Source organism: Vicugna pacos, chromosome X (assembly GCF_048564905.1).
Source record: "Vicugna pacos chromosome X, VicPac4, whole genome shotgun sequence".
NCBI lineage: Eukaryota > Metazoa > Chordata > Mammalia > Artiodactyla > Camelidae > Vicugna > Vicugna pacos.
Window position 1 is genome coordinate 3,676,442 of NC_133023.1, and position 879,493 is coordinate 4,555,934.

An 879,493-nucleotide genomic window follows, 5' to 3' on the forward strand; every position below is an offset into this window, starting at 1 on the left:
TTTATACAATGGAATACTATTCAGCCATAAAAATGACAACATAATGTCATTTGCAGCAACATGGATGTCCCTGGAGAATGTCATTCTAAGTGAAGTAAGCCAGAAAGGGAAAGAAAAATACCATATGAGATTGCTCATATGCGGAATCTAAAAGAAAAAAAAAAAAAAAAGAAGACGACAAACTTATTTACAAAACAGAAACAGACTCACAGACATAGAAAACAAACTTATGGTTACCAAGCGGGAAGACAGCGGGAAGGGATAAATTGGGAGTTTGAGATTTGCAGATACTAACTATTATATCAAATAGATAAACAACAAGTTCATACTTTTACAGCACAGGGGACTACATTCAATATCTTGTAGTAACTTATGGTGAAAAAGAATATGAAAACGAATATATGCATGTTCCTATATGAATGAAGTATTGTGCTGTACACCAGAAATTGACACATTGTAAACTCATCATACCTCAATAAAAAAGAAAAATATATATATATATATATATTTAAAAAAAGAATTTGGGTTGTTACGCCACCAAGGGTGAGGAGACGTGTTTCGGTAGCGTGAAGAACTAAAAGACAGAGCAAACTTGCCTGCTTCCTGGAGACTGGGCAGCTTGGCACCCGGTGCCTTCAGGACAATGATCTATGTCTGCAATCCTGTTCATCTTATGCCACACTGCCCTCCCCAGCACGCACGCACGCGCGCACACACACACACACACACACACACTTCAGAGGGAGATGTTTGCCCAAACCAACCTGAAGCTTACCTCATCTAGCCTTCATCACAGTAGCTTTCTCTCCTGATGTGCATCTTAAATTCTTACTTCTGTTTCTGGGGGGAGGGTAGGTAATTAGGTTCATTTATTATTTATTTATTTTTAACGGAGGGACTGGGGGCTGAACCCAGGACCTCGTGCCCGCTAAGCACATGCTCTGCCACTGAGCTGTACCTTGCCTCCTCTCCTGATGTGTATCTTTTGTGAAAAGGGCTTGTGTCTGAAGACTACACACTACACACTTTCTTGAGCTCCTCAACAGGTGTCTGTTGGGCCCATAAATATTCACAGCGTTGGCAGAGCAGACTTTCTTGGAGACTCAGCCACCTGGAAGCCAAGGTGTTGGGCGGATGTTAGGTCGAGAAGCCTCTGATGTTTATCAAAAGCCGCCGAGTGTTGCTAAGGACTCAACTGGCCTAGGTTGGGTGGGTGGGGGGGGGGAACGCTGCATGTTTGACTATAATTAAATTAATAGAAACGAGCCAGGACTGTTCATGACTGTGAGCACTCCGGACGCATGCTACAAGCCCTTAATGTGGAAATGAGCATTCTGGAAATTGGCAGTTTTCACTAATTTAGACTGACCTTCTCCACCAGTGAGCTGCTAGTCATTAATATTATATTGTCACTAATTGGCTCCAATACTAATCAGCCTAGAGTCACTTACACACATCACAGAAGTCACATGGACATTCTATTCATAATTGGGAATCAAATCCTCATCTTTATTGACTGATAAATAGTGACAGTACGCGTCCTAATTGGGAGGAAGCTACGCTGAGATAAAGGCGCGGGGTGGGGGGGCTGCATAATTCCATCATTTATTTATAAAGCCATCTTCTATTTTATCTTCTTCTAGAATTAAACTCCTTGATTGTGAGCTCTGCAGTTTGCTTGCCTTGGTGTCTTTTCAAAATGCCATGCCATGCCTTGGTTGGCGGAGGAAATATTTAAACGGAATTAATCGAGAGCACATGTGGTCCTTTCAGGGCAGGAACAGGATGAGGGAACAGAGGGAAAAATAATTTAGGCAAAGTGATTTCTGATGGGAGGGGGCAGAGGCAGGGAGGGGAGGTTTGGAAAATACGCAGAGACTAAGAACGAATAATGAAGGAGTATTCAACATCTGATGTGACTCCACCCAGTGTGATGACAGAGGAAGACGCAAGTTTTGCCTTGCATTAAGGGGTTTACCGTCTACAGGCACAGGTGTGTCTGACATGTGTTTCTCCAGCGGGAAGGCTTGGGGAAGAGAAGAAGTCATTTTAGCCTCAGGGCTCAGGCGAACAATCCTGTTGCCTCCGAATCTGATGCATATGCAGTGTTAGGTCCCCGTCTGGATCAGGGTGGCTAAAGCTACTAATTTAACTTGAACAGATAGGCGTACCTTGGAGATACTGTGGGTTCAGCTCCAGAACACACGCAGTAAAGCAGATACTACAGTGAAGCAAGTCACAAATTTTGGGGCGCTCAGGGCATGTGAAAGTTACGTAGAAACTGTACTGTCATCTATTAAAAGCGCTTTAGCATTGTGTTTTAAAACAGCAGTGCACAGACCTAAATTTAAAAATTCTTTATTGCTAAAAAAAAAAAAATGCCCAGTTACACTTAATTGTAAGATCAAGGATCACTGATCACAGGTCACCATAACAAATACAACGGCGACGAAAAATTCTGAAATATGGCGAGAATTACCAGAACGTGACACACACGCACAAAGTGAATAAATGGCACCAACAGACTTGCTCGAGGAATGGTTGCCACAAAGCTTCAGTTTGTAAGAACGTCCGTATTTGTGAAGCGTGATAAAATGAGGTCTGCCTGTGTTTAAACGTAGTGGCTTTGATTTTGAGAAGAAACACGTCAGCAACGAAGATTTTTAAGATAAAGAGTTGAAACCAGCGTCACTAGAGTATATTCTGCTTAATGTGAATTTTTGGATACTGTGTATTTAATTATGAGAAAATGGACACAGAAAAAAGGACACTTGAGAGGAAATGAGACAAAATATATGTGACCTTTGTTACAAGATATTCAGAACTCTTGAGTGATTGTGTTTTGGACTTTTTTTTTCTTTTCAGTGGCCTTCTATAGGCAAGTTGTATTGTTCGCCAAAGAAAGTAATAATTTCAAAACTTCACAGGAAATTTATTTTAAAATTATGAGTATGCAGTTTAAATTACCCATGTCATTCTATGAAGGACTATTTTTTCAGTGATGTTATCTGCTCAGCTCTAACAAATTGTCCACAAATTTCCAGGACACCTAAAAATATTTACTATTGACCTAAATGTCCATGTTTAACATGACAAATATAATTTTTCTGTACAAATATCTACAGTTTACAAGTTAGCCACTAGCAACTAATCTGGCTTTCTAGGAGCCTGTATAGGACTTATTTTATGTTAACAAAAATTGGTTCTAAGAGAAGAAGTGAAATTCATATGATCGCACATATGGAAAATAAACAATCTGTAAGCACTTGGGTGAACTGAGCTCGGCCTAAAAAGAAAATGGACACTTTGACTAAAAACGTATCACTGTACGTATTTAAATCATTAGGTGCTCATCTGAGTTCAAGGAAGGTGTCATAAGGTCAAATTCAGTACGATCACCAAGAAGCATTGTTAACAACTTACCATCTCCAAGTAACTTCCCGCTTCTTGCCCCTTTGTCTCAGACAACGTAGTGGCAGGGAGCTGAGAAATCTTGTGTGTGTGAGCGCACATCACGCGTGTGCACATGCACACACACACACACTTCCCAGAAGAACATAAATGGAAGCAAGACGTTTTCACCCCTCACCTGATCTCCTGAAAAGCTGCATCAGATCAACAGACTGAGCAATTATTCCAGGAATAACTATCTTTCTTCAAATATTTAAGATCTAGATATGTTTCTCTAGAGAAGGGCTTCCTTGGAAAACCATCACTGCTAATTCCAAGATTGTCCAGAGATGATGCAGAATGGAGAAACCAGACACTAACTTTGTTTCTTCCACGTACTATGCGATATTTAGTCTCCTGAGCTCTTTTTTCTTCCCTTTCTGTTTCACTATAAACAAAATGGCGGACGATTGGTAAAGACCATTTTATTTACTAATCAAACACATATATTACATACGTAGCAGACACTGTATCCTGCGTAGGGGTCGGGAAAGACGAGGAGGGCTCCTCTGTCTGTTCACGTGGGGCTCACTGGTGGGGAAGAAGCCTAAATATGTGAATAACCTGTGTGTTCCACGTGGGTGGAAGGCAGAGGCACTATGCAACAAGGCTTGATCACCTCCTGGCGTTGGATGCATCTCCCTAGACTATAAGCTCGTCCAGGGCAACGCATTTCTGTGGCTCATTTTCTGCTCAGTCCACAAGAACCAGAGCTGTGCTTGGAGCACGGTTCAAGGAAAATGTTCTGAATGGAAAATGATGGCTACTGTCCAATTGTACCTTCTGCGATGATGGAAGGGTTCCACATCGTGTTGTGCCATGTGGTAGCCGCTATGCTTTCCACAGAACTAGAACACATAATTGTAAAATAATTTTATGGAAATGTGAAAGACCCTGAAATAGCCAAAACAATCTTGAGAAAGCAGAAGAGAGCTGGGGGAATCATGGTCTCTGGCTTCAGACTATACTACAAAGCTGCAGTAATCAAGACAGTGTGGTACTGGCACCAACACAGACACACAGATCAATGGAACAGGATAGAAAGTCCAGAAGTAAAAGCACACATCTACGGCAAATTAATCTACGATGAAGAGGCAAGAACAAACAGGGGAGAAAAGACGGTCTCTTCGGCAAGTGCTGCAGGGAAACCAGGACAGCTACGTGCAAAAGAATGAAGTCAGAGCACTCCCTCCTACCGTATACAAAAGTCAACTCAAACTGCATTCAAGACCTAAATGTAAGACTGGATACTCCAAAACTCCTAGACGAAAACAGGCAGAACACGCTCTGACACAACCTGCGGCAATACAATGAATCCATTTCCTAAAGCAAAGGACATAAAAGTAAAAATAGGCAAATGGGACCTAATTAAACCTGAAAGCTTTTGCACAGCAAAGGAAACCATTGGCCAATGAAGAGACACCCTGCTGAATGGGAGAAAATATTTGCAAATGACATGACGGATAAGCGGTTAATATCCAACATCCATAAACAGGTCACAGCTCAACATCAAATAAACAAACCGACTAAAAAAAGGCAGAAGACCTAAATACGTATTTCTCCAAGGAGGAGATGCAGGTGGCCAACAGGCATAGAAAAAGATGCTCCACATCACCAATCATCCGGGAAATGCAAATTAGAACCACACTGACATAGCACCTCACACCTGTCAGAAGCGCTATCACGAGAGAGAACACAGGTAACAAAAATGCTGGCGGGGATGTGGAGGAAAGCGAACCCTTGAAAAGGGAGCTGCTGGTGGGAATGGAAAATGGTACAGCCCCTGTGGAAAATCCTCTGGGAACTTCTCAGAAAACTAAAAATAGAACTACCATAGGACCCAGCAGTTTCGCTCCTAGGTATACACCTCAAACAAAGACAAAAACACTAATTCAAAAGACACCTGCACCTACTGTTCACAGCAGCACTATTTACAATAGCCAAGACGTGGAGGCAAGTTAAGGGTCCATCAACAAATAAAGGGATAAAGAAGACGTGATGTGTGTGTGTGTGTGTGTGTATCACAGAATACTACTCAGCCATAAAAATAATGAAATTTTGCCATTTGCAACAACATGGATGAACGTTGAGAGTATTATGCCAAGTGAAATAAGTTAGACAGAGAGAGACAAATACTGTATGATATCACTCATGTGGAATCTAAAAAATACGACAAGCTATTGAATATAGCAAAAAAGAAGCAGTCTCACAGATACAGAGAAGGAACTAGTGGTGACCAGTAGGGAGGGGGGGAGGGGAGGGGCAAGTTAGGGGTACGGGATTAAGAGGTGCAAACTGTTACGTGTAAAATAAGCTACTATCATACAATGCAGGGAATATAGCAAATATTTTGCGGTAAATAAAAACGGAGTCTCACATTTAAAAACTGTGAATCACTATATTGGATGCTTGTAACTTACATAATATTTTAAAGCAACTACACTTCTAATAATTTTTTAAAAATCCAGTATGGTAGCCCCTAGGCACATGCGATTGTTGATCCTTTAAATGTGGCAGATATCAGTGAGGCACAGTGACTTTTTATTGAGGAAAATTTAAATGGCCACGTGCAGTGGTTACCATAATGGCCAGTACAGGGCTAGGCGTTTACACTTGGTATTTTTACTATAAGAATGAAATTTTCATTTTCTTCTCCAGTGGCGAGCCTATGTGCATTCAGTTCTCTCAGTGAAACTCTTACCAGAAAAAGTGTCAACCAAAAATTTTACTTTTATATATTATCCATTAATGGTGTTCGTTACCATACAGCAATGTTGATGGAGCCGTATTTTCTCTGACGGCATATTTATACTGCTGTAGTTAGAAAGATCTTCCCACTCCACCATTAGAAACCCTCCCATTTTTCCTTCTAGTTCATTTTATGGTTATGTTGTTTACATTTAAATCAGTGACCCATTTGGAATTTATCCCTGTCACTGTGCGACATAGATCACTTTTAATGTTTCCACGTGGCTAACCAAACATCCCAATATATTACTGAAATTCCCTGTTTTCATTGATGGATGTGCCAGCTACTGGCATCCAAAATTCCTAAATGCATTTTGGCCCATATATGAACACCCAGGTCTGCTCTGTTGGTCTGTCTCTGTGTCTCTTTGACAACATCAAGTTGTAATCATTGAGACTTGATAATACCCCACACTACTGCTTTGAAGGCTCTGAATCCTTCTCACGGTGGTTATTTTTCAAGTGAATTTTCAAAAGTTTTCTAGGTCTTCTTTTTTTTCCATACGTTCTTCCAATGTGTTCTTGCTTATCTATGTGAAAGTCGTTTATTCTTACGTATCATTTTGTATCCCACACTGAATTCCCCAAAGGCAAGGAAGGACGACAACAATGCCATCCTGATCACAAGCAAAGGGCTGAGCTACTTCCTCCCTGAGCAGCTCGTAGAAAGTGATATTTACAAGACCAACAACCAGTAGACAGCAAATTCGCAAACAATATGAACTGACAATTCACAGAAGAAAAAAGAGGAATGCAGATGGATTTTGGACGAAAAGGAAGGATGCTTGTTAAAATATTAAAATTATTAAATAAGCAATTACAAGTACACTGAGATACTGTCTTTAATCTGTTAGGTGAGGAGGAGGAGAGAGAGGTGGGCAAGGAGCAGAGTGAGCAAATACTGCTTTTTTCCTAGGATCCACTGGTTCCTTCTGGGGGTTCATCCAAGGGGACAGCTGCACCCAAGTTCCCAGCACAATGCATGTGATCAAGAGCTAAACACGGACCTCAAGAAGCATATTCTGTGTGCAGTTACAAGCTCTTGGAGGCTGGCTCCTCAGCTGTGGACACCTCAGCCCCTTTAGGAGGCAATTTCTGGGGAAGGGACACTGCCTTGAGACCACGTCTGCCAGATGCATCTCATAATTTTATCACATGATGATGTTTCTCTTTCTTTGATGGAGAGAGAGGACCAAGCCCACTGCATGTGGAACATCTGGACGTCTCTTAGCAACTTATCACTTTCAAGGCAACAGTGAGCGTTTTCTTATCTCATTGCTGCCAGTGCATGGAGCTCCCAGGAGCCGCTGAAGTGTGGAGATGCAGACACAGGAAGAGACCGGAAGAAAGGAGACCATTTGGAACTGTGTCTCCCATCAGGTAGAAGAGCTTGGAGCTTGGGAGACAGAGGCAGGCTGATGGGCAAAAGCCCTTCAAGAGTTTTGACAAAAATAAATGGTAATAACAAAGAATAATAAAGGGGTAAGACACAGTGGCAGGGGAGCACCATCATGGTCCCCTCAAGATCTCACAAGGCTTGACTGTGGCTTTGACTTGCCAGAGAAACCAGATTAAAAGTCACAGACCCGAGCAATGAATGAGTCCACTAGACCTGCACCATCCAATATGGCGGCCGCTGATCACGGGACGCAGTGAAGCACTTGAAATGCGGCGGGACTGAACTGAGATAGGTGGTAAGTACCAAATACGTAAAATTCCAAGTTCTGTGAGCTATCTACTCAATACATTTTTTAATACTGATGACCTATGTGGAAATGATCGTACTTTGGATACACTGGGTTAAGTGAAACACGTTATTAAAATCAATGTCATCTATCTTCCCTACATTTTTTGGATATGGCTATTAGAAAATTAAAAATTACACATGTGACTTGTATTCTATTTCCACTGGACAGCGCCATTCAACATGACCCGCGTTGATGAACCCAGTTCTCTCTTCAGCTCAGTCACTTGTGCCTTTGCCCCAGCAGGGAACTGGGTGTCTCATTTGGGGCAAAGAATACGGTGCGGGTCTCCTTGGGTGTTCACAGAGCCGTCCCCGACTTTATCCCCTGAGTGTCCCCTGTCCAACTGGTTTCCTGGTCACCCCTTGGCTCTTTAACGCCCATCTTCATTGCTCAGAAGATAAGCATTTTCCTGCGTTCACTAGATTTATACTTGTTTACTGAGTCATGTGCTGTTTCCTCCTTTGTGTATAAAATATTTCCCTTCTGCTCAATACTCAGTCTCCAACAACATGCCTTCACCTGCTACAGAACCGTCCCATCTTGGAGTGAAAAAAAAGAGGTGTTCCAACATCCCTTCTCCTCTTTTCTCCGTTTAGAAGACTTGGTCTCTCCCAAGACAGCTGATCCCCACCCCTGAAAAACATTCCTTCTGAAGCCCTTTTCCTGGGAGACAAGGATTTGTTCATTACTGTGTGACATGTTGCCGGTTTTTCACTTTTATCCAAGTTGGCCTCCATCCAAGCAGATCGTCTTTCCATAAATACATTTTTATCCAGAAACACAGACATTAATTATTTAACACTTTGGCAGAATTGTCACGGACCATTTTTAAGGAGACTGTAGAAAGGATTTTTTTTTAACATCTGGTAAACCAATAAATGGTGTAAAATGATCGTTTTGGACACCTCAACATTGGAGTCCACCAATTTGCACCTCTACTTGGCCAGAGCTGTCCAATGGGAGCGTTTTAATCTCTTGTTGAAGCGTAGATCTTAATTCAAATTTTCCCTCCAGAAGGTACCTGCCTGAAGTAGAAAATTATTCTGGGAATTTGGCTTCTAAACACGCATCTTTAAAACATAATTAGCTGGCACCTACGGTAGAACTCTGAGAAAGCAGTTACCTGCAAAGGGGATCAGAGCAGACATTCTCCAACTCTGTAAATCACAGTTAAGACCATCATTCACAGTGTGTGCTCCTTGCCAGATGTCTTAATTAGCTCAGGCTATCATAACAAAGCACCGTGGACTGGCGGCTTCAGTCACTGACAGTTGTTTCTCACAGTTCTGGAGGCTGGAAGTCTAAGATCTTGGCGGGGAAAGATTTAGGGACCGGTGAGGCTCTCTTCGTGGCGTGCAGATGGCCACCTTCTCACTGTGTCCTCACATGGTGGAGAGACAGCTCTGGTCTCTCTTCCTCTTCTTATAAGGACACTGATCCCATCATGGGGACCTCACTCTCACGACCTCATGGAAACCTAATTAAATCCTAAAGGTCTTACCTCCAAATACCATTATACTGTGGGTTAGGGCTTCAGCATATGAATCTTGGGGTGGGAGACACAAACATTCATTCCATAAAACCAGGGAAAGTGAGTCAAGACAGAGCATGTCTTTCTCTTAATTCTCTCTGTGGCAGTCTGAATAATGCACCCAGCTCCCCCTGATGTCCATGTCCTTTCCCCCGGAATCTGAAAATATATCACCTTACACAGTAAAAGCGGTGTGATTAAGTTACCAGTCTTGGGATGGGGAGATCTTCCTGGAATATGTGACTGTATCTTTCTAAGAGGGACGCAAGTGAGTCTGAGAAGAAGATCTGATGGTCAGAGTGATTCAGGGCCATGAGCTAAGGAATGCAACCGCACAAGATACCCCAGTACTACTCGGTGTTTGTAAAGTGTTTTCAAGGGAGTATTAAACGGAATGCTTGTCTTGAGTAGAACAAGTAGGCAGAACAGAATATAAAGCACACCTTAAGAAATACAGGAGAAATTGGTTTCAGAAAAATTGACAGTCTCAGTGGACAGAATGGAAGAAAGCGAATACAAGGAAGATACTGCTTGAAGAAATTCAGAAAGAGGAATGAGTCCTGGGTGACGACAGGCCTTTGAGGGGCGGGATAATCAGTTCCACATGCAATAAACAGAGGTGTAGCACACAGAGACCACATAAGGCACTACTGATGTAACTCAGAATCACCGAGCACGCACGCGCAGAGGGACAGCCCTGCACAGCGAGGGCGTGCCGTGACGCTACGACTTGAGCCTGCAGGGAAAGCAGGCGCCCTGGGGAAGGGTTTCGCATCCGATCTGGTGAGAGGCACGTTTTCGCCATGAGGCGCTTCCTTTGGGGGCGCCTCTTGAGTGTCTGTTTTCGCCTTCTGCAGTGATGTGCCCCTTTGGGGGCACTCCGGGCAGTCCTTATTCTTTTCTGTCTTGCCACTCATTCCTCTGCGGGGAGGATTTCAGCTGTTTGTGTCTTAGAATCCCTGTCTTTTGTCCTCCCATGCAAGGCGAGTTTTTGCTTCTGGTCTTATTCTTTAATTTAATTTTTATTGACGTATATGGTTGATGCACAGTGTCGTGTTTCTTCTGGTGTACAGCGTAGTGACTCAGTCACACTTATATGTATATATACATCCATATCCTTTGTTAGACTCTTTCCAATCCCAAATTCCTAATTTACCCCTCTCCCGTCATTTCCTGTTTGGTAACCACACATTTGTTTTCTACATCTCGGAGTCTGTTTCTGGTTTGTAAGCAAGTTCATTTGTAACATTCTTTCGATTCCACGTATAAGTGATTTCATGCGGTGTTTGTCTTTCTCTGTCTGACTTAGCTCACTGGGCATGATCAACTCTAGGTCCATGCATGAATCACTGTCACTGTGTCAGAGATTTAAACAGGAGAAGGCCAGCAGTTGTCTCATGGGGAGAGGGGAAGAGATGTACGCAGCTGAGTGTTGGGGGGGTCCCCACAATCAATGCCAGGCATCATGGGATGAAGCCCACCAGCACAGGACCTGTGGGTGAGGCGAACTCTAAAGCACGTGGAAATCTTCAAACACTCCATAATCTATCACGTAACTCCAATCGAGTTGTCACTGTGAGGTTCTGCACTGGGTGTCTCAGTATACAATTTGGACAGCCACCCCCCCCCCCAAAATGCCGTTCACACAGCAGAGAATCACACTTTTAGGCCTCTAATCTGGTAGGGCACACCCACCTGCGTTGATGTGCATGAGATTTACAGCGTTTTTCACGCCAAGAAGTAGCGGGCACCTGCCACCGTACAGATGAAGAGCATGAGGGGTGCGTGGAAACGCTGACAGCCTTACAGCAGTCTACTAAAATGAGAGGTACGCTACGGGCAGAAGACAGATCATTCACGCGGCAGAGTAAACCCAACGAAGGTTTCGCGGAACACGTCGGGGTGTGCATGAAAAACAAACGGGCTTGAAGCACTTACAGATCTTATCCTTTAGGGAAAAATTTTCGGCCACAGGATAAGCATTTATGTTCATCTTGAAAAAGGAAAACGTCATGTTTCTATTATTTCAGATGAGTTTTCAGGTGACTTCAAAAAAAAAAACTGTAAGAAAGATGTCAGTGAGTTTTGTTACTCCTTCATTTTGTTGATTTTAGTGAAAAGAGCTGCTTGGATAAATATATTTCTATCGGGGACATTAAAAAATGCACACACCAGTAACAAAAATAAGAGCCTAGCTGACTTGAGGTAAGAGCAGGGAAAACGGTGGTTGTCAGAAGTTACCACTTGGAGTCGGGGACAATGGTCTCACGGCCGCTCGCATTGGGACTTGAACGCAGTAGGTAGACACGTGAATTTTTTTTTTTAACGGTAGAAATATTTTTGTTCCCTCCCACGCATGTAACATTCTTTGTCTTCCGTACTGAAGACCAAGAACTAAGCACTTTGCTCTTACATCCCTCCCATGGGGTTGTCTTAAATTCAGCTGGTCTCCGGTGATTACGTTTATTTTAGTCCACTGAGCTCCTTCATCCCAACCACGAAGCCTGCAGCTCACTCGTGGCCTGTCAGATGCTGCTGGATGCTGGGAAGACAAAGCCATTGTCTCACTCAGCAAATGGATTTTCTCACGCCTAAGATAAGTGAATAGGTCTGTAAGCTTTTATAGCATTTGAGACACATTTCTTAGGAAACTGTAGGGATTTTTTTTTCTTGTTCATTTTCAAATACTATGAAATAATGGGAATTAAAAATCAGAATTTTGGACCTAGGATCTCTTGAAATCAGGTTTTCAAGGCCAAGAACCAAATGGGTGTTTTGAAGGGTACCTAATGAGTGTCTTAGGTCAGTTTTCTGAAAGAAGGGTTCTTGTGCATGTGAACTTTTGAAGGAGGACTCTCAGCGGAAGGGCAGGGCAGCGGGATAGGGCTGGGAGGAGGCAAGCCAAGGTAGACATGGTCCTATATGGAGGTGCAACTCAACAGGATCCGTCAGGGAGGTCTGGACCACGACCTGCACCTCAGCGTTAGGACCCCTGCCTTAGTCCGTTCTGCTGCTGTAACAAAACACAGTAACCTGGGTGGCTTATAAACAAGACCCTTGCTTGTCACCATTCTAGAGGCTGGAAGTCCCATGGTGGAAGGGGCAAGGAGGCTCTCTGGAGTCTCCTTCATAAGGATCCTAACCCTATTCATGAGTGAGTCACCATCATGACCTCATCACCTCCTGAAGACCCCACCTCCCACTACCATGCCATGGGTGGCTGCTTCAGCATATGAATTTGGGGCGGGGAGGGGGGACACCAACATTCCGTCAACGTTCATAGCACCCACCTCGAGGCAAAAGTACAACCTTCTCTGCCCTGTGTTCAGCCTGTCATTGGCGGAAGGCAGCAGGTTGTTGGTGGACACTGCAAAACCTCCACACTGAGACGACGTTTGTGAAGGGTTTTAATGGCAAAGAAAAATGGTTAGGATGCACGTTAAGCAAACCAGAGAGCATACAGGAATCTACCAACCGTGCACAAAAATGTGCTGAGCCAAGATGAGAGGGAAACACCCCCAAGCGTTTTGAGGGATCATCTCTGGAGCATGCATGATTCTCATCTTCTGTAATTTTCTGTTTCCCATGTTTTCACAGTGGATCTTAATAAATCAGTGAAAACACTTGCTCAGCATGACCCTAAGGTCTGACTGACTTACCATCCTTTAGAAAAGGGGTCAGCAAACAATGACCCACGGACTAAATCTTGTCCACTGCCAGTTGGTGTAAATAAAGTTTTATTGGCACACAGACACGCCCAGTCATTTAGTGTCATCTGTGGCTGCTTTCACAGCACCAGAGTTGAGTGGTCTCAATGAAGACCATGCTGCCTCGGCCAACTCTTGCTTTGGAGCGCTAGCCCTCATCTGTCAAAGGGGGTAATAACAATTCTTTAGAAGAGAAAACGCAAGTCACGCTCTACCTTGGGTTTCCCTGCGTGGTGCTCCTACCTGCGTCCGCCATGATTTTCTGTCAGAAGCACAGCTCTCCCCAGCAATTTCTTATTACAAAGAAGAAAATGAGACCCAGAGACCAAAAGTGAATCTCTTACGTCCCCATTACTCCCTGGAAGCTTCTGGAGTCAGACACACATCTCATTCTCCCTACAGCGCCTTTTCAATCGACTCATGACTCCCACGCGCTACGTGGATTATCTATTTGCAGCCATATCCCAGGTTTGTGGAGTGGAATCTGGAAACACGAAACATTGCTTACGCAGGTTCATTAAATTTTGTTATCCCATCTATCCTATAGGATTTACTCAAGCATTTTTTAAAATCATTCATGGACAATGTGGTTTTGAAGGTAAATCCTATCAAGTGATGGTGCTAACGATATTTGAATGCATTTCTTCTGCATATTGTAAAGAGACATAATTTTATGTGAGCATGTTTATATGTGAATTTTGTTTGTTTGTTTTTGCTAGAAGTCAGAATGTAAAGTTTACCAGGATTCATTACTTGCGTTCCTTAAGACGCACCGTATCGCACTTTGGGATTTTACTGCGTCTTTGAGGAGCAATGGCAATCTGCAACAGACATTGTATTTCAGCTGTTCCCGCTATAATCACTGTAGCCCCATAGATGTAGGTATGGAAAAAAAAAATCATTTGTGGCTGAATGATGTATATTTACTACGCCTTTATTTTTCACATAAACATTTCATCTGGGGAATCCTTATGAACTGCAGGTAATTCTAAAACCATGTGAAAAGCTGCCTCTCAATGTTGTTTCCATTTCTGTGCCTCCAAAAAGCTGTTATCTTCTCAAATAACTGCGCATCCCAGAAATGGTAAATTACAATGGCTTCGGCCGCACCAGGAGAAGGACAGACGGGGATTATGATTCATTCTGACATGGATGGCAGGTGATATTTAGAAATAGGTTGCCCTTTTGTAAACAGTGAGTCCTAGATCTAAGCCACCCTCTAAGAAATCTGTAAACAAAACCGTCCCTGCTGTAGCTGAGCATACAATTTTTGTAGAATATATAAATGTTTTAGGCTAATACCTACAATACAGGGAATGGGTGATACATTAAAAATCTGTTCAATGACCACGATTGGGTATTTCTTATTTTCCAGGTCCTTTGCTAGAAAGAGCAGGAGGACACCCTCATTGACTCCCCTCTGTTTGACAAATTGTCTGCCTTAAAAGAGTTCAAAGTTGGAAATGTTAACCGGAAAATAATGGAAAAATTTCTCTCCATGGGGATGGGGAAGTGGGGAGAAGCTGGATGAACCGAGCAGGTGCTAGTGTCATATTGGATGTTGCTTTATCCTGCTGCCTCTGAAGTTAGAGCTGGGGAGAAAACCGCAGACCACAAGCTGTACCACTGAGCTGGGCAGGTGCTCCAGAACAGGCTACCGTCCACACATTAAGAGTATCTTGGACTCTATTCTGTGTCTCAGCTTTCCGGTGGGTGAGCACTGCACCCAGGATGCCAGGTTAATGGTGAAAGACGGTACAGACCTGCCAGAGCACAGGCGTTTCAACTGACTTCAATTCAACGAATATCTATTGTACAGTTACTACGTGCCGAGCTGTGCGGTAGACACTGTGGAATATACAAAGATGGCCAGACAGTGATTATGTCTTTAAGATGCTTACGGGGTCTGGGGCGGGGCAGGGGGGACCAGGATTATAAGGAAACTCAGGGAAAGCATCCAGATGACAATTCTAGAAGTATATTGGTGAATCAGTCAGCAACCTACCAGGAAGAGTGTGCATCACGGAAGGAATTGAATGGAGGGGATTTGTAACACAGGTGCCCTTGAGGGATGGTGAGAAAACTCAGAGACTAGTAACAACAGAAACCTGCTCCACCCTGAGGCTGGAGGGTCAAAGGCAAGGAATGAAGCTGGTGATCCCAGTGGAGGCTGCAATCATGGAGTGGTCGGGACTTTGAGCCCTGGAAGAGCCAATCTCCTGTTGACGTGATCTGGTAGGAAGCCCACTGACACGGATCCTGGAAACACTGCCTGCAGGGTTCAGGTTCCCTGTGACGTACGCCAGAGCAGGGGGTTGGAGAGGAAGGGATCTGGGGCAAAGGACCCCAAGGCAGACAAAGATGCTCAGTGATAAGCAAATACAGCATTATGGAAACTCAAAGTCAGGGAAGTTGGACAAAATGAGAAAACGGCTCCCAGGATTCTAGATGGTGGACAGCTTTGTGTACTGTATGGCTTCCACTTAGAAACATTTCATGTACTGTGAAGAAATTAAAAGTATCTATAACCATTTTCCAAAAAGGAAATGCAGACGGCCAACGGGTACATGAAAAGATGCTCAACATCACTTATCATCAGGGAAATGGAAATCAGACCCACAATGAGATGTCACTTCTCACAGCTGTCAGAGTGGCTATCACCAAAAAGAGCACAAAAAACAAAGGCTGGTGAGGGTGCAGAGAAAAGGGAACCCTTGCGCACTGTCGGTGGGAATGTCAAATTGGCGAAGCCACTGTGGAGAACAGTACGGAGGTTTCTCAAAAAACTAAAAACAGAACTTCCACATGACCCAGCAGTTCCACTCCTGGGTATGTATCCAAAGAAAACAAAAACACGAATTCAAAAAGACACAGGTACCCCAATGTTCACAGCAGCATTATTTACAATTTCCAAGACATGGAAGCAACTTAAGTGTCCATCCACAGATGATGGGATAAAGAAGATGTGGAGTACACACACCACACACACACACACACACACACACACACACAATGGGATATGACTCAGCCATAAAAAAAGAAACAAATTTGCCATTTGCAGCAACATGGAAGGACTTGGACGGTGCTATGCTAAGTGAATTAAGTCACAGAGAAACAAATACTGTATGATATCACTTATATATGTAGAATCTTAAAAATACAATAAAACAGTAAATATAACAGAAAGCAGACCTACAGATCTAGAGACCAAACTAGTGGTTACCAGTGGGGAGAGGGAGAAGGGAGGGGTGAGACGGGGTGGCGGTGGGGAGTAAAAGGCACAAAGTATTAGGTGTAAAATAAGCTACAAAGATGTATTGTACAACACAGGGAACATAGCCAATATTTTATAATAAATATAAATGGAATATAATCTTTAAAAATTGTGAATCAGTATATTGTACACATGTAACATATAATATGCATTTCAACTATACTTCAATTAAAAAACAAACAAAAAACACCACAAAAATGACCAAAAAACAAAACAAAAGAAAGAGTACATATAAACATATCTTATCTGAATCTGGGACCTCGGAAAGAAAACATCTTGCATACACATTAAGGACAATTTTCAACCAGAGATACGTTTACCATCCAAAATGTCTACTTCCGACTTTCCCTGCTCTTGTCTTTCACCTTGGGTGCCGCCAAATGCCATTCATCCTGACACCAGGCGAAAAATGACAAAACGTTGAACCAGATAAACGAACACCCTGGTTGGTTTTATCTGCCCTCGGGTGGAGCCTCCGCTTTCAGTCTGCCCCGTTACTTAGGTTCTAGGCTGAACCTACGTTGCAGCATTTTGGCCTCTATAATTTCTCCAGCCAGAGGAAGTCTATTTTAAGTAACAACCCTAATCATTTGGCTTGATTTTATGCTGTCTGTTTTCCTTATATGAACAACTCAAAATGTTCCATATTATTTCCATCAGGTGAAAAACACATTGACAAGAAAGACTTGTCCGTTCTAGATCAGGGGTTGTTCTAGATCGGGGTTGGCAAACTCTCTCTGGAAAGGACTAGATAGCAAGTATTTTCAGTTTTGCAGGACAGAGAGTCTCCGTTGGAATTACTCAACTGGGCGATTATGGTGGGAAAGCAGACACAGGTGATACATAAAGAAAGGAGCATAGCTGTGTTCCAATAAAGTTTTATTTACAAAAACAGCCTAAGGGCCACAGGACGATGACCACCGCTCTAAATGCTATTAATTAAGTGCCCATACACATGCAGGTGTATCTCTTTGCAAACATCCATGATCAAGTCTTCCTCTCATAAAAAACGAAAAGGAAAGTAAGGTTGTCCGTGTTGACTTTTCATAAAATCACTGGTGTCCAAATAAGACCAGCTCCGTAGACTTCCATGGCTGCCCTTTGAGGTCAACACGCTAACGGGCCATTCTTTAACTGGCTTTGTTGCTGTATGACGTCTATTCTTTATTTTAAACACGCACATCTCGCAATGACACCAGTTAGCAATAGTAAGAATGAGTTAATTCACATTTCACACATTGGAAACAAGACTCAAAGAGAGGGACTAATTTTAAAAACCCGTTGTTACTAAGGGTGGAAATTGGAATTTGGACTACGATCCACAGGCGGCAAGTTTCTGTGACTGTTGTAAAAATACTAGTAAGGCTAATTTGTCCGTAAAGTCTATTAAGCATTTTCTGAGAAAAATAATTCAAGAATCCCTCTCTTATTTCATAACAACAATAAAAGAAGAGATGGAAATGGATGTAATTCTGTTTATACGAGTGACGGTTACAAGTGTCCTTAATATGGACGGCGGGGCACCAAACGCCAGGATGGATGTGGAGGAAATTCATCACTCATTTGGCGTCCACCTTGGGGAAAATTAAGCAGAGACCTGCACTCTGGCAGCCAGATTTGATACCCTCATCGACGCCAGCTCAGTGACCTGCCGTTTCTGCCTGAGAGTGATGCGTTCAGAAAAGCTGGTAAGCTGAGCCGTGTCTCACCACTTAGCAAGATCCAATATTCAATTCAATGAGCTGAAATTAACTGCCTCTCCCCGGCTGGTTGACAAAGCAAGCTCCCAGGACCATGTCTCCCATAGTAAAGTGAATTCATTTATTTGCACACACTCTGGGGAATCTGACATTCTCTCTACCCACCCAGGGTTTCCCTGAACTAGAACCAGAGCCTCTCTCTTCAGACGACTAGTTCTTGCTTAAAGGGAAAAATGCAGCTTGAGAGCAGATGGGGGACGGGGTGGTTTATCTGAGGAAGAGGCTGGCGCCGGTATGGTCTCTCAAACATCATCAGAACTACTGGGCAATTTGAGGTTGGGTTTGGAAGAAGAGAAAGGATGTGTGTCTTGGCTTTCGACAGTTTAAGAACCTTTCAAAGGAAATTGTCAAATGATACCGTGAATGCTCTAACCTGCTCTACTTTAGGAACCTGGGTCTTATTGATAAAGGGGATGACAGATTGACATTTCATTTCATGCAATTTGAAAATTGATGAGGCATAATTTACTGCGTTGATGTTTAATTAATTTTAAAAAAGTCAGTGGAGGCAACAACATATAATCATGGAGAGCTCTTTCCATCATGATGGCATTGTGCAAAACAGAAAGGTGGGTGCACTTTATTCTCCTAAAGAGGAAGAATGGGGAATAATGTTTTGTACACCAGAGTTTTGGGTTTTTGTTAACATCTGTTGTTTGATTTGTGTCCACAGCAATCTCAGAAGGCTGGTGTAGCGATGCACTTTTGCGAGCTGAGAAGAGGAAAAACAGATCACTTTGCCATGCGGTTGAAGGCTGATTTAGAATCCGGCTTGCTTGACTTAAGAGCCTGTGTGCTTTGCATGATATCACATGGCTTCAAGGTGGAGAGGAAGATGCATGCTTGTGCTCATGGGAATGTACACACACTATATCCACAGACGGTGCACACACACACATGCACACGTGTGTGAATACCAAGCTTAAGAGATGGTGAGTTGAGTGGGCTGTGGCAATATTCCTACGTTAGCTGACTTTCAGTGAGTGGGCAGAGAGGAATCAGTATAGAAACCCGTCTACCTAAGTCATGAGAAGCAGAATATTGGGGTCTGGTGGCACTAATGCATGGGTCAGGGAAACTCAAAGAACACTGATGTTTAGATTTGACCATTTGGTTGGAGCCAAGATCTGACTTGGGACACATTCAGAGGTTTATATCTGGAAGGGAAGAGGGATTTGAACTTTGAATATAAAGGAGATTGGGCTGTAGATAAATAGAGCATTGAAAGGAATTATCAAAATCACAACCCTGGAAGTGGAGACTCTATGTTAAAAGAGTCTAGCCCACAGAAAATTTTCCTTTTGTGCAAAATTCTTCCTTAATGACGGCACGGGCAGAGAAAGATCCATTCTATAGCATCTAAATTTTAGAATCTGCAAATGAAAAAGTTGCATTTTAGAGAGTGGAGGGGACTTTGTACTATTGGATGAAAAAAAAATTCTTACCCAGAATCATATGAAGAAAAATTCCAGTCTAAATATATTGAAAAAATTCCAACATGGAAACGAATCATGGGAGCCACAAGGCTTATATAAAGTAGGATCATTTATTCCCCCAAGAGCAAAGAAAAAGAGCTTTTGCCTTAGGAAGAGATTCCATCCTGCAGCGGTAACTCCACCCCACCCCCATGTACCTGCTATATAATTGATACAGGGTGAAGACCTGTAGCTCCGAGAACAAAACCCAGTCACGATCCTGGGACTTGAAAAGAGAGTCTTCTTGAAAATACAAAGATACTGAAACCAGCTTTGGCTATTTAATACTCAAATGAAGGTGACCTTCGCTGAAGAATGCAGAACCCCACAACTCTAGTGCCATCAGAAAAATCAAATTATACAGGAAACTGAATCAGAGCCACTATTGCCTGAAGAAGAGAGATGATTTAACAAGGACTGTCGAGCCATTGTGTCCAGCCATTCCACGTTTTCACTGGGAGGAAATCATAGATGAAAAGGAGACCTAAAATTATGACATGCCAAAGGCTGTGACACCAGAAATGACCTTTAGAAAGAATATATTTTCTCTCTCCCAGTCTCTTTAAAAATTCAACCAACGGCTATCTCCGGTCTAGAGGAAGTTTCAACGTGTGACTTAAATGAATGCTCGATAATCTCTCTGGGTCAAAAATTGGTCGTGAAAATAAAGGCAGGGGGATAAGTGCGGAGGAAGAATGTATCACATCACACACATTTTTGTAACTTTAAACTTGCAGGGGTTTCTGCATTTTTAGTATGCGTTCATCAGCAAATCTAGACGCAATGGAATGTGATGTTAAACACTTCAATTTTTTTTCCCCCAAGGATGGAAACAGAGCTACAGAAATTGTATTTGCAACTTTTAAAAAATTTAATCTACGATCCTTAGTAATAAAGCTACAATACCGATTGCTGGCAAAAAGTCTAACTGCTTCATAGTTATGTTTTCAGATGTTCTGTCTGTTATGTGAATATGGGAATGGGTCCCCAGATTTTGGCTGTCCAGAATTTAAGGATTTGATGGATGTAGGAGCACATTATTAAATGTATGAATATATCCTTGTTCACATGAGGATAAAAGGCTCTGAATGCTAGTGCTTGGTGATGAAAAACAAGAATGTGCCTTTTCCCTTCCTCACCTTGACTCCTTTCAACATAACATGCGTGCTCTCCGTGAACGCTACAGATGCTAAAATGTACCAGAATGGATGCTTGAGCATGGGCAGATGGATAGAAACATATGGAATCCAAGACTCCAGCCACGGACTGGGCTGGACCCTTGATGTTCATTATTATTAAATCCTGACACCTACCCTGTAAGGTAAATCAAGTCAGCAAGCTTTCAAACCACTTGTCTGATTACAGGTTGGTCTATAAGAAAAGTCCCATTTTACCTTGTACTGTGTGTTCTGAAAACTTCTGAAAGGTGTGATCTAGTGTGGGTAGGGTCTACAGAAAACCATAGCCATCTGGGGCAACAGAAGTCACCTGGAGACCTTGAGATTTCGGACACTGAGCTACACACTGAGTCAATCTCCCTCCATGTCACGGCAACGTAGATTCTCTACATCTTTTTGGATTTTGACAGAAGACGTTGGAACTTGTTCCAGAGTCATTTGTTAACCCAGATGATGTCAATGTGTGATTTAAAGTATCTTGTGTGTCTTTTCTTTTCTTTCTTGGCTTTTTTTTTTTCTTTTCATTTTTCGGAGATAGAATGAAAGAGCAAGTCATTGCATGGGAGCCTAATTTCCATCTCTTTCCCTATTTGAATGTAGCCACACCTTAGATCAAAGAGGGTCCTTCAGAACAAATGCAGAGATAGACATATGGACTCCTAACATGATTTGCTCAACATTACCTAAGTAGTCCTCTTGAGAAAAAAGCTTCACCTGAGTCTAATCACGAGAAGGAAGCAATCAGACAAATCCGGATTGAGGAGGTGTCTGTGGAACAACCGTGAATATGGACTCTTCAAGCATGTCCAATTTTTGGAAACAAACCAAAAGTTGCAGAGGGACGATTCTAGATGTATAGAGCATAAAAATACATGACAACCAAGTGCCAAGCATAATTATTAACTGAAGTTTGGTTTCTATGTGTGCTTATCCACATTATTTATATATATAAATCCTATATAATAGATCTTGTGATAATTGAAAAATTTTAATTTTAGATATTATTGTATCAATTTTAAATATCTTGAATGTGATCATGGTATTACGGTTATGTAGGAGAATGTCTTTGTTCTTAGGAGACACACACCAAAGTATTTCTCAATAAAATGTCATTATCTGCAAATGATTCAGATGGATCTGAATATTTTGGTTACACCGTATGGTCCATATATTTTAATATAACTGCAATTGGTTTCATTAGTTTTCTGTCTTCAGTGGTGATGTGGCTTTTAGTGCCTGTCCATGGCTTTCCGTCTGGGAAATAGTCACATTTATTCAGAGGCAACTCCTGTGAATATGGTGGGTAATCAAAATGGCAGCATGGGAGAGGGTGTGGAGAAAAGGGAGCCCTCCTGCACTGATGGTGGGAATGTAGTTAGGTGTAGCCACTATGGAAAATAGTGTGGAGACTCCTCAAAAAACTAAAAATAGACTGAATATATGATCCAGCAATCCCACTCCTGGGCATATATCCAGAGGGAACACAAATTTGAAAAGATGTACGCGGCCCAATGTTCACAGCAGCACTATTTACAATAACCAAGACATGGAAACAACCTAAATGTCTATCGACAGATGAATGGATAAAGAAGTTGTGGTATGTTTATACAATGGAATACTACTCTGCCATAAAAAGAATAAAATAATGTCATTTGCAGCAACATGGATGGACCTGGAGATCATCATTCTAAGTGACGTAAGCCAGAAAGAGAAAGAAAAATACCATATGATATCACTTCTATGTGGGATCTTAAAAAACGAAAAAAGAGGACAGTAATGAACTCATCTACCAAACAGAAAACAGACTCACAGACATAGTAAACAATCTTATGGTTACCAGTGGAAAGGGGGTGGGAAGGGATAGATTTGGGAGTTTGAGATTTGCAAATGTTAAGCACTATATATATAAAAATGGATTAAAAAGCAAATTTCTTCTGTATTGCACAGGGAACTATATTTGGTATCTTTTAATAATGTTTTATGAAAAACAATATGAAAATGAATATATGTGAATATATATATCCATACACATATATATTATATATGCATGACTGGGACATTGTGCTGTACACCAGAGATCGACACATTGTAACTGACTGTGCTTCAGTTGAACAAAGAAAGGAAGAAAATGGCAGCATGACACGTTAGGGAGAGAAGGGAACGAGGTGACGAATTAAACCAAGCTCACGAGTTCTGGCGTAATTCACAGACTCATGATCACGTAACCCTGAGCCAGTGAATGAATCCCCGTGCCTCAGTTTCCCTATATGTGTGCTAGTGCGTGAACACAATGCATATATAAAAGCGTGTTAAATTGCATCAAGTTCATGACAAATAATGTGGCTCGTAAGTGTCATAGAGATAACAGGTAGAAGAAATGTTGACAAAGCAGAAAGGACTGTGTTTGCTAGAGTCTAGATTCTTCTCCGGTTTCACTGAGATGTAATTGCCCTACAGCCCGGTGCAAATTTAAGGTGTAGAGAGTAACGACTTGACTCACATACATCACAAAATGATTATCACAGTAAGTTTAGTGAGCATGCCTCATTGCATGTAGATACAACATGAAATAGAAATTTTTTTCTTCTGATGAGAACTCTTAGGATTTGCTCTCAAGAACTTCAATATGTAACACACAGCGACGCTAATTATATTCATCATGTTGTACATTATTTCCCTGGTACTTATTTATCTCATCACTGGAAGTTTGTACCTTGAAATCAGTGAAACTCATTGTTTTGGGTATGCCATATGTTGCCTTTTAAAAAACAATTAATACCAAGGGAATTGCAAAAATAGCGGGGTAATGGCAGTAACACGAACAAATAATGCTTCGCTGCATACGTTAGGGCCATAATTTTAAAAGAGTTGCATTACGTGGCCCAGCATGCACTTACGTAGAATCACACTTTTATGAACAGATGCACTTGTGTTCACAGTGATAAAAGCTTTGAGCAATTTCCTAGAAGTTGCTAAGAAGTGGGATATGCATGAAGTGAAGTGGGGTGAAATTGAGTAAGAGCAAATAGTGATTCATTATGTGTAGAATAAATGCACAATTTTCTGTGGCTAGATTTAGGCGGGTGATAAGATTTTAAGGAGGAAAAATTAGTACACGGGAACTATTTGGAGAATTGGCAGGCTGTCCAAAAAAGAACTCTGCGGAAACATCGCCTTTAGGGTGATCACCCCATTTTCATATTCGTTAATTAGTTGCTTTTCTAAGGGTAATTTTTCCATCATCATCGATAATTTCCTCTCTCTTTGAGTCACAGGAACCTAAAGAAATAACTTTTAGTTTTGTTGAAATCGGAATAGAAGTCTGGATTACAGCCACAACCTTTCCAACATGTAGTTCACCCCGTTATTTTTCAAAATCATTCTTCCACCTCCTCCACCTCCACGCCCATAAATATCGATGAAGCAGAAGCAGTGTATTTTATCAGCTTCCCCATCTGTCATATTTTATTTCGCGTGGTCTCTGACTCCTGTGTGCAAGTTCCACAGTCGGTGTCTGGCTCTGTTTCAACTGCTCACGTTGAAAGAACTCCTTTCCCCCCATGGCTGTGACATTGCCTTTGTCGAGTGAGAGCACGTGATGTGAATAGAGAACTCATAAGCAGGAAGGTGACTGGGAACTCTACAGCGTTCAAGTCATCCATCTACTTTTGGGCTTTTCCTGAGATGGATGGGGAGCTCTGGCAGGAGAACCAGGCACAGTAGATTCATGTCAGCGGGCAGAAATTTCTACCTAATGAAGACATCGTCAAAGGCAGATGTCCACCCATTGACAAATGGAGAAACATTGGTGTGTATCCATGCAATGGAATATTACTTGGCCATAAAAAAGCAATGACGTGCTAACACATGCTATGACACGGATGGACTGTGAAAACAGTATTCTAAGTAAAAGAAGTCATTCATAAAAGGACCACATTTATGACTCCATTTACATCACACGTCTAGAATAGAACACGCCTAGAAATCCACATGGACACAGAAATGAGATGAGTAGTTTCTGAGCTGGGGTGCGTGGGGGAGCGTAGAGGGGAGATTAAGGGAGGCACAGTTCCTTTTTTGGAGGTAATAACAACATTCTAAAATTGATTGCAGTGGTGGTGACCCAACTCTGGATAGATTCTAAAAGCCATTAGATTGGACACTTGGAATGGGAGAATTGCATGACTTGTGAATTTTATTTCAATGACGCTGTCACCAAAAAAAAAAAATTATTGAAAGCAGGCTTTGAGGCAATAGAAGTGGAACACTGGAAGAAGGAATGGGTGGTATTCCTGAATCCTGGTTTGTTCGTTTTTTGTTTTTTGTTTTTGCAGCCAGTGAGTTGCTATGCTAATACATGCAAGGCTTATGAAAGATACTTGCGGCACCGCATAAACATCCACTGCTCTGCAGGGACTCGGGGTAATCCACGCTCTAACTACGATCCCAAGCAGAGCTGAACGCTCCCATTTATTGTCCTGGATAGCCGCACACAGGACCAGGAGCACCGATGCCCTGGAAGGCTGTGGAACAGTGGTGTCTGCCTCCCTTCACGTATCACAGGCCACAGAGGGCATCCATTTGCACTTGCTCCACGTATAGAAACAGGAAATGGGATTTTTTTTCTTGTCAGTGTAATTTTTTGTTCAAATTTATAACGGTTGCTGAATGAAATTAGTCAACGAAAAGTTCATCTTTGGGATCCACGGGGAAATGAAAAGCGTGAACAGTGAGCGGCAGGTGCAGTCTCATTCCAATGTGAGTTTTCACTTCTGAGTACCTCCATGTCAGCTTCCTCTTCCTTAAAATGAGGCTGCTTCTGGTGTGCTGACCTGATTTTTAAACTCCAGTTATATATATATATATATACATATGTACTATACGATCAAAGGGTACATTCCTGAGAGATGAAATAAAATATAGATACACAGTGTGTATATATATATATATGTGTGTGTGTTGTGTATGTGTTTATATATTATACATATGTGTATCTGTATTTTTTATTTCCTCTCTCAGGAATGTTCCCTTTGACCACGAAGTAGATAACAGACAATTTTATACAGCACAATTTTTTGCTATCAGTAATTGCACTTCCTTTTGGCTGTAGAATTTTGCTATATAGCAAATTGGTTTACACACACAGAATCCAAATGAACCCACCAATCATGCTGAATTTGAGTACCATGAATCACCCATCCCATCAGTTTCTCTCTTTACACACACACCCCCACGCCCCCACATTCATGAATGATTTTTCTTATGGGTCAGAATTTTTCAGAATCTCTGAATCATGTCTTCTACATACAGATGACTTGAAAGAAAGCATCTCTCACATCTGAGTCTTGTTCTCTATTCTACCGTCACCCCCGTCCCTCTGGCTGGCACCTCTGATGTCTAAGGCTAACAGAATAAATTCGTAAATGGTCTTGTTTTCAGTCCTGCCTGATTCGGTCCACTCGACATTCCACAACAACATAGATCCACTCTTCTGAAACGTGCATTTCACTGACTCACTTGTTCGCCAGAAGACCTTCCTCACTTTGCCATTCTTTTATCTCCAGGGACCTCTCCAATCCTGCCCCAGTTCTGTTTCCAGCCCTCGGAGCCCCACTGCCCTGTGCACAATATTCTTAATTTTCGTTTCTTCCCAGCTCCATGATATTTGCCCTGGAAGCCCTAGTGTTTTCCATTTCTGATTGGGAGTTTCAAAAAAAAAAATCACACCTAAATGCAAAGCTTGATGTTCGGCTGTTTCAGGAAGGTTTTCCCATCGCCCCGGAGTCTCCCCCTGTCTACAGAGCCCCCGCCCTGTAGGGACACCACATCCGTGAATTTGCTATGTGCTGTTTTAATGTTAGCTGTCCTTCAAGTTGACCTTCTGTCAAGGCGAGTCTACATCCTATTACATGTGAGAGATCGATGATCAGTGATGGTTTTCTTTGCTTTCCCCTCTCCTTTTATTCAAGCAGAGTGTGCATGGCAACGAGACGGTGGTGAACACAGCTATCCCAGAGTCAGGTCAGTGGCAATGTTCACGTCACTTTGGTGTCATTGCAACGGAAGAATAAGGCACGTTCACGCACCAGAGCAATATCACGTATCACGATGAGGGAGGTCGAAGTCCGCTGGAATGCCTCATGCTGCCAAAGGAGGTCAAGTGTCCACATACCGGCCCCCTGTGGCCAACTCTCCTCGAGCCACATCGAACTTCAAGCCACGTTGTACGTCCGCACACCTCCCAGTGTTTCCCTTGACCGTTCTCTGCATCCGGGCTCTTCTTTCTCCTGGGATGTTCAAAAAAGGAGGTCTTCCCTTTTCCAGGACTGCTTTGCCAGTCCTGTCTGGGCAGAGTTTGCCACATTCTCTGCAATGTCATGCCACGGAGCAGGGGGGGCTCCCCACTTCTTCTCCAGGTAACGTGCATTCGCCCTTTGTGCGAGCCTCTTTTCCCAGCTGCACTGTAGCTCCTCCCCCTTTACTTCCACATAGACGTTCAATGGTTCCTGAGACAGAGGAGCCACTCAGTCCATATTTATAGAAAGAAGTGTTATTATTATCCATTACATAAATATAAGTTGCACTCTTGAATGTTGGGCGTGAAGAGAGCATGTCATTACTATGTTGTGGCTTTAGCGGTTTCAGAATGAACCAAACATACGACACGTTTCTTTAGGGAAAAATGATTTTGTTGATTAAAAAAAAACCCCAGAAAAATACAATTAAACTTAAATGCGTATGATATATTAACGCCCTCAGTGTAAGCAGGCAGAACAGGGCTGCTGGAGAACGTCACCAGTCGACCCCAGGGGGAAATAAAAACCAACCCTCGCTCTGCAGAGCTGCATCTAATTTGCTGTAACGAACACGACGTCTAACGTTGACAACTCCGAGAACCAGGATATCCGCCGCTGGGGTCTTAGACCGTTGAGAGCTGAAGACGTTTACAACACACCCGACCAGGAAGGCTGTGTGTGGGGAAAGTCAGGTTTTGCAAACTCTCCCTGTGGTCTCCGTTGGCTGTTTTCAGTCAGGCCCTTGACGAAAGGAATGTTTTACCCAGAAGAGAGGCTTCCAGGTGCACGAACCCATTTTAAGCACGTTTGCATCTGCTCTGTATGTTGGCCATCGGTCACCTGTGTGTCTGCTTCAGGTAGAGGAGGAAAGAGCACTGGTTTCAGCAGGAAAGCAAGACGGTCTGGTTTCCCTCAAGAGCTGGCCTAGCAGTTAGTAAGTTTCCGGGCTCCGTGAACCACGGGTACCAGGTATGACTGCTACGGAAGGATAAAGGTTATACAGGTGCATGCATTCACTGTGGACACTGTAGCAAGTTACCAGAAACCTACTGGCTTAAAGCAAACCCCATTTCTCATCTCGGAGTCCTGCTCATGAGAAGGCCAGGTGGTTGAACGGGGTTCTCCGCCCCAGGTCTCGTGAGGCTGACATCAAGGTGGTAGCCGGATTGGTCCCTTACCTGGAGGTTCTGGGGTGGGGAGAAGTCACTTCCGAGCTCAGGCAGGTTGCTGGTAAAACACACATCCTTGGGAAGAACTGAGGTGCCCCCCTCCTCTGGCTGTCAGCGGAGAGTGGTTCTCAGATCCTGGAGCAATACCGCCCCCCACCCCGCCTCCGCCAACACTCCCTGACTCCGAACCCATTTCCTCCATCTCCAACGCCAGTCACAGCCGACCCAGTCCGTTTCAGGCTTCAGATCTCCCCTGCGTCTTCTTCTGGGGGAGAAGTATGGTTCTCATTAGAGTCAGGCCACTCAGACCATCCAGGACAACTTCTCCATCTCAAGGTGCATCATCTCAATGTCATCTACAGTGTCCCTTTTGTCATGGAATGAGTTTGCCAAAGCTGCCAGGACAAAGTATGAGCAACGGGGTGGCTTCAACAATAGGAATATATTGTCTCACCGTCCTGGAGGCTGGAAGTTCAGGATCAAGAGGTCGCTCTCTGTGGCGTGTTGACGGTGTCTCCTCCCTGTGCCCTCACACGGTCGTCCCTCTGTGTATGTCTGTGTCCTCACCTCCTCTTCTTAAAAAGGACCCCAATCCCAGGGGAATGAGGACCCACCCTAACGACCTCCTTTTACCTTAATTATCTTTTGATTGATCCCACCTCCAAATACAGTCATATTCTGAGGTCCTGGGAGCTACCAATGCAAGAAGTGAATGGGGGGGGGACCACAATTCAGCCCATATCAGCCATGTAACATAACACACCCAAAGGACCCCCCAGCTTAACACATGGACGCTGTTGCGGGGCAGGGGGATGACTCAGCCTCCCACAGAGCTGAACTTTTCTCCTGAAAACCAGCACAGAATTAGGGATACAGTGAGACGCAGAACCTAACGTTTCCTGACACGGCTACGAAGCCACGATCAAAGCCGCCCTGGGCAGCTTCACGATACGTAAGATGACCCTGTGCCCTGAACCCCCTAACATGAGGGGACACCCCCCACACCGATGCGGGTCAATGTGCAAACTCAGCGACGGCTTCGGATGGACCCATCGCTGACCTCAGATCTCCTGATACACACAGAGAAGCATTCCCGTGTAATCACTCTCGGTTTTAAGGAATCGAAGCGTCACGTTCCTGTTCGGGATACCACTAGCTGGTAAAAAGACCCCTGTGTCCAATGCAGCAGCAGCGCTAGCTCCATGGGACAATGTAAGCTGAAACTGGGGTTCACTGACATTGAGCAAAACTTACAATCCAGGTCCTCAGATGGACTGGTCACCTGTCAAGAGCTCCAAAGCCACGTGTGCCTCGTGGCCGAGTGCCTAGTGTTTACAGGACACCTGCCTCGTCCCAGAAACCCCTGGTGCACAGCACTGGTCTAGACAGTAACATTATGAATTTTTTTTCACGATTCCCTCATGATTCCGTAACTTGATTAAGGGGATTAGAATCTGGATGCTGACTGCTTATGAGGGCAATATTTATGATCATTAATATACATAAAGGAGGAATTATCTATTAAATACGGGACTAACAGAGACAAAGACCACCATTTATATTGAGGATGTCAAACAACAAGGAAATGTAATTGCCGGGAGATGGATCTGTCTGCCTCGCGTGTTTTGCTCCAAGTCCTGCCAGACTTCCAGGAATGTCACCCCGGCTTTCGTCATTAATGATGGATGACGCCCGGTAGACGTCCAAACTCTTGGTTTCCATTTGACTGTTTTTTTTTTTTTAAAAAGATCAGGTCTGAAAACAAAGTTCAAGGAAGAGTTGGGGAAGTGTGACAATTACCTCCGGATGCAGACCCAGTCAGTGCTTTTGATAAAGAGGAAAGAGCTTCCTTTCCGAGTCCGTCAGCACAGCCTCGGGCGTTGAGGCATTTACTAGGCGGCCGAGAGCTGGGAAACACTTTAACAGGCCTTCAGTTCCATCGATGCTCGGACACCCCCAAATGCTTAAATACACGTTTGCTTCCATTTACACACCCAAGAGCGTTTTCAGGACAACGGACAGCTCCTTCAAACAAACGAGGTCTTTGTATAAACCCTGGTGGCATCGTGCGGATTCACCAAGGCTGTCGAGAAATTAGAGTTCCTTGAATACAAACAGAGCAGCGGAGCTCTGGGAGGAGAGCTAGCCTGTACTGATCCATGCAGTGTCGGCAGCTCGTGGTCCGGTCAGTACCTGTGCGCCTGCAGGTTGAGTTAATTTAACACACGCTGTATTTAATAGATGATTCGCCCTTTATACATATTCATGATCATAAATACTGCCCTCATAGGCAATCAGCATCTAGATTGTAATGCCCTTAACCAAGTTACGGAATCTTGAGGGAATCATGAGAAAAAATATAATATTACTGTGTAGACCAGTGCTGTGCAACAGGGGTTTCTGTGATGAGGCAGGTGTCCTGTAAACACTAGGCACTTGGTTTTTATAAGGTCTGGGCACCATCTAAAGGCACTTTTCAAGCGCACAGCAGGTATGCAGACAGGCATCTGTCTGTCCCCGCAGATGGGCTTCCCCAACAGGAGCAAAACTGTGTGTTCCTTCTGCTCCATCTGACCGGGAGGTCCTGGCTCATCACGACCGAGCCGGTCTCCACTTACTAGACAATGATTGCACTGAAGCACTTGACCAGTTCCAAATTCTCTCAGCACCAGGACAGCCCTGACTCTTCAAACTCAAGGCCAAGCAAGCTCGTGCCGTGTTCTCAGAGGCTCAGAAGGAAGGTCCAAAATTAGAATCTCATGACCTCAGACCGTGACACAACTCCCTCTCTGTCTGCTGGTGTTCAGCAAATCCTCTAACCAGCCTGAGCATCTGGTATAAACGACAAACACCCATCCGGCAGGGTCCTTACAAGTACGAGAGGCGACGTGAACACAGCCCCAAGGATGCGGATTCCGAACATACCACAACCTACGGTAGGGGCCGGTGGACATTCTCCGTCAAGCACCAGAACGTCACCATTTCGGGGTTTGCAGGGCATCCGATTTCTGCTGTGACGACCCAACTCCGCTATCTTGCTGTAAAAGCAGGCGTGGGCAATCTGTAAACACAGAGGCATGACTGTGTCTGCCTTCCACGGGGTCCAGATCAAAGTTGTGTGATCGTCACCTGGAGTCAAGAGTAAACGCTGGAAAGTGTTTGCCTGCACAGATCACGCACATTCGTTGTACAGACCATGCTAAAAGAATCATTCTGGGATAAATAAAATGATGATGATTGTTACTCATATTCTCCAAACGACGGTCCTTGTAACAACCGCGACAACGCTGACTCACCTCTTGATACCTGCCGGATGTCTAATCTTCCCAACGTGATGGCGCAGAGACAAGGAGCACCTGGCATGTTACAAGGGCATGAAATGCGAGGTATAGAGAGGTGGTGCATGGACGTGATGAGCTGCTGACTCAAGAGCCCCAAGGCTGGAGCCCTGACACATCGCTGCTGGTCAGTTAACATTGACTCAGACTAAACTGCATGGTTTTGGGGGGCAAAAATACCAGGAGTATGGGTGTTGTCAACCTCCCATCAGATGTATTTCCGGATCCTTCACTCACCACCGTGTGATCTTGGGCAAGAACCTAACCATTCCGTGTCTCCGTTTCTTTACTGGAAAAGTGAAAATGAAGTAATGGTATGTGCCTCTTGGGGCTGATGTGAACTAGTTAATTTTTAAAACGCTCATAAAAATTCGTGGCATGTGGTTGGTGCTTATAAATATTGGCTGCTGGAAGATGGCTGGATGCACATGTCTGCAGTGGGGGGAGTGGTACGGACCAGAGGTATACCTTTGGATGTCAGCCCAGAGAGCTATTAGCCTGGGTGAGAACTTCTCTGGCAAAGGTGTAAACAGTTTTTCCATTTGTAAAAAAAAAAAAAATTGGAGGACTAAATGTATGATTGAGAAAAAGGGGGAAAGATGAGGCTGAACATCGTATCGCGGGGTATCTCAGACTCAAGCCTTTTCCAACTGAACGTACTATGTAGAAATGAAATAATTGATCTTCCTCCACTGCTACCGCATTCAGTGTCTGTGGACCCCGGTCCTTGCCCTTGGTACATTGGCTTCCGTAGGGCTGCCGTCACCAGTCGCCACAAAATCCAGGCGTGGGCAGGCAGGGTCCGCCCCCTCTGAGGGCTGTGCGGGAGGGTCTGCTCCACGCCCCTCTCCCAGCTCCTGGTGGTTTTTCTGTCAACCTTTGCTGTTCCTTGCTTTGTAGACATAACACTCCAGTCTCTGTGTCCATCTTCACATGGCCTTCTCCTCTCTGTGTCTCTGCACCCAAATCTCCCTCTAGTTTCTCTCCCAAAGGTACCATTCACTGGACTAAGGACATACCCTAATCCAGTATGATTTCACCTTAATTACAACTGCAAAGGCTCTACTTCTGAAGAAAGGGGAATATTCACAGGTGCCAGAGGTTAGGTCTTGAACATTTGAGGGGGACATAATTCAACCCCATACATATACCTGGTAATCACCAGCTGAGACAATGTTTTGAGGAAACATGACCATTAGTACCAACATGTGCCCTAAATTTATAACCTCAAGCCCTGCTTTGTCACCAGGGGAACAGCGTCACATCTCGGGACTGGAAGGTCGTGGCAGCTGACCATGGAACACAGGCGAGAGCTAAAATGTGGAGTCAGACACCTGTCGCCCTGGAGGGCCAGGCAGGTGCAGACCTGGCTGCCTGCCCGGCTGCGGGCAGACGGAAGCCCTGGTATAAAGGGGCATGCATCAGTGATGAGCGGGCTGCCAAGGGCACAGCTCCCGGGAGAGGGGAGGAAGGCAGGCTTGGGGACCCTGCAAAGGTGCATTCGCAAGCCCCGGGAACAGCCAGTGCACGAACGTGTGTTGGGAGTTAGCAGGGCCATTGGCGTTGATCCACGTCCAAGACTCAAACTCGGTTGCTATGAATGAATTGGAAACATGGAGGCGGGACCCCAGTCTTGGTGCTGCCAGGGTGCTAAGCCGAGCAGACGGGACTCGGGCAAAGGCACTGGTCTCCAGGCACGGGGCACAGGCTGCGTCTTGGGCCAAAAGCCAGTTACCAAAACAGGAATGAGCGTCAGGAAGGATGAGAAGACGGAGTTAGAATGTCAACAAGTCTTTCAAGTCCTTCTCGCTCAAGTGGGAGTTGAGGGAGAAGGAAGGTAACGTTTGGGTGTGCAAAGTCCATGGCAGCGGTAAGTATTGGAGAGACAGGAGACAGACGTGGCTCTCCGAGACTCCTCTTCATCACCAAAACTCGTAGATAAGGATTCTTTGGGGCTTTCCAGATATCTTGAGAAAGAGTCAGAAGAGACCACAGGCCCCTCAACTTGTCTCGGGCCCTTGAATACCCACATCCTGGTCTCAACTTGTCCATCAGCCCGGAAGATAAGGGCACAGAATAAATTCTTGAACGCGATGCTCTAAAAATAAAATGAAATGAGGACTCATGTTTTAAGCATCGACAGCTCCACGACCGCGGCAGCCCTGTGATACAGAGATGTTTTGCTGGAGGCTGAATTAATAAATTAATTTGCATCAGGCCTGCGAACTCAACGTGCTTCTTTCCAAACTCATATGCATTTCCACCAGCAAGCCTGTGAGACAGAAAGGCAAAGTACGACAGCGAGCCCCCCCTTGCTTTGAATCCCTCGGACGGCTTCGGCTCGGCAGTCCTCACCGAATCTTTTGATGAGATGGCGTCTTTGACGCCTCAATGATGCCCTTGTTTGTCACTGGGAGGGATCCCAAATTCAACACTGAACATCCCTTTAAGCTCTCCGCTGTACATTGTGGATACTTTCGACGTACAGTGGTGCAGAAATCTCTTTTCAACTTTGTTGGAGGAGGAATTTGTGGATATTCAAGGTCATTTTTTGAGTAGTTATTATCACGGATGAGAATGTGGATTTTTACTCTTTCTGCCAAGCTAGACACTTATGACATGCTTGCTCTCAAGAGGCCTGAAGACAGGGAGGGGAACACACACTAAGCAGAATTGGCACGGCATGGGTTAGGCCAGGGAATCTGCAAACCGTGCCCTGCAGGCTGTCTGCAGCTTGCGGCCGGTCTTGTATGGCCTGTCAAGTAAGAATCCTCGAAACTAAAAGCTGGTTCTTTGCAAAGGTAAACAAAATGGAGAAACCTTTTGTCCGACTCACCAAGGAAAAACGGGAGAGAGTCCAAATCAATAAAATCAGAAGTGAAGAAGGAAAAGTTAAAACCAACAGCGCAGAAATGCAAAGGACCATAGAGGACTACTGTGAACAGCTTTATGCCAAAGAAAAAAAGGATAACTTAGAAGACATGGACAAATTCTTAGAAAGGTTCAATCTCCCGAGACGGAGCCATGAATACACAGACAGTATGAATGGATCCATTAGCAGTAACGGAACTGAGTCAGTAACGGAAAAACTCCCAACAAACAGAGGTCCAACTCCAGGTGGCTTCTCGGGTGAATTCCACCAAGCACTTAGAGAAGAGCTAAGGACTATCCTTCTCAAACTATTCTAAAGAATTTCCAAGAAGGGAACACTTCTGAATGCATTCTATGAGGCTAGCATCACCGTGATACCAAAACCAGAGGAAGAAAGCACACACACACAAAAAGAAAATTACAGGCCAGTGTCACTGATGAACATGAATGCAGTCATCCTCAACAAAACACTAGCACACTGAATCCAACGATGCAGTAAAAACATCACATACCAGGATCAAGCGGGATTTATCCCAGGGGTGCACGGACTTTTCAATCCTTGCAAATCAATCAGTGTGATGGAGCACATTAACAAACTGAAGAATAAAAACCATATGATACTCTCAATAGACACAGAAAAAGCTTTTGATAAAATTCAACTCCCGTTTATGATCAAAACTCTCCAGAAAGTTGGCATAGATGGAACATACCTCAACACAATAAAGGCCATAAATGACAACCCACAGCTAACATCATACTTAACGGGGAAAAGCTGAAAGCATTTCCTCTAAGATCAGGAACAAGACAAGGATGCCCACTCTCGCCACTTTTATTCAACATAGCCTGGAAGTTGTAACCACAGCCATCAGAGAAGAAAAAGAAATAAAAGGAATCCAAATTGGAAATGAAGAAGTAAAGATGTCACTGTTTGCAGACGACACGATACTCTACATAGAAAATCCTACAAATGCCACCAGAAAAATATGAGAGCTCATGAACAAATTCAGTAAAGGTGCAGGACACAAAATTGATATATAGAAATCCGTTGCATTTCTACACACTAGCAACAAAGTATGAGAAAGAGAGACATCACATGAAAAAAACACCTAGGAATAACTCTGCCTCAGGAGGTAAATCATCTGTACTCAAGATATTTATGATAGTTTGAAAAAAAAATCAAAGGAAGAGTCGTTTTTTGTAACTTGTGGAAATTGTATGAAACTCTGCTTTCACTATACATTCTGCAATCATAATCTTTGGTATTTACTCAACGGAGTCCAGAACTTAAGTCTACCCAAAAACCCGCACGTGGATATTTATAGCAGCTTTATCCATAATTGCCAAAACATCAGAATGACCTTCAGTAGGTGAACTGATAAATAAATTGGAACATCCAGACAACGAATTATTATTCAGTAGCAAAAATAAACAATGTATCAAGCCATGAAAAGACACGGAGGAGATTTAAACGCATAGTACCGGGTAACAGAAGAGCCTCTAAAAAGGCTACATACTGGATGATTTCAACAAGATGACATTCTGGGAAAGGAAAACTAGAGAGACAGTAAGAAGATCTGTGGTTGCCAGGAATTTGGGGGTTGGGAGGCGGAGAACAGGGGATTTTTAGGGCAGCAGAAATACTCTGCGTGGTATTATAATGATGTAGACATATCATTACACATTTGCGCAAAACCGCAGAATGTACAACACCAAGGATGAACCCCAGTGTGGGTTTTGGGTGATGGAAGGTCACCCCAAACTGTAGGTTCATTAATTGTAACAAATGTACCACTTTGGTGGAGGACGTTGACCATGGGAGAGGCTAAGTATGCGTGTAGGGGGTGGGGGGGTGTATTAAAAAAAATCTGCATACCTTCCGTTCAATTTTGCTCTGACCCTAAAAATTCCCTTACATTTGGCTATTAAAAACTGTATGAAACTCAAGGATCTGTGTCTGGGGATTAAGTTTAATCAGAAGGCAATCATGGTGATTTGTTTACACCGTGTCTGCGATTGGTTCTGAACCACAGTGGTAGAGTTGAGTGTCTGAGACCAGAGAGACAACACGACCTGCAGAGCTGCAAATTTGTAGCAACTGGTCCTTTGTAGAAAAAAATGTGGCAAGCCCCGCTCTGGACAATACTATGGTTATGAACAAGGTACCACGACGGTCCAAGGCAGGAGTAACCAGTTCTGCACCCCTGAGATATTCAGGAAGATGTCTGAGCTGGATCGTGAAGAACGAGGTCGGAGGACGGTTTCCAGGACGCTCCTCTTGGGTCCCCATACTTTGTCTTGCCTTCCAAAGCATTTTGGGGAAATGACATGCATCCTCTACAGGCATCGGAAGCTGCTCTGACAGAAAATCAGGGTAGGAAAACCATTTCTCACGGTGATGTTGGAAGTGGAACCTCACCCGCATGGCTGAGGTTTGTACATTAAAATAATTGCTTTGTTTCCGTTAACAAGCCTCGTCTACAATTTTCATCACTGCGCGGCAGAAAGGTTTATCTGAAGTCAGTCTTCCAAAGACGGGGACGGATTTTGAAGACACTGCCTACCATCAAATGACTCACATTTCAGCCTCCTGATTTTATTACATATTCGCTTGGCTAGACCAAGTTATTCTTTTTTTCCAGAATTCCCCGATCCGTGTGTTTCCGATTGTCCTCTGCGGTGACCCTTGTGGTCGTGATGTTGAGGGCGGAAGTGAAGCACAGCCACGTTGCTTTTCTGTGTCAAGACGGGGGCACCTGGAGTTGTGGAAACTCACACGCGTTTTCTCTTACTTGTGGCCTCACTTGCTCGGCAGTGGGGGCGGCCGTGGGGCCTGGAGCCGCTCTGGCTTTCCCTGGATCCTCCCTCAAGTGCGTGAACAGCACCTTGAAAAAAGGACCCGGCTTGTGCAGCATCGCAGTCCACGTTCCACGACTGCCATCGACCCTTTGGTCACCATCGCCGGCGTTCTCCCGCAAACGCGGCGGGACGGACCTGCCGCTCAATGTGTGTATGTAACCCGCACGGGTAAGTACAAGTCATTGTCTCACTGTCTCTGCAGCAGAGCCGTCTGCTAGGGAAAGCTCACTCCGGAAACTTAACAGCAACAACAAAAAAACTGAGCAAGCTCCTTATGCCAAGTGGTAATGGAAGAGTTTCCAGGAAGCTGAAAGGCACACCTACGATCTGCTCTGTGTAGAATCAGTAGTCGGGAGGCACGCAAGCAGGTGCCAAGCCTGCCGCGTCTGCTCATCCACAAAGCATGGCCCAGACCTGCAGGCTGCAGAGAAACACAGGGGGCGCCCCCAGGGTCGGAGGCAGAAAGGGTGGAAGAGCCACGAACAACGGATGAACGGATTCTGCACCGTGCGTGAGGACAGCGGTTTGACGCTGTGATGGGAGTTACTTACGGGTGCCGCTAATCAGGGCCTCCGGACCGGGTCCTTCTGCCCGTCCCTGGCTCAGGTGGCCAGAGTTCTTTCTGGATGACTCGTGGGCGAGCCAAGCAGCAGTAAACGTTGAGGTTTGAAAGGCGCCTTGCTGCACTGACTCTCTTGGAAGGAAGCGCCAAGGAGCGCTGCTGAGCTATGCCGCCACGTCTCCGGGCGCAAACGCTTCCGTGGCTCTACGGTGAGGGGCTGGCAGGTGCCATCAAGGGGGGAGCATTTCTTTCTGGGACTTTGCCCCCCCAAAAAACGACCATTATTTGGTATTTGTAAATCAGAGGAACTGGCTACTAAGAAAAATGATTTGGTCATGAAAGTCAACTTGGTAGAGTTCCAGCAAATGGAACATACCAAGACGGACATGTTTTGATGATTTTTTTAAAGCCCGGGGAAGGTGGTGATTTATTGATTTACTGATTTTAGGTACTGGAGATTGAACCCAGGACCTCGTGCGTGCTAAGCACGTGCTCTACCACTGAGCTAGACTCTCCGCCTCAGATGGACACGTTTGTCACCGCTCCCTGCGTGCAAAGGCAGAGGGAAAGGTAAACTTGGATTATGGTTAATGTATTTTTTTTTTTAATGACAAAGGCAAAATGGGGGTAACGGTGCTCCAGTGGTGGCTACATGTCATTGTGCATTTGTCAAAGCCCACAGAATGTACAACATCAAGAGTGAGCCCTCATGCAAACTGTGGACTTTGGTTGACAATGAGGTGCCCGTGTTGGTTCATTGATTGCACTGAATACGCCACACTGATGAGGGAGGCTGAGGGGAGGGGAGTGTTTACGTGTGGGTGGGGAGAGCCATGTGCAAACTCTCTGTATTTTCTGCTCCGTTCTGCTGAGAGCCTGAAATTGCACTAAAAAAATAAAGTCAATTAATAATAATAATAAAAAAAAAGAAAAGACAGCAGCCTCCTGTGGGCTTTCTGCCACAGGGAGACGGACACAACTAGGGACCTGCGACAATGAGCAGGTGCCCCTCCTCCCTTCCCCCTCCCAGTGCTCCCTGATAACCCGTCCATCTCCCTGCTCCGCTGTGTGATTCCGTCCCCGCTGCATTCCCGCAGCCCCTCCCAGGCGTCCCCAGTCACAGATTCACTCAGCAAGACGCCAACGGTTTACCCGGAGTTTGTGGGTAAGGCGATTATATTCCTAATCAAATAAAACGAATGAACTCAGGAAACAGACTAGATAATTTCTCGTTAGGAGCAAGCATCCCTTTGAAAAAGACCATAACATGTCTCAGATTTTGTTTGCCAAATGGGAGTCTTTGAACGGCTCTAACCCATTTAGCTACTTTCTGAAAGTGGCAGGTAATGCTTCTCTGAATAATTCGATTTATTGCGGCGGGGTGGGGGGGAGCGGGGGTGGAGGAAGAAGCTTAAATCATCTGAACAAGCGTGTCAAGCATATTCCTTGTAAAATCTGTGGGAATGTTCAATTGCAAAGCATATTCCTGTTTTCTTGGAAAGCATCCTGGAGATTGAAGTTATTCAGTCAGTCACTTTTAGCACGGTTTCCCTTGCAATGCGGAAATCAATTTTTCACCCTCTGTGTACGTTGGACTAACTTTCTCCTCTAAATATCAAATATTTTTCGACAAGCCTTTCACAACGTAATAATAGCTATAAATCTTATTCTCTAAGAAGGTTTTTGGGGATTTTTAGCCTCATCTTCCATTTAAGATTTGCGGGCTCTGTCCATTAGAGGTGAGTTATGCTAAAGAGGAGCCAGGCAGTGAATCAGTGGCTATTAAGCTGGCGTAAATTGCCCTGTAATAGCGCAGATTTTTAGACTGGAAAACAAACACTGCCAGATCTACCCCGTGGAACGTTCACGCTGTTATCTGTTCATCAGGGCACAGAACCCTTTGTTATAATTTCAATGCGCTATTCGCAGGTCAGAGGTTTTCATCAATAAAGCCTTGGAATATTTCACTCCGAACATCACCGAGAGGGAACGGAAACAGTACGGAAAGGTCCATCTCCAGAGGCACACGTGGGTGGGACCTCCTTCCCACGGTGAGCCTCGCATTGGCTTTCTTTGGAATTTGTCTTTTATTTGCTGGCAAGGGAATGCCTCGCTAACTGTATTTAAATGGAGCTGGCATGAATATTTAAAACGACGGTTCCAGCCAAAGGAACATCATTTTCAGCAGAATGAGCAACGGAGAAATATTCCACTCGACTTTCTCTGCAGGGCTTCAGAGCTGTCAGCGCCTTCTCTTGAAACACTGGGATCCGACATGTGAGCTACTAAAATAAATAGATTGGGAATAAATAGGCTAATTCTCGCCCTTTATACTACTGTACTAAACAGAATATTGGGTAGGCCACCCCCCCCCCGAATATGGAAAGTGATTACCCGAAGGCTGAAGCGAATTTAGTACAATGACCATTATGGAGACCAGCCTGTTCTGAGAACATTTTATGCTCTGCACCCGCACAACCCACATGCAAATGGACTGTGGCAGTTATCTCGGCTTTACAACTCAGGAAAATGAGGTGTCAAATAATTGCTTGGATTGCAAACATAAAGTAGGGCAAGGAAATGGGTTCAGTGCTCGGGTGTGAAGTCCTCACCATACCCCTAAAGTTTAGAGCATGATTCAGTAAAAATAACTAATAAACATTTAATAAGCACCTGCTGTATACAAAAACACAGTGCTATGAGAAAAAAAAACTGACAGGGAAGACTGTATATCCCCTTTGAAAGCTTATGATGCATGGGAGAGAGGAATGAAGTCGAATAATTGTAGAAGAAAATTTTGGTGAGTAAGAAAAAACATGTAATTTAACCAGGATAGTGCACTTTGTAAGGACTACCTTTAATTCTTTTTTGTGTGTTTGTCTTCAGTGAGAACGTAATAATCCAGCATCTATAATAATCAACTGAATTTTTGTACTTCTATTTCACTGAATATAAAGTTTAATTGTAAAGGGTTCATTAAATTTGTAGTTGACAAATCTTCCTTATCCCAACTTATAATTCCCATCCCTTGTATTAAGATTTGGGAATAAAGCCACTACAATGAACTCTCTCAAACTGGCCAGCATCTCTCTCGGACAGTTGTTCTGAAATTTACGTAGCTGCCAATAAACTCTCCTAATGGGCATTTTAGCAATAAAAAGGACCAGGAACTAAGAAATCAGAAGACAGGGAAAAATACTCAAGATACTAAAATTATCGCTTGAGCCCAGTTTGCTCAGTCTCCAGGTGGAAATGGTAGTATCTTCTCGCCTAGTCCCCAGGAGGCACGCAATCAGAGGCAGACTTCGCAAAACGACTTTGCTAAGTATCGACAGGGAAACTGACACACAAAATCAAGCATTGCCCTGAGGCTGCAGGTTTTAATGCACACACCTGTGTGCCCCTTCATCTCTAAGGTGGGATTCCTGCCACCCCAGAACAACGTAGAATAAAACGAGTAACCAGGAAACGTTTGCTCAATCAGTAAGGGCACCGCAGTATCCTGCCTCTCTTAAGAAATTTGCTTCTGACGTCTCGAGACTTCTCTCCAACGCTAGGGCGCCGTCTCCACCTCGCCCTGATTCTTAATGTTTCTGTAGTTACTCCGTGACGTGACTCCTATTCCTTGCTGGTCAGTCTCAGCCTGTCTGTCAGTTTTACGGACACCGTCTTGAAGGCAGACGTCGGAGCCGTGACACTCACATCAGGTCAGGGGACCTATGAAGATGCTGGGTACCCAGGGAAGGCTGACTCCCGTACCAGACACAGGGCCACATACGAGGGTCTGTTTCTAAGCACGGCGGACGAAAATCACCGTGCTCAATTTCAAGTTTCTGAATTTCCGGAACAACAACAGGTCTACACTGTGAGCACCATTAGACGTTGCCCTGGCTGGAGCTTATGTGTCAAACAGACAAGGCAACCTGAGTATTTCTCTGTGACAACTCAAATGAGGGCAGAGAAGGAAGGTTCCAGCACCGTAGTTTTAAAGATGTCTCCTTAACGTGGGTGGGCTCCAGAGTGTAAAATGTTTATAAATGATGCTTTTATTCGCCCTGCTTTTTCATCGTGCGTCAGGGACTGAGTTCGGGAGCTTTAGGCGGCATGCGGTCATGGTGCTAAAACACAGATGTGATCATTTAAACTGACTGCTTGCTCTGGATATGCCATTGCATCTCGTAGCTAAGCATTTAAACCACCAATTAGTACACGGAGGTTCGATGACTATGTAATGACAAGCTACTACCCCCAATGCTCCCCATTTTTCTTTTCCAACATGAATTAAAACGCAGAATATTTAGGGTGGATACCCGCTGAAGGATGTAATAGTAGGTCAAACACAGATTAATTTAAATGTCATTAGAAGCAAATGTTATTAGAGTAAAAAAAAAAAGTCCTTAACAATGATGGCATAATTTTAGGAAAAAAAAAAGAATTCAGCATTATATACTCATTTGAGATCAAAGACATAAACTAGTGTGTGCAGGGGTATATGAGCAATAGAGTTAGCACCATTACAGATTTACAGGAGGTAAGAATTTATTTCAAAAAATTGCAAGGTTAAGTGTGAATCCGGGGAACAATATAATTATTAGCTCCTCTGCAAAATGTACTATCTCTTCAAATAAAATGCCGTGTTACTCATGTTCCATTTTTAGACCTCCCGTGTCTGCTCTTGCTCTGCGGTAATAATTATCTCGCTATGACTGAAGGCTGGCTTGATTCACTCTTTGCCCCCTCATTTCCTTCCGACCTAGCTCTTCGTCTTCTTCCACTATCTTTCCTGCTTTGTTATATTTGTCGGGGGAAGTTCCCTCCCCATAAGGAAGCCTGCAGCTTTTTATTTATAATTATTATTATTATTATTAATTATTTTAACACAGCAGAATGCCTCATTGTCCGAGCCAGCATTTCTTCAGTTGGAAAAGGAAACTTTTATTCTGTTTTCTAAAGGAACTGAAGAGTCTTCTGGAAAACCCCTTGGATAAGGCCACGCCCGAAGGCTTTTGGTGGAAACCTAAAACGGGACATTTTGGGAACTACCCGATCTGTGTATTTGCAATGCGCTGTGGGATTCGCTTGGAAATGCCACCGCTGTTCCACATTTAATAGCAGACCCGTTCTGTGCACGCCAGGCTCTGCAATCTGAAAGCCAACTGTGGGTATCCAGTCGCGTAATTCTAAAGAGCAAAATTTATAAACTTCTGAGGTGTGAAATTTGAGCTGATTTTGGCAAAATATATTTTTAAAAATTTTTTTGGCAAACTATTGATTGTTACCTAGGCTACGATGATCTGGTAATGATTACGCTGCTGAGCATACATTGATGGCTAAAACATAACCGTAATGTGGCTGGAAATAAATGTGTGTTGTCTAACGGCAAAGACACAGTCGACCTGATGGTACAGTTCTTGGGTCTTTCACGAAAAACTCTAGTCCTGTGAATTGCTCTTTGGGTGAGCCTTTCAAGAAAAATCGAGTGTCTTTTTGTTTCCATTAAATGTCTGGCTCTACATGCTTTCCTCCATTTCTCTGTGGGAGACAATTACAGTACAGAAGTTAATTTTGGAATGTGTCAGCTGACAGACCCTCTATTAATCCCTATTAAAAGGATTAATAAATATGACCCAGAAAAGATGGCTTGTTTGCAATGCCTGAACTCACGAAGCAAATACCACGGTCTTCAAAACGAGATTGACTGTCTCACCCTAAGCACAATTTTCTATAATCCGACCGACACCGTGTGCAGATGCAATTCGGGATTGAGATTTCTCTTATTATGATTTTTTAAAAAACATGATGACCTTGTCAGCCAGCCTGAGATAACCAGAAGCAAGGATCATTCCTTAAAGTACGCTGTGCGTGTACATTTAGCACAGAAATGAATGCTATTCAAAATGCGCTACATTTCTCTGGCTAATGATGCTCACCACTGATCTCCAGCCAAAGAGGAGAGTCATTCTCTGCATGGATACAATGTATTTTGTCTCATCAAAGAGTAAAGACACTGTTTTACTACCCTGTCCTGGAATAAGAATCTGGGTGCAAAGTTCTGGATCCAGGCAGCAGACATAACAGAGCTGAAGGTAAGTGGTTTAATACAGTCAACAGCGTCCTTCGAGCGACTCACAGATTGTCTGGGATGCATTACGACCCATCCTTCATTAAGACAAAAATCAAACCTGTCCCCACGTAACCCGTTATTAAATTCTACGGCGAGCACTCAGCGTACTGTTCTCACACAGACTCCCAAGGAGGCCATATGGACACACAAATCTGGAAAATACTGAACAGAATCACAACAGCAGTTTCATCCTTCAATTTTAACTTCTTTGCTACATTTCAGGCATTCCTAACGCTATCACCCGCTCGGAGCGGATGGCTTATTTTATGAAGCCGCTCCACACGCGAGGAGAGAGGAGGGGTGAACCTGATGTGATGTACACGGCATCATTTTTCACTCCCTAAACACATTCAAAAAAAATAAAATAAAGACTTTCAGCGGTTTCGATATAACATACACTAACACGGCCTGGGCTGAGAATCAGTGCAGTACCTGAGAATTTCACGATGCTGGACAGAAAGAAAAACAGCTTGAAAACGACGTGACGGGGAAGGTCACGCTGATTTCTCTGGGGGTGCAGGTTGCTTTGGAATTAATCGGTTGTTACTAAAATTTACTCTCATACAAGCCTGACAGACTGGGTTATTTTAATTTATCCATTCAACAACATTTTTTTTGTACTAACTGAATTATTTTCTTTACTGTCTTTTTTTTTTGAGGGGGGTAATTAGATTTAAAAAAATAAATGAATGAGTAAATGTATTTATATATAGAGTGGCTGACATTTGTAAATGTCAAACTCCCAAATTTATCCCCTATCACCCCCTTGCTATTTGCAGCAACGTGGATGGACCTAGAGAGCGTCATTCTAAGCAAAGTAAGCCACACAGAGAAAGAAAAATACCATACAATACCACTCATGTGTGGAATCTTAAAAAAAAAAAAGGACTCTATGAACTCATCTACAAAACAGAAACAGACTCATTCAACAACTGTTGAGGGTAAGAATTGTGTCATAGAGAAGGCTAGGCTCGTGGGATAAGAAAAGCTTCCTGGATTCAAGGACCTTGCAGCTTTGTAAGACGGATAAATGAATAAAGGATGCTGGCGTGGATCAGGGTCACCAGGCTGAAGGGTTTGCTACGTGACGGCAGATACGTAAACCTCAGGATGCTCGAGATGGATGTGTGTGTTACCCAACGTCCTCTGAGAAATGCCAAGACAACAGTAAACATGCCAGTGTTTCATTAAATGAAATGTCTATGCTTGAAAAAAAAAGGCGGGGGGGGGGAGGGATGGAGCTATGCGCCAACGCTGCCCATTTCATGGAATTGGACTCATACAATAGCTCGCACTTTGCAACTGTCTTTTTCACTTAGCGTCATGTCTTAAGCTCCATCCACAGTGCAGCATCCATCAGTACGTCTTTCCTTTTCATTGTTGAAGAATATTTCCATGTAGGGTAGAGCACAGTTAGCCTTCCATTCATCAGCTGATGATTCTTAATTCTATGTTATTAATGCATCTCAGTACACAGTCTCATGTTTGTTTTTTAAAAAAATTTGCTCCATCATGTTTTTCTGACTCAATCTCCGTGCCCCACTTGCTCTGGTGCAATTGTGCGGTTTGTCCTCAAAGATGATGGCAGGTGATTGTAGTAGAGATTCAGCCTCACCTGAAGCTCTCATCTTCAGCCATAGGATGGGATCCAACCTAGCCACTCACACCTGGCTTCTTAACAGCACGATCTGCTTCCAGCCTTAACATCTAGCTTCCCGCTTGCATTAAACCAACGTAGACGCCATGTTTCTTTCACCGCACATGGAAGGATCCCATTCTCATCGGCCCCAGGATCTCTGATAGACGTATGCCCCTGGAGTCCAGTGCATCACCTTCTGCTTCTCTTGTACCTGAGTCTTAAACTCCTCAGAAGTCCAGCCCAAGCATTTCACTTCTGTGCGTCCAGTTAAGACCCTACTGAGCCAACAAGTGTCCAGATAACAAGAACAAACTCAAAAGAATATGTGCCAACTAACTACCTGAAGGTAGAAAAAAGGAAACACAACCAGGCCGATTCCAGAGAGGAGCTGGCACTTGGAGTAAGTGACCGAAAAGGACGAGATTTCCATTCTTGCAAATTTTAGCCTGAGCGCATGCCACAGTCAACACTTCAACTAAAATTCTAGTAGGAAACGTTCTTAGAAACATTCTTAGAACATTCTCTAACACCATATACAAAAATCAACCCAAAATGGATTAAAGACCAGATAATGGATTAAAGACCAGATATTATAAAACTCCTAGAAGAAAACACAGGAAGAACAGTTTTTGACATAAATTGCAGCAAAATTTTTGGGGAGTATCTGTCTCCTAAAGCAAAGAAAATGCAAGAAAAATAAGCAAATGGGATCCAATTAAACTTAAAAATTTTCATACAGCAATGGAAACTATCGACAAAATGACAAGACAGCCTACTGAATGGGAGAAAACATTTGCACATAATATGACCAATAAGGGGCTAATAGCCAACATATATAAACAGCTCATACAATGCAACATCAAAAAGCCAAACAACCCAATTTAAAAAATGGGCAGAAGAACTGAACAGACATTTTGCCAAAGAGGAAATGCAGACGGCCAACAGGCACATGAAAAGATGCTCAAAGTCACTAATCTCAGAAGAATGGAAATCAGAACCGCAATGAGGTGTCACCTCACACCTGTCAGAACGGCCATCATCAAAAAGAACACAAATAACAAATGCTGGAGAAGATGTGGAGGGAAGAAAACCCTCCTACACTGTAGGTGGGAAATGCAATTGGTGAAGCCACTGTGGAAAACAGTATGGAGGTTTCTCAAAAAGCTAAAAATAGAACTAACATATAACCCAGAAATTTCACTCTTGGGTAGATTTCTGAAAAAAAAAAACTAATTCAAAAAGATGACATGTATCTAAATGTTCATAGCAGCATTTACAATTGTCAAGATAGGGAAGCAACTTAAGTGTTCATCAACAGGTGACTGGATAAAGAAGGTGTGGTGTATTTATACAATGGAATACCACTCAGCCATAAAAAAGAATGAAAATTTTCCATTTGCAGCAACATGGATGGACTTGGAGAGCATTTTGCTAAGTGAAATAAGTCAGACAGAGAAAGATAAACATCATATGATATCAGTTATATATGGAATATAAAAAAAATGCAGCACACTACTAAATATAACAAAAAAGAAGCTGCCTCACAGATCCAGAGGACAAACTAGTGGTGACCAGTGAGGAGAAGGAAGAGGGGAGGGGCAGGATAGGGGGAGGGGATTAAGAGACACAAACTACTAGGTATAAAATAAATAAGGTACAAGGATGTACTACACCACACGGGGAATATAGCCAATGTTTCACAATAACTATAAATGGAGTGTAACATTTAAAAATTATGAATCATTATGTTGTACACCTGTAACTTATATAATATTGTACAGCAACTACAAAAAAAAACTGGGAAAAAAGGAAATAGGAGAATGAAACTTTGAGGTAGGTGAGCACGCTCAAATTCTACCTTCTGTTGGAAGTTTTCCTCCAAAATTATGCTTGCTTCCCCAAAACTCTGTCCTTTGCCTCCTCTCCACACCCCAGGACTTCCTCTCGCTTTAGCACATAGCCCTTGCAAATCTGTTGCTATGCAGTGTGTCTTCTGCTTTCTTAAAGCGGTTTGTAGGTCAACCGACCTAAAGAGGAAAAGATAATCCTTGTTTCCTCCTCTTTCTAGTACATGGCATCCTGTATCCCCTACACCCTCTATGACTGTGTATTGATATACGGGGCTTTACCCTCCCCTAGAACTAGACAATTAATACCATAACCAATTCATAATTTAAGCAGGGCACACACAGCTCACTTTTAAAAGCGCTGCAACAATTTCTATAAAACTTTTAGGATTTGGAGGCAAGTTTAAAAACATGTGTTAAATGCAAGTCAAAACTACAATGAGGTGTCACCTCACACCAGTCAGAACGGCCATCATTCAAAAGGCCACAAATGACCAATGCTGGAGAGGCTGTGGAGAAAGGGGAACCCTCCTACACTGCTGGTGGGAATGCAGTTTGGTGCAGTCGCTGTGGAAAACAGTATGGAGAGTCCTCAAAAGACTAGGAATAGACTTACCCTATGACCCAGGAATCCTGGTCCTGGGCATATATTCAGAAGGAACCCTACTTCAGGATGACACCTGCACCCCAGTGTTCATAGCAGCACCATTTACAGTAGCCAAGACATGAAAACAGCCTAAATGTCCATCAGCAGATGACTGGATAAAGAAGATGAGGTATATTTATACAATGGAACACTATTCAGCCCTAAAAAGTGACAACATAACGCCATTTGCAGCAACATGGATGTTCCTGGAGAATGTCATTCTAAGTGAAGTAAGCCAGAAGGAGAAAGAAAAATACTGTATGAGATCGCTCATATGTGGAATCTAAAAAAACAAAAACAAAAACAAAAAAACCCACAAACAAAGCATAAATACAAAACAGAAATAGACTCACAGACATAGAATACAAACTTGTGGTTGCCAGAGGGGTGGGGGGTGGGAAGAGATAGACTGGGATTTCAAAATTGTACAAGAGATAAACAAGATTCTACTGTATAGCACAGGGAAGTATATACAAGATCTTACGGTAGCTCACAGAGAAAAAAATGTGACAATGACTATATATATGTTCATGTATAACTGAAAAATTGTGCTCTACACCGGAATTTGACACAACATTGTAAAATGACTGTAATGCAATAAAAAAAAAGTGTTAAAACCATACACATTTTTTTTAAAAAAAGAATAATCCTCATATTTGGGACCAAAAATAAAACTCGTTGGATAGGAAACCATGAAGCCTTGTAAATATATACACAATTCATTTTGCTCTGAACTCTACGTGGTCCCTGAAACTTTGGGAAGAGTAGAGATTAGCAGAAATGGAGAGGTCTCTGAATTACAGTTAAATCTAGTCACCGGACTAAAATTCAGACTTTTTTCAACTTTTCTATAATCTGAGAACAAAGTTGTATTTTTCCAGGAGAAGCTCATCCTGACTCACCGAGAGCCTGGCCGATCGAACGTTCCTCTGTGGTCGTGTAAAACCAAAGACCCCTCAGAAGAAGAGGGCCACACGTCTGTCATTCTAGGCAAAACTAGGAACTGTGATTTATAATTTTGTTGGCAAAGACAAAGGCCAGGAGGGTATTTACAAAGGCCGGTACTCTGTAGGGAGTTCTGAATTTACAGCCACGCTTTTGATGTACTTATTTTTCCTGTAAATAGCGCACGCTGGTATGCACTTTTGAACTCATTCACTATAGCTTTGTACTAGAACATTTTCCCTAAGGCTTTATGTTTTTCCTTTCTTGCTTCTCAATGACCTCATGCAACTTCTGCAACACCATCTATGGCTTTGAGTTTAAAATTAAAAACCCTACGAAGGCGCTTTGCTTCCTCCCATCGAGCTGTTTTCCACGGTGGGTTGTATTAACAAGCCCTGATCTTTGAACGCTCTCAAAGACATGGGCTCTTGTTCTGCAATTTTCTGTTTTAAGATATTTTGTTCCACAAATGCCTGATATAGTGGAACCATCCACCTGCTCATTGACGGCGATATTCCTTTATCAAACATCGCAGGATTCCCTTTGAACCTTACTCATCACGTTTTTAATGGTGGGCTGTTGTTACTGTAGGTCAGATCCTAGGGAAATTTTAGCAAGTCCATAATTTATAAAGGAAGAAAGAGAAAAGAAATCTGCCTCCCACAATTGAAAACGACCAAAAAAAAGTGCTTTTCAATAAAAATCTGAAGTGTAATGTTTTTAGAACTGTCCTTGTGTCCTTCCATGGCCATCACATTATTGTGACGAGTCTTGGATGGGAGTAAGTACGTCTACTATGCTGTCCTTCTGTTTTTTGGATGGACACGATCTTCAAGCTAACTGCCTTCCTTGGATTTTGATTATCTGCCACCATCAGCAAGGAGCATTGCCTTGCTTTAGAGCAAAGGGTCACCATCAGACCATGATCTTCCCCCGGAAGGTCCAGTAACTCCAACGTGAATGGCAGCTGTACTGCATTTGTGCATGGACGCCTGTCTTCTCTCTGTGTGCAGTGAAACACGTGCCCCTGTCTCTATGTCTCCTCTAGATTCAATGTTCGTGTCTTCCCAAAATTCGTATGGAGGTCTGACCCCCAGTGAGATGGCATGAGGAGGTGGTGTCTTTGTGGGGTGGTACGTCCATGAGGGTGGAGCCCATATGAATGGGGTCAGTAACCTCATGGAAGGGACCCCAGAGAGCCCCCTCGCCCCTTCCACCATGGGAAGACTCAATGAGAAGACAGCCATCTGTTAACCAGGGAATGGGACCTCAGCAGACATCGAATCTGCCCCAACCTTGACCCTGGACTTCCAACCACAAGATCTGAGAAATGAGTTTACGCCTTTTGTAAGTCCCCCCATCTATGGTATTTTGACACAGTAGCTCAAAGGGACTAACACGAAACCCGACGCCATTTCCACTGTTCCATCCATGGGGTTACAACCAGATACCAAGCTCTCCTTGTAACCTCTGAAGGACCTTCCTCCTCCCCAGCAAGAGTGGATTTTGGGGAAATGAGGCAAATGGTGTTGACATCCAATCACCCCAATTGCATGTGATTGCAGAAAACGCTTTGACCACACTGTCCCTTGATGTCTCATACATGCACACGCCCACGGTCTAGAAGGAACAGCAAAGGTATCTCCTGTCTACATACCAGACCCCTCACGAACATTTCCAGACGTAGCCCCTCCACCCACATCAAGGTGTCCCAGCTCCTTTCCCTGGCTTTCTGCTTCTGACTCTGGCAGGAGGAAACCCTTTCTAAGCAGCATGTAATTCAGAGAACCTTGTTGTTTGTTGGCCAACTCTGGCCGCAAGTCCATGATGATAAAACACCTCTCATGATTGAAGACATAGACCATTGTGTGTGCTACCTTGTTTGTTTATAACATCCACACTCTGGGCATTTCTTGTTTTTTGTTTTAATTCTCATTTTACAGTGGAGTACCTTGAGTGTTAGAAAGGATACACGGCTTTCTCAAAATGACATAGCTAAAGAAAAGAGTTGGTATCTGACATTTGTGTTCTAAACCTGTCCTTTCTCCTCCTCCTCACACAGTGCTGCTGACGACATAAAACCTGTGATATTTTGACTAAGAAATTAAGCTATTCACTGACAAGGATATTTAGATTATTTTTGGAAAAAAAATATACAGTCATGGCAGCTTTGTGCTGCTCAGTGCACATATCTAAAGAATTCACGAAAGATTCCAACTGAATTGTGACAATTTTGAGTTTCCTCTCTTCATTTTTATTTTAGTCATTATTTGAGGGAATGGCTCTGAGTATGTACTTCAATGAAATATTATAGATCAACCCACTCAACCTTCCGATATTGAGTAATTTCCAGAAAATATTTTCCCTGTCTTCATTCACCCAAATGGAGCCTCCGTTTGAACCTCACAAATTCTTCCTTAATTTACCTTCTTGAGTTAATAACTTCACTGTCTTAGAAGAGTGCATAGCTCAATACTATGTGAAACATTCTCAAAACATCATCATGAACTAACAGTGCTGGTTTTTTATCTTTATTACAAGAATAGCTATGTGCCCATGGCAAGTGTACACCTCCTCTTAGACTAGATTTTGAATGCTGATTCATGTGGAAGAGACAACCGTCTTATCTTTACTTCTTCATTTCACTTTGAATTCATCTTTTACTTAATCACCACTTAATACGTGCTCTACATGAGATAAGCACATTTCTCTCCTCTCATAGGCATATCATAGTAATATGACTGTGACTACTAAAAATCCATAATTATGTACAATAAACATTATATTTTTCTATTTAAAGTACTCTGCTAAAATTTTTATTACACTAGGACAATGTAAACTATCAACTGGATACTTCCCTGCACTATTTTGTAGAAGTGTATAGTTTTCCTATTTTTAACTTTTTCTTAGAATTTATCTATGGTAAGAAATTAGACAGAGCTAACATATATATTTTTTACCTGAAGCATAGTCAGGTACAACGTGTCAGTTTCTGGTGTCCAGCATCATGTTCCAGTCACACATAAATATATACATACATTCATTTTCACATTCTTTTTTCAGAGCTAGTACTTTTTGTTGACCCCATTTAAATTTACCCACAGAAGAATGCATTTATCTATAAACTTAATCTCTTTGAAGATTGAAAAATACAAAGGCAGTATTTTGAATGGGATTTGGGGACCAAATTGCTCTGAAAGTAAGTACCAGATAAGCTTGCATTTTAATTTTTTTGAATTGAAGTGTAGTTGATTTACAATGTGGTGGTAGTTTCTGTACAGCATAGTGATTCACACACACACACACACACACACACATATATATGCATATTTCTCATTATAGGTTATTACAAGATATTAAGTATAGTTCCCTGTGCTGTACAATAGGAACTTGTTGTTTACCTACTTTATATATAGTAGTTTGTACCTGCTAATCCCAAACTCCTAATTTATCCCTCCCCACCCCCTCTCCCCTTTGGTAACCATAAGTTTGTTTTCTATGTCTGTGAGTCAGTTTATTTTGTAAATAAGTTCATTTGTCTCATTTTTTTTAGGTTCCACATATAAGTGATGTCATGATATTTGTTTTTCTCTTTCTGGCTTACTTCACTTGGAATGACAATCTCCAGGTCCATCCATGTTGCTGCAAATGGCATTAGTTTATTCCTTTTTTATGGCCGAGTAGTATTCCATTGTATATATACATACCACATCTTCTTTATTGACTCATCTGTCAATGGACATTTAGGCTGTTTCCATGTCTTGCTTATTGTAAATAGTGCTGCTGTGAACATTGGGGTGAATGTGTCTTTTCGAATTAGAGCGTTTCCTCTGGATATATGCCTCAGAGTGGGATTGCTGGATCATATGGTAAGTCTATTGTTAGTTTTTTAAGTAATCTCCATACTGTTTTCCATAGTGGCTGCACCAATTTACATTCATACCAGCAGTGTACGAGGGTTCTCTTTTCTCCACAGCCTCTCCAGCATTTATAGTTTGTGGACTTTTGAATGATGGCCATTCTGACTGGTGTGAGGTGGTACTTCCTTGAATGTAGTTCTGATTTGCATTTCTCTGATAATTAGTGATACTGAGCATCTTTTCACGTGCCTGTTGACCATCTGTAGATCTTCTTTGGAGATATGTCTATTTAGGCCTTCTGCCCATCTTTTGATTGAGTTTTTTTTGTTGTTGTTGTTATTAAGTTGTATGAGTTGTTTTATATTCTAGAAATTAAGTTCTTGTCTGTCATGTCACTTGCAAATATTTTCTGCCAGTCTGCAGAATGTCATCTCACTCTGTTTACGGTTTCCTTTGCGGAGCAAAAACTTGTAAGCTTGATTAGGTCCCATTTGTTTACTTTTGCTTTTATCTCTATTGCCTTGGGAGACCGATCTAGGAGAGCATTGATGCAATTTATATCTGACAGTGTTTTGCCTACGTTATATTCCAGGAGTTTTATGGTGTCAAGTCTTCCATTTCAGTCTTTAAGCCATTTTGCATTCATTTCTGTGCATGGTGTGAGGGAGTGTTCTGGCTTCATTGATTGACATGTGACTGTCCAGCTTTCCCAGCACCAACTGTTGAAGACACTGTCTTTTCTCCATTGTATCTTCTTGCCTCCTTTGTTGAAGATTAATTGACCACAGTCGTGTGGGTTTCCTTCTGGGCTCTCTCTTCCGTTCCATTGATCCATATGTCTATTTTTGCGCCAACATCATGCTGTTTCAACTACTGTGTACGCTTGCACTTTTGCAGTGAAGATGTTCTGAAAGGTTTAGAGTTTCAAAAAATACCCCCAAATTTTAGCGTGGAGTTTTGGAGGGAGGGAAGAACTGTGAGAAAACACTGAAAATACTTTACACAGAAATATTTTATAGATTATCCAATGTTTTTACCCAAGAATAAAGGAGTAAATAGTTTTAATCTTAATGTCAAGACTTTGGGGATAAAGTTTAATGCAAATATGCATCTCTTGGCACACCCATGAAGCAATGTGTTTGTTTATGAATTCAACAATTTGTTTATTAATTAGTCAATAAATTCAACCAGATGTGCAATGAAACAATCAAAAAAAAAACTCAGGGAAGGGGGCTTGAATAGATTTTTGTGGCTCACATTCTGAGACAGGCATTGCCAAGGTAAATTCTACTAAGGCACTGAAGCATTCTGGTCCCCTGAATCACACCACTTCTGCACCTTGTGCTGAGTGTCAGCACCTTATTATATAACATCCAATCCAGATGGCAGAAATGGTGTGAAAGCATGCAGTTTAAGGTCACAACATTTTGCCCAAATCCCGCTGCTTCTCCTGAACCTCCCTGTATGTGACGCTGACCAGTTCCCTGAAAAGACTGAAATATTGTTTCTTCTTTTAAAGTGGAGGTAACACATGACAATCTGCCCCCCCCTTTTTTTTTTGTTGAGTTGTACATTTTACATACCCCAAAACTTGGGACAATGGTGGAGTGAACAGGAAGAAACATCCTTAACTCTTTGCGCATAAAATCTGTAGAGGGCAGGTAAGCTTATGTCTGATCAGCAATGTCTTAGACACCAAGCAAAGCTGCTGTCCAACATTAGCTTTGAGGAACTAAGCAAGCGTCACCCAATTTCCCCAGAAAACATCCCATATGTCTCCACTGCAGTGTCGTCAGGAATATGGCATGAACGCACCTCACCGCCCAGCTCGTGCAGTGAGCAGCTGTGGTTAACGGGCAGTTCACCTCGCAGCATTATGGGAGATGTGCAGATGTAACCATGTTATTACCCAAAGGGAGCTGCCACAGTACAAAGGATCTGCTCAGAGACCAAAAGTCATCCTGTCTTGTACTATGTATGTAAGTGAGTGTCCACAGGCTTCAAACGACCTCCAAGTTTCCTGAGAACTAAGAAAGACGTGTTTATCGTTCCCGTAAACAGCTGTCTTGTAGAAATTAAGAATTGTAGGCTGCTCTCCTTCATAACATTGTTGGGGAGGTGGGACGGAATCCTAGAGCTAGATTTTGGTCAAAGATCCCTTGAGACGTTTTGTGAGAAAGTAAGTTTGTTTTTAAAAGGGTAAGATCGAGTCTTAAACTCTGTTCCTATCAACCACGTGTTTACGAATGCTCTATCAACCACAAATTTGTCAAAAATTTAAAAATTTTTTGAAATCGTCTATTTCTTGTCTGGCTGGAACACCGCCTATCTTGAGGAATTGCATGGTTTTTCCTCTTTATGTGAAAATAAATAGCTTTCCGGGTTGCTGCTGCTGTACCAACATGATATGTCTTCCTTTTGGTAAAGGCAATAATATGAGTATATTACTTCTCTGTTATTGTGTGACAAATGATCCCAAAATTTAGTGGCTTAAGGCAACGCATGTGTAGTATTTCACAGCTTCTGTAGTCAGGAATCTTGGCACAGCGTGGCTAGGTCAAATGACCACGATCATCTGAAGGCTAGACAGGGGAAGGACCCACCTTCCAGCTCACACAGTTTTTAGTAGAATTCAATTCCTCTCGGTTTTTTATGACCATGGGCCAGCGGTTTCTCTGCTTCACGGGCTTCCCACACATGTCAATGCCTATCGTCAAAGTTTCCAAGCCAAGAAGACAGTAGAAGTAGTCCATTACCAAGCTGGGCGTCATGTACTTTTATGACCTTGTCCTAGAAGTCATGGCTCATCACTTCTGCAGTATTCTGTTCACGAGACTTAATGTCATCAGGTTCCAAGCACACACAAAGGGAAGGAATTCCACAAGGGCAGGAATGCCAAGGAGGCGGGGATCCGTGGGAGCCATTCTAGAAGCATCCTAGTGCAGAGACCTGCCTCGCGGGACTGACAAGAGTATTTGAAGAGGTAATAAATGGACAACACTTAGCACGGTGTTGGGTAGATAAGAAGCGATGAATTAAGACTGCATGCTGGACCCACATCCTCTGCATTTTTTAAGAGTTCTTTCTTACTGTTTTGGATGGGGTTCTAAGCAGAGTGATAAGAAAAAGTATATTGGGAGGTTGCTTCTAATATTCAGTTTATCCTCTCAAATGATAGTAATACTCACCTTGGCAGTCAGATTTTCTTACATCTATTTATAAAGTGTTGGTTTTAGAAGGATAACAGAAATGGAATGAAATAAAAAAAAAAAAACACTTTCTACCTGTCGAGCTCACAGGAATGATAAATCCGTGCCAAACGGAGTATGCTCAGAGATAAATTCCAGTAATGGGAGATGAACGAGCGTATCTAGTACGCAGCTGCCTACAGTATGTATTTTTAAATTGGAGTGATTATGAGAATTTTACTAATTAGATTATTAAAAAGTACACGGTCACACAACAGAATACTGAAATGTTTAATGAGGCACACAGAAGTCTGCAACATAAAGAAAAAAAAACACTGCTTAGTTTTTCAGCAGCTTTATTGAGCTGTAATTCCCACGCCATACAATTCAGCCACATAAAGCAGTAGACCTTCAGGGGCGTTTAGTGTAGCCAGAGTTGTGCCACCATGATCACAATCAATGTACATTTTAACACACAACCCCCTAGTCATTTTGTCTGTGCATTAGTGGACATTTCTATAGCCTGCTTTTGCATTTAATGTGTGGTGAACTTTCTCCATATCCATAAACATTCTTCAGGTGCATCCTTTATGACGAGTGCACAGTCACTTAAGAAAACAAAATCTCACTTCTCTTGGTGGTTTTCTTTCTCCCAAGTGCGTTGTTGAGTAATGGACTATGTCTCTTTGTGTTCAAGACAAACTTATGAAATTCTGACTGCTCCTTACTGAGGACTGAGGGATCACAGACCAGGTTAAGATTCTTGGCTACAGTTGTCAAGGTGGTGAGTGGATGTGTGATGTTCCCACTGAAGTGGTCTGACTCCACTCACTCAGCGTGGACATGGTCGCATGTGGATGGCCAAGCCACTGGTGTTGATAATTAGATTGGTTTCCAATTTTGAGACATTCTAACTGTATTTGTTGTCTAATGGTGCATAAACACTTATCCAAAAAATTAGCAATTTAAAATAAGCAATAATTAACCTCACGGATTCTGCAGGTCAGAAATCTAGGTGCACCTTAACTGGGCCTTCTGACTTAGGAATTCCCACATGGTTGCAATGAAATGTCATTTGGGGATGCGGTCTTATCTGAAGATTTGACCGGGGAAGGATCCACATCCAATCTCACTGACATAATACAATATAAGCAGGCTTCAGGTCCTCCCTGGCTGTTGGACAGAGATGGCATTTTACACATCATCTCCATGGTTCAGCTCCAAATATTGCAGCTGGCTTCTCTCAGAGCAAGCACATGCAGAGATGACACCAAAGATGGAATCCTAGTTTCAGAAGTGATATCTCACTATTTTTCTGTATTCTTCTTCTTAGAAGCAGTTACTTGATGCAGCCGACACAGAAGGGAGGAGATCAGACGAGGGTAAGAATATCATGAGGTGGGAGTCATTTGGGGCCATCTTGGATGCTGCCTACCACAATGGCTAATGTGTATTTGTAAATGCAGATTTATGTGAACATGTGATTGTTTAGAAATAGAAGCAGCCAAATAGGGTGTGTCTGTGTGCATGTGTATGATTAATAAGTAGTGACAAAATGACTATGGAGGGCAGATAGGTTGCCGATGCACATCCGTTAAATCTCCCTTCTTAATGCCAACTGTATTTTTATTTCAGAATCCATCTCTTGTCCACATACTCTAATCGAGGCTGAAGCTTCTCACACCATGGCTGTGGTGTGCTAGGCTTCAACCAATCAGCACATGGTGGGCACATGACCCGAATGGTCCAATGAGCACTAATCTTGGGACTCTAGCTCATCATGCCCAGACAGCACTTCTTCTCTTCTACAGACACAGTGGTGTTTGGTGTGATGGCTGGAATACGCAGCCATTTTGGCACTATAAAAGAGAGCAGCCTGAGAATGAAGCCAGAGAAAGACAAAGTCAAAGGGATCTCAACAAAAATGGGACAGGAACTCCTGGTTAAGCCAGCCCTGAAGACTGTACTACATCTGAATTCAACATGCACACCAATATACATCAGTGTTTTGAAAGCCAGTTTGAAATGACTGTTCAATGTATCTTGCCATCCAAAATCACCTAGCGAAAGCCTACTGTCTAAAGAAGCTGTGTGCCACAATTCACATGCCTAAAATGTTGGGTGAGCTGAGACACTGACAAAGATCCAGAGAGATGAGAGCTCTTCTATTCCAGGATGGGAAGTTAACTAGTACTAGTATGTAGTATCAAACACTAGTTAGCTTGCTACCAGTTATTTCCTGGGACTCAGATTCTCTGCCCACCAAGGTTTAGGGGAGCTAGAGGAAAAACCCAGGGGTGCTGGAGTGAATTAGCTCCTTCCTGGAGATCTCAGCGATGCCTACAGCAAGAGGTAAGTTTGTACCAAAATACAGCCATGTGAGATCAGGGTAGGGGAAATGTAGCTTTTGTAAGAGAGATTTTCTGCCTAAGAAACAGAATTCAATACATCCTGAAAAACCCAAATTCTCTATCTTCCCCAAGCTAGAGTTTGTGCAAGAGATTTCCTCCTCATTCATCCCCTCCACCCACCTCAGTCTCCCCCATATCAAAAAAGGGCATCCGCTCTCAACATTCTGAGACCAAAAAATAGATGGGGGCCTCTTTATCTCCTCTCTTTCTCACAAGCTCTTCAGCCAAGGCCAAAACTTACCCAGAAACTGACCACTTCTCACCACCTTCTCCATCCCAACCGAGTCCTAACCTCCCTAACAAGGGTCCCTGCGTTGTCCTGTAACTTGACAGTCTGTTCCCAACTCAGCAGCACGTTCATTCTTTTGCAGTGTAGATCTATCGGGAACTGGATAGACTTTATATTATTTTATGGTTTTATTGGGAGATTTTATACTGTTTATTAGAAATATGAAGAAACATCTCAGACATGCAAAATATACATCAACTAGTTTTGTATCAAACGTTCACTATCATTATAAATTAAGTTGGGAAGTTTTCACCTTGGTTATATTTTGGAAAGAGTTTAACTAAAACTAAGGGAATTCTTACTGACATTTTACCAAGATTCACCAGTAAAACTGTCTCGGCATGGTGCTTTTTTTGAGGGGGTAGAGTATGTTTTTGACTGCCAATTAAACACACCGCAATTCCTGGTTACAGTGGCCGAGGTAACTAGGGACTTGCCGCTAATTCTAGACCGTCACAGGAAGTGAAAGGAGAAAGAGGCGCGTTAGAGCTGGAAGCAGACATATTCTGCAGCTCACTGAGATCACATTTGCAATTCCAAATGTGGAATTACTGTGTGGTATATTGCAGGGATCCATTAGATAGGTAGACCGGAGATTCAAAGTCTGCCATAGCTTGTGGCGTCGCCTTTCAGCAGTCCCTGTGTCTCCCAGGGAGGTCAGTTGTCTAGACTGGCGTTTCGGCGGGGTGAAATGGGTATTTGGACAAAACCCCACTTCCCAACTTCTGCCTGCTGGCCTAACACGACTTTGAATAGCATCCATCTGCATTCTCGAAAGCGTCTTCCTTTGTTTGGCCAGCTACGTGTTACCTGGCACCCTAGAACTGGATGACTGCTAGGGTTCTTTTCATATGCAAATATGAGAAAGAATCCTTAATATCCGTCCCAATTTAGCGTCGTGTCTGCAATAAGAAATTTCACATTGTATAAATCATTAATGATGAGCAAACACCATTAGTCCCCTCTTGAGGAAGTTCCGGGCAGTGGATTACAAAGTGATTGAAATTTCACATGTATGAAATGGGTTTGAAGTGATTTTATCAGTGTGTAATTTATCAATTTATCCTTGTACAAAAAATTTTGTGAAGTAGGTAGGACACATTTATTCAGGATCATTTATAGAAGATGACAGGTACAAATATTAAAACAGAACTTCTGGCAGCAGACACCAAGAATGGTCATCTATCCTGTTTCCAAAAAACACTACACCGCTTCCTGAACTGAAGCGGCCATGGGAAAAAATGACTTCCTTTGAAAACCTGTGCTGTGTTGTCTTTAATGAGACTAACATCGTGGCAAACACACGACGGCTTTTGAGTATCTTCCGGAAACAGGCTGCAGGAGTGTCTCCTGATCTTAGTCACTTGGACGGAAATAATCATGCAAGTAAAGAAGGTTTTTCTACGTGAACTTCCTATTTCCCTGCATTCTCTTTAACACCTTGGCCTTCCCTAATGGAACTCATGAAAATATGTGTCCATTATTCTTGAATATTAGCCTCATTGTCATTCCTGGGGTCAGGAAGTGACAGGTAACAAGGAAACAAGAGATTCGTTTGCATTTGAAATTCAGCTGGGTCTAAAGCTTAGCCATAGCTACCTTCATTATAATAATAAGTCTCAAGAGGAGGCACTGCAATGGATTAGGGTCCCAGGGTCCCGTCCCCAGGCCCCACGAGGGGCACCCAGGCTATAAAGGAGATGAGAGGCGTCAACGCTAATGAAAATGTGTATTTTATCCACCGTCCTCTGCCTCAAAGGGTATCGTGAAGACATCGTGAGGACAAGCCTCGTGCTCCCACTGCGTTCACGCTCCCATGGGACACGCCGCACTGGCTGCCCTGGGGACCGGATGTATAAACAGACCACACGCGTTCCACGAGATTCGCTCCGTGGGTGGCTCTGTCCCCCACCCCCGCCCCCGCCCTATTCTGGGCCGTCAAAGCAACAGTCGCTTGGTCTCTTCAAGGGAGGTTCCTCATTCTCTGCACCCTGACAAGCCGTTCAGAGGGGGTGCTCGAGCCTCCCCTTTCAAAACAGGGTCCCCCGTGCTCAAAAGCAAAAATGCCTGCTTCCCACAAGGCCCTGCCACTCTGTAAACAGCAGGCGGCAATTAATTGTCAGGTCCACCTTGTCTGTAGTCACATCCAGATTAACCAGGCTTGGATAGCGGTGATACTCGTCTGTTCCTGGCCAAACGGTTTTTTTAAAGCCTGCCTTCAAAGCGAATGATCCGAGTGTACATTTGAAAAATTGCATTTTCACCCTAGATTTTACAGGAACAAATGGCATTGTCACCAGCCCTACACTCTTCCTGGAACGCTGCTGCTTAGCATTTTTCGGGTCTCCAGGCCTATTTCTTAAATCACTCCAAGTACAAGATTCCTAGTTCGATGCTAAGACACAGGTTCTGGGAAGTATTTCAAGAAGTCAGTCAGATCACAGTTGCCTGAAATTGCTAAGGAATTTTATTGTAAGGAAAACCGCACAGCTCTGAAGGGAAGTATGAATTCAACCTCAGGAGAGAGACATTCTAAAGAAAAACAGTTTTTTTCCCCAGGGATCCAGCCCCGGGTGTTAAAATTGATATCACCCGGTCAAAGGGAGGGTGTAGATTTTAAAGCAATTTGTCAATGAGGAAAATTACTTGTCTCTTGTTTTTATGGGCTGCTTTAGAAATACCCTTCAGTGGGAATCAACCAGACTGATTCTGGCTTCCCTCGAAACTCAAATGTTTCTTGCCCTATCGGTCATCATCAAAAAGAACAAGAAATGTTGGCAAAGATGTAGAGAAAAGGGAACCGTCATACACGGACAGTGGGAATGTCAACTGGTGCAGCCACTATGGAGGATGGTATGGAGGGTCCTTCAAAAACTAAAAGTAGACTTCCCACAGGACCCAGCAATCCCCCTCCTGGGTATATAGGCAGAGAAGACAAAAACTCTTAATTCAGAAAGATACACGTACCCCAATGTTCATAGCAGCACTATTTACAATAGCCAAGACATGGAAGCAGCCTCAATGTCCATTGACAGATGACTGGATAAAGAAGCTGTGGTATATTTATACAATGGAATACTACTCAGCCATGAAAATGACAACATGATGCCATTTGCAGCAACATGGATGCTCCTGGAGAATGTCATTCTAAGTGAAGTAAGCCAGAAAGAAAGAAAAAGACCATAAGATATCACTTATATGTGGAATCTAAAAAAAATGGGAAAAATGTTACAATAGCCAAGACATGGAAGCAGCCTAAATGTCCATCGACAGATGACTGGATATAGAAGATGTGGTGTGTTACACACACACACACACACACACACATATGTATATGCACAATGGAATACTACTCAGTCATAAAAAAGAACAAACATGTTGCCATTACCAGCAACGTGGATGAACTGGGAGGGCGTTATGTTAAGTGAAATAGGTCAGAGGAAGACATATACCATATGGCATCACTTATATGTGGAATCTAAAAAATACAACAAAGTAGTGAATATGACAAAAAAGAAGCAGACTTAACAGATACAGAGGACAAACTTAGTGGTGACCAGCGGGGAGAGGGGAGAGAAGTAAGACGTACAAACTGCTGTGTGTAAAACAAATAAGCTACAAGGATGTACTGTACAACCCAGGGAAGACGGCCAACGTTTCACAGTAACTGGAAATGCAGTAGAACCTTTACACCCTGTACATCACTATATTGGCCGCCTGTAACTTACATAATATTGTGCAGCAGCTAGACTTCAATTTAAAAAAAAAGTGAAAAACCCTCAAACGTTTCTGTATTCAAATGGCTCTCTATCTTCCAGGCATTAAGTCCAACGTTATTTCATTTATGATTTTCCCCAATTAGAAGTATACTATTTTCTCTAAACTCCAATATTCTGCTACTTCCCTTAAATCGCATGCCCCGTACTCTCCCTCAAATTACATTTATTTGTGGGTTGGCTTTTTAACTAACTACGCCATCCTATTCCATGTTTCACTCCAAAGTCCTTAGGACAGACTCCTGCATGCTGTCCTTGACAAGACAAACAGCTGTTTAGTGAATTAATAATTTGCTTGAATGGATCCTGAAATATAAATGTGGATCAACCAGTAATTATCACGAAGTTTCTCAGATATTACCAGACCATATAAATAATTGAAAATGTCTGCAACACAAAGAGTTTCTGCGAGCACCATGCAAGGTCTCTCCCCTCAGTGATGAAAACGGGCACTTCAGGGCCACCCCGCCCCACCCAGAAATTCAAACACTCGCAAGTTCACGTGATTCTGTTTCGAGACTTGCACTCAAATTTAGCTCCATCAGTAAGGGCTCTGTTTCACGCAAGACGACGTTACATTAATCCATTTACAAGGCTCGCCGCTGTGATATATTTTGCAAAATTACTCGTGACGTGTAGGCTGCTTCCACGCAGAAGGCATTAATCCAGGCAAAGAGTCTTCGCCTGAGACAAGTAATTATCCTTCAGACTAAAGGATAAAGCAAACAGTTAATGAATTTGCTAATTGCTTTTCCATTCTTTGGACCTTTATATGGCGTTTAGTTGTTAAAGATGCTGTAATTAAGGGGAAACAAAGGACAGCTAAGTTCCAATAGTTCTTTTGCTTTTTTCCGTTTTGGGTTTTTTTTCACCCCCACAAGTCAACAGAGTGTGAGAAAAAGAAAAAAAAAAAAAGCTAGAACATGATTTCGTTCCGTGAATAAAGGTATTTGCACTTTTCCGAGGTGATGGCTAATATTTGTGCATCAAACGCTTATGGGAAAGCAAGCACTAAGGTGATGGCGATGGCCCGGTCCTCGAAGGGGTCTTCAGGGATCTGCAGCTGAGAAGGACGCACAGAGAAGTAATCTAGGTGCTCTGCTGAAACGGGGTGGGGCTGGAATGTGCGCGCACACACACACACACACACACAGCTCCCACACTAACCTCGGCAAGAAAGGGACGGCCGAGGTGTAACTGCAGGGCAAGCTCGGCGTCCGCGCGGGAGGGAGGGGAGCTGGAGAGCTGGTGTTGGGAGGTGGAAATCCACGCAAGGCAGCGGCTTAGGAGAGCCCCGAGAAGCAGGGCAAGACGGCACGCGAATCGCCGCTGATCACCAGGGTTCACCACGCCTGGCACCACGGTGCTCAGGGGAGGGGGAGTGAGGAGGCAGAATGGGGACGTGATGGTCACGGAAGGGCAGGGGTGCGATGGACGCAAAGGTACGGAAGGTGTTCAAGACATAACCCCCATCTCCCAAAATGTGCTGCTTTGGTGTATCGATTATTTTGAGCTGTGGGCGCCTGAAAAACAGCCAAATTCAGGCTTTCCCTGAATCCCCTTGTCTGTCTAATGACAGATCCGCCAAAAGGAACTCGGTTGTCAACAACCCCTGGGAGTTTCATCAACCAGGAAGACTGGCGCTTGTCACGGGGGACGAGAAGGTGACAGCACGCCCTGACAAACTTTGTCACAAATTCTCACACCTCCCCTGTCTTCTTTTAAGGGTCCATTCATCTCGCCTAAAACTCATTTTGTCTCCTCTAGCCTCCCACACCATCTTCCCCCATGAAGACGATATATAAGGTGTCAAACCTCACCGGTCTTTTGAGTACGCACTTTTTGCTGCGATGCTCCCGTGCAAGGGATATTGAACATTACTAAATCCGTGTGCGTTTCCTGTTTATCTACCTGCTGTCAGTCTATTTCAAAGTCCCAGCTTTTGAACTAGGAGGGTAGAGGGTCACCTTACAGCACCAACAGAAGTGTCCGAGGGCATCCACTTACACTGGTGACAAAGCGTATGCAGGCATCTCTGTTCCAAGGTAGCCATGCAGAGATACAGCCATCACTACGTGGGATCTTTGCAACAGAGACGCGGCTGCCTTGGTGCTCACACGGTTCCTGCTGAGACTATACACTCACTCGTGCTGAGTGTGGACTCTGCATTCGGGCTTCCTACGTATCAGGCTGGACGTTAGGTGGAAGAAAGTGGTGCGAAGGATAGGCACCATTTCTGATCTGTCCTCCAAGACAGGGCACACCCGAGGCAGCATCTCCAAGCAGACCTAGGCTTTTGGCTTTCCTGAGGTTGACTTCTGCAACAGGAGAGCCGAGATCGGCGGGCTATAATTGCAAACAACTAGATAGGGCTTACCATGTGCCAGGAACTTTTTGTTTGCATCAGGCTAGGACAGGTAATAATGCAGTGACAGGAACCCCCTTCAATCTCAGGGGCTTTATAGATTGATTGATTGATTGGTGACAGGAGATAGATAAATAGGCGAGAGAGAGAGAGAGAGATAGATTGATTAGATGGGTGGCTGGGTGGGTGGGTGGATGGATGGATGGATGGATGGTTGGTTGGATAGATAGATATATAGATAGATAGATTAGATGGATGGATAGATAGATATGTAGATATGTAGATACATAGATAGATTGGATGGATGGATGGATGGATGGATGGATAGATAGACAGACAGATAGACAGATAGATAGGTGATAGGTGGATAGAAATGGTACTAACTTTTGAGAATGTACCAAATAAAGTTATCCAACATCCAATAACTACTTTTCTCTTTATATTGAGAATATATACATTCTCAATGTAAATATATATGATTATAATATATATATATCTCTATATGTCATGTATGTATGTAAATAAAACCTCCTTTTCTGCTACCGGAGTCAACAGAGCCAAAGGAGAAGACTGAAGTGCGAGGTCTGCTCATAAGCTGTGTCCCCTTCTCTCACAGGTCGTTAGAGACAACGAGTTTCACGGTCACTGCCAACTACAGGGGAGGCTGAAAATGTGAGGAGCCCACAGCTGGTGGGCACCACTGCCCCTCTGCCACCCTGACCTATGCCTGGTGCATGTTTTAACCCCCAGGGCTCTGGAAAAATAGGGATCTCTATGGACTTGAAGTGTCGGACACACGCAGATAAGAGCTTTGTTAGAAAAGCCACTCTGATTCCAGATGGGCAAGTTCCAGGCCTCTGTGCATTAAGAAACCTTAGAGCCAGCCACAGCACACACTCCAACATCTTGAGTTTCCTAATGCCTCGGTCCTGAGGGTGCATGGTGAGTATGCCAACCAATTACAGGTATCACTTAAAAAATTTTTTTTCTTTTTAGTTGGGGAGGTAATTAGGTTTATTTATTTATTTTCAGAGGACGGGCTGCGGATTGAAACCAGGACTCTGTGCATGCTAAGCACGTGCTCTACCAGTTGAGCTGTACCCTCCCCCCACTTTAAAAGCAGCCTTGACCTTGTCTCGTAGAGGACTGTGAATTTCCCACAACCAACTAGAAGGGTCTTCCTCCCGACCCATCTGAGGTCCACGCCGTAGCCAGGTGGACGTTTCAGGGTTGGTCACAACGCTCTAGCCCTGGAAGGTGCGGCTCATTTCTCAGAGCTGGATTCATTTTTTTTTTTTTAAAGCAGTCCATCCAATGAGACAACCGTCAACACCTCCAGTGCTCAAGTCCTGCTCTTGGAAGTTCCCCCCAGGCCTCCCTGTGGCCATATTAATGGCTCCTTTCCTGTCCACGTCATAGCTAACCTACCGTCATCTCAGCCTCACCTCCTTGTCTTTGCCGTCCCGTGTCATGGTTTCGAGCATAGCAATTCCCCCCCATTATCTTCCAGCATCTCGTGCTGGATGAACAGCTGTCCTGTCAAGACGGCTCCGGCAGAACTCTTGGGCTCCGCCAACACAAACTGGGAATCCTGGCAGTCTTTCCTCTGAAGCGAACAGGACATTCATCATCTCGGGGGCACAGGCAAAATAACCCGAATGTCACCTGCTATGTCAGCATTCAGTCCCAAATATGCTCCCATGCCCACCTCCTACCGTTTTTGTCCAGGCTGCCATGATGTCTAAAGGGGGTCCCTGGGGGGCTGATTTCCAGGCACCTGCAGGGGGGGGGCTGTGCAAGGGGATACCGATCACCTGATTAACAGGGCTCCCCACCGCACGGGGGGGGGGGGGAAACCCAAGCTCCTTACGTGTGTGACCTGTTCCCTTCCGCCCTTTCACACCGACGAAGCGCGTCTCCCCGCATCCGCTGGGCTCCAGCAGCGTCTACCTGCTTTTTCTCTCTCCTCAGACAACACCCACGCCTGCCTCGGGGCATCTGAGTGCTCTGCCCACTGGCTGAAGGTCACAGCCGTCAGATCCTCCTACGAGGACGGCTCGCGTTTAGCCCAGGTGTCGGGTTCAGCCTCCTAGGAGCTCTTGATCTAAATTACCCCCCTCCCACACCCACCTCCTCCTTCCTCGCCCACTTTTGTGTCCTTTAACCACACTTAGCACATCTAAAGCAGCCTGCTCATTTACCTGTTTGCTCGTGTACTCCTAGAGCTCTCCCCCCACACCCCGTCACTAGAATATGAGACCCGTGGAGGCAGCGACCACCCCTCCCCGACCGTCTCCGCTCTTTGCTCATCTCCACGGCCAATTACCTAGACGGATGCCCGCAGTTAGGAGGCACGATATGAACGTTTGCTGAATGCGTTATTTGCTTTGCCATAAACCATCTCTAACCGTCGGGGCACCTACGCATATGCGTGATGGCTTGGTCTCCGTAAACACTCAACACGGGACGATCTGAATGAGGGATCAGCTGAAGGTGGACGGAGGCACTGCCGATGCAGGCAAAGTGCTGTCTGAGTGTCGGGTGCCCTCTCCTGAGGGAGCCTCTTCCTCCAACCCCGTCTCATTTGGCAGCCTCAGTCACAGTGGCGCTGCCTTTACTCGCAAGTCGTTGGATCTAAGTTGCAACAGGTTAACCCCCCACGTTAAATTTTCAAGACCGGCTTCCTGCAAACAGAGCACAGTGCTCCGTGAACACACAGCGTCTTACCCACGGGGTGTTCTCTGGACCTGTATCACTGACGTGGATCCTAGTGACTTCCTGACACTGAGACCCAAGCGTGCGACAAAGCTCAGCGTGAGCTTTGCTCCCGGGGTGTGCGGTCATCGGGGTCTTCCACGATTTGGGCTGTGAGAGCCACTTCCTTTGTGGTGGCAATTAACTTACTTGCAATTTTACAGAAATGAACCTTTCATGCAATGCACTCTCTCTCGCTGATCTCTTTCTCTCAACGCTGCAAGTTAAACAGCCCTGGTGTGATAAATGATTTATGCAGAGCAGGGCGGGGGCACCCCATCCAGCCTCACATGCGACAGACCACCTCAGCCTGGTTCGATAACTAATTTAACCTCAAGCCTAATTCCTTTAATGATGTATCCATCACGCCCCCTTTAAAATGCGTGTGTCAAATGGAAACACACAGCTTCGGCTTGGGTTTAATTAATTTACACAGCATTCATTTTTACCTTAATGAACTGCCATCTAGGTGCACGGAATACTTATGAAATTACCTACATTCCAGGTCCAGTTTTCTCTGTCAGTGAAAAGTAAAGCCAAGTAAATTAAAGAAAAAAGTTATCTGCCCATTAAGATCTGTGATATATTCTTCCTATAATGGATGGGGTTGGGGAAAGAAAGATGGGAGAAAAGAATGAGAAAAGAAAATTAATATTTGTAAGAATCTGTGTTGGTACTTGGGAAGCGATGATTTTAATGACTTCTTCTCCCCATCCACCTTTTTTTACCCCATTATGTCATAAAACCAGTCTCCAGAAGTGGACAATGTCAAATCGGTATAGAAAATAACTGAATTCTCACAGGGTCAGCCGGTTGAAAACTCTGGATTCTGGCCCCAGCTGTGGTGACTAAGTGATTGTGGGGAAGAACCCAAATTTTGTGGACTCGGGGTTTTGCTCTTATTAACTTAGACGTTTGATCAGGATGGTCTCGGATGGCAAACTTCAATTCCCATCAGGCTATCGGTCCCTACGGAGTAAAGGCAGCTAAGCCGGTCTGCTTTGGTTTTAATGTAATAAAGACAGATATTGTCAAAGGGATGGTTCTGATGCCACAGAGAGACTTGCAGGAGCACTGAGACCACAGTGATGGAGAAAAAAGGTGTTTCTTCACTAAAGCAAACATACCCCACGTTAGGGATTAAAAAAAAAAAAGTTTCTCTCTTGGATGAACATATAGTATTTGGCATTTAGGAACCAGCAGAAGTTTAGAGAATCTTGACTCATCCATGTAGTTTAATGCATGTCTGTTCATTTTTTTTAAGAGGAAGAAAGTGGAGAAGACAATTTCATGCCCTGGACTCAGTATTCAACTTTACGGTCCCTGCTTGTGTGTGAACAAGAGAAAGGGTGAAACATTCCGTCTTTTGCCAACGCAAAGCAACATGGGGGTCTGGAAACGCCTGAACAGATGAGCAAGGAGGCTGAGGAAGCCTACATTCCACCCTCAAAATTCTGGTTAAAATATTAGGAGTAGGTAAGCCAAACTTTGAATCTGTGCACGGATTTGGTTTTCATCAATTGGTTACTGTTTTTCCCTCCAGTGTCTTTTCCTTTCTTTCTTTTTCCTCCCCCAATGATCAGAATAGTTTAGTTAAGTAATAAATTCAGATAATACAGAAGAGTACAAGGAAGACACCAAAAGTCACCTAAAACAAGCATAGCCAACATTTAGACGATACTGTTTCTTTACACATATGCACACCAAGTGTCAAGTAGATTAAATGCACAGAGTCCATCTTTAAATGAGGGATGTCATTCCTGCTTACAATAAAAGACGTATGATTGACTGTTCAAAAGAAAATGAAAACAGAAGAGATGAGCTGAAAATACTGACATGCAAAGACGCTTCTTCTACAAAACGTCTTCTCATGAAAACAACATCTTTAAAAATTTTGGAGTTTTTTTTTTTTTTTTTTTTTTTTTTAGTTAATGGAATATTTTAACTTTATGGGCATCAGTTGACTCCCTGCTATGAAAGATGAAGGACTTTCTACAAATACATTCCTGGCATTTTTTCTCTCCTCAGCTTTCTAATTTCATCAGTTACACTGTTATGTTGAAAAGGGCTAGTTTTGTAGTAATTGCAGTCAGTTTCCTAAATTCTCTCCATAATTTTACCTTGAAAGTCTATTACGATGATTCAATACAGACCCGCACGCCTTTTGATCGGGTCTTTTCAATTTCAGAATTATTTTCCCTTCATTTGTGTAAACGGTCTCATTGGGCAGAATTTTTTTAACTGTTTTTTTAATTGATTTATAATCATTTTACAACGTTGTGTCAAATTCCAGTGTAGAGCACAATTTTTCAGTTATACATGAACATATATATATATTCATTGTCATATTTTTTTCTCTGTGAGCTACCATAAGATCTTGTGTATATTTCCCTGTGCTATACAGTATAATCTTGTTTATCTATTCTACAATTTTGAAATCCTGTCTATCCCTTCCCACCATCTGCCCCCTTGGCAACCACAAGTTTGTATTCTATGTCTAGGAGTCTGCAGTAGAATTTTTTTAAGATGATGTCCTGGTTACCGTCAGATGTCCCTTAGAGTCCAAGGACCATTCTGAAGAGCATATTGTTTCAAACAATAGCCACTGCTCCCTTGCATTGTGACACTGAGCGTCTCCATGAAAACACTCAAGGCCAACCTGTTTTTTCCTCTGTGTTACACCGGCCTTGTTTTTCTCTCACAGTGCGTCTATGATTCTCTCTTTATGTTTCCCAGTTGGTGACATCACTAGACTAGGATTTGTTGAGAGGCTCACTGTGTAGCAGCTTTTCCTAAATCAACTTTTGACCACTGGTTTCCAGTCTTGCTTCCTCTCAAGAAACTTCTCTTCTGTCACATCTTTGAATTTTCCTTCTGTTCCCATCTTAAGGGACACCAATTATATACACATTTTATCTTCTTTGTCTTCCACTGGTATTGTCTTTATCCCTTTCCATTTTGAGCGACTGCCTCAAACCTCTCTCCTGCACTGCAATATTTTACTCTTTTTAAGGCTATTTTATGATACTCCAAATGGCTTTTTCAACCTTGCTAGTTCTTAGTTTTCCCTTTCACTAGCTTTTCCAACATGATTTCCCTACTCCTCTGTTGTGTCATCTTTCTGTTTGTAAATACTTCCTCTCTCTCAGTGCATTTTCAGAGAAATCACAGGGTTGAAAATTTATTGCGGACAATGAAGAATTAATTGTCTGAGATCATCGGCTCCTTCTGTGAAACGTATCCTTCATTTTCTTTTTGGTTGTGTTCCTCCTTCCCTGGTTTGACCCCACCCTGCCTGCTTTTTCTGCAGTTTCGACAATTTTCTATGGGCTCCTCTCTGACTCTGACTTTTCTTTTGAACAGACAATGGTCTGCTCTGTAGCCTGGATTCACTTTGTTACTTTTAAATGATCCTTCTGTCAAGTCAGTTAATTCTTCACCCTGAGGAGTCTCTTTTCAGATTCAAGAGTTCAGGGAGTTAGTATAGATCATAGTGCGCCGCCCCCCCACCTCCATCCCATCGTCTGCCTGTATTTATACATAGAGTTGTAAATCAGAGATAATTGCATCCTTAACTTGGTTTAACTCGCTTCACCTCAGGCAGCACCACAGTTAGGAGTCTAAGATACATGAGAACAATGGAGGTGACAGCTTTAAAAAAAAAATTGAAATGCTTTTCACGTTTTTATTTCCGTCAACATAATTGAATCCTGAGCCAGCCCTAAACATCGCTCTGCTAGGATGAGGTGGAAGGGCGTTCACAGCCGGATTTCAATGTTGAAAGCAGGATTTGGGAGTGAGTGATAAAGTCTTGGTAGACACGCTCTGTCAGGAGAAAAGAACTTACACACGCCCATTTGCATTCTTATCTAATTACTGGATATGCCTTTCAGATCTCTGACACTTTCTTTTTTTCTAGGAACTATTTATTCTGATGGAGGACAGGCTGTCAGTATCTCCCTCTTGTTGGGTGAACTTCACACTTAGCCAGAAAGCAGACTGTTTACTGGTCTGCGGTTGTCATCACGTCTCGGTTTCAGGGAAGATGAAGTTTTCTTCCATTTACTTTGTGGGAAAGGGACTGAAGTTAAAAAAAAAAAAAGCCTTCATCATATTTAACACGAGTTTTAAATCAACCTTTGTTGAATATGTGATGCACTTGAATTTTTTTTTTTTACTTACTGGATTTTTTTTTTTTTTTTACTTAACATGATTCATCTTACAAGAAATTCTGTAAAAGCTTGACTTTTCCCACCGAACGATCATCGTGAAGTGGCTGACACATTTCTACCAGAAATACTCACAAGTACCCACTAAAGGCCTTTGATTGTCCGGAACACGTGTCAGTGAATGAAAGGCCGCGAGTAACACCTTCTGAGAGTCTACCATCTTAATTTGAATTTCATCTTCTCCACCAGTCCCAGGACCCCTTATTTTGAGCAGAATTAGCTTTGCAAGCATCATCTGCCATTTTGCACACAAAATCTCTTTCTTCATTTGAAACGCAATGGATTCCTCCTTGAAGTGAATTCAGCAAACCCGTGTTTAAGGAGGACCAGCTGTGTTCAGTGGCCCTCTCTCTTCTTCAAGCTCCTGTCCCTCCTTGGGGACGGTTGACATTTCAAGTGAATGGAGGTCTCCATGTATGTTTTTCATGAATATTGAAAACATATGTTAGCGTTACATCTGCCTGGCATTTAGCCCTGAGCTTCAAGTGCACCACATATTCAACAAAGGTTGATGGACACTTCATAGTTTGGGGGAAGAACTCGTGGCCAATTTAGGAGAAGGAGAGAATCACCTTCCAGACACATTATTTTTTCTAATTTGAGGTCTTCACAACCGACATGATTAGTCTAGAATATAGTCATTAAGATTTGTCTCAGTTACTTAATAGTCATGCAAGCACCAATGTTTTCTGTTAGAAAATTAAGTAATTAAGATGACTGTTGATCATTATGGATGGCAATATAAATGCAAACTTCCAAGGGGAAGAGTCTAAATATTTCATCAAAGTGCCTAATCATTTAAACTGGAGCCTTGCCTACTGATAAATGATGCTTAAATAATGCAGGTATAAACATGATGCTTTGTTAGGAAAATTGCATAAATGTTGCATCTTTGAGTTTTTAAATGGAAAGAAAATATTCCAACTGGAGAAAATGACTAGTTACTCGTTAAATTCCTCGGGCACGTCTACAAATATCGAGAAAATGAAACTGCACGTTGCTCTTAGGGCTGAGTTAAGTCTGGCATAGACGCAGGAAAAGAGCACAATTTAAAAACAGTCACAACTCCATTACTGGTAATTTATCCTAAAGAAATCATCAGATTTACAAAAAGATTCATGCACGAGGATGTTTACTACAATGCTGTCAACAGAAGTAAAAATCAGAAATAAGCACAAATGCTCAGCAAAAGGAAATGAGTTGACTAGATTGTGTGGTGCTTAACAGCTATTAAAATTCGGATCAAAACAGGTACCACACTGGAAGATCTTTCAACATACAGCATTGTATTTTTAAAGCCAGATGCAAAATTATATCTATAGTATGATCCTAAATCTGTAACCAATTTCCTAAGGTGTATCTATTAGATACCATATATAAAATAGGCATTACGTAAATAATTTAAATTTAAATAAATATGAACAGTGTTCACCTTTGGGAAGCAGAAATATCCAACAGTTCAAACAACTCCTTTTTACTTTTCTACATTTTCCAAACCTTTTTGCAGTAAAACTGTCTTACTTTTTATTTCTTCTAAAGACTTTTTTTGAGGGGAGGGAAGTCATTTTATTGATTGATTGATTCATTCATTCATTCATTCATTGTGAAGTCTGACAGCTGACAGGGATGGGAAGCCTTCCACCATTTTGGGCAGATGAGTAAAAATTATCTGATACGTATCTTCCCAGGATCACTCCCAACGTCCCCTGATGACTCTGTAATGCCTCCAAGATAATGTTCCCACTTCTTAATGTGCCTACCGGTCCCATTGGCCTTCCACAGTTGCCCAATGCACAGTACACGCTCCAGTCTTTTCCAAAAGTACTCCTGTTTCCCCAAACCCACCTTGCTGTTGACTACACTGTACCTCTGGGCATCCTCATTCCTCTGGTTCCAAAGTTCTGTTTTCCACTCTTTGATAAGCCAGTCCTGCCTTGTGCATTGAAAACCACCGGTTTGTCCTCTTTGTTGTGACACTACCTGGGTTTTATGTTAGCCCCTTTTCACGTGTCTGCCTCTCGTCCCAGATGGCGAGTGTCCTGAGGACAAGAACTCTTCTTCTCAGGAACTCATGGTCATTGATGAAGTAAAAGGGAGAAGATTTGGAGGAGACAGCATAAGTCCCAAAACCAGATTTGGAAAGTGGCAAAGAGAGCGCCCAATGGGGAAAAAAAGAATAAATCACTGGAAAAAGAAGCCCCAAAGCGGAAGATTACACAGCGATGCCCCTTCGTACTTTCACAAGTGGATCAGACATTTCTGTCTCCGTATTAATGCGTTTCCTATTATTCCACAGTTACTTGGTCCAGATGGCAGATTTCAGTAGTCCTACGGATGGGAAATTTGGGAGGAAACAGAATTGTGTATAAAACCTAGGAAGACCGGGTTTCTCACACGTTTTTACTGGACACGTTTTTGAGGACTTTGAGAGGCTTTTGATTTTTTTAAACATTTTTTATTGATTTATAGTCAGTTTACAATGTTGTGTCAAATTCCAGTGTTCAGCACAATTTTTCAGTTATACATGAACATATGTATATTCATTGTCCCATTCCTTTCTCTGTGAGCTACCATAAGATCTTGTATATATTTCCCTGTGCTATACAGTATAATCTTGTTTATCTAGTCAACAATTTTGAAATCCCAGTCTGTCCCTTTCCACTCCCTGCCCCCTTGGCAACCACAAGTTTGTATTCTATGTCTGTGAATGTGTTTCTGTTTTGTATTTATGCTTTGTTTCTTTTTTTTTTTTTTTTAGATTCCACATATGAGTGATCTCATATGGTATTTTTCTTTCTCTTTCTGGCTTACTTCACTTAGAATGACATTCTCCAGGAGCATCCATGTTGCTGCAAATGACGTTATGTTGTTGGTTTTTATGGCTGAGTAGTATTCCATTGTATAAATATACCTCCTCTTCTTTATCCAGTCATCTGTTGATGGACATTGAGGCTGTTTCCATGTCTTGGCTATTGTAAATAGTGCTGCTGTGAACATTGGGGTGTGTGTATGTTTTTAATTAAGGTTCCTTCTGGATATATGCCCAGGAGCGGGATTCCTGGGTCCTATGGTAAGTCTGTTCCTAGTCTTCTGAGGAATCTCAATACTGTTTTCCACAGTGGCTGCACCAAACTGCATTCCCAGCAGCAGTGTAGGAGGGTTCCTTTGTCTCCACAGGAGAGGCTTTTGATCTTTATAATCAAAAATAAAAAAAAACTTTGATTATAAAAACAGAAGGATTTGTCAAGTGGAAGATAGTCTCTACTTTCATTTCTACTTGAAATGCTTCATGCTTTCTCCTGGGAAAACACTCTTAACTCGTGGCAGCTACAGATGTGAGGATGTAACTCAGAGGAGAGAGATAGGGTCCAGCTTCTCTGTTCAGGGTTGGAATCCTCAACAGGAAAATGTCTTCCGTGCATTTTAGTCTTGTTCAGCGGAAACAGAGGCTGTGGTTGGGGCACGTGGGACAAATGAGGACAGCGTATCGAGCTGGGCTATTTAACGTGACCTGGGAGACAGTTTAGGACACCGAAGAATCACAAGGGAAGGACATAACAAGTATGTTCCCCGTGCATTTCCTCCAGAGAGACGTCTGTTTCTGGACTAGGGGGAGCCAACTCACCCCTGAATCAAGAGATGAGACGACAAGATGGTGCACAATTCTGGAAGCATATCGGTGCCCACGCTGATTTTTTAAAACGAAAACACTGCACAACATAGGTGAACTAAAAAAGTAATTTTTTTAAGGTGTTCATTATGAACAGCAATTTGATTTTTTTTTTCAGGTGTCAACTCATACGGAATGGAGTGAGATCTGTTTCCAGACCTGTACGTTCTCATGAGTTTAATTTGCTGCAGACTCAATGGCTGTTAAGGAGTTTTGAGATGTAGGTCGTGAAAAAAAAAAAGGGAGGGTTTATTCTATCTCTACCTCAAAATGCCCATGATGTAATTCATAGTTCTCTCAGTGGTTTCATTTTACTGACACGTAGGCTTAGATTTAAAAAAAAAATCAATTTTGGATTTAAATAAATTTGCTAAATTCATAGTCTATGATGTACACCAGAGTCTACTGAAATTCATGAAAAATAAAAAGTTCTGTTGAAGACATTCCAAAAGAATGGGTATGGAAAATGAAAGGAGAGTGACAGTTTGCTCAGCGGTCTCCAAGTCTCTCATGTCATCCAGTGTGTGATACTGGTAATCTCCCTGCTCATCCGTAAGCCTGTTAGTCTTGCTGTTCTGGGCCCCACTTTTAATCAGTTCTGGCACTCAGTAGGCACGCTGAGGGAAATCATTTTCCTATTTCTGTTTTCCCCTACTGCAGCGAGGGAGGAACTGTCTCCATTTCTGAAAGTTATCCGGAGTGCTTTGCAGCGAAGTGGGTTGCGTGGCTGCACGGAAAGTGGCATGAACGTATCGGCCGGGGCCAGATCGTCCTCCATCAACACCGCATTTTCCCCTTGTTCTACAATTCTCCAAACCGTTTCGCTACATTATCTCATGATGGGATTGCATCCACCGAGAAAATTAACTGGAGATACCGCGATTTCTGTGATTTGAGCGACTCTGTCATTTCTGTGGATTTCTCTGTACCAGTAAGCACAAAGGGCAGAAATGCAAGTAAACAATTTACAAGCATTTTAAAATGCCTACAATTTACCAAAAAAAACAAAAAGGAAAATACACACACCAACACAAAAAACTTACTTTGAGTCATTCTCCATATTCTCATAGTTGAAAGGGTTTTCATATAATTTTTGGCTTTCAAGACACACATTAACTATATATATCAGTATATAGAGAGATTACGTGTAATTACTATAGAGAGAAATTATATAAAAGTGCCTATTATTATTTAATTTTAACATGAGCGACATATTTGAAGCAAATCTGAGGAATAAGTAAACGATGGACGTACTGTGACTGGATATGCATGTATTCACGTATGAATGATGTTTTCTTGGAGAAAATGAGTAAAACTCCGATTAAACAATTTTCTAAAAAAAAAAATTCAGCCCTTCTTCCACACTAGAGGTAAGAACTGTCAACCTTACAGCTTAAGTTTTCCAGCCACTAAACAGTATGTGTGATCATATCCATGTTCATAATCAGATAGAGCACTGGTGCTACACGGCTGTGTCACGATTGATTAACCAGAATGTCTCCCGAGGAAGTCAGTTCACGCTGCTGTTCCGATACTGCCAACTTCCTCGGGATTATGCATTTCCCCAATCTGTGTGCTGTTTTCCTCAGCGTTAAATTCCTAAAAGGACGCTTGCAAAGACAAATTTAAGACATCTAAAAGGCTTTTACGATCTGTTCCTAAACGGCCTACCAGAAAGGTTATACGAAATTATTGAAAGTGTCCAAGCATACTAGCCTTTGACACATACCCAGGACCATGCTTTCTAGTTTTTCATTATAATACGTTCATTTTCTGTTTTTCATTCTAATATGTTCATCGCATCGTGGAACATTTACATGGTGTTCAAATATAAGCATTTGTTTATTTGTGAATTTAAACTTTTTTCCCATATGTTCATGGGCTCTATAAATGCTTCCGTAAGTAGTTTTTTTTAAGCCTTAACTATCATTTGATTAATATTTTCATATCAGTTAAGAACCCTTTACATTATACGTGACATGTCACGTGTTAAAAGCTATTGTCTGCATATTTGTCATGTACATTTTATTAATATTATATAGAATCTTTTTATTTGTATAGTAAAATCTGTAAGTTTTTTTTTTCATTTAAAAAAATATTTTGAACGGGGAGGGCATAGCTCTAGTGGTAGAGCGCATGGTTAGCATGTAGGAGGTCCTGGGTTCAATCCCCGGTACCTCCTCTAAAAACAAATAAATCTAATTACCTCCCGCTACTGAAAAATTAACTTAAAAAAAGAAACAAACAAAAATATTTTGAGCCCCAACGACGAGGAGACACGAAAGCTGGAGTATCAATGGTGAGTACAGTGCACCTTCTCTCTCTCTCCTGGGGGCCTTAGTGTATTGGAGGAAAGAAAGATGTTTATTTTGAAAACCAGGGAAATACATATGTAGCTGTCAGTTTTGATAAGTGCTGTGAAGGGGTATCACAGGTTAGGATTCATGGGTTCCCCAAGGAGATTTGGTCTACCACGTGGGTGTCGGTGGGCGAGAAACGATATCTCAACAATGATCTGAAGGATGGCTTGGCATCCCGTGGGTGTGCAGGGAGGAGCCCTGGGGCTTGGGTGTGGGAGCAAGAAGTGGGCATGAAGAGTAGGGGGCTGCCCTTCTATCTTCCACATTTAGACTCAAGCTTGTGACGTCTTCCCGCATCCCAAAGTTCTATCAAGCATTGTCTACATTTCACGTTTATTTCTTTTCTTTTTAAACTCCATCTTTCATCGCTGGGCAATGTGTTTGGTGTAGCATGTGGGGCAGGGGTCTAGTTATCTATCGGTGGTCTGTGCTGATGTTCTTTTCCTGCAACATGGTTAACTTGTTCTGTTGATGTTAAAACATAGCATTATCACTACTCAGCCATAAAAACCGACAACATAACGCCATTTGCAGCAACATGGATGCTCCTAGAGAATGTCATTCCAAGTGAAGTAAGCCAGAAAGAGAAAGAAAAATACCGTATGAGATCGCTCATATGTGGAATCTAAAAAACAAAAATAAACAAACAAACAAAAACAAAGCATAAATACAGGACAGAAATAGACTCACAGACAGAGAATACAGACTTGTGGTTACCAGGGGGGTGGAGGGTGGGAAGGGATAGGCTGGGATTTCAAAACTGTAGAATAGATAAACAAGATTACACCGTATAGCACAGGGAAATATACACAAAATGTTATGATAACTCAGAGAGAAAAAAAGGTGACAATGAGTGTGTATATGTCCATGAATGACTGAAAAATTGTGCTGAACACTGGAATTTGACACAACATTGTAAAATGATTATAAATCAATAAAAAATGTTAAAAACAAAAACAAAAAACAAAAAGAACATAGCATTATCTATCATGTATCAGATCCTGATACATATTTTGGCCCCAAGTGCCTAAGAAATAATGTCAAAGGAACTAGAATTGACTTACAAGGAATTTTAATCATAAAACGCAGGAGTGTATCATAGAATAAATGCCTGGGTTTTAATAGATGCCAGGGGTATTCATGTTGAACATATAACTAGAATTGAAATGAAATATTCATACTATGATATTCTTTTAGAATCTTAATGGAAGGATTCTGCCTCCATCAAGGTGACATTATTGAAGGTCCTTTTGGGTTTTGTTTGTTTGTTTGTTTAACACCTTATTGTGGTGTGGTTCCTATACAGTAAGCTACACAGATTTCAGATGTACATTTTGATACATTTTGATACATATTGACACCTGTGAAACCCCCGTCACAATCAAGATAGCTTAACATTTCCATCACTCCCCAACAGGTGCAATTTTCAAATTCCCAGTTTGTCCCTTTCCACCCCCTTTACCCCCGGTAACCATAAGTTTATTCTCTGTGTCTGTGAGTCTGTTTCTGTTTTGTAGATAAGTTCATTTGCGTCCTTTTTTTTTTTTTTAAAGATTCCACATAGAAGTGATCTCATACGGCATTTTTCTCTCTCTTTCTGGCTTGCTTCACTTAGGATGATGATCTATCGGAGGTCCCTTTGGCTAAACTCCACCTATATCTACTTTTGTTACCTCATACTGAAAAGCTAATAGCATTTCTTTTTCTTCTACAACCCCCATGAATGTATCCACCTCAAGAGGCAAACACTTTGCATCCCTGAGGTTGGCAAGGCTTTTTATGAACAGCATACAAAGAGCATGAATCTCAGAGATGATAAAGTTTGTTGCCTCATAACAAACAACTTCTGTTCCACAGGGGTCACTCTGCAGTCAGTGAAAAGCAAAGTGCTCCATGGGAGGGGATGCTTGCAGCACACAGGCAGCTAGGGAAGAGCCTGATACAGCAGAATATACAAGGGCTTGCTTCCAATCCATCAGGAAAAAAAAATACAAGAAGACAGACAACCATATAAAAATGCAAGGAAGAGACTCTAACAGGTACTACTCAAAAGAGAATCTCTAAACGGTCAGGAAGCATAAGAAGTTATCTGAACGTATTACAACCAGAAAAATGCAAGCTAAAAGCACAAAGTGACACCATCACACACTCCCCTGAATTTCTAAATTTGCAGAGACTCACATTGCTGGGTGTTGCATGGTTATGAAGTGGTGCTACCCAGTGGAAATTTTTTGGGATGATGAAAGGTTCTTTTCTGGGCTGTCAAATATGGTAGCCACATGCGTCCACTGAGTACTTGAAATTTGGCTGCTGGGACTGAGGAAGTGGAATTTAACTTGTATTTCATAGTCATTAAATTAAACGACCACGTGTGACTGGTGGCCACCATATTGGAGAGCAGAGATGTAGAACATTAGGGCCACTTGGTGCGAGCGCAAATATGCAAATGCCAGCTTTTTGAAACATGTACTTACAGTTGAAGATACATATCCCTTAAGACTCATCAATTTCACTTTGAGGCATATATGCAAAATTGTTCTCAGCAGCATTATTTATAATCGCCCCAAATGGGAAACACATCCAGTGTCCTTCAGTGGTAGATTCAGTCGATAAATGATTGTACTTTTGTGCAACGGGACACCGCAGAACATTGAAAAGGAACCAGCCAGCACGAGGCAGAGCAGCACTGGTGAGCCTCACCCACGTAACACTGAACATCACAAGTCAGACGCCGAAGAGGAAGTATTGTATGATTCTAATTTTATAAACATTAAAAGGAGCCTAAAATACTCTGTGGCGTGAGAAGTTATGACTGGGAGAAGTAGACAGGGATCGACTTTTTGACCAACGAGATGCATACCCAAGTAGATTCACTTGTGATAACTCAAGCTTCCTAGGAATTTCAGTACATATGCTTCTCAGTATGTATGCTCTGTTTTCATAGAAATGGTGAACACAGGCGCAACACACTAATGACATGGAAGACTGTACCGTAGCGTCAGAAGATGTGAAATCAACAGGTAACGTCGTGAAAAAAAATTGAGGGACCGCTGACCTGATGTGTCTTATGTATACACAAAAGCAGTATTAAAAAATATTTTAGGGTGATGTTTGAATAAGGATAAAGTAAAAATGATCAGTGATAAGAGAACATGAGATCAGAGGCTTGACGGGCAATGTGTTCTGTCTGAGAACCGCAGAAGAGTGAGTGGCGTGTCACGCTACCACGCCTACTTGGGTTCAAGGAAATGTAGTAACTATTTCATTTTTGTGGTTTCCTAAAGCAACAAGAAACGCCTACCCCAGAGAGGGCACCGTGTTACAGGGTGGGTCATAAATTCATTGTAAAGCAAAAGCTACTCCCACTGAGGGAAGATCTGAATTGAAGGAACAGGGACACAGAAGAGCTGAGCAAGAAGGCACTGAGCACACGGTGAGTTCCTGCAGGGAATTTGACAACAGGAATAAAAATGAAACCTCCCTTGTCATCCCACCAAAATTCCAGCAGAGTTCCTCTCCCACGTTTTGTCAACCCTAATGAATCGTGGTAGTTAAACGAACTATGTTGCCAAGAGGGCTGTCTCTGTCCAAAGACAGGTAAGGTCAAAGAAAGAGATTTGGGTGGAAAACAAAGGCTGCTGGAAACTAGACTTGCATGTACCCTGGTAATTCACTCAGAATGGCCCTTTCAAGTTGTCGGGTACCTGAAAATATGACAAAGATTTTGGGGGAACATTCACCCCGCGGTGTTGCAACCTAACGAATCATGTTTTGCAGGTGTGTGTGAGCCTGGTCCCCGAATCTTCCCAGCCCTCCGACACAAACGGAACGAGAACTGCAAGTTTAACGTTTGAAACGTCGGCAGCCTTGGATTGGAGAAAGCAGGAATGCCCCGAGACCCTCTGACTTGAGTTCACAACGCTTTGTTTTATTTACCCTCGGATCAAATGGCCTGTGTGTGGCCAGCTTGGCATCAGGGAAGACTCCGTGCCAATACTTTTCAGACCTTGCGGGTTGCTGTCTTTTCCGAGATAATTACAACGTCCGGTGCGTTTCTGGAACGCCAAGTCACGGGATGGCATTTCAAGCTTTGTTCTTTCCATTCTTCTTCTGACAGGAACTCTGCCGCGGGAAGAGCACCGTTGTTCGTGAATTCCGTCATGTTCCGCAATGAAGATAAAGTCCAGGGAATGCTGAAACTTTATGCTGCCTCCCCCCACCACCCGACCCTTTCTAGCGTCCTGCCTGATCTGATGCAGACAAAGGCAGGCGTTCATGATCACATGCCATCAGAAATCTGATTGTATGAACCACTTAAGTAAACACAGTCTTTTTGACATTCCCATGGCAATGCTGGCAGTGGGTTCTTAGGGTCCATTTCCCCGTTCACACCTCCAGTTTGATGTCTGATTTTGTTCATGTCTTTCTCTCCACCTTTACCCGCATGCAGCGCAATGTGCGCCCAGGGGAAATCTGAGGCCATCTTCAGTTCCTTGCGGGGTATGTGATTGAACCAGAGGCAACTGCTGTACTCTTGCTAGTGTCCAGCTCAGGAACTGGGGTAGGGAGGGGAAGGGATCTGGTTCCTGCTAATAAGATAAGGGTTGTCTTCTGCAAGGCTCCTGGGAGACTCACCTCCTAACTGGCAGAGACACAGAGAAGAGATGGTCCCTTTGCGGCCCCATCACCTGTCTCTGTCCTGAAGCCACACCTGTAACTACCAAGCGGAGGACGGTCAACTCCAAAGCCTGCCGAGCAGGAAGACAGAAGACACCTGGGTTCTCAGTGGCGCCACCTGATTCTGCCACCAGCATGTCCATCTGAACCCCCACCGCCCCCAGGCTTCCCGTGAACTAAAATCTGGACCTAGCAAAGAAGCTTATCAGACCCCAGGGCTGGCAGGCTGATGGAAACACAGCTAAAGCATTCCATCACAGCTAGCCAAATATAGTACCTACCGCTCACCACGCTGAAGACCGGAATGAAACACTTCTTTTGTAATAAAATTTGACCTATTTATCTCCTAAACTATTTTTAAGCAGTAGGAAAGCAATTCAAGCCGGTGAAAAATACAGTATGTCCCGTTCACATCCGCCTGCAGAACCGACACGTGCCCGCTGGGTTACAGCTACGGCTTCAAAGGATGAGATGCTGAGAGAGGTTCCCCACCCCGGGAAGAAATAAAGCAGGCTGGCTAAAACAAAAGGAGGCTGGCCGCGCTGGCAAACGGCACAAAAGTAAATTTAAAAAATAGAGCAAATTATTTCTCTGAGACGTACCAGTGCGTATTCCCCAAAGCACCAAACTTCAGTTTTGTTCAGTCTTGGTTGAACCCTCTGAACAAAGTCGTTGGACCCAATGTGAAGAATTTCTTTTCTTCCTAATTGAAGAGTGCTTCCCCAAAGGTGAGCGAGACAGGACAATGAGCAGCTAAAACAGTCTGTAAAGGAGACGTCATTCAACTCGTTTCACGTGATCGTGGGGTACAGACCACGTCCGCGGCACTGTGTGTGGGGGGATCCCGGGAAGTGACAGGGGAGGACGCTGCGGCCGGTGAGGTCGGCAGCCCGTGCCCACGTGAGCGTCTCTTTGGGCACACGGACTTTGATTGTGTGGCACTGGTGAGGTGGCCTTCATCACGAAAACCAGACGGCAGGCGAGAGTCGGGCGAGGAGAGGCTGAGGAGTGCCGAGCGAGCCTGTTTGCGCTTCCTCGCTGTGGGTGTGTTCAGAGCCTCCATGCTGGCTACGGACTCGACCGACGCCTGAGACCCCACCCGATTCACATGCTGAAGCACTAACCTCCCACAGTGAAGGTGGCTCAAGTCAAGGACAGTAAGCAAACAACCAAACAGGCCAACATACTGTTCAAGGCTTACAGGAGATGGGTTATTATGTAGCTGGGGAGGCTGGGGAGGTTAAAGACAGAGCGACACGGGCTGGGCTCCCTCCCAACTGGAGGAAACCGTGAAGCAAACGGGGCAGGAGTCGGACCTGGTCCATCGGGCTGGTCCTTCCACAAGGGCGCGCCCCTCCACGTACACCTTAGACCCCTTCCACGTACAGACGGTCTCACACAGCGCCCGATGCGACGCGCCGCTCTTTGAGCAATCAAATGCGCACCAGCTCATTCAAGGCTCTGAGAAGTCCTGCAGAAAGTCATCCAGAACTTCCCAAATGCATAGCAAGTCTTGGGAAACAGTCTTGCCAATGATCTCGGAACTACGGTGAACCAGGCAATGCCTGGGGGCGGCAGTGGGACATTCCGGGAAAGCTGAAATTGTGAGGACCGAGTCAGGAATTAGATGCCAGATGGATGATTGAAGGCTGGCCACCCCCCAGCACACACACACACACACCAAACAAAGTGCTTAGATAAGTTTGATGCTCATTTTTCTCACTGTAACTCGGTAAATAACAATCCGGAAGTTTCGACAGACTTTGAGCAAGTGTGAAGTGGACAGAAGAAGGAACGAGGTAAAGACAAAATTAACTGATTTCTGTTTCACTTCGATGGAGCCGGTCCAATGATACTGTGTACATGACGCACTTCAAAATGAATACTTACTTCTGAAAATTGGTGTAACAGTATTTAAGGACGAGCACAAGCAACAGCAGTTTCTGGAGCTGCCTGAGAGCCTGACTGTTACAGAACATGACCCCACACCCCACAAATGTCTGCGCCAACGGTATTTGCCCCCCTGTCTTAAATTTTACTGAAACGGCGTCCTTCGTTGGGTTCGTTCTCCGCTTTGGTCTCGTAAACACGGTGAAGATGACAGATCTCACCCTCAAAAGCCATTAACAGTGAACGAAACCGAGGTGGGCTTATTAAACTAGGACGGGACAAGGATTCTCCATGATACATACAATTATTGGAAATTCTGCACAATCAATCAAGCCCAGGGCAGAAGTCAGAGGCACACGTACTGGAAATGACGAGGCGAAACTGGATTTGTTTACAGATGCTATGAAAGGTCTGCGTGGCAGAAGCAAACGGGTCTGTTCTTAGCCGGCCGGGCACATTGATTAGTCCCCAAATATTTTAATATTTTTCCTCTGTCAAAGCCAAGTAGTAAGAAACAATTTCCAAGGTCTGGAAGCACCAGGACGCAGAGTCTAAACCCCGAGATGCACGCCGCGGGGCGTCATTTCCACCAGGCCCAGAACGGGCTCCTTCCATCAGTGACCGCCCTTCACACCGGCTGCGCCCCCTCGGCCGGCAGGACAGGTGGAGGCGTTTGTTTTTTCCCTCTAACAGCCATGGAAAAGCACGCAGGGCCTTAAGCAGGTACAGACATGCTCTAATTGGCGTTTCAGAGAATTCTCTCCAACTACAGGGAGGAGACAGGCTTACAAGAAAAAGAGCAAGAGCAGAGAGTCAGCCAGGACGAGGGGTTTGCTCTGAAGGAGCAAGAGAAACGCCCTTGCTAAAGGAAACCCGTCTCCCTGCCCTCAGTCACTCCGACCCCGAGTGGTGCGTCTTCCACACCCAGTTCTCATCGGACACCAGCTGGCTGTCCTGCGACTCAGTTCGACTCTGATAGGACCGACCCCGAGTTCGTGCAGACACCAGGGGCTAAGGGCCCAGGCCCCCAGGACGGCCCCCACTCAACACCAAGCACCAGGGGGGTCCCCAGGTCCCCCACACTTCTGTCCGGCTCGGTTGCAAACTGAGGGTTCCCACGACCCCCTCCCCACAGAACTTTGGAAACACCTGGCTCTCTTACCGGTTTATCCTGAAGACGGGGGTGAATCTCCAGACGACGAGGTCCAGGAGGGTCCCGAGTGCAGGGGCTTCAGTCTCCGTGGACTTTGGGGGGCAGCCCCCTCCCAACCTGCGGGCGTGCTCCCCACCCCGGAAGCGCTCAGAGTCCTCGTATTTTGGCTTTTTTATGGAGGTTCCATCAGGCAGGACTGGCTAAACCCTTGGCCGCTCAGCCTGCGGCCCCTCTCCCCTCCCCGGAGGCTGGGGGCGTGGCTAAGAAGGTCAGCCCTCTGGGCAGGTGCTGGTTCCTCTGGCCGCCAGCCCCACCCCCAAGAGCCACCGCATTAGCATAAACTCAGGTGTGGACGAGCTTATTAGGAATAACAAGACATACTAGCCTCAAGCCCATCATTCACGAAACCCCTGAGTTTCAGGAGCTCGGGGCCAGGAACCAGGGAGGTCCTCCTGGAGGAGGTGGCCCTGCATCCAAGGACAGTGTCCTCAGAAGAGACAGAAGAGGAGACACAGACACAGAGGAGACGCCACGTGGAGACGGAGGCGGAGACGGGAGGGAGGCGGCCACCAGACCAAGGATGGACGCCTGGAGCCCCCGGAAGCTCGAAGAGGCAGGAAGCGAGGAAGGACCCTCCTTGTGAAGGATACGTGTCTGTCTTAAGCCGCTTGGCTTTTGGTAATTTTTGACTGCCACCGCAGGAAATGAATACAGTCCTGTAAAATATATGTAATGTCTTTTTTCTCAATACCTTACCTCCTTCAGGAGTAGTTACAGTTTAACTTTTAGTTCCAGTTATTTAGTAAAAGACTTGGTGATCGAAGGAAGGGTGGAAACTCAGACACCACCGTGCAGGTGGGGGAGAGCCCTGTTTGGAAGAGCGAGTGTTTCTCCGCACACCTGAAATTCCACTTCTCAGCAGAGGCGGGAGGTCCCCCTGACAGCTCTGCCCGACCCCTGGGCGGACAAGCCCAGGTTAAAGGGGAGCTCCAGGTACACGTTAGCTACCGAGGGCCACCTGTGAGTGACGAAACTTGGCAGGCGTCCCTCACGTCCAGGTAGACATTCCAAGTTCAGCTTTTCAAGCAAGGTAAGAGGGATTTTTAAATTAATTTTAATAAAGGGAGAAAGCACCTGTAACCTTCAATTCTAAGACGAAGAAGAAAAAACAACGGGTGTGAAGCTGACACACCAGGAGCAAAGCGTGCGTTGGCTTTATTCTCTTCTCAAAGCCAGAAGGAACATATTGCGCAATGCCAAGCCCTGGCTAATTAAGCAGCAACATTTGGAGAAGGAGACTGTCTTAATGGAATGAATCATTGTGAATCAGCAGGCTGAGATAAAGAATTATTTGAACTGTTGAACGTGGTGATTTAGTTTAAAAGGGAGACAGAGACAGCCTAGAAAGAGGTTCTCAGGGCCGGCAGCCTGTGAGCCCCCTCTGGGAACGCGTTGGAAATGCAGGTGCTGGGACAGCCCCCCAGGCCTGCTGACGCGGCCCGTGGCAGGCGACTGGGGAAAAGGAATTTGCTTTTGCTTCTTAAGAGACTCAAACATAAAACCTTGCAATGCTTTACTTAAAGAGGCCGGCAATTTGGAAATCTGCCTTTCGTGATGAAACCTCGGTCCCAGGGATGAAGCAAGGACTTGAACATGGGGAAGGCTGGCAGCGCAGTCTGGTAGCTGATAAACAGGTGACTGTCCGCTCTCTCCGCAGGAACGACCGATACCGGTGGGTTCCACGTCCCAGTTTCACAGCCGTATTTAGGTTTCAGAAACGGTCTGCAGGCCGCTGTGTGGGTTACATAAAACCTGTTGTGTTTATTGCTGCTGACAGGCATGCGGCGCTGGTCGAAAAGCATGCTCGGGAGATTAGATTCCCCCTTTGATAATGACCGGAGTGCAATCAGAGAATGAAATTTGTTTTCTCGTCTGGTGACGCCAGAAAGGCTCCCTTCAGCTGAGCTGTCACGAGGAAATCATACGGAAAATTTGCACGTGTGTGTTCAAGGAGGGCCTGGCGACAGGAGGGTCATGTAGCAGCAGGTCAGTGCAAGGTACATGACTTAGTCCTGAGCGTGAGGGTAATACGGAGCTGTTGGGTAAATTCCCGGTAGTTGAAATTCAGAAGTGCCTTCTTATCTTTGACTTAATTGTGATACAAGGAAAAGTGAGGAGAAACTTGGAAATCTCGAGTATTGGCATTAAGAAATAATAAAGTTCTATGTTTCAAAAATCTATAGATAACGTCTATAAATACAGTCACTCATCTCTTTATCTCACCAACACCCGCTATCCCTTTAATTTATATACATTCAGGTAACAGGTTACCACTGCTCTGAGCACGGTGTTTATAATGTAACACATGTGATTTTGACCATTCTTGACCCTCTTTTTCCAGGAAAGGGTATAAACTGGAAATAAATTACACTTATGCATCCACAGACACCCTTCAAATATGCAGTCAGAATGAGGGTATTTCCAGTGACACAAAAAATAACGAAACCCCATGTAATTTGAGAGGTGCAGGGGAATTTTAAAATGTATATTAAAATGTAATAAAAACAGAGACAGACTTTATCCTAGAAGGACGGCATTCCTGTCCCGGGATGTGTGACTTCAAGGAATGTAGACATAACACGCCTCGGAGAGACAGAATGAAGATTGTTAGAAGTAGCGCGGTTCTGAGGATGAGGGGCTGTAACTGTTCCTCAAGCTGAGTGAGGACGGGAGAGCCTGGCCTGGGCCCCCGGGGCTCACTCGGCGGGATGTGATTCTCAGAAACAGCTGTCTCTTGCCCCCTGCCCCCCGACTCTGCATAGACAGTGCCCTTGGCGGAGGTTTGGGGGACCCCCCCGGGTCAGGACAGGAGTGAGGAGGGAACCAAGGCTGTGGGTCGAAGTTAGGGATCCTGTCTTACATCCTTCAGGGCACAGGTCGGCCCCACAACCAAGCGTTAGCCAACCTCAAATGTCAATCCAAGCTAGGGAAACTCTGTCGGACCCCAGTCTCCCCAGTTCTGACCCACAGTGGTCAGAACTGAGTGAACAGAATTGAATGAGCCTCAGAACAGAATGAACGTAACCATCAACCTGCACCATCCCGTGTGATAAATCTGACATGTATATGGGGTTCTTGCAATGCCTAGAATGTCTAAAACGTTTCTGCACACCTTAATCCAGTTCTCATTGGGTTATAAGAGCCTTTAGGAAAAAAAAAAAAAAAACACCTCAGTCATGTGCCCGGAACTGAGGGCACAAAGGGAAATACAGTAAACAAAATAAAATCTCAGGCGATGCTGGAAGGCTGCTGGAGGGAGTAACGTCACACACTACACCACGGTCTGAATTCACAGCAGGGCGATCCCAGGCTCCGTGTGGCCAAGAAGGGGCTCACCCTCCCAGGGCAGCTCAGGGATCTTCAGAAACTCGGCGCCTCGGCTGCGGGTCCTGAGGTGGGAGGCACCAGGTGGGAGAGGTGAAAAGACGGAATCGGAGTCAAAAGAAGGCGCAGCCTCTTCTGAGACGTGACAAGCTACCGCGGCTGCCGGGAACGGGGGCTCGAAGCCAGCGAGACGCTGCCGTGAAACACGGGGTGCATCGCCACGGTCTGAGGTGTGCCGGGCAGCCGGTGGCGGTCACAAATGTGTGTCCGTCACCAAAGTAAGCGCCGAAGCACATGTTGTTTTTTTCTCGTGTTATTTTGCAATCAAAGAGTTGGTTTCTTTCAGTCTCGGGATGTCCGTTAAATAACTCTTTTATACATAACTAATTTTGTTTATTTTTTTTTAACGTCAAGGAGAGGAAACAGCTTTCAGGAGGAGCTACACAAGCATGGGGCTGCTTTTCTCAAGCTGCGTGTGTGTTGCCTTTGAGACAGCCTGTTGGGGATGGGGGCGTGCAGGGTGGACAGGGTTTAAATCAAGAGACAGAGCTGTGCACAGCAGGCCGGGCCCAATGGTCCGCACTCACAATCGGGTGATGTCGGCTTTGGGTCCAGGTTAAAGATCTCCGGACGTCGTGGGAGAGTGTTTCGGCGCTTCTGCGAGTTTTCACTGGTTCCTGCTTCTGGCTGAACAGCCCTCCCGCCTCTCTCACAAAGAGTTTTGAGGCTGAAACCTCTCCATCACTCTCTCTCCCTACTGCTCTGTCCTACGACCACAGCAGGTTCCCAAAAGCCAGTGCTAGGTTACTCTGGAAAGTCCCAGAAAAACAGACCAAGAGTAAAGACAAAACGAGCAAGCCAGCAGAAAAGCAGCCAAGCAAGGAAAACGCAGACTCCTCAGGCCGGCACCCGCTCTGCCACCTGGTGCCCCCAGTCCTCCTCCGTCCACTTGTGACGCCCTCCCCCGCCATGGTCTCCCTCCCCATCTCCAGCAGGTGGGCCTTCTACTCAGCCCTCATCAAAGGATTGTCCACATCTGTTTCCACGGCCTCCGAGTCCAGCCACGCCTGGGCCAGTGAACGGGCCCCTGTCTGCCATCTTAACGCAGGGAGATATGTGACCTGATTGCTGCTTGTGACAAGTGACCTAAACCTGGTGGAGCTGTCCCCACCGCATCCACTGCTACTGCCTCCTCACCTGCGCTCTGAGTCTCCCCAGGGGTCATTAACCTAGCAGAATCAAGAGGCCACCGAGCTCTAAGGGCGACTCTCACGGCTAGGACTGTCACCAAAGAGGCCACACGCACATCTACAGCAAGGACGCTCATGCCCGTGAAGTGCCGGGCAGCCGGACGCTTCGGCTTCTCATTGGCCAGCCTTGTGAGGGGACTACACAGACACCTGACGCCACACCGTCAAGCTGCGGACGCAGCGGAGAGAGCAGGCAGGAAGCGACGTCAGCAAGTGCCGGGCTCGGCGAGGGGGGTGAGGAGAGGTACCTGGTGGGCGAGCTGGGGCTGCTGTCACCGGCGTGGCACGTGTGCTTCTCCGTCTTCACTCCTCACACAGCCACTCGGCCGAGGAGCCACAGGGGACCGGTCTCCTTACGGCTCGGGAAGTTCCTGCAGACGAGCACAGGGTTTTATTCTGAGGTTCAGCTAGTCATTACTACCCAGGGTGCGGTTTTAAAATCATTAGGGAGATGTCGGTTATATATTACATGCCCCAAATAGTGCATGGTGTAGATTGGGTGTAGTCAGATATAGATAGACAGGTGGTGGCTAGATAGACAGATAGATGGATGGACGGATGGTTGGATGGATGCATAGAAAGATAGATAGATAGATAAGATAGGTCGATAGACAGATAGATAGATTAGATGGATAGATGGATGGAAAAATAGACAGATTGGATGGATGGATGAATGGATAGATCAGTCGATCAATAGATAGACAGACAGACAGACTGGATGGATGGAGGGAGGGATGGATAGATAGATAAATAAGATAGGTAGATAGATAGATAAGATGGATGGATGATTGGATGGATGGATAGATGGATGGATGGATAGATAGATTGATAGAAAAGATGGGTAGATAGATAGGTTGATAAATGGATGGATGGATGGATAGACGGATGGATAGAAAGATGGATGGATGGATGGATGGTTGGATGGATGGATAGAAAGATAGATAGATAGATAGATAGATAGATAGATAGATAGATAGATAGATAGATAGAAAGATAGATAGATTAGATGGATGGATGGATGGATGGATAGGTGGGTGGGTGGATGGATGGACAGATGGATAGATAAATGGATGGGTGGATAAATGGATAGGTGGGTGGATGGATGGATAGATGGATGGATGAGTGGATGGTAGATAGACAGGTAAGTAGATAGGTAAGTAGATGGGTATATGCAGAGTTAGAGATAGATAGGTAGGTAATAGAACAGATAATAGAAGACAGTGGATATGCAGATACAGGGATCAGAAGATACATTATAGGCAGACAGATGACAAAATTGATGGCAGATGGACTCTTATCCTCAGTGGAATGGTAATGTGATGCTGGAGGTAAAGCAAAAATGTACGATCAATGGAAACATGAAAAGCTATAGAACAATGTTAGGCAGTGGTGCGCTCATTAGCAGTTTTGCAAAAGACACTCTTTGTACATTTTCAACCTAGACTCGGAGTACCTAACGCACCACAATGGTGGACAGTCCTGACAGCACGTGTATAATAAGGTGCTGCAAATTCTCATGCGTGTCCTGCGTTCTCAAAGAAGTGTTAAATTATGAATGCACTCAGGACGGAAGTGAGCCTCCCTGTAGTTTACAGCTTGGAAATCAATTGGTATTTGGGAAATGATCCCAGGGGCTGTCAGCTTTTGTTTGGGCTCCAAAAAGAGAGTGATACTGGGTAACACGGTGAGAAAAATAACAATGAGAAACACAGAAATTTTTAGAAATGCAGAAATATAAAGAATAGTGCGACAAAGAACAGTAAAGGAAGTGAGGGGATGGGAGTGGCAATTTCGTTTTTCTGCTTTCATTTATTGTTCACTTTACCTTGGTTTTTTAATGCAAAATAAAAGCCACGCACAACCACGGAAGAAAAAAAATCTCGGTAGAAAAAAAAAAGGCTATGCAGTGAATAAAACAGTCACAACCCAGAACGGCCGTCTGCGTAGAGGGGTCTATGCTTTTACGCATACAGATATGTGTCTAGACACAGTTATTTTTCCACGTTGGAGGATGAGACACACAGTCTTTCCGTACCTCATTTTCTCTTTAAACAGTTTGGGAAAAGGATCCGTTTCGTCATATATACATCGTTGTGTCAAAGTAATCTATTTTTTTTTTTTATTAGTGGAGGTGTCACACTATCGTTTACTAACCCCCAGTTAGGTCCACTTGGGTGGGTTCAAGTCCTTTGTTTCATAAATCATGCCAAAATGAGCCTTTTTGTCTGTTGAGCTGTGTGCACATGTTCAACTATATGGGTAGCCTGAATGTCTAGATTTGGAATTGCGAAATCTCATTTCTTTCAAAGAGATGACACCCGTCTGTGTTCCCACCAATAACGTATGTTTCCCCACATCTTGGCCAATACTACGTATATATTCAGATATTTTGAGCTTTCTCAGAACAGCAGGATAAAAAAAATACCCATCCATCTGTACCTGGTTGTTCTCATTTTCCCGTTAATACTGGGACCGCGATCGGGCAATGTTTCATCCGTTTATAAGCAAATAGTATTTATTCTTCTGTGAAATGTCTGTCCACGCCCCTGGTCCATGCTGTCTGCCGGGATTTTCGTGTCTCATTCAATTGTAAAACTCGTTCAGTACTAGGCAAATTTTGTCTCTGTATGCAATATCTTGCATATTTTGGTTCTTTTGATGTTTCTTGCCATTTGTGCAGCAATGGTTGGTTTTTTTTTTTTTTTAAGTTTGTATTATCACACTTACCGACCTCTTCTTTACAGTGTCTGGGGTTTTCCTTTGCTTATAAATGCCCCTGAAACGCTAAGACTAGTTTTAAAAATATTGTCCCACCTCTGCTAGTCTGAGCGTTTCCCCCCACTCTTCTGTTTAAGCCTTTGGTCTATGCACAGTTTTCTCTGTTGAAAGGACGGAGCGTGTGTTTACCCCAGCCCCACATGTTGTTGCACACCCAGCAGGTGTGTTGTTCCAGGTGCTCTGGCTTGGTGTGAACTGCTATCTGTATTAAATAAAATTTCAATATATTGTGGTGGCAATTTCAGGATTCTCTACTGGTCTGTCTAATCACACATCTCGGCTCAACTTTGATGAATTAATATTGCTGAGTACCATGCTTTGATGTGTGTTATTATGGTCTAGAAGTTCCCAGGTGTGGAGTTCACGTGGAAAAGAAAGTGTGAGCATTGTCAAGCATGTTCTTAACAAGCAAGCGCATATATGGTATGTTATAGATCAGATATAAATAATGCTGAATGTAATTACTCTGTTTTCTTCTTGTCTCCAACAGCGTTTTAGATTACATCAGTATTTCCCACACACACACTCACTCACATCTGCAAAGTATTGCATTTCCTCCTTCCTAACTGAATTGTCCAATAATTTCACTAAATCACCACCAGGCGGGCATCCTTCTCTCACGCCAACATTAACAGGAATTCCTTGAACGTTTCCATGTGAATTAAAGCGCTGGTTCACGGCTGGTAATACTCATTGTTCCGTAATACAGTGACCAGTGCTTTTTCATTGCCCGCTTTGGCCATAGGAGACACTGGATTTCATCAGATTCGTCCTGGCACATACCAGTCCCGGGGCTTCCCGTCCTCTGTGATTTATTACCGTGGTGCATGGCCCTCACAGATGTGGACCCCTTCTTGGATCTGATGGAAGGAACCAGGTTTGAGACTCATCATGATTTTGCAATTCAATGATATTACAAGGCATTGATTCTTTGGGAAAGAGAATATGGGTGTCGGTGCCAGGTGGAGACCCTGCGTTGACCAGAATGGCCGGCACTGGCACTGGGAAAAGAGCCAGACAAACCGGCTTCTCACCTCACAGGGCCCGGAGGTGACCCCTAACCTCACTCTGCTCATCCATAAAAGGATCTGTGCCAATCCTTGTTCTGAGTCCCCTAAGAGTATTTTTATTTATTTATTTTTTTATGGAAGGCTTTAAAACACGTAGAATTAACTACACTTCATCTGAATGAAAAGGGTGGGTACCCCCCAAGCATGCTTTTGACGAAATTTATTCAGGCACTTTGGAAGTTCCCTGTGTGCTTGTTTGGGGACAAAAGCCTAGCTTTTAATTAATCGGAAGTCAACCAAATTGCATCATTGGTGCGATGAGGATTTTATTTGCACATCCCTGCCATGCCTCCTCGTCTCACTGTTCCATTATATTTCCTTTTAATGCTCCAGGTGACGCGGACTCTGGAGTATTAAATTTACACCACTGAGCTCACGTTTCACAAAACGACAAAGGATACTAACAGGTCCCGGTGATCACCCCATTTCAACACAGCACGAGAAAAACGTACAAAAAATACTAAGAATGAATCAAATATAACTAATTGGAAAAGCATAATATTTGAAGTGACCACCAGTAGAAGCATTACCACCATGCCACACTTTCACTTTTTAACCAAGAACATATTAAATTCAGAATTTTTGCTTTAGCATTTTTTTTAAATTTGAATTCAAAAAAAAAAAAGCCTTACGGACTCCTCTAATACAAAGTGTAAATGAATCATCAGCGCTCGCACGTTCCAAATACTGTATTACGTCCTCCAAATAGATTAGGAACGTGCCCGAAATGCCCACTGAACTTGTAACGCTGTGCAGAGACATCAGTCATTAAAGACATAGACGCACAAGTCAGTGAAAAATAATAATGCAGGCAAGTGTCGTTCAGAACAACATTCAGAGGGGTCACTGCCACTCAGAGCCACAGACCCGTCTTCCTTAGCAGCCTGATGAAATACCTGGACAAAGACAGAGTAAAACTTCAATGACAGTTTTGGTGTAGCCTTAGTGTCGTGGTCCAGACCACAAGCAACTGAAAGCGCAAAAAAGCAGAAATACGTATGCTTCTCCCCCAAACTCCTGCACCATGTTCTTATGAAACATACAGGGTTTATTCATCCTTTCTGCTCATCCGCTCATGCAATGATCTGCCCGCGGTTCCTCACCTAGTCACCCGGCAGACGCTTACTGAAGGCAAGGAACTTTCTCCAACGTCAGGAGTGCAGGAATAAGAAAAGCATTTTCTTTCTAAGTACCTAGTCCGAGAACTGGGGTGATGGATGAAAATATTCCAACTGCACGTAACGGATGCAGAACTGGGTGGTTAGAAAAGGCTCTGAGAGCAAGAGGTTCCACTACACTGTGGAGCCAGTGAGGTTTGCAGACCCAGCACATTCACACGCTGTGGCTTTATTTAAATGTCGGCATCTCCCTAAAGACTTGTCACCCGTGGCCATCCTGGAATCCATGTCTGGGGAAGTCGGAGGATCGGGCCAAATCTGCACGTCCTGCAGGTGGCCCAGCCTCTCCTGTCTAGCGCTGCCTACCTGGCCTTGCATGACATCACACTGCTGATGTTTACTTAATAAGCGTTGCTCGGGCAAGCCACGGATGCCAAGTGCATAACGTGTCCTGTAAGTGCATTTTCTCCTTTATCTATTACATTACGCAGGTCCCTGAGGGGCCTTCTTTGCTCCAATATATAAGGGGTGAGGTTAAAAAGGATCTGATAACACGGGGCAATGGGATGGAGTCAAACGCTGGTTGGCATACAGAATCATTTCGTGCAACAACAAAAAACCCCCGAGAGATCTAGACGGCTGCCTTCATCACTCTCCAGTCATTCCTGACTGTCTTTGAGGACCTCACTCTGTAAAGAAAAGAAAAGAAAAGAAAAGGAAAGGAAAGGAAAGGAAAGGAAAGGAAAGGAAAGGAAAGGAAAGGAAAGGAAAGGAAAGAAAGCAGAAGGATGGTGGTCCTGAAGCGGCAGGTGCCCGTTTCCCTTCACTCGTGGAAACAGACTCCTAGATAATCACAGCGTTAACCAGTCTGGGCGCGGATCACCCGGGACGCTGAAAGGACACGGAAGACTTGGACGAGTAACACACATTCCCTGTTCCGCGCTGACGGGGGCTGATTGCGATGGTCTAGATCGGCACTTGACACCCTAAAATCTTAAATTAAAAATTAAAACTCGCCCCACGTGCCAGTGAAAACGCAGCAATAAAAGTGAGGACTCCTCCCCGAAAGGGTACTAGTATGCATTATTCAAGTTAACCAGGCGAGTGTTTGCTTTATATAACCCTGGCTGCAACTTCTAAAGGTAATTTGGGGAAAGGAATGGTGGTCTATTTTTACCTACAGAAAGTTTACTTTCCTGAGAGCAAAGCGGTTTCTGGCACAAAAATTTCGTTGGAAAACAGCTGAAAGAAGACCAAGGAGAAAAATGGAGAAACTACAATCCCACGCTCTGTACCAACATTGCTACGTGATTTTTGGACTCCTATTGTTTGGAAAATATTTTTGAGACAAATTATCTTTTGGGGGGATGGATTCCTGCAAGGTTCTCTCTTTCGTTACCATTTTGACCACCAAGTTGGGTGATAATATTCCAGGTACACGTGCAAGACGGACGGGTCTTTGGAAACGCACGCTTCGTTGAACCCCTGAACTGTTGCTGCTCTTCTGGGGCTTCTAGCCTTGGGCCCACGAGGAATGCCCCGACCTGGAAATCAAGACCGTCTTCTCAGAGGTGACTGAGGTCCTCCTAAAACATGGCACGTCCTTCAATCTGCTTGTCTTTGAAACCTGGGTGGGTACGATTGAGATCATTTTGCCTGAGATACATCCAACCTCATTCTAATTGGATTAAGTAACCGATCACAGGAAGAGAAGGACTGTTCTGCTAATTAGCAATATTATGGCTGGTATTATCCGTAAGGTTCTGGGGGAATCAGGCCGGACGGAAGCACCTACTGATCACTTTTAACATGTACAGAACCGTTGCAGGCTCCATTCGGAGGCGCCCTGCTCTCAGCGATTCAGAGGACAGCGCCAGCGTATTTACTGTTTATTTTTCCAGTTTCGTGACCCGTGGAGTAGGTCCCAACACAGTCGTCCAGGCATCGTGATTCGTATTATTTATCTAAATAGGGAACGTTTATCCGCAAAATAGGACAAATCTGTGAAATACAAGTGTTCAAAACAGCATTGATGTCTCAAAGTGCCAAATTTATCCCTTCCCACCCCCCTTCCCAGGTAACCATACTATATCTGTGAGTCTGTTTTCTAGGTGAGTTCATTAGTGTCTTTTTTTTTCCTTTAGATTTGCAAATGTTAACAACTATATATAAAAATAGATTAAAAAAAACAAATTTTGTCTGTACAGCACAGGGAACTATATTCAACATCTTGTAATAATCCTTAATTAAAAAGAATACAAAAACATATATATATATACACACACACACACATATATATATACAGACACACACACACACGACTGGGACATCGTGATGTGCGCCAGAAATTGACACACTGTAACTGACTATATTCAATTCAAAAAAAAAAAAAAAGAAAAAAGAAAAAACCCCAAAACACAAAAAAAACCATCGACAGAGGTTTTTGGCTTTTTTCTTACTTTACTCTGTTCACTGGGAGCTTCATTCCAGAAAGCTATGTATGACTCCAGGCCATAGTTTGCTTAAAGAAACTCACATACGAGTCCAGGTAGCTGGGGATAAGATGCAACAGAACATCGACTTCTGTGAGACTGTCATCTAAGTAAGTGAATGTACAAAGTATCAGAAATACAGGTTCTGTTTCGTTCAGCCCTCCAGCAGCCGGCCGGGTCAACGTGTGAGAAGGAAGACAAGGTGTGGGGAGTCTGAAGCACATGCCCAGAGCAGCAGTGTTTAATAAGCAAAGCCGAGACAGGACTTCCATTGCTGAAACTGGGCGGTGTCCCACGCCACGCCGGTCACACAGAACTCCCTGCTCGTTCACAGTCACAGCGTTTACACACAGCAGGGCTGTGTGGTTTATCGGCAGGGGGAACGCTCCAAGAGGAAATACTTTTCTTTGCTGAACTTGTTTTTCAATGTTACTTTTAAAATTATTATATTTCTAAGCACTTTGGGGAAAAAGGAAAAAAGAGTGAAAGCAGAAGAAAAATCAGGCATATATTTGGTAGCTTGGGATTTCCATAAATTAAAATCCAAGGGAAAAAAACCAGAAAGGACATCTAATGGCCAAACACCCACATATATAATGTTTTAAATATAAATGTTTATATATTACAGATATAATTTTATAATTTGATTAACGTTTTTGTATAAGTATATTATATTTTATGCCTGATAGTATATAATAAATTCATGCTGTATATATCTTTTTTGCCCACTGTGACTTTCTTTTATGTTGTATGTTTCTCAAATATGTATGTGTGTATATATATATTTTTAAGGGTGTTCAATTTGGTTAGTCTCAGGGAAATTAAAAGCAGTACATTCCACAGTGACTAAATTATTAAAAATCAAGAAAGACTGGCAAATACCAAATGCGGAGAAAATGTGCATTAACTGGACATCCACCCATATGCGCTGACCCCAAAGCGTATTTTAAAACGGACATTCTTGTGTTCAATTCGGCAGTACATATACGAAAACTGTTAACAATGCAGAGAAGATCAGGACGGCCCCTGTGCAAAGATGACATGCCAATCCGTGAAGCATTGCACATGAAAAACAAAAACAGAAACTCTCAAAACGGAGCACATGCTCTCTGCCACCAAGGCCGAGAGCCCACCCCCTCTTTGTGGAACTCACTAAGAAAGAAGTAACTAAGCAAATATTACGTTAGCTGTTTCACAGCAGAAAGGAGTGAGCTCAGACCCAGAGCTGCGTTCAGATTTAATCAGCCCTATGTAACCCCAATCACTGGCTGCAATTTAAACTCATTTGCTGTGCATTAAAACTTCACGGGGAAGAGCGTTTCCTCCTGAGAACGTGCATCAACAGATAGTAAGTTAAGCTCACAGAGGGGGAAAAAAAAACATACAGAGTTCATACAGTGCAGTTTATATCACAAATGCACAGGCTGCATTTTACGATAGCTCTCAGCCGAAGAGCGGATCATCTTTCAGGGTATCTCGGAAAGGACGGTGCACACGTTTTAAATAAAATGAAAAAAAAATGCAAGCGTGTTCCATCCGGTTTCACTTCCCTTCAGACTTCCACGACCTTCACTGGCATTTTGCAACGTGCTGCTTAGGAAGACGTTGTCATGCTCCCCATCGCCCAGGGTTACCCATCACCTAAAGAGCGAGGATGGAGGTCTGCCCTTGGCTTAGGACTTAACGATCGCTACATTTTTACCGATTTAACAATCGCTACATTTTTACCGATTTAACAATCGCTACATTTTTACCGTGTGTTTCTTCTCCTTTCTATATACTTCAGGTAAGACTGACTTTATTATAAAGGACCCAAGGTACATTGAACTTGAGAATTGCATGTCCTAAAGCCAATGTTTACCTGACTCAGGCATGTGCTTTGATAGTCTCGCGTCCTTCATTTTTGGTTGGTAATCATCTGAAGTCGGTGGGGGACAGACAGACACCTCTGCCCTTGTCTCTCTGAAGCTGTACTGTTCGTCCTTGAAACAGAAACCCCTCTTCTTAAAAAGTTAACACAGGGTGTTATCTGCAACTCCCTCTCAAAACTGGGGCATACTCTCCTCTCATTTGTCTTCTTTCTATTAAGAGGGTCTTGGTCCTGAATTTCAGTGGTTGTGATTTATTTCAGGTGGTATGTTGGTGCTGACACCCCCGTGGCAGGAACCAGGGCAGACGCCCATTTGAAGTCCATTTCTGCCCAGTAAGTTCTGTCCCTCACCACCACCACCCCCACCAGCTTGTCACGGTTTCACGGCACCGACATCCCAGCCTGATCAATTTCTGATTATAAATGAGGTTCCTGTAAGATTGACTTTTTGTTTTTCACGCTCGACTTCATGTTCTGAAGTACCAGGGACAGAAATACGGATCTCTGGTCTCTCTTCCCTGTGGATCCGTTTCTAGAGTCGTGCAGCAAACACTAAGATGATGGCGTAAAACCTTCGCGCAAACCATCCTTGGTGCAGTCTTCTGTATTTAACTGAGTTCTGTCAGCGAAACTTCGGCGTGTCAGAACGTGCGTTCGACTGAGTTCTGTATGGGAGCCGATGGTCGGGCGGTTTCTTCAAACAAGAAACCCTGAGAATTCTTGCATTCACATTTTACGTCTCGCTTCGAAGAGACTGGGCTGAACCCTGCACTTTGACTTGTCTGCTTCGTTTTGTTTTACTTGTAAGATAAATGCACATGACAGGGATGGGGGGGGCTATTTTGCAAGCAGAACATCTTGGACTCAACTCAGATTCCTACTTTCTCCCTGGACACAGCACGTTTGTTTATTCCCGCGGCGCCTCTGTGCTTCCATACCTGACTGGTGGCTTTCAAACTTGAGTGACAGCAGAGCCACCTGGAAGGCTACTGCAGATGGATCGATGGCCCCCTTCTCTGAGGTTTCTGAGGAAGTACGTCAGGGACGGAGCCGCAGAAGATGGATCTCTGACAAGAACCAGCTCACGCGAGGCAGCAACTGGAGGTTCCCCCTTTGAGAACCACCTTTCCCCCACCCAGATTCCACTTACTCTCAAAGTCAGGTCAGCTTGCCCTACACTCCTCTCCCCCAACTTACAAAGAGGACCTTGCATGTTCTGCACTCCTGCGCCCTGCTCTTGAGACTTCATTCGGCCGCACACGCCATTAATTTCCATGTCGGAATTCCGCCCGTGTTTATATCTTAATTTGCTCACTTTGACTTTCCTTGAAGTTGTATGTGTCTCCTGGTGGTGATGCCACCTCCACAGATGAGGGATGTGTCAAGAGTGGCTGGACTGCATCGTCAGGACACGGTGTGGTCCGGGGGAAGTCTGAGTCCCACTACAAGAACCAGCGTTTCCTCCCCGCAGAAAAGTGGGAGCAGCAGGTTAGGAGAATTGTTGGCACCTTGCTGCACATCCACGGAGCGGCGACCAGAAGGTGCATTCAGGTCCCGCAACGAAGGCTCCCCTGCAACAGTTTCAGATACAATTCCTCCTCCTCCTCCCCAGCGCCACCTCCCGTCCTCTCCCTCTTGTCTTCTCTTCTTTCGCTTAAAAATCTTCTTTCTCCTTCTTCTCTTTCATCTCCGTCTCCTCTTCCTTCTTCTTCACAGGACCGATTTCTGCTTTTAGCTTGGAGGGAGGTGGGAGGGTGGAAATGCAGGCACCTATAGCCACCTGGAGGAGGAGACCAAGGTCTCCAGCAGGTGAAGGTCTCTCCATGGAAGGTTCACTGGGAAACAGGCTGCCGGGCTGGGCCGGGCCAGGTTGGGCTGGGCTCACCAACTGGCTCGCTGCTCCTCCGTGGGTTTGTGCGTGGGTTTTCTCAAGGCTGGCTGGAACTTCCTCGATGACCAGTGCTAGGAACAACTGGTCCTGGAGACGGAGGGTCTGAAGCCCCCCACCCGTCCCCGGTCCACTTCGATGCAGAGAACGCCCTCTCTTCGTTGAAGGGAAGCCTGGGGATGGAGACTGCAGCTCCCAGGATGCTAAGGTGGTAGGGCTCGGCCGCTGGTTCCGCAGACCGTCTTCCTGTGTGTTTCTGTTTTGGCTCCGTCCCTCATCTGCGCGAGGGCTGACACCGTCCCAGGAAGCTGCCCCTGTGCGCTCCCTCCCGCCCTGAGCCACGCCGGGTTCCGCTCTGCTCTCCTGCCCTCCAGTGCCCGCGTGCTGGCACCTGCCTCAGCCCTCCTGTGTCCCCATGCACGCCTTCCTCTTCGCCACAGTGCCCTGGCTTGATTAGCCTCTTTCATTTAGAGGCATTTTCCCCGCAGAGTGAGGGGGGATAAAGATGCCCATTCAGTGAAAAATAAGCCGTTCTGGAGATAAATTGATGGGATGGGAACGGCTGATTCAACGAGGATGTGTGTTTTATGAACGCGGACGCATAATTCAGCAACACCATCGGGATGGGTGAGTGTTTATACTCTGTTGAGCAGGGACTGAGAATCTATCAATGCTCAGCCACCCTTTGATTAATATTGACTGAGCCCTACTGGGTGTCAGGAATACACAGGGGAAAAAAGTTGGTATAAATCCCACCTTCCTGAGGCTGATCTTCTAGTGAGAGAAATGTACCTTTTAATCACAAACCAGATACATAAATATGGTGTTAAAATTGTGATAAAGGTCACGAGGTACACGTCTTGGCTGCTTTCAAAGAAAACCAGGCCCCATTGACAAGTACTGGCCATTATGCGTTTTAACTTTTAACGATTTTTGTAGGCAAAAATTATTGAGAATTCAGTTTTAGTTTCTCTACCTTTGACTTCTAATGAGGTTAAATATTTTCTGTCCCTCTTTTTTTTTTTAACTTATGTCATTTCCTTGCTGAACAGGATTCCAATATTTAATCATTTTCTCTTTGAGCGTTTTTCGATGTTGTCATTTCTTGATTTACGGGAGCAACTGATACATTAGGAATTTTAAGCTTGTCTCCTCTGAAAAATGTCGTGATGATCACGTCTGTTTTCTTTTTATTTACTTTATTTACATGTTGCTTCCTAATTTGTAGGTTTAATAAACAATATGACAGTGACTATTGGTGCATACAAATCTCTTCCTGCTTTTCTGACAGTTCCTGGAGGAAATATTCCTAAAATTGAAATTACTCAGTCAGAAGTTACAAATACTGTAAAGACTCATTGCCAGGGCTCAGATGGCTTGCGAGGAACATTCTAAAATGATTTCAAGACACCCGCACCCCAGTGTTCATAGCAGCACTATTTACAATAGCCAAGACATGGAAGCAACCTAAATGTCCATTGACAAATGACTGGATAAGGAAGCTGTGGTATATTTATACAATGGAATACTACTCAGCCATGAAAAAGAATGAAGTAATGCCATTTGCAGCAACATGGATGCACATGGAGATTATCATACTAAGTGAAGTAACTCAGACAGATAAAGACAAATATCATGATATCACCCATATGTAGAATCTAAAAAAAAATGATACAGATGAACTTATTTACAAACAGAAGCACTTGCAGACTTAGAAAACAATCTTACGGTTACTGAAGAAAGAGGGTGGTAAGGGATAAATTTGGGAGTTTGAGATTTACAAACGTTAGCCACTATATATAAAAACAAATTTTAAAAATTCTGTATGGCACAGGGAACTATAGTCAACACTGTGTAATAACCTTTAATGATAAAAGAATACGAAAATGAACATATGTATATATATATGCATGATTGGGACATGGGACTGTACACCAGAAACTGACACATTGTAACTGACTGTATTTCAATAAAAAATTAAATTAAATTTAAAAAAATAAAATAATTTCAATCCCATGAAGACTATAGGAGATGCCAATGTCTCAGGAAAAGTCTTTTCCCCTTTTTTCTTGCTATTATGCACAAAGTTGTTTTTCATGTTAGCAGCCATCTGCTCCCGCCAGCCCCCTCCTCCTTTCATAATATGTGTTCCTTGATTGCTGCTTTGTTCTGGTGTTGGACACTTTCTACTTGTTTTCCAAGTGCCCCTGTAAGACGATCAGCGGCTACAGCGACCTATTTTTATATCCATTACAATTGATTTTCATTCTGTGGAATGACCGTCCCGATGAAGTTGGTTTAAAGATGTCATCATCCAGGGTTAATCAAAGCAGTTATGCTGGAACGCACATGACCTGCAGTGGTCATGCTGGGGTCTGTCTTTTTCAGTCTCCGTTGTTTTGGAAATGACTGTGTGTGAGGATACAAAATACTATTCTTTTTATAACTGCCATAGCCATGTTTTTTCACGATGAAGAATTTCCTGTATTTCTACTTCCATCATTTACTGAAGCTACTTCTTAGCGTTGAAAAGAATAAAAAAAAAAGAAAAGAAAAGAAAAGAAAAGCATTCAAGGGTGGTTTGCTCAATATATAACTTTTTTTTTTTTGGAGCCACTGACTCTGTAATGATTTGAGTCTTTGTAGGTCAACCATGACCTTTTCATTTTATTTTTTTAAATTTTTTGACTGTTTATAATGAAAAAGCAATGTCTGCTTCTGGATTATTCTCTCACAGCCTTCAACTTATTTGGCTTATATTGAGTTTAATTAAGTACTTTTTTCCCCCTGGGCTCTATATTTTGTGTTCTATTTAGGACTGGTTAGAAGAACTTAAATATCACACATATGAAATTGGAACCATCCACAATAGCATAAAACAGCCTGGTCCAGTGTACGTTTCTGGGGCTGATTTTCCGCAGATGAAATAAGTGTGGGAAACAGCTCATCTTGGAAGTCTTCCCGTGTTCACCCCAACCACGAGTACATCCAAGACCCTGGCACCCGCTGGTGAAGAAAGCTATTTTAAATTTGTTTTTTGAGGGGGGAGGTAATTAGGTTGATTCATTTTTGGAGGAGGCACTGGGGATTGAACCCAGGACCTCGTGCATGCTAGGAACATGCTCTACCGCTTGAGCCAGACCCTCCCGTCCATTTTAACTTTGTAACCCAGCACCGCCCAGATGCATTCGCCCTCATTTGCTTGTGTGTGATGATAAATGAAAAAATTAATGTTGCAATCGATTTTCATTGCCGTGCCCAAAGCACGTCTCACCCAGCTCACACCCTGTTGCTCAGGGAGTTTTTAAACGCGTGTTGTTTCCCTAACGCAGCCCGGATGAGTTGACAAGACCGTCCCAGATCTTTCTCCACTTGCAAAAGCCCAGAAAAGAGGGAGATTTTTTCGAGAACCTCGTGTGTGGGCCTCACTGGAAACCGACACTACGTGAAGACACAGGAACGAGCCTATTGTGGGCTTTTAGGCACGGGTCCGCCTGATCCAGGTCCTACTGCTGTGGGAGAATCTGGAGCATTTCTGGGAACGGCCCTGAGGACAGGGAAGGAGAAACCGGCATTTTGCTCTCCAGGTAGCAGCTCATAAACCTCAAACGCCTCTGGCAGCAAAGTTCTGCATCATGACATGATGTTTGCTGCAAGTTTCTGGTACAAAGCGCTCCTTTCCCTAGTTGATGCCGTTTTGTGTTCATTAATTTTCCTCCTGGACACATTACTGTGACTGCATTAGTGTCCTCTTCCAATGTTAATATGATATCTTAATCGATTGCCTAATTCTGAACATCCTCGCGTTGCTGGGATGAACTCCATTTGGAAGTTGTATTTTCCGACCAGGACACTGCAATTGCTCGTGTTTTATTTTTATTGCTGCCTCTGTCTGCTTGATGGAAGTTAGGGTTTAATTAGTCATCATTTCATTTTTCTCTGTGTTTAAAAAAAAAATCAAGGTTAGAGCAGCTTGACAGAATGGTGGACTACACTCACAGAGGTTACACTACGTTAATACGTTTCATGTAATTTTCACCGAACTTGCCCTTCAGATAAATCCGACTTCATGCCAACAGGGGTATGTATTTCTTCTGCACCTCATAACTGGGGTTGTAAACCTGATTAATTCATTTTTTCTCTTTCTTCCTGAGTTAATATTAGTAACATATTCTTTTCTAGAAAATTAGCAGCTTATCCCAGAGAAATCATTTGTGGTAACAAAGTTTATCAGTACTTCCTTCTGTGCTTTAGTATCTGTTCTCATGCTTAGGTATCTGAACAAGGAATGATTTCAGCAATAATCTTTCTGTTCCTGATGGAAGAGAATGACTTTAAGGAGGAGGCTGGCTTTGCTGTGACGATGCTGTGATGATTTCTTTGCACCTGAAAATTAACTAAAAATCAGACACTATCATGATTCTTGTTAACACTTAAAAAAATTTACTTTCCCCCACAGGAAAAATAAGGTGGGAGGGTTTGACTCTTCCGTGGTTATTCATTACTTACTTTTTAACCTCAAGTCCGTTTTCTTAGCAATTTCATTTCCAGGGAGCCATGAGGGAAACGATCTCATCGCAGGCCCCCTTCCATTCTGCGTATGATCCTCGTGACGGGTGTCAGCAGGTGCGTCCGGAGAGCGGCGCTCATGCGCCAGAAGTGCCAAATGAGAACCTTCAGGGGGAGCCAGGTATTCACAACAAACAAAATCCTAATGCCGTGTCGGACTCTTCAGAGATGCGGCCAAGACCTTTCAGATCATGTCCCAGTGGCTCATACCCTCGGGCAGGACGGAGCTGGGCAAAGCTCAGCTACAGCAGCGTGCTCCGACTTGAGCAAACGTTGCAATCACCGGGACGGCCCCACCCACAGGGCTGCCGACCCTGGAGGTTCCAAAGGTTCCGATTCTGCAGGAGTGCAGGGCCCTAAGGATTGGCAATCCTAATGAGTTCCCAGGGGACGCTGAGCCCAGGACCGCAATTCGAGGGCCACTGAACTAGGCTAGTTCTCGAGGGCCCTCAGAGAGGTAGGACCGTCCCCAGATAGGTTCAACGTCTGTCCTCGCTGAAGCCACCATCGAGTCGTGGGTGGAGGGGGCAGACATCTCGCACAGACGTGCAGAGTGGAGCATCGAACAACCCCCTGGTTTCTAGCCCGTGAGCTCCCGACCATCCCCCCCGTGAAGTACCCAGCAGGCTTCTCAGTCACGGCCGCTACAGGGCCGACGTCTCGCCGTGCAGAAGGAACGTTCCGATGTGCTTGTCGGTACGTCTCTGAGTTCGAATAACCTTCCGGCCTTCAGACGGGCAAGGTCAGCTCCACTGCGGAACGACACAGAATGCTCTCGGGGCGACGAAGAAGCCTCTCCTCCACGGACGCCTTCCCTCCCAGCACGGCCAGCGTGTTTACCACCGAGCGCCACGCTGCCTCCACGCGGGTGGAAGCCCTGACCCCTGGCTCGCTCTGTCATCGCCACCGATTCCATCATCGGGGGCTTCTCGTCCCTCGTGAGAACCTTTGTCTGTTCCCAGAACAGGTGCATCTGCAGGTTTCCCTGCGGAAATGCTTAGATGGACAGTTTACCTCTCGGAGGCTGCTTTTTCTTTCTTCTCTACAACGGACTTACACCTTCAACGCCAGAAAACGTCGCCCACAGCGTTGAATCCGAGGCAGTTAGAAACCCTAATAAACTCAGCTACTTGTTCCCCCTCCAAGAGGCACGAGAACACAGGTTTCCTCCTGACAAGTCTCTACGAACATTAATAGATTCGTGCACATCCTGCCATCCACGCAGGCGCTCACAGTTTTAAAGTGCTCTTGAGTGATCTTATCTTGCAACAAGGCAAGACACCCAGACTTCACTCATCATTGACCTTTCTTTTAAATACGGATCTGATTAAAGAGAACGCTTCACTTCATCACTGCTCTGTTGGGGTTCTTTCCAAGTGGGGTGAGGTCAGATAATTTTGACTCACACGCCGTGACTATTCCACTGGATGCCCCGACCAAGAGATCGCTTTGCACATTTTCATGGGAAACCCCGTGTCCAACATCGTTCCATTATCTTTCCTGTGATGTGTTTTTGGTTTATATCCTCACTTTTTTTCCTGTTTCCTTTTCTTTCTTTCTTTCTTTTTTAAACCACTCTTGGTTTTTGCTTTGTTTCCCTCCAGACTGCAGATTCCACAGAGTCACGCCATGCGGCGTAGCAGAGAGCCCTGCGTCCTGGAGATTGAATATGTGCAGTTCAGGTGGTAATGACGTCGCATGCTTTTCAGTAAACGTCCCTGCTCCGTGAAATGGAGAGGCAGCTAGAACGGAGGAGGCTGTGCTCCGTGAATGAATCCAGGACGTGGGTTCTGATCCTGACCTTGGCACTGACTGGGGACAGAAACTGGGGACAAATGACCCATCTGCCTGACTGCCTCTTTGGTCTGCTGCAAAATGGTAACAGTAAGACTGTTTTCTATGGCTGCCTTTTTTTTTTTCCTTTAAAAAAGAAATAAGACCAAAACTCCTCAAGAACTCAGCAGACACTAAAATGTCACATTCTCCCAGGCTGGGTTTTGTACTTGGCCTGAGGCACAGTCTTACGGATCACAGCTAACGCCAAGACTCTAGCCAGGTCTGAAGAATGATGGAACAATGAGCCCGTCTACTCATGGAAGGCTTTGATGCGTACAATTTTCATTTCCGTCTCTGTCGGTCTTGGGAAATGTTTCTGCTTTTCCTTTCTGTGTCTCCAAAAAAAAAAAAAATTTTTTTTTTCAAAGCTCTGCTTTGCTTTGCACTGTATTAGGAACTCCAACACTTGGGAAAAGCAGTCATGCAAACACCCAAATGGAGTCACTGATGCATTGTGTCCATGACGCTCCAATCTGTCCTTACATCCAAACGCCAAGTGTTTGGGGAAAGATAAACATTTCAGGACCACCCTTATTTTCCTAAGGTCAGTGCGTAGACACTGAATATGCCACACAAGACGGTAAATGACATAAAGGAAGTTTGGGTCACAGGAAACTTCAGATGGGATCAGCTGTTCAGCTTGTGTTAGCGAGAGGCAGTGGGAACGCAAAAATCCACACGTGCTCATCAGTGGCAGCGCTTCTGAAGCCGTCAGGTGTGGCCACTCAGTTATTCGGGAATGTTGCAATTAATCAGAGGTTGATAAGATTAAAAAAAATATAAAGAAAGACCTTAAATCTCTCTATGCTGCTTTCATGCTGTATGAATGTATTCACCTGCTTGGCTCTATTAAGAAATTTTGTGAAAAATCTTACATTTTTTCCCTCCAGCAACAGAGCAATTTCACAATCTTGAATTCTCAGAGAGTCAAAACCCTCGCTCCTCTTCACTGGTTCATTAAGGCCCTCGAACGTTCCCCGAGAACATACGGGATGGCCGTCGCGTTCTCTCTCGTCATCAGCGCCAGGAGCTGCAAATACTCAAAAGCAGCCGTGCACCCAGGAACGGTATTTTGAAGAAAACCCGAAGGTATGTAGGAAATAAAAAGACAATATAAGATTCTGGAATGCAAATCACCCCCTTCGTGGCGTATTCAAGGTCTGTTTTTAATTAGGCCAAAATCTGGGATTCAAAGCCATGATTCTGCAAACAATGGCCGCGCTAGAAATAGGCAATGGATCACTTTTTTTTCCCCCTCTGGCACATTCTAATGAGAAGTTCCTATATTTAGATTTGTTTTGTGAGTTGATTTGCTATTGATTCCTGTTTCTTTTTTTTTTTTTTAACCTGAGCGTAGAGTAATGATTAACTTCGGAATGCTGGGAATAAAAAAGTAATTGTCAGTTGATGTGTGTGACTAGTGTAAAGAAGGCTCCTGTTGGGGATAATTTTTACTCTAATGCTAAAAAATCACTCAAGTAACTCGTGCTTTTCAATTAAATTCCGTAGCATAATAAAAGGAGCAAAATATGGCTGCTGGCATTGCATTAATGTTATGAATATACCCTTAAATGAAAATTGCCCATGTGAGCACAGATGGATACACTTGGAAATCTGAGTGTAGGATGCAATTTTGAAGATTATAACAGACACTCCATTAGCAACATAGAGGCGGCTTTCAAATTACTCCATGCCAGGGAGCATTAGGGTTAGAGAAAGATGTTCGCGCTGGAAACCGACAATTGATAGGAATAATCTATGTATTACGGCAAGTGTAACCTGGTGAGACTACCTTCAAATGGGACACACGACCAGACACAGAGGAACCAGTGAGCAACGGCCCACTCGCAAGCACAACACAGAACAGCATTCGTTTCTCCAAGATGGTCTGTAGACGGAATGCATTCGCACAACGTAGTAGTGACAGTTGATACATTCTAACTACAGACCTCCCTGTGAATACATTGATCAACCGTGACACTGAATTGAAAAAAAAAAAAAGGCAAGTCAAAGAAATTGTCCAGTGGGATCCTGTTTATATAAATATTAAAAGCATGAAAAGCTGAGTAATATATGTGTATTAGTAATATATTATGTGTATATATATATGTCTCTACAAATGGATATGTCCATTCAAATATATAAAGACATTTGAAATGATTTTGGATACAAGTAATATATTATGTGTATATATATGTCTGTACAAATGAATATGTCCATGAAAATATGTAAAGACGTCTGAAATGACACTGGATACAGAGAGCACGTACACCAGGTGATGGGAGAACACAGACAAGGAAGTTGGGGTGTCCGGTGAAATCTCCCTGCAGGGGAGAAGCTGGGGTTCTGAGTCTTCCGAGACATGGAGAGAAGTACCAGAATGGAAAGGCATCTGGTACAAAGGTACAGGAGTGGGAGGGAGACTGCAGGGAACTGGGCAGGCAGGGAAGCTGGTATTAGGGGTGGGCTGGGGAGATGATGAGACGGAACGGAAAGGAATGAACCAGGGAGTGTGTGTTCGGGCCGAGATGTCCATGTGACGTCTTACGAGTATCGGACGTGCGGTGCTGGACACCCACGTGCAAAGTGTCTGCCCGTGTGGAGCTTGCATTCCGAAGGCAGAAGTTACATCCTCGAGTCCTTTTACTCTATTTTATTTTGCTTCGTTTCCGACGCTCCCCATCCCCAGCCGGGCAGGCTGGCAGTGACTTAGGGACGATTCTGAGGAAGGAGGAGGCCCGGGGGAGGAGATGCACCCACGGGAGGAGGCTGGGTGCTGGGCAGACAGGACGCGCACGTGAGAAGAGCGGGCACCCGGCTACAGACTGGGTGTCAGGGACTCCAGTCGGCAGGGAAGGCACACCCGGGGCACGCGATCCGGGGCACAGGAGTCCCCGCAGGTGGGCGTGCGCTCCATGTCACGGTGAGATGAACGGAACGTGGCCCTCACGGGCACAGCATGGAGGCGAAACTTCTGATTTAATTTCTGCGCTTGTACTCAGCGGGTCTCAGCCAAATTTGCTGTCTTTTTTATAGTAAAGAAGCATAAGAAAGAGAAATCACCACGCCTCAGCTAAAAGGAGATAGTGACCGCGTAAGAGCCCGGCGCACGTGTCCACGGGCAAGGAGAGCAGCTGTGCGAGACGGCATGGTGGCAGGAGGGAGAGAAAGCAGCCCAAGGTGAGAGTTTCCATGTCAGGGGGAAAGTGTAGCCGGTAAGAACGACAATGGAGATCATTCCACACAACTCATCCAAGGGAAGTGACTCAGGGCCACATTGTCTTGTATAAAAATGTTAAAGGCTGTTGCAAAAATATATACATGTTCGTAAATGTGAAGAATGAATGAAAACATCCCGTATGTGACGGGGCTAGAATCATCCATGACATGTAAGCATGGCCGTTGTGAGACAAGGAGAAAGGACCAGCCGTGTCCGATCACTGTTCTAAGACACTGAAGTTATAAAAGGAGTTCACCAAGAGCAGAGCCGTGAAGGCTGCATCTTAGAATTCGCATGTTGGTTCAACATCCTTAAAGACTGTAGTCAGAGGGAAAGCAGGTAAGCCCACAGTGGGATCTCTGCCAAAGAACGGAATTCGGGCACACGAAGACTGAGGCTCGGAAAGGTAAACGTAGGATTACCTGCGACACAGCAATTCCAGTCCTAGGTGGATATCCCAGAGAAACAAAAATATACATCTATGCAAAAATCCGTGCATGCATGTTCGTCACAGCAGGATTCGCCGTAGCCCAAAGGGGAAAGCCTTCCAGATCTCTCTCAACAGATGAGGGGATAAACAAATCACGGTCTGTGCACATGACGAAATAGTATTCAGCCTTAAAAAAGGAACGAAGCACTGATAACATGTTACAACGTGGATGAACCTGGAAAACACGATTCTCGGTGGAAGACGCAGACAGAAAGGGCCACGTACGGTACAATCCCATTTACATAAGAAATGTTCAGATTTACATGTTAAATCCACAGGGTGGGAAAGCAGGTGAGTGGTTGCCCAGGGCTGGTGGGAAAGCACACAGAAATGGGGAGTGACTGCTCAGCGGGTCCTTTTGGGGCAATGAAAACGTTTTGGAACCAGGTAGTTGTGATGGTTGCACAATACTGTGAACATATTAAATGTCACTGAATCATACAGTTTAAAATAGTTCATTTTATATTATGTGACTTTTATCTCATTTTTTTTAACAAAAGAAGCTCCACAAAAAAGAAACCCAATCCAAAAATGGGCAGAAGACCTAAACAAGCAATTCTCCAAGGAAGACACATTAATGGCCAATAGGCACAGGAAAAAATGCTCAGTGTCACTAATTATCAGAGAAATGCAAGTCAAAACTACAATGAGGTATCACCTCACACCAGTCAGAATGGCCAGCATTCAAAAGTCCACAAATGACAAATGCTGGAGAGGCTGTGGAGAAAAGGGAACCCTCCTGTGCTGCTGGTGGGAATGCAGTTTGGTGCAGCCACTGTGGAAAAGAGTATGGAGATTCCTCAAAAGACTAGGAATAGACTTACCATATGACCCAGGAATCCTGCTCCTGGGCATATATCCAGAAGGAACCCTACTTCAAAAAGACACCGGCACCCCAATGTTCATAGCAGCACTATTTACAATAGCCAAGACATGGAAACAGCCTAAGTGTCCATCAACAGATGACTGGATAAAGAAGAGGTGGTATATTTCTACAATGGAATACTACTCAGCCATAAAAAAGAATGAGATCATGGATGGACCTGGAGATGATATGATATCACTTATATGAGGAGTCTAAAAAACCCAAAAGAACACAAATGAACTTATTTATAAAACAGAGACAGACTCAGACATAGAAAATAAACTTATGGTTACCAGCAGGGAAAGGGGGTGGGAAGGGTTAAATTGCGAGTTCGGGATTTGCACATAGGAACTACTATATACAAAACAGATAAACAACAAGGTCCTACTGTGCAGCACAGGGAACTATATTCAATACCTTGTAATGACCTATAATGAAAAAGAATATGGAAAGAAATACATATATTTATAAATGAATCACTATGCTGTTCACCAGAAATTGTCACCACACTGTAAATAGATTATACTTCAAAAAAATTTAAAAAAAATTAAAAAGCTCTTTTGTGTCTTAGAAATAACATGAAACAAAACCCAATAATCCAAGTTAGCATCTAAAGAGTAACAGATAAATGCTTATGGAGCATTTTAAAAAAAAACTTTCAGCCAAACAAAGGAAAAAGAATAAATGTCCTACTTTTAAAATGCCAGAGAGTGAGTTGCAGGATTTTTTTCCTGTTAATTTCAGCTTTATTTACCTTGTAACGTTTTGATTTTAAGGTAAGTATAAACTTCCCAAAAGTTGCCAAAGTAGTCACAGGAGAGAGGGGAGGGGAAGTGGGGGAGGGGGAGAGTGGGGGGGAGGGGGGAAAGTGGGAGAGGGGGATGGGAGATGAGGAGGAGAGAGGAGGGGGAGGGGAGGGGGGAGAGAGGAGAGATGAGGAGGGGGAGGAGAGAGGAGGGAGGAGGAGGGACGGGAGAGGAAATTATCCTTGGTGCGACGCCCTGAACTAAAATTAGAGATCTTATCACGGTCTCTCCAGTTCTGCCCCTCGTGTTCAGTTCATGTCCCGGGAGGCAGTGTGGGCTTCCACACCCTACTTAGCTGTCTTCTTTGTCTCCTCCAATCTTGGACAGTTCCTCCGTCTTCCTTTGTATTTCCTGCCCATGGGTGACCCTTCTGCAGAGCCATAGTCACTTATATTGTGTCCTGCCTAAGGGGTGTGTTTATACACCCTGAAGATCTCAAAAGAAGATATCAAGTGTCTTCATCTCCTTTGACCTCAGGGTATTCATCTGAGAAATGGTTGGTTAAGAAAGCAGGTGAAAAGAAACAGCAAAAATCAGATTTGGAAAAACGGAGGAGGGTGGGATACCTCAAGGTGTATCACGTGGAGCTGCAGATATAGACGTGGTCTCTACGAAACGGTGGAAGGTATGAATTGAGAAGGTGAATGAAGGCTGACACGGAGGTGGGGAACAGGAAGCTGCAACAGATGTGACTCCTTGTTGACTGTGTGCAGTGAGCTCTGGTAGGAGGCTCTCACGAGGAGTTCGGGTCCAGTTCTCAGCATCTCAGCACCTCAGCATCACGCTGGCGTGACAACACCACGCGTGGTACGACCCCTCTCTGCTTCTTCATAGGTCAAGTGGTCCCTAAACTCTGGGGGCTTCCCGGAGCCCTGAACGGCCACTCTCCCATCACCTCGCCCTCTGAGTCGATCCACCTGGGCAGGTTGTGCCTGTGGATTCCATGCTTCCATCGCTTCCTCCATCACCGTCTCCCCAACTCAGCTGTAAGCTGGCTACTATCTCCAAGCTCAGCTTTTCTGGTCTCATGTTCTCTACCAATGTTATTTAGTTTAATCAGGGATGCATGTTTCAACTTCTGCAATGCGTATTCTTCAAATCTGCTATACTGCTCTTATAATACAACACAAATCCTATTTGTTTTGAAGTAGAGGACTATTTATTGCTAAAAATAAAGACAGCTTCCTCTTAGCTCATTACTGGATGCGCCCTGTCTACACAGTCTAATACCACATTTATTCTAACTCCGACGGACTCTGATTCACACTCAACTACCATTGCCCCTAACTCCTACCTCTGCTTCCAATGTGCTGACGCACGACCAGTCATTTTCCAAATAACTTATCTGCGGGGTGATTTTTCTCTTTGACCCCCCTGCCCCAATGCACACTCGTCGGTGGCAAATCCCAGTGCCGTCTCTAGCTGCGCAAGGGTGTCTCTACGTTACAGTCCATCCTGCAAAGTATGAGCTGTTGGCTCATTTTTCTGATTTATGCAATTTTTCCTCTTAGCCTGGGATATAAAGCATTCAACACGTTTCAGGAAAGCTTAGAGAGCTTCAAGGAGAAGGTATTTTCTCAGAAGTCCCCCGTGGTATTTGTCCTTGCTACAATCCACTCTTTGGGAAGCTGTCGGTCAAAGAAGTGCGGGCAGAACGTTGAGCCAGGTTTGAACATCTCCCAGGGCTCAGATGCACACACTCGGGGCCGTGGGGCCCACTGACGCCCTGACGCAGACCCCAGCCGTACTGCAACCCGCCCAACGCCTAAGGATAAAGTACCGTCCACCATCCAGCAGGTGCCTGACCTAGGGGAGCTGACCGGTCTGGGTCAGGTCTAAGCTTATAATACCCCGACGCCAAAATAGCTGGCTGGTCTGAGCGCACGCCTGGACCTTGCCTAAGAAGCACTTGACTCTGAGTTTCCCCGCCACCCACCGCTCTCTTACCTCACTGACGCCCAACCAGAAGCTTGCACACGAGCTGATCACACAGCCCGTCGCCTCATTACACACATTGGCCCATCCCCGTAAAAGACCGCTGTCTATGACAGCGTCCCTGATAGACTGCTTTCCTGCTCTGTCTTTGCTAAGTTCTCTTACCGGCCACGCAGCGGCCCGCCGGATCCCACGACAGACGCCCCATCAGCTAACAAGTCCACTCAACGGTGACACATCTACGGTGGATCAGGACAAACCACGCCAAGACAAGCCACGTCCAGCTAGTTCGCAGGGCTGGAGCTCTGCTACGAGGCACCCTTCCGTTCCTTCCCAGCGTCTCCTTTCGTGCTTGGTGCCCACAGTCAAGGGGGGCTGACGAGGATCCTTGGGGGCCTGGGACTGTGCTCAGCATCGCCAAAGACAGAAGAAAGTGCTCTCGAAAAAGCCTTGCGTGTGTGTTTCTTGTAACACGCACAGCTCCAAAAATGTGGAGAAAAATCCCCTGTGTGTTCATCACAAGGTGGGATGTGCAGAATTTACCGTCCACTCAATCATGTATCACTACCTTCAAGTGTAAACACTTGGAGGATAAAGAACTGACCAGACAGGTGTCCAACTCTTTCCTCCTCCTTTCGTACACACGTCTGAGGTTAGGCGGACAATAAAGACAGAGAAAGTTCAACATAGAAAAATGAAACCTTCCCTCTTTTCCTCCGACTTGGAAAAGAAATTCTTTATGTTTTAAGGAAAGCCGTTATGTTCAAATGATTCCTAATCGTTTAGTTGCCCGATGCTAATATTTTTTTTTCCATCTAAGATAGCCTTCTAACCCAGAATATTTTTCTTTAATTTTATTTTATTGAGTTATAGTCAGTTTACAATGTTGTGTCAAATTCCACTGTAGAGCACAATTTTTCAGTTATACAGGAACATACATGCATTCATTGTCACACTGTCCTTCACCATGAGCTACCGCAAGATCTTGTATATGTTTCCCTGTGCTATACAGTATCATCTTGTTTATCCATTCTACATTTTGAACTCCCAGTCTGTCCCTTCCCACCCCCCGCCCCCTTGGCAACCAGAGGTTTGTACGCTATGTCTATGAGTCTGTTTCTGTTTTGTATTTAAGTTCATTTGCCTTCTTCTTAAACCAGAACCTTTTAAAAATTCACACCTGAAACACCAGTAGCTCATCGACTTAAAGGGAAAGGCAGCTTTTAGGGGAACATTATGACCCTCCAAGTGTCTGCATGGAGTTGACAACCCCTTGTCTATCAAACTGCCCGTCGCTCACAGGGATATGATTGAAAATATTGGTCTAGAAATGGAATTATAGAGCATGCAGCTTGGAGAGGTCGGATGATAAATGTAAGAATATTGAGGTGGAAAATAGTTTTGCCACTTCTCCTGTCAGCACGGAAATAACACCTCCACCCTAGTGTTAGAATGAGATGTGTTACAAAAACCACGTTGTTATCGCAATTGAGGTGGAGGATATTTGAAAAAGGAGGAGGGCCAAACACTCCCAGCCCCCTGGGGAATATATACGTTCGGGGCATAGCCGTCGAGTAGCTCTCAACTGAGACCATTCAAGATATGATATTTCACCCTGCCACCCTGAACCTCTCCAATTGGATAACATCCTGTGAACATTTTCATTTCCCCGAGATGTGTGGCGCTCTGGAAGAACTGATTAATTATCCATCTCTCCCATCACAACTTTGGGGGACAATACTGTTCCTTTAGGGCTGATAACCTTATTTACCTCTCATTGAGAAAGAAATGTTTTACGTGTATTATGATGCTTTGAAATGATTAATTAGGGCCGTTGTGGAAAAAATGGAGCACCTGGGTTCCGGCCACGGAGCTGACAGATTACCATTATGCTGTGTGAGTAATGCTTTATAAACCCATTTGTCACACGGAAGGGCTGTCACGTGCAATCTGATTCATTGCATGTAAGGGATTAGGTGAAATTTACTTAGATGCTCAGCAACGTGTGTGAAAAAACTAACTTAACCCATCAGCAAACCGTATTTTGTCTTTTAAATCTTACTAGCACCCCCCTCCCAAGGCCAAATGGATAGGTCGTTGCATTCCAGCGGACATCCAGAGGGGACAAGGTCTGAATCTGCTACCACAAATCTTAGTCAAACCAGCCCCGTTTAGGCTGTTTGCTTGACTTAAGAAGGCTGTGCGGCCAAATACATACGGTATCACTATCTACTTGTGGACTTGTGGTCTTGTGTCAAAGAAGCGGATCCTTACTGGAGGCAGATCTCGTACCGAGGAAGTACCGATCCCAGATGGTCTAAGTGTTTGATTGTCTGATGGTTCTTAATGCTTTTACAAGGACAAAGCCACATGCAGTGGATACGTATTTTGGCTTCTGAAGATCTGCGAATTCGGGAGGCTGGGGAGTCCGAGATCAGGGTGCCAGCGTGGTTAGGTTCTAGGGTCCTCTTCCTGCTTTGTCGATCACTGTCTTCTTCTAGTGTCACATGTGGCAGAGAGAGTGACAGTGGACCTTCGACCTCACACGATTTTCAAGAACCTTCCTGATCATCTTTCTACGAAATTCCAAAATGAACTTCACTTGCTTTCAGCCAAACCCCAACCTGATACAGACATGCCCAGTCGGAAGTGATGAAAAGCTGTAATACTTGACCATAATTCTTCCCGTGGTTATAAATTCCATTCATAAAACCTGACTCTAATGGCAAACTTTACAAGGAACTAAATATCTCTTTGTTGTTTTGTCGTTTAAAAAAAATGGCCGCATTCAGCAAAACACTGGACTGAGTGCTAAATTGTGTAATTTTTTAAAAAGGTAGCAACCTAAATGTATATCAACGGATAAATGGATAAAGAGCATGTGAGAGATACACACACACACACACACACACACACACACACACACACACACACACACAATGGAATACTACTCAGCCATAAAAAAGAACGAAAATTTTGCCATTTGCAACAACACGGATGGACCTGGAGGGTATTATGCCAAGTGAAATAAGCCAGCCAGACAAAGACAAACACTGCATGTTATCACTCACATGTGGGGTCTAAAAAATATAACCAACTACTGAATATAACAAAAAAGAAGCAGGCTCACAGATACAGACAACAAAGTAGTGGTGACCAGAGGGGAGAGGGTAAGGGAGGGGGCAATATCAGGGGTAGATCAGTAACAGCTAGAAACTATTATGTATAGAATAAGCTACAAGAATATATTGTACAACACGAGGAATATAGACGATACTTTATCTTTACAAATGGAGCCTAAGCTTTAAAAATTGTGAACCACTGTGTTGTAAACCTGTAACAAGATTGTACAGCAACTATACTTCCATAAAAAAATGTTTTTTAAAAAAATTGGAAAAATGGTAAGCTTTAACGTTGATTCAAATTTCAAGATGAACATTGTTGTTGGACGACTTGGATGAAAATTTGAAATTGTGGTGCCAACTCTGGTAGATGAACACGAAGGCTGTTTTTGCCATCCAAAGGATGTCAGGTTTTGGTTTTGATGGGAACAGAGGGTGAAAACCATGACAGAAAGTGGTACTTGAGGAATAAGATCAGAATCTCAAGGTTCTCTTTGCCAGGGGAGAACAGTGCGTGCCCAGTAACAAAAGTTCCCCAGGGGACCTTCACCGGATGCTGTCACTTCCACCTCGTTTCACGTATCTCCTGCCTCCCGTACCACCCCCCAGATCAGGTCTCCATCATCTCCCAGAGTATTATGACACTGCCCCTTTTCTCCTTGCTTCCAGCCTTATTCCCTCCCTTCTGTTTTAGAAAAAAATAGCCGGAGTCATCTTTACAAATAGAAATCCAACCATGATGCTCTTTGAAACTGACCATAACTGTGACATCTTCCCATATCCTGTAGGACAAGGTCCACAGCCCCTATCATGACTTTCAGAACCGGGTCCCTGCTCCTGCCCAGCCTCCCGTCCACAGCCTGTTTACACGTCACCCCAGCCAGCCACGCCGCATTTCCTCTGGGTCCTAACAGCGCCGTGGCCTCTGACATCACTGGGCTCCCTGAGGCGTGGCATATGCAGCCTGGAATTGCAGCCTGGAATACTCTGAGCCTCACCCTCACGCCTCCCAGCCCCACGCCCGCATCCAACACCCACACTTTGAAAATTTCTGCTCATTCTTCCTGCAGCAATCATATCCTGTCTCCTCCCATCTTCCTTCCATGCCCTGCCCTGTCACTTAACATCCCACCATGGATTTCACTCCCCCAAGGTCTCTTCGTAACCGCAGAGGCCACCTGACCATCGTCTTACAGCGAGAAGTCACCGTGATGTTATTAGAACTGAGTGTCACGCCCAGCTCCTAGCAGGCGCCAAGAAATGGATTTGTGGTTAGCGCATTGTGGACGGAACCCCAACGTCCCGTCTACCAGGGAGCTGACACACGGTGGAACCAACGGCATCTCCTCCTTCCAAACCTTCCACCGCCGACCAGCTTTTGAGAACACAACCTCAATGGCACATTGGGAAGGAAGCCTGCCTATTTATTAGATACAGGGGGGGACAGTCATTCAGAGAAGACGGGCTATTTGTCACCTCTGTGAAAATGTTATCGTCGTCATGCACTAAAATGGCATTGGTTGAGGACCCCTCACCAGCACACCATGCACAAAGCCCGCCGCACAACTGTGCAAAGGAAAATGCTACCTGTAGGTATGTCAGCCTCATGCAGGGCCATGAGAACACGCAGATGAGTATGCGTAACGGCAGGGAGCCAGAAGGCAGCCGGCAGACGCGAGCAGCTCTATCAGTAACTGCGAGATGGATGCGTGTTCCAGACGGACGCTGTTCCCTCCGAACGTTCCATGATTATATCCTGGGAAACACGATCCTCTCTGCACAATTTTGCTACAAAAAAAAAAATCTCTGCTTAAACACGGGGCCAGACTGACATGTTTTACGTGAAATAATTAGGAGGCATTTGAGAAGTAGTAATTTTGGTAATTACCAAATAGTGCAGTTCTCTCCCAATAAAGCATATGTCAAATTACATTCAAAAAACATCATTAGGTTGTTCTCCCTTTGAAAGACTTCTACATGTGTAGCTTACAAGTTTAAACATGCGAATGCTTTTGCCCCATATTCTATTGAAGTCATTTTAAAAAATAAAATAAAACAAATGAGGTTTAGGGCTGCTCAGTTCCATTGCTTCCTGTGAAATTTCCAGCTCCGGAACTTTCTTTTGATCTCTACCCGGTGATTTTTTTTTTTTTAGACCGAAATGGCTTTTTTTTTTCTTTTTTGGCAAGGAAGTAGCACAGAGGAGGGAAGGGGAAAGGTGGCACTGAGGTTTGCTCTCCTAAGGAAGAAGGAGGTCCCTGCGCATGTCACTCCTGCACAGGACGCTCTCCATCGCGCGTCTTCTAGAAAGAGGGCCGTCTGTGGTGGCGACTCGCCGTCACTGAAGCGCTCTGGAACTCTGCGAACTCTTTAAGTTTTCATTATTCGTCCCTTGCTTATTGGTAGATTGTTGACAATAAGCCATTCTTTCAATGCAAAACCACCAGTAGTGGATGGATGTCACAATGCACGTGACTTTCCGTGCTGCTCTGTTTATCCTTCTGAGTGACGGGGATGGTTCCAGATTTGGACCAGCATGGCACTCCCTGATATAAATACCGTCCACGGCCACGAGCAACAAGGAAGAAACCGGCCAAGGCACGGGGAGGACTATAGCTTTCTTCCCCAATACTCTCAAGGGTTTATACTTTTTTGAGCTAACTGGGACTGACCTTCCCTAGGTCATCCGAATAATTCAAAAGAAAATAGAAGCTACTCTCCTGCTATTTCGGAAAGGAGATGTCCACAGACTCAGGTTCACAGAAACAAGGAAATGGGAACGTGGTCTCTACGTGTGTGAAACACAGACCACTGTCTGCACACAACTGCTTCTCAGGGAACAGCGGGCGGGTGAATAATTTCCACTGAATAAACGCTCCGTGTCAAGGACGGCGCTCGCCTAGTCGAAGGCTCGGCGTGTGCGACTAAACGTGTGGCTCAAAATTATGATGCTGAGTTTAAGACAAAGGAACGTTTTGACCTATAAATGGAAAAAAGCATATAAAGAATATATGTGTATATGTACGACTGAATCACCTTGCTGTACACCTGAAGCAAAACGTTGAAAGTCAACTTACCACTTAAATACATACATACATAAATATTTGTATTTATAAGTCACCGGAGTGATAAAGCTGCACTTTTCAGAAGCAGCATCCATTCTGCTAAGGACTGAGCTGTGTCTCCCCCAAGTCCGTGTGTTGAAGCCATAACCCTCAAGGTGACGGAGTTTGGAGGTGGGGTCCCAGGAGGTGAGTAGGCGATCCTGATCTCAGGTCCCTCGCCTCCAGGATTGTAAGAAACACACGTCCGCTGTTAGGTCTCCGGTATTTTGTTACAGCAGGTGAAGCAAAGATAAAACAAGCACAGAGTGAATTGAACACGCCCACCCTGAGGCGTGCTCGGCTTTTACGCGTCTGCAGAAGTCACTGTCCCAGGGAGTCAGACCGTACCCCGAGCTGCTGGGGGTCCAGGTTAATGGTCTGAACAGAGGCACGAATATATTGATGACAAGGGGGTGGCAGTGACCATGTTTACTGGTGGCCTGACTGTGCATGAGGAGAAACGGGAGCCCAGAAGGGTCAAGTGACTCGGGGAACATCACCACCAGTTGGTGGCAGAGGCTCAAATACAATGCACCCTCCTGGCTTCCAGCCAGTCAGGTTCCAGCTAGACTCAGTGAGGCACGCGAGTCCTGGAATTTCCCTCTGGAGGTGATGACACAGATACGGCTTCAGTGATTCCACTCACCCTAGAACCCAGCAGGACCCTAGGGGACAGACCCTCGCTCTGTGTCCTCCACCTGCCTCTTGGCTTTAGAAGAACTTTAGCTCTTAGGCCTTCCGGAGTTCCAAGGAATACGTTTAACCAGAAAATTGAGAAAATGCAGAAACTATGGAAAACAGTCAAGGAAAAATAAAGTAATCATAGTTCAGCCACTCCACAAAGTCAAGGACATTTGGCTCCTCCTCAAGGGCCATAGATAATACCCCGAGGGGCCATGTCCTTTGAGCTGTTTTGCAGGCACTGAAATGCTCACCAGGTGGGAGACGTTCACTGTGTGCTGCCCACAAGCATGGAGTCCCCAGACCATTGGGACCAGAAAATTGATGGTGTTGACTCCCAGTGACCCCACCACCCACCAGTCAGAAGAATGTCCACGAGCTGATCACATACCTCACAACCTGCCTCCCTCACTCTGTCTTTAGAACCCTTTTCCCGAAAGCCGTCAGGGACTTTGGTCCCTTGGAGCACTACCGGCCCGGACCCCTTGCTTGGCACCTGCAGTAAACACCGCACTTTCCTTCACCACAGCCTGGTGTCAGGACATTGGCTTTACTGCACCCGGGCAACCAAGTTTGGTTCAGTGACAATCCTGTGAGTAATGAAATATGTAGTGTGTGTATGCACGCATGACCGTGTATATGTAAGTGAGCACACCCACATGTGTATCCGTAATTCAGAGGCGTCCGTGTGCCCATTTGATAACAAATTTCCAGGCGGTAATATTAAAACTGCCAACCATAAAATAAGAGGAAGCTGACGCCTTGGCTTCTTGGACTGTGGTCCCTTCCAGCGTTTTCTACTGGTAAATCGATCTTCAAAAACAGACCAAAGTCACCTTTTAAAATTATCATGGTAGTTAAAGCTCGCCACCGCCGTACAAAGGAAAGCAGGACCCGCCATCCACACCAGGGACCAAACTAATAGTTCCGTCGTGGGGGTGGGGGGAGCCTACGGCCCAGGAGTTTGAATCCAGCTCGTTTTAATCTTCACAAGACTGAGAGCCTCTGGAACCAGAAGAGCATAGGATTTATATGTTTAATTGAAGTACAGTTGGTTTACAATGTTGTTATAGTTTCTGGTGTCCAGCATAGCAGTTCACTTATACATATACATATATATACACACATATATATTCTTTTTCAGATTCTTTTCCATTGTAGGTTATTAAAAGACACTGAGTATAGTTCCCTGTGCTGTATAGTAGGTCCTTGTTGACCTATTGTACGTACAGCAGGGGCAGTGTGATTGAGAACGTCCCAGAGGAGAGGCCGTATTTCCCTCCCGTCCTTCCCGCCATGCTGACGAACGCATCGGAGGGGAGGCGGGCGGTGCAAAAGCTGGGGGAGACTGCTGCACTCTGCACCCAGCTTCAGCAAATCCCCGGTGTGCAGAAGCATGGAGCACGGGAAGGTGGAAGAACACAGAAGAATGAAGCTGCGTCTGGTCCCCCCCACAACCTCTCCTCGGATCCAGCTGCACGGCCACGTTTATAACAACAACGTCGATGGCCTCAGAGCCTAAGGACGTCCGTGGCACTTTGTAAAAACCGCCCTGCCATTCCAGGGCGGGGCTACGGCAGGACATGGACACTCTGGGTTGTTTTTTTTTTTTTTTTTTTTTTTTGCAAAGTAATCAGATACCTTGAGGTGCAAGGTGTAAACCAATTAAACTTGTTTTTGTCGCCATGTGGTTCCGTGCCAAAATATAAAAATAAGAAGGCTGTGTGAAAGGCAAGCTTATTTTCAGCTCTGTGCTGTGAATGCTTGGCTCTCACCCTGGCGTCCTGCGTGGGATCAGCCGACTTCCTCCCCGCGGAAAGAACACAAACAAGGAGCACTTCAACCTTCCGGGTTTGCCAGACCCTGATCCTAGTCCCCCCACTCCCCTTTCTGCCGATGGTTGAAGGATTCCGGGCCCTCCGGACGCATCCCGGGGTGGGGTCCGGACGCATGTGTGTGATTTTCAAGGACAGTGTGTGTGATGTGTGATTTTCAAGGACAGTCGAGCTCAACAGAAATGCAGGAGCCTCTGGGGTTCCTGGAATTCTCCAGCTTGGAAGGCAGCCTTTCGCCAAGACCTGTACAAGGCGTGTTGGCGCTGTCTGAGGTGCTGGCGTGGAGGTGCACGTCACTTTGCCGTGGTAGCCACAACTCATGGTCACAATCGGGATGTCTCGAAACAGGAGAAGTGCATGGTCTCACAGTTCTGCCCTGGGAACCAGAGTCCCAGACCCAGGTGTCGGCAGGGCCGCACCCACTCTGATGGCTCCAGGGAAGGCCTTTCCTTGAGTCTCCCTACTTTTTGCAGCCTGCGAAAAGTTGGTGCCCTGGTGGCTCCAACTTCTGCCTCTGTCTCTACTCAGTCTTCTTTTCTGTGTAAATCCCCCTCTCCTTTCTCTTATAAAGACACCAGTCATTGGATTGAGGGCCCACCTTAAACTGAGGACGATTTCCAATCGAGATCCTTAACTTATCACATCTGCAAAGACCCTATTTCCAACAACAACCCCACTTTGAGATTCCTGGTGACCTAAGTCTGGGAGGGGACCCTCTTCCACCCACTGCACAATGTCCCTTCCCCTCTCTCTGCCACCTTTCTGTGGCTCACCTTGTCCTGACCCCCAAGGAGCTGAAGTCGTCTTGGGCAGCAGGAATGAGGAAGTCTGCTACTCTGGGCACAGCCTGTTATTTATAGAGGGACGTGCCCAGCGATCACACGGCCGGAGAGCTCTGCAATCAACATTCAGTGAGATCGCACGTCAGTTGCAGATATCAGAACGAAAATGAAAACCCGCAGCAACGGGACGGGGAGCCCACGCCACTGTGCTCAGGCCGGTCCTCCTCTGATTAATTAGGCTGCGTGCGAAATAGCAGGTCTTTTGTCCCTGTAATTGGATATTGTTCTCTCCCTGCAAACTTAAATCAGCTCTGCCAGGAGCGCCTGCCCCAGTTCCTTATTTTCTCATTTGTGTTTACCTCCAAGTTGGAAAGAATACTTAGCAGATCCCCCGTCCCTGCAGAGCTGCTTTCTGGGAGCTGGGTCCTGGGGATCTGCAGGGCCTGCCCATCACACAGACACACACACAAAAGGTTTGCTCGGGGGACTGCCAGCCAAACCCGGTGGGGCCGTTCCGGTGCTGAGCTCGCATTCAGGCTAGATTATCTCCGCTCTGGGGGACAGGGTAAGAGGCCAAAGAAATGTGTCTGGAGGACGTCACAGGATCTCGCCGCTGGTGGTGAGAAGGCACCGGTCGTGGCAGCTACATGCCAGCTGCTACACAAAAGCAAAGAGAGATCCAGTGTGCGTTGGCCGAGGTGGGGAATGGAAGTTACACAATGGCTGGTTCCATCTCCAATGGGTACTGATTCCAGTCGACTGAAATGACACTCACGTAAGCACGAAGGTGTGACCGAGAATGGATGACAGTGTGAGAAACACGTGGCATTTGCCGGCCTTTCCGGAAAGAGATACCAGAGAAAACATGACAGTCAGAGTGATTGTGGGGGTGCTGTGTGCATAAGTAGCAATTTTCTTTATAGGATCAAAAATAGTGGGTGTTGTCCATCCTCTCCTCCCCTAGGCTTAGACGAAATGCATCCTCTTATTTCTCCTCACTTGGACCTTCTTCTTCAGAATCCCATCCCTCAAAAGCTCTATCTGTCATCAGGTTGGATGGCTGCTGTGACCTTGAACGTGTTACCTGGACTTGAAGATGAAGCATCCAACCTCCCCATTCAGGTCTGAGCAGATGTGTGGTGAGATCACAGACTCACCACGTTTTATTCCCTCATTCATTTCTGCATCCATCCGTCAACATTTTCTGAGCACATGCTACCAAAAACCTGAACATTTATTGAGAGTCGGCAAAGTGTAGGCAATGAGCTAGGAGCAGAGAGACAGCGCCCAGCAAGCTGGGTGGTTACAAGAGCGATGACATCCTCCGAGGTGCATGCTGTAGGGAAGCAAAGCAGGGTGGCCTGACAAAGCCTAGGAGGATGGGGGGAAAATGTAGAGAGCAGTGTGGCTGTAGGCACAGATCCAAACGATAACCAGCAGTAGAGAGGAGATTCTTGGTGGAGGCGTCAGCAAGCTGAAGGCCTCGGGACATGTATTAGTCAGGATAGGCTAAGATATGCTGCTAAAAAAAAAATCCATCAAATTTCAGGAGCAAATTGCTACTGATCTTCATTTCTTACATCAGAGTCTGATGGGAGTCACGGCCTCTCCCTGTGCCCCGGTAACTGTGCTGTCTGGAACATGTGAGCTCAATTTCCAGACCATACAAACAGCTCTTAAACTCAATAACAAAATAACAAACAACCCAATCAAAAACTGGGCAGAAGACCTAAATAGACATCTCTCCAAAGAAGACATACAGATGGCCAACAGGCACGTGAAAAAATGCTCAATATCACTAATTATCAGAGAGATGCAAATCAAAACCACCATGAGGTATCACCTCCCACCAGTCAGAATGGCCATCATTCAAAAGGCCACAAATGACAAATGCTGGAGAGGCTGTGGAGAAAGGGGAACCCTCCTACACTGCTGGTGGGAATGTAATTTGGTGCAGCCACTATGGAAAATGGTGAAGAGTTTCCTTAAAAAACTAAAATTAGAGCTACTATATGATCCAGCAATCCCACTCCTGGGCATATATCCAGAGAACGTTCTAATTCAAAAAAACACATGAACCCCAGTGTTCACAGCAGCACTACTTAAAATAGCCAAGACACAGGAGCAGCCTAAATGTCCAAAGACGGGTGAATAAATAAAGAAGATGTGGTGTGTCTGTGTATGTGTGTGTGTGTGTACACACAATGAAATATTCCTCAGCCATAAAAAAGAATGAAATAATGCCATTTTCAGCAACATGGATGGACCTGGAGATGGTCATACTGAGTGAAGTAAGTCAGACAGAGAAAGACAAATATCATATGATTGTTACTTACATGTGGGATCTAAAAAATGATACAAATCAGTTTATTTATGAAACAGGAACAGAGTCACAGACATAGAAAACAAGCTCGCTTTTACCAAAGGGGAAAGGGAGAAATTAGGAGTTTGGGATTAATAGATGCGAACTACTATATACAAAATAGATAAACAACAAGTTCATACTATATAGCACAGGGAACTGTATTCAATATCTTGTAGTAACCTATAAGGGAAAAGAATAGGAAAAATACATATCTATAACTGAATCATGTTGCTGCACACTGGAAACTAACATAATATTGTAAATCAACTCTGCTTTCATTTTTTAAAAAATGTATGTGCCAAGCACTGTATTTTATACTTTAGATCCAATTCCACTGTCTTCTGCTTGCTTCAAATATTTTAATCTATCAGTCCTTGTTTTTACATGTAGACAAAATTCTTCTAGCCTGCTATAAACACTTTGTCAAGTCCTTTGTATCTTGCAAACCAAAAGAACGCCCTGTAGTTTTGATAGCCTGGTTACCGTCAGCAATGTTAGTGAGAGGTGTCCCAGAGAAGTCAGGCAGAAGTGAAACCCCGCACAGCGCTGGGCATGGGAGTGAACATGGCAGAGCTACCGTAAAGACGTGGCAGATGAGAAAAAGCTGACCTAGGCATTCGTCTATGAAAATTAACCAGTGGGAGTCTTCTCCAGTTTAAATTTTGCACTAAATTGCTGACTTCAGGTTTGCTGGTTAATGAACACATGCATGCATCCTGGTTCATCGACCCCTGTATTCATTTCCGGGCAAATCTTAGTGCAGGGAGGGAAGGTAGGCACGCTCACATTTGGCCCCCCACCCCAGAGCCATCTATGCATGCAACACTACTTTGTATATTCTCAGTGTCCTCTCAGCCTGAGCCGCCATTCATTCTACAGTTAGCCACAGTCGCCAGCAAGCCCTAATGTGTAACCTCCAACTCAATCTGATCATTAAGGTTCCTTGCCTCAGCCTTCTACATCTACGAATTTGGAGGCCCTGAAATAAGGTTGTAAGGTGGTCTATATTTCCTCATCCTAATAACAGCAACAAAAAAAGTGGACGAGGGAGGAGGGTGACTTCCCTTCTCTCTAGTGTGGCACTTGCCAAATCCAGCCTGCTGCTGTCACTGTAAATAAAGCTTTACTGATAGAAGGACAAGCCCAGGTGTTTACGTGTTGCCTGTGGCTGCCTTTGTCCTGCAAAAGTAGATCTGAGAAACCATGAAGAGGCTTTAAGGTCCTCAAAGCCTAACATAGTCACTAAACGACTCTTTACAGAAACCGTCTGCTGATCCTTCTATGGGAAATCAACTCTCGCAGAGCAAAGAGAACAGCAAAACAGACTCCTCACCTGGGACGTGCTTCAGATATTGCTGTTTCATATTCCCACGATGGTTATGACATTGACTAAATAACCAAGAAAGCCATAAGCAGAACAAAACGACAACCTACGGGATGGGAGAAAATATTTGCAAATGATGCAACTGACAGGGGCTTGATCTCCAGAATATATAAACAGCTCATACAACTTGATAACAAAAAAAACAAACAACCCAATCCAAAAATGGGCAGAAAACCTAAAGAATCATTTCTCCAGTGAAGACATACAAATGGCCAAATAGGCACATGAAAAAATGCTCAGTACCACTAATTATCAGAGAAATGCAAATCAAAACTACAATGAGGTATCACCTCACACCAGTCAGAATGGCCAGCATTCAAAAGGCCACAAATGACAAATGCTGGAGAGGCTGTGGAGAAAGGGGAACCCTCCTACACTGCTGGTGGGAATGCAGTTTGGTGCAGCCACTGTGGAGAACGGTATGGAGATTCCTCAAAAGACTAAAATTAGACTTACCCTATGATCCAGCAATACCACTTCTGGGCATGTATTCAGAAGGAATCCTACTTCAAAAAGACACCTGCACCCCAATGTTCATAGTAGCAGTATTTACAATAGCCAAGACATGGAGACAACCTAAATGCTCATCGACAGAGGACTGGATAAAGAAGATGTGGTATGTTTATACAGTGGAATACTACTCAGCCATAAAAATAATGAAATTATGCCATTTACATCAACATGGATGGACCTGAAGAATGTCATTTTAAGTGAAGTAAGCCAGAAAGAGAAAGAAAAATACCATATGATATGTGGAATCTAAAAAAAAAAAAGAGAGAGAAATTTACTATAAAACAGAAACAGACTCACAGACATAGAAAACAAAATTATGGTTACCGGAGGGGAAGGGGATGGGAAGGGATAAATTGGGAGTTTGAGATTTCCAAATATTAACCGCTATATATGAAAAGAGGTTACAAAAGCCAAATTTCTTCTGTATAGCACAGAGAAGTATACTCAGTATCTTGTAATGACCTTTAAGGAAAAAGAAAATGACAATGAATATATGTATATAAATGCATGACTGGGACATTATGCTCTACATCAGAAATTAACGCATTCTAACTGACTATATTTCAATTAAAAAAATAATCAAGTAATCGAGAACTAATTTCAAGCCATTCATGGGGGTTAAGGAGTAGATAGGAAGACTTTTCACATGCCACGAGGGGTGAAAACAGGCAGAAAGAATGAATTCCACCCTAAAGAAGAAAAACATACCCTACTGCCATGACATCACATCCAGATGTCCTCAGAATTTATGTCCTTATTCTGACCCCAATCCCAGTCTCCAACATTCTTCTTTGTGATATGAAACTAATTGAGTCTAACGTCTTTGCAGTTCTTGGGAAAGATGATTATTTTAACCATACCTAATAACACGTTACGGGGTTTTTGCGTGGAAGAAACATACCCGCTGGCCTGAAAACACGGATGTGTGCTCCACGACAATGCGGCTGTTCCTTCTCTGCCTATCGGGTGGCAATTTAAGAATGGTTTCACTGCCTTTAAAATTTGGTTCTGTATTGTAACACAGCCCACTCCAGCCTTTCGACAAAAACGGTCTGCTACCCTGAACACATATCTTTCCGGGACACATATTTATGCTAAGTCAGACCTGCAAAGTTTGGTGACCTAATATGCTTAATTAGTCACGATCTAGTCAATACATTTCCACGGTGGTTTCTAACTGATACCTGCACTTAAGTGAATGTTGTGTCAGCCCTGAGAGGTGGGTGTCAGCTCTGAGGACCTCAGTAGGTATCTGTTTTTCTTTCCTTTTTAGGATTCTTTCAGGTCCTGCTTTCTGCACGATAATACCCTTCAATAATGCAAAACAGTACGATAGCTAGTCTTCATTCATGAACCCAGCAGACCTTAATAACAACCACAATCTTCAGCACCGAATTCAGGGAGAATTACAATTTCAACATTTCACAAGGTCGCAGAGTTAACACCTCCATCCATTTTTCTTCATTTGTCGTGAGTGTTCGAACTGTTGTGTATTAAGAGACGATCAAACGTTTCCTATTAAAATGCATATGAGAATATTTAATATTCAAAGTATAATGGAGTCAAAAAAATTTTTTTTCTATTTCTGGAAAATGTATGGTTAGGATTCCTTATCCAATGCTAATATAAGGAGAAAAAAATCCCATTTGCTCCATGCCAAGAAGGAAGTGGTCACAGACCAACATGCACAAGGGCCTGGGATTGGAGTGAGAAGATGAAATCAAAACAGAAGTGTCAACTGTAACTTTAGGTTAAACAGGTGCGAGTGAACAGTTAACACAGGCCAGAGACTGAACGGCTTGTTCACCAAGGCGGCCGGAGGCAGGTAGATTTGTCCAACTGACTCCTCACGTAAAAAACTTCTCTGTTCTCCACGGGTTTTTTTTAACCCTTGACTTCTTCATGAAGAAAAATGAAAAATGTAGAATGCAGAGAAAAAGACAAAAATAAGTGAGGACATGCAGCATGTATTTGGGTAAGATTACTTAATAGTGTTAACTTTTTTTTTTCCATAAGGAATCTGTGTTTGACACAAAGGTAATGAAATTCACAATGGAATTTTTTCGTTGGTGCTTTTCGGGTCATAAGATTATTTTTCTGATCATCTGGAAGAAATAATGTACAAGGCTAGTCATGGGATATAGTTCTCTGTGCTACACAGTATAAACTTGTTGTTTACCTTGTAGCAACTTACGGTGATAAAGAATATGAAAAAGAATATATGCATGTTCACGTATGACTGAGGCATTGTGCTGTACGCTACAAATTGACTCAATGTTGGAAATGAAAGAAACACAATAAACTAAATTTCCCCCAAAAGTAGCGAGCTCTTTACAGAATGAAAAGTCTCCTGTCTACTCTGGTCTTTGCGGAAGTGGTCGGGGCAGGAGGACTCTGTTGGAGGTGGAGTAAACCTTTAAAACATGTGCATTGGCACATGTTCGAATGGAAATGTGAGGGAGCCCTCATCTAGGCACACACTTCACCCTCCTGCCAACCGTTTCCCAGGAATCTTCAGGGAGGAAGGGCTCAACCACCCAACATTGAGGAGATGGGGAGAGGGGCACGGTCATGGCCCCTGAGGCATGTGGGTTCTCTCCCAAGTTCAAGGCAGCCTCCTTCAGAAGGTAGGGATCAGGGCGGTGGATCTGATTGAAACTGTACCGGGCGTCGCTGAGCTCCTGAGAGTGGAGGACAACAGCCCTCCAGCATCCCAGGGTGGAGAGAGTTCTGCCGTGGTGCAGGCAGTTGCACGTGAGAGACGGAGCAGGCAGACACCCCAGCGACACTCCCCCAAGTGCCATCTTGCATAGTAAGGGGAGAGAGTGCTCACCTGGTTTGCAAAACTGGGGACTTCGTGGAAAAACCACAAGAGATCTCTGGCACCTCACGAACGACTGGAACCCAAGCCCGCAATGGAAGATGAAGTTCTATCCTGTCCTCAAAAGATGCGAAGTCAACCGTGACATGAGCCAAATATTTGGAAGCGATGGCCCCTCTGACGGTCTTCTCTGTCACTCCCTGGTCTCTTTTCTCCTGGTGTTTAAGTCCACGTCGTTTCTACCAGAGTCAGAAGTGAAGGAACCAAAGAATGGGGCAGAGGAAGGATTCAAAGAGGGGACCACGGGGACCGTTTCAGAACAGATGAATGGTATCAGTGCACAGGTGGATGGCGTTCAGCAAACCACAAATAGGAGAAACACAAAGAAAACACCACCTGACAACCTCACAGACAACCCTGAAGGCCAGAGATGGAAAGGACACCTTGAAAGCTGCTACAAAAGAACGAAAAGACACATTACGCGTGAGAAAGTGATGCTGTGAACCACAGCGGACTTTTCCCCAGAAGAAACAAGGCGGCCAGAAGGCGAGGGAGAGGCACGTTTAAGGTGATGGAAGAATCGTGTCAGCTTACAAGTATGGATCCAGTGAAAACAGCCTTCAAAACTAGAAGTGGAATGAAGACACGCTCCACAAGACACACTAAAAAATACATAGAAGGACCTCAGGATGAAGGAAAAAATACCAGATACAAACCGAGTTACGCAAAAAGAAAACAACAGCAAAGCAAAAAGTGTAGACAGCTGGATAAATACAGATATCTTTTTTTCAGTATCTGTATGTTCAAGTATTCACTGTTTAAAACAAAAATTACAAGAATATTTTGCTAGAGGCATTGTCTACGTACAAGTAAATTGCAAAATAATGAGAATGTAGTGGGCAGGGAGGGAATTAATGCAGTTATTCTACTGTAAGGTTCTTAGCGCATATTTCTGAAGGTAGTATGATTTTTTTTAAGGTAGACTACGATACATGAAAGATAAATATTAGGCTGTCTAGAGCAGTGCTTTTCAATACAACTTGCTGAGGTAATGGACGTGCTCTGAGTTATCCGAGATGGTAGCCGTTGGGCACAATACTGGGTGCTTGAAATGTGACCAGTGTGACAGAGGAACTCTGTTTTAAATTTTATTTACTGTTAATTTATTTCAGTAGCTGCAGATGACAAATGACTATATTGGACAGTATAGTTGTAGGGCATCGAGAGGTGGCAACAATTTTCTGTCAAAGATCAGGTAGGATGTGGTTTCAGTTGTGTAGACCAAGAGGCAGAATGGAGGGTGCTATGCAGGTGCATATGTAACATCTAACACGTGACCATTTACTAATGTAATAACCATTCTTAACTAGTACATCCTACAGAAACAAACGGTGGGCTAGATCTCTACCACAGAGCAAACGCAGAACCAAACATATATGCGTCTGTCTATATATCTATCCATCTATCTTATCTGTCTATCTATCCATCCATCTAATCTATCTATCTAATCTGTCTACCTAGCTATCCATCCATACATCTTATCTATCTATTCATCCATCCATCTAATCTATCTATCCATCATCCATCCTGTCTATCTACCTATCTACCTATCCATCCATCTTATCTATCTCTCTATCTATCCATCCATCCATCTTATTTATCCATCTATCCATCCATCTAATCTATCTATCCATCCATCTATCTAATCTATCAATCTACCTATCCATCCATCCATCTTATCTATCCATCCATCCATCCATCCAATCTATCCATCCATATCCATCCATCCATCCATCTTATCTATCTATCCATTCATCTAATGTATCTCTCTCTATCTATCCATCCATTCTATCTATCCATCCATCATCTATCTATCCATCCATCTAACTATCTATCCATCCATCCTATCTATCTATCCATCCATCCATCAATCCATCTATCTAATCTAAACTGTCTGTCCGTCTACCTGTCTGTCCATCTATCTTCTATCTATCTATCCATCCATTATCTATCTATCTATCTATCAATCCATCCATCAATCCATCTATCTAATCTAAACTGTCTCTCTGTCAGTCCACCTATCTATCTATCTATCTATCTAATTAAGAGAGGACATAAAACAGAATACTAGAGAAGATCCAATTAACTCCAAAGAAGGCACAAAAAGAGTACTGTGGTAACACAAAAAGAAGGACAGGTAGACCACAACCATGATAGAATTATGTCAACTGGAATTCACTCACCCACTCCTCGGGGGAGGGTAAAGGGCTCACAGCTACTTTGGGAAACTCTGGAGTGTTCTTTGTAAGGTCAAACAGACGATGATGCTATGCGCGAGCAATTCCTCTCCTAGAAATGTACGTAAGAGAAATGAAAGGGGAATGAACGTGCACATCCTGAAAAAGACGTGTTCAAGATTGTCCCCATCAGGTTTATACGTAATAAAGGAAAACAGGGAAGTACCCAAATGTCTGTGAAGGGGAGAGTGAATAAACCTTGGAAAATAGTCACACGACGGCGGGTGATGCTCAGCAATCAAAAGCAGGGAACAAAAGTGTAGTTCTCGGTAAATCTGCATAAATCTCACACCCCTGTACAGTCACGATGCAAAAGAAGAGCTAGGGCCTCACCAGCCACCCAGAAGCTCCCTTTGTGTCTTTCCAAGTCAGGTAACTCTGCTTCCTTTTTCACATTTCTGTATCTTCCAAAATTTCTATAACCACTGCAAACATGTTAAAAGAAGTATTTTCAAGACATTCATTGTCTCATTGAAGGGTTTTTTTCTTGTTTTTTTCCCCCCCCAAAATTGAGATCCTTCAGTAGCTTGCACATAAAACAGAACACATTTCATAGAAAATGTGGCCTTTTAACTGACTGCGAGAACTGGCTTCAAAAGCAATCGAGAATGAAATTAAAGATTCCATTCGATTTCCATAAACCTTAATTCTAGTTGGACATATGCCGGAGCGGATAGATTGTGAAAATTGTTAACGTACGTGGATACCGTTCCTCCCTTTGCCCTGTCGGCTCAGTTATCAGGTTGATCATCACTGTGTCCCAGTGCCTGTGTTCAAATAACTCTTACTTTACTTAACAAGGACCCCAGAGATCAAGAGGAGTGATGCTGGCAATTCAGACATTCTCCTACAGCGCCTCATTTATAACTTAATCATAGGCTTGTCCATAGAGGAAAAAACATAATATGTATACAGTTAGGGATTGTTTGGGGTATCGGACATCCACTGGGGGGTCTTGGAATGTATCCCCCATGGATAAGGGGGGGCTACTGTATTTATACACACACACACACACACACACACATATATATATACACACACACTGTATTCCCAAGATACATACTCTGTATATGTTGTATTCCCCATTATTTGACAGATTGACCCAATCCTTTCGCCTTGGGCATCTCTGCAGAGGCACACTTATAGGAACAGACTTTCCTGATATTTCACTCAAGGCTCCCATGTTCCCGGGACACACCAGGAAATCTATTACACTCCAAGTGACCCAGGACAGTAACTCCGACAGAAAGACATCTCCCAATCCACCCCTCCTTCACTCTGTCAGAAACCAGAACTGTGCCATGATTGCTCTTAGCCGACCTACTTTAGTGCAGAAGCGATAATGACCTAAATTCCCAGAGTCCTGGGCTTTGAAGGAACCACGGAGGGGTTTCCAGTCTGCATCTTCACGGCTTTAGGCAGAATCACACTTCCACTCGGCTGGATTCATCAAGTCTACGCTAATTCTTTTCTTTTTAAAACATTTTTCTGTTTGATTCCTTTATTAGCATTTAAGTGACACACCTGTGCGTTTTTCAGTGGTTGCTTTGGGGACTACACTACACATCCTTAACAAATTAGTGTGTGCAGTTCAGAGTGTGCTGGTTTAATAAACAGAAAATATACAGCCTTGCTGCAGGGTGTCTCCACGTACCTCCCTCTAACCTTGGGACTGCTGTTCTCATACATTTTGCACCTACCCACGGTATAAATCCCACAAAGCAGGGTTATGATTGTGCCTTTTAAATAGTGATAGGTTCTTTCGAAGAAATTACGGAGGAAAAGTTATTAGCAAGTATTTAGAGGGGGACGCTTTGAGCTCTGCAAATATACTGTTTCCCCTTTCAGTTTCAGCCACAGTTCCTGCGTTCAGCAGTGAGCTTGCCCACAGCGATGGTCACTGGGCTGCTGTGGTAGTGAGTCTGCATTTTACGCTGTTCATCCACACTTCTTACTTGGAATTCTTCTGTAAGAAATAATTCTTTCTCCCCTCCTTTTCTCACTTCTTTCCTTCCGTCTTTTTCTTTTCTTCCCCCTTTCTTTCAGTATGTCTGTGTGTATCTTTTTTATATATTAGTATGGACATGCATATATTTATTTTTTTCATGGGGTAATAATCCAATGCCACCATTTTTTTTTGCTCCCATTTTTATAGCTTGTGCCAAAGGAACCCTTTTACATCAGTTCCTTTTGAGATGACCCATCATTAAAAAAAATTTTTTTTTGAATTATTTTCTTCGGCTGGGGGAGGTAATTAGGTTCATTTATTTTTAGAGGAGGTACAGGGGATTGAACCCAGGGCCTCGTGTATGCTAAGCATGTGCTCTACCACTTGACCTCTACCCTCCCCCTGTTTTTTTTTTTAAGCACTTTTGTGCTCTCTGGCACTGCTCACCTTGTATTTCCCGTTCCCAGCTCTTGAAACGGTCATTTCTCCAGGAATTCTTTTTATTGGAGAATGATACTTAGAAACCAAGAGCTGGGAGCTAGGTGTGAAGTGTCTATGTTAATTCTTAACACCCACAAGGGTTTTCCACCCTTAACTTGAGATTATCTGTCCCATTTAAGGAAGGGGTACGGCTTCCTATTTCTATTCTGAAAAGTAATAAAATGGTTTTACCCAATACCATTATTCAGTTACGGGGTTTTACAGGAAAAGAGAGAGAAAGCACAGGCCGAGTGGAATTACAATTTTAACCGTCACGCAGTCTAACTCTGCTGGGACTTCACGGTACCCATTTCTAAGCATCCTGATTGCATTGCAATCTATGAAGGAGGAGAAACATCCTGCAAAAGATATCGGCTGATCTGGTCCCGTGGTCACAGGCCTGAGTCCAATCCCTCCTTCTCAGCCACATCCTGGGCTCAGCCGTCACTCTCTCCCCAGGTCAGACCCGTGAGTGTCACCGACAGGCTGGCAGGTTCTGGACAATCGCCTTCAACTCCAACTTCAGAGAACCAGCCGCGACAGCTGAACCTGTGGCGTGTGTGTCTCGTAGGCACCACAAACTCCATCGTATTCACGGTGGAACCGCCCACCCTCCTCTCCAGCAGAACCTTCCTTTTGTGTTGAGTTCTCAGGCACAACCAGTAAGCTCCACTGATTCTGATGTCCAAATATGTGTGCACAGCTTTGTGTGTGTGTTTCTTTTTTTCTCCAACTTTGCTCATTTATTCTTAATTTCTACTGCAGACACCCAACTTCAGTCCCTGACGTGGGCATCTCCAGTGCCCCTGTGCACGCCACTAACCCATTCTCTTCAAGAAAGTTTCGAAAAAGTACGAGTGAGTCTTTTTAAAAACAAAACTTGGATCGTGTCACGAGTTTGCTCCGAATCCTTTCACGATGCCTGCTTCTTGTTTTGTTCGTTTTTGTTTTCACATTTGGATGGAGTCTAAACATGTTCAGAATGACCCATGGTACCATTTGACCAATTTTGTCCCCACCCCCGTCCTCCAAAACATCACACTGCAATCATATAGTGCTCCTGAAGACACAGCAGAGCTTATACCCGGAGTCGGCTTTAGATGTTTTTCAGGATGGAAGCAGAGTTGCTAGGGTCCTTTTCCTGACATTTTAACTTCCTGGTGGTCTTTGCTGAAGCAAGCGTACGACGGCCCGCTGCCGATTTCCCAACACAAGATGACGAGTTCAGATCATTAGCCTTTGGCAGAAAACGACTGCAACCCCTTAGCAGGAATTCTAGAGACGCCGATGATTCATCATGGACACAGAGAGACTCGCTCTAGGCTGCCCTGCCCTCTCCTCACACCATTCCACAAACCCTGTTGTCATCACATGGGACAGCACCACTCTTCACTCTGTGAAATGTCCATATAAGGGATGGACAAAAGCAAACAAGAGAGTATGACGGAGATCTTTCCAAAAACTAACACTGGCCCCTGTGTGAGTTTGCTCGGGCTGCGTAACAAAGGATCACGGACGGGGGTGGGGGTGGGGCTTACACAGCACACATTTCTGTCTCCCCGTCCTGCAGGCTGGAATCTGAGACCAGGTGTGAGCAGGGCTGGTGTCTCCTGAGCCCTCTCCCCTTGGTGTGCAGACGGCCAACTCCACCCTGTGTCCTCACGTGGGCGTCCCTCTGTGTGTGTCTGTGTCCTCATCTCCTCTTCTTATAAGGACCCCAGTCCCGTGGGATCAGGACCCACCCTACTGACCTCATTTGACTAGACCTCTCTCCAAAAACAGTCTTATTCTGAGGTCCTGGGAGTTGGGACTTCAACAAATGAATGGGGGGCATATATAATTCAGCCCCGAAGAACCACTTTAAATACAGTTGTGATTCCCCATGCATTTCCCAGCTAGCCTGCCAGCTAGCATTCTGAGAGCGTTCTGACGAATGACTGTGGTCCTATATTCATCTCTGGATTCACGTGGCAAGCTTGTAGAAATAACTGGCTGACGTGAAGTCCTATGAAAGTGTGGCAACTCGTAAACTTGGCTCTGAGTATTCTGAAAGCGTTGAGTCATGATGGATGCACGTGCTTGCGTGTGTTGTAGAGAAGGTCGGTGACCATCGGTGAGACCGGCTCAGCATTTATCACCTGGGTTCACGTTCGTGGGGCACAGAATGAGAAAACATCCAAAAGCTTCGGACAAGGGAAAATTCAATTTCCCAAACCCAAGGCTCTGATAAACCCATTAAATAAAACCAAAAAAAAAAAATTCTAACCACATTTCAGAAGAAAACTTTTATCTGAAGGAAGGGCCAAACATATATATATATTCACCTTTTGATATGTGTACTTTTTGTTGCCAGTTTAATTGCAGCCATGCGGTCCTGGGAAGATAATTAGTGTAGAGCCACGAAATCAAAATGAAATTCAGCACAAGTTATTTCCAAGCAGATGACTTTGGGGACGGCCCTTATCTGTTCACTGTGATTACAAAGTGAGCTAAATACAGACTTAAATAATGTCTACCCCTTAGAGACGTCTCGAGACCACCCACTTTCTAAGTTTGCAACGGCGTGACAGAGAAACACCGATTTGGGGGAACACGAGGAGTCAGCGGCACCACTTCTGAATTTTTATAAGCAGCATCTCGGCGGATCAAAGGGGCAGGTCTGTTAGCTGCCTCGGTGTGTTGTTACTGCAATTCAGGTTAGCTCCTCCCCGTGAGCCTCGCTAGGACTCAGCTTAGGGCTGACGAGAGCCAGGGTTAAGTGGGTATTTCCAGCAGGGTATCTTTACACCTTAAAGCAAGGACTGAAATTCAAAAAAAAAAAAAGTCTTTATTTTTGGAAAGTTTATCTCCTCCATCTGCACCACCTGTTTGTTCTCACTTGATCCCTATCGTGATCTTCAATTTGTTGAATCACAATTGGTTGCCGTGGCGATGATTGCAACGCCACGGACAGGATTGTGACTTCCACTCGGGGGATACACAGCAGGTACGCGGACCTCTTAACAAACAAAATCCTGTTATTATGCAAATAACCTTCAAGTAATCAAGTGTCACCCCAAAGGCATGATTTTCTTTTGTGGGATTTCTTTTCTCCCCATCGGTGCAGAGAAGTGCATCATCACCGGCTCCCTCCAGTTCTGAAATGAAAATGTCACAGCCCTTCACAAACGAACTTGAGAGTGGGACGCCCCAGCACGTAGCAAGAGGAACAAAAATCACCGGCAACACGTTGCTACGACCATCTTCGGAGTTACCACGATGTGTCCCAATTTAACCAGAGAAGCCCCTCCAGGTCAGAAGAGAGATGGTAGCCGTGCGGAGTAACTGCCAAGTTACGGGCATAAACGTGAAGAACCTGTAACAGACGCAGAATTCACGGAACGCGGCCCCTCAGATGGCAGGAGTCTCTCTCTCTCACACACGCGGTCAGCGCTGACCCTGAACACAGACGGAGAGACAGATTGGTTTCTGGGACACCACGAAAGGCTCCTCTGACCAGAAATATCATCCTAATAAATCTAGAAGAGCATCGAATTCTACCGTGTGGGTCAACACTCATAATCAACAGAAGGATGGAAGTAACATTCTGTGAGCGGCCACCGACGTACGTGGCGCCAGTCACCACAGGTAAAAGGTCACTGAGTTCTCACGACCACCTTGCCAGCCCCCTTGCCCCCGCACCAACTTATTATCTGCCTTTTCATGTGATTTTAAGGTTTAAGGGGATCAAGGAGAGCGTTGTGTCTATGGTTCACACGTTTTTAGGGCCAGGGTTGGAACCCACACTCAGCAACGCCACGGTCTGGCCCAGGCTGCACCCTCAGGCTCAAAACCTCTGTGGCAGCACATTATACAAAGCCACAATTACCGGTCACTACCACCTCGGCTCCACGCAGTTAGGACGGTTTGGTTTGGCTGAGGAGACCATCAGACTCCTGAAAGTAAGAGAAGCGATGAGCAGGAAGTACTGGGCTGCAGATGCCCACCGCCGTTAATACTGAGAGATAAGGGCTTTCTAAGTTAAGGAGAGTCAGGGAGTCTAACAGTGTTTCAGGAATAAAACCTAAAAAAAAGTTTTTTTGTTGTGTGTGTTTTGAAAACGCCATCTAGGGTAGTGGAGCAATTGTCGCCGTGCCCAAGGGTTCCCGCTTCTACTGGAAACGTGCCATCCTCAAGCTCCATTATTGCCCTGGCAGGAATGGGAGCTTCGTTTTCAGCGCAGGGGCAGCTAAACTCACCACGGTGGGCATGCACATTTTAGAGGTTTTACTGTTTGTTCTGGGACTGGATTGGCCCTGGACGACGGACGTCACTGGGGGTAAGAATCGGCAGGGAGAGTCTGCACAAGCCGACGGGGACCCTCCCCGCGTGTCCTCAGACGTCTGGTGTCGCAGCGAGCACGGCGGGACTGCTGCTCGGCCGGCCAACGTGCACACGGCCAGCGCCGGCTTCTCGTCGCCGCTCCGCTGTGTCTGCGCAGAGGGGAACCCCTTCTGTGAAAGCGTTTCCCCCACATCGCAGGGACCCCGGCCCCTCGCTGCCATCGTGGTCACGGCCAGGACCTACGCCGTCCGGTCACTCCGCGGTTCCCAGAGAACGTGGGAAACCAGGGGACGAGTCATTAGGTGGTCGGCGTGCTCCGAGGGGGTGACACTGGAGCCCGGCTTGCAGGGCACCAGGACGGTGTATAACTAGGCAATCAGCGGAGTTTGCTGCAGGAAATGGAAACAAGGCGTTTGCCTTTTCTCGTACCCCTTCTTGTTGGTTTTAGGTGCCTCCTTCCCCCAGCCCTAAGTAAAACCATGTGGACTTTCAGGACCTTAGACATTCCGCAGTCTGGCCCACGCCCATTTGGTTTTCCACCACTGGTCCAGTCCCATACCCTGAACACTTCTCTTCTTCCATTCATCTTATTTGTGGTGCTGAAGGCTCTCCTTGATAAAAAAAAAATAGTAGCTAGTTAGGAACTAATAAGGGAAGGCAATAATCACGGGTAATTCCGGCTTAAAATACAGACATGTCTCTGTGGTTCTTTAACATCTTTATTGGGGTTTATAACCTCCGTACCCCTCTTTCCACCAAGTTTAAGTGTACATTTCTATGACTTATTTTAGCCGATTTACAGAGTTATGCAACCATGCCAACAATCTAATTTTAGAACATTTCCATCATTGCAAAAATAACCCATGCTTACTAGCATTCACTCCCCATCTTTGCACCTCTTCCTGCCCCCAGTGCCTGCCAACGACCTAGCTACCTTCTGTCCTGAGAGACTTGTCTTTCTTGGTTATTCTGTGTCAATGGAATCATACTTTTATAGTTTAATTGTGATAAAATCCACATAATATGAAATTTACCATTTTAACCATTTTTTCAACCTTTTTTTATTGCAATATAGTCAGTTTACCATGTTGTGCCGATTTTTGGTGTACAGCACAATGTTTCGGCCATATAGGAACATATATAGATTCGTTTTCATATTCTTTTTCATCATAAGTTACTACAAGATAGTGAATATGGTTTCCTGTGCTGTACAGTATGAACTCGGTGTTTATCCATTTTGTATATAGTCGTTAGTATCTGCAAATCTCAAACTCCCAATTTATACTTTCCCACCCCCTTTGCCCCCTGGGAACCATAAATTTTTTTCTATGTCTGTGAGTCTGTTCTGTTTTATAAATAAGTTTGTTTGTCCTTTTTTTTTTTTTTTAGTTTCCACATATAAGTGATATCATATGGTATTTCTCTTTCTCTTTCTGGCTTACTTCACTCAGAATGATAATCTCCAGGTCCATCCATGTTACTGCAAATGGCATTATTTTATTCTTTTTCACGGCTGAGTAGTATTCCATTGTATAAACATACCACATCTTCTTTTTCCAGTCATCTGTTGATGGACATTTAGGTTGCTTCCACGTCTTGGCTGTTGCAAATAGTGCTGCTGTGAACATTGGGGTGCAGGTGTCTTTTCGAATTAAGGTTCCCTCTGCATCTTTGCTCAGGAGTGGGATTGCTGGGTCATAGGATGAGTCTGTTTTTTGTCTTTTGAGGAATCTCTATACTGTTTTCCACAATGAACACTCCCTCACACCATACACAAAAATAAACTCAAAATGGCTTAAAGACTTAAATATTGTAAGACAAGACACTACAAACCTCTTAGAACCAAACACAGGCAAAACATTACCTGACATACACCTCAGCAATCTTCTCCTAGGGCAGCCTACCCAAGCAGTAGAAATAAGAGCAAAGATAAACAAATGGGACCCAATTAAACATTTTAACCATTTTTAAGTGTACAGCTAAGTGGCACGAGGTATATTCTCAGTTGAGAAAACCTCACAACCATCCATCTCCAGAACTTCTTTATCGTGCAAAGCTGAAACTCTGCATCTAGTAAGCAGTAAGTCTGCCCTCCCCTTGTAATCAGTGTTTTCAGTGGCTGGGATTTTTCTCAAACTCTCCCCCTCGCCCCGTGCTATATATAGCAAGTACTTCATTTCCTTTGAGAGCTGAATAATATTCCATTGTACTGAGATAACCTATTTGTCTGTGCATTCATGCGTTGATGGACATTTGGACGGTTCCCACTTTTTGTGGCTATTGTGAATAATGGCTGCTTGGAACATGTGTCTCTCAGGCACATGTTTTACGTGGACCAATGTTTTCACTTCTCCTCGCTTGAGTCCTAAGAGTGGAATTGTTGAAGCAGGCAGTAACTCTGCGGTGACGACTGAGAAAGACTGCCAGCCTGCTTTTATCTAAACAGCTGCCCCATTTTACATTCCCAACTCGTGTATGAGGGCTTCCGTCTTCGCATCTTCATCGACGTTTGCTGTCGTGTGTCGTTCTGATTTTAGCCGCCCCGGTGGGTGTGATTAGTCTTCTTTCCGTTGCAACTTTGTTCTCTTGTTACTCAGTTATTTATAGGTTCTAGGAAAGCCCCTTCTTGGATACATGACTTTGCAATCTTTTCTCTCAGTTTTTTATTTCTCTTTCCGCTTTTTTGATGGTGCCTCTGGCAGAGCAAACATTTTACATTTTGATGAATTCCAATTCTCCTCTTTGTCCTTTTGCCATTTGTGCTTTTAGTGTCATATCTAAGACATCATTGGCTAACCCAAGGTCATGAAGAGATAGTCATGCTGTCTTCTAAGAGTTTCATAACTTGGCTCTTACATTCAGGTTTATGATCCACTTTGAGTCATGGCTGAGTGTGGGGTAGACAAGAGTCCAGCTTCATGTTTTATATGTAGACCTAACAGGATCGGAGCCACATGTATCATACATGGGGAATTTATCCACACTTATTAGCCCACTGCTAATTAAACAGCAAACGCAACATGCTTAGTTTTCGGATAAACAGAAATTTTATATTTGCAGATTCCACAGCTGCGACTCCCAAACCCGGATTTCATGCTTTAACTGTAACTGCAAGTGAAGAGGAAAGTGGAAGAAGACAGAGATAAGAACTAAAAATATGCCTGCTTATCTCGTCTGCTCAGCATGCTCTGGGAGCTGCAGCTCACGTTCCTTTATTAAACCTTTTCCATCCGTTGAGAAGGCGCATATTCAAATCACAAACTCTCCAGCGTACAAAAAGACCTGCTTGAAACCCTCGGTTTGAATGGAATCAATACAAGAGCTAGCCTGTTCCAATAACACTGACCGTGTGTGTGGAATTACTAATCACATCTTATATCGCCGGTCGCCAAGCATGGGACTGCAACACGGCGGAGATGACACCAAGGAGGAGCCACATTTACGCTGCACGAGGCAGGCACGGGGCTCTCACGGTACCGCCCGCCTCTTTTATGACGCTGGCCACCTGACTGTTGCACTTTCCAAACCCAAATGCATGTTCCATGCCAGCCCTCCCACCTGGTAAAAATTGCTACCATACACCAGGTTCCAGAAAGCCTGCAAAGTCTCCACCAGAAACTCTCCAAGGCATAATCATGTCCACGAAGGGGCTTGTCCCACCAGACATGTCTGAATCTCAATTTCGCTCAACCACTTCAGTCCCCCTGCAAATGTAGACCTGGTGTGCTGGGCTGCTCACTGGAACCACTCCAGTCATTCTTGTAGGAGGTAAGCTGTTTTGAGGTGCCTCTGTTCTCCTGTTTCTCCTCCATCTCCCATCTTGACAAGATTTTCCTGAACCGGCCTTTTCCCCAGGTCTTTCTATGTGTCTTGGTTTTTAAAGCTGTGACTTCATCCTCAGGGAGGGTGGGCGCCGCGGCCCTCAGCCCTGCCACGTCACGGGCAGTAACAGCCGTCCTGGTGAGGACGAAGGCGGCGTACAAACATGCCGCTGCACCTGCCCTCGTGAAGCCCGCGTAGGGGAGAGAAGAAACGCCAGCCCTGCCGGCCCCCCGGGGGACACTTCCCTGCACTTTCAAGACAACGCGCCGTCAGCGTCAGGAGCGCTCATTTTAGAGAGCGTTCTCTTTGTCCCGTTGTGACCAGCGGCGGAAGAGCTTTCGTCAGCCGCTCCCATAACTCGCTGTTCCTTGCTTCCAATGAACACCTCCGCTCCAACCCTGAGCAAGAAGCGTCTCTTATTCTCTTACTGAGAGTTCTTCAGAAAGAACTCCATCAAGTTTGATAAACAGAGGCGGGAGAATAGCCATTTTTTTCCCAATTTTTTCCCCAAAGACGCTTTGCAGACCGTCTACACTGGGCTTCGGGAACCAGGTGTCTGAAATTCTACGACTCTGCTTAGCATCTTGTACAAAGGAACTGATGTTTCAAATTGAAGGGGTCATTATACTGCATTGAGACTGTTCCTTCCTCCTTTAAACATTACTTTTTCTTTACAGTTCTGCTTTCCCGTTCAAGAAATAACATAGTAAAGTCTTGAGCGAAAGGTGGCAAGGGAGAAACCAGGATCTTAGAACCTCTGCTTGACAAGACTCCCTCACAGGCTGGGGTTGCCCATGTCGGAACTGTGACATGCGGGGCCGGATAACTCTTTGTGGCGGGGCGTCCTGTGCACCGGTAGGGCGTTGAGCAGGACCCCTGGTCTCTACCCGCCAGACGCCAGGAGGACACATGCCCCACTTCTGACAATTAAAGAAGCCTTCAGACCTTGCCCCGGGGAGGGGAAAGGCAAGGCTGGCTGAGAAACCGACAGTGACGCATATGACGTCTGGACGCAGAAAACACACTGCAGCCATCATCCGCACGGCTGTCCCCACGTTCTGCTTTCCCAGAGGAAATGCTTGTTCTGGGCAATGCTTTCATAAAACTTCCCCCGAGCTGCGCTTGCAAGCCGTTTGCCTGGAGAAGACGTATTCTGCTCACGTCACACTTTCAAGGCATTCAGGTCGCATGTTGGTCAAAACTGTTACAGTCACCTTTGTAACACGAACATCCTAACCCTTTCGCAAGGATAACGGACTGGCCATCTTTTTCAAGGTTCTGCTGAGAATTAATGCACCTGCTGGTGAAGATTCTGTAATCCTTCTGCTGGTTTGTTTGTTTGTTTGTTTTCTCCCCTTTCTCTCCAGTGTTACGATTGGACTGAATTTAATGAGATCTGTGACTGCGTGGAATTTCGTGACATGACTTCTGGCATCGAAAATGGGTCGCCTGCCCACGACAATTCTATGAGTGTCCCGCAGCACCCTGGTGCCCAGAAACTCAATGCAGTTCGGACACTGACTCTCGGAGTTAGCTCAGACCCCACAAGTGGAGGGCTGAGGCTCGCGAGACTGCCCCACCTCAAACACCAGCTGCAAATGGGGGGGGTGGGTCTCGGGGTCCCCAGACTTGTGCCCAGCCAACCATTAATTTGGGGGTTCCCATAGCCTCCTTCTCATGTTGAGTACTTTGCTTAGAACAGCTCACAGAAGCCAGGAAAACACTGTACTTACTTTTAGCCGTTTATCATAAAGGCTACAACACAGGAACAGCCCCATGGAAGAGACGCAAAGGGAAATTTGGGGGTACCTGGCGGCATGGAGCTTTCATGCCCTCTCTGGGTGTTCGGTCACCTTCAAGCTCCTCAAAACTCATTGTTCCAGAACCTCCAGCCCCCTCCCCTCTCCAGAGGTCAGCGGTGGGCTGAGAGTCCCAACCCTGTAATCCTTTGGCCTCTCCGATGACCAGCCCCCCGTCCTGAAGCCATTTTGGGGCCCCACCTGAGTCAGCTCGTTGGCGTGAACTCAGGTGTGGTCCAAAGGGGCCTATTAGAAATCACAAGAGATGCTCCCATCACTTGGGAAATTCGAAGGGTTTTAGACGCTGTGTCAGCAGGCAAAGAGCAAATGTATGTATATGTGTATTATACCCGCCACGATCAGAACAATTGCCTGTCCAGTCATGGTATGTGGCGCCTGGATCCTTCCCACAGAGAGGGGGCAAGCGTCTCCGTCCGCTGGCTCCTGCTCATCCTATGGAGGTGGGGGCAGCCGGATGCTGTGTGTCTGTCCTGTCCTAACACCTCACACGAAGGGCTCCCCCCTTCCCTGGGCATCATCATTGACATTCATCATCCTGCTCCTTTCGAGTTAGAGTGGATCCTTGAAAAAATCCTTGGAAAAAGAATGACTGATCTTTGGACGATTATTTCCGGACTTGAAGGCTATCTAGTTGAGTAACACGCTGCGTCATCTGGGTGCCTGTCCCTTCTCCAAACTCTCCTTCCCTATCAGAGTGGCCGGTTTCAAGTGAGCATGAGAGACCGAAGTCTCCTCCTCAGCACAGTGTTATAAACAACGTGACCTCTAACCTGGCATACCATTTTTCATGTAAAATAATAGAATTACAAACAAACCAAAAAAAAAATCCATTTGGTGGAAACACCATTCAAGTAAGAAATGCACGGAAGTGAAGTTGCAGGAGGTACGGTGAATTCAGAATGCGTGTGGTGTCCTGGGGCTCCATCTGCCCAAGTCACTGTAATCCATGCTGCAAGAGTTCCTTGCAGTGATTGAGCTCTGGGGAAATCAGTTGGGGGGGAAGCACTCTTTTCCATGGATCATTGCCTTTCCTTGACCCCAGTGTAACGAACTGTCAGCAATTTTATTTTCTGAAGCTCGTTTTAACTATACGTTGCCCATTTTCCTTAAAAAAAAAAAAAAAAGAAAAAGAAAAAAAAATATGCCACAATCCCACTTCTGGGAATACATCCTAAAATATTCCAAGCAGGATCTCGAAGAGCTATCTGCACCCACGTTCACCGAAGCATTCTTCAGAGAGCTGAGAGGTATGAGCGAGCCAAATGTCCATCAGTGAATGAGTGGACAAACACAACGTGGTGCACACACAACACAGGAAAGCATTCATGCTTAAAAGGGAAGGAAATCCTACAGAAGCTACAATATGGGTGAACCCTGAGGCTACGACGCTCAATGAGATATGCTACACACAGAAGGACAAGTACCCTGTGATTCCACTCGTAGGAGGTAGTCATTGTAGCCAAACTCATAAAAAGAGAAAGCAGAATGGTGGTTACCAGGGACTGGGGAAGAGACGGAAGTGGGGAAGTGTCCAATGGGTAGACATTTTCTGTTTTGTAAGATGAAAAAGTGCCAGGGGAGTAATAGGAACCCCTTGTTCATTGCTGGTGACTTTGCAGAAATGGTGGAGCCACTTTGAAAGACACTTTGGTGGTTTCTTATAAAGCTAACCATGCTCCCACCACACAATCCAGCAATCACACGCCTTGGTATTTATCCAAACAACTTGCAAACGTTCATCCACACAAAAGCCTGCACCTGGATGTTCATAACTGCCAAAATTTGGAAGCAACCAAGATGTCCTTCAGTAGATGAATGGGTACATCAATTGAGGTCCATCCAGACAATGGAATATTAGTCAGCACTAAAAAGGAATGCGCTGTCAAGCCATGAAAAGACATGGAGGAACTATAAGTGTGTATGCCTAAGTGAAAGAAGCCCATCTGGGAAGGCTACATGCTGTGTGATTCCAACTCTGTGACATCCTGGAAAAGGCAAGACTATGGAGACAATGAACAGATGAGCGGTTGTCAAGGTTCACGCGGCAGAGAGGCAGGAACAGGGGGAGCACAGAGGATTTTTAGGGCAGTGAGATTACTCTGTGTGATACTGTAATGGTGGACACGTGTCATTACAAATTTGTCCAAAACCGTAGAATGTACACCACCAAGAGTGAACCCCAATGTAAACTGTGGTCTCTGGGTGATGATGACACATTTGTGTATGTTCCTCAGTTACAACAAATGTGGACAGTGGTGGGTGGGAGGCTGTGTATGTGTGAGGACAAGGAGTGGATGAGAAATCTCTGTACACCCCCACAAATTTTACTGTCAACCTAAAACTGTTCTAAAAGATCATCTTAAAAACATATATATTTAGTAGATTTGCTATTAAAAAGTTTCAGAGCTCTGCTATACAAGGTGACTATAATTGCCACTACTAAATTGGACACTTAAAAATAGTTTAGATGGTTAATTTTATGTTGTGTGTTATACTACAATCAGAAATTTAAAAATTTATAGGAATACCTTAAAATGTACTTTAAAATCAGCGGCTTTATAGTATGTAAATTACAGCTCAATAAAGATACTAAAAATTCATAGAAAAATTGTGAATTCTAGAAGGTTTTCTTATCTACTTAGGAGACATATATATGTAGTTTTCAATAACTCATTATTCCTTTAAAAAGGCATTTGGCATGTATCAGTTTTAAATACACATTGATATTATAAGCCTTATGTCCATGTTTTGATGTGGAAATAAAAGCAACCATTATCTGCCCTGAGGCTTATGTCAAGAAGGAAGAACTTTCTCCTATAACCTCTTAGGTTCTGTTGCAGAGACCTGTGAATTAAACTGACAAATGACAGATTACTATGAAGGAGGACCGTCAGAGAGGAAGGAGTCAGCGGCCTAACCAGTGTGGATAAAATACCTCACTAGGGCAGCATCTTCTGCCTATCACAAGCGTGGGTGCTCTTGACTCCTTTCCCCTAGCTGGTAAACTAAGAGGGAGCAGGTGGAATTCTTCCCAACAGGAGTCACTATGCTTATCCCAAAACACCAGTCATGGTGGACATAAGTTTTAAGAGGGAAACTTAATTCAAAGGAAGTGTGGTCCAGAAGAGAAGCAGTTCAGAGAGGAGAAAAGAAAGCTCACAAGGAACAGAAAGGAAAGGAGAAGATATCAACTTTCTATGCCACCATCTGAAAGACCATTCAGCCCCAGAAGGGGACCTCCAGTTGTATCTTCCACGCATTTCAGAATTCCTTGACACAGGGCAATTTTGTGTGGGTAGCTGCCTGCTTGAGGGCTGGATGGATGGTGCCTGGGGAAAAAAAAAAAAAAGTTCCCTCCAGATGATGATGAAGAGCCAACAGCTCCAAGTCCGTGCCATGGCCAATATCAAACATAATCTCAATAAGAATGGGTGGTGCGTCTTTTTCCATGACTACATATCACAACTGCGCTTGAAACCGCAAAGCCCCCAAAAGGCTGACATCCTCATGTGCATCATAAGATACACAAATGAACATGTTTTAACGATTTTATTTAACGCAAGGACTGAGGGAAACAGAAGCGGAGGTGATAACTGGTTCCGAGGAAGACTTTTTTTAAAAACCGTAAAGTTACAGACTGGGAATTTTGATACGAACCTACACACAGAGGATCAGTTGGGTTTTTCCACAAGGCGTGAGGCACAGCTAATTAAACCCAGTCAAGACCGAAGGGGACAGGAAAGAATTTGTGGGTTCCTAACAAGTACTTGGCGTTACCATCTGTTACCTACAATTTACAGACTCGCGAACCAGTTCCGGTAAGTCAGGAAACCGTGGCGGACGTAGGCAATGTATAGTTTTCTTTGAAGTGCTTTTTTTCCCCTCGACAATTCTGTATCCCTAAAGTCACCTCCCTGTTTCAGATTTCATTTGTGTGAAATCCCACACTATTTTCCTTCTGAATACCACGTGAGTCTTAAAGTTAAAACTCTCCTATTTTTAGCAAATGACACAGAACGTAAACACACAAGTGTGCGTTATTCCCTTCAAAAACAAAAAACAACAACAAAACAAAACCAGTCATCCTTTGCAGATGTTAAGGGCGTTGTAAATGCTCAGAATACTTTTTGAAGTCTTTGCTCAGGATCGTCCTTAAAACCCACCACAAATTACTTTGAATAGCGTTATCAGTGGCAAATTTACGATCCTCAGGGTCTGGTTCATTTTCTGAAGCCACCAAAAGCCATTTACGGGGTAAGTTTCAAAAACAGGTGGACCTTGAGATGACCATACTAAATGAAGTAAGTCAGAGAAAGACAAACACCATATGACATCACTGATGTGTGGAATCTAAAATAATGGTAGAAATGAACTTATTTACAAAACAGAAGCAAAGTCACTACAGACACAGAAGGGTGGAGGGGTGGGGAGGGATAAATTAGGAGTTTGGGATGAGCAGATACACACTACTGTGTATAAAAGAGATAAACAACAAGGTGCTACTGTAGAGCGCAGGGAACTATATTCAATACCTTGTAATAAACCATAATGGGGATGAATATGAAAACCATATATATATGTGTGTGTGTGTGTATATATATATATATATATATATATATGTAACTGAATCACTTTGCTGTACACCTGAAACTAACACGACATTGTAAATGAACTCTACTTCAATAAAAAGATCATAAATTAAATAGTATCAGGTCCAATCACCATAATTCATAAACTCAAGCATGTATAGGGCAGAGTTGGTGTTTCCACAGGGAACGACGCGCGGTCTACACCATGTTCCCCCTGCTCAGCTGACTCTGAGTCTCTTCATTGCCCTGTCTTCCCTCTGAGTGATTTTACAACTCAGCAGGTACCAAATGCCCAAGAGTGACGCAAGACAATTCTTGTCAAGAGCCAGGAAGATTCTGCCTTTGGAAAGTCGACTGACTTCTCTCCCTCAGAAAAATGGAAGGCGTTTGCTTCAGTTTCTCCGTTGATTTCAGTATGTTTGACCTACGGCTAGAGAGCTCTTCCTTGTGTTGTCCTAGAAGGAGGTGTGACAACCTACCAGTGGTTACCCCAGCAATAATGAATTAAATGCCATCTTGAACACTTGTTCATTTTAACATCCATCTGAGAGCCGTGGTGTTCCCTTTCCTTTGAAAAGGATCCTTTAAAAGACAGTGCGTTTTTTTTTCTTTCACAGAATGGGCTCATATTTAGGAAGAAAGCAAAACAGAACCTTCCCAAGGAAGATTTATTGACAACGTTCCACCTACGCAGCTCCCCCTAGAGATGCATTTCAAATTTCCACTGAGAAAACAATTACAAGATAAAATGCTGTGTTACGATGCTGCAGTCTTGTCTTGGAAGAAGTTGGTCCGTTTCCTGACCTTTTTTGTTTGTTTGTTTCCTTAGGATGCAAACTTAAAACGGAGCTTGAAGGTCAAGCTTGTGATAAATCATTTAAAAAAAAATTGGAGAATGCTTGTCGGCAACACCGTTTTTGCTTTGTTTCGGGCTGTTAGGGCTGCCTCGCAGTTGATGGGGTTCAGGACACGCTACCGAAAATATGACACCTTGGCACAGTGAGTATTTTAAGCTGAAGGAATTTGAGGAAAATGGCAGACGCAGGAAGGTCACTCTGACGTCCTTGCTGCCGCCTCTCCAGCCCCAGTTCGCCCTCCTTCCCTAAAACAGGTCCTGAAAGTCCCAGATGAGAGGCGTCCCCCCACCAGCACCAGCAGGAGGGAAGTCACTCTGATCACCAGAGACGGGGAGCTGGGGGCTGGGAAATCTGTACAGAATCAACAACCTTGCTCAACTAACCCTCGTCTTCCCAGCCGCTGTGTCGTCATTTCCTACCTTAAGCCCGAAGTCCTTTGTCCTCTTAACTCTTTACAAATTCGTTTTTGCCTGAAAGGTACAAAAGTTTCCTGCTCTGGTCACTTTCATTGTCTTGTGGAGGCTCCCAGGTAAACATTTAATAAAATGAGTGTGCTTTTCTCCTGATGGTCTCTCTCGGGTCTGTTCAATTTGCAGACCCAGGCAGAGACCCAAAGAGGGTGGAGGACAATGTTTTCGTCCCCTGCACCCTCACAGGGGTACCCTGGGAAATCAGATCTCTGGCCATCACGTGGACCTTCACCTGTCTTTCCCTTCAAGGACTCAGTTAAGAAATCTGACCATGGCTGGCCAGGGGCAACAGGGAAGCTTGGGTTTCTGGATGGAGACCCAGACTGTTTGAAAAAGACCACCTGGGAGTTGAGCTGAAGGAGGTGTCAGACCCCGGAGAGGATGTCTCGGCTGCTAACACCAGCTTGCCTCCTGGCTCTTGGGAGCCACTGCCTTGGTCTTCTAAAATTGACCAGAGGAAGAGCCAGGGGCTGTGTTCTCATACGGAGAACCGAATCCTCTTTGAGCTCTCTGGTTGTTGACAGAATTCATAACCCCGTGACTGCTGAACTCACAAATGGCTTGCTTCAGAGGGACTCAGGGGTTTCAAGTCTCTTGCTTCTTCGAAACCTTCTTTGAAAAGGTTCAGTGGATTGGTCATGTCCGTCCAGCACAATGTGCCTCTTGACTAACTCACCATCTACCTATGGGTGAGCAATGTGAATCACTCTAAAAATGTCGTCTGCTAAGAGCCCTTCACCTCTGCTCGGCCACATAACTTAATCACTGGACTGACATCCAGCTATTCAAAGACCACGCATACACTCAAAGGCAGGGATTATGTACAGACGACGAGTGGGTGGGATTCTGGGGGCTTTCATAGCATTCTGCCTCCCCTGACAGTTATGAAAAAAAACAAACAGATACTGTCTTCTAGACTCTGTGCCGTGCTGCAAGAGGACTGTCTACGACTCGAGCAACGTCAGTTTCATTTGAAAGGTCAGCTTTCTTTTACCTTCGTCCAAAAGACATCATTAAGCTGCAGATACCGCTGATGAGAGATTTTGCTGGGGACTGAGAAATGGGGACCGTGGAAGAACCGTGTTCCTCTGTGCATTTAAAAAAAAAAATCTACAAGCTGTTGATTTGCTTTATTCTTAGCAAACTCAGCCATTCAGTGCAATAGACGGAATGTTTGTGGCTCCCCTCGTCCAAATGCGTATGTTGAATCCTGACCCACAACGGGAGGTGGGGTCTTTGGGAGGTGATGAGGCCATGAGTCCTCATGAATGGGATGAGTGCCCTTCTAAACGAGACCCCAGAGAGCTCCCTGGTGAGGAATGGCTGTCTGGGAACCAGGAAGGGCGATCTCCCTAGACAACGAATCTGCCGGAGCCTGGGTCTGGAACCTCCCAGCCTCCCGAACTATGAGAAATAAATGCCTGCAGTTTAAGGTGCCCAGCCAGTCTTTGGTATTTTTTGTTATAGCAGCAAAGACATTCAGATTTAGGAGAGAGAGCTCATAGCTCTTGGAGGACAGGATAGAGCACTTGTCCAAGATAGCAAAACAAAGAACGTCATTCACTGCTTGTATTTACCAGTGAGTCTTTAAACCACACGTTTAAGATTTTGAGTGAAGCTCTTAGGTCCCGGGTAGGACTCAGGAACGGGAACCAACAGAAGAGACTGTGAGATCTGAGCTCTGAAAAGGACCCACCGTGTGCATTTCTACTCGAGTACCTTCATTGTCAGAGGGAGCACTGAACGCCCTGACGCTGTGGGGCGTCCCCCAAGTCACAGAGGGAGCGGGTTCGGGATGGCACAGGATCCCTGTGAGTGAATATAACAAAACAGAAGGAGACTCAGATGCAGAGAACAGACTAGTGGTGACAGTGGGGAGAGGGCGACGTGGGAGGAGGGGGAGGATGAAGGGGTACAAACCATTAGGTATAAAATAAGCTGCAAGGATGTGTGGTCCAACATGGACAATAAAGCCAATATTTTGTAATAATTACATATGGAGACAACCGCTAAAAATTGAGTCCACTGTGTTGTTCGCCTATAAATGGTATAATAGTGCACATCAACTATACTTCGATTAAAAAACGTTTTTAATTAAGAACAATTAAAACACTGAGGCCGAGGCCACTCCGTCCACCTCCCCTGCCGCATCCCGAGGGCCTGACTGAGGCGGTCTGGCCCGGGGCCGAGAACGCGCATTTCTGACCAGCTCCCCGGACATGCCCATGCCGAGAGGCTGGCTGGGGACCACGCTGGGGGAGCCATGAGGCTGCAAGGCAGAGATCCCCGGTTTCAGCTTCCACCTCCGCCTGGATTTTTCAGGGTCCCCTTTGGCAACATCAAGCTATGGAGGTAAACATCCCTAAGTCGCCCTCGCTGGTCACCACGCGCCTCCCCGCAGCCTCCAGAGCCGTGCTGAGGGGCCACCGACTCTGCCCCACCAGTGACGAGACGGGCCTCGCACCTTCCCCTGACTGGCAGGTGGAGTCCCTCAGCGGGGAACGCGCTCTCCTAGTACCTCCCTCCGGTCATGACTCATGTTCTCTGGATGACTTTGCAATTCTAGGAAACGGACCCTTGGCACTTTTGTCGACTTTGAGAAGTGCGCTTACTCACCGAAATTCAACAGGTGCGCCATCTCAAGTTAACTAGGTCACCGGGGGGTTAGAACTTGGGGCTCACAGCAGCGTTCCCCGTCCGCAGGGACGCCTGGCTCTGAAGGAGGAACACAGTCGCAAGAAAGGACGCGTCCCTCGTGGGGAAGGCGTTCCGTGACGCTGTGATGCGGGAACGTGTGGGCTGCTGTGTCAACTCCCACCCAAGCCCCGTCTCTGCCCAGAAAAAGGGTAGACTCTCAGACTGGCCTGGGCCTCCAAAAAATGAGAGGGGGAGAAATGAGCAAGGAGAGAGGGATTGAGAGCGCTCCTTTTCAACCTAATTTTATGCCTCCAGAGAATGGACCTGGCAGTTAAAGGCCACACGAACTCCATCTCTCATTCAGCAAAATGTAGCGCTTTGCCATTTCCTGATGCCCTGCTGTGGGTTTTTTTTTTTTTCCCCACAAATGAACCCGGTAAATCGTCAGAGCAAGATGTCCTATTTAAGTGTGGGAGCGCACCCGCCTCCATTTTCTACTTTTGATCTATTTTAGTACTTTCCTCATTGTGTCACAAGAGCCCACTGAGCTACTCAAGACAAATAAAAATGTTACCTAACTGTCTTGCATTTAAAAAGGAGAAAAAAAAAAACCAAACTTGAGTCTATTTTATTTTTTCACTGAAGTAGAGTTGACTTACAATGTTGTATTGGCTTCTGGTGCACGGCAAAGTGATTTAGTTATATATATATATATATAAATATATATATATTTATTCTTTTTCAGATTCTTTTCCATGATATGTTATGATAAGACACTGAATATAGTTCCCTGTGCTATACAGTAGGACCTTGTTGTTTATCTATTTTATGTCTATTTTTAAGATTTTTTAAAATACATTCTCTCAAAAAAATAAAATAAAATAAAATAAAAAAATAAAATACATTCTCTCTCTTTGTATGTATGTATATAGACACACACACACATACACACACACATATATACATGTTACATGTGTTAACAATATATGTTTTTTCCAGTAGGTAATATATTTCTCGAGGGTAGCTTGGATCACAATTTTTTTTATGCCAAACACCGTAACACAGGATTAAACCATCACAGATCATTAACACACGTTTTGAACAAATGAATTATTTAATCACTGTACTGGGTTGCTAATTTCAATCTTTCCCCCCTTTTTCCACGGACAAAATTTTTCTTTATTGGGAAAGCGGGTGACCGTGCATCTTGGTTTGCCGAGGACTTCGTTGTGGCTTAGCAAGTGAAGTCCCGCATCCAGAGACCCAGATGGTCGGTGAGGCTGTTTGGAAAGATGATACGTTCAGATCTGTCACATCCCTTTTGCTCCATTCTTGCTGGCTTGTGGCCCCTCCACCACCCTCTCCGTTCCCATCTCTGTGTCTCCGACTCGTCCAACCTGCAGAAGGGAACCATGGGTTTCCTGCACTGAACGAGAGCCGTCGCCAGTGGTCTAGGTGTCTGTGTTAACGTACCACATCCTTTAGAGGAAAATGTGTCAATCAGAGGAACAGAGGGAGGAGGAGAGACACGATTGCAGTTCTAACTGAGAGATAAAGGACAAGGCTTAAGCAGATGTGTATGTACTGGGTTTGCTGTTGACAAATAGGCCAGGGGTCCCCCATCTTCCTAGCGTTCCGTTTTTAACTCTGAGGCTAAAGAGCCTGGCTCTCCAACATTCGCCCCAAAGACGCATGTGCCTAGTGGCTGAGGCCCCAAGGAAGAGTCTGTCTGTGCCCTGACGAAGCTTTAACAGATGCCCACAAACGCAGCGACTTACGCCGCCGCCAAGGTCCTTGTGTGCAATTTTGGAGGTCGGAAGTCAAAGTGCATCTGGCTGCGCTAATTAAAATCAAGGTGTCTCGGTGTGGGGAGGGTACAGCTCACGTGATAGAGCGCATGCTGAGCATGCAAGAGGTCCTCGGTTCAATCCTAGTACCTGCTCTCAAATTAAATAAACAAACCTAACCACCCACTCCGTGAAAAAAAAAATCTAAAAAAAAAAAATCCATGTGGCAGCTGCACTGCCCTGTGGAGGCCGAGGTACAGGCTTCCCCCTCACCGTTTCCAGCTTCCAGAGGTTGCCTGGACTCTGGGGCTCACGGTCCCTTCAAGGACAGTGGTGTACATCTTCCAGTGACCCTGTTCCCACTGTCTTCCTCTCTGACTCTCCTACGTTCCGCTTATAAGAACACATCAGCACCCCTGGATCACCCAGGACCACCTCCCCACCACATCCCCAGAGTCCCTTTGTCCACCCCCCTCCTGAGGTAGCACGTTCACTGGGTTGGGTTTTAGGACGCGGACCTCTCTGGGGGGCGTGATTCAGATTCCCTTTGGCCTTCGCTCAGTGCTTCGCTCACGGGGGGAGGCAAGATCGCGTCAGGTCTGAGGGCGTCGCATGAACAAGCCAGGCAGGACCCCCTCCCATGTGTCCCGCCAAGTCGTCCGCTTTGGGCTCCCTGCCAAAGCTGAGGCTCATTCTCTTTCTTTAACTGAGACATCACTGACATAGAATATTGGGTTTGTTTTAGGTGTGCAACATATTTGATACACGGATATATTCCGAAACGACTACCATCATACGCTGAGTTAACATCCGCCACCTCACACACTTGCAGCTTTATTTCTTGTGATGAGAGTTTTTACGATCTGTTGTCTTGGCAGCTTTCAAACACACAGGGCGGTATCGGTAACCAGCGTGACACCTACGTCATATCCCTAATCTCCCCAGGACCTATTTGTCTTATAACTGGAACTTCGTACCTTATGACCCTCTTCAGCCACGTCTCCCACTCCCCGCCCTCACTTCTGGCAACCACCTATCTGTTCTCTGTTTCTATGAGTTTGTTGGTTTGTTGTAAAGATTCCACGTATGAGTGAGATCATACAATGTATTTATGTTTCTCTGATGTACTTCACTTAGCTGAAGACTCTCAAAGTCCATCCACATTGTTGCAAACGGCCACATTTCCCTCTTCCTCACAGCTGAATAATATTGTTACATATATATTATATATATATATATAATATTCTGTTTTATATATATACACACACACACCACATTTTCTTTATTCATTTATGCATCAGTGGACACTTAGCGTTGCTTCCACGTCCTGGCAGTTTTAAACAAGCCTGCAGTATACAGCAGGGGGGCAGGTATCTTTTCAAGTTCATGATTTTATTTCCTTCGGAGAGATACCCAGAAGTGGGATGGCTGGACCATTCGGTAGCTCCACTTTTAATTTTTTACGGACCCTCCATACTGTTCTCCACGGCGGCTGCACCAGGTTACACCCCCAGCGACAGTGCACACAGGTCCCGTTTCCTCCACGTCCTCAGCATCATTTGTTATCGCTCGTCTGTTTCATAGAAACCATTCTAGCAGGTGCGAGGTGGTACCTCGTGGTGGCTTTGATTTGCATTTCCCGGATGGCGGGGTGTGTTGAGCACCTCCTCAGGGATCTGCTGGCCATCTTTACGTCTTCCTCGGAAAAAAACTGTCTATTAAGATTCCCCCCTGACGCTCATTTTTAAGCGACCAGTAACAAGAGGACGGAAGGCACTGTGTGACTGGTCTAAATGCCTCTTCTAGCTGAGCAGACGGTGAAGGAAAGGTCCACCCGTAACCAGAGTTTTAGCCCTTTCATGAAAAGGGTGCATTCCCAAACTGACTGTTTTGGCTCTTTATCCAGTCTTCACTTAGCTGTTTTCCCACGGGAAGACGCTGTTTATCCCCCAACTCATCTTCAACTACTTTTTCTGATGTCTTTAAAGAAAGGAAAAAAAAAGTCCCATGTATCAGCAGAATACAAATGTGATTTTAGCACAGTGCCGCTATTCAGCCGTTCCCCACCTACCAAAAAAAAAAAAACCACAGTTTCATGTAGTTCAACCTACAACTAACTCGTTAACAGACAACTGGCCGTTTCTCAGGAATGCTGTTTCCTGCCGTAGGAAAACGGGAATTGAGGGAGATGAACGGTGGATGTTCTGCTTTCGTTGTCTGAAGGGGTTTGGACTGAATTCGGAAAGGACTGCTTCATGGACTTGCTCATTCTTTCAAGGAAGAATGTATGAACATCCATTGTGTGTCCTCAACTGTGCTGTATTGTGCGGTGACAAAAACAGGTGAGACAGAAGAAACAGAGAAAATGTTCAGTGTTCTAGAAAAGGGTAATTTCTGGAAAATTAGCACGTTTCTAGACTTCTTTGCCACTGGTGTTGTGAAGTTTTGGTCTCCAGATCTTTTAAGAGCCCTGGAAAATATTACCCAGCTTCTTTCTGATTTTCAGTTAAGGATTCCAACACTAGTGCAGCATGAAGAACTCGGGCTAGACATAAAGAAGAACTTCCTGACAACAAAGCAAGCTCTTCTCTGAAAACACAGCAGACGCCCGCTTTCGGGGAGAGGGTTAATGTCTGTGCGCATCCTCGCCGAGCACAGAAGACAGGACACAATAACGTCCCAAGGTTTCTTGGCTGCGTTCTCTGATTGCCTAATGCATCACATTTTTTTTTCTTTACTTCCCCTGTCCCCGTGGGGAAAAATAAAGATATGGAATAAAGCCCTTTTACAACTTTGATTAACTTTACACAGAAGGACGAGATCATGTATTTGGAAGGTGAACTTGGGATTCGCACAGCGATACGTCTGTTTAGTGCCGCTATAAAGAATAATGGCCCTGGTACAGAAAATGGCTAAGGGCTGCCATCATGTCCCCAACTCTTCATTTTCTGGGGGAAAAAAAGGCTTAATGATGATGATTATATTTTATAATGGGATGTAGTGGCTGCCTCACTGCGTTTTGCTTTTCCAGGATGAGCGCTCGGTGCCGGAATTGTCACTCAATTCCGCGGGCCGCGCCGTGGTTACCCAGCCCCTTGATTTCTTCGGAGCGCCAGCCTCTGCATTCTTTTCTGATTTGAAGGTAATGAAGCAATCTATATTTAGGTATTTTTGCAGAAGTTTCTTTTTTTTTTTTTTTGGCTAAATGTTAAGTCTACATTTTCCTGTCGTAAATGCTGCTAACAGCAAAGCAGTAAAGTGGATTTTTCAGGAGAACATATTTGAAACCTGACTTGACTTGGATCCGTTTCATCTCGTCCCCAGTGCCCGAGTCACTTTAGATGCTGATGAAGGATAAATTGAGAGATGGGCTGTGTTTGTCAATGTTTATTCAATGGGCATCAAATATTCGATGTGGGAGTACAGTCCATACCTTAGGGCGGTCTCCCATTTAGACTTCAGGGAAATGGAAATTTCTGTAGAAATAGAGGCCACCTTGGGAGCACAGGCAACCCTGCATCTTAAGATACCAAGTGTGGACCCTCACATGGAAGGGGCATCGGGTCATCAGAATGCACACGTGTATGAATCGAACATTTATGTCCCCAGTCCAGTTTCCTCCTTTTCATTCTCACCTAATATCTGTGCTTGCTTTGTCTGCCATTCTTCTGTTGGTTTATTTATTTATTTTCTATACATATTGTATGTGTCTTTCTAAGCCACCTTGAAATCTTTGTGGAAAAAGAGAGATGCTGAATGGACTTAGGGATGAGTGGATAAGGAGGTGGGTGGGTGGATGGAGGGACGGAAGGACAGAAGGATGGGATGGATGAGTGGATAAGTGGAGAGATAAATGAGTGAATGGGTACATGGATGGACGTGTGGATGGACGGATGGATGGAGAGGATGAGAGAATGAGTAAATAAATGGATGGACAGATGGATGGATGGATGGATGGGTAGATTTGCAGATGAATAAATGGGTGGATGTAAGGGTTCACCAAGGCAACAAAAATAACTTCAGGGATTTGCTTATTCCTGGACTTACGGAGTATGGTGAACAGACTCCCCAGTGACCCCCACCTCCTGATTTATGCCCCTGGTTGATCCCTTCCTTTGAGTGTAGACGGTGCTGGTGACTTGGTTCTAACCAACAGCACAGAGCAAAGATGGCGGGCTGTCACTTCCAGGCTTAGGTGACACATGAGAGTGACTTCTCCCTTTCCAGGAGACTCTCTTTCTCTCTCTCTCTCTTGCTGACTTGTGATGAAATAACAAAGAGAAGAGAAGTCTACAAGACGAGAAATGGGCGGACAGCGGCACGGAACAACCAGCAAGGAGGCTCTCTGGAAATCTGCACAGAGCAAACCGTTGCCAACCATCCCATGAGTCTGGAAGCAAGTCCGTCTCCAGCCAAGCCTTCCGATGAAACCCAAGTCCTGACCGCAACCTTGTGAGACCCTGAGCAGAACCCACCCGGGCCACAGCTGGAGTCCTGACCCACACAACCTGTGTGACCGTCAACGCGCGTCGTTTCACGGTGGTGATTCTGCGGGGATGTACCACACAGCAAGGGGTAACTAACACAAAGAGTTTGAAATCCGTGGCTTGAAACCGTGCGAAAGGTAGACCCAAGGCATCTCCTAAATTTAAAGCTGAGCCTGGGAGGTTGTTTTCTCATCGCGCGATGACGAGTAAATGGATTTGCTCCATATTGGAAAGGTATGTTTGCAACTGTTGACATTTGACTAAAGGTGTTGGGGGCCACAGAGCTTACTTGCAGGGAAGCTGCAGCGGAGTATCTCAGAACCGTCTTGCACGGCAATGGGTGAGTTGCTTTGTGTGTGCAACTGATGTGTCTCGCGTGTGTACAAATATATTTACAACTCTATGACAGATGTATTGATCTAATGATGATTCCTTAGTCTGCCAGCCAGGATGGAGTTTTATCTGGGAGACCAGCCTCCCCGATGGATGCTGGTCAGTCACCTGCCCAGGGACTTAGGACAAATGAGACGTGGGCACCCAGGGATATGAACGGTTTGTTGTGCACACACAAAACAGCAAGACCGTTTCCCAAGGAGAAGGGCTCAGGTTGGCTCTTTACAGTGAAATGGGAGCAAGGTGGGGAGGGAGGCTCTGAGTTTTATTGTGTTACGGCCTACGGCCATGGTGAGCGTTTCTGCATGCACAGACTTAGGATTTTCCTGCTTTGAATTTCCCCACCACCTTCTAGGAAGGAGCTCCTGATCTTACTATTATTATTATTATTATTATTATTATTATTATTATTATTATTATTATTATTGGCTTGTTCAGCTGTAGGACACAAGAAAATAGGGGAAGGGTCAGGTCTGAAAGCTGTCAGTAATCAAACATCATAAATGGAGTCACATATCTTTTCCTGGAAAACTCCTACTCACCCTTCAAAACCCAGCTCAAATGTTCCCTTCCCTGAGGCAGCCAGGTGGAAACTAAACTCATGGGAGTCGTTCTCGCCCCCAGACCATTGCAATTGCTATGAAAATATTTACCATGCTGTATTTTTTTTTTAAAAAATGGAGTCAGACCCTGGAGCACAGTGGGCACACAGTGGCCTATTCACCTAGAACAGAAGTGAAAGCAGCGTTGGGACACGGACTCTCCCATCTAGATGTCACTGTTCCCATACGGTCCGCTTTCAAGTTCCGTCCTTGTGGATAAGTTGACCACGTGTCCTGCCTCGCCTACGAATGTCTTGCTTTACACCTGTTTTCCCAGCAGCTTTATTACCAGTGTTTCCTTTCGCTCCCCAAAATGTCCCAGTTTGGCTGAGAGACTGAATGCCTTCCCTCCCGTCCCCCACGTCCCTAGAATGCACCGTCATTGGCGCCAGAAGTTAAAGGATTTGGCAGCACTGGGTTTCTTCCTGCCACCGACGGAGCTCACCGTCTAAAGCAAGGCAGTTCGATGTTAACGGTGGTTCACATCAAAGGCGTGAAGAGCTGTGTTGCTGGTGAGAACACATGGGCCCGAAGTCTCAGGGGTCTTCAAACAGTAACGGCGTACTGGTACCCAGGGCTCTGAGGTACACAAAGCACGTTTGCTTATTTGTCTCCATTAATTCAGAAAAAAAAGTTGCCTGCGAGGCACAACAGGTCGTAACTATATCCAGTGCATGGTGGGGTTCCCGGGCTGACACTTCTCAGCTCCACCTGCTCCAACAGCAGGTTGTATCTGATCTGCCTCGAGAGGAGAGAGACAGACACCACATGCTGGACGCAGGACGCGTGTGCCACACTTTGGTTGAGAAATATTATGTGCATCACTTAGAGGGTTCCCAGGAGGATTCATGATAAGAAGTTCTAATAGCCTAGACAGAAAAATTTGCAAAAGTGATGTCCCCCGTCCGTGACCCACCCAAGACACTCAAGGCACGAGGAGGAACGCCTTTGTATCCGTCTGACCGTCCTCGCTCTGTGGCCCTCCCTGGGGTGTCATGGGCATTTCTCCGAGCTCCACGGCAGCAGCGAGGTCTGATGGGAGACTTGGCGTGCTTTGAACTCGCTTTTCAGATCTCCAGTCTCGACGACTAGACAGGCCGCCCCCACCTAAGGATCGAAGGGGAAGACTGCCCGGACGGGAGCTGAGAACCTCCTGCACCAGCTGTGTGCCTTTCCACGGGCAGGGGGGCAGAACAGTGGCAGGGACCAGAGGTGTTCCCTGTCACACGGGGGCTTCCTTTGGTTCACATGAGATTTCCTTCTCAAGTTGTGTCTCTTGGCTGCTCCTCAGAAAGGACATGGCTGCTTTCCCACTGCCCGTTGGATGCCCCCGGGTCCAACACAGTCATGCACAATTTTGCCAGCCAGATCGTCTTTCTGCCCATTTTGTGTCACTGTCATGACTGTGCCGCCCAGGATCCCAGAGAGGTCCACGAGCTCGGAAGTCGGGGGCAGAGGCGCAGATTTCTGGTAGCCAAGAATGAACTCATAGCCACTGGCTGTGTTGTTGAATTAGTGGCCTCCTGAACTCTGATTCCTCCCGACGTGCATTGTGCATAGACAACGGTCTGCACCAACGCGCTTGCCCTCGTCCCACGAACGGAAAGTCCCAGGAAACCCAGCAGGCCGCAGGCGGGGAAAAGGAGCTTAGCACGTGTATCTGGACCTAACTGCTTGCTGTGTTCGAGGGCTGGCCAGCTGCAGCGGTCAGCGGAGCGGCGTGGAGAGCGTTTGCTGAACTTCAACCTTTACTCAGGGAACCCTTGAGAATGCTGCCTCTGCAAACACAGGAACATATGGTCCATTTGCAGACACACATGTCTGAGTTCTGAGCCCCGGGGCAAACCTTGCACAAATTCCTCTCTTGCTCCTCTTTAAATCTGCAGCAAACAGATGTACCGAGGATAACCACTCCCCTTCCCTCCCTGGCCCCTCCCGGGAGAGTCTGCCTGGGACAACCCAGGCCTTTCTCTCTGAGAAACTGTTCCCATCAGAAAGAGGAAGGAAGGGCACGTAGCCTGGAGGTGTCGCTCCACTGGTGGAGGGCAATCTTTTTTTTTTTAATCTGTAAAGTAAACGAATAACTTCCTTTTTTGCCTTTGGTCCTAGAAGGTCAACCAGGTGTGCTCCAAGGTCACAGGTGAGAACCAGAGCCGATGGGCTTGGCGCAAAACCCTGTGTAGAGAGGGGCTCCGGCAGGAACGCAACCCAGCCTCAAAGGGACAGCGGGAACCCCTGGCGCCCAGCTGGCCTCTCGCCTCCTCCCTCAAAGCAGAGTAACGAGTGAACACGCCGTCTCCCGCGAGAGATGCGAGAGTCCCTCCGGCTCGGGATCCGTGAGCCGTCAAGCCGTCATTTTTTGTCACCTCCCTCGACATGATCAGGAACGGAGGCCTCCCTGGGGCCACCAGGAGAGCAGAGGGTAGAGGTTATGAGGCCAGAGGTCAACAGGCACAGGGACAGAAGGCAAGAGGGGGAACAGAAGTCACCCTACAGAGCCCAGGACGCTCCCACGCTCCACGGCACCTTCCGTATCGCAGGGCGTCTTGGTCACAATTTGAGAATATTGCCACCCAAGTAAATATTGCCACTGATACAACAAAAACACGGTAGCTTTTCCTAACGCCAATTCCTCCTTTGCAACCCAAAATATCTTTGCAGTATGTATCACATGTTAGACACTCAAGAAACGATTGCCAGCAGGACAGCTACGGTTCCTTCCATCGGGGAATGAAAATGCAGACCGGTCACCTACAAAATCATGAGCCTCACCGAAGGAAGACTAGAGAATTGGAGGGGAGCATGCACAGAGGGAGTCTTACAAGACCAGAGAAACAAGACCAGGAATGGCTTTCGGAGAAACGGGCACCCTGCAGGGCACGCACCAGCTCCACACACACGTGAACCTTTTAACCCACGGTCGTGCACGTCAGGGCGTTGAACTGACGTGGACACGGAACTTCACACCTGAAAGTGAACATGTCCGCCAGGCACAGCTGCCTGGGAGACAGATGTGGAGTTTGGTTTGGTTTTGTCTGGCACTGGGGTGGAGTGAGCAGAAGGAGGCAGGAGAGGACGGCAGACGGATGCAAGGCAGGGGGACAGGCCACCCCAGCACGTGGCCGAGAGCCCGGGGGGCTCATGGAAGGGCAGGGGGCACCACGACCGCAGACTGCGATCCCCAGAGGGCACCTCGCACAAGCCCTTTGACTCTCTTTACCCTGACCCAGAGCATCCGCTTCCCAGCCCAGCAAACAGCATCTCACAAAGACATCTGTCCAACGGCCGCAGCTTATCTGCATCAAAACGCAACGGCAAGTCCCTCCACCAACAAAATGAACACGTTCGGAGAGCCAGCAGACGGCCACGCAGAAAGAAATTAAAAAAAAAAAAAAAAAAGGTCACGGAGAAAGACAGCCGGGGACTCGAAGTCATTTTTGAGCCAGACCTACAAGTGTTGGCACGAGGGTGAGTGCCTGGTAAACGGGTCGCATTCTGGCGCGAGGCGTCTCTCGTCTACGAAACTCTCTAAGCACCATCTCTTACTTCATTTTCCCTTCTGAGATGCTGTCGTCGGCCACTTCCTTGCGTCATCCCTGCCACGCCCGCCCCAGCCCCAGGGCCTGCTCCTGTTCCAGATCCCCTGACAGACGAGAAGCGCGCGTGACGCCCAGCCCGGCAGTGCCGTCGACGCCGTCTGCGCTCTCTCCTGTTTTCCCAAACTGTCACGAGGTGGACGGGGAAGTGCTGGCTGCCGTCGGTGAGGATGTTGCCTTGTTCTGGGGGGCAAAGGGCTCTCGGAGCCACAGGAGGTGACCCACCACTGTCACTCTGGGGGGCCCACCGGTTTGGAGTGAGGGGGGGAAGGTGTGAGTCTGTGCAAGCAAAACGACCCTGGCAGGTGGCAAAGAGCCATCGTGTCTAAGCTGCTGGCTGCAAGGTGGTGCTGGGAAAATTCTGTCCCTCTCTCTCTCTGACAAGATGCCTTTAGAATGAAGTGTCAGTGAGGGTGCATGGTCACTCGCTGGATGAGGAGGCAGCTAGAGAGACTCACAGGGGACCGTAACGGAGCGAGAGCAAGCCCAGGCTGGCCTTTCCCATCCAAACTCTCTTTTCCTCCATGGCCTCTGCGTGGCGGGGGAGTGGAAGACGGAAGGAAGACAGACGGATGCTTCTCGGACCAGAGACACCACTTGGAGTCTGTTTGTTTGTTTGTTTCCTTCTAAAAGGAGGTGGGGATTTGCATGTGAAAGACTGAAAGGGGAAAATGCTCTTCCAAGAGACAGGCGTCCAAAGATCGGAGAAACATGGTGGGCTGGTGTGTCCCTTGTTGGAATCGAAGGACAATACTGTAGCAGCCTGCAAATGACTGACGCGCGCGAATGTGACAGGACACATGGCAACAATTCGATACGTGCGGCGAACTGCTCCCAGCCGGGGGGCAGGCAGTACGCTCACACAGCTGGACGGTGCCACACACAGGGGCCGCGCTCTGCAGGCACCGCTTCAGGCTTGGCCGTGCAGGACGGGGACGCAGGGTGAGGAGGGTCCTGTCACAGCCCACCTGTTTCTGTTGATCTCGTGGAAGGAAAACGTCCTTTTCAGGGTTCACAGGGTCCAGGGAAGGGTGAGCAGCAGGGGAAGGAGTGAAGGATGCTTATGGGAACCAGAAACTGCAGGACAAGGCTTACATTTAGGGGGCAGTGGCGGGGTGGCCAAGACGGCAGCAGGCAGAAGAGAGAGCCCTGTCTTTTCCTGACAGCTGGAGAAAGGTGAGCCCCTGGAATGATGAGGACGAGGTTTTCATTCACGTGTATCCACTAATTTCCATCACGACCTTACGGGTGTAAGTAATGAACCCCTACTTTAAGATAAGGAATTTGAGCTCCAAAGATATGTGACTTTCTCCGTGATATACGTTGTCTGTGCTTTTATCCGTTAAAAAAAAAAAAAAGAGAGAGAGATGTGTTATTTCTTCCAGATGATTGAGGTTTGCTGGTTCAACGTGCTGACCCAGCTTTCTTCTCATCAAATGCACCTGGATTGAACAGCACGTTCACTGATAAACCATTACCGGGAGCGTCTAGAAAATATAATCACGTAGCAGGCATCGCGCTGCCGTGGCGTCCGGCGTCCCCCGTGACGGTGGTTTAAGAGACGCCTCCACCTCCTATAAGCCTTGCTGGCTATTTCTAATGAAATGGCTCTTCCAGAGGTAATCCCTCACTATCTTTCACAAAATTGTGTCTAATGAATTTCCCCCACCTTGCTGGGAACTACGAACACTGGCTATTTATCTTATTGAAAAATGGCGTTATGTATACGTGGCTTTAGAAGACAGAATACATCAAAAGCATTTAAATCATAGGACAGTGAAGACAGCTGACTGGTTGGCTTTTCAGTCTATTTAAAAAGGAAACTCATTCATGCAGTTTTCCAAACTCTTTCGTCCTACGTGGTCTGATCCACGGTGAGACGTGGCGTTAGTTCTAGGATCCATCTACGAAGGAATAAAGAGATGGGGGAACACGGGCTTTTCACAAACAACCACGTTTCAGTAAGAAGTAATCTGGGTTTACGGGCAAGATGGCAGAGCAGAGAGACTCACAGCTCACCCTCTCTCCACAAACACGCCTAGAATCACATCTTCAAACCCATCGAATCGCACAGAACACGTACTGAACTCTGGCAGAGTGCTTCTCGTTCCAAAATACAGGCGGATTCTCACAAAATCCAATACACAACAAGTTTATACTGTGTAGCACAGGGAACTCTATGCAATATCTGGTCCCAACTTATGGTGAAAAAGAACATGAAAATGAATATATGTATGTTCCTGTATGACTGAAGCACTGTGCTGTGCACCAGAAATTGACACAACATTGTAAAGTGACTCTACTTCAATAAATATATATTAAAAAAAGGTAATCTGATGAGTGAGGAGAGCCAACGTTTGGAAGGTGGCCTCTCCGAGTCCTGGGTGAGTCCACTTAGTGATAAATGCCAACATCAGCCATGACAGTGACTCTCTGGATGGAAATAATTGTATTAGCCACTGCGAACAGCCATTCAATACCAGCCTTTCTTGTTTTTTTTTTTTTCACTTTAGTGTTCCTACTAAGAAAAGAGTCAATGAGTTTCAGCAAGTCTGTTTGATTAAGAGTAAGGGAAAAATGCACCAAATTATAAAGACATATCTCCATGATCGACACCAGCGTCAGGAGGACAGAGTACAGATGCATTGTCCCTTTTCCCACGCACACGTTAGATGGACGTCACCTGGCACGTCCAGCTTCACATGGTTTTATGCAGAGAGGAATGAGCTGAAAATCAGACAACATGTACAACCATCTCTGGAAAACATATGTTGTACCTTTGTAATGCTGCTAGAGCTAACAGGGGAGAGAAAACTCCACTGGGGGGAAAAAAGAAAAAGAAAGAGATGGAAAAAAGAATGAAGAGAATGTAGACTCATAAAGATTTTGGCTGACCTTTGACTTGCAACAGAAATGAGTTTTGATTTCATTCAAAAGCAATCCTTCGGTCCAGGACGTAGGTGGTTCGATCCAGTGGTGTTAAAAAAGTTAATAAACTTTTGGTCGATGTGTGACGTTCTGAAGAAGTGCACACATGCATAACCTGTACCAGGGAAATGAGTGATGGCAATGTGAACACAGCCACGCAGTCACCAGCCAGGTCAACAAATGAAGCATTTCCTGCATCGGAGAAGCACCTTCCTGTCATGACCACCCCCGATGCCAAAAATAACATTTTCCCCCAATTCCAATACCGTAGATGAGATGTGCCCGTTTTGAAAGCTCTGTAGAAATGGAATCCTACAGTCTTTCTCAGCTTGTTTCACGTAACATTGTAAGATTTATCTATGTTTTTATACTGGGTGGTTCATTCAATTTTTTTTTATTTCTACGTAGTATTCTTTGGTGTGAATACAGCTCATTTTATGTCTCCATCGTACTGTTGACGAACATTTAGGTTCTTTCCTGTGCTTGGCCTTCATGAAAACTGATCCCGTGAACGTTGCTGGACAAATCCTCTGGCGCAGGTGTGTGCACATTTATGTTAGGGATGGAACTGGGTACATGTAGACGCCGTCAAAGGATTTTCCAAAGCGTGGTGCTAATTTGTACCCCTACCGGCACCGTGATGCGTTCCAGTTGCTCGGTAGCTTCCTGCTGTCTGTGTGTGTACAGTAGCAGCCATGTTCATGGTGGGGTGGAGGTCTCACTTCGTGCTTCTAATGTGAATGTCCACCTAATACTGTCGTATCTGTGGATGCCATAGGGCATTGGGACGTCCAAAGTGTGAAGTGCCAGCTCAAACGTTTTGCCCACTTTTCAACTAGGTGGTTAGTCTTTTACTGATCAATCCGCACTTGCTACACTTAGGAGATGAAACACTTGTTGTTTTGAAAGGCTGCAAATATCATCTCCTAACCGGTGGCTTGTCTTCTTAACTCTTTTAATGGCCTCTTCTGGGATCAGAGCACTTTGCCAACGTATCAGACTCTTCCTTCCGCAGCAGTGTCGTTGTGCCCAGTTAAGGACGTCTTTGAAGATTCTGATGTTCCCAGGGGCTCTCTGATGTCTTCAGTCTCTTTGTTTATTTGTTTTTCTTTGTTGTCAGCAGGATGGATGGTCCCAGACAACTAGGCGGATATTGCTGGAAGTTACAACTCCAGTCAAATAGTACTTTGATTAAACACAAGGCTTCCTGAAGTCTTTTTTTTTTCTTACATTAAAACTTACATTAAATGATCTTGTTTTTCTTTTGTATTGCGTTAAACTAATCAAACTCAATTCCTTCCTCTTAAGCCTCTGTCGGCTAATAAAATTAAAGTATCCTTTATGACCGGGACCGGTATCTGTCCTTGATAATTTAGTACAATCGACGTATAAAATTCATTGCATTTTTCATTACATTAGGAATATAAATTCAATGGAATAAAAGTGTACTATGTAGCTATTAAAGTAGAAGAAAGGTATCAAACAGAGAAGTTGGAGAAAATGAAAGATAATTTTAGCCTGCTTCAATAATGGGCAAATTGTGAAATCTTGCAACAGACTGCTAGGTGGAACGGGTGAGATCATTCATTCTGTAGCAGCCTGAATAATGTGAGTTAAGAATTAGTGAGAGTAGCAAACACAGCAGCGATCCAGTAAGCACCGCTCTTTGTTGACACAGTAACCCTGCCTCCACGGATGAACAAATCCCTCATAAACGGACGCCGCCATACACTGCTCATACATAGGACAAGAATGGCACTACAAACTTTAACACAGTCGGATTTATTCTGAACTGTAAATATGTCTTCTTCACAGGTCTCTCTCTCTCGTGAGGACAATGAATCCTGGTTCTGTGTACGTTTAGTGATAACATTGAGTCTGGGGCATCTCTTAGCACTTTTTTCATAGCTTGATTATTTTCACAGGTTTTTATTGAAATATAATATGGCTTTTTAAAGAGGAAAAGTTGAAAAGAACTATTGCATTCTTTAGTTCCTCCAAGTCAATAAAGCAGGGCAAAGAAAATACAGATAGTTAACTCAAGATGGCAGCTACTTTGCAACGCCAGTCCTGGGTTCCATCCGTGAAAGCATTAAGTCTTCCAAAATGGGTGTGTGTGTGTGTGTTTTAATTGTGCTGCAGAAATCTTAGGGTTTTGCAATAGTTTTTAGGACAGAAAAAACTGACCGACTTTTGGTCTGGCAAGTGATAAAATCTGTAGCAAGGCTTCAGGAGGAGATTTGTGCTGATTCTCAAACAGAAGGAATGCAGAGACGGGAGAAGGGATTTTTCTTCCTTCATCTTCATTCGAACGTCCCCTTTAAGTGAGAGCTCCGTAAGATTCGTTAGTGTTACAGGTATACGTGTGCTAAACCACAGGAGTGACACACTGCTTCTCGCTTAAGGCTTCATCTTTTGTGTGTGTGTATATATGTTTTGTATTGAGTTATAGTCAGTTTACAACGTTGTGTCAATTTGTGGTGCACAGCACAATGCTTCAGTCACAGGAACCTACACAGACTGGTTTGAACCCTTGTAGTTGATTCTTTAAAATAGGAGTAAAATGAACTTTATTCTCAAGCTCACCAGTCAATGTTAATTTTAAAAAAGGCAAGGGGGTGGGTGAGATTGGCAGAGTAGAAACAGCAGAGGCAATACAGATGAATTCCAGCGACAGAGTGGGTTTCAAACAAACAGAAGACAGTCCGGTGATAATATCTTATCTACCGTGTCCGACTCTGGAGAAAGGCGTTTGGTATCCATATATTTAGCTTTAAAAGAATCTCACAGACTGACATTTCAAAAGGTTTCTGTGCATGTCCCCAGTCCAAAATCTCTTTCCAGGCTGCCAGCAGAGGCAATTTTCCATGCAAGCAGCTGGAGTTTCCCCCTTTTGTCTGAAGGAGAGAATAAAAATACTGGGAATCTGGGATGTCTTGCTCCTGCTGGCGCTCAGGTGAGCCCTCATTTACAGTCTCCTCCCTGGAAATTCTGCTTCTTCCAGTTTATTGCTTTTCATTTGGGGGAATTTCTCACCCAATAGATTGGAAATAAATAGAGAAAGAAGCGCACACACCTTGGGGAAGGAGTCAGGAAGGAAGGCCACAGGCCCTGTGGGCAGGTGGAAGCTGCCCCTCTGCGGACTCAGCTGCCGGAGCACGCACACGCGTGTCCTGTGCGGGGCCGGCTGCCCGCGGTCACGGGCCAGGGCACACAGGGAGCACCACGCAGCGGCCTCACCCTGGGTACCAGTAACACAGCTTTTTATGCATTAGGTAGATTCATTTAGAAAAGCCATCTCCCGTGTGCACCTGCGAGCAACCAAGTAATGTCTCTCGAGGGGACCCTGTTTCATCCTCGTTATAAAATATGAAGACATCAAACAGGAAGAGGGAAGACGAGGTTTACAAAACAGTGGGTCCTGCCACCCTGAAGCCACACTTAAAAATAGATACGTTATTCGTTCCTTAAAGCGCTAGTAAATACCTACACAAAGCAGGTGTCTTGTTTGAAACAAATGCCCATGGGGACTTTTGTGTGGTCAGTCACGCCCTAAGTCTCTAAAACCTGTTTGTACCTGACTCTGGTTGATAGGAATTTTAAATAAAAGTCCTGTGGGTGGCTGAAAACTGAACACAGCATTTTTCTCCATGACCCAGGGCTTTGCTCAATATACAACGCCACGAGAATGAGGTTTTCCAGGCCTTGACACAGTTCTGATCGATCACTTCACAGTATCTCACACTCTCCTGGAAACCTCTTCCTCGTGAAAACAGTCTTTTCAAACTCAAAGGACATTTCTGTTTCTAACACACCCACTCGGTGCCAGGAAATCTGTTATGCACTTTATACATGATCTCATTTATTTATTTCACCTTCAAATTGACTCTGCATGGGATGGACTGTTAATTGTGTTTTACAGAAGAGGAGTCAAAACAGGAGATGATTAAAGGTTTCTAAATTTCTAAATTTCCAGGGAATCTGAACTCTGTCGATCTTACTCAGAAAGGTTTCCTTGCTTGTCTGACTAACGTGGATTCATAACTGGTACTCCATGAACACAGAATAGTTGCTCCATGACCTTCTTCCCTTCTCCTTGGTGACAGAAACATGGGGCGACAGTTCACTAATGGTCACTGAAAGTCATGCACTCAGTGTGAACATGCGCCATTATCACCCAACAGGCACACAAAAAATGTTCAGTATCACTAATTAGCAGAGAATTGCAAATCAAAACTACATGAGGTATCACCTCACACCAGTTAGAATGGGCATCATTCAAAAGTTCACAAATGACAAATGCTGGAGAGGCTGTGGAGAAAGGGGAACCCTCCTATACTGCTGGTGGGAATGCAGTTTGGTGCAGCCACTGTGGAAAACAGTATGGAGATTCCTCAAAAGACTAGGAATAGACTTACCATATGACCTAGGAATCCCGCTCCTGGGCATATGTCCAGAAGGAACCTTACTTCAAAAAGACACCTGCACCCCAATATTCATAGCAGCACTATTTACAATAGCCAAGATACGGAAACAGCCTAAATGTCCATCAACAGATGACTGGATAAAGAAGATGTGGTATATTTATACAATGGAACACTATGCAGCAATAAAAACTGACAACATAACACCATCTGCAGCAACATGGATGCTCCTGGAGAATTCATTCTAAGTGAAGTAAGCCAGAAAGAGAAAGAAAAATACCATATGAGATCACTCATATGTGGAATCTGAAAAAAAAAAAAAAACAACAAGACACTAATGAACTTATCTATAAAACAGATACAGACTCACAGACATAGTAAACAATCTTGCGGTCACTGGAGGGAAAAGGGATGGGAAGGGGTAAATTGGGAGTTTGAGATTTGCAAATATTAACTAGAATACACAAAATAGATGAGCAACAAACATCTTCTGTCTAGCACAGGGAATGATACTCAGTATACTGTAGTAACTTACAATGAAAAAGATTATGAAAAGGAATATACGTATGTATATGCATGACTGAAACATGATGCTGGACACCAGAAATGGACACACCGTAACTGGCCAGACTTCAATACAAATAAATAAATAAAGCAGTGGCAGAGCACGTGACACGTCAGGGCGTGGCTCTGTCCCTACAGAACCGTTCTCATGGGTGTGGACTTTCATAGCGTTTCCATCTGTCGCAAAATAGGATTCTTCTTTTGGTTCTGTTTGTTTGTTTCCCAACCCTTTACAAACGGGAAGACCTCTCTTAGTTCACGGCCATAAAAACGCAGATGGTGGTTGGGATCTGGCCCGCAGGCCTCAGTTTGCAGATTTCTGACCGAGAGGGTTTGTTAAAATGCAAGGTGCTGGGCTCCAGCCCAGAGGTTCTCATTCCGGAGGACCGGGGTGAGGGGGCGGCCCCAGAGCTGCACTTCTCACAAGCTCTGTGGTGGGTTCCACACATTGAGAACGACACATCCCGATGATGGAGGAAGGTGAAGAATTCAGAGTGAGTTATCTCGTAGGTCAGCTTCCATTCGTGGGAGTGGTGTCTCTGTTGTCGGCCTCCCCCTGGGCATGTGCCACACACACAGGGATTTCTTTCATTGAATCCATGGCCAACATATGAAAATTGGGATATTTACAGAAAAATCTGAGCTTCCAACTGTTCTTGAAAAATGTAGAGAACAGGCAGTGTAGACCCTGCGTTTCTATGTGCGCATGACGCTGCGCTGTCAAGATGGCCCCGTGAGACACAGCCCTCACCGCCACTCACTGGCCTTCGCCCAGCCCGTCACTCCTGCTCTTCGGTTCCCTGGTCCCTGTGACCATTTGCCTTCACAATTCCCAGATGCCACTGATAGACAGAGATTACTCTCCCTCACATCAGACAACTTAAATTCACACCTCATGTTTGTGGGATGCATGTAAACTATTAGACACACACTCAAATGTATACCCATACATCATGCATGTATACACACCATGTGTGTATAGACATGGTTAACATATATAGAATGCTATATATAGAATCATGTACAAGTAATTCCATTAATTTATACAATCACCGGTGAGGTGGGCACGGATGCCTCCACTTTCTAGAGAAATGTCAAAGGTCAAATAAACATAGAGAAATGAGAAGCTCATACTGTACAGCACAGAGAACTAGAGTCAATACCTTGCAGTCATGTACGGCGAAAAAAATATGAAAAGGAATATGTGTATGTTCATGTATGACTGAAGCATTGTGCTGTGCACCAGAAATTGACACAACATTGTAAATTGACTATACCTCAATAAAAATGTGTTAAAAAAAATCAAGTGCTTACATTTTCCCCATCCAATAAGTAAGAAAGATGATCAAACAGCCAATCTGCATGCCCCTAAACGCTATGCCCTCTTCTGTACATTCTAAACCTCTCTTCATGCACAGGGCAAAGCAAATGCTTCCAACAGTCACTGCCCCAGACAGACACGGAGTCTGCCTCCCACCCCTTCAGTGCGCTCAAGGTAAAATACAGCCACACTTTATTTACCAGGAGTAAATATCAAATTTTGTAAATTTTCTATCATTACAGGGTCAGGGTGTTTTTTTTTAAATGCAGCAGTAACTTGTCTAAAAAAAATACTTTCCTTTGCAAAACTACTGTAATACATTTTATTCCCTGACACGTAATTGCATACCAATCACTCTTGAGTCTCTGTCCCTCAACAGGCGGTATTTGTGTGAAACACCTCTGATTGGGCTCTCCCGAGAACAGGCGAGGGGCTGAGGAGGGGGAGGGCCGGGCTGCTGCGCTTGTGGGAGACGGGCTATTTTTGAATTGCTGCCAGAGACAGGGTCAAAGGTTAGATGTCAAAATCATTTTCAGAGATTCATTCGTTTCAGCATTGCCGGCCAAAAAAAGAGGTTGCAGAAATGAGGCACTGAACACAGAACTATACATTTATAGAAAAAAACGTGATGGACAGTTGTTTTAATCCATGTGATGTTGTAAAACTAAGCTGAACATCTGGTGCTTTATAATATGTGTGTAGATTACAATGCAGTACGTCTCAGGTGCACCTTGTGTGTGGGTATGTGTGTGTGTATACACATATGAATGTTCATATGTACCACTTATACTCATATATGTGTGCATACATATAAAACAAAGAGTATACTTTAGATGTACTTTTATAACATGTGTTAAAATAGCTGTGATATATATATGTCCGTGCACATATAATACAATATATATAACATATATAATGTATATTGTAATTATTTTAATTCATATAATGTCATAAAATTGCATCAAAAATATTCTCTTTGTAATAAATATATATATATAAAATGACAGAGTATATACGCTATATGTAATATATTTTCATATATATAACAGTAAAACATATTCTTATATTCTTCTTCATATATAACACTTACACTCTGTTTTATATTTATGTTCATATACATTACAAAGATTGTGTTTTAGATGCGTTTTATAACATGTGGAATAAAAGCATTATGATACAGACATCAGATGTTATACGTGTATAGATTATATATATCACAAGGGCTTTAATCCTCGTAATTTTACAGAAGTGCATCTGAAATACACTCTTTGTAATATATACAAATATATATAAGACAGCATAACTCTTAGGTATGAATACACACACACACACACACTCACACACAAATGCACTTCGTACATACTGTTCTGTAATCTGCATGCATATTACAAAGCAGTATGTGTTAGGTGCACTTTTATTGCATCGTATGGATTAAAAGAATGGCTAATTGTGCTAATTTTTCTATAAATATCAGACACACACAGTGTGTATGTGTGAGTGGAACACTCCTGTCAGGATTCATATACATTATGAAAAGCATAACTGTGGAAGTTACTCTGTATTCAGAGATATTCAATAAATCATCAAACATTGCGTTTTCCCCTTTATGATCCCACAGAAAGAGTGTGTGAGAGTGTGTGTGTGTGTGGGTGTGAACACTCCTTCTCTGTAACCCTCAGAGCTGACCTCATGGCAGCGGGCGATGGAATGCCCATCTTTCCACCCCTGCCCCCACCTCCCGGATTTAACAGCTCCCCGCAGTTATCAGGTGCTGAGGTCCGCAAACACTTAGTAAATGAGCAGTGAGGTCGCACCCAGCAGGCAGACCTACACGTTACGCAGCTACAACTGTGCAACACACACACCGCCACTGGCAACAGTGTCTCTTCATCCCCCAAATCTGCCACTTGGATTAGAAACAAAAGGAGAAACTCATTTAGATAAACAGCTTGACTCTTGAGAGCAAAGATCATCACAGAAAACCGAAGACGTGGAATGAAACGTAGTAACTTTTCAAGTGTACCCCATTCACCTACATAACACGGACATTTTAATTTGCACAAAAGTTTTGCTGCCTCCAAGGAGACAGCTGACTTAGGCCCTGTGGCTGGAGCTCAGTTTCCTTCTGGAGCCGACGGATCAAAAGGCACTGGAATTCTCCCCAGGAACCCTGCATCCTGTATTGTCAACGACAGCCCAGCCTGTCCTGTTTGTCTGTAAAAGAGCAGGCAGCTGCTTTGAGGAGGTTCGGAAGGAGGTGCCTGGCTGACAGCGTGAACATTTAAATCCCAGGGGCCGGCGGGCCCACAGAGCAGACTGGAGACGTTTCCCGTTTCTCTGCTGGTTCAGCTAAGAAAGTCATCCGAAGCGCTCCCATGATTTCATGTAATTTCTCTTTCAGCTCATCTTCGTAGGGATTTTTATTTGTCTATATGGAAAGTATAAATTCAGGGCAGCAGATGGACTTAGGTGCAGCGGTAAATTGTTGCAAATGGATTCTTCGTTGGTAAACTTACAATGAGAGTGGCGGCCCAGAAGCAGTGAAAACAAAGATTTTTAAAATTCAAATCGGCCGACGTGGAGATAACCACATGTCGTCAAATTCGCAACGTCTAAGTAATATATAATTAGGCTATATTTTCCAAGGACAAAAGGCACTGAGTTTTGAAAAGGAAATTGTAGACTTTTGCTTGAAACACATAAATACTGAAAATAACTATGATTTCATCTAAACCTCTGTAAGCAGAGGCCAGACACTTTTTGTGCACTCGGAACCCACAGGCCTTCCCTGAAAATGCTATATTTTGTGTATGTATATATATATATATATATATATATATATATATATATATATATATACATATTTTTTCCCTCTCGGTGCATTTCAACGTGCTTGACAATTTTCACGTCATTGGCAGATCCACCCTCAAGAATTCCACCAGCTCACTCCATTAGAGCATTGCCAGTTTGGGTAAGTATTATGACAAAGTGAACAAAAGGGTCGGTTTTGCCGTGTGCGTGCAAGCCATCGCCTGGGTGACTGGACCCTGGGGTGGCAGGGACAAAGCCAGTTCGTCAGCTGAACTGATTGCATGGAAACTCATTACAGTCTGAACTTTTAATTTTCTTCTCCCCAAACCAGCATCTCATTCGGTCTGGCAAGAACACAGAGCTATATTCTTCACCACATCTGCTCAGGTGCCCTGGGCTGCATTTTAAGGTATGAACCAGGTTCTCTCTGTATTAACATACAAAGCTTTTTTCACATTCACGGCTTTATTTATAAGGTCACTTAGCAAACCTTGATTTTACTGCTGACAGGAAAGCAGCCGAGATCAAGGAACCTGCCTCTGGTCAGATGGCTGCAGAGCGTCCGGCCTGGACCCCAGTCCCATTTCTCCTGACCCTCCACCCCAGGCTGGTTCCCTCACACCCCACATCTCTGTCAAAAGTCACGACGGTAGAATTCCCAGTGAATGCCTTCATCTCGCTCTGTCTTTACATCAGACCCAGGGGCCATTTTGGAATGAACCTCCATTCCTCGTGGACTGATTCAATATTCACTCAGAAGGGCAGCTAACAGAGACACAAACATACCGTGCTTGGAAAATCTCCCGTTACCTGACTGAGACGGTGTGCGGAGGGGAGCGATGCAAACAGATTTCAGACACGCTTGCATGTTTTTCAGGGTCCTTTTAAAGCCACATGCCTGGCTTGGAGGTCCAGAGTGGAAGTGAGCAATCTGGAAGGTCCCCACATACGGGCACTGGGGTCCCAAGCAAGGCTGGATGAGATGGGAACGTGCCGCTTGACATCTGCCCCCCAAAACAGGCCGGGTGACGAGGGAAGGTCATGGAAGGGTCAGACACTTGTTGGCTCCTCGGAACACCCGGGGTCCACACGTTCTGGGGGAAACATTCTCAAGTTCATATACATTGAGCAGAGAAGTTGGGACAGCCGATTCCCGAACTCTCACGTGCGTGGAGTCTCCTGGAGATGTCGGTACAGGGAACGTGTGGATCCAGCAGGTCTTGGGCACAGTCTCAGAGCATTTGCAACTCTGTGTCTCGGGGCTGCCAGCATCATTGATCTCTGGACCACACTGTGTAGCAGCAAACTGTCTTAAATTGTCCTACGTGGTGGTGTCCGGAGGGACATGCTAAGACGGATCCAAACGCCAAGACGCCACAGGGCAAGTGTTAACAACACGAGCGAGTGTGGTTGCGATTTAGGGCAAAATGCTTTCCCATTTGATGCTTACTGCAAGCCCAGAATGTCTTCGCGAGATCAATGAGACAAAGATTATTTCCTCTTCTTATTTTCAAAAAAAAAAAAAAACTAAAGAAAAGTTAAGTAGGTGGAGAAAAATCATAGGACAGATTAGCGTCGTCTGCATTCTTGGCGTTACTTTTGGGTGTTGTTTTTTTTTTTCCTGTTAGATGGTTTTCTGTCTCCGTAAGCCCAGTGGAAATTTCCCTTCACCTGTAAATCTATTACCAGAGAAATGTGACTGACCCTGATGAAGCTGACTTACTTATTAACTCAAAACCAAGAATAGGGGTTTAGCTAGAAATTTCTCTCAGGGGAGGAAAAAAAAACCCAAAACCCAGCAGTTTTGCCAAGAAAAGAGTGATATATGTTTCCGGACGTGAGCAGGTCACACACGCCACTAACGAGGCACTGGCCTCGCCTCTCACGGAGACAGCAGTCACATGCTCCAGATGTAAGGCGGGAGGTCGCTCGCTCTCCGGCTTGCGTCACCCCGGGCCGCGCGGCAGGACTGACAGCGAGAGGGGAGCGATGTCCCCCTGCAGCACGAGCGGGCTCCTCTCCTCAGGACTGCCTCTGACTCCTTTTGTCCGCATCAAAGAGGCACAGTTATTTTCAACCTCAGGAGGAAGGAATGGGTCAAGATCAGGGGAGCCGAGAAGAAAAAGCCGGTATAATGAGCCACTGTGCCTTCCTGACTTACATAACCCACTGAGAGGAACCCCAGCAGGAGACGAGGAGGGTGGCGGAGGCAGCGCTGGAGAAAGCAGGTTTCCAAGAATCAGGAGTTTTCAACGCCTTGGTCCTCGCGGGTCTCCTTTGAGCTTTGTGCTATTTCTAAAGTGCATGGCGGGGCCATTCTCTGATTCCTTTGGTCCACAAAGTGGTAGAGCAAATATATATACATATATATATATATGTCGTGCAATTGTCCTCTTTCTCAGTATCTCTGTATCCTTCCCCCTTTGGGAGAGGGAAGGTTCCGATCTAGGAACCAATTAAACCTGAGAAATTTACACTGACTCTTTAATGTCACTGAAGCCTGACAAAGCAAATATTTCTTAACTCTAAGAATTCAAGATGGCCAGGAAAACTGATATAGCAAAAACACACAGCACTGGAAGTTAGGAAAGTCACTTTTCAGGTTCTTTTTCCTAACTACTATCGGGTAAGTTCTTAGCTTGGCAGAGGCTCATGATAGAAAGAAGTCTTACTCCATCCACTGAGAGTCACGACCCAAGTATTTCCATAATAATTTCACACATATAAGTATGTAAGTATATTGCAGGAGCCCAAGCTTTCGAATTAATGATAGGTAGATAGTTAGATAGATAGATAGATAGATAGATAGATAGATAGATAGATAGATAAGATGGATGGATGGATAGATAGACAGACAGACAGACAGACAGATAGATAAGATGGATGGATGGATGGATGCATGCATGCACGGATGGATGGATGGATAGATAGACAGATAAGATGGACGGATAAATAGATGCATACATAGATAAGATAGATTAGATGGATTGATGGATGGATAGATAGATAAGATGGATGGATGGATGATAGACGGATAAATAGATGCATACATAGATAAGATAGGCAGATAGGTAGATAGACAGACAGATTAGATGGATGGATGGATAAATAGATACATACATAGATAAGATAGGTGGATGGATAGATGGATGGACAGATACATAGATAAGATAGGTAGATACTTCAATAGGTAGGTAGGTAGATAGATAGATAGATAGATAAGATGGATGGATGGATGATAGACGGATAAATAGATGCATACATAGATAAGATAGGCAGATAGATAGGTAGATAGACAGACAGATTAGATGGATGGATGGATATCTATAGATATTTAAGATAGGTGGATGGATGGATGGATAGATACATAGATAAGACAGGTAGATACTTCAATAGGTAGGTAGGTAGATAGATAGATAGATAGATAAGATGGATGGATGGATGATAGACGGATAAATAGATGCATACATAGATAAGATAGGCAGATAGATAGGTAGATAGACAGACAGATTAGATGGATGGATGGATATCTATAGATATTTAAGATAGGTGGATGGATGGATGGATAGATACATAGATAAGACAGGTATATACTTCAATAGGTAGGTAGGTAGACAGACAGATAGATAGATAGATAGATAGATAGATAGATAGATAGATAGATAGATAGATAGATAGATAGAAAGATAGATAGATAAGATGGATGGACGATGGATAGATCGATAATAGCCAGATAGATGGATAGATACACAGATAAACAGATGACGGGCAGATTAGGATATGTGCTCCCACATATGCTACTTTGGCACAAAGGTTATTTTAAGATGAAGGGAACTGCAAAGCAAGAGATGCAAGAAGAACTCTCTCCCATCCCCCTTTCTGCCTAAAAGCAGGGCATAAATTTCCTTTTGTGAAGGTGACACCTTCCCATTGGGAAAAGCGTATTCCTCTCCAATAGCCAGAAGAGGAGGTGAACGAAAACCAGCCTCACTAAAGAACGCTTAGCTGCCACTAACTAGCACCAGCCACCGAGAACTACCCCTCCTGGTCATCTTCCCAAAATCCACCGCCCCAGGAGCCCCATCCCTTCTTCCTTTGTTTGCTTACTTCCCCACAATCGCTAACCTTCCAGTCCAGTGGTGTATAAAGCCCTTCCTCTCAGAGTCTAGTCACCTCTCGGGTTTTGGCTTCTTTCTCTGAAGCCCCCCCAAGCACATGCAAACATTAACATCCATAAAGAAACATGTGTCTTCCTCCCGTTCATCTGTCTTTTGTCATTTTAATTCACAAACCTCAATCAACAGATTCTAAGAGAGCAGAGGGGAAAGAAATTTTCCTCCCACACAGTTTGGGGGGAGAGAGAGAGAGAGAAAGAGACAGGTGGGTGAATGGGTGGATGGATGGATGGATGGATGGATGGGTGGATGAATGGAGGGATGAATGGGCGGATGGATGGATGGATGGATGGATGAAAAGATAGTCAGAGAAGCAGGCAGACACAGACTAATAGGTAATAAACAGAAAGATACCAAGTTCTGTCTTCTGCAAAGGGTTATGTGAACGACTAAGTAATTTACTCTGTATCAACATTCATCATTACTTACTATATACAATGTATTACTATTTTTTGATGTCTGAAACTGTACTAATTCTGAATGAAGATCTTCACTTATAGAAGCTTTTTCTTTCCTGAGGCAAAAAATTTTGAGGAGTGAATACCATGAAAAAGCGTTAAGAAGTGTTTTTAACAGTCAGCGAGAAATATACATGTTGAGGGACAACTCTGAATTCCTGTTCACTGTTATAAATGAAGGTTCCCTTCGGGGCTTTCAACCCCAAATTCTGCTTCCTACGGAGTTTAGGGTCCAGCGCCTACCACCTCTAACAACACTCACAGTTCAAACTGGCATCTCCACGCGTCCCCCTTTCAGGCACACGACCAGACGCTAACCTTCTCTGTAATGACTGCCATCGGAGTGCAGTCCAGCAAGGGTGACTCTCTGGACCAGCCGTCATAACCACCTGGTTCTAGTTCCCTTTGAAGTCCACCATGAGCTAACAATCACTTTGAGAAAATCTCTATACACTCTTTGCATCTCAAATTTCTCTACACCCAACTTGTTACACGGCCCCCTCCCCAAACTGGGACATTACGAACGCGGCAAGATTCGATGCCTGTATGGTTATGTTCTTCTAAGGGAAAGAGAGGGCAGGGCAGCCTGGGGCGTGTGGCTGCAGCTCTGTTCCATCCCAGAGTATTGTCGTGCACCAGTGCTGCTCACGTCATGTCCTGTGCTCCCAGGACGGGTCCATGTCGGGCCGGTGAATCACAAAGAGAGACTTGCTGGATGGGGCTCCTGGGAACCAGAGGCTAGTCACACCTTCTCCATCAGGATGCGGAGGGGGAAGCCATGGCTGCTACGGGCGACCGCCGATGGCCATGATGAAGCTGACGCTCTAAGACAAGTAAGCAGGAGGTCCTGGACCCTGAGGACTCACAGCTGAGAGCTGTGGAAGCAACCTCTTCTGACCCCTGCTCCACCGTGGACTTGGGTCAGATGAGAGTGTGGCCCTGGCAGTTCAAACCAGTTTCAGTAGGTCTGTCAGCTCTCTGCAGCTTGTGGCCAACAAGTGGACACTGGCTATTAAAATATCTTCCCTTTCTGAGCTCACAGTTACCGAGTGTCTGCTACAGGGCTGGACCGGAAGGGTAAGAAGGTGCAGGGGCTGCTCTGTCCTCTCTGAGACCTTACAGAATTCTTCATCCCAAGCTCCTTTGTTGGAACTGCAAATGGTTCCTTAGGAAAGTTGCCCCTTTTGCAACTTAAATCTCTTCCCCAAGAGGCAAAATACTTTTCTCCTTAATTTAACTGAAAATGCACATGTTATTTCAGGTCCAGGAGAGTTAATTTGCAGTTATCCAAGGCCGTTTTCCAAGTATCCAGTTTTCATTGGTTGGTTTGTTTACTTTCATCTCAAGGATGGCGTCGGGGGGAGGGCATAGCTCAGAGGTAGAGCACATGCTTAGCGTGCACGAGGTCCTGGGTTCAATCCCCAGTGCCTCCATTAAAGATAAATGAATAACCTAATTACCTCCCTCTCTATATAAATAAATAAATATTTTTTTAAAAAAAGGATGGAGTCAGGAAGACTATGATGTAGAAGTATGTATAAATATCTACGCTGAGTCCTTAAATAAATAGCAACCACAGGATGAGCTCATCGTTTTAAAAGACGTATCATTTGTAGAAAGACAAATTTGTTACGTGCACGATGTACATATGTATACAGTTGTGCACTTTTCCATTTGTTCTTATCTGCTTAGCCACAGACAGTTGGCATAGCCATCTGTTAATTAAACTCGGGGCTTTTTAAGAACCTGGATCATTTGCTTTTTTTTTTTTTTTCACAGTAGCATTTTTAACTTGTGAAGCAGCTTCCTCAAATTCTCAGGTTGTACCCCCAAAATATTTAAAATGCATTCAAAGAACACAGTAATTTTTTTCTTGGACAAATAAAACATAATTAACCAGACTAACACGATATCAAAAGAATGGATCCACATGATTTTTTAATTTTGTCTACTTCTTTAGAGAATCATCACTTCTGTGGCTCTCCATCGAAACTGGAAAGAAGGTACCGTTAAATAATTCTCTCTTGCACTGTGCATTTATTTTTTCCTACCTTGCCAGTCTCTCCGACATTCTCTAAAGTCAGCCACATGGCAAGAACCTTCCATAGACAAGTGAGGACTCATTAAAAACACAGATCGCTTAGCACTGACCATGGAGCCTTCAAATCTACAGGTTTCCCAAGCGCCACACAGCTAATGTTACGGATTAGAGGGAAGAGCCATGCCATTTTATAGGTAAATATAATTTTTAACCACAAATTGAATTTGAGAACATTCCTGGAGCAAGCATGCCGAAATGAAGCAAATTCTGTAATTAACCGATTTAGGTCAAGAGGTGGAAACGATTGTTCCCACTGTGTTTTCCCCTTAAGAAATATTTTATAAAACTGATTCTTCATACATCGCTGAGGAAGTTCCTATGGATGCTGAACAACTGGTCACATTTACAAACACACTCTTTATTTCAACTGGGTTTACAGATTGCCCTTTCCTTTTGTGAGCCTTAGTCTTTCTCAAAGTACAGCACATCACAGTCATCTGGAGAGCTTTTAAAACTACGACCTTTGTCATTCATGCCATGATGCTACCTGCCCGATAACCTGGTCGTTCACCCTCAAAATTCACTGCATGGTCTGTGTCTGCTGGTCTGCTCAGCATGCACGAACTTCTTCTCGGTTTTCTCAGTGTTCTGACTCCTAATCGTGAAGAGACAGCTCTCTCACTTAACCAGCCATGCAACAATTTCATTTTCTGCTTCGTTTTTTTTCCCCCTGCAGGAGACTTCATTAGGCAATGTGTACTGAACTACTGGGAAATTATTGACAAATGCAACCCAGGGGTCCACAGAAACTCCCACCGGACCTCTCAAAGGAGAAACGATTTGACCGCGTAGAGAGAGGGTTACTCTCAGTTGCGGCGTGCCTGCATTAAAGCACGTGTAAGTGATGGTCTCTCAAACCCGGAGCATGTGCGACAATTGAGTTATAAGATTCTGAAGGTAAAAAAATGGATGGATGTTGGTTTTTCCTGTAATTCCCTTAAATTCAATTATATCAACTCAGTCTCTGCAGAAGAAATAAAGTAGAAACCACCAATTACACCCTATTTCCAGGATAACTCTATCTCCATTCATAATGATAATATAGGATACGTGCATTTGCAGCCCCATGATTTTAACTGTTGGAGGAATAAAATATTGGCATAGAGTTTAAAACCATTTAGTAGCTCAGGATTACTTAAATAATCAACAGAATGTGGCTTATCCAGACAACAGGGTATTATTCAGCCTTAAAAAGGCATGAAATTCTGACCCACGCCACAACTTGCATGAATCTTGAGGACCCTGCAAGGGAGGAGAAGTAATTTTCCCTCTGTCCTTCTGAGTTCTTGGCTGAGACTCCTGTTATAAAAGACAGCTTAACAAGAGAAAAACGAGTTTATTAACATGCCTGCCTCATGGATACCTGGGAGATGCTCAGGGAAAATGAGAAACTCAAAGAGGTAGCTTAGAACTCTGGCTTCCATCGCATCTTCAGCAAAGAATATCAGTGGATGGAGAAACAGAGGGACAAAAAAAAAAAAAAAGCAGTTTTAGGCTTCCAAGTCCAAACCATGGGAAGGTTAAGTAAAGGTAAAGTCTGGTTAGAAAAGTTTATGCAGACCCCTCTGGTGCCATGTACAGGCTGACAGAGTCCAGAGTTGTCTCTGGTGATTACATTTGTCTTCCCCGATAAAGAGGGGAGAGGGAACATCTTTGCAAATTTATGTTCTGCTTTTAGGCAAATAAGGGGGTAAAGGGAAGTTTTCTTTTATCTGCTTCTTCTCAATTGCCTTAGGCTCAAAATAACTGAGTTGGCATTTTGAGGGGTGATGTATTCTGCTACCCTTCAACATTGTGCTAAGTGAAATGAGACAGACAGAAAAGGACACATGTTGCAGGATTGGATCTATATGTGGTACCTCCAACCATCAAATCCAGAGAGACGGAAAGTAGGGGAGGGTATAGCTTAGTGGCAGAGTGCATGCTTAGCGTGCATGAACCCAGTACCCCCATTAAAAAATAAAGAAACCTAATTATCTCCCCCTTAAAAAAATTTTTTTTAAAGCCACAGAGGCAGAAAGTAGATTAGTGGTTTCCAGGGGCTGGAAGCTAAGAGGAAGGAGGAATGTGGAGTTAATAAGTATGGGGTTTCAGGTTGGGAAGGTGAAAAACATTCTAGACATGGAGAGTGGTGACGGTTGCACAACAAGGTGAATATACTTAATGCCAGTGATCTATATGCTTGAAAAAGGGTTAAAATGGTAACACTCGTGTTATGTACATTTGACCATAATATAAAAAGATGACCTAAACAAACATCAGTAGTAGTGTACGATGAATTCTTCAAGAAGGGTTGGAATTCAGTAAGAAAGGGAAAAGGAGGTGGTAGGAAACGTTGTAGACAGTTCCGTACCACACACGCTCTAGAACCAGGATGGTCCCAGTCTTTCTCAACCACAGGATGGATTGCAACAAAGTAACAAGAAATACACACAGAGGATGGATTGCAACAGAGTAACAAGAAACAGGTACAGAGGATGGACTGCAACAGAATAGCAAGAAACACATACGGTAAACATTCTATCTGATGTTAGCCTACAGAGTTTGCACTTTTATTCGACAACCTTGTCGCGACTCCCGAGAAACACCTCCCACCGTTTTCATAATTGACATCGGCCTCTACCTTTGAGTTCAGCTTCACCATATTGCGGTTCATTTTGGGCGGTGTCTCCTCTAAAACAAGAAACTCCCATGGGATTTCCAGCAATCGTGGCTGGGTTATTGCAGAAACTGAACAGCCCACATCCCTACCCCAAACAAGTGGAATTCCTAAAATAGTTTAGCAATTCCAACAATTGCCAATCACGGAGAGATGCCTGCCGGAAAGAATGGACTATCTGTTTCCACATTCCTGAATTGAGTCATCTCGGAAAGAATTCCTCTGAAATGCCAACTGTCTACAGTAGCATTCAGGGAGCCACGGTGCCCCAAGCAGCGTGAGAACAACTGTGTGTGCAGAGAGTTTTCCAAAATAAGACTTGTCTCTCTGCCAGGGTAGAAATAGACTCTGTAGCCTGAGGCAAGACACTCCCTGCCTCCCTCTTGTTTCCCTGATCTGTAAACCATGGCCCCATGGCCTTCACACGGCTCGTAAAAGTGCTGGGGCGATGAATGAGGGGGTATCTGTGGGGTCCTGGGCTTTGAGAAAACGTACCGCGCACACAGATGAGCTGCATTTTGACAGGAACCTGCACAGTGTTAGTGTTCATCCTGACTAGGTAAGCTAGCCACGGCAGGATCTTTGCAAATCAACAGTTGATGGGTTCGTGAGCTGTCATTATTTGGGTCGTGGTCAGTTTCTAGCCCTCGCCTCTGTGAGCTGGGCCCCCCGTCCGAGTCTCAGCCGATAAACTGCAGCGTCAAAGAGCAAGCTGGGGCCAGGGTCCCGGGGAGTTCAGAGCCCGACTAAAGGTACTGCCTGCTCGTGCCGTCCTGCGGGACCACTCAGGTCTGAGTGCTCAGGGTTGACGACTTCTGTTTCAAAGGTAGCCAGTCTTCCTCCCCTGTCCTCTGCATACGCTTCGTCGAGTCCATTCTTTCCAAACACCAAAGGATGAGCAGTAGCTCAACGGATCTGGAGATCAGAACGGGACGGCACCGTCCCAAAGCTTTTCTGCCAAGCCTGCTAGAATCATCCTCTTAAAAGATTAGGATTAAGGGAGGTCACTTCCCTCCCCAAACCCCCGAGTGACACTGCATAGCCCACGAAATAGAGCCCGATTGCTTAGCACAGCACACGGAATCCTCAAGGCTCGGCCCCCAACATGCGTCCGCACCGCACCTCCCAGCCTCCTGCTGGATTGGGCTCCACGTCCCAGTGGCACCGTCCAGAGCAGTCAGCATTCCTTGAGCTATCACACACTCTCCGGCCCTCCAGCCCACGCTCCAGCTCCAAATGTCCCCCCACTGCACTTCCTTCTGTCTCTCCAAGTCCTATTTACCCCCCAGCATATAGACCATCTCGTTAGGGAAATTTCTTGATGCTCCAGACAAAAGAAATCCTTTGCTCAGCTGGGCCTGAAGCACCCACAACGTGGCGTGACGCTTTTATCACTGGTCCAGTCAGAGAGCTACCGACTTCCTCCCAAATCTAAGTGACGACATCGGCCGGGGGATTACCTCCCCCTCCCTGGGCACAGCACACTGCCTTCCTCATGGGACACGTTCAACAAATGTTTCTTGGCTGGAGTTTCCCTGACTGGAGTCCTCAACACGATGCAGTCTTGGGCTCAGATCATGGGCCAACGCAGTCCCCATCATCTGTTGGACAAAGTGGACAAAATGCATTTATGGTGGGGACACTAAAACCATTCGAAAGTGACCTTGATTTATTTTCTCAGACCTCGAGGACAGGCAGAGAACTCAGACATTTGCGAAGATGGAGACCCTGGCACGCACCGTATACAAAATCTGCGTCAGCAACCCCAGCCTTCGTCCATACATATAATCGTGAGCATCACCGGACGCGGTCAGAGGAACTCAGCTCCAGATGGAAACAGGCTGGCTTTGACCCACACGCTAAACTGCCATTCACACGTGTATCATAAATAACGTGAAATCACAGCCGAGTTGAGGACCTCTGGTGGGCCCCGGGATAAAGCGTTAGTGAGCCTCCAAAGCAAGCCTCGTCTGTTCTTCACTTAAGGCATCCCCGTTACCGCCGAGGTCTTGTAAGCTCCAGGTTGGCTCCCGCTCCCCTTGGTCTGGACCCAGGAGGCACCGTCGGTGTCAAATGATCGAGGGGAATGCTCGGCGATGTCATTATTATCAGGGGCAACAGAATGAACTATTAACACCATCTGTTCCTCGCGCCGGATGTCAGATGCTCACTTCAAGCGGCGCAGGAGCTGGCTGCTGGAAGGAGCTGCGGCAAATCCACCTTCTGCTCAGCCCATCGCCCCAGCGCAGGCCAGGAGCTCACGGCTGTGCGCAAAAGGTCCCGTTTCTCTGTCTGGCTTACACTTCTTTCAGTCATCTGACTTCCTCTGAAGCCGATAAGAAGCAAGGCGTGTGTCCAACGTTTTCCCCGTCGCTGGGGCCCGTGGCCAGTGTGTCGCGTACACACCTGGACCCGCTTGGCTCTAACGCTCTTGGAGACCTGCAGCTTGTCAATTACAGACCAAGTCCCATTAAGAGAAAAAATAAAAGCACGCCCCGTGTGAGGATGGACTGATGAATGGAACAGCTCACCTTCCTTCTTTGAACGCCCCTGCTGGGCGGAAATCTCACTAGGAGGACTGAGGAAGAGACTGAAATTTCCTCTACGCCTTCAATGGTGGGGCTCTTTATCGCACAAAAATGTTTGCCTGTCTAATTCACCGTAATTTGTCTGCTCTTCCCCCCAGGAAATACTCCTCCAGTGCTGGCCCTGCTCGAGGGGTCTGGGGGACTCAGACACAGTAAAAATTCCGCCTTCCCACTGGATCACCCATCGTCCCGGCCCCGTGCACCAGGAGCACGTGCTGCCCTGGACGCTCCCCGAGTCAGCGCTGGGGAGCCAAGATTTCGTGGTGATGGTTTTAGGAACAGCTCTTTGGAAGGTAGAATTACAGTTTAATTTGAGCCATGATAAGGTCAACTCTCCCCCACAGGCAGTCAGATGGAGAAGGGACAGAGATTTCGCTCGAGGAACAGGGCAAGAGGACCTGCCCCTCCAACGTGCCCTCGAGGGGGTCTGGGGAGCTGTGAGAAATGGGAACAGCTCCGGAGGGCTGGGGATCCCAAGCTCCAAGACAGCAGATGTCTGAAGCTGCGAAGTCTTCATTGGGTCTTTGCAGGAAACACCAAGGAGAGGCTGGTCTTTCCAAGAAGGAAAGCATATCTAAGCGAGGAACCTTGGCGTTTCCTCTCTGTGCCCCTGGCAGCTAGCACAACGGCGGGTCCATTGAGATTCGCAAGTTAATGGAAAGACCATTACTTGTTTTTTCCACTCAAAGCACAGTGTCTGGAAACAAGACACCATTTCCAAAAGCTTATGTCTAAGGATACCTCCCAGGAGAGACCAAAGGAGTCTGTCTCTAGCAGGATTACACCTTTCCCTCTAACCCGGCATTGCCAGCCGGAGGTGGGGTAGAAGTAGGCAGGGTGTGGACTGGTAGCCAGATGGGGGAAGGACTGCATGACGGGGACGCTGGGTCCAGGGCAGTATATATGTATTATATTTATACACATATGTATTATAATCTGTGTATTACATATGCATACACATTTTTATTTACTTTCCAAAAAGGAGTTCACACTGATCATTTTATTTTAATTCAACAACGGATCGTAATCATTTTCCCATCTCAGTAAATGCTTCTACATCATTCTGAGCGACCACACAGCATTCCATTGTGCGGCTATGATCTGAGAAGAAAAACTGTGTCCTTTTAGGTGCTGTCCTGGGGCCTGTGAATTAAACTGACACAAGGCAGATTAACGGAAGAAAAGCACGCAAGTTGTAGTTAATATTTTGCATGTACACAGGAGCTTTCCTAGGACAAATCAAGACCCAGAGAAGGGGTTAGGACTGAGAGCTTACGTCCATTTTTCTTCCCAAAGGAGGATAAATTTGCAGAGTGTTGGCAAGACAGAGGAAGAGGTTGTCAGCTTCTAAGGGCAGTGAATTGCGGGAACGTGAGTAGGAAATACATGGGGGGACTACTGGAAGATAAGGGTTGTTTGGTTATGTTGGGTTGTGAAGGTCCATTTGGCCATCAACATCCAGGCTCTGGTGATAAGAATGTTCTCTTCCTGGTACAGAAAGGGCGCCTTCCTCGTGGGAAGTTTCAGCAGAAAGAGGGGAGGTCAGAGAGCCCTCGAAGCACCTGCTGTTTCTCAAGTGCCTTCAGCTCAAAATCATCGCTACACCAATGTGGCATATTTGGGGGGGGCATGTTCTGAGCCCCTTTATTATACTTTCATTGATCCACATTTTAGACTATACACATTTCTCCATTTTGCTAAAGGACCTTAATTCAGTGGAATTCTGCCACTGGCTTCACCCAAAAAATGGTTTCAAGGAGCACATAAAACATTTTCTCCATTATAGAGAAGCAGGAAGACAGATTTGCAATATTCGCAGCGGAACTCAGCTGGTACGTGTCTGAGTCGTGGCTGACTCTAAAATCCTGTAAACTGCCTCGCTGGTGGGATGCATTTAGTGAATGGTTGCTTGCTGCATGAAATAACGCCATTGCAGATGAGCCGGTTCCCAGGACCGGACCCCACAGCATCCGTCTCCTCGCGACTCAGCGCAGAACCCGGAGCAGATGGTGGGAGCAGCCAGGCTGAAGCTCCTGCAAGCAGAGGACCCAAGAGGGAGGCCAGGAGGCCCAGGCTCTGGAGAAACGTCTGCTTACGCAACCCAAGGAGTGAAGGAGAAGGATTCACCCGCAAAGCGATCAAGTCTGGGGGTCTCTCTCCTCTTCACTCATCACCAAGTGAAATAAAGGCTCATGTGTTTGTCGAATACAATCCATCTGTGCCAGGTAGCCTGAGTCATTAGGGCTAGCCTGTGTGCACTGCTTAAGAGAAGTTCCTAATTCACTTCAATAGCTGTCTTCACCACGGCCGAGGAAATGAGGGCTAATCTGGGGGGAGAGTTCCCTACGATCCCAGGAAATGACTCATGGCTGAACTAACTTCTCCAGGATGGTCAACCACCTCCCTTATAAAGATTTGTATCTGTGCCACTAGTTTACGTTAATGCTGATAAAACATGAAGTCAGTGGCTTGAAGGAATGCGGGTGGGAGGCAGCCCCGTGCAGAGGGCAGAACTGACAGCCGGGGTGAAGTGCTTAGTGGGCCCCGATCGTCACGCTCTGAGTATCTGACTCTCTCACTGGGCACGTTGAAAGGATGGATGTGTCTGCAGTGGGAAAAGTCCGGACACTCATAACCTGGAGTGTGGGCCATGTGATCGGATTGCACGAGGTTTTTGCTTCCTTCCTTATATGTTTCTGAATCTCTGAATTTGCTTCTCCTTTGAATGGACTTCACTTTTTGTTTTTCAAACTGAAGTACAGTCAGTTACAATGTGTAAATCTCTGGTGTACAGCACAATGTCCCAGTCATGCACATACATACATATATTTGTTTTCATATTCTTTTTCATTAAAAGTTATCACATGATATTGAACATAGTTCCCTATATTAACAGCAGAAACTTTTTAAAATCTATTTTTATATATAGTGGCTAAGATTTGCAAATCTCAAATTCCCATATGTATCCCTTGCCACCCCCTTTCCTCAGTAACCATACAATTGTTTACTATGTCTGGCAGTCTGTTTCTGTTTTACAGATGAGTTCATAGTGTCCTTTTTTTCTTTTAAAAAAATTTTTTTTAGATTTCACATATGAGCAATCTCATATGGTATTTTTCTTTCTCTTTCTGGCTTACTCCACTTAGAATGACATCCTTCAGGAACATCCGTGTTGCTGCAAATGGCGTTGTCAGTTTTTATGGCTGAGTAGTATTCCACTGTATAAATATACCACCTCTTCTTTATCCAGTCACCTTTTGATGGACATTTAGGCTGCTTCCATGCCTTGGCTATTGTAAATAGTGCTGCTATGAACATTGGGTGCAGGTGTCATCCTGAAGTAGGGTTCCTTCTGATTATAAGCCCAGGAGCGGGATTCCTGGGTCACAGGGTAAGTCTATTTTTAGCTTTTTGAGGACTCTCCGTACTGTTTTCTATAATGGCTACATGAACTTTATAGTCAGAGAGCAGAGACATTACACCCAGAAGAGGGATGACTGCTCGACCCTCCATTCTGTAGGAGGAACTGTCAGTGCGGCATCCTGGGGTCCTCTCCACCATTTCTGCATGAGAAGCATTCTGCTGTCATGTTGGGGGGTGGGGGGCTGTGGAGGGCATCTTGTGGCAAAGACATAGGGGTTCTTCTTTGATCGGAGCAACCCCCAACTGGCAGGCAACCAGGAAATGGGGGCTCCGTCCTATGGCTGCAGGAGATGGACTCCGTGAATCACCTGAGGATATGGAAGTGGCTCCTCCCCCATTAAGTTCTCTGTGGGAACCTGGCCCCGTCAACACCTGGACTGCAGCCTATGGGGACCCAGACGCAGGGAACCCAGTGTCTGACTCAGCTCCAGTGGCTGTAACGAAATACAAGAGATAGGCGGCTTCAACAGCAGACGTTATGTCTCCCAGTCCTGGAGGCTGGAATCTGAGGTCAAGGTGTCAGCCGGGCCGGTTCCTCTGGAGCCCTCTCTCCTTGGTGTGTAGACAGCCGTCTCCTCCCTGTGTCCTCACGTGGTCGTCCCTCTGTGTGTGCCTGGGTCCCCATCTTCTCTTCCTATAAGGATGCAAATTCTACTGGATGAGGGCCTCCCTGCATCTGGAGGTCAAAAGACACCCTGATCCTCAGAGATGGGGAATTCAGGGCCAAGAAGCCCATATACAAACATTGTTTTTTCTTTAATTGACTACCTCAAGTCCAAATTCTGTTTAGATGTTTCCTGAGTGAAGTCCCCAAAGCCTAAGTTTCCCTGTCCTGTCAATTTCTCACCAATGTATTGTTTCTTTGTCTAAAAAGAATAAAAGCGTCCTGCTTTAGCCATTTCTGAAGTCTCATTTCTAGGAGAATTCCATGTGCATGTATTAAAATGTGTTTCTTAAGGGAACTCTCCTACACTGTTGATATGAATTTAAACTGGCGCAGCCACTATGGAAAACAGTATGGAGGTTCCTTAAAAAACGAAAAATAGACTTACCCTGTGATCCAGCAATCCCACTCCTGGGCATATATTCAGAGAAAACTCTAACGTGAAAAGACACCTGCACCCCAATGTTCATAGCAGCACTATTTACAATAGCCAAGACATGGAAACAGCCTGAACGTCTATCAACAGATGACTGGATAAAGAAGCTGTGGTATATTTATACAGTGGAATACTACTCAGCCATAAAAAAGAATGAAGTAATGCCATTTGCAGCAACATGGATGGACCTAGAGATCATCATTCTTAGTGAAGTAAGTCAGACAGAGAAAGACAAATATTATGGGATATCACTTATATGTGAAATCTAAAAAAAAAAAAGACACAAACTAAGTTATTTACATAACAGAAAGAGATTCATAGACATAAAAATCAAAGTTATGGTTACTAGGGGGGAAGGAAGTGGGAACGGGTAAATTGGAAGTTTGAGATTTGCAGATACTACCTACCATATATATAATAGATAAACAACAAGGTCCTACTGTAGAGGACAGGGAACTGTATTCAATACCTTGTAGTAACTTATGGTGGCAAAGAATATGAGAATGAATATATGTATGTTCGTGTATGACTGAAGCATTATGCTGTACACCAGAAATTGACATAACATTGTAAATTGACTATACTTTAATAGCAAATATATATACAAAACTTTTTTAATGTTTCTTTTTCTCCTGTTAATGTATCAGTTTTATTATTAGTGTGTCAATCTTATTATTAGTCCAGACACAAGAAATGAGGGAGAGTGGAAGAGGGTAATTCTCCGCTCCCTGACATAAGTATGTCACAATGTGATACCTTAATATGCATCATTATTTCATGAGCTCTGGAGTCAAATTCCTTTACACTGGCTTACCCCTACCTGTTTTCTTTCACTTCTGAAAAAAAAAAGATGCAAATAGCCAACTATGACCTTGAACTATGATTCCCAGGTAAGTCACAGCAAGAACTCAGACTTCCTTCAGGAAGATACTTTCACATGATTGGAAAAGGAAAAAAAAAAAAGCAACAGTCTTGCAGAGCTCCTGTGGGAAGTCTTCCTTTAGAAATCACGCCAGCTGGTTATGGAACACTTATTGAAACCTAACAGAAAGCAAAATGTGAGGATGAGTGAACATTCTGCCCATGATTTCTGCGCCCAGGAGGTTAGAAAAGAGTGTTCTCCTTTAACCTTTCAGTTTACCTCTATATCAGTCTCTCCACTGGCTCAGAAAAATGAAAAAGGACATGTCACCCACGGAGGGTGGAAAACCATGGTGGTATCATCTGAATGCCACATGACACAGTTCTGGATGGAGACACAAGAGCAATAGAACAATAAGGGAATGGCAGAGAAGGGTCCTGTGTTTGAAAACATCCAACTCAATAATTCATCTTTTTTTTTTTTAACATTAGCTCCTCAGAAATTTATTCATCCTCTACATCCATCCATGTTGCTGCCAGTGGCAACATTTCATTCCTTTTTATGGCTGAGTAGTATTCCATTCTATAAATACACCACATCTTCTTTATCCAGTCATCTGTCGATGGACATTTAGGTTGTTTCCATGTTTTGGCTATTGTAAACAGTGCTGCTGTGAACATTGGGGTGCAGGTGTCTTTTTTTTTTTTTGCTTTTACTTTTTTATTGAGGTATATTTGATTTACAATGTCGAATTTGTTTCAGGTGTATAACATAGTGATCCAATGTTTTTATAGATTATACTCCATTTAAAGTTCTTATAAAGTATTGGCTACGTTCCCTGTGCTGTACAATAATATATCCTTGTAGCTCATTTATTTACTTATTTTTAACACTTTGTTGTGGTGTGGTTCCTATACAGTAAACTACACATATTTCAGATGTACGCTTTGATGAATTTTGATGGATGTATACACAGATGAAACCACTATCAACAATCAAAATCACTAACATTTCCATCACTCCCCAAGAGGTGCAATTTTTGAATTCCCAATTTATATATGTATCTTTTCAAATTAGGGGTTTGGGTTTTTTTTTTTAAATGTGTACCTATAGGAGTGGAATTGCTCAGTCATGTGGTAGCTGCATTTTTTTTTTGAGTAATCTCCATACTATCTTCCACAGCGGCTTCCCCAATTTACATCCCCACCAACAGTGCACAAGGGCCCCCTTCTCTCCACACCCTCACCAGCATTTGTCATTTGTGGATTTTTGAATGACGGCCATTCTGACAGGTGTGAGGTGATACCTCATTGTGGTTTAGATTTTCATTTCCCTGCAATTAGCAATTAGACGAGTATTTTTTCATGTGCCTGTTGGCCATCTGCATGTCCTCTCTGGAAAAAATGTCTGCTATTCAAGTCTTCTGCCCATTTTTTAACATAATCATCTTCCAAAAAAAAAATTAAAGAAATGATTTGTTCTTGCCTTGGGCAGGCACCTAACATATCTGAACTCACATTGTTTATTTATGACAGAAATCTTCCTCAAGTTGTGAATTGTGTCTGGGTGTGGGCACTGCTCTAGGTGTGGCAGATACACACAAAAAAAGGATGGATCCTCCTTTCATGGACCTCCAATGGTGGAAGATAAAGCAGACCATAAGCAGACAGTCCAAGAGACCAATAAGCAAGGTGGTACTATCAGAGGGGGATTTGTGCAATCAGGGAAAAATTAAACGGGGGCTGGAGCGGGGCTGGTTTGGGCTGAGAGACCGAGAGGGATCTGTCAGAAGATCCCTGAGCTTGGGCTCCCTGACGCAGAAGCAGAGAAGTACATTCATTCACCTTCAGGAGTGAGGTCGTTAGAGCAGAGAAGAGGGCTTTCCCTCCATGGCCAGATGGACGCTCGGAGGCACCTGTGTTCTTGACTTAAAAACAAGGCTTGTAGTTAAACTTATGAACGAATCCATGATACGCCACTGCTGCATAAGTTATTGTGAGCTGAACACATATGAGCATGAACAGATGCAGGAGGACACATTGTTTGAACTCTCCTTTTCCGCCTCAAAACAGAGCCTCTAACAAATGTCAACTGCTGTCCACTCCCCTTCAAGGAAGGTTTCCCGTACCATGAAAAATCGGCTCTTATCAGCAAGGTACCGAGATGACACATCTCATAATGAAACATTGTCACACATCTCTCCAATGTCCCATGTATTCTCCTAAAGGCTCATTTATTTTTCCTTCATGTGATTTGCACTTCCCTAAATGCCTTTCCCCCAACCCCTCACCCTACGAAGATGGCACATCAGTTCTAAATTCTAGCCACTTTCCATGTGAGTTTTCGTGTGTGTAGGTATGTGAATAAACTTTGTCTTCTCACCTGTTAATCTGTCTCTTGTCAATTAAATTTGCACTGCCTCAGTCACCGGACCCAAGAGGGTGGAGGAAAGCGTTTTCGTCCCTGACATGATTAACCACATAACAACTTAAAGTAGACTTTTAATACATTCATGACACTAATCAAAAGCAACATTCAACACAGAGTAGCATTTGATAGAATTCAAGACACGCTATGCACTCAGACTTGCGAGGGAAGCGCTAGCCAGGCAATTAGACAAAACTGTTCCAAGCGGTATGGAGAGTGCAGAGGAGGGGAAGAAATTTCTGACGCACAGGCAGTATGATTATCTACAAAGAAAATCCAAGAGAATCTTTAGGGAATCTGTTGAGAGCAGTGTTCCACAAAGCTGCTGCAGACAAGAGCAATATACAAAGAAGCAATTTGCATCCCTTTGCACCAGCAACACACAATTAGGAAACATGGCTTAACAAGCATTATATTAACAAAAACCAAACAGATTCAATTATAAAACACCTCAAATATACGTGTCATAAGACATGAAAGCCCATTACGGACAGAAACAAACAACTTTACAGAGAACATAAAAGAAGACGCAACAAATGAAGAGATCTGCTTTGCTCACTCAAGGGAAGATGCAAAAATCTTTAAAGTTTTTTTTTTTTAATCCTCAAAGTAAGCCATCCATTCAGTGCAAATCACATATCATCATTACAAGATGAGGGTATCTCTTTAAACTGGAAAGGACGCTGGTTATTTCACGTGGAAGTCAAGTGTCCGAGAAGCAAATAATAAAGTGAGGGAAATTCTTCTACTAAATAGTATTACAATAGGATACATCGCATCAGAAAGTAGTAACAATTGAAACAGTGTGACACTGGACAGTCAAACTGACTACAGGAACAGAGCAGAGGAGCAGGCAACAGGTGAAGGTATAAACAGGAACTGATAATACGGCAAAAATTCAGCGCAAAGGGATGGCGGTGGGTGTGGGCAGGCCATTCGATAAACGGGGCTGGAAAAGTTCTGTGTCCAGATGGTGTGGAAAAGGGTGACAGATCTCTTCATCACCCTACTGAAGACAGATCCGCAGGATGGAAAATCTAACCAGAAAAGGTGAATGTCCCCACAATTAGAAGAACAGAGTAAGACATTTTCCCAAAGACACCAAACACACAAACCCTCTTTAAGGGAAAGCCTGGCATACCAGGTCATATTACAGCCAAGGTTTCTTCTGCACGATAGAAGACATTATAAACCACTTTAAAAGACAAGACATAGACTGAGAAAAAGACAGAGAGTCCCAAGGGATTAGAAACCCCAAGCGGATGACTCCCCGTCTTGGCAAAGAAGTCCTACACAACAGTGAGAAAACAGAACACTCTAGGAGAAAACGAACAAGTAGTCTAAAAAGGTAATTTATAGGGAAGGGGACTGAGGAACCAAGAGCCTTAGGACAATTTGTTCACACTCTGAAAATTTAGAAAGTACGCGTTTAAACAGCAGGGAGCGGCCGTTTGATACCAATTAGGCTGGTTTAAAAATTACAAGATGAGGCGGTACCACGTGTTTCAAGGCTGTGGAAAATGGAATTTTTCATAGTCTCCCAAGTCTGAAATACTTCACTTTAAAAAAAAAATGTAAGAAGCTAGGTTGATTGCGTTTAACAAAACATGTTGATGGAAGATTCAATTCCAAATTGGAAAGAAATCTGTTGTTTTCTTTCCGCCCAGAATAGTCTTTTTTTTTTCTTGTGTTTTAATCTCATGCATTTTTACTTCCATTAAAGCCACACGAGCTAAAACATCACAACCTCAAATAAAAGCAGCTCCACAAGTAATGGAATTTAATGTGCAATAATGTCAAAAGTCACACCCCATGGCGAAGACTGGAAAAAGCACCATTTCAGCCTTCTCTCCAAAAAGACATTTCCTGCATTAGCATATCTTACAGAACAAAGTGGATATATTCAAACCTTGAAAGGTCAAGGAATAATAAAACCATCTCATTACGCACTCACTCAAATGCGACAAACTTACACTGCAAAAAACCTGATGAATAGATCCTGTTTGCAAACGTATGCCCTACGGTTTTCTTTCCCTTTCCTATTTTTCATGACATCTTCATGATATTTGAAAAGAAAAACAGAAAAACATGCAGAAGAAGCCATCCATCTGCAGGGAGAAAAAAAAAGTTAAAACAAAACAAAGTAACTAATGTCCTAGACAAGAAAAATCCTGCCGGAAGGCACTCATCGCCACAGGGAATCTGTAATCTCAGGTCTTGAATGAACTTGGTTTTATCTTGTGGTTGTTTATACGTTGATTATTTGTCAATTCAACAGGGCTCAAAATTCAAGTAAGAATCACTTGTTTCTGCAGAACTGCTTAGCCGGATGTTGGCTGGTTAAATCTTGGGGACACGTCTGTAATTGGATGATCCCCTCTCTGCACCACGCAGCGCAAACACAGCGCATGTACACGGAGCAGAGAGACTTCAAAACGTCTACTTTCATCGGCCCAGCTCTGTGCTCTGACAGAGTGGAGCACCCTCTGCATATACTGGGCACTTGACAAGGGGAAATACTGCTTATTAAATAAACACGTGGACAATGGAAGGAACGGCAGAGCCTGTCCCTGCCGCTCGTTGTCACCGACGCCCGTCTGTGGTCTGCAGACGTTTCTCCTGGAGCCCAGAGTGGCTGGTGCCCAAATACACGGCCGTGGATTGTTGGGGACCACACCGCCCAGGGGTGCCCTCTCACCAAGGGTGCCATCAGGATGCAGCTGAGAAAATGGGGGCAGGTCTCTGGATGGCTGGGACGCGCCCTGAATTCTGAGGCCGCCCGGCTATCTTCAAGCGCTCGTCCTAGCTTCTGAGTAGAACAAGCAGTTCTGTTTCTCCGCTGCAGCTGAGGGTTCCTCTCTCGCCGCTTACCTCTCTGTCCCACTGCAGGGAGGCAGGAGACAGGAACATCGCTGGTCCGCCTTCCTGCTCAGGCTTAAGATGCCCACCTTGAGCAACACTGAGGAAGTAAGATATTTGTAGCCGTGTGTCACAACGTCATCCCGGGTGCATACGTTTAAAAAATACATTGTAAAGCAAATCCCCATGGGATTTACATCCTTTCGTCTCAAGTGGAGATGGTCATAAAGCACCCACTTCAGGAAATGTCGCCCCCATACAAAGCCAGCTGAAAGAGACTTTTTTTTTTAATGTGTAGAGAGGCTCTGAAAATATATCACTCATAAAGTCCCCTTGGAAATAAATTAACATTTAGAGATGTACTCCAGTGAAATGAGAGATCAACCAAAAACAAGATTTAAAACTGACCATTAAAGGCATCATAAGACAGGAAGCAAACAGGGGGTCGAACTATACAGTTAAGTGCAAGCAAAGGTGATAAATACCATTGCAGAACACAGTGCAAATGGGCACAGTCTGCAAAGAACTTATACTCATGGGATAAATGGTGGTAAGATCATTTTTTTTTACTTATTTTTTTTATTGAAGTGTAGTTAATTTACAGCGTTGGTTTCAGGTGTACAGCAAAGAGATTCCATTTTTCACATGCACACATATATACATATATATATTTTTAGGTTGTTTTCAATTGTAACTTACTACAAGAAATTGAATATGGTTCCCTGTTTATCTGTTTTCTATGTAGTAATATGTATCTGTTAATCCCAAACTCCTAATTTATGCCTCCCCCCACCAAACCTGTGTGATATAATTTTTTTAAGGTAGAAAGATAAGCATTTGGAAAGCAGACGAAGTAATGGAAACACATGGGTCAAATTGGATGGATTATAAAATGAAAGAGCAGTTGAACTGATAAACTAAAAATATAAACCTGACTTCCTTCAAAAAATGTCAAGGAAGAAAAAGAGAACCTTAAGGAGGAAGGGAGAGGGAGGGGGGAGACAGACAGACAGACAGACATACGGCTAAAACACAAAAACTTGGAGTTGGGAAGACATGGGCTACAACCAAAGATAAACATGAAATTAATTTTAAAAGTACTAAATGGAGCAGTATTCTATGAAGTTTAAAAATCTCTATGAGATCCATGCTTAGGTATACATTCATATATTAAGAAAATTTGGAGAAACCGAAAAGACCCATAATCATAGAATAATTTTAAAGGCTAGTCAAAGAACTGGGCTTCGAAGAACACAAGTGTTCCCTTCCACAAATCACCTGTTCATTTCTTCCCACCTTTTCAAGGAAATGTGCTTTCTTTACATGTTGCATCCGGGTGGCTTAATGAGTAGGTCTCACTTGAGAAAGAGGAAATAATTTGAGATGAAGAGGAAGTCATTTAAAACCCAGCGGCCTTAGTCACATACTTGCTCTTTGTTTGTAAAAACCACTGTGGTTTCAGCATGGGGACTGGAGAAAGAATCACCCGGAGCTACTCATGTCAAAAGAGGGAGAGGGTGGTTCCTCAGAGAGGGTGGTCCACGGATGCAGATGGTCCAGGATGCAAAGGTAGTTCCTGGCTGAAGAAACAGAAGGCGAATTCAAACTATTGCTGTGGGCAAGACACCTGAAATGTGACCCCACGGGGGGAGCTGGAAGAAGCACACATGGCTTCTCAAAAGATCAGGTGATGATTATAAAGTTGGAAAAGTAAGCAGAGAATGTTCTAGAACGCCTCCTGTTTGGCTCTTTTTTTCCATTACAGTTTATTACAGGATAGTGAATATAGTTCCCTGTGCTGTACAGTAGGGCCTTGTTGTTTATCCATTTTATATAGGGTAGCTTGGATATGCTAATCCCAAACTCCTAATTTATTCCCCCCACCCCTCTTTCCGCTTTGGTAACCCTAAGTTTGTTTTCTATGTCTGTGAGTCTGTTTCTTTTTTATAAATAAGCTCATTTGTAGAATTTTTAGATTCCACATAGAAATGATATGTTATGGTATTTGTCTTTTTCTGTCTGACTTACTTCACTTAGTATGATAATCTCCAAGTCCATTCATGTTGCTGCAAATGGCATTATTTCATTCTTTTTTATGGCTGAGTAGTATTCCATTGTATAAATATACCACCTCTTCTTTATCCAGTCATCTGTTGATGGACATTTAGGCTGTTTCCACATCTTGGCTATTGTAAATGGTACTGCTTTGAACACTGGGGTGCATGTGTCTTTTCAAAGTAGAGTTCCTTCTGGATACATGCCCAGGAGCAGGATTCCTGGGTCATATGGTAAGTCTATTCCTAGTCTTTTGAGGAATCTCCATACTGTTTTCCACAGTGGCTGCACCACACTGCATTCCCACCAGCAGTGCAGGAGGGTTCCCCTTTCTCCACAGCCTCTCCAGCGTTTGTCATTTGTGGACTTTTGAATGATGGCCATTCTGACTGGTGCGAGGTGACACCTCATTGTAGTTTTGATTTGCATTTCTCTGATAATTAGTGATATTGAGCATTTTTTCACGTGCCTATTGGCCATTTGTATTTCTTCCTGGGAGAATTGCTTGTTTAGGTCTTCTGCCCATTTTTGGAATGGGTAGTTTGGGTTTTTTTTGTTATTGAGTCTTATGAGCTGTTTGAATATTTTGGAAATTAATCCTTGTTGGTTGTATCATGTGCAAATATTTCCTCCCAGTCGGTAGGTCGTCTTTTCACTTTGTGGTTTCCTTTGCGATGCAAAAGCTCATACGCTTAATTAGGTCCCATTTGTTTATTTTTGCTTTTACTTCTATTGCCTTTGGAAAACACCCCAGGAAGGGTGGTTACAATTTACGTTAGAGAATGTTTTATCTACATTCTCTTCTAGGAGATTTATGGTGTCATGTCTTATGTTTGTCTTTTAGCTACTTTGTATTTATTTTGGTGTATGGTGTGAAGGAGTGTTCTACCTTCATTGATTTACATGCTGCTGTCCAGCTTTCCCAGCACCACTTGTGAAGACACGGTCTTTTCTCCATTGTATGTTCTTGCCTCCTTTGTTGGAGATTAATTGACCATAGTTCTGTGGGTTTCTTTCTGAGCTCTCTGTTCTGTCCCATTGATCCACATGTCTGTTTTTGTGCCAATACCATGCTGTTTTGATTACCGTTCAGCTGCCTATTTTAATGATGTGAAACGGTTTCAGGGAGCTTCCAGAAAGTTCCCATGTGTGCATGACATGATCTCACTGCTGAAAATTAGGAGTTGCCTCCACAGACAATTGCTTCTGCGATCTCAAAGTTGTCAGGAAAAATAATTTACTGGTTAGTACTTGTGAATAAAAGTCATTATTCTTGGCAGATGCCATGAAAAATTTAATTGGCTCATTTTTGATAACCTGTGGCCATGAGCTAATTCATTTGCTTGCCGAGGAATACATCGGGCCAATAATTTATTCTGCAAAGGTGAGAGAGAAAATTTACTGCTTGGAAATCATGCTTCTATAATAGCATTACAGAGATTTTTTTTTTCCTAGAGCCAGGTTTATCACTGATAAACCCTGCCATAAAAATGTCCCAAATTATCTTGATCATGCTTTGCAATGAAGAAATCTGGTAACAAAATTCCTTCCCTATCCCCCCACCCCCAGCAATAAGCTAGAGGGGGCTTTTTTTGATGGCAAAACATCCAGGATTCCTGCTATATTCATCTCTGAAGATATGGATCTATTCTTTCATTTTCCCATCCATTTATTATTTTAAAAGACATGGGTAAATGTTGAGTAAAAGTGAGTCTGCACATTAGTAAAGCTGCCATTAAGGCCACGGATATATTAGAATTACGCACTCCTAACACATAAAGTGACCATGCTAGGCAATACCAACAAGCTTATGTTCATTTTCTTATCTCATGAGAGATCTCCCAGAAACAGTTCCAAGCTCTTTAATCCCTGATACCACTACTAGCTCTATGTTACAGAAAACAGAGGCACAGAAAGGTTAAGTAACTTGCCCGTGGTCACACAGCTGGTGAGAGGCAGAGCTTGAACTCTGAATTTCAGAATGCTTTTTTGCCTTCAAAGGAAATTTGAGAAGATAGTGCAAAGAATTCCACATGCAGTTTGTTTTTAAAACTTGCACCTGGGGTAGCAATAGTTACTCATCAAATTGGCAAAGATTAATACATGAAAAATATCCTTGAATATATCACGCTCGGTTGTTCCTCACTAGCATTCCAAATGCCAAAGTTCCTTTGAAACCACAATGTCATTTTCATAGAACAGCCTATGAAATAAGCTTCCTATTTACTCCCCCAAATACACAAATAGGTTTATGCAGTTACTTTTCATCTGGTCATTGTTTCCAGTAGCAAAAAACCAAAAAACCTGGAAACAATGTAAATGTCTATCAGTAGCATTATACATAAAAGTTTAAGGTGCTTCACACTCGGAGTTTCTGGAACTCTCAGTGTGATGACAATGAGAAATGCCCCAGATCGATGGTTAAATAGAGGAGAAGTTAAGAAATAACAATGGTAGACAGATCTCATTGGTGTCACATCACAATTTGTATATTTAAAAAATTGGAAAATCACAGACTATGTTCAGAAAGATAAACATATTATCTGTTTTAAGAAAGGTAATTGTTAAAAGTTACTACTTCTGGAAAGTAAGATAGGGTAGGTTAGTGAATTTATAGGAAGGAAAGGAAGGCAGGCAGGCAGGAAGGAAGGAGGAAGGAAGGAAGGGAGGGAGGAAGGAAGAAGGGAGGAGGGACAAAAGAAGGAGGAAGAAAACTTTCTCAATAAGATGGCTGAGCATATAACGAATACATGAATTAATAAAGCTGTAATTTGAGTGCTCTGACAAATTTGTCCCACTCTATTTTCATTAATCAAAAGAAATTTTCTTTCTTTTTTTTTTACAAGACCAGTCTAGCAGCTGAGCATCGTTTTTCTTTCCTGCACTGTACCTTGACTTCAAAGATGCACGAGTGGTCCACCGCCAGGAAAGGATGCTAATAGCTGCGGCCGGCACTAACCATAAAGGCACATTTCGAAAGGGGTGATGGCATCAGTGTCTCAGACCGCAACCCAAGAGGTGGTGCAGACAGCAAAAAGCAAGGGAGGGGGTGCAGGGCAGTGGGAGGCGGTACACACTGAACCGTCTGTTGGGTGTTGGACCTTGGCGGATTCAGGAGTCTCACTGTACTTTTGTAAGGGGCTCCCCAGATCACGCATGGTGGGTCCGTCTCCCGTGGCTACTGGGCTGAGAGGTACTCAGCGTGGGTGACATGACTCAGGAAGCTCCTGTGTGTGTCATCCTGGGAGAGAGGGTCTCTGCGGTTCAGACCAGAGGCTCTACGCAGAGGTTGGATTCTGGCTCTGTTCTGAAGAATGGCTTTCAGAGAGATGGGACATCCCACCAAATTCATGCAGGGAGGCGGAAGAACTACCGTTTAAGCTTGGACCTGACTTAACAGTGAAACCTTCCAGTCTGTCTTGACACAGAGTATTTTCAAGGCTTGGGGAAGGGACTTTCTGAACGCAGTGAATTACGTCTCTTTGTAGCCTTTCTCCCTTCACTGGAATTGGACCGGATTCCATCCTTGTAAAACAGCTGAAGACTCCACCGGAAGAATGTTTCCAGGGATCGTGAACCTGCCGGGTGCTGGCCAGCACCGTGTGTCTGGGGGCTACCCAGGGCTACCCTGCTTCTCCTGGATTTATGACCATCGGGTGCACAGGAGAGCACATCTGAACAGGAGATTCGGGGACTGGAGTGTACAGACACCGCGCTGCGAAGTGCATCTCAAGCTCATGACAAATGAGTTCGTCATATTAATGCAGAATGCCTGGTGGGCCACATTTGCAGCCTAACATCCCAGAAATCCCAAGCAAACCTGCTCTGCTTACTTATTGAAGCTCTTGCTGCTGGGAGCCTCCTGGCTCTGGGGAGGACCTGCGTTTTACGGACTTTCCCAGAGCTCCCGACAGCTTCTCATGGTCCTCAGAGTGCCAGATACAGTCAGAGAAGGCTGGATTCTTTTCAACCAACTTAGGGTTGCCCTCTGCTAACGAGATTTTTTTCAAAAATGATCTTTATGGTTCGGGGAGCCTCGGGCAGAAACCGTCCACGCTCGGACACAATTTTATCCACACGACACTGTTTCACACGCTTGTAGTGATCACCTGACCCAGACTCTGCAAAGTGAAGGCAACAGGTTTCTTTCCATTTTTTTTTTAAATGACTGGAGTCATTTAAAAATATGGAAAAAGGAAAAAACTTGGAAAAAGGAAAACTTCCATATAAACAAGGTATATTTATTTTTGCCTGCGTCTTTTCTTTGTATATTCCCTTATTTTACAGAGATATTACACATAAATCAATTCAGACATAAAACCTGTCATGGTTAATATAATGATCTATCTACGTAATGAGGAAATAAAATATGACTAACACAGGGGAAGGGCCCTGGGTGAGCCTTTGCAGTCAAACAGTCGCCACCGTTGTCCGCCTGGGAACAAAACTCTCTCTTGAATTAATTTTTTAAACTGCTCCTTGCACCAACTTAACATGTTTATGATACAGGATAATTAATTGTACCTACATACCTGACGCATGCAGCCTGGATGTCCACGTGCACATGGAATCTTTTCTTTGTTCCGTAACCTTTATTTTGAAGTATAGTTAATTTACAATGATGTGTTAATCTCTGGTGTACAGCATAGTGATTCAGTTATACACATAATATACTCTCTTTCATACTCTTTTTCATTAGAGGTTATTACAAGATATTGGATACAGTTCTCTGTGCTGTACAGTAGAACCTTGTTGTTTACCTATTTTATATACAGTAGTGTGTATCTGCTCGTCACAAACTCCTAATTTATCCCTCCGCAACTTCTTATCTCCTTTGGTAACCTTAAGTTTGTTTTCTATGTCTGTGAGTCTCTCTTGTTTTTTAAATAAATTCATTTGTGTCTTGTTTTTTTAGATTCCACATAAAAGTGATACAATATGGTATTTTTCTTTCTCTTTCTGGCTTACTTCACTTACTATGACAATCTCCGGGTCCATGCATGTTCCTGCAAATATTTTATTCTTTTTTATGGCTGAGTAGTATTCCATTGTATAAATATACCACATCTTCTTTATCCAGTCATCTGCTGATGGACATTTAGGCTGCTTCCATGTCTTGGCTACTGTAAACAGTGCTGCTATGAACACTGGGGTGCATGTGTCTTTGTGAAGTAGGGTTCCTTCTGGATATATGCCCAGGAAGTGGGATTGCTGGATCATGTGGTAAGTCTATTCACAGTGTTTTAAGGAACCTCCTTAAAACTGTCCTTTATAGTGGCTGCCCCAATTTACACTCCCACCAGCAGTGTAGGAGGGTTCCCTTTTCTCCATGCTCTCTCCAGCATTTATCAACTGTGGACTGTCAAGGTCATGCTGTGTGGACTGACGGCACCCTGGGTGTTCCAGAAAGCTTCAGTCCGCGGTGTGTCCGTGAGGTTCATCCATGTGGAGCGTTCAGCTCTTGCTCATCCCCTGCCCACTGCTGAGTTATACTTCATGCACGACTCAACCGCACTTTATTTACACACTTGAGGTTGGATATTTAATTTAATTGGCCACAAACATTCTCCAACACGCATCCCTGTGCAAACAGGTGAAAAGCAGGCTGCCCAGTCGGGGCTTCACTGGGCATCCTCAACCGCTCCCTGACAGCAACCGAAACTCCTCCTCTCTCGCTTGCTTTCTTGGAGTGACTGAAATTTCTTGTCTTCCAGCGTTTCCCTTAATTGACTGGAGGGAATCAATCAATTCTCAGTTTCTCCTCTTTTTGCCTTTGTTCTCTGCTCTGTCTTGGTGTGTTGCAGCTCGAATGCACCCACGAGAGGTAAATCTGTCTGCATTGATCTGTGTGTGTGTGTGTGTGGCGGGGGGAGTTGTTCCTCTGCCCTTTCCTAAATTCTATAAAATTCTCGGGCTATTGACTCTCCCCCACCCCCTACTGATTTTGGTTTCTCCGTCTGCACCTCCAACGAGCCTTGTAGAAGGCATTACTTTATCCTCTCTCGCCCTTCATCTTTCTTTCCTATTTGACACTATTTTCCTCCGTATGCTACATTGTGGGGAAGCTTTCAGAGGCATCGCCCAATGCTCAGGGACATCTAATTCATAGACCTTTGTTTCCCACTGATTGCTGTCCACTCCATGAAGGTACTTTTCAGCCCATAATAATACATTTCATTCATACAGATGTATTTATCCCTTCACTCCCAAAAACACATTCCAAAACTTACTGAGCTTCTATGAAATGTGCGATATTCCAGATGGGGAATGGGACGGAATTATTACAACACGAGGGAAAACAACACAACGGGGAGTGCAATGGAGTAAGAAAAAAATTTTTATAAAGACTTTAGCCCCAGGGCATTTTACATCCTAGTTGGGGGTGAAATACAGTAAACAAATAAATGTGAAAAATAAATACGTGGTGTAGTTGGGAGAATAATTATCGCCCCATCGAGAACTCCAGTCCAAATTCCTGGAACCTGTAAACGCTATATGGAAACAGGGCCCTAAATGTATCCCAGGTGTCCTTATAAGACAAAGGCGGACGGAGCTTTACACACACAGGGAGCCAGGTAACGGAAAGGCGGAGGAGGGAGACGTTTGAAGACGCTGATGTTGAAGACGGGAGGGAGGCGGCCACCAGCTCAGGGACACCTGGGGCCCCCAGAAGCTGGAAGAGGCACAAAGGACCCTCCCTCGGAGCTGCTGGAGGATGCAAAGCCCTGCCAAGCCCTTGATTTCTGACTTCTAGCCTTCTGAAGCACGAGAAAATAAATTTCTGTTGGTTTGAAGCTTCCCCGCCGAAGTTCGTGGTGATTTGTTACAGTGGTCACAGGAAACCAGAAACACAGGTGGCAAGAAATGGTGTGAAGAAAATTCAAGTAGAGGGGAGACGAGGAGGGCTGGGAGGTTCCGATTCTATGTACGACAGTAAGGGAAGCCCTCCTGAGAGGGTCACGTCTGAGCAAAGACCTCAGGGAGGAGGGCGCGAGCCAACAAACAGCCGGGGAGAGCTTTCCGGGGAGGGCCCTGGGGGACAAGCGTGCCTGGAATGCTCCGGAAACCTCCCCAGGTCCAGAGGGGCTGTGGATGAGTGAGCGCGTGAGGTGGAGAGGGAGGAGGGGGCACAGAGCCCTGAGGGTGGGGCCCCCATCCCGTGGGACCTTGCACATGGCCGTGGGGGCCTCAGATTTGATGCTGGGAGACGTGTCCATGGTGGGGGGTGACACAATTTATCCTCTGCTTTAAAAGGGCGACTCTGCCAGCTAGATTTAGAAGGCTCTGGGGGGCGCTAGTCTTAAATCATTAATAATAGTAATATAAATGATAGATAAATAATGAAGCAATAGAATAATGATAAATATAGTCATTAATAACAATCACAGATGGACTTCTTTACAGAACAGAAACAGACTCACAGACACAGAAAACAAACTTATGTTTACCAAAGGGGGAAAAGGGTAACAAGGGATAAACTAGGAGTTTGGGATGAGCAGATACACACTGCTGTATATAAAATAGATAAGCAACAAGGACCTACTGTACAGCACAAGGAACTGTGTTCAATAGCTTATAATAACCTATAATAAAAAATAAAATTTAAAAACTGCCCAAAATAAAAAAAAAAGTAATTAATAACAATCATTATTATTATTATCCTGGAAGATAATGGTGGAAGTTTCTCAAAGGGTAGCGCTGGGCGCCATGAGAAGAGGTCACATTCTGGATATATTTTCGAAGTTGAATAGATGGGACATGAGGTGGGAGAGGCGGGGAAGACCGCATCATGGCAGCCTAGGGCACCTTGGGAAACTCTTAAAAATGGACTGGCTGATGCGTTCTGATCCGACAGCCCACGTCCTGTGCTGCAGCCCGTGGACAAAGCAGGGCATAGACATTAAAGTGATACCTGGCCCCACACTGACAAGGATTCTGCAGCTTTTCCAACCATCACGGAAGATTGTCAGCCGCCCAAGGGGCCTGGCTGCTGCTCTGAGAACATCTGCGAAGGTTCCGTCGAACGCGGGTCATAACCGTCCTTTTGTAGGTCAGTCGCTCTCAACCTCGTCTTGGGTATTAGCATCCCCTGGGAAGGTTTTAAAAGTCCTCGCCAAGCTGAACCCCATCCAACTACAGCTCCAGACCTCTGAGGGCGGGAGCCGGGTGAATGTATTTTTGAGAGTTCCCTTTAGAGCTTTTTCGAAACGTTTCCAGTCACTGTCCTTCATTTCCTGTCAGTCTTCCTCCCCTAAAGCAGTGGTACCCTACTGGGGGTGGGGGTGGGGGGGTGATTCCACTCTCCAGGGACATCTGGCCATGCCAGGGGACATTCATTCAGGGTTGCAGCAACCCTGTGAACCTGTCTCTGATGGGTGGAGTCCAGGTAGCGTCCACACTGTACCCTGCAACGCACAGGATGGTCCCATCTCCACAACACAGAACTATCCAACTCCAAATGTCAATAGTGGCCCAAGCCCCTCGAATTTTATTATTGCATTAATGAGCCCATGAGTAACTGCCAGATTTTTAAACATCTTTTTTCTTTCTTTCTTCCTTTCTTCCTTCCTTCCTTCCTTCCTTCCTTCCTTCCTTCCTTTCTTTCTTCCTTTCTTTCTTTCTTTCTTTCTTTCTTTCTTTCTTTCTTTCTTTCTTTCTTTCTTTCTTTCTTTCTTTCTCTCTCTCTCTCTCTCTCTTTCTTTCTTTCTTTCTTTCTTCCTTTCTTCCTTTCTTCCTTCCTTTCTTACTTACTTCCTTTCTTTCTTTCTTTCTTTCTTTCTTTCTTTCTTTCTTTCTTTCTTCCTTCCTTCCTTCCTTCCTTCCTTCCTTCCTTCCTTTCTTTCTTTCTTTCTTTCTTTCTTTCTTTCTCTCTCTCTCTTTCTTTCTTTCTTTCTTCCTTTCTTCCTTTCTTCCTTTCTTCCTTTCTTCCTTCCTTTCTTCCTTCCTTCCTTACTTCCTTCCTTTCTTCCTTCCTTCCTTCCTTCCTTCCTTTCTTTCTTTCTTTCTTTCTTTCTTTCTTTCTCTCTCTCTTTCTTTCTTTCTTCCTTTCTTCCTTTCTTCCTTTCTTCCTTTCTTCCTTTCTTCCTTCCTTTCTTCCTTCCTTCCTTCCTTCCTTCCTTCCTTTCTTACTTCCTTCCTTCCTTCCTTCCTTTCTTTCTTTCTTTCTTTCTTTCTTTCTTTCTCTCTCTTTCTTTCTTTCTTTCTTCCTTTCTTCCTTTCTTCCTTTCTTCCTTTCTTCCTTCCTTCCTTTCTTCCTTCCTTCCTTCCTTCCTTCCTTTCTTACTTCCTTCCTTCCTTCCTTCCTTCCTTTCTTTCTTTCTTTCTTTCTTTCTTTCTTTCTTTCTTTCTCTCTCTCTTTCTTTCTTTCTTTCTTCCTTTCTTCCTTTCTTCCTTTCTTCCTTTCTTCCTTCCTTTCTTCCTTCCTTCCTTACTTCCTTCCTTTCTTCCTTCCTTCCTTCCTTCCTTTCTTTCTTTCTTTCTTTCTTTCTCTCTCTCTCTTTCTTTCTTTCTTTCTTCCTTTCTTCCTTTCTTCCTTTCTTCCTTCCTTTCTTCCTTCCTTCCTTCCTTCCTTTCTTCCTTCCTTCCTTTCTTTCTTTCTTTCTTTCTTTCTTTCTTTCTTTCTTTCTCTCTCTCTTTCTTTCTTTCTTTCTTCCTTTCTTCCTTTCTTCCTTTCTTCCTTTCTTCCTTCCTTTCTTCCTTCCTTCCTTCCTTCCTTCCTTCCTTCCTTTCTTACTTCCTTCCTTCCTTCCTTCCTTCCTTCCTTTCTTTCTTTCTTTCTTTCTTTCTTTCTTTCTTTCTCTCTCTCTTTCTTTCTTTCTTTCTTCCTTTCTTCCTTTCTTCCTTTCTTCCTTCCTTTCTTACTTCCTTCCTTCCTTTCTTTCTTTCTTTCTTTCTTTCTTTCTTTCTTTCTTTCTTTCTTTCTTTCTTTCTTTCTTTCTTTATTTCTTTCTTTCTTCCTTCCTTCCTTCCTTCCTTCCTTCCTTCCTTCCTTCCTTTCTTTCTTTCTTCCTTCCTTTCGCCTCTTTTGATTGTGACTGACAAATTGAAGGTCACGGGAGAGCACGGTGGAAGGAGGGAAGGGAGGGTAAAGAGCAGAAACACCTGGGTTGAGTCACCGTCTCCCGCACACATAAGTGCCTCTAGGAGGTATCAGGAGGACCATTAGCCGAAACTGAGAGCCGGGAGAACAACTCTTTCTGTGCTCTCTTCCTGCCTGAGCTGTGTCTGTGAGACCTGAGCTAATTATCTGCCAGAGTCCTATCCGCACACCAGGTGTTGAGGTCGGGCACCAAGCTCTCTGTTCCTGCAAGGGTTTGAAGACGGTGCATCACCACCCGAGGGCCTGCTCTTCCCGGGAACCGTGCTTGTGGACTGAGAGAGCATCTCCACGTTCAGAGACGGCACGGCCTCCTTCAGGAAGCCCCAAGTGACGACTGGGTGGGGACCCAGCGTGGGTTTGCGTTTCTGATGGACCTCCACACTCTGCTTTTCTGTTCGTGGAGAGTCAACTCGGCGGCCCAGATGGGTTGTCAACTGGGGATGGACTGTGCCCCTCCAGGGACATTTGAGGTCGTCACAAACGGGGTCGGGGGGGTGCTACTGACATCAAGTGGGGGGAGGCTGTGGATGTTGCTCAGTGCCCCACAACGCACAGGAGGATGGAGGACAACCCAGCCCAGCGTCCACAGTGCTGAGGCTGAGAAGCCCGGGAAAGAGAACAGGAGGGTGAAGAGAAAGATGGACAGACCTGCTACTGTGCTGTTTAGTTCCGTATCGAGATCCTTTCTTTTCTTCCCTAAATACTTGCCCCTTCATCTGCTGTCCTAAAACGTACGCTCTTCAAGGGGGCTTTACAATAAAATGTCGAGTCGCTCTGCATATTCCAAGAAGGACAGAACTTGGGCTGGCAGTGAACACCTAGCCACCCTCTGATGTTATTGTAGTTGGAAGTGCCTGGTAGCGCAGAGCAACTCGTAAATGTTCACCTTGTTTCTTTTTTTTTTTTTATATCTGTGGCTTACTTTTTATTATTATGTTTTCAATACATTTCTTATTGAAGTATAGTCAGTTTATGATGTTTGTCAATTTCTGGTGTGCAGCACAGTCCTTCACTCACATAGGAACATACATACATTTGTTCGCAAATTCTTCTTCACCATAAGTTACTATAAGATATTGAATATGGTTCCCTGTTCTACACGGTATAAATTTTTATTTTATCTATTTTATATATATATTAGTCAATCAGACCAAGAGCTTGTTTTCTGAAAGAGTAAACAAAATGGACAAACCTCTGCCCAGGCTCACCAAGAAGAAAAAGAGAGAACAGACAAATAAACAAAATAAATGAAAATGGAGAGATACAACCGACATCACAGAAATACAACAACAACAAAAAAATCGTAAGAGAATACTGTGAACAACTATATGGCAATAAACTGGACAACTCAGAACAAATGGACAAGTTTCTAGAAACTAGTCCATCAGGACTGAATCAAGAATAAAAGATCACTTGATCAGTCAGTAGAAGTGAAACAGAATTAGCAATAAAAAAAACCTCCCTGAAAACAATGGTCCAGGACCCGACGGCTTCACTGGGGAATTCTAGCAAACATACAAAGAAGAACTCACACCAGTCCTCCTCAAACTCTTCCAGAAGACTGAAAAGGAGGGAATACTCCCAAACTCATTCTACGAAGCCACCATCACCCGACACCAAAGCCAGACAAAGACACCACCAAAAAAAGAGAATTACAGGCCAATATCACTGATGAACACTTGCTTCTTAACTAGTCTAGTAAGACTCCATGAACGGCTACGGGGAAAACAAGCTTGGCTTGATTTATGCCAGAATTTCTACGACGCGTTTCACCACTGAAAACTGTGGCAGGGTAATTCCCACTGCTTCTAATTCCGCTGTTGTTGTGGTCAGCTCATCCTGGTTGGCCGGTCCTGTCCCAGATGTAGGACCGAAAGTGCCCTGTCCTGGGAATCTCCCAACCCCGGGGTCATCCTACCTTCCTTGGAACTGGTTTTTCAAGTGATGATTATTTTGGGGGTGGGGTAGGGGAGAATGCTGTATTTGCATATCTCCCCCAAGTGTAATTCGATAATTGGCATTGTCCCCTCCAGAAATTATTAAATACATCTTGTCATGGGATAGATACTCATCACATACACGGTTGGGTGTTTTCCTAAGGAAAGGATCCTACCCTTAACAATTACGTACACTTGTTCTCGAGAATTGTTTTAGAAACATTCCAGCATTCTCATCCTGAGATTAAATTTTACTTGTATCCAATCTCATAAAGCTCAAAGACCACCAGAGAGTCCCCAAGGCTAAGGCTGTTAACCACTTAAAGAATCTCTTTCCCATCCACGTTAGTATGGTAATTCGGTTTTTTTGTCTTCAAACGTAAGGTCATGCAGCACATTTAAGGAACAGCCCCTGTTAATAACAGGAACCTCCCCCCACCCCCAGAAAACCCTGGAGAAGCCTTCCAGTGTCCATACTGGGTCCCAGTGAGTCCAGTCCATCCAGTGACATGTCATCCTGCAGGACCACAAGGGTGACACTGACCCAGCCAGAGTGTCCATCATCACACGTTAAAAACATCGTGTCAAAGCATTCTAACACAACGCAGTGACGCACCTGACAGAGGAGATGCCATTTTAGTCAAAGAAAACTCGGCAGTGCTCCTTCTCAAAACCCAAATCATTTGTACCTCTGAGCGTCCGTGTGCCTCAAAGACTGTGAAAAACGGATACATTCCAACACACCTTTTGAGAGTGAGCTGTGTGACATCAAATGTTACATTTCACGCCCAAAAGGTACGCCTACGTGCATACGTACAGAAGTGGTCATGCATGTACATCAGTGTGTGTTATGAATTCAATAAGAATTCAAGATATGTGTGTATATACAAATATATACAAACATATTATGTGGTCTATATACACAGATACAGAGAAACAGACGAGACAGGTATAGATGTATGTGGAGAGACAGACACATATCTGTTAGCTGAGAACCACGATACATACGTGATATGTACATGACACACTCATGTATCATAGATACAAATTTATACACAAATAGGTACATTATATACAGATGTAGATACATAAATGTATTCATATATACATTGTGCAGTCTTTAAATACAAGTAAATTTCTGATACTAACTTCTTTCCATGACATTTTTTTGTCCTCCTCAAAATAGAATCCTGCATGCTAATAGAAAGATTTCTCTTTATTTTAAACTCGATGTTTGCGGAGATCATTTATTTAAGAAAAAAAAAGCAAACTGGCAAGACGGAGCAAGAGCCTTAAACATGTGGGATGCTCCAGGGGTCGCTGTGTTTCTGGGGTTTTATTCTCGTGGACAGCACCAGCCACGTGCAAGATGGTTTACACAGCAAGACGTTCACCACTGAGCCACAGAGAGGAGCGCAAAACTGGACGCACTCAAATGTTCACAAATAGAAAAAGGGTCGTGTGTGCGGGGGTGTGCATGCTGGATGCAGCCTTCGGCATCTCTTTAAAACAGTGCACCCTAACGTGGGAGAATATCTCCTTCACGTCTGACAGCCCGGGCGTCTGCATTTTAGATCGTGCTGAGAAACGTGCAGGGTGGCTGGATACTGAAGGTGGCTCCAGCAGCACTCCGCAAAGCGGTGAGTTGGATGAAGCAGTAAGTAACACGCCACTGTGCTCGGGTGCAGGCAGCTGAACGCTGGCTGCTTTCTCCCTGGCGCTGTCCCTTCGCTTCCCCTGGCTGCGGACCGTAGGGATTTCGATGAATGAGCAAACCCTTTCTTCACATCCGGGGTCTCATGTGTGCTGGCTTCACACAGGGAACCACGAGTCCATCTCACGGAGGCCCCGCTCCAGCGCCTTCCGCTTGGGGTGAACTCTTTGGGGAGCCTCCTCACTGTGGTCGCCCCCCTCCGTGGGAGTGAGTGAAGGTGCAAAGAGAAGGTTCTAGGTAGACCGGGAAGGTCGCACCAGGAAACTCATTCGTAGGCAGGTTTCAAGACCAGGAGTGCCCCTCAGTGGAGCTCACTCAGGGGGTCCGCTTCCTGACGAGGGCCAGCGGCTGTTTTCTAGATACGTGGACAAGTTTCCTGGCTGTCACGTGTTGTTCTTTAACAAGTCCCTAACACTGGAATTGAATCCTGACATTGTGGACTTCATTACCAAGGGGAAAAAAAAATCAACAACCAGTTACTGCAATAGTTCTGTTTTTACGGGGCCATTTTCCCATGCTCTTTGTGCGCACATGCACGTGTGTGTGTGTGTGTGTGTGTGTGTGTGTGTGTGTGTGTTCTATTTGACTCTGTCAACAGTGTACATACACTTCTACGCTATACATGACTTAGAAACATGATTCTTATGGCTTAAGACTTTCCGCACCTTAGGAGGTACTGATTTTTGGTGACACAACATCATTCAACATTAAGCAGCTCAAGTCTCCAAGTTCACCAAAGAGAGACCAGAAAGAGCTATGGGGTTTTTGGCTGGTTACGTCGGATGCATATTGTGGATTCCATTCCTTACCAGCCTGCAGCGCATACCTGTAGGCGTGCTGTAGACGTGAGCGATGTGCCCTGTTCTGAAGGTGGAGCAAGCCACATCATAAGGGAAGATGTCAATGAAGCTGGTTTGTCACTGATGAATACGGGGAGCAGATCTTAACACAAGTCACCTCCTTGTAACGAATCTTGGACCCCCTCTTGCCGCTCAGTGCCCTCTGGCCAAAGGCCACCAGGAACAGACCAGTAGTTGAACAAGTTGGATGTATTTCTCGTTGCAAGGAGGGGAAAACAATGCACACCATGGGGAATCTCAATGAGAAAGGATTTATTTTTGGGTTTGCACTCTGGCTGGGTGATTTGGGGGGAGACCGAGGCGTAAGCAGTCATCGGGGCTTCCTTCTCACTTCAGTGTCCTCGGACAGCAGGGAGAGTTTTAAGACTGAATGTCCCAGTACAGCAAAGGCGCATTTGGCGGTCACTCCTGCACCCTAGGAGTGGGCCAGACTTCCTCACCGAGACCGGGTTCCTGTGTTGTCCGTGTGCAGACACGACCGCAGAGGAGTTCTCTGTTCGTTTGTCCAGCTGTGTGTGTCGGGCCAGCTTCTGGCTGTCTGTCCGGAGGTGCTCTGGTCTTCCGTGAGTCTCTGTACCTGGCCGACGCAGTCAGCTCATGCCGTCATGGGGCTGAACTGAAGTGAAATTTTTTTTTTTAACAGGGAAAAGCCACCTGGGACAGCCTTCCTTAGAAGGGAGCAGGTAGAACGGGGGTACGTTGAAGCTTCATGAGAAGTCCGGGATACCAGCTCTGGCGGACGCGGCTGGTCCCTGGGCGTCATCAGAACGGCTCCTGGGTCTTTGTTGGCGTGGATTGAGATACGGCCACTCTTTCACAACGATCGTTTCTCTTTGTTTCTGGGTCCTTTTGACTGTAATGTTCCCTGCATTAGGGGCATGGGGACTTTCTGTCTATAGTGTGTGTTTGTTTGTTTGTTTTTACAGTTTCCTACTCAGACCTCTCCATCCCCATCTGTCTTCACTGGCCTTCTGTGTGAGACCACACTAAACCTTCTACCCACCCATCCTCTTTAGGGCTGTTATTTTGGACATCGGGGTCAGTGTCTAAGATGGTCATTTCCTCCTCAAACCAGGTCAGAGAAGTGGGGTTGCTAGGCTGGGCTAGGTGGGGGACAAGGTATGGAAAGAGAGAATCAATCTTCCTTCCTTCCTTCCTTCCTTCCTTCCTTCCTTCCTTCCTTCCTTCTTTCCTTCCTTCATTTCCTTCCTTCTTTACTTCCTTTCTTCTTCCTTCCTTCTTTCTTCCTTCCTTCATATCCTTCCTTCTTTACTTCCTTTCTTCTTCCTTCCTTCCTTCCTTCCTTCCTTCATTTCCTTCCTTCTTTACTTCCTTTCTTCTTCCTTCCTTCCTTCCTTCCTTCTTTCTTCCTTCCTTCCTTCTTTCCTTCCTTCATTTCCTTCCTTCTTTACTTCCTTTCTTCTTCCTTCCTTCCTTCTTTCTTCCTTCCTTCCTTCTTTACTTCCTTTCTTCTTCCTTCCTTCCTTCCTTCATTTCCTTCCTTCTTTACTTCCTTTCTTCTTCCTTCCTTCCTTCCTTCCTTCCTTCATTTCCTTCCTTCTTTACTTCCTTTCTTCTTCCTTCCTTCCTTCCTTCATTTCCTTCCTTCTTTACTTCCTTTCTTCTTCCTTCCTTCCTTCCTTCCTTCATTTCCTTCCTTCTTTACTTCCTTTCTTCTTCCTTCCTTCTTCCTTCCTTCCTTCCTTCCTTCCTTCCTTCCTTCCTTCCTTCCTTCCTTCCTTCCTTTGTTGCTGTTGAGTTACAGTCAGTTTACAACGTCCTGTCAATTTCTGGTGCACAGCACAATTTTTCAGTCACACATGAACATACATACATTCATTTTCATATTCTTTTTCCCTGCGAGCTACTACAAGATCTTGCACGTATTTCCCTGTGCTCTACAGTATAAACATGTTTATCTATCCTACACATGCCTGTCAGTATGTACCCATGTCAAACTCCCAGTCCGTCCCTTCCCACCTGCCTCCTCCCTGGAAAGAGAGAATCTTAACTCATCATTAACTCGGTCTCGTCACCCTGCTTAGGTCCATACAATTATTCACAGCTTGTCATGAAAAGATTTCTGCAGGCAGGTCATGCCGACCGTATTGAAATTATTTCCACCACTAGCGTACATTATGAATGGGTGAACTTACGTGTCTTAGGTTGGGTTCTACAGAACTATGTTCTGAGACAACACATGGTATGTTTTGAGTGCAAAACAGTTTGCTGTGCTCAAGAGGGTCAGAGGTGGGAGAGACAGAGCAGCGAAGGAAGTCGAGGAGAGATGAGATCCCGGAGAGGCGACCCCTGCGGGCCACAAAAGCCTGGTTCTACTGGGGACTGTGAGAGACAAACTTCAGAATCACCCCACGTGACGGAGGAGGAGGCTGGGTATGTATTTACCTCCTGCCTGTAGGTCATTGTCTGAGAGATGCTTGTAAGGTCAACAACTCTTAGCACTTCGGGCGTAGCCTGTACTGGGCCCAGGAGTGCTCCCATGGCAAAGACAGCCACCCCAAGCAGGGAGTCGCAGGCATTAGCACTGAGCAACCTCTGACACGCAGACAGGTGGCTGCAAGGGACAAAGATGGTATGTTAGGCTCTGGGGGCCACGTGGTCATTATCATTACAACATGACCCTGCCGCTGTAGCGTGAACGTAGACATAATAAATGTATAAATGCAGGCCTGGCTGTATCCCAAGAAAACATCATCGATGGCCACTGAAATCTGAATTCTGTGTAACTTTCACATGCCATAAAATATCAGTCTTCTCTGGACTTTTTTCAGCCACTTAAAAATAGAAGCTCAACGGCCCACCATCTGATGTCTGCTTTCTAGGTGCACCAAACGACATTAGGCGGCTCCCTCGGGACCCCGCGCTTGGCACGGCTGGTGCACGTGCCAGGCTCAACCCTTCCCACCGCGCTCACCATGACGGTTCCTTACTCATCCTTCGAGAATCAGCTCAGCTACTCGGGCATTGGATCTTAATGGCACTCAGATAATTCAAAAGAACAGGGGTTACAGTGCTGTCCTTTAAACTCTACCATAATGGGAGTGTACTGACCCCAGACAACAAATCCGATGCTAAACCAGAGCACTGGAAAGCGGAGGGTGAGGGGTACCCCCAGGCCCCTTAACTGAGCCGACTCTGACGCCTCGGAGCATCTCCACAGACGGGGCAAGGCACCCACGCATCGCAAAGCCCCTGGCACAGCGGCTTCAGACGCTACACGACCAACACGGTGGATTACCTCCTGTGAGACTTCCCAGCGTCCGCACTTTCTTCCAACCCACGTCCCAAAGGCATTATCTCAAGTCATCGCCAAATGCGGCCCAACCTCAGCCCTCTCCGATCGGAATCCGCTGCTACGCCTGGGAACAGGAAGAGCTCTCTGTTCATGACTCTCCTAGAGAATCTACCTGATTCTGCCTTGAGCAGCACACTCACTTCTCAGAGTCCTCCTTCGAGGATGGTAAGTGTGTTGAGACCGACCGGGACCGGTTCATTTGTCATTGCCGAGCACAGCACCCTAGTCAGCACGTGCTTGTTTCGTAACATGCGGAGGAGGAAGTGAATGAACGATGCCCAAAGTTGGGTGTCGGGTTTCCCGCTGGGTTCGGCGCGTAGGCAGGGCCGTGCTTGAGTCTGTCTGTCTGATCCATGGGTTGGACAAGTGCACTGACGTATTTTTTTTCAACCTTATTCTCAAGAAGGAAGGCGCTCTGTTCTAAGTCAGCTTGACCTTTTCAGGTGCATACATATGCATAAGGCACTTGTCAATATTTAAATATGCTTCAGATACAAATAGACGTCACGCACTTGTGGCCCAGTTAACTACGTGTGCACCATTTTGGAGGATTTTCCAATCAGCGGTGAGCGTACTGATCATTGGCTAATGCTAATGAGACAACCATAATCGTTTTTAAAAAAAATGCAGGAAATAATATGCACTTCAGAAAGGTATATTTAAGTATCAATTTAATCTTCGAGGTACTTCGGAAGTGCCCTGATGGGAGTAATTTTACGGGATCATAATACTCGGTAAAAATCCTAACTATTCTCTGGCTCATTATTAAAATTCAAGATCACAAAGCGCCATATAGCAAATGATGTATTGTACATAATGACTTTCTTATTCAATTTTCCTAATCTCTATTTTTCATCCCCTGGGTTTTTTTTTTCTCTCTCTCTCCCTCTCCGTAATTGTCCAGAGCTTTAAATAAAAGAAGAGTAGTGATTGAATCTTCATGCGTCTTTATTTTTAGACTCACGTCTTGAAGTCTGCGGAACGAGCGGCAGAGAATGCAAGAAAAAAATGTGGGAGAAGATGGAATATGAAAATCACCCTGAGTTATTCTGTGTCCTTCGGTTCCCCAGACGGGAAAAGGAAGCAGAAACCTTGGAGGGGGAAGATCACTCTCTCCTCTGTTTTGTGAGCGGCTGCCTCTAGATATTAGTATGTGTCCTCTGCATGTAACCAGTTGCCAACATACATGACTTTGGCCATGTTTACTGCATGCCCAGTTTAGGGGTCAGGATCCAGCAGAAACTCCATGCATGTGTGTGTGTGTGTGAGATGAATTTAGGGGGTCCCCCTCACCATCGCCTTGCCACATTTAGTTTTAGTCATCTCGAAGCACAGAACACTCCAGCCTTGGATCTGAATCATTCCTGGGTTTCCCGTGAGCTTGTTTTATGTTCCAGCATAAAGGTTTGATACAGTGCCTCCTTACACGACGGTGGTTGTTTGACTGCTGACCAGATAATTCCTCAGACCAGAACATTCATATCCCACATGCCCAGCTCCTCCAGGACAGTGCAGGCCCAGGCGCTGCTCAACACCGCCGAAAAGACTCCCTGTTGAGCAAGTGCAACAATTCTAGGCGAGCAAGTCGTGTTGAGCAAGTTGGGTTTCGCTCACCGCTGTTAACTCCTCTCAAAAAAAGAGAAAGAGATTTTTTACAAAGAAAAACAAGTTTCAATGACGTGATGATAGATGCAGTGAGACCAAGTAGAAATGTGATCAGAGAGGTGTTTAGAAGGTCACTGATGACTGACCTTGAAGACCTTTTGGGACTGAAAAGAAGTGAATTCTGAAAGCACATGCAAGCAGGAGGTGAAAAAGTGGTGACCGTGAGCGCAGGCAATTTTGCGTATATGCTAAAATTGGAATGACACCGACTGATGAGATTTGGCAAACGTGTTGAGAAGCGCGGAGAACTCATTCACTTATAGATTCTCCGTTCTTACCAAGCTTGGCCATCAGGGATAGAGGATGAATGATGGGGACCATCCTGCGAAGCGACGGGAGTTTACAGAGCAGATGGGAGACTCATATCTCTGGTCCTACGTTCTCCCGAGACCAGGGAGAAGAAAGGACGCAGGGGTGCCCTGTTTTGCAGGAGATGTGAAAAACCAAGGAAGGTTTATTCCTGGACGAGGAGTATTTTTTCTCTTTGCATTAGAACAGAAGACTGACCTGGGATTGAGGACTGGTTGGAATATTGCTGATTTGATGAAAAAAAAAATCCGGGCACAAGGATAATGGTGTGGTGGTTGGATGATGCTGGTCTAAACAGCGGAGAAGAGTCTCTGAACACTGCGGGGTGGCTGGAAAGAGGACTGGCGACTAGGACTGTCCAGACAGAGAGACCTCAGTGACTCGTTCAGGGTGGACCGTTAATTAGTGGTTGACAACGGAGGTTCCTGAAACAGCAAAGGAACCCTGATCACTTCCTCGTGAGTGCTGACTGTTAGCTTCACGTTCAATGTTTTGCTGCCACGATGGCTTTGCTTATGAGTCTGGGGGTGCGTGTGATCCTTTTTATGAGGTATTTCTGCCACCATGCATGTCACCTGTGTAACCAGCCACTGAAGAATCAGTGCCCTGCATCCAGGAAGGAAACGGACGTGTCGAGTTAGGAGCATCCTCTCTTACGCTGGTGCCCTCTCACGACCCCGTGGAAACTGCCCTTAAAACCTGGCTGTGGACCACAGAGAGGTCGAGCATGACTTTTTTTTTTTTTCCTTCCCTTTCCTTCCAGCAACAGTTTCTGTCCCGAGGCACGAGATGCGATTCTGAAACGGACCTGACTAACAGCACGGGCAGATGGCAGAAGCGTAAGGTTCTGGGCTGAAATAACCAGGGATGTAAAGCCGGCGTGCTTGGCGCGGCGAGACGGCGTGAACGTGGTGCATGGTGAGCTTCCTGCAGGTCTGCAGCCTCCTTCCATCGGGGGGCCTGACAGGGTCAAGGCTACGTGCGGGATGATGGCAAGTGTCCTGTGGGAGCGCAGGGGCATTCGTGTGCAAAACGCCTGGTGTCCGTGTTTCCCAAATGGACCCCCGCGCGTCAAAGGGGAGGGAGCTCTGTAAAGAGGGCTGTCATCACCGTGGAAGCGTCTGAGCAACGGTGTCCCACGGGGGGCCCTCGGGGCACAGAGGCACCGTGTGCGTACGTGCATGTCTCCGCTGCTCCCGATCGAGGTCAGCGCGCGTCCGAGGTCCCTCTTCGCCGCCTCCCTGGCAGGCTGCCGCACACGCGGGCGGTGTTTTTCACACGTGAGGCGCCTGATGAGTGTTGCTGACTGGCTGACTTCGGGCAGCTGGATTTCTCTGTTGGAATCCTTGACTGCTGGTTCCCTCGCTGGAAACAGCGGGGTTTCGTGTTGCCCTCCAAGAAACAATTACGTTAAGGATGCCAAGCAAATCATGGGGGTTTCCATCCCCAGGATAAGGTGTCCCAGGCAAGCTTGTTTAAACCAGCCGTGGTCCGGTAATTAACCCAGCAACCACTTCCAACCGAGAGACCTGAAGGGGGCGCAGAGAGGACGTCTGGACAGTCAGCAATTACCCTGGGATTTTCTAGGTTAGTGACACAATTTGCAACGGTGCCGTGACAGTGTGAGGACCCCGAGAAAGCACGTCACGTCCTTCACACACGGAAAGGCAACGAAGGAATCGGAAGCCACGTCTGGCTTTTCCCATCATCTCGATACGTAACTCACTTGGCGAATCCCTTTGCAAACTTTCCAATGAAGAAATCACAGTCGCCAGCGATGGAGGAAGATTTTGGTCCCTCGCCATGTTTTCCTAATTAACTCCCCCAGCTCTCCGTTCTATGAATTTATTGAGTAAACAGCCCGCTCATCGATACTTAGGCAGTGAAAACATTGAACGTTTCCTTAAAAAAATAAGGAAAACAAATAAAGTAGCATGTAGCCAAAATCTTTACTCAGTAAGGAGACTCTCTTTGACGGTCTGTCATTTTTTCAAGATATAAAGGCAAACGTTCATCTCACTTTAAGAGACGTCAGAAAGAGAAAACTCATTTATCAGCCGTGCTCAGGTGAGTATTCCTTCTTGCTTCTTACTTCAGAAAGCCCCATGTTCGCATGAGGGATGTTTTAAGTGTGTAAGGCCATACATTACGCAAGGTATTTTTCACAGCGGGAGGAATTTAGCTGAGCACTGAAGCAGAAGTGTGACGGGTCTTCCTGCAGCCTCGTGAGAGGCTGAGAAGCTGAGAATCATGGCCGAGCATGACCTGCGTACCCTACGCCCTCTCTCAAGGTCACATCCTGTCTGGCTGGCACGTTCCTTGTCTCCTGTCCGTCCTCGCATTTCAAAACCTCCCCTTCCTCACAAGCTGGCAGGTGGGTTTTTCTTTATACCCCTGCTCCAACGGTTTCCCCAAAGGAATCGCTCATCCATAGATCAGAGGGGAAGAGTTAAAGTGAGAACCGCCGTAGGTCGTGGGTTAAGGACGAGGGACAGCGGCAGAGCTCTGAGCAAGGTCATTCCAAGACATGCTATGTTCTCGCTAAGTAGGGGAGGCATTGTACTGAGAGGGAGGCAGAGAGACCACGGAGGGGCTGAGTCCCCTGAGCAAGGTGACGGGGATTTGGAATTACTTCTTGGTGGCACACCCAGGACATGGATCTGCGAGGGCTGCCGATGGCCCTCGGGTCCACACCAGACAGAGCTGGAGAAGCAAGATGCTGGTTTTAGCCAGGGTTCAAGAAATGACGGGGCAGAAGAATCAGAGGAACGTGGATTACAGGAACTGATAACAAAGGAGAATTACTGACATGAGGAGGTTGACATCAGAACCCAACGGAAGGCAAGGAGCTTTTGAGGGGGAAGAGGGAGGTTGGGATGAGCAGCAAGGCTAACCTGGACCAGTCAGAGAGCAGACGCACAGATGACGCCAAGGTTCATCAGCAACAGAGGGAAGCTCTTTTTCTTGGGGAGAAAACTCTAGGAGACACGGTGAGTGTGACACGGGTCTCTGGGTGACAGCTCTTCCGTTTTGATCGGCTAATTATAAAGTCTGAACAAGGTTTATACAGGAAACGGCAGGACCTCAAAGTCAGACACGGACGTTTGCACGAACGATGCTGGAGACTGGCCTCACTGGACGGGAAACCAACGTCAGTTGACTTACCTATGTCGACGCATCCCCAAATTGTATGTTTTAAATTCCAGTGAGCAGGGCGTCACGCAGTGACGACAGGCAGGGCCTGTTCCGGACGAGCGAGGCTGCACGACCGTCGTGCTTGAGCTCCGTGCGCTGGCGTCCGGCTCGGGCGCTCTCCAACGACGTCCCACGCGCCCACCGTCGAGTGGGCTCCCTGAGAAGAGATGCTGTCAGTTCCCGAGACGGATCCCTTTTTTATGTTCCAGGAGAGTCTCTCTGTGGATAATCAAGAGCTGTTTTCTCTCCCGCTGAGAGCGGTTTGCTGAGAGGCGCCATTTCCACATGAACTGCTTTGGTAAATAATTGTGTCAATTTAACGATGGCCAAGGCCACACGCACTAACCTCTCAGAGAAATGTCTGTATTTAAAAAAAAAAATCACAGTGTCAAGCTACCTTGGGTTAACAGTACTGAGTCGAGAGTTCATCGGTTGCGTGGCCAGCAGCCAACGCTGAGATTCAGCAAAGCACCCCTCACACGACCAAGGTGAAATGGAACCGCGTGTCTTGCGACCGTGACACAAAGACCTGCCCTGGATTTGCTACCATGTTTCCAATCCATACTCGCAGGGCAGAGGGAGTCCCGCACACACAATTCCAGAGTGGCGTTCGTCCACCTGGGGGACAGCGGAGCCCTCAGGACCCAGCGGGCTCTGCGTCAGGCCAAGGATGGGTGGGATGGCGGCCAGGCGGTCCCAGTGGCTGCACGCAACCTTCAGGGGAAGGATGCGTCATCGAGGTGGCGTGGGACGCAACACAAGGGCATGACGGGGGGCTGCGTCCAGCCATGGGATGGAGACGTGGACCGCAGTAAAGACAGAGCTACGGATGGGTCAAGCTGAAGGCTCATCATCCCAGAATAAGGGGCCGGTCTTCAAGGAGGCCTCCAGGGCCACTGCAAGCAGACAGCCCTGTCCTGAAGGAGCTGTTCCCAGCGGCTACTCAGAGAAGCGAGGACATGGGACGTGAGTCTGGCTGTCACCTGTGAGCCTCCCTAAGCCAGTCAGCAGCTCTGACACACGTCTTCCCAGACCCTGGAGGGAAACTTCAGAGACAGACGCATCTTATCCGTGGATGAGACCCAAAGATTCGCTCGTTCCCTCCCGAGCATCTGGTCATTCCACATTTGGGGGGTTCCCATGGCATCAGTCTCATGACATCTCTCAGTGGCTTTACGTACGCGACTGGAAGTTTACGTCGCTGCAGCATTTTCGTTTATTCTGAAATTTATTTATGTAACTTCGTTTTTCCCCCCAGCCCAAACTCCTTTGTTCTCACCACGATGCCATGAATTCACAGGGGATGGATTCTAACAGATCAGCCTTGTTACAGCTGGGTCTCAGGAGGAGTTCTCATCTGCAGAGAGCATTTGGGGCCGGATAATTCTTTCTCTTCTGTAGGGAGCGGTCCCGTGCATTATAAGACGTTTAACAGCGTTTCCCCACCAGTACCAGACGCCAGTACCTCCACGGCCCTCTCCCCAGGTGTGACGACCAAAAGTGAGTCCGGACTTGTGCCCTGAGGCTCTGCCCCGAGTTGAGAACCTTAATGCATAGGTAGCTTTGTCTTTTGCTGTCATCTTTTCTCTGTCATCGATTCCGTTCACATGCTTCAGGTCACTCCCCTGCGCTCTGTGAGAGCTTAATCCGCAACGTGCACCCATGGCTGCTGCTGGCGTAAAGGCCGTCCTTCACTGGTGTGGGGACAAGAGTGCGGCCAGCAAGCTCCGTGACATCGCGGGTGCTCCCCGCCTCAGCATGGCGACCCTCGGGCTGCTCTTGCTGTGAACAGCCTGCCCGCCCTTCACGTCCACAGGAGCACCCCGGTCATCAGCTCAGAAGGAAGCGGCCAAGTGCAAGGTGCAGTGTTGGCAACAGCTCCCCTCCCCGTGTCCCTCTGTTTCGTTGACTGACCTCTCCTTTGTTTAGTTTTTTTAGGTGAATTGCTGGAGGTTGGTGGACCCAAACGGCCGGACATTGTGGCATTTTTACCGAGTGTTTTCAGGAGCACCGTCAAGATGGGTGAGCCACGCTGGTGAAGTCATCTGTGTTTGCAGAGAGAATGCGCGTACCCGGGATACAAGGATCCCTCTCCCATCTCAGCCCGCCAGGCTCTGGGTTGAGTGTGACAATGCGGCTGTGTGTCCTCTGAGTCCGGGAGGTTCTGTCCAACACCAGCCCACTGTGGTTTTAAGCGTCCCGAATACCCACCCATAAGGGCCAACAAGGAAGCTAAGAAAGGAGATGCCCTGTGGGTTGATGGTCAACTTGAAGGTCAAGCCTCAGCCTTCGAACGACAGACCTGAAAGGACCCACTTGCCAAGACCCCCGTGGACGCGTCCATGGAAGCTTGCCCACTCCTCGGCATGGGCGTCATGAGAATCCCCTGTGGCAGAGGCAAAACCCACCCCACTGGCAGCCAGGGGGACGTTGTACACTCAGACGACCATGGGTTCACGTTGGCTCCCCGAGCACTTCAAACTCCTGTCGAGGCCAAGTCAGCAGTAACGCGTCCTGCAGGGCCGTGGGCTGGGAGTCAGTGCCTGGCTTGGAAGCCCAGTAAGCCTCCCCCTTGAGGCCGGCGTGCTCCGGGGGCAGAATGAGGTGCTCACCCTGTTTTCCCTCTGCTTATTTTTAACACAGACGTTCTTATATCTGTGGGGCGTTTGTTTTTAAAACCGGCCTTTTAGCATCACAGAGAAAAGCATGTCTACACTTGACAGCGGTCATCTGGTAATGATTTAGGATCACAAACAGTCATGGGACGGAGGACGCATTCGATTCGCACTGTGAAGTCCTGGATTATCAAATTCTTCTACTGCGTGGACGACAAAAGCCACGGTCGACTCGCGTCCCGGCTCCACCACCAACCAGTGGTGTGACCCGGGGTAAGCTGGCCTTTCTTTCCAGGACTCAGTCCCCTCATTTCAAGGGTGGTGTGAAGGTCCACCTCACGTGTCAGTGGGACTGGGCTCGGGGGTTCCGGACAGCCGGCGTTACACGACCTTTGGGTGTGTCCTGAGGGTCTTTGGATGAGATTAGACTGAGTAAAGCAGATGACCCTCCCGGGGTGGGTGGACCTCGTCCAATCCACTGAGGACACAAATGGAACAAAAAGGCAGAGGAAGGGAAAGTCCGCTGTCTCTGCTTGAGCTGGGACATCCACGTTCTCCAGCCCCCAGGAACTCTCGCACCTTGTTTCTCAGGCCTTTGGACGCAGACTCACTGACAACATTGGCTTTCCTGGCGTCTCCAGTCAGTTCGAGCTGCTGTAACAAATTACCACGAATGGGGTAGCTTATGAACAACAGAAATTTCTCTCTCCCGGCTCTGGGAAGCCCAGGATGAAGAGTGTGCCAGCGTGGCTGTGTTCTGGCGAGGGGTCTATCACCTGTGTCTTCACGCCGTGTCCTCACATGCAGGAAGGGACGGGGGTGCCCCCTGGGGCCTCTTTCATGAGGGCGTCCATCCCATGGCAAGGGCTCCACCCCCATGGCCTCCCACCTCCCAAGGGCCCCGCCTCCTAATGCCATCACAATGGGGGTTGGGATTCAGCATGTGCATTGGGGGAGTGGGGGGCGCAAACACTCAGGTCATAGCAGCCGGTTCCCCAGCTTTGCAGGGAGCAGATCATGGGACCTCTTGGTTGCCAGGACTGCCAGTTCCTGTAATCAATCAGTCTCTCTGTGCACCGTGATTAACGCGGATGACGTAAAGCCAGGACTAACCCCCTACAGCTGTCGTGACAACTCAAGGAGAGGGTTCTCGGAGAGCGCTCAGGAAGGCCTAGCACATGGTATGGGGTGAGTACGCTCCGTGCAGCCAGCACTCCTCCTGGAGGGCCCCAGTCCTTCCTCCTTCACACCCTCCCCCGACCGCGGCAGACGAGACAAGGGACCGACCCACCCTGCAGGGACCTAGCACGCACGGTTCCCTGACAAGCAACACACAGTGTGTAGCCATCACCTGGCTCCCACAAACAACGTACAGGCTCCCAGCATCCTTCCTCATCTGTAACTCTCTTGACGCTGTTTTCCGGCACGATCACAAACGCTGGTCCTAATTCCTTTATTTACAGCCGCACCTCCGCTCGGAATTCTGACACCGGTCATAGGTCCCTGGAGGCTGCCCAGGAGGGTGTGCCCGCAGAGGGCAGCCACCTTGTCAGCCTGCTTCAGCCCTGCATTTCTGGCCCTCGGAACAGCGTCTGTTGCAAAGCAGGTACCCGGGGAACATTCGCCATGGGAACGACCAGGTATGTCTTTTGACCAGATAACTGCTGGGTGTCCCAGCTACGCCTGCCCGGACTGGGAGTCTGTATTCCGACTGGATGTGAGAACTGTTCTAAGATGACCCCCCTTACGGGAGCAGGACTGAGGGTTTGGAACAGAAGAGGGCCACAGAGCGAGAGAAAGGAAGTAGCTTAAAGCCATTCTTCCCCCACCGAGGACAAGGGAATCTTGGCTCAAAGGACTTTATTGGATTCAGGGCACATTAAGGAGAAATCTATTTGTAATCATGGTTCTGATATGGTCACATTTTCTGTAGCAAACGTCACGGTCACAACATTGACGCATCTCTTGACCCCTAAAATGTTAAACTTAAGTGAGAGGGGTTTGAAGGTAGCATTCCAAAATAATGAATACATTTAATATTGTTTCCCTTTTCGGCTCAGAATAGAACTTTGAACAATGTCATACGTGAGAAAGCTCACTGGGAGGGCGAGGGGAGAGAGGAAAAGAATGCGTACGGAAAGGAATGAAGGATGTCCTCAAAACAGATGACAAACACCCCCGAAAGAGGAAAACAAATGACAGGGAAAGGAAATAAATTTCAAAGTATGGAAAACGAATCCTTAAAATGCCAGGAGGAAGGACCAGCCTGAGAATCATTTCCTTAGAAGAGCATTTTTCAAAGGAACGTTACTTATTATAAGAATAATAGTCACTCACTGTGAAGCGTTTAGCAAATACACAAAAGCGTACAAAGTGAATAAAAACCCACTCAAAGGCCGCCCTGCAGAGAACACATTTTAATATTTTTGGGTATTTCTTTCAAGTCCTTTTCATACGCCTTTGTGTTTATAAAATGGGGGCATATTCTAAAAATGGTTTTAGATCCTGCTTTTTTTTTTTCCATCCAGTCTCACGTTGTGAGCGTTTTTCTGTTGTCAAATAGTGTTTGAAAACACGGTTTTGTTAGCTGTGTCGGGGCGAGCGCCCCATGGGGATACTGACCACCACCTGTGTTTGCGCAGTGCCCAAGCTAAGAGCGGTCTTTACCTTGAAGTGAAGTGGTTGAAAAAATAAAATAAAAATGAGAATAACAGTTCAAGACAAGGATATGAAATTCAGATTTCAGTGTCTATAATTGGGATTTTGTTGGATCCCAGCCAAGTCCATTGCTTTGCATGTTGACTATCATTTCATGCCGGGGACGCTTACAAGAAACGGGGGCTCCCGTGCGGTTTTCCTACACGGACGTTTACCATCTCCAACCACCAGACGACTAGGAAGTTACTGGCTGGGCTCCTTCTCTCTCTCGAGTCCTTCCAAGTCTTTCTCACGGTGTAGGTAGCCAGACAGTGATCCGCATGCACATGTTTCGTGCATACGCAGGGCAGGAAAACTCACGTCGGAGTGCCCAGCAGATACTTTGGCCAGTAAATCAAGCAGTCAGTCCAGGCAGGCATCAGAAAGGAGGACGGGAAAAACCGAGAGACCCTGCTAGTGCAACGGCCCAGACAGATGGGTGAGGCGAACCGCGCGCAGAGCAGAATGCAAGGCAGATGGCTCCCCACCCTGGGCTGGGCAGCTAGGATTACAAGCAATTATGAAAATTCAAATTTCAGCGCAAGGCAGACCTCTCCACTCCATCCACAGAGCATCTGAAACCAAGGCAATGCTGCATGCCACGTTGCTTTGGTTTGTTAATCTGATGGGCGGAAAAGAGTGTATTAAGTCATTTGTGTTACTCCTGCGAGTTGCCTAATTTTCTACTGGGGAGTTCATCGTTTTTGGATCACTTTGTAAGATCTCTCTGTACTTTAAGACTATAAATGCTTTTTCTCCTAAGTACGATTTATGCAGGATTTCTATGCCTCTTCCACCAGTTTTTGATGTGTGTGACTTGTAAATGGAAAACACCAGATTAAGCAAGAGTAAACAAGGCTGCTTAATGCAAGACTTTTCAAAGCGTTTAATATGATGAGGTGAACTGTGAATCTGCGAGTGAGGAATTAAAATGGGGCATTTGCCACAAATCACAACCACAATGAGGTTGCACCTCACACGGGTCAGAAGGGCCATCATCAAAACTCCTACAAATGATAAACGCTGGAGAGGGTGTGGAGAAAAAGAGAACCCTTCCACACTGTTGCTGGGAATGTAAATTAGTGTAGCCACTATGGAAAACAGTATAAACTTTCCTAAAAAGACTAAAAACAGAGTTACCATATAATCCAGCACTCCTACTCCTGAGCATACATCCAGAAATGATGGAAACTCTACTTTGAAAAGATACCTGAGCCCCAATGTTCATAGATGCACTATTTACAACAGCAAAGACATGGAAACAACCTAAATGTCCCTCAACAAATGAATGGATAAAGAAGATGTGGTACACACACACACACACACACACACACACACACACACACACACACACAGTGGAATACTACTCAGCCATGAAAAAGAATGAAATCATGCCATTTGCAGCAACATGGATGGACCTAGAGATTATTACACTAAGTCAAATAAGTCAGACAAATATTACATATCACTTATATGCAGAATCTAAAAAGTAGTACAAATGAACTTATTTACAAAATAGAAACAGGCTCACAGACACAGAAAAGAAATTTATGGTTACCAAAGGGGAAGGTGGGGGGGGGAGGGATAAATTAGGAGTATGGAATTAACAGATACACATTATCATATATGAAACAGATAAACAATAAGGTCCTACTGTACAGCACATGGAACTATATTCATTATCTTATAATAGCCTATAATAGAAAAGAATTGAAACAAGAATACAGATGTCTGTGTGTGTATATATTTCTCCAAATCACCTTCCTGTGCACCTGAAACTAACACAATATTGTAAACTGGCTCTACATCAAGTATTATTATTAGTTTTTTAATCTGTTGATACCTTTATTTATTTTTTAACTTTTTTTATTGATTTATAATCATTTTACAATGTTGTGTCAAATTCCAGTGTACAGCACAATTTTTCAGTTACAATTGAACGTATATGTATTCATTGTCACATTTTTTTCTCTGTCAGCTACCATAAGATCTTGTGTATTTTTCCCTGTGCTATACAGTATATTCTTGCTTATCTAGTCTACAATTTTGAAATCCTGTCTATTCCTTCCCACCCTCTGCCCCCTGGGCAACCGCAAGTTTCTATTCTATGTCTATGATTCCAAAAAATAAATGTGGCATTTGCCAAAATTATTGACCATGGGCAACTTTGTTTATAAGGCATCTTTCAGGATATACTTCAATCTATTTTGTAGCTAAAATTTGGGAATCCGTGGTAGGAGGCAGGAAATATATAGTAAATACTCTAAAAGAGACTAAGTCCTACTGAAAAACAACTATCATTAATTAGAAATTTTAATTAAATGGTTAAATGTAATATTAATACAATAAAACAAGTTTTCCTATGTATAAAAACAACTTATTTGAAAACAGTACCTGAAAAAGCCCATCCCAAAAGCAAGACAAAAACTACCTAGAAATAATAAGAAATATATAAGAGCTATCTAGAAAACCATAAAACTCCACTAAGCAAAATAAAGTTAGACTTATACAAACAAACCAAAAAAAAATGTTCCAGGATTTAAAATATGAACATTTTAATTATGCCCATTTCCCGTGAAATACATTGCAGATTTGTATGACAAAAAAAAAAATTCTTAATGAATACTTTTTGGACCTTGTAAATTTTTTTTCCCAAAAGCCATCTGAAATAATTAGTCAGTGATTCTTATCTGTGAAAGCTTAAAAAAATTAGGAAAAGAAGCAAACTATTTTATCTGCAAGGAACATACAAAATGCACACAGATGGAGCCAAGAAGACACACCAGAATCCATCCTTACGCACACCATGTGAGCCGCATCTCACAATCAGAGACAACACATTGGGCAATGTCCCTGAAGGAGGAGAGACAGAGGGTGAAGCTGAAAAGATCCTTGAAGAAATAATGTCTGAAAGAGTCTTGAGTTTTACAAGAGCTATAAATCTATAGATTCCAGATGCAGCATGAATACCCAAGAGGATAACCTCCCAAGAAATCTATGCCAAGACACAGCTTAATGAACTCCTGAAAGCCAAACACAAGAAAATCTTGAAAGCTGACACAGAAAAACAACACCTTACCTACAGCGGGGAAAAACATCAAAAGACAGCAGATTTCTCACCAGAAACCATGGAGACAGACCACTTGGAAGTGACACATTACTTTTTGCATGCTGAAAAATCCTTCAGGAATGAAAGGGAAATTAAGACATTCTCAGATACAGAATATCTATCTAAGAGAATATGTCAACATCAAACTTACACCAAAGTGCTGAAAGAAATTCTCTAAACAGGAGAGAAATGATAACAGAAAAAGTACTGGAATATCACAAAGGGAAAAAACACAATATGCAAAAATATGGATGATAATGCTTTTCTTCTCCTGTTCAGTTTTCTAAGTTATATTTGAGGTTTGAAGCAAAAATTAGAACATTGTCTCATGTGGTTAAGTGTCTGATGAAAAATACGTAAGATAATTATAATATAAATGGACAAAGGTAAAGAGAGGTAAGATTTCTGCAGTTCACTGATACTGGTAAATGGTGACACCAGTAGACTGTGACAGTTATGCATTTATAATAGAATATCTGGAGAAACCACCAAAAAGTTGTACAAAGAGATGCACTAAAAACACTACAGATAAACCAAAATGAGATTGTAAATAATGTTCAAGTAACTTACTGGAAGGCAGAAAAAAGAAAGACAGATAACAAAAAAGTAGCATACTTTGGCCTGAACATATGAAAAATTATATTAAATGTAAATGGTCTAAATATTCCAATTAAAAGACATTGATATTCATTCATGTTAAATAGTCTCAGAAAGGCAGAAGTCGGGAGAAAAGTCTTGAACTGGATAAGGAGCGGCTACAAACTACTTGCAGCTAATGGTATACTTAAAGGTGAAAAGCTGAATGTTTTCCCTTAAGGTAGGGAACAGGGCAAGGATGCCTGTTCCCACCGCTCTTATTCGGCGCAGTGCTGGAAGTTCTAGTCACTGCAATAAGAAAGTAAAAGTCATACAGATCAGAAAGAAAGAAATAAAATTGTTCCTGGACCTGACACCAAAAGCATGATCCACAGAATAAAAAAATTAGTCCTCATCCAAATTAACACTTTGCTTCTGTTAAGAGGATGAAAAGACAAACTACAGAGTGGGAGAAAATTTTTTTCAAACAATGTATCTGATAAAACACTTGTGTCTAGAATATATAACTAATATTCAAAACAGAACAGTGAAAAAGCAAACAGTCCAATTGTAACACAAGCAAAAGGCAGAAAGAGACATTTTCCTGAAGAAGAGATACAGATGGCAAGTAAGAACACGAAATGATGCTGAACGTTATTAGCTGTCGGAGAAGTGCAAATTGAAACCACGATGAGACATCACCATATATCTATCAAAATGGCTAAAATGAAAAAATACTGACCATATCAAATGCTGGCAGGAGTACAGATAAAATGAATGCCTCATGCATTGGTGATGGGATGTATGGCAATATGGTACAGCTACTCTGAAAAACAGGTTTGGCATGTTTTAAAACATCTGTCCATGCAACACAGACCTCAGCAATTTCACTCCCAGGCATTTATCCTGGGGAAGTGAAGACTTACGTTAACATAGAAACCTATACAGAAATGTTTAAAGCAGCTTTATTTGATCCTCAAATTGAAACCACCCGGATCTCCTTCAGTGGGCGAATGGCTTAAAAAAAACAGTGGAATAGTAATTCAGAAATAAGAAGGAGCAAATTATTGATACAGAGGATAACCTGTTGACTCTACAGAGAATTACAGTGAATGAAAAAAAAAAAACCCGTGATTCCATTTCTATAGTGGTCCTGAAATGATAGTATTGTACAAATGAAGAACAAATGAGCAGTTCCCAGGGGTTAAGGAGACGGTAGGGGGCAGGAGAGATTTGGGTGTGGGTAAAAATGAGTAATAGAGACTATTATATGAATATTCAGAATGGTATGAGGGACCGCTGTGGTGACGGAAATACTGTACATCGTAAGGTACTATAGTTTTGCAAATTAACACCATTGCAGGAAACTAGGTACACAGTAAACGTGACGTCTCTTTCATTTCTTAAAATGCCGGGTCTAATACTGCTTTAAAATAAAATATTTAATTAAAATAGAAAAGAATAAAGCTAACGTCAACATTAGCAGCAAAAGAGCCTTCAATGGGATGAAGGAACATGTGTGCTCTAAGTTCACGTAGATGGTATGTACCATTTTAGAGACTAATAAGAGAATATCAACCCTTTATCAGAAATTTGTGAGATTTTCCTTCCTGTTACTTTTTATTTTCCGCGAGGAGGTTACATTTAAAGCTAGGAAGTTGCACTCAGATGGCTTCGCGCTGCAAGGCTGTGGAGGGGTTATTTAGTGTAGCCGGGCGAATGTCACACGAGGAATCTGGTCAACGGCGGCATGTGTGGGGTCCTTGGTTAACAAACGCAGAGCCAGCGCCATGCCGGTTTGACACGCATCTGCCAGGAAAAGCGCTGCTTCGGATGAGCTCCATTTGTCCACGTTCTCGCTTTATTATGGAAAGAGCTCGTTAACGAGGCTCCTCATTGTCCTGAATGAGGACCTCACAGCAGGGGAGCTGCCTTCCGTTCTGTTTTCCTCATTAGTCGGTGGTGAATCGGAGTGCACAGCGGGACGCAAACAATAATGCATTTTCATGGGCTCACCTTGGTCCTAATGAGGACTTGGGGTGATGCCATTTCTCCCTGAGTCACAGGTGCCCTTTGTCCACACCGGAACACCACCCACCATCATTGCATGCTTGGCCACCAAGTACTCGTGGGCCCAGAACAACAGTCCACAGTCCAACCTGGACGGACGTCAGAAATAAGAAAGATTCAAATGTGCTCGAAGCTCTTTTGAAACATGGAGTGGAAGTCTTAGAGGGGAAGAAAAAAGGGGATGGATGTTCCATTGGTTTAACCCTCTGAGAAACTGCTTTGAGTCCTTCTCAAGGTCCACCTGCACGCTTCTTTGCCAACAACCCATCTGTACGTGTGCTTTGATACACTGTGATTTCAGACTCCATAAGCCATGTGGTTCCCACTGCAGTCTGTCCAGAATCAGGGGAGTCTTTGAGACCACAGCACACACTGGAGTTTCTCTCTTTCAACAAGCTTCTCAGGCCTCCCCTCCCCTGACAGGTGACCCGCCCCGGCTCCATCCCACCTGAAAAACTAACCTGTCGGGCAAGCTGAGGGGCACTGCTGGGAGTATTAGATTGGACCGTACAGAATCACCATTTCTGCAAGTCAGAGATAATTAAATGTTGACAGTTTCATGTGGTTCGTCCCAGGGGTTCTCCATCAGGGACAACTTTGTCCTCCTAGGGGACTTCTGGCAACATTTGTGTTGTCATAATGGGGAGGCGGGTGGTTCTGGAATTGGTGGCTTGAGACCATGGATTTTTATAAACATTCTAGAATGCACAGAACAGTAGCCCACCCCCCCCCCCCCGCTCCCCCAACACACAACGCAAAGACACACCTTGCCCCAATTCCAATAGTGCCCAGGTGAAGAAAGCTTACTTCAGCTCATGGAATCACAAAAAGCCAACCATGAACCAAAGATAACCCTTGCAAGCAGTTCTGTTTGCCTTCTCGATTGTTGTAAACCATGGTAACAAGACAGACCACAGCAAAACCAACTGAAACTCTTGTTACCAGGAATCTGCTCACTTCTTTTTATTATCTGCCTGGCTCCTGGACTCCTCTAGGTTTACAACCGTCTGATCTGGAATAAGCATATCCTAAATTAGTAGTTGGAACACAGGGGCAATGTTGCATTCCTAGTTCCCTCACCCCCTCCAGGGGACACTGGCCATGTCTGGAGACATTTTTGCCTAGATTTTGTCTAGATATTTTGTTACCACTGGGGAAGGAGGAGCTACTGGCATCTGGTGGGTGGAGACCAGGGATGGGGCTCAATGTGCTACAGTGCACAGGAAGCCCCCCAGCAGAGAATCATCTGGCACCAAATGTCAGTAGTGCCAAGGTGGAGAAGCCTTGGTTCTACCCAAAATAACGTAGGATTTAAGATCAGGGACTTGAATACATCCAGAAAGCTCTAATTTGAAAAGATACGTGCACCCCAGTGTTCATAACATCACTATTCACAATAGCCAAGACATGGAAACAACCTAGATGTCCATCAACAGATGACTGGATAAAGAAGCTGTGGTATGTTTATACAATGGAATACTACTCAGCCATGAAAAAAGAATGAAATAATGACATTTGCGGCAACATGGATGGACCTAGAGATTACTACACTAAGTCACATAAGTCAGAGAGATAAAGACAAATGTGATATCATCTATGTGTGGAATCTAAAAAAAATGGCACAAATGAACTTATTTACAAAACAGAAACAGACTCACAGACATAGAAAATGAACTTATGATTATCAAAGGGGAAGTGGGGAGGGATACATTAGGAGTTTGGAATTAGTAGATACACACTACCATATATAAATAGATAAACAACAAGGTCCTACTGTACAGCACAGGGAACTATATTCAATAGCTTCTAATAACCTATAATGGAAAAGAATATGGAAAAAAAGTATATGTATATTGAACTGCTGTGCTGTACACCAGAAACTAACACAACATTGTAAATCAACTATACTTAAATTAAAACAAACAAACAAACAAAGGAAAAAACCCAGGGCCCTGTAACCACTCTGCCTGGTTCCAAAGGCTTCTCCACTTACTGGCTGCGCCTGCCCCAGGGCAATTGCTGAAATGGTGTTGTGAGGCGTTCAGCCTCGGGGCTGCAGGGAAGACTGAGGAGGTCAGTACAGGTTATCCCCTTTGAATAGGGTTTTGTTGAGGACACAGATATTGGCTCGTTACCTCTAGAAATACTTTTGAGATCAAAAGGGCAAAATTCAGAATTTACAGAAATTCATCAAAAGTATCTAGACTGCTGGAGGTGATTTGAGATCCTGGGTTTTGTTTGGGGTTTTTTGGGGGGGAGGGGCTTGCCCCCAACAGAATAGGTGTCATTTCCTTTAAGCAACACACATGCATATTCCAAAAGCAAACGGTTTTTCAACAGGAAGTTCACAACAGCCGAATATGATTCTACAAGTTTTATGCAAAGAAAAACCCGCTCGTCACAGGGAAACAGTGAGTTTTACTTGCACTGCTTATCCTCGCTGCAGAGAAATGGCCCTTCTGTCGAAATCAGCAGAGGCTGGACTCCATCAGAAGCGAGACACGGAAGCCTCAGGCACCGCGTTCCTGCGTGCGGAGAGGAAGGGCAGGGTCGACCAGCACAGAGCTCAAGGTGTCAGATAAATCGCTCCTGCGCTCCTACGAGAGGGTCCTGAGCCCACTGTGTAAGTGCTTGCTGGTCTCCCCAGGAGTCTGCACCGCTTCTCCAGCCTGATTCCCTGTCGTCTGCAAGACACACACGCCACCCTGGAGGGGGTTCTGCTTGATTGCAAGGGAGAGAAAGATTCTGCAGGAACTACTTGGATCACACACAAAGATGACAGCTGGTGAGTAAGGAGGTGAGTTTTTCCCATCAAGGTGTGGGGCCAACAGCCGGCTGCGTCCTGACGCCCTCCTCACCTCCGGCAGGGAAGGCAGAACAATGTTAGCCGGGGAGGGCACGCCGCCTGGCAGTTCTGCCATGCCTGTCTGGCCCTTCATTAATCCTCGGGGGCAGCGGGGAGGGGACCCCTGGCTCTTCATCGCCGAGACACCCATGGCAACAGAGCAGGCTGTCAGGAGCCTCAATTTCAATTCCATGATTCCAAAAATAAAATGAAATAAAATAAATCGCAGGCGAGTCTTTACTTTTCCCCCTCCTGCTTGCTTCTTGTTTATGCTGTCACGATAGCTCTCATGTGATCGCTTGGGTTTTGAGCATGTCAGGTTGTCCCGGAGTTGAGAGAACCGGAAAGGTGTGTAATCATGGCCCGTCTCCTCGCCGCTGCTTGGAGAGCTGCCTTGTAGAACCATCACAGGCTCGTGGAGTCTCTTGGACAGGATTCCGGGGGAGCCTGGCAGCTGGGTTCTCAGTCATACTTAAATAAATAGCAATTTCGAGGGCAGGAAGCCACGGTTGCCAGTCACTTGCTGGAGTCCATTTGCCCCCGTGGAGCCCAGGCAATCTCAAAGGAAGGTAAATTGGGAGCACGGTCTATTCCAAACGTGATCTCCAAAGCCCCTTCCGTCTGCCTTGGGCGTGACAAGCTGAAAGCGCGGGTGATGGGCTGTGATTTAATCGGATGCCTTCCTCCTGTAGGGGTTCTGTTTTGATTCTGTACTTTTATTCGCCTCATTCCAAATCCTTCCCTTGACCAAAAGGGAGCTCTCTCTCTCATGGGAGGAGAAGAAACGTTCAAGGCCATTTTGAATTTCTCCTTGCCTGCCCAGCCCAAGATATTGACAAGAGCTGGGGGAGGTGCAGTGCGGGGACCCAGTGCAAACGTGGCCGCTCCCATTCACTTACATGTTTCCTGTGTCTGCTTTTGCTCCACCATGGTATAGAGTTAAGTCAGCGTATCAGAAAGTGCATGCTCCCCAAAAGCCAAACACACTTACTCTCTGACCTTTAACAGAAGACATTTGCAGCCCCCTTGTTCCGGAGCTTGGAAACCAGAGAGCCAGAGTGCCGAGGTCACTTGGCAAGACCACCCAGGCAGGGGTGGCCAGAGGCAGGTGCGCGGTGTTTGTTTCCAGGGATTCGAGTCGGATCCGGGTCTTAGCCTCTTGGCATCTACCGGGGTGAATGCACATGACACGGCGCACACTCCCCAGCACACATTAGCCTGTCCTCTGATAGGCAAGAAGAAAGAAGAAGACGGATGGGACGCCGGCGTCTCGGCGGGGCTGTATCCTTCCCGAACGGTATTTCACATCGCCACTCATGCACGCTGAGCCCATCTGCGTCAAGAGCGGAATGTCAGCTCCTAGATCATACAGAACCTGACCAACGGATACACGACGTCAGGCTGCTTCACGGGTCTGAACAGAAGACCATCTGACAGCAAATGCCTCTCATTAGGTCTCAAATGATGGGGAAAAGGTGATGACAGCCCATCATGTGCTGACAAAGACCACCAAGAGGCGGAAGATTTCCCCGACGGACGCATCAGGCTTTCCTTCTCCCGAGCCAGCCCGCTCCCCGACACGTGCGATAGTCAAATCATCGTAACTTGTTTGCCGCCCGAAATTCTCCCTGTGTCATCATGCACAGACTCTTACGTCCAGGATGTCCAGGCTGCCCCTGTTCCAGCCCGGCCCCACCTGCCTTATCTCCCACCCCTCCCTCACCTGGATGCCAGGCTCAGAGCCTTGGGGCAGCGAATTGTCACAGGGAACATCTGAGGCGGTGACCCCTGGGAAACGTGCCACCTGGAAATAGGGCTGGAACCTGGAAGCCCATTTGTCGGGGCTGCTTCAACACCACCTTTGGTCCTTTGCGCTCTGGAACGCACTTTTCCCTTTTCACACCTTGTGCTTTTGAAGACTGCCTGAAATGCGTCTCCCTCATGAAACCGTGTAGCCCTGTTCTGCCACGGGTTTTATTCTTCTTTGGTGCATCAGCCAAAGTCGACGCTTTGTGACTCTCTCTGTCAAGGCCTGTCTGACCCTCCACGTAAGTGAGTGGTCTTCTGCGTCTCAACCCGTTAGACCATCCTAAGGGCAAGAAGTGTTTCCTTCACCTTCCTCATCCTTATCTCACCATCCACACAGCTGGTGCTCCATGAAGGTTTATAGAACTCGGTGACGAGTTAAGAAAACTTAATGGATTCCTGCTTTTACTAGCCGGGGTGCTCCGGAAAAAGACACAAAACCAATGGGAGATGCACATCTGCATGTAGATCAATTGACCTCTCGACCTATCGATCTATCTATGGAGAGGTCATTTATGATAAGAAATTTGCTGCTACAATTACAAAGTCTGGGAAGCCCCACAGTCTACCCTCTGCGAGCCGGAGGCCCAGGAGGGCCAGCGTGTGGTTCAGCCTGAGTGCGAAGGCCTGAGAACCAGGTATCAAAGGTGTAAGCCCCAGTTCCAGTGCAAGACGGTGATGCCCCCGCTCAGCCGTCAGTCAGAGGCACCTGCATCCAGCACACCTCCATTTGTCACCCTTTTCCACCCTCTGCCGACTGGGTGGGGCCCGCCCACTCTGAGAAGCACGGTCCCCTTGATTCAGCCTACCGGTTCAACGCTGGTCTCAGCTGAAAGGATCCTCACAGACACATCTGGAAATAACGCTTACCCATCGTCGGTGGATATAAGTTTTTCGGTTTGTTTGTTTTTAATTTTGGTATTTAAACTCTCCCTATTATGAGGTGCAAGGTGAAATGAGTTCATATGCAGCAGTGTCCTGTCAGGGGTCAGGCAGTGGAGACTTCAGGCTTTGCAGGTCTCTGTCGTGAGGACGGGGTGGCTGTGCTCCAAAAGGACTTCACAAAACCAGCTGGGGGGCTGCTTTGGGCCCCCAGGTTGCAAACGCTCAACAAAGAAATCACGCACGCTCCCGGGAGCACAGAACCAAACGGATGCTGAACACAAGACACCTGGACATATGTTCTCCATCCAGGAAATAAATAAGTAAGCAGATGTTAATTTTCTCACCACAAAGACTTGGAAAAAAATTTTCCTCAACACCGTGCAGACTAATAGCAATGAGGACCACTTCGCCTCATTTTATTTACATCTGCTCGCACGTTTGCTGGTACTGTCTGTCTGCGAATCCCCTGTTTTACGTAACCGGTAAATCTACGGAAATTAACTGAGTTCAGAAATGGGGGCCTGGGCTGGGATTTCTTCTTCTGACTGTATTAACGTAGGAAAAAAAACTAGCCTCATTTTTCTACAGTGGTTATTGTAGTGGATTCATGAATCTTCAGCAGAGGTGAACGCTTCAGGGGGTAGCTTTGGTTGAAAGGGCTACAGGTAGAGCCCACGTCCCGTCTATACACTGATAAGAACAGACTGACCCGCAGAACAGGAGAATCGCTGTCCATCACGTCAGTAACGGGACGCATCTCATCGTTGCCCTCCGAGGTCTCCGTCCACCCAACTTCTCAAATACATCACGTTAGCTTAAAAAGTGCGTCGATATTTCCAGCCCTTTCCAGAAAAACAAATTTGAGTATGGAGGACCAGATACTCAAAGAAGTGCAGACAGACAGGGGAAGGAAGGGCAAGTGAGAGCTCAAAAGGGATGGCTGACTTTCCTTCCTGTCTGGGCAGTTTTATCATTTACAGAAATTGAGTCATTTCAAGATAGATTTGAACAAGACACATTAAACTTTTTTGCAGACGTCCGTTGGGCCAAATGCAGCCTGGAGAGATTTGATGGGAAATTCCACGGAGCTGCGAGAGGAGCGGGAAGTTGAGAATTTCTCAGGAAGGCGGTCTGGATGGTCGGCGTGCAATCTCACCCCTCCAGTTTCGCCACACTGTGTTAGAATCCTGCCCCCCACCCCCGCCAGCTTCCCCACCTCCTCTTGCTTTAGAGAGTCAGGGTTCAGGGAAGACTGGCTTATCCGTGTCGACTGCCTCTCGTTCAGTCTCTTCGGGTCCTGAAAGGCAGGGTCGCTCTTGAAGTTTTACCATATTCAAGGTGGTTTCTGAAGTTTGACTTGGACGGAGCCGGTCCAGGAGATTGTCCTGGGGCAGCAATTTCCAGATTGTCTTTGTAGAAGATGCGTGCTTGTCAGCTCGTAAGGTGCTCCTCTGAAAGGAGGTCCGTTTTTCAAAGCGTTTGGGGTGGGTGTACGTATCAAGCCCCGTGATGCTCGTGGACACTGATCTGACGCAGGAGATTCTGAAGACTCAGGGACACTGAAGAGGTGAGTGTGGCCCACTTTCGTGCAAGCAGCGTGCCTGAAAGCCCTCGCACGGTGGAAACCCTTGGCCTCGGGAGAAGGGACAGTAACTCTTTGCACACTAGTGTTCCATGAAGCACGTGTTGGAGAGGGTATGCGTCCTCTCCGGTGCTTTGACGCTCCAGCGCGCAGGAAAACCACGGGGATCGTGTCACCTGGGAGGCGTGAGGTGGGGCTGGGGGGTCTCCATTGCTGACAGGGTCCCAGGTTGGGCTGGTGTTCCTGGGTCATGGACGCTGAGGAGCAGAGGGACTGAGCCCACCCCCTGGAGCGGCCCCCTCTTGTCGTCCGAAGCTCCTCTCCCCTCCCTGTGAATCACACCCGGAGAGCAAGGTGTGCACCCTTCCTCCCTTACTGTCCTTTGAATTCCCACCCGGTCGGTGCTTTTCAGTCCAGCCCCGCTGCACCTGAGAATCCCCAGGGGAAGCTTTCAGAAAAGCCTCGTCCAAGAACTGTGAAATCCGAATTTCCAGGCTGCTGTCTGTGGACGTTCTTCTAAAATTGAGGTAAAATCCATATGACATAAAATTAACCATGTTAACACATACATTCCAGTAGCTTCTGGTATGTTTCTGAGGTAGCACAACCAACCATCAGACTCGCTGGTGTCTGAAGACTGTCATCGGCCCAGAAGAAACCCCGTACCCATCCTCCGCTGCCCTCAGCCCCCAGCAACCATGCACCTGCTTTCCGTCTCCAACAATTTGCCTCTTTTGGATGTTTCACACAAGTAGAATCAGACAAAACAGGGTCTTGTGTGTGTTGCTTCTCTCGCTGAGCCTGGAGTTCTCAGAGTGCACCCACACTGTAGCCAGTGCCAGGGCTTCCCTTCTTTACGACAGCACCATTCCTCTGTATACCTAGGCCACGGTTTCCTCGTCCATTACGCAGCTGACAGACACATTCCTGCTCTGCTGGATGCTGATTTTTTTTTTAAGTTTCCCATTGGGTCCAACGCCCAGCCACTGGCCCTATAAGACAAGATGCCCCTGTTAACACACGGAGTGCACATCTGTTTAATTCAGTGGGGTCCCTGGGCCAGAAGCGTCGGCATCCCCTGGGGACCTGACGGAAGTGCAAATTCTTGCTGCCCACCTGGGACCTCCTGAACCAGGGGCTCTGGAGGCAGGCAGGGACAGTGCAGGGACAGCCCCCTCTCAAGGCAAGTCCTCCGGGGATGTCCTACATACAACGTCATCACTTGACAATACTGCCACTCGACAGCTTGTGCATTTTCCCGCATCATGAATCATTACTTGAAACTATACTTTCATTCCTCATCTGTGATATTCTAAGACAAAATAAGCTCACGAGGCACTTAACCATTCCTTTTTTTGTAGGGAGGGGGGTCCTTTTGTTCTTTCCCAGTTTTTCCCAAATACAAATAGGGTCCGACGCATATCCTTGACAATAACTATTTGCTGTCCTCTCTGAATATTTCCTTGGGCTCAGTTTAGGATTGTAACGAGCAGATTGTAGAGTTTGCACATTTTCTTCCTGATGCCATGTTGGGTAATACTCCGGGTCTGAGCTCTTCCTGTGGATGGAAAACCTACACAGTCGTGAACAAGGGAGAGTCTGTGAACTATTGGTTATGTTTAGTGTACGGTAAATATCGCTGTGTCACCAGTGATGCGCTGATGTTCCTCCCAAACCAGCGGGTAAGTAAATACAGAGTCACATTTATTCTCTTAAGATTGTCGGTCTCCTTCTGTTTCTTCCGTATTTATGATGCTCTGGACAATGGTTAAAATCCTCTGTCCTCTCTCTGTCTGCGAAGGAAGGGGGGAAATACACTCTCCCTTCTTCAGGGGAGTGGCTCAGAAGCAGCGGATGAGAGAAGGATCCTGAGGGAAAGCAATCTGTAGCTACAGAGCCCTACGCGACACGTGAGGCATTTTTATACCCAACTTTGCTGCCTTGAAAAGTTCCCTCCCAGAGGACTCTCCCAGCGGAAACACCCTCACTGGCTCTGGGCGGACACGTCCACAAGTCTGACCTACGCTGTTTTATTTGCTGTGAGTGCTTCAGGGGCCGCGCTTCACATATGCGTGTTTTAGAGGGTGTTTGAACGGGCTCCCTTAAATAGTTGCATATCAGTGCACCTCGGTTAGAGTTTGTAAATAACATATTTCCGGCTTATTTTCCATTTCTTAAAAAAAAAAAAAAGCCCTGGATGAGGACATGCATCTCTCTTATATGAGTGGATTTGGTTTGGAGCCCCCATGAAAAGTGTGCCTGTGGCCGGCAGCCTCGTTTTTACATACTTTTACTCCCTCTTTGGGTTATATGATCGGCAATCACCAGTAAGAAAAAGCTTGGGGAAAAATCAGCAGAGTCATTAAGTCCTACAAACCTAATATCAGAATACGAGAACTCATTAGAGTCAAGTCAATGCAGAAAGGTCTTTCCTTGTCGGCGTGACGCAAGTATAGAAATATCCTAACTGTAAACACCCCTCCGTCTGAGAAATCAAGAAGCCAAATCAAGTTCCCAGCAAAATTAACATTAAAAAAAGTACCCCAGACAGGAGAAGTAACTTGCAGTTCTGCTGCAAACATCTCTGATAACAAGAATATGAGTATGATTATGAATAATTGCCCCTCCCTCTTTTTCCCCGCTGGATGCAGAGAGCACAGATACAGTTATCTGCTGGGTAACATATTTGATACTGTAGCTTCCTTTCCAAAACTCTCACACCAAAAGGGAAAATACGTAACAGTGTCCACTTTTCGCCAGTTCCTGTAAGAAGCCTTGGCTCTCCTTGTAACTGAGGACCACGGCTACACACTGAGAAGTGCAATGAGCTACAATCTGCTAGAGCTTCAAAGAGGCCATCCCCGTGTGGCGAACAATCCTCCCCACAAAGATGCATTTTGAAAGGACTATTCTCGAGCAGAGAAGAGACGCTTTGGGTGGGTTTTAATGAGGCCAAATGAGACGGGCCGGGGGCTGTGAGAAACGGAACGGCTTATCGGACCGGGGGCTGCGGGGAGCGTTGTCTTTTTGCTCCCTTTTCTGCCCGAGATCCTCGCTGTCCCCAAAATGCCAAAGGTGGGATGTGCTAAGGGGGCGGTCTTGACAGGGGAGGCTGAACAAGTCGTTTCTCTGCAAGATGACCCAAGCCTCACAGACAGGATGGAGACGGAGAAGCAGGGATGCAGGTATGTGAGTGAGCTTGGTCCGGGCGTCAGGGCCAGGCGCACTCGGCCTCCTGCCACACTGTCCTCGGTGTCAGGAGACGGATCCTGTCCACCTTCACCTGCGTGTCTCCGTCAGGCTGGTAGGAGCAGGGGGCTCGGGGCTGGCTGCAAGGGCCACGACGTGTGAGTCAGCCCCTTGGGAAGCGGCTGCTTCTGTAAATGTCACAAGCAGGGAAGAGAGAATGGTTTGCATCCTCACTGCTGAAGGCAGCCCTCCAAGTGTGCAGTCCCTTGGCTGCGGGAGCTTCCGAGGTGGCAAGGGACCCCCTTTAAACTCGGAGAGGAGAGAGATTTAAAAAAAAAAAAAGACAATTCTCAACAGAGCTGATGAAGGCAGGGTGGTCTTCCATTTAGGATTCAGGAGTGGACTGTCTCCCTTTGTAGGCAATTTAGCTGCCATCGGGCAGGGGTTTTACAAATGCGTTTGCAGAATCACCTTCCAGCAGCTGGATCCTGTGAACTTGGCTCCCTTCAAATGGCGACTTTCTCTTTATTTGTTATTTCTGGAAGAGGGGTGCATACGTCATGTGTGGTTTATGCTGCTTCCCCTCAAGGTTGTAAGTACTGGGTTTTACAAGGGGACCCCGAGGGCGAGGCTGGCACCCTCCGGGAATCAGATTCCCTTCCTGGGACACTTCAGGAAAGGGGCCTACTAGGCCCGAGAGGATGAGGATGGGAAGGGACGAGGACCGCTGCCCCACCGCCAGGACCAGCAGCAGTCTGCTCCCAGAGGGGAAGGAATCCCCTGCTCGTTTCTGTCGTCACACAAATTCCGCCTCGTCCGTTTCCCCGTCTGCCTTCCTCATCAGCGACAATACAGACTTGCTTCCGGACGGACTGTCAAAGCCCACCTTGATGCATTTTCTGTCCCTGCGCCGTGCCCGTCACCCCGACTTCTGGGAACAATGTCTTTGGTCAGGTCAGCACTTGATCCGTGCAAACCGCAGAGTGGAATGAGCGTGCCCGCTCGGTGCCCCGGCCCCTCACTTTCCAGCCGTACCAGGGATATCAGAGAACGTTTGTGTGGGCAAACAGCAGAACAGACACGCAAGGACGGGCGAGACAGACAGACACCGATTCAGGGAAAGGATTAAAGGCAAAACTCAGAGGCGCTGTCGTAACCCTGGGCAATGGCGTCACCGGGTCTTCCTCAGACACGGACCACGGCGTCACATTTTACAGGATTGCCGCCAACAGCCACATTCAATTCCCCTCTGGGAGAGCCGTGCCACAGCAACAGCCATCCTCTCTCCCACCAGTTCTAACACTTCATCAGAGTGTAAGTCGTTATTTCTGGTTTGATTTGACCCAGCCGGTGATAGCGCCGATGGGTTTTCCCTCCGACCGTCACGAGGAGCCCATTTCAGAGCCCGCCCCATCTCTGCAGGTACCTGCTTCCGTGCATAAATCAAACGATGCTGCGTTATCCGTACCTTTACTTTGCTTTTAAGATCCCTCCATCCTGCAATGCTTTACACATGCATGTGAGAAGTTAATCAGCTTATCTTGCGATCCAGAGATGCATTTCCAAGAGAGTTTGCCGTCTCAATAACGGAACGTTCCTCTTCAAATTGCACCTCCTTTCCTCACGTTTTTCATTCTGACAGAAGCAGACACTTGCTGCACTTTAACTGCATCGTCTCCCAGGACGGTGTTACAGTCTTACTCCCACGCCCTAGGTCGGATCCTTCCTGCCGTAAAACAGTCACCGTCAGGTAACTTGACTGTCAGAGAAGTTCACGTTCATTCCTTAACGCTACAAACCTGTGTTTCAACTCAGTTTTCGCTCAGTATATTAACTCGGACTGTCCATTTGCGAGTTCAGGATTTGCAGGTACACACTACTGCGAATAAAACAGATAAACAACAAGGTCCTACTTTACAGCACAGGGAACTGCATTCAATATCATGTAACAGCCTATGATGAGAAGGACTATGAAAAGGAATAGATATGTGGGCATGTACAACCGAGTCACTACGCTGTGCACCAGAAACTGACACAACGTTGCAAAACAACAGTACTTCAACTAAAAAATGAACTAAGCTGGAACAAGTAATGATGCATATGTCAAACTCCTGCATCTCATATGATCCATCCCTCTTCCCCTGTCCCCCTCCCCCCAGCCCCACCATCACCAAATAAAAAATTCCTAGTAACTGTGTCAGGGAGAGCTTTTTACGTAGTGACAAATGGGCAGCAGCCTCTATGATAAACCGGTGTGGGTTTAATGGCGAGGCACGTGCCTGGCTCTACATTCGTACCCACCGTACGCGTCTCTCTTCCAAGTCAATGGAACCAGAACACGCCTTGTTCATGCTCTTCTTGGGATGTCCAGGTTCTTTCTCTAGACAGCTCATGCCCTCTTTAAAGTCTCAACCGGATCCAACCCCCTCCATGAATATGCAGCCCACCAGCTCACCACCCCCTTCTTTTCTAAAATCCCGTACCATTTATGGCACAGGGTACTTGTTGAGTCAGCTCCAGCCCACATCACTTGTATTGGTCATCTACGTGCCCAACAAAATGCTTGGCCCCAGGGAATGTGCTCAGTGCCCGCGACTTTGAGTTTAAAATCTTGACACAGAAACAGAGATGATGCAGAGAAACATACAAGGCGCTTGCTTATTAACATCATGAGTCCCACGTCAAGAGCGGGGAATCTGTGTAAGACACTCTATAAGCTTTTCTCGGTGACATTCCCAGCAGTTGCTCAAAAGAAAAAGAAAAAACGAGAAGGAAAGGAAAGAAAAGAATGAGCCTCACTCTGGATGAACACTCTCTGTTCCTCTGCACAGACGCTGCTTCCTTTCCTCTGAAACGGCTCCCACCTTTCCGGGAAGAGCTGCTGTCCGAAGGCTCGGCTCACATTCTAAATATTTTAAACATTCTTGGCCACCTTGAGTCTCTGAATCTACAGCCTTCTGAGCAAACGAGGAGCACATAATGCATGCTTCTGGACCTCAGATTAAATCAGCTGACGCACTGGAAGTCGGGCACCCGTCCCCTGCCCACCAGGGCCACCTTGACTGCTGCTGTTGTCCGCAGCCTGAGTTCAGTGACATCCATCCTATCGCTGGGTTTGTTCCCCAGCATCTTAGAAAGCATTGCACACCACTTCCTGTATCTTGTTAAGTCAACAGAAAAGCGTTACACTGCTTTCCAAACCCAGGTTTTTCTCAACTTCCTCCTCGGGGCTATGACGGGAGGCATTTGTAACAGTCTACATTTCCATCTCTCTCTCTCTCTCTCTCTCTTAATTTACACTGGAAGATGACAACAACGCTCTGTCAGCACGTCAGTGGTCAGCGTTCACACATCTTACCTGGTTGATATGGCTTCCAATCAGGAGACAGAGCACCCAGGTGATCCGACAGCTGCTTGAAGACTCAGCCAAGAATCCACCAGCACGTCGTCGGAATGTTCAACAACCTAACATGGAACGCGATGTAAATGGTGACAAGAGGGCACAGAACTGCTCGATCTGCCCTCAGACAAACGTGTGTTCTTTGGACCTTGGGCTGGCATCTAGATACAAGTTGAACCACCTGCACGTCTGCTGTCGGTGCAACGGCGTAGATCACCTGGCAAAACAGACCACACGCCAAACTCTTTATTTCGGTGGGCACCCAGGGGAAAAAAAAAAAAGAAGAAGGGATGTCTCATGGTTGGAGCGAATTTCCCGATTCCTTGGTCTCTCACTGTCATATTGGGTTTGGCTTTGTGGGCTGTGGAATATAATCATTTTCTAGGAGGCTGTGCTGTAGGGCCGAGTCCAAGCCAAAGATGCGACTGCTGGGGAACAGAATGTACCGCCCCCTAGTATGTGATTGGCGGGGTTGCAGACGCACTGCCCCAGAATTTGCCCCTTTGGTGTATTGATTATTTTGAGCTGTGGGCACTTGACAAACAGCAAATGCAGGGAGAAGCTTTCTCAAACTCCCCTTTATCTGCCTAAAGACGGAGCCTCCAAAAGGGGCTCAGTTCTCATCAGTCCCCTCCCCGGGAGCTTTATCAGCCAGGTGGGTTGGATTCTCATCACGGGACAGGGGTCTGGAGACGCGGTCAGCTACACCTACAACGTAGAGAGGAGAGATGCAGACCGAGGTGTGGTCCGCACCAGACCCGGACGAACTTGGTCACAAACAGCCACTCGTTCTCCTGAGGTTCCTCCGTGTACCCGTGAGGCAGATGCGTTAATGAACTTCTGCATGATTTTCCCGTGTTAATCCGTCTTTTATGACAGGGGTCTCAGAAGGGAACTCGGAAGGGTAGAGGGGAAATCATTCTTCCTCTGCGACACAATCCTTTATGTAACTGTAGGTCATTATTTTCCCTGAAACTCTTTTACCCAATTTTCCAGTGTTTGTGGCATAACTGCCTGAGACCAAAATGGGGAGCATAATGTCCTATTTGTTGAGAATGCAACTGTATGGTGGTTAACGACTTTCTTCTCGAGACTAATTGTCTTTGATAACCTGAACTTATTATGTATTTATGGGTGAACTATTTGGTCTTATTTTAATCATCGGACTCAAGTAGACTACCTTTGTAGTTACTGCCAAAAGCTTAGGGAAAGATACGTGATCAATGTTGAAGCAGATCAATGTTTTTTACAGCTTGACTAGCCACTCTGACCTAATCCCCATGAAGCTAATTTCAGCTAAATATCAAACTGTCCTCTGAGAAGGTCTACTGCTGCTCCAAGAAAGAAGTGGAAACAAAGAAACTCATCCTCATTCCGAGTCACCCCACTGGGATTCTACTTCCCGTTGTCCGGGGCCGAAGCAGCAGCGTGCGAGTGTGGATTCAGCCTTGCAGCTCTAGAACGGCAAATCTGTCCTGCAGGAGACGTTCCACCTGCCGAACACGGAAGACAGAGCTGTCCCAGCATTCTGCTGAATGAGTGGTAGCTGGGTTTTTTTGTTTTGTTTTTTTTTTTACTATGATTATCCTTTGAATTCTTCCATAAACTAATTTTAAATCCTCACGAGTTGTGCCTGAGACACGGTGCCCCTAACCGTATTTGACCGAGCGTGGTGCTGTCTGGAGCTGGGCTCTGCAGGAAGGAGACGGAGGCTGCGATTAACACGGCACCACATTGATCAGGATCAATATCTGTGATGAGAACAGGACACAAGTAGGACAGGGCAGAGGGACAGGTGGAGCCCATGCAATACGGGCTGCTTTTCCAAGCTGGGAAGGCAGGGAGACGGACTCTCCCTAATGACTCGGGAGAGGGACACAGCCCTGCCAGCACTGAGACCCGCGTCAGGCTTCTGACCCGCACAACCGTGAGGTCACACGTCCGCAGCACTTACCCACCCAGTGTGTGCTGATTTGCTACAGCCGTGGCAGGACACCCACACACCTAGTAAAATGTTCACAGGAGAATCTGTGTGACGCAGGTCTTCCGTGGAAAATTCCTGCCACTTATTTGTGTGTGAACATTGTCATAATAAAATGTTAGGAAGGAATTAAAACTAAATTATCAAAAATAAGAAGGTTGTAGAGTCAAACAGGGGATTTTGGAAACCAAAGAGGCAGAAGATGGGTGGGTGCTGCAGGCAGGCTAACAACTTCACTTCCTCATGTACGTTTTCAGAAGCACCCTATGTTTGCACACCCCACTCAGAAAATGGAAACCCGACAGCTTTTCAGTCTCTCCCTCCTCAGAGGGCACAGTAAGGATTATTTACTTATTCCTGAGCAGGTTGTAGGTTTATTCTGGAGAAGGTGCATTGCCCAAGCCCAGGAAGCATACAGAATGGTTCGGTCCTCTTCAAAGGATTCCTGGTGAATCTGCGTCCTCCCTCTCGGCTACGTTTCTTGGGATGGTTTTAGGCTCCGTAGAGGGTCTTCGTCTGTCCCTCAACCGGGCTGCTCTTTGGCTGGTCTTGCTCTTCATGTGTTCCTGCAGGGCCAGTTCCCCCACTGCCCCCAGGGTCTGAGAACCACAGGGCCATCTCCAAAAGTCAGAGGGTCCTCCTGCAGGTCAGGAGGACCCCATTCAACAACACGAAGGCATCTGGATTCTTCCGTGCATTCATCAAGGAACCTCTCTCGTGGTCTGGGCGCTCTTCTAGGTTTGTGTGAGCTGGTGATCGGTGTGTGACAGATTTCCCCCAAACCTGGCCACTCAAAACATCAAACATTTATTATCTCCCAACATGGTGGCAGATTTCTCCAAGGCTAGTGATTCCAGAGAGAGTCAGAGACATGCACAAGATGGACTGCATGGTCTTTTTAAATCGAGCCTTGGAAGTGGCATTCCCGCCATTTCTGCCGTATTTATTTCCCTAGAAGGGAGTCACTTCACCTGGCCTTCTCTCAAGGGCAGGGGAGCAGTTACACAATGCCGTGAATACCAGGAGGCAGGGCTCACTGGAGGCCATCACACACTGTCTGCCACGGTCCCCTCTCCGGCCCCTGGTGGTGTCTGCCCCTCCTTCCACAGATTCACCCCTTTCTGAGGTCTCCATGAGTCTAGGGCTCTAGGTAAATAACTCAGAAAGTGTGTAGGGCTCAGGTGACAAAGAATAATAAATAATAAATAAATGAGCAAGGAAATTAACACACCTTGATAGTTAAGTGGACCGTTTTCAAAGAGGTCACCTACCGCACTGGATAAAGAGTGATGGAAAGAAAGTTTCACATATTGACGTATGGGTAAATCACACTGGCTTACACCTGATTTAGCCTGAACTTTATGCTAGCCAGCACAGCCTGCCTTATTATGGCCTGTCCAACATATGTTGTACATCTGCTTTAAGCGGTAAAGAAAAGAACGCATTTAAAAATCAAAACAGAGGGGTGGGTGTAGCTCAGTGGTAGAGCACGTGCTTAGCACGCGCAAGGTCCTGGGTTCAATCCCCAGTAGCTCCATTTAAAAAATAAAATAAAATAAAAAAATAAACTTTAAAAAACGAATTACCTCCCCCTCTGAAATAAATAAAACAAAATCAATGGAAAATTTTAAAAATGAATAAAAATAAAGATGGAGTAACTGTGGTTCAGGCATTGAAAATGGAGCCTGGTGGCCGTGGTGGATGTGATTTGAAACACCTTCCTGCATCACTGAGAACTGGAATTTTCTGAACTGTTTCAAACTCAAGGGCAACACCATCTGTTCTCAAACTATCAGCTAGCAGCTGCCAGCTGCCACCGTATGGTCTCAAGGTCTTCCCTTGTCACTGTGCAACCACTTCCGAACCCAAGAAATCTGTATTTAAACAAGCACCCTTACTTCTTGCCAGTTCCAATTATAATTCTTGACAAACCACTTATGTAATTCTGTGGGTTTTGCCTTTAAAAATCTCCCCCACTTTGTAGTCAGTCAGAACACCATTCAAGTGTTTCTTGAATCTGTGTCTCCCGAGCTATAGTCCTTAGTCTGTCTCAAATAAAACTCCTTTTCAAAGTTTCTATCATAGATTGCTTATTGATGATTTCTGTCGACAAGAGGAAGAGTCACCAACCTGGCTGGCAGCCTACGTGAAGTCAGCCAGTTCAGACAAAGGTATATGCCTGTCCAAGACCTTCCGGTCAGACAGAACAAAATAAGGAGGAAGAAAAAAAAATAATGTGTATATTTGTAAGACCAGTAGAGCAAGGCTGGTCAAGAACATGGTGCAAACTGCACCGAAAGGAACAGGGGACCCACTGAGGATGAAGCTCCAACTCCACACTCCATGGCAACAGAACACTCGCACGTGCCGATTACATCTCATAAGAGTGGTCCCTGCAACTGTCAAAGTGGCCATTAGAATTGAAGCTGCTCCTGCTTCAGTTAGCGCCCACCAGAGACAGCAACCTGGAGAAGAGGTTGGGGGGGGTGGGTGAAGCCACGAAGGAATGCATTCCAAGGTCGCATAAAAGGTGAGAGCTCCCATCACACGGTGCTTCTTCTACCAACCTTGGTCAAGCAAGGCTGAGCAATACAGAAGGGAGCTTCCTATCCACGTCACCCCACCTGTTTTTCTCTCCAGCATCATCACTTGGAAGGACCGTCCTCTAAAGAAAAGGCCACTTGATGCTTAGATGCCACCCCCCTCCTCAAGCCCTGATCCCTGTCTGTGACTAACACCTACTCAGAGTGTGGCAAGGTTGACCAGTGAAGGTTGTTCTGAGGAATATCCAACACATTAATAGAGAACGATGGAGTGGCGAGGTCTTAAGCCCCGGAAACTTCAGAACTGGTTGGAAAGAAGGTGAAATCGGCTGGACCTCAAAAACATGGCTGGATACGAGATGACCCTGCTGTGTATACACTTTCTCTCCTTCCCCTGAGCTCCTGCTACCTTACTGCTCTCCAGCCGCCATCCGTACGCCTTCCACCACCTCACCAGGAGCCTGAGGGCTTCACCAGCATCAATGGAAAAAAAGTATGAAGCACCAGGTTACAAGTCACACCAGACAAGATCCCAGCTGTTAGAGCACATGCTTCTTCCCCCTTAGAAGCTGATGTAAAGAGCATATTTATATTCACATAGGACTGACATCGTTTTATTTCACCTTGTTCTTCAGGGGAAGTCCTGGGTTAATAACTGTAAAGAATCTAAGATTTTACTGCAGATCCGGTCCAACAAATCTGTCGACTAGAGCTTCACAGAAGACAAGAGACTCGTGGGTCAGAGACAAAAGTTTGCTTGTTCTCACAGCAATAGCAGGAGGCAGAGCGGCGTCTGTGCCGGTGACTACAGGTAACACAGGGAGGGCTGCGTGATGCGTGCACACACAGTGGATTTTGTCACGGGAGAGGAACCCTGTGCTTAGGGAAGTCGACCTGGACACTGACAATGGGCTGTAAGCCTTGTCTGATCGTTCTTCTAAGGGAAGACATTATCTTTATTAAATTACTGCGCATAATAACCAATGAATAAAGCAAGCCTGCCATTGGCTTTAGAGGAAGACATGATCTCTGTCTCCCAAGACTGCGAGCTATACAAACATCCTCGAAAAGACAGTCCAGAAAAAAAGGCTGTCCGTATAGCATCCTGCTTGCAACACATGCAGAAATGCAAGAGACTCTGGAAGAACCATCTCCCCACATCTTTCTAATGTGGCTTCTTGAATAAATAAGAAAATGATGTAAAGGATGATAAAGCTTATGCTATGTGAAAAAACAGAGACATGATGACCCTCAGTCTTCATGGAAAATTAGGTGAGAAACCCCCCAGAGGTCAGCAGCCGGTTTCACTGGCGCTTTCCAGTACAAATCCTAAAAGAAAACTGATGTTCAGACAACTGAGCGGCTTGCAACCGTGAGTCATCTTGGCCATCTGAGTTGTGGAGTTAATTGGCTCCATAACCTCCCTGGAAAGAAGTGATTTGACATTATTAGCGATCCCATGTCAACGTCTTGTGGGCAGCGGGAGTGCCCGCTTCCTAGCTCACAAGAAGGCCCTGAGTGCAAGGCCATTGTTGACTATGAAATGTGGCACTTTTAGTGTCACCGGAGATGTCTGCAGGATGGGAGCGGATGACGGTCTGCTTTAATCAGGTTCAGAGGGTGTGCGTGTCTGCACGTGCGTGTGCACGCATGCAGGTCGAGCAGCTAGTTGTCAGCAAGGCCCTTTATTATGACTGGTAGTTAGGACTGAAGTTACCACTTAGGAGCAATCAAATTATGGATGAGGAAGAATGGATAAAAAGAAAGATCAAACGTTTCCCGGCCAATGACGGGAAAACACCCTAAGGCGATTGCTCCACCAAACCGTTTTCAATTTTTCTGTTCAGTTACTCTCCACCAATCCATTATCCCATCACGCCTCCGTAGGGCATCCAGAATTGTGTAAAGAAGTCACTTTAAAATGCGTTATATTTTGTAGTTTATATCTGACAGGATTACATCCAGATCTGTTTGGATTATGGACTCATAGGTGAACGTGTGTAATCTAAGACAAAAGAAGACAGTGAGGGAGGGACAGAGGGAGAGGAAAAGAGATTATCACTCAATCATCCCTTAAAGTTATTCGCCCCATCTGAGTTTTCCGGAAGAAAGCAGAGATCACATAAACGGGTGGGATGTGCCCAGTGGAAAGGAACTTTTCGTCCAGATTGTTGGGAGTGTTCGCCGTGTAGCCCTGTTGGGTACAGAGCAGATGGTACAATCTCTGCTGCCTTTGACAGAAAACAGTTTGATCTCTACTGGTTTAGGGAAATAATTCTCAGCCCAGACGAGGAATTAATGATGGAGGGGGAAAATGTTAAATTGCTACATCTTTTGAAGAATGACACTAAAATACAGGGAAGGAACTCGATAAGTTAAGAGGCTGCCGTTAGACTAACCCTGAAGGTGATCTTACTGACGACGCCCCTAAGTGTAGTCATCACAGCACACGCTAAGTTGCGTATCTTGGTGACGGCACCAAAGTGTAAAAGGAAATCACGAGACCGCATGCAATTGAAAATATGATTAAAAATCACGTGTGTTTGGCTCCAGAGCGAGAACAGAAGCATCAGTTCTTTGTCATAGCAGTACCTGCTCTAAATCCACCCCCCTACACACACAGACAAAGATCCCTGCCCCTGCTGTTCACATCCTCCTGTAATTCTCTCCTACGTGGCGTCAGCGTGGGTTGGTTGGACCAACAGGACACTACTCTTTGCACAGTGATGGTGAGGGACTCCCAAGGTTAGGTCATAACATGCAAGGTTGTTTCTGTCACTCGTGCCGAAGACAGCCAGCAGCCGTCTTGTAAGGACACTCGCGCAGCCCGATGGAGAAGGCTACGTGGCAAGTAAGCGAGACCTTCCTCTCGCAGACAGTAAGGAACTGTGACCTTCAGAAAACAGCCGTGCAAGGCAGCCGTCTTACAAGCAGATCTTGCAGCCCCCGTCAAGTGTGTCCTAGCTGACGTCATGAGCTACCCAGAGCCAGGATCGCCCAGCTCGGCCCCTCCAACATTACCAATGCACAGAGGCTGTGAGAAAATGACTGTGTGACACTGTAAGCCACTCCGCCGCATGACGCTTTGTTACAGCACATTAGATAACTAACTGATATAATGACCAACACTATCTTCTACGCTGGGAACAAGATGAAAATGCTGCTAGTGAAACCAAGCAGGACCCTCTGTGGCCTTCTTGGGGACAGACACCTTCCCTCTGTGTCCCTCTCTCTTTTTTGTAGAAACTCTTGAGTGTCCTAGGCCTCCCCCCTTCAAGTTCCAAAGAGCAAATTTAATCTCAGAAGTGAGGAAATGCAGAAACAAAGGAAAACAGTCCAACAAGACAAAATAGTCATAGTTTAGCCACTAGACAAAGTCAAGGACCTTGAGTTTCCCCTCAAGGGCTACAGATCGTGTTCTGAGCCACATCCTTTGAGCTGTTTTGCAGATGCTGAGACCCCCACCAGGTGGAAGGAGTTAACTGCATGCTTACCACCGGCGTGGAGACCCCAGACCAGATGGAACCAGAAAATTGATGACGTTGACTCCTGCTGACCTCGCCACCAGCCAATCAGAACAAAGTCCACGAGCTAATCGTGCACCCCGTGACCCCCTCCCTCACTCTGTCTTTAAAAATCTTTCCCTGAAAGTCATCTCGGGAGTTGGGGTCTTTCGAACAATAGCTGCCCATTCTCCTTGCTGGGCGCCCGCAATAAACACTGCACTTCCCTTCATCACAACCCGGGGGTCAGTAAATTGGCTTTACAGCACACGGGTGAGCAGACCCAAGTTTGGCTCGCTAACAAGACCATGGCTGAGCTGAGAAGTATTCAGCACTTCAGACACTGTCTGACATCGGTGTTCAGTGAAACTGCGATGGCCAGACTCCTAAAATAGTCACGTGTGTACATCGGCTGGCTTGATGCCATTCTGGAAGGTATTACAGCCAATGGACTACAATGCAGAATCTTTCAGAAGAAAAATCAGTGTATGAAGGATTTTTTCATCATTCTCACACGTCCATGTTCACACTTGATTTTCTCAATAATCAGATTTTGTTTGAACGAGACAAGCTGATTCTAAGGTTTACGAGAGGGGAAAAAAACATGCAAGAAAGCCAGTAAAATTTAAAGTAAGCCAGAAAGAGAGAAATACCATATGGTATCACTCATGTGTGGAATTTTAAAAAAAGAAGAAAAACAGGGCACTATGAACTCATCTACAAAACAGAAACAGACTCACAGACATCGTAAATAATCTCATGGTTACTGGGGGAGAGGGGGTGGGAAGGGATGAATCTGGGAGTTTGACATTTGCAAATGGTAACCACTATAAATGAAAAGAGATGAAACACAAATTCCTTCTGTCTAGCACACGGAACTGTACTCAGTATCTTATCATTACCTTTAATGAAAAAGAATCTGAAAACAAATACATGTGTGTATATGCGTGACTGGGACATGATTCTGTACACCAGAGATTAACACACTGTAAGTGACTATACTTCAGTAAAAATAAAAAGAAAGTTAATTAAGGGGGGAAACGATGCCTCACAGATAATGAAATCATATTTTAAAGAAATAGTAATTAAAACAGTTTCCTTCTGGCTCATGGACTATGACAAGAATATTTATTGTATAATTATTTACAGCAATAAAAGTTTGGAAATAACTTAAGTGTCCACCAATAGAATAACGGTTAAGAAAATTATGGCAAACCCATGTGATAAAATGCCACACAAGCATTTTAAAAAACCAAGCAGCTCAGTATAACTTTGCAGTAACGTCCAACTGATCTCTTGTCTTGGCTGAAGGAAGACATGAAAACAGCTGACCCACGGATGTGATATGTGGTTGACGGCTAAACTTTACCTTGTCCCTACAAAAACAGATCTTTCAGTTCACTGTGATGATTCTTCACTTAGACATTTGATTCTTCTCAACCTGGAGGACTTAGATGACCCATGGGCCCATCACATGATAGTTTTGTGTGGGTCAGATACACCAAACTCTTTTAGAAAGGGTTCATGGCACTCCTGGCTGAACTTGCAAAATAAATAAATAAGGTATTCTCAGGTTGAATGACCTCTAGACATTTAAGACATGGTTTGAAAACAAAAAAATTAAGGTCTTTATTTCTATACGTTCAGGCACGTTACTAAAACAAAGGATGAAGAATATACTTGGCTATCAGATCAGTCTTGCGATAAACATAGTAAGACTCTGTGTATCACTTTTTTAAAAAATATGTCTTGGGAGGAAAGAAATAGAAATTGAATATACATTAAACATACATTGATTTTTGTAAGGTATCCCCATTCCATCAAATATTTTAAAGAACTGGGCTTTTAAACTATGGTCTACAAATTATCTGTAGTCCATCCACCAATATGACTTTGGAAATAACTCTATTTCTTCAGTAGTTTCTCAAGAAAGGTGAGACGGACACCTATAATTTGGAGAGTGTTATACAGAAGACTAGGTTTTTGTGTTTTTCTTTTTCTCTTCTTGTACAAATCTTTGACATCCTAAGAGCGGGACACTACTTAATTAAAAGGTTGGAATTCAATAGGAAGGAGTGTATTCTATACAAACTGCAGATGCGAAAACAAGTGTGGCATCTGGAAGAGCCAGATGGTTGATTTACCTTGCTTCTTTCAGAGTCCAGTCTAAACTGAAACTTAGAAACAATCTTCCCCACCCTGCCTCTCAAAGGATTGAGTAATGAATTTCCAATTCTTCAGAGTCTTTTTTCCCCCCAATACCACCAAAACGTGGTAAATCTGTATTCCCTAGTATCTTTAAAGGGAGAACTGTCTTAATTCTCATTAGAGGGAAAATAAAATAAAACAGCCATCATGACTAAGCGTTCCTCACATTCACTCTCTTAGGCAACATTCGGTTATAATATTTAATGTTGGCTCTGAGTGGTAGATAGAAATACAAAGTATTTGTCTGGTAGGTAGAAATAAAAAGTATTTGTCTGCTGACTCGCCCCCGCAAAGCCTTTAAAAAATCTACCTCTCTTCTGCCCTGAAACCTTCCAGCTCTCCATGGGAGTCCCTGCTTCCTAGCACGGAAACTTGATTTTCCGCTATTAGCTGAAGGATGCTCAGACAACATCACATTAATTTCGGTGGACACTAAATTCTATCTAATTCAGCAAGCAAGCCTGTGTTATTGAGACCTCCGAGGGCAGGGATGGCAGGAACGCCTCTTACGGTGGCGGATCGATGCTCACCACGCACGCGGTTCTGGTGGCCAGTTACTACGGGTTTCTCAGCAACGACCAGGGTCCTGTTTTCCTTAACAACCCGGGCTTGCCTAAAATCACGCCTCGCGCCCGCCTTGCCCACCAAGCCGCCGGATGCACACCCATGGCCCCACTGCCTCTGCGCCCTCCCCGTCTCTGCCGGGAACCACCAGCTCTCTGCACCCCCACCCCCCGCGGCCCCCGCCTTCCAGCCTCGAGCTGATGGATGGGGAAGTCAGGCTGCTGACGGAGGCAGCACAGACCTGATGTTTGATCCCAGGACACACGCCCTGTTTGATGAGACCCCAGAGGGACAGGTGCACGGAGGCTAATTGAATGTCCTCCCGCTCTGCAGTTCCTGGGAGAGGAAAGAATGTGAAATGGCCACTCAGGGCCCTCTCCTGGCTGGTGGCCGTTCTCTGGAAAGATCCCTACCACACACAACGCCTTGGGTCACCTGTGCCAAGGGTTTACAGAGTCACCCCCTATTATGTGGACAACGCTGGTGTCTCCCAGAAGGCTGTCTGTCATTACGCATGTTTCCGTATGGGAACCACTGCAAAGAAACTCCGTCATGAAGAGAAGGAAGTCTGGTGCTGTCCGCACACGTGCAGAACAAACTACCGCTGGCCGGGCCAAGCCGGGGAGGGTCTCAGGAAGGGTGGGGATGGGAAAGGAGAGGGACAAGGACCGCGCTGATGGGTGGAGAGTGTCCTTCTGTTTTAAATTGCTTTGGCTGAAAAAGAGAGGGATGCATCAGCCCATCCAGCGCCTTGTGCATCGTGACAGGTGATCTTCTCCGTAAGGTATAGTTTATTGTCTTCTGCATCCTACCCCGGGATACCTCTCTGAAAAAGAAGGGACCGTCGTCTGAATCACCTCCCACGGTAGCTTCACGCGCACCTCTTGGCAACTAGTTTCAGATACGCAGAAGCCCTTTTTTTCTGCGCCGCAGTTAATTACCCTGTGAGTAGGTGACCACGTGTGCCTCCTGGGGGTGAATTTGGTCTGAGAGTGAGGGGAAAGCAGAGACCTTGATGGCCACCTAGAAGAGGGCCCGGCAGAAGGAGGGAGCAGTAGGGGAGTACGTGGAACGCGTTAAGGGGAGGGAAGGCAATGCTGGGTACTACTGGCAGAGGATTTCCTCGCCCTCGGACTCTGATCTGAGTAGGAGACCAGGGCTGAGAGCCTCAGGCAAGACTGTCTGCAGGTATGTTTGTGTGCATTTACTTCCGTCATAATGCTGCCCTCCACAGCCACAGGAAGCAGTCCGTGCTTCACACATGTCTGTTTACAGAGCACCCCAGCCCCCACTGTGATCGTGGGAGGAAAGGTGAACTGTGGTGCCCATTTTACAGGTGGGAAAGTGAGGCTCTGAGGGGATGAGCGAGTAGACCACCCTCCTCCAAGCCAAGCTGAGACCTTCCAACCCCCCTGAGCTTCCCTCTCTGCTTCTGTCCAGGGGGCCTCAGGATGCTGGCCAGTGAAGGAAGGACCACTGTCCCCATTGCACGGATGGGGAAAACTGAGGCACGGAGGGTTTCAGCTGATGGTGGAAGGTTGTGTATGGGGTGGGGCTTGGGGTAGTCTGGCCCCAGAGGCTATGCTCTGAGTTTCAACAGTGGAGTCAGCGGAAGCAGATTCGAGACAGCGGATCAAGGAAGGAGGGCACAGTCGATGGGAAATGATGGCACGAGGGCAGAGGAGACCCCCCAAAGTCACACGGGAGCCATGAAACAGTGTCATCAAAGGCTAGGCTGAGATCTCTGCCTGTTATCCTGGGTCAGCAGAATCCCAGGCAATATTCTGTGTTTTGTTTTGTTTTGTTTTGTTTTGTTTTGTTTTTGTCCTCAGTAATTGCTAGATACTTTTTAAAAATATAGAACAGAATGTACCATCTCAGCCATTTTGAAGTGTCCAGCTGGGTGGTATTAAATCCATATACCTTGTGGTGCAAACATCACCACCACCCATCTCCGTAACTCCTCTCCTCTTGCAAAACAGAGACTCTGTATCCATTCAGCAGTAAACCCCTGTCCTCCCGCCCCCAGCTCCAGCAGCCAGTATTCCACGTTCTGTCTCTGATCAGGAACACTCTGAGTACTTGACACTGTAACAGAAAAGAACAAATCTGACTCCATATTAGATCTGTTCCTTTGACTTGAACCCTGTGCCCTGTTTTCCAGGCTTAGTCATGCCGGTTCTGCACCTTTTATAAAAGAATGTAGCCTACAGTCTGAAATACACAGGAGAAGCCCATTCTCAAGGCATCTGACCTTTAACGGTATTAACACATTCGCATCCGTATAAAGATAACAAGCTGCAGCATTTTGACAGCCAACCAGGCAAGATTTTATGGTAGATTTCAGGTTGGAAAGGGAGCCATGAGAGAGAGAATCATGTCCAGGTTGAATGTCACATAGCCTGAGTCCGGGGTCTATGCGCGTGCGTTTCCCATGGACAGTAGATGCTGGAGGGTCAGGCTGGAGCGAGGGCCAGGGAGAAGAGAGGTCCCAGAATCCAGTGTCGGGCTTGCTAAGGCTGCAGTTCCTCTGAGGCATCCAAGTGGATATGTCAGGCTGTCAGGAGACTGTCCAATGTCAGAGGTCTCCAGACAGACTGGATTGCACACGTGAATATAGGATTCTGTTAGCAGGCAGCAGGGGTTGAAGGACAAGGACCATCGCCCAGGAGACACGGAGCCAGAGCAGGGCTCTGAGAATGCCAGGAGCTCCTGGACCGGCAGACAGGGAAGACGGGAAACCGAGGCGACAGGAATGGCTACTGATTGCACGTGTCCGCATGTTTTTTCTTGTTAACGATCTAGATCATCTATGCAGAGCTGTGCTCAAGGGCTGTTTTCAGTTCAGAGTCCCTGAAAGAAGCTGTCCTGGGGGGTGTGTGTGTGTGTGTTTCTGGTTTATTCACTTCTTTTGCTGTGCTTCTGGGAGGTCATTCTATAAGTGGTCAGCAGTGGCCCCGACATTGGCTCTCTAATTATTTTCTCGGGTATTAAGTAACCACAACATACTGGAACTGTTAAGAGATGCCATTGTGTCAGTCCTGTCCCGGGGAATCAAAGTGCCCATCTGAATGAGACGGCTGCCTGAATGATCTGTGAGGCAAAATTTAGTTTGCAGTGTCTCACTGTTACCTGCTCTGTGTCCAAGTCTGTCATTTGCATTTGCAAGAAAAACTGTGTCCCGGCTTACGCAGATTTTGAAATTAAAACAAGAGGATGCTGACACAACATTGTAAAATGACTATAACTCAATTAAAAAATGTTAAAAACAACAACAACAACAAAAAAAAAAAAAACAAGAGGATGTCTGGGCATAGTGGATTTTTTTTTTTAATTCCGGGATAAAGTATTTTATTTTGGCTACAGTAAGAGGTTCCTCACCGGGCTATCTGAGAGGTATTATTTTCGTGTGGCTGTGTTCCAATAAAACTTTATTTACAAAAGGGCAGTAGGGTGGATTTGGCACATGGATTGTAGTTTGCTGGCCCTCCAGTCTAGATTGCCGGTTCTCAGACATCAGCATGCATCAGAATCATTTACGGGACCTGTCACAACAGTCAAGGCTGGTTCCACTACAGAGGTCCTGATTTAGTACGATGTTTGGGCTGGTGTGGAATAACTCGCATTTCTAACAAACTCCCAGAAGACGCTGATGGCGCTGGTCCCAGCACCACACTTTGAGAACTACCCCTATTTACAGACATGGATGTTAAGACCAGACAGAAGGAAAAGCCATGTAGACATTCACACAGCTGATGAAGGACAAACCTCAGCCCTCAGATTTCCCGGTCCCTGGCTCATGTCGTTTCTACATAGCGGATTTTCAGTACGTGGGATATTGGTAGGGAAAGCAGGGTGCATAAGGACCAGGCTTGTTGTGGGGCAGACACCATGTGACATGTCTCTTCAGAGTGACAAGGACAGGGGAGCTACATCCTGGAGGAAGAGCAGCGGCCGGCTCCCAGGTCCAAGGGCACCCCTGAGGCTGGCTATCTCTGGACCGCGCCCAGCGTCTGTCTCGGACAGATATTCAAAGCGATCGTCCGATTGGCTGGGATTTCCATTTGCCATATGCAGATAGATGGAAATGTATGCAACTCTATTATAGATACCGGGAAGCATTTGTTAAGGACGACCGACAAGTTAAAGTGGCCGTGGAAAATTAATGTTCCTGAGGGGAATGGCCAACAAGACGGGACCCGTTCCATTTAGCCAAAGGAAGTCCGGAAAAGAAAAAGCAACGTAAAGACGAAAGGAAGACGTCCCGTAAACGAGGAGCAGAGCCCGGCAGAGAAATGTTTCTCGAGCCAGTGAGACCCTGGCTGCAACACGCGCACCACTTATCAGCACTGTGACCACGTATCTGGGCCCCGGCCCCCTCATATATCTAAAAAAACGATGATGACTTCTGCCCTAACCTGTTTTATAAGCGTTAAATAGGATAATATATATCAAAGTGCCTAACAGCATGGCATGTCACGTGATTAAGGCCTGGGAGATTTTCCCCTTTCATCAGAAAATGTTTCCATGATTTACATTTCTATTCTCACGTCTGAAGAATGGTGCTGGATACATCCATGAGCTATAAAATATTCTTCACACCTTGACAAAACTTTAGGCATCGTCTCTATTAGAGAACGTATAAAAATTTCATAAATACGAAATTAGAGCCTGCAGGAATGTAAATTTTATTCTGCGGTTATGATGCGTGTCTGCAGGAAATGACCCTTTATGTGCATAAAGCTGTCTCACTTTTATGCTCTGATTTTGATGCCTGGAGAGTGGAAATGGAGCTACTTTTTGCCTGACATAATCCCCTCCCAGCATCCTCCTCCTTCCTCTAAAATTGCCAAAATAAGGGAGCATTATAGTAGCTACCGTGGTTCCCAAGCAGGTTTACGGTGCTTACTTCAGTTAAGCATGACAATGGTTCTCCTGGTCCATAAGAATTAGTCACATTAAAGACATTAAAAACATAGATGGAAATTTACCTACCCTTGGGATAAACAGACTTGATTTAACTGTCGCATTGGGTGCAGAAGCATGTTTGAAGGACCTTGCAGCTTTCAGTGGTCAAGTCCAAGGTCACAAAGATGAACACAAAATATTCCTTATCCCCAAAGAGAATATGGCTACATTGCATAGCTATACCTGGAAACCAATCACTGCAAAGCCGTGTGCAAAGAACTAACCACCCCCCACCCAGGGGCAGCGGCATGAGAAAAGTCCTTGGTGGGTGAGTGGACCTCCACTTGCCGGACATGTGTGTTTGGCCTTAGGGGGCAGGGAGAGCACTGAGACTAGAAGATGTGTGTGCGTCATCCCAAGGTCTGCCAAAGCAGACCAAACAGTGGCCCACTGGCCCTTCCCCACCCCCACGCTGGACTCCTCTTTCAGCTGGGATGTTGGCATGTCTTCATGATGCCATTTTGAACTGTTTCTCCATATAAGAGAAGGCAAGCCACGGGGCGGGGAGGTCCCGCTCACATTCCTTCCATTTATATGTCCCGGAGGTCCTCCATGTCATCCCAATCAGGCTGCCTTTTAAAAACACACGGAACACAGGTAAAGCCTTCTTTACTATCTTGAAAGAAAATTCGCATGTCACGCGGAAAGTAGCTCCAACAAAATTGCATGTATTCCAACACATAAATGATGAGACACCAGTGGCCAAGAACACATCGGGAGGTAAAGATGTTTGTGCTTCCCTAAGAGGCATAGGCCCGGGTTTAAGAGGAGATCACGTTCCTACGGGGAGATGCAGGGTACATAAGAGGACGATCCAGAAGTTGCTAGAGTGACAACCAGCATTGAGATACGGAGCAACCGACAAGATGTCTTTGATGGTGGTTAAGAGGAAAAGGGAGAAACAGCCTCAAATAAAGAGAAAGTAACCTGCAGAGACAAACGTCAGTTTGTGCAAGGGGAGAACGCAGGCATCCTGGCATTTCCCCACGGAGCTTGGGCTGGCTTTACCGAGAAGGGTATCAAACGTGCTTCCCGGAATACAGACTGAAACCAAGTCTGGACCCGACCATCACAGAAAACACGGTCCTTGATGGAATTTCCTCTGTACATGAATATGATTCCAGTGGGGTGAGTGGAGTCCTTACCAGTGACACAATTTGCCAAAACAATGCTCAAGATTTGGTAAAACTGTCAGCGATACAGAGCATTACCTCTCGTGATACAGTGCTTAGACCCAAGAAAATCGTTGTATTTCAAAATTGTCCGGGGAGAGATACTCGAGCTCACAGGGAAAAGAGAGTTAGGCTCTAGGCTGAGGGGATTCTGAAAAGCTTTCTCACCTACAGGGGTGTCTCGGAAGGCTTTCAAAAAACACGCAGGATGCGGGCAACTCTGTGCTGAGGGACCACCTGTGTGTTTCAGGATGTCTTGACGAGGGGACCCCACCTAGAAAGGCCTGGGGAGTTGTCATTTATTGCAGTTGCTAAAAAGTGCCCCACAAATTTCCGCCATGCTCTCCTGAGGGGGTCCAGGACCACCGCCACTGAGAATAAAGTCCTGGATGTCAGTGATCAGATTCGCTAATTCTGAAGTGAGAAGCTATTGTCCCGTGAGAGGATGAAGGACAGAGGACTATGCAGAGAGGAGGAGGGAAATGAGAGGGTGACGTGCGTTGAGCACCAGCTGAGGCTGTGGATTTAGATATTAGGCCCAAACTGGCAGAGCTGCTGACTGCAAACTGCCCCCCAGGTCCACCCATCCACAGACCCCAGGCCCTCCCCACTGCTCCACACTGAGACCGGCTGTGGGAGAACGTTCATCTTTCTGTTCATTATCCAGTGGCTCTGTGGCAGGAAGATGCCTGTAACGCATATGCCTTCTTGGGGAGGCCCCACTCAAACAAGAGGGCGCTTGAAGGCACTGATTTGTCCTGAAGAAGAACCCAGCAAAACGATGAACCCCTGTCTCCCTTGCACGTGGGTTAGATCATGAGATTCCATCCTGAAAAATCCACGTTCAGTCTATGCATGGTTGAGATAACATTCACGTTTATGAAGCTCTTAATCCTCTCAACGTCTTTCGCATTTTGAGAGGACGGGCTGACCCATGTGAGCAGGAATGCATAGATGCAAAAACAGGTATCTTCTGCCACGGGAACCAGTCTCTCTGCCCGTCAGCCTCCTCCATCCACACTTCTGGCTAACCCAGGCGAGAAGGAAGGAGCTATCCATGGGAGGGTTCAGCTACGTCCTGGGAGTAAACGTGCAGGGAGAGAGGGCCTGGGACCCCTGAGCTGCCATGGCTGATCTACGATTCAGAAGAAAAAGAAGGAATTAGGGAGGGGCGTCCAGGAAAAAAGGCCACGGGGAGAGAGAAAGGAGAAAACGGAACGTGGGAGAGGGAGGAGTGCGTGGAGACTAAGAGAGCGCGGAGCACTGACACTGAGGTGTTTCTGTGGCTGGCAGGATTCCAGGGGACGCCAGCAATGCGGTGGCCCTGGGACTTCCCGGGGAGTCCTCCAAAGAGAAGGGTTCGCATCCCCAGGTGAGAATGGCAGCTGTAAATTATGGTGAGAAAAGCGTGCATAGACAAGCCATCCTGAGACTCAAAGCACACGGAGGGGGAGACAGCGCAGCCATACGTCGTCAAGAGCCGGGATGTTGTCAGACGTGTCCCTTTGAACAGCTCATCTTGCAAGGGTGACGAGTGGGAGTTTTGACAGCCCTGTCAAACCCTTCGAATCTCAAGTGAGCGCCCCAGTAACCCCTTCTTTAAGACAAGGGGAACTGCACTGTTCTATCAGCATGCAAATTACCTTCCCCAAGACGTCGCTGTGAGTGTTCCGGGGGCAGCTTCCCCAAGCCTTGGGCTGGGGGGTGGGGTGGATACAGGGCTTAGGAACCATCCCTTCCTGCGGAACGTTTGGAATGAAGCCCCTGAAGAGGCGACTGTAATGGAGTATGTCACGTAGGAGGAATTGTGCCTTCTGTATACGTGGGGACAACACAAGTGTGAGAGGACGTCCAGTGTGCAATCATCAAGACAATATCCCGTGCTCTCACGCTTCCCTCCACGAGTGCATCGAGCAACTGGGGAAGACGAGAAACGGCAGTTCTGCTCAGTGGCTACAGACTGTAGTTTCAACTATACAAGACGGATAAGTTCCAGAATGATTCAGAAAAGCAGTCCCAGCACTCAACCTCCCCAGTTACCATCACCACCACCATGAAACAGCATGTTGAGATGAGGGGCAGCAGGTGGATGGACGTTTGTGGTTTTGCTCGTTTTGCCGACGGCTTTAAAATGGTTTTAACGCTAAGGGAGAAGAGCTACCCATCAACAAAAGGAAGAAGAAATATCTTCCTCTAAATTCCAGAAGGAACAATAAAAAAGCTGATGGCCTCTGGGAAAGCAGTCAAAATGCGAGGCCGTGAAGTGGGACACTTTAGTGGTGTGTTGGTTATAAGCCTTTTTAAACAATAATGGACCTTTTTATTGAAGTATACTTGCGTCACAATATTAGATTAGCTTCAAGCGTATGGCATTGTGATTCAATATTTTTATAGACTTTACTGCACTTAAAGTAATTATAAAATACTAGCTATCTTCCCTGGGATGTACAATATATCCCTGCAGATAATTTATTTTACACATAGTAATTTCTGTCTCTTAGTCCCCTACTCTTACGTTGTCCCTCCCCATTTCCCTCTCCCCACTGGTCACCACTAGTTTGTTCTTTACATCTGTGGGTCTGTTTCTCCTTCTTTATATTCTGTATTTTTTTAGGTTCCACATATAAGTGGTATCATACAGTATTTGTCTTTCTCTGTCAGACTTATTTCACTTAGCATAATACCCTCCAGGTCCATCCACTTTTCTTGCAAATGGCAGGATTTCATTCTTTTTAATGGCAGAGTAATATTCCATTGCATACATATTCAAATTATTTGTCTGCAATTCTTCAAATACAATGAAATGCAGCATTCTTCTCTGATGTTTTCTGTGCCTAAAACTAACAATCTTCTGAAACGTGAGGAGGTCACTCTCTTATTTAAAGACTCTTCAGCACAGCACAGAACACCTCTAACGTCTTAATGTGCTAATGCAGCCTGAGGGTGGCTTCTGTCTCTCCTCACTCCTCCTTCTCCCCTCAAGTCCGGGTTAGTTACCTCTTTACCTGTTTCGCAGCACTGGGGATGCCTGCTCTCACACCCGAACTTTTCTGTGCCTCCCTGAAGACGGACACTTTGCTTTTTTGATTGTGGTTTCACTGTCAACAGCACTGCTGAATATTTACGAGCTGAATGGACACACATTCTTGTCTCATCTTCCTGACTGGCGCTTGGCAAAATATACAGGTTGTCAGAAAAGACACCTCGATGAGGGTTGACTGAAACTGGAAAGAACTCAGCGTTCTGTCTGCTAAGCTGATGACAACAATGTGCTCCCTCAAAATGCCCCATACTTTTCCACGTTCCTCTCAGGGAAGAGATTCTCAACCCAACATTTCCCCGTGGCCACTCTGTCCTAAATGGGGGAAAAGAAGTATGTGGCAAAAAAAATGTAAGTCTAGAAAACAAAAAAGTGGAAACAATATAGCATTGACTTCGCTGGTTACAATCACTTACATTGGAAAGTTCAGAGCCAAAGGGTGGGTACTGAGAAGTCTTCTAGTGCAGTAAGTTCCCACACCAGTCCTTGGACACGCTGCGTCCAAGAGAGGTGAGGAAATTGTCCAAAATGTGCCAATGGGAACATCAGTGCCAACGTGCTGGCTCAGGGTCTCTGGAGGTGTGGCTTAGAATTTGGCATTTTCTCAAATTTCCCCATGTCATTCGGATGCGTATCCACTGAGAACAGGATGTAGTCCAGTGTCGATGCAAGACTTGGGCAGCCTCACGACACTTCTGAGATTGGCCATTGGGTCTTTGTCTGAATTCCTTAGAGTAGAAACTTTAGACTCAAATAAAAATGCACACTGTGAGGGTTGTGAGTTTCAGTTTCTTAGAGGACCTTACTGAGGACAATGGCCCGGAGGAGAACCTCTCAGAAAGCTCTGAGCAACTGCTCCCAAGAGGTAGGGAGGAGCCAGTATATATATGAATTTCTTTTCTTTTTCTTTCTTTCTCTCTCTATTTTTTCTTTTTTCTTTTTTTTTTTTTTTTTTGGCTGGGAAATACTTGGAGTCAAGCATAAATCTTAGTAACAAATTACTTCTAATCACACACACACACACACACACACAAGCCACAGTTATCTCAAGTGAATGATTTTAGTGCTGATCTATGGATGGGAAGAGGCAAAAATCTGGGGTCACTGAACTCCTTTCTTAGATTCACATCTTAAGTATCGAGAGGCCCACAGACCCAAAACACAGAAAACTTCACCTGTTTCCCCCTCCCCCAAATTCCTTTCAGGGTTTCCTGAAAGTCAGCAACTGCGGTGGCTCATGACTTGATCCTTGTAGAACTAAGTGGCGGGCAACATTCTTTGTTCTACAGAACTTACTGATTTTCACATAAGTTTACTCTATTTTCAGGAATCTCCAATGGTTAAGAAAGTATTCATTTTAAATTACCTACAGTAACTCTCCCCACCCCCAGTACCTTTGATTCATTGTCACTTATTTGCTCTTGGAGAATCAACAGAACAATCTAAACCTTTCTCATCATTGAAAGCCCTGCAGACATTTGAAAATGCTGTATTGATTATCTATTGCTGTGTATCTAATTATCACATTATCTCAAATTTGTGCATGAAATTATCTAATTGGTGACCTGAAGCGACAACACTTACGGCGACGTCTGTGGATCAAAGCTCTGTGAACGGCTTCTCTGGGTCTTCCACCTCAGGAGGGCCTCTCACAGGCTGAAAATCAAACGTGTGATCAGGGCTATGTCTCCCCTCCAGAATACAACAGGGAAAGATCTACTGCCATCACCAGCTGATGCTGTTGAAAGGACTTAGCTCCCCATGAACTGACGGACAGACAAGCTCTGAGTTCCGCACCCTGTTGGGTGAAGTCCACTCTTGGTTCCTCGCCATGGGGGCCTCTCCAGTATGGCAGCCCACCTCATCAACGCACCAGGCAGAGAGGGCCGGCAACAGAGAGAGGTGAGAGTCCTAAAGACCAGAGAGAGTTGTGCTCTTTAAGAACTGTTATGGACTGAATGTTTGTGCTCCCCCAACCCCACCTCAAATTCTTATGTTGAAGCTCTAACTGCTCGTGGCGTGATATTTGGAGGTGGGGCCTCGGGGACATGGTTAGGGTGAGGTGAGGGCATGCGGGTGGGGCCCCCATGGTGGGATTAGTGCCCTTGGAAGAAGAGGCACTAATGCTCTCTCTCTGCCATGTAAGGACACAGAAGGAAGGTGTCCGCCTGCAAGCCAGCGAGACAGCTCCCCAGAAATGGACTCTGCCATCACCTTGGCCTAGGGCATCCCACCATCCAGAACTGCGAGAAATGCATGTCAATTCAGTGACTCAGGGAACAGTACTTTGTTATGGCAGCCCGAGCTGATTAACACAAGAACCTCATCTCAGAAAACTTTTTGCTATACTCTGCCCACTGAAAAGCACTCCCCAGGGGTCCCCCCAACACAGAAGTGGAAGAAGGATTTACATAAGGGGGGCGTCAATATCAGAAGGCAAGGCTCACGGGGGGCCCTTTCAGAAAGCTGCCCACCACACACAGGGTTCTGCCTTTTCCTTTCTGCACATCCCCGTTTCCCTGAATTCTCTGTCATGAGAGCCACGTTTGCATTGTTTTTTTTCCATTCCCTGGAAGAGTCTTTGATGCACTTTGGTCTTTGGCCATAGCCGTTCTAACATCTCATCCAAAAATGAAAATAGGAAGGATTTCTCTCTCTCTGCCTCTGTCTCTCTCTCTTCTTTTCCCTGAGCTCCAGTTATTTCGTTCTAGGAAATTCTATTTCAGTCTGCCCACAATCATCGAGATATTTTCTGCGTAAACCCATAAGCAGCAAACTCAGAAGAGACAAGTGGAGGTGAAACCGTCTTCTGACACCCAGGGTCCAAGAATCCTTCCCACTCTTAAGCTTTCCGCTTGATGTCTCAAAACCCATATTATACACAAGGTCTCGTCGCTCACGCTGGGAAAGCACTGTTCTCCAGTGCTTTGAAGTTTCAGACGCCCGCAGAAGCTCCGCGGTGCCAAACACACACACACATCCTTTAGATGCAACCTTTAGATTATTTTGAGCTCTTCCGAATCCCGGCAGGTAGAAATGCACACGCTGAGTAAGTCTCAGCAGAACTGAGAAAGGTCTGTAGACATCATCTTACAGTTGGCATCGGCTCGAGGATTTTGTTTTTCGTTTCCTTTGGTCTCTTTCGTGTCACAGACAAGACTACTGTTGTAAGGATGCAGCGGGACATTTTACTTAAGATTCCATAGATCTGCTTGTCTGCCAGCCATGGCTTCCCGACCGGCACCTAGTGAATTCACCAACATTGTGGGCTCCTGGAGGGAACAGGAGAAGCCCTCTGCCTCTCCAGTTTCCTCCATATTCACGTATTAAAAACGCAGACAGCGGATGAGTCAGTGCCCCTCCCCCTTTCCCCACCAAACAGGAATACAAACCGCCATCATTAACATGTTTGTTGTTGAATCCATACAGGACTTACCTTGGGTGTCTACAGAACGACTGTGCCTTGGGAAAAAGCTCAGAGCCCAGCTAGCATATATGATCAACTAAATGCCCACCAGCTGCCTTCCTTTGGCTGGCATCACCTGCCCCAGCTCAGTTCTAACTCCCAGGTGGTATGGAGAACGCAGTCGCGTGCTTTTGAGAACTACGGGTGTGGACGTGCACGTGAACTTGACTACAGCACTTGAGGAGTGTGTGCAAATAACCGATCCTTCCTAAGCCTACGCTGTTACCATCTAAGAAATGTGAACAAGGCTGTTTAAGAGGATGATGGTGGGGACGGTTCAAAAGGTCGATGGGAAGGAAGACCAAAATGCATGCAAGGGCTGTTTGTTGTCTTTCTGCTGCTTCCAGAGCTTCCTTCCAGAAAGGCGTTCCTGTTACTGGAAATATTTGATGCAAATGTGCTCAGATGCCCAAAAGTTTAACACGTAAGGGACATAACTTCAGTATGAACACAGGATGAAACTCTCAGCAGGACGCTGAAGAAAGGAAGGATTTTGGTGAGACTGTAAGTCAAGAACTCGAGGACGGGGTCGTCCATCCAAGAGGAAAAGACGATTCTGAGAATTGCTCGTTACTTTCCATGAAAGCTCTAGTCCCACAGTTACTTATCCCCTCAACCTCACTGTTACTTCTCTCCCCCCGCCCTCCCCTCTCTGTTGCTGAATAGCGCTCCCCCAAGAAGACGTGGTGCAATTTCACACGTCCTAGTGTGTCTGCTCAGGACGCGTCTGCTCCTCCCAGCACAACCGGGGTCCGAGCGGGGGCTGCACACGTCCTTGCAGAGTGCCTCTCGTGCAAAGATTTGTGTCACCAGCTGACAGTTGTCATTTTCCCTTTTTTATCTCCGTAGAATGAGCAAATCAATGGAAGAGTGGATTCATGTAAAACCACACGTGAAAAAAGTCGTCTTGGCACCATGCTACTATCTTCTAACGCCAGGCCTTTGGGGACAATCGTGTGTCTCCTGTCACAGCCGCAGGGCTCTGATGGGGGATTCCGCGGTCCCACCGCTGTTACAAGAGAATTTTCCCGTTTCAGCCTATGCTCGGGTTTGGTCACGGACTAGGTGCCATTTACCACATTCGGTGCTTTTATCACCTGCGTAATATTTTGAGAGGGGAAGACGGAACACACGGGAAATAATTTTTTAAAGCAATGAGAATCGGCCGCCATGGGTAAAAGAGTCACGCACTAAAGCAGCAAGACCTTTGATGTGGGTCTCCCAAGTCCGTATCATGACGAGGTGTGGGTGGCACCGTCCCAGAGGCTGGGATTATGTGAGCAGAGAGAGGAACGGGGAGACAGCCACGGGGATGAAGGTGGGGTTCAGGGGAGGGGCAGACGGTCTCCCTGGGGTGGTGGAGTAGGAGGGAGCCCAGAGGCGAAGTCACCCTCTTCCAAACAGGAAGACAGAAGGACGGCAGGGAAAACCTGGGTGCAATTACATTTAGGCTCTTTTCAATAAAATTGTATACGGAGTGAGCAGCAGCATTACAAAATTGCACTTTCAAATGTTAAATTCTTAAAGTCTCTAAACCTATTTGGGAAACCGTCACTTCTGTAGCTTGAAGGAACGTCTGAAGGATGGTGAGCTGAAGGAGGGGAGGTCCTGGGAGAGAGATGCGGGCGTGGGTCTCGGGGATTAGGGCGGAGACCCCGTGAGAGGACCCAGGAGGGACAAAACACTGCTGCTGCAGAGGACGTCTCAGGACCAGGTACGGTGAAAGACAGCAACACCTGGGCCGTGTCTTTCTCAAGATGCTTCAAGCTGCTCTTCAAGGCACCCTAGTAAAGCGTCATCAGGCTTTATGATCCCAGAGAATTAAAATTCACACCTCATCTTGGGGGAGAGTGGCTTCCAAGTGACCAGAAAGAATCCAGCTTTGGGGGACTCATGCGCAGACACCCATGTGGTCCCAGCAGATTGACAGCTCACCCCCAGGGGCACCCTCAGGAAGGCAACAGACTGTGTGTTGAGCTGCAAAGGAAGTGTCTGCAGTGGTGCAACCGTGGAACACCGCGGCGGTGGGTGGATGTATTTCTGGCTCCTCCTGGATCGTGACATCAGAGCCTTCACCTCGCCCCTATCTGCAAAGCCACCTGCAGCCTGGAACGGAGCAGTGGGAGGAGGAGTGACGGGTTCCCAGCGTAATTCACACAGGAGGAGTCCAGGGCAGGAACCCCAGCAGCACACCTGTGACGAGGGTGCGGGTGTCCTGAAGCCCGCGACAGAATCCCTGCTTCTCCCTCCCCTCAGTCCGGCCCCACCTGAGTCCTGCCCCAGCGGCCGTGAGTGAGAGCAGCTCCCATCACCGAAGGTCCCTTCTCCCCCAGACCTGCACATGAGGCCCGGGCTCATTTCTTTGCTTATACCTAAGGTTCATTCAAAGGAACAGGTGGCAGCTGCGCTGGGGGGCACAGAATCAGATTATTGACTTGACCTGACTTAGGAAACCAAACTGAAATTAACACTGAGAATTAAAAGGAAAAACTTGTAGAGTTAATTCTCATTGCAATCACAAAACTGTTTCGGAGTGAACGTGTATTCTTAACCGAAACATTTACTGCCACTTATTCAAATTCTCTTGAGATCACCAGAAATACTATTCAATATTTTAAAAATACTCCCATATGTGGACTGGTACCTACTTGTCTCATTCTTAAAGAGAAGATGATCTTAGCTGGAGCTTTAAGAAACTTCCCGTGTACTTCAAAACACAGTCTGGTTTATTTCATTTTATAACATACCTTAGAAGAATCCCTTTATAGCAAAGTTTGACACTTGAGAAAAATAATACCTGTGTGCAACTTGACACATGACTATAGCAAACATGCAATCTATGTCAGACAGCAGGAATGCTAGCTTCAGTTTTGCCTTTACTCAGCACCTTAATTGTAGCCCTTACAGAGGGATTTAATGTCTCATTAAATAAGATGGTTCTTAACTCGGTCATCATTCTGCTCACTCCCTTCTCTGCGACCAGAACAGCAGTGAGGCCAATTGAAAGGCACAGAGGTATAGGGAAGACGGTTACTGAAGAGCAGCGAAAACGTACCTGGACATTATATGCACATATACATACATACACGTCAACTTCAAGGAGATTCAAAGTAACATTAAACTCAAATGTGTCTACACAGCAGCGTAAACTTACCCAGATGCACACAGCAAGTGGCTCACGATTACACAGATACACAGAGTAACAAACTCACATGGATATTCATAGTAGCAAATGAGAAAAAAAAATTCAAGAAAACTTGACCTTCATGTCAACTTAGCAACATACTAGTTCTATGCCCTAGGTTTGAATACTTAGAAATAGATTTACATAAAGTGCTTCCACGAATTCAGAAACACACGCACATGGCTGGGTCTTGGTCTGTCTGCTGTTTGGCAAGATCACCTCTTAAGTTTCCTCTCCATTCACAAACTTTTCCATATAGAGGAAAATCACAGACTTAACATAACCTGCCGGAGAATCTGGGTCAAATTCCCCTAACTGGTCTGACGGCTCTGGAACTGTGCCCCTTTAATACGATGCAGCTCCCAGGACGTGTTCTCCTGGGAGGAAGGGGTATCAGGCAGTACGGGACATGTCCTCTGGGACACTGAAGACCTGGAGCTGAAAACTCTTCCGGGGACTCCGGGCCAGTGACTCTGCCTTCTGCTCTCAGATGAGAATACAGTCTGGATGAGGATGAGTTTGACCCAATCATCTGGGGGCCCCACATGGCAGAACACATAAGCAGCCTGTATGTCACCACTTCTGGGCTACTCTGTGGCCTGAGTCACAACTCACAGGAGGGCACAGTCCGGGAGTGATGTGACAGTATCACTGCTGGAGGTTTGCAGGGCCAAACATTTCTCTGATTATTACTGTGAGTAATACATGCATTCTTGTCTGGTGGAAGCATGGGGACGCAGACACATTTTGAAGCCACAGAGAAGAATATTTCTGCTCTCAGACCCATGCTTTAAAAGGGTATTTATTGGCGGGAGGGTATAGCTCAGCAGTAGAGCACATACTGACCATGCACAAGGTCCTGGGTTTAATCCCTAGCAAGTCCATTAAAAAGGAAAAAAGGAAGGAAGGAAGGAAGGAAAGAAAAGGAAAGGAAAAGAAGAGGGAAGGAAGGATAGCAAAAAACAAAGTGTATGCTTCTAAAATGTTAAAGAAAAAAGTGCATCTACTAATGAGATTGTCTATCAATAGATCTATAGACACATACTAGGTTCCCAATGGTGCCGTAACAAAGCTCCAGTTCGTGGCTTACAAGAATACAAATTCATTTCACAGCTCTGTAGGCTACAGGTCGGACACGGGTCCCACTGGGCGAAAATCAAGGAGTCTGCAGGACTGTGCCCCTTCTAGAGGGCAGAATCTATTTCCTTGCTTCTCCCAGCTTCTAGAAGCGTCCCCCATTCCTTGGCTCATGGCCCCATCCTGCATCTCGAACCGAGCAAAGTGGCAACTGTCTGTTCATTCTTCCAAGATGACAGCTCCTTCTCACTGACTCACTCTCCTTCCATTTCCAAGGAACCTTGTAATGACGTGAGGGCGGCCTGGATAAATCCCAATAATGTAAGTTTAAGGTGAGCGGGTTGGTCATCTTCAGTCCCCTTGGCCAGGCAATGGAACATGCTCACAGTTCCAGGCTTAGGATGTGGGCATCTTTCAGGAGCTATGACTTCAGGACACATATTCGTGTATATCAGAGATGAGATCTTTTGCAACAGCTTTCCATAATCTGTACAACCCACAATGCCTGTTTCAGAAGACCTATTTCACAACGTGTACAGGAGCAAGCAGGCCAGCGCAAGTAAATGGAGCAGAAGATACAGAACGGCCCCCGCCCTCTGTCACACACACATTACAATCTTGCTTTTTAAGGCAGAATACTGATCCTCCTGTCCCTTCACCAGCTCCCCTGCCCTCAGAGACGGCCAATCTCAGGAAGACAACAAAGTGAAAATATAGGACGCTGTCAGCAGTCCAGAGGGTCCCGGGAAGGGTCAGGATACAGGATGCTGGGTGATGCCCTGACACCAATGCCCCTGGGGAGGTGAGGCAAGAACCAAATTAATCCAGGATGGAAAAGGGAAAAATAATCTAGCTGTGGGGTAAGAGGAATGTTCAGAGAAAAACTCACTTTGTGAAATAATGCCTGTTGGTGGCGGGAAACACATCCCTCTGTGAACCCGAAGTAGTATTAAACCTTCCCCAGAAGAAGGGAGCAGAGCGAACGGCAAAGCAGGAGGCACAGACCCGGTCTGTTGGCACAAACAGCCTAGATAAATCGCTCTTCATATGGAGACTTAAGAAAAGACCTGAAAATCAACATGGATCTATGGGGAGAGGGGGTGAACAAGCAAACAAGGAAACATGCTATCAACCAGAAGATTAAGAAGGACCCACTGGGACCAAGATGGAGTCTGAAATTTTTCTTTTTCTGAACTATGGGGATAAAGGGGGAAAAATTATTCAAGAATTCAGGCAGAAAAAAAAATAAGAAGAGGTTATCCGCAAGGAGCTAAAATCATGGGGTGCTCACACATCTCGCATGGAAGCCTGGATTTGCAAAGTCTGTTTCCTCTTAAAGCAGAAAAACTGGTACCGAAGGAAGTTTATATCCAACCAAGAAATGTGTCATATAGAGAAGCAAAGAAGAAAATCCTTCTCAAATATTAAGGATTCTGGCTTTTTCGTGATCCAAAGGACTCTTCTCAAAAATAAAATCTACTTTAAGTCCCCAAGAGATGAAACATGGAACTCATGAAACATGAAACATGAAACACATAAGAACTCAACATGAATAAATTGCGGGATACAAGGTGCAAAAGTTAATAATACCAGACATGCATGGTGTTTTATTTTTTTTTTAAAAAAAAGGGTTCAATATGGTTACCGAATAAATTAAATGCCACAAGTTTTTGCAAATGGGTCTATTTGTTGTAACATTATTAGCAAAAGTGATTTTTGTTTAAAATCCCATATTCTATTACAAAAAATTACATATGAATGTATGAGTGAATAAAATATAAGTAAATGAGCAAAATATAACCAATAAAATATAAATTGCCCTCACTGGAAAGAGCAGGAGTTAAAAGACAGCCACCTTATTCACGGTCTTGATCCATGTAAGGATTAATAACGATGGAAGTAAGTAATTTTTATGACACACTCGTTAGGGGCCAGGCACTGGCCTCAGCGTCTTTCCCGTAGATTTGCAATATGGGCTTAGTAATTGTCTTCGTCTGTGTGGGCTGCCGTAACAAAAAGCCATCGGCGGGGCAGCTTGTAAACAACGCACATTTATGTCTCACAGTCCTGGAGGCTGGCCGTCCCAGATCAAGGTGCCGGCTGAGCGGTGTCTGGGGAGACCAGGTTCCTGGGTCATCCTCATATGGAGGAAGGGGCTGGGGAGCTCTCTGGGGTCTCCTTTTATAAGGGCACTCATCCCACCAGGAGGGCTCCACCCTCAGGACCTCATCACCTCCCAAGGACCCCAGCTGCTAACATCACCACGTGGCGGGGCAGGACTTCAACACAGGAATTTGGGAGTGAGGGAGGGGCACCATCCATCGACAGCAATGATGTTCTCGAAAACCTGAGACAGAATCACAAGCATATTTCAAGAAGCAGTACCTGCTTTCCAGTCCTGGGACAAGAGATAAACAAATAAGACATGACCATATGACCAAAGACAGAAAACAAAGGAAGCAGCGTGAAGTCTTTGCAACCCCTCATCAGCACGGAGACAGAAGTGAAGCCAATCGCACAAGTTATTGTGTCGGAATGGAAAAAAGGTTCGACCCCCACCGAAACAGGCCAAGTGTCTCCCACTGGGCTAAACAAACAAATGCAAACTTTTTGGGGAAAATAAAAGCTGAAGAAACACATCTCTTATCCCTCTGGTCCTAGTTAACAAAACGTACAGAACCCGTCAAGAATTACCAAAGGAAACAGAGGAGAGACAAGAGAACCCGCTGTGATGCTCAGACCAGCCACGGGCACCAGGCAGCGCCACCACCGACTTCCAGGAAATTCTGCCCTGTTTAGAGCAAAGTGGCCCACATTCAAGAGGCCACCAGGAGCACCTCCACCCTCTTCCTCCTGAGAATTGAGTATAATTTTGTAAGAAATAAATGCAAGATAACACACAGGATGATCATGCTGGATTTACAAAGGTCAGGACTGCGGCCAGGTCACAAGAGGTGAACAGAGCCCCCAGCTCTGGGATGTCAAGCCAGCGTGTTGAGTGGGGAATGGAACACCGGCGACTACTTGCGAGCTTTCTCTAAACTGGCTGTTAACGGCAATCCCAGGCTCCCCTCTTTGGGGATAAGAGAGGAGGATGAGGGGGCTGGGGATCTGGGATCTTGAAGCAAGAGCTAAGTGTGCAAGATGAAGACTGCTCTATCTGGTTTTTGAGGGTGAGATAAATTGATTGATTGACTGATTGGTTGATTGATGGAGGTACTGGAGGTTGAACCCAGGACCTCGTGCATGCTAAGCATGCGCTCTACCACTGAGCTGTATCCTCCCCCTCAGGATCAATCCATGTGAAGTCACTTCCAGAGCTTCAGAATGACAGCGGCAAAGAATAACCCAGGAAGAGGCTAAGACCGTACAAGAGTGTCTGCATGGGAAGCCAGGAGCTGCCCCCAACGTATCCAGGCTGGAACCCATAGGGGTTCTGTCCTGGGGTCCCGTTCCTGCCCTTCTACCCTACAGTGGCTGGAAATGGACGACTCAGGGGCTGCCCTGGCGGTCCTCAGTCTGCTCTGGAGGTCCCCGCTTTGCTGCACACTCCTCGGTGTTCACTGGTCTGGGGACCAAGCAGAGCTGAACCAGGATCTGCCTTAGAATAGATCTGAGGTTATCTGGGACCTCCTTCCCCTCCTCACTCACACAGGTACAGGCAGACACACAGGTATAGGTGTATTCAGATGACAAACTATTAACAACGGCCATTTACAACCAGGAAAAAATGGGATGACAGGAAGTTACAGTGAAAAGGAAAGTCAAACTACATTTTCACAAAAATACTGATTTTTGTCTAAGAAGCAGATCTCTAATATACGTATATAATTATAATGTAGATGGATGGTTAGATAGATAGATAGACAGACAGACAGATTGGATGGACGGATGGATAGACAGACAGACAGACAGATTAGATAGATGGATGGATGGATAGATAGATAGACAGATTGGATGGATGGATGGAGGGAGGGAGGGATAGATCAATCGATCGACAGATAGACAAACAGATTGGATGGATGGATGGATAGACAGACAGATTAGATAGATAGGTAGGTAGATAGATTAGATGTATGGATAGAGAGAGAGATAGACAGATTAGAGAGATAGATAGGATGGATGGATGGATGAATAGATAGATAAATAGATTAGATAAATTGGATGGATGGATGGATGGATGGATAGACAGACCGACAGACGGATAGGAATAGATGGGTACACAGACAGACAGACTGACAGATATTCAGATAATCCGTCTACATGTACTTGGAGTCACTTAACGTAATTCTAACACTGATAGCTCAGTGACCTAGGAGAAACGATCTAACACTCTGAACTTAAGTTTCCTCGTCTATAAAGCAGAAACACTGATGTGTATTCAGGCAGTTCTTGTAAAGGTCAGATGCTATTATCCGTCACATGTCTAACCCATCAGAGTTTGTCAGTAAATCGTAGTTTCTGCCTCTTCCAACTGAGAGGTACACGTATCCACAAAGTCATGTTTAACAAAGGAACAGCATTAAATCCTGGACCATTTTGGAGCCCATGAAAATCAAATCCGAAACTGTGTGTGTGTGTGTGTGTGTATATATGTATCTCCGTCCTATAATTGGGCATTATATTTTAAGAAGCTTGTCTGAGATAGCCAGAAGTATTACATAACTGTATTTCTTCACAGAAAAGGAAAACCAGAATACACAGAAAAGGAGACCGTAAAGAGCTCTTTCCATCTTTATACGACAGGAAAGGAACAGAGAGAAAAACTGAGGCTCGCAGTGACCCAGTACGAGTAAGTCGCGACCCAGTATGAGTAAGGCAGAGGCGCTCCCTTCTGCTTGGGGCTGCAAGCGCCCTGTTGCACCAAATGCTTCCAGCATCAGCGTAGTCAGCGCTGACTTTGTAGCTTCCTCCTTGCTCTGCAAGCAATCCAACCCTTTCACCAACAGCCCCGAGGCCCTGGTATCTGAAACGCCCAGCAGGAGGAAGTCCAGAAGGAAGTTGCCTTTGTGACTTCCGGTTTGGCTCATCTGGTCTCCACAGTACAGTTCATGTTATTAACATAACTGTGGTGCCCGAAGAAGATTCCACGCCTGATCCCAGGGACGGAGAGCATGTGACTTACATGGCAAGAGGGACTTTGCAGACAGCACTGACTGTAAGACAGCTTTGACCCTAAGATGGCACTGGCCCTAAGGCGGCCCTGACCCTAAGGCAGAAAGATCGTCCTGGATTAGCCAGGTGGGCTCACGTGGTTAGAAGAAGCAGAGGAAGACGCAGTGGAACTGGGTGTCGGAGAAACCTGAAGCATGAAACGGATTCTACCTGTGGTTGCCAACCCTGAAGACAGAGAAAGGGCAACCCCAGGCCGAGAATTCTGGGGCCCCTGCAAACTGGGAACAAGCTGAGCACCAGCACGGACACGGACACGGACCCCTCTCACCAGTGCGTACATGGAACTGAATTCTGGCAATGCCGACATTTCTGGAGTGAGTCTGAAAGCAGATTCTCTCCCAGAATCTTCAGCAGGTGGTTGACCAACACCTTGATTTTAGCCTCGTGCCAGTGTGAACAGAGGACCCAGCCATGGCACTGCTGCCCGACACCTCGAAATAATGCATCTGCATTGTTTTCAGCTGCAAAGTTTGTGGTTATTTGTTAAGGCAGTGATAGAAAATTAATACAGAACTAAAACATATTATAATGTGGAATATTTATAAGCAAAGATGTATGAGAAAATTCTAGTTAAAATGTAATAAGCAACAATGAAATGGCTACTTTGTCAGCAATCTGACTCTTGCCCCAGAGAAAAAAAGTGTGTTCACTCTCCCCAGGTAGAAAGAAAAATTTCCTTGTCTTTTTCCAAATGTGTAGACTAATTTCACCAGTTACAAATCCTAATAATAACTAGGTGACAATAGTATTAAATTAATTACATAGTATATAACATAATATACAATAAGTTGTACATTCTAATACAGTTTTAAATGTTGCATTTTTATGTACGTATCATTTTGCACTTTGTATTCATACTGAACCTGCACATCGATATTTTAACATCCAACAACCTATGAACGTCACATTACAGATTCAGAATTTAATTTTTAACTTCTTCCTCAACTCACCACCCCCCTTGCCGCCTGTATTAATTTTCTATTGCTGTTGTAAGAAATGACCACAAACTTGGTGGCTTTAAAAATGCAAATGTATTATCTTACAGTTCTGCACATCAGAATGCTGACACGGGTCTCCTGGGGCGAAAATTAAGGTATCGGCAGGGCTGCATTCCTTCTGGAGGCTCCAGGAACGACTCTGTTTCCTGCCTTTTCCAGCTTCTAGAGGGCGTCTGCATATTTTGGCTTGTAGCCTCCTTGCTCCATCTCCAAAGCCAGCAATAGTGCACCTTCCAGACCATTCTTCTGTAGTCTCTTCTCCCTCTGACCTTGCCTGGAAAGGGTTCTGCTCTCCGAGGACTCACATGATTAGTTTGGATCTACTCGGATAATCCAGTATCATAGCCCCAACCCGGTATTTGTAACTTACATCCATAAAGTCCTGCCTGCCAGAAAAGGAAACACAGTCATGAGTTCTGGGCATTAGGTCATGGACATCTGCCCTAGGTCTACACTGGGCAGAAAGCCAGCAGTTAACAATGATTTGCTTATAAATTTATCTACCATCAGTCTCTACCAAAAACTCACACAAGACAGTGTGTCCCAAATCCCTGTTCTCTGTCCTTGCCATCTGTGACCAGAGCAAGGTGAAGGAGAGAAGAAATGGGGTCGAGAGAAGTCCTACACACTGGCCAAATCAATATCCAAACACAGCCGTTACAGGGGTACTTCGGCACCGCCAAGCTCACGTGGCGTCTACCGCCAATGTTGTAAACATAGTTTGCGTGTCTTTATTTCTACAAGGACGTGGGTGGTAGGAAGGCCACTGAGGCTTGCTGCCGCCCAGTGAGAAGGGCGTTCCCAATGCAGTTGTCCAAGTTTTAACAGGGAAGGGCTGGCGGGAGGGAAGAAGGCGGCCACCATGATGGGTGTCCATGAGGACGTATCTGTGCATCATGGCAGACAGAACCACAGCTCCATGACCGAGTTTCTCCTCCTCACATCAGGCTGGTTTTGTCATGCTCAAAAAAAACTCAGAGAAGTCTGCTTTCAGCAAAGTGTGCTTCTGTGCATGCACACACAGACACACAGATACACAGACACACAGACAGACAGAAACACACACACACACAGAGGAAAGGGAGTTAGAATTCCTGTATCCAAACCCTGTGTCCACCATGCATCCTCTGGACGCCTCCGTACTTCATCCTTCTGGCCTCAAATACCACATTTTAAAATGAAAAGTTAGAGTCCTGGTCCTTAAGATCCTTCACACGCGTGGCTCTAGAATGTGGAATTCTATAGACAGGATACACTGAGCAAGTGTTGACAGCAATGCTAACCCCACCTGTGACTCTCCTTGGAAAGCAGCCCTGGTCTTCATCGCTCTATGCTGACTCTCCGGAGGGAGGTCCCGTGGGCTAATTTCTCCCCTGCAAGGGGACCGGCCATCCCAAGAGACTCATGCTGCTTTAGACAGCAGTAATGTCTGCTGTCTGTCTGTCTACCTACCTATCTAGATATAGAGATAAAGATATCATAACACAGCGATCTATGACTCCTAATAGTTTTTTCTTTCAACTTTAAGCACAAAAAGACGGTTTATGTATGTCAGTGTCTGACCTGGGCAGACAGAACCATCTTACGGGTCTGAACAGGGATGGCTGAAGACCTCGTGGACACTTCTTCGTTAAGACAATACATCTCGAGGAGTCTCGTATGTTACAAATATCTCAACACAATCAAAATATAAATGTATAATCAGGATTTAAATGCAGGTGTGCATGTTCAGATTTCTTACTAAATCATATTCTTCTACAAAAATGAAGCCAAAACCATTTCGCCCACCACTTGGTTGCCAGAGTTACGTGGGACCAAAAACCTCTGAGAAACTTCGGGGAGAATGAGCGAGAAGGACTTTGTGTTGATGACATCTCTAGTGGCCTGTGGTGGATGAGTGTAGGTAACATTTGCATTTTCATATAGTTTCCAAATGCTTCCAGTGGCTTCACCTCCCCCGACCCAGACTTTTTGGTTTCACTCGCCATCTCGTTGTGGTCCATTTGGCATTTGACTCAAGACCATCCCAACATCAGTACAGTAGATCCAAGCAGATAAAGAATACGAGCTGGCTGGACAAGGGTGACATTTTGCAGGGAGCTTTGCTGTTTGGGGACTGCGTGTCGGTCGTCTGTTATTCTGCCAGCAAAATGTCCTCGTCAAACCTTCTGCTTTCTCCGAGTGTGTCTTGGCTGCTGGCATGAAGAAGCTGAGCTCTGAGCCATCTATGAGTCATCAACTCGTGCATCTCTGGAGGGCGGCAATTAAGGAGTTTCTTCCCCAAGTGTCCTTAAGACAGTGAAGGCTCCCCTCTGCTACATACTTAAAGCCTTCCTGACAGATGAGTTCAGAGAAGACACAGATGGCTCCCCAAGGCTGCCTGGGGCACGCATCGTAGGCTCAACGCCCCCGGGGAACGGTCCCTCTCATCCTGGTGAAACCCTAAGCTGTGACACCCTTTGATCCTTTATGGGTTTATGGTACATTTATTTTCTTCACTGCCTTTTTCTCAGTGGTGCACGTCCCACTTCTAAAATATTAAGTACCACGTTCCATTCCCCAAGCCCTCTCCCAACCAGAAGACATATCACGAGGGACTTTGCTTCAGTTCCCACAGGCGGTGCCGATGAAGTCAACCTTCAGTGCAAACCTGAACATCTTTTCTCATTTCCAAGCCACTCAGGGTGAGGAAGACACGGAGAGCCAAGACAGCCTCCTGAGCACCGCGGCCAGGACAGGGAGAGGTGGAGAAACTGTGCCACCGGAGAAAGAGCAGGAAAAGCTGGGTGTGCCAAGCCTGGTCACTGTATCGAAAGGAATCTGGTGCGAGCTCCATGTAAGGAAACGTTCTAGACACTGGTCTGCACTGCAGTCTTTCCACATCCACGGCTGAATCCACGTGCATCTCACCCGTACGGTCTGTCCTGATGGCACCTTGATGCTCAGTTGTTCTCTCTGCGGCAGTGAGCCTGAAATGTCCTTCTCCTCTGCTTCTTCAGGGACCACAGACTTGACCCAGCTTCTAGGCTGAGGTCTCTCTGCCTGGGTCTTCTTTCTTTGCTAGATTTTGAACCTCCAGGGTCATCTGCAACCACTGACCAAAAGCCATCGTTACTGAGAGATGGCCAGTAATGGAAATTTGGAGTGTGGACAGGGACAGTTTGACCAAAAGTAATCCTTGACTAAGAAAAAAATTCCTTGTCTTGGACCATTCTCTCTGAATCAGTGAGAGCTACTTTACTCACTGACCCTAAACCAGTGGGTTTTTTTTTAACATTTTTAAAAATTAAATTTAATTTTTTACGCTTGTTATTTACTTATTTTTATGTTTTTAATTTTTGTGGGGTGGAGGTAATTACGTTTACTCATTTATTTATTTTTAGAGGAGGTACTGGGGATTGAACCCAGGACCTCATGCGTGCTAAGCACGTGCTCTACCACTGAGCTATACCCTCCCTCCTTCACTGGGTTTTTAGTGTTTTGTTTTGTTTTTTTAAATGTTTTTCTAGGGCTGAAATCATTTACCATCTAAGTGAAAACTTATCTGGAATCCTACTCTAAGGAAACCAGTTAAGGTAGCATTTTATTCATAAAAAGTAATTTCGTAAGTTCAATACATAATATTTTTGTACTATGAATTCAGGGAACCAGAAACATGCAGCTACTTAGACGCGTTTCATTGCTTGAAGTCCTTACCAACGCCGGCATCCAGTTTCTTTCTATATTTCATTCTGTTTGCAGAGCACTGAGAAGACGCTGGTTACCAAAAGGGCTGCAGCAGCCCCCTCACCCCACCATCCCACCATCCATGATTCCAGTTTCCATGGTTTCAGTGACTCGCACTCAACCGCGGTCCAAGAATATGAAACGGAAAATTGCAGAAATAAACAAGTTATGAGTTTTCAATTGTGTGCCTCTCTGAGTAGCGTCAGGAAACGTCACGCCGTTCTGCTCCGTCCCTCCCAGACGAGAACCATCCTTCCGTCTGGCCTTTCCCTCCGGTCAGTTAATCAGGAGCCCTCTCAGTCATCAGACTGTCTCGGTGTGGCAGTGTTCAAGGAACCCCTGTTTTACCTAATAACGGCCGCAAAGTGCAGACATAGTGATGCTGGCAACTTGGGTATGCCAAAGAGAAGCCGGGAAGTGCTTCCTTTAAGTGAAAAGGTGGAAGTTCTCCACACAGTAAGGGAAGGAAAATAACTCATATGCCGGAGTTACTAAGGTCTATGGTAAGAATGAATCATTTCTCCGTGAAACTGTGGAAAAGAAAAAGAAATTTTGTGCCAAGCTTGCTGTTGCACCTCGAACTGCAAAAATTAAGGTCACACCGTGCATGATAAGTACTTAGTTAAAAATGAGAAAGGTACTAAATTTGTACAAAAAGATAATTTGAGGGAAATACTGCATTCATATAACTTGTATCACAGTGCGTTATTATACCAGCCCTGTTCAGTTATTAATTATTGCTAATCTCTCACTGTGTCTGATTCACAAATGAAACTTCACCCCAGGTATGCGTGTGTGTATAGGAAAACACGTTGTATGCATACAAGGTTTGGTGGGATCTCTGCTTTCAGGCATTCACTGGGAGGTCTTGGAATGTACCCCCTCGGATAAGGGGGGACCACCGCAGTTATAAATGCCAGCTATTTGTGTATGTTGTGCGTGTGCTTCAAACGTACTGTCTTTGGTGTGTGTTGCGTGGGTTATGTGGCATATACACATATGTGCTGTAGGTGTTGTGTGTGTGTGTTTAACTGTGCACTTTGCAAACTCTGCCAATGAAAGAGGCTCGAAAGACACATGATGGAACATTTGTTTCAATGTGAGCAGCTCACAGTATCTGTCAGAAGCTCACCCTCCTCTGTGGCTAAAACGGATTTAGAAGCACTAATGCATGGCTTTGCCAGTTTAATTTTCATGTGGGGGAAATAAATTATTTCCAAAATGCACATAGAAATACCGTGAACGATTCCATGCATATGTGTATGTATGTATAAGGTGCGTCTATATTCACATGGACATTTAGATATACAATATCTCGGGGTCAGTCTCACTTGTTCAATCTCTTTCAAAACCCTCAAATTTGTATTTTTTCACTTGAAGCAAATAATCTATTGTAACTTGACGACTGACGCTATCTGCCGTTGCAACCTTAACACAGCCACCTTATGGTGAGGAATTGCACGTATGTGCAGACACTAACTCCTGTATATAAAATAGATAAACAACAAGGTCCTACTGTAGTGCACAGGGAACCAAATGCAGTGCCTTGTCATAGCCTATAGTGAGGAAGAATATGAAAATATAATCACTATGCTGCACACCAGAACCTAACATGTCAATCAACTATACCTCAATGGAAAATAGAAATGGAATTAGATGTCATTAATGGGAAGCGTCAATAAGACCGCTTTGCCCGTCAGCCAGGACTCCCAATGCCACTTGGAAGAAAATGCGGGAAACTGCTGTTAAAAAAAAAAAATCACAAAACACCACCCAGAACACAAAAAGTGCTTCTGTCTCTTACCAGCATTTAGCTAATAGAGTTGCCATAAATGCAAAAAAAATCAATAAAAATGTTACATAGATGAACACTGACAACTGATTTAGCCCCATCACTGGCACTGCCTCCAACAGACAGAACTTGGGCAGGAGAACAGACACTCAGAACTCGGGTGTGGGTTATACGCACGTTGTGAAAACATAGCCATTAAGGTCTGTGCACTAAGGAAATCGGAAACGGACTAAGAGTATCAAACGCTGGCATTTCTTAACAGCTGGCGTTTGTCTAAAACGACATGATGTGACTGGTCACAGCTTTTACGAGAACGTCTCTTCCAACAGCTTTTGGTGCCGTGGGTGGGTTTTGTCCCACTGGTTGAAGCGCACGCCACTTTTGCTAACTTACCTGAGGGGTGTTACAGTGGCTGCCGCACTTTAAAACGTCCTCGACTTTGACTCACATGTCGAATGACTTAAAATCTCAAGAGAGAACTCAAATTGGAATCACCCATTCAAGCTGCTCCAATATTTCTGACCCTCTGGAAATCAAGTTTGTTTTATTTAGTCTCAGTTCTGAGATGGCTTATTATGAAGGGATGGATAACTAATACTAATGTCTTCTTTCACCGGGGGTGTCCGCACGCTCCCAGAGCCCAAAGGCAGAACATGACGTGATTAGCAGTTCCCTCAATAAGGAAGCCCTGAGGGCAGTGAAAGGACTGCATCTACCTGGACTCCTCTGGAGGGTAGGGAAGCTGGGGACGTGTCTCTCTCCAGACCCACGACCTTGGAATGCCAACCTTTCCACAGATTCCACACCCCTTAGAAGTATTGAGAATGCAGCCCTAAATCCTGTTGTTAAATTAATAGAGTTAGTCATAAAAGAACCCAGAGGGCAAAAACCGAGAACAAACAAAAGCCGAAGCAGTGTTTTGTCTATATATACTTAAAAAAAAAAAAAGGCATGATACCTTGAGAATGACAGAGGTTCAGTAACAAAGTCAAAGATGTGTGAAAGCACAGCCCGAGACGGACAGGTTTCCCTCTGACGCCGTAAATCCACCCAGCTCGGTGCTGTCTTAATCGAGCTCCGTCCTGCCCACAAAAAGGAATTCTGGACCCGGATTTCAGTCACTCGCCATCGACGCAGTCTCACTGTTGCCCCGCAGGTGAACACTGCGTTCACCTGTCCAAACAGATATTTCATAAGCATCAAATATTTACAAGAACTGTCTTAGTTTTCTACTGTGGCTGGAATGAATGAGCACAGAACAACACAGAGTTTTTAACTTACAGTGCTGGAGGCCCTAAGTCAACAAAGGCTCTCCCTGGAGTATAATCAAGGTGTCGTGGATCTGCGTTCCCTTCCGGGAGCCCAGGGAAGAATCCACTGATGGCCAGTGACGGATTCCAGAGGCTGTCCGCCTTCGTACCATCACAGCCTCCCTTCCGCCTTCAACGTGGCTGGTTGGGTCTTCCTCCCCGTGACGGCTGTCAGGTCCTCCCATCTGTCTTCAGTGTCATCATTTATAAGGACGATTGTGATTCCACTGGGTCCACCTGCATAATCTAGAATACGCTCCTATTGTAAGGTCAGCTGATGAGCAACCTTGCTTCCACCTGCAGCCTTCCATCCACCAGGTAATGCAATGCAGTCACAGGTTCAGGCAGTTAGGGCGTGCACATCTTTCGGTGGCTATTCCTCTGACTGCTACAGGTGCACTAATCTGCTCAGAGATGATACGACAGGAAGTAACAGCCTAGACCCTGCCAACTAGGGTTTCCCAGGAGAAAGGGAAAGAAGACATGTAACAAAACAGTTCAGTCACGTGATCCCGCGGGACCAGAGAAGGAAAGATGTATCAGCGGTGGGGGCTGGAAGTCTCCTTGAGATGGTAACATTTGAGCTACATCGTGAAGAACGAGTGTTAGCAAATGAACGGAGAGGGGGTGCTGACTTCCAAGTAAAGGGTGCAGCACTGAGGCAAAAGCTGACAAGCTGAGATGCAAGTGGATTTTTAATGGCGGCCTCTTACTGAAGAGTGGGGGGACATCAAGAAGTGGAGGACTCTGCCATGGTAGAAACTCTGGGGTGTGTCTTGTAAGATTCTGCAGGGGAAGCTCTTTATTTTTTCCCCCAGCACGGTCTAACGGAGAACCTTCAAATACAGTAGAGATAAAATGCAATCTCTGTTGTTGGGAAGAGGAACGGAAGGATGGGGAGGCAGGTCTTCACTCTTACCCTCTAAGGAGCGGTAAGCACACAGACTAGCGCACATACACGGAGTGCTGAATGGCGTTCCCATGCGTAACAGAGTAGGGCTGCCGAGAAGCTGGAGGAGGATGTGATCAGACTTGGCGTCAGAACAACTGCTGTAACTATGGTGTAAAGAATGGACCACACCGAAGGAAAGGGCTGGAGGCAAGAAGATGTTACCCTACTGCACGTAGACTCCAATAAACAAGCTCCTAATTGTTTTCTGATGACAAACAACCTTCCCTGCACTCCAGCCCCCACAATGGGACGCTTTCTACCCTAAGCTGCATGCTTTCTTTTGCAAACCAACGTTCTAAGCCCTGGAATAATGTCCTTCAATTCCAGTCTCTTGGTACATGACACAGCATCCTGGTCCACCTACTTGGATTTGCCTAAGTTCCCTTCTGCAACATCCCAGCAGGAAGGATTGTGTTCTGTCAACCCAGCCACTGGTTCCCACCTTGTCCAGATCCTAACTGAGATCTTGGAAGGATAAAATGAAGGTGTTCAAATACAGAACAAACCATCGCAGGAAATGACCAGTGGTCCCTCCCTAGAAATGTGTGAGCCAATCAGGACAGTTGTGAGGAACACCACTGTGTGAAGAGGAAGGTTCGCTCAGCTATGTTTCGGGACGGCGCCACCCAAGCTGCGACTCAGCGAGACGCAGCTCCATGGCTGTCAGAGCCTCCCCGCACTCACCCTGGGCCCCCTTTTCTGCGAATCCTCCCCCACAGCCCACCCAACCTTCCACAATTGTGGTCTTCACGCTTTGGCCTCAGCCGTGGTACATTAAATTATGCTCTTAAGCTTCAGATGCAAATAAAAGCAAGTCCTCAAGGTTCTAATTTGTACGAATGAGAAGTTACTACCAATTGGATGTCTAAAATCTCCCAAGCACTACGGAGCACTTCACATACATTATTTTTCACCCTTTAATAACCACCAGGGAAGCGAGTCACCTTATGAATGAGGAAATGAAGTGCAAAGAGATTAACTGCCCACGCTCGTGTGGGGACCAGCGCAAACTCCTTCCACAGTGCCACCCGTAATTTACACCAAAGCATCATGTCTGGTTTCACCAAATAATTGTAATTTCATCTTTTCCTACTTCAGGGTCATGATCAATCTCAAGTCCAGTCAGACTGACCTAAACCTATAAAAAATATTCTATAAACAAGCTCAGGGGCCCCTTTTCATGAAACCCTTTAAAGATCTGAATTCCAAGGAGCTAATTCCAAAGACACTCTGCGACACAGCAAAATTAATTATTTTAGAGGCATCCGTGAAATAGGGTGTACATTTTGATAAAAGCACAATGTCTTTTGCAGAAATCATTGAAATGCCACTTGCATACCTTCAGTCTCTCAAAGGCAGGTTGTCAGAAATTGACATTTGATGACACAAATCTACTTCTCAAGACCAAGGAGTAATAATGGGAAGATTTGAAACAGAAATGATATTCAAGCTGTGCCCTGCCACACACCCCCTCCAAAAAAAAAAAAAAAAGAATAAGAAAAAAACACAGTGTTTTGCTTAAATCCAAACTCTTTTAAAAGAATTACCATAATATCTAAAATTCAAATACACTACGGCCAAGGAGAGGGTAAGAATTCTTGTCTCACATGGAAAATCTGTTCTGTTTTAATCAGCATCCTCACACTTCTAAGTGACAGAAAAAGATCCCAGTCTTCAGACCTCATCATCCTTAAATTCACTGTTGCCAGTGGGGTATGTTGTATGTCCCAGATAATTACAAAGATGTTCACGTGCATTTATTCCACACCATATCCATACGCAGCAGGCATGATCACCCACGTTTCACAAAGGTGAAAACCATGTGTATCAGTTCCCTACTTGTATCTGATAAACCAGTTCAAAATTTTGTGGCTTAAAACAACACCGACGTATCATTTCTCCCACATCCGTGAGTCAGCTGGGAAGTCCTCCTGACCTAGAACGAGATGCCTGAATTTGTGCTCAGGTGGAGGGCTGGCCAGTGGGCTGGCTAGTGTGCGGTGGCCTCCACTGGGACCTCCCCAAAGACTAGCCTGGACTTGTTCCCATGGCAGGGATGGGAGTCAGACAGGAAGCTTTCTAGAACCTTGGACTATGTCACATTGGCCACAGCCAGCCAGAAGGCCCACTGCAAAGTCAGAAGCAAGAGGGGGTTACCAGGTGAGTTCTGAGCTGGTCCTCGGATCAGGTCGAAACACAGTGCATGTTCTTTCTGCCGCACTTCACTTATACTGAGGAATCACGTGTTTTTTCACCAGATTATTAGACCTGAAGCCTCTGTATTTCAGAGTCTGGGGGCGGAGAATTCCACCGCGGCCTCTCCCCTGAAGACTGGCAGCTGCCTAACTATAGTTCTTAGCGGCGGAAGCAGAGGGGACGTCTTAGCTGTGAGTGAAATGGAAATGATGGTTCACGTCTCAGACTGGGCCTTCTCCCAGATGAAACATGACCACGTGTTTGGACATAACTTGCCTGCAGCCTACTTACTACTTTCACGAGAACACAGAACCTGGTGCGTGATGGCTGTGTTTCCCCACGAAGTCACAGCCAAAGAGGAAGCAGAGATACAATCATCGTGCATGTTGAATTCCACCCTCACTGGTGCGCATTCTCAGCTGACGGGGTAAGTGTGAGAAATGGAAGCCAGTCAGCGAATCACGTCAGCCTTTTCCATCCCCTCGGGGCACCTTAAAGACTACTTCCACTGCCCTCTCCTTTGCAAACGGAACCAAGGGGCAGAGAAGCAAGACTCGGCGACCGTCTCCTGTGTCTTTCACAGGCAACGTCTGCTTAATCCCCACGGCCTTGTTGGGAAGTGGTCATTATTCCCGGGTGATTGACTAGGATGCTCAGAGACGTGAGGCAGCTCTGCACACCGTGTCTCTCCCTGAGCCAACCCTGACCCCACCATCCTCCTGTAAGTCAGCTCACATCACCACGGGTTTGAACCAATCACGTTTTTCCCCCCAAACGCACAGTGATGGATGACATTTGCCCCATCGCCCACGCCCTCCACTGACGTCATCCTAACAGGATTCCACCCACGTCCTCTGGCTGAGCTAGGCGACCTCTTCTCGTGTCTACACAGCAATAGCTAACTTCTGTAGCTTCCCAGAGCCTGGGTTTCCCTCCCTGTCCTTCCCCTGTTGCTACGATTCGCTTTTTCAGTGCCTCCCATTCATGACCACAGATTCACTGAACTCTGATCTTGGAGGAGCAGGCTCTGTGTGGGGCACCATCTCTACCTCCACGTTATTTTATCAGAGAATCACACAGGTGGCCCTGAGCACCACTGCAAACCAGTTTTAGTCCCTCAGGCTCCCTCTGGGCAATGCTATGTCTCTCAGGATACCCCCATATTCACCACCCCACAACGAGCAATTCCATCTTGGCTTGAGTATCCTCCAACGAATGGGTCCCACTTAATTAGCATCTCCGCATACGTTGATTTTTGGGTCCACTTTGGTCCATCTTAGGAAAACTTCAAATCCTGCCTGTCTGGCACAAGACAAGGAGTAGGCAGCCCTCTGTGGGAACACACTGGCTTCTTCAGTCCTGAGCTGTGTGACCCGGGGCAAGACACTCGGCCTCTCCAGACCCTCTTCTGTAACCCAAACAATATGCATCCGGGCAAACTCACAAGTCCTGTTGGAGGATTAAACGTCGTAAGGCATGGGCGTGTCTCAGAGAGAGCAGAGTGTTACTCAAACATGTTTCAGTCATCCCTCCAATTTAGAGCCCTGCCACGTGTCCTACAAAAGTCACTTACAATGTTTTAGGTCCTAAGTGCTTTTCAAAGAAGTACTGTATCTATGATGCGATCCAGACACACTCTATTATCATGGGCCCACCATAAAAAGGAGATGGGTATGAATGTGTGGACATGTAAATATAAAGAATGGGATTTCTTACTCTCAGCCGTAACAAAGACTGAACTAATGCCATCTGCAGCAACATGGATGGACCTGGAGATCGTCATTCTAAGTGAAGTAAGCCAGAAAGAGAAAGGAAAATACCATATGATATCACTTACATGTGCAATCTAAAAAAAAATGACACAAACGAACTTATTTACAAAGCAGAAACAGACCCACGGACAGAAAACAAACTTATGGTTCCAAAGGGGAAAGGAGTGGGGGAGGGATAAATTGGGAGTTTGGCATCAGCAGATACCAACTACTATATATAAGACAGATAAACAACAGGGTCCTACTGTACAGCACGGGGAACTATATTTGATAGCTTGTAATAACGCATAATGAAAAAACAATATGAAAAACAATATATAACTGAAGCGCTAAGCTGTACACCAGAAGCTCACACAACATTGTATCGACTATACTTCTATTAAAAAAAAGAACAGTATTTCTGTATGTTGTCTATGGGACAGGCTTTAGAACGCCAAGCGGTTAGGTCCATAGACAGGAAAAAAAAAAACATGCAATGTCCTGGCTTTGTGCCTACATCACATCACACAGCGTTATGTATTCCTGGACCACCCCTGTTCCAAAGATGTTAAGATATCGTATTTCCAGCATCACAAATCGAAGCCGAAAAGTTGTCAGAGATTTCGAGTGGCCTTTGATTTGCCTTTCCTAGGACGTATGGGAGTTTCTCTAATTCCCCCTTTGAATCAAGACCACATTCTGCAGGCACACTGCTGTGGTCCTAGAAGAGGTAAAATACAGCTTAAAAAATAGGGGGAGGTTGGGTTCTAAAAAGAAAGCGTTTCAGAGGCCCCAGCTTCACCAGGCAATTTAAATTTCAATGAGACCTTTCAGAGCACTCAATGGTCATTGCGCTCTGCTCAGAGCCCCCGGACACACGAGGGAAGCGCGAGTCCATTGTTCTGGAACTTAATATCCGGTTGGCCACGGACCTTCGCTACTGCTACATTCATTTCAAATAAAGGGACTGATAACGTACACGGCTGGACTTGCGGGTGGCAGCTGTTACAGACAGCGCCCCAGGGTAAAGGATGACTGTCTTTAAACTGAAAATTGAAATTCAGGCCAACACCAATTTGTCACCGATCCTAAAGAAAACCACAGGATCGAAGTGTTTAATTAATCCAGATGATAAATTACCTGTGATCTCAAACCAGGCAGGCGGCACCTACGAGCGGGAGGCCCATGTGAGGAGGAGAAATAAATGGGAAGACGGCGGTTAGGAATTTACCTTATAAACAACATTATTCTAGATTTACAGCCTAATCCTTTGGAGTCTCATAATGTATTTGCTCATGATCCCTGAAGGAGAGAAAAATTAGAAGTATTCTTTAGGGCCTCCGCAAAGATGTATTGCCCTGTATGTTTGCTATTACCAAACACGGCCGTTAAAGGGAAGTAGCTGAGATCACATTCAGCCTCTGGAGATGTGTATAAAAAAAATTAATCTGAGGTTAACCCAACAACCCAATGCATACATGATATATTAGACAGAAAAATAAAATAAAAAGCCACATGATTATTCATCTGACAGAAACACCGTGGCCTCTTTAGGGAAAAGATCAAGGGGGAAAAAAATCAGTGGAATGTTTTGAAAAATTCATTTTTAATAAAAATATTCCAGGCTTCTAACTTTTGTGTGGCCTTTGTAATCAGAAAGAAAGAAAGAAAGAAAGAAAGAAAGAAAGAAAGAAGGAAAGAAAGAAAGATAGATATGTTTAAAATCTCTTCCCCTGGAAAGTTACCGTTCTTTGAGGCAAGATATTTCCTAGAACGTATACCCACTGCCAAAAAAAAACCCACCACGTTCACGTGAAAAGATGATCATTTCCTTTCTTGAATTCTGAAGCATCTCTGAAGAGGGAGAAGAATTTGCAAAATCAGGAAAGAGCTGCTCTCAGAAAACTCAATCGCCTTTCAAGCTATGATACAATACCAGATGTTAAAATGTTCTCCGAGCATCTCCAGAGAAGTGAAAGCAATTAGGCATGATCCTTCCTTTCTTCTGTTCAGAATCTCATTACGAAAGACTGCAGACGTGTTGGTAATGATGTACGGATTGCAGGTGGCACTTTGTCATTGCGAAAATAAAGTGTGGGCAGCATTTTACTATGAGTTTCCTTGAGGGAGGGAGGGAGAGAGAGAAACGCGGAGAGAGAGAATGAGAGACAAAGAGGATGCTAGGCATTTAAAATAAACCCCATTAATTCCATTATTTTGAAATGTTATTTCAGAGTCACTAGAATTATGGAGCATTCTGAAGCCTGTTCCAGGTAACACGCAACAATAAACCCTACGTACAGACCTTCTACGGTGGGGCCACAAGACCACAACGAGGATATCGGATGACAACCGTCCCACGGGCACTGGGGAGCGTGAAACTACATGGGTATCGCCCGTGGCGCCGTCAAGTCCAAACTTAAGAGTCAGGGACACACAGTTCAGCTCTTCCCTAAGCAGCAAAACCCTTCGGCCAAGTTGCCAGTTCTTCCCCCATGGAATGATGGACCGAGGGCATATCGTCCCCAGGGACCCTCCCTGAGTCCACAGCACCCTAAATTCTAAGCCATCTTGATGGCTGCCAACTGCTAGGTGGGCGTTTGTGGGCCATTCTGTGTGGAAGGACGGAGCTGGGGCGTCCGTTAAGGGACGTGCCGACGTCTCCACTTCCGCCTGTCAAATTAAGCTTCTGGTGTTTTCCTCGCTCCAGACGCTGCGGACAGCACGCAGCGGAGGACAGCACTGTGTGCCCTTGCGTCTTTGTGCTGTATCTGAACGACAGGCTTGGCTTGGCTGACTTTGGGAGGACCCACCCTGCGTGGCTGCAGGAGAGATGGGGAAAAGCGGACACAAAGCGTGGACTCCACTTAGGCTCAGGTGTCCCACCGGGGCGTCCCCGTGGGTACCGCAGCACCGGCAGGAGAACAGAGTTCACCCAGCCAGCCCACAAACAAGAACGCAACGAGCAAAAGGAACGTCACAGAGCCGCATCTGCCTGACAGCCCCGGGTCCCTTCCTCGGCTGCATACGCCGGTGCTCCCGGTGGGATTTCCAGGCAGGAGGAAGCATCATTTCCTTGGCAGACAAGCCACAGCCCGTGGGCGTAGGACCCACTGGGAACTGGACCCGCCTTCCAGCTCAGTGACCCCCCTCTTCCTCAGAGTCGATTTGTAGCCGAAGAAGCATTCAGTTTGCACAACGTCACTAAGTTATTGTAACATCCCCCTCAAAGCCATTCATTAAGCTTATATTTTATTCAGAGAGAGAAGACAAAGGGGACAATTTCTATTTTTTCAAAGAAATGAGTATCTTGAATTGTCTGGGAGACACATCCATTATGACAACTCATTGGGATTCTCAGCCTCGCGTTAAAAATTTCTCCCCTAGCTCCCAGGTCCAGAGTCACTGGTCGTAAATGAGACATAAGGGGTCTTGCAAGTCTCATCATATTTTGTTCTTCAGGTTTTTTTTTTAAATTGAGGTTAAATTCATACAACATAAAATTAACCATTTTAAAATATAAAGTTAATTCCATGGCACGTAAGGCATTCACAGTGTTGTGCAACCACCATCAGCATCCAGTTCCGGAACATGGCCATCCCCACAGCAGGGAACCCCATAGTCCTCCGTAGTCACCCCCATCCTCTCCTCCCTCCGGTCCCTGGCAAACAACAATCTGTCTTCCATCTCTGTAGTTGCCTGTTCTGGACACTTCACATAAATGGACTCTACCACACGTGTCCTTTTGTGTCTGGCTCCTCTTACATAGCATAATGTTTTCGAGGCTCATCCATGTGGTAACATGTATCAGTACTTCATTCTCTTTCATGGCAAAATAATATTTTGCTTCCTTTAGTTTTTAATCTTCTACAGCGTAGATTAAATAAAGACCATCCTACTTTCACAAAGAGTTCTTTTTAACATTGACTCGTAGACAACTTTTCAGCCCAGTGCACTTGTAATGTATACATGGTTTAACGGAATTAGGACCCCAAATCTCAAATCACTTAGAATCAGAGCAAAAGAGAAAAAAAAATAATCTGTTAGAAATGTGGAACTGCGTATCATTGACCATCTCAGATTACAAAGATTATTCATGTAGTGTTTTTTTCCTTGGGGGTCCTGAAAAGTGAAATCTTCATTTTCAATCCAGGGCCAGCCATTTCTAAGACATTCATTTCAATGACTAGTTCTCGCAACAAAATACCAAGGCACCAATTCTGTAATTGTAAACTGGAGAGCTGAATTTGCAAATTTGCTTATGCTCTTCAACTTTATTTTTCGCTGGATTTCACCCAATGCATTCCCAGAAATGGTAGCCTCCACTTTCCAAGATGCGCAGCACTGTGTCCTACACTCTCCCATGATAGAGACTGAGCCTTGAGTTGAAAGTCTTGCTCTATCGTCAGTGCAAACATCTGGGTTGCCAGGACAATTGTACCAGCAGCATTTTCCAAAACATTGTTAGGGGAACAATTCTGTAAGACATTAATGGATATGCTAGGAAGAAGGGGGGAAAAAAGGCACTGTGATCCGGTAAGCCTGACAATTTTTGAATTAAATAAGCTGCAACCAGTTTCTGATCTCCAGGATTTCTTGATTTGTATATCTTCAATATGCTAATGCAGCAGGATGTGGGTAGGCATCGGAACATCTCTGAGTTTTATTTAGTCTCAGGAATCTTCCTGCAAGAAGGCTCTATCAATCAGGACTGATGCTCTCAGCACCGGCCATGGAAAATGCTGCTCTTGACCTTTCAAGATATAAGGTATAAGATATTTATAACTTAGAATAAAAAATAAATTTATGAGCAATGTGGCTTGCATCTGGGGACAGGTTAAGGGGTAGGGGGAAGTGCATACATTAACAAGGGCTTCTGGGAAGCCCTGTGGTTCTGAGGTCAGGTAATAGCACACACTCGACCGATTTCCAAATATTGAAGGGTGCTGTCTTTTATTTGCATCTAGACTCTGTAGAAATTAAGAAGATCTGAGAGGTACAATAGGAAAAGAAACGTTGCTATGCTTAAAGAAGGGATGGACACCTCTCCACCAGTGATGGGTAATTTTATGTGTCAACTGACTGAGCTATGGGGTGTCTAGATATTTCGTCAAATCTTATTCTGCATGTGTCAGTGAAGATGTTTCTGGATGAGTTTAATATTTGACTCAATAGACTGAGTGAAGCAAATTGCCCACTCTTGTGTGAGTGGACCTCATATAATCAGCGGAAGACACGGATAGAACCAAAACCAAACCAAAGCAAAAACAAAGAGGGATATCAGCCTGCCTGACCATTTGAGCTTAGACGTGGGTCTTCCTCTGCCCTCAGATTGGACGCTACAGCACCGGTTCTCCTGGAGCTCGGTCCTTCAGACCTGGACTAGAACCACACCATTGATTCTCCTGGGGCTCGGTCCTTCAGACTCGGACTAGAACCACATCACTGATTCTCCTGGGGCTCGGTCCTTCAGACTTGGGGTAGAGCCACACCACTGATTCTCCTGGGGCTCGGTCCTTCAGACCTGGACTAGAACCACACCATTGATTCTCCTGGGGCTCGGTCCTTCAGACTTGGGGTAGAGCCACACCACTGATTCTCCTGGGGCTCGGTCCTTCAGACCTGGACTAGAACCACACCATTGATTCTCCTGGGGCTCGGTCCTTCAGACTCGGGCTAGAGCCACACCACTGGTTCTCCTGGGGCTCGGTCCTTCAGACTTGGGGTAGAGCCACACCACTGATTCTCCTGGGGCTCGGTCCTTCAGACTCGGAGTAGAACCACACCACTGATTCTCCTGGGGCTCGGTCCTTCAGACTCGGGCTAGAGCCACACCACTGGTTCTCCTGAGTCTCCATCTTGCAGATGACAAATCACGGGACTTTTCAGCCTCCATAATCTCATGAACAAATTCCTTATAAATCTCTTGTATATATCCCCTCTTGGTTCAGCTTCTCTGGAGAGCCCTTCCTGAAACACCACCCTTTCTCATGCAACATCTCCTTCTCTGTCTCTCCCACAAAGCTCCCCTGAAGGCTCACTGATAATCCCTGACCACTTCCAGCTCTGAAATCCAGACACTAAGCAAACACACATGCAAAAGAGTAATGGTCAATGCATGGCACTTCGCACAATCCTGTTCTGTTGACCTATTAGCTGGCGCTGGTCTTGAATTAATATTGCCAACTGACCATCCTCCTCTTCACCTGCCCTCATATATGAATTATCACCACACACTGGCAGTGCAGACCAGTGATTTTCAAAATTCCACAGTTCAAATCTGATCATGGGATAAACCCTCTAAAATAATCACACTCTTGTGTCTAAATAGAGAACATAGCACCTCTCTCAATCTACAGATTATAGACCTCTCTGGGAAATGGAGTAACTCAGAAAGGATGGGTCGGTGGTTTCATGAAACAGACTAGAGGTTATTTATGTCCACCGTGGGCCCTATTTTCTTGTTTCAGTTTTGATTTTCTACCTGAATCCTGACACTTTGATCCAAATAAGCCAATTAAGAAGTCAGATGTTGGTGCACCAACACATATATTAAAATTAAATTAAAACTTGTTTGCACCTCATAGTAAACGATCTTAGGAAGGAAACTGTGGATACTCACTAGGAAATTAAGATGACGTTCAGCTGGCTGCTATTATAGATGAAGACATATTAAATGATAAAACGTGCATGTTCATTCCACGCAGATCTACTTAGAATGAAAGCAAAACGTTAAAATCTGTGAGGCTTCAGCAAGCATTGGTTCACTTTCTCAATTAAAAAAAAAATCGCCAATCATTTACTGTGGGGCATAGGAAATATTTTTAAGTAGACAGAATGAAGAATAAAAATGTTCCCCAAAGAAGGGGGGAATAGAACAAACAGAAAACAAGGTGGTGACCTGGAGAAGTCTATGGGAAGCAAATATCTGGATGTGCACAGAAAGCTGATAAAGTTGCTCTCCTGGAATTTCTTCTAAGGGGAGAGGACAGTGGAAATGCAGATGCACCTGAGCATGTTTCAAATTAAGGAGATTTTAAAATGAGACACAAAATGTCACTTGATAACTTCCCCCTTTCTACTCTAACCTTGGTTGCCACTTAATCAGCACTGACCCTGTGCCAGCCTTTACCGTCGATACTTGACACACAGGAGACATAAAGGATTAGTCTGGTCTTTGTCCCAGGTTCTGTGGAAAATCCTCGGAATTTCCCGAGTGCCTGGCCTGTCTTTGTTATGTTCAAGAGATGACTCTGGGTGGGGCCCCTACATGGCTTCCGGAAGGGGGCTGGTGACCAGAAAGATCAGCTACATTGTTAGACGTGAAGACTTGTACCTGCTCCACCCCCAGGGGCAAGAAGGGGATGGAGAGTGGGCTCAGTCTTGCAGCCGATCATTCAGCGGTCCCCACCCAATGTACCCCAGGAAGAATTCTGGACACTCATGCTCAGAGGGGCCTCCTGGCTCGTGAACACGTTGATGTGCTGGGAGGCTGGGTGCACTGAATCCATGGGGAGAGGGCTCAGAAGCTCTGGGATCCTGTGCGGACCTCTCCCCCAGTGCATCCTTTCTAAGTATGGCAGCTCACTGAGTTCTCTGAATCATTCTAGTGAAATGAGGATTTCCTGGGAACCCCTGAAGTTACAGCTAATTGGTCCAAAGTGCAGGTGGCCTGGGGACCCACATAGCGCTGCTGGAGTCTGAAGTAAGGACAGTATTTTGGGGGGGGGGGTCTTTACTTGTGGAGTCTGCACTGATCCCGGTGCTCAGCACTGGGGGTTGAATTGAAGTTCACGCCGTGGGGTTGGGACACCGTAACACACGTGTTTACATAATCCTCTCTTCGCCTGTGCAGGTGGACACGCTCATGAATCCCTTTTTGCAAATCAGGGAACTGAGGCACAGCACTGAGCAATCAGCTCCAAGTTGAGCCTGGCTTGGATCCCAGCATTGAGTAATCAGCTTGGGACCCAGGCAGTTTGTTTCCAAGCCCACATTCTTGCCGCTCTCCTGTCCTGTCTTCTAATGAAATGCTTCTGCTTCAGCTAAGATCTAGGAACCTACATTAGTCAGTTTATCACCGCAACTTCAATATTATTATTTCAGTGGCATGCAGTCTGTTGTCACAAAATGCACAACCCTCCAGAGAGGGAGACGAGTAAACAGTGGTGTAGTGACACTAAATGAAAGGGAACAGGGACAAGCACGTGGGCATCCTTATTGCTGTCTGTCCAAGCAGCTTTCCTGGGCTTTTAGACACAGAGAGAAACACAGCTGATCTGAACCCTGCAGCCGTATTTGCAAATGCAGACATTTTCCAACAGGATAAAAGCCTTGAAAATCTCATCTCTATTGACTTTGGTATAGAGAGATCTGATGAAAGTTTCATCAGGTAACAGCTTCACTTCTCTTGCAGCTGGTGCATAATTTACGTCCCTCTGGAGGAGCCGAGTCTTTGATCTGCCCCCAGGGGTCTTGGGGGTCTAGGTTCCCCAGGCTGTCTCTGTCCTGGTGACTTTACCATTCCCTGATACAGTCCCATGCCATAAAAAGCAAGACGTGCACAAAATCAGAAACGCTAAAAAGAGCAGAGAGGGTCTGTAATTCGTTTATTAAAGTGGGATTTTTCACGGTGTGTAGGGCTCGTTTTTCTCACCCTGACCTTTTCCCCAAAATGTCTTCTAAACAAATCCCATACTGTTACAGAGCAACGCTTAACATTACCCAGTCCCGCGTGTCTTCGAGGTTACCTCATCTACGACGAAAAATCAAAATTATGATATTTGAAATGTTCACCTGCCACAATTTCACAAACCATGCGTGGTTTGATATTTTGCCATTTTGCACAGTTACTGTGGGGTAAGTCCACCAGAGGGAAGGTGTGATTTGGGGAACATCATCCCCACCCCAGGATGGGAGACTGGAGCGTTTGACCTCTCACTCCATCCACCGAACCCCGAGCTGAGAAGGAGCTTGAAGGAGAAGCCGCCAGTCTGCCGAGAACCGCCCACTACACCCTCCATCCTCATCCTCCGAACTCAGAAAGGCCAAGGCGATGAGAGAACAGGTGAAGAAGCCACATTTTATACCATATGTTATACAAACCAATATACCCCTTATATGGTCCCTTTCAATATGTAAATATTTTAGAAGTTACTGAGATTCTTTACATCTTCTCCTTTGTAATTGAAATCTGGTGAGTGTTTTGCACTTGGAACACATCTCTATTTTTTTAAATGGAAATATAGTTGATTTACAATGTTGTGTTAGTTTCATGTGTACAGCATAGTGATTCAGTTATATATATATAGTCTTTTTCCAGATTCTTTTCCATTACAGGTTATTATAGGACACTGAATAGAGTTCCCTGTGCTGTACAGTAAGACCTTGCTGTTTATGTTTCATATATAGTAGTGAGTATGTGTAAATCTCAAACTTCTAATTTATCCCTCCTCTGCCTTTCCCCTTTGGTAGCCATAAGTTTGTTTTCTGTCTGTGACTCTGTTTCTGTTTTGTAAATAAGTTCACTTCTGTCATTTTTTAGATTACTCATATAAGTGACATCATATGGTATTTTTTTTCTCTGTCTGACTGACTTCACTTAGCATGATCATCTCTAGGTCCATCCATGTTGCTGCAAATGACATTACTTCATTCTTTTTTATGGCTGAATAGTATTCCATTGTATAAATATACCACCTCTTCTTTATCCAGTCATCTGTTGATGGACATTAAGGCTGTTTCTGGGTTTTGATGTCCTGTTATTGATTAGACACAGGCTTCAAATACATCTATTCATCTCCCCACCCCCCCTTTTTTTTAAAGATTTTAAAAGGACGTCTCAACCCAATTAATACTCTGCTTCAACTCGCTCTTCTATTATTCATTATACACTGTTTTCAAACCCTCTTTCTCCCTTCTTTTAAAAATCTTTCTCTCTCTCTCTTATTTTTTTTCTTTTTTTTCTTTCTTTCTTTTTTTTTCTCCTAAGTTCTATTCCTAAATAGGCATTAGATAGATAAAATCCTTAAGATCCAAAATAGACAACTGATACTCCATAAACCACAGTGCCAGAGAGGTATGAGCAAGATGAAGAAGCAGAGAAACCTTTCCCAATTAAAAGAACAAGAGGAATCCCCTGAAAGAAAGATCAATGAAATAGACATCGATAGCCTACTAGATCAAGATTTCAAAAAAGGAGTGATCAAATTGCTGAAAGAATTAAAGAGATAGTGCTTAGAGATATAAAATATGTCAAAAATGAAATTGAAGCTATAAAGAAGAGCCAAGCAGAATGGGTAAACTCATTGACAGAGATGAGGAATGATCTAATAGCTGTGCAAAGCTGACTAGTTAATGCAGAGGAACGAATTAGTGATCTAGAAGACGGGGCAATAGAAAGCACCCATTCAGAAGAACTACAAGATAAGCAAATAAAAAATAATGATAATAGCATAAGGGACCTATGGGATAATATAAAGCATCCCAATCTTCGCATAATAGGGGTCCCAGAAGGGTAAGAAGGATCAAAGGGGATTGAAAGGTTTTTCAAGAAATCATGACTGAAAACTTCCCAAACTTAAAGAAGGAATCAGATATCCAAGTACAGGAAGCTCAGAGGGTCCCAAACAGGAAGAATCCGAATAGACCCACACCAAGACATATCATAATCAAGATGGCCAGAGTCAAGGATAAAGAAATGATTCTAAAGGCAGCAAGAGAAAAGCAAAGAGTGAATTACAAGGGAACCCCCATAAGGTTCTCAGCTGATTTCTCTACACAAACACTACAGGCCAGAAGGGAGTGGCAAGGTATATTCAAAGCCCTGAATGAAAAAAAGATGCAGCCTAGGATACTTTATCCAGCAAGGCTATCCTTTAGGATAGCAGGAGAAATAAAGAGTTTCACAGACAAAAAAAAAAGCTGCAGGAGTTTGGCAACACTAAACCCATGCTAAAAGAAATACTGAAAGGGCTATTCTAAATAGAAAAGCAGCAGGATGCTACAGAAATGAGAAACTCACAACTGGAAAGGTGATAACTCATGAATTACAAATAAAGAAAACACGAAATTATAAAAGAAGACATACAAATCACTGAGAGTGGGAGAGGGAGGCAGGGAAATATAGAATTTTTTTTCTTTCTTTTTTAAATTTTTTTAACAGTAGGATGGGTTTGAGATCATGTTATTATCAGTTTAATAAAAACAGGTATAGGTTAATAGATTTACAAAAAAGGGTAACCACAAGTCAAAAATTTACAAGGGAGTCACAAAAATTAAATAAAATCCATGATAATACAAAGGAAAATTACCAAACCACAAAAGGAAGAAGAAAGGAACAAAGAGGATATACCAATTCAACTGCAAAGATAAGTTCAAAATGGCAATAAACACACATCTATCATTAATTACTGTAAATGTTAATGGACTAAATGCTCCAGTCAAAAGACATAGAGTGGCAGACTGGATAATAAAGCAAGAACCTTCAATATGCTGCATACAAGAGACCCACTTTAGGGAGAAGGACACATATAGATTGAGAGTGAAAGGATGGAAAAGGATATTCCATGCAAATGGAAAAGCCAAAAAAGCAGGTGTTGCAGTACTGATTTCAGACAAAATAGACTTTAAAACAAAGGCCATAAAGAAAGATAAAGAAGGACATTTTATAATGATTAAAGGAGTGATACAAGATGAAGATGTTACACTCGTTAATATATATGCACCCAATATAGGAGCACCTAAGTACATACAAGATTACTAACAGAGATAAAGGCGGATATTGATGGGAATACAGTCATAGTTGGAGATTTTAACACTGCATTAACATCACTAGACAGATCTTCCAGACAGAAAATAAACAAGGCAACAGAGAAATTAAATACTACAATAGAAGAACTAGATTTGGTGGATATTTTCAGAGCATTACACCCCCAAAAAATAGAATATACATTTTTTTCAAGTGCACATGGAACATTTTCCAGGATCGATCATGTACTTGGACACAAAAGAAACCTCAACAAATTTAAGGAGATAGAAATTATCTCAAGCATTTTTACTGAACACAATGCCATGAAACTGGAAATCAACAATAGAGAAACAAAGGAGAAAAAAAGAAAAGCATGGAGATTAAACAATATGTTATTGAAAAAACAATGGATCAATGAGGAAATCAAAGCTGAAATTAAAAAATACCTTGAGACAAATGATAATGAAAGCACAACTACTCAAAACCTATGGGACACAGCAAAGGCAGTGCTAAGAGGGAAGTTTATAGTGATACAGGCCTTCCTCAAAAAAGAAGAACAATCTCAAATAAACAAGTTAACCCACCACCTGAATCAATTAGAAAAAGAACAACAAAAAGCCCCAAAAAGCAGCAGAAGGAAGGAAATAATAAAGATCAGAGAGGAATTAAATACAATAGAGATTAACAAGACCATAGAAAGAATCAACCAAACCAAAAGCTGGTTTTTTGAAAAAGTAAATAAAATCGACAAACCTCGGGCCAAACTCACAAAGAAGAAAAAGGAGAGAGCACAAATTAGCAAAATAAGAAAGGAAAATGGAGAAATTACAACAAACAAAATAGAAATACAGAATATCATACGAGAATATTATGAAAAACTATATGGAAACAAACTGGATAACCTAGAGGAGATGGACAAGTTTCTGGAAACATACAGTCCACCAAGACTGAATCAAGAAGAAACTGAACACTTGAACAATCCGATCACTAGAAAGGAAATAGAAATAGCAATTAAAAACCTCCCTACAAATAAAAGTCCAGGACCGGACGGCTTCACCGGGGAATTCTACCAAACATACAAAGAAGAACTCATACCAGTCCTTCTCAAACTCTCCCGAAGATTGAAAAGGAGGGAATACTTCCAAACTCATTCTATGAAGCCACCATCACCCTGATACCAAAACCAGGCAAAGACACTACAAAAAAAGAGAATTATAGGCCAATATCACTGATGAACATAGACGCCAAAATCCTCACCAAAATTTTAGCAAATAGAATCCAACAACACATAAAAAAGATTCTACATCATGACCAAGTGGGGTTCATCCCAGGGACACAAGGCTGCTTCAACATACGCAAATCAATCAATGTAATACATCACATCAACAAGAGAAAGGACAAAAACCACATGATCATCTCAATCGATGCAGAAAAACCATTTGATAAAATTCAACACCCATTTATGATAAAAACTCTCGCCAAAGTGGGTATAGAGGGAACATATCTCAACATAATCAAAGCTATATATGACCAACCAACAGCCAGCATAGTACTCAACGCTGAAAAACTCAAAAGCTTCCCACTAAAATCTGGGACAAGACAAGGATGCCCACTATCACCACTCCTATTCAACATAGTCCTGGAAGTCCTAGCCACAGCAATCAGGCAAGACAGAGAAATAAAAGGCATCCAAATTGGAAAAGAAGAGGTAAAAATATCACGAAATGCCGATGACATGTTTACTACATATAGAAAACCCTTAAAGGTCCACACAAAACTACCAGAGCTGATCAAAGAACTCAGCATCGTAGCAGGTTACAAGATTAACGTTCAAAAATCAGTTGCATTTCTTTACACTAACGATAAATCAACAGAAAAAGAAAGTAAAGAAACAATCCCCTGTAAAATAGCACCCAAAGTAATAAAGTATCTGGGAATAAATCTAACCAAAGAGGTGAAAGAATTATACACAGAAAACTATAAACCATTGATGAAGGAAATTAAAGAAGACTTAAAAAAAATGGAAAGATATTCCATGCTCTTGGATTGGAAGAATCAATATTGTTAAAGTGGTCACACTGCCCAAGGCAATCTACAGATTTAATGCAATCCCTATCCAATTACCCAGGACATATTTCACAGAACTAGAACAAATCATAATAAAATTTATATGGAACCATCAAAGACCTAGAATTGCTAAAGCATTACTGAAGAGAAAGAATGAGGCTGGCGGAATAACTCTCCCAGACTTCAGACAATACTATAGAGCTACAGTCATCAAGACAGCATGGTATTGGTACCAAAACAGACATATGGACCAATGGAACAGAATAGAGAGCCCCGAAATGAACCCACAAACCTTTGGTCAACTCATCTTCGACAAAGGAGGCAAGAATATACAATGGAATAAAGACAGTCTCTTCAGCAAATGGTGTTGGGAAAACTGGACAGCAGCATGTAAAACAATGAAGCTAGAACACACCCTTACACCAAATACAAAAATCAACTCAAAATGGATTAAAGACTTAAACATAAGACAAGATACAATAAACCTCCTAGAGGAAAACATAGGCAAAACATTATCTGACATACATTTCAAAAATTTTCTCCTAGAAGAAATAAAAGCAAGAATAAACAAATGGGACCTAATGAAACTTACAAGCTTCTGCACAGCAAAGGAAACCAGAAATAAAACAAGAAGAAAACCTACGGAATAGGAGAAAATTTTTGCAAGTGAAACCGACAAAGGCTTGATCTCCGAAATATAAAGCAGCTCATACGACTCAATAAGAAAAAAATAAACAACCCAATCCAAAAATGGCCAGAAGACCTAAACAAGCAATTCTCCAAGGAAGACATACAAATGATCAAAAAGCACATGAAAAAATGTTCAATATCACTAATTATCAGAGAAATGCAAATCAAAACTACAATGAGGTATCACCTCACACCAGTGAGAATGGCCGTCATTCAAAAATCCACAAATGACAAATGCTGGAGAGGCTGTGGAGAAAGGGGAACCCTCCTACACTGCTGGTGGGAATGCAGTTTGGTGCAGCCACTGTGGAAAACAGTGTGGAGATTCCTCAAAAGACTAGGAATAGACTTACCATATGACCCAGGAATCCCACTCCTGGGCTTGTACCCAGAAGGAAATCTACTTCAGGATGACACCTGCACCCCAATGTTCATAGCAGCACTATTTACAATAGCCAAAACATGGAAACAGCCTAAATGTCCATCAACAGGTGACTGGATAAAGAAGAGGTGGTATATTTATATAATGAAATACTACTCAGCCATAAAAAACAACAACATAATGCCATTTGCAGCAACATGGATGCTCCTGGAGAATGTCATTCTAAGTGAAGTAAGCCAGAAAGAAAAAGAAAAATACCATATGAGATTGCTCATATGTGGAATCTAAAAAACAAAAACAAAGCATAAATACAGGACAGAAATAGACTCATGGACAGAGAATACAGACTTGTGGTTATGGGGGGGTAGAGGGTGGGAAGGGATAGACTGGGAGTTCAAAATTGCAGAATAGATAAACAAGATTACACTGTATAGCACAGGGAAATATACACAAAATGTTAGGATAAATCACAGAGAAAAAAATGTGACAATGAGTGTATATATGTCCCATGAATGACTGAAAAATTGTGCTGAACACTGAAATTTGACACAACATTGTAAAATGATTATAAATCAATAAAAAATGTTAAAAAAAAAAAAAGGCTGTTTCAATGTCTTGGCTATTGTAAATAGTGCTGCTATGAACACTGGGGTGCAGGTGTCATCCTGAAGTAGATTTCCTTCTGGATACAAGCCCAGGAGTGGGATTCCTGGGTCATATGGTAAGTCTATTCCTAGTCTTTTGACGAATCTCCGTACTGTTTTCCACAGTGGCTGCACCAAACTGCATTCCCACCAGCAGTGGAGGAGGGTTCCCCTTTCTCCACAGCGTCTCCAGCATTTGTCATTTGTGGACTTTTGAATGATGGCCATTCTGACTGGTGTGAGGTGCTACCTCATTGTAGTTTTGATTTGCATCTCTCTGATAATTAGTGATGTAGAGCATTTTTTTTCATGTGCCTGTTGATCATCTGTATGCCTTCTTTGGAGAAATGCCTATTTAGGTCTTCTGCCCATTTCTTGACTGGGTTGTTTGTTTGGTTTTCTTTCTTTTTTTTTTTTATTGAGCTGAATGAGCTGTTTGTGTATTTTAGAAATTAAGCCTTTGGGACTCGACACATTTTAAGTGCCAACAGCCATGTGGTGAGAGTGGCTGCCATACTGGATTATAGCGCAAAGGTAGCTCATCTTGTGTGGGATCATGGTGGATGGTGGAGTTGACAGTGGTTGATGGGGTTCAGTATAGAGAAGGGAATATCTTCCACAGATGGGTCTTAGGCTGTAAACTCTTTTTTTTTTTTTATGTGCCACACACCTCACCTACCCCCAGTGCAATAATGCTGGTGTTCTCCAGTGGCATTCATATTTGTGACTCACCATATAGTGGTGAAGGAACTGAGGTTTGGGACATTCTGGACACCTGAGCTTAAATGAAGTGAAAAGACTGAGGGAGGACGCTTAGGAGCAAGAAGATACTTTAATCCCTGGGAGAAGGACAAGTCGGTCTGTGTCCTGCCCCGCCTTTGTGGAACCACCCATCCCCAACACAATATAACCCTTGCCAAGAAATGGTCCTATTTCCCACTCATGAGATATTTGTCCTCTGTTCCCCTCATGGAAGTAGGAGCCTGCCCTGGCTTCCTAGGCCTACTTTAACAAATTAGCACACATTTAGTAGCTGAAAAACAACATAAATTTACTGTCTTGCAGGTCTAGAGGAGAGAAGTTCGAAATGGGCTAAAATCCAAGTGTCAGCAAGGACTCCTGAATTCTGGGGGCTCTGGCAGGGGGAGGGACGAATCTATTTCCTGTCTTTTTCCAGCTCCTAGAGTCTGCCTGCCATTGTTGGCTCCCAGCCCCCTTCCATCGTCAAAGACAGCAATGCTTGTGGAGCTATTCTCAGATCACCTCACTTGGATCTTTCTGCCCTCCTCTTCTTCACTTTATAGGGACTTCCTCGATTCCATTGGGCCCACATGGATAATCCAAGACACTCCCCCATCTTCAGGTCAGCTGACGAGCAAGCTTAATGCTACCTGAAACCTTAACTCCCTCTTTGCTGTATGAGGTAAGATGTTCACAAGTCCTGGGGAGGCAGCCATAGATGTTTGGGAAGGGGACATTATGTTCACTACCTCAGCCTCTTTGCGTTGTAATTCTCTTTTATTGCTACGGCTGCTGTGTTTGGAGACCGTAAGTTCTGAAGCAAAATGTCCATCTAAAGCAGGAAATGTTTTCTTCCAGAGCATAGGAATGCTTTTAATCAACTGGGAACTATCACTTACTATTTATTTTTCATTCTCATCATCGTTTTACAGCTGCTGTCGTCAACGAACATGATTTCTTACAAGTCTAAAAACTTTTAGTTTAAAAATAAGTAGCTGACTTTCTGTTGAAGACAACCAAACGTATACTACTATTTTCAACCTTCCCGTTAAAATACTCCCCACCATCTCTGTATACATTCTCATTCAGAGACCAGCCAATGTGTCAGAGGACAGGATGATTCTTCCCATAAGACATATGGAAGAAGAGATGCCAAGAAGCATTATAACAGTTTCATTCGCTTGGTAAATGTGTTGTTTAGGGGGGAACAGAATGACATAGTCAACGCTAAATGTTCTTACCATTAGCAATCTCTTCGCCACAGCTTCCACTATCAGAAAAGCTCATTCCGTTCTAAAATTATGTGAGCGGGTCACTGAATTTTAACTAAGAGTGTAACTTTTCTTCTAGGCGAAAGGATTAATTGCTATTCGATTGGGAATTCCTTCAGACACTTCTATCATGGCAGATATGCAAAGAATGGAACAAATTTACACATACCTCACAAGTAAAAATAGATACACATCTAAGCAATTAAGTTGATTTAGCGCAAAAAAACCTACCGTTTTTTTCCCCTGTGGTGAGGTAGAGGTAAATTAGTAACTAGAAGCCAAAGGGAAAATGAAATGTGCTTTCAAAACCAGCACCCACGGTGATGGGAAAGAAAGTTCATTTTTCCTAGTTAACATTTTCATTTTTGCTTTCTCATGCTAGTGACACTGCACCACAGGATGTGAAATAGTACATGATTAATAAGTTTCAAATATTAAATTCAAATATTCCTAAAAGTTGTTTTTCCTAAATTTAGTGTGCTCTAAGGGTAGCACCCTTGCAAAAGTGTATTTTAAATATGAAAGAAGGAAAATTCATTCACCCCACTCATTATTTAGCTCCAGAGATGCTGACAGAGTTGGGTACGCTATTTTCTGTGAAAGGGCTCAAAAGTGTGGATCGACAAGGTGGGGAGGGCAGGATGAACAGAGCCCATGTTGACCTGCCGCGTCCCAAGGAAGGGGCCGCTTTGTGATTTGTCTTTGGAGGATGGAGTCTCCTTGTAACTGTCACCAAGGAGTGCATGTGCGAGCTGTGCCTCCACGTGCAGAATGAGCAGACGGACTGCAACAAAGACAATGAGGACCAGGGAGGTTCCAGTCCAGGGCCAAGGAGAAGAGTATGTCACTGAGTCATTCAATTCTTTTGATAGGAATGTGTGAGAGCCTTCTCTGGGTGGGCACCATTCTTGGAACAGGGGGACACAGCAGTTAATAAGGCGAGTGAGAGCTTCAGCTACATGGAACTCACACCATGGTAAAGAGGAATTAAGTGCCACAGAACGAGAAGGGGGTGGACGGTGGAGGGGAGAGAGAGAGAGAGATCACCAAGAGTTCTCCGTAAATGAAACTTGAGCTGGATGATGAACAGAAGTCCTTTGGGCCCCAGTGGGTGGGTCTGGGGTCATGTTAGAGGACGGACAAGGACTTCAGCCAGAGGAAGGTGGCTGGGTACCCACAGTCTGTGTGTTTCCAGATTCTTTTCATTACTGTCAGGAGGGCAGTGGTAGTGTTGCAAGATACTTTTTTGTCCTGAATAGCCCCACCAGATTTTACTTTTTCTGACTGCTAGAGCTCTAAGAAGTCCTCTGTGGATGAGATTTAGGTTACTGTTACACCACATGGCGGTGGTGCTGGAGGGAATGGAGATGAAGGTAAAGGTGGATGTGTTGTTTACAGAGGTTTTGGTGGTGGAGGAGGAGGTGGTGGTGACGGTCACTGTGATGGTGTTGGTGGTGGAGGGGGAGGTGGTGGTGACGGTCACTGTGATGGTGTTGGTGGTGGAGGGGGAGGTGGTGGTGACGGTCACTGTGATGGTGTTGGTGGTGGAGGGGGAGGTGGTGGTGACGGTCACTGTGATGGTGTTGGTGGTGGAGGGGGAGGTGGTGGTGACGGTCACTGTGATGGTGTTGGTGGTGGAGGGGGAGGTGGTGGTGACGGTCACTGTGAAGGTTTTGGTGGTGCAGGGGGAGGTGGTGTTGGAGGCGGCAAAGGTAAAGGTGGAGGTGTTGGCAGAGGTAGAGGTGGTGGAGATGAAAGTGGGCAACACAAAGAACTTAATGTCCAAGACAAGTAACAGACGAGTGGACTGTACACAACTTGATGCAGGGAACCTGGGTAGCTACTCTGGGTAGGATACGTGGTCAGGAAGGACCTCTTAGGAGTGGTGACATTTTCAAGATCTCCAAGCTAAGGGGCCTGATAAAGGGCATGCTGTGCTCCACATTCAGACTTGGACCTTACCGAACAGGTCTAAAGGCCCAAGTATATTAGCAGTAGACCACAGGCTTTTAGAGAGAAGGTTTATGGTTGGAATATGAATGGCTGTCTCTGCCACAGTCCAGAAAAGATTCCGATTGGCATTTGGACTTGTTTTAAAGTTCGCTTTGTGGCTCTCTACTCAAAAGTCCTTTCTTAGGCCTCTAGAAAGTGCTTCTGTTCCTAGTAACTTGCTCTAAATAGGAAGCCTACTTCATTTCTTCTGGCATCTTTATATGCTTCAGAATACCTCTGCGAATGTCTGTGCCATCTGCAAACATAGTCTTTTTCTAGCAATTCTCTAACTACCGATTTAGCTCTCCTCGTATGTCTTTAAATGAGGAGCCAGCAGGCTAGTTCTGGGCAAAACTGAGAAATGGAATAATTACGGACTTAGCCTCTCACTCACGCTTCCTTCCCCCACTTTGTCTTACTCCTCGCTCATTTTTCCTATCTGTTTTCAACTTGACACTACTAAGTGCCCGGCAAAATGCTCATTGCTAACCCTGGGAAGATGAACTTGTAAGATGCTCCACAGTGGACACTGTTGGTGGCCCATCCAGGTGCGCTCTTTGCCATGTTACCCTTTGGGGTACCCACTCCCCACTTACACAGACTGGCTGCTAGCAACTCGAAGCTACACCAACTGCTCTCAGCCAAATGGGAAATACCTGGGGGGTTACAGTCCTCCCCAGGGTGGCTCGAAGCAACGTGTGATGTGAGTGAGTTCCAGTTATCTGCTCCTGCAGAGCAAACCACCCCAGAGTTGGGGACACAAAATAAAAAGCATTTTATTAGGCTCATGCACTGTGTGGGTTGGGAATTTGGACTTGGCATGGTGAGCAGAGCGTTGTCCTGTTTCATGATGCCTGGGGTCTCAGCTGGAAGACTCACGTACCTGGCAGTGACCAGAAGAACTGGGGACGGGAATTCCTAGAGCATTGTCCCCCCCAGTGCTGGTGCCTGGGCTGAGAAGAGTCCAAGGTGGGGCTCAGATGGAACCGCTGATGGGAGCACCTGTATGTGGCCCCGTCACGACGGCGGGCTTGCTGGCAGCGTCACTGTCTCAGGGCAGCTGGGCGTCTTACACAGTGAATCAAGGCTTCGGGACTGAGTGTGCTGGCACACCAGGGAGGGGCTCTTTGGCCTTTTATAATGTAGCCTCAAAGGCCACACAGTACCCAACAAGCACGTAAAAAGATAGTCAACATCACCGATCACTGGGGAAACCCAAATCAAAACCACAGTGAGACACCACTTCACACCCGTTTAGGATGGCTACTTTTAAAAAGAAAGAAAAGAAACCAAGAAAACAGAAAATAAAAAGTGTTGGCAAGGGTGCAGAATGATTGGAAAGTAAGTGCTTTACTAGTGGGAATGTAAAATGGTCCACCTGCTAAGGAAAACGGTAGGCTGGTTCCTCAAAAAAATTAAGACTAGAACCACGGTATGATTGAGCAATCCCACTTCTGGGTATAAACCCAAAAGAAATGAAACCACGGCTGTGAAGAGATATTTGCATATCTATGTTCATAACTGCTCAAAGTTGGAAGCAATCCAAGGCTGCATTGATGGATGAGCAAAATGCGGTCTATCCATGGACTAGAGTACTACTCAGCCATAAAAAGAAAAATCTGAAGCAGGCGACAACATGATGAACCTCGGGGACACTGTGCTAAGTGAAATAAGCCAGCCACAAAAATAAAGAACACTGTTGCAATTCCACTTGTCTGAGGCACTGAGAGCAGTCAGATGCACAGAGTCAGAAAGGAGAACGGTGAGTGACAGGGACTTGGGGACAGGGGATGCTGAGCTGTTGCTGAAATGGATATGGAGTTCCAGGTTTGCAAGAGGTAAAGAGGTCGGTAGACGTATGGCGGTGACGGCTGTACAACAATACGAATGTACTTAACGCCACCGAACTGTACACTGAAAGATTGTTCACATGGCAAATTTTATGTTGTGTGTATCCGACTACAAGTATCACGTTTTTTAAAGTCATATACTGTCACCTCCACCATATTCCACTGGTTGAAGCAGTCACATTCTGCCGATATGGGAGGGGAGGGTGCAGATCCACTCCTGGATGGGAAGGGACTCACTGTCAGTGCTGTGTTTCAAAACCACCACGGCGTCCAAGGGGCCAGCCCCATGGGACGAGGTGGGGCAATCCACCATAGGTGTGGCCACCGCACAGCTCCCCGTGGGGTCCTGCTGAGATGACTTCAGCGGCCCTCAGAGCCCTGTCCGCCTTCTCTCCCTGCTCCTGCAGCTCCCCTCGTTTCCTGGGAAGCTTCCCCTCACAGCACGCCATCAATAAATCACCCACCCGTGACCCCTTAACTCAGGCTCTGCTTCTAGGGAATCTGAGCTCAAACAGACTGTGAGACGGAAAATGCATTAAAAATCAAAAGCGCGGAGGCACTTTGGATTTTGGCAGGGCCATGGAGAATGTATTTTGAAACAGAACGTCTTCCCGTCCCCTCTTTTGAGTCACCCCCAAAGGATGCCAGCTACTCCCAAGACCTGTTCTTGTCACTTAGCCATAGTCCTCCCAAGGCCACGTCTGCCACGCGTCATTTCGACCGGCTACGCTCAAGGACTTGGGAACCGACTCAGGGAGACAGCCGAGCGAACACCAGAGGGAAGCCCTCTGGATGTTCGGGTGCCCAGTGAGAGTGACCAGGCGTCCTCGTTTCTTCCGGACTAACCAGTGTCCCTGGATACGGGACTTGCACTGCAACCCCCGGAAATTTCCACACAATGTGGGATGTGATGGCTGACCTAGGGCCAGCTTGCACTCAGCCCTCACGGGTGTCTAAGATTTTGTAACCTTTGCACTGAAATGGCTCTGCACGCATGTATTCATTCCCAAGGGCCGCCATAACAAAGACCCACAAATTGGGTGGCTCAACAGAACACAGATTTATTGTCTCACTTTTGGAGGCTGGAAGTGTGAAATCGAGGTGTCAGCGAGGTTAGTTCCCTCTGCGGTCTTCTCCCTCTGTCTCCACGTAGTCTTCTGTACTTCTGTACTTCTGCCCGTGAATGTGTTCAAATGTCCCCTGTATAGAAGGACACCGGTCCTGTTGGGTTAGAACCCACCCTAATGACCTCGTTTTAACTGGATTACCTCTGTAAACACCCTTCCTCCAAGTCAAGTCACACTCAGAGGTCCTGGGGTGGCTGTTTAGAAATTCAACGTTTGAATTCAGGGAGGGGCGGGATGGGGACACAGGTCAATCCATAAGAACGCACAAAGGCCAAGAGCCAACATGTATAGAATCAAGATTCACACGTGTGTCAATCACACGAGCCTCAACAGCCCTTTTGGGAGAAAACATACTCAACAGGAAGCTGAAGGGTGAGTCCCACTGTACCCCGTACACCAGGGACGGGGTAAATCCCATTTGGGACGTTGGGAAGGGCAGTCCACTTAATGCATCGGGCAAATCAGGTTGTAGGAATTCAGAGGAAACCCTAGGAGCCCCAAGTGTCTGCTGGAACTCCTCACACCCGGGGACCCATGCGTTAAAAATTAAAAATTAAATTTAAAATTTAAAATTAAATTGCATTAAAAATTCACTCAGCCAAATCAATGAGTTGCATTACTTCCAAAGTTATCTCCATCAAAGCAGGCTGAGCTGCATCTGGCGGAAACAAACATCCTACGTTTGCTAGGAAGGCAGGAATTCAAGAGCCCCCCAAGGTGCAAAGGAAATCACACACAGACGTCCAACAGTGGAAGGCTACGGTTATCAACCTTTCTACATCGCAGATGATTTGACTTACAATCTAGGAGACCTTGGATTCACTCCTGACTATTAAATAGCTTCAATCATAACACATTCTTCCTTGTGTCTGAGTTTCCCTCGTTTGCAAAACAGACAGCAAGGAATCCATGTTCATGCTTCGTTCTAGGATTCCATGGGAAAAAAAAAAAGGCAAAAGCCAATAATACATTTCTTAAGGAAAATTCATCCTTTCAGCTTAATAGATTTCCTCCGAGTGAACATTCGCTTCAATAAACATTGACACACACTGATGGCCTAAAACCTTGCATTCATCATCAAAAAAATGAGTCATTCACCCCCAGTTCATAACAGGATTTCATTAAGCCTACATTCAAATGGCTCATAGATTTTTTTTTTTACAAAGTAAGACTATTACATGAATCAGTACTATGATCAAATAATGAATTGGTAATTACATAATTCTTACCCCACGTACGTTACAAGTGTGCTGGGAGCAGAAAACTGAAGCATAGGTTACACTCACCCTGAATCAGATATCCATCAACACCCCTGGGAAACAGGTCATTACGCACTTTTAACAGGTACTACAAAAACCAGCTGTCATTCAGATAGATGGAGCAACCAATTTATTCCTGTACCTTGCCATTACATCAAATTGCATTATATCCAGACATAACTGAAGAATGCACAGCTGTTTTTCCATTAAGGAAAACACTAATCAGAAAAATCAAAGTTTAAACACCTCTGGTGGAATTCAACCAAATGCAATGGCTAGGATTTTTTTTCTCCTACACTGAGCATCTACTGAATGACAAAGGCTGACTATGCATCGTGCCTTTTTTCCCCCAATTCTATTTTCGGTCCCACTCTATTACAGATTTTAAAGCTATCCTGTCCACTTCTGTGAAAGCTGCTGTGTTAATGACCTCACACGTCTCCAGCAGCAAACGTCACTGAAATAGAAACCAATAATCTTATCTGATTTTGTGAATAGGGTTCACTGATTATTGGTTGTTAAATTCTGCATAAATTGTTTCGGACCAAGTCTCAAGGAAACAGACCAGCAGAAGGGATGTAAATCCTTTGAGAAGATGAGAGGTGGTCTAGCAGACAATCGTGCTATCAGTGCAGATGTCAGTCAAATTCCTGGCGGTGTAACACCAGGCTGCCCAGAAGCGCACTCAGTTGGACACTATGAGCTGTGTTTATGTGAGCAAATGAAGTGTGAAGTTGGAGCATCCTGGTGGTCCACCTAGATGCCAATCAAATATCCTAAAAGGAAACAGAAAGGCATCCTTTCCTCCCACCAGGTGTACCGCCTTTTACACAGCGAGGTTCCCCACTGTGCCTCCTGGCTTGGTATGATGGTATCAGCAGCTAACTTCCTGCTGGGAGACTGAAATAACGATCATGTTTCTCTGCAGAAGATTCTGTGATATCCTTTCGCCTGAGAAACGACACCCCTTTGGATACTGAAACTCACATTTCCAAATCAAAGTACATCCTTTCTTGTCATAGCTGCGACGACTCAAAGACTTGGAGGAGGATAACGAATAGATCTCGCTGTAAATGTTTCTTCTTCTACTTCCCGGCAGTGGCTCTCCATTTAACTCGTGTGTGAGCACTGCAAATTCGAACAGTTGTTTAAAAATAAGAGTGAGGCAAGAAATGATTCTCATCCATTGTACCTCCCGCCTCCATCCCGTACCCATGAGCCCACATCCTTGCGGTTTTGATTTTGAATGACTGTGTCTGTTGGGCTCAGTTGCAGATAACACGCACCACCCTAGCTGTTTCCTGTAGAAAGCAATGAATACAAAACACAGGCTTGCAAATCACTCGTTAGAGCTCACGAAGGCCTCCCAGACGAAAATGGCAAGAGAAGAACAGCCCTTCTCCCTGGCACTGCTGGCTTTGCTGCAGCCGGGGACCAGGCGTCTGCCTCTGTAACTTAACCCAGAACCCCACTTCACCTGCCGGACCTCCCTGGCATGACCGCTTTTCTCCCCCAGCTGCCTCAGTTTCTGACGCAGACCTCAAGAGAATGCCTGGGACGGGTGAACCTACGTCACACCCCTAAACCAAGCTGCAAGGTGACCTGGGAAACGTAGCTTGTAATCTCCCAGCCTGTGCATTACAGGACGACACACTTGGGTATGGAACACATGCTGAGTCCGTCCATAAACCTTAGCTCTGCTCCCCACGTAACTAAGTGTGCAGGATTATTCTCCGCAAAAACGTCTGTAGTCCTCTCGACAGCAGTCGCGTCCAAGTGAGCCCTTTGTTGTGGAATGCGGGATAACTTTGGTCAGTTTGCCTTCCAACTTGCACCGTGTTGAAGCAGGCAGAGCTGTAGAGTTAAGTCCTGATGCAGTTGCGTGTTTATTTGAAGTCCCGTCCCCTTTTGCGTCGTGTCTCAGAGGACAGCATTCTAAACGATTCACCCTCACAGGAGAAAGAGTACGAAGCAATTAAAAAAAAAAATTAAGCCTACATGGGATTGACCCAGATATGATCATACCAAGGGAAGTAAGCAGACAGAGGCAGACAAATAGGACATGATATCACTTATACGTGGAATCCAAAAAATGATACCAATTCTATTTACAAACCAAAACCAGACTGACAGACACGGAAAACAAGCTATGGGTACCAAAGAGGAACGGGCAGGGGAGGGATAAATTAAGAGTTTGGGATTTGCAGATACAAACTACTATATATATAAGATAAATAAACAACAAGGTCCTACTGCACAGCATGGGGAACTGTATTCAATAGCTTGTAATAACCTACAATGGAAAAGAATATGAAAAGCAATACATATATACATTGTACATATATATATACACAACTGTATCACTGTGCTGTACACCTGAAACTAAAACAACATTGTAAATCAATTATACTTCAATAAAAAATAAAATTAAAAACAAAAGGCTAAAGTGCCAAAATGGTCCCTGGACCACTTCTCTCCTTAGACTACGGGGCTTCAGTTTGGCAGGGAAACACACAGCGCGGAGGCGGAGGAGGAACCAGGATGTGAAAAGCCTGCCTGCGGTTTACTGAGGAAAGATTTGATTTCCCCGCAAGCACCGTGCAGTGGGCTTTGAGGGCGAACGGCGTGAGATCTCAGCAGGCAGCTATAAGTGCCATCGACGTGGCCAGTTCAATACGCAGAATCCACAGGCATCGATCGGGGAGCTCACACCGTTCCTAACAGGCCCTGCCTGGGGGCTGACACCGGCGATGGAGCTTGTTAACTCATGAGTCAGCCCCGTCTTCAGTGTGCGTCTAAATCTCCTTGATTCTGAAAGAAGCTTGTTAAAATGAGGGTTCTCAAACTCCACCTCCCAAAACCCTGGGCTCGGGGTGGGGGGGCTCAAGGGCCCTCTCCCGTTTCCAGTTGGTGCTGATGAAGGTGGTCCACATATCGACCGTGGAGATACCACACAGCATCCTGGGGAGGGGTGTGGGACGGGGAGTAATTAACGTTAATGCCAAGGAAAGAAACAGAGCCCTCTTCAGTTTCGAATTTTCCTCTAGGATAGAAACTGGAGTTGAGTTGACTGGGGAAAAAAAAAAAAAAGGCATTTGCTGCCACTGACTTGCGGTGTTAATTTCCAACCTAAAGCTGCTGCGGGGGGTATCTGAAAACCCACAGCCTCCTCCACACCCTTCTACAACGTCAGCACGTGTGATTTCCAGTTCTCATGTCGGATGGATTGTGCCATCTGCTTCGCACAGTTCAAGTGTAAATAAAAGAGCGCCGTGGCTGTGCCAAGGACAGAACAAACCAGGTTTCTCTCTGAACCTGCCCCTCTTCCATTAGCATGAGCAATATGAAACTCGCACCATGGAAGTCCCATCGACGGCCTCTGATACAGAATGCTTACCCGCGTTGCATGGTTTGTCTTGATGGTGTACGTTGCAAAACCTTTTGCAGAATGAACTGCCTGGTTTTTAATTAAGATTCCATCAGATATAATTTAAATCAGCGATCACAAATAGCAATGCAGGGCTGCTTCCAAAAGTGGTTAATAGCTGGCTGGGTATAGACAAAACTGTCTATAATCCTCCCAGGGCAGCGCGGCTTCCTGAAATCCTCATGTCTCCCATTAAAGATCGAGAGGTCCTTTGCGTTAAATCACTGGAGGCTGTGTCCAGATGCTCACAGCTATTGCTCAGAAGTCTGATTCTAGGTTCCACCATAGCCTTCCCTCCTGTCTCAAGAAGCAGGGCCCACAGTGATGAATGGCGTGAGGATCTTGAAAACAATTTTCTACCGTCAGTGTCACGGTGCAAGGTGGCTGTTGAATATTCTAGTAGGTGGAAAGGGACCTTTCTAAATGAAAACGTAAGGGCATGCAACATTTACCCGCCACCGCTGGAGACAGTCTGAATCCCTTCTGCACGGCCCGGGATCACGCAACCCCCGTGGTCACCGCTCTGAAGAAAGCAGTGGGCGGAAGGGACGGGGCTGGCAGAGGACCCTGCATGGCAGTGCGCTGAGAGCAGCAGCTGTGAGCCGCCTCACTGTGCCAAGACTAGATGATGGCCATACCACTTACGCATTCTTCTGGCAGGACGACACTGGTTTTGTCGTTGAAGTTCCTTCCTCAGTCATTCAGCATGAGTTCTGGAGCTGAGCGTGAGGCAGAACACATAACTACATGGACACACACACGCACACGTGTATGTCACATGTGTCCGGTCCAACGCCAGAGCTGCTGCCCAGGGTGCAGAAGATGGGTTTCGGTTTAACTCTCCTTCTCCCTGTGTCCTCTGGGGCAGGAGTTTCAGGCCTCTGGGCTTCATGTTCCTCATGGGAAACAGATGGATTCAGTTTTATTTAGGATGATTAAGGTGTTTTGTTTAAATGTCTCCACTATTTAAAATACTGTCCTGCCCAGAACTTAAGATTGTCCGAATGGCTTTTCTTCAAATCTTATTGGTTTAGTTTTTTTTTTTTAAGGACACAGTGACATCCTTTTCCACATGAGAATATTTCTTATTTACTTTTCACTTCCTAAGTACCACGCCACTGTTCACCTCACTTAGCCTAAGTCTGCTATAGAATGTTCTGCAAACTCTGTTGATAAGAGATTTCTATATGAACATGAACCTTTAAGAAATGATTCTAAAACAGAAGGCTATTCTGCATAATGAACATAAAGAGAGAATTTGCAAATAACACAGGACATCAGCTGAAGTCAGAACACTAGAATTACAGACTTGGCTCTGCCCCTTACCGTACGCACTCATTCAACACGTATAAATTAACTGGTTCCAGGTATTTCCAACATAAATTTCTTTGCCCCAAACATCTTCACCACATAACTAATTGGCCACTAAGGCAATTTTGGAATAAAGGATAAAATAAGTGGTTGACGGTTTGGTTTGACAGTTTGGTTTCATTTCCCCATGGACTTGGCACTCCCATGTTTATATCACAAAATCGGAGAGAGGCCAAGGGACTCCACATCACAGAGTCGAACCCACATTTCCCGTAGAACTCTGGAATGTCTGTCGACGGACGTGACAACATGCCAAGAACACACAACAACGTAAGACGCTTTCACAAGGCAGTACAGAGCTCACTTACAAATACGCATCCTTGTGTTGGAAACTGACACCCCTCCTAATGAAGGAAAAAAATGTTAGCCAAGAATAGAAAGTGTGATGCCAAATAAGGAGATGAAACAACAGGCAAAAAATATATATAATATTACGAAGAAAAGACTTGGAAGAGCAGTGCTTACCTACAGCCCAGAAACTAAAATCCACTATTTGTGCAGTATGGCCACGAATCTATGTACATTTTAATTGTGTTCACGTACTTTGTGTTTTGGCATAAAGTCTGCAATTTTGTTATCCGTTTTTCATGTTTCATTATGTCCTTCTTAATGTCTTCTTAAAACTTTTCGTTATTTTATCTTTCATGGCAAAATGGCCTTATCTCCAATGAGTTATGTGGTGAAAATCTTTGCAGGTGAAACCGCTCGCAGCAAAGATGTTTTCGGCAAAGAAGCTTCAAGGGGAAACACTGGACAGGAGATTAACTGCCTGCTGGGTACTGGCCACTGCTAAATCGTCTTGCACACAATTCCTAACACTTGTGGTCTCTTCTCTCATGAATCTCATATCCGAGCAGAGGAAAAAGCTACTCAATAAACAAACCAGAACCCATCGATGGAAAACAAGACTTGCTTGCTGGATTTGAATCCTGCCAGAGACAAGGCTTGCTTGCTGTTGGTCAGTCTGCGAGCTGCCAACCTGGTCCAGACGTCTGGGCCTTTCTCAGTACTCAGAGAGTCCACTCCATGCCCAGAGTCACATGGTCCATGACCCCAGGGTCAGAGGGCTCCCTTAGAGCTTAGGGACATGGACTCAATGTCCTGTCACAAACGCTTCCTAACTTGAGACAGCGAATGCAATCTTCTGTAATGAACAGTTTCCAAGCTGAAGGCGTCCAAGGATGACCAGGGTCACACCCGCGCATCAGAAGCCTGGGAGAAGCATCTGAGGAGGTGGGAAAAAACCCAGTTCAGCCCTGACACTTTGCTCCGCAGGACCCTCTCTTCATAATCCTTCTGTCACCACCACAATTATAAATATGCTCGGAGCCAGCGCCTCCGATATTGGGTGTTCCCAGCTCAGGGTGTTTACAAAGCTATCCCTTGGTGATGGGGAGGAAATGCCAGGGTTTCCATCTCGTATGCAACGAGTTCATATGGGTTTAAATCCAGGTGAAGGCTCCCTCCTCCTGCAGTTCCTCTGCAAGACGCTCCAGGAGGGTCTCACCTCAGGGACACAGGGGTCATGCTTGTTTTTGTTTACTTTTATTTTCAGCAACTTGTGACCCTTCGCCATTTATAAGTGCCCGGGCAAGAGAATGCTGTAGTGACATTACCAAGTTGTCATGAACTTAACCCCCACGAAATGCATGGGTGGCTTTTTTAAAAGCTCCTCTGGAGAAATCAAGATGGAACTTGATAACACAAATGACGCGAGAAGCCAACGGCGGGAAGGGCTACTGCGGACACACCACCGACTCTCGCCAGCACACTCTCAGATTAAAAGCAACGGCTCGCTGAGGAAGTCTGACAAAAATCTTAGCTCCCTCTCCAAACGAAACTCTGAATTCTCAAGAAGGCTACTTAAATTCAGTGCCATCCACCATCGTGAATGAGGAATCCGGCCGCTGATGGATGCCGCACCAGGGACCTCAGAGCACGGTCTGACATGTACGTCATTTACAAAAAGCAGATACATTCGTGGGGATTTGACTGTTTATCCGTGGGGGTGTGCAGCCACAAAAGTCTGCAGAACAGTGTTCTAACCACTCCCCGTTATCTTGAAGAGGAAATGTAATGACTGACGGCCATCTTTTAATTTCACAGCTGTCTCTGATTTTAGGTTGAACCATAGGGGACCAATGCTATGCAACCATTTTTGGGCCGCAAAACCAGCAATTTCCTGAGTTCAACTTAATAAATACAGCACCCAGAGTCAATGTCGATGAGTATCTGAGGGTCTTCCCTATAGAGTGCCTGTGCTTGGTGTTAGATAAACACTGGCTACCAAAACACCCCGTTGCCACTCTTACAGAGCCTTGAGTCTCCTTGGTAAGACACACAATACAGATGATTACTTTTTAAATCACAACACGTCACCATGCATAAGGAGGGAGTGGATCAAAAACTGCTACTCTGGCGGTGGAGAATTTCACATCTAACGAGAAATAGTTTGAGGCAGGTGCAAATGTCCGTGTGTTTGGTGCCTGGTGGAGCAGAGCTACTTTGAAGGCTATCTCAAAAGGGGTGTTAGTAAAAAAATTAAGGCACCCAGCAGGCCTCCTCTCCTCCTATCCAATGTAAAACCAGAGAGACATGATCTATTTGTTGATCCAACATGATTGATGTTGGTATCAGCCCAGAAGCCAAATCCACCCATCACCTGTTTTTGTAAATCAAGTTGTATTAGAATATGGCCATGTCCACTTGATTTGGAGGTGAAGAATAATCTTTCCTCTACCCTTGAGGTTCGGTGCCTGAGGCCTGTGAATTAAATTGATAAAAGATTAACAGTAGAAAGGATTTATGTATGCCTATGGAGGACTTCCCAGAGAAAAAAAATGACTGCTCAAAGGAGCAGTGAGACCCTGGGATTTATATATCATTTTGAGGAAGGATGATAAATGATGGAAAGTAACTAGGAAATGTATGGGGGAGACTAATGGATTGTAAGGGTTATTTCAGCGAGTCTGCTTATGCAGACTTGTGTTGGTATCGGTGGCTCATCTCCAGAGAGATCAGAGTCACTCTTCCCTTCCTGGTACGAGGAAGGCACCCTTCTCACAAGAAGTGAGTGCTCTGCTTTTGGGCTGTTAGGAAGGAGGTGGTGGCGTCTTTCTGTGTCTGCTGTTCCTCAGTTCCTTTCGGGGTCAAAGTAATCCAGATGCCGCAGTGGCGTATTTTGGGGTGACATAACCCTGGCCCCCTTAGTCTATATATTGTTTGTATTGTTTTAATGCTTCATCACAACTAGTTAAGACAGAGTCCGGATTGTCTGCCAAATCCAAAGTATCAACTGTCTGGCCCGTTTCTGAAAGAGTTTGCCAGTCTCCATTGATATAATAGCAGAGTCCATTGCAGGAAAAAAGAAAAAAAAAGTCAGAGAGAGTATCGTTTAGGAGAAAATGCAAAACAGAACAAATGGAGCTGGGTAAAAACATACACTTACACGTTTCTTGAAGTTTTCTATCAGCTTGCTAAGAATGGATGAAATGACTTTTGATAATATATAAATGACCATTTTAACTTTTCCAAGATTCAAAGTTCCCAATGTTTTTCATGCTGTTAAAAAAAAAAAAAAAAACCATCGGTGTGTCTTTGGCCGCACCCTGAAGCAGAGACACAGAGAGACAGGTCCGTGTTCTCTTTCCATCAGGGCTTCCTGGTCATCACATCCAACTGTAAAATAAACAGCTCTCCCAAAAATACTTATGCAAATATGAACTCATTCTTCTGATGTAATTTGCATTACGCTGAATCATTTCCCAGAATAAACTCAAAAGGTGTTTCATTTTAAACCCTCATCACTGCAGTCGTTCTAGAAATGGGTCTTTGCAGAAAGAGGCAAGCCCTGTATTAATCTATACAAAGTTTTTCACGAGGCTGAGCATCGAAGTTCTGAAGGCAAGTAAGCTCAAGTCTTGAGTCATCTGCCTTGATGATGGAGGAAAAGTTTACTTTGAAAGGAATATTCAAGAAAATGTTACATTGTTTCCCCAGAGAAATTCTCAAAAGCATGATGGAAGTGCAGATAGAAACCATTTTCCTCTGGGCTCTAAGGGGTACTCGTGATCCAAGACGTTCTTGGAACTGACATGTTTCTTCCCTGAGAGCGCTTTATTCCTTGCCTTTATTTTTGAATGCATGGGATTCCAGTTTCTTAACTCATTAAAAAGGCTTTTCTCGTGAGTGAGCAATTACTAATTCAAGATCCCCAGAATTACTAAATCTAAGACACAAAGAGTTGAACAGGACTAGGAAATCCCTAGGTCTCTTAAAATGACCAAAAGCTTGCATATTCAGAATCCAATCACTTACCTAAAGGATTGTCTCATGAACCACACGGGTTTTATGACACGGTCTTACTCGGCAGAAAATGAAGCTGATGACACTTGTTGATGTTAGAAGTAGACATTTTCTGCATTAAATTGGACACCCCCGCCCCACCCACCCAAGGATGTTTGTTTCTTAAAACTGACAAGGGGTTACCTGTATCTATAAACACTACTGCTAAATGGACTTCTGGTTCTCGTTTCTATGTTTGAAAGACCTCTTGGACTGACGTCTCGAGAGACACTTTCCGGGATTGTCCTTTTAATGGTAGGAAAATCTTGATGGCTCATGACAGAACAGGAAGGATTAAAAAAAACAAAAACAAAAACCTTGGCCACACATAGGTATATCCTAAGAAGTTTTTAAAATCCTGTTGCCCTGGTCACAACCTCAAATCTCTGCAGGTGGGACCCATGCGTCAGGATTCTTAATGACCTGGGTGCTTCCAGTGTGCAGACGAGTTCCAGAAACCCAGGTGACAGTAAATTCCACCATCAAACTTCAAGGCCACGGAAAGAATTTAAGAGTGAACAGACACATTAGAAAGGACCTGCGTGCGAGAGGTTTTAGTCACTTGATAACAATGGTTTGTCAAAACACATCTTCGAAAACATTTGTTTGAAATGCACAACTTCACTCTCACTTGGGGTCTACCATGTCAAAGCCTGCTGAGGGCCTGACCACGAGTCCCCACTTGTCAGATTTAGAAATTGCAATATAGTAGAGATGGGATGGGCCTGATTTTTTTTTTTAATAATTGGATTCATTGCCTTTATTTTTTGGGGTTTTTTTGGGGGGAAGAGGGGGAGTAATTAGGTTTGTTGGTTTCTTTATTTTCAGAGGATGGACTGGGGATTGGACCCAGGACCCTGTGCACGCTGAGCACGTGCTCTACCACTCGAGCTTTATACCCTCCCTCCTTGGGCTTCACTTCTAAGAAAGAGGCCACAGGTTTTTACAGCCACAGGTTCTAAAGGGTCAGAAAAGATGGAGGTCAGAACTTGAGCTCAGAGACATGACAGAAAAGTTTCACCCAAATCACAAGAACAGTGTTTTTTACAGTCAGTTCCTCCAGGAAACGTATGCACGGCAACATTACACCCAAACTCTTCTTTCTGAGAGAGAGCACAATCATTTCAAAATATTAATCGCTGTTATTTGACAGAAGTTTGAAAATCGAGACCGTGTGGTTGGCTGGCGCGAAATGTTAAAATTCGTTGCTGAAGGGACAATTTCTCGGAGCAACCACGCTGCTAATGTGGAATGCTGTGTGGTAACCGCTGGCCGTCCCTGTTCGGTTCCATGTGGGAAGGAAGACTGCATTAAATTTGATTTAAACGGCCCCAGAAAAGGCAATTTACCACATGTGGGTGAGCATTTTATTATCAAGAGGAAATTCATTTCACAGGCGCCGAGCGCACAACAAAACGTATCATGGTTGACAGTATCTGGCGTCCTCGTTAACGACTCCAGGAGAGCTGCCAGCACCTGACCGTGACAAAGGAGACTGACATCACAGGTTCTGCTGTAACATGAAGCAGTGAGGTCCTTCCAGAAACGAGGCTTCTCAACACCATTCCAAGATTCCCCGCCTCTTCCCAGCCAGATCCCAGCCAGCGAGAGAGGGTACCACCCACAGGACAAGGCCATGCAGTGCACTCTGGACAAAAGATGGCTTTGAGAGTTCATATTGACTCTGGCAAGGGAAAAGCCCCATCTGGGCATCATCGCAGAAAACAGAGCTCTGGAAACACAGGAAGAAGTGCAACGTGACTCACCGAGAGCTGATTACCCAGGACACACACTGTGAATCATTGCACAAGACGCATCCTCAAGTACAAGAAAAAGACCAACACTTGCCAAATGGAAATGTGACTCCAGCTCATCACAGTCGTATCTTCTGAGTCAGAGATGCTGCAGGCATGCGGAACTTTCTCCTTCCTGTGTGAATGTGATAGGAGCCACAAGCGTGTCCTCAGTTCTCGTTTGCGACATCCTCTGGCTGCCTGTCCCGCTCTCTCTGTCTCCCACTTCCCGGACTAACATTTTCCTTTCCCTTTCCGTGGAGCTTGACTAAGTTGATCATTGTGTCTTGGAACTTCTCTCCGGCTTGGCAGGAGTCATCTCTTTTCCCTAGACGTTAACTCAGGACGCTGCACACTCAACCAGTTGTTTGTTGGACGGATCCAAGAATAAAGTAGTTAATCATACTTCTTCTTCTCCCTAGATCTTTCCAATCTGTTTTACCTTTATTGACTTCATGACCTTGTCCTTTACATTATTTCTGGACCTTCCTCAAGACACATGGCTCAGCTCTTTCCCAATCGTGGAGACCTCATCTGCGTTCACAGACAGTTATGAGCAGCAGAATGTGTGGGTGCAAAGATCTGCTAGAGGCAACAGAGGGAGAAGGAGGGAAGGAGCCGTGGGCGTGGGAGTGAGATTGTGCAGGCAGCCCTGGGGAAATGCAGGACCTGAGACAGGATGTGGTGAGCTGGGAGGTCATTTCTTAGCAGTGCAGGAAGGCTGGATGTGAACTGCAAGTGAGTGTACTTAGGAAGGAGAAGAAGCACCAGTAGGGGCAGCAAATTGAGCCTGGGGATTGGCTAACTGAGCCTGGAGGGGGACAAGAGAAAGTGTGGTGTCTGGGGCAGGGGCACGGTTACCAAGTGCCAGATTCCTCTGGCTCTGTTCTGCTCGGTGCTGACCCGGTAGCTCGCTGAGGCAGAACAGGGATGCGTTATGCTTAAAGAAATGCACACAGCAAAAGCACACACTCCAATTTTCCAGCCTGTGTCTGTAGTCACACGTGTAGCAAACACTGCCTTTTGAAGAGCTTGGGCATTTGGAATTTAATCTTCTTCCATCACCTCGAGGGAGCCACAGCTAAAAGCAAGCCCAGCGGATGCTCATTATTTGTGGAGACTGCATTTGCAAACTCTCCTGTGCACTGACATGTACTTGTCACCCCAACACCAATGCCGGTGCCACCTCCACAGTCATGCAGGAACATGAGCAGAGCAGTGGGAAGCTGGAGTCACGCTCGACACACACGTCCCCAGCTGAAGTCCAACAAGGCCTTCTTGTTTCAGCTCTTCCACTCTCACCGCGGGTCCTTTCTGCGGTGTAGTCAGAGCCATGATTTTGCAGTGCTGTGATTTTGGCTGGTGCTTTCACTGTTTCAGACGGTGCCCAAGTGTATAGAGAAGATGTTGCCTCATGTTTCACAGTGTAAGGTGGCTGTGATGTGCCTCGTGGTGGAAATACACGCATTAGGAGAGCTTCATTCAGGCATGAGGCATGGGGTTTGAGGCCACGATTTCAATGCTAATGAATCAACTGTATATTAAATAGGGAGTCTTTGAACAGAAATACACATAAAACGAGGTTACGTATTGACTGGTTGATGACAATTCTGGGAGCAGAGGCTTGCAGGAACCTAGCCCTGTATTTCCCCTCGGAGTAATGTTCAGGGTCCACTAATTCCGTGTTCACAGTGACTTTATGGAACATAGTAACTGCAAATAATGTGAATCAACTGCACTTTGATTTTGCCAATTGTTCTCATCACTTTCCCCTCCTTCTGCAACCTCCTTCGCACAGCAAAACCCACATTTCACCATTACGCCCTCGTGTGCATCCACAGTCGCCCAGTTCCCACCAGTCTCCCTTCAGGAGGGCTCTCCCTTCCCCTCCCTTTCCATCCTCAGAGCTACCCACTCCTCCAGGCACTCACTTCAGAGCTGAACTCTCCCTCTCAGATATTAGCTGTTCTCCACAATCGACTCCTAACCTCCTCTCTGCAGCCCGGACAAGCCACTGCCCCTGCCTTCAATTTCCTCACCTTTCTTCTTCCCTGTGCAGTGTAAGCCCATCTGGTAAGTCCAGCTCAAGGGCCACCTCCTCCGTGGAGCCCTCTGTGATGCATACACTGTATAGTGACCCCTTCTCCCCATCATCCCTGAACTCCTGCAGCCCAAGGCACTGGTCTGATGGACTAGCGGAGCCAACTTCCTTACTAATTTCCACAGATTCCCACGGCCAAACGCTTCTTAAAGGCAAAATGGGGGACCTCCTCGTGCTTCTTGGTATCCTCCATGGCACCACACACAGTGGCTGATCCAACTTTTCTCCCGTTTCAATCACATCAAGACTTCCAACAACTAGGGTTGCCTTCTGGGTAAAATATACGATGCTTGGTTAAATTTGAATTTCAGATAAATGACGAATGCTCTCTCAGTGTAAGTCTGTCCTGAATAATTCATGAGCTAGACTTGTTCTGAATGACTCAATGACTCATGGTTTATCTAAAACTCAAACTGGGCAGTCTGCATTTTTATTGACCAAATGTGGTAACCCCACCAACAACAGACTTAATTCCCCACACATTATTGGAATGAACTGCTTTCTAAGGAAATACAGAAGCAGCAGATGTGCCGAAATCTAGCTGTGAAGAGGGGGCGTAGGGAATAAAAAGACTTAAGCCATAGGGAGGAAGCCATACTCAAAGGCAAATGTATACAAACTGTTCTGGGAAGCCAAGAGTTGAGGAAGCGCAAGATGTAATTCAACTCAGAGTGGATTACTGATGGAGGTTTCAAGGACATGCCCTCAAGACTGACTTTTGAGAAGACATGAATTTTCAGAGAAATGGGGAAACCATGTGTATGAGTCAGCTACAGCTGCTGTAACAAGTACACAGACAAGGTGGCTTGAACAACAGATGTCCATCTTTTCCGTCCTGGAGGCTGGGATCTGACATGATGGTGTCGGCAGGGCTGGCTCTTTCTGAGGCCTCTCTCCTTGGTGTGTAGACTTCCCTGTGTCCTCACGTGGGCGTCCCTTTCTGTCTACCTTCGTCTTATGAGGACACCAGTCCTATGGGAACAGGACCCACCCTACTGATTCCATTTTAGCTTCATTACATCCCTGAAGGCCCTACCTCCTCCAAATACAGTCTCATTCTGAGGTCCTGGGGGTTAGGACTTCAATATGTGAATGGGGGCGGTGGGGACATAATTTGGTCTGTAACACCAGGTGGATGCCCCCAAAGAAGACAATATTGTAAAATGAGCCAGGCAAGTTCATTCATCTCTTACTTTTCCACTTCAGTGTCACCCATTCACTTATTTCTGCCAATTTTTCCAAAACACGGAGGACCCTGTTCCCAGGTTGTCAGTGACGCAGCCTGATCTAGTCAGAACTAATAAAATGCCCTGTCCCCAGGGCCAGGGAAATAAACAGAACCTACCTCTCAGAGCAAAGTGTGAACATAACTGCTTCACCATAATCACTTGACGCGGTATTCACGCCGGTTATGATGACGATGCCTTAGGATGGAAACTCCTATCGGTAATACTGTCTTATGCAGTCATTCTAAACTTAGTTAGAAACACAGACGTAGAAACACTGGAGCCTGGAGGCTCTCTCTCAATTCCCAGTAAGGGAACTTCAGTACGGACACATACTTGGAATACGAATGGGTTTAAACATGTTTTTGGCTAACTTTATTCACAATACGCATTCCCCCTTCCCAGGTAAGACACAGAAACCATTCTATGCAATATTATATATATATATATATATATATATAAATATATATATATTTTTTTTTACTAGACCTTCCAGGCCTTTAGCTCTAAATTACATTAGTGATGATTGTGTGGTCAGGACTTGTAAAGTTAATGTGCCTTGGTACTCGTTACAGCAAGATCTGTGACACCACGCTTCATCTTCTGAACACACACAGACAAACACGATTTGTCACCACAACAGTTTGTGATCACGCATGGAACGATCTTCTGGCTTATTCCCGGGAAGACAGAGTCCTGAGGGCAGGACTGATGAGCCAAGAACTATGTTGGGGTCTTGCTCTGCTGAAAAGCTCCCTCCTACCTCTTGAAGGGGCCTGGAGGAACTCAGTGTTCCCCAGACCAAATCCTCAGTCATTCCAGCTTGCAAAGGATGCTCCAGTTTGCTTCTCTGCTCCTACATCGATTTATGGGAGAAGTCTTGAAACCGCATGAAAAAGTATGTGACACGTTCTGAACCCCGTGTTCCAGAGGCTGCCTTGGGAAAGGGGACCTGCTTGGTCCCCAGGCTGCCAGCATATCTTCCGGAGAGGGCTTCTGGATTACTAGATGGGGCCACCAGAAGAGGAGGCTGCGCGTTCTCACCGTGGATGTAAAGAGAAAGCAGGGTATTTGTCGGCCCCAAGGATCTGGGCTCTGTTAGTTGTGAAAATTGACTAGCAGTATTTCATCGTTGCAAGAGAGAAGACAAAAAAAAACTGCAGCCATGTCATTCCTCCTCCGCACCAAACGCTGTGTGTCATTGTGCATTACACCTGCCCTTCAGATAGGGCTTCCCTGGAGAAGTAACGCCAGCTGCCAATTTAAAACTGATTTTTAAACTCCAGAATCCCCTGCCGCCTGGACGCAGAAACTACAATGAAACAACACCCACTCTTGGTCCTCGAGAAGTGAATAAAATCTGCAAATCCCCAAACTACGTAACTGTAGTGAAGGAAACGTGCCAGGCAGAGGGCTCTTTGTACCTGACATCAAAAAGTTTTCCCCTGGCAGGTAGGGTAGAGCTCAGTGGTAGAGCATATGCTTAGCATGCATGAGGTCCTGGGTTCAATGCCCAGTACCTCCATCAAAAATAAATGAATGAATACATAAATAAATGAACCTAATTACCTGCCCCCACCAAGAAAAAAAAAGAGTTTTTCCCTAACAGGGAACTATTTCTGTCTCATTATTGGATTGGTGTTCGATGCAAGCATCTATTATCTCAAACACAGGTGCGGAATTCCTCGCCTGCTTATATTATAGATTGCGGCTTGATTTTTTTTGTTTTTCTTTGGAAGCAGATTACCGGGCAGGTTCTTGGGCACGGGGCTGTTAGCGCTGACTTACGCCTGTGTCTCCCCGTCTAAGTGTCAGTAATCACGGCGAGAAGACACTTCGGGTACCTTGGGGGTCTGGAGGAGCCTTCTGTCTGGAAGCAGGATGGGGCGATCTGAACCTCGGATGTCATAAAACGGTGCTGGGATAAGTTCCACGTTTAACCTCGCTCAGTGGGAGAAGGAAGTGATTCCCTCTGTGTAACCAGGATTCCTTCGTCAGCACCTGTGCATCTTAAGGCTCACCCGGGGCAGACCAAACGGTGTAAGGTGTCTATTTGTCAAAGCTGAATTCTGGTGGACGCCCGCGCCCTGGTGCGGGGCTCATGTGATTAGAGCCATTTTCAAAGCTGGATGTGCAGTTTCACCCTGGGATGCGGTTAACCGGCTGTGTCCCTGGACCGCGATGTGGCTGAGGGCTCCTTTCACTGCAGGTGCCCTTCTTACTGCTGCAGGACGTCGCAGTTAGTTTTTTATTTTCAGCTTCACAGAAGATGCCTTGAGGGTCCCGGACTTGGAGTTAAAATTTTCATGTGACCCTGGTGCCTGGAGACGTAGAATTTTCTGGCTGTGTGCTATTCTGGTCTTTGTTTCTACAGAATTCTAGGGATGGTCGGCGTGCTAGGGCAGGGAACTGCTAACAAAGTCTGTTCTTTTGTAGACTTCTGGAAAGTGCAATTACTGAGAGTCTGCTGTTTGGGACTTTCTGCTAAATGTTTTATGAGCTGTTTTTTAAAGCCAGGTTTAAGTCACGTAGTTCACCACATTTACTAGTTCACTGATGTAAAAGTTTGCATTTTAGGTATGGTGTGTGTGTTGCGCAAACTCAGAAGGCAGTGAAAAATCTAGAGGACAGCCCCGCTCCCTGCCCTAATTCTCAGACGGTCCCTGCCCTCCGTCCTGCACCTTCCGCGGTGCGAGTGGACAAGTCAGGTGGAGGGGGTGTAACACATCTTTCGGAGAGAATGTCACTTACATGCTAAGTAATTTACACACCATTTGGATATGAGAAATGATGCAGGTTGTGAAGAAGGAGAGCTTTGGTTTCTGGGTCACATCGTTCAGCATTGTTGGATTTCTTAAACGCATATATGATTCTTACAATTAAAATGTATGTGAGTCTGTGCCTGTGTAATCTGATACACACTGGAGCAGGCTGCAAATGCGTGTGTATTATTTAACACGAGAAAGAAGAAATACTTGCTTGCAGCAGCCGTGCCACAGGGCACGGGTGATCAAACTTTCCTCTCCTTGGAGAAGGTCTGTTTTGGTTTGACAGACAATGTCTCAAGCCCGATGCCTGAGTTCAAGTCTACCATGAACTGAGTCCATGATCTTGGGCACGTTGTTTAAGATCCCTCCACTGTAAATGGGATCCCGTATCCACCTGGGTGTTGTACGTTTTATGTAAGTATGTTTTGTATGGGAGATGAGTGTGTAAGCCAGGCACAAGGAAAAGCTTTCCATCGACAGCAGGTGCTCCCACCTACAGCTGCCAAGACATGGAAGCAAATTAAGTGTCCATCGACAGATGATGATGAAGAAGATGTGGCCTGTGTATACGATGGAATACTACTCAGCCACAAAAAGGGTGAAATGATGCCATTTGCAGCAACGTGGATGGACTTAGAGGGTATTACACTAAGTGAAACAAGTCAGACAGACTAAGACACATACTGTGTGGTATCACTTATATGTGGAATCTTAAAAGATGGCACAAATGAACTTATTTACAAAACAGAAAGAGACTCACAGACATAGAAAACAAACTTATGGTTACCAAAAGGGGACGGGAGGGGAAGGGATAAATTAGGAGCTTGTGATTAGCAGATACAAACTGCTATATATAAAACAGATAAACAACAAGGACCTACTGTATAGCACAGGGAACTATATTCAATATCATATAATAACCTATAATGGAAAAGAATCTTACATGAATATATATAAAACCACACTTGAAACTAACACAACATTGTAAATCAACTCTACTTCAGTTTAAAAAAGAGGTCAAGAAAGGGCAAAAATTAGTAGGTGTCCAGTCTACATCAGTTATTATGTTGATGTTTTTTATCAAGGACACTCTGGTAGGAGACTGGAGAAAGCCCGCTAGCTTCCTTCCCCTGTGATGGCCCCATGGAGTGGGACTGGCCCAGGGGGCCAGCGGACCCAGGAGCCCACAGCTGCTTGGAGGGGGTCCCATGAGTTCTGAGCACCTCCAGCCACGGGACCGGGAAACAAGCCCTGTGGAGGCAGCTGCATGAATTTGGAAATGACATCTGGCCATCTTTCAATACATCCCAGACCTTTTCTCGCCAAGATGCATGTCAAGACTGACCACGTGCATTCATTTTCTCGACACTGGAAGGTCTCCAACATGCTGAAAAGCCAAACCCACTCACTGGCTTTCTGGCTTTGCCTTAAACAACCACTGTTACTGCTTAAATGGCTAAAGTGATGAACAGATCGGACAAAGGATCCACCCTCCCAGGCATCAGAGGAAACAACCCTGCTTGCCTTTTAAATAGCTGAAGCAGGGTCAGAGGACGTCTTCTGTCAAGGGCCAGGAAGCCACGTAGCTCACCGTGCACAACTGTCGGACTGCCCATGAAGCTTTCTTTGTGGACACTGAAAATGTTTTAATTGCATGCAGTTTTTCTGCATCATGCCGTGTTCTTCTTCTGATTTTCGGAAGGCAGCTGTGTTCACCATTATGCCACCAAGGCACTCCACTCTTCTGATTTTTTTTTCAGTCATTTAAATATATATGTAAGAAGCAATCTCAGCCCATGGGCAAGAATGCAGAAAAGAGGTAGCAGGCTGCATTGAGGCTGCGGGCCACTAGAATCTGAATGATACAATTCCTCTTTCTTACATGAGGTTCCAGAGGGCCTCTGAGATCTCTCACTCATGACCCCAAGGAAGGGGCCTTTCCTCCCTCTTCATCATGACGCAGGCGAAGCCTGTCATTTCAGGCTGGCTGAAGACCCGTCTCTTCTGGGAGGCTAGCCAGCTCCCTCTCGCCCTCTAACCACACTGATAGACTAACAGAAGGAAACGCACGGGCCGTACACTTCCTTGTGTACCTCAGGGGGGCATGGCATGACCTGATTTACTCCTCATTCTGTTTATTCTTATTTTTTTTACTGAGGTACAGTTGATTTACAAAAACTGCTGGAGAGGGTGTGGAGAAAAGGGAACACTCCTACACTGCTGGTGGAATGCAGTTTGGTGCAGCCACTATGGAAAACAGTATGGAGATTCCATAAAAACTAAAAATAGATTTACCATATGGTCCAGCAATCCCACTCCTGAGCATTTATCTGGAGAAAACTCTAATTCGAAAAGACATATGCACCCCAATGTTCACAGCCGCATTATATACAACAGGCAAGACATGGAAGCAGCCTAAATGTCCATCGAAGATGACTGGATAAAGAAGATGCGGTGCATGCATACAATGGAACACTACTCAGGTGCTGAATCTGTTTTATAACACACCTGGTAACAGTGACTCTCCACTCATCTGAAAGGCAGCAACGATGATTTCCCAGATGCTCAGACTATCATTAAACCTTCAAACTCACTGGACGTGAAGCATCACTTTCTCTAAATAACTCTACCTAAACAGAAGAGGTAATCACATCGCCACCAAGACCCCAGGTTGGGCAGGGAGTGGGGTGCACTGTGCAAATGCTTGAGTTCAGCATTTTAGACTTCTCTAGGGAAAGGTAGCTGGTAGCTTGGAGAGTGAGAGCTTCAACAGATGCTGAGAAATACTCTCTTCTGATGCGTCAGGTTTATAATTGGTAAAGCGAAATCTCAAAATTTAAATCAGATGCCTCGAATCACACAGCTCTCCTGAGCCAAGTAACAGCACAAGCCAGTGCCCGGGTCCTCAATCCGGTTTTCCTTCCTCGGACCAGAGCTTGTCCACCCCAGCACTGTGGACCTGGAAGGTTCTCTGTGCTGGGGTCTCCTGTGCACCACAGCATGTTGAGCACCGTCCCTGGTCCCCACCCTTTAGCCAGGAACAAGTCCTCCTCCTGACACACCTTTAAACACTGTTACGTTTCTAAACTCCAAAGGCTTTGGCGAAAGAGCTTAGTCTTCTAACATCTGAGTAATACCATTTTAGCTTCTTCTGAAATCCTTCCTTCAGTATGTTTTTCAGTAAAACCTACATATAAAGCTTTCGTATCACCCTTTCTGTTCCTAAAGAAGAAACGGCCTCACTTTCTTTCCTCTTTGAACCATCACGGTCTCAATGGCATACAGATAATGAGAGAAGGATCGAGAAGCAAAGGGTCTGTTTATAAACGTGTGGGTGTAGAGCACCGGTTCCCAGCAGGGACTGCGTCTGCTGCCTGGGCAAACAGCTGGCCAGCTGGTGATGTCTGGAGACGTTCTTGGCTGCCACACCAAGGGCGGGTGGGCGGCGAGGGTGTTCTTGGTGTCTCGTATGCAGAGACAAGCCCTGTTGGAAACAGCCTACAATTCAGAGCAACCTCCAGCATGTGCAGAAAAGAATGCTCTCTCCTCAACTGTCAGTACCGCTGAGGCTGAGAAGCCATGGTCAAGGGGCTCAGAGACGTGTGGGCAACAATGCACGGCCGGTAGTGTCCAGACAGCTTGACCCCCTAGGCCTAAGTGGAAGTGATGGCTCGCACAGGGATGGTAGAGGCAGTGGCATTTGGTTGAGGGGCTCAGCCAGCACAAAATGCCCAGGAAGGAAGGCAGGCAAAGGAACAGTCTCCCCTTCCTCTTCCTGATTTACCATCCAGCCGGGGCTCTCCATGGCCAAACCCACCAGGGAGCCAGAGTTTCACAGCCCTGCTGATGGTGTCCATGCAGGTCAGGGGCAGAGGGCAGGGCAGTGATGAGCGAGAGCACACCCGTACGACTGAGAGCAAGCCCTTCAAAACACTCAGATTTCTAAAGAGTCACTCCCCTCTCTGCTGCTGACTCCTGGAAGCCAGCCTTCCACGTTCACTGTCTTGGGGCCCTCTGCATCACAGCGTGTCCCTAACTCCTGGAATACATCCATCCACAGCCCCCTTCCTCCCCTCACCTCCTCTGTAGCCTTCCTTCTGACAGCCGCCCACATTTTTCTGAAGGATGGCCGTGGAGGAGCCAGGGCTCACGGTCAGGAAATCGACAAGCTGGATCTCAAACCACGCAACGGTCCTCGGAGAAGATACTGGGCTTGAAGTGAGGGGTCTTGGATGTGAGTCGTGGCTCTGACGTTCACTGGGGTGTCCTGGCTGAATGATCACAAGCTGCCTAATTCTGAGGCGCGCTCGCTGGTGCACTCGGGATGATACTGCCAACTAGCAACAGTCAAGATTATCCAATGACACCCCCACAGCACTCAGCCCACAGACAGCGACCAAGAAAACAGGGAGCCATAATTACGACTTGCACAATTAGAATGAAGAAATGATGTCCAGGAAGATTCCTAAACACAGAAGCAGAGTAATGACATTTACTGTTTCTAATAGAGTCAGACCCCAAATCTAAGGCATTCTGGAATAATTTGAAACCATTTTTATCAATAATGTTGGTACCTTTTCTCTCTGATTATACAGAATTGATCATTTTTCCCTCTGATTATAGTGAATTGGCAATTACTCCTCCTGAGCATACTGAAGTGTTTTCTTTACTACAAAGCAATCCTTACAAAGCAATCTCTGTGTTTCCCAATCTGGTGCATTTTACCCCGGAAGGCTGCTGGTCATGACCCTTCATCAGCCTTCGGTGGCCCCACGCCACAGGACGCAGTTCAAAGAGCTCAAGGTGACATCTGCTACTATCTCATGGCTTGGGGCTGAGATGTTGCTTCTGTAAAGATCAGCCAGTGTGGAAAACGCGTACTGAATACCCCCCTACAGCTGAGTATCCAGAAGGCGTCCGGATGCTGACTCTCTTCCCGACGAGGTTGCCCTGTCAGCTTCCCGCCAGAGGACAGGAGCGCACTGATGACGGCAGACACGACCCTCCAATATCGTAGTGAAAAATGTAAACGCAGCTCCTAGAGACAGTGAGTTGCGAAGACAGAAGCAAGATGAAGACAAGAAGGGGAGATAAAGACGTGGTGAAAATTCCCGCTGAACAGTGCTCTGAGTATGCAGATGGCGAGATTCCAAATACGTGTTCTGGGCAGGGACCCCAAGGAAGGGTGATCTCGCCCATGCTCGCTCCTGTCGGAGGTGGATGCATTTGAGAAGAGGGTCCACTGGATGGGATGGAGGAGCTGGAGTGAGCAGCAGTCAAGGGTGAAGAGGATGTGAAACTGCTGGGGAAAGAGCCTCAATGTGCTGGTGGGGTGGTGGCGTCAATCAAGGGCGGGGCAGGTTATGACCGTCCTGGTCCAGCTCCAGATGGGAATACTGAGAGCCTGTTCCCAAAGAGCCAGAAGGACACAGGCTTGGAAGTGTGGGGACCTCAGATGACAGCTCAGACACCTCCAGGGGCTTCTACCACATGGAAGATGGAAAGTCTGGAAATGGTCCGGCAGCCCCTTCCTGCTTCTCCGCACCCCCTGCCTCCCCAGGTTTTCCTTTTTTCCCTCACTCTTTTATTTTTATTTTTTTAATTGAGTTACAGTCCGTTTACAATGTTGTGTCAAGTTCTGGTGTGCAGCACAATGCTTCAGTCATACATGAACACACACATATTCCTTTTCATATTCTTTTTCACTGTAAGTTACTACAAGATATTGTATATATTTCCCTGTGCTCTACAGTAGAAACCTGTTAATCTATTTTATATACACTTCTCAGTATCAGCAAATCGCGAAGTCCCAGTTTATCCCTTGCCACTTTTTTTTTCAATTTGGCACAGAATTTATTTGTCCCCAGCTTTATTAACATACAACTGAGATAGAACTGCCACATAACACTGTGTACGTTTAGGATGTACAATGTGTTGATTTGATGCCTTGATACACTGCAAAATGATCCCCAAGGCGGAATTGGACCCCTCTCTTACACCACTCACCAAAATGAAGCCAAAATGGAATTAGGACCTGAACATAGGAGCGGAAAGCGTAAAACTGCTACAAGAAAACACAGGGGGCGAAAGCTCCTTGACATTGGTCTTGGCAGAGATTTCCTGGACTTGACACCCAAAGGCACAAGCAAGAAGAGAAAAGTGGGACTAATACCGACCGAAGAGCTTGTACAGAGCAAAAGAAGCCATCAGCCAAATGAAAGGACAACTTACAGAACAGGAGGAAATATTTGCAGATCATATATCTGATAAGGGGCTAACACCATATAAAGAACTCAAACAACTCAAGAGCAAAACAAAAACAACTGGGTTTAAAAATAGGCAGAGGACCCAAATACACATTTTTCTAAAGAAGACGCACAGACAGCCAACAGACACATCAGACGTTGCTCAGCACCACTCATCATCGGGGAAAAGCAGTGAGAGATCACTGCCCTCTGCTGCATGGCTGTCCTCACCAGGCTTGTCTGGGCATTTCCGTGCAGGTGCTAAACAATCTTTGCCTCCCTGCTCCTGGGACTAGAACCCTCTCCTCCGAGTTGCACACGAGGCTCACACCCTCGCTCCACTGCTCTCTGCTCAAACTTCACTTCCTTGTGGAGCCCTGGCATGCCCATCCCCACCTCAGTCCATCACCCCGGTCCTTTACACTTTGTAACTTTTTCACAGCCCTTAGCAGGACGAGACGGGCGACAGGTGGATTTTGTGTTGATTTCCATAGAAACTCCATGGGGACCAGACGTGTTTTGTTTATGGCTACAGGCCCAGGATTGAGTGCTGCCTCACACAGACCAAGGACTCAATGCAGAGTCATTGGATGAATGGAGCAGGGTCGAACCCAGGGCAGTCTCACTGAAGGAAGGAGAGAAAAATTGGAAACACGAGTCAGGCCCTGGCAAAGCTGGCCGGCAGAGGTGAGGCGGGAAATCTCTCTCCAGCTTCACTACAAGAGCAGGGAAGGATGAGAGGGTGGAGGGGACCAGCTCCGGCAAAGAACAGGGCGTAGGTAGGGGAGAGGACAAGCAGAAAAGTGGGAAGTGGGTGGAGTGTTTGGTGAGCTGCTCCCTCGCAGCTCAGGTCCAAGGTCCACAGGAGCAGGGTCCCTGTCCGTTTTGTTCACTGCCCTCACCCCAGAGGCTGGCTCAAGCTTTACCCCTGTCAGATGCTGGCCAGTGTGCTGCATGGCTGAACGGATGAAGGCTTAGCCGACGGCCCTAGCGGCCTGTGGTCTGCGGCACGGTGGCCTCTACAGAAGGGCCAGCTAGGAGAACGCAGCCAGAGAGGGATGCGTGCCCAGATGAGCCTCTTCTCTGATCCCGGGGCAGGGAGTTCTGGCAGGTGTGGAAGACCTGGGTACTGCCAACAGCTGGAATGCAGTTTCAAGGGGGCGGAGACTGATTAAACCCGAGAGCTCATAACACGTGCTGGTCTGTTTCAGGCTTCAGGGTCCTGAGTATTTAAATTCTACATGCACCGCGGAAGGAAACAACCACCAGTCCACTGTCTCTTCTGATGCCCACTGCAAGCTCAACACCAGCCTTCATCTTAGCGAGAAAGACGCACAGAGCGTATTGAAAGCTGTCTTGTCGAATAATTCATGTCATTACAGCTAAAGGACATGGAACAAAGCCAGCCAAGGTCAGAAGAGCGTGGGGTGGAGTCCCAGGAAGTCGCATGTGCAGAACTTGAAGGTGTCCTCTCCTCCCCCGAGGACGCCTGGACAGCAACAGCCCCTCCTGGATATGAGGACTTGCGCACAATACACTGACGGCCAGGACACTGGCCTCTGGTGTCCACCTGGGCTGAGGCCCCGGGGACTGACTGCCCCGGTGGCCAGGCTCAGCCTCCAGCCCTGGCTCCGAATGCCCAGTGATACTGCATGGCCCATGCTCACAACCCTCTGTTCTCCCAAAATGACTCTCCATAGTTTTATGTAAATCCTTCCCAATCATTTCCTCTGCTTACTCTCCAGGGAGAGTTCACAAGACGTTTCAAACACTCCCCCTTTCCTCTTAATGTCATAAACACCTTTCCACGTCAATGAATCATTTCCGTATCATAATTTCCGAGATGACTGTATCAGAATTAATTTTGCCAGCCCACCAAGGTTGGGCATATCATTGTTGCCTATCCTTCATTTTTACCAGTGGTACTTCCAGAAATAGCCGGGGACCTGTATTTTTTTTTTTAAACAAACCAGGAAGAACTGCTTAAAGTTCAATTTCTAGAAATGTAATTACTGAATCAAAGTGATCAATATATTTATGGATTACTTACATTAATCGTGACTCACTCTTTTCACTCCTGGAATGACAACACACTGCTATGTAGATGATCTTAATTGGAAAAAACTCGCATTTATCTGTATCATACGTTTCATAGCTACCATATTCTGCATATACAAAGCTTCCTGATTCATGTAAGAAGCAATCTGGAAAAACCTTAGACATTTCCATAAAGGAAACATGGCTAAAAGTGGTTTAAATTTTCAAGGGGCTTCTTTGGGGAGAGACTTTCCTAGTCCTAGTTTGACCATAATGTAGGCGCCATGTTAATAATCATCTTTTTACAAATGGATTAAGATTATTGAGACATTTAACATAAAAATTCTCTTGCGTAAAATACTGATTATCTGATTTTCAAAAGCTTATTCTTTTCCATCTCATTCACTCCTGTCCTCCATCAGAAATGTTCTTGAAAACACTTTGCCTAAAAATTATTGGCTACCTCTATTCTCCTAGGCCCTACAAATACAAATTTACTCTAAGTTTGACATCATTTCAGGGGTGATGAAAGTCCAAAGGTGCAGTACATCACTCTAAAGGAAAGATGTTTCAAGGGGGAAGGGTAATAGCTCAAAGTCAGAGAGCATGCTTAGCATGCAGGAGGTCCTGGGTTTAATCCCCAGTACCTCCATTTAAAAAAGAAACGCTCAATATCACTAATTATCAGAGAAATGCAAATCAAAACTACATTGAGGTATCACCTCACACCAGTCAGAATGGCCAGCATTCAAAAGTCCACAAATGACAAATGCTGGAGAGGCTGTGGAGAAAGGGGAACCCTCCTACACTGCTGGTGGGAATGCAGTTTGGTGCAGCCACTATGGAAAACAGTGTGGAGATTCCTCAAAAGACTAGGAATAGACTTACCATATGACCCAGCAATCCCACTCCTGGGCTTGTATCTGGAGGGAACCTTAATTCAAAAAGATACATGCACTCCAATGTTCACAGCAGCACTATTTACAACAGACAAGACATGGAAACAACCTAAATGTCCATTGACAGATGAATGGATAAAGAAGTTGTGGTATGTTTATACAATGGAATACTACTTTGCCATAAAAAAGAATAAAATAATGCCATTTGCAGCAACGTGGATGGACCTGGAGATTTCATTCTAAGTGAAGTAAGCCATAAAGAGAAAGAAAAATACCATAGGATATCACTTATACGTGGAATCTAAAAAAAGAAAGAAAAGGCCACTATGAACTCATCTACAAAACAGAAACAGACTTGCAGACATAGCAAACAATCTTATGGTTACTGGGGAAAGGGATGGGAAGGGATATATTTGGGAGTTTCAGATTTGCAAATGTTAGCCACTATATATAAAAATAGATTTAAAAAAATTTTTTTAATTAAAAAAAAGAAAGAGCAATGACTACTCCTCATTCCAAATTCTCTCCCCTGGGAGCCTAAAAGTGTTCCTAAGTCGTGTTAGTCGTGTTCCCTCCCTCTGATCATCAAATCATATGTAAAAGTCATACGGCTGAAGTGTTTTACAATACACATCAAGAGTCTCCCCCTGGCAGTGGGGGAGACTATTTATATTTCTAAATAGGGAAGGAAACAAGGTAGACACACAGCAGACGCAGGGCAGTAGAGACCCAAGAGGCTAAAACAACCTAAAAAGGAAGGACAACAAGGATTTTGTCATCTGCTTTCAGGATTCACGTCTGCCACCAGCACACAGAACTGTGGACCTAAAACTCTGACAGTGACAGAACAGATCTGCTCAGGGAAACATTTTGTTTCCTTTTGTGGACGCAGGCTGCGGCAGAACTCCGGGTTTTGACAGGGGCTCTCACTAGAGTCTCTTCAGCCTTGTAAGGTGTTGTGCACGTTTTATTTTTAGTGCACTCAATAAAAAAGTGTGGGTGCATCATTGAATACATACTATCATGTTTGATTCACATTTCATCATGTGACTGACTATATTTAAGTCACACGCGATGGCTAGGCAGGAACAGTGGTCACCATCTGAGACACACACAGTGGACCCGGAGCAGGTTTTGACAAGTGTTTGGGCCAAATTATGTCTACATGTCTCCGAGGCTGAATATAACATATATCTAATATGTACTCCATCGTGGATCTACAGAGCCTCCCACGTTATGAAAAAAAGCACTGCAGAAAACCCTAGAGAGATATTCCTCCCTTCATGTCCTTGACACAGACCATCATCACAGACCAAAAAGATGCACATGCACGTCCATGTTACAACAATGCTCAAAGGGCTCACATTAATGAAAGACCTCACAGGAATCACACTGGATTCTCTACTCTGTGATGTCACCTGGATATGAAAGGAACTGACCTCTCTATGACTTCACGCTGGTCAGAACGGCCATCACTAAAAAGTCCACAAGCAATACATGCTGGAGAGGCTGTGGAGAAAGGGGAACCCTCCTACACTGCTGCTGGGAATGCAGTTTGCTGCAGCCACTGTGGAGAACAGGATGCAGATTCCTCAAAAAAAAAAAAAACTAAAAATAGACTTACCCTATGATCCGGCAATCCCACAACTGAACATATACCCAGAAAAGATGAAAGCTCTAATTGGAAAAGACACCTGCACCCCAATGTTCACAGCAGCAGTATTTACAATAGTCAAGACATGAAAGCAACCTAAGTGTCCATCAACAGATGACTGGATAAAGAAGATGTGTATATACACAATGGAATACTACTCAGCCATAAAGAAGAATTTAAATCATGTCATTTGCAGCAACATGGATGGACCTGGTGATCATCATTCTAAGTGAAGTAAGTCAGAGAGAGAAAGACGAATATCATATGATATCAGCTATATGTGGAATCTAAAAATATGATACAAATGAACGTATTTACAAAACAGAAATAGACTCACAGACATAGAAAACAAACCTATGATTACCAAACAGGAAAGAGAATTGGGAGATAAATTAGGAGTCTGGGATTAGCAGATTCATGCTACTATATATAAAACAGATGAACAACAAGGCCTTAACATATGACCCAGGGAATTATATTCAGTATCAACCTATGATGGAGAAGAAGATAAAAAAGAATATAGATGGATAGATAGATAGATAGATAGATAGACAGACAGATAGATAGATAGATAAGATAGGTAGATAGACAGGTAGATAGGTAGATAGATAGATAGGCTGATAACTGAATCCCTTTGCTGGACACCAGGAACTAACACATCATTGTAAATCAACTAAACTTCAATTAAAAAACAAAAGGAACTGACTTCTCACAATGAATGTGTTGACCACCTACCAGTGATTTTTTTCTCAGTATAATAAAAAAGCAATTCAGTATTCAAAATTTGTAAACATACAACTAAAGGCACAGAACATAATTTCATAAATCTGACTTGTGTTTGATTCCTATACGTAGTAACTTAAGCTCCCAGGGTTGTGTTTTTTCCAGAAACGCTTGTTCAAATGACTCCCCTTCAATGTGCTGAGACTCTCTTTTCTGCTAACGCAGAGAATTGCTCTTTACGTTTCTCCACTGCTTTTCCTAAATAGTTCGTTGTGAAGGGATGATGTGAATAGTTACTCATTTTCCCAAAGGTGTTGTTCTGAAATCTGCCTTTCTGGGTCCAAGTCGCAAATACATGGTTTGTTTTCAGCAGTCATTACAAAAAAAAAAAAAAAAAGGCAGAGTAATGATATCTTTTAACTGCTATTTTGCTTCAAAGATTTCGGTGTTTTAAAGGAATCGGTATGCATCTGTCCTCGGTGAGACAGGCTTCCTTTTATACTTGTATAGAGTTTCAGGTGTAGGATCTTTCGAATCAATTAATGGATGCCCACCCCCTACTTCCCCACACATACACCCGCGTAGAAATGCTTCAGTGATCTGTGGCTGCACTTGGGTATCTTAGAGAAAGAGGGACAGCGGGGAGGGAGGGAGGGACATGAAAGGAAGGGGGTGAGGAGGGACAGAGCAGAAATGAAATGACTATAATGACAAGAAAACCTGATCATCTGCACCACACGTGGGACCCCTGCGAAATTCTGTCTCCCATCCTCACTTCCATGTGTATCATTAGTCTTGTCACCCGAATATACTTCAGGGCCCTTGACAACTGAGACCATGTCTTGGGTATTCTGCTACCCCTACCTCCCAAGGAAAGAGGCATTCATTTAAGTAGCTGATTAGATGCATCTATGTTAAGTGGAAAACACTTAAAATGTTCTCATACGGACAACTCTGACTCTGACAGCCTGTTCGTAATAGCATCTCTCTCTTACATTCTGTTACATGATGATTGCCCTGGGTTTCAATGTGGGGTTGTACCAAATGTTCCTAATCTCTGGGGCAGGGACCATCATTGTCATTTTATGGAAAAGAAAACCGTAGCTCCGTTTAAGAGACGTTCAGTAGCTCAGCCACCGTCATCCAGCAAGAGGCTGTCGGGGCGAGGATTTTAACCCACTGTAACTGGAAACCAGAGCGCTTCATTGCTGTACCGTTCGTGGAGATGCATTCCCAAGTCACCAGGCTGCTCTGGTTTCCCCAGGTTTCCCCTCCCACACACGCGTGTAGTGCTACACCCTCGATGTATGTGTGTGTGTGTGTGTATATGTACACACACTCTCACACACGCATATATGTGAGTGTCTATACCAGGGGAGTCATTGCAACACACCTTTCATACATCCATATATACATCTTCACATACATATCCTTTAAATACATGTATCCTTCATGTTTATGTGTATCTTTTATATATACTTTGTTTATATATCTTATATAATAAATGTCTTATCTTATGTATCTGTTTATATATCTTATGTTTAATATCTTACACGTATATCTTTTATACATTTTTCATATATACATACATATCCTTTTATATATACCTTTATATATATCCTTTAAATATATATGTACCCTTTATATACACACATCCTTCATATTTATATGTATCCTTTATATAGATACATCCTTTAAACATGTATAAACCTTTGTATACATATATCTTCCCTATTTTATGCACCCTTTCTATGTATCCTTTATATATCATATATATATTCTTTACATATTCTTCATACATACATATATACTGTTTCATATATATATACATATACATATACATATATATATATATATATCCTGACATGAAAAATTAATCATCACACCCATGTATACGGATTTGTGCCCTGGCACGCACTTTCCTGGGTTCCACAGGCACTCACGCACACATACACACACACACACGCACACACCCACCCACAGAGATTTATCCTGGATAATCAGATCAAGCCTGGGACTCAGGTCTTGCCCGCTGAACCGTGCTCATCATGAGGTATAAGTCGTGCTGAGCCTGATGCTGGAATACCCTGTGTCCTGCCTCCCCACACCATTCATTCCACCTTTGTCCTTCCCTTCTTCTCTCACATCCCCAGATTTCTTTGCAACTAAGAAGAGTCATAAGAACCAATCTATACTATGAGATGAAAAAAAAAACACATAAAAATAATAACAGGTTGATTCTCTATGTTTTTAAGTTTACCAAGAATGTCAGACGGAGCATGTTTCCCTCAGCTCTTTACACTCTGCCCCTTTTTTCCTTCTTGGAATGTGGATGTGATGCCTGGAAGTGCAGCAGCCACCATGTGACCATAAGGCCAACAGTCACTATGTCATCTATATCAGATGGCAGAGCAGGAAGACAGATGAGGCCTGGGCTGTTGAGGCCAGGTGGGGGCTGCTGAACCAACCCTGCAAGTCCATAACTTTGTTCACTGATGTGGCTCGTATTTTCATTTGATTTTGACATTTTTTACTCAAAAGCTTGTCTGCTTTGAAGACACTTTAATGTGTGAGTTAATATTATCCATTGCTTTCATTTCATGCTAACTGAAAAACATTTGTAAAAAAGGTTGTAATTAATAAAATTATTATTTCAATCTCTATGCAGAGTTTCTGCAGGAAAATGAAACAAAAAATACTCAGGATCTACAAAAAAAAAAAACCCTTAACATTTTGTTCTTTCTGTTTATGGAAAAGATGCATTAAAATACCTTAAAAACATGCAAGAGGCAAACAAAAATGCCAGGTTTTTTTCTCCTTACGTTTTATTTATAGCACTTTGACTTTGGTTTTAAATTAAAAACTTCCTACATCGTGCTGACAAATCAGCAAGTAAAGTTTGAAAACACCAAGTTAGTAAACAAAGAGTAGGGGGAGAATGAGGGAAATCATTGGGAAAAAAAAAGTCTCTGAAAATAAAATGGGGATGGTATAAAACGCAGGAAGCTGTGGATTCCAACATACACTTTGTGTTCATTCAAAAGCAACATGGCGTTGCTTCAAACTTCAGCGTGCGAGCCTTAGTGACGACTGAGTGGTTAAATGTGAATTACTCCAGGACGGAACGGAATGGAATGATCTTGTCCATGGAGAACTCTTGGGTGGGGCAACCATTGCTACTATAGAAAGTCACCTGAGCGCTGGTTTTCTGACCAATTGCCAAGCAAGAAAAGGCTCACGAGACCAGAAATAGCTCATGGGGCACTGGGTAGTTTGGGGATAACAGGGAAGACGAAGAGAAGTTCTGCCGGTGGCTCAGCGCGCGCATTCGTAAGGAATCATCACTAAAGAGAAAACCTCTAAGATTGGCACCGTCTCCCTCGAACCAGTGTCAAACCTTAATCTTCCCTCCGTAACATTTTCTGTTTCTTAACAAGCCCAGAAAGGACGTATTAATTACGGATGCTGCCAGAGATACCAGCTCTTATCAATCTGCTCTTGACTGGGCTTTGAATCTCCACCATCCCTCCCTCTTTGCACCGAGGCAGTTAATAGGTTCATACTGAATGAGGAAATCTCAGCATCTGAATAAAAGACGGCCAGAGATATTGTGATCGCTTAGTTTTCAGTAAAAGCGATGAGCCTCCCAGTGCCTTCGGCATTTGTGAGCCAGTGTCGCAGAAAGCAAATCCAGTTCCGTCCAGTTCCGTGGACATTCGTGGAGTCCTACTGTGTGCAAGCTGAAAGTCAGTGCAGCCCTACTACTGCAAGTCAGCTTTTCCACCGAACGCTGAAACTAGGGGACATGCCGTCAACGACCTTCAGAAAATCTCCTTCCTCTCCTCCCTGCCCAGAGTAAGCAGAAAACCTTAATGCAAGGATACGGTGCTCATTCAAACTCAGAACAGACGAGGCTTCTGCTAAGTCCTGCTGCATTGGCACCTGCCTGGTTTATCTTGGTGCCTTCCTGAATTCAGCTACACAGTTAGAAGTTTTAAACCCAAATGAAGGTTTGAAAGAGAAGGCTCAGGAAAACGGGGGCTTCTTTCTGCATCTTTTGAATCTCGAATGTCTTCAGCTTCAACTGGTCTTCATACCAACTCGGGTTCTGAGTGGGTCCCTTCCCCGCCCACAGTGGTCTGTCCAAATTCAAGTCAGCCACTCCCTTCAAGAGCCAAACCGTTTGCTTTGCAATCATCAGTAGTGCCTCTTGTTTGTAAAACACATTTCCTACATCCCGCCCCGAGACCACTCCCTGCTGTTTCACTACTGTCTCTCTCTGGAACCCAAGTCTGCAATCTTCCATCCAAGGGTCCTGGCACCTGCCATGACTGCTCACAGGCTACCCCACTCCTCCTCTCCTCCTGTTCTAACTTACGGTCAAACGTTACGATGTGCTTTCCGGACACCCTCAGTTCTCCCGTCTCCTCTCTTGCAATTCCTTGAGCCCCTTTGTCACGCCAAACACCTAAGTCCCACCATTCACCTGCTCTATGTCTGAACACTCCCAGCTGAATGTGGTTAGAAGAAAATCCAACACAACAAGATGGTGCAGAATGCTGTCACTGAAACTCAGATCCCAAAAAAGTCTTTGACGCAGTCTGGTGGGCATATTACATTTCTCTGGACCTTCTGGTTTTCCCAGTGTCCTCAGGGACCTTCTCATTGGCTCGTTTAAGTCCTGTCTCCATCTCTGTCCCCACTTGTGGTTCACATCATGGCTGCCTACGTCCCTGAGAAGGAAAGGTTCACAAGAGGGGACATACAGGCTCCCAGGGCCCCCTCCCTCCTGCATCTGCTCCCACGCAGTCCGCCCTGCAGCCTGCAGAATCTCCAGCTCTCCCTCCACTGGACCCACTCCTGTCTGCAGACAGATATGCCAGTGTTTCTGTCATCCGAAACCGAATAAATAAAACCCTGCCCCGCAGCCTCGTCCGCCTCGTCCACCTCGTCCACCTCCAGCTACCGTGATTTCTTCTTGGTCCCTCGTCACAAAGTTTCTTGAATGAGCTGTCTGCAATCATGCTTCCATTTTCTTTTTACTCCAATCCTTTCACCCCAAGCCGCACACCCAGTCACCCATGATGTCCCGTCATCCTTGGAGCCAACACTCATTCCTCACGCCCCACCGAACGTCACCTCCCAAAGGCAGGTGACACCATCAACTGCTTCTCCGCCTTGAAATGTTTTCTCTGTTCTGTCCTTGTCTGCGTCCTGGACGTCCGGGTGGCTGTCCTCGGTCTGCTTTCCCGCTTCCTCTTGGCCCTTGTCTGTCTACACCTACCCGCAAGTGTCTCAGTATTCAGCCTCGTGGATTTAAATGCCACCTGATGTACAGGTGACTCCCACATCTGTATCCCCTCCCCTGAATTCCAGAAGCATGTACTCACCCCCACATGACAGCTTTCCTTACGTGGCTGACGCCGAGTGGACGACAGACCCAAAACCGAGCTCGCTGTCACCCCCAACCCAGCAACTCCCGCACCTCCTGCTAAGGTCCCCGCGTCCTTTTCTCCCAGGTTCTCGGCCACGCACCTGCTGCTTATGCTTACATCCCCTCTGTCTCCTCCAGCCCTCGTCACGTCAGTCAGGACAGCCACGAAGACACATCCAGGCTCGAAGGATGTCTCAGCAGAGCCGGACAGCACCGCCCTCCCCGGGGTTACTAAAAGCAACACCTGTGCGCTCTGTCTGCCTCCTCCCCTGCCATCCGCTGCCCCTCCTCAGCCATCAGCCCACCGAAATGTGAGGACATGTCCTTAACCGCTTCGCCTCACGCCTTCCACTCCGGTCCACCCTGCGTCTGGCAGCCGAGCACCGTCTGGTCCGCGCTGACCCCTTGGAGGCGTGCCCTGAGATGCACACTCTCCTCTCGTGCTTCAACCATACTTTTCTCCCTCTCCCCACCTCCAGCAACTCCCCAGTCTCCAAGGAGGCGTCCCCACCGCTCCTGGTGCTGCCTGTGCGGCTCTCATCACAACGACCGTGTCACCTGCTGCTTGCCTTCCTTGAGACACCTGCAAACCCTCCCCCGAGGGACTCCTGCCAGACCCAGAAGCCGTGTGTGACTGTCACCCAGAGCCCCTCCCCTGCTGCTCTGTCGTCCTCGACCCTCGTCTCCATCGCACACTCTGTCTCTGGTGTGCATTTCTCATGCCTGTCCCGTCTCCCACACTGGCACGGACGTCCACCTGCTTTGCCGCTGCTGGGCCCCCCGTCCCAAGTACCTGCTCGGTAACTACGTGCTGAGTGGGGGCGCTGGGTACCCGTGCGAGGTGCTGGAAGACGGGCGGGCAGCTGCCCACGAGGGGTAGAACGGGAACGCGGGAGACGTCACTCCGCAGCACTGGCTCTTCCGAGCTGCCTGCGGTTTTCTGTAAAACGTATAATTCAGATATAAACGGCAGCTGTCAAGTGTGCCCTTGTGGGTTTGCTCTTCTCTGTAAGCATGTGGGCATCCTAACCGCTTGCCCCAGAGACTGGGGTCTGGGGAGGCACGTCTCAGGTGCCAGAACGTTCCAGGAAAGGGAAGCCGTGCTGTGCTTGAGACTGAGGTCCGCTGGCCAATGCTATGGTACCCAAGCAGGAACAGGATGCACACCGGGTCTTTTAAAAAAAGAAACTGAACAAATAAACAGAAAACCTCTTTCACCTTCTACTCCTGTGTCTCGTATATTCTCCTCTTAAGTGGGAAAGTTGTGCCTACGATCAGCGGATGAAAAGTTATGCCCTTCATAAAAGGGAAACTGAGTCAGTCCTCGAGATTCGCTACCTAAACAAGGTGAGCCAAACACTTATTTGCAAACACCCGCCAGCCAGCTGGTTACTTTTTCTTCTCTTCCTCTCCTCCGTTTTTGTTTTTTGTGTTTTTGTCTCTTTCTCGTGTACCTGGACCGGCCAAGGGTTACGTCTCTTCATCTCAGCTTCTAGTCCTCAAACCCTGTGTGAGCAGCAGGGCCCTGTTCAGCCATCAGTCTCATGAACCAGTGAAGACAGGGTTTCATCTCCGAGCCAAGGTGTCAGTGGCAGAAGGGAGAAGAGGGAGGGAGCAGGGAGCAAGCAGCAAGGGTAACGGACTCTCAGGCTTTCTTGGGCAGGTTCCATGGTGGCCGCCATGCTCCTGTCCACGATGGCGCCATGTCTTAAAGGCTCTCTCCAGGGCCTTGCCCGACAAACCCTTTAGAAGAACCCCGTGCCTGCGTCTGCCTCGCAGCCTCCTGCTCACAGTCAGACAGGAGCGCACGACGGAATGAGTGTGTCTAAAAATATAACTGAATAAACACGCAGTATAAAACACAAAGGGAGCGAGAATTTCTGGGTACACTTTGCTGGGAACAGCAAAACTTAAATTACAGGCCTGAAAAACGTGATGTTTTCTTTGAAGGCTTCGGTACTCTTTTTTTTATTTTTTAATGATTCTAATTCCACGAAAATGGAATGTAACACAAAGCCTTTGAGAAGGAAAAAGGAGGCAGGTCGGCACTAATTCAGTTTAATTAACGCCATCCTGTTCTCTAGTCTACAAACGATTACTGAGAACACGAGGGAGCTACCTACGTCCTTCCTCCAACGTCCTCGGTTCTTGCACAAAACCATTTTATCACGCATCCGTTGCTAGCAGGAATGGAACTCTAAATTATTCCAATGGCACTTCTGCGCTTCCTATAGAATGACCTCATTTTTACGACTGCACTGGAGGAGGTGGAAGTCTGCGCTCCGCTTGGCTTCCCTGGCACAAGTTTGATAAACTCTCTACCGACACCACCAGCAGCTCTAAAATCATCCTTTTTTTTTTTTTTAAGTACCTGGCACCATTGTTTTCAACAAGTGACTTTTAGTCATGACCATCAACGGATACTAACAAGATTATTCTTTTTTAAAAAAAAAATGTTTAGAGGGTAAGGTACTTAGGTTTATTTATTGTTACTATTTTTTAGTGGAAGTACTGGGGATTGAACCTGGGACCTCGTGCATGCTAAGCATGTGGTCTACCACTGAGCTGTACCCTCCCCCAGAAAATTATTCTTTATAGTGCCTCTAAAAAGAACTAAAATTACTGTACTCTGGGCGGTAGGATGACACAAGGAAAAAGTACCTTGTTTTTCTATGAGGGGTTTGGCACGTGACTTTGAAGACTCTGGGAAGTGATTCTGTCTGCTTTAAAGGAAAGTAAGCTGTCACGTTCCTCAGCGTAGAAGGCTCCCACTGAGAGGGGTGACACTTACACCTGGGACCCTCAGCCGGTCCCAGTGCCTAGAATCCTACACAGCCATCAGTTTGATTCAAATAAACTCCCTGATCATCTCACTCTGTGGGCAACTCCAGACCAGAACGGTCCCGTTCAGCCCTTCCAACTCAGCTCCCGTGACTACGATGCAGAGTGATGCTGGGGGTGTAGGAATAACTTGTGAAATCTTTTTGAGACCTGACATTTTGTTTTAAAAATTCAGGTGCATTTGTCATTCCATCCGATAAGAACATCCCAATATTAGGTATAACGGAAAATTAAAAAAAAATAAAATTACAAAAAATGGACACCTCCAAAAGGTGGTGTCAAAAATTACTTCTCAGCTGTCGTGCAATAAAGCTGGTACCTCCCCCAAAGTGTGTGACACACTTCTTCCCACCCCTCCTATTTGACACCTCAAAAAACGGAGCCACGGTCATCTCATTTTGTGTGCTGCAAGTCACTCTTTTATGCTTTAGAGACATGTGGATCCCAATTGGAAACGCCTGGTCCTACAGAGGCAGTACTGTATTTAAATATTTAATGCGGAGCAGGGTGTCCGTCATGTACTACGCAGAACAGAAACCACAGACCAGCATCATATTACACAAGGATACTTTGTACTAGGGCTTCCATCTTTACCAAATAAAAATGCAGGAAACTCAAATTTGAAAGTCAGACAACAAATCATTTCATTGTGTATGTTCCATACTTATGTGAAGGGCAAACGCCACTGGGTGCCCTGTATTTTATCTAGCGACCCTGCTATGTTCTGATGTACCCCAGAAATCACACTTTGCCAAAGTGCACTGGTCCTTCGGGCACTTCCTGTCCCAGGCCCTACGTACGCCTTCTCTCCTACGACGTGACCATGCGTCCTTCCCGAGGGTGGGATGTGTGTCCCGGAACGCGCTGGTTCCTGAGCCTTTCCTTCTACCGCAGGTGAACTTCGTAGTTTCCCAAGGGGGCAAGGAGGAGCAGGTGGAGGTGGCGGACGGGGCACAGGGTGAAGAGTGGGACCTTCAGGTCCTTCCTCAGGGGGAAGATGACCACATCCCACGTGGGACCCTCGAGGGAGACCGAGCCAGGGTGGGTGGGTCCACGTGACAAGGAGAAATGCAAACGAGGAGATTCACTGACACTTCCCTTCAGTCAAGGCCTCAGCTTGAAATCTCTCAAGCTTGCTTTCCTTTTTCTTTCTGATTCCTGGAACTTCAACACGATTCTCAGCCCCAGCACCATGCTGTGACCTGCAGGATGGAAGCCGTGGTCTAAACTCAGTGGCAGCTCCGTGAGAGTGTCATGGACTCTGCACACGGGGAGACCCAGCCTCTGAGCTGGTGCAGACACTCCCCCCAGGGCTGCGTGTCACTGTTTGCTGATGCTAATGACTCTGAGAACGGCTGTGCCCCGAAGCTCTTAGGTTCCTGGGTGATATACTTGGCTGGGTGGTGGTCCTGTTCACAGAAACAGAGCATGCTGAAAAAGGACTGGGTGTCCACCTTCGCACGTTTAGTTTTAGACTCGAACTTGAAAAGGCACTGAGGAATCCACAAAGAGGCGGTGGGGTAAACAGATCCAGGGCTCAGGGGACCGCGTAGCAAGGGTAAGAGAGAGACTGAGTTACGTCCTGGTTCTGCCACATCCTGGATGTTGACCTTGGCGAGTTGATTCAACTGTATTTGCCTCGGTTTCCACATCCGTGAAAGGGGGAGTCACGGCGTCAGGACCGACCGCCCTGGGATACTGTGAGGAGCAGGGGAGTGTCTGGAGCAAACACTGTTTCCTCCTGTTACGCTTTCATGAGAATCTTCACAGGCACTTTCTCAGCGAAGCTGCAAGGCTGAGTAAGACTGCCTGGGCAGAGGTCACAGAGGCAGAGGAGGAAAGAGCTGCCCGTCTCTAACACAGAAAGGTCTGGCAGAGGAGGACCAGCCGCCGAAGGAGACAGAGAAGGAGGGTGAGACAGGGGATGGGGTGCCAGGGGAGTGGCCGGCGGGGCCAGGCTGCCAGGACCCCCACCAGAACAAAGCTCTAAGACTCAGGTGTGCGGCATGAGCGGTACCGAGGCACTGGTGACCTTGCTGAGAACCGTCTGGGTGGGCTGAAGGGGCCAGGAGCCAGGCAGAAGCCGGCCTGGGAGGGGATGGGGATCTGCAGACGGAGACAGCGCTGTCTTGAGAACCTTGCTCCCCAAAGGAAGAGAGAGAAGCAGTGCGGGTGTGAAGCTTTGAGCTCGTGTTATATTTAAAAGCAAAAATGTCTTAACGGTATGAGAATAATGAGGTCGATTTGTTACACGCTGTGGGATGGAAGTGTTCTGGAGCCCAAAAAGTCAGGGCTTTTGCTATTTCTGTTTCTGTTCCTAATTGCCAGGGAGAAAGTCGGCGTAAATCAGAAATTCTAAGGGCGACGGCTCTTCTGTGCGGGGCTCTTGAGCTACGCAGGAGCTCGGCTGCAGGGGGAGGTCCGCGGCGATCTTGGGGGCTGGGGGCAGGGCTTGGCTCGCAGTGCCTGGAACACTCACCCCCAGATTAACAGGATTAATTGTTTTGCTTTACACTTCCTTTCTGCTTTCCTGTAGTATCTGCTTCAGCTAGGAGGTTTGAAACCTCTCTCGCTATTTAGAGAAACATCTTTACCATTTACAATACGACCTTAAAGATATTTAACTGTAATGGGGCCTTGTGCTCTTAAATTGGTAAAAATTAATCACGTGGACACCTTACGCCAGCAGCCGCCTTAATTAAATGTGTGTTTATAGACAGCTGTATGGGCGTGTGTGTGTGTTCACGTGGGCACCAGGTAAAGGAACTCCTTCAAGCCAACTTTCCAAAGCCCGCCTGTCTTTTGTCCTCAAGACAACTGCAAACAAACTGAGCTTTGCAGTCAGAGGCGGCACCTTCCTGCCCGACTGATGACTTCCTCCTGAACAGGTGAAGGCAGCTCACCTGAGCCCAGCACCTGTCACATCACACGGCAGGCCCTGAGCGGTGACGGACGAGTCTTGCCCGGAGGACCTTCCCCCGGGATCACACGTGTGAGGCACGTCTTCCTGCAGGTCCCAGCTGTGCACACATTTTTCTCTTCTCTGCCACCTTCTCGGAGACGCACGTCTCATCGGTTGGTCTTGGGAATCCCCATCCTGTGATCTTTGCAGAGTCGAGCATCTTGTCTGCTGGAAGGATTACAGGTGGGACCCAACATCCCAAAGACAGGGAGACTCCCGTTCCAGGTCAAGGGTCACATGAATTACGTCAACTTAAGAACGACCTACAGAAGGCAGCATTTTTTTTTTCTTGCACACCAACCCCGCCAAAGCTAAGAGGTGGAAAGGTGAACGCAAAACCTTTATGCAAATGTCACATTTTACTTTCAAATTCCTAAGCACAATTATCCATTATGCCCCAGAAAATTGGTAATAACTAAAAAAAGCAGATAGTGGGTAAGTACTCCAGTAGACCAATTATAACGTATGCTTAAAATTATCTTCTTGCAAACTTGTTCTCAACTCTTTGGTTCTTTTGATTTATTTGACTTTTTATCGTGAAGGTCCACCCGTCGTCTCAAGGGATCTGGTGAAATCTTTCCACTTCAGGAAGAGGAGGAAATGCAATTTCTTTTCCACTGGAACGAGATAGGTTTTTGTCCTTATCAAAAGACTTGCCAAAGTGTTGGGGGGAAATGCGTTACTTATCTGTGCGAGGTTTGCTTACAGGTGTCACAGAAGCCACAGCGTGAGAAAAAAAGAGGATAAATCTTAAGACTAAATCTTTATTCTTATATGAACTTCCGAGTACTTGAAAGACATTTATTGTTAGCACTTGGAGATGCTGTTCCAAGGGGTGGGGGTGGGGGGGAGTCAAGCGTTCCACATAGCTGGTTCAAGAAGGAATCCCCTAAGATCTTTTCAAAACACAGAGAAGATCTGTACACTATCACTTCTAAGTTTGGCTTCACTGACGTTGAATTAGCTCTTCCTGATATGTGGCTGTGTTTATTGAAATAAAGGAAAAAAAGGACATGGAATCTTCGGTGTCCAACCTTCAGCCTCTTCTTACCTCAAAAATAAAGGGTCTTTAAAGCTCTTGGAGGGGGAGCTCAGCTTGATTCATGGTTTATAGCGGGGGTTGGCACACCACAGCCCATGGGCCAAACCCGGCCCTCGGCCTGCAGTTTTGAATAAAGTTTTATTGGCACACCGCCACACGCACTGACTTACATACTGTCTGTGACTGTCTTCTCATCCAGTGACAGTTAATTATGACAATGTTGGGTTTTGGTGAGAATCAGCCAGGGCAGCCCAAAGCACCATATTCACAAGGACGGAATTACAGGAAAGAAAGAAGGACTTGTTCTTCAGCCAAAAGCTGGGGACCCGCGCAACACTAGTCTCCTGAAACTTTAAAGTTATAGACGTTACTTCATACACCCTAAGACCCATCAGAGAATCACCTTGTGGGCAGCAGGGGAGGGAAAAGTGGTCTGCGGGTCATAAGTGAGCACAGTGGAAGAAGTCTCTGTGAAATGACTGATCATTTTGTTAAACTTTTTTTTTCCTGCAGCTTCCGGCGTGCAGTGCTTCTCAAATCACAGAACGGTTTCCTCTTTGGTTGTCGTTGGTTTGCGGGTGGTGGGGTGGTTCACCTAAGAGCGAGCATCCTTCTCTCAATTTCTCCTTCCACGAGGCAGGAGTGGTCAGGGGTTCTGCTCTCTCTCTCCCCCACTCCCTCTCGGCTGCCCTGGTGAAGGAAGCCTACTTGGCACTGTCCCCTAGCTCCACTGTGCCCCAAACCATCTGCACTCCCCCCAGAGAAGCTCTTTCTTTTCCAGTAGGGGCAACGACCCTAGTCTTAGGTGCGGGTTTGGAGGGAGGGAGACCTGTGAAATTGCTATAGTCCGAACTCAAGGTCTCCTCTAGGCTGGTCTGTAAGAGTGGCCTGAGTGACTTGGGAGTGGTCCATTAGGGTGATTAGGTGTTTAGGGTGAACGGGGATAGGGTATTCACTTTCCAGCCACTGTGTTCTGTGCTTCTATTTTGTGGAAAGCTGAGGAGACAATTTAGCATCCCTGGATACGTAGGGAAGGAAAAATTTTTTAACTCTACCCTCTTCAGTTCTGTCCCTGAGGGCTGTGAATTAAAGTGACCAAAGATAGGTTAACAGTAGAAAAGGTTTATTTTTGTATAGGAAGGTATTCATAGAAAAGAAGTGAAGACCTTAAAGAAGCAGTTAGACTCAGGAGCTTATGTGCCATTTTGAGAGAGGGCAATAAATTGTAGGTAAGTAACAAGAAAAGGAAAAGGACTTTGGGTTTTTAGCAGTGGTAAACTGTGGGAAGGTAAATATACAGAAGAAACCAATGAAAGATAAGGGTTATTTGTTTGTGCAGAGCCATTTCAATTTGACCTTCTGAGTCCAGTAATAAGTAAGGGCTGTTCTCATCCCAGTACTGGAGGGGCGGGGGAACACCTTCGTGAAGGGACGCTTACCCCGCTCTTGGGCAGACAGTGGGAGGGCACAGGGCTCTTGTTGTGTTTGCTGCTTCTTAACTGCCTTCAGCTCAAGGTGGCATATCTGGGGGTAGAATATTCTGACCCTCACCCTGCCAGCTACCCTAAGGATGAACTTTGTCCCTAAAAAACTGACATCCACTCGGAATCTCAGCAAGTGACCTTATCTGGAAGCAAGATCTTTGCAGCTGTGGTTAGTCAGGGATCTGGAGATGAATTCATCCCGAATGTAGGGTGTCCTCCTGAGAAGAAGAGAGGATACAGAGAAACACGCAGGGAAGGTGGCCCACGTGAAGACGGGGACAGAGACTGGAGCGACCTACTTCTGACCAAGAAGCCAACGAAGAGGCAAGGAAGGAATATTTCTTAGAGCCTTTGGGGGTAGCACAACCCTGCTCACACCTTGCTTTCTGGACTTCTGGCCCCTGAACGACGAGAATAAATCTCTGTCACTAAAGACACCCCGTGTGGAGCACTGTGTTTTAGCAGACATACCCAAAGTCCCCACGCAGGGCTTCACGACCACTCCTATGACACACTATTCATTGAATTCTTGCACTCTTAACATATGCCGGGCACTCTGAGAGCCTTGTTACTGTGTGTCCCTTTCAAGACTGTCATACATATTTCCAAATGCTGCTGCCACCTGCGTCTCTCCAGATAGCCTTAATCACCAGGACTCCTAAAATAGTGAATAGAATAATGGAACTTTTCCTCCTATGCCAATTAACATTTACTTTAATATCTGAAATTGTTTTATAGGTTTCGTTCATCTTGGCAGAAAGTCTTTTCACCCAGGGAGCTGTGGACCAAAATGAGTGTTTCAGCTCAGACGCAGAACACATTTCATTTATTAGTCCAGATTTTTGTGACTTGGTTTTTTTTGTCACTGTGGTTCACAGACCTGGCACTGAACGGGGAGTCTAACCAAACCCTTTATCTGATGTAAGGTGCAGAGGAAGCAGGCAAGACTCACCCCAAATGTTAGACATTCAGACAGAGATGTGAGGGATAAAACCTTGACCTTCTGGAAGATCATGTTTTTACAAAGTCCAGAAACATTCAGTGGGGAGCTGCCCTCTGTATTCACAATATCTAAAACTCACAAGTCTGGAGTTGGCACTTCAGCAGTAAAGAGAAACCAACTGCCTTTCAGCATGAGCTTTAAGCTGTCTTAAATGGTACCACATTTTCAACACTTCGCAGAGCATCCCACACACGGCCACTGGAGGCAAATATGAATATTTTATTCTCCCTCAATAAAACAACTGAGCACATCCACTCTCTGCCATTCAGGGGCTTATGACCTAAGGCCATGCCTACATCACTGAAAATGAAGAGAGAAGGGGAAGAAAATACAGCAGCAAGAAGCTCAGATTCACCTCCTTTGACCTGGTCATTTGGGGCACGGGGGCTTGTCCATTCCAGGCTACTGCTGCTGTCCTGGAAGTTCCACACATCTTCCTCGACTTAGGGGCCATGTCCCTGGAATCCCATAGTACACTGAAAATATAATCAGTAGAAAGTGCCTTATCTGTCGAGGGGCATTTAAGTTGCTTCCATGTCTTGGCTATTGGAAACAGTTCTGCTATGAACATTGGGGTGCAGGTGTCTTTTCGAATTAGAGTTTTGTCCCGATGTATGCCCAAGAGATATGGTAATCATATGGTAAGGAACTCTATTTTTAGTTTTTAAACGAACCTCCATAGTGTCTTCCCTACTGACTGCACCGATTTACATTCCCACCAACAGTGTAGGAGGGTACCTTGTAAAGAAACCACGGTATAGATACACAACAGAATACTACTCAGCCATGAAAAATGAGATAGTACCATTTGCAGAACATCGATGGACCTAGAGATGATCATACTAAGTGAAGTCAGTCAGACAGAGAAAGGCAAATCATATCATATGGTATCACTTATATGTAGAATATAAAATGTGACACAGATAAACTTATTTACAAAACAAAGATTCAGACATTGAAAACAAACTTATAGTTACCAAAGAGAAAAGGGGGTGGGGAGAGATAAATTAGGAGTTTGGGATTTGCAGATACACACTACTATACATAAAATAGATAAACAAATATATTTACTATACATAAATAGATAAATATATATATGTATATATATATTCATATATATCTGAATCACTTTGCTGTACATCTGAAACTAATACAATATTATAAATCAACTACACTTCAAAAAAAAATTGGCTGCTGTGCATCCCAGGCCTGAGCTACACCACCAGCTTTCCAACAGCAGATAACAGAGGACTTCTCAGCCTCCAAAAGCATGTGAGCCACCTCCTATCGTGAGTCTCTGCTGACACCTGTCTATGTCTGTATGTCCCGTTGGCTCTGTTTCTCTGGAGAAACCTGACTAATGCAGTTGGTAAGTTCTCATCTCTCACCCCCAGTTGTTAATAGCTCACAGGAGCCTCCTCACAGAGAACCCTAGTAAACAAAATGTTCCTTCACGTATTCTTTGTTCACAGAAATTGCTTTCCGTCCCCCTTAGGATAACCTCCAAACTCCATGCACTGGCTGTGCACTTCTGCATGATAAATTATCCCCAAGTGGGGACAGGGTTCTGGTCACGGGATAGCTGGCTCTTCTGCTGCAGGACCTTTCGTGAGGCTACACACAAAGTGTCAGAGAGGGCTGGGGTCTCACCTAAAGGCTGCAGTGTGGAAGGATCCACTTCCAAGCTCATCCACGTGGCTGTTGGGCAGATTACGTTCCTCGTGGGCTACTGGCCAGAGTGAGCCTCAGTTCCTTGCCATATGGAACCTCGCCATGTCCTCAGCATGACTACTTTCTTCCAAGGGAGAGAGTCTGCTGGCTAGACAAAGTCCCAGTTTTATAACCTAATCATGAGACTGACTTCCCATCCTGTGCCCTATTTATTGGTCAAACATTATTCTGAGCTCTCCCGTGAGGAGGAGGAGGAGGAGGAGGAGGAGGAGGAGGATTATTATTATTATTATTATTATTATTATTATTATTATTATGGCTGAGATTAACATTTAAACAGGCAGAATGACTAAGGCTGAATGCCCTCCCTAATGTGGGTGGGCCTCACCCAATCAGTTGAAGGTCTGAAGAAGAACAGAAAGTCTGACCTTCCCCCAGGAAGAGCCTGACTTCAATCATATGTCCCGTAGTAACAGTCACTAAAAACGCCCCAAACTTCTGAGTGCTCATATGTACTAGGGAAGAAAAGGTGTGAACCACAAATAATGGAGAGCATTTGGATTCCCTCTGGGACAGGATATATCTCAAAACTGAAACCTGGGCAGTTAATTCCGCTCTCTGAGAGCGTTCTATGCAGCACGCATGACAGGAGTCATCCTAGAATATCGCTAGGTCTCGGTTTTTTCAGGTACCCAGCGGTCTCACCTCGGACTCTGTTGCCCGTGGCCACGCAAATGTCCGTAGTTGAGAACTTGGGATACCACGGCCATGTAGAGAGGCTTACCCAGCAGTGCACACACCTGCACAGCCCACAGTGAACCAGGAACCAGGCTCCTTTCCTCCTTAAGGACTTTTCCCCTTAGCTTGTACTTTAAGTAGATGTTTTCTTTCGGAAGAATTTCAGATTTATGGGAAAGTTGTAAAGATAGCGTGGAGATGTCCCATATAGCCTTCACCCAGGTTCCCCGAACGGTAACACCTTCCAGAGCCACGGGTCATCGGTCAGAACTGTGACACCAAGCTGGGGACATTACTGTCAATGGTGTTACAGACTTTACGAGGATTTTCCCAGTATTTCCAGCAATTATTCTTCTCTGTTCTGGGAAAGTACCATTCATTTCATTATCAAGGCTTAAAGTCCTCTGCACTGTGACACTTTCTCAAACTCTCCTTGTTTCTCATGATCTTGTCAGATAGTTTTTAGGACGTCCGTCCATCTGAGATCGTCTGAGATCGCCCTTCCGAATATTAAGCCAGAGTTATGGGTATGGGGATGAAGTCCTCAGGGGCAAGACACCCCTCCTATTGCGTCATACCAGGGGTCCGTGATTTCCACACGACTCATCTCTGATGATGGGAAACACAGTCACCCGGTGAAGACAGTGTCTGTTGAATGTCTCCACTGTTAATTATGCCACGTTTAGTGCAATCGTGGCAGTTTTTTAAAAATGCATTTGTTTCCAAAATACCTAACGTCATGCTTATTGCTTAACTCTATGGAGTTTCTTTCTTCTGTTTTCAATTTATTCCTAATTCAATTTCATCTTTGTTGTTCTGTTCCAGGAAAAAAAAGACAAAAAAATTCTTAAACAGCACATCCCTCACAGAACTCTCCCGCTGAACCTGGAGGCTATTCTCGGTTGGGATAAAAGGAAACCGTATTTTCAGCATCTCTAAGGTACGAGGGAAGGTAATAAATATTTTATATACATTTCCTACTTACATTTCACAAGAGCCTCTAAATTAAATATTAACAGACCGTTTTTTTTTTTCAAATGAAGAAACCAATTTTCCCAAGGCCTTAAAGACAGAAAGTAATAAAACAGGTAGGGCAGAACCCAAATTCTTTAGCCAGAGGTTTAAGATCAGCCACCCACAAACCGCTCAAATTTGATGCCTGTTACTCTACTATGCAGACTGCCCATCCCCAGAAAAGGACAGGTGTAAACTCTGCAGCATAAGAATCCGCTACACATCAGTGCCTTCAGCGTTCACCCTTGCACCCCCTTTCTCCAGGTGGCCTCCCTGCTAACGCTCAGCCTGCAGGGTTAGCTGCAGCCTGCCTCCTCCAGGGAGCTCTCACTGACTGCAACACCCAAAGCCGGCGTCTCCCCCTTGTTCTCAGGGCACCCTCTCTAGCTTCCCTTGGCCCTGGATGGTGCCTTTCCCCACTCCCTGACCACCTCCCCCAGCTTGTCATGCAGCAGCCTTGGAGAAGACGTGAGTTCCAGCCCTGCTGAGCAGTGCCTGCATTAGGAACCGACGAAGGAGCCCTCCAGCTTCGTGGCTGGAGCCCTGTGTTGTGTGCCGCTCACCACGCCCCAGCTCCTGCCTTTGACCCGCTCTGGAGCCTCCCCTTACATCTGGCTACCTGCTCAAGAAAAAGCCCACCAGCCACAACATTAGAGGGAGCAGCCCTCTAGACCGCGGTCACTTCTGTCGCCACCTGCAAGCTCTGGGGGGATCACAGAACTCACGGAAAGCTGGTTTGCTGACGACTATGCTTGATGACGGCTAAAGGATAGGGAGGGAACACAGCCCAGGGGAAAGGCGTACTGGGGAGCATCCAGGAACCCTGCAAACGCGGTCCATCCAGATGTCTGCTCCCCGGTGAGTCATGGATGTTGTTATGTTTCCAGCACTGCCGCATCACAACATGCGTGGAGCACTGCAACTCCAGGAAAGCCCCCGGAGAATGTGTCCAAGTTTTTACTGTGGCTCCATCACGTGAGAATAACTGATGGTCCACGTGGCTGACCGCAGTGCCCAGCCACTCAGGATGCTAGAGAGAATAGAAGAGGGAGGAGAGGGGAGGAGGGAGGGGGGAAGGGGAGGGGAATGGGAAGGGGAGAGGGGGAGGAGAAGGGGAGGGAGGGGAGAGAGGCTGCTACCACGTGACCCAAAGCCCCCGCCCTACATCACAGGGCTACGTTTTCCGGGATGGCCAGACCCCCTACATAAGTCACACTGCTCCACCACCCAGTGACCCAACCCCCCCAGGGAAACAAAGATGCCCCTGTCAGGCAGGACATTCCGACGGCTTGGAGCTCACCGCTCAGGAGCTCAGGGTCAAAGGCCAGATCTGGTTTTGAACAAGATTAAAGCCTTGCCTATGGAGGGTCGGAGAACTGAACCCTCTTTTCCAACCTTCAGCTCTACAAGAGTCTGTCACCATGCCCAGAACGCGTGTGCCTGCAGACAGCCGGATGTTGACGGCGGCATTCCCCTTGGTCGGTGCTGGGATCATGGGCAAATTTTTTTTTTAGTTTCTCACTTACGCTTTCCTACTACAACCATATTTTCTTCAAAAATGGCTGCCTCAACTAGAGTTGAAAAACAGATTTTAATGAGGCTTTTTCCCACTAGCGCTTACCCAGTTTTGTTGACTATGAGCACCATGATTTATCACATCAATAAGTCATTTATATAAAGTAGTACTTGGAGGGCTGCACGCTTTTTTCCTCCTCTGAAGGATGTGAAAAATGACTAAAAAAAGATGCGTTAAGGATAATTTAAAGTCTACTTGTCCCTGAGAACTATCTGTGTTTTAAAGTAGACTATCCTATACGGAAAACAGCATGGAGGTTTCTCAGAAAAGTAAAAATAGAACTACCATATGACCCAGCAACTCCACTCCTGGGTATATATATACAAAAAAAAAAAAAAACACAGAAACACTAATTTGAAAACATACGCGCACCCCAATGTTCATAGCAGCACTATATACAACAGCCAAGAGATGAAAGCTACCTAAGTGTCCACCGACAGACAAATGAATAAAGATGCAGGATGTATATACACATACACATCATGGAATACTACTCAGCCATGAAAAATGAAGCCGTGCCATTTGCAGCAATATGGATGGACTGGGAGGGCATTATGCTACGTGAAGTAAGTTACACAGAGACAGATAAATACTGTAAGATGTCACTTATATGTGAAATCTAAAAAAAAAATGCAACAAAGTAGTGAATATAACAAAAAAAGATGCCGACTCACAGAGACAGAGAACAAACTAGTGGCGACCAGTGAGAAGAGAGGAGGGGGAGGGGCACAATCGGAGTAGGGGGAATTCAGAGGTATAAACTGTTCGATGTAACACAAATAAGCTACAAGAGTGTATTGTGCAACACAGGGAAGAGAGCAGTATTTTATTATAACTATAAGTGGAGTATAATCTTTAAAAAGGTTGAATCGCTATGTTGTACACCCGATGCTTATAGAATATTGTACATCAACTATACCTTAATAAAACATAATAAACATTGATTAAAAAAAAACATGTAATGACGTCAACAGACACATCTAAGCCATGTGAGCGTTTACGAGGTATACCTATGTATATGTACACACATGTAATGAAATGCCAATGTAGACACGCAGACATTCTGCGGGGTGTCACCGGGGACCAGGTGAGTCTCTTCAGTCAGTGTGATAATGGTAACACTCTCCTTCCTGCCTCGTCTAAAGTTCCTTTCTGCCCAGTCAGTGTTGCCATTTATTGCTACAGGACGCGATCTCACTGGGGACACCCAGTAGCTCCCCTAAGGGGTAAAGATGGGCTCTTAGGGGTGAAAACGCTTGCCATCTTTATACATAAAGCCCAGAGAGGCATGCAGTACCCAAACAGATACACAGCATATTAAAATTCCATGGGGGGCAAAAGGTGCCATGACAAAAGAAAGCATCTGAAAAACGGAAGGCAGTCCTGTGTGAAGTCTTCCCTGACGCGTCCATTCTCAGTCTTGGCTGAGGACTCCTGCGTCCGGACCCCATTCCCTGAACTCAGCTCAGCTGTGACCACGTGGACGTCGATGGAGGCTGTCCACACAGTGGTGTCTCCCCTCCACTAGGAAGTCTCCCAAAGCTTCCTTCTAATTTCCTCTTCATTTGCCAGAAACCAGCCCCATCTCTACTACAGGGAAGGTGCGAAATCACCGTTTCACGACTGAATGAACAACGCAGCCGAGAAACAGAAGTTCCGGAGAGAAATGTCACCAGGATGGACGGTTTACGACGAGCCTAGAAGTATTCTGCTCATCTCCGTAACCCTCACGGCAACTGTGAGGGGGACGTGTAATGGCCATTCCCATTTTGTAAATGAGAACAAAAATGACACACAGACTGTAAGCCAAGGGTCCACGTTGACCCAGTTAGCACACGGAAGAGCCAGGAACACGGGGGGGACTCGAGCGCCCGGAGCCTAATCACCATAGCATCCCTGCAGCCGGCACCGCCATGGTCGCTGCCGGCAACACGGCGCTCAGAAGAAGGGCTCACGAAGCTCAGAGAGGATAAACACGCCCCTCATCAATGAGACAAAACGAACTTCTGCATTTGCAGAGGGGAAACCTACGTTCAAAGGGTCTGAAGTCTGCTAGGAATTAATGAAACATTTTAAAATGTACTCTGTAACTCGAGTACAAAGAGGAAAAACCAATTAATGATTCTGAGGGAGAGCGTGAAGAGAGACAATGACTATAATTTTGCACGTGTTGAGGACTGTAACATTCTCGATGCTGCCAGGCTCACAGAATCCATTCCCCAGGCTAGGGAGCTGTGATTTTAACCAGCAGTAGATGTGTCGGTCACCCCTGCTGGACCAGTGTTTTAATTTGGCAGGGTCTGCCTCTGAGAGATTAAAAAAAAAAAAGTCAAATAAAATAAGACACACATTCTCATTAAGTTGCCTAATTTCATAAACTGCGCTTGATTGAAATGCTATCCCGGCACGTCGGAGTCTATCAGAGCATTCACACACAATCAACTGAAGGCGCTCACAGCTGCAGGTATCAATGTCTCGTAGTTCGGTCTCATTTTCAATTCACCCTTCCCTTTAGATTGAAGACAGTTCCACAAAGTCCGGTGTTTGGGTTAGATTCTATTATTTCTGCGACACAAACTCGTCTGTGACATAACACGGGAACTCTGCCAAGTTCTCATTTTGTTACGCAGGTCCCAGAGTGTACAGACGTCTAAGTGATTGCAGTCCCTCAAAAGTGCAAACGTTCGTGCCGTGAAATCGTGCTGGGGGAACGTGTCCTTCGCTTTTCCCACGGCCATTGCACAGGATCGCTTTGGCTTTATCTTCCCTTTTTCTTTTTAGTTCCGCGCGTGATGGCCTTTAGAGCGCCTGACATTTGCTTTACATGGTTGTTGAGGGTCTCTTCCTATGTTTTCTGAAAACTACAACCCAGGCCCGTCTGTGTGACTCCGTCTGGAGTTTCAGCCATGCCTGACAAACCAGGGCGTCTCACCTCTACCCTAAGTCTAAGAATAGACGTCTGCACAATTTCCTGTGCACTGTTTAAGTCCCCTCCGGCAGGACAGAAAGCGCGAGCTTTCTCCGCCTGAGGGAGGAGTTGGGTATTGGGTGACGTTTGGCCGTCTGCTGCTTCTGTCCCGTTTTCCTCCACAAAGACCCCACAGCTGTTCCAGCCACGCAGGGATATGCAGTTCGCATTAGCGCACCTATCCTGGTGCTTTTTCAAGAACTGTGTTCCAGGCCGTGCACGGTGCGCCCACCTCTGTGTCTGTCACAGGCAATGGGGAACTTTATTTACTAGCAAGGTGCTCTAAGCAAAGCGTTTGCCTGGCACAGACAAACAAAAGGGTTTGGGGCTCCCCTGTGTTTGCAACGAGGCACTGACGAAGCAGCCAGGGATAAAATGGTGAGTAAGACCTTGCCCCCTCTCCCAAGACATTTATCACCTGCTTTTACAAGTGTTCCAGGCAAGAACTCACGACTGCCATGCAACTTTGGAGTTCTTTTTTCCCAATACCATCCAATTTCAGTGCCTGGAACACAATGACATTTGCTTGGACCCAGGTCAAAATCCAAAGAATCAGAAGCTAAACAACTGTCCTCTGTGTGATATTTGCTTATTTAAAATAAAAAAAAAAAAGTCAGTGCCTGTCTTTTTTTGCACCACATAGTCTCAACCCAAGACTGTCTTCTTTGATTTAAGGCTCTTTGGGGTCACTGACGTGTCATTTGGAAGACTCCTCCCTGACACATAATATCATGGTAATGGTCCCCCTAAAGCCCACGTCAGGATCCACCGTGAGAGCTGTGGATTTATCTCCTTCCAAGCATTCTTTTAAAACAAGAGGCAGCAGAGAGGCTCTGGGTTATAAGAGGCTTAACGCAGCCCTAGGAATTTTTTTTCTACACACTTGAGAGGAGAGAGGTGGTTCGTAAATAGTCATTTAGAGAAACACATCAAGGGACGCAGAAAAGACACATTGCTCTCATATCTGAGCACACGATTATACCCTGTGCCACCATAGAAAGGGTGGCACCATATAAAGGGTGTGCCACCCTATAAATAAGAGGACAAGCAGAGGGCTCTACAACGTCAGGGTTAAGGCCAGAATCCCAGAGAGCTGGACTCAAAGCCCAGCCCTGCCGCCCACCGGTTACAGCCGTCCGGTTTGCTCACCGGACTTTTGCAGCTCAGTCACCTCACAGGAAGCAAAACTGCCTGCCCCAAAGACCGTCGTGAGGACGAAATGCAAGAGCACGTGGAAAGGCGAGGACGGCAGCGCGGCTGGCCGTATACACCCAGCAGGCGGCACCGCTCGTTGCTCTCGGCACCGCTGCGCAGCAGTCGTACACAGAACACGCACGTCTGCCGTGCTGCGTGTAGCGCTCGGTACTTGGGACCGCTGCTGTGACGTGATAACTAATCGTACGTGTGGACTGAGTGGGCTGTGGGGCCCAGTTGTCCACTCACACACTCGTCTACAACGGGGGCGGGGTGGCGGGAGGCCCATCCTAGGAGTAAAGGCAGACCCCACCTGCCCTTTGCAACAGATCTCTTCACAAAAGCCAGTTCGCCTCTAAACCCCAGTCACAACTGGGGGACACAATCTACTGTATCTGATAACACGGAAGGGAGAATCACGCTGTCTGAGCACGGCGCACTTTCATGTGTTTAAGTGAATCTGAATGGGAAAGAATACCTCATTTTATACGCTTTCTACTCAATGCCTGGAGCCCCAGGCAATAGGTTTTGACCTAACCCAGCAATGACCCGCCACACACCAACCACTGAGTCATTCTGTACAATCCGGTTTTGGAAGGTATGCTATCATTTAAAGCTAAGAGCTGCTACCATCCTTACTTTGTGTTGTGTAACGGTGCAAAATGCAAGAAGCTACCTGCACAGGGCGTCTCAATGGGGACCCTGAGGGGAGGGGAGTGGGGCAGTGGACGGTGGATGGACTGAGCCCGGGTTCAGGTAAATCTGAGAGTGGAGGGAGTGTACCCGGGGAGGGACACGGCAGCACGCAGCACAGACCGGGCGTCTTCTACTTGGCCATGTATGTTGGGCCTCTCTGCACTCATATTCTAAAACGCAATCTCCCCGGACAATCATTATTCATCTTTTCAAAGAAGGGGACAACCAGTGGTCCCCAGGTCATTGCAAACTCAGCATTTCAGGACCTAACAGAGACCATACTAACTAAACAAGCCAAGCGTTTTATCCACAAAGTTATACTAGAGTAACGATTTCAATGATGGATGGGGGTGGGAGGGGTAATCAGTGGATGTCACAGAAACCTCTGGGGTGCAGCCCCGGTCTTGCACCCCTAGGGTCAAGGTTGGACCCACCCACAGATGGTGGTCCAAGTTAATGGCGCCACTTGGTGGATATATTTACAGAGACCACCACAGATGGTGAGCCTGGAGCTCTAAACGGCAGCCCCGGGTACAGTTCTGGACGTGAATGTACTCAAGGAGGCGTGAGAAGAGGCATTTTGAAGTCAGGATCAGCACCACTGTCTCAGTTCCTCCCTTGGAGAATTCTGAACGTGGGTTCCATTAAAACAAAAATCCAGCCACGAAACAGAGTCTTACTACTGCTTCTTGGAGACTTCAACCCCGCATTACACCTCTCAGATGAGAATCAGAGCTTTCCCTGTACCTACCATCCCAAGAGCCCACAATATCAAGGTGAAAACCCTCCCCTCTGATTGTCTGAGCATGGAATACACACAAAACCATTAGCCACACAAAGGGCCTTTCAAACGTGAGCCAACACGGAACCACGCAAAACAGGGAAGACTCCTGTTTGTAAATGCTGATCACCACTCAGAGGGAGTTTTCAGGGTTCATATCCTAGGCCACAGAAATGGGCTCCGTAAAAGGAACCTTCCCAGATGCATTTTCTGTATTTGCCACAGATAAGCTTACATTTAAACAAGCGAAGCGTTTCTTACCTCTCCACCAAGCGGTCCCTCTGCAAATCGGCTCTCTGTTCTCCAAGTCGCTCCGAGAACTGGCAGGAAGAACCAGACCTCATTGTGGGGACAGCGGGCTGCCCTCTTCACGTAAGGAGAGTAGAAACTTCAGCATCGAGCCTTCGGGATGTAGGTGCAGAAGTGTCAGGCGCAATTATCTAAACAGAGAGGGCTTTGTGCAGAACGTCGATGTCCCGCAAATAGGAAAAGGGCATCTGTGACCGAGAATCAATAGCACACACATTCGTGGAATTTGTTCCCCATAATAAAGACCGCTTCTCTGTTGACACACATGGTTTCTGCTTTGAAGAATGATCGATGGGGTACATTTGAGACTGCAGAGTGCATTTATCCCAGCCATGGGATAAATTATTATTTTTTTCCGTCGTGGTCTGAGCTTGTGCCGTTGGACACCTTGATCACTGAGGCAAGGGAGATAAAGCTATTTACAAAGTCGCAGCAGCACGCAAGCTAGGACAGCACAGGGGTTGCGACCTGGGGCCTCTGCTTGGAGTTTTCACGTGATGTTGGTTGCAAGTCAGTGCCTCGATGACCCGGAGGAAGGGAGATTCTTCATCAGCTGGGGCTAGAATTCTGAGGCCCTTATCCCGCCAGGCCACACCAAGTTTCCCCTGGCCAAGAGTCAGCACAATGGGAAAGACACAGGATCCTTAGTGAGAATCTGAACCTCTCCTCCGCCATTTTGCAATATGGTGACCTTGGACTTGATGGGACAGTGGCCAAGAACTTCTGGGAAATTCTCTGGGTTCCAGGGCCTGGTGATCGCCTGTCCTGGCAAAACGAACTGTCCACATGGTCCAGCACCACCAGCCTGGACCCCAGAGTCTGGGGCCAGCGTCCCATGCTGTCATGAAATGATACTTCACCAATGAGTCTTCATCCAGTAGGTGGCGCACTCAGTAGAGGGCAATTAGATCTTGCTTAAAGGATTTTTTTTAGGAAAACCCCATAGCTATGGGTTTTCAAGAACATTCCAGCAAGGGATAAAACCCTATCCATCTTCTTTATTTTTCACACCAATTCCGTAGAGTGCACTGTGGCCCTCAGTACATCATGAGATGCTAGGGGCCCTTTGTCATTTCAGTGATTCCCCTGATGGAGCCCAAGACAGTCTTCACGCCGAATTCCATCTTCAGCTGGCAAGGCAACACAAAGTTTTTTCTAAAAGGAAAGGGAAAAGGACCAGAATCAACAATGGGAACATGTATCTGTTCTTCTCTGTTATTAAAATTATTGGAATAAAGAAAGGAACCTTAAGTTCAACTTCAGTTTTCCTTTGCTGTTAATAAATTTGTATCATTATCCAGATTGAGTTCACCGGTACGGACTGAGAAAACAGCAACAATTCACTCAATTTAGGTCAAATGCTGGTAATGATGTGTAAGCAAAGGCAAATTATGTAACAAAAGGACAAAGGACAGCAATTGTCCCAGATTAAAAATGACAACAAAGTAGACATAACTAAACCAAAGGGGGAAAAAAACCACCTTCAAGAATCAATCCTGGACCATCTTAGCCAAGGGATATTTTTACAGACCAGGATGGTAAGTCATGGCAGTACTATGAATCCACCAAGAGCAAAACAGTAAGACTTCTGGTTCTGGTCCAGCAGGAAGTGTGCTCTGTATCCCACAGTCTTGGTTTCCTGTCTCTTGAGAAAACGGCTTGCATTCCATCCACTCCCAAGTCCGTGCCCCAACCTCATGACCTCTGCACTCTAGGTGTCCAGCCTTGCACCTCCATTCAACTGCTAAACAGGACTGCTTGCTAAAGATTTGGATCAGCTCAAAGCAGACACTGCCATGACCCCACGTGAAGGGACAGGCAGAGCATAAGTATCCGAAGACAAGACACAAAGACTCAAGACTCATGGCTGAGAGTTGCTTCTAGCTTAATATTAAGTTATTTAATATTGAGTGTTGTAAAAGGTTAGAATGTTACCACATATATAATATAATCTAATAATTTATGTTATATAACACAATACTGTGTGATCTTCCAAAGTATGCCTTCCTGCAGCTACATCAGCAAGCATTTGACCACACAAATCAATATACTGTGAGCAAAACATTTCAAAATAAATACAGCGCAGGATTTTGGGAAAGTGCCTTGTTCTGTTTTCTCTGGTTCTTCAGTCACAGTCAGTCACTGCCCTCCCCAGCCCTGATCTCGGTAACACTGACTAAAACAAACCCTCCATGATTCAGCCTTTCCTTGACACACTGATGAAGGGAACAGGGTGAAATTGCTAATTACAGAGTTCTAGATCGTGAGGAAGTTTGTTCCCCCAAATCCCCTTGTAGATAGAAATTTAAAAATGATTGCCACTGTTTAGCTGTTACCGCTTTGGAAATAAAGACATTGTAATGGGTGTCACTCTACAGGCACAAAAGGCATGTTTAAGGAATGGAATATGAGGGTGGAAACAGACATTCACGACAAATAAGGTCCCTGAACACATCACGGGCGAGATATTCTTTGCTGTAAAAACATCGTTTGTGTAGCTGCGATCCTGCATGCAGTGCCTGCATATGAATGCTTAAAATGTGTTTCTTAATGCACGCACTCTCAGAACTATTTCATTCAGAGATGAAACACAGCGTCTGATCTGCTCGATCACCCTTCTCAGAGACAGATTTGGGCGTTTCCAGGTGAGTGATACCCGTGAGTCGTAAGTTCAGGGATGGAAACTGATGCTGGGTCCAGCCTGCTGAAAACCAGGAGTGACTGACGGTCCGGGACCAGGTAAAACTTGGCCCCCGAGCTGGTCCTCACCCATGGTTTCAGGCTGAAAGACACATCTTCAACTTTGGTATCACTGCTCTAACTCTTGACTTATTTTTACCTTGTTTATTATTTTTCAGTATACATTTAAAGTTTCCTAGCAAAGTCTTTTCACTAATTTTTTTTCCTATTCATTACTAATTCTTTATACTTTGGGGACTTTTGTGAAAGACATTTTCTAACGGGGTACGATCTAATCATTGCCAGCCTATAGACAAGTAATAGTGAAAATTTACATTGTATCCAGCAACGCCAGTAAAACCATATTGATTCTAAAAATGTATCTAAATATTCTTTGATGTTTGAGGTTTTTCAAGGTAGGCAATGAATAAGTTCTGAAGGATAACAGCTCTTTTCTTTCTAATCTTCATACGTCTCATTTTATTTTTTCTCTTATATCATTGAGCTAGCCCTTAATACCACCATCACAAAGTTGGACTGAGGTGGTAATAGAAAGCATTCTTTTTCCTGATCTTAAACAGAAATAATTTGACCTTTTCTCCATTAAATATGATGTTTCTACTCTTTTCTTGATAGATTTTTTTTATCAGTGTAATTTCTAAGGATTTTTCCTTTTTAATAAGTCAGGAATAGATACTCACATTATCAAATGATTTTTCTTAATCTATTAGCATGATCGTATAGGTTTTTTCCCTGGTAATTAATGGATTGATCTTCCCAATGTTAATCCAGGTTTGTATTTCTAGGATAAACTCAATTTTTTTCATGATTATTTTTCTTTATACATTGCTAGATTGATTTGTTAATATGCTGTTGAAGAGGTTTGTTCCTATATTTAATAGGATTTACTCTCCTTGGGTAATTTAGCTATTGCAGTTAGCTCATCTCATAAAATGACTGAAGTTTCCTATTTTTCTGTTCTCTGGGAGAGTTGTATTGGTTTGAAATGGTTTCTTGATTGTTTGTTAAAATTAACATACAAGACTACCTGGGCATAGGCCTCTCTTTGTGGAAAGACTGTTTTTAAACTACTGACTCAGTTTTTAGAGTTTATCTGTTCCTTCTTGAGGCCATTAAATTTTTCCAGGATTTTGAACTTCTAAGTGTTCAGATTTATTGCTGTAAAGCTGAAAATGCTATCACTTTATATTCTTCTTAATCTCCGCAGCATCTATAAAAAGATAGTTCTGTCTTCAAAAGACAGTTTATATTTGCCACCCCCGACCTTCTTCTCATTCATTCCCTTCCCTTCCCTACCCCCAACTTCTATTCGGTCTTGCCAGAAGTTTCCCGTCTTCCCAACTGATTCATTTTCATTAGGGCAAGTGTATTGCTCTTCCGTTAACTCCTTGTACTATATGCTCAACTGACCGATTTCCATTCTATTTTTCTTCTAATATGAGCATTGAAGGCTTCAAATTTTCCTCTCAATACTGCTTTAGAGTAACCCCCCCCCTTTTTAAAGTATATAGTGTTATGATTGTTTATCTACAATTTGTTTCCACTATGATTTCTTTTTTGACCAGGACTTTTTTTTTTTTTTAATCTGTGCTGTAACATTTCTGTATGCAGGTTTTGAATTTACCTCTTTGCTCTTTTTTTAATTTATTTATTGAGTTATAGTCAGTTTACAATGTTGTGTCAATTTCTGGTGCCCAGCACAATTCTTTAGTCATACATGAATATACATATATTCATTTTCATATTCTTTTTCACCATGAGCTACTACAAGATATTGAATATATTTCCCTGTGCTATACAGTATAAACTTGCTTATCTATTTTATATATACCTGTCAGTATCTGCAAATCTCGAACTCCCAGTTTATCCTTTCCCACCCACCTCCCCATTGGTAACCACAAGTCTGTATCTATGTCTGTGAGTCTGTTTCTGTTTTATATTTAAGTTCATTTGTCTTTTTTTTTTAGATTCCATGTATGAGCGATCTCATATGGTATTTTTCTTTCTCTTTCTGGCTTACTTCACTTAGAATGACATTCTCCAGTAACAGCCATGTTGCTGCAAATGGCATTATGTTGTCGGTTTTTATGGCTGAATAGTATTCCATTGTATAAATATACCACTTCTTTATCCAGTCATCTGCTGATGGACATTTAGGCTGCTTCCATGTCTTGGCTACTGTAAATAGTCCTGCTATGAACACTGTGGTGCAGTTGTCTTTCTGAAGTAGGGTTCCTTGTGGATATATGCCCAGGAGTGGGACTGCTCGGTCATAGGCTAAGTCTATTTTTAGTTACCTCTTTGGTCTTGATTTCTAACTTACTACCTTACAAGGAGAGAATGTGACTTATATGCTACCAGCCTGATGAGATTTGTCCATGGTCCACTTTATGAAGTAAGTGCTCGACTTTCCTAATTATCCATATTTTATTGAGAGAAGTATTTCTTCTCTGCAGCCTGCAACGTCCATATGCTAACACGAAATGCGTTATTCCTTTTCATTATACTTTCTCTTTTTGAAAAGTCCACTACTTAGTGAAGTTACTGAGTTGCTGAGCAATGTTCAAAAATGCATCCAAGTATGTTGATAGAGGGCTCAGTATATGATTACGATGGCTGAATGCTAGACATTAAGAGTACAGAGTGAAAGGGACTAACACAGGGCTTGTCCCCACGGAATTGACTTAGGGTCTAGAAGGGGAAAGAGAGAAGTGCTCACACAGTTACCTAGTTACCGTTGTGTTAACTGTCAGAAAGGGAAGGTCCAGGGTGCGAGGATGAAGGTTCTGAGATCAGGTACCATGGCTACAGCATGTGAGCCATCACTAGCTGGTCTCAGAAGTGTGGACACAGAAACACAGAGAAGTCACCCAGGAATATGACTCATCAGGAAAGGTTCAGGTACAGGTGTATCCCTCCAGCCTGTCCTGTGTTTCATCTTCACTCCCCTCCCTGTCTCCACCAGTTCCTCACGACTGACCCTCTTTCCATTTCCCTCCACCCATCCATTCATTTATTTTTTTGGTTCCTAACCACCAGAGTCGCCTTTCTCAGAACGTATTATGTATTGGGTGTTCAGGACAAAACTCCACAACTCTGTAGATGTGACCTGTTTAGGACAGTCTCTAATGTCACTCACACTCCAACAACTGATTTTTTTTCAAACTGAAAGTTACGTGGTTTCTCAAATTTTGTTCTTAACTGAGAATGTGCACATACAAGTATGAAAGAATATATTTTTTAAAAGTTTCTTTTGTATAGCAGAGGGAACGATGTTTGATATCTTGTAATAGCCTTTAATGGAAAAAAAATTTTATATATATATATATATATATGTATATATATGCCTGACTGGGACATTGTGCTGTGCACCAGAAATTGACACATTGTAACTGACTATATTTCAATAAAAAAATAAAAGAATATATATATATTATATATATATATATGTGTGTGACTGGGACATTGTGCTGTGCACCAGAAATTGACACATTGTAACTGACTATATTTCAATAAAAAAATAAAAGAATATATATATATATATATATATATATATATATATATATATATATATATATATATGTATATGTGTGACTGGGACATTGTGCTGTGCACCAGAAATTGACACATTGTAGCTGACTATTTCAATAAAAAAAATTAAAGAATATTTTTAAGAAGCTACCATACTTTATATTATACTAATGAATGCAATCACCCAAAATGAGGTCCAAAGTCAGGTTACTTCCATGTCCATCACATTCAACACCAACACTCACTTACAGTGTAGTTCTGTGAGGTGTGAGGTTATGTGAGGTTTTGTGTGTGTTTCCATTTGTTAGTTTTGGGTTAGACTGATTACATGAAGACTCATATTGCCCTGATAGTCAATTAAAATGTCTGGGTATTTTTATTTTTAGTCTTCATCAGGCCTATCCCCGCAAGGTGGTACTTGAGTGGCTGGTGCTTTTGAACCACAAGTAGTACTTGGCTGCCAAGTACTCTCTGAGGCCGGCAAGTCTCTTTGAGAGCTTGTTTCTTCTTCTCTCTTTTTCATTCCTAGTTTCTCTTGGTCTCAACTGTGTCGTTCAACATGTTAGCTAATGATTCCTTTACTCTACAACCCTGATCCGCAGGTCACCCTTTTTCTCATTCAAGTACCGTTGACTGAAATGGTCAACAGGCGGGGCAGAGAGCAACCATGAGAAACACCCCTCAAGGTGAACACCCATCCCTTAATCATCGGGTTCAATAATGTTAAGTTGACCTTGAGAGTAACATCCCTCATTCCTCAAGGCTAAAACGGAAAAGATTATCCAGGTTCTGCACAAATGTGGAGCCTGCCCTTCAAGTCAACTCCATTTCTCGTGCTTGTCAGTCCAGGAAAGTGAGTCTGGTCTGGCAAGACCTGTCCACAGTGAGCCCACCCTGACTCACCATGGCTTCCACTTTCTTAGTTAAATGCCCATCAACTATCTTTTAAAATACTCCATTTGCAAATGACCCTTGGGGATGACATTAAGCCCATGTTCTCCCAGAGCTAAGTGGCTTTCCTGTTGATCTCGTGTGTCCTCTTCTTAGCTCTCCCCACTCGACCTCTTCATGGCACTTCACATTGTCAACTGCCTCCTCTTTCTTGCTGACACATTTGTGCAATTCATCCTCTTCTTGGTCTTTGAAAACTCAGAACATGTGTTCACTTTCAGTTCTCTGTTGTCTTATAAATGATTTCTCAATGTTGCTGGTGATGATTAGTCCAGAGGATGTGTGTATAAGCTCTTTCATGAATTTGGGAACCAGCCTGTTCAAGCTAGAAAATCTCTCTTCCACAGCAAAGGTTCCCTTTATAACCTCCTCATGGTCTTAGGATTTTTATGTTCTTCTAAATGTTAATTTCACAATTAGCTGTCTATAGGTTATTCTCAAAGACAGAGTAGAGGAAGCAAAATGAAAGTCCAAGAGATATTCTATCTTGCTGCGGAAGAACTAGTCAATGGTGCTTAACATGATTTAGCTGATACTGCACCTAGAATTTAAAATACCTTCTGTGGATTCCTTTAAAACTAAAAATAGAGTTACCATATGATCCGACAATTCCACTCCTGGGCATATATCTGGAAAAGATGAAAACTCTAGTTCAAAAAGACACCTGCACCCCAATGTTCATAGCAGCACTATTTACAATAGCCAAGACATGGAAACAGCCTAAATGTCCATTGACAGATGACTGGATAAATAAGATATTATTTTTATATATGTGTATATATATATGAATTATATATTATACATAAAGGGATTATATATATATATATTTATATATATATATATATATATATTACTCAGCCATAAAAAGAATGAAATACCATTTTAAGCAACATAGATGGACCCAGAAATTATCATACTGAATGAAGTTAAGTCAGAGAATGACAAATATCATATGATATTACCAATATGTGGAATTGGAAAAAAAAAGGCACAAGTGAACTTATTTACAAAACAGAAACAGACTCACGAACATAAAAAACAAACTTATGTTTACCAAAGGGGAGAGGTGGCAGGGAAGGATAAATTAGGAGTTTGGGATTTGCAGATACTAACTACTATACATAAAATAGATAAACAACAAGGCCCTTTTTAGCACAGGGAACTATAGTCAATATCTTATAATAACATATAATGATAAAGAATGTGAAAGAGAACATATATACATATATATATATGTATATATATAACTAAATCAATATGCTATACACCAGAAACTAACACAACTTCGTAAATCAACTATACTTCAATTAAAAAATTTTTTTAAACGAAATAAAACACTTCCTGTGGATCACCTTGATACTGTGAAAGACCAGGGTTATTGGTAACTACTGTCATCTTATGATCAATTTGGCTAGCCAAAGGTGCTATATATGACAAGCACTCTAAAGAACATATAAAACTACAGCAGTGGACAAATACATTTACCCTCCAAGCACAAGTGATCAAAGCCATCCCATTCTGGAGTTTTCTGCTAATTTAGGCACATCTCAGAGATATTGCAACTTTTTTTTCCAGACCCCTGCAATGAAGTGAATACTGCGTTTCTCAGTGCATATAAAAGTTATGTTTACACCATACTGCAGTCTATTAAATGCGCAAAAGCATTATGCCTAAAGAAACAATGTGCATACCTTAATTAAAACGTACTTTATTGCTAAAAATTGCAGTCATCTGAGTCTTCAGCAAATGATGGAGAGTTTGAAATATCGCAAGAATTACCAAATGTGACAGAAAGATATGAAATGAGCAAATGTTGTTGGAAAAATGGCCTGACAGACTTGCTCAAAAGTGGGTTGCCACAGCCTTCAATTTGTAATGACCACAGTAAAGTGCAGTAACATGAGAATTGCCTTAATTCCTTGCTTCCTGATACATTTTCCCTCCTCCGGAGGGGGAATTTTAATTTCTTTCTGTTGTGTTTTGCCTCTTCTGTCGATGAGAGCAGCAATTATACCTACCTTGGACACTCTGTGTCAGTGTTTGTGTCTCCTGGCGTTTTTTCCCATCAGCATTTTGCACTATAATATGCCCTTGCTCACAGTTAGCAGGGCTCTCCCTGCTTCAAAATTTCAGCTTTTTTTTTCTTTTTGGGAGGGTGAAAACGATCACCCTTTCTACTCATCAAGATCAGCACTGCAGAGCCGCAGCCATCGGTCAGTTCTCCTCTGTCGTGGCATGTCCGTGGCCTGCCCCTCACAGAGGGGCTGTGTCTCAGTGCTGCCTTGACTGGTCCTCGTTTCCCTGCGTCTTTTCTGTGCCCTGCCCTTTCGTCCCCACTCTGCCTTTCCAAGCAAGGGTTTTGCCTTTGAGGCTTTAGCTCCTACTCTGAATAATGTTATCAGAGGTGTTCCCTTTCCCTCAGCATCTCCCCTTTCCACTGCCCGAGTTTTACTTCCAGGGGCAGCCTTTCTTCACATTTCGTGGTTCACTTCATCAAAGATGGAATTTAATTTTAATGTTCCCTCCACTTAGTTGTCTTCCATTGCTTTGCTCAAGAAAGGAGAGAGAGTGTTACTAAGCTTATCAACAGAAAACTTGTTATTTTCGTTTGTTCTTCAAACTGTGAAGTGTAAGGCAATTATAACATGCTCATTGTCTCCATCGTAATCGCCAGACAAGTTCGTACGGATTTCTTACATGTTTTTAATAGTTTACGGTGTGGTCCATATCCTCTCCTCAAGTGCCAACTCCAGGAGTATTGATTCATCTTGCACGTGTCAGTTGAGCTGAGTCGAATCAGCCCACTTAGAGAAATGGTCTTGTGATCTGCTCAGATTTCATACAAGAACACTGTTGTCCTTGGGGTGAAAGGGGCAATATGAATTTGGTCACATTGATTTTGGATACAAGACTGGCAGTGTTCGGATGACTGACATAATTCTGTGTGGCTGCTTCTCCCCTCTGATTTCAAAATGAGCTGCTATCAAATGTCCTTCAGAATGACTGTCTGAACACGGACAAGTGCACGTGACATCGTGATGGGTGCGTTTTTGCCAGTTTCTAGGAAGGACTTTGGACTTTCTTTGTTTCACGTTTCATGGAACCATCTCTTTAAGGTCCTGTTGCATATCTTCAAAAACCCAGAGATACCTGGGTTTCCAGACAGCCATGAACAGACTCAGCCTTGGTTATAGCTTGCTTCCTATTTTTGGCACTCTTTTGCATCTTCCCACAGATAAGGAATAACAGGGAATTCTGGAACGGGAAGTAACCTGAGAATCTGCCTCCTCCATTTACCTTACAGATGGAGGAGCTGAGGCTAAGATGCTAAGAGACCCACGTAGGTTGTCACAGCTGGTGAGTGCTGGAGCTGATACACGCTCAACAACCTGCTGGCAGCTATCCAAACTTCAGTTTTACCCCCAAGTGAAAGTGAAATGCAATGTATGTCATTAACATAAATACGACAGTTAGGTAAATTCAGGGCACGCTGAAGACTTCATGTTTCTGAGTGATGAATCCTTTTTTTTTCTTTCATATAGATGTCCTTTCTTTATGTTTAACACAGTTTCAAATTCCTCTCCTCCCAGGGTATGATATACTAATAATAGAATACTTTTACTTTGCCACTCACTTTTTTTTCTATTTAATATAATTTAATATAAATGAATTTTTAAAAACTGTATCTAATAAATGGTGAAAATAATGCTCTGAGGCAGGTTATTTAAGCAGTGGGTTTTGGCAGTCACAAGCAAGACAGTGACCTATACGGGAGGCAAGAAAAAATTCTTTTTTAAAAAATTTTATTGAAGTATAGTCAGTTACAGTGTGTCAATTTGTGGTGCACAGCATAATGTCCCAGTCATGCATATATATACGCATATATTCATTTTCATTAAATGTTATGACAAGATATTGAATATAGTTCCCTGTGCTATACAGAAGAAATTTGTTTTTTATCTATTTTTATATATAGTGGTTAAAATTTTCAAATCTCAAACTGCCAAATTTATCCCTTTTTAACCCCTTTCCCTGCTAACTATAAGATTGTTTATTATGTCTGCAAGTCTGTTTCTTTAGTAGATGAGTACATTAGTGTACTTTTTTCTTTTTTCTTTCTTTCTGAGAAAAAAAATTCTTAAAGACAGACTAAAATTCAAGTGTAAGTGATTTGGGTTGGAGTGGCCAAATAGATAAATAGTAGCAAAAATGCAACTCCATCTGGGGGAGTCAGAGAGAAAAACGTTTTCCCTGAGCACACTGGCAAGCTGTGTACTGAAGGAGCATGATGTCAAAAGGGTGAGGGAGGGACTCATGAGGCTGTGGGCATACCACAAAGCCAAGCCCGATGTCTCTGACAGGAAAGTGGAGGAGGAAAAAGCCAAGCACGGGAAGCAGCAGCATGCTCGAATGTGAGTAACACAAGTGACAGAAGCAACCATCCAGGCCACCTTTATAAGCACAAAGAGGCAACAGACCTTGTCAAGAAGGCTTTCCACTAAGAGTCTCCCCAAACCAAGACCTAGTAACAATCAAAGGGGATCTCTGGCCTTAATGTTATTTGCACTTGGTGCTCGGTGCCCTGGCACAGCTGCATGGCCCACGTGAGCTTTCTGACGATCTGCCCGTCTGGGAGGGACACCGGATGTTCCAACTTCACGTCTTCTGGACCACAGGCTCTCCCAGCAGTTCCCACCCTTGTGGCACTGCCATATCAACAAGGTGAGCTCTCCCTCAGCCCCCTGCACGCCCCATCTCCTCAGCTGCCAAACAACATTTCTGAGAGCAAAGATGACTAAACAAATCCTTTCTCATACTTCTCCTGCAGACTTGGATGTGGTATTTATTAAGTGGAAGTGGTAAGTTATTGATCATGTGCTTGTGTACCACAGCCAACAGTTTTCAAAGAAGCCTAAGATACAGGTGTAATAGGTGGGATCCTCCCCTTTTACAGATGAGGGGCATGGGACGAGATTAACTACTTTGCCTTGGTGATATACGTGATGAAGTGCATTACCAGATTTTCAGTGTTTAAACTCTCCATCCTTCTATCTATCAATCTATCTATCTATCTATCTATCTATCTATCTATCTATCTATCTTCCCATCCATCCAACCACCCATCCATCTATCTATTTTATGTATCTATCTATCCATCTATGTATCCATCCATCCATCCATCTTATCTATCTATCTATTTTTCCATCCACCCAACCACCCATCCATCTACCCATTTTATCTATCTATCCATCTATGTATGTATGTATCTATCTATCTATCTAATCTATCCATCCATCCATCCATCCATCAATCCATCTATCTACCTTTCCATCCACCCATCCACACATCTATCTATCTATCTATCCATCTATCTATCTATCTATCTTTCATATTTATTTATACTTTTGAAGTCTCTGTTGAAGCATAAGTCACTATCGTTTATCCACCATGGAGGAATTATGCTGTAGGGAGTTGGTTGTGTTGGTGTAAATCGTTTCTTAGTCTTTCTCTCTCCACCCTCATCACTGAGCTTGGTTAAAGCCTTTGCATATCTAGCTTCAATGATGGCCGTGACCTCCTAACTCATTTTGCTGCCTTAATCTCGGCCCTGTGCAGTCTACTTGGGCAGAGGTCCATGCAGGATCCTCCTGGAACTCCTGACCTTTCCTGTCCGGCCCATCTCTACGTTGTTCACCAAAGCACAGATCCCCGGGAAGCTTTCATCAACCTGTATCAGCTTCCTCTTGCTGCTGTAACAAATTCCCACAAAAGCTGGCTTAAAACAACACACTGGGACATGGCTTCACCCTCATCACAGAATATTATCATTGCTGCATTATCTTTCTCCCTCTCCTGACTGGGAACTCCTAGAAGATAGGGTGGACTGGCAAATCTGTAGAAGAATGAATGAATGAATGAATACATGAATGTGCTGACTCTTGCATTTTTCCCCACTGGTTAATATTAGGTGCCCTTAACTTTGCAGGATGTGAAGAAGTAACCAGAATTGTCTATTTTTCAAGCATTTTTTTGGCTTGCATCCCCACAGAGATAAAGTCGCCACAATGAAGATTTATAGGTTCGTTCCTCTACAGTGCTTCACGACTTTTCTAAGCTACTTCAGTTAGAATATCTGGAAGTTGGTCTCTGGGGAGCTGAGTGAGGCAGTTCATCACCGGGGAAATCTGGACTGGTTTGCCAGGGAGCACACTGGCTTACCTCTGCTGTCCTGCTAATTATCAGTCACGCCCCCTTTCACTCTCTGTTTGTCCTGATTTTGAGGATACGTGAGTCAGTCTACAAATACCAGTATTTTCAACATCAAAGACATCAATTTGCTTGCGGGGATAAAAGGACCGGGGTAGGGAGAAAAAAATCGATGGGTTATCTGCACCATCCCTAACTTCACACATGTTACCTCCTTCAAGCTTTGAACAATCACCGTGATTCCTGGAAAAGGTAGGAACGAGAAGAAAATTATTGCCAGTTTTATTTTAAGCAGTGGCAGGTGTTCGAGGGAGACTCCAATATCTGTTTTTCCACTTGCACATTTTGTGCTGAAGCCCTGCGCTTCTTTCTGAGACTCTCACTGAGTAGAGACCTCCGTGAAGGGAAGTCAGTGTCAGTGACACATGGCTGCCGAGCACTGTGACTTCCCGGGAAGTATACACACTGTTAGCCTTGGACAGGGCCCAGCGGGACAGACAGCACAGGTGCAGGAGGACCGCAGTGAAAGGAAAATCAACTGCATCCCTGAAAGGAGAGCCAAGAGGGGAAGAAAGCCAGTCTCAGAACTTACACAGAGAGCGTCTGCCAGGCATCCAATTAGCAGTAAATATCTCATCTTGAAACCGGGACTAGACAGCACAATGTCACAGAGAATAAAGGAGACAGAATGGAAAGAATGTATTCAAAGATAAACTCAGGTACGGCAGGTTGGTGCAGACTTTCCTGGATTGATCTGAAAATTAATCAGTGCAGCTTAAAATATCAGGAAACAGCTGGGGAAAAATATAGGAGATTTGGGATAATCTATTTGAAGAAGTGGGCCGATGTTCTTAAAAAATAATGACACTGGGGAAAAAAGCAAGACTAAAAGACATTGTTCAATGATTCTAAAATCACTTATTCAGACACCAAAAAAAAAAGGAACAATAAATATTTACTGCGAGCCAGACAGAATTACTGAGGCTGCCTGTGCCATTCGAACAATTAATAGACAAAGAAATATAAACAAAGACTGAGAGGAAACTGTTCATCCATCCCCAACATTTTTCTTACATTTCACAAGTGCATGAACATATACAGCTTCCTGCAATGTAAGGGTCATAAATCAAGGCTTGCCTTTGCTTCCTTTAATAAACCATTCATCTATGATCCGGTCCCCTGACAGAGCCATCACTCCACGTTAAACAGAAAACCTAATAATATTTTGAAAATGGAGATTTTATATTCCGATGACACCCAGATCTTCTGCGACGTGTGTGGAAAATGGAATCATTGCTAGAAACGTTATTTAAAGATTAGGGTATTAGAGAAGCATTAAGAGGTCAAGAAAGTTCTTTCTTCAGAAAGGAGTTTATCTCGACTCATTCAAACAGCTTCATGCCACTTTGAGGTCCTTCCACAAAATTTAAACGGCTAAATGAGAGACCGTGTGTGGCCCAACGCTGGAAGAATGCAAAAATCTCATTAAGCACTGGAGATAATTCCAGTATCTTCCCCGAAGTTATTGCAGAAAGCAGAAAGGGAAAGAGCTGTCGAATGGTTCAATCTGTGTGCTTATGGCGTGCGTCCCTGCACCACATACAAAGTGGACACTTGTCCCCACGGAGCTGACGGTCTTGCCAGGGCCAGCAGGGGACGGTCAGGGTGACCCGCCCCGACCGGCACTCACTAATGGCACACGGACTTCTGTGTCAAGTGCTATGATCGAAGCCCACAGTTGGACTGACGGCCATTCAGAGAAAGCAGTGTTCAGTTCAGCTGTTTGCAGAAAAGGACTATTTCGTGGAGATGGCCACGTCTGAACCAGACCTTTAGAAGTTGGTAGGATTGTACAAGAAAGCACATTGGAAGAAGAAAGGTCAGGATGAGCAGAGCCACAGAAGTGAGGCAGAAGGGGAAGTGTTTTTTTTTTTTTTTAATTCTCCTTCTTTCTAAATTGGGCTAAAATACACCTGTCATAAAACTTATTCTCGTCACCATTTTCAAGAGTACAGTTCAGAGGTATTAAAAGTGGTCACACTGTGTGCAGCTATGACTGCCATCCATCTCCAGAATATTTGTCACCTCGCAAAACCGAAACTCTATACCCTTTAAACAGTAACCCGCCATCTCCGCTCTCCAACCTCCGGGACCCACCATTCTACTTTCTGTCCCCGTGAATTTCATGACACCAAAGACCCCGTATTAGTGGAATCATATACTATTTTTGGTGGGGGGGGGGAGCCTGGATCATTTCACTTAGCAGAATGTCCTCAAGGTCTGTCCATGTTGTAGTGTGTGTCAGAACTTTCTTCCTTTTCAATAATATTCTAGGTATATATCCCATTTTGCTTATGTATTCATCCGTTGATGGGCACTTGGATTGTTTCCACCTTTTGGTTACTGTAAATAACTCTGCTATGCACATGAGTGTGCAAATATCTCTGGGAGAGTCTGCTTTCATTTCTTTTGGAAAATACTCAAGTGGAATTGCTGGATCATACGGTAATTCTATTTTAATTTTTTCAGGAACTGCCAAATTGTTTTCCACAGCAGCTGCACCCTAACATGTTCCCGCCAACAGTGCACAAGGGGTCCACTTCCTCCACAACCCTGGCAACAATTATTATTATTTTTTAATAAGAGGTTTCCTAATGGGTGTGACATGTCACTGTGGCTTTGATTGACATTTCCCTGAAGATTAGAGGCGTGAAGCACCTTTTCTCAGGCCCGCTGGCCATCTCTATATTTTCTTTGGCAACATGCCAACTCAAGTCCTCTGCTCATTTTTTAATCGGGGTATTTGGTTTTTTGGTTGTTGAGTAGTGGGGGTATCTTCAAGTACCAGTGATGGTTCAGTAAGGCTGGGTCATGAGTCCATGGGGAGCTGTGTCACGCATTAAACCTGGGGACGTGAGTCTGACTCAGACCGTGAGTGGCATGGGTTCAGAGGCCCTGTCCAAGACCAAGAGTGGGTTTCATCAGAAGCCACCAAGCGTCTGAGGGCAACAGCGTGTCCTGACTGTTCTCAGACTTGGGAATTCAGTCTAATGACAGCGAGGAGGCTGGACAGGAGGGAGTCAGACACAGGGAAAGGCTGAAATGGAAGCAGTGCCGTAAATTGGGGAAAAGGAATTCTAATGTGCCACGCTCACCCTCTAAGAGCCCGCCAGAAGAAAGGTGGAGAGTGGTATAATGGCCAAGACCGAGGACTCCAGACCCGAGGCTCAAATCGCAGCTCTGTCACAAGGCAGCAAGCCTCAGTTTCCCTGCAGTATGCCCGAGGGTTCCATGATGTCATGCCTGGGGTACACAGCCGTGCAGACACACACCCCCTCAGCTGTGGCCTCACCAGCAACAGCTCGGGGTCGACACCCAAGGCCGTGAAGGTAAAGGTCTGTTGGGCAAACCCCCTTGCGTTACTGAGTTGCCTTCACAGCGACGAGGCATCTCAGAAGACAACTTTGCTACCCGCCCCACCCCGTTCACTTCAACAAGAGCACAGCAAGTGTGCTTAGCTCCTGCCGGTCCCCGTTGTCCCTCGCAGGCAGGTCATTTGGCAGAGAAACAGGCGCGGAGGCCCACAACCCGACGCCAGCCGTGGGATCACCTCTGCAGACAGACTTGAGGATCAGCTCTTTAATCTCCACGCTGGATCCAGCCAAGGTCTTCATGGAGCTGCCTAATGTAAAAGGACTGAACGGATTCTTATCATTAATGGATGATCAGCTTAGTCTTTGAAAATGCAAGAGAAGATGTCCGAATGCCAAAATCTGATAGAGACACCGGGACACACGATGAAATTTTAAATTATGATAACTCAAACAATAAGAAAGCAGTCTCCTTCTAATAGAATGCCACAGTTGTAAAATCACCCGTAAACAGCAAAGGGAGTATTTCGTATCTTATTGGACGTTGTCTTAAAGTTGGCGCAGCTTTTATTTAGTGCAGTTAACATTTACATGATTTTAGAAAGGCTCAGAAACCCTCAGGAACAGGCTGTCCTCTAGGCCCATGCCAGGTGGCTATGCTGAGACCATGTTCTTTCACTACACCCCAGACCACTGGTAGTAAAAGCAATTTTTTCATCTCTGCTTTTTCACCGGAAGTGAAAAAACAAAAACAACAAAAACAAAAACAAAAACAAAAACAAAAACAAAAACTTACCTAAATGTATGTATTTGTGCCGTTGTTTCTTGCAAATTCTGTGCCCAAAGTAACGAAAAGGGACACAAACGTGATTAAAAGTGTTCTTTCTTCACCATAACCCATGTTTTAAAATGAAATGAAATAAATCCATGCCTTAAAATGAGAATAAAAAACAAATGAATCTTGACTGAGGACAAGTCCTGCGTTCCAAGGTTACTGCCCACATAATCTGACGTTGGGGGTCACAGAACACGGAAAGTAACACTTGGGGCAGTGGGCATAAACAATTTAGAAGAAGTTAAATGATTTGAACTTTTGTTCAGGAGTGTGCGATGGTAGCGTAACACCAGTCACGTCGAGAGAAAAACATCACGATTTAACAGTAACATTTTTTAATGTGTGGTTCCGCAGAGTTGTTGAGATGCAGAAGCAGAAGTAAGAGTCGGGCGGAGGGTACAGCTCAAACAGCAGAGCACGTGCGTAGCACGCACAACGTCCTGGGCCCAATCCCCATTCATCTCCTCTAAGAACAAATACGTCAACCTACCTCCCCCACCAAAAGAAAAACCAGTCGAAAGAAACAGGAGTCCATAAAAACAGGGAAACAGATTTTTTAATAAAATCACACGTGGACTAGTGAAGAAAAAAAAAAAAGAATCTCTATCACATGAAAAATCACTTCAGAAAAAATGCAAAGCCAGGGAAAAGGAACTTGGACTGTTCACCCAAAATCAGAAACAGGCAGAAATGCAAATGTTCGCATCATGTCAATGTTGGGCACGGGGTGTCCCTGACGCTGGCACTGGGAGAACTTCCGTGAGTGGAGGGGGACTTGGAATATTCTTCCTGCGGTTCCAAAGGATACAGGGTCATGATCGTCAGTGGTGAACGACACGTGGTAATTCTGACAATGTGGGGAAGGCGAGGAGGGGGTGCAATTCAGGGTGGGTAGATACTTGCGGGGAGGGGTGAAGACTTTTTTTATTCTGTCTGTATAAAAGCAAAACAAACAGAGTTTGAAGAAAACAGGGGCCTCACCTACGACCTAAAGGAATAAATTATGGTGTTTTTTTAACTGTACGGGATGGACCATTAATTCTGTGGCCGTGCAGACAGACCAGAAAAACGGTACGGAACAGACTCAGAAAAATGTCAGTTAGGAGGGCACGCGAGTCTACAATGAAGAACCAACGTGAGCGGATCATTAAGAAAAATTAACCTTGTTGCTAGGAATCTGTTTCAGAGACTGGAAAGACTGACTGAGGACGTGCAAGGAGAGGTTTGCAGCCATTGCGTCCGGTACGTGGGGACATCCAACAGCCGACTGTGTCCTGACACGATTGTTGCCCCTGTCTTGCATTCGTTCCTTCCTCTCTGTCTCCTTCCTTCCTCTGTCTCTCTCCCCACCTCTTCCTCCTTGTCTTTCATTCCCTCTCTCTCCCTGTCTCTCCTCCGCTCCCTTCTGCCCTCCCTCCCCGTTTCCCCCACCTCTCTCCTCTGCCTCTCTCTACCTGCATCCTGCCCTCCCTCCCTCCCTCTTTCTTCCTATCACAAGTGAAAGCACATCTTTGCAGACATCCTCTCCTCCAGGAATGACTGCGTTTACTCATCAGCACCATTATCCTCGCTCACACCATCTCTGGCAGGAAGACGTGGGGACGCCTTGGGGAGGAGGAGGCAGGTGGCGAGGCGGGCGCGGGCAGGCGGCAGCCGTTCACCTGTCCTGCAGCACCTGCTCCCTGCGCACCCCTCCCGGGATGCTGTCTGGGGCGGCATGTTCTCGCTGACCCTGCCCAGAGTGATTGTTTCGATCCTTCAAGGGCTCCAAAGTAAATACGTGAGTTTTGAAGAACCCAAGTCGGGACATCTTCCATGGGAGTGATAGCCAGAGAAAGGACGAGGCTGCTGTGGTGTGATTCCTAAGACTCTGAGATTCGCAGGAAGGTCAGCACAAAGTCTAGCATGTAGGGACACAGGGGTTTTCATGCAGGTAATTTGTGTCTTGAACGTGAATACTGCAACATGAAGCAGAGTCTACCAGCCGGGGTGCAGGACTGAGAGAAAGAGAGAGAGAGAAAGAGAGAGAGAGAGAGAGTGTGTGTGTGTGTGAGAGATTTATGCGTGCAGACATACGCATCAACGCATTTATTTATTTCACAAAGTTGTCTAATCTAACAGTCTAAATTGAGCGATCCTCTTCCATTTCTGATGCTACCTCTCATTCGTCTCTGTCCCTCTGGGCAAAACCACTTAAACCTTTCATCTCGGTTTCCTTTGTGGGAAAATGGGGATAACAGACACCCCTTAGCCATTTCAGAGTAATGTTTTGATGCCAGCCGTTATGTGATTATAGGAGAAAAAAGCTCTGGGCTTCTGGCAGTTACCTGCTCCATAAATATTATTAGCAAGCTCCGGAGATTTTATCTTTTGCAACTGACAAGAATTTCTCTTCTAAAACCTGCTATCTTTAGCCCCTGGACACGTGTTCCTGATAGCTCTCTCAGCCCAGAGAGCCGCTTTGCTCTACAAGAACAGCAAAGGTTCTCCGCTCAGAGCTGGACTGAGCGTCAGAGGAAAGGCGTTCTGCTTCGCGGCGTCGTGGGGAGACAAGCTATCGGTTCCAGCAAGATCAGGGTGGTAAGAGGGGAGAGGAGGAAGTAAGGAGTCGCTCCTGTGCAGCTGGCTGTTCCCCTGGGCAGCGGGGGGGGGGGGGGCGGCGACAAGAGAAAGTGTGCAATGTCCAGGGAGCACTGTGGACTTACGTACTGAAAGGACAAAGGAGAGCAGTGTGGGCCTGCACGTGCCAGGGGACCCCTGGTGATGCCACCGCCCTGCACTTGAGATGATTCCACACAAGGAGCCCAGCGCCTACCTCTCCTTAAATATAATGACCTTTTCTACAACTAACAAATGCTGGAGAGGCTGTGGAGAAAAGGGGACCCTCCTACACTGCTGGTGGGAATGTAACTTGGTGCAGCCACTGTGGAGAACAGTATGGAGGTTCCTCAACGAACTGAAACTGAACAGCAATTCCACTCCTGGGAATATTTCGGGGGAAAAAAAATGAAAACACTGATTTGAAAAGACACATGCACACCCAAGTTCATACCAGCAGTACCGACAGTAACCAAAATATGGAAGCAACCTAAATGCCCAGGAGCAGAAGACTGGTTTAAGAAGATAAGGTATAGATATACATAATGGAATATTATTCAGCCACAGAAAAGAATGAAACATTGCCATTTGCAGGAATGTCAATGGACCTACAGAATATTGGGCTCAATGAAATAGGTCAGGCAGAGAAAGACAAACACTGTAGGATATCACTTATAGGTGGAATCTAAAAATAACACAAATGAATGTGTATATAAGACAGAACCAGACTCACAGACATAGAAAACAAAGTACTGGTTACCAAAGGGAAGGGGAGGGGGGACAAATTAGGGTTGTGGGATCAACAGATACAAACTACTACGTATAAAATAGATAAACAACAAGTTTGTACTGTACAGCACAGGGAACTATATCGAATATCTTGTAATTACCTATAGTGAACAGTTTGATAAGGAATATATCTGTATACCTGAATCACTATGCTGTACACCTGAAACCAACAGAACATTGTAGATCAATTCAATAAAAGAATGTAATGACCTGTATCGAACTGTAAGGCATCTTCTTCCGCTAGCTGCATTCTTGGAGAAAGGTCATTTGTGAAGATGTGTTTGCGTGCGTGTGAGACAGACAGACAGACAGACAGACCGAGGGAGGGACAGATTTCCTTGCTCTGTGAGTCGCATTCACTCTTGGTATTTCTCTTCGTTTGTGTAAATGAGGACTGGGTTACCAAGAGGACATAGAATTAAGTGATTAATACCGTTAAGTGCGCCAAGATTAAAAATAAAAGTAGAATTCACGAGGCTTGTGCTTGATTAGTTTTCAGCATGTGTCTGGGAACAGGGAAGTAAAAAATGCCCGTGAATTCTCTCGATGGATGGTAACAGGTGCTTCCCCTGCTCCAACAGAACCGCCCCGGCACAGCACGTAGGTCACACCGCCGTCCTGAAGAATGACGGCCGAGGTTTTGGCTGATTCTCCAAACTTTAGGATGGACTGATTTTTTAAAAAATTTCTACTCCGGGAATGTGGGATCCAGTCAGTCCAACAGAAATGTCAAGGGAATGAAACCAGAGGGAAATAATTAAGACAGCAAGCAGGTGCGGGGTTCCTCTGCTGCATCTTAGAGCAGAGGTGGTGATTTGGGAATACTGATTTAGGGGAATTTTTTTCCGTGGGAATAATTTCCATCTGCTCAGCTTTGCGGTGTGTCTCCAACAAGCTAAGCCGATTAGAACAGAGTGCTGGCTGTGGTCTCTTCCAGGATAGTTAAGCTCTAATCCATGCCCACAACTGGCCATTCCATCAATGTCTGGTCACGACGTGAACCAGGAGTGTGTAAAATTGGAGAGTGGGAGGAACCTATTCCAGCCCACCGGAGTGGCAGGTTCCCGTGTCGTACTTGGCGATGATGGTCTTTGGTGGGGAGCAGACTCAGAGAACCTTAAAATTTAGAAGGAGTTTTCAGCTAATCAAACACTGTCTCTCAACTAGTAATTTCTGCCCAACCCCCCAGACTGGCAGCTCCTGGTTCAATTTAAGGATTATTTTTTCGGTAGCTCTGATGTACCCAGAAGTCGTGTTAGGTGGTTGAAATACAAGGATGAGTGAAACATAATTAATCTCTGTCCTTAAAAGGCTGACGACCCAGTGTGGAAGACAGCTAAAACACAGATGTCTTATCTAGAACATTCTAGAAACAGGACAGAGCACAAAGGAGAGACATTTAAGGCGACTTCGAGTCATTTACTCCACCCTGGAGTGTCCAGAGGACACAGTACATTCAGGGATGGGAAGCAAGATTTAACAGATTGTGACATCCCACTGAAAATTAGCATCAATTTTCAAAATCTGGTTTTTTTTGTAATATTTAATCAAAATCTGCCTTCGTATAATTTTTCCCCACTCCTCCCTTGCCTATCCCCTGCAGTGACTGAGTATATGTTGAATTCACTCCTTTCCTTCCTAGCACGAAGCAGGCAGAAATTAAACAAGACATTCCAACTCCTTGATTGGAATCAGCATTATGCTCTGCAGTCACAAATCTCAAAGGAAACAAGATTATATTGTATAGCACAAGGAAATATATGCAAGATCTTACGGTAAATGAATATATACATGTTCACGTATAACTGAAAAATTGTGCTCTACGCTGGAATTTGGCACAACATTGTAAAATGATTATAAATCAATAAAAAATGTTTAAAAAAATACATATGGGAAAAAAAAAAAAACCAAAAACGTCCCTCCCTTGAAGACGCTCGTGCAGCTCCCAAGCCCACCATCAGTGAGCACTCCTGCCCGTAAGCCTTAAGCCAGATACCTTTGGTGGGTTGGGACCGGAAAAGGGACTCAGTCTCAGAGAAGACAGGCAAGTGGCCAACCCGTCCATGAAAAGAGGTTCAGCCACGCTCATCAGAAAGGAAACACAAATCAAAAGCACCACGAGGCACGGCTTCACACCTGCCAGGACGGCCATCACTGAATACACAAGAAGTAACAAGTGTTGACGAGGACGTAGAGAAAAGGAACCCCTTGTGCACTATGGGTGGGCACGTCAACTGGTGCAGCCAGTGTGGGAAATAGTACGGAGGCTCCTCAAAATATTAAAACTCGAACTGCCAGATGGTCAGCAATGCCACTTCTGGGTATTTATCTGAACACGGTCTCAAAGAGATGTCCACACTCCACGTTCCGTGCGACACTAATCACAAAGCCGAGAAAAAACCTAAGCGTTCACCTATGGATTAATTTCCACCTTGGAGACACACTCCACCACACACACACACAGAGAAATATTATTCAGCCATAAGAAAGAAGGAAGTAAGTGAAGTAAGTCAGATAAAGAAATACAGATACTGCAGGACCTCACGCGTATGTGCAATCAAAAAAAAAAAATCCAAACTTGCAAAAACAGGGAGTAGAATGGTGGTTATCACGGCAGGGAGGAGGGTGGAGGAAATGGGGAGGGGTTGGTCAAAGCGTACAAGCTTCCAGTTGTAAGATGAGTGAGTTCCGGGGTGTAAGGTACAGCCTGGTGACCGCAGTCAGCAATGCTGCGTTATACACTTGAAAGCTGCAGAGACAGCAGATCTCAGACCTGCTCTTACCACGAAAAAGAAATGGTAGGTACGTGACACCGTGGAGGTGTCGGCTAACCCCATGGTGGTGATCATGTCACAACATGTAACTGTATCAAATCATAGCACTGTACACCTGAAACTCACACTGTATTATCTATCAGTTATGCCTCAATAAGGCTGGGGAAAAAATAGATTGAGCCACACAAGTTACAGGTCCTCCTCTTCTCTCATCCCCCCATTTCAATCGTCAGATCGACGTGGACTGGATTCCAACGTGAGACCTTTCCTGAATCCACACTCCATACACGATTACAGAGAATGGTTCTCATAGCCTCATCCATGTGCTCCTCCCACACTTGGCTGCTAACTGAAATGCTCCTGGCGCAAGGTTCCCACAACTGGGGATGAGGGGGGTGACGCAGGATCCTTCCTGTATCCCAGGGACACTGGAGGTGAGCAACTTATCAGGTGATGGTGGCAGTGATGTCAGCACTGTGGCCGTGGGCTGAGTATCCTTTCTGCTGGGTGTGTGGGCAGATGGAGGGGCCCTGCAGAAACGTTGGAAGTGACTACCATGCATCTGAGGGCTGGCTATTTGCTTGGCCAAACCCTGGCCCTTGGAACTCCAACCGCATGGGAGTCCAGGATCTCATATCTACGTTCAAAATATATCCGATGGAATCCAGGACGTCCCACCGCCTACAGCAGTGCTGAAGTGGTCCCATCCACCAACCACCGCCAGTCACCTCTGGCCTTGAGTTCTGCCAAGACCCCCCGAATTGACAACCTAGCTTCTGCACTGACTCCACGTGTCCTCTTGAACACAAGCCACATGGCTTTGGTCCCCTGCCCCAGACCCTCCATATCAGCCCCCACTTCACTCAGTCCACGTCGACACTACCAGACGTTTTCATTCTGTTATTTTGGAAGCATTATTATTTTCTGAGGACCCAGGAGAGCATTCCCCCTGCAGTTTAAACTAACAGAACACACCACGTACTCAAGGTCTGTTTGAAGAGCTCTGTTCACTCCATTTCAGGAAGGGCCAGGGAACAATTAGTCACCAAAGGGTCTTGCTTTGAAGGCTGTCAAGAGCACAAAAGGATTGTCTCCCACAAAGCAGAGCAGAGGACCCCCGAGACGTATTGCCAGAGCTCCCTTCTCAGGCCGGCGTATCCCCCGCAGAGGGGAACAACACGGCTGAGCAGACTGCAGGCCCTCAGTTCCACGTCCGAGCTGCAATCCTACGTGGAGTTTGCCCTCCGTTAAAACAGCCTTTGCTGGGAGAACGGCAGGCAGTGAGAATAGATTTCAATTCACCCGCTGTGCAGCGGCACAAAAAGCAAGTCTTTATTTGGCCTTGGCGGCTAAGATTTCTCAGAGTTCTTCCTAAAATTGGATGTTGTAAATGATCTATTTTATACACGCCCACCTGCACACACACCGTGGCCCAGTTAACTCTCGGGGTGCAAACCCACCCTGCTCCCCCCTCCCCCACTGCCACAGAAAAGTAACAGGAATCAAGGTGGGGTATTCATGTTACCTTTAGGCCATCCGTTTAAATGTATATAACTATACATAAGAAAAATCGTATGTAATTCTACTTTTGCCGGTGACCTCAAATGTCTCCCATGATGAGTACAGTTTTGATGTATTAGGCTAAACATCTTTCAGGCAATTACACGTCAAAGATAATTTTGAGAAAGTGGAGCGACGCCTTTTGGATGCTGTAGTGCTTTGCAGACAAACCACGTGCTGCAGAATGACTCACGAAAGCGAAGGTTCAGCTTTTACCCTGTGACCAGGTGATGTGCAATCATTTGTGCGTGGGTGCTGTGGTTTGATGAACCATGGACCATAACAAGCCTGTGGTCCTCTTCTACCTTGAGATGGTGTCTGGTTTTATTTTATTTATTTGTTTGTTTATTTTAATTGAAGTACAGTCAGTTACAATGTGTCAGTTTTGGTGTACAGCACAACGTCCCAGTCGTGCATATACGTTCATACATTCATTTTCATATCCTGGTCGATGTTTTAAAAAGACTAAGTGGTGATTAATGTCAGCTTATGAGAGCCCACATCGTTTCTCCGTCTATCATATTCCAAGAAGGATGGTGGGTCCTCATGGTCACTTTTTCGGGGTGCCGTTATGTTTATCAGAATAATAAATTCGGGTGTAATAGGAATAATTCTAGGAAGACTGGGCAGCTTTAAATGTTTAAAGATACAGGCCTTACTGTTGCAGGAGGAGGAGGGCGAGAGGGAGGAGGGGGAGGAGGAGAAGGAGGGGAGTAGGGAGGGGGAGGGGAGGGGGAGGAGAAGAAAATAAATAATAATAATAATAGTAGTAGTAATAGTAATAATGAATACTACCAGAAGGGGGCGCTGTAAGAAGAAACCCAGAGAGAGAGAGTCTGGGGAAGATGGAAGGAGGCTCTGCACACACGGCATGCCAGAGATACCCTGAGAAGACAAACAGGAGGAATACGGGTGTCAGGGGTCCGCTGTGTGCCTGTCTGATGGACTTGGGAGAACAAACCACCTTACTTTTCAGACTCCTCTGAATATTGGGGTCGGTTTTGACTTGAATGCTGAGCTCACATAGGACAGAAGGCCTCCCAGCTTTACGTTACATTAACCCAAGACAGCCTCGGCCTTTTCAGTACGTCTGCCAGTCAGCTGACGCACACTGAGTTTGCATCCAACAAGTGCCCCCCTGGGGGCTTTCTGTGCAGAGCCGCAGTTCTCGGTCTGGGGGAGTCAGAGCCCCACCGGCACCCCTCATCTCCCGTTTTAGACGGCTGGACTGACCATGCGCCCCGTTATCACCGAACGGAAAAGGTGAAGCTCAGCACCACGGCAGTCATGCACAGGGCCCGTTCAAAATGTGACGGCGTGCCTGCCCACCCCCCCACACACACACACAGTAGGACCCTTACAAAGGCGAAAGACAATGTGCCCAACTCTCTATCAATGTCAATACCAAGCAGAACACAGTCCCTGACCCCAAGTGATACTAAAGTGATGCTCCAGCAGGGGGGTACTGCTCGTAGGGGCATCTGTGTTCCTTGGGGCACTCTGCTGTCTGAAGGCCAGATGCCACCGGCACAGACAGTGACGGCCATCCCCAGGTGGCAGCCTAAGTGGCAAGTGAGCGGGCAAGCCCAGCACGTAGAATTCAGCCCAGAGCAGGAGCTCATGCACCCCTCCCTGTGTATCAGCAGCTAGACGTGGAGTCGTCCCATCAGGAGCCTGGACTGGCCAGGGAACAGCGGCCTGGAGCTGTTCCGAGCAGCGGCCTGTCGGCTTTTCAGAAACCACGCAGATGTCCCAGATGACGCTTCTGGTGAGGTGGCCAAGGCAGGGGCTTCCTGGCTGCTCTCCTGACCACCAACATCTCCAGAGCAGACGCAAGAACACAGGGGAGCCTGGTGAGGCTCCGAGAGCCTGTCGCTTCTACTGTGGCCAGTGTATCGTCTTCTCCAGCTGCAAAGGGTATTCTGCTCAAATAAGTGTCCTTTCCTGATAAAGGTACTGCACTGCCTTCTATTTCAGTGGCAGCTGTATGGGCCGTTTAGTTTTGCTATTATTGCTGCAAACTCATAAGGAAGAAAAGTTAACCCAACGGGCTACCTGGACTGGGATCTAATTTCGTAACAATCTAGAAATAATGGGATGGAAGGGCTTGTAAGAATAGAGACCCTGGGAGACTAAAAACAGAGTGTCACCCTACAAATGTCTCTAAGCCCTCTCTACCCTCTTATTTCCTATCAAACTGCCATCCCAATTATGTAACAGTGCCGGGAGAGACGTGTTTCGTATGATTGCCATGAACCACTGGTTAACCCTTTATGTTTGGAATGTCTAAGGTGAAGAGTTTTGAGTTGCAGATTCGCTTAAAATGAAACACACACAAACTTTTATGGGTGGGGCTCTCAGATACCTGTTGAATCATGCCTCCAGGATTTATGGTTGTGGATAGCAATTTTACACTCATGTTGTCAAAACCGTAGGTACAGATGCAGACATGCAGATTGGCTTTGACAGTGGAACCAGGAAGGGCTAGGTATAATTTTGGAGACCTTTGCCGGAACCCTGCATGCACAAAATGCCTGTAATGCCTCTTTTTTTTTTTTAATACTTGCTGCAAATTCACAGAAGCAAGTGAAGAATGGGCTATAGCCTAACTTTCAGGACAACATAATATGGCTGATTTTATGCAGAGTTAATTACAGAATTAAAGCGTGACACATTCGTTGCCCAAGTGGTTTTATCATTCACCTGCAAACTCAGGTTCTGTCCTGTCATTGTCAGCATCCCTTTGGTTTATCCTCATTGTGCAAAACACCTCATCCACATCATTAACCAACTGGACGGTGGACACCATGTCCCCCACTTCAGCACAGCCTTCTACCTTCCTTCCGCTGTGATAAAGGAGAAGTACCTCCTACTATGTTATTAATCCACAGTGAATCGTGTTTGGAAGGGCATGGTCCAAAGTCTGCAAAAGTTTTACCCATAACCAGAAAAATTCTGAGAGCAGAGGTGACGCAAGACATGATTATTTTCTTAGAGTTTTCCTTAATATTTCTGAGAAGACTGAAACATTTTGTTATTTTGTTTCTTTCTCTTTTCAATGAGGCTATTCATAGTATACTGTTGTCCCTCGGGGACTAGACAAGAGTAATGGAAAAGACGTCCACTTCTGGCCAAGAAGGAGTCACAGGGACTGGACTGACTTTCCCACTTCAACAACCAGAAAAACAAACAAAACACAGGAAAAACGGTGATTTTCATGAACCTGGACATCTGACAATGAAGAACCTTGAGCGACAGAAAACAAATAAGGTGAATGCTGTGATTGCAGAAGGCTTTGAAGAGTTTCCAGGATGCAGTGTGTAGCAGCGGGCCTGAGGGTGTGACAGACCCTCTGAGCGGAGGAGGTGGACTTGAAATGTTGGGGTGACCTATGTGGTTAGTCAACAGAAGAGAGAACCAGACAGAAGAGAGCTGAACAAAGAGGGAGCACCCCAGAGGCCTTCAGAGGGCCCCCTGGAGGATCCAGCAGAATTCTGATCAGTGTGTGAGTTTGAGAAACTACACAAGGCCAAGGAGAGAATCACCCGAAATAATTAGAGAGAATATTGCTCCGTGTTCACCCAGGGCTGGGAAGAGAGCCTGCTTCCACCAGCCAGACTATAATTCACGGGGCATTGAGTAGAATATTCAGAAAGGTCTTCTTGCCTTGGGTCATGGGGCATAATGAACCCTAGACTGAGCATTGCTCTCTGAACCTTCCTATCGAATCATAAAAGCAAGCCTCAAAAAGTGCAAATTGCTTCCAAGGAACCTAACGGAGAAATAGTATACCTCAAGGATACTTACAGAAATGCAAAAGGTATTTCTAGTACCTAAAAAGTTTAAAACACAATGTCTACCATCCAGTCAAAAATTTCCAGTCATGCAAAGAAACAAGAAAAAAAAACGCATGATTTAAAAAAAAAAATCAATTGAAGCTGACCCAGAACTGATGCAGAGGTTAGATGGCGCTTTTAAGTCTCAAAGATTTCACTCTGTATTTTCTTCTCAAAGTGTTGTGGTTTTAGGTTTTATATATAAGTCGACAACCCACTTTGAGTTAATATCAGCATGTATGTTTGCATGTATGATTTGTAGGTATGGACTGAAGTTTATTTTTCACATATGGAAATCCAATTGTTCCAGTATCATTTGTTGGAAAGAGTACTCTTTCTTTACTGAATTGCCGTTGTATCTTTGTCAGAATCAGTTGTCCATATATATATATATATATATATATATGTGGGTCTATTCCAATCCACTGATCTGCTCCCCTAATGCCAATATCAGACTCGCTTGATTACTGCAGCTTTATAATACGTCTTGAAATCATGTAATGATAGTCCTCCAACTTTGTTCTTTTTTTTTCAAAGTGAGTTTGGCTATTCTGGGTGTTTTGAATTTCACCATGAATTTAGAATCAGCTGGATAATTTTCAGAAAGAAGCCTTTTAGGATTGTGATTGGGACTGTGTTGAATCTACAGATCAACTTAGCGAGGACTGACATCTTAATACTAAGTCTTCCAACCTATGAACAATGCGAATCTCTCCATTTATTTAGTTCTTCTTTCATCCTCTCAAGAATATTTTTGGGTTTCAGGGTATACGTTGTACGTATCTTTTCTCAAATTCAACCTTGAATGTGTCATATTTTAGATGCTCCTGTAAATGGCATTGACTTTCAATTTAAATTTTTGATGGCTGCTAGCATATGGAGACAGTAATGAGTTGTTTGCATAATTCACTGTACTAATCATAATAGCTCTAGTAGCTACTTAGTATATTCCATTGGATTTTTGATCATACTGTGTATGCCTAAAGACGCTTCATTCCTCCTTTCCACTCTCGGTGCCTTTTATTTATTTTTCTTTTCTTATTGCAGTGGTTTGAATTTCTAGCACAATGTTGACCAGAAATGCGGAGAGTGGACATCTCTATTTTGTTCCTGAACGTAAGGGAAAAGTGTTTAGTTGGCACCCCAACAATGACGTTAGCTTTAGGTTTTCAGTAGATGTCTTTTATCAGATCGAGGTAGTTTCCTCCAGGGTTTTAATCAGCACTGCATATTGGATTTTTAAAAAGTCCTTTTCTACACTTATTGAGATGGTCATTTTGTGCACGTGTGTGTAGACTGGCAATACTGTAGATTATGTTGATTGGTTTTCAAATGTTTCTAAGCAATATTATACTGTAGCTTACTTCCGTGACGTAACATAGCCTGCTCCAGCTGTGTGCGTATTATTAAACCATGAGAACAGTCTGTTCTACTGTGACTCATACGACTGCATTACAGTTTTTACTACCAGGGTAGCACTTGAGTTTGAGCATTGCTTTCAAAGGCAATTGAACAAAACAGGAGTATTTTTGCCCAGTTACGAAGGGCCCCCTTGCATGGCCGTGGGACTCCAGATTGTGTCCCTAGGGTGTTAACCACTGGGATGATTTCTTCATAGCCTCGTTGGAGGAGGAAGGCAATCTTCCCCACTACTCAGTTGACTGTTATACTTGCTTTTCTTACTCTTTTTTTTTTTCTTTTCTTGGCAAGAGTCATCCTGTGAGAGCCTTTCCTGTTCTTTTTTGGGGATGTATTCAGGGTTCACTTATTCCACGGTCTACGCACTTTGCTGTTAGCTTGCTCTGTGTCTGCTCTATACCTTTATGCCATTCACTGGCACTTTCGTTTTCCAAAATTCTACTTCCACCATGAAGTCAGTTCTAAAGCAAGGCTTCTCTCTACATTTTTTACGAACTCCTCAGCGACTATAATGACAGTCCAAGATGCTGCCATGACTCAGAGCATGACAGCATGAAATTGAGATCATAAAAAGTCACTGTGGAAGGTGTAAAGGGTTAACATCATGGGGAGGTAGTGAAAACTCACTGTTGGGAAGCCTTGGACACATGACTTCTTCCCTCTGGTCCTAACTTTTCTGATCCATAACTCGGTGAATGAGATATCCTGCCGTTGGATGAACCTTGCACTTTCAGAGGTCTCCTAACTTTAAAATGCCCTATGTGAAGAGAGACCTGCATCTTTAAACCCCAGGGGAGACAAGCCTGTCATTTCACACTTTCCTTTATTTAAAAAGATAAGTTGCGCTAATTCTCCGGTACAGATCACTTAAGTCAATTTATCATAGACAGGCCATTAGGCATCAAGTGATAAATATACGATGTCAGCTCTGAAAATTGATTTAGCACTTTTCGCTGTAAAAACTTCGGATTTCTTAGGTAAGCAAATAGATGCTTCCGCTTGATTGTTTCACATCACCAGATACCAATCTTCGTGACGGGGGCTGGACCACTTAGTTAAATGTGAAAGGGAAGGGAGACCAGGCCCACCTCCCTGAAGGGGGATTTCGGCTGAAGTTCTAAATGTGCATGTGTCCGCCTCCCACATAAATCCTCAGGGTCTTGAGAGAACAGAGGCTGTCTATTCTTGTACTGAATTGGGAAGTCTATATTATATAAGTTCTCAAAACTACAAATGTGCGTTTGTTTTGTCCAGCTAGACCTTCCAATGCCCACCCCAAGCCTGTCCAGGCCATTACAGCCCCTACGTCAATCATGGAAGAGTAGCAGGGGGCAAAATCGGCAGACTCAGTGTCCCCTGTTTACAGAAAAGGTGGTGGTGAGTCCTGTTGGAAATCAGACCCATTACCTGAGGCCCACGGACTCATAACACCCTTGCTTGTCCTCCTGGGGTTCCGGCAGGAACAAAATGATGGCAGCAGTGCCATCATCCCATGTTCTTCTGCTTCCATCAGACATCATGAATCGTTCATTCACTTCTCTCTCCCTGAAGCTTGGCCTCAGACCCTTCTCACACAGCGCGTCAGATGCCCAGCTTCCACCATTACGTTTTGGGAACTGGACGCAGAACAAAGTCAGTTCGCCTTTCTTGGACCTGTCCATGGTGCTGAGACTCCTCCTGGCACGGGTTCCTTGCGTCTCCCTCAGCGTTTCTCTAATACAGGTGATGTGTGCCTCCCACCCCCCAGCCTGGACCCGGGTCATTTGGTAATGTCTAGAGATATTTTTTTGTCTCCACAACTAGGGGTGGTTGCTACTGGCGTCCAGTGGGTAGAGGCCAGGGACACTGCACAGTATCCTACGGTACAGGACAGTCTGCCACAACAAAAAATCATCTGGTCCAAATGTCAGAGTGCCGGGCTTGGGAGACCCTGGTCTGTGTGACATGGAAACCTGAGATTCTCCTCCAGGACTGAGCTCTGAACCGTAACTCTATCTATATAGCTGGGATGTCAATACCTCATTCTTTCCAGCCTTTCCTCAAGAAACCTAATTATCCTGCCAGGGCGCACCAGCTGGAGGCTGACTTCACATTTTTCCTGGTTTTCCAGAAACCCTTTCCTGCGTTCCCTCAGATATCCATGTTGCCCAAACCATGCATGAGTGTGCCAGGCTGTGTGAGGATGCACAGCTACTCATGCCAGAACCACTCCCTGCGGATGGGCTTCAGTGCACCCGACCCCCATGCCAGCCCTCCTCCCTCATCCTCAGTTCCCAGCAGGTCCCTCACCCAAGTTTGCTTCCCCGGGAGGCAACTGTGGACAGGAGCCAACATCTTACAGAGCCAGTTCCCGATACCCTCCCAAATGCTGCCTGGCATCCACTGAAGAGACAGACCTTTACTGGAGGACCCACCGTGCACATAGGTGTCATCTAATATTTCTGCTGATTTCTCTGAGCCTAACCTAAGAGAATTGTTTCACTCTTCATTTGCAAAGCAGGAGAATTACATACATCTTCTGCAGGAGGAAGACACATCGCTCCCTTTTTATCCATAAACACGTATTACTGAGCAAAGACACCTCAACAGAGATAAGAAGATTCAAATCACTAGTAAGGTGCTGCACATAACTGAAACAGAAAGACCTCGCAGTTTTTGCCCTTTCATCAAATTGTTGTGACTTATCACAGGATCCTACAGAAATGTGGGCCTTACAGACTGGAATGAGAGGCCTCAAGTTATCCAGGGGGCAAGGCAGCACGTCAGGACGGAGGATGTTGGAGCAGGTGCCCTACACAGAGAAGGAAAGGGAAAGGTCTGGGTCAGGCCAGGCAGACAGGAAGCGTGGAACTAGAGAAACAGGTTTGCCGTGGAAAGGCGGCAACAGGCTAGTTAATGGTCTCAGTTCTATGGCCACAGCCAGTCTGCAGCTGCCAGCCACCAGATGAAGCGGGGGTCGGGGGGTGGGGGAAGGACACTTGAAATTCACAGACTTGCCAGCCTGGGAAGATTCCATAAGCATGGTATTAGTTCTCTCTGGCTGCCTTAACAACACAGCACAGACTTGAGGAGTTAAGTAATAGACATTTACTATTTCCCAGTCCTGGAAGCTGGGAGTCCCAGATCAGGGTGCCAGCAGGGCTGGTGTCTCCTGAGCCCTCTCTCCTTGGTGTGTGGACGGCCGTCTCCTCCCTGTGTCCTCATGTGGTCGTCCCTCTGTGGGTGTCTGTGTCCTCATCTCTTCTTACAAGGACATCAATCCTATGGGATTGGGGCCCATCGTAATGACTGCATTTTACCCTTATCACCCCTTTAAAGACCCCATCTCCAAACACAGTTGTGTTCTGAGGTCCTGGGAGTGAGGATGTCAAAATACGAACTGTGGGGGGAACACAATTCAGTCCATGTGCACATACTTCTGGTGGTGGCTCCACAGTACTGTTCTGAGCAAGGGGACACCTGAACAATGACACACGGAAAAGACACATGTAAGTAGTGGGACCCTCCCAGGTGCGAGGGTGCCTCCCGGGCACATCCTAGGAGGGTTGGGAACTGAATCTCTCGGTGCCTTTGGCTGAGCACAGCGTGAGGGGGGTACTGGACCCCTACTTGCTACTGCTGTTGGTTTCAACCTCCAGTTCATCCATGTAACATTTTCTGCACACAAAAAAAATCCAAATTTCTCTTGGAGATTTTTTTCCATGGTAACCCAAAGATGTCACAGTTCTGAAACTGTTTATAGTAAGGGTGTCTGAAAGAAAAGAGAATGTCATTTCTACCTTTACTAGCTTTTGTACAAACTCTTTGCTATAAAATAAATGAGTCATGGGGATGTCATGTACAGAAAAAAAAACAAACCAAAAAAAAAGACAGTGTCATTTCTAGCCCATAATGTGAAGACACACATCTTTTAGAGATTTGGGTCTAACTATTGTCGGAGGGTCACAGGGGTATTTTTTATAGATGGTTTCAATTTAAGCAAGCATACACACACACACACACACACACACACACACACACACACACACACGTGCGGAACTGTAAAAAATTACAGCACTGGCTATGTTCCCACTCCCTGTTTTAAATCTCCCAAATCACACATCTGGACCCAGGGCATTGAAACGCAAAATGAAACAGCTCTTGTCCGATGGGTGGAAACTCTGCTGCTCACAAAAACTTGCAACGTCCAACTGAGATTTTCATTTCTTACACCAGCAGGGCTAATTCTCTGTTATCAGAGGGGTGTTTGTTTTAATTTTCTTAGGGACTAAATCCTTTTCCTGGTTAGGAAGTTACTGGACATCAAAATAGGATGTTCTCTTGATGGATGCGAGTAGGTTATGTTTGTGGGCACAGGTTATTTTCAATTTAAGGACAGTAACATGTTCTTCTCAGCACATTATTTTGCAGGTCTCAAACAAGGGATGAGAACTTCCTTAGGACCAGGTAAACTCACAGCTGAAAACCAGTCTGACAAACACTGTGATTAAATAGTGGAGAATAAAAACTCTTTAAACATGAATGCACATAAAATATGGTGCACAAACCTTCCAAGATACCATCGTTTTTTATTCTGATCAGTTTACTGGCATGTATATTTTTTTTCACTTCTTTAGATACAAGTGTATTCATATATGAGCTACTGTTTGTAATGAGATTTGTAATAAAAATAACTATAAGCTCCTTTCAAGCCAAGGGTTTATGAACAGGTCCGTGTCGAATGAATGCATGAAAAAATATATGTTTGAAAATGTACATGGTGCATGTGTGAAATGAGGCTGGCATTAAGTATCAAATATATCCACATCCACACACCTTGGTTAAAGAATTAGTGTTTTAATGTTAAAGTGTTAGAAAACTCAAAGGCTTCCATTTTAAAGTTAAGGGAAACTAACTTCTGGGTATAAATCTGGAGGGAACTTTAATGCAAAAAGATACCTGCACCCCAATGTTCACAGCAGCACTATTTACAACAGCCAAGACATGGAACAACCTAAATGTCCATCAACAGATGACTCGATAAAGAAGTTGTGGTATATTTCTAGAATGGAATACTACTCGGCCATAAAGAAGAATGAAATAATGCCATTTGCAGCAACATGGATGGACCTAGAGATCAAAATCATTCTAAGTGAAGTAAGCCAGAAAAAGAAAGAAAAATACCATATGATATCACTCATACGTGGAATCTTAAAAAAGAAAAAAAGGATACTATGAACTCATCTACAAAACAGAAACAGACTCATAGACATAGTGAACAATCTATGGTTACTGGGGAAAGAGGGTGGGAGGGGATAAATTTGGGAGTTTGATATTTACAAATGTTAGCCACTATATATAAAAAGATTTTTAAAAAGGTTTCTTTTGTATAGCACAGGGAACTATATTCAATATATTATAATAACCTTTAATGGAAAAAATATGAAAACAAATATATGTATGTATATGCATGACTGGGACATTGTGCTGAACACCAGAGATTAACACATTGTAATTGACTGTACTTCAGTTAAAAAAAAAAAAAGCTAAGGGAGAATATATATGATTCCTGATTTATTCTTGGTTTAAACCTAATATTTATTTTGTTTTAAAAAAATCCTTATAACATTAAAATGCATTGGAATAAGTGCAAGAAGCCAATGTGAAAAGGCAACACACTATATGATTCAAGTAGACGGCATTCTAGAAAAGGCAAAACTATGGAGGCAGTAAAAGAAAAACATACGAGGCTGCCAGGGGTTAAGGGTACAGAGGGTTTTTAGGGCAGTGACACTATTCTATTGAGGGTGTCATGATAGATACATGTCATTATATACATTTGTCAAAACCCGCAAGACGTACACCACCAAGAGTGAGCCGCCATGTAAGCCGAGGGCTCCAGTGAGTAACGACATAACAATACTGGTGTATCAGCTGTAACACATGGTGCATGAATGGTAACAAAGGCACCTCAGCAAAGCCAGATCCGGATGTTCACCGGAGGGGACGCTGGGGAGGGGTACGTACGTGGGAACTTTCTGGACTTTCTCTCAAGGTTTCTATACACCTAAAAGTTCTCCCGCCCCGAAAAATGTCTGTTGAGTTTTTTTTGAAGCCCGTTAATTTTTTAAAATCCTTCTTCCCTTTAGGGCTTTCCCGAGTCCTCAGGGGTCTTCACAGAACTCACATTGGGAAGAGTTTATTCTCACCCTCGGAGATGACACTGGTCACCCTGCCGCACAATCCCCCGGGCTCTTCCAAGAGCAATTGTGCCACTTGACCAGAACTTTCAAGTGAGTTTCAAGTGGTAAGATGAAGAGTTGAGTCAAAATTACTGGGTGAGCAGAATCCTCTAACAACTGGACCATATCCATCAGCCGCTGGGAAGCCCTCCCAGCTTCTCCTCCACCTAACACGGAAGATCCGGACTCTCTGGACCGTGACAGATGGCTGCAGCCACCCTGTCTGTGCTCCCACTTACTCAGTACCCTGTCCTCACAGGCCACCTCCGTCTCGGGGTCTGAGCCATTCCTGTCCCAGCCCGCGTCCGAGCTGTCATTGCCCCGGCCCCTGGAGCATGTCATCTGCCCCTGCCACCCTGCCAGTCCTTGCATCTCACGAGCCCCTGCTCAGATCCAGCATCTTCACGGAGACTTCCGTGTCCCCCAGGGGCATCTCTCTGATGCCACCCCATTCTGCAGCAGACTCTGCACTTCACACAGTGCCCGAACATACATTCTCATCACATACTGCCTCTGTGTTACCGGACTCCGGCTTACATCCTGCAGAACCACTTAGCATCCCCTGTTCATGTCGGGGGCCACGAGAAGTCCCCGAGTCAGGGACCTCTTATGAGGCTGTCACTGACAATTCCTGGACTTCCTCCCTTCCCACGGGAATTGCTTTGTAACATGCGCGATTTTTCGTGTCCAAAATACAAGGTACTGAAACTTTCTACAGCGTATATTTTTGCTCCATATTGATAAAAACTACTCTTATCTTGAGGTAATACACATATACAGACTGCAAAAATTAGATTTACCGGCGTCATTCAAGCAATTATCTTTATGAGATGAATAAGCATGGTGTGTATCAGTCTGAATCAGTGCATTTCCCTTACAAACTTCTTTTTTTTTAAGTTTTTTATTGATTTATAATCATTTTACAATGTTGTGTCAAATTCCAGGTAGAGCACAATTTTTCAGTTATACATGAACATATATATATTCATTGTCACATTATTTCTCTGTGTATATTTCCCTGTGCTTGACAGTATAATCTTGTTTATCTATTCTACAATTTTGAAATCCCAGTCTATCTCTTCCCACCCCCGACCCCCTTGGCAACCACAAGTCTGTATTCTATGTCTGAGTTTATTTCTGTTCTGTATTTATGCTTTGTTTGTTTTGCTTCTAGATTCCACATTTGAGCGATCTCATATGGTATTTTTCTTTCTCTTTCTGCCTTTCTTCACTTAGAATGACATTCTCCAGGAGCATCCATGTTGCTGCAAATGGCATTATGTTGTCGGTTTTTATGGCTGAGTAGTATTCCATTGTATAAATATACCACCTCTTCTTTATCCAGTCATCTGTTGATGAACATTTAGGCTGTTTCTGTCTTGGCTATTGTAAATAGTGCTGCTATGAACACTGGGGTGCAGGTGTCATCCTGAAGTAGATTTCCTTCTGGATACAAGCCCAGGAGTGGGATTCCTGGGTCATATGGTAAGTCTATTCCTAGTCTTTTGAGGAATCTCCATATTATTTTCCACAGGGGCTGCACCACCTGTGCACTCGTTTTTAACTTCGGCAGGGCACCAGCTTATAGACAGCCCATCTCTTCTATCTCCCTGTCCCTCTCTGCCTCTCCTACTCAGTTTAAATTCTCGTTTACTTCTGGGGCCACCGACCTACTTTTCAATTCCCATCTCATGTATTACCAGCTCCCCCTCTAAGCTTTAAGTTTCTTCTTTAAATTCTCACTTCAGAGCAGCACTGCTCTCCGTGGTGGCTCTGATTTCTCGGGCATCTCTTTGTTCGTGCTTTGGGGATGCTTTCATCCATCGTATCAGGGTCTTTCTTTCTTCCCTCGCCGCAGCTCTTCAAAGGCCGCTGGCTGGCTGCCCTTTTAAAGGCATATCATTTCTCATGTTTGAAGGAGGACACGTCTGTGCGGAACAGGAGCTTGAGTGAGCAGAGCCCGGAGGAGCGGGGCGGAGGAGGAGCGGGAGTGCTGAAGGCCTGAGTTCCCGGCGGTGTCCCCGGGGTTGCGGAACTGCGCCGGGCTGTGGGTGAGGCTTCCCCAGGCTGACAGCAAGTGGTCCGGGCTCACAATGAGGCGGTGCATTTCGCAGCGTGTTTCAGACTGCTGCTGTCACCTTCACCTTATCACCTTCACCAGGGACAGATGAGTAGCTGTGTGGCTAGGTGACACCTCTAGACATCTCCAAACCCACATTCTGCTTGGAGCAAAGCTGGCCTGTTGGCTTTTTCTTATGAACGCTTCCCCTACCCCCATCCTATACCATGATTGAAGCGTGACACAGGGGGGCTTCCAAACCAGTCTGCACACCTCGACCTTCCTCTCCTAAGCAAGGGATCACTGCCTTTCCTTTCAATGTGGGTCACCCACTTTAGTTAACTCTGAGCTCTGCCCAGGTCACACAGAAAAAGCCGCCTTCCCTTGGTGTCCCCGCCACCTTCATCCAATTTCTCATGCACATGGCCATGGCCCTCTTCCGGCTTGTGCTGTGACCCAGGAGACGCCAGTCTCGTGAAAGACAACGTTGCTCTGTTTCTCACTCTCTTGGTTGTTTTTGGTTGGTTTCACACAAGGAATGAGAGGGAGCTATGTTTACACAACCATCTGAAATTGAAAGAGCAATTCCTTCCTTTGAATCCACCTCTTGTGTTTCTCCCCAGTTAATCTGATGCCAGAAGGCAGGGGTTGGGGGAACTTGAAGAGAATATCTAACATACTTATATTCAAAAAGCCACAGGTACAGATAGATGTTCCATTTCTCCTCTGTAGGTCTCCTCTCTGTCCTTTCTCTCTCTCTCATACGCACAGAACATTCTGCAAGCATACAATGACACTTTTTAATGCTACCTGTGAGCAGTGTGCAAAACTACTATTAAATGCTACGTGTGAGCAGTGTGCAAAGATACTATTAATGAGGGAGACTGGAGAATTTAACTTGTGATGGAGAATTTTAATTCTGTCAAAGGAATGGTATGTAGCCATAGTGATTTCTTTAATTTAAAACGATTAGATTTCACATATAGATACAATCAATTTTCCCTAAGCTATTTGGATTGAAGTGTACCAAAGGAAAGATAGATAGATAGATAGATAGATAGACAGATAGACAGACAGACAGACAGGCAGGCAGGCAGACAGGTGGATGGATGGATGGATAGATAGATACATGGATAAGATAGGTAGAAAGGTAGGTAGGTAGATAGATGGGTAGATTTGTGCTTGGGTGGATGGAAAGGTAGGCAGATGGATGGAAGGATGGATGGATAGGTAGGTAGGTAGGTAGGCAGACAGATAGATAGATAAGATGGATGAATGGATAGATAGAGAGATAGAGAGAGAGAGAGAGATAGGATGGATAGATGGATGGATGGATAGATGGACAGATTGGATGGATACATAGATCGATCGATAGACAGACAGATTGGATGGATGGAAAGAAAGGTAGATAGATAGACAGACAGACAGACAGACAGACAGACAGACAATTACAGATATCTACCTATATAGATATGTAGATGGATAGATACAGGCAGACAGACAGATAAGATGGATTGATTGATAGACAAATAGACAGACAGACAGGCAGACAGGTATGGACTATAGATTATCTATATGGATATGTAGATGTATATATAATATATATTCCTCTTCCTACCGTAATTTCTATTTTTGCCTTTTCCTTCCAGTTTTTGCGTTGGAAGGCGTTTTCCCTGTTTTGAGTTCAACATGCTGTCGTGCAAAAAGTCTGCAGGCCCAGATGAGCACAGCAGATATTTACACAGAACAGCAGGAGCAGCATTGCGGGCACGGGACTCAGGCTGGCGGCAAGACAGGGATTCGGATTCACCGCCTAAACCGTCCCCAGAGTCCCCAAGGGTGCCGCATGCAGGGACCTCTTTTTATTTTCGCAGCATTCAAGATCACCTTCTGGACACAGTTAAAACGAGGTGAGGTGTGTGGATTTTTGAAAAGAGATGAAAGAAAGATGCTGGTTTTGATACCTCTTGCTTGTAGCAGCTGATTCATTTCAACCAAATAAAAGGTTTAGAAAAAGGTTCAGAGGGTTCTTACCATGCCTCCCGCTGAACGAGTAGGGAAAAGATTCCATACTCAGAAAGACACCAGTGTATTTCTCAGAATTCATACCAGTATGGGGGGGTGGAAATTAATCTACGCTAGTTAGTCATGTCCCATTGCAATGGATTTACAGTGGACTAAAAAAATAGGGCAGCTGTAGGGGAGAAATCATACACCTGAAAGAAATATCAGCCTTTATTTATAATATAAATCCTATATTTAACTCAGGGCTCCATATCCCATTGGCATGGACGTGTTTCCCTCAGTGCCCTTTACTTGTTAATGTAGAAAGGTTTCTTTGGAGTATTTCATAATAGATTTTTTTTAAGTACGTCAGATTTGAGTCAGCCATCACCCTGGCTTATCTGAGAATTAATCTGGTATGTACAAGCTTATTTTGGAACTCTCTTAATATAGTGCATAACAATGTTGTTTTGGAAATGACTACCCAGGGATGAGCTCTAACACTTTACAAGCGCTGTTGTGGGTAAGTGTCTATTCTGAGGGTCTATTACTGGCATTCTGCTGGAAAAATTCTGAGTCTGGTAAGTGGAGAAAATGGCACAGAATGATGCTTCCCTTCTAAATTTTCTCCAAGCCACCATCCAATGTGGGTTATGATTCGGAAGACGCATCATTCCAATCCTAGAAGGTGTGTGTCAGTTTCTTTCTGTGAGCTCACCCCCTCTGAACCTCACAGGCAAGGATGGGGGCGAGGCACAGCAAAGGACATCGCACAGACACCTGTCCTTTTAATGGTTCACCCAAAAGAGGCTGAGCACCCAGCACGGAGGAAATTCAGGGCACTGACTCTCCACCCACTGTACTGCATCCCCACCATGGACATCGTCTGCAGACAGGGTTCTTTATGAAGCATGGCTGCAGGACCAGCCCATCCCTAACTCCCCGGGAATACTGGTCCAGCGCAGCATCACTTCCATCTCCAGACCCGAGACGCGGGCATTTGTGCCACCCCAGAGCATGGAGCGTGCCCCAGGAGTTGGCTTAGCCCAAGACACCCCAGTCCAATGTTGGCCCAGCACTGAGAAGAGCCAGGAGAATACTGCAGTGGCAGGGGTGGGTGCAAATGGACACACCGCCCTGGGGTAGGACCCCCACAAAAGGGTTGCCAGAAACCAAAGCTGAAGGCATTGTGCTTGCCCGCACTCTCTCCCAGAGGGCCCAGGGCACACTGGGTCTCGCTGCCTTTGTGCTGCCCACGGTGGAGGCATGCTTGCCTCCTGCTCAGGCATTCAGTCACAGGAGCCAGCACTAGGGGAGGTCCCGGGTGTCCTCGGGCAACCACCAACCTCCCCCAGGTCCCGTGAAGGACCTGCTCAGACATGCTTCCTCTACTGTGGGCTTCCTATTCCAAAGCTCTTCACTGTTACTAACCCTCCTCTTCCTTCCCTGCATCAAAATGTGATTCCCTCTTGCAAGCAGTTCTTGGTGGAAAAGGAGGAAGGGCTCTGATTAAAGAGGTTAAGACGGGAAGCTGAGCTGCATCCTTTGGGGCAGTTGCATTTTCACAAGGCAGACTCCTGGACGTAGCTGACAAAATGACCACGGGGTTTTGCACAGACAGGCGGCGAGCAGGGACGAGCCTGGGTCAGGGCAGAAAGTGAGATTTGGGCTCAGAAGTCTTTCTCGAGGGTTTAAATCATACAAGCAGCCAGCTGCTTCCTTGGCAGAGCTGTAAACAAACATGTGTTCTGAGGAGCAGGATCTAAAGAGCTCGGGCGGACGGCGTCCGGGAGACCTTTAGATACTGGGCTGTGTGGGATTTGCAGGATTAAACACTCTTTAGGAGGGGAAATGCCAACACACTTCACAAGTTCCTTCCCCTCCACCTGGCCATATGCTCACCCTCTTCCGTCCTTCCCTTTCTCTCTGGGGCCTCATTTCTTGGAAGATGGATTTCAGCTCTGTCCACCTACCACGGGTCCTTGTCACCTTTAGGATCAAGATAAGGTTACTCTACAGAACTCTTCACCATCTGGACTTTTGAAGCATCTCCTCTTCTACCTGCCTTGAATCATTCCGTCCACAGCAGATTCCAACTAAGACAAAAGACTCCCTCCTGGCTCCCCTCTGCCCTGGAGGGACAGCCCCTATCTCTGCTCCCCTGCTCCGTAAACCTTCTCCAGAGCCTCCTCCACTGACGGTGCCCAGTTCTGCACGTTTATCTTCCCCAGCCTGTCCTGGTCCCCTGAACTGACCCTGGCCAACTGCAGGTCACCAAGCCGTATGTCCACTTCTCTGACCTGGTCTTTCTTGGACTCTTGGTAGCATCTGAAGGCAGGCTGCCACTGTGATGAAATCTCCCCTTGGCTTCCCGGGGCCACCATCAGTGCCCTTTGACCTGTTTCCATCGAGCACCTTTCACCTGTTGAAACCTGGACTCTTCTAAAGCTCTGTGCTGTCCTCGAAGCCGGGCATGGGTGTATCTTGACAGACAATCACAAGAGCACTGGGTCAACGGGGGTGGGATGTACGCCATGACGTGACCTGAACGTCTCCCCTTCCACCTTGTCCCCTCCGTTCGTTCTTCTCACCAACACCATTTACTGCTACGTCGGCTAATGTTTTTTTTTAAATGCACATATTTCACATTAGAACATAGACTGGGTCCTCTGATTCACGTCTCACACTCTGAATCCCCCTGCCGAGAGCCTTAGCCACCTCTCGCCCAAATAACGTAACCGCTACAGACACTGGAAGAGCCTTCTGTGTGAGCTAATCAGACGAACGCATCTGGGTGTTGCCAAAGGTACAAATCACATTGGAACCTGGGGTTTTGTCGCAGAGCCAACTTCCAGCAAGCCCGTCGCTTCTGATGGATTCTGTAGCCTCCACTTTTTGACGATCACGAACAGGGCTGAACTTCTGGGAACAAGTTTCCATGTGGATGTGCATTTTCATCTCTCTTGGGTGCTCACCTACGAGTGGAAATGCTGGGTAGTGTCCGTCCCTCTGGGTTTTGCTTTTCCAGAAACCGGCCAGGCTAGCGTTATACTGCCTTCTGACTTGAGCTTGAATGCCACTTCCATAGCGAGGCCCCCTCCCTTGGCCCTACGAGCCCCAAATTAAATGAGGTGCTCACTGCCGTCTCTCTTAAACACTGTGCTGCTTCCTTCTACCTGGCAGTGTTGGTAACAACAGGCCGCTGTGTACCTCCCTGTGTGTGAGTCCTAAATTACACACTGCGCAGGGGTCAGACCACAGCCGGGAGACAAAACCAAACCAAAGGGAAGGCTGGCAAGGTTAATCTCCCCTTGAAAAGTCCCGGGGTATGTTTTGAGCCACTACTTCCAAAAAGCGCTGGCCAGAGACAGACGGGCGGCTGTCCCCAGCGGACGTGGGGCGGTGGACAGCATGCTGACCGCAGGAGTATAAGGCTGGAGCTGCTGTCTCTGGGACCTCCACCAGGATGCCAGGGGCAGTGGGCTGGAGGCTGACTCTCCGCTCCTGGAGTTCAGGTGGCGAGCTCTCACTGGATGCTGTGAGGCTGGCAGCCGTGGGGCTGGGGAGTACAGACAACCAGAATTTGGAGAGGAGAAATCAAGGTACGGAAACGAAAGAAATCGTCTCAGGGAAGGGAGGGCTGGATGGAAAATGTCAGAGCTCTGTCGCTGAACGGCGTTTAAAGACCGTCCCTACTAATTACCGGTGCTCTTCCCCAGGGACCGGAGCCCGGGGACAGAAGGACTTTTGGGAACCCGCCGGGCAGGTGAAGACACGCAGCTCACTGCCATCTCGGACCCGCTCGGGAATGGGCTGAGGACTTGCTCCTCCAGCATGACTGGGCGTTCGTGAGGAACTCCGCAGAGAGTAGACAGCTCGCCACGCAGGCCCCATAAGTGTTAGCCCTCGAGAATGACACTTGGCGGTGTTTTCCGGAGGCAGGTGGCGAACACGGACGACCACAGCCACGGGGGAGCCGTCTCGGGCAGAGAGAAAGCGCGAGCACCCCGCGAGCTAACATCCGCCCAGCTCGTGGACACCTGTACCTTGTCTCGGGAAAACAGCCTTCCTGACAAAAACGCACAGTGCAGCTACGGCAGGGATGCCTTGTACTTTAATTACCCGCAGTTTTACCTATTTCCCTGTGGTTAAAGGTCCCAGTCCTGGGCATGGTTAGGGCTTCTGGGCTGAGAAGTGAGGACATCTCATGTCCACTCCGCAGCTGCCCTCCCCACCGGTCTTACAATCACGTCCCCGAATTGCGCCTCAGTTTCCTCACAGGGAATAGTGCTCTCCGCCACCACACACGGTGGATTTGGACACGAGAGAGCCGAGCAAAGGCCCAGGGGCGTGTGTTCATAGACACAAAGCACTGAGCTCGTGATCAGCACTCGGAGACTGTGAGATGACCTGCTTATGCAGACACTGAGGGCATTTTGCAGTTTTCAACTGATCAGCCTACGTGAATACTCTGTACTAATTAAAACTGTTGTCCATGGGTTTTCCTTATTCCGACAACTGTCCGGCTATTTGCCTCTCTCCTCTAGGTAAGCACGTTTGCACAGCCAGGGGTTTGGTTTTGTCCTCCCGGAAGACACAGAACATGCCCGCTGAGCAGAGGCGAGAGGAAGGTTCGCTGCGGGGACGTGGGTCCTGCTGGTGTCCCACCCCGGCCCTCTGCAGTCTCCTGGCCCTGCAGGCTCCCAGGGTTGGTGGATCTGTGACCTCCAGGTGTACCTGATTCCAGGGCGTCGGCCTCCTCCTGGTTAACAACACTGTGCCTAGCTCCCAGTCGCACTGAGATAGCTAATCCTCTTTAGGTGTGTGCCCTGACTGCATGTTGTTCCTGCGGCCCAGGTGGCACTGGCATCTCGTCTGTCCTGACAGCCCACGCCAGCTTCCCAGGTCGTGAGCCCTATCCTCTGCCACCGCAAGTCCCGCCTGAGCATGACTCACTGACCGCACGGACAGCTGAGTCCATACGGAAGGGCCGCCAAGAGATGAGCCCGGGAATACTAGAAGAGCTCGTGGCTGAGGAGTTCAGGGGTACAGAAAGCAGACCACAGACTCGGGGAGCGCCACAAAGTCCAAACAAGACCAAAAAAAACGGGCCATTCCTCAGAAGACCAAAGACCAAGCACGAAATCTTAACGGCAGCTGGAGAAAAGAGACAGACTTCAGACGTAGGAAAACGGGCTGGTGCTTAATCAAAGCTATGACACTCTGGGAACGAGGAAAACAGTACCTTTAGAGGGTGAAAGAAAAATTAATCTCAAAGCAGAATCCAGTATCCACTGAAAACCATGGTGACACAGACACGTTCAGACAAACACCTGAGCGATTTTGACATCAGGAGACTCACGTATGTAAACACATAGGGCATTACTCATTGACTAGAATTTCTAGAATGACGATGGGAGCTTACTGACATGGGAAACCCTTCCTGTTTTGTTTCCGACATTTAAAGAATGCTGTTTTGCCACCAAGCGGGGTATTAACTCAGCTTCCAGTGAAGTAGGCATTCTATTAGTTAAATATCTATCCATACTTGATTAAGGATTTGAATACGGAATGCATGTCAACTGCTTTCAGAAGAGGACTTTGAGAACACAGCGTGTTAAGTGACTTTGCACAATATATGAATTCACCATCCGTCTGACAAGGTTTTCAATAAGTAAATGTATATGGCGGCACGTTTCCCAAGATTTCACATTTATTAAAAAAGATGAGAGACTATTAGGATTCTTCAATACTTGATCATTTTCATCCCAAAGGGAAATAGATTATTGGCATCTTGGCAAATACTTGGAAACATTTTGATGTAAAAAATACTCACTGTTAGTTACAATGTGGTAGAAACCCGTGCAGAACTTGGGAAGTACAGGCATTTGCAGTCAGCAAAAGCAACCGTTTAAGACAGCACTTTAACACCAAGGGGACGGTCTCACGGTCTCTAAATGAATGTGTGACAGGCACTCACCATTGTGTGTGTGTGGGGGGGGTGTGCTGCCCCTTGTCACACACACTGGATGCTAACCCTCGTACTGAAAAAAGAAAAAAAAAAGATATGGAAGCAACTCAAATACTTTACAACTCAAGTGCAACAAGATAAATAGCCTACGATGTCTTCTTACTCGGTTTTGAGGGTCTACGGAGAATGAGCCTACAGTAGGCAAGTAACAGTCTTGGATTAACTCCACCTGGATGAGTTTTTCTGACGAAAAGACTTACAAGGAATGGAAACACCCCACGATTGACAAAGGAGGTGAAAACAAGGTGCTCCCATGTACAAGACATGATCTATTAAAGAGACTCAGCGAGAAACCAGGACGCTCTGAGGCACCGTGAAGATCTGCCTTCAGAGAGAGTGTGAGCTATTCAGACAACCAACCCCTCTGTCCACCAGATTATCTTCAACCATCAGAAACTAGTGGACATCGGTACCCGGACTCTGCAATCATAAGAACCGGAGTTGCCATTTTATAAGTCTTTCATTATGAGCTAAGTGTCCTCACCCCAGCGTGGCCCCAGCAACTGTTTACAGCAGCACCACCAAGTATTTATTGCCCCCAATTCACAGGTCAGGCATCTGAGGTGGAACGCGGCGAAGCAAAGCGACACCACCACCGTTCAGAAGCGGAGCTGGGATGGGAACAAGTCGGTCTAATTTGAAATCCCTTGCTCTCTAGTTCTCATTTTCCCTTTGCAGAAGATGATGGTGGTGGTGATGATCATAATAGTAACAGTAATCGTGCCAGACTTAGGTCAGAAAACTTTCATAGAAGGCGAAGTAGACCTGGGCTTTATGCTCTGGAACGGTAGCATGCAGACCGTGTTAAACAGGGAGAGTTAGTACCAATAGCCTAAAACTCATTTTTTTTGTTGTTATAAACATTGTTATTGTGTGCAAATTTGTTTTTAAAATTTGGAAACACCATTCAAAGCATGCCAAATGTAGCATCAAACCATCCATTATACTCAAAGGGACGTGAACTGAGGTAGCTAAGCAGTGAGCACTGCTGCAGAGCAGAAGTGATTCCTTTCCCTTAAAAAGTCAGTTCTCTCAAGTGTGAAACAGGCGTCTTCCAGACCTTGTCTCTGTAAATCACTGGACTCTAGCTAAGGACTTACTAGAGGTGGAAAAACTCTAATCAACAGTGATTAGCATGTTCTGAAAGTGTCCATATCTTTTATTTAAGTGGGATGAAGAAGAGATGGATGACATCACCCCTTGGGGGTTGTCACGGGTACTGAAAACTCTTCTGAGGGGCAAACAAGAGTGTGAGCAAACAGCGGCAACTGAGGGCACAAAACAGCATAACTTGTGCGAATCCCTGCATGTTTTCCTAATGGAACACACTTTAAAGGAGCTAAGAAAGTGGACAACTCTTCTTTAAACACTTCTGGCACGAGTCATTCTGGTCTCAATTTTCATCATGACACCTCTGTGGAGTTGAGGGGTTGTTCACTGGAAAAACATCAGTGGTAAAAGTCGCAAAGCAACCAGACCCATGTAGAAAAATAAGGAAGAGCATGTGTGCTTTGGCCAAACATCTGTATTTTAACTTTGCACAACAAAAGCACAAAGTGTCTGGCCGCAGACTTGGTTAGGAACCACAGAGACAACACCATCTGGCCAAATGCAGCCTAGAGGAAGAGTGATGTTGATCCAGACCCACATCACTTAGAGCGGCACTGAATCTGTTTGTCTTATGCATGCAGAGTGGCCTAAGGGAAAGAAAACACCAACACACATATTGTGAACGCACGCCATCCCGAACCAAGTAACTGCCTCAACGACAGCCTTTATTTGCTGTCTGTGAAGGCAGCCTGCTTCACTTAGAGTATGTAAATGTCATTTTACAGTCTGAGTGTTGCTTGAGTCAGGAGAACAAAGGTCAATCAGTCCCAGGTGTATTTTGCATTTGTTAGAGGGTAATGTTCTTTTCTAAGGGTAAAAATCATACTCCCAAACCAGGAGAATGTGAACAAGTGTCAAAACGTTTATTCAGTTCAATTAACTGGTGAGGGAACCAGTAAGACGTGACAGCCGACTCGAAGGAGACTGCAACGAACAGACACATACTGACTCAGGCAATCAAGAATGTTGACATGAATTTGCCGAAATGATGCAAAACTGGTCAAGAGCCAGAGGCAGTCATTGACCATCAGTCATTCCCCATGATGATCAGAGACATTACTACCGTTTTTCCCTACAACTTACAGAGTTAAGAATTAGCTCAACAACAATCCGTAACAGGAAACCCCTGGGACGGTGCACCAGTGAGAACACCCTGTGATGGTACTTGCAGCATTTTCAGTGCCTCTTACAATGTTCCCATCACGAAAGGCTGAGTCAATCTATTAGAAGGGGTCAATCAGCAAAGGGTAGTATTCGATAAAGTGTTCCAAAAAGGGGCTACGGCTCTTGGTCGTACCAAGAATGCATTCTTGAAGTCCAATGCTATTTGCATCAAAGAATGTATTAGAAAAATAAATGTTCTTAAATGAGGGGCCTAAACTCTCTGAGGTAGAAAACATTCTCAAACGTGGATAAGCACCTTGAAATAAGACATAGGCTACAGATATGTTCGCACTAAAAGGAAACTACAGATCGCACAGCTCAGAGTGGCTCTCGGAGCAGAGGCCCACAGAGATTCTTAAGGGCACATAAAAAATGTCAACACCTGTTGATAAGGAGAATGATTTATTAAAAGCTCACCCATAACATGGCTTTACCACTTGGATTACAAACCAAACAGAATTACCACCTCACTGTTATCAGTTGCCATTGCATGTGAAGATGAAACACTTCGGAGACGGAGACAGCATACAATGAATTTAAATATAATGCATATGCACATACACATATACACATAAAAGCATATACATAGATGTGTACATATTTTACATTTTCCAGTCAGGGTTGAGAATAACAAGGAAGAGAAAGAAACGAATCCAAACTGTTCACACAGTATATATGCTTATTCAAATGACACTTCTGAGCTGCGTTCTGGGGCATCTGCACTTCGCTCTCTCTCTACCTGTCAAGTTGGAGTTCGTCACCACTTCAGACTGAGTGGTCCAGGCCCTCGTGGGTAAGAAGGCGGCCGCACGGCTGGAAGGACTGTTCGTGTGGAGATCTGGGAGTTGGCGCTTCCTCTGCCCATCTGCGGGGCAGGGGGTCCCAGGCGTGGGCGCAGGGAGCTCCTCACTCGTAGGGCGGCAAACCAAACAGCTCGGGCTGGAAGTCCTGCAGGGAACCCAGCACGAGCGTGGCCTTTGTGGTCAGGTGTCGGCTTAAGTTTCTGTCGGGAACCATGACCACCTGCATCCCGGCTGCAAGGGCCGCCTCCACCCCGTTGGGCGCGTCTTCAAAGACCAGGCACTGTGGGGTGAGGGAGACAAAGAGGGTTGAGACGGCCTTCTCCGTAAGCACACGTGGAGCCTGGGTTTTCACTACCCAGTGTCACCATTTCAGGACGTAGTTCACCACGGCAGCCGTGTCAGCATGCAGACAGACAGAAAGGAAATGCAGGCTTTCCCATTTAGGCACCACGGGGAGGAGAGGGCTCCGTCCCTCACAGGGTCCGTGGGCATCGCACAGGGGAGAGGGTTCCATCGCCGGCCCAAAGCACTGCTGAAATGTGGCACAGCTGGGTGGCGAGGCTGGACTCTCGCTCTAAAACTTTATTTTATTCAAATCGTAAGAATCTGTTCAATTGACAACTGGCCATGTAGAACATGAGAGGAAATTGTGGGGGTAGTGGGGAGCTTTCTCGATGTAATACAGTTTCAGAGCTGCTAACATTCCAAGTACTGTAGTTTGGAAATCAAACGGTTAGGGTGTTTTAGTGACAGACTCAGCCCCTGGGTGTGCCAGTCGTGTACCAGACGTTTCCTGAGCACGGAGATTTAGTACCAGGTGCGGTATGTCTTCTGTCTCATTCAGATGCCCACATCCACACGGGGGTGTCTGCGCCCTGTGTGCATCAGGAAGGTCCTCAAAGTGCCATCCTGTGACCGTGCAACTGCAAGTTTCACATCAGGACTCGCCCCAAACGACAGACAGGAGTCCACCCCACGCAGGAATAGGTGTATTATCCATATACTGCCTTCCCTCCCAGGAAAACATGCACTGGGAAAGTGTCCGTGGCTCCTGGAATTCCACACTGAGCATGAAATCAGCTTTATTCTCTCCCAGTGAACCAGACACCTAAGAGGGCTGCTCTCGTCACTGCTGAGATGTTCTCCTGGCCCCTTCTCCACAAGTGCCCGAGGACACCCAGGGCTTGCCCAGGTTGGACTGACCGTCTCCACTCATCTCCTCCCAGCCCCCTGTCCCCCAGGCTTTTATCACAGTAACCTGCCCCGCAACTGACTGGCTGGTGTAGTCCCAGCCCCACGTGCTGGTGACCTGGAAAGGACGCCTGGATGCCAGCCAACAAGTACAGCCTGACACCAGGAGGTGTGTGTCCTCTGATGCCTTTAGGGCAGTGGAAAAGACACACACACACACACACACACACACACACACACAGTCTCTCTCTCTCTGTCACACTGTTACTGGTGGTCTGCTCTGGAACAGGTCACTGACTTCTTTTCTTTCCTTCCCTCCTTTACTTTCCTCTGGGGCTGAGTTATTTATGAGTCGACTTGCCCCAGGGCCAAGGCAAGGACAAAGTGAGTTACTACTTCTCGTGACAGCAGGTCAGCACCAGGGACCTGCACAGCGTGGGCTGGGGCCCAGGAGAAGGAGCGAAACCTGGACAGCCCTGGGCACACAGGACAGCTAGGCCCACCAACGTCCTCGCAGGACTTCTGAAGCCCCCTGGCAATGTTTTTTTCTTTTAAACAAATTCTCTGCTTCTACCGTGAGGTGATGGTCTCCATGTCAGGGTGGGGAAATGGCTGCTTATACGGTCCAGGTGTGGCTTCTTGGTTATCTGATGCTGACACTTTCTGTTGGTGATATTTCTGTCCCTGCCTTTTTACAGTTATGACCTGACCGTATTCTAAATGTCCCTATTGTTTGATGTGGGACCACGAGCAGGCACTTAAATGTCAACTGACTTCAACTGACATTCTGTTTTGAAAGACCTGAGGATCTGGAAGCCCTGTGCAGTACACCCACGGAATTCCAGCTGGGGCCGAGGAGGAGATCTGGTTGATCCCTTGGGGTAACGGTGCTAAGCTGGAGTCCTGAAGGCAGGTTTTGTTTTGTGTTTGTGCCGGGCTCCTTCCCATGAGGACGCGGGCAGCTGCGAGGAGAAACTGGTGGCTCAGAAACCGTGGCACTAAGCAAAACAGGGGCCCAAAACCTCTGTCCTCATCCGAGAACCGCGGGCAGTGCATTCACACCTGGAGGCCCGGTCCACATGCCGCTGAAGGTCCAGGAAATAAAAGGAGGAATGGGGGCGTGGTGAGGACAGACTTGCTGGGTATTTATGGCCCCAATTCAGGGAGCGTAACTGACACACCCTCCAGGCGTGCACCGCTTACTGGTTTCTGTTCTCAGTTCACCATTTGCCCCCACCTAATTCTGGAATGAATCATCCCCTCATAGCTCTGAGGTGTGACACATAATGTTCAGGACGCAAGTGGTAAAGAACGGCAAACATCACGGAGGCCAGCCTGAGGGACAGCAGGGAGGACGGGGCGTCGGGGGCGAGGCTGCAAGAGGCCATTGAAGTGTGTCCGTGTCTGTCGGCCACAAAGGCTCGGCCCTGCAAGTGACTCGGGGGAAAGCCAGCAGGCGGACCGGGGAGTCTGGACAGAGCCACTTGAGATGCTGATTCCTCTGAAAGGCGGAACGCGGTGGCAGCCCATTGTAAATATGGTCAGATGGATAACTGAGGCCCCGAGTGTATACATGTGTCGGGAGCACCTAACATCCCTTCTCCTACCCCTTTCCCCTTTCTCCTTTCCCCCGCCCTCCCCACTCAGCAGTTGTCAAAAACGCCCTCCAAGCACGGCAGTGGGGCTCTGTACACCTGCCGACGAGAGCTCGAGAAGGGCAGAGACACTGCAAGAGAATCTGAAGTTTTAAAAGTGGATGGGCCAGTCCAGGCGAGTGGGGAGGATGAGAATCTGGCAGGAAGACTTGGCCGCAAACGGGGCTGGGTGGGTATGCACCATTGACGGAGAACTGGATCCTCTGGGCCTCTCTGCCCAGGCCTTGTTCGCACACAAACTGAGCAGAGCAGCTAAGTGCAGGACAGAAAACAGACACGGGACGCGAATCCGGCCGAGAACCAGCACCAGCGCCGGGTCCACGCGGCCCACCCAGCACGGGACTTGATTCCCAGTCACGCGACAGCCCTGGGAATTGTGGGGCTTCCCCCTCCGTCTTATAAACAGCAGGATTACCAAGCAGCACACTGTGGAAACGCCTTGAAAGGTTTCTGTGCAGCCGTCACTGTCTGTGTCTTGACCCACGTGTCCAACGCTTCTAAGGATGACTCAGGGGCAAAGCAGCCCGTGTCTAGAAACCTGAACACTGTGTGGACGTTGACCGCACGGCTTGTCTAAGCATTAAAATGAAAGAGTGCATCTTTAAAAGTTACCCAGGAAGACGTGGCCTGTTAATCACGGAGTTCGAGGGGCATAAAACCATACAAAGACATAAGCTAAACAATACAGCTTACACCATACTCAGATAGGAGGAGGAAATAATGTTTCCTCTTGCAAGTACCAAGACATCTCCTGGCAGTTTCTAGTCGCCACACGCAGCCAACGCAGGCCACGCTTTGCCCGTCCTCTTCTTTTCAAGTATTTCACTGCTCCCTTAGTGACCAGCCCAGCCCTTCCCACCCAGCACTGACTGACAACACTTGACCTTCAACTCACTCCCACCTCCTTGTAAAATGTGAACGAGGTATTTGCACTTTGGTTTCTGCAGAAAGAGACCTCCCTCTCGACAAAGGGTCTGCAGGGGCGGCAGGCAGGTGGAGAGGTCACGGGAGCAGAATACCCTCCCTCCCTCCTGCACCCCGCATTTCATCCCTCCTCCAGGAGATCCTGAGGACGCGGGTGGGTACGAACGCTCCACGCCCACGTGACTAATGCAGTGACCTTTGCAGCTCAGCACACGTAGCGGGCACTCCAAGACACACGGCCATGACTTCAAAGAAGTTGCTGGTGACAACTGTCCTTCACACAGCTTCTGCTGGGCTGTGACGAGTGGGGCTGCATGAAACGCACCTTCCTGAGGTGCCGGGCAAAGAGCGGGCATCTGAGGAGCAGCTGCCAAATTCGAGGAGATGGCACAAGTGCCCCGTACAGGACTCAAAGCAACGAAGGGGGCCGAGGGAGTGTCCAGCTGGAGGACAGTAGCCAGCCCAGCCCTCTCCTGTTGACACAGAAGGGAAGGGGGCTGGGGACAGCCTTTAAAAGAATAACACAGTCTTTGAGGATATGGCATAAACTGGTTAGAACCAACCAGGCCCAAGATGGCGGAAGATCCGACTTCCAGGAGACCTTGAGCCTCACTCTACGCTGACTGTGATACATCAGCTGCTAAATGACACACCTGCAGGCATCATGACAGTTCCCAGACTGACCTAGGAAGCCAAAAAGTGGGCAGTGGCCCAATTCCTGGAAATCCCCACCCCTTCCCCCAAAATATTTGGAATAACCCTCCCACTTGTTACCTATGAAATTATCCAGCTCATAAAAAATAACCACCGAGCACCCCGGGGAGGCTCTCCCTTCTGAGATGAACCGCATTCTGTGTCTGGAATGTACGTCTCTCTAAATAAACTTGCTTTCACTACTATGCCTCGTACTTGAATTCTTTCCTGCACGAAGGCAAGGATCTCACTTGGTGGGGCACGTTCCAGGGACTCACCCAAGACGTGGGTCATGCCCATCCTCTGGTCTCCCCTTCTCCTGCAACACTGTCAGGGGTGAGGGGCCTGAGCCAAGGGGAGCTCAGAGGGGAGTGGAAGGTCACAGCAGCACGCAGGTGACAGAATGTAGAAACAGTGCCCGGCTCTCCAGAATCTACTGCTCTTTTCACTTTACCAAGCTGAAGGCTAAAATATATCTGAATTCCATCTCCAGGAGAGCAGATGAGCTTAATTAAACTGTAGCTTGAAGGGTTTAATTTAGAAAGAATGACATTTCCAACTACTGGGGAGGTGAAGCGAAGCAGTTCACGGGCTCAGCTCCGGGAGGCACTGAACCACCTTCTCTGAAGATGCCTGGGTCCAGCAGTGCCCTGGAAGATGGCCTGTGTCCACAGCCTTCACCCGGGCGCTCGTCGGAACCACCCGGGGAGGCAGAAGGTCCTTTAAAGATGAGACGGCCCATTTGATAACTAAGAAGTTGCACAAAATAGAGTTCTTGTCTGATACTGGTGGAGAGAACGGATAGAAGCCGACAGAATTAGGGAAATCCTTTGGAAGCAACAGAGTTTGATGGATGATATGCTGCACGTTGGGGCAAAGAAGATTCCCAGCTCTCTGATGTGGAGGGCACTGGGGCCACCATTCAGTGCAGGGAAGGACAGCCTGCTTTGTCACACCCTGGGTTTGAGGCCACCGTGGGAGGGTCAGGTAGAGAGATGAGGGGCCTCCCCACGTCCTGGGTGAGTGGAGGTGGGCTGGGTGTGGAGCTGTAAAGAGGAGGAGGGAAAGAGGGAGACAGGGTCTGGGCAATCTCACAGTCTTCCACAGTGAGTGAGGACCCAGAAGGAGGAAGCCCCAGGGATAGCGGGGTCTGAGGGGGAGCCAGGAGAGGCAGCGGAGGGGCCAGGTGAGGGGCAGCCCCGTGATGCCAGGTTCCTCACACGATCAGGTGTGTCATAGATGGCCCAGGGCCCCTCCCCTCTTACTTCCAGGGGCTCCCACCTGTGTGCAGAGTCACCATCCCCACCATGCTTCTCCTCCTCAGCCCAGGCCAACAAGGACTCAGTCATCAGTCCTGCTCCCCTGCTCCCTGTAGTTCTTGAAGACAAACACTGTCCATATCTGAGATGACACTTGGTAATTAATTTTATGTTTTAAACAATTACACGTGTCCCATTTCTAAGTCATACACTTTTCTGGAACTCGTGAACTTTTTACATGGGACTATGTCCTGTCTAGGGAGCAACGCTTTTTTTTTCCTTTTGCCAGGTAAAACACAAAATTGGACCTGAGGTCACTCTGGTTCACTGTCATGACTCTCAGAGGACCTGGCATTGTGTGTATGCAAATTTCAGTACCTCTGAAAGCAACGCCCGTGATTATTCATTATATGTGAAGCCAGGTATGATCCAAATCTAATCACTAAGACAATTTTCGACTTAACCACTACTTTTAAGTTGAAACTTTCACTGTATCACTTTCTGCAGTAGATTGGACTCTATACATTAATTTTGTAATATCAACTTCAATTTTCACACTGTGAGACATCAAAACTTTGATGTCTTAAATGTTATGTTTGATCAATTTTTTGTCAAGAGCACTCATATCTAAGGTTTAAATTTTATTTGTCTTCATGTTCTGTGCCAGACAGTGAACTACCTATAAATAAATACCACAATATTATGACACAATATATACACTTAACTAGCAAACCTCTAGGTACTGTTGTAAAAATGACTAAGCTTTGCATGCATTTTGTTGTAAATTAGTACTTTTGTTTATGTTCTTCACTTTTTAATCCATCCATCCATCCACTCATCCACCGTGTATTCATCCATCCATCCATGCACCCACCCATCTATCCATCCATCTACCTATCCATCCATCCACTCATCCATTTATCCATCCATCTATCTATGATCCATCCATCCATCCACTCATCCACCATCCATCAATCCATCCATTTTTCCAGGCATCCATCATCCATCCATCCACACAACCATTCACCCATCCATCCAGCCACCATCTCTCTATCCATCCATCCACTCTTCTACCATCTATTCATCCATCTAGCCACCCATCCATCCATCCATCCACCCATCCATCCACCCATTCATGCATCCATCCATCCACCCAACCATCCATCCATGTGTCTATCAAAGTAACCATCCACCCATGTATCCATCCCTATCTATCTACCTACCTACTTACCCACCCAGCCACCCACCTATCTATAGCTGTGCTATGGTCTCTTATGGCTCTGCTATGCTACTGTTTTACTGAATTAACTTGAGTCTGAAAATAAAAATAATAAAACCAGTACTGACATAAACATATTTGTAACCGAATCCTCTAGAGCTGCAGGCTACATACATGAATGAGTCACACCACCAAATTGATGCGTCTTCCTTTTGAGAAAAGCTTTTGAAGAAATGTAGGATTTAACAACTCCGTGGGCATGGGTGGCAGGCTTCCTAAGGAATTGTCACTTTATTCATGAAAACTACATTGTGAGGCACCCTCAGTGTCTGTTTTAAACTGCACGCATGTAAATTAAGTGCTGAGCAAAGGACTTTCAGATAGCTCAGAAAACTTTCTCTTATTTTCCCTTTTAATAATACAGATCGTGTCCACCGATTTGTCAGCAACCACTAGAAAGCCCAGAGAAGCTCGCAAAGGCGCCAAGTAATTTCAAGAGTCTTAAAACAAGTGTTGAGAGTTCTGCATGGTCAACAGAATCCTTTTTCCTCTTCCTACTTCCTCGATGTAGTCAAGTAAATACGCAAAGTCACGTCCGTTTCCTCGACCTTTACCAAGACACATGTGAAACACAGGTGGGCCCCAAGGCCCCTGTTAGTTTCGCATGTTAAGCGTCAACTATGACAACAGCCTTGAAGATGATCCACCGACATGACTAACACTCCTATATATATATATACTATAGGCTGAACTGTGTTTCCCCAAACTCAGATGCTACACCTTAACACCCAATCTATTTGGAGACAGAGTCCCCGGAAGGATTTTAAGGTGACACGAGTCCCAAGGGGGGCCCTAACCAGTTAGGGGTAGTGTCCTTCCAAGAAGAGAAAGAGGGAAGCAGCTGTCTCTGCCCTCTTCCCGCCCCCCACTCAGAGGAAAGGCCACGTGGGGGCACAGGAGCCCAGCAGCGAGCCCTCCCCAGAAGAGAACCAGCCACAGCCCTCACACTGGACTGCCGGGGCCAGGAGCAGCGAGGACACACGCGTGTGCTGTTGAGGCCGCAGGTGTGCGGTGCTGGGGCCGGCAGCCAGCGCACGCTCGTGCTGTATGCAGGACAGTCGGTTGTGTGCAGTTTCCAATCAGCATTTTCTCAGAGGAAGTGCCTGTACACTTCTTAGATCAAAACTGCCCATGGTCTGGGGTGAGGAAGCAAACGTTTCCAGGATGCCGTGACTCCACAAACGCCTCCAACAGCAGCGGCACAGTGCAGTTTGCCTGCCTTTGGGCGTAGCTCCTAAAGAGGCTTAAGCAACAAACAGGATTATCACGGGACAGAGGGTGCCTGTGTCAACCTGCGGAAGTGATTTTCCTCACTGCCTGCAATGCCGTATGCAGGAGGGGCCGCCAGCCCTCGTGGGGAGTGACACACACACTGGGAAGGCCTCAGTCACTGCTGGACCTGGAGGGGGTCAAATCCATCGTTGCCAAATGGGCGGACGGCCGAGCTGCTGCTCCAGGGGTGATGTGTCACCGCCGCCAACGCCCAAGGCCTCCTTTCAGTCCGCTGGATGCCAACACCTGTCATTCTTAGATCAAAACTGCCCATGGTCTGGGGTGAGGACCAGACCAGCAACCTGCCCACCGATGACGACAGGTCCTTGAAGGCAGGCCCTCCAGGATCTGCTTTACGTTCACAAAGGTGCCTGGGCTCTCCGTCCTGCGCACACACCGAGTGCCCACCGACAAGACGAAAGCCGGTTTTTATACACAAACATTGCCAAGTCAGCATGTATGGGAACAAAGATGTGCTGAATTCCAGGGGAGGCGTGCAACCTTTCTAAGCATCTCTCAGTTCATTTCTCAACTGTCTGCTAGGATGTCATTAGGTACGAAGTTTCCAGAATGTTCTTTGATGCAGCAGTCCAGAAATTGTTTGTGAAAATGAGCTGCATCACGTTCGCCGAGGGACTGGACGTTCTGATGTACAATTAGCACAAACAAGTTCCCAGAAGGACCGCCCTGGATAAATCTGTTGTTTCAACGTTGATGGAGAAGTTTCCCAACCACAAAAGTCTGTTTTCAGAAAAAAACCAATGAAGGTCCCCAAAACCAGCGCTCTGAGGACCATACTGGGGAAAGTCTGAAGACAAAATGCCTGACAGTGGCATGATTCACATGAATGCAAATAAATTCACCATCTGTGTTTTCTCGGAGTGTTCTGAACCTCACCTGTGCAGAATGACTTGAACGTGCACTGCTTACAATAAATGAAATCACATGAATCCAATTTTCAGTTTAAATGTCCACCGGCTCTAACATGTAGGTCACGCTTTTATTTCATTAGAAAGGGAAGTGGACAGAACGTAAGGAGCCCTGGGAGGTGCCTTCCGTCTGCAGCCTCCTGAGGACAAAAGGTGTCCAAGGGGGCGCGTGGCAGGTCACAGGGAGCATGTCCTGTCCGTTGTCCCTGTCCTTTTGGTGGGGAGGAGTGTAACATCTTCTCTGTCTTCGGATATGGAGGAGGCACCCTCCCTCCCGTCCAGTAACCTGGGATTCACAGGAAGCCTCAGCCCAAGAGTGGGACCAGTGGTCTGGAGAACAGTAAGGATGGGCTGGAGCCGGGCACGGGGGGTGGGAAGTGGGGCATCACTGGGCAAAGGCGGGGGGCACTGTGGAGCGGGCATCACACCCCTGAAGGCAGGCGTAGGGCCACTGGGGAGGGATCCTGGGTCCATGCGGGCTGAGAAAAATTCTCAAGTGTTATAAAGGGCAAGCCCTGAGTTTCCGAGGCTCTTCCTGGGGTTTGCAAACGGTGTGGGGGGATATCTGTTAACTAAGGGCCCCAGCTGACCCAGCCCTTTGTGTCACAAGGATCCCTGTGCGACCACAGAGCCACACCCTGGGTTTTATGCTTCCTGGAGACCACCCAGCAGATGCTCAGCATGGTGGAGTGAGAGCCACAGAGCTACCCAGGACTGGGGGTTTCCAGCGGTCCCCCAGTACCCCTAGCATGTGTCTGACTGATCACAGGCCGCAGGTACTTGTAGCTGCTGGTAAAGTGAACAACAGAAGTATATTTACCTTCAAAAAAGGAGTGTAGTAACAATAATACTGTTTGGGGGTTGGGGGGCTGGTCAAAGGAAAGGATTGATAAATACTGCATTCCATCAGCAATCTTCCTCTACCTTGAGGACAAATGAGTGGACTGAACATGACTGAGCCTTTCATGGCTTTATCTGCTCATAGGTTTACATCATTTTAGCCACTGACTCAGTTCCTCCATCTCATAGAACAGTGGCAGGAAGGACCTCCGACTCACCTCACCGATACGTCACCCCTGTGGGATGTGTGGTCCTCTATGCTGGACCCAGACTGGCCTGCAAGTGTGGATATCGGCCCGCTCGTGACCTGGAGACCAGGGGCATTGGGGCAGCCAGGGGGTGACGGTCCCTTAGACGGTTAAAGGGACCTTGCAGATGGGATTCAGGTTGTGGACCTGGAGACAGGGAGGCGCCTGGACTAAATGGGTGGGCCTCGTCTAATCAGGTGTGCCCTCCACACAGAGAATTTTTATGGCTGGAGTAGGGGAGATGCTGCAGAAGGAGTGATTTCAAGAAGAGTAGGGAGAGTCTGATGCACCACTGCTGGCTCCGAGACGCAGGGCCCACGGCAAGGACCAGAGCGAGGCGTCTAGGAGCTGCAGGTGAAGCCCGGTGACATACAGTGAGGAGCAGGGACCTCAGTCCCATCCTGCAGGGAGCTGGATTCCACCAGATGAGCTACAGAGTGGGTGCTCCCCTGGCACCTCCTGTGCGGAGCCCAGCCAGCCCCCATCTTGGTTCCACGCTTGTGACACTCGGACCAGAAGGCCCTGCTATGCCAGGCCTGGGAGTGTGCCCTACGGAACCGTGAGTTAGAAGTCTGTGCTGTGGTAAGTCACTATGCCTGTGTGTTACGTGTTACGGCAGCAGTGAAAAGGAACACGGGTCACTAGTCTAAGGTTAAGCGTCAGAAGTCAAAGTCTAGCTTCCTAGGTACACCCAGCTGATGGTGGAAAGAATAAAACAAAGTACAACCGATGTGCCCTCTGCTTGTGCTAAGAGGCCTTCAGCTAACAAAACAAACCATGGTCCAACTCGCTGATGGCCCAGAAAAAGGATCCTGGCAAGAAACTCCCAACCAAATGGCCAATCCACTTCACTTGTGCAGAATTCATTTCCTGGTTACTTGCGTGTTCATCCAGGGGCCGATGATGCCGTGTTTTAGAAAACGGTGAGGTGTCTGCCTTCCTCCGGTTTGTGAGCAAGACTCTCAGGATCAGGAGGACACCGAAGAGTAACTGGTCCAAGAGCCCAGCACCCCTTGACGAGAAGTGGAGCCTCTTGCAAGCAGTTCAGACAAGCTGTTGCCAAGTCCAGACTGAATGGGGGTGACCAGCTGTCCCCGCTGGCCCGGGATTAGGGCCGGCCAGTGGGTGACCAGCCGTCCCCACTGGCCCGGGATTAGGTCCAGCTAATCGAGATGACTTAGTCACCCTAGTTTAAATGGGCAAAATGATGGGGACGTATCCATTCTGGACACACTTTTCAAGGATGGTCTTTAACAACCTTGAGAAAATCACCCTTGAGTTTGTTGAAGGCCACCCTTCCTTAGAAATTATTGGGGACTATTAACTGAGCATCTCTTTAACCTAGCGTGTGACCAGTCCAGTGTGTCTCGGGCATTTTATTCACAGTCAGTCCCCAGGGAGCCTTTGTAGAAAGACATTTTTTCACACCAGCAGGTGCCGATGGTACACCAGTAACTCAGACGAGAAAGCTAAGAGGAATCCTGGAGTAACCAGCGTACGAAAGAGCAGCCAGGCTAAGCGGTGGCTGTGAGGAACTGGGGAGACTGAGGCGGAATCGGACCGTAACCACAGGATCACCCCAGTGCTTCAGAAACATTCCAAAGGCAAAACTATGGAATTAGGAAGAAATTCTCAGCACTGTCAGTTCAACGCCATCGCTCCCCTCTTCCGGCAGAATTGTGTGTGTCTAATAAGATCATGCATGGGCGTGATTGTTGTTAATTTTTTAGAAATCCCGAGATACAACTCACCCTTACAGATACCTGGAGTCCTGTCACATTTTCTCTCTGTGCTGGTGGCTTAAAATAGACAGGTCACATGCACACGCTGCGATGATGACCTAATGAGAACTATCATTCTTTGAAACGGCGATACGAGATTTCACCCCCTCGTGTGCAAATACACGACGAACTGAGAAAATGCTTAACCGTCATACTGGGAGCACCACATTATTGGAATAAATTATAAAGGAGCCCCTCGAGTCGTGCTACCAATGCCCGTAACAGAAAAGCCGCTTCTGGTGTATCATTTCAGCCATTCACATTTTGTTTGATGTATGTGTCTGTGAGTATGAATACAAGGAATGAGGAAAAATTAACTGCTTAGCAATCTATTTACCAGGAGTCACGCTGAACAAAACCTAACAGAAACATGACAGACAGGCCCAGGGGAGACCTCTTGTTGGGTTCAGCCTTGGTGACAGCCCAGGGACATGCTGCGGCCGCCGTTTCTGCTTGTTCCACTGGGGGGACGTGAAGGGGCCGGGAACACGGCAAAGGCAATGAGTATTTGATGTTAAAACGGAGAGGCACGCGGTCAGGTGATCTGGGAAGAAGCCCGTGTGGGAGGTTTATCGCATCTGCCAACCAGGGAGGGTGGGGAGGGTGGGGAGGGTGGGTCCCTCCCGTCATTCCATCAGCCACAGTGAGTTCCAGGTAATTACGGTTTTAGATACTGCAAACGCAGTTGTCAGCTACACAGTATCCACCTGTGGAATGTTAGGCAGCCCATTTCTTAACGGCAACTGGGAAATGTCAGACTGGCTGCATAACTCACCCGTCATCAGAGATGACTCATGCGCTACAGACCCGATTTCAGCGGTGCTGCCGGCAGGGGGAGTCGCTATGAAGGTCTGGGGAGGTGAGAGGGAACAGGTCTCGTTGCTGGGCGGGAGGGCCGGACTGGACACCGGGGCAGTGGAGCCACACAGGTGGGAAGGAACGAGGAGGCGCTGGGAGGAAGGCAGCAGGTTCCCGGGGTGAGATCAGAAGGGTCCATGAGTTAGACTGCAGGTGGGCTGAGCACGAGAAGGGCAAAGAGGTCTCCCGACCCAGGGATCACGGCGCCTGGTGTGAGGCCAGCGGGTTAAAGTGGGAACCAGACCAGGGTCCTGGAGACCAGGACTCGCTGAGGCCACACGGGTGGTGAAGTCGGGACTTGAGGTCACTCAGGAACGCGGAGGCCGGGGAGCTCGGCAAGCAGAGCCCTTGCCTTCGGCCAGCCAGATGGCGAACATTCAGAGGAGGAAGCAAAGAAGGCAAGGAGTCTTGGGGAAGAAAAGGACAGGGCCGTTCGGTGGTGAAGGGGCTCTGGAACATGCCACGGGGACCCAAGGATTACTCTGAGCTGGAGACACTTGAGAATCGGCAGCTGCAGGAAGAGGCTTTCTCTAAATTCTCCTTATCTTCCTGAAAGCAAAGCCTCCCTAAACAATTCACCTGTCGTAAGTCCCCTCCCCAGGAGTTTCACACCTGGGCAAGGTTGGCTTTTTACGGCTGAAAAGAAGTCAGCAGAGGTCAGCGCCTGGAGAAGAAATCACCTGAACAGACACCGTCCTACAGCTATCTTACCTCCCACCTGTTCTCCTAAGAGCCCATTTGTTTTCCCCTAAAAGTCACCAGTGCTTCCAGAAGTGCCCCTTTCTCTGTCCCCAGCCCCTATTAAGATGGTATATAAGCCCCAGGTTCTAACTGCCGCCTTGAATCACATTGTTCTGTGAACTGCCTCCTTCTTAAACAAATAGAAATCTGTATTTTCTCTGGCTAATTTCGTCTGTCAGTTTAATTTACAGCCCCCAAGGACAGAACCTAAGAGAGGACAGAAAATGCTCTTCCTCCTCCACAAGCAATCTCGTCCACAGAAGCTCAGAGGGGACACCAAGCAAAGGCAGATGCGATGAAAGAAAAGATGTGTAAGGGGAGGAATTATGAAGGTAGTCGTTGAGATCTTCTTCTCATGAAAAAGGGAGGTCCTGGTACACCAGGTGATAAGAGACAGGAGATACATACCAAAGACAGTGACCAGAGGCCCTTGTGTTTTGCTCAGGGGTTCTGAGTGACAGGAGAAGACGGTCATGAGGCCTGGGCAGTGATGGCCAAGGCTCAAGGGTCCCTGAGGCCCCACGAGGTGGCCCACTAGGACCCAGTGGCTCTCCTCTCCCCCGGAAAGAGCTCCAGCATGGCTGCGCCCATTAATACTGGGGTGCTGGGAAGAGAAGGACTGACTACAGAACACTGAACCCCCCACAGGGCAAAGGCCCAGCACAGCGCTCCAGGCCGCCCAGTGTTAACTTTAAATTGGACAGAAGCAAAGGGTGCACTTGACCCCTGCTATGCTGGGAGGGGAGAAACTCTTCACAGAGGGTAACAAACGGCAAGAACACGCCGACAGCCTACGTCTGTCTGCGGACTTTGGGCACAGACACAACGCACACTGAAAAGAGGCACAGAGAATGATTTTTTCAGTGAACGCGTTCCCTTGTCAAGAGATTACGTAAAACACGTCGACTGCCATTTCAGGTACTGAAAAGTCAACTTCGGTGGTTACTTCTGTTTGAGAAGAAATGCGCTTTTATGACAAAGTCATTGTGCAGTTCAACAGAACTCACTCGGTCATTTTTTTCTTTTCACTCTCTAGGTATATAAAAGCTTAATGTGTGGAAGTTGCTTCAAGACAAAACAAAACAGAAAAAGTAATTCAAAAGAAGACCCTGAAACTCAGCCCTTAACGTTAACAAGAGAAGGAAAACATGCAGAGTCGCGATGGCTACGCTTTTAAAAGACGGATTTCAGGTTTCACTTGTAATGTACTAAACAGAACCCAGGAAATCACGTGTGAACATGCCATCATTTTTGTTTTGCAACAAAGACGTGCGTTTTTCGGCTAGGCACTCGAGTGGCAGAGCTCACACGGCTAGGGGCTGGGGGTGACTCTGGCCTGGTCCCTCCACCTGCTCCAGGACCCTGAGTCCCCGGGCTGTCTGGAAGCCTGCAGATGCCTGTGTGCTGTAAAGGCTGGGGTGATGATAACCCCTGGCCCACGGTAACCTCTGCCCCGTGGGGCCCCTGGGGTCAGTGGGGGACGCCCACATGCCGAGGCCTCCTTGGCACCCAGCAAGCACTCAGTGATGCTCGAGAGCGTGAAGATGGGTGAAGGGGACTTCTGAAGAGGGCATATGAGGACCGCATATTTTAAATACAAAAGAATGATACATTAAAAAAAAAAAGAATGATACATAAGTTAACTTAGAAGAACACGCTTTCAATGAAAACTTATTAAATGCCAGCTCTGTGAGGCGTCTTCTCCTACTAAATGCTAAGTGATGTCTTAACAGAAACGTCCCTTTCTTGCTACGTGCTTTCTACTGCTTTCCCGTTACTGCTGCTGCACCAAATGCATCTGCGGACACCCACAGCATAATAAATTCCCCACGGCAACCGTGACTCTCTCTGGGGACTTCATAACTGCGTGAAACGCCCTTGACCTTTGAGGCTCACCGCCCCCACGTTCTGGCGCCTGCACTGAGTCAAATAGAAAGTGTGTCCTATTTCCACAAGCCTCTTTGCAACTGTTCCCGTATGCGGAAGACAAGTCCAAGTACAGGATGTGGGGTGCCTCCCCAGCCGGGAGCCCGGTGACCCCTTCCTGGCCCGTTACACCACGCTCAACCCCAAACCCCTGACCGTGTCTGCCTAAGAAACAGGACAGGGGAGGTTTCATTCCTGCAAGTCGCACAGCTGCAGAAAGAAACGTGGGTCAGTAACTAGGGTAGACGCGGCGCTTGCCCAGTTCTCCCCGACAAGTCTAGCACAGACAGGGCAGCGCGGGAACATGGGGATGCTCCAGCTCCGCGCGGAGCCTGGGGGCCACGTGAGGGGAACTCCTGCACAGGCGGGCACCGGACGGTGGTGCCCTGCTCTTCCTCGCTTTCACTGCAGCCGCTCTCCGGCAAAGCCAGCCACATGAACTTTGTCTCCACACGCACCAGGAAACCTGGAAACGCCACGGCTCTGTGAACAGGGCACCTGGCAACGGGAGGACGGCCTGGAGCAGGGAGAAAGGCAGCAGCCTCCTCCGTTCACTGCCGCAGCCACACAAAGGGGCACCGCGTTCAAGGCCACCCTCTTACGTCGTCTTTATCGGCTGTGAAGATGGGCCGCAAGCAGGTGCCTCCGACTGTGAGCCGCTCTGGGGACCAGTCTGCCCAGGGCAGCACCTCACTCATGGGTAACAGATATACAGCAACTGCAGCGAACAAAGAGAGTGGCTTCAGGAGGGCGTGCTGACCCGAAGGGGTGGGGAAATTCTTTAAGAAGGGGGCAGAGGTCTGAGGGAAGAACGCATGTGTGTGCGTGAGGTCTGCAGCAGGCCGCCAGGCACACGGACGCACAGCTGTCCTGATGTAAGACGCAGAACCCCACGGCTCCCAGGACCTGCCCTGCCAGCCTCCGAGGCCTCATCTTTGACGCCACGGCTTAGCGGCTGGACCACCTCAGGCCCGCCCCTCGCGCAGTCGCTGATCTGAATTGGTCCGTGTATGTGCTAGGAATACCCCACTGCTGGCCCTCAATGAATGTGTGATGACTTCAGGCTGCGGTGTAATAAAAACATATGTATTTGGCCTTGGTCCCCGGTTTCCAGCACAGAGCTCCTTGGAATTTCCTGAGCAATAGGAGTTCTTTTTTTTTTAATTGGTAATAAGCTCCTTTCAACCACGCCTGAGTTTATGCTAAGGAAGTCACTCCCCTGGGCCCCCAATCAGGCCAGACCAAGGCCGGTTTAGATGGTTGGAACCTTCATCCTGCCCCCAACTTCCAGATCCAGAGACTCACCAAGGGCCAATGACGTAATCAGCAGTGCCAGGTAATGGGGCCTCCATGAAGCCCCCTAGCAAACAAGGTTCTCGGAGCTTCTGGAGACATGGAGGTGCCGGGAGGGCGGTGCACCGAGACAGGGCGTGGAAGTGCCACCCCCCAGCCATACTTTGCACTAAGCATCAGTTCCACTGGGCGATTCCTCTTAAAACACACCCGGAAGCGGATGCAAGGAAAGTGTTTTCCTGAGTTCTGCGAGTCATTCTCGTGAATTATGAAAACTGAGAAGAGGGTCGTGGGGGATCCCCCAAGTCTGTGGTTGGCCGGGCAGAAGCGTGAGTGGCCTGGCCACCCCACTGGTGGCTGGTGTCTGAAGTGGGGGCAGACTTGCGGGGCTGAGCCCTTAACCCAGGGGGTCTGCACTCACTCCAGGTCGTCAGTGTCAGAAATGAACTGGATCCTGAAAGGCCCAGTGGAGGCCGGGAAACCAAAGAAGAGTTATGTATTTCACACCAGAAATTGACACAACACTATAAACTGACTATACTTCAATAAAAATATATATACACAAAAGGGAAAAAGAAAAGGGGTTAAATGTATTTCAGCTGCCCTGACAGGTTCAACGCTGGGCCCTGGGATGAAAAACCAGATCACTGAAAGATCGTCGTCCTCTCTCAGCTGCGTTGGGAGGGACTTTGAGCAAGCTTCCCTGAACTAAATGGTCAGCATCCCATCGTGGCTCACTGGTTAGTGACAGAGGTGAAGGGTGAGAAGACCCTTCATGGAAACTGTTCCTGGCACTAACTCCCCACAAAGCAGCATGCGGGCCACCGTCACCCTGAGGAATGCCCGTCATGCTGCGGACACGCCTGGGTCACCAGCAGGAACCCCTCGAGAAGCCTGGGACGCTGCGGGATTGGCGTCTGCGGATGGTGGAGGCAACGCCCTCTGTGTGAGCAGCTCCCGTGTGCGGCGAGGAGACCCTGCTGCAGGGCTGCACAGGCACTGTCCACTCACTCTGATCACTCTCCCCAGTCTCAGAACAACCGCCCGCCACCCACGTCCACTGCCGACCCTGCGTAAGGAAGCAGCCCACGGAGGCAGGACAGGGCTGCACCACGGCCTCCTTCCCAGGGAGAAACACAGACGCCTGAGAACTTGCCCATGGAAAGCAAAGGCCGTGGTGACAAGAAGCCCTGCAGGAAGGAGCCGGCCCTGAGGAGCATTCGTTTGGGAACAGGGCAGGGAGTGCTGCTGGCTTAACGTGACCTGGCCGACCGAATCGAATCAAACCGCCATGGGCGTGCGCTTCCAGGTCGGCTGGTCACACAGGAGGCCGCAGCCTGCGTGGCGGAAGGCCCCTCCCCTGAACAGAGCCGGCCAGCGGTGCTCTCTCAGGCCAAGGCCTCCTCAGATACATTCATGCATCCACACGACTCAGGCCGGGTCTCACCAGCCGGGGGGAAGTGGGGCGGCCGTGGTTCCCACAGGGTGAAGGGGTCTCCCTGTGCACCCCTACCTGGTGACCCCAGTACCCCTCTCTCTCGAGTTGTACGGACGGCCGGGCAGCAGTGGGCACGGAGTGGAACCAGACAGACAGCGTGACCCCCACACCACTGCCCCCACCCCTCACCCCCGCTGGGCTTACCTTCTCCACGGGGGGAGTGGGCGAAAACCTCCGGGCACACGCCAGGAATATGTCCGGCTCCGGTTTCCCACTCTTCACTTCGGGGTCGTCCCCCAAGACGACGTGGTCGAACAGGCTGAAGAAGTCCTCGTGTCTGCGGGTCTTCATCTGGAAGGACGCGGTCCCCGAGCTGGTGGCCACGGCGCAGGGCACGCCGTGCCTCCGCAGGTGGTGGACCAGCTTCTCCACACCTGGGGAGGAGGAGGGACAGCCTTCAGGGACGGGGACAGGTGACGGGCGCAGGCCTCCGGGGACGCCCCGACTCGGCCACGTCTTCCCGGGAATGAGAGTGCCCACACACACTGTCCCCACAGCGGTTATCAGCTGGAACGTCCCCACTGGGCACAAAATCGGAAAGCCATTCAGGGCTTAGTGACAGCTTTTCCCAAAGTAACAGAGGAGATTTCACTGGGAAGATGTGGCCTTGCTTCCCTATCCTCTCAGAGCAAAACCTTTCATTTTGCTCTGTGCAAAGGAAGGCCCTGTGCACTCGGGACACTGTGTTGTGTCTGTTTTGAAGCACGGACTACACAAGGACTATGCTCTTGGCGTTTTCTGAGAAAACTTCTGTCTTCTACAGAAAGCTATTCAGTCATTCCTCCCAGCCCCGGATCCGGACCCAGCCTCCATCCGAGGCCGACGGAAAGGCCCCCCCGGGCTGAAGGAAAGCTGTTGGACCACCTACTAAGGGGCCAGAGAGAGAAACCACAACAACGCACCACGTGAAAGACACATTCCCCTACTCATTAATGGCAGGGCTTATGCTTATGTCCCGGGGACACGCGGGTTAATGCACTCATCCACAGAGCCAGTGACGAAAGGGCCAGTCATCACAAATGTGTCAAAAGGGACAGTTCAGCCCAGGCCAGTTACGACAGTAATGTCTAAATTCACCCAAAGTGCTATGGTTTGTATAAAATAGTATTTTAAATTATCACATCATTGTGACTGTTTTAATACTTTTTCAGTTGCTACAGAAAAGACGGATACAGTAATTTTCTTCCCCCTGAAATGGAACCCACCTAGTGAGGAACAGATACTGAGCGCTCGATCCTTCACAGACGCTCAGAGGGAGGTGTGGATCTCAACTCCACACCAAGACACATGAACCCCTTTAAAGAATACATCAGAATCTAGCACTCAGATGGATGCCGAATTCTGCGTCTGACATCCCACCAAAATTCCCACACTTTCAGAGGAGCAAACAGAACCTACAACCAGGAGGAAAAAAAGCAGTCATAAAAATGGACGCAGAAATGGCCGAGACGATGGAATTACATAACCTTGTAGAACAGCTTTATAAACTTTATATGTAGGTCCAAGTCAGGGACTGTCAGAAAGAAAAAACTAAAGCAAAAACAAAAGTGAGACCCGAATACATGTTGTCTGCAAGAAAGTTACTTTCAAGATAAATAACTTGGTTAGGTTAAAAATAAAAGGATCAAAGACTATGTATCATGTCACTACCGATCGAGCGTCAGGGCAGCTATATTAATTTAACAACAGGCAACTGGGCTTCAGAACAACAAATGACAATTATCAGGGACAACTTTGGACATTTCACAATGCAAAAACAGTTCAACTCATCAAGAAGATACGGTAATTCTAAATGTGTATGCATCAAATAACAGAGCTTCAAAATACATAAAGCAAAAACTCAAAGAACATAAAGGAGAAACAGGGACAGAGGTTTCAAACTCCTCTCTCAGTAATCAACAGAACAAGAGACAAGATAAACCAGGTACCGCAGACGTCAAAAACACTATCAGGCAACTAAGCCCCACTGACATTTATATAGCAGTTTATCCAACAACAGCAAAATACCTATTATTTTCAGCTGCATATGAAACAGTCAACAAGAAGGAACATACTATATTGGTCAGACAACAATTCTCAAAACATTTTAAAGAACTGAAATCATAAAAAGTAAGTTCCCTGACCACAGCAGAATTAAAATAGGCATGGACGATTGAATAGTACTTGAAAAATCAAAAATATTTGGACATTAAACAACACACTTCAATGTAAGATGTTGGTCAAATATGAAATCACAAAGGGAAATTAGATGACATTTTGTAGAGAATGAAAATATAACATACCAGATTTGTGGGACATAGCTAAAACATTTTTAGAGGAAAATTTATAGCATTAAATTCTTGTATTAGAGAAGAGGGTCTCAGATCAGTGATATAAGTCATCACATTAAAAAACAACTGTGAGAAAGAAGATCTAAAATCTAAGGTTTTATCTTAAGAAGATGAAGGAAAAAGAGAAAATTAAACTCAAAAAAAAAAGAATGGAAGAATTAAAATAAGAGAGGAAATCAATGAAGTAGAAAACAGAAAAAAGAACACAGGAAACCAATTAAACCAAAACCTAGTTCTTTAAGATCAATTTAATTGGGAGACTGTTAGCTAGACAGATCAAGATTAAAAAAGAAAAAATCCAAGATTACCATAATGAAAGAGGGACAGCACTAAAGGCCCTTAACATGATTAAAAGGATACAGAAAAATATTATGACAGTTCATGCCAATAAACGTGACAATGTAGATAAAATGGACAAGTTCTCTGAAGGATACAAAGCTCCCTCAAGAAGACACTAATGACCTAACTAGCCCTATATCCACTAAAGGAACTGAATCTGCAGTTAAAACATGTCCCCAGCCGAGGGTTGGGTGGCCTCTTTGGTGGGTTTACCAAGCGTCTCAGAAAGAAAGCACGCCGACACTAAAGAAGCCTCAGAAAACCAAAGGGAACGCTCACTTCCCAACTCATTTTGTGAGACCAGACACAGGTCATACAACAGAACTACAGATGCTTGCGTCTCATGAACACACACACTTAGCTTCACACTGAGAGCGAGTTCCAACCAGTGGGAAAGTCTTCCACGTGAAGACTTTCTATGGGGTTTGAATCTTCTATTTTAAAAATACTAAAAAAAAAAAAAAAAAAAAAAAAGCCACACCATTCATTTTGTTTGCAACAACCACTGACGAATATCATGGAGAAATATGTATTATTTATTAGCTAAATTTCAGTAAAAACCTTTACTGATCTGGTAAGTGGGATGAAAGAATGATTGTAACAAATACAAATCCAATCACCACCTCGGTCAGGATACAGAGATTAGAGCTGAGTGACAAGCTGACCTGAATTTAAAACAGAATATTCAGATTTCTGTTACCACACAATAGCAAACCAACACATTCAAAAAATAATATAGCATATTTAAATACATGTTTTCTCTAAAACATACTGGAAAAAGAAAATTGTGCAGGAAAAGTTCTTTGGTGCTATTCATTAAAAAAATTTTATATATGGTTTTATTTCATTAATCCTAACATTTCTAGTTCTGTGGATACTTTGTAACGTGCCTAATGTTAACAGAGCAGTGCTATACACAGACACACACATACCAGCAAGACTATACTGGTGTGTGTACTCGACATTGTTATCCATGGTGGAATGAATCAAAAATGTTTTGGAGTGACTGTTTTTTAAATCAGACAAAACATACTCAGCTTCTCTAAAATGTCTGCACCGAAACAAACATGAAACTCAAGAGAGGGACCTGGCCATAGCCCACGGCAATGATGTCCCCTCCTGGACCTCCATTCTGTCACCTGTCACACGGCCACGATGAACGCTGCTGGCGGCGGGGCAGGGCCCCGCACGTCAAGCACACAGAGGAAGGTAACGGGCAGGTGTTTGCCACGGGCACCCCCATCACATCGGACTCCAGGTCACAGTCAGCGATGGGTCATTCGAATCTCCTGGCACAGGACTGCCTGAGTCCTTCAAAAACTTCTGTATCCTTTGCATAATGCACAACTGTTCCTTATTCGCTCTGAGAAGTAAAAGACTAAAGATGTGAACGCAGTTCTGTCCTGCGGAGAAGCTGGTTAATTAAGTATATAAGTGAAACCCAGCCAACAGCTCGTAGGCCCTGGTGTGCTTAATTCGGTTTAAGGGAAGGGCAGACAGACAGCTGTTGCTATAAAGAATCAGCACTCAGAGGATTAATCCACAGGGAGAGATGAGAGATGTGGGGAATCAGTGACCCTATGGAAGACGGATCCCGTCTGACTTCCCCCTGGAGACCTACGCTTGGTGACAAAGAACATGGAGGCTGTCCCTGGAGCAGATCAGAAAGGGGAACATGCAGGAAAGACTGATGGCGGACGTGCGTTCTTGCAGGTGTCTCCTTGGGACTCACCTGCCAAGTGGACATATCTATCAAGGCCCTACTGGATCAGGCGGCATCGGTGACTCCTCACCCTAAACCCAGAGACCCGCAGTGAGGAGTGAGCGGGAAGGACCGGAGGAGATGACAGCACTGCAGACGGGCGCACGCCACGCGTTCCGGGAACCGCGGGGCGGACGTCATGTCTGGATCTCTGCAGTGAGGCATGGGAAGATGGTGGCACGTGTCCCAGGAGCCTGCTGACCAATGCCACCCTGTCACCCAGGAGTAGAACTGACACCCACACTGCCCTGGGACGGGATACGCCTTATGGGGCCCTGCCCAGCCTAGACCTCCTACACATGCATTCTGGAGACGGCATGCAGCCCCTCCTCAGCGTGACCGGCGTGGGTAAGGGGCGTGGGCAGACCACCTCCCTCTGAAGAGCCTTGGCAACTGCCTGAAAGGTGAGGCGGCCAACACCATGGTGTTGCAGGTCAAAGGTGTGGACCAAGGGTGGTGGCTGAACGGTGGCACCCCAGGAGCTACGTCCAATTCCTAACCCCTGGTACTTCTTGGGGGAAAAGGGGGCCATGCAGAGGTGAAGATGGACCTTGGAATGAGACATCCAGGGTTTAGGGGGAGCTCTAAACCCAATGACTGGTGTCTTAGTCTGTTCCAGCCGTTGTAGTAAAACACAGTGGGCTGAAAGGTTCGAACAAATGTATTTCTCACGGTTGTGCAGGCTGGAATTTAAGATCAAAGTGCTGGGAGACTCAGGGTCCGGCGAGGGAGCTCTGTCCCTGGTTCTCAAGATGACCATCTACCTCCTTTGTCCTCACGTGGAGGCAGGGGTGAGGGAGCTCCCTGGGGCCTCCTTTGTGAGGGCCCTAATCCCATTCGTAGGGCTCCACCCTCATGACCTAATTCCCTCTCAAAGGCCCCACCTTCTAACACCATCACACACGAATTTGGAGGGGAGGTGGACAGACATTCTGACCATAACAGCAGGTGTCCTCACACAAGAAGAAAGAAACAGAGGAGACGCCACGTGGGGAAGGAGGCGACCACCAGCCCAGGGACACCTGGAGCCCCCAGAAGCTGGAAGAGGCAGGAAGGACCCTCCCCCTGGAGCCTCCGGAGGGAGCGCAGCCCTGCGACACCTGATCTAAGACTTCTGTCCTCCAGAACCACGAGAGCATACATTTCTGTTGTTCAAGGCAACCAAGTCTGTGGTCATTTGTTACCGCTGCCCCAGGAAGCAAGTACACACTGAGCCACGGTGGCATAGCTGGTGGTGGAGACGAGCAACTGGGGCCTGGATTCTGAGAGGACAAAATTCACCACTGTAAACACGAAAATGCGCTGACAACACTTCAGAGATTGTTAGCAATCAAGGACAGACCTCAGGAAAAGAAAAAAGAGACACACAGACACACACAAGACACAAACACACACACACACACACACACACACACACACGAGCACAAAGCACAGCAGCTGCTCTCTGCACTGGCAGGAAAAGGCGCCAGGAACACCCAGCCCCAAAGACCTGGTCCCTCCCGCTGGGGTCAACAGCCAGGAGGCGTGGAGGGTGCCAGGAGCGACCGGTTCTCACAGGGGGAATTTCGACACCTCTCCCCTCTCAAAGGGGACACTCTGCAACACCTGGGTTCTAATGTCACTGGAGACTCCTTACCAGCACTTCGGAAGGGCCACGAACAGTGACTTCATATCCCCCAGGAGGTAAGTTCCTGCCGAATCACGGGACGGCCCCGCCCTTTTCAAGGGAGCATGCTAATTAGTTCTGACCCAAGTGGGGGGTGACCAGACGTTATACCCTCGTTTCTGGAGCAGGCTTTGGAGAACAGGCTCGTGCAAGGCGATGACAGCTCACTGAAGGGTCCCCTTCCAAGATGAGCATGACTCAGGAGCCCGGAATTTCCAGCCACCACATAACACACCTGGACAGGCCCGTCACAGTGCCTCCCCAGTCCACTGCGGGGCGCAGGTGCTGAAGGGGGTGGTTGTTCAGCAGGGACATTGTGGACCCCGTCCCCCAGGGCATTTGGCCCTGCCCAGAGACACTTTTGGGGTGTCACAACTTGGGGAGGGGGTGCTCCTGCCACCCGGTGGGTGCAGACGTGGGCCATACACAATGTTCTCAGTCCGGGCAGTGTGGTAACGGCCTCCAAGTCCAGAGGTCCAATTCCTCCTTCTTCACTTGACTTCTCTAAACCTGTATCCTCACTAAAAGCTGAATGAGGCTGACCCTGCCTACTGCATGGGACAGTGTAAAACAAAACACGACATAAAGATACTGGACAGGGGGTCAGTTTTCAATTCTACGCCAATAGGCGTGATGGAGAGAAACCTATGCTCCTTCTAACTCACTCACACCCAGGGGCTCCCTTCACCTGACGCACCCGAGAGACAACAGCAGAGCGTGCGCTACGGCGGCCGTGCCTCACTGAGCCGACACCCGTCCGCCCAACGCCTGGGGACCACGGCAGTCAGGCGGGATAGTTTCCCAGCTCTTTTTTCCAAGCTGCCACTCTGCAGAAGTTACAACAGCTGTGAGGCCAGCGTCTTCGTGTATGCGGGTTTCTGAGAATTACCTCAAATACAAAATGCCTGCTGCTACGGTCTATGCTCTGAGGGACCTTCTAGAAAGGAGACAGGCTCCTGTGTCTCGCCTGCTACTCAGATGCCAAGGGCAGCAGCACAGGGAGGTGACACAGAAAGCACCCACTGAGGGGTCCTCGTCTGGACGGCCGACTCACAGAGCAGGGCTCGGCGGTGACGTGCTTGAGACCCGTTCCATATGCCCACACTGGGACTGCGTCGCCACTGTGTGTGCGCTCAGGGGACACAAAAGCCAGGTCTCTTCCCCAGTGCAGGGTGCGAATCATCCAGGGGACAGGAGACACACGCATCTGCGATATTTACGTGACAATCTCCTGGAGGATGTAGTCACCACTGTCTGCCTCTCCTGTCCAGGAACTTTCACAATATACAACATCATAATCCTTGAATGGCTTCTAGCACTTAAAACAGAAATGTGGGGGGAGGGTATAGCTCAGTGGTGGAGCACATGCTTAGCATGCATGAGGTCATGGGTTTGATCCCCAGTACCTCTGTTAAATAAAAAGAAAATAATAAATAAGCAAACCTAGTTATCTCTCCACCCCAAAAAATAGAATTAAAAAATGATAATAATAAATTAAAACAGAAATGTAACTGTTTTTACTGTGGTAAAATACACATAAAATGTGTAATCATCTCCGTTTTTAAGTGCACAGTTCAGTGGCATTAAGAATACGCACCTTGTGCAACCATGCCCATCAGCCACCTGCGGGACTCGCCACCTGCAGGACCCTTTCATCTTCCCAGACAGACACTCTGTCCCCACTGAGCACCAAGCCCAGCCCCCTTTCCCCAGCCCCTGGCAAGTTCCCCACCACTTCCTGTCTCTATACACCTGACTCTTCTAGGTGATTCCTTTCAGTGGGACCACACAGTCTTTCCGTGTCTGCTTCTGCCACTGAGCACAGTGCCCTTGAGGTTCATCCATGCTGTAGCCTGTGTCAGCATTTCCTTCCTTTTCAAAGCAGAATAATATCCCATTGCATCAATGTAAGATGTATTATTTATCCACTCATCCATTGGTGGACATTTGGGCTGCTTCCATCCCTTGGCTACTAAGAATAGTTGCAGCCGCCCACCCAGAGGAGGGGCCTCGGGCACCACAGGGTCGGGTACCCAGGGGACCAGGGTTCTAGTCTGTCATTTCTCTCCCCCCGCACTGGATGATCTCACAAGGAGGAGGGGAGAGAGCTAACACTAGGGACCGTGGTGTGGCGGGGACAGGGGCCCAGAGGTTCAGGGGAACCGGGTGCCTGTGTGATCGAGCAGTGCATGGGGCACCCCTCCTGGGCACGGCCTCGTCCCACACTCCTCTCCACTGGCCCAGATGCCCCACCCTGAGCTTTCCCCTGGGAAATCCCACTCCCAGTGAAAAATGGAGAAAAAGCGTGGGCCCAGGACAACAGGAGGACCTTCTGGGGATCTGTAGATCATAAGAGACGCTGACTTTCTCATTATTGGCCTTCAAACCAAATTCCTCTCACTAAATTGTACTAAAATACATTATTTCATCCATCTCAAAGAATATGTGACTGAAAAAATCTGCTTCCAAATACAATGGAGGTAACCAACATCCTTCATGGGGAACCCTGTTAAAAAGGTTTCCTTACATCCCACGTTAAAAATTTTTCTTAGGTAAGTCCACATCCATTTCAGTAATTTTTTTTTCTAAAATTTTTGCCACAATTTAGAAGATGTCTACTTCCAGAAAATGGTTAAACCCTTGGCCGACCGACAGTTCACATTTCACCATTAAGTCAAGTACTAAATGCCTACAGAAGGTACTGGTCAGAAGTATCTCCTGCAAAGAACATTCACGGCCCACCTCTTCACAGAGAGGCTTCCAGAGCACTCAGCAATAAGGCTTCTGTTAGAGGGTGATTCCAGTCACTTGTGCTGCGGCTTCAAGCTCCATGGTCAACTCTACCCTCTCAGTGGCTGGACCAACCCAGCAGACACCAGCCTCATAAGCAGGGGCTGCCTCCCTGCTGATTGGCCCAGGCAGACACACTGACCTCATAATCCGGGGCTGCCTCCCTGCTGACTGGCTCAGGCAGACACACCCACCTCATAATCAGGGGCTGCCTCCCCTGGCAAACTGTCATCCCTTCCTTGCTAAGTACCTGCTTGGGCTGTAGCTCTCACCATAAAGCGAGAGCTTCGTTCTCAAAGTGAAGGATATTGAATTCACAATACACTGTCTCTACAGACAGCCGCCTTTTCTAATGAGCTCAAGGTGCCTCCCACAACCTAAAATGTCCCACCAGAAAACACCTTCAGAAAGAGAAGAAACACAAGTCAGGGGTTATGCTATCATCCTCAGTTTCGTCCCTGTAACAAAGCAGTAAGTGAACAAAATGAACACCTAGGTCTGGAAACGGGGCGGCGGTGACTTTCCCAGAGGCACTGCACCCAGGACTCCAGCAGGTCACCGTTCTGGTGGAATTCAGGTTTGGCTCCGATAAAAGAGGTGGTGGGAGGAATGCAGCGGGGATGGAAACGAGGGGCAAAGCATACCTTTTTAGGGAAGAAAACTCGACCTATGTTACTACCATCTCTGTGACTGGCATGTGGTAGAACAGAAACCCTAAGGAAATACGCTTCTGAGTCTGCAGGTTTACACACACCCTTTCCTTTTGCTCCACAGTCGGTCCCACATTCTCCTCCTGTTCTCCTTCCCCTTTGGGATATGCGTATTCCCAATCCTTGCTTGTCACCCTAACCCTCTCAGAATGTCCAGGTGGCATCTTCGGACCTCAGTCCCTAGTCTGACCCAGCTTCCCAGCAGGACCTGCAGTGTCCCCTGTCCGGTGCTACCCTGGGCTTTCCATTCTGCTCTGGGAAAGGCTCTTATGCTCAGCCCACCTGCCACCTGTGCGTGTGGAGACGACCTCATGTTTCCAAGGGAAGACTTTACCATCACTGATAAGTACTCGCTCTCATCTGGGGCTAGTCAAAGGTACAGTAAGTGTACACAAACGTTCTTAGGCTAAACAGCCAGATTCTTAGGCTGTTCAATCAGTAATTAGAGCGGTCCTCTACCCGCCCCCGTCTGGAAGAGGTGACGAAGTGGCAGAGAATGAAGAGTCACCCAGGTGAGTTCTGTAGGACGACAGTCTCTTTGAAGAACTAGCTCCTGCCTCACTTGGATGGTAGAGCTTTCGGGACTCAGTTATCTTCCACGATTACCTGTGATTAGCACCTTACCTAACTCATACCAGGTCACTGGGAGAGACAACAGACACTACTACATTGATCGGATCACCAAGCAGACTTCCTGATATAGACTTGTTAGCACTCCAGCCAACTATCAAAGTAGCTAGATGACACATCCTATGTTCTTGGAATTGTAGTAGAACATATCTCAAGCATATGTTACAATATAGGACACCAATGCCAAAAGGAGAACCACGTAAGAGGCTTTGGTGGATAACGAAGAAAAAGTGGGTGCTTTGTATATTAAACCATGAAGGAGACTTCAGGTCAGATATGAACTATATAGACAAATTCCTAGCTGGATTAACTAAGAAAAAAAAAAAGACTTGTAACTACAATCAGAAACAAAAGAGGGGATGGTAAAAATAATGCCACAAAAATTAGAAGGATTAAAGGAGAAACACATGAAAGGCTGTATGCAAGCAAATTGGATAACCAGGAAGAAATGGACAAATTGCTAGAAACATACAACCTATCAAGATCGAAGGAAAAATACGTAGAAAGCTTGTTCTGAGCTGTAACTATTAAGGAGATTGATTCAGTAATTAGAAACCTCCTAACAAAGAAAACTGGACAAGATGGATTCACTGAAGAGTTCTACCAAACATTTAAAGCATTATCACCAACACTCCTTAAACTCTTTCCCAAAATTGAAGAGGACAATACATCCCCAAACTCATTCTATGAGGCCAGCATTACTATGGTACCAAAGCCAGACAGAGACTACAAGAAACTGATGCAAATTACTCAACGAAGTACTAGCAAACTGATTTCGACAGCACATTAAATGGATTATACACCATAAGTAAGAGGGATGTACTACTGGAACGCAAAGATAATTCAACATACAAAAATCAACGTGACACACCACATTAACAAAATGAAAGACAAAAACCACATGATCGTCTCCACTGATGCAGAAAAAGCACTTGACAAAACTCAACACCCTTTCACTGTACAAACATTCAAACTAGGAATAAAAGAAAACTCCCTCAATGTAATGAAGGCCATATATGAAAAGCTGGCAACTAACATCACACTCAATGAGGAAAAGGTTGATAGCTTTTCCGGAGTCAGGAACGTGAGGAAAAGGCTTTCTCTTGTCACTTTTATTCAGCACAGCCCTAGAAGTCCTAGCCAAAGCAATGAGGCAAGAAAAAGAAATAAAAAGCATCCACATTGGACGGGAAGAAGTGAAATTATCTGTTTGCAGGTGACATGATCTTCTGTGTAGAAAATTCTAAAGATTCCACACACATACACAAAACTGTCAGAACTCATAAACAAATTCAGCAACGCTGCAGGATACAAAAATCAACATGCAAAAACAAGTTGCATTTCTGTATACTAACAATGAACAGTCTGAAAAGAAAATTTAAACAATTCCATTTACAATGGCACCAGAAAAAATAAACTTAACCAATAGGTGAAAGATTTGTACGCTGAAACTACAAAACGTTGCTGGAAGAAATTAAAGAAGACACAAGTAAATGGGAAGACATCCCATCTTCATGGACTAGAAGATTTAATATTGTTATAATGTCCACACTACCCAAAGCAATCTACGGATTCAGAGCCATCCCTGTCAAAATATCAATGATACATTTTGCAGAAACACAGAAGTCCATCCTAACATTTATATGGACTCTCAATGGAAACTAAATAGTCATAACAATCTTGGAAAAGAAGAACAAAGTTGGAGAACCTCACATTTCCTGATTTCAAAACATATTAGAAAAGGTACAGTAATCAAAACAATATGGTATTGGCACAGGGACAGGCCTACAGACCTACAGAACAGACAAGAAGTAACTCCTCACACATACGCCCAAATGCTCTTCAACAAGGCTGCCAAGACCACTCAATGGGGAATGGACAGTCTTTTCAGCAAATTGCATAGGGGAAAACTGGATATCCATATGCAAAAAAAAAAAATGAAGTTGGACACTTACCTTAGAACACATACAAAAATTAACTTAAAATGGACTAAAGACCTAAAGGTAAGAGCTAAAACTAAAGAATTCCTAAAAGAAAACATAGAATGCTTTATGACACTGGATTTGTTAAAGATGTCATGGACATGACACTAAAAGGCACAGGCAAGAGCAAAACCAGCCAAATGGGAGTACAAAAAACTTTAAACGTTCTGTGCATCAATGGACACAATCAACAGAGTAAAAAGGCGACCTATGAAGTGGGAGAAAATACTTGTAAACCATATCTGATAAAGGATTCACAGCCAGAATATATAAAGAGTTTCTGGAACATAACAAGAAAAAATCAAATATCACTGAAAAAAGGATTTGAACATTTCTCCAAAGACATACAAATGGCCAAAAGTGTAATAAAACAATACTTCCTATCATCAATCACTGGAAAACTACAAATCAACTTCACGCACATCAGGATGGTTACTACCAAAAAGACAGACTGTAACAAGTGTTGGTGAAGATGTGGAGAAACCGGAACCCTGATGACTGCTGGAAGGAAAATAAAATGGCGCAGCCATTATAGAAGACAGTATGGTGGATTGTCAAAAGATTAAACATAGAATTACCATATAACCCAACAGTCAGACTTCTGGGAATATATCCAAGAGAACTGAAAGTAGGATCTCCAAGAGATATGTGCACTCCAATATTCACAGCAGCATTCTTAACGAGAGCCAACAAGAGGAAACAGCTCACGTGTCCATTGACAGATGAAGGGATAAACCAACTGTGGTCCAACCATACAGTGGAACATGATTCAGTCTTAAAAAGGAGAAAATCCTGTCACATGCTACAATACGGACAAGCCCTGAGGGCACGATGCTAAATTCATGCTAAAAAACTAATCATAAAAGGAGGAACACTGCATGAGGCACAGAGCATAGTCAAATTCACAGTAATAAAGTAGAAGGGTGGGTGCCGGGGAACTCAGTGTTTAACAGGTGCAGACAGTGACTCACACGTTACAGAACAGAAACTCTGTGAATAAACGCTTCTGGGTCAGTAGGTTCCCACACAGAAGCCAGTGTTTTAACAGGTACAGAGGACTGGATGTCACCGTTGAACAGGGAAAGAGTTTCAGTCTGACAAGATTAAAAAGTGTGAGAGATGGATGGCGGTGATGGTCACAGAGCGATCTGATCATATTTAACACGACTCGGCTGAACACTTGAGAATGGAAAAAGACGGTCAATTTTAAGCTGTGTGTTTCTTCCCACACATGGATGTGCTTCCATCATTAAGGTCTGTCAGGATTACCGTGTGAGCAGACGGCCCAGAAAGGCCACAGATGCAGACAACACCCATGGCTTCACAGCACTTGTACCCACGTCTAAGGGTGTGTATGTGTGTGTGTGTAATCTAAGAACAGACACGTGGTTCCTGTGTGACACGGCCACCGCTATCAGCAGGGCCCTTTACAGGAAATTCTACAGCTTCCAGGAATATTCAGTCTGCACCACTGGATGTATTTATAAATACACACAGCAACACGTGTTTCAAAAATGACTGTGATTCATATCATTACAATTTTGAATCCAAAATGAGTGCTGTAACTGTAAACGTTTTCTCCATTAGCACCTGGAATCCTGAGGTCTGAGTGCACACCTTTCTTTCCCAGAAGAATCTTAAAATGATACCTCATTTCGAAGCAATTTTTGGCCCTGTCATCTAGGATATTCTCGACCTTCTCACTTTTACTGAGAAACAGCAGGCAAGTCAGTGCTGATCGATGTTCAGCTAACAAGCCCCGGAGGAGAAGAGCCATCTTTCCTTTCAAAGGAGAGCAAGTAAAGAAAGCAGTAAAGGCTGTACAAACAGACATGTGAGAAAAGAATCAGTCCTCTCACTTAAAAAAAAAAATTAAACTTCCCTGGGGAGGTTTAGCTGCTTGTCTATCATCAACATGTTAAGTTTGCATAGTTGCTGAAACATTAACCCCGTATCTGATTTTTGAGAAGAAAATGATACCTATTTTAAAACTTTGAAGCAATTCTGCCATCTTTATATAGTACTGATACAAAGTGCAAGTGATTTGAGGCCTCAGGAATCGGTGAAAGCAAAGGATATTATTTTAGGAATCCTTTAGATCCAGCAATCCCACTCCTGGGCATATATCCAGAGGGACTCAATTCAAAAACACACCTGCACCCCAATGTTCACAGCAGCACTACACACAATAGCCAAGACACAGAAGCAACCTAAATGTCCATCGACAGAGGACTAGACAAAGAAGATGTGATATATTTACACAATGGAACACTACTCAGCCTTAAAAAAGAATAAAACAATGCCATTTGCAGCAACGGATGGACCTGGAGATCCTCATTCTACATGAAGTAAGGCAGAAGGAAAGGAAAAATACCGTATGATGTCACTTATATGTGGAATATATTTACAAAACAGAAGCAGAATCAGAGACACAGAAAACAAACTTACGGTTCCCACGGGGGGAAGAGGGTGGGAAGGGATAATTTGGGAGCCTGAGGTTTGCAGATACTAACTAACATATATAAAATAGATAAACAACAAGTTTATACTGTATAGCACAGGGAACTATTTTCACTATCTTGTAGTAACGTATGGTGAAAAAGAATATGAAAACGAATATATGTATGTTCGTGTATGACTGAAGCATTTATACTGTACACCAGAAATTGACACAGCATTGTAAACTGACTACAGTTCAGTAAAAAAAAAAAAAAAAACATATATATATATATATATATATATATATACAAAAAAAAAAGAAAAAGAGAGAGAAAGAAGCCTTACAAAGACAAGACTGAATCACAGCATACATCAGCGTCCAGCAAGCTGTCTCACGTGTACCTCTGAGCCTTAAAAGGAAGAAATTTTCCGAGAAGTTGTCTAGACAAAAGAAGGAAGCTGGCATGCCGGCATGAGGCTGTGAATGATTGCCCACATCACTAACACCCGCGAACACAGCCGTGAGGGCGGCAGCGGACAGCACCTGGCAAGAGCGTGGCCGTGGGGAACACCTCCTTCAGCCTCGCCTGGCTCTCGTCCACCAGCTCTTCTTTGGACATCGGGAGCTGCAGGACGTCTATTATGATCTGGGCCGCCTCCAGCGCCTTCTTGCCCATAACGAGGGACTTCACATCCCAGCTGTATTTCTTCCCATAGCGACCACAGATTTCCTCGAACACCAGGGAGTAGAGCCGTTCGGTGTCTGCGGGAACAGTGAGACAAAGACAGAGAGGCTTTTAGGGTGGGCGCTGCGCCAGCACCTCGTCTGCATCAGTGCGAGCGGACATGTACGCAGCGCAGGTCCCGCTCAGGGAAGAAAGCTCTCGCGGAGACCTGTGGACGCGAAGACCCACGGACACAGGGGGATTGTTCGCGGGTCATTTTGCCTCGACGAGGCCCTGGGCGGCCCGCTCTTTCCTGCTCTGGAAGGCTACAGGTTGGGAGGGAAATGAAGTCTATGTGACGGTCAAATTACCTGACACCGACAGGTACGTAAAGTTCAACGATGCACTTGGAATGCTGAACTCCATCCGACGCGAGATGATGTCCTTACCTGGCATTCTCGAGTGTGCTTACAGACAGCAGCACACAAGGGTCTACGTGTGTGGCCGTCAGCTGTTAGGGACGCTTCCAGAGCCCCGTGGGATTCCTCCCTATAGGAGCGCCTGGCCCCGGATGCAGCTGTGACAAGACCCTCCCGTTCAGTTCTGAGTGGGAAAAGCACAATGTCTTGTTGCTCCTTTACTCTCCCACGTTCCCCACTCTCAGCACCTCTGTCACTAGATATGGGGTTCTTCCCACAGCAAACAATTCTGCAATGGAAGTGGGGGTCCTGCAACTTAACTCACTTTGGAGGCTACAGTGGTGAAGGCTTCAGTCCCACAAGGTGGCCACGGCAGCCCCAGGCCTGCTTCTCTGGGCAGGCGTGGTACCTGCCCTTCCTCTGCTCACCGTCCCCTCTCTTCCTACTGCCACCGTCCCCCCGGATGTGTTGTGCGAGGACTCCCCATGGCCCGTCTTCCCCGACCAGCCTTGGACTCTGAGCCCCACAGTGCAACGGTTTGGCCTTGACAACGTCCAGCAACAGAAAGAACTTTTCTTTCCTTCTTTTCAAGGCCAAAGCACCCACGGCCGAGCTGCAGGTACAAATTTGTCTTTAGCGCTTTAACTATCTGGATCCTTGCTTTTGTATTGGGGCTGGATTGTTGGGGGTGGGGGTGGGGATGCTATAAGACACACAAACAAGTATATCTCAGATCTCCACCCTTGCAGACACCTGACATTGCTCAGCCATCACCCCTGAGTGGGTAATGAGTTCTCAGTTTTGTTTTGTGTTTTGGTACAAAAGAAGGTGGCACGTAAGTCCTCCTGGGCTCCCTTGTGGAAGCAGCCAGTGTGTGGATAAGAACCTGGGTCTGGTTTTTCCAGGAGCCACCCTGCACTTTCGCTCCTTAAAGGAGCGGCAGGAGAGAGGGGAGGGCTGGTCCCGTCCTCTCCAGGTGATGAGTGGGCTGGCCCGTCACCACAGCTCTTCTCCGTCCTTCCCCGGGAGGGCAGCAGAGTGGGGGCTCTGGGGGCCAGGAGACGGAGGGACTGCTAGGGAGGCTGTACACGTCACCATCTTTACGTGGACAGTCTTCTTCTAGTAGCTGAGACAGAAAGACTGACGAAAAGACATCGTGGCTACCAACTGACTGAGGAACTTCCAATGGGCTGAAAAGCGCAGAGAGGGGGCCAGGGAGGCGAGCCGAGGCCGGGCGGGAAGAGGAAGCACCGTGCCTCGTGCTAAAGCAAGTGGACCAGGAAGAAAGGAACGCACATGAAAAAACCCTCACTCTGAAGACAGAAAACAGCTACGCTTTTAAAATGGTTTAAGCAGTGTTTACCTAAAGCTTCAGCTTGTAACTGAAAAGGCACAGCACTGTGGGGTTATACAGCGGGAGGAGACCGTGCAGACAGCCACTCTTCCTCACAACTGAGATAAAATCCCCGCGCACTCTCGGTGGACTAATGAGGCCCTGAACGCCGCTGAAGTCCTCAGGTCCCGCAAGGACGCAGCCAGCTGACGGTGGTGCTCAGAAAGGAGAACGTTCTCCAGAAGCCAAAATAATGAAGCAGTGTAAAACAGCTGTGCCCCACAAGCTTGGAGCTTTGCAACCTGCGTCCCTGTTAGGTTTCACAGGAAGCTCCACGCGGCCATCAACCTGCCACAGCCCCACGAGCGGCTCCCCTCCTCGGGTGCCTGCGAAAACCACGTCTACGTGGCACCCAGGGAGCAGTCCCGCCTGCTGGTCAGGAAGCGGAGACAGGAGGGCCCCGGCTCAGGGGAGGGAACGCAGCCTGGGGGCTGGTGTCTCCCTGGTGTGCTGCACGCCGGCCCCAGCTGAGGAATGGAAGGCATGCACGCTGACAGACACTGAACTGCCGTTACAGGTGTCACCGCACCTGGAACGTCTCTGTTCGTCTGAGCCTGAGGTTCTGTCACTGCCCCGTGTTTAGTAACACCTTTTGTCACGGACGACGCATTTAAACGTTGGCTGAGTTCATCCCCGGCTCTGAGCACAGATTCAGTTTGCATTTTCCCCTGTGAACGTGGAAGGGGTGAGGGTACGTCCCCACTTCTCTCTTGCAGGAAGCTGCACCCCCGACCAGGCAAACAGGCACCTAATTCCAACCGTAAAACCGTGAGTTGCTGTTTAATAGCGAAACATCTCCATCAACCCATCGGTGACAATTACCTCTGGTAAGCCCCGATTCCTCTGCCCACCCCCATTTGTTTCCATAGCAGACCTAGAATGCGGCAGCTGGAGAAAGCAAGGACGTCCGAGATCTGAGAGATGAGTGGCAAATTCCTAGCCCGCCTCCTTCTAGCTGGACGCCCTGGGACGAGTTGCTTACCCTCCCTGATCTGTAGTTTCCAGCGGGAGCACCAGGCTGAGGCCCGCCGGCCTGCAGGCGCAGGTGTGTGAGAGGGCTCTGGGTGTGGGAGGCGGCGCGTGCTCTGACGTCAGGGCTCTGCAGCCACCAGCTGCTGAAAACCGGGGACAGGTACTCAGTGCTCCCCTCCCCCACTTCTGGGCCTCGTTTACCCATTGGGACAGTGCGGACACTAACACGGCCACACACCTGCCAGGCGCATGGGACACCTGGGTGGGATGACCTGTGTGGAGCTCTGAGCACAGCCCCGCCCCAGTTCATGACTCCAGCCTCCCCGCCTGGCGTCGTGGGGGGAACATCTGCCTTGCAGCTGCTCTGCGGTTAGAAGTCATCTGTGAGTTAGGAGGAAATTACAAGCCCCGCTGTCTCTCTGTACATCACGGCTCCAACAGCGGCAGAGAGCTGTTCAATATGAGAGGCTGGGGCCCTTGTTCCAAATGTTTTACTTGGAAAAAAGAAAGTGGTAACTCTTTGGAATGCATTCACAAAAGTATCGCACGTTCCCAGCACACGGGACTGGCTTCATAAATGTTTGTTAAAGAATGGCCCCGCCTGGTACAGGCACATAATCCCGTGTCTGCAATCCCATAATCTGTAACTCTTTGGAAACTGAGAAGTTTTCATTTAGCAGCAAAGATGGAAGGATTTTCCATGTCTTAATATTTATAACCCTTGGCGTGAATCTTCACATGCTTCCCTGTAAAAATACTAATGGACTTGACTATGGATGCGGACCCTGCCCCCCCCCCCCGCTACTGTATACATCATGAAATACAGGCATTCTAATTCCTCTTTAGAATAATAATTTAAGCATCTAAATACAACTCGTTCCTCGGGCTTTGGAAAAGGAAACAAAAACCATTTTTCTGATTTACTTACACACCTTCCATAGCGTGCCCACCTTGAATGAAGCAATCTGATGTTTTTCAGACCTTAATATATCTTGAAAATAGTCTTGCTTTGATTATTTTTAATTACAAAAGACAAAAAAAAGGAAGAAAAAAGAAGTGGGGGAAAAGCTCTAAAGCCAGTGTTTTGTGTCATAGTTAGTTCCTTAAAGACACAACATAGATTTTCACAGCTGCGCTAAAATCAAATTGTCGCAATCTGGCAAATACAAAGATACAGACCATGTAGCCGACAGATGTAGCCCATTGTGTGCTTTGTCTCACCCAGAAATGTAGCAGTGTTTTTGAATGTGGTGAAAGCTACATTATTTTAAGTGTGAAATGGCTTTAATAGTAAAAACCCAGCACATAGCACATTTTGATAAACGTGGTGGTGTCATTTTTCTAAGCCACTATGATAGGACATAGTAGGTAATTGGTAATTGAATAGACTTCTTTATAAATTCACTTACTTTGTTCATCTACAGATGGTTTCCTTAACCCACTGGTTCTCAGAGTGTGGTTCTTGGACCAGCAGCATCAAGAATGCAAATTTTCGGGCCTCACCCTAGATCTGCGGGGTAGAAACCGGGTGGGGCTCAGCACTGTGCGTTTTAGGAAGCTCCCCTCCCCACCTGCAGGGTGTGTGTCAAAGGTGAGAACCATTGACCAGATGTTATGGTTTTACTAAAGCCCTTCGTGGATGCCCCGGGCCTGCCCCGATGTCTCCTCCCACCTGACCCTCCACAAGTCAACCCTCGGCACACTCTCAACCGGGCGGTAGGACCCCACTCCCTACCCAGCGCCGTTCACCTCTGCCCCAGCTGACACATGCTTCTTCACGCAGGTGTATCGGGTCCCCACCATGTGACAGGCACTGAGAAAACGTGACAACTTGGGCAGAAACAGCCCTGCTACGTTAAATATGTAACTCAGTGATTGGGACTGAAAAGCTTCTTAATGTTCGTCGGAAAAAAACCAAAGAGACAGTCAAGTACTTGCAAAGGTTAAAAAAAAACCCAAAATGTTTGCAGAAAGAGTGGTAAAGAAAAGGCTAGTGTGCAAATCAGTGTTCTCTTGAGCTGAAGAGCTACTGGGATGCAGCCCTCTGCTAACCCCAGGGACCTGGGGGCCCAGGAATCTCCTCTCAGGCCTGGAAAGGGAAGCCATGCAGAGGGTACATCAGAAGCTGCACCCGGAGTCCTAGCATCCTGGGGAGGAGAAAGGAAACAAGATGAGGAGAGCAAGACGCCAGCTGCAGCAAACACGGCGAGTATCCAGGAGCTGAGGGCACTCAGTCGCTCTCTCCCGGGGCCACCAACACCCTGCGTGCTTCATCCACACAGAAGACACGTTCAGTCTCTGCCGTTTACCCTTTACAAATGAGCTTGCATGTAAAAGGGAGCACTTCCGCGTGTCTGGGAATGTACAAGACCGAAAGGAATAATTAACAAGCATGAAATTAGAAGCCTGCGTGCTCCAGCAGGCTCAGAGAAAAGTACTTAAGGGCTCGATGGATCGTTTCCCGTGGCTGTAAGCTATCAGTTTTAAACTGTAAAATAATAAACGCAACTTCTTCAAATGAAGCTTGGTAAAAAATTATTGAACGGAGTGATCGTTTGTAAAGCAAAACTTTAGATTAGCATTTACCATCATTCTCTGGCACCAGCATCTACTCCCTATTACAGGTATGGGTGTTCGTCAAGAATTTTTGTGTTCTGGTAATCTGTATTAGAGTTTTTAAAGAAATAATTTTAAAAATGAACTGGTTCAAAAACGTTGCTAGATCATAGATATCTGTATGGGGGAAATAGTGAACAGTGATCCTTCCTCATAAAACTCAATGTAAAACCAAAAGAACAGAACTGCTAGAAGAAAATACAGGAGACCATCTATGGAACCGTGGGTTCTCGGAGGCCTTCATACACAGGATGCAAGAAGCAAGAGCTCTGGGAGAACATTCAGATAAAGGGGCTTTCCATAAAATTACAGTGCCCAGGAAGAAAAGAAAGGCAAGCCACAGACTGAGAGAGAATATTTACCCCCCCGCCCCATTCGCATACACACACACACGCGCACACACACATACACAGAGACAGGACTTATACCCAGAATACACAAAGAAGTGTGCTTTACAGCTCAGTGAGACACACCATCTGCAGCCCCCCACTCCCCAAGATGCCCACGTCCTCGTCCCCAGAACCTGAGTGTGTCACCTTTCACGGCAAACTGGACTTTGCAGGTGTGACTAAGCACGAATCCTGAGACGGGAGATGACTATCCGGGCTCACGGGGTCGTTGTGAGAGGAAGCAGGAGGGTCAGGGTCAGAGGAGAAGCAAGAACAGAAGGTCAGGCAATGCGGGGTCACAGGACGAGGAATGTGGGTGACCTCTAGAAGCTGGAAAGGCCGGAAAACATTCTCCTCTAGAGCCTCCACAAGGAATGCAGACCTGTCAACACCTAGGTTTTTTTAGCCTATCAAGGCTGAATTTGGACTTCTGGCCTCCAGAATGTGCTGTTTAAAGACACAAGGTTGGTGATCATTCATTTCAGCTGCAATAAAATTAATACACGACCCAACACAAAAACCTCTTTGGAAAACAGGCTGGCAGTTTCTTAAAAAGTGTACACCTACCATACAACCACTAGCAATAGAAAGGGGAAAAAAAAAACTCACATGCAATCACATGAATGACTTTCAAAACAATTATGCTCCATGAAAGAAGTCAGATAAAAAAAGGAACACATTCTATATGATTCCATGTGAAATTCCAGGGGGTGCACACCGATCTCCAGCTTCAGAAGCAGACTGACAGTTACCGTGGACGGACGTGGTAAGAGAGAAGGATTGCAGAGGGCCACGAGGAAAGCTTTGGGAGCTGTGGGAACATTTCTCGAGTGTGAAAACCACAGCACAGATAAGTACATGGTAAAACTGACCCAACAGTGCACTATAAACTACGCCTAAAATCCAACGTGACATAAGTTTTCCGGGACCTCTCCAGGTCTCCCCAGAACAGACAATGAGAACCAGTGTTTGCAATACAAGAAAATACAGCTGTGTGTGGAATTCAGGGCGGCTGGACTGTTCTTGAATGCGGAGCTGCCCGTGGGGACAGTGCGGGGCTATGGGTACCAGGATGCTGAGGACAACCAACAACAGAGTACGTGAGTGGGGTCTCTGTCAAGCAAAGGAAGGCCGTCTGGTAGAAAGCACGACATTTGTTCCCAGGGAAAGAAGACTCAGCAGCGATGTCCTCAGTCTTTGGCCGGAAGACCGTCCCAAGACCAGAGGCTTACTGTGCCCGCTGCTGAGGGGCACAGACGAGCGAGCAAGGTGGGTGCTCTAGATGCGATGTCTGTGCATCCTCCCAAAATTCGTATGTGAACTGCTAATCCCCAGTGAGGCAGAACAAGGAATTTCCTTTTTTTTTTTAAGAGAGGGTGCAACAGAGACAGAGAAGGTGAAGACCAACAACTCATGCTTTTCAAGAGACTATTTTACTCCGACTGCAGCAAAGTCACAGAAACGCCACACTCACTGCTCTTTGTTTTCCAAAGTGGTGCTTCTTCCATTCCAGCATGAAAACTGGTGACTAGGCCTCCCCTCCTTCACTGCCGTCTGCTTTCCGATCACCTACCCTCCCGCCCTGGTCTTCTTCTGCCCCTCAGAGATACTGGAAGTGATGGGGACGGCTGGGCACTGGGGCAGCCAGGGGCAGCGGCGCAATGCGGAACGGGCCCGAGACACAGAAGCACAGCGAGGGGGATGTTGGAGGCAGGGGGCAAGAAGCAGAGAGGATGATATTCACTGAGCCCCGACACATGGCAAGGGTAGGAGACTAGTATTTTCTCAAGTGGGGAGAAATGTAGGGAAATGAGTGCAGAACTGGGTAGCAATACCTAAGTGCTTTTCAAGTTAAAAAATCTGCCAAACTCATCCGTGCAGCCACTCTACAATTTACCAATTATTTTGGGATATTTAACAGTATGTTACTGACACATAAATGTTATCCGGACAACGTAAAAATACACGATTTTTCAAACCTTTTAAAAACTTATTATTTTTAAACTTTTAAACTAGGCTTACTGAGCTTCAATGACTTCTTCCAGCTCAGACAGCTCATCGAAAGACCATCCAGGGTTGAACCCAAGACTGCGTATGAAATCACGAGCTGTCCACTCTGCACACACCCCCTGTACCTCATCAATTCAGGGCACTCCGACTTCAGCAGTGCTTTTACAGGTGTGGTACCCAGGCCAGCAGCACAGACATCATCCGGGAGCTTGTGGGACATGCAATTCCTGGACCGGCTCCAGACCTACTGAGCCAGAGAGTCTGGGGTCTCGAAAATCCATGTTTTCACCAGCCATCCAAAAGAGTTTGATGCCTACTCCAGGGAAAGAAGCACGGGGTTAAAGTTTCTCGCATCCGTGGCAAAGAGCGACATCGAATGTTTCTTCTCATCGTGATGGCTACTAAAAGTCATGAGTAACAGGGAGCCAAGGATCAGTCACTGGGCGCGTGCCATGGGATCTGTGTGCCGCTGAGATACAACAGCTGTCCTGGTAGGTACCAGGATAACAAGATACCCAATTTTCAGATGGGCAGACTGATGTTTGAGGGTACATTGCCCAGGACCAAAGAGGAGGGAGAGAGTCAGTCTGCCCTGTTGTGACGTCCGAGCAAGTTTGTCCTCTGTGTCACCAACCAAACCTGCCTCTCTGAGGGAGGGGTCCTGTCAGCCAACACCCAGGTCGGAAATTTTCATTTCCTTAACCCTGGACGCCCTCTCTCATTTTGCAAACCCAGGCTCCGGGTTTTGCATTTGTCCCTATTTTGTACTTTCCTCTTGGAAAAGACAAATCTAGAAGCTTCCAGCAGCACCGCTTCCATGGAGAGTCTCCCAGACTGTGAAGACACCGTACTCAGCGGAGGGAATTCACTGAAACCATTGCCACAGTCTTGGCCAGAGCGAGCTACCAGCTGAGGGTTCTTCAAGGGTAAGTCCTCGCAAAGACTTCTCTTAAGACCTGGAGCAGAATCCACCAAATTTGGGTACAGAGGGTTCCAGGAGGTCACGGGTTCCTACCGCAACCTGTGGCTCACGGATGCCAGTCTGTTCCTCTCCTGCAGAGAACCTGTGTCCAAGGCCTTCATCCTTCATCCTCCCAGCTTACTCTATACCAAAGTCTCCTATGAGTGCATTCCCAGGCCCCTCCACCCGGTGGAATACGTACAGACAACAGAGACCTGCAAAATCTAGAGGCATCTGACATGGAAAAAGCAAAAGGAAGATACTGTTCCCACGGATCAAGTAGAGTCACCTGGAAGACAAGGTTTGAGAGTCTGAAAACCACAAAGAACACATCTTTCTGTGCTGGGAACTCCAGGAGTGGGCGTTTGAGGCTCGCATGCCTGTGGCCTGTCCGGGGAACGCGGGTTCCACGGCTCATGAGGGTGGGGGTCCCCCGTCAGGCTACTTACAAATCACTCTGGAGTCTGGAGAGCATGCAACACTCGCCTCAGTCACATCAGAGCAAGCAGGGGTGAGGACAGAGTGGGGAAGGGGCAGTCTGCCTCCTCAGTGTGAGAAGCTGTCCTATTCCGCACGGGGTCCTGGGGACTCTGGAAGCTTCGGGGAGCCCTGCTCGTGGAGGTGGCGCCGTGACTCTGGAGAGCGCGGCACACGTGGGTTTGAGTGCCGGGCTGCTGCTCCCTAAAGGCGCCGCCTGGTCACCCTGGGAATTCAGCTTCCCCCTCACCTAAGGCTGTCTGCGGATGAAACGTGCTGTCAGATATAAACCGTCCCAACAGAGTGTGTGCTCATCACGAGGCTGTCAGCCCAGGGTGAAGGCGGGGAAGGCGGAGATGACACACGGGGCTTTCCCTGAGAGGCTGTCCAGGGGGTGCAGGTGAGAACACGTGGGGAGGAACGGTCAGTGATGAAGACACGAGCGGAGCAAGAGGAGAAGGGGCCACTCACCCCATGGCATTCCGTGAGTCCGGCCTGCCTAACAGCAGGTTCCAGTCCTCTTTCCCCTGTAATTACGGGGGACGTGGGCTGGGAGGGGTAACTGAAGAGACCAGCAGGTGCCCCGGCTCCCAGGGGGCAGGCCGCCCCGTCTACAACAGGACAGCGAGCTTCCTCAGAAGGAAAGGACCCATAGGTCAGTGGCCGGCATGTGCAGGGAAGGGGCTGGGCCATGGGAGGTCCATGCAGGTGACAACAGGTGAGGCTGCTCCCCCTGAGGGCTCCCCACATGGTGTGCTGTGGTGGTGGGGGGCTCCTACAGCCATGTGACAGCAGAGTGGGCATAAAGGGTCCTCTGTACGAATTCACAAATTCGAGAGAGTGACAAGGTCTTTCAGTTGAACTGTCCAGAGGACAGTGAGTCTGAAACCCTGCAGATACTGGCAATGTGACACTGTTTTTACACGCACTGGCGCAAGAAGCTGATAGACACAGCAAAGAGGTGAGAGCTCAGACAGACAATGCACAGCTCTAGGCTTTACACACGCACACCCCTCTCTCTAATAGCAGTGGACCACACGTGCAGGAACGGCTCCCCCACTTTCTTTTCTCTCTGCACTCGGAGTGCTGACCCTCCCTTTCCTGTCACCTCCTTCCTGTCCCACAGTTCCTACATGCAGATGCTCAGAAGATGCAGATGCTGACTAAAGAGTGCTTTCCTGCTCCCTGCAGGGAATCAGCAGGCATCTGACGGGACAGCCCCAGTTTCTGAATTTGGGTCCATCAGCAAGGGTCACCCCGCTGCAGTGTCTGTGGGGCCAGAACACGGCTGCGCAGGAAGGGGCAGGACCCGGGGACTGTGCCTCCCTCCCACTTGCGGTGGCTGGGAAAGACTGCCCACACGGCGGGCTCAAATTCGGGTTCTGATCACCTGCTTGCAAACCAAAGTATACTTAGAAGGCATAATGTGAGAGAGCGTATTCACAGAGCCCATGAGCCCCCAGCCATGCCGCCACTGAACCAGCAACAGAAAATCAGGGTGAAGGCAACACTCAATGACTTTCTCCCAAAACTGAAACTATTACTAGAGTCAGGTTACAATTCTGTATAGATTTCCCTTCTCAGTCAACATTATTTTCTGTATTTGAATAGAGCTTAAAAACTACAAAAAAAAAGGGGGGGGTTCTAACCTGAAGGTGGTACTTAAGCCAAGAATTATGGGAAATTTTTACTTTACTTTCTGTTTTTGGAAAACACCATCAAACAAGGTTTGGAAACACTTAAAAATGCAATATGTTTTATACATGAGTGTTTCTTGGTTCATTACCTAATGACCGATTCAAATTTCCCCAGCAATCTTTCTAAATTATGCTAAAATTATGCTAAGTCACTTTAAGATAAGACGAAGCGTAGTGAGGCTACAGACACAAGATTTTTTTAATTCCTTAAAGTGATGGCTCACCATCAGGGGTGATTTTGCCCTTGGGGGACATAAAAGACAAGATAAATGTGTATTTTGTTTGTGAGTCTTTTTCTCCTATCTGATTTAAGAGGCAACTGCCTAACCCAGTAATTATAAATCTCCGTTGATGGGCACATAATGTACACAGATGTAATCTTTATGACAACAACCGCACAAAGGAGGGTGGGAAAGGAGATATATAGGAGCCAACTTTTCGTATACTATTTAAATGAAGCTCGTATTAATGCAAACTAGATGGTTGTAAGTCATTAACTGTCATCCTCAGAGCAACCGCTAAGAAAACAACTTAAAAATACATAAGAAATATGACAAGAGAATTAAAATGTACACTTGGAATATAGCTAGTTAACATAAAAGGTGGTGAGGGAAGAACAGAGGAGCCAAAGAAAAAGACAGACTTGCAGTTTTGTTTTTTTTTTTACATGTAATTGAAAACACGGTATCTGTCTTTCTCCGTCTGCCTTATTTCACTGTAATACTTAGGTCCATCCATGTTGTTGCAAATGGAAAAATTCTGCATATAATATATGCATATAAATAATATAAAACAGAAACAGATTCATAGATACAAACTAGTAGTACCAGAGGGGAGGGGTGGGGAGAGACAAGACAGATAAAGGGGATTAAGAGGTACAAAGTGCTATGTATAAAATAAATGAGTTACAAGGAAGTAATGTACAGCACAGGGAATACAGCCAACATTTTATAATAACTTTATGTAAAGTATAACCTATAAAATCACCCAATCAGTGTGTTGTACACCTGAAACTAACATAGTATTGTAAGGCAATTAAACTTCAATAAAAAAAAAAATGTGGATGGAGCAAAGTCCTCCTCGCAGTAGAAGGCCAACTGATAAACACAGATCTATGGAGTTAGGAAAAAAGACCAAGAGGAAAGAAATAACAAAACCCCATACATAAATCATCTCTTACCAAAAATGGCATTATATGTAAACAGTGAAACACCCCAGAGAAAGTAAAGATTGACAGGCCGGATTAAAAAAAGAAAAACCACATGATCGGAGAACGCGCTGTCGACAAGGTACACTTTAGCTTGAAAGGTACAAAAAGGTTCAAAGCGAGAGGATGGGGAAGACAGTCGATGCACACAGTAGTCAGAAGGCAGAGAAGACTTCAGACAACCATTTCTACTAGAAACAAACAAACCAAAAAATTCAGTAGAAACATTTCATAATGATAAAGGGGTCATTCCACCAAGAAGATGCAACAATGATAAACATGTATGAACCTAATAAAAAAAGGCCCAAACATACAAAACAAAAACTGATGAAATGGAAGGGGAGAAAATAGGTGTTTTAACCACAGTGTTTGGAGACTTTGATACCACACTTTCAATAATGGGCAGAACAGCTAGAGTGAAACTGAACAAGGAATACGAGACCTAACTGAAACCCTTAACGACTTAAATACCATAAACCAGAGTGAATGCCAACTTTGCAACACCCCAGCCAACCACGACATGGTACACATGCTTCTCAAGTTCACACGGAACACTCTGCAGGAAAGAGGATATGCAAGGGCATAAAACAAGTCTCTACAAACACACAAAGGATCGAAACCATACAAAGTATTTCCCTGACCAACAATGGAACGAAATGAGAAATCAGTAACAGAAGGAAATGTGGGAAATCCACACCTATGCAGAAGGTAAACAACACACACCTAAAAAGTCAATGGTCAAAAGAAAAAATTATAGGGGAATTAGAAGATCCATTGGCATGGATGTAAATGCAAACACAACATATCAGAATGCATGGGCTAGAACAAAAGCAGTGCTTGGAAGGAAGCTGAGAGCCGTAAAGGCCTGTATTAAAAAACACTGGTCAGATAGCATCCAAAGTAATAAAATACCTAGGACTAAATCTAACCAAGGAGATGAAAGAATTATACATGGAGAATGACAAAACGTTGATTAAGGAAATTAAAGAAGACTTAAAAAAAAATGGAAAGATACCCCATGCTCCTGGATTGGAAGAACCAATATTGTTAAAATGGTCATACTGCCCAAGGTAATCTACAGATTTAATGCAATCCCTATCAAATTACTCAGGACACAGTTCACAGAACTAGAACAAATCATAATAAAATTTATATGGAACCACAAAAGACCTAGAATTGCCAAAGCATTACTAAAGAAAAAGAAAGAGGCTGGAGGAATTACTCTCCCAGACTTCAGACAATACTATAGAGCTACAGTCATCAAGACAGCATGGTGTTGGTACAAAAACAGACATATGGACCAATGGAACAGAATAGAGAGCCCCGAAATGAACCCACAAACTTTTGGTCAACTAATCTCCAACAAAGGACGCAAGAATATACAATGGAATAAAGACAGTCTCTTCAGCAAATAGTGCTGGGAAAACTGGACAGCAGCATGTAAAGCAATGAAGCTACAATACTCCCTTACACCATACACAAAAATAAACTCAAAGTGGATCAAAGACTTAAACATAAGGCAACATACAATAAACCTCCTAGAAGAAAATAGAGGCAAAACATTCTCTCACATACATCTCAGCAATTTTCTCCCAGGGCAGGCTACCCAAGCAGCAGAAATAAAAGCAAAAATAAACAAATGGGACCTAATTAAACTTACAAGTTTTGCACAGCAAAGGAAACCATAAGCAAAATAAAACAACCTACAGAATGGGAGAAAATATTTGCAAAAGATTAAACTGACAAAGGCTTGATCTCCAGAATATTTAAACAGTTCATATGACTTAACAGGAAAAAAAACAAACAACCCAGTCCAAAAATGGGCAGAAGACCTAAACAAGCAATTCTCCAAGAAAGACATATGAATGATCAATATGCACATGAAAAAATGCTCAATACCACTAACTAACAGACAAATGCAAATCAAAACTATAATGAGGTATCACCTCACACCAGTCAGAATGGCCATCATTCAAAAGACCACAAACAATAAATGCTGGAGAGGCTGTGGAGAAAAGGGAACCCTCCTACACTGCTGGTGGGAATGCAGTTTGGTGCAGCCACTGTGGAAAACAGTGTGGAGATTCCTCAAAAGACTAGGAATAGACTTACCATATGACCCAGGAATCTCACTCCTGGGCTTGTACCCAGAAGGAAATCTACTTCAGGATGACACCTGCACCCCAATGTTCATAGCAGCACTATTTACAATAGCCAAAATATGGAAACAACCTAAATGTCCATCAACAGGTGACTGGATAAAGAAGATGTGGTATATTTATACAATGGAATACTACTCAGCCATAAAAACCGACAACATAATGCCATTTGCAGCAACATGGATGCTCCTAGAGAATGTCATTCTAAGTGAAGTAAGCCAGAAAGAGAAAGAAAAATACCATATGAGATCGCTCATATGTGGAATCTAAAAAACAAAAACAAACAAAAACAAAGCATAAATACAGGACAGAAATAGACTCATGGACAGAGAATACAGACTTGTGGTTACCGGGGGCGGGGGGGTAGAGGGTGGGAAGGGATAGAATGGGATTTCAAAATTGTAGAATAGATAAACAAGATTACACTGTATAGCACAGGGAAATATACACAAAATGTTATGATAAATCACAGAGAAAAAAATGTGACAATGAGTGTGTATATGTCCATGAATGACTGAAAAATTGTGCTGAACACTGGAATTTGACACAACATTGTAAAATGATTATAAATCAGTAAAAAATGTTAAAAAAAAAAAAGAAGTCACAATTAAGTAAACACAAGATGATTTAAAAGCAGTAAGGGAACTGTGCACATAAAAAATGATCTAGGGCGCCCTGAGACACTAAGAGAGACACTGTCTTAAGATGCCAGCAATATAGATGATTTTTGCTCTTTACTTTGTGAATTTATGAACTGTCCAAATTGTCTGCAATGAAGAATACTATTATCCAGGACATATTCCACAGAACTAGAACAAATCATAATAAAATCTATATGGAACCACAAAAGACCTAGAATTGCCAAAACATTACTGAAGGAAAAGAAAGAGGCCGGAGGGATAACTCTCTCAGACTTCAGACAATATTATACAGAGCTACAGTCATCAAGACAGCATGGTTTTGGTACAAAAACAGACATATGGACCAATGGAACAGAACAGAGGGCTCAGAAATGAACCCACAAACTTTTGGTCAACTAATCTTCAACAAAGGAGCAAGAATATACAATGGAACAAAGACAGTCTCTTCAGCAAATGGTGTTGGGAAAACTGGACAGCAGCATGTAAATCAATGAAGCTAGAACACTCCCTTACACCATACACAAAAATCAACTCAAAATGGATCAAAGACTTAAATATAAGACAGGATACATTAAACCTCCTAGAAGAAAATACAGGCAAAACATTATCTCACATACATCTCAAAAATGTTCTCCTAGGGCAGTCTACCCAAGCAATAGAAATAAAAACAAGAATAAACAAATGGGACCTAATCAAACTTACAAGCTTCTGCACAGCAAAGGAAACCATAAGTAAAACAAAACGACAACCTACGGAATGGGAGACAATTTTTGCATATGAAACCAACAAAGGCTTGATCTCCAGAATATATAAGCAGCTCATATGACTTAATAAGAAAAAAACAAACAACCCAATCTAAAAATGGGCACAAGACCTAAACAAGCAATTCTCCAAGGAAGACATACAAATGATCAATAGGCACATAAAAAAATGCTCAATATCACTAACTATCAGAGAATTGCAAATCAAAACTACAATGAGGTATCACCTCACACCAGTCAGAATGGCCATCATTCAAAAGGCCACAAATGACAAATGCTGGAGAGGCTGTGGAGAAAAGGGAACCCTCCTACACTGCTGGGGGGAATGCAGTCTGGTGCAGCCACTGTGGAAAACAGTATGGAGATTCCTCAAAAAACTAAAAATAGACTTACCATGTGACCCAGCAATCCCACTCCTGGGCATATATCCAGAAGGAACCCTAATTCAAAAAGACACCTGCACCCCAATGTTCATAGCAGCACTATTCACAATACGCAAGACATAGAAACAACCTAAATGTCCATCAACAGATGACTGGATAAAGAAGAGGTGGTATATTTATACAATGGAATACTATTCAGCCATTAAAAATGACAACATAACACCATTTGCAACAACATGGATGTCCCTGGAGAATGTCATTCTAAGTGAAGTAAACCAGAAAGAGAAAGAAAAATACCATATGATATCACTCATATGTGGAATCAAAAAAAAAGAGAAAGAGAAGCAGACGAAGAAAACAAATGAATTTAAATATAAAACAGAAACAGCCTCATAGACATAGAATACAAACTTGTGGTTCCCAGGGGGAAAGGGGATGGGAAGGGACAGACTGGGAGCTCAAGATCTGTAGGTACTGACAGCTATATATAGACTAGATAAACAAGTTTATACTGTAGAGCACAGGGAAATATATTCAAGATCTTGTAGTAGATCATGGTGAAAAAAAAATACAAAAACGAATACATGTATATTCATGTATGACTGAAAAATTGTGCTGTGCACCAGAAATTGACACAACACTGTAAACTGACTATAACTCAAAGAAAAAAAGAAAGACAGACAGACAGACAGACAGACTGGTCAGAGAGGTGAAGCCTTGATGGAGCTGAAGATGAGGAAGGGGCCATGAGCCAAGGAATGCAGGCTGCCTCCAGTAGGTGGAAAAGAATGCAAGGAAATAAGATTCTTCCCTGGAGCCTCCAGAAGGAACCAGTCTTTGATATCATTTATTTATTTTTGTTTGCTTGTTTTGGGGGGAGTGGGTGATTTTTTTAATGGCGGTACTGAGGGCTGAACCCAGGACCTCATGCATGCTAAGCACACACTCAACCACTGAGGTCTACCCACCCAAGTGTTGTATTTTATTAGCCCGGGAGACTGCTATGAGATTTCTGGCCTCATAACACATTTGTGTTGTCTAAGCCAACAGTTTCTGGTAACTTGATAAGGCAGCAACGGAAAACTAGCATGATAAGAAACTTTCTCAACCACGTCTTTTATTTTCTCTTTTTCTCATCGGGCTTCTGTACAATGACTCTCAAACAGATCAAACACAAGGACAAACCTTTCTTAACATTTCATTCACAAGCGCCTTTACCAGCAAAGGTAAGGAGAGCTGCAGAGAGTTTCCAGAACTCCTGTGGGTGACAGCTCCCACTCTGTGTGTGTGGGTGTGTGTGTGTGCGCCCACGCGCGTTGGGGAGGGGGTGCTGCCCACCGACGGTCCCTGAAGAACAACACCCTGGCCTCAGCCTCTGTGACTGCCACATTTTAATCACACATGTTAAATCGTATTAACCACTGGGTGTGGGGTTTTTTTTTTTCCCCATTTTGTACTGATGCTTCATGACGTCCATTCAGTGAATGCCCATAGATTAAGCTCTTTTTGAATTTTAGGAGACAAATAAACAGATAGTCAAAGGGTTCTAGACGGATGTGCATTTCCCATCTTCTGAATAGGTGCACCCTCCTAAGAGTTAGTTCCCCAGTGCTGCAGGCTTTATGGATTAATGCTAAATCCACATTCTCGTGCCTTTTGAATAAATAGAAACCAGCAGCTGTCCTCCAAGGATGCAGAAAGGTTTTAAAGGCTTCCTTCCCCACCCACAACGAACAGCTTCCATTCCTTTTCAAGACTTTCGTTTCGTGGCCGCTCCGGGTACTCCTGTATCTCTGTCCTTCCTACTGGCGTGACAGGACGCCCCACTGAGTGCATCACCAGCGGCGTCGGCAGCAGTGTGGACACAACTCTGAGAACAGGTTTAATGCGGAACCGTGTAAATCATGACGAAACCCAGGGAATGCACTGGAATGAAATCAGAGGTAAAGCACACAGCGCTCCTCCTCTGAAGACGTAAGGGCCACCTCACGGGTACACTCCCTCAGCCGTGTGTGTCTGCTGTGTGTCTGTGCACTTACTTTCTTGCGTGGGTGGGGTGGAGGCAGGTCAGGAAACCCAACCATGAAAAGATGGCAGGAGGTAGACTGGAGATCCTTCAGCTGGGATCCCACTGGCTGGGCCACTCACTGCACAGCCCTGGCGATCCGCTGGCCTGTGAAATCTGCAAACTGCCGGTCCAGATTGCTTGAGCTCTTCGCAAGCATCAAAAATCCTAAATTTCTGGTGGATTCGTTTGCTCTGGCTGCTATCACAAAGCACCACAGACGAGGTAGTTTAACAACAGAAATTTGCTCTCTCCCAGTTCTGGAGGTCAGAAGTCTGAGAGGAAGCTGTGAGCAGGGCTGGTTCCTCCTGAGGCCTCTGTCCTTTGTGTATAGACGGCCGTCCCACTCCTGTGTCCTCACGCGGCTGTCCCTCTGTGTGTGTCTGTGTCCAAATCTCCTCTTCATATAAGGACCCCAGTCCTGCTGGATTGGAACCCACCCTAATAACCTCATTTTATCTTTATCACCTCTTTAAAGATCCCCGTGTCCAAACATAACCACATCCTGAGGTCCTGGGGGTTAGGGCTTCAACCAATGAGTTCTGGTGGGACATGAGTCAGTCCACAACACTGAGTTACAGACCTTCACCTGCTTACTACTTTCTAACAAAGGCCAGGGCAACCCAATTAAAATCATCCTTCTGTGTCTTGTTTTTTAACAGGGACAGACTAAGAAAGTCAACCAAATAAGGGTCAAGTTTGTTTTTTTTTTTTAGAACATATGTTGACATAATATAAATTGGTTCCCATATGTCAGTTTGTTTAACTTGCCCCAGGATTTCTGCAAAGACCCCAAAAGCAGTAAGGTATGCTCCCCATCTCGTGCAGAGTGTGCCTCTAATACTGCAAAGTAGTGACGTGGAAGCTCTCTTGGCCAAAGGAGGCAGGGCTTGGTCACCAGAGGTAGCGCTCAGCTGGCCATGCCTTCCAGTCACAGGGGCTCTGGGAGATGAGGACTCACAGGTGTCCACACTGTTCTCAAAGAGAAGTGACTTTATTTTATTTGGGGGGGGGGATTAGGTTTGTTTGTTAATTTATTTAATTCATTAATTCATTCTTTCATTTTTTTTTTTTTGTGATGGAGGTACCAGGGATTGAACCCAGGACCTTGTGCATGCTAGGCACACACTCTGCCACTGACCTATACCCTCCCTATTAAGAGAGGTGACTTTTAATCCAAAGCTTGGAAGGGTGAGCTGCTGAGTCTGCCTCTTCTGGGCACACGTAGAGGCACCTCAGACACAGAATTAAAGCTGGCCCCGTGCTCACTTTCCGACCCGTGTGGGTATATGACCTTACAAGGCGTCATTCTACATCAGATACGGTACATGAAAGAAATCCACCAATGATCACATTATCATTTTCAGGGCCCTCCCTAGGACTTGCCTGGACCTGGGAAGTATACTGAAGGAATGCAGAATTCTCCTTGGGTTCAAAGATCACTGGATTTAGGTGGAAAGACGTTTACATATGCCAAGAGATGCACAATCTAATCAGCTGGGTGGGAAAACGTTTTCCCTCACGGGCAGGCACCTGTCACTCTCAGAACAATCACAGAGATGTCACAGGGAAGGCAGGCCACTGAGACCGTTTCTCTGTGTTACTTATTATTTTACTAGTTTTACTCTTTAATTGAATTTGGCCTAGTGGGGCAACGACGCTGTAAATTAACTTTTAAATACACACCGAAGTTACTAATTTTCACCTGCCGTTTAAGATGACATTATGGGAGCTCCATTGGGACAGTGAAGTGAACTTTGCGCTCATCATTTTTATAAGCTTCACTTACTGGGCTCAAAGGGACCACTGGCCACCCAGAAAGGTTTCGTTGTGTTAACTCCGACGAGGGAAGTTCTGAACAAGGAACTAAAACGCTAGTTTTATAAATGGAGGTTATCGAGCATGAAGGTATTTAAGTTGATTTAAAAAACTGTACACAGAGTCAAACGGTCTTATGCCCTCTTAACAGTGAGAGTTACAAATCTACCAGATTTGTCAACAGAATAACCAGAAATGAAGTGTTTAAGGAACAAGTATGTTTTCGAACCTTTAACGTTAATGGTTGATGGATTTTTCAAACCTGAGTGTACAGGAGCTGACTTAGGACACGGGAAGTCGCATCATAAATGTGACGCCAGCCCCGTGTGAGTTGGTGACTGAGAAGAGCAGACGGTGAGGAAGCGCTGAAACCCACGGGCGCCGCAGCGGCGGGAGAGCCCCTGCCTGGGGTAGAGCCATGCTCCCCGCACTCCCGGGACGGGACAGAGTGTCCCCATCATGAGGAGGAGGTGGGCGGGGAGAGTAGGAAAGACGACAGCTCCACAGGTGCAGGAAGAGTTTGCTGAACATGGGTCTGGGTACCTAGCTTCTGATTATAACATTGCTACCTGGGAAATGTGTTCTGATTATCCAAGCACCAGCCACCTACATCATTTCAGGCCCTTCATTCACACGCTAGTGTCCACGCACACGAATAATAATGTGGGCAAAGCTCAGATGGCCATCAGATGAAAGAGCAGGGCCGGCGGTAATCACCGCACAATAACGAGTGCGTACATACTGGATTATGAGTTTCCCACTATCTCTTTTCTGTAACCAGCAACGTGTGTATTAAGTCTAAGTGCATTTAGAAACAGCTGGACTCAGCTCCTGCAGGCGATGTGATAACCTGAAGGTACCTCGAGCATGGGAAGATGGGACAGAGAGTCCTCAGCCATTGGCAGCTGTAGCAGCCACGGCTTTGAACCTAAGGAGAGCAAAAAGTCTACGAGGGAGAGCTGCCAGGATGCCCTGAGCTGTACCCCACACTTCACCAATGACAGAGAGGACCACGGAAAGATGCCAGGGCACACAGCGAGGGACACGTCTGGTTCTAATCTCACACGGCCTGCGTTGTACCAAAAATGAAGTGCGGAGAGAAGGGGATAGTCTGATGTACTGGGTCCAGCCTTCCCTGACGTGCCATGTGACCTTCACCCATCCATTCGGAGAAGTAGGCATTAACTGACCTGGGTTTCTCCATCGATGAAACACCCCGCGTCTGGACGCTGCTCTAAGGGCTCAGAACCGAACGGTCCATGGAAGCGGCCCACATCCCGACCCTCGTGGAGAGAGCTGGGTCTGGAAGCCAATGGTTTGCTCGTGGAGTTGCTTCCAGTCCCAGGAGCCGGGCAGAGCTCCGCTGTGCCTTCCGCGGGCTGGACCATTCAGCTCGCCCCACGGCCCCACGGCAAAGAGGAACTGCAGGGAGAAATTGTCACCCGCAATGACTGCCCGTCGCGGAAGTGCCACGTACTTACTATTTCCTTGTCTAACCACTGGGACTTCTACTTCAGAACGTGATCTTCTTCCTTGTCCAAGGATGGAGACCCATTAAGGATGCCCCTCGGGCAACACAAAGGAAGGCAGCTTGTTAGCACCGAAATCGTCACCCTCGATGGCGGCACGGGTGTTCGCTGCGCCCTTCTGACGGAGGGAGCGTCGGTCGGCGGGTGGAAACCGCGGGGAGTACAACGAGCCGAGAGCACCGCCCCACGTGAGCGTTACTTTCCAGGGTGATCCCGCGTGCTGAGAGCACGGTGGTGTTTGTCCCACACCACACACTTTCCCCTCCCTTCTCCGGAAAATGATCTCCAGTGGGTGGAAGCCCTGGGGCAGCCCGCCGCTAAACCACCCCGCACACGGACACGTCCACAAAGACCGAACCCAGAATGGCAGAGTCTGCACTGGGGTGACGGCGGCACGGCGGGGTGGGCCGCCGGGAAGCCCGACAGTGAGGAAGGACCCCGACCTGCTCCCTGTGTTCCATCGCCCTCCTGGCTGCCGAATCAATTTTTCTCTGTTTCGACGCAAAACAAAAGACAACACACGGTGAAACGGGCTAGCCTAAGTCAGTATCCCTACATTTCCACATCCTTCCTTCCTCGACCAACTGCCCACCTGGATGAGCCTGTGTGTTACACCTGGGAAAGGGGGCTTGAAAACGTAAACTGAAAACAGCTTCTAGGCATTGCCACTGCCCAGAGCTGGGTCTAGCTGAATGGCCAGCTGTTTCGCTTTTCTCTGCAGGCTGGGAGCACCAAGGCTTGTGTGTCTGTTTCAAATGGGAAACCATGGTAGTTTCCATCCATGATGTCCACCTAAAAGTCGCCCAGACTTTCAGGTGGCTGAAACTCAACACACGCACACCTGCGTGGAGAACCATCACTCATCTACAGCACTTGCTCTGCTCTCTGCTTCAGAACAAGTCATACAGGAACCCTCACCAGCTCCTTCTCCCTCAGTCCCTCCAGACCCGGCCACCAGCTCTGCAGCCCGTGAGTCAGGCGCCTGGTCTTCTTTCACGTCCACCCTTGGGCGTCTTTGAAGGGGATGCATGGGGGCCCCCAACGGATACCCCCTTGCGCTACCGTCCTGGCACGTGGGAACGGGACCGTATTGGGGAAACGGTCTTTGCAGATGTGACTTCGTGCAGGATCTAGGGATGACACCATCCTGCACTGTCTGCGCGGGTCGTAAATGCCACGACAGGTGTCAGAGGAGAGAAGCCACGTGAAGATGGAGGCAGAGACAGGAGGAAGGCAGCCACCAGCCCGGGGACGCCTGGAGTCCCCAGAAGCTGGAAGAGGCAAGAGGGACTCTCCCCTGGAGCCCCTGGAGGGAGCCAGCCCTGTTCACACTTTCATTGTGGACATTCAGGACTCCAGAATGTAAGAAAATAAATCTCTAGGGCTTTTGGTCTCCCAGTTTGTGGTAACCTGTGGCAGCGGTGCTAAGACACAAACACAGCCTGGCATCTCCCCCTGGATCGTTGCAACAGCCTCTGAGCCAGCCTCTCAGCATCCAGGCTTTAGTCATGCACGCTGCCAAACGCCTTTCCAGGGCACCCCCTGCTCACGAGGTCGTGTGATGCCCAGGAGATAAAGCCGACATTCCCCACCAGGGCACAAGGGCTCACCGTACCCTGTCCCCTTCCCAAGACTCCTGCTCCTGCCTTTCTCGGGTCACACACAGGCCACCTCTCCTCCACCCCCTGCTCGCTCGGACTTGCACACAGTGCCCTCCCGGCCCTTCCGGCTTCTCCACCCCACCGACTCCGACAGCCCTGCCACGGAGCCCAGGTTGAATCCCATCTTCTGGGAGGCGCCCTGGACGGCGGCATACTTCCTTCTCCTGGCTCCCAGGGAGGCTGGGTCAGCTTAGCAGGTAAGTGACCAGGCAGTGGGTCGGACTATGCGTGCCTCCCCCACCGCAGCCCACGCCCCATCCGCTGTCTCCATACCCTGCGCCACTCTCGGAACTAGGCATCTGACGGGCCTGCTGCAAAAGCCTGTGGGATTCACGGGCCGAGGGAACACCCTGAACACTTCTCTCGCCTTGACAGCCCTGGTGGACTCATCCTACCATGCTTTCCATAAATCCCCTTGGAAGGTAAAGCTCTGTCCCCAAGCAAAGTCTCAACAGCCATCCAGATGGACCTGCCGACAAGCTGGCAGCATTAAGCCACAATAAATCCCTGCGTGTCTGGCCCAAATGACCCAGGAGGCGACTTTAAATGCTTCTATCAGGCTGCTCTCAGACCGGCTGGACAAGATGGGATCTGAGATACGCTCAGACTTCCGGGAAGGAACGCGTCCATCCAGCTGCACCTGGCAGACCCCGAGGTGACTTACCTGCTTGTCTTACGACCACACATACAAGCAGAAAAGAAGCCCAGCTCGCGGGAGAGGGCACAGGATGCGCGACAGGTCGGGTCGAGGGTTACCTCCATCCACACGAATGCTCCTTCTCCGGGAGGGTACGGAGGGACCGGCTCATGCTCCAATTCCTCTGACAAGGGAACATAGGAACAGTCTAGGGACAAGCTCCTGGTGTGATGGACCCTCGCACAAAGCCTTCTTCACCCAAATACACTGAGCCCAGGACTCTGCGGCTCTGCCCACCGGAGCACCCAAATTCAACAACTGCCACCAACATGTCCGGAAGGGACAGAAGTGCCCTAGAGAACACCTGAGTCTGGCACGTTGCAGCGTCTTTCCCTCAAGAGGTGAGAAGAGGCAGGGGGTGGGGGCCGTGTCTGTCAGCCACTGCCTCTGAAGCTAAGTGGCCTGACCTCAGCAAGCCTCGGCTCCCTCACCTGCAAAACGGGCAAAGACAGCGATCAGCGCGTGCCAGCAGCCTGCTGCGAGGGAGCCGGGGCGACCCGCAACGCGCCAAGAGCACACGATGAAAGCTCTCGATCCACGTTAACCGTTATGACCTGAGGATGAGACCAGAGCAGGAAGGAAGGCAGCGGGAGTGACACAGAAACGGCTCTGAGACGTTCAGAGACAAGTACCTGAGTGCTGGGAGGGGGCGAGGGCTGGAAGACGTGGGGCGTCAGTCCTGGTGTCCAGGTGCGCAGCTCACGGTGGGTGCAGGACAGCGGGTCCGGCAGAGAGTCCCGGGCTCCGCTCGAAGCCCAGTGTCTCTGCGCTGCCTGCGGCTGGAATACCGCGTCGTCGGTCGCTGGGAAGTGAAGACACAGCTCAAGGAGAGGTGAGGGCAGTTGACGGAGGCCAAGGACCATTAGCGCAAGAGCGTTCGCTGAGGCCACGGGCCCACAAGAGGTCTCTGAGAGAAGGGGACCAAGGCAGAGTCACAGGGCCCCAAACAGAAGCAGAGAGGAAGCAACAGGAGGAATGGGCAGTGAAGCCAATGAGACGGTTTCCCTAGGACGGCACAGGGCAGGGGCCCGTGATGCAGAAAGCTCTGGAAACATAAGGAAAGCTGGCTCGTGGGTCTGGCGACACGTAAGTCACCGCTCCCTTTGTTGGCACAAGGTCCGTGGGCTGCAGACAGAAGGCAGTCTGTGGTCACTGCCGACACCTGGTCCCTCAGAGTCCTCGCTTCTCACCAAAACATCCTCAGAAGACAAGAGCTGTCTTGACATTCCATGATGACGAGACGCCTTGGTGGGGGTGGGGTTAGGGTGAGGGCAGCGATCACATGTGACATCTCCCCAAAAAGGCAACGGGGGGGTGCCAAGAGGAAGATTAGAGGAAGTACAAGGGACGGAGGAACAAGCGAGGTGACACCCCGTGGAAACAGCCAGACAAATCCAGAAGGGAGAACATCCTCTAAGATCACCAGCCTGCACTCTTCCAAAAGTCAGTGTCGTGGGGGAAGACACGGTCATGCGGTTGGGCGGTGGGGGGGAGCTCTTCTAGTTTAAAACATGCTAAAGGGACATCACCTCCCCCTGGAGCCCACCCTTGGAAAACACGACAGTACTGTCAGCCAGCCAGAGAGGCCACCCTCACCTCCACATTTCAGTACAACCATCAGTAAGAAGTCTTTCTTTCTTTTTTTTTTTTTTCAGATGCAACTCTCTGCCTGATAAAAGTCATCTCCTCTCTGCTTCAGAGAACATGTTTATTGCTCTGCCATCCCTGCTCCTGGTCTGGAATATCCACTTCTCTGCAGCCGCCTGTCCTTGGCATCACATCCTCCCAGCGACTTCGGTTCAAAGCACTGCTCTGTCCCATATCATGTCCCTGCCACTCTCATCAGCAGCACTTATCGAGTCACTGGTCCACGTCCCAACTGGACACCAAGCGCATGAAAAACCAGAGACTTGTCTTGAATCCTCTACAGCACCTGGCACTATATTTGCTCAACAGATAAAAGAGTGAGTGACTTCACACTTCGAGAGGTGTGTGGTCCACCACGGTGGCTACTTAAACTTTAACTCAGTGAACTACATGAAATGAAAAGTTCATTCCTCGGTTGCATGAGCCGCATCTCATATGCCCAAGTGCTATCTGTGGCTCCCGTGCAGGCAGCTCGGATATACGTTCCCGCCACAAAAGGCAGTTCTGCCCGAGGGCCAGTGCTGGTCCAGAGAGCAGACAGGTGCCCCATTCTCATCAGGGACACGACAGTGACAGGAGAGGGAGGGGAGCCTGCTGCTTATTTTGGCTTCTGTCTCCGAGGCCCCAGCTAAGCTTAGGTGTGCCAACTGTGAACACATGCTCCCATTTCACGCACAGACTGGACAGCCTCTTGGGAGCCGCAAAGACTTCGCTTTGCTCCTGGGTCTGTTCCTGGTCTCCAGGCCTACAGAGGGGAGTCAAGAGTCACCAGCGGCCTGGCCCGGCCCAGTGCCGCAAGCAAGGCCAATGGAACTGCCCGCCAGGCCAGGGCGTGCGAGGAGACCGTCCTCATTCCCCGCGTGGGCCCCTCTCCGCGCAGACACTCCGCACCCAGACGCTTAGCTGCTGACCCGAGGCGTCCCAGGGAAGGACGTGAGGACGCCAGGGCACAAAGGAAGGTGGGGATGTACCTGCCACACACTGAAAAGGTATGAGAAGAGCTGCAAGAATGGCAATTCAGCCCGCAAAGCCCAAGGGGGAAAACATTTCTCAAGCCGAAATGCAGATGTTACAATTAGCATATTTTTGAGAAATTTCTCCTCAGGCACCCTGAAGACAATTTTAAACCAGACATATGTACCATTAAACCAGGGCTGTCCCCACCCTCACGCCCCATTTTAGCACAACTCAGTGAACCTTTCAATATATCAAATGCTGCAATTTTGAGTCACTGGTCTCCCCATATAACTGAAAGGGAGAAATGTATTTTCCAACATAACCCATCCTGGCACATTGAACCTTCCAGCTACAGGCTACGTATCCGTCACTTTTCAAACATCCCCCCCAAAGGTTTGAAAAGTCGGCATCTGTGTAATGAGTGTTTCCTTGGGGGCATTATTTCCCTTGCTGTTTTACACTGCATTCAATGTCCGTCTACCCCTGAAAAATGACAGAGCATAGTTGATGCATTATTGCCGATTAAAAGATAAATAAATAAAAGAGAAAAATGAAAAGAAATAGAGTGAAAAAAAATAAAAGGAAAAACAAACGAACACAGAATTTAAAAAATGAAAGAAATAGAATGAGAGTGAGCAGTGAATCATCAGACAGACAAAAGGGACTGAGGAATCCCCAACGCACGGTTGTCCAAGGAGAAGAAAGGAGAAACAGCTTCCAGGGGAGAGCAACGACTGCTCTCCCGTGACTGATTACACCCCGTCTGTGCAGCGAGGGTTCCAAAGAAGAGCACATGAGGAAGCCAGGAGAAAAGAAAGCACAGGGAGAAATTTCACGCCTGCAGCCACAGGAACCTGCAGAGCAGTTCAGCCACGGAGCCAGCTGGAGGACACTCGCATTTGTCTGTGGAATTTTACAGTTCTGGCCTCACCCTCTTCTCAGTTATTCTAGAAGCCAGAGCAGCTGTGGCGGGCCAGTAACCTCTAACCACAGGAGCACACTGAAGGTTGACACGGCTCAGGTCTATTGGGAAGCACAGCCGATGGGACCTGAGTTTACCCACTTCAGTCCTCCCTCGGTTGTTTTCTCACTATGGATGAATTTTCTGTGACACACAACAGCCTGTTCCATCCTTCCCTGACCCCTGCCAGCATCTTACTCCAAACTGAGAACGGAGGACTCAGGGCCCCCTGCTGTGTGGGCTCTGCTCGACCACAAGGCCTCAGGCTGGCCTCCGAATTTCAGCCAACTCCTGGGCAAGTGTGGAAGAAGCCTAAATGTCACCTGTCAAGGTGACATCAAACCCAAGTGTGTGTCATGAGTTCTGGGGGGGCCCAGGGCAGTTAGAAGGGGGAGGTACCATAACACAGTTGCCCTGACATCCAGAGTGAGACCGCAATGTGCACAAAAAAGTAGGGGGGGGGAGTCTCCAAATGAAGAATGAGGGATCTCTGGGAGCGCCAAGGCAGTCACCACATACCGAGGTGTCTCCAACGAGCGATCCTTTACTCTGCGCTACCTTCCTGAGACAGTGCCAAGACGCTCTGGGAACACCTGGACTCGCTCATATTCCGGGATAAGGACCAACAGACACTGCAAAGCTCATCACCTCCACTCTGGAACCTCATACACGTTCCGAGAGGTCAAATACAACACAGGTTCTTCTGAAAATTGATCAAGGGCATGTGCTAATGCCATAAGGAAAACTCTATTTTTGTCATGAGCTTTGTGGATGATCCCTCCAGTGTGTAAGGAAATGAGCCCAGGTGGGGTGAGCAGGAGACCCGCAGGGTGGGAGGGTTCCGACCCAGGCTGGGCCTGGCAGTGCGCTGGTTCGGTCAGCCAGTCATTCCCGGAGCTCCCCGAGCACCGCAGCGATCCTGCCTGTGCTGAGTGTATGGGGTTTCCCGGTCCCCATGCAGAGAAACAGTCACTTCCAGACAGCCTCAAGCGCTCTGACTTGGCAGGTACGATGCTACGGGAGTACAAACAGGTACCGAACAGGACCTCTACTCCTCAGCTGAAGGCCAAGCAGAAGCCAGGTGTCACCCACTAAAATCCTGCAACCCTTGTGCATTTATGGAGACAAGGTGAATTATAATCAACACTGCAAGTATTTGCATTTCCCCTCACAGACCTATCTTACTGCTTTTTCTGCTGATTTTTAAAGAATTTGAAAATAAGCTTTTCATTTTTCTTGGCTGATTTTTTTTTGAGGATTTAATTACTGTATCAGGCTCCTAGAAAACATATTTTATGTAGACCACAGAATTCCTAATTCTGAATATTCTTTAACAGCCACCCTCCACCTTCTCAACAGAAGACATCAGTGAGTTGCTTCCTAAAGCTCTGTACCTGGGTTGTCCGAAATGGTAGGCACTGGCCAAACGTGGCCAGTGAGCCCCTGACACCTGGATAGTTTGAGCTGAGATGCGCTGTGAGTGTCAAATACACAGAGATTCCAAAGGCGAGGTAACAAAAATGAGCATAAATGATCTCAATGGTTTTTCTCTTGCTTGTGTGGAGTAATAATATTTTGGATCTGTTAGGACAGAAAAAGGGTACCATTCAAGTTCATTCCATCTGTGTCTTTTTGCTTTTTTAATGTTGCTTTTGCATGGTCCTACTTCAATGAGACAGCACGACTCTAGACCACAGACTTCCTTGTCTCTTAAAGAGAATGGACCTACCTCTGGTGCTCCCAACTTCAGTTATTTAATGAACTCGATAATCTTCCCTATTCGGGAGCTGAGACACTGTTTAATACCTGTCTTTGTCTTCCTTCGAAATCTTATCCTTGTTCATAAATAATCTCAGTCCCCTTTTTCTGTCTCTAATTGGCATCTGAAGGCCAAAATTATGACTTAGCTCATAGCTGACTGTGACCTGTGTCAACAAGAACAGAATTCCAAAGGGTCCTTTCTGATTGAAAGGACAACGGGACCAAACATTTCAAATGCACCAGAAGGTACACTGGTGTTCCAGGCAACATTTTTCCAAAAATCACAACTTACTTCCTCATTCCTCTCTGGTTAAACAAGCTTCTCCCTTCTATACATTTTATAAGAATTCCGCATGCAACTCTCTGTTTTCAGTTTCACTTCCCTGAGGATGCAAGGTTTCTTTAACAAACAGGTTACGTTCACAGAATATCCTGGGGAGATGCATTCAAGTTTCTGAAAAGCAGGCCTCCTGGAAAAAGAACTGGTGATACATTCCTAAGCAAACAGACTGAAGTCAGGTGCTTCAGAATTAGAGCAGGTATAATCCAGGTAGATTAAATGAGATAAAGTAGCACATGCTGGAAAGCAGTGTTTCATACCAGACATTCTGTAAAATAGTAGAAAAAGCAAAGGTGAATTTCTGAGAAAGTTCTGCAAGGCCTTCCCAGCTCAAAAGAAAAGTCAAGACAAAAAGGAGGAAAAGGGCAGAAAGAAAATGAAGAGGGAAAAAGGGCTACGTCTTATCTTGCCAAAGGTCACTAATTCTTGTTTGTCTGACCAGTTTAGAGGATTGGGTAACAGTGTCAGACCTCAGTGCTTGACCAACCATTCAGCTTGCCCTAACTAGCAAACAGGAGCCCTGGCTGATAACTACCCTTGCAGGTATCACCACTTAAATCAGTCACAGCTCCACGGAATGGCTATGTATGAATCTTGGGTCGGGAGGAAGTATCAAGCTCGTTTAAAAGTTAAATAACTTCAATTTTAATAAGAAATCTCGGTTTGCTTTTAAATTCAAGAGACTCACAACAGGTCCTCTGGACCTTTCATTAGAGGTTAAGGAATCTGACAATTTAACATGACCACCTGAGCAGGAAAACTCATGTCTACAAACTATACTTACAAATCCCAGAAGCTTTTTGAAACTGAGTCATTTCAGATTTAGTAACTGCATACACCAATTAGTGACACCTACGGGAATTTATTCTCCCCCTTAGGAATTTATGTGTTTATATCTCTGGGTCCATAAAATGAAAAGACTGTTTTTTGTGTGTCTTAAAAAAAAAAATCAGTCTCATTACTCCTGAACCGGTGAGCCATATGCTCATCAGGGGCAAGGTCACACTCACCATATAACATAAGCACAACATCACTTATATTTAGAATCAGATCGATCTGGAGTCATTCCTCAGCTTTGGTCCTTATTAGCTGTGTGACCTTGGGCAAGTAACTCTACCTCTCTGGCTTGCACCGTTTTTGTTTTCAATTAGTCAATGCAAATATTTCCTCCCCCCTTGCAGAATTTTATGAGATGAAGCACTAATGTATCTACATGTCCACCGGTCAAAAGTCTACATAAAGTATGCAGAAATTTTTACAACCCTATTAAGCCTCCCAGAGGCTCTGAGATCAGAACACGTTTCAAAACACTATAATGCTTCACATTGTTATGAAAGGTATGCCTAAGCTTTAAGGCGCGCTCAGGACAGCTCTCTTATAAATCGAGCGTTTTCTTTGAATTCCTCTTGGTTGGTGAAGTTCATGCCTACCGCCATCGACTACGGGACTGTTAGGTGCACACGCATGGACTGTGCATCGCGAACTTTCCGGCACTGGGTGAAAATGCAGATTCTGATTGGACAGCTGCGGGGTGGGGACCTGTGATCTGCACTGCAAAGCAGCACCCAGGTGATGTCCGTGGAGGGAGTCACTCTGACCAGCCAGTCCGCTTACAGGGCTCCCCCACCACCTCCGCACTACAGAAACTGGGGTCTGGAGCATTTGCGTGGTGCGGGGCAGTTCTGTGCACGACACGAGGTTCAGCAGCATCCCAGGCCGCTACCCCTCGGATGCCGACAACTCCCACCCTCCCGCTAAGTCACTCCAAACGCCCCCAGACGTTGCCAGATGCCCCTACATCGGCCGGTGGAGGACCATGCCCTGTAGGATGCTACAAGCAAGGTGCGTGCATCTCGGGGCAAGCCGGCAGGGGCCCTGGAGGCCAGGGAGCAGATGGGGAAACTGAGGCCGGGCTGCGCACGCAGCGCCCGCGGCCCACAAGGCGGAACCGAAATCTCCAGCCCGCGCGGTGGTCCCCGAGCACGCGCCGTCGCGCGCCGCCCCCCACGCACTCCGTCCCCACCCGCGGCGAGGCCGCCGGAAGTAAGTGCCCCGGGCGCCGTCGACGCCTCAGACCCGCGCGCGTCCGGCGTGACGTGACCCCGGCGCGCCCGCCGCCCGCCCGCGCGGGGGTCCCAGACACCGCCTCGCGGCGACCCGGGGCCCTGAGGGACTGCGCCCCCCTCCCGCGCCCTCCTTGACAGTCCTCGCGGGAGGCGGCCGCCGGCTACCCACCCAGAAGGAGGCCGTCCATGTCAAAGAGCAGGTGGGTGACGGGACGCGGCGGGGGCTCGGGCGCCGCCATTGTGCAGACTTCTCGGCCGGGTGGGGGCGGGGAGGAGGCGCGCTTGCCGACTCGCGCACGCGCGCTCCGGGCCTCCCCGCGCGCCCCGAGCCGTTCTGCGCACGCGTGGCCCCGGGCCTCCTCGCGCCCGCGCCCGAGCTGTTCCCGCGCACGCGCGCTCCGGGCAGCCTCGCGCGCCCCGCGCAGCTCTGCGCACGCGCGTCTCTGGCCCCCTGGCGCGGCTCCTCAAAAATCGCGCGCCCTGAGCGGCAGCCGCCCCGCGCACGCGCGCCTCTGGCCGCCTCAGAAGGCGTCCTCGCCTGCGCGCCCGGAGCCGCTCCCGCGCACGCGCGCTCCGGGCCTCGCCGGAATGTCCCGCGCACGCGCGCCTATCATAGTTACCCATCCCGTCACCGCGGGGCTGAGAAGTGGCGCGGGCGGGCGCGACAAGTTTGCCCGCATCCACCTCCCCGCACCCTCACTTCACACCCATATATGAGCTGGGATGCTCCTTCAAGGGGCCGAGCAGAGCCGAGTGCCTAGTCTGGGTTCGGGGCAAAGGCAATGGCCTGAATTTGGAAAGGGAGTGAGGAAGGAGGGAGGGCTCGGAGGGACTGCGGTGCACCGCGTTGTTGGGAGGAGGGATGCAAAGGTGCTCAGGTTGGCATTCCTGAGAGCCACCAAGTAAGTGGACAGCCAAGTGGCCTTAGTTGTGGGGACCCCGGTAGCTTCGTCCAGCCCTGGACCCTGGACAGGCTTCCCGTTCTGTTTCGCCCGCCCGACTCCCCGCGGACCTCTCAGGGCGCATGCGCAGTGGCGTGCGGGGCCGCAGCCCTCCCGCCTGTATCCTGGAGCATCCCTGGCTGCTACATTCTCCCGGTGTGCTCCTCCCGCCGAACTCTTGATAGGAAAAGGCCGACCTAATAAGACTTTTTTAAATGCCTTGTCTTTTTTGCCTTGTATGTCTCATCTGTCTTTGGTTGCTCTGAGGTTTCTTTTCCCCCCAAACTTTCTGAACGCAACCTGAAAAGCACTGGGGTTGGGAAGGGGGGTTCTTTTTCCCTTTCTTTTTTTTCCCGCAAGTCTCAGAAATAGCTTTTTTCTTCCTGTTTCTATTTAGTGTTAGTTGGCATGCACGTTTAAATATAAAGATAGGCCCTTTCAAGAAGCAGAAATAACAAAGTTCCAGAGACTTTAAAATGTGGGCGTGTATTTCTCGTTAAGTGCCTAAGCTGTGGACTAGGGGACACCGGGATTCAGTACGAGTGTAGCAGTGGTCGGCAGTAAACCCCGGTGTCTCTTGTTTCCTCGTGGGTGTGAAATGACACAGGGCAGGTGCATCTCTTAGTACTGGCAAATAGTATATGCTCACTTAATTTATATTTTTAGAGCTGTGGTAATAGGAGGCATTCCCTGGTTTAGTCCAATCATGATTTCCCATTGAGGACACTGGACCTCACAGAAGGCAGTCTATCAAAGCCTTATGAGGGGACTGTGGCCCAGATGTGCTAGGCTGCTGTGTCCAAGCACACAGACAGGTTAGTCTCAACAAAAGGAGGGTGTTGCCTCCCACTTCTGGAGGCCAGAAGGCTGAGGTCAGGGTGTAGACGGGCTTACTGTCTTGAGGACTGGGAGGAATGGATTGGGTCCAGACCTCTGTCTTGGCTTGCACATGGCTTTCTTCTTCTACAGATCTTCTCTCTGTGCATCAATTTTTATGTCCAAATTTCCCCTTTTTATAAGGATACTGGTCATATCTATATGTATAACCACATGCTAAGTTAATTACTTGTATAAAGACCCTGTCTTCAAATAAGGTCACATTCTGAGGTAATGAAGGTTGAAACTTCTACATAATTTATTTTCTTCAGCCTGTGACAGGTTTATTCCACAAACATTGGGCGCCTACTTTATGTCCATGCCCACCTACTGGAACCTTTAGAACCCTTGCTCCCGGTTGCTTTCTATTCTTGGAAACAAATGAACACACAAAGGAGAGAGTTATTTTTCTCTCCCTGTTATAATCAGCATTGCATCTGTTGATTCCTAAGATAAAAGGAGTATTTTTAAATGGTGGGGGGGGAGGGAAGCTCCAGTGCCAGCAATGAGAATTTGAAACAGCAAGGTTAAGGACGGAGCTGTAGATCTCTGTGTAGGGGAAAGTGGGCTCCTTTAGAAGGAGCTTCGGGAGTTGCCTGAGTTTTGAAGCTTCCTAAAGATTTGCTGCAAAAATAAGCAAACAACATAGATGCAGGTGGTGAAGATGTCAGACGCCCTGGTTTCATGCTTAGCAATCCTTTAGCCGGAGAACTCACAAAAGCAGACTGAAACTTTGCAGTGCAGGCGACAGACAGCAGGCATCAGAGTACTGATATCTTAAGTGAAACTTTGACACTCTTTATATATATCCATGTATATGCCACATCCTGTATATATATATACATAATTTTATTTGTATTTTATATTTACTTGTTTTCCTTATGTACGTTATGTGTGTATCCATCCATACATAAGGCATTTCATACACATATATAAAGTGTATATATACATATACATACATATATAGATATATTGTTTTCTTTCTATTTAATAAGATCAAACTCTAAACAGGACACAATAACCAATGACCTCTTAGGTCAGTTCTAAGAGTCGTGATCTGTCAGTTTCAGAGACTTGGAAATTCCTTTTGGACCTTGCAGATGGGAGACACTTACTCAGAGAGTGTATCAGTCTGCTCGGGCCTCTGTAACGAAGTATGAGCTGGGCAGCTTAAAGAAACAGACGTGTAGTTCTCATGGGTCCTGGGGGCTGGAAGTCTGAGATCAGGGTACTGGCAGATTTTGGTTCTTGGAGAAAGCCTGCTTCTCGGTTCTTGGATGACTTCCTTCGCTCCGTATCCTCTCACGGGGTGGGGAGGTGGGGATGGAGTTCTGGTGTCTGTTTTTGTAAGGGCACTAACTCCATCGTGGAGGCTCCACCCTCATGACCTCACCTAGACCCAGTTAGTCCTTGTGTTTTATAAGAAATATATATTTAGTCTTCATTCCATTTCAGACAGTTCCTAAAACCCTTGGAATTTCCTAAGTGAGGAAAGAGATCAAGGTGGCTTTTATTATGCTAATAAGGTGACTTTTGCAAAGCATCAAAGTATGGGGACTAGTTGCCAGAGGAACAAATTATGTCATTAGAGAGTTGGACCATTCAGTTCAACCCCCAACCTCCAGGGAGGGGAGAAGGGCTGGAGGTTGAGTCAATGACCAGTGGCCAATGATAAAGTCAATATTGCCGTGTAATGAATCTTCTATAAAACCCCAAAAGACGGGGTTCAGAGAGCATCCAGGTTGGGGAACAGGTGGAGGCCGTGGGAGGGTGGTGCACAGGAGAGGCCCCGGGGGCTCCACACCCATTCCCTGTACGTTGCCCTGTTCACCTCTTCCATCTGGCTGTTCCGGAATCACATTCTTGCATACAAAACCAGTGAACAGTAAGTAAGCTGTTTTGCTGAGTTCTGTGAGCCACTCTGGGAGATTAATCAAACCCTAGGAGGGGGTTGTGGGGATCTCCACTCTAAAGCTGGTCTGACAGAAGCACAGGTGGCTTTCGATTGAGGGTTGCGTGGTGGGCAGTCTTGTGGGACTGAGCCCTCACGCTGTGGGGTCTGATCCTGTCTCAGGGTAGACAGAATTGAGTTGTATTGTAGGATACCCAGCTGCTGTCGGAGAATTGCTTCCTGGTGTTGGAAAACTCTGCATTTGGAATTGGTATCAGAAGTGTACTTCCAAAAACTCCACCTCCAAATACCGTGTCATTTGGGGTTAGGGCTTCAACCTGTGGATTTTATGGGGACACAGGCGTTCAGTCCATCATAGAGTGTGTCTTTTCTTTCTCTATTCAGCTGTTTAAGAAAATATATATTCTCTCTTTATTCTTGTGGGGTTTTTGGGGGTGGGTGGGAGGAAGTCATTAGGTTTATTTCTTTCTTTCTTTAACAGAGGTACTGGGGATTGAACCCAGAACCTCATGCATGCTAAGCATGTGCTCTACCACTGAGCTATACCCTCCCCCTCTCTCCATTCACTTCTTTAAAAAATGGGTAACCCTGGTCCCTTACTTGCTTCTGTACTGTATAGAGTGACCATGTTGTCCTGGTGTGCCTACGACTTTTCAGTTTTGTGCTGAGAGCCCTGCATCCCGGAAGCTTCTCAGCCACAGGCTCACGGGGGCCCTTCATGCACCTGCCACCTGTCCTAAGGTGCAGTTGGACTACGACTGAGGTAGAGAAAGGGTGACAGGCATGAGTCCACCTCTCCTGGCGTTTAAAGCCAGGGGACTGTGTGGCTGGGGGCAGGGGATGAAGCTGACATCTCTGTAATCAGTCGTCCAGACGTGCCTGTGAGGACTGGAAGGGCAGGTTGTGCTGCAGATCTCTGGCCTCAGGGTCCAGTGCGCTGTCCTTCTCTCCTAGACATGGCGCCATGGCGGCCTTCAGGGCAGAGTGGCGAGCTGGACAAGGAGACTTTGCAGGTGACCCCACGGGCCTTAGCAGGCAGGAAGGGTCACAAAGAAATAAATGAGTGCTGAATTGAGGTTTCACAGCCTCCGTAAGCCAGTCACCTGCGTACCCCTAGTTCAGGGATTTCCCCCACGGCACTGTTGATATTTTGGACAGGAAAACTGTTACGGGCTGACTCGTGTCCTCCAGAATTCCTGTGTTGAAGCCCTAGCCACCAGGGCCTCAGAAAGTGACTGTATTTGGAGATGGATCTTTAAAGAGGCAGTTAAGGTACAATGAGGTCATGAGGCTGGGTCCTGATCCCATAAGACTGATGTCCTTATAAGAGGAGGAGATCAGGATGCAAACACACACACAGGGATGTCCACTGAGGACACAGGGAGGAGACGGCCGTCCACACACCAAGGGGAGAGGGCTCAGGAGACACCAGCCCTGCTGACACCTGGATCTCAGACTCCAGCCTCCAGGATGGGGAGACAGTAAATATCTTTTGTTTAAGCCATCTACTCTGTGGTGCTTTGTCATGGCAGCCATAGCAGACTAATACACTCATTTTCAGGATGGGGGCGGCAGGGGGCTATGCTGTGCACTGTAGGTCTCCACCTCCCTGGTCTCCACCGACTAGCTGCCAGTAGTTCCTCCTACCTACCTACCTCTCTGTCTGTGTATCTGTCTATGTATCTATCCATCCATCCATCCATCCATCTTATCTATCTATCCATCTATTCATCCAGCCATCCTATCCATCCGTCCATCTGCCCATCTGTCTTATCTGTCTATCCATCCATCCATCCATCCATCTGTCCATCCACCCATCCATCCATCCGTCCATCTATGTATCCATCCATCCATCTTATCTATCCATCCACCCATCCATCCATCTGCCCATAAGTCTTATCTGTCCATCCATCTGTCCATCCACCCATCTATCCACCCATCCATCCATCGATCCATCTGTCCATCTACGTATCCATCCATCCGTCTATCCATCCATCTATATATGGATCGATTGATCTATCCGTACACACATGCACACGTGTTTATGGAATCGCATGTGTATATGTAATCCCAGTGGCCATAGTGAAGCAGGAAAGCAGGGTGAGATCTCAGAGGGTGTGCCCTGCATCTGCAGTAACCTTTCCTGTATCCCTTGGCTCCCAAGAATTCACAGTGCAATTCGAAGAGCATTCTGTCTTGAATTCAAGAGAGAGAGGGAAATTAAAAACAGACTCCTTGTACAGCTAAACCACTTCACTGATTCATTTTACATCATCCTCCTGACAAAATCTTGCTCACTGCTGCTCAGACAGTGTGTCCCTCTGTGCTTGTAAAACAAACGTTACGTGTCCTGCTAATTAACCCTTTCCTCAGCGATGCCAGACAGTGAGGTGACAGAGTTGTGCCAGGGTCACTCAGCTCCTGGGAGAACTGGGCTCTGTCTCTCCAGTTGCCGCCCCCCATGACCTGTGTCAGCCCCACCCTCCTCTTCTGGTCTGCGAGATGCGGGTCCCACCCCGTGTGGATGTAGTGTGGTAGGTCGGGCCGGGGACAGCCATTCTCTGCAGCTGTCCGCAGGCAGGTCCCTGTAGGCTGTGCTCTGCACCACCCATGGGGAGCTTACGCGCCTTGGCCTCTCCCTCCAGCCTGAGGAGACTGGCTTCTGCATTGCATTCAGAGTCAGGATGGGCACATGGGTGGATCTTTCCCTGACGATGCTGGGAAACCCAGAAGCTCAGGCTTCCTACACAGCTGGTGTGGAAGAGGGGCTGTGGGCAGTGTTGGGGTGCTGGTGCCCACGGTGGACGGACGTGCCTGGAGGTGCTGGCACCATGGTCCCTTTTGCCTCTTGCCCACATTCACAGGCGGACTGCCCGGGGCCCCGAGCGCAGAACCTCCTGTCCCCGGTAGCATCACCGCTCGGCCTCGCCGAGCACAAGTGCTGCCCCAGAGGAGGCCCCCGGCTCGTGGGTAGGGCCGTGATTCCACGCGGCGGCTTGTCTGAGCTGCAGGGCCCCCTGTCAGTTCTCGGAAAGATTTCCTCCAGGCAGGTCTGCAGCACCCCCAGGACACAGGATGCCTGGTGCGTGGTTCAGAGTGGCTTTTTTGTTTCCTAAGCCCTGTAGTCATCTCCACCAACCCTCAGCCGATGGGAACGTCCTTGCTGCGTTAGGAACAATCTCTTCTTTCTCGAGAGGCAGCCCACGTCATTTTTCTTGTCAGATAAGGGAGGAATCGGAGCTGCGGGGAAGTTAAGTCTGTCGCCCCAGGTCACACGCCTGAGAAGGCACAGGGAGGGTGGCGTCTGGCTTCCTGTAAAGGAACCAACAGGCGGAACTATCTGTTTCTAGATTCTTCTCTGTGATTTTAAAGTTTCCTAGACTGTGCGTAAGTAATAAAACCCATAAGCCTAAAAGACATCTTTTGTGAAAATCGAATATATTCATGACTGTATCTGTCTATCTGTATTTGTCTGTATTTTTCCATCTCTTTCCAGCTGTTATCTTCACATCTATCCCTGTCTGTCTGTCTATCCATCCACCCATCTATGCATTCTTTCTTTCTGTCTGTCTGTCTGTCTGTCTGCCTATCTATGTATCTGTCTGTCTATCTTTTGGAGACCACCAGCAAAAACCTGAGAAAAAAAAGGAAAAAGAAAGGTGCAAAAAATAAACAGAAGTAGTATTTTAGTTTGGTTCTTTCTTCCACCATTTGCATGTAACTCCATAAAGGCAGCGTCAGGCAGCAGCCATGGTGCTCGACTGTGCCCTTATTTATTTGAGCAGCTCTTAGCCCAGCCAGGCCCAGAGAGGGGGGTTTCTGCTGTTCAGCTGCCCCCTCACTCCTGGGTGGCCTGACCCAGCCAACCTCAGTTAAGCAGACAGCAGCGGGGAGTGACACCAGGGCTGCTGGCTGCCTCCTCTCTCCCCCCCTCCCCAAGATGACAGAAGCCTGGAAAAAGCAGCGCACCTTGCACCATCTCTCCTGGATCCGCAAGCCACCTGTCCACTCAAAAGTCTTTGTACCTGAGGTCAAGGATGCTTTCCCCAGGTTTGTTCTTTTTAATCTAGCATTTCCCAAACAAATAACACACACTGTTTCACGAGAACGTCGTATCTGTGAACTTGCCCTTAGGTTGGATCCCCCACCCTGCCCCCAACATGCTTTTAGAAATGCCAGACTGCCAGTGTGCTTGCGGTCCACTGGGACCCTCTGGCTCTCTCTAACTACCAGCTGTCCTGAAGCATCATTACTGTGAATCTGGGATTTGAGCAAGTCATTGGGACACCCAGAGCTTTGAAATAAGAGTAAAATTACGCAGTAAATTGTACAGAATGGGAATCTGAAGTACCTCAAAGAGTGACGACTTTAGGGATCATCAGAGGAACGGGACACGTGTTTGTGTATCTATATATGTAGACATGCGCACACACTTACATTGTATATGTGAATAACTGAGTTGTGCATGTGATTGTAAGAATCATGAGGAACTGTCTTTACGTAAGATTTAAATACAACTTACAAAGACTCACCTACTTATGTTATATAGAAAGAATATGAGTGGGAGGGTTTAAGGGACTTAAGAGGAAAAAGTCATTACTTATCACTGGAACACAGTTGACTTAATGTAACATCCTGTATTATGAGTAAATAGCTATGTGTGTGGCATTAAGAGACTTAAGGTGAAATTTCTTTCTCTACAACGCATGGTGTGTTTACACGTGTAATAAGACTGCCCAGGCTTGAGAGTCCTGTAATAGGTTAAACGGAGCAGACGGACGACGCGGCTGCAGTCAATGTATTCTGTGCTTTTGTGGGCGTATTTTGGTTGAGTATGTTTGTTGGCTGCTGTTACATGAATGTGTAAAGAATAACATTTAAAAAGCATATATTTTAGCCCCATTTCCTACGGCCATGTGCCCCGAAACCACCTCCAGGGCAGTCAGTTCCCATCACTCCCTCCTCCTGAAGGAACCAGAATGCCATTTAAAGGAAGGTAATTTACTAGGGCTCAATTTTGGGTTTAATAATAAAGCTATAACTTCAAGCTCCCAAAAGCAGTATATCACGGACAGGGCTGTGATTAGCCCAGCTTATGAAGAACCGGCCGTGCATGATAACTAAAACCTGCAAATAACCAGAAACACTCGCCCTGACATGGCCCAGAATTTTGCGTCCTCCTCGGACACTCGGCCCCCGTCCACGCTGCACGCAGCCCATGGGGGGAGGACTCTGTGAGTGGCGGTTGCATGCATTTTTGCCCTTTGCTGGACAAGACCGATTCCATGTTTAATCCCCATGGAAGGTCTCCAGGCCGGAGACAGGAGAGTGCTTGTGGCGTTTTTGCACGTCTGGGCTTTAGTAGGCGGCAGTGTCTTGCTGGGGCAGAGCTGAGCCCAGCTGGAGGGTATGCAGAGCTGAGCCCGTGCATCCAGGATGATCCAAGCCGCTGCAGCTGAGACAAGAGGAAGGCAATTGTAGATCCTAACAGGGCAGCTGCACAGTGGATCCGGGGGCCCCAGGCTCCCTCCAGCCAAGAGAGGGCCCTCCTACGAGGACCAGGTTGCTCCTTCCCGGGTGCCTGGTCCGCCTTGAGATGCTGGCTCCTCTCACTGAGGCCCCCGTGACCAGGCCTTGGTCGTTAGGTTCAACCTTGTAGAAGGAGTCTTTGCTTGCAAGTCTTTGACTGACTGCATCATGCCCGAGTCCTAGGGCACTCTGGAACTTTCCACCCACTGTTTCTCCCCTGGGCCCTCCTCTGTAGAGTGCAGAGTGAGAAGGCGTGCGCGGTGTTACCGGGGGGGGGGGGGGGCTCCTCTGGTGGTCAGCGTGGTTAGAGGCATGTCACAGCTCACCTGACTCCCACCCTGGACAGTGTCGTCTCTACGCCTCCCCCTTCCCCGACCTCGGATCACACTGGTTAGCACAGTCCCGTCAAGTGCCGTCTTTTCGCTTTCAGTCTCTGAAATTGGCCAGAAAGGAGCGTCTGTTTCTGTCGCAGGCGCGGTGGCCTGGTCGATGACCTCCGGTGAATAACCTCACCTGGAGCGCGGCAGACCCGAGAGCGTACTTTCCCGGGGTCACACAGCTGGCCCGCGGCCGGACTCCAAGGCCTCCTTCCAGTTTCTAAGATACAGCCTTCCGGGGGAATAGAAATGGTGACAAGGTACTAACTGGAGAGCCGTGGCTGAGGTGTGGAGAAAACCAAGTCCCCGAGGAGTCGTCTGTGCAGGCAGCCGGAAACCGTGTGCGCTGTGTGTTCCAGCAGCAAAGGCGTAAATGAAGGAGGGAGGAGGGGCTTGTGAACAGCGTTGGGATCCTGTCCCTCCCCGGGGTGGTTCACTTCTCTATTCACCCCCCACCCAGTAAGGATGATTCAGCGAGACCCCTTAGAGAGGGTGAGCTCTGATCTGTGCCTCGGGGCACAAGGGGCCACCACCCACCTGAGTGCCCAGGCTGGCAAAGTCTGCAAGGCCAGAGACTCGCAGATGCACGACCAGCTGACCTCGGTGACCGATGGGGACTGACAGGTGGGAATTTTGCACCCATTAGGACTTCTACTCCTGGAAGGAGGGAGGGGTGCTCCAACCAAGAAGGAGCCACCCCCAGCGTCAGGAGTTGTAGATGGGGAGAGGTCCGGCTGGGACAGCTCGCAGGAATGCCCCATCGGGGATCGGTCAGCCTCCAGCGTCCTGAAGCCATGTCCCGAGGGTACCTGCTGGAAGGGACCGCTCTGCCCCTTTGGCCTTATCTTTCCCTCCGCATTCCGTGCAGGGACGGACCAGATTGCAGCTGGAGGTGGGGTGAGTGATAAATCAGAACGCCGGGAGCTCTTTCCTCATTCTCTCCCCTCCCAGACCAGCCAAACCTCACCCTAACTGAGGGTGACTTAGCCCTGAATTAAACCTGCAGAGTTTTAGAATTGCTAAACTGAATATTCAGCTTTGAGCCCTCAAGCATTCAGTGACCAGAAACATCACAGGACACGCTGGCATTTTTACCACAGCTGGTACAAACCGTCTCTCCAACGAGGTGTACAGAGACACCACCCCCACCGCCCCCCTGCTCCCCAAGACTAAATGTCACTTTTTGGTGACGTCTGACTCATGCTTATTCAGGTTAAAATATTTTTTTCGGGCTTCACTGTACTGTCCTCCTGGGTCACCATTAAGAATGAGAAACATATCATCACCGGCTCCATTATGTATTAATTAAGTGAGTGCCTGCCAAGAGCCGGAGGCACACGAAATAATTAAAAATAAGCCATGTTTTATTTATAGATGTGGAATCATGACAGCAGAGATGGAGAGGTAGTCTTTACGCTGTTGTTTTTGTTTTTTTTTTTAACCTAAAGAAAACAAAATAATGATGGGAGGAGACATGCTAATCTAAGAGACGCTGGAAGTTATCTTTTCTGGGGAAGTGTCCCTAAGGTGTGTGAGCAGAGACGCCCAGGCTGACTTCCTCTGTGTCGACCCGATGCCTGCTTTCCACCCACGAGCCTCAGGGCGGCCAGGCTGACTTCCTCACCCTGGGTGTTGGCAGAGAATGCATTCCTCGGGGCTCTGGGTGCCACGTGCATGCGTGTCAGACACGGGACGGGAAGGGATGCCGGACCTCTGGGCAGCAGACTGTGCACGGAGCATCCAGAACACAGCCCTCACCCTGACAGCCCTGACCCGGGCCCCGAGTTCCTCCCCATAGGAGAGCAGTGGTCCCCACGTGTGTCCCCACCCCACCATGTCCAACAACACGTGTCCACCTCCCTGCAGTGCACGGAGCCAGTGCACAGCGACGTATTCTTGAGTAAATGTCCATCCCCCTCCACTTCCCCTCCCAATATCGTGGCACCAACAGATAAAGATGACAGTGAAGTATTCAGAGCGAGGAGGTGTGCCACTTTGATGACTGCCACGGGGTGACTACTCAGTTCAGGAAGTGTGGCTCCCCTCTGATTTATAGAGGAAGCTCGTGGGCAGGAGGGAAGACCTTGTGGAGAAACATGGGCAGTTAAATAACTTTTTTATGATAGATTCACCAATTATCTGGTGATGACTTTATGACCAGTGCTGGTCAGTATAACTTTGCCAGGCTGTCCAATGACTGTTCAAAGCCCGGGAGCTTTTGGCTGGAGCGCTGCCCAGGGCGGTTGTCGGAAAAGCTGGGCGAGATCCCTGCGGAAAAGGCGTCTTGTGTGAGTCTCTCGCTGAATGACTGACTCTGTTCGAAAGCCCCCGAAGGACTGGTGAGTTGGATTAAGTTTTTTTTGCATCTCGTCTGCTAAGCTATTGAGATAAACGATGGCAGAAAATGGCTACTGGGGATAGGTTAGTGGCGCGACTTCAAAGGACGTCAGCGGATTCCTATTTTGGTCCCTTTCTGCAAGTTACGTAGCACGCGGGGTAAGACTTAAGTCTTAGCTATGGCAGATGGACTTTTAAACTGTGTGGTGTGAGACTCAGGAAAGAATGTTTTTTAATCTGTAGCGTGACATTTTCTGAAAAGTTGTAAAACCACCTACAACAGTTTATCTGATACGTATTCATTTGTTTGCTCTGAAACGGAGGTCTTCAGGGAGAGGAAAGCTTGCCACGTAGTCTTTGTCTCTGTCTTTCTTTCTTTTCTCTTTCTTTCTTAACTTACTTTCTTTGTTTCTTTGTTTCTTTCTTTGTTTCTTTCTTTCTTTCCCTTCCTTCCATCCTCCTTTCTCCCTTAATCCCTCCCTCTGTTCCTTTCTTTTCTTTCTCTTTCTTAACTTTCTTTCTCTTTCTTTCTTTCTTTCTTTCTTTCTTTTCTTTTCTTTTCTTTCTTTCTTTCTTTTTTCTTTCTTTCTTTCTTTCTTTCTTTCTTTCTTTCTTTCTTTCTTTCTTTCTTTCTTTCTTTCTTTCTTTCTTTCTTTCTTTCTTTCTTTCTTTCCCTTCCTTCCATCCTCCTTCCTCCCTCAATCCCTCCTTCTGTTCCTTTCTTTTCTTTCTTTCTTTCTTTCTTTTCTTCCTTCCTCCCTCCCTCCTTCTTTCTCTTTCTCTTCTTTCCTTCTTTCTTTGTCTTGTTGAAAGTGGTATTTTGGAAACACAGCATGGTAAAAAAGCGTGATGGAGAGCTTAGAAACTTAAGAAACTTAAGAGGAAGTGAGTATACATTTTGTGCCATCATTTACTTACAAGAGAAATTGAGTATACTTTTACTCACCAAAATCTTAAAGCCGCTGCTTCTGAACTAGAGCCAGTGAATAGAAAGAAGATACCCCTGTCATCAAATGGAAAATCAGTGTCCTTCTAAGCTTACCGCCTCTTGCTTTTCTAAAACATACAAGTTTGAGGAGTTAATAGCCCTTCCACTTTTTTTAAAAAACCATCTCTTCATGTCACATCTAAATCCTTCCATTTAAATATACAAATGCAAAATCTGCCATGAGCCACCAGAATCTGTGTCCCGGAAAGTGCAAAAGAAGCACATTTCCTGCCTTCCTGAGAGGCACGCACGTAGATCAGTGTATCTGTCCTCAGCACCGTGGAGTCCAGCGCTTCCCGTGGCTGCGCGGGCTGGGTTTTCGGACGTGCTGTTGATTCCTGCAGCGTCTGGGGCTGTGTTTGGCTACCTGGGCTGTCTTTCTGAAGGAGCTGCATTAACAAAGGAATGAGTCTGGGGTTCACAAATCAACCTCTCCAGTATCAATTTTAGGAGCTTTATTTGGTTCATTTAAGGCGGCTGGTAATTGCAAAATCCACTTCGCCTGTGTGCGTGACTGTTAGTCTGTTGGCCCCTTGAAATTCTGCACGTGATCTCTAGCATTCATTTTTGTTACTTCTGGCCAAGGGGGTCTGCCTTAGCACTCAGCTGCATTCTTTTCCCTTTTCTTTCCTGTTCATTGTGGTTTAATTCTGACAGCCCTGTGAGGGTCAGATATATTAAAAACTAAACATTTGTATAGGCAAACTGTTTCCTGAAGTCAATGGCCAAATGTTAAAATGCTATTTTTCATATCGTTTATAATCTTGTCACAGGCCACTTAACGAAGTTCGGTTAGATTTCAGTGGACACTATCTTCCAGAGCAGTCTGCTTTTCTTCCCTGGCATCGAGGGGGCGGGGAGTAGGTAACTTTACTACAATTAGTGTGTATGGTGCAGGATTTCACGCAAAGGAGATGTGCTAGCTGTGCGATAATTTCCATATACTTAAACCAACCAGCAAACAAACAAAAAGGAGAAATTCCCAAACTTGCCGCCGCTTAGATCATTGCAGCTTCTAGGACCCGGTTTCTTTTACTGATTTCAAAACAAAACAAAAAATTGAAAAGTTGAGCCTGAAAAAACAAATCAACTTCTCTGTTCTGGAAATGTGTATCGATTACAGAAAGTCAGCGTCTGGGACAACGTATCCTTTGTGGTGCCTGCCACATGGAGTCTACCTGTTATGAACCAACCCCATGTATGGTTTTTTTTCCCCAAAAGATATGGACTAAGAAATGTGTGTAACCCCTTTCAGCTTAACTCTCCATCTTTATCTTGTGAGTGAACGATCAGCATGAATGATGACATACAGTTCTTGCTTAATTTACTTCTTTTTAAAAAAAAAAAGTTTAATTTACTTCTTAACCGAGTATCACCCTATTTCACGCCTACATCAGTTCTATCCTTTGTGCTAAGGCTTGCACTCTGAATTAGAGGGGTGATAAAAACAATTGTTGAAGACGATGTCATGTAAAATGGTGAAACTGTTTTATGGAACGACTGCTGCATTCTGTGATTATTTGCCAGGGGCAGTCTATGTGTTCACTAAACACATGATGATACTTGACAAATTATTTCTCCGAATTGGTATTTACAGGAACATTCGTGTCTGCCAACTGAGATATTGCCCCATATTCATTTATAATGAGATTATAATGTAACAACCGATGTTATCAGGACTCAGAAATGTAAAAGCTTTCAGCGCATGAAAGGAAAAAAAACAGCATAATGTCTCCTGTTTGGATTTAAAACCTAAACAGTATTGTCAGGCATCCCTTAAACGATTGAATGAAACAGGCATTAAAAATTTGTGGGTAAAACTCGTAAGCCGTGTTCTCCAGACCAGTCGCCCTCCCCCTTGTTTTGTTTGCCTCCTGTCTTCTGATGAAAATCCACGCCTTGTTTGGAGATTAACCCTGTAAAACTTGGTCACTGAGTCAGCGAACTCTTACCTAGCACCCTTGGGATGCAGGTGATAAAAGAGGTAGCGATGATGAAACAGAAACTCCTTCTTACCTCTCAGGGTGTCCAAGACGGGAAACCAAACTTGGCGAATACTGCAAGTGCCAACGTCAGGGATGATTGAATGCCTATCACCAGGAGGAAGTGCAGGCGAAGACACAGCGCAGGGCTCATCTCGGGCAGCCGGCTTGACTTCCAACTCTTATGCAAACCCCGCAGGTGGAACCGGATGGGTGCCGGGTCCAGCGTTCCTGTCTTCGTGGTTCCAGGTGGGGGTGTGTCTTGTCCACAGATAGATGGGGCATCAGGGCATCTCCTTTACAGGGCATCTCCTTTACAGCTGCAGCGCTGGAAGATGCGTTGCTGTAGGCACTGACTTGTGCACTGAAGGGTTTTCAGAATCTACCCACCAGATGCCAGTGTCAACCCCCCTCCCAGCTGCCACAACCAGAAACGTCTCCAGATCTTTCCCAATGTCCGCTCAGCTCCAGATGACAGCTGCTGACCTAAAATAAGTATTTAAAATGCATAAGGGCACTGCTGACAATCATTGAGACATGGAAGCAACCCAAGTGCCCATCAACAGACAGTTGCATTAAGAAGATGTGGTATATATATATATATATATATACACACACACACACACACACACACACACACACACACACACAGTGGAATATTACTCAGCCATGAAAAGAATGAAATATCGCCATTTGTAGCAACATGGGTGGACCTGGAGGATTTATTATGCTTAGTGAAATAAGTCAGACAGAGAAAGAAAAATACCATGTGATATCACTTATATGTGGAATCTAAAAAACTAATACAAATGAATGTGTATACAAAACAGAACCAGACTCATGGACACAGAAAGCAAACTTGTGGTGACCAAAGGGGAAAGTGGGGAGAGGAACAAATTAGGGGTATGGAATTAACAGGTACAAACTACTATGTATAACATAGATAAACAACACGGACCTACTGTAGAGCACGGAGAACCATATTCAATATTTAATAATAACCGATAATGGAGTATAATCTGCAAAAACCCTGAATCGCTATGCTGTACACCTGAAATGAACACAGTACTGTAAATCAGCTGTACTTCATAAAAAAAGTGAAATGCAGCAGGCAGAGCTTTGAGGTAGAGCAGGGTCCTCATTCTCAGCACTCCTGATCTTTGGGGCAGCATCTTTCTTTGACAGGGGGGCCGTCCGGTGCATTGTAGGATGTTTAGAACCTCCCACTTGGGTGTCATTGCGTACCCCCACCCCCAGTCCAAAATGGTCTGCAGACATTGCCAAAAGCTTTGTGGGGGTGGGGAAAACACCCTCTGTTTAGAATTACTGAACTGGAGATGAAAAGTAGCACCTGGGGGCATGAAGGAGGCGGGAAGGGGGCCCTTGTGTCCTGTTCTCAGCTCTTTCCCCCAGTTTCCTGGCATCTTCTCAGTTCTGCTGGAGGTGATGCCCCAGCTTGTCACATGAGTCACTGGCCAGAGTTTCCTGGGTCCCTCCTGGCCACCTCTGTCCCATATGAGGAAACTCTGGGTCTGGGTGAGGTCAGGGGGCTTGGCCAAGATAACCTTCAGCAGAGGCGGGCTTTGCCAGCACCTGACTCCTTGAATTACCTCTCTCCAAGCCCTGCCTTCCGCAGAACAGATCCATGGCCCTTTGTAACCACAGAGGAAAGAAAAAAGATTGCAAACCCAGATTTTTTGGTAAGTCGTTGGGCAGCAACACTAGTTCTGAAGCAGGGGATGTAAAAGTGACATAAAGTTGAACAGTCTTTATTTATCTGACAGAATGCAAAATATTCACTGTGCTTTGCTACAGAAATATTAATATGTGTGATTGCAGGTTGCTGTCCCAAACTTTGCTCAAGGTGTATGCATGGCATGATGTATTTTATGTATGTTGTATATGTGTATATTCACCATTACCTTCGTTTATATACATGTATGTACCTTTGAAGTTTTACTGAATGGCAGATATATACCTTTACCAGGTGTACTCAGATATCATTGACCTGTAACGTTGTATACATTTAAGGTGTGCAACATAATAGTTTGCTATATGTATATATTGTGAACCAATCACCACAATAAGTTTTGTAAACATCCATGACCTCATATAGTTACAGTTTCGGGCTGTTGTTCCAGTGGTTAAATGGTGGGCGTGACAGAATGAATACTTTGGTGTAGAAAACCAACATGTCCACTATGAGTGCCCAGAACTGTCCTGAAGGCAGCTAAACTTTGAAGGGGTCTTTGAATCCTTTTAATAAATTAACTTTGATTTTTTAAAAAAAAGCCATCACCTTCTAAAATCCGAAAAAAAATCCCGAATTCTGAAACGCATTTGGCCCCACAGGTTTGCTTTTCAAGACTGTGTACCTTGCATTGTAATTGTCAGCAGGGAAGGGATTATTTTTTAGCCCATGGTGACTTGGAGCATTAGATGTTGGTTGTACTGTGTGTGTATGTGTGTTTCCCGCATTTACTGTTTCGTCACATACGCCCATCTGCTGTCAGAAGCAACTTCTGCTGCTTAAAACCTTATTTATTTTCTGCACTCCCCGTGCTTTGCAATGATGTGAGAGCACTCAGAAACCTAAATGCAGCCATAAAAGTTGGGCAGAACATGTGTGCCTTTTGGTCCCTGGACCCAGGGAAGAGCCACTTCTGGCCCCTGCTCCTCAGTGCATGCACCTAAAAGACAAAGAACCCCTTACTCAATTTGGCTAGGGGGTTGTGAGGGCCCCACCTGGGATTCTGTGGCCTGGGGATGCTAAACTGAAAGGCATGTCTTCACGATGGAAAGGCTAGATGTGTGATTCCATTGAAAAAAAATACCAAGTCCATTTTTGGTTAATTGAGAACAAAGGAAAAACCGTCCTTTGGCGAGAATGTGTGCCTCTGGGTCAGGATTTCCCAGCCTGAACACGACTGAGATGTGGGGCCGGAGGATTCTGTGTTGTGGGATGGGTCCTGCGTGTTGTAGGAGGTTCCTGCCATCCGGGAGAGGCCAATAGCACCTGCCCAGTTGTGGTGACCAGAATGACTGCAGTCATTGCCAGTGCCTCCAGGGGGCAGGCGTTGGGGAGGGGCTGCGAAGTCACCCCTCGCTGACACCTACCGGTCTAGGAAAGACACTTAAGGATTAGTAAGACAGAGCTTGGACTTAGAGCTGGATTCTCCACCTTGGCACAAATGATATCTGGGGTTGGATCATTTTCTGTTGGCAGGGCATCGTGGGGTATTCATTTGCATCTCTGGCCTCTTGTGCATCATGGGATATTCATTTGCATCCCTGGTGTCTACCCACTGGATGTCAGGAGCACTGCCCGCATGCTGTGACAGCCAGAAATGTCTCCAGACAGTGCCAAGTATCCTCTGAAAGGCAAAGTCACCGGGCGTGACAACTGTTGGTCTAGGCAGACGCTGAACTACGTTGGGTCCTCTTTAAGAAATGGGAAAGAGAAATCCATTTTCTGTAGATAGTTCCCAGGAGTTTTTCTGCACCACCGTCTTTAGCACACGTCCAGTGGGTGACTCATCCAAAGGGGCGTCGAAAGCCGTTTGGCTTCATGGATGTTCTGGGTCATACCAAATAATTTGCATAGCCTGAGGCAGACTCACCATCGTCCGAAGCATGAAATGGATTCCAGGAACTTCTCATTTACAAATGAGTCCAAGTGAGAGATTCATTAATCGAGGAGGTGATAGTCACCACCGTCGAGAGCTGGAGGGTGCACACGCTGAAGGGTTTTGGGTGGGAGTGGCAGAAACCCAATGCCCTCTCGCTCAAACCCAGAAAGGGATTTTTCAGTTGCCTATGTGGGAGGGTCACAGAATCAAAGGAAGCATCCCAGGGACCAGGACAGCTTGCCTTTAAGACAAGTTGAGAATTCTTTGTAAGCCTACTTGACGTGACCCGTCGCTACTCTCTGTGGCTTCTGATGGGGGTGACCGCCGTAGCTGAGGATTGCTGGGTTTGCATGCTGGTTAAATTCAATGGTGTTATTACTGTTTTATGTACATTTGGCGGTGGGTGCTGTGGTAGTTATCCATCACTGCATAGCAAAGTACCACAAATTTAGTGGCTTAGAACACCACCCATTGATGGTCTCAGTTCTGTGGGTCAGGGGTCTGTGCATGGCTTAGCTGGCTCCCCTCTCAGGGTCTTTACAAGGCTGCACACTGTTGGCCACGACTGTATTCAAGATGTCACCAGAATCTAATTCCTTATGATTGGAGGTTTGAGGCCCTCAGCTCCTGGGAACCACCCCTTACCTCTAGGCATTTCACACCATGACTGTTTGATCCATCAAAGCCAGCGGGAGAGCAAATCCTCTGCTTGGAGTGTGTTCCCAAGGGCTCGCCTGATTAGGCCAGGCCCACCCACATCAGTCTCCTCTTTGAGTCACACAAAGTCAGTTGATTAGGGACATCAACCACATCCCTTCACTTTTTTTTTTCAAGTGACATGTAATTGATTTACAATGTTGTGTTACTTTATATCCCTTCACTTTTGCCATGCCCTACTGGTTAGAAGCACATCTTGGGTCTCCCCCACCCCAACATATACTCAAGAGGAGAGGATCACACAAAGGTGTAGGTACCAGGAGGTGGGAGCCTCTTAGAATCCTGCCTATGACAGATGCCTTTTTGTAAGAGGACCCGGGAGCCCAAGTAGGATTTAGGAAATGTGTGCCAAGAACCCAGTGGCCTAGTTCCAGACAGACTTTTGGGGAAACTGATATAGAAGCTGAAATGGCCGATGTTGATGTTAATTAGCTCTCTTTAGTGTCATTTATTTACATTTGATGATGGTGAAAGAATGAGAAATCCAATAAGTGGTTGAGTATTTCATGGCGTAAGGCCAGAACCTCCTCTTGTTCATCGAAGCGTTATTGTCATCATGCTCAGGAAACTGTCTTGGGGCTGGTGGCCCCTCCGAAAGTAAGAGATGGCGAGGAAACATCCGCTTCCTCAGGCAGGCTTGGTGAGGTCTCTCTGGACAATCCCTGCCTCCATCACCCAGGGGACCCCAGTGACATCTGTCCTCTACGAGCCTAGACACCGGCCAGTCTTGCCCCTCTGTTCAGTCCCGCCAGGTCCTGCCAACAGAAGTGTTCTCGCTGACTGGAAGTCATCACTGCATGGCCCTTCCCTCTGTCCTCACACCCACGGTCCATGGGACCCAAGGCTGCGGTCCCTGGGCCAGGCAGGTGGGTTGTAAAGACGTGACCTGCAGACCTGCTTGCTCTCCCCGCAGGAGTTTGCCGTTTGTCCACATCTCAGTTTGAGGCTGTCGCGTCATGTTAGTGATGCCAGAAGGCTTGACGGCATTGTTTTAAAAGTAAACTTCGGCTTGATGCGTCTTTTTTAACACTTTTTTTTTTTTCAAAAAATTGGGGTGAAATTCACCTAAGGTACAATTAACCGTTTTAAAGTGTGCAATTCGGAAGCCTTTAGCACATCCAACCCCTTTGTTCAGCTGCTACCTCTGTCCAGTTCTAGAACTTTTTCATTATTCCCCACCCAAACCCCATACCCTGTATCAGTCCCCTCCCCACCCCCGTTCCCAGTTTCCCTTCCTTTGAGCCTCCACCACTATTCCCCTTTCTGTGTCTACAGATTCACCTATTCTGGACGTTTCCTATAAATGGGATCACACCATATGTGGCCTTTGGTGTCTGGCTTTTCCTCACTCAGCACCTGTTTTCAGAGTGCATCCACATCCTTGTGTCTCTTGGACCCTAGTCCTTTTTATGGCCGAGTCCTATTGCGTTTCATGGCCGGACTGCTTTCGGTTTATCCGTTTACCCGCTGATGGGCATGTGAGTGGTCTGCACCCTTTGGCTCCTGTGAACATGCTGCTCTGAGGCCCGAGAGTGCAGGTTTGAGAGCGTGGCTCTGGTTCTCTTGGATGTATATGCAGCCGCGCGCTGGCTGGGTCGTCTGGCCGTCACGTGTTTGACTTTCTGAGGAACTGTCCTGCTGTTTCCCACCTCAAGTTTTAATCTCTGTTCATCACTGGGGTCCTTGTTTTAGGGGATTTTCTCTACTTGGGCTGAGCACCTGAGAGGCCCGGATACAGCCTCTCCCGTCAGAACTTGTGCTGAGGAAGAATGCCGTTTGGCTGGCAGTGTGCACTTGGCAAAGCCTCGGTTTACGTCACCGGCATGTGTGAGGCTTGTTTCAGTCTGCCCTGCAGCCTCTGGGGCAAGGCGGCACAGCCCAGGCTCAGGTGTAACACGAGGAGGGCGAATGCTAGACACGGGTCGCCTGATATACAGGGTCACGTGGTTCCAAGGTCATGGATTGACGCAAAGGCCTCGGGCGGTCAAAATCGTCCTGCTAGGGCTGTAGGTTGGTACCACCTGTTGGTAGCTCTTTCTCACGCTTGAAGCTCTGTAGGGGAAGTTGCTATTGGGAAGGGCAGCTGGTGTCCCAGGCTGGTGGCTGCAGTTCCAGGAGTCTCCGAGTTGATAGCTTGAATTCACTCTTCACGGAGCCAGGAGTCAACAGGGTCTCCTGGAATCCTGCCTCCCCCTGCCTGCTCTCCAACACAGGTCACTGGTCTTCCTCCTGCCGCCCGGCCTCTCTCTTCTCTCTGCCCCCGTGTGACCCTAGTGCTCACCTGCCTTGGTCTGGGGACAGAAGTGGAGGCTCTGAGGTCCAGGGGATGGAACCAGTGGGCCAGCAGCTTCTGAGTATTCAAATTCCAACGATATCGGGAGCCTGTAGCTTTGGGTTTGCGACGCTCATTTCCATGTCTCTTCCAACTGCCATTTCCTCACCCTCAGCAAAGACAGTTGCATCCAGCAGACAAATTAGGAATTGTAATAAACGTAATGGCACAGAAGTGGCTGAGTGATTGACTACTACTTATTTTTAGCAAAAAGGAGTGCTCCTGGCACAAAGGATTTTTAGGGAAATGAAATTATTCTGTACGGTACTATAGTGGTGGCTACATGTCGTTATAAGCCTTTGTCAGAGCCCATAGAATGTACAACATCAAGAGTGAGCCCTCATGCAAACTGTGGACTTTGGCTGATAATGATGTGCCCGTGTTTGTTCGTCGATTGTACCAAATACGCCACACTGATGAGGGAGGCTGAGGGTAGGGGAGTGTATACGTGTGGGAGGGGAGGGCCATGTGCAAACTCTCTGTATTTTCTGCTCCGTTCTGCTGAGAACCTGAAACTGCTCTAAAAAAATTAAGTCTATTAATAATAATAATAATAATAATAAAAAAAGAGTGCTCCTGGCTCCTGGCCAGCCATTCATTAGAAAACGAAGTAGCCCTCGTGCACAGCGATGCGTGTGGGATATACGCGACACCTAATGATATATTGCGTGAGATCCATTGGGAGCACCAATATGGCGACTCTGGGTGGCCTTCTGTAAAGAGTTACATAAATTCCGTGTGTTGCCAGCTACCTCTGAACAAAGCTACCACTAAACGCTTCACATGGGTTGTCTGTTCCTGTGATGTCTTCACGTTTGCGTCTTCTAAGCTGAGCGAATCTTGTGCATAGAGGTACGGTTTGGGTGTAACCATTTTCCCTTTGTTCAGGTAGTGACCTACATCACAGAGGCTAATGTCGTTTTGACCCATGACAGCTACATATCAGCGAGAGTAGGAATTGTTTCTGTAGCCCTTTTGTGTTTTCCTACCAATGTGACTGTTGGTTATTTTAGCAGTTGGCTTGGAATGCAGTCCAGTGCAGTCCACGGTGAGCTGCTTTCACTCATAGACTTGCTTGTTTTTCAATAAGACTTTTCGGATTTCCTCCTGGACCAAACCTGTAGGCCCTGTTGCATCAGTGCAGTCCCAAGAGAATTTTGCATGTGGCACAGAATTAATTACACTCTCACCTTCATCACTGTCTCTTGCAGGAGATACTTCTGTTTTTCCTGCAGTGATGCACATTGCTGCTTCTTCCTGGGATGCTGGAAGAACCAGAAATTCTTGAAGTGAATTTCTCTCAATGAAGTTGAAAATCAAAGCTGATATGCCACTGTTACGTTTATAAAAACTTGTTTAGAAATAGGGCTCTCTGTCCATTTTTCACGTACTGCACGGTCATCTTTGAATTTAAGTAATTTTGATGGGAAAGAATTAGCATCTACCTTTGGCAGCCTTTTAATAACAAAAATATGCTTTGATTAAAAAGCTTTCATGAGTCCGTGGAGATAATCTTGAAGATACTGCTCTTTCTTTGGAGATCTTACTGAAGATTGTGACTTTGGACTGTCTATAAACTCGTAAGAGTATCGGGTACTCATATTTAAAACAGGGGCAATATAAAGCATTTTCCTTGCCCACCAGAACCCTGTGTACCTGTGAGCTCCCATGCCTGCACCGTCTGCAGAGTCTAGAAAGCTCCATGAGCCCAGTCACTGGTGACCTTAGTGCTGAGCCACTGGCCTGCACTGTTCCCCCTGCTCCGTCCTGTCCCACAGTTTACTCTGTGGCGCAGACTCTGCTTTTGTCTCTTCTGTTTCTCCCCACACGTTGTTGACCTGTCCCGAGACCTTGGCTTCTCTCAACCATGTTAATTCTCCATCCTGGCGGTGCTGCCTCAGACAGAGACCCTGGGGAACCTCCTGCCAGCTGGATATGTTCCCGCCGGGAACATCGGGAGATAATTCCGTCACATCCACGTTTTCACATTTAGCAGAAAGAGAGAAAAAGAACAGAACATGTAAAGTTTCAGCCGCCTTCCTGCGTTTACAGAGGCGCACAAGGATACTCTGTTCTATACTTATATTTACATATGTGTTAATTCAGTCTGTGCTTTTTCTTTAAATGATGTAATACGTGTTTACCACTTTTTTTGAGGCATCACTTTACGTGTGATTAAACTCACCCACTTGCACAATTCAGTGGTTTTCACTCAATTACCAAGCTGTGCGATCATCACCGTGATCAGTTTTAGAACGTTTTCGTCACCCCAGCGAGATCCTTTATGCTCATTTCTGTTCATCCCCACTCCCACCCCTTCCCTGAGGATGTTTTTCAGATGTCAGGTTTGTCTCAGTTTCATCATGTTTCTTTGAAGCCCATGATGATTGTCCCCAGGGATGTTGGCAGTCATCAGATTCTCGCATCCTTGTCCCACCATTATTTTTTCCCCTGCTGCTTCAAATTATGGTCATTTGCAAAGGAAGTGCATACAGAGTTCTTTCCTACACTTAGGTCCTTAAGACTTGATTTCCCCTGTAAGCGACTCAGCATCTGTCTGGGAGACTCTCATTGCTTGAATGTCTCAGACTGCTGTCATTTGAACAAATGTAATTGTTTCAGAAGACACAGCTCAGAGCAGGGGTAAGGACACTGGGCAGACTACACGCTTTCAGACCAAAATTTTGAATCTGGACATAGAAGCATGCTCTGGAGTATTATTTGGTAACGATTTTGAAAAGAGAGGAAATAGAAAGTGGTATAATTTGGGAATATACAGTAGACCCTCCCCCCGCCGCCCACCAGTTCTGGTCCAGACAATGACTGATGAGTTCTTACCTACAGATAATAAAATGGGCACAGAAGCCTGGTCTGGGACTTTAGCTATTTATTGTCCATCTGCTGGAAGTCGTGCCCAGCTAAAAGCTTAATATCTGATAAACTCTTTTCTTTGTGGAAACTTCATCCTGCAGATAAAACATTGCTCTGAAATTGACTGTGATAAACCGGGAAGAATTGGTTGGTGAAGCGAGATGATAGAATCCTCGGAGGAAGTGACCCAACTCTTTAAAAATCCATCATAGTAAATGGCGAAGACATGCCCCGGGGTTTAGAGTCGTCCAGATAAAAATAGATATTATCTCCTGGCCAGGGACTCTGAAAAAGGAATGACTGAAGCGTTAGGACGTACTCAAAGGTAAAGGTCTGCCGTTGCAAATCAGCAAATCCATAAAGGGTCCAGCGGAGGAGGGACAAAGCAAGGAGTCCGTGTAGCAAAATAGGGGTCCCCCCTGAATGAACCCAGACTCTGGAAGGCAGTATTTGGGAGGTCGGGGAAGAGAGAAAGAATCATGAAATGAATGGCTTACCTTTCTGCTTAACATGTTAGGACAGAAACTCCAGACTCATCAAAGTACTCACCTGGTGCTGTAGTACTCAGACTCAATTTCATCTTTTAATGTATGTAAAAAATTTTGTTTTTGTTTTTGGAGAGGGGAAGTAATTAGGTTTATCTATTTATTATTATTTATTTTAAGGGAGGGACTGGGGATCAAACCCAGGACCTTGTGCACGCTAAGCACGCGCTCTGTCACTGAGCTAGACCCTCCCCCTTCCCGTGCCCTTCAAAACGGGACAGCATCCCCTCAGCATCAAAGCTAATCCGCGTGCAGCTGACTGTGCAAACTGCATCCGTGTCTTCAAAGCTGTGAGAACTGATGTGGTGGCGCTCTACTGCTGAGCTGTTACCCTCTCCGCTGCCTTTTTAAATTGAGGTTACCGTTGCGGGGTGGGGAGCTGTTTAGCTGTAGGCACGAAGAAGGGACGTTCAGCTCCTGCCAGCCTCTGGTACTCCCGTCAGTGCAGCACCTGTTTATGGAACCCGAGTTCATCAGGTTCCCTCTGACTGTTGCCTGTGGTCTTAGCTCCCTTGAGGTGGAACTTCCCCCTTTCCTTTCCTTCCCTCTCCTGTCGGACTCCTCGAGAAGGTCACAGCCCGCTTTTGTCCGGTCCTTGACCCCTGCCTTTCTCCCTGTTCACCACATCTCCCCGAATGGAACCGGTGTTCTGACGTCTCTGGTCTCTCCAACCCACTGGGGATCAAACACCAGGAAAGGTCACTGTTCACACTTGCGAAAGGCCCTTCCTGGCGAACATACGCACCTCGGATGACTTCAACAGGTAGGAATATTCGCCCCGTGGGGAGGAAGGCATTGCCCTCTGGGCAGCACAGAACTGGGGGCTGGAGACAGGGATTCTCCTGCAGTGTCCGCCGCCTTCCTCTGTGATGCTGGGGGAGCCTCTCACTTTTCCCAGGGCCCATCCTCTCTCCTGCAGATTGGGTTCTTCGGATTTTAATTCCTGGGCAGCATTGCTCAGACTCTACAGAGTCCGACCTGGTGGGTTGAGCTCAAACACCCATTTTCTCCAAAGGTCCTAGGCTAAAATTTGAGATCAGATTCTCCTGAGCTGTAAAACCAAAACCAGGTGTTAATTTAATGAATGTTACTGCACTTTCTGGGGTGGGGGCCGGAGGTGGTAATCGAGTATTAGGTAATTTATAAATGTATTAGGTAATTTATAAAAGTCTTCCCCTGAGACGGCTGGCACGCTCTGTAAATTCCCCCAGCTACCCTCGATTAATAATTTTGGGCTGAAAGCTAGTAATTATGAATCTACCTCGAAATCACGTTTTTAAATCCACACTCAAAAGTTGACCAACGGTCTTCATAAGTCAAACACCATTTATCAGCCTGGAAAGGGCCAGGCCCCTCACGGTGGCTGTTCGTCTGCTCTCTGTCCATCCCCCGCTCGGCCAGTCCCCGCTGCCCCTGCACCCGAGTCACACAGGGAATGTGCCTGCTCCCCACCCCCGCCCCGCAGGCCAGAATGGCTCCACCTGCCAGGTTCTTAAAGGCAAACACCTGCCCTCGTGATGGTTGTTAACCTGAGGGGCTGGGAGCTGCTGGTTCCCCTGGTGACTGAGGACCCAAGCTGACGACAGTTCCCCCTGTAAGTGGTCGCCGCCTCCTCCCCCGGGTGGGAAAGACTGTTGCTCTGTCATGCTCGCTGTTTGCTGGACACAGTGGGGTGTCGCTCCAGGACCCTTTGCCTATGCCGTGCAAGATCCTTTGTCCAATGAACCGCTGTCGTCTCTGCCGCTCTTGCCGGGGTCTTTCTTGGCTTGGACGCTGGGCAGCTCCAAGGCTTTCAGACCTGCGGGGTGCAGCCCAGCCGCCCGTGACGAGCAGGGAGAGCCCCAAGCTGGTGCTTCTCACTGGTGGCGTTCTTCTTAGTGCTGCAACTCCAGCCCGTGCCTGGGGAGGAGGGCGTGTATGATGCCTGTTAAGGAACCCTTCGTGGTTTAGTTGGCAGGGCCGGCGTGTCCGCCAACCCAGGAACGTGGGAGTGTATTCCACGGTCAGGTGACAAAACAGAAGTGGCCATTAATGCTTTGAAAATTCTATACGCGTTCATTAATTCAGTCTGTTTTCTGCTACCATGTTGAGCATAAAATGTTAAGATGATGAAGGCTGGTGTGCCAGCGACCAGGTCTTAAGATAAAGTCCAGCACCATTTGTTGAAGGTGTCACCGTGGAATTGCCAGTTTCTACGGCGAGGTGGTGCCAAGAAAGGCTAAGGGTGAGGGAAACGCAAGGCTGTTTCAGGGAGCCACCTGGGAAGGTAACCTTCCACAAGGTGTCAGTGTAAACACCCGGAGGACGTGGCCTGAGCAAGGACGGGGCCCTGCGAGGCCGGCTGCTGTGCACGGATGCAGGTCTCTGACCAGTAGCCATCGGCCATGGAGAGGGCCCGCCCACCGCCTGACCATCGCCGTCAGGCACCTGGCAGAACACACGTGAGCACCAGCGTGGTGGCAGACTCGGGCTGTTTACGGAGCTAACACGGGCCTTGCACACCAGGGCAGTTTCAGGAACATCGTGGTCACGGCTGAGACGAAGCTTGTTCGTCCTATGACTTGGTGCTGCAGGGATGCGCTTGGAAAAATGGATATAGGTGATGCTTTGATTCTGTTTTTTAAGGCTCTGCCCAACTTCTTATTATAGATGTGTCCACCACTGAAATCTCCTTTGAAAGATCGCTCATCTGTATGTCCTTCATAACTGGTCAAAGATTCAGTAATTGAAGGGTGTTCAGATGATCACAGATTGAATCATTGAAGGGGTTACACATGATCATAGATTCAGTAATTGAGGGGCTTAGAGATGATTAGAGATTCAATAATTGAAGGGTTTACAGATGATCATGCAGTAATTGAAGGGTGTACAGATGATTGCAGATTCAGTAACTGGAGGGCTCACACATGATAGTTCAAATAATTGCAGGGCATACGGATGCTCACAGGCTCAATAACTGGACGGATTACACATGATCATAGATGCAGTAATTGAAGGGTGTATAGATGATCATAGATTCAGTAATTGTCAATATTTTGCACATTGCCTTTCTCCATCCAAAGTCGATGACCGTTTCGCGGTGTCTTGCATGAAGCGGGTACTCAGGAATTCACCCCGCAGTGGGCCCCAGAGCCCTTCAGGACCTGGAGGGAGAGGAGCAGGGCGAAGCTAGGGTGCACGTGCATGCTTTAGGTGCTGGCTCAGTATTAATAATGTGCCCTCAGCTGCCCAGGGCTGGGCTTCCCCTAAATGAGTTCTGATTCCCTGGCCCCACAGAGTGAGTGTTCCTTATCATGGGAAAACTGGAAGCGTCAGCTACCACCGGGGTGGGCCTCCGTTACAGCCCTTGAGCCAGTGTGCCTGACTAGACTGAGAAATGGAATCCGCATTAGCTCTGACCTTGGACCCCGTCAGGTCCATTTACCTGTAACCAGGGGAATTAGTCTTTTTCGCAAACACAACCTGTTACGAGAAGGCTGGGGGGATTCTGGGTGGGAAGGTGCTGTGAACAACAATGAATGAAGATAACGCTATTTATCTTAACATTTTTTCACATTTACAGTTTTTATAGAGGTCGATCATTGTAACAAATACTTTTTCACAGTTCTGCATTTCTAGTCCTGTGTTAAACTTAATGATTTCCCTAAGAATCTTTGTAGTTCCCCAGGAGGAAGCTCCCGAACTCTCTGTACAACTAGTGTAAGATATAAATGCAGCAAACGTGTAGTCAGACCCCCACCTCTGTCTGCTGCTACACATAGCCTTTTGGACAAGGTCAGCACAAAGATGTGGCTTCCACGTGGGAAAACTGCACAATTTAGGGCAGTTAGGAGGCAGAGATTGTTAGAATGAATAAAAAATAAGACCCAGCCATAGGCATTCTGCAAGAAACACTTTGAAGACACAAGTTAACAATGAAAAATAAAAAGAAATAAGCCATGCTAACACTAATGTAAAGAATATTGGAGTCGTTTTATTAATCTCAAGATGCTAGAGGGAAGAAAAAGAATCCTGCTAGGGACGAAGAAAGTTGTTACATGGTGAAAAACGGTCAATTAACCAAGAAGGCGTGACAAGCGTAAATGTTTATACACCTCACGATAGAACTTCTAAATAAATGAAACTAAAACAAGTGAAAAATCTGAAAGAAATAGCTGGAGATTTCAGTGTGAGTCTCTCAATAACGGATAGAATTAATAGCCAGAAAACCATTAAGTGTATAGAAGATTTGAACAGCACTATAAATCAGCCTTTTCTGGTTAGCAGCTATAGAACTGTTTACCCCAAAAGCAAAGAGAAGCCATGTTCTAGTAGACTGGGCTATGGAAAAAAAAAAAAAAACACCTCAGCAAATTTAGAAGAGTTAAAAATGACAGAGTTTGTTCTCTGACCACATGGGGTCAAACTAGAAATAAGTGACAGAAAGAGAACAGAAAGAAGATGTTAAGTGTCGACCTCACCCCGAAACAGAGACACTCCCCCAAGATCGCCCAGGTTGCTGCTCGGGTGCAAACTCCCAGGTCTGGAACTGGAGGTTGCTTGTGCTTATTCCCCTAGTGGAAGTTCTTACTAAGGTGGCACATGGAACAGGTTACAGGAGATGTTAATTGCATCACCAACATGCACTTTTGCAAATGTTGATGTTTTCTTTCCGTAGCGTATGGGTGAGAATGGTCACATGATCCCGCTAGATCCTGGTAGCCTTCCATTTGTTTGAATTATCAAAGGACCAGCTGACCCTTGGAAAATTGCAGTACTGTTAAGTGTAAAACAAAGACAGTAAGAGCTGTCCCATCCAGAGCAAAGCAGAAAGTGGGCTGAGTGGAACAGAGACAAGTCAGGTTCATTGGCAAACTTGAAACTATCCCCACCCACGGCAAAAAAAAAAAAAAAAAAGACAATTCCGTGGTTGTAATTCTTTTCTCTCATTGGGTCAGCGTTACTATCTTTAGCTGATTTATGGAATTTGTTTTGTGTCATAAATTCAGGTATGAATGCCCCTTCATCGCTGGGCTCAAGGGCTAAAAATCTTGGCATTTTTGACTGTGCTTTGGAAAGAAACCCAGCTTCCCAGCAGCATAACCGAGCCTGCACGGTGGGAAATGGTGGAAACGTGACATAGCTCTTGTTGCTTTCTCACTTCATGTTGCCAGTTAAAACTGTGCTTCTGCAAGGAAGGGGCTTCTGTGAATGAGGATCGCAGCTGTCTGATTTGGTCTGATTCCAGATGTTCATAGTTACTGGCACTGATGAAATCCTCAGGATTTCCACAGTCCCGGGTCGCACAGGCTCTCGGCATGTGCTGGATATTGATAACCAATTTCTTACCTGAAGTCCTTGGAGCTGGATGTGTTTTGGAATTGAGTTATGCATGTTTTAGAAAGATGATAAAATGCCTTTCCTGTATCTCATAGGACACCCTCAGCCGGTGGGGGCAGCCCTCAGTAATCAAACACGTTCATACTCCTGCAGAAAAATGTACGCGTATTTCTCCCAGTGGGCTGCAAGAAGGCAGGTGCTATAGAGTTAAATGTCTTCATGTAGTAATATACTGGTAAATTAAATTGTGTGAGGATAGACCACCCGACTCCCAGGGTACTGCCGATCTCTACAGAGAACATGAGGTGTAGCCAATTCAAAATAAAGAAGATAACCTGTAATGTATGTCCGTGGTCTGCAGATGCTTGAGTACCTTTGAGAAGAAGGTGCTTAAGAGTCACCATAGTCTGCCCACCATGTACTATTTGGCCCTGTGATGATGATGGTGAGAGAGCAAGATTCTGCAGAGGCAAAATGGAAATGTGAAAATCGACCCTCTCAAAGACTTCTGTCACGATCTGACTTGTAAACCTAGTGTTTCTTCTGAGCGGTCTGTCTCTTATGGAATCAGTTGCCATAATCTCTGGTTCTTGAGGCCAGTGATGAACAGATCACACATCGTGGCCATATCCAGTCAGGGGTTGGCACACATTTTCTGTGTAAGGCCACGTGCATGGTAAATATTGTTGGCTTTGCACATTCTGGGGTCAGTGGTGAGGTGACAGTGCAGAATCAGCCATCGACAGTAAGTAAATGGATGTGCACGGCTACGTTCCAATAAAACTTTATTGACAAAAAAACAGGCAGTGGGCTGGATTTGACCCAGGGGTCATAGATTGCCAACCAACCCATTCTACATGATTTTTTTTCACTATACTTCACAGTTCCGTGCTCATGACCACCACCATTATCCTTGTATTAATCAGTACATAGTGACGAAAGAGCTGAAGGACATGTTCATCCACTCTTGAGGGAATACAAAATTGTGTGGTCACAAGGCCATACTGCAGATTTCATACTAAAGAAGAAATAAGTCCTTCAAATGGGATGTTTCACGAGAAGTTTGTGAGAAGTTTGTGTTTATCTTATAGTTTTCTTCTAGCCCAGGTTGCTTCCTGCTGGTCCTTGGACTCTTGGGAAATAATCTCTTGGCAGATCCTTCTTGTTTGCGTGATGATGTGTGGGTAATTTGAGTTCAGTTTTCTGTCATGGTGGCTGTTGGTTTCTCCAGTCACTGACCACTCTATCTCACCTGTTCCCGAAGCGCCGACACACTCACGGACCCTGCAGCTCAGCCTGAAGACCTCTCTCCCATCATTTGTAAGGGTTTCTCTCGGGATCACAGCTTAGGGGCAGGATGAGGCTGTTTCATCCGTATTGTATATATTTTCATGACTAAAGTTTGTATCTGCTTCTGTCTTACATGCAGTCCCAGGAAGTAGATTCTAGGACGAGATGTGCATTCAGGAGGGTTTGGGGTGGGGTGAATTCCTGGATCAACCCTTGTAAGGGGGATGAGGCCGAGGGAGGAGGTGAGCTGTGTTGCTGTCCTGTTGGAGACCTCAGCCCGTTACAGGGCGATCTCTAGAGCCAGGACGGTCCCTCACTTGTCCCACTTGAAGGCAGGGAGGCTGCCCCATTGTCTTTGGGCTACCGTGGAAAAAGATGATCTCTGAGCCCCCCCCCCACCGGTAGGTGACAGCACCTTGGGAAAGGAGACTCTGGCTGAAGGCAGGTCCCAAAGAGAGACGTACTGACATCAGTTTTCAACACGACCAGCCACTACAGGGAGGGAGACCTCCGTCCTCTGTTGACAAGTACACTCTCCCTACACGTCCACCAAGAATATTCTGTTTGCAAACTCCTCAACGCCATATCCTGCTGTGTTATGTTGAGAAGATACTTTTTCACCCTGGATTTCCATCAGGCGTCTTTCATTCCTTCGGTCAGTCTCCTGAATCCTCACACTGCCTTCACTGTTTGCTCGTACATGGAATATCCTGTAAGTTTTCACAAGTAAGTAGGCTTATTGGGACTGCCCCAGTATGAAAACTAGATCCCTTAACCCCAGGCAAGCTAAGCTCGTTGGTCATCCCAGGGTAAACCCATCAGCCAAATGTCAATCACCTGCCTCTCCAAGTCTTCACCATTTTCCTACACCGTCTTCTTCAAGTAAGAGGCATTGGAGGCACACCCCAGTCACACTGGGCTATTGCTAATGACAAACGCTCTCTTGTCTTCCTATCACTGTTACTCACTTGTCTTGAACTTCTTGTTACTCAAGAAGTCTTGAACACTTCTTGATGTTTTCCCAGTGCAGTTGAAGCCTAATGTTTCCCAGCAAGGCACCACGATACTAGCAAACAGCAGAGGCGGGTGGGTTGAGACGAGACGGATGCTTCAGTCAGTTCAGGTTGGGTTTTGCTGCCAAATGAAAAGAAAAAATTTTACAAAAATCTTTTGGTTTCCAGGGCTTTGGGTGTCTCAGAATCAAGGACAAGGGGCTCTGTCTGCCCTTAAATCACTGTCATGATTTTCAGATTTGAGTAACTAAAACCTCGTGTGTAGAAGAGATGAGAATAATGAAAAAAATGACCAACTAGATGACAATTATGATGATTATAAACAGAGATTCATAGGTTATAGATAAACATGCTTATTACTTTTTAACTCATAGAGTAATCAAAATATAGGTTCCTAGTGATAAAGCAGACCTCACTGCTTGACCGCCTTCTGTCGTCTTGTTCTGTGACTGTAACTGGGATTATAAATTTTGTCTAAAGGGACTTATTTTCACACAACTTACCATAGTCATGGTGGAACCACCACTCAGAATTGGCAGTGGATAATTGTTTGAACAACCTGGGTGTGGACCCCCCCCCCCACAACCCCACGAAGGCTTTGGCCAATCTCTGTCATCACGCCCAATTTAATGATTGCTGGACCGGTCGTCTGATGTGGTTTGTAAACCTTGGCACCACTGATGGTTGAGGCCAACTCTTTGTGGTGGAGGGTTGGGTTGGATACTTCTGGGTGCTGGAGGGCTATCCTGTGCTTCAGAGAAATTTGACAGCATCCCTGGCCTCTACCCAGTGGATGCGGGTGCTCCCCATCCAGTTGTGAGAACCAGAGATGCGTGTTGACTCAGTGGGGCAGAACCACCCTGAGCAAGAACCACTCTAATGATATTTTGAAAAGGGGGCCTCTGAACAGGAGCTTTTCAGTTCTTCTTTGCGTGTTTTCCTTCTGCAGATAGAGTCCCTGGTGGCAATACAGCTGTGGCTGGCACTGTGGCTTAATCCCTTTACATGTGTCTGTTGCTCTGCGTAAGGTATCGAGTAGGGGTCAAAGGGCTTCCATTGCTGAGGTCTTATAGTATTTCCTGTACATAAAAAATGTGGGCAAGACAAAGGGAGAGGAGGACTGAGAACTTCCCTGCCTTGCAAGGGGACAGGGGGCCCCTCAGTTGTTCAAATCCATGTCCTTACCTGCTTGGTCTTGCCCAGTGATGTCATGGTGAGTGGGCGGAAGAGATGGCCATGCCCCCCCAGCAGATGGGGTGGAAGGTCAGTGCCCACCCACACACTATTCCTTTTCAACAAGAATGTAACATGGAAAGCCATGCGGGAAGACCGATGACAGTTTCAAATGCCATCTCTGGGGAGGGGGAAGAAGGACATTTCTGGGACACTGGTGGAACCTAAGAAATTGTGGCTGGAAGCGGACCTTCAGTAAAGCAAGATCTCCACTTACAAAGATCGGTAGAATCGTCATTTTTCTGTACCGTGGCGTTGTCTTGCGCATCATCTTTACCAGGTGGGATTGTACGTCCTATTTTAAGTGGATAAACACTACTGTCTACACATTAAGTGTTTCAAGGCACGTGCTGGGTTTTGTCCAAACGCCAACAACTGAAAAGTACGTAGGTTCCTGAGGAGGTTCAGAGCCATCCGGCTGGTTTTCTTTGAGTTCATTCTCAGCTCCCAGGTAGGGCTCTATCCCAGAGGTTGAAAGACCTTTTTCGGTAAAAAGCCAGATAGTCAATATTTTCATGTTTTTGAGCCAAACGATATTTGTCTGAACTACTCAGCGTGGACTTTGTAGCATGGAAGCAGTTACAGGTAATAAATGAATGGCTGTGGCTGTGTTCCAATACTTTTGGGTTTTGTGGACCTTGAAATCAGGACTTCATGAAGGACTTTTCATATATCACAGAAGTGTTCTTACAAATGTAAAAACATTCTTACTTGGCTACAAAAGCAGCTGAGGGCAGAGTCCCATGTGCCACTCTCTGTGACCCCAGCTGTATTTGGAAAATACTTTCTGAGCACTTGTAATGACAGACAGGTGGCCCCTGCCATCTTGACCCATACAGCCTGTGGGGAGGACAGATACCAAATAAAAAGAAGCCAAATATAGTTTTGCAGATAGTGACAACTACTGTAAAGGGGAGAGGGGAGGTGCTTTGATTTATCAACAGTGGGGCAACTGCTTTAGATTGTGCAATCACGGGAGGCTTCCCGGAGGTGGTGGCTAGTCAGCTGACACCTGTGGGTGACTAGGAGTTGGGCAGAGAGTGGAAAAAAGAAAGAGGCAGGGAGAGGAATCCCCTAGGCATGACAGAGGGCCATTTCATTGAAGTGTTTCAGGATGTGGTTATTCAGTACCTGACTCTTCTGCTTTTGGATGAATTCACAGGATGAGCTGGGCGCTCCCCAGTTTCTCTCTGCTGAGAGGCAGTCACCGTCTCTGTACCTGCACATGGTGGTCTCAGTGACGGAACGTCTCCTGCAGGATGGCCGCTCAAGTGTGAGTACAGCTGCTTTCGCTCTCAAAGTGTCACTGCCTGTTGACAGAGTGCTCCCTTCACCCTGACCAAGTCGTCCAAGTCACGTGGGGCATTTATTTGGTGACCTTTGTAATGACGTTTCAGAGCATTCTGATATTGCAGGGATGACGTCCATTTGGGGCTGCCCCAGGTCTCCCTTTCCTTCACAGATGACTTTCCAACAAAAGGGGAGCAGCCGTGGGGACAAACATTTTCCTGGAGAACAGCTGCCCTGGGCCAGTCCGGTCCGTACACCCTAGTAAACTGTCATAATAAGCGTGTCGCTTGAAAGATCTTGGAGAATACAGGGGTGGCGTTTTATCGATGGTTTCACACATATCCTGGACCTTTGAGGCGACAGTGGTTGAACCAGCAGAGGTACAAACACTTGGCACTGTGGGAAGACTCGCGGTGCTCGGTTGGTCTCCACACTGTGGGACAGAACAGCTTTCTTCCTGCAGCAAGAGTGAGTGTCTGGTGCAGATGGGGACGGGATGAAGGAGGCGGTTTCCAAACCCCTTGGAGGTGAGAGTCCCTGTTATGCACCCTCCTCTCGGGCAGGGGCTGCTGCCTGATGATGCGAAGAGGACCATTGTGATGTCAGGGGGGCCCTGCTGGGCATTCAGGTCCCTTGTAGCAGCAGGCTCACAGAAGTGGGCACGGAGATGCTGTCAGACAAGGTCTGGTTCACATCGTCCCCCAAAGGCCCCCGGAAGTGGGACCGTGTGGAGTCGGGGAGACCTGGGCTTTGGATCCCACCTCTGGGCCTGTGTGCTCAGGAAGCAGGTTAACTTCCCCGTGCTGGGGCTTTTCTCTGTAGAACGGAGATTAAACCGTCTTTGAAATACAACTTTGGGACTCTGGGGCTACAGGTGGCAGTGTTTCTCCTGCACGAAGATTTTGCCCTCCAGGGGGAATATGGCCCAGTCTGGAGGCGTTTTTAGGTTTCTTAAGTCTGGAGGGACGTGGTTACCAGCATGGAGCGGGTGGAGGTCAGGGTTGCTGCTAACCATCCCGCCATGCACAGGACGCCCCACCACAAAGTGTTGCCCAGCCCCGAATGTCCATAGTGCCGAGTGCAGAAACCCTGATCCGTGGAACAGGAGATTCAGCTTAATCTTCTCTTTCTTCCTAGAATACTCGATGGTCTTTCACTGTAAGGGATCAGAGTTAGAATACGAATTAAAGAGAAGAAAAAGACCGTGACCTTCTAGGATTTTCCTTTTGTGTTCAATTTTAGCCCCCCAACAGAGGGTTCGCGTTCTGCAGCAAACATCCTCGGAGGCTTAGCGCCGTGGCTTGTGTTCCCTGTGAACGCTGAGCAGCTTAACAGATTCATTTTCCATTGTGATGTCTCTAATTTGTTCATGTATTCCTTTTCTCTTTCAGAAACAAACTTTTTTTGGCGGGGAGGGAGGGTTTTGAAGAATAGTTTATTTTCTAAAGCTGTCATCAATGCAGGAGCCGGCTTTGATTTCTGACCTAGCTTTCAAAGCCTTAAGCACCTGCTAAGTAGAGAGTTTTATTTTTATTCCTCTGGAAAAACAACTGTGCGTTTTGCAGGGAAGTGCTTTGGGTTCTTTTCTTGTTGTTATTGCTATTTTAGTCTGGAGGGGAGATTGACAGTCTTTGGACCCAGCTAGAAGGGCTCAGAAAAAAAAAAAAACTGACAGACTCGGTAGCTAACTAAAAGTATGCAGAGACTCATGATTAATTCATAATAAATGAAAACAGCGTTCATCGTCCTTTCATGATGCTCTGCTGTAAAGGGGGAGTCTTCCAGCGGGGGCGAGAAGTTCTGCTCCTGAATACCTAGTAACAATATCCGTTATATCTTACCAATGTGAAGCCATCCTCCCGGGGGATTCTAAGGTACCTCGCAGTCCAGAGTTCGGGGTTCTCGAATACGGCATATTAAACTTTCCCTCTCCTTAAATGGATTGAAGACTTTGATGAGAATCAAGAAAACGCTTTGATCTTGTCTCTGAGATTTCTCATTTGTTCGCTCCAAAGAAAAAAACTTGACGGATATTGAAGTTTTCTTAGGGACGACGGAAAAAAGAAAAAGGAAAGTTCCTTTTTGTGAGATGTCACTCGAGCCGACGGGACCTGCCGGCAGTCGGTTGCTTATTCTTCTTATGTCCATCCTGGGATAGTCAGTGATTTATTTTTTAATCCTTTGATGAGGATGAAGAGGTTTCTCAAGTGGACTGTAAATCCCTGAGAAGGATATTTTATGGCAGCAAATAGCTGTGAAAATAAGCCCACTTGGAGGGTCAGGATAATCCAGACCAAAAAAAGTTATGGTGACCGTATTGTGTGTCTCAGGGAAAATGAAGGAGAGAAGGTTTCATTAAAGAGGTAAATGGGGAGAGAAAATGGGACAATCTGGCGGCTCTTCTTTTAACCCGGAGACCAGCAAGAATGGGTTAGCTCGGTGTCCTGTGTCTCCTGATACGAGGCAACAAGGACACCAAAAAAAAAATAAAAAACCTGTGTGACACCCCTGCCGAAAAGGTTCAACCTGAATTTGTGCCCAAAGAAATGAACAGGCTAATCCAGAACATACGACACTGTATGAGACAATTGACCTGGATTCTTTCTCCCGAAAAGTCAGTGCCACGAACAAACCAAGAAAGGCCAGGGGTGGGGGTGGGGGGCGGTTACAGTTTTCAAAAGGTGGAGAAACATAACCCTGAGCGACTCTCGAATGGATCCTGGATTGGAGAAGAGAACCCGGTGGTGCAGTTACCTGGGGACTGTGTAGGGTGTGTTGATTGACTCAGTGTTATTCTTCAGCGGTGTTGTGGTTGTGGGGGACGCTGTCCTCGCTCTAGGAGACGCATGCCAAACTTCCTAGTGGGGAAGGGCTGTCGTGTATGCAGCTCGCTGTGAAGCGTCATGGCACACAAACACGAGGAGGTTCCTTGTCCTTTCTTAGTCTTCTGGGGCAGGAGAAACAGGATGGATGCATAGATTCACTTGTATGTATACACACTCGTGTACACATAGAGACACGGAGACAGCACGCAAGCCCATGTGGCAGAATGTCCCCCGCCCAAGTGAAGGAGCGTGCCTGTGTTTGCTTTTATTCTTGCAAAGACTTTCTAAGGTTGAAAATTTTCCCCCTTGCAAAATAATGTTTTGGGGGGAAAAATTTGTATGACGTTTTATGTTGCTTCCCCTTGGTTTTTTATTTTAATATTTTATTTTATTTTTTAATTTAAAAAGAATTGGGGGGAGGTAGTTAGGTCTATTTATTTATTTGTTTATTTTTGGAGGAGGTCCTGGGGATTGAACCCAGGACCTCGTGCGTGCTAAGCACACGCTGTACCACTGAGCTTTGCCCTCCCCCCACATTGCTTCTCTTTGTTTGAAGGGATGCTTTAGTGCCACTGATTTTTGTTTAGAGTTTGGTACGGGATCCATCATAAGAGGTATGTGTTGCGTGTCCTCCTTTACCTGAATCAGGGGTGCCCGTGCCGGCCTGGTGTCCATGATACTCTGGTTCCCTTTTTCGTGGTGCATCCCCATGCGATGTGGTTGTGGGTTGTACTTGGCAGAACCTCATCCCTGTGACTCCAAAGTTGATGAATCTATTCCTTCATCCGCCATATTTACAAAGTAACTGTGGCACCTTTCCATGTACTTTCTAATTTTTTTTTGTATCATTCATTACTTTTTCATCATTTACAGTACTGTGTGAGTTTCTGGTGCACAGCATAGTGATTCAGTCATATACATTTTTATACAGACGCTTTTCCATCTTCTTTCCCATTATGGTTTATTGCAAGTTATGCAGTATGGTTCCCCATGCTGTGCGGTAGGACCGTGTTGCTTACCTGTTCTGTATACGAGTTTGTATCTGCTAATCCCAAACTTGGTGAACTACTGAGCAGAGACTGGATTCTTGTCCAGAGGTGCATTCACAACTTATCTGTACCGTCTTCCAAATGCCTGTACCGCCTTCCAAATCTCCCCGGCTCCTGGTCTCTGCCCTGACCCAGGGTTCATGTGACTGTTGAGTCAGTGCTGAGAGCAGTGGAGGGAGCTGTCTCAGAATTTGCGGAAATGGCATTCTGGTTCCTCCCTGCCATTCTGCGCTGGTCTCTGTGGTTTGCCACGGCAGGGTTGAGGCAGGTGCTGTGGGTCTGCGGGTCCTACTGTTAAGATCAGGAGGAGCAAAACCCATCGGACTCCTCTGTGACCAGCACAGCCTGGCTTCAGAATTTAGAGCAGTATTTTTGTTCTAAGTTTTAACAGGTCACATGTGAGACTGCCTAAGCGACAAGGCCTTCCCTTTATAAGAAGACATCTGCAGACACAGTCCAGGCAAGCACTGAATTTGCCATTGTTACATCCATTCCGGTGAAGACATCTAGAAGGTTAAATTAACCCAATTAGCAGCACTTGGCCGAAGGGCTCGCCAGGCTGCTCTGGAGCCTCCGTGGGCCTGGAGGGGGTGGTCCGAGTTGCTTCCACCCACTTCTGGTGGAGCAACACTGATTCCCACCTCTGTTGGAGCTCCTCATGGACAGAAGGTCTCGTGAGGAAAAACAGTGGCGATTTTGTCTCCACCATAAACGAGGGCAGCACACAAGCTGAAGTGTGTTCAGTTATCCACGTGGGCTGAGGCCCATGGCCTCACCTGTGTCTTAGCCAGAGTGTCTTCACGGCCCTGCTGTCCAGACACGGGGACTCACAGCAACAACACAGAGCCCCATGGATGACCTTGGAAGAAACGATGTTGAAACGCAAAGATCTCCAGTGCAGAGAGATCCAGAGGCTCCCTAAGAGGCCTTGGCTTCTCTGTCTTGGCTACATCTGGATCTGGCACACCTTGGGCTGAGCCGTCTTCACCTCCCACGCGGGCGACACCCTAGCCTCCGGGGATGTGTCTGCCTCTGTCCCCGTTAGAGCGCCCCAGCGGCCTTCCACTGGAAGGAAGGGGGAATCCTGGAACCAGAGCTGGAGGGGGCTCCACGGTCGGGCTCCTCCCAGCCTCCCATCCCTCAGCTCCTTCCTGCACGGCGCTCACCTTTGCTTTTTTTCTTCCCCACCAACACCTCGTCTTAGGAAATCTCTCCTTTCGGCTGGGCTCTCCCTCCTGCTCTGAACCTCCAGCTAGCCATGCCCTCACCATGCCCTGCACACGTTTTTACAGTTTGGTGCCATCCTGGATGTGATTGCCCGGTACTGATGATTTGAATTCAGTCTGTTTTTGCAAACGCGCGTCCAGCCTTGTGTGTGCGGGAATCCCAAGATGCTCCCTGTGGTTGTCCAGTAATGCGGGGTGCCCTGTGGTGGTGGGGCAACTCATTGTTGAAGACGTGAATGAAAAAACCATTTCCTCTGTCATGTTCATGCTGATGTTTGGTGATATTCTTGGCAGTTGAGTCAAGTAAGAAGGGTACATGCAAAAAAAAAAAAAAAGAACAAGAAATAAAGAAATCACCTTTCTGATACAAGCAGGCCTCTAACTTACACCATGTAAAGTACCTCTTATCTGGGATTGCTCAATCTTTGTCTTTGCCAAATGTGATGAAACCTCGTACCTGTTAAAGGTTGTCTCCAGCTCATGTACCTGGGATTCTGGAGACAAGCCAGAGCGTCTGATTCCTGGCACGAGCGACTACTTCTTTTGTTCTTCTTTATAGACTGAAACAAAACTTTAAATTTAGGTACATGAATTTTCTGCTGTGTTCCGACACGTGTATTCTAGTTGTCTTGCTGACAGTCATTGAGGTTCAGCATTTCCTTACTTTATACTAGTCCCCTGCTTTCACAACTTAAAACGTCGGTTCTTCCTTTGAATTCTTAGGTTTTATTAACTGGACGTCAGTGTCTAGTCCTTTGATTTTTGCGCTGTGTTTCCAGAGCCCAAGGGGGTTTGCCGGGTACATTTAATTGTGTGGTATTTCGTATCACATGAATGGGGAGCCCGTTGATTCTAGCTACCTGCCAAGTTTATTTATTGCCGGAGTCTCGGGTTCAGGGCGGGGGGTGACCAGATGCATAGCTTATGAGCGCTTACAATGATGACTCAGGTGCTGTTTAGTCACTGAGTTACCTGTGTCTTTTGCTTTTTGACACGAGCATCAGGCCAATTGTTCTCAGGTAGGGGAAAGAAGAAACACTGCCTCCAGGATAAATTTGCTTTTCAAGGACAGTTCTATCTGCTGGAAGTAGAAAATTCCCAGGAACACCCTCGGCTTTTGGAAGACACGATCACACACATCCCAAAGATAAATGTGTTTAAGTCCATTTAACGATCCTGAACATTATACTGAAAGCTCAAAAGTAATTTTGATTTCCTGTTCGGAAACCACACATTGGAGCTGTTCGAGGACCTGAACTTGAGTGGTTGTTTTGTTTTTAAATAATTCTGGCCTTTAATTCATTTCGTGTATTATCATAGGTCATCTTCCCTAGGCACGTGAAAGAATTGATTTTGTCTCCGGTCTCCAATTTCCTTCTTCACTGTTTGAAGATACCACTTAAGTAATTTTTTTTCCCGTCACTCTTCCGTAACATTGGGAAGCATGCAGTAGCTGTGATGTAATTCCCTTAAGAAAGTTTTATATCTGACTTGCAGGAACTCTTGAAATTCAGCACAGTAACTCTAGACTCCGAGATCTTGAATCATCTTACAATGTCTGTGATGTAGAAAAGAATGTTTCTGCTTTCCCAACCTTACTCGTTTTAGTTCAAGCAGGATGCATTTTGCCTGTGTTCCTTTTTTTTTTTTTTCTTGTGTGTTTCTTGCAGTGAAGCCATATAGAAACATCGTATAGTAGTTTCTGCTTCTGCACCCCAGATGTTTCCCTGTTAAGAATGTTCTCAGAGGGGCACGGTGGTGGTGAAATGATCTGAGTCCACAGCAGAGATCCTCCTGGAAAAGTGTTCTTAACATGAAAACCCAAACCAATTTTGTGTTTTGTCTTAGCGCCTGTCTTTCTATCATACACATACACGGGCATTTGGGGGGTGGGCGGAGTTCAAGTTAAGTGAGTCATTAGGACAACTACAGAGAAAAGTCGTCAGGCTCTTCATCAGATGGGAACAGTGTTGCTTGGTAACTTAACCGCCTTTCTGCCTGTGGGACGGATGTTCTTTTATTACATCCATGCATCTCTTCCAAGTGCATTCTTGTCAATAACCATCTACCTGTGAATGGCTGGCTCTTCATGGTTTGGGTATATGTGGAGGGTCCCACAAGTGGCTGGCTCTTTGTGGTTTGTGTATTTTGGGGGGGTTCCCACAAGTGGCTGGCTCTTTGTGGTTTGCATGCCTCTGGGGTTCCCGTGCGTCGCTGACTCTTCTTGCTTTGTATGCATTTGGGGTGTCCCACACTGCTCTGGGGACCTGCACTGGATATCTGGCGCGTTTGTCTTGAAACATGACTTCCCGTCTGGCTACATGAGTTTCATAGACATTGAACCACCGATGATAAAACGTAAAAACAGACAGGAGTTCTGAGGTGCAGAATTCAAGCCCTCCTCCGGCAGCGGGCTTGCTGCGCTCCTGGCTTGGACGGACCCCTGAAATCATGCCCACCGCTGACACGGTGTTCCCTTCCTCCTTGCACATCCCCAGTGCTCTCAACTTCCATCACCCTACCTTTTATATCTCTCCCTCTCTCAGTCGGATAGTGTCAGTGAGAGTTCTGAAGATACAGTGGATACAAACTTTTAGACCTATGGTGTGTTTGCAGGAACATCTTCCAATGCTGCATTATTATAATCAGAGCCTTCTTCCATGAGGGAAGAACTCTGTAGAGATGAGAAGTCTATGTTAATTCAGTTCCCTGCAACAGGTATTTCTTAACCATTTACCATGTGCTTGTGCTAAAAGAATAGGGACTTGAAAAGATTTCTCTAAAAAGAGGGTCTTTTTATCCCCCTGATTATGTGACAAGGCCCAGCTGTACAGTATCTGACGGAACATCGTTATTTAAAAATCAGAGCTCATCAAATTGACGATCTCTAAATAAGGGTCTTTCGGGCCAACTCGAAAGCCCACATTCATTTTCTTGTTTATTCCCATTCATACACATTATCATATTTGAGGAGTTTCATGCATTTACGGGGATACTGTCTCCCATGACCGAAAGGCAGTATGATTAAATTGTACTTTGCAGGCTTTTTTTTTTTCCTGATTCTAAAAATAGGGAAGGGATAGACTGGGATTTCAAAATTGTAGAATAGATAAACAAGATTACACTGTATAACACAGGGAAATATACACAAAATGTTACGATAAATCACAGTGAAAAAAATGTGACAATGAGTGTGTATATGTCAATGAATGACTGAAAAATTGTGCTGAACACTGGAATTTGACACGACATTGTAAAATGATTATAAATCAATAAAAAATGTTAAAAAAATAAAAAAATAAAAGTAAAAATAGGTAGAACATTTGATAAATAGGAGAAGGTATAAAACATCATATAAAAGCCACTGGTAGTCCTACTCCTCCAAAACTAATTATTACAAGTAAAATTGTATCATCTTTCTCCCCAGTTACACACAGAGATGCACAGAAAAGATACATATCCATGTATAGGTATGCATTTTTTAAAATTTGCACTCATGCTGCCTTTAGTTAATGTCAGATTCTGCCTTTTCCATCCTGAAATTATGTTACTGAGTGCAAGCGCCTACTGCTTCCTACATGGTAGGCCGGTAAATCAAGAGGCAAGTTGTTGGGGCAAGGAACAGCAACTTTATTCGGAAAGCCGCACACCAAGAAGATGGGGGACTAGTGTCCCAAAGAAACATCTTACCGAAGTTAGAATTCACGCTTCTTTTATTCTAAAAGGGGAGGGAGTATGGTTGGTTGTGGCAAACTTCTTGGTGTCAGAATAGTGTGTTCTTGCACAAAAATAACAGCTAGCACACTGTTCTCAGATCACCTCTGCATGCATACATGACTTCGGTTGGCACGAGCCTCAAGTATTTCCAAGACGTGTGCAAACTATAAGGGTCAAGGAGGAACTGGAAAGTGCAGGATTGGAGAGGATTCTTGATCTGCTAACAGTTCAACAGTTCAGTCAAGAGAGTCTCTCTTATGAACACTTTCGGGCAGGGGACGGATGGAATTTACAGTGTTCCCTATTGATTGGATTCATAAAGACTAATTTTATTTTTTAAACATATTTTTATTGAGGTATGGTCAGTGTACAACATTATGTCAATTTCTGGCATACAGCATAATGCTTCAATCATATAGGAACATATGTATATTCATTTTCATATTCTTTTTCACTATAAGTTACTACGAGATATTGAATATAGTTCCCTGTACTATACAGAATGAACTTGTTGTTTGTCTGTTTTATATATAGTAGTTAGTATCTGCAAATCTCCAACTCCCAATTTATTCCTTCCCACCCCCTTCCCCCTGGTAACCGTAAGTTTGTTTTCTATGTCTGTGAGTCTGTTTCTGTTTTGTAAATAAGTTTGTTTGTCTTTTTTTTTTAGATTCCACATGTGAGTGGTATCACATGGTATTTTTCTATCTCTTTCTGGCTTACTTCACTTAGAATGATGATCTCTAGGTCCATCCATGTTGCTGCAAATGGCATTATTTTATTCTTTTTTAAGGCAGAGTAGTAGTCTGTTGTGTAAATATAGCACATCTTCTCTATCCAGTCATCTGTCAATGGACATTTAGGCTGTTTCCATGTAAATAGTGCTGCTGTGAACACTGGGGTGCATGAATCTTTCTGAACTAAGGTTCCCTCTGGATATATGCCCAGGAGTGGGATTGCTGGATCATATGGTAATTCTATTTTTAGTAAAGACTAATTTTAAATGTTGTACTTTTTCTAAATGATGTCAGAAGAAAGGTCTCGTGGGTAATGATGCAATAACCATACCGCAATATTGAAGTTTCACCATAGAGTGCAGGCATACGGGTAGACAGAGGAAAATTTAGAGTGCAAGATATTTTAATGTTACATTCCTAACTGGAGCTTTGATAGAAGAAGGATCATTATGTACAAATGAACTAATGTGTACATGTTCTTGTATTTTTGTTAACTCAGCCATAGTTATAAGTGGGTCAGGAAGGTAGCATGGGACTGACGTAGTAGGTTAAGTCACAGCTGGTCCAAGGGTACACGTGTCTGTTAAAAATCATGACCTGTCCACACATCGATGCCAGGCAAGTATTTTGTCAGCTGTTCTCTGTCCTAGGAGTCGAGTGGGTTGTGGAGGGCACAAGACGCATGTGTTCTGGCCTCCTGGAGTTCTTGAACGGCAGGAAGACCAGCCTTTAAGTTGGATGCCACCTGTCTTCTTTCTTTCCCAGTTTCCTCCCTAAATTCCTCTTAGAGTCTTCCCTTTTCTTTTTTTCATTTTCTGTGGCTGTTGAAATAAATCAACACGAACTTTGTAATGCATAGCCACAACAGAAATTTATTTTCTTGGAGTTCTGGAAGTGAGAAGTCCAAAGAGGGTTTCACTGGGCTAAACCCAAGATGTCAGCAGGAACAGGTCCTTCTGGAGCCTCGAGAGCAGAGTCAAACCTTCCTTCTTCCACCTTCCAGAGCTGCCTGCAGTTCCTTAGCTCCTGGCCGCCTGCCTCCCTCTTCAAGGCCAGTAGAACAAGCATCTTCCAGCTTCTCCGCATCTCCCTTTTATAAGAACCTTGGTGATCACCTTGGGCCCACCTGGAAAATCCAGGCTCATTTCCCCATCTCAAGGTCCTGAACTTGATCACACCTGCAAAGTCCCTCTTGCCACTGAAGGTCAGGTGTTCTTCACAGGTTCTGCGGATTGGGACATGGACATCTTTCAGGGGCTGTTGTGTAGCCCCCAGACTGCCCATTGTTCTGTCTGGGCGGAGGTTGGTCTAGCCAGCGTACCTGCTCCTTTATTAGATGCCAGAAGTTGTGCTAAGCCGCACATAGCATGCAGCATACACCTGTAGCCCAATACACATTGGTAGATGGTATGAAAGAAAAAAAAAGAATTTGATACAAAGGTGAATACCACCGATTGTTTTTTCACAGGTGGGAGATGCAAATGAATTTATAAACCAAATATCCCAGGCCAAGATCTCTCTGGCTTTGAATAGGGAAGCATTTGCTTTAACGTTTATACCCACCATACTTTGTATTGTTCTGTAACAATCAGTGGCTTCAAAGAGCATTCATAAACTAGCTCCCAGCCTCTGCAGCTCAGGAGACCAGGCTGGGGGTACATGGCTTCTCTGCTCAGCATGTCACCAGCCTGACATGTCATCTGAGGTGGAATCTTTTTCCAACCTCCGTGGGTGCTGGCAGAATTCAGTTCCTTGCCATTTGGGTCTGAATGTCCTGTTCTCATGCTGGCTGTAGGTCCCAGGCCACCTTCAGCTCCTGGAGGTCACCCTCAGTTCCTGCGCATGTGGTCCCCGCAGGTAGCTGTTGGTTTTTCCTTCCATGCCAGCTGAGTGTACCTCTCTCACTTCTGAGCGATTTCTGGGCTCTGTACCTCTTAAGGGATTGCCTGATTAGGCCAGGCCCACCCAAGGTAATCTCCCTTTTGAATGAACTCAGAGTCAACTGTTAATCCCCTAATTGTAGGAATGACATCCATTATATTCACAGATCCTGCCTACCCCTTAAGGAGAGGAGATTATACAGGGCGTGCACACTAGCGGGCAGGAATATTGTCGGCCGTCTTAGACCACCTGTCACACCCACATTTCTCTGGCTTGTGTTGCTTGGATCTTGTAGAAAGTTGTTCTCTGCAGACTACTTTCCTTCTCTTCCCAATCACTACTTCTTTCTTTCTTTTTTTAATGAAAATATACTTGATGTACAGTGTTGTGTTAGTTTCCTGTGTGCAGCAAACTGATTCAATTATACATGTATATATTCTTTTTTGAATTTTTTTCCACTGTACTTATTACAAGATGTTGAATAGAGTACCCTGTGCTATGCAGTAGGTCCTTGTTGTTTATCTATTTTATATATAGTAGTGTGTATCTGCTAATTCCAAATTCCTAATTTATCCCTTCCCACCTTTCTCCTTTGGTAACCATAGTTTGTTTTCTATGCCTGTGAATCTCTTTCTGGCTTGTAAATAAGTTCATTTTTGTCTTTCTTTTTTTAGATTTGACATATAAGTGATATCATATGACATTTATCTTTCTCTTAGTTCACTTAGTATGATAATCTCTAGATTGACCCATGTTGCTGCAAATGGCATTAATTCATTCTTTTTTATGGCTGAGTAGTATTCCATTGTATAAGTATAGCACATCTTTATCCAGTCATCTGTTGATGGACATTTAGGTTGCTTCCATGTCTTGGCTATTGTAAATAGTGCTGCTGTGAACACTGGCAAGCACTATTTCTTATATTCCATAGTGTGAGCATGTCCATGGTACACTCTGGTTTTCTGGGCACCCCATTCATTTGCTGAGGTTCTAAGTGGGCGTCAAGGTCTCTGCTGGTGGGGTCCAGGAAGAAGGCTGGACTGCTCCCAGACCCAAATGGCACCACCTTTCTTTTTCTTTCTTCCTTTCTTCCTTCCTTCCTTCCTTTTTTTTTTTTTCCCCCAGTCTCAGGGCTGGAGTGTCCCTGCCTTTCTTGAAGCAGGTGGAAGGCGTCTCTTCAGGCTGGTATTAAATCCACGTATCTGGATATCCTCTCCTTCCCTTTCTTCCGGGGCCTCCCCCACGCACATCCATCATGCAGACACTTGTCTGTGGGTTCTTGATGCTCCCTCCCTCTCCTTGGACCAGTCAGCACTCATCAGTGCATCATTGCATCATTGCAAATAACTTAACTGTGCAGTAGCGAAAAAATGCAGTGTGGGCTGTGATAGCATTAGGTGTTTGCACATAAAACTGTGGCTTAGTGGAAGATCTGAACTGAGAAGGGGATGCACTTATAAATACTTAGAAAAGAACTGTGTCTCAAGATAGATAAAGATCTGTTAGACTTGATCTCATTGAGCATTTGCTATATAGAGAGGGGTTTCCTAAAATGGTGACACCTGATTTGGGGGTCTTCTTGCCCTGGGAGTTAGTTGTTTTAAATACTAACCGTGAACTGATTCTGAAGATAGTCACGCTGAGATCACGCAGATATTTACGTATTTACTTACATGTGAGTCATGCTTCTTCCCTTTCGACTGTGCGATGAGGCGCTGTGCTAAACGGGTCTCTTGCTAATAAGCATGGTGTTGTCATGAATTTGCGTGATATCGTTGTAATCAGCATTCATTGCAAGGGTAGCTGTCAGTGTGTGCACGTCTCGTTGCTGTTGGAAATGGTTCCATCTGAATTGGCAGAATCAACATACAATTTAAGAGGGGTTGTTCCCTGCAGGTGGGCAGTTAGCTCTGTGTGACTTTGCTGTAAGTTCTCCTTTGCAGTTACTGGTAAGGGGCCTTGTGTCATAACTTCACCCCAATACAGCACCTTCTGCAGATGTGTTCTGTCACTCCTGGATCCTTTTGGAGACAAGCCCACAAGAATATGAAAAGTCCTCATTTTGCCATGGCAGCGATACATTGTCTGATCTTATTCTCTGGAGACGATTGGCTTTGGCAGCTGTTGGGGATAAAGACATTTTTCTCTACTCTTCTAGGTTTTTTCGGCTGGTGTAAGAATTAAATGGATGTGAGACAGAGGAACAGGAGAAAATCACAAATGTTTAATGAGGAGAGACCCAGGAAAGCTGAGTCACTCAACCAAAATGGCCAAAACCCTCACCTTAAATACCATCTTCAGCTAAAGACAAAAGAGGACGTTGAGGGTAGTGGTTTGGGAATTCAGAGGGGAGGAAGGCAATTCACAGCGGGATGGAAAAACAAGTGTTTCTTAAACAAATGTTTGCTGGGCCAGGCAGACCGTGGGACAGAGTGGACTCTTATCTCCAGACCCTACCACGTCTCTCCCACCACCGCTGGCCTGTATTTGTTTTACCAGATTTCTATGGTGATATCTCTGTTTAGAGAATAGGCCCTCTAAAATTTTTTAGGCAGTTAGGGGGAAGTTTCTTACTGAGTCTTTAGGGCTGCCATTGTTTTTAGTTTGAAATCATCTGCCTGCCAAAGAGATGTTTTGGGGTAGTGCATTTTGCTCCCCTAAATAGCCCATTCCTACACCCACAAGGCCATGCATGGTGTCCCTGAAGAGGGACAGGAGCTGTGAGTTTCGAGCTCATGGGTGTCACAGGTGGAGCAAACATACTGGGCTGCAGTGCTCACTCAGCCCCATAGGGAACGTTTACCAGAGCCCCAGCTTACCTGCCCTGCAACCGGACCGTCGTGTGACTCACATCTGACGAGACGCGGCAGGCATACGCCTGCACCGATTCTTGTCAGAGTGATGTTTAAGTGGCACCTGAATCTTTATAGCTGCTACACAGCCAGGATGTGGCACCGAGATTTTTGATTCTACAGTGTTGATGCTGTCTCACGGGAAAGGGAGGTTGATTTCATACAAAAATCAAACTTGAAAAGGGGCTGCAGCCCTGCCAGTCCAACTGTCTCCCCCAGCCAGGCTGGTCTGCGTGGTGTCCAGTAGAAAACCAAATCCAGTCTCAACAAGGAGGGACTTTTACTCAAGAGGATTGTTTCAAAGGGGGAGACAGATTATTGCTGATCTGCCGATGAGGTCTGCAGGCATCTAAAAGTTTAAGCCAAGAAATAATAATATTAATAATTTTGGGGGGAGGGCATAGCTCAGTGGTAGAATGCACACCTAGCATGCATGAGGTCCTGGGTTCAATTCCCAGTACCTCTATTAAAAGAAAGAAATAAATAAACCTAATTACCTCCCCCCATGAAAAAATTTAAAAAGAAAAATTTTTTTTAATAAAGAGGAGTAAGGAAGGCTAGAAAGAACCAGGTGTGGGGAACGAGGATCAAAGGGTGGCCTGATTGGATGGTCAATCAGAGAGGGTAATGATTTACCCAGAGGCCAGCCTGTCCTCTGGAGGGGCTGTCTGTTGTCTCAGGCTGAGTGTGGGTCCAAGTTCAGGGTCCTGGGTTGAGGGGAAGACAAAACTTGAACCAGTTTGGTTCACAAACATTTTGTTCCAGTTCATCCGTGGGGATGAACCATTCAGGGAATGATTAATGGGACAGAGGATGGGAATCCCCAGGTTCTGTGTCCGGCGTCGCCCTAGGTAGGCAAGGGAGGCGTCCGTGAAGTCACAAGGGGAAAGCGGCCTCTTTGAACGCTGGTCTGCTTGGGTTCCTTTCCTATGGCGTATGCTTTGTTCGTTTGTTTCCACTTCAGTGTCTCTTAGGTGACAAGTTTCCTTATGGACTCATGGAGCCTCCTGGTTAGGAAGGATTACACTACTCTGTTCAAATTCCCTGCTTCTCGGTGAGGTAATCCCTCTGCAGTATCCTGACAGATGGGGTCTTGTCAATCTTCTCCCCGGTCGTGGCAAGGGAAGGAAAGGTGGGATTTGACAGGCTGATCATTTTGTGGTCTGGCAGCTCTTGTGAGGTCGTGGTCCTTATTTTAGAGACAGCCCTAGCTCTGGCCTCTGAGACAGCAGCTAAGTCCTTCCTTGCTCAGATGAGCCACGCAGAGCAAATTGAAAGACAACTCAAGTGCTTTTCGAGCTCAGGGTGAGATGTCCCTGATTCCTGAGTAACCACTTGTGCAAAATGGTGTTTGCTCTCCTAGGGGTCCTGTTTGCTCTCATCTTATACACCCGTTTGGTCCCGTACTTCTTAAATATCAGAGGTCTGAATTGAGAAATATTATTCCCACTAGGGTCTGACGTGTGAAGGGTCAAGTGGAAATTCTCTTCCCGATCTCAAAAACATCTCCATATCAACAGGCAATAAGTCACACTCCCTTTAGCCCTTGTGACTTCAAGTCCCGCCACTGCTTGCCTGGCTAATTTGTCTTAAATCTTCTTCTTAATTTGATTAAAATCTCCTTCATAGGAGTTGCAGTCAAGCCGCATCTGAATACCAGCATCCTTGTGCCGATGACTACGCTTCTTAAATAAAGAGGGTCTTGCCGCTGAGTTTAATCCTGCTGTTCCATTTACCCATGTCTAAGACCTCATTCGCTTCCACAGCACCATCTGTGTCCCCCACGTGTTGGAGAAATAGTCTTGTTCGTTCATCTAAATCATTGGTTTAAATCATTGAACAGAGCAGGATGTTGAAGCACCTTTTCTAAAACCTTTCCCGTTTCCTGCAAGTCTCTTACACCTCAGCCCTCTTTGGGGACATCTGTTTAGGTGGCTACACGTCATAGACGCTATCGCATGAGATTTTTCAGATCCCAGGCTAGAATTACCATTCAGTCCATGGCTCTTGTTACCAGGAGTAGAGGTCTGGTAGCTTGACCGTAAAGGATGGGAGATGTCCTTTGCGAGCTCAAGACGCTACCAGAAGTGACCGTCTCCCTTCTGCACCACACACAGACCATCTGTAGAAGTGTTAATTAGGGCCAGTTCCCTCTGGCTTCAAGGACTTGAATGCAGGGTCCATTCTTCCCCTTTTTTAAAGGCTTGGGAGCTGAGTATGCATGAGGTTCACAGATATTTCTCTGCTTTAGAGCCTGGCTGCTGGCTCGTTGAGTCTTTGAAGAAAGGTCCTGTTCCCTCTCCTGCCCTGGGTTTGGTGATCTCACGTTCCCATCCTGGCTGGGGGGCAGGGACACGGGTGACTGCCCGTGGTGAAAGCTCAGATTGCCTTGGAGAGTGGGGCTCTGTTTCCTGTCCCACCCAGCCCTGGTGTACCGCCACCCAGGGGGTGAGTGCAGATTTGCAGAAATGGGTCCAAGGGCTGGGTGCAAATGGCTGTCTGTCTGTCTGGACCTTCTCAGGATCCTGGCGTTCCATGCCTATCAGCCTCCACGCAGCCAAACAGAGCTTTCCATTTCAACTGGCATCGCCCTCCTCCCCACTCCCCCAACCAGGGATGCGAGCAACCAAGGATCTCAGCTTTGCAGGAAGTGTCACCACAGCCTCGGCTCTGGTTCATGTCCATTTCATGGCATCCTCAGCTTCCTGATGGGTTAAAAAAGAATATGATGATTTTCACTGAGAGCCTCCTGTTGCTGGTAAGAAGGTGAAGTGGTGCAGCCACTGTGGATAATGGTCTGCCAGTTCCTCAGTTAGTCAAACGTAGAATTTCCACATGACCCAGCCCCACCCCCCCACTCCTAGATACCCACCCAAAAGACTTGTAAACAGGTGTTGAAACAAAACCCTGTACATCCATGTTCATTGCAGCACTAGTTAAAATATCCCTAAAGTAGAAGCAACACAGATGTCCAGCAGCAGATGCATGGATACACAAAATGTGTCATGGCCCTGCACAGGGGAATATTACTCAGCCCTGAAAAGGACTGAAGCACTGACACAGCCTTCAGTGTGGATGAACCTTGAACACATGATGAGAGAAGCAGACACAGAAGAGAGAAGAGATGAGAGATGAGAAAAGCAGACACAGAAGACCGCATACTGTATGATTTCCTTTATAGCAAATATCCAGAATAGGCAAATCCATAGAGAAAGCAAGGTAGCAGTTACCAAGGGCCAGTGGGAGGGGGAAATGGGGCAGTGAGTGCTTAGTGGACGCAGGGTTTTCTTTGGGGGGTGATGGAAACGTTCTGGCCCTAGATGGGGGTGTTGGGTACACAACTTACAGAATGAAATCTGTGCCAGTGAGTGGTCCACTTCCCAGTGGTCTGCATGGGGGGGGTTGATAGGACGTGAATTATTCCACAATCAAGAGAGTCGTGGTGATTTTGAGCCTTCGTGCTTTATCTCGTCAATGTGAGCAGGGCAGGGAGTGGTCCACTTTGGCTTTGTAAATCTTAAGTGCAGTGAATGCTGAATGCTTCTTTCATGTCCTATTTCTTTTCTTTTCTTTTTTTAAATTTTTTTGGGGGGAGGAGGTAATTAGGTTTTTACTGATTGATTTTTTTTAACCGAGGTACTGGGGATTCAACCCAGGACCTCGTGCACGCTGAGCACACACGGTACCACTGAGCTATACCCTCCCCACTCTGTTTCTTTTCTTGGAACATTTTCCACTGTGCACCTGTGTCTCGAGTGGACAGAGACATGCTGTCAACATTTGTGTTCTGGGGTGTCCTGGAAGGGTATTTGGGGTCTGAAGGCAAACAGACAGACAGTGTGGATCTGGGGAAGCAAACTCAGACCCCGAGCGCAGAGGCCAGGAGCTGGGGAACTGGTGTGAATGGGAGGCTCTCGGAGGAAACAGAGCAGAGAGATGCGTGGGGTGCTATTCCCCGAACACCTGAGTGCGCTGGGAGGGGAAGCGCTCCGTTCATGGACTCCTGACGCTTAACACGTGCGTTCTGCTTAACCAGACATGTATTGGGCTTTTTTCCATTTATTTTTTAACCATCTTGAAACACAGAGGGTGGTTTCGGAGACAGCAAAGGGACGACGTTCAGCTCTGTTGGAGTCTGTGTCTCCCTCTGCCTTGGCTGGTTTCTGAGCCCTCTTCCCAGAGAGGAAGAGGCTGCTAAGGTTCCCGCTCCAGTTTGATTTTGCTTTTGCCGAGACCCCCGTGGTGGACAGGACAGGGGAGCTGTGTTACAGCGAATGCCATTTCCACGGGTGCTTTGGCCAAAGCCCCGAGAGGCCGCATCGCGGGCCTTGGGGACCTTGCTGGGATGCGGAACGCGGAGACAGTAATGTGAGAATCCCACTCACGGACTCAGTCCGGTGGCCTCTGAGCAGAAAGGTGCGGGCGCAGAGGAGGGGCGTGAACAGTTGTAGCAGGCGACGTCCGCTCGCTTCCCGCCGGCTTCATCCACGGGATGCCTCTCTGACTGCCAGAACTTTGAACCCCCGTACAGAACGCTGTTTTAAAATTTTTCAGTCTCCCAAAGCGTATGAAAACGAAAGGAGATGAAGCGTTAGCAGGGATTTTCTCTGTGGTTCATCAACGTCTATCACTGTGCTGGATTCTGGTCGTTATAGCACAGCTCCATCTCAAAAGGCACTTTGCTTTTTCATTCAGAGGGGGAAGAAGTGTATCCAAGAGTTAAGATGACCTCTTACCTTAAAAGACAATGCGCTCCTTACAAAATAACACTTTTCGCAAAACATCCTTCATCAAAGCTCCGTGACGTCAGGTGTCTTCCGGGAAGCACGGGACAGGACTGAACATTTGCTCACAGTAGTGACGAGTTATGACGTGTGGAGTACGGAAATGGCTCATCTTCTTTTGTCTCAGAAGCAAGCCTTTCGATGTCAGTGTCCGGCGGCAAGAGGTTCAACTCCTCAGAATGAAAATAATGCATCAGCAGCAACAAAAATCTACTTTGTGAAACTTGGGGAAAACATGAAGGTAGTAACGTTTATGAAGCATTCATGTTCACAGACATTTCAACATGTTAACCTAGGGTGATATATGTGTGCATGTGTGTAATCCTTATTTATCAACTGAGACAGAAGCATATTTTGTCCTACTGCTTGTCACAACATATATATATTTATTGCATTTTTGTAATTCTATGTATGTATGTGTATATGGTATATACATACATATAGTGTGTGTGTGTGTGTGTGTATACTGTGCCCAAAGTGCCTTTTTGTTTTTCCGTTATTTAAGAATTCAGTGAGTCCAGAAGTACAACAAATCATAATAAAATTTATATGGAACCATCAAAGACCTAGAATTGCCAAAGCATTACTGAAGAGAAAGAAACAGCCTGGAGGAATAACTCTCCCAGACTTCAGACAATACTACAGAGCTACAGTCATCAAGACAGCATGGTATTGGTACAAAAACAGACATGTGGACCAATGGCACAGAATAGAGAGCCCAGAAATGAACCCACAAACTTTTCGTCAACTAATCTTCGACAAAGGAGGCAAGAATATACAATGGAATAAAGACAGTCTCTTCAGCAAACGGTGTTGGGAAACCTGGACAGCAGCATGTAAAGTGATGAAGCTAGAACACTCCCTTACACCACACACAAAAATCAACTCAAAATAGATCAAAGGCTCAAACATAAGACAAGATACAATAAACCTCCTAGAACAAAATACAGAAAAAACATTATCTCACATACATCTCAAAAATGTTCTCCTAGAACAGTCTACTCAAGCAATAGAAATAAAAGCAAGAATAAACAAATGGGACCTAATGAAACTTACAAGCTTCTGCACAGCAAAGGAAACCAGAAGTAAAACAAGAAGAAAACCTACGGAATGGGAGAAAATTTTTGCAAGTGAAACCGACAAAGGCTTGATCTCCAAAATATAAAGCAGCTCATACGACTCAATAAGAAAAAAATAAACAACCCAATCCAAAAATGGCCAGAAGACCTAAACAAGCAATTCTCCAAGGAAGACATACAAATGATCACAAAGCACATGAAAAAATGTTCAATATCACTAATTATCAGAGAAATGCAAATCAAAAGTACAATAAGGTATCACCTCACACCAGTCAGACTGGCCGTCATTCAAAAATCCACAAACAACAAATGCTGGAGAGGCTGTGGAGAAAAGGGAACCCTCCTGTGCTGCTGGTGGGAATGCAGTTTGGTGCAGCCACTGTGGAAAACAGTGTGGAGATTCCTCAAAAGACTAGGAATAGACTTACCATATGACCCAGGAATCCCACTCCTGGGCATATATCCAGAAGGAACCCTACTTCAGGGTGACACCTGCACCCCAATGTTCATAGCAGCACTATTTACAATAGCCAAGACACGGAAACAGCCTAAATGTCCATCAACAGATGACTGGATAAAGAAGAGGTGGTATATTTATACAATGGAATACTATTCAGCCATAAAAACCGACAACATAACGCCATTTGCAGCAACATGGATGCTCCTGGAGAATGTCATTCTAAGTGAAGAAAGGCAGAAAGAGGAAGAAAAATACCATATGAGATCTCTCATATGTGGAATCTAAGAAAAAAGAACATAAATACCAAACAGATACAGACTCATAGACATAGTATGCAAACTTGTGGTTGCCAAGGGGGCAGAGGGTGGGAAGGGATAGACGGGATTTCAAAATTGTAGAATAGATAAACAAGATTATACTGTATAGCACAGGGAAATATATACAGATCTTATGGTAGCTCACAGAGAAAAAATTTGACCATGAATATATATATATGTTCATGTATAACTGAAAAATTGTGCTCTACACTGGAATTTGACACAACATTGTAAAATGATTATAAATCAATAAAAAGAATCTAAAAAAAGAATTCAGTGAGTTGTTACTATGAATAATGACTCACGGATAAAATGAATAAAAGCATTCGAGTTGTTCATAATGTACATAAGTGAAGTATTTTCTGTTCAAAGCTGTGTGCAGCTCAGAGTGATCGCACGTGTTAGGGACACGTGCATTCCATAGTTATTTCTAAATCTGTAGGTGTTCACAGATGTGAATCCTGCAGACAGCCCAAAAAACAAGAAAACTGTGTAATAGTGGTCAAAGTCCAGGGTTAGCGTTAATCATGATTAATGATTTGGTGTCTCCTTGTCTATTTTATCTTATAAAATTGCTCAATTGCCATCAGCAGAGGAGTGCGTAAACAAAATGTGGTCCAATCCCACAACAGGATGTGATTTGGCCTTAAAAAGGGGAAAGATTCTGACACATGCTATGACACAGATGAACCATGAGGACGTTGTGGTCAGTGACACACATCAGACACCAAAGGACAAATCCTGTGCGAGTCCACTGGCAGGAGGCACCTGCAGTCATCAGATTCAGGGAGACAGAAAGGAGACTGGTGGGTGCCCTGGGCAAGGGGATCAGAAACTGTTGGGGGGATGTCATTTAATGGTGATAGAGTTTCAGTTTTGCAGGGTGAAGAGTTCTGAAGGTAGAGGGAGGTGATGGTTTTTAACGAGGTGAACGTACTTCATGGTCCTCAACTGTACACTTAAAAATGATTATGATGGTAAATTTTGGGGGATGGGAATAGCTCAGTGGTAGAACACATGCTTAGCATGCACGAGATCCTGGGTCCAATCCCCAGTATCTCCATTAAAAAACATAAGGAAAACAAAAAGGAAACATAAAAAAACAAAAAGGAAAAAGAAGATGGTTAATTTTGTTATGTGGATTTTATCACAGTTGCAAATAATTTTCAGCTGACGCCATGGGTCATAAAATAAGTAGTAACGCAGCCATGTACAAAGTATAATCGAATCCTCCCTCCATGCACACATGGCCCCGCCTACGTCCCGGGCAGTCACACTACGGCACACTCTTGTCTGGGCAGCTCTCAGGACCTGTCTCTCTAAATGGATCTGGGGTCCCACGGAGCTGAAATGTGATTCCTGCACTCATCCACTCGCCACATGTCCTCCAGCAGGTGATGTCACCTTTCAGCCTCACTTTGCTCACCTGTAAAATGGGTACAGTGCAGAGCCTGTTGCATTGGTGGGGACCTGTATAAAACAGACACCTGGAGCTTGGCAGTTTGATGCCATCTGAAGGGGCTGAGTTGTTCTTGCTGCCTCATTCTGAAGCCTTCTGCCCTCCTTTTCCCCACCAGGGTTGGATTTGTATTTTTCTGCTGGTCTGAACTCCAGGGACCTTTCAGGGGCCTGACATGGTGGGGTCTTTAAGAGATGGCAGGACAGTTAGTACCTTTGCTTGAGAAGTTCCCGGGCTCCTGGACTGGACCGGCAGGGACCTTATCTCCTGACAGGTGCAGTCACTTCTGTGCCGTTACATCAGCCTTTTCTGTTTCTCTGTCTTGGACCTTTGCTGGGACACCTCGTGCAGCTTGCGGTACCCAGAGATGAACTCTGACAACTGGGAGGTGGGGAGGAACGCTTTTCAGGAGGTCAAATAGGATCCAGTGTCAAATGCTCCTCAGACTCCGGTTTTCACGGTTTTCCTGGAATGTTTTGCTGTGCAGTGATGCCTTGAGAGCTTGTATGTCTTCTATCTAATGAGCAAACCATGCAGAGTCGTTTCCAGGCAGACATGGAGAAGAAACATCAGGTGTGGGGGGCAGAAACAGCGTGGGGTGTTAGGCACGCGAGGAGCCCTTTTATTGTACGAGGTAGGAATGAGGCAGTCTGCGGGGACCGGTGCTGATGGCTCACGGGTGGCTGCTGGGGGCTGGGGACTGGGGGCGGGGGGCTGGGGACTGGGGGCATCGCGCTGGGCTCCTTGCCGACGGCCCTCCCTCCTGTCTTGGGCTGCATCCGCTGGACCAGGGAGCCAGGGAGGATGTGACTCGGGGCTAGCAGATCCTTCAAACGTGCAGAATAGACTGTCTCCCCAGCTCTTCTGCAGATTTCAGATGTCCACATAGACGTTGGGCAAGACACACTTTTTAAAAAATAACTTTCTTTGTGAATTCTCTTTTTTAAAAATTTGTGTGTGTGTATATATATACATTATTGAAGTCTAGTCGGTTTACAATGTCGTGTCAGTTTCTGGTGTACAACTCAATGCTTCAGTCATACCTGAACATACATATATTCATTTTCATAATCTCTTTCTCCTTAAGTTACTACAAGATATTAAATATAGTTCCCTGTGCTATACAGAACTTGTTGTTTATCTATTCTATGTATATTATTATCAGCAAACTCAAACTCCCGATTTATCCCTTCCCCCTCCGTAACCATACGTTTGTTCTCTATGGCTGTGAGTCTGTTTCTGTTTTGTAAATAAGTTCATTTATCTTTTTTTTTTTTTAGGTTGCACATGTAAGTGATCTCATATGGTATTTTTCTTTCTCTTTCTGGCTTACTTTGCTTAGAATGACGATCTCCAGGTCCATCCATGTTGCTGCAAATGGCATGATTTTATTATTTACTTATGAATACTCCGTACATTGTACTACATGTCCTGGAGTAGGCTGAAAACCACAAAGACCAGACCCACCAGCCAGGGTTGCACAGGCAGTGAAAACACTGAATGCATGAGAACATTTAGTTTAGAAGAATCACAAGCGATCCAAATAGGTGTTTAAATCAATAGAAACAGTGTTTAGACACATATTCAGATGGGGTTTTTGCTGTCCTAGTGTCAGACTACTTTTCTTCATGAATTTAAAACAGGACATCTATTAGACAACACTTTGTGGACCAAATTTCATTGATACGTAGCTTGAATTGAACAAAAACTGCATTTCTTCTAAACAAAATATGCTTTGCAATACAGGTTTTTCTTTGTTTTCAATAACCCTTTTCCCCATCAAGCAAATAGATCGGGAGCATTTTGGTTGCCCTGGTAAAGTTTCCATTATGTAAGCGCAGTGTTAATTTTCCTTTAATGAACAAATTTAATGTAATTACATCTCTAGTTATGAAAATGTTCTCTTGTCTCTCTGCTTCATAATAATTCTGTTTCAGGAATAGCTACTTCTTCGAAAAAGTTTTTTTCTTCTGCTTGCTTTTTTGCCAAATTAAGGTTGTTCAGAAAAATAATTTAATATTTTCCAGGGGGGGAAATTATTCTGTTTTTCAGAAGTTAATGTGCCGTACTCTTGATATCTTGGAGCACTTCCATTTAATTTTTAAGCACTTTTATCAACTAACTCTGTTTTAATAGTTTGAAACATCTTTATAAACACCTTGCTCTAATCCATGTTTGTGGGGGGAAAAAAGTTCCGGTGACTTCAGACAGTAATAATGTAAATGCAGGGGGATTCTAAGTGGCTATTAAGAAACGTAAAGTTTCAAACATTCTCTCTTGGGCTGGTTGGTATTTCTCACGGTAGCCCTGATATCTACCCAGGCATATTTTGGAGATGTAATTAATGCTCTGCTGTCCCAGCGAGCTAACCAAAACCATCTGGCAGTTCAGAAATTAATATAGATATTAATAATTATTAATGGGATTTTACCCTGTTGGATTTCAGTTAAAAAGTTCTACACCTGAACTAGCCCTCTCACTGAAAGCACAGAAAGTTGAAATGATTTTTTTTTTCCAAAGGGCACACGTATATACAATGGATTCTTAAGACGGTGACATCTTGGCACAGAGAGGGTTTAAAATCTTAAATCCTATGCGTTTTCTGCCTTCCTGGTGCTGTTTGATGGCTAACAGCCGCAGTCTCTTTCCAGAGAGCAAGTGTGGAGTACTGTTCACTGCCCTCTCTTTTTAGATCTTTTATCTTATTTTATTTTATTTTATTTTATTTTTTATTGAAGGGTAGTCAGTTACAATGTGTCAGTTTCTGGTGTACAGCATCATGTCCCAGTCATGCACATATACGCCCTTTCTTTCTGACACTTCCTCTCTAGTCAGTTACCAAGCTCTACTGATGGCATCTCAGTGCAGTTCTCTTCTGCTCTGTCACTTCTCCCCACCTAGTCTGGGTACCAACCTCTTTGTAGGGTCATGGCCATCATCTTCACATCCGCCACAGCCTCTGCCCGTCTGTCCATCACAGAGTAGCAGAAGGACCATCTGAGAAAGGAAATCAAACCTGCCTTTCACTCCCTGATTAAAATCTTCACAGTCCCTCCATCACTTCTAGATAAAGAGGAAAATCCTTAGTAGGCTGACTGCATCCTCCCTGTCTGACCCCTGCTATTTCTTAGACTTTTCTCCACCTCATCACCTCATAGTAGGAGAAAAGACAGTTTCGCATGAAAGAACAGAAACAAACCAAAAAAAAAAAAAAACAACCAAGGCACGCAGTCACAGCAGTGCTGTGCATTCAGCCGTTGACACAAGCACAGGAAAAAAAAAAAATCAAACCATGGAGAGAAATACAGTAGCTGAGTGGTTCTCCAAATAGCTGGTTTATGTTTTTGTTTTTTCCTTCTGTATGCTTAGCCTGTAACTCAATATAGAAGAAAAAATTTATTTGGAAACAAAAAATCAGATTCAATTTTTGTGTGCAGTAAAAGCAGAGTAGCCCAAAGCAGGTGTCTGAAGAGCTGGATTTGGGGTGGAACTTTACTTGAGACTCACACAGAGCCTGAGTTTTGCTCCATTTAATCTCTTTCAGCCACCTCTGTCTGGGCTGCTACGGACTTTCTTCCTCTTCTGGCATTTTCAATTTTCAGTTGTAAAACAAATTCATTTTTTACATGTTTGTTGAGCTGAGCCACATATCTCTAAATTACTTACATAAATTCTGACCACTTACTCATAATGAAACATTTTCTTAAAATGGGTCCATCATGACCTTGTGAGTCACCACCATGGAAAGCTTTTTTCAGGTCCTCATCAACACAACTGAACTCCTCATCTTCAGCTGTTATACTTTGTATTAGGTATCTACTGCTGTGTAACAAACGACCCCATCCCAAACTTAGCAGCTTAATGCAACAGACATTTGTTATCTCCCAGGCACTGTGGGTCGGGAACCCAGGCACAGCTTAGCATCTGCTCTGATGAAGGTACCAGCCAGGGCGGTGGTCTCATCTGATGGTTCAATGCGGGCAGGGTCCATTTATAACCTCACTGGGTTGAGTTCCTTGTAGGCTATTGGCCTGAGGGTCCCAAGCTGGCCTCCCTCAGTTCCTCGTCATGGGATCTCTCCAGTGTGGCAACTCAGTTCATCAAAATCCAGCATGAGGTAGAATCTGCTAAAAAGATAGAGGTTATCGTGTTTTGCAGCCTAATCACAGAAGTGATGTCCCACCACTATGTCCATCTTCTGTTGGTTGGGACAGAGTTGCAAGGTCTAGCCGCGGGGAGGGGGTTATGCAAGATGTGAAATCCAGGGTTGGTGTCATTAGGCCATCTTTTAGTTGCACCCCGCATTTTTGTTTAAAGCTCTGTTCTGCTACTTATTATTGGTTTCACAGAACTGTAATGACAGTGCTGATAGCTACAACTAACAAGTCGTGGCCCCTGTGAGTCCCTAACTGAATCATAGTGCTACGTACACCATGTTATCCTCACAGTCATCCCCATTTTACAGAAGAAAATGTCAACCAAGAGGCTGAATGAACACCCCATGGTTTCTCTGCTAGGAAGTAGGGGAGCCAGGATTGAGATCTAATCTGCAGGGACCCCGTCTGTCAGTCTGCTGCTCATTTTAGTGGGTTCTGGGCTCACGGACTCCCTCCCTGGGCCAGCTGGGTCCTTGCAGAGCGGTTCTGTGTCTCATTCAACCATGAAACCACCACGAGACTGTCATGATGTCTCTTTGCCAGTTCTTAATCCCATAAGCATTTGTTAAATTGAAATGGCTCTGGTTGAACTGTCAGTGAATGACTTTTAGTTGCAGGGTTATTGGTAGATTAGAATACTCCCAAAAAGTTATATTTGTCTCACACTGCATCTTTTATTCCTGGAGGAAGGGAATGTTCCTTTTTTTTTCAAGCTTAATTAAGGTATAATTGGCCAGTAAAATTGTATGTATTTAAAATGAAAATACAGCGATTCGATACAGGTATACATTATGCAATGATTACCACAGTCAAATTAATTAACACATTCGTCACCTCACACAGTTATCAGGTTTTTTTTTAAATGGTTAGAATGCTTAAGGTCTACTGTTTAAGCACATTTCAAGTCAATAGTACAGTATTATTAACTATAGTTACCTTGCTGTATGTTACTTCTCAGAACTTACTCATCTTCTAACTGGAAGTTTATACCCTTGGACCAACATCCCCCCATTTCTCCTCCCGCCTTGACCCATGGCAACCACCATTATACCCTCTGCTTCTATGAATTCAACACTTTTTTTAGATTCCACACATGAGTCAGATCATACATTTTATGCGATTCCGCTGTTGGCTTATTTCCCTTAGGATAACGTTCTTCAGATGTATCCATGTTGTCGCACGTGGCCGAGTTTCCCTCTTTTTGAGTCTGAGTAACATTCCGTGATACCATGGAATTGTCTTTATCCATTCATCCATCCCTCGATGCTAAGGTAGTCTCTGCATCTTGGCTATTGTGACTAAGACTGTAGTGAAGTGGAGTATGGGTATGTCTCTCTTTGAGATCCTGATTTCGTGGAGACTCCCTATTTCCAGCCTCTCAGTGGAATGCTCCATACCGCAGATAGCATCTCGGTGATATACTACTCACTCAAGGAGATCATGCTTTATGCCCAAGACCTCATGACTGCTGGCCTGAGCTGCGACCCCTGACTCTTAAGCCTCCACTCCTTCCTCTACCTCCCAAGAAACAGAAAAGCCACCCGAGAGAGTTGGGAATGAGAGGGTGTTTCCTAGAAGTGCAGATGGAATGGTCACATTTCCCTGGCTCGGTATCTGTAGAGGAAGGGCGAGGGTGCCGAGTTTGCATTTATGGAAAGGTCTTTGGAAGTGGGGTAGATGAGTGGGGAGATTGATCGAGAGAGAGAAAGGTGTAGCTCCAAGTTGTCCTCGCCTGGGGGTGAGGATCCTTTCATCCAGGCAAGATGACTGGAGAAGGAACCTCTGATGAAAAGGCACGGTCGGGGAGATGGGCCGCGAGGACCAGAGACGGATAAGCAACAGGTCAGGCAAGAGGAGAAGGAATATTCGGAGGCTCGGGTCCTCTTTGAAAAGCCCCTGGGAGAGTGTTGCCCAAGTGCACAGGAATCCAAGGGCTTCTGTAACCGGCGGGGGGATGTTATGGCCGGGGAACGTTATGTGTTAGCATTGAACGTGTGCTCGTGGGCGCGAGGAGAAGCTCAGTCATTCTGATGGGTTGCAGTTTCCAAATCGTCCCACAGAAGCCAAGCTGCCCGACTGTGAGACCACAGGGAGTGAGCCGTAATCATGTTACGTCCAGGAGCAAAGTTTCACTGATGATTTTATAGACGGTGAGAAGGGTGACATGCGGAAAGTAAATGGGTGGTTCTCCACTGGGGGTGATTGTGTCCCCCAGGGGATAGGTGGCAGTGTCTGGAGACATTGTGGTTGTCATGACACAGGGTGAGAGGGTGGGCTCCAGGCGTGGAGTGGGGGGAGGCCAGGGACCCTGCTGAACACCCGCCAGGGAGCTGCCCAGGCCCCATCACGGGGAATCGTCCCATCTCCCCCCACCGAGAATCGTCCTGTCCTGAATGTCAGTGCTTCCAAGGCTGAGAAACCCTGATCACTATCTGCTCAGTCATGTGACAAATAGGTGTTCTTATTTCTTCACGGAGGTGACTTGATGAATAAGTAGGCAGAGCACCCAGAAAACTGCGGCTGTAAAATACGACATTTTGTTTATTTTCTACATAAAGCGAACCATGAAAATGTGAAGTCCTTAGAAGCACGCATCCACGGTGTCTTGGCCCTCATCTTCTGGGGTCTGAAAGATCTAGGCTGCCTTCTTAGGGAAGGCAGGGGGTCGGGAACCACAGTCTTTTCTGTGTTGCTGGTACTCGTTTTCATGCCGTCAAAGCCGTGTAGGGAGCCCTGAGCCCCCAGCCCTAAGCATTTCGCAGGCATCACTAATGGGCATCCTCAGTAATCTTCAGAACCTCTTGGGTGTCTCACGCTGTATATTTAGAGACAGGTGCTAAATTCTAAATCCTCCCTGTTACCCACAATAGGGTCATTGCAACTGCTGCAACTCCTGAAAACAGAGTTTCCTGACCTTTCTCGTTTTCTCTTTGAGTTGAGTCGGAGGGAGGAGTTTTAATTCAACAGTGTGAACATGGATTCTTGGTTTCATGCAGTTTTCTTTGGTACTTGTTCAACCAGCCACTGCCCTCATGGTGCCTCCCGTCCACTTAGGAAGGAGAGAAACCTTCCAATCTTCCATCCACAGAAGCTGTCTTTACTCGTTTGCTCAGTGACCAAATATTAGCTGTTTAGTGTCAAAGAGTGTGTTCCCAGAGAAGCAGCTTCTGGCATCCTCTGAGACTCTCTCTGGGGGAGCTGAGGGCGGCAAGCAACGCCACGTAAGGTAACACAGTTAGAGGGTCCAGGGATGCAGGCGTGAATGTGTTTGCGGACAGGGCTGTCGGCCGCCTCCCACACCAGGTGTGAGGGTCAGCTTGATGGAGAAGAAGGGAACAGATAGAAGAATGGGGAGGATGAACGTCGGGGTGGCTGGGTTGGCGTCCAGGTGTCCTTGGAAGGCAGCACCATGTTGTTTTCTCAGGCGAAATCACCACGGGATTCCGGCTCCACGTGGCTGTCATGCCTCGTGCAGAGACCCACAGCTCCAGTGGGATCCACATGTCCCAGGCCCCTCCACACCCCAGTGAGTTCCCGATGCCATAGGTTCTGCCAAGGTCTTGTCTCGCTTGCCTGAGTCCTGAGTTCTCTCGGGGTGAGCGCGAGCTCGGGTGGGTGCGTCCTTCAGCCTGGCCCCTGGGTCTGGCCCGTGGGCATTTAACCGCACCCAAGGGGTGAGGCCTGAGGATGCGTCTGCCCCCGGCTGCGCCGATCCTGGCAGGTCCTGTCCCTCTTCTGAGTATTCACTGGGCCGTGTCTGTGGGCATCAGGCAGGGAGTTCCAGGTGTGCCCCTTTCAGCGGTGTCTTCCCCCAGAGTCCTGCAGCCTGTAGTTCCCAACTGGAGTGCAGTGCCATCGGGTGTGCGTTGGGTGAACGGGATCCCCTCCTCCGGTGTGTTGGCTGCCTTCCGTGAGCCGGCGCCCAGAGCCAACCCAGGCTCTGAACTTTGCGTCCCTGGAGTTTGGAAAGGTTTGCGTCAGGCCCACGTGTACATGTTGCCTTGTAAAGGCTGCTAGTCTGACACTTACAGCTAATTTTAGAAAGCATTTCACATTGAGAGTTTGATGGCCCCAGAATGACTGTCTTTCCACGGTTAGCGGGTGACAGAGCCCGCCTTCCGTAAAGACATGGTTGTGCTTTCATTTTTCCAGACAGAGTCTGCATTTCAGTTTCGGATAGAAAGGAGAGGTTGCACGGCGATCCAGGGAGAAGGGCATGTTTGGTTTTGGAAACAACCACGCAGGGAAGAGAGGCTACAATTCAGTTTGGAGCCCACATGGTCCGGGGCTGGTGGGGTGCAGGTAGAGAGCACCCTCTTCTAGAAGGAGAGGGGAGGGTCCCAGAGAAGGAGAAGTGTCCCCCTCACGCCGCCAGCACCCCTCACGCATCTCTTCCCCTCTGCCCTCTGCAGGAAGATGAGGACCCTTCTGCTCGTGATCCTGTTCCTGTGTGGGGCCCGGAGCCGTGCGAAGTCAAGGCCCAACTTCGTCCTGTTCATGGCGGACGACCTTGGCATTGGGGATCCTGGTTGCTATGGAAACAAGACCCTCAGGTGGGGCGAAGCGGCTGCCATATGAACACAGGCCTCCCTTCGTAGGGCATCACCCCGTGATGGGGGACACAAGTTCGCAGGGCACAGGCCACGTGGGGACGTTTAACGCCCCCAGACTACACACCTGGGTGTGTGACTTCACACGTACGGGCGTCAGGAAGGGAGGTGTGAAGGCGTTTCCTGTTTGAATCACCGTTGGCAGTTGGATAAACTCCAAAGGCTCGCTGGGGAGACATTCACAGTCATTCTTTCTTCCTCGCCGCTACTACGCTGCTTTTTCACACTCTCATTTTAACTCCGTTTGGTTCACTTCCTGTGTTTTGTCTTCTTTTTCGGCGTGTGGCTCTGGTCCCAGTGGGGCCCCGTGCCACCCGGCGTCTGAACTGCTCATTCGCACCTCTCGACCTGCTTCCCGCTCTGGCCCAGGCTGTTCTGGATGGGCAGGCTGGGGACAGCTGTCCCAAGGACACGGGGCACGTTTGATGATGACAGAACTTTCCAAGGGCCAGGGCAGACGGCAGTGGGAGGAAAACAAAACACACAACAGGAGCCGGGCTCAGGGACCGAGGACGGCGTTGCGTGGGTCCCTTTGGTTTAGAATCGAAGTCGGTCCTTTTGCAGAAGAATATTGGCATTAGCGTTGCACTTTCCCTCTCTCTTTTTTTTCTTTTTTAACTTTCCCTTAAGTTTTTTAAATCTCTTTATGATCACGGAGGAGGGTTGACATAATGCTGAGTCTTTGCAGGGCTTCATGTCGCACATGACTATTGCGAACGGAATTAAAGGAGAGGAGGGTTCCACTAGAATTTTCTTGTAAGATCTGTGAATAATTACTCTGAAGCTCGGGACGATGGACAGCTAAGGGTCGCACGGTCGGATTTTTTGTCACTTTGTTCCCTGGGAACCCTCATCGTCTTACCAGCATGACTGTGCCTCTGGGGAACTGCGTTTCCGTGTTACTGTCAGATCAAACAAAATGAAGTGAATTATTCTTTGGAGGAGAGCGGGCGAGTGAGACGCAGCCAGACGTGTGTCAGTTCCCACCCGAATCTGTGCATCACATGTTCCTTCTTATTTAAGATGTGTGCTGACCTATGACACTTGTTAGATTTTAAAAAAACAAGTATTCAGTGTTCTCTTAAAATTTTAGCAGACCACGTATGTTTCTTTCCCCAACTTTTGCCTCATTTTGTGAAAAGTTTAGCTCTCACTGGCATTTTTTGACATGAACCTTGTTATTAATTTAATTTTTTAATGAACGTCATGATGACTTCTCTTTTTTTCATTTGAAGTATTATTTTTAAATAGCACAAGATATTAGTGTAATATTCGACATGATAGTCCTCAAGTTTGCTGAGGTAGCAGGTGATTCTCCCTACTAAGCTGTCTTAATTACAAAGTTGCAGTCAAGCCTTTAAGGTTCAGAGTCTACAAGTTACCAAAAGAAAACAAAACAAAAAAAAAGCTATAAAATCCCAGAAAAGAATTCACGTCCGTATTACCCTAAATCTGTCTTGCTCTCCGTATGAGAGTCCGCTGGTTTCTAGTTGTTCTTTTTTATTTTGCGGGGAGGTGGGAGATGCGTGTTATCAGGTTTATTTGTTCATTTAATGGAGGTACTGGGGATTGAACCCAGGACCTCGTGCATGCCAGGCAAGAACCTTACCGCTGAGCTATTCCCTCCCCCTCCTAGAGCCTGCTGCTTTCTGAAGTATGTTTTCTCATTTTACATTTTATAGCATCACAGCGTCGAATCATCAAATTTCTCGGTGCCCAGTCTAGGCACTGGGAGGTTTAAGTCAGATGCACAGACAGGTTCCGCAAGGGACGAGATGCGGGCCCCCACCCCTCAGGCAGCCGTCTTGCGGGGAGTGAGGTGAGCCACGCCATCCCGTTACCGGGAGGCGGCTACCTTGGTGGGGGCTACAGAGGGACCTTCTCCACGTGAGACAGGCCCCTCCCAGCGGACAAGGAGGCCGTGGGGAGGGAGGTGTCACATCTGCACTCAGAACTGAAGTGTAGAAGACGTAGAGCCTGGCAGAGAGGCAAGGGCCGGGGTTCCCTTCGGGGGATGCGGGATAGCCTCTCGGCCTGGTCGCAGACCTGACGGACCTCCGTTTCTCAGTGCTGAGGGGTCAGGCATGACTTCCTGCGGTTCTGGGCCCAGCCGTTCCTGGAGAAGAGGCCCCAGGATGGTGTGTCTTACGTAACATGTCATCCTAGAAGTGAGCCCACGAACAGGGGTTCATTTTGTGTTAAAAGCCCTGAGCCCACGAGGGTGTGCGTGACTCACCGCATGTCGTGGTTTCACACTGGCATGTGTCCATCTGTCCTGGAGTCTGGGAGCCCGTTTGTTACCGGCCACTGGTCGGTGCACGTGGGCCCCATTCTCTCTTTCTCCAGGGAATTCCCTCACCGCCCCCTTCTTCCTGGGGGCACATGGAAATTAGACAGAGCAGGTGACAGCTGGGTCGGACCTGCTCTTTGACTGTGGTTGGGAAGAGAAGAGCCAGGCTGCCCCCAGAGCTTTCATTCGGGGGCACAAGGGAACAGGGTAGGGGGCCCAGGTGAGGGAAGGGTGAGACTTTGACCCATCTCCCTCCCCCTCCTCACAGCAGCCCATTCTCAAGACTCGGGTCCTCGCTTGTAAACCAGGCCTCGGGGAACTGAAGCTCAGAACCTCCCAGGGTGGGGTCGGGCCCCTGGAGCGGGCAGACCTGGACCCCGTTGTCCCCTGCGGGGCTTTGTTCTCTGAACCTTGGCTGTGTGTCACTGCTCCCCTTCCCCTCCCCTCCCCAACTGCACTCAGCCCTCAGCGTCCCCACGTTCCTGAGAAGTGACTCGCTTTACGAAGCCACAGAGAAGGCTTTCTTTCCGAGGTCACGATGGATGACGCGAGTCTCTTGTTCCAGGACTCCCAACATTGACCGGTTGGCCAGCGAGGGGGTGAAACTCACTCAGCACCTGGCGGCCTCCCCCCTGTGCACACCCAGCAGGGCGGCCTTCTTGACCGGCCGCTATCCCATCCGATCAGGTAACCTCCCGGCTCCGTCACTGTGGCCCTGGTCCTCCAACCAGTCTTGATGGCTCTCCCGTCTTAATGGCTGATTTCTCCTGCTTCAGGGATGGCATCTCAGTCCCAGGTGGGGGTTTTCCTCTTCTCGGCCTCTTCGGGAGGACTTCCCCGCAGTGAGATTACGTTTGCTAAGCTTCTGAAGACGGAAGGCTATTCAACAGCTCTAATAGGTACGGGCCGCGGAGGGGGAGGCGAGGACCGGGACAAGATGAGTGCGAGAGTGGGGAGGGCGCGAGAGCAGCCTTCTTAAGGGTGACGCTGCTGACACAGTTTGCACAACTGTAAATAGGGAAGACATGATTTCAGTTCTAAATCAAAGCACCATGCCTGTGTGTGCTATTTGAGTGTGTAGATGGGCGTCCTTACCTGTGTGTGTGTGTGGATGGATGGGTGACAGATGGGAAGATAGGTGAGATAGGTGATGGAGACAGGGATGGATAGTTCAGTCGATGAAATGGATGATGGGTGGAGGGAAAGGACTGTTTGTGGGAAAGGAAGTGAACGTGGTCGGGTAGGGTTTGGCGGATGGATGTGCAGAAAGAGCCCGCTTTGCTGTGCGTGGGAGCCGGAAGTGCTCCTTCACGTCAGGGTGTTCACTGGGACTAAACGTGCCGCCCATTTCTCTGCTCAGGGAAGTGGCACCTGGGGACCAGCTGTCACAACAGAACCGACTTCTGCCACCACCCCTTAAGCCACGGCTTCGACTACTTCCACGGGCTCCCGGTGACCAACCTGAGGGACTGCAAGCCTGGAGATGGCACTGTCTTCACCGCGGCCTTCCAGCTGCTGGTCTTCTCGCCCCTGCAGGTCATCGGCATCACGCTGCTCACCCTGGCGGTGCTCAAGTACCTGGGGCTGCTCCGCGTGCCCCCTGCCGCCTTCTTCTGCCTCCTCTTCCTGGCCGCCCTGATCCTCGTCCTCCTGCTGGCCTTCCTCCATTACTTCCGGCCCCTGAACTGCTTCCTGATGAGGGACCACGACATCAGCCAGCAGCCCATGTCCTACGACAACCTCACGCAGCGGCTGACGGCGGATGCGGCCCAGTTCCTACAACGGTGGGTGTCGCCTCCGGTCCCCATGCTGCCAGCGAGACAGAACACGTGATTTCGGGTATCTCCACGGGGGAGGGGGTGTTGCCGGAGATGGGGTTCTTGTCTCTCCGCAGAGAGAAATCAGAGATAGGACACAGAGGTCAAGAAAGTAAAGTGAGGATGTGTGAAGTGATAGGACGCTCTCAAGGGGAGAGCGGGCAGGCTCAGGTGAGCGGCTGCCCTGAGTTTCTTCGGCAGGTTGGTTACACAGGGTGTAAAAATGAGTGGGCCGAATACATTGAGGGGGGAAGGGTGTGGGGTCCTATTCCCTGATTTTCATCCCAACTCCACCTTCTCGAGGGTGGGAGAGATTTTCGTCCTTATTTAATCTGGATCACAAGTGTCACGGCGGCGGTGCGTGATGGGTGCTTCTAATCTGCAAGGCTAATTTTGTTGTAATGAGGGCATAGTGAGCAGAAGGCTACATTCGGACACTGCAGATTCCTGCCCTTTTCCCCCTTTTTTGTCAGCCTCCAGGGCACTTGCCAGCCTACAATGTGTGACCACTCATCAGCCCAGAGGTTCCTGCTTTCCTTTCTCTGCCCACGGGGCCCCTGGTGCTTACATGATGTTGGTTTTCCTGTATTTGTCCCCCTGCCTCTCTTTTTGCCCAATTCCTGCCATCTGGCCTGAGTCCCCCTTTCTCTGCTCATGTCTGGCTGTCTTCCTGCTCTCACAGAAGCACGGGGTGGTCCTCCTCAGCATGTTTCCCCTCCCATGCTTAGTGGGTTTCCCCAGCCTGGCTCTCTGCAGGACGGATGGGGGAAATGAAATGGCACGTGTTGGGGGCTGGGGGGCTGGTCTCAGGAATAACGATGCTGTAGGCTCTCCCCACAGACACTTTGCCAGTTTCCCCATGTCCTGTGCTTGTGAAGCCACACCCCAAGAAGCTCTGTGGGATGACAGCTGTGGGAAGAGGGGACTGTGTATCAACACAGTCTTGAATCTTCCAATGGGCGAGCAAGAGAGGAAAAGGAACTGTGCGTTGTTGACTGTAGACGTTGCCCTCGTGATGTGAACAATGTGGAGAGAGCCAAGTGTTCTAGGCACGTTTCTGAGCAAAACCACCCCGTGAGGACACTGGGTGATCCCTCTGGGGTCTGTTAGAGCTGCTTGAGTTTATACTTTTGGGGGGCTGCAGTCAGCCAAGGGGATGACCAGGAACAGAGACACTGACACAAGTCTCTCTCAGTAACACTGGCTGTTAAAAACAAACAAAATGTTTTGTTCCCTTTGTAACGTGAGACGACTGTCGATAGACAAAGATGGAAACTCGATGTGGAAATCAGATGTTTGATCTTGGTGGGTCCTTGCTACGCCCGTGAGAGCAGGTCTGTTCAGGCAGCAGACAGTGGGGAAACCTCTAAGATGGTGCGTTGAATGATGTAACGTAATTCGACTCTTTAGAGAAGGGGGAGGTGTTACCTGGCCGTCATGCTCGTGAACATCTATGTCTGTGATTTTGCATGTGGAGGTACCATTGGGTCATCATGCCTTCGGTAAGCCGAGCCATCTGCCCGCAACGCCAGAGGTGGGCATCCCTGGGGCGGCCACCCACATCCTGGGCACGGCACTTGCTCAGGACTGTCCGTGGTGGGGTTGCCTTTAATAGCTTAGTACGTGGTGGCAAGTGAAATTGGGTCATTAGAAGTTCCCACAGGTAGACCAAGAAAGGGAGAGGGGAGACGCTCTTGACTGGAGCTGCAGAATTGCGATTCCTCAGACTTTGTGTTGGGAGATCCTGGGGTGTCAGTTGAAAGTGGAGAGTGCCAGTCCTCTCTGTGGAAATCCCTGCTGGGTAGCTCGAAGGTGACAACACTGTACCTCCCCAAGAGGTGTTTAACTGAAACGCAAGTTTCCTGAAATGATTTTATTTTCTCTGTAGAGTGATCACTTCTGATGCGTTCCACCTGATACTGTTCTGTTTCTTTCTTTTTGTTTTTTTAATATCTGACTGTGACACTCCATTCATGTCATGACTCAGCCCTCGGTCCCAGTCTGCATGGTTGACAAAGCTTTCACCTCGCCAGTTAAACTTGCAGTGTCTTATAAACAAGAGAGGGGCCGTTCCAAGGTAGAACGGTGTTCCACGGAGGTCAAACCTATCCTCTTAAGCCAAAACGCACAAAAAAGTCTGCTGTTTGGCAAATTTGCCAGTATAGCTGGACCACTCTCCGTCTACAGCCATCTCTCAGAAACATGCAGGGAGGAGATTAATACTTCAGAGCTCAATGCAAAATGACAGAGATCAAGAATGTTGCTCAGCTTGCAGGGTGAATCACTTTTTTTTTCCATGTGGTATTTGGACGAAAAAGATTGAATCTATACAGACTTTGAATATTTATATGATTACAAGACGTTTTCATGAGTTCCTCAGCGTATGATTTTAGGAGGGCGGCAAAGCGAATTTGATCAGCTTCGGGATGTTGAAGCCCAGCCAGTTTTTCTTGATTACGTCGGCGTTTCTTACATTTTCTTCCAGAAGTAGAGATTCGGGTGTTCTAGCAACACCATAGTGGAGGTTCTGGTTACTGAGGTTTTTTTGGGTTTTTTTAAGGGTTTAGTCTTCAAAGAGGTGACTGTAGAGTGAATGACCACTGCCCACGTTGGAGCACTGCACAGATGGTCAGTATTAGTGACCATGCTGCCATGTGTTTACCACGAGGCCATTCTCAAAAAAACTTCTGCATCTGTTATCTGATGATTCAACGATTTAAAGCATCTCCCGTAAAGTCTCCCCTGGGTGACACTGTCTTCCTGTGTTACATGGTACATGTCTGATCTGCTGAAGGCTGATGTCCACGGTTCTTCAGAGAATTGCCTTAATGTGACACCAGAGAATCATAACCCACGGTGACAATACCATTTCTATAAACTTTTGTTTTCAGGGATCCAGAGACACATTTATATGAGTTATCTCATTGACCAGAGTGTCTTGAATCATTGGGGCAGGTCTCACCAGCTTTGTGAGACACGCATTTGGGGCTCATCAGAAGCAGGGACAGCTCATCCAAGCAATGACAGTGTCTGTGAGATTGACTCAGGTGCCTTGGCATCAGAATTTCCCAGTCGAAACCAGTGCCTTATTTCAGTGGGTTGCTGTGGAAACAGTTTTCGGGGGGATACAGCTCCCCTTCAGTGCACTTGTCAGAGGCGATGAGGAAAAGGATTTAAACGCTCATTTCTAACATTTATATTCTGTCTCTGAGCCTGGGGACTGAAATGGTTTCTGCTCAAGGGTTTGTTCTCGAGATGCTGACTTCAGGTTGGAAGACACGAATGACGGGGACCTAAGGGGGAGGCACTTGATTGCTTCTTGGTCCTCTCAAGTGTGGTCTGCTTAGCTGCATTCAGGTCCATGCATCAGGATTACAAGTGTGTACTTCCAAATTGAAGAGAGCGATGGCTTGGAATATATAACCGTGCCCTCCACCACGATCCCTCACCCTAATTGACTCTTTTAGGGATAAAATTTGTCTTGGGAAGACGTTTCTATGGCTAGAGAGGTAGATAATTAGCTCACCATATGTTATAAGCTGTGTAGTAATTCAAGACATAGGGCATCCTTAATATACTTTAATTAGCAAGAAATCCCTGTTGCTCTTGCAGGCAGGAATGACCTGTAGATTTCTTGAGAGATACTCAACTCCCCTCATGTGCGCCGAAGGAAGGGTCCTTCAGCCATCCTGCGTTCCTCCCGTGCCGTGACTCTCTTCCGTGCTTTGTGAAACAGGTCCAGCTGGGGTGCCCAGCGTGGGGCATGTTCACGTGTAACCGGCACGGATTAATTACATGCGGTAGGCACTGCGGATACGCACAGCATCTTGGGCACGTTTCGTAGCCCTCACGTCTTACAAAGCTGCCCAGGGACCCTGGGAGGTGGGTAAAGAGATGGCTTCTTGTGGGAGAATTGGAGACTGAAAACTTGTGAGTGATGGCAAAAGCCGCACAGCCAGTAGTCGGCCGTGGATTAAAACCCACATATAACTCTCCACGAGGGCTCTCTTGAGCGAGCCATGACGAGCTAGGCATCTTCTTTGCTTCCACACCTATTCTGCCATCTTAGTAGTAAGGTCTGAGTATGGATTCATCGGAAGAGGGTAGGGAGTTCCACACCCCTTCTCCAAGTGGAGGAGTCCGCGTCTCATACCCCAAAAGGAGAATGCGCCCTGGAGGAGAATGACTCTTACACAAACTTCCACGTGCGTAGTGTAATCATTACTGTGGCGAGGGAGACAGATCTGGGTGTCCTGAAAAGAAGATAAAGGCTGCGTGGTGATGGATGGTGAACTTAACCAAGTTAATTCTGTTCCCAAGGTAGTTTTTGTTTTGTTTGAGTCGAGGCCACGTGTACAAAGGTTCGATGCCAGTGGGTAGAGTGGCATTCATGTTTCCAAGGTCCCCCAAAGAGAGAGGTGAATCCGGGTCATTCTGCTGGGTCAACAGCCAGGTTTGGTGGCTGGTTTCCTGTTTAAATTCTGTGCAAACAGTGCTTCGTTGCTAAGAAAAACGTTTCAGTTGAAAGAAACCACCGTGTGGTTCTCTGCCAATCAAGACGTGTTCCGTCTGAAGAGGAAATTTTCTGAAACGATGATGACTTTATGCACACCCACTTGATTTGTGTAGCTCAGGGTGTCCAGTCACCGGATTCATAAATTCATATGAAATTGACCAGGAGTGTTCACTTCTCAAAGTCCTGCTTTACGGAAGTTGCGTCACCATATTCAGTGTGTGTGTGTGTGTGTGTGTTCACGTGTATTTTGAAAGGCTATCGTCAAGAGTGAAATACATGCTAATAACTTCCGTTTGAGTTCATTTGGGGATATCTCTCAGGGTTCAGTGTCCTTTAGGGACTGCTGGGCAACAGATCCGAAATTTGGGAATGACACAGAGTTCTAGTTTTCATCTCTGGTTCCCCAGAGTTGTAAGATCGCTTTTTCTGATTTTAACAAAAACCGGTCCGTGACCTCTCTCCATGGGGAAGCCAGCGGGACATCAGAAGTACAGGGAGGGTGAGTAACAGGGGGAGATCGCCTGCACAGGGAAAGGCTGAGCCCTCAGGGGGTCCTCACAGGGAGGAGCTGCCTGTAGCACTTTTCAGGGTCTGCAGTTTTGTGGTGAATAAATACGCCTTTCTTACCAGCACGGCTTGTGTCATCATCACCCCCTAAAAGCTGTGACAGCTGAGAAATGCATCATCGGGAGCTTTGACCTTTTCTCTTGTTCCGTTGCATCATCATTTGGCTCCATCCGGATCCTGAGATGCGTTTACAGAGCACCTCCAACCCGGCCTTTCCCAGGTCCAGCTGGGCGATGGTGTAAGTGGCCGTGATGGATGGCTGTGAGCTGACCCAGAGGTGCTTTTGAGAAAAGGGATTGTGGGATGATTTTGTTAGTTCAGAGAAGAGATTAAGCCAGAAAGGAATAGGGGCGACACTGATTTTTAATTCATGGGGAGAAGAGTAAATCAAATTGAAGATGAAGGGACACACAGGGACACACACACATACACATGCACACACTCTCAAGAGTGGAAAGGTTAAATAATTAAGGAATGTTCTTGTTCCATAGAGGCACATGGTACTTGACTGGCTTGTCACTTTGATGGTCCAGCGGGATATTAATTTAGAGTTGGGAGTGTCCTTTGGATGCGCCCCCTCATTCGGGCTGAGCCAACCGCAAGCTGAACGTGGTCATAGAGGAGGTTTGTCTTCAGCCACACGGGGTCCGGGTCCACGGCACACCTCCCTGAACGGGGCGTGCACAGAGCGCTCTCAGACCACCCCTGTTTCATCCAACGCTCAGATCCCTTTCAAGCCCTGGGATTATGACCCAGACTGGAACCAGGAAAGGTGAGCTTTGCTGTAATAGATTTTGAAGGACAGGTACGCAGGGGCCCCAGCTGGCGAGGAAACACCTGATGTGAGGTGCGAGTCTGGGGGCCATGGGGGCTGCACTTGGCCCACCTCATTCAGGCTGCTGAGTCCTGAGGGCCCCAGCTGCCCGCGATCCCGCAGGCATGTGGGCCGGTGCTCCTGACTTCCCAACCTGCCAGACAAGTCAGAAATCAGAAGTATTTTGCAAAGGGGAGCTGTTTGGGGAGAATTTTTCTAAACGGCAAGGGTCTCAATTTTTTAAATACTAGCTCGGGTTTTTAGCCCTGTGTCCCCATGCTCAGTGAGTGGGTACAAGCACCGTGCTTTGGAACGGGTCCCAGGTACACGCATTTCCCACGTTCTCTCCGGTGAGCATGAGGGCCGTCGGCTCACGGCCTTTCAATGTTTCTTTCCTGTCTCCGGGCGGGGAGGGAGCCTGTAGAAGAGGGGGCCTGTGTTTATACTGTGCGTCAAACTGACAGAGGTGTCCCAAACAGGGCAGAGGGACTGTGCTGGGCTTCTCACAGGCTTCCTTGTTTGTTTTCCGTGGAGGGTCCATCCAAGGAGGCGCCCCGTCCACTGGGCTGTGCCCCCTTCCTTGTAAGACGCTGCTGAGCGGCTGGCATCCCTCAGGCAGCCATGCTTCCCCTAGGTGCTTCCAGAACAAGTCGCGACCAACTCTTAGGCTGGGCGGTCCCCACTCACCGCCCACCTGCATTGTCCCCAGAGATGGTCTGCAAGGATCCTTGCGTCCACTTAACCGACGGCTCCTCCAAAGACACAGGGTCTCCGTGTCGGAAGCTCAGAGTGGACAGTGTCTCTTGTCAGTGTGCTGGGAGTCTGTCATCTTCGCCAGGGACCCAAGGGGACATGGATGGACTTGGAGAAGGAAGAGGAGGAGGGGGAGGGGGAAGAGAAGACGCAGGTGAGAAGGGCCTAGAAGAAGGGCCCGTCCAGACCATGGTAACTCTGCTAGGAACTAAGCAGAGACACGGCTGGTTCTCCAGAGGCAGTGTGGGACTCGGTCTTCTTCCTCGGTGCCCCATGTCCTAGTACAGTGATGCTCCATCCTTACTTCTTTCATAGGGAAAGTTTGACTCTCTCCCCTCCCCAGTGTTCAGTGTCTTCCCCTCTCTGGGTTAGGATCCTTGAGGACTGCACAGCAGGTAATTTAAAGCCAGAAGCCCCCAAAGAATCTTTCCTCTGCCTGTTCCCTGGTGGGGCGAGTGGATGAACGCGGGCACCGTGATTAAAGTTCAGAGCGGGTGTGGGGGGGTGGAGGGGGGTTATGGATGGTATCTGTAGGCTGGCTTCCTCAGTTTACTCCACAGTGGGTAAAAAAAGCCATGTATTTGGTAGGAATATTACCGAGCCACGGAGAAATCTGTCCATGAACGATCCTGGCACAAAGAGAGCCCGTTGTGAGCCTTAATGGATGAGGTCATCGTGGGGAAGCTGGCGTGCTGTTTGTAGCTGGAGGGATGCAAGTGACACAAAACGCAAGGCAGCATCGTAGGTCCCGTTACACACCTCAGCTTTCAGACCTGGCTGTCCCTCTCTTCCACCTCTGTCTTTGTGGGGACGAGGTGGCTGTCCTAGTTTTTCTGTCAACTTTTTAATATCTAAGATAGATCTTCATTTTTCTCTGGTTATGAACATAGCACATGCTACTTTGGAAAAACATTGAAGCAGGGTAAAAAAGGTAGACAAAGTTAAAATTGTTACCAGCCTTCGCTGCCCCCACACCCCACCTCAGCTATCTACCTGTTCACAGTATCTTTCCCTTGCTGGTAAAAGTCCTTGCCTATGGGGGTTTTTGTTTTTAAAAAAAAAAAGTACTCTGAATTATTGAATGAGTAATTTGGGGCCCCACGCCATAGACACTGTGCTTTTAGCTCACCAGGTGAATACCCAGGTAATGTCTGTGCCACCGTCCCACCTCTGAATCTCTGAACATCTTACGGGGACAAGAGCTCAGATGCCGGCGTGTTTATGGAAAGAGTTCACGTACCCCGTTGCACTGCAGTGACCTTTGAGGTCTCTCTCTCTCTGGGAGCACATTCTGACCCCTGCCAGGTAGAAATTTCCTCTCCTTCTCTGAGTCCGTCCTCTGATGTGCTCTGTCATAGCACTGAAAGTAGCTCAGACCAGTTACTAATGGTTTTGTCTGTGGGTCGCAGGTGGCAGGGTCTGGTCCAGCTTACCTTTATATTTTTAGTGCCTGGTGTTGGGTCAGGAGGATCGATGTGCCAGCCTTGGATGGAGGAAATGAACAGCTGGGCATGTCCATCTATGCACATACAGAGTGGCGGTCACACGGGCTCCAGCTGGATGGCTGCCGGAGCCACTGTTTGGTTGATGCCTCGCTCGGGTCGCCAGCATCCGAGGGCTCTCCGAAGGAATCCACAGACATCCCTATTTGCATTCCAATTATTCCCTACGGTGCCGACTCAAGTGCGGATGCTTGTTGAAAAATAAAGGTCAGAATCTCCAAAGAGGAAGATGATATTCAAGAGCATCGTGGCGGACAGAAAAGAAAAATGACACTGGCACCATCCTCTTGTCTGGATTTCACTCCAGCGTGGACGGGATGTAAATCTTCCGACTCTGAGACTGAAGTGATTGCAGGTTGCTGGGGAGATGCAGAGCTGCCTTCTGTATTTTTAACAAAGAGAGTGGGAAGGCGTGTAGCAGCTGAAAGTTCTATCTTCTCACACAGCGTGTGAGACAGTAGCAATAAATTCTCAAGACTTGTTTACTGAAGTGCTCCAGCTAATAAAAAAAAAAAAGGAGTTAAGCTGTTACGGAGAACTCTCCCTCCCAGCAACTTGCTCGAGTGTCACTTAGTTTTCAAGGTCACAGCAAGGAAGAGAGTCCTGGGCCGTCACCGTGAGCCTGGCCGTGACAGTGGTGGCTTTTCCCACTGTCTCAAAGGATATGGCTAAGGAAGTGTTCCTTCCTCCGAGAGCCAGCTGTCAGTCACAGCCCAGCGGTGATGGCTGTCGGTCCAGCCCGCAGGCCTGCGTTCCACGGATCACTCCTCTGTTCTGGGGTGGTGCATTTTGTGCTTCGGTGTTTTTGCAAGCCAGGTGCGCTTTCTTAAGTGCTCCAGGGTTGTTTTCGTGTATGAAAACGAATCACTCTGCTTGGATGCCCTTGTCTGGTCCCTGTGATGTGGATTCTACTGGATGGTAGAGAGATGTTAGGGCCATAATTCTCCACACGGGTTCATATTGATAATCAGTGCATGAATGGGCCTCTCCCCTTCCACCGAGGGTCCCCCTCCATTCCAAGACAGAAGTCACATTCCACGGTGCTTGAAGGAACTCCAGAGTGTTTGTTCTGTCTTGGACTTGGACGCAACTTGACCGTTCTTCCTGCGCTCATCGTGAAAGACGTTTACCTCGGCCTCCCTCATTGCCTTGTTGTGCCGACTTGATCCTTGACTCTCTCATTCTCACCGCATGTGTTGACATGCCTGCATCTTGTGACCCCTGTGATGCTATAAAACACCAGTGACGTTGTTGGCCGCCTCTTCCTTCAGCTGTTTTCTTTTTTGTCCAAGTTGCTAGGCACACAGTCGTTGTTCGTTCTCAGCACATACTGCCAGTCACATCTTGCATTTCCAGCTATGACCAGCTATGCCCTGGGAAGACTTGACTTTTTAAAGCTTCCTTATCTGTCTTCCTTAACTCTAAAAATAAGCGGGAGAACAGATGAGCCCGAGATCGTACTGAGATGGTACCCGTGCGTAGTGTAGCTTTTCTATTTAGGGACGAGTAGAAAGAGGGTAATTTTGTGTTTGTTTTGGGAACTCCAAGCCAGTTTTTAGGGCCCTCGTCTGCTTTTTGAGAAGGAGGTACAGCTTGTCCAAGCATGGCTATGCTTGCGCCCCAGAGCGACCCGGACGGACACGTCACAGACCTCCTTGTGTGCGGAAGTCCTCAGTGTGCCATGGCTTCGTCTCATTCTTCCAGGTTCTTCAAGGATACAAACCCTTGGAAGCAGCTCACGGGACGCCTTTGGGACACATTCTCACATACAGATTATCAGCTAGGAAGACAGCTTGCGTGCTTCTTTTAAACAAAAATACCTCTTCTTTCTGGGGAGGAACAGTTACAGAGCAGAGGCTGTGCGTTCTTATTCTCTTGCCTTCAAACTTCAGTTGCTGGGAGATGTGGGACAAGCTGCTTACAGCCTTTGTGTGTGTGTGTGTGTGTGTGTGCGTGTGTGTGCGCATGTACTTTCTCAGTTGTGAAATAATAATGACATTCCTTCACCATATACTCTTGTAAGAGAAAAAACAAGGCAGAATGCATCTCCGAGCCCTGGACCTAGAAAACACGACGCGGCTGATTCACAAGCAGTTGCTGAGTTCAGTCTGTTTTCCGAGCACGGGCCGTGCCTGGCTCACCCCGACTGTGGCAGGCTGTGCTTCTTTTTTGTTTCAAAAGGCGGGCGCCCTTGAGCAAGCGCTACCTACCCCAGAGGTGTGAACAGCTGGCTTGCGGGTGCTGCAGCGACTGCAGGAACCGAAGCTGCATTCGCGTTAGGAAATTAAAAACGCGTTCATCAGCGTGTCATCAATTTGCATATTGGAAGTAAAGTCATTGCAGACGTGCTACCCAGTTACCCAATTCCTAAATTTGATACAGTTTTGGGTATGATGAGGCCACACTGTGTGCAGAAGTCTGTCGGGTGTCGTGAGGGGTTAGGGCATTAAGTAAACTTATAAAAGCACTGGTGACTTAATTAAATAGATTATTTCTTTAGAACTTGTACTTGCCAGCAAAGATGTTGAACATGGGGTGTGATCCCTTCAAAGTGGCCAGAGACCCACACAGTAACTGGGCTGCCTAGCAGGGGTCCAGAAGGGCCCCAGGTGCACCTCGGGAATGGCTTAAAACTCTTCAGCATCTTTCCATCCGCAGCAGTTCCAACGTGGGTGGGGGTGTAGCTCAGCGGTAGAGCGTGTGCTGAGCATGTGCGAGGTCCTGGGTTCAGTCTCCAGTACCTCTGTGTCAAAAAAAAAAAAAAACCCTCAGGAAATCAGTTCCAGCAGGGTAGGTTTAGGTGCACTGTGAATTACGAAATGCTTTTGCAACACCATTCGTCCCTCTCGACGAAAGCACTGATGATTTAGGCTGGTTCAGAGAACGGTCCGTTTAACTTCCAGAAGGTCCGTTTAACTTCCAGAACTCAGCGTTGGCCGTTGAGCATTCATTATGGGACACCTGCTCCGTAGGAGAAGGTGGGCAGGATGGCGGAAGGCAGAGTTGGCTTGGCGTTGGAAAGATGTAGACGTGAGTGGTTGACGAAGCAAGATGCTGTCAAGACACTTGAGTGTGTCCAGTGTCAACTACTTCTGTATGTATATTCCGGAGAGGGTCCTCTTCTGAAGGTGCTTGCATTCATATACATCTCATACAGAGAGGGAAGAGCAGAATTCAATTTAAAAAAAAAAAAGAAAATGCAGGTGGTTCTCTGGTGCTTTTCTTCATTCAAGGACGTAGCACTTCAGTGTGCTGGTCTGTAGAAGGTCATCGTGCGTTACCTGTAGAGGCTTCTCTTCCCCTGAATCAGAGATTCGATATTAGGTGTCCTTTGGTGGTGGTTCCTGAATTCTCAAATGGCCTCGTGCAATCGTAGGTGGACCCTAGTCAGAACGGTGGCCGACGTGCTTATTTGGCTCTGGGATTTTTTTTTCCCCTCGCAGGAATGCTGAGACACCTTTCCTGCTGGTCCTGTCTTACCTGCAAGTGCACACGGCTCTCTTCTCCAGCGAGGACTTTGCCGGCAAAAGTAAACACGGCGCTTACGGGGACGCTGCGGAGGAGATGGATTGGAGTGTGGGTATGTGGACCTCTGTCTTCAGTCTGCCCTTCAAATGCGGTTCAGTCTTTTGTTGCTTCTAGTTGACTTCCGTTGAGTTTCCAGCCGTGCCCCTGACGCCTTCAGAGACAGCATGTGTTTTTTTTTTTTTTGTTCTTTGTTTTGTCTTTTCAAAAAGGGTAACCAAACAAACACTAATAATGAAAGGTAAACAGAGTGTAGAAAGCATCTCAGCCCCGAGTGCGTGATTTGCAGTTGCCAACGGATACGGCACCAGGGGGAGTCTGTGTCTTGGGGGTGGGGGCTGGTGATGGAAGAGATTAATGAAGAAAGGGAATTAAAGCGTTAATCCTTCTCATAGCTTTATTCTTTTAGCAATTAAATATGAGCAATCCCTTGCCTTTCGCAAAGCTAGGTCCATGGTGGATTTGGGGTACAGAGGCTCTCAGTGCCATAGCCACGGGGTCCTCCAAGGCTGCTGTTAGCTCACACCATGCCTGCTTCTCCTGGACCTTGTGTTCTTCTTGCTGCAACGACCACCTCGTTCCCTGCGTCCCTTCTCCTTTTCCTAAGAGGTTACCCTGTTTCTGAGAAATGGTGGCATTTTTTTTCAGAGGTGCCAGAAGGACGTCTTTTTTAGGGTTTTCCCTTTAAAATTGTGTCTCGCACATCTACATGAGATGGTGGAGACCTGCATTCTTCCGCACAGCTGAGCCGTCTCGGGTCTGTTCCAGGATGTGGGTGTAGCCAGAGTACGTGGGTTCAGCACAGGGAGGCCAGATCAGTGGGCTCTGTACTTCTCACTCGGTTCCTGTCTTGTACTGTGTCTCTCACGGTAACATTGCTCGGTCTGGCCGGGAAAAATTGGACAAAATTGGACAAAATTGAGCAAATGGCACCGTCAACCAGGTTGCTTAAGATTTTTCTCTATTTCCTTTTTTCCGTGTCTCGTTCCTACTTCCTTTTCTTCTTGTCCACTGATTGGACAGTTTTGGAATCTAGATGTTTTAGAGATACTTGAGCATGGCCACAGAGTTCTCCTGTTGGTTTGTTTTAAGCAGCATACTGCATTTCGTGAGGGCCACCAACTGTGTTGATTACAAGAGCAAGCGTTGTTTTGTTTCGTCTCCATCTCGGTGGGAGCACGGTCTTCCGGACAAGATGGCTGCACCGCTATTCAAGGTTCTAGCTCTTGCTTTAACGATCTCTGTGAACTTGAAAGGTGTCTTCGATCTCTGGGCCGGGTGGAGAATTCAGACGAGGCAAGTTCTCAGTGTCTTTCTTCCCTAACGATCTCTGTGATGTTAGTGGATAACAGAAGTGAGTACAAATGATGGATACGTACTAGGAAAAACAAAACAGAACACCCCCCCTAATGAGATTCGTAAGGAGAACGCATTATGCTCGGAGCTTTGACAGACACCAGTACAAGCCTGCCTGAGTCATCTTTCCTTCTGAGAACGTCGCATGGAAATTAGTTCACGTCGTCCACACCTTGGTACTGTGAACCAGTAGACTATTCCGCAGTGTGAATCCGTAGCATATTTTATCTCTTTAATGAGTGTTACATGTTAATGTAACAGGTTTTGTCTGCGGCTCTCCAACGTTTGTTGGCTACGGAGCGAGCTCAGGCTGCTTGCATTGCACTGACTGATGAAGTTTTATTTAATTAGAGCAGCTCATATGCCTACCCTGACTCCTTAAAAAGTCTGACTTCCAATGCTTTCCTGCTACTGGTGCGTCTAATCTTTGAGATCTGCGTTAGCCCCTGATATCATACTACTAGAGAATTGTGTTGTTTCTTTTTCGCCAAAAAATGAAATCTTTCCCTTAAGCCGTCCCGTTTATTTCTCAGGGTGTCTGTTGTTTTACAAATCCAGTACCTCTGAGCAGCTTGAGGAATATTCTTTCTTTCCAGGAATATTCTTTCTTTCAGTATCCCAGAGAAGGAGACTAGCGTTTTGAATAATCATGTCATAAAATAACATGGGGATATTGGCTTAAAAAGGAATGCACCCAGCACCGGGAGCCGCTAAGAGAGAAGCAGTCAGCTAGAGAGGGCAGATCTCTGTCCCTGAGAGCATTTCCTTTCAGAATGCCTGGAGGCAGCGTCTTTCTACGGAGCATAACTTTCTCCTCTGCAGGTTTCTCTGTCCCGGTAAAGCCGTGTTCCTAAAACCCACCTTTGTTATTGAATTGTCCTCCACGGCCAGCCCCACCCCCGCCCCACATCCTGGTGCCGCAGCGTCTTGTTCTTAGTGGCACGATCGTTCTAGCTTGCGTTATAATAACACCGGAAGAACTGGCCACACAGCTGTGGTGTGAGGGCTACGCCAGGGGTCTCGTGGTGGCTGCAGACCTGGAGCTTGAACACCACCGTGCAATTCAAGGGGTGGGCCCGTTCTAGTCGTCACAGCTACCGTCTGCTGAGCGCATGTTCCCCGCACCTGGCCCGGGACTTCCCGGGCATCCCCTCCCTTTGTGCTGGCGACAGTCGGGGCATCACTCCTGTTCTGTGGGTGAGGCAGGGGGAGGCTTGCAGAAGGCTGAGTGCACCTGCCTCAGGTCACACAATGCATGAGCAGTTGGCCCCCATCCGAATGCAGTCGCCTGAAGTCTGGTCCACCTCCCTCCATGGCTTTCCAGGTAACCGGAAAGGCCACATCGGTGTAGTGTCATAGTGCACACAGTCAACAATAAATCACAGGGGAAGAGCTGGTTCCTTCGTTCATCACCTTTATTAGATGCCCACTCTGTGCCTCTTTATTTTTTTTTAATTTTTGGATACAGAAATTAAAATGCAATGACGGTAAAACCCTGGCTTAAGAGAATTGAGGCGCTGCTAAGGTGTTTAAGATTCTTCCAGGCGATCTCATAAGAACCCAGAGCAGAAGGGAACGAATGGCTGAGGTGCACATAATTCTTGAGCGGTTTGAAAAGGGAAAGGTCCCTGTATATGGCCGATGGCCTCCCTCATCATTGCAGCAGGACACACTTACAAGTGAAGCCTTTGGGCAGTCGTGGCACTATTGCAAGTCTGATTTTCAACCTCAATTAATTCCCAAGCTGCAGAGCTTTAGGGGAGGAAGAGCGGGTGGGTGAAATCGTGGTGTTCTCAAATGCACACCAGTTATTTTGGGTGGGAGCCATTCTAGCTGTTTTCCTTCATTCGGAAATGCAGTGACATTTACCTGAGACCTGTGAATGGGTGGTGGGAGGGGACAGAGGGAGCAGGTGGAGGGATGGGAGGCTTGGAGGCGGTCCCAGCCAGTGCTTTCTTGTCTGTGCCACATCCGTTTGCAGCGCTCACGGCTCCAGAGTGTCAGGTGGCATTTGCCTGTGTTAGCTTTTATTAAGAACCCCGTGCTATTCATAGAACCACGTGAAGGAATCTAAAACCAGCACCTGCTTGGGATGAGACTAGCAAATTCTCTCTCCTACAAAGAGGAATGCAAGTCGAGAATACAATGAAGCAATTGTGAAAATAAATCTCTGGCTTCAAATCAAACCTTCCAATTAAAAAAACAAACCTCTGTCACTTCTGAGGGTTGGGACCCAGTGACTAATGTGAGATTCTTTCCAATGAAAACAGTGAGTCTCTTTTTTAATCTGGAAGAAGCACCAGCCATCCTACTGGGACCCCAGAATCCCTCAGGAGTTTGGTTGAGTTGCTCAGGACCTGTGATGTGGCACCCCCTACTGGCTGTGTCTGGTAGGGCAACCTCAGTTTCTCCCGGTGTCTCTCCCCTTGGAGGGGCACTGGACGGTGCCACCTTCTGTGGGCGCAGAAATGAAGCAGAGAACCCACCAGAAGGAAAAAGTCATGGATGAATTCATGAAAGACGAGCTGGGGGGTGCAGAATGAACCCCTCTTTTCTGTGCCTGACGTATAGTCAAGACATGGGTCAAGATCGTGTGTGACTACCTGTCAAATGTGTCTTGAGGAGCGGAGAGTAAATTGGAGGTCCTCATTTAGCAAGAGGTCAGGATAGTTGCACAAGCCTCGGGAACCACAAGGAAACTCTGAAGATCAGGAGCCTTGGGGGTCAGTCCAAGTCCCTCAAACATACAGCATAATTCTAACCAGGGTTTGGCTTTTTGGATGTGGGTCCAAGGGATGGTCTGTTTAAAAGTGGACTCTTTCTAAGAGTCGTGGAGTAAGTAAAATCATTGTCAGAGCCTGCAATGCAGTGGACATTGAGTAACTGCTCGGTGATAGGTTTATTTACCCTGACAAAGGGGCTCTGGCTGAGTGTACGTAGAAGACATTTACTTTAGGGTGCTACAGACCAGGCCCACAGCGGGTGCCCAGTTAAGTAATTTTTGAAGATGGCGTCAGGAAGGGCAGATGCCTGTTGGTTGCAAGGCCCTGTCCAAGGTGCTGAAATGACTAGGCGAGCTTAGCTTTCTCTTGCACATGTGGATACCAGTCCAACGGTGGGAGTGGATAGGCATGCTTTGCAAGAATATTAAAAACCATTTGAGGGGGCAAGGAATAGCTCAGTGGTAGAGTGCATGCTTAGCATGCATGAGGTCCTGGGTTCAATCTCTTGTACCTCCATTTCATAAATAACAATTATAGCTAATTACCCCCATACACACAGAAAGAAATAAAGCAACAAAACAAACAAAAACAGTGGGGGAGGGTATAGCTCAGGTGGTAGAGTACATGCTTAGCATACACAGGGCCCTAGGTTCAATCTCCAGTGCCCTCTCTAAACATAAATAAGTAAGTAAGCTTAATTACCTCCCACTCAAAATACAGTAAATAAATAAAAATTCAGAAAACAAAACAAAAACAAACAGTTGAGCACCTTGTGACTCAAGGTTTATCTCCGTCTAAATCCAGGACAAAAGTTTACAAATCCACCTCCGGGTTCCTACTTCTCGAAAACTAGCATTTTGGGGCCAACCAAAGCAGTGCTGGGTATTTTGTCCTCCTTCTGTTCTGTAGAGAATGTCATCTGAGCTGTAAGGCTGTGTCTTTTTTTTTTAACATTTTTTATTGATTTATAATCATTTTACAATGTTGTGTCAAATTCCAGTGTTAGGCTGTGTCTTCCCTTGGAATTCCTTCAATGCGTTGGTGTTCCATCTTGAAATTTTTAAAAGCTCTTATTCCTGATAAATGGGACCTTCTTTAAAGTGTGAAAAATCAGGTGCTCACTTCTGAGGGTTCCTATAAATGGAAGGGCAGGGCCAGTAGAACATTCAAAGGAAGGGAAAATCAGGAAGAATCCCCAAAAGAAAAATGAAAGGCCAGCCAGACACTCAGAGGAAAGACTAGGAGAAGTGGGGTCATGGGCCTCAGAGGGAGGAACATCTCCAGGAAGGAGGGTCAGCACCAACTAAGACTTCTGAGACATCATTTGAGGAAGAGAGAAAAAGGGTCCAGTGGATTTCACTGCTGTGAACTTTAGGGTTATACCAGATTGCAAAGTGAGGGGTTTGGGGGGAGCTGGGGGTAAGTGAGGTTGGATATTCCTTTTTAAGAAGCATGGGGGGACTTGGACGCAGGATGACTTACCATACTGTGTTGAACTCAGTCTTCCTGGAAATGGTGCTTTGGGTGTGGGCATCCATCAGTCGGAGTGTGTGCTTTTCTGTCCGACGCAGGCACAGGAAGAAGGATCGTGGCGTTGATGGATAATTGAAGTTTTGCCGGGGAACAAAAGATGACTGGGCATGGGACTTGGGTGATTGGCAAGAGAATGACGAGGATGGCAGAGTACGGGAGGGGAAGGAGGATGGAAGGGGGCTGGTGGCTTGGGAGGTGATGGGCTGGGAGTCTAAACCGGATTGTAGGAGAAGTGGTGGAAGGCTAGAACAAGGTGCAAGTGTTTCATGTCAGAGGCAGAAGGGTTCCAGGTGTCTCCAGACCTGTGGCGTGTATCTACGATGATGACCTAAAGACTAGATGCAAGTTACTGTGTCAAGAGATCAAGGAGCCAGGAAGCCAGGGCGTTCGGCGGTCACCTTTGCTGTGACAGAGATGCAGCAGAGATGGCGAGCTCGGCCGTTCTGCGATGGTTACGGCTGAGTGGCTTCATTCACTTTCAGAGTGAAGGTCTACAGCTGGGGAGCGAGGGTGGCAGGCCAGTGGTGGGCTTTATGAGGAGAAATGTAGAGCCGTTAGGGACCACATGTTCATGAGCTGAACTTCCAGTTGCATCAGACAGACACTCACAGTTGAGGCTTGGAAATTATTTCAGGGGTTGGTCACCAGCCAGAGAACCAGGTTTTTAACCGGTTTCAGGGAGAGAAGGGGGATGGTCCACGTACACTAAGAGCGTGCTGGCTCCCAGCTCTGTGCAGCAGAGCCCCATCTGTCGGCTCCGTGACGCCAAGGCGGTATTGAGAGCTAGGTGCTCATGACACGTGGATCGTTGTCACGTTGTAGCCATGGTGCCCGTGATGGTGAGCTGTGCTGGGGTGCACTTTGAGGTCATAGGAACCAGAACGTGAAGGGGTTCCATCATAAAACTCCTCAACTCCTGAAGGAAAGCACACATGCATCTCCTGGTCTTTCTGCAAGCAAACGTTAGGTGTTGTGTGAATTCTTAGATGTGTTTTTTTAACTTGCACTTTTGTTTAAAAATGTGCTGCACATAAAGAAATGCTCAATATTGCTGATTATTAGAGAAATGCAAATCAAAACTACAGTGAGGTATCACCTCACACCAGTCAGAATGGCCATCATTCAAAAGTCCACGAATGATAAATGCTGGAGAGGCTGTGGAGAAAGGGGAACCCTCCTACACTGCTGGTGGGAATGCAGTTTGGTGCAGCCACTGTGGAAAACAGTATGGAGATTCCTTAAAAAACTAAAAATAGATTTACCTTATGATCCAGCAGTCCCACTCCTGGGCATGTATTCAGAAAAGATGAAAACTGCAATTTGAAAACATATGTGCACCCCAATATTCATAGCAGCACTATTTACAATAGCAAAGTCATGGAAACAACCTAAATGTCCATTGACAGATGACTGGATAAAGAAAATGTGGTGTGTTTATACAATGGAATACTATTCAGCCCTAAAAAATTAAGTATTGTCATTTGCAGCAATATGGACGGACCTAGAGATTATCATACTAGCCAAAATAAGTCAAAGAAGGATAAGTTTCATATCCAAATATAAAAAAAATTAAGTGAATCTATATACAAAACAGAAACAGACTCATGGACGTAGAAAACAAACTTACGTTTACCAAAAGAGAAAAGGAGTTGAAGCAGGGGTAAATTAGGAGTATAGGATTAGGAGATACATAAAACAGATAAACAACAAGGTCCTACTGTACAGCACAGGGAACCATACTCAATATCTTGTAATAACCTATAACGGAAAGTCATCTGAAAAAATGTGTGTGTGTGTATATATATATATATATATATATATATATATATATATGTATGTATGTATATAACTGAATCACTTAGATGTACACCTGAAAATAACACAATACTGTCAGTCAACTTTCTACTTCAATTATTTTTTTAAAAATTGTGCTCTGTAGAGTTTAAATTAAAATAAACAAACCATGTGGCCCTGGCTTCAGAATAGACAGAATGATGGAAAAGAAAGAGGAAGTGGGGAAAGAGAATCTTGTGTAAAATTTAAAAGGGCGGTTCAGGCAGACAGGTGAGAGTAGATGCATTCACTGCAACAGGGTGATTGAACTTTTAGGGAGAGACATTATAGTGACCTCCCGGGGCCTGGCACGGTGGTGAGTGCCCTGCGTGCATTTGGAAGGTGTGATGTTGGTGGCAGTGATGCAGATGGTGATACAGGTGATAACGGTAAATGAAGAAGAAAACGGCGATGGTGATGAGGGTGGTCCAGTGATGATGACGAGGAGGCGGAGGAGGAAGAGAGTGACGGTGCTCACGGGACAGAAGTCAGTTGTCCAGGGAACTGAAGTTTGGAATCCGAGAGTCGCTCACCCAAAGTGATGGATGCAAAGAGCTAGGAGTTCAGTCGGGTTCTGTCCTGCCTGCCGTGCGACCCTGCTGTTCCCCATTTATCTGAGCAGATTCCTTGGGCAGGTGGAATTTAGAAAATGGTGCTGCTGGAGAACGCGAGAAAATATATTGAGGTCTGTGTCGAGGGGAGCAAGGTCTTGCTGAGCATAAAAGCCAAAGAACCAAGAAGAAAGGAAAAGATAACACGTATTTGTACATACATGTGTTTTCTTTTCAGACTCTTTTCCATTATACGTTATTAGAAGAAATTGGATACACTTCCCTGTGCTCTGCAATAGGTCCATGTTGTTCATGTGTTTCATGTGTAGTAATGTGTGTTTGTTAATTACCAGCCCCTACTTTATCCCTCTCTCCCTTTTCCCCTTTGGTAACTATAGTTTGTTTTCTATGTCCCTGAGTCTGTTTCTGGTTTGTGAATAGAATTTGTATCCTTTTTTTTAGATTCCACATATAAGTGACAGCATACGATATTTGTCTTTCTCTTTCTGACTTATTGTAATAACATGATGAAGAAGAATCTGGAAAGAAAAATATGTATGTGTATGTATATATGTATAACTGAGTCACTTTGCTGTACACCTGAAACTAGCATTGTAAATCAGCTACACTTCAATACAAAATTTTTTTAAAACAACCAAAGAACTTTAAAAAATTTTTTTAAAAAGGGAAAGATGGCTAATTTAATGGCATAAAATCTAAAATTTCCTGCTGTCAAAAAAAAAAGATAGTAAACTAAAAAGACCAAGGACAGAGCAGTTAAAAAACACGTGCAACATTCATGTAAAACAAAAAGAAAATGTGTGAGACGTAGAAAAAGGTTGTGCAAAGAAGCCGATAAAAAGGTAAATACCAGAAAAAAGAATGGGTTGTACCAATTGATCGTATCGGTTGACTACACATGGCTAGCATTGTGATTTCTGAAAGAACACCCACCCCCCAAAGTCTTTGTTAATGTGACAAGTGAAAGCTGGCAACTCTATTTTACTTTATTTTTTATTGAATTGTAGTTGATACACAACATGATGTAAGTTACATGTGTGCAGTACAGTGCTTCACATTTCTAAAGGTTATATACTCCATGTATAGCTCGTATTAAAATATTGGCTATATTCCCTTTGCGGGGCAGTATATCCTTGTCAGCTTGCTTTATACCTAATAATTTGCACTGAAAGAGGGCAGCTCTTTTTCAGAAAGTTACATATGCCGTACTGTATTGACTCCTAAACAGATCAGACGTTTTTCTTTCTTCTTTTTTTAATTAAACAACAAAAAAAAATAACGTCGTTTATCCAGCATGTATTCATAATAAGCCCCATCCTCCATGGATGACATTGCTCGGAGGAGGTATGCAGCGGAATCTTCCAGGAGTTTGCCTCTGCTGACCGTACCTCTGTGTTTAGCTTACAAAGTGTATTTTAAATATTCAGCCAGCAGTTTGGGTTTTTTTTCCTGCATCCCAAGCCATCAATGACACAATTATTAAAACTCAACTCAAGCAACAAATTGGATTTTATTTTCACATGGGTGCTTTTCTTCATTGAAAATTCCTGAAGGGAATTTTCAAATAAACTTTAAGGTGTCTAGGAGTGTCTGTGTGTGTGTGTGTGTGTGTGTGTGTGTGTGTGTGTGTGTGTGTATACACATGTCCTTTTGCATTAAGTTCCTCTTCAACGGCATCCTAAATAGCACACCTTAAAACATGCACGCGTGGGTAAAATTTGCTTAATCACGTCAGCGTGATGCTAACTCCCCGATGTGGCAGCTGAATTTTTAAAAATGGAAATGCATGAGTTTAATGCAGAGTATCAACTCTTGGGTGTATGTGTGGAACGGCAGTTTAGCTCTGAATGAGATGAAAGATGACCTCCAGCCCCACCGTTGCAATCCCCGCTTACCCAGATAATCAGCAGATAGAGCCTGCAGACAGGCAGCATCGACCCTGGGACTTTTGACACGGTCTGGTATTACAAAAACCTCTGCCTAATGGACAGATTTTTTTTATTCAAGCAGATCTACACGGGAGAGACATGAAATACTTCCCATTACAGCCCACTGTTTACCTGAATGCAAGATACATAAGGAGGTTTTGAAACTTCAAGAAGGTGTTTGGGAAGTGATGACAGCCCGTCCCTTGTAAAGGAGTGACTCCTGCAGACCCACCTGTGTCTGATTTTCCTCCCACAACTGTCAAACTTATTTAATGAGGAGACAGTGTAAGAAAATCACATGCTAGATTTCCAAAGGTAAACACTAAGCTTCAGGATATATGCAAAAAAAAAAAAATTAGGGAGATGCGCCATTAGACTGTTCGGGAGGGCTTCATGTGAACTTTTAAAAATGCAGGGCTTCCGAAGATAGTGTGTGGGCTATGGTTAGTGGGGTATACGTTTGTTTAGGTTCAAACTCCTTGCAGCCTCGAAGAAGAAAACGAATCTATGATACGTTAAAGTAAAATTCCGTTGGCCAGGATGTTCCATCATTGACACTTTCTGAAATGTATGTTGGAGGGGTTCTTGGTGAGCGGCTGGGCATGGGGTACAGGGTGTCCCTGACCAGCCTGGCAGCGGCTGGGCTTGGGGGCTGTTTTCTGTTCGTACAGGGTCCACCAGGTGTCAGGAGGAAGTGACCGCTGACTTCTAGCTCCACACAGTTCCAGGGCAGAGTTCTGGAAGCCCTGTGCAGCGGCATCTCCTATACCCCTTTGCAAGAGAAAAACTATTTGTTTAGTTGTTGACTGTGTCAGCCGTTTTTTTTTTTTTTTTATGCTGAACGTTTGCCTCGCTACGTGTAATTCTTTTTCTGACAGCCCAGGTCATCCGTATTATACAAAACCAAAGAATGCAGAGACTGAGAAGGGAAAGGGGGTGCCGTATGTGACCCCACCCCATTAGGTAAACTCGTTCATGGGTAATTCCATAAGTTTCCTTTTTTTTATACGTCGCCCATGCTTTGTAAGAATGTTCGGATAGGATTCTTACTGTCGTTGAGTGTTTGATACAAATTCCGTCCAATGTTTTGCAATATTTCTTTATCCCTTACCTGTCTACTTGGGCATCTTTCAGTGTAAGCATTTCGGTTTTCATGTCCTCTCTCTTCAACGACAGTTTATTTAATCATTCTTCTTGGGGGTGGGCATCTGACTTCCCACCCACTTTTTGCTGTTCTATTTCCAGCTCTGCTGTCGCAAACATTCTTCTCTATGTATATCTGTGTGAATCTGTGTGAGCGTTTTTTACAAGGAAGATTTGCCAAAATTACAACGCGGGATCAGAGTATTTAAAAATGGAGTTTTAGTAGCTGTTACCTGCAGTGTCTTACCCGTGTTTTTGTCTGGGACACCCGCTGGTCTGTGATGTCGCTAATTTCTTCATCATCCTACCAACTCCAGATACTGTGATTCCAAAACTGTAGTTGCCAAAGGACGTTTCCTTGTCTGTTTGTCAGGTGAAAAATGCCCTTTCACCATTTAAATTTCCCTTGCTGCTGCACGTGGAGTTGAGACTTTCCGTTTTAGTCCAAGGTTTTCTATTTTCTCCTCAGAATCCCCTGTTCACACTTTTTGGCCACTTTTCTCTTGAATTGTTGGTCCCCTAATTGAGTTGTACGGATTGTCCATGCGTTAAGTCATGAATATTTCACTTGTTATGTTGCAAATGGTTTTCCTGCTTTTTTGTTTGGCACGTTGCTTGTAGAGTCGTTTTGATGAATTCCCGTGGTCGAATTTGAAGGCCTTTTCCTTCGTGACTTTAGGGATTGATGACTGGTGGGAAAAAAGGCTCTCTCTACCCACAAAATTACATACATTTCTGTCATACTGCTGTCTGTTATGTTTATGTTCTTATGACTTACAGTTAGATGTTTAATCTATGGAGAGGAACGTGGGTGTGGGAGTGTGTGTGTGTGTCTCCATGTATAGCCTTTGCTCATCATTGTGGGCATCAGTCGGGGTTGGGTACCACCCTTGGCTGGTGTGGGACCTCACAGAACTTGAGTGACACATGTTTGGTGGCCCGAGGCTGTACTTTGTCTCCAGGCAGGAGGCAGCAGGTCAGGCTCTTTCTGCAGGTCTCTGCGGAGTTCACAACTGAAGAGCCGTTACAGCCACCACGCGGCAGGTGGCTGTGGTCCGGTGGTCTCTTCCCAGGCCGAGCAGCACGGAACAGTTCATCACACAAGGTCTGCCCTGTGAGGGGCAGTGGGGATCAGCTCACGCCTGCCCCGACACCCCCGGAAGCTGATGTCAAAGCGTCTTAGGGCAGGCGGGAATGTTGGCCACACCCCTTCCACTGCCTGTTTCCCTCCGGAGTCACTGTTCCACCTGGCCCAGGGCACAAAGCGTTCAGATCGTGCCACGGGGAGAGGCTGTCCCACAGAGGGAGATCCCTGCTCTGCTCCCCAGTGTCTTCCTGGGCAGTGAGAGGGGAGCAGTTGGCAGGTGCCGTGTGAGCCCACCTGCATCCGAAGCTCCAGGTGGGCACACCTGGGACCCTGCTCTGCCTTCCCGTGGTGGTCCTCAGTCAGTTATGTTCCTTCTAGATTGGTTGTGTCACTTTTGCAAAAGAGGGTCAGGAAAAGGAGGGGGGCGGAAATGGATGTATATCCACCATGTTTCCAGAATCCTCACAAACCAGCGTGAAAGCTTTATTGAGTTTTGCTTTTAGAAGAGGGAAGTGGGGAGGGTATAGCTCAAGTGGTAGAGCGCATGCTTAGCATGCACGAGGTCCTGGGTTCAATCCCCAGTGCCGCCTCTAAAAATAAATAAACAAATAAACCTATTTACCTCCCCCCTGCCAAAGAAAAATAATAGAAGAGGAAAAATAAAAATATGGGCTCATTCGAAGGCTTTTATACCATGTGACTGGATGTGCGGTTTCACGAAAGTGGGCAGTCCATGAGCGGAGTGCTTTCTTCCACCTGCTGAGACAGGCTGTTAGGGATGAGACCGCCCTTGGCTGTGTTCAGTGAGAGGTGCGGTGTCACGTTCTCGTCTCTGGTCCCTGCCTTTCCGATTCTCACCACCTCTTCTGGCTTTGTCCCCCTGTCACCCCACCACCGCTCGCCTCGCCGACTGTGCTCATGGTTCTCATGGTGGCCGTGCACCTTCTCGCTGCCCACCCTCACTCCCTCCAGGTGCCGTGCATTCATGGTCATCCCCGTGTGGTCCTGTGGGGAGGAGGCTGCATGAGCCCATTTTACAGATGTGAAAACCAGGGCACACAACAGAGCAGCTTGTCCAGCAAGCTGTCACAGCTGGCCAAGGGCAGAGGCAGAATTCGGACGCGGGTCTGTGCCGTGACGTCCCACGTGGTGTTAACTGGGATGGCTGTCCTTACGGGATGTGGCTTCTGTGCGTTGATGGCAGTGGGATGGCCAGGGAACGGCGTAGACTTTGGGGCCAGATGCCTGAGGTTCCACCGCAGGTGGGTAAACCTGGGCAGGTTACCTGTCTCCTGGGCCTCTACTTCCTCATCTGCAAAATGGGATTCCAGGATTACCTGTCTTGCTGGGATGTGTTGGAGAAGGCCTGGGATGTATTCAGGACTGTATTGATGGCCCTTAGGATTATGACGGCTGCACACAGCTTCCGTCGCCTCGCTGCTCGCATTGTGTGTCTTCAACTCACCATCTCTCCTCTGACTAGACTTTCAAAGGCTTTTTTTGGTGGGAAAAGGGAGCAAATGGCTGTAGATGTCCTGGGGCCCAGTTCAATGTGTTAGGGTCTTGTGACCTTCTGTTGGTTTGATGTGTCGCCATGAGAAAATGGAGTATTTGGCATCCTTCCCTCAGCCTTTGCCATCTGAGTTCATTGGAGCATGACTTGCTGCCTATGGTCTGAAGGAGCTGCATCTCCAGGGAACGGAGTGGAAATTCAGGGTCGCCAACTGTCTATGTTTGCAGGTGATTTCTGGGCTCCCCCACTGGGGTGCTCAACATGGTGCCTGGAGCCCTGGGTTGGGGGCAGCGATGACTGAACGTTCTTCAGTTATCTTAGGGACGGAACCATGTGGGAAGGGAAGTCTTGTTTAGGGCAGGGCTCTGTTAGTCTCTTCATTTGCTCCCAAGCAGCAAATAAAAGTGAAGACAGGTTATAAAACAGCAGTATTTCTATAAAGTAACTTCTTCTCCATCCCAAATAGATCTTGTCCATTTGGGTACCCCGAGCACCACGGATGTGAAAAACTGAGATGGAACTAGCTTCTGTCCTTTCTTGAGTTTACTGAGTGCTTGCTGGGCTTAACACGAAATTTCATCTGTTGAATGTCGTTACCGCCGGCGCCCCTATCGACTCTAATTTAGACGAAGATGACTTCGAACGCTTATCAGTTACTTAAATTTTAGAACAAACACTCAGTGACATTCCCCTCCATGGTCTCCTTTGAGTCAGTCGTGGCAAAATGTAACTTCGGCAACACGTTCACATTTCCAGTTCGCAGAAAATTGTTACAGAAGGAACACTGTTGTCATAATGTTTTTTCATTCCGAAGTAAGACAATAGCCAGAAAAGAGCAAAAAATGACAAAATTACAGCATTTTAAGCCTTTTAACTGGGATCATTTGAAGCTAGAATTGCCTGTCCGGTACTCCCGTCGACATGACCGTTTCTTGCCTGCCAAACCGTGTCGGTAACAACCATCTCATCAATGCATTTATGCATCTGATTTTTAGCAAGTAAATAAGAAGGAGGGAAACCTGCAAGAAGTAAGCTTCTCGGACAATCTTGGAAGCTTTGAAGACGGACTTCTCACTCTATCTGTACAACTTGACGTCTGGGTTTTCCCTAGCGTGGCTTTGCCGTTAAGCCGAGGCGGGCGGAGAGGACAGAAAGGGCGCTACGGTTTATGCTGAAATAGAAGCACAGTTACCATAATTGCCAGTAGGGTAGATGTTTCCGTTCTCTGCCACCTTGTCCTCAGAGAACTTCCGGAGAGGTCATCCCACCACAGGGAAGCTTCTGTAGAGAGCGGCTCTTCTGAACAGGGGTGAGGCTTGCTCAGACATCATGGCCACGGAGGGAGCCGTCCCTTCAGCTGGGGTTACAAGAAAGGGCACGTTGGCCGGGGCAGGACAAATAGACTGAGGACAACCACAGGTGTGGTGAGCACTGATGACACCCCAGGGTGGAGCCCACACACCCCTGCAGGTGTGTGTGCCTGCACTTGCCTGCACGGAACTCCAGGTCGTGCCCTACACGTGCGCCCCCCTTGTCTGCCCACAAGGCAGGAAGCCCCTTGGCGAATCGTGGCTCTGCACGCGGCCTCCACTGGCTTTCGGCCACAGCTCTGTATTGCACGACCTCGTTCTGCCTGCAAGTCTTTTTTATTCTCATGGGAGAAAGCTTTCAATCCCTTTGCTCGCAGCTCTGCTCCAGAGTCCCACGTGAAGCGTCTCTTACTCCGAAGGATGGCTCTTCTTCCTTTGAAACTAGGCAGGCCTAGGTGGACTGGAGGTGGGGCTCACTGGTCAGGGTCGGGTCTGCTGTCTGGCACTGGTTTCTCATTCTGCTCTGAAAGCAACCGTGGGAGAGGGTGTAGGGCTTGCCGTTGTTTGAGGAGGGAGAAGAAAGACTTCCAGACTGTTGGCTACTTAAACTCTGGAGATCAGCTCCGCCAACCCTGTTGGCTCTCCGTTGCCGTCTACACCACAGGATCAGACATCTCCGCCCTTGGGCTGCGTCCTGGAGTCTCAGAGTTGAACCACTCATGCTTGCTGGCCATGAGTCCCTCATACACACTTATCAGGCTTCTTTATTCAGGGCTTTTTAGAGAGTAAAGAGGTGGAATTCCTAACCCAGAGCCATTGCCAAGAAAATGTGGTTAAGACAAAGGCAAGTTAGGGCCACAGAGGACCTAAAGAGTAGAGCCGTTTACTTGTCCCGCTTCCTCAAGCTTGTATGGGTGGCAGTGTTGAAGTTCTTTTCTGCTCTGTTCCTCCATGACCCCTGCCCCATCCGTTTGTCCAGCAAGTCCACACGCCCGATGCACGCCATGGTCAGTCCTGGGCTCTGCTCTCAACTGCATGCGTGTTAAATGCTTTGCTTGTGCCACTGAGTGTCTGTCTTCCAAAGTGCAATTTTTTTTCTCCATGACCTATACTTGATTTTATCTCTGCGCGTTAGCTGCGCACATCTGGAAGGCTGAAGGTAAATCAAGGTATCAGAAAATCCGATGGTAGGGCAGCTAGAATAAAGGGGAAAAAAAATAATATCCATATATATGTTTTCTAGTTCTCCCCGCTTTCTGTGGGAGTTCCCAGGAAATCTGTATGTATCACATAATAGTAAAGAGTGTTTTGCAACCTCAGCCCAGCGATGCAGACACTACAAAGTTAAGACGGGTGGGGAGGACGCTGGAGCAGGACCAATGCAATTCTCTCGACCCAAAATTTGGCCGTAAGATTTAGTTGGAAATTCATCATGTAGAATATTGATTTTCATTCCCTAAATTAATTAATCTTATAAATCATTAACCTCTGGGTTTTATAAACTCTGTAACCATATTACCAATTTTGCAAAGCCCGAAGCTTAATTTCATGGTCTTGGGCCTGAAGTGGGGTTTTTTTTTTTTTTACCTTGAATTTACGTCTCAATTTAAAATGAATAGTTTCTTTTATGGAAGTACCGTTGATTTACAATGTTGTGTTAGTTTCAGGTGTACAGCAAAGTGATTCAGATATATATACTGAATTCTTTTTCAGGTTCTTTCATTATAGGTTATTATAAGATACTGAATATAGTTCCCTGTGCTGTACAGTGGGTCCTTGTTGTTTATGTATTTTATATACAGTAGTGTATATTTGTTCATCCCAGACTCCTAACTTGTCCCTCCCCCACCCCTTTCCCCTTTGGTCACCATAAGTTTGTTTTCTGTCTGTGGGTCTGTTTCTACTTTGTAAGTAGGTTCGTTTGCATCATTTTTTTTTTCGATTCCACCTATTAGTTGTATCATATGGTATTTGTCTTTCTCTGTCTGACAGTTTACTGACTATGATCACCTCTAGGTCCGTTCATGGGGCTGCAGACTCTTTCATAAACAATTTCCATAAAGAAGATAATACTGTTTGAGATTTGCAGATACAAACTACTGTACATGAAATAGACAAACAGTAAGTTCATACTGTACAGCACAGGGAACTGTATTCAATATCTTGTAGTAACCTACAATGAAGAACAATATGAAAATGAATCTATGTGTGTATATGTATGACTGAGCTATCATGCTGTACACGAGAAACTGACACAACATTGTAAACTGACTGTACTTCAATTTAAAAAAAAAGAAGATAATACTATAGATTATCATGGAATCAAGCTGCCCGATTAATTCAAACAGTATTAACAAGATTTATAGTAACATAGCAATAACCACCATCACCACAGTAGTAGTAGACAATTATTGGCTAACAGCAGCTAAAATTTAAAAGCCTTTGGTGTGTGTGGTATTCCTTCCAGCTACATTTGTGTCCACTCCTGTGTGCTCGACTTTGCCGCACATATTGACAGTATCTTTGTTCAAAATTAAACAGTGGATGCAGGGAACTGGAGGATGCAGATGTGGGAATCAAAGGGGGGTTTTGGGCAATACTCCTTCCACCTTCAACCCCTTCTAATGAGCACATTCAATTTGCTAGTTGAGTATTTCTAGGCCCAGAAAGAAAAGATACGTTAGGATTCGAGAGATGGGGTTAAAGCAATGCTCAAATAATATTCCACTGAGAACCAGTGTATATATTTGAAGGAGGAGGTCAAAATTCAGGTTCAGGAGTAGATGAATACCTGTTGCCTTTGAGTCGTGACCCAATTAGGGTCTGTCTAGAGGCCACATGGAGCAGTCCCCCTGCAGTATACAACGTGTATGTGTAGTCAAACTGTAATAATTCTACGTAATAAAACTGAAAAAGGAAAAAAAAAAATCCCCCTGCAGAGGTGTGCTGCACCTGCTCGAATTAGCTGAATTAACCAATCAGCTGAAATGAAGTTACGTATTTAGAGTAGTCAGCACGGTGCCTGGAATGCAAGAACTGATAAATGCTAGCTGTCATTTTATTATTATTATTATTATTATTATTATTATTATTATTATTATTATTATTATTATTATTATTATAATCCCTTTCATAGGTAGGCAAAGCATCTTTGCTTACAATGCGCATATGCCCCCATTATTTTGAGCAGAAAAATCATAAATGGAAAAAAAAAGTCTGTGATGGAACAGAAGACACAGATTTGCAGTGTCTCATGGGTTTTTATATTATTAGCAGTATTTCCGTGTGTGTTTGAGATGTCCCCTTTGGACTTCCCAGTTTTTGAAACAGCCCATCTGCCCACACAGCCTTGGTATTTAGGTTCTTGGGGGAAGAGCTGACCTGTATCTAAGAGCCTGAGCTCTCCCTTGTAAAGTTAACACATCATCCTAGAGTTAGGCCACCTGGATTCAGAGCCAAGCATGAGAGAGAAGCTTGGTGTGCAGTGTTAGTCAGCGTGTCTGGGTTTTAATTTGAGCGTCGTGTGTGAGTGGAACCCGTGATTCTTGTACAATGCATCTCCAAAGGGAAGCGTAATTTTCCTTTCTGTATCTTCAGCTTTAGAGATGGTAGAATCTCCCATGCGGAAAAAAAAAAAATCTCGTCCTGAAATAAGGAGTATGGACGATGTGGTGAAGGATCATAAATGAGAGTGTTCTGAAGGGGTTAATTACCTTGATCGTTGTCCGTGGCCTCGAGACCTTCTCTGCTCACAGCCCAGCTCGGGCGGGCGGGAAGTGTACGGCCGTCTCTCCCATAGCTGGAGAAGCTCCCGCTGGTCTGTTTCCAGCACAATCAGAGGAATTGCCCTGGAGGCATGCAGGCCACGCCGTACCCCGTCACAGAGCCTGGATGACCTCCCACGGCAAGTTCCACCAGTGGCCACTCCAGACAGCAAACGGCTGCCCCGGAATCTGCAAGCTTTCTTTTCCGCAAGACAGTCAAGTCTGGCAAATACAGTGGCGTGGCCAGATCAAGAGACCACGTGTTCACTCTGAGCGCTGCCCTTTGCAAAGACTTCCTGCCGGTCTGATGGCCCGCTGCTCGGATCAGCCAGCCCGCTGTGATCCTGGTAACCCTGGGGAAGCCCTGACCACAGACCCTTCCTCGGACTCGCAGGCACACTGACTTTAAGTGCTTCCCCAGACACACTGTGTGTTCAGTGACACTGTCCTTCTCTGTTCGCGGGAGAGCACCGGTTTGCTGGGTGAGGATGAGAACTGGTTGGAGTTATTTAAATTATTTCCATCCAAGGTAACACCCTAGAGGGGAGAAAAGAAAACACACACACACACACACAAGATATTGTCAGTCCGAGAAGATAGCTGAGCAGAGCCGTGAAGGTATCCCAGATGGTGCAAGCAGACGCCAGTGCAGCGGGATAAATCACACCTTATGGCTGGGGTGAGGGTGGAGATGGGCTTCGTGGAGGAAATCAGAACATCATCATCCAGCCAAGTACAACACAGAATCAGGTGGACTTCCTGGAAACGGTGTGGACTCAGAGGGGAGCAAACCCAACAGGGAAGGGAAGCAAAGGGAAGGAAAGGGAATGAAAGGGCGACCGTACACTGGCAACATTTCCATCTTGCTGTTTCCTGTTTCTTACTTACCCTGATCACCCTAATGATCTGTTTACTGTGTTTAGGTACCATGTTTAAAAATTATGTGTTAAGTTGCATGTAAGCACCCTCTTGCTCCCCCTCCCTCCGTTCCTGAAACCATCCTGCAGGAGTTTCATTTTCGGTGCCTCCTTGGACCTTGTGTCTTGGGGGGCATCTGAGTAAATGGGTCCCAAACTGTATCTCATGCAACAGTTGTGTTGCAGCCGAATAGAGTAACACAAAACGCCAAGTCTTTTTTTTTTTACTTATATATATTTTTTTCAGATTCTTTTCCATTACAGCTCATTACAAGGAATTGAATATAGTTCCCTGTGCTATATAGTAGGTCCTTGCTGTTTATCTATTTTATTTTTTTTTATTAGTTTTGGTTTCCTATTTATTTAATCAGACTAGTTACATAAGTTGTCAATACATATTTTTATCCAAGAAATGTACAAACATGCTTACTTATACAATAGTATGCTAGAACCACCTTGTACTGGCTTACAAAATTTCTTTTGCATGCAGGATCCATTCTACATTTTAAAAATCTATTTTATATATATATGTGTGTGTGTGTGTGTGTGTGTGTGTGTGTGTGTGTGTGTGTGTACACATATAGAGTAGTTTGTATCTATTAATCCCAAAGCCCTAATCTGTTCCTCTTTCCACCTCCCCCTCTGGTAACCACAATTTGTTTTCTGTGTCCATGAGTCTATTTCTAAAATACCCCATCTTCTATTCACCATTACAGTATTTTGCTTGCTTCTGTTTAAAAAATATCCTGGAATCAAATAACAAATGAAAGCTGTGTCAAACGCCACCAGCTGTGTCCCCAACACATACCGCAGACATCAGCACATCATTTTTATATCTTGACCAGCTCATGGAATGCAGATAAATAATTCAATCCTACGACTTTTATTTTTGGCCGTGTCCTTTTTTTTTTTTTTTCCTTTTAGGTATAAGGTTTTGAACTTGACTTTATACTGTAGATTACTCCTATGCTTTCAAACGTCCCATCTGGGGGATCACCTTGAGCTCCTTGTAATGGAGAAGATCAGGACTGGAGTTTTGGAAATCTCAAACGTTTATTTTGGGAGGAAGTACAGGGTCGAGTTTACCTGCATGCCAGGGGCATTGCTCCCAACCAGACAGTAAATCTGTGTGTGCGTTAACCACACGTCCTGACATGTGGCGTGGCGGTTTTGCTTCTAACCCCCCGTAAGCCGACAAGGAATTGCCCTTCTAGGGCCAGTGACAGCGGAATTTCTATATGCCAGTCGGCTACCGACGCAGGAGAGCATCGAATCATAGAGTAATGCTTGCTTCCCGGAGCAACGCCTGGCGTTTCCCGTGCCCCATGGACAGTTGGCGCTACCACCTCGTGCTGCAAGTGGGCGCGCTCCTTTACCTTAAAATCCTTAAAATATTTCCGTCCCATTGTTCCCCTGTTGATCACAGGAAGGACTTCCTAAAGATAGTTTCAGAGGAGCTTTTTAGGATTTCCTGTGTTCCCCAGAATTACACTGAGTAGGTGGAATTCTCTCTTAATGGCTCATGGTGGGTGGCTGCTTCAGAAGATTTTTTTTTCCTTATGAGCTTGACGCATCCCAAGGGGTAGGCACGTCACAGCATTTTGCTTCCATATTTTGTCTGAGCCGACCTACATTGTAGAAGAAAAGAGAAAAGTCAAATCTGTTGAAATAGCAAGGCTTCCTTCTAAAAGGCAAGCTGATTTTTTACATCCTTTGAAGAGCTTGGCTGCGTTGAACACTCACAGTCCTGTGCTCAGAGTTCTGAACACATTTCTCCTCCCCGATTTCTCATGGCAACTCTCTGCTGCTCTACATTTTCATCTCCGACTTAGACACAAAGGACCTCAGTGAGCAAGCCAGCCACCCAGGACTCAAACCAGGTCTCCTTCTCTCAGGACCCAACAGCCGCAGCCTGAGCCTTTAATGCTACGTGATGACACCTCATGCAAGACCGAGGTCCTACCTGTGCGTCCGAAACCCTGCTTCCTCCCACGTGGCACGGCCCAGTGCTGACCCCAAATACTGTCTCAGTAGTTGCTCGGGACCTGAATCAATGGAGTGAACAAACTCTCCAGAACCCAGGCCTCCTCTGCAACCCGCATTCAGACCTGAAGGACGTAGGACCCCGATTTTCACATCTGCACGTTTTCTCCGTGAGGACGAAGGAACACTGGTCAGCCAGCCCTCGTTTGTTTCCCATCACACTCGCCCTCGTTGTCGCCGGTTAAATAACAAAGTGCCCTTGAAATGGCTTGTTTTCTGCATTTGTCTCATCTCAGGAACCATATGAGAAAGCTCTGGAAATAAAACATTTCATTTATCAGCTATCCTGCAGCCCGGCCCTGGTAATTCAAAACTATCATCCTGTATAAATTGGTATCATTATACCTTGAGAACCTTACTGAAAGATAATATTGGCGGACCCCTGACGTGCCATGTGTTGATCTGAAAGCAAGAATAAATACAGCAGTATTTGTTGCCACAGGAGATTTCTGGGCAGAATTTTTAGGAGAGAAATGTGTTAGGCTTTTATGGGATCAGTCTCATGAAAAACGGGATGGTTCATGAGCTTTCCGAGTGAGACTCTGGCATGAGATCCAAACGGTATGGGAGTCCAGACTGTATCCCTTGAGAGAGAAAGAATGAATAAAAAATCAGAAATCTGACACTTTATTCACAGATGGAGCCAACTTTTCCACCACGTGTACCTGCGTAGTGGCCTCATCTAAATTCTCTTCTATGAAGCTCAGCCCGGTGGTATAAGGTGCTTCTGATGAAAATGATACAAGTTGCCACTCTTGGCAGTCAATCAGAAAAATGGATGGGGACAAAGAAGCTATTGTGGTCATTTGAAATCTAGGAATTTGGAGGAATCCCTAGGGAGGTAGTGTTACGATGGGGAAGGATGCCTTATGCATTTTAGTAGAAGGAACGTGGGTAGTGAATGCAGGTGAAGGTTCCTCTGGAGATGAGAACAGCCTGGAGGGGAAACTGCAACCAGGAGATGGAGCTGGCTTGGGAAAAGACAAGGGTGCCCAGGTGGCTTTGGGAGCAGACACTGTCCCTGACACCCCACGTGCCCCAGTCTGTAGCCCGCGAGCGGGAGGCTTCTCACAAACACGTGTTGACTGCGTGGATGAGGAAGTGTACAAGCCAACAGTGACTTGGAAAGGCATTTTTTAAAAAAATTAGTAGACAATTTTTTTTAGCACTTTTAAGTTTACAGGAAAACAGAGTAGAAAGTACAGAGAGTTTGCCTACATTCCCTTTGTGTTAGTGCTGGACATTTGTTGCAATTAAATAACCAACACTGATACATTATTATCAGTTAAAATGCGTAGTTTACATCAGAGTTCACTATTTGAATTGTGCCTTCTATGCATTTGGGCAAATGTATCATGATTAGAGTATCATACACAATATTTTCACTGCCCTAAAAATCCTACCCCTGGCAACCACCATTTTTTGTTTGTTTGTTTGTTTGTTTGTTTGTTTACAGTCTGCATGGTTTTGCCTTTTCCAGAGTGTCACAGAGTTGAATCATGCAGTGTGTAGCCTTTTCAGGGTGACTCATTTTACTTAATGATATGCATTTAAAGGTCCCTCATATCCTTTCACGGCTTGATGCCTCATTTCTCTGTATCACTGAATAATATTGCATTCTCTGGATGGACCACAGTTAGTTTATCCACTCACCTACTGAAGGACACCCCGGTTACTGCCAAGGTTTTGCCAATTATAAATAAACCTGCCGTAAATATTTGTGTACAGACCTTTATGTCCACAGAAGTTATCAGGGAAGCCACATGTTTTAAAAAAGGCATGACTGGGACATTGTGCTGTACACCAGAAATTGACCCATTGTGACTGACTATACCTCTATTTAAAAAAAAAAAAAAGACATTTCGTCAGCACTTCTGTGTACTGAAACACTTCTGTATATATGAAAGGTGAATTTCATTTGCAAGAGAGGTGCATGGTTGTATGCCCATTTGCAAAAGACCCGTTACAAGGAAGTAAGGTCCTCAATCCTCTGCTGTCTGCCTAATCCGTGTTATTCTACTTAGAAATTGTTACACGCACCAAAAGGGGCATTTTCCCTTCAAAGTGTAAGTAGGGGTGTTAGTGGTTATTGGCTCTCCCTTTGTCAACTCATTAAACTAATTACCATTTTCAAAGTGATAAACCTGAAATAGTGTCAGAGTCAGATTACCCCAAGCCCGAGTGCACAGGTGGTCTGCTTAGCTGAGCCGAATAACACGGCAATAAATGTCTGCCCGATGATGATTTATCGTGGGAGACAACGTGCTGAAGTGGCCCTGTGTGTCTCATTCCTCGGTCCTGAGTATGACATTTATGTATATGGCATGGCTTCTAGGAGTTTGTCATATGAGTTAAAAAAAAAAAAAACTGAGAAAGACTGAACGTACTCTGGCCTGTGGCATTTGCAGTCAAATAGCAAAAAATATGTCTGGGAACAAATGACTTGACTTGGGTCTTGCTTCTGCATCGGAGATCATCTCTGCCACCTCCGTGGAGGGTTGACCCTGCAAACTTCTATGCCTTTTCTGGACCATGTCGGTGAGGGTGCAACCCTGGGGTGGAGGGCCTGCCTTCACTGGCGTATGACCTACCTGCCAGGTGTCCCCATGTGCAGTTACTGTTTCTGCTGCAGAGGGTACCTGGTGTCCTTGTAGAAGTCCAGTTCTTGTGGTTATCCTACAGTGACGAGATGGACCCCACCCACAGTGTGGGTCCCACATCTAAACTAGTTAAGCCACAGCCACGCCAAGAGGCCATGGAAAGGGTTGTAACTCACAGAGTGAGGCTTTCTGGGAGGAGCAGGGCAACTCCTAAAATGGTCCAAACATAGCTTGAGAGAGATGGAAAGGAGAGAGTCAGCTTTCATGGTGGGTGGGAGTTGGATCTTGGATATGGGTTCCTGCATGGAGGCAGGAACTGGCATAGTTAGCACCTCCCACAGACACTGATGGAGGGAACCAACCCCGAAGCTTTCATATTAGCTTACTGGGGACAAGTGGAAAAGGCAGAGGTGAGGATTAAAAGCTCTTAGTAGTCGAACATCAAAAGGCAAAGTCAGGGAAACAACCTAAGTGTCCATCAACAGATGAGTGGGATAAAGAAGATGTGGTGAATATATAAACAGTGGAATACTACTCAGCCATTAAAAAGAATGAAATAATGCCATCTGCTGCAACATGGAAGGACTTAGAGATTATCATACTAAGTGAAGTAAGTCAAAGACAGGTATCATATGATATTACTTATATGTGGAATGTAAAATATGATGTAAATGAACTTATTTACACAACAGGAACAAACTCACAGACATAGAAAACAAACATATGGTTACCAAATGGGAAATGATGGGGGAGGGATAAATTAGGAGTTTGAATTTGCAGATACAAACTACTATACATAAAATAGATGAACAACAAGATTATACTGTACAGGACAGGGAACTATATTGAATACCTTGTAATAACGTATAATGAAAAAGATATGGAAGAAATGTATACATATGGATACTGAATCGCTGTGCTGTACACCAGAAATTAACACTGCATTGTAAATCAACTATAATTCAATTTAAAAAAAAAAAAGAACAAAGTCAGACCCTTTAATACCTCACACTATAACTGACTGGGCACATGAACTGACTGAGTTAAAGGAACAGCGTGTGAGTACATAGATCTGTCTGTAAATTATACATTTTTTCTTCTGGTTTGACCATCATTGTCTTCTGATTTGAGAGTGGGTGATGGTAGCGTCATAATCAAAGATGCGTTTCGGCCCATGCCTCCATCTTCACCTGGCTTCTGTGGTTGGTGGTGGTTTTTTTCCTTATGGAAAATTTCAGGCATGAATAGAAATAGAAAAGTGCAGTGAACTCCCTTGTGCCCCTTATCCACATTTAACAGTGAACGAAGTCCTGCCTGATCTTGCTTAGCGCACGTCCCTTCTTCCTGGGTTAATTTGAAGAAGACAGTGGCTATCCGTGGGTCTTCCAGGAGGTAACTCTGATTTCTCTCCTGAATGTCATTTTCATTCCTGTGTGATTCTCAATGACTTCATCCACTTAACTACATGAGGTTTGAGACTGTGGGATTTGGAATCAGATTTTATTCTTTTTTTCCTGGGTCTCCCAGTTCCTAACTGTGTCGCTGTGAGCGGGTCGTGTACTGTCTGGGAGCACTGTGGCTGTCACCTGTATGATGGAGCCGATACTCCTTCCTTGTGAGGGTCAGTGTCGCCTAAACAGGAGAACGTGGAAGAAAGTCCTTCGCACGTAGAGAGTGTTTGACGGATGAGAGGCGTTGTTCTCATTGTTGTGGCTGGAATCGTCACTTTGAAGGGTTGTGAAGTGGGGGTTCGTACACAATGTGGGTGTATGGGGTGGGTGCAGGGGGAGGACAAGGGGGGTGGAGAAGGGGAGGACAAGGAAGAGGAAAGCATGAGGAGTATCAATACTCGTGATGGGCAGTTTTAGATTTGGGTGTCTATGGTAAATATTAAAACAGATCGTTCATTCATCATAAAATGTTTATAGAGGTATTTGTTCATGGGAGAAGAACACTGCTGGTTCGGGTTTTCTCCCGGTCAGTAAGGAAAAACAGTAGACAGCTTTATAACTTCAGGACCACGGACAGCAGCCACAATCCGGCATCTTCTTTGAAGGAGTCATGATCAGCAAGCCTGATTCTGTTAGAACCCTTTATCCGATCTCTCTACAGAATCACCCCAGCATGCCTAGAGGTTCAGATAATACTTAACGATGATAACTTTATTCAATGACTGCGTCTTCTTGATGCAAGAGGCCTGGCACTCTTGGTCCTCCTCCTTAGTCTGCCCCCCCTGTCAGGAGCAGCATGGGAGAGCTCAGCTTGCAAGACTGTCCCCTCCTCACCAGAAGAAATTAATGGACAAGTCAATGAGGGCAAACAACCTCCCTTTCTTTCGTAAAGATTGCACTGTTTTCAAATTGAATACTTTCTCCCCTTCAGGGCAGATCTTGGATGTTCTGGATGAGCTGAAACTGGCTAATAACACCCTCGTCTACTTCTCCTCGGACCAAGGAGCACACGTAGAGGAGATGAGCATCAGAGGGGAAGTTCACGGAGGCAGTAATGGAATCTATAAAGGTGAGACGTCTGTCCAGGTGGGAAATGCCCATGGGGCTCAGCTCTGCCCCCGCCCCACCCCCAGCTCACCCCGTGGTTACCTTTTCCTGGATCTCGGAGGCATGGGGTTATTCTTCTGCAACTTGAAACATGTAGGACTTTGCTGGGTCACGGGCACTGAGACGTCAGATGGCCGATGTGGCCATTTCTGGAGTGGTCCCCACAGAACTTAAGAGCACACATTCTGTGTCAAGACATTAGAGTTGAGGGCATTGTCCCCCAAATGTACATGCAGCTCCATACCATGTAGCTGATTGAAACAAGACCCCATCCACCCTCCATGTAACCATTTCCTGCAGCCACCGTAACAAGTGAACATAAACGTCCTGGCCTAAAGCAACACGGGAGTATTAACTTGTAGTTCTAGAGGTCAGAAGTTTGAAACGGGCCTCACTTGTCCAAAATCAAGGTGACGGCAGGGCTGCGTCCTTCTGGAGGCTCTCGGGGAGAGTCTCTATCCTTGCCTGTTCAAGCGTCTGGAGGCCACCTCCATTCCTTGGCTCAGAGCCCTTTTCTTCCATTTTTAAAATTGACAATGCAATGTCTTCAGACCACTCTCTCTCTCTCTCTCTCTCTCTCTCTCTGGCCTCTGCTCCCGTAATCTCATCTCTTTCACTTGCTCGGACCCTCTTGCCTGCAATTCCAAGGACCCTTGTGATTATATTGGGCCCAGCCAGATCATCTAGACTAATGGTCCCATTTCTCGACCCTTCACTTAATCATATCTGCACGTCCCCTCTGGCATGGAAGGTGACATACTTACAGTCACCTGGGGGCTGAGGACGTGGACAGCTTTGGGAGGTCATGATTCTGCCCACCTCAGTCTGCTGTAGCACTTTGAGCTGATGCTTGGTTCCTGACACAGCATTAACTAAGCCACCAGCAAAATGGATCAGGCCTGTCACTGGGGATTTCGGGTACGACCCAGCTACTGACCCCAAGCTGCTTGTACAGGATAGAGTCGGCGAATACCAGACACACGTATCTAACTATAGTAAGTGTGACCTGATTCACAAAGACTTAGGTGAGATACCTCAGAGGGCACATCGGTGCTAAGGGTTAAGACACCCACCCAGGTCTGCAGTGGATGTGGGTTGGTTGGAGGAGGATGAGTGGAAGTGAACATGCAAAGAGATGAAGCGTGGTGTCCCAGACAGTGGGGGCTGCCTGATACAGCAAGAACACGTGTAAGACGTAGGAAAGCACGTGACCATTGAATTTTGCTACTGTAAAGAGATAAAGTGCTTCATAGCTCCTTGGTTATTCTCTCATATGGACATTTCACAGATTACCAGGGACTCAGGAAATCAGAGTTTACCTACAAAGGTGTGAAAGGATAATGGTGGAATGTTTTCCTCCATTAGTTTATAAAATACTGATTGAGCTGTGTACCTGATACTGGGCTAGAGGCAAAAATAAATATGAAATGGAGTCTCTTCCCTGAAGGAGCTCATGGTCAATGGGTTGGGTAGGTAGATGGTTGGCTGGGTGGGTAGTTGGTTGAGTGGATGGTTGGGTGGGTGGGTGGCTGGTTGTTTGGTTGGGTGGGTAGCTGGTTGGGTGAGTGGGTAGTTGGGTGGTTGGTTGGATGGATGGTTGGGTGGATGGGTGGCTGGCTGCTTGGTTGGTTGGATGGGTGGTTGAGTGGTTGGATGAATGGATAGATGAGTAGGTGAATAGATGGTTGGGTGGACGGGTGGCTGGTTGGTTAGGTGCGTGGGTGCCTGGTTGCTTGGTTGGGTGGGTTGTTGGGTTGATGGTTGGGTGGTTTGTTGCATAGGTGGTTGGGTGGCTGGGTAAGCAGTTGGTGGCAGGAAGTTGAAGGAGACCCATTAGATTTGACATTTCTTGGCACAAGATACTAGTGGTGCATACAGCAAGAAAAGAGCCTCACTCGGCCAGTGGTGCCCAAGAAATGTTTCCAAAGAAGGCAAGGCTGGGAAGGAGTTGGCCAGTGTGCTTGCTGTCTTGTTCTGCTTGTAGCTCCTTCCACCCTCCCAACCACTTACCCTCCTCAGGAATGAAGAGAAGCAGGTGACGTACCCTGCACACTGCCAGGAGTGGGGTAAGGCCGGGTCATACCGGGCCTTAGCCAAAGGAACAGAGAAAGGGTGATCTGTTACCCATCCCAGGGGCAGCATGTAGCTTATGAAACCTTACGCTTCTGCTTACATCCTCGTGTGCACATTTGAGTGTTTTAAATTCTTTTTAATTCTGAGTTCCTGGGAGCAGGGAGCTTTCCTTATGCTTTTGGCTACTTGGAATGCAGGTCAAAAGGATTCCCATTCAGTACTGTCTGGACACCCTCACTGGATGTTCATACCCCTTCCTTCCGTTGTCATCGGTAGCTCGCCAGTGCAGGACGCACAACCAATACTCACCACGGGTGACATGAATGAACAGGGGTGTTTAGTTGGAACAGGACTAGCCCGTTCCTTGAGCTAGTCTTATTTTCGAGGAGTGAGGAGTGAAAACTTGTATTCCTGTATACGAAGACTACATGCTTTTGCCGTATTTCCACGAGGTTATGGCCTGTGTGCAGAGCTGTTTTTATGTTATTTTATAGCTGATAGCATCTCTCGAGATGGAGTTGCAGACCGCATTTCATGCATCGGTTCCCCCGACCATTCATTCTCCCGATGAAGGTCTGTTAGTTTCCAGAGTAGCTTAGTGGCTGCAGGTGAGACGTGTACATAAATCACAGTAATAAAAGTGGTTTTAGCAAGTAATACGTTATTTAAGAAAGTTACAGATACAGTGCGATGGAGCCTCAGTTCAGGGACAGATGACCAGATGACCACCAGCTGATAAATCTGAGGAAAACCTCACGAGCAAGAGGAGGGGTTGGCATCGGCCTTTTGCTTTGATAGTTGGCTCTTCGGAGACATTAAGTGGACGGTGAGGTTGGATCAGAAAGGGAGAGTCAGAGGTCTGAGTGATGGCTGGGAACTGGGGTTCTTATACAATCTGAAAAGCGTGCTCATAGCTGCTCCCTGGTATTTCTAACAGACGCATTGGGTGTGCTGGAAATGCTTTGCTTGACTGCTAGGAATACCATCAGTGCATGACACTGTATTAATATCTCAGCCGCCACTCTGTTGCAAAACATTATCCCTTTGTCAAATTTAGTTGAAATCAAGTTCACAGTGAAACATGGTTACAGTATGATGCTCAAAGAAAAAAAAAAAGACGTGGTTTCCATCTAGCTACGGGAAATGACCAAAGACTTCTAAATGTCGGGCGGGGAGGGTCTAGGTCAGTGGTAGAGTGCATGCTTACCATACACGAGGCTCTGGGTTCAATCTCCAGTACTTCTGTTAAAATAAAACAAATAAATAAAATAAACCTAATTACCTCCCCCTCAAACAAACAAACAGAAAGACTTCTGAATGTCAACACACCTTGTTTTCTAAAGCTGAGAACTCGCACGTACTCCTGTGATATATGCAGGCACAGAGGCATCACACCATTCAAGCTCACTGATCAAGAGAGTGTCTTGTCTGAACAGTAATGATTTCCACTCTTAATCAAAACCACACAAAAAGATCTGTATGCTTTGAGCTCAGCAGTTCCACTGTATTCCCCAGTCAGGTCTGTTTCACTAATGAAATCTGTGTGTGAGCCACCTTGATAGAGTGGCTGTGACTAAGTCACTTCACAGAGTTCAATAGGTGATTCCTTTTAATCGTAGGAACGTTAAGTTCTGCTGCAGTCTGCATTTGAAAAAATAATAATAATATAATATTTGGGGGTTTAGGAAATAGTGATGCTACTTTTCGTTTCTCTCATTTTTTGAAGGAAATGTGTTTGCAGCATAACTGTCCTGTTTAGATTTCAATATGGGTAAATTTCGCCTTTGTCACAAGGCTGTTCCATGAAAGGGAATTGTGAATAGAGGCAGCGTCCAATGTATATTTTGAATATAACATTAGTTAACACTTGAGCAATCTTGATGATGTCCGTCCTATAATACTTTCTGAACTACTTACTTCTGAGAAGCTTCTGAAATCAATTTCCTTCTCCCGTCCACATGTTGTGGATAATTATGTCAACCTTAAAAAAAAAAATGAGTTGACCAAGTAACAGCCCATCTTGTCATTTGAGAATTGAGGAATCATTGTTTCCTTTGGAGCTTCTGGGTCACCTGACAGTGTTCGCGTACTGACTTAATTAGGCTTTTCATCGAGAGTGAGATAAGCAAGCAAACCCAAAAATCCCACGTGCCTTTTACACTGAGTAGCCCGTGACCTCCTCAGAGCTGCCAAACGAACGTCAAAGTTTCAACTTGGCTTTGAAATACTGAAAATGTCCGCATGCTTGCTCTGGAACATGGGGTAGGAACCACAGTTTGAGATGAACAGAGGAGTTACAACTTCCTTGCGACCCTGAACCGTCTCCAGGAAACACAGATGGTGGCTCTGAGTTGGTGTAAGTGCACACCTGTCCGTGGGCACACTGAGGTCAGGGGAGTGGGAGCTCTTGTGAAGGGCCTTCAGCCTGCTCCCTTACCTGTGTCAGGGCCGGGCACTTGGATAGGAACTCAAGACTGTAGTCTTGCAGATGGTGGTTCTCTCTTCCTTTAATTTTTATTTTTTGGAGCGGGGAGGTAATTAGGGTTATTTATGTATTTACTTGTTTCTAATGGAGGTACTGGGGGTTGAACCCAGGACCTCATGCATGCTAAGCATGCGCTCTAGCACTGAGCTGTACCCTCCCCCGATTGCGGGTCTCCGGGGGAAGGAGCCGTCGGCCCCGCCCCAGCTTCACAGGATGTCCCAGTCAGGGTTAAGCCCCTGGGGCCCTCCGTACACAGAGGTGGGTGCCAGTGAACTCATGGATGCTCCTTCTTGACTTCATTGGTGCCTCGTCCTTCTTGGATCTACCTCTCAAAGTTGGAGGCCTCTGGGGCTCTGTCCTGCGCCCCCTCCTTTCTTTGTGTGCACACTCACCCTGTGTGATCTCATCCAAACCCATGGCCTCAAAGAGCATTTGAGAGCTGGTAACACCCATACCTGGCGCCGACCCTTCCCGGGAACCCCCGACTTTCTGAAAGGTCACCCAGCAGGAGACTCCCCACTCAACCCCTTCCTCCCTTTTATTCTGCCTAAAGCAGGTAATAAATGTCAATGGACTGGCTACATTAACTCTGTAGACAGCGTCTGCCGAAGCATTGGTCGGTGGGGATGGGAGCTGAGAATCGTATTTTCCCGAGTGTTTAAGAACATAGACTTTCTCCACGCACAGAGACGTGCTTTCAGAGCTCCCTGATATCAGCACTGGGGGCACCGCAGCTTCTGGGGTTTCTCCTCAAAGTGCAGACTCCAAAGCAGCTGAGTGGCTGGAGTCCGTTTCACTGAGGAGCCACTTCTCACAGCCACTGAGCTGGGCGTCTCTTTCCCTCGTGCAGTCACGCAGCTTTCAGAGCAGTGGATACCTTCACTGTAAAAAATTAAATAAATAAAAGCAAAAGGCTCTGGTAGTTTATTAGAAGCTGGCGACATTCAGGGTCATTCTCCAGATTTTAGCAAACGTTTTCAGCAGCTCCCGAAGAATGGGCAGTACCTGGCCGGTCTCACCAGTATCAGTGTTTACGTGCCGGGAGGCATCCTGCAGGCTTCTCACCTTTGAAAGAAGCTCACGTGTCATCCTCACTTAGCTGTTCATTCACTCAGTTAAATTCAACTGACAAGCATGCATGCATTGAGTCTGTGTGGTATGGCAGGCACCGGGCTAGTTTCTAGGTCCTAAAGACAATTGATCCGGGGTCCCTGACCGCCAGCAGCTTATATTCCTTTGTTGGGATGGAGGTCTAAGGAGGTGATTTCAGAATGGCAAACTGGTAAGGGAGCTCTGACAACGGACAGTTGCAGGTAGTTCGTGCAATCTGGGAGCTGAGAAAGCTTCGCAGGAGAGGCTGGCCTTTTTGCAGGCTGACGTTGGGAGGTGCTGGCTGGGAGAAGGAGACGTGGGAAGTTCATTCCAGGCAGGAGTGAGGGGCTTGTGGGTAGCAAAACGCCGCTCATTATTGCTAGAGATGAAGGTGTGAACGAGGGATGTTGGGTGTGTGGCTGAGACAGTAGCCTACGTCCACACTAATGTGTACAATAGAATGAAGTGTGTGTGTGTGTGTGTGTGTGTGGCCATTTGGGTAGTAGTTAAATTTAGAGACGAACATTCTCAACAAAATCCAGTATAAGGAAAGGAATGGATTGTTAGTCTAGGAACACCGTAGAGGACTGTCATGATTAAAAAGCCAGCACACGCAGGTTGTTTTCTAAGTGCCCTTCGTAAGGGCAGGGTGTGACCCTTACCCGAGACATGACAAGAACTATGACGGTAGATGTGTTCTACTCACGTGTGTATCCCCAGAACCTGACGTGTTTTAGGAAATAATTTTTGACTTAAACCGTAAATGAAAAAACACTTGAGTTTGGGTTTGAAGGCTGTATTGTTTAACCTCATGAAGAGGGCAGGTGGAAGAGCATGGTGAATCCATTGGGTATGGGCGGTAAATCTTTTGGGTATTGGCGATTGATTGTGTCCTGGGTTTCAGGGAAAAGAAGGCCTCAAAGCTGGCTCTCCTGTTCCTGGCTGGTGTCACTGGGTGCGTGGAGGTTCCCTGTAGGAATGAGGACGCCCAGGCAGAGACTTGTTTTTGATTGGCATGCGGGGAGGCATATGCGATCATTTGGTGTAAGAAGAGAGTCAGGGACCAAGACGAGCAGGAAAGTCGGGATGGAAGATGGTGATGGAACGAAGCAGAATGTGGAGAGCGTGACTGGGGAAGTGAGGACACTAGGGAGAGAGGAGTCAGGGAAGAGCACGGTTCGGAGAAATGAGTGCTGATCAGCAGTCGAGGAAGCTGTAGACCCCACAGGGCACGGCGTGTATTACGCATGTGATGGTAAGGCGTGTTTTTTCAGTGACAGTGAGGGGCAGGGACCAGACGGTGGAAGAGGAAGTGGAAGGTGGGCAGGATCTCAGATTCTTCTCAGAAATGTGTCTACGCAGAAACAATGGCTGTGAAAGGGGAACTTTCTATTGGGGGAGATCGGAGTGTATTTCATTCTTCCAAGTCAACTTCAACGGAGTTAAGAGACAAGGAATCATTGAGAATGTCAGGTTTCTAAGAAGATGGTAGGAAATGAGATCTAAAGCTTAGAAGGAAGGTTGATGTTTGAAAGGAGGAGGGACAGCCTCTTCTGTAGGAAAGAGCAGTGAGAGGAGGTGCTGGGGAATTGGGGAGCATAATGGTTGGAACTTGAAGATCTTCCCAAAGAAAGCTTTCAGTCTCCTCTACTGAGGAGCTGGGAAAACCACCCACCAAAGCTAAAATAGCTGCTCCCTGGCTCTTCGGGGGAAACATATGCCAGCCCCAGACTCAGATTAATTAGCAGTTTGGTATCTGGCTTAAATCGTCACCCTTGGGGGAGGGTCTAGCTCAGTGGTAGAGCATGTGCTTAGCATGCACGAGGTACTGGGTTCAATCCCCAGACCTCCATACTAAATAAATAGACCTAATTACCTCCCCACCCGCAAAAAACCTCACAAACCAAATAGTCCCCATTAACTTTTCCTACCATGTCAGTTACTTGAAGGGTGTCTGTTCAGTGTTTGCCTCTCCTTGGACCCTGACGTGAGCAGATCGCTGTTCTCTTTCTTTCCCTGATCGCAGGTGGATGCTAGTTTGACAGAACCTGGACAGTGTTGTCAGCTCTCCCATCTAGAATGGGTGGGTTTTTAGACTGTGGAATGAATACGTCGAGTAGAGTGGGAACCACAGCGTCTTGGGTGAGAAAGTGTTTGGTGTGAGTTGCACTTGTCCCGTGCTTGTTTGTGGCTCCCATCCATCCAGGGAGTCAGTGTTACCCGGGCGGGGAGACGCCCAAGAGGAGGAAAAAAGACAGACAGAATATGTCATAAACGTCTGTGCCCAAATCAAGGAGAAAAATGAGGAGCATGTGCTCTTGCCATTCAAAGGCATTTGACCCGCTGGGTCGCGGCGTTTGTCGGGGCAAAAATAGAAGCCTGGCTTGCAGACAGCTGTTCCCAACGAGAGCCTCCACGTAAATGGCAGAATTGTCTCTGAATTCTCTCTCGCCTGCAGAGATTGAGTAACTCAGCCATCCTCCGTCTGTGACTTCCCATCCCGGCCGAGTGCCACCAGGATGTTAAAAGCATGAATTTGACAATTACACGACCAGACTTTAAATTTAGACCGTGCTCTTTTCTCTGCTCATACGTTTTTGGAAAGAAAGAATCCACATTCCTTTACCTGTTTTTCTTGTATCTGCCCTGCAGTCTCACCTCCTCCTCTGCTAACCTTATTTCTCCTTCGCAGACCAACTCAAAGTCTGTTGATTTAGGGCAGGCGTTCCACGGGAAGAAGAATGCCCTGTGCTTTCTGTCGGTCCCCAGTCAGTTCTCTGTGCGTGTGTCTGAGCTCTCCTTTGAGGCTTGGAGCCTCTGCAGGGCAAGATCCTTGTTGGCATATCTTTGAGCTCCCTTTGGGATTCTACTCAACAAAATATTAGCAAACAAACTTCAACAACACATTTTTAAAAAAAAGATCATACACAATGATCAAGTTGGGTTCATCCCAGGGACACAAGAATGGTTCAACATACGCTAATCAATCAACGGGATACAGCACATCCACAAAAGAAAGGACAAAAGTCACACGATCATCTTGATAGATGTGGGAAAAGCATTAGATAAAATTCAACATCCATTTATGATAAAAACTGTTATCGAAGTGCGTATAGAGGGAACTTATCTCCACATAATGAAAGGCACTTAGGACAAACCCACAGCCAACATAATACTCATCACAAAGAATTGAAAGCCTTCCCTTTGGGATTCTGAGAATAATAGCAGAATCTCGTAATTTACTAGGCTAGGAGTAGAGTTTCTCAGCGGCACAGGTTCTGATACCATACTTGCTGTGCAGTCTTGGCCACAGTCTTCCCAACTGTGAAATGGGGTACTTACTTACTTTGCAGAGTAATGATAAGTTAATATCTGTCATGAGCTTGGCTGGTTCCCGGAACACGGTGAACGCCGTCACGAAATTCCTGATCCTAGTAAGCCGCTGCTTGACGAATGTCGGGTGAGCACATCACGTGCGCGGGGGTGAGTCTTTTGATTCCTGTGAACTTCATGACAATGACATGACATCTCCCAGCAGTTCCTGGGAGAGCAGCGTGCTGGACTTTTAAAGACACGTACATTTTGTGTGTATCCTTTTCCATGGCAATCCAGCAGGATGGAGAAGACTCAGAGCCTTGCCATCTGACCAGCAAGGATTGTTGCTCATCAACATATACTTGGAAATGTGGAATCCTGCCCCGTCAAATGCATAGGCAGTGTGTGCACGCATCTGTTAAAAGTTTTTAAATATATATATATTTTTTCAATCATATTGATAATCACTTTATTGTTTTAACATTTTTTTATTGAGTTGTAGTCAGTTTACAATGTTGTGTCAAATTCCAGTGTAGAGCACAGTTTTTCAGTTGTACATGAACATACATATATTCATTGTCACAGTGTTTTTCACCGTGAGCTCCCACAAGATCTCGTATGTATTTCCCTGTGCTGTGCGGTATAATCTTGTTTATTTATTCTGCAGATGCCTGTCATTTTTTTTTAATCATTGTTGTTCTAAAAACACTGCCTTCCCCCAGCTTCCCCCAGTGTTAACTTTCTGCATAACCCTCGTACGTTTGTCAGGAAAAGAAGCTTAGTCCATCGCTGTCAACCAAAAGACGAATTTTCCACCAAATGCCCTTTTTCAGTTTCAGGATCCAATCTGCAAGGCCACATTGCATCTGGAAGGGTAGACTGTTCAAGGATGCTTTTCCATTATCTTAGCATTTTGGTCTGTCTTCCCATTTATTCTGTTCTGTTTTGTTTTAACCAGGGGGGCGATCAGTGTATAGACTAGCCGCTAGTTCAACTAGCCCTTTCTGGTTCGGCAGAAACCACTTTTTGTTTGTTGGTTTGTTTTTGTTGTCGTTAAATTTAAAGTGAGAGTGCTGTGAGCTTGATCTGCTGGAAGGTTAATCAGACACTAACTCACACGTTGTGACGCCTCCTGCAACTGCTCCGCTAGTGACAGCTTGAATGAACTCTGCCAAGTGATTCAAACTTCTCATTTCTTGGGTGTGAAACCCACGAAGCAGGAATAACAGTATTGGTCAGATAATTACCTTAAGGTCTCACTGAAAAGATGACGAGGAAGAATTTTAACTTTCCTAGGAGGCTGGCCACCACAGAAATTGCAAACCAATAAAGAATTCGCATGTGACAGTTTTCCCTATATGTCTGTGCATATAAAACATATGGGTGCCGGCAGCGGAAAGATCTTGCCCATACAAGGAATTCAGTCTACAGTCATCAGCGTTCAGTCCACAGTTCACTAGAAACTAGCGTTAAGAAATGAAGGTTTGCTTTTCAAAATCCCTCAAACCTAGATCTCCATCGTTTCATTTTTTAAGTTTAAGTGGAATTTATGTCCGTGTATGAACCATGCATCAGTCATGTCCAGGCACTGTATCCCTGCTCTGAATCTGCGTTCTCTTCCAACTTTCTTTATTTAACTGTCTGTTTAATTTTCCATGCCAGTTGCGTGTTGGGAAGGTATTTGCGAGGAGCTGAACTTGAACCCGCTCCCTTCCTCCCCAGCCTAACTTCCCGAGGTTACGATTCCTCTGGGGTCCAGCTCTGTGCTCAGCTTGGTGTAAAGTCCTGGGGAAATACTCCCGGGGAAGCGGCATGTCTGGTTCCCCATCCTTGCGTGTGCTCCCGGCTCGAGGGACCCAGCCCCGACCTCCCTGAGCGCGAGGCTGCCGGGCTGCTGTCTGTGTTTTGCAGGGTCCGCGGGTGGGAGGCCCTGGGGAGCAGCTTCTGTTGGCATCGTGGTCCTCTCCCAGCTCAGCCCTCCCGGCCCCTCCCGGCCCCTCCCAGTACCCGTTTCCTTCTCCGTTTAGTTTATTTGGAATCGCCTTATGTGTACGAAGCTGGGTTTCCCGACCGGAACAGCTATAGAATCACAGCGGTGGTGACAGCGGTCGTCGTGTGTGCTCTCCTGGCTTTCAGGCCCCGGGGATCATAACCCCATGCCGGACTTGCGTCTAACGTGCCGGACTGCGAGACACAGGACGGTTGTTCATGTGCCCAGCTGGTGCTTTCACTTCCTAGGGCTGCGATAACGAATCACCACCCAGTTGGTGGCTCAAAATAACACAGATTGGTGTCCTTACAGATGTGAAGGTCAGATGTCCAACATGGGTCCACCTGGGCTAAAATCAGGCTGTCGGCAGAACTGTGTTCCTGTATGGAGGCTCTGGGGGAACGCCTGTTTCCTGGGCTTTTCCAGTGGCGAGAGGCCACCTGCGTCCCCTGGCGTGGGGCAGCGCTCTACATCTTCAAAGCCAGTGACGCAGCATCTTCCAGTCTCCCTCTCTGACTATGGCCCCAGCTGCTCTGACGCCATCTCTCCCGCCTCCCTCTTTCCCTGAGAAGGCCCCTCGTGGTTATATTCGACCCACTTCCATAATCCAGAATAATCTCTCCTTGTGTCATATAAGGTACCAGGGATTTGGACGTGGACAATTGAGGGCACCATTCTTATGTCTGCCACCGCTGGTTTAAAAAAAAAAAAAAGAGGTAGAGTAGAATTGGGACTCTCTGACTCCAGTGTCATTGTGATAAGTCTTTGTTGCTGCGAGATTTGCATCTCCCAGAGTACAAAGGCGTGACTTGTGCCCACCAGGCAGCTCCGGCCATGTGTCATGCCTGCAGTGAGCATGCCGTGTATTTATGTATTTTTTTTTCCAACACAACAGATAATGTGAAATTCTCGTGGACTCCATGTCTTTAAAGCACTTGGTTCTTCCAAGCGGGCTGCCTGACGTTGGGCACTGACGAGTGCACTGAAGTGAGTACCGGAAAGATGTGCACATTTGCTCCATGCTTCTCCTTCGGTGTCTGTTTTAGGGGGAAAGGCGAACAACTGGGAAGGTGGTATCCGGGTCCCAGGCGTCCTCCGCTGGCCGGGGGTGATCCAGGCTGGGCTGGAGATCGATGAGCCGACAAGCAACATGGACATATTTCCGACGGTGGCCAAGCTTGCCGGGGCGCCGCTGCCTGAAGACAGGTACTGGGACTCACGGGTGCTTGCGATCGTCTCCTTCAGAGTTTGCAGGCGAGGGCGTTCTGGTTTTGCCTGCTGGGCCTGTTGTCCATGCCCAGTTATGGGACTTACTGGTGGGTCCGCTGACGTAAAAATCTGCTCCGTCCATCCCATTATCCCAGTGGGAAACACAGTCGGAGGTGCGATGGGATGTGTGGCCTTTGAGACTTACTCCTCCAGCATCCCGCTGATGAGCTCTGTCTTGTCTGTGCCCACTGTCAGCTCGCCGAAGGGCAGCTGGACCGACGCCCCTAGTAACCGTCCACGTTTCACCCCGCAGCTTCCCGCCTGACCCCACTCGTCAGGTCTTGGCTGCAGCTGTGAGAAAGGCAGCTGCTTCCCGCCCTGGGAAGGGCCCGATTTCCCAGCACGTCATCATGGAGCGAGTGCTAAATCCGTCTTTCTCTCGAATTTAGATGCAACGTCGTATGCCATGGCCGATGGTTTCTTGTTAAGTGTTATTGCCAATCTGAAGAGTCCTGAGTGAGGCACGCTGATGAATTGTTTTCATTAGTTTGGTGGCAGGCCACCGTAATGGCTGGAAATCTCATTTAAATTCAGCCGCCAGCAGAACCAAGAGGAAATGGGAAACTGGAGACAAAAACAATAGCTCGGCCGGAGCTGAAGTCCGAGGATAGGTTGGCTCCCCTCCCACTGTTGGCAAGCTTCTTTCGTTCTTCATTTTTTTTTCCCAAATTTCTGCTTGAGAGGTACCTTCCTCTCCAAGGGCTCACATGCACACATGTGCACACAAAAGGGAGCAGTGGGATTGTAGAGTTCCATGGTTCACAAACGTTGTGGCTCGAGACCCAGGTACACACTTTACTGATCCAGGAACCCAGAGATGTTTTGTGTCTGTGGGATGTACCTGTCAGTGTTTATCATACGAGCAGTTCAACCTGGAAATGAAAGTTTTTAAACACAAGAGCACCCAAGGAGACATCGCATCAGCTCACAGCTGGTGTCGCCACTGGGGAAATCCACCGTAAGCCCCATGAAGCACTGGTGCTCCAGGAGGCAAAGAATGTTTTGCATTATTGTGAAGACAGTTTGACCTGGTAGACCTCGTAAAAGGTCTCAGGGATCCCTGTGGGTCTCGGGACCACGCTTTGAGACTAGCTGGTTCCGGGAGAAGAGCAAAGAGCCTAGAGGCGTACTGCTTGGCTTCAAATCTTGGGTTCACTCTTACCAAAGTGGTTAACTTACTGGACCTTGACGTCTTCTCCTGCAAATGGGTTGTATAACAGCACTGCCCTCAGAGGGTTGCTGTGAGGATGGAAAGCGTGAGAGCGTGTCATGTGCAGAACAGAGAACGCGTGAACACTTGCTGCTTTTGCTTCGTCCGCCATATTGCTTTTCGTCCGCCATGTTGAGAGGTGAGAGGCATTCTTTCCACTTCCACGTTTACTGTTCATCTGGATAATAAAGTCATAAACTCTGTGGCCCAAGGGGATGTCTAAGATCTTCTACCCCAGCCACAGTATTGTTTTTCCACTCAAGTGACAGACACAAAGCTTGGCAGCCATCACTCATCAAAATCTTTTCTTACAGAAAACCAAAACACTCACCCCATGTGTCTGTCTGCTCTTTGGGAATAAATCCCAATTTTTCTGTAAGCAGCTCCCACAGTGTTCAGGTAGTTTCATTCCCTGTCTTTTTTTTGTCTCATGGTTCATGACATTATGAGACTGACGCGCTGCCTGCTGCGCTAAGAGGGCAGATCTCATGGTTCGTGACATTAAAATCATCAGTCTCTTTAGATGGTTTTCCATCTAACTGGGAAGAGGCAAGGGAAGGAAGAAGTTCAGGGGCAAAGAGGAAAATCCCTAGAGGGAAGTTTGGTGCTGACACCTCCTACGCGCCCCATTCTGAGGCCGATGGAGGTCAGCCTGTTTATCTGGCATGAGCCCGTGGATGTGGGGAGCGGCCCCCTCAGTGGCAGGCCCAGCTCTTTTATACGCAAGCCAGCGTCATCAGTACAACCCATTCTGAGTATCGAAGGTTCTTTTCTTGGGTCTCCCCCATTGGTGGTCTCACTCAACCCGAGGATAGTGTCTCGGGGTTGAGGTCCCAGGTCCTACAAAATGTTGTCACCATCCTGGAGACAGCAGAGATAAGAAAACAGAAATCTTCCAACTTGCTCATGGGAATAAAAGAGAGACAGAGAGAAAGAGGCAGTGCATTCATGGGGGAGTGACGTCACTGTACCCCAAAGAAGGTTCCCCTCATGTGCTCTTTTCAGTTACGTCACAGTCATCCCCGCGTTACCGAATTTGACCTGAAATTCGAACACAATGCTTCTTGGCACCGAATTGCTAATATCCACATGGCCATCGTGAGTCAGGACGCCACAGAGGGTAATCTCACGTTCCAAATTAAAAACAGTCTCCAGTGAACACGTTTTTCACAGAATCAAGCAGACAGCAGGAAAGAACGCATCCCATTGTGTAGCAGAGGCTGTCTCGCAAGCTTGCTATGAAAACTTGAATCCGTTTACAGAAAAGGCCGATGCAATGATTCCCGCAGAAAACAGCAATGCTTTGTGTCACTTTGAAGGCGTGTGGGCCCCTCTCGCACAAGTCATGATGTTATAGAAACGTGTCCACACCGGCCACACCAAAGGAAATGTGCCATCTCCGGGCCGTTGGCCACGGTTAAATGTGACTTGCACACGTGCCTTAAAACAATCCCGAGTGTTTTGATAACTCAGACACCATCTACAAGTTTAGCTCAGTGGGGTCACTTTTCATTTTTCATGGCAGAAATGAGCCTGTTTTTGACAAGCCGTGTGTCCGCAGCACTGTTCAACGGTGGTTTTTCCACCGCAGTGTGATTTATTGCCTGCTTCCTGGAAAGAGCACGTTAGGTGAAGGACATTTTAAAAAATGAGATCTATCTCTGCATTGGAAGAAAAAAAAAAGTTTGCAGAACAGACTTTGCTTCCCTCCTTAAAAAAAAAAAAAGACAAATGTCTTGCTTGGGAAGAAAAAAAATTGGTGAGACTTGGACTCTGGTTTTTGTCGTCAAATCCCCTGTTGTGTGATCACGGCCCAGGTCAGTTGTGAAATACTGATTTTCAGAAAAGACTTCTGTCTCCTGTGTTCTTAAGGGCTGAGTTTTGTTGGCTTGCGATGAAAAAGAGCGTCAAGAAATGAAGGTGGAGGTCGCTTCCGAGGAATGGAAATTCACTGTCACTCTTGAGCCGTCATGGAAAGGCCTTCTGTCCCCTTGGAGGGAGAGGTGGTGGAGGAGGTCCGACCCACCTGTCCTGGGGTTGCCTCCCGCTCAGGTGCTCAGCCCTCCTCCCTTCCTTTCTTCCCACCTGTTTAGTATCTCACCGTCTTCAGGCCTGAGTCTTTCTTCAAAGGCACAACACCTGTCATTTCAGGGTAGAAACAGCCTTTCACGCAACTTGCCGCTTCTGAACACAACTGTCTCTCTTCCCTGTTCGTCTCAGGCCGATAGGAACCAGGCTTGGGAAGTGAGCCAAGTCTGTCTTTTGTTCTTATTTTTAGCTCAGGATAAGAGGATATTTTCAGTTCTGTGGACCTCGGCAGAGCGCGTGATTAATAACTGAGGACTGTGGCTGGAGGAGCAGCGAGGCTGTAATTACATTAGGCGGATTTTAGTGACACCAAAATAAACCACAAAAAAAAAAGAAAGAAAAAAACTCAAAGGACATAAGGCCTCTTAGTCTGCAATACGAATTATATCATCAAGTTAAACTTCCAGGTTCTCAATCCCTCAATAATGGAGGAAGACAGAGATGCAGTGGTTTTCATGAAAGGAAGAAATTCATCAAGTCCAACAGTCTCTTTCCAAGTAGCTTTCTGCCCCGTGTTTCGGTGGAAGTGACCTGATGCTGTCAGTGACCATGTAATTTCCCTAGTGGCTGTGAATGTGTGTTTCACTCAAAACAAAATTTTAGGAATAGATTTACCATATGACCCAGGAATCCTGCTCCCGGACATATATCCAGAAGGAACCCTACTTCAAAAAAACACCTGCACCCCAGTGTTCATAGAAGCACTATTTACAGTAGCCAAGACATGGAAACAGCCTAAATGTCCATCGACAGATGACTGGATAAAGAAGATGTGGTCTATTTATACAATGGAATACTACTCAGCCATAAAAAATAGACTTGTTTTTTCTTTAATTAACCTCCAAATAGTCTTAATTTGCTCATTGCCAGTTGTCTATGGTTATTGTTTGCCACTAGAATGTTACCTTGTTGGTGTAAACACCCACCCGTAGAGGAATATATTTACTCTTCAGGGCATAACACTATGTGTCATGGGTGTATGTCATATGTAAATGTATGCAAGAGTCTTTACATCCTCAGGGCATTTAATGTCATCATTGTTATTATTTATAGATTCATTCATTCAGACTTAGGACTTCGTTTTCATTGAAGTCTATCCAATTTGTGTTGTCCCGTGTTATATATTACCTTTTTTTTTTTAACACAGATTGTCAGGAATTCTTATTTTTGATAGACCTGGAGTTTGTGAATAAACTGTTTGCCAAGGCACTAGGCAGAAAACTGGATGTAGGAGAAGTCGTGGGGAGGGCAGTTGAAAGCATCACACCCAGTCAGCTGGGCATGGTTCTCATTGGCCCTTACGACACACAGGACGTTGGATAAGTCACTCCGTTTCTTCGTCCCATCATCTTGGGGTGATAATAGTCCCGACTCACGGAGCTCCTTAGAGGATGACATCAGCTGATTCCTGAGCCCAGCTGGCCTCCCCGCATTGCATATGGCGCCCAGCTGGATCAGCTGGTGTTCTCAGCGCCGGTTGCTTAATTACCACTTTGTAGCTCTCTCATGCTCTCGTTGGCGGGAAGGACCACTCAGATATCGGGACGTTGTGGCCGCCTGGTAACCACCTGGTTTTTCCCGCAGGATCATTGACGGGCGCGACCTGATGCCCCTGCTCCGAGGGGAAAGCCAGCATTCGGATCACGAGTTTCTCTTCCATTACTGCAACTTCTACCTGAACGCTGTGCGCTGGCACCCGCGGAACAGTGAGTACACGCCTCTTTCTTTCCAGCCTTCTAGAGCTGCGTGCAGTCGGCACTGTGGGAATAGAACAGATCGCAGGAGGGCCTTGCTCTCACGAGGCCAAGACCTGCCTGAAGGATGCTTGGTTTTGATTTCTGCTTCCTCCACCTCCTCCTCCCTTCTTCTCTCATGCCTTCTGGTCCGAAGGTCGTCCAGGTGGGACATCATCGGACCACGGCCTCCGCCCACCTTTACACCAGGGCTGGCTCCTCTCTCCCGGGAGACAGGGGAAGCCCCAGTTCCCAGCAGGCACCGCAGCCCCTTCCCTCCTGCTCCGCCAGCCACTCAGCTTCACGTCCTGGCCCTGCCTGCTCCCTGAGTCTCAGCCAACCCGCTGCTCTGCTCTGGGCATCCCTGTGGCGTGTGCTCGTGGCTCCCTCTACCTGGAAGGACTTGCTCTTCCTTCCACGTTTGTGCTTCTCAATCCCCCCGACCCCAACCCCCCGAAGCGCCGTCTGCTCGGCCTGCACCTCCGCCCTCCTGTAGCTTTGCTCCGTGGCTCTGCGTGGCTTTGCGATGTTTACCTCGCCGTCCCTCCCGAGCCTCCCTCGGAGGTCGGGGGTCGTGACTTACCGATCTGTATGTGGTCTCGGCGCGTGTGTATTTGCTAGATACAAATGCTTCTGTGTTATCCTGGCTCCCAAACTAGGTTTTTTTGTTGTTTGTTTGTTTGTTTTTAATCATGCCCTGCGTCAGTGACGGAATCTACTTTGGGTTTTCCGGTGACCAGTCACAGAGTGGAATTTCTAACAGGCATTAAGGGGCACGAGGAACCAAGTGACCATTCTACATGGAGGGAAAGGTTCCACAAATGGTTGTCATATATTTAAACTTAGAATTACAGTCGGGTTCACATCACTAAGATGGCTTGCAGTCTGTGGGAATCTCACAATGATTATACCTACGCTAGCCCTGGGTGTTGATGTTGGATTTTGAGTTCCCTCTTGAGAGGTAAAAGGAAAGTCCCCTTTGCTCTAGTGTGCATTGGGGTTCTGCTCCCAGAGGCAAGATTGTCGCAGAATATCTGGTAACCGCTGCCGCCCCCGGCGGGTGGTGCATTCTTAAACTCACGTGATGCTCCTTCAAACTGGTTTTCAACGCAGTCCCCTCCCCACCCTGCTCCCCCAGCCCATGTACCAAAGATGTCATGTAAAGAGCAGCTGCCCCATTTTTTTTAAAGTGGAAAACTATAGCCCTTCCACAGACACCATACCAGGTTCACCCTGCCGGGTTTATGCTTCCAGTCTGGGCAGCTTCCTTGAGACATTTTCTGGAAGGTGACTATGGCAGAACCACACAGGCTTACGGTTCTAGACCCGGAAGGGTCCTGGCTACCTAGCTCATCCGTGTGTCCATCATTCCTACCACCCGCAGGAATGCTGTCCCTTTTTTTAGGTGAATTGGCAGCAGGTAGCTCTGACCCGTCTCATCCACGAGAGATGTGGCCCTCCCCACTTCCTTTTAGACAGAGCCCGCGAGGGACGTAAGGAACAAAGTTTCCATGACCGTCGGCGGTTGAAAGCAGGGTGACATCCCATCCTGAACCGTTGCAAAACTGCATTTAAATAAAGCCGACCTCCCCGCCTCCAGTCCCCACGCCCTCAGTTAGAGAAGCCGGAAGGAACATATTGGATCAGGGGCTGGAGAAACACAGTATGTGGAGGAGGAAAGAGAGAAGGGACAGGAGGAGACAGAAAATAGGAGTAAGTGAGAACAACAAGACCGAGATTCTGACAGGCAGCTGGCCCTGGGATAAAATGTGCTTCGAAGACAAACACAAGCGGCATTCCTTCTTAGGCAGTTCCTTAGAATCTCCTGCCTGGAGCTGGCGGCCACAGAGGGGCCATGGCAGCATTTCAGTGCTGGAATCACTCACCTGGCCGTGGGGTCTCAGGAAACCATGGCTTTTACGAGTCGCCTGATCTACTTCTCAGGGTGTCCCCGAAACTCAGTCCCAGGGGGAGCTGCCTCACCTGTCACACTGTCCCACGTGGCTTCGGGGCTGTGTCCTCCGTGTTTTCATCTGTCCGTTTGTTGTGCGTGTGTGGACTTGGCACCTGCTGGGTGGAACCTTCTAGGCTAGGCTGGGGTGGGCACCTGTCCGGGAGCTTTTCACATCTTAGCTCTGGATGGGCTGCAAGCCGTGGGAAGGGCTGGGGAAAAGCAGCTGTGTAAGGAAAGGATCACTTGTCCTGTTGACTAAAGAAGACAGACATATTCAGCTGAGATCATGTCAGATCTACGCTGCTGGCAGGGCGCCGTCCGTCAGCACTGATGACCCGGCGGCACTTTCCGTAATTCTTAGGGTTAAGAGGGTGGCCTCCTGACCTCCAAGTGCTCTGTTAGGAAAGAAGAGAGGAATTTACGGTCAGGGTTTAGTAACTGGCAGCAGTGAGGTGCTCGGGAGTCTCGCCAGCTTGTTGTGAAACCATTGCTGACTTGAGGTCGGCCGCACGGGGAGTGTCTGCGCCCCGGCCACAGCAGACACTGCGGATCGCGGCTCTGCCCCTCCCTCGGAGAGAGCCAGCTCACCAGCGCTGCCCTGGTTCCGGGAGACTGGAGCTGACTGGAAGTGCTAGGATCCAATTCCCATTTGTCTGGATTAGTTGGAAGCTTGCATATTACGATTCCAGACTTATTTTTCCAAAAACGTACAGCTAGAAGGCTGTTTCCACCCTTCCCAAAGCTGAATCCACTTCAGCTTTTATATACAATGCCTTCTCTGTAATTTAATAATTCTGTGTTTATAATGATTCTGTCATTTACTTGTCTCTGCAAATGGTGTAACTTCATCGTCATCTGAGAGCGTTATTTCCATTATATGTTAGAAGTCACGAGAGTGCTGTCATAATGTGGATAACTTTTCTTGCATTACAATGTGAATTTTCAGTTTAAATTTACTATTCAATATGTATTTTAAAATTTTGGCTTTAACTTTTGACGTACAAACCAGTGTTACTAAAAATTAAATGTAAAGGCAGCTTGATTTTATGGTAAAATTTATCGTAGATGACTGGTAGATATTTGACTCTGGGATTCTGTTGCAGATTTTTGAACGGATGGAAGTAAGTCTGTAAGTTACATGCTTGCATTAACGTGAGGGCCCCGCAGACCAGCCGATCATACAGAAATCCACGAGGGTTAGTCATTCTGGGGCTGATCCCACAGAACCTCATAAATATGGCTGCTTTTTCCAACTCAGGTTTGTTGGAAACTTCTGTGATTTTGTTTTAAAGCATCCTTTGAAAAATCACAAGAGTACACCTGAAACTTGCATAATTAAGAGAAAAGGAAAAACAGTAGACAATTTTGACTTCCAAAAAAATTAAAAATCTAAAATCACAAGAAAAAGCAGTAAGATATTGGAATTCATCCTAAAGGAAAGTGTCTCTAAAGCAGTAAGATAGTCGAATTCATTCTAAAGGAAAGTGTTTATAAAAGGTGCCTTCTTTCCACAATAAGAAATAAGTGAGGTTTAAAATCAAAAACAGCATTACCATGGTAATTGAGGAAAATGCCTGCTTTGTTCAGCATCTAAAATTTTCACAAAGGTAAAAAAAAATTAATTTCGCCTGTAAAATACACATAAGAAAAGAGACAAGATTCTGATTACAGCTGTTGAGGTGTCGGCAGCTAACCAGTGCAAGAAAGGCTGTGCGTGGCTTTTGTCTTTGCTAATGATTCTGCTGGGTGTTCACTGGATGCCTGTCTTTGTCTGATTGTCTGAAATTGGATCCAAAGGGTCAGAGATAATACATGGAGGTTCTAAAACTGAACAGCTGTGGGCTGTGCCGTTTTCAAGGGAACGCTTGCGGAAAACTGTCCTATGTTCCAAGTTAGTTTAAGAAGGACAGACTCTCACCCAAACACGACTTTTGTGGCCATTAAGAAGAGCATGTCTGTGTAAATCCCTTCGAGGATGTGTTTGAAGTCTTAGGATTTCGTTGTCCTTTTAGAAAACCTCGCCCAAAGGCTGCATTCCCAAGCACTTTGGACCTTTCCGATATTCACCCCCTAACTCTTTGACCTGCCTTCTCAGCCCAGCATCGAGGGATGGGACGCGTGCCAGTAATTGCAGGACGTGTCCCAGGACGGACGCAGGCTCCCTGGTGACAACCTAAGAGGAGGGGTGATGCGGGAGGGCAGAGAAGCCTTCCCTGGAATTGTTAAATGTTTATGCAGTTTGTTTATCTCATCGTCCGTCCGGCTCTGCAGTCTCGGATGTAACTTCCTAACGGTTCATCTCCTTTCATGGGAAAAAACCCTCCTAGGTGGATTTTTTTGTCCTCCCACTTTGTCTATTTAAGATATATTTTCATACCGCCCTTCACATGACCTGATACGCAATATTAGACCGTTTTTGAAACCGATGCGTACTTTTTGACCAAAGTTTTCACATGTCTGACCTGCGATGACACTGATGCTTGGGTGAAAAACGTGGCAGCCACAGCTTCTGTTCGCTTGTCCCGACGCAGACCTGCTCCCTTGTAGACACAAAATGCATTGAAATGGGAGTTTCTTTCCGGAATGCCAAAAGCCGCGTTCCTGAGCGCCCTAATGCGGCCTTCGGTCTTAGCTCAGCACCGTCTGATTCCCGTCTCCTACAGGCCTCCTCTTCTGACCGTCCCCCCTTCCATACTCACTCCTGTCACCTTACCGATTTGCTGCAGCGTCTGGCACACCTCTTTGCTTGGATGTCGACACGGGATGTGTCTCTGTTCTCCCAGGATGCCGGCTTACTTCTGACTCTGTCCTGGTTCACCTCGGTCCGCCAGCAGAGCTGGTGGTTTCTGTGGGGACGTTTCGGTTCTAACCGAGGCGTCTTGTATTCCATGAGTATTTGGGCCTTCGTGCATTTGGATGTTCCTACGAAAATGTTTCGTAGGTGGTTTTACACGTCTCCCTTTGTTTACTCTCCCTCTCTTGAAACGTGTCATCTTTTCCACGTGACCGTTCTGTATCGTTTGAAGACACACTTGGTAACAAGAAACAATGACATTCCGCCCTGATGTTGCTTCCGTATCTACTCTCCGGCAGACTCTCTGGTGGCAATAAGCACTTTGCACTTGATCCTCCGAATTACGAGTGAACTTGATTAATATTCGTATCACATTTGGCTATAACAGAAAACAGAGAAACAGGGGCTCACGTCAGAGGGAAGGTTCTGTGTTGGAGATGATGACAGTGTCCGCCCAGGGTCAGCAGGATGGAGGAATGGATGGAAAAGATGAGAGGAAAAGGGTGCGTGCCTCTTACCTCCCATGGAGGGTGTCCTGCAGGCCAGAAGCTGGTCATCTGTGCACACCTAGCATCACGGGAGACTGGGCAGTGTAGCCTTCATCGTGGCTGTCCCTGTGCCCTGCGGACATGACCATGGGAGGCTGGCAATACTTAGCAATGTCTCCCAAGGTTATTTACACATGAGGAGGCAGAGGTCTGTAGTCACATAATTGGCATACAGTCTGCACGGTTGAGGGCAAGGCTGGATTCGAAACTAGCCATCTGCTCTCGGTCTGCCCTGTGGTAAACTAGAACTTCTCCACCCAAAACCATGAGTTATTTTACTCACAGTCACAAGGATGATTCTTGCTCCTAAGTGTCTGTCTGGCCGTCTCCATGGGCTGTTTCTGGAATTCGTCCCTGTCTTCTTATTCTCTGAGTCTCGCCATCCTTGGGGACATAGGCTCTGGTCTCCCCTCAACCAACTCCACACCCTGATCCGCACGCTCCCAGCTGCCCGCCTGTCCATCCCTCACGCCCGTCCATGCTCATTCTGTCCTGAGGTCACGGGGACTTGTGACTGCTGTGCGAATTCCTTGGGACTACCCGTTTTCTGATGCCAAGAGACCCCGAGGTGGGTGTATTTCCTAAGTCTCTGACTTCCTCACTCATTTATCTGCCACTGTGACCAGTGCCCCCAGGCAGCCTGCTTCTCTGTCTGGCTGGAGGCCTTGTTGGGCAGTGAGGGGTTTTCAGCAGGACGCTCCAGGTGGCTCTGCAGGAGAGACACACAGAACGTACTGGGCTTCCTGCCTGCCCCTCGCCGGCTTTCCTGACAGCTGGCTGCTTCTCCCCTCTCTTCTAGTCCCTTCCTGCTTGTCCCATCACCTCATTCATTTGTTAATTCACCCAACACGTTTTATTGTCCATCTGTTCTATATAAGGCGCTAGGTACTGGGGATCTAAGAGGTGCATTGACCATCTGTCCATGTAAGGCACCAGGTTCTGGGCATTTAAGACGTGTGAGAGATACATTCTTGTGTTCAGAAAGTGAATAGCCTAGAAGGAAATAGAGGCCGCAGACAGTGAGAGACCTCACGGGCTGAATGCGTGCTGAGAACTGCCAGAGGAGCGAGGACCCGCTCATACCTTCTGTCCGGGGATCCACACAGGTCACAGAGGAGGCGTGGCTGCAGGGCCTTGAAGGATGGGTAGGAGTTCAATGTGCAGAGAGCAGAAGGGAAAGGGGCCGGGTTTAGCATGCCTTGGGTACCCCTGTTGTGCAGGATTCATATTTCTATCCCCCCAAATGCAAAACAGAGGCTTAGTAAAAGGGAGTGTTTTGATGTCAGGCGTCAGTTGGTGGAACTGGGATGGTTCTGCATTTAAATTGACAAGCAGGTACTTTTTGGCCACAGCCCTGAGCTTCTGCGTCTTCCTTCTCCCTCTTTTCCTGTGGTGAATGTCCCAGTGCCCCCAGGTACAGGTACAGGAAGCTGGCAGGCGTGGGTCTATAATCCCCGAGCCCAGGGCTGCACCTTTGAGAGTCCGGGCTGCAGAGATGAGTAGAGATGAGCCTCAAGAGTGAAGAAAAAGGGCATCTGGGTCCACAGATCTCTGGGATCGTGTGTGACGACACTGGTGCCCCAGGTGGGTCACATCCTGAGGTCTTTGGGTCAATGAAAAGACTGTGGCGTTGGTCTAGGGTGGCTGGCTCAGGATAGAGGAACGATGTTGGAGGGTGTATCAGGGAAGCGAGGAGGTCTCTGGGAGCTTGGGGACCATGGGATGGATTTTCAGACATTGGCTCAGAAGATGAGGTCAACATGACTGAGGGGACAAGCTGAGGGTCCCAGGGGTGTGGAACTGGTCACTCCTAGTGGGAGAACAGAGCAGTATTTGAAATGGTCCTTGTAGAACTCCAAGATGGCATGCTGTAGTGCAAAACACTGCTGAGACTGAAAACCCCAAAAATCCGTGTGTGGCTCCTATGATATATACATGGAATTCTCCCAGCATCCAAGATAAATCTTGCCAAGACTAGCAGATGAACAGCATTCATCAAGGGAAGTCTGAATCTGGGTGATGAATTAAGAGCCCATGTGTTGAAGCCATTTCAGTGTAGTTCTGCATATTCTTGAAGAATCCTTCGTTGGGGGAAGGATGTGTGTCAAGACTCGGATTACAGCAGCAACAGATGTAAGAGCAGGCAGAAGCCAGTGTTCTTCTCTTAGATAGACTGCAGCTTTCTATGCAGAGCTGACCCGTGGGTGGTCTTCACGGTGCACTGGCCACTGGAATGAGAGCTTCACTTACTTACAGGAATGCACGGTTGATCCCCAAAGGGAGGCCCTGAGGCAAGGACTCTTATTACCCTAATTTCTCAGAAAAGGAGGCTGGGGCCCAGAGAGGGTAGGGTGTCCCACAGCTAGGAAATTGCAGAGCTGGGATTTCCACCCACACTGTCAGCGCCAACAGAAAAGGGGTGGGAGAATTCAAGCAGGTCACCCTCGCCGAGACAGCGGGACACTCGGAACAAAGGGTGTCCGCCGGTGGGGAGGGTCGAGGCTCCAGACCCACGGGGTTACCCACACGAATCGAAGTGTATTTGGAAAAGCGGATCTCTGTTAGGCAGACTGAAGCATCTTATAAATGTATCTGCAGAGGGGGCTTCCAACACTGGTGGATGGCATTGGCTGGAGGAGTGAGAGAAACAGGATGTGGGTGATTTTTGTACCCCAAAGAGGTCCTCCAGGCACCCACAGAGGACTTCCCTTTAAAATGCTGGCCTGAGCCCCTGCCTTCTGGCCACTGCATTGTCTGTCTGTCTGTCTGTCTCTTTGTCTCTCCCTGTTGACTCCCGTGCTACAAGTCTCACATAGCAGCGTCAGGCCAAGAAAAGCCAGTGTGTCTAACTCTACTTTTATAAAGACATCTCTAACTCCCCAGAAGGAGGGAGGCCTGAAGCCCCCGTGCCCCTTTATCCACTGTATTTTGGAAGAGCGCGGCAAACACACATCCTGGCCTCCCCACCATTTCTGCACCGCCACGGTCATCTGACACGTGCGTTTTCCCTTCTTCTGAGCTGGCCGTTGGTTCACTCTTTCATCGCCAACTCTCCAAGACTTAAGGAGGACCGCACATCTCACTCTGGCTTCTGATTTCTTTCATTCACAATAAAATGTGTCATATTTTATAGTTTAGCTCTCTGACGATCTACGAGCAGGGAGACACAGAGCTGTGCTGCAGTGACCATTAGCCCTGAAATCTCGGGGGCTCGAGCCAGCAAAGGTTCATTCTCACGCGGACATATTTGAGGCTCACTCACCCTGGGCACTGTTGGCATTTGGGGCCAGGTGATTGTCTGTGGTGGGCTGGGGACAGGGGACAGCACCCTGGCCTTGACCCACTAGACACCAGACACCAGTAGCAGCATCACTCCTTCACCAGCAACTGTGACAACCCAGCTGGCCTCCGGACATGACCAGATGTTCCCAGATGGTGACCCCCAGTGCTGTGTACCCAGTGCAGCAGAGAGTCCAGGAGGAGGGTCCTCGGGCATCCTGAGTCCCTCAGGGACCACAGGGACACAGGCCCCACTGGCTGCAATGTCACCAGCAGGAGAGACAGTTCTTCTGTGCTGTGGAGCTGGGAAGGACACGTCCCGCTCTGTCCTCACTGGGCAAGAACTCCCCGAGTGGCCTCATCTCACTGCAGGGATGTTGCAAAAACATGCGGGAGCAGGTAGCTTACCCGGGGGCAGGCTCCGTGGTCTCCAGGAGAGAGGAGGGGTAGTCTTATGTTTGTGGCATCAAAGTTCCAGGTTGGGGGCACCTTTCTTCAGCCCCCGTGGGCTCAGAGTGCCCGGCGGTGACGTTTGGCGTGTCCGATAGTCTGCTAGGGTGCGTCATTTATATTCCCGAGGTACCCATCTCATCTCCAGGACAGCAGGAGTAGATCTGTAAGGCACGGAGCGCAACCCCACTCAGAAACGTCACGAGGAAGCGTGACGCTGCGTACGGAGGCTCACGTCTGTCCGTTGCAGGACGCCGCACGTTTCAGGTGTGGAGTTTCGGCCCCTTTCTTTACAGAGGAGCGGCAACAGCCCAGGGGCCTTTCTGTCTCTGTTTTTGTTCTCTGTCCTCATTTCGGGGGCTTCTCTGCCGAGTCACCTGGAACCCTTCCCTGTGGCCAAGTCCCCGCAGCCCGGACGGGACGGAAATCACAGAGGGTGTTCCTGTTCCAGGATCACGCAGCCCTGAGGTCCCCGGAGAATCCCACGGCATCCGAAACTCCTTGATTCACTTTTCTTGCAGTTGATTTTAACACTGATGGAGTAGCTGCTTTAGGATTCCCCTTGGAAGGTGCCGAATTCAGGGCCCAGCTTAGCCATCAGTCTTTTCTCACTTAAATTCCATTTTCCTTTTGGTCAGAGGATGGTCAACTTTCTTTTCTCTTTAATCAAGTCATTTTTTTTAAGAGATGATTTTACATAAAAATATGTTTCACCCGGTAAGTGCATTTTGTATGCCAGTAACAGAGCCCTCTCACGGTATTATGTCACTGACAGCTTTGTCCTTTAATCCTGACAATTATTTCTCCTAAATTTCAGAGCATTTTTAAAACCTCTGCCAAATTATTGTTCCTGCCACTACTTAGAATACATTTTTAAAAATCCCGTTTAATTTCCGCACATTGTCACTGTAAAATTTAATAACTGCTTCTTCTGGTCACTGGACCTCAATTACAAATGAGTTTAAGATCCCTTGGTGGTCCCAATATTTATCTGTGACAGGTGAGACAGAAACAGTATATTTTCAGAGTAGACTGGAATTTTAGCAATCGAGAAACAATTTTTCAAAACCTCAACTTTTTTCAGGAGTGTAGAGAGAAATTCAGGATGAAATACGTCATCAAAATCATTTTGGAAAATGAGACTAAGTCTGCCCGTTAGAAATGGAAGGTGATACCAGGTGCCTCCTGTCTTATCCCATCATTTACCAATTCGCTCTTTTCCATTGAAACGACACCTTGGACAGTGTCGACGCCTGGGTTCCTGGTGAACCACAGACCAGACCTTGAAGTAAGGACTCCTATCTAGTAAACCAGCGTGCAGTGAAGTGCAGCCCTGTTTGTCTCACGTGACCAAATCCAGAGCCGTCTAAAGAAATAATACAGAGAAGACACAATCTACTCTTTTTTATTACAAGTTTTTTTAAAAAAATCCAAGTTGGGCAGTAAAGAGGCCAACGCACGAAACAGATTTTTGGAAAAGTTAGATCTGCATTCTGTGCTTGTCCGAGCCACGTGGCGATGCTGTGGCCCCTCGAATGTCAAGCTCGAAACACCCCCCAGATCTGCAGCCCTCGGAACAGGAGCAGAAGAGTCCCCCCCCACCCCCACCACGCGCCGTGCATGCCTGTCTGTAGCAGCCTTGGCCCCGCTGACCCGGCTTCTCCGTGGCTCTAGCTCCTTGCTGCTGAAAAGGCTTCTTTCTGAAACCGATCTGGGCCTCAGGGGAAGGAGAGAAGTGGGTGGATGTACAGAGTGTCAAGGGAACCCACTTCGTCTGTAAGCTCCCCTGGGGAGGGACAGCGGGCCCTGCAGTTTCTCCTCCAGCCTCGCTCGACCGCGGGTCAGCCTGAACTCCTCTTTAAAAGGCAGGTGTGCTGAGCACCTGTCACTTGTGTACCTTGACAGGGACGTCCTGTGCCGCCGCTTCTGCCAGCGTCAGTGATCCGCGTAACGGATTCCTTTAAGTATAGACTCAGTTGTACCACGTTCACGTCGCTTGTGTGGGCTTCCTGGTTCTCCTCCGAAACCAGAGAGGCTGCCTTTCCCTCGAATGTGCTTGTCTGAGGTCAGGGGCTGTTTGGGGGCACGGCAGACACCCGTGACGATGGCTTTCAGTTGATTCCATTCATTTATTTTCCGTCTGCATCCGTGGGTCCCTCAACACCTATAATTGCAAAAGCCACCGTTGGCATGCTACAAGCAAACGACTGAAGTGAATTACGTAGGTGTGTGGTGCTCTGTAGTGGGAAAGCCTTTGTGGTTGTATGTGACAACCCTGTAAGGATGGAGCAGAACAAAGGACATTTTCAGGGAGGAAGGCTATATATGTAGCTGAACTGGGAGAGCACGTGCTTAGCATGCATGAGGTCTGGGGTTCAATCCCCAGTACCCCCTCTAAAAAATAAATGAGTAAACCTAATTACCTGCCCCCCCGAAAAAATAATTTAAATTTTTTAATAGGACATTTTTAGTACATGTTAACTGTCTGTTTTTATCTGCCACCTTTTTCCACCCAGGAGACAGTTTGTAGACCTCTGTCAGGGGATGTGCGGTTACCAGTCAGTTCTCAGGAAGTCTTATCTTTGTGGAATGAACAGGAGATCAGTCCTCGCACAATTATTTGTTGGCAAATCCCTTTTTTTGTAAAAAGGTCGACTTTGGGTATCTCAGGGAGCACAGAACTTACATTTTAAAACCTATTTAAGCACTCCGCCCTTGGGTGGACTTGGGATTTTTAACACCTTTATTAAGTATGCATTTATCACATACACAACATTAAATTCCAATTTAATCATGTTCAGTAAATGTACAGAGTTTTCTAACCGTAGTCACAATCTAATGTCCGAATGTTTCCTTCACCCCCAAAAGATCGATCGTTTCTGTAAGCCAGCTGCAGTCTGTCCACAGCCTCACTGAATTCTGGACTGGATTCAATTGGACTTTCTCAGAGCCAAGGAAATCGAATGTTAACCGAGGTCCTAGCGTGTTTAAGATCATTCCTGAAGGCTGTGTGTGTGTGTGTGCGTGTGTGTGCCGTGTACCGAGTACCGAGCCTCACCTCCGTGTCAGCCTGCAGCCTGCCTCTTCCCTCTGCTTTGTTTTAAACAAAAGTACAGGCTGCGAGCTTTGAACGTTGAAGGCGGAGAAGAGGGCCCGCGCCAGGAGCGGAGTCTGTTAGTTGCTGTGTGTGTCTGCTGACTGCCTGCCCTCCGGCTCCCAGCTGGGACGTTGATTGGGCTGAAATGACAGTCCTCTTACGGTTCTCTGCTCAAACAGTCAGTAAGCTCTCTTCCTTTCTTGCCAGCACTGCCTCTCCCAAGAAATTAGGGATTGAGGAAAAAGAGGGAAGAGAGAGAGGGCAATGAGAGAGAGAGATGGATTCTGAAAAAGGAGAAAAGGCCGGGGTTTTTAATACGGCTGAATTTGTGCCGTAACAGCTACTCCTTTATCATCTTCTTTTACTGCTTCTCAGTTAAATAGCAGCGCATGTTTTGTTTTGTTTTGTTTTAAGCTATGGTTCTTACTCTTTCGAGCCTTAAGCATGAGAAATTCATTTCATCCAGAATCAACAGGTCTTTGCCTTCTTGAAGCACCAGCAGTGTGATTTCTGTGCATGCTCTGATTCGGGTGGGCGTGACCTTGTCCCCACGATGCCCACTTCTGTCCTTGTCAACCGCAGGCACGTCCATCTGGAAAGCCTTTTTCTTCACACCCAACTTCTCCCCCGAGGGTGCCAACGGATGCTTCTCCACACACGTGTGTTTCTGTCACGGACGACACGTCACCTACCACGACCCGCCCTTACTGTTTGACCTCTCCAAAGACCCGCGGGAGAGAAACCCGTTAACTCCGACGTCCGAGCCCCAGTTCCGGGAGATCCTGGGGGCCATGCAGCAGGCGGCAGACCGCCACACCGAGACCCTGCGAGACGTCCCCAATCAGCTGTCGCTGGGGAACATTATCTGGAAGCCGTGGCTTCAGATGTGTTGCTCCTCGCCCAGCCTGTCTTGCCAGTGTGACAGAGAAAAGCAGGACGGAACAGGGAGCCGCTAGCTGTGTGTGTCTGAGGACGCACCGTGCCCGCCCCGCCAGCTACATGACGGACGCGCACTGGGAGCCACCCTGGGTAAAGCCGGCCCTGGCAGATTTGGATCATCAAACCTGCGATTTGGATCATCCTCTGTCTTATCACGTGGAGACTCCGTCAAGAGCCCCGCAGTTACCCCATGGGGTAAATAGAGGCACGGATGTGAGACTTCCATCTTCCGTGGCTGAATGCGGGAGAGGGGATTCCACTGGGTATGTCCAACACCGGTGCAGACAGAGCGTAGCAAGGTGCACAGCTCACCTCTTCACCTCTCAGCCAACGTGTATGATCCACGGCAGAAGGTGTCACTCATCCGACAAGCTGACGTGGGGCGGGGGTAGCTCAAGTGATAGAGAGCATGCTTAGCATGCGGGAGGTCCTGGGTTCAGTCCCCAGTACCTCTAAAAGTAAGTAAACAGACTTTACCTCCTCCCCCCACAAAAAAAAAATAGTAAAAGAAAATTTTTTTTAAAACTCTGTTTAAAAAAATAAAAGGTATGAGCTGATGTGATGCTGTGGGCACCGTGATTCTCACAGAGGTCTCTGATGAAAAACAGAATGACGTTTAAAAAGTGCTCTCTGCGGCTAACATACGCAACTTGATCACGAATAAAAGACTGTCTTATTAAACAATAATGGATGATGGTGAGTTCCAGCTTGGCTATTGGAAGGCCATGACTGTCAGTATTATTTTCAAGACGTACGAAATGCTATCATGACATCTACTGTTGTGTATACGTAGTTTCTTCAAGAAGTTTGCAATATTTAAAATCTGGAACTAGAAGCTTAATACTGTTTATGTGAGAACAGCAGAGACTCACAGACAGATTTGTTTGTGCAGCAGACTTTGGGTGGAACCCCTCGGGAATGATAATGCCAAGGCAGATCTCTTCTGTACAAATTTCTGTCTCATAATTTATAGCATTGTATTTGGGTTCTACTGTTTTTTGGGGGAACGGAGGTTCTGAACTGAAGGACCACTTCAGCAATGCTACGGTTCAAGGAGTCCCTTGTGATGTAATTCAGAATCATCGGCGTGGAGAATGTACGATATTTTGTGTGGTGTCAGGGGGACAAGCAATCCGTGATCCTTGCCCATAACCATGACATCCTGAGTTCTCGCAGAATTTAGTGCTGAGAGAACAATAGTTGATGTCGGTACTTGTGTTTTGTGTGGTCTGATCCTGTGGCTAAGAAATATCTATTCCTGGAATCCGCCACGAGATGTGCACTGTTGTTTAAATTCTATTTCCCCCAAGCTCAGGAACGCAGGGACATGGCGTCACCGGATCTCGTGGGAGATCGGTGGATAGGGACAGAGCTGGAGCGAGTTCCGCCAGCCCCTCCCGCGGAAAGACGTCACCCGCGCGGAGAACACACCTGTCACCTTCAGACACTGTGCATCCTCCGCCCACACTGCACAAATTCCTCTGTCGGTCAGTCCGCAGGAGCTGCCGTCCTTCCGCCACGCATTCATCTCTTTTGGGAACATGTCTGAACATCACTCTCAGCTCAGAGTTTTCTCAATTCCATGAGGGTGCCAGTAAATGGAGTGCCTGACCCCGCCGCGCACTTTGGAAAGGATGCATGCTCCTGTGCCCCAGGCTTTCTGACTGTGGGCTGGAGTTTCCTCCGTTTGTCCCCACTGGAGAATTTCTGAGATTCGGAAGCCTTTCCCAAGCTCCTGTTGAAGTTCTGCTAGTTTGGATTTTAACCTTTCTTTTTCTTTAAAAAAAAAAAAAAAATGATTTCCCCCGCCTCCCTGGGAATGGTTCAAAGTTGGCAAGCAAGCGGGGTTCTTGTTATGGTCTGGATTTCTCATTCCAAAACAATTGCCAAACATCTGTCACATTGTTGTAGGAAATACTCTCGTTCAAGAGTGCACGTTAAAGAGAGCGTGTTAATAATGTGTTAGGATTACTGCTCATATGATCAGGGAAAATACTCTGTAAGATCACTGTTATGAACTGAATGTTTAAAATGATTGTGTTTACTCCAAGTTGAACATAGTCAGTGAAATTGGACTTTGACGGAACACTTTATGACGTGGGGATGTGTATTTGAGGACGAAATAACTTGAGGTACTGTCACAGTGTTTCTATACATGGCTGTGTATGGAATTAATTGTTTAATCTGTGCAATATTAACAACCAAGAAGGGCACACATACGTCTGGATGTACAAAGAGCTTTCCAGTATTTGCCTCAGAATAGCTTCACTTGCCTTTATCAGTATTTGAAAATCAGGTTTATTTATAATAATCATAATTACCTTCGACTTCAAATCACATACCGTCTGAAAGTTTTGCTTGGAATGTACAACAGGAAATTTCAGTTCCCATTGGTATGAGCTCTTGAGTTGCATGTCCAAACCTTAGTGGGTTTTGAAGCTTTAAACAAATTCTTCTTGGAAAACGACTTTGTATTTCTAGCATTTCATGGATATGAAAAGCTAAGCAAACGGTAACCTATAGATAGGCATTATTTTAGGAGGCCGGTAACGCTGCCTGGAAAGCAGAATCCCGGCCTACCCATCGTGGGAGCTAAGGAGTCAAGACAGGAACGTGATTTCAGGTGGCCCTGAAGGGCAGCCAGTGAGGCGTGGAGACGGGCAAGTCTTTGGCACATGTCTGGACAATGCTGTCCGTGAAGTGAGTGCACCTGTGAAGGTCTCCCAGGACCCCCTTGTTCTGACGTTAATACAAAATTACAATAAAAGGTCTCTTGGCAATTTAAAAATCCCGTGCTCTGGGGCTGTGCTTTCTCACGGGACTCAGCTTCAGCAAGCGTGCGGAGCGTTTGCTATGTTTGAGGCATGATGTTAAGTGAGGGGGAGGCGGGTTTCAGGTCAGGACGTATTGATGGAGACCCCCGCCCCCGGGGCTCCACGGAGGGGTAGGAAGCGTGGAGACGGATAAGAAATGAAATGGCCCCTGACTTCCACTGACTGGTTAAAGGGCAGCCCAAGGCCACATTATCCATCGCGCACACGGCCTCTTTTCAGGGGCCACAAACAACGTCTTCATTTCTTCTACAACCAGAAGGAAGAAATCCTGAATGTGTGCGGTTGAAGATCAGATGCACATGGATACCATCGCAGGCACAAACTAGAATTTTTGTGTGTTTTCACCCGGTTCATGTTCTGATGTAACCTGTCTTTGCCTGAAGACATACTTGTCTGTGTTTCCAGTTCTTAACTGGCCCCAGACCCAGATGAAGCAGCTTCTTGGCTGGACAGATGTTTGGAGCAGAGAAGTTAGAGGAAGCTCAGTTTCGTTTTGTTTTTAACGGAGATGCTGGGGATAGAACTCAGGACCTCCTGTGTGCTAAGCACGTGCTCCACCACTGAGCTGTTAGCCTCCCTCAAGAAGCTAAATTTTGGTACAAAGAACCTTGTCCTCCCTTCTCTGCTTTTCGACTGTGGATCATAGGAGGCAGATGTGTGCGTGGACAAAAGGCATTGACTGATCCAGGCTCCTCTCTGGCTTGCAGTAAAGACAAGCCTCATGACCTCGTCTTGTCTTCAGAGGATGAGACGTGTGATGGAGGTGACTGAGTCCCCTGTCAGTCATAGCTGTCTGACCTCCACTCACTGCCCGTCCCCCTGGGCATCCTCCCACTGCTCCAGGCGGCGTGGGTGCCTGGCCGTCCTCCGCGTCCCAGTGCCCCACACCGCTTCTGTGCCCCTCCAGTTGCCTCCAGCGAACGTCGCTTTAGACCATCTCCGGGTGTAAGGGGCTCTGAATCAAGTGAATGTAATTCCCCAATATTTAACACTGTCAAAGAGTGTGTTAGAGGGGCCTTTTCAATTAAGGGAACGTCAGCGTTCCTAATTACAGTCCTAGCAGGTTGAAAACGAGCCGTGTGTTCCGTGCAAGGGAAATACCGTCATGAAGCAGTTTTCCGCGTTTTCTAAGAAGAACGTAATGGACCTTGTGTCTGGGAGACCCGCACACGTTTGGCCTAAAAGCACTTCTGCTCATGAAGTTCAAATCCTCAAAGTGACCTTTTCAGGGTGACGCGGTTCATTTTACCCGGCACATCTGTCCCGTCTTCAGAGGAGCGGGTTGTCAAGTGAATCTATACTCGAAACAGAAACAAAGTTACAGACTGGAAAACAAACCTGTGGTGCCTAAGTGGGAAAGGGACCGGGCAGAGGGAGGGACACACTGGGAGTATGGGATTAACAGTTACACACGACTATACATAAAGGAGGTAAGCAACAAGGAGTTACTGTATAGCACGGGGAACTGCATTCAATACTTTGTCATAACCGGTTATGGAAAAGACTCTGAAAAAGATAAGCAATAAATGTACGTGTGGATAACTGAATCACTTTGCTGTACACCTGAAACTTAACACGCTATTGTGAAGCGACCATAATAAACACCTTATGAACCAGAAGTCTCCATGGCTGTTTTGGACAGGACCACATTTCAAGGACCTTTTGATACGGATGAAATGTCTTATGGTTGTTTTGCACAGAACCAATTATCCTGCAAGAAATACATTTTTTTGTAACTCCCCGCAAACTTTATCACTTTTGAAATATTTTAAAATTGCTTCATGTGTATTATGTAAAAGACAGCAGTGAAGGTTATATATTAGTTTCATTGATCAGATTTTAGTCGTAGAAAAAGCTCAAAAGACAGTGGAATGTTTTTAAGCCACCTTCTTTCAGCAGCCTTTGAAATAATACCACGTATCTTGAGTGTAATGTTTCCAATTAATTCATGAGTTGCTTGTTTCCTGTACTTTTGTGTTTTTAAAAGTCAGGGTTGAAAACGTTCACTTAATGCAGAGCGTCAGCTCCGCGTTAAAATCTGAGGGACGTTCTGCAGCAGGATTTGAAAGCGACATAGTGTGTCTCCACTAAGGTGACAAGTGCCATATGGAAAGGTTGGGAGAAGTCAGAGTTTCAGATAATTCGGGAAAGGGCGCTCGTGGCGTTTTATCAAGCACGGGAAATGCATCAGGTCGGTAACTGCTACGAGAGAGAGATACCAGACAGCCCATCCGTCAGAGCTGGTATCGAGGGCACCTGTTCCCAGCGGCCACATCAGGAGCAGAGACAGTGTGACTTTGTGCCACATGTTTCAGTGCACCGAGGGTGAGGTGGGACACATCCCAGGGCCACACGCTGCTGTGACCGGCTGGCGTAAGGGATGATGTTTGGTTAGACTCATTCATTCCGAGTGCTTCTGTGAGTTCATTTACTCAGTCTTCACTGCATACGTATCAGATGTTATCATTGTCCCGTTACCGATGAGGAAACAGACACAGAAAACAGGATCTAAATAGACTGCTTTATGCTCAGATTTATGGAGTGATGTTTTGGTTGGAAAAAAAAAAGCAAATGGATGGATTTTCACCCTCTCCATAGATGACTGTGCTGTCTGTTGAACAGCCCCAGGTGTGACATGAACACACCACAGTGGGAGCAGTGCTGTCTAAATCTGTGCAGTGCACAACCCGTGCAACCATACCTAGCAGCACTGGCTAGACTGCGACGTCATACAGACAGCTGGATATTACAAGTCATCGGTGGAACTTATTTTGATCCGCCTCGCAAGGAACACAGGAGGGCGCCGTTGTGTGAGTTAAACACGGGTGTTGACTCCATGAGCTGGCATATAGACTTGAGCCATTTCCAGAGTCAAAGAAGCCATTTAAGTATACTGACCGTTAAAAGAGAGTTCAGATTAATGGAGCTGATTTATTGCATTCAAAGAAACGGGCGCCTGGTTCTGGGTTTGTTGACCATTGTACAGCCAGCCATCCCTGTGGCGTTGGCTAAAGGTTTCTGGCTTGTTGCACAGTCCAGACACATAATAAGGTTGTGCTTTGGGGGGGAAGGTCACGTGTCACTTCACAGCTACAACACTGGTTGCCAGCATGAAACATTCTCTGTGCTCGCTCAACATCCCAGATAGAGGCTGCTCCCCTAGATGGATCTCAGGGTAAAGATGACACCAGAGCCCCTGGTGGCCCGTGATGAACATGTAAGGTGAGCAAGGAAGACTCTCCGTGGTTCCTGAAGTGACGGAGATTTGAATGTTGCCACTGCACCGAAGCCACATTCTTGTTGACTAACTCTGCTTACACAAAGGAATAATTATTACCATTTGCAGAATACTTCATCGCTCATTTTTCTCCATTAGTGAACATCTGCTAAGGAATCTTGGGGCATTTTTGGACCCTGGAATATCTGAGGCTTCATCAGGCTTAAAAAGAAACTTATTTTAGATAGTTGGACTAGAGGAAAAATGAGGATGGCTTTGGGCCAGGGTGAAAAAGCAAAACAAAGAAAACCCACAAAAATTAACATTTAGGTTGACTGTATCTTCAGAAATATACACATCTCCTAACCTTTCCTGAGGGGGCATTAGGAAAGTAAATACCACTTCCCAGGGTGACATGTTATGTCACATGGAAATTTAGCAACGACCGGACAAGTTCAATGTCTTTGCTTCAACAGGAACAACAAAGCCTGCACTTGATGCCATTTTAAACGTGTTTAAAATGTTTTCATCTTGTTTAATTGTATCTTAAGATCTTTGACACTCTATTTAAACTGAAGAGAATGCATGGGAGGAGCAGGAATTTGCATCCTGCTATTAGCGGTTTCAGTGCCAGTAAACCATTCCTCTGACCTTTTATCATTTGAATTGTTTGCCCTTTTCATTTTCAGCCCAATGATGTTTAGTGAATTCTGGGGCTAAAAAATAGAAAAAAAAATTATATAGTAGTATTGTTTTCCCACAACAGTGTTTTAAAGGGCAACTTGTGGTAGGGGAGTATTTGAAACTGTATTGTATCATTTCCGTCTCAGCGAGGCGATGTTGAAGATTTTCTGGGACAACAGAGGGGCCTTCTGCTGGTGCATGGCTGCTTAGATGCAGCAGTGGTGACAGTTACAAACAGGAATGCGCCAGTGAGTTATGTGTGGCAGTAAGAGCCAGGGTGGGGGTGGGGGACGGAAGGCAAGAGGAAGATTCGTGTTCAGTTTTGAAGCAAGCGTGAGTCACCGCCACTTCTCTTTGTGGCCCAGTTCTCCTAAAAGATGATAAACTACAGGTAGGACGCCTGAAGTTGCCGTGGGTCGCAGGGTAGCAATTACCCTGAAATGGCCCGTCTTCCGTGATCTTAGATAATGCATGAGAGAGCACTTGATGGATACCTCTGTCCAAACGGCCGTTTAGCTCCAGGGCGGACGCAAGGGCCAGAATCTCAGACTTCCCTCGCTCGTGGTCCTGAAATGCGCAGGCATCCGGTGTCAGTACATCCCTCTCCGTGCTTCAAAACTACAGAGTTCTCTGCAAAACACAGCCTCTGTGCCTGCTCCACAGAAGCCTTCCAGAAATAGAAGAAATCCCTTCTGAAGACGCAGACATTTGTTCTGAGAAATGACAAGGCCTTTGGATTATCTTGCGATGGGATCTGGCCACGAGCAGGCTCCCTAACCGCTCGATGGCACGCGGCCTTTTGTAGAAATTAATGGCCGTGACAAAACTGGTTTTGCACCAGCCCCGGCAGCTATGATCATGCATTCATAGTCAGTGTCGCCTGTCCAGTTTGAAACATTCAGCAACAGTATGCAGCAAGCCCCGTCCCGCTCTGCCCCTCGGTGTCCATCTGGACTGACCTCCTTGGCTGGACTTCCAGTTTACCGTTTTTGGAACATCACCACAGAAACGTGCATGCCACAGAAGGAAAAGGGTTTGACTGAAGGGATGAACGTGTCTCTAAAGCACCGATTTTGAGGAATGAATTTCAACATAAAGTGGTTCCTTTTTCCGGGATGCCAGTAACGCCAATGCCTGAGAAGGGGGGACGGTCAAAAGGATGGCAGATGGATTTTTGAGGCACCGTTACGATTAAACGCAATTATTTCATATAACATATTTTAATTATCCTAATAAAACGGGGTTACCCAACTAGAAAATGTTTTCGGCAGTACCATCTTCAGACCCATTTTGACACATCTTTCCTGCTGTTTTAATTGTGGTTTATAAGCATAAGCACAAACTGAAGTAGTACTCACAACCATTTCCTAGTTGGTCGAGGAATATTTTCCTGAATGCGAAAACATGGATTTGCCAGTGTCGGGAGTTAATCACACTGCCCTAGGTTTTCTTTCATGTTGGCAGAGAAGCAGAGACTTCTTTCCAGCATGGAACTGAGCGCTCTGATTACTCTGTGGTCCATTTTCGTGGCCAGTATCTTAGGTGTTATAAAAGCAAGCCGTCGCCATCACACGAAGTATGACATGGACACACAGCAGACTGTGCATTTTGATTTTTTTTTTTTACATCAACTGTGATACGAGTAAAGATCGTTTATTTGGGGTTGTTGTTATTCTGAAAGGGAAGTATTTTCAATCTGCCTCTCGAAGTCTCAGCCATTTGAAATGAAGGCTTAGAAGAAAAATAACGTAATCATGTTTCGAGAGAGAGAGAGAGAGAGGCACAGATGAAAATTTAAATCTTAAAATTCAGTCTCATCCATGTTATTCTGAATGGCAAGGCGGGATAGAAAAAGTGCATGGTGATTGCTAACCATAATTTTTAATAACAATAAAAAAAGCGTTGTGTCGTGGAAAATTTCAAACAAACACACAAGTACAAAGACTGTGATATTGAACCTTCCGTGACCTCATCCGCAGGATTCAAGCATTGTCACCACTGTGCCAGTCTTCAAATACAGTTGTAGCCCTGATATTTCCAAAGTTGGCCTGGTCGTTCGTGAGCCAAACATAACGATTCTGATGTTGCAAAGGCAGACTGCAGAAATAGCTACGTTGTTCTCCAGAGCTGATGCATGTTCATAGAGGGGTAGGGTGAAGACGGTGAATTTAATAAAGACGTAAACTGTGTCAGGGTTCTTTGTGTATTGCACCATCTCAAAACTTGGTGGCTTCACACAGTACCCACTTATTTAGCTCCTGATTTAGTGGGTTGACATTTACGCAGGGCTCAGCTGGGTGGCTTTTCTTGTCCAGGATGGTCCCCATGGGTGGATCTTGGCTCCTTCATCTGTAATCCGTGGATGAACACCTGGGATCACTGGGCTTAACAATGGCCTCATCTGTGAAGGTAGTAACATCTGGGGCCTCTCTCCACATGGCTTCCACGTTCTCCAGCAGGCTGGTCCAGGCTTGTCCCTGAGGCTGCAACTCCAGTGGTTTCAGCACCAGCAGATGGGTGCAAGTCCGGGTGTAGGTATTTTGCAAGTCTCTGCTGGTGTCTGCTACTTTCCGTTGGCCAAATCCAGGTGCCAAAGGTTGATACATCTCAGCGCTTCTAGGGAGTAATTGCAAATTCACATTGTAACACGACGTGCATACAAAGAGGAAGGTGGGAATCTGTGGCCAGTGTTACAATCTACTTTATAAAGTTTTATCAGTGAAAGCAGAACAGAATGACTGTGGGTGGGAATGGAATTTGGTGCAGCCACTGTGGGAAACAGTATGGAGATTCTTTAAAAAACTAAAAATAGATTTACCATATGATCCAGCAAACCCCCTCCTGGGCATATACCTGGAGAAAACTCTAATTCAAAAAGACACCTGCACCCCAATTCTCATAGCAGCATTATTTACAATAGCCAAGACATGGAAGCAACCTAAATGTCCATTGACCGATGACTAGACAAAGAAACTGTTTTATATATATATACACACACACACACACACACACACACACACACACACACACACAATGGAATACTATTCAGCCATAAAAAAGAATGAAATAATGCCATTTGCAACAACATGGATGGACCTGGAGAATGTCATTCTAAATGAAGAAAGTCAGACAGAGAAAGAAAAATACCAGATTATCACTTATATGTGGAATCTAAAAAAGTGATACAAATCAACTTATTTACAAAACAGAGACAGACTCACAGACACAGAAAACAAACTTATGATTACTGAGGGAAAAGGGGGTGGGGGGGATAAATTATATTTATATATAGTACTAAATACTATATATAAAATAAACAACAAGGTCCTAATATATAGCACAGGGAACAATTCAATATCTTGTAGTAACCTATAATGAAAAATAATATGAAAAGGAATATATATGTATAAATGAAATGAATCACTATGCTGTACACCAGAAGTTAACACAGCATTGTAAATTGACTATATTTCAATTAAAAAAATTAATTTGGAAGAATAAAGTGTAAAAAATACCAAAAAAGAAAGAGAGAGAGAGAGCAGTGAACATGGCAGAGTAAGGACCTCCAGAATTTCTCTTCTTCAAAAAATCAGTGAGACCACTAGAAAAAGTTGTCAGAAATAACTTTTTCAGGAATCTGGAAATTAACCAAAGGCTTGCAGCCATCCTGGCAGCATTTGTTTGAGGCAAACAGCTGAATCTCAGTAAGAACGGTGAGCTCGGTCGTATTTTAACGTGCCTGGTGCAGGCCACCGTGGCCCAGCTCCACGGTGGCCTTGAGCAACAAGCGCCCCCAGGTTGTCCTCGCAGGCGGCAGAGAGAGCAGGGAGGGCTGGGCTCCGGCAAAGCCTCATTCCTGAGGGATGGTTTATTGCTCTGTTTTTGACCTGACTCGGAGCTCGCCTCGTGCAAAAAGGCTTTTCCTGGAGGGAAGAAAGTGCTGATACGTGCAACATTGCGGACGGACGTCGAAAACATTGTGCTAAGGGGGAAAAGTCACAGACAGGAAACCACATACTCTATGATGCTGTCAATAGGAAATTTCAAGAATATGCAAATCCGTAGTGTCAGAAAGTAGATTTAAGGTTGCCGGGGTTCAGCAGACTGAACATTTATGTCTTGCCCAAAACTCATATGTTGAAAATGCTAACCACCAGTAGGGTGACATTAGGAGTTGAGGCTTTGGGAGGTGATTAGGTTGTGTGGGTGGGGCCCTTATGAAGGAAATCAGTGCCCTTATCAGAGAGACCCTGGCAAGCTCTGTCACCCCTTCCCCCATGTGAGGACACAGTACAAAGACATCCTTATGTGAACCAGGAAGGGGGTTCTCAGCAGACACCAGATTCTGCCGGCACCTTGACCTTGCGCTTCCCAGTCTCCAAACTTGTGAAAAATAAATTTTTATTTAAGCTACCCAGTCTAGGGTATTTTTCCTGTAACAGCTCACACAGAGTAAGACAGAGGCTGAGGGTGGCCGGGAAGTGACCTGTAATGGGTACAGTGTTTCTTTGTGCCGTGATAAACACGTTCTGACATTAGACAGTGGAGACAACTTTGTGACTGTACTAAAAGCAATCAAATGGTCCACATTAAAATACTGACTTTTATGGGATGTGAATTGTATTGCAATAAAAAAAAATGAAATCCATTATTTCAATACATTAAGAAACAAGAAGGTAAGGTAAGTCTGTTAGCTTTCAGTGATTCAAAATTGCCTCTGTAAATGGACTTTATTACAAAAGTGTTTAACTTCTACACCGTCTTTAGGATGGAGTCATGGGCTTTTAATGGCAGTTAGTATTTTTCCCTTTCTTTGTTTGCCTTGGTAAATCCCCAAGTCTATGTTCCAACTACTCTTCTTGCTTTGAATGCCCCTTTCTCTACCCACTGACTCTTATCCCCAAATTTATGAGCCACCGTTTTTCTTAGAAATCTCAGTTCAGTTATCTTCTCTATGAAGCATCCTGTTCCCTCATTGGAACCCACAACCACTGCTGTTATATCTTCTCTAATGTGTAGTTTCAACAAGATGTGGTTTAAACTGCCAGTTCCCTGAGGGAGGGGCGGATTTTTATTCATCTTTGTATCTGAAGTGAACAGAATGAAGCTGGGCACCTTCCCAGGAGGCCCCCACCTTCTCTGAACACTGGGAATCTTATGCCTCCCACGATCTCTGCAGCTGTCACCCGGAATCAGTCCACAGCATCCATTCCTAGCACTCTGCCCATGTTGCAGACACAGCGTGAACACAGAGCGATCCCAAAGGAGCTGGAAACTTACATGCATGCAAAAGCCTGCATGTGGATGTTTACAGCACCTTTATTCATAACCACCAAAACTTGGAAGCACCCAAGGCGCCTTTGGGAGGTGAATGAATAAACTGTGGTCCAGCCAATGAAATATCATTCAGTGCTAAAAAGAAAAGAGCTGTCAAGCCATGAAAAGACGTGGAGGAACCTTAAATGCATATTACCAAGTGAAAGGAACCAGTCTGAAAAGGCTGCAGAATGTATGATTCCAACTATATGATATTCTGGGATGTGTGAAACCACAGAGACATTAAAAAAAAAATCAGTGGTCCCCAGGGGTGGAAGGTGGGGATGAATAGGTGGAGCATAGAGGAATTTCTAGGGTGGCAAACCTGTCTTCATACAGAATAGGCACTGTCATGGTGGATGCATGTCATTCTACATTTGTCCAAACCCATAGGACGTACCGCACCAAGAGGGAACCCTAAATGTACACCATGGACTCTGGGTGATGGTGACTTGCCTGTGTAAATTCATCTGAGGCATCTGGAAAGTGAGGGACACGTGAGAGACCCCCATCAGCTCAGCTGTCATCCAGAGCGGTCCCAACTACCCAAGTGAAAATGACTCTCTTAGGAAACACTTCTCCCATGGGAATCACAGTGAGCTACATTTATGTATCCACATTGTATCCATAGAATAATATATCCATATTATGTATCCATATTATATCCATAGACTCTTGCAGTGATATTCATTTAATTTCTCATTAACCTAAAAATCTCTTTTGTGTCAGGCACGTGTGTCTCCACTTTCTCCCTCAGTGGACAACTTGTCTTTCTGCAGGCTACTTTGAAATAGTTGAAACATCTCGTAGCATATCCTGTAATAGCAGATTCTTAAACTTTCCCCAGGGTTCTAGATGCCAAATGATACGTTGGTGTATGTGGAAAGCTAGATGTTTAGCAATAAAAAATCAAAATGCAAACTAAGGTAGCTCTGGGAATAAAAACACAAAAACCCCAAAGCAAAAAGTAATTTTTTTTTTCCTTTTTGCAGATAACACAGGCTTAAAATAGCTTAAACTCATACTTGAAGATAAGAGTAGGAGAAGGCCTTGGCCTAATTAAAATCGCTCCAAAAGATATGGAACAAACGTTCAACTTTAGTTATCTAAGAGATCATAAATGTAGGGGTTTGCAAATGATAATTAAACTTTAGCCATGGAATTAAAGCCTTAAAAACCAGCAAAACAATTTGTATGTGTTTGCCCTACCACGTCAATCAAATTGATTGTTTGATTATTCCTTTGTTGTCTGAACTTTTTTTTTTTTCGCATTTGGGGGATAAAAGATATGAAGTAATTTTCCTAAGCTTTGCTGTTCTGAAGAAGGTGTAGGTCTTCTAAGTACAAAGTAGAATCAGTCTGAGCTAAAGTGCTGAGTCTGGCGTCTAGAATTGAATGCCTGTCTCTTACTCACTTACGAAACTGCTAGACCCATCACAGAGGACTCAACTTTATGTAGATTGTTAGTGAACGGGCTTCATCATTTTGTTAACTTTAAAAAGCAACATTCCTTAGCGATGTAAGATGTGGTTATTTGTATAAATGCCTACATACTTTGAGTACGTGGCATTCAGTGGATCTGGCTCAGAATAGACCTTCACTTGAATAGGTTTATTTTCATACTATTATCAATTTCTTGGTTTTGAAGCCATTTGTTGGCCGTCTTTGATCATTAGCTCTTTGATACCAGTGCCTCATTCTGTTTAATTCCGCATGGCAGAGAGCCTCAGGAGCAGATCTTCAGAGAAATACATCAACTCTGGCCCAGGTCCCACAGGCTTTGTCTTGGCAATGTCCATGTATTAGTCAGCTCTTTCCGTAACGATGGTGCGTAACAAGCCAGCCCTACTCAATGGCATAAAAATACACATTTGTTCTCCTCCTCTCCTACACCACAGACCAAATGTACTCCTCTAAATTTGGTCTTTGGTGTTCCAGTGTGGCTCAGCTGTACGTGTTACATTCAGGACCTAGGATCAAGGGGCAGAGGACACAAGCACCCAGAGGGGCAGGAAGAAACATGTGCTGGTGTTCAGATTTATGCCTGTAACTGTCGTTTCTGTACACATTTCTTTCAGCTATGATTGCTGCAGGTATCAGTTGGGATGAAGGCTTTTGCGTGAGTCACAGAGACTCAGATTAAATGTGACTTACGTAATACAGAATGTGACTAGTGTTTAGATGGCTTTCTGTTGAGACTCTCTCAGTTCAAACTCCTTCCATCCTGTTTTATCGGTCATCCTTAGCATGCTGTTTCCCAAGACGATTGGCAAGCTTGTTTTGGAATTTGGACCATGTTTCACTTTCTTTGCTCATTGGCTAGAACACAGTCACATGACTGAACTGAGCCACCAAGGAGTCTGGTCGATGTAGTCTATATCAGGGTAGCTCCGTGCTCTGACAGTCATTCTATAATTAGGAAAGAAGTGCAGAATAGACATCGGCATGCCACTGGCAGCCTCCACGACTCTCCCTAATGACTTACATTCCAGCCCCTTTCAGTATTGTCTCCACTGTGTTCTTTTAATGTCAGACTAGGTCCACGAGGGGAAAATGATGATCTCCGTTGACAGGTGAGGAAAAAAAAAAGTACTTTAGTTGAGGGAGTTGTTGTCAGTGGGTGGATAAAGCAGTGAAGGAATTCTAGGCAGAAGGTAGGGAGCCAAGGAAGGGAGGGAGAAATCATATGTTATTTCTACCAGTTGCAAACGTTTTGACCTTCTGGTGTCTGCCTGTTGGTATGTGTGTATGTCTGTGTGTGTGGGTGGGTGTGTGTGGGTGTGGGGGTGTGTGTTTGAAGATGCTTTCATGTGTGTTAATTATGAGGGCTGAAAATTAGTACTGTGGTTGAGAAGGCAGGCATTGAAAGGTTTCAATAAAGGGTCTTCCCAGAAATTAAACTAGAGCCGCAGCCTCTTTGTTGAACCCTCTTGGTGCCTACAGAGTGTACGTGGTTCAGTTGGGCGCTGAACAGGAAAGTAGAAGGTTTTGTCCTTGAGGCAAGTCAGTCACTATGTCACTGTGTAGACAAGCGATGCTCAAACCTGGTTTCTTGGAAGGGACAAAACACCCCACTCTGTACAATATTCTGCCAAATGCAGAGATGCTCCCTTGTGCTTCGGGGACTTAGACTAGACTTTTGTGGTTCAAAGAAGAAAAGTAGAGACTGTGCTGGGAATCTCCCTTCCAGGATTGAGAGCACCATTTTTACAAAAGGCTCATGTGTCTCCCGGGATGCAGGAGGAAATGACCCTTCTCGAGAGGTGGCCGGCTCCCACTTCTTCCCGGCCCCTGTCCTGCTCCCCTCTGCGCTAAGTGTCTTTGCCAGAGGCTTGAGTATCATGTCCCAGGGCAAATTTCAATCCCGTGGGGACTGTAAGTGAATTCAAGCAGTAGCGGATGCAAGAAATGGGTTTCTGTCTCGAGATGTGACGTCTGTACCAAGCTGTAGGTCTCTGAGGAAAGGCGTCTGTTCCTTCCTCGTCCTTACGCACACTGAGGCACCATGTGAAACGCTCTGCAATTAAGTAAGCGATCGCAGGACGGGAGCACAGGTCTTTAAATCTCATGCATGACAGTGAGTGCTAGATGGGTTTTGAGGAGACCACTCTACCTAGAACTCTTTTCTTTTTTTAACTGCAGTACAGTCAGTTACAGTGCGTCAGTCTGGTGTGCAGCACAGTCTCCAAGTCATGCACATACATACATATATTGGTTTTCATATTCTTTTTCATCAAAGATTACTATAAGATATTGAACACAGTTCCCTGTGCTATACAGTAGGACCTTGTTGTTTATCTGTTTTATATATAGTGGTTAGTATCTGCAAATCTTCAACTCCCAATTTATCCCTCCCACAACCCCTTTCCCGCTGTGCTAACCGTTAAGTTTGTTTTCTATGTCTGTGACTCTGTTTCTGTTTTGTAAATAAATTCACTTGTGTCCTTTTTTTTTTAGATTCCACATATGAGTGATATCATATGGTATTTTTCTGTCGTTTTCTAGCTTCACTTAAAATGACTATCACTGGGTCCATCCATGTTGCTGCAAATGACACAATTTCATTCTTTTTTATGGCTGAGTAGTATTCCACTGTATAAATATACCACAACTTCTTTATCCAGTTATCTGCCAATGGACATTTAGGTTGCTTCCACATCTTGGCTACTGTAAATAGTGCTGCTATGAACATTGGGGTGTACATATCTTTTCAAATTAGAATATATGGCCAGGAATAGGATTGCTGGATCATATGGTAGGTATATTTTTAGTTTTTTGAGGAATCTCATACTGTTTTCCATAATGGCTGCACCAAACTGCATTCCCACCAGCAGTAACAGTAGCTAATCTTGGGGAGAGGGAGGGAGGCGAATCTAGAACCTCGTGCATGCTAAGCATGCGCTCTACCACTTGAGCTATACCCTCCCCCCAACACTAGCTAATTTTGATTGACAGCTAGTTTTGCGTGACAATTTTGTGTATATATATATATATATATATATATATATATATATATATATATATATTTATAATTAGCTAACGTGTATTGCCTACATCCTGGGTACCAGGCGCTCTTTAAAAGCTTTCTGTGTATTGACTCTGTCACTTCTCAAGAAGCATTATGAGGTGTTTCACCCCCACTCCCCAGATGTGGAAACTGAGACCTGGAAATGACAGTCCCTTGCCTTAAGCCATCACCTAGGTAAGGGTTAGAGCTGCCATCTGCAGCTTGGCAGTGTGGCTCAGATGTCACACTGTCAGCCTGTGAATTAGCCACCCATCAGAGAGACTCCCAGGAGCACATTAGGTTGTACATTACGTGGAAGGAAATATGAGTTTTATACATGGTGTCCTTGGTGTGTTTACTGGTCGAGTTATGCTGTAGGATCCTCGACTGTCCTAGAACAGGGTCGGACTGGCGTTCCGTTAAGATGTCTGTTGATACCAAGCCAGGGGTTTCCAGTGACTCAGCCGATGAATGCTGTTGGAGATTGTCGGATATTGCCAGAGAGAGGGCAGCTCTACCAGAGAAAGAAAGGAAGTGGCACGTATGGGGGGACAGTGGCAGCGGTGTGAGGACCAGGAGCACGTCACTAAGCAGGAGCGCTGTTCCCTGGACTGTAGCTGGGACGAGGTGTGGTTTTGACTGAGTCGGGTCAAGGCAGCTCTCCCCTCTGGACAAAATCCTCACTCACGTTCTTACCCCGTATTCTGCAGGGGTCATCCTTCCCTGGGCAGACGCTCGCTCCTTCTCTCGTTGTCTCAGAGAACATGGGCTTGCCCACTACTGCACCTGCTCTTAAAACTCCACATCTACCAGTGCTGCAGCCCTCTACTCACCTCCTCTCTGCGAGGTGGACGTACCTACCGCCTTGGAGGGTTATGATATGGTGTGATCAAGACACACACGCTGGCATATCAGAGTGATCGCAGTATCTAGACCGTACGCCCCACACTCGTTTGTTCACACTCTTTGGCATCCACAAATGCCCCACACCCTTGGCCCGCCCCCTGCTAGACCTTGTGTCCTTACTGCACGGTCTGTCCCATTCCCCAAGGCAGCAGCTGTTCACACACTATTTTCTTGTCTCTATCCCTGGTCCCCTCCTCTCTCTCTCTGACTCTTACCGAACTGAGAACACGGTCTTCTGTGGACCGGCACGTCTACCAGCTTTTGCACTTTCCACGTTGACTGTGCTCTGTGCCCTTGCGTTGTCCTTCCATCTTGGCAGGCTCCTCCGAAAGGTCACTGGTTCTGCTGGGCTCTCCTGCTCTTGAATCCATGCACGGCCCCCTCTCTCTGGGATCCTGACCCACCACCTGCATGTGTCTTCTGTAGCTCTAGCCTCTTCCTTTCCACCGAATTTCCCTCCCCTAGACATTCCCTTCGGCCCTCCTTACCTGGCACGCTAACGCTTCATCCCTTTCTTGGTTGCGTCTCAAAGCCCTGCTACATCATAGTGCAGAAGGGCACCTGTGTGGTTTGGCTCCTGCCTCTCTGGCCCGCCCTCCAACGCTGGACCGCAGCGCCTTCTGTGCTGTCCACTTGGAACTCTCCTTTCAAAGGCCCCTAGTACCCTGTGCGTCGCCCACTCAAGTGGCCTCCTTTCAAGTTCATTCTAGTGGAATTCTCCATGCCACGCGGCATGGCCAAGCAGCTCTACTTTTTAAAACCCTCCTTGTGGGTCTTGGGAACCAGTCATTCCAAGTTCGCCTCCAAGCTCATTAGATCACTCATTTTCCTTTGAGGAATTCTCTGTTTTCCCACCCTTTGTCCCTCATCCGACCCCCTGCTCCCTTTGTATGAAGTCTCGGACTTTCCGCTAGAACTCTCTGATCTCCCATTTTCTGTTCACTCCTGGCTGTCACGGCTTCCTCACAGCCCCCTCCTCTATGAGCTCTAACTTTACCTGAAACCACAGTCAGTGGTATACATTGCTCACTACACGCTTTAAACCCAGCACATCCCGAACAGATTAATTAACTTCGCCTTGCCCTGCGGGAAAGGAAAGAAAAGAGACTACACGCAGCCCGACTCTTGCTCATAGCTAATTGCATTACCATCCTCTGCGTCCTCTAGCCTCAAAATGTGGAGGTCACCTTTTCTCTCTTCCTCAACTCTTCATGTAATTTTTACCGAGTCGTGTTGATTCCCCTTTAGAAATGTCTCTTGAACGGGCCCACATTTATTGATTCCAGGGGCCACTCTCTTGTTTCCAGGACTTGTCATGTCTTGTCTGGATTATTCCTGACTGGTCATCCTTCCTACGGCTTCTTGCCCACGCCAGTCTGTTCTCCCGACAGATGCTGGTCCTTTCGTTCTGCATACTCATTCCCGAGCCTTATCCTCCTGTCTCTCGTTGGCTCTTCTCTCTGTATTTCTTATGTTTTATCCACATCAGGTAACTTGCCTTTTCCTCTGCTTGGTCACGGCCATGTACCTTCGCTCATGGTAACAGAGCTTGCGGACCGGAATGTCTTTTCTCCTCTGCTCCCCCGCCCGCCCCCTACTGAAGTTTTCTCATCCTGTCATTAAACAGTGATCGCGAACTTAGCAGCTCCAAAGGTCACACATTTATTATCTCACAGGTGTTGCAGGTCAGACGTAGAAGAGACAAGGTGGCTTTGTTTCTCTGCTCTGGGTTTCCTAAGGGTAAACTCAAAGTGATGGATGGATGGAGATGCACTCTGGAGTTTCGGAGGGAGAATCTGCTTTCAGACCCTTTCAGGTGGTTGGCAGAATTCAGTTCCTTCTGGCTGTAGGACTGAGTTCCATAGCTTCTTGCTGGCTGTCAGCTGTGGAGCCATTCTGAGCTCCTCATGGCCCCCCATGTTCTTGCCACATCGCCCCTTCCATCTTTAAGCGAACAACAACACACCGTGTTCCTGCCATGCTTCTCCTGACACATCTCTCCCACTCCAGCTGTAAAAAGTTCTCTGCTTTTTAGTATTCATGTGATTGGATTGGGCCAAACTCTATAATGCAGGATTATCTCCATATCGTAAGGTCTGTAAACTGGATTACATCTGCAGATGTCATTGTCACGTAACTTGACATGTCCATGAGTTCAGGGGATTAGGGTGTGGACATCTTTGTGTGGGTGGTGGGGGAGCATTCTGCTCACCACAAAAACCCAACGATTTTTCACAACACAGATTCCGTCTCTGTAAGGCGACGTTGCTCTGCTGCGTCCTATGAGGTGTTATTATAACATTGCACTTACTCATGTCTTCTTCATGCAGGATCTCACTTTACACAATATTTAATTTATAGGAGCTTGTTTGTAAGTCTGCTTCTGAACCAACAATGATAAATTCCTCAGAACTCACGAAACACACTCTGATCACCTTGATATTCGTAGGTAGAATCCAGCATAGAGGCCTCATGCATTTGTGAAATAAATTAAGAGGGTTGTACAATATTTCAGTGACACTTTCTTAAACACTTGCTAGATCTGAAGCACTTTGACCTCTGGATCAGGAGCAATTGAAGGTATCAATAGAGGGAGGGTGTAGCTCAGTGGTAGAGCCCGTGCCTAGCATGCTCAGCGTCCCGGGTTCAATCCCCAGTCCCTCCATTAAAAATAATAAATGTAAATAAATAACCTAATTCACCCTCCCCACCAAAATAAACCAAAAAATAGTAACAAAAATTTTAATTTTTTTTAAATAAAGATATCAATAAATATGATCAGTGAGTCTTCGTAAGTGTTACACACATCAAGACCTGCTCTGACTTACAGAGAAACAGAAGTGCCCCCCCACACCCATTGCGTTCAATATTAAAAATGATTGGTGATCCCACAGAAATTTTATTCCTAGAGGTTGTATCTATTGATGTTTCCCAATTAGAAATTAAAACAGAGATGCTTAAAAATATTTAGACATTCATTTAAAAGTAACAGTAATAAACCAATGTTACATTAACATTAAAAACATGCCTAAAAATAGCTATATTTTCCTAAATAAAAGAAAATTGTTAAATGTGGCATTCTTTTTTTTTTTACGTTTTTGCAGATCTTTATAATGTCTGTTGTTACTATCATATAATTTAATTATTTTATTTTGTCAGGTAGGGGGAGGTAATTAGGTTTATTTCCTTTCAGAGAAGGGACTGGGGGTTGAACTTGAGCTGTACCCTCCCCCTTGTAATGGTTGTTTTTAATAATAGCTGGATTTTCATAGCAGCTGATGCACCCAATATGTTGCATTAGGTTGTTTGGGTTGGTGTGTTAAGAAAATCTACTTTCCCACAAATATGTTGTTGGAAAAAAATAGGTAGTTAAGTAATCTTGGGCATTTGTCTTTAATACTACACCAAAACTCAACACGGATAGATTCTTACAGGTTAATTAAAAGTCTGATCTGAACCTATATCAAGATATCTTTTTTCCTCTGTGACATTAAAATCCATTTTTTTTATCTTGTACTTAACATGCACCTTTTATCCATGCATGATTCTGGATCATGCTGCATTAATCATTTTGAACACGTCGGTTCACTAAGTTACGCAGGACTTCCAAATACTCACCCATTTCATTGCACAAAATGAAAAACTCACGTTTATTAGCATCACGACTGATTTTATTAGGAACGGATTTGAGTTTGGGGAGCCCATCAGGTTCCTATTGGCAGATACATGATTTCTAAAAGGGATTTTTCCTTGAAGTTTTGAATTTGTCATGGACAACAGATGCCGTCAGGTGCTTTCCGTGAAGTGGCAGGTGCACTTTGTTCATTTGTGAGAAAATATTTGCCAGATACCCACGTCTGAGTTGCCATAGGTTGTCTGTCAGTCACTCTATCAAGTAAGAATGGTCACTGCCACTTCACCTTGCTACTCAAACAAACGTCAAGCATCATTATTTTTTTTTCCTGGAGGCAAACATCAAACATCATTGTGCAGGAAAAGAGCTTCGTGTGGAACTCCCAGTTCTTCACACAGAATATTGAAAAGGGAAGTCCTCAAGAGAGATTTAAGAAAACGGACAATGTTTACCACTTCGTCCGCAAACATTCTGAAGTGAAACTGGCACTCTTTTCTTGCACAGCATGGCCGCGATGGATGTACAGTCTGGGGTCACGGCCTTGATCACTGCTCAGGTGCCAAGGGTTTTCCCTACGTTTGCACCATCAGTGCAACGGTGAACGAGGTGAAGACGGTAAATGACGCTTCTGTATTAATAGGAAGGTGGATATATTCTCAGGGACCCTGTGAAACGTCACCCAGACTACCCGGGGTCCGAGGTCCACACTTGGAAAAGCCTCCGTCCTGGAATATGCCAAGCCATGTCCTCGAGTGACGCTTGAAGAGGTGACAAAACTCAGCGTCTACTGACCCCGGAGTTCCTGTGCCCTGACCCATCAGGTCTGCAGCCGACAGTCAGCTCATCGTAGGGTTTCTGTCCAACCTCTTCTCTGACGCCAAAACTAAGCCAAACTTCTCCAGTCAGAAGGAAACTTACCACTGGCTACTTCCGTGTGAATCCAACCTGGGTCTTCAGAGCCACTTGGGTTTTTATTGGGTTTTTAATATTATTGTTTCCAATTAATTGACTTGTAGCGTCTTCATTCTTTTGTAGCTTTTAGTCATTTACTTACCATAGTCTTTCTGTGTCAGCCACGGATGTATGTCCTGGTAGTTTTGCCAATGCCTCTCTGTCCAGCTGGATTCCATACCTCTTTGCGGAGTGTGTACGCTTCCTAGTGTATTACACTAGACTTTGAAAGGTTCAGCACTGGTTCAATAAAGAAATATGTACCATTGAATGAAACTACAAAGAAAATAAAGGTGGAGTTAAGCATAGAAAGCCCAAGGAGGGTGCACATACCCTTGTGTTTGTCATAGCAAAGGAGGGAAGTGGAAAGAAAAATCGAAATCATCTTTTAGTTCTGTTCTCCTGAAGCACACCTTGAAGGGCTCATAGACGTGCACACTAGTGGCAGCATGAGCGATTATAAATAGAAGTGGTACTAGAGAGAGAGAGAGACGGGGAAATGAAGATTGATTGAATGCCTCCACAAGCAAGCGTTTCTTAAATGTTCTTTAATCAACCCAGTTTACGTTGGGGAGTGACCTTAAAAGGTCGCTGTGTGTGTGAACATTCATGGCCCAACCACATCCCCATTGAAAGCATGGTGTGCGTCACGTGGACTGGAGGCTTGTGTCAGCTCCTGACTGTGGGCCGTTTTCCATCCCCGGGTGCATCACTCCGCCTCTGCCCAAGACCTCAAGTCCCTGGAGGCCTTCTCTGTACGGAAGCACCGACTTCTCCCCATCTTCTCTGCATCCTGGCCAAGACGGGAGCGCTCTGGGGTTCCAGGAACCAGGCGGTGGTGGTGATATGGAGCCCCCCAACGTCGCTCTGAGGCTCAGTTCCCTCTTCCACGAGACGGGAATAAAACCGGTTATGGCCCAAGAGTGCTGTAAACATTAGAAAAAAATGTTTGCAGCACCTTTTGCCCATGGTAGGTACTCAATAAGTGTACGTGCTGTTTTTCTAAAGCCCTTTCTATGCCTCACATACCCATGGTCCCCTTTCATTGCTCTCTGAGAAATGGATTTTCTGAAAAACTCTATTATCCCTGTGACTCAACCCGTTCCTGCAAGATAATATTCTCAGAGGAATTCCGTTTGTCACTGGTGGCGCTAAATGACATCTCCTTGTCTCCCCGACACAACTTTACCCTGGACGCATCTGCTTATCCGGCCGTGTGCTTCCATCCACACCTGGGGAGGGGGGCTTTAAGGTTGTGGTGGTCATTTCTTCTTCGTAAACGCTTCCTGGGAGAAGCCCCTCCAGGAGGTGTCCTTTTGGGTGACTGTCCACGGCATGCGGGTCTGGAAACCCTCAGGAAGAGTGACAGCGCCTGCGCCCCACACTGTCCTGATGGTCTCAGTCCCACCGTTCAGGGAGCCGAGGTAAATGTGGCACAGTTGGGCGGTCCTGCAGACAATCCCCCTTGAATACTCAGGGTGGATGTCTGCTTCCAAATTCTCCGGCCCCTTCTTGCCCTTCCTTTGTGCGGCATTTCAAAAAGAAATGAAAGAGATTAAAAGAGAGAGAGAGAGTGCTTTAGTGGGTTTCTGTAATGACTATGCATTATTAATTTTCTTAACCAAAAAAGGGAAAAAAAAAACAACCATGTGCATGTCAAGATCGATTCGAATTCTTAATGGAGATTTAATTTCAGGGTTGTCGCACCACGGCTTCTACCCAACAGAACGGATTGTTGGAAGAAATGACTCACTGCGTACTAGTTACACTGATTCTTACACATGAACATCGTGCCTAATGGTCTCAGACAAGCTGCCTGGGAACTGTGTGTCAACACATCCATTTACACGTGTTTTCCCTAATTGAAATTAATTGGAATAAATATATGTCAAAGAGTTAAACTCAGTAACCTAATTTTAATGGAACGATGGAGCTGTTCTTCTGACGCCGGAGCCTGGCTGGGTTTTTTTCTTTCTTCCTTTACATTGGTCCTTTGACTGTGCCTTTTAAGGACAGTGTGTGTTTCATATCCTGGGTTTTCAAATCTCCCAGAAGTCAGGTAAGATTCAGGAGGTGTCTGCAAAAACAGGAAAACAGCTTGTGTATTTGAGCAAGTCATGGAAGCAGTGACGGCAGAGAGCCATTAAGTCCTTAAAATGAATGGGTGGCTGTTACGTGGAGTAATTGTCCCATTGATGTTGAATAAATATGTCTGAAATGAATAAAACTCACAGGTGACGCTTTTTGACCTTGTCATTCTGCGCTCGTATAAACACAGCCACAGACAACTGACAGGCAGGCTCCAGAAGTTCTTAGGACCTCCTGCATAGTCGTGAACTCCTGTGTCAGCACGAAGCCCATTGTTGGCAACGACCTTGCAGAGGGCGCATATGACTCCTGTGTGCAAGCTGCTTAGCAGAGTGTCCGCTGTCTTCTCAGTCGAACGTGTTAACTAGTGTCCCGTGGGATAGCCTCTGTGGTCCTGCAGAAGTTGTGCCCGCAGAATTTGGAATGCATTACGTGTGATGGGGTCAGATTCCTCTGCTACACTGTGGTGCTCATATAAACCAAATGACTCTGTTTCGCCCAAAGTTCCATCTACTGATGGCCAAGGAGATTGAGGGGAAATCTGTGCACCAAGGGAAACCGTGCTGAAGCCAACGTGGTCTTGCCACGTTAAGCACTCGTGTTGACGGATTCCAGATGTGTCACCTGCGTGTGGCCAACCGTATCTCAATACCATCAATTATTACCCTGCTAATTACTGAGTCTGTCGAATGGATATCCGTGTGGTTTTTAACATGTTTCCCGTAACCTTTGGATAGATGCATGGTTGCTACCCAGGAAGGCCATAGCTTTTGCAGACAGTCCTGATGGCTGTTGACACACACGCATAGGATGTCTCTAAGGGCTCGCTCTGTAAACACAGCCTGAGCTCTTCAGGAAAGCTGCAGTCACTTAACTGGAAACTTCGGGTTCCCGTGCACCCTGCTGTCAGCAGTGTACGCGTCGTTTTGCAGCCTCTGACTCAGCAAACGTGCGTAGGACTAGACTGCAGGGGGTGAGTACTAAGCGTCTGTGTCAGGCTGGCAGAAGAAACCGCATCGAGATCAGCTTGTGGGAAATTCATAGAAGCAATCTAAGCAGAAGAGAGAGTCGGGGCCACCGTGCCAGTCACTGGGGTAAGTGCTCTGAGTCTTTTTGGCTGTGGGTTGGAGCCTGTTGGATGAATCCCAAAACAACCACCAAAAAAGCGTCTTGCAGTCGGTGCAGACTCCCGGGCCGGTAACAAAACCTACGTCAAAATGTTCACGCTACTTTTCAGATATGCACACACACACACAGTACTTTTCATTATTTTCTGTGTACCCTGATCTTATGGTCTAAACTCTCATGTGCAATGGTGCCGAGGGAAGAAAAAAATCTCAAACTTCAGCCTGCCTTTCAGAACAGATTCTGCCGGTCTTATACTTTGGATAAATATGCAGTCAACTCCGAATTTGAACAGCCCAGCACGCCACAGTCCTCCTTCACCCCAGCTCCAATAGCAGGTCCGTGTCTAAGCTCTCAGTGTCTTTTTACAGTAGTAGGTCCTTAGATCCGAAGGTGGATGTGCGAAATCTTCTCATGTCTGAGCACTCTAGTATCTCCGTGTCAGTCTCCTTCGTCGTCTTGGTTTGAAGGTCAGTGGAAAATCACATTGATTCGTGTGGTGCTGGGTGGTGAGAAGGGCTTGTCACGTCAGCGCTGGCATGCGCTGACTCCCTGGGGACTTAATGGGGAGAACTTGTGTGCGTGTGCCTGAGCAATGGCGGGTCGAGTCCCAGGACGGGGGTGTTTTATATGTGTGGAAAAATCTGTCTGCTGCCTGCCTCTAAACGCCCTGGCAGGTGTGCTCATATCCATGGACAAAGCTCACTGTCTGCCAGGAGAGCTGGTTTCTGTTCAGGAAAAAAAGTTACATGGGTATGTGTTACAGCCGAAGCCGGGAGTTAGAGGTCAAGAGGAATAATCCTATGGGTGGGTAAAGAGGAGAAGTCAGAGAGAAGGCTGGGGTGGGTGAGGGGTAGGGGGCCGGCGAGGGGAGGGGAGTCGGAGACAGAGGGAAAAACAGGAACACAAGTGGATTCGGCTAACGTATGCCCAGCCCTGAGCCTTCTCCTCAACCCAGTTAACACCCTGACACAAAACCACCGGTTTGCCTTGAAGAACATTTCCAGATTTCAATTCTTCATTATTTTGTACACCTGGAGGTTCCCTGGTCTCAACCAGAAGCCGTCACAAGGCTGCAGTCACAGCCAGACACTCCGTCCCCAGATGTGGAGTGGGAGGGCATTGGCTAATGGCCCCCGTTTTATTCACTTCAGTGCTCGCTGCTCTCAGTCCCTGAGGTTGGCACCAAAGCACACATGCTGTCGTTGAGAATGCTGCACGTCCTGTCCTGTTAAATGCTCATCAGTCCTCGCACGCCTGGGATGTACGTGGATGCCTCACGTATCCCTAACCGCTGAGGTCCTCACCGATGGAGCCAGCGTGAGGCTCTAGCAGTAGACTGGGCTGCAGGCTTGGGAGCCCACACGGAATCCCATGGGTGCCCGAAACCGGGCTGTGTGACCACCGTCAAGCGGTACTTCATTCTTCAGGCTGACTCGGGTCCCCATGAAGAGGCAGAGACTGAAGCTACTCACAGAGGCCACCGTCCCATCTTTCTGGACCTCCCAGACCAGCTTCCTTGCGCCCACCAGGCAGCGTCCTCCCTTGGCGTCCAGTCCCGTTGGCTGAGCTCCGCGCTTCCCGTGCCTCTGGGTCTCCTAACCCCTCTCTCTGTGCCGAGCCGAGGGATGAAAGTCACTTCGGCGGCCATCACCTCTGCCTCTTTTGTGGCATCCCTTTTTGCTTTTTGAGGACTGAACCACCTTTGAAACGGATTTGCAGTGATGAAGTTCTCTTTGTTGGATTTAGTGAAGCGGTTTGCCCTTTCTTAGCCGGATCTGACAGCAGAGCTGACAGCTGTGGTTGGAGAAGGGCTCCTTCCGAGCCCTCCTGTGTGATGGGGAGCAGAGCGGTGGTGCTCACGGCCCCAGGGCTTCCCCCACCCCGTGCTCACGTCCTTTCCTGTGTCACCCTGCAGGGGACCTGTGTGTGCGTCTTGGTCCGTGGGACGGGGTGCAGGCAGAGGCTCCAGGAAGCATTTGGTTTCTTCCGTTTCCCCTTTCTCCCCGCCAAAACCATGGCGTGGCTGAGCCCAGTCTCCCAACAGGTCCCAGGAGGAGGATGGAGCAGCACTGAGGCACAGACTCATCCCAGGTGAGGTCATTTGTCTCGCCCAACGTCCAGCCAAATCCCAGACGTGGCAGCACAGCTCCACCCCCAGATACGTGCACACGACCTGCTTACTTCCCTGTGGAGGGAGGGTTGGTTACGCGGCCGTCTTATGGCTGGCGGAGTGTGCCACGTTCACCAGCCTCGTGGCCCGTTCTCCAGCGTCGTGGCGCAGGACAGATGCCCTTGAGGTGACTCTGGACGCGGGGCAGACCCGTCCCGTCCTCACTGAACATGCGTGGGCTTTGTTCTGACGGGAAGCCCACGGCCCCTTCCTAGACTTCAGGGCAGCCCGCTTGGCTTTTGTCAGGACCCTTTTGTGTTCTTAGCTTTCTTGTGCTATCTCTGGAGAGTTATCTGAACGTCTCTTCAGCTGTGCGGTAGGTGAGTGTCCTGCAGGGCTCTCTCCGGGAACCCACGACCTTTCTTGACGTTTCTGCAGGACACGTGTGGTCTCTCCCCTGCACGGCTCACAGCCCTTGGCCAGTAGACCCTTCCAGTGATCACCCCAGTACTTCCCAGCCTCCTCTGCTGACGTGCAGGGTTCTTATATATCACCTTGAATGCACCAAGTGTGAAATTAAACTTTTATGAACGCTGGCTCCCTAAGGGGCGGGCCTGTGCTCAGCTCAATTTCCAGACGTGCAAACTGGGCTTGGGTCAAGCCTGCGGAGTTCGTTCTGCTGAAGCATGGAGGTGATGGAACCTTCATTCATTTTTAACACACTCTTTTCAAGCGATTTTATCCAAGTGCCAAGAGGTGGCAGCTTCTGCGCCGAAGTGTACCGTAGCAGGGAACGTAGGGGCCATAAATGCACGCAGACGGGGATGGACGCGTCAAAGCCGCTTGACAGAAAGCGGTGCCTTCCTCCAGCCCAGGGGCACAGACATCACTGTGGGAGACCTTCCCAGTGGGTTGCAGCGTGACTATGTCTTAAAGAAGGCGTAGGAGTCAGCCAGGTCAGGTTGTGGGGAGGGCGCTCCAGGCAGGGGCTGGAGCAACGGGCAGAGGCGGGAGATGTCTCCTGGCATCTGGGGACAGAATGAAGTTGGGGACTCACCAGGTGGACAGGGCATTCGTGGAGTTGTGTCTCGTAGTGAAAGACATGTGTACTGGGAAATCCACATTTGTGTTTCAAAGAGATCACGCCAATAGCTTAAGAGTAGTTAGGGTCTGTTTCTGTTTTGTTATAGTCACTAATTCATTTTATTTTTTATTTTCTGGATTCCACTCATCGGTGATAACAGAGTTGTTGGCTTTCTCTGTTCAATTATTTCACTAAGCATAACACCCTGTAGGTCCATCCGTATTGCTGTAAATGGCAAAATTTCGTTCTTCTGCAGCTGAGTAATATTCCATTCCAGTCCATATACATGAGTGCCACAGCTTCTTTATCCAGTCGTCTGCCATCGGACATTTGGGCTGCTTCCACATCTCAGCTATTGTAAACGGTGCTGCTGTGAGCATGGGGGTGCGTGTATCTTTTCAAATGAGCGTTTTCATTTTGTTCAGATGCACACCCAGGGGAGGAGTCACAGTGAGTGTTTTGAAAGTCAGGCTCAGAAGAACATAGCTGTGATTCGTCAGACGTCGTGAGTCAGGGCTGCCGGGCGTGAGGAGAGGGAAGGCGGCCGGCAGACGGGCCAGGCCGGGCACGGGGACAGAAGCGTGAGGAAGGACCGCTGTCACAGGTGCACGCAGGCCGCAGCCCTGTCCGTCTGTGACCCTGGCAAGGTTTCCGGGCTGGACGAGGGGGAGCAGCAGTTCCCAGCACGTCTCTCCGACTCGTCATTCCTGGGCAGGGATGCCCTTGTGAAGCCCAGTTACCTGGGATTTATCCGGCCAGTTCCTCCTCGTCCAAGAGTCAGTTCTCACGCTCCTTCCCAGGCAAGGGTGAGTTCAGCCAGCTTCTAGTGACCGTCTTGTCTTTGTTCCCTGAGGTCACTCCATCGGACTCCCAACCCTCTTCGAGTACAGCTGCTGGTGCACTGACTCTTAGAGCCGGGTTCACAGCGAGGTTGGAAGGAAGGAGCTAGATGAAGACCTTCCTGTCGATTCTAGGGTCCGTTTCAGTGTGCAAGGCTCTCTGTGCCTTGTGCGTGGTGTTAGCGGTTCTCATCCTGTGCTCGGGCTGAAGGTTGTGGACCGTTGTTTTTATGGTTCCCTGTAATGTAGCGGGAAGTCCAACACTTTCCGAAGAGCCGTAGTTAGTGCTAAACATAAAGTAAGGTCAAAGAGGGAAAGAGTCTTCGGTTGAGCGGGATTTCCCTTGAGCCTGACTCCTTGGTGTGAGACAGGAACTAAGGAAGCTACTTGGGGTGGGGGTGGGGGTCCTTCCATCGAGAGAAGCCTCCTCGTCTCGGTGGATAGCAGTTCCGGGAGGGATGGAGAGGTGTAGTTCTGTTCTGCAACTAAGAATCCCGTCTTCCAGGGTCCTCCATCCCCGTTTTCCTAGTGTCCTTCAAATCCCCTCCTATTTGGGGTGATCCTAAGCCTGTCCATCAGTTTCCAAACAAAAGAATTCATTAAAGAGGAGAGGTTTTGACTTCTTTCCACGTTCTTTTAAAGTCATGGGAACAGGCACCCACAGGTTGTATCTTCTTCGGAGAGACTGAATGGGTAGAGAGAGGAGTGGAGCGAAAACGTGTGTCTTGGTTGTGTTCATCAGTGTCCAGCGTGTGCCTCTTTGCGCTGGGAATCCAGGAGGCTTATCTAAAATAAGGGGGCGTTATCCGGAGAAAATGCCTTCAACATCAGTGCAAGACTGTTGGCGAGGTCGGGGAAGAGACAGCTTGCTTGTTGTGAACACGTGTTCTGTCTTTTCTTAACAAGAAATCAGGACATCATAAGAAAGGAAGGAACAGGGAATGGAATGGAATGAAATCGTAGTCGGAAAACTAGATCCAGGCGTTCATTCTTGGAACTTTTATTTATTTCTCATGTATGATGTATTCGCATTGAATCTTTCTATTATCGTGGGCGTGTGTGGAGTCAATGAAATCTATTAGAGATACTTACTAAAGGTCTGTGTTGTAATCGATGTAAAATTCATTTTCTCAGTTTAAAATAGAGAGGCAGTTTTTTTTTTTTCCAGGCCGTCTCATAAAAGGCTGGAACAAATCAACACCCTGTACAAACAGAGTAAGTGTGCTGCAAGCCAGTCGAGGGTTTATTTGCTCCCATCTTCCCAAAGGTTTTGGAGAGGCAATCCACAGTGGAACTTCAGTTGACTAAAAGCTTGACCGATGGAATAAATCTAAGTGCCAATAAAAGAAAAAAAAGTTTCTTATAGTGGAGAAGATATATAGATACGGATATAAATATTGATGCACACATTTCATCCACAAGTTTTGTTCAGGACGTGTATCGACATGGCTTTGCCGTTTCCCCAAAGTGTTGCAAAAAGAAATGGATTCTTTCTACGTCATGTGCGAACGTGCAGCTGACGCATTCCCAGTGAGACAAACAGGCACTGCTCTTGCCAATTCCTCCTCTGACGCAACTCATAAGAAAATAATCATCAGTGTGTCTAACTTTCCTTGAGCATTCGTTATGACCTGTGGACTAGGTGATTTGAATAGACTCTATAATCTTTTCCTGATTGTAGAAAATGCTGTTTCCTTGACTTTTCAGGTTATGATATTGGTACAACTAATTTCTTTGAAATAATAAATGCTTCTATAGAGAGGATTCCATTTTTTTTTAATGAGAGCGAGATAATTAGGTTTATTTATTTATTTGTATTTGGAGGAGGTACTGGGGTTGAACCCAGGACCTCGTGCATGCTGAGCATGTGCTCTACCTCTTGAGTTATACCCTCCCCAAGCTTGAGCTATACGCTCCCTCCAAGAGGACTGCAAATTAAGCCATGAACACTTTATGCTGGCAATCCATTTTCATTAGAGTACGAAGCAATGAATGCATTCATTCACTTGTTGATTCACCCACTTTTTAAAATACCTAAAACAGTGCTTAGCACTTAGTATGTGCTCAGGAAATATTTCTTCAGTGAATGCATGGATGCATGAATGAGTGGGTTGGTCACGTGCAAGAAGCTATGCTTAGGGCTCAGGGTACAGAGGTGACCCGAACAGGGGTATTGTCCTCCAGGCTGATTTGGGGGTCTGCCTTGCACCCGAATGGCAACGGTGGAAGACAGAAATGGCATAGTGAAAAGGAGTTGGGGGGAAAAATACAGCTTGCAGGTGAGTGACCCCAAAGGGCTAGTGGGAGAGAGGGCGTTGTAATTTGACTAGCATCGCGGTTGAGAGGCCAAGATTCATACAAAGGAAAGAGAATGCATTTCAGTGGGGACAAAGAATGGCTGGAAATTCACGAAGCGAAGACCTGGAAGGCGTAAGATCAGCCCATGGTGAGAGTTCACTCTGTTATCCAAGTAAGGAAGTGTCTTCTCAAAATCCATTTGAGGAGTCTGAGGAAATCTCTCGACATCCCCATTAGGATGAGTATGGTAAGCAGAATAATGACCTCTCCCCACCTGCCACAGACGCCGACGTCGTACTCCTCAGAAAATGATGAACCTCTCACTTTGCGTGGCGAAGGGGCTTTGCAGACGTGATTAAGTTAAGGAACTTGAGTTGGAGAGGTTATCCTGGATTGTACCCACAAGGGTCCCTGTAAGCAGAGGGCAGGAGGTCAGAGCCAGAGAAGATGTGAACAGAAGCAGAGGTCCGAATGGAACCGAGGAACCTGGTCGCCTCTGAAAGCTGGGAGAGGCAAGGGAATGGATTCCTCTCGGAGTCTCTAGAAGAAACGCCGTTCTGTCAGCACCTGAATTTTATCCCCTTAACATCTCTTTCAGACGTACGACCTCCAGAACTGTAAGAGATTGCATACGTGTTGACGTAAGCCCTGCAACGTGTGGTCATTGGTGACAGCAGCCGTGGGCATCAAATCCAACGACCTAACTTCTTAGACAGGCACCTTTTTTCTCTTCTCCTGTCCTTTTTCTCCTCCCAGTGTCCCCTCTAAGCCCAAGGAAGCAACTTTGGAGGCATTAACCCCGGAGCATTAAATCCAGCGCCCTGACCCGTATGGGCATACAGGAAGAGCCGTGTTTAACCGTGAGCTGTTTCGAGATACAGAACGGCATCCCGACCCTCTGAAGTGAATCCTCTCTTGGTCATTGGCCTCCTGTTGCTATGGCGCCCAGATAAAATGGTCCAGATGCTTCTTCCCCCCGAGGGCAAAACCATCAGCTCACATATTCCAAGAAAGACATGCCACTTGTCATCTTTATTCCAGGAATACAGATGTGCTTTTTTTTTTTTTTGCGCACAAGTGTATCTGTCAGAAAATCATTTGAGTGAGCCTTCAAAATATTTGGAAAGAAATGCAGTCGAAAATGCACAAATCTTTCCATCTATTCCGTTAACCTCTGGCTTGCTAACCTTTACTTTCTTACTTTCCTGGAGAAACTCATAAATTGTCTCTACAAAAATATAAAAGACATTAGCGAGTTGGACAGCATGTATTTTCCTATCTTTCCTCAGTGTCCAGGATGAAAAATGACTCTTTTTAGATCATCCTCAATAATTATGACATTTTTCTGAGTTGGACAAAAGCTCACCATCAAAGCCATCACCTTCAAGGATTCACCAGAAGACATGGGCTGTGTGCTGCGGTTTTGTTTCTGATCTGAATGACATGTGGACAGTGAGGTTCTTTGCTTGACTGGGGAAAACGTTGCAGATGCTTTAGAATTCTGTGCCACTAGAGAAACCCAGCTGTGTTCCAAATTTAATGTAAAGTTGTCAGGACTTTTTCCACCTTCGATTCGACCCTGCGTGAACCGACATGGACACAAAGATGTGTCTGAGCTGGTTCTTGATTTGAAAGCAGGACTTCTAAAAGGACAGAAGTCGTAGACACACCATGACTTCAGTGCCACCTTCTTGATCCTGGGGCATAAATCAAACCCCCAAATCCAGACAGTCATATCTTTAACTCGCTTTAAAGCTCACAGAGGTGAGTGAGCTTTGATCTAACAGGTTTCCTGTTTTCCAGGACCACAGAGAAATTTTGTGCACGTACTTGCATGGGTATAAATAAAGGCTAACGTTTGTATGATTCCACTTTTTGTAACTCTCCACAAGGATAACTGAGGTAGGAGACAAGTGCCTATTTAGAAAACATCAGAAGGTGTCCACACGATGAGACTCGTTCACCTGGTCTTCACGTGTTCAAATGTTCTCAGTAAGACCTAGATGAGAAGATTTAAAGACCCCAAAATTGAACTGATATGAAGAACTTCCCAAAATACTGGTACCAAAAAATGTCCTATATTGTTTGATTATATAATGTCTTCGTCTGTGCAGGCTGGGCTATGACACTGAGGGGCGCAAACAACAGACACTGCTTTCTCACAGTTTTGGGGGCTGGGAGTCCAAGATCAAGGTCCCAGCTGCCTTAGTTCGTGGTGACAGTTCTCTTCCTGGTTCACAGGTGGTCACCTTCTCGCTGTGTCCTCACATGGAGGAAGGGGCGAGGGAGCTCCCCGGGGTCTCTTCTGGAAGGGCCCTAATCCCACTCCTACGGGCTCCACCCTCACGACCTCAGCACCTCCCAAAGGCACCACCTCCAAATACCATCACATTGGGAACATCAGCACATGGATCTTGGAGGGACACAAACATTCAGTCTATGGCAAATGATGTCAAGAGAAGGGCCGAGCAAGACAAAAATCGAAGAACGCCAAGTGCACTGTGGACATCCAACTTGAAAGGCAGGGTGTGAGGAGGGTGTGCTCCTTCAAGGTGTGCTAGATAACCTCCCAGGGCCCTCGACTGTTGATAGGCGTCACGCAGACTGCAGTGGTGAAGTCAGGATGGTGGTGAGACTGTTGAATAAAATCTTAGTGCAAGTACCAAGAGCTTTTGTGCAAGAGAGTACCCGTGACATCAGCGTGATGAGATATTCATTTCTAGGAAGAAATGAAGACTTGGGATGACCTTTGCCCACAATAGCAGGATGAAGATTGGACTGATCTGTCAGTGAAAGTAAGGAGAGCCAAAAGCTATTTGGAGTGAAGCCATCCAGAGGGCAAGAGTCAGCTTTTTTGTTTGTTTCTTTGTTTTTCACTAATCACAGTGACGTTTTGTGATGAGAGAGGAAAACAGTGGAATGTGACTTTGGTATCGTGTGTCCAGCCACTTTTGAATATATGGCGTGATTCGTCTTGGTTGCCATTTTCAATATCCATTCTTTCTGTGGATGCTTAGTTTCGGAATTTAAGAAGGGAGTGTGTCCTCAAGGGACAAGAAGCATCAGGAAATATGTGCTGACATCCCAGGAGGTTCTGGTTTGGCAACAGAGAATGGGGCATCCTGGGCAGGAGACCAGGGTGGAGGTGGACAGTGAATGTACGCAGCGCTGGAGGAAGTAGTGTGTCTTTTCTGGGAGGGTCTCTGGGACATTGCAGAAGGGGGCTGCATCACTGCACCAGGCTGCGACTTGGCTGGAGTTGTGTGTCTGCTGGCAGAGAGAAAGCTGTAACCCCTTTGTGCTTTCTCAACTTCTCTCATCCTAGAACAGGGAGACCCAGCCGGCGGCTGTCTACGGTGTGTGGCCTCACCGGTCTGCTCGCCAAGTCCAACAGCGGCTGTGATCATGAGCTAGACAAGAGCGTAGGGGCACCTTTTTCGAATGGCAGTCTAGGTGTGGTTCTCCAGGTGGTCTGACACCATGCATCCCAGAAAACCCCTGATATTCGGTGACGCTAAGGCCCACTTACTCTGGGGAGTGGCGAACGGGCTCTGGGCTTGGACTGCCCACACGTGCATCCCAGTTCTCCTCTTTTCCACCCTTGCGGTCAGGAAAAGTTTGTGGACTCTCCCCTAGTGCTCATGGTTCTCATGCCTGAAATGTGACTGATGAGCTAGTACCTCTGTGATGGCACCATTGGGAGGATTAAAAGGGGATGATTCCCAGATGGTGCAGCGCAGTGCCTGGTGTTGACAGGCGGTGCTCAGCCAGTGCTCACCATGATGCTTGTGGTACAGCTGAGAGATCTAATGCTTACGTTCTGTGGACGGTGGGGGATCATCTCGCAGAGCTGAGGGGGATCGCAGACTATCATGGCGCTGCTGTCCCGTGGGGATGGCGGCGTCTCCTCACTGTGCCACGTCATCCACTTCACCTGCCTACATCCTCTTTTTTTCTTCTTGATCTGGGCCCTGGGAGGCTGATCCGTGTGGATAAGATCCGTGGACCCTGTGTTTCTGGCTCTAGGGTGGTCTGATCAGCAGTGAGCCCTGGAGGCAAATAGGAGGGAGGAAGGGAAATGAGGACCGAGGTGCCTCTTATACTGACTCTGTCTCCATGAGGACATCTGGGGCTGGAAGGGCCGTCAGCTGAACCTGGCTGTCTTCTCCAGGTGGCTGCTGCAGACGCACCACTCTGGCCCCAGATGTTAGGAACTCTGTCTTTGCCAAAAGGTGGAGATGGCTCCGTTGCTATAGTTCTGAGTGCCTGCATGGTTTATGGTTTCTCGACACACATTTCTAATGAGATCATTAATTAAAACAACAAGAAGAAGAACAGAATCCTTCCAAGGGTAATCCGTGTTTGAATTTGCCCTTGGTTTGTTGTCAGAACATTCATATTCCCTGATGCTGTGTGTTCAGACACGCTTTGGAGGTGATGACTCACAGAACGTGGCTCTGAGGATGCCAGCCTTTCAGGATTACACGTGGCACTCTAAAAGGCTTTGGGATATAAAAGCACTGGTAAACCTTAAGGTCTGGCCATACAGTCATTTCACTGAGCTGTGTCACAAGGTGATACATTTAAGTCCATGATCTGGTAGTGTGGGTTTTAGACTGAAACTTACCGTCAGAAACCATTAGCATTAAATGAACCCACACTGGACTCACAGTCACAGGGATAATGCCATGTGTATATTCATCAGTATTTTGAACATGTATCTTTTTTTGTTTCCCTGGATTGCTGACACTCAGATTTTACCCTTCATTGCAATTGGTGATGATAATTTGTGAGTCTGGCCACGTAGACAGAGTAGATACATTACTTTTTTTTTTTTTTTTTTAGATTTGTTGTTTAGATTCAGAAACCTGTGGAAACAGTACTTTCTAAATTTTTACACAAATGAAATAGGGAAAGAGATTCTTTGATTTCTCCCAGCCACTGTAGGGAATCCTAGTACATCATTTCACTGGTTTTCAAAGCCCCTTCCAACCTTTGTATCTCTGTCCATCGGACACAATTAGCATTATTTCCTTCTGGTTAAGATAGGAATTCTAAAACTGTCTTCTGATCATTTCCTAATAGCCCATGATGCTAGACTTCAGGTTGGGTGTTGGAAGGACCAGCCAGGTATAGTAGAGTCAGTGGAGGGGGTGAGTGCGGAGGGGTGGTCCAGGTGCCACTTTCTGCATCTGAATTGAAACTCAATCAAGGTGTCTCCCCTGGAACGCCTCAGCCTTAATCTCCTGGCCCAGAAGGGACCTGCTACAACTGGGCTTTGAAGGGAACGCAAACATTGAGCTCTAGCTCTTTGACACAGGGGGCTACATTCGATGCAGCGTGTCTCCCGGGGCGTTTGTAGAGCACAACGCTTTATTGTGAATTTGCCCCTACCTCAACCCCAGACCCTTCACCAATTTCTGGCCGCTTATGTGTTTCCTTCACTTCAGGCACATTCAAAACCCAGTGGGGGAGCACTGGAAACGTGTATTTGCAGCAAATGAATTGACAGATGCAAGCCAGAATCAATAAAACTGCCCCTACACCCGAGGCTGGATGCATCTGAGAACAGTATATGTAATTTTTGAGTTGTTCAGTATTTATTGAGGGAAAGCAGTTTTGATAGCCTTCTTTTGTATTTAAACGTTAGTCTTCCAGGGAATTTAAACTTCCATTTGATAGTCTTCCGTTGTATTTAAATTGGAGCATGGAATATGAAGATAAAGGATGGATTCCATAGTAAGAATTCACCTTGGGGAGGAGGGTGTAGCTCAAGTGGTAAGAGCACATGCTTAGCATACACACACGGTCCTGGGTTCAATCCCCAGTCCCTCCTCTAAAAATAAATTACTAAACCTCATTACCTACTTCCCCCCAAGTAAATTTAAAAAAAGAAGTAAAGAAACCCAGAGAGGATTGACCTAAACACCCAGTGCTTCTCAGAGTGGCGTTTGGGGACCCCCCCTGGAAGCCTATTCATTATGTGTGAAAGACAGTCCACATCGTGGTTAGTTTCAGCTTGGGCCATACCACATCAGTGGTCCTCAAGCAGTGGCATTTTTGCCTCCCTCCCTCCTCCTGTCTCCACTCCAGGTGACACTTGGCGGTGTCTGGAGTTTTGATTGTCACTCCTTGGGTGCGGGGCTGCCACTGGCATGGACTGGGCAGAGGCCAGAGACTATGTGAAGCATCTCCTCGTGCCCAGGACAACCTCCCCCGCCTCCCACAGGGGAGTTATCTGGCCCCAGATGTCTGAGGAACGCTGACTTCATAGACTCTGTTTGTCAGACACTGCTTTTAGAAAAGAGCTACCCTGTTGCTCCTCTTTGCTATTTTGCAGTGCTTATGCGGACTTAAATATTCACCCCTGCTGGCCGGGGCCTTTCATCGAGCTCATTGTGAGGATTCTCGCCTCTTACTTCTTTCCAGCTCTTTGTGTGTGATGTTTCCTGTGGGTGAGGTGGTGATGTTTGCCGCCGCCCCCCGCTTGGGTGTCGCTGTTCGTTATTTCCCCACGTTCGGCAGTTTATCCTGCGACCCTGCGATCCTTCTGGGGAGTGCGGTATGAAATAAATAGCCACAATGACGATGTTTGCAGCACTCATCCCCAGCAATTTCGGGAGCATCGGGAGAAAGGACACAGAGAAACCAGTGACAAAGGAGTCTCTTTGCGTCTTTGCGTTCCGTCTATAAATAAGCACAGACCAGCTTTCCTCCGTGGTGAAGCATTCGTAGATTATCTTTTCGGCATAAGTACGCATTTAGTGCGTGCATGTATTTCACCCTTGGATACATTCAATTTGTCTTCGTTTTATAGTTTATTCTGTTAATTAGAAAAGGTTATAAGATTAATAACTAGTCATTGCTAATGCATTCAGTAGACTGCACCACCAGCTTGATGAGGGGTTACTCCCCCCAAAAGGGACATAAATGATCAGTTCACAGGCATCATATCAACCGTCTGATGAAGTGCACTGCAGAGAAACTGCTCAGGACCGCAGTGGTCTTTTAATGATTTTCAGAATCATCCGAACATCACAAATGCAATTATATTCCATGTGCATAATAAATGGACTGTTGTAGGAGGGGTGAGCTGTTATCAATTGAGATGATGCAAATCATGAGAATAGATTCTAGTTGCAGATGGATAATAATAATAGGATTCATGTGCATAACAACAAAACTTTATACTTGCACAGGGTTTTACCATTGCCAAGGGATTTTTGTGTGGATACACATACACACATGGATTTTCACAGTCAGGTCATGTATGTTTTCTTTTTCCCCCATAGCCATTAAAAAATTGATTTAAGGTTATGTATTAGGTGAAAAATGAGAGCTAAACCAGTTTCTACTGAGTTCAAGTCCGTTCCTCTTTATATTATTAGATCATACTAGTTTCTGGGAGAAGGAAAGAGTATTTGCAAAATTACAGAGTTTGGGCATAGCATAGTATTTATTTTTTTAATGGGGGTACTGGGGATTGAACCCAGAACCTTATGCATGCTAAGCACGTGCTCTACCACTGAGCCATACCCTCCCCAGGCATAGCATATTAAATCAGTGAGTAAAGAAGAAAAGGAATAGTGTATTCAGAGGTTTGACAAAAAGAGCTCGATGAAATGATGATGGCCCCTTACCCATTCAGCTGAGTTCTTGCACTGCCAGCAAATGCTCGAGAGGAACTGAAGCACAGAGGACACGAGTCATCGATAATTGATAACTGGCAGTTTGCTGTAGCTAAGAAGAGGGTGAGGACCGCCTTCCTGCTGTGTCCTCCCCTGGTGGAGAGAGAAGGAGAGAGAGAAGGGGAGAGGGAGCAAGCTGTCCGGTGCCTGTTCTTCTAAGGGCACTCATCCCATCATGAGAGCCCCACTCTCAGGACTTCCTCTAGCCCAGTCACCTCCCAAAGCCTCCCATCTTTAAGTACCAGCACAGTGAGGGGTGCAGCTTCCCCATGTGAGTTTGGGCGGGATACAATTGAGTCTACAGCAGTGCCTCTGTTTATCGATTCGGAGGTAACCATTACTTGGCATGTAATTTCAGAAAACAGATCTAACAAGACTTCCTCTGAATTAACAGTGCAATTTCAGGATGACTTCCTGTTGTATTTAGAGGGGTCTGACTTGATTTTCAGGGCATCTGCATTCATGGAATCTCCCAAGTCATTTTTTGTTTTATGCCACAATAACCTTCTACCTACTGAGTAATTAAAATTTTTTCAAGCACCACACATTTCAATTGAAGTGGTACAACACTTTGAAAGGTGGAAAAGTGGCTTCCAGTAATTTTTTGCTCATTAGTTAAATACGAGAACTGTTTTTACAGAAGAAATAGTGCCGTGATGTTGGAAATAGTATTTAACATTCTGGCATTTTTTAAAAAAAAAAAGGTTTAAAAGTTTCCACTGAATACATAATGGTACTACCTTAACTGAATGTTACTTTTTTTCTGATTATTTCAGAAAGGTAAGATTCAGAAAACAGGACTTGCTGTATCTTTCCTGTCTCATAATTGATAAACAGTTGGTTTAGCAAAACCAAAGGGAAAAGGGTAAATTTCCCATGGTCTGTAAGTCATGGGAAGGATTTCAGCTTGAGTTAGTGGTGATGTCTCCTTGAAGGATCCGAAAACACTGCTTAGCTGTTGGCACTAACATTGGTGATGACAGATTTTAGTTGGAAAAAAAAAAGGTGGAATAATATAAAGCGCAGGAATCTGTCATGAAAACATGCCGTGCAGAGGAGTGATGTCTAGTATTTCCAGATTTGAGATAGGGACATTTGAATAGAGCCCATACATTTAGGACCATTCCCCCCAGTCATGTGACTTTAGGAAATTCTCACAATAACTTTCATCACTGTTTATACGTTAGTGGTAATACCCGTCCCAGCACTGTGTGTTGGTTAAGTGTTGGTTAAGCATCAAGTTTAAAAAAACAGTCTTTTATGGTATGACCCAGGAATCCCGCTCCTGGACATATATCCAGACATATATCCTGGACATATATCCTGGACATATATCCATATATCCAGAACCCTACTTCAAAAAGACACCTGCACCCCAATGTGCATAGCAGCACTATTTACAATAGCCAAGACATGGAGACAGCCTAAATGTCCATCAATGGATGACTGGATAAAGAAGAGGTGGTATATTTATACAGTGGAATACTAGTCAGCCATAAAAAGGAATAAAATAATGTCATTTGCAGCAACATGGATGGACCTAGAGATTGTCATTCTAAGTGACATAAACCAGAAAGAGAAAGAAAAATACCATATGACATCGCTCATATGTGGAACCTAAAAAAAAAAAAAAACGCACAGACAAAGCATAAATACAAAACGGAAATAGATTCATAGACATTGGATACAAACTTGTGGTTGCCAAGGGGGCAGAGGGTAGAAAGTGATAGACTGGGATTTCAAAACTGTAGAATAGATAAACAAAATTATAATGTATAGCACAGGGAATATACACAAGATCTTATGGTAGCTCACGGAGAAAAAAAGTGACAATGAATATATATACATGTTCATGTATAACTGAGAAATTGTGCTCTACACTGCAATTTGACATAACATTGTAAAATGATTATAAATCAATAAAAAATGTTAAAAAAAAGTCTTTGAGAAGTTAAAAACTACACAAACAGAAAATGAGCAGTACATAATTATAAAGTAACAGTCAAGCATATTTTCATAAAGCTTTTTCTCATCTGGGAGGAAAAATGATTGCAAATTACTTTGTTAGGTGTTCCCTGAATATGTGGTAATGACTTGGCATGATATGAAATTAGCCTCGTGAATGATCACTGTTGGGTGATCTAGCAGGCTCTCCTGCATTTACAGATCTTGCAACTTGAAGACAATTTCATTATTTCCTATAAAGGAAAAGGGAAAACTAATTTATTCTGCATACTTAAGGCATGTCTGTATGTTTTGAAGGGGAGGGAGCTACATCAAAATTATGTCGTAGTTCCAGTCTGTCTCTTACCCATCATAAATCCTGAAAAATGTGGCACGTTATCCAGGATGTTGGTACAATAGGTCATTTGCTCTTGAATTTGATATATAAATCCTTTTCCGAGACCATGATGTTATTTCTGCTTTTGTTTCCAAGAGTTTAAAAACCTGTTGGAATTGGGGCATATGGAAGAAGACATAGAAGGCTGCTATAAATACACTGGGTTTGGCAGTCTAGATTTTCAGGGTTAAAACTCAGTGGCTTAAAACAACACACATTCATTATCTCATCATGTCGGTGGGTCAGGCATCCTGGCGTGGCTTAGCTGGGCCCTGAAGCTCACCATCTCTTACAAGGATGCAGCCAAGCTGTTGGCTGGGCTGCAGTTTCAGTGGAGGGTTTGAGTGGGGAAGGATCTGCTTTCAAGCTTGGCTGTGGTTATTGGCGAGATTCAGTTTCTCAAGAGCTGTTGGGCAGGGAGGGTTTTCGTTCCTTGCCCCCTCTTAGCAGGAGGTCCCTCTGCATTCCTTGCCATGGAACAGCCAGCACGGGGGAGAGTGTCTCTAACACAGATCTTGTGCCATCGAAGGCAGAAAGCGCGTCTGCCAGCAAATCTTTGGTACGCTAATCATGGAAGCAACCCCCGTTATTTTGCAATATTGCCGTCAGCAGAACTAAGTTACTGGGTCCTTGCCCACACCCGAGGAGTGGGAACCAGACAAGGACTGGAGAACCTGGAGGTGGGAAACACTGGGGGACCAGCTCAGAAATCTAACTTCAACAGACGTCTGCGCTCACTCACAAAATCCCAAAGTGAAGGTAACGAAGACCAGTGAGATAAGTGAATTGGCCAAGTTTCACCCCAGGTTAGCAAGACTGCACAGACTGGAACTTTTCTTCTTAGTAATATGTCCAAGAAATAGGACAGTCTCCTGCCTTTTTGGTCTGTGGGGTCTGATGTAACGTGTCAAGCAGAGATTCAGCCTTGGACTCGCCTCCTTCTGGCTTCCAACTTCATGGTCCCACCACGTAGAAGAAATCAAGCAGTTGGTCACACTCTCATCCTGTTGTCTCTTGGTGGATAGACCCTACCTGCATTCATGACCTTCAAAGCACCGTGGCAGCCAAGAGATGAGAATTTCTTCTAAAATGTGCTTCCGCGTCAGGTTTACAGACTGTCACTGCCCGGAGCGATAACCTTGAAATCTGAGCCGCAGATCTGCAAACCTGTTCAGCTGCGTGGTTTCTGGGCAGTCTGAGATGACGGTGCTTTTAGCTTTTTGATTTTTTTTTTCCTTCTAACCCTAGAAAGGTCTTTTGTGATTGCTTTCAGGTCAAATAATTACACTGCCCAGTATTCTAAGGATGTCTCTTCCTTGTTTGCTTTCAGAGTAGGGTAATCCCTCTGCTTTCAAGATGATTGTTTTCCGGAGAATGAGCTCTGGAGTGGACATGTCCACGGTCCTGCCCGAAGGTTGATTGTAAATTTCTATTTCCTTAGGTGAGAATTCCATGACAAGGAGGATTTAGCTCCATTTTGGGAAAACTAGCCAGTGAAGCATGGTGTCAGCTGGTTATTGGCGCTCCACTCTGAGCACAATGGTGGAAAATGCCAAGTAGGAAAACAGAGCTGGTTCACTGTTGAATTTCCCAGTTTCGCTTTCTACCTCATTTCTCTTGAAGGGGGTTGTGAAAAAATGATGGCCATAAGGAATTTCTTAAATTAACAGTATTTGCTGTTTTTCTTCCCAACCTGACTCCCCACTTGTCCCCCTACTGTCCCCTTTATATCATTCTGGTGAAGAGACACATTATTATGTCTACGATTGATGCATACTAAGTACCGTGGACCAAAGGCTGGGGACACGAAGCCAAATTAAATCTGCCCTTTCCCTCGAAGGAAGTCTGATAAGGAAACTGGCAAAAAATCCAGCGCGAGAAGTTGTAGGAAATATGAGCTTGCTCCTGGGTAGGGGGCAGAGGGTATAAGTTGCTGTTAACTAGACAAAGAATGGTGAAAATTTCTTCCTGGTGAAGCAATCAGTGTTGTGAACTGTTAGGAAGTGTTTAAAGAATAAATGTCATTTCTATATAATTGGCAAAAACGATGAATGACTAATTAAAAACATAGGAGGGAGCCAGCTCATGCCAGAGCCGGTGCGCTAAGCTAGTAAGGTTGAATTTTACCCTGAAGATGATGGGAGCCATTGAGGGACAGGGACTGTCAGGAATAACTCCCTAGAAAATGAATATTTAAGGGACCCCTGACACAGGGAGCATCCATTAGGAAGATGGAGAATGATGACAGAGAAGCTTAGAGGTGACCTCTAAGGCGTGACGACACCGAGACCGTGAGATGGAAGTCTTAAGAAGGAAGAAGAGGTAATATGGCAGGCCGTTGTGTCTGACACAACCGTCTCGGTGAACGCAGGTGAGATATTCACAAAGAAGTGTCCTCAGTGGGACTAAAGAGGTAACAGAATAGAAAGAGGTCATCTGGTCAAATGTAAGTGGTCTGGGAAATACGGATAGGCAAGCAGAACGCGGAAGACACGATTGCTTGGGGGACATTCATGGAGCCATGGAGCTTTGATGAGGATCAGGACTGCAGGGGCAGAGGTGAAAGTCTGGGGTCAGGAGGGTCTGATAGAACAGCTAACTCCATGGCGTTGAGGTGTTGGGATTTGCAAGAGTGAACGGGGACTAAGGGGAACAAACCTCACTGCAGCTCAGCCCCTAGAAGCCTGTGTTGGTGCTGTCTAGAGAGAGATTGGACTGCCGTCCCCGTTTCCCCCAGATCTGAGATGCACTGTTTGTCAGCTCAGTAGAGTTAATACCAGTAGACAAATGATAAGTACGCCCCATGCAGAAGGTTATCCGAGAAGGACATTTACCTTAACGGTGTGGTTTACTGGAAAAAGTAACGTGGAAACTGTACATCCGCATATTTTTTCTTTTAAAAATCTTGTTTATGGATAACATGAAACGTGATGCAACAATTAGCCAGATTTAATTAACCCATGTACCTTCAGCCTCATTTTCCAAGCAGTCAGATCCTTCCTAACAAACTGCAAGTTATTTCATGTGGGTTTTTTTTCCTTTTGGGGGGGGGTAGTAATTAGGTTTACTACTTATTATCATGATGATTATTAACATTTATTTATTTAATGGAGGTACTGGGGATTGAACCCAGGACCTCGTGCATGCTAAGCATGTGCTTTACCACTGAGCTATACCCTCCCCCTATTTCACTTCTTTTTGATTCAAGGAAAGCAATCAAGTTATTAATTTCATATTTAAATGCAAATAAATGCAATAAAGATGTAGTCGATAAGGAAGGGTTTTCAGAATGACACTAATAAGTTAAACTGGCACTTTGCAGCCCCGGGATGAAGCCACTTGCTTATGATAAATTATCATTTTTTTTATATACTGCTGGAAGTATTTGCTTAAAATTTTCTTTAGAGTTTTTTTTTTTTATTCTTTTTTGCGTCTGTTGAGAGAGCTTGGCCCATAAGTATTCTTTCTCATGCCACCTCGTCAGATATTGGAATGAAGATTATGTTAGCATCATAAAATGATTTATTGAGTGTTTCTCTATTCACCATAAGAGTTTGAATAAAATTAGAATTACCTATTCCTTGAATGCCTTATACCATGCATTGATGAACTCGTGTGAGCCTAATGTTTTCTTTCTGGAAATATTTGACTGGAAATTCAATTTTCTTAATGCATATAGAACTTGGACTGTTCTATTTATTCTCTCAGCTTTTAAGTTACTTCTTTCTACAGGTTTATTGCCATAATGTGTTTCCTGTCGTCTCTTGCATGCTGCAAGATCTTAGGGTATTCCCTTTTTCATTTCTAATATTGGCTATTTCTGCTTTCTCTATCTCCCCGGACTGTTGACTCCCTGATGATCAGATTTTCTCCTCTGTTTATTTTTTAGACCTTTAGAAGAACCAGCGTTTGGTTTCGTCAGCTGGACCTGTAACGTATGTGTTTTCTGTTTAAGCAAATAATGCTCCTGTCTCTCTGTTTCCTTCCTTCTGCCTCCTTCCTGGTTACTTACTAATTTTTTGCTTTGTAAGAGGGTGATGAGCTTATGAGTTTTCAGTCTTTCTTCTTTGCTAATGCACACGCAACAGTGCTCTTAGCTGTATGCAAATTAATTGCTGTGTATTCTTCAGAGCATTCGTTTAAAAATATTTTCGAAATTCCATTGTGCCTTCCCCAGTTACTTGTGGCTAATGCAGACTTTAAAAACCTCTCCAAGGGGATGAAAATTTCAATGTTGATTGCGTAGTGATCAGAGCTGTGTACTGTATGCTTTCAGTCTTTTGAAATATATGAAGACTTGCTTCTGGGTGCATCAACTTATGGGAGAGTTTTCTGTGTGCGTGCAGAGAGAGTGTACTTTTAATTTTTTAGTGCAATGATGTCTCTATGTATGTTAAGTCAGATGTGTTTATTGAATCATTCTCATCTCATCTATTCTTGCTAAAATTTTTATCTAGTGGCTCTTATCAATTACTGCCAAAGATATATTTAATTCCTCTACGATAATTACAGACTTGTCTATAACTCTTTTTATTTCTTTCAATTTTTACTTTATATATTTTAAAGCTTTGCTGTGCTTTTCTCACCATATATTTTATTTATCTAGCAGAGTCATTCTTAAAATACATTTTGTCTAAAAAGACAACTGCACTAGTTTTTGTTCATTTTGGGTGGACAAGGTTTATTTTTTCCATCAGTTTATTTCAGTATCTTTATATGTTTTCACTTTAGATATGAAAATACCCTAATATATTTACTCGTTCACCTGTTGATGGACTTTCGGGCTGTTTCCTATTTTTGGCTCTTGTGACTCAAGTGGCTGTGAACATTCGTGTACAAGTCTTTGTGTGAACATACGCTTTTATTTCCCGTGGGTAAATATTTTGGAGCAGGTATACTGTTTTCCATGGTGGCTGCACCAACTTACCTTCCCACCAACGGCGTAGGCGGGTTCCCTTTTCTCCACAGCCTCGCCAACACTTGTTTCTTCTGTTCTTTTTGATGATGGCCATGCTGGCAGGTGTGAGATGATAGCTCATTGTGATTTTGATTTGCATTTCTTTGCAGTGCTTCTGCCCATATTTTAAATGGGTTCGTCGGTTCTTTGTTTGCTTTTTAATTGAAGTACAGTTGATTTAAAATGTTGTGTTAGTTTCTGGTGTACAGCATGGATGGACCCGTTGCAGAATACCGGAATTTTTAAATGTCCGTTAACTAAGGAGACTTGACAGAAGCTAACTATAGACTGAGGCAAGTCCAGAAATTACACTGTACAGGAAGAAAATATCTGGATAGAGGAGTCCCATTGTCAAAAAATGCTATTTTTGTTTTTGGTGCCGAAGTAACAATGTCAGATTCAAAGAGAAACAGGTCCTTTTCTTTTTTTTTTAACACACAGCCACATTTTAGGTAGAAAATATGCTTATCTTTAAGAAAGTTACAGGAGGTAGAAGGATTTATGATCTAGGGACAAGGCTTACAATGTTTGCGAAACTGATTTCATGGTAGAACAGAATTAGATTTCGCATGCCTTTAATTTTAGGGGGAGTAAGCTCCATTAACTTTGAAGGTTACCCACTCCTGAATGATAGCTTGATCGCTGAGACTTGGAGGAAACTCGAAGCGGTTTTATTTCTACGCTGGAGAAAGAAGCAAGAGTGCTTTGTGTTTCGTCTGCATTTCCTTTTCCATATCATTTTAGGAGAGTCTCTTACCACTATTTCCATCACTTGTTCTATGTATCTGTGTCCTGGTATCTTTTTAAGTGTTTAATAGTTTCTGAAATTGTTAATATAGTCTGAGTTTTTATATTTTAATATTTAATGATCTTACACAAATCAAGTACTCTATTATGTCCAAAAGTTGCTTTCATGGTCCCTGAATTGGTTCTCAGTCACCTCTGTCCCCTAGCAGAGGAACATCTGGCAGTTCCTGGGGGCATTTTGGGTCACAACTGGGAGGGAGTTGTTACTGGCGTTCAGTGGGTACAGACCAGGGCTACGGCTCGATATCCTGTGAAGTCAGGACAGCCCCACCACGAAGAGTCATGCAGCCCCACCTGTCAGCAGTGCTGATGCTAAGTAACCCTGCTTTAGGAATTCCCCTTTCTAATGCTTCTGTTGGCCCATCTGACTGGTCAGGAAGTGAGCAAGAACTTGTCAGGTCGGGAAGTCTATACTGATAGTTCTTCCATCCAGTATTCTGTGGAGGTGGGGTTAGGTACTGAAGAGAAAGCCTCAGATTTAGTCCTTAAAATCCGAAGTACACGCCAAGACAATGTGGACCAACCAACATAAAAGGAGAAACCAGGCGACAGGAAATTAACCAAAACATGTCATTGGGTAAAGAACACGTGTTCTAGAAAAGTAGAGAAAAGAAGGATTATGATTTGAAAAAATGAACTAGGTCATGTGACAGTTTTCTCTAAAAACCCTTGTAAAAGGCTCCACTTTCAATAACTTATCATTTCCTAGAGTCCTTCTTTCACGCTCAAATCTCCATGAGCCCCCTCTTATCTTTTTCATAGATTGCTCTGATTTTTCTTTGCGGTGCTCACAATTTGAAATTCTAGTTGTATTTTTAAATCTTGGCTACATCCCTAGGACACAGGTGTTTTTGTGTGAGGGTGTTTGTTTGTTTGTTTGCTAACGAGTGCCGTGACCCTGGTGCACAGCAGATGCATCCTCACTGTTGTCCAAGGACCGTGACTGTCCCTTGTTGTGGTCCTTAGAGGGTGGGGAGAATTTTGTGTTCTCAAGGAGGAGGCAGTGATGGCAGATGGATGCAAGTGTGACTGAAGAGTGTGCCTACCTTAGATGCTGGGCAGAAATAAGATGAACTTCCCAGTAGAGAATGCTTTAATGGGATCCGATGATTATGATGTCTTGACCTTGGAGGAATTTAGACCTCATGGCGTAGCTGATAGGGACAGAAACTGTTAAGCAGGAGCAAGACGCACGAGAAGCTGTGTTTGTGAAACGTAAAATAATCTTCCATGGAGATTTTATTCTTGAGACCTAAACTCAGTGTAGGTAATCATCCCTTGCCTAGTTCATTGTCATACATACTAGGTCCCTCCTCCAAAAATGTCTTCCCTTGTATGCCTGCCAGAAGAGGCATGATGTGTATCAAGAATGTTAACGGGGAGAGGGTAGAGCTCAGTGGTAGAGCACGTGCTGAGCATGCACGAGGTCCGGGGTTCAATCCCCAGTACCTCCATCAAAAAAAAAAAAAAAAAAGTAAATAAATGAATGTAATTACCTCCCCTGGAGGAAAAAAAAAAAAAAGAATGTTAAGAATGAAGTTCAACCCCAAGGAGCTTCCTCTTGACTTACTTTGCATTTGTTTTCTTTGAATTGCAGTGTGTTTTGGTTTTGAAGAGCTTCTCTCTAAAACCCAACATCATAATTATTAGCAGGTAGTTGGCTACTTTTGCTGGGCCATGACTGCATTATGTGACTCTATCAGTTTCCAGTATCTTAGCCACATGTTATTTGGGGAAATTTTGCCTCTCTCCTTGTTTTTTTAAGTTTTGAATGAAGTTCCTGTGTTTCTCACTTTTTCTGGAAGACAGAATGTTGGAAAGGTCATGACAAATGGGAAGTAGTACATGGGAACACAAATTTTGTCATAGATTTTTGTTGCCCGCCCCCAACTTCTGTCGCCTCTAGGTGAATTCCCTACGATGTGCAGAACCTAATGTGGAAGGTGCATTTCCCACTCAAGATCCACCAACTCTGCACTCTTCTTAATTCTTTGAGTTTGCTTTTGATTCCCGAGTTCTGCTCCTTTGTATTTTATGCGAGACTCTGCCTACCAGGCCTTCTTTCGTGCCAAGTGAATTTCTAAGTCCCTCTTACCTTATGATATCATTCTAATCTTAAACAGATATGATCATTTTCTCTTTTTTTTTTCCCCAGTGTAGACATTCTTCAGAGACAGGTCCACCAGCCTCCATCTTCCACGTCACCCTCTGCTCTTGCCTGCAAGAGGGCTGTCCGTGAGGACTGCTTGTTTGTGTCTCTGTGATTCTGTCGTAGTCCCCGTCTCATCGAGGGGGTCCAAGGATGGACTGCAGCCCAGGGGGGAGATGCTTCAAGTTCATTTCCCTTAGAGGGCCCAAGACTGGGTTCATGGGTGTGTGGCGTCTGCTTAGAAAGACCCATATGTCAGGACCCTGTGCTTGAGTTTAATGTTCTTCTGCCACTGTCTTGAAATTCTTGATAACTGTGAACAAGGGGTCCTCACATTTTCATTTTTCATGGGGCCCCTTCATTCAGTCTACTGACTGCCTACTCATTTGGCCGACAGTCCAAACAAACTGTGTAAACCACACTGAGTTGCGTATTTGCATGCAACTTTGACACTGTTTTTTTCCCTTATAATACATATCTTCAAACCTTTCTCTAAATTTCCTTTTTACCTTACTATTAAATACAGATTCTGCCCCCAATTATTGTTAATCATTTGAATTGTACAGTTTATAGATGGTTAAGTAAGCTGCAGCTAATTCATAATATAAATAAGAAAGAGTATTTTTAAAATAGCTTATGATATGATGTCCTTATCAACAATTAATGACTTATGACACATATATTTTTAATATCCTGAACATTTTATCTGATATTGCAATGTGGCTTTAATAAGCTAACCTGCTGTTTCCTTAGAACTTCTTCCATGGACTCATTACTAGATCCTTTTGTATATAAAATTAACTCTCCCTACCTTTCACTCTTCATTTCCTATTTGGTTAAGAACATCGCCTCCCCCAAACCCACCCCGACCAGGTCGCCCGAGTGGAGACGCCAGAATCGTCATCTCAGTCCCATCAGCCACCACAGTTGATGGAATCCATGGTCAACATCTCTTGAGCGTCCCCTTTGCTCTCGTCATTGCCACAGTCTTAGCTGAGGTATGTCCATTACCACAAGAGTTTTCTCTCTGCTCTTCGGCTGCCGTCTGTCTGTACAGGAGCCAGGAGGATCTTTGTAACACATCAGCCTTGTCATCCCTCTGCTTAGAACCCAGGAGGAGACATTCCTCATTTCCTGTGAGATGCAGCCCCCAACCCTGCAACGAGGCATCCGAGTCCTGGGGGAACCTTCCTTCATGAGTGGGTCGCTACACAGTTGCCCACGTCTGACCTCTTTCACTTTGCTGCCCTTCCTGGAAAGGACACCCCCCCGGCCTTCTTTTCTCGGCTAACGCCTCCTCGTCCTCACAGCCTCACCCTCGCCTTCGGGGAGACTTTGCTCTTCCTGTCTCCTGGGCTGTTACCTGACTGCTCACAGGTCCCCACGCCATCCTGGGCTTGCCGCTGCCCCCACACCCTTTATGTTGCAGCTCTCTTCATGAGGGTGTTGTGTCTGTGAGGCCCCACGTGTGATTCAGTCAGACAGAAAGGATCTCTGTGGAACCCCGGACTACCTGCGACTCAGCGTAGTAACCGAGAGGAGGGAGCGACTGAATACGTGTTTATGAGGATGCTCTCTTAAACTCTCTCGAACGTCTTTGTCGCCTGCTGCTGTAATCACCCTGAAGTCGTTTCATTCAGACCTCAATGCTTTCTACTTGAAAACCAATGAAAAAAAATCCCCTTTGTCTAGATAAGCATTGACAGAAATTGTAACAATTGAGAACCTACTTCCCACCAAATAATGCAAGAAGATAGCCTGCTCAGCTTCTTAAGTGTCCGTAAAGCTCCCACTACCCTGGAAGGTCCTTTGGAAAACACTGTTGTTTTTTGGAGTGGTTGGCGGGCAGGTAATTAGCTTTATTTATTTACGTATTTATTTAAACGGAGGCCCTGGGGATTGAACCCACGACCTTGTGGATGCTAAGCATACACTCTGCCACTGAGCTACGCCCTCCCCCCAGAAAATACTATTCTTTCCCCAGTAACATACTTCCCCAGACTGGAGATAATCTATAAGCTGTCACATTAATGATAAGTAGTACGTTTTCATTATTTACATCCAAATCCTTGAGTTTCAAATTAACAACACTTGAAGGAGACCTGCTCACGCAAGTGAAATTTGAATTGTAGATTAAGTGACACTTTGGAAGGGCTAGGTCACGTTGTAGCTTCTCAGCGCCACCAAGATTTAATTTATGTAGTGTCATCGCGAAGAGAGGACTCTAATGGCTTTTTAATTATTCTCAACTTCAAAGAATAAATGGGAGAGAGACCAGTTCCCAGACAAAGGAAGGAAATATTGGAAGCTGAATGGAGATAATTATGCAGCAATGCCCTAGCAAAAGTATCTGAGAACTTGAGAGCGTGCGGCTCTTTCCTGCCCATCCAGCGCAGACGGTAGAACACAGCTGTAATCTTCCTCCTCTTCCTTATCACCACGCTCCGTTCTCAAAGGCTGGTGATCATAGTAAGTCACGGAAAACTCAGAAAGCTGAGGTGACATTTTCAGGGGAGACTGCTGGGCTGTGGATGAAGCAGTTTGCCGTGTCTGTGTCTAGGAGTCAGAGAGAGAGTGACTTGGACACAACGCCTTCAGAAACATCCACAGTAAATATTGTCCAAAATGAAATGCTGTAAACGTTGTGGTGATAGCAGGAAAATGTTATAAGCTTAGGTCTCTTGAGCACGTTTGGGGGGAAGAATTCTGGCCATACTTTGCTCTGTAACCACTGATCCATTGCCCTTCAACGCTGAAGGTGGATGTTGAGTAAAATGTGAGTTTCAAAGGTAGCTGTCCTTCATACATGATTCTTTTTTAGTTATAGACTATAAAGCTTGTTTGATAGCTCATTCTCTCTGAGGACATGAAACCGGTATGTTCAGCAAGCAAATGCATTTCTTAATAATGATAGTGACCGTTTATTGAATCTTGGTAGTAAGTCTAGAAATTTGCTTCCAAAAGGGCAATTCTGAGGGGCCTTAGAGATACAGAGAGATCCAGTTTTGTTCCAGTGAAAGTAAAGATAAAGAACAGGCGGGGGGAGGGTATAGCTCAGTGGTAGAGGGTGTGCTTAGCATGCACAAGGGCCTGGGTTCAATCCCCAGGACCTCTGCTAAGGAATAAATAAATAAATAATCCTAATTACCTCCACCTCGCCCCCCAAAAAACCAAAAAACAAAGCCGAAAAAAGCTTTTAAAAAAAGACCTAAATAAATAACAAAATCTAGTAAAAAAAAAAAAAAAGAACAAATGGAGGGCCAAAGAGGTGCATTACAGAAGCAGTGAAGAACTGTGTAAAGCCCAAATATGGATGTCATTCTTATGAATACAGCACGTGGACAAAAGACCTCTCCTCCAGCCATCCTTACTGCCCAGCAAAAACTCCATGAAGAGCATCTTTGGTGAAATCGGATGTGTGCATGTCTTTGTTAAATAAAACGCTTTATAAGCCAAGACATAAAGTGTTAGTCTCAGGGCAGAAACGCCCAGCCAGGCACAGTGTGGTGACATTATTTTTTGCAGGCAGTTTCTCTTACTTACATCGTGTGTAGTTGGGTAGAGTCTTCAGCACCAGCTGAAATGAAGCTGCATGCACATTTGCAGAACCTTCCTATGACATGTCTGCAAGTGCTGGTTTTCTGACTTAAAAGTGTTAAGACTTTTATTCCCTGTAAATGTCAACGTGGTATCAGTGATGCAGGGAAAGGTTTACAGTTGTGAAGTTTTCAAAACCTTCAGTTACAAGGCTCAAGGAAACAGTTACAAGTGAAGATATTTCTTCCTAGGGAAAGGGAAAAAAAAAATAAAAAAGAAAGAACACATTTAGTTAGGAGGTTCTCCTGATACCCAAGAATTATTTTATTGAACCCACTTCTAATACATAACAGGTGCATGTGCATTTTTGTGTTTGTACTTTCTGTCCCAGATTGTGAGCAAAAATGTCTTCTAATTCAGTCTCTTGCTAAAAGGTTAATGTCCCATTTTTTTAAAGTCATCGGGCAGGACTCATTGGCTTCCGATACGGTAAATAAACTGCTGGTCCTGGAAAATGTTCCCATGAATGTGGTCTCAGGAACGGTCGTGAAAACGGGAGTCCTTAGGTGCTGTGGACAGAAAGGTCTTTTAGTTCCATGTTAGTTCCTTCCTAACACACTCTCTCTCTCTCTTTTTTTTTTTTTCGGTGGGGCCCGTATTTAGGTTTATTTGTTTATTCTTAGAGGAGGGGCTGGGGATTGACCCCAGGACCTCATGCATGCTAAGCACGCGCCCTACCACTTGAGCTGTACTCTCCCCACCCCCCAGCACATTCTTTTATTGAGAATATGGACGCGATGTATATAGAATGGAGCTGGAGGTATTTATTTGTTCTACAGTGTGTCTTTCTTCCATTGCTGTTTCTACTGGACACCTTTGACTTCCCTCTTCTCCGGGCAGAGGTATCATTTTCAGTCGCAGTCCCTCTCCCCTCCTCTCCAGAAATACACACCCAAGGAAGAAGCTGTGTTAGGGCAGCGGGTGATGCAAACTTGCGGGAGATCTCAGGAAGGTGACCCTCTACTGCAAAATGGCAGAGACGTGCACAGATGGGCAACCCAACCCTCGTTAGGCAGACGTCAAGAAAGAGACCAAAAGGCAGGAAGCATTAGCATCTCTGAGCATAGAAATCTCTCAAAAGGCCATGAAATAAATCACCTCTAAGGCCAATGGGATGAAACACGAGTGTTCCGTGTGTCAGGCCACCACAGCCAAACCCCTTCCTGCGTTTCTCCAAATTGCAGGGCATCCTAGCCACTGCAGGATTCAGACATGGACATGTGGCATCCGTCTATGCAGGGATGTAAAATGCTACAAACAGAATGGGATACGTTTACCTGCTGGTGTGAACTGTGGGTTAATTTCTCAAGGATGCAAGAGAACCTTTCCCTTTTGTGGCGGCTCTTGAAAACAAAGAGGTCATGTTCTCTGCTTGCTACCCGACTTCTGCTATTATTAAAAATTCAGAACATGAATTTTCCAGGAATTTTTTTTTTCAGAATTCCAAGACATGAAATAATGCGGCAAAGGGTAAAACATTCTATGGGAATTAATGAATGTCTTTTTATTAAACTTTATAGTGAAATGTTCCAGTTTTATGTCAGCAGATTCTGTGTTATGCACGGTTTCTTTGCCAGTGATTTATAAGCATTGCATAGCTTAACGGCAAAACTAAATGGCTGTTATTAAGTAAACGGATTGGAGGCAGGACTTTCTCTTGCCTCCCTTTGCATGATTTTGGTTCTCAAGTTTAAACCGGATCTTTGGGTGCAACTGACATAATGAGAACTTCGGAGTGTTTGGGTTTCCTGTGTAAAGACACATGTGTTCCCATTACTCAGATTGTCCCTCTGGCCTTCTTTATCTATTCAAATTCCAGCTGTACTTGAAGGCATTCATTTCTTGGCTGTTCCTGTCTGCTGGTATTTCTCGCGCGTGTGCTAACAGAATTCTCGCTCCTTGGAACCTGCTCTGCTTTTTGACTTTTTGCAAATCTGTTTTGCATTTATACTGTAAGATCTTAAGCTTTTAAGGTGGGCCCCCTGTCTTATTTATTGATTTTTTTTAATCCTCCTAGGACCCAAAGAATGCATAACGTTGACTGAATTGTTAACAGTACCCAACCATGTGGTGCCTAGCTGCTTGGGACCTTAGGATAAAAATGAAATCTGCATAAATAAATATATTTATTTATTCACTCTTTTTCTTTTTTTTGCCCTTTTATAGTTGCTTTCTAGATTTGAAAATGATAACATGATTATACATTTTAACAACAGGATTACGGTACGTGTTTCTTACATTGAAAAATGACATTTAATTAACAGTTATAAGAATGTGTATCATTCATGGAATTTAAGATTTCAACTCATGCTAATAATTCTAATTGCTGAAACTAGAAAAAATATCAATATTAAAATTCAATATTAATCAGTAAAGGGCATTGATAGAAAACTACCTGTATTGTAATTCCAGGCATTTGCAATTAAATCCCATTTTTTAAGTACGCCAAGAAAACGGAATACAGAGGGTAGTGAGTGTTGACTGATGTGCTATTCATCATGATAAGCTACTTAAGTCTAAGATTCATGTTCCCATACAGATGTAACTCACTGGAAGATGTATTACTGAGATTAAAATTCAATCTTTGCCTTGCCTTCCCCAAAAATGAAGAAGAAATCAAACCCAATTGCACCTTGGACGTTTAATAACAAATAGCAATAACAAATATTTATTTTAAGTAGGCAGTGATCCATCTGGGAAAATGAGTATGAACACTGATAAAGAAGAATATGAATTACAGAAACAAAAGAAGACCAAGACACCCCCCCACACACTTTGAGATGTATCATTTGCCATGATTTATGCACACTTGCTGTTCATGTAAGGTAGACAGCTCTTCAGACCCCACAAGGCATAAGTAGGGAGTGAACACGTGTGAGAAACTCACCAGACATCTGTGATTATCCAGCAAGAATATGCTCGCTAACAATGCCGTTCAGAGACCCTTCCAGGAAGGATCAATTTTATTTTTTTAATTCAAGTGTAGTCAGTTATAATGTGTCAATTTCTAGTGTACAGCATAGTGTCCCAGTTATGCATATACATACAGATATTAGTTTTCATATTCTTTTTCATTAAAGGGGTTTTTGTTTGTCTTTTAAATTTTTATTTATTTACTTTTATTATTTTAGGGGGGGTAGTTAATTAGTTTTTTTTATTTATTTATCTTTGGAGAGGGTGCTGCGGATTGAACCCAGAATCTTGTGCGTGCTAAGCATGTGCTCTACCACTTGAGCTACACCCTTTCACCAAAGGTCATTATGAAATATTGAATACAGTTCCCTGTGCTATACAGAAGAAATTTGTTCATTTTTGAAAATCTGTTTTTATATATAATGTCTAACATTTGCAAATCTGAAACTCCCAAATTTATCCCTCCCCACCCCTTTTCCCCTGTAACCATAAGATTGTTTACTGTGTCTGGGAGTCTGTTTCTATTTTGTACATGAGTTCATAGTGTCCTTTTTTTTCTTTTTTCTTTTTTTTTAGATTCCACATATGAGTAATATCATACGGTATTTTTCTTTTTCTTTCTGGCTTACGTCACTTAGAATGATAATCTTTAGGTCCATCCATGTTGCTGCATATGGCATTATTTTATTCTTTTTTATGTCTGAGTAGTATTCCATTGTATAAATATACAGCAGCTTCTTTATCCAGTCATCTGTCAATGGACATTTATGTTGTTTCCATGTCTTGGCTATTGTAAATAGTGCTGCTATGAACATTGGGGTGCAGGTGTCTTTTTGAAGTAGGATTCCTTCTGAATATATGCCCAGGAGCATGATTCTTGGGTCGTACGGTAGCTCTACTTTTAATATTTGCCCCACTGAAGAAACTTTCAAATGTTCATAGCAGCACTGTTTTGAATAGCCAAGACATGGAAACAGCCTAAATGTCCATCAACAGATGACTGGATAAAGAAGAGGTGGTATATTTATACAATGGAATACTATTCAGCCATAAAAACCGACAACATAACGCCATTTGCAGCAACATGGATGCTCCTGGAGAATGTCATTCTAAGTGAAGCAAGCCAGAAAGAGAAAGAAAAATACCATATGAGATCACTCATATGTGGAATCTAAAAAAAAAAAAGAAAAAGGAACATAAATAAAAAACAGAAACAAACTCATAGACATAGAATACAAACTTGTGGTCGCCAAGGGGGCAGGGGTGGGAAGGGACAGAGTGGGAGTCTGAAATTTGTAGATACTGACAGGCATATGCAGAATAGATAAACAAGATTATACTGTATAGCACAGGGAAATATATACAAGATCTTGTGGTAGTTCACAGCGAAAAAAATGTGACAATGAATATATGTATGTTCATGTATAACTGAAAAATTGTGCTCTACACTGGAATTTGACACAACATTGTAAAATGACTATAACTCAATAAAAAAAAATACTGAAAAAAAAAGTTCCCCAGTCTTTGAAACAATATTTTCTCAGAAAGGCTACAGTAAAAAGTGTTTGTTCTAAGTATTTCTCTCCTTGCCTGAGTATATGCATGGCTTCGGCTTTTGGAAAACAAGAGATGACAGGAACCATAAGACAGGAATGCACGTGATTTTAGAAATGTCCACTGGACTGAGTCATTAGGGGACATTGGTCTGTTCATGTAAACGTGATGGAGACCCAGTCACTACCGAGCGATTCATTACCTAAAAGGTGTTGGAAAACATGCCAAGTTTATGAGTGGCATACCATTAACCCTTTTGAGTTAGCTGTGTCCTTTATGTTTGCGACTAGGAACGACATCCAAGGAGTTTTGACTCCTCTTATTACTTCGTAAGTAAAATGATGCTCTGTATTAATAAATTAAAAATCAACATTTAAATCCACCCGTGTGCCAAGTATGGGCATTAGTCTACAGGCTCAGGAAGGCAGAGGCGGGAAGATGGAAGTAGTAACTGTCCACATTCCCATCTGTCATTCCTGACAACTAAAGTGAATATAGTGGCTTCCTTTTTCCATCCGCTTATTATATTTTTGTTTCTCTTTAATTATCTCCAAAAGCATCTACTTGGTAACCCTAGCCATATGCCCTTACCTATGTGAAAAACCTATGTAACAAGCCTGTGAATTTATGCGTCTTTGGGGGTTTGTGCTACAAACTGTGAAATTGTAATATATCAACCCTGAACACCACCTTGGACCCTCAGCATCAAAAACCACACCAGAAGATGTTGGCCTTTTAGACTAAAGATCTATGAATACCTGGAGGATGAACTGGACGATCTGATTTACATTGTCTGGTCACAATGTCACGATCTCTGCAAAAATGACTGTTTTGAATGTGAACGTCTTCATCTCAAAATACTGACATCGACAGTAGAGTAAAAACTGAACCTTGCCTAACATCTTTTGCTACTTTTTTCTTTTGGTTTTGTTTGTTTGTTTATTTGTTTTTTGGTTTCTGTAACAATGCTAGGATTAGACGGTGTTAAAAATAAACAACGTGGGGGAGGGTGTAGCTCAGTGGCAGAGTGCACGCTTAGCTTGCATGAGGTTCTGGGTTCAATCCCCAGTACCTCCGTTAAAAAGTAAGTAAATAAATAAACCTAATTACCTCCCCCCTTCAAAAAATAAGTGAAATAAAGATAAAGTAAATAAATCTATTTTTAAAACAAACAAACAACGCAATTGTTATTATAATTTGGAAAACTTTGGAAATGTTTAGTGCTGTACTTTTGAAAGAGAATTACGTGACGGTCAAGACACATTTTATTCTTTGGAAACAGGTCCTGTAATCTGGGTCCAGTCGCGCTTCGTCTTTCCCTGGAGGGATCTTACCCGCGTCTGTATCCCAGAAGCGTAGTTGGTTCAGCCACCGTGACAGCCAGTGTCCTCATAACTGGGCAGGAAAAAACATCCCGTTAGGATAGACGTTTCTGCTCGAAACAAAGCAGATGGTATGCGCTCTCCAAGAGGTGAAGTGGGGTGGGGGAGGGATAGGAGAGGAGAGCAGAAATAAAGACCAGAGATTACAGGAGCATCATATAGCAACGTGCTTCTGGACTTTGCTTCTCTCTCTCCTCTCACTTTCCTGGGGTCATACAATGTGCTTTTCTTAAAACAAATATAATAAAGAAACACACTGTGCCCCAAGAAGGAGATGGAGAACGGAGATGATCGTTCTCAACTTTCTCCTGGCGGCTCCCTTGTAAAGTTGCTGTTGGCGCACTGCGGCCGTCCCAGCACGCAGTACAGATCAGAGTCATTTAATCAGTGAAGTCTGGTTTAGACTCATCTCCATCATCCCCTAAATATTATTTGGGGAGGGAACTGTAGAACATGGTCAGCATTCAGCCATGGCCATTTTGTACAGCTCATCGTGTCTCTCTATAAGTAAGCTGAGTTAATACCAAGAAATACATGAATGGTCTTTTTAAAAAAGCGGACTAGGGGGCTTCAGGGCAGTTGCGTTTTGCTCGCCGTCATGGTCCAGGCGTGCTCGCTGTTGCTTGCCCTGGCTGGTGTGCGTCATAAATACCCCTACCTCTGCTTCTCCTCTTCTTCTGGGAACATGGAAGGAAAAGTCCATGCCTCTGAAGGCACACTTGCTCAGGTGACTCCCTCGGACTTTTCGTGATGAAACACACGGAAAGTGACGGGCATTGCTTCTGGGCTGAAGTACTCACCGTTCCTTGCCTCTCTGCTCGTCTGCCACTGCAACGCCTGATGCTTCATGTTGAGATGCGGCATCGTAAGATGGTAACACCTCCTCAGTCAGGCCTGTGAGGACTAAGGATGAGCAGACTCTTTCTGCCAACCACACTGGGGACGGAGTGTCAGCAAGAAGAAACCTTTGTTTTACACCAGTGAGATTGCAGAGTGGTTAGACACTGTCGTGTGACCTGGCTTATTGTGGCTAAGAGAATCTTTGCAGAAAATTATGAAAGAAGGCGATACTCGATAATGCTTTCTGCTGATGATAAGTTTAAGGTAGGGATTTCTCTACATAAAATTTGTGGGGTATAAATTGGCATTCCAAAATCTCTGGCTGGTCCTGGAGATTACCACCCACTAGGAATCCTATTTGGAAATACCTTTTCCTGGGAGGTTATCAAAACTCCTGACATGAACTCTGAAGTTGTTGGACCCTTCCTGGCTGAATACATGGCTGTGGTGCTTTTCATGGAGTCAGAAAACCTGAGAGGGTAGGGTCTAGGTCTTTGCAGTGGTACACAGTTCCTGGCTATGTCTGAGCCATCAGATGCCGCAGTAAAAACATCTTGAGCATTTATAAGCACTCCCAGGACTGCTAGCAATTAATAATAAATGACACCCAGAATTGACTGTCCACAGTCAATACACAGAAATGTCATCTCTTTGGAGTGAAGCTATTTTGACATGTTAAGTCTCAGTATTAAACACAGCTGTCATTTCAGTATGCGTGGCTGAGGACGCAGGTAAAATCAGGATGTCGACCAAAAGGGGGAAGTTAAGACAGGCTTGATGCAAAGAGTTGATCTCAGTAGGAAAATAGGAGAAAGGGCGAATTTATGCAGAGAATACCCTCCACGTCATGCCTTTTATCCGCCAGGGGAGAAAACAGCTTTCAACGACTATGTTTATAGGTACAATTATAAATGTAGTTTAATCCTCTTGAATTTTAAGAAATCCAGGAGACGAAATCTGTCGCAAACACAGCGACAATAAGCCGAAGCTGCATCATTTAGGGCAGATAAAAGGCTTTTGCACAAAACATCCAGAAAGAAACAACATAAGCTCTGCTACTTTTTTTAAGCCAAGCTGTAGATCTCACAGGCAATTTTGCTAAAGTTCCCGTTTTGTGATGATAACGTTTATTGACGACATTTATTTTGATGTTGCACTAATCTCGTTTTAAATTAAATAACCGTAATTCTAAAAGAAGAAAAGGGCATACAGTGAGTTAGAACTGTTTCATCCGAACCTGGCTTTCTTTTTCAAGAAATCTGATTTTGTATGAAGAGAATTATTTGCCGCTTTGAACAGAAGTAGTGGTTGGAAATGCTTGAGTCATTTGCGTCAAATTTAAAGAAATAGTTTAGCGGATTCAAAACTTTAGTTCGTGAAAATTAAGTGACCGCGTGACCTTGGAGAGAGAGACAGTTTGGTGATCTGTAAAGAATGTCAAGGTCGTGACACAGGCGGAATTTCTCTTTTCTTTCATTCCCCTTCATTTCTCCACCCAGCGTCTGTGCCTTAAGGCCTGTCCCTAAACACCCCAAAGCTGTGTTTCCCTGCCCTGGACTCTGACTTTTCCTCTGGTCTCCAGCCCCTTCCTGCCTCCCCTCAGGGTCCTGTTTGAACGAGGGTGGCGACAGGGTGAGGTGAGACGTAAGCACTGCGATGAGTGCTCTGCTGACCTCGGGGCAGTGAGGCTTCTCCCTGATGGAATTTGCCAGTCTTTGGGGCTCTGAGGTTTTAACAGCATTTCTGGCTTCTGACAAGGAACTGGGACCCACCTTGCCCCCTGGAGAGCAATGCTCTACCTGTCTCCCCATTGCTGCGAAGAAGATCTTAGGGGTGCTGGCTGGAGGGGCAGGGGAATTGCACTTAAAGGCACTTGTCTTGTGCCTCAGGCTCTGGTCTGTGTAACCCCGGAGGGAGAGAAATGAGCAAGATGATGAGGAAACAGAGGAAGACAAGAGATAGAACGTGTAGACAAGGGCCACGACCAAGAATGGAGGGCGTGTTCATTAGAGCGGTGCTTTGCCATTCCCAGGGAACGGGGTGGGTGCCACGTGGGAAGAGGCAAGGAGGAAGAGCATGCCACCTTGCAAACGGGTGGGCGGAACCCCTGGAAACATGCACCTTCAGTGCCCTGAAGCTGTCTGGAGTCTCATCCACGCAGCCTTGCCTGGGCTTACCAGCTATGATGAAGGGCTTGATGTAAGCAGTATGGATATCAGTCTAACTCATTTCAGTGCCAAGTGGATCCCAATCAGCTGCCTCCTCCATCTTTCTTAGTTTACTCAAAATGCCACTGCCTTTCACTGGAACTTTTTTCTCTGTCTGCAAATGAGACAGTCTCTCTTTTCAAACTCCTAACTGTCGGCCCTCCAAGCATCCCATTTTCCGCTCCTCCTCGGTTTTCTATCAAGGTGGACGCTGCTACTTTATCCAAATCGACTGCACTGAGCACCTGATAAAGGTCTCACATTGTCCTGCACAACAACACAGCGACAAAGATCTTAAGACCTGGTTAGGTGTTTTTTTTTTTTTTCTTCCTTCTTTCAGATTTACGTTAATCATTACTTTACACAGCCTTTATTTACTCTTAATAAGGATTCAGGCATGAAATCAATATGCTATGATAGACTTGAAAGTCAAGTGGGTTTTGAATATGTTCCAAATTGTGAATGTGGTGGCTGTCTGAAGTGACAACTGGTTGGTTTGTTTTTGTTTTTGTTTTTGTGTTTTTTATAGGGGGGAGGTAATGAGGGTTATTTATTTATTTTTGATGGAGGCCCTGGGGATTGAACCCAGGACCTCGTGTATGCTAGGCATGTGCGCTACCACTGAGCTCTACCCTGCCCCAAGTGGCCGCTGGTTTGGACAGCTGGTTAGGAAGGCTGGTTAGTGCCCCCTTCTAAAATAACAAGGTTGAGGGTCAAACACAGTGCGTGCTGGTGGGTGTCTCTACCCACAATCCAAACCCTAACCCTGGAATCTGTCTTTTTTTTTTTTTTTGTAATTTTTGTTGGGGGGGAGGTAATTAGGTTTGTTTATTTATTTATGTATTTATTTATTTTGGATGGAGGTGCTGGGGATCGAACCCAGGACCTCGTGCATGCTAGGCAGACACTCTACCACAGAGCTGTACCCTCCCCACTGGAATCTGTCTTTAAACACACAGCAGGTCTCACTCAAGGGCCCAAACTCTCATGCCAACTTGATTCCACTCTGGGGGAAAGGGCTCAGAGCCCTGGCCTCATGCCTGGTGGGTGTGCAGCCTCCTTCAGAGGAAGGACAGAACCAATCCGGGCGGCTGACACAGAACCTAAGATCCATGTCCGTGATTATGCAAATCCATCCGATGTTGACACAAACAGAAGCTACCGACTGTTGCTGTAGGACTTTGCATTTGAATACTTGAGAGTCCTCTTCTCTGTTTATGGCTACCTTTGTTCCTCTGCTTCCTCCGAAGCCCTTTCCAGCTAATTGGCTTTCCTTGTACTGTAATCTGACATCAGAGAATAACTCGAGTACAAATTGCCCCACTTCTCAAGAAACGTGCGCTACCATATAATTGAAACTGTTTCAAGTCTTTTGCAAAGCTATTATGAAGCACTCGGTCTGAGTCTATTTTTATTTATTGCTGGGACTGGCTCGTCTCTTTAAGAGCCTCCCTGTGTCCCCAACAGGGGGAGGGGGTCCTTTTGCAGGAGAAAAGAGCAGAGATACCTGCAGTGTGACTGAGGGTGGAAAAGCCTTCCTTCCTTGATGCAAATGGGAGTGCAGCTTTAAAGACAGTTTCGTTGGTGCCTAGAATTGGTCACAAGCAGTCTATAATGAGTGATGGGAGGGGGAAGTTAGAGCTCAAGTGGTAGAGCTCATGCTCAGCATACACAAGGTCCTGGGTTCAATCCCCAGCACCTCCTCTAAAAATAAATAAATTAATTATCTCCCCTCACCAAAAAAAAAAAAAAGAGTGATGGGGACAAGGTCACTGACAAGGCCCTTCCTCTATGGTACCAGCTGAGTTACATCTCCCTAAAATTCATCAGGACCGCAAAATAATAAGATTGTATTTGGAGATGGGGTCCCTAAAAAGGTAATGAAGTCCTAGCCCTAATGCTGGGTGTCCTTATGAGAAGAGGACACTGGGACACAGACATGCACAGAAGTGATGAAAAAAATATCCATAAGGAAATAAATGTCTGTTTGTTAAATCCTTCAGTCTGTGACATCTGGTTGTGGCAGCCGAAGCAAAGTGATGCCCTGTGAAAGGGCACTTGTCATGTGTGCGGGCACCCGTGTGCGCGTGCGTGCATGCTGCGTCTGCATGTCCTTCGGGTAAACCCAGAGGACTGATGCACACCTGCCCGCTGATGAAGTGAGGAGAAGGACCTCGAGGTCGTCATGGCTTGGCACCGTGAGGCACGGTGGAAGGCAGAAGGACGGCGGCCTGCCCAATGAGTCCCACGCCCTTATTCCCAGCACCTGGGAAGACGTTGCATCCCACGGCAAAAGGGACTTTGCAGATGTGATTAAAGCCACTGGCCTTCAAGTAGGGAGATTATCCTGGATTATCTGAATGGGCTCTTTTGAATCTCTTGATCTCTTTAAAGTCCGGACCCGAAGGCAGAAATGTCAGTCAGAGACATACAGCAGCAGCAGAAGAGGAAGAAATACAGAGGCGTGAGAAGGAAGCCAGGCGTCCTCGGTGCTTCTGAGATGCAGGCGACTTCATTCCAGGACCCAAGAGGTGCCTCTAGGTGGGAAGTGTGGCCAGAAAGACAACAGGGATCTCCGTCCTGCAACTGCAGGGGCCTGGATTCTGCCAACCAGCGGAATGAGCTCGGATAGGGACCCTCCCCAGAGGCTCCAGATAAGAACCCAGCCCGGTGTGCACCTTAATGTCACCCTTGGGAGACCCTGAGCAGAGAACTTCATGGAGCCTCCTGGACTTGTGACCCTCAAAGCCATCAACTAGTACACGGGCACTGTTTCAGTGAAGCTGCTCAATCTTCAGTGATCTGTTACAGCCGTGGTAGGGAACTAATACAGCTACATGGCACCGTGAATTCGGATCTCTGCCTGCTGACCCCCGGTGACTCTGAGCCTTATCCCACCAGATGGGGTCTTCGGAGCAGCAGCATGGGCATCCCTGGGGGCTTGTGAGGAGCACAGAACTTGGACCTGGGGGATCACAACCTGCATTTGGACAAGACGCCCTGGGCGTCTGTGGGCCACGCAGCTCCGACCTCTGCCCGTTCAGAGATCCGACCACAATGACAGGACTTATTTCTTAGGGTGCGTTCTTTTGTATTTAACCACATTGTGAGAGGTTTCCAACATTCTGTTGAGAAAATAAATCTTTCAGCTTCACCCCGGTTGTAGACTGTCTCTGAAACCTGACCTATTTGAAGCGCTGTTTGAATAGATGTAATTCACGTGGTCTGTTTCACGGACGGCAGATCTGTTCCTGCGGGAGTGACGGGAACCTTCCTGTGATCCAAACCGACTTCAGCCCGACTCTTGGCATTTTCCCTTTCAGGCTCTCTTCTCGGTGAGCGTTAATCCAGGCAGAGCCGGCCAGCAGCTGTTCCACAGGAGTGATGCCAAGATGAGAAGTTGGAGAGTATCAGACATTTATAAAACTGCGTCAGTATCCTCCATTTCATCATGGAAACCTGTCCTCTTCCTGAAGTCTCTCTCTCTGTCTCTGCCTCTTGTCAGCTGGTGGAGTTTATTATCCTCTGAATCCAGCCAGCCTCTCCTCCCTTTGCCAACTTCTTAAACCCGGAGTGATGGCCATTCATTGACAGCTGCTCTGGGGAACTGGTGGGCATGTTAATCACTGCAGCTTCTTTCCTCTCTGCCTTCTGTCGCCTTTAGAAGACTCTGTGCCGTGCTTTCCCGCCCAGATCCTTGATGTCACCATCAGCAGTAGTCACCGTAATAGTAGTGTGGTCAGTCCCTGTTCTTATCCTGTGCGAGATGTTACGAGCTCAGATTTCCCCCCCACCCTTCAGTTTCGTCTTCTCCATTCACTACTGCACCGACTGGGCAGTTTAGCTTCTAACTATGCTCTCAAGCATCCTGATTGTGAAAGGTTCAGCAAAAATGCTGCCTTTACCTAGCATTTCAAGAGCTAGCATATTCCTAATGGTAGTTTCCTAGGGGCAAACCCAGATAGATGTCTTGAATAAAAGCAAACTGACTGCAGCTCAATGAGTAAATGTGATGAGTAATTCGGGTAAATTTGGGATTAATCTATTGAACAAAAATGGCCGCTAGTGCATCGAGAGGAAACTCATTTGATATGAAATTATCCTATGATTTCAAATACTGTAAACTTCCTGCTGAATTTTTTTTTGTACTAAACAACTGGTGTTGCTTAAATCATCACGTTTATTAAAAATAGAAACCAAGAGTTACTAACATTTACTAAAAGTAGAAACCAGAGAGTTACTATGATGAAGAGGACTGGTCCTTTCGAGGTGGAGGTCCTGTTCTATGTATGATGATTGAAATAGACAAATATACAAGGTGCAACTTGTTGGAAACGCATCTTGGATGCGTTCAGTGAAGACCGTGGCTGAAATGAGTGCTTCTGAGTACCCGTGGATGGAAAGTGGAGTCACCAGGCAGATTCAGATTATAGCACAATCAGAGATAAAAATATTTACGACTTGTCTACATCAAAACACAACAGTAAAGGAATGAGAAGGCCAGTTAGAGAGTTGGAGAAAGTTGTTGCAATGCATATCTGACATATATATATATATTAGGTTTTCAATTAGCTATATATATATATATATATATAGCTAATTGAAAACCTAATTACATATATATATAAACCTAATTGAAAGATGGATGGAATAGGCACTTTAAAAAGAGACTTCAGTGGTAAAGTGTGTGCTTGGCGTATGCAATGTCCTGGGTTCAATCCTCTGTTAAGGTGGGAAAAAAAGGAGATTGTCTAAATAACCAGTAAACATACTAAAAGCTTCCCAGGTTTATCAGTCATCAGGGAAAGACAAACTGAAACCACAGTGTGATACCACTATGCAACCACCAGCATCTGCTAAAATGAAAAAAGACAACTTCAAGTGTTGGTGGAGACATGGAGCAACGGGAACTCCATCAGGGGGTATGAACTGGTAGCTGGGGAAATTGCTTGTCGGTCCTCACTTAAGTGGAATGTTTACCCTAAAAACTCAGCAGTTCCACACTTGGAAGTCCACACATTTTCTCACTGTCAACATGGAAAAGAAGAAAAATTTTTTTAACAGTACTGTTTATAAGCCCCTCAAACAAGCAGCAGCCCAAATGTTCATCCGTAATAAAGAAGAGAAGGGAGCGTTCAGGAAGCCTTGATGAAGGCAGAGTCTTGTGGACCAGGTGGCGATGAGCTGAGTTTCATCCGTGGAGCGGTCTGAGTTGGCTTCTGCTCACGTCGGCACCATGCAGACTCCTTTAGTGCCACGTGCCTCTTGGCGCTCTGAGCTTGCCCGGCCGTGTCTCTGGTTAATCACTGGTCGGCTTCCCCCTGCCAAACCCAGTGCCCCACACAGACTGGATGCCTGTGAAACTGCGCACGTGCGTGTCTACTGGCAGGAAAGTAAAACCGCTTCTCGGACAGTGGAAACACGGCCCGCTGTTTCTCCCCCTGAGGCTTATTCAAAGGGTCCTTTCACGTCTTGAAAAAAGGAGATTTAATTACAAGAGAGCATATCTTCCCTGTGAAATCTCTAACACTTTTGTGGGCTAATTGGATTTGGCCGCTGAGAAAGATGAATGGGCTTTGGAGAATGAGAATTGAAGGTCCCACCCCCATATTAAAAGGCTGGTGGTGAGAGGCACCTTGGACAGCGAAGTCCTTGGCCATGATCCTTGACCTCTGTTTACTTCTTCTAAGAGAGAGACTCTTCAACATAGGACCCTCATTTCTGAAAACTTCTATTATTCTTCACAGTCTGTACGAAAGCCAGCTTTCTTTTAGAGGAAGAGGTGATAATGATCACTGTTAAATAATAAAAGGGTAATAATGAAGAGCCTTGAGCTGTCTACTCTGGAGGTACGGAATTCACAGCCCTGGCATGAAAAACACACACACACACGTACATTTATAAAGAAATCCTTTCAGAGAATACTTGTGCTTAATTTGAGGCATAAAAAAGCCTTTTTAAAAAAAGAAATCCTTACATAGAATCCTTGTGTTTAATCTGCAGCTACAACCACTAGAACAGGGAATGAGGACATACATCTTGTCGTGGGGTGAGCCCTTGTTCTCACATTTCCAGTCTCTGCACCCACCCTCTTCTCCGATGTGGTCGGCAGGGGTTTTACGACTTCTCCTCAATGTTCTTCCCTTGAAAATACATTTCAAGACCTCGCGTGCAGGGGGGGACCCTTCGTGGTTCTCCTGATCTGCTCTCAGTGGAAAGCAGGTGCAAGCTTAGCCCTGATTCTGGCTTGTTTCTGGAGTTGTTGGTTTGACGTGTGAGCCCAGGCAAGCGGGTGAATCCTTGTGACCACTCGTGTAAGGAAGGTCCTCAACTAAAGGGTGTGACTCCATTCTCTTGACATTGGGCTGCGGACTACTACCAAGGCCACCTGTCCCCTTTCGCCTTCTGTCCACACCCGGGCAAGCTGGTGGGGCGCCCAGGTGTCCCCGCCTTGCTCATGGTGGGAGGTTTAAACGGTGCAAGCTCCAGCCCCTGTGGAGGAACCCTCACCCCGGGCTCATGCCCTAACCTCATAAAGGCTCTCGTCTCCTTTCCCTGCTCTCTCGAGCCTTTTTATACCATACCAGAAAGCCTCATCATGCAAGTGATAAACCTTTCCAAGCATTCTTGACGTTTGTGGCATCAACCATCTTGCTCTCTAAACCAAACTGTGGGTGGAAGGAGGGGGTCCAGCCACCCTTGTGGAATGATTCTAGCAGACGCTCAGCCCCAGCCCCGAGCGATGCCATGGATGAGTCCAGGATCATTTTGCAAAGCAAGCAGAACTTTACTCCTTTGAGCCAAATAATGCGTTCACCCATCGATATTTGAATAACTTGCTTTTTATGGACTTTCCAATACTGATGTGTTTCATTTACTGCGCTCTCCTGAGATGCTGCCTCCGTGGGACTTTCAGCCTCAAGTGATTCTCTTGGCCTGTGAACTGACGAGGTGCCTTGGCCATCACTCTCTTAACAGATTACGGTCTTCCCTCTGTTACAGTTATGGGACACACCGCAGTGCTTGGGGCACGGCGGTTACCTGCTCTCTGTGGGACAGTACCTCACGCTGCGTGGAAGAGTGATTCTGCTTTGAGCCCCGAAAGCAAAGATGTGATAGGAGCTCAGTGCTGTTCATTTTATACCAAGCGTTTTTGAGGACACGTTTAAGAAGGCCCCTTGCTCCGTCCGTCCGCCACATCCTCATACGCCCCCATGTACAAGAATGCACGTTCTCTTGTCCGCGAACACTGGACAGGCAAGAGAATGGGCCCTGAATATGGCATAACCAAATGTCTTCTAGAAATAACGGCCGTGCTAACTTCCTATTTATGGGAAGATGATGTGCAGTGGCCATTTGGCCAAGCTCACTGCAAGTAGTGGTTCAGATGTCCGTCACAGGAACTTTATAAAGCGTATACCATTTTTAACCCCGTTGGGCAGATCTGTAGGTTGAGGATCCGTAGAGCTCAGGAGAGGTCGGGGTTATTATGTTGGAGAGCTGGGATGAGCCCTGGTGTTGACTGTAGACTCCCCTTGGTGGCAGTTCATTAGAGTCCAAGCTGGTTCTCAAAGTCCCACTTCCTCTTGCTCACAGCCTCCCTCCTTTGCTGGCTCTGAAGAAGTCAGCTGCCACGTCTCAGGGGCCCACATGGCGAGGAACTGAGGGCCGTCTTCAGCCAACAGCCATTAACAAGCTGAGGCCTTCAGTCCTCTGGTTCACAAGGAGCTGGATTCCGCTGGCCACCATGTGACCTTAGAAGAGAATGCTCCCCCATGTGACCCTCGGAGGAGAACACAGCTGTGGCCGACACCTTGATTTCAGGCTTAGAGCAGAACACCCAGCCAAGCCACGCCCAGATTCCGGATCCACAGGAACCCTGAGATGATGGACGTGAGCTGCTTGACGCCACTAAGCTTATGGTAATTTGTTGCACAAATATAGATAATTAATGCAAGAGGGTTAGTGTATTTAGAGAACAGCTTGACTCTCAGAGAGTCTTTTATCGCTGGCAGCTTCATGGCTGATCACTTTTTTTTCTTCTTCTTCTTCCCTCTCCATTCGTCTTAAAGTAGTGCTTCCTACATGCTTCTCATCCTAAGGATAACCTTGGGGTGCTTGTGAAATGTGCAGAATTCTAACCTTTTAGGACTCAGTTAACTCGGTGCAGAGCCTTGAATTTCAATCAGAGGCTTGTGGTTTCCTGTTGCGCAGGCAAGGCTGCAAAAAGCACTGTCAGAGATTGATGCGGTTGGACTTGACCTTGGTTGTAGTTTGGGCGCCTGTAGCATTCGGAGTGCCTCGTCTGGGGTGAGGTCTGCCGCCTGGTAATTTTTTTTCAGAGCTTACTCGGGTGATTTTAATATGTAAACTCTTTATCAAGAACCGCCAAGAGCTCTATCGAACATACATGCTGCTTGTCTAATGGAGAAGAGGGATGGAGGCAGGTAATATTGTAGCAAATGTCTATTTTCCTACAAGACTGACTTCCTCAAAACAAGATGGCCCGCTTCTCTTTCAAGTCCATTTTGTTAGTGACTCCTTCTGAAATTTCCCGACAGGTCAGCGTCATCACACAGTGTTTGCTTGCGTGATTTTCCAAGTGACGAAATAAAAGCCACCAATGACAAGAACTGAAGGATTTCTTTTTATGTATATATATATATATTTTTTTTTTAAATTGAAGTACAGTCAGTTTACAATGTTGTGTCACTTTCTAGTGTACAGCATAATGCTTCAGTCATACATGAACATACATATGTTCGTTTTCACATTCTTTTTCACCATAAGTTACTGCAAGATATTGAATATGTGCTGTACAGTAGGACCTTGTTGTTTATCTATTTTATATGCAGTAGTTGGTATCTGCAAATCACAAACTGCCAATTTATCCCTCCCCCCCACCCTGGTAACCATAAGTTTATTTTGTATGTCTGAGTCTGTTTCTGTTTTGTAAGTAAATTTGTTTGCCTTTTTTTTTTTTTAGATTCTGCATATAAGTGATCTCATATGGTATTTTTCTTTCTCTTTCTGGTTTACGTCACTTAGAATGACATTCTCCAGGAGCATCCATGTTGCTGCAAATGGTGTTATGCTGTCGGTTTTTATGGCTGACTAATATTCCATTGTGTATACATACCACATCTTTATCCAGTCATCTGTTGATGGACATTTAGGCAGTTTCCATGTCTTGGCTATTGTAGATAGTGCTGCTATGAACACTGGGGTGCAGGTGTCTTTTTGAAGTAGGGCTCCTTCTGGGTACATGCCCAGGAGTGGGATTGCTGGATCATAGGGTAAGTCTATGTTTAGTCTTTTGAGGACTCTCCATACGGTCGAGCTGAGATCTTACTATTATAATGAGGTGGTAATGCGCTGCAGGGCAACCTTTGTCCACTTTTGGAGGTGAACCGACTTGCACAGGTTATCTTTGGTTAGACTCTCCTTGTCCTGCGGTGTAAACGCAGCTGGAAGACATGGTTGGTTTCCGTTTCTGCAAGTTTTCCTGGAGGCAGGGGCAGAAGTCTGGTTCCGGGGCAGGAGCCTCGGTAACAGTACCTGGGAGGCTTGCCCGTGTCTGACACTGGATAAAGAAACAGTCCGTTACCTTCCTTTTCCTTCTAACCTTCAGAGCCCTGCCAATCCTGGGACTATCTTCAGTTTTTTTTTTTTGAAACGTGCTCTCCCCTCGAGCAGCACACCCATCTAGGGATCCTGCCTGATCTTGGCCCATACGTCCAGCTTAACAGACCGCGGACCATTTGTCCTGCGAGGCTCTGCTCTGCAGGTGCATTTGTGGTCAGCCACGGACGTGCTTCCCGCAGGAAGCCTTGAGGCAACCGCAGTGGGGAACACAGCACAGCGATGACAGGTTCTCCCCCTATCCAAAAGTGGAGCGTTCCTGAGACACCATTTGTAAGCCAAAACGGTGCAAAGTGGGGAAGCAGTTCCTTAGGACACGTCTTGCCAACGGAGGCACTAAGTAAGCACAAAGCACAGGTGCTCACAGACTCAGCCCACAGCCCTGGCGGCAGGATGCTCAGATGCTGCGTGTGGTTAAACGGGAAGGAGCTCGGGGGGGCCGCGCTCTCTCCACTGGGTGTGCGAGCTGCCTCTGTGACGGCTGCAGCCAAGCACATGCTGGACACACCTTAGCTTTTCACCTTTTTTTCGTAAAATCGAGAATCCTGTTAGGATTTCTTTCGATTGGCAAAAACAGGTACCAGTCTCAGGTCTCTCTCAAAAGCAAAGTGGCGTAAAGCGAAGTTTGGAAAGGCGAGGGGTGCGGAGTATACCGTTATCTAATTAACACGTCCTTCTAGTCAAATACTTTCAACCCATTAAATACTGACTCTAAGCTCTTAAGACTGTATTGTCTCTCTAATATACTGATGCTTATGATGAGTAAATTTGCTTAAGAGTAAACTCAGCTTGGGGCTTTTTTTTTTTTTGAAGGAACAGTTGGCAGTCCTGTGAGCTCCATTTACAGATGTAACCCTGTCTTATTGCCTTGTCTTGAAAAACTCAGGCCACTGTATGCCATTAGCAATTATCTTGCACTCCTAATAATTAGATTTAGTTCATTAAACTGGATGTCTTAGGTTTTTGGGTTTTTTTTTAATCACAAATTTTGCATTTACTGATGTCTAGAAAAGAAAATGGAAACCTCAAAAAAACAAACAAACAAAACAAAACCCCTCAAACTGCTCTCATGCAGGGCCCTCGGTTTAATTTTCTTTCCCGTTTTCAATTTTGGGGAAGAAACACTTTTCCTCTCTCGTTTTAGGTTCGTAATCTGGGAGGGTGTGCATTAAACAGAACAGAAGAAAGAGGGACAGGAGAAAAGACAAACCATTTTTATTGGTATTTATGTGCACAGAAAAGTAGTGAGACACAAAGAAATGGTTAGACTCCAGGCCTTATACACTGTTTTTTTTTGTTGTTGTTTGTTTCTTTTTTGTTTTAATTGGAGATGGTTTGGGCTCCAAGGGATGGTAAATTGTGGGAACCAGGAAATGGGTGATGAGCTAATGCAAGATGCAGGCTGTTTTAGGGGGAGGGTGTAGCTCAAGTGGTAGAGTGCGTGCCTCGCATGCACAAGGTGCTGGGTTCAATCTCCAGTATCTCCTCTAAAAGTAAATAAATAACCCTAATTAACCTCCTCCCTCAAAAAAGTTACAGGCTGTTTTACTAAGTTCTCTTTATACAAACTCATCTTGTTTTTCTTGATACGAGACACTGTCTCCCTGACGTGCGCCTGCTTCTAGGCAGGTAACTCTCCCTGCATCTCATGGTTCTCAAGTGCCTGTAGCTCAAAAGAGGTCTTTCGGTGAACGGGGCATATTTGGGAGAGCTGTATTCTGACCCTCCTCCCGTTTTTCCCTCTGTACACAGTTGGTAGCTGCACACTCTGTTTTTAATCTTTCAATCAACATGTTAGGTGTAAAAATCTACTGTGAATTAAAATCTTTCCTAACATTGGACTCTCTTAACTGTTCAGCTCCATGCATTAAACAGAACATCTTCTCCCCACTCCCCAAACAGCAGTGACACCTTTGCCCTAGATCAAGCAGGGGTCTCTTTCTGGACTCCCCAGTCTTTTGTGTCTGTCTGTTCTTGACCCACAACCACACCCTCCTAATTCCTGAGGCTTTACACCGAGAGTTTGAATATCACATGGACAATGCCCAGCTCACATAGAAAAATAGAGCTTGGACCAACCCAGAAGCCAAGCCAGAGTTTCTGCAGAAATTGACCCAGAATGGTCAGGACCTGGTCAGTGTCTGCCAGTTTCCCTAACGTCTCCCTTCTTCCAACTCAGAACCAGCTGGAGAAAGTCAAACAGGCTCTGTCTCCAAGTTCCTCATACAACAGCCTCCAATCAGAGCTCACCTGAAGCCTTCCCTGCGTTCCCTGGAAAGCTTTCCCACTTCCCTGCCTGCTTCGGGTGGGTGGGTGGGGGTCCTCAGCTAAATGCAGATACTGGTGGCTGACTCCCTTTTGCCGTAGCAACCCGTCAATAAACAGCCTCTGCTCGTTCTCATTTAGAGTTAGAGAATGTTTACTTCCACAGTTTTAATCCCAAAATGGAATAGTAAGTCTCCCATCTTTATTCTTCAAGAATGTCTTGGTTCTGCGAGGTCCTTTGAATTTCCACATACATTTTAAAACCAGCTTCTCCGTCTCCAGAAAACTCTGCTTGTTCTTTGGATTGGGATTCAATTCAACTGGGGCGGGGGGTGGGGGCAGAAAGCAGAAGTCTTAGTAATACTGAGTCTTCCAATCCATGAAAATGGTATCTATTTCCATCCGTGTGTATCTTCTTAAATTTCTCTCAGCGGTATTTTGGAAGTTTTGGTGTAGAAATTTTATATATCTTCTCTTAAATTTATTCGAAGATATTTGATGGTTTTTTTTGATGCTCTTATGAAGTGCACTTGAAAATTTAGAAAGTTCTCTGATTCTCTAGATTTCTTGTGTATTTCATAATTATGTGTGTTGAATGAGAGAGAATTCATATGCATTGGAACTGGAATACGATTTGCAGAAAGTCTGCATATTTAAATGATTTCTTCAGTGATGGTCTGTGTTTGCGTCCACCAGGCACCTCCTGACACTTACAGATTTGTCGACGTTGTAAAGAAATTGTGACTTGGCCACACGGGTGGTGTAATTCCCGATGACGAACTTACCGCGGAGGCTGTGATGGTTAGGGAGAGTTGGCTTTTTGCAAGAATTTCAAACGGCTCTTTCATTTTTCACACTGAATCCTTGGACTTCTGTCCTCAGCACAGAGACCCCCTGGCATGACAGATTTGCGGCAGCTGGAGACTGGAAGACATCTTTGGGGCAAGCAGACTTCCTCGTGTTAGTGAAGTCATTTGTGGGCTTCCATAGTATTTGATTCTTAGTCACCAGCTCAGATTTGCCTTAAGGAAAAAAAATTTAAAAAGGATGCTTACATTTCATCTGTCATTTTATAGTTTCTATACTGGGAGAGGTTGTTGCAACGGACAGTTGGAGCTAATGCTGGAAATGGAGGCTCTAGACTGTTAAAAATGTTCTTTAATTAATGGTGCTAAGTTTTGCAGTCAATTAAGTAACCCTGTACCATGTCATTACTGGATTTCCCCCCTCCAATTTCTTCTTCTTTCTTTAATACTGGGCCTCTAAGTGAAAAGAAATGGTTGTACCCAGAACTAAAAAAAGATATTTATAAAACTGAAGAAAAATTACTGCCAGAATTTTCTTCTATAAAGAAGTTTGTTTGGATTTACATTTAGTAGTGTATATTACCAAAAAAAAATATATATGTATATTTTTCTTACCTATGTGAGTAAAGGTAATTAGAAAAAGTTTTCACAAAATTATTTTTGTAGAAAGAGCTACACACCTGTAACAAATTAAAATGTGTAGAGTCTTTTGGACTTTAAAATTACATTGGAAATACGGAGAGATAGGCACATGTTGTTTATTTGATGTTTTATAAAAATTTAGCAGCATTCTTCTTTATAGACAAAGATATCTGTATAGCCCAGTGAGTTTTCTCTCTCTGGGTTCCAATAACAGTGGTGATTAATCCGACAGCTCAGAACATTACCTCTTCAATGAATAATACCAGTGTTATAAATCATATTTTCATATTTTTATTTTCCGTTCACTGACTTTTCAAATATTTCTGGCCTGGAATACGTTCTTTGCCTGTATTTCTTTCAGCGTCTCTGTGAAATGTTCGCCACGGCTTGTAAAGCCTGACAAATGGTGGAGAAGTTGGCTTTGCCTCTGGTGTCGTGAGGGGCAATGTGTGCATACTAGCATTTATATTATTCTGTTTCCTCCCCTCCCTCCCTCCCTCCTTCCAGCCTCTCTCCCTTTTCCATCATCAGAACAAGAGGGGCGTTCACTGAGTAGCTCTAGGTCCATTGTGGTCTGGGTGCCATATTCAGGAGGCTGAGCCTCGCAGCCAGCTCATTCTGCTCTGTCGCGTGGTTAAAGCCTCCATCTACATCGTGGTTAGTGACCGTGGTCTCTGTTTCATTGGCTATAAAGTGCTTTTGTTGTACCAGTACACCACGGGCACAAATCACTCTTCTCTCCATCACGTGCCAAGGTGACGCACCTCCTCCAACGGGTAAGCACACAGGAGTGCACACTGTCTGCAGTTACGCACACGGCACCTGCTAGGTGCTCAGACATCTGTGTCGTGGGTACATGTGACGTTGACTAGCCAAGGGTTTCCGGTCCTCACATAAACTTTTCTTTTCTTCCTAACTGGGGAAAAGAGGGGGCACTTCTCCGTGCCTGCTGTGTCCTGCCAATGGCTGACGTAGCACTGACAACTTCTCTTGCCTCTCACCTACTGCTGGCCTCCCTCCCACGCCCGTGACAAGTGGAGTGACTTGCCTGAGTCCTCAGGGCCAGCATCGCCTTTTCTTCTTTCTCCTGGGAGCCAGCAGCCAAGAGGAAGCAGTCATGCTTCTCTGTTCTTACATGTTGTGGGTCGTGGAAGGGAAACCTAGCTCAGACCAGTGTTGCCTGGAGCTGAATGGGTGGGTGGGTACGGAGGGGTCAGTCCTAAACTGCCCCCAACCCTGACAAGACCCGCATGGTCTGTCATATCCATGTTAATAAAGGTGACATTTTGGGTCTCCATATACCTCATTTTTTTCTTAATTGCTTCAGTATGTGGGTGGAAAAGTGGGGAGCTGTTAACTGGTCCCCTTTGACACCCAAAGAGGGAGCCTGGTTTCATGTGATTTTTTTCTTGAGAATCTTCTGGTAGGTGCCCAATAAGCATAACAAAGTGTAATTTTCATCCACAAATGTATCACACTATGAAGTTATGTGTTAGTATGTGTGTGAGCACACGGAAGACTGGGTATCTGTGTATTTCATTGCTACGATTCAGATGCTCACGTTATAAAGCGTATCCAACAAAACGATGCATTGATACTGCTGCCGAGACAGGAAACGCTCACTTGTGCCTTATGTAGAGTGGCAGATCTCTGATTCTTCTTCCTTCCATGGAATATAGTCAGCTAAGCCATAACCTGGCAGTGGCTTGCTTTCTTTTCATTTTCTTTCATTTATTATGTATAAGTCACATCTTTAAGATTCAGTAAGCCTTAGAGTAAATTATATACAGTTTCATCAGTGACAAAAAGCATTGTGTATCTTGGTCAAAATGTCAGTTATCTAAATAAAACATGACGCTCAAATTATGTTTACGCAGAGGGCCGTGGGCCAGTAGGTGAGGGTGGAAACGCAATTGGTTTAATAGAATCAACTGTGATATGAATAAACTTTATAATCTGCAGCTCCTTGCTGTTTTGTTTGAAGTAACTTTTTGGAAACGTTGAAAATCAGGCAAGTATGGCTTCAAAAATACCGAAATGTTGTAACTCTGGAATATTTGCTACCAGATTAATAACTCCATGACTGTTGATGAGATGGGTAGGATCTGATTTCTCTTAAAACCTGAAAGTTAACTGACCTTCTCATTAAGATCCCTGAAAATAATTTGCAAACACTTTCTTACAGAGCAGAAAGTTAATTGCTTCCTGTCTTTTGAAAATCGCTCAGTACATTTTGTCCACTACAAATATCCTTCAAGTTTGTACCTCCTTTAATGGCAATGCTGTAGGACTTCAGTTGTTTGAAATGACCTTGTGAAACAAAAGAGAAAACCAAATAGTGACCTAGCTTGCAGTGCTTGCCTTCACATCCCAGATCACATGTCTGAAAATCAATTCCTGGAAGCTGAATTCTAAGTGAATCCCTCAACTCTCTTAAATCTATGCTAATGAAGAGGGGAAATGCTAATGAGGATTCAGAGGGAAATGGTGGCCTTGGTTTCATGGGGATTTTACGTTTAACTTGGGTTTTACAACCAACTTCCCAGTGATGTTCAGCTTCAAGTGACATGAAATGAATTTTTCACCACCAAGAACATATTTAATTGGGCAGAAGTGGAGCGAAATCCAGGAGTTAGTGGACATTGCATTGGAGCAAATCCAGGGTCATCTTCTGTACGTGTCGTTTGCTTTTGAGAAAATGAAGTGGCTTAATTATTTTTGCTAGATAAGTGTTTTTCTGGCATACAGTTATTCATTGTGACTGTCCAATCCATACTGACTAGCTCTTCTCAGAAAATTAGAAGTGAACTAGTATCAATTCTTTATCTATCAACCTATCCATCTGTCCATCTATCCATCCATCATCCATCCATCCATCTCTGAGTATCTGTCATCTTTGACAGCAGAAAGTTCCAGACACAACTGCCGTGTTTTTTTCTATCTTTTCTCCACTCATTCCCATCTTGCCTTCCCCCCCTAGAAAAATCTGAATCCCACGTTTGGTGTTTATTTGTCACCTGTTTGTCTTTAAAATGTCGCTATGGGTCAAGCATCCACAAACAATACGCAGACTTGTTTTGCATGATGTAAAACTTTACATAAATGGTACTGTATTCTGCACATCCTCTGGTACTTACCATTCCCTGCCTCCCTTCCTCCAGTTTTGTTCCAGATTTTTGTATGTTAATGTATGTTTAGTTGATTTCCTTTGACCTGCTACCCAAGTCTTTGAATGTCCAATACATGGTTGTATTTTTCTACTGATGGAAAATTAAGTTGGCTTCAGTTTTCTGCTGTTATAGGAGATGCTTCAGGGAGCCTTCCTGTACAGGTCATTTTTTTCTTTCTTTTCTTTTCTTTTTTTTATTAAAGTATAGTTGATTTATAATGTTGTGCTAGTTTCAGATGTACGGCAAAGTGATTCAGTTACATATATATCTATGTGTATATATATATATAATATTCTTTTCACGTTCCCTTCCATTACAGGGGCTTTTCTGGTGCATGTCATTTTGAACACAGATATGAGTGCTTTATTTGGAACACAGATACGTATTATTGATACAAAATATTTTATATACTATATATTTATACAATAGGTGTCCTATAATGTATCTTTCTATGTGCCTTAATTATATATTACTGCTACAAAACTTTCATCAGTTTTATAGACAGAAATTTAGAATCAAGCATGCTTTATATTTACATGTTTTGTTTCTTATTGGTTGTTCAAGTTATGACCAAAGAATTTATTTTGTAAGTTTGAGGTTATTAATGTATCAGTCATTTCCTTCTTGATTTGCGTTCTTTGTCCTGGTAAGGAAAACTTCTGCTACTCAACGCCACGACAGCATTTTAACATATTTTCTTCTAGACGTTTTAAAGTGTTGTTTTTCACATATGGGTACAATGGGTTTTATTTTCCTTCAGAACCATCTGGCTTCTGAACTCTTTAATTGTCCTCCAGTCAGATAATGAGTATGCAAGAAGCCTTATCAGAGTTGGAGAGCAGAAAATAAAATGTAGATAGCAGCCTCAGGCTTCATTGCTAATACAAGGAAAGACAGTCACTGTTAACTCTGAAGTGTCCTTAACAACCTGAAAAGAAGCAGGCAGAGCCGTGAGACTAAGTTGAGGACAAGGAAAGCATTTTGATATGAGTTACCTGCCGTGTGCGAGCAGTCAGCACTCCAAAGCAGTGAGCTTGGAGGCGGCACATTTCCTGCTAATTCCACGTGCAAATCCCTCCTGTTGAAGCGTCTCGGACGTTTATGCTGAAGCCTCCTAGGAACTGTCCATTTTTTTTTTAATGTTATTATTATTTTTTTAAATTGAAGTAGTCAGTTTACAATGTGTTGATTTCTGGTGTACAGCACAATGTCGCAGTCATGCACATACGTGCAAATACTCATTTTCATATTCTTTTTCATTAAAGGTTATTGCAAGATATTGAATATAGTTCCCTGTGCCATACAGAAGAAATTTGTTTTTTAATCTGTTTTTGTATATAGTGGCTAACATTTGCAAATCTCAAACTCCCCGATTTATCCCTTCCTACCCTCTTTTTCCCCAGTAACCATGAGATTGTTGAGCATGTCTGTGAGTGTGTTAATGTTTTGTAGATGAGTTCATCAGTGCTCCTAGGGCCTTTCTTAAGCCTCTCAAGCCAACAGAAGGGACCAATGATGCCTCGGTATATCCTAATACCAAGATAATGCATCTCCCTTCCCCAGCCCATCATAACCGGCGGAGGGGGGCTGATCTGAACACACGCCACGGTAACTAAGCTTGGTTTCTTTCTCTTCGATGTTACGTACACCGACATTTTGTTTCACAGATTATTCTGTGTCATTGCTCTGAATCAGTTTACCAGGGTCTGATCAATGCTGGTGAATAGATACAAATTGTATTTTTGAGCCTGTCCACACTGTACTGACCCAAGAGCAGAGGTGACTGTATTAACCAATGGAGATGCTACCCTTTCTTGCCACCTCGGCCACTGATCAGAACCAGATGGAAGTATCGAGAGGTGGGCACGCAGAACGGGCCAGAGGGGTCTGCTGGGAACACGTAAGCAGCGATAGCATTGTCTGGAATGGTCACTCAGTGTTCCTTGGACTGAAGATGCATTTGTGTAGGGACCTTTCAATGATGTGATCTGTGGCAAATCAAAGACTTCAAACAGAAGGAAGGGAGGAGGGGAGGAAGAGAGGAAGGAAGGAAGGAAGGAAGGCAGGCAGGAAGGCAGACCAGAAATCCATCTCCATCCCAACTATACCTTGCAAAGAAAGTAATTGCTCAGCAATCATCCTTGAAGAAAATTGCCTAATCACAGAAGGTCCTTTTAAAAGCAGATTCCATCAGCCATGTGTGGCTGATCAAAGCTGGCGTTTGTAGGAAGGAAGGAGGCTGATCAGAAAAGACAGAGGGGGCTTGATTTGGGGGAAGTTATTGAAGAGATTTATGTGGTGGCAGAAATGGTTATAACTTGGGAAGCAGCCAGAAAACGCTGAATCGGAGAGATTATAATATAATCAATACTCCAGAGAACAGGTTGCCCCAGAAGAAAACTACATTTTGTGAAGCGTGGTGCAAAAGCAGTGACAGCGTTTCAGTTGGAGAAGAATTCAGAAGCTCAGTATTTTTCCCCAATAAAGAGTTTTCACAATTGATTGTTCAATCACGTACTTGGATGGATTTTTACCTTGATGACCTTTAATATTATCATTATTACAGAATAGACACTGTTCTAGCAATTAGGTACAAGGGCTGTTTCATTTCTGCAGTGTTCTTAACTAGTCAGTCCTTGTCAGCGTTTGGCATGGCAGGGCAGGAAGTGGAAAATTACAGCTCGTGGGCCAAATCCTGTCCACCACCTGCTTCTGTAAATAAAGTTTTATTGAACACGAGGGTGCCCGTTTCCTTTATGTATTGTCCGTGTGTGTACTTTTGTGCACCAGAGCAGAGACATGTACTTGCCACAGAGACCTTACCAACCACTAAGAATAAATTATTTACTATCTGGCCTTTTGTAGAGAAAGTTTGCTAACCCCTATATTAGGGTGTAGGGGAGTTCCACGATCTTCAGCACCCCTTCCTTCCTCAACTGCTCTTTCCAGACTTCTGCGAAAGTATAAAAGGTCAGAATTGATTTCAAGAAAGACAGCATGTTCTATTGTCTAATCTTTTCTTTAAAAGTCTCCAAACTGCGTAGTGAAAAAAGAAAGAATAAAAACCACATGCAACTCTAAATAGTGATTTATCTCTGGGTGATAAAGTGATAGATGAATTTTATTTTATTCTTGCTACATGTATACAGTTTCCAAGCATTTTAGCAATAAACTTGGGAGAATACCATCTGTAATAAAAAAGTTTTTTATTTTTATTTTATCTATTTTTTTATTGAAGTGTAGTTGGTTTACAATGTTGTGTTAACTTCTGGTGTGCAGCATAGTAATTCTGATATATATATATATATATTTCTTTTCATATTCTTCTTCATTATAGATTATTACTAGATATTGAATGTAGTTCCCGGTGCTGTACAGTAGGACCTTGTTGTTTATGTATTTTGTATAAAGTAGTTTGTATCAGCCAATCCCACACTCCTAATTTGTCCCTCCCCCACACCGCTTTCCCCGTTGGTAGCCCTAAATTTGTTTGCTATGTCTGTGAGTCTGTTTCTGTTTGGTAGATAAATTCATTTGTGCCTTTTTTTTTTTTTTTTGAGATTCCACTTCTAAGTGATATCATATATGGTATTTGTCTTTGTCTGACTTACGTCACTTAATATGACAGTCTTTTGGTCCAGCCGTGTTGCTGCAAATGGCATAATACTATATATTTTTAAAACCTACAAACTCACGGAAATGTCAGACAATTCATTTTCCCCAATCAGTAGGTGCTGGGGTTGGGTTTTGGACAGAAACCGACGTTTAATGAGCATCTTCAGTGTTAAGAAAAAGTTACATATCATCCCGCAAGCATTCTTTTTTTAACTTAATTTATTTTTTTAAGTTTTTTTGGGGGGTGAGTAATTTGGTTCATTTATTTTTTAATGGAGGTACTGGGGATTGAACCCAGGACCTCTTGAGTGCTAGGCATGCAGTCTACCACTGAACTATACCTTTCCTCCCCGCCAGCCCACAAGCAAGTTTTGATACTGTGATTTGCAGTGAGAAATATATTTCTGGTCTTTGCTGTGACTGAGCTCCGGAAACTTTTGGAATTTCCTAAGTGATGAGAGCAATCAAGGTGTTTTCATGTAAATGATGTGACTTTGGAAATGCACCTAGGGATGGGGGCTGGTAGCCAACCCTGAATAATAATAATAATAGAGGGAACTTTCAGTCCCACCCCTGGACCTGTGGGAGGGGAGAGGGGCTGGAGGCTGAATTAGTGGCCAGTGATTTCGTCAGTCAGGCCTATATAATGAATCCTCCGTAAAAAACCGGAAAGGAGGGGGTTTGGAGAATTTCCGGGTTGGTGAACACGTGGCGAACTGGGGAGAATGGCGACCTGGAGAGAGCCTGGAAGGTCCGGGCCCTCTGCGTCCCTTCCATTTGCTGGTTTCCGAGATAATCTCCTTTCACCATGAGCCTGTGATCTCGTAAGTAAATGTTCCTCTGACTTCTGTGGGCTGCTCTGGCCAATTAATCAAACCCAGGGGAGGGGATTGTTGGAACCTCTGGTCTGTAGCCAGTTTGTCGGAACCACAGGTGACACCCTGGACTTGCAGTTTGTCCTCTGAAGTTTTGAGTGGGTAGGGTGTGGGACAGTGTAGCAGAATTGAGCCCTGAACCTCCTATCCGACCGTATCTCCCGTGGATAGTATCAGAACTCAGCTGAATTGTAGGACACCCAGCTGGGGGTCTGAGAATTGCTTGGTAGCTTGGAGAAACCCCCACACGGCTTAGAATTGGTGAGCAGAATATTCCAATAGTTTCCTGGGTTAAGTGCTCTTACTTCAGAAGGCTCGCATAAGGTTTCCAGCACAGCTCTGTTTGTGAGGGAAGGAGTGTGGTTTGGATACAAAACTAGCTTTAAAGCTCATGGTCTTTTCAATATTTCACCTGTAAAACTTACCAAGTTCTAAGTGCATGGGAAACTTCAGGAAGCGCATACAGATAAGGGGGAGCGTACAGCTCAGGCAATAAAAGCGCATGCTTCGCGTGCACAAGGTCCTGGGGTCAATCCCCAGGTCCTCCATCGAAAAACTAAATAAATAAATATAACTACATCCCTCTTGCAAAAAAAAAGAAAAAGGAAAAAGCAGTGTATACAAATAATACGTCGCCAACACAAGAGCACAGCAGTGTGCTGTTGGGGCGCTATATATTGTAAGAAAAAATATATTTCCAGATAAATATGCTGCCACATAATAGGTCACAGAGTAACTGAAGTCATTTTAGGGTGGTAATCTCCATTACAAATGTGTCTCGTAGGTGACCATCCATATTCATAAGTAAATAATTGAAGGTTTTTTTTAATACACATTTGATGATGGGCTCTGTTTTCACAAGTGCCTGAATTAGGTCAGGTGCTGGCCTCATGTACTTAAAATAACATGAATAGGATGATTTCCTGGAATAGCTGTTACCTCATTTTCTTCTGTTCGAGGCTAGCTCTGTGAGATTGTGTCCTCTGGCCGACGGCTAAGTGCATTGGAACTTGCAGGCGATCTGACTGATTTTCATGCCCCAGACCCTTTGCCAGATGGTGGTTCTCTGAATGTTGAGAAGAGGTGTTACTGCATGGCTTTTCTGGGGACGCTGTTTGGCAAGGGGTGATGAACTCATTTTTGGTTGTTACCATTGGAGGGAGGTGGTGGTACTGTCACCTGGTGGGTCAAGGGCAGAGGTATTGCCCAGAGTGCCCAGGACACCCCCCCACCCCACACCAAAGAATTATCCAGCCCCAGAGTGCGAGCGGCTGGAAAGTGCCAAGGCTGGGAAAGCCTGGACTGGGAAGGGAGGGGTTTGAAGAAGCCGTAGCTTTGTCTCGTTTAAGTCAAGTCTGTGACGTGGCCTTGAGGCGTGTTAGTGCCGTCTAAGGCTCTAAGCAGTGCTCCCTGAGGAAATGAGCCGACGGGGTGGGGCTCAGAGTCCTGGAGGTTCAGGCGTGCCGCTGTCTGTGTGATGAGTCTGTGATGTGGTGACGCAGGTGTGCATGAGCATTGACGATACCTCTGTGAAGTGACATCTGATCACTGCCTGGAGGCAGGCGTTTCTGGGGCTATCTGGCCAACCAGGAAGGCTTCGGGCTAACCCCCCTGCCCTCAGCAGAGAAGGTGCCTGGAAAAAGCACTCACCCCATTAACGCTGATGGTAGGACAGAAGCCACTGTTCTGTGATTCGTATCCAGACAGGAGCGTCAGACTTAAAAGGAGACGGTATCTGGGTGATATGTGCTCCAAGGGAAGATCGTAAGGGTTGTGAAGGTTCCATAAAGGGATGTTCAGGTTTCTTGCGTGTTTCTCCTCGTGGTCAGTGACTGTGAAATGTGAAAGGAGCACTTCACCAAAACAGGAAATGCATTTGGGAACAAACAAGGCAGTGTCGGGATCCCGTGACCATACTTCACTCCAAGATAGCAGGTCCCTTCTCCCACCCACCTTCCAGCTCCTTGGACTGCAGTCCCCTGCACGAGGGAGGTTTCAGGTGTGGTCTGGACGCCTCCGGTGGTTCCTGGCAGTCAGTTGGAGGCATCAGGGCGAGTCGGGCACGAGAAGTGCCACTTCCGCGTCTGGCAGAGATAGGGCGGACTGCAGCACTGTGCTGGCTGCAGTGTGCTTCCGTCACTTTTCCCGACTGGTGATCTCCTGGGACCCCTAGCAAAGCAGGCTGAGTGACTCAGGTGCAGGAGGCAGACCAGGAGAGCCTAGGTCATTGCTGCTGGAGTGGAATCTCAGTCTGACTCTTAGGAGCATGAGACCAAGGGAATTCAGCTGAGGTTTGGATTAAATCCAATATGGACAAATAAAAGAATAAACTGGAGAGAAGGGAAAAAACCTGAAAAGTTATAGAGCTTCAGAAAATGTCTGAATGACCCAGAGGGAGTAACTTCTTATCTGGCAGGATGTGTGCAGATAAAGTAAACGTAGTTACAGAAATATCACATGGGTTTTCGTAAAAGAATATGCTTGTATCTCCTTTCTCTTTGCCATCTCCATCCTGTCCCTCCCAGCTCTCTTCATCCATGTGTGTTAATTGAGCACCTACTGTGTTCTGCATACTGTGCTCCGACTTGGGAGCATAAAAATGCTTCTGTACCCTCTGAGGGTCACAATACTTAGTGGAGGACAGACGTGTGCAGTGACAGGCAACATCATGGTGGCTACTTTGTCCGGGTGGACACTGTGCTTTAACAGACAGCAATGTGATGATTTCTGATTATATTGAGGGAGTGAATTGTGGCTCAAATGGGTTTTATCGGACAGTGGAGATTGATAAGAGTATTCTATTCAAAGAGAGTAGAGAAAGCCAATCACAAAGTTATAAAGGTGCACTGCAGATTTCAGCTACCTGCCAGAAGTTTTGTGGGGCCCGCGTGGTTGAACAGGAATAGGCAGAAGTGGTAGGTGGGGCTGGAAGTGTAAGTTGGGGCTGTATTATCAAAGGCCTCCAACGCCATGCACGGGAGGGTGGATCTTCAAGATACACGAGTGACACTTTGTCTTTTGCATCACGTTTTAATTTCATCTTGACCAACATGGATTATATTTACATATATATTTGCAGAATTTTTTTTAATATATGAAAGTATAATTTGGGGGCAACAGATTTTATTTATTTTTATTTATAAAATATTTTTAAAATACATAAATATGATTTTTTCTTCAATTTAGGTCGAAAAACATTTCTTCTTTCATTGCCAATTTCTTCTTTACGTTTCCCGTTGACAAAGAAATGAACCCATTTCCAGGCGAAATACAGCTGAAGACGAGCAAGTACCTAAAAGCTCAACCTCTGTGCTCTGATTTCCACTGAGGAGCAAGGCAGTGTTTCAGAAGGCCCTCAGTTGCTCGCAGCCCCCATTGCCTTGGATCTGGATTCCTCCCTACTCAGAATGTAAATATGCTTCTCTTCCAAGGGATCCCACAAAGAAAGTGGTAGCTTTCCTGACCCCTTGGCGGTCACACAACACTCCAGCGTTCACGTTGCTTTGGTTCCTTATTTCCACCTGTGAGCAGGGTACACTCACCCTTTCATCACCCCCCACCCCCTAACTCAGAGGGGACAAGCTGACGGGGCTTTTCAAAGTCAGAACAGTCCTTGCCCTCGACAGGTAGAGAGCTTAACCAAGTCTCAGGATTTCAGGCTCCTTTGTCTGCAATTCCTGAGGTGTGTTATCTGGCCTCGCCACACACAGCCCTGGAATTTGCTAATTACTGATTTCGCACTGAATAGGAAAAGGGGAAGCTGTATTGAATATAAGCACAGCATTTTCAGAAAACCCATCATCTTTTGACTTGCATCTTTGGAAAGCGGTTAAATTTCTCTATCCAGTGGCTCAGGGGAATGGGATTTACTGAGAGGTGTAAGGTGAGGTCCATGTGGACAAGGGGTGAAAAGGAACGTGCTCCTGTCACCTTTCTGTACCCTCGAGGCCCTAGGCCAAGGAGGTGCTGGGAATATTGTTCTGGATAGGAGAATGGGGTGGTGCCTATAATCTGGAAAAGGGAGTTTGTGTTCGTCAAACAAAGTATGCATATTTTAATTAATTATAAAGTAATTGTATATAATACATGAAACACTGTATAAGTATCATAGGACAATATAAATATGTTTGTATATGTGTATGTCTGTGAAGATACATGTATATATATTTACATTCATATTTATTTTTTCATAGCCTAGAGTCTGGCCTCTTTGCCCCCACGAGACTTCAGCGTGATAGCAAATTATCCAGAATATTTTCCAGAAGGAATGGTCTCTGTTGGTGGGTCGGATAACACGATTAAATTGAATGCATTTTAGAGAAGTTTTACTGTGATTATAGAACTATTAATTTCTTTTAAAACTGTTTTATTGTTGTATTATTTTGTTGTTTTATCTTGGCAGTGGGGAGGTAATTAGGTTTGTTTATTCCTGGAGGAGGTACTGGGGCTTGAACCCAGGATCTCATGCATGCTAAGTGTGTGCTCTGACACGGAGCTGTACCCTTCCCCCCTCCCAGGGCAGTTAGTACCGAAGTCATAGTAAGTTGGTCGTAGGTCTGAGTTGCAGAATGAGAGATGCCCACTTTTATCTTGTTGTCATGTATCTGGCTTTACTCCAAGAGCGTCTGATCAGGTTTCCCCGGCAGCAAGTTTCGCAACTGTTGAACAAACGCAATTTGACATTGTAGGGGAAAACTCATGTTTCTAATCCATCTGTTCACTGAGAGAAGAGAGAGAAAAAAGCATCACTGTAAAGAGAGCATTGAGTGAGTAAGATATTTGTAGCACACAGCACAGGCCAGTGACCCACACTGGTAACTTCCCTGTTTTGTGTACCATCCCGTAAGTCCCAGTGCTGATGAAACGCAGATGCAGACCTGCACATGCAAACAGTTGTGACAAGAGAGGAGAGTGGGTTCCTTGGCCTTGTTCTCCTGAGGCTTGTTGCTTGGGTTAGGTGGAACACAAATTTGCTGAGCTGGCTCCAAGCCAGGCATGGGAGAGAGCCAAGGGGACGATGCCACCACCTTCTGCTTCATGAAGCTCAGATCTACTTGTTAATTATGTGGAGAACCCATCATCGAGAGAGGATGAATCAGATGAGTCCAAGGACCAGTAGGAATCTTGCTCCACCTGACTTTCTCCGGAATGGTAGACACTTTGCAGCTCCAAATCCCGATGACAGTTACTAGTTGAGAGATCAGGTGATCCTCACGTTAAAAATGTAACTCATGATTTTTGCCATGCTCACAGGCTGCTCTAATGAGTATAAAACTTGAGTTTTTGTTTCTTTCCCTATGAGAATACATCAAGGATGATTCAATCAATGGCAGTTTTTCTCTATGCATATCTATCCATCCATCTAATCTATCTATCTATCTATCTATCTATCTATCTATCTATCTATCTATCTATCTATCTATCTATCTATCTATCCATCCATCTAATCAACCAGTCTGTCTATCCATCCATCCATCCGTCCATCCATCCATCCATCTTGTCTTTCTTATCATTTTAAGTAGCTCCTTGGTATCTTGTTGATAAACGGTACGATGATTTCTTCAGCCAGCCCTATTGATGGATATTTGGAGTGTTTGTAAGCTTCTTTCTATTTCACACAGAAATAAGAGGAAGATGTTTGCATGTCTCTTTGAATGTTTGTCTGACTGTCCCCTGGGACCCGTTTCTAAGGTGGATTTGTTCAGTGGATGGGCAAGCACACTGAAGATTGCTGGTACTGTTTCCAGCTGTTCTTTGATGCATTTACTGACAGTGCATAGTGATACTCGGTGGTGCCAGCCTTTTTCATCTTTGTCAGTCTAGTTGTGGAAACAGACATTTTTTGGATTCAGATTCATGAGGAAGATGTTTGTTTGTTTTTTTGGGGGGGTAGGTAATTAAGTTTATTTATGTATTTTTAATAAAATTTTTCTTAAGTGGAGGTACTGGGGATTGAACCCAGGACCTTGTGCATGCTAAGCATGTGCTCTGCCCCTGAGCTATACCCTCCCCTAGGAAACTGTTTTTTAGAACTCAACTCTTATAAGGAAAACAATTTTTTAATGTATTTTTATTGAAGTGCAGTCAGTTTACGATGTGTGTCAATTTCTGGTGTACAGCACAGTGCTTCAGTCACATAGGAACACACGTACATTCGTTCTCGTATTCTTCACCGTCGGTTACTATGAGATATCGAATATGGTTCCCTGTGCTACACAGTATAAACTTCTTGTTCTTGTAAGAAAAAGTTTTCTAAGATTTTCCCTCTTTGCCATATATGGACTTTTTTCTTTTCCTTAATATTACAGTGATTCCTGGTGAGTCTCTCTGGATCATACTGAAACTAAGTTTTTTGTTAAATTTTACTTGCAAAAAAGGGCTCATAACTAAGGAAAAGTAAAAGTTTCGAAGGACGTGCAGTTATTTATTTGTTGGGAAACTCCTGGCTCTGAGTCTAGGAAACCGAACAGCAGTGTTAACACTGCTCAGACGTGGAAACCTTTTGTTCAACATTCTCTATTGAGCTCCGTGTTATGGAGAAGATATAAAAATCAGGGTCACTTAAGCACTTACAATTCTCTTAACAAAAACCCATTTCATCTGCTTTAGTCTCGTTAATTTTCATCTAGCGTGTGTATGAGAAAAGAATAAAGGTAGCTAAATCATTCTTTGAAAGCAAATGAATTATTAGTAAGAAATGAGAAACCAAGAGCACTGTGAAGCAAAATGAAATTAACAGATGTTTAAAATTTGAAATCCGTGGTAAAAAGGAAGTGTTCTCCAGGCAGTAGGGTGAGAAATGGCATTTTATCTGGAGCTTGGGTAGAAATCTCTTTCCATGGTTTGGAGAAAATGGATTTAATTTTTTTTTTCCATACAACGGCGGTGACTTTGATGGACAGATTGAGTCTGAATGACAGTTTGTGTACTATAATCTCATGGGAGTTTGTTGGGTCCCATACATCCACAAGACAAGGTCATCTCTCAGGGATCCTAGTGACTGTGACAAAGTTCCCACGTAGGGCCCAGAGTCATTCCAGGTGAAATAAAGACAGAAGAATATCGATTTTAGCTGGAAAAGGAGTAGCAGACATTCTGGGCCAGGCTGGGCTCCTAGGAGGTAAGCTGGAAGGGAGTGAGGGTCTACCTGCAGGCCAGACCCTGGGGCTGGGGGTAGAGGCTGGGTTGGACACTGATGCCTTTGGGAGGCAGGTAGACAGCCCTCCAGGATGGAACTGGCAGGGTGGGAATGCCAGGTCGGGCGGGGCAGATGCTCCCTGCACGTACATCCATGGTTGCTGAGTAGAAATGCTGGCTGTGTGTTACCAGACCCTCTGCTTTTCAAGATGAGAGTCCCTTGTCATGATGAGGATGATACAATCCCAACCACTTGTTCCAAGGACAGTCATCCAAGATGACTGCCTTCTTTCCACTATTTATTTTATTATGTGTTTTTTCTGGACCACATGCCAGCATCAGGGTATTCGAGAAGTGTGTGGACGTATGTGGCTGTCTCTATCCAGGGGACCCTAGGTCTTGCTTTGACCAAAACAGTCTTGAAAAAGGAAACAAATGAAGGGTTCAGAGTTTCAGCAGCAAATTTTAGCTTCCCCTCCTCCCACCGAGGGCATGAATGTTATCAAAGACACTTCTGTTTGCAAACAATAGAATTCCTCTTACACAGGCTCAACAAAATGAGCAATTTATTACAAGTATGCCACAGAATCGTTCAGAAACTGGGAAGGGGATGTGGAGCAGGGCCTCTGGAGGAATGAAAAGATGGAGTGCACGCCAAAAATACTAGAAAACAGACATTAGGTTTTCCTCCCTCTCCCTGCGTGGTCTTGTAGGGGAAAAAAAAAAAGTGCGCTTTAATGAAAAACTGCATTATAGCTGCCCAGCTCCCCTCCAGGCCGCTGTTCATTGTCTTTGAGCTATTTTCCACCTCTTTGTAAACTGAAGGTAACTGATTGATTTGCAAAATGCCTCGTTTTAACCGACCACCTCCTCTCCAAAAAGGAGTTTCCTTCATTTGCAATTCAATGCCTTTGCTCTGTAAGAATTTTTGCTTTCTCCTTGCCAAAGGGCAAGGCTGGTTTCCAAAGAGATGCCATACAGGGGAACAACTTGTTGCAAAGTTGTCCTTGGTTTTGTGGATGCAGTGGTCCCCTTCCTTCTGGGTGTGATGTCCACCTCTGGCTTTGGAACTCTTCTGATATTCCTGTGCCTAGAACAAAGGTGCTTAGGAAAGGGGTCTGTGGAAAAGGGCTCTACAGAAAAACGGGTGCAGTTTAAAGTCAGGTTGATAAGTGCTGCTGGCATTTTAAGCAGGCTGAGACCTTCCTGAGACCTCTTGCTTCGGTGGTTGCACAGGCTGGGACAACAGAATGCGAAGAAATCACAAGGGGCTAAAACTTACTGCAGACATGCACAGTTGGCGAGTGGTGAACAAGATGCACAAAACATCTGACTTGTCTATGAGGTGTTGGGGGCCAAGTGAGGTGGGGGGATGTGCAGGTCTCCCGAATTTCCCCTCCTCTCCAGCCCAATCCCGGTCAGCAAAAGCATGAGAAAAGCCATTTAAACTATTACACAGTTAAGAAGTTACAAATACCGTATGGTCACCGATGACAATACGGTCCTGCTCGGTTACAGTGTCCATTATGTGAACCCGTTGCTAGAGACTTGGTGTAGACCGAAAGGATACAAAAGTAGACTTCACGAGTCATGTGATTCAAATTATTCCGTGATAAGTACGGCAGAGAATTTCAGATACACGTCTGTGGGGCTGTGGAAGGGGTCAGAATGCCTTCCTGGCTGAGGGGATTAAATAAGGCTGCATGAATCAGTAGCATTCAGTGTGGATCCCACATAAGAGGTCAGATTGAAACGTGTAGGATTCAGGGCTGTCAGGGAGGAAGACATATTTCGTCTGCCCTTCTAAGGCCTTTGGGCTGGTCTAAGAGTTAAATGGACAATGAGGCAGATGAACAGGAGGAAAGCACACAAAACTAGTCACCTGTGTATGTGGGTGAGATTCAGGAAAACTTGAGTCACTCACCAAACTGACGGGACCCTCATCTTCAGCTATAAAGACAAAAGAGCATGTTGGCGGTAGCGGTTTGAGACTTCAAAGGAGAGGAAGGCCGTTGATATGCAGATAGGAAGCAAATGTTTGTAAACACACGTTGCAGGGCCAGTGCAGAGAGTGGGACACACGGTGGACTCTGATCCCCAGACCCTGCTGCGTTTCCCGCACCACACCCGGTCCGTATTCTTTGCAGACATCTCTGCGGATGCTCCATTTGAGGAACAAGCCCTCTGTGTAAATTCTTTAGGCGGCTAAGGGGACGTAAAAAGGAAAGACTTCCTGAATCTCCTGTTTCTTAAAAATAATCAGCCTAAATTAATCCTCATGCCAAAGAGACACTTTTTTTTTTTGGCGGATGGGGGCACATTGTGCTCCCTCCAGGAGGAGGGTGGTGGTGTGTTAAAATGTAGAAGGATACCAGATGTACTTCCATAAAAATCCCTGCATTTCCTGTAGCCCTCAGCATAGGCTGATGTCTAGCACCCCTGTTTATTGTCCTTTAGGTGTTTTGTGTCTGTTTTTAAATTGCAGCTCACTGATGGATATGTGGACTCTGTAGACTTCCCTCCTCCCAGTGAAAGAAAGGTTTGCTTCGTTTGAAATTCAGTTGTTTTTAGTTCATATGCATTGTTGATTTTCCCTTTCCACAGATGGTAACATCTGCCTGTATCTCTCATGTCGAAGGAATAAAATGAAATCTAACATGTATTCATTTTGCATCTGCAAGAGAGTCACAATTTTACCTTTTCTTGAAAACTTTACCTTTTCCCAGGGCTACATTCTTACTTTGCTGCAGTTTGTCTTGCTCCATTTAGCTGCCAGGTTAATGTCACCTGTGTCAAGAAACCATTTCAGATTCCACGGGATGCTTTCATTTTTAAAATTTTTGAAGCTTACTTTTTTTTTTACTGACATATAGTTGATTTGCAATGTTGTGTTAGTTTCCGATGTACAGTATAGTGATTCAGTCATACGCATATTCTTTTTCATATTCATTCATTCATTCATTCATTTGTATTGAAGTACAATCAATTACAATGTGACAGTTTCTGGTGCACAGCACAATGTCCCGGGCATGCCTATACGTACATGCCTTCAGTTTCATATTCTTTTTCATTAAAGGTTATTACAAGATACTGAATATTCTTTTTATTGTCGAAAGCAAGTTTGTGCCAGTGTGTGATGATGCACTGTGAGGCCAAACAAACTGAAACGTCAGAGTTTGGAGCACAGATGTGTTTATTGCAGGGCTGAGCAAGGAGAAAGGCGTGGCTGAGGCTCAAGGAAGCCCTGAACTCCCCTGTGGGTTTCAGCAAAGCATATTTAAAGGCCAGGTGAGGGGCTGCGGGTGGGGGGTGTCTCAGGATATGTGATCAGTTCGCGCACAATTTTCTGATTGGTTGATGGTTGACATGGAGGGAAGAGGGTGGTCAAAACCGTCAGCCTCTAGGCACCAGAAGGTCTCGGGGCCACGTGTTCTCCATTATTCAAGTACTTAATTCCTTCCCTTTGGTGGTAATTTTTAGCATCTGGAAAACTCAGGAGATATAAACTCAGGAGATAATAAACTCAGGAGTTACAGCAGAGGATATGAGGAAGGAGTCTGTCTCTGGAAGGCCCCCCAGGGTCCTGCTCAGTTATAATTTCATTATAGGTTATTGCAAGATATTGAATGTAGTTCCCTGTGCTATACAGTAGGACCTTGTTGTTTATTTTGTATCTAGTAGTGTATATCTGCTAATCCCAAACTCCTAGTTTATCCCTTCCCTACTCCTCCCCCTTGGTAAACCTAAGTTTGCTTTCTACGTCTGTGAGTCTGTTTCTGTTTTGTAAATAAGTTCATTCATGTCATTTTTTTTAGATCCATGTGTGAGTGATATCATATGATCTTTGTCTTCCTCTGACTTATTTCACTTAGTATGATGATCTTTAGGTCCATCCATCTTGCTGCAAATGGCAAAAATTTCATCCTTTTTAATGGCTGAGTAGTATTCCACCATATATTGGTATATAATTCCACTGTATGTTTTATATATATATATATATATATATATATACACACACACACACACACACATACACACACACTGCAAGACATCTTCTTTATCCAGTCATCTGTCAGTGGACACCTAGATTGTTTCCATGTCTTGGCTATTGTAAATAGTTCTGCTGTGAACATTGGAGTACATGTGTCTTTTACAATTAGAGTTTTCTCCGGATATATGCCCAGGAGTGGGATTGCTGGCTCATAAGGTAACTATTTTTTTTTTAAGGAACCTCCATACTGTTTTCATAGTGTCTGCACCAACTTACATGGATGGGGTACTTTCAGATCAGACTCCTGTCCTCAGAAAGAGGAATCGAATTGGCCCAATTTTAGTCGCAGTGTTCACCCTGGTCTAATTTATTGGCAGGGCAAGGGCCCATTTCATTGTGTGAGGGACGGAGTTTTAAGACAAAAGGTGATCATCTATATGTGTTCTCTCTTACGCTGAGGAATTGTGCTCTTAGACTCACTTCAACTTAAAGCTTTTTTTTTTTTCCCTTTTTGCCAAGGGAAGTATCACTTGATATTCTTTTTCATTAAAGGTTATTACAAGATATTGAATAACCTAGTAAGCTCTTGATTAAGCATTATGCATTTGGAAGGTCTGATTTTTTTTTTAATTGAAGTACTATCATTTGCAATGTGTTCATTTCTGGTGTACAGCACAATGTCCCAGTCATGCACATACATACATATATTCATCTTCATAGTTTTTTCATTAAAGGTTATTACAAGATACTGAACATAGTTCCCTGTGCTATACAGAAGAAATTGTTTTTTTCAAATCTATTTTTATATACAGTAGCTAACATTTGTAAATCTCAAACTCCCAAATTTATCCCTTCCTTGGAAGGTCTGATTTTTTCCAGTGGTCTGATGTACTGCATTAATGTTGATGGAATCCTATATAATAAAAATGCAAGATAAAAGCATGAATGTTTAGACTCAATTTACAAAATGTTAGCAGTCCTTTTAATTTATGACATTATATTTTTCCTCCAAGGAAGCCTCAAACTGAATCTTCTTTGTAAGATATTGTGAAGTAGAATGAGGTAAATTTTAGGAGAAACATATTTAGGACCTGTTATATCTCCAAAGCCACATTCTTTAAACTATAGGAATTCTTCAGTGTCAAGTTTGGTATGATGAAAATTATTTCCCATTTCTACTGGCTGTCTCACCCTCTTGGCACTACAAAACCATTTATTGTGTATTTATTCCTTTGCAATTCTTGAACTGAGGCAGCAGTATAAGAACATTTTCTATCCAACCCGGGAGAGAACTTGATTGCCCTGTTCCTACAGAGGCATCTTCACATTCAATCTGGATCCCTAGGGCATGGAAGATTGAAAGGCGCCCTAGCAGAGGAAAATCTCACAGCCGCGTTTCAGTTATGTGCTGGGAAGTCAGGACACAACAAATACAACACTGAGGTACGTGCTGCATCATGACTAAACTTTCACAAGACAGACTCGCAAAAGCAAAAAAAGACAGTGGATTTGACTTAAAATAATTCTTAAATCCACAGCACCGTGGTGTTGGTGATGAAAAAGGGGCCGAGGAGGAAGAAAGAGAAAGGATAAGTCAGAGATAATCTCCTAAACATGACATGTGGCTGGTGAGTCCCTGTGCAGAGAGCTTAAGTTAAAAGAAAAACTTTGGCGGCGTTGTTTTTTTTCTAACCTCGGAATATTTTTGTTTCAAGTGAGTATCAGTGCTTGTGCAACACAGATGGTCTGCAAATCTCTATTCACTGGACCACTTGAGTACAGAAACTGGAAGAAATGGTCAAAACTGGGAAGCCAGAATTCAGATATTTAGATTTCACAAAATCAATACTATATTACATCCTTTTGGTCTCTTTTTATGTGAGCACGTGTCCACTGCAAATATATATATATATTTTTTTAAAGTGAAAGTGAAAATTAGGTGTTGGGGATTAAGAGACACACATTACTATAAATAAAATAAACCAAATTACCCCCTTTACCTCCGTTTATTGAACCCAGGACCTCGTGCATGCTAAGCCCACACTCTGCTCCTTTGCACATTTTATATACATTCACCAGCTGTGTACAGTTGGCTCAGTTTTTATTTTCCCCTCTCTCTCTTTCCTCCACTTTTCTTCCCTGATCATTTGAGAGTAAGTTACATGATCTTTGACCCCTAAATATTTCAGTGTGTATTTTTTTCGAAGAACAGAGACATCTTCCTGCGTAACTAGGATACAGTGGTCAAAATCAAGAAACTTGACTGCGAGACAACACTATGATCTTGTCCACATTCTGTATTCAAGTTTTGTCAACTTCCCTAACGTTATGTATGTTTCTCAGTCACGGCTGTCGTGCGTTATCACACGTTACACTTAGGTTTCCTTTCATCTGGAAATCCGTTAGCCAGTTACTCGTAGACTGGCCCCCAGTGTCATTTGCTGTGTTGCTCAACACTTAATTGAGATGCTCAGTTGATTCCTCGCTGAGCTAGTGACGTAGGTGTTGTAGCAAGTCTGCCTGTAGGGCCATCTGAAGATAAACCAAAATTCGGCAGTCTGGGTCCTCAGAGTGGGTCTTGGGATTGGTCATATGTCGATAGTTATCCTGTCCCGCAAGGGTCTTGGACCAGGAGGTCGGAAACTCGATTTTGTTCCTGCATCCAGAGTTTAACGGAGAGAGCAAACATTAGCCCCTGGGGAACCAGGTAGGTGGAGGCTAGTTAACAGGCTTTTGTAGTTTGTTCACACCTTACCTTGCTCTCACTATTTGCAGATTACCAGTGAACGTTAGGGATGTTACCCGATGTGATGAGATTGGCTGTGAGACTCATGGGTGCTCGGATACATAGTGCCCAAGTACTGAATTTTATGAACAACCTGCAACAAAAGGAGCATGTTTTAGAGGTGGAAACAGTTCTTGTTCAGGTTTCATGAGATACTAAACTGTAACGCCAGGGCACTTGGACACTTTGTCTTTCGACAGTAATTTGCATCGCCACCTGTATACCATCTCACCTTAGCCCCCAAACAGAAAACTCACGTGACCAAGGTCTCTGGACCAAGTCCCAGGAGCACCCGTGTGGAGACACGCAACCCTGGTTGCGAGGGACTGATCAGTTCCTAGAGATGTGGCTGTGTATTTGCTATTAAAGTTTCAGTGTGAGACTAGCGCCTACTGTGTATTTTATGGGTTCACTGCTTCCGCAGGTATCCTGTCTTTTTTTTTCCCCCAAAACTTCCTTTGTTAAGATCCTTTTTTTTTGTTTATTAAATCCATTAATTTCACTCTTTTTTTAATTGAAGTATAAAATATTTGATTTACAGTGTGTGTTAATTTCCGGTGCACAGCCAAGTGATTCAGTTGTACATATATATTATTTTTCATATGCTTTTCCACTATGGTTTATTACAGGATATTGAATATAGGTCCCTATGCTGTACAGTAGGACCCTGTGGTTTATCTGTTTTATAGGTAGTGGTGTGTATCTTTAAGATTCTGTTAGTAAGCTGAGATAACCCAAAAGCCTTACAAAAACTCTCCTGGTTCTCAAATATTATATGCCAGGTGACCGGGGTTCATAGAATTGGTGGCCCAAAGAGTAGCCATATCCTCCTTGACCAAGTTATGAAAATGAAAGAATCTCTTAAGACCGACAGAGCCCCTGGGAGGGGTGACAATCCCAGTGTCGCCCCTCCTAGGTAAGCAAGGCGATTCAACAGACGGGTATTGGATGCTGCTGTAGTTTGGTTAGCAGTGGATGAAGGTGAACGTGGCAAGCATGATGGAGTGGGTCATCATCCGTGAGGTCATGGGTACTAGTTTATGAGGGTCTGTGGAGGTCATGGTAAGGAGCTTGAATTTTATTCTAAGTCAGCTGACAATCTGCTATAGAAATAAGACGCATACGTTTAATCCATATCTCTCCGGCTCATATATATTTATCTCAGATACTTCTGTTGCATTCACAGAAGTGTAGAAGAAATGAAGGCAGAAGGAATAAAGCGAGAGATGCCCAGACAAGGAGATTGCTGGGTTATGATTCACTTGGAAGACCAGCATAAAAATTCATGGCAGAATCTATCAATTTTGGGAAATATCAAGGACAGAGAGGCTAAGGAGGCAAGATGATGGAGTGTGAGGTTTTAATCTTAACCTTGATGGAAGGAAGCAAGATAGCAAGTGAAGTTAGAAATTTCCATGTTTTTTCCCCCCTGTCTGCAAACATTTAACCAAAGGGGTTGGGCTTAGGCAATGGAGAATGTGGGAGAAGGGACATGCTTGGGGATGAGGAGATGAATACAGGGGGTACTGGATGTTTTGGCAAAGATGAAGAGGTGAGAGCTGAGTACGAGGAGCCCTCAAGTTGTCTGTCTCAGTGTCCAGGTGTGGGTCATAGAAGCACCCCAAACTTCTGCTTTGATTTGCTTACGTTTTGTGTCTGGTTTCTGCTGCCACCGTCATATAACAGATGACCACAAATCCAGCAGCCTCAGCTGATTATCCCATAGCTCTGAAGGTCAGAAGTCCCGCTGGGCTCGGCTGGTCTCACACATCTGAAGTCAAGGTGTTAGGCGGGCTTCCCTGTGGGCCCTGGGCGAGCTTCTGCTGCTCATCTCATGCAGGTTTTATTGGTAGAATTCATGTCCATGGGAGAGCAGGGCTGAGGTCCCTGGTACCTTATGGGCTTCCTGTCAGGGGTCAGTGTCTTGTGCAGGGTACCTACACTCCTCGGCTCAAGCTCCGTCATCGTCAAAGCTAGCAGTGCCATACCAAATCCTTCCTGTACTTCGAATGTCTCTGACTTCCTCTTCTATCTCTGCTTGTAAGGACTTGCGTGACTGCATTGAACCTACCTGGATACTACCTTGATCAGCTCCCTATTTTAGTTAGGGTCGACTCATTAGTAATCTTAATTATTTCTTCAGAGTCCCTGTTGCCATATTCACAGGCTCAGGGGTGAAGGCACAGAAACTTCTTGGGATTCCCAGTTCTCCAGATCACAGATTTCAGCTCTCATGTTGCCCTCGCCTAGATGCATGCATGACTTGGGGCGAGTGTTTGCATTCTTGCTCTTAAGTGTCTTCAAATGGGAACTGGTGGCACTGCATCGTGGTGGGTATTTGAAGGATAAAAGAAATTAATAGCTGTAAAGCAGTTACAATAATGCTTGGCACGTGGATGGCGGTAGTTATTTAAAAAAAATTCTATTGAAATATAGTTGATTTACATTGTGTTAGTTTCAGGTATACAGCAAATTATTCACCTTTATGTATGTATATATATATATGTGTGTGTGTATATATATATATATTCTTTTTCAGGGTTTTTTCCATCATGGGTTATTACAAGATATTGAATATAATTCCCTGTGCTATACAGTAGGTCCTTATTTTTCACCTATTTTATATTTAGTAGTGTTTATCTGCTAATCCCAAACTCCTAATTTATCCCTCCCTCTCCTTCCCCTTTGGTAACCATAGTTTGTTTTCTATATCTGAGAGTCTATTTCTGGTTTGTAGATAAGTTCATTTGTATCCTGTTTTTTGTTTGTTTGTTTTTTTTAGATTCCACATGTAAGTGATATCATATGGTTTTTGTCTGTGTCTGACTTACTTCACTTAGTATGATAATCTCAAGGTCCATCCATGTTGCTGCAAATGGCATTATTTCATTCTTTTTTATGGCTGTGTAGTATTCCATTATACAAATATACCATAACTTCTTTATCCAGTCATCTGTTGATGGGCGTTTAGGTTGCTCCCATGTCTTGGCTATTGTAAATAGTGCAAATGTTAGTTATGTTAGAAAACATAAAAGCAGCAAGCATCAGAATCTAGAGGTGAGTTGCTAATCAGAAAAAAATGGGAATCAAATGCTGAGGTCACTTGTTGGGTGGAGGGTCAGACTAGGTCATGGAAACAAAAACAAATTCCTTTTGCAGGGGAGATGAGCTGAGTTGATTGGCAGGCAAACAAGCAAATAGGATGATTTCAGGTAAAGTTGAATGTTAATGAAAAAAGTACAAGAAAGATGCTCCAGGGGGAATTTCCTATTCAAAACCTGCTAATTTTCTGATTTTCCTCCTTGGAAAAGGCTAAACCAGGTCTGAATTGGGGGTGGGGGAGTGATGGACATACAGCCACTCCCACGTCTTTTCTTATCGACACGCATGCTTAGGATGCAGGCTTCAGCTGGAGTGAATTTGTGAGTGTGAGAAAACCGTCTGACAGCCACGTCTTGGCCCTGCCTTTCCATGGAAACTTATTCTCTAGGCATTTCTCAGTTTACAAAGGATCAGCCATAAATCCCACCAGTGAAGGGCTTCAGAGATGTGCTGTGAACCTAGGAGGGTAGAAGGAAAGAGATGTTTTCTCCCCTACCTGCCAAAGAGACCTTCAGAATGTGTTGTGCATTAATCCAGACTGTTCATTCACTGTGCCTGAATTTTAACAGATATTTACATAATTTAACATAATTTTATGACATTGGTGGCTTGCAGTTCCTTCTCTCCCCACTTAAAATATATCTCCTTCATTCTGTCATGGGAAGAGCTTCCTCAAGGATATATGAATTTTTTAAATTTATCTACAGAGTCATTGAATGTCCTTAGAACAAGGAGGGTGAATACACTGCCTTTTTTTTTTGGTGCAAAGTATCAACTCTGCTTGTTCAGAACCCAAAAAAGAAGACATCGTAGGGACGTGAAGTCAGGGAAGCCCACTGCAAGATCTTTCTTAAGCTTCAGAGAGGATTTAAAGTTTTCTATACTGTAGAACTACTAAAAATAAAATAAGAAGGCATTTTTCTTAGAATTTTTTTCCTTTCATTTCTGTGACTCCCATTAGCTAAAGTGCTGAGAAAAAGATATTGGTTCTGTGTATGGAGAAAAATGGAGGATAATTCAGTTACATAGGAAAATTGTCAAAGTTAAGAACCTCTTGGCCAAGGTATTAAGAGTTGAGCTTCACATTGAAATACATGTGTATTAAAATATAAACTGAAATGTAGGGTATGTATGATGTGATATTCGTATGTTACAATGTATGATGATATATTAATATATTTTTAAAATATAGAGGTTTTGAAGGTTACAAGTTACTATAGTGCTAAATATATTATTATTGTATAATGATGCATGTATAGAACATTATATTGCTTTTTGATGTAATGTGGTGTTTTCTGTATGGTATACTTCGCATGCGTGCAGGTGCATTGGTGGATGTATGATTTAGTTACGTACACTGTGAACAACAGCAGTGCCTTGGAAGTAATCCAGGGTCTAAAAGGGTCATCCTTAAAGCCACTTCTACGTACCTGTGTAACTTTCCAAGAAATGGACGTTGAGGACATTGATTTTTGTTTGTTTCATAACTCTAGGTTTGAATTCTGAGTTGACAGCAAAGAGGAGAGTTACTGAGATCTTCCCTGAAGATGAGCTTAGTGTTAGACCTCGTATGTCTACGTGCCACGTCTTTTTACATTTTCCACACAGAATGCATATGTACCTAGAAGAAAGTCTGAAAATTGCCAGCTTCCTTCTCTCTGAACTGCATGCTGGCAGTCATTTTCTGATTATTCTGTTCTGATCATTCATTTGTGGAACTCCCAGGTAGACAGCCCAGGGTCGCACCGGGCAGCCTGGGACAGTCAGGCAGTGGGGCAGCTGTTGCCTGGGGTCCTGGCATCCCTTGGGGAGGTGTGTTGGGCCGGCAGTGACCGGTGCTCTGGGGAAGGGGCACGGGGTACCCGAGGGAGGGTCGCAGTGTTTGTGGAGGCTCAGTGTGGGGCGCGCCCTCTTGCACTGGGTGCCGGCCTCCAGCGGACGCTGTGTGTCGTTGCTGGTCGCAGCGTGGCTCCTTGGTCTTGTGGGTGGGAAGTTACACCCTTGCAGGGCCCTCCTGGTCCCAGGAAAGAGAAAACAAGCTCTGGCTCTGTCATCCCGTACACAGCCCATTTGTCTCTCCACTTTAACTTTCATAATAAAAGGACGTAAAGTCAGTATCTGCTATTACTGCCTTTAAAAATATTCGTCCACGCCATACCACGCCCCCCGACCCCCCATCCCGTAGCCTCCTTCATTGGGTTTATTCCGAAGTATTTTATTTGGGATTTCGGGATTTGCAGGTACACACTACTGTACAGAAAACAGATAAACAACAGGGTCCTCCTGTAGAGCAGAGGAAACTATATTCAATATCTTGTAATAACCTATAATGAAAAAGAATATATATATGTATAACTGAATCACTATGCTGTGTACCAGAAATGAACTCATCATATACTCAGACAAATAAACCCAGGCCAGACTGGCCCTAAACCAAGGGAAAAAAAAAAAAAAAGAATCCTCATTCCCAGCAGTAATTACCTCCCAAGTTAGCTGCAAAAGAGGTGGACGTCCAGCCTGGCTTTCCCACTTGTGCAGAAACACTAGTTCCTAGTAAAATGCACTGACCGGACAGAGTTCTACTCATTTCACTTACGTTGAAAGTCAACATGTAAGTGAATAACCTTGATGCAAGAATTACACACCTTCATGCATCTGAGTATGAACGTTAAATTCACCTTCTCGTCCAGACTAGAATGTGGGCCCGCTCTGGAGACAGCCAGAGCAGTCTCTAAGTTTTCCCTTCATGGGACATGATGCCTTGTTTTCCCCTAATACACAGAACTATTTCTTTTTCCTTCCATGTTTACATCGTTCTGAGCTGGCTGTTGTCCTCTGTTTTGTTTTTTGGTTCCTCTGAGCCAAGGAAGTCAAAACTTGCTCCATCAGAAGTTCGGTTTCTCGTGCGGTATACCAGAAATAATCACGCACGGTAAACTGACTGTACTTCAATAAAAATAAAAATAAAAAAACTGAAACAAACACAAGATAACAAACTTGCCACCAGCAGTAAGCAAGCCCTAGAGATCGAATGCACCGTGTCGTGAATATAGACAAAACTGTATGAGAAGCACCAAACTTGCTGAGAAATTGCAACTTGATTATTCTAACCACTGGAAAGAAGGGATTAATTTACGGAACATAATGGAGGTGCCAGTTATTGCTACAATGGCAGTCAGATAATATACAAATGTATCAAATTAACATGTTACAGACCCTACATTTATAGAACGTTAAATGTTTAAAATACTTCAGTTAAAAATAGGTAAATAAATAAATGAAAGCAGCAAGAAAATAAAGATACTAAAAATATATATAGTTTTTTGACCCTGTCCTCACTCCCTCCTCCCCCCACTCCCTCCTCCCCTTTCCTTTTTTGACCCTGTCCTCACTCCCTCCTCCCCCCACTCCCTCCTCCCCTTTCCTTTCCCCATCCACCTCCCCTTCCTCTTCATTATTAGTATCATCCTCATGCTACGGTTTCTTTTTTACTCTTTGGTTCCCCGATCTAAAGCCATCCTCTCTGGAAAACATGTGGCAAATGCGATGTATTTGCCAGGGTGACTGTGTCTTCGCAAGCTGGTCCTGCCACCTCTTGGTCTTAAAAGGCTTCATCAAAGGCATCATCCTCATGGAGGGGAGGAGAGGGAGGGAAATGTGTGGCAGTAAGGGTCCTACTTATGCAGATAAGGGTCTCTTGGGTGGTCAGAATTGCCTCTGGGAGGAGCTCTCTTTCTGGCTTGGAGACATCTCTGCCAATGGGAAACTGCTGTGTAAGTGTAAGTTTCCTTTACGGAGAGGAAACTTGTATGTTCGATGAGCAGGCCGGTAGGGAAGGCGGAGAGCTTTCCGTGAGTCTGCTGTTCCTGATTGCCTTTAGCTCAGAAGAACTTGCACAGCAAACAGGCATGTTTCGGGGTGGCATGTTCTAGATCCCTTCGACTCAAGCTATGGGGGTTTGTCTGTAGGAGAACTTAGGAGTTGCCTGATGGGAAATACAGCATTCGCTGAGAATCCGATGTGCCTTCTTCAATGTTGCCTCGAACACGTGTTGGTGGAGCCCCTGCTGTGAGAACACAGCTGCCTAGGCGGTAGGGATTGTCCAGCATTACAAACCCTTCCCCCCCTCCCCAGCGCTGACGTCACCATGTGTGTCCGGGGTAGTGGTCTTATTCACGGAGGTACCGATTTTCATCACAAAGGGCTAAACTTTTTGTGTATCTGCCCTGCCCTGCGGTGGGTAACGATGCTCGCACAACACCTTTGCTTTCAAGCTCTCATCTCTTTTCTTGGGAGCCTGGTCCTGCTTGAGAGTCTGTCTTGAATCTTCATGCTCCCCTCAGCTGTCTTTTTCCCTCTGCAGTTTTCGTAGCTGCAGATTTCTCTAGCTCCCTGGGATTAGTGAATACCTTAAAAGATAGTGCGTATAAAAGAGAAATGCAGCCTCTTTGTTTGAAAATGGGATGAACAGCGTCTGCTCGCAACTACCTCAGATGTAGCTATCAAAGCACACCACATTGTAATTTATTATGTTTAGATCGGAGGAGCCTTTGCGGGTGGCCAGGGACAGATGCCTCTGTCAAGCCAGCTTAATCAGAAAAGGAAATATCATTTTCCCTCTACCCTTCTGAGTGTATTCTCAGCTGAGTCCCGTTGTCATGAAAAACAGCAAATAGTTCATTAACATGACTACCTCCCGTGTACGTGGGAGATAACCAGCAAAAATGAGTAATTCACTGATAAACACTAAGCCACCAGCTTAAATACTGTCTTCAACTAAAGGTAAAGAAGGAGAAATGTGTGTGTATGTGTGTGTGTGTGTGTGTGTGTGTGTGTGTGTGTGTGTGTGTCTGTGTGTGTGGTGGGGCAGGTATGGCAGGGTTACTGTGGAAACTACAGTAAACAAAGACAAGGTTCATTACGCAGATTTGACTTGGTGCCTTTTTCCCTGATAAGATTTCTTTGTGATGTAGGGATGTCCTCCTCCTGGCACAGAGAGGGAGACAGCCTGACAAAAGGAGATTTCCTTTATAAACTGTAAGCTTCCCTTTCAAAAGGGTAACTTCTTCTGTCCTCAGGGCTTCTCCCCTGTCTGCTGTTTCTCAAAATAACGAGCTCAAAAAAATCCAAATGCCAGATAAGAATATTTGGGGTGCACACAGTCTGGTACTTTACATCACTCTGCTTCTATACACAGAACTTCTCCGAAGGACGCGTACTAGACCTGCCGAGGTGCTGGACCCCCTGTGGGACAGGTGAACGTGTCACAGGAATGAGCCATTGTGATTAGCCACGGCCAGCTCTCAGGAGCGTCCTTTTGGATGGGAGACAGGTGGACACCGGTAGCTGAGAGTCCTAACAGGGCTTGTGGACAGTGACGGGAAGTACGTGGGGACGTACACCTGCCGGTCCCACCGGAGCCGTTTAGATTAGAGGCAGGGCCGTTGTTCTGCTGGAAGAGCATGCCACATGCCCCTTCCTGTCCCCACACCCAGAGCCAGTGCGTCATTGCAGTTCAGAGCCCTGGGCTCTGCAGGCAGAAAGCCGTCCTCTGTCGAGCACCTGTTCCAACTAATTCCACCTCCAACAGCCACAGTTTGCCCACATCAAGACATACCTCCAACACGCTCTGTCTCATTGTGCTTCCGTGAGGGCTGAGAGACAGGAATTGTAGGGTGACCAGGAGAAGGTCTGTTCACGTAATAGGAACTCATCGGTCAACGCACTGTTGATTACAGGAGACCTTGAGGCGTACACTAGCCATGATGATTGCTCTTGAGAAGGATCTGCTCGCCCAGATACTCACTCCAAGTTCTGAAGGGTTTCCAGTGGCTCGTGGGGATCTGGAGTTCACGGAAGCCAGCTGTCCTAGCATAGGTGAAGGCGGAGGAAGAAGTTGAGCCACCTGCTTCTCCTGGCATGGTCTAGTGGGCTCACCCCGAGCCCCCTTCTCATGTTTAGCATTCTTGATTCAGCGTCTCCTGCCACGCTGGTGAGCGGTCTTAAAACAGAATTTGGTACCTGTAGTCCCAAAAGTTCATTCCTTTGTTGCCCTTGAACGTGCTTGTTTGTGATTTCAAGGAAATTTTTCATGGCCGTAATAGACCAGGGTGCTAGCCACATGATTTTGCCATCTTATACTGTTACCCAAACCATTGGCATGCTTCTTTCTTTTTTTTTTTTATTGAAATACACTCAGAATGTGTCAGTTTGTGGTGTACAATATAATGTTTCAGTCATACATATACATACATATTCATTTTCATAGTAGGTCACTGCAAGATATTGAATATAGTTCCCTGTGCCTGACAGAAAAATTTGTTTTTAATCTATTTTTATACACAGTAGTATAGTATATTTGCAAATCTCGAACTCCCAATTCATCACTTCCCACCCCCTTTCCCCCCTGGGAATCACAGGATTATTTTTACTATGTCTGTGAGTCTGTTTCTGTTTTGTGGATTAGTTCATTAGTGTCTTCGTTTTTTTCCTTTTTTAGATTCCGCATATGAGTGATATCATACGGTACTTTTCTTTCTCCTTCTGGCTTACTCCACTTAGAATGATGCTCTCCAGATACATCCATGTTGCTGCAAATGGCATTATTTTATTCTTTTTATGGCTGAGTAATATCCCACTTGTCTATATATACCACATCTTTAGTCATCTATTGATGGACATTTAGGCTGTTTCCACGTGTTGGCTATTGTAAATTGTGCTGCTATGAACATTGGGGTGCAGGTGTCTTATCGAATTGGAGTTTCCTCTGGATATATGCTGGCGTGTTTCTTACTAGCCTTTGCCATCTTGAAGTGGCATTAAACCTGTAGGCCTGTGATGAAGAAACCCCATCCTGGGTTCGCCATTTCCCTCACGCTGGAATAGTTCATTTCCTCACTGCAGAACGTGCACTGTGAACTCTGACAACTGTGTGGAGGCTGTCTGGAGCCTCAGAGGCAGTCATTTGCTTTCCTTTTATCTGGGTAAAGGTTTTTTTTGTTGTTGTTAATTTGTTTTTTGTTTTGGGTTTTTTTTTTTTTTTGTAGGAGAACACACAGAAAAGTGCACCATATGTGTCCAGCTTGATGAATTTTCACCAAATGAACAGACTTGGCTCATGACCACCAAGATAAGAAGGTAGAACGTGACTGTCTTCCTGGAAGCTCCATTGACAGCCACTCTGAACCATGGTATCTGCCCCCCAACGCGACCACCAAAGGTAACACCTTGCTGACTTCTGTCACAATGGATCAGCTCTGCCTGTTGTGTGACTTTGTGGAAGTGGTCTTGGAGAGTAGCAACTCTTTGTGTGTCTGTCCGTGTGTGTGTGTGTGTGTGTGCCTGGCTGCACTCACTCGACTTGGTGTTTATATAGGATTTCCATCCACGGTGTGTCTGGCTGTCAGTCATCCTTCTGCCCTGCGTTGTTGGATATCCGTTGCACTGTTCTTTGAATGTTTTATCTCTCCCTGCACTGAAATTGTTTTGCTGGAACACATCCCAAAGGATATGCTTTTATGAGGAGAAGTATATGTGCAGTAAACATGATGAGAACCTTGATTGCTGGGGGAAAGTTCTGATAGTGTTTAATAGTTTGGATATAAAACCGTGGTGCAGACACATTTCCCTTCAAAACTTTGAAGTCGTAGTCTGTGTTCACGTCCCCAAGGATGTGATGAGATGTGTTTTTAAGAAACAATATCTCCTTCTCTTTCTCTAAGCTTTTGGACTTTGGACTTTTCATCCTTCTCATTCTGGTCACTCACTCGTCAGAATGTGTTGGTGTGGCTGTTTTTTGTTTTGTTTTGTTTTGTTTTTTAAGCTGCTTTGTTCCCATTCAACCCCAAGTCACGATCATCGCTTTCCAAATGGTGGACTTGTTCTCTGATTTAATTTATCGTCGCTCCCCCTAGTTTCTCAATTCCCTCCTCGGGAAATCCTATGAGCTTCTTAACGCTCCTTCCTTGATCTCGCCTCTGCGCCCCTTCAGTTTACTTTCTATTTCTTTGTAATTTTTGCTGTATGTTCTGGAATATTTACTCAGTTTTATCCTGCGGATCATAAATTTGTTCTTTGGGCACGTTCATTCTGTAATGCGACTTTCTATGAACTATCTAGTAACTATCATTCATGTTCCATTTTTTAAAATAACATGTCACTTTTCTACGAACACCCTTTGGAATCCCCCTGAAGGTACGAATCAGGCTCCTAGAGGACTTCCTTTATTTCTTCTGTTACTCCTGTTTTGTATATTTTCACATTGTTCCTTGCTGTCTTGATCATGACTTAGGCGTATTTTTATTCTGCTCATTCATTTGTTTTTCTACCAGCTGGTCTTTTTTGTTTAACTGTGTATATTACTGAATAAGAGACTGAGTTCGTGGTAGGGCTACAGTGACTGCTTTCCCACTGTGTGGCTCTGTTTCGTTTTTTCTTTTTTTTTTTAAGTACAGTCAGTTACAATGTGTCAATTTCTGGTGTGCAACACAATGTCCCAGTCATGCGTATACATACATATTCTTTTTTATTAAAAGTTATTACAAGGTACTGAACATAGTTGCTTGTGCTATACAGAAGAAATTTTATTTTTGTATAGCTGTGTTTCTAATGGACTTCTTTCATAAATGTGGAGATGCCAGGTTCTGTCAGCAGACAGATTTTTCTAAAAGGGCAGGGGGGGTCACACAGGCACTCTTAGGATCCCAGCAAAAACAAAAGTAACATCGACTTCGTTCTGGGAGGGGAGGACCCCGTGCCTTGTGCTCCTTGGTAAGTCTTCCTTTCAGTTCACTTTCTGTGTCCACAGAGTGATCTCCAGTCACCTTGGTTTTCTTCTTCTTCTGTTCTTGCATCCACAGCTGAATGAAGGGCTCCTCTGTGAAAATCTGTCACAATTTAGAAAGCGGGTCTGGGGCTTTGGCTGGGGACAGAAGCTGGCAGGCACTCCATGGCCACCTCGAGGTGTGGGGGGCTGTGTGGTAGACCTCCACACATAGGTCCCCGTGAATCCAGCTGCATGATCTCTCTGGGTCCTACACACATCACTTGCTAAGGTTCAGTTGTCATTTATCTACCTGTGTAGTCTCCTTTCTGTTTAAAAATGTTCCGGGAAGTTGGCGATACCCTTCCATCTTTTTGATCCTACCGTGAAATTGGCATTTATCTTCTACAACGTGACTTATTTCAGTAGCCTTCCACGGGGAAGGTAGGCAAATGTGTGGCTGCTGTCCCTGGGCTGAACCAGAAATTCCATCCGTGAGTTAGTATCTGAATTCCAGACCGGCCACATGGATAATATATATCGCTTCTGAAATCTCCCTTGCAGACTGTTCGTCCTTAACTAGATGATCAGAACTTACTTTATATCCCAGACTTGCATGGACTCTGTCGTGATTTTTACATTTTCCATTTAGTCAAAAAATATTTGTATTTGTTGGTGTCGAAACAAAAATAGGTCGATCACGTTGGAAAATGACCTTCTTTCTCAAGTTTGACCTTCATCCTGTTTTATGTTGAGTTGTATTTTAGAATCAGTCCTTCCACCTGTTGACCTTGAGGTGATACTTCCAAGTATTTCCAATAATCTTTTTCTCATTTGCTTCTTTTTACCCCATCTCACTTTTTTTTTTTTTTTTTTGCTTTTTGCTTTTCTGTTTTACCAGCCCAACTGTGTACACAGGCTATGACTGATGATTATTTAGCAGCAGAAGATTGACCTCATCTTTATCAGGAAGCCTCAGTGTTGCATTCAGGCAGATTCTGTTTCCAGTAATGAGGATACAGGAAACATCGCTCCCTTTGCAAGTTCTTACCCTTCCTCACGCTTAACGAAAAACGCGCTTCGTCGTATTCGGCTATTTCTCACCGTTGGACTTCCTAGTTTTGCTAGGAAACGTTCAAACAGACCAAAGAGCAAGATTTTTCAATAAAAAGTCATTTTCCTGTTGCATTGATGAGGTTGTGTAATGCCCGGAGCAAGTTAATCTTTATAAAAAGGCTTTAAGACTACATCTTATTTTATACGATACGGCCACTTGTGAGAGCATTCCACCAAGAATAGCAAACCTTAGACTCCGTTGCAGTGATGGTGGTTCATTACAAGTGGGGCTGTTTCAGTAAGAGAAGCACTTTACTGACTATTCCATTCTTGATGTAGATTTTAAATCAGTTTGATGCGGGATCTCAGCCCTTGAAGAGTTGTTCACCAGTGGTTTTTCCACATCTGAAAGTAGCCTTTGCCAGTGAAGAGTGCTGGCAGAAAAGGCAGTTCACCCAAATTATGAGTTCCTTGAATTAGCTCAGTATACCTCGTCTAGCAAAGAAGAGAACGAATCTATCTTGCACTGAAATGAGAGCGTAATTTGGGTCAGATACTAACGAGTTAGGGTCCTACCTGATTCTGAGTTCAGCTGGGCGGTGAGCAGACATGGTGGTGAGACCCCCCTGAACAGAAATGAAATGTTTTATGCTGTTGGGAGGGGAGCAATGAACCCATGAAAGCTCAAGGTGGAAGAAGGTTCCAAACCTGGTTGACTCATGTCTGCTGGAATTAATGGCGGTGCCTCTCTTACCTCCGAAAAGCTCATAGATTCTCCTATAAGTTGGATTCTCATTGAAAAGCCCCTATTCCTCCTTAAAGCCTCAGGCAAAACAGTTTCCTGCGCTTGAGTGCTTATTTGTAAAATCAGCGCATGCAAAATTCCAAGTGATTTTTTTTTTCCTCCCCCTTAAACTCTGAATTGAGGAAAATTTGACTAATAGAAACACGTTTGCACAGCAAGGTGCTAGGCTCCAGGGACCCATTTAGGATCTGCTGTCCCTGTTTTAAGCAACTCCATAGATAATTAGTTAAAAATCATGCTTTGTCAGTTTTTGGAATCAGTCATTCTGTGTTATTCTAGTACACGGGCCAGTTTGTAGTCAAGGGTAGAATTGAACTTTTGGAATGTTACATGAAGTAATATTTTTTTGAACCTTAATGTTGAAAGGAGATTGCTGAAAGCACACTGTTACAAATCCAGTTGCTGGATGACCTGGAATTTATTACTCAACATTTAATTGGTATTTCGTGTCTGAATACATCTCTCCATGGAAGCAAATACTGAGAGTGCTGAAGAGTGTTAAACTTTCCAGAAACTACAGTTGTGTGGAAGAAAAATGAAACAGCCCCCCCGCATTTTTCTGTTAATAAACATGTGACCTGTCAGTGCAACGAACAGCACAGTGTATTAAATGAGGAAAACTTAATGTTTCCTGTATTAGAAAGTGGTTTGTGCACATTCTCAGGAGAAGTTCAAAATGTTGTCCCTTTACATTCGGATAAGGAAAAAAAACACAAAGACTTCGCAGAAAAGTGCACTGTAACCAAACCGTTCAGTTATTCACGCAAAGAAGAGATAACATATTGTCAGGATTGCTAACGTCACTTGACCCAGTTGAGGAGGAATTTATTCAGGTGGCTTCAATGATGGAGCTACTTTTGGTCGGCAAACCTGTGTTAAAGGACTTGATAGAAAACTGTCGTTAATCCTTATGCCCCAGTCCCTGCAGGTGAAGCTTACTGTGCGTGTTTTACAAATGGGAAGATGGATTTTCATGATGTAAAAGGTATTTGCTGGAGCTGTGGTAAGCCTGGGGGCTGCATCCAAGACCCCCTTCTCAGTATTAAGCACCCTTTGTCAGGAGAATAGGATTGCGGGGATGGAAGTGGGGATTTGTACCACACAGGACCCTGAAAGTGTGTGGAAGAATTTTAAATTTTTGCTGAAAAATGTAACCAATGCAGACACCCCTTCCTTCTTTGCCCAGAGGATTCTGGAAGGGAATTCATTGAACTGCCTTTATTTATCTTTTCTCAGTTTTCACAGTCGCCCTTCATACAGGCAGACATTCTTTCATTCACTTTTATTATTCTTTTTTGTTTGCTTGTTTTTAAATTTTTTATTGACGTGTAGTTGATTCACAACGTGGGTTGCAGGCTCACTTTAATTATTTCGACAGATGCCATGATGTACCTACCAGGAGTTAGGGTGCTGCCCTTTCTTGTCCTGCACTGCAGCTGGAACAAACATTTGTTTTGATTTCTGTGCATTAATTTTTAATTGAAGTACAGTCAGTTACAGTGTGTCAGTTTCTGGTGTACAGCACAGTGTCCCAGTCATGCATATACACACATATAGTTGTTTTCATATTCTTTTTCACACACACCTATTGGTTTTTATATTCTTTTTCATGAAAGGTTATTATACGATACTGAATATCATTTCCTGTGTTATACAGAAGAAATTAAGCATTTATTTTTAAAAGGGATTTTTTTTTTTTAAATGACAAGCTACCCATCCCTGGCCACAGTGGTTTCACTTTTACCACATTTAGCTAATGTTAGTGTCTCAGTGCTTAAATCACATGCCCCATTGTTTACACTAGTACGTTGGGTCAGTTTGTTCCTCCTGAGCGTGGAATAGACCTTTGGTCTTTTCTTCACCTAACAAAGAATTACGCTCATTATATGCACTCTTCTACTGGCATCTTACCTGGTAATTATTTCAAAATTATTTTTTCAAAACACTGCCTTGAGTGTTTTGAGGATTCTGACTTCAGCCAGACAGTGTGGATTTGGAAAGCTAACACACGCAGCGGTGGTTTAGAAAAGGTATGTTCTGGTGAGGGGAAGGGGTAGAAATCAAATGAGGACACAGGTGATTTTTCTCTTCACATCGCAGACCCTTTGTGCTGGTTTCACGCGCCTTCTTGTCTTGCCGTCATCCATCGAGAGATCCTGGCTTGCAGTTTCATAAACGAAAGAGGAGTTGATGGAGATGTATTTACACAGAGGTGGGGTCACTGCTCATTTGGGCTGCAGGATGTGGCCTGATTCCAGAGTTGCAGACCAGGGGTTGAAGGCAGTGCAGTCGCTGGGCTGGAAGCCAGGGCTCCGAGTCATTGTAATTGTAGATGAAATAATAATTATTCGAGATCGTTTGCTAATCAGCAGATCCTTGGAAGTGGCTGCTGACTCTCGAGGTGATTAAGGTGAAATGCCGGATTTGCATGCATTTTACACTTCCGCCATAGCTTGCAAGAGCCCCTCTCTAAAAATAGACTTTGCTTCTTTCAAGACGCGCACGAAATCAAGGACCCAGAAGGAGTAATTGCGGTGCATCGATAATGCTTAAAACAAAAACACCGCAGAATCTCCCTCCCATAGATAATTATCTAAAGATGCTCTTGTCTTTAATTATATGACAGGCTCACCTTATGTTTTTAGATTATTAGCCATAGCAAATTAGTAGCTGCTCTTTGCCATCTTCGATAAATATTGAAGCTGGGACCTTTGCAAGCGCATTCGAGATGCCTGCCCAGATGCTCTGTGACTCACTGGTCTCTGCCCATTTATTGAGTGGCCCAGCGTTGTCCATTTTTGTTCTTTTCTCCACCCCCCGGCTCTGGTATATGTGAAAAGCCGAACAGAAACATCAGTCAGCGGGGCAGAGACATGGGTGCAGAACACTGGGCTTCAGAGGTGACTTTGTATAGACACAAGTTCTGAGGGTGACCTCTAATACCATCCCAGGGAGATTCTTGTAGCAATTGGAAGGCGTTTTGTCAGATGGTTTCAGAGAAAGGACGAGATGTAGGGAAAATCCGTACAGCGGAATAGGAGCTTTGCTCTGCAATTCGCTACATCTGAGTGGTGCCCAGTGAACACCCGTGCACTTAAAACGCCAGGAGTTCTTTGTGTGGTGGTGTTTTGTCTGAGTTTTGATCCTCCTGCCTCATGTGATCCTAGAACACACCGCTGAAGGCTCTCTCCCTTGTAATGTGGTTTTCTTACCTATGGGCATCTGTAAGAAAGGGAACAGAAGATGAAGCAGTCTGGGTAGACACCTGTGATGTCGCTGCGCCGTCCAGATCTCCCTGAGAAACTGTGAAGGCCCTTTGGTATCGTCTGTTCTAAGAGACACGCCTTGGTCTGTCCAGGAATTACACCCGCGCGGGGTCTGGGTGCTTTGAAGAAGCAAGGCATTGTGCAGTTTCATTCTGAGGCCGTTGAAGCAAAGAGACACTCAAGCGCACGTTGGGAATTTGACCCCTCGGGAAGGAGAGGACAGACAGCGTTTCTGAAAATAAACGCTTTTTGAACATAAAACAGAGAAATTGCACGAAAGCAATCTCCTGTGTTTGACAGCAATTTTGGTTTCTGTTCCAGCTGCTTCTGCAGATAAAATTACAGTGGAACTGGCTTTCCTATTTAACTGGTCTCCAGATACAGTCACCCCAAATCTCCACTATTGACTTTTGAAACACCGCTTACGGAACAGGTACCTGGAAAAACATGATTCTGTTGAATTTCTTTATAAAAAGAAAGGCCAGGAGGGCATTGAGTCTGTATCCATTTAGCCGACCATGCTACCGTTAACATTAAAGGTAGAACAGAGACAGGTCAACCTCTTACAAAAAGCCATTGAGATTAGACATTTTTTGGTAAAATCTTTTGGTAAAGAAGCATATGAACTGGGGGAGTGGGGCGGTTATCCACTGATTCCTATATCCTGTTAGTCTGAGGGCGGTCCCCAGGGCGTTAACTTGCTGGCATGAGCCCCCTGTGGTCTTAAACTGTGCGGAGAACGGGGGTGGGGGGGGCTGGCTAGACAGGATCGAAGGTGGGACGTGGAGCTGTCCCCTCCTGCAGTGCTGAAACCGGAGGGGAAGACAGAAATTCGGCATTGGGCTCCTGTGAGTGACAAGGCTCGTTCAGTTGTTACATTCTGTTGATGAGATAAACGTATTCTGTGTCTGAGAAGGCCAGAAAGGAGGGCATTAAGGCATGGTCTATTAAGGGAGTTTATTATCCGTTTTGTCAGTTGTGGTGCCTGAGAGTAAAATCTAAGACCTAAGGTTGGAAAAGTGAGCCTGTGGTGGGCTTGGGTTTCAGTGTTGTACAGTCTGGACTTTGTACGTGAGGGAGGCTTGAAGTAGGGGACCGCTGTGTTTCCCAGTAAATAACACATTTTACTAATGAGAGAATGAGCCTTTTGGTAATCATTAAAATGGGGAATCAGCTTCAGCTACACCACTCTGCTGACAGAAGCCGGAGAAAGAGTAGAAACCATGGCACAGAGAAGACAGTGTCTGGAGCAAGAGGGATTCTGGTTTGGTGGGAGTTTGTGCTATGGCCGAATCCGATTACGGAGAGTGAGAATGGCGTCAACGAGAAAATTGAAATTCACAAGTTCTCGAGCTCCAAGGTGAAGCGAATCCGTTTTGACTGAGATGATTTTGTCCGTGACTTTGTGAAAAGAAAGTGCTGGCTTTTAGTTATTCACCAATAAAAAATGCATGAACCCTGCTCACTTCCTGGATCAAAGGCATTTTCTACAAAGTCAGCCCTTTGGTCTTTGCAGGGTGATAGTACAGAGAACCTGTCCCCAGTGCCCTTGTCCAGCTCTCTCTGTACCACAGACATTTTGACGATCTGTTGGTTGGAGTGACTGTGTCTTTAAAATCGCCTTTAGCACGTGTACGGGGTGAGACATGCAGGTCAGCTAGACGTGAGGGCTACCAAGTTCTGTGTCATTCGTTGCCTGTCCAGGGAGATGAGACGATGACCAAGCTGTGTAATCTTGAAGGCACCTCCATCAGAAATGTGGGAATGGAACAACACAGTGTAACACACGTCCGTGGAATAGTGTGGAAGGGAAGCCAGCTTTCGAGATGACAGTCACTGCCCTGGAATACAATGCCTGTATCTTCTATGTTAGTGTCCTGACTTAAAAGACTCGACCGTCAGTTTCTTATTAGAGCTTAATTTGCCCTTTAAGTGATATCCCCGTGTTATATTTTTCATAAATACGTCAGCTTCTGTCTTTGTGGCTCTCAATCAAAAGCTTGACGTACTTTGCACTCGTTCTGTTAACATTTCATCTGTTTCTTTTCATTGTTTACTGACATAACCTGTTCCCTAAATCACACAAAGCATTCGGTAAGAAACTGCATCTTTGTCTTCCTGGAATGAACTCCACGTTACTTAGCCGCTGGACTCGTCTGAGGGTCGGTAAAGTGTGCTGTTCCCATTAACTGTCAATACTGTCTTCTGTATGGATTTCCACTTGAAGTGGTACTTTCTGCAGGGTGGGAATGCATCATGGCTCTTAACCTGAACTCCCTTCTCGTTCACTTCTCATTTACAGAGTGTCGGTGGGATGCTCGGCTCTTCAGCACAGCTTACACGTGCTCCTTCAACATTTTCAAGATCCCTCCCTTGTGGCATAATGACTCGGTTTTGTGGTTATTCATGTCAGCCGGCCTGTGAAGGCTGTTAGGGGGGTTAACCCTATGGTATTTATTCCTGCATTTTTATCCTCCCATCCGTCTTTCCCTGAGCCCCCCATGCACAAATCCATCTACATACCCAGTGCATTTCCGAACTACGAGGAGACACTCGGTAAGCATTTGTCAAATGAACTGAGTAATGGCACCAAATACAGAATAATCCGTTTCCTCAGGCTGTTTGTAATCTGAGGTAAGAGTGGTGGACAATACCGTGTCCTGTTAGGGCCATAAGTATGCCTTTCCTCATGGTTAGTGTGCACGGGCTGTGGAAAAGCTGTTGGCGGAAAAGGTCTATTTGCAAGAAAAATCCTGAGCTTGAAGAGAAATTCATTGCCCGTCTGTTCATAGCATATATCTTCTTGTGTTTTTCATGTTGAGTTTCCTGTGAGCCCTATCAGAATGCTTCCTGCTTTGGGGAAAAAAAAAAAAAGCCATACATCCTTGATACATTGAGCTAATTCTCTGTGGTCCTCAGATGGTGTGTCCAGGCACTCTTCCAGGAGTGGACACAACTCTCCTGAAAGAACCAAACGTAGAAATGAGCCAGTGACCTCACTCCGCCTTGGACCATTTAGCCTAGACCCCATTTCTGGATGGGAGTGATGCACCTGACTCAGACATCCCCTGTCTTCGAACTCTGTAGCATCTGCAGCTGATGGTCCACAAGTCAGCACTTTCATGGAGTCTTCTCCTCTTTACCAACCCCTTCTACCGAGAGCCTTGAATGATTCTTGAGTGTGCTCAGTGCCATGGATGGAGAGGGCTCAAGAGAGCCCTGCCTACGTGGCAGTGTTTTTACATAAACAGTCCTGGAGGGACAGCCTGCAGGGCGTGAATGATGAGATCTGGCAGAAGGCAGGGTTTCATTTGCATAATTATAAGCTGGAGACTGGCAGGGGAGGGGGGGCGCTGAGCTAGCTCGGGGTTGCTTTGCCTGCTCCGTTTGGTGCTTAAAGCATCATCCTTGTGAACTCAAGTTGAGTATCCCAGGGTTCAAAGTTTTAGAAAATAACTCCTAAGTATTGTTACATCAGGAGTTAATATTAACATCCTAGTCTGGGGTTGTCAGACACAAACTACTACATGTAAAACATGAACAACAAGGTCCTACTGTACAGCACAGGGAACTATATTCAGTATCTTGTAAAAACCTAGAATGATAAGGATTACGTGTATGTATAACTGAATCACTGTGCTGTACACCAGAAACGAACACAGCCCTGTAAATGAGCTATACTGCAGTTAAAAAAAAAAGCTCTAATACACTCAGGGCCGGGCTAGGAGGGAGTTCTGGGGACATCCAACTTTGGAATAAACATCAACCTCATATCCGTCACCTAGAGATTCTTAACTTGGCATCATGGATACGCTTCAGAGGGCCTAAGAATCCCCTATATATAAAATTACGTATTTGCATTTCTGCATTTAAAGGAGCCGTATACTTCGTCACATTCTCGAAGGCATTTGTTTTAAGCGTGCACAGAAGAAAGCACCCAGGGGTGTTCCAAAGAGACCCGTTTTTTCTCTGGGCTGATTCCACAGATAAAGAGAAAGCCACCATGGTTTGTTTAGTCTGGGCGGAGGGCCACCTGGAGCAGATCTGATCTCCAAGTTTGTTTAAAATCCAGCTTCTCCATGGTTCATCTAAGCTTTGACATCGTAGGGATGCGCAAGGTTGGAACAGTTCCTCGAGGTCAGTGTGTGCTCTGAAGTCAAGAGAGCAGGAACGTGCAGGGGGTGTAGGCCGGTGATGCATTTGTGCGGGGATGGCAAAACAGGGAACAGTCTTCTCAAAGCATTCGTTGCCACTGGCAAAAACCTGCCTGTTGTCCAAGCTGTCAGTTGGCTGCGCTGACCTGTGAGTCCACACGAGGGAGGCCGTGGAAGCTACTAACAGCTTTGCCTTCACTCTTTTCTGAACCTCTTCAACCTTCCCCTTCGAATTCATCATTAGAACTCGGTTCTAAGAGTTCTCCTGGAACCACCAGCCTCCCTGAAGACACTTGAGTGATGGAGTGGCTTGCACGCTGCCTGTTCATTCTGCTCTTTCCTGAGCCCGCCTTGATTCAGTTTCACCAGGCAAGCAGTTCGTCTGCCGCCACCTCCCCCAGATCGGTCATTGTGTGATAAATCGTGAGCGTGTCGTTCAAAAGAGCTTAACGCTGTTCGTTCTGGTCCTGATGCATTGCGGTGATGGTGCACTCCCTGGGTTGCTTTCTTGAGATGCTTCCTGGCCTGGAGGGACTGTGGCAAATTTTGCAGATGGGGACCAGGCATAAATCAAGACGACCTTCCAGACATCAGACGTGGGCTTTTAAAAATCTGTCAAATGAAAGAGCAGTTATGAGGCAATAATTTCACACCTCACATAGTCAAAAATATTAATGGGAACTGGGCAGTCCCAAGAGATTAAGTTGAGGGTTCTTACTGAGTGTCATTCATGGGCCCCTGGGAGTCCTCACACCTTCTTAGGGTGGTTGGCTAATCACGCTAAGGTAATATTTGCCTTTTCTTTGCTGCTTTTCTTGCTGGATTTTGTACTTTTGGTGTAAAATCGCAGGAACCTCAGCACAGATCAATTCACTGATGCTAAAACTGGGCTAGTGGTGGTTTTTGTTCTTCCCTGCTTATGTAGGGAGCTCCCCACAAGCCTGTTCCACTTACGGATGGCCTCAGTGGAGTAAGAGACAGTCTTAATCCTCCGCCCTGGGGCATATATGTCTTCTGAACATTCGGTGTGACCAAAGGGGACGGGGTGTCAAGTCCTGACAGCCGAATCGCGTGGTTTTCCTGAGGGGAGGCACTTGGACCACGACTTGAGTTGTGGCCAGACCGGACAGTCTTTTCTCCCACTGGATTCCACTCTGAGTTGACTGCTCAGTAAACGTCAGGCCTGAGGGTTTGGGAGACATGCTTTTGGAAATGACCAGACTGAGCTGGTCACTCCAGGGATCACAATTGACCGAAACTGTCTCCGGCGATGATGTTTGACAGCCTTCCAGGACCGACTTGACTCTTCTGAGAAGATTCCTGGTAACTTTAACAAATGAGATGTTGAATGTTACATGATAACAATGTGTGAATATCCTTTAGAAGATCTGCATAGCATTCTGAAGTGCGATTTTGTAACTGAATGATGCGTCATGTTACAGAATTGTGGAGGGTTAGAAGATCCACTTAAAATGCAAGACAGACGCATGGATTTTAATAGAACAGGATAGGACAACATCGTTAATACTGACTGCAGATTCCAAATTTCAAGTCATCCTTAAGAAACTATTCATTTTCAGAGTTTGGGTGTAGTGTCAAAGAAGAGTGTCCACTGGACTCTGAAAAAAAAAGCTATTACAACACTCCGCTCTTTTCTGGCTCCATATCTGTACAAGACTAGGTTTTATTCGTAGCCTACAACCAAAACAACCTATGACAAAGGAATGAGTGCAGGAACACATATTGGGATCAAGGCGTCTGCTAGGAAGCCAGGTGTTAAAGAGATTGGCAGGAGCATGAAGCATTCACTCCTGTTGCTTCTTCATTTTGTTTTGTAAAATGTGTTCATTCCCCACAAATATGCTATTTGTGTCTCTTTTTTTTAACATTTTTTATTGATTTATAATCATTTTACAATGTTGTGTCAAATTCCAGTGTTCAGCACAATTTTTCAGTCATTCATGGACATATACACACTCATTGTCACATTTTTTTCTCTGTGATTTATCATAACATTTCGTGTATATTTCCCTGTGCTATACAGTGTAATCTTGTTTATCTATTCTACAATTTTGAAATCCCAGTCTATCCCTTCCCACCCTCCACCCCCCTGGTAACCACAAGTCTGTATTCTCTGTCCATGAGTCTTTAGATTCCACATATGAGCGATCTCATATGGTATTTTTCTTTCTCTTTCTGGCTTACTTCACTTAGAATGACATTCTCTAGGATGTGTCTTGACATATAGCATCACTGAGTAAATAGTACAGGAATGTCTCCGTTTTCATTTCCACTGTGATGACATCACAGGAGATCCACTCTCCCAAGCTCTCCGAGATCCTCAGTTGCCTGTAAGGATGTGAAGGATCCTGAGACACTAACGGTTTGAGATCTGATGCTCTGATAGTGTTCTTGAAACAGAGGTGATTCCGAAGCTCGGCTGGGGAGTTTGACACATACAGAGTCTTTGGCTCCACCTGAAAATTCTAATTCTGGGATGTGCTTTGGGCCAGGTGCCCTCACCCCGGCTATCGTCAGCGGAGTCACTGTGGGGCTGAGAGGTGTGACTAGCATGACAAGCTTTGCAAACACAGTTGAAAGTACAGACTGTGCCCTGCATTTTGTATTTTTAAAAGCTCAGAGTAAATGCCAGTTGACGATTGCTACACCTCCTGGTTTTTGGAGGTACCAAATGTAAGTGGTTACAGTTGTTCTTTTGGGAAGCTGTAAGTGACCTTTCATTGTTCTTTCGTGGGTCTTGATTGCTAAGTTATCTGTTCAAGTGGGGAAATCAGTCTCTTGTGGTGTGATGTGTGTCTTCTGTGGGCTTGGCAGCATGTTGCTTGGATCTTATGCTCAGAATATAATTTTTTTTTGTCTCCGTTTAGTTTATTCCGCCAGGCATAAAACAGAAATGTTCTTATTTACCAAACTAGTTATGAGTAAACAAGAGCAGCTTGTTAAAAACCATCATTTCAATGAAAGAAAACACAGAGTAGCATTTAAAAGACATAATTTCTTTATAATTCTTGTGTTGTTCATCTTTATCGTGAAACTATAGCAACTGAGAAAAGGATACGTCCAAATTTATTTCATCATCTAGAAAGAGACTGAAATAATAGTGAACAGAGGTAGGGTAGCATGGATAATATGATTCAGGGAGAATTTCCAGAAGGAAAGATTTATAATGAGAATCTTGGAGAAGCGAATACATCCTGGAAAAAAAAAATCCACCAAGATTCAATACGATTCAAAAAATGTTGAGAACCTACGATGTGTTCTACCCTGTGATTGTGACATAGGAATATGCATAAAACAGGGATGTTGTCTTTCTTTTTCTTTTCTTTGTTTCTTTCTTTGAGAATTTCAAGGCTAGAAGAAGAATTGGGAAGCTGGGGAGAGTCAGACACAGTTTGAAGTATGTAAGAAGTTTTTACAAAACTTGACCAAAAAGGTAGCATTGTACCATGGAGGGAAGAGTAAAGGAAGCTAGGCAGGAAATTGTTAATAGCAGCAAAAAAATTAAGGGATAGAAATTCAGAGTCATAAAAACTGTAGGGCAAATTGAATAGCAAAAGAAAACTAAGGTGGGGCGAGGAAGATCATCTCAGCAGATCTGGGGGATTTTAGTTCCAAAAGGAAGGGAAAGTAGGTGGAATTGGCACTGGATTTTTAGGAGAGGCCACAATTAGCATCGAACCAAAAAGACGTCTCTGAGACGTCACTGTGGAGACAGAAACAGAAGCAGAGATAATTGGGTCTTGGGGTGGATGTGGAAAGAAAGCGACTCTTTAAGGCTACGATGTAGAAATTCTCAAACATTTCTTGAACCCACATTTGTATTTCTTACCATTCAGATCCACCTCCAGTTACGAGCAAACAAAGCAATTCCGTTCTGGTGGTTTTCACAAACCAAACAGGAAGTGAAATTCCAGGTGATCACCTGTCGGAGGCTGATAGTAATGGGTGACTCCCAAAGTCTTCGTTTAAAATGCACCGTGTTTTCATGGTGACCCCCTTAGAGACCCTCCCCACAGTCGTGTGTGCTGTTGTATCACAGAGGAGTCCTTCACTGAACAGCCACAGGGTAAAATGCTGATAAGATTCACAGGAACAATCTGCATCCACTTGTAACCTGGAAGAATTTAATGGGATACGGTTCATTATGATGGGTCCAGAAAATCCATCCATCGTTGCCAGGTTAACTGGTCCATTTCGGATTCACAGCGAGAGTTTCTCTGAGCGCCATGACTGCAGAGGACTGTCATACTGAAACTCTCTTCAGCTTTTTAGGACCATCCTAGTGAAAATCTCTCCCAGGGTTTAGGTTGTAGGTTCTGCCAATGGAGATGATTTTGACGGCTCATGAGGTTTAGGATTTCTTAGCTTGCCTGTCAGTGTATCTACACATGGGATTCCAGACCGGACTAACCCTAGTAGGAGATAGCTTACGGAATTGTTTTTTCTAGTTTACGGTAATGCTGGGTTTCACAAATCTGTTTTTATGTATCTTGTCATTGTTGGGACAGAAAACATGCTTTGTGAAAATAATGGGTCACTTTTCATTAATTAACTGAGGAACATCTCCCTGACTCTTGGATTTGGGATATATTCAAATAATAATAATAGTAATTCTAGAATACTAAATGATTTAATGGTTTGGGAGATATAGCCTTTGTCATTGAAATATGCAGAAACAAACAAAATAAAACAAAAATTACTCTGAACCATCCAAAGTATCACAGACCTTCCAAAATATTTAGAAATTCATTTAGAAATTCAAACTATTTAGAAATTCATTCATATTTACAATTCTCATGTAGAGATTGAAAATCCTCTCGAAGTGTAAACTGGAAGGAAACTGCGGACGAGGGTGCAGGGGTGGGGGAGGAAGGAGTCTGCCATCTCGAAAGCTCTCCAGGCGATCCTTACGTGTGCCGAAGTGTGAGAGCTCTGGTTTAAAATATCCGGGACAGTAGGGTAAGGGAGGAAAAATAACTTCCCCTTCTGAGTTCTTGGCTGGCAGCCCTGTAACGTAAGGCAGATCAACAAGAGAGATCTCAACAGGAGTTTGCTAACGCATCTACCTCGTGTCTGTACGGGAGATGCCCTGGGGAAACGGGCAACTCCTGCAGGGGCTGAACACTCCAGCTTGTGCAGCATCTTCAGCAGAGAACAGACTTTGTGGGGCAGTGGCAGGAGGAAGGACAGCGGTGGTAGCCTTGAAGGCTGGAGGTCGAGGCTGGTTGGTAGCGTTTGTTACGTAGAGTCTTCCTCTGTCTTCTCCAGGCTCAGCGAGTCTCACGCTGTCTCTGGGTTAACCTTTGTTCCCCCAGAGAGAGCTGGAAATGTATGTCCTGCTTTTAGGCAAAGGGGCGCAGGACAGAGAGTTTTTCTTGTCTTCTTTTCAGTTGCCTTCAGATTAAATTAATCTGTTCGCCAAAGTGGCATTTTTTTTTATATTGAAGTATAGTTTATTTACAATGTTGTGTTAGTTTCTGGTGTACAGCACAGTGATTCAGTTATACATACGTGTGTGTGTGTGTGTGTGTGTGTGTGTGTGTGTGTATTCTTTTTCCAGTTCTTTTCCATTATAGGCTATTACAAGCTATTGAATATAGTTCCCTGTGCTGTACAGTAGGGGCTTGTTGTTCATCTGTTTTATATGTAGTCATGTGTATGTGTTAATCCTAAACTCCTAATTTACAAAGTGGCATGTTTGGGGCTGGCATACTCTGCCCCCCTTCAATAGAAAATACACAGGTTGTCTAAATTCATTTTATACATTAGTATAACATTAATTTAAAAATTGGATGGTAAAATTGAAAACAAAATAGAGTAGTGTTCTTTATGAACACAGATGAAAAATTCTTAAAATGTTGGCAGGTGTCACAGAGGTCTAGCCACACCCCCAATAATGTAATCAAGTCGGTTTTATTTCATGAATGAAAAAAGCTTCAATTTCAGTTATTGTATCAATACAGTTAATGATAAAAAGAACTGAGAGAAAAATCTACGTAACTGTATCAGTGGATGTTATATAGATATTTGATGAATGAAAGAGTTCTTACAAATAACAAATAATATTAAGTGAAACAGATATTGAAACAAACTGCTTAAATATGACATTATTTACTTAAAATGATAATCATCAGTCAAATAGATTCTGGAGAATTTCTCTCGCAGTTGGGTACGGAAGCATGACACCAGTTTTAATTGCTATTGTTAAACATTCTCTGTTTAGTTTTAATAACCTGCAAAAGAAGACAATAAAGTTTACTTTAATGTTAGATCAAGAGACAAAATTGTCTCTATTTGCAGACTCTGTGGAGACTAGTGAAAACAAACGAGAATTAAGCAAGTCTTACCAGGGTAAATTAACAGTACAAGTTACACGCACAAATCAATAGATTTTGTTTCCCTCTGGAGTTGATAATAATCCCTTAGGAAAATAATGAAAAAAATGTACCGACTCATAATTATGCTGAAATGATTAGTTCATAGACATAAATGTAATAAGAAAGACTTAGAATTTTATAAGAATGTATAATTTATTTTTTCAGAAATCTGTAAAATCTTATTAAGTACAAAATACAAAACCTGACATATGCAGAGATAATCCATCGTCCTGGGGTTGAATACTTAATTTTATAAAAACACAAATACATAAATTGAATGCATACCAGTAAAATCCCGACGCACATAGGGGAGGGGAGGAAAAGTATTAAATAGTCTTCACATTCCAATAATAGCCAAGGATATTGTGAAAAAATTTACCATAATGTTCCTGTTAATTAAAATAGACAATATTGGTGAAGAACTAGGTAAATACATTCATTAACTAGAAGAGATTACCGATACGTGTGTAAATACACATACATTCAATATGTAACAAATAATACGTATTAAATACGTGTGTAATCAATCCAACAGTTTATTTCAGCAGGAACAAACTGATTAATTTCTTTGATAAATGGTTCTGTCATCATTGTCTATATGGAATAAAAAATGAAAAAAAAAACCTTTCATTCCTATGTCCAACCGTATTTATAAGCAAATCCCAGATGAGTTTACCAATTAATGAAAAATATGCGCTGTTAGAAGAAAATTGAATAGACTGACTTACTGATCCTGGAGTCACCTTATTACTGGCTTTTTATTTTTTTTAACAGTAATATGTTTTTCTTATTTTTGAGTTATTTTGTTTTGGGTCTTCTGGTGTTAATTGAAAATACCTTTATTGCTACATTGGACAAGAAGAAACAACTCCCAAGCCTAAATTCTGTCGTCAACAAGCTGTGGATTATATTTTAAGAAGTTATAAATGCAAGGCGTTCACATGTAATTGAATACATACTCATTTAAGTACAAAAACAGGAGACAACACTTCAAGTCCGTTGATACACAGAAATCACAGTCAAAAGAACATTCAACTTTTCTTGCCATCTGGGAAGGTCTCAGCCATGTGATTTGTGCTGTTATCATGAAATAGTACAAAATAGAAAAGTGATATGTGAGGGATGGTAATAAAAGATTTGTGAGTCAGTGCAGAGGAGGAAAAAAAAAAAAGCAGCAGGAAACATAATTTGAAGCTTTACATAATTCAGAAAAGAGTTTGAATACCCACCCAAAACGCAGCAGACAATAGATGTGTTGGCAGGGGAAAGGAACGTGAATAAAAGGATGTTTTTGGTTTTATTTTTTTAAACCAAGCTGGATTAGTGACAAGTAAATTAATGGCCTTGAAATAGGTCTCAGCAGTTCAGCAGAATTTCCTGAATCTCCAGAATGCAGGGCTGAGGTCTGCGGTGATACAGAGGCACACTGAGCAGGCACCAGGTATAAAGATGCGTATTTATTGGGTATTGGGGGAAGAACGTAGGACTTCAAGATGGATTATGGCATCCTTGAAGACTATGACAACCTCGTGGTCATATTACTTTCAGACTAGTAGGTCTTGGTCCTTGACAGTTTGAATTTGTAACAGAGAGAGGAACGTCGTGAAGGAATTATGGAAACTTTTGCTTCAGCTCGTGAAGAATACACCACTGTGGGAATTGCCTCCTCGTTGTAAACAATTGGAAAACTCGGAAGATGTGAAACCATGGTTTTCAGACTTTGGACAGTGGGCAACATGACTGTGATCCTTGTGATGAGGGCAGCTAACGAAGCAAGCAGTCAGTGGCCCTTGCAGCTTACTGTCCAAGCCAGTTTCTAGACCTTAGCTGAAGTAGGAGGAAGCTAATCTGGGCTCTGTGTGCTGAATCGAGGTCACAGGGACCTGAGTTCAGAGTGTGAGGAGGCTGAGGGTCCCTGGTTACACCAGGCAATGTTGTGGAGAGGAAGGGCCGGCACACAGAGGGAGCTCGGGAGACCTACGTCGGGGTCTCTGCCTCACTTTGGTGTCTACGCTGGGAGTAGAGACCCAGCAGAACTCACCCAAGGATGGGAACCGTTCATGTCCACACCAGCCAGCGTGGAGGCACCTCATGGTACACAGAGCTTATCACCGTTGAGCACCGACCAGAAAGCCAATGGGCGAGACAAAGCCTGGGAGAAAACATTCAGGAAACAAGGCTCTGACAAAAGACTGAGGCCCACAGTATACGAAGGGAACGTGCTGCTCAGGGATAAAAAGACACACCGGGCGGCTTTTCCAAAGGACAGGGACTTGGACAGATGATTCTGTAGAAACACAAGTAAATGGCCAATAAACACACAAAAATCAATGTAATCCCAACGGTATTTGTTAGGGGTCTGTGGGGAGATTCCAGTAGATACCAGACATGAACACTGAGCAGATTGACAACGTCCGATGCTCACAATGACGTGGGGCAACTGGAAAGTTGGTACGTATTTAGGGCAAGCGTGAAATGGCTGTGATTTTGGAAAGACTCCTGGACGTTGAGTCAAATACTAGATGACACAGTGACTTAGCCATCCCACTGCTCTTTACCCAAGATAATGAAGACTGATGTTCTGAAAGACTTGACAAGAAAATGAAGAGCAACTTAATGTATTTGAGGTTAAGAAAGAAGAAAAAAGGAGGAGGTGGTCCAAGTATTAATGGACAGAAGAAAGAACAAAGCACTCTTTTGCAGCCCTCGGCAGTGAAGATCATACAACAGTGATAATTCTATGGAAAATGTTGGAGGGAATGAAAGGGTCCTCAGCTAAGTGAGCATCCACCATAGGACCCGATTGTCTTGGAGCTCCAGAACAGACAAAGCCCTTATTTGTTGGAGGAAGTGCGAGCTCCGCGTGGCCTTGGTCTGGCAGGTGCGGAGCTGGACTGAAACTTGGCAGGAGGGGACCGCCTGGGAGGCCTGTGCTCCGGGTCCTGATGGGGTTTGGGCCCCGCACGTGTGCGCGCCTGTCTCCACCGTCCCTGGCATCCTTGACACTGACGTATCTCGGGCATCGGACCATCCGATCGTCAGGCCATCGGGGTGGTCTCCCCTGGCCTGGGGTGGTCACTGCTGGCTATCTGATTGCCAGGTTCTCGGGACAGACTCGGGTATCGACTGTGTCCCCTGGCCGGGCGCTCGCTGTCCTCTGGTCTCGATTGCGTCCCCTGGGCCCAGTCCCCTCCTGCTGGGGTCCCTTACTGACTCGGTTATCGACTCCTCTTCCTGGAGCAGCTTCACAGCAGCTTGTGCTCCCTGGAGTGACTGTGCCGTCAACTGTCTTCCCCGGACTGCGGGAATTACTTCCTGTCGCCTCTTCACTGACTGTTGACCTCGGACTGACACAGTCATTCATTATTTTCCCTGCTCTGATGGAACTGGTCCTCAGTGTTTTCCCTGGACTTTCTCCATCATCGACTTGTTTCCCTGGACTGACTCGGTCGTTGACTTGTTTCCCTGGACTGACTTGGTCAACTCCTCATTACCCTGGACTACCTGAACTCTTTCTCTGGGCTGACTCAGTCGTCCACTCTTTCCCCTGGACTGAGTGATCAACTGTTTGCCTTGGATTGAGTTCTCATTGACTCGTTTCCCTAGACTGACTCGGTCATCAAAATGTTTCCCTTCACTGACTTGGTCAACAATTCATTACCCTGGGCTACCTGAACTTGTTTCTTTTCTCTGGACTGACTCAGTCGTCCACTCTTTTCCCTGGACTGAGTGATCAACTGTTTCCCCTGGATTGACTTCTCATTAATTGTTTAGACTGTCGTGAGTGAGTCATTGACTCGTTTCCCTGGAGCAACTCGGTCATCAACTATTTTGCCTGGACCGACTTGGTCAGCGACTCGTTTCCCTGGAGTAACTCGGTCATCGACTCGTTTCCCTGGAGTGACTCTGTCATCAACTACTTTGCCTGGACTGACTCAGTCGGTCATCGACTTGTTTCCCTGGAGTGGCTCGGTCATCACCTATTTTACCTGGGTTGACTGGGTCGGTCATCAACTCGTTTCCCTGGACTGACTCGGTCATTGACTCGTTTCCCTGGGGCGACTCTGTCATCAACTATTTTGCCTGGACTGACTCAGTCGGTCATCGACTTGTTTCCCTGGAGTAACTCGGTCATCGACTTGTTTCCCTGGAGTAACTCGGTCATCGACTTGTTTCCCTGGAGTAACTCGGTCATCGACTTGTTTCCCTGGGGTAACTCGGTCATCGACTTGATTCCCTGGGGTAACTCGGTCATCGACTTGTTTACCTAGGCTGACTCGGTCATTGACTCGTTTCCCTAGACTGACTCGGTCATCAAAATGTTTCCCTTCACTGACTTGGTCAACAATTCATTACCCTGGGCTACCTGAACTTGTTTCTTTTCTCTGGACTGACTCAGTCGTCCACTCTTTTCCCTGGACTGAGTGATCAACTGTTTCCCCTGGATTGACTTCTCATTAATTGTTTAGACTGGCGTGAGTGAGTCATTGACTCGTTTCCCTGGAGCAACTCGGTCATCAACTATTTTGCCTGGACCGACTTGGTCATCGACTCGTTTCCCTGGAGTAACTCGGTCATCGATTTGTTTCCCTGGCGTAACTCGGTCATCGACTTGTTTCCCTGGAGCAGCTCGGTCATCGACTTGTTTCCCTGGCGTAACTTGGTCATCGATTTGTTTCCCTGGAGCAACTCGGTCATCGATTTGCTTCCCTGGCGTAACTCGGTCATCGACTTGTTTCCCTGGAGTAACTCGGTCATCGACTTGTTTCCCTGGGGTAACTCGGTCATCGACTTGATTCCCTGGGGTAACTCGGTCATCGACTTGTTTACCTAGACTGACTCGGTCATTGACTCGTTTCCCTGGAGTAACTCGGTCATCAACTCGTTTCCCTTGAGTGACTAGGTCATCAACTACTTTGCCTGGACTGACTCAGTCGGTCATCAACTCGTTTCCCTGGACTGACTCGGTCAACAACTCATTACCCTGGACTACCTGAACTCGTTTCCCTGGGCCGACTAGTCCTTGACTGTTTTCCTTGGAGTGACTGGATCTTCATCTGTTTCTCCACAGACTGAGGGAATCACTCATTGCCTGCCATCTCATCCTCAACTGTTTACCGTGGAGTGATTTGTTCATAGGCTGTTTTCCCTCAGCTTAGGAGATTCTGTCCTCTCCATCATCAGCTGTTTTCCCTGTACTGACTCGGTCATCGACTATTTACGTCTCGAGTGACTGTCATCGACTGCTTTTCCTGGACTGCGGCAGATGACGCGTCGCCATCTTGGTTCCAGTTCTTAAAAGTGCGGTTCTTGGAAATTAAAAGTATATATTTGCATATTCATGCGTGTGGAAGCACACCGGTGTACCTGAGTGTCCCTCGAGGAGAGCCACGCCTCTGTGCGTCCCAGTGGAGAGTGTGGGAGGGTCTCTCCATGCGTTAAACTCCCCGCGTGACAGGTGAGGCCTGGGCCCGAGCGTCTTTCGTGTTTTCCTCAGTTTTTCGGTCAGTTTACTTGGATTTGTTCTCCGGGAAGGGTTTCACTTTGCTTTCCTCAGACTTATTAAGAATTTAGTGTTAAGAATGTGGGCCCTCTCTTTGTTATGTTGCAAATATTTATCTTCACTTCGCCTGAATTCTTGTGACTTTATGGCTTTTTGTTTGTTTTTTTGGTTCTGCAAATATGTATACTTTAAATTATAGAGACAAATTTATCAATCTTTGCGTCTGGATTTTGAATGACCTTTAGAAAACAGTACCGCACACCAAGTTTCTGGGAGAATTAATTTACTTTCCCCCCAGAAGGTGTGTGTGGTTTCTGGGAGAATTAATTCACTTTCCTCGAGAAGATGTGTGTGGTTTCTGGGAGAATTAATTCACTTTTCTTCAGAAGATGTGTGTGTGGTTTCTGGGAGAATTAATTCACTTTTCTTCAGAAGGTGTGTGTTGTTTCTGGGAGAATTAATTCACTTTCCTCGAGAAGATGTGTGTGGTTTCTGGGAGAATTAACTCACTTTCCTCGAGAAGATGTGTGTGGTTTCTGGGAGCGTTAATTCACTTTTCTTCAGAAGGTGTGTGTGGTTTCTGGGAGAATTAATTCACTTTTCTTCAGAAGATGTGTGTGGTTTCTGGGAGAATTAATTCACTTTTCTTCAGAAGATGTGTGTGGTTTCTGGGAGAATTAATTCACTTTTCTTCAGAAGGTGTGTGTTGTTTCTGGGAGAATTAATTCACTTTCCTCGAGAAGATGTGTGTGGTTTCTGGGAGAATTAATTCACTTTCCTCGAGAAGATGTGTGTTGTTTCTGGGAGAATTAATTCACTTTTCCCCAGGTGTGTGGAGTTTGCGGGAGAATTAATTCTCTTTCCCCTCAGAAGGTGTGTTGTTTCTGGGGGAATTCGTTCACACCCCCTCCCCACCACCGCCCCCCAGAAGGTGTGTGTGGTTTCTGGGAGGATTAATTCGCTTTCCCCCAGAAGGCGGGTGTTGTTTCTGGGGGAAAGCGCGTCAACCAGATTCCCTTTCCCGCAGAAGGTGTGCGTCGTGTGGGCGCAGCGGCGAGCGCGCGCACGTGCGTTCCGACGCCGGCTTCAGGGGAAGCCGGTCCGTGCGCAGGAGTGAGACGCGCCTCCCGGCGCGTTTTCCACGTGGTGCCCGGGTGCCCGGCCTTCGCCGGGGTCGGGGAGGGGGGCGCGCTCCCCAGGGCTGCGGCCCCGTGTCCCTGTGTGTTTCCAGGCCCGCAGGCCTGTCCCCGGCCCCGGCGTGTGTCCAGGGCCCGCCGCGCGGCTCCGCGCAGCCGCGGTGTCCCGTGTGTGGAATCTGGAAGGACGGCGCCCGCTTAGCGTCTGTGGCCGCCTCGGGGCCGGTTCTTCCGCGCGAACCTCCCCGTCGGTTCATTTGACTCCCTGCGTCGGCTAAGACTTTTCTTGTTACTGTCGTAACGTTAATTTTATGTCACCCAGAATTGACAGCTTTATGATTTCAAGTCATCCTATTCAAGGATTTTTTCTTCCATTTCTTCAATCTACTTTTCTTTCCGTTTTCTTTTTTTTCCCCCTTTTAATTTTTTTATTATAGATTTATTTGGCGTATTTTGTCTTAATTTGATTCCTGGGTATGTTAACTTCTTTGGTGCTATTGTATAGAGAGTTTTCCGTAATATTTACTACAGATGTTTATTTGGGGTGTATATTAATGCTTTCTGAGTGTTAATTTTTATGGTTAATTTACTCAATTATTTTGTCGTTTGAATTAATGACATCATTGATTTTCTAAGGTTTTCCAGGTATCAGCTGCACAACAATTTGAATGTTTAGTTTTCTAATTCTTATATCTCTAATTGGTTTATTTTGTCTCCTTCAATTAGCAAACATTTCCAGCATAATGTTGAATGTTTTGGGTCTTTTCTGTCATTTTCTTCTAACTCTTTTTTTTTTTCAATTGAAATATCGTGCATTTTCAATATTGTGTTAGTTTCTGCTGTACAGCAATGTGATACGGATGTGTATATATGCACATGTTTCAGATGGTATTAGGCCCTTTTTGCTTAGTCTTGGACTGGCACATGCCTGGATATTCTGTAAAACGGCAGTACATTTGATTTAAGAGATCAGGGGTCTTCATCTTTTTAAATGACTCTTTTACATCAGTTGGATTTTTTTCCTTGAAATACAGTTGATTTACAGTGTCATGTTAGCTTCAAATGTACAGCAAAGTGATTCAGTTATACGTGTGTATGTCTATATATTCTTTTTCATATTCTCTTTTATTATAGGTTATTACAAAAAAATGAATGTAGTTCTCTGTGCTGTACAGACAGACCTTGTTGTTTATCTATTATATATATATATATATGTTAGTTAGTATCTGCTAATTTATCCCTTCCCACACCCTTGCCCCATTGGTAACCATAAGTTTGTTTTTTATGTCAGTGAGTCTGTTTCTGGATTGTAAATAAGTTCATTTGTGTTTTTTTTGTAAGATCCCACATATAAGTGATATCATATGGTATTTTTCTTTCTCTTTCTGGCTTACTTCACTTAGAATGACAATCTCTAGGTCCATCCATGTTGCTGCAAATGACATTATTGTATTCCTTTTTATGGCTGAGTAGTATTCCACTCTATAAATATACCACAACTTTATCCAGTCCTCTGTTGACGGACATTTAGGTTGTTTCCATGTCTTGGCTATTGTAAATAGTGCTGCTATGAACAGTGGGATGCAGGTGTCATTTTGAAGTAGGGTGAACATTGGGGTGAGTGTATCTTTTTCAATTAAGGTTCCTTCTGGATATATGCCCAGGAGTGGGATTCCTGAGTCATAGGGTAAGTCTATTTTTAGTCTTTTGTGGAATCTCCATACTGTTTTCCACAGTGGCTGCACCAAACTGCATTCCCACCAGCAGTGTAGGAGGGTTCCCTTTTCTCCACAGCTTCTCCATCATTTGTCATATGTGGAGTTTTGAATGATGGCCATTCTGACTGGTGTGAGGTGATACCTCATTGTGGTTTTGATTTGCATTTCTCTGATAATTAGTGATACTGATCATTTTCTCATGTGCCTACTGATCATTTGTATTTCTTCCTTGGAGAATTGCTTGTTCAGGTCTTCTGTCCACTTTTTTATTGGGTTGTTAGGTTTTTTTGTTACTGAGTTGTGTGAGCTATTTATATGTTCCGGACATTAAGCCCTCGTCACTTGCATTGTTTGCAATTATTTTCTCCCATTCCATAGGTTGTCTTTTCATTTTATTTGTGTTTTCCTTTGCTGTGCAAAAGCTTGTAAGTTTAATTAGGCCCCATTTGTTTATTTTTGCTTTTATTTCTACTGCCTGGGTAGGCTGACCTCAGAGAACATTGCTGTGATTTAAATCAGAGAATGTTTTGCCTGTGTTGTGGTCTAGATTTATGATGTCTTAAATTTAAGTCTTTAAACCATTTTGAGTTTATGTTTGTGTATGGTGTGAGGGAGTGTTCTAACTCCACTGATTTACATACGGCTATTCCCTATTGGCATTTTTTTATGACTCCCGCTTGATTGTGGCATCTTTTCATTGTTATGTTAGATTCTGTTTGATAATATTTTGTTTAGTATTGAAACATCAACATTCATAGTTGACATTAGTCTGAAATACCGTTTCATTATTGACCAGAGTACTTTTTAGTTACAATGGACAGTCTTTCTTCATGAAAGCACACATTTGGAAATAAGATAGTTTTTGGTTGTGTGTAATCTTGACATATTAAAATAATCTGTGACACTCTTAGAAGTGTATTCAGCTTTATCCTGGTATTGTAGCGATTTGACAGCTACAGGTGACCTTGAACAGCGTGGATTTGAACTCCCAGGACTCACTCGCACATGGATTCTTTTCACTAAACACGTGCTAAGCACTACGGGCAGGATCCACGGCTGGTGACTCCACAGATGGTGAGAGCACAGAGCAGGAGGCCCCTGTGCCGTTACCCCTGGGTCTTCTTCGCCTGTTTCGGGGGAGGGCACCCCTGACCCTCACGGCATTCCAGAGTCTCTTTTAGCAGTTGGACATTTTACATTCTTATTCTTTAGTCCATAAATTCATTTTTGTATTTCATCCTTGCCAGAGAATTTTAACCGCAACAGACAGACTTTTTGGAAACATTTTGATTGTATGTGTGTTTCCCTTTCATCGGAGATGTTTATGAGCTGAAAACTAAATTTCCCTAATTCCCAAGACAACTGTGACTCAGGTGTTAATGCTGCCCTCTGGATTGAGCTGTCATTGCGTTTTTGTTAATGATCATTTATCAAAACGGAATCACACAGCACATTTGTATGACATAAGTTTTCACGGGGGACATTTGGGGACAGTCGGGCAACAGGAAGTTGTACATAGATTCCAGTGTTCTCTTGGCCCCCACCCTCCCAAGTGGACCTTACCAGTTGGGCGACAATAGTTCTGTGCATCCTGGAACCAGCAAGTCACTGGACCCAGAACCGCCACCCCGGTTACTTACGCTGGAGCAGGTCACCGCTGCCCGGTCAGGGACACCAACGTCAGAAGTGAGAGACTTTGTGGTCCTTTTCCTGAAGCCTGGATTAGAGACTGCTCACCCTTGCCTGAAACAGTGTTTAAGCTCTGAGTAACATGTTCACCCCACACCCCATTCATGCATTTTTTAAAAATATAGTTGCATGAAAGTGGGTTTTATTGTCTATCATGAATCACTATTGTAGCCATAGTATCTCATACTGAAGTGCAGATTTAGGATGGAATTTAAAATGTGCATACGTGCCTTATTTGTGCGTCTGTGTGTGCAGGAAATAAAGATCTGAAACATTAGAATATAGAACTGAAATGATGGGAAATGATGTTTTAGATGATTGTTACCACTCTCAGGAAAAAGATGCTTTAAAGCCAATATGATAAATCGAGACAAAGGACAACACGTAACATACACAACAGAGGCAGGTGATTCACCAGGAAAAGATTCCAGACTCTGAGCTTGTAAGTAACTGACAATATTGCTCAAAACAAGAAAATAAAAACTGCAAGGAAATGTTGACAGAAACAAAGGAAACACAGAAAGAAACAAGGACGGTGGAATTTGAGTCTTGCACGTGTTCTCTGTAGGAATGTGTTTTCTGTTGTTTGTCCTTGTGGGAACTTGCGGGGACAGAAGATGGCCGTGACCCTAGACCCTGAAGACGGAGTCTGTGTCTTTAATCTGTACGCTGGGAGGGGTGGAGGCCCCTCGCCGGCTGAGTCCAAATCAGGCTGGAACGGAAAAGGGGAAGTTTCTCCTAAGGTGCTGGCTGTCTCCCTCCTGTGGCTCTAGGTTCTGAGAAGTCCGGGTAGCGGCTCGGGGGCGTCCGGGCGACTCCAGGGAGGCTTCACAGGGCCGCCTGGACTGTCCGCCCCCAGCAGGGTCGCCTTGAGGGCCCGGGGCGGGAGCGTGTCAGGGTCCTTTCTGCAGGGCTCCCGGAGACCCACGCACAGGGTTCTGCCGTGTAGATCAGCCAGAGCCGGGGCTGCCGCCGCCTGGAGGGACCCGGTGGGGCGCCCTCTGCGGAGCAGCCCCCGCAGGGAGCCATCAGGTGTGACACTGATGTCACAGGCGGGGCGAGACTGGACCAGCCTGAGCAGCAGCAGCGGCGGGACCCCTGGCCCAGGGCTTCGGGAGGGTGCCGAGGGCGAAGTGATGAGGGCCGTGTGTGCACGTGGCTCGTCGTGGGCAGGGCGTGTGGTCGTGAGTGAGGCAGGGAGGCCCTGATGCAAAGACAAAGGGCCGAGGCGGGGGACGCGGTGGCGGGGACGTGGGGATGTCACACACTAGCGTAAACCCAGAGGGGGCTTTGCGAGGGGAGGGCCTGACCGCAAGCCCCACTGACACGTGAGTCCAACAGCTTCTCTGGAACCAAGGACAGTGTGAGCGGGAACGTGAACATGGGTTTGTGGACACGCGCAGGATGTCTGTCGTTGCAGGGAGCTGCAGGAGGCAGCAGTGGGGCTCTGCAACCCAGACATGAAACAAAAATAAAAAACATTATTCTCTACTGTTAAAAAAAGAATTAAAGCAGAGCATCCATGATGAATAGAATATTGAAATTTGAAATAAAGACAACATCAGTATCACTGATTTCCTTTTGCCGTAAGCTCCAGTCTGGCCAGGCGCCATGCATTACCCGCCCTGTAGTTATAAGTTTGAGGCTCTATTCTTTATGGACCCTGGCCCAGGGGTAAATTCGGAGCCAAGGACACCCTTCTAGCCTGGAGCCAACCTTCCAAGTCAGCTCAGAATATTCATCCTATTTTACCAAATAGAACATGGGGAAATGCATTATTAAAACACATAGAACTTACGAGGTGTTCCACCTCAAGTGTTTACCGAGTTAATGAGAGTAAAAGGGTTTGATGAACGTCAAATGCACAACTTTGGCTTACTATGTATTTTCCAGCGACAAAGTCTCAGTAGTTCAGCATTTGAATGTTACATGATTCATGAGATTTGGGTTTTTTTTCCCTTCTCATCTACAATATGTGACTCTCATTTTCTCATCCTGACAATCACGCCCAGAAAGTCAATCTGCTGTTTTTATATTCCTTTTGACTGCCAAGAAGAGAAAAAAAAATTTTACCTTCTGTTAAAAAGCTGTGAAATTCTCACACACAGTGGGTTTTTCAAATTCCAATTCCATACAGTTCCTAAGAGAATGATTTGTGCATTAACCAGGAGGAAAGGAAACAGAAATATTGTAATGCATGGCTTTTTATTTCACATTCTGGGGGTTCTCAATTTAAAAATAAATAGGAATGTTTAAAAGATCATATACTAATGTTACAGTAAACACCTTAACGCTTTATATTAAAACTGAGATGTGTTGGCTATAAAAGCATTTAAACCCTTTAATTCACAAAGTGCTTGAAAATTGGAGCATCCAGGCCCGCACGTGTGAAACAGCAGTTATGCCTTAAAGACTCTAAACGCTGTAAGATTTAGAGACGGAGTTAATGTAAGCTGCAGGCACGATCGTTGGGAGGGGGGGGAGTGGTTTTAGTGGCAGCAGTGATGGTCTGGGGGTCCACTCATACACACACAGACACAGCAAACCAAGGGCACGTCCCAGCCTGTTCAGGAGTGTGCGTCTCGGTCAGCTTTGGGTTAGACAGTTTGTAAATTGCAGCATTTTCAAAATTCACAAAAACCACTGCAAAGTGAAATTTCTGCTCAACTCCAGTTGCCCTGTTTTGGAAGATTATTAAACATTAACATAGGTTCCCAGAAGACTGGATTCTGCTTCTTCAAGTGCATTATTCTCAGATGAGAATTTCTCCTATCTGAGCGTGTAAACTGCTTCCTCAGCCGACCCCGGGCATGCAGCCTGCTTTGGCAAGTCCTACTTTAATGGATTATTCAAGGCAGATCCTTGTAAAAAATACTTACTCAGGTTTTAACTTAGTTAATGATGATTTAAACTCCAAGACTCTCTGCGGGAAAAAATACACCATTAAGGTATACTGTGACACATTCCATGTTTATGCTGTTTTCTTTTTCAAGAAGGAGTATTTTCTTGGAGTATTGAATTTCTTTCTAAATGTACTGGAAAATTTTGGAGGAATTACTGTTGCTTGTGACAGGATATTCGTCACGGGGGTTGGGGACAGGGCTGGATTAGGATGAGGCAAAGGAAGTGAACACTTCTTAAGAGGGCATTTGTCTCATGCAAAGTTTAAGTTCGTAATCAAGGCAACTGTTTTAATGCATTTTCAAATGAAAATTCATGTAGAACACCCATAAAAAAAAACATCGAAATTATAAATACAGGATGGATAATGTGTGATGTGTGGCCAAACTGGAGCTTAAAGCAAAAGGAAAATCAGTGATACTGATGTTGTCTTTATCTCAAATTTCAATATTCTATTCATCACGGATGCTTTGCTTTAATTCTTTTTTTTGTAATAGTAGAGAAATTTTTTTTTTATTTTTGTTATCTATCATTTTGGTAGAGAACTGGGTTTAAATTTTCTTTTTTTTTTAAACTGGAGTATGCTTCTCATTCATTCTTATTTTAAAAACTATTTCATTAAATATTTATCTCAATGACTGAGTTTTTCATGCACTTTAAATTTTATGCCCAAGCGTGGGCCTCACCATCCTTACCCTCTTCCCCCAGCCCATGTTTGGGGGAGGGCTGGTGTCCCCTCTCCTCGCCCCTTTTGGATGCTACTTCTGTGCTGAGTGGGACTCGCGGAGTGATAAGCATTCCTGGTGCCATATGCGGTGACCCAGTTTGGCAAGGAAACATCCGTGGTGTTTGCATGTTCACAAGCCGATTTGGAATTGCGGTTCTGAAATACCCCGTTGCCCTTGTGAGATTTCTTATGATTAGGGGGACCAAAGGGGGCAACAAGGTAACAGGGCCCTCTTGGCTGTGGGATGATAGGTGGAGAGAAGAGGCCCCTGGGGTCCTGGAGGACCTCTGATCAGTCTTACTTGATAGCAGTGTTCCAAGCATTTACTCTGAGAATAAAAGTGATTTTATTAGCTCCTATTTACTCATTCCACATACAAATGTCAAACAGCATGTGCCAGACACTGTTCTTGGTGATAAATGTGATAGGAAAATTGCATAGACATAGGAAAAATTCCCTGCAGTATGTGTGTGCACACTTAAGTAGGTACACGTTTGTGCACACTTGTGCACACGTACGTGTGCTTACCTGCGGCCAGGCCCCATGGGTGTAATGGCTGAGATTACAAAGGGGAGAAAGGGACAGATCTGCTTCCTGTCCTCTGGAAGCTTGGTCTAGTTGGGAGAGGACGGTTGGGCAGTTCTTCCAGGCAGTGGGAACTTCATGTGCAAAGGCCCTGGGGCAGCACCTGGGGGTGGGTGGGGCAGCAGTTAGGGATTTCTATCTTTATCCTAAAAGGATGAGAAGTTACTAAAGGCTCTTACAAATGGAAGAGGGGCATGACATATTAGTGGTTTTAATTACGGACAAGATAGGGGTGGATCTGGGGTGATGGGTCCAGGAACAGAGGACTTGGTCCGTAAAGCTAGGAGGTGTGGACCATGGATGTAAACTATAGGGGTGTGTGTGTGTGTGTGTGTGTGTGTGTGTGTGTGTGTGTTTCCTTTAATCTTAGCTTTTGAGTGAAGAAATACAAGAAATGGAAACAAGTCGACTGTGAGTCTTGCTATAATAATTTGGAACCAGATGAAGGACGTCTGGGTGATTTTTTGTTATGTCTAAGCCCTAGATTCTGATGTGAACAGCAACGTTCCCGTGGGGTAGAGGTGGGGGGTCTTGGGAGAAAGTATCTCAAGTGTGCATGAGAAAATTCAGGAAGGTCTTCTCGTCCAAACTGGAGAAAATCTAGTTTTACGTAATGGTGGTTGATTTGGTGTGTAATCTGTAATCCCTGCCACTAAAGGCTGTTACACGTTTATAATTCAGAGGTTTTCTGGTCCTTCCCAATGGTATTTGTTGTTTTGGTAGCTGCTAAACTGCTCAACCAAGGAGGAAAATGGCAGGAAATTTTTCAAACTATGGAAGTTCTGGAATTAAGTAAGAATTTCACAATGCAGCTACATCTGCATAATGATTACCTCACGGCCCATTCCTCCAGCAAAGGCAGCCTACGAGAATGTGGAAAAACCACGCTGAAATCTGACCTGTAGGAAGAAGCAAACTGTCTCTGTCTTTATGTGACTGCGGATCAGACAGGTCTGGGGGCTCAGAGCCAACAATCTCCAGGGCTCCCAGGACTGCAGGCTTTGAGCAGACCCCAGCGAGGCTTAGAAATAATCAAGGAAGCTATTGCCCCCTTGCCAACGGGCCGTGTTTGTTTCTTATTAGCAATGCATGAAATTGATCGGCCCTGCAGCCGGCTGCCAATACGTCAGATAAAATAGATCTCTCCCACGGTGTACATCACAGTGAGTGACAACTGTAAGCCAGTCTTTAAAAAATGATTTCGGAGGACAGACTTGGCTTCCATACAGCTTGCAAATGGTCTCCTAGCACAGGCAAGAAATTAATTACTTGCCGATGGAATTCCCAGGGTGCCCGATATTGTGTGCATTAATTCTTTCAGTAGTGCCATGAATGATGTCTTCAGAAAAGAAAATAGGTTCCCTGATAAATTGTGCCCAGTCCCCCTCGCCCTCCAGATGCCACACAGACACAAAACATTGCGTTATTTTCAACGGCTCTTTTGCTCACGTCTGCCTAAGTCTGTGGGCTTTTTTTTTTTTTAAATTATTATTATAATCTTCAATTCCAGCCAGGACCTTGAAGAAAGAATGTACCCGTCCAAGATCAAAGGCATGTAGTGTCAGCAGCACTGTTTATTTAAAATGTAAATGCATTAGTGATTTACTCGCTGTAAGACACACTTTGGCGTGACGCTCTTGCAGGCTGCGTGCTTGGGAAGGATATACGTAATTTGGTTCCCTGAGGAGAAATCTAGCGCTGTCATCTGAAAAAAAAAATAGTATCTAATCTTGTATTGTCAGTGTGTCTTCTGATTTGTTTTTAAAGAGTTCAGTCTTTCTAAAAAAAAATCATAAAAATGAAATTAGGCACTTGTTGAACGTGGGAGAGCATTTTTGCAGGAGGAAATTGTGTGAATTAGATGCAGGCAGATGGTAAGATGCGGAGGCTGCTGGCCCTCTCCATCGCTGGGGAAGGAGTCGTGGCAAGGTGATGGGGGCAGTGGACACAGGCGTGCCCTGCACCGCCCTTAGCCAGAGAAGCCAAAGGGTGAACCTGACTCTCCTCCTCAGTTTGAAGGAAAGGTCTTTCTTGGAGGGATATTGTAATGACTTTAACATAAAAAAGAAAAAAAAAACCCTATTCATTCTTTCTGTTTTTAGATACAACAGAGTAATACTAAGATGAAGGATTTTTTTCTCGGACTTTACATCTAGAGAACAGATTTTTCAAATGCAAGAGGGCAGTCTTGCCCCCTCTTGGGGACCCTTGAAGATACCTGGAGACGTTTTTGGTTGATGGATTTGGCAGGAGGAGGAGCTGGGTGCTACTGGCATCTAGTCGTCGGAGGCCAGGGATGTTGCCAAAACATCGTACCTGCCACGGGGCACCGCTCCCAATCCCCCAAGCAGAGCAAAGAAATAGGCAGCCCAAACCTGCTCTGCTTTGGTTAAATAAAAAATAAACGCACAGGACTAGTGACGGCTGGAGACTAGTCAGCGCTGCCGAGGGGGAGAAACCCTGATCAGAACAGAGTTTCATCGGCCACGTAGCCCCAGTTTAGAGCAACCATGGTCTAGGGCAGATGGGGGAAGATTTCAGGCTTTCTTAAGATTTGCTTACAGAAGATCCTTCTGGGCTTCTACTGACTGCATGCTTTATAAATATACGTGAAAACAAAGAATTTTGCATCCACAATTTTGGAAAAAAGAAGTACCGTATATAACCAAAACGAACTGTTGTCATTTGAACACTCACCTCTATATTTTCCCTAAAGAAAGAAACTGCTTTCTCCTCCTCCGCTTCCTCCTCCTTTTCTTCTCATTTCTTGGCTCTCTTTGTCGTTGGAAAGCTTTGGTCACCCCCATTAAGTTTATTAATACTCCCAATGCAAACGTCTTAAATTCCTCTCTGTCTTGTAAAGTCTTTTTAAGTTTCAGAGCATAGCTTAATTGCCTGCACTGCAATTAAGATTTCAGCTATCAATCTAGCGGTTTTCTCTCAAGGGCGAGTACCAAACACCGAGTCCACAGAATTCCCGGGGGTACGTAATTTACCCAAGGATACAAATGAGAATCGTCCTCACGATCATCCCAGACAGTCATTTTTCTTCGAAAGTTCCCCGGGAAAACACAGCATTGTTCATCTTTAAATCTGCAGCCTTAAAGTTAATGGCCGTGAGTGATTGATTGTTAGCAATATTAATACCTGTGTGCTGGTTGTGGCTGCTTAAAATCTTTGAGGCATCCTCTCTTCCCTTTATACATCCTCCCATTGTCAGTTAACTTTGCCCCACAGACTGTATAACAAGCGACCGATATAGTGAACACCCATTTCTAGCCTCGTGTGGTTAAGGTGCAGGCGTGGTGTTCTGTTGACTGCGGCAGCGTGGTTCACGAGTTGCTTACTGATGGAGCAATGTAGCTGCTCCTTTATCAAACCAGTTCCTCACCGTGGTTCTAGGAGATTGTCTTGGAAATGTATCTTCAGGTCTCCTTTTGCATCCCTTCCAAAGACTGTGCGCGCTCTCTCTCCCCACAAATAGATCCTTCTCTAAGTAAATTCTCTAAAACGGATAGTGTCACCTGCAGCCAACTGTTGTGAACACCCCAAGCTGCCATGACATGAACAGTAGCACTGACAGCAGCAGTAAGGTCTGTCGAATGCTTTGTGAAGAAGCAAATACCACGTCTTCCCTCTTCTCTGTTAAACCTTCTGTTGGGGCATATGAACTGTCCGTTGTAGGAATCAGACAATTTTTTGAGAGGAGGCGCCTGGCAGGTCTGACACCGATGGCAGGAACTCTCCAGTCTGCTACAAGCTCCACCACTCCCTGTCGCCTTACACTCCTTTCTATCACCTGCTTGAACACTGTAGTCAGCCTTAAGAATTTGCACCTCTTAAATATTCTGGTCCAGTACCGCTTTTTTATTTTCAGAGGAAGGACAAAATCCCAGAGGGGGCAAATGCGTTGCTTGAAGTCTCAGAGTTTGCTGGTGGCATGAATGCATACACTTTCTACTGTTCTGTGTAGGCGTTATTGACTGGCAGAATGCAAATCTTAAGATAGCTTTGTGTACGTGTGGGCAGGACAGGTTTTTCTTAACTCCAGATGTGCTCATAATGGAGCAGTTCATTGAAGCAGATGAGTATTTTATGTTCTTTTTCAACACTGACAAATTAAGACATCGTTTTCTAGGAAGATATTTTCTAAAATCTGCGTGTTTGGAGGAACATTTGTCTTTGATTGTCTATGTGTTTTTATTATCCCTCCTACCATTTCCTCTCTCACCAGCAAAGCAAGAGTTTAGTCAGTATTCTGTCCACATCCCACTTGTCAGCCATACATGGAACCACCAAGCAAGTGGTTTCCTAAGATGCAAAGGACATATTTCCATTAGGAGATGAGCATCCCACAGAATAAGCCAAGAGGCCAGTGAGGAACGAGGTGCTGAGGATTTACAAGTCAGATCTGCATCAGCCTCTTGTAAGTTGGAAGCTTCTCAGCTTTGTTTCCCTTCCCGGCACCAGCAGCCTCTCTCTACTTGGAAAGACTTCCGTTTTGTTTTGTTTTGTCTTAATTAGAATGTGAATTTGGCCTCCGTGAGCAGTGCTCCCACTTGGTAAATTCCGTAGTGCTTCCGTGCTCGTTTGTTTCTTCTGCGCTGCCCACAGGAGGAGCCGAGTGTCCTCCTTGGCCCCGCTGTGGGCCTCCTTTGCCTGGGCAGGGTCCCCAGGGCAGAGGAGGCACCTTCCTAGCTTGCCGCACGTGCTAGTGGAGTAAACCTGCAGGGCGAAGCACTTTTACCCTCAGTGTTTCTGGAATGCAGGTGCCCGTGTGACTTAGGAGACCTTAAATTTTTCAGAGGAATTACTTGATGGGGAGATTCATTCTTCACAAGAAACCTGCTTTGAGATGAGCTAGGCTGGAATATTACTTTGAATAACCAATTTTCTTTTCGTATATACCCCTTGACATAAGGCTTGAAAATATGGTTTGTGTACAGGTCTTTGTGTCTGCCAGCCTTCACTGAATAGGGCATCTCCTCAGTGCGAGGGCGGGACCACACCTGGGGGATGCTGAGATGAGTTGGGACCCTTCTAGACAGTGGTGCCAGGACTTGGAGCCTGAGAAGAAGTCTTCTTTGAGCTGAGCAGGGGAAAGGCATTCCAGAAACAAGGAGTGCCTGTGAGCGGGCAAAGAGGCATAAGCAGACGTTCTGTTTAGACAGGTAGCAGCTGCAAGGGAGTGGTTGATGAAGCACTGGGCACAGATGGGAACCCAAGAGGAGGTGAGGAGAGAGGAAAGGCGGGGAGACCTGATGCAAGGCGCTGGTGAACCATGCTGAGAGCTTGCCTTTTACAAAGTAGGAAATGCAGGGTCATTGAGGGGTCTTGTGCAGAGCAGTGCATGCTAGCGTTTGTGTTTTAAAAAGATACAAACATAGGCATGTGAGCATCTTATACTGAATAGAATGGAGAAGGCCTGAATGTCCCTCATGAGAGATGCAGCGGAGTTTGGACATTTCCAATGGGTCCATCTTGAGAGAGAAAGAAGATAAGTCAGCTGGGTCTGCACTAGGGGAAAGCAAATGAGTTTCTTGTTGGACATAGTGAACTTGGGATTCCTATGGGGTAGAGGGGAGAAGATGCCAGGAATTAGAGAGATGATTGAAACGTTTTGGGATTCTCATGGTAATTATAGCCCTGAAATCCGATGCCATCTGTAAGGAATGTTTAGTAGGAAAAAAGAATGGATAGGAGAAATCGTAATTTTCACAGGGGGTACATCTTTATGATAATAGATCAGTAATAGTTGTTGTTGTTTTTTCAATAAAATCTGGGAACGTGGCATTACCTGCATGGTTGTAATTTGCATGAAGTGGGAGGGTGTTGTCTCTTTCTGCCTCATTTTGTCTATTGCTACATCTCTAGCTTGTGGAATGATTGCCCCTCATATAAGCAATACTTTTTAAAAATGCTTATTGAATAAATGAATGAACAGAAGATTTTCTTCCATCATCAGCAAAGGGGGGGGCTTTCATTAAAAGTAAATTTTCTAGACAATGCGTGTTGAATTTCCAAGGTGATCTTGCCAGCAAACTACAGAAATTCAACCTTTTTGCAAAATGTTTATGTTCTAGACTATCTCCTGAGGTATTTAAGACTTGCTTCTACTCAGCCCGGTGCCTTCAAGGCACCATGGCAGTCGCAGGCTCTTCTCGTTTGTAAGTGTGCTTTCTTATTAAGCTTTACATATACGTGAGCTTCCTGTTTCTTCCCTTTCCTGTCATGCTTAGCCAAACCTGTGCGACTTGGCGAAATGCTAACTGGAGAAATGAGATTATCGGCATCATTAATCAGAGACTTCATACACATTCCCCTGTTGGTGGTCTGTGAGTTGGGTCAGAGTTATGCCCCCCTTTTAGAGAAAGTCTTGCAAAGCCGGTATTTCTTTCCATGTCTCCCCAAAATTTCACAACCTGTAGCACATTGCAGATGGCTGAGGTGCCAGAAGATGGGGCCGCTGGGAAGGTGGGAATGTTACTGGAGGAAGAAACATTAGTACATGGAGATGTTTTCCCATCCCAGTTGGTGTATTCCTTCCTCTCTAGGAACATCTCAGGGGCTCACCTTCTGTTGCCATCTCATCTTTTAAGTGAGTCTCAAAAAACTTCTGTAGTTGAACACTGCATACTTTGAATATGTATTTTTGACTCCTCATGCAAAAATATGAAAATACGCAGAATCTGGGAGACACAATGTCATCAGCTTCCGAGGGAGAAGAACCATTTACTGCCTGCTCTTTGGGATTTAGTTTGAAGCACATCACTCATTACTCAGTACTTCACAGTTTATATAAGCCTTTTTTAAAATACATTTCTCTTGAAGTAGAGTCAGTTTACAGCGTTGTGTCCATTTCTGGTGCACAGCACAATGGTTCAGTCATACATGAACATACGTATGTTCATTTTCATATTCATAAAACCTTTTTAAAATTAGTTTTTATGTTCTGTTTACAACCTCTTGTAAAGAAATGTGGGGCAGACATCGCTACCCGCACTTGACAAGCAAGCACGTGGAACCGGTTGAAAACCAGCTGTGTTTGTCCTAATCAATGACCCTAATATCCCACATTGCTGTGCTCTGAGATGATCCAGGGTGATGAGTGGAGATCTGAGAGCAAAATAAACACAGAAAGCAAATTCCCTTTCCTCATCTCCTTTAGAATCCCATAGTTAGACCCTCCGCTCAGGGAATAATTCAGAGGACAAATCTACTTCTGAACTCTTCCTCCAGTATTTATTCTGCACTGAAATCTCTTCAGCATGCAGTTGATACATCGAAGAATGTAAAGCTTGTCTCTCTGGTAGGTGGGGAGGTGGCGGGCTGTGAGCCCACCTGATCATTTCTCCCCTGCACTTTCTGACTCTCCTACATTCTTGCTCCTCTACCCACCGTAGAAACACAGTCAGAAATTCACTCTCTCATAAAGGGGTTTCCTTGTGTCCTTGGAAATGCCTAAAGTGAGGGTAAGTTGTAGTAAATCACGTCGTCTTTCTGAAATACAAAAAGAACGTGAGTTCGTCAGTCAGAACAAAACTGCTTGCTTTGGAACCCACTGTGAAGGGGGAGGAAACATTAACATTCAAAAATGATCTGCACGTTAGGAATTCACAACTGAGCTAAACAGAGCGCCGTCATCAATGACTGCTTACTCTGTCTCTGAGAGTCACACTCTTTTTTTTTGTGTAGTATCTTTAATTCTGCAGGGACAGTTTAGTAAATTCTGTAAGAGGTTATTCAAGACGCTGAAGCTAGTTAACAGTATGAGAGCAGGAGTGAACTATCAAACAAGAACCCTGAACATGGGATCCCGTCCTGTGGAGACGGCTGAGCTTCTTTATCCCTCATTATCGTCCTTAACACTCTTACAATAGACAGTCTACCTGATTTTGTTTTAATCTGGTGTCAAATTTCATGTCTCTGTCATGTCCGAGGTTTCTCAGCTTCGGTCCGAGCCGGTGGGGGAAGGATGGGATTGTCCTTCCGAGAGATGGCCTTGTTTCTGAGACGCTGAGCAAACACGGCGCTGGAAGCTGGCATTGCTCTGGTCTGCTGGGTTCAAGGGAGACAGAGGAATCGTCCCTTTCAGACATGTTAAAGCCAGCAAAATGCTGCAGCAGCATAAATGAAGGGTGCATCTCCTGTTGATGTCTTAGGTTGCACGGGGTGATTGATGAGGTCCAGTGTGTTTTGAAGCTGCCTTGTTGCAAGATCACGTCCCCTGATCTTGCTCTGCCCCCTCCCCTCCCGTGCGTTCACAGTAGACCCAGAGACATGTCCTGGTTGTTTTGGAAGTCTTCCTCTCCCCTCCCCCTCCTCCCATCAAAGAGCCTGGTACCAAGCAGGTACTCAGGAACCGAAGAATGACATAAAAATGTGGCTTTCTCTCCAACATTCAATGTAAAATAGCATTGATCTTAGGATTACCCCCGTTCTTTTGGGGCCTCAGAAGATTCATCAAGGCAGGCAACCTAAAACATAGAACGTATGTTTCATACGTTGCAACAAGACAGCAACATACTGAGTGTGTAATAAACTACACGGGTGTTCATGAGAGTGTGGTGTGTCATGGTCAGAACCAGAAAGTAGCCAACGCCTTACGACCCAGGAATGGTTAACAACCACACGATGGAATGCGGTCGTCTTTAGGAGGCACAATGCGGAAGACTAGAAACCGCACGGCCAAGTGTTCACACTCCTAATCACGGGGAAAAGTGGTTAAAAATGCAGCGTGGACTTCCAGACAGACACGGATGCTCGCACGTACAGACATACGTACTGGCACCCACAGACACGACAAGGAGGAGCCAACTGTGAGTTTATCTCGCTAGTAGGCGTTTCTGCACCTGCTTTTAAAATTCCTCTGAGTAGTGATGCTTAAAATACATACGATAAAGTGCAGACCTTTTAGTTGTCCATTTCAGTGAGCTTTGTCTCATGAAGACTGTGTGTGACATCCACGCAGATGAAGAAACGATCTCGCCCGCGTTCCTTTCTTGCCCAAATGCCCGGGTAGCCCCTGTTGTAACTTCTCTCCCGTAGCTTAAGTCCGAAGTGTATGTTCTTCTACTTTTGATGTTATCACAGTTGCCTTTTTATATGTTGAAAGGTTGTGTAATGCCTGTGTGTCTTACAGAAATTCTATAGTTACAATTATGCCATTAGAATGAGAAAAGAAAATGAGAGAAGGAAGGAGAGGTGAGGAAGGGAGGGAGGGAAGGAAGGAAGGAAGGAAGGATGGATGGATTGATTCTTAAATCCTCCACTCCGTTCAATTCTGTGTCTTAGCTATCTCCTCTGAAGGATCTTTGGGAGGATAAACTATTTTGATTCCTTTTGAAGAATAACTTGGAACAAAGTCACAGCGGCATCATATCCTGCAAGAGAATTCTTGTACACCTCTTCCCTGCGTAAAACGAGGTCCTGCTAGTGCCTGACACAACATCTATGTCTTGGCTCTGCCACAGCAGGCGAGAGCATTAAATGCTTTCCTCCTTTGTTGGCTTATTTACTGAGAAAATCTTTGTGACCAGCTCCCTGCTCCGTCCCCTTAAGTTCTTCAGGGTCACCAAAACACTAGTAAATACCAACAGTTTGTGATCTTGTGAGTACGCACAGGGCAGTCTTTCTCAGTTATGGCTGGAGGTAGGGTCCGAAATGGAAGCGGTTTGGGAAGAGGCTATATTTTCCCTTACTTGGAAGTGTGAACTGTCAAGACGGCTATTAACAGAAAAGGTGGGCGTGGCTGAGGTTTAAGCAGTTGCCTGATGTATTGCTGTGATTTTGAACAGCCTGCGTGTAAGTGGATATCCCAAATTCATTCATTTCCATTAAATTAAAACGTGGTCCTGCTAAGTTAAGTTAAATTATGCGTGATCTTGCAAACATACCCCACTGGGTTCCTTTCAGTCAGCACCCAGTTAACCCTCTGGCTGGAGCACGTGTGTGGATTTCCGTTTCCCGAGACTCTCCGGTTCAGCGGTGTCTGCCTGCAGTGCTAACCCGAGTCGTGGATGTCAGTCTCCAGGGGGCGGATCCTGGCTTTACATCTAGCTTCCTGGGTCTGGATGGACAGGAGCAGTGAGCAGAGGAAGGCAGGGTTTAGGGCTCCATCAAGTGACAATTATTTCAGATGTTGAAACATTGCTTTTTAGATTCCTGGAGATGCAAACCAAACGGTCACGTGACCCAAGCGCGTCCCCTCTTTGGTCACGTTCTCATCTTTCTGATTAAGGAGCAGAGCAGTGCCAGGGCAGACTCGTTGTATCAGCCTTTTCTTTAGATGCTCCTTTTCATTGTATTTCATGTTTTCTCCCCCACAGGGCTTCTGTAGCACTTTATTAGAATTAATTTCTCTGCAAATGCTGTCAGTGAACTTCAGGCATGCCCCCAGATCCCGCTTTACTTACTGAGTTGCACGTTGCTGCTTTGGGTGCGTAGAGGTCACGGGTTCCCTGGGGATCCGGGTTCCTCCAGGGGCAGCCTCTCTCCAATGACGGACGGTGCATAAATGGAAGTAGCTCAGCTCCCTTGACCCTGTTGCGGGCACCTCCCGTTTTCAAAGTTCTTCTATAGGATTCAGTCCGAACGAAAGTATCACTTTTTCATCGCAAGGGCCTCTTCTGGGGAACCCAGGCTACAGGAGCCTCCCAGTTGACCTTCTGTCTATTAACGAGAAGAAATGGAGAATTCTCGTTGCCGGCTATCCCAGAGGAGAGATTAAAAATGCTGACATTTTAAAAACTCAGTGCTGCAAATGCAAGAATTTTTATGAACCGGATACTTCTTAGAAGTAAGTCTTTTGTTCATATTCCTTGGTGTGACCATTTGAACAAGGACAGCACTTGTATATTGTAAGGCTGCTTTTGGTGGGGGCCTGGTAATGCACAGTCAGGGAACTGGTCTTAAAAATACCCTTTACTGATGACGCTTGGTCTGGAGAGCAGACAAGGGAAGACTCGTTCGTGAGTGGCATGGGAGGCGGTAGGGGCACTGGAGATTAGGGAGGACTGAGGGTGTAGTCTGAGGGTTCTTTGGAAGGCACCACGGCGAGACTCCTTCGCTCGGAGTCTCCAGCACTTAGCCTTACGTCTGGCATATGCTAGTTGATGGAGCCTCAGCCCTTAATCAGACTGAGTGGAACCGAAGACTCAAATGAGCGTGGTTTATCCGTGGATTTGTGACATACCCGGCAGACAGAAGATGGATATTCAACATCAGAGACAAATTCTCACATGCTGAAGATGGCGGTGGGGGTGGGGGTGACATACAGACCTGAGCTCTTTACTCACGGTAGCCACTAGCCACATGTGGCTATTTACATTTAAATTAACTAAAAATAAGTTAAAGTTATAAGCAAGTTCTGTGATTGCACTGGCCGTCTTTCACCTGCTCAGCAGCCACATGCCGTCAGTAGCTGGGTCTAGAATATCTCCTCATGTCAGAATGCCCTCTGGGACAGATCTGATGTGATGCTGCAGCGTTTAAAATCCTGGGGGTCCTTCTCTGTTCTGAGTGGCTTCCAAGCCAAGGATCCATAAATTCAATTGCTTCTTGGCTCTCTTTTTAAATGTCTTAATTTATTTATTTTTTGTAATGTGGAATAGTTCAACAATGCAGAAAATTCATTTAAAGTTGCAGGGTCTCCTTCTGTCTCCTTGGCTCTCCCACACCCTGGCCCCCAGCAGAATGCAGAATGGAGTTGCCCCGGAAACCTTTTATTCCTTCATAAAGCACTGTGTTTTTAAAGCTTTTCCTATTTGACACTGGGAGAAAATCATGGAATGTTAATTTTAAAAAATAACAAACATAAATGCGTTAGAGAAGTTTGCTAAATCTCAGTTTCATTCATCTTCAGTGAAAAACCTGCCTCTTCACCCTGCTGTATTTCCCTCCACAGTGTTGATCGTGCTCTAATGCACTGTGCAACCTGCTTATTTATCATGTTCTGTGACTGCCTTTCCTGACCAGAACCCAGCTCCACGAGGGTAAGGGTTTTGTCCTTTTTGGTCACCGCTGTTTAGTCAACAAGCAGGAAAGCCTTTGGCACGTGGACGGACTGGATGAATATTTTCTGAGTGGAGGAATCGAATCCCACTGGCGTTTCCTGGTGGCTGTTTGGCTTTCATTACACAGTTTGATTGGCTGGGGAGCTCTCCTTTTAACCTCTGTCATTCCACGTTCACCACTTATTTCTGAGGGTGGACGGCATTATCTGCTCTCTGGTCTTGGGCAATAGCTAGTCAATATAAAGTGAGAGGAGAGAGGTGTGTGTGCGTGTGCATGCATGTGTGTGTGTGTACCGGGGGGTCAGGAGAGCTGGAGAAAACCACTGAACGCACAATACGTTGAATGAGGGAGGGGTCCTGCAGGTATGTGAGTTTTAAGAAGCATATTCAATAAAGTGGTAGATAATTTAGGCTGAAAGGCACTTATGTTTTCATAATGCAGATCACTAGAAGCAAGAAGTAAAACTGGGCAAAAATCTTGCCTGAGTGAAATTCATAGAAGTCAGAGCATTTCTCCTGAATAAGGCACTTTGTCAGTATCTGCTCACTGACTGAAATGTGCCTGGTGAGAGCTTTCCATGAGGATCAAAGGGAGTTGGCAGAAGGCAGTAACAGTGGGGACATCGAATATGGGTGCTGCTAGTGATTAAGGTTTTCCGGCTGATAGAGAGATTGAAATTCAATGTTCTTTGCAGGACATTATGGGATATTTTAATCCCATGGGAGTATTTAAGAGAAATTCTGTCATCAGAAAATATACTGTGTTCTCTATGCAGTGTCAGACCTCAGCCACGGGCACACTTATCTATAAGGGGCTGGTCCTGAATTTTTCCAAGGCTATTTACTTGCTTCTGTTAGAATGATTTGTCTTTTATGAGCAGACTTGCAGTAGCAGATTCCTGTGACTTGAGAAAAGCTTTTGGGAGAAACTCTTAGAATGGACTTTGTTTTTTTTTTTTAATTGAAGCATAGTTGATTTACAGTATTGTGTCAGTTTCAGGTGTACAGCAAAGTGATTCGGTTATACATACATATATCTCTATTCTTTAATCATCTTTTTTTGTTTGTCTTAATGGAGGTACTGGGGATTGAACTGAGGACCTGGTGCATGCTAAGCATGCACTCTGTCACTGAGCTACACCCCCACCTCTCATATATCTCTATTCTTTTTCAGAGTCTTTTCCATTATAGTTTACTGTAAGATATTGAGTATAGTTCCCTGTGCTGTACAGTAAATCCTTGTTGCTTATCTATTTTATATATAGTAATTTGTATTTGTTAATCCCAAACTCCTAATTTTTCGCTCCCCCATTTTCCTTTCCCCTTTGGTAACCTTGTAAGTTTGTCTTCTATGTCTGTGAGCCTGTTTCTGTTTGGTACATAGATTCATTTGCATTATTTTTTAGATTCCACATATGAGTGATATCATATGATATTTGTCTTTCTCTTTCTGACTTACTTCACTTAGCATGATAATCTCAAGGTCCATCCATGTTGCTGCAAAGGCAATGGTTTATTCTTTTTTATGGCCGAGTAGTATTCCGTCGTGTGTATATGTACCACGTCTTCCTAACCCAGTCGTCTGTTGATAGGCACGGAGTGCTCACATTTCAACCCTGGATGTCTGCTTTGCCTCCCTTCCTCCTGTGGCCTGGGGAAGGACATCATTTTCCATTGTGGCCACACATTCTGTTACTTCAGTTTCAGACTGGGCAGATCTGTAGGAGGGGGACTGCCTACCATGGAGATGCAATCAGAACAGAAGGCCAGCCCTTAAACAGAGTCTGCCCTGGGGTCTCGTGGTCTCACATGGACATTTCTGAATACCAGGTAGCTATGTTTTTGAACTTAGGAGATAGGCAAGCGCTGTGCTTCTGAGTCCTAGGGATACAGGAGAGAGAAGGCACAGTGCCCTCTGGGGTATGAAAGGGAAGGATGCGTGGTGAGCAAGCAAGTAAATCCAGCGTCGTGTTGGGCTCCGTGCCCCTTCAAGGCAGACTCCGTGGGGACAGTCTCAGTTAAAAACAGCAGAGTGGAGTGGACCATCACCGCGTCTAGTAGAAGTGACTCCCATCAGCCTCCAGGGATGCTTGAGTATTGCTCTGAACATGCTCCGGTTGAGACTTCTCCCAGCCAGCTCCGGCGCTGCTCTGGGCTCTGGGTGGCTGCACAAACAGATCCCTTTGTGCTTTGCTTTGTCGGTTAGGCTATTGGTGGGGTATCCAAACGAGGTGAAGGAATGAGGTGAGGCTGTGAACCAGCGTGCTCTTTCCCTATGAGACCACACCAGCTGGTGCAGGGGGCTCCCTGTTTCCGGATTCTGGCACCTGCTCCCTCAGACCCAGGATGGGGATGGCTTCGGCTTTGCCTAAACTCACGGTGCTTCCCCGCGGCCCCATGCATTCCCTTACCCGTCAGAAGCCGGTGTCCTGCACAGTTGTGAGTAGTTCTTCACTGCGTCTCAATGACTTGTCTCGGAGGATGCCGTCTTCTGCTGGATGCAGTCTCAAATTTATCAATAACGTGCACGGAGCAGAAAATTCTCATAGAACGTTCTGTTACCCATTGCACTGTTCCCCTCACCTTTGCACATATATGCCCTCCTGCCCTCTTTTATCCTCTTCTTCCTTCCTTCGCTCTGTATTTTTAGAATAAAGTAGCCAAAAGGTGACACTAGAGAATGCAGAGTATTTCGGTTCCTTCAGTATACAAATGGCATTTCCACATTTAAAAGGATTTATCAGAGACAAAGTGTTCTCTCAGTAAACCATTTTTATTTCAACCCCCTCAAGTACATGATAATCAAATTATTCCAGTCATTTGCACATTGAAAAAAGAAATAAGCTATAGGTTTAATCCGTCTAGGCTGAAAAATGTTTTCCTTTGTTTCAACTCAAATACTTAGTGGGAGGAATAAGGAAGCCTGCAGTCCAGTGATTAAATAAATGGGAAAACAGCAGGAATGCAACTTCTCCCCCGACTGCTCCGTGAAATAGTGTATTTTAAGTCTTGTTTCCCACCGACTTGTGAATTGTGTATTAGTCCTGCTTAAACTCACCGCATCAAGCTTAAATTAAAAATAGTTCCAATTCTCCAGCTCTTGATGGAATGTGAACTTAAAACCCGACTTCTGCTCACTTTTACTAACAGAAACTTTCGTGCCGCTGTAGGCATTTTATTTTGTAGGCGTGTATTAAGTGAACCTATTGTATACCCCTGCTGGACCACATCCCTCTCCTGTCCTCCCCCAGAGATGTGCCCTGTCTAGACCAGTTGTTTGCCACCCTTACTCACGTCTTCATTCTTTTAGAAGAGACGTGCATTCTGAGCTGATTCTTGTTTCACATATTTAAAAAGTTTATGAGCAGAGAGGTGTACCGTGTCTTTTTCTGCAGCTCAGGCATGGAATTTTGTCCTTAAGGCAGTGGGGAGTCCCTGTCGAGATTTCAGCAGGCAAAGTGATTTATCAGGCTGCGTTTCCTGAGGACGCCGTGAAATACGTTAGCCTAGTGTGAAGATGAGATGATGGAGATGAGCAGACGTTGAGGAGTCTCCTCAAAGTCATGCTGTAAGAGACTGAGACTGGGAAGGGAACCAGCTCCAAGGCTTTTGTGGGGTCTCCAGGGGAAGGGCAGGCTTGAGGAGAAGAGCAGACGGGAAGAGCTGTCTGAGGCTCAGCGTCCTGGATGTCTTCATTCACCGCTGCTTGGTTCTGGCTTAGAGCCGGGGAGTCCCATTCCTCTGCATGTGTCTGAGTTACTCAGCGAGAATCTGCCCTGGGCGGGCGAGGGCAGGTGGAAGGGGCCCTGTGCATCCTTGAAGCCACGTACGTCAGGAACAGATCCTGGAATCGGGAGGTTTTGTCCTTCCATCTAGGCCGTCCTGATACTGGAGCCAGTCTGTGTTGGAATACCTGCCAGATGAGGCACTCTGCTCCCTTTGCTGTTCGGAAGCCCACTGTCTGTGGCTTGCATCCTCTCCGGGGTTGGGCTGTCTGCTGTGAAGGGGCTGATGTTTTTGCCACGAGGTTTCCTAGCTCAGAGTTCACGGTTGCCAGCACTCAGCAAGGTCAGCCAGATGTACTTCCCCCTGCAGAGCTTCCTTGGTTAGGAGCCCCTGCTCAGAAATTGTAAAAGAATCTTGATGGTGTTTCAGTTGTGACACCACCACCATCAAAAAAGATCCCTCTGACAAATATGAGGATGGAAGAATCATTAAAAATACATGTGGTTACATAAACCGGAGTACATCCTGACAGTGAAATACAGAGCACTGGCAAAAAGAATGACAAAGTGCTTTCTTTGTGCGCTGATATATAAGAGCTCCAGAAAGCTGTTAAGTGAAAAAAGTGAGGAACAAGAAAGTTTATATAGCATGCTACTTTTTGTTTAAGAAGGCGGAGTAATAATACATATTTATACTTAAATAAAGAAGCATTAGGAGGATACGGAAGGGGTAGCCAGGAATGGAGGACACAGCTAAGTAGGCAGAAGACGATGATGTATGTGTTTTAGTATAATTTTTCTTTTGAACCATATACGTTCTTACCTGTTAGAATACATTTCAACAAATAAGATCGACTTAATTTTGTTTTTAAGATTTACTTGAGCTGCTGTGTAATTGATATTAATTTCCTGTGGTTGATAATTATGATGTGGTTATGTAAAATGTTACCATTAGGGAGTGTAGGGCGAGAGCAATAAGAAAACTATTATTTTTGCAACTTTTCAGTAAGCCTAACATTAGTTCAAAATAAAAAGCTTTTTTTTTTAAAGAGATGATACACAAGCAGCTGGTAAGCACATGAAAATGTGTTCAGCACCACTGGTTCTGTGAGAAACGCAAATTAAAAGCACAGCGAGACACTATTTATATACCAAATAGAATGGCTAAAATTATAAAAAAAAATGACGACAATTTTATGGGAGAAACCAACTCTTATGTCCAACAACATTGGCATAATGTTGGTCAGGTTCTTCTCAAATGAAATATGCGTCTATCTTTTGACCCAGAAAGCCTCCTCTTAGGTGCTTATCCGTGAAAGGTGATGGTGCCACACCGGCTTTAGCTGCAGTTGCCCCAGAGTGGAAACAAGCCAGATGTGCAACAGAGAATGGGCGTATGCTTCCTTATGCATCTAAGGGGAAAAGAAATACCAGAACAGTGGGTGTCTCTAGTTGGAGGACTGACTGGGGAGAGACGAGAGCTTTCTGAAGAGGTGGAGACGTTCTATATGGGGTCGGTGCTCTGGATTTTGGAGGTGTGTCTGTTGCTCAAAATGGCGCACTTAATTTTTGTGTATTTCAACGTATGCACATTTTCTCTCAGAGAAAGGACTGCAAAAATGATAACTACTTGGGAGTTGGGGATGGACAGAAATACAGGTAACAGACAGCAAAATACTGATAATGGTTCAAGGGGGGAGCTAGATTGTTGGGGTTCACGACATTGTTCTCTTTACTTTTTTATGTATTCTGTATTTTCTACGGTGAAAGTTAAAAATAATTTAAAAAAGGAAAAGAAACACAAGTTTTTCTTTGAAGGGAAGCAGTAGTTTGGAGCAATAACTGGAGTTTTTGGGTTTTTTCCCCCCGTCTTAATAAGATGGGAGTTTTATGATGTGTTTTATGCTGACAGGAGTAATAGCGTTCTGGGGGCTGAGGAGAGCATTTGGCAACACAAGATGTCCCCTGATGACGCTGAAAATTAAAAGAACATCTCAAAATGTGCAGCAAAAAGATCACAGAAACAGAACGTCAAGAGCATTGAATCGCACGCTCATGGAAAATGCTAAGGACATCTAAAACGCATTTCGGAGGTAGCTTTCAGGTAGGAAGACCCAGCAGATCCAAGCCCGTTGCCGAGAGCAGATGGTGTGTCAACGGATGTAAAGGGAGACGGGGACCACTTGAAATACTGGCTTTCCTTTGCCTTTCCTACACAAGAAAATGGTATTCAAGCTTTAAAGGTTAAAGCAAACAGAGTTGGGAGGGATGTAAGCCTTTGATAAGTGAGGGAACAGCTTTATAAAACAAATTCAAACTCAGGGACAAAGGCCATTAGCTAGTTTAGTCCTTGAGTAATCATGGTTCACAGGAGAATGTGGAAAAGTAGGAGATGGGTAAATGTTGACCCAGTTTTTTCCTCTCTCTTTTGAGGTGAGAATGGCATTCTGGAAATTGCAGACTGGTAAGGCAGACAGTAACCCTTACTGCTCTGGAAGAGGCCGTCTAACAGATGTCTTGAGAGCCCATGATAAACGAAACCGTGATTTCTGAAGCTCCCTGGGTTGGTTTGCTCAGAGCCAGACCCTGCGCTGGTAGGTTTAGGAAATTCTGTGGGTATAACTTGTCTAGTCTCGTCAACGTGAAACTTGACGATTTCCCTCTTGCTCTTCTGGAGGAGAAGACGCGTGTGTCAGTGAATGGGGGTGAAACCGGAGAGCTCTGCCCCTGTCCGTCTACAGGCATTTGAAGCGTGCTGGTGACTTCACCGCCCACTGCAAGGCTGCGTGTCTGCTTCTCACGTGGAAGACAAGATCCTGAGCCTAGTGTGTGCAAAGGACGTATTTCTGTCTGCGTCCGTGCCTGCATCCACATACCCATCCATACCTCTGAGGGGCCATCTACCTGCCAACATAACGTAACAGTAACCCGCCGTCTTTTTCTTACTCATTAAACATGAGCCATTTGCTGTGCTCAGGGAGTGGAGTGGCCCCATTATTTGCATGCTCTGCTTAAGGCTATTGGAAACACTTTTTACTCTGGCTCTTGCAAATAATCTAAGATTGTATCAGCGACACCTTCCAGTCTTATTAAAAGGAGAGCAAAACTTATCACGTGCTTGGCGATTCATCGTCTTGCAAAGTATCTGGGAGGTTTGAAGTTCAGTTATTTGCAGGGAGGGGCAGAGGAGGAAGAGGGGGCTGGAGACGGGACAGAATTAACAGGGGCAACTTGGGGTTGCTACTAGGATTAGAATTTAAATGATAGCTTGTGCTTTGCTTTCTTGGCTGTCCCCAAAGTGAAATTCTAAATCATTATTAGATACTTGTAGGTATTTGTCTTCAGAGCCACATGTCTTTTACTAAAAGTATTTGTGATGGGTTTTAAAAACATTGGTTAATGAAGGTGCTATTTTAAAGGGCTATGGTACTGTATGGAGAAAAGAGATGCAGTGAAATGAAATCCTCTGTTCCCATAGTGTCACGCTTCAGATTCGCACTGCTGTGTGCACATGGCCCCTTAACTCATGGTCACCCATCAGTTAGAAAACGGGAGATTCCTGACGGCACGTCCAACCCTCGGCACCGTTAGTGAGCGTTCCCGACGGCTCTGCAGATGTGAGATCGGAGCAGGTTGCTGAGGAAATACTGACATACCCGTAGCCTTCTCGTATTTTTTTTCATTAACATTGTGCTCCAGTTTTAAGAACCGTCTCCCTTTCGTCATTAAACATTTAGTGAGGAAAATCAATTCTGGTTGTAAGACATCTTCCCTCTTCCTGCTCAGCTCCCTTCTGACTTGCACTGATTAGTTTTGGGTGTGTGGTAGTACAGCCTTAAAGAAGAGACAATAACTTAGCACATAATTAGACAGCGTTCTCTAAAGTTCTCCTTGTTTGTGCCAACTGTCATCTGTTGGGGAGAAGGGATGGTGTCTTGAACTGGTTTGATAATCTCAGTCTGAAATACACTTGTGACTGAGCCGACTCCACTGGACAGCTGATGCTAACTAACTACCTCAGTCGTTGATGTGCTGAGGGAGAGAGCGTGATACTAGGGTCAGAAAGTCCGGGCATTCACCGGTTCTGGGACCCTCAGGAGGTCACTGTCTTCTGCCAGCTTCCGGTTTCTTCCTCTTCGGAGGTGGGAGAATGATGATCACTGTGCAGGACTGGTGCAAGGACTGGCCAAGGTGAGGCCTGGGCCAGCTCCGCGGAACGTTATACAGAGGGACTTCTTAGCCTCCCTTCATGTTTCATGTCTCCTTTCCTTCGCATGTGCTTTATTTTTCAAATACCTTGCGGCAGTTACATCCTTAAGACATTTAGTCCATCGCTTTTGGTCCTTGGTAGTTGGTTATATTTGGTCCTGAACAAAACGTCCATGGAGATAATTGGTCCACAGCAAAAGATCTTTGATGTTTGGTTCTGTCTAGAACTGTTTGGCATGGACCAAAGCTCCAGAGATGCTCATGGGTGTTTTGGACAGGACCAAATATCTAGGATGTTTCGGCGTGGACCAAATGTCATACGGACTGAATGTCTTAATGGATGTTTGGGACAGGACCAAATGCCTGCTAACGTCTAAGTAAGTTTCTTCTCTCTGGCTGCTCTGAGGACAAAAATTTTCTTAGTTTGCTTTCTAGGCAGTCTTTCAGAATTCAAATCCTGACTGCGTAATTGGAGAATGTATGCTCCTTTTGACCTAGCGTGTGTAATTCGGTGTTCTTAAGTATCAGAAAAGCAAGTTAACGCCAGATGCTTCAAAGACATGGAACTCAACAGTTTGATTCTCATTTGCTGAGTCGGGTTCAGGTGGAAAGTCCCAGGAAGCAGAAATAATGAGGAGAGTTAGGATACTAGAAAAATAAAAATAAAGAGTGAATACCGAAATGTAAATGTAGGGAAGTTAACAGAGAAAACGTGTTTTTTAAATGGCAGTATCAGTATTAGAAGTAACAACTCCACAGACTTCTTGCCTAAGATCTCTGGGCGTCCTGCAATCAAATTCGTATAAAATTTCACTTTCACACCTTTATTAGCAGGTTTATTACCTGAATAAAGTATAAATTGAAATTTTTCTTAACCGTAAGCAGAGGATGAAATACTTTCTAAAAATGAGATAGTCTTATTTGTTTCGTGGCTTTAACCAATAACAGAAATAATGATTTCTGGACCTTGGTGTTTACTTCTGACACACTCTAGCAGGCTTGAGACCATGAGTGACTTTATGTGTACTAAGCTAGGAAACTGCCACGGCCTCCCGTCAAGCCTGTTGGAGTTGCTGATTAGAATTGCCGAATTTCCTTTTTTTTCCTTTATTGAAGTACAGTTGATTTACAGTGTTGTGTTAGTTTCTGGTGTACAGCATACTGATTCAGTTTTATATATAACAAAGTATATATATACATGTACAGTATATATATAGTTTTTAATATTCTTTTCCATTACAGTTTATTATAAGATATTGAAGATAGTTCCCTGTTTTGTACAGCAGGTCATTTTCTTTCTGTGTTTTATATATAGTGGTGTGTATCTGCTAATCCAAAACTCCTCATTTATCCTTCCCCTTTGGTGACTACAAGTTTATGTTCTGTCTTTGAGTCTATTTCTGGTTTGTAAATAAGTTCTTTTGTCTCTCTCTCTGTTTTTTTTTTTTTTTTTTTAGATTCCACCTGTAAGTGATAACATATGATTTTTGTCTTTTTCTGTCTGACTTAACTTCATTTAGTATGATCATCTCTAGGTCCATCCATGTTGCTGCAAATGGCATTATTTCATTTTCTTTTATGGCTGAGTAGTATTCCATTGTATAAATACACCACATCTTTTTTATCTAGTCTTCTGTTGATGGACGTTTAGGTTGTTTCCATGTCTTGGCTATTGCAAGTACTGCTGCTATGAACATTGGGGTATATGTATCTTTTTAAATTGAGTTTTCTCTGGATATATGCCCAGGAGTGGGATTGCTGGATCATAGGGTAAGTCTGTTTTTAGTTTTTTAAGGAATCTTCTTACTGTTTTCCATAATGGCTGCACCAAATTACATTCCATCAGCAGTGCAGGAGGGTTCCCTTTTCTCCACATCCTCTCTAGCATTTACCATTTGTGGACTTTTTATTGATGGCCATTCTGAGCAGTGTGAGGTGATATCTGATTGTAGTTTTGAATTGCATTTCTCTGATAATTAGCAATGTTGAGCATTTTTTCATGTGACTATTGGCCATCTGTCTGTCTTCACGGGAGAAATGTCTGTTTAGGTCTTCTGCCCATTTTTGGATTGGGTTGTTTGTATTTTGTCTTGAGTTGTATGATCTGAGTTTCTAAGTTTAGAGAAAATCTGTTGCATAACCTTTGTACCCTTGGATACTGAACTGTGAATCATTAGACAGTGTTCCTGTGATAGTTAGTAGTATGTATCGACTTGAGGGGAGCACGAGGTGCCTAGATATTTGATCAAACGTTATTCTAGGTGTTTCTGTGAGGGTGTCCTGGATGAGATGAACATTTAAATTGGTGTACTGAATAAAGCAGGGTGCCCTCCTTGTTGTGGTGGGCCTCGTCCAGACAGTTGAAGGCCTGAGTAGAAAAAAGCCTGACCTTCCCCGGAATAAGAGGATTTCGTGCTTGACAGTGTTCAGACTGGTACATCAACTCTTCTTGGTTCTACAGCAGTTTCTGTCTTTGCATCTGAGCTGTGAGATCAGCTCTGCAGATTTTGGATTTCCAGTCTGCATAATCATCAGGCAATTGCATACATATATGTCTCTAGAGAACCCTATTTAGTCTCTGGAGCCACCCTGTCAACTTACACAGACATCATAAAAATGGGCTGAAGCCGTTTCCGAAAGCCCTCAGACCAGTGGTCGGGACGGCAGCATTCTATTGGTTTAAGACCTCGTTTGGAATGAAGTGGCAGAATTCAGACTTCCTGCCTATGAACAAAGATTATTTCATTGCTTATCTTCCCTTTGTGCTCATATCCTTTCATTTAAATCAACAAACTGAAGCTCATACACAACAGCCATGATAGACAGGTTCTGATCAGAAAAGGTTCTTGCATAATCACATTGAGTTGTGTGAAGAAAAATGACTCTTTGGGGCACTTGGAGAGAGAGTCTGACCTGGAAATGTATGGGAATCACGGTCAGAAACATACCATTATTTGAGAAGCTGCTGAGTTCTGAAGTTACACTTTCATAATGGGAACAGAACAGAGCCTTTCTGTTTATTTTTGTGTTCAGTCAGAGCCCCATCAGTGCCAAGCAAGGCACAGATGGACAGACTCCAGGAGAGATATCAGAGCTTCTGTGTTCGGGGTCGGAGAACTTCTTCTCCAAGGAGCCAGTGAACGTTAGGCTTTGCTGGCCAGTGTTTGTCCCAGAGGATTGAGCCTCTCCCATTTGAGTGGGAAAGTTACCACAGACATTTCATGCACAGTGACGTGGCTGTGCTTCAATAACTCTGTATTTATGGACCCTCAGATTTGAGTTTTATATATGTTTCACATGTGACAAGATCGTCTTTTGCTTTGGGGGGAAAACTGTAAAAATGTAAGGACCATCCCTAGCGTGTAGACTGTGCGTAGTCTGGGTTTGGCTCATGGGGGTGCCGTTTGCCAAGCCCTGTTCTATAGAATCAGCTTCAGTAGAGCTTTCAATGTGCCTGTGTACACCAAGGGAAGGAAAAACGCCTTTGCACCCCCAGACCAAATACTACAGAAAGCACTTAATTAAATGAACATCCCTACTAACCTTTACCCACATCTGCATTTATCTAATTAATGTGGCATAACAGTAACTAAAAAACAGTGGAAGGAGCCTTATTATATGTGTATATGTATTAATGTCTATGTATATTTAAATGAGTATCAGTATTTCAGTCTTCCTCCTCTCTGAAAGGCGCCAATCGAAGTCAGTTATTCTACAAAACACCGTAGTTCTGGCCAGACCTCATCGTGAGAAATGTTACAAAAATGATCTTGGAAGTTTTTCAGGGGATTTTCCTCCTGGTCTCAGGTTGGGCCCTGAATTGATGTGGGCGTCTGTCTCTTCATCACGAGAAGGGGACGTTGGTCTAGTTCACCTGGAGGCAAACTTCTTCCTAAAAGGCCAGACAGCAGATACTTCATGGACCGTACCATTTCTGTTGGAACTATACCCGTCTGCTGTGATGGCACTTAAAGAGGCTGTCACAGGATGGACAGTATGTCAGCAGAAGGCGGAGGCTGGGTCCCAGGATAATGCGTATTTACAGACACAGGCAGGGGACGAGATTTGGGCCATAGTTTCGTGATCTCTAGTCTAGTTGGTCTTAAAACACCTTCGCGGACCTGGAAATCAGATGACTGTTGCTTCACTGAAGCGGACCACCGGGTGAGGGTTGGCCATGCTTTCTTCCTTTAACTTTTCAAGAAGTCAGTCTTATCTTCATTTTACAAATAGAAAAAGTGATACGTAAGGAGCGCTAGTTGCATGTGGTAACTATATTTTTCCTTAACTAAATTCTTCCATAAGAGAAATCATGAGCTCAGAAAAATCAATATGTTTTCATAAAGAGCAGTGACTCACTTGGAAGTAAGTTACGGAGAAGCATTACCTACAATTATACCATTTCTTATTTGTTGGTTATAGGGAATTTATGCGTGTTACACATTGTCAGCAACAAACTTCATTTGCAGCGTTTTCTGTCTGCATCTCCAAGGTAAGTGAAGTGTTAAATTTCAATGAAGCACACTAGCGTATACCTCTGGTGGAACTCATGTCTTACTTCATGATTTCTTACATGTACTATTCAAGGGGAAGCAGCTTAGAGGTATATAAACTCAGCATACCTTAAGCAAAATGTCTAATCATGAAAATCTCTGGAAATGTGTTTGAAGTCTCCCCAGCAGGGGCTTGAGTTCCTTGGAAGGGCTGAGGGCCATTCCTGAGCTCATTCGCCTTCACCTAGGGGTTCTGAGTACTGTCTCCACACAGTGACTGTCTTCATGGGAAGGCTTGGAGCCTCTGTGAACACACGTGTGGGTTTGGTGTCAATGGTTTGCTGGATGGAATGGTGTCTGAATGACTTCCATGGGTCATGTATTCCAAGGGAATGCCCTGTGAGGGAGGGGGGATGCACTTGTGAAAAACACACGGCAAAATGGCTCCCAGCACCTGCTGAATTAACAAAAATTAAGCCAGTGAAGACGGAAACTTTTCCATAAATGAGCCCCAGTGGCTGACGACGGTAATTCTGTACCCGCTTGGCACACTGCGATGCAGAAAACTTCATGGATGCCTTTTCTTGATGAAACAGCTCAGTGAGAGTGTCTTCAGTTGTTTTAGGCTGAATCTTTTAATCTTTTCTCGAATTAGCTTCTCAAGAAAATGGAGCTTGTAAAGAGCTGCAGCAAACCAGTCAGCAACCTCTGTGTGAAGCTGACTCTTCGTGTCAAGTTTTCATCCAAAATGCAGCACGTCTTGGTGGACGATAGACTAAATGCTGACGTTCGAAATTCCTGATTTGGGATGAATTTTTCTAATGATCCATTGAAATGTTTAATTTAAAATCTTATAAAATCAATGAGCGGTTTGAGTTACATTTTAATGATCTCCGATTTCTAGTGTATAACCAAGTGGCCTGAAGGTATAATTAACTTATGTTAAATAGTCGGTTACTTGATTTAATTTCGGTCTCCTCCACTAGATAAAACGTTCATTGAAGGCTGAGACTTTGTTACCCCAGCATATGTGGTAGGTTCTCAATAAATATTTGTGGAATGAATTTAAAAATGGATGAATGTTACATATGAATATTACATTAAGCTTTCTCTTACCTTCGTAAAATAATCAGTAAATATTTATTTTAAAGATTTCAATGGAAACACCTTGAGTTCATACGCTTTCATTCTAAAGTGCTAATCAAAGGGACTGTATTACCTGAAAAAGTCTAAGGTCCTTTTAGCTACACTAACATGTGCATATGTAAGTCAAGTGCGTATCAGCTCAGTGTTCCCGTGTTTGGTTCAGGGTCTATAACCATGCCAAAGGCACTTAAAACACCAGGGTTCCTTTGTATGGGACTTCATGAGACCCGAGGTTTGTTGTGGGAGCTCTATGTCTCCTGGTGTTTTTTTGTTTTTGTTTTTAACACCAAGAAAATGGGCTCCCTGAGATCATTCAGGGAGAGTATGTAGAGCAAAAAACAGAAGAGGAGCAAGTGCAGGAAGTGTGTATCTGCCTTAAACATTGAAACATGCAAATAAGCAAGTATCTGTCAAGTTCCTAAACATCTGGGAATAAAATGAGATAAAAATGGGGCAGGCTTAGTAAGCCTGAAGGGTGGTATGATCTGGAGCATTGGATGGAAATTGTAACCAGGTCCTGCTCACACTAAGTGCAGTGAAAAGCAACGTAAGCCTTGAACATTGTTTTTTTGTCATTTTAACATGTTAACTAATCTGAGACATCATCTGTAATGTCAAGCCAGAGTATTTAATTCATATTTCGCGAGATTTCTTCAATTTGAGAAATACGGAAGTAACTCAGTATTCTAACATAACCTTCATGTAACCAAATATGCATCAAAAATATGATATTTTAACTCATGCGTCAAAAATACGCTATTTTAACCTACCAGACTGGATAAAGTGAAAAGAAAATGCCAAGTATTGGTGAGAAAGGAGGCAACTCATACATAATTGGTGGGGTTTATACATTGTTATAAAAAAAATCATTGGGTAGTATCAGTTTCAGCTGAAAATGTGCCCACTCTGCAAGTCAGGAACTCTAGGTTTGTGTCCATGAGAAGTGGACACATATTCCCACCAAAGGACTCGGACGGAACCGTTTACAGGAACTCTGTTCATTGTGCCCACAAACTGGAGAGACCCCAGATGTCCAGCATTAGATAATTGAATTGTTCTGTATTTTTCAACTGGAATATTACCTATTAAAAAAGGGAATAACTGCTTCATGCAGGAATCTGAATGAATATCACAAATACAGTATGGAGCAATAGAAGCAAGACACAGACGAGGACACATCTGTTTCCACTGTCAGGAATTTCCAAAACATTCAGGATGTCTGATAGGAACCTCCAGAGCAGTGGTGGACTTTGAGGAGATGCCGATTGGAAAGGAAAATACGGGAGCTTTTAGGTGGTGAGGGAAACGTTCTGTATATTAATCTTGGATTTGGTTGCAGGGACGTATCTATGCAGAAAAAATGATCAAGCTATGCTGACTTACCTTTTAATGGAAGCTACAGTGTAAATTATACGCACTGTATTATATATTTTTTAGAATCCGTTATTTTTAAAATTTTTTATGTATTTTTACTGAAGTACAGTCAGTTTACAATATTGTGTCAGTTTCTGGTGTACAGCATAATGTTTCAGTCACGTAGGAACATACATACATTTGTTCTCATAGTCTTTCTCACCATAGGTGACTACATGATACTGAATATAGTTTTCCTGTGCTGTACAGTAGAAACTTGTTGTTTATCGGATTTTGTGAGAATCCTCCTGTATTTGAGAACGAGAGACAGCCTCCCAGAGTTCAGTAGGTGTTCCGTGTGATTCGATGGGTTTGTAGGCGTCATTCTTGGTGTATTTGTGGGAGAGGGTGAGCTGTGAGTCTCTCTACTCTGCCGTCTTGGCTCCATCCCCAGAATCCATCCTTTAAAGTTGAGTGTTTTGATACCAATCTATTCTTTCCTTCTTCATTTCCAAATTGGAACTCTCACCATCTTAACTTCATGCATGTCAGCAGCATCTCTCGATGAAGAACTTGAATTGAAACATGTAGATTTTATAAGAGAGAGAAGTCTTCTAGGTGTCTCACTGCCCCTGTCAGTTTTCCTGGATTTCTGGACAAGAAGTCGTTGTTTCTGGATGATTGAAAGTGGGGCAGCGTGTGTGCTTCCCACAGCCTGAGTTATGGTTCCTGCAAGAGTCGAGCAGTCGTGCAATTACTGAGCAGTGTTTGTCAAGGCCACTCCATGTCCATCGCTGCTGGACGACTGTGCCCTTCCTTGTGTAGGTTTTTGCCAGGGGAAAGGCTGCTATAATCATGCAGGACCAGGAGCAGTTATAGCAGCTCTCTGGACTCTCCTTTTCCTAATGAATAGGACACACCTTCATCGTCAGGGACTGACCTTTAAACACTAATGTAAATCTTTCGGCCAGTTGTTTTATTAATTGCTAGAACCTAGCTCTCTGGGGTTGTTAATTCGCCCTACACAAGGACCACCTGCAATTAATCTTTCTCTAATTCTTGACACCATGGTTTACAATTATTGATTTCTTTTTAAAAACCAATTAGATATTTTAGTCTTTTACAAACTGACACAAAACTGCAGGTCCCTAAAATGATTTGAGTGTCCACAGAGAAGAGCCCTGAGCAACTGATCAAGGTTTGGTCTATAAAGCTTAGATTCACTGACATGCAAAAGTAGATTACCTGTTTAAGCGGAGAACATCCTTTGCAAGGGACGAATGAATCCAGGTACTGCATCCACAGGGCTGTGTTCGACCTGCCCCATGTTGTCAGATGCTCGGTCGGTGACTGACAAGGACAATTCAGACCTGTCTTGTACCTTATAAATCAGAGCTGACAGGTACAGATTTGGCCCTCACTGACTCTCTCTGTCCCTACGTGTTCAGGACCAGGAACAGCAGAGAAAGCACACAGACACCTTTACCCAATAGCTATTTCTATTCTGAACCACCCTCTGAAGCAAAATGGTACCTGTTCGTGCTCCAGGCCGACTGAAATATGATAGCGTGTCTCATGATTACAGGATGCATTCATTTCATGTTTTCCTTTTCTCAGTTCACTTTTCTCCTGTGTACAGGAACCTTGGAGAAAAAAACTAACCTAAGGTAATTGACAGTAATTGACAGTCCTGACTGAGAGGAGCACAGAGACAGAAACACAGTGTTCTCAGGATTCATTCTGCTCTGTCTTTTGATCTCTCAGCCTCTTCTTCTGTCTCTGCTTAGTCTGTGCTAACCCTTAAATTTATCTCTCGGACCTCCATGTGCTCCGTCTCCGCAGCCTGACAGACTTACTCCTACAGCTCTCTGCCCTTTGACTTGGTACCCTGGATTTCTTGTCTTCTTTTGCCTGTGTTGGCACTTCTGGGAACATCAACCTTTTTTGTGACTAAAATCTTCTGCGAGGCTGCCAAATCCCCTTTTATTGAAATATCCTCATAGGAAGATTTATCAGTTCTTTCCTCATCTGGATCCTACTGTGAATGAACTTGGTCCTCAATGCTGGCAGATAAATATTTTGCCTTTGAGTATGTCTTCTCTGTTACCTGAAGATTTAGGGGAAATTTATCCTGTGGAACAATACCTTTGGCCTTACAACTTTGTTTTCCTCAAAGATTAAAAATCTGTCCCAGTTAGCTTAAAATGGCAATTAATATTTCTTTATCTTTACTAGAAAACATGGCATCCATATATAGTTGATTTGAATAACACAGAGGTTAGAGGTACTGACACCCGGTATAGTCGAAAATCAGTGTATAATTTGACTTCCCCAGAGCGTAACTGTTAATAGCCAGCTGTTGCCTGGAAGCCTTACTGATACCATAAAGTTGATTTATACTTAACTGTGTATGTTACATGTCTACCTACACATATTTTATGCATTCATGATAGACCTCTCCTGTAATCTTCTCGATATTTCTATGCTACGCAGTTCATCTGCGAGTTTTTTCAAATTTCTGTGAATCTCTGCACATTTTTCCGATGTATTTATTGAAAATAAATCTGCGTACAGGTGGACCCACCTAGTTTAAACTCTTGTTGTTCAAGGGTCAGCTGAATTAAAATATAAAGCATGTGCATTTATATGATTTATTTTTAAATGCCTGTTCACTCTTGAACCCATTCTAGTTGAATTTTTCCCAGTGTCAACAAAACTCGCCCTGTCAAGATTGCCAGTGATCTTCCTCATAGTAAATCTAACGGGCAGTCCTTCACCCTCATTTTATCCGATCCATTAACACTGTTGGACATTGTTAAATACTCCCTCCTACTTGATAAAATTCTCCTTTACTTGGATTCCAAGGAAACATGCTTTGCTGATTGTCTTCTGTCTGCTCTGGTCAGTTGCTATCAATCTCCTTAAGTGGTTTGTCCTCTCCTGATCCTGAAAGTCGGCATGTGCCCCCGTGTTCCTGCTTTGGGCAGTTTCTTTCCATCCCCATTCACTCCCCTGATGATTTAACCTCATCTCAAGTTTACAGGTTTACTCTGTGATTTTGACTCTCACACCATAAGACCCTCACCCTGAAATCCAGGCTCATAGAATTTTTCCTCTCAACATTTTCCGCTGGAAGGTCTTACAGGCGCCTCTCCCTTAACATGTTCTGTATTAAACTCACGAGCTTCCTCCTGAGACCTGTTGATGGTCTTCACCAACAGAGGAAAAGACAGTTCTGTCCTGCCAGTAACTCATACCTTTGGTTCTGAGTGCCTCTCCTCCGATTTCGTGCGCTTCAGTTCTGACACTCCCATTTGCAATCTTCTTTGGGAGAACTGTCTGCTGAGACCTTAGTCAGGCTATTGGAAGCACATTCTCTGCAGTTTTCAAGTGCTGGGAGACTTGCTCTTATTTTCAAGATGGCTTGGAGGATCTAAGTTGTTTGCATTTTCGTATAAATCTTAGAGTCTGCTTAAGAATTCCTACAAAGAAGCTCCTAATGGCTTATACTTGGATAACATTGAATCTATGCGTCATTTGGGGGCGGGGAAATTGACATGTCAAAAATAAGAAATCTTACAATCCTTGAAAATGATAAGTCTCCCCATTAATTTATGTCTTTGTTAATTTCTCTGAGCAGTATTTTGTAGTTTTCAGTAGAGAGATCCTGGGCAACTTTTATTAAATTTATACCTAAGCATTTTTGGTGGGTGATAACAGTGTAAATGATGATGGTTTTTTCAGTGTCCTTTTCCAGTTGTATGCTACTAGCATATAGAAATACACACGATTTTTTTAAATTAAAAAACATTTTTTAAAAATGGAGGTAGTGGGGATTGAACCCAGGACCTCATGCATGCTAAGCATGTGCTCTACCACTGAGCTATTACCTTCCCCCTGACAAATGATTTTTGAGTATTGACTTTATATTTCTAAGATCTTGATAAATGACATATTGTAGTGTTTGTTTGATGGATTATTTAGTAAACTTCATGAAAAATAATTTTAAATATAATTTGACTTCTTCCTTTCCATTTTTCCATTATCTCTCTCTCTTGCCTTAGAACCTCCAGTACGGTGTTGATTAGAGATACTTAGAGTAGACTTCTTTTGTTCCCAGTCTTTGAGAAAGATCATGATGTTTAACAATTAAGTACGATTTTATCTGTAGATATTCTTTATTTGATTGAGAAGTTCTCTTTCCTGGCTACTTTCTTAAACAACCCCTTTCATATATATCTTGTTCTTAGAGGCCATTTCTGGAGACCTGGCTTGAGACGAGTAGGCTTAGGAGATTGTTGTAAGTCTGATGTGTCCAACATTGTTATGTAAAAGTAATAAAGAACACGTCTCCGTGTAGAGATTCGTTCTTTTATCTGTCATGCTGTTGAGACAGGTGGAGTGTACACAGCTAATGAAATCTCATAAGGCCAAAATGAATTTCAGAGTGTTTGCTCAGGCAGTTTTGGCTGTCCTACTTCTGTGTGCTTTGGCAGATTAAATCATTTATTATTTAATAAATGACCAGTAATGACGAATAATAATTCGAAATATATTTTCTGTTGTTAGGGAGATAGGAGAAGACATCTACTCCATGCCAGTAGGGGGGTTGCAGTCCGTAAGTCAGGGAGACTAGCAAAACAGGCTTTCTCTCATCCACAAAGGGTGATGAGTAGGTTACAGATGGAGGAGAAATCTTGTCCTTCAAGGATTCTGGCCGCTTCATCTTGCTTAGGTGTCTACAGATGGTCTCCACTCCAAATATGATGAGCTTGAAGAGAACTTCTCTCTTGTTCTTTTCTAATTAATTGGGTTATGAGTCAGTTTCTGTCTCTTTTGACCAACAGGCAAGCTGAAACACTCCAACTAAAGAAAAAAAATTGATTTTAAGAAAACTGTGAACAGTTAGACATTACTCATCCCGTGAGGTAGATTCTCATTGCTTCATGAACATCCCCAGGGAAATACCACCGTTTCACGGTGACACAAATGTGGTACTCGCGACAAGAAGTACAGCTTGTTTTTCGTGCGCATACAGCTCTGTGACTTATGCTAACGTTAGAAACAGGAACAAGAGTAAATGAAATCTCCAGGTAGTCAGAGCCTTAATTTTGTTCAGTAGTCTTAAACCCTTCCATCTCAATATTTGTGCAAACATTGTTACCAGGTAACCAGTTTCACTAGATTCAGTGCTGGCTGCTTTAATTTCCATTTTGCTCTGGCCAGTAGCATTATCCATAATCGATGAAATGGCCCCGAAGGAGGCAGGCATCAGAACGATGGCTTAGGTTACGTACCGATGGGCGTCCAAAAATGAAAGGTGCGTGGATTTTCAACATGGTTAAGATACAAGTGGGAGGAAGCTGTGACTTATCTAAGGAATAGATAAGTCAGTCTTGAATGAGAAACTGAAGGAATTTGGAAACATTAGATGAATATTTTATGCTTGTCACTTGAGTAAGACAGCTTAACGGAGATAACTAGTCACTTAGCAGGCACACTGTAATAGTTTTCTGGCAAGGTGGCCAACTTCACAGTAGTGCCAAATGTCTCTGAGTCTCTTCTCCATTTCTCCATCTTACAACGTGAAGCCGCAGTCAAGTGCTCATCCTTTTGCACCTGGAGAGCGTCATACTCAGTACATGGGTCCGTTCAGCCGCCATAACCTGGATCAGGCAGCAGACGCCATTTGCCTGGGCAGAAACCTGCAGTGGCGCCATGCTGCTTCCCAGAGTGTAGATCTGTCGGGGTGAAATCAGTGCCCTCATGGCAAGTTAAATACTGGAATTTCAGACATGGCTTCTCCCCTTTCCTATGGCCAGTCCTCTTATTGTCCCTGGCTTATGTATAACACACCACTCACCCAACTGTCATGGCCTTCCTCGTGCTATCTCCCCTTCTGGAATGCATTTTGCCACCTCACGACGTTGCTTAGAGAGTTCTACTGTGGCTGGTTCAAATATCACCTGTCACCCGAAGGCCCTGTCCACCCCCAGCACTCACAAGCCACATCTGTTGTCCCCACAGAGCTTCGTTTATGGTCCCTGTCCCTGCCATAACTGGAAATTCATTCCTGGTTTCAAACATTTTGAGTTTTTAGTGATGGCGGAACATTGATGAGGGTTCATGGTTAAGTGAGGACTCTGGAAGTAGAGCTCAGTGGAGTAGTCAGGGAGAAAGATACTTGATTTCATACACTTTGATGGTCTCTCTGCTTCAGTTTTCAGCCTCTGATCATCAATTTCTTCTATAAACTACCCTATTAAAGTGCTGGACAAACATCATGAAAATATCAAGTACACAGTGAAACCATGATTTTTAAAAATTTGAGGTATATGTACCTCAACTAAAGTGTTGAATTTTCAGCCTCAATATCAGAGATTCATAAGCAGCAATCCTTGTGTAGTGTCAGGGAATCTGACTTTATAAGGTAGCCTTATGTTATTATGATAAAGGTTAAATACACACTTCTAGAATCACTAAAATTAATAGACTGATTTTAAATTGGTCCAACAATAAGGGGATGATTATGCAAATAATGGCATATGTGAAATGCAGTGTTGTACAGTCATAAATATACGTAGTTTTAAAGAAATACATCAACCTGTTAATACACTTGCAGAAATAGAAAACACAGCATAGTATGTTTGCTTTCCATATCAGCAAGTGTTAGTGGAAACATACTTGAAGAGACAAGTGGTAGTTGGCCATTTCATATTTTAAGCACAGTTTTACTCTGTAGCCAATCAGAGTGTCTAAGAGTAGCTCTAAAAACTAGCTGGGAACCTTGGACAGCTCCCCTCCGCTTGTCTTTGCAAAGGAAAGAGGCTGTTCATTGGAAGAAGTCTTGAGCTGGGAGTAAGTGCGTGGTCTTTGCATTGAAAGGGGTTGAGTGGATCACACTTGTTTATCTTATCCGTCCCCTTAATGACAGGAAAAGCTTGAAAATGGTCAAGATAATAGTGGAGTATAGGTTTGAGGAAAACTCAGGAATTCTGCACATAGGAAACGAGTCGGACAGGTAGTAGCTGGTGTGGAAGAGAGGACCCTTTTATTAGATGCTTGTTGAGGGCTATTAGGGCAAAGAGTTAGTGGTTCAACCCCGAGAGGCTTGTGAATTGATGAAACAAGGCACGTGACGGTTACGAGACATGGGATGAGAGCATTATATACGTGTCAGATTGTTGAACCGCCCCCCTCCCCTTTTCTCTGTCCACTGCATAGGATGCTGGTTCAGTGCCTGGGACATAAGTGCAGAGATTCCGTCCCTAAAGAAAGTAAATGTGACTGCATCTAAATGATACCCCTCTGCATTCAAAGGACATCATAAATGCAACCAGCAAACATGCAGGTGGGTGATATATAGTTGCAACAGATACAAGTGACTAAGGATTTGTATCTGAGATCTGTAAGGAATTGCTCCACTTCAATATGAAAGACCAGCCACCCTGTCTAAAAGTGGGGAGAGGGGACAGACCGATTTGTAGAGAAGAATGAGCCTGATGAGTACTTACCAAAATGTAAATTCACATAATAATGCGCTGTCACATTACTGCCACTATAAAATACGGCGGGAAAGCTACACACCAACCTTACAAACTTGGTTATCTCTAGGAAGAAAACAGAGGCACTGAGCAGAAGGAAAAGAGACCAGAGTGGGTGCCAGCTGTATCTGCAGCATTAAGAAATAAGAATGGAAAGGGGGTGGGGGGGTGGCAGTAAGGAAATCAGGAAAAACTGCTCAGGTGATTGTAAAGGTGCTCTTACATCATACGACTTTGTACTTTGTCTTCTGCCTCTTCCTACATTAAAAAGAGAAAGAGACTTTGCAGAATGAAATCATATGTTTATTAAGGTTGTTTCCCGTCAAACATGCCAAGAGGTGTGTTTAACAAATACCGTGTGATTTGAACCTACCTTAAAGGGTAATTTTCTGTAAACATAGAGATAGCTGAGGAAATGACTACTTTCAAGCCTAGTTGAATATTTCCATAAAAGCTAACATTACCTCTGTATTGACGGAAGTAAATTCTGTGGTATTCGGGGGGCTTGCCTTTGCTGCCAGAGCTCTGTAATGCAGCCGTGTGAATCTCACCATGCAAAAACGTTGAAAGTGAGGCAGAAAACATTCCTTCACAAAACTTGCTACAGTTCTTCTCAGAGGCAAGGTGTTTGGACAGAATGTTTCATCTTCCTTGGGCCATGATTATTTGTGAGGAACAACTTTGAATGATTTGAACTGTGCTTATCCATAAGGTATGTACAGAGGTGCCCAGCTCACCTGGACTCTGTCTGGTGTCCAGGCTAATACTCTGTGTACCAAGAAGTACCTGTAATGCTCATAGCAACGGCCTAAACCCCAGTGAGGAATTTGGAGGGTTTAGGTGTGATGATTCCCACGGAAATGAAAGAAAATATAGGCAGACGTGGAAAATGGTCTCGGTGAACAGCTTTGAAACTAGCTACCTCTGTTAATAGAAACCTCCTTGCAGAGACAAAAACCTGAAGATGATGCCCCTAGTTTAAGATTCTGTTTTTAAACATCCAAGTATACCATGGCATCTCTTTTGTAGGCAGTGTTTTTAATTATTATCCACCCAGGGAACCAAAACCAATTTTCCTAAAGAAGAAGAGAAATAGTATTGTTTTAAGAAAAGCTGTTTCATCTATCTTGGAAGGAAGGAAATTAATTTGCGCCCCCCTCCCCATTACTTCTTGCTTCATTGGGCTTCCCGGGGGCACCCTGCATTGACGGTCTGCTACGCTCTACAATAATGCTGTTCTTCTAGAGCACTGCCCTGCTGTCTGGCTGCATTTTGGCGACTGCTTATGTTTATTTATGAGTCTTGCTTGGGAAAAGACTTGTGAAGTCTGGCTGGGAGTCCTCAGATGTATGTTTCCTCTTTCCCCGGGGTGGGCATTCCCAGGAGTGGCCAGAATGTACCAGCCTCCGGCATGAATTAACAGCACGGCATGCCATTGATAAGCAGACTGGATGCTCCCCCAACATTTCATATTCGAGGGCAGCGTGGGAAGAGGGGCATTGGGAAGTCTCCAGGTGCCCTGAACCCACTGGATTGAAGCAACCTTGAGAAGCAAGTCTTTGGCTGTTCTCGCAGAGGAGGGGTAATTATCGGGGGTAGAGCCGCATTACTTGTCCCCTGGAGAGAGGATGAGGACACAAGGCAGTGCCGGTAGTTACTCTCTCTGTAACTGAGGTTTTTGCTTCCTGAGACTAGCTTTCTTGCTTAGGTGAAGGGCTACATCCATTGGGGTTCTCCAAAACAATAGGAGGTGTATGCATATATATTATCCGCAAACACACACACAGAGACACGCATCTATTACTTTATATATATGCACACACGTATATGTGAGAGAGAGATTTATTTTAAGGAATTGGTTCATGTAGTTGCAGGACTTGCCAAGTTCAAATTCCAAAGCATAGGATGGCTGGCTGGAGACTCAGGCAGGAGTTGATGTTACAGTCTGAGTCTCCTTGAGTCTAAGTTCTGTCTTCAGGGCTGACGCTCAGGCTGGAAACTCACATAGGGAATTGGTGTTGTGTTCTTGAGTCTGAAATCTGTTGGGCAGGCTGGAAAATCAGGCAGGATTTCTATGTTACAGTCTTAAGACAGAATTCCTTCTTCTCCAGGAACCTTCAGTTTTGAGCAGGTATAGCCTTCAGCAGATTGGATAAGGTCCACTCATATTAAGGAGGGTAGTCTTGTTTGCCTAAAGTCAACTGATGGTAGATGTCAACACATCTTCAAAGATCCTTGTTAGCAACCTCTAGGCTAATGTTTGACCAGCCAGCTAGGTACCATAATATAGCCAAGTTGGCATAAAATCTAACCTTCACAAGAAGCCATGGCATCATAAAAACAAGCATTTCCAAAAAGGCAGCTCTTGAACAGGAGCCAAATCAATTTTTTTCCTCTCTCTCTCCTCTCTTTTTTTCTTTCTGTGTTTCTATTCATTCTTTTTTTGTTTTTGTTTTTAACAGTTACAGTGTGTCAATTTCTGGTGTAGAGCACAATGTCCCAGTCATGCATGTACATACATACATTCATTTTCATATGTATCATTAAAGTTTATTAAAAGATACTGAATCTAGTTCCCTATGTTATAGAAAAAAACCTTTTTTTTTAGCCTACTTTTATATGTAGTGGCTAACATTTACAAATCTCAAACTCCCAAATTTATCCCTCCCCACCCCCTTTCCCCGGTAACCATAGGATTGTTCACTGTGTCTGTGAGTCTGTTTCTATTTTGTGGATGAAAACCACTTCTTCTTGAACCGAGCAGGGCATGACCTTCTGTTCATCGGCAGGTCAGTTCGAATGTCTGCTCTTGTAGCCGCCTGACTCTGAACACACGTCACCTGTAGCATCCGCAGCTGGCAGCACTTGTGAAATGTAGGTGATCAAATACCTCCAGATAAATATTGGAGAGTCTCCTAGGAGTGATAGTCTGTCCCTGACATTTAAAAAAAAAGTTTTTTTTTTTCCAGGGGAGAGGTAATTAGGTTTATTTATTTGGTTTTTCAGTGGAGGTACATGGGGATGGAACCCAGGACCTCACGCCTGCTAAGCATGTGCTCTGCCACTTGAGCTTTACCCTCCCCCCTGTTCCTGACATTTGAATTGAGCTACTTTAAATGCTGTAAGAAAAGGGAATTAGCTATGGGATCGGCTTTTAATTAGAGACCAGGCATCCATACAGTACTGGGTATCCGTGAGATACTTAACTTTTGTTGAATCTCTCAGTGAATGACCAGTGGTTGAACAGATGCAAGAAGACCCAGCAGGAGAGGAGAGCCTTTTAGGATTCTTCTTCTTGTTCCTGAGGTCTGGGAGGGAGGTCTTGGTGGGCTGGGTAGCAGCTGTCCTTCAGTGTCCAGTTGTGAGTCAGCACGGCAAGGAACGGAGAATTCTCTACCGAATGGCTGTCAGAAATGCCTTCCGTCCAGGCAGCGCGTGGTGCCTCAGTTTGGTCTATCTGCTCCCTGTGCTGTCAGTTGAGACAGCTCGCGAAGTTTGCTTTGTTGTTGTTGTTGTTGGCTTTCAGCTGGTGTTGCCTGAATACACGTGTCAGGAGGGGCACCCCACACGACCCAGTGTGGTCTGGCCACGGAGCAGGACCCTGCTTTGCTGTTTCTCAGGGTGCATGTTTATCCTTTCTGTTTCTGTAATAAGCCAAAGCCAGGCACGTCTGTATTCTGTCAGTAGGCGGTGAATTAAGTCCCTCGGTGGGAAGGTAGAGGGTGCTGAGCATACAGTGCTCACTGAGGAGGGAATCTAAAGAAATTCAGGGTCTCCGGGGTGGTTTCTTAGCCTGTATGTCTCAGTTGCAAACCCACCGTCTCTGTTCTCCATGGGGATGACGGCACCTTTCTTGTCAGCTGGCTTCCTATTCGGTGCCACCCATGGGGGCACCAGAAGGTGCAGGAAGGCAGCAGGAGGGGAGAGAGGATTTACTCTCTCCTGTTGTCCCCTGTTGCTGTCTGCATCACCGCAGCCGTGGTTCTTGACTGGGTGGGCTCTGGTTCCGTGTTTCCCCTTACATACTGAGTGACTTCCCGGTGCAGTTTTCCAGCCCCAGTCTCCTTGCTCTATCCCATAATGGGAGCCCCGGACCACTCTGGTAAGCTCTGCCTGAGCCCACATCCTAGAAGAGCTAAGTCGGGTTATATACGACTGTGTTTACATTTTGTGTTGTGACGTCTACATGTTATGATGTAACCACCTGGAATTTTTCATAATTCCCTAGACATTCATCTTGCGTATCTACTTGGGGAAAATGAACAGGGTATCTTTCTTTTTAGCTTCCGGCGTTCCTAAAAGTGCTTGATCAGTATTTGCTGAGGGCACAGAATAATCTGTTATACTAGGAAGTTTCTTTGTAAATGTTAGCTTTCAGAAACTGAAATATTCATTCAATCCTCACATAACTAGAAACCCTGTCCTTTACCACCCACCCCTCCAGCCCCATCCATTTGTATCATCAGTGAAAGCAGCTTAGCAAACATCAAAGTTCAATGCTGATTTTAATGGAAAGCCGGTCGGCTAATCACCGTAGTTTACAATCAGCACATTGCCGTTCAGAACCAGGACTGGTGAAGGGGGCTTCAGACATTTCACATCAGCTCCCGACATTTCTGTCTGGCTTAGAAACACTTCATAAAAATAGAGCAGCTACGTGAGTAGTCCGTTTATTGTGTTTGATGAAAACAGTCCCATTTACGTTTTTCGGTCGACACACAAGACATTCATTCTACCTATGACTTACACGTTTTCGATTGAAAGCAAACAAAACAGTGCAAATTCTTGATGTTAAGAAACTATGCTTAAATTAAAATTTTTTAAAATTGTGGTAAAATATACGTAACATATTTAATGCACCATCCTAGCCATTTAAAAATCTACAGTTCACTACTGTTAAGTATATTCACGTGATTGTGCTGCCAAGCTCTAGAACTTCGTTCAGTTTGCAAAACTGAAATTCTGTATTCATTATGTAACAATTCCCCACACTCCTCTCCCCCCAGCCTCTGGCAGCCACCATTCTGTTTTCTTTCTCTGTGAATGGACTACTCTAGATAGCTCACATCAGTGGACTTATACAGTATTTCTTTCATGACTGGCTTATCTCACTAGTATCAGGTCCTCATAGTTCATGCATATTGTAGCAGATTTCAGAATTCCCTTCCTTTTTAAGGCTTGTAATATTCCATGGTGTGTGTAGACCACATGCATCTGTTGATAAGACACTTGGGTTGCTTTCATCTATTGGCTATTGTGAAAACCACTGCTCTGAACATGTATATACAAATGTCTCTTCGAGACCCTGCTTTCAGTTCTTTTGCGTATATACCCAGAAGGAGAATTGCCAGATCGTATGGTAATGCTACTTTGAATTTTTTTTTGTAGAATCCCTGTAATATTTTCCATAGTGGCCACACTATTTACATTATCCCCCCAACAGTGCACAAGGGTTCTAATTTGTCCACCTCCTTGTCAGCGTTTGTTACTTTCTATTTTTTGATAGTCGCCGTCCTAATGGGTATGAGGTGGGATCACACTGTGGTTTCAATTTTCATTTCCCTGCTGATTAGTGATGTGGAGTCTCTGTTCATGTGCTTGTCGGCCATTTGTATATCCTTTTTGGAGAAATACATATATTCAGGTACTTTGCTCATATTTTAATTGAGTTCTTTGTGTTTGTTGTTGTTGTTGAGCTGTAGGAGTTCTTTATTTATGCTGGATATTAACCCCTTGTCAGGTATCAGATTTGCCATTATTTCCTCCCATTTTGTAGGTTGCATTTCACTCTATTGATTGTGTCCTAAGATGCTCGGTTTTTAATTTTGATGTAATTCCATTTATCTATTTTTACTTGTATTGCCCGCAAGAAACTACTTTAAATAAATCAAAAATATTTCAGAATGTACCCATTAGCCTACCTCTCGCCAACATTATTAGTCGAATTATGACGAGAAGTCTAACCACTGATTTGAGTGCATAAGCCATTACAGTCTTACTCCTAATGGATGGGCATTGTGAGTACTGATGTTCCCATGTCCCCAAACTGGATTCAGAAGATACCCAATAAATCACATGTTTCTAGTCTCTTGTGTCGAGCAAACAAGACATTTTTGTGGCTGATTCAGCTCAGGCAACGTTACATTGCCCAATTGGATCTAACACCTGTGTATAGGAAAAACCGTAAGCCATGTGCCCTGCACTTTTGTGTGCCACAGTTTCAGTTTAAAAATAAAACTCCTTTTACTCTGGGTCAAGTTCTTACAATAAGCAAGAAAACTAAATCAGCCATCCCTCACCCTAAATCAAAGTAGCAGAGATGATTAAGGTAATGACTTTTAAAGCGAATATCACTCTATCATAGTACATAACCGTGCCAGAAGGTCCATTTGGAAGTGGCCCAGATGAAATAGGCAATAAAGCCAGAAATTATAATTCAGAGGGTCTCAGTGAAAACCCTCGGGTGTCATTTAGGCAAGTGGCTCTGGATTCGTAGCTGGAATACAAATGTCTCTTTGCGCCCCTTAGCCTTCAGCCAGAGTTTTGTCTCTGATGGGTCTGGTGTCACCTCTGGAAAACTCTGTGGCTACAAAAGCTCCAATTGGAGCCTTTGAGCTTGTTTATGGAAGGATGCTTGCTGAGGTATTTTGTATTTTGAATTGCTCTTTCTATCTGGGGTCTGCAGAAATTTATTGAAAAATCTAGTTTTTAGCTACTGGATAAAATTATTTCCATACTGTCTATTCCTAATTAATTTGCCAGCCCTTACTAATTTTCCATAAGAAACCAGTTGCCCCAGTCCTTCCTAGACCGGGACCATGAACTTTGTGTCGTAGTCTCTTCATCTGTAGATTGCTTCTTTCTTGTGTCAGTTCATTAGGATCTGTGTCTGTTCTGTCCCTTGCGGTTCCAGGTGACCTGTCAGTCCAGTAGGTAAGTGAATGGGTATGATTGCGCTTCCACAATGCTTTATTTCCTAAAGCAGGTGGTGACAGGATTTGGCCCCTGGATCACAGTGTATAGATTCCTCCTCTAAAATTATCGATGTATTTCTCTGTTTGTATCCAATGAATGATTTAAAGGATTTAAAATCCAGGTTTCATGACCTATCTCTGGTGCAGAGATTCAAAGAGGGCTACTCAGGCATGCATATATGTCTCCTTTTTCTAATGGAGTTTTATGCTTTCTGAGGGTACAGATGGCATTTTACTGTTCCTTGTACCCTTTTCAGGGACAAGCACAGTTCCTTAGAGGCGGTTGGGGTGGTGGAGGCGGGGCATCCTCCCTAGACACTCCTGCAGGACGGAGGTGTCTCTTCCCCCACCTTCTGAGAGTGTTGTGTTGACAGATCTCAGCTGAATCTCTTCCAGAATCGATCTCATTTGAAGACAGCTGCTTCACGCGGGGTAGTGCCCCCACTCAACTGGCAGCCTGCCTTTAATACCTGGTCCTAGCAGGGGCGTAAATGCTGATCCTCCACCTCACTTCACGGTTCGGTCACCTTCAGAGCCCGTCCCAGTCCCAGAGACCTCCGTCAGATCAGCTGAGGTCTTTGATGATGATTTTTGTGTCAACATCTTTCTCTGCCTGACCCTATGTCCTTCATGTCAAGAGTGCTCCTTAATTGGGGGATTTGAGTATGAATTTTGGTGGGACAGGTCATTGAGGGGAACAGACAAGAAGTGGTACGGAGGAGAGAGGTCAGGCAGTGTCATAGTGGGAGGGGGCAGTCCCACAAATTGACATAGGAGGAGGGGACAGGAAGTGACATAGAAGTAAGGAGAGGGGACAGGAAGTGACATAGAGGTAGGGGAGGGGACAGGGAGTGACACAGAAGTAGAGGAGGGGACAGGAAGTGACATAGAACTAGGGAGAGGGGACAGAAAGTGAACAGAAGTAAGGAGAGAGGACAGGAAGTGACAGAAGGAGGGGGACGAAGTGACATAGAAGTAGGGGAGGGGACAGGGAGTGACACAGAAGTAGAAAGAGGGGATAGGAAGTGACAGAATTAGGGAGGGGGATAGAAAGTGACAGAAGTAGGGAGGGGACAGGAAAGGACATAGAAGTAGAGAGAGGGGACAGGAAGTGGCAGAAGGAGAGGCAGGGCCATGGAGGGAGGTACGGGATCAGAGAGGGAAGGTGGGGTTAGGGTAAAAGGTAACAAAATTACAGTGATTTTAAAGGGTTACCCTTTGGATGATTATAAAACATTTTAATGGAAAGGTCTATATTTATACCACCAGAATTTAAAAAAAAATATGTGTTTGGCCATGAGAGTTAATATACCTTGATCACCATTATTAAAAGGTACAAGTGCAGCCAGCAGACATTTGCCAGCATTTTAAGAGTAAATCATGAGAAGTACTAAATTACATCCTTATGTCCAAAAGTGCCCATTGGTGTAAAAAGGTAGCAATTATCTGCTATAGCACCATACTCACTCATGATATTTTTGCCATGAATTTGGAATACTGCACAGAAATGCATTAGAAACTAACTTCAGAGGCATTAAATTCTCAGCTGGACAGTACTGGCCTTTTTAAAAAAAATTCTACAATGAAAAATAAACAAATGGGACCTAATCAAACTTACAAGCTTTTGCATAGCAGAAGAAACCATCAACAAAATGAAAAGACAACCTATGGAATGGGAGAAATTATTTGTAAACTGTAAGACTGACAAGAAATTAATTTCCAGAATATTCAAAAAGCTCATACAGTTCAATATCCAAAAACAAAGAACCCAGTCAAAAAATGGGCAGAAGACCTAAACAGACATTTCTCCAAAGAAGACATACCAGTGGCCAATAAGCACATGAAAAGATAATTGGAAAAAAAATCAGCATTGCTAATTAGAGAAGTGCAAATCAAAACTACAATGAAGTATCACCTTGCACCAGTCAGAATGGCCATCATCAAAAAGTCTACAGATAATAAATGCTGGGAGAGTATGGGAAAAGGGGATCCCTCCTGAACTGCTGGTGGGAATGTAAATTGGTGTAGCCACTATGGAAAACAGTATGGAATTTCCTTAAAAAACTAAAAGTAGAGTTATCATATGGTCCAGCAATCCAACTCCTAAGCATTTATCCAGAGAAAACTCTAATTTGCAAAAATACATAAACCCCAGTGTTCATAGCAGCCCTATTTACAGTAGGCAAGCCACGGAAGCAACCTAAATGTCTTTCGACAGATAAATGGAGAAAGAAGTGGTGTACACACATACACGCACAGTGGAATACTACTCAGCCATAAAAAAGAATGAAATGCCATTTCCAGCAACATGTATTGACCTAGATATGGTCATACTAAGTGAAGTAAATCAGACAGAGAAAGACAAGTACCATATGGTTGCACTTATGTGGAATCTAAAATAGGATACAAGTGAAGTTATTTGTAAAATAGAAATAGACTCACAGACATAGGAAACAAACTTATGGTTGCCCAAGAGGAAGAGCAGCAGGGACAAATCAGGAGTTTGGGATTAGCAGATGCAAACTACTATATATAAAACAGATAAACACCAAGGACCTACTGTAGAGCACAGGGAACTATGTTCAATATCTTGTAATAACCTATAAGAAAAAAATCTGAAAAATAATATATATATATATATGGAACTTGAGTTACTTTGCTGTACACCAGAAAGTGACACAACCTTTTAAATCAATTTGTGTACTTCAATCAGTAAAATTAAACAAACAAACAAATAAATAAATAAATAAAATTCTGCAATGCTTATTCTTTCTTGAGAACTCAGATGTTGACAATAAATATTTAATAAACCTCTGTTTATTGATTAAACAGATTCAGCTGTGGTCTAGACTCCAGTTCCCAGTGGTGCCAGTGGCCATTTTTACTACTCTCGCCAGAATGTGTAAGACACACTTCAGAACTGATTTATAGAAGCTCACTCTTGTAAAAAAATTGTATTGCGTGACGTTCATGCATAATCCATGTTAATGTTTAATCAGTTGAGTATGATTATTTCTGTTTGGAAATAGGATTGTTTCCAAAGCCTGAGAGCCCTTTCCCAATTGAAAGAGTTTCTAGAAAAGTTGAGGATTTGTGATGGTCTTCATAGCAACCAGAAGCCACATTTACTTGCTTTCAACTGCAAACATGTAGAAAGAACAGTTTTGTGGAGCTGGACTTTTCAAAGTAACTGTATTTAATCTGTGAGCATCCAGGGATTGAATCAATGGCTCTTGTGATTTATATTCCTGCTCTGGTAACAGAATGTCTCCGTATCCCTTGAAACTGCCTGCACTACATCTTAACACTAGTGGGTCTGTTTCATGGCTGGAGGAGATTTGAAAAGTGGGGTCATTTAAGAATTTCAGTGTCGGGCTCCGTCGTATCTAAATTTAGTAGTTTACCAGAGCCTCCTCTCCTTGCTCAGAATCCGTAATGGTCTTCTCTCCGTGGGCAATTCCATAAAAACAGCACTTGGGCTGATAGAAAATACATCTAACAGCAAAAGTAGTTTGCAAGAAATCACAAACATCGTTTGCAACTAACAAGAAGAGGCAAGGCAGGGGCAGTTTTCCACGCTGCACAGCTCCCAAGGATGTGTGTGTATGCCTTTGTTACAGAGATTCAAAATCTGGACATATTTCTAATTGTCAGCCGTTCATCTTTGGACACTTTTTAAGCCTCTTTAATTTTTTAGGCATCATTTTAGCTCCCTTAATAGAACTGTCATGTGTGAATTCTTCTAGTACTCATTTGAAGCTTTTTTTTTTTTAAATATTTGCAGTTGGCCTCTGGTCTTCTAGGTCATGATTTCCGCACATGGGGTCCTTGCTAACCTGCTTTGTTTTGTTAAATTATCCTTCCTCTGTTTATCCTAAATTTTCTTCTTTCTAGTTGTGAGGGGAAGAGCGTCAGTGTGGCATACTGGGATTTGGCGACCAAGTCTGTGTTCATCTCAGTTCTACCTTTTATGAGTTTATGGACCTCAGTCATCTGCCCTGCCAGCTCTGGCTTTCACAGATGGAATCACAGTAATTCTTTAAGGCTTTCTGCATAGAGCAGCAGCCCTGGACTTCTACTCGTTCTGGCTTCCCTTCCCTGGACCTTTTCCTGCTCTGTTATGACTCTATTGAAAAGCAGAGCTATAAGCAGGCACAGTGTTCTTACTACAGTGGGTTTTTTTTAACATTAAAAAAATTCATAATGTCCAAGGTTTTCCTGGGAGAGTGGTGGGATCGTCTCCCTCCCAGGCAGCAGGAACATGAAGGAGATTCATGGAAGCATTTTAGGAGCCAGTCTCAGAGTGTCACACATCACTTCTGCTTAAAAATGATTGGCTAGAAGGTTGTCAAACCTACACATTTATATGTGTTTCCTATCAACTTTGTGGGGAACTTTCTCAGAGTTTTTAATATTTCGCCAATGCTTTATCAAGTTGCAGTATGGTCAATGCTCAGAAGGTGTGAGGGACGAGCCTTCAAACACATGAATTTATGTGGAACAGGGTCTTGAGGGCGGGGAAGAATCTGAGGCTTTATACCAGGGTCGTCTATGCCTCCATAAAAAATGGACTGAAATTCCACCTGTGTGTTCTTGAGAGTCAGCTGGTGCTATAGAAAACACATGCAGCAGAAGAGAGGAAACCTTGTTCATCTGGATACCCCTCGCAGGGAGCGGATGTTTTGGACTTTCCCAGAGGCTCAGGACCATTCCAATAGCTAGATTTGCTGAATTCATTTGAGTATGCCAAACTGCTGTAACACCAGTCAAAACAGAAACGATTAAAGGTTCCTGTAGTCCGACAGAAGTTGTCTTCTCGCTAGCGGTCCAAGGTGGGTGCACCGAGTGAGCAGGCTTGGATGGAAGGGGATTGTCTGCTCCAAGCAGTCTTTCAGGGATCTGTCTTCGATTTTCGGTGTCCAGGGTTTTACTGCAAGGTCACCCCTCCCCCAGCAGCAGAAAGGGGGAAAACATGACCGAGACTCACAGGTGATGTTTCTGAGCCAGGCTTGGAAGGGGCACACTTCTGCTGGCCAGCCACCGGGTAGGACGTCGTGAGGTGGCAGCACCCAGCTGAGAACAGGCCCCGAGGAAGTGCTGTTTGGTGCATTGCCAAAGAAGAGGCCAGATGAAGAAGGAAAAGAGGATTTGGTGAACAGCTGGCAGCCTTCATCACGCCCTCATTGTAGAGAGGAGGGTTATAGCTCAGTGGTAGATCGTGTGCTTAGCATGCTCGAAGTCCTGGGTTCAATCCCCAGCACCTCCATTAAAAAATAAGTACATAGTAAATAAATCTAGTTACCTCCAGAAAAACCCAACAGATTTTTTAAAAGATTAAAAGGAACTGAAAAAAATTTAAAACAGAAAAACACCTTCTTTGTAGACTTTGTAGACCCTTCAGCATGGAAATGGAAAAAGAAAACTCCCATTTGGGAGGATCTGAGTGAAATCCAGGGTGATAGTGGAACAAGCTGAAGGTCGGTGCCCAGGAAAACACGAGGATGTGGAAGTAAGTACCACCTCTTCTTGTTCGTGCCAGTATCAGGCAGCTCCGTTGTCCAAGGAGAGAGTGAGGGGCAGGCCAAAAATCCAGATACGTCACACATGAAACACAAAGCTTCCTGAGTGAGGATGGGGACTCTGAGTCCAGCAACAGCAGACGAAGCAGAACTGTGAATTCCCCGGCGGGAGAAGGGAAGATTTTAATATGGCAAAAGTGGTGAGACTAGTCAGCAGGTGGGAGAACTCATACAAGCCTTGTTCTCGTTCCAGGGTTTTATTTCTATAAACTGTACTCTGAATGTTACAGTACAAACATAAGTCTGTGTTTCAGAAATCACTATGTAGCCCCCCGACTGTGGGAACCAAGGAACAAGCCTTGGGCCGGAATGGGAAACAAGTTGTAAAAAGCTGCAGACTCAGAGGTGAGAAGACTGGTTAGCCAAGGTCGGGTAAGGTCCCCAGAGGGGGGAACCTAAGACACACACAGCCGCCTGAGTCCAGGAAAAATGCTGTGAAGCAGCCGTTTCTCATACGTTCCGCCCCGATAAGCTGTAAGGCTCGCTGGTGCCAACACGAACATGATTTACCAGCATAAAGGGTCTTCTGACCTTGAGCCAGACGCTGCCTGTAACCATTTCCTTTGTCATTCTTCTTTGCTATGTAAGACTGCAACTTAATAAAGCTTCAGAGTAGCCATCCGCTCTCTCCGCATACGGTGTGCATGTGAACATCATATCGCGACACCAACACACTATTTATACATACTCTTGCACCCCCTTCCCTTGGTCTTAAGTGTCATCTCTATGCACAGATACCAGTGCCTCTACTTACTTTCTAGTTCCTAATTCTCAACTCTGGCTGAATAGCTTGACCTTGAGATACCACTGGCTCCCCCGTATTTTCCTTTGGAATAAGTTCAAATGGTCATGTTTAAAGAACAATGAATATATGTCCAGGGTGATACTAAATGCTGTACTTGGATCAATTTAACATTGAACTGGGAAATACCCATAGTTTACAGAAATGAAACTGAAGGATACAGGTTAAATAACCTTGTATAGGTCACAGAGGCAGCCAGGGATGCAGCTAGAACGTGAAACTCAAGCCATATTTTTTAAATATAATTTTTTTTATTGAAGTGTAGTTGATTTACAAAGTTAGTTTCATGTGTACAGCAAAGCAATTCAGTTATACATATACAGACATGTTTTTTCATATTCTTTTCCATTATGGTGTATTGTAGGATATTGTCTGTTATCCCTCCCCTGCCTTTCCCCATTGGTAACCATAATTTGTCTTCCGTGTCTGAGTCTGTTTCTATTTTGTAAATGAGTTCCTTTGTATTATATTTTAGATTCCACATATAAGTGATATCATATGATATTTGTCATTCTCTGTCTGATTTACTTCACTTAGCATGATAATGTCTAGGTCCATCCATGTTGCTGCAAATGACATTACTTCATTCTTTTTAATGGCTGAGTAGTATTCCATCGTACATATACACCACATCTTTATCCAGTCATCTGTCAGTGGACATTAAGGTTGTTTCCATGTCTTGGTGACTGTAAATAGTGCTACTGTGAACACTGGGGTGCATGTGTCTTTTCAAATTAGAGTTTTCTCTCGATACGTGCCCAGGAGCGGCATTGCTGGATTATAGACTTGCCATATGATCCAAGCCCTATTTTTGTTGGGCTATAAAAATAGTTGTAATTTATTTCAGTTATGGGGGAAAAAAAAACAAAACCCTGTCACTCATTTGTGGGACACTTGCTAGGAGGCTCCGTCTAACATTACCTGACCTGAGCCTTCTTACCTGACCTGATCCTTCTTACCTGACCTGATCCTTCTCAACCTCCAGGGCGGGCATGTCTTGGAAAAACTTAATCCATTCTTCCTATTTTTTCTTTATTTTTATTTCTTAACAGTTTTATTGATGTATAATTTATGTACAAAACTGCACATACTTAATATGTATGTTTGATGAGTTTGTACATATTCCATGTCCCTATACACCAAGGTACCATGACCACGATCAAAGTAATAGACCTCTCAGAGTCTCCTTGGGCTTCTTCCGTTTTTGTTTTTGTTAATTCGTGGCTGTTGTAGGAACACTTAACGTGAGATCCACCCTCTTGACCACTTCTTAAATTCACAGTTGTGTAGTGCTAGCTGCTGGTGTTATGTTGTACAGCAGATCTGGAGGATCTGTTCGTGTCGCATAACTGAAAGTGAGGACCATTGAACAACGTCTTCCTGTTTTCCATTCCCGTCACTTCCTGGCAACTGTCTCTTCTCTTCTCTTATTCTATGAGTTTGACTGTTCTAGACATCACACGCCAGTGGAATCACGCCGTATTTGTCCTTCATTGTCTGGCTTATTTCACTCAGCATCATGTCCTCCAAGTTCCTCCATGTTGTTCCAAATTGGAGGATTTCCTTCTTTAAAAAAGACTGAACAATATTCCTGTATGAATACACCACAAAATCCCTGATTTTTGAACTAGCAGTTGTAGTGACCCGTGTTATCATTGAGGGTCTGTGGGTCTCTCAGGCAGGTTGGTCTGGGGAGAATGTTCAAGAACCACCAGTCTGAAGTCTGGTAGACATAAGTGAGACTCCATTGGTGCATGGTCTTTGGTTCTCTGCTATGTGTTACATTCTGAGTTTTTATTCTTTCTTGTTATTTTCTTATTTCCTGCCTTTTACTTAATTGTTCAAATTGTCCTTCTCTGTTTTCCCCTGGGTATTTGAAAATTCTCCAAAAGAAAAAATGCTTGGATATTTCGTTCTAAAATAACATCATTTCTCTTCCCCTTAGTAATGATTTAGCACGATTTTTAGCATCATTTAGCTTTCCTCTGCTTAGATTTTGGTTGAAATGAATTGATTTTTTTAGATCAAGATTATTGCAGCCATATTAGTTACAAAATAATGTGAAATGGGCAGACAGGAACAGGGGCAAAAGAGCTGCTTTCATGGAAACCATCCTTGCGGTTACTCCCCAGACATGTGGTGGGTCAGGCAAGACCTGGCTTGCCTAGAAACCTCGTAATCCATGATAAAGTCAAGTAAAAGTCACCGCTTTTGCTCATTACCGACGAGATTGCTTATGGTCTAACACATACGTGCTTCCATGATCATTATTAAAACTGAATAATGGAAACTGGCTTGTTTTCCAGGTTGTTGCAAATAATGGCTGATAGCAAGGTGTTAACAGTGAGTGTAGGCCCCAGCAGCAGTTCAGCTCATCATTACAAATGATTTTTGTATACGGCTCACACGGTACCTCCATTCAGCAACAAACACAATCCTGTAGATCGTGAGCATTGAAAAACTGGGTGACAGATGGCCACTACTCCTTTCCTGATGTGTTTTGTGATGGAAATTTAGCCGAGAAGACACTAATAATAATGCTGTTAATGTAGTGTCTTTTCCCTAGGAGCTTCAAACACTTGACACACATTACATAATTAATGCTTAAATAGTACGCAAACACCCACAGGACGTGGGAGAGCAGAGAGGACTGACAGCCTCACTGCCTGGGCTGCAAACCACACACACACAGTCACAGGCAGACACGTTCCTAAAACAAGGTAACTGGTAAAGGAGTGGTTGCCCTTTCTTCCTGGACATCCGGAAAGTCGGGGGCAGTAGATTAGGAGGCAGCAAAGTAAGAAAGAGGTAGAACATAGAGGAAGAAGCAGGAGAAAAAAGGAGTGGAGGTGGGCAGGAGAGACTGGTGGGAGGGGAAAACCAGAGTGACCAGCCTTCTCCTCTCCCCCCAGAAATGCCCTCCACACCCTGATTCGTTCCGGTCTGCTGGGAGATGTGAACTTTTTCACAACCACCCCCAGGGAATTCTAATGTGATGCTATGTCCATCCTTATGCTTAAATGTTCCACTGTGACTTGTGAAGTCAATGCCAGAACTTAAAACCCACCTGTTACTTTGTCTGTTATTAAACATCTCAGCTTGGGATGCCTGGTCCTTATTTGGCGAGGAGACGGGTTTTGGCTGCAAGTTTTCCAAACCATGAAGTCAAGTGTGACTTGCCTTACCAATTTTGTGATTTTTATTGGTGGTTGTAGCTAAAGCATTGCCTTTGATGACTAGTGCAAAACAGATTACCTCCTTGGCCAAAGGCGGGACCCAGGAATGCCGAGAATCATAAAAACCCTGGGTTGAAGGAGAAATGTATTTCCCCACTCTCGGTACCTTTCATTCAAAATGCTGAAGTGAGACTTCAGAACATTGACTGATGGTTTTATGAGTGCCTCTTTGTGTGAGGATGAAGAGATAAATAAGAAGTTTATTAACTGGAAAAGTACCTTTTGTCTAGTAAACCATAAATGGCTCTCTTGAGTGTTTGAGTCTGGAATGAAGCTATAGGTAGCTGAAATTTCTCCAATAAATCAATATGTAATTGATGCTGCCAGGACAGAACAGCTTGGGGCAGCTTTATTTCTAAGTCCTTCTGTTTGAAGTACAATCGATCCACTGCTTTCAATGATCAGGCCCAGGAAATGCAGCCCGAGCACCACGGCATCCACAGCTGAGCAGCTTCTAAACACGAGCCCATAAAGAGAGTTTAATCACTGTCTCAGAGCAGAAGGGAACTTGGACATTCGGCTCCTTGACTGGATTTCACTGTTGTAGCAGCAGTTTTTTAAAACTCTGAAATTTACTTCATCATGGGGACCTTTTCCTAGAGGCTGGTTTGAATGGCTCCATGTCCAGTATATCATTTTGCACTAGACACAGTGATGGATAATGTTTAAACAGGTGAGAGTATCTGCAGTCCAAGTGCAAGTGTGAATCTCCGCACGGGGAGATACAGTTGCACTCTGGTGGTCTACTTAGTGTACACAGATGAGCGTTTTTCTCAAAGAGGGATTGAAATGATGCTCCTGTTTGCTGGTTTGGGCCTCTGTAGAATTCTAGTAATTCTTGGTATCAAATGATACTAAGAAAATAAATAGTGCAGATCACTATTGGTTGAATGAAACTCCTAAGCTGATTATTTAGTAACACCCGAAGTTCGTTGTCGCCGGGGTATAAACCAGGTGTTCTCAGTCTGGGGACGACTGACATTTGAGGCTCGATGGCTTTTTGTTTTGGGGGCTGACCTGTGCACTGTGGGCTGTTGAGAAGAGTCCCTGGCCTCTGCCCACTGGTTGTAAGTAGCACCCTCTTCCTTCCCCCAGTAGTGAAAACAAAAAGTGTCTTCCTACATTGCCAGTTGTGTATGTGTGTGTATGTGTGTGCAAAATTGCCCCATTTGAGAATGACTGATGACATAACTTAACTTCCGTGATGCTTTCAATGGAAACGTATTTGCTGTGTCACTATTGATCTCCTTAAAATGAAATAGTCTTATGAGTTCTTTTCACAAATGTGGCCCCATTGTCACTGTCTTCTGCTAAATGTCTGTAACACACACTTTAGCGTTAAAGGTGTTAACAAAAATGGGTTCTGTGGTTTTCATCCTGCACATCCCTGTCTCTTTTACGTGGGTACTTTCTATCCTCTGTTAAGACCAGTAGGCTGTTGATTCTGCTAGCTTGTCTTATATGCCCTTGAGCACGGAAAAGGTTACTTTTAGAAAAATTTAATTTTGAGAAAACAGTGTATGGTAACTGAAGTGTGGTTGGCACTAATTCATTGGTGTGATAAAAATGAAATTGAGGCTATGTTTTATTTAAAAGCCATTTAGTGTTAGAGGTCTTCAGGGATGTTGCATGTGTTAGTCACCGTGCGATTGGAGACCCAGCCATGCAGGCAAGGCTCTGTGCTTTCAAAATGCAAGCTGGTACCTTTAAGCTCCGTGATGAAAGGGGACAACAGTAGCTTTCGCGGATTGAGTGGTGCAAAGCCCGTCAGGAACCAGGACGTCAGAAATGATTAGCGTCTGAGAGCTCCTGGAACTGCAGAAGCTCGGTTCCTAATTCAGCCCTGCCATTAATTGTCTGCTTGACCTTGGACCAAAATACTTCACCTCTCTAAGCATCAGTTTCTGCATTGTCACAGTGAGGTGGGGCGTTATTTTCCAGGGTTTTATGAGAAATAGTAAAAGACTTCTGCAGGGTGGCTGTGTTTGGCACACATCGGGGCCTCCTAGTTGCTACTTCGCTTTCTCTGCACCGGCGTGCGGGCTCTGGGACTTGTTCTGGGAGAGAGACTGCAGAGGACAGGACCTGTGCCCTGTACTTGGCTGAAACCACGGGCATTTCGAGCTCAGGTGGCCATGGAAGAGTTCACAGGTGACTGATACTTGTATTCTGAAGGGCAGCTTGATTTCAGCTGAAAAAGTTGGGTCTGGAAGCCATCGAAGGATCTGCAGTTTCCTAGAACAGGAATGAAAAAATATATATGTGTTGGCCTCTGTCCTTCCTGACACAGAGCTCAGAAATCCCTTGGAGTTTCCTGAGTAATAGGGGAGTCGTTTGTTCAGATAAGGGCATCCTTGTTGGGCTCCTGGTTGAGGGCTGCTCACAAGAAACAGCAAGCCGTGAGTAGAAGCTTGGAACTTCCAGCCCTACCCTCCATTCTCCAGGAAGGGTAGGGGGCTGGAAATGCAGCTGATGATGGATCATGTCTACCTGATTAAGTCTCCATAAAAAATCCCAAGGCTGTGGGGTTGGGGAGCGTCCAGGCTGGTAGACGGGTACCCTCGGGAGAGGGCAGGGAAGCGCCCCGCCCCTTCCCACATGCCTCGCCCTGTGGTCTCTGCCCTCCGCAGCTTCATCTGTATCCTTCGTCACATCCTTGTACAGTAGATGGGTCAACAGTAAGTGAAGCGTCTTCCTCAGTTCTCTGAGCTGCTCTAGCAAATTCACCAAACCTGAGGGGGGACCTCCGACGTATAGCCCGTTGGTTGGAAGCACAGGGGACAACCCGGACTGGTGATGGTTGGCATCTGAAGTGGGGGTGGTCTTGTGGGGCTGAGCCCTTCACCGCTGGGATCTGACATGCTCTCTCAGTAGGTGGTGTCAGAACTGACTTAGATTATAGGACACCCCGCCGGTGGCACAGAATCGTGTGGTGTGCACAAACCCCCTACATGTGGTGACAGAAGTGCTCTAAGTGTGGTGGCCGTGGGTCAGTAGAGGAGGAACACAGGACTGTACGTTTTCTAAACCGGGAGGATGACAAACATGAAACTGTGTGGGCAGGTGGATTCATGGTCCTGAAAGATAAGGTATTTCATTGCTCCTGGGCTCGGGCCATTTCGGCCATTTCTTTTTCTTCTTCTTTTTTTTCAATCTGATAGCTTTAGTGAAGTATAATTTATATACCCTAGAGCTCGTCTGTTTAATGATTTTTCATCACATACAGAGTTGTGCAGCCATCACCACAGTCCAGCTGGAGAACGTTCCCGTCATCCCAAAAAAGAATCACGGATGCCAGAGTGCAGTCGGTCCCTGCCCCCACCCTCAGCCCCCAACTTCCAATTTCTGTGTCTATAGACTTGCCTGTTCTGAACTTTCCATGTACGTGGAATCATCCACCATGTAGTGGTTTTTATCTGGCTTTTTAAAATTAGTATGTTTTGTGGAAGGTTTTGTAGCAGGTGTCAGTCAGTACTTCCGCATTTTGCTCTTTTTGTTTTTAATTGATGTGGTGATATTGGGTGAGTTACTATAAAACCTTATTTGGCATCTCTCTGGAGGAGGTGTTGATAGGCCCGATCTCATGTCATTTTGCTGATGATAAAAATAACACACGTAGAGGGTCTTAGTTAGGCATCTGGCTCAAATGAAGAGCTGACTGTGCGTTAGTTTTGTCATGATGATCACGGTAGTTACAGTAAGTTGTCTTCTTTAATGCTGTTGCCACCACAGTCCTTTCCCATTCTGTGCACACAGCAGGGGGACCGTCCCTTGCTTGGCTTGCTTGTAAGACCTTTTACCAAATCTATTAGGACCATTTTTATAAAATTTATTGTATTCACTGCTAGATTGTGAAACTGGTTCCTAAAGCTGGGAGCTGTTTCAAGAAATGCTTGTTGAATTGAGGAAAGAAAGGGAGGATGGTGGACTCCCAGCGGGTAGCATGGGGATCTCGCGCATGGTGGTCTCCAGTTAATAGGTGTTGAATGAATTCAAAAAGAGCCCAAAAGTTAAAATAGTGCATGCCTATAACCAGGGGTTGAATGACTTAAAGGCAAATGGTCCTTACATGTTTGATGCTATGACCTGACAGTCTTTCTTTCCACTGGACTGTTATCTAGCCGTGGGGCTGGGATTTGAAGCAAAAATCAGAAATTGTTGGAAGTACTTGTTAAGTATTGTGAAATAGGAAAAATTCAGGTGTCGGATCAGGTGGCTTTCCCTCGGCAAAGACAGATGCGGAATCCTGGTACTGTTACCGATCAGGGTCCCTGGACTCCTTCCTTAATCAGCAGAAATAGATGAGAGGCCAGACGAGGAATTCAGGAGAGACTTTATGGGAACTCGTGCAGCAGCAGGAGGGAGTGAGAACAAGAAACAAGTGTCCTTGGTCCTTTCCTGAGAGGGGGATGAGCTGGTCCTTTAAATGGGGTGAGGGTGGGGGCAGGCCAAGAGGGTGGCATAGGTGGTCTGCCAGCCCCCTTGGTGGTGTGTGTGCAGGCATCCTACGTGCTGCCTGCTTCTGCTCCCGGCACCTCAGAAGTGGCAGCTGGGTTTTTTGCCCTTTTGTATCTTACTGTTCATAGTTTGCCCCAGCTGTGTGTGCACTAGTTCTTTCTAGTCCCTTGCAGTTTCTTCGCATTCTGTTGCACCAGATGTCTGTCCAGGTGTAAGCACTCCAGTAAAGGGCCGCAGCCTATCTCAGTGCAAGGAGGATCGGGGAGAAGACTTCAGTAGCATCAACCATGTTTTCTTTTGAACACAGATTTGAGAAGCCTTTTCAGAGTGCGGATCCGTAGCCCTCAGGGTCTGTTAAACCCCTTTGTAAGTCCTGGCGCTCACCCTCCTTGGAAATCATCCTGCATAAGGAGAGGTGTTACTGACACAAGCCTGTCTGCAAGGGGACAGCAGACAGGCACCCGGGAAGACTCAGATGCCCAAACTTAAAGGGCAGGAAAAGGGTTCTCCAGACTCCTAGAAGCCTAACAAATACTGGGGCCTGGTTAGCAGTTTCAGAAAGGAACAATAGTTTAAAAAAAAAAAGAAAAGTCTTGGGTTTTGCGATCTAGAGGACACATTTAATAGTGGAGGGAGTAAAAATGTTTTCAAAAATCAACATTTCTCAAATTAATTTTGTGTCATTCCATTAAAGCTGTTTGTGATTTGGTAGGCCCTCAGGTGTGGGTTTAATTTTGTTTGCGTATGATGTATGTTTGCAGAAAGGTGTTATTCTTGAAAAGCCATCAAAATATAATTAAAAAGTCGGCAGAGGTGATGTCTCATCGCTGGCTTTGTTTATTTTTTTAATAAAAACGGAAACCCCAGTTGTGCTCTGTTTGGAGTTATAATGACCACAAACCAAGACAGAAAATTCACACACTTGGAAAAATCGCACACTGGGTTTTTCTTCAGAAGGGAGGTGGGTTTCACTGTGGACTCTTTGGGAGACTGGGGTTTCTTTCTATGTCACTTGATCCTGAACTCCTGAAATTGCTGGTTAAACGGACAGTGAAAACTCTAAGCTGAGCTAAGGGCAACCACAAAACTCTCCTCTGGGTGGGTCTTTGTGCAGACTGTCCGTTCTCTCATGTTTTACCCGCCGCCTGTTTGCATCAGTGCCAGATAGTGACTCCTTTCGAAGTCCTACTTAGTATCATGACCGTGAAGCCCTTCCTCCCGGACCCCCTCTGCAGGTCATTCTCCCCTCCCTCTGTACTTTGTGTGTCCCTTTCAGATCTGTGCATGCAGGTAAGGCTTACCTGTTAACTTTCCTATTCCACGTTCAGATCCTTGAATAGAAGAACCATGTTACTCATTCTTGCACCCTGGATTCCAGGTAAATGGCCTGAAGTTGGACATGTCAAGTCAGAATTCACTGAGCTGGGTTGTATTAAATCATGTTGATTAACTGTAAGACTTTTTAGAAAAGTGTCTATTTACACATTTAAATTCCACTCATGTAAAATAGCTGTAGACTTTCTATCTCGAACTGTTTGCTCAAACGTTCACACTCTGTAGTGGCTAGACGTGGCTGCGTTGCTTGAAACTGCCTTCCTGGTTCCTGCCTGTCTCCAAAGAGGGGAGTTATGTTATTAAAGGAGGCACTACAGCCTCTTTTGTTGGAGCAAATCAACAACATAAATTTTGGTGAGAATTGAAACGCTCTAAGTTTTCAAGGCTTAAATCTGGGAAGTGGGTTTAGGAGAGAGTTTTGCTGTTTTCATTATGGATTTGCATATTTTCTGGATCACTGACAATGAAGAATCATTTTACAAAGATGAAAGATTTAGCACCTATAATTGAATGCGTGTATTCGACCACTGAGAAGCTGGAAGCACTCTCAAATTTCCTTCAGTGTCATCGAGTCTTAAATAAGTCATTGTTAGAATCTCCTCGAAGGATGACAGGGCTCGTGAAAATGAGGTGTTACATTCGAGTGGATGATGGGCTGTTGAAGTTTTTCTCCAAGTATACGATTTGGAGGTTTTAAGAAAATCCTCATTCCATTGGTGGATGGAAACCTGGCTAGATGGTTCCGTGCAAAGCTCCTTGTTGAGAAATCCTGTGTCTGCTGAAACGTGTGATTCTGTTGTATCTGGGGAGTTTGGTCAGCAAAGAGCAGTTAGGATTGTAGCTTCTTAATGTAAATTCCACTTCTTGTGCGCCCCCTGTATTTGAATGCGGGCCAGGAGTCAGTCTGCCCGCCTCTGAGAGCTCTCCTGGGCCGTGTGTCTTCTGTCCCCTTGCATTTTGGGGTGCTCAGTCTTCGGACCACTGTTTCTAGGTGACTTTATCCAGTTTCGTGATTCTAAACACTGGGTAAATTTTGACAACTCCTCCTAATGCAGACTTACGTAAATATTCAAGTGTGTCCTCAACACGAACCTTCAATTTCATGTCTCAAATGAACAATTATTGTGATTTTCCCCCAACCTGCTCCCCACTCTGTTTCTTACCTCAGTAAATGGAATCATTCTCCAGCGAAATGCACCAAAACTTTGGATCAGCTTTGAATGCACTCTTTCTGTCCTCTGCCACCAAGCTCTGTGTAGGATGTTCACATAGAACAAACTGTCCTTTACCTTGTAAGAGTCATCCTGGCATGCTGGAGACCAGTGGGCCGCTAAAACCTCACCATTGGGGCAGTCTGTGAAGTCTTTGTTGAGTTAATCTCCCATGTTCTGGCATGCCTGTGTCTCACTGGGGCATAAAGGAAACATGTCACCTCCTGCTGATAATGTGATGTCCTACATACTGGAGACGTGATGTCATAAAGATGTGGTCTCATAAGTACAGTGGACCAGTGTGATGCGGTGGAGAGTGCCAAGGTGTGTTTCCAGAGGACAGAGAGCTGCGGAGTCAGCATGGGAAGGTGAAAATGGTTTGATCATCCCAGATGATGGACGACTTCTGAAAAAGTGTTAACACCCGACATCACCTTGACCTGCCCCATTCAATAGACCATCTCTAGAGTAGTGGCTCCCCCTGGGGCTACTGTGGTAAGTTCATGGTGGTTCCTGGTTAGTTTCCATGACGCACTTGGTTTTTGTGTAGACTAGACATGTGATTTGAACAAGGATAACATGGCACCCACTGCTCCAGCGTCCTTCGAGTTTTTTAATCATGGACTGACCTTTGCAATTTCTCCTGAGTGTATTAATGTTACAGATCTACTGTCTTGGCCAATTTAGGGGATTCCACTTGGCTTTTCCTATTATGACAACCTTTACGGTTCAAATCAGAGAACCCACGTGAGGGAGGGGCCAACTATACGCAGTTACAGCCCAGTTATACACCTGGGAATTGGGGAAGATAACTTGGGAAGGCCTGTGGGAGCATTGGAGGCACTATGAGGAGCAACTGGGTCAAAAGTCCTCACGTTGCCATCCTAAAGCTTTCTGGATGTTCCGTTCTCTGCAGTGCTCGAGCTGTTGTCTGTGGACACTGGTTAGGAAAACAAACAGAAACGTGGACTGTGCATTTTTGTGTCATATTAACAGGGTATTGCCTCCAGTCAGTGGGTCTGTGAGCTGCCAGTCTCAGGATGGAGACTGAGTAAGAGACTGTGATTACTGTACGGAGGCAGTTGATGGCAGCTTTCTCCTTGACAGTTCTAGTTTCTTTTTATTAAAGAAATCGAGAGCCACCGCTCGCCTCACAGAGCTGTGTGGGCCACAGATTCCCCAGGCATCAGACATGGTGCCTGCTACTCTGCGTTGATGCCAATTATGGTAACTAGCTTCACCTTGCTTCTGACACCCACGTGCCGGCTCCCTTCCCGTGCCGTTCCAAGAGCCAACCAGTGCCATCGATACTAGGGCATTCAGCTGCGTGGCTCCAGCATCCACTCTCAACCCTGGCCCGTGGGTAACAGCCTCCGAGTCACTCCTCAGATATTCTGACGGCCCCGCACCTGTGTGTTCCTTACTGCTTTCGTGAAGGGGGCTCTTTTGAATCCTCCCAGAGCAGGGGTCAATGCCGCCATGCCAGTGAATCCTCTTAACTGGGATCCAGGATCATCTTCTACTCGGCTCCTCTGATCCCAGTCCTAAGATCCATCTCCACGCACGCCCCGGTAGCTGTCTGGGTGAGCAGCCCCTCTGGGATGCAGGCTGTCTGTTTCCACAGAGAAGGGCTCGCACTGTGATGGGACCTGGATCTAGGACTGAAGCGGCGGGTTCTCCCAGTGTGGCCAGCATCACCGGGGAAAGACTGAGGAGCACAGACTCTCTGGACCCGCCCCGGCCCCGGCTGCATCAGAAGCTTTGAGCGGAGGGCTCAGGAATCTGTGCCTTCGCTCACCTTCCACGTGACTCTAGGTGTGCTCGCGCTGGAAGACCACAGGTCTAAGGAACACTAGGAAAGAAGGTGGTATGAACTGAGGAACATAAGCTGTGTTTTGAGAAGGTACCCCTTCCAGGTGAGACCACTGCATGGGAAGAATTGGGGCCACCTGACAGGATGCGTGCATGTCAAGAGCCTCAGGCTGGTTGATTCGGGTGCTGCTCTTCCTGCCCCATGGGGCCCCGCTCTCACAGAGCAGCCCTATCATCTTCCAGTCATCTCTGCAGTCCTGCCTCCTGATTGCCCGCCCGGGTCCTGATTTCCAGCATAACCTGTCCTGCGGCTGCAGAAGCGTCTTCCTTCCAGCTTTCCTGGAGCTCTCCTGGCTTTCGCCGCAGACTGTGAATGGAGAATTAGCCACCCTGAGCTTCTCGTGCTCTTTCTGCAAGGCTTCTGACGTGGTTGAACGCAGCTGCTCCACCAAGCAATCTGCCAATTATCGCTGGTCTCTGTTCCAATTAAGGGCAGAAGCCACGTGATCTCCCAAAGCCTCATCTTCCCCCAACCCCGCAACTGATAGCACTTCTCTGCAGATGAGTGTTACCAAAGGCAAGTTCGTGCAGGACGCACAGTGAGGCCAGGCAGACCAGAATGTCGGAGTTTGCAGCAGAGAAGGCTTTATTTCAGGGCCGAGCACGGAGGACGGGGTGGTTCAGGCTCAAGAAAGCCATGAACTTCCTGAAGGGTTTCGGCAAAGTATATTTAAAGGCCAGGTAAGGGACGGGGTGGGGGGGCGCAGGGTAGGTGGTCAGCTCCCGCACAATCCTCTGATTAGCTGGTGTTGAGGCAGTGAGGCGGTCAACACTGTCAACCCCCAGGCTACAGAAGGTCTGGGGGCCTCGCTCTGGTTGTAGTTAATTTCTTCCCTTCGTGGTGATTTTTAGCATCTGAAAAACTCAGGAAATACGCGTGAGATAGCATTATGTGGATATTTCCGAGCGGAGCTACAGCAGAAGACATGGGGGAGGGGAGGTCTGTCCCAGGAAGGCCCCCCACCCACACCAGGGTCCTGCTCGGTTACAAGAGTGTTTGTCATTGTGAAGCCGCTGCCTGGGCAGTGTAAACAGCACCCTGTCTTCCCACCGGCCAGAGTCCCTCCTCCTTCACAGAGGTGGGCAGTCCAAATCCTGCACCGTCTCCTTCGGAGGACGTCGGCTTTTCAGTCCAAGAAAGGGCCTGGGTTCCCTGGAGGGCAGCGCCTGAGGCCGACCTTGTGGACGGATGCTTCACGGGGCAGATGAAGCACACGGAAGCTGAGTGAGAGTTGGTGTCTTACAGAACTGGTCGCGGCGAGGCTGGAAAACCCACCGGCTGCTCAGGTAGACGGGACTTGTCTGAAGAGGAAGCGTGAGACCAGCAGAAGTCCCCGCAGGAGAGTGCAATTACCGTTTGTGCATCGCACGGGAGCAGCCCCACAGGATATGAGTATTCTCAGCTGCCGTGGTGGTAAGTCCCATTTCACTACGCTGCGTGCTTTCTTTCAGAAGCATTTGGTCCTCGATGCTACTGGAAATGCATTCGAGGCTTATTACCATAATTGCTGCCTTACAGAAGCTGCCTGGACAGGGCCCGGGTGATAGTAGGCAGTGCCAAGGTTTACGAGTCTTGCAGGAGGCCACGTGATGAGAAATCTCTAACAGGGTTGCCCGTGTTCCCAAACCTAGTCCTCTGTCACTCCTCCTCACTGGTGGCCGGCAAAGGTGGACAATCCCAGCGGTATGACTGCCTGCCCGCTGGGACCCAGAAAAGTAAAGCTGCTGTTCCAGCAGCTGGGCTTGGATTTTGTCAGACATGTCCAAAAGCAGAGTTCAGCTCAGGGAGGTGGTTGCCTCAACTGCATGGGAGGTTGCGTTCCAGGCCCAACAGGAAACAGCATCCATTGGCAACAGGGACCAGCGTCTCTGCACCAAGGACTTTATGACAGTGGAGGGCGGTCAGCTTCACAGATGTTTGTGAAGGAAGAGAGTGTTCCCTCCTGATTTAAGCCGTTTCTCTTTCTTCTTTGACTGAAATGTAAAAGGCGGTCGATCGTTTCCACCTGGCCTACCTCTGTCCCCCGTCAAATCAATTTTTTTTTTTAATTAGCAATTATGTAGACAGGAGGACTAGCCTGTTCACTCAGAAAATGCCATATACCTTGACTTTATAAAGTCTCATCGCATAAGTCTTGGGAGATGGAGATGGTTTGATTTCATCATTATGCTTTCTGTGACGTCATTGTAGTATTGCCTAGCTGTGGAAATGTCTGTGGGTCATTTTGAATTTGTCCATTCATGTTGTGTGTGTCAGACACCGTGCTAGGTGTGAGGGATACAGGAATGAGTTAAAAACACTGAAGACTTCCTTCTTGGACTTTTTTTCATCTTCATTTCGACTTTAGCTTCCTTTCAAATAATTCCTTTGAGAACCTAACAGTATTATGATTTTTGTTGAAGCTAAGTAAATTTCCCTTCAGTTGTCGCCCAGGGTCCACACCCGACTTAACGGGTTATTTCTCAAATTCAGTCAAAACAGTAGTCTTGAAAGCCAGCTCTAAGTGAGTACTTAGCTTCTAAAGGAGATTGCTTTGGATTACCCGTCAGTTTCTCTCCATTGATCTGTTCTCTGGTCTCTGCTCATATTAATTATTTTGCTTTGATTACAGAATCAAATAGAAACTTCTTTGATATCTTTAAAATAAAAATGCAGTTAAGAACCACAGGGTTTTTTTTTTCCCCCATACAGAATATTTTATGTTTTAGTCTAAGAACATTTTTTACAAAGTCATTCACTGAGTTGGCCAACCACTGATGCTGCTCTGCATTAATCTCACCTTCGCTGGTCTGGAGCCTCACACTGGATTTCTTTTCCAACCTGTTCTCCAAATGTGAGACTCTGTTTCATAACGAGGTGTTGAATTAAGCTGCTCAGCAATCACCTCATTGTTCTCTTAATTTTATTTCCTAAGATTCGGTGCCACTTCTATCTTCTTGTCTTGGCCAAGGACCAAAAGTAAGTTAATCGTTTTGATTTTTATCTTGGGTCTAATTAGGGGGAAAAGTCAACATACAGCGTTTGTTAATATACTCGGCCATATAGAGAAGTCTATTCCCGGGAGCTTTCTGATGAAATTACGTGAGATACATACTTTTGTACATGAATTTGAAATATTAGGAAGAGAACGCTGGCTGACTTCATCCTTTCTAAAATCCTTCCTGTGGTATTCTCTACTTACAGTCAAAATGTCATCTTTCAAATAATTTTTTACACCTAAACTAATGTTATTTTTAATGATATACATATCTATGTGTGTAAACACAGCCACACTCCCCTTCACCACATCCACATAGTTACAGAAATACATTAACTATGGGCTTTGGAAGCATATAGCTATTAAAAAAATAGATGTTTAGAGAATCCAGTGACACCGTGCACATTTCTTACGGTGTCTTGTTGGCATTTTCTGCCCCCGAGGTCCATGTCTTAAAAACAACTTTTAGACTCCCCATGGCTTACCCAATCCTTAGGAAATAAATCATTCTTGAATGTAAATGTCAGTACTTGCTTCACTTAAAGGTTGCCTTGTAGTTAAAATTTATATATATATATATATATATATATATATATATATATATATATATATATGTGTCATGTGTATACAGTATATATAATAATATACATAATAACTAATGAATGTTGGTATAATATGTATCACAACTAATTGTGTCTTTATAGATTATGTAGACTGCAAATATGATATATAATAGTGTATATGATGAGTAATGTATATCAGTAGATAATGTATATTACAGTTCATGTTACCCATGTATCTACACATCTGTCTTTATAAAAACCTTCCAGTCTTATCTTTTCTACAAAGTCTTAGGGAGAATTGCCACTTACGATTGGAGCACCTGTTACTCTGAAGTCAGCTGAAATAGCTTTTCTTCAACAACCGGGGGGTGGGGTGGGGGGAAGACTAGGCTGAGATCCCATATACAGCAAAATTTTGCATAATCAAAGAAAGCAGAAAATCCTTGCAAAAAGCCAGACATCAGTTAAGCTTTCAGCATCTGATAGATAATAGAAGGAAGCGTATTCCAGCCCATAGGGTGATTAGGAGATCTAAGAAATCCTGCTGGCAGAAGTTGAGCAGTGCCCTTAATCATCTCCCCGTAGGAGAGGAGACGGGGCGGAGGATTAAAGGGTCATTCCCCAAGCATCCAGAGCTTCTGAAGCGCCTAGTTTAATTAAAAGGTGAAGCAACTGTTCACGCAGTTGTCCAGAAGTTCACAAGTTAACACACTGGGTTGAAGCCGTGTTCCTGTTAATCATGGGAGAAAATGACAGGGTTTTTCTTTGGAAAATCTTGGCAGGGAAGCAGATTCTTAAATTTAGAGAAATCGAGTGAAATTTGTGGTGATGGAGATTACCTATACTTACTGTGGCGATCCTTTTATCATATATACACACATCACATCATTCTGTTGTGCACCTGAAGTGCATGTAATCTCACGTGTCAGTTAGATTTCAATATTGAAAAAAAATCAGGTCAAATTTAATTTTTTTAAGTTGTGGATAAAAGAATGTTGATGAAAGATTCCAGTTTCAAATGCACTTCAGGATAATTAATGAAATACAATCGTAAATTTTAAAACATTGTTTAGCAAAATATTCTTGCAAGCACATGACCTTGACTTCTCTGTGATTATTGTCTAAACATATCTGTTGATTAAGGTCTTGCTTGTGAAGTCCTTGTCTGGTTCATTGAGAAGGGTGTTAACTTTTCTGTTCCCATGTGGTAACTGGAAATTGTGTTGTCTCTCTCCCACGCCTTTTCCTTCCTTCTTTCCTCCAATATTTATTTAATAAGCGACCATGTATCATAACACATTCTAAAATTTGAAAGGAGAAAATTGATGAAGCCACAAAATATATCTTTATGAAATATTATGCTCCCCCGCCCACCCCCCCGCTCCGGACAGAACTTTACCTGTAATGTGAGGAAGACTGCTGTGAAAGACACCTGGGGCACGAAGAGCAGTTGAAATTACGCTTTGCGGACTCAGTTTAAAGGGTCAGAAGTTACGTTTTCAGAGTGACTATTCGTGACTGGGGTTGAACACTTTTTCCCTAGGAAGGGCAGATGGAGCTCTGGGATGCTCGCTTCATGTCTGAGGATTTGCTGTGCTGGGGTGGGGCTGGGTGGCCGCTTTTGGGTAGACTTTCGCTGTACGAGACGTGGCCTGCTGAGTGTTTTTGTGAACCTCTCCCTGTGGTGGGACTTTGGGTGCTAAGTGTGGCAAGACGTCTTGCTCTGCTTTCTGAGCCAGGTACTGTCTTCCAGGCTGAGGCGGGCACATTCCGATCCGTCAGCCAGCCCGGGGGGTGTTGAAGCCTTAGCTGGACTTCCCTTCCCCAGCGGTGTCTGTCCAGCTGTGGCCAGTCCCTTCCTCTCCAGGCCTTTGTGTCTTCGCTTAGCAGAAATCTCCCGACAGGAAGAGGGTACAGCCCTTGCCCACCGAGGAGAAGCTTGACCTCTGCTGGAGTTTAGATTCTTGGTGGTGTTTTTTTTTTTAATTGAAGTATAGATGATTTATAATATTATAGTAGTTTCAGGTGTACAGCGTGATGTTTCAGTATTCTTACAGATTACGGGCCATTACAATTTATTCCAAAATAATGGCTCTAATTCCCTGTGCTGTGCAATATACCTTTGTTGCTTGTCTAATTTATACGTAGTAGTTTGTGGTTCTTAATCCTCTACCCCTATTTTGCCATGTCCTCCCTTCCCTCTCCCCACTGGTAAATACTAGTTTCTTCTCTATATCTGTGTGTCTGTTTCTGTTTTGCTGTATACGTTTGTTTATTTTTTAGATTCCATATATCTACATATAAAAGTGGTAACATACAGTCTTTCTCTGACTTATTTCACTAAGCATAATATTCTCTAGATCCGTCCACGTTGGTGCAAATTTCAGCATTTCACTCTTTTTTATGACTGACTGATACTCCATCGTGTGTGTATATATGCACCGTATCTTCTTTATCCATTTGTCTGTTGATGGATACTTGTGTTGCTTCTGTATCTTATTTATTATAAATGATGTCACTATGAACATCAGGGCTGCAGGTATCTTTTCAAATCATTTTGTGTTTCTGTTTTCCTGGATATATACCCAGGAGTGGAACTGCTGGATCATACGGTCGTGCTGTTGATGACGTAGCTTGAAAGTAAAATCAGTTTTACTGTGGTGAACACAAAACATCTTCATTGTAGATTCCATTCTTCTCTGCTCCCCGAGTGGAGACATGACCCACTCTCTAAACCATGCCCCTCATGGAAGTGTTTCCCTTTGTTCAAAAGACACCAACTTTGCTAAAACTATCTTTGTCAAGTAACTCTGTGCAGCAGAGTCCTCACAAGCAGGAAGAAAGCCATTCTTGGCAGGACCAGGGACAGTTAACTCAGGTTGGTTTCTGTGTCTCGCTCAGTTTTGAAGTTGAAGTCGATGACAGCATTGTCCTCACGCCCTCTTGGCAGGCGCGATATAGCACTTGCTGTGAGAGTAGCCCTGTTCTGGTCAGTCCTGCACTGTGATCCCTCAGAGTACAGAAGACTTACGACCCAGAGAGATGAAGTGCGTTTCTCAAGCCCACGGTCGTCACGTGGCAAAGCCACAGTCGAACCGAAGAGCCTGTGAGTCCGCTCCTCATAGTCCTAACTGCTGATTTTATTTTCATGATCTCTCACTGGATACGAGGTGAATGCCTTTGTCGTTAAAGAAAGAAATGTCTAGAACACAGCGTCAGTGAGACTGTGAACAGCAGAGCTCTAACCGCCGCTCTGGTGGTTTTATGAAAGACAGTGCTGCGTGGAATTTAGACCCGACACGACCCCTCATTAGTGAGATAATAAGCACTAATGCATGGAAAAGTGTCTCACGAGAGTGCAAACAGAAGCCTTCAGCTCCTCATCTCAGTGAGGAAGCCCGGGCTTCGTGGACTTAAACTGCTCAGCGATGCATGACGCAGGCTTTGCTTGGGGCGGTCGTCCTTATGTTCGGTGCATTTTCAAACGGAAAGGTGCAGTTCACACAGACACATTGGGAAGTTGAGGTGGAAGTGGATCTTCTTTTATTTTAGAACATTAAAAGGAAATACATCTTAGGTTGTAACTGCCACAATCAATTAATTTGAGGAGAATCATCCTTTAGTGATTTGATGAGCCCTGTTGATGGCGGGGAACTAAGGCTGCTCACCAGAGACCCCGCGCTTTCCTACCACGTTCAGCGTGGAAGCAGGAATCCCGCTCTTGGCGAGATGCTGCGGCCTGTGTCTTTTGGGGCAGCGGGAGCGTGTGAGAGGGGGATACGTGCAACGACTTGTAGAGATGTTTTGTAATCAGCTACCTTTTTTAGATTTGGACTTTAAACAAAACAGTGGGAGCTATTCTGGTCCAGAAGGAACAGACAGTAACCCACTTCTTTAACCCAAGTGCCCCAGAATCCAAACAAGCCAAAGGACATGGTTTCTCCCTACTGTTACCTGAAAACTGGGTTCACCTCTTGGTGGGAGTCCGGCCAGAACACACAACCAAGCCAAAGAGTGGGAGAAGGAAGGTTTATTTCTTCCAGCAAGTAAGGACAACACTGGGGATCTTTCCCAAAGCAGTGTCCCCCAGAACAGCAAAATTGGGGAAGTTTTAAGTGAAGGGTCCATGTATGTCCAGGAAGGGACCTGGGCATTGAATGCATGCTCATGCAGGGGCTTGAGCAGAGAAGAATTTGGCATAAAAGTGTGTAGAGTCTAAGCTTTAGTTAATTGAAACCACGAAGGTCAGAAAAGGTTAACGTCATTGTCCCTCTGGTTCTGACCAGTCTGGGTCTCAGTGTGAAGTCACCATCCTCCGCCTGGGCGGGGGCCCTGGAGCCTGCAGAGCTCAGGGATCTGTGTCCGGCTGTTGTGTAGATCCCCTGAGGGGGAACCAGCGCTTGGTTGTGGAGCTGAACTCTTGTCTGCCTGCTTTCCCTTTGTTCTGGCATTCCCCCACTTCCCTTAAGACCACGAGTTACTGAGACCTGTTCAAGGGCAAGCCTTGTGGCCAAGCTTTGATCACAAACTGGCTCAGGCCCAACGTGGCTTCTCTTAGGTCAGGAAAGCTATGCCTGGTTCCCTGGTTCTCTTTCTCCGGGGAACCCCTACCCTGCCTGCTTGCTACTGCCCAAGCCCAAAGTACACATTCAGAGCCGATGACCTGAGTGTCAGCTGCACATAGGAGTTGTGTGCTCACCGGGGGAATGTGTGTGATGTGCTCAGGTGCCATTCTCCGTGCAGTACACAGCCCGAGCCAGACCCTGAGAAACTCCCCCGTGGAATTCAGTTCCTCAGTTCCTTGTTCTTTATTTCTCCACCACCAGCAAAATCTAAGGAATATACTCATCTGCTGTTGCCGTTTCTTTTTCGGGAACAAATAGAACATCTAGAAAGGAGAGGTGCATGATTTGTGTCAATTGAGAAAGAAAAGCTTGCAACCTGAAAGTAGAGAGTTATGCCTTATTTGGTGGCCTTACTGAGGGTTGTAGCTGGAGAGGCAGCCTCTCGGGTAGCTCTGAGGAACTGTTGCAGAGACGTCAGGGAGGAGCTAGGATATATGGGAATTTCTGCCAGGAAACGAAAAGAAAAGCAAAAAACATACAGGTGAACATCAAGAGATTACTGCTAATTGTAAAAACAGCAGACATCTCAAGTTAATGATTGTAGTGCTTTTCTACGTGTGGGAAGATGCAAGAGTCTGGGGTCGCTGACACTGTTCCTTTGATGTGCACCGTAGCTCTCTGGGGCCAGTGTCCTGTTTTTCTCCATCCTGAATCCCTTGGTGCAGGGGCTGATGGCCGGATGGCCACAGCATCCTTTGTGTAGTGAAATGGCAGGTGACATCTTTTGTCCACGTGTGACTAAGATGAGACTGGACCCAGCCCTTGCATCCTGATGGTATGAGGGGCTTTCCAATCTCAGACGTTTCCAGTCTCCTCCATGGATGGGAATCCTGCTCACCTTCCCTTGCATTTGGCAAGATCTCCTTTCTCACCAGGAGTGGCATCTCTCTGTCGTTAAAATACACAGAAGAGTGACAAAAGCGTGTTATGTGGACGTCATCTTTTTTCCTCCTGGAATCTGTCCAGATTTTCAGTGCACACCTATGAAAAAGGAGCCTGAGCTTATGCTAAGAACCGGCCAGTTTCACCAACAAAACCACCCTGGTGTTTCCATCACGGCTTCTTCAACTTTCTGTCTGCTTTTAATTTTGAGGTTTGTTTTTATATAGACTTTATTTTCTAGGAAAAATTGAGCAGAAAGTACACAGAGTTCCCATACAAACCCCAGGTTTGATTTTAATGATGGTAGAATCTATTATTGTCCTCTAGGAAAAATAACGTTGAAAAGAAAGACTCTAACCCTGTTTTGCAAAAGGATAGAACTTTGTCCCCCCAGGGAGTCTTTTCTTTGTCCCAATTTACCACTAGGTTGGATGTTTTCATCATCACGGTTTCCCTAGAGTGTCTCTTCCTCCATCAGGTCTGGGGTTTGCAGACCTTTTATCACCCCGGAGCGGTTTCCTACAAATGGATGGAACCACCTGTAATATCAAGTTATTGTCATTAAACCTAGTCTGTTCTCATGGCAGGAGTTATTACGTCTTGCAAAGAGAGACTTCGCAGACACATAAGTCATCGAAGCCCAAACAAAAGAGCAAATAAACCACTTGGCCTGGGGATTGGAGGGTGGGGAGAGGTAGCATTCAACAGGGGAACCTTTTCAAACTCCGACCATGAGCTTTGAACTCCACAACTTGCAGCATCTTTATGTCCTGACTGATCCCAGCCTGCTTTGAAAATTGTTTTATTTCCTACCATTCAGAGCCTGCTAGTCCATTTCCATGAGGAATTCATCAATTGTGCATCATCTTTCTGCATGTGCTTTTGAGTGGCTTGTATAGGTCTTGAAGACTTGCCAAGCCCAGGGTCATTAGCAAGACACAAGTTCCCCTTAGAAAGGGAGCTGCAGACACAGAATGACAATGGTGCACATTTGAACCTGGAGGCAGTGTGGGGAACCCTCCCCCGTAAAAGCAGGCCTCTGGGCTCAGGATCATCAGCCACACAGTGAGCAAAGTACGGACACAGGTCTCCACCTGGGGAAGAAAAATGATCGTACCTGCAGAAGTGGTTTACAACCGACAGTGCTGTTCTTCAGGGTCAGGCGAAACAAAGATGCCTTTCACCTGCCCCGGCTCGCATCCTAATCCACTCTTTGTCAGTCCGTGTCCAGCCGTCTCCCCCCCTGCATTTGAGTTATCCCTAAAGCCGTGGCTGAGTCGTGCTGGAAGAAGCAATTTTATGACAGAGACATTGTCCGAGCAGAAACCCCGGTCCCTGGGAATTCTCCTATGGTAGTTATGAAAGTTCACGGTGACATGAGATGAAATCATGGAGACTTACAACTATGGAGCCAATGAAACAGGCGGTGATTCTAGGGGAAATGCACGTCTTCCCGTTTGGGTCTCTCTTCCTATTAAAAATGGCATCATTGACTCAGCTGGGGAATGTATGGTGCAGCGAGGATTCCACTGGTTCCGTGTCCTCCTCCTGTCCCTCGTAATTACTTTTCTTTGTGGTTGTTGCCACCCGTGGTTCATAAATCATCATGTACAGGGAAGCAGTTGCCTCGTCACACAGCACTTCCGATGGATAGAGACATCGTGTCTGCTGTCCCACATAAACCACTGTCCTCTTAGCAATATACGTGAGTAAAACGCTGAACGTAGGAGAAAAATGCTGCCTCCAGGCCTCATCAAGATTCAAGTCCAAGGTTCAGGAAGCTCCTTCTGTAAGGATCTGATTGTAAATTTTTTGAGGGTTTGCTGGCCGAGAAGCCTCATGCCGTGTTTCTGTGGGTGAAAGCAGACAGTACAGAAGTGAATGGAGGGCTGGCTGTGTTCAGGGGGCACAGGACGGGGCTGGCCGGATGTGCTCCCCCGCTCTGACCCCCGGGTAGAAACTAAATGTCCCTTCAGGAGCCACTCCCGAACGTGGGCAGTGGCCGTCTGGAAGGCCGTGTACGGGGGCTGAGTCACAGCCAGCTAGATGAAAGCCACTGATGACGTCTTCCGCGGCGGCCTTGGTGCTGGCTTAGGTGTCCCTACAATAACACAGATCAGGCCTTGCAGTTACTGATCCCATTCTACAGGCCGAGAAGCTGAGGCAAAGCGACTCGGAGTCGTTTTTTCAAAATCTCACCGGTGAGAGGTGGATGTCTGTGTGGACGTAGCTGAGCTTGGGTGGGAATGTCCGCCAAGACGCTCGATGTTGCCCAGTGAGCAGGGTGCACACAGAGGTCTGCCTCTCCCCTCTAGCCTCTCCTTTGGAATTGTTTTTCCATCTCATTTGGTAATGTTTATCTTCCAACCACATCTGTGTACATTCACACATAAATGTGTGTGTATGCACACACGTGTCTGTGTATGTCTGTGTGTGTGTGTGTCTGTATGGCATGTATTTACAGGCAGCATTCTCTAGTCACTCCCATGTGTGGCCTAACCACTAAATTGTATTAATTCAGCATCGTTGTGATTAAGGTAGCCTTGGATATTTAAACAGCCTTAGACTGTGGAAGTAGGTATTAAAGCTGTTAAATGTTTGACCTTTATAGTCCCTTAATGCGATTGCTCTGAACCAGTTTCAGGAGGAAATTTTGAGCAGGCAGCCACAGATGCACAGATGGGCATGTACCGTCACCCAAACTTCATACCTGGAGAAAAGTCGTAAGTTGTAACTCAGGGGGTCAAAAATGTGTTGAGGCTTACAGGCTCCATGAACTCTTAGTAAAATGATTCTACAGGAAAATTCCTCCATACACCACTAAATAGGTGTGATTTTGGTACCTCTCCTGTATCTTTTCCTTTTTTTCCATTTTTTACTATGTTTATGTATCTGGGTATGTATTTATCCCTGTCTTTCAATCATCTCTCCACTCATTGCCTTATTTTAATAAAATGCTATAAACATAATGCATGCATACATAGGCTCCTGTTTTCCCTCTGAATATTTTGTCACAAATACTGCCCTGTGTGGCTGAAAATTCCTCATATGGTCATGATTTTTAATTTTCAGGTTTTGTCCAGAACTTGTTGGCTATGAATTTTTTGTTCATTTTGAAAAATTACGTGATCAGGATTTTGGTATCATAATCAAAGCCACAAAGGTTTATTTAATATCAGGCTCAAACAGTGTGTCGGTTATCCTACTTGTTTGTGTTATGTTGAAGGGGAAAAATCAGCTGGTAACGTTTAGCAGTGATGGAGTAAGTTAAGGGAATTTCTCCACGTTTCCAGCCAAGAGTGTTTTGCCGCTGTGTTATGGTTTAAAAGGTTATACAAGTGTTTATCGGCTGTTAACCTCTTCAGCTGTGTTTTGCCATCTTTGGGGCCATCCTCTGTGCATCGCGCCTGGAATTGACGTATATTTGTTCAGAACAGAATGCCATTCAATTGGGCATCCTGGCTTGAAATGGAACAAGGTGGGAAAGGGTTCTGTGTTCTAGCAGTGGATTAGCACATTATGTCCTGGGGGAACACTGTGTTCAAAAGATTTGACAGATCGTGATCAATGAAGACAAAGATTATTTTCAGTGGTGAGTGGCTTAACCGTGTTGCTCAGTCTGCCATGGCCTACACACTGATTTGGGTGCTAAAAATAAGACAAAATTAAAACACACCAGGTCAAGAGATCCCTTTAGAGTCTGAGTCTAGAGAAAGTTGACGTGGAAGTTAACATATTTCTTTATTGCACTCATGCATATGTGTGCATGTAACACATGCACATACACCTGGCAATGTATTATCTATTAATGTCTCTGCCTAACACAAGCATGACAAGGACCTTTGATGGTGCATGGTTGTGTTCTCATCCAAGCTCCCCTCAGCCATTTACAGAGACATTGATGAAGTTTTACTACCAGAGATGTGGCGTTGCACCAGTGGGAAGGAAGAAATATTCCTCTACCTTTTTAGGTCGTCCTGGCTGGTTTAAGAATTAAACTGACATGACTCGGATTAGCAGGAGAAAAACATGAAACAAAAGCTGAATGATACGTAAACGTGGGTGAGACTCAGGGAAAAGAAAATGACCCAAACCCTCAGCTTAAAAACCATCTTAAGCTAAGGACAAAAGAGGATATTGGAGTAGTGGTTTGGGACTTCAAAGGGGAGGAAGGCAGTTCGCAGGGAGATGGAAAAGCTAGTGTTTGGTATATAGGTGGTGCTGTGTGAGGCAGACAGTGGGATGCGTGGTGGACTCCGATCCCTGGGCCCTGCTGAGTTTCCCCCACCACACCTGGGGACACCTCTCTTCTTGGAACAGGCCCTCTATCTAAATTATTTTAATTAGCTAAGGGAGTTGTCTTCCTGACTGGTTGTTTTCAGTTCAGAATAACCCGCATGCCAAAGAGACGTTGTATGGGGGGTGGCGAGTCTTACTCCCCTTCCCAGTCTTGGTGATTGTCCCTGTCTAGAATAAACAAATCTAAAAGGTCTGAAAATCGTGGCCAGAAAACTTGGGGAAATCTGGAGAAAGTCATACCTTCCTCAGAAAGTATGGGAAACGAGGAGACAAATCTTCACTATTAAAACGCCAGCTTTTGCGTTTCTCCTAGTACATCATCACTTGGGCTCCCACACCCTGCCCCCCTTCCCTTCCCCTTTAAGCAGCAGTCAGGGATCCCAGCTGGAAATAAAAAAGGGAAATCAGCCCCAGGCTTTTATTTTCCTGCAGGAAAAGATTTTAAATTAGGAGACAGGAGTAGAATGTAAAAATACGCGTGACATTTACATATGAAGCGGAAGACTTGGAAGAGTGGTGGGTAGTTTGTGATTTTAGCACATTTTTCTCCTCCGACCCCTCAGTTTAGTCCCCTTGGGGCAAGAGCAGAGTGTCTGGCCATGAATCCTGCCTGCTTGGGCAATACAATTTCCTCAGCTCTCCAGTGCAGATGGTGACAGACCTCATTTCACTTTGTCAATTGCTGGGAGGATTAAATAAATTAACCCTGATAAAGTGCCTAGAAGGCAGCGTGGTCGCGGTAAGCACTGGACAGGTGTCATCTGTTACCGTGGACTGAAAGCCACAGACGTGTGTCCTGTGTCATGGCGCGTGCTGCTGCTGGAGTTAACATCCTCCAACTCCCTGTGTCTACAGTCTAGAGGAAAAGACAGCCTCTTTTCAGTCAGATTAGCATGCATACTGCTCCTTTAAATTTGGAGTTTGGAATTTTCTGGATGGTGGCCATGTGCATAATGGGGGAATCTAAGCTGGTCTGGGATGCCTGAAACTTTCAAGAGATGAAGGAAGTCAAATAGTCATACGCAGAAAATGTCAAAGGAAGATATTTTGGGCTGATGGGAGAGCGTTTCTTACCAGAGAATGGTGAGAAATAAAATGTTCACCTTCTGACACCACAAACGTCAGAGACCTGATTTTGTCACCCCAGCACATGCTGTTTTGGCATAAGGATTATTTGGAGCTGAAGGCAGTAGGGAACAGGGGACACAGGAGTCACTCAGCAGGCCGTACATTGCCTTTACAAAGGTAACACATTTTCATTTGTAAAACTGTCTTCTCCCATATTAAGAAGAGAACCAGTCTGAGTCCTGGGAGAAGACTCTTTACTGCAGAGGCCACCGGCTTGAGTCTGCATTGCACACCTGACTAAACAACCTTTATCTACCATTAGTTTCCCTCATATTTATGTTCCCAACCCTGGCCATCCCTAGAAGCCCAAACTCTCCCTCCCTCCATTGTCTATAGTCACTTCACCGTTTATTGCCTTTTGTTAAAGTGATATATAAACTCGTAGGTCTAACTGCTACTTTGGAATTTTCATTTCTTTTCTGTGGAGCCCCACATACACATAAAATTATTAACATTGGTGAAATCTGTCTACATTTTCTTCTATTAATCTGGTTTTTGTTGGTTTAATTTGCAGGTGGCAGGGACTGAACCTGAAAGGGTAGGGGAAATGTTTTTCCTCTGCTACAGGAGGAAGGGAGCTGGACTAATACTATTTGGGCTTTCGTGGGTGTCCCTGTGGTGAGGGGTATTGTCACCCCCAACCCCAACACCCTGGGAAACACTGGGCTAGACTTCCTGGCGAAGGGGCCAGAGGGAGGACGTGGTGCTGCCTTAGAGTCCATGGTACCAGGAAGGGCAAATTCAGGCCAGGCTAGTGGGCGAGGGCTACCGGGTCCTAACTGGGACTGGAGTGATCAGCTCTCCAGGTTTCCATGGAGAATGCCAGCAGGGCAGTCCAGAGACCAGGCAGTCCAGGGACCAGGCAGTAGGGACCTTCAGAATGCACTGCCCAGGAGACCATGGGAGCCACAGGAGGAGGCTGTGTCCAGCCACCTTGCCTCTTCCTCTCCATCTTGAGTTCAGAAAGCTCATACTCCACATCCTGGATACATGGGCAGTGGTCCTGTTCAGAGAACAGACCTTGGGAGTCAGTGCTCAGACCCTCCTAACACATTTCACACCAGACAGGGTTAAAGGGTAATTTTCCTCCACAAACACATGGGTACATATAAAATGCATAATATACAATATAGCAGTATGTATTAGGAGACAGAGTAGAAAGTCTACTTTTTTTTTGGCTGAGTATCCCTGTCAGTTGGAGAGCGAAAGAACTTTTGAGGAAAACCTCATAGTTTCTTTCCCCTAGTCTAGTAGAGGCAGCCCTTGCACCGGAAGGACTGTGACCTCCTCCTCGCAGTGTCTCAGGTGCCTGGGTCCGGGTTGTCCGAGGCCTGCAGCCTCCACAGCGGGAGGCTCTGGGTCGTGCAGAGTCTCCTGCCCTGCCCCCGAGCCCTTGAGTCAGCCCCGCATTCTGACGGTACCCTTTGGTGATTTGTATGCCCATCAGAATTGGAGAAGCACTGCTCTAACTGGTGATCAATAGTCGTTTGTAGGAAGAGTGAATAAATGAGGGTGTACATGAATAAATAATCGAGTAAGTGGAACCATTAAGAACTCGCTAATGGCCTTTCTTTACTGTTGTTTAGAATGCTTAAACGCGGAGGCTGTGTTGCTGGCTTCTGCCTCGGGCTTCTCTTAAAGAAAGGGCTCCCTGTTGCCCACCAGGCGTCGGTCCAGACTGGACCACTTGGGCGGTGGCAGTGGCGCCGGGTTCCTTCCCTGAGTCTTGCCATCCGATACGCAGGAGAAGGTTCACTCAGCTCACCCTGTCGGTTTAAACTGCTGGTTCTTACAGAATCTAGTCCTTAGGATTTCAGCATCGAGGCCTGTGTGGCATGCTTTCTGTTTCCTTTTCATAACTGCAGAATTGTTTGCCTTGAACCCAGTCTCTGTCTTGTGTTTTATCTGGTGATTGTGTCGTAAGATGGCCCGTGTCCTTGTTTGCGGACACCTAGCGGGGGTTGTTTAATACTGTGCATTATTTTCATTTACATGCAGGTTCCGGGTGTCACTTGCTTTGTCCTTATGAGTTTCCCATAATTTTTGTCCTTTTTTTCATGTGTGAGATATTTTATTAGTTTTTTTCCCCTTTTCAGTTTTATTATGTAGCATTGTTAACAGTTCGACTGCGCATACACATTGTATTGCATGTAAATACGTATCTACAGTATGCTGCACTTTTTTTTAGTTTTCATATAGGTACTAATTATTGTTTCTAAGAACAGATTAAATCTTTAGCTTTTTTAACTTACATAGGAATAAATAAATAATAAATTTATCAAAGGAATAAAGCCAACTTCAAAATAAAAATCAACAGAATGCAGTAGTAATCCAATCATAAAGGGCAGTCAAATGTGCTCACACATATTCAGGAGATCAAAATAATATTAGTTCTGCGCGTGGGGAAAAGTAAGAATGTCAAACTTGAAAAAAAGATTGTTTTCTTCTTTTTAAATTGACATGTAACTTTGCTTTAGTGTCAGATGTACAGCATAATGATGCCATGTTTGTATGTATTGTGAGGTGTCCCCACGGTAGGTTTAGTTGATATCCAACACCTCACACAGTTAAATGTTCTTTCGTGTGATGAAAACTTTTTAAGATCCACTCTCATCAGCTCTCATTCAAATATGCAGTATTATTAACTACAGTCACTGTGCTGTACATTACATCCTCAGGTCCTATTTATTTTATAAGTGGAATTTTGTACATTTTGACCCACTTTCCCCTTTTTGACACCCCGTCCCCTGCAACCACCATTCTGTTCTCTGTATCTGTGAGTTCATTGTTTTGTTTGGTGTTTTAGCTTCCATGTGTAAGTGAGATCACTCAGTAGCTATCTTTCTCTGTGTGACTTAATTCGTGAAGCATAATGCCCTCAGCATCCATCCATGTTGTCACAGATGGCAGGATTTCTCCTCTTTCGTGGCTCAGAAATATTCCAGCGTGTGTGTGTGTGTGTGTGTGTGTGTGTGTGTGTGTGTGTGTGTGTGAATGTTCTTTGTCCATTCATGTATCAGATTGTTTCCAACAGTAATTACTGTTCACTAGCTATTACATTGTGAGGCCTTTCCCAGAAGCCTCTCAGACATCCGGAGTGCACGCACTAGCGCCAGTGCTTCCCAGCTTGGTGGTCCTCGTTAAAGTGCCCTCCCTCCTTACTGGTTCTGCTGGTACCGGCCCAGGGTTCTTGGAGCCTTTCATCAGTAGAAGCTGATAAGAGGCCAGAGGAGGATTTCAGGCAAGGCTTCACGGGGACTCGTGCTGAAGCACAAGGGAGCGGAAGCACTAACAGGCGCCCTTGCTTGTTCTCTGAGAGTGAGGGGTGAGCCGCCCCCTTAAACGGAGCGAGGGTGGGTTGGGCAGAGGCGTGGCTCCGGGAGTCCGCCTGCTTCCTTGGTACGGCGTGTGCAGGGATCTCGCCTGGCACCTGCCTTTGCTCCCAGCGCCTCAGACGTGGCAGTAGGGTTTGGCCTTTTTGTATCTTGTTGTTCATAATTTGCCCCAGCTGCACACGCCTGCGGTTATTTCTAGTCCCTTGTAGTTTCTTCATGGTCTGTTGCTGGAGGGGACGTTTGTCCAGGTGTGAGCGCTGCAGCACTAGGTCCCGGGTCCCAGCCTGTCCCACTGGAGTCTGTCATGTTAGGAAAACAGCCTTGTCGACTCCCTTTGTCAGTGAGTACATTCTGTCCCCTGCACCCCTCCGGCAGAGGGTTAAGGAGAATCCAGGCTGACCGTGTCAGTTCTTGCCTGAAGAACGCTGTCCTCTCCACCTTTGCCTTTTCAGTATCACATAAAATGCTTTCCCCTCAGATATTCGTGGACAAGGGAAATCGCTCTCTATGGAAGAAGGGAAGCCTTCTGTGGCCAGTACCTCTAAACAGCCTTCATGCCGGCTTATCTGTGGGACCAAGCAGTGAAGCTATGCATGTCCCCCCTCTGTCGCAGAAAACAAACTTCAAACCAAAGAAAACGTAACACGGCACAACAAGAAAAATGTCACTTGATGGCCGTGAAAGCAAATGCCTTTTGATTGGCGGAAAGGATGTATGTTTTTTTAAGTGAATGAGAAAACTCCAGCACTTGCAAACAGCGGAATCTGGGCGCAGGAGTGGAGTGTGTGTTTGGAGTGGGCTCATGTTCGGTGTCAGAGCTGCACCACACTCCTTTCTCCTTCCTATCTCCCATCACCTACTTCGTAAATGGTTTTCTTCCTGAGAAAAGAAAGTCATTGTACTGATGGTGGCTAAGAGAGTTGTCAGATGAATCAGCAAATTAGAGCTGGTCAGAGACAGAAGGGAGGCCGTTCAGGAGACTGGGAAGAGAACAGTGCTGTTGACGGGGAGTGGGGAGACAGATGTCTGCAGGTCTACACCTCCATTATTCCGAAGTCTTCAAGAAACAGGCTCTTGACCTTTTTCCATGGAGCCAAGTAATCCATCAACCAGACAGATCAGTAGACAAACTCCAAACTGGCACTGTCCTGTCTTTTGTAGGGAGCAGACCGTCAAGAACGTTGGCATTCACCCTTTCAAGATCTTTTCTTTCCTCTTGGGCTTTGGAAACCAACCTTCATGGAAGGAAATCTTTTGACCCAGGCCTATTAGTTTTCAGAATGTTCAGCGTGACTCAATGTGACAATGAATGTAATTCATAGAAGTTGACTGTGTCAAAAGGTCTGACTGTTGCTGAAGGCTTGTGGTAGGTGAGGCCGGCTTACCCTCTGGGAAGGTACACCTGTATTTCCATCGACCGTCGTAGAATGCTGCCATCTGGCATTTCTGTAGGGGTTTTCCTTTGGATCACTGCCTCGGGGTCAGTGGTTATCAACAGAGTCTTGGAGTGACTGGAGACAGGGAGTAAGGAAGGGATGACATCCCACTGCTAAATACTTGCTGTGCGCTCGCAAAATGCATCGCTTATGTTCCAAGGGTACAGTGGTTGCTTCTTTCTAAAGCACCAGTGTCCTGCTACCTGGGGCCAGTGGTACCACTGAAGTTTTCCATACGTAGGTGGATGGCAGGGTTTCTCAACCTTGTCTTGGCTGACAAGTGGGGCTGGATCTTTCTGGGCTGTTGGGGGGCTGTCCTGTGCATTGTAGGGTGTTTTGCAGCAACCTTTGTGTCTGCTTACTAGATGCCAGTAGCGCCCATTTCCCTCAAGTTTTGACTGTCCAAAATGTCTCCAGACGTTGCCAGATGTCCCTGGGAAGGAGGCATAGTCACCCCCAGGTGAGTCCTGCCACCAGTCCTTACGTATCTTACTGGAGAACTGACTTACCAAAGCAGACAAACAGCAATGAACAACTTCTACAGGTTTGGACCTCTTCTGCTAACACATGCATACACGCAGGGATCTCCACCCAGGGATCTGCTGGTTTTTCTCTTCCAGGGGAAGAAAACTAATTGAATCATCTCATCAACAGTGAGATCTGAGTGATAAAGCTTTGCTTCTTCCAGGACAGTGTTTGAAAACGACACAAGGCTAAGTACTTAACAAAGGTTAAGGGAACTCAAGCAAATATTTATTGAGTGCTGTCAGGGAGGAAGACGACTTGATCTTTCTAGGTTCTTCTGGCTACGAATTAAATTGACATGAGACAGATGAACAAGAGAAATTCAGATTTAATTTTGTACATGTGGGAATCCCACTCACGTGAGAGTGTGAGACCACACATTCTCGAGAGGCTCACAGACAGGAGGGTAAAATGAAGGGTCCACCCCACCCTGAGTGAAGGGCCTTCAGAGACAGGAGGGTTGTTCACAGGAGGGGCAGAAGGAAGGCAGATCTTGGGTGATCAGACATCTGCCCTGCCGTACAGATGGGGGCCACTTAGATAGCGTTGTTCTCTGGTAGTAACTCTTCTCTGGGAAGAAGCCCCAGTTTAATTATTCTAAGGGAGGGGTCAGTACTTTCTCTGGAACCTGCAGGGACTGGATTGCCTCTGGCAGAAAATAATCCTCACGTAAAAGTGGCACGTTGTGTGGGCGCGGGTATCATTCAAGTGGTAGAGCGCATGCTCAGCATACACACGGTCCTGGCTTCGATCCCCAGGACCTCCATTAAAAATAAATCAGTAAACCTAATTACCTCCCCCTCAAAAAATAAAACCATAAATTTTGAAAGAAGTGGCACATTTTGAGGAGCCTCTGCAGGACCGTCCCAGGTACTGGAAAAGCAAAGATAACTTAAGCGTGGACTTTGCTGCCAGCATTCCCTGGGGTGGGTGCGGTGGGCTTGCATAGGAGCTGGGAACACCTCCGGTTAGCACTGGGTCCACCTGCACCTAAGGCTGATTCTATAAGTAAAGGTACTCGGGGTGGGGGTGGGGAGTAGGGGTAGGGGTGGGGGGTAGGGGTGGGAGTGGGGAGTAGTGGTGGTGTGGAATCTGAACCCGTGATTTGATCTCAGTGAAGAGTCGGGATTTGAAGCTCTAAACAAATCTTCTCGGAGATTGCACGCTAAGACATCCAGCTAGTATCTTGCTAATGTTTCTATTCGGATCACTCTCCGAAGAAATGTTGAGTATCTCGTATCAGTTACTTGCTCATCTTTTCCCTTGTGTTCCAGTGTAACAATATAGCTCTGTTCCGTTTGAAAGGAGTTAGGTCTGTTTTGGATGCGATTTCCTTTCCCTGATTGTGTAATGGATCTGCTACTGTCTTTCTTCAGGAACAGAAGCAGGTCAGGTTTCCACATGCACCTGAAAGAGCAGAAAAGCGCAGCCGCTCAGCTGGAATCCGTTTCTTTATAGCAGCGTTCGCTAACACACTGCCTGAGTCCGCTAACACACTGGCCGAGTCCGCTCTCCTCCTATAGGAACAAATCTTACGCTTGGCCATGTTTGTGATGGGTTTTGTGTGGTAGCTCCTCTCCTCCTGAGGGGCTGCGAGGGAAGGGCGAAACGATGCAGCTAATACAGAAGTGCTGGCTGAGCCAGCTGAGCCAAAACAGGTCCACGGTGCAGGTGGTTCCTTCCCCGTAAAGATGTCTGTCGTCACAGGCAGGATCCAGGCACAGAAAAGCAGCATCTGAGTCATGCAGAGACTTTGGGGACAACACCGAAGTGCACACACATGCCCCCCACGACCCGCGCATACACACATTCACAGAGCCCTTACTTTTTCTTTCTCTTTTCGTAAAGGATGCTTTTTCTTTCTTTTCTTTCCTTTTTTTTTTTTTTTTTTGAAGCATGTAACGGAGGAGAGGTTTTTTTCTTTCTGCCCTCCTAGGTTCAGTGGCTGGGGCTGAGAATCAAACCCATACAAGACAGGTTAATAAGAGAAAGAAAAAACAGCTTGGATGTGCTGGCGTTGGCAAAGAGAAACACGGCTCAAGGAGGTGGCCAGGTGCCTGAGGCTTATTTCCCGTTTCAGGCTAAACCAAGAAAAAGAGCTTCTGGTAGGAGGAGGCAGGTGACGGGTGGAAATGTGTGGCCAACAGACTTGACTCTTTATGCAGGTGAGAGTCTCTCAGGTGGTAAAAGATACTTCAGGAGTAGCTTGCTTCCTGGTCAGAGACATCTTTACAAACGGGAATTTTCTTTCTGCCTGTAAACTTCCTGTCCAAGGGGGGAATTTCTGTGCTCCATTTTGAGGCACTCTGAGCGAGGTAAAGAGCTTTCCTTGTGTCTGCTGGTTCTCAGTTGCCCGTAGCTCACAGACTCGCTCTGCCCAGGAGGCTTATCTGGGGGCCAAATGTGCTGGTAACTCTCAAACAGCATAAGGGAAAAAGGCATTTCCAGGCACCCCAGGACCTTGACCGGACATCCCAGCACAGAAGGCACAGCCAGCATGACACTCACGTGCATCCTGCGAGCCGAGGGGAGACACAGGCACCCAACTCCCGCCTCTGCTGAGCAGTCGGGCAGGACCTGCCCCTCGGGAGAGGCTCCACGTTTCCTTCCCGCTGAGGAGCTTTGGCTCACAGGAGACACTTTCTGCAGTCAGCACAGAGTCACCGCACAGGCTGGTGCTGAACTGAGCCGCACCAGGACGTAGCCAGGTTGTCTCCATCCAATGGGAAGTCCCCAAGACGACCTTCAACTGGTCGCCTCAGTAAAACCTTTCCCAGGCCATTCTGTGATTCATAGTTCTTCCTCTGCGCCCGTCAGAAGTCTCCCTGTGGCTCTGAGGGGCACGGGGGAAATGTCTTAACTGGACTGAGGCGCTTTCTCTCCTTCCTTCCATGGTGGCTCCCAACCACTAAGTCGTTCATTTGGCGAAAACATTTCTTTCTCTGAGACTGTGTAAGTGGAGGAGGAAAAGTCAGCTGCTAACCCACGATGTTTTCCGTGGGTTGAGCCCAGGTTTTAAGTTTTATCAGAGTGATATTTCAGGGGGTTCAGAAGTTCCACCTTCTGTTGCATTTCCTAGTTCATGTCTCTCTAGAGTCATTGTCACCCCGACCCTGGTCCAGCCATAACAGCGCCCCGTGGAAGATAAAGCACACTGAGTCATCACGGCGGGGAGGACTGTGTGCCCTCCGTCTCCTGTCCTAGGAGCTCGTTTCACAAGTGAGAAGAGTGTCTCCCCTGCAGGAGCCTTCCAGGTGGCCCTCCGTGTCAGAAAGCACTTCTTCCTCCAGCGAGACCTTTGGGGCCTCGAAGCACGATGGTAAATTACACAAGCACATGCACGCGCACGGTCCCCGCGGCTCTCAGACGTTGATGGACAGGCTGAAGAGCAGTGCTCACTTGAAGGCACCGGTGGGGACTTTCCTCGGGCTCCCGCGAGTTCCTGTCCCCACTCTGTCACACGCTGTGTTGCCGGGGACTAGGTTCTTGTCTCGCTGCAGAGAGAAGACAGGGAGGTTAAGAAAGTAAGTGGGGATTTATTAAGGGATGGAAAGTACTCTCTCAGGGGGAGAACTGGCAGGCTCAGGGGAGCAGCTGCCCTGAGTTTCTGCGGCAGGTTGGCCACAGAGAGTGTAAAAACGAATGGTCGTTATGTTCATTGGAGAGGAAGGGTTCGTGGTCTTCCCTGGTTTTCACCCCAGCTCCGCCTTCCCAAGGAGAGGAGGGATTTTTGTCCTTAGTCTGGATCGGATGTGCCATGGCGTCGGTGCATGATGGGTACTTCTAATCTCAAGGCTGATTTTATTAAAAGGAAGGCATAATGAGCAAAGGGTTACATTTGGACACTGGCGATTCCTGCCTTTCCCCACCTTTCTTTGTTGGCCTCCAGGCCTGTTGTCACCCCAGAATGTGTGACTGCTTATCTGCCCAGAGGTTCCTGCTTTTCTTTCTCTGCCCGGGGACCCCTGTTGTTCACACGGTGTATGGCTTCCTGCGTCCGGCCCTTGCCCCGCCTTTCCGCCCAGTTCCTGCCATTTGGCCTGCGTCCACCCTTTCTCTGCTCATTTCGAGCCATCTGCCTGCTCTGACAACTGGCGGATGGTCACTTCCTGTTCAGGGGAGTCTTGTTGTTGCTGTTTCTGTTTTTCATTTTGCAGCACGAGGGATAAGGAATCTCAATGAAGCGCAATTCTACTTTTGAGACTGACGACGGAGCCCGCCCATCCCCTGTTTATTAGCCTCTCTTGTTCAAGTTCTAGGCAAACATTTAAAAGTACAGCGAAAAAACACCAGGAATAGTCTCACAGAGCCATACTTCTAGTAGAATCTTTGCCCCTACGTGGAATTTTTTCCCCCCTAGGGAAAGTGTTTTACTAGCAAAGGGTGACTCTCTAGAGTATGTTGCTATAGTTATACAAATATTGCAACAGAAAGTGAAATAAAACACACAGGAAAGGTTTATCATGGTCTGTAGTCTCTTTTTTGAAGTATTAATTATCATAAAATTATTCACATTCGTAGTACCTTAATATTTCTGATTGATAAAATTTTTAAAATAGTTTTAAGAGGTAGATTTCTAACTTGAGAGAAAATGTCCATTCTGCAGGAGCTGCAATGGATTTCCCTCCCTGTATTTTCATCTCGGGAAGCTGGATTCACTGCCCAAGATCACTCCATACTTGGTATGAGATTCGTTGGGAGCTGGAGGAACAGAATTGTCTCCTTGCCTCTGTGGTCCAATGTGTGTTTGTTACATGTTGAAAGATAATGAAAAAATACTTGGTGTAGGAGATAGCAGTCCTATTTTTTTTCCTCTCTGGTGGAAAAAAAAAAACAGACGGCACTTACTTAACACTCTCAGATATATAGCCCCACATATTTTGTCTGGTGAAAGGGGGAAAAAAAGATATTAGGATACATTCTGTGAGTTTTTGACAAACAACCTGATACAGCACATACTTTGCCAAGTCTGTCAAAGTGAAATAGTTTTGGAAATAGAGCAGGTGATATTTTATGTGTGCTTAGGTTAAAAAATGGAGTGGGTTTCCCTGAAATATGATTTCCAAGTTTTGAAGTCATTATGTGTGAAAGCACCCTGTTCTAAGGAAAAAGGGCTTCCCAGGGAGAGTTTGATGGGCAAAGGGTCAGACGCTCTTGTGACCTTCGTGTTTTGTCCGCATTCAGTAAGCTATGCAGAGACATCTTTTTATCAGTGTTAATGTCCTTTTTAAAAATTACTTGTTATAGAATTGTTTCTCTTCTTAATACACTTTCCCTCTGTGCAGTGATTTTAAGAAACCATTAATGCTTCTATTTTTTTTTTTGCAATTATAAGATTCCCGGCATTAAATATTAATGTTTCATTTTTTTCTGCATCTTGACCAATTTCTTAAGATGCAGTAACTACGAGGTAAAACTATGGAGTCAGTCTGCTTGGTCACTTATGTTAGTTCTGCCCTTAAAATGTGTGGTCTCAGGCAGGTGACTTACGTTCTAGGTTATTCAGTTTATTTTTCTATAAAATGGGGACACTGCAAGGACCTATGTTATGGTTATAGTGAGGTTTTTCAGGAATACATACGAAGTGCACCGAATGTCACACGGGGTGCAGTGAGCAATACAGAAGTTTCTGCTATTATTGTGATTCCATAATGCACCTTTTGCATTTGCTTTGCAAGTGTCGGAAATCTTTTGGTTTTTGTTTTCTTATTTTTTATTCAAAAAAATTTTTTTAATTGAAGTGTGGTCAGTTTACAATGTTGTGTTAATTTCTGATGTACAGCATAGTGATTGAGTTATACACACACACACACATATATATACCTTTTCATATTCTTTTTCATTATAGTCTATTACAAGATGCTGAATATAGTTCTCTGTGCTGTACAGTAGGACCTTGTTGGTTATCTACTTGGTATATAGTAGTTAGTATCTGCAAATGTTGAACCCCCAATTTATCCCTTTCTACCTCCTTTCCAGCCCAGTAGCCATAAGTTTGTTTTCTATGTCTGTGAGTATGTTTCTGTTTTGTAAAAAAGTTCATTTGTCTCTCTCTCTCTCTTTTTTTTTAGATTCCACATATAAGTGATATCATATGATATTTGTCTTTCTGTTTCTGGCTTACTTCACTTAGTATGATAATCTCCAGGTCCATCCATGTTTCTTCAGATAACATTATTTTTTTCATTTTTATGGCTGAGTAGTAACCTGTTGTATATATTATATACAAGCATATAACTTATTTATCTAGTCATCTGTTGATGCAGATATTGGCAATCTTGATGAAGATTCTCTTCTTGGCCAAACAGTAGTCATACCCCTCTGAGTTTGACTAGGCTTCATGCTTGGGCAAGTCCTCCAGGAGCACAGTTTTAGCAAAAATCCTGTCAGTGTGTTTTAGCCAGAATCTCCCACCCTTAATATCTGATCACTGTCTTCAAGTCGTCCCACGTCCCATCCCCTGGGTGCTATCCAGTTACCCTCCCCAACCCTCAGCAAGAAACCAGTTAGGTCCTTTTAGCAAAGGATTCCCCTACCCTCTTGGTAATTTTCCACCCACCCCAGCCGCACCTTACACACTCTGCTTTTTGGCTTTCCTTACCGGGTTTGGAGATGATCCCAGTCTCTGTCCCCTACTGTGAAACTCCTCTGCAGTAGTTCCTGTATGTTCAAGACAGTCCTGAGGAAAGTCTGCCTTACTGTTTTAACAAATGTCATGAATAATTCTTTTTCTTAATAATCTTTATCTTAGTCCCTCTAACCTCCATTTTCTTAAGCTATCAAAAATGTGGAATAGAACTACCATATGAACCAGCAACCCCACTTGTGGGTTTGTCTGCAAAGGAAACAAACCATTATCTCAAAGAGGTCGCTGTATCCCCATGTTCACTGCAGCATTGTTCACAATAGCAGTGTTGCCATATTATTGAAAGAACCTACATTTCTGTCAAAAGATGAATGGATCAAAAAATGAATAAAAAAACGTATATACACACACCATGGAATATTATGTAGCCTTTAAATAAAAGGAAATCCTGTCATTTGCAACAACATGGATGGACTTGGAGGGTATTACGCTAAATGAAACAACTCAGACAGAGAAAGACAGATACTGTATAGTATGACTTATGTGTGGAATCTGAAAAGCAGGGAAGTTAAACTCATAGGAACTGATTGTGGAATGGTGATTGCCTGGGTCCAGGGGTTATAGGAAATGGTAAGGGTTAGTTAAAGGGCTCAGACTTTCAGCGATAAGATGAATGAGCTCTGAGGACTGAGTGTGTAACATGGTGACTGTAGCTGACACCACTTTTGGATATAGTAGTATGTATCCGATCCTTGACGGAAGACTCGCACTTAAATGTTGTCAGACACACACACAAAAGGGAAGTATGTTTATGGGAACCCTTTCACAAAGTCTGCGTGGTCAAGTCATCACAGTGTGCTCTTTAATAAGTATTGTCCCATTTTGTTTGTCAGTTATACCTCAGGAACACAGAAAAAAACAGAATAAATAAAAACGTTTATTTATTTGGGGTAGTGTTGACTAGATCTGCTATGTCAGCATTTGATTTGCCTTTCTTCCTCGCTATAAACAGTGATGATTATTTTTTTTTGAGTCCACATAGAGGAGTGACTTAAATTCAGCCTTGATTTTCAACTTGAAAAAGAGAGCAAAAGTACAGCCTTACTTTGGGGAAAATGAAAGATAAAGACAGGCAGACCACTTGCAGATGATACATACTCTCCTCACCGACCCATTTATTTCCAAAGTGCTACTGTAGCAGAGGGTACCTTTGAGGGCTGGGTTGGAGGAGCCCCTTTATTCAATTTATTTACTTACCTGTTTCCTTGAGGACAGCACAGAGAATGAGTCATCTTTGTAGACTCTGTCTCCAGCACTTAATAGACAATAAATGACTCTTTTTTTAACTCAACACATTCTAAGGGCTGTTCTTGTGAGCATCTTCTGATTTAAGTGCTTGCTAGGAGTGCAGCCTCTACTGACGAGTTGGGCGGCCCTTGAAATCAAGTGTTGAGGAGGGAGACACTGAGGGAGAAGAGACGACTGCAAAGGAGGCAGGGACAAGAGCTGGAGGTAGCACGGGGACTGGGGAGAGAAGAAAGGGCGTGTGAACCAGGGCAGGGGAGCGTGCGGATGCACACGGAGAGCAGGAGCAGGTTCAAAGGCTCATACAAACAGCAGGCAGGAGAGTCAGCCCTGGTCGTTCATTTATCAGACAGAGTCGGGGGAGGGCGTAGCTCGGGGGTACAGCCCGTGCTTACTGTGCAGGCGGTCCTGGGTTCAATCCTCAGTCCTTCTGTTAAAAATGAATAAATAAACCTAATTACCACCTCCCCTCCCCCCAAAATGTGGAGGGTGGGGTTAGATGAGGAAGAGGGGAGTCAAATGCCAATCCCGTGTTCCCTGCCATCCAGGGTGACAGGGCGATGCTTTCTGTCAGTCACACAGCAGGAGGGCGTACTCTCCGGCGCTCAGGACAGATAGCAATGAGATGTCCAGAGCTGACTTCATAGGTGAGTCCTCAGGACAGGTGACACGTCCGGGGAAGTTGGTGACTCACCAGGTTGTAGAAGCCGGTGACCGTGAAAGGAGGACCAGGGGTGGTTCGGAACAGAATGCTGCAGAACTGTGTCATTTCACAGGGTTTGGACATCTTGGTGAGCCAGGGGTGAATGGAAGGCACATCCACGAGAGAGTGAAATGACCGGAGCCCCACTATGTATGAAAATAGGTAAAAGACAGATCTCTTCTGTGTAGGACAGGGGACCGTATTCAATGTCTTGAAATAGCCTTGAATGAAAAAGAATGTGAAAACGAATATACATGTGTATATGCATGACTGGGACGTTGTCCACAAGAAACTGACACGTTGTAGCTGATTGTACTTCCGTAAAATAAAATAGAAAAGCACCCTAAAAATAAAAAGGGGAAAAAGGAATGGAGCCATCAGGGAAGAAAGGAGAAAATGAGGGGACACAAAGCTGAGCGAAAGGGTACCAGTGTCATACTCAGCAACTGCTTCAGATACACCCTGAGGACCAAAATGTGTCTGCTTTTTTTCATTTATTCTATTATAGTACTATTTGCGTACAATAAAAGCCCATTTAAGTACTTGCCTTTGTGAGATGGAGAAATGTGCCCTGCTGTTCAGCAGCACTCTGTCAAGATGATTCCATTACCACTCCTGCTCCCCCTGCCCAAAGATGCTCCTTTAAGCATCCCTTCAACCTGTCTCCCCACCACCGGTGATCTCTTCACTGTCCATATGGTCTTGTCTTTGCGAACATATTATGTAAATGCAACTACGCAGTGTTTATTTAGTCTTTGAGTCTGGCTTCTTCCCTCAGCATCATACATATCAGATTGGTCCGTGCTAGTGCATAATGTTAGTAGTTCCTTCTGCTTTATTCCGGCTGTAGTATGAATGCATCAGTGTTTATGTATCCATCTCCTGGATGAGGGGCATGTGGACTATGTCTGGTTTTTTGTCTCTTAATTACAGAAATACGATTGGTGTCCAGTGCTGAAGATGCGTTCGTGAAGTGGCTGAGATGACAGCCAGATGCGGGATTTGTGGGGAGAAGTTGTCAATTATGGATTAATATTTCATGAAACTTGCCTGTGAAGTAAGGGATAGCCAGAAATCTGTAGTTCCAGTGAGAAATAGGGTAAAATGAAGATTCTGTTAGATTTATTATGGGAAGATAAGAGGTGTTTGGACATACGGATATTCTGAGGGCAAATATAGGGTTTATAGTTTCTTATTCTGTTTCATTTTATTTTTTGGGGGGGGTTTATATATATATAAAATTTTGCTGTTACATTGTTGCTGAACTCAGATTTAGCTGATTGCTGCTCAAAATTCAATAATCAAGAAGCAAGTGTCAGTATAAAGGAAAGTTGCTTTAATCAGAAAAGCCAGCAATCTGGGGAGAAGGTGGACTCATGTCCCGAGACCACCAGTATAGATTCTGCTCAATCATGACAGTTTTTAAAGGAAATAGAGGAAAGAATCTCAGTGAATCATCAAGGGAGGCAGCGAAGCTCTGTGTCACTTTGCATTGTGTGTGGGCTGTCTGACTTTGTGGTCTTTCTTCAGATGTGATCATGTACGAATGGTCTGCTTACAGGATTTCTAAGTGGGCTGCTGAGGTAGAAAGCTAGTCATTCTTTACTTAACTCTTCATTCCTACGTCTTTTAATCTAGGGGAAGAGTCAACAGGTCAGAGGAGGCATGGTGTGCATTTAGTAGAGCATGAATTAGGAGTTAGGTTCAATGTTACCTAGCCATCTCGTTTTTATAAATTAGGTTTAAGGGGGACAGAAATAGACAAAGAGGAGGGGGACAAGAGGGCTGCTTGCAACTTGATACCTACTCACCTGAAAGACAGATTTAGTAGTCAGCAAACTCTTCATCCAAAGACAGCAGGGCTCGCGGGAGAATCATGGGGAGTGTGTGTCTCGAAGCCCTTTGAACTTTGTAACCTGGATGATAACAAAAATAAATACAATTATATCAAAACCGCTGGCAAATGAAAAAGACACGTACAGTGCTAACTTTAAAAGGATGCCAGGATGAGTGTAGAATATTGTCTTAAAGTTAAGAATGATAGCTTGATGAGGGGGAGTGTACAGAAGGTTTTAGAAGACAAGGAAAAGTGCAGCAGAGTCAGGGAGAAACAGGTAATTAGTGTGTCCAAGGTGGGGGAATGGCTGGCCACGTGGGCCAGAAAGAGAATACAGAGTGAGTGGGGATTGTGTACCTCGGTCTTTTTTCCTGTGTGCTTGATGGTTTCAGCTATGTTCCTGTACTTTGTATTCCATGGCTGTGACTGGCTGATATGAAACATTAATCTCTGGTGTAAAATGTATATGAACCAGTGCAACTTTCACATTCTACTGACTTCGTTCCTCCAATGAGCAGTGGCGTACAAGCCAATTTATGATATAGAAATAGGCGTGTATCACTAGAAAGAATGATCTCAAAGGTACAAGAGGGAAAAGCTTGCAGAAGGGAGGTCCCAAAGAATTTAGGGCCAGAGAGAGACCCCATACCAGTAGTTGCGATTAGTTCCTTACCCCTAAACTCTTACTTGGGGTTCCTCAGGTCTACTCCATTTTACAGAAGGATCATATTCAGGAACTTACAGACGTCAATTTTAGCTCCCACGGTTAATAGGCAACATTTTCAGTTGCTGAAATCATTATCTACTGTTTCTCTTCGTTTTCGGTCCATAGCTCATAGCAGCCGTGAATGCAGTGTCACACCGTAGGGATGTGTTGGGTACATCGTAATGTGATGAGTGCAAAAGCTATCAGCGGGTGACTTCCTTAGGGTCCCTTCTAAATGAAACGAGAAAAGGATTCTGTTTCCTTCACTTCGAATTCTAGCCCTGGTCCCCTGTCTGGCCTGAGAAGGTGATGTAATGAGAGCTTAGGAGATGAAGGAAGGGAAGGAGGGAGGGAGAGTTGCTGCACCTCACACCTCCTTGTTCAGAATCTGAAACCACATGCCCAGATGACCTGGGTGCTCATTGTATCTGGAGACGCACTGGCCTCCACTCTGAACTTTGGTCTCCTTAATTGTGAACAAAAGAGAGAGAGGTGGGGTGGGTGCAGAGAAAGACAGAGAAACTGACCTACCTGTACAGATATGCGGATTCCAAAAAGGCATGTGAAATGGTTAGCAGGAGGGGGCGGTGCAAGAATGAAAGGTGCTGTTAGCAAGAGTAACGAGAAAGTGCGGCAGTAAGTGCACTAGATGTTGGAGATGAACGGAGCTGTAGGGAGGGGCACTCTCTCTCTTGCCCTCATATTATTTCCCTGTCTCAACCCCTTGCTGGCTCTTTGCCATGCTGTAGCAGTGGAGTTCCTAGATGTGTGTTTAACGTCAATCGTGGCAGTGGTTGGCGACCGAGGGCTCTTCCCCCAGGAGACATCTGGATCCCTTGTTGACTGCCATGACTGGGTGGGAGAGATGTTACCGGCATCTAGTGGGTGGAGTCCAGGGTCGCTCCCAAACATGTTACAACGCTCAGGGTATGTCCCCAAAACAGAGCAGAATCCAGTCCCAAGCATTAATAGCGCCAATGCCGAGAAATCCCTGAATTATGATGATCTAGAGACCTCTGTTTGCAGAAAGGACACATTTTGCAAGTGAAGGTCTTCCGACAGGGACACAAATGAATAATCTGTAGACGTATTCAAAGCACAGACTATGAGTAGACTCAGCGTATTAGTTGGGAAAAGGAATCAAGGAATGAAACAGAAACTTTCTCAAATAATTTTGTCCGCACCTCTACGTAGATGTTGTATTAGTTGTGTAAGTAGTAAGGCAAGGTGGGAGAGTTCTTGTCTGGTAGGTGATTATAGTAAAAGCTGGAGATCGACTATTCAGGCACCCGATGAAGCAGATGCGATACACTAAAGTGGAACCTGCTGGAGACTGTAAGTCAAACACTGGTCTTTCGGAGGAGGACTTACCACCTTTACGCACAGAATCCTGTTAGTGATGTTAATACTGGAGCTTTAATCTCATAGGCAGTGGGTGAGTATCAACGGGAGAATGATTTCATTTACAATAAATGGTCAAAGTTCTGGGTCATAAAACACAGTCTGGGTCATTAAAAACACACGTCAAAGGAAAAATGTGGCTTAATTTATTACCTCAATTTTCTGCCCGAATTTCCCTGGCTGTTGCTCTTTTTATTAATTTTATGATCTGGGGGTTTATTTATAAGCAGAACGCTGTCCCCAGATGGATGAACCTGTTTACTAGTAAATCAGTATACGGTAAACACTGCTATAAAATAAATCAGGTAGTCGTGAGCCATCCAAAATGAAGAATTCTAGATCTCCCAGGAGAGCACTTTGGTAGGTTACATCAGCTAACTCCAATCCTGCACCCAGGAGTCAGGAACGATGGTCGGTTTACGAGCCTTGCAGAGCACACATTTTCTTTCTCCTGCTCAGCCGGGCTCTGTCGTAATAAATAGCTAATTGGTTTTGTCCTGTTTTACTCATTCTACATTACTCTTTGCAATAATCACATTTAGATCCATAGGTTTATTATGGTTTCCTTTATGATAAACTTTTCACTAGTTTAACCCCTCATCTTTCCTTTCTTAGTCATGGAACACACCCGAAATAATCACAACAAACTCAGCACAGGCATTTCTGCTTTTTTGTTCTACAATTCCTTTGTTATATTTATTACCGTTAATTATTTCCTTAATCCTATAAACGTGCTTAACATCTGAAAGTACATTGTTTTTTTCCTTCCACAGAGGACTCCCTGGGAAATTCCCGATACAGAGCAACAACTCCGCTTCAGAGAGTCCTGTGAAAAGCTGCATCAACGAAATCCGAGGAGAATCGTCCTTGAAAAAGGTGAGGATGGGTCTTGTAGAAAGACTTCGCCAAATTTTTGTGCAAAGTTTCTACCATGTACTACACACAACACAAAGATAAAAAGTCAGAGAAAATGAAATGTGCCTTAAAATTAAGGTGAAAACGAATTGCAACGTTTTCGATAAGAATGCATAACATTTTACAGATGTTCGTGGTATTTCTAAGCAAATAGTTTCCATACCTTAATGATCATCAAACTAGCGTATGCTTTTATTTATTAGCCTTTCACTCTTTCTCTTTTTCTTTCTGCTCGTGAGACTCTCTAAAGACCCACTCGGAAAATACTTGTTTTCCCTCCAGTTGGCTCTGAGCTTGTCTGATTCATACACTGAACTACCCAGGGAAGAAACGGTCCCCCAGCTAGACACGCTTTCAGCGCCTTCCTGTGCAGATAACGCTGCTGCGTTTGCCTCCGGAGGGGCATGCCATGCCTGTTTCATGTGTTAAGAATGTTGTCTGGGGTCACTGATCTGGACACCTGAGGGAGCATGTGATCGTCGCATAAAGGGTCGGAGAAGAGCCCTGTGTGGTCCCTGGGGCCGCCCCCTTTTCCCACCAGGCACCTTGTCAGGATGAATGAAGACGCCTCCCCTGGCTGGGCAGCCCTGCAGGGCTCGGATGCCTCTTGGGCGCCTCAGCGCACCAAGTAAAGAGCCCTGCTGAGTAGACGTGCTGCCTGCAACGTGGGGGACGTGAACAGGTAGTACAAGACACAGGCGAAGAGTAACTTAACGGAGTCTCTAGGTCACACCTGTTACTTCCTGTCTGGCTGTGTCTTACACAGTTACTTGCTTTAATTAAATACCTGATGTCCTCTTCCTGAAATGGTAGGGCGTGTTGGCCATAGCGCTTAAGTGTCTCACTGGCTACTTATGTTGTTGAATATCAGCGTGGGTCTAGGTAAAGTCAGAGAAGGCGGGGACATTCCCGAGGTGTCCAGGGCTCTTGGCCAAGGGACGAGGTTGTGTCTGTCTCCCTTCCAGAAGCCGTTAGGCACGTTTCTGCTGTATGCGAAATTACTAGAACACGTTTGGTGGTGGATAATACTGAAAATGTGTGTATGAAGACACGGGTTTTCCGGAGAGCAGAGAGGCAAGGAGTTTGACAGGCGTGTTTGTTTTGAATAGCTGTTATCCATTCACCCATCGCGCTCTCTTGACTAGAGCATCCTGGCTTCTTTTAGGGGGACGACAGGCTGAGACAGCCCCCTTAACCTTCATGGTATCCCAAGGATGCGAATGCATAACCTAAATGAGGGCAGTTGGCTCTCTCTTTAGGGACTTTGGATATTGAACAGTAAATAGAGAAAGAAGGGCTGCCGTGGACTCATGGCAGTAGTGGTACCCAAGTGAAGCAGTCCACCAGCGCCTGCCGCCTGCATCTTAGAGATGCCTTCCTTGTCACGGGTTGGGTCTCATTCTCTCTGACCTTGTTTTTGTTTGTTTTTATTTAAGAAAAAAACTTTTTATCCCCTTAAGTTAGCTAGCACTGGTTTGTTCCCGGGGGACCAATACTCCAAAATTGACAGTGCCCATCACCGATTTCAAAGAATCACAGTTAGTGAATATGAATGACTTCCAATCTGTTTTCAGTCTGGTTGAAAACACTGGACTGTCCCTTTTCTGTTTGTACATTTTTCATCATCAAGGGGGCCCAGTGCAGAATATTCTTCTTATAAAACTTGTATTTATAATGGGGATTGCATGAATAACTGTGAAGGTTTAAGATGAAAATTAGACCGCTTAGTAAGTACAGATTCTTCCAACAAATGACTCAAAACAATAGACGCCGAGGAGATGTCTTCCACACTGTAGGGTTCATTTCGCGTGGGGAACCAGCTGCAGTGATGGGCACTATTAGTATTCCTGTCTCCGAGTCCCCCCGGTGGAATGCGGTAGGGCTGGCTCTGCATTCAGTCAGAGGCAGAATAACAGGCATTCTAGTAACAGGACGGATAGGGACGATTACGGGCAAACTCACTGCGACACATTGTAAATGAGGCCATAGTGGTCGAGACCAAAACTGATGGGGCCGTCACCTCGGGTAGAAATTGAATCCGAAAGTCCCCGTGTGGGCATACATCAGCACGTTGTCAAGAATTAAATGAAGAGATGGATGATTGATTAAGTTTGTCAATAGCCTGTGACGGCTGACTTCTCTGCAAACCGATTTAATGACTGCTAAGTGAGTGGACTTGACTGGTAAGTGTTACTGTTCCGTACTGGGGTATTTTACTGGCTGTTTTTATCTTTTATCTTCCTCCTTCCCAATGTTCTGAACGTTAGGCCTTTAGGAGTTGCTCACTGAATGCGAACAGGACGAACAGAAAACGTAGGCACTGGTGAGAAAGCCCAGTAAATGATCATTCTTGGAGGTCGCCGCTTACAACCTGGGCTCTACACCAGCTTTCTTTGGGGGATGAGTTAACAGTTGTGCCAGAAAAACCTACAGTCCTCAACTTGTCAGCTCTTCCTTTATGACGAAGGATCGGAGAGAAAATTCCAAAAAACTGCCTGGGTCACCATCAGAAGAAACAGGGATTGAAATCTAAGAAAAACAGAACGTTAAATGTTTCAGCTGCTCTTGAGTGTAGGGCCCCTGGGTCATCTCCAAGAAATGCTTGCCCAAAGGCAATGAAATAACCAGCTGAAAGCGTCCAAGGGAAAAGCCCAGCAGACTGTGTATTCGGATTGCTGGCTACGGATCAGTGGGTTATGATTCGTGGCCCGTGGAGGTGCTTTGTGTTGGGGCTCACAACCTTAGAACATATGTTCTCCCATAGTCAGCATTCTTCAACTCCACGGATGAAGCTGTTTCTGTGGCTCTGCTGGTTAATAATTCACGTCTTTCCCAGAAGGAACAGTTCAGGTCAATTAAGAAACAAAAACAAAAACCTGTGATCAGGCATGTGTCCACTTAAGAAAACTAATCTAGGCTGATACTTATTCCCTCTTTCCATTTTGTAGCTGTTTAGGGTTAAACCTAAAACTTCCTCAGATTCTTGCGCCGTGAAAACGAACGTCTCATCGTCTGGTATTTTATTTTTAGCTACAATACCCACGACTCCAGTGAGCTATGAATCAATTTGTTTGCATTTCCTCAAATTGACAGCCCTGTCTTGATTAATGTCTAGGGTATCCATTTTCTTTAGAGTGTACCTGTCAAACTTTCAGGTTTGTATGAATCATCTGAAGAAGTCTTTAAAATGCAGATTCTAAATCAGTAGTTCTGGCGCCTGGCCTGAGATTGGGTGTTTCACACGAGACCCCAGGTGACGTTGCTTCAGTCCCTTGGAGTAGCAGGCTTAGGTCTTTTTCTGCAAAGCACCATACAGTAAACATTTCAGGCTTTATGACCCAGAAGCAGCCAGAGACAATGCAGAAGCAAACATGGCTGTATTTCAGTCAGGTTTTCACAGAATTTTCACGTGTCACAAAATATTCTTTTTAATTTCTCCCAAACGTTTGAAAATGCAAAGAAAAAAGAATTTAAATCCTCAGTTCATGCAGTGTATAAAAGCAAACACTGGGCCAGGTTTGGCCTGGGGCCATCATCCGCGGATGTCTGTTTTACGGCAGCGTTGGGTCTTAGATTGAGTTGTCAGCAAGACACGGAACAAGCCTAAATAAGGAAGATGGCTTTCTGAGCCATCTGCAGCTGGGACTTGTTCAGAGGAGTTCTCTGAAGGAGCAAAGGCAGGGAAACATTTCATGGACATTTAAAAAAGTAAATTATCCTGGTGATCTGTCCTGGGAGAGTAGATAGTGTGGCACATTAGAATTTCCACATATTTATCTTAACTCCTAGGAATTATGTTTAGATTAGGTGTCAATGACCTGTTGAATTGTTGTGTATTTAATATTATGGTGCAGTCAGTGGGATGTATCAAACGCAGATAGCAAGGTTTAATAGAAATTAGTCATCGTCTAGTTATGGTGCGATGGGAGCTTTAGGACTTGACGGTGGTTCCTCCTCGCGCCGTATTTCCATGCGTCCGTGCTGCCGCTGCTATGACAGAATTAAACGTTGCATCCATCCTTATGTTAATGTTTTATCTCAGGCAGTGTACTTGGCTTGGGGACATCAGAAGGTCCCTGGTGTCCTGACAGTCTCCAACCCTGAAGATGTAGCCCTGTGAGCAGACCACGCCAGATTTCATTCCCTTGGCCTTGACTGTGAAACACCCTAGCTTTTCTCCCAAATGTAGCCGCGGAGAAGGGTGGCTTAATCCTGGAGGAGTAGAATCTATGGCAATTACAGTCTTGGAATCCAGCAGAGAGAATGCGACTTCATCACATCTCACAGCATAGACTGAAAGTTGTAGCTGCATTAAAAATACTGCTAAGAAAATGTGTCGAAATGTCACGTTGACCATGCCCATCTGTTGTAAGACATGTGCTAATTTCACATGCGGTGCTTAGAATCAACGAAATACAGCGTTTAAATCTCAGGTGCGTACTTAGGTGAGACCCGCGTATTTCCACATTCATATCAGATGATGGTAATGATAAAACTAAATTTGGCTAGAAATGATTTTTATTTTCATTTGCTTTCTTTCCTTCTCATAAATTATTTTCTGATGAGTAAACGGAATCTCTCAGACACATGGCACGTCTTACCTGAGGTTACTCAGATTCCGCGTTAGTGAGGGAATTCTAGCTGCTAAAACTAATCCAAACACGTGTGATGACCGCACATGTGATGGAAGTTCTTTCCTCAGTCCTGTAAAGATCACCACTGGTATTTCCCAAACAGGAATCTGGGACCCATGGCCCTTGCTTCTTAGGGAAACATGGTCGTCCATGTGGAGTTTCCAAGTTCTCCATGCCGTGGCTTCAAGCGAGGGGAAGTGGAAAGAGTGTGGGGAGGCTCACGTGGAAGGTTGTCATGGTGTCACGTGACAGTTCGTGGACACTCCTTCCCCTGGGGCCCAGTCATGTGACCACCCCCCCGCCCCGAAGGAGGAGTTGGGACATGGGTCTCACCTTCTACCAAGAGAAGGGTTACTTACTGCTGAAGCTAGGCTCCTTGAGGGTTCTTTCCTCCCTAACTGCACCCTTTCTAATCTTTCGAATGTGTACACCGTCCAAGTTCTACCCCAAAGGGAAAGATTACCAAGATCTAGGATTCAGGTGATAATCATCTTTCCCTGTCTTTCCACCCCTCTTTATCCCTCTGTGCCTTCTTTTAATTTCAGGGCCAGGAGATGGGCAATTCTGAATTTCATTTCCTGCGAGTTTATGATAGCGCTCTGTAAATTATTCAGGGTAGTATTTCTTCCCACGCTGGGAAAATTATCATTGTTTTAATCTCCTAGCCCATTGTATCAGCTAGTGGAACTTGTAATATTTGAGCACCTTGGAATTTTAGTGTCTCAGTTCCGACTTCAGTTTAAATTTGCATGAAGCGAGGAGCTGCTTTTGGAGGCTCTGTACCCACGTTCGCATTCCATCCACACTTTAGGGTGAAAACCCACGACTGTGAGGGGAAAAAGCCAAGCTGGAAGTAGCCAGGGCTAGAAGAAAGCTAGCTCATTTTAACAAGTGACTTGCAGAATAGATGAGCCTGGCAATGATTTTAGAGTGATTTTGCCTTCCCCTTCCCTCTGCGGCACTCTCTGAATTCATTGTATGTTTCTGATCCTGGGATGTGACTAAAAGCCCGTCACTGCCAGCTGGTGGGTAATCGGCCAGGCAGAGAGGCAGGAGCTGCTCTCCGAGCTGTGGTTCGTTATTGAAACATCTCCATGAGGGGCCTTCCAACAGTTTGGGCTTCTGCTCATCTCGTCACTCTGTTGCTGTGATTTTTTTTTTTAAATAGTGAATCAATTATCCAGATATTGTAAGGCTGTGCACTACAGAGATGGTGTCTCTTCAGGGACCGCACGGACAAGTGTGCAATGCAAAGATGCAGGGGAAAAAGTACCAATGTTGCTCTTATATACAGAAAACCTTAAAGCGTTCACCGAAAACTGTGGGAACTGATAAATGAATTCTGCAGAGTTGCAGGATTCAAAATCAGCATGCAAAAATTAGTTGCTTTCTATACATTAATAATGCACACTCTGAAAAGGAAATTAAGAAAACAATCTCATTTAAAATAGCCTGGGGCTTGTCAGCCTCAGGTGGTGGAATCATGCACGTCTACCATGTGGGCAGAAAGTTCCGGGCAAACGGGAAGGGTGGGTCGGTCTGTGAGAGCTCACGCATTGACCTGTGCGTCCGGTGACTTGACTTCTGTCATAATAGTTGTACTTTGCAGCTCATTTGTTGGAGGTTATAGACTGAGGGTCTTCTGGCATGGCTTAAAAGTGCTGTGTGAACCAGCTCTCTTCTAGTTTTACTTTGCACTAATATATGCCAATTAGACATGTAAACAAGATTGATATGTGGGATTATGGGGAAAAGCATGTTGAATATGCAAAACAATGAAAAGTACCACTTGCTTTTGTTTTTAGTGTAGATAAACTACAAAACGAAAGAAATCTTTCAGAAAACAACCGGAAATTATTACCACGTGTAATCCTGTTGTAAGATAAATATATTCATTGCAGCATATTAATTTTTACTCCTTCAAACACTGTAGTAAAGTCGAATTTTACACCCCTTCTCAAGTGTGACAGTCTGTTTTGAATGTTGTAAAAACGCTCTCAAGTTGTTTGGGAATTCCTCCCACTGAAGGCAGTCATAAGAGCTTAAGTGTTCCAATCCAAGCTTTTGCTGATGTAAATGGTTTTTCTGGTTCATTCAAGTCCGTTAGAATACATCCCCCTCCTCCCTTTTTTTCCTCGGTAAGATGACATCTGAAATTAGGGGAAGCTAAAAATGATCTGATACTACGAGTATTTTGTTAAACAAGACTCCACGTCGGTCACTTGTCTTGATCTCAGTGTTTTTAACCATAACCAGTAGTTCTTCCTTGAAGATCTTCATTTAATCACTATTTATTGAGGCATTACATTGATTCCTTCTAATGAATCATCTTTTGCTATAGAAATTATCTAAGATGTAGATTTCCTTGTTAAATTACATTTTCTTAGTAAACACTCAGCATTTTTATTTTGTTAAAGACATTTAACTGACCGTCTCGGACTGACTGCCTTGCATGTCTCCCTGCTATGGATGGAATTTGATGGGGAAAAGCAGCAGTCACCGTTCAGCCACTGAGAGTTTCCTGCCTTGCAGTCAGTCAGAGGAGAGACAGTGCTGATCAGCTGCAACAGCTCCGTCACTGAGTTTCTCCGTGTCCGCCTCCTAGGGCGTAGCTGGGGAGCCATGCTCCGTCCACTTATGCAAACCCCCCCCCAAAATGGGGGTGTATCATAAAATCATTTATTTTGCTCAGTTTCCCTTGGCATTAAAATAGGTATTTGGGAAACTGTTCTCAACATTCCTTCGGGTGAGAATTCAAATGTATTTCTCTGTCTCCATGTAGTAAAGAGTATACTTGTACAATGTTTTGTGTGTGTATTTCATGATATTAAAATAGTGAAGTTAAAACTAGCACACACACAAAAAAAGGAAATCCAGGGAAATCTAAACAAGAGGCTGTAAATACAGCTGAACGTCTCTGACATAGTCATACTGTTGTGTGGGAGTGCTACCCTCTCAAAGTGCACGTTCCAGCCGGCTCAAAGCAGACTATAGGTACTTGGCAGAGTCAGCAGGGCATCTCCCTGTGTGCCTGAGTAATAGTAACTTCAGCATCCGTAATGCTTTGCAGTTTGCATGGGTGTTTACCATGCTTATGGTAAGCTTGAATTTCCATTTCTCTCGAACCATTCTACCTTCAGATACCTTGCGCAATGTCAGGTTCTGTGACAGTGTGTGACCTCTGTGGAGTTACAGACTATTTCCCATCGTTGAAACCTTACACAGACCCTGTGAGTTGGCATCTGAGATAAGGATCCCTTCAGGGAATCCTAGAGGAACCCTCTCTGATGAGCAATCTGTGTTCCACAGAAAAGAAGTAACTTTTCCAAGCCCAGCTTGCTTAAAAGTCCCACCCTGAGCGTTAAACTGGGACCTCTTCCCCCTAATTTGGTCATTTCTATGCAGGTAATCCCCACCAGTGAAACATGGTTTTAAAAGCGTCCTTCCACGTAGAACTGAACTTTATCACCAAATCAGAACCTCCCTGTCAATACGTCAAGGGGGAAGATGGGTTTTTAAGGCAGAATATTCTCGGAAGTGATGATGGAGAAGGGTGACTGTCTGGTATGAGGTGATCCATCAGGATGGGACTGTTCATTTCCAGTAGCTCATTAGGATTGGGGCTGGACCTGCTGTCAGTGTAGCATCTAGGCCTGAGGATAGTTCAACACAGCATTGAGAGGTTTTTTGTTCTTTCCTTGGTTTTTGGTTTTTGTTTTGTCTAAGGTGGGTGCTGGGGATTGCACCCAGGACCTTGTGCATGCTAAGCATGTGCTCTACCACTGAGCTATCCCCCCCTACCCCACAGCTTTGACCTAAAGTGAGGTAAGAGCGAATCAAAAACATGTCTTTGGATACACCATGAAATGTGCATCTGCTGTTCGTGCTTGAGGGCTTGATGCTAGGTTCTCAGGAATGAAGTGTTCTAAACTGTGTGAGCAAGAGCAGTCCACAGACTGACCAACTTTCCGGCTTCTAAGGACATGGTGAAGCTCTGGTCCTGCCCGATTACCATAGCAGTGTAATATACCATGGTCACACGTCATGTGTAGGCGAACCCAGTGTCTGGGAGTCATGGTGGAAAGAGGAGCTGGACCTTTCTAGTAAAGGGCTGTGATCGTGAACCACCAGGCTGTAACCCTGCACGTCCTGCTAAGAGGAGAGGGCACCTCTTGCCAAGTGTGGAGCTTTTCAGCTGCTCCCACACACACGGACAGCAACCACCATCGGGGCAGCATGCCATGTGAATCATTTCCCCTGAAACTTGTCTTGAGGCAAATGCACTGTTCTCATTTGCCAGCCAGAGACAATGCAGATAGAGCCTCAGAAGGCCAAGAATTACAAACTTGGCTTTCCTAGTAAGTGACTTCAAGGAGCACCCGAGTTAAATACGAGACTCAGGAAGGAACACTTGGGGATCTCTCCCTTCATTTAATCTTGAACACCAAGAGACCTCCTGTTGTGCAGAAATGCCAGTATTTATGGAAGAGGTCGAGTGGAGAGTAAAACATTGTGTTGTTCAGCTGTGCGGCACAGTGCGTACAGGAGACAGAGTGAAGCAACATCCTGTTGGGGGAATAGAGTGTATCAAAATGACAGGGAGACTTTGGCCGCCAGGGATGTTAAGACGTTGGTGTTCAAAGGAGTCCTCTGGGGTTTGGGTCTGTGATTAAGGAAGATTGAAAAGCAGGAGGTCAACAAAAGCAAGGATGTGGGAGTCAGCGAGGTCAGGAGTGGAATGCCTGTCTCAGTCCTGGTTTGGGTGAGGAAATACTTGGGAGCAGGAGTGTCTGCTGCTGGGTTGTGTGAGTCAGTGCACCTTCCGAGTTCTCGGTGATGCCGCGTTCGTGTCCAGAGTGCTTGCGCACTTCCCCCAGTGGGCTGCACTTCCACAGAGGGCCTGGGGGTTTTGATTCCCCCGTGTTCTCGAGTCTGGTGTCCTCACTGGCAGTTTAAGGACAGTTGTGCATCACAGGGTGGTTGCTGGCAGATGGGAAGAGAAAAATGTGTACAACACTACTCTGTGGGCTGCATGATTTATAGCTGCCCTTCAGTAGTGCTGCTCGCCTTTCTTATTCTTCCCTGTGCTTTTTCATAGCACACGTTACCTCTTTGCTAACACACTAATTTTGATCTATTGGGATTCCAGTATTTACAAATGAAATTACAGGCTTCTGGATACCAAAGGCTCTTTTATTATCTGTTATATGCCTAGAACTTAGTACATGGCATTTAATGGCTATCCTTTGAAATACCCTTTGAAATAAAATAAAAGATTAATGGTCTGAATTTATATGAGTACATTTCAATATCTTAGGATATTAAGGCCCATAAAGTTTCTCTGATAATAAATGCTTCTTCATAAGAGAAAAAATTACATTAATTTAAAAACACATTATGAACTATTATATATATGACATATGTATGGAATGTATGTGTATTATATTATACCCTGACTAAACTATAATTTATTTTTGCATACTCTTGTTAAAGTGGTCATTTGGATGGCCCTATTGACTGAATGTCCGTCCAGATTCATATGTTGAAGCCCTGATCCCCAGTGTGGTGGTATTTGGAAATGTGGCATTTGGAAGAATATTAGGGTTAGATGACAGCTTGAGGGTGGAACCCACAAGGTGGGAATAATGCCCTTATACAAGAAGAAGGAAGAGACAGGAGAGCTCTTTCTCCCCATCATGTGAGGTGTTCCGCAGGATGATGGCCATCCTCCAGCCAGGAAGAGGGCCCCGCCCCAAAACACAACCAAGATGACACCCTGATCCTGGACTTCCAGTCTGCAGGCTGTGAGAAATCGGTGTTTGTGGTTGAAGCCGCTCAGTCTGTGGTGTTCAGTACTGCAGTTCCAGCTGACCGAGACACGTAGCTTTCATCTTTTTCCTTTTTCTTTATGTTGTGCCACGATGAATATTGATGCCATGAAATTCATGGGCGTGCACGTGTCTTCCATATACGCGTTTCAGATTTCCTCTAGGCCTTCCAAGTGGTTACTTAGGACTGGGATTATTGGATCATGGAGCACAGGCAACTTCAAAGTTCTGGATTACGCCAAGTTAATTTCCAAAGTACCTGCACCAGTGTGCTCGCCCAGCAGAGGTGTTTGAGAGTTTTACTTCCCCCACTTCCTAGACAGCACTGGGTATGGGTACATCCTAGTATTTCCTAGTCAGGCAGGTGTAAAAGGGTGCACATGCAACGTTGTGGTTTTACTTTACATTTCCCCAATGACCCATAAAGTTGAGCATCTCTCTATAGGTTTACTGGTCATTCCTTCATTATCGTTTGTGGCAAGTGTGTTCAGTTTTACTTGTGTTCCTGAAGCCCAGTCCCTTCTACCTTTGCTTGAGGTGTTCAGCCACCAGTTAAGTGTGTGTAGGCATCTGCTCCTGGTTTGCCAATACGTTGCACTGGACACTTTGTCCGCCAATATCACACCACCTTAATTCCTCTGTTTGAGTTGATATCTGCTAGTCCATAAGTACCCTTGTCCAGGAGTATCTGATGATTCTCGACCACTTATACTTTCATATCAATTATAAAGCTTCCATTAAGTTCTTTGAAAACTCCCTTCTTTCTTCTTCAATCCCTCTTGCGCTCCAGATCTTCCTTCGGGGGTCGCTTTCCTTCTCCTCTAAGTATTTCCTTCGTTAGCAATTTCTGTAGTGTGCCTCCCTTTATAGTAAATTGTCCCAGTTTTTGTAATCTAAAAAAGGTATTTTTCTCTTCTGTCCTTGAAAGAGTGTTCTGTTGGGAGTACAATTATTGGTTATAGTTGTTTTCTCGGGGCAGACTGACCAATGGTTTCCCTGGGGCCGCCTGTGATGCTATCGAGAAGTCAGCTCTCAAAAGACGTGTAATATCTTGGTGGTAATCTATCTGTGCGTGTGCGTGTGCGTGTGCGTGTGTGTGTGTGTGTGTGTGTGTGCTATCATCTCTTCCTTGACATCAATGTTCTTACTGTGCAGCATTTTTACTACTGTCTCTAAGTGTGGATTTCTCTGAATTTTTTCTTCTGGAGAAATACAACAATTTTTTTGTTGTATTCACTGCATCTGATAGAGTGTCAATTTCTTGCATTACAGAAAACATCTCTTCCAAAGTTGGCTGCCCACCTTCTCACTCTCCTGCTGCTTGTAACCTCGCTGTGTCTTCCTGCATTTCTTTCCATAATATCTTCGGTTTTTCCAGTTCACTAAGTTTCTCTTTACCACTCTCTCCTCTGTGCTTACACTCAGCCATTCAGAGATCCTATGTTTTATTAGTCAAGAGGTCAGATAATGGTAACAGATTGCTGGGTTTAATATCCAATTTCTGAGACTTATTAGCTGTGTGACTTTAGGCCAGTTAATACCAATCTTATGAGACTGTTAAGACCATTGAGTGAGTTAAAATGTGAAATCATGTAACTAACTGTGCCTCCCAGGCACCAAACAATAAATTATTTTGGCTGTCATTTTCATGTGCTTATATATATATATATAAAAAATTTTAGATGTTCTCTTAACTCCTTTAAGCTTTCTTTTGCATTCTGATAATATTTTCTCCTTCTCCATGATTTTAATCCTTTTTTTAAATTATATCAACGTATTTATTTGATATTTTGTATTCTGTAAATCTAATATCTAAAGCATCTGATTTGTCACTTGCTCTTTCTGCTCATGTTTTCTCATTCTCCGGATCTTGTCGTGTGTCCTGTGGCTTCCGACTGTGACCTCATGTTTTTAGAAAGAACTTCAGAGAGGATAAATCGTTGCAGCCTGAGTTTTCAGTCAGCTCCTTTACAGAAGATTTATGTTTTCATTTGTCAGGGTCCTGGAGGTGTTGCCAACCTGAAGCCACATTAAGTCAGATCTCTTGAAGTTTTTTTAACTACGTAATTGGTGTGAATTTATGTCAGAAACCTGTATGAACTTTTAGGAGTCCCCTCCCCCAGAACACAGAAGCCAGTCTCAAAAAAGAAACATTTTGTTGTCCCCTGTCTCAGATATTTTTGTTATTGTTGTGACTTGCAGCTCACCTTTTCACTGAGATGGTCACATTTTGAGCGTTTTGGCTTGATCCTCATCCTCTGAGACTTTTTCCCCATCACCTTTGCAGTTACTGAAATTGAAGCTCTTGCTTGCTGGGATGGGCAGATAAGCCAAGGGCTGGTGTGGGCCGTGAACTAGTTTGTTTACTTCTCTTAATTCGTTTTTCTGTTTCATTATATCTCATTTCTCAGGATTCATCTTACTGTTTTTTTTTGAGTTCAGGTATGTGTTTGGAGGGATGTTTTAATGTATTTTGTCTGTCATTTCTGGATGCTTTATAATAAGGGGGAGTTTCAAAATATCTAGTCCATGACATTGCTAGAAGTAAATTATCTTATAACTGAGTAGAAATCCATTTAAATGTGTGTTGATCCATTTAAATGTGTGTTGAGCTCTTACTGGGTTTTCCATCTCTTTCCTCCAGCAATTCTCCTTTCTTCGGCATTTGTTCTAGATAATTTTTCCCGTTTTCCTCATGTACCCTTAGACAAATGGCTACTTTTCTTTGTAGGCTCACTGGGATTCAGGTGTGGTTCTTGAAGTACCTGCAGTGGTGGAAAAATGAGGGTCATTTTAGGCAATATTCGTGGCCTCGACAATTTCTCCACAAGTGAAATTCTGCAGTCTGTGGCGTGGATGACAGCACAATTTTCATCCTTTAATGTCCATGCAAGTCACCAAAGGATCTTGTTAAAATGCAGATTCTGATTCATTTAGTCTGGCGGAGACTCTGAGATTCTGTATTTCTAACAAGCTCCCAGTGATGTGATGCTGGTGGACCAGGAACCACATGTTGCACAGCAAGGGGCCAGGAGATAAGGATGCAGTCTGCAGGGAGGAGGACTCTCAGGGAGAGGCAGCATTCCCAGCCAACAGGATGGGGGTTAGAAGTCACCTCCACCTGTCAGCAGGATAAGCAGTATAACACCCTGAAATGGATAAAGATTTGAAGTCAGCCGAGTCTGGACTGAGTAGATGTTAATCTACTTCCCGATCGGTGTGCTTCCTTTACACCCTGTCAAAGGAATAAAGTCTGCTTCCTTATCCTCTTCAAGTTATGTCTTGCCCTGTGACTTGTTTTGGTCAATATAATGTTGGCCAGATGTCTCTTTCTTCATCTAGAATCATCTTCTTGCCAGGGTACCACTTACTGCTTAGATTGTGGTCACCAGAACCCAACATCACCAGGGAGTGATGGAATTTCAGGTCTCAGGCCCCACCCCGAAAACTCTTGTATCTGAAACTTCACTTGAATAAGCTCCCAGATGATGGATGTGCATGCTCAAGTTGGAGAAGTTCTTCTCTAGGCTCCTCTTACTATAGGAAGATGGAATGCATCGGTGCAGAGGTAACATAATCTGTAAGCAAGCATTCCGGTCGGGAGAGCTGCGCCTGGAGAATTCCCTCAACTGTCCATAAGGAACAAATAGATTTTCACTGGTTTGAACTGCTGGGTCTTGGGGATTGCTTATTATTGCAACGTTGTCCGGCCCTTCCTGACTCAAACACTGATTAAAACAGCTAAACGTATGGAATCCGAAGCTTCGTTCCAAATGTTTGGCGATGTTGACCAGACTAGTTTACTAAGCTTAGTTCTTGTTTTGTCAAAAGAGACAACTATCTTACAGGGCTGTTATACTGATGAGTACATTGGCTCAGGGTGCACAGACATGTCGTACACAGATACATAATAAGATTAAAAAGATGGCAATTATTTTTGTTACTGTTGTTATTGTTGGATTGGTCTGAATTCAGTAGATTAGTGGTGAAGGCAGAAGTCTAGGTTGTAGGTCAGGAAACCACGACCCCTGGCTCAAACCCAGCCTCTTGCCTGTTTATATATGTAATGTTCTAATGAAATGCAGCTTCACCCATTCATTTATCTGTCATCTGCAGCTGCTGTCGTACTGGAGCAGCCGGGTTCACTAGCTGCCACGGGGATCCTGTGGCCCACCGAGCCCCAAGTACTTGCTTTCTACCCTGGGTGACTTCTGTTCCATGTCCTAGGCTAGTATGGGATGGCAAAGGGGATAACCGTGCTTTCCTTGGCATGTGGACATCTGAACTCCTTTATGTCTGCAGGGACTGGAATATGTGACGTTTGTCTAAAAGGATGATTGGATGCAAAACTGAGAGGCCAGGACACCAGTGTTTTAAAGGACTCAGTTTCCATGATGGGTCTGATGGGATATGAGATTTATGTAGTGGGATCTGTACACAGTGTCCTCATGGATGTGAAATATGATACGTGGATTTATTACAGCATGAAACAAAAATATCCCCCTGTAGTTAGATGGTCCTTCCTGTGGAGCCAAAAAATCAAGAAAGGACAACCAACCGTAATCCTCCAGACGGCAGATTTCTTTGTAATAGTTATTTAAAAAGCTGCTCTTCTATCTCTTTCGTACTGTAGAAGACACGGGCTCTTTAATAGAGCCGCTCGCAGGCTGTAACAGCAAAAGGAACAGCCAAGATTTCTGGAAAGAGCTGTAACTAAAATATGGCAGCATTTCAACACTGTGGAAGCAAAGAGCAGTAATCGAAAACTAGGAAACGAAGGGCGGGGGACGTGCCTTGGAGTAGCTGTCACCCGCGCTGCGGGTCTGCCTGCTGATTCAGCGGAGTTGTCCCTGCTCTCGTAGCCCGTGGCCAAACGAGTAATGATATGTAATGCCCAAGCTAATGGAGAATAAAATACAGAGGCAAGAGGGAGATGGCAGAGGCGGTAAGTCCCTCCCAGCTTTGTAGACTGGATCCTTGTCCGCCATGGGAATCACGGTGATTAGCCAGTTGGTGGAACGCAAATCAACTGAAAGAGACACAGTTTTCTTTTCTTTCCTTTTTTGCCACCAACTATCCATTTATCTTTCTTAGTGAAACATCATTGTAATTTCCCTTAGGAGAATCCTGGCTCCCCTAGACTGTGTGTAGTTCTGGTGAAGCTGGCAACATGAATGGCCTTTCCGCCTGTTGTCCCGGAGTGAGCAGTGACCGAGGCTGGACCTGCGGGATGCTCCCCTGGGACGCAGAATCCTGTGATGAGAGTTTATCCTAGCAGTGGTGTGGGCGAAGGAGGGAACTTATCATCTCCTGCTACTTGGATTCCCTGCAGCTGACCTATGCTTTCCATTTTTGCCCTTAAGTTTTGGTGATTCCTTGAATTGCATGGACTATGCCTGTTTCTTTTCAATCATTTTCCTTTTTCTCTCGAGTTAGTTGTGAATTGTTCTGTTGTGTTCAACCAGTGACCCTTAGCTGACACACCTAGGTATCAAAATGTTCACTTTGACTCATGATTCAACAGTTCTGTGGTGCCCAAGACCAAAAATTATGGATGCGTAGCGCCCGTTAAGGGCTGAATTGTTTCTGCCCAAATTCATATGTTGAAGTCTTAGCTCCAGTGCTTCCAAATGTGGCTGTGTCTGGAGCCAGGGCCCTTGGAGAGGAAACTGAGTTTAAAATGAGGTCGTTAAGGCCTTATCCAGTAGAACTGGTGTCCTTATAAGAAGAGATTAGGACACAGACACACACAGGGATGACCATGTGAGGATACAGGGAGAAGACCGCCATCTACACACCAAGGAGAGCAGCCTCAGCAGACACCAGCCCAGCTAACACGTGATCTCTGACTTTTAGCCTGTGGACCCACAAGTAAATTAGTATCTACTAAGCTAGCCATGCAGCAGTGGGGCGCTGTTATGGCAGTCCTAGAAAGCCAACACAGCAGCCATCACCTTTATCCGGCATAGAAGCAGCTTGATAAACTTGTAACTGCTACGCCTCCGATTATCGATGACTCCGCGCAGTTCTGGCCGAGACTGGCCAGGAGTGAATGCGCGGCTGCCGTCCTGGTGCAGTGCAGCAGGCGCCAAGCCCTCTTCGGAACTCTGTGCTGGAATGAAAATAATTGAGAATTCTCAACAAATTCCTTGTTCCTTTTCTTTAGGGATTTAATTTTTAAATGCAAATTCTGTGGGAAATGATCTGTCTTATCTCGGCTTCACTGGAAAACAGAGCCTGAGGAAAGGATTATGTTCAGGTGTTTTATATGGAAAGTGCAGAGTCGGTGGGGAGGGAGGGGGAGGACGTGAGGATGAGCAGGAGGCTGTGTGACTGCACCAGCTTCTACTCCACAACAAATTGTGCGGATACATAGATTATCTCTTGCATCTCATTATAGATAACAAGATGGCCTAGAGGATCAGTTGTGCTCACTCAGCCTGGTGAGCTGTCTGTGGACAGAACAGAGAAGCCCCCGAGTAAAGGGAAAAGCAGAAGGAATGCATCTGTTGCATGCCCTTTTGTGTTCTGTCTCCCATTGGTGTAGAAGGGTCACTTCACATTGTAGAACTTGCGTTACCGCTTAGCCAGGGGGAGGCAGCGACTCCAGGCGATGTCTCCTTGGTCCCATTCTCACATAGAGTTGTTCAACCACTGCAGTGACTGAAGTAGAACAAGAAGTCGATGGTCCAGGAGAAACACACAAGGTTTCAGAGCTAAATAGTAGATCTCCAAGTTTTAGTGATCACTTACGTTTTAGTTGTGAATGGGATTAATTAAAGAATTATGTTAAGTGAAGTAAGCCAGAAAAAGAAAGAAAAATACCTTATATCACTCATATGTGAAATGTAAAAACAGAAAGGAGACAAACAACTTAAATATAAAACAGAAATAGACTCACAGACATAGAATACAAACTTGTGGTTGCCGGGGAGGGGAGGGGAAGGGACAGACTGGGAGTTTGAGATTTGTAGATACTGACAGGTATATATAGAATAGATAAACAAGGTTATACTGTAGAGCACAGGGAGATATAGTCAAGATCTTATAGTAGCTCATGGTGAAAATAAATATATGTATGTTCATGTATGACTTAAAAATTGTGCTGTATACCAGAAATTGACACAACATTGTTAGCTGACTATAACTCAGTTAAAAAATAATAAAGAATTATGCAGTCAGGTTTTAAGAGCCAGACTTAGAAATGCTGCACATCATTTTTTTAACCTTCCTTCCATCCATCCATCCATCCATCCATCCGTCTATTTATTTATTTATTTATTTATTTACTTACTTACTTACTTACTTATATAATGCTTCTTTCTCTTTAGTTTTTTTTTTTTTAATGGAGGTACTGGGGGTTGAACCCCGGACCCCCTGCATGCAAAGCATGTGCTCTACCACTGAGCTCTACCCACCCCTCACGCCCATCTCTTCTGACTATGTTCCATTGTCCAGAACCACAGCAGGTGTTATATGGCCCCACCTAATTGTAGGAGTGTGGTGCTGGCTTTGTGCCTGGATGGAAAGTCCAACGGGGTTTGGAGTTATCCTTCTGCAAGACCAAAGTCACACTGATGATAGCCGTGCTTTGAACCTCTGCACTGTACTGTACAGTTGTGGAATAAAGACTTTACGATTATTGGCTAAAAGTCCCGTTGCATCCCTGGGTAATATCCTTTCGTAATTGGGGAACTCTGTCCCGTGTATGTGGCCTTATATAAAAGAGTGTTAATGATCTTAGAGAGGGCTTAGGGAAGACTATTAAAGAAGATTAAAGGGATAAATTACATGCAAATAGATGAAAGGAACTGGAATTGATTAGCCCAGATTAAACAATGACTGAACAGGAGAGATTTTCAACTCAAGATAACTTTCAATTTACCTTCCTCCTTTCCAAATCCAATGAAAATGACCAACACGTATATAATGAAAGAATAATTTATTTCTGAAAAGTGGCAATTGGTGCTTCTCATGTGTGAAATACAGATAAGGAAGAAGGACGGTTTTGTTAAAGGGCAGTTCACATGTGAAGGAAAGCTTCACCGAGGCATACCCTTTATAAGGCAGAAGGAGAGAGCTGGAATCGAGATGAGGCTGAGGGCAGACAACACCGGGGAGAAGACAGTGCCCGTCTCGGGGCACTTTGAAAGGGGG

General features: G+C 45.5%; 2 protein-coding genes, 1 long non-coding RNA gene and 1 other non-coding gene across 12 annotated transcripts; 2 read left to right on the plus strand and 2 right to left on the minus strand.

Moving 5' to 3' along the window:
• The first annotated feature begins 98,841 nt into the window (after positions 1-98,841).
• Positions 98,842-98,949, plus strand: LOC116277231 (U6 spliceosomal RNA). The gene has a single exon (XR_004186710.1). It is a non-coding gene; the product is annotated as a U6 spliceosomal RNA (small nuclear RNA).
• A 137,577-nt stretch (positions 98,950-236,526) lies between these two features.
• On the minus strand, positions 236,527-237,589 carry LOC140691864 (uncharacterized). The gene is made up of 2 exons (XR_012067496.1): positions 237,451-237,589; positions 236,527-236,778 (listed from the first exon to the last, which is right to left on the minus strand). It is a non-coding gene; the product is annotated as an uncharacterized lncRNA (long non-coding RNA).
• A 137,613-nt stretch (positions 237,590-375,202) lies between these two features.
• Positions 375,203-489,971, minus strand: PUDP (pseudouridine 5'-phosphatase). Of its 2 annotated transcripts, none has more exons than XM_072956026.1 (4): positions 489,795-489,954; positions 457,918-458,136; positions 442,870-443,099; positions 375,203-375,530 (listed from the first exon to the last, which is right to left on the minus strand). In XM_072956026.1, exons 1-4 carry the CDS (start codon positions 489,862-489,864, stop codon positions 375,450-375,452), a joined length of 600 nt encoding a protein of 199 aa, XP_072812127.1. In that variant the 5' UTR covers positions 489,865-489,954; the 3' UTR covers positions 375,203-375,449. The 2 variants fall into 2 exon arrangements, with proteins under 2 accessions (XP_072812127.1, XP_031527101.1); XM_031671241.2 differs by lacking the exon at positions 375,203-375,530 and adding an exon at positions 424,222-424,618 and having other exon boundaries at positions 489,795-489,971.
• STS (steroid sulfatase) lies at positions 489,068-860,750 on the plus strand. 8 transcript variants are annotated; one of them, XM_031671240.2, is made up of 11 exons: positions 489,269-489,401; positions 524,679-524,789; positions 555,762-555,902; positions 558,815-558,936; positions 559,026-559,148; positions 559,610-560,033; positions 571,662-571,798; positions 598,448-598,585; positions 610,625-610,784; positions 615,730-615,851; positions 628,583-629,108. In XM_031671240.2, exons 2-11 carry the CDS (start codon positions 524,776-524,778, stop codon positions 628,954-628,956), a joined length of 1,755 nt encoding a protein of 584 aa, XP_031527100.1. In that variant the 5' UTR covers positions 489,269-489,401; positions 524,679-524,775; the 3' UTR covers positions 628,957-629,108. The 8 variants fall into 8 exon arrangements, 7 of the variants coding, with proteins under 7 accessions (XP_072812114.1, XP_031527100.1, XP_072812111.1 ...); XM_031671238.2 differs by lacking the exon at positions 489,269-489,401 and adding an exon at positions 501,464-501,599; XR_012067470.1 differs by lacking the exons at positions 489,269-489,401; positions 524,679-524,789; positions 628,583-629,108 and adding exons at positions 504,616-504,816; positions 736,047-736,219; positions 860,733-860,750.
• The last annotated feature ends 18,743 nt before the right edge of the window (positions 860,751-879,493 follow it).

What these genes read in the sequence shown, in the direction of transcription:
- PUDP (XM_031671241.2), bottom strand. Translation starts at nt 489,864, where the DNA reads ATGGCGGCGCCCGAGCCCCCGCCGCGTCCCGTCACCCACCTGCTCTTT. An exon ending in CATGGACGGCCTCCTTCTGG is followed by an intron (nt 458,137 to 489,794) that starts GTGGGTAGCCGG and finishes CTGTTCCCGCAG; the next exon opens with ACACCGAACGGCTCTACTCC. An exon ending in CACGGCCACGCTCTTGCCAG is followed by an intron (nt 443,100 to 457,917) that starts GTGCTGTCCGCT and finishes CCTCCTCCCCAG; the next exon opens with GTGTGGAGAAGCTGGTCCAC.
- STS (XM_072956009.1), top strand. Translation starts at nt 504,752, where the DNA reads ATGCAAACCCCGCAGGTGGAACCGGATGGGTGCCGGGTCCAGCGTTCC. An exon ending in CCGCTATCCCATCCGATCAG is followed by an intron (nt 558,937 to 559,025) that starts GTAACCTCCCGG and finishes CTCCTGCTTCAG; the next exon opens with GGATGGCATCTCAGTCCCAG. An exon ending in GCGCTGGCACCCGCGGAACA is followed by an intron (nt 615,852 to 628,582) that starts GTGAGTACACGC and finishes TGTCAACCGCAG; the next exon opens with GCACGTCCATCTGGAAAGCC.